A 1153433-nucleotide genomic window follows, 5' to 3' on the forward strand; every position below is an offset into this window, starting at 1 on the left:
TTCCAGAAATCAAAGCTAAAAAAACCACTCTAGGACTTTTAGTTCCTCCTGTCACCCCCTTTTCAAAAGTAGACACAATGCTTTCTCCCTTCCAATCTTCTGGAAGCCTATCTGTGCTCCTAGAATTATCAAAGATGACCAGAAATAGCTCTAAGATTACATTTTCCAGGCTTCATATTACAGTGAATTTACTGAGACATGAAACCTGTTTTGTTCCTGAAAACATCCAAGTTCTAAATACTCCCTCTTTGGCCTATTTCCTTCCTTATTACTTGCTTTTGAGATTAACTTTGTTAAATTTATGAGCACAGATGACCATTTTAGTGAAGACTGACACACAAAAAAAGTCACTAAACATGTCAGCCTTCTCAAACTTATCTTTTGGTAGCTTATTTATTATTTGTTTAATAGTGAATCCATTTTTCTCCTTGGTCTTTCTCTTGCTTCTAATATACTTATGGGATGTTTTCTTGCTAGCCTTTATGTCCCTTGTTACTTTAACATGGTGATTATTGAGAATACGATTACTAAAAGCATTAGCTCTAATAGCTGGTATAAAAAATACAAGGTACATTGTGGCATCTTCAAGTAAAACTCTGGTCAGCTGGAGTGATTAGATGCACGGCAGTGCCTTGCAACAACCACTGACATTTAATGGTGCATTGTGGATGGCAGTAAGCTGGTGGCAATAAATGTTCACAAGATGAATGAGAGCTGGCATCATGTCATACGTTGAGAAGAGGCATTGTCAGACAGATCAGAAGAGCAGATAACATTAACGTATGCTGCAACATAGTCCATTAGTCCTTTTGCCAGACATTCAAGAGGTCAAATGTAAAACTGAAAAGAATGATAATTATGCATTCAGTGGGCTAACTGCACCTTGTGAGATGTGCCACCCTGATGTACCTACCTACAGCTGCCCTTGCTGTGCCTGCTGCTGAACACAGGCACTGTTAGCCTGCTTTTGCCCTAGGCCCCAGGCAGACTGAGATGGGCCAACTGGCTCCATTTCTCTCAGTTTTCTTGTCAATTCCTCTGTCTGTAAGTAATGGAAAATCTCTCTCCACCAGGCTTCCCCGTTTCTCCAAGCAATGCAATTGGAGCTGTGTCAGAGCAGCTAGCTCCTTCGTTGCTCTGATTGCATAATAATGAAAGGATGGGAAACAAAGACTAGCAACTTTTGAGATTAATCCCCCTTCTGTTCTCAGCTGTCAGACTTGCTTATTCTTTCCCTTTTTCAGCTAAATCAGGTCATTATACTACAAATCTTTACTCTGAATGAAAGATTAAACTCAGGTATTTTATTTTCATCAGGGCATAATATTCAGCACAGAATAATTGGCTATAGTTTCATGTGGATATTTGTATGGGGCCTCCTATCAAATTCCACTAAACCCTTATTGACCCCTTCCTTTTTGTTGAATTCCTTAGGATCTTACTGTAGTAGAGTCCTGGCAAACAGACTTTTGCACTCAATTATACCTATCTCCACATCTGAGATGTCATGTTTTCACGAAGCCTCTTTAAACAATCAAGAGAATTAAAAGGTCTTTAGGGCTGCTTGTAATAAAAAATAGTAATAGAAAAGAAAAAAATCCATAACCTAAGTGTCTGTTCTTGACATAGTCGGTATTTTTTCTACAATGAGAAAAGAAAGAGGAAAAAAAAAAAAAAGAAACAGGAAATAAGAAAAGGCTTTCAGGCTACATTTAATTGCTTTAAAGCCAACAATAAAAGTAACACAGTTAAACCAGAAGACCAAAAAGGCATAAGGTCATCAAAACCAAGGTTCATTGAGCCAGTGTATTTGGATAAATGTCATTTCCACTTTGTCTGTACAAAGAGTACTGTATTGTATATGGGGAGCAGAGCTCACACTGCCATAAAATTAAAACAAAAATTATTCACAGTGTATTGTAGTGTTGTTATGAGAACCAGGCTGGTTTCTTAAACATGCGTAGGCTCTCTGGTGTGGCAATTGGATCTACCCTCACATTTCTTACTTTGTTAATATAGATCACTGTTTATTTTTTAAAAAATAAAAATAAAAAATAAAAAGTGCCATTGCAGAGGGAACAGATTTTATCAACCAAGAAAAACTAGCTTTATACCACTGTTGATCTACCAGAAATCAACCCAATGGTAGTTTGGGGATTTAATTTAAACAGAGTGAGAAAAAGTGTGACAAAAGCATGGAGCATATCAGCTCAACATGGGCCTTTGCTAAAGCACATGAGATCCTTGCTGTTGCAACAAATCAAAATATTTCCAGGCCCAGTGTTGCTGTTCTTGTTATGTTTTGTTTTCTCTTGAAAAACATTATCAAGTCATATGTAAAAGCCTACTACAAAATTCTCTTTAGGAGGTAATAAAAGTCAATGAGACTGGCTGATGTTTAGAACCACTGAAAAGTTATGCTTCCTACTAATTATTCAAAATGTTTGTGAAACATCTTGGATTGTTCCTCTCACAAGTACCAGATTTTCATAACGGAAAGTTCATAGAAGGAGTTCATTATCAGGCTGTGTCCTCCCCAGGCTATTTTGCTGATCAAGCTATTTAGAGCTCTCTAATAGCAGTTTACACTGCGGTCTTTTTTCTCTCTGCTCCTTTCCAGAAGAGGCAGGAACTTGTCAAAGTATCTGGTTGCAATTCTGCTTCCTAAAGGGGATATTTACACCATCTCAGACAACCAGTCATCCATCATAATATGTCATATGCCCTTCCATTTTCCAGAAAGAATGTTTCTAGGGAAACCTTGCAGGCAGGCCAGCAATAAGTATGAACCCAAAGATGTAGGATTAGCTACCATGGATTTTTCTATCAGAAACTATCTTCACCTCCTTCCCACTATTGCCCATAAAATGACAGTCGCTTCTTATGGATATTTCCCACACAACACTTTTAAGGACTTTGTATCTTGTATCTTCTTCTACTGTTTAGTTTTTTCATCATCCAATTACAATTACATCCTATGAATATTGATAATGTCAAGTCCAAACACTGAGCTTACTTTTCACTCTCTTTTTCTCTTTAGATTAACCCTGGGAATGTTGTAAGATTAAGATCTGAGCTGAGTCTTTGCTTGCCACACTGCATTTGATTCCAGCCCTCACAATCTCAAATCCCTTTTTGTCCCTGCTCACCCTGAGGGCCTCAGCACCTTTTTCTGGTAGAGGTAACTCAGTAGCTCTGAGTTACCAACAGCTCAACCCAGTGATTATGCACTATGTCTGGATAAACGGTGATAGCTGACAGTTCTACTGTCACTGCAATAAGGAATGTAAAATGCATGTAAAAACGTAACTGAAAATATACACAGTTCTCAATGTTTTTTTCAGTAACATATTTCAACAGAAATGTAAATGAAAATAAAGGTGATTTCCAGGGACAAGTCAGTCTGGTTTGAAAATTGAGATAGTTTCATTATGTTATACCAAAAGGAGAAAATCAGCTCAAAAAGAAGGAGAAAAAAATATTTTTTTGCTTATCTGCTCAGATGCAATTTGTACAAATGCAAGCATCTGTTGTTCTGAAACCAGCATCAAACTTTCCATGGTGCATGATTTCTGATTGTGATGACCATCTCAGTACATAGTGTTTAATACTGTATAGAGAAGAAACAGTGCAAATGATAATGATGATAATAGCAACAATAGCAAGTGTATAAGAGGTATAAGAGTAGCCTCTTTTCCATCAAACCCATGACCAAGTAAATGTAAGGACCTGGGCAGTGTGGATTGCTACATGGTGTAGGCACGTCATTGACTTTGGGCAGGGGAGCCCTAATGAGAATTGCCAGAAATACCGCTTGGATCAGCAACTGCACTAACAAGTTTGAAAGGTACAAGGCAAGGAATGTCCTCTGAAAGTGGAAATCTACAGCTCTTCTCTTCTCCAGGCAACTCGTGTCTTCTCTGATTGATATCAGCGAGTGTTTTTTCAATTTTCTCCTTTGGTTGGGCTTTGAGTATCACTTGCTTGTGCTGCAGATGAGAAACAAAATACTCCATAACAAGGAACATAAAAAGAAAAAGGAAACAGAGCAAGTACTGTGCCCCAGTGACAGGAATGGCCAAGCATTGCTCAGTGCATTCTGCTGTGCCCAAGTAAGAGATCCAACCATAGCACCTAAAAGTCACTGGGCAGGTTAGGACCACAGAATGCCTTTTATATAAACCACCAGTGGGAATGATCTTAAAAAGCCAAACTGCAATTTAAGACCAATGTAATAACTGGCTTCCTCACCAGTCACTGAGTGAGCCACAGGAATATTTATTCTTAACAATCACTACCTCAGCCACATCTGGAGCCGGGACTTACAGAAACTTCACAACCCATTTTCCTGGAGAAATCAGCATTTTCATTACTTTCCAAAGCTAAATTGTGTTTACTTGGAAATCTGACAGAAACAAATCCCTTGGTAAGGAAATCAGGACAGGTGAAAAATATTTGCAACTATGACTGGGAAATTACTCAATCTTCTAGAAACTTTGAATTTCAGCCCTTTGCATTTACTCACTAAGGAGGCATAAAAGACACACCTTTTATCATCTGTAGCTCCAGGGATAAGGAATATTCTCTTTTCCTGGGTGGGGAGGAAAGAAAAGGAGAAAAGGTGGAGAGCTCTTGCTGACTGCGTGCAGCTCAGCTAGAGTGCCCAAAACAAGTGCCTAAAACAAAAATGCACCTTTGGTCCAAATTAATCTGTTTTGGTCACATTATGTGCGGCACATAAACTGGTGATCTCAAAATGTTAGCACACCTCATTAGCTCATGCCAAACTAATTTGATAGATTTGGTCAACTCTGACTTGACTCTTGTTCTGATAGCATGAATCTGCACCATGCACCTCTTGGTGGACAGATCAAGCACTTCCTATCCTCCCTTACACTCTTAGTTGTCAAATTTCGACATTTTCAAAAATACACAAGGCTCAGGCTCAGAAGAATTGATCACCAAAGTAACTGGAAGCTGGTTTAGAGTCAGTGGTGCTATTCACAGAGGTAGATTATAACCTTTATTGCTATGGATGCTATGTTCATTGCCACGATTGCTGCTGAAAAGCTCCTGTGGATTGTCAAAGCAAATGACTAATTTTAGCTCATTTAGATATATGTGTCTGGAAGCTAAGGCAGGTTTGAGTTGATTAGCATGCAATTGACCTATCAATGTCACGGAAGTGGTAAACTCAAAAAGGCCTGAAAGAGCAACAAGTGGCCCATTGCATTTGACATCTGTACGCCAAGTCTCGTTTCCAAAGTGAATTAGGCACCTGGAAGGCCCATGTGATGTGAGTCCAGAGTTCCTGATTCATTCCTGAAAATTGCTTCCATATCCTGTATCACCCCCACACTGAAATCCAAAGGTGTTCACAGAAGACAGTCAGTTCTCATCTCTTTCACTGGTAAGTCCTCAGATAAAAGAAAAAGGTAAGCTGAGAGGAATAGTAACAGATTTATAATTTTTATTTATTTATTTATTCTTACTAAACTAGTTTCTCTCCCTTTTTTCCACTTGATTTAATCTGAAGGCAAAAAATAATGGATAATATATTTGATCTCAGATACCTAGTAAGGAGGGATCAATCCCTGACATTGCTGAACAGGCCCCTTCAAGTGGAATTAAGTACACCTTTTCGCATAAGAGTTTCATTAGTATTGAGAAGACCCCTCTTCTATGGAAGTCAAAAGACTATAAAGGTATCTTTAACAATCTTGCCACTGAGCTTCAGTTTCTCACCTGTAAAATTAGGATGACAGCAGTTTCTTACCTCTTGGGGTCCTTGCAGTGAACAATAGCTTAACATTTGGAGTTGCACATATGACACATTGATGAGAGCTTGTATATTTATCTAGAGACACTGGGTGTCTAAGTAGGTGAGAGTAACCAGATGCAAATTTATGCTGCCTAATACCCTGAGCTTGGCTATAAGACACACAAGCTGCCCTGAACCTGAAGTAATAAACTTTGGCTGGAGCAAGAGCAGGTTTGCCTTTTTTCATCCTATAGGCATACCTAGGGACAGTCCTGACACAGCTTTCAACACAAGTGAAGTTTCACGTGCACCCTGGTGAGCAGTGGATTGAAGTGAGATTTCCCAGCAAGATCCTGAAGTCCTTCAGGGACTTGAGGGATTTATGAACCTAACAGACTTACTCGCCTTTGAACATTTCAAGCAGGCAAACACTAAGCTGCTATCAAAAATGCTGAATCAAATCAAAACACTACTGAAAACTTCATAAATGTCATTGGGGAAATCCTTCTTCTGCTTGTTGTTGATGGCTGCAAGATAACCTTTATTTATAGTGCCCTGGGGACTTATTCAATAGGATATAGTGACACTGATGAGAAGGATTATTTATTGTTTATACAGTTGCTTAAAGATGTAAGACACTGCATAAATACTCTGGAAAATATCATTCCATGAATAAAGCTCTCAATTATGCATCAAAATCCTTCCTGCATCAAAGTTCTTCTGGACTTATTCTTCTTATTAGTATCTTCGCAATGCTCTGAATGTCCTTTATTTCAGAGTAGCTGATATGTGGTGAATGTAGGAACATTATAGTTTCTACATGGTGTTCATATAGTACCAATAACCTTCAAGGCATATTGATAATGGTCTTCACACTTCTAGAAGAAAAAAATGCTAAGGAAGCCATGGGCTTATTTAAGAGAATTTCAAACAAAAATTATGTTAGTGGGTCATGGAACTTGAATTCAGAAGTGATAAAATGGTATGGTAAGGATTGCACGAGCAACAATATCCTGATCATTTTGTGTAAGCGCATTAAAGCACAGCATACAATTACTAGGCTGCTTATAAACTCAGAAATTTCTTATTAAAAGACACAGTTGTGCCCATAATCTCAGAAACATATGTCAAAGAAACTTTTTGTACCCTAGAGGCAGGTCAGAGAGCACAAAACTGAGTGCAAAACTTCTAGTTACCATCATCAGCTCCTTTGCTTTACCATTATTGTCACTGGCACACCAAGTAAACGTATAGATTATGGGATAGTTTGTGCCACTTCCTGCTCTTGGAAGGTAGCTCCTCACACTACATTAAGATCAGCAACCATATTGATTTAGTGATAAGTTAAAGATATGAATTAATCGTATGGCCTATAACAGAGCAATTCACACCAGTAACCATTCACACCAGAAGGACCTGCAGTCTGCTCCACTAGTCCTTTCTACTTGTGTTCTCTACTTTATGCTTCTATGAAAACATATTTTTTCCATTATTTATGTCTACTGTATATTAATTTGTATATATTTGAAGCCTGTTATATCAAATACAACTGTAATCATACTCTGTCATGCTGCTTTTTCTCTAAGTGCAATTACCACCTCCATCTTCCAGGCCCTAACTTTTCCCAAAGGAAGTGTGTAGTCTGAGTTAGACCACAATGAGTCAATAGCCTCTAACCAATAAAGAAGGAGTAACATCTCTAGAGGCTGATTTTAAAAACCTACCATTGACAAAATAATCCTTTCTCAGGAGACATCCATCCCTCTGTGTCAACTCCAGAGCTGGACGCTCAGAAAAGGCACTTAACTTCTTGCAGCTAACATTAGGGAAATCAAAGACCACCACCACTGGGCTTAAACTAAGCTACAGCAAAGTTGTAGCTATCCTATAATCTATTAACAGGACCCTATTTTACAGAAGAAAAAAAAATATATGAGGCTGAAATGATGTCTTTCTGAAGCCATAATCTGTTTTTCTTTTTAAAATGGGGGGGTAGGAGGGGGGAGGGAGGGGGCAATAAGAAATAATATCTTTATCTTGTGGGACACATGGGAGAATAAAAGAAAAAAAGGCCTGTTTGTTTTTTTTTTACTGCAGTTGGAGAAAACAATCCTTTGTGATTTAACTCCTCAAAAAAGATTTTCTATGCCCAAAAATATTTTCCATGAATCTCTTCTTGGCAATTTCATCTGGGGTGTATTAAGACAAATCCAGTTATGTTGATCTATTACTTCTGTCTGAATGCTTAGTTTTCTTCAATTTAATAACAACATAAGGGAGTAGGAAAATGTCTAAGCAATGAGACATGACATACTATAGCATACTGTAGTGTTGATTAATGTGTATCCAGGGTGAATGGGGAGTAAGACAAGTGCCTACACCATATGTGGTGAGTGCATTAATCAATATTACCGTGTATTAACAGGTACAGAGGGAGGGTACTGAAGAAGATCTTTTTGAAACCCAATCCTGCTGTGATGGCAATGGGGGACTGAATCCTGTTGACATGAGGAATCAGACTGATCTCTGAGTCTATGAGTCTATGACCTTAGAAAAGCACATGCATTTGATGAACTGCATGCTACAGGACTCTGCAGAAGCTAAAAGCTTACATGGATTCAAGGAGAGGCTGGGCAACTTCGCAGACCAGAAGTATTTTCAGAGTATACATTCAAAGAAAACATCTCCAGGTCAGGAAGCCTCCGAGCTGCAAATGGTTGGAAGCAGGGAAAGCATCCAGAGAAGTATCATGTGTTATGCACCCTGTTCTTGTACTCTTTCCTAGGCATCTCCTTTTGACCATCACCAGGGACAGGACAAAGCACTAGAGAGCCATGTGGTACAAGTCTTTTCATTGCTGTTATAGTTTGTGGTTTTGTATATTAACTTTACAACATATGACTAGTACCCATTAAATCCAGGCAAGATGTTCACCATTGATTCGACACTGCATAAGTTAGCAGTCCTAATACTGCAGTTGGCGGTGTCTTATAAGAGTGGAATAGCATATACTGACACATGGACACCTCCTTTAGTAAATTGAATGGTACCAAGACTTAATTGTCAGTAACTGTCCCATTGTGAATACCAGCAGGCATTCATTCAGCAGGATCATCCACCACCAACCATCTGCTCCTGGTGACAGAGCAGCTCTCACTTCAAAGCTCTGGTGAGGCAAAAGTGGCTTGAGAGCTACTGTTTGCCTAAAGGCAAGAAGCCAGCCTGGAGAGGTAGATCAGTGCAAGGCACTTCAGGAACTCAGGAGCACCATTGCTCCAAATGCAGGAGAGGAGCAGTATCTTTCCTGGGTGTGAAGCAGCAGCTGCTGCTCTCTGCTCAGTTCAGAAACACCCCTGTTTTCTACTCTGCAGGGCAGAGACCTTATAAAGAAACTGGCATGTTAAGGAAACCAGAGAAACAACAATCACACATTGCCTATTGGAGCATAGTAACATGCCCCACAGCAGTCTCATTATGCCTGTTAAACATTTACCCAAGATACAGAAATAAATGTATTTTTCATTCATGGCCTCCCCTCCAGCCTCTCTGTTACTTCCAGTCCCAGCACAGGAACCAGAGCAGTTCAATAGTCCAACATCCTAACAATACTTTCAGCTGCCTACTTTCAAATCATGTCAAGCTTCCCTAATTCTTCTAATTTAATGTATTAATACAAACAACAAAATCAAGGCTTTTTTTTTCTAATTCATGTGATCCTGCACTTCAAAATATTTTTTGAGAGTTTGAAGTGTCTTTTAAATTATCATTTCAACTGATAAGAAAATATACAGATTTGAATACTGATCATTTGTCAGTATCTCTTTTTTTTTCTTTTGCATTTAAAGAAGTCACTATTTTAAAGGTGACTTACTAGAGGAGAAAAACTCTAAAAACTGGACATGTCAGTAAAGCATCTCAAATATATTGCATTCTTTGTCTCCATTTTAGGCAACGAGTGAGCATCTATCTGCAACTTATATACTGTATTAGGACCCAGCCTTGTGCAAATCAATAAAGCCCACATGACTTTACTCCACACTCCAGTCCAAAGCCTTAACTACTCACAAGACAGCCTGTAATTTGAGCAAGGAATGAGAGCGCCTGCAGGTGTTGAATTAATGCACCATAAAAGCATAACTCTGCTGTGTTGTGATGGAGCTAAAATCAGGTTTCTCTAGTATTGTTGACAGTATTCTGCTCCTAGTGTATTTCTGACTTCGGGTACATAAGCTACCTAGTAATTTTGTCACATCTTGAAAACAGAGAAGCGGAAAAATCCATTTAGACTCTTACAGGCATAGGTCATATTTACCATTCTCTAACAGACTGTCATGTCGTGAGTGGAGCCTGCTTCTTCAGTTCCGTAACACAGAAAGTTGCCTTTGCACCACTAAAACTATCAGAAAGGAACTGAAAAACAGAATGAAGGCACTGATTTCTAAGAAAAAATAATCTAAAGTGTGATGTTAACCAAAAATATCATCGATAAAAGTCAAACTGGAAAGAAAAGCTGTATTTTGAAAGAAAAAGTAATTTTAAAATCAGATCTGAAATGATGTACTCAGTAATTTCAATGCCACTGATCCCATTGACTTTGGATGAGAAAACTGACATAGACAATGAAGAGAAGCCATCACACAGGCAGCTGCTTTTTAAGCAGACACCTGCTCAGATATGCCTCTGTGGGTAATATCCAGTTGCCATTCCATATGTGTGACATTTCTGAGGCTGGCTTGTGGCTTTATCTCCCCATATCTCAGTAAAGTTATGAAAATTGAGATTTCTGACTAAGGCCATGCTGACACCTGGCTCTGCTCCTAACCTGTTCCTCTGAGCCACCCCATGGGGAGGAACAGGCAAGCCTTCAGTACTGAGGTGGACGTGAGGATATCTGCTCAATATTTTGAGTGCAGCTGCTCTGTTCCCTGGAGCAAATTTGTAAGACCCGATCAGAGCTAAGCATCAAGGCAAGGTGATGTAGGCAGCTGCCTCAGGCTGCAGGTTGCTGGGGTGGAAATCAGCCATTGCTCTCACTGCAGCTGGAAATGTGCAGGGCAGCTGTTACTTCTGGGTCGGAGAATGAGGGCCATCGTACAAGAAGCAGCTGCTGTTCCTCTCCCTCCCCCTCTCTGTCTGAGCAATAGTAAGTCAGGCTCTTCAGTGCTCTCCAAAGCTCTTCCTCTATTTTCTCTGCCTTTTTTTTACCTCTCCTTACTACGAAATCTTAGAAGAAAACAGACATACTCTTCCCAGGTAACCGCTAATGACTGTTGGTGTCCCAGTGAGTGGTATAGCTTAAGCTACCTGTGATCAGACCAGGCCAAGTATTCTAATTAACAAAACTACTCATCTTGTTGTTCCCCTAATATTCAGTCAAGTTTGATTCAGAGACGTGTACTGTCATGAGTGTTGGTTAGAAGGGACCTCTGGCGGTCACCTCATCCAACATCCCACTTAAAACAGGTCCACCACAAGCACTAGATGAGCTGTGCCCAGCCATGTCTTTAAAATATCCAACATTAGGCACTAGAAATCTGTGTAACTTGATCCAGTGCTGCACTCAGAGCAAAAACATTTTCTTAATGACCAACATGAACACAGTTTCTGACCATTGCCCCTTGTTGTATCACCTGCCACTACTGTGAAGAGCCACAGTTTTGTCATCTGTGTGACTGGCCTTCAAGCTATTCTAGGTACAACCTCACCAATACAGACTGGGGAAGAGTAACTTCCTTCAGTCCACTGGACATGCTCTTCCTTATACACATGTACCTCACTTGCAACAAGAGTAAGTACACTGTTGGCTCGCATTCAGTTTGGCATCCACCCGGTCCTTTTTTCAGCAGAGTTGCCTCTCAGGCTGTCAGTTGCCAGGATTAGTGCTGTGTGAGTTTATTTGAAGCACTGGACTAGAGCAAGGTGGAAAAAACAAAGCACTGTGCATCCACAGGAATTTGGAAATAACCCGTTCAGTTCCCATTATCCCCTTAGCTTCCCTTCCAGTCCTCACATTGCTCACACTAGGCTTTGCTCCATGTTATTATTAAATTTGGCTGTTGGAATTCCCAGTAAAAGAGAATCCACAGATGCTTTTAAGAACAAGCTTAAAATTATGACTTTTCTAAATGTAATTAGGAAAATTGCTCTTGGATTCGTCAAAATTTATGCATATAATTATAGTGTGTTTGTGTGAAAGCATATGTTTTGGGCAGGGGAAGGAGTCTCCAGTATATTTCACTTATTATGGCCACACAAGCAAGCAGATCAGCCCAATAGAAGTGGACTTGTTGAGTGAAATAGTCAGTATGGAGGTTTTAACCTACACTTTAGATGAATTTCAGGGCATTTTATTTCTGACTAGCCCTAGTCTGTTTCTGTGGACTTGAGTGGTCCTTTGGAGACCCAGGATTTGGACTCGATGATCCTTGTGGGTCCCTTCCAACTTGGATATTGTATGATTCTATGAAACAGAGCAAATTAGGTGAAAGCTCGGACCACATCTTTCAGTTTACTTTCATGCATTCCAAGACTTTAACAGTGTGAGCTGAAGTACTGTAAACTGGGAAGATTAGTATTTGAATGCATGGAATGTATTGAATGTATTTCTATGATTACAAGTGATTTTCAAGTGTTTGATACCATTTTTCTTTAGCACATAACTTCAGTTCAAGAATTATTACTGTTTCTTTCTGTTCCTCCTTTCTCTCATTGTCAGTTTTTTATGGCATGTACTAGTGCAAGCCTACATCCTTCCTGAAACATTTGAAGGTTGCTCAGTTTATTTACATCTAGTAGCACATTAATACTTTCCATTATGGCACATTAATACTTTCCACTATGCAAAATGAGCTCTTAGCTATTCCTTGGACATTAATTTAGTTGAATTTGATAGCCAGAACTCTCTGACATTGTTAAAGTTAATGATCTGATACTTTACAAGACAAGAGACATTTCAAATCAAATTGATCGTATTAATAGTTTTATTGAGCAATGTTAACAGAAGTGTGTTGTTCCACAATGTCCTCAAGCAAAGCCTTTATTAGCACATTAATGGTGACTGAATGTCCAAATCCATTCAGTAAGAGACACTTTTTATTTCTACAATTTACTATTACAGATAGCCTAAAATTCTAGATTGGAAACCAATAACCATATGGCTCTGCTTGAAAGCCCTATCTCCTGTTGAAACGAATGGATAACTGCTGCACGCAAATCACCCCACTTTATTGACAGACTCTGTTTCCAGCTGCCTGTGCCAGGGAAGAGGAATACCTGGTGGAAATGGAATGAATGAATTTGCTCCTGAAGTATGGAAGTACCTGGGAGTTCGTTTGCTCTTAGGAAGGGGGGATGGTACTCCACATCTTGAAAAACGAGACTTCCTCTAAGCAATAAGATATTACAGCACTTCAGGTCTATGTGATGAATGCTAAGGAGAACCTGGTGAGGAAGGCAAGAGCTGGGAAGAGTGAAGCAGGCTTCTCTCATATATATTATATGTTATTATTGATTATTGTTATATATATGGTATATAATATAATATGTGTTATATATATCAAAATATTATATATAATATTTTGGTTTTACCAAGAAGGTCCTTATATTATATATAATGTTTTGATATAATACAATATATATCAAAAGAGGTATATTATGCCTCAAGAGTCAAATTACACCAGATTCAGAGATTTAAAGCTGCTGAGAAGCCATTCACACTGTACCGACTATCCCAGCCTACAGGACTTAAGGACTTATTCAAACCAAGGTTTCTCTCAGCCGTAGGAATGCCATACTGACCCTCACATGTATGCTCAAAGGAGCAGTTTCCTACACAGATCACAGACCCAATTCAACAAACCTTTTTTCAACGATGGCCATGTCATTTAGGTCAAGCTAAATGCCAAGCATCATTAAAGTAATGTAGAAATTTCACTTTTTTACACTTTCTCTCTGTCAAATTGCCAAGGGATCTTTCTAACACAGAAATACAGTTGCTCTCTCTAAGGCAGAATATCTATATAAACAAACATGGTCAATCAAATAGTGCCACATACCTTCGGGCAGTGGTGATAAGATTGTCTGACAAATTTTAAGGCGCTATGATGAAAAGAAAGTATCTTCTGCCACATTACTTTTAGCATCCAAAGAACTGCAACCAGGAAAAAGCACAGTTCAGTAAAATCTTCCATCTCCATCTTTCCTCCCCATCTGCCTAACATCTCACATTCAGAGAAGAAAGCGGTTACCCTAAATAACGGGGTCATACATGATGTAATGTAACACTGGTTTGGGCCTGCAAAGCACTGTGTTCAGGTCACCACTGAGAGGGACCTACCTTGGGTGCTCTGGCTGTTTCTCTCTACTGATGGCACTAGGCAGTAAGCAATCTAATTGTACATCACTCCTTCAGTGTTAGACATCGGAGCAATCACAAGGCATACATTAGGCAAATATACGAAGTAGTCAGAGTAACATGCCAAAGGGATATTTTGGATAAGTTTTGAACCTCGTAGCAGTGGTCAAAACTGTGGCTTGCAAGGGTTTGCTGTTGGCAGCCTGCCTTCTTTCACAGTGTTTCAACTAAAAGTGTAAGGCAGCCTGTGAGAAGTGAAGCATCACCATAATCCTTGAAGAAAAAGGCTTGGGAGTCATTGCCTAAGAAGAGTAAGATCCTATCAAATTGTCTAAGCAGTCCCTAGTCTCATGAAGTTTTGGCACCCTGCTAGATCAACAAATAGAAAAGACAAGAAATAGCTATCCCAACAAATAGGGTACAGAAGTCTATACGGTAAACTCTTCTGCCACTTCTTCTATCCTTTGCTGCCTTCTCCCCAGGTACAAATGATTTTCTTTACCTACAATTTTCAAGAGATAGCCTTTGAAACTTTATATGATGCAACAAAGTTCAACAACAATACAGCAAGGTCTGCAGCTGAAAAAGGAGGCAGTGGCAATCAGGGGAGAACTGCAGACAATTGTTCCAAAGCCTCAGTTGCTGAATTGTAAGCCTGTGCTTGTGAACTAAAAATCTATCTCAGATAATTGACATTTATTTGATTGAAACAGCAGGGTGCCCTCCATCAGAATGGGAGGAGACCATATGGAATAACAGTATGAGTGGAGATAATGTTTGTCTGCTGAGTGTGTCAATGTGTTTAGAGATTATTCATAGGGCTCTAGGGATTCCAGTATGGTAATGTTTCAGCTAAATTAGAATCAGATTAATTGCTCTAATCTAATGGAAAGACAATGTTTATCAAATTATTGCTCCTTCACCACATGATATTGCAGTGTCATTACTCTTTGAGTTTAAAAAAATCAAAAGGCTCTCTTGTATCACATCTGCTCAAGAGCTCAGTAACAGTGCTGATTTCTGCACAGGAGAGTTAATGCAGTTTATAATTCTATGAAGTAACTAATGAATTGGAGTGAAAGCTTTGTAGAAGATAAACCCTCCATATTGTGGGTAGGACTTAAACTATATTAATTTAAATGACTTTCCTGTGGCTTGGGTTTATGGTTTGGTTTTGGTTTTTGGTGGTTTTTTTGCTTGCTTTTGTTTTTGTTTTGTTTTTGGAGGGAACACTTCACTTTTGTTCAAATTTTCATAGTCTTTTGCTTGTTTTAGATCTTATTTCATTAAAGTTGTTTTTTTTCATAGTCACGCTGAAACTGAATAATATAGTAACTAATGTTTCCCTCATTTGCCTTCATCTTCTTTACTTTTCTTTCCACCTGAAAATTGCAACAAAATTACCAGAAGCTGAACACGCAGAGGAAAAGTAGAGAAAAAAAGGGAAAAGGGAAAAGGGAAAAGGGAAAAGGGAAAAGGGAAAAGGGAAAAGGGAAAAGGGAAAAGGGAAAAGGGAAAAGGGAAAAGGGAAAGGGGGGGAGGGGAGGGGAAAGGGGAAAGGGGGAAGGGGGAAGGGGGAAGGGGGAAGGGGGAAGGGGGAAGGGGGAAGGGGGAAGGGGGAAGGGGGAAGGGGGAAGGGGGAAGGGGGAAGGGGGAAGGGGGAAGGGGGAAGGGGGAAGGGGGAAGGGGGAAGGGGGAAGGGGGAAGGGGGAAGGGGGAAGGGGGAAGGGGGAAGGGGGAAGGGGGAAGGGGGAAGGGGGAAGGGGGAAGGGGGAAGGGGGAAGGGGGAAGGGGGAAGGGGGAAGGGGGAAGGGGGAAGGGGGAAGGGGGAAGGGGGAAGGGGGAAGGGGGAAGGGGGAAGGGGGAAGGGGGAAGGGGGAAGGGGGAAGGGGGAAGGGGGAAGGGAAGGGAAGGGAAGGGAAGGGAAGGGAAGGGAAGGGAAGGGAAGGGAAGGGAAGGGAAGGGAAGGGAAGGGAAGGGAAGGGAAGGGAAGGGAAGGGAAGGGAAGGGAAGGGAAGGGAAGGGAAGGGAAGGGAAGGGAAGGGAAGGGAAGGGAAGGGAAGGGAAGGGAAGGGAAGGGAAGGGAAGGGAAGGGAAGGGAAGGGAAGGGAAGGGAAGGGAAGGGAAGGGAAGGGAAGGGAAGGGAAGGGAAGGGAAGGGAAGGGAAGGGAAGGGAAGGGAAGGGAAGGGAAGGGAAGGGAAGGGAAGGGAAGGGAAGGGAAGGGAAGGGAAGAAGAATCCTCCTAAAACCCTTCAAATATTTTTTGCATTATTTAACTGTTAGGGTCATTTTAGATCACCTGTCAAATGACAATGCTGAGACACCGAGCTCTTCAGCTCCTTTAAAATTCAGTGGACACTGCAGCTCCTCTAGCACTGCACCGTGAGTGTTGAAATCTCAGAGAATGAGACACTCCTTGAATACTTCTGGGGCTTGAATGGTGGAGAATGGGCTCCAAGGATCTCTGACCCAAGGTTTTACCCCCTCATATTTTAGAATATTGTCACTCTCTGCTGTATATACTAGGGCAAAACAAGAAAATTTTAGCTCTTTTAAAACAGTGTCTAGTAAGCACAATTCTCAGAAGGATGACCTTTCTTCAAAAGTGCTTAGAAACTAACCAGAAATACTCCTCCAATCTGATTTGCCACTGTGTTACACTGACGTGATACTACTGACAAGCCCTGGACTTCTCAGAACTTTGTGTATCAAACTGGAACAACAGAAGACAGTCAGGCTCTTTGTCTCTGCTCGATTTATAATAGTGACACGGTCTTTGTGAGGCATTCAGGCTGCATGCTTAAGAGAGCACTGAACAAATATTTTCTGGGCTTCTATAGTAACTAATAGTTGCTCCTGCCTTAAAAGGGCCATATATCCTCCCAAGACATATTTCACTGAAATTCTATTTAAGTAAAGCAAATACCTTTGTTAGTGGAATGTCCATAATGCATATTAAAACATGTAGTTTACAAAAGTGGGACAAACATAACCATGAGAGGGATTCAGTGCTTTGTAGAAAGCAGTGATTACACTTTCTGTTCCCAGTTAGCTTTCTCTCCCAGGTACAGCCAGGCACAAAGATGTCAGTTTTTAAGGCACAGCCCTGCAGTGGCAGGGAATTTGTTGCGCCGGTATTTTAAGATTGGCTGTTTCTCTGACCCATTCTCCATGCTTTTTCCTTAAACACATAAAATTGGGTTCTCTGGCACTTATGGAGAGACCCTCACTCAAGCTGTTTTACTTGTGAGACATTAAAAGTCCATGGTGACTCTTCCACCTGAGGCTTTAAGTTATAAGTTTTATTTTATAAAACATAAATCGAACTTAGAGTGCCATAAGCAATTCAAATTGTGCTCCATGTTTATGCACTCCGAAGCCATGATGACAAAGCCCTAGCCACTTTATCTTTTCTGAGTTTCATCACAAAGCTGCTGTTAAACTCTTTTGGCTACCCAGCTTTTTATATATCTGTTTGAAACTAACGGGAAGATCTGCCCTCTTTCCTGGAGTTTTCCCACTACTTTTGAAGTGAGTAAGCCTCCAGCAACAGCCACGGGCGATGGTGGAGAGACACTTACTCTGTCATCAGTCAGTGCTTGGATCTAACTTCATACCTTTTGTTCTGAGAGCTTCAGCAATAGCTTCCCCGTTGTTTTCTGTGCTGTAGGAGCTGTGAACCACCAGCCCAGTCACTCCCCGCTGGGCTCCCGAGGTCTACATAGCACAAAGATCCACATCCACATCATGTCAGGGATAGGAAGAAATGTCTCACAGATATATAACTGAAAGATGATGCGACTTTTTGAGACTTATTGAATAACCTACATCAAGAAAACACTATTCAGGAAAAATATACTGGTTTAGAGCTGATCCATAAGATTTGAAATATAGATAGATAATCTAAATGCTTAGTTTAAATAAATGACTTATTCATGATCTTTAAACTATCCACTGCCATCATTTGGAAATGATTTAAAGTAGCTGCAGTCCCACACAGGAGAGATGGTAACATGCTGCTGGGAACCTTTGTTGATAAAATTTACAGTTTTATCTATTTTGAAGTTTTTAAAAAAAAAAATGTTGCACAGATAGGACACTCCATGTGGCAATAAATTAGAAGATTTGCAAACTAGCAGCAGGGGACAGTGTTTCTGAAGGAAAGTCCTTTACTAGAATCTGCGGGATACTTCAAAATTGCTATTATTACTATCTATTAAAAATCACAGTGTTAAAAATGCATGGAACGCTCTACAAAAAGATTAATGTTATGGTTTATTCCTTGCTCCAAAGAATTTAAAACACATCTCTGCCTCCAGAGACGTTGTTGCCATGCTCATGTAAGCCTGAAGGACCCAACAAAGTCAACAAAAGTTGCACAATATGATAAAGAGCACAGCTGGGCACTGATTAGGCAGAGCAAGCAAAGAAATGCAAGAAAAACAAGATATCCAGGTCTGAGAATTTTGACCCTGGTTCCTCTTACAGTTTGGTTTAATTGCACTGCATGAAACACTGTTTTCATTGGGAGTCAATGTAAGTTGTATTGTCTATTTAAATGTAACTTCAATTGACTTCAAAGAAGTGTCTCTAGTTCAGTTGTAGATGAGACTGGAACATAGTTATGCCTCAAATCATCATAATCTGGGACTCTATGTGGGTAGTACTGCAAAATATATCTCAGCTGTTCTTCAGACTGTTTACCAAGGCAGTATAGCTCTAAATGCCACTTTCTTTACTTATGTGTGTTCATATGAGTGTGGATATGTACGTGTTTGTTTATACATTTATTTGAAAGAGAGTACATGAGTAAATTTTGGAGAATAAAGTTCTTTGTTTTTTTTTAATTTTGGCAGAACACCTTTCTGGCACCAAATCATTATCCAAACTGGTATGAACAAAGAAATGAAATAAAAGTCCTTCTAACTCTTTGGTTTATATACCCAAGTAATGGGATAAAAGGAAGATTCCCAGATAATTAATTTTGATTACAGTTTTGTTCCAAGTTCTCATTCATACATATATACAAAATTCATAAAGATATGTGGTCTCCTCTATGGCAAGAGCTTATTTTATCTTAAAGAATAACTACCTTTACTTCAGACTGTTCAGTGTCTCTCTATGGCTTTTTCTGCACTAGTAATAATACGCTGCCAGGACCATTCTTGGTCAATTGAGTCAGTTGTTTAAAAGCACTGTGGAGAAGGAACATACCTGGTTAAATCATGTCGTTGGTGTTAAAAGCTGTAAAAGATGAAGTGGAACAAAATAATATTACTTGTGGATGGCACACATGGGAGTCCATATCTCATGCCATGAGATGGAAATCTGTCCAGTATGAGTCTGCATAATATATTTTTGAGTTCCAAGGGACACACCAAACCAGGTTCCCACTGTGAGCTGCCCTTTCTGCAGTCATAGTGGACACACCATAGTTTGAAGGACCCTCTCAGGCAAGGAATGGAAGTGCCAGCAGCAGCTTTAGACCCAGGAACAGTATAAGTGGAAGGAAAACAAGGAGTGGAAGTGACTATGCCCCACAGCATCCTTTTGCCTTATCCCTCCATTGTCTCCTGGTTTCACATATTTCTGCCTGCTGGAGAGGGAAAAGGGCAAAAAGTGTCTGATAACTGACTTTGCTGCACTGTGATACTTCCGTCTGCAAGGAAAAGGTTCTCTCTCAGCACCCTGCCAGAGCCACAACTGGACCAGGGAACTGTTATACTCCTTATTTACAGTTGTGGGTATTATGTCACTTGTCATGTAGCTTGTTTTACTGTAGTATTATTTTGTACTGTTAATTTATTATCACTATTTCAGAGCTGTACCAGCAGAGCATAAGTCTGTGCTGGTATGACTTGGTAAATATATCACAGCTTCAGTGCTCAGTCATGACATCTGCAGGCCCATCACAAACTGTTGCATCAACAGGTATGTATACATTTTAGTTATATTTTTAACTGCAAATAACCTTTCCAATCTCCAACATAAATGTATTGCATGTATAAATGACACAAGTTATATACATGATACAGGTAGCAGAGTAATGTTGCTGCACAATGGCAACTTTCCACTGTTCAATAACTCAATTTTTATCTAATTATCACAAATTATAACATAATTTCTGAGCCAACAACATTGTTGTAACTGATTTTCTGCTTGAGCTGTACAAACACTAAAAACTACCTGAAACTGGCAAGCTTGTGTGTGTAATTGAAAAAAACAGTTTGTGGTAAACAAAATGTGCCAAGGTTCTTCACCTGGAGCAAATTATTACAGCTGTTAATAAACCCATTTAAATGGATTTCATAACATGAGAAAATGCTCAAATAGCTCTGGATTTGGGTCTTTAGCTTTATCTCATGGGAGTAATCTAGTGATTGCAGTAGAACTAAACTGATCACATAATTAAGTATTTCAGGAATGGCTCCTGTAAGGGGATAAATATTTCTGTTTTTCACTGTTGCAGGCTTTGAAAGACACACAGGTACTTTGCATGTATGTCTCAAAAAAAAAAAAATAAGAGTCCACAACACTTCTTCAATTGATTTGCTCTTTGTCACTGTCGCAGATATATTTTCCCTATTTTGACAGGTAGTTGTAATTCTATTAGCAACCCATCGACTTCCCTGTGAAATCAATCTCTGTTGGGCTAGCCGGGTCTTCTTAAACTAGCTGATTTATTGCTTCTGCCTAGTTAAAAAAAAAAAAAAAAAAAAAAAGAAAAGAAAAAAGAAAAGAGAGAGAGAGAGAAGAAGAAAAAGAAGATCTTCTGCTTCCACAGTGAACAAAGTACCTAAACAACGTCTGAAAATGAATAATTTTTAGCCTCACTGCTGGTCGTCTCAATGGCAGATGAGCTGTGACCTCTCGCCAGCAGTTTTGCTGAGACGCCTGCTGATGCTGGCATGTATAAATGATTGTCAATTTCCTGTATTAATTTACCTGGCGGTCTCATGTATAAACTAGAAGATCTCATTCACCCTAAATGTCTTCAGCATCAATCTATCATGTTTACCTAATTTTGTGATTTCGCACTGGGTTGCACAACCGCCTGAAACCGGAGAAATGCTTGAAGCACATTCAACACCTGTTCGCCCATGCAGACAGAAAATGGGGGCACACAGGTGAATTTGCAGTTTTTTGCATCCTAGTTTAGGTCAGAGGAAAAGGTTATCACCATACTCTTCTTATTCAGTGGCATCCAAAGAAGTTTAATGGTTTGACAGGCTTTAAAATTATGTCCTGGAGTTTTAACTGGTATCTGCCTTGGTTGCATTAATTCTTTCTTCTTTACTTTGGGTCATGAAAATAAATTACTTTTCTACTGGCCAGAAAGCAAGTTTATGTTGTTGTAGGTGGTTATATGAAGCTTTCTTATTATCTTTAAATATGTATTTGTGACTGTGGATGCAAAGAGATAAGGAATATTTTTGTACGCTCAGTTATCTTCTTCAGAAGTCAGTTACCAACTACCTTTTCTAATAGGTTGTAGAGTCAAAGTAGACATTTAAAACTACTCTTTGCAAAATGTAGTATCTCTCCGCCTTTTTATATAAGGGTGGACGTCATATTTTTTCTTTAAGTGTATGCAATTGGTTAGCCAATCTCGCTGTTCTAGAAAAGCTTATGAGAGTAAGGACAGAGAGGCTGTATTTTAGGTGGTCTTCATGAGGGAAACTCACCTATCCAAAATGTTGCAGTAGCGAGTATTTTCCTTTCAGTCTCCCTTCCTTCTTACTTAATTCAAATATAGAACTTAAAGAGTGCCTTAATGCTGATCAAAGGAGGAAAAGAAAAAATAACCCAGCAATTATGTGACTTTCAAAATGGAATAAGACGCTTAGAAGAAAGAACATAAGTATGTACACAAGTGGAAAATGGGGGGGGGGGGGGGGGGGGGCGGAAACTCAATAATATCTACTTAAAAATAGAATTAAATAGTACTACTGAAGGTAAATATTAAGGTTGATACATTCTCCTAGGTGAAGACATAATATCAAACCAAAGCAAGAGTGAGACTGCTGGGTAAAGAATATCTTGCAATAGCTCCAACAGAAAACGTATCCAGGAAATCAAAGCTCTACTAAGTCCTTTCAAATATGAAAGCATAAAGAAAAATACATCAGACCACAGCAAAAGTCAACACCTATTAGGAAGAGACAGGTAGCACGAGTCAGAATAAAACTGGAAGAAATTCCTCAAATTAGACACATCACATCAGACCACAGTGATAGAGGTACATGTAAATAAAAGAAAGCAGGACCAATTGCCTACATTATCAGCGAAAATGTATAGCCTGAAAAAGTGCATTAGGCAAAAAAAAAAAAAGGGGGGTTACTTCAACGCAGCTTTTTGACAGAACCACACCACCAGCCACAGCTCCACAAACAGCCTGTCCTTTGTGTTCCCCCAAAGACCTTGAACCAGCCAACAAAACAATACCCTACACAGTCACAATAGGATGTAGACCAGATCGTCTCCCTCTTTTGTGTCTACTTCCACCACAAGTTTTTCCCTGTGGTGGTGAAACTGGCTAAAATTTTGTCAAAACACAGAAAGGCGTTTACAGATTAGAGGCAGCAGGAGTTCTTGCAAACAAGAAAACACTTCTCTTTCAGCATATGTAGTGAAGTAGTGTCTTTGGGCCCAATATGGAGAAATGGAGGAAGATTTTGGGTCATTCAATGTCACAGCACATGAACAACTTCTAGCCCCACAATAATGATAATTGATGTCTACTAAATTGTAATCACAGATATCTCCAAACTGAGCCAGCATTTTAGAGCCTTTGTGTTAAGCAGTGAAAAAGATTAATGTTTTCCAGGACACGGCGGGGGGGGGGGGGGGGGGGGGGCGAAAAAAAAAAAGTCTTCAAACCCCTGCTTATTTTAAAGCTAACTGTTCATCTTCTCCCTTGATTTTGTGTTTGTTTGTTTTTGCTAGATGTAAGAGCAGTTACACAACATGATGGGTGTCAGAGAACAGCCAGTTAGATATTCTTGGTAAAAAACAAATTGGGTTACTCATTACTATATGAGGAGCCATCATTTTGAGAATTTAAGAAATCCAACGCTACTTGCAGAAGAAGCTCTTTGTCATTCTGATAAATGACAACCATACATGGGACTCTCCACAGAAAAGAAGGACTTGCCAACCCTGGCAGTTGCCCAGATACAGCATTTGACACCGACTTCAGCTGAGTATAAATATAGAATAGTGCCTAATGGACATTGGCTTCTAGCAGCATGGAGACCTTGAGTTGAATTCAATTATAGAAAAAACAGGTTCTAGGGGAGATTGTGTTACTGCTGGAAGGCCTCCACTAGGTACAGTAAAAGCTCTCTCCAGAAGGAAATGACTAAATATGGCAGAATCCTGTCTCTGAGGAATGCCTCTGAGATTCCTTCATATTCACAGTAATTTTGAATGTAACACAAAAAATCACTATGAGTAGTGCTTCAGCAGCCTCACACCATAAGGGCTCTGGTTCTATATGTTTAGGGCCAGGACAACAGCAGAGCAGAGAAAAAAGAGTTAAACCGTGGGTCACAAAAAAAAGGTTCTCCTTTACCTCTCTTTTCCCAAAGGCAGGGAACCAAAGAGCAAACCTTGGTATTTCTTGTCTTGGAGATGCATATCAGGATATGTGACTGGAGAAATATAGTGAAGAAAACATGAATGTCATGATAGCATCAGGGCTTGTCAGTCTTCAGGATGGAAACTATAATGCATCAGCTTTACAGAATTTTAAAAGGGTTCAAAATGAGTAGAAGGGCATGTGACAACACCAGCAAACTCCCCCAATACCTGAGATGCATCTCTGTCACATGAGGTATTCATGATATATTCCTGAACAACAGGCTACCTCTTATAATGCTGAAGTGAAAAGATCAAGTTTACCTAACTTGGGTATCTGACTTCCACCTACATTTAAGGCAACAGGAATGGCATTTATCTCATATTTAGCCTCTACAGCATAGATGTGCACATCTAAATATATCAGTGGAGTCCAGAAAGCAACTTGTTTGGTCATATAAATAAACTCCATTGACAGTAAGGGCTAGATCTGCAGTGGCCACAGCAGAAAGCTAGACATCTACCCAGTGGTGAACATCCCCATCTAAAGTCAGGCAAAATGGGTGAAACAGTTCTCTTGAAGAAAGTAAAAAGTGCCCTAGCTCTCCGTGTAGTGGAGACATGTCCTCTTGAGGGATTTTAGGTTTTATAAGTCCTAGAGAAAAAAAAAGCCCATTAAGACTGGTAAGGAAACAATGCGGAAAGTGATTAATGGGGAGCTATAATCACAATGTGCTTGATTTGTTTTGCAACACAGAACAAATCCTTAAACTACGGCTGCAGTAAACCTCATCCAGCTTTTGAAGGGAATACAGTCTGTTTGTCTTCACTGAACTGAATCTTCAACATGCAATAGCTAATTAAAGACACCAAAAGTCTGTAAATATTTTGATGAATATTGATATATCAGCCTGGGATCCTCACTTGGCTAGCTGGCTAAGTCTTGTTTCATTTATTTCAGTGACGCTAAGAATGACTGGTGATTTCATCATCTTCAGCTCCTAATAAAACAGCTAGTCCAAGAGAAGAGATGTATAAAGATCTTTCCATTATATAAACCAAAGAAATAACTTCTGATAAATGCAGGAAAATGAAATCTCTTGTACATGTCTACAGTATTAAGATATCTGGGAAGAATATTTCCCAAAGTGCTTTTCATTAGAATGAACAATAAAACAAAGGATGAAATTCAGAGCTGACTTACTGTAGGGAAATAATATGAAGAATTTGACTCTGCTAGAGTCAAACCACTTACACTACTTCTGCACAGTTAAAAATAGACTAGTCTGGCCAAAAGCACTTAAACAATGGGCAGTTGGATACTTAGGGGCTGATTCCTCATACATCAGATTTACATGCTGAGGAATATTTTTTCTACCTGGTTTCCTAATTCACAGTGCCATGGGCAGCAAATAAATAGATACCAATCATTTTTGAAATTACAACTCAAGTCTGACAATGGTATCAGCTTTTATTATTTTCATATCTGCCTAATGCTAAATCAACTCAAAGGTTAAAAACATAAGGTAGCAAGCAAAGGTACATAATTAAGATGCATACAAAATACCCTGTGCAGCAAGTAAATATTTTCTTTTTAATTATATTATTACCTGGCTTTGTTACTAAATTGCTACTCAATTTCATATATAATTGATTTTCCAAGAAAAATATTACCGAAGTGATTCTGCAGTTCAAAACAGTGTGAACTTAATAACATACAAACAATTTTTATCTCACAACCTATAGTGCTGCATGGGATTTAGCATGCTGAAAAAAAGATTCCTTCATATTCACAGTAATTTTGAATGTAACACAAAAACTCAATGACTTTTTTTCTCTATACTTGTTAAGAAGAATGCTAACAGTCCCTCCTGTGAGGATATATTTTGTAGGTGCTTTTGCAGATTATGAAAATAGTTGTGAGGAAATATTTGTATAAAGGAAGACAAAGCTCCAGGTAGCAATAGGTTTCATACTGAGTTGATAAATGCAATTAGGGATCAGAAGGATGAACAATTACTTCAGGGGAGTTTTGATACCAGAATGCAATATCAGATGATTAGAAAACTGGAAAAATATAATCTTTTTCCTATTGCAGAAGCAGCCAGCAGCCTCAGCACAGGTGAGAAAACCATTGTGCTAGGGCAATGGATATTGCATGCCCTGAAGTGTTCACAGGCTCAGTAATCAAATTTGAGATATACCTTTGTGATCATGATAAACTACGAAGCTACATTACCACAGCAAAACGGAAGGAGGTACTGTGAAGAGTTAAAATGAAGGAGAACTCAGAGCGATCTTTCTTGGCCCAGAGGGCTTGAGACAGGTGGAAAACTTTCCCCCTCAGGAGAAGAGTGGACCAACACAGAGCCTACACTAGAGATCTGATCAAGAGGTGGAAGCATTTCACAGCCACTCTTAACTAAGGGACTTCGAGTTTACCAATGCTAGTATCTCACCAAACCAATTATGACATTACCACAGGGTCTGTGTTAACTAACTGCCAGAATTTCTCGTGTAATTGATTCTGAAAGAACAATATTGCCAGGAGAGGTCCAGTGCTGTTAGACGCTGAGCACCTCGGTGAGCTGCTGACCGCGTTGAGCTCCTATTGATTACAGGGAACGTGCAGCCCTGCCCAGACTGAAAGGCATAGAATGGTTCTCCGCAATCCTTCAGAGATGAAGCTTTTGTTGGGGAAAAATTAAACTGAACTTGGTAACTTAACCTCTGATTTGGTCTCTTTGAACTTGGAGGAAAAAGTAATGGGATAATAAAACATGTGCTGATTAGCTGAGCAATTCTAACTCAGTTATTGTTTCCATTATGTGGCTAATAGCCTCTCCTGAACAGACTTGATTTTTTTATCTGTTTGCATTAGAGTCAATTTGTGGTATGAGATTGGTATTATTTATTGAATGCTACACCCAGCCGCAAAGTTAAAAGTATGACAAGCCTCTTTGAATTTAATCACAATACTGTGAGACACAGGCTTGTATAGATGCTATAAATTAAGTTTAGCAAATATCACTGGTGTGGTGAATGGTCAAATGGAGGTTACCAGCTCCATGAAGCTGCTTTAGTCATTTCAAAAGGTTTAGACTGCTGTTTTGACCTGAATTGACCAGGCATTTAGGACTCGCTTATTTTGTACAGATAAACATTCACAATAAAATCAACTTTACCTAAATATGTAAGGCTAACCTGAGAATGAATATGTTCAAACTCAGAGACAAGCTAGAATTCAGCATCACTGAGCAATTTGACTGTGCATTGATGATTCTTTAGTACATTCAAAGCTGCAGATTTTTTTTAATTACTACAAATACTTAGTATTCTGACAGGCAGAATAAATTTGATACAAATAAACAATAGCTTTTTTTTTCCTATTTTGCCTAAAACCTTCTGCTTTAAGCACTACAGACAGTTTCTCTCTTTTCTTGTTCCAACATGCAATTGACCGCTCTGCCCAATGTCCTTTTCTACCTTTTGATTTTTCCCCTAGCTGCTAATAGCATACACCATTTTATACAGCTTCAGTCTATTAACCAAGTGCCTGACCTTGTGGGATGCTGAACACCTGCTGGAATACATTCAGTGCCCATAATTCTCATTGATTTCATTACAGGAGAAAGAACTTGCTCTCTCCCAGGTCATTTGGGCTGATGAACAAAACCTCACTAGAAAAAAAGCGGCCCCTGGTGGACCCATGCGGTTCCAGAAAGTCAGACCAACACCAGAAACGGCTGCTTCCAGAGCGCCTAGCCTTGAACTGATGCCAGACAATATTACCTGCATACAACAAATTAAATGAGGAGCACAGATATTCTTCATTTCTTACACAGCCAGCGGAGGGGTATGTTTGACATTCACCTCTGGGTCTCACCAGTGATCCATCTAGCCTAGTACTGTACTTCTGACTTGCACAATAAGAGAGACACTACTAAGGGAGAAAACACAAGCTAAGCTGCCTTCTACAGTTTCTTCTTTTCATACCATGCAGCACCCATAGCTGTGCTCTAGGCATGTTAGAAGATGCATTCCTGCCTCTAACACTGTGCTCTAGTTCCAGCAGTGCAGGATTTGGTGAGCAGCAGTTCTGCCATTACCTTATCCAGCAGTTTAGTGACTTTGGAAACCTCAGTCATATCCTGCCTCACCCTTCTCTTCTCCAGCTGAAGTGTCGCACATCTGTTAATGCCTCCTCATCAGGCTGCCCCATACTATTAATTATATTACTGACCCTTCCCTGCGTCTCCTCTAGCTCCCCTATATCCTTCTTGAAACACAAGGCCAGAACTGTCTAGTAGTCAAAGATGAGGCACACCAAATTATAATGGTAAAGCAGTGCCCTCTGCCTTGTTCTGGATGAGAGAGGATCTGAGCCACAGAGCTTTGTATTTATACACCAGCGACCCTGCGCATTGTCACTCCTACAGCAGCTGTGTGCATACAAGCTAGTCGCCTCAGCCTCCCTTCAGGGAGCAACACCCTTCAGACATGAGCCATCTGGTTTGTTTTTTCATGTTTTAATATGAAATGAATATTAACTTCTATGTGCCTGCTTCCTCCAATTGACTAGAAAGCTAAACTACACAGCTAATGCAGACATAGACACCTGAGCTGCAGCTATGTAGAGGTGCCCAGAAGCACACCTACTGCATGTCTTCGACTTCCAGACTGGTCCCTGCCTCCTTTCAGCGGGATATGGGGAGAAGTGAGCTAAGGAAGGAAAGTTCTGATGCATCATCCTGTGAATCTAAACTTGCTTTGACCCAGGCAGTGGTTAGAGAAGAAAAGGAAGTGCTCTCAGCACAGGATCACCTGGGCTGCACGTTTTCTGGGTAGGTGTGACCTGCGTTGGGCTTGGTCAAGATGGAGTTGTTCGGCAAAAAGGCATATTTGGAGCGTTAGATTTGCACAGCGATGTGAACGAGAATATAATGATAAACTATAATGATTAGGGACTATCAGGATATGTTCTACTGATGACTGGAACTAAGAAAGAAAAATGAAAGGATGATAGGCAGATAAATACCACTTTATTTTGCTTTGTCCTTTCCTTGAAAGTATGTTTTTCATTTCAGGAATATGACTTGTTTATAATGAAGTGTGAGAAGTGACAAATAGGGAAAATAAAAAATTGAGTGCTAACTGCTCTCCCACCAATTGTTTGTGGCCCAGTCACTACTGCAAGAGTGACTCATTCAGCTTCAGTTTATGTGCACAAATTTAGCTCTACTCAAGAAAAACATTTTAAGGGTTCAATTTAAAAAAAGAAAACTTGGTAAGTATATGAAGAGATGAAATACTACTGCTGGACTCCAGTTCAGCATTGTTTTGAGTATCCTCAAAGCTTTCCTAGTGAGTTGACCTCCAAGAAAACATTTCATGTCTGATTTACTAGGCGTCTTGCTTTGGCTTTAGTGAACTTTCCTGTGGGGGAGAACATTATAATCAACTTTGAAACACAGAGCTAGTCACAACCTCTAACTATGGAGAGACAAACATCTCTCCATAATATTTACTTACTGGTTTATTTATTTGCAATTCTTAGGGTAGCAAACTAATAATAAGCCCCCTCTAATTCACTGAAAGTGATAATATACTTTCACTGACATCACTGAAACATATAATCATGAACTATAAAAGTTTAAAAACCTGGAAACTGCAAAGATCAAAGGTGAAAGCTAATAAGTTTATATTAGAAATAACAACAGATGGCCCCAGAATGAAAACAAATGAACTCATTCCTAGAACTTTGCTGCCATTCGTAAACCACTTGCACTGGGAGTTTGGAGTTTATGACTTAAGTGGGCCTTTCCAGAGAAATAAAATTTCATTTTCACTACAGAGCCACCATTTGTCCTTTACATAGATTGTATTAAATTCTAAATGTAATAAATAATTGCAAATTTATTTATTGCAAATTTAAGATGTATTTACCAGCAACCATTTACTTTCATGGACTTTAAGTACAAATCTGCAGAACAGCATTCGCTTCATAATATGATAGCGCATATACTAACATGAAATCACAAATGCAGTGCTGAAAATTATCACAGGCTTCTTTGCTATGTAGTACTCCTGCTTATCAGAACCCATCAAGCCTGCTGCATCCTTCCCAGGAGATAGGAAACATGCAATGAAGAATGGAGAACAGTATGCTTTATGCCAACTGCAGTCCCTTATGTTCTTTTCTCTTTCTCTGTTTGTAACTGAACAAGTAAAACCAAAGGTCAACATAAGCAGTACAGCTGTCCACATGCACTGTTTACTCTTCTGTTCCTTTGTTTTTATATTTTCTTTTGCCTTAACTCTAGAGAGGGTTAATTTGGACCATTATAAGACCTGAGAGTTGAAATGTAAAGAACTGTATGAAAACATATGCTACTGTAAAAGCCTCTAGTATTCAAAATGGACATTTTCCATTTCTTTTCAATTCCTTATACTCTCTTTCAAACTGTTTAGCAAGAGCTGTGGTCCTTCCCATTTTGTCCACATCCTCACCAGAAGAACTCCAGTCTCCAAGTGAATGAGAACCAGCAGCAAAAATAATCCTCAATGCAAAACTCAGACCTGAAATATTTCAACTGCTGAAGCATATTAGCTTGGTGCTACCAGTCCTGAGCCATTGTTAGGTATGATGTTTCCTAATTTCCACTCCTATTATCAATGTATGCAAAGTGCCTTTAAAAAATAATAATAATACTTTGCAGGTGTATACAGTGTCTCACAGGATTGGTGTGACTGTAGCATTTATAAAACCTTCTAAAAAGTCATTCTAGCTGGAGCATCACTCCCTTTGTGGCTCCTTAGGTCAAGCCCCCAGTACACATGCCCTCTCCTTTTCCTACCTTCATCAGGAGGTCCTGTATTCTCACTTCCCAACCGTCTTTATTCAATGCCTTTCTGAAAACTCCTGGCATGCCACCATCACTAGTTTTTCCTGTCTTTTTGACTGAAGAATAAATATTTCAGGGAGTCAGCTCTTCAAACTGTTTTGGGAAGGTAAGCAAAGCTGACATAGACAGTATAATTATTTTGGAAGAAGTAAGTGAATGCTATCAACCTGTCCTTTGGTCTATAAAGAGAAAAGTGACTGAAGCTGCTGAATCTGCTAATCCTATACCAGGTATTCACATTTTCTCTTCTCTTTTTTTCTTTCTTTTTTGTCCCCCTTATTTTTACGTAGAATAAACGGGGTTTTTCCACTGATAATCAAGAATATTCCCTGAAATGCTCTGAGCTGCTATGCAAAAGTTTCTTGTTACAGAGAAAGGAAAGAAATGTCAAGCTGAGTAAAGAAGCTTATTTTGTTCAGACAAGAAAAAAAAGTGTATTTTACCTCCCCTAGCCAAAGCATTTTTAGGAGCAGGATAGAGGATGTTTAAATCAATAACCATTAAGAAGCACAAAGCTGCTAAAAGCATACGTCTTCAGAGAAAGAAATTACCAGGCTTGATGTAGAAATTACCGGGTGAAATTCTGTTTATGCAGAAGGGGTCCAGGTTAGATGATCCTAACAGACCTTCTTGACATTGCAGTTTGAGAAACTATGAAACATGAGAACAAATAAAACAAATATTGCTCATCCTTGCAACAGCTTTTAAAGAATGCTTCCCCGGTGACATAAAATTTCACTTATTCATTTACTGCACTGAGTTTATTTTTGTTCTACATACAGTTTATCAGATGAAGGCTTTCATATTGTCAAAACCACATTTCTGAGGACTTAAATTCCAAGCCCTTCCCTTTTTTCCAACGGGAGGTATAGAAGACAGTACACGCAAAATCTGCACTAAGCGACAGCATTGTCAAGAGCTTGCGACAAGGGGAACATAAGGCAGGAAGGGTAAGCGGTGCTGGGGTAGGGGAGGCTCAGTAGCCATTTGAGCAGCCATCAGAGCCTGGAAGCTGCCTTACAGGCAAATAAAAGCCATGTACAGCTCAGAAAACCTGAAGAATAGGAGGCAATAACCTGATCCTACAGACACCCAGGAGAGTTTGGCCATTCACTGAGGTAAGCTTTATACACTCAAATACCAAATTACTACTTTAATTCCCGCAAGAGAAGTTACAAATATGAAACTGGGTCCTGCCTTAGGTTAAAACTAAAGGATATTTATATAGACCAGGAAATACATTGTCTCAAACAACTGGAAATCTCCATCCACTAATGACTGGATTCCCAAGATCTTTGGAAAAATCATATTTCTCCACAAAAGATGGAGGAACTAATCACTGCTATCCCTTTGTGGTTAGGTAATGATCCCTTTCCTGCTTGGCTGACGTGCTCTAGAGCTGCTCCAAGAAAAATAGCTATGACATCCTACAGCTTGGCCTATAGGAGAAGGTAACACATAAATGGCCAGCATGATGGCTGTACTATTCCTTCCCTCTCCTTTCCGCCCTGAGAGCTTACTGTGCACCTGATCCCAGAGGTAGGCAAATACTTGCAATGTAGCACTAGAAAGGCCATTTTCCTTCCTGAAGACAATCCTCAGAGGGTTTACAAACACTCTGCTGCTACTGTAACATTTCGGTTGATTAATGTTTTCCAGGAAACTCACTCTGTGCTGTGCTTTTGCATAGCTGACCAAATATCAGAAGGCTTATATAAATGTACACAGCCATAGGTCTGGCTTTTCTAGGTGCCTCTACATCTTAGGGTTAAGATCAGTATGACATATGCCTTGCATTTCTTCTTAAATTCCATAAAGGATATCTAAATACATGTAATCCCTCTGTAACATGATGACACAGGAGATATCACTGTGCTCAGGGTGTAACACTATATTGCTTCTCTTCACTGGTAATATTACAAAGCCCTTAGAATTAGAAATACTCCCACTTCTTTTCAGTTTTTCCTTTTTATTTTAAGCAACAGGTTACTTGCAAGTCAAAAATCATGTATCAGCTATTTGGAAAGGAGGGGTGCAAAGTTCTGCACTGTAACATTTTCATGCCATAAATTGCAGCCCACAGCAAAATGAAGCTAAGATTTCCTCACAAATAAAAGCATTCTGATGTGAATGTATTCATCACAGATGGGGGCTGCTTCAAGATCTTACAGACATAATTTTTAGTGTAAAATTGACTATTGGAATTTCATTAAGCTTAAAATTAACACAACTTATTTCCAAACAGTATTAATCATAATTACTAGAGTTCAGCTTCTGATTACTCTGGGAGTATACATTCATCCCACATTTGCAGCCTAAATAGAAACTTATCATACCCATCACAGCTTGTTGTCAAATGACAAAGATATTACTGAAATAAAATAAAAATTAAGTTGCAGCCTGCTGTGATAAAAACAATATCATAGTCAATATTTCACCTGTGGTTGAAAACCTGACTGATTATATAAGGGTGTATTATCAGAGTAGAAAGTAGAGGCATCAGGAGACAAACAGCATCTAATCCCTCTGTGGAGCAACTTCAATAAACTTCTCTAGAGTTATACCACTGCCAGGATTAGCCGACAAACTTTGAATTAAAGTATGAACCATGCTCTGACAACATGATTGTAATTTTTTCATTATTTTAATCCTTGATGAGAGAAAGAAATTGTTCAGACTCCAAGAGAAGAATAATAATTGTTACATTTATGTTTCTCCAATTATGGCTTATGAGGACTGCTTCCCAGCCATCTCTTCACTCTCATGAAGGTTTTATAACAAGGCTTTTGAATGAAACAAGTGTTTTCAATAGTGTAAGCAATGTAATGACATACTTGTGCAAAGGACTTGTTTTCATTGTGCTTTTATTCATGTCTGAAGTTACAGAATATCAGCCTTCTGTTTGTTCAGACTCTTTTATCCTCCTCACTTACATTCTTGGTTTAAGTGGATCTGAAGAAAACACTTCTTAAGATTGGTCTTTTCTATTTCCACTTATAATATTGTTTGAAGGGGGACATACTTTAAAAAAAAAGTAGTGTTAAATAGAGAAGAAAAGCAAATGCTCTTGTGTATTCTGCTCAGGCTCATAGGGATCAAGGTTGAGCTAAAATGTCTTCTTTGCACCGCTACGTAGGTTGCGACAGTGGACCCTAATCCCAGATATCACATGCCAGATGACCACTTGGTCAGGCCACTAGGAAGGGTTTCAAAGTATATTTGCTTTACAGTTGATGTTTTTTGATATGGAAATGCAGAAATATTAGCAGTTACATTTTCTCAAGGAATGTTGCTGTTACTCCCCTGATTTTACAAACCATTGTATATGAAGCTTCTATACCCAACCATAGGTCAGATAAAATTGGGAATCAAAACATACAGCTGGCCAAGGTGACATAACTGATTCAAAAATTACACGGTATGCTATGATATGATATGATGACATTATGTTATGATATGATCTTTTAGCCTGACCTTTACTTTCCCCACAGACCTTTAAGTGACTCCTGCATCAAGACTACAACATCTAAGTGAGCTTGAGCCCATCTCTGAAAAAAATATCCACTATTGATTTGAAGACATCAGGTAATTGAAAAGCCATCATATTCCAAGGTAAATTGTTTTGTGGATTAATCACCCTCAATACTAAAAACACATCTTATTTGTCCAGCTTATTTTCTGACTGTTGGATCACATTATGGCTTTTCCACTACATTAAAGACCTGTCTCCACAAATATCTTCCTTATTTAATTCATAATCAGTTCACTTCTTAATCTCCGCTTGGAGAATCAAAAATGCATCAAGCTTCTTACACCTCTAAATTTATGGTATATTTATAGACTTGAAACTAGCTCTGGTAAATCTTTGTGAAAGATTTGTGACATTGATAGTAACATTTCCCTGTTTTTCAGTGTCCTTGAAGGTATTCATGCTTGATATATTATTATTCCAGTAAATATCTCCTCGCCACTGAACAATGTGGAATACTGGTTTCCTGTTCATATTCGATATTCATTGCAAACACCTGAAAGTGGTGTTTGTCCTCTGTCCTTAGCACTTCCTAGTGAATTCCCCCTTTACTGGTTAGCGTATCATGAACCCTAGCTTTTTTCAGTCAAAAGTGCATTTTAGGATACAATACATGATTTTTCTTACCACAGTTGTCCCTGTTTTTCTAACTTTACTCCCAGAAAGCTGTGCAAAGCTACACAAGTTCCTCTGATTAAATCAATTAAAGTCTGTTACCTAAAGAGGCCCACCTCAAAAAGCCAGATCCTACCCGGCATCGGTGAACACAGTTCCCCTTGCCAACCTATGGCATTGCACCAGCTGACACCAGCTCACGATTTGGTCATAAGCACAGCAAGGTATTTTACAGCCATTCGTATAGCCACTCCTCGCTGAACCTACCATATCCTCTTCCACCAGATAGGGCAGAACGGGAGCAAGGGTTCAAAAGTTTCCTCCAAATGCATCTAGAAAGTAGGCAGATGACCTGCTTGTCACCACCTACAAGACTTGACCTGCCAACTTGAAGGTTTAGCCAAGTAAGTATGATAACAGAGATGCCCTTTAGTGGAGTTAAATGAAAATGCTTCTGCCTAATGCTTCATCCCACCATAGCAGAAAAAAATACTAACAAAAAATCAGCTAACTTACGGCATACTTATCTTTGTTTTTATGCAGCCCAGTACAATACAACAGGCTTTTCTTTCTTTATCCCAATGGTTACTTTAAGTTCTGACAAAACCCCATTTTTGTAACATGCACCTTTCTAACCTGATAAGCTTTTCAGCTCTAGAAATCCTTCTGGTTAATAAGGGTCATCAGCGGGGACTAAGGAGGGACAAAGAGGGAATTTAATGTGAAATCAGAAACACCAGTGAGAAGCAAGACACTTGAGAAGTCTGCCAATGTTCAGGCCATAGAAAATAATGGACCTACATTTAAAAATTATAGCCCTGTTAAAGCATGGAGATATTGCACTAAAGGTGTTAAAATAACCAATTAAACATGCAGTTTTACTCCTGCAAAAATACAGAGCATTTCTGTGGAAAAAAAAATACCACTGACAAGAACGCACCACAACTGCTAGAAATCAAAATAAATAAATAGCTTTAATTGGAAAAGGAATACTTCAGACCACAGTGCACAGTTTTGTGGGCAAAGTGAATCTGTTAGCCAGTCTTTTAATAAGCCCACATTGTTCTGGATTCAATTTAGCTTTCTGTGAACATGGACACAACCTGTTAATAATTTAACACACCTCTGGCAAAGTAGAAATGCTGTAAATAAAATGTAAACAAACAAAATAAAAACAGTGCTTTGTATTTGCAACTAGACAGCAAAGTAATGGGAAAGAGTGTCTGAAAATGCTAAACACACAAAAATCAAGAGACACAGAAAATTAAGATTCCAAGTGAGAAATTGACTTTACTATATTCCATGTTTCATAAAACATATATCATGTTTGGGTTTGGGTGGGGTTTGTTTGGGTGGGTGATTGTTTTTTTTGTTTTGGGGTGGGGTGGGGTTTGAATGTTTTTAATATTAAATATGTGTTTAAAGTCCTGCTCAGCAACACTGCTGTAGGAATTTCACTTTATGAAATTCTTCATTGCATTTCAGTACAGTTCTCTATCTACATTTCTTTTTTCTATAAACAGACAGAGGTGATGCATATGTGATGCATGTTCTGAACACATCATCAAAGAACAAGAATGCATTTTCAAATTAGAGCATTTGTATATGTATTTGTACAGCATGTTTATGGAAAAAAATAATGAATTTATTTAAATGAAGTATTAGGAATGGCTCGTAATCACTATTTGAGGTGGAAAAGCACTTTCCATCAGTTAATCTACCGCAGGGTTTTACAAGTTTTACTTGCTTCAAGCTTTCAATAAGTGAAGATAAGGGAGGCCACAGTACATCAGACCACACAAGCATGAGCAGCCAGCAGCCTCAGCCACTTGCTGTTCTCCTAAATTTCACCCTCTGAGCAGGTTCGTAAGGATATCCTGGACCACAACACAGGCAAACTCAATGTGGCTCAAAGCAGCTAAGAGGACTGAGCTTTGGAAATTAAGGGCCTGAGTAACTCCAGATAACTCAGCTAAGTTGAAGTTTCCTTGAAGTTTTCCCTTGAAGTTTCCACCCAGGCTGGCTGTGGGCAGGTCTGTTCACCTCCTTTATAGTGGCTGCTGGGGCTTCACCCGGACACTCTGAGCTGGTCTCTCCCAACAGCGTGAGGGGAGCCAGCCCTGGTGCAGGACCTGACCCAGCCCACCGAGCCCGGCTGCAGGCTGAGGCCTAGCCTTGCACCTTGATGGCCTCCCCAGGCTCTTCCTCAACACCGAGCCAGCAGTCAGCACACAGCCAGCTCAAACACCTTCACCTGGAGTTCCCCTAAAATTGCCCTTCCACCCCACTCAGCTGATAGACCCAGGGAGACCTCAGTTGCACATTTGGTGCCATCTGTCCCATTTCTGCAGCACTTCATATTTGCAGGTCCCCTTTGAACAGCCTCAGCTGCAAGTGGTGCTCCAGCCCTGGAGGAAGGCCATCTGATGAACACGGAGATTCTCTGTGGGGCAATTCCCCTATTTGTCAAGATCTCATTACTTTCCTTCCATAAATCCTTTTGGTTTCCTTTCTACAAAGATCTGGCAGATGCCTAATGCTAGATGTGAGGAGCGCTGCTCTCTGTCTTGGCCATTAAAACTCCAGGGAAGGCAAAACTTCAGGTTTACTTATGTTCTTCCCTGTTACCTTTGGAGAGAAACAAAAGATTTGATTACGATATGGAGCCCCACAGTCTGTAACCATGTAATTGCATGTTATGCCAGTGACTTCTGTAAGAAGTGAACTCTTCGTGTCTGCTCGCACAGCAGATAAACCCTTAGCTGAGGAACCAGTGTTGATGCAGAAAGAAGCCAGAGAGATACTGCATCCTCACCTGTCCAGTCCTGGAGCACCACACAGAGCTGTGAGTTCATTTATACCAGAACGGACGTGCCATGGGAAGATGGATGGGACAGACCTGAAGACCATGCAGGAATGGCAGGATTTGCCCTTGGTGTTGTGAGCCTTGCCACAAATTTGGGCTGAGCTTTGTTAAGGGGTTGAAGGTTTGGTGATCCCTGCATATTGATAAGCTCACACAAGCTACAGTGAAGGCACTGGAATATGTCTGTTCTTGTTATGTCCTTTACACTATACATCCCTTCCCATTAGACATGAGAGGATCCCATTTCCAGCTTAGGATGCATGAGTGAGAACAAGGACAGAAAGATAAGAGTTCTGCAAAACAACATCCCTCTGTTTTTTAATACCCTTGTCATCTATCAAGAGACTGACTGCTTCTCTTGCTTTTTTTTTTTCTTCCTCCAGCATATTTGTAAATGTTATTTACTTATTGTCACTAGTTCCTTTGGGCTGTCTACTTTAATTTTATATCACAAATTGTGACCGGCAGCATTTTGTTGCTGCTGCTTTCTTTATTAATTTGTATCTTACTGCTTCAGCAACAATAAACAGTCTTCAGCCCTCCCATAATTTGTGCTCCATTTTGGATCAAAATTTCATGGGAATATATACGGCATTCCAACTGCAGCAGAGGTGGGAAGGAACTGTGGACATTGCTAAGGCATGTCTGCACTTCTGATGGTCCCTTCTACACAGAGAGAAAAAAAAATATGCCTGAATATCATATCAGCACTTCTACATTTCTCTCGTATCACTAAGCATCACCACTAGCACGTTACTAAAAATACTTACATTTTACTATTATTTAGAGTCTCCATAGTTCAGCATGTTATAAGCACCTAAAAATAATGCTTCACCCTTAGAACACTTCAAGCCCATTTTTTTCTGAGTCTTGAGCAGTTCAGAAACACTTTCTTGAGCCAATTTTGCATACAGACTTTTTGCCATCAAAATTAACATTCTAGTCATGCAAACGGCCTCGACAAGTTCCTCTAGAGTCAACATGTCAGTGTTTTATGTGCCATTGAATTTGCTATTTTCTATCTGTGAATATTGCAATGGCATTAGAGGCTTGACTCTCCCTATTTAACACTCCCTTTCTGACAGTCATCATTCTCAATTCTCTTAATTTGGACCATCACAGTATCTCCGACCAGACTGCAAACTTGAATTTGATTGTCTGATTATTTAAAATTATTGAAATCATCTTCTCTTTCCACTCTTCATCTTCTTTAAATACCCATGTCTCACCATAAATAAAATTTATAAAAACAATTCTTACCGCAGTCCTCACACAATAATGCTAATAAAAGCAATAAAAAGTATTTTTCTTCCATGTCAAACATGTTTGTGTATGCAGAGTAGTTACTTAACTGCATTAAGGGACATTTAGTCATGTCTCTTACTAGGGATGTTGCAGAAGCTACATCCTATGACAGGAAGTTCTCCAGACACATTTGGCTATGGGTATCCCCAGAAGGAACATGGCTTTGCAGCACTTTTTGGTTTCTATTCTTTTTCACTAGCATGAATTTAAACTACTGTCTCTACAGTACAATATATTACATTAAAATGTAAAACAGATATAACTGAGGGGAATAGGAGGAAGGAAGAAAGGCCAGAAATCTGTGATATTAACCAGGATGAATTAACTTGTTTTCAAGTGTGTTTAATTCCTGTAGGCCTAAGTTACAATGTTTTAAAGCACCACTCATTTTCTTAAAGGTATTAGTTGAGGTACAGGAGCTGAGAGATAGAAATAAGATTGGATAAATATGTCTGCGACTCAGATCAACATCCCTTAAGTAAGAGTCTGCCTGTCATTGTGTCTGCTTTGTATGCCATCACTGCTGATCCCTGAGTGCAAGGATTCATGGCATTATCACAGCTTCCTTCTCTAGACCTAAATGCTAGCTTCAACACCATTTGTTTTTTTATTATTATATAGTAGGAAAATTGAATGACTCACACTGCCCACACACACTGGCTTATGCATTTGCACACAGCGGTCAGAGCCAAGGGTTTTCTAAATGACACATATAGTGGTGCTTTGAAAATCTATGTTCCAATGAAATCCCCCTCTCATTTCTAAATTACTGCTCTTGCTACTTACAAATGCATATGAGGCATCCACACTAGGAAATAAGCTTTCTTGTTATACCAGGGCTGATTGTTCAAGTGAGGATTTTTTTTCCCTATCACATCATCAATTTAAAGAGAAATATATCCCTCTCTGTAGGATTTGTTGCTTCAGAAATATATAGTGAAAACATCATAAAAAGGCTATTAATGACTATTGTTTAATTCTTAGGGGATTTAGAGTAATTTCTGTAAAATGCTATTACATTTTTATTGAACTTGTTCAGGTTTTTTAATAGATTTTGAGGCTAGAAGGGACTACTGAATCATCTGATTTGACCTCCTATATTGCTCATAAGAAAACATGCAGTTAGTTCTGTATTAAGTCCGTTGTATTGTTTAAGTAACAATATCTCTCTGTTTCAGCTCATTCACTGTAATGGATCCCTGTGTAGAGTTGCCTTTTAAAAGATATGGATGGAAGACACACTTGAATTGGAAAGAAGGGAATCCTGTCTCTCCTCTCCCAAAAAGAAAAAAAAGAAAAAAAAGACAGATGATAACAAATAAAATTCCCATTAAGTACTTCAAAAAAATTAGAATGTTCATTACTGAGATTCCTCTTCATAATAAAAAATAAATCTGTAAATAGTCATTTGTTGTCCCCTAAGCCTGAACAGCCTGTCCCCTGGCCTGAACAGATCACTACTTTTGAGACTCTCAGGCCTCAATACTTCTGGTATGTTTGAGGTATTAACTTTGGTATAAGACAAATTGCACCTTAGAAGTACTTAGTTTTCTTCCCTAATTTATCAGGGAAGGTGATTAGGTCAGCTACAGACAGAAGTGTTTGAGCAGATGGGTCTCATTCACATTGACTTGATATACTGCTGTCAAACTGCAAATGTAACCTGTGAATGGGTCTGACAGGTAATGCTGTCCCATTTGGATGAGAAAGTCATCATGAAGAACATGCTAAAATAGTTGTCTCTTTCATGGTTAGAAGCACCTAACAAGTAGTAACAAGAAAAACACTTGTCCATCAACAGACTCCTTAAAAACAGAGTCCTGCAAGGAACAGTCCTCTCCCACAGCCTTGTCAGCATCTACATGCAGCCATGAAATGGGGAGCTCAGATACAGACTCAGATGCCAACCATCCAGCGACAGCACGCAGCGCTGCACAGCCTTCATTATCGACCAAATCCCCAAACTGGTAGTGAGCCACACATTACTGTAAAGTATAAAAGATGCAGTCAGTGGCCACACCTTTACTACTGTTAAGGGAAAAGCTGGGGAGAGAGTGAGGGCAAATACACTGGCATCACCAAATGAGCCAAAAGTGGCTCATATTTGAAAAATCACTGGACAATCTAGAACTTGAGAAACACAGAGGTTATGTTGGAGGCTGTGGAGCACACTTCAGGAAGTTTAGAGCCACTCTGTAATAACCTTTCTTTGACACTGCAAGCCCACAGTATTTAATTTAGGTTTGGATTTCTCATTCACACTGAGCTCCCAAGGAGCTGTAGCCATCAATAAATGCTTTCTTTTATCTTTGATTGGTTATAAGACACCATCCTAACCAAGTCCATCTTAGTTATATATGCTTTCATTAACTCCCATCTGGATTGTAACAGTGCGTTTTATTTGAACGTGAAGCAATCAGACCTTCAGAGACACCTACTAGCTGATTACAGAGAACAAATCATATTACTTTCTCCACTGATTCTGTAAAGTATTGAATCAGCTCAAGATTGCAGTGTTTATATTCAAAATACTCCATGGACCCCAGAAAGCTCTCTCGCAATGAATCTCTACACATAAGAAGAGAAGTTAGCTGCCTGAGAAAGAACTGCATTGTGATCCAGTCTGTGGTGCCTGGATCCCACAGGTCATCCCACCTCCTCCTCCAAGGTGCATTTTATGCCTTTGTAAAATTAAAAGGATTCTACAAACACCAAAGCATGTGACCACTCACTCCTCTTCCCCAGGGGTGAAATGGGAGAATAAACCCCAAATGACAAACGCCACTCATGGCAGTAGCCATTTGGGCACAGCACCCAAATATTACGGTTTTGATGGCAGTATATGGAATAAAACCACTACTATAGTGGACACATTATAAATGTTACCATCTCTGATAAAAATTGTTATGTTCAGATGGATGAATAATCATGTAAATTACAATAACACTTCTCATTTTGCTTCATATTATTCAGCTCTTCTTTTCCTGACTTCTATTGCAGTTCCAGCTATTGGATGGACCAGAGAAAGTATATGTAGAGTAATCCCTTCCTCCCTTAATGAAATACAAAGGCAAACTACGCTGTGACTAACTTGCCTCTATCAGAAGTCATAATTCTTCAGGTAGACATATGAAGGACAGCTTTTGCCCAGTTTACCTCTGCTCAGAAAGGACTCAGTTCTCCGTTTTCTAAGCAAGACCACTCCTGAGATTTTATTACTAACTGAAAGATTATATCTGTAATAATATTATTTTTCTACAAGGTAGTGCCCACCAGGAATAACAGATTAAATAGTGTCCTAGCTTAGACAATTGCTAACACACACTGCATGAATTCTTTCCTGCCAGCTTCAATGATTCTGCCTGATTGTTTACATAGCCTGTTTCAAGAAAGCGCTTACTATATTTGCAAGCCTTTTGAATACAGGGAACTGAAGCAAAAAGAGAAAATAAATAAATAATTTAAAAAATAGGTTGTCCCACATGACACAGAACAATGTGATTGAATAAAGATGTAAAAATTTAATTGTCTATAAGGGACTAGTACCAGTTGTGAATAGTGATTTGGGGGAGATGTCAGAGATTTGCAGGATCCTGTCCCCCAAAACAGACTGTATGCCCTCCTCTTGTTTTTTGGCCACCTTGAAGAGTGTGCTAGCTCAGAGGGCTGGATTTCAAACTGTTCAGGGACAAGGGGCAAGGCAGAGGTGGTGGAACAGCCTTATGATGGGGAGGACTGCAAGAGGGGGCCTGACACTACTCAGAGTGCAGCAGCCATTAACTCAAGGAGCTGTGGCAGGGGAACAGCAAATGCTGCTGCTGAAATGGAGTACATCAATGTCAGCGTTGTCCTTGCTAGCTCAGATGCATTGCTTTCAGCTGGAGTATTTATTATTAATTATTATTAAATTTATTTATTTAAGTGTGCTTTGCATAGATAGACACATTGTCAGTCACCAAGGACTTAATATCTAAATTAGCTAGGACAAACAAACACAAGATGAAACAACAGTGTAGCAAAGACAGTGTGAGGGGATTATTAATGAAGACAGAAAGAGAGAAGTAATTGTTTGAAGTGTTGGGTTATTTAAGTGAGCCTCTAAAGATGAATCCAAGGATTTTAAAACTAGCCAATATGATCATTACAATAGTATAGACTACCAATTTTAGATGATGCAAAAAAACCAGGATGTAACACCAAAATGGACGTTCACTGGCATATCTCAAACTAGGTCATGAACCCTTCTTGCAGTTGGGAGTCAGTTCTAAGTCTAACCTCCTATTTCCCTGATTTTTTGCAAAACATCCATAAAATGAGGACAGACATTTTCCTGATACAGGAAAAGTAGTGATAAAGACAGTGGAGCACAGTACGGAGAAGGTAGAAGACAAGGGAACAAACAGAACAAGAAGATGGCCCAAATGGGCCATTCAGAGGGAATCAGAGTATGTGTACTCAGATAAGAAACATGTAGGTTGTTCCTGGGGTGTACAGCCTTACAGGATTTTAGTGAGTTTACTACTAAAAGGGCTAGAGGTAGAAAGCCAGCTGCAGAATTAATAATATGTTTAGAGTAGCTGAAAAGGATAATAACTGTACTAGCAAAGCACCAGTAGATAAGGAGAGGAGGAATGCGTAGGGCATGAAGGCCAAATGAGATCTAAAATGTCTTTGGCTCTTTAATAAAGAAAGGCTTTTATCTGAGGTCTTTTTCATTTCTTTTGTCCAGATAGAACAGACCAGCAATTTATATCATTTATTAGATAAACCAGCATCCATTCTTCAGAATGTATGTTTGAATTCTTCCAAAAAAAAAAATATAATAAAGCAATAGAAGTTGAAAGTATATGGACTCCCAAGCTCTGAGGGTCAGCTATTTCACCCACAAGCATCTTGTAGACGTACCTGGCAAAAACAGCTGACAAAGAAATTACAGAATAAGAGACTTTCAGAAGGTCATTTTCTCAGCTCTATTACCTCTTAAGCGCATTCCTAAAAGATTTCTTGTAATCTTGATCCTGCAGTCCCCTTTGGTGGCCATCTCAAATAGGCGACCTTTAATTTTCTTTCCATAATACTAAAGCTGTGCTTTAGCAAAGGTTCCCTAAAGCCCAAAATGGCTCATAAAACAACGGGGTTTCTGGTTGCTTTACGTCAGAGTCTGCAGATGTTTCAGAGTGCAGTGAGCTAAGTCTGGGCCATGAAGGGGTGAGTCCAGCTTAATACTTTTCTTAGGATTCAGAGAAGGAGCATTTAAGACCAAGAATCAAAGCTGGAAACCACAGGGAAAATATTTTCAGTGTCTGTTGCTCTTCTTTGTGTGATATTCCCCTGATTTCGGAAGTAAGATCCTTAAAGTTGTCTTGCATGGCTTCAGTTCAATCTCTGAAGTGCATTCTTATAACAAAGCAATATTGTTACCAGGATCCAGTGTCATGGGAAACAAGATTCCCACTTTATAGGGCATACACGCACCTCCTTTTCCTGCTTGTAGCTATATAGCTCATTTTTCCCCCTGCAAAGATAACTTGTGGCACCTACAGCAAATTCTGACATGGAAAAAAATGATGTTAGAGAAGCATTTAATCACTTTTCACCTTCTTTTTATGAGCTCTAAGTCCTGGAAACAAGAACCATACCCATGTTACTAAACATCCCTACGAGCAATGCTATCTATGTACCACTGGCAAACCACTTCAGTATGATTCCTTCCAGCATACTTCTCACATCCAGTAGTCTCAAGAGCCTGCCTAAGACACATGCTTATTCTTTTTCTTTTTTTTTTTGTAGATAGACCTCATTCAAACACATTTGAGACATTGCTTCACAGTCCAGAACACCTTTCCAGGGCATTGCATATACTTTTTTCCCCACATGGAATTAATACTCTGAATTACTTCCATCAAGGAAAAAAAAATCTAAAAGAAACCACAGAAAGTGTTATTTTAAGCATCTACATTTGCAGGAAAGCCCCAGGATTCAGAAGACTTCTTTGGAATGAAGAAAAGTAGTAGGAAGAAAGAGTAATAGATGGAGATTCTCCAACAGCTGAGCCAAAAGCTGAGCTAAAAACTGAGGATGCATGGTTCTGTTAGGTTGTTAGCCAGATAGGGTATATAGGCATTTAATAGACCTTAGCTTTATGCTTTGAGAAGGCATAACCATAGGGAAATCCTCTGCCTGGGATTTGATGTACAAAGAAAGCGACCCCTTTTGTAGAGCATGCAAAATGTTTGAGTAGAAATACCTCGTGTAGCCCTTCCTATCCCGCTCCCATGTTAGCATAATAATACAAGCACAATATTGACAAAAGACACCCCACTGATATCAGAGACTTGTATCCCACAGCTGTGTATCTGCTTTGCAATCATGAACTTGCCAGGGGACTTTAGATCTTTAGCTGCTCCTTTAGCTCTTATTTTAGCATCCATCTGCTGTTCCCATGCCTCCCACTTACTCACCTCAGTTTTGCAGAGTCACATATTCTGAAAACAAGGAGTATCTTGTGTCCCATTTTCACCTCAGCAGGACCAGCTCTATCCTCTGACCTAAAGGCCACAAAGGGGATGGTGTGGACCTTGGCAAACAATGCCTGCAAGATTGCTTGTGAACTTCAGACATTCCCTCTGCCTTGATAAAGGATTATGTAGTGCCACATGGATGCACCTTCTTAATTCACGACTTGCCTGGGGTCTCAACCACTTGCCTGAAGTATGTGATAGTCCCTGGCCTGCCACGAAGCACAAGAATCTGAAGTGGGACGCTACTTGCAAGGATGGTCTGAAAGATAATAGCCATATACAGCTCTCAAATGTGTTTCGTCAGTTCAGGAGGAATATACCAAAACTCTGTAGAAAAATAGGTAACTTTTTTTCTAAAAAGTGGTTAGATATCACTAAATAAGGCATAGATCACTGTTTTCTAATATCATATTAAAAATAAAAGTTAAATGTGAGCCTGAAAATGCACTTTAAAAGAAAAAAAAAAAAAAACTTTATATAACTAGAGCTCATTTTGATGCTTTCCCCCACTCTTAACTATAGATTATGTATTATGTTTCATATCTGGTAAGGCCAGAACATGCAGAGTATTTGCTTTTTAAGGCTATCTATAGCATATCCACGTACATGGGGTGAATATAAACAGACCACACAGAAAAATGATGGATGTAAAAGCTAAATCACTAAAGGGAAATTTGCTTTTCTAAAACTGAGCAGTCCCAAACCTACCTAAGTACATGCTTAGCTCAGAAAAAGTGCATTACTCAGGTGGTCCTCATGGCTGCATCGATCCTGGTTAATAAAAGGGACCAGGGCCTGTTCTCTGATCTCGGGACCAATAGGCACTGCATGGCCCATGTCAATATAAAGCTCATCTCTCCTCACAGTAAAGCACAAGGTACGGCCAAACCCAAGCAATTTCTGTCTGGGGGAGTATTTGGTGTCGTGGCCTTGGCCTTGACCAAGGGCTGTGGTGACCATTTAACAGCATGCACGCCTCCACACTAGTGCTCGGGCCTCTACCCTAGTCTTACATGATTTTCTAATATAAACTATGGTGGTGTATCTATATAGACACAACCACGGAAATTATGCAGCTTCTCAAATGTGATGGTGGGTGTGCTAATGTTCATGACAGAAGCTACAGGCCTCCGCAAGCAGCTGGAAGAACCCCATACTGCCGCAGAGTTCAATTTAAGCAATTAATTATGTTTCGTTTCTCTGTTTGATAGTGGTTAGGTCTGTTTCCAGGGGGGGAAAAATGCATTCTCCTGAATATTTAATGTTTTTAATTTATTCTTTCATTTCTGTAATTAATTGTAGGTGCCTGTTTTACTTACATGTAACTGAAGAAGGAAAGAAAAAAAAAAAAAAAGATGAATTTCTGAATAACCATACAGGAGCTGGTTTAGTTTGAAAAATAAGGGTGTCTGAAATGGCCTGATTAGATTTAAAAAATGTAATAAAAGGTGAAAAAGTCCAAACAGCAATAATGGAGTTTTTCTGGTAATCTTAACTTGCGAGAAAATCTATTTTTAATGAGACCAAAAAAAAAAAAAAAAAAGAAAGAAAAAGTTAGGAAAAGAAAGCACACCAAAAAAGAGCCTTAAGACCATTCTGCTAATAAATTTGATTGTAACACCAGAACTGTCTCCTTCACAGACAAAAATCTGCCTTTAACACATTTGCAGAAGGGTTGCAGAAATAAATCAACTGTAGCCAGAACAAGACTTCTATAGTCAGTACCACAGTACCACCTTGTGGGGAAATAAAAACAGCCTCAGCACTGATTTCTTCCACTGAGCAGTTAGTCTCAGGAAACACCTATAATATAAATATAAAATTCTAAGATGAATGAAATAGATCCAGGCACCAGCAACATATGTGATGCATGATTTCTCCCAGCGTCAAATTACTTGGTTTGAAGAAGTCATATTCCAGTCAAAATCTTTCATAAGTTAAATGTGAAAACTTTCTGGAAGAAAAATGCCTCCTTTTACATTTGCTCAGATTCTTTTCTTGACTTCCATTTGCTGCAAATTTATTTCTCTGGTTACGCTGAATGAAGAGAACAATTGTCTCAGGTATGTCAAATTCTGCCCCTGCAAACACTTCATAAAATTAAAGGCTATGACATAAACTAACGCCAGGACCTTTGAGATGACTTTTCTTATTGCTTTTCAGTAAATAATGCAGAGATTAGGGGCAGTAAGATTCCTGAGTACATTTGAAGAAACAAGGTTATCAAATCCTTGGATGCCCAAAGGGAAGTATCACCTGCTTTTCTCCATTTCTTTTATACAGTGAAAGAAATTTGTATGATTAAGTAATTGCTGGCTGTCAGAAGAAACAGTCACCCAGTCGTCATATTTTAAGAGTTCTATTAAATGTAATTTTCACACTTTTAAATATAACTTCTTATAGGCATCTCTGAATTTAATGCCCCTAATAAAGAAGAGTAACTAGTTTTTTTTCTTTCCTAAGTGGTTTGTGTCTTGGCCAAACCAAAAGGCAGGCTTCCTCCTGCATTTTACCAACAGGCAGCACTTTTTTACCATTAGCTCTTACTGACATTTAATTACGGGGTACTCTTTACTGGATTCTGCCAGTTGAGCCAGACTTAGAGTGCCAAAGCACGTAGAATAGTCTTTAATTTTATGCTGTCTTGGGGGTGGAGGGAATTTTTGTTTTCATTTTTTGCTGTATAAAAAGAAAGCTTAAACCTATTTCCATTCATGTTGTGGAATCACAGAATCACAGAATTGTAGGAGTTGGAAGGGACCTCAAGAGATCATTGGGTCCAACCTCCCTGCCAAAGCAGGTTCCCTAGAGCATGTTGCCCAGGTAGGCGTCCAGATGGGCCTTGAATATCTCCAGAGAAGGAGACTCCACAGCCTCCCTGGGCAGCCCGTTCCAGTGCTCTGTCACCCTCACCATGAAGAAGTTCTTTCACAGGTTGGTGTGGAACTTCCCATGATCCATTTTGTGGCCATTGTCCCTTGTCCTGATCCCACAAACCACTGAAAGGAGGTTGGCCAAATCCCTCTGTCTCCCACACTTAAGGTATTTATAAACATTGATAAGATCTCCTCTCGGTCTTCTCTTCTCAAGGCTGAACAGACCCAGGTCTCACAGCCTTTCCTCACAAGGGAGATGCTCCAGGCCCCGTATCATCTTTGTGGCCCTCCGCTGGACTCTTTCCAGGAGATCCCTGTCTTTTTTGTACCAGGGAGCCCAGAACTGGACACAGTACAGTACTGCATACAGGCCAAGAGACTTTCTCAGAGAAATATGTAAGTCTCATAGTCAACATTTCAGGTCATCTGTGAATTTAGATATCAGTTATATTTGGTGGTTTTGTCCACAGTGACGAGATACACATACTTAAATCCTCTTCACAAGTAGGGTCCAAGTGATACAGATTTAGATTCCCTAGAGAGTGCTGGCCTCTAGTTCTCATCAATGTAAATGAATAGATAATGAAATGGCTTTGAGAATTTGAACTACCCAACCCCAGAAGGAAGTGATTCAGGCAGCGGTATTTCTTTGCTTTTCAGTGCATCTACTTCCTAGATGCAAGAGAAGAGCTGTAGCGTGCCATGTAGCCACCGTAGTGGTGAATCATAGAATCACAGAATGGCTTGGTTTGGAAGAGACCTTAAAGATCATAGATTTCCATGCTTCCACCATGGGCAGGGACACCCCCCACTAGATCAGGTTGCCCAAAGCACCATCCAGCCTGGCCTTGAATACTTCCAGGGATGGGGCATCCACAGCTTCTCTGGGCAACCTGTGCTAGTGCCTCACCACCCTTATAGGAAAGAATTTCTTCCTTTTATCTAACATAAATCTACCCTATTTTAATTTAAAGCCATTACCCTTTGTCCTATCACTACACCCTGACAAAGAGTCCTCCAGCTTTCCTGTAGGCCCCCTTTAGGCATTGGAAGGCCCCTATGAGGTCTCCCTGGAGCCTTCTCTTCTCCAGGCTGAACAACCCTAACTACCTCAGCCTGTCTTTGTAGGAGAGGTGCTCCAGCCCTTTGATCATTCTTGTGGCCCTCCTCTAGACTCATTGTAATAGGTCCATGCCCTTCTCGGGCTTGGGGCCCCAAAGCTGAATGCAGTGCTCCAGGTGGGGTCTCATGAGAGCAGAGTAGAAGGGGAGAATCACCTCCCTTCACCTGCTGACCACTTCACCTGCTTGTGCAGGTGCTTTGCAGCTGCAACTCCACTCCTCCATCACACAACATGAAATAGTTCAAGTTTCTCAACTTAACAAATCAGCCACTAAATGGAAACATCTGCATGCTGTGCTATTTTCAGCTTTTTCATTGCTCATCTTTAATGTTCTGGTTTAAGGCTTTTGCAAGAAAAAAATTCTGTGCTAGACTGGCCAACAGGAGATAAAAGAAAACCAAGTATCACTGTATGAGCCCTTCTTGTTGAATTGTTCAGTCTGTGCAACAGACCGCCGTCCAAAACCTCTTTGCCCAAGAGGATTCAAACAATCCTAAAACATTCATCTCCCAAAGATGTCATTAAATACCATTTTGGGGTAATTTGCACTGAGTGTTCTTCAGCCTCTTGTTCCACTTCATGTAAAATACTTAAAAATTAATTGAGCTAGGGAGTAACAACATAGTTTGGATTCCTTCCCTTGTGCCAATAAAAGTGGATCACATGGTGTGAAAGAGCAATGACTAACAGCACCACCCATGTAAAACACTCAGTGTCTTTAGGGCTGGATTCTCCACTAGAATGTGACACCTGTATTTCACAATTCTTTCAAATTTTAAAGAAACTAAACCTTGTTACAAGGAGCAAATTTATGACTAGTAAAACTAGTAGGTGTAGCAGCCTCTGAAGTGTCATTAACATCCAACCTACTGGTCTGATACGAAGAGAAAGATGTATTTGTGCTCACTGAAGATTTACATGCTTAGATACTAGAAAATGTTGAGGTGATGCCAAAAATTAGGCCTTCATAAGTTAATTGGCTCAGCACTTTATTCCATTGATCTGGCTGTTGAAGTAAAGGCTACAATACTGCAAACCACACAAGAATCAGGCTGCCTTTCCCTAACCTTCTGTGGAGGTGTTTCTAACCTGCTGGCTTACTTGACCGAAGCACCTACAGCTCTCCATATTCTTGCTGCTGTCAGTTCTGGCTGTTATGAAAACAGAAACTAGGTACACAGAGCACCTATCCCTGTTTCTAATTTAAATAGCAGAATAGATCTTCTAGGAAAATGGAAACATTTTGAAGATGAGTTCTTGACTTTAAAAAGCCTTTCTGAAAAAGTGCTGAGGTGACATTAGTCTTTATTCTTATTACAGGATTAAAACCATGAGCGGTTTCCCCTCTTGCTTCCAGTCCATTATTCTCGCACTTTGTGGCATTCCACATTCGTGTGTCCTGCCTAAAACACAGAATGCTGTCATCTCCCTTTTCTAGTATCTCTTAAAAATCATACATGCAAGAATTCCCTCCTCTTCTTCTAATTCATAAGTCTGAAGTTTAAAGAGATGGTAAAAAAAGAGATCAATAATCCTTTTCCAGGAATGAAAAAATATTAAAATTGTCCCTCCAAACTTCATCTTGTACTTCAAAACAAAGCCTTACTCACATAAATCTATCAAAAAAATATTTTTTCAAGTAATGAACATACGATTTCATTTCAATGTATACTCAGCCAAAAAAAAAGACCATGATTAGAATTAATTATATTATTTACACTTTTAATAGCACTCATTTGGCCAACATAAGATTGGAAAAGATCTCCCTAGGCAATGAATACAGTACTCTGCCCTCACAGGTAGTTATGTCAAATAAATGATTTCACTGATCAGGCACCACGCAGCTAAGCAACTTCGGCCCTGGTGGCTAGAAAGCTTTTTCAGGTTTCCAATTTGCATGTATTAACAGCGTTGTGCCAAAAGAAGTTTCTTTTTGCCTGAACATCACTTTTTCAACAGTGCTGCTTACCTTTCCAATATCTTTATCTTTCCAATCTCTGTAAAACGAGGCAACACATATCCTCTCTGTTTTGCAGGGTTAAGCATGCCAAGTTGTTTTATTTTCCCTTCTGTGGTAAGCCCTCTCTTATCTTGGCCATCTTAGTAGCTTTTCTCTGCAACTAGGTTGGCCTCAATTTATTTTTCTTGAAACACTGATAACCAGCACTGTAGAGGCTTTTAGATGAGGTCTCACATAACCCTGTATAGCTTTATCGTGTATATCATACAGGATATATACAAGCTTGGACTTTTTTCTAGGCACGTTACCTACAAGACTCATAGTCCTCCTGAAACAAGTTAAAACATGCAAGCTGTATTCTTCTTCATCTGTTCCAAATAAGTCTCTTATAGGAAGATGCCATGAGTCCTCAAGTTAATTCACAAACTTGCACTCTAATATTTTAAATATTAGTCACTTCTATTTCTCTTGTCCTTAGAGTCATCTAATTTTTCCCATTTGATATTCTTATCCTCCTCTCCATTAATGATTCTGTCTAAACTTGTGTCACCAGAAAATATCAGCCACTCTCCTGATTCTTTTGTCAACATCATTAATGGAATTATTAAGATTAACAAGGTTGATCTCAAAACTCAATCTCAAAAAAAAAAATCTATTAGTAACTTCTTTCCATTCCAGTACTTCCCTTTTGATGGTCCCCACTGTCTTCTGACTGCTCCCATACTCTCCTTACCCACTTTCAGTTCTTTTAATGATTCTTATCATGTCCAGCTTAATTAATAATTTCCCACAAGGCAATAAATCAAATACAATCAAGATTGAATAGTTCTATTCCATTCCTTGTGCCTAAAAATATCACAAAATTTATCAAAAATGATCCTTTGTTAATCTGAGATAATCTACCCTTGATTAAAAAAGAGATGTGACATTTTATTCTACTTACCTCCATGCTCTTTATTATTCCCTCCTTCAAACTTTGCTTTAAAGCCTTGCTTTAAAGCTTTCTGAGAGCAGACTGTGTTTAGATGCCTAGATCACTTTTGTTATTTCACAGTTACCTGAAAACACTTCTACTTTTTCCTAACATATCCCCTATTGGAAACTTCATGTACCATGTCTTTCAGACGCCTCAGCTAAAGATCAGCCAGTCTATTTCCATGAGTTTCTTCTCCGTGTGCTAATTCTTTAGTATCTTTTCCCATTAGCCACTTAGCCAGTCCCAGTTGCTGCCAGCTGCAACAGGGGTAAAGTGTTAATTTAGTTTTGGGACTGCATCTAGATCATCTCTCACCTTTACTTTGCCCTTTGTGCACAGTGGCTGCATTACATCTATTTCCTTGCTCTCTGGGTGGCTTGGGCTGCTGGAAACCTTTGAGATCTCATATGCTGCAGATTAAGAGGCAGAGTACTCTTCAGAAACAATTGTGACCACCTGAGTTACTGCAAGATTCATATGAGAGAACTTCCTTTTTCTTTTACCAAAGCGAACACAGTTCCTTGCATATAGCTGTGTTTGGTATTTCACAAAGCAGCTCACATACTTATTTTGCAAGGCTTTTTTTTTTTTTTTTAAATGTATACTTTTCGTTTCAAGTAATAAAGCATACCTCAGCTGAAGGTATTTGAATGAACTCACAGCCCTTCAGAAGATTTTACATAGCGTGGAGAAGTCTGTGCAGAAAGGAAAAGGAAAAAAAAAAAAACATGAAGCTGCTATCACAAAGTATTCTGCAGGGGAAAAAAAAAAAAAAAAAAAACACCTTTATGCTGTTTTTCCAGAGTTTTCAAAACAAAAAGAACTGTCTTTTTTTCCAGTGGTGTCTAGTGACAGGACAAGAGGCAATGGGCACAAACTGAAACATGGGAGGAACCAGGTTCAGGTTCCATATGAACATCAAGAAACACTTTTTCACAGTGAGGGTGATCAAGCAACGTAACAGGTTGCCCAGAGAGGTTGTAGAGACTTCTTGGAGGAGCAAGAAGCAACAGGAATTCAGTGTATTCAGGACACAAGTCTGCTCCCCAAGCACACAGAGAACACTTGCACAATGTAACTACACTGATCCAATACTCCTTGGAGATCTTCAAAAACCTCCTGGACACGGGCCTGGGTGGCCCTACTTGAGCAGAGAGTCGGACCAGATGGCCTTACAGAGGGCCCTGCCAGCCTTCTGTGATTGCAACTGAGATTCACAGTCAAATTCAACATACCTAAATGCTGCAACCCATGCGGGAAATCTTATGACAAGAGCCTAAGAAGCTACACGAGAAGAGTGGATTAGGCAAGAACTGCACCATACTGAACAAGACACCATTCAACACCTTCCACCACTGCTCTCTAGCATCATTCTTTCCTTGCTTAAACTTAGGTATTTTAACTAGCTGAAAAGAAAATGCATATACTGAAAGTATTACACGAGGTGAAGTCTTCTTAAAGATTTTTTTTTCTTTTCTCATTTACATTAAAATAATGATGGTTTGCTCTTCTTAAAAAAAAAAAAAAAAAAAAAACCTCCTACAGCTGTTACATGGGATAATTTTAAGGGAGCTGGAACCTGAAATTTGACATGTTATCTTGAGATTTCAAACAATCTTCAAGTGCTGACCTTCCCTGAAATGTAATTTCTTTCCAACGTGAGAGATAAACTATCGAGGGAAAGAACACTGGCTTCCCAAGTTCTAGGTTTTTCTTCTAAACAAAGCTTTTCTCCCAGATAAACAAAGCCCGTGATGGAGGCAGCTGGAGTGCTTTTCTTTTCCTTCACCTTTCAAATGTGTTTGTTGAATAAATATTTAAAGTGTTCTATTTTGGGAGCGTACAAGTTATCCTCAGTCCTCAAATCCAACACACAGCTAATTAAGACTGTCAGTCAGAAAACAAAAAGAAGTAACAGCAAAATTACCACTTCCTTAAAACCCTATCTGATCTTCACAACAGTGACATTTTGATAATGATGATGACTCCACTTTCACAAAAGAGAGAACTCATTATTTTTGAGATACATATTTCTACATCAATTTCAGAAAGGAAATGAACCCTACAAACAACTATAATTGGAATGCTGTCCTCTGTGCTCTTAATTCTCATCAACAAAAAAAATAAAGGTAATGGAAGAATCACACTGCTAAAATATAAAAGACAGCAACTGTCACTTGCCTGATGTGTATGCTCAAGAGAGTTCTGTGAAACATAACAGAAAGCCAAACATTCAATTATATTTACTAGAGATCACCAATTGCCATCTAAAGTACAACCACCCAACCAGCCATCTTTCCAAAACAACCCCAACTCCCTCAGCCTGTCTTCACAGGAGAGGTGCTCCAGCCCTTTGATTATCCTTGTGGCCCTCCTCTGGACTCCTTCTAATACTTCCATGTCTTTCTTGTGCTGGGGGACCCAGAGCTCAACGCAGTGCTCCAGGTGGGGTGTCACAAGAGCAGAGCAGAGGGAAAGAATCACCTCCCTCAACCTGATGGTCTCACTGCTTTTGATGCAGCCCAGAACACGGTTGGCTTTCTGGGCTGCAAGCACATATTGACGGCTCATATTAATCTTCTCATCAACACCCCCAGGTCCTGCTCCTCAGGGCTGCTCTCAGTCCATTCTCCACCCAGCCTGTATTTGTACTTGGGATTGCCCCAACTCAGGTGCAGGACCTTGCACTTGGCCTCGTTGAACCTCATGAGGTTCACACAAGCCCACCTCTCAGGCCTGTCCAGGTCACTCTGGATGGCGTCCCTTTCCTCCTGTGTGTTGACTGCACCACACAGCTTGGTGTCATCAACAAACTTGCTGGGGGTGCACTCAATTTCACTGTCCATGTCACTAACAAAGATGCTAAATAGTGCCGGTCCCAATACCAACCCTGAGGAACACCACTCTTTACTGATCTCCACCTGGACATCAAGCCATCAACCACAACTCTTTGAGTGTGACCATCCAGCCAATTCCTTACTCACCAAGTGGTGATCCATCGAACCCATGTCTCTCCAACTTAGAGACAAGGATATCATGGGGGACAGTGACAAATACTTTGCACAAGTCCAGGCAGATGATGTCAGTTGTTCCTCCCCTACCCACCAATGCTGTCACCTCATCTAGAAGGCCAGCAGGCTTGTCAGGCATGATCTGCCCTTAGTGAAGCCATGTTGGCTGTCACCAATCGCCTCCTTATTTTCCATGTGCAAGTATTTACAGGACTGAAGCAATCCATTCATCACTACAAATTTATCTGAGAAGTGTCTAAATGTTAGGAGTCTGTTTTTTATCTAACTTAATTTCTCAATACCTCAGAAATCTATATTCTTCATCTTCCAAGAGCCAACATATTGCACGCTCAGCACCCGACATAGTAGCAGCAGCTGCCTGTACACCAGTGATAAGTTTTTCCTTAAGTCATCAGGTCCAGGTACAAAAGTGCCTATTTTCTGACTCCATGTCATACTGATGTATGACACTCCGTGTCACACAAAGCGACACGCTTAGTGGATGAGGGAAAGGCTGTGGATGTGATCTACCTTGACTTCAGTAAGGCTTTTGATACCGTTTCCCACAACATTCTCCTCAAGAAACTGGCTGCTTGTGGCTTGGACTGGCGTACGCTTCGCTGGGTTAAAAACTGGCTGGATGGCCGGGCCCAAAGAGTTGTGGTGAATGGAGTCAAATCCAGTTGGAGGCCGGTCACTAGTGGAGTCCCCCAGGGCTCAGTACTGGGGCCGGTCCTCTTTAATATCTTTATCGATGAGGGGATCGAGTGCACCCTCAGTAAGTTTGCAGATGACACCAAGTTAGGTGCAGGTGTCAATCTGCTCGAGGGAAGGAAGGCTCTGCAGGAGGATCTGGATAGGCTGGACCGATGGGCTGAGGTCATCTGTATGAAGTTCAACAAGGCCAAGTGCCGGGTCCTGCACCTGGGGCGCAACAACCCCAAGCAGCGCTACAGGCTGGGAGATGAGTGGTTGGAAAGCTGCCTGGCAGAGAAGGACCTGGGAGTACTGGTTGATAGTCGGCTGAATATGAGCCAGCAGTGTGCTCAGGTGGCCAAGAAGGCCAACAGCATCCTGGCTTGTATAAGAAGCAGTGTAGCCAGCAGGTCTAGGGAAGTGATTGTCCCCCTGTACTCGGCTCTGGGGAGGCTGCACCTCGAGTACTGTGTTCAGTTTTGGGCCCCTCGCTACAAGAAGGACATGGACGTGCTCGAGAGAGTCCAGAGAAGGGCGATGAAGCTGGTGAGGGGTCTGGAGAACAAGTCTTACGAGGAGCGGCTGAGGGAGCTGGGATTGTTCAGCCTGGAGAAGAGGAGGCTCAGGGGCGACCTCATCATTCTCTATAGGTACCTTAAAGGAGGCTGTAGCAAGGTAGGGGTTGGTCTATTCTCCCACGTGCCTGGTGACAGGACAAGGGGGAATGGGCTAAAGGTGTGCCAGGGGAGGTTTAGGTTGGATATTAGGAAGAACTTCTTTACTGAAAGGGTTGTTTGGCATTGGAATGGGCTGCCCAGGGAAGTGGTTGAGTTACCATCCCTGGAAGTCTTTAAGAGACATTTAGATGTTGAGCTTAGTGATATGGTTTAGTGGAGGACTTGTTAGTGTTAGGTCAGAGGTTGGACTAGGTGATCTTGGAGGTCTCTTCCAACCTAGATGATTCTGCGATTCTGTGATAAAGGTGTGCACTAATGGCAGCTTTCATGAAGGCAAAACTGAAACGCACCTGGGTATATCAGGTGCTAGATCTGCATCATCCGGAGACTATGCATCTGGAGAGCACCAGGGTCAGCATGAACATCTAAAGCTAAATACCTTTCAGAAACCAGGGGCTCCTAATTATTCCATTTCAGGATCAAGCAGATATTAACCAGATTTTGTGGTAAGGGAAACCTTCCCATTTCTAACACAAGCCTCTTTAGATCTTTCTAGACCGAAATGTATTGTAAAACCAGTAAGCAACAGGAATTCCATGTATTCAGGACATAAGCCTGCTCCCCGTGCACACAAAGGTCACTTGCACAATGTAACCACACTGATCCAACCTGTTCTGGAGACGAGTTTAATCTTGCATGCGACACAGTCAATTGGTACATGCAGCAGGACAGTTTGTCTGGGGGGTTCTGGACATTTGGTATTCCTGGCAGGACTGACAGGAAAAGGCAAAAAGGGAGCAAACAACCCAAAATGACAATCTATTGCAAAAAGCCGTAGCTGTGACAGCTACATATGTGTTTTTACTTCACTTTTTCTAACAACATTTGGAGCCATCATGTTGGTAGGTTACTGCCCATATTCCTCCTTATCTTGATTTTCCCAGTTAATTGCTTAAGCAGCTTTTTCAGGCTAGCTGTGTAAATCAGCTCTCTTTCCCATTTACTAGACTTCACTGTGAAGTACAAACATTTGCTAGCATTTTAGTGAGCAAGATCTATGAAAGCTCACTGGAGCTGCTGAAATTATATGCCATTAATAGTATTTTACAATAACATAACTTTTTATATATAGCACTGAGGCTAAACATATGGAAATGAAGCACAGCTGTTTCAGTGAGAGACAGCAACTACATCCACTCCATGTCAGCACTGATCTCACACCGTGGGAAGCCCTAGATGCTAAACCTAGGAGATCTAGCACCAAAGCAGGGATCACAGAATCACAGAATGGGTGGGGTTGGAAGGGGCCTCGGAGGATCATCTAGTCCAACCCCTCTGCCAAGCAGGATCACCTAGAGCACGTTGCACAGGATGGCAGCCACGTGGGTTTTGAGTATCTCCAAAGAAGGACACTCCACAGCCTCTCTGGGCAACCTGTCCCACTGCTCTGTCACCCTCACAGTCAAGAAGTGCCCCCTCATATTCAGCCAGAACCTCCTGTGCTTCAGTTTGTGCCCGTTGCCTCTTGTCCTGTCGCTGGGCACAACCAAAGAGACCAGCTCCATCCTCTTGACACCCTTCCCTCAGATATTTATACATGTTAATGAGGTCTCCCCTCAGTCTTCTCTTTCCCAGGCTAAACAGCCTGTCCTCTCTCAGCCTGTCCTCGTACGACGGGAGCTCCAGTCCCCTAATCATCTTCGTAGCCTTCCTCTGAACTCACTCAAGTAGCTCCATGTCCCTCTGGTACTGGGGAGCCCAGACCTGGACACAATGCTCCAGGTGTGGCCTCACCAGGGCTGAGCAGAGGGGGAGGATCACCTCTTCCGAATGCAGCCCAGGATACCGTTGGCCTTCTTGGCCACAAGGGCACATTGCTGGCTCATGCTCAGCCTGCTGCCCACCAGGACTCCCAGCTCCCTTTCTGCTGAGCTGCTCTCCAGCAGGTCACCCCCAAACGCGTTGCTCAAGCCAGAAGCACCAGCAGACACAACAGTTGTTAAGAAGAGTGGGCTGTTGCCATAACTTGTGGACAGGAAAGGGAGTGGTGTAGGTGTGCTTGCTCGCGAGTCCTACCCCTTGTACTGCTGTATGTGTGCATCATTCCCTTAATTACCCTCTGCTCTGCCACCCTCCCACACACACTTCCTCTTGACAGAGCGCTGCTGCGTGCTGTGCTTCTGCCTTCAGAGAAAACAAGCCCAGGGCGCATGTCCACCATGTATAAACTTGTGTACCTGTATATATGCTCTAAACACATACACATACGTATGTTAGGCACATTTCAAAGCTCAGCCCTCTGCCCCTCGCCTTACGGAGGCGAACCGCAAGGCTCAGCTCCGACCAGGGGCCGTGCCCGCAGCGAGCACCGTGCGGCGGGGGGGGTGAACGAGGCTGGGGCAGGTCCCGGCCCGCCGCGAGATGGCGGCGGCACCGCCACAGCCCCGGGGCCCCGAGGGGGCAGGAAGAGGAAGCGGGGCCGGGGCCGGGGCCGGGGCCGGTCGCTCCCCCTGCCGGCGGCGGGCGGCGGGGCGGGGGGCGGAGCGGCGCGGCGGGGGCGGGTGTGCCGCCGCCAGGCCGTGGCCCCGCCGCGGCCGGCCGAGGAGCTGCGGCCGCTGCCGGCGCCTTTCCCTTTCCCGCCCCCTTCCCCTGCGCTCCCTCCCCCGCGTCCCGGCCCGGGGCGGCAGGAAGCGGCTCCCATGTCCGCGGCGGCGGCGCGGCTCTGAGCGGCTCCCCCCCCGCCGCACCGCCGCCACCACCACCGCCGCCGCCGCCACCCCCGGGGCCGGCCTCGGCCCCAGGGGCGCCCCCTTCCCTCCGCCGCGGACGCGCGGCCGTAGGCGGCTGCCGGGCTCCGGGGAGGCCGCGGCCTAGGGGGGGTGCGGGAGGGCGCGGGATGCGCAGCGGCGCCGCCGCCGCCGGGGCCTCCGGGGCCTCCGCCCGCCGCCACTGAGGCCCGCGGCCGCCGCGGATGCGGCCTCGCCCCGGCCAGGCCCTCGGCGCCCGGCGCCCCCGCGGAGGGCAGGAGCCGCCGGCGCGGAGCCCCGCGTAGCCCCGGGCCCTGCGCCCCCCCGGCCTGCCCTGGGCTCTCGTCCCCCAGGTGACAGAGGAGGGATGTCCGCTGCCGCCTCCGCTGACATGATTGAAACCCCCCCGGTGCTCAACTTCGAGGAGATCGACTACAAGGAGATCGAAGTGGAAGAGGTGAGTGGCAGGGAGCACGGCCTCGCCCCCGCCGCGGCCTCGGGGAGGGACCGGCCCCGAGCGGCGCCTGGCGTCCACGGCCGCCCTCCCGGCGCCCTCCTCTGCCCTCACGGAGCGGGGCTCCCCCCCCCCGAGAGCCGGGGGGCTCCCCGGGGCCCCGCAGCAGAGAACAAAGGGGTTTGGGTGCCAGGGAGCCGGCTTGTGCCAGCCCCCACGCGTGAGCCGGGCGCTGGGACGCGAGCGCGGTGGGCTCCTTCTGCTCCCTAAAAGTTTCGCCACCCGTTTTGGGATGGGTGGTGAACGCAGTTGTCAGACGCTTGCACAGGAGGGAACTGCGAGTTCTGGTGTGCCCTGGGAATCCTTATTTCTGTACGCCTCTGCTTTCCCCTCCTGCCCTGCCACCTAACTGAATCGTTGTATATTTAGTCATCGAACCAGTGTTGATTATTGCCCAAATTTACAGCTCTGATAGCAGTAAGGACACACATCTATCCTTTTTATTTGTTTATCTATTTTGACACAAGCTAGTGATGTTGCGCTCATGGATCTGTAACACTTCATCTGTGACTCGTGCCTGTTACCCAGGAAGTGGCATTCAGTGTAACATAGTTGGAAGCAAGCATTTCTTCCTCATGCGTAGGAAGTTTCACAGTAGAATTACTGCCTTAAATCCTTTGGGTAAAGTACTGAATTTCTTACGGTCTTTTTTGTTTTCCTGGATTTCCCATGAAGCTAGTAAAGTTTGCATACTTTACTGAAAAGCTTAGTATGCGTATACCACAGTGGTGTTTGAATCCCAGACACACACAAAATATTTCTGTTGGATCTTTCTCTTCTGGTGAGGTCTCTACTGGCACGAAGCTGCTTCGCGCAGATCCATACTGAATTTGATCAGGCCAGTTCGTAGAGTCTGGTCCAAACAGACATCGAAGACTGCTTTGTGATTTTATTTGCTGATTAACGTCTATCTCTTTTGGTAATAATTCCCCTTTTGTTCCTAAAGTACTTATGTGGGAGTAAATTTAGGTTCTTATAGTAGCTTTTATAGGTATAGCAACCATTAAAGTGGTTTGATCATAATTATCAGACTGGGCTCACATAGCCTGGGAGAGTTCGCAGAACATCAGAACACTTTTTGCTGTATTCAGATAGTGTCATGGTGCCTTCAGCTTCCACCATAGCAGACACTGGAAGCTTTCAGAAGATACTATCTTCCGAAATGTTGCCTTTTCTTCTTTGTATGGATATGGCAATGGTGGTGATTTTTTGACTCTGTCTGATCTTTCCTTTTCCCTTTATACATTTAACTGTTGTAAAATGAGAGAATTTTATGGTGTTTGGGAACCGGAAGTATTTTTGCGTTTGATAATGTACTGACATTTTTGCAACACTTACTAATGGACAGGGATCAAATCGCATTCTTCAGGAGAAGTGTCTTTCCTCACCCACAGAAGAAAATAAAGTTCATAGGAATTTAACCATAATAAAAAGGTGCCCAGTGATGGCTCATAAAAGTGAGTAGCCCATACACTCCGCACACAGCACTTTGAACAAAAAAAACACTATATACAAACTTTTTATCCTCACAGCACCCTTGGGAAGACTGTCAGCAAGGACTGTATTGCCTTTTTGCAAGTAGGAAACGTGGACTTGCAAAGCAAGTAGTTGGCGTACCTAGAATTTGTCATTCTAAAGCTTAGTGTCCAGAGCGTGGCTGTGTCGTACATGCCTGCCTAGCACCTGCGGAGACAGGAATGTATGCACAAAAATGTATGTAGAGATAATGCCTAAGCACTAAGTTAGGCCTTATTTAATGTGATGGCTATGTTGTCCTCAAAGTAGTATCTGTGTTGGAGATGACAAATCTCATGTAATATGAGCAAGGAAGCTTTGATGAATTGTCCTCTTCACGAGGAAAGCTGATGACAGCTGTTGTAGCGTTTTGAGTTATGCTTTATATACCTGTCCTACCCGATACTCTTATTAGGCAATGGGGCTACCATAGTGCTCAACAGTCTGAATGTCATTGTGCAGTAAAAGAATTAAGACCTACCTTACGATAAAACAGGTGAACTGGGAGCCATGCTTAAACCTAGCTTTCCTCAACTGTGGTTGTTAACCTCTCATTCATGGTACAGTTTCAGAGCAGATGGACAACTTTGCAATCATAACAAAGCATACACTGTTGCTAAAACTTTTCTGTGCTCAATGCAGATTCAGAAGTTTTCAGGGATTTTTAACTGACTGTAAGGATTCAAAATGGTCAAATTTTAATGGTAAACTTCAGACGTTTCAAAATGGAGTGTCAACAGATCTGCAGTGGAAACTCAAATGAATGCTTGTATAATCATAGCTTTGCTGTTGTATTATCAAGGCTGTCTTGTCAGCAGATAGCAGTTCCACGCTGCCACTGGTTTATTAATAGATATTGAAGTTCTGGAATACTTGCAGGCAGTGAGTCCTTGCTAATAAATGTGAGATCTATAAGTGCACTTTGATTTAGGTTTAGCTGAACACTGCTGGATAATATCAAGAATATACCATGTTTTGTTTTAGCTACCATGTATATGGCTGTATAGTGCAGCTATCCTGCAATATTACTTCCCGTAAGTCAAGCATGTCTCCAAATTCAGGCTGCCTTCTCATTTTTTAAAGTGCTTAGACTGATGTAAAATGCAGAGATAATTATGAATGAGTTGGAGTCAAGTCAAGATTGATGTGACACGGGGAGCGTGTTCAAAACTAGAAGGGGAAAAACAACTTAAAATTTGTGTTCAACAGAAACGTTCCCTACTTTACCATGCATAATTTTGACTGTGTGTCTGCCCTTTCAAGTTTTCATGTACTGGATCAACAAATCACTAGAAACCGGATAAGTAAAACTAAGAAACCAAATAAGGAAAACTTAACAATTTATCTGAAAACTTAATGTAGTTAAAATCAAGTTAACAATGAAAAGCCAAATAGGTCTATTTAAAAATCTTGTACTTAAGTCTAGCCTAAGTATTGCTTGCTGTTCTTCCCAGAGGAGCTTTCACATCTAAGCAACAGACAGACTTTGGTTTGAGTTGTTCTAGCAACTTGCTCCCTGCCGCTCTTTCCTGAAAATCCACAGCCCTTCTCCATCATGTAACTTGAGAACAGTCCCATACATGACCAAAACGTAGACCTCTTCATCACATGATGTGTGTGTGCCTTAGATTGCACAGCCAAAAGATGCACGTCTGGTCTTGCATGCTGCGGCCCTGCCCAGTCACTGCATGGTGTAGACAGGTTGAAAACCATTGCCTCATTTGCTGAGTTGCAAGTTCCAAGTTGCAAGTGTCAGAGTGTGTAAATTACTTGAAAACTGTTGTTTAATGCTCTCCTGGTGTACTGTGATATACACTGAAGTTTGTATTCAGCAATCTATTTGAACAGCAGTTAATTCTAAGGGGATTTAGGGGAATGTTTTCTTTAAGATGAATAAGCAAGCTTTCTAAATATTTATTTTAGAAAACCTACTTAAGGTGCCAGCAACTAAAGAGATGCAATTTTTAGTCAGTTCACCTACATTAGATGTTTTTGAAGCAGTTGAATAATTTCATCAACTGTGAAAGAAGTGTGCTCAAATTTATGTACGTGTTCGTTGAAATTATGGAGGAGAGAAGTCCAGAGGCAAATATATGAGGAATTCAGTGAGACAAATTTTTTTTGCTCTTTGGTTTTCTTTAGTTAGTTAACTTTAAATGAAATGCAGTGACCAGTTATGTCCCTTACACTACAAGGCAACGCTGGATTGTGTAAACTGCTGCTGAACATGGCCTTGTTACTACCTCTGTGTAAGACTTCATTGTTCTTATAGAAACAATCCATGATGGATTGCATCCAGTTGTAGAATACCTATTCTGAAAACCTGCGCAACTGGAAGGAGTGTTGACAAGAACTACAAGTGTGAGTTGAGATCTGAATAATACTCTTGGATATCTGACTTGGGCACAAAAGGCTTGATTCTAAGGAGATACGGGTGCTAATTAGGAATCCATCTGAAGTTAGTCAGTCTGCAGATTCTCATCTTTTTTCAGAAAGTAAGCCTCTAAGGTGCAAACGTGGACATCCAGAAGCAAAGACAAAAATTGAGTAGATAGTGAAAGCATAAGCCTGAATTTCTGTGATTTAGTCTAAGTACATTTATGATTTAATTCAAATCATCGTTTAAATTTTGCTTAGTTATACCAGTGGAAGGTTCTCTTAATTTGTCAACATGAAAAACTAGCTGAAGTGTAGAGTGTGAATTTATAGCAGAAGTTACACAACATCAATTTCATGTGGATGAAATTTAGCTTGCAGTAAAACGTTCACAAATCAGTAACAGTCTAGTTAAACCATTAATGTAAGACTTTACATCTATTTCAACATGTAGAACTATGTTCAATGAATCAATTTGCATCCCCTGAAATATACTGATATTTCCCTCTCGTAAGAACGCTTGGGAAAGAAACCTCACAGGCTCTTGTATGCCAGTGGTGAAAGCAAGACAAGTATTTATGAGATAATAACCAAGTTCCATGTCTAATGTGGCAGCTAAGGCCACAAGTGAACGACAGTGTAACTGCTACCAGAAATAGGGGAGGGGGAAGGCCTTTCCCCGTGGAATAAAAACTTAAACAATGAAACAAACTTTGTGTGACCCTTTTTTATCCCAGCCAGTGGATTCCAGTAGTGCTTTACCAACTGTAGGATGATTATTTGTTTTTCAAAGACCAATAGTGTTAGACTGTGCCAGACCAGCAAGCCAAACTCATATTGGAGTCCCTCACCTTGAGTGTCTCATTATCCAGCAATTTGTGTCTAAACCTAGAATCTCCTGTCTGGGCCGCTGTAATGGAATAAACTGATTCATACTAGAACATCAGACAAATCTTTTGTTAACATGGTTAAATTATTGTTAATTAAAATGAGTTTAAATCTTGAGACAGCCTCGTAAAAGGCTATGAGTATGTAAAAAGTTGGAATGAAAATGTAACCTAAGTAACTGTTATCTTTGCTTGAGATGCACGCATTTCCTAGAAGGAGTGAGCTATCTACGTGCAGAGAGTTGCATGTTTGGAGAGGTGAAAAAAAAATTCTGGAAACACCCTGATCTAGTGGGTGGCATCCCTGCCTATGGCAGGATGGTTGGAGTTAGATGATCTTTAAGGTCCCTTCCAACCCAAGCTATTCTGTGATAACATTCGGAACAGGTATGGCAGTACTTTAGTACTCTATAAGCATGTTCTGCAGAAGTTGAAAAGAAATTGAAAGATTTCTTTTAACAGAGCTAAGTAATAGTACAGTGTTGTCCAACTCCAGAAGATGATGCCTTGAATAAGGACTGCCTGTATCGCTTTGTGGCAAAGAGAATTTAGGTATGTTTATTAAGAATAAAGTTGGTTTTTAATCAATGATTTTTCATTAAGAATTTTTTTTTCCTTACAACGTTTTGTATAAATTAAAGTGAAGTTAAAACTAGATATGGAATCTAGGTGCTAGTGGGATTGCTTATGGTGTTTTTAGGGTTTGTATGAAGTTTTTTTCATTGCTTTATAAATCCTGGAAAGGGCAAGCAACGTTTTGAGTTGGGTTGAGCACCAGTAAAATAAACTTAACCAAAGACCTCGGCTGTAAGAATTGGCAGATCTGAACTCCTTCCTAAAAGTTCTGCCAGGATATTGGCCACAGTCATTTATGGCACAGGGCCGATTTGCTTCAACCTACTTAATAAAGCATAGCAAATGCAGGGAAACTAAAGCTGGAATTTGAGGCTGGAATGATAGAAAATTTAGGGATATATTTAAGGGGCTCTAAACTGTTGTTCGTGGCTTCTTTTGGCACTTTTTTATGCGTGTCTTTTCCATATGTTGTACAGGCAGATGTGTGAAAAACTAAAAATATTAGTGTGTTTTTAGTACTGCTGCAACTCTGGTAGATAAAGAGAAGTTAACACATTTAAAAGGTTCCTGTTTTCACAAAACACGGTCAAACTTTTTTTTTGCCCTCCATCATGCATTGTGTCTGAAGCTTGAAAGATCCATTAGTTTCACTGGACCTCTCATTTCCAGATATGCCAGCAACAAAAGGGACAGACATACTAAAGATAATTTTGAGACTGCTCTCTGTTTGGAAGCACAGGTTTGGTTTGGTTTTGTTAATTTTGAACTGCTTGTCTTTCTTCCTATAATCATAAACAAAAATGTCATGTAGATAGTGCAAATTATGAAGACAATTCTCCAAAGAATACTATGTATGCTATCCAGGGAGCTATTGTATTTTATTCCTGCCTTGCATATCCAGCAAAGCCTTTTTAGAAAGAAAAGCACTAAGTATACAACATGCAGAGCTAAATGATATGGACTCTTCATGGAGAGGGATAAAAACTATTTCTGTATCTTCATATTTTTGAGTAAATAGAAGGCCTCTGCAGCTAATACAAAATCAAAACTCTGGAAGGATTAATTTCAACATTTGATAGGGGAATAGTGTGCCCCTATAGTATAAACTTAGATGCATTTTTCTTGTTTTACTGGGAAAGTGTAGGGGGACCACTGTTCATGTCCCTTAGGACAAAATACATCCTTAACAGCTTAACATATCTGCAGTCTCTTATTTCCTGCATGATTTCTAGTCTACATACTTACCAGTCAGTATAGTCTACATACTTACCAGTCAGTGTCATGTATCTTTGTTTATGTACAGCATTTGATACTATTTGTACACAGGGGCAGAGGTAATGTTTGTTCCACGGATCTTGTATGGTTCATATTCTTTAAATAAGATTCTAAATACATTATCTAAATACAAATGGTGCTCTCTTTTGCAATGTTGTTTTATCACACGTTACAATGCAACTTTACTGGTATGGCTTTTGTAGGGAGAGGAGTACATTCATACATAGTTTTTAATCTATAAATCTCTTTGAGCATTTCTGCCAGTTTAAAATGTGTTAGTGTCACGTATTAACTCAGTGATTCTTGACAAGTTCTTTCTATTATGTGGGATAGCAGAAGCACCAGTGTTATCCATTTCTAAACCTGTCATCTGCCCTGTATTTCCCTTTTCTTCTTATAAGATATTTAAAGGGCCAAGGCCTTTTACCAAAAGAATGTGTTTATTTTTAGATCATTTTCCAAACATACACAGTGCTACAGATCAACTGCTGTTTATTGATTTGTTGTGTCAATAATTCCATTAACTGTGCTTCATATAATTCAGAATATGCGCTACTGCCCAAACATATGGTGTGGCACCAATAGCAGGGGACAAGAAGGAATGAGCATGAAGAAACTAAAGTTCAGGCAGCGCTTCCCTTCTGTGCTATTAAGTTACTTAGTTCCAGTACACGGTGTTGAAGGAAACTTTACTTAGTGCATTTGTTAAACTGTTCTGACAAATTCCAAACTTGCTCCTTTAAAGAATAAGTTTGGCGAAAACTGAGAAGGAAGAAAATGAAATGGAAGTGGATTCCACCACTAGATCCATTGTGTTGATTATAAAGAATGTTTTTTTGCAATGAATAGGATACTTTTTCCAGATTAAGTAGGAAATACACAGGGGGATACCATACGTACTTGGTATACAACTTTAAGGTTGTATCCAATCCATCATTCCTCCTGACGGTTGCTCCTTCATATGTTGTGCTGGAGGCTGAGCTGCTTTAATGTAGAATTGAATCTTCTCTGTTTTCCCTGTCTCCCAGGTAAATATTTGTTTTGTTCATGTTCTCCCCTCAAGTTCAAGCCTCTGCACAAGCAGGCACAAGCCACTGATAAATTGGTATGGAACCTTGGCTGCATAGTCATTTATCAAACTCTTTTCACCAGCCATAAAATTTATGTATCTGATGATCTCTCACAGCCTTCCATTATGTAATTAAGATTTAGATTGCTTGGTAAACTTTTTTGTTTTTTTTTTTTAAACAGTCTTTGGCAGTACTTCCTGAAGTGCATCTAATTCTTAGTATTTACTAATGGATTCTTGGTGTAAAACCAAAAAGTCATGGATTTATCTCTGGGCACAGTATGCAGTTGCATTGGCTTATGTGCTGATTTTGACAGTGTGAAATGAAATGCAAGAGATACTTGGGCTTTTTTTCCTTGTTATATATATAATTTTATCTTTATACGCTTCATGAAAAAAATGTATTTAATATGCATATCGTTTATATTACACAAATGCAATAGCAAAATTGAAACTGTAATATATACATAATATATTTGTAGATATGTACACATACAAGTCGTTTCAGCAAGGAAAGATATAACTAGTGTCCCCCAAAGTAAACCTGATTTATGATAAACTGTTGTTTTTTTGTTTTCTCTCATGTTACTGGATTAAATGGAACAGAGCCATAGTCAAAAGGCATGAAGGGTGTGAGTACGTTTAGAAAAGGAGCCTCACTCAGCCTTCCACCACAAGGTCAATTGTCTTCTGCTAAGACAAATTGTTATATGCACAATTCCCTTCCCCTAGGCCAGGAGGAAAGTTCTTCCCAGTTACTTGATCAGTTTGGGTTTCTTTGTGTTGTAGAGGAGCAGCAGACCTGGAACTGAATCGCTGCTGCCAGTGCAGCTCATCCCGCATGAGTTGCTCCGTGGCATCCTTCTCTATTTAATGGTATTTCCTTAGCGTTTCTGGGATGTAAGGAGGCTGCTAAGGTAAACGTGCTTGCACAGTAGGTTCTTTCTACATGCATAGTAAATCAGCACTTCTGCAAAGTGCAGACTTAGAGTGCACCCACAGATTGAGATTTTCTGTAAACTCTAAGTCTGGTTGTGCATTGTGAGGGGTGGCTAGAGGCACGGTAATAGACAGCTCTCTTATGCTGGTAGAAGAAGGTAGGGGCCTGCCAACACTGAGAATTTGGACATTTTTATTCAAAATGTGGTCTAAGTGAGAAGAGGAGATATCAAGAGAGACTTTGGTACTTTTCAGTCTTCAGGTGGTTCACCGTTTCCCATTTGTACCTATGTAGGTCATTCATATGTAGTTGTCATTCATATGGCTCTGAATTTCCAAACTTGCTTGTGGACTGCAAGAAAAGAGTTGGTGTCTGTTGCATCAAGAGAAGAGTCGTGGCCCTGCGCTAGCTGGAGAAAGTGGGTTCAAGCAGCAGGTCCCTTTTGTGTGGAGCAGAACTTGGCACGTTCTGGATCTGCTGTGGCCGTCTTGTGGTAGGCTTGGTCTGTGAGCCACTGTTGTGGTGGGTAAGGGCGAGAAGCCAGGGCATCCTGGAAGGCAAAGTGTGCGCTGTAATGTGGAACAGAAAATATTTCTTTGTATTAAGGAAACCAGAAAAGGAAAATGTCATTGATCACCGTTCATAGGCAGCTGGCTCTTATAGCTGTGCATGACCTTTCAAAAAGATCTTGGGTACTTCCCCTTTTCATCTTTCTTAATGCAAAAATCTTGCTTATTTTTTTTTTTTCTTCTTCACGTTGGGCCTTTGCTTGTAGACTTTCTGATTTTAAGCATGAAATTGTAGCAGGTCTTGATCTACGTACCTGCAGCTTTATCCACCCCTGTTCTCAGGAGAACTCAGCCTCTGTTTATTTGGTATGAAAGCATGTAGCACACACCTCACCAGAGCATGGTTTATGTGCACAATAGGTCGCTGTGACACAGAGCCTGGCAGGTACTATCTTTGCATTGTTTCAGCACTGGCAATGTGCAGTTACTCACTGAACTCCTCCAAACTCCATTTTTTTGTAAGAAACCATCCGGTTAAGGAGTGAATTCACTACCAAGTCTGTAAGAATCATTGTGATGTTTATAATGTGGATGCAATACCATGTTTGAACGTTTTGTGGGTCCTTTAATTATGTCGCATCTCTATATTTTAATTTTGAATATTCCTTTTGCTGTTGTTTCCAAAAGATCTCTTCCCTCTTTGGTTGGGTAATGTAATAAATGAAAAGAGACTCTAGTGAAGATAATATTGGGAAGTGTGTTTTTCTCGATCCAAAATAATTTTGTGTGCGCGTTACCCATTTCAGGAAGACAGTAAAATTAAACTGCAGTAATAAACTGTTGTTATAATCTCATTTGTAAATGCTTCCACTCCACCCTCTGGTTTCTCTGCCCACTCCCTTTCACTTCTCTTCTCCTTCATCCTCCAAAAAAGCATTCATTGGATCAGAAGTGTCTGCCTTGTTTCTCTAGATGTGTGCAGATACTTGAAAATTAAGGGCTAGTAACATGAGCACAGAATGCTGTTAAAGCCATCAGCAAAGGAAGGCTGCTACCGCCAAATACAGAATTAGAGACCGACATATCAAGCCCATTGTCCCTTTCTTCTTTCCTTAACCTTCCCATCTGCTCCACCTTGCATTCCTTTGGACTTGGAGGAGCTCCCGTCCCTTAGCTTCTTTTATGCCGTTCTGTGCCTTACATGTTCTCCCCTTAGCCTCCCTTCCTTTCTCTTTCAGGTATATGTAACTACTAGCTTGTCTGTGCTTTCCTGTAGCAGCTAGAGTCACTGTTGGTGATGGTCTGGTTTCAACTTTAAATTTACATATGGATGTTTTGTTGTTTCTATATGTTGCTGGTTTGCTGGAAAGTGAAATTTCAATTTATAGTACTTTATAATTTGCCCATAACTGAAAGTAACCTCACAGAGGACGTTTTTCTATATCCTGCTTTCATTCTCATGCTGAGTTTCAAAGAACCGGTAAAAATGATAACCTTCTTCACAACAGATGTTTTTGTTTTTAAAGGATTCTTGAATAATATAGTATGTAGAAGCTGCTACTACTGCTTCTGTGAAGTTACAGTGAAGACTTAGGGCTCCTGTCTTGCTTTGTATATCTTTAGGCAATGTGAACTCCGAACACAGGAGAAAGCAGGGATCAACAAAAATGGAGAAAGCATAGTTATGCAGATACTGTGCTTGCTTTCAGGACTCAGGAAAAATTTCCTGTTCTCACACTATTCAGGCACCTGTGCGAAAGTGGGAAGATAACTGAACACCTCACCCAGACTTTAGCATAGTTCCATACAGTTGTTTGGCAATGCACTTCCATTTCGGAAGTTTGACTTCCTATATTACTCACAAGCATAAAAATAATTGAGCAAGTAAAAATACGATTTCACTGGTCAAATCTGTAAAAACAAATTTGCCATCATTCCCCTAATTTTCTTCTGAGCAGATCTTGTTTGAAATAAATAAGATCAAGGTTTTCTGGAATACTGTTATTGAATTTCTTCTGTAAAAGATCTCTGGAGGAAGCTTAGGTATGCACGAGTTATGCTTTAACTGCATAATATTAAATTGCTGCTGTAAAACTCAATTTTGCGTGTCTTCAGTTTTCCAAGTTAAATTTATTTTCTATTTGTGAAGTTCTGGTCAGAAAATGAAACCATACCGAGTTTTAACTTAAGTATTTCATGTTATGTTATTCTAGGTTGTTGGAAGAGGAGCCTTTGGTGTGGTCTGCAAGGCAAAATGGCGAGCTAAAGATGTAGCCATTAAACAAATAGAAAGTGAATCTGAAAGAAAGGCCTTCATTGTAGAGGTACAGTAAGTTTGGTAAACACAGTTTTTTGCAAAGCTTGTTTTCTTTTTGTGTCAAATTCATGGGGACATTTAGAATATTTAAAACTGTGTCTGTATTGCAAAGTAAATGTGGTCAGTGGTACCCAGCACAGTCCTGGACTCCAGGTCATACAGAAAAGGACTCCTGTCAGAGCGTGCTGCTGCTCCTTTAGTTCACTCCCATAAAACCTGGAAGATAAGGGGGAAAAGGAGTGGGGAAAACACCAATTTCTGGTTTCTGTCCCAGTGTGGAGTTGGGACACAGACAAAATACCCAGCAGAGTCATGGAGCCGATTAATGCTTCCAGGTGCTAGAGCTTCTAGAGTTCAGGTCCATACTCAAAAAAATGTTTAAATATTCAGCGGTTTAAATAATTCTGTTATTTTAAGTGTAAGGTTATTAATGAGTGTCACTCATTTAAGGGCAAATCACTTTTATATTCAATGTCTGCTTCTTTAGAAAGATCTTGAGCACTTCAGATACACTGATAAACTTCCATACATAGTATGTGTTAGAATTAAATGCTATCTAATTTAAATGAGGTGTATTGTGTTATGCTGCTTAGTAAGAATCTAGGATGTTCAAGGTATACAAATGTATTAAAAATGTAACTTTTAAGGGGTAAAGGAAGCATATTTGTAATAGGCCTACCTACATAAAAATGCTCTTCATTACTATTGTATGTTTTTAATGTTACTAATCTGGCTGCTTTAGTACCAAGTAGATCAGATCGCTTTCTCAGCATTTTTGTGTTGGAAAGAGATCTGAGAATCACAGAAATATTTTAATAATTATTGGGTTTTAGGAAGCCCTACACAGTGCAAGATTAAGATGTAATGCTCCATTCAGTTCTATTAGAACTTCTGAAGTGCACAGAAAAAGTAACATTAGCCCCCTAGAGTGGACTACAAACAACATAAGCTGCCTCAGAAGTCTGTGTAAAGGGGAAAAAAAATCCTTCTGCTTTTTCTTCTGTCTAGGGCAAAGAAGAATTCAGTGCAAAATAGTCTTGTCTCTGTAGCAGGCATGCTTAACACCATCAATTAGTACAAGTAGCAGTAAGCTCTTGGAAACTGTCACATTAATATTAAACCCGATGGCATATTTTATAGGCTTGTGGCTTTTTTCACTTTTTTTTTTTTCCCAGAACAGTAGCTTCCTTTATTATGAATAAAGCCATTATGGTTCAGATTGTTTATGAGGTCAGACAGTCTGGATTCCAACACTGGGGACTCCAGGAAGAGCACAAAACCTTTAAAAAGCCAGAGTTAGAGTGCGTATGATTTGAGTGATCTTACTACACCATGAAAAAAAAAATCATTAAATTTAATTTCTCTAACATTTCTTTTGAATTCAGTTCCAGTTAGACACAAATCTAATTATATAAATTAAAATGCAAGCAGAGGCATTAGTCTTGTAATTTCTCAAATCGCTATCAAGGGTTATGCAGACAAATAAAACTATAATTGCTGTTGTTGTGTATGAATTATAGATGTGAATATAATGTTAGCTTTTTTTTCCCATGGTTTGAAATGACGTGTGATTTGTATTGCAGCTTCGACAACTGTCACGAGTAAACCATCCCAATATTGTCAAGTTATATGGAGCCTGTCTAAACCCAGTAAGTTATAGCTTTGTCAGTAAGACAAAGGGTGACTAGCTTACCATATGCAAGCAGCAATGCACAAAATGAAATTTATATACAAAGAGGGTGTTTTGTATATATTTGATATGTTTAAGCCACGATAATGCTTATTGACACAGATATAGAGACAGATCTGTAGGTTGGTTGATATTTTCAGGTTCGTGTCTCCTCCCGTCCTCTTACGAGAAATAAATTATTTCAAGAAAACCCCAAAAACTCTTTCTAAACAGTGGTTATATTTCAATTTGTAAAAATGGCATCTGGTATCTTACATACATAGTGTCATTCAGAACTACAGTTCTATTAATTGCAAATCAGCAATGCAAAACTAAAATTTATTAGCAACACATGAATCGTAGCATGTAAATCAGTTCCTGTTCTAATATATGCAGTTTTCAGGATTTGCTCTCTTTATGCCACAGCTGCAAACAGTCCCTCAAATTATGAAAGCAGAAGAGCAAATACTGTGACAGGACAGATATATGCATAACTAATTCTAGTGTGGAATGTATAATTGGTTAAAATAAGGATACATCTTTTTTTTTCTTAGAACTAGCTAATTATTTTGATGTGATATTTAAAACTGTTGAAAGCCACTCTAAAAAAATAGTAAAGGCAAATGAATTACACTTTGAAGACAGCATTTGATTTTCAGGATGGGAGCAGGAGGGAGAAAGTTTCCACTGTAAGTTAGGAAACGAGAATGCACTAAGTATAAAGGTAATTTCTGTTTCTTATACGCAAATGTCTACCATTAACCCTGACTACGTCACAGATAAATTTTCCATTACCTTAGGCGTGGACACATTGCTTTTTTTTTTTTAAAAAGAAAAAAAAAGCTTTCCTTTAAGTTATAAAATCTGTTTTCTGCCCCTATATTTAAACATCCCTATTTTTTGTCCCCTCTTCGCAAAGGTGTGTCTTGTTATGGAGTATGCTGAAGGAGGTTCTCTGTACAATGGTGAGTATCATTTCAATATGATGTCTTACTGGAGCTGAAGTACTGGTGTTAGTGAAAATATTACCTAGAATATAAAGTTGTTTCATACATATGTCTTAACAGATTTTTAAAGGGAAAACGTGCTTCTAAAAACTACTTTTCAGTCTGTCAGTGTGTTTTTGATAACAGTTTGTTATTGTTTGTACGAGTCATTGAAGGTTTTCCATTGGGAAACTTCATCTGAAAAGGATTCTCCCTTGTAAATTCCCTATGTAGTTGTTTAACATAGATTTTAGCAGGGATAGCCCAGAACAGGCAACATCTTTCATATTCATAGAATCATTGAATGGCTTGGGTTGGGAGGGACCATGAAGATACTAGTCAAGTTCCTACCCCCCTGCTGTGGGCAGGGACACCTTCCACCAGATCAGGCTGTCCAGGGCCCCATCCAGCCAGGCCTTGAACACCTGCAGAGCTGGGACATCCGCAGGTTCTCTGGGCAACCTGTTCCAGTGCCTTCCCACCTTCTGAGTGAAGAATTTCCTCCCAACATCTAATATAAATCTCCTCTCTCTTAGTTTAAAGCCATTACCCTTGTGCTAGCATTAACTGCCCAAGTAAAAAGTAAAATATTGTTACTGGGTGTTAGAATTCTAACATAAAATATTATGAAAGACATGCTAAAACTTAGACATTATTTTGACATTTCCATAAATTAAAATATCCTTTTGCAAGCTGTTAAAGCTTCAGTGATGAAATATTGTTAATTACTTAGATGCCATACAGCTTTCTGATTGGTATGTTGTTAACCCTATTGTATCTGTTGTAATATGCAATAAAGTTCTTTTTAGTTTGTGCCTTTGTTTTGCAGTGCTACATGGTGCTGAACCTCTGCCTCATTATACTGCTGCACATGCAATGAGTTGGTGTTTACAGTGTTCCCAGGGAGTGGCGTATCTCCACAGTATGAAACCAAAGGCTCTAATTCACAGAGACCTGAAACCACCAAAGTAGGTTTATGGCTTATATTTCTTTATTTTTTTCTTAAAATTTGAGTAGAAAATCATTTCTGATAATCTCATTGTATATGACACACATGCCTTTAATTGATACTAAATGTATTGGATGTACTGTATTCTAAATGAAGGCTGTGCCTTTGAAACTGCAGTTACAGAGGGATGGTGCATGGTTCAGGAAACAAACTAATCACTTGCTTTCAGTTAAACTGAAACTGGAAAAACATCCTGCTCCTGCCTTTCCTCAAAGAAGAGGATTTTGATAGGGACAGGTCTCCTATTCAAAGTCATTTAAAATGTCACAGTTTTACAGTGGGTTGTGCTGTTCACTAAGAGAACATTAGGTGGGGGATTGCTTGATTGGTTGATTTTAATACTGTATTTAATCTGATATCATCATACATAATCTGTCGTGATCATCCTTCTCTATCCCCTTCCTCCAGCCCATTTCACTACCCCTAGCCAGAATCTCTCAACATTTTCCACCAAAACAAAAATGAATAGATTTCTATCCAGTCAGTCTTTTGATCTGATTCATCTGACAGCTTCAGATCTGGTTCTACAGGTTCAGTGGAAACAGAGATTTGCAGAATCACTTTTGGTAGTAGCCAGCAGTTTTACCAGATAAAACTGTAATGTGAAGTCACACTTTGAATCTTGAATTCTGTCCTGTATACCCACTTTTGATTTAAAGAGCTGTTAAAATGTAGCTTCAAGTTCTTTCATTTAAATAACTACATTGACTGATATTAATGGGAGTCTTGGTCATCATTCTTATGCCAAAATTGTTAAAGTACTTGTTTTTTACTCTCTGGCATCTGAAAGATTAATTTTGTCAATGTATGCTTAGTGGATTGCTATGCCTAAAGATACATATTTAAAATCTAGCATATAGAAATATGAATAAATTACAATGTGTATTTGGTTATTTAAAAACTATTTTGTATGCTCAGATTAGGCACAAGTGACTTTACTTATTTCTCAAATTATAAAACGAGAGCATTGAGAAGCACAGCCTTAGATATTCAACTGTATTAGAATGATAGCCATCGGGATAAAAATTCAGTGTTTTATTACCAGACTATTTCATCCTACAATTTTTTTTTTTTTCCCTTGACAGTTTGCTCTTGGTAGCTGGGGGGACAGTTCTAAAAATCTGTGATTTTGGTACAGCCTGTGATATTCAAACACACATGACCAACAATAAGGGAAGTGCTGCATGGATGGCACCTGAAGTTTTTGAAGGTAACAATAATTATGATGTTGTTATTATGCATTCTTTCTAGGGATGCAACTTTTAATTTATTTGTATAGGAAATAAGAACATCTTTTAATTTATACTTCTATTTCAATCAGCGTATTAAAGTTTGAAACAGCTGAAAGACTCTTGGTAGAAGTCTAACTTTTATTTTAAAATCTTTATGATTGTATACTGCCAAATAATTATGCAGAGTTTCAAAGAGCAGCACCAAACAGACTATCATGTTACCATTAAATAGTTAATCACGTGAATATGTGGGGCCTTTGTTTGTGTCATTTCCAAGGCTTATATAAGGGATACCTTCAGATAGCTGCTGTTTCTTATTTTATAACTACATAAAACATACCCAGAGGGCTGTTTCGCCAGGATTGTGCTGTTTCTGAGATTCATAAGTAATTTCAAACTCTTCTGACATTTAAATATGCTGTCATTACTTTCATTCCCTATTCTGATCAGCTTTTATCTTTAGAATTTGCCTGTTAGTGTCTCTAAATTGAACATAATTGCCTTCATTTTCAACCCTCCACTTTATTGTAACTACATCTTTGTCTGGTTTTCTTCATGTTTCTTTCCTAGTTTTGCTCGTCTCTAGAGGTTTGATGTACTTCCTCTTGCCTGCATGCTTGTTATTAACAGTTAATTTAGTTAAGTAAGAAAGTAAGCTATTTCTTAAGCTGGAGAAGACAGATGACAGTTGATAATTAGATAGGTATAATTGTTTTATGATTATTAGAGAAGTAATACAGTCATCGTTAGATTGCAAATTAAACACATTTTACCCAGTCAATACCTTAAATTATTGTGATTAGCGCAGAGGGGTCTGGAGGTGTCATTTTCCTGTTTTAGGAAGCAGATGTCCTGTTTTGCTACGTTTTGCAAGTGCCTCTGGTGCAGTGGTTTCCCAATTTGTGGATCCAAATGGCTTCTTTTCTTTTACTGTCCTTGTTCTAGAGAGAAGCAGCAAATTATACATGTCAACAGTTAGCAGTTTTCAAAGGTGCTCCCTTCTGAGCACCACCTTTGGAGCTTTTGTTTTGAAGGTACCTTATTCTTCCTGATGTTACTCAGAGGACCCACCTAAAGGTGATTCTGTTTCACTTTGGTGCCTAAAAATTTTCCACTATATCACTTTATATCAGGGAACCTACAGTATTTCTTTAACTCTAGCTAGAAATGCTTCATTTCTTAACACTAGTTTATTATTAAATTAAATTATATACATTAGAGATGTTTATTCTTTTATAAGTAATCAACTGCACTATCAGTGTTAAAGCTAGATTTTTTTGAGTGGAAAAAAATAATCTAAAACAGATTTTGAAATAAATACATTGTAGTAGGGATTTACAGTGCTTATCCTAATTCCCGTTATATGAATGCAACAAGGCAGAACAAAGAAATCTTGTATTGCAGATTTATTGCTGGATGGCAGCAAAAGCCTTCAGTTTACATTTGGCTTTATGTACTTTTTTTTTCTGAAAGCTTTTACTGATAATGCCACAACCCTTCATACAAGTATATGTAAAAAGGAAAGACAAAGGAATCTAGTAATTTCTGTGTTGCAGCATATCAAATTACTCTTGAGGCAGCGATTAAGCAGTACTAAAATTATGTCAAAATCATTAAGCTTGTTTGCATATACTACTGCATCAGAAATCAGCAAAATAAACACTGATATTATTTTAGTGTTGTTTTAGTACTGAGTTTTAGATGAGAAATATAAAGGCACAAGAAGTATCTCTTGTAGATGTCAGTGATCATTGAAGTAATGCTCTAATATTATGATTTTTCCCCCAGTTTTAAGGATTAGGGCACCTGGACCCTTATAACAGATCAAACAGTCTAAATGAAAATAATGTCATCTAGATCAGGATAAAGTGAAACAGAGCAAGTACTCCAATCTCTGCACTCCCTTCACTCCCTTTACAAGAAACTGTTTTAAAATGCTTTGGGATAATTGGATACATTGAGGAATGATGGTATGCATCTGTTATCCTACCTGGCTCTGTTATGTAATGAAACACTGTAGATTGTTCTCTCTCTATGATACTGGTTTTGGACTATCACTTCAGAATTAGTTCTCAGCCACAGAATAAAATTTCTGCGTTTAAACAGGAGAATAGCATTACGTCCCTGTCGTGGGCTGTCTGTCTCCCACTGTGTGCCACATGGGATCTTCACTCCTTCATTGGGACCAAGCAACTTTTTTCTGCTTTAGAAGGCTGTCTCCACTGAAAAGTGACTTCATCTGATCTTCGGATCTGTCCAACAAGGAGCTTGAAAGTTGTCCCTTTCTTCTTGCCATGCAGAGGTCTTGACTACAAAGGAGAGAGGGAGTGAGCTCCTTAGTGCTTTGCTCCACACAGCAGTATTAAAGCTCTTGCTGGGCCCCCATCTTGCCATTGCTAGGGAGAATGACTAGCAAAAACAGAGTGCCTAAGACAGGGTTGAATGTGTAGATAGATGGAAGTGCTGTGGCTGCACAGGTACAAAGACTGCCATTGTTAACAGCTGCCTTTTGAAAAAAAAAAAAGCTGACTGATGAAGCTAATGTTGTTATTCCCCTTCAGTAACTTTTAAATTAATTTGCCACTTTCAGCTACTTTGATACAGGTATAAAGGCTTTCAGAGATACCAAGTTCTTGTGAGTCTTGTGAAATCAGTAGCTGTGAGAAGTTCAAATTAGTTGTGCTGCTTAGAGAGGACTTCTGGTTACATGGCTGCAGCCTGTTCATTCTGTTTCATTCCCAGACTGGTCAGTCTGCAAGAACTGATCTGAGAGCATGCTGCTTTCCTTGCACAGTTTGTCAGAGGTCTGCAGACCAGAGGAGGATGGCTCATAGGTAGTGTAGAGCCTGTTGCAACTGGGTGTTACAAAATAGGTATCCACAGGAGACTAGAATTCATTAATTCTGCTGCTTATGAAATGATTTGTTTCAGTGATGCTTTCTGATTATGTATTAACAACAACAACAAAAATTCTTGGCCATTCAATGCCAGTTTTGATCCTTGCTTGAAGACATGAGAAAATCCCTATCACTTGTATTTATGCATGTACTATCACATCCTTAATCATTCACATTTGTTTTATTTGTATGAGGTAGGGTTACAGTCTTCCTTTGTAGCCTATGAACATTCGTATTTGTTATTCTATATGAACTGTATGTCTTCTGCACTTATAACAGGAAGCTAAGAAATATTCAACTTGTGATCAAAACTTAATTTAAATAATGACATGACAAAAAGAGTAAAAATAATAAACAGGGAGGATAAGATTGTGAAAAACTGGGGAATCTGCTGATTTGTTCATATGGTAACATTGGTTCTGCTAAAGATGTTTAGTTAAGAGCGATGGATATGGCAGATATTTTTATTGGCTGACATGACTAATGTGGAAGAAGCAAGTTCAACAGCAATACTTATAATAATCAGTTAAGTTCTAAATTCAAGAGATCTTTGAAATTTAACAAATTGCATATGATATTATATAACAAAACTGACACATTTTATAATTTCGGGGTGAAAAGGACTGATTTCAAGAGAGGCATTCTTAATGATCAGTCATATGCTTTCAGTCTTAAGTTAGCAGCTTAAGCAGTTCTAAACAGCTTTAGATTTATTTTTTTTTTCCTCAGGAAAGCAAATATGAGGTAAAAAAAAAAAAAGCATATAGGGCTGTTTTTCATCTGAAATTGTACTTATTTTTAGTGTGCTCTATATAAAAGAGACAGATTATATTGCTGATTTCTTTCAGGTAGCAATTACAGTGAAAAATGTGACGTTTTCAGTTGGGGTATTATTCTCTGGGAGGTAATCACCCGTAGGAAACCTTTTGATGAGATTGGTGGTCCAGCTTTCCGCATAATGTGGGCAGTTCACAATGGTGAGTTGAAAATTTTTATCTGCATTTGAAGTTGTATATTTGACCTATAAATTTGCTAAACATTCTTAAGTATGCAGATTTAAATTATTAGTTTTTCAGTTTTATATTTCATTAAGCAAGCACTTTTGTCGTAAAGATTCAATATTAAGACACTGGTGTTTTTGTATCAGTTCTGTTTTTTGTGTTATTTGGCTGCTGCAATGTTTGCATTGAAGTGTGGTGTCCCTCAGGGGTCTGTCTTGGGACAGGTACTGTTTAATATCTTGATCAGTGACATAGACAACAGGATCAGGTGCACCCTCAGCAAGTTTGCAGATGACACCAAACTAAGTGGTGCAGTTGATACAACAGAAGGAAGAGATGCCATCCAAAGGAACCTGGACAGGCTAGAAAAGTGGGCCCACATGAACTTAATGAGGTTCAACAAGTCCAAGTGCAAGGTGCTGCACCTGGGTCGAGACAATCCCAGACATGAGGACAGACTGGGAAGAGAACTCATTCAGAGCAGCCCTGCAGAGAAGGAGTTGGGAGTTCTGGTGGACAAAAAGATTGACATGAGCCAGCAGTGCATGCTTGAGGCCCAGAAGGCCAACTGCATCCTGGGCTGCATCAACAGAGGAGTGGCCAGCAGGTGAAGGGAGTTGATTGTGCCCCTCTGCTCTGCCCTGGTGAGGCCTCACTTGGAGTACTGCGTCCAGGTCTGGGGCCCCCAGCACAAGAAGGACGTGGAGCTGTTAGAGAGGGTCCAGAAGAAGGCCATGAAGATGATCAGAGGGCTGGAGTACCTCTCATAAGAAGAAAGGCTGAGAGAGCTGGGGATGCTCCTAGAATATCCTGAGTTGGAAGCGATCCACAAGGATCACTGGATCCAACTGGCTCTGCACAGGACCACCCAAAAATCAGACTATGTGTCTGAGAGCATTGTCCAAATGTTTCTTGAACTCCAGCAGGCATGGTGCCGTGACCTAGGGAGCCTGTTCCGGTGCCTGTCCACCCTCTCAGTGAAGAACCTTTTCCTAATATTGAGACAATAATGTTCCTAATAATTTTCAGCCTGGAGAAGAAAAGGCTCCAGGGAGACCTCATTGCAGCCTTTCAGTACTTAAAGGGGGCTTACAAAAAAGATGGAAAGCGACTTTTTACATGGATAGTGATAGTACAAGGGGGAATGGTTTTAAACTAAAAGAGGGGAGATTTAGATTAGGTGTTGGGAGGAAATTGTTTGCTCAGAGGGTGGTGAGGCACTGGCACAGGTTGCCCAGAAAAGCCGTGGATGCCCCATCCCGGGAAGTCTTCAAGACCAGGTTGGATGGGGCCTTGGCCAACCTGATCTAGTGGGTGGTATCCCTGCCCATGGCAGGGGGTTGGAACTAGGTGATCTTCAGGGCCCCTTCCAACCAAAGCCATTCTATGATTTCCTGCTACGTAAAATTACAAATGAAATAATGAACAAACAAGGGAGAAAAGCTATGGCTAATATATCTTTAAATACTGACTGCTTTCTTTGCAAAATGTCGCTACATCTCATGTGTTAAACACAACTGGATGTCTATTAATTGTACTTGCTGAAAAGTAAAAAGGGTAGAAATTGGAACCAAAACCAGATGAATAGATTATATTTTACTTCAAGTGTAGTATATAATTGAAAATGTGCAGAGTCCGTGGAAAAAGTCATCCAAAATTGATGCTTCTGTCAAACTTATTAATGCTTACTAATTTTTCAGGAAGTTCTTATGAGCAAAAGCAGCCTTAAAAGTACTTTATTTATTTATTTGTTTGTTTGTTGCGAGTTCAGCATTAAAAATCAAACGCTTCCTAGCTTGGACTAGAGCTTTACTCGTCAGAAAGCTGTAATATATTCATGTGTCATTTTAATTACCACTGCAATACATTGTATTTGGTCAGTCAGTGAATTTATTCAAACCACTATTGAAGGAAAAGTTTCATTTTATTTCTTGTTTGTATGTACCTGTAACTTGTATGTGGTGCAAACAATTGAACTTTTGTTGTCAGTTCTTTGTTTGAAAGACAGAAAAATCAAGTACAGGCCAGTTCCATCAGACTACAACTAACTATACATTTTCTTCTATTTATTTAGCAAAATATCAGACAGAGGTTATTCACTGTCAGTCTTCTTACAGTCTGCTTAACAAATTAATTGTTGTTTTTCTAATTTCAATTATAGGTACTCGGCCACCACTGATCAAAAACTTACCTAAACCAATTGAGAGTTTAATGACCCGTTGTTGGTCCAAGGATCCCTCACAACGACCTTCCATGGAGGAAATTGTTAAAATAATGACACACTTGATGCGGGTATAACACTTACTTTAGTATCTTAATCATTTCTTAACCTGTTAGGTTTGGAAGTTGAATTACAACAGGTATGCCTTTTAACTCACTTTAAAGGCAGGCTCATGTTTTCTCTCTCCTTCTCTTTTTGATTAAAAAGAAAAATTATTGTGGTAAAAGAAAAAGAGAGTTATTTCTTTCCTTATGGGAGGTGTATAGTATTGCATTCATAACAAATATGTGGAAATTAATAACAGGAGTCATAGATGTATTTTAATGTATTACTTAAAATAATTGGATTTACTTCTATATAAACACTTGTAATTGTGTATAATATATGATTTGTTATATTTATGAATTATTTCATGAACTACTAATTGAATTATTTTAAAGCAATTTTAATCGCTTTTTATTATTATTAAAATACTGCTTTTTTTCACAGTACTTTCCAGGAGCTGATGAACCTCTGCAGTATCCTTGCCAGTATTCAGATGAAGGCCAAAGCAACTCTGCCACTAGTACAGGTACAGTTGTATAAATAAAAGAAAGCACCGTAAAGTGATACAGATGGATTATAAAGCACACTTCTATGTTGATTTTGAAATTAAAGTAGGAAAGGTAACCTTTCCAAAATCTTAAGTGTTGGCAGGAATCCATTTTTTTGTTAAGACTTTGTTAAGACATCATATTTATATTGTTCTCAGACAAATAGTTTTGCTGAAGCATACAGGTTGTCTTACTGGAAAACAAGCATATAATAAAAGCTAGCTCAGAACGTCCAACTTTAAGGTCTCCTTTTTGTTCCCATGAAGATTGCTAGCAATTGACACTTCCAGTCATGTGTAATGTGTAGGAGCTGACATCTTTAAATTTTTGACTGTTCTTGAAAGCTGTACCTGCTCTCAGTTATGATCTCTACAGTTTAAATTTGTAGTTGTTTTATGTTCAGCTGCAGTAAGTACAGAAGTTTAAATGAAGCACAAGGAAATCACTAGAAAGGGGAGCAAAACAAAATGTAAGCTGGGCTTTCAAGTAGTCCTTGCCCCAGAGAAATCCTTTTGCTAGTAGACAATAAGATTGTTCAGTCCTCTGATTTTATAGAATACAGTTTTCCCACTTCAGTAGTTAGTAATCTAAAGTGTCTTCACCTTTTGCTGCTTGATTTGTTTTTTTTCCCATCTCCAAATTGCTGTTATTTTGAACGAAGTTTCATTGGCTACTTTGCAACTCAGTGACCTGCAAATTACATTACAAAATCTTTTCAGCCATAGCATTTTACTGACTTTATCTTGTGTTCTCCACCCTTCAGCACATGATTTTAAGATATGATTTATTACCTTACACTACAAAGAAATATTGCTTGTTATTTTTCAGGTATTTGTGCTCCTCTGTAGTAAATGATGGACCTTTTCAATAGTTGTGAATGATGTTGCTGGTTGTGTTGTTAATTTACCATCTACTCTAATTTCAGAACAAGCTAAAGACTGACCTCAAATATCATTGTAGTACTTAGTTGTATGTTCTTTCCTCCACCCACTCCATTTTACTTTATTATTATTTGTGGATCTGTTGCAGTCTTGCATTTTGTTAAAAGCTTTCAAAAGAGTTGCTCTACGGCAAAGTTAAGCTGCTGAGAATGTTTGAAGAAATGCACGTTAGCATTTTTAATGTAAATTTGACCTTATTACTGATTTCTAGGTTCATTCATGGACATCACTTCTACAAACACAAGCAACAAGAGTGATGCTAACATGGAACCAGGTGACTTCCAAGGAGCTTCTACCAATGACACTATTAAACGTTTAGAATCAAAATTGGCACAGCAAATGAAAAATACAGCCAAGCAGCCGGTAAGCAAACGTCTCCAGTTTTGAGCCATAATAGAAGTGGACAAAGATGGACAAAAGTGTTGCAACTGCTATAAAGCATTAGTCTTTTTAAGCTTTTAAAGCTATAAAGTCTTTTCTTTCAAGTATAGTACAGTATTGGAGTCAGTTACTTACAGGAAAAGAGCATGAAAGGGGATGGAAAAATACTGAATGATTCCAAAAATATGAACTGGAAGGCCCTAATAAGGTATCTCCTATGAAATCCAAAAACAGTTCATTTAAGGGGATTCATTAGGTTAAAAAATATGTATATTTGCATATCATTGTCTGAAGTTAGAACCAGAAGTTTAGTGTGACATCTATGTGAATTTTGAAAACACTATTTTATTTCAAGTAGGATGGAAAAAAACAATATTATCTTGTGACAATACTGTCCTAATTCTCCTCAATTTGAATGCAACTAAAGTTAATTATTTTGAAAGTTGCAAGATGCAAGATATTTGGTTCTTAAATGACATTTTTGTGTTTTTAACGTTTTCTAAAATTTTCTAAATTTTTGACTTGTTTTTAAAATCTGTTATAGAAAATATCTATGTTATAGAAATTATTTTACCCTACATACTGAGCATATCAAGGAAGGGCTTCTGCAGAATTTTTTTCTTTCTCTTTAAAATGTAACTATTGAAACAGGGTGAACCTGGCCGTTTGAGTTTACCCCCATCTCGTGGGAGCAGTGTGGAGAGCTTGTCAGATGTTCGTGGGCGACCACAGTCAGCCCTTGTCTCAGGAGAAGCGAAAAGGATGAGTGCTGACATGTCTGAAATAGAAGCAAGAATACCTTCTACCACAGGTAAAATTATGTTTGGGAGACAGAGTAAGGAATTGGTAAGAAGAAAATAAGTAGGATTTTTTTTAAGACAATCTTAGAGAAGGTTAATAAAATTAGCCATATGAAAATACTTTAACTTTTCATGTAGTCTTTATTGTCCTTTATTAGTTGTGGGGAAAAGTTACTTCATTCACTGTTGTATATTCAACTGCCAGACAGGTTGAGTACTTTAATTAGGTACTTATAAGGTCAGGGAAGAGATTACTATTGTCGAATTAGACTTTCACCTTTCTAAAATCATTGTGAGACTTCTAAATATCAGTCTAGTTCCAAATGCACAAGCTTTATCCTTTGCATCTGAAATAATGTTTTTCCATCTCGTTCCATCACAATTATTTCTAAAATAACATTTTCTTCAAGGTTATTCCTCTAGTACTTAAAAATGAAGAGGTAGGTTTAAAGTTCAGCATGTTCCCAAATAACTTTTAAAATTCACTTTGACATATCTCAAAAAGATAAACATTTTATTCATCAGATGAACAAAGCATTGGTATCTTTTGTTTCAGAAATAGTAATAAATAGCTTCAGATGCTTTATTTCAGGTAGCTATAAACTGTTGTATCTAAATCCTTGAGTCCTTGAGTGAATTAGAATTTATGCGCAAGTATAAATACTTAGTTTTATGGTGAAAGCAATCTTAGTTCTTCCCAAAAGATTGAGTTAATAAAAATGTGTATACTTGGCAAACACTTTCTTGTCTGTTTTCTTCATCAAGGATATTGTTTGTTAATCTATGCGAGCTTTAAGTTTTTCATATCTGGAACTCTTTATTTAAATCTGTGGTTATATACCATAATCAGACAAAATTACTTTGGTTAGTCCAGAGTTATGTAGTTGATCTAATATTTCTCTACCAATCTGATAATTAATCAAGGAACTGTAAGGAGTAAGGAAATATGCATTATATCCTGATTTCTTTTGCACAACAATGATTTTACTGTTGTTCATTATATTATGATTATTCCAGGATCTTGTTTTATTAAATACTGAAGAGACTCATAGGTTAATATTATCTTGCCCTATATACTTTTTACTTCTATGTTCTTATTTTAAAGCCTTATTCCAAGATTTGTCTTTTGTATTGTCAGTCTTTGACTGAATGATTGTGCAACACTTCTCACCCTGAATATCCCTAAAGGTTTCCTAACACAGACGGCAGCTGTGTACTTACCTGATAATAATAATATGCGTTTTTATTTTAAAATGTCAGGACTCACTTTAGTCACTGACACTCTAAAGTCAATGTAAAGTTTTGACATTAGCGAAGATAACTCTGGCCTTCCTTTTGTGTGAGTTTTTAATTTTCCTGGTTTGTCTTCCTTAAGTACATTGTTTTGAATGGTAACCATTATTTCAGAATATTTTTTTTGTTGTTGTTGTCATTGTGACTGTAAGGTTTCTTCTTGAAACAAAAGAATATATTGAATATAGTAGAGTTTGGGGTGGGTTTTTTATTTGTTTTTCTTTTAATTACTTCATGCAGTAGACTACTAGAAATCGGGTCAAACCCATATGACCATACCTTTTTCAGAAAGAGCTGAAATGGCGTTGTATGATTTTTTTGCTTTGTTTTTTAATCTTGTTAACTCTGTGACAGAAATAATATGTTGTGACTTGGGGAAAAAATTGTGACTGGGTGAGAATTGTGCTGTTGTTGAGAGTAAATAGTCAAGATTTTTTTAATTTTCTTGTTCCATCTATTGCTAGATTAAGTGTTTAGAGTAAATCACATAATACATGCCACTGTTCTACGTTCAGTTTTAGATGAACGTGCTGCAACATTCTGCCTTTGGGAGCTGTATTTAGACTTTTCACTAAATGGAAACTTTATCTGTAGCTACTGAAGCAGTAGAATAATAATTAAGAAAACAAATTTTACTCCAAAGCATAGTATGTTTCTTGAACATCATTCAGAAATGAAAAGGTTTGTAGTGGTATCCAGTTTTCAAAACAAAAAATCTTCACTCAAAGGGCAAAATAACGGAAGGCAGGAATGTTTGTGCAATGTAGTAACAATAAGCATTTTTTTTCAGAGACAGGTTAGGTTTGCTTTAACAGGAGGTGATTCAAAGAAACAGAAGTATCCAACTTTTAATCTTGTTTATAAAATAGCTTATGCCCAGCACTAAAGAGGAAGTGTTACATAAGTTCAGGCAATCAAGAATTTATTCTGAATATACAGGTGATCTGAAATAATTTATTTTGTTCTCTGTTTGGATAATTACATTTGGTTTTCCCTTCTTGTTGCCATGCTGCTTTCTGTGTTTGACTTTTGTGTTGCTAACTATAACTAATTACATGGTGTTGTATTGATGGCTAGTTCTGTGTTTTTGCTTTTTAACAGTTGCTTTACTATGTGTAAGCATGAGTGGAAGGCAATGCAGTTTATTCTGCATGAAATATTTTTGCATGAACTACAGTTTAACAAAGTTTATGAAAAATGCAATATTACAAATTTAATAATTTTGCTGTTGCCATTTTAGTGTTTTGCATGTGTATTGTGTATGTGTATTTTTTCAGCCTATTCCAAGCCTAAACGAGGCCATCGTAAAACTGCTTCATTTGGCAACATTCTGGATGTCCCTGAGATCATCATACCAGGTATCGCAGACCAGGTGAACGGGTCAATTGGTTAAGATGCTGGAATAATGATCAGACTGCTTAAAAAATACTTCTTGCTCCAGCTGCTCTAGGACAGACCTAGAAATAGCCCAACATGGGTTTTTTTAATGCCTCTGTAAAGAGGAGCATGATCTTTTTAGTACTAACTTCTATCAGTGAAGGTTTTGATCTTCTAGTCTAACTTACATTTGCTAATAAAGAACTTTGTACTTTTATGATCCTGATGTTAGATTCTCATTATAGAACAAAACTAGGCAGAACTTTATTACAGTACATCATTTGGCAAAGACGGACATCAGTTGAAAAATTACTGTCTGGATAATTATATTGCCCTGATCTTTGTAGTGTTTGAGCAACCGTTTTAATCTAATCAAATATTAGTAGAGCAAAAGACTTAAACACACTATGTACAGAACTTCAAATCTGTGTAATGCATGTGATTAAACAAGATTAAAGCTTAATCTGTGGAATTTTTACATTTGACTACAGTTTTCCAGAGCTAAAATGTGTTTGCATGAGGTATTTCTGTTGTGTTTAAAATAAACTAAAATTAATAAGACAAGCTTCTGACAGGAAGAGGATCAGGATAATCCTCACCATAGCTGGTAATTTCTGTTGGTACCTTAATGAATAATTCTAATCTATCTCAAATTTACATTGAGTTAGAAATATATCTTTTACATTCCCATCTTTTATTTTTTCCAGTCCAAGTGGTTCATTTTATACTTCTTAAAGCCTAAAAATAATTACAATCAATCCCAAACTGTGACAGGTATACCCTTAGTGGTATGCAAGCCATTTCAAAGTGATTTGTCAGGAGTTGCAAGTAATAGTATCTATTGCTAATCGAGAGTTCCACTAAAACCTGTGGACCCCTACTCTAAATTTTTGTCATCTGAGGAGGTTTCCATATAAATGTTGGGGGGGGGGGGGGGGGGGGTATTTTAAAGTTGAGTGCAGAAGATATAGTTCTGCACAAAAGTTTCAAATAGTTTTATTGAAGCTTACGTGAAAAATAAAGAATGTCAAAATGTAGCTTCCAAGGAAAAATAGCACAGTCAGTGAAAATAAAAGCTATTCAGCACTGAGGCTAACAAATCACCTAGTAAGTTTACTAGGTTTCCACTGTAATTTTCAGACAATCCTGGCCTTCTGCGGCATAAAAGAAATCTTGAGAACATGGAAGGAGAAAGTGAAGCAATATTCTGAAAGGATCTGTCAAGTTTCACGGTGTCAATAAGTGATGGGAGCTCAGCAAACATGCTCTAAAAGTTTACAGGGCACCTGTCGTCTGCATGTACTGTCTGTCTGCAGCAGCACATAAGGCTTCAAAAAAAAACTTTGAAACTTTTAGAGAAGAATAATTAAAAGGTCAGTGAAAACATATCATATGGCTTTCCCAAAATAGATTGTTCCAAACATATCAGATACCTTTTTGAGGTTTTGCTTATTTAGGAAAAGGAAGTCATTTAGATGCCCTTCACCTGGACTATTTTAGTTGAACTTGGCAAGATGGGAATTCTAACATAAATTTGGAATAGATACAAGAGAAATAGCAACCTGTAGAAATGAAAGAAGGTATAGGATTGGAGCAAGCATAGGAATGAATTTTCTCAAAGTTCACTCTTAAGGCATTCAATAAGCCCTAAATGAGCAATGAAGTGTTAACAGCGAATTTTGTTATCAAGAGTGACTAATAATAAATAGGAGGATTCGAGTATCACATAGGATGAATTGTGTTGTGACTGGGGGGCAGATGGGGACACAGAACTAGGGTAAAATTCAGGGTCATACACTGCGTTTGAAACAATGCTTACAGTTCCTTTTGAGAGGTATATTTCCAAGAGAGACTAAAAAGCACTAATTCTATTTTACAGGCCCTTGTTGAGGTCTGATCTCTGAGGAATTCAACGTAGTATACTGGGCAGCCAGAATAGTGTGTTGAGCTATAAAAGAAACGTGAACTCTGAAATAATAGCAAGAAAAGCTACTTGGATCGTATGAAAAGTATGAAGAAGAAAGTGGAAAAGCACGGCTGTTCTAGCCCACAGAATGAAAGCCGAGAAATGCGTAATTTATTTCCTGTAGACAGATCTGCAGCTAAAGACTGGGAAGAGAGCAGCGTTTAAGCTAGAAGACACAGTACTGGCACTAAGAAAAAAGGTGTAAATATGCAAATAAGTCTGGGCTGTGTAATAAAAGATGTCTCTTAGTCAGAACAGCTTCCCAGGAAGAATTGCAGGGCCAGGAAAAAAAAGAACATGTCCCTAGTATTAAAGCAGAGCTTAATTGTTACGTGACATGAAAATGACCAGCTTCCTAATAAACTAACTATATTTGTCTGTATCCTCAAAGCGGTTTCTCAAAAGCATGTTGCTCTATTTTTTCTTATTAAGACAACATATAGTGGCCTATTTCTCACCTCATTCCTTTCCTTACTCTTTCACTTTCAGTACGTGGCTATCAGTCCTAGCCTCTTAGCACACTTCTCCCCTTCCAGTCGTACTTCCAAGCTCTCCAAACTGGCACCTCTGTCTGGATCCCACCCCATTATGTTCCTTAGCACTTCTGCCACGTACCCAGCTCGTCCGACCTTCCCTGGGCACGTCTGTCTGTGGGAAGAGTGAGTGCTGACACTGTCCGTGCTGCTGCCTGAGCTTCTGCTGAGCAGCTGCTTCCCGCAGAGGGGAGGGCACCAGGCAGGCAGGCATGTTACCGTGAGTCAGCTGCTTTGGGGCTGGGCTATTTTAGAAGCATGAGTACTACATCTGCTGTTGTTGGGGTTTTTTCGTAATGGGTTTTGCCTTGGCTGATTTTCGTCCATGAACCAAGTATGCTTGGTTCAACCAAGTATTGCATCCATGAACCTTGGTATGCTACCAAGGTTATAAAATACAAATTTTTATCAGTTGAGGGCAACATGTTTGCAGAAGGGGAAATTTTTAATATGCATTTGCTCTTGTTTCTAAATACTTTCGAGTAAGTATAAACAGAAATTACTTTGATTCAAGATTCTATTTTTGTTACTAGTTTACAAAACTTAAAAACTGAAAAATGGGTCAGCGAGTTCCAATTTAGTGTGACAGCTTGGCAAATGAATTTTCAGTGGTGGTAGACTGTAGCCAGATAGCCAGGTAAAGTATCCTTTTCTTTCCCTTTATTGTATATGTAATACGTAGTATAGTACAGATAATATGCAACAGTATTTTTATATTTTTTTAATTATTTTTCATATGTATATGTGAGAAATAAAAACCCTAGTAAGTACAAAAGGCTTAAATAGCTATGTGTGTAAAAGAAAAAAGATATATAGTTTTAACCTGATCAAGAAAAATAATCAGAATGCCTTTTGGATACAAACCAGTCAAGCAGTATCTTTACTTTAAAGTATTCCTTTAGTATAAAGTATATACTTTAAAGTATGCCTTTTCTTCACTGGCAGTGTTAAACAGCTCGTGCATACAGCATGAATGCATTTGGCTTTTTAATTTTGTCATCTAAAATTGTACCACAGCATTAAAATATTTTTATAGCATTGGCACTGCATAAACGATTACTCAGGATAGACACATTTTGTTGAATATCTTTAGAATAGGAATCATAGAAATCATAGATGCTTTAATCTGTAATTTCTACATCTACCTCAAAGCCTGTATAAGCCAGAAATCCTGCCCTTGTCTCCCCAGATCACTTAATTCTTCTGGAATCCAAATCAAAGTTTTAACTTCTTTAAACTGTCTTCTAACGCTATTGAATTCTGATCATCCTGTACTGTAAGGGAGGTTTGGTTCTTGTAGGAAGGCTCTTGAGAGTACGGTGTATGAATAAGGTTGGGAGAACATGATCAAGGAGGAACCGAGAGAAGGATCCCCGAGGACAAAATTGAAAAAGAAGGGAGCAGGAGCAGAAGAGGGAGTCTGAATGAGAAAACAGGAGAGATGAAAGAAGAGGGAGTGTGTGTTTGTACTTGGCTGCAGATATACAAACAAAATACTGTTGCCTTAAAGAGAAGAGAACAAGCAGCATGTATGTTTGTGAAAGTGTAAAAGGAGACAGCAAGTATCTGCTATAGGGCAGGGAGAAGAGTGTGTAGCTGCTTTGGATATTTGAGGGATGATCAAAAGCCTTAGCAGGAAACTGTAACTGGTTTCGCTAGAGCATGTGGAGCAGCTCATGCTGGAAATTTTCTGTATGTTTTGAATTATATTTTAGAAAACAAACAACAGTATGTGAATTTTTTTTTTTTGAGGCCAAGTATATTGGTGAGGAGAGATTAATGAGAATTCTGAGGCAGGTAGGAGGCAGTAAGATGATGGAAGAGAAGATGGTGTGAAGTGAAAATGAGACGAGGAAGGTGAAATAGAGGAAAGGAGGGAGGAGCTGGAGGAAGAAATGGGAAAATGGAGACAAAGCAAAGGAAATGAGAAGAGAATGTATACTTTACCAGTGCAAATCTTTTGTTGTGAACAAATTTTAAATTACTGTTTGTATGAAATGTTTTGTGGCATGAAACTAATTTGAGAATGTAGTGATTGCTTTATTTTCTCTTGATTTTGTTGACTACTTGGTAATTCAGCAATTAATGCTGCTTTCCTCTGAGCATCATTTTGCTCTTTCCTCTTCTCTGTTCTTACTCCCCTCGTTTTTTTCACTTTCATTTTGCCCTTTTAGTTGATATATCCGTATGTTATTAGACAGAATGTAACTCGGATATTCCAATAATTGTAGCTCTCATCTGCAAGCTATGCATATTAAGAAAACCTGAAAGCGTAAGTCCCCAGGTACTGTTTGGAACTTCTAGAACTATGTTACAGTAATCACTTGAACCATGAATGCCATATGAGTTTATGGGTCTATTTCTCTTTCGGTGCAATTAATTAAATTAAGGTCTTTCAACATTTCAGGTGGTGATGAGGCATTCAGAGCTTTTTCACTAAAGCTCTCAAAACAGATGTGTAATTGAGTGCTCATTGATTTCTAGTCTTACAGTCCTGTAAACTGTTAAAATACTGACATGGTACATCATATTAACTTCTGCACACTTACGAAATAGTTTTTATAATGAGGAAAAATTAGGAGTTTGAAATGAATTTAGAGGTAAAAACATGATTAAAATTGAGAAAGGAAGGCATAGAAAAGTAGGAGTAATAATTTCAAATAAAAACTACATGTTACATAGTGTACTTTTCAACTGAATTTATCTTGAATCTGGAGCAATAAGTATTTGTTGATTTGTAGTCTATTTCTGCTTTGTCTAAGCTATTTGCCAGATGTCTGCAGTAGTTACACTAATTAAAATGGCATTGCCTAGTAGAGCTTGCTCTTCCCTCATGCTACTAACTTGGAGATATTTCATTTAAAGGTATTCATTTATTGCAACACAGTAGTTTTGGCCCCTCCCCATCCCAAAGCATTTTCTTTTCTTTCACCCCACCCTGATTATTTTAACTTTTTGGCAGCCATGTTCTAATGTTTCAGCAACACATGTGCCGGGTTCTTTAAATTCACAAATGTTGCTAATCTGAAATGAGAATTTCAGATATTTTTGCAAGCTTATTTCAGCTGAGCTAATTTTAGAACAGTGTTGTTGAATGAAACGTGCACATAATTTTGTGTCAGTCATGGGTGGATCATCCGTATCTTGAGTATTGAGATCAGCTGTGCCAGCCAGATGAAGTATCTACAGTACATAATTCTATTAAATGTATAAACATGTTTCTAAATGGTCAGCTAGTGGAAAAAAGTTCACTACAAATGAACAAGTTCAAAAATTTGACATAGATTTGTCATTCACTTCATCCCTAGTATCTTCATGGAAAAGTATTAAACATAATAGTAATTGATGCTTAGGTAAGTATATACATTCTTTGAATTTCAGAAGCAAAAGATCAACACCTCAAAAAAGTTGCAATTAAAATTCATTTGTAGTCAGGGTAAAGAACATACTCCTTTTCTGGAATCTTTCTTGATATTTCGAATATGCTTGTTTCTCATAGTATTTCCTAGAAATTTTATATTCTAAAATGTTATGACAAATTGGTGAAGTGACACTGACAATATGGTATGGCTGCTTTGTGGTAATGTGTTCGTACATGCGATAGTACCTATATTTAAGTTATTAACAATGATTTATGAATTAAGTTGATACCTTAAAAGTATTGATTCATATTGCATAGATAGTCTTACATTTTTGTTGTAACTATTGCGAATCAAAACACTTAAGATAGGCTGTGAAGTAATACTGAAATTATGTTGAATAAATATCTAAAAGGTTTAAAAAAAAATAGGTGCCTGTTACAGGACTTTGAGTGAATTGGGCTGACTGCAGAGTGCGTGGTTGATGGGTTAGGGGCTGCCGCTGCTGTAGTACATGTTTGAGATGCTACCCTCTAGTAGAAAAGTTACGTAATGCAGATCTAAGACCAAGAATTTTGAGCATTGTCAGCTGTTACTCAGGACGTTTTGGTGTTTCCTTTTGGACAGCTGACCTGCTCTCAAGAGACAATATAAACAATCACAGTAATAAAAATCAAAGTAGTTAGGGAGATTCCGTTGCATAATCTCTTTTATTTTTAAGGAGACTTTGTTTCCTGGAAATGCCTTTGATTGAGTGTCAGTGTTAAAATTTAAACTGTTTTATGTAGCTGTCACAAGTAGATAATTGCTAACAGGTGGAAGGAGAAGAGGAAAAGATTACAGCATTGTGCTCAGGAGGTTGATAGCAAGATGTGATTTAGCTGAACAGTCCCCTTTTCACACTTTTCAGAGCATGAGAATAGGGCATAGTTTCCTTTATCTGAAGGAGAGAGAGAGCTTTCACTTTGCCCAGAAGGAAGCACCTTTGCTTCTTGGTTTTAGCAAGGGAACCAAAACACAGGCAGAAGTCCTTGCTATGTTACTTGAGCATACCAAAGAGCAACAGGTTAAAGCTGGCAGCGTGTTATCTTCGCAGTCTAGCTTTTAGAAATCCCCATAACGTAACGCACTCGAAATAGATGTCGTCATCAGCTCCTGCCCCGAGTCCTGAGCCTGTTCAAATACATGTGACAGAAGATGGTGGAGTGGAGTGCAGCAGCAATTCATGTGGTAGGAGTGGTTATTGTATTGGGGGATACTTTTTGTTGACAGGCCAGCATGTTTTGAGTTAAAATTCTGCAGCTGTCTCTCTCTCCCCCTCTCTCCCTTTCTCTCTGTGGATTTGTACAAATTCCAAGCTCCTCTGCAACAGTCGCACCCTTCTTATTTTGTTCTGAATAGATTTCACTGTTTTGTTTTTGTTTTGTTTTGTTTTTTCCCAGCAGGAAACGGACAGCAGAGGCGCAGATCCATTCAAGATCTTACTGTTGCTGGAACAGAGTCCAGTCAGGTAATGTCTCTCATCTCCTCTTTATCTTTCAGTGAAGTTGATGCTGTATCTGTATAGAGAAACTGGTTTGGAAATCTCTACCTTTGATACTTCTGTAGAAATCATGTGGAAGCTTGAATGCAGTGACATTTATTGCATTTAAACCCGATACCACGAGGATAATCTATGAATGAGCTCTAGATGACTAGTGATTTCTATATAGCTTATACAGTATTTATCATTTTTATGTACAAATAGTTTGTGTGTACTACTCAATTTGGCTCAGGGCAGGTGTTACGCAGGAAAGCCCTTACCTCTTTCTGTGTAGAAAACAATTGAAATAACTACTTATGATTGCCTGAAGCAGTTATACATACATTAGACTCACTTCTTGCATAAAAATAAAAAAAAATGCACATTAATATTATAAGCATATTTATTATTGAATCTCTGAGCCCCAAACAGTAACTTAGAGTAGTATCTTTCCATTTCTTGTGAAAGTTTTATATGAAGGTGTTATCACAAAGTTATGTTACAAAAAAATAAAACTATCTCAATAAGACATTTTATAATTTCATATCTGGTATTGTAAGTGCCATGGTAACAGACAGTGTTATACTATATATAACTGAAAATATACCAGGAACATCTTAAATGAGAAAAGTACGGCTGATGCTTCATTCAGATGTGTTTATTTTGTGTTTATTTTGTGTTTTAATTGCTACCTTGTCTGTTTCAGTAATTCAGAAAGGATACTTCATCACTAGTGTGAATTAGCAATTTTGAGGTTCCTATTATTGTTTGTATGTTGGGAAAATGGGAGCTTAGCATGTTCATCATGTTAATCAAGTTTCCATATTAAACAACATACTGCAGTAATCTAAAATGGGTGGTAACTTTAGGGGTGATCAACTTTAAGAGCGATCAACATTTGATCTTTCTTTAATTCCATAGAGTGTGAAAGCCACAGAAACCTCATAAATAGATATTATAAAAAATAACAGATATTATTAGTAGAATTTACTGCTAATTTACTAAGATAGAATTTACATCTATTAGAAAATAATAGAATGACTGTTAAATACATTTTAATATCTTCAGAGAAGGCAGGTGTTTTAGAAAGAAATGAATCTGCAAAATTTAGTAAAGAAATTGATTAGCCTATTTGGTTAACAGTAGAACAAAAATTATGGAAGACTTGGGGGAAAAAATGAAGAAATGGTGCAACATTTATACCAAATTGAACTGATTTGGTGTATGAATGTTTTTAATTATATTTTTTATTTAAGGTTCTTCATTCTGTTCATTTTAATGAGTAGTTAATATTTGAAAATATAGAATTTCCAGTTTACTTCAAATATTAGTAGCTTTTTGAAAACCTTTCTTTGAAAGCTATTCTACTGCTTGTGTAGATGTTCTAGCTAAATTGTCCTTGTGGCCAGGAGGGTACAAAAAAGTTTTGTTTACCTCCCCAGTTTCTGATGAGGGTCTGTAGAAGTACCAGAATCACATTTTGCTTTCTTCCTTCTGATAGCATATATATATTGGAAATGTAAATGGAAGAATTAAAATTACCTTCTTTTATCTTGCACATTTTGGAAAGGTTATGATAAGACATGGAAAACATAACATTTTAACAGGCACGAAAAATGCACTTCGGAAGAAATTTATTTATATGGACAGTGCATAATAAATTTTCACACACAACCTTTTTCTGGTGTGAGAAGAGAAGCACTGGTTTCAGCAGCCTTTTCTAACTTTTTATATATGTAGATACACATATTAAAATTCAATTGGGAAACAATTAAGAAAGCAAGCACAACGTAGTTAGAGGAGAAGACCTAAAAGTATTCTTTTTAGGATTCTATAGCTTTGGACTTCACTGCCTTGAATTCTTACTAAAATCTTGAACTGGTATGTGTATAAGCAGTCTACAAGCCAAAGCAGAAAACACATCTGTAACTAGTGTAGCTCTGGGCAGTTTATAGTATCTCCCCATATGCACCATACCATATATAGGTTATCCTTTCTAACATGAAAATCCCTTTCCCCCTCCCTCTCTTCATTGCAAACATCCTTCTTCCCTGCATTCCATTCTCTCTTACACCCACCCTTTGGCGTAGCCTTCACTGAGCTGCCACCGCACTGTGTGCTTCCACGCCCGCACCCAGTCCTTTTAAGCCCTTGTCCTGCTCAAAATTTTGCTGTGGTACTGCTTTTTTATTATGACGATGATTTAAAACCATTTGACTGATACACTGTAAGGCTGATGAGAAATCTTCTTACTAAATGTGGTGTTTTTGTTTTTTTCTTGAAATTGCCAACATGTCAGTAGAAAATGATTCTCTGATGTTTTCTGCTTTGTTTATATTGGGAAGGTTTTTCCAACTTGGAATGGATTTTCTGTTAAGGTGGAAGAAAACACTGTACTTAATAACAAATGTACCAAAGTTTCTGGTGCTTGCCTGACAAGGGTAGACCAAGACTCCCTGCCTAGCTTCTGGTCTGTTCTCATCCAACCTTCTTGTATGTTTTATGATTGTTCTTTCTGTGTAGTGCTAGAAGAATTCTTTGTGTGTTTTGTATGGTGATGAATACTTTTTTTTGTGTGTTTGTGTGTGTGTGTGTTCAGAGATTTAGGATGTTTTCCAGTAATGGTCTTACTGACGCTATCAAAATTAACAGACAGTAATAATGCTTTGCAGTTGATTTTAGTATTCAGCTTACACTTTTACATTGAGAGCTTAGGTAGGAAAATACACAACACCAAAGGTTTAGTATAATTATAGTAAAGTTCTAGTTGGACCAGCCGTTGGAAGGGCTCGCTGTTGAGATCACGTCTATAAAGCCCTGTTCTTCACAGAACTTGATGAAAGTCTTGTGCTCTAGTACTTGCTGACCTTAGACTCGACTCCAAGTGACATGAGCAGTGCTGGTGTGATCTTCTTACAGTCTGATGTCCATTCCCATTTGTTTCTATACATGTATTGGGATGGTCCACTCATGTTTGCATGTAATCGTTTTTTTTCTCCACTGACTTGATTCCTCTGCCTTTCCATTTGCCTGTACATGCACTTTAAAAACCCCTTAGGACTATGCGGTGTCTGACCATTACCAGTACTGCTCTTGCCTAAACATCTTTGTAACACAAATAGATGTGCAGACTCTGAACTGCAGCCATAAAAAGCTTTGCGAGGCTAGATTGAACACAACGAATCTGCTATTTATACAGGATTGAGTCTCCATTGCAAAATTTGGCATTTTACACAGGTAGATTTAGGAACTTATTTGACATAATCGTTAAAGAACTGCATATTGCAATAAGATATCAGTAAGACATCCTTGTCTATATATTTTTATGGGGTCATATTGGTATATATCATCCTTTACAATGCCATCATAATATCAGAAATATTTCTTTTAAATGTGTTTTTTTTTTTTTTTTAACTGTCACTGGGCCTCTCTACTTTCAGTTTACTTTGAAGTGGAAAAAATTAATGTGTTAAAGAAAAGTGTGTACTATATTGAACAGTTGAGAGGCAGGGTTTGAGTATACATGCCTGCATGCAAGTGTGAGAATTCATGGGATCTGAAACCATACAGATGAATCATTCTGTCCATGAGATTGTGCAATTGGTCACAGACGCACTTTTTTCTCTCATTTCATAGGGAGATAGAGTCTGCAGAAAATGAGGAGAAAGGGGCTAGTACCGCTGATTTCTTTAAATTTGGTTGCCTGTTTCAATTAAACTCAGAAAAAAACATGCTGTTCCGAGAAGGGGGAGATGTTATTCCTTAGAGCAAGTCAGCTTTTCAAGATGCTAAGCCTTTGAGAAATGGTAACTAAGAAGCTAAAAGGTTTGGCCACCTGGCAAAGATGGTTTGAGAGAAACCTTACAGAAAGTGTGTTTTGCATACTGTGATACCTGGAGGAGGCAACGATGGCAGGATATCTGTGAGGGGATGACAGAAACCGGTTGCTGAAAAGCGGTCACTGGCCTACCTGTCAGCAAAGCTGGTGTCAGGGAAGGTGGCTGTGGTCTAGTGCGATGCCAGGAGAGCTGAAGTATCTCACTTAGCACACTCAACCACTGTAATCTAGCAGCTATTCAGTTTGGGGAACTTCCCTTGGATTTTGTGGTGCTTTTAAAATGTGCCCCAGATAGGAATCCTTCACTTTTGTCTAGTAATTTCATCTAAACAGTGTTATCGCGGAAGTGGTTTTACTGTGCTGATGGACCAAAGCGATCTGGTACAGCAAGCACCCCCCGTATAGCATGGTTTGCTAGAGTTACCCTAGCTAGAACATTTCTTGGGTCCCCCTTGCTGTCAACTACGTACTCAACAAATCTCTTTTTGCTTTAAGGACTTAGACCCCATTAAAAATGCTTGCTCTATCTTCTGATATTTATTTTTCATTCATATCCGAGCACACTGACAGTAAACAGTAAGCTAGGCCACTTAAACCTTCATAATGTCAACAAAGACTTCCACACAAAAGCTTTTTCAAAATATCTGATGTGGTCATCCCGATAATATCATTCCATTGGATTATTTCTACGATACTTTCTGGCTACTAACATAAAACGGTCAATAAAAAAATGAAGCTACTCCTCTTCATGTTGCTTGCGGTGGCTCTGTCAAAGAAGGAATACAAGACTAATGGATAAATTTCAGTCCCAGTTTGGCAATTTCTTTGTTCTTACAGAGTTTCATGTCACTTTATACTTATGAATGTATTTCCCTTGATAAGGCAGACAGCACTCACATATGAGTTTTCTCAGCATGTGAAGACTGAAATCATTTGAGAAACATAGATAGCTTAAGCAAATATGTAAGGAAACTTCAAAAAAAATCATTTTTAATAACTATTGGTACTGAAGCTGTGTACTTTGTTTGGAAACATTTTTCCATTACATAAGCAAGCAAGACTGAAGTGTTCAGTGTTGGCACAGGGACAGTGTTAACTGCTGCAAAATAAGGTTTACATTTTAAACAATTTTTAAAGCTCTGAGAAGGTAATAATTGAGCCATGTTTCTGACTTCCCTGTTTTACCCAGTAGACTTAAATTATTGCTGTTTTAAAGATGTTTCATTTTAGAAAGTATGGGCATTTACTGTTATAGGTCTCGTGTGTGCAGTCTAATAGCGTGTTTTCCTAGCCTCTTAAACTGAAGCAATTACCGGAGAAACGTATTGTAATGCAGATGAAATAATGGGTATTTCAGTGTGTAGGATCTTACTACTCTTTGGATTGATGCTTGACTGACTGAAATCCTGGCTTTTAAAATTAAATTAAGATACGATATTTGGAAATCAGGGTCATAAAGAAATACAGCTTCCAGGTAATGTATATTTGAGTGGTTCTTTTAAAAAATAGGGACATTTAGCTAATAATTTCATAGAAAGCATACCATATTGAAAATAATTGTCTTTTAAATAGCATCTTTTCTTTTGACTTTTTTTCCTGTAAAACACGGTGGGGTCTACACTTTTAAGTCCTTTACTGTGTTACTTTTATGTCTGTGAGAAGATGTATGGCATACAATAATTTATATTTTAAATAAGTATTCTGAAAAAGAAGCTAGGTAGAATAATGAAGTCAGTATCAGATATTCTGTGCTTTGATAAGGAAAAGGATTTAAGTAGTAAAAGTACTCTTTCAGTGTAAAGGAGGTTCCTACAGAATTTTTAGTTTTTAATTTGCTTTGAGTGAGAATTTCCTGATTTTTAATTTCTTTGTTTTAATCAATTAATTGATTGTTCTAATTGATTGTTTTGTTAAAATACCTCTTCATGTTTTCCGAGGATGGACTGTATAACCTCCGAGTTAACATAGGAACCACAATAAAAACTGTAGATTAATACATTGCAGTCTAGTGCAGTTACTAAGGTGCATTCTTTTAGTTGAATGTAGTTCCATTCATCAGCTAAATATCAGAAATAAAACTTTATTCCTTCCTTATTTTATGGAGCTGATAGATTTCATTGAACAGTATTGTGAAAATTACCAGGTGTAGTATTGTGCTTCTCATATAAAGTTCTTGAATGCATTGTTGAACAGTGCTTTTTATTATGCTGAATAGCAAAATTATATCCATTTCTTTTTCTATGGTAGAGATGAGGATGAAATTCCTGCAATGCATACAGAGTTCATAAAGCTATCTGGAAAGCTTTCAGGAAGAAAGGTTTGCAGGGAGTATTTGGGAGGAATATAGGTTAAGGCTTTGTCACATTGTGGTTTTTTTTTTCATTTTAATACCATTTTGTAAAATGAACATTTTGAAAAAAAAAAATGTTAACTTTCCTTGTCATTCTGTTTTGCTGTATCTTTTCAGGAGAGTAGAAACAGCAGTAGATCATCTAGTCCTAGTGTGAGAATGATCACTACCTCGGGACCAACCTCTGAAAAGCCAACTCGTAATCCATGGACACCTGATGATGCAGGTAATCCTTTGTTCATTAGTTAACCTTTTGCCTTTAAAAATAAATAAATGTTTGATTATGCTGTGGGGTATGTGCCTAGATATAAAGAAAATTAGGCAGTTAAAGTGTCATCCCATTTTAATGCTGCTTAGGTTAAATCATTACATTATTGCTTTGTTTCTGACAACGGCTTTAAAAACTTTTTATATTGGTAATGTTAAGTTACGTAAGCTTGTAAGAATTTTGTTTGTTACAAAGTGTTGTATGTGTGCAGTGCTGCTTCTATTTAAGAGAGCACCAGTTTTTGTCTGTAATGTGTGGTTGGGGAGTGGGCATCTTGCAGCATTTTAGTGTTGTGCATTTGTATTACGAATGCACAGATAAAGCTTTCTTGCTCTGATTTCTGGAATGAAGTGCTACTTAGGTGAGTATCAGCTGGAATACATTAATTTTTCTTTATCTGCGTGTTGTAATTTTGCTTATGCAGAATGTGTATGTGCACACAAAGTTACTGGTCTTAAATGAACAAATGTAAGTGTGTCTACAGAAATGTAAATACTTCTACTGAAGCATCGCTGTTGTTCTGTTACAAAATATGATTGAGTAAACATAATTTAATAGCTGAATTCAATCTTAAAAGTCATAATGCACACCATTATGAAATGGACCGATACTGGACTGCATATAAATAATGGATGCCCACAAATTCCTTTTTAGAACATAAGAATTACATTTTCATTACCAGAATGTACATGTTAAATCTTAGACTTAATCTCAAGTTGGTATTTCATAGTGCCTTAAATTCTGAAATCTTTTGCTTGTAATCCGTTTCATCTTTGACTGATTAGATTCTGCCATTCTTTTCCTGTAATCAACTGCAAAATGGAAACTCACATATGGACTGATTTTGTGCCAGCATATATATATATGCGTACATATGCGTACTCGTATTTTACCAAATATAAGGTGATTCTGAAAGTAAGATGTGTACTTCTCTTTTTTGCCCTGCTTTAGCAGGAGGGGAGGGCAGCATACTCTTATTCTTTGCTTCTGTGCTTTCTTCTTTCTGTCCATTGTCACTTTGCATAATCACACTCTATGCCTAGTAACACACAAATTCCCAAAGCCCTTGTCCTCTGCCACAGCCTTCCTTCTCTCGTATAACTTGGGGTTCCAAATTTCTTTAGGCAGTGAGCACTTAAGGGAATTGCTGCTTCACACAGAAGCAAGCTCTTGCCCATTAGTTAAATAGATAATTCATTGGGAACTGAAAGCTGCTGATCTTATGCCAGTGCAAAGACAGTTTGTCCTAAATCTCTGGCCTTAAACGCAGCACACCACTAGAGCTAAAGTAAGGTCCGTTACTATGGTGGCTTTCTTGTTCGCAGAAATCCCTCACCTTATACTCAGGTAAATACAGAATATACCACACATATATTTTTTTCTTAATAGGTTTATGCAGTCCATTAACAAAGGATTATTTGCATTTCTGAACAGATAAATAATTTTAGTTTTCTGTAAAAGAAAATACATTAAGTTAATCGGGCAAAGTGATAAAATGAGGACACAGCCGAATCTAATCAATCACAGGAAAAGTTACAATTCTGTGACACAGCCAAAAGCTAAGGAATGCAATCTGAAATATTTTGCATGTACTGATGTATTTGAAACGTTGCAGTAATTCCTTTGCTGTAGCAGTATTCCATAAATGGCAGTAATTGAATGTAGGGAAGGCCTTCTATATTGTTCTGATTTAAGACTCTGTGGTGATTAAGTCTCTCTGGTTTTAGTTTTTTGGTTATTTTTATTTATTTTTACCACCTTCCAGTTTCCTTACAAGCATACACTTAACCACTTTTTCTCCATTCCCACCCTCTTATTTCTGTTTCCTTTTGAAGCTGCTCTTGGAGATAGCATAGTCTTTGAGGGCAACACCTTAGTTTCTCTACCACGACTACTCTGTGGCAGGTGCTTTTGGGGTATGGGTAAGCAGCCCCTTTTTTTTCCCACCTACCCTCCTCCATATAATCCTCTAGTAGCAATAATGCAGCTATGAAATCAGTAGTTTCATAAAATTAGTAGTTTCTCAATGTGTCTTTACTCCTATGTCTCTTAAAGCTTAACAGTAACCTTGTGATCCCCAGATTCTGGGATACCAAAAGATATAACCTGTAAGAATTCAGAAACATGTTAAATGTGGATTAAAGATCTAGAGAAATCCAGAGTAACTGCAGTGTAAGAAGAGAGCAGCCAGGCCCAGGAGATGGATTGGGTATTGGGTCCCTTGCTACCCATAAAGTGTCTCTGCAGAGTAAAGGAAATGCCCTAGAGCATGTTGTGAGGAAGATACATAAAATCCTCACCAGGAGTAGGCTTTGAAACTGAGCAGGAGGTTGCGCTTATTTTATTTTGGCAGAGCTGGTTTGCACAGCTTCTAATTTTAAAATCATTAGATGCATGGCTGGCTGGCTGATCCTTCATAAACAAGAATGAAATGGCAATTTTTTTATAAACAGAACATGATAGCAAACTGTACAAAAATAATATTTTAAAGAACGTGTATGTGGATACATGGCTTCTAGAAATGTAGGATAACAACCTTAATATTTGTTTCTTCTTGCTGTTATAGACCATAATTTTGAAGTTCTTAACTTTATCAGAAAAGCAAAAAGAGTCATCTGCCTTGGGATTGGAACACTGCTATTTCCATTTGCCTTTTCACATTCAGATTGTGTATTGTGAAATGATGTAGTTTTCTCGTTTTTGTCCTATAAAGATAGAATTATCTGTTTAAAAATGCATTAAAATGTTCTTGGTGTTGTTACAGAGACCAATGGGTCAGATAACTCCATCCCAATGGCATATCTTACATTAGATCATCAGTTACAGGTAATAAATATATGTGTCATTAGATGATTTGTTTTGCATTACATTCTTATGTGTGAATTTGGGACTGCAAAATATAGTGCCACATATTTACCAGTGTTTATAGTCTAACTTTTGACCAAGGCTAAAAAAAATATATTATGTAATCTGAGATTGGTTGACTCAGATTTGATCAAGCTATTAAAAACAAGCCCTGGGAAACATGATCTCTAAAACCAAATGTAATTTGAGTTTGACTGTCAAAATAAGATATTTTTTGCTTGAGTATTACTGCATCAAATTGTTGCATTCGCTTTATTTGGGGTGTGTGTGTTTAAACCTTAGTTTGATTTTTGATCCTTGTGACAAAGTGACTGTCAGATTAATAAGTGCAGATTGGAGGTTTGAGGCAACTTTGGCATCAGTGCAGTAAAGTTTTCCAGGGCATGGTTTGACACTTGTTTTTAAAAGCCTACTGTTTTTTAAAAGATGTTATAAATACACCGCAGAGACTTCATTAGTTCATTAGTTTTTAACGTCTGATTTATTTTCAGCCTCTAGCACCATGTCCAAACTCTAAAGAATCTATGGCTGTGTTTGAACAGCACTGCAAAATGGCACAAGAGTATATGAAAGTTCAGACAGAAATTGCATTGCTGTTGCAGAGGAAGTAAGTAAAATGTCTCAAACCTTTTTCTGTTCTTCTGTATGTTTCTTTTACACTAGTTAAGTCTGTGACTGCTGTTTCAGGCTTTATGAAGTAAAATTTCATAGAGCATGGTTATTTTCAAGACCTAATCTCGTAGAGATACCGAGGTAGTCACCACAGGTGAGGTATTCAGAGCCCATAACTTAAGTTTTAAGCAATATTAAGACTTTTCTTCTGGACAGGTCCTACATTAAAGTGTGTGGCACCTTTGCGTACGTTCCATAGTAGTAATGTTTGTATCATCTCGAGTGAAAGACCTGGAATGCTGAGGAACTTTGCAATTCTGTTTCACACACTGTCCAATAAAAGACTTTCAATTGTAAATTGTAGATAACCATTTGGTTTTTATCTTATATCTGACTTTTGTTAATAATCACATTTATAGCAGTGTTATCCAGACACGTGTTGTGGTTTTCTACCAGGGTTTTAGCACCTAATACATAAAAGCTGTTACATACTTTCTTATCGTAAGAGGAAAGAGATTATTTCTAGTGCACATTGTGCACACATATAAGTGAAGCAACTGCTTGCATGTACTGTTGGATTGGGGCCAAGGTTATTGCTGATTCAGAACTTCAGTTTGCAATGCATTCTGTCGTGTTCTGCTTCCCTTCATTTCTATTTCCTGATGCTGGGGAGCAGTTCTGAGAGGTCATTACATACTCATGTTCTAGACCAAGTAACCAGCTTGTTACCCACCAGAGTCTGAGATACTGCAGGCCTCAGCGTTTGTGGAACAGGCAATGAGAAAAATGTGTGTCTAAACCTCTTCTACTTGAGAAATAACAGACAGAATGTGGAAAAAGCTACTTTAAGATTGACCTTACATCATCTATTCATTTTGTCTTAGTATCTTGAGAAGAATTTTTTTCAAGTATGATTTGAATTTTTAGACCTCGTTGAGGTGATGCTGAAACTAGCATGAAGATCGTAACTGTGTTTTTGTTTCTATAGTCCCTCTAGATCAATAAATTATATAAAAATAAGCTTCTGTTTCCAAGTTGGTTTTTCTTAGTCAGAACAGAATTGCCCTTAGGTTTGAAACAAAAAATAGTACTGTGATTGATGTATTTAATGCTGTTTGAGGTAGTAATTACTCTATAAAGGTTGAACTAATGAAGTTTTCTTTAGCTGTAATTACAAACCATATGGCAACAATTAATTATCATGAGGAACTTTCTCCTCTACTGTTTTGTTGCTAAAATATTGTTGGCAGCTTGCCTTCTTGTCACCTCATAAACAAATAGTAAAACAAACTGCATTCTATTTAGCTACATCAGTTTTGTAGGATAATTTTTAGCAAGTTTATCAGTGCATTTGTTCATCTAAAATTGTTGCTTAAAAACATATTGAATTCTTAATGCGTAAATTAAGTGAAATGACAGTTACAAAAATAATCTGCCTGATTCTGTTTTGCACTGCTTTAAAATATACAGCTCAAAGTACAAAACAGTGTTTCAGTGTAAAGTTGCCAGAGTTACTGCAGTGTTTTTTCCAAGAGTCAAATTCTGCTCTAGCAAGAAGTTGGGTTGTAAGGGTATGTAAAGCACAAAGCAGTGTTCCTGCAGCTTTGAACTTTACATGATGAAACATTAACTGAATTGCTTGGGCAACTCCAGGTTTTGGGGGTTTTAGGTTTTTGTTTTTTAATGCTCTGCCTGTAAATAATTAGTATGCTGGAAAAAAACAAAACTGCAACCTCATGTTTTATGTAACATTAATATACTTGATAGAAATTAAGAGATACAGTTGTAGAGAATGTTCCTCTAAAAGTAGTTGCTAAAAGCATTTTGAACAGTTATTGCAAAAATTAGCGCAAATAACAGTTGTAAAAATGATCTGCCTGATTCTGCTTTCCACACCTTCAAGACGTTCAACTCCAAATAGAAAACAGCACTTCACTAAAACCTTACCTAAGTTATTGCTGTTTTGCCTTTTAAGTTGCCTACTGAATCTTTGAATATACATACAGCTAAGCAAAGTTAGAGCTAAAAAATTTATAAATTTCTGTGTGGATCCTTAGATGCTCTGCTGTGACCTGTAGAATTACATCTGAAAGCTATTATAAAAAGGAAAAATGTAGAGATTGAGTCTATGGTTTACAGCTGTTTTAAGGTTTAAATGTGGATCTGATTTGGAAGAGAATTTCTCCTCAGAATACAGTAAAGAATAAGATTTTTTGTTAACTTAATTTTATTGCACAAGATATCACCAGCCATGAATTCAGACAGATAATCAAATAAAAATTTGAAGCATATTTAGTCATCTACGCACAAATAGAAGTAGACTATAAATGACAATTACTTTTTTTTTTTTAACTGTAGACAAGAACTAATAGCAGAACTGGACCAGGATGAAAAAGACCAGCAAAACACGTCCCGTCTGGTACAAGAACATAAAAAGCTCTTAGATGAAAATAAGAGTCTCTCAACTTACTATCAGCAATGCAAAAAACAATTAGAGGTCATCAGAAATCAGCAACAGAAACGGCCAGGCACATCATGATTTCCTGGGACCTTTCAAATGGAAAATATGCACAGAAAAGACTGATTTTTTTTTTATTGTTATTATTATCCCTTATTATGACAACTCATGAGTGTAAGCTTCTTGGTGTGGTCTGTATTTGTCTGCTACACTTAACATCATTTAATTTTTTTCATTTTCCTATGGTGGACATCCAGTTCAACAGGTTAATCAGATAAGGTGAGAAAATAGTGACTTGAATTAACCAACAGCCCTCAATTTAAAGCAAGAACAGTGGCTGTATGCATGCTCCTTGTGTGAAGGCTAGCCTAACAAATGTTAGAGGCTACAAAATTGTAAGATCTTGGTTTTAGTTTTTGGTGTTACCTCGATAAGAGCAAAACAAAAACTTTCCTGTTTAAGAATGGTTTTGTTCCAGTGTCTCATCTCAAATTTATAATGATGATTATTTTCAGGACATAAACATGCACCAAGCTGCAGAGGTGATGTTGGCTGACCAGAGTAATTCATGATGCATTAGTGATGCCTTTTACCTGTAGACGTAGTATATTTTTTCCACATGCAAAATAATAGTCAAACTGATGCCAGCATCCTTGGTTCAGTGCTTGATAGCCCTGCATTTTGACTAATATATTTGTTGTAACCTTGCATTCATAAAATATTTGAAGTAAAAGGCTGTATTTTCTTTCCTTTCTTGGGGGGAATGCCATGCAGTTCCATCTAGTTACTGGGCAGAAGTTATGAATGTGATTCACTGGGCAAAGTTTATCCCCTGTATAAAAGAGGGAAACAAAAACGTGCTAAAGTGTCTTAAACCTTCAAAGCTTTTGTCACTGAAACATTCTTAGAAGGAAACTCAGAAAGCAAATTAAAACAAGATTTTAAGTATTTCCTTCATACCACTTACTGGAATATTTTTTTCTTTACAACTTATTTCCTCAAAAGTATTTGCTATAAATGTAAGTAACTTTGTTTTGGGTAGGAAGAAAGAGACTCGGGGAAATGAATTTATTTTAAATATCAAATTATGCAATGGAGTTAAGTATGGAAATGGCAGAAGCTATTAAGAAAATGAGGGAAATGGCTTCGATCTTCATCAGGAATCTCAGTTATTCCACTCATCTGAACATACTTCCTTTGAAGTCCATCTCAGAATGCCTGCTGCCTTTGTGACTGAAGAATTGCATTTAATGAATTCAAGCGGAATATGTAATTATCAGTCTCATTATTTACCATTTCTACATGGGAGAAAATAACTACTCGTTTACATTGCAGATTGATTATTTGGTTTATGAGTTAACTCCTAACTGGTAAAGAAATGAGGCATTTCTAAATATAATAGGAAATTATTCCTTACATAAGCTCCTGGTGTACTCAGTTGTGGGCAGGGTTTTAACATTCTTTTGCAAAGGCAAAATAGAAAATTATAATTTAGCTGCTGAGCCCTCAAAATATGAGAGGTAATCTGAACTTTGATTTCTGCGTACTTGAAATTAATAATTATTTGTAGGAGCCCATTAGCAGAACTTGGAAAAAACATTCACGGTAAAAATATCACAGTATTTTTCTCTTCCCCTTCCTGCCTACCTGATAATAAACATCTTGTAAACCTATCTGTGAACAACAAAAGTAGCTGACAGTTTACTGAATGGTGTCATTCTGTCTTGAAAATAAATCTACTGTTGGTAAACCTTTGGGAGTAAGAAGTGCTTCCCTCTTTTACTTAAATAAAGGAAGGGTTATCATTCCCCAAACCTTAGCAGATAATTTGATTAGTTAGCTGAAACTGATATTGGGATCAACTTAAGGGCACACATATTTATAGCAAAATGTAATTGGTGGAGAAAATAACTGTAGTATTAGGAATAGCACAAGTTATCCAAAGCATTGCTGTTCGCATACATCTGTCCATCTACCAAAATGGACACGCTCCATGTTCAGCAGCTTGCTTAACATATGCTTAAGCATTCAGTAGGGCAGCATAAATACCAACGCTCGACTTGAGATGCTTGGTTGATAATCATCACATACACAAAATCATTTCCCAGGACAGTTTTTATGGTTTGCCTCATCATAAAACAGATTTGTTTAAAATAAATCAGCATTGCATATGAAAAGTCATTTTATGGCAAATTCTGAATAATGGAAGTGAACACAATGCTAGCTTTATGGTACCTAATACAAATGTCACTTCTAACAGTTGTTTATGAGTTTTCAGAGTTTACATTAAAAAGGGTCTCAGATTGTAAAATAAGTGCTGTGCTACCAGTGCGCTGTTGAACTCGGCTCCATTCAATATTTAGGTTATATTGCTGTTCTTGCAATTTACAAAGGGAATTTGGAGTTTGACCTTTGGCTTTCAAGATGTCTCTTTCTTAATTGCACCTTTTCTTTAATTATTTGCCTATAATTTTCAGTGAGGTGTTCTGTGTGGCAAAACTTGTGTATCAAAAAAAGTGTAGAACATAGCAGTTTGGGCTACTAAGAGTTTAACAGCTTAATTTTCTAGTGACTTCTATTATTTTCTTAAGGCTCTTGTTTGAAAGTTGTTTACAAATGTACTTTTATTTTTCTGTTAAACTATCTGGAGTGTTCAGGAAGTTTTTCATGTACTCTTTTGTCCAGTTAAAGCCATTCCTCTAATAATGGAGGTGAAACATCTAATTTTGTCTGGGCAGTGCCTTCTCAGAAAAAGTAACAGGCTCTGCTTTTTGTTAAAGTATGTGTTCTGTAAGATATTGTATAATTGAAAGTATGCTTCTGTACACTGTGCAGTTCTACCAAAAATGCTTTTTTAGGCTTATTTGTGTTTTTTTTCTGATGAGAAGTTGAAGATTGTAATTCAAAACTTGTATATAAAATGGTGAATGATTTCATATGATTCAGGAATGAGCAGTGTGGCTTTCTGCTGGAGGGTTTTATTACATTATCAGGAATCTAGTTAATAAAAGCTGAGAGACTTCCACAAACATGTAATAGTGCCCCAACACTTGCCAGGACATCCTTGATCTCTGATGAAATCCCACACTGGGTGGGGGATAATCATCATGCAGTTGTTCCCACCACCAAAAGAAAATTCTTCTGTTATTAGGTCTTCCCTTCCTGTGTGCTGAAGTAGGGTGTTGGATGAATAGTCTTGGTCATGACCGAATATAAAGATATTTTAAGAATGCCACATCTTTCATACTGGTGCTCTGTAAAAAGATGAGCGCGATCTTCTCTTGTTGTTCAGTATGGATGAATTCCTTTCCCTGGGACTTCTCTATCCTAGTCATAATGGCTTTTATTGTTTAAGAGTTTCTTTTGACATACCACAGATGGATGCAACCTGTTAACTGTCTCCTTGCCTGTGAAGAAGACAAAATCTTGCTTCAGATCTGTTCCAAGCTGCTTTGAACAACTTGGGCATTACAGGTACCCACTTGACCCCTCAGAATATGTTTCCATGTGCTGACCTGGTTGAGGAGAAGAATCATTAAAAAAATAAGTCCGTGTATATGTTTATGTGCATTTATGCATACTGCTAATGTGTATAGGTATGGAGAATTGCAAGCATCAAATCCACATTGATAGATCTATTTTTATTTCCAAAATCTGCTGAGCTGAGACAGGTAAGCCTTCTGTAGTTACCTTTTTTTTACTTTAAATATGTCACTAGATGAGCAGCACTTTCTGCCTGTGAGGACAAAGTTCCATAAAGACAGATACATACACATTTGTGCATGTAAGAACATACATTGATTATCTTCTGTGCCTGTGTGACCCTTTTCTGCTTGCAGGGACAGTTCAGATTTCCCACTGCACTTTGAGAGATTTGCTACAAATATTTTGACTTCACACGGGTACCCTGACTCTAGTCATGGGAGCATAATTAATGAAAGAGCAAAACTGAATTTAAACCAAATAATTTATAATTAGTAATAAAAAGCTGTCTTAAAATACTTTAAAATCACCGCTAGTCCCAGCACTTTAACCTAAACAAGTATTAATGAAAAAAAAAATATTCGTAGCTGCGTGCTTTACATCAAGTAGCTAAAAACTTGCGATACTTTAAAGGATAAAATAGGTTAGTGTTCACATCATTAGGCGTGCTTTGCCATTACCCCTTTTCCAGCTTGCAGGGTGGTTAGCTAAAGGCAGCTTTGGGAACTGCTGCCTTTAATGGGTGGAAAGAGGAGCAGAATGATGCATGAAGGCTGGATAGGTTTCTAACTTCTTATCAAGCAAAAGGCAGTGGTAGAGGCAGAGCTGCAGATGGGCAGGATGGAGCCCCTGCCTCCTTGGGGTGTAAGTGCAGCTCCTTGCTGGGGCCAGGAGAAGATGGGGCATGATGCAGTGTGCCCCAGCTGTGCCACCCCCTGCCAGACTCAGCGCTGTTTTCCCTCAGACCTCTCCCTGTTATTAAGCAGTTGATGTTCCCAGTGTAAATACAAATCTCTTAACACTGGCATGCAAACCAGGGGAAATGCAAGGATTTTGCCTTTTGCCAACCACTCTTTTTCCTCCCAGCAGTGTCGAAGGGGAGAGGCAGTGGAGCAGCTGCTTGTGTAGGCTGTTCTCCTGAGGTATTTAGGCAGAGGACCAAGGAGTGACTTGCATTCATTCATATAGCATATTGGCTCAGCACACAGGATGGGTCACAATTATAGCTTACAGCAGAAAATCCAGGAAAAACAAATCCTATCAAGTATAGTTTGCTCTGAGCCCTTTTTGCAGCATAACTGGTGCCAACCCCATATGCCTTTAGGACTACTCAGATTCCATTCAGAAAACGGGCAGAGTTACAAACATCAGCCTAAGGGAGGGACTGCATTGTCCCGTGATGTGAGGACGTCTGTATTCACCCAGCCACCGCTGCAGAAGGGATGCTGCGGGTGTCTTTGTTCTCACAAGGCTCCAGAGGCCTCTGCCTTTGCCAGTCGCCGGAGGGCTCCTCGGACAGCTGCCTCCCAAAAGTTAAACCTGGTGCGTGCAAATCAGACTCTTATTAAAGTTTCTTACATCACCAGCGGCAGCGGGGCTAGAGCATAGCTGAGAATGGTTTAGGAGGTAGGAGGTGAAGCTAATTTAGCTTGTCCTCTGAGCTCAGCCTGGGCCCTGTGGGGCTGCCAGGCACAAAATATTTCTGTCACTCCAGTGCGCAGATAGGACCTAAGACAGAGGCAGTGCAAGGAGCCATTTTGATCACGGCAGCTGTGCTTTAAATGAGTGAAGCACAATAGCTGCATGTTGGCAGCCTTGGTGGGGAGAGGAGGGCTCGTAATTTTTTATTAGGGGGGTTTAGAAACTTCTCCAGGTGTCCGTGAATGCTGGGAGACACTGAATCTGTAGCAAAATTTGAGGACTGGGACAGTCTGCTCATGCTCATCAAAAGCACTGTGTACCAAAAGATGGCTGAAGAGGGAGTTGGGATTTTTGTTTAGACTTACCAAAAAAAAAAAAAATAATAGGCCAGGATCCCCAGCATACTGTGTCTTGCCTCTCGATCAGGGAAATACACCTGTAGCCCTGGCATGAGTCCTGCTCCAAGAGCACTGACAAAGGAGCAGCATGGGGAAACAAGAAGTGGCACGATGGAGGCCCTGGTTTTACTTCATGGTTGCTCTCCTCCTGAGTGCTCTGACTTCCCAGGACTGAAAGGAAAGGGTAAAAAGGCTTACGAACACTGCTGGGGAGCTGAGTTGATCCCCCAGAAAAGTGCTGTAGGTCAAGCTGAGTTTTCAGTCTCGACTGTTGCAATTCTCATGTTTTAGGGCCTGCACCACCTGGGCAAACCCTCAGCCTTCGCTGGCTCTGCTCAGACGCAGCCAAAGAGGCCATTCCTTGCTCACGGTGGATGGAGCCAGCGGTGTGTACTCTTGTGAGCACTACCAGCAGCAACAGCTTCTTGTTGCCAGCTCAGTGACCTGAGCAAGGTGGAGGGGCAGAAAAAGTCTTCGGCCTGTTTAGCTGCTTCTGGAGCAGAACCTCAGGCTAAGAACTTGATCTCAATATAATCCTCTTATGACAAATCATGAAAGGTGCAAAGGAGGATGAACAGTGAGAATCAGATTTGGGTTTTAATTGTTTAAGAGCTCATATTTGTGTTGTGTTTTTTTTTTCCCTGATACCTAGTCTCTGAGCTAGAAGAATAGCACAGAAGATATAGAAGATATAACCAAATACACCTTTCTATGTTCTTTTCAGCTCCCACAAATTTAGTCCCTGCCAGCGAGACCCACATATAGAGACTAGATAGTTACTAAAGAATGCAGTAAAATCTAATTGCAAAAGAAAATGAGTCTAGAAAACCTTAGTCTGTACTTGATTTATTTGGAAACTAGTTTTGTAACAGTGAAGTGAGTCATTTTCAGATTACCATCAGTAAGAGAGAGAGTCAGAGTCTAACAGCAGGCATTTACATATTTACAAGGTTTTAAGCATCACTGTGTCTTCATTTGCCCAAGTGCTTACTTCTGGTCTGGTCAACTGAAGTTGCTGGGGGGCAAGCAGAATATCAGGTTCACAAGAAGCGAGTCTGCAAAGTCTCAATCAAAATGCCAAAATCTCAAAAATTTGCAAGAAAGGGAAAGAATGCCAATGAGAAAAACGAATTTGCAGTCAATTGGGCATGTTAATCCAGACGTCTGAAACTGAGCGGGGAAGCAAATGAGGTACTGTCCTCACACCTGCAGCAGGATGATGTTCCTAAAAATTAGGTTTTTCCAACTGTGTTGGTTGGACACAGGCAGTCGGTTGGTGGGAGGCGGTCACTTTCCAACAAACCTTGAGGGGCTGAGAACCTGTCGCTGCCATGGCTACAGACAGCGTCACGGCTGCCTGCTGTTTGCAAGGCTCTTCAGCAAAAAGCAGACCCCCAAGACAGCACAGTCCTTGATCCGTAGCAGCGCATGCAGGAGAAGGGAGAGTGTGTGATCTTCCGTATTTCCTATTTCTCTGCGTTTGCAGGAAAGTCTCACTAACTTCACAGCAGCCGTATCTGCAATGGGAAGAGTTTCTTATGAATGGTTTATAGTGATAATTATACTGATAAGGAACTTGCTGCTTAAGGTTCCTTGCCTTGAATTAGCTTCTTGCACCAAGAGACAGGTGGGTTTTTTTCACAATTGGTTATCACCCTTACCCTCCTCAGAAATATATATTAGAATTAAAGATATATATATATCTTTATATATATATATAAAGATATATATCTGAGGTGTAGATCACTTGTTAAACAAAACAGCAGAGATCTCTATGCTGGCAGCGTAGTATAAAATTACCCACCATAGCCTTCCCTCAGCCAGCGTTGCCAACTCCTGAGAGCCTTTTACTTTTCAGGATGACTGAATGAGCTGAATGTTTTAAGAGGTGCTTAGAAGTGCTGAGTGATTACGCTGTGCTCCCTCCTGCTGCGTAATGGACAAGCATGCAGCAGCTCCGAAATCTGCCTGAAGTGCGGAGGTGCTCAGGCGAGGCATTTATTCATCTGTGCTCAAGCCACCACAGCAGCGCTCTACGTGGTGAATATTTTTGCAAGATCATCACAACTGATCTCTCAAATCTCATTGCTACCAGCTCCGTGGTCTGACCTGCTGCCCAGCCGAGCGCACTCGGAGAAGTGGCTGCATCCCAAGGCACGCCAGAAGCTGAATGTAGCATCAGTGTCGCTGTGGTTAGTTGCATAAAAATACTGCTGTACAGTATGGCAGTGCATCACAGGCTATGCTGTTCACTTCTGAACTTGGCATTGGTACAAATCCCTTAAGAATCAGATGATGAACACTAAGCACTTTGAGCTCTCCTGAACCTTTATGATCCTATGTCTGGCGTTTACTTGGACTAATGTGCCCCCTGGTATCTGCTCAGACCTAATCGTTACAGTGTGAGTGATGATAATGCACTAATGCTGGCTCTGCTTGCTTTCAGGCACAGCAAAATTCAAATTTTTACAACATGATTAAAAACAATCCATGATTCTGGGGAATCTTTTTTGTTTTGTTCTGAAAAGACAAGGAAAAGAAATCTACAAGTTTCTCTTTAATTTCAAGAGTTGTATGTACTTGACAGGGTTGTAAAGCCTGCCGCAGTGTATCTAGGACAGCAGCGCCTGTAAGAAGCTTGAAGATGTGCAGCATGCTCCACAAGGATCAGGGTTACAGAGGGTTGATGCTATCTGTACTCACTATATGACTATTCTTCCCATGTTGACCTCTTTTTGAAGAGATGAGCCTTGGATGGAGGGGTGCTGGGAGTATTCACCAAGACACAAGCTCCCACTTGCTTTCCTGGCAAGGCAGCAATTCAAATTATGAGCCTGATTTAGGCTCCTGAAGTGGATGATGCAGAACAAAGAACGCTCTGCCTTGCACCTCAGCCTCACTATCGGCTGTACAGATGGATCTGGGAGAGATTACTCTCAGATGTCTGAACTTAGCATTTGGGAATACCCTAAAATTCCCCATCTGCCAATGAATAAAACCAGAGATGATACATACACCCATTTTGACCCAACCGTTGTGTTTGTGATGCTGAATGTGTTCTGGGCCTTGAAATAGCCAACATAAAACTGACCTGCAGTTTTCACTTTAAGAGTGCACAGCATAACTTACCCTGTTATTTTGAACACAGTTCATGGTTTGAGATACAAGAGGCAGTGTTTTCTAATTGTCGCTGGCAGTAGGAGTACCACGAGCAGCAAAAGCCACGTGTGCCCTCAGCGCATCTCCAGGCGGGCTGCAGGAGGAACTGCGGTACGAGACGTCTTGCAGCCACCACAACTCCACCTCAAAGAGCAGCGGGGATGCGAAGCTGTGGCAGTGGTTTTGCAAGGTGAACGTCTTTAATCTAGGCTAATGTCGCCGATTTGCTCGATGTTTGCCGCCCAGCAGACAAATTAATGGCGTGAGTCATCACCAACCCCTACTAAATAACCCGTGACCTAGAGACGAAAGGCTCTGTATCCAAATTGTTTTCATTAATTGCACTGTGGGGCAAGGATAGATTTAATTTCAGAGACAGGAATATTAACCTCAATTCCCTTCCTTAATTGAGTGTGGAGAAGCAAGAGGCATAAGCGAGGGAAGCAGAGAACAAGGACATGGGTCATTAGCACTGTCATCTGGTCTCGCAGGCAGCAGCATCTCGTCAAAACGTCAGTGTGGCAACCAGAAGGCAAAAGCTTGTTTGGCAATGTATAGGGCATCAGTAATAAGAAAATTTACAGTAATGACTGGATTTCCATTGGTTATTTAGGCGCACAAGTCCCAGCACGGGTCTGTAATGACAACCCAGTGACTGGAGCCCAACTCACGACAATTCATAAGGATAAAACAGCAGCAAGAGGCTGCAGGACAGTCTCGGGGGGTGGCGGGGACTGGTCCCATGGGAGCCCTTTAGGGGAAAAAGATATGAATGTGGTCATCGGACCTGCTCTTATCAATGATATGTAATGCTTGCAGAGTGGTTCTTGCCTGAATAGCTTTCCAAAAAGCTGACAAGCAGGGTTACAGGGCAACAGAGACAGGGAGTGCAGCTGGGCTTCTGAAAGATCAGTACCCAACGGGGGGGGTAAGGTTCAAGCCTCCTGCCTGTTCATCAAAGAGTTTCACTAGTGGGCTCCAGCGATTCTGTTCCTGATGAAAGAGCAGGTAAGCAGCACAATCTGGGGCAGGATGCCTACATCTAGCTTTGCTGGAGAGTAGATCCTTTAAGCCAGCAAGGACTGGGGCCACTTTTTTTTCGCTGCTCTTTTCTAGGTTGATTAGACAGATACGAATGGAAGTTCATCAGCTACTTGCAAACCAGGTTGACTGTTGTTGCCGAAGTGGGATAGCAATGAATGAATGAATATATCTCCTGGAGACGTAGCAGGGTGAAGAAATTACATATTAACATGAGATATGTCTCCTACATAAGAAGGTCTTAATAAAAGACCGTGGTTTGGGGGCTTGCTACAAACTAACTGACTCTGCTTAATCTTGCTCAGAATCATAACTATTGACGAAATAAAACAATCTTAAGAGACAACTTTCTGGAAATGCCTGAAGGAGCTTTATAATTCAAGAACAAAATATTCGAAACCAAAAAAAATTGTTACTTGCTAAAAAAAATCTGTAAAACCATTGAAAATCATGATATCAATTTTAGTTGAAATAAGAAGTTGTCAGAGGTGCATTTATGTTATATACTTCAGGATCCTCCTTACAAGTCATTGCACTTTGTTACATTTAAATCCTGTGCAATTATTGAAGAATGTGCCTAAAGCTGTGTCTCCACATGTAATGCACATATGAAGAAAGAATTTCTCAACAAGTTCAAGTTCTTTTTTTTTTTTCTGTTATTTAGAACACAGGAAATGCAAGTTCATCTTCCTTTTATGAAATCCAGCACTGACTGCAAATCTATAAATAAAATACATTACTTTCTTGTGACACCACTGAAAGAGCGAAGGAAAAATAAATACCTGTTTCACATGGTATCTAGAGAAAACCTCTAAAGCTCTACAAAAGAGTAAATTCTGCTAGTCTCCTGACTTAGCTCAGTTGCTCTCGGCTCCCTGGGGTCCCATCATTTTGAGAGAGCTGGAGCCTATTTGGCTTGAGAAACCAACCAAACTCTCTTTAACTTTAAAAAAAAAAAAAAAAAAAAAAAAAAGGCAGAGTTTCCAATCCAGAAAATGCAGCTAAAAGCAAAACCAAAAGCCATCACAGCACAAAAAAGGCATCTCGTTCTGTATTTGCTCTCCATGTACCACTGCTGTTTTACTGAAGATCTGATTTGTCATCTTTCTGGGGGAGACACCTCGCTGCACCCCGCAGAAACTTGTGAACCTGCCCAGCTCAGGGAGGCCGTACCCTGCTGGGGCTCTCACTCAGCCCCAGACAGGGAGCCCACCAACACCAGTGCCCAGCTGGAGGGACATGTGGGACACGTGGGTCACCACTACCCTAAATTATGCCCTTTGAAATGATTGGTCTTATTTTTTTGACCAGTGGCTTCTTCGTGCCTGGCCCTTTTTTTTTTTTTTTTTTCCATTTCCCTCATTATTGAAATTTAGGCAAGTACGGAGATCTTGTGTAGTCATCCTCTCCTTGTCATCTCCATAGCAAGGCTGGGCATGCGCATGGATGTGTTCTAAACTAATTATTGAGCTTATTTCCTGATTTTGCTAAATATGCGATTTTTATACATACACAGATACTGATATAGAAATAAATACATTATACGCACAGATTTTCCTCTAAATTAAAGTGAGATGAAATAGAAAAATGTGTTATTCTGCTCTTTATTTTGCATACTAGTGGAGAAAAGCAGTATGTTTTCACCATGAGAGTGGTAATGAATACATGCAGTTTTTCTGCAATTTTTCTGTGTCAGCTTTGCAGTAGGCAAGACTGGGCATTTATGCAGGTAGGAATAGGGCTGGACCTGCAAGAAACCACCAAAAAAAAATGGAAAAAAAATACTGAGACTGCCAGGAGAGGCTAAATCATGTCGTGCTGTAACCTCCATCCTGGGTATGAATGGATCATATGTGTCACCTGAGAGCTCGCAGACTAGATTTTTTGATATTGTGTAAAATATATTTTTTCACATTTTTCTTTTTAAATTTTTCACTGTTAAAAATCACTTCTTATATAAATGGTTATGCTAGAATGCTCCTCCTATTCAGCAGAGGGAGAGCAAGAGCTAAGCTAATGCTAAGGCCTGAGAGTTTAAGTTTTAAACAACTAAAAGGCTTTTTCAGCACATGGAGGAGAAGAACATTTACTGTGAAGGCTAGAAGAAGAGATGGACTATCAAGTTCCCAAGTGGCTTGGCACATACAGAGCTGACATTTTTAATATCTAGGCTATCGTTTTGATCCTATCAGCGTGCTTCAATGGTCTTATGGCATGTGCATTTCTTTTTTCTTCATTTTGTCTGTGTTGTGAACTTAAAGCAGGCAAGCAAGAGTATGTAAATTGTCAAAAATGTTGAGATTATGTTAACAAGTTTGAGATTGTCAAACCTTTGACCAAAATACGTCAAAACCTATTTGTTTTTTCTACCTGCTGTCAGCACTCAGGTTCTCAAGGTTTCCACAAGCCTGTATATTTGTATATTGGTTGGGTAGAAGGAGCTTTGCAGCAGTTTGCAGCTCAGAGGTGGTAACTGCAACAAGAACCTGAATAAAGGCCAGGCAAGAGAAAAACGGTGCCAAACAGCCCTCATGGACTTTTTGGAGCAAGGCAATTTTCTCTTGCATTCACATGTCAGTGCAGTGAGGACTTCGTCCTAAGACTTTTTGTTTTGTGATTTCTCACAAGGCTGTGAATTTTGTGCTACTGAAAGCTGTGATTATGCAAAAATGTGGCTTTTTTTCCCTTGCCTCCAGAGGAACGTCACTGCTTTTGAAGAAGCAGCTCTGCTCTGCAGAGAAAACTCCCCAGGCCTGGCAAGTTAAAAACTTTGATTGTCAATGAGCGAGCCTTAAGTTGTGCACACATTTCATTTCAACACAGTGGCCTGGAAATGCTCTGAAGCTAATTAAACCGTGTTAAGTCATCAGCTGTTGGTGCTGAAAACTGTTTTATGGCTTAGAACTGGGAATTGCAGTGGTTTCCTCATTTTCATATGAATTTGTGAGGAGCATCATGCGTAGTCTTATTCGATGCACAGAGCTGCTCTAATGGGTGCAAAGTGGTTTCATGCCTGAAATTAGACAAAGTTAATAATTTAAGAGCAAAGAAGATGTCAGCTTGGGTGGAGGCTGAGGTTTCCAGGTATTGCAAAGAGCCTACGTAAAACCACAGCTGACCTGGATGAGAGCTGGACAGGCTCAGCCGCAGAGAAGTTGGATTATGGCAGTTAGCAACCAGTAAAACTAGAAGAATCAGAAATTAGCCTTTAAAAAAAAAAAAAAAACTTGGATGCTACTTCTACTTCATTTTTTTCCATATTAAAAAATAATATCAGTACATAAAAATCCCAGATGAGTTACCAAACCAGCATTTGAAATCAGTCAAGCAGCCACGGGATGCTCACAGTATTTGCAGCTGCTAGCAGACAAAAGGAGGGCAAGTTCAGCGCTCTTCTGCTCAGGTAGTGACTGCCCTGGGTAATTCCCAGTGTACTTTAGGGATTCATTACCACCATGGCCTCAAACCATACTGGCTTCTTACCTTCAGCTCTGAAATGACTCAGAAACAGAGCCCAGCTTCTGCTCCAGCAGCAGGCAGTGCCCAGCTGGAGGCAGGAGAGGGGCATTCGCACTGCTCTCATCCTCCTACCTGGCATAAAAGATGCAGACAGCCCTGGGACAAGGCAGCTCTGGGTGTAGCTACACGCTCCCTCTGCCTGTTCTGCAGCAGTGCAACCTCCCTGAGTTTACCTGAGCGTGACGGAAAGGAAGACAAGGTGTGTCTGTGCATTTCCTTCTGCCACACGGGCATGTGATCCCACAGATCTCACCTACAGGCACCAGAGGCGTGTAGAAGTGAATTTTCCTCTTCTCACTGCAGATTAAAGGAAGTGCATGGAGACTTATTTTGGTGGATCCGCAGTCTGTATCTTATTTAAAATTAAAATTGTCCATTGAGTAGATTTCCACATACTCTAGCAGAGCTCTGGTGATTTACATCAGTCAAGAATCAGCTCATCATTTCCTTTAAAGCTACTTATATCGTTCTGTGGTTATGAGCACTCCACGCAGCATTTCAGCTGCATTTTTAAAGAGAAGAAACCCTCAACATGCTTTCTGATGCAAATACAAGTTTGAAGTGATATTTCAGAGTGATAACATAGTTAATTTTCGTCTTCCAGAGTTTTCAGTGAGGTTCAGTGCAATTTTAGATGTAATAACCTGTTTAATAAAAAAGGAATGTTTCATCCTCTGGTCTCTGAGTCAATATTTGTACTTCATATTATGTTTTACAAAAATCATTATCACAAGGCATTTTATTCAAACTCAGCATGTAAAACATGGCTTTCATGAAGCTCTGATGTACTATCAATTATTTAATAAGCACTAGGCTTACAACTTAGCTAAAGGTTATCATCTATAATATATACATCTGCTTATGTTTTCCCAAAAGCAATGCATTTTGACCTTTTTGCTATACAAAGGAGTAAGCTGTTTCTGTGTCTGTACAAAGTACTATGAGACTGTGGTTTTCCTCTTTATTTTTGCACCGCTTGCATTGCATGGTTTTGAATTTAAAATAAATAAATAAATAAGTTGCAGGGGATTGTGCTGAAAAACAAATACAAACACTACTGTAATGTCTTGAACACTGTCATTATAATACAATGTCAAACTTTATATTAAAAACTGTTTGGGGCCCTGTCACACTGTAACATAGACTACAGTTCCTGAAGACAATGATCCTTTTGGGAGCAATTCAACTTTTCTTCAAAATGAGGTCATTTCCACTGAAGTAACATTTTTTTCAAAAGAGCCAAATGAATAAGGTGTCTGAGTTGCATGCTCAGGGGGGTTCTTGGCTCCTTGAAACCTGGGTTTCCACTGACGTGAATGGGACTTGGTTTCCTAAAAGTTCAAAAGTGCTTTTGAGAATAGGAGATAGTCAGCCACATCATTTTGATGTGGCATCACAGTCCCGTAAAAAAAAAAAAAAAAAAAAAAAAAAAAAATCTGCTGTTTTGGCATGGGCGAGCAAGGCCAAGACCACTTCTTTTTTGACTCCTTCTGTAGTCACTGGCATCTCAAAATTGAAGCCCTTGGACTCAAGGTGACACGGGCCACAGAAATATGGCACCTAACCTTCCTGTATAATCACATAGTTACAAAAGTGAGCTTTGCAGAAGAGTGGCCCAAAAATCCCACAGCCAGGTGCTGGGGAATGGGCTCAGGTCACCACCACTGGCTGAGGGGATTAACCTTTCCTATGTATACCATTGCCAATTTTAAATGAGACACAGGCTTCCAAATCATTGGGTATGTATAAAATTTTCAACCTGGCCCTACCAAACTTATGGTACACCTGGGGGTGTTTTGTGTTCGTAATGAAACCCCAAAGCTGCTGGACTGTAGGATTTGGGTATATTCCTCCCCACATTTATCAGATGAGAAACCCCTCCATTGGGAAGTAAATTTTCTGAACTGCTTCTCAGTGCTCAGCGTTGGGTTCTGGACGTGGCCATTTTAGTTGTTATTTCTCCAGCTTACACCTAAAGGTTGTTAGTCGTTGCTGACTTTGTGAGAGAACCCTCCTTGTTCCTTCCATGAATCCGTACCGAAGCAGGTAGGAAACATTAAGCAATCCATCATTGTAAAAGAAAGATTGTTTAAACCAGAATGCCTGGAAGCACCTTAACTCTAGACAACTGGAAGTCATTTTCTAAAACCTCTTATTCAGGAAGAATCATTTAATTCTTTGAAATGTAGGCCATTTTCAAGTCATTTTCTACAACAAATGGGACCAGCTCAATCTGTTCTTCACATTTTAGTAATTTAAAAGGACATAACTGAATTTTATTTTAATGGTAATTGCAAACTCATGCAGAAAATGTAAATGCACACTTTCCGATTAGCTTGCAGCATAAACCATGGGTTCTATTAATGTATTCCAATTTGTAATTCTTTGCACAGTATGAGATTTGAAAGCTGTGATTAAAATTAATTAGGTTAAGTAAAGTTTATCCCCCCTGAGCACTGCTATTTGAAGAAAGAAATAGTAAAACACTAGCTACATCTGGCACTGCAGGAGGCTAAAGCATCACAAGGAGCAGCAGCATTGCTTTGTCAGAGGAGTCACACACTGCCTTTTTGGCATACCTTAAGCACTGCAATCTTTTCTAGAAGCTAATTGAAGCTGTTAAGTCACTCTTTGCCTCTTGTAAATGCTCTGGAGCTACAGCATCTGTATGAGCATCTGGGTAGCCAATCTCTGTAATACAGCGGATGACATGGATGAAGAGGAGACATCATTGCTACCTAGCGAGGCATTAGGAGCTGTCCCTCCACGTGGAAGCTGAGTCTCCCAAGTTCAACAGGCAACAGAAACGCTGTCCTGAGGGAGCTCCTGGAGTTTCCACCCCTTCTCTTCTGCTGCGGTAAAGCCCATGACGCTTCCACTTGTTAGCTGAGAGACCCAGGACTCTGGCTGGAAACATCACGCAACACACTGTGTGCTGCCTTTTGGACTCTAATTTGTCACTCCAGAGGAGGCAGCCTATGCCCCACATTTGATCTTTCACCATTCTCTGTTACTTCAAAACAGCTAGTGAACTAACTGAGCAATTCTTTACCAGGTGAAGCCTTTTGCAATCAGCATCTCTGACAGCCAAACTCTGGTGCTACTTACTGGGTATTGAATACAGTTGGCGCACTAACTAGGTTTGGACTAGAAGCAGGAGGGTATTTGGAAGACAGATGCTAACTGGTGACTCAAGACACAGCCTTCATGCCTCTCTGATGGAGACAGGCTGTGCCTATCAGGGCAAGGTGACGGCAGCACACCAGATAGCTCTTGCAAACCTTTTGCCCTGCTGGTGAGTGATCCCTTTGCTTTCTCATCCAGTTGGAATTCACCATGAGCTGCGCCAAGCAGAGTGCTCCCATGAGCCAGGTTCCCACACTGGAGCACCTCTGTGATCACACGGCCACCAGGATGCGCCTTAGAAATTCAGTCAGATGCAAGAAATGATAAGGCATAGTCTGGGCAGGGAGAAAAAAGCATCCTTGCAGAGAGCAGAGCATAACGAACTTAGCCCACAGCACTCATCAGACAGCACAGCAGACAGCAGAGGGGCTCATTATTATAGAAATTGACCCAAATGAGGCCAATTCAAAATTGGATGAACGTTGTAGGATAGGGGAATTAAAAAATCTAAAATCAAAATCCAGGCCAGTAGTGAAGTGTGAAGGGAAGTTTTGATGTAACTATATCCCTGCCACTGCCACGGCACCTGAGTAGGGAAGAAACAGAAATGAATTTTGATGGTGCTACCCTTGTTCTAGCCCAATATTAACAGGCACAGCAAAGCATCAGTTTTTGTGCCTTTTCACCCAAACAAACAGCTTTACTCTCTCACCTCATATTTCGTTGCCCGAAGTCAGAAGCTGTACAAAAAACACAGTCCCAGTGGAACCACAAGGCTGAGCTGCTATGCATGGCAGAGGAAACAACCACAGGTCATCGCCCAAGGCAAAATTGCTTGTTTCTATTTCTTCAGAATAAGAATTGAAAAAGAAGAAACAAGAAATCCCATTAAAAATGAAAATGCTTTACACTTTCTCACTGACAGGAATTCCTGGACAAGAACTTCTTACTGCCTGTGGTATTTCTGGATTAGAAGGAAAGACCACAAAATATATAGTCATATGATCCTTTAGCTATGCAACTGCCAGAGCCAGTAAAAACACTGCCATTGGGGTGGTAAACAAAAGGGACTGAAAAAAAAAAGAAGCCTTTGTAGTACTCTGCGAAGCCGCAGGCTTCACAAGCCAATTCATAGTTTCTCAGGCTCAGGAGGAGGCTCCGCAGTCCCGGGGTCTGTCAACCTTTCAACGCAGGCCAGGCGGTTACACCCAGTCATTTCTGCTGCAGGCCTGTAACTTACCTGAGCTACAGCCGTGTGCTTCAGCAAAACAGCAGGAAGGACCGAGAGTGTCATTAGACCTGAAACGACGGTAAATCCTGACTGAGAAAACAGCATGAGGCCACAGGGCACGGCGGACACGGTGCCTCCAAGCCACGGCTGGACGGGGTCTTGCATTCAGTCAATAGCAAGGAAAGGACACTGCATAAAACAGACCACAGAAGCCACTGACCTTGCTAGGTATGAAGACCTCCTGGTGTTTTTAAAGATCACAAACAATCCTACTCCTTCCAGCTGTCCCTTTTCCTGCCTCATCTCTGCCCCACACGGCGCTGCTCTCCTCTTCCTGCCCTTCCGTGCTCCTCGCCCCGCTGCAGTGTGTACGAGCGGAGCAGGACGGGTCTGATTGCTTGCTGAAGGAGTCTGAGAGCAGTGGGAGGGAAAGATGTGGTAATTACAGAAAAAGTAGACAGATAGGACACGCTGGCTGGCAGTACTGACAGTGCATAAGCAATGGAGAGTGGGAGCAGCGGTGTGATGAGGGATAACACTGGGACAAGGAGAGGCAGTACATTAATGTGAGGCTTCGGCAGCTGTGAAACATCCATAGGAGTGCAAAAATGTGAAGGCCAGCATGGGACTTTGGTAAGAGGGATGGCCTCCATTCAACCATTCACACCCTATTTTGGGGAGCCTGAGAATGGCCAGTCTGAGCTATTACGCAGGCCCTCCAGCCCTTCCATCCAACCTTTGATAGATGCTCAGAGAGGCAGGGCATAGATACAGAGATCTTTCTGCTCACAAGGTCTCCGGGGCTTGGGTGAGCAGCAGTGTAGGTTTTCTTTGAGGGAGAATTTGCAATGTAAGTCACCGTATTTCATGAACCTTCCTTGCTGCTGAAATACAAAATGAAACCAGCTGCAAAGCACCTTGAAAACGGAGGTCTTACTACATAATACTTACCCTAGAGGGCTCCCTTTTGCCATCTACGTAAGGAGTATGATATATCATGAAGAACAATTAGGGGGAAAGGACTGTGAGATTAATTTTCCTATTCCTCCATGGTTTTATATTGTTTCTGCAAGTGTATCTCTTCAGAGATTTGCCCAGCCTACTTCAATTAAATTCATCTCTTTCCCTAAAGAGGTGATAACAATCTAGTGGACCACTCTGCAACTAGTATTTATTAAGCTAGGCGTTATTAGGAGAAATGTGGTCACGTGGTCTCTGAGTTTGGGAGAAACAGCCCATTTGCCCTATAGCTCATACTAACCAGCATGAACTGACCAGGCTCCTGGAAATACATTTTGCGGAGTACTGAAGTGGAAAACATGAAGTGATAGAACTTGTGTGGAAGTACCTGCAAAAGTTAAAAAAATAAACAAATAAATGGTGAAAGGAGCTCTGCTTCACAGTTTCTGGTAAGAGAGTGTTGCCGTAAGAGATGGGTTTCCAACTAGGAGAGCCCATTCATGCACTCCCAGTGCAGACCCAGCACTAGAGAGCTAGTTCACAAGCCACCGAGATGACTGCTAACCTGATGCCTTGTCCATTGTTCTCACGTTGGCTTTTGTTGCAGGAGCTATAAAATAAGTTTTCTTTTTGTTTTTATTTATGCCTAAGTGCACTATTTTGGGGAAGAGACAATCCTCCAAATAACAGATGTGAAGAAAGGATGTGACCAACTGCCACATGGTAGCAGGGTAAGTTTTCGCTAGCCTGCATGGTGGCATGGTCCCAAAGAGTTGGATTAATGAGGTTACTCTGCACGTGGGACTTTGCATAAGGAGAGGCTAATACATTTCTGCTGGCCTGGCAAAAATTCATAACAAATCTGCAATGCTGCTTCAAAGATCACCATAAACAATTCAGTGCTCTCGTTAGTGTCTACACCCTGCAAATGTTTAAACCACAAGAAACCACAAACCACAAGAAACCTGCGAACTGAATAAACAGCTGCTGCTCCCAACTCAAAATCAAATTTACAAGATTCTGCTAATAGACAGGCATTTGCATTGCAAAAGCAGATTTCATATTACCAATATCTATGTCACAATTAGGCTATAGCTAAGCTTTTAGGTGTTTAAATGAATTCATGATAATATACTCAAGAAAATTACCACTTGCAAAAAAAAAAAAAAACCTAAAATGTCAAAAGATAAAAGTGGTACAGGATGTGGATGTATTAACATCTCAGGTAAATGGGACTCATTAGCTACAATATTTCATACATTACAATATAAGGTATGCACATAAGAAGAGGCTCCCCTGGGTTTTTGTAGAGCATGAGCTCTCTAGGTCTTCCCCCATACTTTTGCCTGAATTGTTTTAACACAGAAATTCAGTATGTAAATCTGGCTGCCCTCACACTGAAGAAGCACCACCCTTTGGCCCTTGAGCTCACTTTTGTCTCTGTTTACAGGTCAAACAAAGAGGAACGGACACCCTGGCTCACACCAAGGGCAGGTCCAGCCCGTCCCCAAGATCAGCATGTGTGGGGATGCTCAGGGAACCACGCACGAAGCAGAGCCGGCATGAGGTGATCCTCCTCCTGCCATAGCTCATCTCTCTTTGCAGTTACCTGGGGCTTGGGGAAACTCTCAAGAAACCATGAAGGGTCTGAAGGCCCTCGGTGGGTCCTTCTGCCATGACTTTATCTCAGCGCTTCCCAAATCCATTGCAGCTTTCCAACAGACGCAGTAAGGAAGAGCAGGTCTCATGGGAGGTGCACGGTGGTGCCGGGACAGCTGCTGGGGCTCAGCCCTTGCTTGCTGAGAGGGAAGGACCAGGTGGTGTTCAGTGAGGACTGGTGTCATCTTCTGGCCCATGAGTCACTCATCACGACAGTTTAGATCACACTGATTGCATCTACCTTAGTAAGTAACATGGGCCTGAGACTGCTTTTTAGGTCTGACACAAACCTGCAGGGTATTGCTCACACCACACAGATAACCCCTTTCTGCAGCCTGTCAGGAGTAGTCCCAGGCTAGGTCTCAACACTAACGAGAGCACAGATGTGCCCGGTCCTTGCTAATTAGTTACATCAACAACAACAAGCCACTGCTCAGGCCCTTTCCCTTGACCTGTTGATTCTTGTAGCAGTAGCATAGCTGTTGTGTTTGAATTTCACAGAAGCCGTAGTCCCCAGAACAACATTATTAGTCAAAGCTGTGCTTGTGACTAAAGGAAAGAGTGGGTCAAACGGAAGAGATAGGTCACAGCGGATCTCACTGTTTTTCTTAGCAAAGCCTGCCGGGTTCTGCAGAAAGGGGCAGCAGGGAATGGGGTGGATAAAGAGCTGGGCACAGGCCAGATCAGGTGAAAAGGAGCTGAAATTCCTGGTATAAAAGTCAACAAAGGTGGAGAGACCAACTAACACAGCAGCAGATGAGAAGGAGGAGGCACCTGCACTGGAAAAAAACAGCATCACGCCAGGATTTCCATCAGTGTTGCCCACATCATGGAGAACGAGCTCATGGGTCATCTTATCAGCAACCTGACAGTAGTGTCCCCTTTTAGGAAGCCCAATAGCAGGAGAATTCATGCCCCGTCTTTCAGCAATTGCCCTGACTTTGTCCCACTAGGTGAGCACACTGTGCCAAACAGCATGAACAGAGACACGGGCAGAGCCCAGCTCTCTTTCCCTTTGGTAAACCTGGAAGTGTGCATTTCCCTTTTGCTGAACCTGAAATACCAACACTTCACATGAAACGAGACTTGGGTCTGAGCTACCTCTAGCTGCTGTCAATTGGAAGCACCCTTAATTTTAGGCTTTTCTACAATTCAGGAATAAAATAAAGCCCTGAACCCAAAACTTCACCTATTTATAAGGTGCTCTAGCCAACATTCACCCTAACATCTGGGACTCCTCTGACTTCAGTACTGACCTTTGCACTGCTCCAATAGAAGCACAAGAAAAATGCTGCTGGAGTCTTAGACCTAAAGGCAAACAACTCTTGTTAGCTCCCTGTGTCCTGTGCTGACAGCGGTGTCGGGGAAGAGGCCTCCATAAGCACAGCAGCCACTAGATGCCACTATAAGCACGGCCTTATGTTTCGAAATAAGATCTAAAATAAAGCAAAGTGGCCGGTCACATTTTGCTAATTTTAAAACAGCCCTTTCAGTGAGAGTGCACTATCTTTGTACACACCAGCCCCGCTTTACAAGAATTACACTTTTACCGGGGAAACTTTCGGTTGCCTGTTTCCACGTATGATCACTATCTTTACACAAGAATGTGAGTACTCGTGTGTAAATATGAGTATCCCCTTCTATTTTGCCTTTCTGGGCCCTTTGTCCTCATGAGCGGCTAAAGCAGAAATTATCTTTGAAGATCTCTCACACGCCTTTCAAAAGCATTTCTCTCACCTCCATCGGGGGATGTTCCTGTGTCACCTCGAGCAGAGAAGCGTACTGCACTATCAGCAGTGTACCCTGCTGCGTAACATCTTCAGCCACACGCGCCTCTGCATACTAACCCCATTTCCTATGCTGCAAGAACAGACCATGGCTCAGTCTACTTTCACCCTACGGCCCAAAGCAGCTCTGCCATTGCAAAACTGGGAATGGCCCGGGCTCCTTCAGGTGAAGGAGCCTTTGTGCCACTCAGAGCAGCTCAGCTGCACAGAGGGCAGGAGGAGAGATGGCACCGGCAGCACACAGACGCTGCACCGAGCCCCCAAACCATCCCCACCACAGAGGCTGGACACCCGCCCTCAACCCCAAAACGCTGAGCAGCCGTGTTTGATGCTGCCACAAGCAGGACGCACATGCTGTTTCATTAACCTCCTTCCTCCCTCATCTAGCCCAGGCTGTCAGTGAAAACAACACTGCCTGGGAAGGAGAAAGCCTTACCCCCACCCACATATGACTCAACCCAAAACCCTCGAAGCTTGCAGCAGCGGTCAGTGCACTAATCTTCAGCATCACCCAAACAGTTTGGTGTATATATGGGTCATGACAGTTGCAGGCCAAGGAGGCTTTTCTTGCTAGCTGCCAATGTTGCAAACTGGGGTCTGAAAACTAAGAAATGATTTCTCAGCCTCTGCCTTCTCCCCATTGATAGTTATGCTCAAGCCAAAAAATAACAAGGTTGTTTGCAGGAGGAAAAGAAAAGAAACCTCTATCTGTACTCTCGCACTGCAGCTCTATAGGCTCCGTTGTGTCCATTACCTGTTATTAGGTCAGTGGAGAAATCAGCAGTGTGAGGTAGGACTCATCTCACCTCTGTAGAGGTGTCAGAAGTGTGGATGCGCACATGTGAGCTCACCAGCTAAAAGTTCTCTGGGCAATGGAAAAAGAAATACACACTTCTTTCCCTTCTTTTAAAAAGACATCTATTTTAAGGTGAGATGAGTCTCATCACAGATGTGGAGGCCTCCACTGTTATTACCTGCAAGAGGATAAATGAATATAGGTCTTGGGCAAAATGCTTCAATTTTGAAATTCCAGCAATTTCAGATGTTGACTGTTTACAACTGAAAAGCTAAATGAAATCTGCCGATACTCGCCAACAACCCACATCAAGTTTTAAAGCTGGTTTTGAAAAATAAAGAGGGTATCTGCACTACTTGGTCAAGAAATGGTTGTAAATACTGAAGATTTAGGTGCTTTTCACATTCAGTAACAATTTTGGATGAATGCCACGGTCTGTGGAATCCGAGTGGCAATTTTAATGAGACTAATGAAATGTACCATCTTTACTGGTGTCGTACCTTCAGTTTGTTACCATATCAGAGCTAACATAAAAAGCATGTTTTTCTGCTTATCATCTTGCACTCATTTTTAAAATGGAAAGCAGATTCTAGAAAATGAGACACTAAAGAGTTTTCTCTGTAATTTTTACCTGCACGGTTGAATATTCTAAATCCAGTGCTCTTTCCCAAATGATGGTAATAAAAACTGATGCGTTCACAAACGGATGTGGAGAACATTGGATCTGAGCACTTGCTGGGCTGCCATTTAGGAAAAATTAACATGAAAAGATAAATTCTCAGGTGGGTCCTCTCCCTTGGGGTGGTGCAAACACAGACAATCCTCATCTCATTTGCAGCAGGGTTGGTTGCCTGCCTCACCCCCTTGAGATGTGCTAGCAAGAAGTCCCAAACCTTTCCAAACCATTTGTGAAATATTTCGAAGTGGAGCAGCTATCTTTATTAAAGTAATGAAAACTAAGTCTCTTTCCCAAACACTCCTGGGATACTCTCTATTTTGGCCCATATTCAGGAAGGCAATTAAATATGTGCTAACTCTATGCTCATGAATAGTCACATTGAAATTTAAGGAATTACACATGCCTAAGTGCTTTCTTGAATGAAGCCCAAAGTTTGTATTCCAAAGAGAGCTAGAAACACCATGGCTGAAAGCCTCACACTGCTCAGAGGGACATGTCAAGGGAGCTACAATGCAGCATAAGCTCCCAGGAGGGAAGGAAGTCCAGATTTATGCACGTTGCAAAAGGAAACCCACTATTTTCCATTGGTAAGCACTGCCCTACCTCTCTGGGGAAAAAGATACTGCGTTTTCTTTCATTCTCTGTTTCCCCTCTTCAACACTGATAGCACTAAAATAATGCCTGATGCTCACTGTTTCGCAAAGTTCACCTAAAGGATGCTGTGGAGTCTGTGTGCAGAAGATAGAAAGAAACCTAGGGGATCTCTGTGAACAAGATCAGGCGTCTGTTCAGTGCTACGTTCGTGTCCTTAGCAGAGCCAGGTAACTCTCTGCCTCATTTTCCCCACCTGATGATAACAACTGCCCAAGAGTAGTTGTGCTTACAAGTATTCTGTGTATCTTAAAACTTATTTAGGTCTATTGTTGTAGTCTTTGCTTACACGAAGATTCATAGCGTCCTCTCCTGATAGCAGAGTTGCTGTCAATGCAGAGAATCCTTCCTATGCAGCTACCACAAGATAGAGTAATTTACAGCATCTTCTGCCAAATGATTGCCACCATAAAGGCTAAGTTGTCTACCACATTAAGCACCAATCTTGCAAATTCTGATCAAGTCTGGCAGCTTGCATGTGCCTGGTTTGGGATGAATTGGTCAATAATTGGAGAGGAATAGTTATGGCTGGGTCTCGAACATGGCTTGATGTGAGTAGGTGACTACGTGACTTCCAGTTGTTCCAGTTTTTGCTAGAAGTTCTGGTACCTCCTGCATTGTGTAAAATACAACAGAACATCAATTAGCATAAACGACCGTATTTTCCTTGCTGATATTCTCAGTTGGGTAAGCTTTTTCATGCAGAGAGAGAGGAACATGGACTGAGCTGTGCTGAACCGCTCTCCTTTGCACACAGCGTCCAGCAGAGCCCAAGTTACCTCTGCTGGTCCCAAGGAACCTCTCACTCCTCCATCCCAGGGCCAGATATGGTGCAAAGTATGCCCATGAAAGCAGGGGGAGGATTTATGTCTCCTCACTGAGAAGGTGGCCACATAAGTCCAAGCTGGTCTCCCAAGGCTCTCTATACTGAGAGGAGAGCAGCAGGCATCTCCATAGGGCAGTTCATGCCATCTGTCCTATTTATCTCAGGAGCTGACGAATGACAATATTACTGTGAAGTAACACTTGGGTGACAGCTGATAATCCACATATTGTTTCCTTAGCAGCTTCTCGAGGAAGAAGCACTTAACCCATCACATACCCTTCTTGGTGCCAGCAGCTGGTTCACCTGCCTGCCATGAATTTTTTGTGTGGCCCTGGACAAGGCGACTAACCTGCCAGCACCTCATGAATCCTTCTTTTTCTCCATTCCCTCTCCTTTTGGCCTTTCCATGTGCACTCTCCGTTACTTCTTGTATGTACAGAGAAGACCTAATGCCATCGAGCCCTGCTTTCGGGTGGAGACCGGCTGACCTGCCCAGCAGAAGAGGTCACACAGTGAACTCAGAGATTTCTCACTTTGAGACATACCTTCCTCTTCAGCTCCAGCAATTGCTGCCCTTGATTTGCCAGTCTGATAACGGTGACTTTCAAGGCAAGCTGTAAAGTCACAGGAAAAAGAGAAAACGATATTAACCCTTAAGACTGGTTTGAAACATCATGCAGTTATCTGTATATATATATATTTTTTCTGCTGGGTATTTACCCTCTTTAAATGCAAAGAGTTTTGGTTTCTGTTATGCAGAAAAGTGTTTCAAGTACTGACTTTTGGTTTCAGTTTAGCTAATGGATGCGAAGAGCGCACTTTCTTCATTTGGACTAAGTTCATTCACAGTTAAAAAATCAGTCGGGAGTGGAAGAAGCATCAAAGCTCATTTCCTCTTCCAGCCTGTGAATAGAAACAGGTGGGCAAGGTCAAGATACACTCATTTTAGAAATGTGAAGGAAGTGGGGTGAGATTTTCCAAACCGCTCAAGCAGGTACCGTTCCCACTTCGCACGACTCACCGATTTCCATAGCAAGCAGCAGGGCGATGCTATGGGAAACAGCACAGAGCACTTTTCTCTATCTTTATGAGACTTTATATCTTTGAATATAGAGTTCACAGTGACCAGAAGCATCCTGTCCGCTCATTAACTACATTTGCTACTTCCCTTATTTAATATGTCCGTTAGATGTAAGTACAAAACCTGTTTTGATGTATCTTCTATCCAACCTTCCCCACAAAACACGTTTGAAACAGGTGATTATTATTATTGTTATTATTATTATTATAAAATTGTAATAAAAGATATGATTTGTATACTTTTAATTGACTTTCCACATCCACCCAACAGTTGCTTGACACAAATCACGGAAAAATGAGCTTTCACATGGGGAATAAGAAAAGTTGTAATATACCATTTGCTGACACAGAATATGTGTTTGTCTATACATACGGTCTTGTTTGTGATGGAGAAGTCAGATGTTTTCCCTGCTCAATCAACCAGTCCTGTGCCCGAGCATCAGGAAGCTCTTGGTTACCTGCTATCCACTGCAGCAAGCTGTCCTTCCTTCACTCCCTCCACAACCTGCCTCTCCAGCACGAGTCACTCAGCTTCCAAAGTTGTTTTGCCCAGGCATCAGCAAGAATAAAACTCATTTCCTGGACCCCTCTGGAAAACCAGACCCCAAGTGGGGTTTCACTTGCAAATCAAAAGCGTCACCGCAAATGTCCTCTGAAGGCTTTGCTGAGCTGCTGTTTGTCCTTTGCTGAAGTTCCCAAGTGATTACCTGACCTGTAACCCAAAACCAGTTTCCGTGAGAAATATTTTCAGTTTGTTTGCTCATCGAGGTCAGAAGACAGTGGTCTGGAACAAACGTCCTGTACATTTTTACCAACCTCAATTTTTATATATAGTAAGCAGTCCTGTGAAATTGATTGATTACAGTTGGCCGATGAGCGTTATTTCTACCAGACAGTGAGATCACCTTGCTAGTGTGGAGACTGTTTTGGAGCAGGCTTCTGTTTTAAGCTTGCTTGAGGTGTGCCCACAAGTCTGTTTATTCTCATGTATCTTATGTGGTCAGGGTGGTGGTGCTGGAGTTTTTCATTGCTGAGCAATTTCTTCTAGTTTATTAAATGAATTTAGTTTCAAATGGAGTACTGGGTTTTCGTTTGTGGTGCTGCTTTTCCTGTTACTGTTGTTGTGGTTTACCGTCCACACTGGGGTGTTCAAAAACTGCTCTTCAAAATTCACCGAGCTTGTTTGTGATTTGTGTTTTTACAGTTCTGTACATTTCTTAATCTCAGAGTGCTGAGCGTGGGCTGGGACTCCCTCCAAGAGGAGTTTTGGTATATACAGCGCTGGAGCAGTGCTTGTGACTTCAGCCAGACATTCATTTCAAGTCCCCGCCAGGCCAGGAACTGTGAGAGAGGATGTAGGGATCCATCCAGGCAGAACTTATGGTATCAGTAAGGCCTTCTAAAATGTACGGAGACTGTTTAGGAACTGTATTTCCGATTGGCTTCTTCCCTATACCTAGCAGTGTGTTTTAATGGTTAGAGCAACATACTGGGGGGGAAGGAAATAACACACTTTTTTTTCCAGGCTCAAGCAGTAACAGAGGATAATGTTGAGCATGTCGTGAAGGTTAACTTCAGTTGGAAAGTATTCTGAACTAATTGAAGGAAAGGGGCTGCCCACGCATACTTAGTGGGAGGCCTGGCAATTCTCTACCCAGCTAATGTGACAACATTTGAGATCGTGACTCTAGCTCCCAAACATGAGAAATGAGGGATTCCAGATGGGGCGGTATGAGTGACATGACCTGAGGGCACATCCTTCGGCTCCTGAGAAATGAATACCTGAGGGCACCATCCACACAACTCCTCGCTGGTCAGCTGAGCAGGGTCTCCCTGATTTCGTGAGCGTATCTGCTTCAGTGTACATTTCCTTAGGCTTCAGACAGTTTAAGCAACACAAACAGAAAACAGAAAGATGTCCCCCTTTTTTTTTGTCAGCAGCTCTGCATCACTTTTTGGCTGGCAAGTGCAGTATATCTGACAAAGATTGCTCAGTAGGTATTTGCAGTCATAAAAAGATCTGCTTGAGTACCTGAGGCTGGGTCAGTCATGCCCCACTCTGTGCCCTCTGCCTTATTCTTGTCTTGTGTCCCTCACCTTGGCCCTCTCCATTCCCAGCCCTGTGGCCTGCCAGTAACCCCATGGGCACCCCCCGAGTCTTCAGTTTCCCTTCATTTCCACTCATCCCCAAACCCAGTTATGTCTTGCTTACTTTAAGACTGATTCATTGCAGCTGTCTGCAATGACTCCTCTTGCACAGCCCCACAGTCTCTACCACCACGTCTGCTCCTGTGCACCCCAGCCAGCTTTCGAGTATTTTCCTGCTCTTAAAGGCCATTCTGAAACGTGGCTACATCCCAAGCTAACTTTCCATTTGTTTTTAATCAAGCTGGTGAATTCCCCATGCAATGTCTTTTGTGTGTGTCATCATCATCATCACTATTATTTCCAGTACGCCAAAACCTTTAAGGCTCTTTGTTTTAAGACAAAAAAAAAAAAAATTTACTACTTAACAATGGGAGGCAGAATGCTGCTGGTTTTCTGAGTTGAGATTAGGTACAAAAGAAAGATTGGAAACCACTGGCCCAAACAGTTCTTAATCCTATGGTAACCTGCAATATGTTCCAGTGCTCGGTTGTCTGTCACTAGAAAATGTTCCTGAAGGACAGCATAAATCTTCCTTGGTGCAATTTAGGCTCAGTACTTCTTGTGTTATCACCAGAAGGTATGGACAAGGCTTCGTTACAGTCTCTGTTGCCGCTACCTTTTATGTGTGTGAAAGTTGTTGTCTTGTCTTTTTCAGACTAGACACATTCTCATGGTTCAGTTTTTCCCCCCAACTTGACATTTTCTAAACTCCTGATCAGTCTTGTCGCTTTCGTCTGAGCTTTCTCCAGCACTTGAGTAGGGCAGCTAAATATATCACTGCTCTTCTTTGAGATCCAAATTGGCCTTTATGCTATGAGCTATCCTGAGAGTGCCTATAGGATTGATTACTAGCCAATTCACCTAAATCCTTTGCTAAACCACCACTTTCTGAAACAGAGCCCCCATTCCTGTAGGAAAGCTGCTTTTATTTGTCCCTAGCTTCACGGATTTTCATTTGGTTGTCAAAATGGATACTATTTAACTGACCTTCCTTTAACAAGTAATCCAGATCAATTTTTCTAGCTAACCTATCCCTCACACTTCAACATTTTCTTCTGTTTTTCTGCAGACTTTCCACAAAGACCAGAAAGGAATCCTGTGGGACACTGCAAGGAACATCCCCCAGGGTGATAAAATCTCATTTACAAGCAACATTTAATCTGTTCATTATGAGCTCTTTTGACTTTGCATTTATCATTTATTTTCACAGTGTCATGCGCAGTGAAGTCACGTGTCTTACAAAACCCTAAATGCATAGTGTCATCACATTTACCCTTACCAAACTTGAGATCTGCTCAGGAAGCAATAGCAGGTTTGTTATCTGTAAGGGACCTCCAGCTTTCTTAGGGAGGGACAAAGAGTTCAAGTAACAGAAGGTGGTGTGTTGCTTGTAAAAGACCAAAAAAAAAAAATAGAGGCAGGAAATCTGTTAGACATAAGAGGAGTGTATCTGTACTCATTTCATAAAGATATGAATTAAAGACTGGAACTGACTATTACTCTAAATTGATTGCATCTGGTAAGCATTAACTGAGTACACATTTCTGAACTGTTTGCTGTTTTTTTGATCCCACTGGGTAGTCAGCTTCTGATATTTCCACTGAACCATGTTTAATCATGTTTAGCAATATTTTAGTGATAAGAGTTGGTGGCATTATAGCTCCACTTTCAGTCTTTGATGCATATGATTATATTACCTTCTTCAGTGAATGTAAAAATCCTCCAGTAACTTGCACTACTGACGTCTGAGGAAGTCAGGGCTGTTATTGTTTCAGTGTTCAGCATGCTGCCACTTCATTGCTTTGATCCATGGCCTTACGTGGCTTTTTAAAGTGGAGGAGGGTGGAGGGAGAAGGGTCACTGAGCTTGTAAACATTTCTATTACATCAGATTAGTTTCTCTGCCACGTACAATCTGCTGGTGTGACTCAGACTTTCACATTTTATAGTCAGCTATGTCTACAGGGACTACAACCATTCTGAGAAATTCTAGATAAATGTGAATTAGTTTTATTCTTATCTTATTACACAATGTACAATTGTACAAAAAAATGCCCTTTTGTTGTCTTTTAGTGCAGATGTGCAACCACTGGCAGATAATGAGAACAATGTGTTCCCCCTCACCAGCTCCTTTATTCTTTGGCTGTTAGCCTTAACACAGGTTTAGGACTAACCATTCTCATTCATAGTGCTCTCAGTTGCTCTCCACCCACCTCTCAGATTTTTATTGAGGCTGCACAACAGTGATCTGAGATGGCTGCCACTAAATACTTGGAGTCATGTTTCTTAGAGTAGATCATTCAACTGCTTTTGCTTCGGGGAATAGGGTGTGCTTTTTCACAGTTATAAGGTCTGGGCAAAACAATTTATTTTTGCCCTTGTATCGGTTCAGGGCACTGTCAGTAGCATGGGAAATGTGATAGTCATAACCAGCAAAAATGTTAATGTCTCGTATAAAATAATCTGGGGCACCACACGTAACATTTTCCCCTCAGAACTTTCTGGGCAGGATTTTCAAACAATCCGCTTTGTGGCAGCCAAAGATTGCAATTGCTTTGTTATCTCTCACATGTTTTCTTGCCAAATGTTTCCACAGTTGTCTGCTATTCAAATAATGTCTTGCTAACACAGTGGTCATTTTGAATATGCTAAGGAACAAGCAGGGCTCACAGGCTGCTTGCAGAGATCCTGAGCAATAGCTGTAGTTTCTTCAGTGGTGGGACACACGAAGGAGTGTTTTTCTTCTTGGACACCCTAGCCCACAAAAGCACATCATCTTTTCTTGCATTTCTGGTAAGAGTAAACAGGACCCACTCGCTAGCCCCAGTCGGAGGAAACAACTGCGCCAGATCCTTGAAGTAAACAAAACAGGATGATGATCCTGCAGGAGGCCCCAAATGCTTCCACAGGGCTCTGCAAAGCATCAGTCATGCTCTGCAGCACGAACTCAGAAGCAAAAACAAATGTTTTCAGAAAGTGCAGGGTAGGACTCCCAGCTGCATAAAGGCTGTGAGTAAAACAAATATTCAGGAGAACCTGAATGATCCTTACCAGCCCCTCATGCGGTGGACTGGGCATCACACTGCAGTTGTTAGTCAAACCACTGAAAACCATATGCAGAGAAGAAACTAGTCAAGATGTTCACTAGATCATGGCAAGCTGGAACCTGGTGATTTCTGTGAGGGTCACGCATGAAAAGCCATTGCCACACACTTGGGGCTGGGATATGGGCCTTCAGGCTAACTCAAACAAGACACTGCATGGCTCAAGGCCAGTGAGAATGTGTTCTTCTTTCCTTGCCTAACCTTCCCGACCGACTTTAGGTCTGCCTTTCTGCACCTGAATGTAACCACATGCTTGGGGCCGGTTGTGAAGGTGAAAACAGGGCCTTTCTTCAGGCAAATGAGGACCACGGCTGCAGGTGTGGGACAGCCGGGCCCTGCCAGCCCTCCAGCCAGCGCAGCCCTTTAATTGGGGTGTAGCAAGCTCGCAGTTTGTGGGAGAGGTCAGGAAGCTTTTATCAGGTGGAAGAATGAGTCAGTGCAGGATGTGAGCCCAAATATGCTCTATTTGTGGAAAAGCATTTTCTTATTAACCAACCTGTATTTGACAGGGTTTTACTGAAACAACAGACTCCCCGAGGGCAGGTAAATGTGACTGTGGCAGCAGTTAGTGTTCCCTGGGGCCTTCGTGCATCTAGGATACAATTAGGTACATTTGTCTGCAAATGCTTTAAATATTTCAGCTGGTATGCCATTAAGGAATAAGAAAGGATTTTATGTTAAGAGAGACTCAAAGCACTGCAAGGCAGCCAATATCACAGACAAGGCATAAGAATGATTTGGGATAGATAATGGTTGTGAGTAATGTTATAAATGATCTCATAGACTCTTTTTTTCCTGTGAAGTAAATGACCTTCCTTCTTCCACTTAGGGAGCTGTGTGGCCATTACAGTGTGAAAAATGTCTCTCTCAGCCAGGACAGCTCAGTACGTTTTTACTGAGGTCCATTGGATAATTTTAATGATGTTTCACTTTCACTGAGCTCTTTCTTGTGGTCTTGTCAGGTTCCCCTCCCCTCCAGGACACGGGGAGGACGGGAAGGGACAAGGGCTTTCTCACAGGGATGCAGGAGGCTTCATTCCTCTAGATCTTTTCTGATGTCTGAGATGTTGTTTAAGTGGCCCACATCTAGCCTTTACCTTTTTGACCCTAGATTCACTGCTGGAGCTTTTATGTTACAGCAGCAGGAAGATTTACTCATACTGCAATTGGATTTGTAAGGAGTAGTGAGAACCGCAGCATAACATGATGAGACACTACACCCGCATAACAGAGAAAAAAACAACCCTCTTTCAAAGATCATAAGCATCTAATGGGAAATAGGAGGTGAATACAACACATGCATGAGGTTGTGACAGTTTCTGTGAGCAGCACAACAAGCAGGAGTCCCAGAGCACAGAAGTGATGCTGCAGAGTGGGCCATCCGTGGGCATTGCATTGAGCTTTCTCCTCATCTTTTCAGGATGAGCCTTTGCAGGTGTCACGTCCTCCACCCCTGTCACTGCACACATAGCCACGAAGATGCAATGTGGCAGTTCTAACCGGAGATGTGCCCAGAGGCTGCCCTGTGTCCCACCTTTGTTCTCTCTTTCTGCGTTAATGCACTGAAAAATAAGCTCCATTTGGAAAAGAAGCCCACTTGAGACCTACTTAAAAACTTTCCTGTTCCTCCTTATTTGGTAAATTTTCATCCTTTCTGTCTCTGTAGCATGTATAAACAGTGTGAGGAGAAAATAATAGTACCTTCATTATGCCTTTATTTTCGTAAGATATTTGCACAGGAGAACTTATGAAAGGAGGCCTTTGTGCCTTGATCAGCTTTTATTATTCTGGATGCCTAGTAATGGGTGAAGAGCATGAAAAAGTATTACATGCTTGTTTTAAGTTTATGCACTTACAATCATGTGTTCAAAATTGCAAGACACCACTGCTAAAAGTCCAACTGAGACATCTGTAGGAAGTGCAGAAACTCCACAAAAATATTTCAATTATATATATTACTCAAATCATTACTAATTTCACCAACTCTACTATTCAAAGTCTATCTAAAGGCTTCCATCAGGGGATAGGATCCAGCACACGTGGCAACAATTCTACAATTTCGTTTGAATCTCAAATTGCAATGTTTACCACAAAAACTTTCCTTCAGTCATAGTTCTCTTGCAAATGTGCTTCAGCTTAAAAAGTCAGGAAAAACACTGTCAAAACCTGAAGCCCTTCCTCCTTTTTCATTCAGGATCTATTCCAGCAAAGCTCCCCTCAAGTCAAGTGGAGACACTACTCTGAACAAAAGCTTCACAGTTTGACTCAATAAACTTTTCATCTTTGAGTAAAGAAACTGATAAAAATGCAAACAAGCATTGTCCTGACATGTCACATAGCTTATGGCAAAGACACTTGATTCAGAATGTAACCGGGCCATTGGGCCAAAGCCTGCGGCGATCAGGGCAGTCCAAATAACTAGTCTAAGTTGAAGCCTTTAGTCATGAGTGGCCCCTAAGTGACTCCCAGATCACTCTGCACTAGCCATGGTGCTCACACAGGGGAGGCTGACAATCCAATTCAAGCTTGCAAGTCTCAGTGAAGTTCTGATTCTCACACCAGTGACCTGGTTGCTCACCCTGCCCCAACCTGTGGCGTGTCTGGAGCTTAACTAGGCATGTTCACCTTGAGCCTGCAAGCCTGACAGCAACAATCCCACAAGTCCCCATCGCTGCTTTCTGGCATTTTTTGCCAGAACATAACATGTGCTTTCCACCACTTCCTCTCCTTTCTATAGATAAGGTCTGACAACACTAGAAAATGGGTTGCTTACTGACGCACGCTGAGGGTGGCCTTGGTGCCAGACTATAAGATGTAATTAAGATACAGGCAGGTGACTCCCATATGGTGCGGACTGACCGGTTATATGAAGAGATCTTATGCTAGACTAGTAAATTGTCATGTTGTATTTCCAGTGAGAGTAGATGGTGTGTTTATGTCATGTCAGTGTATACTCCCTGCTGTATATGACAAAATATTTTGTTCAAGTTTATCAGTGTTTTTCAGAACCTGTACACCAAAATATCTAAGGTAACTCATTTATGCTTTTTTCTACATCATCAAAAATTGGCCCCTAAAATTCATGGGCATTCAGGGTGAATGATTGCCTGGATCTGAGATAGATGTCATTGTGCAATAAAATGTTCATGTTTGGAGTTGAAAAAGACAATGATTTAGTGGAGTATTGATTTTTTAAGGAGAAGGGGAATTGCGATTGGAGATTGGAGTCAGTCCAGCTAGAGATGAGGCAAAGCAAATGAGAAAATTCATCTACTTATTTCAGGTACTTAGTTTCCCTTACTTAGATAATTACTTATCTGCCATTGTAGAAAACCTTACAAACACAAAAGCATTGTTCCATTGTGCTCAGAGTACTGGGCCCCAGGAGATAAGAACAGTGTGCACAGTTTGGTGAGGTCACTCCTGAAGGTCACCACCACAATGCAAGCCCCTCGGACATGCCAGCTGCCATCAGCCCAGGGGTATGGTTGACCAAACAACCCACCTCAAAGGGTGCTTCCCACACTTGCCCCATATCTGGCTTGTGTGCACTGCTTATACCCTCTGGTCCCAAGACCTTTATTGAGGGAGATTGGAGGATGTAAGCAATGCAGACAAGTCAGGAGTCCAACCCCTGCAGCCTTCAATTTCCCCCTCATCTTCATTCTGTGGTAGGCTGATAAGTGTAAGCAGAAAGGGATCTTTTAGAAAAAAAAATGGTGATAACACCACCTGTGTAGTGATCAGACACACCTGGTTCATCTCAGAGAGCCTGCTATGGTTAGTGCTATGGTTAGCTTACAGCCATAGGCAGACTGCTCTCCTCTGTACCTAAAGCTCTGAAAATCTCCAGAGGCTGTTTCCATCAAGCTCAGACCTGTTAAGTTCAGGGCACCTATCATGAACTTTACTTGCTTTTTGCACATATGAGATGGAAGACAGACAGTGAACTAAGAATTTGCCCAAGGCCCTAAACCAAAATAACAAACAGATGTTGTAAAGTGCAAAAATATTTTGCAATTGCCAAATGCAAGGACTTTTTCTGGTCTCCTACACAAGAAAATTGTAATGGTTTCCTGCAGAAAGGCTACTGGCAAAGGGTAAACCTGAAAGCCAGACCACATTTAATAGCTCTGTGACATTAATGACTAAAAATAAAGCAAAACATTTACAAAAGTTCCAGACTTCCTCTCTGAAGAATCCACAGATATAGAGGTATTTTCATATTGCTTCCTTATTTAGGCCAGCTCACAGTGGCCCAAATTAAGCACAGACCACACACTGAAAGGCTGGTCACTCTATTGCTAGAGCCATCTGGAATCCCCTTAGATTAAATGTGCCCTGACCATTGCTGGTTTATGGCTGGAATGCATTACTACAGAAAAACAGAAAGCATAAAAGCACCTTGTGGCCAAAACCTTAAAGATAAGCAAGAAGTACAGTCTGTCCTGTCAGTAGTTACTTGGGGTCTGCAAAAGTGCAACAAATAAAAAACTAGAGCCACCAGGCCTTTCTGACTTAGAGTGTCAGGCCTCAAATCCAGATTATGAACTATCCATCCATTTTCTACATAAAGAGGCGACCAGCCTGTATAACCCCTCTCTGACGTGCTGAGGAGGTAGGGGACCAACTGTGGCTATGCACACATGGTTTCGCACAGGGAAGTGCAGAGCTAAGGTCTGGCAGTCAGGATCTGTCCCCTGAGAGTCCTCAGGACTGCCTAGGCTGCTGTTCCTCAGGGTCCTCCTGAGCACATTAATGGTCCAGACGCAGCCCATTGCTAAAGTGTTTGACTTTCAGGAGATCTCTTCCAAATGAAACTCCTTTCAGCAACAGCCAGGATGTTTTTTACTCTGTGCAGAGTACCTGACCTTTGAAAAATAGTCAGAAGGCATCTTGTTCTTGACAAATAGGCCGCCTAGACAAGGTAGAGGCTTGGCTCTGTCTGGTGGAGGTCACTGCCTGGGGTGGTGGTGTGGCTGTGTCAGGAGGAGGGCTACAACCCTGCAGAAGAGCCGGCTGTGCCACTCACCCCTCCCAGGCCTTGCTGCTGTCTGGAGCACCTCACACCTGAGGCAGAATTACCTCCCCACGTCGTTACCTCATTCCCGTGGCTGTTCCCATCTCCAGCCTGGGAGTAAGCTGTCCTCAGCTTTTCCCTTTTCCTGTGGCACTGGTTGCGGCATGCCCTTAACCCCATTTCCCATTCAGCAGCAATCTCCCTACATCAGTGGCTGTTGCAGGTGGCTTTTCCAAAGCAGTGATCTTACACTTCTTTCAGTATGGAAAGGAGAACACAGGACTCCAGCCAGGTCATATGGATATACCTTCTGTCCATGCCTCAGTGGTTTTGTGGAGGCAAACTACAAGACAGTGGGTGAGGCTGTGATCAGTCTTGTCACATAGTTTCCTCATGGCTTCATGACTGTGTGTGGGAGCAAAACTCAGAGAAAATTCAGAATAAGGTGTCGCAGAGCACACTGTCCATCTTTCCAAGAGTAGATGCTGTGGAAGCTAACATAAGGACAGGTTGCTTATAAGTCTCAGCCCCAGAGATACCAGCTGAAGTGCTTGCTGGATCTTGCTTTGACAGCTGGGCTCCTGGGCAATGAAGAAAAGTGGCCTTGAACTTGCCAGCAATGTGCTATTAGTTCGGTGGTGTTTATATAAAGACTACATTGAAGTGAAAGAGCAGGGCACTGGAATTCAGGCCTCTAAATGCCATGGTTTTAAACTCCTCACCAGACCAACCTCACCACTGTTGCATCCCCTTACACAGATGCCTGTGCACAAAACAACCCCTATTTAAAACAAAGGAAGCAACCTTTTTTCTTTCCTTATCAGCTACCAAGCTTTGTAACACATCGTATTATTTTCCTTCCAAGCGTAACAAGACTCTGTGGCAGGATTTATCGGAGCACCGATAACAACAGCCTTTACTCGGTGCAGGTGAGAGAACAAAGCGGTGCGTCCCTGCTTGCCCTCCAGGACCTCATGCAGTGCCTGCACAAACATCAGCAATATGTGTAGCTGCTGCACTGTGCACTTACAGGGTCGAAGTGTCAATCTGATCTCCTGAAAGAGTATTTTTCCTGATGCCTCGTGACATAATAGTCTTGTAGCATCTTTAATTTAAAACAAAAGCTACTGCAGAGGATTGCTCCTACAGACTTACCGACCTGAGGAAATCAAGCGGGGAGACAGCATGCAGACAGCAATACCTTAGAGGATGCTGCTTAGAGCTCTTTCATTGTTTGTTTGACGGTAATGCAAAAAAGGTGCAATCAAGATCAGCGTCAGTTGTGCTGTGTGTCACCCAAATACACAGAGAGATACGGGTCTGAAAATCTGCAGGCATATTTAACGAGCTGCTTTTGATTTGTGTAGCGTCCTGAGGTAACAGCAGTTTTCACGTGACAGTCAGAGCAGAGGCTGAAGGAGCCAGAGGCCAGGTCTGCCTGGTGTTACCTGCAGGCATGTGCACTACTGACACTAGTAAAACAAGGGGCTGTCAAATAAAAACTTGATCTGATTCACCAGATCATAGACTTGTTCATGCGTTGTGTCCATTCTGGAGTACTTCCAGCTGAATTGTGGCCGGTGTCCGAGCTGATTCTCAAAATCCTCAGTCCACTCTTTGCACATACATACATGTAACATGTCCTGTGGTCACTGTGACTGTTTCATCTGAGCCATAAGCCAGCTACTGCAGAGTATGAAGAAGAGCTGCCCCTCTTGAAGCCTGCTTCTCCCCAGAGCTCAGGTGCTTCGCACCTTTCGTGATGGGGTGGACTCAGGCCATGATGCCACAGTGCAGAGGCTTCAACAGCAATGAAGCTAACAGTGAAGAATAACAATGATTTTATTGCCACCTTCAAGCCACAGCATGCCCTCTCCTCACATCTATCAGCACAAATGCTTGTGGACCAAGTCTTCTTCCGGACCTTTGAAACCCCCAAATTTACTTCTTCTTTTTTGCAAACAGAAGAGATGCCTGATCCAATTTTCAGTGTGGAGCCACAATCAGTGCTCTCAGGGAAGAAGTCCTACCTGGAGGAAAGACCGGCAGAGACGCCTGAAGCTGGCACTGACACCAGCGCTGGGATGTCGGCGAAGCTCAGCCTCAGGAGCATCACTGTGGGCCTCCCTGCTGCTGCCAGGTAACTCACACACATTCACAGCTGTGCCTGCAAGAGAACCAGGGTGGAGAGAAAAAGAATTAGGGCACACAAAATGAGGAAAAAGACCATTAGATGTGCAGGAACACCATTTTTAGGTACCGACTGCCATTCCTTTTCCTCTCTATTCTACTTCTCTGACATGAATAATTTAGAAAATTAATAGATTAAAAATTAATGTATGCCATTGCAGAATGTGCATGAAGACACATTCCCAGAGATTACCTTTCCTCATTCCTACTCTAGGCCCAAAGCTGATCCTACCCAACTAGACTCAAATATTTTTGTTTTCCCTTTGTGAATTTTGGATCCAAGCACTTAGGGTGAACTGGACAAAGCTGGGAAATGAAATTACCAGCACGCAAACAGGACAGATCATTACTGTGACATTTTTACACTAAAATAAATAGATAAATAAAAGCAGGGGAAAAAAGAAGGACTTGCTGAAAGTTACATGAAGAATTCCCCCTTGAGCCCCTCTCTTTGTGTCATTTGGGAGTAATTTAGTCAAGGAGGTGACTGTGGATAATGCCTGCTGTTTCAACTGCAGGCTATTCTAAGCAACATAAGATCTTAAAAATACACAAAGCAAAGGCATAAGCCCAAGGGAGATGGACATGAAGTAATAAGCCCAATGCTGAACATCCTGCTTTAGTAGAAAAGTTTCTGTTCAGCTCTATTAATGGCAGTTTTAAAAACATACTTCTATCAGAAAAGGCGAAATAAAATATCTCATGGCAAGCCACAGGTTAATGACCATTTGCAAGGAAGAGCTGTGCGCTTGCCAGGGATGCACATTTGTGATCCAGCCTTCAGGTCTGAGACCAGTTCAAATTTTAGTAGAATCTGCATAACGCTTAATTTTTCCAGGGTAAATCTACTGAATACCAGCCAGTGCTCTATCTTTTTTTTATATATACTTTTAGGATTCACAGCACTGTATTTTCCAAGCTGCTACTGTGCGTGAACTTTTATAGGAACTTTTGTTATTATCTGCCTGATATGGACGTGGAACTTTTTTGCCAGAGAGAGGCTAAAGTCTGATACGGTGCGCTCAAATTTTTCCACAGTACAGGCTGCATTTTCTCTGCCCTGGGTTGATCGGCTTTGTTTCAAATCTATGTAAATCATTTGTGGTCTCTTCACCTTGGTTTCGCTCTGTGCTTTTCTCCTCGCTTATTTCTCCCCTGTTCTCATTCCTTACCTCATCCTCCTGCTCATCTTTTATTTCCACTTGAATCGTGTCTTCCTAACTGGAGATACAACCCTACAAAAGACACCCTCACTCCCCCCGAAAAAACACAAAAATCAGAACATAAATCACACAAAGAAGCATGCATGTCTTGTATTTGCTGCCATCCCATTTTATTCTGTACTTGAACATTGCATCCCATTGTGCCCAAGTCCAGAGCTAGGTGAAGACATTTTGGCGACAGGAACCGCCACACTATCCTCCTTTCCTAAACATTTCTTTGTGTATGTCTGTCTCTTTGTCCAGCAGGACCCAGCTGCTGGTTTTGCAGGGTCTGGCACACTCAGCTTCCAGTTCTCGTGGCCCCTTAATCACTGTCCTAACAAATCATTTTCTTATTATTAATTATTTTGGTTGACTTGCATTGTCCCGCTCCATAGTGTATGAGTCGGCCTTGCAGAGCAGTTGCTTGCAAGCTTCGTCCCCAGACACAGCTGCATTTTCAGTGGTGTGCCTGATCTGCGTGTGATTCATGGCTCAGCTGGGATTTCTGTGGAATAAATAGCATTACACCATTATGAAATGACAAAAGATGCCGGAGCTGTTATCCATCGAAGTGGAGCCCAAGAGTGCCACTTCTACCAGACCAGCAACAATTAGGTTTGCAAGTGTTACCATCTCCTATTGGTAATCCCAGCTCTGTTTGGGCATCCGTAACCACTGGTTATGTTGTAAGACCACTACAGCTTCCAAGTAAGAAATCTCTGTGTTCTCATTATGTGCTGAGTGTTCATCACATCAGATCCATTTCTCAGCATTTAATGTTAATTACTAGCTTGGTTTTGGATTAGCTGAGAGCTAAATGATGTAGTACTGCAGAAAACTATTAAGATCTGCGTCACATAGGCAAACATAACCATCCACTTCCAGAACGTGAAATGGATAATGAGTGGGTATAAAGGAGTTCTCAGAAACCCCAGCTGAATGTATTCAAGAGCAATGCTTCCTCTTTAATGGGCTCTCTGCCAGAATGACACATCACTCTGCCTCACTGAAGTCATTTATAAGCTGTCCTTTACAGCACTCTTTTCTCTCCTGCGTGTGACGCTTCTCCTCCTATGGATAATCACATAAAGAAGGGAGGACACATCCAACAGCAAAACACGGCGCTGTTCAGAATAGTAAAGCTCTTGGAGAAAGCAAGAACCAAACTTTCCCCACAACTCAGCCTAGAGGAAAAGAGACGGCAGGACAATGCGAAAAGCAGAGCCGCACAGAAGGAGCTGGATATCAACCAAATTCCCAATTCTTTGAGGCTGACTTGGGTTTTCCACTCAAAAGCACTCCCTCGGTTTCAGACTGTAATGCAATATCTGAAAGCATCCTGTGTAGTTCCCTGCATTCCTGGAGAAAGCCAGGCTGGAGCACACCCCTTCAAATGGCAGCTGGAGGTTGAGGCAAAGGTCCGGGAGGTTTCCACTGCGTTCCCCTGGAGGGACGGTGCTGAGGTGTATCAAAGAAAGTGTTTAAAGGGAGGGAAAGGAGCTTCTTAAAAACTCTATGTACCTTCCCCTCCCTTCCTCTCCTTCTGCCCAAGCACGCTCCAATACAATGAGTCACGGGTGGTTGTCACAGGCTTGGGATCCCCATTGTATTGCTCAGCGCATGAAAACACAGTCCTTGCTTTCCACCCAAATGTGAAAAACTGGACCCAGAAACAGAGCGCATGAGAGAGCACAGGGCAGTTTTAGCCATCCTGGTGGGCAGCAGGTCAAGCAAAACAATGGCAAGATTTGGGCCTGCCCTGCACAAAAGAAAGTCTTTCTTAAAGCAAGGGCTGGAAGAAAGAGAGAGAGCGTTGCAATTTTTTTAATGAGGAGTTCCTCCCAAGCCTGGGGAGAAAATAGCAGAGGTGCTTGCTTATGGCTGATGAAGGTGGAAGTCAACCTCCTGACAGTGAATGAAGGTTTATGGGCAGGGTGGGGATAGGCTCTAATAGAGCTTGCAAGTGAAGAGAAATTATTTCTGCCTGATATCACAGAGGCGAGAGCCAGCACAGGGATGTGATCAACAAAGAGAGAAAGGAGCTGGCAGCGAAAAAAGTGATGATGGAGTAATCCAAGCGATGGGAGAAGGAAATGACCATTGCAGCAAATCTCCTGCTGCAATAAAAACGTTAAGCTGCTGGGTGCTAAGAAGCTATGCAGGCAGCCTGGAAAGGTTACACGTCAGTGCAGTACAAACAAGAGATCTGCAAGGCGTAAAGTGGGCATGTTTACTTAAAGAGAAAATACTGACTACTTCGGTCACCAGAAAAAAAAAAATCCTTGCATTAACATCTGAAAATCCTTATGCTACGAGGACTGCTTTGCTTTTGCCGAGAGAGAGAGGTCGGCTTTTCTTTGGGGTGACTTGCCCAGCAGTTACCTGATTCACCAAAGCAATTGTTTTGCCCACTGCCAGCTTCACTGCTTACACACGCCCTACAGATGTTCTGTATGGGAAACTGCAGACACGCTGAAAGCACAGACAAGACTGTAACATGCAAAAATGCTCCTAAGCAGACAATTTCTGGGGGAAAAAAACACTTCAGCAGGATTGTAAAATGCTGCCCAGTGCTTAACCAATTCCTTGTTCTGCAGCACCGAATATTGAATTTAGGATGCAGCAGATCTCACAGCAGAGTTTTTACAAGGGAAAGCACAGCCACACAGTAGCTGCTGTTATAAAGAGAAATGTGCATTTCCCCTTCCCCCGCCTTGCTCCAGTTTCTTGGGCTTCAGGGGGCCTTCCCTTTTGTCCTTTGAACATCCAGCACAGCTGCCTAGATGTGCCGGAGCCCCCGTTACTTCAAAACCATTGCTGGCGATATCCACAATCACAGCCTTCTGCAGCGGTCGGAGGAAAGGATGGCTTCTGACAATGAACTTCACATACGTGCAGACAAAAATGCATTGTGTGGCTTGCTGTTCGCCTTTGTTTCCCTCTTTCGCAGAATTTGCTTCTCTCGTCAACCTGCTGAGGGCTGCCAGGGGCTAGTGTTGCCCTCATGGTGTTGAATTTGTCAGTCAAATGCTGAGCTTAGGACAGAGAACATCTTCTTTTACAATTAAAATGAGTTGCTAACTGGGGAAAGGTAAGGCTGTCAGCTCTAAGGGAATTTAACTTGTCCAGTAATCTCCTCCCTGTTTCAAGACTTTGTGGTTTCAGTGAAAAGACACTACAAAGATTATTCCTGTAGCCCTTTCAGCAATTCAGATAAATCCTATTGAATTACTGGAGTTCCTTCCTTTTCATCTTTAACAGCAGACTTAGAACCGAACACTCCTGTAAACTGAAAACAAATGTAGGTTAAATACCCAGCAGGGATTCCCCTACCATCCCCAAAAGCTACATAACACTCACTCTCCTCCTGGAAGCACCAACAGACTCCTCCCTGTTAGGAAAAAAATACATATACTAGGACCACAGATGAGATTGTGGTGATTGCTATAGGGTAAAACAAAAATACAACAGCAATGGAGGATAAAGGGGAAGGCACAGCTAAGTACGTACATGGCTGTAGGGCTTTATGAGGCCTGAACTCGCTCTGCTGGTGTCCGTGAGCATTTATTTAGGACTAGAGGAGAAAGTTGCAAAGTGATCTGTGGTTATTAGGCATATATTTTAGAACAGATAGCTGTAAGCCGTGTTTATATTCCTGTTGGTTTTGCCTTCCACCAAGCTGTGTGGCCACACTTTAACAATATCGTCCAAGCATACAGAAAGAAAACTTAGGTCACCACTTCACAAGGAAATCTCCATTTCAGGAAGATTGTTTTTTTTACCAAGCTTGTGCTCCCACTAAGAGCTCTTAAAGAAGCATCCAGTCGCAGCACCCCATCGGACCAAACTCATTAGCTAACAGCAAAAGCAAAATTGCCTGTAACAACTGCCACGCTTTGGGGTGAAGGAGGCAGCCACGGCAGACGTGGTGTTGCTTGCAAGTCCCACCAAGCCTGAAGGATGCAAATAATCAGCAAATTACAGGTTAAGAGTCAATTTTACTCAAGCAGTGAAGTGACAGGGCTGAAAGGAAGAAAATAATTTTCTTTTTATTTGTTTTAGTCATATCCACCTTGCGAGTATGCATTCACTGTGCGTGTGGGTCACCACTGGGGCCAGGCGTGCTCTCACAGGATGCAGCAGCAGAGGGGAGCCCGCTGCAGCTTACTTGCTCTCTCCTCCCGGCTTAACTCTGGAAGCTCCATTTTCTTGGAGATTTCTCTCCTTCCATCCATGTCTAGGATGAGATAAACTCATTCTGCCAGAGGACTGGGAGGGAGGAATCAGCTGCAGGGATGGGCTGTGCTGGTGCTGCAATGCTTGCAGAGAGCTTTGGAAAGAGCCCAGTAGGAGCTGTTGTGGGGCATGCAAGGCTCTTGGGACACGGGGGTCCCATGTGGACCACTGCAGTGCCCCTGTGTTCCCCACCGTGGAGGCTGACAGGGCTGTGGGGAGCTCGGTGTCTGTGGCAAGGGGGGGGGAACCCCCTGGCCAAGGCGCCAGTCCCTGGTGCTGGGCTGTTACGTGCATGCCCCATTTCTCACATAGCCCAATGCTTGTTAAGAAGAAAAATGATTACAGCGAGAGGCAACTCAAGGAAGCCCAGTTTTCTCCTGGGTCACCTCAGTTTAGGTGCACCTGAATCCCTTGCAACCTCCACACAGAAAGCCATGCGCAATGGGGAGAGCCAGTGGGTTGCAGCCTGCTCCTCGTAAAACCACGGGAACGTGCAGGAGCCGTGACTGCGCCGTGCGCTCAGCGTGGTGCAGGGCTATCATGGAAAGACATTACCCGTCCTTTATTTGCATGGGACCATTATTTTCATTATTGCTGTATCACCTACCAGTGTTGTTGCAGTTAAATGTCTATTAGCGACAGCGCCTCTGTTATTAACTTCTGGTCTTAGAAGTTTATAGCTGCGCAATCATGGCAGTATTTGCAAGGGTTTTAAGGTTGACTTGCAGATATCTCAGCCTGGAAGCATATTAATTTCCTAAATCCAGTGGTTTAGTATCATCATCATCATCATACTTTGAAAAATAACTTCACAAAATGGCTTATTTTAAGCAAAGAGGGTTTTGTTTTGTTTTGTTTTTATCTTTTAGGATTTCTGTTCGGTCCTTTTTGCACTCTCAGTGGCTTCAAGGTTTCAAGATACCTGGATGAGATGGAAGGAAAGTTTTACCACCTCCCAGGTCTGACTTTGGACCCAAGTTTCCCTAGGGCCCGCCTGGAGTCCGAGGAGAAAGAGGCACCTCCAGAAGGTGGGACCTTAACAGGCTTCAGCTCTGGAGAGCCTCCTGGAGCCCTTGCTCTCCAGCACAACAGGAGCCAAGGGGCAGCAGCTTTCTAATTTTAATGACATCACCCTCCCTCTTGTTAATAGCCTGGGAGAGAAGCAGAGGGAGAAAATGCTCTCCTCCCTGCACTGGGGGAAAGAGTAGCTCTGCCCACCAGGCTGGGTGACCTGTTTCCACAGGCTGTACCCATCATGATGCCTCCTGCAGCACCACAACCAGACGCAGATCTGAACCTGGAAGAAACAGGCTGCCAAGGAACAGCATATTTCCCTAAAAAGGGGATGTTTTGTCCCATAAGTGAGGTCCTCAGATTTCCTGGTACAGGGCAGCACCATTACAAGAGCAGCACTGCTCTCGGCCTCATGAGTCTCCTGGGGAGCTGGCGGGAGACAAGCAGTGGCTGCGGGAGGGCTGAGCCTTGGGACTGACATCCTTCAGGGCTGTCCCTTCCCCTGGGGGCCAGCTCTGTTTCCCCACATTGCTGGGGTGCATGTGACAAGGAGCAGAAGCTGAGTGTGTAGCTCTCCAGCTGTAGGGATGGTGTGGCAGCCCCTCATCACAGGAGTTAATGCACTTGGCAGAGTGCATGCTTGGCTGCAGCCTGTGTTATGCACAGGTTAGCTCTGGAAAATGAAGGAGAAAGAGAGAGAAAGGAAAAGCGACTCCAGCAAGGAGAAGGTTGATAATGGACTTTGTAATTAAGAGAAAGGATATCAAATGTTCCAAGGCTCTTTTACCTTGACTGTAAGTCACCAACCTGGAACACCTTAAAGAAGAGCGAGTGTGGGTGTTCAGCAGAGACAGATGCCCCCAATTACTGATTATCCATGCTTAAAAGAAAACTGCTTAAAGTTTGCTGCCTTACAGATTTCACTGGTAGGGTTACTTGTCAAAGGAAGTACATATGCATAGCACTAATGTTAGCAATGAGTGGGATTTACAAATGACATTTATCTCCGACATTCACGGAATAATAGCTGAGGGAGGGAAGGGCGAAGGAGTGCTTGTTTGGCTATTTCATTACTCTGGTATTGCCAAAAACTGGAGCGCCTTATCTACGGTGCTTGCATTCTGAACTGCGAGAAATTAGCAAGGAGACAAATATAGATAGATGGATAGATAGACAGATAGATAGACAGACAGACAGATAGATAGATAGATTTGTGTGTGTGCATGTGTTTTAGTATAAACTGAAAGCATTTTCCCTGGTTCTCCCCGAATCATTACAGCAATCCCTTTTAGCCCGGCTAAAAATATGAGCATGGTGTCATCGAACATGACCAAGAGGCAGCAGAATCAAAGACGCCACGTTCTCACAAGCAGCCATGAAAAACAGGATTATAAGAGCATTTGCGCTGAAATAAACACGGGCTGGTGAGCTGAGGTGTTAGCAGACTGCCAAGAATATACCTGGGCACGTCCAGCCCCCAGAGGGGCTTCCTTTGGGGTTCCCCCCTTATCAGGGAGCACACCCCCCAGCCTCTGGTCCCAGTGCACAGGCAAGCAGCCTCCCTCAGTTCTGCCCCTCTAACCTGCTTAGCTGGGCTTGGGCTGCTCTTTTCACGGGAAGCATTTGCAGTCGGCCTCAGCGCTGCAGCAAAGAGCATTCTCTCGTGCTGTTTTCCAGCTAGCCCCAGGAATAACTCTGATGTCAGCGGGGAGCTCTCTCTCTGGCAGCCGTCCCCTCTCTGCCAGCTCGGCAGATAAAAGGTCAGCTGGCTCCACCAGCTCCTTAGACGGACCTGGCGCGCGTGGTGCCCCGCTTACACCCAGCCACCCCGAGCAAAGGGTGTATTTTGTCCTGCAGCTGCAGCCCGGGCTAGGTTTCCTTCCACTAAATCACTCCCCTGTCAAGGATATAAGAAATTGCAGTGTTATCCAGCGTAGCCCCCAGGAATCCAGCCCCGAACAAACAGGGTCAGCAAACCTCATTCATATCGCTAACAACAATGGCCGTCTTGCCTGAGTAAAGGCAGAGTTAGGACTTCAGAGTTTGGCCCAAATCCTAGACTATATAAATAGATTTCTATGAATCAAAGCTCCATTATGTAAGACATAAAAATAAGAGAACAAATGAGAGGAAAAATAAGCTGAACTTCAGAGTCTGCAGTGAAGCATCAGCTGAAGATTTTGGGAACTGAGTCAAGACACAGATCTTTCTCTCTCTTTTTTTTTTTTTCAGTTTGCCTGCTTTGCTTTAAAAGTGACTCATCCGCTCACCCCCCTCTCACCAGCACTTTCCATGTTGTTTCAGACATGCCTGTACATTTTAGAGCTCAGCAGGCCCATCAAAACTGCCTGCTTGTTGACTGCTCAGCTGCATTTGCACTTCTGAATTGGAGGGAGGGGAGCGGGATGTGCACAAGCAAAAAAAAAAAAAAAAAACCACCCTCAAAACACACAGGCAAGGCTGAGGGAGCTGTGGTGCGATGCATGCTGCAGTTTACAATGAATCGCAATGTGACTAAACGCAGCATGTGACAGCCTGCTATATTTAGCGGTGGCTTTTGCTTTTACACTCCTTGAGATACACTGTCAAAAAAAAAAAAAAAAAAAAAAAGCATCTATGTTTGTGCATCTCAGCAGAAGAATGAGCCCCTGAAGGTGTAGGAAACCTCAGACAATGGCTGTGTGTACATTCCCGCTGTCGCTGGGGCATTTGTTTGTACACGCCGCAGGCTCGCCTCCCTCCCTACCTCTGGCACACTCTCATCCGCTCTGTGCTTTGACCACAGGAGTATTTTTAGCTGGCGTAACGCAGCCCTTTCGCCGTTGGATCTCCTTGTCACACCTCTCTCCCAAGCCATTAAAACGGAAGGCTTGGGAGCAAATCACGGTGCCCCTCGTAAAAAGTGTAGCGGCTGCCATCCCTGTAAAAGATGAGACGTGCACCAGTGTGTGTTCTTTTTCTTTTCTTATTTCGTGCTGGTCCACGTTCTCAAATGGATGATGAGTGTGTGTTTTGTATGAGGTCGTAAGGTAAATTCATGTTGAACGTAAATTGTCCCGAAGTGTTTTCTCTGGTTAAGAGAGATTCTGTTAGTCATGTGTGTATCCTGGAAGAAACAAAAAAGCAAAGAACTATATATAAATATGTTTTTTTTTCATTTGTTTTGTTTTTAAATCACCCTGAAATGTTGTTCTTTTGGGGGATGGTTCTTTTTTTTTTCTCCTTTTATTGTAGCTCTTCTCTAGTGTTTGGTAAATAAAAACATTTCTTACATTCACTCATGCTGCATGCATCCTTTAGGATTATAAATAGTTACAGAAATGATACTTTCTTTTACAATCCCCTTTCTAGTCTCTTTAAAGGCTTGCCTGACTGCTTTTAAAGAGGGCTTAGAGACATTCAGATAACATGGTGATGCATGCATATAAGAACTTGAACAACACTAATAGTCTAGCCGGAATAAGCATTAGAGCATTCCCAGTATTCCAGATTTCCATAAATCACATAAATTAACCTCCCAGCTATTTATATGCAATACCGGCTACAATGGCCTTTTATTTCTTTCCCTTTCCCCCCACCCCCATTCACAAAATCAATATTCAGCCGACATTCGGGGGGTGGCATCCATTTTTTTGCAACAGGCTGCACAAGCACAATGGATGCTGCATGAGTTCACTGGGGAACAGTCGCCCAAGGTCTCAGTGCAGCTCCATACGGGCCTCTCCACTGGGAGATTTGTAAGACAAAGGTAAGGCTTGTTCTGCAAGAAGCTCTGCGCATTGTCACACCCAAACAGGAGGTCCGTCTGCCATTGAAGCCGAGTCAGCCCTGAGTCTGTACAACAGAAATTGCAGAAAGATTTCTTTGCATGGGCCAGGAAGGGGATAAAACTCTCATCCTCCAGTCCTTGCTGAGATTCTTGGTCCATAGCCCAGCTCCAGACCTATACTCCGTGTTTCCAGGGTTTGGACAAAGTATTCTGTGTGCTGCCATAGCAACTGATGCTCACATATCTGCTAGCAGATGGCAGTTCCAGGAAGGAGGCCTGAAAATGTCTGTGTAGCAGTCGTCGCATCCCTTGGACATTTCAGAAATGCTCTGCCTCGCAGGCTTCTCTTCCTGCAGGTTGGACACCGCCGGCTGGCATGTGGCTTCATGAAGTCAGGACAGGGCAAACAGGCAGCTGCCCTACCTGTAAGGCTGACAGCCGTACTGGACAAAGCAATAGAAACTTTTTTTAAAAGCATAGGACAAGTAAACACACAGGGAAAATACGATTCAATGGATAAGACTCGTAATAGCTGTCGGACAGGGAAGCTGTATCACAAATTGACCAGTTTTCTAGAGGAGGCAATGAGCATGCAGATGTAGTTCATTTGGTTGATAAAGTAGGAGTGGATATTCAACAGGCTTTCACAATATCCCTTACCAAGGGCTCTTAAAAATGCTAAACTAGGGGAAAAGTTCATGGATTAAAGTTAAAGGAAACAAAGAGGAGAAATAAATCTTAAGGTCCCGTGGAGGTCTGTTCTGCTTCTCTGTTGTTAAGCGTATTCATTAACCACCTAGAAAAGGCAATGGAGAATAAGCTGATGAGGTTTATTGATGATATTAAGCTATTGAAGTTGTAAAAATGAATGATGTCTGTGCAGAATCACAATGCAGTGCTATAGTACAAAGAAAGAGAGCAAAAAGATGTCAGACAAAATTCAATCTGACACAATATTTGTGCACGCAGGGGAAGGCTAACTTCAGAGACACAGGGGTGGGCTTTGAGATATCTCTTACCCCTCAGAAAAATAATAATACTTGTTGTCCCCATGCCCTGAATCCTCTGTGGAGCTCCAGTACTCCCATCTTTAAAATAAATAAATAAATAAATAAATAAATAAATAAATAAATAAATAAAGCACTACAATTACAGGGAAGGACAAAAGCATTCAAAATAAGTGCTTACAAGTCTGGAAAAAAAGACTCAGGAAGCACATAAACCACCTTTCAGACAAGTCTTTCTCCTAGAGAGAGATGACTGAAGAGTGAGTTGACAGGCATCTAGGAAACCTTGAAGACCATGGAGGAGTTGGAGAAGGAATGATTATTCACTCTTCCTACACTCCAGGAAGTACACAGCATCAAATTCTGAACCTACCAGAAGGTAGCTTCAGAACAATGGTGTCATTTTTTTTTTTTTTGCAAAGCAAAGATTACACTGAGCAGTTGCCACAGGATGCTGTAAGCCCCAAAAGTTTACGTGGGTTCCAAAACATGATAGGACAAAGTCATAGGAAAATATCGTCATGAGCTGTTATGCACAAAGATACCACCTCTGGCTCAGGAAGTTTCTAGATAAGAGATTGCCAGGATCTGTGAATATACCTGCAGCACCGTCATCCTGCTGCTGTTTCCTATCTGCTGTTGGTCACTGTTAGAGACAGGGTACTGAGGTAGCTGGGCCTTTGGTCTGGGTGGTCAGCGTCCTCTCATACCGCATCATTTGAGCCACAAGAACTGATCTCAGGCTGTGCTACATGTGAGGTATGTTTTTCACTGAAAGCTAATCTACATCAGCTGCTTCAGATCTCCCATAAATTTATAATAGCCCCCACACAGCTATGGTGCCACTCCATCCCTCCCTGGCACCCCATGCTCTTTTGCTTTGAAATAGAAGAGACGACTCACAGGATGCATGAAGAGAAGCAGAATACTTGGTCTGAGGCTTTTGCAAACCCTCTGGACCTTATTCTTTTCCTTTATTTTGCCTGAAATGTCATCAGTGGTACTTCCTTTACTGGGAAAATGAAGATATGCTAATTTTATAACCTTCCCCATCCATCAGCTGTTCTTCAGTAGGAAAGGACTGCCATTTGGTTGGAGCTTTTCTGCTGGAATAAGGAAGGGTCACGCTCTGACAACTGGATTCACCCTGCACTGTACCTCACTCAAACACTAGTCACAGTGTAATCACTGCAGCTGCCTCAAGGATTAAAAATTATAAGGCTAATGAGAGCAAGAATCTGCCCCTAATGTACCAAGTCTCTCTTAAAGAGTTCTGTTTGGTTCATCTTGCTCCAGCTGCTGCCCCATTAAAGCCTTAAAGAGAACTCATAAATATAAAAATACCCAGGAGCATGGCAGAAAATCCTGCCCTGAATAATTGTACTGAAATGTTCTAAGAGGAACTTAATTTCCTTCTCGATAGCCTCAGTAATACTTTGAAGAGAGAAGAATGAAGGTGAGGACATGCATTACATTCTGTAGAGGTACAGAAAGAAACCTTTTTGCAGCGAATACATCAGGGGAATATGTCTAAAAGGGCTTATATCTGTGAAAATATGACCTCTGATTTTGCCAAGGTCAGTAAAACCTACTGTGATTCGCTTTGTAAGTGTCGGTCACACAAGTTAAAGCTGCCTCAAGGCAACTTTAATTTCTGTACCCAAATGCAACAAGACGTGATGTTTCTGAACAGTTTGCAAAATCCTCCTCTATGTGGAGGAGCAAGATTATCTGGTCCAACATTTCTTTGTAATTACTTATGGATACAAAACAAGTCAGTTTCTTTACTATGAATTCATACAGAATGACAGATCAAAAAGCCATTAGGGTCTGTTAATCTAACATGAAACAGGCTGCTTAATTTCAATTTTGTGGCTCACGCTGTTCACGGGTAGGTGCTGTTCTTCTCTTATCTTCCATGGCAATACACTCCAGAAGATCCTCTCTTCACACAGGCCTGTGGTGCCATTTGCTGAGACAATCTGTTACAGTGCTGGGTTACACGATTTGCTCAATATTTCTTGGGTCAAAACTGAAAAAAGGAAGGGATGGGTCTTGCACTCTGCCCTGGACGCCTTTATATGGCTGTTCAGTGGCTGCCGCTGCACCCTGCAATAGCCATTTTTGGAGACAGAGATGGGCACACGGGGTCACACCATTACCCATTCCTTCAAACATTCCTGATTCTTAGTGTCAGAAAAAAAATGAGCTCCCGACATCCACTGCACTTATGTTCACATGGGATTTCTTTATTGTGCTAGGCATAAGAGGATTTCCATAGAAGGGTAAAGCATTTTGTGTCCTGCCTGAGGCTGGCCAACTCTAGATGTTTCTGAAAAAGGTGCCAAGATCTTGTTAAGTAATTGTGGAGGAGTGTGATCTCCAAAACAGCTTCCAGTTTACCTGCACCAGAAAAAGAAACCGGTTTACCACCTGTGATGTAAGTATTTACCCCTTAGATGTTCTGGTTATCCCACATAGGATAACAACAATATTATTTTATTGATTTAAATGTCTAAATGCCTATCATTGCCTTGACTTTTTTTCATATCTTGTGGAAATGAACTTGTCAGATTGTTGAAAAAGTATTTACCATTTACTGGAAATAGTTACCTTTCAGTTTCACTTCATTTTTCACCCAAACAGTGCTATATTCATTGTTTGTGTGCCATAGGATGCTCTTCTGTGTCCCCTTTTATTCGCCTCCTATCTAAATGAGCAAGCCCTGACTTCCCACTGAGAAGCCCCCCCATCACTTTAGCTGTTTTACCGTCAGGTTTCTGTATCCTCTTTAGAGTGGCGTACTACTGAAGTGAACATGACGTATTACCTTACAATGCCTCTGCAGATGTAAATACCATCCTCCTGCTCATTATTTCTTTGTCCAAAACATCTTGCTTATTTTCTAATAGCTATGGTGTGTTGCGTAGTACATTGATGCTTGCCATTTACAAAGACACTCACAAATCCTTCCAGTTCTTCTGGAAAATCCCAGTTTGAGCTAGAGTTGTACAGCACTTGGCAACCTGAACCTCATTCCCAGCCTGCTGCTGGAAGGCAGCCCTCTGCCCCTCTGGCCATGTGGCTGTGCTGATTCTCATTCTCCAGCACCATTGCTTCATAGATATCTCATTGAGCTGATGCAGCTCATGAAACCAGTGGAAAATGGACCTCAGGAGAACAGGACATTTTCTGACAGATCAGGCAGCTGGATCAAGTCCACCGTTGGCCACACAAGCAATGTAGTGGGGACCAGAGAGAGGGTGAGGGTCCTGGTCAGTAACAAGAGCAAGAGGAGGAGGAAGGAGAGGGGAGAAGAGGAATGTGATGGTATCTATCAGAAGCACTAACCCAACAGAGGACTTCTGGGGAAAAGAAAGGAAAAGTTTTGTGATGGGGCATCTGTTTCAAAATGTAGGTACCTAAACATTGGCGAGAGTGAATACCTGTAACTCCAAAGCCAGAAATACTGTTTAACCATCTGACCCCTAAAAGCTAAGGGCACACAGAAGGAAGGTTCACCTCCCCGTGTAGATGTCAAGCAAACACCTCACAAGGGCAGCAGACCCAAGCCTCCAAGTGTTGCACCACCCTTGACAACAGCAGTTTCCCTCCTGCCAGCTCACTCCATCTTGTTAGGTCTCTTTGTTGCTCTTCACAGTCCTCTCTTGACTCATGAACCAATTACGGGTTGTGTACGGCTTTGTGGCCGCAGCGGTTTCCCCTCCTTTCCAGCCTGACATATTTCAAACACTTGCTCTAGATAAGGTGCTTGGAGTTGCTCCTTGTTAGCACTTAACGATGCTGAGAACTGCCAGCCTACTGCTGCCCTTGTTTCTCAGCCCTCAGATGCGTCTCCCTTCTCTTCCTGTGGCTATTTGCTCTATTAGCTTTTTGTCCGGGATTTTTGTCAGGTGTTTTGTCAAAGGCTTCCTGAAAGGCCAGGTGCTCAGAATTGCCTGGGTCACTGCAGAATAACCTTGGCCATGCCTCTAAGACCTCTGGGGAATGGCAATGTTTTTTTTTGTTTTTTTTTTTCTCATTTGTTTGTTTGTTTATTTGTTTTTGCTTTAAGCTCCTGCTTTCTCCTGTGAGTTTCGTTCATATTCAGATGAAGAAGAGACGCAAAATTTCACAGAAGGGAAAAGGTGCACAGCAGAGGGAGATGAGATACGGAGTACGATTATGCAGGAATCCTGTGCAACTTGAATTGTAGGAAAGTCATCTCATCTCCTGCGTTGGAATGTCTCATGCTGATGGGTGCAACCCTTTCCCAGTGACTGTGAAAATCTTGATAAGGAAAGTGATGAGACACTCGGTGCAGCTAGAGCTCTAAGACTTGGGTTTGCCCTCCCACGCATTTTGGGTGGGCAGGCAAACCACAGACTGTCATCTGTGAAGTCAGAAAGCACTGGGTACATTTAATTACTACATTAGCTCTTGCTAACACTTTCAATGCCAAGAACTGGTTGTGGAGGGCTTGGGGTTGTTGTTGTTAGTGTTTTGTTTTTTACTATGACATAGCTGTCGGGGTAGGAGCTCACATATCTGAGAGCTCAAGTCAACCCATTAATAGGCACTTACTGCAATAAACAGGTCAGGAAATAGTTGTGGCAAAGCAAGGAGCTGAGTGGCTTTGGTTTATTATCATACTTCTCTTCTAGTTGTTTCTTATTCTGTATTTTCACACTCAGAAAGACTTTTCTTTGTAAGTTTCCTATTTCCAACAATCTTATTTGTGTTGAAGAAGAAGAAAATAATGTAAATAAAGGATCTTCCCAGTTAAAAAAGGTCTTCCAACCTTAGGAGTTAGGCACCACAAAAATCCCCTCTGAGGATCTGTGCCTGAGAATTCACTTTAACCAGACCTGTGGGTTGCTCACTGCCCAGTCCACTTGGCAGCAGGTGACAGGCCACACTCTCATCATGCATCCCATAGCCTAGCCACTCTTTTTCCAGAAACCCAAAGGGGTGGTCCAAATCCAGCAGCAACAACAGCAGCCAGCTCCTGGTACCCACTTCTCCCATGGGTCAAACCTCCCCAGAGGCAAGACAGGCATTTTTCCCCTGAAATCATCCAGCTTGCCCCACTGCCTGGGTGCTCCCCCGGGGAAGGTGCAAGTCCAGCTACACGAGATGCTGCTCCCCGGGCCACCAGAAGCCTCCAGGAGCTCTCCTGGGCTGCACTCGGCCAAAGGCATCGCGTGGCACAGCTCTGCCCGCTCCTACGGTGAGTCACGTAGCCCGTCGACCTAAAAAGTTTGGGCACGGGTGTTTTACACAAGAAAAAGAAATCATAATCTCATCTGACAGTTTCCCTCACAACACAAGCTGAGGCATCCAAAAGGGGTACGTGGCTGTTCCGACGTGATCTAGTTAAACATTAGGGTAGGCAAATAAATACCCGAATCAAAACAAGCTTTGTGACAGGTTTGGGATCTTTCAGTTATTTTTCCATAGTTTGGGTATCTGAAATGAGTCAATGCAAAGTCACTGTTGCTTAATGCTAGGGGATCAGTGGCAAATAAAAAAAAAAAAAAACTAACAACAACAACAAAAAAACGGTTGAGAGCTCTTCTGTTAGTCAGCATTTCCTTCCTGATCCCACGACAGGAACCGAGGTGTGTGTGACAGCGCTGCGGTCAGCCCTCCCCGTGCACACTTACCTCCTGCCCACCAGGGAAGGAGGGAAGGAGAAAGCCTTCTTCACACCACCTGTACCTACGTGTGCTGCAGCCCTGCCGTCTGCCCCCCAGCCATGGAAATGTCCTGACACTGTTCGTCTCCTCGCAACGTGCTCGGGCTCGCAGGATCCATCTCGCCTTTTCTTACCTCAGCTCTAAACCCGGTGTTGAATCAGAGGCTCAAGTACTGCAGTGTTTGTTGTTCGAAGCAAGATTAAAACACTACACAGGAAAAAAAAAAAAAAAAGTAATAAGATCACTTCCATTTCCTCTTTTTTTTTTTTTTTTCCCCCACGCTGATCCCTTTTTACCAAACTAATAATTTTGTTTGAGGGCATTCTTTGTTCTCTTTTATTTCACCTTCAACTTCAGACATCTGTATCCTTGTCAAGCACAAACATGACTGAACTCATGCATCACAGCACCACAGCTTTGCTCCATGGAGAACTATTAAGCCTGATGTAAGCCACGCTGTTGTTTTCATTTAGCTTATAGGTAAGATATCGAGCAGATTTTGATCAGGGTGAATACGTTTGGTCACTGAACCTGGGGTAGATTTTTCTGTATGTGAGTATTATTTAGAGGACTTAAGCTCCTACAGGTACAGCAAGGTCAGTGTGTGTAGATAGCCACATCCTGAATCAGCCCGGAGATCTGCCCTGATACAATTAAACTAGTGGAGGTGTGGGTGTGGACAAACTCCCTAACTTCTAGCACAGTGCAGCTGACCTCTAGCAACAGCCTTTCCGCAGAGTTAAGATCTGCATTGATAGGAACCATTTTCTAGAAAGAAGGAGCGTGGCTGCCCCAGCGAGCACTTCACGGACTCTGTTGGGCTGCGCTTCACCGGGTTCAGCTGGACGACTGGGTCTCCTGAGCTCTCGGCCACAAGCAAGTAGCAACAGTGACCGACAGGACCAAGGACCATGTGGTGACCAAGGCGAGCAGACCTCGTGGCAGGGAAACCACGCAAGCCCAGGGTGAAGCTGCAGAGTGGTTCACCCACCACGTAGTGCTGCCAGCTGGGCTACCTCTGTCACCTCTGCACCCTCATCGTGCCTGACTCACCCACCCCACCTCGGGACGTTATCCTCCTCTGTTAGGAGTCGTGTATCATGACAGTGATTTTCGGATATGGGGAAAGACAGAAGAGTCCTGTAGGGGCAAAGATGTCCAAGGGCAAGGTACACAACCCTTGCTGTTACGTGTAGTCTGGGCCTCTCTTAAACAGATGTAGAATATTCCAAGTTCTGGTTTAATTGCATGGCATAGGAGAACTGCCTGTGCTTATGAGAAGATCATTTCTTTCATCCTCTTTCTCTTCGTTTCCCTCTGCCTTCCTGTACCTGTGACTGAAGTACTTCAGTATGGAGTGCAGCTCCTGTGAAACAAAGCCCCTCATGATTCCTTCACCTGCCAGAGGGAGATAAACTGGAGCCACCTCCATCCTGCCATGGCCTCTTCATCCAACACCCAAGTGCTGGGCTTTAGCATCCCCCGAGACCTGTCACTACTTTTTTCTCAGATAGAAGATGTGGTGACTGCCTGGGGCTAGCCAGTAGAGCAGGAGGAGCTCTTCTCCTGGGACACTGCCTGCAAAAGCCAGAGGGCCATCTGCAGTGGGAACCAGTAGCTCACAGAGCACCAAACGCACTAACTTTTGGAGTAAGTGGGTGGAAAACCTGCAGGAGGAGACCTAATGTCACCAGCAAGGTATGCTCATGCCTACTGATGGGGTGAAGTTACCTGGGGCTCCACATGCCAGGCACATCAGCCGAGTTTGCTGAGGGAAAAAGGCAAACAATAAAAACAAAAGCTGCAAAACACACACAGCAGATATTTTTCTTTGCAAAAGACACTGGAGTGTTCAGGAAGGTGGATGAGTGTCTGCTTATCATCTAATCTTTATACTTATTTTATTCGTATTCACTTCATTCTCACAGGGTATCAAGTTATCAGAAGGATTTGGGCTAAATCATTGTATGGATGGGAATAATCAGACTTGTCCTTTTCTTGGGCTGAAAAATTCTGTTTTTTCCCAGCTTACTATAAACTAGTTCCAGGACTGCACTGCTCTCCTTTTATATTTAACCTTCCAGTCACTCTGGTTTTACCATGGTGGGGCTGAAATTCACCTTCTTACAAGCCAACTGCAGAATGTCTGCTGTGCAACGTTCCTTGATTTTATTATTTAATCTTCTTTTCATCTTCCTCATGTACAATATCTATGGTCACATACATTCAGCACTATTACGAAATATCATATCCCTCACTCTGCTTCCTGGGAAGAGAAGGAGAAAGGAAAGGGGAGATTTCATCTCTATCCCTTGGTATCATACTCTGAATGTTATTCACTGTGCTAATAACTGTATCAGCATGTTTATAAGCTGATGTGCTTTTAATTGTTTCACTCACTCTCTCATACACATGAAGTAAGCACTCTAATGGGTTCTGTACCTTTCATCCTTTATTTTATTGCTAATGGTATCTCCAGTAATATAAAATGACAGATGATTGCCGTCTGAGAAAAAACGAAAAATCAATGCACGTCCAGACTCTGTATTAGAGTGGGTGAGGAGCTGAGGCTGCCAGGCACTGCGATTCCTCCTGGGCCACGCTGTGAGAGCAGGATGGGAGCGAGGAGGAGGGCGAGGAAGGGCACATTGAAGAAATTGCTCCTCCCGTGCCCACAGGCAATGGTGGAGGACGGCAGTGCCGTGGGCATTGCGCACCCTCTGCCCTGCGAGCCCACCTCCCGTTGGAGCTGAGCTCCCATTGCAGGGAGCCCCAGTTGCAAAGAAGGTGGCTTTACCACGCGTCACCTACAGAAACACGCGCAGAGCAGCTGCCAAATGTGTGGGCGTAGGATGTTTCCACCCTGCTCATGAGTACAGCGCCCAAGCCACAGCTGGGGTCATGCACAATTTGGGCAGCGCGTGGGTGGAGCCGTCCAAGCGCAAAGCCACCGAGCAAGCTGGGTCGTCTTCTTCCCAGGCTCTGCTCGTTGGGATCCAAAAGGGCCTTAAGCCATGACAGGAGCAATGGCAAGCTCTTTCCTTGACCCCAGAAACACTGGTGTCCACGTGCACGCGGGTGGTGCCCAGCAGCAGGTGTGGGCTGAGCCACGTGTGTGTGAGCAGCTGTGTCTGGAGACATGTGATGGGGTCAGACGGTGTCAAGCACAGCAGTCTTGTGAGGAACACCTGAGGGACCTCTTCGTGGCTAGAGGAGTGTGTTACACGCGTTCCCCAGGAGCACAACATCCCCGTGGCTAAAATCACATACAGCCATTGGCCAACAATATTGTTAATAATGCAGAGGAGCAGCTACTTGCCATTTCCAATTCTCTAGATATCTTTGTTTTTCCTACAGCAAAATATAGTTTGATCTTTAGCCACGAAAAAAAAAAAAAAAAAAGAGTTTGAAAAACTCATGACAATTAATACTTTTTTTTTAAAGCAACAGGAACTCAAAAAAAGTATTAAGTACCTGCCTTTTTTAATGCTTTTAGGGGAAGGAACCCAAAAGCAAGGAGACGTATTGTTTGTTTTAAAACAAAATCTTCCCTTCACATCAGGGTCTAGCCTGATACCACACTGCCAAGTTGCAGGAGCCTGTAATGGAAATGCTGACAGGCCTTCAGCACCACCACAGTCACAGTTACTCTATAAATAGCCTTTGCAAAATGCCTGGCATGCGAGACGGGTTCAAGTAGCCACTTGACAGAACCTGGCAATTTAACCAATGATCATTTCAGAGAATAATCATCGATGAGATCTGTTTGTCTGTGTACTCACTCCTGCAGGTGGTTCGGGTGCATATCTACCTTTTTTCCAGTGCCATATACCATGCGTTAGGGATGCTGTTCTGGCAGGTACAATGCTGCTTCCCAAACAAAGCTGTAATATGACCTACTTTGCTCAGTCTAGTACTATTCAATAATAAGTGGCCTCTATTGGGTTTCTACATGTAGACAACATCAAACACATTTCACTGAAGCGTTTAGATATTGATTTTACTCAGCCTGGGAACTTCAAAGTGGGCTCTTTCCATGTCATCTTGAAAATACATCCTCTTGCTCCCGCGGTATAGACTCTCTGTTACAGCACGTGCACGTATGACTCCCGCAGCTGCCAGGCATCCCTCTGCTATTTGTTTCTAAATTAAGGGCAATTGTTGTGTCCCTTTATCCCCTAATGGTAATAACTATTGTGTATAGCAATGTAGGAGCTGTCTCCATTGCTTGGCTTCTGTAATATCACCCAGCCGTGCCTAGAAACACAGCTTTTAACCAGATTGTGATATAAAGCACCAATCTCAGGTAGAAGCACTGAGGACACTGGAGGATTGTTTAAAATTTGTGAGCCTGCTTCTGCAGATCCAGGGCGTGCACTGAGTTTTTGCCATCACATCGTGTGTTCTGGGGATCCGTCTCTAGCTAACAGCTTCATGGAGATTTCTTTTGCTGTTCCTCCACCTGTTCAGGTTGGTTTTGTTTTGCTGTTTTGTTTTGCTTCCTGTTTTCCTGTTTTGGGGAGCAGAGGGGAGGTTCGGTTAGACATCCAAATGGAACAGGCATTTTGCTAAGAGATAACCAGGAACTAAAAGAATGGCACCAGATACCCTTATGGTATGTGGTTTAAATGCTGTGCCCCAGTCAGACTTCCAAGCACAAAGACTCTTTTCCTAGAGTTCCCTCAGTAGGAACCCTGCTTTCAGGTGGGGGCAGGTGTCCCTTCCCTGCCTCAGTTTGTTACATGACTTTTCAGCACATTGCTGAATTTCAGCATTGCTCCTACAGTTCAGTCCAAAGCCAGCTGCATCCATGGTGAGCCTCACACGGGAAGTGGCTTAGGGCTTTGGGTCTTGAAATATGGGTGTTTAAATAGGCTGTCTGCATCCTACATAACCCTGCAGCAGGAAGGGCAACAGGCATCAGGGGGAATCCACGACACCAAGCCCTACCCACGTTCTTACTGTGCAAGCGGGGCAAAAAAAAAGAAGTCATTGCCTGCCCAGAGTGACGAGGAGCTAGTATCCTCTGTATCCTGCCAAAGGGGCACAGAGCCAGGCCCTTCAGGGGGACCAGCATCCCTCCTTCCTGCTTGTGGGCCAACGCATAAGCCCCTGCCTCATATCTGCATTCAAAGAACCCCACTTAGAAGTTGAGTGCATGGTACATAATCAGAAAAAAAAAAAAAAAAGAAAAGAAAAGAAAAAGAGTAAGTTTAATCTGATTTTTAGGGTCTCTTCTGATAGTCTTTATGCAACGTATTATTCCGATGTGATGGATTTTTTGTTGTTATTATGTCTAGACCAGCACCACTATGTTGAATGGCAGCTATTTCCTTGTAGAAAATAATGAGTTAAGAGCTCCACAGCAGATGAAAACCAACAAGCACCTGAAGCAAATGAGCAGTAACACTGTGTTGCAGAAGGTCAGCTCTCTTTCAAACATGGCACTTCTGCTGCTTTGTTTGCACAAATGAGTGCTCTTGACCAAGTAGCCCTTCCTGATTGTTCACTCGTCTCTCTTCCTAAAAATTTAAGGCAGATAGCACATCATTTTTATTCATAGCAATTATTTCCTGCAAATGTTTTTTATTTGAAAGGCAGAATACAGAAGCCGATATGATACCCTTGTAATACGTGAGGAGATTTAAACGAAAGCAAGACTAATCGCATAGGGCACCCCACAGTGAGGAAAATGTTTCATCTACAAAGCCCGGCCGAGGCTGACTGTGGTGGTGATGTTCATGAGAGCTCATTTGCAGCATGTGTAGTTCAGGTGCTTCTGCTCGGCCTGTGGTACACAGGGTGGGATGCTGGTCTTTCCAGGGATGTTGTTTCTGGTATTTCCGTGTTTTGGTATTGCCAAACACTGCCTGCTCAGTGACCCCTGTGGTCACACACTCATTTCTTCACCAGGACTTTGCTGGCAGGAGATGGTTAATCAGCAAATAATGACAAGGACAGAAAGGATAAGATCGTTGTTTTAAGTAGGAATCTTTAAGGTGATGGGGGATGTTGGAGCACTTTCAGCATGTATTACTAAAAAATAAAAATAAAAATAGAGACGATAAGTAAATCAGCAAAATTTGATACTGCCAAAGTGAAAAGCTTCAGCTATTACGTTACTTTATGCATAGTGTGCACCAAATAACAATTGCATCTTTTTTTCTAAGGGGCACACTTGATCCACTGTGGTTTAAAGAACATGGAGAAAACTCTGATAGAGAATAACGATGAGATACAAAATATATAGTAAAGGAATGCCTTACTGGAGATTGCTCTTTTGCATCCTTCCTGCTTTCCCTGGAGATAAGAACAGTGCTGCGCTTCACTCAGATGCAGATCCTGCCCATTTTTTCAAGGTCCATCATCTTCAGTTTGATTCTTTGTATATTGCAACTGGGATTCTGTCCTGTGTGCTAAAATGTGGATATCAGCAAGCAGAATGATTCCCTTCCTGAGCGTTGAGATAAAGTGATGGAGTCGGTCTACTTGATGAACGCTAAAAGGGAATGTGCAATGTACGGAAAACACTCAGCTGACCTGCAGGGTTTGAAACTTGCCTATAAAGCTCCCACTTAGATGAGATGCTTTCAGAGTGGGTAGGCCAAACTATACTCTTCCTAAGTATCTGCTAATTACCTTAATGGAATGCAAAAGCAGGGAGAGGCACCAAAAGGGATTTGAAATTTGGGAGAGTGGGAAGGGCAGGAATGTTGTTCTGTGTACAAGATCACACACACCGAATCCCACAGTCACTGAGGTAGGGACCTGTGGAGATAGTCTCGTCCATATCTCAAAATGAAACACTTGAATCTGCACATTCCCATATACTCAAAATGGCCCTAACAGGCACTAACAACCTAACAACATCCTTATCATTTGACCAAACCTCCTGAAGGAGCATTGTCAGGAAAAGAAGAGGTTGCAGTCATAGGGTGAGATGTGCAAACATGCCTCAGGGGGTTGGAGCACCCAGGGCTAAATCTCCACGGTGACTCAGTTGCTCCATGACTTAGGGGTTCAGACCAGTAGGAAACATAGCCCCAGGGCAGAAACCCACATTCTCCACATGCTGCCTGCAGAGGATCAGAAGCCGAACAGTGGTGTTTTGAAAAGCTGGCAAAGTGAGAGGCGAGCGAGCTACCAGCCATGTGAAAGCAGGTTACCATTAGAGCTGAGAGCATACGAGGCAAAGCCCCTCCAAGACAGCTAAGTCCTTTGGGCTTCTTGCCTGGAGCTGGCTGCCAAAACTTGCCCAGGCATTTCTTACATGAGGCAAAGAGTTTTCTGCTCCATCCTGGCTTTGTACACCCATTAGCATGTAAACAGCACACCAGCTGGGGAGAGCAGCTGTGCTCACAGCCCCGCAGATCTGATGGGAGCAGCTTATGCATCAAGGACTCCCACTATGTACAGAGGCTGTCCTCACTGCCAAACTATGACCACCTTGGATGAGCCTCTCTTAATCTCTTCCATTAGGGATATTCCAGTTGTTGTGGCCCACAGGGAGGGGAGTCCGAGGGAGGCAAGCATTCAAAGTGATTTCTCTGAGTGAAGTAGCAATAGTAAAGCCTGGGCTGTGTGTGCCAGGGGGAAATACTCTGAACTTGGTGGCATATGAACTTACAGTGCTGCTCCAAGAGTTTTGTCTGTCCTGTTTACAGAGATATTAAGGTAGCAGTTTCTTTTTCCAGGGCTGGTGGGAATTTGGTACTGCAACTGCCTTAGGGGGCTTGAGAAACCCCATCCAGAAAAAGAATGCACCCAAAGGTCACAGTGAAGCCAAATAATGAAAATGGAGGATAAGACATGAACAAGGATATCCTGGAGGATTTGGAGCACACCAATTGCTGCCAGCATCTGCTGGGGGAGCTGGACTCTGGTGGTGTCTCAGTAGTACTTGGGTGGAGGGAAAACCAAAATAAAATTGCATTTGGCTACAAAAACACCTTTCCTTGAGCACAGCCAAGCTTTGCAAAGGCAGAGAACAAAAGGCTGACTGGCAAGAAGGGGAAGAAAGTGCTGGAAAGGAATTTATTTCTACAGGAAGCTCAATGGCTTGCCGTAAAACAGACTGTGATTCTGCTGTTTCCACGTTAAATCCTAAAAAAGGGCTGCTCCAGCAAGCAGCAGATCCTCTGGTGCAGAAACAGGGGTTTGAAAAGGACGAAAGGCAACTTGAGCTTCCCAGCTGGATTGGTAGTAAAAAAAAATAATAACCAAGAGCAAGCTTTTTCCTTTTCTTCTCCTCCTTCCAGAAATTCTCTGGTTTCATCTTTTTGGGTCTTAGACATTCATATAATCCCAGGCTTGCTTTTAAGAAAAAAGAAAATGTGTATAAGGCCTTCTACGCCCCAAATCTATAGCAACAGTTCCAATTTTCATTACCAGAAATAGCAAGAGGAAATGAAAAGCAGGTGTGGGAAGGCTTTTCTGAATGATGCCAGGGCTGTGCTTTACTCTTTACTGGAGGGAAATACACATCTGTGCATGCCAGGCTATTGCCTTACTGCATAGCTCCCTTCCAGCCACAGAAACCTGACAAAGGTAACTAAATATTCTCAAGATCTTCTGAGCATTTTTGCTGGCAGCCTGTGCCACTGGAATATTTCACTGACCTTCGACAAAGTCAGTAAGGGTGGCTTGCTAGGAAACAAAACAAACAAACAAAAACAAAACAAAAACGGGGCACTGAAGATCTCAGAATTAAGCAAGTAAAAGTAAAGTAAAGTAAATGGTCATGTAAAAACAACTTGGGAGGCCAGTGGGAACAAAACCAAGCATCTTGTTTGTCTAACAATGATGCTGCGTCCTTCCTGCTTTTTGCATACATTAGTAGCACTTTTTCTGAGTTACTCAAGATGACTTTGGTGAAGAGACTTTGGTGAAGAAAGCAAGACTTATGTGGAGTGACTGAGGGAACTGGGGTTGCTTAGTCTGGAGGAGAGGAAGCTGAGGGGGAGACCTTATTGCTCTCTACCACTAGCTGGGTGTCGTTTTCTCAAGTGGCAAGTGATCGGATACACAAGGAAATGGTCTCAAGTTGTGCCAGACTGGATATTAGGAGGAATTTCTTACAGAGAGAGTGGTCAAGCATTGTAACGGGCTGCTCGGGTCAGTGGTGGAGTCTCCATCCCTGGAGGTATGTAAGAGAGGTGTGGACGTGGCACGTAAGGGGCATGGTTTAGTGATGGGACTCTGTAGGTCAGGCTGATGGTTGGACTTGGTGATCCTGAAGGTCTTTTCCAGCCTAGATGATTTTGTGGTCCTGTGATCCTGCCAGCTGCTGAGTGACAGCCACTGCCAGACCCAGCAGTGAAGGAGCCAACATCCAGCCCGGGTTACCCCAGCGCAGCACGCACAAGCCAAATCACTCTGTTTGCTTCATTTCTGGGGACTAACTGCCAGATCCTGGAATTCACTCTTTCTCCTCCTACCCACCCTTCAACCAAGCAGGAATGAGTGCCCTGGAGCTAGCTGCACCCTGCCAGCCCGAGCCTTTAAAACAGCACAAAGTCACAGCCCGGCCTCGACAGGGAAATGTAGGCCTGGGCCTGGCCCCGTGGAGAGCAGCTGCAGGAAAGGCCCCGGGGCTGCTCCAGCCCAGCAATAACCTACGCACACAAGGACGGTGTATTTTCTTTATCGTCGCTTCAGTGGAAAGGGGCGGAAAAATAATTCATTTGCGTATACAGCCGTTTAGGCCCAGTCATGATTCCTTTAAAGCCCGTGCCAATGGATTTTAGTCATTCTCTGGCAAAGGTTTCTCTTTTAACCGCAAACGCTGAATAGTTATTGGGTGAGTCACCGCCTTAAGTAATCTAATTCCTTGACCAGTACATGCTTGCTTCCTGCACTTCAGAGTGGCTTTCTGCAGTCAGATATTTCACTGTACGCCTCCCCTGCAGCGTTTTTCTGTCCTGCAGTGTCCAGAGTAGCAGAGCTGCAGTGTCCATATCTCAAGGTGATTCCCAATGCAAAACCCTGGTTGTTTTGGGGCTGGGAAAGGTCCACTGCCCTCCCTCAGCTCAAAGCCAGCGTGTGCTGCCCTTGAGGAAGCACCAAGCTCGGGGTTAGAAGGTAATTTTTCAGACAGCAAGCCTTTACTCAGCAAGTCCGGTCATATCTGGAGGCAAAGTGCGGATGTGCAGCTTTACCAGCAAGTTGTAAAACAGCCAGAGCTGCAACATTTGCCGTGTAACAGCAGCTGAAGGGAAAGAAGTCTCAGCCAGCCCTTCGGAGAGGAGCAGCTGGTGCCCAAGGGCTGTGTTGGCCGCCTCCAGAAAGGCAGCACTAGCAGCAACCACCCGCCAGCAGCACGGGACAGTGGCAAACCGCACCAAAACCCAGCCATACCCAGCTGTACCCGCTATAGCAAGGCGATTGGATTGCTTTCCCTTTTTCATATACTTGTTGTACAAGACAATGTACTGCTGAAAAATGATGGGGCTTAGAAACACTGGAGAAGAATGATATTTTTTTCCCTTTAGAATATGTATGTTTCAGGAACACTTAATCGTTTGAGGATTAAATGGTGGTGAACACACACAAGGCACCTTTTGAAGAATGTTATTAAAGTCTTTCATAGCCCCTTCTTTCATGATTGCAGCTTTCTGTTTCATTTCCTATTTATGGGGGATCGTGTTTTCCTTGAGGCATCTTCTGCCCACCACCTACTGCAAACTCCTTTTCTTCAGGGGAAGAACAGAAAAAGAGAGGTAGCAAGTGGGGAGGGTTAAATTATACTCTGATATTTTCAAGCCAAGAAAAATAGACTATAATAAAAGTACTCTAATATAAATTTATGATCCCGATAGAAAAAAATGTCCTTGTGCATTTATGTATATAGGTACTGCTGACAAACAAAGCAGTTCCAGCTGTGGATATGTCTAATAGCCTATATAGCTGATAGCAATATTAGGTCCTCTCTTGACCTAATCTATATGCGCACCTATGATCAAAACACACACACACTTTGAACAGAGGAAAAAAATGTTTTATATGAATTGTTCAAAGAGGTGACCAATTCTGAAGTTGGTTACTGAGCAAAGAGAGTGTTATTGTTAATTTTAATGTCTATTTTAATGCTTTTTGAATTATTATACCATGATGAAGTGTCTAGAAAACAAGTCTTACGAGGAGCGGCTGAGGGAACTGGGGTTGTTTAGCCTGGAGAAAAGGAGGTTCAGGGGAGACATTACCCCACTCTACAATTACCTTAAAGGAGGTTGTAGCGGGGTGGGGATTCGGCTCTTCTCCTAAGCACCCAGTGATAAGACAAGGGGAAATGGCCTCAACTTGCATCAGGGAAGGTTTAGGTTGGATATTAGGATAAATTTCTTTACTGAAAGGGCTGTGTGGCCTTGGAATAGGCTGTCAAGGAAAGTGGTTGAGTCACCATCCCTGGAAGTCTTCAAGAAATGTGTAGATTTGGAACTTTAGTAGCATGGTTTAGTGGTGGACCTTAGTACTAGGTTAAAGGTTGGACTAGATGATCTTAGAGGTCTTTTCCAACCTGAATGATTCTATGATTCTATGATGCTTGTATGCAGTAATTCAAGTTTCTAATATTTGCCTTTTCTTTTCTAAAATTTGGTGTCGATAATTTAGCTATCTCAGGGACCTGCAAGTATGTAAGCACCTAAGGTCAAGGTGGTCAGTTCTGCATTTCTGCTGCTGTTCTATGAAGGGCTTTGTGAATGGTGGGCTTCAGGCTCCTCGTTCCTAAAGCCAGAAGTGGTCATATCTCCGTAGGCTTTCTGACAGTAGTGGGATAAAGGCATATCACTCAGAAAGGCAACTGGTTTCATCCTAAAGACATGAAGCAATGTCAAGCCCACCAGCACAAGGTAAACTATTTGAATACTCATTTACCACCACTGCTAGGAAACTGGTTTTCTTTCAAGGTTGAATTCATTTAACTTCAGCTAATAAATATTAGATCTTGTTACATTCTTTTACATGACATTAAAACATTGCCCCAGATATCCTTCTTCTGGGTAAATATCTATAAACACAGATCAAGTCACCTCTCAGCCTGCGTAAGCCTTCTCTTTGGGGTTTGCGTTCCAGCCCTTGGGGCATTTTTGTAGCTCTCCTTTGAGTTCTCTGCAGTATTTCACATCTTTCTTGAAGCATGAAAGTGAGAAGTGGACAAAGTATCATAATAGCAGTCATTAATTCAAAATCACTTTCCTTCTTTTACTTCATATTCCCTTATTATTCTTCTATGTGTTGCATCGGCCAGTTTTTCCCACAGCATTGCATTAAGTGCTTGTGGTTGGGTAATTATTTGCAATGACCCCTGTGTCCTTCTGTTCAGTACCACTTTCGAAGAGTGTTCCTCATTCTGTGCTAGTTTTTCAATCAAACGGTAACGTGGTATTAAGTCAAATGGCTTTGAGAAGTGTAAGTGTATGTATTGCTGCAGACCTGTGAGCAAGTAATCCTGTCAAAAAAAGGCAACAGGGTTGTGTGATGGGACGTACCATCCCTGAAACCATGCTGACTGACATTTCTTATAATTTTAGCTGTAGCTAGAGCTTAGTTTAGTCTTCATTGAGTCCTGAATTCACTGTTCTACTGTTGACCAAGATCTCCACCAGGGTCTTATACTTCCCTGAATTACACCATTCACTCTTTGACTAAGTATCCAAGATTTTTAAAGATCTGAGCACCCTGACTCGCTCCTTTCAGTCTCTTGGCTATGAGTAATCTGAATAAGTTCATTTGAAATTTCTGATCTTTTGCAGATGCTGCATCATGCACATTTCTCTGTACAGGAGAGGTTTCTGCTTCTGGTTATAACTTCATTTAAGCTAGTTGTATTCTCCTGCTCCACTCCACCTACAGCACAGAAATCCCTGAAAATGGCTGCCTTTTCCAGGTCCTATTTACACATTTACCTGTTGAAAGCAGCAGCGGGCCCTTACCTGACCAAGGACTTTTTGATTTCTGGTACGATAAAAATACCTTCTTGCTGCCTTTAGCTGTTAAATCCAAAGCTGTGTGAATGATTTCTCTTTAGCTCTCCACATCCCTGTACATTATTTGCAGTTGTTAGCTTCACTGTTCTTCCATTCTTTTAGCCTGGAAATTTTTCCGGCAGCTCAACTTTTCCATGTGACTGCAGAAGCAAGGCTGAAGCACACCGGTAGGATAGCATTGAACAGTTCTCAGTTTGATGTAATGCTTCCCACATTACAAATCAGTTATGTCAGCAAAAAGATTGAGGTTTTGGAAAATTCTCCCTTTTGAAGTTCCAAATGCACACGATAGATGTTGGTACTTTCTTCGCAAGGTCAGTGAAACTAGGCTGATTTCCCTGGTGTAGGGGCAGCTGCCAATTTTTAGGTCAGTGATGATCTCATCTTTGACAAGCAGAATGCGAACCAGTATGCGGAGTTGTCATATGTTCTACTGATACCCACACAGCTACTGCAGCATGGAGGTCAATACTAATTTAATCTGCTTTTGTGACTGCAGTAAAGCCACGGCACTTCTGCATTAAGAAATCATCCGTCATTTCTGGAAACTCAGGAAATGTTGCCATTGGCCAGAGAAGTCTAGCCAGTGCATCCCAAGAGAAAGGTGTACATGATAATACAGTTTTACAGCACATTGTATAGGAAGATTAAGGGCAAGTAAGATGAGATGCACTTTAACAAATGCTCGCCAACACCAACACCTCTTTAACCCACCACTTGAAAGTGTAACCTATGACCTTTCAGAGAGCCTGGTAATGATCTATAACTGCCTAGAAAGTAGCAATGCCCTTAATGTACAGTGCCTTGGGTGAAACATCATGTCATCATGTCATCAGCGTAGATCTCAGCATGTCATCAAGACATCATGTCATCAGCATAGATCTCCACCAAATGCACCAGTCTGGGCTCCTGCACATGAGCGTCCTTCGTTTGTGACAATGCCCTTCAGCCCTGCTTCTGGAAAGCAGAGAACTGCCATGGGATCCACCTGTGCCTCCAAGAGCCAGATGCATTGCAGGCCCCTCCTGGTTGGCATTGCAGAGAGGACCATCTGCATCGTCTGCCTTGATTAGGACCAGCTGGGAGGCCCTTATGGGCTTTTCTGAGGTTTGCCTGGTTTGAGACGAGCTGCATTTCTCACTTTCCTACTCCACCACCTGTGTGTCTTCTCTTCCAGTTGGTTCTTGCAGGTTCCTCACTTCAGATGTCTGATTCAGCACCTGGTGGTGATTTGATACCTCCAGATGTGAAGATAACACTCCGGTTCTTCTGCTTCTGGTCATGACAAATTGCCAGCCTCTTTCTTTGTTTCTCATGTTCCCTCACCAACTTAACTCCACTGCCAAAGCTCAAAAGATCAGCCATAATGCTGGCAAATTAAGGAAATCTTTCAGAAAAGCTTTCTCTTTTTTGGCCTTTTAGAAGACAGTTAGCTTTTGCTTAAGACGTTTGACTTCCTTTGGTAGGAATTCTGGTGCTCCCGCCTCACGGAGACTCTCTGCACCTTCGTTCAGCTAAGAAGCAAATATGGCATGTGGTACAGGTCAAGGTAACTGGTAAGGCTCTTCCCACCCCAATTGCTGCATTTCTAGATAAGAGCTCCCAAACTTCCAGGAAAAAAAAAATCTCCTACATGAGATGTCTGTGTGCAAACTTTATCCTTTTTCAAGAGTTATCAATTCAAATAAAACTAACTAAAGAGCTCTACTTTTCTAGTACAAGTGCTTCCAATTTTAAAAGATATACAAAACGTCTTAACAGTGTTTGACAATGATATGGATACAGTGAGAAATTGATAATGTTAAGGTCCTAGTACAAAAAAGTTTTAAAAAGGATTAAATTATAATCAGCAGATAATTATAATAAGGATTAAGGGAAAAAATACTGGAATATTTTTTCTTTCTATGTTTTTATTCATTGCTTAACTCTCTAGGAAAAAAAAAGAAAGAAAGAAAGAAATCTGATAGAAGATATTTATACTGCATATAAGCTTAGCTATGAAAAATATGCCTACCTTATTTTCATGGTATTTCATCTTTTGTTCTGCGGCTTTCAGTTTATTTTTTTAACTACAAAGACAAGCTTTCTATTGTTGTTTAGATGATTGTGGGTGAATGCTAGGACTTAAAATATACTTTAATTTATGTTGTTACAATCCACAAAATAAGATATTATTAGTGACTTGACAAAGCTGGGTCTTTGTCAGGAGCGTCATACTGTACAATAATTAGAAACTGTTGTGAGCATTGTTCTACCATTACAGTTTCATCAGTGCAGTAATAAGACCCAGCTCTGCTCCCATTCAATTCAACAGGATTTTTGTTATTGACTTTTATGAGAGTAGGGTCATATTATATATTGCGTGGAATTAAATACCTGACAGATTTTTTTTCTTAAAGGGCTAACTTCACACGGACTTGCTGGGAGCTGCAATGAAGCAGAGGATGAGCTTCTTCAACCCTTCCTGGCAGCGCCACCTTTCTGATCTGGATTACCAAGGACCACTGAACATGAACGGACCTTGTGGCTTGAAAACTAGCCCCAGAGTGGCCATGAGCGTTTCTTGCCCCACATCCCACCCACTTTCAGACCATACAGCTGCCTGGCAAATAGCTTGCCCTTGGCCTGTTTGCATGCACCTGGGAGCATCCTAACCTACGGAGCAAGCTCAGGCAAGCGTGGTCCCTGCAGCTGCTGTTGCAGAGAGGCAGGGGCTGCACTTACTTGCAGTATGGCAAGCAGTCAAGTCTGCTCTTGAGGGTGATGTTGGCATAGTTGATATTTATTCTCTCTAGAGATTTCTGGGGATCTCTGAACCCTCTCTGTGACCTGAATTTGTCTCTGTTGCACCACTGTTTGCCCCTAGCGTTACCCTGATGTGGGTGGAAAGAAAAACATGCTGTCTGCCAGGTACAGCTGTGGGAAAGGGCTAGGTCCTCCCTGCTCTGAGCAGAGCATGCCCACATGCTCATAGGAGAAGCCATAAGGAGGAGAGCAGAGCTGGGGTGTGCAGAAATGAAGGGCTGAATGCACAGCTAGTGCAGATCAGCAACACTAGAGATGCTAGCAACACTATCCTCGCTTGTGCCTGCCGAGGATCTGGCTTATAGCATCCTTCTTGGCCATCAGAAAAGCACAAAATGCAAGGTAGCCACAAGCAAAAGAAGAATAACAAAGCACTTTGCTAGCAGCAAGGGTTAGAGAGCTGTATCAGTTTCTTCAATCGCTGCCGGAGTCCCTGCTGCTGGCCTCATCACCTGCCTGTTTCAGGCAATCTCTTCTCTAGGCTGCCTCAGCCATCTGGTAGGATTACAGACAGAACAAAGCAGTAGAAGAGGAGAAGCAGGAGTTAGGGGAGGAAAGCTTGTTCATCCTGCCCCCCCCCCCCGCGCCTCCCTTTCATCCTCAGCATGTGTAAATCCTGGCTGTGGCCTGGCTCCGAACAAGTGTGTGTGCAGAGGTAGCCAAGGCCATTTGATTCAGCGCCATTGGAAATCTGATTTCTTGTTGGTCTTACACAAAGGTCTATTAATTAGGGCTGATAGAGCTTAGTAAAAAATCTGCTTGGCTAGCAAGGGCAGTCTCGCTTGCTCACTCTTTTCTTAGATCTTGCCAAGATCTCAAAAAATAGAAGGAGCTTAATTACACTCAGTGGATTAATCTCCAAGGGAAAGAAATTGTAATTAGCTCTTTGTAATGTGCCACTTTTTTCTCTGGGCTTTCAGAGTTTGTCAGTGTGTCTGTCTGTCCTTCTGTGTGACTAGAACAAATGCAATTCTGCACAGCTTTTATGCTTGCTTTTCATCCCAGTCCAGAGACTCAAATGGCAGCTTGACTTCATAAACATTTCCAGTTGATCTTGGAGGGACTGGTTTTTCCTCAGTTTCTCTCTTAAATCCTGCTTGCTCACCACGTTCTGTAGGGCTATTCTTTTTAGCTTCAGTCACCCGTGGTCCCACAGCCAAGTCTGCTCAGGCCTTGTGGTACCTCCTCAAACTCCTACTGTTTTAGTCCTTCACTTCATGGGAGTAGCAAGTAAAGCTTGGGGTCTGACTGTGCCATTTTGAGCTCTTCACATAATGGCATGAGCTGAAACAGCCCATCAGTGGTCAACGGGAATGCAGTAAACCCAGTGCCATACCATATAGCATTTAGGTTTACGGTCAAGTAAGTTTGAAGGTGAACAGTAGTGTTAGGAAGAAAATCTAAAGCCAGAATGAGCCATTGCAAGAGATTTCAGTGAATTCCCATTTCTCACAAATGGGAATTAGGCACAGGTTTAAAAATCACCTTGATAAATGAGAATGTGTCCAGCAAAGACACACCGAGCACTCTGATTTATAGCAGTCATTGGATGAAGTCATGTCCCTGATACATAGCACCTTTGCAGCTGAGTTTGCATATGCACTAGCTAATTTTGCAGGGATGTACACTGGGGTGCATCGCACAGAGGCAGGCAAGATCAAGCCCTTCATGTGTACATCACGGCAGTGTATCAAGGAGAAGAATAAAAAGAGGAAATGAAATACTCTCCTATGGGGGAGTGAGCATGGAGGGAGCCTTCAAGATGTATATCCCTTAATCCTTCTGTGTAGTATATCATCATTCCTCAACAGTGCAGTAAAGCTATCGCTTCATTAAGACTCTCAGTCCTAGGAAAGGTGACCCAAACTCCCCTTCCATCCATTTGAATCTTGCTCTGACAGCCAGTGACTTGTTAATTATTAATATGAAATATTTGATGGTACATAGAGCAGCTGAACCCGGTTTAATGTATGCTCAGGGCGACTCTCTGAAGATGAAATCAGCCATTCCGATGCTTTGGATTTTTCTACTGAAGTTTTCCCTTTTGCTCCCTCTTTTACTTCCCTGCCTTTCTTCCTTGTGGCTTTGTGCCTTCATGCTGAGTGTCTTCTTTCATCTCGGCGATGAACTTACAGGTCTGTATTTCGATTCTGTTCCTTTACTGACTGTTCAGGCTTAATGGGGAAATAAGAAACAGGATACAACCCAACCCCTGGTTTCACCCAGTCCCTGGAAACCCTATTTCATTCTTCCATTGGAAATGGTTAGTCTGCCCAGTGCCACACACTTTTAAACACAGCTCATCCCTGCATACCCCTGAAGTTTGAGCTGTGGCATTAGCTTCAACTGTAAGAGAAATCACATCACCCAGAGTTAAACATGTGCTACATGTGGTAAATACAGGCTTTGGAAGACTTATCTTCTGGCTTAGGGCATGCTTTTAAGATGCAAATCTCCTCTTTAGAATGATTTGCTTGCTATGAGATTATCATTTGCTACCTGCATGCTTTATCAATGCACACATATGTTACTGAGGTTTTAACCACCCCTTCACCCTGGGCACAGGCACTGTTACTTGTGGAATCTGCTGTTTTATCATTTGAAACAAAGGGATATCATTTGTTTGACTCCCGAGCAAATAGCACGGGTATTCAAAAGCACTTTTCCTGTCTCTGGGCAGGACGCGTTTGGCGACACCACCTTCTGCCTTTTATTTGCGGAGCATCTCCTGCGCGGATCAAGAGAATCCACTTGAGTTAGCCCCCCGCTCGCAGCTTCCTATTTTGTTCACCTTGTTGCATCTTGCCCTTTGGAGAGCCGCGTGCCGTGGTAATACCCGGGGGCTGTGCCAACATGGTCCCAGAATCCCAGCTTAGTCGCGGAGAAAATCTCCCTGCTGATTGGCAGGAGAGAGCCCCAAAGCACCCATGTAGTCATTTCCCAGGGGACACGAGAGCCAGCTCAGTTAAAGCCTCTTTGAAAACCTGCTCACCAGGCCATTCAGCAAAATCTGAAGCAGCACGGGGCTAATATCAAGCACAGCAAAGACACCAGACTTTGGAAATTCCTGATCGTCTGCTCTTCCTTGCTTACTGCACTGCCTTTACTCATTTTATGATCGCTAGAATATACATGGTAGTGACATGATACTTGTCATATATGTCCACCCCTCTCTAGGGAAATACGTGAGCATGTTTAACCAATATTCTGTGGCGTACTGTAACGCTTACACGTGAGGGACCTAGCAAGCAAGGCACAGCAGAAGCAACAAGCCCCATTCGTTGTTTCTCCCCGCTCATGTAACAGCTGCACTGACTTTCACACATTATGTTTTTCCTGAAGAATCTCTCTAAGCAGCTTCCATAAAACAGCAGTATTTGCACTGTGGAGGCAACCTTTGTTCTACTTAGCAGAAAGTAATACTCAGTCTCTGTGTGTAAATGCAGAAGGGGAGGTGATTGGGAAAGCACTTTGGAAGAGTTTAGAAAGCAGGATTGAGATTTTATTATTATTATTATTGGAAATTTGAACATTTTCTATCACATTAACTGACTTTACAGCAATTTATTTTGCTGCTATCATAAAGGGAGGTAATGAACCATGAAGTTTCTTCAGGAAATTGTCAGCATCTGCCTGCAAATAATTTTCAACCACATGTGAGCCATGAAGGAAGAACACAATGATTCAAAGGAAACTGCTTGTCCTCATCCTAAAGGAAGAGTGTCACTAGTGTTTGACACATTCTGGAGAAAGGCCTGTTTTATAGACATGTCACTAATACGCGACAGTGGAAAATTTAGATGCATGCTAGTCATCTCGCGGATGAGATTAACTTTTTTTTGAAAGCATATGTTCCTGCAGATGGATAATCGTAATGAAAGGATAATCAATAAAATGCGATGAAATTCAACAACCTGCTTTTTATTCTCTAAGGGATTTCACTTTTTAAAACAATTATCTCCCTGCTCTCTGCGACACCTCCTTTGTTCCTCACAGTAGGTGCCTAACACTAAATCAAAATCGAAACCCATATCTAATCAAAGATAATAGAAAATTTAAAAGATTTCCTTATCAGTTCCAAACACATACAGCATCTCACAGGAGTTATCTAGGATTAGGAAGCTTTCTGGGTGTGATTCACTGATTTACATCATATCTCCGTAGCTTTGGTGACGAACATTGTACAAAAGAATAAAGCAACATCCTCAGGTTGGGATATACTGGAAATGTATGGGAAAAGGACTCTCCATGCCTACTGCCTTGTGTGGTTGTTTATACAGGTGCAAGGGGACTATAAAGTGCAACCAGCTAAATGTGAAGCATTTTATTCTCACTGTTCATGGACGCAATTTACTGTGCAAGGTACATGGCAGTAAAAAGTCAAGCTCATACGTGTTTTAATCTTTAAAAGTTTCCCAGTGATAGAAAAGCTGTACATTTCCTCTATCCAGGCTTTCATTTTCTGCGGTTAGGACATCTATCATTCCCTCTCTTGGGTCTTTTCTTCCTTGATGTAATAAGAAAAAAAGGCTTTCTCATCTTTTTCTTTTTTTTTTTCTTTTTCCTTTTTTTTTAATGGACATATTATCATTAAAAGTATCTCAGACCTCATTACAGCTCCCCACAAAACACTGGTCATGTTTCTCTGACTAGGAGAATGCCAGTGTTTGTCTTCATACCAGGTTCACTGGCCAGAGAAATGACTCGCTAAACTCATCGCAGGCAGAGAGTTAGAATTCATTGATTTACTCATTTTCCCCTGTGCTCATCACTCTAACAACTGAGCATTTCATAACTTCTGAATGGATTTATCTCTGAAGTAGATCAGTGAAGTAAAGAAATTTTATTTACTTCCATTTTACTGGTGAAGAACTGAGGCAATGAGAGATTAAGTGACTTGTCACAGGTTGCAAAGGAATCCAATAATGCACCCAGGAATAAAGGCCAGATCTCTTTAGTATCAGACCAGTGCCTTAGCCACAAGAACATCTTTTTTCTCCTTCTGCCTTAATAACCTCTAACTCATTTCTTCCCCGGATTCTGTGTCTTGCAGCAGTCTCTGTCTCTGCTCACAGCTTGCTTGCTTTTACCATAATCCCATCAAACTCTCCATCCTTATGGTGCCTTCAGAAACATTTTAAATTTGTTTCTGATATCAATACAAACAAATGATCGCAGTATTCTCAAAGTAGCATTACAGCAAACCCCACATGAAACAGATGGAAGAAATAAAATGAGGAGATGATGTGCCACTATAACAATAGTGAGAAGACAATATATTGCTAACAACACTCCCAGTCTGCTGCTTCTCCACTGTGTGTGCAAAAAGCTTTGTTAACAGAAATCATAGCTAGTTATTTACAAGTATTATGGTTAAGGTTTTCTTCTACTTGGTTTTCAACTGGGACAAGGACGTAGCAATTATTCCCTGAGTACGTATCTGTAGAATAAAAATAGCAGAAATACCTGGTTTCAGTTTTGCATTCTGGAAGTACTTCCTTGGCTGGGAAGAAGAAGAGAATGAGAGCTTGTGGTGCTTAGACAAGGAGGAGAAACACTGTATTTTGGATACAGCTTTATAGACACCTATCCCATTTTTTACTCTCCCTACAAAAAGTAATAAAGCGTAGTAGCCAGTGGGGTAAATGGGTGGTGTCCCTCAGCCTGTCTGGAGTCAGTAAGTCTCAGTTGCAGTCACATAACTCCCAAGTGAAAGGGATGGAGCAGGGTCTCCAGTGGGCTGCTCCAAGTAAAGGCATTTCCCTGGTACATGGCTGGGACAAATCATTCGCATTTCAGAAGTGACTTACGCCCAATTTGCACTGGTATCTGTGAGTAAACCATGTGAAAAGCCATGAAGAATTCACCCCAAGAAAGTTAATCTTATCCATCTGAAGGCAGTATTTCTCCCTAACTGAACGGAGTCAACCTGGTAGCGTAGCCGTAGGTCAGGAAAATGATCTGTCCTCTATCTGAGCTGGCCAGTCCTGGCATTCTTGAAGGTGACCATGCCCTACCTCCCTAGAATCCTTACCATGCTTGTATTCAATCTGAATTTAGGTTGATGAAGCTTACAAGTTCTGCGTACCCTTCTAATAGCAGTCTTGGGGCCTTCCTAAGACACACCGTGCGTCTTCTCACGCACCCAGCTCTGAGACACAGCTTTGCTGCAGAGGCTCCTGGCACAGGGAGAGGCTGCCGCACCGTGCACAAAGATCACGGACGTTCTCCTTACCAGGGCTCGTGCAGCCCTGAGCAGGCTCAGAAGAGGACCTTCACTTTGTGAAGTTCACAAGTGCACCCCTTCACTTTGGGTGGTTTATATTTCACCATGACGTTCAGGGCAAATACCATGGTTCTTCAGCAAGATGTGCCATCACCTATAGCCTCCAGAACCCCGCTGAAATAAGGTATGGACTCATCTGGGATATTTAGGATGAAATGGTTCTCTCTTACCTTGCCTAGGTTTACTGCATGTGCCAAGTTTCATTAAGTTTCAAATCATCCAAAGGTAACGTTTTTGCTGTTGATGTTCTAGCCTACGCCTGTAACTTGTGTCTCAGCAGAGGATATTTCAGTGCCTGCCCCCAAAAAGGCACTGAAGGCAGTTTCATTCAGCTCCTTCAGCCTTACTCGTGTACTTCCAGCAGGGCAAGGAGTAGAGTAAGAAAATCTCCAGGATTTACGGAAGTGATTACTTGCCAGCTCTGTCAACCATTTTCATCCAGACCTGGCATCCAGCAGAAATCAGCACAGGGAGTGGGACAGAAAGACAAACTGCTGGAACTACTGAAATTTCAGCCTTTTGCACCTGGCAGAAGGAGTCTCAAGGACCTCCAAATGCCAGAAAATCCTAGAGCAAACGCATTTTCTCCAGCCTTTTCCAAGGTCTGGCATGACAGAAAACTGGGTCCAGGACCAACAGTGGCAGCCACAGCAAAGATGAGCACCCCTGCAGCTCTGCAGCCACAACCACATCACAGGGCATGGGATGGTGCTTGCACGCACAGTGCCTCTGGAGGAGCAGCCAGGCTGGCAAGCCACCTCTCCTGGATGCTCTGTCAAAACCTCCATGAGTAAACACGGTCCTTGACTTTGGAGAATGTGTTTCCAGAGAATATTAATTTCCTTGTTTCCAGAGAAAATGAATTTGCTCATTTGTCAGTCTGAGTTAGGAAAGATTGGACAGTTGCCCAAATACTCTGGTGAAGTCTGTTTTCAAGAAGTGCTTTAGTATTTTAGAAGAAAAGTCTAGAAACAATAACCAAAAAAAAAAAAAATCCCACATAATTAGAAACTCTAGCATTGGGAGTGATTGTTCTTCCTCATTATGCTATAAAACGGAGATACTCGCCTTTACATGAATTTCCAGTAACCTCTGCTTTTCTGTTTTATACATGCTGTCCTCATAATATTTTTATAGAATGCGACAAAGAAACTATTTCAATAAAGCTTTTCTTTCTTCACGTACTGAGGAACTATAACTTTTCATTTAGCCTTGTAAGGTATGACACATCTTTTGACACTTTCTGACTCCCAGTACAAGGCAAAGGCAACTTCTGAGCTTGTTGTTTTGGTTTCCTTTTTCTTTTTGATCTGTTTAGCTGAGCTCTTGTCAGTTGAGAAAGAATTTTTAACTCATAAATTTCTGGATGCTGAAAAAATTACTTCTGCTTGTCACCAGATCATGAAGCATATTCTTGCCTTTTTTTTTTTTTTTAAAGTTTTATTCTATTTTTTATTCAGTGCCTTTGCAAGATCCCACTTTTCTTTCTGCATGGCTGATCCATGGAGGTGAAGGGCTCTGCTGCTGGGACCGCACTGCTTCATGGCCCTGAGAAAGCTCAGGCTACTTTCTCTTTACTAGAAAAACCCCTTTTCATTAGGAGAAGTCTGTAACCACACAAGCCATCTCTTGAGCAGGGCAGTCCTTGCCCTGCTTCTGCCCACAAGGAGGGACACGAGTGCAACTGGCCCTGCTGGAGACAGGGGCAGGAGGTGGTGGGCGTGATGGGACACCCCGGGGCTGTGGACATCTTCCTGACAGCCTGGAGGACACTACACAGAGAGACAATCGGCATGGGACACGGGGTGGCAAGGTAAACCCACATGGTTTCCATCCAGCGGGAGGGTCTAGAAGAGGAAATCCCCAATGCAAAGTCTCGGTGATGTCTCACAACAGAGCCTACCTCCCCAGAGAGATTTTCTTGGAGACAGAGACAGGCAGGGAGACGCTTTGTCCAGGACAACCCAGTGTCTTTGGTCATTTTGGACAGCAATTCAGGCAAACAGAGCAGAGATGGCTAGGGCAGAGCTCGCTTCCACTACACAGGACTGTATTTTCTTTACCCTTTAGTCTTTCCTAGATATGTCTATAATGACCCACTTATCGAAGTTTTCCTATGATAAGCTCCCTTTAATAACTTTGTTATTTATCACTTTTTATGACCCCAGCTACTGGCATTAATCAATAATATAATCTTTTCTTCCCCAAAGATATCACTACCTGCATAGTTAAATATAAATTTACTATTCACTCCTTCCCTTGGCCCTTTGTTACTCGCCTGTCTACTTCAGAGTAAAACCCACAAACACCCATCAATATATCTTTTTTTCTCTGCTAACATTTCCATCGGCTATTTTGGATCTTGAAAACAGAAATACTGAAATTAAATTGTCATAATTTTTCATATGAATATGCTCCAGTAAAGGCTAGTAAGGAGTAGGCTAACTTGCCTACTCAGCTAAGCAAATGAAGAATCGAATATCCTCACATGGATTTACAGTAACACACACAACACTTTCTGCAATTAAGTCTGATTTCGATAGGTTCGTTTTTCCTTCTGGTTAACATCGAGACAACATTTTGCCCAGTCACGCCCACATTCATTTACAGAATTTAGCCCTAAGCCAATTCAGATATAATTATTATTATTTCCTCCTACTTCCCTTTAAAGTACTGTAGGCATAGTTTGCTTTGAAATGAGGTGGCTAATATTTTCCCATGAAGTACGTAAAATAATCCAGCACTTACAGCACTTACTTTTTCTCTCTATTTTACACAGCACATGTGGTTCTTACGATGAGAGAAAAGATTACTTTTCTCTCCTTTCTAATTAATCCATTTTGTACCAAAGCAATAAAAAGAAGACAAAGATAACCTCGTCAAAAGGTTTTTCTCTCGTGACTTCCTCTATGACAAGTTAAAATTAAAATTGCTTGGAATCAGAGGCTGGGTAAGACAGCGAACCAGCCTTGAACCTTTATGAGCTTGGCTCAGTTCTAGTTCACATCACACATATAAATTGATCCTGTGGTCTTGTTCTGATCCTCATTAATTGTACAAATCACGAGCTGCATGAAGGCATGCTACAAGTCCCCAAAATGGGCAGCTGAGAGAGGCTGCTGTGAGTGGGTGCCTCGTTTGGGCTCTAGTCCTTGGGTCGGCAGGCTCAGGGTTTCCTGCAGGCTCTTCACTGATGAAGGCTCTCACCTCCTCCTCACCTCCCAGCCAATATCCTAAATCCCCCACTGCCCTTCTTAAAAAAATAAATAAATAAAATAAAACCAATTTTAATAGATGAGATTGACACAGCTCATGAAAGAAACCATGTGCAATGGCTAAAACTGGGCATGGTATCTAACAACCCTAAGTTTAAGCTGCTCTCCTGGCTAATATCTTTGTTAATATTTAAAAAATCACATGCCTCTGTGAATTGGAAGGTGTATTATTACGTTGGACCGAAGCAAGAGGAGCCTTTGTATGAAATTCCAGAGCCTTAAAGGATCTTGCAAGGCAGGAGTTTCTGTACTGAAAGAAGAGCGCGGTGCTGTGAACTTCAGAGACGTTGCCTCCAGGACAACACCAGAGGAGCTTTCACACAGACATGTTAGAAATTCTGCCCAAACCAGCTCCGCACAAGACGCGAGTAAACCGTAAATATATAGTAATTCAGAGGGAGGAGAGAGAGCAAATAGCCAAAGATATTAAGATAAACAATCCATAATTATTCAAATAGACTAAACATAAATAAAGCTGCGTGTGTGTCTCTGTAGGCCCTCCAGGTCACTAAGGAATTAAGGAGGCAATTAACAAGGATTAAGACATTTTCAAGAAGCTGAATTTATTATTTGCATTTGTCTTCACTGTAGTGGGGGATTTGGAAGTTTATGGAAATTATGAGTGTAATATTATAAAGATAAACATTTCTGAAGAAGAGGTATTGGAGCAAGTTGAGAAAACTGAGTTCATGAAGTTAAAAGAATCCCAGGGGTGTTCAGAAGAAGCTGAACTACAGAACAGACCTACTGGCAAGAGCATGCAACACAACTGTAAAAAAACAAGGGTGTTTCCCAAGACAAGAGAACTTCCCTGTTCCAAAATAGGAGTCAGAAATGAATGCAGGTAACGCAGACCTCAGGGCTGAGGATACACACTGTGTGCAACCAAGGACAAGTTAATTTTGGTGTGCAGAATCAAGCCAACGGGGCTCTGCAGCTGTGCTGCAGCTCTTTCCCCTCAAACCTGCAAAAAGTCCCAGCAAATTAAGGAAGTGGTAAGTGTCAGTGGGTTTTCAAAGTGCTTTTGAGAAAGCTCCTGGTAGCAGACCAATAGGTCAAATTACAAATTGTGGATTAGTATCCTGTGTTATAAGTGGATTAAGCAATAGGAAACAAATAATCTCAGTACAGGGTTACATGACAAGAGTAAATGCTAAACCCCTGGCGAATTAAAGGTTAACCCTCATGCCTTCCCATTGCCATTATATCTGTTTGCTCACAGTGTGGCTCTGAAAAAAAAAAGCTGCCTGAACAAAAGGGGGAACGTTTGCCTCCAGGAAAGCTGGGTTCTCCTTGACGCCACCACCCCCGGGACGCTACCACAGGGTTGAACAGCTGCGGCAACTGCCAGCACGTTACCTATTCTAATTTCTTACTGTGAAGGATGGTACTTCACACCTTGCCGACTGTGATTTCTCTTCTGCCATGTCATCCTGCCACCTCAGAGCCTGCTCTCTCAGCAGCAGAGCGGGTGAGACACAGAACACCCCAGGTCCAGAACTGCTCTTTGGGTGATCTTTCACAGTGATTTAGAGAGGAGTGACAACGCACTGCTGAAGTTTATGCACGCTGCTAAGACTGAAGGGCAGCATAAATTATGGAAGATGGCAAGTGATTTGAGTAGATCACACGCATACACCCCAGGCATGTAAAATGTAGTCTGAAGAGTACAACATACCACGTGTGTGTAGGCAAAATCAGTGTTTCTTCGTATGAAATTGGCATTCTCTTCACGTAGTTGTTCCAAGAAAATTCATCATTTTCATTGAAGTAAAATTCATTGAAGACATCCCTCTCACTATCCCAGTGACTGACACTTAAGCAAATAAAATAACACGAGCCACTCTAGATAATCGGGTGGACACACCACTCTCTGTCTCAGAGCTTTGTATTTGACAGGCTCTGTCCTCTGTGCGGAGGTCACTGCGAAACAATGCCTCTCGTTTGGGTTTTTGCTCTGTTGCTTGACATAGCTAGGGCTATAGCCGAAGAGATCCTGGGAAAGCTGATGGAAATAGAGGGATGGGTGACATTAGGTATGGTGAAAGCATGAAAGGAAAGAGGCTGGTTTCAGTAAAACCTGCATATATACCCATCCTCATTTCTCGTACAGGCTGCTTGGTCCCGGCCCTCGCTGTGCTCACAGCTCACTTGGTGCCTCCGCCTTGCACACAAGGGGCTCACGGGTCTCAAGAGCTTCCCGTGGTGAACCACCAGACTCATCATTTCTTCTTCCAAGTCCGAGTGTGGCACACAGACCCCTTTCCCTGCGTCCTCCCTTCTCCACTTCAGGCACCTGCAGTTCTTCCCTGGACTTGAAGCCTGCCTCCTGCTAAAACACGGTGATGCTGCTGGCTCTCTGCCCCTCGCCTGATGCTGGTGAGCCTCTGCTCTGAGGAACATCAAGCGTGAAGAGCACCTTGTTGTGGGGTATCAGGCTGAGGAGTGCCTCCGGGCTGGACTCTTGAGGCTGTGGGTCCCTGCAAGTCCCGGTTGTCCTGCCCTGTCCCCAGCCTTTTGTTCCCACTCCTTCCTCAGCACGAGCCCTCGTCTCCTCTGATCTCCAGGGTCAGCTGGTTCAGGAAGTTAAGCTGGCAGAAAACTAATCCTACAAAGAAATGTGCAGCCACTTTAGCTCCTGAAACAGCTTACTGCAAGGTCAAACAAACACCAGTGCCTGCCCAAGGGGGGAGAGGCAGGAAAACACAGCCAGAGGTGAGGACGGGATTGCAGCGGGGCTGATGAGGGCTGTTTTGAGCTGTCTTGGAAGCACACCCTTAGGCACCAGTCTGCTCAGCACCACCAAATCTGAGGCTGGTCTACACATGCATGCCAATGACAACATCTGGCCACAAAGGAGGAGCTTTGAGATGAAAATCTCTCAGTCCTGTTGAGTCTGGGCACCTCTTTGTTTAGGAGGCAACTCTGTTTAGGAGTCCAGGGTCACATCTTTAGGCTTAAGCACTTAAGGTCCACGGGGAGTATTTAAACCTTTTTTTTGGATCCACCCTTCTGGTACTGCTGGTGAGGCCCTGTGCTGGACCTAAATAACCATTTTGAGACGTACACAGGAGAAACCCATGCTCGGTGGGGAGAGCACAGAGAAGATTACCACTCCGCTGCAATGAGCCAGGATCAGCTGGCAGTGCCAAGCTCAAGGTTATTCAAGGTCTTCAAAGGGCAGATTTGGAAACGCCGCCTGCATTCTTCCCTGGGACAGCAGAAAATTCAGAGCTGGCTGCAAAGGAGAGGTAGTCTTACGGGAACTGAGTGCCTCCACAGAGCAGCCCAAGTGGAGCTGTGGCTACTTCGTGAGGAAACATTAGAGGAGCAGAAGCAAGGGGCTGGCATTGCTGCTGCCTCCCCTGCGCTTCAAGGCCTGGCTCCTCGCCCTGTCCCAGCCAGGGGAGGCAGCAGGGCCAGGCCTCAGCCTCTGCCCCCAGGCAGACCTCTCCTGCACCGAGGGGGGATGCACAACCTGCCCAAAGCCCCTGGGACAGAAAGTGGGAGCCGCTTCCCCGTGCCGGTGAAGGAAACCCACCCAAAGGCACAGCATTGCAGGTGGGGGCCGGGGAAGAATGAACTGATTCAGTTACGGAGGACTCAAGGGGAAGGGAGTGGTAGCTCGGGTATTTTCATCGAGACAATTAGGGCTGATCCTCAGGGCTCTGGGTGTTAGGCCAAGGCTGGAAAACTTTCCTTAAAGTAGCAAAGCAAAAGGCTTCCATGCTCAGTGTGCTCAGCCCGAAGAACTTCCTGGTAACTCAGGTTATGGCGGCAGATTGTTGATTAGGATCCAAGAAAGGATTAGAAACTCTTTTAAGCATAAATCGTATTTGCAACTGTGTGAGTTAAGCAAACGGATACAAGGGAAATCAAACCTCACGCTTCGGGGCATAAACTGCTCTCTTGTGAGTCAGGATCAACCTTTTTTCCTCTACGCATAGCATCTCATAATTAGCTAGGTGCTTGCTGTGGTTTTGATTTGCTCTGAAGCATCAGTTACTGGACGCTGCCAGAGGCGGGATGCTGGACTAGATAGAGCCATGATGTGTTTCTGTAGGGCAGCCCTTTTGTTCCCATATTGGCAAAGCTTTGTGGGAAAGCTTTAGTGATTCATGCCTTCCGCAGCTCCGGGTCCTGCTGAACATTTACCTCTCATTTCCATAAGCACCAAAGTCACTCTGAATCGCTACAGAAGTAAAAAGGGAAAGTTGCACGAAGTGTTATTTATTATCTACATGGTGCAGACGGCATTTATTTACTAAATGTAAAGATGCTTTTAGCATCCGCATGGGTCATTTGTGCTAGAAAGAAACTAATTATTCTCCGTATTCCGCTTCAGTTGCAGAGAAATCACACAACTTCCAGAAGGTTTTGTATTTTGAAAAATATATATTACTACGTGCATGTGTGTGTATACACATATATATATATATGAATGTATATATATAAATATAAGTTGGTCCAATAAAAGGTTTTGAATTACTAGCATTTCCTTACAAATTAAAGGCAGGCAAGGACCAGTAATGCAGGTGACAGAGCATGCACTAACAAAGTCTGCCTCTCCACGCTGCTTCTTTGATGTACCTCATCTTCGCCCTGAAGGAATTTCATTATCCTATGGTGAGCCAGTAATGAAATCTGTACTCAGAATCAAGCCTTCACAGAAAACGATATCTTGACTCTTTGTTCTGTACAGACTAGCTGTGTGTGGTAGGAATATGTTTCTATTTGTGTGTGATCTGAGTGTACTTTGAATACTGATCTCAAGATAAAAAGGATAGAGATCTAATTTGACAAAATATTAAATTCCTCTATCTTGCTTTATCTAACAAAATTCTGATGCTTATTATTGTGCAGAACGTTTTGGGTGATACTTGTGGCGTTAAGAACGTGTGAGAAAAATCTCTCCATGGAGAATCGAATGGAGTGTCAGAGACCCTGATTTATACAGAGTGCAGAGGGCTCTTAAGTACTATTTTTAGAATAATGCCGCAACAGATTTACACACAGAGAAAAAACCCTACTCTACAGTCACTTAGGAGCAAAGTAGCATTTCACTGCATAATAATGAGGAATTAATTGCTCTTTGTCATCACTTTTTATGCAAATTGCCATAGAACATTTGCCCAATGTGCATTTTACCTTTTAACAAAGAAAGTAGTCATGACAAACTAGACCAAATTTCATAAGCTAAAGACAAAAATAGGCTGTACCACACATAAATTGCAGCTAGCAAGTCTATTCCTTTGAGGAGCTCCGTCAACTTCCCATGAAAGTCCATAAAAAAAAGAAAAAAGGTTTCTTGGCCTGTGCATCTAGTTAAATCAAATTGAGTTCAACTATTAGACAATTGAAATTTTTTCTCCTGGAATTTGCTTGTCACTGTTTGCAACATTTGTTTGCTTTTTTTCTTTTCTCTTGGGATAATCACCAAATATCACAATTTGGTTTGTTTGTTTGTTTCTGTACAGACTGCCTTCAAGCTTTTACTCAAATCATTGTCTGAATTTCAGACATTGCAGGTTGCCATCTTTTTTTTTTTTTTAAATAAAAAAATATATCTTATCAACCTTTGATGTATTTTCACAACATTTAAATTTAGACTAAGCTGATAATTCTTCAAAGAACAGAACACCAGAACTTCAACAGCTGTGGACTATAATATTTCCTTGCAGTGCAAGAATGAGAAATATATAATAAATCATCTTTGTTCTCCATGAGGATTTAATGTTTTAGTCATTCTGCAACTGATACTGAAAATTTGATTCAGAAATTACCTTGATGGAAGACCAGGTCAAAATGTAGACATCCTAATGGCCTGCATTGTGTCAAAGCATTTTCTCCAGAAACATCTCAATGTTTTTTTTCCCTTCTTTTCTATTTTTTTTTTGAGACACGTAGGAAGGGTATCACTGTGCAAGTAGTTTCAGACTTGTCTGTGCAGCGAATTCAGTGAACTTGTGGGTCTTTTCAATCTCTGGTTTCTACAAACTTAAACATAATGGAGAGTTCCAGCGGAGTCCCTTTTCTATTCACAGGCTATTCACAGCAGACCTTTAGAGTTCACTACTTCAAGTTAATACAGCAAAGAGCAGCTTTAAATCACTCACATAATCAGGGGTCGCAATTATTTTCCTCGGCTACAAAAAAAATCGCAGATACACTGCAAGCCGACGCACTCTGCATTCACCTCCAAGACAGAAAAATAACCGGGACTTGACCCCTGCCTTAAGTGCTAACACTTCAGCAACACTGTCCATTAATCAAAAAACATATGAATACAGCTTATAAATCCTTCTGCAGGTAAAAAGCCATCTCCACCCTTTCAGAAATATATTTTCTGTCTCAGTTCTGTGCTTAAAGTGCAAGGATACAGCTGCCCCAGAGGTGGTAAGGACTGCAGGAGGAATTGCAAGGGGCAGCTGGGCACCTAGTCAGGTGTCTCAATGCCCTTTCCAGTTCCAAAGAAACTCCTTAACTCCTTGCGACATCCTGACGATGATGGCAACATGTCCTGCATTGTGGCTGCGCAGTCCAGCCTGAAAGGAAAGGAATTTATTTACACGGAGCCTCTGTTACAGTTATCCAGTGAAAGCAGAACTACACATGCTAAGGATTCAGAGCTGTTACTAGTCCCATGTTTTTGTTTGTGAGCAACAATTACCTCAAGGCTTTTACTCTAATTAATGGATTCAGGTCTTCTCAGCCGCTGGTGCATGTGCATAAACTCTCATTGATGTTCAAGACTATGTAAAGTAAAAAACTCCTTAAAAATCGTAATTTCTCACCAGGGATTTTTTTTTTCTTACCCATTTTCTGTTCCTTCCCAAAATCGTGACTTTGAATTAAGTCTTGCCAGACTACTGGTGTCTTGTGACATGTCAGAGTTGGCACTGAGATTGCTCAGAAATATCTCCGTGCTCTTGAATGAGGCTTTGAACAAAAAAAGTCTCCTGCCTAATATTTGGTGTCCAGAGCACAAATGCCCCTCCATCACAACTGGATTAATCTCTGCATGCCTTCCTTGTTCTCCGGTCCTAAAAGTTTTCCCTCTCTGAGTAGTGCTCAACAGAGAGGACCTTCTTCCCAACCTCTTGTTTATTCATTCCTTCATTTGCAGTACGATGGACTTCCATGGTCTGTGCTCTCAAGGTTTGCTGCAGATATTTTCTTTTCTGGATAATTATTAAGAAAGAGGAAAGGTTGTTGGGGGAAAAGAAAAAGGGGGGGGGAAGATGTTTGCAGGCCTTTTGAGCAAGTTCAGCTAAAACAAGGTTGAGCTTTGTCCACAACTGATCTCAAATGGCTTTTGAAGCTGATTCACCTGTGTCAGTTCTTAAGTTTAAATGAACTGAGGTTTAAATATGTCATTATAGATGCCCCTGTTGTTGGAAGTAGACTCTGGGATCATCCAAACCTGCAGAATCAGGGAATTTAAAAGGTTGGACCTCTGGAATGCTAAAATACAATGCAGTTCTGTATTTTAAAATACAATCATAAGGGTAGATTCTGAAATATCACAAAGTACAAACTAAGTAAAAAAAATGAAAGCAACGTTAGGTCTAATAAAAATCTCGTAAGGCAGCACTGATTCAAAGATAAAATGGAAAAGGTTAAGCCTTAACCCCACTGGCTATCTCCAGGACTCGCTGTGGGCTGTATTTGGACTGCCGGTCACAGCATTTCACTCCAAGACAACAGAAGGCTGTTAGCATTGTGCTGCTCTGCGGCCAACACATTCAGATCTCCCTTTGAAACAATCAAAAGAATAATCTTTAAGCCGTGCGTCCCATTTGTCTAACATAGGTGTTGCAATTACTTTTCCCAAATTACTGTATGCTAAACCAAAGTCTGGCAACCGTAGCAAGAAGGCGATCTGAGTTGTTTACTGATCTTTTTCGAATAAGGAAAACACAAGAGAAGAGCCTAACATTTGACTTAGTGACCATACAAAGGGTTTTGGACATAATGCATAAACCCCAATGATTCTTGACCCTCAATTTCTTGACATGTGAAGTCACCAGCTCCTTAAAAGTCCCTTTATATTATGTTATCCACATCTATTTTTTAAAGGTCAGCGCCTGTCTTTTTTTCCTGCCTTGCCTCCTGACACTGAAATTTCAGTCTTGGCAACAATGCTTTGTTAATACTTCAATATATTTCAAATATGATATCTCACTGGCTCCTCAAAATATCATACCAGAGATCTGATGCTCTGTGCATGGCAAATGTTCTTTTGTGGAGCTTTTGATGTTATGTCAAGCCATGCTGTGGAGACATTACATTGTGAATCTTTGATATCATGCACCGTGACAATGTCTCCTTCTTAGCTGTCGCAGCCACTGACTCAGTGTGTGCTGTTCGTACTGTCAGTGCTCCTGGAAATGCAACCTACCTGGGGTGTGTTAGAATCTGGTTGCGAAAAGACATATGGTGCCTGTAGCATAATCAGTAATCAACTGTGAATTTCTTAATCACTGCAAAGAGAATGATGCAATTTCATGAATTCTACCTGCATAACCCAGGAGAATATGTGCATAATTATGAATAATGACTTAGATCTGTGTGCAGGACCAGGGCTTATCCAGGAAAGCTCATCCTTTTCACCCAACTGCTGCAGGGTGATAATACTGTGGAAGGAAATGACAATTTCCTCAATTAAAAACCACAAAATCCGTCCTTATTTTCCTTTTTCACTCTTTCATTACCACTATAAAGATGGAGTTGCATAAGATTTTGAGCCTACTAATGTGTTGCTCATTCATAGAGTCTTCAGGTCACTGTGGTTGAAGATGAGACTGCAACAAAAGTTGTTCTGCGCAGCATTTTCATCTCTTCCTGTAGCACTTTAAATTAAGAATTACTTGTTACCAGGAAAAAGCAATTTGTTTTAAAAATACGTGATTGAAATATCTTGCAATACACAGAGCTCTCCAACAAGTGGCACTATTAAGACTACTCAAGTTACAAGACTGATATGCAAATGAGATCTCAGAAAGGGATGTTGGGACATGTTTTACAATATTGTATTCATTTAAAATCTTTTAAATAGACATATGAAATATGACTGAAATAGGCATTCATAATTTAAATATTCTGGAAAGTGTCGTGTTATCCACAAAGAAAATACTGAAAAGTAGGTCAAGTGCCACAAGCTCAGCCAGGCAGTCCTCTCTAAAGGGATGAGGTCATGGAGCTGTGGGGAAACCGCCTAATTAAGACATTGGTAAAGGTAATACATAGTAGGGAACTGCATCCATAAAGCTGAGCTGAAGCCGGTTGTAAAATGTATCGAGGCAGCCTTCTCTTGAGGATGGCATTGAGTCATTCTGGGTGAATTTTCCCCGAAGTCTTCGTGGGATAACTTCTACGTTGCACTTCTCTACATTTACTCTCACCTCATTTTGTCATTGTTGCTCAACAAATTGGTGATCATTTTGAGAGATCGTATAAGACATCTCTTCAAAAAACTCATCTTTGTCTGGAATATGTTTGGCTGTTCTTCAAGAAAAATGGTCCAGAAATAGTTACATATACAAAAATTGAGGTGTGAAGATAGCTGATTGCAACTGAAACACGATCAGACTGGATGTGTTACTGGAATATAAGCAGTTTGGGGGTGTATTAGGAAGCAAATGCATGAAATCTTAACACGCAGGATATAAGAATAGCATTTTTAAATGGTAGGTCTTGTTCAGTTAGTGTAAAGTTCCTTTTATCTTTGAAAATCAACTCTGTCAGTTCTTCCTCAGTTCTCTAGTATAAGACCTACAGACCCAACAGACTGTATAATAAAATCACGCTCTGAATGATGCGCAGGAATCTGAATGGTGTCTTCCATTAAGAAATGGTCACAAAATTATTAACAGTGTTTATGTATCAAAAGCTATATGCAGGTGCTTGGTGAGATTTCAAAATGCTGATTTGCCCAATTCCTATTTGGCTCTTGCTTTGTTTCCTCTATGCCGATTTCCGTCCTGCAGAAGCCTGGTCTGGTTCACACTGAAAACACTGGAAATTGTATCACAGAGTAAAAGGAACTGTAAGATCTAAAAGGGACAAGTTTCCACTTTAAGCTCATTTTAAGTCAAACAGTAACATTCATTTCAAAATGACAGCCAGGAAGATAAATGGCGATTACTGTGCTTTTCAGGAATGTGTGCTATGGGCAGAGGTTTATGCATTTTATTTTTTTTTTGCTGAGTTTTCTGTTTGACCAGCTTTGACTTACCTGGAGCCGGATCCTGTGTAGTGTGTTGTAAATACCAGAGCGTGTGCACTTTGAATGCGGTGACATAATGGGCATGTAAAGCACTAGCTAAAGCATTACAAATGCTGCATGACTTATTTTTATCTGAGCCTTTCTGAATATAGTATTTTTATCTCTCATGCCAATACAAAGCTATTTTTGTGTCTCTAGGAAAAACAAGGCAACAAGGAGACTCAGCCTTGCTAGTGCTTAAACACACGACAAGTACACTGTGGGGCTTTTCACGTGTCTAAACACTACATATGTCTGCAGAACCAGAACCAAAGAGGCTCTTGCGAGCAACGCTTTATACGAACGTCACTTGGAAAAGGACATTTAATTTTATGAGTCAAAGTCTGCAGCGGGGTGCTGTTCTGCAGCCCCGTGTAGCTATGAAAAGCAGGGGTAAAACGCTACCAAACTAGAACGCTTTTCACTTTACACAAGTGGACAGCCGTGTAAAATGCAAGCCGGGGGAGATCTATGCTTTTGAAAAGTGACAATGTATTTGATGCTACAATGCATTTGACGGGACATACGAAGAGTTGGTTTTGTGTTGACGCAGTCTTTGCATACTTTTCTGTAATTAGGTAGACTTTGAAGAACACAGGTAGTCTCGGGCAGGTAGCTGCAATTTCTGGAGGCATCAGCGCAGCAAACGCCACAGGAACTGCTCCTCCCTCAGAGAAGATACAGAAAACATTACGTGTCACCTGTCTGTGTATGAAAGGGGGAAACGGGATGAAAATGTACAGTGAGAGCTGACATAAACACAGGAAAAAATAAGGCATGCACATGTTAATTCCTGAGTAGGTCACCATCATCCTTCAGTGGCTGCAACTGCAGCTTCTTCTTCACGACCCAGGCTAATGTAACTCTTTCGTTACCCAACGCCCTTTAACGAGAGATGTCTCCAGAGGTGATCTCTGTTGCAAACCAGTTATTCTTTTTAACCCCCGTGTTTACCAGCAGCCCTCCGGGCTGCCCGGCCACCTCAGGCTCGGGGTGTCCGCGCTCATTTCCCACTGGGGGTCCTGCCCTGAGGGGATCTGCGGGCCCTGGCCATGGGAAGGGGCTGCAGGGGACACCTCCCACCGGCCAGGGGTGGGTTTCGTGCCCCTTTGGGTTTCTTTTCCACCCCGGGAGCGCCCCTCGGGCCGGATGGGGAGGGGGCCGCGCCGCCATGGCGGCCGGCGGGGCCCCGCGGCGGACTACAACTCCCAGAGCCCCCCGCGGCAGCCCCCAGCGCGGGGTCCGGCGGCACACACACACACACACACTGAGAGGCAATGGGGGGGCAGAGCGCACCGCGCATGCGCCTCCGTCAGGAGGGGAGGGGGGGGAAGGGTTGAGGCGGGGCGTCCCGGCCGGCCGCTATTCGCGGAGCGTCCGCGCGCAGCCCGCGGTGCGTAGCGGCGGGGAAAGGAGCGGGGCGGGGCGGGGCGGGCGCTGCGCCGCTGGCGTAAGCGTTGTTGTGAATGGGAGAGCCGGGGCGGGGCGGCGGTGACGTCAGCCCGCGAATGTCAACAATGCGGCGATTGAGAGGGGCCGGGGCCGGGGCGGGGGCGGCGCCGGGACGGGGCGCGCGCGGCGGCGGCGGCGGCAGCGGCGGGGCGCGGGCAGAGCGGGGCGGCAGCGGCCGCGGCAGCAGCAGCAGCGCCGCCTTCCTCCTCCTCCTCCTCTTCATCCTCCTCCTCCTCCTCCTCACCGACAGCCTCCGCCTCCGCGCTGCCGCCGGCCCCCGGTGCCGCTCCGGCAGCCGCTGCCGCCGCCGCCGCTCCCCCCGCCCCGTTCCCTTCTGCCTCCCCCCCCTCCTTCCCTTCCCTCCCTCTCCTTCCCTCCCTCCCTCTCCTTCCCTTCCCCCCCTTTATTTTTCTCCGCACGGCTCGGGCTCCGCGAGCAGCTGGTTCAAAGCAACCGCCATGTGATGAGCGCCTGGCTCGGGGATATCTCTCTTTTTTTTTTTTTTTTTTTTTTTGCTTCCCCCCTCCTTTATTTTATTTTATTTTTTTTTGGGGGGGGTGGGAGGGAGGGGGGGGGGGCGGCCGGAGAGCTGTAGGTCGGTGAGCGCACGGCAGTATTAACGAGAATCCCCGAAACGACAACAACAGCAGCAGCTGCAACAACCCCCCCCCCCCAGCCACAACAGCCCCCCCGCCCCTAAAATCCCCCCCCTGCCCCCAAAATCCTCCTCCCCCCCAAAAAAAATAAAAACCCGGCTGCAGCGAGCGGGGACCCCCGAAAGTTGCGCGGAGGCGAGGTGAGTGTGCCCGTCCCCGCCGGGGGGGGGGGGGGAGGAGGGGGGTAAATTTGGGGGGGAGGCTGCAAAAAGGGGGAGCGGGGGGGGCTGTGTGTGTGTGTGTGCCCCCCCCGCCTTTGCGCTTCCTCCCCCCCTGCTCTTGGGGGGCTGCAGTGGGGGAGCGCTGGGGTTTGGAAGAGGGGAGCGCGCGTTGCGTAACGGGCGGTACGCAAGTGTGTGTATGTACGATCTGTAGGTATATATGTGCCTGTGTACGTATAGATGTGTGTGGGTACGTGTATATACCTGTGGGTACCTGTGGGTGTATATATGCGAGTGGGACACCCAGCCTCGTCGCTCCCTCCACCTGCAGCACGGGGCACACGCGGAGCTGGGAGCGTGGCCCCAGACCTTCCCCTTCCCACCCCCCCCCCCCCTTTTATTTTATTTTTTTTTATAGGTTCGGAGAGAGAGAGAGATGTTAACTCCGCTAGCAGTTTCTTGGATCATTAAAACGTAGCGTGTAGGCAAGGCGGCGAGCTGCGAAGACGCTGGCTGTCGTGAGCGAGGCTAAGTGTGAAATCATGCCTCGCCTTTTGTGGAGCAGGCTATTTTTGTAAGGCGGCGGGTGCCGGGCTGCAGGCGCCGGGGGTGCCGCCGGATCGCTCTGCCCTTGCTGCCGGAGCCCCGCGGCAGCTCCGGGGTAAAGCCGCGTCTCTCCTCCTCTGAGGTGGCGATAACAAACGTGAGGCAGGAGCGACAGCTTATTAGAATCGCGCTTCGGGATGTCGGGAAGATTGCGAAATCGCAGCGTTGCCGGTCGCTCTAGTTGAAGATGTGTCGGTGTTCTCACGGCGAAATCCCGTTTTTCTGAGACTTTGGGACTGCCGCTGAACTTGTGCGGGCTTTAATCTGGCGTTCGAAGCCCCGAGCGAGGAGCGAGGAATTTTTTGGGGGGGGCTGGGAGCTGACTGAGGTTCTGCCATCGCGGTGGCGTGCTCTGCAGCTGGGAGAGGGTGGTGGTGCTCGGGGACGGGGACTGCTCCAGGTACGTGAGCGCCGGGATTGGAGATGGTTGCGATGGCTAGAGTGAAATGATAAGGTTGTGTGTTCAGCTGCTGTCCGCGGGGCCGTCGTGGCGACAGCCTTGAACCGGTGCGGTACGAGCCTTGACGTCTGACGGATAGAAATAAAATTCCCCCTCTGACACCCTCATGCACCCGCCTGGGGTCCGGGTGCTGGGGTGGGGAAGGGAATCGGTGACGAGCCCCCTCACGTTCGGCTGTCAGGCTCCAGAGGCTGTTGGGAAGGCGCTCCGAGGCGAGAGGTGGAAGGAAAGCTGCGGGAGGACCAGCTGGGAGGACTGAAATTCGGCATCACGGGTCTGGTTTTCCTGCTAGCTGGCTCCGTGATGCCAGAGCAGGCGTTCTCAAAGAGAGGGCAGTCGTCGGGGTGGATGGTCGGAGCTGCGAGGCAGAAGGGCCGCGCTCCCGGAGGGCGATGCTGGGCAGCTCCGCTGTGCAGCTGGTGCTCAGACAGCCGCCTTTCGTGGAAACTTTCACGGTAGGGAGGGTCGGATGGCAGGAGGTGCCGGCAGCGGATGCACGAGTGATGCACGCATGCTGACGGATCCCGACGGGTCCATCGTCAGGTACCTCGCGTCAGGAGGGGAGTGCCGTGGCAGGTATTGGTAGTCCTTTCCTGACCCGCAGGCACATCTGGAACATCTGTTGGTGTTAATGCCATGCAGGCTTGCAGGATGATGCGCTGGCGACGTGGGTGGGACGCCCTCCTCTCCTCCCTGCTTTGCTTTCGGGAGGTTGTTTTGCAGGATGAGGATCGGCAGCTCTCCCTCCTGAGCTGGACACGAAGCGGGGCTAGCGATAGCACACGGGTGGCCAGCTCGGAGTGACGGCCCCAGCCCCAAGAAATAGGCGCTGACTGCAGGCTCCCTGCGTGAGGAAGTTCTGGTAAGTCTTTGGCATGAAAGAAGGCATCGGAGACTCATCGGAATTGATGAATTTAACAAAATTCCCATACCGTCTAGCAATCTTGCGTATTACTTTCTGTGTCTGCGCAATTAGCAACAAGGAGAGCTGAAAATAAAACTCCGTGTAGATGATGTGTATTGCAGAGTATGTGACAGAGGCTGCTTGCTCTGGCATATTTTAAAACTTTCATTGTGTGATTTTCTGTTCTGAAGTGCAGAAGCAGCCTTTCTTAGCAAGGCTGCAGTTTGATCGCCTGTTATTGTCCTGGAGGTACTCTCTAAAAATAATTGCCAGCCATGGGGGGGGAAAAAAATAAAAATCAACATTCGCATCTTTTTTTATGGGAATTCTTGAAACCTGGTTTCTTATTGTGCGCCTCGATGTCCTTTTCAGATAGGACTTCACACACGCTTAGATTAAATAAAAGAGACCTCTTAGAGTGTAGCTAGTGTACGTCTGTGGTGCTAAGCTGAAAATGAGATGTGTAACCAATATATGCAAAGTAATAAGTTGGGTGCTAATGACATTTTTGTGTAACAGGCTATTGGTGTAAGCTGAGTAGCATTTGTTGCGTGACTTGTGAACAGTCCCTTGCAATTTCAGTTTTGGTAGCATGAGCACAGGATCTATATTCATATCAAAACCTATGTGCCTTTTCACCCAAAGGAATGCTCGCTGAATGGCTGCTTAGTTTACAAGTGGCATGAACATACCTGCAGTGTTCAGCAAGCCTGACTTGGGTCTGAAGGCATGCACGCTTCCCATCTTTCACCTCTGGGTCTGAATTTCCATCTCTGCTCGTTTGGGGTGTGATGGCTGTATATTAGTGGTTTCTGGGTGGAAGCACGTTGGGAGAAACACACCAGTCGTTCCATTAATGTGTTGAAGGAAATTTGAATTCAAGCTGAAATACCAGCTGTCAGTCCAGGTTACTCCTGCTGCTTTCAGGGCTCCTCCTGACTACAAACGCTTTAAGGGAATGCGGAGCAGAGCCTTTGTAGTGTCTGTCATTGTCGTTCTTTACTGACGTTTGAAGAGGCTCCTAAATGGTTTTGTTGTAGCGGCTGAATGGACAGTAGATTTCCACCCCCAATAATTTCCAAAGGTTTTCCAGAATAGCGCTCAAAATGCTTACTCGGCTCTTTACAAAAAAAATGGTCATCGTTTCTTTAAATTCAGCCAAAAGACATTAACCTTGGCAGCTGCCTGAATATTACGCATTCATTTGAAGCTCGCATCAAGAAGATGTAAAATGTATGAATACAGCCAGCTGAGTTGCAATGTGTTCATTTTGCTTTATAGTTAGGCAGAAACATCTTTGTAGTGTACTGAAAAGAGTGCTACTTACTGTGCCTCTGCTGGGCTATGAATTATAATTTTAAAGCAGGCAGGCAGTGGAATGCATACAAATTTCTTTGTGGCCGCTGATGGACTCGAAGCTCCCGAGTTACCAGAAGTAATAATATTGATCAAAGAACCACCGCGTGTCCAGAACAGGTAAATAAAAAGGATCAAGGGAATAAGTTCTGGAAAACCTTTATGCTGTGAGTTTACATGCATGACAGAACTTCCGCCCGGCGAAAATCGGGCTTGGAAGCTGCTCGCATTGATCGTCGCGCGGGGAGAGCCAGAGAGGCAGCCTGAAGAAGACCGGCTGTGCTGTCCTGGGGTCTCAGCCGGTGGTGTTAAGGGGATGGGGAGGGAGGTGGTGGCAAGAGTCACCAGGACCCCGGGAGTGCTTTTTCTTGGTCACCTTTCACAAGGAAAGGGTCAGCTCCTCTGAGGTTCGCTTCCAGAATTAGCCTAAAGCTTGAATGATAACCTTCCCTGCTGTTACGTCAACAGAAAAGATGCTTGAGGAGCTGTCAGGGACAGAAAAACTTGGGAATTTGCCCGTTTGGCCCTAGTGGGAGTTAGAACAGAAGCTGGAAGCTTGCTTTTTGGTCCTGAGGTTTGGAAACACGCAGGCAGGCTGGGATGGGCGGATGGGTTTTGGTGCATGGGTTCAAGGAGTCTCCCCTCTCAGAAGAACAGGAGCTGTTTGCTGCCTGTCACCGTGCGCTTCTTCCAGGCTGTAGAGCAACAATTTTCCTTTCTGAAAAGAGACAAAGCAGTTATGTCTATTTAAATAAAAGCAGCTAAAACAAAATGACCCCTGAGACTTCATCACTGCTACTTATTATAGCTGATACCATTGTGGGTTGTTGTTTTTTTTCCCCCCTCCTTCGTTAGTGATCGCTTCAAAATTTAAGCCTGGACTAGGAAAACAGGAACTGTAAGTGTGGAGGTGTTCCTTTACCCCGATTTGCATGCAGCCTGTTTTTTATTTAGTGGGTAGGTGTGCTCAGTGTATGTGAGAGCAATTCAACATGTCAGCAGTTTCCTACGAGCTGCTCTTGCTGACTCACGTGTCTGGTGCAGCTTGGCGCTCCCCTCGCTGTAAACTATCCACAATAGGAGGCGCGGGCACGCAGGATGTCAGCGCCGATCCGTTGTTCAGAGGTTATTTTCAGTTCTCTGGTCACTGCTTTTGCTGTGGTTTCTTCCCCCGTAACACCACAACACGCCGTCAGTCGGACAGGCTGCTGTTCCGCTGGGTGCGTGCCGCGGGGTGGGAACACGTTGCGCCTCTGCAGAGGTTGCGCTTGAGGCGCGTCTGGGTGCTACGTGTGTTCAGCAGGACCGAAACTCTGGGCTTTGTTTCTTTTTTTGGGGGAACGGGACATCTGACTTACCAAAAATAAAAAATCCCCTGGAACATTGTTCCCAGTTTGGATACAGTGAGTCCTGCACGCAAGTAATATTCTCCCTTGGGAATTACTAGCCGTGTAGTCTCCTACCCTCCACCCCTTTTTGTGGCAGAAATCTTCTTTAAAGCCAGCACAGAATTCTGGTTAGACTCTAGAAACCTGATTTTAGCTGTCTTTAATTTTCAGAATTTTGCCATGTCTTAGAGTCTAGCACATACCCCGTGCAGCAGTATCCCTGGCCACTAGCATGAAAGGATTCCTTCATTTGCATGGAGATGAAAACTTGCACTCTTGTACAACTGTTTCTTTATTTACAGACTCTGTTCCGATTACTCATAAGGATCCTAAAATGATAGCTTCTGCTGACTGAGGATTTTTAACTGATCTTCTTGTTGTGCTCTTTTTTTTTTTTCTTTCCTCCTTTCTTTTCCTTTCTCAGTCTTATCACAAAAGCCCTTACAGAAGCGGAGCGAATTATCCTCCTGCAGTTCTGGATTTACTGAGTTTAAATCCTCAGTCATCTTTTGTGTTTTTCTTTTCTTTTTTTTTTTTTTTAAGCAGGGCAAAATATAAGTGAGTCTAAAAGTGTGATAAACAAAATCAGCTGGTATAAAGCAGGCTTTAATAACAAAAAGGTGAGTTCTTGTCGCTTGTTTTGTTTTTAGTCAACTGCTTTGACCAGTAATGAATAGAAAACCGCATTGAGAGCTTTGTATCACATGAAGAAAATGGGTGTTCTTGGTTTCCGCCAATACAAATGACTCATCAGAATCAGTAGGGTTTCTACTTCTAATAATAAAACTGTGGAAGACCTTTAAAACGTGTGGTTTTGGCCCCTGCTCTTAGTGAAAGGTTGGAAAATATTACTTCAAGCCTTTTTTTTTTTTTTTTTTAAATTATGGAAGCTTTAATGATTTGCTGCACCACAGCAAAAGATCTCGTACCCTCCGAAAAAAACCAAAAACCAAAAAACTAATCGTACCACCGATTACGATGCGAAAATCTTCCCCTCTCCTGTCTCAGTGCTCTGCCTTCCACTGCGGTCGGTGCTGCTGACATTTAGCCTCGATGTCTGAGATGTGCATCTGGAGAATATGATCTGTTTATGTTGAGAGGGGGGTAGGCTTGGCACATTACCTCATCCTGCCGAGCTGTTGGTCTCCACCTCTATCCCACCCTGATGAAGAGAGGATGGTAATATTGCTGGGCGACCCAGCATTGCTGGTTGAACTGGGGTCACAGCATCCGGAGGGGAAGGTAAATAGAAAATAAGTCATGGGAGGATCAACAGTAACCTGCAGGATGCGCGTGTGTCATTATCTAGGAGGAAACGCACGTCTTCCAGTACTGAAAGTGATACTGAAAAAAAGGCGAATCAGAAAGTGATCTGTTAAATTCTTTTTTTTTCCCCTCAAGTGATAGATTTCAAATGTGCTGGCATCCTTTTAGCTGTTTACCTGGAAGGCTGAAATCTTTTATGCTGTCTGTCCAGTGCAACAAAGCAACCCCCTGCTGCACATTGCACTTTGTTTGAAATTGGAGCTTGTAGAATGGCAGGTCAGTTTGTTCTCATACAAGTAGAGCGTGCCCTCCCTGCTGCTACACTATATTAAATTTTAATTCTTTTACGCAAGGTATTCTGCGTTTAGTTGTAGTCCAGTCACTGTGTTCTGACCTGCTGCATTAATTTATAGTGATGCTGCCTGCTTTCGAGTCGTCTGCGTTGTTGCAAGATTTGAAGACTGTAAGTGAGGGAGAGCTCACCTCTTCTTCCATGTTAGTGAGAATTCCTGCATTTGTGAAACCTCTATGTTTACTTTGTCTTCTGGTGCAATATTTATACTAGTAAGTTATTCCTTAAAAGGATGGGATGGTTCTTTTGTTTCTCACTGTATTTGAAAAGCAGGGCGTGCTTTTTAAAAAAAAAATCCATTCTGGGGCAGATCCTCAGGAAATCTAGAGCTACCCCAGCTCCCTCAGCTTCGGTGGGCAGCTTTTACTACTTAATGTTTAAATACATTTATATACTTAACCTGGATTTTGCTGAAAAGCCTTGGGTATGGTTGTTAGTTTCTTGTATAACCAGGCTGAGATGGAGAATCTTTGGTTGCTTCTTACTGGGAAAAGCACACTAAAAATAGAGGTGCAGAAGCCTGTGGAAATATAACTTTGAAACATGTGAAAATCCAGTTGTTTGTTACATGGCAACAATAAGAGAGAGATTTTACTATTTTCAGATCAGTATAGAAGAAAAGGCCAACTTCCAACTTAAGGAGTTTATTTATGGACAGTTCTTACTGAAGTTCCCAGAATAATATCCTGTAAGGAGCGCAAAATACGGCATCGGTGGTTATTCAGAGTTCAAAAGGACATCGATTTGGTGAGCTGCTTTCAGAATATCTTTACAAAACCGTGCCATCAGAAGTGTCGTGAGGGTAGGGTTGTGGGGAATGAATAGCCCTTCTAAATCTCATCCATGTTCTCTACTTGGCTGACTTGGAAATGGGGCTTGCATCTGAAATAAATCATTGATGGCTGGATCTGCAAAGGGGAGCAGATGCTACCACTACCTGGATTTTGAGGCTGTGATTGTGCTCTGCATCACCTCCTCTCCTTTCCTTGTGCTTGCCCTGGCACCCATCTCATCCCACAGTGGGCTAACTCTGAGAGCTAAATCGGCAGAAGATTATTCATTTTGTGTGTAGAATTAGTTTTCTGCTGGTTGAATTTACTGCAGGGTCTGGCAGGTACCTGGGTAAGAGAGAGAGTGGGACGGTTCCAAAGGAAACCCAAATTTGTTCAGCAGTCCTAGGGCTGCAGCAAAGTGCAACGAGTATCGCAGTGTCATGTCCTGTCTCCTGAAGGTCACTGCTGTCGTGTTTTTGCAGTGTGGCGGTACTGCAGGAAACCGTGAGCTGCCTGTTCCCCATCTACCCTGCAGCTTGGTGGTAAGGGCTTGCTGCCAGGGCATGAGAGGCTTGGGTTCAGACTCGGGCTGTTTAATTTTGGCTTTGCAACAGACAATTGCAAGAAACGTTAGACGAAAACAAAACTCAATCAAGCAAGCCTTCCTTTCCCTTCTACGTTAACAAATTGCAAAAGTGTACCACCTTTCACAAATACACACATGATTTGTTACTGCCCCCTGATTCTGGTCCCTCCTGGCCTGATGTGACCTGGCCGTGTCACCTGTCTGTGACAAGCTCTTGGGGAATTTAGATTTTAAACTCAGGAGGTGAGAGGGGGCCTGGTGGCTGTGGAGAGAGCTTGTTGGGCCAAGTGGCTGCAGCCCACCCTGAACCCAGCTCCCTCAGGTCTTCCTAGCACACCTCTGGCACCATGGGCACGATGGCAAGCATGTGCCCTTGGAGGCATTGAGGAGGGGATCCAGCAGATGATCAGAGCAGCCCTGGTTGGTTTGTGTTCCCTCAGGTGAAGGAGGGAGTCAAACCCCCTCCTTCATGGCGAGAGGGTGCAGTCACCAGCTGGGTAAGGCCCGGGGAGCAGGGCCGCAGCCTTTGGAGAGCAGTGATCAGCCTGGCTCTGCTCAAACCATCGCGCGTGGCCTGGCCGCCGGTCAGCTGCCGTCCGTGTGTCCTTGAACAAAAGCAGCGGTGGCTGTTTGAAAAGCTGGATGCTGCCCGTGAGTATGAGCTAAACATACTCCAAGAACTTCACTAGTGAAACTGCAGGTGCGTGCAGATGTTGGGTCAGGTCCCGCTCTCAAACTGCGAAACCTAAATTCTGTGTCAGCTCAACTGCAGGCATCTGCTGTGCCCGAGGTACTGGTGCACGTTGAGCCCATAACCCACCAAGTGCTTCTGGCTCCACTCAGGGGTTCAACTTCACTTCCAAGCCCCTCGTTGATTCCCACAGCTGTTCCTCCACGTGTGCTGTGGGAGACGTGGTGCTCAGTGCCTCGTGTGGAAACCCCGGCGAGCTGACAGCACGAAGCGGTGGTGGGAGACATCAGTGAGCTCACCTGAATGTAAAACAGGTGGTAAATGATAAAATTGTTACGCAGTTTGTCATAGCTGGAAGTTCACAGGCAGTGCAAATATAAGCACTCGGCAAGGAAATTTTTTGTTTGTCTTTTTCCCCTTCTTGTTCCTCTTCATTTGTCTTATTATTAGGCTAAAAGTAGAGTCGGTGATTCATTCAGTAATCTGTTTCTTGGACAGTTAGTCATCTGCCAATTTGTGTTAACTTTCCACTTTGTTCATAAAGTGAGTAATGCTTAATGCACTAACCACCAAATTCCAAGCTTAAAAAGCTGTGAACATCATTCAAATCATCTCCAAACTTTCTCTTTAAATTTTTTTTTTTTTTTACCATTCTGTAAGATCAAAGCAAGGAAGACCTGGCGTGCTGTGTGGTGTAGCTTCTGCCTAATTGTTGTGTCTAGCCCTGCTTGTTAAAGCAAAACTGAAGGTTGCAAATGTACTGGGCCAGTTCTGTTGTACACCAGCCTGTGTATGACTTGTGTTTCTTAATCAGTGTTTTTCTTCTTGTTTTTCTTCGCAGCTCCTACTTTGAACAGATAAATAATGCCTCCTTATTTCGCTCCTCCACTGACTGCTCCGACTCTCTTAATTTATGTTGTTGCCTACCTCAACAAACTGTGATGCTGTCAAGGCTAACTTAGTGACAGTAGCTTGGTCTTGCAAGGAAGACTGGGGTTGGTATTAGCTGGCTGCTGCAAATATTTCTGTTGCTTTTCATCTTCCTTTTTTTTTTGTGGAGAAAAATGATGGTGCTGTTGAAATGTTAACTATACAGAACTCGAAGCTATAAAGCCTTCCTATAGAGATCGGGTAGATATTTTGATCTCAAGGTGATGCCAGTCATTTCTGAAGATGAACACAGTACTTGTTTGAATCACTTGCAGAATTTAACTATTTTTTTTCTCTTTCTCATGGAAACTGGAGTAGTGTAAAGAGTAACAAGGTCAGTAACGTCACAGGAGAACTTTATAGGAACGAAGTCTTTACAGTCTGCTCTAAAATAACATGAAAGGTCCGGCTGCAGCGCTCAGCAGCAGAGGAATTCAAAGCGAAGGAGACTTTCATCCCGCGGGGGGCGGCGTGAGCTGGGAGTGGTAAACACTGATACCAGAGGTGCTTCGCCTGGCCAGATGCTTCCTTTGTTCCTTCCTTTGCAGGCATCTATTTATTCCCCACCCAACTTCACTGCATTTCTGGCAGTGATGTCGTCATCCCTCTATGTGAAGTCTTCATACCCCTCAGTAATCACCAGGTGGTGCAGCCCTTTTGTGTGATGTCCCCGCTTTTTGACAATGCAGTCCCGTAAGGAGAGGATGCAGAAGCAGGCAGGTGGTAAGGAGCAGCCTTTCTTTGCAGGCTCTGGTGAGCCCTTGCCGCCTTCTGTCTCAGGATGGTGGTGTCACAGCAGAAATACGTTGTGCTCTGTTGCTGCCGCAGTAAGGAAAAAACGGACTTGGTCTTGAGGGAAGGGTAGGGAAAGATCCATTTCCTCATTTCTAGACTTAAATTCCAGCCCATGTAAACGCCTGAAACATCTGGATATCCACCTTCACTTGCAGCGTGAAGGATTACAGTTTTCGAAAGGTTTCCTTTCCATCCAATGTTGCGCACCAATGAGTTTGAATAGGTCGGTTAAGCTTTGGGCAAACAGCCATTTTGGGGATGCTTATATGAACACCAGCCGTGGAGACCCTGCCCATCCCGATTACCTGCATGTTTTCAGGCAGCAGTGGTGGTAGTTATTGCACTTGCCTCTCTAGACTGGTTGCAACTATCGTGTTTCAGAAGTAACTCGTTTCTGGTTCAGGCTTGTTTTCAGCTCTTGAGCTTTACTTTTCAGGACTGATGATGCTGGGCTAGAATTTGGACCTTTCTTGACTGTGCCTGCTTACCTCTGACCTGCATTTGTCAGAAAGGCATACAGGAGCCAACCTGCACGGGTGCCTTATTTCAGAAAAAAAAATGGAACGGGATAGGCTTGCATATGGGGGGACCCAAAAGCTGTACCAGAACTGCCCAAGAATCCCTGTAGGACGAGAAATTAATGAAATTGCTGGCAGCTGTGCTTCAGCCCGTGCAGAGGGCGGAGCAGGGAGGGAAGGGAGCTGCAGTGGGCGCTCTGTTGCCAAATCCCACACCAGCCTTGCTTTTAGGTTTCTGATTTAAACCTTCAGGGCATTACTCAGAAACTTGTCCTTGCTATTTTGGGGTGGGGGACATGAACAAAGGCTGATGTCTGTGCTGCAGCTATCAGTTTGATTCAGCATGCTCTGTGTGTGACTCAAGTAATGGTTGATTCACCACCATAATTTAGCTTTTTTTCTTCTCATTAAGGCAGTAATTTGTAATTTTGAGAAGTTTGTGTCATTTCATTGGGTTATGAACCAGAGCACAATAAAACTGCGAGGAACACCTTTGTTTCCAGTCCTTTCCTCCTGAGCCTCGGTGGTTAGCGCTGGGTTAGGGAATAGAGATGGGGGTGTGAGACACCTTTTGCGGGAGCGTGTGCTGCTTTGGGGATTGCTTTATTTCCGTCTCCAGCACTGCTGCTTTCAGGTCACCCAGAGGTGGCAGGGTGGCTGCGTGGCTTACAGCACGGGTATGTGCTTGGTCAAGAGGCTCTGGGGTAAGCTGGTGGTGACCAAGTGCCTAAGACCTTGCATTTATTGAAACTGTGCAAATACCCAGGTAAGGGCAGTGACTGAGCGGCGGCTCTTGTAAAGCTGAAATCACACTCAGCACGTTCTCCTTGAGGAAAAAAATACATTTCCTCCACCCCCTGCCTTCCATTTGCTCCCACACCCTGAAGTTTGGGACATTCCCGTGAGGATGAGTACATCAGCATCCTCCTCCTGAGGCGAGCGAGCACGGGCAGCCTTGCGAGGGCTCTCCCCTGTATTTATAGAGCAGGTGTCTCCCTCACTGGCTTGCTCTGCAGGTGCACTCCCTGTTCGGTTGAAGAAACCACGAGTTGAAGCGAGGCAGTTTACAAATAGCTTTTCAGTGTTTGTTTTTATTTTTAACTCTTTCCCCACCCACAGGCCCCTCCCCCTTGAAGCAGCTCAGGGAGGGGAAAATCGTTGTTGCAGAAGATGCAAATCGGGCAACTAGTTTCCAGAGGACCCTCAGAAAATTGCTTGCAGCGCAACAGTGATGATCCCTTCCCTGAGCTCCAGCAAACGCATGTTCCCTTTAACTCCCTTTTTTTTTTTCTTAAATTTTGAGACTTATCCCAATTTTTTTGTCTGTGGCTGCTGTTTTTGGGGGGTTACTCTGCTTTTTTAAGGGCTGAGGCAGACAGTGACGTATCAAAAGGCTGCAGAGGCAAGGTGTCCTCCTGATGTCTGAGGAGAGCACCTGTACCAGGTCCAGCTGCTGGCAGCCCCCCCCCCGATGGGCACCTCCTGTCCGACAGTCGACGTATGCCCTTTTCCCCGGCGTTTAGTTTATCGCAGAGAAGTTATCTCAACCGTACTGTGGCATCTGAGCACGAGAGGAAACACAGACATTTCTCTCTTTATTTTTTCCCCCCCTAACTCGTGTTCAATCACTAATGGAAAATTCTGGTCGAAAGGGCAAAACTTCTTTTGCTGTGTGTTCAATCTCAAAACCACAGCTCCCGGCGCCAGGGACGCCGCAGCGGCGATGCCCTGCTTACGGGCTTTTTCCAGCGCCGCGTGGGTGTGGGTAGGGGCGCGCGTGGGGGAGAAAGGGAAAGGGCAGGGGAAAGGACAGGACAGAGGTGTTTGTTCTCTCTTCAAGTTAAAAAGGAGAGAAAAAGAAAGCCCAGCGAGCTTCAAAGTAGGTTAATCATTGCCAAAAGTCTCGACGCCGGTACTCCGCGCGCCCGTATGTGTTTTTACACACGCGCCGCGGGGTAGCTGGGAAAGTATGTGGGAGCCCGTCGGCTTCCTCTGAGACATCTACAGGTGGTCAGGCGGGGAGGGGGACGGAGGGGGAGAGGCAGGGGGCGAGGTGGGACGCCCACTTCCTCGGGCGGATATATCGCACGGTGCTGGGACCCGCTGCTGGCGGCGGCGGCGGCGGCGTGCGTGCGGCCGCAGGCCTCGCTGGCGGCGCCTCGCCCCGGCCCTCGCTGATTTGCTGCTGCGAGGTTTATGACTAAGGTTGTGGTTTAATATGCCCTTTTTAGGTGTTGCAAAGTGTTTTAAAATTATCTAGTGTTGCATTTCTTCCCTTTTTTTTTTTTTTTGCCATTGCCTTTTCTACCTTTTAGACGTTTCCGCGGCTTTTAGAAGCCTAGAAGTATAACGTTATTTAAAAAGAAAGAAAACGTTTTCCCTGGTCTTTACTGGTCAGCTACAATTATGAATTCTTTGCCTCTGAGAGAGTTTGAGATTAAATAACAGCCCTTAAGGTTTAAATATCCAATGCAAAGTCTCGGTGAACCTTGAAGCTAAATAAAAAGAAAGCTTAAATACCTAGGCGTTGTGGAGAGCATGTATTTTTTTTTTTTCAGATGAGATGCCTTTCTTCTGCAGCTGTACCCCAAGAAGCTTCGTGTTAGCGTTTGCAAGTACGGATTTGTTTCCTTGCAATTTTTCAGCCTTTACTTGAGGGCCTGTAATTTGTCTTAACTCTTCCCGTGCTGTTTAATGCCTTGGATATTTGTTGGGGGTACTGCACGTGTGCTCATGTTCAAGTACATTTTAGATGAAACATTACAGCCTTGTGGACCATGCTGCCTTAATATTAATGTTGAAGAAAAATTTACACTTGCCAGCCTGGGGAGGCGATGGGAGGGAAGGGAATGGACGTATGGCTACACGTAGATCTGATTGTTGTAATACCCTTCCTTTGTAGCAGATCGTACAGCTTTGGTTCCTATTGGTGACGTTTTCTTCAGTTCATGTCTTGTTCTGCCGCAGAACGGGCTAGAACCCCAAGCAGAGCTACAGGCTGGGAGATGAGTGGCTGGAAAGCTGCCTGGCCGAGAAGGACCTGGGAGTATTGGTGGATAGTGGGCTGAATATGAGCCAGCAGTGTGCTCAGGTGGCCAAGAAGGCCAACGGCATCCTGGCCTGTATAAGAAGCAGTGTGGCCAGCAGGTCGAGGGAAGTGATTGTGCCCCTGTACTCGGCTCTGGTGAGGCCGCACCTCGAGTACTGTGTTCAGTTTTGGGCCCCTCGCTACAGAAAGGACATGGACGTGCTCGAGCGAGTCCAGAGAAGGGCGACCAAGCTGGTGAGGGGTCTGGAGAACAAGTCTTACGAGGAGCGGCTGAGGGAGCTGGGGTTGTTTAGCCTGGAGAAGAGGAGGCTCAGGGGCGACCTCATCGCTCTCTACAGTTACCTGAAAGGAGGCTGTAGAGAGGTGGGGGTTGGTCTATTCTCCCACGTGCCTAGTGACAGGACGAGGGGGAATGGGCTAAAGTTGCAACAGGGGAGTTTTAGGTTGGATGTTAGGAAGTACTTCTTTACCGAAAGGGTTATTAAGCATTGGAACGGGCTGCCCAGGGAGGTGGTGGAGTCACCATCCCTGGAGGTCTTTAAAAGACGTTTAGATGTAGAGCTTAGGGATATGGTTTAGTGGAGTACTTAGTGTTAGGTCGGAGGTTGGACTCGATGATCTTGAGGTCTCTTCCAACCTAGAGAAATCTGTGAATCTGTGAATCTGTGAATTGGCCTGCTCCTCTTCCTAGGAAAGAAGAGGGCATTTCTACCACGAAGGAGCCTTGAATACCTGGCGTCAGCTCATGGTGGACACCAGTTCCAAATGCTCTGCTTCAGGGGGTCCCATGCAAGTTGAGCTGTCAAACGTAGTTATTGAGCACCGAGCAGAGGTGTAGAGCGTTCTCTCTGATACTTGTGCCACCTTTGTCTTGCTGTTAATCAGGACTTCAAGGAAAGGGCCCACCAGTCCTTCTGGATAGTGTATTTGGCACTTGAAAACACTGACACGCAACTATTGTGGAATTGTTAAAGCATGATACACGCTTCAAAAAGGAATAACTGCAGGGAAGTCTAATGCCCCACGAAGATGTAGCAAGATATGCTAATCATTAGCAGAGTAATATGGAATTAAAGTAATTTAATTGGGGAAATGGTGTTGAAAGTCTTGTAGCTCTTTGGCTCAAGTTCATCTGCAGAAAGACTGCCTTGCTTTTCTTTCTCGTGCATCATTTGCTCTTGACCTGAGGTGGCCAGTCTCTGTAGCCCTGCAGCCTGCTCTCCAAAATCCTCCTCTAGGTTTGATCTTCCAGGTGCTCCTCCTTGAATGTCACAGGAGCCCTGGGACAGCTCGAGCCTCTCCCCTGAGGCTGTCTATGGGAACTGCTGTGAATTGCTCAGGAAACAAAGACTGGCCACCCTCTGGTTTAATGACTGTTTGGAGGGAAAAAAAAAAAAAAAAAAAAGAAAAAGATGGGGGGCAGCTGAAATAACCGTAAATGTTGCGTGCAGCTGCCAAATTTGAGTCGTTGGATGGGAAAAAGAGGGAGAAGGTGGTGCAAAGCCAAGAAGTAGCTGAAAAAAAAAATCAGAAATTACACAAAGAGCAAAAAAATGGGAAGAAAATCAAAGCCCTGTCCTCTGTGACATTGGAAAGGGGGAACATGTAATTAAAACTCCCGTGTCGAAGTAGGTGATGTAAGAATTAAAACGCATACCTGCTCCAAGTTGCTGCTTTCTCTGCAGCCTCATTTCAAAATTAACTCTACCTAAAAAAAGAGCTGCTTGCATACAGGAAACTATGTTTTTGACTAGAACATACAGTAAAAAGACAGGGTGGGGCATATGTGTCCTTTATTGTATGAAAGCAAAAGGAGAGGGGATGCCGCAGGGGATCGTAAGTGAATATGTGTTACTTTTCTTCTTTTTTTGAAATGGGTTCAGAAGGTATTATGCTCTCAAGGTACGACAGTGAGGCTGGGGTAGTTGGTATGACAGCTACAGCATGCCATTTAAACTTTGCCATTTTGCCATCCATTTGTTTAAAAGAAAGCAAAAAAAGGACCTAATGGTGGTAGGAAGTTGTAAAACATGTAAATCCCCAAAGCAGCCCATGTATTTAGTCCAGCACATAGAACTTGCATTTGGATCAGAGGCACATGGCAAGTACATTTCTAATTTATTTTGTATTTCAGAGACCCTACTTGTAGACATAAATTAAGCAGATCGAGATCTCACCGTGGTTGCAAGCTGTGGCAGAAAAATTAGCACCACACTTTCCAGTGGAAGCAGAACAAAAATGTAAAGTCTGCCAATTAAATTGGAAACAGCTTTTAATTTCCCCTCTCCTCCTCCCCCAAAGGATGAATGGCTTACTCTTCTGGATGGAACTTTGTGTAATGACTCATAGTTTTATATGGATTAGTGTGAATATGTAGGTGAGGGAGACACTGGTATCTGAGAAACTATATATAGTATCTAGGAGAAGTGTCCTGGAACACAGAATAAATGAATGTTTGATCTCTTTGATGAATTAATGGAAACATAAATGCAGAATATCTTCCTCCCTTTACTTCCTCCCCTCCCAGTTGGGCTCGGCAAACAGAGAGGTCTCATGATATGGAGAACATGCATGTATCGATAATCAAGGTAGTCACCAAAATAATAGTTAACCCCTTTGCCCTGTCTGACACAGGGCACCCAGAGCCAGAAGTGTAACCCCTCAGGCATCTTCAGTGAGCGAGCAGAGTTTCCACATAACTTTTCAGCAGGTGGCTGTTGGGTGGTGATGCTTGCTGGGTTGCAGGGTCTGAGCTCTCCTGGCAGCTCAGGATCTTTGCCAATTTGGTCAGGAGAAGCTGGTCCCAGCCTTACTGTGGGCAGCAGCCAGGGGTGCGTGCATCACACACCCTGCTCTTCTGGTGGCACCTTGATATGCCTTGTGTTGGTGGGTCTTCATTGAACTTGCTGCTGCCGTGGGCAGGGCAGTCGTATTTGTGCTGGATAAACCAACATCTAATGGCTCTGCAGTTACCTGTATCTGGTAACTTAAGCTGAGAGTGTGGGTTGGTGTGGGACTTCTGCAGTAGTCTGAGATGTTTTCCATTTCCAGGCTCTTGTTTCATCCCCTTCTCTCTGCAACCATTTACTATGCGTTGACTTGCACCAGAATAGCTATTAATGAAACCCCTATCAAGGAAACAGGTTTAAAATAAAGAACCTTTTTTTAAACTTGTTTCAGACTGTCATTTCACTGTGTTGCTCCAAAGAAAGCCAACAGAAATTTCGAGTGGAAAAACTAAGGGGGCAGTAAATTGTGGTAGAGGATAAATGGGATAAGCAAGGGAAAATGGAGATGTGTTGAAGTGGTATTGCTGCAGGTAGATCCAGTAGGGCCTGTACCCTTAGGTGTTGTTTTCTCTTTCTAGTCCACAGCAATTGATGAAAATGGTCTTCTACATGGGGTCTCCATTAAGGACAAAAGCAAGAGAGGAAATGTTCTTATGTCCTCTTTCAATGGTTGTACCTTAAAGTTAGGCCTTAGGTAAGGAACTGCCCGCTTTGAGCAGTCAGCCAAAAACCTTCGGTAGTTAGGGCCTCCTTTTTAGACTTTTATCACAGCTTTAGCATTTAGTTGAATGGACTTTATATCTCAGACTTGCAGATCTTTATTGTACTTGCACAGAAGTTTTTATAAGGTAGGAGGGCTGAAAATCCTGAGGTTGGTCCTGAGCTCCTAGGCTCTGTTTTCCCCTTGGAGCATGTTGCTGGTGTTCTCTGGGACCCTGGCAGTAGATTCTCCTCCTCCTCAGTTCTCTTTAGGAATTTTTTTTTTCCATTCATGCAAGGCTTACTCTCAGGGTGCCGCGATACCCTGGGAACGTTTTCTGGAGAAGGGGAAATGCATTTACATTAAAAACACAACCAACAACAACAACAAGAAGCAGCCGCTTCTCATATAAGCTGGGGGGAGGGGGAATCCCACAGCGTCTTCAGAGAAATAGACTTATTTGGTAATGTACATGTCTCTCAGACCTCCCACCATCAGATGTTGAGGAGGTCTGACTTCCATTTTAAAACCAGTACCTGGCATAGGATAGAGTTATAATAAAGTCTTATTGCCTGGAAACCCAAACATGGAGAAATCAAGAATTCATGTCGTTTGGTTTTGATTTCTTGAAAATAGATTAAAACTCCAGTGTTTATCTTGGATCCCCAGTGCAAGGAGCTGGAGGGAGCAGTGAGGGTATTTTATGATTAATGAGCCTTTCTGCATATGTTTTTCATGCCTCTTGGCATTTAGTAGTCTCAGTGACCTAGCTTTTTATTTCATTTTTCTCTCGTTGGCATTCTCATTAGTTGTCTCCTGAGATGCAGGAACCCATCCTCAACCAGAAGATCTCGGCCGTGAGGGTGAGAGCTGGTTTCTGTCCCTTTGACTCCGCCAGCCAAGTAGGTTAGTGTTTCTGTCCTGTTTCCACCGTCAGATCTTTTTGTCCTCTGCTTTGGCGCAGAACAGTTCCTACAACACATAAAACTGTCATCCTCGCTCGAAAATAGGACCAGCTGAAGATGGGGAGCAGTGTTACCCTGAAATCGCCAGCCTAACTGAAAACAGGTTACTTTGGGTACGGTAGGAGTTGAGCCACGGTGCCTGTAGCTTGGTGCGAGTCAGGTTTGCAACCCCTGCTGGCCCCCGTGCTGGGCTCTCCGGTGGTCCTGGCCAGCGAGGCTGCCCTGAGAGCAGTGTAGATGAAGCCAAAGGCAAAATAAGGGCCATAGGAAGTGCTCATCGGCTTTCTTTCTTCATTCTCAAAAAAAAAAAAAAAAAGAAACCCAGGATTAGAACAAATGGTTCCTGGCATGCACCACATGTATGTGGAAGGCAGCAAGGGGGGGAAGAGTGCTGTAGGGAACCCAGGGGATCCCAGCATTGCAATCAGGGTTTTTTTTTTTTCTCCTTTTGAACTGGTTTTATGGATCGGAGCGATTTTTATGGATAGGGCGGGGTTTGGCTCAGCACATGGGACCGATCCTTCATCCAGAACAAGGAGAAGAACATCTGATACTGAAGATAAGCGTTTTATCCCCTCAGATGGGAGCTGTCTCAACTGGTGGCAGGCCCTGTATGGCACATCAATAGATCTGCCTCCCCTGGGGTTTCTCCCCGCAGCTGCAGACCATGTGCTCCTGCGTGTGCGCTCACCGAGCGGGCAGAGGGGAGTAGTTAACCAGCTGCGAATCAGTGAATCGGTGTGGGGGAAGATATTTCCCTTGGGCCATATTAGAGCAGAGGCTTAGCTTGGCAGGCCCTCTGGCACTTCAGGGACGGCGGAGACCTGTGCCACGACTCTGCGGTCACCCACCTGAGCTGAAAGAGGGACGGACTCCCAGTTGGCAAGTCCTGATGTATAAGTTTTAGGCACTTTACGACTTTATTCACGTCACTACACAGCCGGCTGTGTTGTGTCCTCTGCCGCTTCGAACAGGCTGCGAAACGGCTGGGGAAGAAACACGGGGACAGAGAGTTGGAGCATGACCCGATGTCTCTGCCACCAACAAGGGGATTGGGAACGACTGAAAAACAGCGGCGTGCTGCAGATGGGCACAGCTAGCCGGGAACTGGAGCATGAATAGGGCATGCTTTTGGCAGTAGGGCTCATGCCTCCTTGCCTGCCTCTCTTCTTATTTGGAGAACAGTCAGAGAGAAAAACAGAAGTCGTCCGATCCACCTGCTGGAGGCCCTTCTTCATACTTTTTCCTTGCTGAAGAGGCAACCGTAAAAGTTTCCCCATTCATTCCTAACTCATCCTTTTTGTCTTTTGATGCCCGAGCAGGTTCAGTCTATACCAGTCTGTTTTCCTCATGTGCAGGCAGCCTATCTCTACAGTAAATATTTTTTGTCTTTCTCTAACCCCTGGTTACAACACACCTGTTTTCTACAGTGATGCATGTCATTTAACTAATTGTGCTTCAGTGGAGGAAGTCAGTGAGTAGATGGAGGGTTTTAATTTCACTAAAGCCGTTCAGGAAAAGCAGATGGATTTCTGTTCTGCATACGTCCTTATTCCACCCCACGCCTGACTGGTTTGTGGAGCGCTGTGATGAGCACCTGACGTGGTGAGTTTGTCACGTGTGTGAGTGGCTGGGGGCTCATCGTGGAGTCTGCAGAATGAAGCGTGCCCAAACATGGGGCAGAGAGAGTGGCTCAGCTTAATTTTTATGGAAAAAGCCTCAAAGGTTTGCAGGAGCCTTGGCTAGTAACCCAAAGGAGTGGGGCCTTCTAGAACCAAAGTTATTGGAGAAGGTCAGTGACAGCCCTGTTGGGCATAAGCAACCTCCTAAAAAGTTGTTTTCCAGCAGTGAGGGGAACAGAAAAGACAGGATAGGGTAAGTTTTCCTGTGTTTGAACAGCGTTAGATATTTTGGGCCTTGCCCTGAAGCCTCTGTATAGCTCTGCTGCCTGAAGCTGATGATGGGGTGAACCGCAAGTGTAATCTGGAAAGGCATTTTCTTGTGTACAGAAAAAACCACCATCATGCAGTTGCAATTAAAAGTTGCCAGTGTTTCCTCTGGATGATATATTTGGAAGTGATATAGAAAAGCGTGTAAATCAAAGTACCACTTTGTGGGGAGCGCTTATCTTCTATAGAAATCAAAATTAGCAAAACTAAAGGTGGGGTATTACAACCATCAGGCCACTAGGCTGCATGAAGTGAAATCAAAAAGGGGCTTGACACTGAGGTGGTCATGGATACACTGCATTGACCTCTGCAGATTTGAAGCCCCATCTCCTCCAAATGGATTAGAAGAGTTACAGTAAACATTAGCACAAAAGCTAACATATGGGAAAGCTAGGACCATGCTCTCAAACTCTGAACCAACTTACGAAACGATTTTCAATGCATTTTTTCATAATTATTCTCCTTGCATGGGAACAGCGCTGTTTAAAAAACAGTTGCTCATAAGTACTTAGTGAGGTCTTGGTGCTCTGAACAGTGTTGTACTGCTCTGAAAAACTTAAGGCAAAGCTGCTCTAGGAGTGGATCCTGAATATGAGAAATAACAGGTAGAATGGTACCTCGGATATAATGCTGTTGGTGAAAAGGAAGAGATAATGGGGCTAGCAATGTCGATGTAGAAAAATCAGCCATTCGGTGTAATGCTTTTTATAGGTCAAGGGGAAGGCAGAGAGGTGGGGGCAGATCATAAGATGGAAGTAAAGTGTGAAGGTGACCATTAGCTGTTGAATACAGCAAGGAATATACCATATGTTGTTTAGATGTGTGTTGTTTATATACATACTCTACTTTTCATTTCTTACAAAAAAAGTTGTACTATTTTTAACGTACTGGACCTTTGTTTAGTAGCTTTGTTTAGGACCCTCTTATCTTTAGGGGAAAACCTGTGCCTAATAGGATTATTTTAGTGGGCACAAATCCCTACTTGGGTTACAAGCACGTGTTTTGGACAGGACATGTGTTGGGCACTGTGCATGGAATTTTACATTGCAATTGTCTTCTCTGCTTCTGTGGGTAAATTTTCTAGCGCTAAAATATTGAGCTGCAAACACTGTGCTTCATTGTTAGACTCGCTGACCTTTGCCTTTAGTTGGAAAGGGGGCAGGAAATCTGTGTTTCCTAAAAGCTGCCTGAAGTCACAGAAGAAAGCCCTATCCCTTATACATGCAGCGTACGAAATGACCTCTCAGTGCAACCAGAAATAACTGTGGCCACACGAAAGCCGTACGGAGGCTCGGCTGTTGGAAGTCAGCGATGATGAGAAGCAAATAAACAACAGGGAACAAGATGTTAACGTTGGTTGTGTCAGATACGTAAACTCGTGTGGATTGTAGTAGTTCTGCTGCTTGGGATCCACGACTCATTCCCTACCAGAGTAAGCATGAGCCCACGGAGCAGATGGGTATGCATTGTTTCAGAGGCCACATCCAACGTGGGCAAAAGAAAGAGAGTCTAGGACAGAATACATAGAAGGGAAATTGAAGCCGTTGCCTTTTCTCCGACTCTTGGATTGTGTTAGACAACAAAAAGCAATCCAGAATGGTGAACGTGAAACATCTCAGCCTGTCTTGCCAGTTGGAGAACTGCTAATAATGTTTATAGTCTTGGAACAAAAGGCAACAAAACAAGTTACTTAAGAAAAGAATCCATCATTCTGACAAAAATAGAGCTTTCAGCTATTTTTTTGTAGGAGCCTCTGTTTCTCCAGCCAATCAATCCTGTTACTGAATAAAACTCTGGAAATCAACTTAACAAGATTAATGTCTGTAAATATTTGTAAAACCTATGTGTTACACAGTCTCTTTAAATGAGATTATCTCATGTTTATAATACTTACTCATATTTTGTGCCCAGTCTGGTCTAAAATTGAATAGTTTTGATTAATTTTTCTTGCTTGTTTAATTTCATGCTTAAACCAATAACTTACAAATCTGCATGACTGCCCACTTATTGTTACACTCAGAATAATTGCGTTGAGTCACTGTTCATGGGCTCGGATTGCCATAGGGTGTTAATACTTGATATTTAAGCAAGCATGTTTATCTGAAAGCTGGCTTGTCAGCCTGCAGAATGCAGTGTTTACTATGGGAAGTTCAGCCTCAGATGATTATAGGTAGGAAATACAGTATGTGATCATTAATAATGTCTAGAATTCTTGTATTTTCAAGGATGTTATGGAAATTATCTGCTAAATGTGAGAAAATTAATGCAGGCAAATGGATTTGCAAGTATATTAGCAACTTTCGAGCTATCTGTAAAAAAATACATTGTATGGCATTTTCTAGGAAATATCATACCATAGTAGTTAGGCTTTGAGAAAAGGGTTTATATGTGCATTTAATACAGTCTCTTTAAAAGCTTCCTTTTTATTTCTTTTGCTTCTTTGTCCCAGTATGTGTCTGTTTTTTGTCTATGTTCTGTCTCGAATGCCTTGTTTAACCAGAGGAGAATTTGGGAGTACACAAGCCAATAACCAATTCCCTTCATACGCTGGAAGATTCGTTTTTTCCTGTCCAAGTTTATTTCCACTGTTTAGTCCAAGTGTTTAGTTCCAAACACTGAAGTGGAGTATTATTTTTTACGTAGTGAAGTGTTCCTCTGTGGCAGAAATAACCCCAGGGAAACTGACATTTTGAAATGGCATTTCACCTCCATTTATTATGCTGGTTTGTTTCCAGGTTGTTAAAATGCTGAGAAATTTAGTGGCAGCATCACCTGCTAGAGTATGTTTTACAGAAGGAAAGCAAATAATGAAGGGGGGCGGTAGCTGTTAGTTTGTTTGCACCTTCTGCTGAAGGGTCCTTCATCACTACTAATGGAAGCAACTGATGCACAGCAAATCCGTGGCACAGGTGAGAGCAGATTCCCTTTCTCAGCAGGTGGGAGGCTGCTCTGGTGTGTGTGCTGGGTAGAGCCTGCAGAGCTTTCTTTCTGAAGGAAAGGTGTATGTTTTCATGTAGGGCTTTGTCAGAATTGATATTTGGGTTTTAGCAGGAAAGCATAATTTTCTAAACTGCAGAGGGTCTGCAGTTCTCACTTTTGGGATTACTAGCTAACTGTCAACAGCAAGCTGGATTTCATTTTTCACGGGAGACGCATCTGCACAGTTCTGCAGACCGTGGTAAAGCAAACTTCAGATTGGAAATCAGATTAGTTTGTCAGATAGAATAAGTGTATTCTGGAGCTACAGTGAAGGAGTCAGATGGCACTTCGTTCTTTGCCAAAAACAAGTGAGAAAATTTCTATAAAGTGCCACTCTTTCATCGTAGTATTGTTTATTGCCTTTGAGCATAGTTGCTACCGAACAAGGTGATTGTTTGGTTAGCTTCCTGTTACTGCAGTTACTGGGAATACCCAGAGGAATCACTGTTACTCGGAGTCCATATACGGCAGCTTAATAGTTTGTGTTTCAGGTGGTATTTGTGTGTCCATGTGTCGTATTTATAAGTACTGTTTATTTCCTTTATCAGCATATGTATTGCAATAAGAATACAGGGAAAAGAACTGGAGGACATTATGGTTATAAATATGCTTTCATTTACATTCTCATTTGATGATCTCTTGTTGATCTTTTGCTATATATCCAAAGAATATTTTATTAAACAATACCAATTTATAAAGAATGTAGTGGAATGAGTATGTGTCCAACAGAGGCTTACAGCTTTTTTTTTTTTCAAATGCATTAGACTTTTTTTTTTTAGATTTTCAGTACTTTGCATTATTCTTAACAGGGATAATTTATTGCGCATACTGAGATATATTATACACATATCGTTTGTTCTTCGGCACCGGGATAACATATGTGGGTGTCAACTGCATATCGCTGTGGTTTTTAACCAATTTATGATAGTTTTGTTCTGATGCAAAGCTTAAGTGTGCTAGAACCAGGATTGCCACCCACTTTCGGTGTTGTTGTTAGCAGATAGCATTTATTTCAGTCACTTTAGAATCTTAACATTATGAAGTAGTTTTAAAAGGTTTGTGTCTTTTTAAAGTAACTTCTTATATTCCATCTGGATAATATCTACCAGTGTTGGTAATGGAGATTATTCTCCCGCAACAGCAATGCAGGTGTAGTCAGCAATGACTGTGTTAATTAATCGATTCCACTGAGCTCTCGGGCCTCCTAGAAGAGCAGGGTCATCCCTGCTAAGCACCCAAACAGGATACGGCCAAACGAGCAGCAGCATTCAGTCAAAGCTCTCGCTGATCCTCTGGATTAAGTCCAGGGAGCCCATCATTTCTAGGAATACACGTGTTGGGTCATATGAGCTTACATAATGACCACGCGCGTTAAAAGCCCCAAGGGCGAGTAATCCATGGGGTGTCCAGCGGTGACGCTGGCGATGGACTAGGGAGCTCGTGCCCAGGAGAGGTCTGGGCAAGGCAGTAGGGCTCTGCAGCCAGCTGCCTCCTCTTGGCCACAAATGGTGTTCTCAAGCTTCTCTTCTCTTGCATTCTTTGTGTAGCAGTAAGGCTGAGAGGCTGTGAAGTGTGGCCCCATACAGTCCACGCAAACGTTTCTAAAGGAAGCTAACAAGGCTGCATGTATTGCTTCTCTTGCCTCCAGTCAGTTCTTTGAAATGAATTTGAAGATTAGAGAATACAGCCACAAGCGTGCACACACGAGCATGCAGAGCAATGAACATACCAAGAGATATTGCCCAGAGTACATTTTTTGTGTGTCACATAAACAAATACATCATAAACATTCAGTGCCTGCTTGTTAGTTTTATTTGATAGGTTACCCCGTGTTGCCCAAGAGCATATGCAAAATGCTCACCAACACTGGGCGCGATCTTTTGGGATCTCCTGAAAGAAACGGGCTGAACTTCTTTACCCCTTCTGTACATGTGAATTGAGGCTACAGGCCTTCCCGGGGCTTAGAAAGGCTTAGTTAGTTGCTCCTGCAGATAGCCTCGGAGAGGAGAGGCAGTGTACAGGGCGGTGTGATGTGCAACTGCTATGGTGAAGGTGGGAAGGGAGGAGGCACTGCAGTACTTCTGGAGAGAGAGAGCCTCACACCCAGCGAGGGAAGGGCCAGGAGGGCCTGCGTGGGGCTGTGGAGGTGGAGGGAAGCCCAGCAGCAGCCACAGGGGCACTGGAGCTGGGGAGGCCTGGCTGGCTCTTTTGAGGCGGTCGCAGCCTGCTCCTAAAAGCAAACAGAGCAAAACAGGCGGAGGTGAGGTACCCAGGGCGTCTCAGTAAATACGGGCACTAACCTGTGGGCTTTAATCAGCTTACAAGAAACGAACTGCATCTGCGATCTGCACGTCAGGCTTGCAAGGCGAGCACTGGTGTAGGTGTACACACGGCTTCGTGTCCTTCCTTCGATGCCCCGGTGGTCCGGGCATCTTATAAAAAGCCTGCCAGGAAGGGAAAGCCTCGCCGCTTAGTGTGATCGGCCCAAAATTCGTTAGTGCCTGCTTCTGGGTGAATTCAAAACCTTGTTCGGGACAGATTATTATCACTTTGCAGAATTAGTAGCGTAAATGCTCCCCTGCCTCTTTGCACTTTGCTGAGCACGTTTCTTTCCTCAAGGGCTTAGTTACCTTCCTGTTAGTCCCGGTCGCCTGCTTATTTTTTTATTTTTTTGACATTCCTTATCCCTCCAAAGAAGACGAAAGGTTGTAATATTAAAATATAATTTTGTAAGTCCAGGGAGAATACACTTTTCTTTTGTGCAAATTAAAATAATGTTCTGTAATAACTAGCATGTGGGAATTGATTTTCTACAAGTAACAACTTTGTGGGCTAGATGTAATAAAATAATAGAGCTGTGCATGTTGTGTATAACCCGTGCGGTATTTCAGGGCTGCAATAGAAAAAGCCTTTATCATGCAAGAACAGCAATCACATTCCAACATTTTCAGGTCTCAAAGTGTGAACATCAAACACAAGAACAACGAAAGAGAAATGTGGAATTCATTAGCCATTTTCACTGGAGTTTGCCAGGTCTCCACACTAAGTGTGGTGGTACTTCAAAGCCCATGACAATTCATTTTAAAAACAAAAATCGTCCTCTTAAAATATTAACATAGGAGAAAAACAAAGGAATAGGCTCTCTCAGCATCTACATCTCTGATGGAGCGGATGATATCTTTGTCACCTTGAAGCTGCACCTAAAGTTGAGACGCAAAATCCTGGCATTTCGTTATCGTCAGGCTTCTTACTGTCTCCGTTGAATGTGCTTGGCAAACTCCTTACTTCTTCCCCTTTTAACACAAACTGAGAATTTCCTCTCACTGTCTGCGAAGAGGCAGGGTTCGGGCCAGGGCACAGCTCTGCTGAAAGGAGGTTGATGCCTTACAGCTAGGTAGACAACTGGGTGTTATCATGGGGCTGCTAGGTCCAAGGGTGTCATAGCGGGGTCCTTGCTGATGGAAAGGACCTTTTCAACTGGAAACCCTTTTGGGGAAAAAGCATTGGAAGCCAGGGTGGCTGTACGTGTCTACAGGGAGTAATGCTGTTTCCTTCAGATGAATCAGGGTAGCTGTTACACCTTTTAAGCTCCAATTTGGAGATAGTCTGGGAGAATGTGTCAGCAATTGGGTCAATCCAGAGAGGAACCGTGGGTGTGCTTCTGTAGCAAACAGGCTCCTTCAGGCCCAGGGGCTTGTTGCAGTAAGAGGCAGGGTGTGAAGGTCAGGCAGCAATCCCCAGTGTAGAAGATAAGCCCAGTTTTTCTGGACTGCTAGTGTCCAAGAGTACCTACTGTATCCTGCTCTGCATCAGCTGAAAGAAAGGACAGAGTATGTAGGCAACTGCTGTTTTTTCTGGCTATGCACGTGTGGTACTTTTCCAAGTAAAGGTTGGTTTCTAGAGCAAGAAGTAAGCTGGTAGACCTGGAATTAGGGCTGAATTCTGGCTGAGCATGTGCTTAAGCCCACTGGGAGCCTGGGAGGATGGCATTGGTATGGGGACAGAGGGGAACTGGACCGTGATGCCCCATTTTGAAGTGTGCCAGCAGGGAGGGTGACCTCAGGGTGCCAGGACAGAGGCTAGCGTTGGTGCCCACTTGGGACAAACCAAGCCTAAAGGGGTGAAGTTGACACCCCAGCACAACCAGGGTTTCCTGATGAGCCCTGGTGAGGCACTGGGGTTCTGCTGGTCGTGCAGATTGTGGCCCTCCTGCTTTTACCAACACGCGTTTCTTAGGGGGATGGATGTGTCTGAAATAAGCCTGTTAGTACCAGGACCGTACATACCCATCAGGATGGCAGCAAGCAGATGTTCTTGCCTCCTGGGTGGAGTTCAAGGCCTGTGTGTAGATGTTACCTCCTCCCCTGGTGGTGCAGGTGATGCATGGGCACCTGTGCCCTGTCCCCCCCCCCCGTCTACACCACCAGTGCTGCCGTTCTGCAAGCAGCTCCTTGCAGTATGGCATTTCCAGCCTCTTGTGCTTGGATGTCTGAGTTTGAAATATCTCGTTGCTGATCCTGCAAAATACTAGCTTTTCATCACCACATCCTTTTGTGTGAACGCTGTGTTGAATTTTCAGTATGGATTTAATTTTTTTTTTGAATATTATATGTTAAGTGATTCCAATTTTCTCTTGGCCACTTTAGCTTAATTATTGTTATAGCTGCCCTTTTCTGAAATGTGTTAGGCCTGTTCTGATTTTTCTTCTCAGTTTCATTTAAATGCTTGGTAGCTTAAGTAAACCTAGCCGTATGTATTTTGCTTAGAACAACAGATTCCCATTAAATCAAATACAGGAGTTCATTTAGCTTATAGGAAGACTGTATGGCACTATGCAGTGGAAAACATACTGTGTTGTAGCCCACAGCATTACACTGAGCGTGGTTCATTTCTTGTTGTTTATCATATATATTTGATTCTCAAAGATATTATTGCTCTTCATGCGGCATTTTCTCACAGCGGATGACCTGTCCCATTCCCCTAGATCTTAGCCTTTGCAGAGGGGAAAAAAATCCTCTGTTTACTCAAGACGAATGATAAGGTGCCCTTCAGAAGGCTAGTGAGTAAACCTGGAGCTCAGCAAGAAAAATGTATCGAAGTGATGTATTGCTTAAACCCGGATCCTAAAGTTTATACAGACCTTCCTTCAGTGGAGCAGGAGGAGCTGCTGGAGTCCCTCTGAAACACAGTGCTGGCTGTCCTTGTGTTCAAAAGAAGGCTCCTTCCTGAGTACAGAAGAGGAGTGACCCATGAAAATTTAGAAGTTTTGAGGTCCTGGGAGGTTGGAGTGACAGGCACGAGGAGGCCGCATGGATGGCGGTGCGTTGGGTCTAAGCCTTCGCAAAGAGCTTGAACCCTCCCCGGGCTGTGTGAGTGACACCGTGACTGCTCTTCTGGGCTCGTCCTTCAGGAAGCAGAGGGCTGGAAAATTCTGCCTAGGAGGCGTGGGAGCAAGAGGAGGTGAAAGAAAAGGTGGGAGGTGTCCCTGCTGAATTGTTGGCTTGTTGTTTTGTTTTTGAATAAGAAGTTTATGCTCAAATAGAAGCGTACGGATGCTTCCACACAGCCTCAGACTACTTGTTCCCTAATTTGCTTTCTTTGAGAATCCAGAACCTGCTGTTTACCCTCCATAGACAGTACCTGGCCGTCATGGGGATGATCCTATATAAAGCCTCGTGTGAGGAAACGTCAGATCTGTCAAAGATAGCACAAAGTTGTTTTTAAGGAGTCTTCGGTGCAGTATTTCATAAAAGACCTTTGGAAAAGTATGAAAAGTATTTGCCTGGGTGTCTTACCACCCTCTCTGGGGAGGGAATGGGCTCCTGCCCTGTGTCACGTTGGGGACTTGGGCTCCAGCAGAAGTCAACTCCTTCCAGCCACCCGTACCCCTGGGTGTGCATCTTGTGCGTGGCCCTGGAGATTTTGTGTTTAACACCAGGGATCGGATGGGGTCTCTTGTAAATCATTGTTTTGAAAGGAAATGAACAGGCTTCGCTGGATACCCATGAATTGATCCAGGTGCTTGTTTCTAATGCAGACAATAGCTCATTCATGAGCGTAACCCAAAGAGGATGTAGTCGGTTGTATCTTTTTTTTTTTTTAACTGAAAAAAGTATTTTTGTAAGTGATTTAAAAATGGCATCAAGTTTAAAAAAAAAAAAATCAAGCAGGTGTTATGCTAAAACGTGAAGTGCTTTTACAGCTTCACAGCATATCTGCTTTTTTTTTTTTTTCTATGTATTATCATTCTCCACAATAGCAAATGGATTGAAGACACCAAGCAAACGGCTGATCATAATAGAGTTTCAGGTGCTGCATTATTGCTTGGGTTTGTGCTGCTTTGAGGTGGCTGTTGGTGGTAAGTCAACAGCAAAAGAGTATGATTATCTGTGTGACTGCAGAGCAAAGACACGTAGAACCAGAAGCATGGGGTTCTGTTGAAATACTGTGTCCTAAAAATTGAATATAAATATCCTAAAAAAGTTTCCAATTCCCCTTCCTGTTTATCACTTCTTAAAATAAATGAAAACAGCCAACATTTTTAGAAATTTCTTGAAAACTCTGCAATTCCAGGATATGAGCATGACACTGCTACCAGGCTACTGAAAGACCACAAAGAAGTGTTCAGCGGAGCGAAGAGACCAGTTTCCTTTGTTTTAGATTATAGGATATTATTTACAACTGGTCGCAGCTTGTTGTTTTAAAGCCAGTGATTTCCAGCCTCTGCACACACAGGGGCCGCGAGGAGGGGAAGCGGAGAGCCGAGCTTCGGGGCGCGCATGCTGCTCTGCCGTGCCTCCTGCACTCCAGATGGTCCAGCCCTGCAGCTCGGGCACTGCTTATTCTCTCCCGTTTCCTAAATCTTGCTAATTTTCTCTTCCATAAATCAGCAGTTCCATTTCCTAGCAATTAATCATTTTGCTTATTTTTTCCTTCTATATTTAATCCTTCCCATTCATCAACTCTCTTGCATTTTAATCTTCCAATAATAGAAAAGTTGTACGTATTGCTATGCCGTTCAGATTCCTGCCCACATACCACAATTTCGTGTCTTTATTTTGGTGACCAGCAACGAGATGCTCCAGAGGAAAGATCAGTATCCTGCCCCACCTTGAAGGGCGAATACATCATCCTTACAGTCTGTGATGGTCTCGGCTTTCTCCCTTAATTATTGGGTAAAGCATGAGATGTTTTACGTTCGTTTCCAAAATTTTGCTGAGGTAGGAAATTCTCGTCCAGGTCCTTTTTGAAGCCAGCTGAACTCTTGGCCTCCGTGATAGAAAGTGGAATGTGTTACTAGTGGGTAATTTGCATGTTGTGTAGAAAGTATTTTCTTTTATGCGCATTGAATTTTTATTTGGTTTAGATTAATCTTCTGCCTGTGTCACGAGAGAGAAACAGAACAGCCTGTTTTATCTTCCCCATGTATTTCCTAAAGCATACATTTTAAGGAGACCAACTAGAGCCCTGGGAATTTGAGAGGCGCACACATGCTCAGGTGTTACCCAAAGCTGGAGTGCACCATCCTCATGCTCAGGAGCACTGATGCGAGGGGTTTGCTGCCTGCCCCTCATTTTTGGGACCTGGAGTTGGACCTGGATAGGAGCTAGCCTGCCATCACAGGAGGGCAACCAAAGCCATCTGCACCACTGGTGCAAGCTATCACTCTAGTCAGCGAGGCTCTTGTCAAATGAATTAAAAGCCATCACTCTGTGCATGCGTTTCTTGTTTTTTGACAAAGCATCGGAGAGGTATCTATCAGATGAGCGATCTGATTGAATGATAGTTCCTTTGTTCCAAGATATACCTACAATGCATATGTATAATCGTTGCTGCTTTATTTTACTTTTATATATTAATTCTACAGAAAACTTTATAAAAGCTGCATTGTGTTTCTTAAGTGATTCTTCAGACCAAACCCTGAGTTAAAAACACTTGGTGAGAATGCTGGGGGGGGATGTGTATTGTTGATACCTGCGATAGCAATGGAAAATGAGTCTTGTGGTACTGTTCACTAAGTGACAAAGCTGGCCCAGGGAGCCTATAAGAGGAGACATCCAGGGGGTCCATAGGTCTGCATTTGAATGGATGTATTACATGCCATCTCGTTGACAACATCTGCTGCATGCATCTCCTGTCATTCCAGGACTTGCTCAGACATCTGAAGAACTTCCCACCTCTCAACTGCACGTTGATAGTGGTGCCCTTTGTGGACCCGTGTTGGTAAATTCTCTATAGTACATAATGCCGCTCTGCATTTAACATGTGTACGTAACTGCTCAGATAAAATAAATTCGTTGTACCTCGCTGCAGCTGTCAGTGAAAGGAAATTGCGCGTTTTTCCCTTGAGTGTTGGGATAGTTTTTTCCCAGTCTTTCTTTCTTTGAAAGCTCCAGTCGTCTGCTTCTTTTTAGATCTCTCTCTTTCTTCACAGAAGAAAAATCTCGTTCTGCTTTTCTTGTATTCAGAATTATGCAAAACAGTTGCAGAACATAAACATGCAACAGTAAATACCATAGAAATGTATTCTAAAAAGATTCCACCGTTAACCACACCAAAGAAAACAAAAATGCAAGGTTCTTCAAATCAATGTAACATGCAGGAAGTGACATTTAAATTCTTACTCATTTGAAATTAAGATGTTTTACCATTTTCCTCTAAGTGTTGAAGATTTTCCATTAGTTAAAGGGGTTGTCTTGCAACCCTTCAAGAATAAGTTTTTCCATTTTTTTAAGAGGCTTAAGCTATTGGGCTTTTTTAAGGTGTTGGTGTGCACTTGAGTAGAAAAGCTTAATGAGCACTGCATACATTTAATTAGCTATTTGAGAACCTGTGCGAGATGACTGACCTCAGAAGTATTAGGAAATGGTAGTCCCACTGCTTGTCTTTACACTTCATAAAAACCATTGTTTAATTCTTGGAAGAAGAGGGTGTTTCAGTCTCGCTCAGCTTTCTTCTTTGTTATGGTTTGCTTTGCTTCTGTTGGTGTTTTTCCTGGTTCCCTTCCGTGCAGGAATACAGTATTGAAACAACTGTGTGGTTTATGGCATTTACTCTCAAGTTTTTCATTTTTTTCCTCATGTGGAAGCCTCACGTCGAGCCTCCAATAAACAGATTTTCTTGTATCCAAACCGAAAGTGAGAGCTGCAACACGGAACCGCTTCTGGCTGCAAAAGCAGGGTCAGTGTCACCCATGCACATCCAGTCCCAGCGGCTCTGAGCTCGGGCTTGCACGAGTGTTGGTCTTCTGAGCTCACGGCCAAACGCGTGGCAGTCAGGAGTCGTCGGGGCGGCAGGCTGAGCTGTCAGTCCGCAGCACCACCTGAGTTGTCTGAACACGGGTTTTCTCCTTCCCCTTTGAAGGAGCGTGCTCAAGCAAACATCTGTCCCCCCTTTTGGTTTGAATTTGCTGATCGTTCGCGTGTTGGGGACGCTGAAATGAATAAAACTGTTGATACTCTTTTGAGGCATGAAAGGACAATGCATTTGTTTCGTTTCTCAGGCATCTGCCAGAAGTGCTTGATATCGTTGAAGTGTCAAGATGTTATCTCGATCACTTAAATTCCGCATGTTAGCATTTCTCTATTGGTAGGGCTTAAAAATAAATGAAAAAAACTTGAAGTATGAACTGTTTTTCAAATGTAATATAACATTTAATGTATTTTTAGCTAGTAAAATTATCAGAGTTGCTAATTGGTATAATTTTTATCATTATTGTTGAATCTTCTTTATTAGAATATGATTTTGTTCCTTTTATCTACAACTTCTCCACAGCATCATGGCAAAATAAGTCCTTATTCCCTGTGCATCTCCTGTATATTATTCTGTCAGCCAGAAGTGTCTCTGGTATTCTGGAAGTACTGGAAGATTTTAAAATACAGTCTATTAAGGAAAAAAAAAAGATATTCTTAAAAAAAAAACCACACACTAAAACCCTGTTAAATAATTAAGATGCTTTGGGTTTTATCAGGATTGACAGTGTTCTTGCCATAATATACATATGCAAAAACTGTAAGAAGTTTAATATTTTATAGCAAGGATAACTCCAAAACCTAAATCTGCTGGCTTGTTTCTATGGTAACAAATATTGAAATATGTCTAGCCAACACTGTGGGTCCCCCCCACCCCCATTTAATTCCTGTCTATGGGTTCTAGGAATTCATTAAAACTATAGAATCCTTTTTAAATTGGTATGTTCTGTTGTAAAATTCCCTAAGATTAATGTTGAACATAACTTTAAATTTTAACATAAACATTTCTTTGAGAGAGATTTCTTCACAAGTGACAGATTAGAGTTGTATTTCTAGGACTGTGTGCACATTGATCTGGTATTTTTGTTCTTCATTGGTGAGTTGTTTTTTTTTTTTTCCTTGCATGACTATACTTAAAAAATGGAGTTTCAGCAGTCTATGGATTCTGCTGGAAATATTAAAGACTTCTTAGCTGGAACGGGCTGACTGGGAGATAACGATGGCATGAAGTCAGTGCCTGCATGATTAAATTCAGTGGCCAGGAGTTCTCGGTCAGAGCTATTTGTTAGAGAGCCTGCTCGTAAGATTAAAAAGATGACTGGGGGGGGGGGGGGGAGAGCCTTTATTTCAATTAATTTCACTTAATTCTTTGCTTAGTACAGAGTATTTTCTAGGTGTCCGATTTAAGCCATTTCTTGTCTGTCTTCTTCTGGTTGTTTTTCTTTTGAGGGCAGCCCAGCGGAGCTGGGAAGCAATCTCAAGTGTTGGCTGTGAGTTTATACTTCCCCAGTGGTAATTGAAACCACAAGCACCTAGTCCTAGAAGTAAGAGAAAATTGTTGAGACTTTGAAGTGAAACATCAGGTCGACGCAACATCTTGCATCTGGTTGACTAGCCAGCATTAGATGCAGCTGGAAGCATGAAGACTACACCTGTGGGGACTCCGGTTTCTACATGGATGCAGTGAAGATAATGAGGCAACAAAAGGAAAATTTCAGAAACTGAGATTTGTGCCTAACAGCTGTGTTTCAGGAGCCCTTGCGTATGGACTAAATGCATGTTTTCTCGTAGGGCTAATAGCATCCAAACATTTGTCCTTGAAGACACTGATAGCTGGGGACTTGGAGATCAGACCCAGCAGTCTTAGCTGATGGCTCAAAGGGAAAGGAGATGCAGCTGGAACCAGTGACTGAAGGACTCGGTGGAGGCAGAAGGTGGTACTTGGAAGAAGTGAGGTCCATGGGTTGATGTCCTCCCAGAGCAGTAAGGAAGAAAGTGTATGCTTAATTGCAAAGGATTATTTTTCACAGTACCATGCAGGAGTGACTAATGTCAGTGCAGATCTTGAGACTGTCTGAAAGAAGGGTGTGCACAAGTAAATGCTTAAAATAAAAAGATATAAATACTATTCAACTGGATTGCGAGCTACATGTCCTGTCACCTTTCATGCCCCAGTTAAATCTCCAAAATTTCCTTTTATGATTGAAAACACTATGTAGGAAAAGAAGTGAGTCAACGCTCAGTGAAGAACTTGCTTCAGGTCGGATGTGGGAGACGTGCGAGACGCGAGCTCTCGGCTTGCACCTCCAGAGTGTGGATGTACTTGTCCCTGGCCCGGGATGCTCCTTTTCCTTTCACACACATCCCGTGGTGTTCTTTGAACCAGCACGGCTTATGGAAATAGGAGCTGAAGTGTCTTGAACAAGAAAGTTACCAAAGTCTTGCTCCTCCTTACGTGGTTCCTATCATTGCAGGGTCTGAAAGCTCCCGCGGGTGTGTGCCGCTGGACGGGGCTGTGTGGCTGATGCAGGCGTCCTCCCTTCGTGCACCCACATGGCTCGATGTCAAGGACATCAGTGTCCACCTTTTGCAATATTTTGAACTCTCCGGAGTTCATCCAGAGGCCATGGAAAGACTTCAGCTCTCCGCATTGAGCTTCACCCAAGGGGCCACAGTACCAGATACATGCGCACTCCTGTTCCTGAGAAACAGCACTGGTTTTGAGTTTTTTCTTTTTTTTCTTTATGATAACTTTGGCTTTTTTTTTTTTCTTTAAGAAAAGCAAACATTCTCCAGTCTCCAGTATTGTAATGACAAGATGGAAATTGGCTTTTCAGGACAGAGATTTGAAGTCGTCACATGTACTTATACTGCAGGGAAGGCAGTGACTGAGGGCTCTGTGAGCTGAGGTGAAAGCTGCTTTTTTCTTAATCCAAAAACAAATTCTGAAAAAAAAATAAATCTGAATGAAAGTGACTCAAGACTTGCTACAAAAACAAGTGAAAAAATGCTTTCATTTCCTTGGTTCAGTGTGGAACTTGGTAAAACCACAGATGAGCTCCAGCCCAAACTTGCTTCTTTAAAATAATCCATTTGTCTTCAGTAGTCCCAAGAATATAGTTAATGAAATGGGGTCTGTTTTGAGGATTTCTCGCATCGTACGGACAGACCTGTCAAATTTATTTTCGGGAAAACCGAGCAGGATCGAGAGCAGGATTATATGTCTGCATAAAAGCTGTGACTATTCCCATTCCATTAGGCTTTTAATCTTTCATAGGCAAAGCTAGGCTGCACGCTAAGGCAGAGCCAGTTGGTAGCTGTCAGGAAGCTTTCACCATGGACAAATGTGTCCACACCAGTTTTTCCACCTTACTTTAAAACATCTGGTATATATCAGGGTCCTGCACACCCTCTTTGACTCTAGGAGCTGTGAAATGAAAAAGCAACTTGTATGCTTGTCTGATCAGCTCTCACATTCTCATATGGTGTCTGTATAATCAGATGCATCAAATAATACTTTGATTTGCTCCTACGGCTTGAAAAATATGTACAGTCGGTTCTAGATTAATTGCTTAAATCCTGCAGAGAGTGAGAGCAACTTTAGGGGACGGGTGTGAGGGCTGGGAAAGGCAGCAGTTACACTGTCTGCTCCGCACAAGGCAAAGGTTCAAGCCGCAGTCGCTGCTATTACCCTTCGTGGTGTTTTTGCAGAACAGGAGTCGGTGTTTTCCTTAACGTGAGCAATCCCGTAGAAAGATGCATACCAGATGATTAAAATATAATGGGCAGTGTGAGTGCACGCATAGAAAATGGGCTGCGGTACGGGAGCGATCACTTCCTTTTCAGAGGAGAAACAAGGATTTGTAGAGCTGGATTCGTTTTAAATCTGTGAGTGCTGCTTCTGGCAGTGGGGGAAGTTTTGTTCTGGTGGCTTTTTTGGAGGCCTGCGGTGTGGAGTACAGGCTGGATGGTACGACTCCACAGTGACTTGTGAGGGATGTTCCCAACCATAGTTACTGACAGCCGGCTGCTGTGCCCCAGTTCCCCGCTGATTCACTTTCTCATATTTGAGTCTTCTGGAGGCAAAATTTGGAGGGGTCAGGAGTGGCATCGCTGCAGCTTCTTGTCGGTCCTCAATTCCCCACCCTTATGGCAGGGAGTTTTCCTCTCCCCTCGGTAGGCTCTCCTGCCGTGGCATTTCAAGACAGAAGACATACCGTCGTGTTGCTTAGCCCCGCGGCAGCTCAAAACTTGTGCCGGATTAATTAAAAAGCAGAGCCGTGCCCTCTGCAGCAGCAGAGCAGCGCAGGGTGGGAGTGATGGGAGGAGAGCTGTGTGCTTGGGGCAGGAGGACTCATCCTGCCTCTCATCCTGCCTGCAAAAAGGGCTGAAAACTCCTGGTGTCAGTGGGAGATGTGAGGGGAGCGGGTATCGGCAGCAAGATCTGCATGGCTCTGCGAGGTGAGTGCTGCCTGAAGCGCTCCTGTTACAAGGGAGCCATCCCACCTCTGGAGTGTGTTATTTTCTAAAGTGCTGTCAGGCCCCTTTTCCGTCCTGAACATTTTGCAAAAATTACAAAAGAAAGCCTCTTGGAAGAGTGGATAGGTGGCGAAGCTGAATTTCTCCTCCATGTCATGTACTTCATACAATTTAAAAGCCTCGTTCTGCCTTTCATCTTGTGAACTGTTTTCTGCAGATATTTCCTAACTTTTCCCATGACGTTTTAGCCTGTTTCTTTAGAAGATTGTATGGACTGAAAGAGACTATTGTTTCTGCAAGAGTGCAAGCATGTGCACATTTGCTGATCTGGTTGGTACAGGATTTCAAGAGTGGGTGTTTGACTGAGGAGCAGGATTTGGACGTGTGTGTGTGTACGAATTCTTGCTAGCGGCGTGCTCTCTGATTTCGTAAATAAGATCACATTTCACTTTCTAGGTTCTTCAGTTGTGTTGCTCCAAAAGCTGAACTCCGGTATCATGAGACATAAACAAGGAAACGGCGTAAAGATTACAGATTACAGAAACTTCAGTTAGCAGAGATTTGAAGGCTGTTTTGGTTTTCAGTTCTGTTCCTGGATAGGTATCAACTACCAGATTGCATAGAGGCTCAGCACAGCTATTGTTCACAAATAACATAGGCTTAAAAACTAATAACTCATTGTCATTCATGCTTTCTTTCTTGTTCAGTGTCTGGGTTTTCATTGTTGAAGCAGGGGAGAGGCCAACAAGTACTTTCCAGCCTGGCATTCAGGAGGTAGACTTTGGCAGCTGAGCTGCACTTCCCAGCTCTGGAGATGCTGAAACCTGAGTATTTACAACAAACTCTTCTTGCAAAGTAGTTTACATCGTGCAGTGTGTTTTTCAGTCGGATGGTATCGCCAGGGAGCAAAGAAACCGCCAGGGGTTGTTTTCGTTTCACGCCCAGGATCTCGTCGGAGGCAACCTCGCCACAGATTTGCTTCCCCTTTTGGGAACGTTACCTCGAAGATTGCGCTGGGATAACTCCAGCTTCCTCGTCTACGGTGGGGTGACCTAGATCTCTGCTGGCGCCGAGATCGCATCTCCTTTGGGTACGGAGTGAGAACGGCGGCGGCGGCCCCGATGGCTGGTCTGTGGGCAGGTTGCCCTGCTGTGCTCCTGTCTTGGCAGCGAGGCGGCCCGCGGGGGTCTTGCTCCACGTTTTGTGTCATGCCGTTCTCATCAGAGGTTGTGAGGGAACTGTAGGGTCTTCTTTACGTGCTGTTTTCTGCAGGTGTGAAAAAAAAATCCCCAAAAGTTTTTGTAGCAACAGCAGTTACTGCGTAACTGACAATTCGCCGTTTCCCCATTTTAATAGGGTTTCTCTCAGGAATTGTTGACGTTGGTGAATGAGCCCTTGGTAGTAGAGGATGAAGGTTGGTAATTTAGGAGTTGGTGAGGACTGGTCCCGTAGTTTGTTGATGGAGTTTGCCCATCTGAAGTGTGTTTTGGTGTATGGATGCACAGAAATTCCCAGGCGTTGACAAAAGCAGTTGATGACAGCCAATTTTGTATGAGGATGAGGAAGAGAGGCTGTGAAGTGAGGAGGAGTTGGTTGTTTGTCTGGTGTCTTTAACCTACTGAATATCATATTTAGCTGTGAGCGTACAGCCTCACCCATAGTCACCTGTGTTTTTAGCGCCTCTGGACCAAACTGCTATGTTGGCTATCCTTGAAGGGCTTTTTTGGTGCCTCAGTGGGATACTAGCATGGGTCAACTACCTGGCTTCACAGGCCTCCTCACTGCTTGCCTGAGCGATGGTTCTTAAATCGCACCTCCTTTTCACCAGCTTGCGGACACACTACAGAGCACGGGAACTGATCTGCGTAGCTGCCTTTTCCCAGCCGAGATTCCTTTTGTTTGAGAGCGAGCGAGCCCTTGTTGCTACAGCCAGGAATATTTGAGGCATGTGTTTGCTGACGGTTTCTGCTCTGCACTCCCGAGGATTGCATGTAGGGCAGTTTGGAGGGCTCCGAGCAGTGCAGCTCCCTGTTTGCAGTAGGCAAGTTCATTAGAGCCCTAAATTATTTACCTTGAAGAATTCAAGCCCTGAATTATTTACCTTTAAGAACCGTCCTCTTGCATCGTGCATTGGGTTGACTGTAGAGCTACACAGTGTTATAGGCTGTGAATGCCCTAAGCCGGCATAATATCTAGGGCCACTTCAGCTATCTGCTGTTAATTTTATTTTCATACACAAACACGTGGAAATATTACAAGTAAGGTCACGTTGTGAATCACCCAGATATAAAAATGATTTGCGCAGCCCTGGTGCAAGCCTCGGGAACACACGGTCAGCCTGTGACTTTGTGATCACGTCCCTCTCTCGGCGCTGAACGCGGAGCTCTCGGCGCGCAGCAAGCGAGCTCTTCAGCATCGTGGCTTCCTCCTGCTGTTCCGCCTTTGGCCCCTGGCTTTATTTATTGCACACCACTCAAATCCTACTGAAGGAGTTAGTAATTTCCTCACCAACTTTCCCGTTTATCGCTGTCACGCTCGAGGGTTTGACGAATGGTTTGGGAAGCGTTGCTGCTTTTTTTTTACGGGAAGAGCTAAAATAGAGGACAAAGGATCTTGAGGATCTCACAGCCTGGCCACGGAGACGTCTCAGTGTCACATAATATTTCACATACTGGAAATACACTTCACTTTTGCTTTTGCTGTGAGTGTTCATTAGTTTTACTTGAGAGAAGCCAGGGTTTCAGGTTGGTTAGGAACTCGCCATTAGCGGTCACTTGGGAGATGCTGGGTTGAGATGACTCGAGTGCCCTGCACTGCGGCCACGTGGCAGCTCTCTGGGGCACAGCTCGTCTGCCCGAGCGGCCAGAGGGATAGCAGGGAGCCGGGGGGTGGCTGCTGCCTTCGTTGCCAGCAAACACCAGTATTTTCCTGTGCTTTTATACCACAGCACTGATGCACGGCTCAGGTATGTCCAGTGCACCGAGCACGGCAGGGGAAGCACAAAGGGAGATGCTGCAGGCAGCAGCAACCCACAACACTTCTTTTCAATGCTTCCACCCGTCAGTGCTCTTTCTTACAAGCTACCTTTGCTACACCAAAGAAAAAACGCAAGAAGCAAACAATGGCAAATGGCATCAGCTGGCATTGTATCAATGCAAACAGGATTCATAGCCACCGCATGACCACCTGCAGCCCTCTGCATCTGACCGGCTCATCGCTCTCTCCCCATCCAACCTCCATTTTCCCATCCCTGTCCAGTGAAGTTTCTTGTTCTGGTGTATTTTTCTCCTCCTTCCCCTGGCCCAGCTTTTGGCTGCTTTGCCTGTAGCTTCAGTGGCTCCACGCTGCCGGGGCCGTGGCAGGGAGGTCGCCTGGAGCAAGCACAGGGGTCAGCCCTGACCTCGCTCGGGAAGTTGCAAATCTTTTCACACTTGCGGTTGTTCCTTTTTTTGTTTGTTTGCTTTGTTTCGTTTTTTTGGAAAGCTTGCAAATTGGCCAGATTCAGGCAGATTTTTGTCGTGGACACTAAAGTTCACTTTCCATGGAAAAGCCCAGTTTCTCAGTGCTAGTCCCAGGGTTAAAATCTCTGTTGCAGCGGTTGCCAGAACGTGTTGAGTTTTTCCAGACACTGTTTTTTTTTTTTTTTTTTTTCCTGAAATGGCTCAATCAGACCGCTGTGACCAAAACCTTGCAACAAAGCTCTCTCTGGCAGACATCCATGTCGCCCATGGACAGAGTATGCCAAACACTCGAGCCCCTGGTACAGCAGGAGGGGTATGACAACTGTATCCCACCTGTGCTGCGTGGCTGTGTCTACTTCATTTGTCCTTGTGAAGGTAGGCAAGGGATCAAGTACAGATGGTTGAGTTGCATTTCCTGAAGTGAAGGTATTTGTTTTGTTTGCTTTCAGAGAAAGCAATGAAATATTGACGTTAATGGCATTTCCAGTACCGAAAATCCAGTCGCATTTTTTCTTCACGTATGATGTGTCTTCAGGCGGCTCAGAGAGGCTGGTAGTTTTTTTATGAGGCTGTATCTTGATTTGGGTTTCTACCATATGGCCTTTTTTCTCCCTTGTTTAAGTATGGAAATTTCTTAAGTGTCCATTATGGTTCATCGGTGTATTGGTGGGAGGGTTTGACGCTGAAACATAAAGCTAGTAATCTGTGAAGCAGGGAGTAAGCACAGACACAAAAAGACCCTTTTAAGAATTTTAAGCCAAGTCGCTACCTAGATAATGTTGTAGGTGCACAGTTCAGGGAAACTGTACAGTTAAGTAATTTACTGTTGATGTAATTTTGCAAGTACTATTTTTACATTGCTGCTGTGGTTATTAGTGGCACGTATTTACTGCTGAAACTGAAAGAAATGTAGAAGCAGCTCCCTCTTCCCCCATATGTCTGCTTTCGGTGGCACTGAGTATCTGCTGGGCTTTCATCCTGGGATGCAGGATTTGGGCTCAGGGAGCTGAGTTCCCTTGCACAGCTCCACAAGCGATCTGCTGTCCTCTCTAGGCTGCCCCCTCCAAGGTGCAGTCTGCCGATGGTTGGTCAATAAGGAATTTTGGAGAAAGGACTTTTTCTTGGTTAATATCTTCATGACACTCAGCAGGAAAAAAAAAAAAGACCTAAATATCTGCTGGGAAGTCTAACAGCTGTAATACAAATAATAGATAATCTTCTGCAGTTAATCAATTTTCTCTTTTGTGTTGATTTTCACACAGAGCGATGAGGCAAGAGAGAAGTTTTTAAAAACAGGAAAATGTGATTGCAGAAACATCATTGTTGGCTGGAGGACTCGGTGGATTCAGGTAATAATGTGACACCACTTTTTATTACGCTTTAAAAACTGGCTAGATTTCAGGTTGACAGTGGCCCTTTGTCAGAGACTGAACGGTACAGGAAGGTGACAAGGTATAGCGAGACCCCGTGGCCCGCTGCTAAATTAATTCCGACCAGGCAAGCGGGTGTAAGTGTTCTGGCAGCAGGGGTGATTGGTGAATAGGACGGTGTTGCTGGGGCATCTTCCTTTGTTATGGCAGGCTGTTAAAACTGAGCTTGTTCTTTTTAGTTTTCTGTGTTAGTGTTTTGTTTTGTTTTGTTTTACCCTAAGAGAGAGGCTCTTATTCAACCACTTACAACTGCACAGAAGTAGAAGGGAAGCTCCAGGCCTGTTTTTATGGAAGAAGGTCAAATGATTATCTGGCCCTTCAGACTGTAAAATGTTGAATCTATGACTATCTCCTTTGAATTCCCCATTTTAAAAGATTTCTGGATCAGAGCAGATAGTTGTCTGCTAAAAGACCCGTGCCTAGATCATTGCTGTAGAGGACTACCACTGTTTGTTTTGTGTGAATGGAGACTATTTCTCGTTGAAGAATTGTAGGAATCCCAATGTGTGATGTTTAAATAATGCTACTGATATGTTCAGACCTGATTTTATAAAAAATGTAAGTTGCTAGCTAAAATGCATCTTATGTTTTTAATCATTTAATTATTTTCCTGAGGGACAGGGGAAGCTGGAGAGGGGGGCATTTACAGTGCTAATTGCGATGGAGTTTGTGAGTGGGGTCAGATCAGAAAATTGCAGAATCATAGGGGTTGGAAGGGACCGCTGGAGACAAAGTCCAAACCCCTGCTAAAAGCAGGTTTCCTACAGTAGGGCTGAGCAGGAAAGCATCCAGGCGGATCCTACTCTCACACTTCTTAGGCAGTCCTGGTGAAGTCATCAGGCTTTTCACAAGCAGAAGGGTTTTTCCCATGTGTATTTGATTCCAGGATAAGGGTTTACAGTGGCTCTTTCATACGCTGATTTTTCACAGGTATGAGGAGATGGAAAAGCATGCATCTTTGTCGATGTAGGCTTTTAGTTTTCAGCACAAACTGAAGAAGTGCTGCACTATTTTATCAAGGAGCAGGTCAGCAGAGCTGGTTGCCTTACATTGAACTGTTTTTAACTGATGATTCCTTTTTCTTTGTTAGGTGCTAGGTGGGAAAGAAATGCAAGTGCGGCTTTGCGTTGCTGTATTTGTGACCAGGAAAGACATTTAAATAGTATGTGAATGGGTGTGGGGATTTGATATTTCCTCGAGCCAGCTTCTTTTTAATATTAAATTGCATACTCCAGGAAGATAGTTGCTGTATCAACATCAGTATAATGACACATTATTGAAAAATCAATATCCAGTCATAGAAATGAGTCCTGGTGTAAGCAGTTGTGTGCTTACAGCTGCGATGCGTATGTGTTCGCAAATGTAATGGACTTTTTTTCTCTTGTAGCACTGGTTACTTGCATAAACACTGTATGTGTGACTCATTGCAGAGTATAAACTTATTTTAAAGGAGCAAGTGTGGGATTTGCTGAATATCCTATTGCTTGCATCCCTGAATACTTGCATTAGGTCATGATTAATCTTAAATTGGCCAACCTGGGAGGAAAATTACTGCTGATCTCCCATAGGTGACTTCAGAAATAAACAGAAGGATGGAAGTGCTTTAAAAACATAAATAGTAGTTAGAATTCATGGAATCATAAAGCAAACATATGGTACAAGGTCCTCTAAAACACAACACTTGAAAGCTTTTTTATAGTTAGAGAAAAAGCTTGTTTAGTTACCACAGGGAAAGTAAATATTTTCATTCCTTTTTCTTCAGTTCTTTCTCATTCCATTCCTCTTTCTTTCTTCCTTTTTTTTCTCGATTTGGTGGGCTGGGTGACCAAAACCAGATGGGCTTATAGAAAGCCCTACTGGGGGCAAGAGATAGGTTGCTAATGTCCTCCACTTGACGGGCTTGTTTTCGATGTCCACCTGCAGTGTTGGGTTGGGGTCGATGTCACCCAAACTGAGCGGCGTGTGCGTGCGAGATGCGATGAGCGCCATGGCAGCTCCGGGGTGGGCCAGGAGAGCACCTATTTTTGTAACATGGCGCATCAGGCATCGACGCTGGGCGATGCCATCCCAGTGTGTGTTTTTGGGGAGCACGGGGGGCTGCACACCATGGCGTCCCCACTCTTTGGATGCGTTTTTGGTGGGGCCATGTGTGGTTTCGAGCGCCACGGCCAGGGTGGCATGGTGGGAGGAGAGGCTGATGGTGAGATGGGCGAAGGAGGAAGATGGGGAGCGGGGGGCCGGGCGGGGAGCGAGGCGGGAGAGGGGCAGCCGGGAGGAACATGCGGCTCCAGGGGGAAATGCTGTGTGCTTTGCAGTTGCCTGTGTGGATAGAAACCAGATGGTGCGCTGGAACACCCGCTCGCTCGGGTGGCGGCGGAGCCAAACATATGGTTAATGGTTAGGAGGAATAGCTCGCAGAGCCAGGGCTTTGCTGACTGCCTCGCATTACAGATTGTTACAGTGTGTCATTACATTGCCAAACTAAGTGCTTAATACCCACTGCGGGCGCTGGGCACGCATTCGCGCAGATGACTTTCCGCGCGGCGCTGGCACGACCGGCAGGCTGACATCATACGTGGCTCCGCCGCGTCCCCCCGCCGCAGCCCCCAGACCCCGCTTGCCGTGGAAACGCCGTAAATCTGGCATTTTACAAGCCTAAAACCTACAGCAGGCAGCTTTCCTGTTCTGCGTGCGTGCCTTTAATCCAGTTATTTCCAGCGGCGTACGGTTGGGTTTTGCTTTTCTCCCCGCAGCGGCCAAGTTCACCTCGGCTGCGGCCCTGCGCTTACATGCCCGGCATTTGAAGTTCCTGCGCCGGGAGCTTTGGGCAACACCGGGCCCATGTTATCTAAGGAACTGCTGAGCTCATTCATCTCCTTTTCACGGCCCGCTTCCTTTTATTTTTAGCCAAATCCGTCAGGCCTGACAGGCGGGTAATTTGAGCCAGAGAAAGGGCAAAGCTCCAGGTCCTTTCCACAAAGCAATTCTTCTCCTCCCTCCTGGGAAGGCTCCAAACTCGGCCTGCTCCAGGCAGATGGATTTGTTGAGTCATGTGAGATCATTTACACAAAAACACAGTGAGGCGGTGAAGAAAAAAAAAAAAAAAAAAAAGGGAAAGAAAAAGAAAACGGAGGGGGAAGGGGTGGGGGAGCGTGTGCTGCTGTTGGTTGGGCTGCGAGGGTAGGAAATGTGCTGCACGGCAGCGAGACGGAGGAATGCAGCGGATTCATTCTTGTATAAGGTAATGTCTAGTTTACAGTGCAGGGTGGAGCCAGCGTGGAGAAATCACTCGAAAACAGATTACTCATTTAAAACTCGAATTCTCCTTGAAATAAAACAACCAAGACCCAAAACAACCAGCAAGCCGTGCGCGCACGCAACAAAGGGCACGCTGTTGGCAGCGCTGGGTTGCAGGATCGGGGGGCTCCCAGTGGGGGGGTTGCTGGAGAAGCAGTTTGCCCCCTGCTACTGCAGGCACTGGCCCTGCCAGGGGACCCAGTGGCAGCACCGGTGTGTGTCCCCCAGCCTGCCCAGGGACATTTTGTGGTGCTGGGGGGGTGGACACGGCGGGCAGGCTGCCTCTTGGCATGGTGCATGGCCGCAGCAGGGGGCTGTGGCACGATCTGCGTTGCATCGGGGAGCAAACTGCTTTTAGGCCCAGGGACTGAATGCTGACGTTGTTGCCGTTTGCAACCTAAACTAACCCCAGCGTGTTTTGGTTTGTTTTGTTTATTCAAGTGGGTGGTAAGGGAGAACATCAGACTTAGGGTTGTTTAGATCTTCGTGCATCCCAGAGAATTAGGTTGGGTTAATTTATGCTGTTTTCTAATGATATGTATTCAAACTTTAAATAGGCATATACTGCATTTAAATGTTATTAATACGACTTCCAGTTACTCTAGATTTCTTAACAAGGCAATATCTAAATGCCAGTGTATTGTTCTGATGACGACTTCTACCGGGAGCAGAAACTGCAATTGGAAATTGGTAGAGCAAATAGGCAATAATATGCAATAACTTGCAAAAAGCAACTTTTAACACAAAGTATTTTCTTAAATTCTTAGCTGCATTGAAGAAATTCGTAGGACTGTGCAAGTGTGTGGTTTTGTATTTTAACTTGACCCTCTCTCCCACAGGGCAGCATCTTCTGCAGGCTACACTGTGGTGTCCGTCAAGGTGCTTTCCTTTTGGGAGGGGATTGTTTGCTTGCAGCCTGCCCTGGTCTGCTTGACCTTTTCTTCCCTTTTTCTCCTCCCACTTCTTTTTTTTCTTTTTTTTTCTTCTTTTTTTCCCCCCTACTTTTGTCTGAAAGAACACTGGATTTCACAGCCTGCTCCCTGTGCCGCGATGTGCTATTGAGCACGTTTGGCGTGGGGAGAGCCTTCTCGGCTAGACTGGCTTTCTGCGTAAGAGTTTTCTCGCTTGGAGGAAACCCTTTGTCTTTTGTTTCTTTATCAGTCTCCCTCGCTAATTATGGAGAAGGAGCACTTGGCACACCATAAGTCCCGTCTGGGTCCCACATTGGCTGTTGCACAAACCCACAACAGGGTCCTTGCCCCTCGGCTCACAGCTGAGGTCTGGGATGAGAAGCAGCAAGGGGATAAGAGTGTAAGGCATAGATGTGCAGTCAGATTGGAGACCCAGGCTGTGTGATAAGCCATGGCCACATAATGAGGAATGGCTGTAGATTGAGCTGAAATCCTCCAGAAGGTCCCAGAGAAAGGACAGCATTGTTAGTTATTCTGTTTGCATACTTACTGTAACTTTTTTTCCTCCCTTCCCAAAATACTTCATTATCCTACATCTTCTCTTGCTGTGAGCAACATTTCCCATAGCTTACACGGAGCTGCAATTCCTGTTAAATTCCCACTTAATAAAGTCAAACTCCCACCAGTGACAGTAAGACTTCCAACAGAAATGAAGGTTGTGAAAAGCCAAAAGGGTTTTTTTATTTTGTTTTTAAGATTTTGTCTGAATTAACAGAGGAAATTATGCAGAGATTGTTGACTTTTCAGATTCATTGTTCGTTGAAAGGTCTGTAGCTTCATCTCAATTTATTGCGCTTAGACGGCTTGTAGTTTTTTTTAATACCTTGTTCCTCAATATCTCCTGTCTATGCGCTGAGGTTGCCACATGTTTTTTGCTTCTGATATCGGACATCCAGCCAGACTAGACAGGTTCTGGGAACTGTTCATGACCTGACTATCAGGAAAATCAGCCTTACTCTTCCTTCCCTCTCTTTCACAGCTGCTCAACTTCCCCTCTTTCTTCTAAAAATCGTGTTGTCTGTAAGATGCTATCAGCTCCATAATTCTTTTATCTCGCTTCTCATATCGCTTCCATTCTTCTGGTCATACTGTTGCTTCCTCTATCTCACGATTAGACCAGGAATTTCTCCGCTGCTGGCATCTTCCCTTGTTGCACGTACTGTGGCGCTGCCTCCTTTGGGATCCAAGGAAGAATTCATTTGGAGTGCTTACATGTTATGTCATGTCCTGCACTTGGCTTCAGTTTGCACAGCGTGCATCAGGTAGAGGGCATCTCGAGTAATTTTTCTTTCATTGCAACCAGCTCTCTTCTCAGAGTTGAGCTGACAGTGCTAGCTAGCGCTTCAGGAGGTAAATTCCTTGGCAGGTGTGTGTTGGGTCTTAGAGAAGCGGGTGTTGCGGCAACCTCTCTGTTATTTTCTGCCCGCACAAGGAGCACTGTTCGCCTCCCACCTACAGCCACTTGCATCAGATTGTCTCTTCTGTTTCTCATGTTATTTCCACACAGGGATTCTATGTTATTTTCTTTATTGCTGTCTTTTCCGACAGCAGCTGAATACAGAAAGCCTTCAAAGCTGAGAGCTGCAATTGCTCTCTTACGTGTAAGAGACAGACTCGTTTCCCAGCTCCAAAGCAGGGGCTGCCACCGCATCCATCCAGGTCGGAGGATGAGCAAGAGATCCTTGGTGCCTCACTACCCAGAGCAGCAAGGGATGTGGGTCCTGCTCTGAGGTTTGACCTAGTTGCTCTTTACAAAGTGGCGCAACTCGTAGCTGGTTCCTGGAATTCACACTGCCAAGGCACACCAAAGCACTTGTTATTTCAGAAGAGAGGCAGTTTTTCTTTCTTTCCTTCAGGCTTGAGAGAACTTCATTTCCTTCCAAAGACCTTATTCTATGCCGTAATTGTATAACCTTCCTCAATCTGAAGTTGTGCCAAGGAGAGCTGCTCTCCCTGTGAGCAAGGTAACCCTGTACTTTGAGCTCCAATTATACCCCTAGAAAGGATCAAATAGCAATTCCCTCCCACAGAAAACTTGAGCAAACTTTATAATCCTCTGTGGAGGGATCAGCAGGCTGAGAGGTGATTTCTAAGATGAGTGGGGCAGTGACCTCCTCATATCTCAGTGTTCGTTTACGGCATTTACAAGCATGCATGTACCTTAAATAAATCTCTAGACTGACAGGTTCTCCCTACAGAAAATCGTGGAAACTATGTTGTAGTGGTGGCAAGTTCAGGTTGGAAATTAGGAGATATTTCTTCTCAGGAAGAGTAGTCAGGCATCAGAATGGGTTGCCCAGGGAGGTGGTGGCGTCACCGTCCCTGGGGATGTTCAAGGAAAGGTTGGATGTGGTGCTTAGGGACATGGTTTAGTGGGTGACATTGGTGGTAGGGGGATGGTTGGACCAGATGATCTTGGAGGTCTTTTCCAGCCTTAATGATTCTGTGATGTTCCTCTATTTGATGTGTGCATCTACAGGGCAAACCAGAGATGAGGCAATATTTTTCTGATCATGCATTAATCTAAATTTCCATGGAGCTTTTTAAGGCATTAAATATACACAGATTTTTCTCATGCAGCAATGAACTGGTGCAATGGGGAAGTGCAAGAGTGTTCATAATGTATTCTGAAACTTAGCTGTTTCTGGTTGTGGCCAAATCCCATTAACTGTGATTTCCCTGCTTCCTCTTCCTCCTGTTGAGCCTTCTGGATAGTGGCTTCTCTGAACAGCTTGCTTGGAGAATCTGCTCTGAAAATTTCCCAACCACTTCACTCCTCCCAAAGCAAGCAAAACTCTGGGAGCAGCTTATCACCCACTCATCAGCAAACTTCAACCAACTTCTGCTAGAAAGCCACAGTCCGCTGTAGACCAAACAAGCTTAAATTTCTTTCCCTTCCATTTGGTTAAGCACAGCAGAGGTAGAAGTCCTTCCAGAGATTAAACTTCGCCTGTTGGTTTAGTGAGACATCAATCCCAACAGGCAGTACAGGATGTATAAAATTGGCTTATTTATTCCCTTGTAGCATCCTTGAAGATACTTTAAAATTTATTAGGAGTTTCTAGTGAGGATAGAATCACCCCCTGATACTGCCACTGTAGTAGCAGGTTTCTCAAGCTTGTGTTAAAAGGACTAAGTTGTTTTAAGGCTCTGTTCAGTCCACTAGCTCTTAGCTTACAGTTCCTGTAGCACTGCTAACATGAGCTTTTTTTTTTTTTTTTTGCCTTGATCCCATTATAAATTAAATTGGTGTCAGCAAATGCTGTTTCTGATCATGCACTGTAAAAAGATCCCTTTTTACCCATGTTGCAGGCCTCTCACTTGTTCGCAGCCTTTGTGTAATTAACGGGAACGTGCTATTACTCCCTGATACATTTATTCATGTATAATAGATATTTGTGGGCCATATTTGGCATTAAGTGGATGTATCGCTGCTCTTGAGGCATTTTGGTGGCTAAATAGCTGGTATTATACCCTCTGGTTACTCATTTTGATAGTTTTCCTGTGTCCATACTAAAGTGTGTGTGCTACAGAAGTACTTTCAGTTGTAGCCTTGTCAGATTTGTTTTAGGAACAGAAATGGCCTCATTTTTCAAAGATGTTTATCTGTGAGTGAGTGGAATTATATTAATGTTTTTTTCTCAGTTGATCAAATTCTAAGTGCTGAGATGAAAGGCCCACTATTACGTTAGTACTCCTCTTGCAAAAGCAAGACTGTTTGCAGGAGCAGACCAATTTATCTTCTGTATCCGCTTCTCTCGTTGCAGCCTGAAAAGACCCTAAAGCATCCTGCTAGTAAAAGATCTCCGTTTGCAAACCAGTGTAAAATGAGGTTTAAAATGCATTTTAACTGGTGCTCAGTTCCACATTAACTACTTCTTGATTACTATGGTCACAGCATAAATAAATGAATTTGATAGCTTACTTGATCATGCTAATGTTGAATGTCTTTCTCCTTCATCAAAATATTCCTTTCATCAAAGATAGCTGCTGTCACATAGCTCCAAAGACGTTGCTTGTTGATTAAGTAAAAGGGAACATCGTATATGGAAAATAAACCCGCACTTGCAAGTTTTCTTCTTACTCAAAACTTATGAGAATATTTTATGAATTGCAGCTTGTTGTTTTCTTTTTGAATACTTTCTCGAAATAAATAATGAAGTGCTAAAAAGTGAAATTGTCATGCCATCGCCTTCTGGGAGGATGGCATAAATAATTAACAAGGGCTATCTGTTTAGTCATTTTGGGGTTGATTACTTATTGGCTTCCACATCATACTGTGGATGGGTTTGAAGCTCCTGCAGAGTGCTCGGACTGTGCTGGACTAGCTCGAACTTGTTGCTGCCCGTCTCTATGTTGCCTACTTTGATTACTTGCTTCAAAGTTTGGATTGATGTCACAACCCAGATGGTTATGATCAAGTAGCCTTTTTTCCCTTGGATGTACCACTTGGGTGCAAGCCGCAGTGTGATTTTGAAGCCTCTTCTGTAGTCCACAGCATCAGAGCCAGAGGGACCGTGTAGAGGACATCTCACACGGGTAGCATGGTGCTGTAGCAGGTAGGCATGGCACAGCCGGGCTTGTTCAGAAGAGATTTTAGAGAGTGAGGTGCTAAAAGACCAGCATAAACCATGGTCTGAAGCAGACTCTTGCACCTGATGGGTCTGTTCTTGGGTGACATTAGTTTGGTTCTGCATCTCAAGTGCGTAACCAAGAGTTTCAACCCTAACCACGAGCTGCCAGTCACACACCTAATGGGAAGTTGTTTTTCTGCTGGGTTTTGCACCTTCTGAGTGTTGTCATTGGAAATAACTGCAAGTAAAGGGCCAGAGGTTTACAGGGTATTGTTCACCATTGACTGTTTAAAACAAATCTGTGATTAATACTTTGTGGGTTAAAGAGGAAAATAGTTCATAACCTAAACTGTGGAGAAATTTTAGTTATTAACACTAATTTTAACCATGAAGCATCAATGAGTTAGGTATCGTTCAAAACACTGCATTTAGCCTCCATCAAGAAGTACTGGATAGCATCACTGCAGCAGTTGCTTCAACAGGGGCTTCCCAACAGGCAAACAGTGGTACTTCTAGAAGAACTGAGGTTGGTATTTCCAAACAGAAGTGGGGACACAACGCTAGTTGGTGACACATATTTTGATTTTCAGTACAGTAGGTGGCAGGAGAGACAAAGTGACAGCTTGGCTGAGGTAGCCTTAATGAATGCCGCAATAATTAACGAAGGCCGCACCGTGTCTATACCCAATACGCTGAAAATAAAGAGTGAAGTTGTATTGCCAGGTGATGTCTGTCACCTGGTATGATAGACACAGAGACATAAGATGGGAACATTAGACACATGTATTGTAATGCCCGTGTTAAGTGCAGCACTGCACACAGTGTCTTGTATTTCTACAGGGTCTTCTGATAGGCATCAGGGACTAAAGGGCAGCCTAAGGCAGTCCCAGGTACAGCTGCAGCCACTTGTCCTCTTTGTTTGTCCACTGTGTCCTTTGCCCAGACTTCCCCCCTTCCTTCTTGCACAAGCATTGAGTCTTATGAGGCCATGTTATGACATGCCCAATGGGATGAATCCAGCCAACAGCTGACTGAACTAAAGACATGGATGGTTTTGGGGCAGCTCAGTAGGGCCATCTTGCCTCCCGCAGGAGCAAGAGATAAGAGCAAGGCCTTGATGGCTTCAGGTTGTAGTAGAGCTGACCCCTCGGCTTACCACCTCGTCAAACAGGATAGAAGAGGTACTTCTTTAATGGATAGTAAAGTGAGTGCTGGATACTCTTCTATTCCAACATCTGATATTCTTGGACTTTTGATCTGCACTTGGATAAAATAACCTTTAAAACCTGAAAAACATGTCCTTTCTAAAAGCATACAGGAGTCTTTCCTAACATAGAGGCAAATTGAAGAAGTGAAATTAATAGTGTTCTTCCTTCTATCTCCTTTTTAAAGGTGAAAGGGTTGCTCTTCCTCTCATTTCACGTAAGGTGAACAGATTGTTTCCTTTCTTATTTATGGGAGATTTGGCCTCATTGCAAACAAGGACAAAATGTGGTGCATGTGTAACTCTAGCAGAGTCAATGAGGTTGTTACAGCAAAGGTAATTTGGCCCAGGGTTTGTAACTGGAGAAATGAAACACTTTTGTCCATTGATTTATAGGGAATTAGTGTGTGGCTAAAATAGGTCCACCCATTTGCTCTGGTGTGTTTTGTTGTTTTTTTTTTTTCTCAAGGATTGTTCTCTGGAGGACTTTTGCTCATGATGGAAGCTGCTTTATTGTGTAGGCCTGCCAGAGGGCACTGAATTTACCTTAGACCCAATAAATGGGCAATATTTGTTTCATACTTGTCAGAGGGTCTCATACTGTGTGAACCAGTTAACAGTGATGATATTTGTCCTCCATTTATCTGTATTTGCACATAAACTTTGAATTCTGGCAAAGCAAAACAAGTCAGTCATATGATGGCCTAAATTCTACATATTCATTTGATGAGTAGTGCTGTTGAGCAACACCTCTTTATTACTTATTTTCTGGTTTTGAGCCCATTGGTTTCAAAAAATTGTCTGCATTTTTCAGATATATTAGTGTTGTTTTTGCAGTTGAAGTTAACTGAGAATTGAATTGGTGTTGGAGTTATAAAACTGTCGGTATGATGTAGTGGCAAGGACAAGACATCTGTTTAGGTGCTTGCTTGGTTGTCTTTGCTGAAGAGCCTGACTGCCCCATAGATAGATCCTGAGTGCTTCTGGGCATTTAAAAGAGGATGAAATATCACCCTCATACTGGTGAGAAATGGAGGCAGGGACACGGTGATTTATTGAAGGTCATGGAGGAAATCCGAAAGGTTGGGATCGAGGTCTCCACCATCCCGCCGCAGGAACTTAATCCCGTAACTTTTAGTACGATGAAGTTTGCTTCCTCTCCCCTGAGAAACACGAGACTCTTCCAATTGGAACGATATCTGTTCTTATTACAGGAGAAGCAGGAGCAGTTTTAAAAATTTGGAATCAAGTTTAAGGCTCCTTGCCGTGAAAACTGGCACATTTAGAGAGTAGCTGTAGCTGTAGTTTGTGGTATTTCAAGGGGAAGTGGTCTGAGGAGCTCAAAACAAAAGTTAGTAGCTGTTCTGTTGTTGCTTTACGTACAGTTCAGAGAGTCTAGTAGCTGGAACAGAGTAGAGACCCAGGTGTGTGCTGACTTTGAGCAGCTTTGAGGTCACTCCATCCATGAAGCCATATTGTCTCACCCAAGGACAGGTCTTTCCTCATAGAAAAGCCATTTATAAAGAATGGGACATAATTTGTCTTTAAAAGTCTGTTATCTTTCAGATGCTAACACATGGATATGAATTGTATGGCTGCAAATAGTTAATTGTTTTTGTAACTAGGTTTAACTGTGGAGTGCTGTGCTTGGTGAAGAAGATTGGGAAGAGCTCCCATTGTGTAAAAGCAGTACCTGTCTGATGCTAATTATGAAAAACAGGTCGAAATAGTCACTTTGTAGTGAATTTCCTTAAGGAGCTTGTAGAAAGGCTTATGATGTCTGGAAGAACAGCGTCTGACTGCACTTTAAAGTAGATACCTGGACTGGTGATTAGGAAAAGATTGTTAAACAACTGGAATTTAAATACCGGTACAGCTTCATTGTAATAATTTCCCAAAAGGCACGTTGGTAATTCTGCTAAATAGAGAGTTTAATAGACTTTAGTAATGTGTACTTTGGAGACCCTACACACAAAGGAATTATGCATAAAACATTCATTATGGTAAACTGCTACCTTTTTCTGTAAGTAGGAATCTGTTGAAACAAAACCAGCGCGTTCTGTGTGGCAACATGTTGGTGGGTGTTAACAGAATTATCACCGCCTTGCCTATCACTTCACCTGCTTTGATTAAAGTTCAGCCCTTGTTATTTTACCCAGCAATAAACGCATTTGCGGACACAGATACCGGTTTATTTTTGAGGAATTCTTTGTCCGCGGGAACGTTGTTAACACGGAGCGCAGCTGTTGCTCGATCACGCTTCCCTAACTAGAACCAGCGCTTGGCTTTGTTTTCCTTTGATGTGTCCGTTCAGTGTGGTAAGAAGAAATAAATACCTGGTGCGAAACAGGGAGCAACCCATTTCTTTTTTAAAGCGATAATAAATAAAGAAAACAATAACAACAACAACAAAAAAAGGCAATGCTAGCAAGCCGCTCTAAGCAAATTTTGCATTGGATTTGGATTTGATTTCAATATGCTTCTGCAGAGGGCCCTGCTGGAGAACAGGCGAGAAAGAGGAAGGAGCAGATGCTTTTGGTAGAACAGTAGGGCATTTATCTCTTTTAATGAGGTAACATCATTAGTGCTGACAAAGTGCTGCAAATCAATACATGTAATGGACTGCTGCTGTCTTTCAATAGTGCGCAGATTGCTGTACCTCCGAGCATTCGAATCTGCTGAATCACAGGTTAGGCGTTATCTCTTGTGCGGTACTTTTTTTAAAAAAATCGTTTTTGTTTTTTTTCCCCTCCCTAATCTTTGCCTTTGATCTGAGAGAACTGGAGCACACCGCAAGGATATGTGTCGGGGCAGGAGAGGTGTCCTGATTTTACGAGCGGGGCAGCGCATTAAAACGCCTCGTGCGCCTGTTGTGGTGCGAGGACCTTCTTTTTAATTGGGAAGTGTGAGGTTGCAAATGTCTCTTTGAGCCCGATTCCTTCTGCCTAAAATGGCTGCAGGTTCTGTTGTTGTTGTTTTTTGTCCCCTGCCCTCTGCCTGCTTCCTTCGGAGCAGTGGTGCAATGTCGGCGGCACTAATCATGTCAGCCGCTGACACCGCTGACCCCGACCTTCAGCAACAAAGAGCTGCAGGGGAGCGGCGGGCGCGGGGTGGCCGGGGCGCTGGTCGAGGAAGAGCAGCGGGTAGGGGGAAAGCTGTGGCTCAGAGCATTCCTCCGTGCAAAATCAAAGGTGGAGGTGTGAAAAATCATAGACACCGGGGCATGCAAGGTGACCAAGGGAAAAAAAAAGAGTTGGGTTTCAATAGAGATCTTCCCTTTATTCCTCACTTTTCAGATGGTAAACAGCAGCACATGACTGTAATAGTATCAAAATAATAATCGTAAAACACAAAATGAATCTAAATTTGAAAAACGCACAGAGATTTTAATTATATCTCTGTTAAAAATGACTTGGTTCCCCCAGAACTGCCACCGAAATCGTGTCATCCATCACCAAAACCAGGTAATGTAACCCAAATGTGTGAGGTGCGCAGCCGGCTGATGGTAGGGCTGGAGGGTGACACCAGGGCATCAGCGCTGATTCCAGGAAAAGGGGCTGTCGGTAAGAAAGGTTCATCTGAACAGATCACACATGTAAAAAAAAAAATGTGGTTCCTCTTTCTTTTTTTATCTGCATGCCCCTCCCAGCCTGGGCTTCCCAACACCTGCTTGTGGTGAAAGAATATAAACAGAATCACAAGATTCCTCAACGTTAACTGTTGCCTGGCAGCTCAGGCCAGGCAGTGCAAGGTCATCCAGCTTTTCTTTTTTATTGGTGTTTCTTGCTCCCCACCATACATCTGGCAAGCCTGCGAGCCCTCCCCAGGTGGTGCCATTGGTGTCGCTGGCAGAAGACCTTGCCGTGTCTTTGCCCTGCCGCGATTGGGAGGATGGAAATGTTTGCTGGAGCAGAGAGGTCTGGGGGCTGCTTCAGCGACAGCCCCGTACAGGCAGCGTGCCTCGCTGCTGCGATCAGAGTCGTTCTTGCCGAGCCGAAACCTCGCTAGCGCTTTGTTACCGCCTTGTGCTCTCGGTCGTCTTGAACTGGCAGAAAGTAAAGGCAAGCAGATGTAGAAAAGGTATTGTCTTGGAAAAGCTGTGAAGACGTTTTTTCTCCTTTTCTGCCCTCACACCCCCCAGAACATCCCTTCTATAAATCAGTGATTTCACATCACATACTACAGACTTCGTGTGCTTAGCCCAACTATTAAACCAAAGTTTGCTTCCACTTCTCTTTCAAGGTTGGGATTACAGTAACTTTACGCACATTGCCCCCTCCTCTCGCTACAGGCAGTTCAGTCCAATAAATAAATACTTGGCTGAGTTTTCTTGCCCTTGACCCAGTTAACTAGAAACAAATGCCTTCTACTTTGTTAAAGACAAGTCATGCCTACTTCTGTTGCTCCAGCCAGCAACATTTCTCAACCAGCTTGGCCTCCAAGGGACCAATTCCCTTTTATTAATTCCAAAACAGTTACCAAAACTTTCTGTGATCAACCTATGAAAAAAAATAACATGGAAGTGGGCTCTAAGGGGAGGAAATAGCAGGTCGTAGCCTTTCCCAAGACTAGGGATTACCCAACTTTGCTCTCCTCAGTAAAGCAGAGGCGAAAGTATTGTGATGGAGGGCAAAGGGACAGGGGATGAAAGGCTCTGAAAAGTGAAGAGCTGCTCATATTGCAGAATATTCCTGTGTTAAGCTTGCCCACTTTGTTTTTCTCTCATGGAGGGGTTATTCATTCTGTTTTAGCACCGTACCCGTGCTTGGGATCACTTCGTCAGGTAGAAAACGCGGTGCTGCTCGTTCACGTTGTTTCAGAGCCCGTGCAGCCCACTGGCAGGTTTGGAGCTGATCCGGCTGCAGCCTGGGCCAGCCTTAGGGTTACGTCTCGTAGAAAATGCAGTGCGAAGTGTTGATGGAGAAGGGCTGCTAGCAGGCGATTGCAACACTGGTGGGCCAAGTCGTGTTTGCCTTACTTTCCTGGGTGGTCGCCTGCCTTTTACGCAGCACATGGAAATAGATCTGCTGGAATGCGAAACCGTGCCTTGTACGTTTCTCCCACAAGTATTTTATAGTTTTGACTGGCATGCACTAAGGAAATAGAGAATAATAGAAGAAAAAAAATGTATAACCCTTCAGCTGTGCTTCCTTTCCATACGAAAGTCTTGCATTTAAAGTAAAAAGACCAGTCTGTGTCACTGTGCTAGTCATTCTTTAAAGTTTAGCAATGAGGTTTTTGGCACATGAGTGAAGGAGTATTATTTAAACTCTTCCTTCAGTTTAAGTAGTGGATATCTGTACTCAGAGAAACAGAATTGATGTGGGTTTAGTGATTGGGTAAACTGATTAATCAAAATTCAAAAGATCACTTAGTCCAAGATAGATTTATTTGATTCCTGGTTCTACAGAAATATCTGTTGAAGGGAGTTTGAGTGTTTGGGATTTTTTGTTGTTGTTCTTTTTAAAATGATGATGTCATAAGCCATTAAGAATTCGGGTTTTTGTAAGTCTCATACATGATTGCTATATGTGAGAGGAAGAGAGAAGAAGGTGCGACTAGCATATCTTTCCTTGTTCTCTCGATGGGGCTGCCATCTACTCACTAGCTCTGTGATCATGGTCCTTTTGGTGTCAGATAGAAGCGGTGCATCTTTTCAGTCCCTTCCCAGAGAGAAAAGACCCTTCCTTGCCAGCAGAATGCCTTTCTCCACCAGGTTCAGCTGCACAGCATGGAAAAGGCAGTCCACGCATGTAAGGAGTTGTCCTTCAGAGCATCTGGAGGGGACCCAGCTTTGGTCCATTTGTGAATCATCCACTCGAGTATCCCTTGCACCAGCAGAAAAGCTGCCACCCCAGAACAGTAGGATCTTTGCCTGGAAAGAGAGAACTTGAAAAAAGACACATTTAGAAGGTGCATTGCAGCTGTTATGGTACGTAGATTTACAGCAATACGTAAGTTTAGGAGTGTAGGGGGGTGATGGGCAGTTTGAATGGGTGTGTGCCAGTGAGAAAGAAAATGCTTGCTTTTCCCCCAGCTCTGTCCTTGGAGGTGGCCTCATTCTCTAGGGACATGGCCCTGGTTTTGTGAGGGATTCCTGAGTGCTCAAGTCACTTAGTTTCTGTGCTTTGCAAATTTGGAGGCAATTGTTTCACTGTTTGCAGGGTGCCTAGCAGACCTCTACTGGGAACATGTAAAAAGCATCCTTGTAAAAAGTACCACTGCCTTTGCAGCAGCTTTCAAATTAAATATATTTTGTTTCGTTAATACGAAGGCTCCCTAGCCTGCTTTGTCAGCAGCTCGCTGAGATGCTTCCCAGTGGTTTACAGCTCTTGGTTTCATCTGGTGAGAGCAATCTGTAATCCAGAAGTGTACAGGTAAGGGAGCTCTTCAAAGGCTTACAGAAGAGTAATGATGCATTCGTCTTGATACTTACAGAAGGTGAATATTCTGACAGTTTCCCACTGTGTTGCACTATTCAGTTTCGAAAATTGCGGATTGCATTTATCCTTTCAGTAGAAAGAGGCACTCCTCTCAGGCTGCTGGAGGAGACCAAGAAGTGTACACTTAATTGCTTTGTGAATGATGTGAAGTCTTGGAATGCAATCTAGCCATTGCTCATTAACTAGCTGAACCTATTAAACCTGGACAGCAAGCAGGACTGAGTCAGCCGCCCTTGATTGCAGGCAGCTAATGGAGCTCTGGGAGCAAGCTGTGACTGCAGAGTGGAATTGGCAGTAGACTCCCATCAACCTTCTCTGTTTTGAACTCACTGTACACTCCATTTAGACTTCTGGCTTGAAGACAGATGATTTCAGAGCAGCGAGAAGGGGGGAAGGTGGAGGGAAGAAAGCATTGTCTTCCCAGCTCTGTTAGCTTTGATCTGAAGTTAAAAGCAAACCAGGATTCTAATGGCACTGGTAATTTGACATTTAAACCTACAGAAGCAGAGAGATTTGTCATCTGGCTGGGGCTCGTTTTGATTATCGATTGGGTTTTGTGCAGATGGTTCCGCTACACAGTACTAAAACAAAAAGAAATGCCCAAATAATATGCTTTGGCATCTCCTTAGTGTTTTTTCGTCTCTGAGGGCATCAGCTGCTCTTACAAAGCACACATATATAGGTGTTTTGCTACCGATAAAGTGTGTCCTGTCTTGCAAAAGAGCATGGAAACACTCTCTTACATCTTCATGCCTCCCTAGCAGCATGGATGAAAACAGAAGTCACTAAATGTTAACTGAATAATTGAGGTTAATTTTTTTTTTTTTTAGTGGCTTGAGGGAAAAACAGCAGAATTGGAATTTGCCCAGGAAACTGGAAGTGTTTAACCTTTTTAACATGAGGGCCTCAACTGGAGGTAGATACAGCTCTGGCTATGTAGCATTTACCTCCGGAGTACTCTTGGCATCATGCTGGAGCATTGTTTGAGAGCAGTTTGTGCTGCCTGCTGAATTGCCAACATCTCATCCTTCAGCGTTCACATGCCTCCCATCCAGTTGCGCTTTGTGCCCAACCTTATTTACCTTATGGGCTTTGCCAGGATCACAGCTTGGTTGTGTGGCTTCGGGCCCAATCTGACAGTCTGTCAAGGGGAAGGGGAGAAACAGTGCTTTTGACATGCTGCCTAAAGAAGGGAATGCCCAAATATGCTTTGAAATCTTTGTTCCACTTTTTTATTCAAGAGTTTTAAGCTGTTGCACATCATTTTTTTTCCTGTTGTTTTGCTTTAATTTCACTATTGTGGAGAGATCGTTTCACTTCTAGTCTGGATTCCTACATTTTGTTTGTGCTGCTGGCAGATCCTATCAACACCCACTTTTCTGTGATATTTAAACTTTAAAAGATAAAATAAAAATCTTTGGTGTCACAGAACACTGACTTGCTTGTAAAATAGTTTCATATACCAGAGATGCTATTTAAAAATATTGTAGGAGTCTAGTAATACATTAGCATTTTATGCATTTCTCTCTGAGCAGTCTTAAAGTACTAAAAGTGCAGTGCATGTGTGCAGTACCACTGAGGTGCAGTCCCTTGGACGGAGCCTGTAAAAACCAGCGTAGCATTTACTGAGGGTGTGAGGAACGATGGATGCAAGCAGCCTGAAACAAAGAGGCCAGAACAAACTGCCTTCTGGAGGAAAAATGCTGTGAACATCCTCAGCCTTAACGTCCGGCAGCCAGGGCTCTGCTGACATCCCATGGAAACGTGGACATCCTCAAGAAATCTGTATCAGGACTCTCCTTTCAGCATGATGGCAAATAGCGACACGTTTTGCATTACCAGGAGCCAAAGCTCAGGCTGGGATTCAACTCATGATGCATTAGGAGTTGCCCACCTAAGCATCATTAAGCCACGTGTGGATGCTCATCGTGTGCCCCCAGCCCGAGCTGCCCAGGGCTTTGCTGCAGCTGGGGTCCCTACGGGTCCCTACCTGCACTTGAGGCCTCGTCTTTGGGGAGGTGGCCATTGAATGAGTGTCTTTGTGCCCTGTGATAGTAGCTTGTTGTCCTCAGTAATACGCATTAGAAGCAAACGGCCCTGCTTTAGCTGCAGGCTAGGCTGAGCTGAGCTGGGCTGACCTGCAGTGGCTGTGCACCCAGAGCAGCGTGTTACACGACTGCAGCAGGGCTGTGTGCTGACACATGCAAAGCGTCTGTCTCTGTATCGTCCTAGGTATCATACCTTCAGCCCACTTTGTATTTGTGTCCCTTAAAACCAAACCCACGTGTGAGTTGCTCTCAGATCAGCCATTTCATAAGTGTCTCAGTGCGGGGGGATGCAGAGCTTTAGCACGAGGATAACAAAACTGCTTTTATTCACATTACTTCATTCTGGGAAATTCAGCATTACAGAGCCTAATGTAAAACTAAAATTCAAGTTTTTATAATGTTTAGCAGAACTAATACCACAGTGTGTTTTTTCATTATCATTTCAAAACCTCAGTGACATTTTATCTGAGTGTTCCCATACAGCGTTAAAAATACAGACGCTGTCGTTCATGTGTGAGAATCTCAGGAGCAGTTAGGTGGAAGAAAAACCCACCAACCTCACTGGTTATAATGGGACTTCATCTCCTAGGAATTATGTCATGGTCAGCCGCAATGGCATAGCTCAGTGCTCAGTGAGCCAGGAGATCTCTCCTATTCCTTTTTTTCTATCCAAGCAGCATGGCAGCCTCTGCTCCTTTTTCACTCTTTTAAAGAAGATGAGGTGATTAATTCCTTCAGTTTTAAAATATATCATGTCTGCTAAAGAAGGGGAAAAAAAAGAGAACAATTTTATTTTCATCTGACATGACTCTGTGAGGCAGAAGGAGTCTTCTGATACATTGAGTTAGGAAGTAATTAGTGTTGGGAGTGTGAGATGGGTCATAATCTTAATGTCATTTTACCACTACTAAAATAGGCTAATTTTGTCGTTAGTTAATCCATGCAAATCCCATTGATTTAACAGTTTTATATGGATGAAAATAAGAAATGCAGCTGGCCTATATTTTGATGTCTCCTTGTCTATCGTAAAAGCTTACAGAACATGTTGTTTAGTTAAGTAGTCCTCCGTCCTGTATGTTGGAGCACTGCTATCAAAATGCTAGCACAAGCTAGTGGATTATGCATTGTGTGCAACTGTTGATATTACAGAGCTAACAGGTGAAGCACAAAACCTTTCTTTTTTCTATATGCTAAGAGCAGAAAGCATTTCTAGAGGTTCTGAAATCTGCTTTAAATGAAATGCAAGGCTTTAAAAGCTTACACAGATCTTAGAAACACAAAGCATTGGCCTGAATGTTGCCCTTTCAGTCAAATTTAGAACCTTCACCTACTTAAACAGGATCACATTTAGGTCAATGCTTTGTGCTTTGCAAAATCGTCTCTCCCTAATCTCCTTCAGAGCGTTTATGGCTATGATTTCAGTGAAGGGGCAGGGAGGTGTTTCCAGTCTGAGACTTGTAACTAAGTTGGCATATGGAGTTCATTTGCTGAAAGACTTAAGTTTTGTACATAGGTGTGTGTCAGATTCTAAAACCTGCTCTTTATCGACAAATGTACTTGCGTGCAGCTGCTAATTATTTGAAAACATTCTGCCAAGGTATCCAGAAAGTTTTGGTTTTAAACCGTTTGCCTAAAACGTGGAAGCGAATCATAGCTACCTGGGTTGATCTTGCTTTGCTTGTGTGTTTTAGCAAGATTGAGAGGGGTTGTGTCAGATAATCTTTTATATGTGCAGTTTCTCGCATTCATCAAATAAGTGGAGCAGAAATAAACTTTCCTCCTTTCTCCACCCACTTTTTTATTTAATGAAATGGGAAACGCTGAAGCTCCTGGAAACCTTGATGTGACATTTCTTGATGCATTGATGCTGTCTCTTAGACTAGGGTCCTGAAAGCGACTTGCAGACATCAAAAGCTCCAGTATCTCTGGTTTTCTTAGTGCTGTTGTTTTATGAAGTTGGTAAGAAAAAAGTAATTAGGCTAAAATATCAGACTAATACATATTTTAAAAGATGTAATGAGAGTACTTCCTTAGCAGATGATAGTAGTGGTAAAACAGTTGGTAGAGCTCTCCATTAGCATGATGGATCCTGAGTTTGATTCTGTAGTCAGAGGACTTGGGATGATGGGAGGTGCAGTTGGGATTTAGGATATATTTAACCAGCATCCTGCCAGCTCAGGCTCCAACAAGATTGTTGCTGGTGCAGTTGTGATTGCACAGTGAATGTGGGTGTCACATAAGTGAGACTGAGCCTCCTGGGAATGAACATTGGTGCTCTGTCTTCCACAAAACCTGCATGTGCTCACCCACATCAGTATGTATGGCTGTCGCCCACCCAATAATGAAGAATGAAAGAAAAATGTTCTGCAAGCAAATCTTCACTTGGCATTCATCCCCCAAGTCTTTCTTGTTCTGTCTGCATAGTTCCACAGCTCTTCTCAGGACTGAGTCTCTGCGCATCTCTTCAATAGAGTATGAGGCACTTCATGAATAGTTGGTAGTTCTGTACATACTGATGCAAACTTGTGCCTTTGTGTGGTGGTGATGCACTTGCTGTAATGGAAGGTGACAAAGCTGCAAAAGCGGACTAGTTGAAGTATCTCAAGTGATTGCTTATGTGAACGGGATTTGAGGTCAAGTCCTATTTGGGCAGATGCTTCTTGCCCTTCAGTATCTGCACACTTTTTCTCAAGCAATAAAATCATAAGCTGTGACAACAAACCTGATCTTCATGGAGCATTTCAGCGATATCCCAACTTATCTGGACATACAGATAATATTAAACATTTCTCTGTCAAAGAGGGCTAGTTGTCAAGATGTAAAAACGAAACTGCTGCAGAGTTATGTACAGATTTGTTGTCTAGCCATTATGAGGCCAAGCAAAGAAAGGTAGGTATCACAAAATTAAAATTCATAATCAAAGCAAATGAAGCAGCATTGTAATTACTTTGAGTAAGAGAAGCTAAATGTTCTCTTGTGAATCCGAAATAGTCATTTCAGTCTTCCTTAAACTTCCTCTTTTCTTAATTTGAGACTTAATAGCTACAGATTTTTTTTGACACCTGTATTTACTCAGACACCTGCTCTTTGCCAGAAAAAAAAGTACATCGAAAGCTCTCTCATTGAGTCTTCATAGGGAGTTAGCACAGACAGGTATCAGCTGTAGTGTGTATCCTCTTGCTAATCTCTTTCTCAATGGAGAGTAACTCCATAAAGCAATGATCCATGTTTCAGAAAATCTAAGAGGTTGCTTATGGCATTTTAAAGTCTTGATATGAATCAGTAGATTCACCGGTGTGTTTCAGTTTCAGAAACGGAGGGCACATTTTATGCTCTTTGTACATAGCTGTATTTTCTAGGGAGGAATGGTAGATCCAATAACCACAGACGGCAAAATTACGTAAGTTTTCTCAGAGTTTTACTTGTACAATACTTTGACCACCGAATTTTAGTTAGGGTCATCTTACAGACACCTGTTTCAACATGCACAACTTCCACATGTGTGTAAGCTAAGGCACGAAGACGTTGTGCAGGGTTATACAAGAAGTGGGTATTGAGTATTTTAACGCAACCCAGGTCCCTTGTTGTTTTAGTCTTTACATGAATATTCGTTTGTTACAGTGTGTTAACAAGAAGAGTTGAAATGAGGATGGTTTGGCTTTTTTAAGGCAAGCTATACTTTGGTTACACCTGCTCAGTCTGTAGTTGTGCTACTAAAGAGCTGGCTACCTGTGAATATCATTCAGTCATCTCTATTTTTGTGTTCTCCTGAATGTCTCCTTTTTGTCTTCTATGTTTGTATCTTCTTTATTGATTTGATTAGATTAAAAGGCTGACAATGATTTCAGAATATCTCAGGTAATAGCACTTTGTGTCTCATTTTATAACTAGAAGACTCTCTTTTAACTCTGAACTCTGATTTTTCCTTCTCCCCTCTTCCCACCTTGTCTCCTGCCCCATTCACTAATCTGACTGGTGGCAAGGATGATAACCCCCGTGTAGATAATGCCACAGCTTTTGTTTTCAAATCCTTGTTCCTATTATCACTCATTTTGGCTATAGATACAGGTGGAATCATAGAATCATAGAGTATCCTGAGTTGGAAGGGACCTCCAGTAAGTCCAACCCCTGGCTCCACACAGGACCACCCAAAAATCAGACCCTATGTCTGATTGTCCAAACGCTTCTTGATCTCTGGCAGGCTCGGTGCCATGACCCCTGCCCTGGGGAGCCTGTCCCAGTGCCCGAGCACCCTCTGGGTGCAGAACCTTTCCCTAACCCCCAGCCTGACCCTCCCCTGTCCCAGCTCCATGCCGTTCCCTCGGGTCCTGTCGCTGTCCCCAGAGAGCAGAGCTCAGCGCCTGCCCCTCCGCTCCCCTCGTGAGGGAGCTGCAGGCCGCCATGAGGCCTCCCCTCAGCCTGCTCTGCTCGGGGCTGAGCAAACCAAGGGACCTCAGCTGCTCCTCGTACGTCTTGCCCTCTAGATCCTTCACCATCTTTGTAGCCCTCCTCCTTTGGACACTCTCTAATAGTTTTATGTCCTTATACTGTGGTGCCCAAAACTGCGCACAGTATTCAAGGTGAGGTGGAGCAGTGTAGAGCACAGCAGGACAATCCTTCCCCCGACCGGCTAGCAATGCTGTGCCTGATGCAGCCAGGGTACGGTTGGCCCTTTTGGCTACCAGGGCACACTGCTGGCTCATATTCCACTTGACGTTGACCAGGTCCCCCAAGTCCCTTTCTGCAGGGCTGCTCTCCAGCCTCTTGTCCCCCAGTCTGTACATATAGCCAGGTTTGCCCTTTCCCAGGTGCAGAATCTGGCATTTGCTCTTGTTAAGTTTCATGCAGTTGGAGATTGCCCAGCTCTCTAATCTGTCAAGATCTCTCTGCAAGGCCTCTCTGCCCTCAAGGGAGTCAACAGCTCCTCCCAGTTTAGTTATTTTCTGCAGATTTACTTAGAGTACGTTCAAGTCCTGCATCCAGGTAATTTATGAAAACATTAAAGAGAACTGGCCCTAAAAGGGAGCCTTGCAGAACCCCAGTAGTTACCAGTCACCAGCCTGATGTTAACCCCATTTGCTGTAACCCTTTGAGCCTGATCCGCCAGCCAACTGTTCACCCATTGCATCGCATACTTCTCTAGCTGTATGCTGGACGTTTTGTCCAGAAGGACACTGTGACAGACAGTGCAGCCTGCGCCAGTTCAGTTCCTCTGACTAATACAGTGGAAGGAGTGAGCTGCAGGAGGCCAAAAGGATGGCTTGTTTGTGCCCCCAGATTTTCACTTGTCACGTGGACTGGATTTTTCAAGTAGTGACCTAGTCTGTTGGCTATCCTGCAGGTTTACATAGCAGTTCATTACCATCCTGATTTGGTCTAGCTTCTAAATCTCGTTTGGTCAATCTGTACCCTCCACCATTTTATTCTAAAAAAGCAAGTTAAAAAGTTCCAGGTACTGGTAATCTGGGTTAAATTTCTCCCCTCTATGGAGTCTGTCTCCCTAAAGGACTGGTCTTTTTGCAGCGAGGAACTACTATGCTTTTCACCACTGCTAGCCCATTTGGGCTCCCTCTTGAACACTGACATTTGAATGTTGATACTTCAGGTCTCTGTTTTGACCATCCAATGCAAAGTCTGCTCTTCTCTTACATTTTATCCACCGTCAAGTTCAGAACAATTTTGTCACATGGGACCTAAGCATAGATAACATCTTTCACGTGAGGTAGTATAAATTTTTGGCAAAAGGGACCTTCCTTTTCATTCTCCATCTGCTGAACCAAATAACACCATAAGTATAGAAGAATATGAGCTAGTTCAGTAGCCAAAAAAAAGTCTTAATTTTTTCTCCCAGCTCTGGCAGGTGTTAAGTTTCTGTGTTTCGTTTTATTTAGGGAGTCCTAATGTGAACCTGCGTAAGATTTGAGTGATAATAACTACTAACTTGTTCGTGTGGAAGGAACAAGGGAGGGGAGGGACACATGCAAAATGTCGTGCTGAAGAATACACAAACAATACACAGCAGCTCTGGAAGCAGAATGCAGCTGTTTTGAGATATAAGATGTGGTTTCTTTTTTAAGCCAGGTATTGAAATGGCTGCTGTTACTACTGTAAAATGTGAGTACTCTGCAGTCTTTTAATCTTTCAGCATTCTTATCAACTACCATGTAGGTGACAGGAAAACTGCTGTGTTTCCTTAGCAGTTGGCAGTGCATGGGTATTACCTAAACCAAGGTTGCAACCTAACCCAGTAGGGTGAAGTTGTGTAGCCTCATGACCCAAACCGAACTGGCCGAATGACATGGTTGAGATGAAAAGCAATAATAGACATTCTGTGTTTGGGGTTCAGCTACAGGCAAAAATCTGTCGTTGGAAAACAGGCAAATTATAGGAAGATGGCAAGATAGCTGTTCCAGCAAAGCATGTGCCAGGGAAGTAACAGATTCTGTCTCGGGTGAAATGAAACGACCTGCTTTGGTGAAAACTGTGAGCCAGGCAAGCATCTGAGTTCTTCAGGGAAAGTTTTAAAAAAAAAAAAAGAAAGAAAGTAGGTTTCTGGAACACTAGAACAAAAGCTGCAGCAACAAACGAGGTGCAGGTGAAAGAGATGGCCAAATACATTAAGTAAAATCCTTTGAGTAAGTGAAATGTCTGTGACCAGGAATTGATAAAGAGCAATCTAAGAATGAAAACAAAGCTATAATATATTCATGAAGCAAGATGATTATAACTCAGAGGGAGTAGCATTAATTATGACTTCCAAGGCAGAAAAATAGCTTATAGACTGGGAACCAATTAGCAGTCGATTGCTCTGAACTAGATTTCAAACACAGTACATGAAATGACAATTATACAGTGTTACCAACAGACAACTACTATGATGAGATAAGAGCTGTCAGCAGATTTGGACCAAATTCCTCAGCCTGACATCTGCTTACTAATGGGGAGACTTCCTCGTCGGGGTTAGGGATGATGATAGAACGGAGGAGTTGGTGGCCAAGCATCATCTTCTGTCTCTAAAGCAATAAAATGGGATCTGGCAGAACTCTGCCCGCTATCAAGGCTCTTCTTGGTGCGTGGGCATTGCTATGTACAGATGTCCCTAAAGCAATTGGTGGAATTGTTGTGGTTTGAATGTATTAGAGGAAAACTTGGCGCATGTCTTCAGCAGATCTAAGCATGCAGTAGAAGTGATTGTTATTTTTTTGACAGGACCTAAAAGAAAAAAAAAAATCCTTTTCTTTTGTTGTTACTACCAAGTGAACAAAGCTTAGATTGCTAAAAATGTAACTGGTTTTCAGCTAAGCAAACCCAAATAGTGAATAAGCAAGTGTATTTCAAAGGGTGGGAATGTCAAAGCCAACAGCAGGCGTTTGAATACAGCCAGCAAAAGCAGCAGGAAAGTCAATTTCAGAACAAGAATAGAGGGCCACAAGAGAAATAAAACAGATAGCCTTGCCCAAGAAGCTGACCTAGTTGCTGAAAAAGCTATCTCCTTCACTGTTGTCTGCATGAGCTCAACAGGTAAGTTGCCACCTTGTAATGGGCCTGTCTGAGGTTAACAAGGAGAAACTCTTTAGTGACAGCAAAAAGGGGACAATGACAGAAGGAGCGCTTGTGACTGCTAAAGGACCTGAAAATGCAGAATTAGAGATGCGCACAGCGTGCCAACAGATAGGAAAAAACATACAAAATTTGGAGGAGCTGCAGGTAGAGACCAGCTTACGGAAAAACAATTGACGGAGTAGTTGCTGAATTCTTCAAGAAACGTGGGAATATGGAAAAAAAAAAGATGGTAAAATTGCATTCCAGTTAAAAAAAGAAAGGTGACACAAGCAATTGCAACAGTTGAAGAGAAGTTCTGTTGCTTTCAGTGGTACCGTTGTGGAAAAAAAAATCTAATTTTTTCTCTTTTAGGTTCAGCTCAGCCATTTCAATTCTGGAGATGAAAGAATGGCCAGGTTTCTCCAGTTACTTAGCTTGTGGCAGATCATCTGCCAGTATGATGTAGTTGTTTGTGTTTTTTTAGGGGGGGTGGTGGTGTCTGTATTTTTATCACCTTTTTCAGATTAGTCTACTCTTTTCAAGTACGCATTTATAATAATTGCTAAGTCTTGACAAACGTAACCATTGAAATAACTGGAGAGCTGAGTGAATGGTTTGTTGTGGATAACACTGGTGTAAAACAGATACACATTCTGTCACCTCTTTACCATTGTTGTTGACTTGATGTTGACGTGACCAAGTCACCATGAAAAAACATACAGCTAGATATAATATAGTGAAGTCGGTTAGATACAGCATCCTGAGCATGTCATGCTTAAGTGGCAATTCAGAAAACATGTAAATAAAGACCAAAAGACTGTCTAGCATTGCAGGACTAGTAATTACTTACGAAAACAAATCTCAGGAGAACTTGTGCAAATCCCAACTGAAGCATATATGAAAAGGCAAAAGAATACAAGGAATGAGTCGATTTACATGACTTGGCAGAAGCACGCGAACCAGTGGGGAAGTCCAAAAGGAAATGTCACCAACTGGCAAGGCAACAGCTGCGTTTACCAACTTAAACAAAATTAGTCATTGAAAATATAAATTTAAAGACCAAACTATGAGTCTTCCACTCAGATGTTATTTCCATTTTAACATGTGGATGTGAGCGTTGGAAACTCACCAAAGGAAGGCAGACACCTCGTGCCTCCAGAAGTAAATACCTGGGCAAAATCCTGGGTAGCAGACAGAGTGGATTTGTCACAGATGCGAAGATCTGTCATTTTAGCAGCAGTGAGCTCCCCAAGCTCCCCAGGGTAAGCGATGGAAACACTTGGGTCATGTGCTGAGCATGAAGCCAGGAAGCCTGTCCGAGCAGATGGGCTCTTGAGCAGCTGGAGGAACACACAAATGGTCAGACCAGATATTCCTTGGAGTGCGAAAACTTACTGGCAGCCAGTGATACAGAAAAACCGCGGACTGGCTAAAGATAGGCACAGGCGGAGGAGCCGTCTTTGGTTCCAGAGCAACATCTGCAGCTGCAAGAAGGATTTGGAAAAAAGCTACTCCTGGTTCACTTGAGCGGACAGGACTTATGTGGTGTTTTCTCCTTTGCAAATGTAGAGTGTTTAATGTTACTGGAGCTTCCCAGTGACTGCTTTCCTGGCCACTGTGGCGAAGTGCTGCATTGCACACACCAGCCAGAAGATCCGTCATCTCTGGTCTCTTGTGCTTTTTGTCTGCCCTTGAGCAAATTACGTGACCCCACTCATTCTCTGGACCTCTCTGACCACAAGACTGTGGGATTTTAATTAGGAACAGTGGACAGCACACTACTTCTTCTGGTTTCACAGCTGTCTGCAGGGACTAGTAGGTGAAGCAAGTTGCTGTGGAAATAGGAAAAAAGCACGTGCTACACAGGCTGCTGTGGGAGCAAAGCAGTTGCTTGCAGCTTTATTTAAAAGTGACCTTAGATGATGTAGCTGTAGCTACAGACCATCTTCAGACGTGAAAGCTAAACCTTATCTTCCTCAGTTACGGGGTGCTTGCGTGTTTGACAAGGCAGTTTTGTGTTTTTCTCTTGGTGTTTCAAGTGATGGCAGTTATTACAGTAACAAAACACGGTCTAGATTAGCGAGTTTTAGATTACTTTGTAGAATGCGGGGATGAAAATAAAACACTTTTATTTAGACTTTCTTCATTTGTACAAATAGCACTTCAGCTGTTCAGCCTTTTTAACTGTTACTTTTATGTAAGCTCTGCTTTCATAGAAAAGTTACCAGACCCTGTTTGCTCTCTGTGCTTCTGTCACTGCAGCTCTGCACCTTGTGGTGTATCACAACCGAAGTGGTTTGCACTCCTCTTTCCGGGCCAATTGTGCAAGCTCACCCCTGCTGCTCCTCTGACACCTACGCTAGTGTACAAGCAGCCACAATTTCCATTCCTACTGGCAGTGTCGCTGGCCTGTTGGATGACGAGCAGATTTTTCCGGGTCAGAAATTTAAGACAGAGAAGGTTTATTTAATTTTCTGCTTGTGCTCTCCCCACCAGCCTTTTCACCCAGCCTGGTTTTACAGGGTTGAGGTGAGGCGATCCCAGCCCCATGCCTGGAGAGATGGCTCCAGTGCCTAAACCTGACATCCCTGGCATGGAGTTGTTCCCAGGAAGAATCCCAACATCTTCCTCTGCATTTCATCCTACTGGCCTAGTTGCACATGCCTTGAGGGCATTTACGACCGCTCACACCTGGTCTATGACTATAGCTGGCCAGGCGTAGCCCTTCTTGTTCTTCCTCCAGAGGTTTTTCTCTGTAGCCTTGTGACTCCTAGTCTGTGCAGAGCAGCTCCACGCACCTAACCTGTAGCCATCCTTCATGCCTAGAGCTGCTGGGTGACAAAGTATGCTCTTTTCTTTGTCGGCCAAGATCTGAGTTCAAGGTTATGCATTTTCCCTGCAAGAAGCGATAAGCATCACGAGCAGCTAAATAAAAGCACAGCATTTTCCTGCGTCGTCATAGGTGTGAGTTATGCTGCCTTCCCTTGCAAGGGGAGTTCAGAAACCAGAGTACGAGCTTGGGAGTGTGATAAGGGAGTCCCTTTCCAACCACGGTGAAGAGCAGTCTTATCTAAAATGATGCTGCACTCTCTTTAAACTAGCCTGCAGAACTAGCCTTCAGATAGTCAGGGCAGCCACTGCATACATTACCCATGCCAAGGAGCTCATCCGGATTGCATTTAGGAGGAAGTTTGGGATGAGAAGAGCCTATATGAACACAGGAGCTGACATCAGATCAGGGGTTGGTGCTGAACCCTGCAGGTAGGGAGGGAGGGATAGAGCACAGGCCTACTGCGAGACCCGGGGGCTTGCTTGGGGGCTGCTCCAGATGCCTGGGGGCTTCCCCGGCTCCACAGAGGCACAGCAGCATCTGGCGAGGCGGCTTCTGCAGGGAGCTCGGCTTGCCGGATCCCAGCTGGAAGCCCTGTTAAACTGGTAGCCAGCCGCCTCGAGACCGCTGCTCTCCCCCGTGACCCAGCAGAGAGGCGAGCGGCTCTGCCGGCATTGCTCGGCTCAATCACGTCACTCGGGCCCTTCGCATAAGTAGTTGCAGATACGTCCCCGGAACGAAGTCGTAATGTAAATTGACGGTGGCAGCAGGGATGGAGTTCACAGGAGGTAGCCTTTGGGATGTTTTGTCAAATTTTTGAAGCATGAACTATTGGTAAACCAGAGCTAGCAGGGCAGATTCGTAATGTGCACCGAGAAGCGGTGTGAAGCAGTGTTAGATTTCTGCTGGCCTTCCTCTGCAGGCCTGCTGCTGCTGCCACCATCCTACCCTGGGGCTCGGGGTGCACCAAGGAACCCTCTCCAGCTGGAGCTGGCCAAGCTGCTGAACCACCGTTGTGGGTGACCAGGATTCAGGAGACAGAACCCGACTCTCCTCTCTCCTTCCCTAGCTTAACCCCAAACTGCTGTAGCACTAGAGCAGGATTTGTCCAGGTACATGCAGCCGCAGCAGACCAGTTCAGCCTTTCTGTAGGCAGGGAAGGGGTTCGTTCACCTCCTCTAGGACAGGCACCTGAAACGGCTGTGAAGTGTGCCCTGGAAGGGACTGTCACTTTGCATCGCCTGTGAAGGAGATCTGGAGAGATGGTTGTCTTGGCCGTAAGTCGCTGCATCGCATCTGAATCACATGAGATTAATCCTGTTGGAAACTGCTGGAGCGACGGGGCCACAGAATTAGCTAGATAAGTAGTGAATGGCTAATTATCTAATATTTTAGGTTACTCTGCAAAATGCACTGGGTATGTGAGTATACTGATGAGCTGGAGTAGAGAGATGGGGTGAAAGGCATAGTAATCCTGAGAGTCTTTTCTCTTCAAGTTGTGGTGCTTGATGATATATTTTATTAACTAGCAGCAGATTAAGTATTCTGTGGTAGTCTTGCACATTTTGACAGGAAAAATGTTTTAAAAATAAACGTGTATGTTTTCTAAAAATACATTAATTTCTGCAGCTTCGGTAGCTTTCTGTTTGCACCAAGCTCTCTTTCAGGATTGCATCAACAATAACTGGTATCTTCCGTTTGGCCCAAAGTCCAGACTTTTTAAATTTAAAGACAACTTTTATAAACCTAAAACAAAGGGTTTTATTTCCTTTTTCTTAAGTCTTGCGGAAAATGTTTCTAAACAAAAATAATACATGTAGCCTTTACAGCATTTCAGAGCACCAGTGTGATTTTCATACATTGGTTTGCTTATTTCTTGTGTTCTTCTTGGTCAGGACAGCAGAAAGAGCCTAAAGGTATTTTCGTTCGTATTAAGTGGTATCTCTGTTACGGCTAAGACTGTAAGCACTTCTCGGTTTCATTTGACTTCCACGTTCCTCAAAATCCTCCAGCTCCACGTGTCTTTTTGGATTGTCTCAAAGTGATTAGATGCAAAATTAAAAGTTTAGTTTGCAATTACAAGAAGTACTGAAAACTGTCAAATTCTTTGACTGCGTTGCTTTCAGGAGGCAGTGGGTGGGAAAGAATAAAAGCATACCTTAATTATACAGTCTATCTGTTTATTTTCACAGCTGTAGCACTGCTGAAATGTGCAGCAGACATCATAATTCCACAGAACATGGTCCCTGGGTGCTGCACCTGCCAGCCCCGCCATCTCAGTGCCAGTTGGGGATGTATGTGTGTCGGAACAATGCAGGAAGACTACAAGAGGTTTATCCCATTAGAAATAAATTACAGTGTAGTGTAGCATGAAAATGATGTGTCAGTGAATACAGAACACAGGATTACCTTCTGTCTCTTTTCTTTATCATAGATAACAGGAGCAGTATGGGAAGGAGATTTATATTGCACTCATTTGAAGCTGACCAAGCAATTTAGATGAGATGAAATACGGATTTTATTTCTGGAGAGAAGAATGTGTTCCTGCTAAAATGCCATTAATTGCTTTATTATTTAAGGCACAAATTATATCCAGCAATTTGTTGGTCTCCTATTTTTTTCCAGTGGAAATAATTCACCATGGAAAGATTATTCTGTCAGAAAATGATGATGAACCTGCTAACAAATTTATTTGAAAGAAGCTGAACTTTCATTTCATGTTCTTTTTTACCACCTCTCTCCAAGCACCGTGCGTGCATGTGTGAATTTCATTAAAACCAGTAGTGGCTTTGTTAGGTATGAAAATCTTAACAAGGATCATGGCAAATACCCCCACAACACTAGAAATATGGGCATCCTTTTACGGGTTGGCTGTCACGCTGTGGTCATGGTGGCTCCGTGCACCTGCTGCAAGCAGAGCATTGTTCTGCTGGGTGCAAGTAGAGGAGTGGGGCTGAGAGAAGCTCCTGGGCTCTCCTGAAGGCTAACAGAGGCGCTCACTGGGGGTGGACTTGGTTTTAAAGTTTCCAAATAGTATGTAGCATGAGCGAGCTTATTCTACGAGCACTCTCCGTCTGCCACACTTCCCCCCTTTTGCTTTTGCTTTTTCTTTTGCTTTTTCTTTTTAATCACTCCCTGCTAACTTTCTTTGTTGGTGCATTTTTGTTTTCCTTTCTGAGGTTGCCTGTCACCCTGCCACCACTGCGCTGCTTTTCTACTAAAAGCAGGGCCTGGTCACAAGCAACTATGGAAGCATCCATCCTTATCTTTAATGTCCTACTTAGAGAAATTTTTTTTCAAGGGATGTGTAAATTGTACTTTGTTGCTACCCTCTTCTTTCTACTACTGCAAGCTGAACAGTGGTCATGGTAGATTAGATCTGCCCTCTCTTAATGGACTCCCAAGTTTTTTTTCTGGAGAGAGGTGATAATTATGTTTTGCTTTAAGAAATAATAGTTGTTCCATGGGGCAAGAGCTTTGAGGTTATTTCTTGTATTTTTCAATTCTTCAGAAATAGAAATGATTCCAAGAATAACAGCTTTATATTAAGAAAAAAAAAGAAAAAGAAAAATGTTCCATTATTGCTGTTTTCCTTGTGAGACAGAGCATTACTCTCTGTCTTGGTCGGTGTTTAAAGCTTCAGCAAGACCCCCGAATTGCTGGTGACTCTATATCATTTGTGTCACCATTGATAGGGAAGAAGAATAGCTTTTAGAAAAACTATTTTTGTTACAGATGTGTAGATGTGAATTTATAGCTTCAATCACGCATCCAAGAGAGGATCTGCAAAAGTGAGATAGTCAGAAAGCTGCATGAAAAAGCTGGCAGGAGAAGTAAAATGTAGGGAGGGTCGACAGAAAGGAACAATACTTGCAAAAATCCATCAGAAGCAGAGAAGCTGATGGAAGTGTTCAGCCATTAAACCTGACCGGTCCGTGACCAGCTGCTGGCTTCTTGCCTGCTCTTTTAGGTTTTGATTCAGCATTGCCTGGTGTATTTATTCCCACCCTTATTTACAGCAAGCGTTTTTATGAGCCTTGGAAGTCGGCGCTTTTTCCAATTCTCTGCTTTTCATGCATGCTGGAACATCTGTACGCACATACTTCTCATTTCCCTGTCTAAAGATAGCTTTAGTTATTGTGCCCAAAATACAGCATCAGGGTTCAGTTTGTTGTTGTCTTAGTAAGCACAGAAATATTTTCGAACATTATGTCACTCTGGTTATGTATTTCAGCTGCTGCAGTCTGTCTGTGTCCGGTTTGTGTGGAGCAGCCTCGCTTCCTGGGATTTGTTGTTTTCCATAAGCTGAGTCCTGGGTCGCCTAGGCTGACCAAGCGAGTGTTGCTCTTTTTCTGTAGGACAGCCACTCTTGCCCTGGGTGATAGTGCAGGCAGAAGTTTTCTTCAGGAAGGACGTGACCTCCACCTCATCTTCTGCCAGCAAAGCCATGTGAGCAATGTCCCTGCTCGTCCCCCTCGCCCCCCTGCACGTGGCTGTCCCTGGAGGCCTTGCTGTGGTTGTGCAAAACAAAACCCCCTCATCTCCTCCTGCAGTGCCATCTCCACGTAAAATTCTCCTGCTTTTTCTTTCCAAGTTGTGTTACTTGACCTCCTTCCCTCCGTCCATCCAACACAGATGCACCACACCACTCCTTTCTGATCATACACGTGTGCTGTGGTGTGCATTGGAAAAATGGAATTTAGTTATTGCAGACTTTTCCTGAAATACTTAGTTTAATGCATTCTAGCCTGTGCTGTGTGGTGTGAGGCTTCACCTTGTCCTCCTATCACACATCCTCAGGTAGGAAGCTGAGATGGGAGCTTTGTGTTGCCTCGGGGCCTTCTAAATGGCAAGTTGTGCTCCAGCAAAATTCAGGGTGTGCTGGCATTTGTGGAAGCTGCCTCGAGCTCACATGTCTCTGGGGGCTGGTGCAGAAGTGGCCAGGATCAGAAAATGGCAGCAAGTGGATATCACAGTCCACATGCCTAGGCTGGGATGTTTGTTTTTGTTGAAAAATGGAAAAATACACAAGGTGTTTTTATACTTAAGAAGTGTCATGATCACATGCAGTTGTAAAAGCTGTTCTACCGCTGTAAGTTTGGAAAGGTGAAGTGACAAAGTGGATGAGTTATGGGGGGTCACCTCAAGCAAGCGCCTATAAGAAAGGACTTTACAGCTCATTAGTAGGTATTCTCTGTCTAACACTCGTTTTAAGGAAGGGGAACTTCTCAAACTTGGAAGAGTTTAGGTTTTATCAGTGATACCCTTCCTCTGTCCCAGGAGCTGTGTGGACGGGCTCTGGGCTGCAGGAACCCCGTGCACGTTGTCTGGGTGGTGGAGGAGGTGTTGGCACCTCGCTGGCAGAGCCGGCAGCTGTCCCGACGTGCTGCTGGCCAGCAGTCGCTTTCAGAAAAACGCGGGAAGGCATCCTGGTTACAGCTTTTGGTAGCTGCCAAAATTAGTTTAAAATAGCTTTTACTCATAGAACGATGTTACAGATCCTTGTTTGAGCTGCTTGGACTTCACCAGGGTTGGAAAATGAGATTTTGAGCAGCACAGCTTGCTGGGTTTCTTTTTGCTTCAGACTTTCATGTCATGCAGTTTTTGTCACACAAATTTCTATTTCGAGCTGTGGGCCACCAGGTGTTCAGCCTAAAGCATGCCATTGTTCCAGTGTTTGCCCTTTGGCATTTGGGTTATCGCCCTTTGTGTTGCAGCGATGCCCAGAAGCCGAGTGGGCCGCGCTGCCTCAACGTGGGGCGACAGCCAATGCCCACAGAGCCTGCGGCCTCCTTCGCTCAGCAGGAGTGTTGGCCACCAGGCCACAGCTTTCTGGGGACGGGTAAAGCAGTAAGAAGTTCCAGCCCCATCCCTGGAAGTGCTCAAGGCCAGGTTGGATGGGGCTCTGAGCAACCTGGTCCGGTGGGAGGTGTCCCTGCCCATGGCAGGGGGCTTGGAACTGGTTGGTCTGTAAGGTCCCTTCCAACCCAAACCATTCTGTGATTCTGTGAAGTCAAGGGAAGCAGCCAAACGTGCATTGTAAACGGAGTTTATAGTGAGGACATCAGTACCACCTTCACCTGAGTCAGCAGATTCCTGTCATTATATATATTGCAAAGCCTTATAATAAATGCTCCTCGAGTGTACTGGACTGCTTCATTTATCCTTGGCCTACTGCAACACCGATTGCAGTAGGACCAGTGTGAAAACAAGGTGTTAAAACACCAAATAGAGAGATGTGCCCAATTCGGCATCCCTCAGGCCTGTCCTTCCTGGGCTTGGTGCACAGCAGCCCTGGTTGAGGGACAGAGAATGGGGTGCCTGGTTCAGCAAGTAGGTTGAGCCGTAGTAGGGAAGTGCTGGAAAATTTTTCCATATTTATAGTATGTCTTTGAAGTGTGTGCAGATGGACTTGCGGTTGCAAGTTTGAAAAAAAAATGCAAGAAAATGACTGAAAATTCTCAAATATGTTTCAAAGCTGACTGGGTGCTAATGGTAACATAATAAATGGTAACATAATAAATGACACTGCAGGATGGTTTGTAGGGCATGTGGTCCCAACGACCTACATGAAACAGTTGTGCCCTTGCCACTTCAGACAAGTTGCAGTCTTTGTGAGCTCGGGTAGGTAAAGCCCGATGTCCCACCTCACCAGGTAGTTCTCCGAAGTCGTGTGTGTGCTGTGTGCAGCACCAGTGTGGGTACAATCTGAAGGAAAACTTCATTATGTTTGACAGTGCCTTTTTAGCTAAAGTACTGCCATGATTTGCATGACAGCAGTGAATCCCAAAATTGGTTGATTGCCGAGAGAGACTTTAAACTGTGGAGGCAGACATGAGAGATAAAAAAGAATTAAATGCTTAATTAATGAATTTATACTTCCTATTTCTTGGAGCATGACTATTTTTCATCTCTCCCCTTTTGTTTATTTTATGGTGCCATGCGTTCAGCTGGAATCTGTATAGAAATTTGGTAAAGAAACTCACACATGAAGATGAAGAGGGTTGTGAATCAAATGACATCCTAGTCAAATATTGGACCTTTTAATAGGAAGATGTTTCAAGGTATCAACCTATAGAAGTTATTTGGCCAATGTTCTGAATCCCAGTGATGGTGTCTATACAGTCATGCAATTGCTCTTTCACCGAGGGACTAAAATGAATCTGTTGCCTAAGCTTTAACTTGTTGTGGGAGAATCTCCTCCACTTTCATGGATTTATTACAACATTTTTCCTTAGAATTATAGTTGTGAACTTCGACATTTCTTTGGTATCTCCTTCTGTTAGTTCCTTGCTTCCCACTTGCTGTTTTATGTGAAGAGCTTAGTGAGTTGCTTCAAAGGAGTAAAACTCTTCATGGTAATGGAGATGCTAACGTGTGACAGTTCTTATCCACCCAAAATGGCAGCAATTGACTTGTAGTTTTTCATATAAACTGATTTTTCACTCAGAAAAGTTTTCACTTAGAGAAGGTAGCTATTAATTACTTATCTATCCATGTTTCAATATGCCACCATCTCGTTAAATAGCTCCCTTGTCTATTTCTTTCTGAAACTATAAAGTACTCTTTTCCGCAGAACAAGCTCGATGACATCTTGACACTTCCCTAATGTTTTCAAATCCTGGTGGGTTTGAGTGAATTATTGGATTTATTTGAACTTCAGATTTGGGGCTTGTAAATATGCAGAGATGAAAGCTAAGAAGGTTGACAGAAATGCACTTGCAGTTGGAAGTGCTAGTTTTAGCATAGTTATCTTTGGCAACATCAGCCTCATCAAGTCCAAGAACTCGAGTGATCATAAATCTGTTTTGATACTAGCAATTGTCTGGTAGTCAGTACTACCTCCCTTATTGTTATATTGGACCCTGGGGAAATGTAAAGTGCGAGTCTCTACCCCAGTGTCTCAGCACTAACCAAGCCAAGCATTTGGAGGAGATCCTTATCTTCACATCGCAGGTGGAAGATGGAGCCAAAGTATGAGAGCAGGTTGCCTGAGAGGCCTGATGCAGGTATTAGTGGATAGGGCCTCATCTTCCAAATAACCTCAGTGCAGAGTGGCCCTGCCTTCACTGAGCAATACACTGCTTTTCTCTTTCTGAACAGCAGTGCTGTTACCCACGTGAGAGCTAGAAAGACACGTCCACACAATCCGTGAAGCTTTCTGTTATATCATGGCTAAGGATGATTTCAGGAGAGGATTTCTGGTGTTTTGATAGTCCAAGGATTTGGCTCAGCTGTGGTTTTATTTTAATGACGGGGTTAGTGTAATGCCATTAGATCTGTGTCCATGTAGCCATTAAGCAAAACATGCAGGTAGATGCCACCTCTTTTGCTCCTGCTTCTGCCACTTCACTTTCTCAGTATACTGCTGTAGCGTAAGAGCTCCTGACAGACCACTGTCTCCCGGTGAGTGCAGATGTTTGTTGTGTGGCTCTGTGCAGGGGATGATCGGATCAACAGGTATTTAGTTTATAAGTTTCGCCTACTCATTTTGTTTCCTATAAATAACTTTGTGTTTTAATCCTATAAATATGCCATGTCATGCATCTGTCTATTTGGGGAGCTAATCCTGTTGAAGTAGGCATCTATTTCAGGAGCAGCCCGGACAAAGAACAGCATTATTTGAGTGCTGTCCTCCGTTATTGTCTGTAATAGGTTATATCGCAAGTATTTGAGTGTTAGTGTAGTGTAAGAGTTCAAAAAGGACAGACATTATTTGTTGTGTCAACTCATTAAAAATATTCTGCATGGATTTTTCCAAAAGAATAAGCAGACCGAGCATAGTGGGCCCTGTGCCAGGGAGCATAATGTCCTTGCACACCATTAGGTGAAGCTCCAAGTTGGTTTAAAAAGCAACTTTTAAAGAATTTGTTGAGTATCCCTTTAAAAAAAAAAAAAAAAAAAGGTTTGTGTACAGAAGTAGCAAATTAATTCAGTTCTATCAGAAAGTAGGTCAGTGACTGACCTCCCGATAGCATGAGGCAGCAGTTTCTAGCAGAAGTGACAGCTCAGCAGCATGAACCCTCACTGTCTCCAGGAAACTTGTTTTGACAAATGTAAACGCATTATATCCTGTATTCCTCTTACTTATTTATTTTCTTGCTGCTGCATTAGAAACCACAGACTGTCACTCTCCATCCCCTTTCTTCACCCTTTCTGGTCCCCAAAGGGAAATGCCTTGTAACATAGCTAATAATTTTTGCAAGGCTGCGTAATGAGTAAGGCGTTCCAGCAGGGTTTTTTTTTCAACAGCTGAATTTGAGCACTGTAAACCAGACTTGACTAAAATCCAAACCAAAGCATTTCTAATGGTGAGGGAAGCCATTGGGAAGACAGGAACTGGACCAATTTAGGATTGAGTGAAACTTTCACATATACCCACATGCCTCTTCAACATTCGTGTCACCAACATGAGCGGCTGCGTTGCTGGTTGGACAGTGCGTTGAACATGTCCTCACTGCAGGCCAGCAACTCCTGAAATTGGGATTCTTTTGTAATTTGGGGTTAAGTGCCAGAGGTTTTCCCTGCAGCGTCCCACCACTTCGCTCCTTGAGCACACCTGAGAGGACGTGGGGCTTATGTTCTTCTTTTCATTGAGCTGTCTTTATCAGCAGGGATAGAAGATGAATCACACGCTACTAGTTAACTTCTTTGGTACCTTTCCTGCAGCGTTTTCTCCTGTGGAAGTCACTGGGGATGGAAAGGTCAGGAAAAGCTTCCAGCTGCAGTGCTGTATTTTGGCAGGTGAGACCAATCTCTGATCTCTGGAGTTGGTTCTTTCTCTTGGCTCATAACCCGGTTGCACATGCAAGGCAGAACCACGTGATGCAGATCTGAGGATTTCAGTATGTACTAATCAGAATGGTCTGATTTAAACACTTTTGCTAAAGGTCTCATAAAACTTGGTATCTCTAGGTTTTCTTTGTTATCTAGTTATTTTTCTGGCGTGAGATGGCTCAGAGACATCCAGAGAATCCTACTGTCAGTTCTACAAAAGCAGTACAAAGAGTGATTTTTGCTCCTGAGATAGCTAAGCCTCCAGAGTCCCTCAGCTGTGTGTTGTCATTTAACTGAATTTTAAAGTTCATTTGTTTGTAAGCATTGGATTACAATAAAAGTTGTATGACATTGTCTAAGCCAGAAGTAGAGACTTGACTTGGGAGCAGCCATGGGAATATATTCGTTAGAAACAAAATGCTTCTAGCTTTGGTAAAGGTTTGATCACAGTATATACAAGTCAAGCAGATGGATTTATTTAACATAGCCAAAAATGGCTATGAGAAGTTGGGGAAGAAGAGAGTCCTATTTCAATGAATTACATGTTTTGCTTCTTTGCTAATGCTATAGATAATGCTGGCATTGATTGTTACGCAGCATACAACAGATGTAATGCTAAGAAAGTTGTGAAAAAATACAGTAATGTATGCAGTTAGAAAAAGACTTAAAGTGAGAGGGAGAGCAGAGGGAGGCCCGTGTGCATGTGTCTGAGTACATTTCTGTGCAAGGGGCAGACAGTTCCCACTGCCTTTGAGGGGTGCTTGCCTTTTGGATGGAGCCCACAGAAGGGGAAACGTGGATGCTGGCTTTCCCGTGATTAAACTCTTCACAGAGCCACCAGGTTCTTTCTGCTTGAGAGGTCTGGAAGCTTAAGGTGTGCTCCAGAGAGGCACGAATGAAGATCTGATCCTTTTCCCCACCATTTCATGCTAACAGAGCTATCGCTTCCCAGAGCGCTCTCTCCCGCACCGGGGAGGGAGAGTCAGAAAGGGAACGATGTCTTTGGGCTTTGCTGAGCAGAGCTGGTGTAGGTTGAGATCCTTTCAGTTCAAGGTAATTTGAGCATCTCAGTCCCTTCTTAAGAACTGGAGCTATTTTTGAAGCCCCCACACAGTAGAAAGCTGCAAGGTTTTTTCCCCTTCGCCCAAGTGCTTGCAGGAGGTCCTGCCAGGCTGCCCAGATAAGCTGCTTCCTTGTCTGCTGGTGGGCGGCAGACCTCGGTGTAACAGATATGACGCGGTGACCTTTGCAGCGATGTACAGACGGGTGCAGAGCAGAGACAGGAAAATTACCCACGTCGTAGTCACTGACATCTCTTGCTTTGGGAGAGGAGGGGGCTGTCTTAAACCCCAGCATTGTCCTCACTGGCTGGAACAGTGGTGCCCAGGGAATAACACAGCTGCATCTCTCCTTTTTTTCCTTTCTAGGCAGAGATGTTGTGCCACGCAGTCTGCATCACAGGCAGGCAGTGCCAATACAACTAATTTCTCAGTTTATTTATTGTACTTTACCCCTTCGGCAACATTTGTGCATCACAGAGTCATAGAGTCATAGAATCATTTAGGTTGGAAAAGACCTCTAAGATCATCAAGTCCAACTGTTAATCATCAAGAGAGCAGGACAGATTCATATGTTCCCTTCTACTTTTGAAATCGTGTGGCTTTCTTCTAACACCGTGCAAACAGCCATGGGTTGTAGACTGGCCAAGACACTGCCATCCATCCTCCCTGTGCCAAAACCTGAAGGGCAGCACAGAGGTGTGGATTAGGGAGGCCACAGGAGTGTCCCTGTCCGCATTGCCCAGTTGCTGAACCCTTCTTGATTTTCTTGCACTGGCCCTGCCTTGGTTTGAACAGGCATGTGCTCCTGCATGAGATTTTGCAAGATTTTACCGATGGGGGACAGGAGGTGCCTCTTGATTGCTTTTCTAAATGTACATCAATCTAAGCTAATTAATCATGGATGATATCATTCCAATCAGCAGCACAAGATAATGTCCATCCTGAGTGTATGACGTAAATGTCTCTGCTTCCATTAGATGTACCAGAGTAATCTGTGTCGTTTTTCAGAGTAACATCTCAGGTCATACAGAAATTTTGTACCGGGACATGTGCCGCTCTTCTGCTAGCCCGAGTAGGTCCATGGGGAGCTACCAGTTTTCTACATGTGTGTTGTGCAAAAATCTCTGTGTTAGTGCACTGCTAACATGAAATCAAGGTCTCAAAAGCAAGTTCACACTGTATCTATTTCAGTGGCAATAAAGCCAGTCGAATAGTGCGGTGTGAGATTTCTACATTTTAGCAGAAAAAAAAAAGTTCAGAGAAGGTGTGTGGGGTGTGAGCAAGCGAGGAGTCTGTATGAAATTTCATCCGCTTAATGTTTTGCAGGAGCTCCTTTTGGTTGAGATTACTTACCTCAGGTCTTGTAGAGAAATTGCAGGCATCTGCTTGCACTGCTGCAGGCACAGGCTAGGGTGAGTGGATCACCTCTGCGAAGGTGTAAAGATGCCTCCCTTTGGGAGTCAGGAACCACTCAAAGCATCTCCCCTTTGTATGAATGTTAGGGGTGTGGGGGGAAGAATATGAATTCCTTGTATTGCAAAGTTAATTTCCTGAATGAATTTCCTTCGCCTTCTTGTGCAGTGTGTGCTCCAGAAGGTGGTGGAATTTAATGAGAGCTATCAGTGTTGGAAGGATAGATGGGTGGTGGAAAGTTGGCTCTTCAGTGCTCCTCATGAAGCCCACTTGGCTGAGAATGTTTCTTTCTCTGTGCCGTGTCGTGCTGCCCTAAACTATTTCTAGTGTTCCAACTCCTGCCTGATGTGGGGCCCAGCTTATCTCCCTTTCTTCTCTCTGGCACTGGCAGTCTTCATGTCCTGCTCATTACTAACGTCGGAGTGCATCGGCTTGGCTTGGCTGCTGGATGAAAGTCCCTAGTTCACATGGATGGCTCTGCACAAGTGCTGGGCAGCTTAAAGATAAACTTGAGGAGAAAAGAAAGATGAAGATAACTTCAGGTCATTTTACCTTGACCAAGTGGATGCCTGGCTTATCTCCTGTTGCTTTGGTTCTTCCCAGCCTTAGACTTGTTTCTGAGCCATGATTTAGTCCAGGGTGCGGCTAACGTTTTAAGTTAGCACGGTACTATTGAAACACTTCTCCTTTCAGCCAAAACTGCCTTTGTGTCCCTTACCAATTCTGCTGTGTAAACAAGACAGATTATTTATCCTGCCCTGACCAAGAAAAGGCAGAGTTAAAATTTAAGAGCTGCCGCGGGCACAAGTGCTGACTAATAGTTACTATCTTGAGTACACGGAAATCGAATTGGACCTCGTCTGATGAACACCACTGCTTTTTTTTTTCTTATAGAGCAATACAGAAGAATTGAGAAATAAATGCGTTCACTTAAGATAACATTGTGTGACAGCTGAGAACAATTAAAACTCTTACTTGCAGCTATATATTTTTTTTCCTTTCTACAGTAGGTGGGTGGTGTCTGCAGCTCTGAGTAGCTGGGTATTTGTCACGGGTCTGATCTTATCGTTCACATGGGAAGAACAACTGTCGTGCAGGGTTATTTATTTTACAGCCTTTTCTCCTGGTTTTGCACAACACACAGATCTTGGTAGATGAGAAAGGATATTTTTTTTTTCTTACTAGAGTCTTTTTAGCAATAAACACACGCCTAACTGTAAGAGAAAAAAGTTTCACAACCTAGCTTGTTTTGTGAAGCCCAAACATTTGTGAAGCTTACAAACCCTCAAACTTTGCATAATGTGCCCATCCCTGATCTCAAACATGAGGTGGCAGAAGAGGGAAGTGTTACTTTTTTTAACCAACAACTTATGACTGTGTCAACACATGACAATTTGTCAAAGCTTTCTGTAGTGGTGCTGTAAATTAATTTTTAGCATCAGTTGTGAGTGGTAAACACTTTGTGCGGTGTGAACAGCTCTTAGTACAGTGTGAGTTGTCAGCAGCTTGCTATCTACCCTGAAAGAAAAAAAAAAATGAAGGAGGGAAGGATGAAAACTCATTTACTAGTACAAAATGGATCTGAGTCTGCAAAAATTAGACATGTAGTGGTATTTTTTTCTTCTTCCATACCAGTCAGCTCAACCTTGAAATTTGGTGCTTGCTTTTTCCACTGATAAGAACCTGCCTTCCAGTCTGTGGTCTGGGAAGTCACAGCTTTCCATCCTGTGCGTGGAAATAGTGCCTGATAGTGAACAGGTTTCTCTGTTCTCTAGGTGGCTGGATAAAGTCAAGCCCTTTCTTTGCTTTTGGGTTTTGCTTTTGTTTGCTTGCTTTAAAAGTAGAACGTGGCCTGAAAATGTGAGTGTGCTCCTTTGCCGAGAAGTCTCGTATAAGCGACATAAAATGCTTGGAAAAAAGAAGATGGCAGCCCAAAGAGAAGTAACAGGGGCTGAGCTCCATCTCTTCCTTGGCTGTCGCCGTCCTGTTTCTCCTTGCCCATCCCAACCGTTGTGGCAGAGTTCGCAGTGATGGTTCACACAATAGGAGTTGACGTGATGGGAGAAAATGATTTGGTACAAAAAGTCAGGGAATATGTATTGTGGAAAACAACTTTTCAGATACAAACCTATTTTAATCTGTCACTGTAACAGAACAAGAAGTAATAACCTCCCAGCCTAACAATGACTGTTAAGTTGAACATTAATTCGTTCAGTCATTGAATTGCTAACATGTCTAAAACTTACAAGTGAACACCCACTCAAGAGAGAAAAAGAAGTTGGTGCCTGGAGTTCTTGGCCCTGCTGAAATCACCTAGGTTTTTGACACTAACGCCAGTATTTCATTTTGCGTTTCCTGAGAATGCTTCAAGTAGAACTAGATGAGAAAAACAGCTGCGCCAGGTTGTTCGCTGCTTTGATACGTTCAGCATGTTTTTGTTCTCAAAGCATGGTTGCTCTCAGCTCCAGCCTCCTAGGTCGGCTTTGACTGTGCTTTGGTGCTTGTTCCTGTAAATGGACAACACACTTGAAGCTTGGCATGAGAATTTCATATAGTCCTGCTAAAGCTGGTTTTAACCTGATTATGGTTTTAGAAAGAAAAACGACTTTATTTGCGTATTTGCTCACAAAGAATTTTGGTTTTATTTCCTTTTCCAGATATAACTGTAGGTGCTTCTTGTATGAAAGAGCTGAGCCACACCATCCAGTAAACTGTCTAAAGCAGCAGTTGGCTTGCTTGGAAATCACTTCCAGAACTGTGTTGTAAGTAAGTATTTTTGCAAAAGCAGCATAGAATGGTTTCTTTATTTTGGGGACATTTTCTGGATGTTTTGACTGTTGCTTATAATTTCATAGTTTTACTAATATCTACTAGACAGTAACAGTGCCCATGAGAACATGAGCTTCAGACTGCCATGTCTGAAGCATTTATCGAAAATCCTTTAAAGGCTTTTTGGTGACTTGCTTTAAAACTCCACAGCACAGTACCTAAACATTTCCAAGAATAGACAGCTACTTATAAGTCTAGAAACAAATCTGGCAGAGTACATATTGATCTATTTTGTCATTTGCCAGTGCAGTATTTCACTCTGTGGCATACATGTTTTTTTAGTGTTCATCCCTGCCTGCATTTGTGTGCTTCAGCATTTTAGCTTTGGGGCATAAACTGTGATCTGCCTACCTGAATTCAAGATACGTCATGGATAGGTGCCCTAACTGATCTGAAAAGAGCACTGGGTTGTGTCTACCAACATGCTGTGGGTATGGGTAGGGAACCTCAGTGTACTGTGAATGGCAGTGAATTTGGTCATCTGTCTGTCTCAGTGATGACCATATGTCAATGAAAAAGACCCAATTTCAGATTAAAAGCCATTTGCATTGAGTGCATCTGCATGTCATTGAGAACACGTTTACTCTGAAAGTTAGTAACATCATCCTAGAAAACTTCAAGAAGTACACCAAGAAAACCTCATCGTGCCCTTTTATATGGTTACTTTTGAAAGTATAATCCATTTAGGTGTGTTTGTGACATGAAATTTTACACCTATTTTATTTCTTTTTATATTGCCTTTGTTTTTCTGCTGCTGATGATGCAGGTTATCATGATATGAGAGGTATTTATGACTTAAGTGTACTTCCCTTGAAATGGCCTCTGATAGTACAGGCACTTCAGAGAAGAAGGGCAGGAGCATTAATGATTCAGGGCTCAAGTCACTTACAGTTAAGGACATTATACAGGTTGCTCAAACTGCTTAGCACCTTGCAAAATATTCCCTACAGGTTACATTTGCTTTACATAAACCTGTTTAAAATGAAAAAAAAAAAAAAGTGCTAATTCCAACACTGAGTCCTTGAAACCGAATGGTAAAGCAATTGAGAGCTTTTTTTGGAATAGGTTTGTTTCTGGATTCCTGTTCAGTGTGGTCAGCTGGCACACCTGGATCACTCTCCAGGTGAGGTTGTGCGAGACAAAAATCCTTGACTCAGTTCTGCCAGGTACCCTGACTGCCATTTCATCATCAATGCCTACCGGGCCACTGCTTGGCTTGATTCAACATGGGTGGACGTGAACAAGAGTTAGAAAGGGCATGGTTGCTGCTAGTGGTGGGACACCTCTACTGTGCCTAGTGGACAGTTAGTCAGGGAGTTGCTTGGGGAAAATTCTGTAGAAATTTAGAAGACAGAAAGTTTGGTTTTGGCTGGCATTCTGCCTGTACGTGGTCTGTCTGCTTCTGGAATGTAAGCCCCAGCCCAAGCTGGTGGTGTTTCCAGCAGGGGAGGCAGGTGCCTGGCACCTCTGGGTGTCACAAGAGCTTCTGGTCTTCTCCAACGTGGTGGCGCGGCACTTCCCAGCAGGAAGTCCCGCTGCGACCAGGTCCTGGGGAGGCACTGCCCTAGAGCTGTCCGTCAGCGGTGTGGCCGTTTTGAGGGTAGCCTCACTTTATTGCTGTTATCACTGTATTTTCTTTCATCGTGTGTCACGGTGTTTGAATCCCTGTGGCACCAGGAGCTGAAGCTGTGCGTTTGTTTAATTTACCCTGAGGTAGTCGCTGGTTGCTTCATAGACCGGGTTCAGACCTGGTATCCCAGGGCGCATGCTACTGAGGTAGTTGTGCAGTCTCAGCATACCAGGTCACTGAAGGATTCCCTACTCCACTGTGGCTTTCTGCCTCATGTCCTTCAAACTCAACCACTTTAGTCTGTTTAATGGTGCCAGAAGGCCACGTATTGTCTCTCTGTGAAGCTTCAAACAGCAGATGCATGCTTTTAAATAGTTAAAAAAATGTTAATTATGATTCAGGAATAGTTTTTCCCCATCTATTAAGTAATATCAAGCACTGAATTTTTCAATCAGTAATTGTTTTTCCAGCTGCTGAGTGGGACTAAGTATTAAATATTTTTAGAGGGTTATTTTTGCAGCTGCTCAGCTGCTTTAAGCATAAAAGTCTTAGGTTATTTTGTAGGGCCTGTCAGCCTTGGGTGCATAATGGGCAAAAGGTAATGATACTCTGTGGTGGAAGTGGAATGATGACATTCTTCTGATGCACCTTGGTTAGTTGTAGATAGTTTGGGCTGCATCCACATGAGGTGAAAATAGCATTCTGGGCACTTTTGAAAGTTCGTGGTTTTGCAGCATTTTCTCACAAATGTCTGTCGTCTTTTTTTCTTTTTTACTGTGTGGGTTATTACACACAAGTGGAAATTTGATATTTTTTTCTTCTCCATATCTTGAAACTTCTTGTGTTTCACCCAGTGTGAATTATTTCATGAAATAAGGGTTTGACTTGTTGCAAATACTATAATACCACAGAATTTTGTCTTAGAAATGTATGTTACGTGCCTTTCACTAGAAGACCTTTAGAGGTTTTCAAATATCAATTAAACCATAGATCACGATGACAATGGAAGAGACACTGTTCTCACCCATCAGAGAGACTAGTTAGCTGCAGTACCCTGACTGTAAGTACACTGCTCACATGTACACAGTGATTCATTAGCCTAACTGTTAAAACATTCTAGGCAGTCTCATGCGTTGGCTTACTGGTAGCTTTTCTTCAGCTGATTGCTCATTTTGATGTAACTCCTAGCAGCATTGGAGCATTTACTTGGGAGCTTACCTTTTTTGTGCATCTCCTTGCTCTGGTTTTCCCACCAGGTCTGGGCTGTTGCCTCACAACACTGCTGTTCCCAGTACGCATTTGCTGTAATTCTTTGAAACCGTGAATAAGAAACCTCCTTTTGAAAATCACTGATACATTTTGATCAAGCCATAATTATGAGCACAGAGTGCACAAACAAAGGACACTGAATGCTGAGACCTAGAGAGAGGCCGATGTTGGTAGGGGAGAAAACCAAATAGTGAAGGTTAAATTCTGTTTAATGTTCACTTGTGGGTTTTTTAAAGCCAAAATAAAAAAGAAGCAGAATAAAAAGCTTCCACAAAGCAGAAGTGTGAGTGAAATGAAACGTAGTGGCTAGACAAATGAAAAAAAACACATTAATTAAAAAACACACCAAACTTAAATTTCAAAGCCCCGGTAGAAAAGGTGGTCTGTTGGCCACCCAGCTTGGACGGGGCACCCAACTGGAACTCATGGTCTGGGTTCAGTTCCCCGCCTCAGTCACAGGTTTCCTGTGCGTTCTCAGGCAACCTCCTTCATCTGCCCCATGACCAACTTCCTCATTTTTAAAACAGAGATCATCCTCCTCCCTTCCAGAGGTGTGTCAGGAAGGTGAAGCCTACTGGTGCTTCTGAAAAATGTGTATGTTGCAATGGGGAGAGCCAGCCTGGCGACTTGCGTGAGTGGGATGAGCTTCCTCACAGAGAAGAACTACCCATGCTTTTTGCATTTCGTTTGTTTAGGAGTAGAGAAAGTGATTTCCAGATCTAGGAAGGTGTTGTTTGCTTTTTTTTCCCCTTTTTTGGGTCTTTCAGATCTGTTTCTCATGGAGTTTGGCTCTCCCTGTGCAGCGGCAGGCAGTTGGAATATTCCCTGTCTCTCGCCTCTCTCCTCACGGTCTGCCTCTTCATAGTTTGAGTCATTCCTATCTACTTGACACACACGACCCACACAAACCCAACTGGATCATAAACGCAGCTTCTGTCATCTCCTGAATTACACAGAGATCTCTTGACATTTAAATATGGTTGTGTGTAAGAAAGAAACTGGAGAACACTTGAGCCTGTTCAGGAGGTTACCAGAGGTGACCCTACTCGGTTGATGAAGGCAGTACAAGGGAGCTGGCCATCACCTTCTTGGCCACCTTGCAAGGTGTACGTTGTGCCTGCTGAGGGTGTCCCATGAGCCCAGCACAACAGTTGGCCTTCAGTCCCTCTGCTCCTCCACTCAGCCCCTGATAGGCAATATTCATTTAAGAGATTTTGATATGAATCTCACATGGTGCCGATACTAATTCTGAGTAAGGAATCAGAAATGACAAGTCACATGCCTTTTGATGTGTCCTTTTTATCTCTTGTGGGTTGATAGTTAAACTTTTCTCAGCATTTACAGGAATTATTTCTCTGGGAAGAGGGCGTGGAGCCCTGTACACTGTTTTTCTTCTCCACTTACTAATGCTCTTCTCCAGCCATTGATGAGATCTTGAAAGTACACATAAGTTCACATTCAGACCATGTTCACTTTTTGTTTCTCAACAGCTCTTTCTGTTTCCTGTGCTCCCACCTTCTTACTGCCTTTCCATTTTTTTTATTTGGCCCTGTTTTCTTAAAGCCTCCTTTGACCTGATCCTCACCTTTCTCCGAGGGGCCAGGGTTAATAAGAGATCCTCCTCCTCACTGGGACCTGCGTTGTCCTCCCATCCCTGCCATATTTCAGTCTTTCTGTGGCCACAGAAACATCTCCCCTGCCTTCCTGTCAGACCCATACTTACCCAGACAAATTTCTGCCACCAGTTTTCTCTATCCTGGTGCTTTCACGAGAAGTTTCTTCCCTGTCGTGACTCGCATCTGGTAGGATGCAGAAGTGGCACAAGGTGTGCTCTTCCCTCCTCCATCTCCGAGGTCCTCCCTTCTCCACTTGTTCCTTACTCCGGAATGGCAGTCAGTCTTTGTCTTGGGCAGGTTGCATCTTCTTCAGCTGTCATCAAGTTGCTTTCCTGTTTGTTTTCACCACCATTTCACTGCACCTAGTTTTCCCTGTCTTTTGGAGAGACCCGTGAACAACCCTGTTGATTTTGGTTGAGACACTCCCATTTTAGATGAATAAAGAACCAGCTCAGGGTTGGCTGCTGCATCTAACCTAAGCCTCTGAGTGCGAGGATCTTCAATTACAGGAAAAGTGATGTCTCGTCCCTTCTGAGACTGGATAGCTCAGAGTCCCCAGCCCCAAGAGAACATGGCCGTGTTTGAGACGTGGTGGTGCTGTCACTGGATGTCCCCTCTCTGCCTGTCGTGCTTATCACTTCTCCAGCTGGTGAGCCCAGGAATTTGGTCTGCTCGCAGTTCAGGAAGACTGGTGCCTGAAAGTAAGGCAAAATGCTTAGTTGTCCACTGCTGTTTCAACACCATGCCCAAGCGGCAAGTAACTAGTTGCTGAACCAATATGGTCTTATACCGAAGAAGTGATTTCCCTCCTGCAGATCAGGAAGCCTGCCATTTAACACACTGTAATTGACTTCAGCTGTAAGATTCAGTATACTTATCTAGGATTACGGTTCAATAAAATCTGATTGTGCCTAGAGCAAAAGGACTTGTAGAAACACCTAGGGACTGTCGTCCGCCTTTCCTGCAGACAAGCTAAATTGCACATCTTCTGATCTTTCTGGTTTGGGTGACACTGCTGCTTGACCCGCTCAGCCTGGTGGCGCGTTGGCAGGAGCAGCTTCCAGTGGCACCGTTTCAGGCGGGGATGGAGCCAAGTGGCTGACATGTTGCATAGCGTTCTTAGCTCAGTCTTACATGACTAACTCTCTCATTTCAGCGTGCCGTCCCGGTGTCGGGGTGGGGGAACGGGAAGTAAATTCTGTCTGGTTTCATTATGATGGTGATGATCATACAATCCACAATGTATGTGAGATTAAAAGCCCCGTAACCTTACAGACCAAATTGTGCACAAAGAGCAAAACCTGAAATGAGTTCAGCATGTAAACATCCTTTTGTCTTGTCTCGCCCAGTGTAGAAATAAATACGGGAAAACAAATATTTATTCAGAACTTCCTCTCACTACCAAGTAGGAAGCTTTGTTGGGCCAATTTCTGCAGAGAAATATTCACCAGCCATCATGCATTGGCTTTTATGACCGCGTGCTATAATTGCAGAGAGAGCCTTTTTGCCCAAGTATTCATTAATGAATTTTTCATTAGCCACTCTGAACAAATGGGAAAGCATTTGATTTAATTTTTCTCTTGCAGATCTTCAGGGAAAAGCAGACTTTTTCAGTGCGACAAGGTCACTGGCACAGGTAATTAGTAATTTGGGATGATGGCCGAGCAGATAGTATGCCAAGTATCCTTGTCACACGCTGAGAACGCAAGCATTGTTATTCTCTCTTCCCGGAGATGTGTCCCAAAGCACAGCACTTGATCCAATCATGATCTTATGTTATTAGGAGTTCTTGCCTACCACCATGCTTCTTTTCTCAGTTATTTCTGCCAAGATTACACTGTTGCAAGCAGGAGAGGAAAAATATGCTTTCAGACCCAAATAATTGATTTTGTTGGTTCTGGCATACCAAGTTTGTATGCAATAAAATATATAACATCGCTTGGTGCAGCATTTGCTGTACTAGTCATTCTTTATGCAACTGCCTATTTTTAACAAAATTTCAAACAAATGCCAGGGCTACAGATAGTAATAAAACAAGATAATCAAGGCAGAATGGGCAGGCTTTGTGATATGAGTCAAAAAAAAAAAATCTCCCAAAGCCATGAGAATTGGAAAGAGAGGCTCTCTTTTACATGGCCAAGTTAAGTTATAGTTGCTGGGAGCAGAGAACATTTTCATTACAGGAATGAGCTGTGAGCGTGGCTCATACCCAAGATCCCTGGAGCAGATATAGCCAGAGTTGAAGAGCAGAGAAGGGAGCTTGGAGCTTGCAAAAAGAATTATTCTGTGTAGTGGTTACGGAATTGGCTTTGATTCTGGATTAGCGCATGTTGGTTCGTACTGCTTCTTGGAGTGATAAGGTTTAACTGGGATGGTGAATATACTGATACTAAGCTTTCATTTTCAGAGGGCATGAAACTGGAGAAAAACGTAAATGTAGTGTCCAAGTTTTCTGTTTGAGTTAAGCTGATAGAGAGAACTAGACAGATATTTAACATACGGTATTTGATAATTTAGTTACCTTTCTTTCTGAAGCTTTGACTTCTGTTTTACCTTGTCTTCCCCTGCCTTTTTTTTTTTTTTTTTACCCTGACATTCAGGAGATGGTGCAAAATGAACTGAAAAGCTACCATGGCAGATACAAGTGACGCTTCAAACTTTGCCCATTTAGCTTGTGTCAAAACACTAGTGCAGGTTTGTACGCTACCTACTGGCATGTAGTGCCAGACGACAAATGTTTTGTTAGTATTGGCAGTGCTCTCCTGAAGCTAAATAGGATTCTTTCCCTGGCTTGCTTGAGAGTGCAAAGTGCTTTTAATTCCCATTCAGTCTTTCACTGCTTCCTCCGAGTGTTGCCACCTTTGTACCTTGGAATGATAAAACTTAAGAGTTGATAAAAGTTGTGGTTGAAAGCATGTGTAATTCTAGGTCAGACAGATAAAAAACAGTGCTAGCTAAGTGCAGTCTTCTCAAATTTTGCCGAAATAGTATGTCTCCTCACGTTTTGGGAGTGTGTGTTTCTATTTCTTTCTGACGTAGCTGACGCAGGTGAAAGTGTTGTTCAGAAAAATACGAGATTCTCCAAATATGTTGCAAAGCTGATGATACTCCTTGGTTTCTGTACTGAATACGACTAAAACTATGTGCTTATCAACTTCATTTCTAAATCACAGTTGATATTGTGTCTTGTTTAGTATTCTCATAGTTTTGTTTCATAAATGTAGCTATGCAGTGATTTCTTAGCTCAAAAGAGCTGTGTAAATTGCTTGCATTAAGATTATTTTGTCATTGAAAAGCAAGACTACTATTTAAATACACTTCTGCCCCATTCAAAGGAGATAGAGTACAGTATTTTGCAAATATTGTTAGTTTCAAGTCCAGCTATATACCACAATTAGGGAAATAAAATCTAACATCATCTCCAGCCAGTCAACCATTTTCCTTTCCCTTTTTACCAGTTTGTTTCATCATTTTTTCTCCAGCACAACTTTGGATTTTTCCATCTTCTTGTTTTAAAATCTACCATTGGATTATTCTCAGTACTCTCTGTTTAGATAGGTCCCCCTCCATCTTCTCCAAAGTATATTGAGGTTCTCCCATTTCCATGCCCTGTTTTTAAGAATCAGTAGCATGGTCTGTAATCCATGAGATACTGGGCTGGCCCATATCAGCTTATATAGCTGATAAAAGCGGAAAGTTGTGCTCTAGCAGTGCTGTTGATGTGTTCCAGCTGCTGTTGGGCACTCAGTCTACTGCACCAGGCTGGAGTTACTGCAGGGCAAAGCACAAAAATTGGGCATCATGTCAGCTCCATAGAACTGGTGGTTTCAGTCTACAGAGGCTAATATAGACATGGCCATTCATTTATCACCTATCCAGGGATATATTTCTAATAAGATCGTGCATCTGCTGTTAATTTTTTCAAATAAAGCAGTCCCCATAATCTAAAATTACTGGTCCATTTAACAGGGGTCTGTGTTTAGTCCCAGACATAACACCTGATTGGTACCCAGTGAGCCTCGTGCTCCTGCCCCAGTTGTTTCTTCTCCATTTTCATGCTGATGGTGTAGCCTAATCCTGTGTTTTGTTTTGTTTGTTAGTTTGTTTTTTTTTGAAGTCTCACACCTGTTTCTCCATTTGGTTTCTTTGTTGTTTTTTGTTGTTGTTGTTTCTAATGATTTTGCTGTTCCAGGGCAGATCAAATGGCAGTGACACACAGTATGGCTGTCTAGCATCATCCGTATCCTGGTAGAAGCAACCACCCAGTTTTATGTCACCTTTTCTTTAGAAAACACCACTAGAGGCAGTTGCGGTCTCACTTGATCTTTGCCTGTTTAGAAGATGCAAAAATAAATAATAATTAATGGACTATTTTGGGGAGGTGTGATCTGAGGAATGCAGACACACGAGAGTGTTTGTTTGCTGGAAGCATCAGAAGGGGAATCACCCTGTTATCCAAGTACCCCTGTCTGAAACTTCATCGCACCTTGATTCTTCTCGTATCTGTCTCTTCCTATAAGATACCGCATTTCAGAAAAGTGCAGGGAGAGGGGAAAAGAGAAGCTCTTAAATTCCCAGGACTTTCTTTTGGGGGAGAAATCCCACAGGGAAAGGAAGTAACTATTCTAATCATCTTCGCAGCATTTAATGCCAAGAAAATGCAGTAAAATCGGTGCTTCCACTGAGAGTTGGCAGCGTATTCTTTCCGTAACAAGACCTGTTTTTGGTTTCTTTGTAGTACAGTCTGTTTCAGACTGTACCGAGTTGACTGGAGAGAGTGAAATCTGTTTTTGACAGATGTTTCCCGTGATCTGGCAAACGTAAATACTTCTGCAAGATGACAGGCAGGTTGTTTACATAGGAAATCTATTAAAAAAAAAAAGAAAACAACAACAAAAAAACACAAACACAAAGCAACATTCGGATCAGTCATTCTGATCAAGGCAGTGTCAATTATTAGGCTATAAAGGGAACTGATGACTCAACTTAGGCACAACACTGCAGCGGTCTCCGATTTTCGGTTTCATAACAGATTCTTTTCAGGAATGATTTTCATTCATACCTGATGTTCAAACATGTTTCTGGAAGCGTGTGTCATTTTGTGATCGCAATCCCAGAGACCAGCGTCAACGTGTGCTGAGTGTTTGTGCGGAGCGGAGGACGTGTCCCCGTGCCTCGCTGGGATGTCGGGCGCCCGCTGGGAGAGGGCTTCCCTGACCGATCGCATCGTACACCAGGACCGTAGCCACACACAGCCAGGTTGCCAGTCACCACGTTACGTTCATAGATCCGTGCACATCAATAAAAATGAAAAGAACTTTGATTCAGAAAGCAAAATATTTTGATCAGATCCCGTGCTTAGTAATTCCAGCAAGTGCACTTGTTAAAGCGGGTGACTCAGAAATTGAAATGCAAAGCGTTTCTCTGAACGGTGGCCGGAAATTAGCTCTGAAAACTGAAACAAAGCCCAGACCGCAGTTTTATCTATTTACTTATTAATTTTAGATATGCGAAAATCCCTTTGTCTTTGGGAGACATTTTGATTCCTTTCTTGTAGTGTCTGCCAGCGGGATCCTTAGGCTGTATGATCAACCATGTCAGGACTGCCTGACATGTCTAATTTTTGGTTTAAAACAATGAGTTCCCCATGAATGGTTTCATTGCCTGTAGTGCTGTCTGATTCTGTCATGGCATTCAGTATAAGTTGGTAGAAGTATTAGGTAGGACAGGATGTTGGAATATTTGAGGCCATGTATTATTGAGGAAGAAATCCACACTAGTGGAATTGGATGGAGAAACTCAGCTTCTTATTGCCTAATGCATAAGTTATATACGCAGCATACGGGGGTATCTCCCTTCTCCAACATGAATAAATCGAAATGTTTCCATCAGTCAAATGCTGCCCTGTCTTCTGCACAGCTGGTTGCATTTTGGTGCTGAATACTCACCCCATTAGCACTGAGAGGCAGCGGTGCTGCCAGCCCCTCAGTTTTCCAGGACATACCCCTCTGTACCTCTCGAAGGACAGTGCAGAGGGGTCACTGTCAGCATTGTGGTGTTAATAGAGGTTGCCTTGCTGCAAAAAAAAAAAAAAACACATTAAAAATCAGTGTATTGGGTTATGGATATCCCAAGAGCATGAGAGCGTGAAGAAGGGAGAGCTGTGCTTATACCATTGTAAGTACGGAGCCAGTATTTGCATTCTGGTTCTCATTCTGCACCTCAAATGTTGCTTCTTTCTTCTCTGCCAGCATCTGGGCACCTACTGCTCATCCTTGAGAGCGAGTCTGGATGCTCTGGACGCACTGTGTGGCCTTAGATAACGTAGGGGCTGTTTCCCTGGCTGCTGTTACGTGTTCTGAGGCTCTCAAATGAAAATCACAGCGGAGGAGGACAAAGTGATATATGTGTTTAAGGGATTTGCAATTCCCATGGCAAGGCTGGTGAAGTAGTGTTCATTTCAAAGAGAAGACGGTCTGGGTGATTTTTCTTAATTACTGTTTACCTAAATAAATAAATAATGCATATTCATGGCTTCAGCTAAAGTAACTTGTGTTGAATTGTTTACCTCTCCAGAGGATAATTATTAGGGTGGGGTGGGGGGCGTAGCAATTAATAATAAAACATTTAGACAAGATTACAGAATGTTCTGATTAGAATAGTAAACATTATGCTAGCAATAAAAGCAAATACATGCAACTGTCTTGAATTGAGGAAAAAAACCACACCACACTGTTATCCAAAGAAACCTGCTGAGCAGCAGCAGTTCAATTGAAGGGGCTGTTGTCTTGGAGCTATTCTACATCACAAGGAGGTTGTTTCAGTGTAAAGTGAGATTCATTGGGAGATTTTCCCTCAATTCCCATCTGGAAAAAAAATGACACGAATACTGGCATTCACACAGATTTGTGTGGCAGCTGTAATACCCATCAGCAGTGCTTTGAGTGCGTTGTGCGTTGATCCTTAAACCCAGTGACAGGGAGTGTTTCAGCTGTTTATATCAGTAGTAAACAAAACCTTTGTTTGTGTTGTGAGCCTCCCCCTTCCCCCTTTGTACAGTTCTTTGAATGAAATTCTTTGCTCAGCTGAGAGTTTTAAATTTGGACCCATCTTTTCATGTCTTTTGGCTATGGTTCCTTATCTAAATAATCAGCTCAAAGAGAGCCAGTGATATGTTGAAAGAAAACTGTGGCAGCTGCATACCATTAGGCTGAGGGATTAAAAGAAAAAAAAAAAAAAAAAGATAATTGTAGTTTAACGCAGTAAATACAGACCGGTCTGCCAGTTTAACATATGGTAGCAAGAGAACCAAGCCTTGCACAGGAGAGCTGTTGCTCAATCCCGTGCAGGTGAAGCTTGTGGGCATGGTGGAGCTGGTCTGCCCCGTAGCCTTACCGGTCTCCAGCTCTTTTGAACCAGCAAAGGAGCGTGACCAAGCAGTGTGGTGTATCTGCAAAGGGCTGGGGGGAAAAAATGAGTGAAGAAGATGGGCAGGAAGGAGATTATGATGCAGAAGGGGTGAGCTGTCCCTGCTCTGCTACGTCTCTCACAGCCAGTCTTAGAGGAGCAAGTTGCTGTCCTCTCCGTTCCCTTCTCTAACATGGGCCCCATAGGGAAGTCTTTTGGGGATGAATGCTCCCAGACCTCCTCTAGACCAAGCTGGTTCCTTTGGAGGTAGTGTCAGGAGTGCCTGGGGTGCTCACCGGCAAGTAGCTGCCAGCACAGCTGCCCCTGGATATCTTCTCATCTAGAAACCGAAAGTCTTCTTCAACTGGAAGTAGGGTCTGACTGAGATGCAGTGGAGTTTTCCCTCATGTCTGCCATTAGTGGAAGTGCCTGGCTACACTCTGAAGCAAAACAAGATGTCGAGGAACGAAAGCTGTTAGAGGGGTGTGACGGGTTGCCTCATCCCCACCAGAGGTGGCGCGAAGGCCCTGGTGACTTCAGTCCTTGTGAGGCCCCTCCGCACCTTCTTCTGGCTCATGAATTTCCTCATGCATGCCTGCTTTTTCTGCTGTGGTGGGTTGACCTTTACCCTGACCAACGTGCCTGCTCTGCAGTGTCCATGACCGTGCCCACCCCAGAGACCAGGATGTTAATGGTGGGATGAGGTCCTCTGTCTGCATCCTCTTAATCCACATCCCACATGGCAGAGGAGCCAGCATTGTAAGTGTAGTTCATTTTCCCTGCTGAAAGCCCATTTCTGTGTCCCCCACAAAAGAATTTCTGTGGAGCAGAAATACCCACCTTCACTGAACCTTTTTTTTTTTTTTTTTAAACATGGCTGGGAGTTTTGGCTTTGCATCTCCTGGCAAAGCCAGCAGCAGCCAAAACCCCAGGCGGTGCTTTGGGCACTGAGGAGGTGGCGCGCCGCTGGTGCTACGTGTGCCATGTGCGTGGCACAGTAAACCTGATATCAACTTGCAACCAATTATCTGGGTATAAAAATTCCCCTGCTCATCGTTTTGCCGTTAGAGACTCACTGGTAAGATTTATGACTCTGGCGAACATGAAATACCATTTCCTTTTTCTCAGCATTACTGTGCGTGGCCTTGCTGGCTTTTCTTGTTAAACAGACTTGAGTTCACACGAGAGGGAATGTATTTTTGAACCTCTTTCCCATATGATTCTGCCTTTCTCCTTTCTGTTTGCAACGGCAGGCGAAAATAACTCACAAAACATTTTAATCCCTTTCGACTTTCCCCTGCTTGATGTGAACATGAAGATGGGGAAGCTAAGAGGCAGGCCCTTGATGTGAGGCACCACATCGTCCTGTTCTCCTAACGTCTTCCACAGGCGTGTGGAGACGTGCCTTCATCAGCACAGGGGTGCGTGAGGTGCTTGTGGCCCACTCTGCATGCTGCAGCCCCTTTTGCTTCTGGTTCTCTCCACAGGAGAAGGAAAAGCAGTATTTGGCCTCTGCTTGGTGGGGTTGGTGACCTGAAAGGGAGGTGGGTTCCTGGAGGAATCCAAGCTCAATAAACCAAGCTCTCTTTCGGCGTTTTGTAGCATCTGTCTTCTCACATGAAGTGGTCACTGCTGGAGCTTGAAAACTGGGCACCTTCTACCTGACAGTTTGATGTGCGGTTGTTTTGTTCAGCATTTCCATGAGCTAAAATATAATTCCTTCACTCCATATGATACTGTGCGGGACCAGATGTACATCTTGGAGAAAGGCTCTCCTTATTTCTCCTGACCTCGCATTAAGTACATCTGTCTTCATTTCACTCCCTAATGGGTTCAGACCACCTCCTGAACTTTCTGAGTTGACATACGCTCCTCTGACTTCACCTGAAAATCAGTTTGCCTGAAGTTGTGAGATGGTGGGTTTTTTTCCTGAGTACAAAGAGAAAAGGAAGCAATGTTGAGCTGCTGCCATGTTTCCCAGTCACAGTCAGACATAGTTATTTTTGTATTAGAGCTCAGAGGAAAACCGATGGAGATGCCAGATAAACCCTCCCAAAAAAAACATTTGTGTTAATACTTAAATATTGTTCATCTTTCACAGCGTTTACTTATCTGTTTCCCACATGGTGAACCTTATGGGGAGTTTTTGTGGTTGACTGTGGCCCGTTCTTTCATTCTGCATGTTAACTGTTTTCTCATTTTGCATTTTTAAAAAGAAATTAGCAGTAAAAGTCTGACTGTGATAATTGTTCAGAGCACTGAGCGGGAGCATCCTTTCAGCAGGGCAGGCATAAATTCTTGTGGTTCACGTGCTTTGGGGCATAAATCCAGTGAACTGCGTCATTTACTGCTGCCACAGGAAGCATCCTTACCCAAGAGACTCAGCACTGGCACATCCAGTATCATTTTCAGAGATTCCAGCCTCCGTGACAGCAATTTTATCCTCATTGATGAACTATCCCATTTTATCCAGTTTGCGTGTTTATTAACTAAAATCTTTAAGGAGAAATATGCCAAATACCTGCATTTTCAGTGGATTTGATCAAAAACTGACTTTTATTATGTGTTGGTTTACTTTATGTTGTGGTTTTTTTTAGTACTTTGCTGTGTGAGGCATAAATAATCAGCTTGTGCCGTTTGGTAACGTGTTTATTGTTTGCGGGAGGTCTCATAGAATATATTAACTTCCTCTTACATCTAGCTGGGTCATACTTCCAAGGTGAAATGTTTTCAGTCGTGGCTTTATTTTAAGTCAAGTATATTCCAGTGTTGAAGTCAGATTTTACATAAAAAGGCGTAAAAGTTCGTGCTTTGCCACCCATGAACCGCCGTCTCCCACCTCTCCTAGCGCAGCCTGGCTGATGTGTCACAGAGATAACAGCAACCAGAAGACAGGAGGGGGTGGAAAATTTCCCCCCCAGGCCCTCTGAGGGTTTTCCATTTAAGCCCAGTTGGTGCTGTTAAGTGCAGCTGGGGAAAATCCAGCCTGCAGAGTGTGGAAGGATTCCTTACAGTGTGGGGTAGCAGAAGCTGCCTTCACCTTCATCCAGTCAGCAGCGATTATCGTGCTGCATCTTCTGACGAGTTTGGTCGTGGTTTCTTGCCGGCCTGACTTCTGCAGTTTTGCCATTGTCTGAACAAACAACTCGATCCTGTCTCCACTGACTGGTGACACAAGCAGCCCAGGTATGGGGACCGCGCACTTGGTGGGTACCTCCCTGCTCCGGCCCCTTCGGTCCACGTTGTGCACGTGAGCACACGCGGGAGCAATGGATGAGCATATTGCTTCTCTCTGGAAGAACCACCTGGGCTGTCAGGAGGAAATTGAATGCACTGATAGGTGAAGCAGGTTGTGCGTCTTTTCTGACATAGGTATTAAGATCATCTTGGGTTTAATTTACAGATTACAGGAGAGATCCTGTGTTCGATGTCAGGAGGATTGCAAGTGCCTACTCGGCCTCAGGCAATCCTTCAAGCAGTTGGAAACTACAAATGTTACAATGAAGCTGTCTCAACCAGAAAGAAATATCCTTCAGCTTCACTTGAAAACACACAAAATGTGAAGAAAGCATGTTTGCTAATCTCTCGTAGCATTGTGTGTAACAGACCAGGATCCTTGCTTGACGTTACTGGAACTGATTTCTACAAGCTTTTGTGTAGCAAACATTGTGCTCTATCAAGTGCGGCATAACTTTAGAAAACACGGGTTCTGTTTACACATTTGTGCTTTCTTCTTCCTGTTCTCTGGTGTGCAGCCTTCCTTAAATACTGTTTTCTCCTGCCTGTAAGAAGCACACCAGCACATCTTGTCACGTGGGTTCATTTCGCTTAGCCCTAATTTTATCCTGTGTTGTGAGCGTTCATGTGTATGCTAACCCAACTGTGTGTTTGGTGCTCCCCTTCCTCGTTGTCTGCCCAACTTCGCTGGCTTTCTTGAGAGTGATTGAACTATTTTCTGGGTTTGAAAAAACTTCCCTGCTAACCAGAGTAATAACCCAGGTACATTCATCTCATTCTTCTCAAATCATCTTTCTTGGTTTGCTCATTGCAAACCAAGGAACTTATCAGTTTTCTTCCTCCTAAGCGTCAAAGCTCTTGTTATTTTACATTAACAACAACCTCTCTTTGAAACACACCCACAGTATAAGACAAATCTAGGCTGGATAGTGTTTTCTTGCAGTAAAGAGTCCTTCAGCCTCCTTTGTCCTTCTGACAGCCATGGTTTTCTTGTGCATCTTGCTTTGCATTTGCATTCTTTGATGCTAACTTGAGCCCCCAGGCCATCAAAAAAAGAAAGGGGGAGAAAAGGTAACATGGTTCAAAAATATGCAAGAGGTCGTTACAAAAAAAAAAAAAAAAACATGTCTGGTTTGAGTGAAGAGTGCATCTTTGTCCCTGCGCAGCATCCAGCTCTTCCTGTGCTGCATGCCTGGCCAGCCAGCTTTCTAAAGTGCTGAAACTTCCCTTCGTTAGAGGCACTGTTGGCTCCTCATTCCATATAAGCTCGATTTTCATGTATTCTTTTTATGCTTTTAGTAATTGGCTTGTTTCAGAAAGGAAATGCTTTTATGAAATGGAAAGCATGAAGCAGCCTTCTTGTCGAGCGTAGGCAGGGGCTTAGGTTTCATTCTACCCTAAGCTGACCCCTCGGCCGAGAGATTCCTGCTTTCATGTTTTAGATCATGTGTAAAACCTGATGCTGTCTGGATCATCCTGTGTAGGGCAAGGCTATGTAGGGAGCATGGGGCAAGATACAGAGTGAGACATTTGCAGAAGGGAATGAAATGTTTGGGATGCAGCCTCATGCTTTCTTACAGCAGTGGACATCAATCACACCTTCTCAGAAAAGTGTGGCACTGAGTCTTCCTCCTCCCCTCCTTTTATTTTGTTTCCCTCTTCCCCACTTCTGTTTATTCTTCTTCTCTTTTGATACGCCACAGCAAGTGCAATTTTAGCTCAGAAAATAACTTGTCCTTGAAAAAGCAGACACTTGCCTGGTTTTATTCCTTTGGCTATTGAGTAAACAGCAGTTATTTTTGTTCTAGGGGTGATTTATGACTGAACAGATTTGCAGTTTATATTTTTAGTTTTATAGGCAATTTAGATAATGTATATTTGTGACAGTAAATATTTTGTCCTCTTACAGTCTGTCAATGAATGTTATGCCCAGTTATATATAAACTGAGGAGATGCAAGCGTTGTTTTCTTAGAGTAGCCTTATGATTCTTTTCAAGTGCCCTTACAGGTAATGCTTAAATGTAGCACAATTTTGAGCATCTGTTGTAAATCACCTAGAGGGGTGCCATCCAGAAGAAATAACCTGCTTTTCCTAAGAGATCCAGTCCTCTACAAGGCTCGGAGTAGAATGCTGTCACATCAGCATTCAGAAAGTATTGAACTTTTCTATCAAGAACTGTATACTTATTAACAAAAAAAACACTTTCATTTCGCAGTTTGTGTTATTTTTTGACTTGCTTATAGAGTCACTAAACATTTCTCAAGAAACCAGAAGTCTTTACTGAAAAGTTCATTTTGCAAATCACAGAAAAAATGGTAGTAGTTTAATAAAAAGTCTAAGCCATATTTTTTTTCTTTGTTTTCTCCTCACCTCTTCCCCCTTTTATCTAGCCTGAGTTGGTGGTAATTCTGCAGATACAACCTGTAGGGTGATCCTGGGAAGATGCATATATGCCACTGCTTGTTCTGCTACTGTCCCCTTCTGTTCAAAAGCAAATTGTCTTCCTTTTCACTCCCAATCAGCATCTTCAGTCAAGTAAATACTATTCAAGCAGTCCAGCACTTTTTTTTCCAAGAAAGCAGTAAAGTGTTGGGCACCGTCGCTGGTGCAACTTCAGCTTGAAAATCCCTGTAACTTAAAACTAATTACTTCTCCTTCCACAAGTATTTCCTTCCCAGCCTCCTCCCCAACCACTTCAGAGCACGACCGCTTCCTTGGTAAACGAGGGAAGCCTTTTCTGGGGCGTTTGGGATCGGGCGGTGTGTGGGATTTGGGCTGGGCGCCGATGCTGAGGCTCGGGCGCTGGGTGCTTGCACCTCTCCCAGCCCCAGCGCTGCTCCCTGCGGGCCGCCCCAGACACGAGTGCCTCCTCCCCGGGGTCCGAGCCCTTGTGCATCAGCAGCAGCACGCTGAATTGCCTGCGGGAACGTGAACCTTGTACTCCCTCTCCGGTTGTTTTGACGCAGACTTGCAGTAGCTTTCCCACAGTACGGCTGGGGGAACATGGCACGCGTTGCATTGACCTGGGGGTGCCAAACTGCACTGGTGGCTTTTCTTTTCTGAAGCTACCCACAATAAACTAGAAACCGAGAGACAATTATGATGTTAATGACTTAGATTCCTTGATAAAACCAAAGCTTTGACAAAAGCCAGTATTACTTAATCTGAAGTCCGTTAGATCAACTTGCTGTTTTTGTCGGAACTCCATCCTGGTGTGATGTGCAGAGCTCTCGTAGTACGTGTACACGAGCATGCGCATATCTACGGTACAATCTGCTAGAATGATCTCAGAAGTATCTATTTTATAATTCTTGGGGGCTTGTTTTTCTTGGTGCTACACCAATGCAAGAAAAACATAGTCTTTGTTATAATGTATCTGCAGTCTAAGAGGTACGTTATGGGTGTAATGTAATTATCATGTTTGACGTAAAGACCTTCTATGTTAAAAAAATGCCCCCACACTAACTGTATTTAGAATTGGAAGGGAAAAACAGAGGAGTTTTGTGAGGAGTCAATGCTTGAATTTTTTAATGGCTGCCTTTATTTTATTTTAGGTTGATACGACTGAGTTTCCAGAACATTGCCCTACAAAGCTTTGGAGGGCCACTTCTTAATGGATTGCTGTAGCCTCTTAATTTCTCCATTGATCCCGTTCCCTGCATCGTGAGAACATTTTAGCCAGCGCAGAACCTAGAAAAGTTACATGTAAGTCATGACTCAAATTCCTTTCTATTTAAAGAAGAAAAAAAGAATTTTGGGAGGCAAGGTGGAGGCCGTAAACATCATACTTTAGAAAAATACTGTAAAAGCTGTAATTCAACAGCAAACATTAGGTGGTGAATAAATTGTTATTGAAGTAGTTTCTTGCTTTTTTAACTTAAATGGTGATTGTCATTTTGAAGGCTTTTCTAAGTGTTCTGCTGCCATAGTAAACCTTAGCAAAAAGTACTTAAAATAGCTTCTCTTCACCCCATCCCCCTAATTACGTGTAGGTTTTCTCCACAACTGGATACGTTTGTGTGCATTTACTTTGCTGTGTTGGGCTGAAGGCACACGTGCTCCGTGTGAGTTCGGATGCCATCAGCGGGACTGTGGGCATCCCCATATTTTCCCATCATAAAATCCATATCATCCTCCTTTGCTGTGGTTTCCAGAACGGTTCCCTCGGAGGAGCCCTGGCGCTGTGCTGCTTCTCCTTTCAGACTGCTGCCCTGAAAGGCTCCGTAAGCATCAGTAGTGCCTGCATTGCCAACTCCAGCTCCTTCCAGTGAGCTTCTTGCGTGGGGCACAGAGCTGGCTGCCCCGCCAAAAGCCAGGGCTGACACGCAGCAGCAACAGCCATCAAGAACACTGCCATCGCGGGGTGGTCATCCTGTCCAGGAGCATGGCTCGGGAGCCTGCAGCTTCGTTAGCGATTGTTGGGGAAATCCCACTGCCTCCCTGCACGCTCATCGCTCAGGAGGGGCAGGGCATGGGCACGGCATGTTTGTACGTGCCTCTGAACGCACGCAGAAAATGTGACTGATGCGGGAAGAACTGTGCTTGGCTGCACAGGCTGGGGTGGGGTGGAGGAAGCTGTGCACAGATTTACTAGGGGCTGAGGGGGCTGAAGACCCCTTCCGACCTCCCCCGTGTGGGTATTTCCTGGTGTGTGTTACGTGCGTGGATGTTTCCTTCCAGGATGGGGAGTGGCTGTGGTGCCGTGCACACATTTACCCCCAGCGTGGCTGAATCTTCCTCTGAGGCTGCATGTTGTGTCATTCTGGGAAGGGGCCAGTGGGTTATTCTAGAGGGGAGAAATTGTCTTGACCCTTTTTAAACCTGTCAGCAGTCCTGGGAGGGATCTGTGGATGGAAGGAGTCTCTGGAGCATTGCAAGGATGGCGTGGATGTGGTGGGCTGTGCCGTCCAGAGGATGGGACACCCCAGAGCCACCAAGCTGGGAAAAAGGCTTAAGTACAACTTCGTTTTTTTTTTCTATAAATAAAAAGCAAATCCCATTGTGGTTGGGAGCTTTTTGTCTTTTGGATGATGACATAGAGCAGCTTGGCAAAATACCATCTGAACCAGAGATGATTCAGAATTGTGGTTCACAGCGTTGTGCTGTCTAGCAGTTTCCAGCATCAGTTGTGCCTTAATCCAGGACTCTAAACAGAAGAGAAAACATGGAGGGGAGGAGAAATCGGACACAAAACCCGTCGCCCGGCTTCAGAGCCGGGGCTGCTCAGCTCACACCACACTGCCTTTAAGTAGCAGCGATGCTCCTTAATCTTCATGCATCTGAATCCTGCTCTGCACTCCCGCCTGCCCGGGCAGAGGTGACAGCCGGCAGCTGGTCGGATAACACCACCAGAAAAACCACAGGGGAATCTGGGGAATGAGCGGTCACGCTGGTGCGAGGCGCAGGACTCACCCCAGCCTCTATAAGGACATCTGCCGTCCAGTGACCGCGCAGATCTTAAATCTTGTTATGCCAACTGCGGGGTCTGAATGTTTCCAAGCCGCAGCTACCGAGCGGCAAAAGGACAGAAGTGGGAATTTCTTTAAAAACACTGGAAGATGGGGGAGGATATGGGGGATTGCAACTGAAAGTAAAAGAAGGAACATTTTCCTCTTTCTCTCCTGACATAAGCACTGACATGCTGGTCAGCAAGGCTGGCATCCTGCCCTTGCTTTTTCACTGCAGTAATAAATTCATGCTCTGCAGCTTAATGACTAATCAGGGCAGGAGGGTGAAGTCAACCACCGCACTTGTTCTGGCCAGTTTTGCTTGAATGCTTGCTAACACCATTTTTAATCTTAGGAATCAATTTGTAATATTGCTTCTCAAAAAAAATTTGTATTTTGGAACCAAAGAATTTATGTTAGAAGTATACCTCATATAAGGTACTTTGTTTGCTTATGTGACACTACAAGTAGCACTCAAACAAACAAACAAAAATTATATTGCAAAAGGAGTGCAGGATTTTTAATGCTTATGGGAAGTCAATTTTTAAAGAGAAGAGACAACATTTTCTGGTGTTATCAGCAAAAATAACAGTGAAACTGTAGGCAATGGAGAAAGGATTGGTAGAAACGGAATTTGCTGTCAAAGAGACCTTAGAAGGTTTTGTTTTGATTTTGTTTTCTGGAAAAGGGAGAGTCTTGCCATTTTGTTATGGGCTTGTCAATAGATGGTGCAGTTATTAGACAGACCCCCAATAGCAGGCATCGTCTGACTGTGTGAGAATTTTGGATCTCGCTTGAAACATGTTCCTAGTGCCTGTCTTAAGGGAAGGAAACTTAAAAATATGAGTTGTAACAGCTAGGCAGGCAGAAACAACCCTTTGTTCATTAGCCCTACTTAGCAACATTGTCATGGGACTTGGAAGCCTTATTCACAATTTTGCAGGCTTTTCTCATGATTTCTGAAAAGCCTGTAATGAGGCATCTTGCAAATTCACTGATAAAAACCCTTTCAGAGGAACTAACTTTAAAAATGACATCCTTCTTAGCAGATGTGAAGAAGCAGACAGAAACTGGATGGACATAAATGGAGAAAAACACTCATTCCCTGTCCGCAGCCAAAGCAAGCTGGTAGAAGTGCATAGGAAGTTTTGTCCTGCTGTTTCTCATGCCGTGAATAATCAGAAATCTCCATTTCCAAGAGTAAAGCCATGGCTGAGAACCAAATAAAGTTGAAAAGCAGAAGGATTTAGAAGCTGTCATAAGCTATGTGCCTTCCTTACTTATTCTTACTGTGTCCGTGTGCTCAAGGTACACCAAAACTTTGGAATATGCCGCGTGCTCCGACTCCTGGAGGTGCAGGCGTCACCTCGGAGGTTGTCAGCTGGGGTTACAGCGGTTGCACGAGCGGACCTGTGCTGGTGGAGCTGGGCGCAGGGCAAGCCGTCAGGTGCTCCCTTGGTTTCCCAGTGTTATTCACAAGCCCTCCGTCTGGCTTTTTGATAACAACTTCTGCTTGTAGCAATTACCTTGTTACAGCAATTCCAACAGAAAAAAAAAAACAACCAAATTTTCGCTTGTTAATTAGCCCTGTTGGAGAGAGCTTGACCTAGCTGTAACAGTCATATTGTTCTTGCTTTTCCCGGGGTGCAGTGTATTTAGTAAGCACGTATACCTTTCCCCTCTTCCATTGATTATTCCATTTTTATAATACTAGTAGGATTCTGTTTGATGTGATCTCTGTAAAAATAATCTCTCTTGATGGTTTAATTTAAAGCAGAAGTCCTCTCCCTTGTTCTGACAGAGCAGATTGCTAAACGCCGTTACAGTACATGCGTGAAGATAAGAAAAAAAAACATTTCTCTTGGTCCCCTGGGAGTTAATCACGGCGAGGATAGACCGTGTGCATAATGAGGGAGTGCGGGAATTAAGGAGAAGCTGTGCTCTTGGCTGAGACACGGCTCCTGGGTCGTGGTCGTGAGCGGTCGCCAGCGGCACTGCACGTGCAGGGCCCTGCTCAGATGCTCGGGCACTCGCGGGGCCTTCCCGCAGATGTGCGGAGCCGCACGGCGCTTCACAGCGATTTCAACACTACCCTCGCACCACTCCTCGCTTTGTTTTACCCCGCTTTCTTTTCCTTTACAAGCGGCAAAAATAACATACCAATCAATGGCATTCTGAGCGTAATAAATTGTCCTAATTGGTGCTACTTATGCCGTGCTGAGAATTCAGTGAGGGCCTTTAAGTGCTTTGTTCAAAAAAAAAATCCAACCCAAAACTCAAACTCAGAAAAACTCTACATGAAATTCATATCTGCTAGGTACGAGCTCTTCAGAATATTTCATTTTTTTTAAAAAAGATTTCTTGAAATTTGTCCTGCGACCATCTGTAGGCAGATGTAAATAATGTAAAGTTTGAAGATGCAGATTTTGGTGTCATCCGCCTACCATCAGGGACTGGGAAAAAATGTTATCTTTTTTAAAATCCGCTCTGAAAGGTCAGGTAACTTTATTGAATTAAGAAGGAAATCAAATTTCTGAAGATGATGTCACGTACTTGTGAAAACCTACTCACCAAACAGTCGTAACTCTGGTTACCAAATCCCACCCAGCTGTTCCCAGGCAGTACGGCTGTGGCCGAGGACAGGGGTTTTCTTATCTTACTGAGTAGTCACCACTGGCCTTTGGTGTGAGATGCGGTCGTATCGGCCACAAAATATCATTTGTAAAATTAAGGCCGCTTCTCCTCTGGTGTTTATGTTTTTGTGTGGTAGCACGGAGCTTGGGCTTTCAGGATCACTTTTTTGGGAGTGCCCACGTCTGACTTGGAGCATAATGGAGATGGGGATGAGAGACAGTCACTCAGCGCTGGACGCGGACACTGCTGGTGTTCCCACAGCACATGCAAGATCATTTTGGAAATGGGGCCTTTGTCCTGGCAGGGGCTGCCACACGTCCACGGGTTCATCTGTAAGGATGGGCAACTCCTCTTTGTGACGAGCTCTGCTGCCGGTGTTTTGAGGATTTTCATGTTGGCATGTGTCACTGTCACATCAGGGTGCTTTCTGTGTCACAACGGTGGCAGCAGTGATGTTACTACGTGGGCGTCGTGATTTTTTTAGTATGTTTTCTTGTTGGAGGTTGGAATCTGCCTGCGGGCTTTCTGAGGGCTGGTTATGAAGTCCAAGGGTTGACACCAGTCAGCAGGAAATGCCATTTTTATGGTGGCGAAGGAGCTTTCTTACCTGTTTGATGGTGCTGGCATAGCAGGTGGTGGGTGGTGGGCTGTGCCTGCCAGCCCTGAGGCAGGGCTGGATGCTGCCAGCACCGTTACTGGTGCTTGGCACTGGGCACATCCCACCACAGGGGCCTCCACAGACTCCCTGGCAAAACCCCCGGGCTCTGCGCTCACAGCCAACAAAAAGCGTTTCCACAGAAGCACAGAGTAGCGTGGGTTGGAAGGGACCTCAGAGCCCATCCAGTTCCACCCCCCTGCCATGGGCAGGGACACCTCCCACCAGACCAGGTTGCCCCCAGCCCCATCCAGCCTGGCCTTGAGCACCTCCAGGGATGGGGCATCCACAGCTTCTCTGGGCAACCTGTGCCAGGGCCTCACCACCCTCAGTGAAGAATTTCTTCCTAATATCTAATCTCCCTCTTTTAGCTTAAAACCATCATCCCTTCTCCTATCCCTACACTCCCTGACACAGAGTCCCTCCCCAGCTTTCCTGTAGGTCCCCTTTAGATATTGGAAGGCCTCTATGAGGTCTCCCCGGAGCCTTGTCTTCTCCAGGCTGAACAACCCCAACTCCCTCAGCCTGTCTTCATAGGAGAGGTGCTCCAGCCCTCTGGCCATCCTTGTAGCCCTCCTCTGGACTCACTCCAACAGGTCCATGTCCTTCTTGTGCTGGGGGCCCCAGAGCTGAATGCAGTGCTCCAGGGGGGTCTCACGAATGCAGAGGAGAGGGGGAGAATCACTTCCCTCGCCCTGCTGGCCACCTGCTTTTGATTCAGCCCAAGGTACAGTTGGCGTTCTGGGCTGCAGGTGCACATTGACAGCTCATGCTCAGTTTTTCATCCTCCAACACCCCCAGGTCCTTTTCTGTGAGTCTACTCCCCATCCATTCATCACTCACCCAGTGCTGCCATCCAGGTGAAAACTTCTTCTCAACTAATTAATCTGATTAATTAACCAGATTCTCCCTCTGCCTGCCTTTGAGAATATGTAAAGCCGGTGACTGCTGCCATCGCTGCGGCAGTCCCTTGGTGCAGCCAGATGCTCCTTGGCACTGCCAGCGTCACTGGACCTGAGGCAGCCTGGATGCCCAGCCTGGGCGACCAGAGGCTGCTTTTGATAAGCGCTTGCTGTTAATACGTCGGTTAATTTTATATATATATATAAAATATATCTGCAATATGATATGCTGTCAGAAGACGAATTATTTTGGCGCTTGTCCCCGTTTGGCCCTTGATCGTGGCTCCGGAGGTGGACGCGCCGTGTAGGTGTGCGGTGCCCCCCGCCTCTTGACTCGGCGTTGCGGCGCGGTGCGGCTGGCTTTGTGCCGCCACAGGTGACGGGCTGCGTGTGCGTGTACATTTGTGTGCATGTGTCTGTGTGTGTGTGTCAGCCCGAGGCACTGAGTCACGGCCCGCGGCCCGGCACTTCCTCCTGCCGCAGGGGACACGACCCGCGGCCCCGGGGCGGGCGGCAGCACCCTGCCTGCTCTCCTCCCTCCCGCAGGACAGCTTACCTGCCGCCGCCGAGCTTTTTCAATATAAAACACTGCGAGAGGGTGACGGTGAGCTCAACTTTCTCTCTAACCCAAACCGGTGAAAAGTAAAATCCATCTCACCGCATCAGTTTTGTTTTCACTGCTGTTTAAATCTCTCCTTTCCCTCTGGCAGAGCTCTGCACAGTCATTACGCGCCCGGCTTGGGGGTGGTGTGGTTGTTAGCTCAGTGGTGTATGACCCATTTATTTTCATAATACTTAGATACCTGCGCTTCTACGGCGCCCATCTCGCGTTCCTGCGCCCCACATCGTCGCCAGAAAGGCATTTACCTGATTTCAGCAGCGCCGCGTAAAGTGCCGGGCGCCCAGAGCCACCGGCTGCACGCCCAGCTCGGTGCCGGCCGCTGGAAGATGGTGGGCTGGAAGACGTCTCTAGCTGGCCATCGGTGAGCAGGCGAAGGGCAGGTGAAGGTGCGTTTCCCTGCAGCTGACACGTTGTCTTAAAATATGAGGTTAAATGCGCATTGCGAGCTTATGGGACGGGTTTCCTGTTGTCATTTGCAAAGAGTTCAGAAGTGCGAGCATGGCAGTGGATGCTTTCCTGGCCACAATGCCGTGCATTTCCAGGGACAGCGAGGTAACTAATGACAGCAGACTGTCAGCTCGCCCCATCTCCAGACGTGGCCTCACCTATACTCATATTTAGTCTGGTCTTAAGACAGACCTTTTCTCTTTATTTCTTTTTTACTCAGCTAATTGGGTTGGCTTTCTGCAGGCTTTCAGACGATAATTAGGTTCATACTTGTGTTGCCTTGCAGAGCTGGGTAAATGGAAAGAATCAGGCATAGGAGAGGAGGGTAAACCAGCATTGTAGTAGATACAGGAGTTTTATGGATAAAATTAAAAAGTAATTTGCAAAGCAACTTGAAGTAAAGTGGATTTAAACATAATGAAATCATCCTTGACAGCAATTTGTTTGAAGTTCTTCTACTATTATGAGTGTAAAGGGATTTTTTTTTAATTGCCGGTTTCTGGGTAGAGTATTGAGCATAATTTCTCACAGGTAAGCGAAGCATTAACTCCTTGTACATCATTAAATTGGGGCTGGGGTGGGGGGAGAAACTGAGAGTTAGAGAGAGGCATCTTCTGTATTTCCTCATTTGAAAATTGATTAGTGGTTAGCTAACTTAGAGAGGAACTCTATTGGATAACTGAGAGAAAGCAATTAATTACAAGTATGAAAATCCCACAGGATCCCTGACGTAGGAGATACACGCTGCGTGAATATCTGTCGGTGATGGTTAACAGAATATCATGACACTCTACATACAAATTGGAAAAAAAGTAACAGCAATTAGCTAGTTTGCATCCCTTGTTCAGATGAGCCGTGAGTTCTGGGTTTTTTGCTTTTATATACTTTTGCTGTAGGTGTTGGAAGTGTGGGTGGCCAAGAAGAAGCAGTGGTTACAATAAGATTTTCCATTTATTGCCCTTTGTGTACAACTAAAAATAAGATTCAAATGCTTCAGAACTTGTAGAGCAAGCATAATCGTTCTGTTAGCTCTGATGACTGGCTTGCATGCAGCTTCATCTCTGTCTGGTGAGTCCTGTGTTTGAATACTTGTAAATGTGTCTGTTGGAATGAGAGAGAGAGTTTATTTGCAGTGTTGTCTAGCTGTGTTCATTCATCAGCTTTTTGGTTTTTGTTGTGTTTTTTTTTTAAAAAAAAAAAAAAGTTGGGCTTAGTGCATAAGTAAGAGGTGGTGGTGAAAGAATTTTGGAAGCGGAATTGTTCTGTGATCTGGAAAAAACAGCTTTAGAGAGGACTGAAAGATCTTTAAAATCAGCCCTCCAAAACGTCTCTGGCATAACTTGAACTGCTCATCCAGAACTTAATCTTCTGGGAAAAAATAAAATAAAAAATAAAAAGGAAATCTGTACAAATCTGCTGAGCACCAAGAAACAAATTCTCAGTGTTAACTTTCGACACGTAAAATCCTTTTGGTTTAGTTTTAGGGTGATGGTACTGAAATCTGCTGTCTCAGTGGCTTTTCCAGGTAGTTGCACCGGTTAGGAATTCGCTAAATTAGTTGAAATATATTGAGCTACTAAATCTGTTATGACCACATTAATTGATATGTCAGCTTGTGGCCAAGAGAAACATTAAAGAGAGACGTTGTCAGCATCTGCAGGGAAATTCATAACTTGGTGGTGTAAGGCTGGGTGCTGTCCCTGCCTCACTCGTTAAGCAGTTGTGGCATTTCCAGAGAATGAGTGTGCCTGTGCATCTCGGGCTTCTCGGTTTGATGTAATTCGTGTAATGGACGAGTAGAGAGAGCATCTATTCAAGAGCTACGGAACCGAAGGTAACGGAGGGAGGCTCAAAACTCGTTTTCAGTTGTGTGTCAGCCCGAGCATCGCAGCTTTCTTGGCGCTTCATGACGTTTCCAGGTTTTTCGGGCTTCACGGTGTCGCAGAAGTGTTCCTGTTTGACTTGAGAATTGGGCTACATAAGACAATAGGTTTTCACTCTGAGTAACGCCGCCTTGCACAGAGGATGTGGTGTGCTGGAGGCACTTAGAGGCACACGCGCTTGTTCCATGGAATATTGATGCTGTCGGTGGTGAGTCTTTTATTATGCAATACGAAATCCCTCTGAATTACCTTAATGCGAGCCTCCCCCTCTCCATAGAAGGAGAGCGCCGCGCGTGTCGTGTGGCTGCTGCCTCGCTCCTGCCTGCTCGCTGAAATGCGCCTTTCTCCTCTCGCATCGGCGCGCGCCCGCCCGCCGGACCGGCTCCTGCCTTGATGCAAAGCACAAAAGGCACGAGAGCTCACGCGGTAATCAAGGTTTTAAATATTTCGGGGGAGGGGGTGTGGGGGGGGAACGGGGAAAAACTTCAGAAATAATTAGTTTCCGTGGTGGTGTTTTCTGCAGGGAATCACGTTACATCTGTTGCAATTATCTGCACATCTCAATCCCGTAGGTGACCAGCTGCCGACAAGCGGCGTAAGCGTTTGTTGTCATTTTTTCTGTGGAATTTTCCCTTTTTGACACAGATGTAGGGGTGGTTCCCCCCCCGCCCCACACACACACACACATACACACGCTGCTGCGCCCGACGCAGATGAGCTCAGATGTGATCGCTCGCGAAGATAAGGCCAGGAGAGTGTGTGTCATGCGGCGACGGCGCTCGTGCTCCGCTCGTCGCTTCGGCACTTTCCAGCGGGATGAGGCAGGCAGGGCTCGCCCGGGGTGGGGGGGTGGGGGGGGATCGCCACGCGGCCTATTTTTAGCGGTGGCACCCGGGACGCCTTGTGCAACCATCAGTAGGCGCCGCGGGGCTGGTAGTTTTTTCCCTTGTATGGCGATGACATTTTTAAGGTGTTTACCTTTTTGCGAAAGAGACGGCGCGTTCTCTTTTTTGATCGCGTCGAACCGCTCGCGGAGCTGCTCGGCGTGATCTGCACGTTTGTGCTCTCCGCGCGGCTGAAGCGAGCAGCCCTGCCTGTAGGCACGGGTTAGGATTGCCACGAGAGACCGAGGCGGTGCGACTGACCGAGGTTTCCAGCCGAGGAGCTCTCGCAACCTGTTGGCAGAGTGTCTCCCACCTCGGGAACCCCCGAGCTTGTTTTGCTCTTAACTTTCCCACAGCAGCCAGCCTGCCCTCAGCCTCCTCCGCCGCCGTCGCAAACCCTTTGTAGGGCTCTCGCACGGCGTGCCCCGCTCTGCCAGCGCACAAAGGCTGCCTTGAAGCAGCCGCCCCGGCTCTGCTTTACCCCACGATGTGCAGGCACGGGCGACCGCCTGGCAGCGAGCGGGTAACAAGACAAAAAAAACATTTGCGAGGGAGATTTACCATAATGGCGCATTTTAAGTGCATCTCCGCTCCGCCGGTTTCACTTTTAATGCGCTCGGTTAAAGGAATGCCGGGGAGGTTGCTGCTAATGGATGGATCCTCCGGAAAAGTGGGATTTTCAGAAAAAAAAAGATTGACGTTTGGAGGGAGGAATACAAATCTAATGAGAGCGTTTCAGCAGAGGTTTGTAATTAGGAATGAATGGAGTAAATTTGTGCGCGCAGTCTGCGAAAGGGCACAATGGATGGTGCAATTGCACGCTCTGCGCTGAATGAGGGATGAAAGCCAATGTGTCAGTGTCATGGCATGACAGTGTAGAGTATAAATGATACTGTCACTGAGTGCTGCAGAAGGTACCGAGGGAATTCCACTCCAGTAAATTACATTACTTAGACAGACCTGAAGGCATTGTGTCTGAATGATTGGAGGGAAAAAAGGCTGTCAGCACAAAGCAGGAGATATTACAGAACAACTGGCTGCAGGGTTGGAAGGCAGTGTTTTTCTGATGTTTACCATGCAAAGCTCTTCAGTTGCTTTTTAAATTTTTTGGTTGAATTACAAATGTATTGATGAAGCAATAGTATTTTTCTAGCTGTTGTTAAGAGCAGACACCGGCCTGCAGCAAGGAGTCAGCACACACGGCTCCTGTTGTTGGGGCAGGAATTGGGACTCTTCCAGACCTGGGAAAAAGCTAGTCATGTATTCCTAGCTCCGGCAGTGATCTCCGTGCATTTCTTCATTTGGCAGAGGACTTGCTTTCTGAGCTGCATTTTGATTATGAGGTAACTTTGGCATAGGTTTGTGGAGGGAGGAAGGTTGTTCCCGTCCTCACGAGCAGTGCCAGGGGCTCTGCAACTCCAGCTGGATTGTGGTGGGCAGCAACAGATCATGGGATGCAAGCTTTATGGTCTCATTTAGAGGCACTCGGACAGCACGGCAAGGTCAGAGATGCCAACAGCTGGGAACACAATGTCACGGTGACAGCAACAATCCAGAGACATCATCCATGTCGGCCTGTGCGCCCATGCGCTGGTGGTCATACACGTGTTCCTCACTCTGTTTTGTTCGTCACGCACCCTTTCCCACGTGAAACCCACCATGAACACCACCTTGCTTCCCCCAGATGTTGGGTGGAATTGTTATTTCTCACTTTTTTATTTTGCAGTGACCTCGCAAGGGCAGTAGCCCGGAGACTGGGCTTACCTGCTCCTCTGCTGCTGACCTTACACACAGACATTACCTAAAAGTTCCTGTCATTTCGTAGTTTTATCATGGATGAGACAGTGCAGCTCCCACGGTTCTCTAAAAATGCCTCTTCTTTGGGGGACTCTATGATAAAACAGCTTTTGCCTAAAGAGGCTACGTTTCATTCCTGCAGCACAAAATAAGCCCTGCCTGCCTTGGGGCTTCTTGTAAAAGTGCAGCAGACTTTGTACTGCTAAAAAACTTCCTTTTCCACTTAGCTATTCATGAAAACTGCCACTGAATGTGCATGATTATGGAGCATGCTTCCTTTCTCTTCTCCAAAACTCTTAGGAGCAGAGAGCTTCTGATTCGCAGCAAACCCTGCAGATGGCAGGATGATGAACAAGCAGTCCAGTTAAACTTGCAGGCAACAGTGTAGGCTTTTTCACCTGTAAATATTGTTTCAAGTTGTGTTAACCAAGAAATATGGTCAAACTGAAGTGTACCTCCCCTGGGAAGGCTGCAGTTCACACAGGAACAGGAATAGGTTTTAAGTTTAATTGCGTCCTTTCTTTTAGTGGTATAATAATGTCTGTAAGAGTAGTTTATGACCTGGTCCAAATGAGAATTCATGATTGGGAAAAAAAAAATGAGATTCCACAGTTTGTCTGTTGTGGCATTATTTAACCATTTGTTATAATAGCAGCCTAAGGAGCAAGTCCACCATCTGTATTCCTGTAGCCTGCATTAGCATCCATGGAAGTGTCCCGTCTTCCTCAGGATACGGGATTCAGTCTTTGCAGCCTGTATCTAGAAACCATGGCATCAAATGTACAGGCCGCGTGAAAAAGCAGTAAGGCATCCGTGGAAAAGAAGGTGCCCAATGTGGGATGGGATTCAGCTGCAGAGCAATTCATCGGTGGGTCCTGATCATATCAAAAGATGAGTGGGAGGAAGCAAAGTGTAATTCGTGCCTGGTGTGAGTACTTCCCGCATTAGAACTGGGCTAGGGTGGCGTAGGGTGTAGCACTGTGTCTGTCTCTCTGTCTGGACAGAAAGTATTCAGATCGAAGAGATGTAATTTGTCATGCCCGTGTCCCTAGATCATCATTGCCGTGGGATGTTCTGTGCCTGGTTAAGCACCCATCCGTAGTGCTTGTAGCCAGGCAGTCTGTTTCTTTCTGCATTAGTCCATGTGTATTTTTAAAAAAATTGCCATTGTTCACTTCCACTGTGGTATCTTAACTCCAAAAAGCTGACATTTGTGATTTATCTACTTTTTTCGCTTGTTGGGAAAGCAAAGGCTTTTCCTCATATGCAGCACCGTTCCTGCGGTGGTGATCTCACCACGTTGTCAGAGCGTGGCTCTGCATACTGGTCCTTCAACCCTTCGAAGAGCCGCCTGCTCTCGCTGTGTGTATGGTGCTGTTTGCCTTCTCCCTCGCTGCTCCTGCAGCACGAGCCCCTGTGAACAGCACCTCTGAAGTCTCTGGGGTCGCTCGTGAGCAGCGGGTGCAGGACTGGACTTCAAATGCTGCTGTTGCAAGGATGGGGTGGAAGAAAGAAAGACCAAACTCTGCACCTTAGGGAAAACTGAGAAAGCAGCTAGCCAGTGTTGCTCTAACAGGGAGAGATATTGAGCATGTTCAGACAGATTTGTATCCCCTGGCAAACTAACTTTGCTCTGTAAATGGCTCCCTGCTGTCCCAGAAGGCTATCGCTATCTCTTCCTATCTTGCACAATGGATTTCTAAATAATCAATCTTTGTGCTAGGAAGCTGTGGTTCAGTAACCCCAGCTTGGTAAGAAGTCAATAGTTTAGTCTTAATTGTCATGGCTAACACTTGATAACACAAGACTATAAAGTTTGACATAGCAGAGACTCCTCTACAAACTCCGATTTGCGTGCCAAAAAGCCAGCCCATTACCGTTAATTCCCCTCTTATCATTAGTGTTATTAAACTGACGATTGATGTGTAAAAACTGCCATTTGCATGAAGTTCCCAAAACTGCAGTAAAAGAGACTTTTGTTCTGACTTGGGTTGGGGGGGGGGGAACGCAAAATAACACTACTTCTAACAGCAGAGATGTTCATATAAAGACATGTTCTGAACAATAAGGTCATTTATCCACGTATGACATAAATACATAGGAATTTAAATAATGAGAGATCTTGTGAAATGCAGCAAAATGCACGCCACTGGCATTGTGGAGTTTTTCCCTTCTATAAAGCCCTATTCTCAAGGAAAAGCAGCTTTACTTCTGCTTTGAAAATCCATTATCATAAGCCATTTTTTAAAACACTTGTCTGCAATATTAAAGCAATTTTATACCCTAAGAGCAGCTCTTTCGTAAGGTAAAGTGCAGTCTCGTGTGTGTGTGTGTAATTGCGGTTTATAATACTTCTCACAATCATAATTTCCCCAAAATTAAGAAAACCACTCGCTTTTTTAGGCTTCCCTTTTCCTAATTATTTTTTTCCTCTCTCTGTTTTTCTTCCTCAAAAGAGCCTTCTATAAAAATCCCTTTTTAGCCAAAAAAAAAAAAAAAAAAAGGCACAGAACACTTTCTGGATTCATTGCAAAACATTGTTTGAAGGAAACATTTTAAGAGTTTAGGTTAAAAAGTTTCTGCCTTTTTCAATGCATGGGTGACATTACTATTTTGGGAGGCAGTGCCATCTGCTTGTTCAACCAAAAAGCGGGGAAGATATTCCTAGTTCTAGCAGAGCTTTTTGGGTTGTTTCCACGTAAAACTCCCGACTGATCTCGGCTTGAGCTTGCCACCTACCGCGGCGGTCCCAGAGGACAGCGTCCCCGTCACGGGACGTGATGCAAGAGTAGGCGAGGTTGTTGGCCACGGGCACGGGCTGCTGTGGGGTGTGACGGACACAACTGCTCCCCAGGGGTGTTCACAGTTGTAGGAGGAGAAAAACAGAGCATGGCAGTGCCCAACGCCTGACCTGCTGCAGAGGGAGAAGAAGAGGGGCTGTGAGGGAGTGGTTGGTGGAGGCTTTGGTGGTAGAGTTTTGGTGGAGGAGTGGGGGATTTGTCTGCTTTTGAATAAGGGAGGACAAGGTCTGCGGGGTTTTGCTGGCTTTTATTTTTTATTTTTGAAATCAGGAGAGCGAGGTTTCCTGGGGCACAGACCAACTGAGTACCAGCTCGATCAGGTGGAAGGACCAAGGGACAATACGAATAGGTGGGGAGGAAAGGGAGGGCTTGTAGGGACTGCGGGGGGATCGGGGGAAGAGGTCAGGCTGCTGAAAATAGGGGCAGCAAGGTGTGTGGTGGGTGCTGTGAGCCCCTGGAAGTAGTGCAGGGGAGCCTGCACATGCAGCGGGAGGTGCCTGCAGCCCACTGTAAGGGGTGAAGACGTTTCTCCGAGGTAACAGAGATGTTAGCCTATGTTACCGTGCTATAAGTATTTGCAAATACATATGTATCATCGTTACAGTATCTTCATGACTGAAGAAATGTTTCACCCCATCTCTGTTGACAGAAAAGATTGCCTACTGATAATTGCTTTGCTTAAGTGTCTGATAATATGCCAGGAATGAGAGCATTCCATGTTAGGTCATCTTTAATTATGCATGTACCACCTGTCAGCTTTAAATCTGGCAAAGACGAGTTTTCTCATTGGATTTAGAGTAGGGAAAAGAAGAGATCTTTCAACAGGAATAGGCTGTAGCAAACAGCGTGCCTATGGGGGAGTTTCAAAAGCATTCTCCTAATCTTCCCTAGTCATGAATAACGCTGTTGGCACACGCGGAAATATTTGAAATATTGCCTAATCGAGCTGCAGCAGCGATGGTTTTCGGAGGAAGAGGATGTCAGGCCATCTGTTGCGTTTCCTAGTTTTCCTTTTCGCCATCTCAAAGGGAGAGGGAGCGTTGTGGTGGGGGAGGACACGTGGAAAGTTGCTGCCTTGGCAGAGCTGGGGAAATCCACCCTGAAATCCTCGCGACCGGGCTCTTTGCTGACCACCAGTTATAGCACGCAATGAAACCAGCCAGTCCGACAAAGGCACGCCTATCTTAAAGGAAATCAAGGGCTCGAAAGTCTGCAAAATGGTGTGGGTGCTTTGTGGAAAACCTCAACAGGGAGAGATGGTAAAGGTCTCTGGGGATATAAAATTAACGGGGTTGCCATTACAAGACCGACTTAGGATTTTTAAAATTACCTTGGAGAGGAAGTTTATCTTTGTACGGGGAGGGGAGACTAATTCTTTGGGAACAGTGGAAGAGATTTTCAGGTCATGGGAGAACATTAGCTGTTTATTTGGTACAGAAATAGATTTTAGGGATCTCCTGGGTTTTACGGTCATGTTTGCTCTGAGGCCAGCCTGGAGAGCAGGGAAAGGATGGCTGACACGCACCGTTTGTACTTGAAAACAGAAATGGTCTTTGTTACGAGCAGCCAAACTTCTCATCTGCTTTTGGAAAAAGCGAACACCACTTTCGCTGTCAAATATTTGTCCTGATGCTTGTTGCTACTGTATCTGAGTGGGCTTTCGCGCTGGAGACAGGGCTTTCCAGCATGTGCTGCTGTCAGCAGCCTGCACGCAGCTTTCACGGTCAAATCTAGGCTTCCCCCTCCCTGGGATTTTGCTTTTCCAGCTTCTGTGATCACGCCATTAGACTCCTGGAAATAATTCCTCAGTGACACCGAGTAGCTGACACTGATCGTTTTTCCTGGTAATACCTTCAGCCAGCGCTACTTCTGAAATCTGCGATTTGGAACAGTAGGTCAATTTGTGAAACAACAAGAACGAGCAAATACGGACAGATGGCTTTGGATGTGAGAGCATGTTTCTGTTCATCTCACACTTGGCTTTTTCTGATGCTTCATCGTTGCACAAGCATTTGAGGCTGCCATTTGACATAGGGTAGGTGCCGGTTGCTCCTTTGCTGCACATTTTGGCCGATGCCGGTGGGTGTCCTACCTCCATTCCCGCGGGCTGCAGGGCAGCTCCCTCCCCAGAAGCTGGCAGTGTTTGCCCCCCGAGGGCACAGGAAGGTTTTGTGAGACCAGTGGAAAACTAAGATTTTGTTGTGTTATGGCTATGAAATCTGGCTGTGTTTTTCCTGACCTTTCCTCCCAGTGACTGGGCTGGATCGTTCCTCTGCTCAGAGTAAGGCTGCCAGCCTCACCTTTCTTTGTTATTCCTGCGGTAAATGTGGTGACTTCTTCCTGTGTTGTGCTGTGGGACTTTGCTCGATTCTTGGACAGGAGCTGGTTGGTTCCTACTTGGCTGGTTCTCTGTCTGTCTGGGGCTTCCAGTAGCATCACCTGGATGTGGCTGACCTTTACTCATCTCAGATGGAAAAGTGTGGGGGCGTTCCACAGCTTTTTTGCTCTCTCATGATTCATTCAGCTGTTCTTTCCACCATCCTATCTCATGCTGAAGGATTTTCCAGCCCAACAGTGGTCACTGGAAGACATTTCTTTCCTACAGACTGCGTTGTTAAATACAAAAGCACATGCATCTCAGTGGCCCTGCGTTGCTGCTGAGCTCTCCAGCAACACTGGGCGCTGCTGGAGACGTCCCATTCTTGGAAGGGGAAGGTTGGAAGGGCAACCACACTTGAGCAAACGGAGTACTGTTGTCTCTGAAAAACTGGACACACAGATGAGCTTTAAGGATACATTTAACGATTAAAGAAAAAAAACAGACCTGAAATAATGAAGCAAAAGAAAAAAGAAGTCTTTCTTGCCCTCTATGTTGCAGATAGTTGCTGAAGAAGTAGAGCAGTTGTTGTAGAAAGCCTCTCTGTTCTCTAACCCAAGGTGGCATCAACTTCCTTGTCCCCTCTTACAGTCACCAGTCCTTTTTCTCTCTGTGTCCCTTCATTGGAGATTGCCCACTGCCTAGATCACAGGGGGAGATAAAGCTATTTTCTCCATTTCCTTGTGGAGATACTAGTTTGACGTTTATACTGGTGTGTGTCTGGTTTTAGGCTTTATGCTCTTTCTCTCCCGTTTCACTCTCTCGAAGACACTGCAACAAAACTCTGCACGTGCCAGATTTAGTGTCTGTCGTAGCAGAAGATTCTTACAGGAGTCAAACTTCTTCCATAGTGAGGCAAAGGGCTAAGCGAAGCCAGGAGTGAAGCTGGTGAAATTCAGAGCGATGTGTTTACAGTGAGTTATCCTACTGTTTACATTGCTAATTTTAAGAGGAAGGGGAACCCTTCTTGGGATAATTAGTTTTGCCATATTTATAGATACGACCTCTTGCTAAAGCATGTTTTTCCTGACTCTGAGCCGGCTGCTGACAGCCGGTATTACAAGAGTTCATTATGAGTTTCATGGTCCATGTGTGCTTATGTATACATAGCACAGGCAAGATGAAGCCAGGGAGAGATAACGAAGGCAGCGATGATAAACCCTGTGTGAGGGGCCAGTAGAGTGAGGCATTTGAACAATCAGCCTGGGCCAAATTCCAGCTTCTGTCTAGGCCATAACCATAATGAAAATTGCCGTGTCCTTTAACTGATTGCACCAGTTCTCTGCTCCACACGTTATTTGGCACTCGAGAGAATCTTTAGAAATGGTAAAACTACATATTTACATTTTTATGCTAGTAGTTGCAAGTGATTTTATGCTTATGGAAACTGACGCTTTAAAAATAAATATCGAGGTTTATACTTCCCCTCCATTTCTCACAAGCTTTTCAGAGTGGGGATTGCCTCCTGACAGTCATTTGAAATCTTGACTTGTAGCCAGGAGCAGATTGCAGGGCAAGGTAGCCTGCTCCCTATTACCGGCAGCACTGGCAGTGGCAGCACAAGCCCCTAAATCAAGTATTTTGGGTACAGCCCCAAGGCTTGTCTGCAAAATGGGGGTAATGCCGTGCCTCCCGATGTGCCCTGCTGGGGCTGAGCCGCTTGTCATCTCCTCGCAGCAAGTCAGCTGTCGCCGCGGTGCTGTAGATCGATGGTAAATAAATGCAACCTTCTCGAAAAGTTCAAGTGGGCAATCGGAGCTGGAAAAGTGGCTTCTTTTCCACTTGGGTTGCAGCGCGTTTGTGGAGGGATTTCAAGGAAACCTCTCAGGAACAGGAAGCTGCTGACGGGCAGGCAGCGCGGTTGTGCTCAGTGCCTGGGGCCCCCAAAACCCTGGCTGCTCACCGGCTGCGTGAGTGTGGCCCTTGCCAGCCCACCTCAGCTTCTGTCACCTGCACCGAGGTGCTGGTATTTCACCTTGCACCTCGTGAGAAGGGAAAGCTGGATACGACTTCTTTGCCTTGCCTTAAGTAGGCCTTAGATGGCCTTAAGTAGGCCTAACGATGGCCTAACAGCACTCCAAAGCCACGACCACAGACGTTTGATTGAAGGTGAGACATGGAGAGAGACTTTGATTCACAGCATCACAGAGTGGCTTGGGTTGGAAGGGGCCTTAAAGATCAAGTCAGCCCCTTACATGGCCCCAGGGGCCACACAGCTCGAGGGTGTCCCTCTGACCAGCCCAGCTTTGGGCCAGGTCAGCCGTGGGGCGTCTGCCGTGCTGCACAGCAGCACCGGAGGGCTTTGTGCACTCCGGGAGCTTCAATCCCTCTGGGCTGCTGCGATGAATATTACAGAAGCCTCGCAGAGCGGTGGGAGGCGTCGTGCCTTCACGTGCGAGCAGTTGCCAGTCTGAATCACGTCTGCTGCGCTGCAGAGGTGACTGCTGCTCCGCTTGCAGCGGGTTAGTGGAGTGCTAGCAAGTCACATCGGTAAGGGTCCCGGGCTTCAGTCTCATCCGATCTGTCACCAGGAGAAGGAATCGACTCTGACAAATTCTGCAAGTGCCGTTTTCACTTTTTTGTTGTCATCGTTCTACAGCCATGCCCTTTGTTTCTGAAATGCTGTTTGTTTACCACAGATTTTTTTTTTTTTTGTGCAAATAGATTAGCTTTAATTTCTTTCTCAACTACCTGATTTTTATCACATTGCTTCAACGGCATCCTGTTGTTAATTCACATGATATACGATAATGTGATGTGATATCCCTCCCTAGTTAGCAAAATGTTAGAAAAGCTGTTGGCAGCTTCTGGAAGAATAATTAGCAAGTGGAATGACTCAAAGATGTGCACACTAGCCTAAGTAGGCATTTTCCAGCTGTCTGCAAGTTCAAAAAACTGGTAGGGACTTTTCAGACTCACACAAGAGTAATTACTTGCTACTAGAAAATAACATCTACAAAAACACGCACCGTGCAGTGAGGGTACTGTGGTTTGTTTCTTAATTTGGAAATTGGCTTCTTTGTCACAAATAATGTAATTTTTGTGTTATTCAGTAGGTATTTTCCTGAGGAAGCGAGCTTTTTTGTTACAAGGGGATGTCGAGCTTAAACTCGTTTAAGAAAGCTCTCAGGGCCTCGTTTGCATCTGTCCTCACGGTGCTGGGTGTAGCGGTGCCTTGGGTGGGGATGGTACAGTGCAGATGCCCTTGTGCTGGCTGATGGAGCAAGGACCCTGAGCTCCTTGCCAAGCCCAGGACGTTGCCATTTCCCTTCTGTGATGTGCAGGAGCTGCTGTCCACGTTGCTTTCTCTAGAAAGCCATTTGCAGCGCTGTGCCTCTGCTCTGAGTGGAGGAGCCGCCATCCATCACACACAGCCACACAGCTGTGCTAAAAGCTTCCTTTTTGTCCACGGACAGCTATTGTCAGCTAGCTCTTCTCTCCCCTCTTCCCTGTGCTTCTGCTCCTGCAGGACCAGCCAGCAGGCTGCTGGATCTCTGTTCGTGCCCCATGTAACGCCGCCCGGCCCCGCTGGCGCAGCAAAGAGGGTGCAGGCAGAGGGGACGTGAGCTGCCCGCACATTCAGGCCGCTTGGCTGTCAGCTTTATTTTACACTTCGGCTCTTACTGCCACCTCCGTAGCCTCTTCTGCTCTCTTGCCTTTCGCTTGACATCTCTTGTGCCTAATTCTCTAATCAGCTGGATTATCATCTCTTGGCACGGCGTCCTCACCCACTCTTCAGCCTCTCACCAGCAAATTACCTCTCCCCTCTCATCATTTCTCTGACACGTTCCCTATTCGCCTCTCTCAGCGCCTGAGATTTCCCTTCCCCTCCCCTCCCTTTCAAAAAGCGTTGTCCCGTATCCCTCTGGAGGAGAGGAAATTTCCAGCAATGTTCTTCTCCGTCTCGCTCCCATTCCCACCTCCCTTTCAAACCCCTTGGCAGCCGTTCCCCCTGTTCTGGGCAGCGCGGCCTCTCTCCGGCCTGCCCTTTTCTGCTTCCTCCCAGCATCTGTACGTACTCACTGTAGCATGCATTATCTTTATCTCCGGCCTCTTGAGTTTCTTTCTGCTCAGTGAAAACACTGAAAATAGCTGCCCTTTCCCACGGTCTGCTCCGCTTTTCCGTCCTCACCTCTGCCCCTCCGGCCTCCCAGTGGCAGTGGGGCAGGACTGGGCTCCTGCCATCCTCAGCCCCTGCTGCCCTCCCTTCTCCCTTGAAACGTGTCCAGCCGGCCCTTCTCCACGTTTCCTTCGGTGAAAGCCCCCCAGCCTCCCCTCTCTGTGAGGCAGGCTTGCTTCTTTTCCTTTCTTCTGTCTTGGACCCTTCCACTCATCCACAGTAACACAGTTTTTAGCATCCTGGTGGATGTTGCTCCTGGCGCTTCCCCATCCCTTCAGCTTCTAGCCATTGCCTCTGGACTAGTCCTAATCAGAAGCTTTTTTCACACACCTTTTCTCCTTTATTATTGCTGAAAACATTCACACAAATATCTCTTTCAAGATTTTAATTTCTCCTCTGGTTTATGCTCCTTTTGGAAAAATTCTTGCCACGTGCAGAGGAGAGGAACACGTGTGCATATGTACTTCAGGCGACAAATGGAATAACAGCTAGAAAAAATAATGACCCACCTAATTGGCACGGAGTGTAAGGAGTATTTCCTAGTGATATAAATCTGCATAGCTGGCCCAAGGACCCTTTTAGTAGAGCTAATTTCGTTTGTTAATGCTTGGAAAGTTCATACCAGACAAAATGAACTTTACTAGAAACATGCAGTCACAATAATACACATTATCTAAGAGATATTAGTTAAACACTGTGCTTATGTGTGCATGTGGATGCACACACGTGCTGTATAAACACACATAAGTATATGCACATGTACATACACGTCTATTTTTATGACACTATACTGGAGCATAGTATGCTGTGATGGAAAAGCATCATGTCATTCATAACAAAGTAGTGATTATCCCAAATTTCATCAAGCAACAAGTATTTTATTCAAAAAAATGCTGTTCCTTTGGTTATATAACTGAGGTATGTCTTTCTGGGACTTAAATTCTTCCAAGTAATGGCATGAGTCTATAGATACACCTACCTGATCTTGACTTCTGATAGTTATAAATGAACTGACCCAGTTTCTACAAAACTTGAATTGTGCTAATGGCAAAATTTTCATTTAGTCTGACTGTGGAAAATTATCTCCTTCTTTCATGAAGCTACGTCACCCATGTGGTCAAGTTCGTCTATAAATATTGGATTTGGTCCCACGTAACAGTGTTTTCATTCTTCTGACAGCCCAAGAAACACAGTACATTGATGTAGTCGGAGGTTTTGAGGGGTGATTTTTTTAATCGTTTATTTATAAATGCCTGCAATATAGATAAGGTACAATTAGGGTAAAGTTGAGGGGGGAGAAGCAAGAAAAAAATATGCTTGATTTTAGGTTGCAGACTTTTCCCTTGTAGATGTATATGGAGATACAAACTCACTGTCAGGCACAAGAGTTTGCCATCTAGCTTATTCCCTATCTAGCATGAAAATTGCTGTAGGGGGTTGCGAGCACTGAGAAGTATTGATTGTTTCCTAGCTTGCTATTTGTGTTATATATTTTACCTAATAATAAGTAATGCTTTTAGATTAGCTTCATTTGAAATACAAATCAATGGGCTTTATAGATTCCCCACTTTATACATAAACATGTCAGTCTCCAGTGGAGCGAAATAGTTTTATCCCAGATTGTTTATACCGTATAATTATTAATCTGTAGTTTAATCTCCTTGTCTTCATGCGTTTACGGATTGATCCTGCTTGTTGAGGAGCTCCCTCAAATCTCATTAAAGGTACTCGACACCTTGCCAAATAACTGCTGGAATGTGCCAGCTGGGTCCTGTTGCCTGTGGACCTCCCAGTGCATCGTACTATATCTGTGCACTGTAAGTAGCAGTGCCTGCCTTGTATCTTGCCGCTGTTGTTAGAAGCTTCCCTCTACACAGCCGTGTTTTGAACCACAATAAATTTGCTAGACTTTGGGTGCGCAGGGTGACAATTTTCTCTCTCCAATGTTCTCTCCGACTGTAGCTGGAAAATCACTAGCAAAGCGTTTCAGGCAAGTGAATAGGGAAATAAAGCTTAAAATTAGGTGTTGATTTTGCCAGTGTTTTAAATTTTTTGATCTCTCCTAAAGCTCTGGTGCCCCCATGCTGTGGAGCAAAGACATGAAATCGCAGCTGGAGGGTGGGTTTGGAGCCCCAGGTGCGGCTGTGGCTGTATTCCCATGGAAATCCATCCAACCAGCCAGGTTACAAACTGCTGAAAAGAAAGCCCAGTGCCTCTGGTGGCTTCTGCCTCCGAAGACTGGTTTCTGACAAACCAGGGGAACCTGCAGAGTCATGCTCTGATCTCTCTACCCGTATTTAGTGTGATGTTTCAGACTGCTTGGCTGTTGATGTTACAAGACAGTGATGGTCAGCCAACCACCATTTGGGAAGCAGAAATCTCGTGGTTCCCATCCTTCTCCTGATCTGCGTCAGGGTCAGGTTACACAATGGCATGTTTAGTTTGTTTAAGGTAATGAAATTATGCACAGAAGCTGTTAAAAGAATATTTAGATTGTCAAGTCAAGAGAGAAATGTTACAACATAGCCTGCTCAGCCTCCTCTTGGATCCTGTGTGCATGCAGATTTGACAGTCTTTAATTGCATGTCTCCAAGATCTATAGAGAATATACAGCTTCTCAGTTCACATCAGAAAAAGGCATACAGCCTTTTTCCTCTCAGAAGAAAACCTGCCTGTATTTCAAATACTGTTCTCCCTTAAATATTGTCCAGACTGTAGGTATGAGGTACATTTCATCAGCCAGGCAAAGCTTCCGTAGGTCACAGCTGCTGGAAGCTTGTCCCTGAGCAAGGCTGCCGTGGTCCTGCACGTGGTGTAGCAGTGGTAGTTGCCACCACGGGGTCAAAGTCATCATTGATTTGTCTTAGGTTACTCTCAGATATGGGACAGGTAGGTGTCTCGGAGCGTCTGTCCCCATGTGAAAGGAGAGAGAAGATGGAGGGTAGGAGCAGGTTGCTGTCACCCTGTTGGTAAACATGGAGAATGGCTTTGGATTTTGTGGGTCTCCAAGCTATGGTCTGCAGAGTATGTGTGGGATGTCTGCTTTTGGGGACCTGTCTTTCTCTGCCAATAGTACATTCTACCTGAAGATAAATGAAAAAAGGTAAACAGGCTGTAAACTTACTATAAAGTAACCATATAAACCAGCCTTATGGTGCTTTTGGTATACATGTCTAAACCATTAGGGCTGTACAAGAATCAGTTTGACTTTTTATTATGCGGGGTCCTAGCATTATGTGAGAGGCATCGGAGAGGGTGACATATGAGCGGAAATGCAATCGAATTTTAATGGATGGCTCACTTACGAGCAGACTGGAAAATAAACATTTACAACTTGCTGCATGAGAGAGAACAGGGAAAATGAAGAGAGTAGGAAAGCAGCTTGTCAGACACTATTATTTGTTAACAGGCTTCAATAATTTGGATCACATGGCTTAAAATCCCTTATACTGACCTTGCGCAAGCAGAGTACAGCACCTACCAGTAGATTATAAATGTATGTATGCACTGTACTCAGAACCAAAAAAAAGATGTTTTCCAAAGTTAGAAACTGTTGTGTTGGCATAACATTACATTTAAAGTAAAAAGTGTTGAACGCACTGGGAATTGTTGAAGAATTTTCTGCCAGCTGCTCGAAAATTATGATTTTATACTGTCATCAATAACAAAAAACGTTACTCTAATGAGAAGCCATTCTGGTTAAATGAAGAAATAGAAGAAGTGCTAAAACATTAATTAATCCAATATCAAAAAAAGAGAAAATAGAAAAGGCAGGAATGTTCCCTGGATTGTTTTTGTATTCGAAACAATGGAAGAGGATGTATTCATCCTGTACGGTGAGGTGGACAGAAGTTTGCTGTTTACAGCAAAGGAGGATCTGACACGGGCAGGAATGTTTGAAATTAAACATTCTGACATCAGCATGCCCTAGTAACTTTTACATCCAGGAATCTTAAAGGAGGTAGCTGAAAAGCTCTCCTACGTGTCTGTTAATCTGTAATAAATCTTAGGAAACAATGGCAATTCCATAAAATCGGAGAGCTGCCAACTGTATTTCCGATACTTCAAAAAGATAAAAGGGATGTCCCAGGGAACCATAGGCTGGATTAGCTTGACATTGGCCCAGGGTAACAATGGCAGAACTGCTATTTCAGGATCTCTCTCGAGAGAATTTGGATGCTAAAGTATAGATAATTCCAGTAACAGCTGAAAAGAGAGCTTTTCAAACAAAACAAGTCTGAGTAAAAAAGGCAACTGTGGATACTGCCCTTAGGAGGCTAGAAGAGGTGGGCCTCTCCGCCTTTTAGGTTTGTGAAGCAGCGAAGGAATGCCCTGAGATTAAAATTCCCATGATAGAGTGTGCTAATTCAAATAGAAATAATCAAGCCACTCTGCTTCTCTGGGATACAGTGTGGCTTGGTTTGGGGTTTTGTATGTTAACCTCTTATTTGATTTGATCTGATGGCTTTTGCAGCGTTTAGTACATCGAGTTCGTTGTAGTTCGGTGGGGGCAGAGAAACCAAATAAACTTCAAAAAGTTGCATTGAAAAGTTCAATAAATTATCTAAGTATTCTCAAATGAAGAAAAAAAAAATCCAAGTTCCCCTTATAGCAATGTTTGCAACTTTAATCCCCCAATTTCTACAATGACAGAGAAGTTTTGTAAGCTCCTCATCATCTTACAGAAGTAAAACTTGTCTTCACCTTCAGCCGTCTTCACAGTCCTCGACCAGACCACAGATGCAGGTACTGCATTAGCTGTACATATGCTCAGAACCAGCACTCCAATGCATCAAGTCTTTCCTTTCTGCACAGGCTTCTTCAGGCTGCAGTTGCATTTAGTCAAAATGCCCATTTCCATCTCACATCCTCTCCGCTTACCCCGGCTGTAGCCTGTTAGGTGTTGGCAGCACAAGTGATTGTTTCCGTGTGCCTTTCTCTGTCGGATGATTTATTGTCTGCAACAGGAAAGGCAGTTCACTTCCAGAATAAGGGCTGGAGCGTGGATAAAGGGAATTTAAACAGGAATCTTGGCTTATGCCAGGCTGTGAAGATAATGAGAATACTTGCAACTCTTGCTTAAAACCTTCTGATAATAAAACGGCAATTCTCGGTTCCTTGCAGGATCAAAAACGTTCTAGGAATCTCTTGGTGTAGTCCTGCTATCCTCTCGGCATGTGCTCTGAAAGTTTGTAAATGGTCATTTCACTGAACTTCTGATCATTTGATGGTTATAAAGGACATCTGAAAGTTGTTATTTGCATATGTTGATAGGCCTTCCAGGGTTCAGAAGGATGCTGTAAATCTGAGGATCCTACTGCAGTAGTCACTAGATTTTTTATTATTATGTTTAGATAAGTAAAAATCTATCATTTTTGGATAAGGAAACTCTTCTCCTTCAGTACATATGCCACCAAAGGAGAACATAATTGCTGGTATCCATTCGGTTATGGAAAATACTGCATGAGCAGATAGTGGCCCAGACTCCAAGGAGAACACACCACCTGTATTCTTTCCAGGAGCAGAAGCTGTGAAGTTATACCCTAAGAAATTCTGTCCCACGTTTAACCCAGTGACCTACTGCATGTGTTTCTGCTCTTCACACATTAATCACAACAGGCATGTTCCAAAGGACATGCTGGTTTGTGTCCCAAGGAAATATGAAGGGTATTCTAAACACCTGCTAAGTTGCAGCAAAGATGAAGAGCTTGCATTTTAGGGGGAAAAAAACGAGATCAGATTTTTCCTATAACAAGTATGTAATACAAAAGGAGAAAATAGGCTTTTGTAATTTGTGCAACTGTTGCAATTTGAGTAGTTGAAGATTTTAGCAGTGGGTTTGACCATAGCTTCCCATGCAGATGAAACCTCTTCAGCCAGTTCTGCAGATAAACTGGAAAAAGAGTAATTAGTACAGCTTCAGAAGTGAGAAAAAAATTAACCAGGAAATGTAATTCTGAGAGGGAATTTTTCTGTTCTGAAATTTTACAACAAACGCTCACTTTAGGCACTCTTCAATTGTAAATATTGATAGCAACCAAAAATTTCAAGTACAAAGCTTCAACACTGAACTGTACTAGAGTTTTAAAAGGATATGCTTCCTTGAGATTAAAACATAAGGAAAATGACTAGCTTTTACCCAGATAACTTGTCATATCTCATGAAGAGGCTGCAAAAAGGAGCAGAACAGCACTGTTGTTCATAATTTCTAGCTTCCAAACAATAGTAGCATTGGTTCAGTATCGACGTGACCTTCATTTTCATAGTCATATTAGCAAAAGAGACTTCAAAGGAGAAACATTTTCTTTACTACTTCTAAGTATTATACCATACAGGCAAGTGGCCCTGGACACTTGACCAACCATTTATGCTAGAGCAATTTGGAATATTGTGTGTGCTTCTGGTCTCCATGATCTAAAAAGGATGTTAAGGTACTTTAATGCATCCAGGAGAGGGCAACAAAGCTGGTAGAAGTGCTGGAAGGCATGTCCTATGAGGAGAGGCTGAGGACACCGCGTTTGTCAAATGTGGCGAAAAGGAAATTGAGGGATGACCTCGTCGCTCTCTACAAGGTGCTGAGCAGGGTAATGCTCTTAGTGATACGTTTTCACTTAGGATCAGCCGTAAAGAAGTCTGCCAGTGGGACTCGATGGTCTTTGTAGGTCCCTTCCAACTGAGACTCTTCTATTATGTTTGTGTAGATGTAGCCTAAGGGACATGGTTTTAGTGATGGGACTTGGTAGGTCAAATTGATGATTGGACTTGGTGATCTTGAAGGTCTTTTCCAACCCAGATGATTCTGTGATTCTGTTCTGTTCTGTTTTACTTCATCGTCTCAGTCAGCCTTGTGGTGAAAATGATACATACACATGCATGCACATATGCCCATAGGGATACATGTAAATAATTTTAAAGTTTTAGAAAAGGAGTAAAAACACTGCTTAACACTCCTTAACAAAACCCCAAAGTACTCATTTAAAGCAAAGAAGGCAAGACATAAATCTGATGGACCCTTGCCAGAATCTCTAGGCTCCCTTTGTGTGAGGAGATTTTCAGCCCCTTCAGCCTTTTCAGAGAGTTCACCAAGCTGGAGGGAAAGATAAAAATAAATAACTATTTCATTTTTTCCTCTCTGATTCTTTAATCTGACAAGCCAGATTAACCAAGAGTAACCCAAAAGGTTGTGTCCTTTCCCCAAGGTCTTGAAGCCTTTGACCACTTCAGAAAAACATAATATGGTGTTTGTTTTTCTTAGTGGTTTCCTGGCACTGTTTCAGCGTTGGGCATTCCCCATTCTGCTTTGAATAAGCTATTTTGAGTAGCAGACTTGGTTCCAGTCCCCTTCCACCGTAGCCAGCTACTGTAAAGAGCCATGTGGAAGCTATGAGAAGAGACTTTATCAGGGAAGAGTTCTTCTGTGTTTCTCACTTTCCACATACATATATGTATGTTGAGTGTCTTCTGAAAAATAAGATGATGATTTTCTGTTGTTCCTTCTGTTTTTCTACCCACTATATATATCTTCCCCCACCCCATTTACTATGCCCCTCTTACGACAAGATCACCATTTATATTTCAAAAACATTGAAAATGCATGTTAAACTAAGCCTGACCTATTGAGCCTAGGACAGTTATTGGCATGACTATATTACTTTTCCTGAGTTGTAGAAAGCTGCATATGGATACTTGCTTAGCCTGTATAGAACAGACCATACACACATATATATATATATCTATGCATGTACCATGTGTAAACATTATTTGAATGTTAGCTAAAGTCCCTAAAGACCGCAAGCTATCATTACTTTATTCAGCTGGGTTACTCTCTCAAAAAAACAATAACAACACAACTCTCTGAAGTCAAGAAACAGGTTTTATCTGTATGTGGAACATAAATCTATTTGGACTCTTCAAAGTAGCCTCCACTGGGAATCCCTGCTTCTTTATGGTACCAATCTCTGAACAACCTGAAGCACAATTTCTTTAGAGTAGGCACACGGGGTTTAAATAAACATTAATCACAGAGTCTATGGGCATCCTGACACTTATTTAAAAAAAAAAAAAAGGCAAACAAGCAAAAAACAAGAAAGTTGTTTCGTGGCACAGCTGAAGCCATAGTACATTTTTGCTTGTGTGCAATCTTCCGATAGTGAAATCATTGCAAGTAACCAAAGTGCTACATGCAGAAGTTATACTCAGCACTTCTTTGTAGAAGCGTAGCATCAGCGTTCCTTCTTTTTTCCTAGTCACTGTCCAGTTGTGCAGTAGGATGTAGGGGCAGCAATACAAACTGACTTCGGTGCTGGGTCTTGCATCCTGTATCAGAGCCTCTGTGCTGTGACGGTGTATGGCCGTGCAAAGCAGATGTTGCACAGCCTTGAGGAGACATCCCTGCTCCTGTCGGTGTAAGCTCAGGAATGAATTCTCGATGTTCTTGTCACAGCTTTGAAAACTCATGAAGCTTGCCATAAGGAGACAGCTCGTGCCCCAGCTCTGTAGCCAGCCCAGGCGATAAGTGCTTCATGTCACTGCCCTGGTGTAGCTTACAAACTGGGGGCCAGTTTGTGGCCTTTGAGCTATACTCAGCCCCCCGGACCATGAAGACTTGATGTGACTCGTGTTGGAGCTGCGCAACCTCCTCAGCGATGTGAGTTCTTGCCTTTGGGAGGCCAGAGTAACCAAATGCTTGCAGGGCCCCACGATATGCCCAGCCAGACCTGCGTCCGCAGAGGGCCCAAGGTGAAATCCCCTCTCGAGTTTCCTTTAGCTGCCCTCCTTCCCGCTCCTGGTCAAGTGAAGGTTTTGCTTTGAGGGGGTAGGCTCAGAAGCACCAGCCATCACCAGCAGCATCAGCTGCCCAGCCAAGAATGCTTGACAATGTCTTTTCCTCTCGGCTGTATATCTTCTGCTTTAGAGCAGACGTTTCTTGAACAATGCGAAAATCTCATTTTGGAAGATGTTCGTGCTAATGGCCCTGGCACCCGCAGTATGCTTGGCAGTAGGCAAGCCCGCGTAGCCTTGCGGTCCGCTAGTCTATTTTCAATTATCTGGGGTGCTGAGAGAAGGAGGCATTAATATTGCTGAGGATGACATAGCAAATTACTACTGCTCCCTAACCTTTTTAAATTGCTAACACTGTTGTAATCTGTAATTACAGAAATCAGTGTGAGAATTGTGGCACAGTATAATTATCTTTCCTGATACTTTATTGCTGTATGAATTATTAATCAAAATCAGTCTTGTATAGTATTTGCAGCAACTAAGAAGAATAATGTATAATTAAATTTCATTATTTCTATTTTTATGCTGGTGTTTTATGATGTTGTAATTGATAATTAATTGGTTAAAAATTCACACAATTCTTGGGAGTTTCATATGACTATGACTGCTTGGTATTCAGCATTTATTAATTGAATAATGGGCTCGCTGAAGAGACCTTTGTATATAGTCTTCTGTCATTACAGTGAGCTCTCAAAAATGGTGAATTAATCATTAGGCCTTTCAATAGTTTCTTTTTAAAGGAAAGCAGTGACAATATAATCATATCCTTTGTTGTTATATCTATAATTGAGAGATCGTAATAACCAATTATAAAGATGGTCATTTTACGAGCTCTGAAGTGTCACTTATTGATAAATTTCTTTAAAACCAAGGTGTTGATTGCACAAAATGAGTCTTTTCAGAGAAAAAAATATTAGATGAGGAAGGAAGCCCTGGAAAATTATTTTCCTCCCACTTGCCACTTAAAAACAGTGCGTGTTTATCACTAAAAACTGTCAAATCTGATGTGCTTTTGCTGCCATTTGTCAGAAGTACGAGTTCCACTCAACTTTTTCATTATTTTGTCAGCATTTTCCCCATTTTTTTCCTAGTGCCTTTTGATCGGTTATTGGAAAAGAGTAATTGAAAACCTCAGAACAAAAGGGTGTTTTTTCACACTCCGTGCATCCTATTGAAAAGAAATACTTACAGACATTTACAAGCAAATCAGTTTTGCAGACCGTCCAAGACCGTCTAAGAGCCTTAGATGTGGTCAAGCTGACCACTGCTAGTTAGCCCTAAGTGTCCTTTTTTTTTTCCTTTTTTTTTTCTGTTACAGAAGAATATGAAGTGGAACTAAAAATAGCCACAGTTCAGTATTGATCCTCTCTTAACATGATCAGGAGGAAGCTGCAAGTCACCTTGTATAGCACGATACAGCGTGAGCTCCAGCCTGTGCTTCCAAGCAAAACCTGAGTTGGGCATAACAAAATCTGTTGGTTTCTCATGTCCTGAACCCACCAGGAGCAGGAGCCCCTGGTGTCAGGGACACCTACCACATGTAGCCTTTGGATGGGTGCTCTCTGCTACTTGCCCTCAACATCTTGGTCCCATGCCTGTCCGAGGGAGGAGAGCACGACAGCGTGCCCATCGCCATCTCCTGGGGCTGAGGCTGGAGAGGGCGAGTCTAGGAGACACGTATGGAGGTGCCAGGTTTGGGTTTTCACCTCTGTTGGCATCCAACAAGTAATTTTTGTCTGCAACAGTGCTAGGTAGGTCAGGAAGGGGGGATAATGCAGGCACAGTCCTCTTCCCCAGGCAGCTTGTTGTTGGCCAGTGCACTGCTATGTGAACTTTCATCCTATGTAAGCTTGCACCCTGCAGAATGTGGCCCTGGATATTTTTATTGGGTCTAACTAATCCTTTTTCGTACCCAGTGAGTTCTCTGCCCAGTAATGTGCCAGCAGTGGCCAATTGCACAGGAGGTTTATTGCAGTTGTAGTGGAATTTGGAAAAACACAATAAGCATCCTCCTAAAGAGTGTGAGGTACAATTTCAGTTCATGTCTGTGATCAGGAATCAGAGCTTTTCTTTTTGCAGATTCTGCGTTTGCCTTGCTTCTTTTACTTGGGTGTCCTCTCGTATTTGCAACATCAGAAGCAATGAAGAGCAGTTCTGCCTTGACCTTTTATCTTTTTTTTTTGTTTGTTTTATTTGTATAGTGTTTATCAAATGGATCATACGTTTTCGTTTGAGGAGGGCTATTTCTCCTTCTTTGCCCATAATATTTTCCATTGTCCTCCAGAGGATTTCTTTTCTCCCTCTTTCAACATCACCAATGGGATGCAGACATCACAGTACATCACACCAGCAGTGACTAGAAAATGTGTCATTTCCTTATTAAAATGTTTCTTTCATAACACTACCTTTTCATCTAGCTTTCTTGGGTAGCCTTAAAGGTACCTCTAGGTGATGACAGTCTGTATGTCTCCAGTCTGTCTTTTCCCTGAGAAACTCCAAATTGGAGTAGAGATTGCAGGTCAAATAGTACCTGGTTTACAGTGAGGGTGGTCAAACTCTGCAGCAGGCTGGCCAGAGAGGTTGTGGGGTGTCCCACCTTGTTGATGCTCACAACCTGACTGGACAGAGTCCCGAGCATGGTCCTAGTCCTGCTCTAGGTCACCCTGCTTTGAGCAGGGGCATTGGAGTAGGCAATCTCTAGAGGTCCCTTCCAACCTCTACCATTCTATGAAAATACATTTTTTTCCTCTAATTGCCACTTGTGTGTGAGTGCCCTGGATTTAGTGCATCACCTTCTTTGTGTCTAATTCTTTTTTATGTTGTCTTTCTGCAATTCCCAACATTATTGGTATTACCTTTGACGCTTGAACTAATTTTACTCTTTTCGGTTTCCCTGTCATGATCTGTGGACTTCTAGGTCACTCATCAATGTAGGATCATCAGATAGGTAATTCATGCTGGAGAGGACCTCTAGATGTTTCCAGCACGAGCTCTTGCTCAGTGAAGGTCAGCTCTGAGACCAGACCAAGCTATATCCAGTCCGGTCTTGAAAATCTCCAAGGTTGGAGACGAGCTTTGGAGATCAGATGAGCTCAGGCACGTTGCAGGTGGTGTGGCCATAGGCAGGTGTGAGCTGGTGCTAATGCTGTATCATTCCTGGAGATAGCACACTGTTAACCTGCTGAAAATTGCCTGTGTGTTCCTTCTCTGTTTAATACAGTTTAACCTAAGTTATTTCCAGTCTGATGCAACTTCTCACCTTATGACAATCGAGCTTCTCCAGCAGCCTTTTGTAAAGGTTTTATCAAAGGATTTCTGAAAGTCAACACTAATTACACATACCAGCGTTCCTCACTGCTAATTTGACACACTTCAGGAATACTAATAGAGCAGATCAGAGACATGACTTCCCCGTGCAGAAGCCATGCTGCTTTGTCATGATGGTAATTTGCTTGGTTAAGTGTTCTGTACCTTTGCCATGATCTAGACGTACCTTCTCATCTAATTAGCCCAGTTCTGGTGCAGAACTTTCTGGTCTGTCAAGATAAGATTTTCTCTCCCCTAACATTTCCCTTTCAAAACAGGTGCGGCGTTGCCTGCCCTCTACTCTTGTGCAACTGGAGCTGGTTTTCATGCTAGACAATGTATTTTTGGTAGCAGCTCAGGCGGCTTGTTCGTACGTTCCTGGAGAGTTCAGGGCAGGCGCCAGCCAGAACAGACAGCGTGCTGCAAACCAGAGGGATTCGGATGTTCCACGAGCGACTTCTTCGCGCTCCAGAGGTCTCCTTTGCCCCCTCCTTGCTGCCCCTGCAGCAGGGCTCGGTGCCATCTCCTACCAGGCACTGTATAAGTGCTGTGTAGGCAAAGTTCCAGTTTTCTTTACTGAGGTTGCAACTTTTTTTTTTTTTTTTTTTTTCTGGTGAGGTTTCAATGGTGCTTTCCTTGCCCACAATAGTTCTTGCTGTTTTCTGGAAACTTTTGTTTCAAAGAGGCTTTTTCTGGCAGCATGGTGACCTATATGCAAACAAATGCGCAGCATGTTCTTTTGAGCTGGAGAAAGGCTTGCTAAGTCATTCTCTCTTCAGTATGAAGGAATAGCAAGTGCGTGACAATGATTTCCATGAAGAAGGCTCTGCAAACTCAGCATAATACTGAATTCAGCTAAAAATTACGCATTTTGAATTAACAGTGTATGAAAGGGTTCCAGCCCTGCTTGCTGCAGGGTTCAGAGCCTGAGTCCCTGCTTTTCCCTTCCAAGGAGAGGAAGAAAAAAAAATGATGAACTCCGCTAATTTTCTTGCTGCTACATGCCAAAACCCTAAGGTGACCTTCTCCCTTTGCACTCTAAACCCTTTCTCTGTGAAAATGAGCGACGCACTTCCCAGTGCAGGGCTTCTGTCCTACAGGATAAAGCCCTCTTGGATAGGAAACACCTCGTGCCTGGGGGTCATTCAGTCAAAGGCAGATCATGGAAGAGGGAAGACGGAAAATCACCTGTGTTGCAAGATTAAAAGCTGGTAAAAAGGTGGTGCTGAGCCATAGCCCAGCCCCAGCTTCCCCGTGCACAATGCACCATGCAGGGACGTCCGTGCCAGACTGAGGTTGCTGCTGCCAGCCAGGGCATCCACGCAGCACGGATCTGCTTTTGGGAAGACCGTGGTTTCAGGGGAGCTCATGGAGTCACAGCCGTATTTAAGGACAGCAAGAGCACCCAGAAAGTGCAGTGGTATAAGCAGTTTGGTTTAAGGATGGGGGTCCTTCCTGCAAGCATAGCTGGGGACCCTCTGGAGCGGAGGCTATGGTGTGCAGCCCCAGCATCGCAGTAGCACACATTGGTCGGGTTTCCTAGCACAGGAGGCAGGCTCCCTCGTCAGTGGGGAAATACACCATGGTATTTTCAGCACTTCACAGGGCACACAACTAATCTAAGAAAAAAAAAGCACTTGATGAGAGCTGTAGTTAAAAAGTAGGAAATTACTAATTAGTAACCAAGTAATTCAGGGTTTGATTCACACAAATTGCACTGTTACCGTAAAAAAAGGATCGCGATTTCAGGCAAACAGTGTTTTTTATTAAAAAAAAAAGGCACTGAAAGTGTAATTGGTGTTCTGTTCATTACCTGCCAGGTTTCAAGTTTCGTGTACATTTCGTCACCATCTGAGACTTACAGGCAGAGGACGTGCCTGGAAAAAAAATTTAAAGCTTTCCCCGTCGCATTGTCATTTGCAACTCTCAGGTTTTCCCACTAGATTGTTCTTGTAAACTCTTGCATTTCATAGCACGCAAGAGTGACCACTTAGAACATCATTATAACGCTATCGTTAGCATCAGAGCTCACTTACACAGAACGCTATGAGTGGGATGAGCCAAGTATCATTTTCTCTGTACCTTAACGTAGTACTAATAAAATGATTGCTGTCAATTCTTCTCGGTAGTGCCAGTGTATGAGAAAAAAAAAAAAAGAATTTTCTTCTGGTTAAGAAATTCAACCAGTAGCATAGAAAAACAAAACATTTCTCCCTCCCGTACCTGTATGCAGATAAATAAGTGGATTTGTGTCTTTCCTCTAGATATGAAGTCAGTGAAAGGATAGTGGGTACCGAGTTGTTTGTTTGTTTTTCTGTTAGTGTAGGCATTTCAGCTGTATACTCAGAAACGTAGCATGAGTCAGCGGTAAACGTTGAAAATACCAGCTAAAGAGAAGCTGCAAGCTTCTAAGAATTCCAGCATTAGAGTTCTGTACTCTTGGCAAAAATACCTGTTTTGTAGAAAGAGCCATCATAGGTGCTGACTTACAAATCCTGTAAACTTGGGATGATGGAATTTCATTGAGGAGTCTAGTATATATTTACAAGCAGCACGCGGGTCTTCTTAAGTCCGTTCTTGCCTAGATTATCAGTATCTTTTGAGCAATGCCTTAGGAAAACGGTGTCCTTATTTGAACACATAGCAAGAGAAACAGTTTGAAGTCGTTTTGTGTCTACTTGTGTACCTGTATATTGTACTAGCAAAGGAAAACGCTGCAAAGATCCGCTTTAAAAAAGTGACATGGGAGGAATTTTGCTTCCACTTCCTGCAGGAGTCAGATATTTGCAGTGCAGCAGAATTATACCAAAACACCCTGCTCTGTCACCCTTGACACTGTGTGCCTTCCAGGAGGCAGTTGTTCGCAATAAGGAGAATAAATTATTCCTTAAAATACTTAAAGTTTGCATGTTTGCACTAATTTACTCTTGGCAGCAGCTAGACTAATACACACAAATAATCCTTTTTCCTACGTAAGCCTTAAAACAAGTGTTCAGTTTGTTTTGGGGTACCTGGTGTGTTCAGATACAGCACAGGGTTTTCACTTTCTTAGTCAGAAAAACTGAAACAGGAAAACACGGCAAAGAGCATTCAGTCTGGTGCTCAGCAGAAAATTTTGCGTAAGAGAAAAATGACTTCAGTGTGTCCGAGTGCTAATGGGGCTCGTGTGGTGTCGGGCGCTGGGGAACCCGAACCCCCCAGCTCCACCACGAGCCTGATCCCCGTGTTCAGAGGCGTTGTGAGCCCGACGTGCGTCAGAAATCGCAGAACGGCAGACGGGGAACTTCCTAACTCACACGCTGGTAACGCCTGTCGTGCGTCCCACCGGCGTCTGGTCTGTTGTCAGCACGGGGAGAGGTGTCAGCGGGCAGGAGCAGCCCCAGCGCCCACGTGCTGCCCGGCCGCCCGTAGCTGGAGCTCCGCAGAGGTCAGGGGATTTTCCTGCGCCTGCGGGTCTGGAATTCAGGAACTGCTCTTTTCTGTAAATGACACTGAACCACAAGTGAATGTGTGAAAATCTGGAAATGGATTTCCTCTAAAGCCACTAAACGTCTCCCTCTCCCTTAAGGCTTAAAATCTCTCTGATTCTGCCTGAGAAATGAGGTCACCACAGGCAGCAGCTTGTCCCCATCAGGCGCAGTCTCACCTTGCCTTTCACTTGAGTGGAGGTCTTTGGTGTAACCATGCGGCGCTCTCTGTCCGCCTGAGAGCAGGCTGGGGTTTTGTGGGTTTTTTCCCTTATTATAAAAATAACAGAGGCAAGGACAAAACCCCTTTTTTCGCTATTAGAAGACACGACAGTCATTCTCGCCATTTTTGCTAAAATCTTCTGAAATTCCCCATGCAATGTTGTTGCGTTGACTAAATCGAGCGCGGCTCCTCACTGCCTCGTTGTGTTTTCTCTGCTCCAGGGTGTGAACGGCATGTCTGTGGATGAGAAGACTGACTCCCCCATGTATGTGTATGAGTCAACGGTGCACTGTACCAATATTCTCCTCTGCTTAAATGACCAGCGCAAGCAGGATATTCTCTGCGACGTGACGCTCATCGTGGAGGGGAAGGAGTTCCGCGCCCACCGGGCTGTGCTGGCCGCCTGCAGCGAGTACTTCTTGCAGGCCTTGGTAGGGCAGACGGAAAATGACCTGGTTGTCAGCCTGCCAGATGAGGTACAGTACCGCCGCCGTCCCGCAGCCCGCACGCAGCGCACACCCGCTCTGCACCGCCCAGGGACGGGGCGGGCGGGTGCAGGTTTTGGGGCTGCGGCTGTCGTTTTGGGGTTGGGGTGGGCTGAGGATGAACGTGTTCACACGACCTTCCTCACTTGAGAGGGCAAACCTCACCCACATTCCTCGCATTTACAGCAGCTGAGCTTTAAAACACTTCATCTGAAAGAGTCCTACCCAACCAGGGGTTGCTTAATTACTATCGGTTCATTCAGCGCGTTATCAGTACCCGAATGTTCTTCTGCTCTTCCAGACAGGAAATTGGAAAGGGGTCACTTAGCTGTTAGACAGCAGGTTATTGTTGAAAAATTATGTGAACTGTCACATTGTTTGGAGTCTCATCGCTCATCGTGGAACCGCCTCTCCGGCAGTTCATATCCTTGTTCTTCTCTTCCCCCTTTCCTGCGTCCCATTCAGCCTTGTTCCCTTTCTCTTCCCTTCACAAGCAGTTTGGGATTTAACTGCTTCGGGCCTTGTGTTTTCCACTAAGAAAGCACCAACACATTCTGTCACAAAGCAGGATTTTTCTCATGTACCACGGCTTACACATCAGGAAGCCAAGGGACGTAGAAAATATATACCTCACTGGAAAGTTCACTTTATTTTACCACAAAATCTCACTGGCTGGCTTCCACCCCCACTGTAATTTCCTCACAGCCCCACGGCTGCGATATCGCAGCTACCACAGGGCACGCCGGTGGCTTTGCTGTGACAAGCAGGGAGATGCTCGCCTGCCAGCAAGGGCTGCCTTCCCCCGCTGCCGTGGCACTGCCTGCCCTGTGACCCCGCTGGTGCAGGTGGCACAGGGGGTGGCCATGTCCCCCGGGGATGGGAAGGCAGTCACTCGGTGAGGAGGTATTGTGGTGTACAGCATGAGGCAGAGGGTTTTCTGGCATCATTTGCTTAACGCCCGTGAAGAAGTATGGGACCTTTTTAAGTGATGACAGGTCCTGAAGTGTCACACACCGTTTTTCCCCCCTCTGGTTTAGCTCTCTGGAGACCTCAGTGGCATTGTGATGTCGTCACGATGCAAGGTGGAGAGCATTAGAAGAAGTAGGTCACCGGGCATGACTTCATGAGTCCTGACACTGAATATTACTCACGAAGAAATTTCAGCCCAGACGTTTTGCATAGGAGTTCAGATATATCGCAGAGGACACGCTAAGATGCACACTATCATTCGGCGCTGTCCACTAATAATTTCCAGTGGAAGAATCGTGTCTCAGGCAGCGTTGCATAGCTTTCATGCTGCAAAGCAAGGGTGGGAGCAGAGAGGTGACAAAACGTGCCAGTGGTACACAGGTATGAAGGGACAGGAGAGCATCAGACCTCTTCTACAAAGCCTTGGCGAGACCTCTTGGTTACCATATGTGATTTCTTGGATTGAGATGTTCAGAAGAAGGAGACAGGCTTAAAGGAGGAGAAAAGACCACGGCAGGTTCACCCTGCTGGAGTGATGACTGCAGGGACCTACAGTTCCTTGCATTGGTCTGTACCAGCTGGTTTCTAGTAAAACTAGATTGGAAATTAGCAGATTTTTAATTACAGCAGCAGTGAGGTGCTGAGCCACTGGCCAGCGAGAGGAGTAGGGCAATACAGAGGGATCGTGCTCCGTCCGCCTTTGAGACCAGAAGACAGGACTTCATAACACAGTCCTGTGTTCTTATGATACTAAGGATTTAAAACACGAAGATTTGTCTTTATGTGTGTTTTATATGGCATGCTATATAAAAAACATTCTTCCAGTCCAACCACAAATGATTTCTATTTAAGTGAATCCCATTTGGATAAATGAAGTATCAGGGTTTTACATTTTAGAATATATCTCAATGAAAGATTGAAAAGCCTTAGTGAGTTAGGGTTACAGCTCAGTTGCTATTACAGCTCCAGCGAAGACTGTGGATTCACAGAAGCAATGAATCCAGGTCCTAAGGTTTTTTCATTACTTTGAAATCGTCATGCTCCACCTGAGAACAATAGGGTTTTTTGCCACATGCATCAATCAGTTGCAGAGCACCGAGGCTTTAACTTTTTCATGCTGAAAGAGAACGCTTCTGGTCTATCAAAAAGGATATGTACAGTTACCAATGCCTAATTGTACAGATATTTTCCATGTGAAAATTAATTGCTGATAACCCCACAGAGTCTCATCTGCTCAGTGACTAATTTATTAGAATAGTTATGTGTGAGGTGGTCAGTTAAATAATTTCCTCACAGATGTTAAGTCACTGAGGGTAAGGAGAGCTGCCAAACGCAGATTGTTTCTTCTCGACGATCCCTTGGTTAAGGAGCATGCCTCTGCCTCCGGTGTTGCTCTGCTTCAGAGTGTGCAGTTGGGTAGATGCCTGTGCTTGGATATGTGAAGTGCCTCCGACAAAGAACAGTGTCAGAGCTGCTCACAAAAGGAACTGAAACACTCATGTTTTTAAGAGCTGATAGAGCAGAGGGAAGAACCACCTTATTTATATTACATTAAAAGAAGTTAGCAGGGTCTTTTTCAGTTCACAAGCTAATGGCTTTTCCTAGGGCTGTTGTTTTTTAGTCCATGGTCTGCAGAGCTGTGGGAGCCCATGAATTATTTCTAAAGGTATCTGTGAAAAGTGACTTAATTTGTCACATAGGGGTTTATACCACCAGCGGGAAAATTTCAGACAAAAGTTAAACTTAGTGTCCTGGGCCAATGCATTGTTCATGCTTAGAGACAACTTACGTTGGCACGCAGTCGTTACAGAAAAACAGAGATTGCAAATCATTTTTTAAATATAGTCTTTGCAGTTCAAATCTTTCCAAAAGGTGACAATCACTCTTCAATGAACAAAGATGTTTTAAAGTCAAACATAAAAGCATTGCATTTTAAATTCTGGTGTGGTTTGAAAACTGCTAAAGTAGTCAGTTTTGGAGAATGAGCATTTATTATTATTTCTCAAAGGTTTCATGTTGGCGCTGGACAAAGCTTCATATGTAAAGCTTTTGCACTCATGTAGTGTTGGCATGAGGGAGCTAAACATGAAAACAAAAGAACTTCTTTTTGATTATTCAAGGCAGTAAGTCTGCCTCTGAAGACTGGTTTGCAGACCTTTTTTTCACTTCATAGCATGTTGGGGTCTTTTTGTTAATCTGGCATCCAGACATTGTTAACTGTTGTCTAGCAAAACAGTGAACAGATGTTTTTTTACATTATTTCTTGTTTATATCCAATTACATGTGAGATCAGCCTTTATGATATGCCCATCATTTCAGTGGTGGGACCTTGCACACATGCGGAATTGTGACTACTTGAACTTACCGTGTTTCAAATCAGTGTAAAACCTTGTGTCAGACGTTCCGTGTCAGTTCAAGTGTGACTGAACGTGCCTCAGTTCAAACCTTTTCCTCATCAACTTATTTAAACTAAGTCAGTATGGAGCTAATTTTGCACTGATTGAAGAGTTTCCATAAACCCTTTCATGCCGACATCAGTAATTCAATTTCGTACTACACCTCTTTTTAAAGCAACATATTTTAGTGTGTAGATAAGCGCTTGGAAAAACAGCCACGTAATAACAAGTGCTCAGATGTGGCTGTGGCGTGTGAAGTGTCAGGACTCAGAGCAGAGTCAGGGATGGAGTGTGTCAGCTGCAGCTGTGTACAGCTAATAAAAAAGGACCCTGTTAGCTCTTAACTTCTACTCTTTCCTCTTCTTCTGCAGTTTTGGTAAACAACTAGAACCTCGTGTGATATTCAACCTTGGTATTTTTCAGCAATTGTGCAGTTTTCATGTAGCAGCTGCTGCTAAATGCAACCTAAAATTAATATTTTCCAAGACTCGAGTTTGAAGCTGTAAAGTTACTCATTCAATCCATACCCCTAACTGTTGTTTTGTTTTATTTAATCACAAAAACTGGTCTTCCTTCCTTTAACAAGGCACTTAATTAAGCTTTTAATTCATGATAAGAAGTTAAATGGCACTTATGAGGCTTTTTTAATGGTTTCCACTTCCCATCCAGATTACAAAAAAAGGTGTGATAGAGAGGCATACACGGCTGTCAGCCAAGGGTATTGTAGGTCATGCCAATATTAGCTGGCAGCAGGCCATTATCCAATTAACATTGCTTCATCGCTGCAAGTAATAGCTCTTGAGTAGATGATTGAGTCATTCATGCTGTAGTGGTACTCTGCTTTACTTGAGCAAGAGCCAGTGTGCCGCAGAATAGGCTTTTTATTCGCTATTATTACCTGCCTCGCTTCGCTAACAGAAGCGCGGGGGGAACAAGTCTGGCTGGCCGAGCTGAAAGCCGGAGGCTGGACAGAGGAGCACCGTGTCCACAAGCACCATCCGTACTCGCCTTGCCTTCTGAAAGCTGAGGCTGCCGTGAAATGATGAAAACACAGGGGCGGCAACAACAAATAAAGCCCCGCGGTCGCGTGGGATTCCTGCAGCTTGCAAATGAGATTGCTGACCTTGCTTGGATTTTCATGACTTTGGGGTGTACATTTGGAAACAGCCTTCACCCGGTTATTCCAGCACCAGCACGCCTTTCTGTCCGGTGACGTTAAATGTGGGTCTTCTGAAGGAGCTGTCCGAGCTTTCACTGACACTGGTCCGATACTGTGATGTGCATTATAAAAGCAGCATGCTTCTCAAGTGGGTTGGTTAGTTTTATATGTAACCCTCTGATTTCTTCAGTCTGTTTCAAAGAGTGGCTAGTGGTGTTTCTTTTCAGTGCAATGAAGTGTCTGCTAGGAATGATGCCTTCCTTAACATTAAATTGAGTTGTCTGTGGCTTACCAGTCTTCCAAGGGGCAACGGGAAGCAGCATCTCTTTAGGAAGGGGGTGTGTGATGTGCTTGTGGAGCTTTTTTGTTTACCTGCACAGCTCTTCCTTGTGATTAGCAGAATGATGTTCACGGTAGAGGTACGCTGGCATACACCACATCCCGAGCTGCTCCGCGTCCTTCTTGTTCTGCCGCTCGCCAAAGGCTGCTGTGAAACCTGCTGTTTCCCCACGAGGTCCAGCCCTGTGAAATCTGTCATCTGTTTCTTCGTTTGAGAGGGGCTAACCCCCTCACACGGTTAATCTTCGCGAGAGAGAGAGGCAGGACAGGAGATAGATTCAGGTTCAAGGCTGGCAAAAGCTGCGAGTGTTGGAAGGCGAAGGCACGCGGCACCCTGGGTGGGACGGAGCCAGGCATCTAACATTAGCATCGCTCGCCGCTGACGGGGAGGAGAAATACTGGCAGCTGTTAACCATCCATGCCAGCCCGCCAGCCTGAGGAAAAAAAAAAAAAGCTGGGAATTAGCCAACAGAAGATGATTGGGTTCAGGGGAAAATCAAAGGCAGGATGCAGGAGGTCAGCTATTACATACCCCGCTGGCTAACGGCAATTACTATTCCTTTTTATCTCTCTAAGAAATAAACAATATTCTCTTACTTTGTCTCTTTCCTCTCTCAGTGCGCTGTGTATAAGTACAAGTGTAATATCAGCAAGAAACGCGGTGACTGAGCTGGGATTGCTCTGCCCAGGAGCGCGGAGTGAAGGAGGTGATAAATGTGGGAAAGGCGAGCAAGGGGGCAAGGAGCAACTGACTGCCTGCAGCTCCGTTTTCCCAGCTGGAGGGATGGTGTTAGCAGCAGGGAACAAGGAAAGACCCCTTTTCCTTTGGGACCCGGTTAGTATTAGCAATAGCTAAGGCTCCTTCTCAGCAAAGGGGGAGTGTTAACGTGGTTTTCTCTTTGCATGCCTGCATCAGCCATCAGTGTGCCTCGCAGATGGCAGCAGTGGTCAGGGTTGCTTCTGCTTTGGCTCAGGAGGCGGCAGTGACCCGAAAGCCTTCTGCTGCTGTCACCCCCACCTCTATCCGCAGGGCTTTTTGTAGATCAGAGACAAGAAGTTGTGTCCGTCAGGCCTCAAACTCGTTCACGCTTCAGCCTCACCCCAGCAATGCCACTTCAGTGAGTCCATATGGATGGAAGTTGGGTCTTCGGTTGCCTAAATCCCTCCTAGGGAATGTGTTACGTTTCCTGTCGATTTTGTAGTGCTGACACCACACAGAGTGACTGGAGGCTGTGGATCTGTATTAAGGGTAAAGCTGAGCACTCTGGTTCTTTTTGAGGTCTTAAGTGACGTGATACTAATGCACAGGAAACCATGAGACAGAAACGTATGTTGTTTTGTTTGTGTTGCATATATATAGCACAGTACGAGACACAAATGGTGTATTTTGTTTCTAGCAGTTGAGCAATAAAGCAGAAATGAGACCGTCACAATGTAATATGAAATTCCATCCATGTCATGCTGCAAGGGCTCCCAGTGCTGCCCGATTTTTCATGCCTCAAGTGCGATGAGGAAACTAGCCACATTCTGCACGGTGTAACTCCCGTTATTTTCTGATGAGACATGTCTCGCTATTGATAATTCCCTGATCCTTTTCAGTGGAGAAGAGTAAAATACACCTCTGTTGTGTTGTGGGGCTTAAAAAATAACAAATAAACAAAAAAACAACACATATGCCTGTTAAGGGGAGCAAATCTTGCAATAGCTCTTTTCCCTCCCTTTGCTGGTAGTTGTACTATTCATTTATTTATCTAAGTAAGCCTATAAAAATGTACTGTAAAAGGGGATATGGAGATTAATGCACAGAATGAAATTCACCAATTCACCGCTGTGATAAATGGGCTCAGTTTCGTTGCCTTTGTTAGACCTGTGCCTGTTGACTGGTGTAAGCCTGCCTGGTTGACTGGCTGTGAATCAAAAAAAGTCTCAAAAAGTGGATCTTAGAGGCAGACTACGCTACAGGCAGAAGCAACAAGCATGCACTGTGGCGTATTAACGGGAGGTGCGTTTTGCTGTATTGAAGTATGTATTTAAGCATGAATGAAAGTGAAGTGGCTTAACCATGCACTGGGACAGGCTGCCCAGGGAGGTTGTGGAGTCTCCTTCTCTGGAGATATTCAAGGCCCGTCTGGACGCCTACCTGGGCAGCCTGCTCTAGGGAACCTGCTTTGGCAGGGGGGTTGGACCCGATGATCTTTCGAGGTCCCTTCCAACCCCTACAGTTCTGTGATTCTGTGACTGTGAGTTATTCCTCGGTGCTGGCAGTGCTCTGGACCTGTGGTCTGAAAGATTTCCTCCTCTCCTCCCCCCTTCACCTTTGGTTCTCTTACCTTTTCTCCCTCCAAAATAAGCTTGGATTTCCTTAAAGGTTGGAAAACCAAGTATCTGCTCTTTTAAGAGTCCAGAAATACCGAGTGTTTGCCATTTGAAAAACAGGCAGATAAGCCCAGATAAGACACCCCTCAGCATCACCACTTCTGAGACCACAACATGTAAGGTACTTTCTGATCCCAGTACCAAGTTTTGCTTCATTAGTGTTCCCAAGACCCAAAGACGATAAGGTTTTATCTCTGTACAGCACTTTCTGACAAGGATTCCCCGGTGAGTAATGTTACACAGGCTGTTTTTCTCAGCTACCAGTGAAATTGAGCACGGTACGAGGCGGAATATGGCATCTATTCAAATGATGCATTGCAGCAGTCAACAAACATGAAGACCAGGAAGTATGGTTCAATTTGGAAGTGAAATACAGACTTTAGGTGAGCAGAAGGCAATTGAACCTTACTAGGACTTGGGAATGACATGCTCTTTGTGAATTTTATAGGCAGGCTGTTGGTGTTTTTTACAGGAATAAGTAGACACTTGCTGTTACGTGTACGATGCAAGCTCTGAACAGAGAAAAGGCTGATTTATTCCAGTTCAGGTCTTTCGTGCAGCACTGAATTTTCATCTGTACCACTTTATGGGAGACCGCCAGCAAACAGCTTCAAGTCCCAGCTCAGTCTAACACTACTAAAAGCAGTGTCCTTGGGCACTTTATTTACTTTACAGAAGTTAAAAAAAAAAAAAAAAGAAAAAAGAGGGGGGGGGAGCAGCTGTACTTGGTCAAGCTACAGATCCTTCTAGCCCAGTCTTGGACAGTTTTAAAAATGAGATTTAAATTGTCTTAAAGCTTGAGAGGAGGCTTGAGTGGTTGTTTAAAGACTTTAATAAAAAGAAGGCATCACGCATATCTCAAGGAAGAATGCTTTAATCTACTGGAGAAAGCTATCATGAGAGCCACTGGCAGCTGTTCTGAAGCCAGATGAAATTCAACTGAAAATTCAGCATGTGTTTTTAGCAACAAACTGCTGCTCAGTGGTGTGTGAGACTCCACATCTTTTCCTAACAGTAAGGTCAATTGCCTTTGCGAGGGACGTGCTTTATACACTTGAAGATGAAGTTTGGTGCTCAGTGCAGATGTAGCTGAGTGGAATTTAAGGTCCTAAGATAACACAGATCAGAGTCGGTAATAAACCTCTCTGTCCTTCACTTTGCCTAATCTGACCTTAAGAGTGCTTACGGGTAGTTGTCTGTTCCCTGCATAAATGAGTAGCTGAAATCTATTTTTCTTTATTTTTTTTTTCCCCTTAAAGTTGGCATGATGCATATTTTGGGTCACCAGAGTCAGCCAGTGATGGGGTCTTCTAAAGTCTCCGGAGTCTCTGTCAGCCAGTGACGGAGGCTTTAGAAGACTCTGTGGAGAAGGTTAATTCACAACTGAAATGGCAGCGGGATTTTCCTGCTGTGACCCAGGGACTGCCACTAGCCTGGGGCCCGCAGTTAAAATAGCTATAGCTGGTCTGAGGAAGGCAGAGAATCACAGTACTAGCACTTGCAGTCAAACCGTTAAATAAACAAGGTGTCACCGAACAGCTGGAATTGAGAGCTATCAGCTCTGAAGTTAAATAATGGTAAGATAAAACCTTCAGCAGCAGACTTTTGAGGTCTCTTGTGAACGAGTAAAATACTGTCATCACCTCTCCGCGAATGCTGTGGTGGAGGCTGATGCATCAGACAGGAATTACAGCGCAGGTCTGTGCGTCAGGTCAGTGATGATCGAATCACCTTGTGTGAACCGCTCAGATACGTTTACCTCTCTCTAAGCTCTCTGTTCACGTTACCTCACATGGAGGTGAACGGGCTGACCCACAGCTGGCAGAGCTGCTGCTCTGAGAGCAGCCAGCGTATCTGAACCCAGACCTTACAGGTTATCACTCCTCAGACAGGATTTCTGTCTTATTTTCTTCCCTCTGTATCTATTAAGCGCGCAGGAAGCATTGAGGAGATTTTCTGCTTAGAAGACGAGTTGCAGTATTTCTCAACAAGAATGGGGTAAGATGGAGCTGCTGCCTATCTGTCTGATTGGTCCTGGGGGACGGATGGACCCAGTCCTGGTAGATGGGAGCTGTGGCTTTTCAAGACCCCCAAAACACCAGGCATCTTTGTTTTGGTGCTGAAGCAACCATATTTGAGCAACCTGATCTAGTGGAATGCCCTTGGCCAAGGGGGCTGGAACTAGATGGTTTTTAAGGTCCCTTCCAACCCAAGCCATTCTGCGATTCTATATTTAGGGTTTGGGTTTGGTAAGACACCTTGTCCGCATCATTCCCTGCAGCAGCTCCTCATTGTTTGAGAAGAAGACCTCAGGTTGGTCCCTGCAGTTTGAGAGCTCTCCATTTCCTTGTGACAGCGCTACTGGATGACCAGCACCTCACCTTGCAAACCTCAGCTTTAGGTGGAAGCTTCTTGAAGCTATTGTTCTGTGTAAGAACAGGTCCTCGGAAATTTTTCTTCCCCTCACCGGCATTTGGGAGGCGCAGTGAGCTGGAGCCAGAAAGTAAGTAAGGGAAATCAAAGTGTATGGATTTACTGGAAAGAGCACAGAGCGGTTTGGCAGGTGTGACCCGGGATCGATTCAACAGCGGTTTTGTATTCTTTGTGCTTCCTTCTGCTCCCACGGTGTCAGATATACTTGCTGAAGGCAGTGGGTTCACCGGGGTAGTAAAATAGAAAGGAGACCATCCGAATAAATGGATCGACCCAGCAGCAGGTCTGAGCAGTGCTGATGGGTTAAAGGGGTGTAGGCGTCCAGTGCGTTGTGCATCAAACACTTTGCAACACTCCGCTTGTATGTCTGCTTGCTTTTGAACTGCGATAGGACCAAATTCCCTACTTTATGCATATACCCCCAGAGTGGGTGGGGATGTAGTATTAGCATTTCAAGGTAAAAAGACTACATTTAAAGAAAAAAATGTCCACACAGACGTTGCCAGGGTGGTTCTCAGTTTCAGCAAAAAATGCTTTTGATGAAGCAGCCTGGGATTTTTGTCAGGCTGTCAGCTAGCAGGCTGAGGCCACACTTTTGCCTGTATAAAGCTTTTGCCCGTGCTTGTGGTAAGTGTGTTTTTCTTCCTTTAAAAGTAAAACGTGTGGTCCTCTGCTTCAAGGGCCTGCAGCTAATAAGAAACAAGTCTTAAACAACTCTAAAAGCAAAATATCTTTCCATCTCTGACCACACAGCTGTAGTACACCGTGCCTAGCCACCTCTCTCTCCATATGCACAGGCAGCCTTCAGAGAAAATTTCCCTGTCAGGGGATTCTTGTTCAAGTAAAACAGAATAAGCTCAAGTTATTTCCTGTTTCTTTCAAAGGACAGGGTTGGAGCCAGTAACCTTTCAAGACAGGAAAAAGCTGGGTAAAGACAAACTCTGACAACTTCCCTTCTGCTTTCCACAGAGGACTAGTGCTCATTTCTACTTCTAGTAGGGGAAACTGGACTTAAGGTGGATGCATCTTTCCTGTCATTCTATCTGCACGTTGAATTGAATGATGTTTTTTAGCTTGTTTTTGTCTGACTGCAAATAACCATGTTCCACACTGTATGCTATATGGCATTCTTTTCTGGACGTGAAGCAGTTCCTGTCTATTCCTTGAAATTATTAGCTTTCAGGAGACTGGACACATCAATCCAAGGCTCTGTTTTAAATGCCTGAAATCCACGTCACAGGTTCTGCGTCCTTTTCAAAGATGAGCCTCATCCTTCTCTTACAGGATTTATTTCACCATTATGCATGAACTTTCCAATTGCAAACCTCCATTGAGAGGACACGGGCAAGTAAATTGTTGAAGACAAGCATTTGATCGCATTCGGACCTTTTCTTTGGCTGCTGCAGAGCTGAGGTGACCCTAGCAGGAACCACTGGACCTCCTCTTCTGGACCTCCTCCAAGCAGGGCTGTAGAGCAGACCGATGCTGTACGCCGTAAGCTGCTCTTCACAGCACACCCGAAGGGTTTTGAGTCGTTCCCAGCCTTGGGGACCCAGACTGTTTGCATCATCTGCCCTCAGACCCTTAGCTTTGTTCTCACGTACAGTTTTACTCTGAGTTTTTTGGTGAGCTTATGCTCTGGTTCTGAAACTGGCTTTCTGAAGAGAAATCGCCATAGCTAAAGGAGTGGGAGAATTCAGTCATTTCTTGTAATTGTGCTTTCTATTTCTTGTTTGCCTCATTTATGCAGTACTAAGACCTCTAAATACTCACTTTCGGGAATGGGTGTTTTCCTCTAACTAGGCTTTCCCTTTCCCAAAGTGCTCTGATTGCAGGTAGAGGAAGAGAAAGGGTCAGGTGTCACACGTGTTCTTGAGAGACTTTAAAGGTGCCTTCGGTATTTTAAAGAGTGGAAATAATCAACATTGTTATAACTGTTTGACCAAATTGTTTCCCTCCTGATATTAAAATTCCTTACAGCAGAGTTTTTCATGAGACCTTTTTGTAGCTAATTGTCTGTGCTGTTTGGGGTTTTTTTTTATATTATTATTTTATTATTTTATTTAAGGGAAGGATGAAAGTTGATCTGTTTTCAGGTTGCAACCCTTGCCTGTCTGTCATCTGGATATGCATTTACAGGAGTCAGTTACTGTCTGTTTCTACCTTCTCCCCGTAGACAAGGTGTGCGCCATTGTTGTCTACAGAACGTTTTTGGACCAGCTCGCTTTTGTGTCTGTGCCATTTTCTGGTACCAGTCGCATCCTGTTGTGACTTCAGTAGCGCTTGAAAGAACAGAAAGTTGTTTTGGGGTCTGGAGACAGACAGACCTTATTCACATGGCTAAAACCTTCCAAAGTCCCCACAGGGGTTCTGCTGCAGAGCTGGGGGAATTTGGGCTCTGCATTGTGCAGGGAGCCAGCTGTCCCCTGTGCTGGGGCTCCTGTCCTGCTGCCTTTGAACACGGGGTCCCTCCAGCACTGAACGTGGGGAGGGCTTGAAGTCTACTCGCTCTTCAGGAAAGCAGCGACCCCGTGGCAGGCTGGCATTTCCCCACCTCTGCATGCACGTAGCGTTGGCGCTTGGATACCCTTGCTCAGTGCCATCAGCTGCATATCGTTCTATTCTGGGGAGGATGAGAGCAGTGCTGGGAATTACACAACTCCTAAAGGTATCAGCTTTACTCCTTTTACCCCCAAGAGTTAGTCCTCGCCTTAGGTAGCTATTGCTAAGGGTATCAAGGGAGAAGAGTCACTTTTTAACGAATCCAGACAGCAACAAGAAATGCTGTGGCAGTGCGTCGAGTGACTGTACTCGTCATTTGGTGTTCGTATGGCTGATCAGGTCTCCGCACTTCCCCAGTGGTCGGATGTGCCAGGTTCTTTTAAAGGTCACTGACAAGCCTTTATGGCAAGCGGAGTAACCCTGGCAAGGTCCTGCATTGCACCGTGCCCTGCCCAGCATTCCTGTCGTTCCTGCCATTTCCTGCCTCTGACAACACGGCTGTGGCTTGGGGCAGCAAGTGCATTTTGGACTTCCCAAACGAGCGATGTTAAAGACGTCGTTACTTGCAAGGGGTTTTACTGGATGCTGTGGATTCGCACTGGGGCGAGGGGATTTTTGCTTTGTCTGACTACGGGCTGTTTTGTGGGTCTGTTTTATTCCTGCTTTCGTCCTCCTGCCCCTTTTTTTACAGAAACACAGCATGGCTGAGGGAGGAAGGGACCTCTGGAGGCCATCTGGTGCCAACCCCTGCTCAAGCAGGGCCACCCAGGACCCTGTCTCTTCTACCTGCATCGTTAAATTAAATATAACATAGCAATACGTTTAGACAGAGACAGCACTTGGCCATGCCAGTTCCCCAGTGGCTTTACACTGCTGGCTGCAACACTGCAAACAAATTCAGAACTGGCTTGGCCAGCAGTTCCCCCCAGCTATCTGCATGTTAGCTCTCCAGGCTTTATTTTAACTATGCTATTGGAGACTGTGGAGTCACAGTCTCTGTCTAATTGTTATGCATGAATGGGAAATATTCCTGTACTTATTTGCATTCATTAGCTGTTGGTAGTTCCTCTGTTGAGGTCTCTAGCCTTGTTTTTACAGTGCTTTTGGCAGTGTTTCTGCACTTGGTGTGTGAATTTTTATGATCTGTTGCATGTTATTCATGCAATTTCCTGCCCTGTAATGGTATCAGTTTTCCAGACACAGAGGAATACAAACTAAAACCCAGGAGCCTGCATTAGCATAAAATGTCCCAGTTCTGTCAGTTTGATTAATTTGTCTCTTTGTCTCCACTCTATATGATAAGTGCTATTAATGGTTGCAACACTTCATATGTCAAAGTCTTTCTTCCTAATGACTTGAAAATGTGGTTTATTTCCCTCTTTTTTGTATTATTTTTCTCATTTAGCATTCCACTCAAGTATAGATTTATGCCATGCTCTTTCATTATCTTACTGGTTGCAGCACTGGAGTGATTACATATGGTGTAGGGTATGAGCAAAGATGCAATCCCAGGGGCAGCAGCTGCTGATGCAAGCTGAAAATAGATCCAGCGTATGCTCAGCACTTTTCCCAGAGGTCTTTTATTTATTAGTAACAGTCTTGGTACAGGACAGCTTGGACCCTCATTTAGCAAGATGACTTTTTGCCTTTCAAGAACAGTGCAATGACTTTGCTCTATTTACTGACTGCTGTGTAATTTTTTTTTTCACTGCCTCCTATCGAAGTAGTGACTTAGCCTAACATAAATTGTAATATAATCCTGATTTATAATGGAGTCAAGAAACAACAGGCTCCATTTGAAGTAATGGAACTTGACAGATCTAAGGTTTAAATTAAATAATCCTATTTGTAAGACAGTAGTTGTACATGGTACACTGATTTAAAATGAACTTCAGTTCTTCTTCAGCAATTCCTTTACCATTCCCAGTGTTTTCCCTTCCACAGGGGCTTCTTGGGGAACAGAATTCATTCCTGTGTTTGCCTTTGTAAACACGTGTGGAACAGCGCATCATTTTCTTTCCCTCGACAAAGAAGCTCTCATGAATTGTTTCACAGAAGTACTCTTTAATTAAAGAGGAAAAATTAATGTAGGTGACTTATTCAGGGCAAGCCACGTCTAACCTGCTTAGGCGGCCAGAAGAGGCCTACTGCTGCGAAGGAGGAGAGGGAGGACGCTGCGGGGGAAATGCGGAGGAATGCTGCAGCTCGGCTCTTCCCCGCTGGTGAGCGGAGGTTCATCCTAGCCCTGATTTTCATGGAGGGGGCAGATCACCTCCTCCGAGGTTTCCTTCCCCTGCAGCTGACAGATGGGGGCAGGCGAGGCTACGTGCGAGCTTCCTCCTGCCTCCGTCTCCCTTGCGGTGTACTGATGGGGATGGCGAGAGCGGCTGCATCCCCGTCAGAGGGTGAAACTTAGCTCTTTGGGGCCAGGAGGAAGGCAGAAGGTGGGGTTAGGGGAAGAAAAGGCTTATAGCGGGTAGCAGAGACCAGGCAGGAAACATGAGATGCTGGTGAGATGGGGACACAGAAAAAGGGCTGTGGAATAAAAACACTGAAGGCACGTTGCAGTGTGTTTCTGGCACAGATTAAGGGAAGCTATTGTAGAAAATCCTCTTTCAATGCTCTTTCAGCACTGCATTTTTACCTTCCTAGTTGCATTTTGTTGCTGCTGTCCCTGTCTTTATTTTCTCGTTATCTTCCTCTTACCCGGCTGGTGGCCCTTTCCCAGGAGCCTGATGCACACCCTCACCCAGGGCCAGGCCTGCACACTCAGGAATGGCAGAGCTTGATAACGTGGCTCCTGCTCACCATGCTTTCCTGCTGTCACCCTGAATCATCAGCTTCCCTGCCAGCCCTGATGGGGAAAATGTCCGTTTTGCATCCATTGTGTTCAGGCATCGCTGGTTTTCCTCAAAGCGAAGAGGTCGGTCCTGCACCCTGGCAGGAGTCTGCCCGGAGGGTGTCAGCGCCAGCCATCGCTGTTGTCCCTCCCTGCTGGTGGTCAGATATGGTTGTGGCAGCCCGGTACACAAGAGCTGAACAAAACAGGGTCTTTGCCTTGTGCTTTTGTGGGAAAACATCTTTGAATGAGATGTGACAGATCCACGGGGCCAGGCTCAGGGAGGGAAACCTCTCCTGAACCAGGGCAGCATCCGTGTGAGAGCAGGATCCTCAAAATGGAGCTTCAACGTGACTGCCCCACAGTGAGCAGCTTCAGGGCCTGGGAGGGACCTTATTTCTCTTCATTTTAATGAGCTCTGCTAATGAACAGATGAGGACACCCTAAATCAACCCCCGCAAGGAGCAAAGGGGTGAAGGCCGCCCCTGACCGCTGAGGAAGGTGTTGCTGAGGGAACAAGCCAGGGGCTCCCCTTCCCACCCTGCAGGCACTCTCCCGCTCTCCAAGTCATTAAGAACTCTTTTCCTCCTTGGCTTGCAGGGAAATAACAACTTCCGTTAATTAAAAAACGAGCCCAAGTTCCCCACTGATGGCACTGAAGAGCAGACCTTGGGAGTATCACTGGGTGGGTACTTCAGGAGAAATGAGCACAGAAAGCAAAAGCGCGGCAGGTCGGAGGAGGTTTCCTTCAGCAAACAGCATGGGCTTCAGCTGGGACGTAAAAAGCAGTGAGGCCCGAGAATGAAGGTCTGCAGGAAGGTTTTAGAGTTTCTGCCCACATACAAAGGCAGGTTTGACTTCTGTGACTCCACTGCTGGTGGCTTCCACCTGCCTCAGGCAGAAGTGTGTGGTGGTTAGGGGCACGGGTTTCTGCCCTCAGAGTCAGTGGGACTGCAAGCAACAGGGCAAGGTGGCGCAGTACGTCCAGTTCTGCAAACGTAGAGCTTCGGCCTGTGCTGCTTGAAAGACACTAATTCAAGGCGTCTTTATAAAAATAAATAAAATAAAACAGAAAGAACCAATTCCAGGGTGATTCAGTATGCAAATAAACTGTTTTTCATTACTCACAGCACACATAAGTGCGCGCTGGTGACTGAGACAGCAGAATAACACTTTACTGTTCATTATTTTATCAGACAGTGATAATTGTAGTTAATATTTTCTTAGTAGTGTCTCTGAGAGTTTATTTATGCTGTTAATAATCTGAGCAGCTGTAATGATGTTGGCTGCCAGAACTGTAGCCTTTTAGAAGCACTCTAGTGTGGCAATAATACAACGGTAATAGAAATCCAAGGAGAAAATGATCTTTTCAGAGCAGATGGGACTAATTCGCTCCCTTTCATACATGTTCACCTTCTCTTGCCTCTTTCTCGCAGTATCCTGTGTGGGTGCATGTGGGCATATATCAACACACACAAGCACAAATAGCTTTAAAGTCCTGACTCCTACCCTCCCAGGACAGGAAAGCTGCAAGTTAGGCTGGAAATGACGCCTCTTTTCCATTTGGAGAACATTTCTAAGGGTCTTAGGGCAGGTGACATTTTCTGTGCCTCGCTTTCTGTGTAGGTCCTTCAAAATCTTATGTATGAAGCGGGGAGGAGGGCATCAGGTTCTGGGGACAGTACGAGGTTGTGGCACTGTGGGGATGCCGTGGCCACATCACAACGCTGGCTTTGACCAGGTGTGAGTGCCTCTATGAGGCGCAAGGTGGCCGAGGTTGTCCTCCTCCCTCCAAACACCCTGAGCCAGCAGCGGATGCTGGAGGCCCAACCTGCCGCACTCCTCACAGAGATAAATCTCAGCAAAAAGGCAAACGCCTCTGATTTTTTTTTCTGGTGAGATTTATGGAGCCCAGCTAGCCTTTCCGGCCACCACAGGAGGAATTAGCTGCTCCGTGTGGAGGACAAGAGGGGACCAACTTTGCCAGCTCAGCAGCGGCTGTTCTCCTTACAAACCTGCTGAGCCGAGCTGAGCGGGCGTCGCTGATGAAACGGGAGCACCAAGCAAGGGAACAAAAGCCACCGTAATCCTCAGCTGTGTCAGCAGCAGTGCAAGAACAAAAACAAGGTGAACACGGAAAAATCGCCTGTCCGAATACCGGAAATTAGAAGGCTGGGGGGAGGAGGGGAAGGAAAACTGGAGCAAATGCAGCATTTGGCAGTTTTTGTTTTAAAAATGCAATGCCTGCAGGAAGCCGGGATATTTACCCAGGGTTTCAGCCTACAATTAGTAATTGTAATTGCATAGTTACGTCGGAATAGCGAAGCACTTGACATTATGTTCCTCCCACAGCCCAGCAAAAGCCTCTCTGGCTTCGGAGCATTACGGGACTTGCTGGGCTCTGCTCCCTGCACGAGGAAGCCCAGGGTTTTGCGCGCTGTGCCATGCTGGCGTGTGCTCATGGGAAGTGCTGGAGGCGCTGCCTTCCTCAGCAGCAGCTCCCGGCTCTTGCCAGCCCCGGGGGAAGCACGGCAGAGCATCCACGAACTGCAGCGGGTGTTACCCAGCCCCGGCTCCTGAGCCTGCTGCTGCCCCAGCTCCTTTGTCTGCTGTCTCAGATCCCTTCCTTAGAGTGCAGCCTGGTGCTATTTCCAAATTACACACCGGGCTGCCTGCTTCTTCCTCCCCTACGCTATGCGAAGTACAGCAGTAGGGCTTGTGGGGAGATTCCTTGCTGTGAAAATAATTGCTGTGTATTTAGTACGCTGTACTATGTAGTTTGTTCACATAAATAAAATCTGCCAGGCTTGGGAAAGAGGAGTATTTGTGTCATTTGCAGGTCTTTGTAATTTCTTTGTATTGTTGTGTCTGCGTGTGTATTAATTGCAGCTTCAGAAACTCTGAACCACTCCTCCAAGCACCCCCTGAATTAACAAATGTCTACATTTAACTTCATTTTCTTCCCATTTTGATATTTGCTGATGTAACTTGCAGGCTTCTAGATTTTCTCTTTTCATTCTAGAAGTTCTCAAACTGCCTTTTGTTTTCCTTTTTCCTCCCCAGTTTGGCTCATGATATGAACCTAAACAGATCTTTCACAGACTTTTCTGTCACAATTTATATTCCGTGAAAGCTTTCCCACTCCTTCCTTCGCCCTCCTCACTGCTCAACACTTTCTCTTTTTTTTTTTTCTTTTTTAATCTGGGGGTCAGTTTAGTTTTCCCTTTGCAAAAATATGGCACTGATTTAAATTTTAAATCACAGCTTCACTTTATTTCTGATGATGCTCTTGCATTAAAATCTGTTCTGTTTCCTCCCCGCTGGTTTCAGCATGGATGGCGTGTGCATCCAGGGAACGTTTCTGCTGAGCAGTTCACCTGTGCCTTCCTTCGTTACTGCGTTCCACGCCTCTTAAGGTGCAAGCTGCGTTGGAAAAACAAATGTACAGCAAACCACCAGACATCAGAGCCGTGTCTTCCTTTGCTTTGTCTTCCACACTTCATGCCTGAGCGTTTAAGCTGCTCGTTAGTGCCACTGGTTTTTATGTGTTCTTTGTTGACTCAGGCATGTCATAGCTGAGTTGGTCCTTCGGAGAAAGTTATCTGAAACATCCTTGTCTCTGGTTTTCTTTCTAACACCTCCACGTGCAGCCTAGAAGTTCACCTCCAGGCTTTCTCGCCTATTCCTGCCTGCAGGTGCTCTCCTGGCTGTACTCGCTGAATTTTCTGTGTTCTCCAGCTGCGCCCTGGGCAGCCTCTAGCATCAGCAACATGCACCAAACTATGTAATTAGTTAGGAAAATCTTGCCTCCTTCCTCTGGTGTACATTAAGGTGAAAACAGGCCGTTTTCTCCAGACAGCAGCACTTCAGCTGTCATTCCTCCAGCTTGTCTTACAGGCACTGTTCTCTTCATTGTTCAACACATCAGTGTGTGACGGTAATACGAGTTATGGAGCGAGGTTTTTACAATAAAATCTGCTGGGCTGTGACTCGGAGGAGCAGACGTGGGCAAACATCCCCCTGTGCCACACATACCACAGGGCCAGCGGTGCTCAGCTGTGGCCAGTCAAACCCGGAGCCCGTGGGCTGGGTGTGCCAGGGGACGTCTGCCAGGGACCGATGGATGCTTTGAGCAGGTGTGATGCGGGCAGTGCTCCCCTGCTGTGGAAAAGCACCTCATCTTCCAGTCCTGTAGCATTTCGGTTTTGCAAGTGTATTCTTCTATGTGTTCTGTAGAGGTGCTTCCTGTTACCTGAGCAGAAGCGTCTCAGCAGCAAAATATTCACATTTCTGCGTGGTGATTTCTACCTTTCCTCTCAATAAACCGTGTGTTTTCTGGAAAGCGGGATTTGGGAAGACTGAAGCTTGTGGCTAATTCAACAAATGAATTTTCCCTGAAAATCTGGGGGGAATGGGGAAGGTGCTGACCATCCCCGAGGATACTGTCAGGATTTCCAGAAGTAAATTCTTTCTTCTCATTTGAAGCCAATCTCACTTTTGAAAGGTCAAAATAATTTCAGTTGGACTTCAATAACTCCACGATGAAATAAAAATTGAAGGCTTAGATTGAAACAAGCACTGCAGTTGGATCGGAAATTAATTTATTTTGACTTTTATTGCTTTCAGTTGTTCTAATTTTGTTTCTAAACCATCTTCTGATTCCGTCTCCCCCTTTGGCTCACCTGATGTTATTGGCCCCGTTCGCGGGGACCTGGGTGAGAGCTCTTCCAAGCTGGTGCCACTAGCACGGTGAATTTGATCTGGAAAAACCCAAGTGTGTGGGTTCCTCAGCTCTTGCACGCCCTCCCTGAGTCGCACATAGGCGAATGCTGACCTAACCGATAACGCCAGCATCGATCCCCTTGCTGCTTACGCCATCCTTGCTCTTGGCAATCAATTCTGCGCCACTTGCCCCGCTGCCGGCGCTGACGCACTTCTCGCAGAGCCGTAGACGCAGTTCACAATCGTTGGGTTTCTGCCCCCGGGGCACGTCTGCGGCGGGTGACCTCTCCTTCCTCCCCGGCTCACGCGGCTCTGTCGCACCCGCCACCGAGCATCGCCTCGGTGATCACCTGGGTATCTCCAGGCTGGTTGTCCATCGTGCCACAGAGGCCATCGGGCCGGACAGCCATCTCTAACACCCTCCCCGCTCACACCTTCATCTCCCCTGCTCCTTTGGGAGATGGGGATGGGACACAGAGGTAGCTACCCTCCCAAACTTGTGCTCCGACATCCAGCAAGCTGCTAGTGATGGCACAGACGGTCACGGGGGGTTGCCCTTGTGCATGTTCATCATGCCAGAGAGAGGAAAACAAGAAGTCATCTGCTCTCCTCCGTCTATTTGTGGATGCTCTCACTGAGGCCGTCAAAGTTTCTGGTGTAAACTCCTCACCTGGCCAAAACCTGTGACTTCAAGGGAAAGGGCTTGGAGGGAGCAGCTGGGCTTTTTTTTTTTTTTTTTTTTATCAAAAGCACAAAATTGAAAGTTGGATCAGTGCTTCCAATTTGGCACCTTTCATAAAAGTGCCATTAAAGGGACCTAAGTAATGCCTTGAAGCTCTCCGGCCTCGATGCAGCTTCCCAGGTGGCTAGTTCTTCAGTGAGACGTTTTGCTAAGAAAAAGAAGAAAGGTAAATCAGCCTCTCAAAGCAAGGAGCTGTGTCTGTGATCTCCCTTCCCCTGGCGTACGCCCATGCCCAGAGGTGTCCGCTGTGGTGGAGGTGCCCCAGCCTCCCACCCCAGCGATGGGATGTGGTGGGGGAGATGCCAGACTTCGCGCCGCTGTCCTCCCCAGATCTGTACGCACTACCTGAGGTGGCAGTCTGTCAAACTTGGGCCAGCAGGATAGCTGCTTAATTTTAAAAGTATTTTTAAAGAGGAAACAAAGACCTCTCTTTGTCAGTCTTCCCCATCAGCAACTTTTAAATTCCTCTCTTATTTATGAGCCCGGATGCTACAAATGCCTGCATCCGATGCTTCTTGCCCAAGTTGATGTTTAAAGAGTGATTACTCATTTTGGGAGCTTCCCAGTTTTATGAGTGGATAGGGAAAATGCATCTGGACGCTGCTGGTGAGAGCACGTTTGAGCACTGTTAAGCTGAAGAGGGGAGAAATGCAGAGAAATCCTGCTGTGGCACTGCTGTAGGAAAGTTTCTGCGTTCCCACAGTGTGTAAAGGATCACGGTTTCCAAACAATTTCTGATTGTGTGCAGGCTTATTGTGTGCATACAGAGACAAATAGGGGACGTCTAGCACCGTGTATTTTGCACATGCGACCGACCTGTTTGAGCCTAGCCATGTATTTACATCTTTCAAACAGTTCTCCGAAACCAAATAACCTTAAGCTAGGAAAAACAGGCTCTGCCAGGTTCCACCATCCCAAGTAAAAATAACCAAGTAAATAACCAGGAAGTCTCTTAACTCTTAATGGAATAACAGCTTGGTGACTGATTTTAGTTATCAGATTACACGCTGAAAATAACTTATGTGCTATACTTGCAATTGGCTGCAAAAGAAAAAAGAATAATATAGCGTGCGCTAATTTTAGCAAGTAAGATTAGAGTTAATGTTTAATCCCTGAGACCTTCTTCAGGCTGTGGAACGAAAAAATAGCAGCAGTTAACTGTCACTAATCTTATCTCCTATTTCTAGCATGTGTTTGGTTATATAAGTTGTAGTGTTAGGAACACGCTGGCCGAGTGAGACAGCTCGTAGTTTGTTTTCTGCATCCTCAGGCTTACTAGTCAAACTTGAGGGCTGAGGTGGGTTTAAACGGTTTACACAGATGCCTTCAGACTGCACTAGCGACAATAAATCGTTAACAAAACGGGCACCACAACAGGCCTGCTACAAAGCACTATGCGACTAACTGATTGATTTCTGCTTCCACGAGAAATGGTCGCGTTTCTCATATGTTTCTACCCAATTGTTTTAAATTAATATTCAGTTTGGGATTTGATATTCAGCATGTGAGGTTTGATTCAATTTTCGTTTCTTCCTTCCCCACAAAATGGCTTAATAATTAAATCGATGTCTGGAGATTCAAGATGAGAGTTTTCTGGTTTTAGGTGCCTGATGATAAATTTAACCTGAAAATCAGAATACTAAAAATGTAATCCATAATCCTACAAGCAGCTTGCATGCTTTGCAGAAAGCCCATCAGCATTCCTATTGATTTCAACAAGACGGCTCAAATGCACAGAGATGATAATCTGTGCGTGTGCTGCTCAGTCAGGACTTGTGCGTTCTCAGTGCAGCTGAAGGGCTGACCATGCAATTCACCCCAATTTGGTGGGATTTAGCAGCTCATTTTCTGCAGATCTCATTGTGTCCCGGAGGTGTGGGGAGGACTCCGCCCTCCCACCCCACCACCAATGGACCTGTTCTTTGAAAGCGAGAATTCTGTGAAAGCACCCCAAATATTCTTTACTTTAAAAGGAGCAATTTTATGTGCATTTGCTGCTCAACTTTGATGCTGTTTTCTAGAAGATCATTGGCAATATGCCCTCGCGAACACAGAAACTAGTGCTGGGAAAGGCATAGCAAATTGTGAAAGCCCACCTCACAAGAACAAGGCTGTGCTTTGTTAGCTTTGCTTTGCTTTTACTCAGTCGTAAAGAATCCATCCTCTTTCCTGGAAAGCATTCCAAGATCCCACTGAATTCACTAAAAGGTTTAGAGTCAGGAAAAGATCCCGACATTTTCACTTCTTCAGTTTCTTCTCACTGCAGTCAGCAATACCATCCCATCGCAAACCAGACAGTTCTCTGTTCTCGATGTTAGTGTGCATCAGATTACTGTAAACATTATCGTGCTCCGTGTCAGATATTGTCTTGCCAAGTTGTACATTCCTACGTGTTTACAGTGATCTTTCCTTGCCCTTAATCACTTTTCCCCTCTTTAAATTGAACTCAGATTTGCTGGCATTTTGCTGGGGTTGACCTTCCCCGATCCAGATGTAGCATTTCATACAAATGCCCTTCAGAGCAGAGTTACCAGACATCCATGTTTCTCTTGGAAACAACCTTTTTTTCTCCCCCCTCCCCATAAGAAATGTTGTCTGTGCAGAATTGGAGGGTTTTGTCTGTTTGTCTGGGATTTTGAGACATCTGGCAGTCTGGGCAGCCGGCTAATGAGCATGCACTAATGAACTCTGCAGCACACAGCAAGTCCAGCCCATCCGCAGAAATGTCAGAGCCCTGCATGTGCTCTGAGGCCGTGTCCCATGTGTTCAAAACAACGCGGAGGCTTTCACGGCGTGCTCGATCGGCCGTCATCTAGGAGACTGGGTGCAAGGGGGAGCCCAAGAGAGTTCACGTGCAGTGCGGCTCTCACGTGGCGTGCGTGGGTGTGCATGCATACAACTGCACTTAAAAAAAGAATTTCTGTCCTAGAAATCCCTTGCAAAAATATGACATTCCTAACATAGAAGTGAGCTAACCGTCCTCCTAATTTTAGAACGGTGCATGCCCAGTACTAGAAAAATGCTGTGCAAAAAGTGCTCTATATTTGTATCTGCAATGCCGACATCCTTACTAGTGTTTCTTATTGCTGACTGTCATCCAAGCATCCTATTCTCCTATGTGACAGTGATCGGTATTATTTTCCTTGAATTAGGCAAATTTTCTTAAATTATTTAATACCAACCGAAGAAGAAGGGAAGGCAAAAAGTGTAACAGCTCTTCAACTTTTTCCCCAGAAGGAAGAAGCATTACCCGGAATGCATAAAGGACATATAATGAGAAGTGATGGAGGAAAATAAGGGAAGGAAGATTTCCTCACAGGGAGTTTTTAAGTAGAGTCTGGCAATAATCTCCCAAAGGAAGTAGTGGAAGTCTGGTCGCTTAAATCGATTAGAACTAAACAGAGCATCACACTCCACAGGACTCTGTAAGGAGAAAGCAGTGTCAGACTGAACTAAAACAGGTTTTGTATGCTTGTTTTCTACAAGGCTGCTGTCTGGATTTTGCCAGTAAATTCAATATGGCTAATGCTGATTAACCACTCTCTCGATGGTGATTATATCACTGCATTATTTCCATCCCGTTCCTCAGTACCATGAGCTCATGAGGGACATAGGAAACACATCCCTTGGCTCATCTAGATCAGTCTGTAAGACAACTGGCAGATAAATGGCTGGGGAGCTTGGCATGGTCTTGTCCTTCACTTCACCCAGGTGAAGTGCTAATCTGAGTTAGCGCTCTGGTATTCGTGTCCCCCGGGCACTAGGTGTACAGGGAAGGGCTAGTGCATACAAGACCAGCTAGTGGCAGGTGCAAGACAAAATAAAATGATGCCTGCTTAGGCTTAACTTTTTTGGGGAGGGGGCGTGCTTTAAGTGCACAGGAGAAGTCCTCTCCTGGCTTGACTTGAAAGATAAGGGAAGCAAGCCTCTGAGGAGCTGAGATGTTTTCTGATCTCTTCTTGTCTGTGGGGCATTGTTTTGCGTGCACATGTTATCTTTTCTCTGGCTGGTTTTCCTGTAGCCAGTCAGTTTCATATAAGTGCTGCAATAGAAGTGGGTTGAGATAGGAATAATGAAAATGGTCAGGGGCAGGGAAGGGGGGACTCCATATACAAGCTTGGACAAGGTGCACAGCAGAAGCTCCCATGCATTGACCTGTCTACTTAAGCGTTAATATACATGGAAAAGAAGGCTCAAAAGCAAATAAACACTGGACATTTGGCATCTTATTTATGATAGGGGGGAAAAAAACAAACAGATTCTTGCAGGCACGTGTTTTACCCATCCAGCAAATGTCTCTTTCATATGTAAATGAAGACTTATATCGGAGAAATAATCTGTTTCCTTTTACAAACGCAGATCAACTTGGTTTCGCTAACTGTTTTCACTGGGATGCATCAGTCAGGTCAAATCATTTTAAAAGCCCGCTCTTACCTCATCCTTCGGAGATGCATGTGCAGCTGTAAGGCACCCAGCTCTGAAGCCTCCTCGTTCGAAACGCGCGGCGGCCATGGCCCCACGCCAGCGCCTCCGCTGCCGCTGTCCTGTCAGGAGGGATCGGGTGCGGGCAGTCCCAGAGCTGGGGGGCTGTGACGGTGGGCCCGCCACGCAGGCCAGATCACTACTTAGTCATCTTCAGGCTACAGAAGTTGCCCTAGCTTTACCACTTGCCAGTAACCTGTGCTACCAAAGCTGTCCTTTGGGTAGTTTCAAGCATTGGCACTTGAGAGATTCCTCCCCAAGGGCAATGAGGAGTGCTGGTGCTTGCAGAGAAGCTTTCCTCCCCTGGATCTGCCTGCTGTGAGAGGGAGGGGAGCTGTGTCTCCACGTACGATCTCGTCAGCCGTAACGAAGCCAAGGTGCACCTTGGACTGGTGTTTTCATCCTCCTTCTCTTGAGGCATCTGCCGGGCATCGCGGGGAAGCCCCCACACGGTCACACGCTCCGTTACCAACAGGCCCAGCGCAGAACAGCTGTAAGAGAGGTCTCGCTGCTGTTTGTTGCCATTTTGGCTTACTGGGAGTGAAAACCCGAGTCAGCGTGGGAGACAGCCCTGCTCTGGAGTGCTGTGAGTCACCCTCTGCAGCGTGGGGCCTGGGGAGGCAGGTGAAAGAAACCCTGGCCCAGCGCAGAAAACGCCTTTAATGCGCTTCGCAGTCCTTCCACCTAGTGGCTAAGGGACACCACTGCCAGGAGATCTGGGTTTGTGCTCGAGCCCCTGCCAGGGACCCAAAAACCCCAGCCGGTATTTATGGCTGCTCCTAGGGACCTGCGCTGCTGCTGAGCTCACAAGATGTGTAGTAACGTGTGAGCCCCCACACTGAAGATCTTATCAAAGAAAAACATCGGCCTGTGAGTAGCTCATTAAGTTTCCGAGCAATTTTGTTAATCATGCTGCATAGATAAAATGCAGATAGGCTTTAGTGAGCTGATAATCTAACAAATAGGCAAAAAGTGTGACACTGATAAAGCAGAGATCAGTTTAATAACCGGCTGTAAATCCAGGCAGTTCTGTACCAGGGGCATATTGTAAAACAGGAACGGGCGAGTGTGTAAGTGTGTGCATGAAAAGGCACTGTTCCTTAAAATAGCAGATCGAGCGATATTATGGATGGAAAAGCTATTGGGAGTGATTCTAGAGGTGTTTTAAAATATTTTTCTCCCCATCAAAGTCTGCACCACTTGTGGTGTCTTCATAATTCAGCATCACAAGTACAGATGTATGAATAACAAAGGCATGTTTCTGGAAGTCAGGATTTTCTGTAAAGATCTATGATCTCTACCACTGGTCCTGAGGCAGTGTAAGGAATTTATAGGCTTTTCACTGGGACGAACCAAATTATTCACTCAGATTTATGCTGCTTATGAATAAGACCATCACAAATGCATGCCCTGATGTCTCGCTGAGCTCTCAAACAGGCTGTATGTACCCAAGCCCTGTCACACATCTCCTGTGGGAAGGAGGTGGACCTCGGTGAGAGATGGTGGTTCGGTTCGGGCTGGCCACGAGCTCTGGCACAACTGGGCTCAAGGCTCTCCTCTGTTGCTCCTCCTGAAGCCCTTTTGCAGGAGGAAATACAGATCTTTGGGTGGCAGAGCAGTCCTGTAGCATACTGATTATTATTTTCAAGTGAGAGGGGGAATATGATATTCCAGTCTGTGTGTGTTTTGCATTAAATAGCATTTAGGAGCAGTGAGTAGAAGCTCAAGTGTCTCCTTTCAAGTGGCTCTAGCAGTGACTGAACAGCACCTTTCTCTCACTCTACACTGCTCCTTGCTCAGTGGCATTAGTTCAGTTGGAAGGACAGGGAAAAGCAGCTCACCTTCAGGCTATCCCATACCTGCTGGATAGGATATCCTTCCAAGGAGCTGGGAAATGTGACTTTGAATCCCCACAGCTTGAGGAAGGGACCTGGTCTCCTACTTTCCGGGTCTGCATTCTGATCTTTAGGCTGTTTTAGAAAAAAGGGAGCAGCAGTGTGTGCCATCTTGTTCACTTTAAAAGAATAAATTGAGCTGGAATCACCTGCCAGAGACACTTGCAACCAGAAGTAGGTTGCAGCCTGTGCCTCCCAACCTCAGGTGGGCGTGCAGGTACACACACTGGTGCCAGACATGGTTGCTGCTGCCTGGTTTAGCTGTCTGGCTGCTCCAAATCCCATCTTGATGCCTTTCCTCGCTGTGCAAGGCACAGGAAACCCAGAGTTGTGAATTCCACTTGCAAGCAAGGCAAGAAGGTGCCTTGGTGAACTGAAGCGACTTGCCAGGGTCGTGTGAGGGGTGTTTGGTGCAACAGGTGTGAGCTGTGGTGTCCCAGATCTCAACTTAGTGGCCAAACCACTGAGTCTCCTCCTTCTTGTGGAGAAACCTTAATCCTTGACTGTGAGCCCTATTTTCTAAGTAACCTCTCACTGCTTCATGAGGAATAGAGTTTTTCTAGTACCTTTGTCTCCTGCCCATTGGGAAAAAAATGCAACAGAAGTCAGTGCCAATGCATAGTTGGTAAAAATTGACAGTAAGTATAGTTTACTACGTGGCTTAGCATATCATTTGGTAATTATGCGTGAAGATACCATTGTAAAAAATCTGGAGGGAGAAAGTGCACTTTTTTTATATATGATACTGCGTGAATGTAAATGTAGTGTAGATGGTATAATTAAAAAAAAAAAAAAAAGGACAAGTAAAGGTGTATGACTCACACCCATACATGCCTGGAAACAGTTGTTACTCTTTCTACAAAGAAAATGATGGAAAACTATGTACTGAAGTGGGACATAGAGTGATTGCATTACTTGAATTATGACTATGGATTTCTTTCCTGTCAGCTGTACCTTAAACTCACTAAAATCAGAAATGAGAAGAAATAATCTCCATGGGATGGAGAAAAGAGCTATGCAGCCAGTATTTAGCTGTTATTTATTAAGTAGTGGCTTGCAAAAATGTGGACAAAAAGAAAGGTATTTTTCTATAATATTAAATGCTTCCTTCACAAAACACCTTTGGGACTTAAATGGTATCGTAAGTTTGAAATGGTTGTTCACCAGGGCTTCCATCAGAGCAGAAGAATCAAATCTAAATTGCTACATTGATGGTAACGTGCTGCATCACAGTGAAAATAAGACCCATCCAAGAATTAGCAGATTACACACTAGCCTGTTTTTTCAGTCTTTTATTACAGCAGAGGCTTAGTTCATAGGTCTTCAAGTTATTTGAGCAAAACAGTGATTAACCTGCACAATGATGTACAGAAGCAAAATAAAGGTGGTTGTGTTTGTTACTGCATGTAGCATCATTGCTGACCTGACAGAAGAATAGGTGGTACCGTGGGGTATTTATTTCCAGATGACAGATACGTTAGGTTATCTAACTACGCAGTGGAGGATTTGGGATGAGAGCAAGAGCTGATAGTAATGCTGGCAATTTCCCTCTCTTTTTTTTTTTTGCAGGTCACTGTCAGGGGATTTGGTCCATTGCTACAGTTTGCCTACACTGCGAAGCTGTTACTCAGCAGAGAAAACATCCAGGAGGTCATCCACTGCGCTGAGTTCCTGCGCATGCACAACCTGGAGGACTCCTGCTTCAGCTTCCTTCAGACGCAGCTGCTGAACAACGAAGATGGCCTGTTCCTGTGCAAAAAAGATACCACCTGTCAGCGCATGCACGATGAAGAGAACTCAGATGGAGACGAGGAGGAGACAATGGAATCGGAGACGTCAAAAATATCTTGCCCAAGAGAGAGAATGCACCAGGAGTCCTTCAATTTTGAAGCCACTGTTGCTGGAGCAGACAAAGGAGAAGGGATGCTGCCTGACCCTGACATGCTGAGAGATAGCAAGGACAATTTGGACAAAGATGCAGTAACACGGTACCCCAGATACAAGAAATACCAGCTTGCTTGTACCAAGAATGTCTACAACACATCACACATCAGTACCTCAGGTTTTGCAAGCACATTCAGCGAAGAGAGCTCTGGAAATGGCCTCAAATCAGGACTTGCTATGGGGCAGATAAAAAGCGAGCCTCAGAATGAAGAGAACGATGAAGAAAGCATCACACTTTGCCTGTCTGGAGATGAACCTGACATCAGGGATAAAGAAGGGGATGTTGAAATGGACAGGAAACAGCCAAGCCCCACTTGTGTCGACAGGCCGAAAAGTGGGTCCTCTCCTTCTTGCTTGCGGTCTTTCTTCAACAGAACAAAAAGCATAGATTTGGTTGGCTTCCCCAGCACTTCCCAACAGCACTTTGGCAGGAGTCCAGCATGCCCTTTTGAAAAAGGGACAACTCAGGGTGACCACAAAACTGATTACGTCCCTTTCACGGGGAACTATGGACAGTCCCATGCCATGCAGAAGGATGCTTCCAACTTCACAGTGGGATCGCCGCTCAGGGGGCCCGGCTTTGAAACTCTCTGTAAGCAAGAAGGGGAACTGGACAGGAGGAGTGTTATATTCTCTTCAAACGCTTGTGACCAAGTAAACACTTCGGTGCATTCATATTCTGGTGTGAGCAGCTTGGACAAAGACCTCACTGAGACTGTGCCAAAGGGCCTGTGGGCTGGTGGCAGCCAGTCTCTGCCCAGCTCCCAGACCTATTCCCACAGCGGACTGACAGCTGATCACTTGTCAGGAAGGATGCGGCCGAACACCAGCTGTCCAGTGCCAATTAAAGTTTGCCCTCGCTCGCCTCCTTTGGAAACCAGAACCAGGACCTCCAGCTCATGCTCTTCCTACTCGTACGCAGAAGACGGCAGCGGCGGCTCTCCCTGTAGTCTGCGTCTTTGTGAGCTCTCCTCTTCCCCCTGCTCCCAAGGCCCCCGATTCCTGGCGCCCGAGCACCAGGAACCCGGCGTGGTGGGAGATGGATTGTACAACCCGGTCCGAGCCCAGATTAAATGTGAGCCATCCTATGGAACAAACTCCAGCGATGAGTCTGGGTCATTCTCAGAAGCAGACAGTGAATCATGTCCTGTGCAAGACAGAGGGCATGAGGTAGGGATTTAAGATAAGTACATATATGACAGTCGTTGTGACCCAATTAATTGCTCCTTTATTCTCTCAAATGTCTTGGCGTTTTCCCAGCACTTTCTTTGTTTATAGAGGCAAAGAGTAACTTCTGTTTATTCACTCACCAGCTGAGCCCACGTGGTTAACTTCCCGTAAATATGCCTGTTTGACCTCCGAGATGTTCAGTGCTTATCAGCATCGCAGTATTGGGCAATCCCAAACTGCTGAATGATGAGAGTGAGTTTGTGTGCAGAGAAGTTCTGGCAGTGTCCTGTTCTCCCTCCCTTAGCCACGTGCGTGACACAAAGCACTGTTCTTCATCCTCAGTGTTTGCCAAGGTGGTTCCAGCTCTGCTTGTCACTGGGGTTGTGTTTTTTAGCAACCTAAAGCTGTGCCTTCATTGACACTGAGGGCTGGGCAGCCCGCCACGACCACACTTGGGTTGCAAGCTCCACCAACTGTTGCATCAGTGGTTCCTAAGAGAAGTTGTCCTTGACATTACAGGGCCGTTAGAATAGCAGGGAGACAGTCCAGGACTGAAGAACGTGCTGTGATTTCCCTTAAGGCTCTCCCAAGAGAGGGAGGAGAAAGAATCCTGCTTTAAAACCAGAGATGGGCCAGCTGGAAATCCTGTGGTGATGACTAGTTACCTGGGATTGGAAATATGGGCTGTGTAAAGTGACTAGGGTGAGGGAACTCTTCGTTCATGGAGATGTGTTGTGGAGCACAGAAGCTGAAAAAAGACTGGATGTTTTCATCGAGTTGCACTGGAAACTGCTTGAACTGGAGAGTGTCTGGGTGCGACCATGTGCCTGGCTTCTCCAGTAACGCTAAAATGCTTCACTGAGAGCTTGTGCTTCAGTGCAGGGAGCAGTGGGAGCTAGTCTGGGGGTTCACACGCAGTGAGCAGCCAGGGCAGAACCAGGTGGCTTAGCTGTGGGCTAGGGGTGAGAAGAGGGAACTTTGCTTTATCCTTTAGTCTTTATTCCCACTGCCTCCCAGGCTCTGGAGGATACCTTTCAGACAGACATGTGCCATTCCTTTATTGAGGTATTCTGCTTAGCTTTTCTGTTCTTAGCCAAACAGCCTGGGGAGCCTCTGGTGTCCTTCATCCCTAACATGCGGCACCAGTAGTTCTGGCAGGGCAGTTCTCCGTCCCTGTATGCTGAGCTGGGGACATGCAGAAGAGCGAGGAGTCTCCTTGGAAGACTGTCTGGGATATTCTGCGTCGGACCTCACTCAGGAGGCCCTACAGCAGCCGTGCAGAACTGTTCTGCTCGGAAATACCAAGGTTATTTGCAGTCTGGCACTCCCTGAAGTGCTGCGTTTATGAGGGGTGAAAAAGAGCAGGGGGTGGGATTGAGGAAGGCGTTGGATTTCCACCCATGTGTGCTGCTTGCTCAGCAGGGGCTAATGCACAGCAGGGTACAGTAAGGAGGGCGGGAGGTTAGCCTTTTGGGGTTTGATGACTAATTAGCTGTCATAATTGGCTAATTGCATGGAGATGCTGCAGCAGCAGTGACCCCAGAAGAGTCAGATGAGAAGGATATAGGGGACTGTTGGTGGTTCCCAAAAGTAGTGTGCGTATGTGTGCAGGAGAGCGTGGAAAAAAAAGAGGAACAATCACAAAAGGAGCAAACGAGCGGGCTGCAGGAGTCAGACTCAGTGTGCCATGATAGGCACACGTGTCAGGCTAGGAGGGCTTTGCTACACTTGTTTTGCCTTTTTTTTTCTTGCTTTTGCGAGGCATTTGCTACGACTTTAAATATGGTGAGGAAAATAATGCTCTCTGAGGTGGTACTGCATTACCCAGAGCAAGCCAAAAGTAAACATATCACACTAATGCTTCCGTTCGGATTTTGTCTGAATTTGTCTGAATTTTTAAAGGTTGTTACCAATATATGAAAGGACATCACAGCCTCATTAAACACTCTTGTGGTATACAGCAACTTGGGGTGTGTGTCCTGTGATCCTGCAAGATCCACTGCTGTGGGATCCTCAGCAAAGGATATGTTTAACCATATAGTAGAAAATATGTAAGTAGAAAATATATCTTGTGGAAGTTCTTGTATGTGTCACTCTACCTGGCTTTAACAGCTTGGTTGCCATTAAAACATGAGGAGACACACAGCGTGCTCTGAAACATGCTGCTTTCTGTCCTTCACCTCCCTTTAAAAGCTGCGTGTGAATCTCCACCCACAAAGTTGTTGGTTTGACCTTGCTGTCCTGACAGCTTCCCAGACTGGTCCCTTGTCCCTTGCTGTATGCACAAGCAGTGTTTGCTGGGTTTTTCTCCAAAAAGCACCTGATAAGATAGGTGGGAGCGACGTGCAGGCTTACTGCAGCAGGTGGGCTTTCGTTTTGGTGGGACAGCTTGGTGGGAGCAACCCTGATGGACTCTGACCCTGGGTTATCTCACCAAGCTGCTAAGTTCCCCTGGAGTTTGGACCTTGATGGTCTTGATTTGGGTCCCAGAGTGCTGCCAGTGCCAGAATTAATGTCACAAAACATCGTCTGCTGGTATATAATATTGACTGTATGAGAAGTAAGCGAAAGGTCTCTGCTTTTTTAGGGCAATCTGCTTTCCTGCAGACCAGTGCCATGGAGGAGCACGTGCCCAAGGCATTTGGAGCCAAAATTGGCTTTGGAGAGGGTTGCTAGGGCTCGGTGTGACTTCAACGTGGGTGAGGGTGACCCAGCTGTGCACCTGGACCCATATGGGGCTGCAGACCACAGTCACAAGTATCAGAGGGGGTGGCAACCCCTGGAACACCGCTGGTAAATCCTCTTCTGGATGGCTTTGCCTTTTATTTTTCTTCCCATTAAAGGAGGCACCCAGAGGGTTCTGAGATTTTTCTTCCTGAACACTTTGTGATAGAAGAAGCAAGTGCAACTCGGAGTGTCCCAATCCCAAAGTTAGAGAGGTGCAGGACCAGAACTGTTACTTGAGCTGCTGGGACCTTACAGAAATGCTTCAGAGCTTGTGTTGCTCTTTGCACCCAGCTTTATCAGGCCTCCAGTGGCTGTTAAAAAACAAGTATTGGGATGTAACACTAAAAAGAAGACTTGGGGTCTGTGCTTTGCAAACAGGTTCTGACAACCCTGCTTAAAATAGCAACAACAAAACAATAAGTCCTGAAATAATGAATTGTTGAGAAGGAAGTAGTCTGTCAATCTGTTAACCTAGTTAGGGAGAGAAGTTTCAGCACTACCTATTTTTCTTGGTATTCATTTTCCTCAAGTATCTCTGTTTGTTTGTTTTTTCCTGTTGGAAAGCTTGTAAAGAATGGCATACTACTAAACCAGTTAAAAAAAAATAATCCCAGCTCAGTCTAATTTGATGAGTGAGTTTTCTTAGGGAAAGAATAAACACGGGTAGGACAAGGTAAGAGACTTAAGTTTTCCAAGAAGTATTGCTGCCTAGAGAATTGCATTCAATGTGTCTTTCATTTATATTTCAAAAGAGTTTCCCGCCTGGGTTCGTGACTCACTTTTCAAAGGAAATTTTCAGAAAGGCAGAGCTAATGCAACTGAACCACTGAGGATGCGGTAGGCAAATAATAACCTTTAGTGAGAGCCCAAAACCGTCCACGTTAAGTGACAGGCAGCCGCCCTTTCTCTGTCTGGTGATGGTTAGCAGAGCTCTGTAAGCCAGGGCCACAGGGGAGGAGGAGTAAACTAAAGGTAAACCAAAGCTGCTGTACCAGAAACCTACCCGAGCAGTGCCGAGTTGCCTGTGCTGTGTCTGGTGGATGCTCTCCTGACCAGGACCCCCAGCAGCATCAGCAGAGCCCTGGGATTGTGTTTGGCAACATCTGGTTCAGTGCGGTCTTGTCAAACAGCAGTCTTGCAAGGTAAACTTGACGGCAGTTTTGTTTCTTTCCCTCTTTTCAGCAGGAGTGGTACCCACGCAGGCAGCAGAGAATTACTGCGCTGCAACAGTGAGAGTTTTCGATTACTAACCTGAAATCTCAGGAAGGTCCCTTTGAACACTTTCAGCTCCCCGTACTGTTTCATCGCAGCCTAAAATCAATTCTGTTATGACCTGAGCTGAAGCCCTTGCTGGAGCTCTTGAAGTGCTCTTTGCATTGATTTTTTTTCCTGCAAAAGCAGATTTTTCAGAGAAGTACTGCACTTTTCCTCCCTTCATTTCGCTGCCTGCTCTGCCCTTCTCAGGTGCGCCAGTGGCTTCTGTCAGGGGTCTGTACCTGACCCCTGTTGGGTCTGTACCCCTGAACCCAGAAGGACAGGGGGGTGTTGTCCTGCCCTTCGCAGGGACGAGGCTGAGGACACTGTGAGCAGGGACGGGGCAGAGGCCAGCCCAGCACTTTAAGCACCAGCAGTTTGGGATCTGAATAGAAGCCCAAGTCATGGGCTAAAGGCCGAGAGCTCAGCCCAAGCCTCCTGACGCTTGGGTTAAAGCCCTTGGCCATGGGACCGTCCCCCTCTCTGAGGCAGGTGGCAAATGGAGAGGTTACCCAGGCCGCCTCTGCTGAGTGCACAGCAGAGCCTTTCTTCTCAGGAGGCATTTACTGACGCAGACACCCCTCGTGGCCCTCAGGAGGTGAGGCTGGACTCTGCCCCCGGCAAGCATGCGGCCACCAGTCGTGCCGTGCCAAGTAGGGCAGGCTGTCGGCGCTGGGACCCCTAGGACCTGCCGACTGAGGCATTTTCAGGCCTGGTTTGTTAACGCAATGCTAGTTCCTCGCTGCCTGGGCTCGCCGTTTTCCTCTTGCAGTCCTCTGTACCCGTGCCGGTGTGGCTGACACCTGAAAAGATGTGCTTGGAGGGCTTTGCCTATGCCTGTAAGCAGCAGGGTGAGGAAACTGGCGGGCATACATCCTGGCTGTGCTCTCCGTTACACAGAGCGGGGCCCATTGCCTGGTGCTGGTTAGGTAGCCTCCACCCAAATTCAATCAGCTGTGGTCCCTTTTCTCTGGGACCACAAATGGTGCCTCCAGTAGTGTGTAGGCAGCCAAGCCCGAAGACACAGGAGGACACGCCTCAGTTCCTGGCTTAGGCTGAATTTCTTCCTGGGGTTTGTGGAAGAACGACTTGCATGCTAAGGAAGAAACAAGGAAAAACACCCGTATGCGTTGGGCTCTTCTCTGTGGAGTGGATTGCCCCTTTTATGTCAAAAAAAGCATTGCTATGATTCAGCCCCTGTGTCCGATTGCTTGGGTGGGTCCTGAGAGCTTTCCAAGGGCTGGGCAATTTTTAGTGCCAGAGCTCTGACTTTCAATGCAAGAGCATTAAGGCACAGCTTTGTTTCCTACAGCTCTAGAGCAAATGGCCAAGAGTTTGAACCATTTATAAAGGTCTTGTTGGTTCCACTCAGTTCTGCCCTCAGTTCTGCCATGCCCGATACATAATGATTGTCTTTTCTCATGCTTATTGGATGAATCCTTTTATTTACTGTGATGTTAAGCCAGGCTTGGGAAGTTCAGTATCTCCACTAGCACTTGGCAGCTCACGGAAGACGACATTGAAATTTAGATATAAAGAAATAGTGAAAAAGCTAATGTATCTCATGAGATAAGGAAATTCCTGACACTTGACATTCATATCTTAGTGAGAGTGAGTACAGGGCCTTGGTCCTTTATTCCAAACTGAAAGAGAGGGGGAAGGACAGCAGCAGGGACTAGTACACTGAGGAAAAAATGCCGCAAAATCATAAGCAAGTTATATTTTTCACCAGGGTGGGTTGGCTGTCCTCTACGGAGTGTATCAGCCAGAATCAGGGGCAGCCGAGGCTGCAGCAGGAGTGGAAAGTGCTGGCTTGTTTGTGGCGTGGTGAAAACACAGCCTCTGCTACTGGTGTAAAAAATCAGAGAAGGCGTAACTGCATCGATAGTGGAGATTTAAGAGCTCCATTCTCCGTGCGGTTAGCTCTGGCTGGAGTAACTGATGAAAGGAGTGGGCATCCTGCTTACTCTTCTCATTCTGAAATAGTCCAAGCCCGAGTACACAGATATTTCCTGGATATAATTCATAGTTATTCAAAAGAACAGTTTACAGGGAAACATACTTGCTGGGCTTTTCTTCCACAGCTTAGAAAAGATGGAGTATCCTTTTCAGGACAGCCCAGGTAAGCCTCCTCTCATCTCACTCAGATACCTGAAGAGAGAGCATCTTTTCTAAGTCCCATCTCAGCTCCCTCTGTGGGCAGGGAGGAGGAGAAGCCAGGCAGGACGCGTTGCTCTCCAAGGGGCTCTCTCTGCCCGTGATGCCAGCAGCATGGACTGGGACACGAGCAAGTCTCAGCCCATCGTTTTAGACAGCTCTCAGCCCAGTCCCGCCCGCGGCTCAGCCATCAGCTCTTGTAAACTGACTTGTGGCTCTGCTGCAATAAATACCGGCTGAGAAGCCTGCCCTGCATCGACGTCAAAGCCGATAGCCTCTCACTGCAGCAATACCACCGTGTAGCTATTCATTGTGTCCATGCCAAAGAGTGGCTTTTTTTTTTTTTTTCCAGTTGACAGCTAATTGAGGAGAGGGAGACAGGCAATAAAAATTATGTGGATGGTGAAGGAAATGAGTCTGACTCACTTCCACTCTCCCTTTCACTTTTTTAATCCTGTGCAGTGCTGCATATGACAGGAGTGGGATTATGCTGGCTGTACTGATAGCAGCCTTTGCCCTGCTGTGTAGATATTTTTATTTTCAGTCTCTTTTTTATTTTTTGAACATGTTTCTCTCCATTTTTCCATTTCCCTTCAGCAACCTGACAGATTTAAGTCAATTCCATTTCATTCCTGTTCAAAATGCAGGCACGTTTCCTGCTTGCAGATAAATATGTTTTGAAAGGGAGAGGGAAGGAAGAATAAAGTTTTAACATCACTTTCAGCTTGGGACTCGAGCAAATGAGCGAAAACTCTGAATGTGAAAGGAGTGTTTTTGCAGCGAGACTGTGGTGCCTTTCAGTGGCTGTTTTTACTTTCAGACCCTGGGTGAAGCTTGAGAGAAAAGCAGCCGACACTGAGCTTGTGTTTACCGTCCAAAGTGTAGGACGGGGAAATCGAAGAGGTTTCGTGCCGTTAGGCAGCAGTCTGTAAACAAGGCATCCACATCACCATGTCTAAGGTCAACTTCTGTGTACAAGCAGGCGTGGGGGCGATGTTGGCAGGGCCACAAGCTGCCCTGCAAAGTAACGCGCCGCAAAGCGGTGGCTGAGCCCCAGTTTCACAGGTGGGGACAGAGGGGCAATGTTCAGGGCATGAAACCGTGTGAAAGGATACTGCGGGTGTTTGCGCCGGGTTTCACGTGGCCCGGGCTTGGAGAAACACAGAGCAACAACAAGGGAGCCCTGGAAAGTGCAAGCTGATAAACAAGGCAGGGAGCTGGCTGCCGCCAGAGGTGCTGGCGTGGGTGGGTGGGTGGACGTCCTTCACAAACTGCACAGACTTCTAAGCTGTGCTGCTATTTATCTCCACATGACTTGAGGTGCACCATTTGAGGACGATAACCATGTTTTAAATATCAAAGGAACCTTTTCAACCAGAGTCTTTTGCTTGGCTGGAGAAACTTCAATCTATTTTCTTTGGTGGCGTGTCTAAAGAATAGTCGCCTTGTTTGAAAGAGGTTGGAGTGTTCCAAACCAGGACAGAAATGTAAATATTTACTGCCATCTTTTGGTCAGTGTGGGTATGACTTTAAAAAAGAAAGGGTCAATCTGGTTACTCAAGTTGTCATCTCCTTCAGATTTGTCAGCTTAGTCTTATTTTATCACCAAATACAGCAGCACACCTTGAAACACTGGGTTTTGCATAGTTGTATTATCAATCTCAAACGATAAGTGAAGCAGGGCTTGTAGGGAGCCAAGATGTCTTTAATTTGAGCGAGCTGATAGGTTTGTGAAGAAAACCTAACCGAAGTCTTTGAGCACATCTGCCTTTCTCCAGGTTCACTAAGAGTTCAAGAGAGGGTTGGAATATCTGAAGTCACAACCTGTAGCTCCTGCCGCTGGTCTGTGGTTCAAACAGAATGGTAGATTGTGGACAGAAGGAAAAATATTTAATGCAAATAACTGAGGTTTTGGACTGTGGGCTTGCTTTTGTTGTTGTTGTTTTGTTTTTTGTTTTGTTTTGTTTTTCCAAGAAATGCGGCTTGGGTACTCTTCACTGTATTGGAATTTTCATATACACCGATTTCTTTAAAATTGCATATGTTTTAGGAAGGTAAGATATGTTGCATCACAGTTCTCTGGCCCTTCCTTCTTCTGTGCTGTACTGCTCATTTGAAATGCTGCTTATACAACTGGTCCTAATTGTGGTATGGTGTTTGTCATCCATTTGAGGTGTCCAGTTGCATTTTTAACCTCACACCTAATCAAAGTTTCAGTCCTGCAGACCATGCAGAGACAGGTTTCCTGCTGCAGTAATAGCCTGTTCCCTGAAACTGGTTTGAAATTAATAATGGTGAGGCACTCCACTGTTTCCAAAAGGCTGTGTCTCATAGTGAAAGGAGCCTTTTTTTAACGCAAGGAGTTTGGTTATTAGGGCTTTTTTGAAGGGTAGAATTTTTACGCGGGATTCATCAATACTGCTGATCTCAGTAACATCATAGCCTGATCCTTACCAGCTGGACCTCTCCAGTGCGCCACAAGGGAGTGTTAAATACTTGCTCGTTATAACACTTTGTGTGTTGTTTATTTAAGGGGTGGGAGCATTGCTAATAGTCCTTCTGCTTCAGTGTTCAGCTTGCACTCAGCAAGCAAAATATGACTCTTTGTCTGCTTTTGTCTCACATTTGTTCATTTTAGGTGAAACTTCCTTTTCCTGTTGATCAAATCACAGATCTTCCAAGGAATGATTTCCAGATGATGATAAAGATGCACAAGTTAACCTCAGAACAGCTCGAGTTCATCCACGATGTTCGCCGGCGCAGCAAGAACCGAATTGCAGCTCAGCGCTGCCGCAAGAGAAAACTGGACTGTATTCAGAACCTCGAATGTGAAATCCGCAAGTTGGTGAGTGGCACGCGCTGACCGCAGCACCTCGCACCCTCACACTGCAACGTGCAGGGTACCGACAGCTATTCCCGCCCAGGGTTTAGTTGTTTCAGTCAGTGTGTAAGGTTGTGTGCAAGTAAGCGAAGCCACTAGTGCAACAATTTAATACAGAAAAGTGAATTAGGATGTATGTATATATAGCATGTATGGAAAACACAAAACGCTGGTGAAATTAGACCTAAATACATGCATTTTTTTTAATATCTCAAAAGTAGGTTGTTGAGTGAGTTGGAAGGGGAGAGAAGTCTGTGTCACAGCCCCCTTCTTGCAGTTTCACTTACCCTCAGTACTTAGAGTGCATCCACAAAGGCATTTCCTCGTCCGAGCCCCACATCCACGCTTCACTGCCTCAGCAAGTGTATTGGACATGGATTCGTAGTGTGCTCAAAAGGGTTAGGGTGTGGAGGGACCTCCAGAGCTTTTGTGGTCCAGACTCTGCTCTGGCTGGGCCAACTTCACCTCTACACTGAGATTTTCTTTCTCTTTGGTGTTCTGGAGAGCAGCTCAGTGTTTTCAGGATCTTTCAGCTTGCTATGCCTTTTCGTCTGTGCTTTCGTTCACTGATCAAATGGCAGAAATGGCAAGGAGAACGAAAAACCCAAGACAAGTGGACATCCCTGGGTTTAGGGCAGCAGGATGGCAAGGGCATGTTCCTCCTTGCTGTCTTCCTCCCTCCCTCTAACCCTCCTGGTGTGCCATGGACTGAACCCCCCTTGCGAGAGCCACATAACACAAGAGGCCTGTTCCCACTCCACACAGCCCCCACATCCCACGCACTGGGTTTAGGTGACAGCTGTTGGTTTGCCCTGACCCTCCTCGGTGGGTGTCTCTGGCAGTAGGCCACCCTGGGGATGGGTCTCCTGCATGCCAGGGTGTCACCGTACGACACAAACACTTTTTAATCCAAGAAGGCGAGGTGACTGGAACAACGCTAAATGGCTGCTCAGGAAATTCCTCTCTCTTTCAGTCATGGCGTGGGTGCCTCGGGTGTGGTTTGAGTGGCTAAACGCAGATGCCTACACTATAGACACCCACTTTGGAGTTAGTTGTCCTCTTCCTTTATCATCGGTGAAGGGAAATGGAGACCTGTCAAGTCTGGTTTGTCTCATCCTGCACCAGAGGAGTTGAGGTACAGCCCAGAAGTGACTTTTTCTATCCATGACTAAACAAGATCACCTGGAGAGCTATGTCAGATACAGACATTTCAGCCATAGAAAAATTAACTAAAAAAACTCCTGTCCATTTTGACGTGGGCTGCTTTTCTTCCCCTGCCCTTCTGCCCATTGAGAAAGCAAGCAGGTACAGGACAAAAATAAAAAGCTTAAGACGAGAGTCAGGGAGGAAGATGTGTCTACAGGGTATCACTCGGTGGGAGGAATACAACATTAACTTCAAAATGGGTTGGCACCTCCTGATCTGCTTAAAAGTCCTAAAAGCTCTCTGAGATGTCAAAAGCAGGGTAAGAGTCCCAGCTGAGCCATTATGAGAAGCAGCGTGTGTAGCATGAAGGACCGGACAGTTTGATTTAATTTTGCAGCAGAGATTTAGAAGTCCAACATTAAACTTTGAATATCCAAGGCTTTGAGTGATAAATTAATTCATTCACATAAATAAAACAAAAGGAGCTGAAGCTGATTTCCCTTCAGAGTTCTCTGTGTACCCCGTTTCCATTAAAATTAAAGGTTATTTAGTGTTTTTGGTTTAAATGCCTATGTGCACATTTGAAATATGCTCAGCTGTAGGTTGAACTCAGTGGGTCTGGGAAATCGGGTGCTTCTTGTTCTGGTTGTAACAGGTTGCATGTTGAAGGTGGCCTTTAGCGTACTCCGTTCTCTGCACAAGCTGTAGCAAGTGTAGTGTGAAAGAGGCAGGGATCTGCTGGAGGAAGCTGAGTTATCGCCACCCTACAAATGGCACAAAGCCGCAGTGCTTCGGGTTAGTCACTTACTGCCTGAGCGTGCCTGCTTCCCATCTGTAAGATGGAGGTGACGCTGACCCTACAAGCTGGTTGGGAGGCTTAAATCATCAAGGCTTGTGAAGCCTTCAAATGCCACACTGCTGAAGCCCTGGCGGGGGAAAAAAATAAAAATGTTTTTAAGAGTAGAGCTTGACTGGTACAAAACAAACAAAACATCAAAGATAAACAAAATACTGAGCAACCGCTTCCTTCACCAAATGTAATCCACGGTGCACGCAGATGAGTCAGAGGTTCTGCAGGGTGAGAAGGAGGTGCGTAATCTGTGTTGTCAGGAGAGGCAGGCTCCGTCTCAGCTGCACACACACGTCCCTCTGCGCCGGGCTGCTGGTGGAGAGGGGTACCCGAATCTAGCAGTGAGCACCTGGGGCGGTGCCGTAAGGGCTGGACTAGCACCAAGGGCGGCTTGGGTTTGATACCTGTAGCCTCCACTTGAAAATTAATTGGGGTTCATTGGGATTTATGCAATCTTGTGAAATAACCTTCATTATTTAGCATAAGGAACCATGTATAGGCAAAATACATTTTTCAAGTCCCCTCCCCAGCACACACACCTCTGAGAAATGAATGAAAGGCTTACGAGTGACCTCATGGGCTTGATCCCTGGTGAATTTCAGGAACCAAAACCCCTTTGAGGTTCAGGGGTCTTTGAAAGAAATTTTAAAATTTTTATTTAGCAAACTGTACTTAGTCCAGGTAGCAAATGGGCTCGGGTGCACCATTTTGAAAAAGATCATTCACAACAAAGACGATCATGAGGTGTGCAGAAGTATAAAGTGACAAAAATAAACAAACTCATGCAACCTTAATAGTGCCTCTCCAGCGCTCCTGCCCTCTCCCCATACACATGCAGTCCGAGCAAATTGTCTGCTTTGAGACCGTACTTCTACTCTTAGGAAAACCAGCAGTGAAACTCCAATTGACTTGACACGATACGTGGTCACTGGAAATTCTTTTGTCATCTTCTGTCCACTTTGTGACCGGTAATTTCCATTCTCCTTCATTATGTAGTGGTACTAGGCTTTAAGGGGTTTTCACTTGGCTGCTGTTCTTTTGTTTTGTTTTGTTTTTTGTTTTTAAATGAAAGACCCTTTCTTCCCACTGCACTTATTTCCTGTAAGTCACCCATCTCCTTGACACAGATGGTTTCGCAGCAGACAGTGAGTGACATGGTTGCATCTTCTGAGTTTGATAGGTAGGGGGTTTTTGTCTGCGTTCCTTCACTCATCCATTTACCAACTCACTTTTTTTTTCCCTGCAAACTCACAGCATATTCTCTTCCATAATTCATTATCTCAAGATGTACTTGAGCATCTGTTTATTTTTTTATTATTTTTATGTTTTCTTGATAGATTTATCAATATTTCAGCAGTTGGTTCTTTTCATGTACACTGCTCTCATTCTCACAGCTGCACGCTTCCAGTGTGGGCTTTGGACCCAGTGTAATACTATCAGCTGTAGCAAGCACCCGTAGCTGGATTATCGGAGCAAGGGGGTTTCACTCCTCAGATGCCGAGGCAGCTTGGGTTGAGCAGTGTTACTAGGTGAGGTACACGGTGCGCTGCTGTCAGGGCCACCTGAGCTCTGGAAGTAGCTCTTGTACTCTACCAAATCTAATCTACTCCCTCGAGCTGTGTGCCTGCCTTCCTGGGTGGTGGGGCTGCTCTGCAGCTGGACCATCCTCCTTGTTCTGCACTGGGTCAACACCGGTTTTTAGTGGTGTAACCCCAGGCTGGGTCTGGCTCTGTGCCTGACTCCTCCTCATTTGCCTCCCAAGCATGTGCATGAGAAAGAATCATAGAATCATTAGGGTTGGAAAAGACCTCCAAGCTCATCTGGTCCAACCATCACCCTACCACCAATGTCACCCACTAAACCATGTCCCTAAGCACCAAGTCCAACCTTTCCTTAAGCCTACTTCTAGGGTTTTCACACAGGTCTTCGTAAAAATATCTTGGTTAGGTCCAACCCAAACCAGTAAGCACCAGGACATACAAAAACCAACCGTGGTACAGGCCACAGAGCCCACCCTGGCCCCAATCACCTCCTCTGAATACCATGCCTTGCAGTGGGAACGGGTGTTCAGCTGGGACGTGGGCCAAAGGAGCCTGACTGACTGCCCCAGCATCTGGGGGTGGTCTGCAACACAACTTCATCAGCTACACCCTGATTTCTTCTTGGTTGGATGGATAAGGGCTTTTCTCCATCAAAGCGTTTCTGTCAGAGTTTTTTATATCATACATCCGGCAGCTTTAGTCTGTTAAGGTAACTAATTGTTAAGGGAATAATTTATGACTCCACCCTCTTCCAACTCAAATGTTTTTCTGAAGCTGTTTCCCAAATTGCAGTCCACGCAGGCCTCACGGTGGTCAATATCTGATGGCTTTGTGGCTTTTCCTCAACCGCGTAAAATTAACCGTGACCTGTTAGAGTTCTCCTTGGGTGCTGCTGGATGCGTGCCTGGACTGCGCTGCCAGTGGATGGCCTGTCGCCCAACTAAGGTGCCTTCTTTCTTTTCCAGGTGTGTGAGAAAGAGAAATTGCTCTCAGAAAGGAACCAGCTGAAAGCAAGCATGGGAGAATTGCTAGACAACTTCTCGTGTCTTTCCCAAGAAGTGTGTAGAGACATGCAGAGCCCAGAACAGATCCAAGCCCTCCACCGATACTGCCCCGTTCTCAGGCCCATGGATCTGCAGACAGCCACCACCATCAGCCCCTCCCCAGCCGGCGTGGAGCAGAGCCTGGTGCCGTCCCAGTGCGTCGGGGAGAGCATGCAGTGCTGCTCGGAGCAAGGCTCGGTGCAACTGGGAGCGCCCTGGCTGCCCAACAACGTCTCGGAGAATTGCTCGGCCGGCGGCGGGGGTTTGGATGGAGCTGAGCCAGGTACTTACCCCGAGAGAGAGCTTCCGCGAGAGCAGAGTAGCCAAACGGTCACGGTAGACTTCTGTCAGGAAATGACTGATAAATGTACAACAGATGAACAGCCTAGGAAAGATTACACCTAGTGACTTGTAACCTTAACGTTACACCTGGTCAGGTGTTCTTCAGTCAGCCAGTGGCAGTGTTCATTCGTTGTCTAGAAGAACGTATTTGGTGCACACTACAGTGGTCTTAGCAGCAATACTGTTTTTAAGTATTCCCTCCTCTCTACAAGCAGGAGTTATCTTCACAATGGTGCTATCCCTTGCTCAGGCAGGGAACTAAACAGTGGCAACACTGTCTGTTTTTGTATGTTGATTTCAATCTTAACAGGGATGGACATAACACCTCTGAGGACCCAACCGCAGCTTTTTTCTCAGTGGCCCATGTCACAAAACCCTAACTCAGGAATTTCCTCTGAATGTTCAATTTTTCATTGAAGACAGCTTCTTTACACATCAAAGTTTTATAGCTAAACTGTACATATTATATATAATATATATAAAATATATATATCCATATGCAAAAGTCCCTGCATGCCTCAATTTTTCTCATCCTACAAACTGGAAGCTTTCATTTACATTGTATAAACAAGTTCCAACATTCCTTTTTGTCTTCGATGCTAGAACTAGTTTGGTAACTTGTTACACGATTATTTTTTTTCTCGGTTCTCAGTTCAGCAATATCATTCAATTTGTACTTATTTATAAAATTTTAATGTTGGAAGCTTATTTGAGATTTTATTATAGACAATTTTTTTTGGCACAGCCATTTCGTGCCACTTGAGCAATGTGGATTTATTTTATTTTCTTGCAGATACTGTACAGTAATGGTCAACTTTGCCACTTGCACTGAGTTTCTGGTCAAACCTCTTTTCATAAATGAAGTCGTGACTTCAGTATAACTTGAGTATATGATTTTCTTTGCTTTATGGCTTAAAGAAAATAGAAAAGTTTTAGCTAATAGACAAACACTCAGGAGCTCATTATGTAGTAAAAAAACGGTCTTGCCAAATACTGAATTCACTATACAATTTGTAAAGAGAATCTGCTTGAATTATTTTTATATTCAGACTTCTTTCTGTTTCACAAACCAAGCTTAAGTGCTGTTAATGATGCTTTTGGATTCTTATAGGGTAAAGTATATTTCACTCTTTAGAGAAAAACGTATTTGACAACTGGATCTGTTCATCATACGTTCCACGAAGTAAAGTAAACGGAGATCACATCAATACACTTCGGGGGGCTTCTTTTCCAGCCCCGGTCTGCATCCTTTACTCATGGAAGCAACTGCTGCTCCGAGTAGTCCCTGTAGCCTCACCTCAGCTTTCCTCAGACATTACCTGTTTCCTTCGCCAGACCCGAGCTGCAGAGGTGGGTCTGGCGAAGGCAGAGATCCTGCCTGGGTAGGAAGAGTTGCAGGATCAGACCCCTAACCGTTGACTTTGGTTTCCCTACAGAAGTCAAGTTAGCACTGTATCCTCTAAGAGCAAATCACACGTCTGTCGACACCCACTCGGGTCGCTTACCCTTCCAGTTCTTGTGTTCCAGGATCCTCTCGTCCTGCAGCATTGCCCTCAGCACAAACCGCAGCTAAAAGAGCCCGGTCTCAAAGGAGACTACTCAGTGAATTGGCTTAGTTGTAACTGTATTGGATTTGTATCTGAAGCGATGTTGACTCATGTTATGACTGTGTGAGACAGCAGCTTTCCGAGCATAACAGCTGTATGTACAGTGTAGACAGAAGAGCGTCCTCCTAATGCTTTTTTAATAATTATTATTACTCTAAGTGTACTGAGTTTTTCTTTTGTGGTTCTTTGCCCTACGTGTGCCAGGTTGCGTGGCTTTATCCTGGGCGACGACTGTCATGTGCTTTACTGGCTGATATTGTTTGTTCTTGCTGAAAAAATTGACCAGCTGTTCACACCTGTTCAAAAAAAAAGACAAAAAGAGTGTGGGGGGATAGCGGCTTCTCAGAAGCACTGGGCGATAATGTGGTCTTCTGCACTAACGTTTACACTCGAGGTGTGCGCTGGTGCTTTTTTTGAGGCACGCAGTAAATCAGCATCTTTACCTTGGAGGAGGAATCAGCTCCCTCTCTCCCCTTCTTCCATCTTCAGACTGTGCTCATGGACCGTCGCGCGCTTGCCACAAAGTCTTGCTTTTACCCTCTGCACCCACACTATTGTAGCCGAGCTACCGAGGAGGAAATGCATATAGCATGTGCCATGTTTGTTGAAAATACTTTTTTTCCCCGCATGTACAAAGAAAACCTAGTATATAATGTAGGAGAATATTTATGTTTAAGTATTAATCATTACTGTACAAAATCCTTACCTTTAGATGTTCAAAAGTATACGAATGCCATAAACTCCTAGTTCACACGGTTGAAAAAGGGGGAGGAGTCGTCCTTTCTTTTTACAAGAGCTGAAGCTAAAACTATTTGAACCCCCTCCCGGCCACCTTTTGCAGGTAACTGAGTGAGAAGCTCTTGCGGGGGGATTGGATTTTCCTTTGGATTCATTGACGTTGCAAAGCAGTTCTGTGCTTCGCAGAGAAGTTTTGTTTCTATGAGACCATGGTGAAAGCTAGAATTTAAAACTAAATGTGAATCACATTATAGACTCATAGCTACTTGGGGGGGCTGGGGCGGAGGGAGGGAAGGGTCAACTGACACAGTATTTTAAAGATGTTTTTCTGTTGCCTTTTTTTTTTTAATTTTTAAGTGACCTCCTATATATATCAATAGGTAGAATGTTTTATGAGCGTAAAACCAAGTTTTAACTTGCTTCCTGACATGAAGATTTACTCTACTAACAACTCATGTGCAACTGGTACTCTTGACCTCATTCCAACGGTTTAAAAAACCCACCCACACAACCCATTGCGCTGCAGCTCTTAGGTTTGACCTGGCTTCATACTGGTGCTGGGTCTCTTGATTTCCTCTACCTTGGGAACTGGTATTTAAAACCACTGCTCAAATAAGTGTCTCTTCCTCAAACTTTTCTCTCCTCTCGCTCTCTTTCCCTCCCCCGTGAGCTTTTCTGGATGTTTGATTTCATTCTTCCCCATTAGAAGTGGCTGATTTTGTGTCATTGCTTCCTATATTTACACGTATCATGGTTTTTCAGTGGGGTTTTTTTTTTGGTGGTGGTGGTGGTTGTTTTTTGTTTCTATTTCGTTTTGAGTTTTTTTTTTTTTTTTGCTATTCTGAACCACGTGGCTCTCAAAACTGTTACCGGGCTAACTTTAAAGGAAGGCATTGGGAGAATTAGTTTCAGACCTGGACGTCAGTTAGCATACCCAGCTGCTCTCGTCATGAGGTCAAAACAGCTGACCACAAGGACACCGTTAGAAAGAAAAGAACAAAAATATAAAATAAAATAAAAGGTGACTGCAGTATTTATTAGTGTGAAGAGTTTGGCCAATGGTCACCATGATCTTAAGTGAGAATCTCTTTGCATTTGTCAAAGAGTTCACGTGCAGCATCTGTCCTGCCAGGCAGTGCTTGGGAAAGGTGTGACGAGCCCCCGTCTCCCTGCTGGGTGCTGCAGCGCTTGTGGGCATGCGAGTCCTCAAAGCTTTGTCCAGGCTGTTCCTAGTCCTCCTCTTCCTTTGCCATTGCTATCCTTGTATCGCCAGGAAACCTCATTTCATTTAGGCTCGTTATGCTTTGTCAGGTGAGTACTACACTATATAATGTGTTTGTTTCTCTGCGTTCTCTGGGGGTGCCTTGAACACAATTAAAGCTCATTGCAAGCTGATTCTGGAACAAAAAGGTAGTGCAAAAAAAAAAATTAAAAAGAAAAAAATAGAAACAGAGAGAGAGAAAACAAAACAGAAAACATGCAAAATGCAAAAGCAAAATGTTGGCTGTGTTATCAGGAGATCCCAGTATTTATATCACAAACTTCCTAACATATGATGACTCAGGCGTCAGAGTTTGATGCTGCAGTATAAAACTATTATTTTATATATTGTACAAGTAATTTATTAAATGTCTTTCTAAGGGTATATGCTGCTTTTAAGATGCACTATATTTTTGGATCTAATCCTTGTATTATTTTTTCCCAAGGAAGTAAAATGTGCTGCAAAGGCAAGCCACGGTGATTAGTATGCTAACTGCTACTTCTCTTTAAAAAGGAGAGTGGGAACTAGATAAATAACTTTGCTAAATGGATTAACTGCTGCCAGAGAAATGATTAATGCTGATAGTGTGGTTGTTAATCTGGAGTTCAACACTTCATCAAGTCTGTATTCTAAAGAGCGCTTAAATAGAAGTTAAAATGCCTAGGTAGATAGTTAGATCTTTTAATATGTATGTTTATGGTTGCCTAAGGAAAAAACAAATCTGCATGCTGGAATCACTATAATCTTGTAATAAAATAAAATCTGATCCACTAGGAGAAAGCATGATGAAGCACTGTAATGCCAGGCTCACTTGTGTCATGTAATCCACTACTGTGGTTGTTAAAAAGGAGAGGGATGGGTTTCCAGAGTAGACCTGTAGTGAATTTTGCAGTGAGACAAGGTGAACGTTTGCCAGGTTTATGCAAGCTCGCATTTTGTCCTTTACTGTTGCAACGAGGAACACTGCTTTCACCTTTTTCTTGATCCAAAATGCATTTGGAGGTGTCTTCGGGTGAACGTTGTAGCCCAAGTTTGCAGCATTTTAAAAGTCTATATTTTAGGTCTGTGTAGAGAAGGTTTAGCTTCAGTGTGAGCAGCGGAGCTGATGGCCTTGCATAAGGAGGGATCTGCTAAGTATCGGGTGGCTTATTTTTGTTGGAAGTGAGGTGAAACTAAAACCATTACCGTAAAGAACTTATGCTCTCTTTCCTGCTAGAAATTTCCTCAACAGAGTTTTTACTTCATTTCAGTTTTGTCTCTGCCAACACAGTCCAAGTTAATTTTATATACATATCTATAATACGTGTATGTATGTATACATACATATATAATTCTAGTCAGTGTGTGTTTGTGTATTTTCCTGTTTATAATACCTATGTGTATATTTATAATACTCCTTGGAGTATTTCATGACTCAGGCATCAGATCTGATGCTGCAGAATCCAATATATGTGTATATGCATATGTTCAAATACTGTGTGTATATTTAAAAGATCTATTGTTGGTGGTCTGTAGAATAATTATTCTCCTTACTCTCAAAATTTTAATGGCATTACTTGCAAGGACTAAGTGTATAGTATTTTCCTACACTCCACCAGGATAGGTGTTATTTATATCAAAGTCAAATACTGATATGCATTTTAAGGTATTACACATACAATGTTGCCATTTTTGCAAATAAAACCACTTTTTGGCAGGAAGGAATCCTAAAAATACCTTTTTGTAAGGGAATTACCCCAGACAAACGACTGCTGAAAACCCAGTTAGATGACTCCTGTTCTCGTACGAATTTTACTTGCTGTGGGAAGAGCCCTTTACGGAGGCGAAACGACACGCGCGGTGCCGCCCTTGTCCCTTTCGTCTCATTCAGGGCACGTGGAAAGAAACTAGCATCCCAAAACAGAAATGGCAGCTGGCAGCGTTTGATCTCACTGATTGCTTAGAAGCAGAGGTGGTCCCAGGCTACGGACCCGAATGGCCCCTGGGACTGGGGTCGCTGTCAGGGCTCGGCCCCGTAGCCGGAGGCAACGCAACCTCCGGGGCGCGACTGCACAGGACGGTGCTCCCTCGCGTTTGCGGTATACCTGAGAGAAATGTGCATGCTATAGATACTGTTCCCACTACTACTTGTGCTCTGACTGAAGCTATCTGGATCCCGCAGGCTGGCAGGAATTATACTAAACACTTTGGTGATATTTGATGCGTGTTTGTTTACTATTGATTTCAAGCATCGCCTTTGATTTCAAGGGTGGGGATGCCCTAAGAGTTTGTTCCAGAACCAGTTGGTTACAAGTGCACCTCTTATATATGCCTTACAAACTTCAGAGGCCATATTCAAAACAGGGTTTTATCAGTGTATGCAAGGGGGTGCAACCCCTCTTCTCTTCCTCCCCAGGTCAAACAGTATGGACAGTTTTCACACATATCTACCTGTATAACCCTCTGTACCTCTCATAACTGGTCAATGACTGTAACAGGTTACATCAGGTGTTTTTTCTACATACTTTTTACACAAATTCTATGCGATTAATGTAACTTAATTCAATGCATCATTTTATTGTACTAGTTCTTAAGCTTGTCTTTATTTTTTTTCTAGGTGACTGTGGTTTCTTGTGATTTTTATTGTATAAATAAATGAGGTGGCTGTTGATGCTTACTCTCTGTTACTAAGAATTTTTACCTTTTTGGAAGAAAGCATTGCTATGAACTAATGAATTTAAAATGTCATTTACTCATTGTAAATACAGTATTGTGCAAAAAACAAAAATGAAAAAAAAAAAACCACCCGACTCTCTTCATTCATTTGAATTGCTAGTGTTAACTGAATTTTGTCTAGACACCATTTCTGTTGATGAAATAAAGACATATCATTATGTATTGTAAATCGACTTATCTTGACTCCGAACTTGATGTTGCAGTCCTTGGTTAGCGCGGGGCTGTAGCTGGGGCTCAGGAGGGAGGGTCGGTGCTGCCTGGTGAATCTCTGGCCTGATGACGAGACCTCTGCTCACGTGGTCCCATTCCTAATTCATTAGTCGTCTTTGATCCGGGGATCCAGTTATCTTTGATCTGCTGCAGGAACAGCCAAGGGTATTTCATTGCAGAGATGAAATAAGTTGGTTTGGAAGATCAAATACGCTGTATCTGTACCCATTCCCCCAGTGCTTGACTTTAGGCAATTCTGCTAAGTCTTTGTTTTGGTCTTGTAAAGCATCAGTGTACCGAGATGTAGGGAGGCAAGGAGAGAGGTTGGGGTTTATTTCCCTTTTACAGAAAACCCGGGAGACATTGGAAGATGTTTCTGTAGAAACAACAACAACCAAAAAAAAAAAAGCTGAAATTTTTTTGTGTGTAACCCAAATGTTCCTTTCTGAAGCAGGAACTTGTGCCATTGACCATTAGCCTCACTCAAACTGCAAAAAAAAAAAAAAAAAGACAGGAGAGAAGAAACGGTAACCGCCTTGGGTGCCAGTACCACCTGGCCGGGGACATCTCCTCTGTGCCTCTCGCACGGGGCTGGACACAACCTGAGCGAGCACTTGGCAGGAGGAGGCCTGGGAAGGGGGCGGCGTGGCCAGCGGGATGCCCTGTGGGGCTGGGAGGTGGGCAGGCTGCCTGAGGGAGCCGGGCATCCGGCCACCCGGTGGGGAACACGGGCACACGGGCGTGTGCCCTCAGCCACCACCCTCAGGGATGTCAACTGCGTCCTCCGCCGCCGGCAGCAGTCGATGCTGCCCCTGGTTTTTCAGCCTGAAAATTCTCACGGAGGAAGAGCAGAAATACCACCTTCCAGAGTTTCCCAGATCTCCCTGTTGAGCACACACGAAGGAAACTTCCTACCCGCTGAAATCTGTCACGATGCAGAACCCACTGCATCTCCTCATGGCCCGGCAGTAGAGCATGTACTGTAGCAGAAGGACTTCTCCATCCTTGACCAGTTGTTGCTGACACTTAAGGGCTACCATCTTAGGCGTTTCCCTTTTTGTTGCTTTAACACACGAAACAAATGCAGAGGCAAAGTGTCAGCGAGGCTGTAGTGACTTAAATGCAAGTCATGCACGCTGGAACAAAAACACTGCAATCTCAAGCAATCCTTACGCTTCGGTCCTTTTTTTTTCATTATCTCTTTTCTCCTACTGTTCCCCTTCTCTAAGAGTTGTCAAGTCAAAGAGAACTTTTATGAGTAAGGAAGCTGGCAGAGCAAATAAGCTTGTTCCTGCTGCCGAAGTGACTAGCACGTTGAGGGAAATGCAAGCTCCGAGAAACCTGACAAATAAAAGCGGCCAGGAGCAAGCAGCCAGAAACCGGCTTGTGGCTAGCCAGAGTGCTCTGCTTGCAGGATACACAACTGGAAGGGCTGCTGTCTTGGGCTGCTTACAACCCAGAAATCCAACCTTCCAGAGCGCATCTATCTCAGCAAACTCAAAGTGAGATTTTTTTGGGTGTTGCTTGTCCTGCAATTAATCTGTATGAACTGATGAGACAGTAAGATTTTTCATGATCCTGAGCTGATGCCTTGCAGTTCTTCTTGAAGAGCAAACTGAAGAAAAGCACAGATGTTTTGCCCTGAAAATAAATTGCCCGGCTTTACTTTGTTTCAGTTTTGAAGCCAGAAGTACAAAGAGGCTACATGATCACTGAAAGTCTCTAGCAGAGCTTGAGGATTACATTAGCACGGGCAGACGAGCAGCAGAATATTCTTCAGCTGGGATTTTCTCTGTCTGTTAAATTCTCTGCCCCTTCAGACTCCTTGTGCGTGTGATCCATCTTTTATTCATTGGCTGCTGAAGCCTGGGGAGATAAAGGCCGCGTAGCCTTCCAGGTTGCTTAAAAATCAAACTAAACCTTCCCTGTAGGTGTCTTGGGCCTTCCGCTACCTCTACGGTCTGTGTATCAGGCTGGTTGCTGATGTGAACACTGCCCGCGTGCACAACAAGTTGTACATCCCGGAACACCCTCCCAAAGACACCGGGCTATTTCTGCAGTGACCAGCTTCAGCTCAGTCTACGTGAGAAAAATCGTGAGCTGTGGTGCAAGGTGCTCATCAACACCGGCAGTCAGCGTGCGGTGCTGTTGGAAGTGGCATAAAACTGGGGAATAAAACAAGTGTTTGCTTTCTTAAATGGTATTACGAATTTAGCATGATAAGGGGAGGAGGGAGAGGGAGACACCAGCAGATAATCGGCTTTTTATCTTTCTGCTGAAGGTGGTTTGTGCTCAGTCCCTCAGTTTATCTCGTGTCCTCAGAACGTCATTACTTTTTCATGATAGACGATAGTTCTAGGAGCATGCTCTGAAAGATAACAAGAGAAAGAAAGCATGAAGCTGAACTGGCTTCGAGAGGAAAAAGAAATGTTATCCTAGCGATTAACCCAGGCTCCACCACATGCGCAGCTGAGAAGGTGGGAAGCTGACAACACACTTACCTCGGCTTTGTTCAGTGCTAAGGGGAGGCTGAGGGGAGGGAGAACACCTTGCTTTTAAACCAAATAAATTAATCCTTGAAGTAATTTGCTTGAAACCAGTGGCCCCATCCTATAGCCCTTGCTTTACATGTTAAGGGTCTTGTACATCTTTCAATTGCCTTAAAACCATGCAAAGATGGACCCAGGCAAGCTCCACTTTCAGAAACCCAGCCCGTTTGTTGCTGCACACATCCTCGGAGGGGTTCCTTATTTGCCCACCACTGCTGATCCCCAAGTTTTGTCATTTTCCTATTATCTGTGTTTGTGCACTTGGTGAACAGGTACCTTTAGGTGATTTAGTAGGTTTTGCAGGATTATTGGCAGGCATCTTCATGAATTTTTCCTGAATGCACCAGGGCAAAATGAAACATGTAGAACTATCGTGGAGTATTTTTTAAGAGACATTTGAGTAGGAAAGCTCTACAAAGCCAGCATCAGGTGCTAGCAGGCGAACACCTGCAAGGCATCTCAGGCATCCCAGTGTGACGACGCAGGGCTTTACCACTCCCTTGACCCACCTGTAGATCTTCTGGTGGAGCTCAGCTGTCAGAATAACCCACCTGTGGCTATCAGATTTGTTATTTCGATGCACATTGACTCTTACCAAACTCTTCCCAGCCCCAGGAGCGAGAGCGGGTGGGCAGCTGGTTAAATGGGTGGGTATTTATTCCTCCAGTGTTGTTGAAAGGCTGAGTAAACATGCCTTGTTCTGGAGAAGACGGCAGGCATTCGGGCTGAATAGCAGCTCTCTCTTTCATAGCCTTCCTGCTACTGACAGTTTTCCCACTGGGTAAAAGGCTCAAAGCTGAACGGAGAATTGAGAAGCAGCAAAAGAACTGAACAGCACAGAGGGATGAAAAAGCAACATAGTGAAGGAAACCAGACCCAGTGAACAGTAAAATTCCCCAACTTCAGCAGAAACAAGATTTCAGCCCCAGAGACGTTTCTGCAAATGTATAAAATCAGCAGCCCTATCTGAATCTGTTTCTGTGAGCTGAGAGTATCAGCTTTATCAGCCGCTTGCTTAATTGTCAGCTTTATCCGCCTCGTTCACCATGAGGAGGGGGCCCTACTTTTAAAGTTGCATTGATTTCTTTGGAGCCAAGGACAGAGACGGGAAGAAATGACACCGAAAGCACAGGACTCTCCGGAGGAAAGGGTGGGCTGAAGAGAAGGGAATGAAAGCAAGAGGTAAGCTCAGCACTTCTTTCAAAACAAGAATCTGCAGTTGAGTCCCCAAAACACTTCATTCTTTCTGAAAAAAAAAAATCTTCACCTAGTAACTTTGGCTTCCCAAGAGCTAGGTTCAGCTAAAATATTGCTAAGAATATTATAAATCCTTCCATGACTTGCAGTTTTGTGATTCCAGGAGCTCACTTTAGCTCACGAATACAACAGGACCAGTAGATATGTCACGCGTCCCCATCTTCTTGGGATATCCTTGGGTGCTCTAGCAAGAGGACTGTTACTCTTGTTACAGTAGTTCCCTCAATGCAGATTTAGCTTGGGGAGCACATGATGAATATGATCCAAGTCTTCAGGAAGGCTGTGCCCTTGTGGCAAGAGTTAGTAGTTTAAGGTAATTATGCCCAATCTCAGCCAACCAAATTAAAACTCATGGATTTCAGAGCAGACCTTAGGATTTGTTAGAAAACTGTCATATGTAGGCCAAAGAAAAGGTGATGCTGGGCAGGCAATAACTCTTAGTGCAGTGCTCCAACAACAAAAAGCCTTAATGCTCTGTAATTCCTGCCCTTGTCTATAGATTCGATAAAATCTAAGGATTCTGTCTCTGCTGGTTATATACTGACCTTTGTCTGCATCAGCCCATGCTTTTTATTAGACTTTAAATGTATCATGCACCAGTCGGGGGGCTGATCTTGCAAAGTTGCTGTTTTTAATATCCTCATGATGCAAAATCCTACGAACACCAGCACAGTTCCCACACACCTTCGTGCGCATCACTCCCAGCTGTCACTTGTGAGGCCATTTGCACCAAATTCAGCGTGGCTCTTTTCCCCGAGCTGGGTGTGCCGAGCCACTTGAGGCCCCCTTGCCCATGGGAGACAAGGCTCGGGCCATGCAGAAGGTGCCCCTTGGTTCCATGGCTTTATCTCCCCTTGAATAAAAAAGTTAGAATATAGCTGGAGATGCAAAACTGAGGGCAGAACTGTGTGTGTACCTGCTGCGTATCTTGTTCTGGTGGTCTATCCTCCAAACATTTTGGATCTGAAGTCTGACCAGAAATGGCTGAAGGATTTTTTTTTTCCCAATGGATCAAACTCCCGAGAAACCTTCAGCCTAATAACATTTTCAAGACTTCTGCTTCTCTCATTTTTTGCTTCCCAATCTGAATAATGGACAAACTTTGACAGTGCAATGACCTAGAATCTGAATAGAGCATGATGAGTGATTGCTTTGGCTGTAAAACTAATCAGCTGTAAAGGAAATATTTTCCAACTTTTATGCCATAGTTGGACATGAAGCACAGAAATGGCTCTTTGCCTCCACCAGTTCTGGAGAGGGGAGTTTTGAACAGCCTTGAGTGTCTGCGTTGCAGCCAGACAGTGGTCGGTCTGAATCCTACCGAGGGAAAGGCATTTTCTTTTATATATATATAGCTGGTCTGATTTCAACTCAAGTCTGAAAAGTTGAAGACTCTTCATGCCAAACATACATTTTGTGCTCAATTTCCTATCCAGCCATTTCGTGCAGGTTTGTAGTGGACGATTGGACACATTTTCCCTTAAAGGCTGAAAGTAACCTTGCCTCCAAAGAGGAAGTCCCAAGAGGAATTTCCTTGCTCTCTTTGTATAGGTTTTATTGCCCAGGCACAGCACTTCTACGCTGCACCAGCATACATGTGTACCGAAAGTGGTATCACTAAATACCTTAGGAACGCTGGTAGCAGAGTGCATTAGCCACAGCAGTGACCGAATGATAGAAGTGCCTTTACTTCAGAATATCGTGAGTCACATTAAAAAATGCTAGTACCAGTCCCATGCGTAATGATCCCCAACGTCAGCATGCCAGAAAAGTGTTACTTTCAGGAATAATGGCATTGCTTTGCAAACTGAGTATATTTCTCAGCAAGCTCTCACCTGAAAGATAGCTTCATTGCCATTAAACATTAAAAGCTGCCAAGTATCTTCTGTGGCTTCTCAACAGGTGCTACTGAGATTCTGCCTTGCTTAGTACCTCCTGCACTCAGCCTTTTTAAATAGCCTTCTCATTTGGTATCCAAAAACAGCAGATGGTCAACAGATTGGGCTCTAGGCCATCTCCCCATACTCGAAAAAGCAAAGTGAAAAGTAATTAAATAGCACCGAAGTGGCAATTTAACATGGTTTATGCCCACTATTTATATACTGTAGAAATTATAACTCCGTGAAAAATGGAGCTCACAGGCAGTTTGGTGGGGAACAACGTGTGAGAGTATTTTCTGCTTCTCACTACAGAAGATTTTGGGGTTTTGTGAGTTTATTTTGCTTCAAATTTAATAAAAGCATGTCTTTTTAGGAAAAGTGAGGAGAAATTAAGCAGAATTTATAACTCTGAGTATTGTGTGAAGTAATCTTCTGGTTTTTACATGCCCTGTCAAAATATATTTAAGGGCTTGCTCCTGCAAGAATTTATAAAGAAGTTGGGGGGTTTTGTTCTCAGAGAACAAATCCCATGATCCGGGGCAATCAGAAGTCAAATTCCCTTTTTAAAAAAAATTAAAAGATCTACTTGGTGGTTGAAGGCAAGCACAATACCTTATTAACGCTGAGTGTAAGCAAGTTTGGTCCGGCCAAAGAACAGGAACAGCCTCTGAAAATGCCTTTCTGTAGCTGTCGGCGCTGTGATTGCAATTATTTGGTGTTTTATACGCAGAGACTTTGGTTTACCCACTGGGCAGCTACCCAGCCCGCCGGTCAGCCCGGAGAGCCACCCCTGGAGCCGAAAGAAGCCAACCCATCGGGTGGTGGCCTTCTGGCTGTTAGGGCGTCAAGAAGGCCGGAGCTGACCGAGGGATGGATGGCAGCCCTGGGGTGATGTGATGAGCCAAGCTTTGGTGACTTGGAGACCCTTAGGGATGCCTTGGGGATGCTTTGGGAGCTCTGGAGACCCTCACGGATGCCCTAGTGATGCTTTGGCTCTCACTGCACCAGGGGACCGATGTGCCGGGGGTAGCCTTCACCCAGCAGGACCCACCATGCCGGGGCTGTGCCGGGGAGCCTGGAGAAACCTCCCAGACCCCCGCCTCGCCCTCTCCTCCCTGGGACTGATCCCCCCGAGCCTCCAGGTCACCCCGATCCCCCCGGTTCCCCCGGTCACCCACCCACCGTCGGCCCCGCGGGCGGCGGGGCGCTACTTGCCATGGACACCCGTCGTCCCGCGGCGGCGGCGGGCGGCGGGGGGCTGCCTGCCGGGCTGCCCTCCTGGCTCCGCTGCCCCTCGCAGCCCGACGGGGAGCCGGCCCCGGAGCCGCTGGCGGAGCCCCCAGGGGAGGCAGCGCTCCGGTTGCCGCTGCCCCCGGGGCTGGCGGGCAGCACCCTGGAGAGGAAGCTGGACTTGCGGGTGCCGGGGCAGTGCCCGCTGTCGGGGGACTCGCCGCGCTCCTCCTCCACGTCCCTGCAGGCGCTCACCCGGCTGTGCTTGCGGGGCAGCCGGCGGGACATCCCCGGCCCCGGCCCCGCCGTCCCCACCGCGCCCGGCGGAGCCTCCTCGCTGCTGGACGATGGCGGCGGCCTCTGTCCGCGGTGCTGCACCGAGCCCGGGGGGCGGCGGCGCGGCGGGGCGGCGGCTCCGGGCTCCCCCCGGCGCTGGAGGCCCCCGGCGGCGGCCGAGGAGGAGGAGGGAGGCGGCTGCGGGGAGGCCGAAGGGCGAGGAGGCATCGCCGAGCCGTCGGTGGGGTGGCAGGGGCCGGCCTCGGCGTCAGCCCGGCCCGCCGGCCTCCGCGGCCGGCCCGCCAGGGTCTTGTGGATCTTGTTGAGGCCCAGGTGGGCGATCTCGAGGACGTTGAGGAAGAGGGAGACGGCGGCGATGCTGTGCATGAAAAGCATGAAGATGGTCTTCTCCGTGGGCCGGGACACAAAGCAATCCACCGTGTTCGGGCAAGGGGGACGAGTGCACTTGTAAAGGGGGGGCATGTGGAACCCGTACAGAAGATACTGACCTATCATAAAGCCCACCTCGACCACCGAGCGGGTCAGGATATGTAGCACGTAGGTGCGCAGCAGGGACCCCCTCAGGGGTGCCTTATTCACCTTCTTCTGTTCCTCCAGCTTCCGCAGCTCCCTCTCCGCTCGCTTGTGTTCCTCGGGCACGGGCTCCAGGTCTTCCAGCTGAGCCCGCAGGTGGGCTTTCCTCTTCTGCCGCTCCTTCTCTAGAGCCCTTAACCTGTAGAGCGCGTGGCCCATGTAAACTAGAGACGGAGACGAGACGAATATGATCTGCAATACCCAGTATCTGATCAAAGAGATGGGGAAGGCTTTGTCGTAGCAGATATTGCTGCAGCCAGGCTGCTCCGTGTTGCAGATGAACTCCGACTGCTCGTCGTCCCAGACGTCTTCAGCAGCCACTCCCAGCACCAGCATCCGGAATATGAAGAGGATCGTGAGCCAGATTTTGCCAACGATGGTGGAGTGGATGTGGACTTCCTCAAGGATGCTGCCCAACAAGTTCCAGTCCCCCATGGTCAGAAGTTCATGTCTGAAATGCAAAAAGTGATCTTATTTTAATACACGACTGGATTTATTTTCAAAATGGTCCTTTTTGGTATCTTTTTAAAAATAATGATGCTTCATGTGTATTCTTCTGATAGCAGGAGAGCTTAGAAATTCATCATTATTTTCCATGTAATGGGCTGTTAAATTAATGCAGACATGATTACTAGTGAAAGATTCAAATGTGAGATTATTTTAAGCTTAAGAGAGGCTGTGTTCGCCTATAAGCCACAATAGTTCTTAACTACCTGCAGTTTTACAGCATTTTCTTCCCACTGGGAAAGAAGATTTTTTTTCCCCCCACTTTGCAAATCCACTGCCAACAATAGATTAATTCTACACCCACTCTATTCCTGTCTGTAGCTTTGCCACAGCTTTGGGTGAAAAACAACTGGAATAATATATCAGGCTCATTCATTTCATTGAGAAAGTTTTGAGAAGTATCCTAAAACTATGACCAAAAAGAATTTAATTCGGTACACCAAGGTAGTAGCATTATTAATGCCATCCATCCAATATTATCCTATCTACCAGGATAACGGTCCACAAGTTTCTGCCTTGGAGTCCAAAGCTACAAATACATAGCTAATTTACATGTAACTGTACATGTATAAATAGTCTCAGTTCTAAGATATCACTCAAAAAGTTAGAGTGTTTTTAGGATTTGTATCTTGAACGTTATGCTTTGTCTTAATAATAGATTTAAACATATGAAATAAATAAAGCAGGAAATACATAATGAAGTGTTGGGAAGGTTTTTAGCTGTGTGAGATGATCTTTTTAACTACCTTTTTCCCAGAAACAATTCCCAGCAAACTGATCTATGTTCTGCTGCAAGATGCTTGATTCCAAGCCACTTCTCTAGAAGCTGTTCAGGAGCTCCAGATAATGTGGGGAATTGAAATGTAAGGTATTTGTGTAGTTATGAATACATCACACATTTTGTGTTGAGTTCCTGGAATTCTTCCTGCTAACATGGCAATAAAATATTGAAAGCAACTAGGGTCGTATCCACCTGAGGGTTCTCACTTAAATTTTGTATGCTACTGCACTTTCAAAGCTTCACAAATTCCACTAAATTACAACCTTTTGTAAGGTGCCATTTCTAAGCTTTTTAAGAGTGGTTGGCTGCAGTACCTAAAATCTTACATGATCTTGATTGATTGCAAAGCTGAGTGATATCACTGTTATCAATATATTTTGGTTGTGATTTATGATATGATACGGCATAGCAAGAATCTCCTTGGAGGTTGTATTTATCCACACTGCAAGTAAAGATTTTCAGTTGTAACTAACAGCACAGTCATTCTCTGCATTGGCATCCTACATGCTTTATTACTTTTTTGTTGGTGGTGGTTAGCTTTGTTTTGTGTTGGGTTAGGTTGTTTGTTCTTTTTTTTCCCTGCAAATTTGAACCCGCACAATAAAATTCCCTTTTGGTACAAGGTACCTTTTCAGGCTTGTCTGGGTGCTGTGATGCATCTGGAGTATCTTCTTTCCCTACTCCTTCCCTCCCATGCATGTCACCAAAATAAGATGTATGGAAAAAAGTCATCAAAAATGACTGTAGTCCATTTTCCTCATCTTTAAAGTACAATTTTCTTTCTTCTAACTGCATATGGATTTTATTCAGAGTAGATAGCAAATGTTGCAAGTTTATAGGTTGGGTGGGTGTAATGATGTTCATGTACTGAAATATTACATCTAATAAAGTTGGACCTATTTTTCAGAGCTTGAAAAAGCACGTACAAAAGAGTCTGTATTACAAAATTCACCTTCAGTATGGTGAGAAGTAGAAGTTTATGCAGAGCAAGATCCCAACCCAGACACTCAAGAGGTCAAGTACTAGTGGATAATACGTGCTGACTGCTAGGTACCACTTCCCCTGAAAGGTGACTGACTGGCAGCAGGACACAGCAGTTGAACAAAAGAGCATTAAGAAAGTTGCCAAAATGTAAGTGCAGGAAATGAGACGTTTTAGTCCTAGAGATGAAGAGATATCATTCTTTTAGCACTAGGAATTATCAATGTCCATTTTGGAACAGAAAGTTAATGTTGTCTTTCAGGGTGAAGACAAGAAGAGGAGTATAAACTGTGTCTCTATGCAAGTGATTGTTTCGTAGTTGTTGCTATCAGTATCTAAACAACACTGTCCTTGACTTTCCTTTACAACAGCTGACAGGGCAGGATAATTATAGGAATGGTATAATTAATTCTTTAAGTAAGCTTAATATACCAAGACACTTTCCCATAAAATCTGCACCGATAGAGCCACAGTATGAATATTTACATGGTAAACATTCTGTAATAAAAATAATAATAAAAATAAAAAGTTAACCTATACCCATGAATGCCATAGTTTCAAAGATATCAGTCAAAACTACTTTATAACCTTCTGCTTACAATTTCTCCATCTTTCCTTTCCCTGGTCTTATTTTAGCCCAGTGTAACAGGGTAATTTCAGTTTACTGTAAGAAAGTAATCTAAAATATCAGAGATATCATTATTTCTAGTCTGACAAAATATACTGTTCTAGTATAGATTGTACAGACGCAGGACATTTCTCCTTATACCGTCTGACTGCCTTCGTGTCTGTCCAAATATTTTTATATGATAATTTTAAGCATTAATAATTCATGCATGTCATAGTTAGAATCAGATGGAGATGCCCCATTTCTGACGGAGGACATTTCTTAATTTCTTGTTTTCGTTACTTCTTTATTTCTTCTAAAGTTCATTTAATCATTTTCCACAATTCAAATCACTTTTGCATTAAATTTGTGCCAAAATTTCATCAGAAGTGATTTGCAGAATTAAATCTTCTTAAATTTTATCACACAGAAATTAAAATAGAACTGGAACGGATGGTCAAAATGAAATACGTCACTGTCTGAATTCTTCTTTTGTCCTGCAGCCATTGTACTTCCAAAGTAGCAATATATACATACGTTTGGCATCATCCTGAGAACTGCCAGTCTGATAACACCTGTAAACATGCTTTATCGATCCACTGGTTATAGCTCATATTAGGGAGAAACAACCCCCAACTAAACTGCAAAAAGACCATTTTTCATCAGTTTCTAGCTACACTGAAAAACTTATTTTCAGGAAAGATCAAATGTTACGATACAAATACTCCTGTTTTTTAATTTGAATTGCTACCAGTCTGATGGGTATCTACTTGCTCAGTACTTCCCTAGGAAGAAATTTTTTTCTGCTGCTTACCTTCGGAGAAAGCCCTTGGTTATTCTTTTTTAGGGCATTGCAGAAGGAGCACGTAGCGCTGCTGAATGCTGTAGAGCAGAAAATTTCTTCCAAAGTGCTATAACATCTGTGTTTTTGTTTTTTTTTTTTTTTTTCCAAGAGCCAAAGCATAAACGTGGTACTTGAAGCAGACTTCTCAGTTATTTGTATTTGGATGTTTAGATCATTCAATCTAAACTCCATGTGCATGGTTTAAAACCATCAGATGATAGGATGGTGCCTCTAGCCAAAATTATCATGCAATTATTTTAGTCAGTGGCATCTATCAAAGCCATTCCCTCGAGGCTCAGTCTGCACAGCAATCGTTTGTAATGTCCCTATGTATTGTTATATTCACTGCTTCAAACATTCTGTCCACACCCAGATCCTAAATTAATTTTTGTTTTGTAAGAGAAATAAATGACCACCCTTTACAGCCATATAGGTTCTTACATTTTCTTTACATTCCATTAGTTTCGCTTTGAATCAAAGCCAAAGGATCGATCGGTCACGTCCGATTTCATACTCTGCTGCCTGCTGAGTTAATTTAGTCTGTGTAAGACCGGCGCTTTCAAAATGGAGGCCACACCAGCCCAGGCTCAAGGCCTCGGTTAGAAACACGGGCCTTCGACACAGGATCCCTGCCTCAGCTGGCTTACAGCCACCCCTGAAGACTGGTCAGAATTTGTGTCTGTGAGATCCAAAAAAAGAACGTGAGTTCCTAAAATGGGATTTTGTGTGAAATCAGGGCCACTAGAGCTGAGGCTCTGATGCTAAAAACGTCTCCCATCAGCGTGAGGCATTTGTCCTTTGCCCATGCCTGAAACCTAAGGAGCATATTACAACACATACACTTCAATCCTATAAGGAGCACGACTGATTTCCACTTCAGTCTCTTCCCCCTAAAGGTTTCCCACTAACCAGTGGCCAGCTCTCAAAAGACACCAGCCCCACTTCTTGGCGATTAGCTCAGATTTCCGCAGCAGTGTATCCTTCTCTCCAGCACAGGCCGCAGTAATCTCCCTGAAAGTCACGTTAAAGCATGAGTCCAGAGCCTTTCCCTGTAGCAAATGAGGTGGCTACGGCATCTTTTCTTCAGCCTCAGTATAACGCGGATGCAGTTTGTGTATGTTTCCTGTGCTTTAAGGGAGCACTTTCTACACTTTCTGCTCCTGAGAGACATGTTAACAGCCATCCAAACCAGCCAGACCCCCCAGGGCCTTTCTCACCCATATGTTTCTGCTCTCACGCTCTCTCAAGGCGATGTACTCTCACACACCTGTCACTGGTGTTTTATTTTCATGTCTCTTCTTTCCACATTTGCTCACAAAGTCTCCAAGGCTTTATTTGGTTGCTTCAGTAGTCCTGTAGCTTTGACTCAGGCCTGGGTGTCCTGTCTCCGGCTGCTTCCTCACCTGCTGGGTGGTTCTCAGGAGCACCTTCCTTAGCTCTGTTCAGTGAAGAAACTTGAAAACTGAGCAAGTATAGCATTGGCTGTGACTTACCCATCCTGTTGGAGAACCTGCTTTGCTGATCGCAGCAGAAGCAGCTTGTTTGTGGACTGGTACGTTTCTGTGCCACCTCTTCTCCCTCTCACCAGGTGACAGCACCAGGACAGCCTCCATCCCTCAGCCCCCAGAGCAACCACAGCGTTAGGCATTTGCGTTTCCAGGGGGTAGGAAGGTGGCAGCAGGCTGCTTTGGGACAATTTGCCATGCTTCTGCTCTAGCAGCACAGTAACTGGTGTTGTTAAAGAAGTGTGCATGTGAGCTTGTTAACAGACTGCAGAATTAATTGTACATGAAAGGCAAGTGGGGCCAGGGCATGCGGGGAAACATGGCAAAGAACAGAAGTGCAGGTAATCCTTTGCCTTTGGATGTGAGCAAGAATTTGTGGTGGCTGAAGAAACTTCCTTGCTATAGACATCCGTCATAGGTGAAAACAGCTTACAGTGTGAATGCTAACATGCAGCAGATCTTGTGTGCACACACGTGAATCGCTGAAGCTGAACTGTTGAACTCTCAAGCACAAGCCTGCCACTTGCCTGCTGCAACTCACACAAGCTGGCAAAGCAGAAGCAGCAGGTCTGAATCCTCCAAGAGATGTAAGACAGAACCACCACCAAGAAGACTGGTCCCACATCGTGCTTCTGCACTTAACTATTAAAATTAGGAAAACTAAGGGTTTGGGTGTCGGAAAGAGGTGTGCCGAAAAGATAGGTTCCTGAAAAGTAGTTTTGGAAAGACGGGAGCCTGGAAAGAGTTGAAGACTGTGGTTGGAGGAAAGATCGTGGAGGTGAAAGAGATCCGCGGTGACAGATGCTGGGGGATGCCTTGGGACCTTGGCCAGTGACACCTGAGATGGGTAACTGCAAGCAGTGGCACAGCAGGAACCAGGACCTCCCTGCCAGGAAGTGGAGACCCAGGGAACATAAATGCAGGAACGTGAGATAGCCAAGTAGGGTGAAAGCTGTGATCTTGTTGGTTCTGCCACAATACCCTGTATTCCAATCCAGTATGGGGAGTTTGCTTTGTCTTGCCCGCACCTAAATCACTTGTCAGCACCTAAATCACTGGTGGCAACTATTAAAAATAAATAAATCAACAAACCTCAAAATATACCTCAAAATATTAGGCCCAAATATACTTCTTACAGCATTGCAGCTTTTGATACTCTTATGTATGTAGGAACTAACTTTAATCTTCTTATAACACAGACTGTGTTTCCTTGTGCTAATATACTGCTGTGAAATTGAGCCTGGGAAGGACGTGGTGGAGGGAAGGTGGTTTTAGTTTTGTTTTTATATCTCACTACCCTACTCTGTCATTAATGGGCAATAAATTAAATTAATCTTCTCCAAGGCAAATCTGTTTTGTGCACCACAGAAATTCACCAGCAATATCCATGTTTTTATCTCGACCCTTTTTCATCTTCTTTCCCCCATCCTGCTGGGGAGGGCAGTGAGAGAGAGTGGGAGGCACCTGGCAGCCAGCCGTGGTCAACTCACCACAACGCTACAAGCAAAGCATAACCCCCTGAGTGAGAAAACCTTTGGTTTATTTTAACAGTCACCTCACTTAAACTTGAATATTTTTTCCATTTTACTACAGAAAAGCATTTACCAGCACTAGACTTGCTCCTTCTGGGGAAAGTTACCTGTTAGTGCAAGCTGAAGGTTACATCACTGTTACCATACAAAATAAAACAGGCCATTGATACCTTTCCAGCCCTCAGAATTGGAAGATCTAAACCCTCAGCCTCCACACCAGACAACTGTATGGACAATTATGTTCCAGTTCTTAGATTCAAAGCACAGGCCTCTTTATTTTAACAAGAACTCTGCATCGTCCTTTCTGTTAATGTATTTACCTATTTTATGTATTATCTCTTGTGACTCAGATGGGTTTGCTTTCGGTGGCATGCCACAGTATGGTTAAAATTCTGATGGCAGATGAAGTGTCAGCCACTGCTGAAAATTCATCCATCTTTCACATAAAGCCAACTTTGGTCCTGAAAAAACCTCTTGATTGATTCCATAAATGCCTCTAAGAAAGCTCAGAATTCCTTAAACCTGCTTCTTGGCATGCTTTAGTATTGCAGCCTTACAATGAAGACAAATTGGTAAAGATTATTCTCCAGCTTGCTTTAGAATGAAGACAGTGAGTGCAAAACCAATGTAAAGAGCTATGGATTGCTGTATTGGCAACTAAATGACTTCTCTGGAGCCCAAAGAAATGACTTTTCTCCAGTCTACTATTATCTGTATGGATGGTTAGCTGGCACCAGACTATGCCTTAGAAAGAACCCCTCAAAATTCAATACCCGATCCCCATGATTTCATTATGATGTAGATCTGTGACTCCTCCATAAACCCTGCTTTATGAATTTCCACTTTGGAAATTTTTTCAATACCTATGTCAATTAGGATTTTTTTAAACCAAATCCTGTAAAAATGTGCATGTTGGCTAAAAGCAAACATGCCTCGATAGCAAAGTGCAGCGAGACTCTCGAAGGGCTGCCAGCTACCCTTCCAGTGAAAAACCTTGGAAACAAAAATGTCTTTTCCTTTGTGATGGTTCACTCAACAAATAAACAGTGTTTTGGGGAAAAGAGGATTGGTAAAGACTCTAATTCATAAATAAAGGATGATTTTATATAGTTCGTTAAATTGTTCAGTTTCTGATCCAGTCACGTTCACTAAAAAATAAGCAGTCTGTAATTGGAGCAGTAATTGTATCAGAGCAGCAGCTGATTGCTTCCATGTTTATTGGCCAGAACATCAACAGAGCTACTAATTCATACAGTCTAACAGAAGTCAATTCTAATGCTGCTTCACAGCATTTGTAGTTGTCAAGCCATTAGAAAACAGTTCTGGAAAATGTTTTCATTTACCTGAGGTTTCACAAATAAGACTGTAGATTTACATACAGTACTTTTTGCATATATGTACCAAAACTCTTACTGAAGAAATAAATTACAAACAATGGTACAAAAGCACTCCAAGCCAACTTTTGTTCAACAAGAACATAACTGTGTGGATTTTACAGATTTATTTTTTGCATTACTCTTACAGTAAGCAAACTATTTAGTTTATACAAAATAAACCTGGAGTTTTATATAGTTAAAAAAATCATCTTTGGCTAAACAAAGCTCTATATTTATACATATATTTTTATATATATATATACACACATTAGATATTTTACATGACCATGTAGGAACCTGTACAAATACTTACAATAGACAGAACATTAAAAAAAAGTGTCACAATTTACAAAATAGGAATCCAGGTCAGAACCAAAACAGTCCCATCCCCTCCAACCTGTACAGATAAGAAAGTAAATAAACACAGACAAGGAATAAACAATTTCATAATAAAATACTGTCTGCTTTTCTGAGACAGAGAGGAAGCACTTAAGTAGTGAGGCTACTTCCCTCAGTGCCTTCGATATTGTGCACTTTTTGATCTATAAGGATATGATTAAGAAATACTCTTACTAGAGTCTGATTTTTCCTCAAACATAAATGCTGCTCTGCAAGCCGACTATTCTGAGAACAGATTTGGTTAGATCTAAATCTCGAGTAAGTAAACAATTGTCACAAACGTTTGTAAAGAACAAGCATGGATAGCTACAGAAATCCCCAACGATATCGCTAGGCCTTGCCTACGTAGCTCATCCGATCATCAAAAGCAAACGTTATAGAAGCAAGTATATATGATGGAAGACCGCCAGAACAGGCATTATAACTTACTCAAGTGATTCCTTTTAACAGTTTCCAAAGCACTGCCTAAAATGAGACTATACACTGTCTGGCAGCACGACAGTCGGTTCCACCGGTCATGTTTACAGTATTCCAGAGGTGTCAGTGGCAACATCACTGATGAATTATCTGATGGTTTATTAGAGTGAAAAGTCGGTCCCGTTAGTTACTACGTCTCGGGAAGGGAGCCAAAAATCATTATGCTGAAACTGAAGGAGTGTTCATTGGGTTCTGGAAAAAATAATTTAATCCCAGTTCAGAGGCAGTGCGTTTAAGTGGGCTAGTCTCAGCAGCTGCTCTGACTGAATAAAGACTACAGCAGTTCTGATCCTCAGTACCGACTAAAACCTCAAACATCACTGAATCCATAATGAAAGCATGACCTGCGCAACCCTAGAGGGGTGGAAAAAGAAAGCTTTTTAGAAATTTGGGATAAACCAGCAATATGTATATGATGTGTGTGTGTGTGCATATAGATATACACACACACACTTTTAGTATGTACTGGTGAAACTGGAAGCCTTTATAAGAGTCCTTTAAAACCAAAAAGTACCATGAATTTCCAAACAATTTGTAATGATAGATACAACCGCTGTCAAAACATGTCAAATTGTCAAGCTTTTGAAATTGCTTGTTTTTACAGAAAAGTTTTTCTCCCGATTAATTACTATAAAGTAACTTTTTGTAAAACTGTAAAAGTCTGTTTCTAAATTAATAGTAATAAAAATAAAAAACTTTTTTTTTTTGAAACAGAACAAAATGTTCATTATGCAGAAGACCTATGAACCTAAATTAGCTTAACTTAAGCACCTTTCCCAGATGTAGTTTGGAGAAGATAAATCAGCCTTTTCCAGATCAAAAAAAAGAAAAAAAATCCTTTCCTTCTGAAAGAAAAAAAAATAATCTGCTATACAAAATTCAATGCTAAGTCTTTCTGAATATCAGCAGAACTGCGAAGTCTTTTAAACTTCAAGATGGTTCTTGATAAATGAACACTCATCAGTCTATTGCACAATTTAAAAGAAACTGAAGAACTGGTCACTGCATTAATGACTGGCTTCATCGTCTCACAGCAGCTGGGTCTCATTCTATTTGACTTCGGAAACCTAAATGTTAGGAGTCTAATCTAAGCCAACTGTCTAGACTTCCTCCATTGTCAATGGAGACAGATGGGTACCCTCAAAGAGAAATTCATTCATCTCTTTCTGTTGAACAGGAGACATTAGGAAGTGGCTTACAGAACTTGTTTAAAGTTGAAGACGAACCCTACACTTTGCTAGATACTCTCCTCGAAACCCACTAATGCCCAACTGACGGAACAGTAAAGAACGACCTATTCCTTACCAACAGAATCTGATTACTAGAAAAGCAGCTTCTGGAATTACTGAATTATTGGAATCAGTGCCTCGACTTGTTTTAAAAGAAAAAGGCCTAACTTCTTAAAGTACCACTTTTTGTGCTTCAACATGACCACAGCCTATCTATTAGTCCCCAGGATTACTTACCAACTGGATTCCAAAGAACTCTTAACTTTCTAAAATCATGTTCTGATATCACCATATACAGTACTTCTGCCAAGATAAGCAAGAGCTACCATTTCCACTTGACTGCACGCTCACCCTTGCTCACAGAATACACTGAACCAACAGATGTCAGTCCCTTGAAGTGATACTGCTCCACTGGTACGTGCGCATTCTTTCTCAGCAGTTTGTTCCTGATGTTTCCTCTGCATTACTCTGTTGCTCTGATAAAACACTTCAGAGGAAACACGGACAGGGAGGTAATAATTAACAGTGCATCAGATTTACCAAACTTAGTACTCTGACTTGGATACCTCCCGCCAATCCTACCACACGAATGCAGTGGTTATTGTCCATCATTGCCGGTAACAGCTAAACCTGTAACCACAAAGCAGTTGGATGGCAAGTTTACTTGCACTTGGATTTCTTGAACAGCTTCATTAACTGCTTGAATCTTTCTGAAACCTAGTGGAGGACAAAAAAGGTACATTAGTAAGGCCCTGGATTTCCATACTAAGACAAACCGATCTAACAGCGTAAGGTTTTAAAAAGGACCATTATTTTGCGCTTCTTGTTTGCTTCCATTAAGTTTTAAGGGGAGAATTTTAAGAGCACCACAACCACATTAACTGGATTTGTACTACAAAGGATTGAGGAAGTCTTCCTGCATGCACCTTTGACATCTGAAATAGCCTCCAGGTTCATCCCAGAGGCCGCTAGCGGTTTAACACGTTTCTTTCCTACCAGTGAGAGGGTTTGAAAGGCAAAAGACAAAGGCTTCAAATCAATTGGACTTGAATTTTGCTTACTCACTTATGATTCAAATGAAAAAAAAAACAAACAAAAAACAAACAAAACCAAAGCCTTATTTTGTGCTACACAAAAAGCACACCTTATTGGCTATTTGCTACCCTCTTGTAGAACTGTTGTTTCAGGTATTTACAGCCCATGGTGCTGCAACTTGCCTCCCAGGAATTTTACAAAACTGGTCTGCAGATGAGAGTCCAACATTTTCCTTTGTTCCTCCAACACAACCTATATAGCGATCTCATTTGGTTATAAGCTAGCATTTCTTAATGCAGTATGCATGCTGCTATAGAATGGCTGCCATTCACTAAAGAGGTGGGTGGAAAGAATGGCATGAATAGACAGATACCACTGTTTTATATATGCCAACCATCCACCTCAACAACTTCTAAATCCCCCAAAGACTCTGTAAGCATGTAACACAACATCCTCAAAGCCAAAACCCAAGCATGCAGGATTTCCTAACTTACTCAAAGGGGGGGTATCTCCCTTTTTAGAGTTGGAGGACAGAAATTAAGATAGCAATCCAAGACAAGTACAAAGTTACATGCAAACCTCTGGAAACAGTCTACATTGAATGTGTCCTTTGAAGTTTCTTCATTAAAAAGGAAAAAGGAAACATTTTAATGAAAAATGTCCTTTTCGTAAAATCCTAGTATTTTTTATAGCTCTAATTATTTTCTGATTTATTAAATGCATGTCAAGGCTATTGGTTTCTCCAAATTACATTTCTTTATCTTAGTGCTGATTCAGCACCAGAGTCCTTTTGCCCCTAGCCTATCACTGAATGCAGCAGTATCAAGGTACCAATCAAACAGATACTGATGAATCCCAGGACCGTAATACTCTGTTAATGTGTATTTTTAAAAAGCAACATCTGGGAGAATCAGAGATTGATTTTTCAAGAACTCCCCAAAAAAAGGCATGAGGGAAAAACAGCTCCAAATTAACAAAGATCTCCAAAGGTCTTTGTTCAACTGCAATCACAAAAATATCAATGCAGTTGTTATCAAGAATAAGAATGGTAATACCTACCTGATTGGGGCTTTTGTTCAGCCTAGTGGCTAAGGAAACAAAGGTTTTACTTGATGGTCCTTTTCTCTGACATTCCAGTAAAATTTCTCGGTCGTCATTTCTACAGCAAAAATGGATTTTTAAAGTTTTAAGACAGATTTGCACATGTGCACAAACAACAAAAAAACAACCTACATGAATATATAAAATTCTGAACGCTTCCGAACTACAGAACATGAATTCGAATAGCAGCAATGAACTGATGGAGGACTCCCCCCTCTACTGGCACAGAACAACGGAGTCAGTATAAACAAGCAAGTGGCAGTGAGATAATCCTGCCCTTCCTGACAGGAATATTAAAGGAGTTAGCCCCAAACCAACATCATTTAAAAGACTTTTATGCTTCTAAAGCAGAAACTTAAAGTTCAGTTGTAAGGAACTCCTGAATTCAACAGGGGCCAGTAGTCTGAAGCAGACTTGTCTCAGTTTGCATGGCTAGGCAGCACCTTTCACCAAAGGCCCACAAAAGTTCAGAGACTAAACAGAGAGATGTCTGCCTTCCGTAAGTGGCTTAATACAACAAACACACAGAGCGTATCCACAGTTCAAATGAGAAAACAGGACTAGGAGTCTATTCATAACTGTGCCACTGATTTGCTGTTGGCCTTGTTAATCAGTTTAGGTGTTTGTAAAATGTATACAGACACTATTGTTATACAGTAGCTACCACGTATCTTTGGTTGGAATATACTGTATTCAGTAAAATCTATTTAACTTCCTCCATTTCACAGAAAACCATAATGTTAGCCTAAAAAATTGTCTATTTAAATAGCATAGTTCAAAGATGTACAAAGACCGATACAGAGAAAACAGTTATATCCACAAGGGAAATTTTAATAGTATCATCCTCTCTCACTGGTTTGCACGTTAAAAATCATATTAGCTTTTATAGTCTTTTTTTCCTGAAGGATTTTATTTAAAAATGCTACCTCGAAACTTACTACCTGTCTGATGTTTACTTCAGAAAAATGTCTGTCCTGGATCTTTCAGGAGCCTCTATATACGCTGTATATACAGCGTGTGTTTCCACACAATATCTGGGCTGAATGGTTGACACTCCACGAATGGAGCACACTTCTGCAGATGGAGCAGCGGAGACCCCAAAGCAGTGAACTGTTGGCTCTCGTGCCTTCTCTCAGTGGGGGAAATCTTCGGCCACTGCCCTTTGTCCAGTCACCAATGCTCCCAGGCCTTGCAGGAACATCAAAGACTTCCACCCCTGCAGAGGCTAAGTGCAATTTTGGGGCAGGAGAGCCAAAAATTACAGATGGTACAATACAGTAGAGGTCTTGTTACTTGAGCATATAATCTTTAAAAACAAAAGTAAAAAATACCCATGCTTTGGTAGATTTGGGTAAGTGAAGGAATTAGTTACAACGTATGGGAGTCTTACTCTTTTTATGGCACATCTGATTTAACCTACCCAAGAAATAATGAAAAAAGTTCTCTTCCAAAAGCTGCTACATGAAGTAAGTTCATTTCTTAAGTTTGTTTTCCACTGGACAACAAGGGTGAAACAGACTTTGGTACTTTTCAATAGTACTCTAAGGAAAGAAATCATTTTCACAAAGCCATCCTGCACAAACTCCTACACTGCTATTTGAAGAAGGATACAGAGCTGCTGAATAACTTCAGCTATCAGCTCAATATCCTCTTTTTCCCACTTTCCAGTGTATTACATAGCTTAAAAATACAAAAGAAAAGAAGAAACAGATCAAATAGGAAATTATTACCTTGTCCAGGAAACTACTACTTCTCCCTTTTTTTTAATGATGTTTTTGGCATACAGACTAGGCGATGACGCACACGAAGCCAAAGGAGAAGAGTCTTTGTTTTGCTGCAACTCATTATTCTTAGTGTAACATTGTTTGTGTCCCAAATTTATCTCTTCAGATTTCGTGTCACTTCCCTCGCTCTCTTCACCCACTTCTGTTTCTTTTCGTTGCCTTTTCGAGTTGGAATTCTCTTTGACAGCCTCCTTTTTACGTTTTTTATTATTTTTGTCATCTATGCTTATTTGGGAACCCACATCAGTATTTAAAGTGGGTTTTTCTTCAAGATTACATTCACCTGCTACAGTCTCATTGGAAAGCTCTTCTGTTAAGTCTATGAATCCATCAGAGCACTCTTCCAGTTCTTCTTTTCTATCACAGATCTCCGAGTTTCCCATAGGAGCTTGCTGACTCCTGTTATCTGCAGCAGATTCCACTACGAAACATGAAGTTTCTTTAACGGCATCGTCTGTTAAGTCTATGCAGGACCCTGCACCGCATCCAACGGGAAACAAAGCTTGGGATTTAACACCTGTTTCATTTAAGCTTTCAGATACTTTCAATTTGTGTGTCTGAGATTGCTCAGAGCCTTCATTTGAGCTTTCAACACTGCAGTTATCTGTGTTTGAAGGTTTTCTACAGGGCCCAAGCAAGACAGGAGTTCCTTCCTTTCCTGTGCTACTGCGAGACTCCTTTAGAGGCTGAGGCAAGGCAGGATTTTGCTCTTGCCCAGTGCCAGCATAAGGCACCTGATCCGCCTTAATCAGATCGGGTTTGACAGTTTCCAGCACGGTGGCAGCTACGGCACTCTGCCTGCCCCTTTCTTTTTCACCACTTCTCACTTCCTTGTCATTCTTGGCTGAGGATGCCCGTGCCTCCTTCACTGAAGCCACCTGATCAGATGCTGCTGCGACAGACGGCACCGCACGCCTTATCTTCACGATAAAATGATCGTTGGATTTCTCCATGATTACTGCTTGCATCGGTAGGCTGGGGCGACACTGAAAGCCAGGAACAATCGGACGGCTGGTCCACGATGAAGAACAACTTGACCTACTGCTCGAGTTATCGGATTCTAAAGCCAAGTGAATGTCTTGTTCCGTGGCATCCTCCTCTTCAAGAAGTGCATCTTCGCTGTAATGTGCGCTGAGGACACCCTCGGGAGTTGAGCCAGAACTACTCTCGGGCTTTAGGAAGCTAAGGTGGGCATCTGATTTCAAAGGTGATGGAATCGTCAAGGAAACAGCCAGATCTTCGAGGAGGATAGAAGAAACGAGCGATTTGTTCTTTTGTAAACTGCATTCATCTTCTTTGCACGAAGTCGCGCCTGTAGGAACCTCAAACATGCAGCTTTCGTCCAGTACATCTGGATCGACAGACATCTGAAGCCTCGTTGTTAAAGAGGGAGCTCTCATGGGTGAAACAACAGGCCAGCTGACATCTTCCACCGATCGAGATTCCACAGGAACCTCCTTCGGAGCAGCCTCTTGCACTAGCTCAGCAGCATTACTTCTGCACTTATGACTATCTGAAAACTGTTTTTCTGGTGTCCTGAATTCCCACTCGTGTCTGTCAGCGTTGCTACCGACATTTTTTTCCAAGAGATCAGAACCTTGCAGCAAGCTTTTGAAAATTTCGCCCATCTGAGCATCGCTTACAAGATTAAACGTAAGACTGGATGCTTGCTGTTCCGTGAGCAGCTCGTAACTAAGATCAGACTTGTTAGCATCTCTGGATAGCTGGAATCCGTCTTTTTCATGTTTTGCACCCTTCAAGGGAGTGACAGTGCCTTGCAGATTATTCTCTTTAGAGGGCTGCACTTTGGTTAGGGAATTCCTTGTGTTATCAATGGAGTTGAGACATTTTGTAAAGGCGGTTTTTGGTGCATCTGTTTTATTCTTCTCATGGTGACCCTTAGCTCGCTGATAATCCGCAATGTGCTTCGAAAGGATATATTCTTCAGGTTTTTGAGATCTGGCTTTCAGAGACTTTTTTCTAGATCTTTGTACATCATTTTTATGGCCAATTTTGTGGTTTTGTTTTCCTGTTCTTTCATGCTTCCCTTCCTCACTCTCATTTCCCACCTTTACCATGTCACATTGTTTTACAATGATTCTCTTTATCTTGTCAAATAAGTAGTCAAGCTGTTCGTCTACAAATTTCCATAACTGTTTTTTCATATCTGATACTTGTTGTTCAAAAAGACGGTCCACTATTGCATTCTTTTTAACTTGCTTAAGTTTTGACTCTATAATATCACATATATTCAATTTTAACGTCTCACCTAACGTAGACATTTTGGAAAAGTTCAGGTATTTTATTAGTGACGTAAAATTTATGATAGCAGATTCAATAATTCTGTGAAAATGCTGAACTGGGAAGTGCACCTTGAACTTCATATAATTTTTCCTCATCTGTTTTCGTATAGCTCTTAGCATCTGCATGATTTCTTGTACACTTGAAGGTTCAACTATAACTTGAACTATTTTTTCAAGACAAGTGATGCTCACCGTTTTATTTTTCTTCATATCCTTTGAGGATCTGAAAGCCTGGTTTTTATGCCTCTCTCCATTCTTCTTTGTACTTACTTTCACAGCAACAAATTTTCCATTATCTTCGCTGCAGCACACGGTTTTGTTCTTTTGATTCTGCGGACTGCTGGTCAAATTCCGTGTTTCAGGAGAAGTTTTTGGTCTTGGAATTTTTGGATTTTCAGAGCTTCTTTCTGGTTTAGTTTTTTCTTCATCTTCATCACTACTTATGATTTCTCCTTCTTCTATTTCATCTGAAGAGATACTCAGCTGGGACTCCATCTCTAGGTGTTCATCAGACATGCTAACTGGCTTTTGATTTTCTTTATTTACCTCCTTTGACAAGTTCTTTGAGGGGCAGACGATGACTGCACCTTCAGGAATTAAATCTAGAAAAAGAAAACAGTTTGCCAATCACCATAAAGAATGCAATTATAAATAGGTATTTTGAGAAAAACAGGATCCTATTCTGTAAAGTGACTCTGTTCAGAATGGTTAGATAGAAATTGCCACTGACAACCCAGGGAGTTTGAGCTTCAAAGGGCAAATAAGGACTGGACATTTCGCCAGAGACGCACGATCTATCTTACAAACATATGCATTGAAAAGAGAAAAATCTGTAAGCTTCCATCAGTTTTGAACTTCTTTCCACTCACTTTAACAACTTTTATGAACACTGCACAAGCTGAATTAACGTTGACATCATTACGGATTAACATTTGCATACAATACTTGGTTTTCTTTAAATAGTTTCACAATGAAAACAAAATGAGCAGTATGAATACCCTATTAGTGTCAGCATTCAGCTAACTTTTCCCCCACTGACAAAAAGGATCTACTTAACCCTTCAAGTCTTCCAATACACTAACTTACTAAACAAAAAGAGAGGCCCATTATAGTAGGCGCTGTACACATGATAAACTCCTGTCTCAGTTTTTGATGCATTTAAGATTACCGGCACCACAAAGAAGCAAAGCAGGATATGAAGAAAAAAAAAAGTTTGCTTAAATTTGGAGAAAGCCTCAAGTTCAGGTTCCTGAATGACAGAAATAATGAATGAGATACATGAAAGGCTGAAAGTTCTGCCAAATGTAGAATGCCTTCCTATTAAGTTTATGTCCCACCTGAAAGTTTATTGTTTTATATTTTTGAGATCATTAAATACGTATTTAATAATTATTTTAAATTCAAAACAAACACTTTTGTTAAGAAAACTAAGCACTTACAGTTAGCTACAAAGCAGGATGTTACAAAAGAAGAAAAGACAAGCTAATTGCCAGTGTACAAAAAATCCACTGAAATGCCTATGTATTGATTAATGAGTTTTGCAGCTAATTATAGGCTTGTTGGACACTCTAGTTAATAAAACTCCCATGTTCAATCTCACATAGATTAGACTGCTTAACGACCTCTAACAAACATTTCATCTTACAAATGATCCTATCTAAATTTCTCCCCATAAAAAAATGAACTTGTGATTAACGCTTTCAAGCAGTATTTGAAAACGTTTACACGGATTCTGCGGGAGCAAAAATGTACTTCTTTACTGCCTCCATTCCAGTCTCACAAGGATCGACACCTCAAACTAATCAATGTGATGCTTTGACAAACTAGAGCACAAAATGAAAGTGGTCAAAATGCACTATTGATACGTCCCCCCTTCCTGCACAAGGGAGAGATGGGAGTGCTGAATTTCAAGGCCAAGAGAAGCCACAACCTCCCATCAATTTAGCAGATGCAGAACATTTGACGGGCATATTACTAGTTAGATCACAAAGGAAATGAGGCATCTAACTTCCCAGATGAAACCACTGCGCTGTGATATGGTAACAAGTTCTGGACAGGACTGGCTCCTCTAATAAGCAACCCAGGGAAACAGCACAATATGAGAAAAATACTTCGATGTGATGTTCAACTACCCTGCTCCCATGTCACCCCAGACAGTTCAAAGGATACAAACCACTGCATGAGTGAAACAAACCGCTAAAGCAACTCACGCTTGAGAGAGTAGCTTTCTGAAGTACGAGAGAGAGAATTTGAGACTAACCCACACTAAGATTCACAAAACAAAGCAAATCACAGCAAAACAAAGGTTATAACCTGAAACATAAGAAAAAGGGTTTCAAGGTCGCTCTCTCATTCCTCTTCTACTAGGAAGTCAAAACTTCCAAGAAAACTTTTTATTAGTTGCAGAGCATCACAGGAAGCTTTAAGAATCACATAAGGAAAAGATCTAAATGTTGAGTTCAGCATTTTCTCTTCCTTTTTGTGCTGCCACCATATTTTATCTCTTTGACATCTTGTTTAGGAGTCAGCTCTTACTTGATTAATGGTGTATCCTAGTGTTCTCTGATTTGTTCGACTTTTTTGCCCCTGACTGCCTCATAGTTATACCTTAAAACTCACAGTGAAATTCACTCAAATGTAGAGTTCTCTTAGCTGACGGTCTCAGGTAATCTTTCCAGTTTTCACACAAATAAATACTTGAATGAATACGATCCTAATTAACTTTCACCTTAAAATTTCAGAGCAATACCTAATGAGATACAGTCAGAAGTAACCACAATTAAGAAGCATACATATATGATTTTTGAGAAGTTTGTAAATCAACTCTTATTGCAACCGTTCAGCGTTAAGCAGTAACTCCAATTTTGCTTGCCCTACAGTTCCATTGGCTACAACCCTGACTGTAGCATTAAACGGTTCCATATAAACAAAAGGACCATTATGACTTGAACAGCTAAAGAAGCAATCTGTACTGAGAAAGCGGTTAAAAGGAAGTAATTTCTCCTTTCCGTGAATGCCTCTTTTAAGGCTTTATGCCTAGAACAAATCAGAACACATGTATACGAATACCTTTGTTATAACTCTTCCCAAGACCTTTGCAGGGACTTTCCATCCTAAGTGCTTTTGCCAGAGGGCGCATCGGGCTGTTCAGCGGGCTGATCGCTTTCGGGATGTACCTCAAGTGATTGAGATCGATGCTCAGTATTGAACTGTCATCATCAACAGGTACCGGGTTGGTTTCTCTCTCTTTAGTTCTAGGGTACACCTCGCCCATAAGAGAAGTTGTTGTACTGATTTCAGTGAAGTCTGGCTCCAGACCGCAGGGATTCTGGTCGAGCAATGGTGCATCTGGATCAGTTACTGCAGTTCTGTCAGGTGACTGAGATGTACTCATGCTCGTTCCACAAACAGTCTTTTCCTCAACAGGAGGCTCCATATTTTCTGCAGCCAACTGATCACCATCCTTCGCTACTTCCATTAAAGAGTCTGGTTTTGTTTCATTGATGTCACCCGCAGCCTCACAGGACTCCAAGTCACCAGAACTTTTGGCTTCCAAGTCCCCTAAGCCAAGGTTTTGAGAGCCATGGTGGTCTGCTGAGTTTTCTGTGGCAGCAGCTAGCCATGTTTTATCTTCCTCTTCTTTCTCTGTTGCTGACTCAGGAAGGGTTCCCATACTTTCACTGTGCGGTTCGGACCGTGCCACTTCTGCTGCTGGCACGTTATCGTCCTGCCTCACCCCTGCTGTCACAGGCAAGTTTTCACATTGTGCCACGCTCCCTGCCACCTCCAGGGAGGAAGCTTCAGGGTGATCCAGATCCATCACGGCCACTGCTGAGGCTTCTGATTCAACCGGACCACAAGGCTCTGCTGCTGCTGACAAGGTTTCAGCCAGCATCTCATCCGGAACCAACACCTCTGCTGCTCCTGGCAAGGCCGGGGACTCTACCTGGCTCGCTACCGGTTCTGGTAAGGTTTCTGAGCTCGCTTCACTAGTTGTCACTGCTGGCAGTGCTTCAGGCTGTGCTGGGTCTGCTGCTGCTCCTTTCAAGGCTTCATTTTCAGAACTGACAGAAGCAGGCAGTGCTGGTTCCACGCCGATTTCAGCTGCGCTGTCCTGAACTTGTAGTGTTAAATTAGCCTGCTCTGCGGGAGCACAGTTAACAGGGTGGGCAGAGTCTACCATTTCTGCCTGCAGAGTGAGCTCTGCAGTTCCCTCATCTGCAGCCTTTCGGGAAGGTGTTTTAAGTCCATCAGGTGGAGAAAGGCATTGTTTTTTTGCAGGAGAGAGAGTTAAATTCAGCTTTTCCATAAAGCTAAGTTTTAAGTCCTTGCTTTTCGTCACAGTGTGATCTTTAGTTTTGGAAAATTTATGGTCTTTTAAACCATCTGCTACTCTTGGTGTTTCTTCTGACTTAGAGGACTTGTTTCGTTCACTTTTTGCAATGTCTGTACCCTTCTTGAATTCCTTTGCATACTGGTGAGAAATCTCTTTTGTAACTTTTCTCTCATTTCTAGAATGTCTATTTTCATCCTGATTGTCCCTCTCTCTTTTCCTTTTTTCTTCGGTTCGGTGCTTCTCTGATTTGGAATGTGCTGTTTCCCATTCGTATCTACTACTGTTTTCCTTGAAGCGTGCGTGTTTATGCTCTCTGCTGCTGGAATTAGAAGGTGAGGACCTCCCTTCTCGAAAGCTGTGATCATTTGCTCCCCTGTCTCTCTTGCAGTCAATGTCTCTTCCTTTTCTAGACTCCTCCACGTGACATTTACGTGATTCATGAAGAGTCTTTGAATGTTCATTCTTGGAGTGTGGACTGCTCCCTCTACCAGACCTTCTTGGCTGCTCCTGTAGCTTTTCATTTGGTTTAATTTTTTGGCCAGAGGTTTTTTCGTCTTTATCATGTGTTTTAATGTCTTTTTTAATCACATTTGGTGATCTCTCATCTGCGTACAATTCTCTTGATAGACATCTGTCTTTACCAGTAGCTTGTTTCTCCCAAGAAGAAACGCCCCTTTCTACTCTTCTTTCTAAAGCCGGGCTGCTTTTGAGTTTTATGCTCTGACTTTTTTGTTGCAACTCATTTTTACTAACCTTCTCGGAAAAGGTCTTCAGCTTTTGATGAGGATCTGAATTCCCCTCTTCACTATCAACACTGTTACAATTACCACTGTTACCAGTGCTCTGATGTACTTCTCTTTTGTATTTGGTGACATTTCCCCTACTGTATTGTTCATCACTTTTCATTTCTTTTTTCTCCTTTCTGTTATCCTTGTTGCAACTGTGGTCATGGTTCGGTAGACATAATCGAGCACCATCGTTGCAGAGCTCTTCAGGAGGGTATCTCAGTACGTATGGAGTGTTTCTTTTTTCGGAGCTAGACTTCCCATTGTCCCCATTATGAGATGAGTAACTGTGGTGTATATCCTTTGAACAGTCATTTTTCACTCTGTGTTCCACCTTTACACTGTCACCTAAGTCAGAAGGTCTGAATTTGGATTCTTTAGTTTTACACATCTCTGAAGACCGTCCATTAGTTGACCCAGGAAGATACGCTCTGGTGAAGCTACTTCGATGATTGGGAAATTCCGATAGCCTGTTTATACAAGGACAAAACATACCTCATATTAGTTTTGAAATTTATTTTAAAATAACTGAAACCAAGTTACAATATCTCTCTACAAACTTGTCATCCTTTCTTTCAGCTCCAAGTTGAAGAAAACACGGGATAAAAGAAGTTAAATAATTTCCACTAACACACAGTAAAATAATATAATTGGGCCTAATTAACACTTTTAGTAATTTAAATTAATATTTCGTTATCCAGCAAGAAAGAGAGTCTTTTGCTAGGAAAAAGTTGTTCTTTACATACCCATGGTTTGCAGTATTGGTGATTTAAAAAAAAAAAAAAAAAAGAGCAATTCAATAGTTTACTACTGTGCAGACTGGCAGCCAAAAGAACAGGCACACAACTGTGCTTACTCTACCCACCGAGAAAACAAACTACTGAGGTTGAAACTTGCCACAAGCTACAGAAAGCAAGTAGTAAACTACAATAATCAAGCCTCATCAAGGCCAGGTGCTACTGCTGCAAGGTCATCATAAGAAAAAAAATAAAAATAGAAAATTACAAAGGCACACATAGTCTGTATAGCCTGAACTCTTACTCGTTACTGCAAGCACTCAGTAAAGTTACCTCACCAGAACAAAAAATGAGACATTCCTGCCATGTTCAACAAACTACTTCATAACAAGGACATGATAAAAGGCAGTGGTGACTTCCTTAAACACCTTCCACTATTCTCAAAAGAATCACAGATTGTGTCTAATCCATGCAGAAGCAAACAGAAGTGATACTAAAAAATGATGGCAGCAAACCACCTTTTGATTTAAGCATAAAGTAGCAGTGTCCAATTGTAAGAAATTAGTTCTTTACCTCCAATACGTAACAGGATTGGTTTTGCCTTTTAAAACTGCACACTCCTTTTGGAATGAAACAGTAAATTTAAATATGTAATAATCAGCTTATGCAACTGGCTATATTCCAAAATTGTGCAATTGTGTGATGAGAATTGAGCTTCACATTGAATACTGCAGCTGTTGTAATCCAAAGCCCTTTCCTATACTTTTGTTTAATTTTGAACTGTACTGTCAAGATTTTGCCATTAAATTTGTATTCATGAGTGGTGAATGCAATTGTATAGAATATTTTTTGAGATAAACACTAACAATTTCCCTGAAAGATATAATCTTTGAAGCAGCCTTCACAGACAGGCTGCTGAAGGTGAGCTAATTTATTACAGACCATCCAACAGGCAAGGCGTATGTCTAAGACCTCCAAGTGCCACTTTCCTCATGATTTTCCACGACAGATGCCTCCAAAATAGCTAGGTCAAATACCTCATTCAAAAATTTTCACCACTGTCAGAAGGTACTGCAACGGAGTCTGAAAAATCTTTAATGACAGTTGAGTATGCAAAACAAGAATATACTTCAAAAAATGTAATTTGGAACACCAAATACTATGCTCAAGGTGTGAAAGTGACAGTTACTGTATCACAACCAATCAACTGAAAGAACGACACAAGGTAAAACCTCTTGGCTTCAATCTGGTAACTTCTCATTTTTTTGATTTGGAAAAAAAATGGCATAGTTAATACACATACAGCCTCTAGCAGGATAATAGCAAATGAACCTTCTTCTTCATTACATCTTTTGGTGCAAGAAAGTGCCAAATGGTCAAACTGAAACACAAACAAACCGATGATGTGGCTGACATCACACAAGCGACAAGCAGGTGACCTTGCAATAAGCTAGCGTCCTAAATCGTGGACTATTACTTTGGTTTCAATCAGTCTAAAATCCTTACACTCAATTACTGCATACTTAAATATTTCCAAATCTTCCTTACAGTACGATTAGTAGTACACAGAAATGGCAAAAAAAAAAAAAAAAAATCCTCTAGCTGCTGTCCTCCACCACTGGAGAGAGGATTTTCACATCTTGCCTTGAAAACATTATATAGTCTCCTTATTTATGTTCAATGACTATTTGAAACGTTTCATGGAATTCATCTCTCTATGACTATAAAATAGAGCAGTTCCAAAGCTGAACCTTGCAAAATATCCACTATGAAACATGCAAGGTTGTTAGATAACCCAACAGGAATGGGTGATTAAACAAATCAAACAAAAAAAGAAGTGACCGTCAGGCAAACAGTCACCCTTTGTATTCCTCCTTGTTTTCTCAATTAGAAACCAAAGACCCCACCAAGCAAAAAAAAAAAAAAATACACACCTATTTTCTCAGATACACTATTGCAAAACTACTCAGTTATTTACTAGGTAATGATTTTACTTAGAATACACACAAAGTTTGTAAGAAAGTATATAAAGGTGATCAGACAAAAAGCATGTTTGAAGTTCCGCTGTCTAGCTGTACCTTTGATGGAGATTACTGATTTCTTCATCCTTACGGTTAATTTCCACTCTTGCTGTTTTGATAAGTGCTGAAATATTCTTTTTAAGAGCTTGGTTTTCATTCTGTAGAATGATGTTCTGTTTTTTAAATAAATACAAAAAGAAAGTGAGAGGGGTAGGGAGAGAAGGAAAGAGAGAGAAAATAAGAATTAGCTGAGGAATCCAAATATGTAACAAAACAGTAAAAAACAATTGTTAGAAAAAGTCCTATCATATCTACAGTGACAGGAGAACAAGAGAAATGTTTTGGAGAAGTCAGAATTATTAAGATTCAAAGGATTTTTTAAATTATTATTACTTTTTAAACATCACTCATATTTCTGCTCCTGTTTATGTTCCAGGTAGTCACTTAGAAAAAAAAAAACAGAGCTAAAAACCTACAATCCTCCCTTTTGCTTCATTCTTTTACTCATTTTGTTGCTTTCATGGTCACTGCATCAAATGACAGATGCAGCTTTTAACAGCTTTCAAGAGATTGAGGGAAGGTATCAAACACAACTTCGGGTGCTCTATCATTCTCACATTTCTAGACGCTTTGTTCCAGAAGCCTGTCTGTCAATCCTAGAGACAGCCCTTCTTTTAATAACTGTCCTCAGCAGAGCCTGCTCAGAGAAGCAGACAAATTTTGCAGGAAACAATACAGAAGTGTCATAGAGCAGAAACTGCTTCCTATTTCAAAGCATAGAATGTTTGGGACTTATCTATAATACACGGTAGAGCACGCAGCAGAATTGCCCAAGGTAATCGAATTATATGGGATGGGATTAGATGGGATGGCACAGCACGGGGGCACTAGCTCAAGCTGAAGATAAGTTCAGCCTTATCAAAATGGCACTCTGCTGAACACAGACATCCTCTTCCAGTTCTAATGACAGCTCAGGTTCCTTGCAACCCGCTTCCTACTGCATTACAGACAGATTTCTATCAACCAGACAACCATGGATTTTTCTGATAAACAGTTATTTAACACGCTTAATTTTTAATCAAAGAGATAAAAGATAATTTTTTAAGCATTCCAAGTCTTACTGCACGCAACTCAGTAAAACAAGTGAAGTTACCTGGTGATTTTGTCACACGATATCCTAACAACTCTCCCGACACCTACAGAGGTGTTTTACAATCCATCCATGTAATGGATTCATTCTGGAGAGAATATGAAATTAACTCCCTCTCTCTAACCAATATTCAGTTTGTTTTACATAAATCTTGACAATATTGCCCTTTGAACTACAGTACCTGTGCCTGTATTTCCTTGAATTTCTTCATCAACTCTTTAATTTGCTGTTGACATTTTCCATACTCTGCCTGCAACTGTCAAAGAGAGAAGAATTCACAGTACAGAAGTGGACTTAATCACATAAAAAAGTGCCTCCCCCAGATTTAGTTTGTTAACACAGCAATTAATATTACGAAGCTCTGTTTTTCCAAAAATACATCTCCAAAGCCATATTAAAACAAAAAGCTTCAATACACTCCAACGGGCATAAAATTCACTAAAATGCCACAGACATTCAGATAAGAGGGAACCTATGTGTGCTTGCCCAACAGTCAGGCTAGAGAGTAACAGGAAGCCAAAGTATTGTGAAATTAAAGACAAGATAATTGGGAAGCAGGAGCTCTCAGAGCCCTACAGATGGGAACGTGTTTGTCAGATTTTATATAATACAAAATAGGAAATAGGAAAAACATGACAGAAAGTTAACTAAAAAACAGACTGCAAAGGACATTTTCTCGTTGAGATCACAAAATTAAATAAAAAGCATTTAGTGTGAGCCATTCTTTAAAATTAGATGTCTATAAAGCTTTCACACAAAAATGGACAACTTCCTTATTTGCCGTTTTTGACAGTCAATTGTTTTCAAACTTCTGAAGCGACATTTTCATCATTTAGCAGCTTACTGGATGTTTCGCTCCTGCTTCTCCTCTAGTGTATATCTGTGGACGATTTTCCCTTTTACTCTGAATCTTGAGTTTATAGTTAAAATGTGTCTTATTGAGCAGGACACGTGATGCTGCACGAGCAAACGTTGTGCTGACTGGCTAGAAGCAGTTATCTACTGCATAGTTGTCTTCGGTCCTGAGTACACACGAGTTCGATTCATGCCCTATTTGCATTAGTCTGTTAAAATTTCTTGGGTGACACATCGAGACCAGCCTTGTGTCAGAAGGTTGAACAAACATTTACCTAGAAAGAAATCCTGGTAAATTTCTCCGTAACATAACTGATACAACTTGCATGCAAAAGGATGCTAAATGAGAACAGACCACGCCACAGACAGAGTGAAAGATTTACTGATTCTGATAAACTTGCTGACAAGCTTATGAACCAACTCTTGGTTTTATTCCTTTACTTAAATGTGGTTTGCCTATCTTCCCAATAACGCAAGCATACTGACAAACGTTTTTGCAAGTTACAAACAAAAATTGGGAAAAAACCAGAAACACTAAAATTATTTGTCACATTAATACACACCTCATTGTAAGATGCTTCCTTTGCAGTTCCTTCTTCAATTAAGATCTCATCAAACAAGTTTAAACTGTTTCCAACTGGTGTAGAATTTGGAGCAGAGTTGTCTGTAGAAAGAAAAATAAATTACACAAAGAAATTTTCCCAGCTAGACTGCACTGTGTCACCAAGGAGAAGACATGACCTAATCAAAAGAAATTTCCATCCTGAATTTCAACATTTGCATTAGTTTTATTGGAATTATGTGATCCAATTTACATCAACATAAAAAGTAATGATGGAAATTAAAGTTCAACTGAAAGCACCACGTTAGAAAAATTACAGAATTACAGAATACCTAACAACAAAGATGGGTGCATTTTGTGACTGATAAGTTGTTGTGAGTCAAAGTAGAGCTACCTCGCAGTAAAGCTACCTAATTTACAAAGCATGAAGGGCTACACCTAAGCAGTGATGCAAGGTTCCACAATTCTAGAGCCACCAGGTTGCAGAAAGTTAAAATAAATATGTACATCCTACAATTCGTTCAGCTTTTGGCCAGACTTGTCTTTGAAATATTTGCAGTTGAAAAACATTTCTGAGAAAAAGAAAACTCAGTTGCCAGTGACCTACAAATTCACAAACCCAGATTACTTGTTCAGAATAAAATGGGAGGAGGAAAGAAGGAAAAGAACTACTGTAGAGTTGGTGTGGAGTTGAATCGCATGCTTCTTCTGTTGAATAAATGTTCTATGCTGCTTCACAGTCCCTCACAAATGTAAACTCCCTTGCTTTAGTTCCAAAGACATGAAAAAAAAAAATACACCCAAATTACTTAGGTTAACAGTGCTCTTTCCTCAGTGAGCCTGTGTGCTCTGCTCACCTAATACACATTACTGACAGGACCTGATTTACAACACCTCTGAAACACGGATGAATTTACAGTCAAATAAACGAAGTAAGCTATCAAACCTGTGCTTCAATCTTTGGATGATACTGTAATGCAAAAAGTATTAATGCAGTGCAAGAAGACGTGCAAATAACATCTGTCACAGCAAAAATCTCACCAATCTTCTTTTTAAATTAAAAAAAAAAATCCCTCAGAATTAAACTATATCAAATAATTTGTAACGTGGGAAATGTCTGCATTTTGTTACCTTACTCCTCCCTGCATCTTTTACTTTTACACACCAACGTATTTCAGTACCTGAAATATGGACTTATACATCTTAAATGTGCTAACAAATACAAAATGGAAAATGATGTACAGATGCCTTACGGCTACAGGATGCAGTACAGTCCTTCCATAAAAATTCAAGGCATTCGCAGAATAAGGTCAGCAGAGAAACACCAGAAATCGCGTTTAATTAAACTGGACTTTAAGACTCCTAAAAAAGAACACATTACGGGCCCATTTCTTTCTTACCTTAAATGAAATTATGGTGACACATAAAAGAGGAAAATAACTTACATTAGCATGTGAAATTACTGAGAATGTAGCAAAAGGTCCAAAGGACCTACTGAATGTACTGTATCACATAGTGATATGTTTTGGAGCTCTCATTGGTGATTTAGTGATCAGTGACTGTTGGCTCTGGTCCTGAAACTATTTAAAAAACACAAAAGGAAGGTGCATTTTCCAAAGTAATGTGTCTTGTAGCGAGGCACAGAGCTGAGGTTTCTCTGCGCCCTTCTATATGCCCCAGGTCTCTTAAAATAGCCAGCATCACATGAAAACTATCCTATAATTCATTTAGCTAAAATATTTAAGAATTCCCAGCTGTATTTATACAGAGTATAACATATATGTCTTCAACTTAAACAAGTAAAACACAGAAGCATATGTCAGCCCAGCTAAATATAAACTTGATGCTAACTGTCGCCTTGCTTGAAACCAGCCTAGAAAGCACAGAGACTGCAATTCTTCGAGCCAGTTAGTGAGATATGTTCAACCTACCAGGAACCGTCAAGCCATTGTCCAAGCCATCGTAAATATCCACTGAGCTCTCATCACCTTCCTTGAAGGGGGAAGCTTCAGCTAAAGAAAAAAAAAGAAAACCACAATGTACCAAAGTAAACATTTAATAAACTCTAACTTTCTCATAATTACAGGTATGATCCTAGGGTACTACATAAGAGTGCTAATAGTAGTTGCTATGGAGAAAAAGTTCTTTAGTCGCCAAGGAGCAAAGATCAACTCCTACATCTTACAAGAACTGTACATGAAACAAGTTATATGGCTTTAAATACAGGTAAAATTTAGAATTACAAACTGGCAAAGCCAACTTGGTCTGAATTTGAAACTTATTTGTAGAACACATTGAACTCAGAAGCTGTATCACTCAGAAGCACAGATAAAGAACTGCTATCATAAACCAAGTACTGTTAAAAGAACTATTTCTCACGAAGTAACAGAAGGCATTGTAACAGTCCGTACCACAACTCAGAAAATTCCCTTCAGTTTGCCAGCTAATTAAACGTTAACTGGTTCTGCAAAATGGTTTCAATGTAAATTTCCTCAGCCTGCCTTCCTGTCTTTTTTCCCGAGGCCTCTGTGCCACTCTCATCTCCCGTGTCTGGATCTCGGCAGCAAACACCGTTGCCGTTACGAAAAGCACCGACACCCCCAGACTTTCTGAGGTGGGGAATCTCACAAACGCGTCAGGTGAGTCAAATGTGGGTGAGCTGCTGAGCTGGAAACGCTGTCAGAGCACCCTGGCTGCCTGTGCTAGGTCAGGCGTTGGTGAATTCCTCTTAAAAGTAAGAAATAAAGGAACAAAGCTCTTAATGCGGCTAGGTATACGCCTCGCTGGGGGATAATGGGGGTTAAACTACGCACGACGAAGCAGAGGTGAGCGGGCTGTTGACCTTACCGTCGCAGCGGCTCCCCGGCCCGTCCTGCCCCGCCGCCATGGCGCGGCCTCCCTACGGCCTCCCCATGGGGACGGAGGCGCCGCAGCCGCCTCAGCAGCCCCCAGCCCAGCCCCCTCGGCTCCGTCCGGGGGCGACACCGGCGCCCGGGGGCCGGCAGGGCGCGGAGGGAACCGGGGGGGACCGGGGGGGACCAGGGGCGGGGGGGGCGCTGCCCGCGGCCCGCCCGCTCCCAGCGCTCCGCCGCCGCCGCCGCTCCGCAGGCCGGGCGCTGAGGTGCGGGGCGGGGGGGGGGGGAAGGGGGCAGCCAACGGCGGCGGTCGACGTCAGCGCGGCCCGCCCCCGGCACCGAGCGCTTGGCGCCAAAGCGGGGAGCGCCCCGCCCCCTTCCCCTCCTCGGGACCTAGCACTGGGGTGGGGGGGAGAGCGCCTACATCTCCCAGCGTGCAACGCGCCGCCCGTCTCGCCCGGCAGCGGGCAGCGGCGCGGCGCGGCGCATGCCGGGAGGCGTAGTTCGGCGCGCGGCGGTGGGCGGTGATTCCCCTCCCCGACACGTGACGTCGCGGCCGGATGACGTCACGGAGCAGAGGAAGCGCGCCGCTCCGCGCCACACGTGGCTGCCGCCGGTAGCTGCGCACGACCCCCCCCCCCCCCTTCCCCCCCGTGCCGTTACCCCCCCCCCCCCCCCCCCCCCAACAACAACAACAACAAGATGGCGGCGCTGCGGCTGCCCCTGGCCCAGCCCCTGCAGCTGCTGGCGGGCAGGAGCGAGAAGAGCGGCGCCGAGCTCGGCAGGTTCCTGGCGAAGCCGGTGAGTGCCGCCGTGACCCCCCCGGACCCCCCTTCCCCCCCCTATTTCCACCATTCCCCCCCTCACGACCCCCATTTTACCCCCTCTCCCCCCCTCTCCCCGCCGCGCCGCCATTTCGTGGCACCGGCTTTCCCAGCGCAGCACCCCTGAGGCAGCGAAATTTTGGGAGGGGGGGGTTGTGACGGCTTCGTTGTCCCCCGCCCCAGGCCGCCCGCTGTTCGTTTGCCCCTGGGGTGGGAAGTGGGGGGGTGTCTGCTGGGGGTTTGGTCCTTTCTGGGCACGGCGGTGCGGCGAAAACATCCTCGCTGCGTGGGGTTTTGTGCGAGCTGCGCGTCTGGCGTGTGGGAGAGGCGAGGCTCTGCTCCGTTGTGCCTGTGGAGCACCTGAAGGTGTTACAGCCAGATATCGGCACGTCAGGTATCGTGCTGCTAGTCCTCGTCACGATACAGCTTTTGAGGCCCCTAGGTTCTCTGCGCTTTAGGACTCCTTGTTTTCTTCAAGGCCACGTTTTCTTTCCAGTGTTGAGAAAATGACCCAGCTGTTTGAAGGTGGAAAGCTGAAGTTACCACGTTTTTTCAGAATATTGGCTTTTTCACTTCAAGCTGCTGTCTCCTGGTTACAGCTGGGGAAAACTTTCATACTGCTAATCGAGGTTCTCCATCGGTAGGCAGGTGCCTTTTCCTTCTTCCCCTGCAAATCATGGGATCAGAGTAGAGTTAACTCAAGAATATATTCATTCCTATATTTGAGCATTTGTGCTAGGTGGTGGAAAGGTGCTGAGCAGGGTGACCCAGAGCCACCGAGCTCTGACACTGCGAAAGGGGCTGTGCCCTCTGGCAACAGCTGGGAGGGAGGCGCTTCGGGTTTAAATGTCTCGACAGCTGGAAATTGGTGAAGACTGATTATCTACAGAGCTTCCGGAACAACGGCGTGTTCTTTTGAAAACCAAATTGCTATTTCCAAGCTTTAAAGCTACGTATTTAGTTGTATGTTAGTCTTGTTTTGCTGCAAAAACAACTAGAGGCTCCAGTTATTTTTACCTGGTTTTCTTACCAGTTGCTTTGTGTGTAACTTAGCTCCAGATTTCCAGAATGTGTGTTTTCTCTTAACTATGTTTTCCTGTCATCTTATTTACTCCATATTCTACAAATTGCTCCTAACAGAACTTGCCCACAACCTAAGTAAGGAATAATCTTTTGAGATTTGTACTAAGATGCTCTTCGTGTGGTGACGGAAGGTTGTCCTTCAGTATGTAGCAGAAATAGAGCCTTTTATGTAGAATATTAATATGTCACTAACTCTGCAAAGGTACAGCAAATTTCTGTGCTCTTAATGAGGAAAATGGGACAAAAAGTTCTCTAGAACAGCCTTCATTTGTTTCTTTCTAAGTAAAGCAAACTGTCTAAGCAGTAGGTTGTAAGTGGAAGGATTTGTGTGCTGAAGTTTTTCAGAAATAGAACTTCAGTTTCTGTAGATATCAGTGGTTTATTCATATGTACTGACACTGCTCTAGTAACTATGTATTGCGCTGCATCGCTTCAAAAGCTTGTAAGTAAACTTCCAAAAAAATATTAAGTCACAATGTTAAATTTTTTTTACATGCAATCTGTTCCATTAGCACAGCTGCAGTAATGGTTTGGTATTTTACTGTGGCAGATACAAATTTAGAGTGGCATATGGGTATACCATCGAGGACTGTGCTTTTGGTTTGGTGCAGTACCAGTGATTTATTTAAATCCAGAACGCCTTCATATGTAGAATTGGAAATGCAGATTGTGTGCAAATGTGCACGCTTCTGGCTCTCTGTGATGGTGTGATTTCGGTAGAGTTGTTCATTAATATGAAAGGTAAAAAACTCATAGGAAGGGAACTTAGTGAAAAAATATCCTTATCCTTTTCTGTCCTTCACATCCCTCACAGTTTTAAGCGCTGTGCATATATACTGAAAGATAAAAATTAATGAACAGACCCTTTAGGGTGTCTCCGGTGCTTAGTCTACGGACCCGTCTGAAGGGCACCAGGGATCTCGGGCACTCTGTTCCGCATCTCCCGTTCCAGTCTGTTGCTGTTTTGGCTGGCCGTCCTTCGTTTTGCCTTTCTCTTTTTCTGTGTGAAAGTGAAACCTATTTTAATAATAGTTCCAAACTTGTATTTATAGTCCTCTACTCTTAGTATTTTATAGCAAAAAGTACCTTTTTTTCTTAAAAAAAAAAATAAATAAAAAAAAAAAATTACTCACTGGATGTCAGAAAAATGTCCTGATGTCCTGACAGCTAAGGCAGGCTGTTTTTTCCTAAAATGTGGCTCAGCTTTTTGTTTGAAAGTTTAATTAAGCTTGAAGATGTAACCCTATAAGTAAGGGAAGGTACGTTGCATTTGTCTCAGAGTGTATTCTCATGTCCTATTTCTGGTTGTTTTTTTTTGTGTGTGTGGCAATCTGTGTGCTGACTGCACAGCGCTGGAGGAGGAAGTTCTCTCTGGTTTTGCAGGTAGCTGAAGTTAGCACCCTCTTCTCCTTGTGAGACTGTGTATTCCACCTGCCATTTATTTATGTATTGTTTTTGAGGCATGTGGGTTAGAGGAGTGCAGGTTCCTGCTTTCCTTTATCTTGCTGACCTGGAGAGCTGCCAAAATAAGTGGTCCAGCTCTCTTTTCTCTTGGCCTATATGCACATCTCTCTGTTGCTCCTCTTATCCCGGATCTAGCAAGCGTGCTAATGCAGAAAATCCCTTCAATTTTCTCTCCCAGTGGAAGACTTTGGGAGGGGGATTAGGTTGGATCTTCTGGCCAAACGTACTGCTGTGCAGTCAGGTCACTAGACCTGACCTGAGGGAACGTGGTTCTGCGTTGGCAGGGAAGAGGGGCTTAAATGCGCAGCCCCCTGCCCCCATGTCAGAAGAGTCCCAGGGTTAAACCTGTGCAGTGTGACTGGGGGGACTCCTGCGAGCTGTCATCAGGGATGTGGCTTTCCTGGGAACTCGGATTGCGCCTTGCTGTGATCCTTTCCCTTCCGAATCTGGGGTTTTGGACTCAGCTAGTTCTTGATAAAGGCTTCTTGTGAGTGCTGACTGAATGTGCTGTGCAGGTTGACGTGCTGCTGGAGGAGCAGTCAGGGTCTTGTTTAATTCCAGCTCTCAGTCCTACCTGGGCTTCTCTTTATTGCCTCTTTCAGTAATAATACGTGACACGTGCATTTGTTGGGTATTTGGAGGGTCAGGCCTTCGCGATGCTTTCTTGTATCAGCTGTTTGGGACTGCGGGCACAGATCTGCTGTCCTGGATTTGAACACTGACGTTAAACGCTTTCCGATCAGCTGTCCTTTGCTACTGACTAAGAAAGTTGTGTATTTCAGGAAATCAGTGGTAGCTAAAATTCCTCTCTCACAGTATTACTCTTTTCCAAAAAGTTTTTGATTTAAATTCTGAGAGGCTCTGAAATCCAGCAGACAGTCTCTTTGTGGAATGAGAATTTTTCCACTGTGATCAGTTTTTTGATCAGTTTTATATGTCCTAAGGGTACTGCACGGAATGATTTAAAATTGCTTGCTCTCACAAAATTGCTAATGGATTTGGTGCAGGGTAGTCATGTAACTACAGAACGTTACTGAATCAGACTGGTTCATTTACGTTTATTTACTGTTTTAGTGTTATTTGTTCCTTTTATTTGTTACTGAAAGCTCTGGTTAATAAATTAAGCACCCTGTTGGTACCTCATGTGGGTAGCCAAAGATGTATTTGATTTGGAAACTGAAGGTAATTTTTATTTTTTACTGTGAAGTTTATCTTCTATTCTTTTGAGCCATGTTCCTTTTAACAGCTTGTCAGTCCCTTTGCCACTCAAAATCTGATCCCCACTAATGAGCAGCTCTGTGCTCTTGCTTGCTCTGTGATGAACGCAGACCTTCGGCTCCGTTTTAAACGTCACTTACTTTTGATGCTGCTATGATAGGTCAGAGGAAGATAAGCCTATGTCTTTTCAGAAAAATAAACACAGCATGTTTAAAAAAAACAACAACAACAACAAAAAAACTTGTGATTAATGTGGTCATTTTAATGTGTATGATGTATACTGCAGCTTCCCTGACTTAAACTGTGCTGAATGAGGGATTGTCTTTTTTTCAAATTCAGGAGGAGATGCGAAGAACTTGAACAAGTGTGTACATGCTCTAAAAAGATGTCAGTGGTGGTATAACCTTAGGAGGGCACCTTTCAAAAGCGGTGTGCAGGACCTCTGATAACAAGGAAACCATCCCTGCATGGCCACAGGTTTTACACAGATGGCAAAAGCCTGGGCAGGGCAGAAATTGACAGCACATCTAGCTAAAATGTCACCACGTGAATTGTAGAATGTTTCTGTAGGAGTTCAGTAAGTGACTATTATGTTTGGAAAGCTACCTTGCCTGGTTGTGTTTACTGCTGTTTGCCAGGAAACAAAATCATCTTGATGGGATGAGTGCTTGCCTGGTCAGTGAGGAAGGGGAGAGTGGAGGGTCAAAGTTAGGAGCAAAACAGCTGTAGTGCAAATCTTTAATCCTGATTTTTCACAAATCAGAATTACGTGCACTGAACATCATGGGAGTGGAACGGTGCTTAATAACGTGAGGTCAAAGACCAAAGACGAGCTTAAAGGCAGCAAAAATTGCCTGTGCCTTGTCAGTGACAAAGTTAGGAAGATTGCGTTTCCTTGTGTGGGGTGGTGATTTATTTTTCCCTACAATAGATCAGAATCTGTTCTGCGTATATTCTAAAGCCTAATGTATTGTTTTGCACTAATGGACTGCTCTTATAGAAAAGTAAGAAAAATGAAAAAAAAATCTCAACTTCAAAACTGTAAATACATGCTTCTTGTCATTATTCACCATAATTACATCTGATATGGAAGTAACAGCTCAATTTTTTTGAAAACTTGAATTTATAATTCTTTGTAATTCCTATTTATTGTTATTCTTCATATCATATGTTCTGTTTCCCTTGTTTCTTAAACTATGGAGAGCTGTATCGAGTAAGTACTGTGAATTTTGCCCCTTCCCCCTTTTTTTTTCTGGAAGATTTGTTCCTGTAAAATTCACTGTGAATCCCGCATGAATTGTTCTGAAGTTAAAAGTCTAAATCATTCCATGTTTAACCTGTTCCTACCTTCCTTTCCTATAGACTTGGACTCAGCAGGACCGGCAGTGCATCCTGGATACTTTAGCGCAGTTATTACTGGATAAAGAATGTACTCTATTAATTGGCCGTCAGCTTCGACCAATCTTGTTGGATTTGCTGGAACGAAATGCAGAAGCCATTAAAGCTGGTGGCCAAATCAACCATGATCGGCATGAGAGGCTGTGTGTAGCCATGAGCAAGCTGGTTGCTGACCACCCGGATGTTTTGCCGTAAGTAGCGCAGAGCCGCTTTATGCGGTGTTTGAATTTACGGAGTGCGTGCACGTCAGTGTTTGCTGGTGATGAGGCGGTGTTACAGTGCTTTGGATTGTCTCCCACAGTAACAAAGGTCTTTTCAATTGAAAGAATTACCCAGAAAGCACAAGTCTTAAACACAGCTTATTTAAACTGTTTGATAATATCTAATGTGATTTTCATCATTATTCGATCAGAGTGAAAGCAAAACAACAGCTGGCTTGAAAACTGCCAACAACCAAAATGTCTGTATCTTATATTAGACCTGTAGGCCAGTAGAATACAAAGTTGTTTAAGTGGAAATCAGTATTACTTTCTCAGTAAACAAGAGAAATCAAAGGGATTTCACCAAAAAAAATGCTTCTCCTTGTTAATCAAATAATGATCTCTAATAAGGTGAAGTATCTGTTGACAGCTGATTGCTAAACTGGTTATCTTTCTCAGGCATGGACAAAGTCAAACACAAACCTCAATTCAAGCTATGCCATCAATTAATGTTTCCGGACCTCTGAAATAAAACATTAGTGGCTATTTTCTTCTGCTCTGGCTTAGATATCTGTGTTCCATCACTCTCTCTTTCTTTCTCTTTCATATGAAGATTTGCTTTAAGATATTTTAAGAACACAGCACCAGTTTTTCAGAGGCTTTTTCTGGAGAGCTCAGATGCAAACACAGTCCGATATGGGCGCAGACGAATGAAGTTACGTGACCTCATGGAAGCAGCTTATAGGTTTTTACAGAAGGAACAGTCAATTTTCCGGGAATTATGGGACTGGAGCGTATGTATTCCACTCCTAAGGAGTCACGACACGTTAGTCCGTTGGTAAGTTTCTCTACTGAGAAGACATGCCTATATCTTGAATTGTATTGAAGTGTTTGTGTGCAAAGAGAAAAGATCCAGACAATACCAGAAAAATCTGTGACAATGGTATCTGTATGTATTCTTTTATCTGTTGTAAGCTGTGGTGATCTGTCAGGTTAGTTCTCAGGCACATTTCAAGCTCTGGATTTTTACAGTCTGGATAATCTTTTAAAATAACTGGAGTTTACCAAAGTTGGATTCATGAGAAGTGGTGAATTTGGTGAAACATCACTTCTGTACTGTTGGAAGAAGAAAAGATTGTGTTAGTAACTCATTATTTTAAACTAAGATACTTAATTCAGGAAGGACAGGAAGAAGAGTACTGTCAAGTATATCAGCCAGGATGACGTGAGTTTAGATATTCTTAGAAAAAGAAATAGGATGACTAATTTGGCTGGAATGGATTTTCCTGGTATTCAGGTAATAATCTTAAGTGAATGAGCAGACTTGTAAATTTTGTCCTGAACCAATCTTCTGGGAGCACTCTACCACCCTGCCCCTGCACCCCTTCCCTCTAACCTTCCCAAGCTCATTGAAAGCTTTGTTCTTGGAAGGTAAAAGCAGTGATATAATAAATGAAAATTATATTTATGATCTCTATTAAATTTTCTCGTATTGCGAGACAGCTTGGCTTTATGAAGCCAAGACTTGGAATTTGTTTGCTTCTTTCGGCACCGAGTCTTGAGTTCAGTGTATTAAGGTTATTTTAGACATATCATGAAAGAACAGAAAATGGCAGGAGAAGAAAAATCAGGCAAAACTTGGTTTTCATTGTCTTACACGTTTACTTTCATTTATTTGGGAAAGTGCTGTTTTTTACTGTATTTCTGTTGAATGTTCAGTCTTTCAGAGGAAAGCTAGCAAGTTGGTGTGTTAATGATACAGTATGCCATGACATAATTGCTTTTCTCTAGAAAAATCTCAGAAAGATCTTTTTTTAAAAAAAAGATTAATACTACTAATTTTAAGCATACCAATTTCTGCAGAGAAAGTTTTCTGTATGTTTTTCCAAAACTGGTATTTTGATTTGCAAGTGACAGTTGTCAAACTAAAATTCTTAAGACTGTTTTGACATGTTTTGTTTTAAAATAAAATTTTTAGGTATACTTCAAACTGTCTTGCTCTGGTTACATGCATGAATGATGAACATAAATTGTCTTTCCTGAAGAAGATCTTCAATCCTGAGGAGCTGATGCATTTCAGGCTGAAGTAAGAACTCTTTAAATATTGAACACTGCTTGTTTTTTGTGGATGGTTTTCAGCTGAATTAATAAACATGGATATGGATTTGACAGGCTACTAGAAGAATCTCAAGTGCAGAATGTGGAACAAGCCCTTGTTTTGGCCAATCCAGACTCCTCATTTTGGCAAAAGGAGAAAGAAGTGCAATATAAACAAGGACATGTTGTATCAGATGACCTGTCTGCAAGTGTAGTAGCTGTATGTGGTATTGTGCTGCCTAGACTACAGCTTGTTTCTGAAGAGCAGCAGGTATGTAACCAAGGGTTAAGTTTGTACCTTTTTTTCAAGGATCCCTAAATGCTGTGAGCTGACTTTAACTTTATTCCTGCTTAAATGATACTGAAGTGGGTAATTTTTATCTCCTTTAATGTGTGCTGTAATCTAGTGATGTATAATACTGGCACTGCGTAGAAGGTGGAATGGCAGTGGAATGAAGCAGTGAATATATAGTCCTGTTCATTTAATTTTGTTTATAACAGTTCTTAAGAACATGCTATAAGAGAATAGTCAGCCTTGTATAGTGTCTCCATTCCAAGTTATCCACAGCTGAGTAAAGCAAGGAGCTGATGTGGTTTTTACATGCATGAGGTAGTGTTTTGTGCTACATAGGGATCTTATCAACAGTCTTTTTTCAAAGTTCACGTTTTAAAACACTGGAAAACAAGGCTGCTTATTACTCTACTAGAAGGCAGGGAAACGGGAGAAGAGGTAAGCAAGATCTTATTTTCTCCGCTTCACTGGAGTGAAGCGTAACACAGAATGTAGTGCCTTACAGTTTTAGCAAGTTGATCGAATGCATAAATGTTTCAGTAAGTAACATCTTTTTAACCTATTTTCTGTTGAGATGCTATTCATCTCAAACTGTTCAGGTTCATCTTTGTAGCTGCAGTCAGTGTTCTTCACTGGTTTCCTCACGTAGGCAAAATTTCAGCTCTTAATTAGCCTGAGTATTGCTATCTATTTTTGCAACACATCTACAAATGAATGACAAAGATGAAATAAAACTACCAATACTGAGAATTTCTTGAGTAGCAGAAGAATGAGAGCAGTTTCCTCCCAATTTTTCCATTTCCCCCCCTAACTTCTGTAACTTTTTTTTTTTTTAACTATAGCATTGACGATATGGTTTGGAATTCATTGCAGCAAGGGAAACTGAGCTGTGTAGCTAGGTTTTTATTTGCATGACAGTGTGTCATTGCTGCTGCAATTGTGCTGTCAGGGAACACAGATACTCTTAAAAACTAGCATTGTTACAGGAGAAATACATGAAACTATTTGAAATGAAGATCAAATGATCAAATTTTAAATACAAGAGATTCTATTTGGTTTCAGTGCCGTATATATTTTGATTTCTTCTTTGTGCCTTTTGGCAAAAAAGCACTAGTTTTTGTGCCATATGCTGATATTTTTACTCTCCTACAGTCACTAATATATTTGAGGCGTATCTGTCATATTGATAAATCACTGTTCAATAAAATGTATTCATTGCAACGTGAATAAAGCAAAAATTCTACCGAACTTATCTCCCCTGCCCTCCATGTATTGAGTTTAATGATCTTATTCTTTGGCCTGTGCAGAAAGAAAGAAATACAACATTTGAGTTTTTGTATTCATACGTGCATCATCTGAGTCTAATTGCTGTTTATTTTTTTCTGTGATTGAGATTCATTCTGATGACTTAATTTCATTTATTTTGCGAATTGTATTTGACTGATGTGAATGCAATGATTGAATAGTTACTATGTCTGTATTGTCAATGTAGTGTGAACTCTGGGAACAAATTATACGTATACTATATTAAATGTTTCACCTATAATAGGTTTTTGATAAAAATCACTTTTAATATCACAGAATCGTCTAGGTTGGAAGAGACCTCCAAGATCACCTAGTCCAACCTCTGACCTAACACTCACAAGTCCTCCACTAAGCTCAACATCTAAACGTCTCTTAAAGACCTCCAGGGATGGTGACTCAACCACCTCCCTGGGCAGCCCATTCCAATGCCTAACAACCCTTTCAGTAAAGAAGTTCTTCCTAATATCCACCCTAAACCTCCCCTTTAGCCCATTCCCCCTCGTCCTGTCACCAGGCACGTGGGAGAACAGACCAACCCCCACCTCGCTACAGCCTCCTTTAAGGTAACTGTAGAGAGCGATGAGGTCTCCCCTGAGCCTCCTCTTCTCCAGGCTGAACAATCCCAGCTCCCTCAGCGTCTCCTCATGAGACTTGTTCTCCAGACCCCTCACCAGCTTTGCCGCCCTTCTCTGGACTCTCTCGAGCACCTCCATGTCCTTCTTGTAGCGAGGGGCCCAAAACTGAACACAGTACTCGAGGTGCGGCCTCACCAGAGCCGAGTACAGGGGGACAATCGCTTCTCTAGACCTGCTGGCCACACTGCTTCTTATACAAGCCAGGCTGCTGTTGGCCTTCTTGGCCACCTGAGCACACTGCTGGCTCATATTCAGCCGACTATCAACCAATACTCCCAGGTCCTTCTTTGCCAGGCAGCTTTCCAACCACTCATCTCCCAGCCTGTAGCTCTGCTTGGGATTGTTGCGCCCCAGGTGCAGGACCCGGCACTTGGCCTTGTTGAACTTCATACAGATGACCTCAGCCCATCACTCCAGCCTATCCAGATCCTCCTGCAGAGCCTTCCTACTCTTGAGCAGATCAACACATGCACCTAACTTGGTGTCATCTGCAAACTTACTGAGGGTGCACTCGATCCCCTCATCGATAAAGATATTAAAGAGGACTGGCCCCAGTACCGAGCCCTGGGGGACTCCACTAGTGACAGGCCTCCAACTGGATTTGACTCCATTCACCACAACTCTCTGGGCCCGGCTATCCAGCCAGTTTTTAACCTAACGAAGCCTACGCCAGTCCAAGCCACGAGCAGCCAGTTTCTTGAGGAGAACGTTGTGGGAAATGGTGTCAAAAGCCTTACTGAAGTCAAGGTAGACCACATCCACAGCCTTTCCCTCATCCACTAAGCGTGTTACTTTGTCATAGAAGGAGATCAGGTTCGTCAAGCAGGACCTGCGTTTCATAAACCCATGCTGACTGGGCCTGATCGCCTGGTTGCCCTGCAAGTGCCGCGTGATGACCCTCAAGATAATCTGCTCCATGAGCTTTCCTGGCACTGAGGTCAAACTAATAGGCCTATAGTTCCCCGGGTCTACCCTCTGACCCTTCCTGTAGATGGGCGTCACATTTGCTAGCCGCCAGTCGACTGGGACCTCCCCTGATAGCCAGGACTGCCGATAAATGATGGAAAGCGGCTCGGCCAGCTCCTCCGCCAGTTCTCTCAGTACCCTCGGGTGGATCCCATCCGACCCCATTGACTTGCGTACATCCAAGTGCTGTAGCAGGTCGCCAACCATTTCCTTGTGGATAGTGAGGGCCACATCCTCTTCCCCATCCCCTTCCACCAGCTCAGGGTACTGGGTATCCAGAGAACAACTGGTTTTGCCACTGAAGACTGAGGTAAAGAAGGCATTAAGCACCTCAGCATTTTCCTTATCTCTCGTCACTAAGTTTCCCCCCGCATCCAATAAAGGATTGAGATTCTCCTTAGTCCTCCTTTTTATGTTGATGTATTTGTAAAAACATTTTTTGTTATCTTTAACGGCAGTAGGCAGATTGAGCTCCAGATGAGCTTTGGCCTTTCTAATTTTGTCCCTGCACAGCCTCGCAACATCCTTATAGTCCTCCTGAGTGGCCCGCCCTCTTTTCCAAAGATTATAAACCCTCTTTTTTCTCCTGAGCTCAAGCCACAAATCTCTGTTCAGCCAGGCCGGTCGTCTTCCGCGCCGGCTCGTCTTTGGGCACGTGGGGATAGACCGCTCCTGAGCCATTAAGATTTCCTTCTTGAAGAGTGCCCAGCCTTCCTGGACTCCTCTGCCCTTCAGAACCACCTCCCAAGGGACTCGGCCAACCAGTGTCCTGAACAGCTCAAAGTCTGCCCTCCGGAAGCCCGAGACAGCGGTTTTACTGATCCCCTTCCTGACTTTGCTAAGAATAGAGAACTCTACCATTTCGTGGTCACTCTGCCTAAGACAGCTCCCAACCACCACATCTCCCACCAGTCCGTCACTGTTTGTGAACAGAAGGTCTAGCGGGGCACCTCCCCTGGTAGGCTCACTAACCAGCTGCGTCAGGAAGCTATCTTCCATGCTCTCCAGAAACCTCCTAGATTGCTTTCTCTGGGCTGTGTTGTGCTTCCAGGATATGTCTGGGAAGTTGAATTCCCCCATGAAAACAAGTGCTGACAATTTCACAACTTCTTCCAGCTGCCTGTAGAACTCCTCATCCGTCTCCTCATCCTGGTTCGGCGGTCTATAACAGACCCCCACCAGGACGCTTGCCTTGTTGGCCTTCCCGCTGATCCTAACCCATAGGGACTCAACCTTATCATTCCCAGCCTCAAGTTCCACAACATCAAAACACTCTAATATAGAGAGCCACATCACCAATATCTGTCATTAAATACATTCTTTATAGTCCATAGCTCTAGAATCCTTTATTTGATTTGATGTGTGTTGACATATCTACCGGCCAAAATTTTCTAGTCATCATACTCGCTTTCCTAATTGTTCTGTGTTGTAAAAGCTGATATTAAAAAAAAAAATAAGTGTAGTAACTCAAATTTTATGTTCCAACAGGAAAACACCAGCCATTTTGTTCTGGTTGAATCTGCCTGCACAAATCTTCAAAACCTTGCTATTGCTGTAGCATTTCAAAGTCCTGTTTTATTAGAAGGACCAATAGGATGCGGCAAAACTTCTTTAATTGAATATTTAGCAGCTGCTACAGGAAGAACAAAGCCTCCTCATATTTTAAAAGTCCAACTTGGGGATCAAACTGATAGTAAGGTAACTGATGAAATTGTTTTATGGTCCAATGATCAGACATTATTTTTACTTAAAGTATGGACTTGCTTTTCTAATAAGATGAAATTTAACTCTTCCCCTAAGGAGCTCACAACCCCCAATTCTTTGTAGTACTGCTCTGGCTATTGATAAGAATAATGAAGCTTAACTGATTTTTCTTCAAATTTATGATGTAAATTCTGCACGTAATTGTGATGTACCTGATCCATTTTAAGTTATGTTTTGTCACTGTTTTTCCTATGTGGAAGAGCTCCACTGATTTTGTATTTTTTTTAAAAAAAAAAGCTTGACAAAAATTGATTTGAAAATGGTGGAAGCTGCTGCCAAAGGCTGTATGGACACTTTGATTTCCATGTGTAGATGGGTTGTTGTCAGTTTAATCTGATCCCAGTTATTTTTTGGTGAAGATAAAATGAAGTAAGACCCTATGAGGATGCTTGCAGTTATAGAATAGGGATCTAGCTTTACCTGTAGAATTATCTTCAACTGTGGTGTTAGCTTCACATTCTTTTGGATTTGCATACTTGTGAGTTTGAGTTTATTAATATTGTTTGGCTCGATTTATATTTAGTTTTCTGAAGTGGTTGGTGTCTACCAGAAGTGTTCTCTGAAGGTTTTTATTAGCCATACAAAATCACCTTCTTTACTTGCATAGAACAGCTTACTTCACCATCTAACAGCTATTCTCCACAAGAGTATCTTTTCATATACATGAGTAAGACAGTCATTTAAAGAAAAAGTGATAAAGTTCAAGGTACAAAATGTGAAATACTGAAACCAGAAACTTGATTATTTAAGGAATGCTGAAATGTGAAAGTTACCACTTCACAGAAAGTAAAACTCGATTGGTTTTGTGTCTTTCAAATACTTTTTTGAGAACTTCTCTTATGTTAGCAGCTCAGAGCTGGTTAAGATGTAAGATACAGTGCAGTTTAGTGTGTTATGCTGTTGATTTCTGTTCATTAGTTTTGGTGGTACAACTCTGTAAATACACTTCCAATTATCTAGTTAGATACTGTGCTTCAGTTAGATTATCATATATATGGAGGGGTGAAACTTTTTCTTATTTAAAAAAAAGTGTAATGCTGGGCACATATTACTGGGATTATCAGATAAACTGTTTAATAATGTGCAGGCTATGTAAATGTTATTTGTATACCAACTTCGGTCATTTTCTTAAGCTTTTTACTCTGAATTACGAAAGCATGTAACGAACAAGTCTCTAATTTACTGATTGTTTCTGTCATAGACGCTGCTTGGTATGTATCGTTGTACAGATGTCCCAGGGGAGTTTGTATGGCAGCCTGGAACCTTGACACAAGCTGTTACCAAAGGTCACTGGATACTTCTGGAGGATATTGATTATGCTCCTCTGGATGTGGTACGTAGGTTCTTCTTCACTGTAAAGTATTTGTCTTAAGACCCATACTATACTAGCAGTTTTTGGAGTCCAGTCGCCATGCGTTCTGCAGCAGCGTGCTGAAAATACTTGTAACAGGGAGTTAAAAAAGATTTAACCAGGCTTTGTTCAGACACTGTTAGACTGTATTTGTTTTTGTCATCGTTTTAGAGCAGTCACGACATTGGCCCTGATGCAAGCCTTCAGTATGGGTATTTAAAGTGATTCTGATAATGAGCTATGTGTCTTTTAAATCACGTTTCAATATTTGAAAATGAATGTGGCCACAGACACTGCAGAATATTAGTCACTGTATTAGACCAATGTTGATAATAAGGTCTTCTAATGATTTTTTTGTCGTTTTAGAAAATATTTTTTTTTCCGACTTGGATTGTGTTGTTCTATTAAGTCGTTATATAGATTTTAGCTGATTTCCTGTATTGAGCTCCAGAACTAGTACTTGTTGGACTGTCACTATTCCCCTTTGAAGTGATGGCTGCTGAAAGAACATCTCCACCAAGAATGATGTCATAGAGACACCAGGCCTGCTGGACATTTTGCAAAGAGTTTTCTTTCGTATCTGTTTTGTAAAGCATCCTTTATGTGACTGACAAACCTGACAGTTTGTTTATGGGATTCCACTCTTCCAAAGTATAGGGAGTTTACAAGAAAGCCAAGAAATGTTGCTTGTGTGTACTGGACAGTTTTTCATTGCCAGAGGGTTGTGCAGTTGTTTGCTTCTGTGGACTCAGTTCGTTGCACTCATCATAAGCATGCCCCTAGTAGTATCCTGCATTCATCTCACTTTTCCTTCAGGTCTCCCCTGCAGGCATCCTGTATTCTTTCTCCATATCAAAGTCTCCATGCTTCCCTTCCTCTGTGCCAAGGGAATGTTGTAGACCTCCCTCCCTTTTCTCATTCCACCATTATTACCGTCCTTCTGCGTGGAAGGATAGATTCTTTAAATCCATACATAATTCTACTAGGGTGTAGCAGGCTATATAGTGAACAATGATAATGTTTTTGAATGAAGTCTTCTAAGAGGGTATTATCTTTGTTTGGGTAGAAAGAAAACAAACCTTCCAGCTCTTCTGAGAACAAAGTGTCTGGTAATTTGTTTGACAGCTCAAACACAACGGTGTTAGATTGGATGTAAAGTGTAAAGACTCATTTCCATTCTCTTACTAAATCTGAATGTAGGAGAAAAGAGGGAAACGTACCTGTGACTTTCATTGCTAAGTAAAATTAACTGTGAGTCTGTGATTCCTGTTAGTTTTACTTGAAAATGTAGTCTGCAGGAACAGCAGTTGATGAAAATGTGATTCTCAGTGGGGTGTGCTCTAGCATCGTGAGTGTGGATGGGTAAGATGTTTGTTTCACATACACACACACAGAGTTTTCTTTTTTCTTTTTTTTTTTTTTATTCTCCAGATCTCTGTGCTGATTCCTCTTTTGGAAAAAAAGGAGTTGCTAATTCCTGGCCGTGGTGATTGCTTAAAAGTAGCACCAGGATTCCAGTTTTTTGCAACCAGGAGGTAGGCATATAAAATTAAATGAGCTTAATAGCACAGATCGTTTGATTTTTAAGTCAAAGGCAGTAAGTGCAAAGTACTTGGTCATGAATATTCTAGCAATTTCCAATTAACAAGTAGTAGAAGCTATGGACGCTATGAAAGGGACCTTTTCCATTTTAAAGCAACTTTATATTACTAACTTTATATTACTACTGGGTGGATCCAGTCTTTGAAAAGTTACTTCAATGAGGTTAAAAGTATGAAGCTCGGGGCGGGGGGCACACCTACTAAACCAGCCCCTACCAAAACAAAATACCACTCTTAGCAGTTGCTGTGTGAAGAAGGTTTACGATCAATATGCACAAGGTGTCTTGATTTCTGCATGGTGTTTCTGATAGGCTTAACTTATTGTCAGTCATCTTTCTGCAAGTATCTCTAAGGAGATTTTGCACTAGAGGGGGGAAAACACAGTGATAAAAGAACAAATGATCTGGAGAGCAGAGAAAAGCAAGGTAGGGTGTCTGAAAGTACTGAATTCTTCAGTAAGATAACAATATGTATGTTCCTTTGTGTTACTTTAATTTAGAGTATTCAGTTGTGGTGGAGGTTGGTACAGACAGCAAAGCAGCCATGCCTCTCTTTTGGACAAGTATTGGACCAAAATACATCTGGATAACATGAGCAAAGTAGAACTCAAGGAGGTATGGTATGTCTTGCTCTATTGTGGTATGTGAATAATTGTTTTAGTTAAGGGTAGTAGATGGTTTCCAGTAATAAATTTGGTCCTTATTTTTCTCCCCAAGTTCAGCAGTACACCCTTATCACTTCAGATCTTGAAAATAAATGTTCTGGCTAATCTTAAAAATCAGTTTGGCAAGATAGTATCAGTACTGGTTTCTGGCCTGTACCTGTGAAAAGCTGATTTTGGTCAGCAAGCTTTAGCAGAAAGTTGAGCTGAAAGGAAATTATAGAAGAAAAATTAGCCTTGTATGTGTCTTAGCATGGTATATAGGCAACCTGAGTGCTCTAAGAAGTCCTTACAAAGAGGGATAGGAGGCAAGAACTTCTGTAGTTAAAGTTGCATCATCATGATTTGGGTTTAGATTGATTTTAGATTTGAGTTTACTTTAGGGTTGAATTTGCTTTTTGTTCTTCCTGTTTGTATTCGTGCAAAAGTATTAAATGAATTGGAGTAAAGTTGGGTTGGGAAAACTCTCCTTTGGTATCCATATCAGCATCATACAAGTCTCAATGACTTTTATTTGCTTCAGAAGAGAGACTACAAGAGACTGGTTTTGTGCAGCTTGCTAGCTTGAGTGTCTGTTTCTGCTGAAGTTTGGGAGGCTGATGGTTTCATTCCAGTGATGAAGATTTTTTTTCCTCCCCCATTTTCAGGTTCTTCAGAGCAAATACCCCAACCTTGCTCATGTAACTGATCACTTGCTAGACATTTTCATTCACCTTACGGGTGACAAGTATCAGGCATCAGAAAACAGTGCTTCTGGCTCCAGCCGTGCGTCAGAAGATGCATCAGAATCAAGATCAGAAAATAAGAAACCAAATCTGGAAGGACGAGAACTATCTCTAAGGTTGTCTTTTCTTATATGTTTATTAGGAAGAAGTTTTGTCAGTTAGCTGTATAGAGCAGGAGATTGTCTTTTTCATTTTCCTCTTTTTTTCAAAATATTGTTAAAAGTTTGAATAATTAAGCTGGAATTTAATAAAAATTGGAGGTTTCCATTTTTAATTTTAAAATCATATTTAATACATCTTAAAACTCAATGTGAATTATTTAGGGCATATTTTCTGTACTTCTGCACTTTTTTTTTTTTGACGAAAAAGTATGCGTTTCAGATGCAGTGCTGAGAAATAAGTTGGAATGAAGATGTGGATTGCTTTTCAATTTATTTTAACACAAAATATCTGTTCTGGTTAAAAGAATTACTGACTGAAATATACCGTATAATGTTTTCACAATACTAGTATAGATAGCTTTTCAGCAGTTGTATATAGTTGCTCATCTAGACAACTTCATATTAGACATTCACTTGTAGCATTCTAACTTAGAGATGCCTCAAAATACCCAGACCCTCTGAAGTACTATTAATTTCAGAATTTTTGTGATGAAATGCAGATTGGTATTGAATTACTTCTTCTTCACTTCTCATACCGCATGTCAGTTCTGCTCGTGTGGGCTTATTATAAGCAGTAGTGCTTTGTGAATGTCAGCAAGCACTAGCTATGTGTAGTACCTCATTTCTGTGAAGCATAGGAATGCCGCTTACTTTAAAAGAGTTGCTATTTTCACAGAATTATATGTTTCCTTTTCTCACCTTTCCAAAGACCTTGTTGAGGAGGAATTGGTATCCTGTAAAATAGTTCTTTGTACGTTCCTGGATGAAAAGCATGCTGGTTTTCATGTTTTCAATTTCATAATTACTTATCCATAATGGTTTAATGGAATATGTATTGCAAATTTCCAAGCAACCTATCAGAAAGCAACCCTGTGGGTCTGTATGTATTCTCTATTCTTTTAAATACAGCATCCTTCTTGTATGTGGCTTTCCATGTGCAACGTAAATAACAACTAGGTGTGTAATTACCAAAAGATGACATAATGAACTAAGCTGAACATGAGAGAAGATGCTGTACAATTTGGCTTGATTGTACCAAATCTTTTTGTTTTTATTTTTAGAGATTTATTGAATTGGTGCAGCAGAATTGCTTACAACTTCGACAGTTCTTCGTCAACCACAGCAGTGAATATTTTTCAGGAGGTGCAGTAAGACTTGATTTGGAAATTGCTTACCTGAACTCTGTTATTGTGTCACATATGTTAACATACACTATTTGGGAGTGTGAGATAGGATTTTATATTTAGTTTTATCTGAAGCAGCTGGACTGTAGTTGGAATGTTTGTTGTATTTATTAGTCTCTTTCCTTAGTAGGAAAGCTGTTTGCAGTGTGCTGAAAGCCAATCTAGACTTACTACTGGCATACAAAAAGTATGCTGCAACACAGTTTCGACTGATGTGGGCTGGGGTTGCATGTGATTGGGGAAGAGTAAAAATTTGTGAAATTAATACAATTTGACAGACATGCTTATCATTCATTTCATTCACTTGCATTGCACATTTTGTATGCAACAAGGAAAAGGCCCTAGGTTTAGTTGAGTCTTTAAAGTATTAGATGTGCTTGGTGTTTGCTACTTGTTACTCAGAAGCTATATTTACTATAAAACCTTGCTGTGGATATCTCAGAAAGAGGGAAAAGTAAAAAGTATTTATCAGAAGTGCTTTCAAAATTAGAAAGGTCAGCTGTCCTGGCCGTTCCCTCCCAGCTTCTTTCTTGTGCGTGCCCAGCCTCTTTGCTGGCGTGAAGTTCTTGGCTCTATGTGAGCACCGTTCTGCAACAACTAAAAATACTGGTCTGTTATCACCAGTACTTTCATCAAAAATCCAGAACACAGCATTGTGTGAGCCCCTGCGGAGAAAATTAGCTCTGTCTCAGGATGGTGGTTTTTACTCAGGTGGGCAGCTGAACTCCACCACAACTGCTCTTTCACTCTACATCCTCAAAGGGAAGGGGGGAGAAAATATGGTGAAAAGGGCTCAAGGGTTGAGCTAAGGACAGGGAGATCACTCATGGGCAAAACAGACTCAGCATAGGGAGATTACGGTAATTTGTTACTTATCACTAGCAAGCTCGAATAGTAGGAAACTAAAAAAAAATAAACTTGAAACACCTTCACTATTCTGTAATGAGGCACTAGTACGCTGCTGCTGAATATCCCTTAGGTAATGGAGATAGTGTGGAGCGCATCACTTAGTGATGTCCACAGGCATAGAGAGTCAGTATCTGAGTCTATTCACAGCATTGGAGCCATGTTTATTTGATGATACTGCTAATGCTGAATCCTTGGTATGCACTTACTTCATAATACATGCATCCATACAGTGTGTGTGTGTGTTAGGTGTCTTAAATGGTATGTGTCTGAATTTACTGAATACTAAGAGGGCTTAATCCCTTCACTTCCTCCCTCTCGGGTTAGTACTGGCTGGTGTGCCGTGTTTTGTGACATTAGCACAGCTCAGTGGTGGAGCTTCTTGGCTGATTATGTTTCAGTCAAAGCTATATCCTAGTGATAGCTGTCCGCTCTGTTCTCCTTAGTCTTGTGTCCTTTGTGAAACAGTATCTGAATCCCTCAGCAGAATTAGATACTTAAATTTGCAGGGTAATTTTAAGGTACTCCCTTTTTGTTGAAATATGGGACATCTTTCCTACTTCTTATACGGGAACTTATGTTCCAGGTTTTGATTTTTTTTTTTTTTTAGGTGTGCGTCAGTCAGGCCATTTTTAAGGTTGTGAAATCTTGGAACATCACTTCCTTCATTTTGCTCCAGTCATCTGAAAATAGCTTCTGTGACTGGCTATGAAAAGCTTTTACTTTTGATACAGTGGGTTCATTATAAACCCACTACATTACAGAGTTCAGAACTTCCTATTTCATCTCTTTTGAACTTCATTGCTTGACTTGATCCAACAACGATGAAATAATTGTATTTACCTATGTTGGATTGGGTTCAGCCTCATAAAAATAAAGATGGTGCTTCTCAAATAATATCATATTCAGTACAAGTTTTATAAGTTGTTTTGTTTTCCCCTTGACAGGCATTGGACTGTTTCACGGCTATGCTGTCCAACCAAGGAAGCAGACAGAAAATGGCAAAAGTTATTGGAAGTAAACTAAATATTTCCAAGAAAAAGGTATGTTAAGACATAATTAACCTGATGTTTATTGGTAATATTACATAAGTTGATTTTTTCTTGTGGTTCATTTATATGTACTGTGTTCTAATATTTTCTTAAAAAATATGCCCGTCTCTCTACCCTTCACACACTTTTGTTCTTTCTCTGCAATCCTGAAGTGTACTTTTTATTGTTTTATTTTCAGCTGTTTTATTTTCTCTGAAAGTTGCAGTGAGCTTATTTCAGAGCACGTTTCAAATGGCTTTGTGCAAAAGAAGCATGACACAGCTGAAACTCTGCAGTTACCTAAGCACATGACACTGCTAGATTCACAGAGTAGTAAAAGTGTAAAAAGTGTTGTCTTCCCCTCCCACCCTGTGTGGTTTCCCCACCCCAGTTGTTATTTAATCACTTAAATGAGGAGTCCAGAAACAAACATGTCAAACATGTTCTGTAATCATCAATTCCAAAGCTGTAGAGCTCATCTATATACTAATATTGTGTGATACAAACAGCTGAGTTGAACTGAATGGTTACTTTGTCAGCTATTTCTGACCGTAAAAGTTTGATTATGAAGAAAATGTCCTGCATTGTTACTTCAAGACGGAAAAACTTTTCAGCTGAGGGGACAGATGGATCCCTGAAACTCCTGTTTGACTTCTTTCCATTATTTCATTACAGAAATGCATTCTCCTCTGCCAAGGGCGTTCTCAGTGTGATGTTGCAGGCAACATTGGTATTGGTAATGTTGATGCTTTCTTCACAGGTAGAGTTCTTTTGTGAGCTGTATAAACCAGAAATTTTATTAAGGGACGAAGAAGTTTCTGTGGGAAGAGTGCACCTCATGAAGAAACAAACCCTGGCTCTTACTGTAAAAAGGTAGAATATCTTTTGGTTTTCATTTGAATTGAAACATTTTGTGTTGAAATAGAATAGACTGAGTAACACAATTAAAAAATGCAAATCAAATCATCTCAACTCAAATGTGATTGAGTTCTTTCTCTTGTGATCTGAGTTTTACATTGTGTGTCTTTAAAGCTGTCTGCATCATAGTTCTTCTGGCAGCCAAAGCATAGGGATTTTCAGGTTCTTTTGTCCTAGAGTTCTTCAAAGCAGTTTGGATCCGCAGATGTTGTAATAAGATTTTGACTGTCTTTGTAGTATGTGGCAGTAATTCCACTGGCCAGGAACTTCTTTGAGAATCCTGAATTTTTAGGTTGTATGTTGAGGAAAGTAAGTGCCTTATATAATACTTACAAGGGTGTTTCAGAAGTAGTATTTTTCAAAACTTTATTTTTAATAAAAAATAGTGATAATAAAAACAAATCCTCAATTCAACTACTTCTCTAAAAAACAATAAGGGTAAAATTGAAACGAGCTCTTGGATAAATCTTGGCTTTTAATAGCTTCCTTTATTTTGTCAGAACAAAGCAAACCTTTGCTGCCACACGGCCGTCAGCAGTATTGATTGAGCAGCTTGCAGTTTGTGTTGTCAAAGGAGAGCCTGTGCTCTTGGTTGGTGAAACAGGAACTGGCAAAACTTCAACTGTTCAGTACCTCGCTCATATTACAGGTAAATGAAATGTGAAGACTAACTTGTACAAAGATGATGAAAAAAAAGGCAACAACAGCAGCACAAAACGCAGAAACAAGTTGATGTGCTTTCTATTTCTTTTTCAAGGACACCACCTGAGGGTTATCAACATGAACCAACAAAGTGACACTGCTGATCTGCTAGGAGGGTAAGTCATTGACTGCTGTTTGGTCTGTTTTGTGTAACAAATTGGCAGTATAAGAAAAAGTTACTAGTTGAAAGCATTGTTGTGTTGTCAAAGAATTGTTTTTAGATGCAGGCCTTCTTTCACAGTAGTGTAATGTCTTACCTTCTTACCTTTACATGCAGAAGTCTTGCTCTCCTTGCTGAAGAACACATGCAGTTTCACTGAAACGTATGAATGTATTGAATGTATGTGATGAAGAGATTTAAAAGCAGAACCCAATGTTGCTTTAAAAACGGCAAAGCGGTTCAGTGTAATTCCAATGTAATATTCACTAGACATATTAGTGAGTAGTAGCAAAACTACTTCACTGACCGGGGCAGTCTGGACTTAGTAGTTTAAATATGTGCAAAAAACCTTTGGAAACCTGGGTTCCTTAATGCACGATACTGTTTCCATTTCAAAATGCTTTTGTTAGTACACAAATGTTAGTTCCCGTTCCTCCATGACAATGACAAACAAGTAATTACTCTTTTGCTTCTCTTCAGTTATAAGCCTGTGGATAACAAGCTGATCTGGCTACCTCTGCGAGAGTCGTTTGAAGAACTCTTCTATCAAACGTTTTCTAGAAAGAAAAATCAAACATTCCTGGGACACATTCAGACCTGCTACAGACAGAAACGTTGGCATGATCTGCTAAAACTAATGCAACATATTCATAAATCTGCAGTTAATAAGGAAACAAAAGAAAATGCATCTGGTGAGAATTCAGATGAACACAGATAAACCAATGCAGAGAGTAGACAAGTAGTGGTGAATTTTTGTTCATCAGTTGTCTTTTCCGTTTTTCATTCACCCCCCTTTATTGCATATCATTTCTTCTCGTTTTGAAAAATGCAGCCTTGGTCTACAGCAAGGCATTGAAAATACTGTTAGAATGAACTGTTAGAACTTTTTTTCTAACCAATCACTGCTGTTTGTTTGCTATGTCTGACAGAGTTAAGTTTGGCTTGTCTGACCCATGATGCCCTTGACATCCCATCTCCACTCACTGTGTTACTTGTTTGCAGTGTTGGTGAACAGTCCTAGTTGTTTGTGTCAGTCTTGCGTATGAATCATTCATACTTTCTTTCAGACCTGGAATCTCATTAGGTCTCAGCAAATATCACCTATTTTGAAAGCTAAGCAAAACAAAACAAAAGAAACCCACAAAGTAATAATTCACTTAGGGTAATAATGACTTTAAAAGCTTGATAAGAGCTTGCTGGTGACTTGGTTTCAGTGTTGGTGATGCTGACTTGACCAGTGCTTTGCTGTAATTTGCTGTCTTTTGTCTCTGGGTAACGGTTTTTCTTGTTTTATACTTCTCTACCTACTTGGGACAGATGAAGTACGGGTACTGTGCCTTTCATGGAGTGGCTTCTGGTCCTAGACCTGCTAAACAAATGAAGTTGTAGCTTTTGTGTAATATGGGCCAAGTAAACTTAATTATGAACCTCTTCCTCCCCTTTCTTTTAATTGATTCCTCTGAATATGCAGATATAAAAACAAATACGCACAAACGTCAAAAGAGATGAGGCATTAAAGAGTACTTATTGCAATTATCGACAATCCTAAAATACAGAAAAGCTGAAATCTACCGTGACTTGGAAAGCTGGCAGTTTAAGTCATGATGCTGCATATGCATCAAGCTGTGACTTTAAGCGAGTAACTGAAATAAGTACAACAGTAAACAATTCTATAATTGATAAGCAGCAGTATTTTTACTGATACTGGTTGTTGTTAATCTGTTCCGTTGTAAGGCTTGTAAATTTGCTTTTGTTTTTCTGAGATGTCTCTTTCTGTCCTTGGGAATTAGAGTGGTAACAGTCATGCCAATTCAAGTGAATTGCCAGCATAAATATTTATTCTAAGCTAGGACGCTTTACAATGAATAGCAAATTATATGTCAACAGTGTTCGGCTAAAAAAAAAAAAAAAGTTGATGTATAAAAAATATATATATATATTTAAATTCATGAGATGTCTTCTGTAGTACTTGAATGCTTTTGGTACTCAGCCAAGCTTAGCTTTGTATTTGTGCATGAAACAGCTTGATAGACATGTGGATGTGGCACTAAGGGATATGGTTTAGCGATGGGACTTGGTAGGTCAGGTTGGTGGTTGGACTTGAAGGTCTTTTCCAACGTAAATGATATTATGATTCTATAAAATACTGTTTTTAAGCGTTTGTGTGCTGTTGTTCTGTTGGTGCAAACTCAAATTTTGTTTTGGTTACAGGTTCACCACTGAAGGAGAAGTGGGAGGCATTTGGTCTTAAACTGAATCATGCTCATCAACAGATGAGAATGACAGAAAATGCTCTTCTCTTTGCATTTGTAGAGGTATTTAGAGTTTTGCGTTTTGATGCTGGGAAGAATGAGGAGGAACATTTATAAGACGTTGAAATCAGTATTATACAAATAACATCCTGGCAAGAATCTCTTGCTGTGAAGTAGAACTTGTTTCATGATAACTATGTGGAACAACATGAAGGGGAGGGAGGGAGAAAAATAATGTTGGTGGTAACACATTAACTGAATGCTGTGTAGTAAGGATTAAGGCTGGTATGATAAAAGAATATCAGCAGTATGGCATATAATCTCTTTAAATGGATGAGATTACAAAATACAACTTGACCGATCTCCAGTAGGACATTCTCGTGCCTAGGGCTACCTGTGAAGTATTTAATTATAAGAATCTGTACTATGTTTCTGGAAGTCTTTTTTTTTTGAAATGTTTTAAATCCATGGTGTAATAGTCTAGTGACATTGTATGCAATGGGGGAAACTATAATGTTTTGTGCATGGCTGTTCCTTGTCATCCTGTTAGTCTGAATATATGCTCTCAAATTTTATATGAATGACCAGCCCTCTTTCTGAAAACGACTATATAAATGGTTGGGGAACCTTTGACCTAAGTATAGTTTTAATTTATCAAGTAGCTCACTGAGAAATGCAAAACTGCTTTTGACATTGAGATTCTTTAGATGAACTATCTTATTCTTAGAGTGTTGTCAGTGAAGCTTATGCACCACAGCGATGGATATCACTGACAGGCAACATTGCACAAACCAGAAAGGTTAATTCTGTTATAAATGTGCAGATCTCAATGGTAGTTGATAAGTATGGTAACTGTCTGGCTTTTATGACTTACTAAGTAATTGCTGTCATTGAGGGAGAGCAGAAAAACTGTTATTGCTGTAAAAAAAACAAATCTGAGACTGCCATTCATCTAATCAACCCATAGACTGCAATACAAGTATTTCCAATATGCTGTTGCTTTAGATGAGATATTACTGCTAGTCATATGATTAACAAATAGATCTTCTTTTTAGGGTACTCTGGCACAAGCAGTAAAAAAAGGAGAGTGGATTTTATTGGACGAGATTAACTTGGCTGCAGCAGAGACTTTAGAGTGTCTGAGTGGTTTATTGGAAGGATCATCTGGGTCACTGGTGTTATTAGACAGAGGAGACACAGGTACTATTTCTATATTCAAAAATCATCATTCCTTCTTCCTCTGTTCCAGTTCATATTGCTGAACATGATGTTTTTTATGCCGTTGGCCCATTTGGGACAGCTGCCCCAGCTGTGTCACTTCTCAGCTTTGCTCATCCCCAGGCCACTTGATGAAATGGGGGCGTGGTGGGGGGAACATAAGGCTGTGCAAGCACAATTCAGCAACAGGCAAAACATCAGTGTGCTATTAAGTGTTTTAGCCCCAAATCCAAAACGCAGCACCATGGGGACAGCTATGAAGAAAGATAACTCCATCACAGCCAGGCCCAGTACAGATCCAAAGGTGAAAAATGCAACTGCTAAATAGCATTTTCTAGAGCTGCAACTAGAGACAAATGTTCTATGAGCTCCTGAGGCTGTCCTTTCTTTCTGGCCAACAGAAGTGCTACCATTGTTCTGAAAGACACAAAAGGGGTTCCTCATTTTAGGGGTTATACAATTTATGAAATATTCAGTGTTGTAAAAACATCGTGGTATGCACAAATCAAAGTAAAGGTTCCACTTGCTATGCCTGTTGTAAATATGCAGGAATACTTCTACGAAATTCTATGGTGTTACTCTCTGAAGACTTATCACCCTGGCATTTTAAGAAAACATAGTAATGCAGTAATAGAAAACTGGTTTAGAAGAAATTTACTTAATTTAATGTAATAAATATCCTGTGTTTAACTAATCCTTTGTTGCATTCCTGTTTTCCTTTAGAGCCTCTTGTACGTCACCCTGATTTTCGCTTGTTTGCATGCATGAATCCAGCTACGGATGTTGGAAAGAGAAATCTTCCTCCAGGAATAAGAAACAGGTAGGAGAAAAAAAAAGATAAAATACTTAAACTCTGAAAAAGACCGTGACTTTAACTAGCCTTATGAATTGAACCAGCAAAGAATGCCTTATTTGAAGCCTCAGGATAAGTCTGAACTCTGGCTTCCTGTGGCAGGTGAATTCCACATCATGGTGAAGGTTTTTTTATGGAATAGGATCAGGAAAATAAGTATGTAAAGTTGCTGAACATGAACAAAGGGTCTAGCAGTAGTGTAGAGTGTTGTCACCAGGGACAGGTGAATGATTTTTTTTTTTTACAATTAAAACGTCAGTGCCTGGGAGTGCTTCTGCAGCAGTTTATATGCCTACTGGAGATAATAAATGCAAGTGCTTTATGTCTCTTCAGCAGCCTTACACTTGGAAACTTGTAAATGCTGATGATCCTTGCAGAAAACTATGTATTAAGCCTCGTTCACTCAGAAGAAAGGTGGATTACATGGTAGAACAGATGCACGATATTTAGAATACTGGAATTAAAACTGTGGCTGGGAAAACTGGAGATGTGGCAAATTCATTCCTCAGTACTGTTCCCGAATGCAAAGGTCTTTCCCTTGTACTTAATACAGTTTTTCCGGAAGTTGCACATGTAGTCCTCCATCAGTTTCATGGATACTGTGCAAAAGTATACATATGCAGTTACTACATGCAACTAATCATTTGCAGTTATTAGTGAGAAAGTAAGATTTAATTGCTACTAGCTCGCTGGGGTTAATAGTGAAAGGAGAGGAAAGAAAGAGAATGTGATGCAGAACAATGAAGCTGAAATATTCAATGTGGCTTGTTAAGTTAAAATGAATTTTTATTTGCATTTGTCAAAAAAATTCAGAATTTTTTCTAATGTTGTCAGATGTCTAAATGTTATGGATTGATTTGACTCTTAAAGGTTTACTGAACTTTATGTAGAAGAATTGAGAAATGAAGGAGACTTGCAAGTTCTTATTATGGATTACCTTAGAGGCTTGAACGTGAGCAAAAACACAGTGCAAGGAATTGTGAAGTAAGTTGGTTGTAATCTCTTGAAATCCTTGATGGAATAAAGCACAAAAAGGAAGTACACAACTAATCTGGTTGGACTGTTTAAGGAAACACAATAGTGCTCCATACATAGCAATTCTCACAGCCTTAGAAAGCAGGGTAGATGTCATCTTCATTCTGAAGGTTTCTGTACTCATGGGGAGGAGATTCGCTTTCTCTATTTCAGAAATGCTTTCTTGGTGACACCAGTTAAAAAACACTCTTGTTGCAACCTTCTTTTCCATCTTAGAGATGGAAAACGTTTTGTTTCTCTAGGTTACATCAATTAAAATCTTGTGTGTTTGACAAGTAACCTTTCTTTCCCATAGAATAAGGCATATAATCTCACTGAAGAACTGTTAAGTGCTTAGGATACGTCTCGTTTACAGTTATTCTCAGTGTATCAAGCTCTCAAAAATAAGGTTCTGAAATATTCTATTGCTTTGTCTCGTGGATTATACTGATAGCAGAGTGTGGCATGGCTTCCCCAGCCTAGAGCTTCTAAAGAAAGCAGCAGTTGGAGATAAGCTTAAGTGGTCGTACTTTGGGATTAATTCCTTAGAGCAATGCTCTAATCACTAAAAACACTATGTAACTGGAACCGGTTGCACTCTTTATTTTTGCAGCTTTTACTTAGCTGTGAGAAAGGAAGCAGAAACAAAGCTGGTGGATGGAACTGGCCACAGACCTCATTACAGTCTCCGTACGCTTTGCAGGGCGTTGAGATTTGCAGCATCTAATCCATGTAGCAGCATACCACGCTCGCTGTATGAGGTGATTACCTACGTCGGGGTTTATTTCCATTTGTGTATTCACTACAGTCTGTTTGGGTAAAGGAAAAACCTCTTCGGGGTACAGTGTTGAAGTCAAATGATTCTTTTAATTGTCTGTTTTTGTTTTTTTCCTCCTAATCATTTTTCACTTATTCACTGGCAATAACTTTTTTTTCTTAGGGCTTCTGTTTGAGCTTTCTGACGCAGCTTGACAGAATTTCTCATCCAATAGTTCAAAAGCTAATTTGCCAGCATATAGTCTCTGGCAACATCAAAAGTCTTCTCAAGCAGGTAGGTAACAAGGCCTACTTTGAGCTGGTTGATTTTCAGAGCAGAATTTATTTTGAGTAGCTTTCTGTGCCTTCTTTCTCCCACATTTCCTTCACACAATCTCAGTCATTTGAAATGAAATGCCCATATGTTAGCTGGTTTATTCATTAGTACAAAAAAAATGGAGGACTGGTGATTATAGCATTGTCAAGTGTAGGCAGCTTAATATAATAGTGACTCCAATTGTAAAGCTTACAGGTTTTTGAGGAGCTTTCACAGGCTTTTCATTTTTAGATTCCAAATGCCGAATATATGGATATAAAGCAAACATCTTTGGTTTGTCTCTAGTGGGAAAGGAAGAACCTTACTAGTTCTGAGAGCCCAGAATGCGTTTGCATGGCTGAGTGGGCAGCTGGGATAGGGAAGCCAGTTGTAAGAGATGTGTATTTGTTTCAGAATAAAAACCTTCGTGGCAGCAACTATTACGTATATGAAAAGTTAAAAGCCAATTTGCCATTTGGAAGTGTATTTTAAAATGTGCTAGGAGAATGTCTTGGGAAACTTTTTTTTTCATGGTGCTGGCAAAGATTCCTGCTCTGTGACCTTGAAATAATCTGCTCAGGCTTTTCATGTAATTTGCATTCTGTGACAAGGGGACAGTGCTTACTGCAGGAGTGCTCAGGGAGTAATTTAAAATGACTTCTTAGAGAATGTTACAGTGGTATAACAGTAGTTGTCTTCATTAGCAAATTGAAACTCATTTGTATAATCTTTACTTCTGCTGTCATCTCTCCTCAGCAAATACCAAAACCCCAAGGAGAGAAATTTATAAATATAGAAGGATACTGGATTTCAGCTGGGGATAAAGAACCTATGGTAGATGAGACTTATGTGCTAACCCCTTCAGTTAAGCTTAATCTGAAAGACATTGTCAGAGTTGTGTCTGCAGGGTATGTCTGTTTATTTTTTTTTCTGTTAGTAAAAAGTTAAATATTACGTATTGTGTCACCTAGTCTTTGTTGTTTAGCACGAGTAATGTCCATTTTCCTTTTATTTTATAGTTAACTTTTCATTATGCAGCGATTTGAATTTATATAGCTATTTCTTTTCTTCTTAAACCACCTTATTGCTGTAATGAGTTTTATTTAAGTGATAATCTAGAAATTAGCAGTTAGAAGAACAACCTGCTTATTTCACACTGCCATCAAAAAACTTACAGAATCACAGAATAGTTTGGATTGGAAGGGACCTTAAAGATCATCCAATTCCACCCCCACCCCCGCCATGGGCAGGGACACCTCCCACCATTCCAGGTTGCCCAAAGCCCCATCCATCCTGGCCTTGAACACCTCCAGGGATGGGGCATCCACAGCTTCTCTGGGCAACCTGTGCCAGGGCCTCACTGCCCTCACAGTATACTTTGTGGGTAGCAGTTAGCACTTGGGGGTAAAGTTACTTATGTTACCATTTTAGTATATGATCTTAGAAATTCAAAATGAGTTAAATCATGATATCTTGGTAATGTTGGTACAAAAGGATCTGTGGAAATTTTGAATTCCAAATAATACCTGTTACCTTGTATATGAGAAAGATATGACTCATGCTTTTAAATTGCTGTTTTGGTTGTACCTTTTAGGACTCATCCAGTACTGATTCAAGGAGAGACCTCTGTTGGTAAAACCAGTTTAATTCGCTGGTTGGCTGCTGCTACTGGGAACCATTGTGTAAGGATTAACAATCATGAGCATACCGACATCCAGGAATATATTGGCTGTTACACATCAGATGCCTCTGGGAAGTTGGTGTTTAAGGAAGGTGAGTGGGGATATTACATTCACTTCAAATTCATGTCTTACTTCACTGCTTGCTTTCTTTTCTGCCTAATGTGCCTGTTTTACCAAAATGGAGAGAAGACTTTCCATAAAGTTAGTATTTGCCTATTGATAGTCGTGTGAATTTCAGTGAATTCTTGAGTTCACGTTTGTCTCATCGCTACTTGTCCTACTGCATGTAATAAAGAAAATAATTCAACAACTTAAACAATACTGTTGCTTTCCTCTCTGAATTAATATTTATACTGAGTGAAAACTGATTGCTAAAAGTGTCTCAATGCTTGCTGTGTTTGGTTTAGTTTGTTAGATTTTAACGAGAACTCTTTCTGTTCCCTCTAAGGCATCCTCATAGATGCAATGAGAAAGGGTTACTGGATTGTACTAGATGAACTGAATTTGGCTCCCACTGATGTTCTGGAAGCTCTCAACCGATTGTTGGATGATAACAGGGAGCTGTTCATTACTGAGACTCAGGAAGTTGTCAAAGCTGCCCCTCGCTTCATGCTGTTTGCTACACAGAATCCTCCAGGTCTCTATGGTGGCAGGAAGGTCTGTATGATCATTTCCTTTGAGTAACTCCAACCCTAGGGAATGAGTCCTTATCGTACATAGGAGAGTAATGTGAAAACTTTCTGATGCATTGTACAGAATTAATATGAAACTCTGAAGAGGGAGAGGGTTGAGGTATTTGTGCAATGACTTTCGGTACAACTGGGTTCTGTTTGGGTTAGATGCTTGTTTTGCAGATACTAAATATCTAATTCATTTTGAATAGCTGAGATTTGAGTGCTTTACTGAACGAGGAGTTCAAGTCTGTTGTATTTGATGCCGCATTTCTTGTTCAAGAGTGCTGGAGAAGAGACTTGACTTAGATTACTGATGTCTGTTTTTAAGCTCTTGTCCTCATTTAGACTGTCTCTTATGCTTTCTTCCTACATTTGTGTGTATGCTAATTTGCATACTGTGGGGTAACCATGTTCCTTAGGATGTATAGGAAGAGGCATATAAAATAAGTAATACTGAAGGAAAAGTTCAAGCAATAACATTTTCTCATATTTTAGGTTTTGTCTAGAGCCTTTAGAAATCGTTTTGTGGAACTGCATTTTGATGAACTGCCAAGCGCTGAACTGGAAACCATCCTGCACAAGCGATGCAGTTTGCCGCCTTCTTATTGCAGCAAGCTTGTCAAAGTCATGTTAGACCTGCAAGTAAGAGTCTTTCTTCTTTTTGTAGAAGGCATGCAAACATATTTCAGTGCTAAGTAGTAGAGATACCCTTTGGAGGGAGGTCTTGTGAACTGGCAGATGCAAAACCACAATTGAGTGAAGATAACCCACAACTAAAGTAATTAATTCAGTGGTTAGGACAGAGAAATAAGGAAGGTGATGTCAGATTTGGGAGAAGGCTAGCAGCAACAACAGTGACAAGAAAATTAATAACAGAAGGCCATGTGATTTAAAGTGTAAAATCATTCTCTGGCCTGAGCGGAAAATGTAATAATAGATTTGTAGCAGTTTTTGGGCCACGCTAAATTTGGTACTATTTTTAAGCAATAATTTTGGCTGTGTTCTGATGCTCCTATGTTTAACAAACACTTAAAACTTAGTAGCTAGCTAACACTATCTCATATTTTAAAGCAATTGCAGCAGCACAAATCAGAGGACACATTTCCTGTAGCTTTCTAGACTGGGTGTTCTTAGTTTATTTTTCTGTATTGAAGTAAAGTAAAACATAAAAGTGTTAACATCCATTTTGGTATAGAACCTAATCTTTTGCTTGGATCTTGTTTTAATCCATGTACCTGTGTTCTTCTTATTTTTACTTAATTATATTATTTTGTTCCTGAGTACCTATGAAATTGCCTACATATAAGTAGTTTGGGTCTGTGAGTTGGGATTTTTTTTTTGCACACAGTTCGTTTTAATGAATGTCATATTAATCTTGCTTAAAGTGGTCAGACAAGTTCCTGAAAAAATGGCTCATGTTTTGTTCTTACGACAGTCTTACCGCAGAGGTTCAACAGTTTTTGCTGGGAAGCATGGGTTCATTACCTTACGGGATCTGTTCCGTTGGGGTGAAAGGTACAGATTGGCAGAACAGCTGGAAAAGGATTATGACTGGCTTCAGCACTTAGCAAATGATGGTGAGCTATGCTACTTTCTTCAATTTTTTAAAGTGTCTCTGCAGAATTGCTTTCTAGTCCCAATTATTAAGTGTATATATATATAGTTGCTGATTAACCTGGTAGTAATTGATTTTTCTCTTCCCCTGTTTTATAGGTTTTATGCTTCTGGCAGGCAGAGTTAGGAAACAAGAGGAGGTGGATGTTATAAAGAGAGTCCTTGAAAAGCATTTCAAGAAAAAAATATATCCTGAGTCTCTCTTCTCAGGGGAAAGTGTCAAAAAGCTACTGGGTGAGTTTCCTAGAAAAAAAAATAGTATCAGTAGTTCTCTAGATGTGACTGAAGCTGACAGATTGCTTTGTGTTGTGCAGCTAAATTCTCCACACAGATGTCAGTGATGGGCAGAGATTTTAACCACATTGTCTGGACTCAAGGGATGAGGAGACTTGCCATTTTGGTGGGAAGAGCCCTGGAGTTTGGTGAACCAGTACTGCTGGTGGGAGACACTGGGTAACCTTGCTTTTTTTGATGTAGTTTTTTGTAGGGCGGCAGCAACAGCAACTCAGACGCAAAATGATTGAGTAGGCTTCAGTGCTTCTTTGATCTGGGATATTTAAGCCTCTGTCATGGCAGAATTGCAAGTGCAGTTTTCCACAGTTCTTTTTGCGGGGTGGCAATCACATCTTTCAGCCGAAGTCTTTAACAGGATTGTCTTCATTGTGTATAACTACATAGAAATTATATAGAAGGTAGTAAAATTGAAAGTTCACTGTTTGCGAGCACATTCATGTTGCATGTTTTAAGGGGTTGAGAGAATATAGGTGTGGTATGTTTTTTTTTCTTTTCCACCACTCCTGTGTGCTCTAAAGGAGGTCATAAAAATAGGTGCTGCCTGCTCATTTGCTCGTTTTAAATTTGGAGAGTAGATTTTTATGGGAGAGAAAGAAAGAAAAACACAGGAAAAGGGAAAAGTAATATCTTATGTAAAATGGGAACTCTAGGTACTCAGCAGTTTATTTCTTCAGATTTAGGCATGATCCAGACAGGTAGCATCTCCAGTTCACTTGAAATGTTAGGACTGGTTCGTAGGGGCAAGCTGGAATAAATTTGCTTTTGAGCCTGTAGAAATCCATCAGTGCAGATATTGATTTAAATTTTAATTAAATGCATCTTGTGCAAGTCAGCAGCAGTTGTGCCAATAATGGCCTCGCCTTCCATGTGTTTATCTCAAGGAAAGGCATAGAAGGAAATTTGCATGCTGAGGGCCTTTACCTCGTAGATCTTCAATGAAGGTATGAATCCTGCCCAAAATGAGCTTTGATTTTTATTCTTGCCCTTTCAACTAAATGACTTTTTGCAGGTGTGGTAAAACTACCATTTGTCAGATCTTTGCAGCATTAACAAATCAGAAGCTATACTCAGTGAACTGCCATTTGCACATGGAGACTTCAGACTTCCTGGGAGGACTGCGACCAGTCAGACAGAGGTCAAATGACCAGGTTTGTCTCACATCAGTAGTAGTTGGTATTGTGACCATGGAAGCAAAAAGTAACAATTATTAATGATTTTTCATTTTCTCTTCCATTTCGTAGGAGGAATCTGATAGTACTAGACTGTTTGAGTGGTGTGATGGACCTCTTGTTTTAGCAATGAAACAAGAAGGGTTTTTTCTGCTTGATGAGATTTCTTTAGCTGATGATTCGGTTCTAGAGAGACTTAACAGGTATGTTGATGTGTCTTAAATGTGCTTAGTATTAAGTATCCTCAATGAAGCATCATACAAGCTTGAGCAGGGTAAATCTAGCTTTTTAGGCACACTTGTTTCTTGGTCCAGGTGAACTGCTCTCTTAATAATGTAGTTCTTGCTGAAAGGAAGAATGACACAAGTGACAAGTGACAAATGACTTGTTCATCTTTCAACTTCTGTGCCAGTTTGCTTTGTTTTTTATTTTCATCCATGTGTTAGATGTGCTAGTTTTTATCATAGTAATTCTTAGACAATTTTTGTTGTTAGACATTATCACTAAGGTAAAAGATAACCAAGGTAAGACAAGGTGAAACTGCCTTGTCTTGCTGAAGTCTTAATCTACCTAGAAAAATAAAAGATACTTTGATTGAAAAGCAGATATGTGTAGGTTCGCTTAATGTGTTGGTACTGGTTATGTTTGCTTTGAATGCTTTAGTTAGTGAAAGCCATTGCTTTTTGTTTGGCTTTATGGTGCTGCTACAGACTGATCTGCACACTAATTGTTGTACTTGTTATATGGACAAAAATAAGATGATGAGAGGCTATAGTTACTCTATATAGAGAGGCTATAGTTATTCTATAGCTCATGTCCCTAGATAAAGAAATTAACATAAAATACAGTTCAACTAAAACAGTTTGAACAGTATCTAAAAACAGTACACAACATGAGGCAAGCTGGAAAATAAAACTACAAGCAAAATCCCTATTTTACAATATTAATTTTTCAGCTTGTCAGTGAGTTCTTGAAAATGATGCATCTTCTCAAATACTAGAAGGAGAATCTAGCTTTCTTTCTACTTTTTTTCTAACAAGTCTTAAAATACACAGTTGAGTGTTTGCAGAAGTATCTTTCATTTTTGGTCTTTTTCCATTATCCTTTATGTTGAGATGATTAGCAGCTGTTTCCTCCACCATATCCAAACTCTGTTACAAGCTTTTTTCTTTTTCTTTTTTTTTTTCCTTTTTCCATTGTATCATTGCAGTTACCCTTCCTTCATAAAGTTCACTTAACTTTATGTTGTGGTTTAACACCAGTAGGTAACCAAGCACCACACAGCCACACTCTTACTCCACCTCCTCAGCCAAACAAGGAGAAGATATGATGAAAAAAGCTTGTGGGTTGCGATAAGGACAAGGAGATGACTTGCTAGTTACTATCACAGTCAAAACAGATTCAGCATAGGGAGATCTAGATCATTGTGCAGATTTCTTCATCTGCTCCTGTGAATATGCATTTTACCATAGTTTTTGTAAACTGGAGAGCTGTGAGTTATATACATTATTAGATAAGTCTATTTGAGGAATCACTTCAGCTGAACCTTATCAACAAAGTTGGGTAGAGTTTCCTTTTGACTGAAAGAAAAGTTTGCAATTAGGAAAAACAAACATTATATTGGTGTTTTTTTTTTAAAAAAAATACGATTTCTGGGCCAATGGATGTTTAATCTGGCCAATTCTTGTGACTTTCATTCTTAAGTAATTTCAAATGAAGTATGAAAAAATTTAAATTGATTTTTTTTTAACCTCCCCTTTAGTGTTCTTGAAGCTGAGAAGACATTGGTACTTGCTGAAAAAGGTGGTCAAGATGATGAGGATAACGAAGTAGAACTGTTGGTTGCAGGAAAGAAATTTCGTATCTTTGCGACCATGAACCCGGGAGGTGACTTTGGGAAAAAAGAGGTGAATGTCAAAGCAACTATAAGTATAATATACATCTTCTGGTCATATTAACTGTTTAGTGATAGAGGTGCAATATAAAAATGCATTATCCCAGTTCTGGCATTCAGTGCTTTCTGGTTGGAGTCTGCCTCATTGCTCTAAAGGAGGATTAGGATACATCTGTTCTCCACCACTTCTGTGTACTATTATTTTTACAATAGTGAGTCAATACTGAGCAGAATGTCGAAGAACACCTAAGGCTTCTAAATACCCTAGGTAGGCTTGGTATCAGAATATTGCAAGTACAAGAAATGTGGCTCATAAAGCAAGCAAATCTAGCTCTAACATGAGTCTCAAGTAGTGTGAAGTTGCATAACAGATTATTCTCTTTAACACTTCTCAGAAAGAGTCAGCTAGAAGTCATCTTTTCATTTTCAGTGAATATGAATTATCCCTGAAGACCTTTCTCAGTAAGTGGGGAAAAAAATCAGTTTCTGAAGTTCTGCTTTAAGTCATTTAGAAGCCAGGTTTAAAAACAACAACAAAACAACAAAAACACCTTTAAGGGATACTGTGACCTAGGACTAAGAAATGACCTTTATTTTACTTAAAAGAGGATGGGCAGTCTATTAGGGTTGTTTCTACAGTACAAAACAATTCCTTATAAAACAAATATTTAAAACGGATTTATTTCTGCATTGCTAATGTATTTTGCTTCACTAATTCAGGCAGAGTAAAAGGAATTACAGAAAGGAGTTGTAATTGAAGGTAAATTTCCATATGATAGTTTACTCCTGTAAGCAAAGGGACAAGAGAGATTACATAGCCATTGTTTGATGCATCGCAACCTGGAATGAAATGGAGCTTTAGTGCTTGCAAACCAGCTTGGTTTTTTTCCATATTCTTTTGAATTTTCTCATTTATCAGCTGATCCTGCATTGATGCCACTACTAGAAATTTTAAAATTCACACGCTTTCAAAATTTTTATCTAAAAAGTGGCCCTGTCAAATGGGATGTAGTGTGAAATGAATTGCTATGTAGTTCTTCTTGTTTGCAGCTTTCTCCTGCATTGCGCAATAGGTTTACGGAAATATGGTGTCCACAAAGCAATGGGCGTGATGATTTGATACAGATTGTAAAACACAATCTTCATCCAGGATTGTCTCTGACTGGAATAAAGCGTCAAGGTAGGTATTTCTTGTGTGTTCAACTTCAAACATTATTAAGAAAAAAAAAGTTATTTACTGCTGTTAAACTTTCCTCAGAATTTACACTGATGTGTACCTTTTATTGAAAGTACATTTCTCTCTGGGGACAGTTACAAAATATTATGGGCTTTGCGCTTCCTTCATAGCGTATATTGTGTGACTACCCAGAAGTAAGATCAAGACAGTATTTATTTAATTCACCAACTAGGTAGCTGAATTATCTCCAGCCCCTCGGTGCCAAATCTTAGTTCCAATGTAAGGTATTGAAAGAATTAGCATTTTGTTTTCTGCCAGCAGCTTCACTGTTAATATTCGCTGGACTCTGTCTTTGTACTTGAATTTAAAAGGGTCTGTCACATAGCACAGGCATAAATTTGCTATTAGGTTATCATGCCTGTTAGGGAATAGAGTACCTACCCACATTCATGCATTACAGTTGTACGTACACTATACCGATGCTTATTATATGACAACATAGTAGATTTGACTAGTAAAATTCTTTTGATAATTGCATTAATTTGTGACTTTTTTTTTTCAGGGGCAGACATAGCAGAGCTTATGATGGACTTCGTTGAATGGCTGACTAATCAAGAGTTTGGTCGCCAGTGTATTCTCAGCGTGCGAGACATCTTATCATGGGTTAATTTTATGAATGTCATGGCAAAAGGTGAAGAGTTGGATTCTGCCAATGAACATAGTCTTCTTTATATTTCTCCAATGATGTCTTTTGTCCATGCTGCGTGTTTGGTGTACATTGATGGAATAGGATCAGGTATGTCTTTCAGTGTTGATTTGATAGCAAAAATATTGGAAGTTATTTGTATTGATATGTATGAGTGGAATGCAGACAAAATGCTTTTTGGGTAGCATGGGACACTTATGGTAGACATTTTCATTTCCATTTGACGACGTCCTGTTATTTTCTGTTTCAGTAGTGAGTTTGTATAATACAGCAAGCTTAAGTAAATTGCAGGTAGTAATAATATTTCAAAGGCAAGCACACAAATAAAGGAAGCATATGTTTTTTTAACAAGTCTTCTGAACTGATATATTGTGATACAGTATTTAACTGCACGACCATGTGTTATTCTCACTCCCCCAGCCCAGAGGCTAGCACGGTCCTACTAGCCAGTATCATGGGCATAGCTCAGAACTCATCCCTGTATGTTTGCCACTGGCCCAGCTGGTAAATAGGAGAGAGAGGAAGAGGAAGGAAAAGTGAAATGCCACAAGAAATGCAGGGAAAGAAGTTTTTGGGAATTATGACGAGATCAGGATGATAGTGATGGCAGAAGAAAGACTTTTTGAAATAAAATGTCTTTACTGCTGTTGCTCATAGAACAATTTCTCTGTTACAGTGCTTTTGCTTACTGGTGCTTTCAGTACTAGCACCAAATATGTACCTGAAACAGAGTTCTGTGCAAAATGAGTATCTGAAAGAATTCAGTCTCGTTAGTCATTAGATGAATATGCCTAGTTATGGTTCTGAAGAACACTTAACTTTCCTAATTACAGGTACAACATCCTGCTCAGCTGATACGGCTTTATTAGCTCGTGAAAAATGCCTGACATTCTTATGTGAGAAAATGAGTCAATTCCTTGAGCTGACCGGTTATCAGAAGAATGAACTAAAGATTTATGACAGAACAAAGGAGAAGGAGTTTGTGTGGATGGACGACTTCATGGGAATCGACCCATTTTTTATTCCAAGAGGCAAGAGACTGTGGGAGTGGGTGGACATTTATTCTGTGCTTTTTTTCAATCCTTATAGTTCTGTTACTAACTAGATCTAAGTAGGATGCCTAAACTGTTACAGCACAGTTGGTAGTTTCTTCTAAAGTTTAGGAAAATGGCTTTTCTGACTCCAAGTGTGTTAATTGCAGTTAAGATGTCTGTTAATTGCTTTCTTTGACCTCTTAAGATGACTAGTTAGTAGCCTAGTTTTAGTAGACTTGTTTTTTTTTGGTGTAATGTGGCATCTTTACTTCTGAGCTGTAGTTTTCTATCACATTGAATGGTCAGAACATCCACTAACTTCAGCTAAAGCTACAGCTCACTGTGGGCCTTGTGTAATGCACGGGAAGCAGGGTTCCAAGGTACAATTCTACCCAGAACTCAGATGTCCTGCCTTGCTATATCCTCTCAAAGATTTGCTGTGATTTTTCCAAAGTTACTTAATCTCTGCATTTCAGTTTCTCATGTGTCAAATTAACACAATAAGAACTATCCAAATACTGGTTTCCACTCGTAAAATACAGTGACGGGACCAGAAAGTGGTAGAGATTCAGCTGTCAACTTTCTAGTTCACCTGTCTAATTTCTGGTAATACTGAGCTATGTAGTGTGTGTTCCCAGTGCTATATTTGTCATTCATCATGGAACGCTTTGATACTATGGATTGTGTTAGTCATTTATAAAATTGTACAAGATAATGCTGTTTGTAAATTTTTTAGTTTCCTCTGGATCACTAGGGATCAGAAAAGGAAGGTTCTCTTTCATACTAAACAGGTTTAAAGATCTATAAGATAAGTTTGGTGATTAATATCGTTTATAACCTGAGCAATGCTGTATTACAGAATTTGGGGAGTGGTGTTCCAGTGCATTATACTGGTTGGAATTTGACAGATGAGAAGCTCAGTACTCTCTCATCGTATCTCCTAATAACATGGAAGAAAAGATGTGCCTAGCAGCACACTTTAACTAAAGTACTCTTTCACAGAACTGGCAGTATATTGAACAGATTAATATGCTGCTTTATAACATGTCTGAATTGTATCCTTCAGTGCCAATTTTTCAAAAGCTGTTTTGATTTTTAGATTCATGGTGTCTGAAGTGCAAGCACAGAATTTTTCAGTAATAAAATCTTACAGTGTTTTTTTTTTTTTTTTTGAAAAGTACCACATAAACAAGTGGATATGGGCATGTAGTCCCACAGTCACAGCTGTGGGTCAAATAGAAAATATATGTGCCTCATCTTTGAGAATAATTTACAAGCTTGATCTCCATTGCTTGCTGTAATGAGATCAGCAGTTAACAGGCAGAGTGATTGCTTTCAGAAGCACATTGTCAGCAGTATAAATACTCTGGCTTAATTGTTTCTCGTTTTCTTTTCCTTTGTTTTAGGCCCTGTTCATCAGAGGAATGGCATTACGGATTATGCTCTAAATGCTGGGACTACAGCAGTGAATGCACAGAGACTGTTGAGAGCCCTACAGCTTAACAAACCTATTTTGTTGGAAGGGTCACCAGGTGTGGGCAAGACCAGTCTAGTAGCTGCCCTGGCAAAGGCCTCAGGAAACTGTCTTGTTCGAATCAACCTGTCTGAGCAGACGGTAGAATAAAATACTATCTTTGTAACTTAGTGTTTATGGTGGGGGAGGTTTGTTTTTTTTTTTTTTTTACCTAAAAAGCACGGTTCTTTCAACTGTGGCACTGAGTCTGAAATGGCAGTGTTTTCTTCATGGTCAAAGGAGTAAAGGGGAAGGGGGAAACGAGAAAGAACATTGAGCTTACACAAGTGAATGCTAACTCCCAAATTTTTGTGTTCCTTGCTCGTGAATGTGTGTGTATCTTTGCCTCCTATGTTTTGCTTGGCTTGTGCAAAGTTACTTGAAAGCAGCTTTAAGGTGCTTTTTTTTCTATTTGTAGGGTTTTTTGTTGTTCCAATTCAATTTTCTGTCGTTAAACATAGTAACTCTTAGCATCTTGCAATTACTGCTTTTATTTATTAATTATTTATTCCTTTTTTAGTACTTAAGCAATATTTAAAGCAGAGGGATAAAATGTGAGGTAAAGATAACAATGGTTGGTTTTGAACTTCTTTGCAGTTTTGTAATTTTTTCTTTTGCCATTCTTAACTTCCAAAGGATGTGACAGACTTGTTTGGGACAGACTTGCCTGTTGAAGGTGGGAGGGGAGGAGAGTTTGCCTGGCGAGATGGACCACTACTAGCAGCATTAAAGGCTGGACACTGGATTGTGTTAGATGAGGTAATTTAAAGTGTTGGGCACAAATAAAATGGAATATTCCAGAAGAGCAAAAGTCTTGATTTTGGCATGTAGGATATATTCTGGCATGTAGGACCCCCAAATACCTGTGAGGGTTGGTGTCTGAAATTAATTTTGCTGGATTTTAATTATTTATGTCTTGTGCCTGGTTGGAGGTGATCTTTACACTTAAGATGATGAATCTCCCTCTAGGAGTCCCTCTATCCATAGGCCCCCCACAGAGGAAGTGCAGAAGATCAGCTTTAACTGGACCTCTGACTTTTAGACAGCAGGATGAGGGTTGAATCTCAGCCTAAATTACTGCAGAAAGCCAACGCTTTTGATACTTTTCTTTGGGAGGGGAGGAGGAAGGGCAGGAAGTAATCAACACAAGTTCTGGGACATGCACTCTTCCATGACTGTAACTTCACTGAAATAGAAGGCCTTTTGCTGGGATTAATACACTGTGTTGGGTACTGATTGATATCAAGAAGAGATTCATTTTGGCAGTGTTAACTATTCTGCCACCGTAGGTTTCACGTGCCTAATGCTTTCGAGTGCAGTGTGCATTTTAATTATTGCCAAGTGTAAAATCTCAAATTTTTAAATGTTTGCTTACCTTCTTCTCCTGTTGTAAAGAATACCACTTCTAAACAACCATGAAATTTAAAGGAAATTTAATTTTATGTTCAGTGTATCCCAGCTTGTTGTCTAGAGATTATGAGAAAGTGTTTTGTAGGGCATTAATATTGTATCTTTATTTCTTTCCTCAGCTGAATCTGGCTTCTCAGTCTGTATTAGAGGGGCTAAATGCATGCTTTGACCACAGAGCAGAGATTTATGTTCCCGAATTGGGAATGAATTTTCATGTACAGCACAAGAAGACTAAGATTTTTGGATGCCAGAATCCATACAGACAAGGAGGTGGAAGAAAGGGTCTGCCCAAGTCCTTTCTTAATAGATTTACTCAGGCAAGCTTATTTGTTTGATTCAAACTATACCATGAACTTGTCTTGTAGTTTTCTGGCTATATCAACACACTGCGTGTTCTCGATTCTATAGGTGTATGTTGATCCACTGTCAGCAGCAGATATGGAGTTTATTGGGAATACGCTGTTTCCTGCCATTGATAAAAGTATTATTGCTAAAATGGTTGCTTTCAATAACAAGGTAAATATACATTTTAATTTTATGTAGAAGTAAGCAGAATACAATAAGATTAAAAAAAAGTCTAATGTTATATTTCCCAGCACTTCTGTAGAGAAGTGTGTGGGTGAAAGAGGAATGGAAATATAAGCAGAAGAAAGTAAAGAACACTACTAAATACCGTGTGAATTCTTTTACCACTGCAATCAGATGTGATTACTTGGTTGGTAACTGAAGAGGCATTTATTTTTCAAGGAAGATATATATTGTTAATATATATACATATATATAAATATATTACATATCTTGTTAAATATTTTTTTAAAAACTTTGTTTTATGAAATTTTGGACATAATTATGGTTTGGTATCTTGATGAAGTAAGTTGAGAAAATAAGTTTTGTATACATAATGGCTATTCTTAAAGCAGAAACAAAATGAGCTCTCCCTTTAATAAGAGATAACATGTATATTTCTGTCTGAATTTCTAATCTGCTTTTTATTATGGGCTGTTGTTAGAGTAATTAGGATCAAGTGAAAGCAGCACCTGACCTTCTCAGAAGCAGAAGCTTTGAAGGATATGTAGCGTTTTTCTGAAACAGTGAGACTAATAAAGGGAAAATCTTTCCTGATAGGATTTGTCTATGGCAAAGGATTCAGAGATGCTCAGATCTAAAATTGTTCTAATTTAAAAGGTTTTCAACAAGCATTAATTACAACAAATCAACTTATTAGCTTATTTTTGGCTTAGATTTTGTGAAAAGTGCAGGATTTAAAATTCACAGCATGTTTATGCTTATGCTTCTGAAATTGCATTTAATCACAATTAATCTTCATGTCATGAAACAAAAAAATTGTAGTAGTGTTAAGAGAAAGTAGCATTCTGTGGCCTTACATAAAATACTTTGTGGCAGCATCTTACTAACCATTCATTTATGGTACTGGGTTGTGGGGATGAATTCATCAATTCAACTTTGAGTAGCGTGATAGAGAATTAGTACATGGGAAACAAACTAAATCAAGATTTAGTTTCTGACATCTTCAGGAAAGTGAATACAACTTTCTTTCTCCTGTTGTCTGTCTTTTAAGTGGTGCCAAAGGCAGAAATTCAGATGAATTTTTATTTATTTTTTAATATTTGGAGACCAGTACACGGATGGTGTAAAATACATATATATACACATATATAATATATATAATTATAAATTATATATATATATATATTTATGATTTTTAATTACTATATTTTTCAGATTGACAAAGAAGTAATGGCTGAAAAAAAGTGGGGACAGAAAGGAGGACCTTGGGAGTTCAACTTACGTGATCTTTTCCGCTGGTGCCAGCTTATGCTTGTTGACCAGTCGCCAGGTTGTTACGATCCAGGCCAGCATGTATTTTTGGTATATGGAGAAAGAATGAGAACCAGGGAGGACAAAGAAAAGGTAAGATGTGTGTTCTCTTTCCTGGCTGTTCAGGTTGTCAAGAAGTATTTCCAGAAACTGAAATGTAAATTTGAAAGTGCCTTGCAATTCATTCTTAGATATCGCCTTGTTCAAAAGAAAAATAGGTTTGTTTTGACTTTTTTGTTTTAATATCCATATCAGTTCCAATTGTCTTTTAAAATATCAATTTAATTATCTATTAGCATAAAAGCAGAAAGCCGATGTACATAAAGGCAAGTAGAATAACAAAGGACTTAAAACAAGAGCAAAACACTATATCGTTCTGTGATTCAGTGCTAAATAACATTCTTACAGAAATGGAATGGTTTGCCTGCATTTCTGGGGGGGGAAAGAGCAGAGAGGAGACATAGCCCTTCGCCAACTACTTAGCCCTCTGTTGCCTGTTTTTTAATTTCACACTTCAATGGTATTAAGTTAGACGTCAAACTGTGAGACTGAAGACGCTTACCAAATGTGACTGGATATTTTACTCATGGGTTTACATTCCTTCTCCTGTGGTATTATTGTATTTTTTCATGTGTTATCAAAGAACTCACGGAGTCATTTCTTCACTACTATTTCGTTAGCGAAACATTACTTACAGTATTTCAAATTGCAGGAAGTGTGGTAAATGAAGGAGATGCTGTTGGTAGCTCATACTCACTTTATTTTCTGCACTTTGAATGAAATGACACTTGTGACTAAGCTGTGTTAGTTACTATGACACTGCTGTGAAGTCGAGAAGGGAAGGCTACTTGCGATGCACGTCTTTAAAACAATGGATAAGTTTATTAGTCTCATCTGCTCTTTCAACTGTTTTAGGTTATATCTGTATTTAAAGACGTTTTTGGCCAAGAGGCTGACGTATACACAGGAACAAGAGATTTTCACATCACTCCATATAACATTCAGGTAAGCTGTTGGCAAGACATAAAGGAGTGGTGAGAGAAGGAAGCAATTTGTGCATCTGAGCACACATTTTCCTTTCTTGTACTCACCTATGTGGCTCTCATCCCTTCTAGATTGGTTATTCAGTTCTTTCTCGTGGCAACTATATTCCTCGTCCTGGCAGAAATCTGTCACTTCTGCATCATTCGCTGCAGTCCCTTGAGTCCATAATGAAATGTGTGCACATGAGCTGGATGGTAATCCTGGTGGGCCCTGCAGCTGTTGGCAAAACAAGTCTTGTTGAGCTACTGGCCCATCTGACTGGCCATCGACTGAAAATCATGGCAATGAACAGTGCGATGGATACAACAGAACTCCTGGGTGGATTTGAACAGGTAAATATCTTCTTGGCAATAAAGCACCGTTTTTCCTTTCTACCTAACAGTGGCCAGTCCACTGTGATCTTAGTGTTTAACGAGCAAGTGAAGCCTTAGGCACCACAGCCTTCTGAATAAACTAACTCTCCAATGGCATGTTTACAGGTGGATATTAATAGGCCATGGCAGCGCCTGTTGGAAAAAGTGGAGAATGTTGTGAGCACACTAGTAAGGGACAGTCTTCTCCTGACAGAAGTTTGTGCAGATGATGCTGAACTTGTGCTGCGTGCTTGGAGCAGTTTCATCCTGAATTACAAACCCAAATCTCTGGGTGAAGGAGGTAGAAGTGTTACAGCTGAATTAGTGAGCAAACTGGAGGGAATACTTGTACTTACCCAGCGACTGAACAACAAAATAAGTTCTTTCTCAAAGGCAGGTATGTATGATGATGTGACGTAAGACTCTGTGTTCCTCTGAAGAAAACGAGAAAGACCTATGAACCTGCAGTGAAAGCTTGAGAAAACTGTTTTTTGTAAGTTCTCTCTAACTGGAGAGAAGGGCTGGAGAAAGGTTTCTCTCCTGTTTATATTTCTGTGCTTGCAAAACTCTTGTGTCCCTATGGGTTTTGCCCATGGGTGACTACTTGCAGAGTCAGAGCCTCTGCTATGTTCCCCTAAAAGGTAGGAAGCGTAGGTGTTTATTAGCAAAATAACTTCCATTTTTCTTGAAAGGAACAGGAAACTACGTCAGTAATGCATGTCTTGATGTAAGTTATGCTTTCTTGCAGAGTTTGCTCTCTTGGTGGAAGAGTTCCGGTGTTTCAAGCTGCAGCAGGCCCAGGCTGCTGACTGTAAGAGCCATGGCACTTTTGAGTGGGTGGATGGGATGTTGGTTCAGGCCCTGCAGTGTGGAGACTGGCTGTTGATGGACAATGTTAACTTCTGCAAGTAAGAGATTTTCATGAACTTTGTTTCACTGCGTAAATTTCTTGACCTCCCTAGTTTACTTAGCCTCTTAGTGAATGTGTTTACAACTGAACATTTTTTCATTTCGTAGCTGGCAATACATGGGAGAGAGTAACTTTCATTCTCTGAAATAGTATCTTCCTTCTTAAACTGCTTAGCAGTTGATAGTTTTCCTGTTACCTTATAATTGTCTGTTTGGCTTTTTGGTTAAGGCTAGTGCCATTTTGATTTTGGATCAGGAGGGGATTGAACTGTTACCTCTTTATAATGATATAATTTTTCTTTTGAATGTAGCCCCTCTGTGCTGGACCGCTTAAATGCTCTACTTGAACCAGGAGGCGTTCTTACCATGAGTGAGAGAGGTGTGATAGATGGCACAGTTCCTACAATAACTCCTCATCCAAACTTCAGGTGCTTTGCTTTTCTGCTTTTTTAATTCTTTTTTTCCAAACGAATAGTAGGTATAGGAAAAAATGTCATCTGTGAGCCAGTCTTTTGGTATTTTGAATGCTACTCCTATTTCAGTGTACTGCACTGGCACTGTCTGCCTGGTGAGGAAGAACGTGAACAGGGTGATGAACATACGATACAGATCTTAAGAGGCTTGGCTTTTTATTGCTGTTCCACTGCAGACTATTACATTGGAAAATTTGTAGCAGTATAACTCTGTCTTGATTATTCTAGGAATTAAATCCTCATTTCTATTTGAGGATTTCAGCACTTCCCTATCTTACTGCAAATGGAGTTTAGGATGCAAATGTTAAAGATGGTGAGCTATTCATATGTGTTGGTAATAAAAACTGGGGTGTCAACATAATACTTCTTTTTTCATCTTTTTCCTGTTTTTCCGAATTCATGTTTCCTGCAGTGACAGAATTTAAAAAACAAAATATAAACAAACACAGCCAGCTTGTCTGTCTTGATTCTCTCAGAATTGAAGTAATCTCTGTGGGAGATGGGAGGATGGGAGGAGAACATACAAAGTATGCTGTATAATTTCTACCTTTTTGAAATTTATGGAAGGAATATAGGCACTGATATGCCCTGGTTCATCTGAATTGGAAACAAGACTTTCAGACACTTATTTTTGCTGTGTTTTATCTCAGAAATCTTTTCCTTTCATGTTTGTAAGAGTTTTCTGATAGTATTAAGGATGTGGACAATACCTTGGTTTTTAAATAGCACAGATTTATCTGAAGCAATTGCTAAGAATTGAAAGCCTTCTTGATAGCTCAGGCACAGTTTAACTTCTATTTTTTTAAGCTGGCAAATGATAAAGTAGACATAGCTCAGATGTAGCTAAGGAAAAAATAATGCACTATCTCTGTGGCTAATTTCAAAATCTAATTATACATACACATCTCTCATTTAAATTCAGCGAGTGTGTCTCTAACTTCTAGATATCAGTATTGCCATTTTTATAAAAATGAGTTTACTTTATGGACAAGGAGATTTGGTGGTTCCAGAGTAGTAGTTTAAAGTCCTAACTTATATCTTATGAATATTTGACAGGCTTTTCCTTTCCATGGATCCTGTTCATGGGGAAATATCCAGAGCAATGCGGAATCGTGGGATTGAAATTTACATTCCTGGGGAAAATGATGGAAATGTATTGGACAGTCTGGATTTAAAGTTACTGCTGCATGGCTTGGGGTTAGTGGGAGATAACATCTGTGAAGCACTCCTGGCTGTGCATTCAGAAACCAAGACAGCAATACCAGGTAAGAAAAATCTGTTCAGTATTTTTACTAACACCAGCTTGGGCTCCCTCCACATATTTGTATTAATTCTTTAACATTAAAAGCTTGGTTATTATATTGTGTAACACCCAGATATATGTAAAGGCATAAAAGTGTAATCAGTTTCCTTTGATGGTCATGGGGGGGTGGTAGGTTTATTTTCGGTTTGTTTTTTTGTTGTTGTTGTTGTTGTTTGCTTTTTTGCATTCTCAGGAAGTAGGCCCAAGTCATTTAAAAAAAAAGGGGGGGGGGAGACAGGGAGGAACTGATGTACTTTGTCAGGAGGCATCAGACACTGGCATGATATATGTATTGGCTGTTGCTGTAAGGAAGGCAATATATTCTAAGCGAAAAGCAGCAATACAGAGGGTTTGCACAAGGCCTGCTCAAGCTGTTCATTTCAGCAAGATGACAATTTCATTCATCACCTCAGCTGCTTGGTGTTTTATTTTGAGCTGGTCACCTGTAATTTTACAGTCTCGTCAGATTTTTCTTAACCTTGCGAAGAACCCATTCAAATCTGAGGACCTGGTAGGATCTTCAGGGACTACAAGAGTAGTGATTGTCCTCAGAGGGTTAAAGGGGTGCCAATTACTTAATATTCATATTACCCTAAGTGCTGTGTGTCTTTCAGGTTCTGTGTCATCTTTGTCACCTTTGCTTCAAGCTGCTGTGTTAACTGTGCAGCAGATACAAAGAGGCTTTGGATTAGCAAAGTCATTTTACAGAGCTTGTTGGGAAGTTTATGGCCGCTCACAACAGTTGCAGATGAATCAAAAGGTAAAAGTCCCGTATTTGAAAATTCTTCTTACATCATCTAGATAAGCAAAAAATATCACGAAGCATCACATTTCATAAAGCTAGAGTTTGAGTTCCTGTTTCCAAAGAGCCCGAGCAAGGGGTTGATGAAGATGGTGCTCTTGGAGAGGTGAAACAAAACACTTTCTCAAGGTGTCTGTCAGGTGATGAGGAAGATGGATTAAAGGGCATTGGGGTATTTTCTGTACATCCTAGACTGAACCTTTTTAGACTGAACCTTTTTTGTCTCCAGTGTAAGCACTACAGTTCTGCATGTATCTTACTCAAGCAGATCAGTTGCAGCTCCAGAAGTAGTTTACTGGTGTTGAATAGTAAAGAGCAGTGAATTTCCGCTGTTGCTTGTCCTTTCATGACGTACTTGATGGCAGTAAGCTGAGTCGTGTAGTTGACAAGCAGGAGGGGAAGGGATGTCATCCAGAGGGACCTGGACAGGCTTGAGAGGTGGGCCCATGAGAACTTAATGAGGTTCAGCAAGGCCAAGTGCAAGGTCCTGCACCTGGGTCAGGGCAATTCCAAGCACATCCAGGCTGGGTGATGAGTGCATAGAGAGCAGCCCTGTGGAATAGGACTTAGAGGTAGGTGTTGGTGGATGAGAAATTGAATATTAGCCAGCAATGCGTGCCTGCAATCCCGAAGGCCAATTGCGTCCTGGGTTGCATCAAAAGCAGCGTGGCCAGCAGGGTGAGGGAGGTGATTCTCCCCCTCTGCTGTGCTCTGTGAGACCCCACCTGGAGCACTGCGTTCTGCTCTGGGGCCCCCAGCACGAGAGAGATCATGGTCCTGTTGGAGTGAGTCCAGAGGAGGGCCATGAAGATAACCAGAGGGATGAATCACTTCTACTGTGAAGACAGGCTGAGTGACTTGCGGTCCTTTAGCCTGGAAAGGAGAAGGCACCGGGGAGATCTTATAACAACGTTCCAATATCTAAAGGGGGCCTACAGGAAAGCTGTGGAGGGACTCCTTGTCAGGGAGCGGAGTGACCGGGTGAGGGGTGATGGGTTTAAGCTAAAAGAGGGTAGGCATAGATTAGAATTTGTAAAGAACTTCTTCCTTTGAGGGTGGAGAGGCACTGGAACAGGTTGCCCAGAAAAGTTGTGGATGCCCCATCAAAATAAGGCTTTGAACAACCTGGTTTAGTGGAAGGTGTCCCTGCCCATGTCGGGGGAGTGGAGCTAGATGATCCCTTCCAACTCAAACCATTCTACGATTCTATTTTCTCAGCCTGGTGGTATGCTACTAGAAGAAGAGGTGAGGTGAGAGTTGCATGAAAACTGTCTATCTGGAATTTGCTTATTGAGATATTCACCAGGGGATAAATACGGTTTATTGACCACTTTGTAGACAGTGGCTTGCTCTTGCAACATAAGGGAGCCAGAGTATATCCCAATTGAATTCTGATGCTTGCCCTTTTTTAGCAGCTTCAGTTGAGAGTTTGGGATATTGGTAATGATTAAACTGTAGCCTGAAACAATGTGCACACTGTCATCTGGAGACAGCAATATTCACTTTGTATTTTAAATGTACAGTATGTTACTCCAGTTATGGTTGAAATTTTATGGTACTTCATCGTGTAGGTTATGTAGTGTTTGTAGATTGTTTGGTTTATAACGATTTTTTAGTAAATATGTGTAATTAGAGCTGCCTGAGATATTGTACTTGCATGCTTGTTTGAATATGATTTTAAACTGCTTTTGGTTTTTCTGTTTTTTCTTGTTGTTGTAGCTTGTGTTAGAATTGGTTACGAAGCATGTTTCATCTCTGGCTTCCCATGAAATCCGGGCTGACTCCCTGCTAGCAATGGGACTCTGGCCAGACTCCCTACCTACGGGTCTGTTCACAGCTGAAGACTCGCTTCTTTCAACCGTCCGGAGTGATGGACAGGTCCTAATGTATTGTCTGAATAGACTAAACCTTAAAAACTACAGGTAGGAAAGTCTTTTTTTTTTAATCTAATAAATTTATAAGAAACAAGATGTATGTGAGTAGTACTGCTGACATGTCATTGTTCCCTGCAAAACTTTGTCTTGAGCAAATTGTACGAGTAGAGACTGGTAGTTGTACTCTGGTACTGAAGCTCCTGTTACCTTTACACACAACTACTGCAAACAGATTTAATTATTTACTGTTTTATTCTTCAGTCCAAAATACATAACTCTGTTTCATCTTCAGTAAGTACACGCGACCCATTCTCAGTTGAGTTAGGAGTAGGCATTTAGCAGGAAATGTGAAGTTGATTTACAAGCTGATAAAAGCCTCCCAAATCTTGTTTCCTTTTGAGATTGAGAAAAAAAAGTAATTAGTTGTAAATACATAAATGATCCTTTGTACTTCTTGCTTTCATCTAAACAATTATTTATCAAGTATTTTAGTTCCAGTGGCTTCAAGTGAAAGAACAATATTCCTCGTTCAAGCAGAGCTGTTTGCAAGAGCTCTTATGTACAGGGGCCATATGCAAGAACTCATTAAATGAGTTCTTGTACATTGTAACAGTTATTTTCACAACACTGGTGCAAAATCTGCCTGCTTGCTTTGCTTTGTGACACGCTGGGGGCAGGTACTATGGTTTGCTTTTAGTGACAGAACAAGCTGTGGAAGTTACTATTGATGTAGAAATAGTAGAACTCTAGCAACATGCTGTTTTTTTATCAGTGACGTTCCTCTCCATATCTTTTTGTCGTGTACCTTCACGTATCCTTCTAGTGCACAGATTGAATTATAATTTCTTAGTGAAATGCTGTGCGTATTCACTTCTGGCACTGCATGAATTTTTGGTAAATAATGAGTTCCTAGTAGTAGACACCTTCAGATGATCTGCAGTTAGACACTGGCTTTGGAGCTCAAGAAAGGAAAAGAGCAATTATTGCATTGTTATCTTCCTGCATAAAGACAGTTGCATGGCAAGTAGTTTGACTTGCAAAGTGGAAGCGGTAGTTTGAGCCATTAATTGCTGATCTTCAATTCTTTTTGTGTTTCAGGACGCTACCACTGACTCTGCAAGATCTTCAGAAAATTATGCAGTCCACTAATCCTGAGAATGTCAGATTCAGTGCTGTTGAGATAGATGCAGACTGGAGGGACAAAATAGAAGTCCTCCAGGCTTCAGTGAAATTTTTCATAGAAAAGGCAACCAATCAAGATTGGACATTGAGAGTTAAATGGCTTAACTATTTAGCCAAAAATCTGCCACAGGGGCTAGGTATGTAATTATTTAACTTTCTTTTTTGCCTCCAGGCTGATTCATTGTATATTCATGAATGATTCATTGTATATTCGTAAATCATAAGTCTTAAATGAGAACATCCAGACCTTTCAAATGATCTAGTATGGAAGTTCTCAGCATATTAAATCAAGGGTTTGAGACTCCAGGGAGAGACAGAAACAGGTTGTGCATGTTAGGGACAGGAGGAGATTTTGGCTTAAACATTGCCTTTTGTTAGTGGAGCATGTATTTAACTTGTACTACTTCTAAATTGCAGTTATTTTTGGATGCCTCGTGGTTTATATAAGAAAATAGGACATTCTCTTCAGTTTTTTTTGGTAGTGATAGTAAAAACAGTAAAATGCCTTCTGTTTATTTGGTGTTAAAATGCAAATGGTTAGAAAGTCAGGAAACTGCAAAACTGAGGTTTCCTGAAGCTGTGTTGCCTGAATATTCAGGATAGCAGCTGAGGTGAGGTCTTCATTGCTTATTATTAATCGTATTAAACTTGTGGAGAAGTTAGGCATTAGAACAAGTAATTCACACAGACAACTGTCTTATGTTCCATGAAATTTTAGACTGTGTTGTCCCCACATGATTGAGAGAGAGCTGTCTTTCCAGACAGGTGTGTCTATATAATAAATATATATATATATATATATATGTAGAAAGTTACTTTAATGATAAGTATGCTCTTACATGTTCTTAATTTAAAAAAAAATCAATCAATCAAAAATAGGTACACTGAGAGGAAGATTTGAAGGTAAAATCTTATGGTTTTCCGCAAACCATATTTTTAATAACATTATCACCAGTTTAACTAGAACTCTTTACTGGATTTACCTGTTTGGCTGTGATATTTCGACTGCTTTCAAGGAGACTCTTGGAGCTAATTGAAAATATTAGCTCAACTGGCATGTGTCCAGAGTTCATGCACAGATGAGGTTCAGGCTGCTTGTGCAGGCTCAGTTGAAGTTAATTTTATTTATTTGAACTAAATGCTCTCTTACATGTATGCGCTCTGTTCTTCATCTGCAGATCTAGTGCGGATTCAGTTGGAAGCAGGTTCTGTCGCCCTTGGTAGTTTCTATGCCAGTTCCCTCTCATCTGGAATCAGTAACATGATCAAGTTGCTACAGCCAAGTATGACAGGTACTTCTGAAAAAAAATTATGATAAAAGACATCAGTGCTTCCTTTCTTTGTTTTCTGAACACACTGCATCCCTACATAAGAAATGTGTGTAATAAAACAGGCTCAATTCTAACTGCACATTGCTATTGTTGGGGAAAAATAATCCAAGAACAAAGGTATTCTTGCTGTCAAGAACTGCAAATAATGTCATTTAAATGTATTCATCCAGTGCAAATTAGATGAGAGTGCTACGACAAGAAATCCTCAGTGTATCTTGTGACTTCGGTGTACTCCTACAGTTCCGATTTAGGAAGTGATGTTCTTAAGAGTGTTGCATGTATCTACGGCCTTTCTGACTGAATAGTTGAGGCCTTCCGGTTTTTTTCCTAATACTTACCATGCTGACCTATCTCAAACCTGAGATACTTACACTGTACTTATACCTGTACTGAGGTTTATAATTTTCCTTCTGTGATTTACAAGGAACTGAGGCCCATGGTTTCCTTTCCAAGCTTGTTAGGTTTGTGAAATCTCTTAGGATTCCATCTTTTTCTTTCTAAAGTTCTTGTAGAGACAGGGGTTTGAGGAAAGTCTTTCACCCAATAATGTTGTCAATACTGTCATGTCTTGTCTTGTCTGCCTTTCCAGATGAGCATGTGATGCCTCTGGACCCAAGATGGAATATGCAGTTTTTGGATATTATTAGAAATTCCATGAACTTTGATACAGAAACAGAACACACAGATCAGCTTCTAATCCTTTTGAAGTCTGTAGCAAACCGGTGGGTTACAAAAAAAAACTTGTAAAGACTGCCCAATGACTGTAATCAGTATTTTGTAAACTGTTGTGGTATCTGCCAAGTATGTTTTTAGGTTTCAACAGATGTTATCTGAAATACCTGGCAGAGATTTTGTATAGATATTTAAATTCTTTGCTCCTGCTTTCTGTAGCTATGGACTAAAAACAATCATTCGATACAAGGGAGCAGAATTCCCAATATTCCTTGTAGGTTGGAGTATCATAGAATCATAAAAGGGCTTGGGCTGGAAGGGACCTTAAAGATGGTCTAGTTCCACTCCCCTGCCATGGGCAGGGATGCCACCCACTAGATCAGGTTGTCCAGGGCTTCATCCAACCTGGCCTTGAACACCTCCAGGGTTGGGGCATCCACAGCTTCTCAGGGCAACCTGTGAGTGCCTCTGAATGAAGAATTTCCTCCTAACATTTAATCTAAATCTCCTATTTAAAAACATCCTCCTTTGTCCTATCACTGCCTGTGTAAAAAGTTGCTCTCCATTTCTAGGACAAACCAGAATTATGGAGTAAAGCATAAAAATGTGGGAACAGCAGTTTGAAATGTCTGATATTTTGGACAAAATTCCCTAGTAAGAAGAAAAAGCACTGGCGCACAAACTTGAGATTTGCAATATAAGGAAACAGCTGCTCACATATCCTACAAGTGTTAGTGTTGCATCTGCTTAGTATCCCACTGTTTTTTCCTTTGCTGAAGTAATGAGTCTGCTTTTTGTGAAATGTGCTTCTGCTGAAACCATATTCAGGCAATTATTTATGCTGCACTTGATAGTTGTTTCATAATATAGTGTAATATCTAATGTCACATTGTAGTTCGTCACTCTAATAAGGCAAAGTCTTTAAGTTAACGATGCTGGATTTCTAATAACTTTATTTTTAATTCAGGGCAGTATTATTTCTTGACCGAGAAAAAAGGAGCTACACTGAGAAGACTTTGATTACTAGCAAGAAGCCAAGAAATAGTGCCTTAAGAATGTCTCTAGATTTCCGTAAAGGTGGATTGATTTCTTTTTTTGCTTTTTCTTTTGGTTCTATAGCCAATTTGAAATACAGTTAATCTTCACTGTTATGAAATAGGCACTTTAAATACGGTGTATCCTGAATGTGTGAAGGAAGATTGTGTGAATGTAAAGCTGTCAGATGAGGACTAAAATGATATATAACACATTATTCTTAACTTAGATACACCTTATGCTGCAGCCTTTCTGTCCAGCCTCTACTACGAGATGAGTGCATGTCTTTTTCTTAATTATCTAAACTTTATGAAGATGACAGAGAGAAATTGGGTTTGTGTTCTGTCTTTGGCTAATCTGAATAGCAAAGTTCTTTTTACTATATTAAATGTATAGAGACAATAGAGAATTGTGCAAATAGCGAAGGAATATTTTGTTACTTTGAATCTTAGATCTTTTTCATTTTCTGTTTTTGTTTTTAACACACGGAGTATCTAGTGATTTTTAAAATCAACCATTAAGTTGACATTTTATGTGGATAGGTTATTCAGTCTCTCCCTTCTTTCCCTCTTTCCCAAACTTCAGATCCAGGAAGTTACAACTCCCTTCCTCATGCGATCGTGGTCAACCTTGCTGTTTTCTTTGAACTTTGGGATGCGTTTGCACTTCACTGGGTGACATCTACTCAGGTGGCCTTAAGTGATGATGACATGCATGATGTGAGTAGACTTTTCATACTACATTAGTAGAAGTAGCGTGAAATTAGTCTGCAGAACACTTTCTCGTTTTCAGGGACCATGAAATAAACTACAGTGCTTCTATTGGTATTCAGAATATGCCTGAAATGAGGCAAATAATTATGGGGTACTCTGTTTATTTCAGTGGCTGTATTTCTGCTCTGTCTTCTCACTGCTTCTGTGTGGAATGTAGGTTTTCAGCCTGCAGATACTTTGCGTAGGAGCTATCCTTCCTGGAATGTAGATATCCATTGCTGAACTTTATCATCTGGCCTTCTGTGCTTGCTTACGATGGTATGACTTGTGCCATAGAAGCGCCTGTTTCTCTCCACTGATGATGAAGGGAGTATCCACACCCAGGTCAGATACAGCTGTCTTAACCTGGACAGCAGACATGCAGGTCACAGGGGTGGTTCACTTCTACTCCCTTTTCACACCATGAGGATAATTTTTCTAAAATCTAACAGCAGCATTGTAAACTTGGTCCAGGGATTGCTTCACTTGTGTAGTTCCTGCCAGCAGAGTCATGCAGCTTTTTTAGAGAACATAGAGTTGAGCTGTAGTTCTGTATAAAGCACAGCGTGACTCTGAAAAGCTAACAGAAATGGCAGTGATTTTTAATTTTCTCTTGCTTGAGGTATGAAGTACTCTGTAACATGCAGGGCTCAGCACATTACTAACCTTTTTGTCTCGTTAGATTTTGTATTGCTTGCTGTGGCGTGACCGGTTCTGGGCAGTCTCTGACACTCTGACAGTGGATTCACCAGGGCTGTCACTTCTGTCTTTGCACTGGCACTGGGTTATGAAACATCTAATTGACAGAATTCCTCAGATGCTTATCGGATCAGACCAGCACAAGTGAGTGGCTTTGATCTCTGGTTGTGTTAAATGATAGTGTAATTTACCCTCCCTCTTTTTTTTTGAAGTATTATAGGTAATTAGTGTTGTTTCCTGTTGGTGTCCAAATTGTGTTCTGCTGGTAATGAAAGTGCAATGTATTAAATAGCTGTTCAGTATTAAAATTCAGATTTCTAAGTGTTGGGATTCTCCTTGGCCATATGATCACCTAGAATTTTACTCGTTTTCTGTACTTGTAGTGGAAGGATAAGAGACTTTTCAGATGCATACTTTTTTTTTTACTCAAACTTCACTGAGTTTTTTGTCTTTCCTCCAAGGGTTTCCAAGGAAATCCAGTCTGTTTCGCAGCAGATTCAGAACTGCTTGGCTAATCCTGTTGGTATTTCTGCCAATATGAAGCTATTACAAAAGTCACTAGGAAGACCTCTTCCTTTTAAGGTATTGATACTCTGCTTGCAAAAGATATGAATTTTCAGTGATGTCCAAATACCTTTGAAATGATCCTTACCCTTAAGAAAGGAAAGCACTTCCTCTCCAGTCCAGCAAAAAGGCATTCCTTTTGGACTTGCAGGAATGATTAAAAAAGCCATTTCAGTGGATGTTAACATACATCTTTTTTGTGACATATATCAGCTATCCAGATAGCATTTCTACTGTTAACTATGCTTTGTATAGATAGCAGTTATTTAATGTAGTGATGGAAAAGTATGAAAATGTAACTGCTTGCTCTGTTCTGGAGACTTGTGAATATCAGTGTGCCACTTGCTTACTTAGCGAACATATGAGTATATGAAATAGACCATGTATTTCCTTTTACACAGCATAAGATAGGACTACCTTATGACTTACAAAACAAATCCACTTACATTTGACAGTTGTTTTTTCTCTTACTTTAGCAATTGGTCTCATTCAATAAAAAAAAATCTTGTAGTAAATTTTTCCGAAGAGTATAAGTCCCTTCTTAAAACAGGGCACAAGGAGACATGTAGATTGCTCGTTTTGGTGATTAGTAATTAGATCTAGGTTTTTACAGCCTTATCTTTCAAAGATTCTCAGCTGTTCAAAAATACACAGTTAATATATGAGACTTTCAAGAACGTTCAGTGCTTACTGAGAGCTTTAAGAGATTTTTCTAGGTATCAAACGTATTTAATTGCAGGTGTCGAGTGACAATTTCTTTTAAGTGACAGTAGCTTCTGGCAATTTTGATTGATTTATGTATTTATTGCTCTTAGTTGTTACCATGTTGAGGCATGGTTTGTCTGCATAACATATAGTATTTTCATGAAGGAAAAAAAAAAAGAAAAAACTTAGTAAGGGGGAACTGTGGCCTCCTATTTCAATTTCTGTCTCTAGTGTATTGAGTAAGGCTGTAAAAGAATTGTTGTTAAGCTGTATATGTGGTTGCAAGTTGGTGTATGTGTACTTCAGTTGTATGCTTATGTATTTGAAATCTTCAAGTTCTGACTATAGTCACAGATTTTATTTTGTTAGCATTGCTGAAACAAATTGCCTCTTGTTCAAATGTCTTCTTCATATTTCAGGATACGCTGGGCATGGATTGTTTTTCTCAGTTAAAAGTTCTCAGCAAACCAATTAACATCTTAGAGTCAAGACTGGCCTTTGGAGAAAGTAGATGGCAGGAAAAAATGTGCTGTCTGAAAACTGCTGCCTCTGGATGGAAGGTGAAGAAAGCATTGCTGCAAGCTGATGGCCTGATACTTAGAGCTAATCACTTAGAAGACGTTAGTCTGGGTAGGTAACACTTCTGAAGAACCTAACAAGATGATTCTGCCATCAGCATTATATTTATATAGAAACAGAAAGGATGTGAAGTGTTCACTGGCAAGAAGCATAGTACATGCATTTATGTGCCTTTTACACTCTGTCATACAGGTCAACTAAAGATTTTTTTGAAAGCTGTACATTCACAACTGAGAGCAGAGGGACTTAAATACAGTCATTCAGAAGAAATGTTCACTGAAGATACCATCTCCAACCAGTTAGACCCTGCCGTGTTAGTCCAGCTCTGCAGTCGGGTTCAGCTGTGGCCTGCAATGGAGCAGATGGGTGTGCTCTGGCAGTACAAACTGACAGCCGATTATGTGGCTAAGGCTTGTGCAAGAAGGTAAGGAGGAGACTGGAAAAAGAAATTCCGTGCTTCTTTCATGAGACTCAGAATCCCTAGCTAAAAGCTGCACCTTCAGTGCTGTGCATTTGTGTGTAAATCTGTGTTTTTGTACGTATATAGATAACTGTATATGCATATATGAACATGTGCATACACGCTTTTATTTATGTGTATAAATACACATATGCTCATTGTCTGCATTCAGAATGGTATCTGGGCAGCTGTAAAACATGACATTGAAAGAGCTGTTTAGTGCTCTACTGACAAAGTATTTTTCTTTAACTGATTTTCATTGATGCAAATAGAGGAATGCTGATGTCCAAGCCCATTGGTATAAAAACATTAGACCCCAGCAACAGCTTCATTAGTGGTAGAATGGATTATAAGTGGAGGAAAAATAAAAGCTTCTATGTAAGAGTCTAACTGGTAGCATTTTCCTTTTAATGAAACAAGCCATTCTTATTAGGAATTAACATGAAGGTATTTATGGCCATGTTGCTGGGGTGCTGCAGAAAGACTGCATAAGACCTGACAGTGAAGGAACTACATTAATGTGCATGTTTCCATTTGTGTGCAACAAAAAAAAAGTAAATTACATGCATATATTTGTAGTTTAAATTAACATTATTAATTTCAGAAGTATTAGCCCCTTCAAGGGGCCAAATATTTTTATCTGTTTATCATTGGTTAAAACAGAGCTCTTCATCTATTGATTGCAGTGAAAGTAATTTTTTGTGCAGTGAGACTTCTAGAATCATTCATTCAATCTTGAATTCAGCAAAGTCCTGATTTTCACATGAACTGTAAAGCTGGAAGACAAAGTCTCCAGATGTTTTGTATGTTTTGCTGAACATGCTGCTTATAGCTACAGAAGATGCTGTTTCTTTACCCATTAGTTGTGAATTTGGATTTTGCCAGCTTTGAAGGATGCAAGTATTTTGGGTATTTATTAGAGGGCTTGTTCATCTCCAGTGCTTAAAATATTACTTTAACCTTAAACAGTCTTTGTTATTCTTGTTGCCTTGTCTGCTGTTCTGAATTTGTTTCATTATACACATGATTTGTGTGTCATGTTTAGGCATTAATTATGTCATATTTCTTTTACCTCCTACAGGAAGAACTTCAGTCAAGAATTAGGCACATGTTCAGATCTAGTTCAGCTTATAGCTTTTGCTCTGAAATTGACACCAGCTGCCTCTCACCAGCTGTCTGGACTGTGGCACTTGGTACACCTTAGTGAAGTAAGAACAAGTTTTAGTTCTTACTAGCTTCTTAGCTCTTGTTCCATTTATCTGTCTATCACCTAGTAGAAGACAGGAAATTGAGTGGTAGGTGCCAGCTTGGTTATATTGATGTACTCAAAATAATTTTATGCTGAAAAGTATTTGCCTCTGTTCCTGTGCCTCTAAACTTTTTGGGTCTTGTTACAAAACAAATAGACTGAGAAGGTTATCTGATATATTTCCTGTACAGCAATTTAATATGCCAGTGAAATTCTAGTCAATTAATATTTAATAATAATATATAATATAGTGATGGCTGCGTTCCCACAATTTTCAATAAACTAGCAAATTCTTCTTAAATGCTTTGAAGTAGAAAATGGGGTAGCTTTACCAATCTTCTGTTTATGCAACCTTGCATATCATATTAAAAGGCTGCAGAGTTACAGACTAGTGGCTGTATTCCGAAAACTTGCTCTTTAAACACATTGAGTATTTTGTAGACAGAAGCAGGTTGAGCCAGTGCAGGCCTCAGGAAGTGAGTTTTTCTTCTTGTTGAGAAGAGATACGAGTGAACCTTTGCAAATTTGAAACAGACCTTAAGGAATATCTTGTACTATCTCTACTAGAAATGTGTCATGCTCTTTTTTTTGTCCTGCTTGATTCTCTTTTACTACCTGTAAATTATCCTCAACTCCAGGTTTTTCCTTCTCTTTATAGATATCCCCCGAAGAAATGTCTATTCTGTCATCTCAACTAGTTCATGCTGCACTAGAATCCTTTTGGAACAGTACTTTCACCACAGATCCAGACTATTGGTTGACTTGGAGACCACTGCCTGCAACAGAGGAAAAGATGCCTTCTAAATCCCATCTGAATAGTTCTATGAAGGTTCGTTTCTTCTTTCCTAATCAAGCAAGACCATTTTACTAATTCAACAGCTTTCTCAAACAGTGTTATAAATTTTAGCATGCTCAGTACAAGTTGCATCTGAACAATCTCTTTATCTCTTAATTTAGGGCCCAGGTATTTTGACCCGAGCAGTTTTCTCAAAGTGCTTCTTTGAAATTCTAACTAGCAGCAGCAAGACAAGCCAGTGGGATGTGAGTGGACATCCTGTTCTGTCTTCATCCCTTGTGACACTGGGAGAATGGATGGAGAGAGCACAGCAACTTCATGAAGTCAGCACAGCACTGTGGACCAACCTGGCTGTTGCTTCAACAGCAGACTTTAGGTATTAACATTTATATGGAAGGAAGATCTTATTTAAACCAGGCATGTTGCAGAAGCTTGCTTACCACGTGCAAAATTTTTCCATTCCTTTGTCTCCAGATACACAGATTCTAGACTACAAGGAATAATACTAGGCAGACAACTCTCCAGCCTGGTAGATCTGGTTCCAGCAGATCTTCAAGAGGAATTTTTGGAGTACTGTGAGAAGCTCATCCTCAAGGATCTTGTTGCATATGAGTACCTTCTCAAGATGCTTAGAAGCATCGCTGATCAGGATCTACTTCCTAAAGAATTCATGTTTCTCCTGCTCACTTGCTTGCAGCAGTTCTTTAGGGAAGGGCTCAAAGAGTTACCAGAAACAGCTTGGCGAGGAAGCCTCTGGGTGAATATTGGTTTGGTGCAGATCCAGTTGTGGCTTCCACAGACCAGGTTTGATCCAGCTATTAAAAGAGAATACAAGCTCAAGTATGCCAAAGAAGAGGTAAGCATGGAGCTGGCCAATTCTTGGTCATGATTTTTGAACTGTGGGATTATAACTTCTTTTAATGTCCAAGATGATGCTGTACCTATTTGGTTACCAAAATCAGAACCTCAGAGGAAGTTTTTTTTTGTCTTTTTAGTTAGACCAGCTGGAGTGTGAATGGAAAACATATGATTTGTCATCCCAGCTGCATACAGGAAAAAGTATTGAAGACAAAGCACTCAGCAACTATATTCATCCCCATCTCAGGTAACAACTCAAGCATTTAACTCTTCTCTTTTAGGTTGGAAACTTTCTTTTGTTGCTCAGGCTCAGTTTTCTTCACAGCTTTACGATCTGTGTTATTATGTAGGAATGAGGCTTGGCGATTTTAAAGTAGCAACTTGCATATTGAGGTGATAAAGAGAAATACAGAAGCTGTTCTCTTTACTAGCACTAACTAAAGAACTGCCTGTGCGTGCTTCTCACTGCTGCAAATAGAATTAAAGCAATGGCCCTCATATCTTGAGGAAATGGAAGCTATGCCCAGAAGTGAAAATAAAGTCACACATCTAAATTATGGCAGTTTCACCAAACTGTGACAATGTTTCTGACAATTTGAAATGACATGGATTGTTTGTCTGTCACTGTAGCTCTTTAAGGCCTCAACAGAAACCAGTGCTGCTTTGGAGAATTCTTTGGCTGATTTGTGTTAAGTAGAAATGTCCAGATGCGTATTTTGCCATCAACCTGTGCCTATGGTGCTGTGGTTAAGAATCTCACCACATGGAATACACTGCTGAAGTGTAGACTTTGTAGCCATTTTTTTTTTTAATCTGAGGAATTTAAGGAGGAAACTTTAAGGGAACAGATTTCTCCTTTATGCAGGTTTCCAGATTTTTCTTGTACATGGAGATAAAAACTGGGGTATTAGTCATAATTTTTCACCATTAATGGAAGTTTTCAATCTCATGTTGTACACACAGATGGATCTGGTTCGTCTGTGCTGTTGCTTAAATAAGATGATAGTCATTGAAAGCCAGTTCTGAATGGCTGGGTTTTACCAGTTGCTTCCAGTAATAGTACTTTTTCCTTAATGCTGACAGAGCTATTAGGTAGCAAGCAAAAAAAATGTAATTCCAGTTTATTGGAGAAATGCAGGGAAAATAAGAAGACGGGGTGTGTGCATGTTATACAGGTGCCACCTCTTGCTCTTTCCTTATTTGCTACTTTACACAAATTAGCAGAATATTTGTTATGAATCTTCTATTGTGTTACCATGCAGCTTATGAAATGCGTTTATTACAGTATATTGCTGAACTGGTAAATGTTATTTCTTAACAGACTGTTGCAGGAAAGAATGCAGAGGTTGAATGAGCAAATAAGCAGTCTCTCCAGAAAAAAGGCCTTCAGGCCTCCAGCTCCACTCTATGACTGCTTGTACCAGGAGGCTCACCAGTACATCAACAGCATAGCAAGGGTTTCTGCAGTCCAAGACCTTTTAGCCCGCCTTCTGCAGTTCCTTGGTGGGGAAAGACCAAAATCACTCCAGGCAATAAAAAACCTGCTAAATGAAGAAACATCTTGGCAACAATCACACCATCACTTCAGAAAACACTTGGTGGAGGAGTATGCTGCATTCCCTGATGCCATCATTCCACTGCAAGCTGCCATCTTACAGTTACAACACGGCATGCGATTAGTGGCTTCTGAAGTTTATGCCGCGCTCAACAGTTTTGTTTGTCCAGCTGATCTCAACAACCTCCTTACTTCTTTATTGACATTTCCATCTGTTGGCCATGCTTTTCCCACATACTTGGCTCGTGCAGAAATTTTATGCTCAGTGAATTCAGTTGAGGTCCTTCATGGACTTAAAAAGTTTTCTCTGAAGCACTCTGAAGGAGAATCTGAGGGAGTACAGAAGCCTTGTCCAACTCTGGAACAGCTCCTGGTGAATGCGTTGTTGCACCTTCGATGTCACGTGCTATCCAGAGGAGAGATGGACCAGAAATCTCTGCGGCTTTTTAGACACCTGTGTCAGGTAACATCTGAGTGCTAGTGGCTAGGATTCTTGCACTGAAACTGCCTTGATAATCATCGGTGTGATGTTCATGAACTTTTTTTCTCGTACATTGATAGAATAATTCAACATTTTATGTTAGCTTTTTTGGATTTATTGAGGTGTGAACTCAAAGCCTGTAACGTTTGCAGGCTTTGTTAAATGTTACAGGCTTTGTTAATGGTTACAAGATTTTGATAAAAAGCAACAACAAAACAAATTAAAAAAAATACACAAAACTTTGTGGAAAGTTTCTCTATGAAATGGTTAAGACAGACTATAATGGCCAAGCACTCTTGCACAGTTTTAGTCTGTTATGAGAGCAGTTTACAAATCTTCATTCAGATTAGATGGTGTTGATTTATACTGATGCAGACTGTAGAGGGGGAAAGAACCAAGCAAGATAGATGCTGCCTTACCAAAATATGAGGCATTGAGGTGATTTTAAACGTAATTTTTTATAATAATATGTTACTTTGTTTTCCCAGGCAATTATAAATGAATGGGATGAACAGGAACGCCGTGCCCAAGAAAAGGAAGCAATGGAAAAGAGTCTGTACAGATACAGAAGTAAAAGTCACGGGAAAGGAAAAAGTGAGGAAGAGGAGGAGGAGGAAGAATTTAGGAGGAGATTTCCTTTTCATGAAAAGGTAACAATGGAAACTCTATAATGAAGAAACACAAAATTTATGTCTAAAGTAGCTCCTGAAATGCATGTTATATAAGTAAAATGAGATGAAGAATGAAACGCTTTTTTGTTAAGCAAAAACAGAAATGTGTGTTAGATTTTTGGATGAATAGATATTAAGTACTGTGGTTTTTTTTGTTTATTTTCCCTTCAGCTAAATTATCCTAAGTTACACAGCTGAGTCACAATATGATTAGTTACTCATGGTAACATTCTGGAATGTGATTCAATTAATGAGTAGGGTCTTCTGAGGTTTTGTTGCCTGTGAAGAACTTAAATCTCCTTGATTAAATATTTGTATTGAAGCTGGGAGATTTTTTTTTAAAGTTTAACTGGTCTGCATTACTGAACAATTTTTGAAGTGACTTCACCAGGCAGTGTGTGTTGTGCAGTGCACGAATCTGTGAGCTAGTTACGTGCATCAACATGTAGCTGGAAGGTTGAGAGGTAATAGTTCAGATCTCCGAGCGATCAAACAGCATTGAAGTGGTTTATCAGCAGGTATGACTGCTAAAGCTTGTTCTGGAAGAGGTTTTGTTTGGTCGTGGCTCGGGGCTCACTGTACTGCACTCTTCTGCCTGCTGTGGTTTATGCCCTTAATTGTTCTATTTGCCTGTGTTCTGTTTCAGACTGACATCTGGTTTGTGAGGCAGGCAGTGTATCTATGTGAATGCCAACTCCAAATCATTAGCATTAGCACATTGTTGCAGTGCCAGAGAGTACAAAAAAGAGGGTACAGGGGAGGAGAGGAGGAGCATTAAGGGAAGAAACTATAATTGATCTCTTAATTATAATGCAATTTGTAGGACTTTGAAGATATCACAGCTGAGGCAAGTCTAGAAGAAAACATGGAAACTGAAGATCCATTGGAAGACCAGCTGGAAGTAGACAGAGCCCTTTTGTCCAAGAGCTCGATGCAAACCGTAATGACGGTTCACCAGCAGTTGTGCTTAAACTTCGCTCGATCCCTGTGGTATCAAAAGAGTCTGCCTTCTCATCAAGCTAAAAATTATTTCACTGCATTTGTTTCCTGCTATCAGACTGGTGCATTTCTGGTGTCACAGTACTATCCTTTAATTGGTAAGATTGCTAGCAACACTTCAGATGTACAGGTTTAGCTTTGTAATGATTTGTTAAAAATGAATTGTACTGCAGATCATAAAATAGACCTATTATAGGGTAAGTGTGCAGAAGAAGTGTCCTTTTTCCAAAGAATTTGTCCCATTTTCAGAACCGTCTTGCAAGGCTTTGTTTTTTTTGAATTACTGTTTTTTTCATTTGTTAATGGAACACAGTTTAAGAGTAAAGTGAACCTACTCCATATTCAGAAATGTTGATCACTTACATCTGCATAATTCTGTGGAAGATTATGCACTTGCAGAAATTTCCCAGAGGTAAAATGTGAAATTAAGTTCAAAAAGAAATTGATTTCAGTGGAGCTTCTATAATGTAAATCAAATAAATGAACAAAAACAAAGTGATTTATTTGCTTTGAATTTTGGCACAATTGATGTGAAAATCATAACAATGTGTGTGCAAGACCTCAGAATAATATTTTTCATCACTTTTCAAAGCAGCACTGTATTTCAGTTCTAATAAATGTGTATGCTTGCAGTTAGGAAGCAGATAGTGCAAGAGGACTGCTATTTCTACAGTAATATATTTTTGTGTTTATACCTGAGGTGTAATGGATATTAATGTGTTTGTTAGTTCATTTTTGTGTTGGATTACTTTTTTCACAGAGTCTTGCTAATAATTTTGTAATAAATATCCCTTCAATGTGAACTTAGGAACGGAGGAACTGTGGTTTTCTGCCTGGACTGCAGTGTACCTTTAGAATTCTTTTTGAAAAAAAAAAAAGATAAAATAGAGGATGCAAGCTTCAAATATACCTCATTTTTCCTACAATCTCATCTTATTGCTTATGTGTGGTATAATCTTATATCTTTGTAATACATAACATAACTAAGGTTTGGAATGCAGGAAACGAATTAACTTTCCCTGTTCAGTTGGAAAAAAAATAACACGTGTGACGTCTTTATTTCTTGACTTCCTAGGTGCTGAAATGAACGATAGTCTTCTGGGAAGCCAACTTCTACTTAGCACTCTTCTTCAAAATACCTTTTTTGAGGAACTAACGTCAGATCTTGTGCTACAGCAAGATGGCCCCTATGATTTTTACCAACATCCTAATATTCAGCAAGTCCGGCTGTGCCAGCCTGTACTTGATAATTTTGCTAAAGAAGTAAACAGGTTACTGCAGGAATGGCCAGAGCATCCAGTACTTCTGCAGGTAAGGATAACTCAACCAAAGTTTAGGAAAAACAAAAGCATTTTAAAATTGTTTGTGTGTGTAAATATATGGGAAGATGTGCATAGGGCCTGTGCATGCATATACTTGCTCAGATGTCAGTATTACTTACGCAGTTGTTTTGAAGTCATAGCTGTTTCTTCTTAAGAGAAATTAGATACTGCTAGCAGTTTAGTTTTACTTAAGAAATGGTAAGTAGTATTCACTGTACACTCTGTTCTTACAGCTTTAATCGGTCTTCGATCTGCTGTACTTCAAAGGTTCTTGAGGTCTTCTGCTGTTTGGGCTTCTGTTTTTTCCCAGATTGCTTTTTTCCATAGTGTTTTAAAATGGATATCTTAGGCACCAAGGGGGACTGTGTGGATCTTAAGTTATTTCTTGAAGATTAATGCAGAAATTTAGGATCAGTTGGAGCTCTCAGCATTAGGTCATTTCTGCTTGTTTCCTTCAGAGTGTTTTACTGAACTACTAGGGAGCTAATACTAAAATGAAGAAGCAGTTGAAAATGTTCTTACCTCTTTTTAAAGTAGGGTTATGCTAATACAAATCAGCTTAGCTTCATGACTGCTTTTGTTGAAGATCAGATGCTGTACGTTGAACACTTGTTTTTCATTCTGCAGCTGTTGGTTGTGATGGACAGAATCCGGAGTTTTCCACTATCTAGTCCTCTCTCAAAGTTCCTGAATGGCTTAGAAATCCTTCTTGCAAAGGCACAGGTAAGAAGAGAGCTAATGGAAACTTATTTTCTCATTTATGCTTTCTTATTTGTATTGGTACCATGATAAAAACAACTGAAAGCTGAGTGCTTGCCAGGATTTGGGGAAGTGAATTGCTCCATGCTGTGAGTTTAAGGAGTTAGGAGAGTGAACAACAGTATTACAGTGCTGTGCAGATACTGATTTCTGGCTTTGTATAAAGAAACTTTTTTTTGTTGTGTTTTTTGTTTGTTTTTTCCCCCAGGACTGGGAGGAAAATGCTAGTCGAGCTTTGTCCTTGCGGAAGCATCTTGATTTGGTCACTCAATTGATTATTCAGTGGCGTAGACTGGAGTTGAAGTAAGAACTGTCCTTCCCTATTGCTGTTTCTTAAAACTAAGCTTCTCTCTTGATACAGAGACACGTTGCAATGCATTATTGCTTTAATTGTGAAATGTTTCCTTTCTTTGTGTTTGTGTAGCTGTCCTTGTACAGGTATAAAAACAAACAAATAAAAAGGTAGTTGTATTGGCTCAGAATGAGTATGTCCAGCCCCATATTGTCTTTCGTGGTGACCATATGTGTACATGTGTGTATGCCTCAGGAGGGACAGAAGCAGGACACAACTAGAATAGTTCATCCTGATGTTTTCCCAGCCTTCTCCTGTTTTTAATCCCGGGGTTTGCTGAGCCTGTAGTGGTTTGTCTCTTAAACAACCACTGTTAAATTTTGTTTTAAAAGTATTAGCCAGTCTTCTGTTTAGACCATGTAAAGCTTTTATATCCATAATATGCTATGATCAGGAATTCTACAAGTTTGCCTCGCATTTTGTGAAAGAAAACTCTTTTGAAACCTGGCTCTGATTGGTTTTGTTTGACAGTTGTAGTTCCTTCATTTCTTCTGTCATATTTATTAGTGTCAAAGCAGTGATCTTCTGTAGTTGATTGTGTATATTAAGGAGATGTGCAGATTATTTCATCCTCTAAAATCTTCCTTTAGTTTACCAGAAACAGAGAATAAAGTGTGTGTTGTTTTGGAGCCCAGATGACTCATGAGCTTCTTTTGTATTTTTATTTTCTCTCACTGTTTTCAGTTGTTGGTCAGTAAGTCTGGACAATATTATGAAGCAGCATGTAGAGAAATCCACAAAGCATTGGTTCTCAGTCTATCAGATGATTGAGAAGTATCTGCAAGAACACACCGAGGCAAACATGGAAGGCAAGTATATAAACATGTGGCACAGTTGCAGCAATTACTAAGGATGCATAATTAAGCTCTCAAATGCCCAAGTTTAACTGTGCACTTTAAGGCGTAGTTATTGTCCCCTTTGCTCTGCAATAAATTCCGTGACTGTATAAGGTCTTTCATATAGAGTGAATTTGGTATTTTTTCTGAAAGCATGTGTGTAGGTCACAGGACTAACATTGTAGGGGTGTAAAGGAGAGATGCTTGTAAAAGGAATCCAGGAGAAAGTAGAATGGTAGTAATCGTGTGTCAGGGACATATAAACATTGTAAACTGGGATTTGGAAGCCTTCACCTGCAGCTGGAAAAGGCATCTCACTTTTTAACTGCACAAAGCACAATTCATATTCTAACTGAGCTACTTTAGTATTCTGTATAAAGCATAAAGAATTCTTACAGTAAGTGTGCTTTAGGTATACACTGTGCCTAGCAAATCTGTCTGCAGGTGTTCAAACTACGTAAAATAAGAAAAAAAAAATACTTCTTTCAGTCCCTAGCCCTCCCAGATTTTCTGAAATTGTGAAGATGAAAATAACATTCTTTGGAATGAGGCAATGTTCTTCCAATCTCCTGGCTAATTAATAAACTTGACAAATTAAGATCCTTGGGTTCTTTTTACATCTTCCAGTATCTTCTCCCATAGGCAGTGCTCTAAAGACGCTACTCTCTACTAGATTTTTCCAAGATCTGTTTCTATCTTGATTATTTTGAGGTGTTAAGGAATTGGCAGCAACTAATTTGTAGCATGTAGTTTTTCGTCATGGCTGAAAAAGTTCATAAAGAATAGCAAGTTTTCTCCATATACTTAGTGTTCACTCAAACTGGGCGTGTAGCTAGCCTCCTCAGTGCTGTCTTACTACTGCCTCTTGTCCTGTCTCCTCTTTTATCCGGTGTATTTTTTTGCTGGTTTTACTTATTATTAAATTAGAAATTCACCCTCCTTTTTTTTTCCTAGTTTGTTTTGAAACTTCCTCAATAGAAACCCGATACTTAGTTGGAAGTTCACAAGGAGCAGTCAACAATTTTCATGTAAAGTTTTGTTTTTTCTCACCCTTTTATATTTCTGGTGCAATGTTCAGAAACTGAGCAGATGAGTCTAAAAATGCTGGTCAGCACACTACAAGCTTTCATCGAAGGATCTACGCTGGGAGAGTTTCATGCACGACTTCAAATGCTACTGGATTTCCACTGCCACGTCTTACTGATGCCTCTGGCAGCAGAAAAGGGTAAGTTATTAACATTATGTGTGTTGAGTCTTCTTAAAAAACCACCTTGCCATCGTATATTCCAGGCTTTCTGGACAGATGACTAAGCTCATAAACAGAATGCAAGCCTGTGATGCATTTTCTCATTTTCACAAAGAATACTGTTGGTGTGTTAACCCCTTCCTTTGATATCACCAAGCTTCATGATTACAAACACAAACAAAAAAAACCACTAGGCTACATTTCTGCTGTTGGTACTGAAGAATATGCTGTTTTGAAAGAAGCTTCTTATTGTTTGTCTCTTCCAGACATCCTGTGCAGCATCCTGTGGAATCTATACAATTATTATAAGCAGTTTTCAGAGTGTGTTGAGACCAGAATCACTGAACTTCGTCAACCTATAGAAAAGGAACTTAAGGTAAAAGAAAATTTTGCTCAGACAATCTAATTAGTTCAACATAAGAACAGTGGAGCAGTTATTTGAATTTGTGTATAATAGCTCTGTTGGCCATTGAAATCCCTGCTATACTTCACATTTTCTTTGTCAAGAAGATATTTCTGAGGCAAAGAGTTGGTGAAAGTCTTTGGTCAGTCCCATTTAGCCATGGAGGTTTCTACCAAGCAGTGAAGCCCCTTGGGATTTCACATTTGGCTATGCAGCAGTTTTAGCCTAAACGCAAGTAATTATTAGGATAAGACAACTATGCAGTTATTGGTGCATGTTCTAAAATTAAAATGTATTGCATTATGTCATCATAGCTGATCAGCTTTAAAGACCACCTTTTGTATGCAAATACTTCATTATATTAGTATAAGTAATCCCAACGTTTATTTCTTTTTATAGGAATTTGTGAAAATTTCAAAGTGGAATGATGTCAGCTTCTGGGCTATTAAACAGTCGGTTGAAAAAACACGCAGGTAACTCAAAACTTGGAATTAAGGAGCCAGTTATGGACTGATGATAATAAACAGCAGTATTTGTATGTATGGCTGTACTTCAAACCTTCTCTCTAAATTTCTCTGCTTTTAAATTTGAATGCAGGAATGTTTCTTGTACCCATAACACACTGGAAACACTTATTTCCAGCAGCTGAGAGATTTCCTGGATTAGAACACCCAGTAACTGTTTTGCTTTCCCATTGTAATTAGGACTCTCTTTAAATTCATGAAGAAATTTGAAGTTATTCTAAATGAGCCATGTCGGCCTGCCTTGGTGGAAATTGGTAAGGAAGAGCAGCTGGACTGCTTGCAAAAGCAGGAGGAATCTGAGAACAAAGAGACTAAAGTTCAGAGGCTAAGCAACACATTAAGAAAAATTCTGTCTTCTAGAACAGATACTGCCAAGGTGACTGTATTCTTTGTTCTAAGTGTGGGAAGGATATTTTCTATATTTTCATCTGTATGTTGTTTTTCACTGATTTATGCAGAAAAATCTTACATAAATGTCAAGTCTCTTGAATATATTGTCGACTTTTTGGTCTTTTTTTGTGTTGAGTGTTACGAAACACCGCAGGTGGGTGGGAATACAGCATGGAAAGACAAGTATGTTCAGTATTGGTTTGGCACAATATCTACAGTCTAACATAGACACGATAGCAGTTACACATTTCATCTCTAAGTTACTTGTATATTGTCTGCAGCAATTTGTTACTTCCCTGCTGGTACAGTGACACTGACTATGCCTAACAATCAATATTGCCCTGCTTCATAGTGCCTTGTTTGGTGTGTCTCTAATGAAGCTGTCCAGCTCAGAAAAGAAGCCAATTATTTTCCTGAAATAGATTCTGAGGAACCAGCCAGAACTCATCAGGATTTTCTTGTGGGGGGATATTCAGTTACTCTCATTTCCAAGGCTTTTAAGTTTCTTCAGAGCAGGAGGGTGGCTGATTTTGCTTTTGTCATCCGACAGTCAGGAAGATGGATAAGGAGAAATAAATCTGAGGCAAATCTGGTGTGGGTTTGGTTTTGGATGGGGGGGGGGGGGGGTGCATTTTTTTTTGCAAGCCTGTTGCTGATCATTAACAGGGTTGCTGGTTTCACGTGTTTAAGAAATTAAGACTTTATGGAACTGCAGGGAGACGCGTGCAAACTTAAATATCCTAGCTATTTCCGAAGGAATAGCTTTTGACATGCTGGGGGATCACTTCTGTAATTTGATCATTTTTATTTGTGTACCATTTTCATTGTTTCCTTCGCAGTGCAGTTAAATTTGTGTTTAGTGGAGAGTAAGAGGTGGTGTTCTTATCTCATGTCTTAAGGGCATTAGTTATACAGGATAAGGTGACTGCCTGCCTTTGAGCTTGGAAGGCAGAGGAAGCTAACCTAAATGCAGTAGTCTCTATGAAAGAGGCCTTGACAAACAGGTAAAAAAGTAGGGCCACAACATCTTCAATTTCTTTGGCTTTTTTCAGAGTTAATATATGCTTGGCATACTATATTGTGATTTTCCTCAAATGCTTGGGCTGAACTGTTCAGAAGACTGCATGAGCAAGTTGTTGGGTTTAAAGTGAATGCAGAATTTAGTCCTTGTTTTGGCAGCAGTTTACTCTGACTTAGTGGACAGATAAGACAGCCTCAATTATTTGTGTATAATTGGACTGTTTCTTTCATTTTTCTCAGCAGACACTAACGGAAGAATGTCAGGATGGCGTTACATTTCATACAGAATCTCTTCAGTACCGTCTGCCCAAGCTTACAAAAAGAATGAAGAAAATGTGTGCAACAGTTACAGAAAATAATCCATTCTTAAGTCTTCTGGAAAGTCTTGACCAGTTTACAGGTTAGGTATTCTTGTGATTTCTGTGTCTTAATTGACCTTTATAACATGAGTGGAATCAGGGTAAAAACGTAGATGCACGGTTCCCTTCCTGGACTGTATTCCCATGCCTGGTTTGTGTTCATTGACATTTCATATTTTATCTTTCCCTGCTGTCTTCATTTTAGGTGATATCATTGGTTCTGTAGTGGAACTGCAGAGTTTAACGTTTGATCAGACAGCAGATAAGGAGAAACAGAAGTCAGAGGCCAAGCATATTCAGATGCAGAAGCAACGGGCTTTGTCAGATCTCTTTAAAAGCCTTGCTAAAACAGGTGAGCTTTGAATTGAAATGTGCTTGATTTCAAAGTTCTTCAGCATTTTACATTTTTGCCAGTACATGTAAATACATGATAATATTATGTCCTTGAAGTCATTGAGCCTTTAATAAATACATAGAGGCGTTTAAGTATTTTTCCCTTCCTCTGACTAAGAGGTCTAATGTGCTAGCCCATTCATATACCTTCTCTTCTTCATACCTTCCACTGTATGTAAAACAGTTGCTCTTCTGAACCCGAAATCTGCGTTATCTCCAGTCAGAAGTCACTGCTCAGCTTTCAGAAACAAGAGGGAAGCTCATAGTCTTGTACCCATTCCCTTATCCAGAGCTGGAGTTAAACTAGCTTCTTTGAATGAGAGCCCATCTCTCAGCTGACAGACTGGCAGAGGTGTTGTTGAGCTGTGGAGACTGAATGGTCTGTTGATGGGGATCATTAGAGAGACCCTGCTCAGCAGCCTCATCTCCATTGCTGCCATTGCTAGTTGTAAGGTTAAGGACCTACCCAAGCTATTAACTATTGCCTTTTCCTTTGATTATACAAAAATACCATCAATATCATCAACTGTTCTTAGTCACTGAGCAGCTTAGAAACCAGCAAAAGCAAGCGATCTCATTACATGACAGTTGTCTGACAGCATTCTGCCAAGTCATAGCCACAGGTAGAAAACTAACCATAGCTTTGCCTTTTTTGTTTTGTTTTTGGGGTTTTCTTTTTGGGTTTAAGAGCGTTTGACATTTTAGTGCTTCTCACTGAAGCCACAGCTTCTGGCCTGCAGTGATTCTAAGAACAGCAAAAAAAGTCAATATAAATTTCATTCTCTCCCTCTTGGTTGCAGAGAGAAGCTTTGAAACAGGAAGTTAAGGCATCCAAGAAGGAGGCATGATTTTGATAACAAACTTACACAAATGGGTTGTGTCATGGCACTTGGGGGCAGAGGGTATTAAATAAACATTTTTTTAAAGTTTATATTTATATATATATAATGCTTTCGGAGAGGTAGATTTTGTTTCTGAGTATTTGTGCTACTTAAACCAGTTGATGTGTGTGCTAAGTAGATACTGGAACTTTAAGGTCCCTTTGTATTTACATGACTGTTAACACAGGTGTACTCAACTGGGAGGTTTCTGGCACATATGCTTTTCCTGTACTTGATATTTTTTTGTACCCACTGCTATCAGAGTAATATCTGACTCTCTGTGAAGTTTATGCTGGAGGGAGGACATACTGTGATGACTTAATTAATACACCGGACTTGAATTCTTTACTGGGATCCACCTTTGATTTCAGATGACTCCTTTGGCTTTCCCATTCATCATCCTTTTCGTATCTAAACAAGAGATGATGGTCCCTAACTCAGTGTTCTGATGGGACCAAGAGAAGTTAAAAATGTTACTGTTTACGACTCATTTTCCATTCCATTTGGAAAAATGGCATCATAACTTTGATGGCTAATAAACTTTTCTTACAGACTTTGCTTACTTTTAGGTTACTTTGAAAGGAGTGTTTTAATTTGTTCAAGGGAAATGAACATGCTTGATCCAGTTCTAAAATAACTAAAGTACAAGTGCGAAGACTGAATTTAAAAAATATTTATCTGTAACTTTTTCCTCATTGGTTTTATTTCACACTATAGCATGCCTTAGAGGTTCAAGGCTTTTTGTTTTCTCCCTTGGCAGTCACCACCAACTTTTTATACAAGCAGGTCTATGTCTTATTTCAGCTGTATTCTTCAGCTGAAGGTAGTTCAGCTATGATGTGTTACGTTAGAAAACTTGGAAAATGTTCAAAGGCTTGTCAAGATTAGAAAGTGTAAGGAAAAAAATCCTGCATCGGAGGCTTTGTATCTTAATAAGTCACGTTTCTTTTCATGTAAAAGAATGAGGGCATAAAAAGATGTGTTCAAATGTCATTCCAGGTCTGTCATACCGAAAAGGTCTCTTTTGGTCCCGCTCAGAAGGCTATCATGAATTACTCTGCCTACATCCGCTGGACTTGCGTACTGCATTAACTGTAGTGAATTGTACAAATGAACTGGATGCCACGTATGTATACAGCATTTTTAACCCTTAGATTGTATGAGTTGCAACTCCAGTTCTTAAAACTTACTGCATATGGATTTAGACTGGAATTTCTGGACTCTGATTCATTTTGGGTTTTAGATTCATTCCCTTCTCTTTTTGAAAATCATGTACATACTGTACTGGCATATAAAACAGAGAGGTTTTTAAAAATTTTTATTTTTAAATTTGCACTTCTGATAACTTTGCCACTGGTTTCATTGGTTCTGTGAATTCATTTAAACCTTTGCTGTTCAGCTTTGTTTGGGACACTTTGTGAATATCCTTAGAAGGTAGACTGGTAATGATTTATGAAAGATTAGTTGCAGTTTACAGGGATTACTTAGTCAATTGTTTTGTCTTCATCAATGGCTAATAGTGTATTTAGACTTCAAAGTGGGCATTTCTAGAAAAAAAATTGCCTATGTGGAAGATGTTCTTTCAAATGTTTCTCTGCAACAATTGATTTTGTCACTGGAAGATGCTGGTTACTGTCCCCCTCAGATGTATGGGCTTAACATATAATATCTTCCATGAAGGCCAAAATAATAGCTTCCCTATCAAGCTCGATTAAGCAGCGTTAAAAAAAAAAAATCAAAAATCACTGCTTTAGCACAAACTTATTTTCAGAGATGGAGATTTGATTGTTGCACTAAGTTTTCCTAGGGTTTATTTAATAAAAAACAACCACTTATTACTTATATGTTTGTGGGGAAAAAAGAAAAATTGAAAGTTCAATGCATTTGCGAAATATCAATGTGTAATCAGATTGTTTAGGTTGAAGTGTGGTGGTGCTAGTGTTCTGAGACTCTGGAATTATTTACTTTTCTAATACCAACCTTTTTGTGCTTTGTCAGGTTACTGACAGAGGTTTCCTCTGCCTGGGATGGATGCCAGAAGTACTTCTATCGTTCACTTGCACGCCACTCTAGACTTCAGACAGCATTGTTAGCCCCTGCCAAGGTAAAAACACAAAACTAAAAGCAGGAATCCTACTTCTGCTAATTTTAGATTACCAGCTTGAACTGGACTTTCCTAGTAATAAAAGGGTAATGTGAAAACACTATGTTCTATAGTATGACACAAAATATTTTGGGAACGAATATTAAATAAAGCATTTCAAAACCTGTTCTATGAATGAACACTTGAACGAGCAGATTACTTAGTTAAATTAAAAATCTGTGCAGTTTACAGTGTCTCTCATCCCAGCCAATCCCAAATTGCTACTTTTTGTGCCTGAAGGAAACTTCTGAAATGCTGAATTAAAGCTTGTTAGGAGAATAAAATCAGGTTTAGTAGTGCTCATGAAAAATCTGTTCAGATTTACAAGTGGCCATAACTGGAGCCTGTGTTTAATACAGAAGGTTGCAAAACGTTTCCTTGCTTAGAAATTGGTCTAAAATCATTAGGAGGAACAAATGAGTTCTGACAAATCACTACCACTTTTTCAGTATTCCAGGAAACAGGGAATCTCTTCTAGATGTTCTTCCTCTCACTGTGCTTCACCCCTGGGTTTTTACAATATAATCTTGTCAAATGTCACAGCTGGTAATGGAATAAACAGTGGAACCTAACTGTGATCAGTTTTGCTTTTTATTGCAAACGTTTATTCTGCACTTTAATTCAGGATATGTTCGTCGGTTAAAAAGAGAGAAAGTAATTGTCAGTAAATCAGGTAAAATGAATTGTGGAAGTGGCTTTAGCAGTGGTCATGGATTTAAAAATTTAAGCTGGTATCTCCTCTTTGGATTTTACTTATTTATGCCAGGTGACTTCTGGAACTAAATTCCTGTTAGGAATTGCTGCACTGGAAGTGCAATTTAATATGTCTGTGTTTGCAGAAACTATTTTAAATTTGTATAGCGGATATATGAAAGAAGCAGATGAATGAAGATAGTGGAAAATAGTAACTATACCTTGTGTGCATTTTAGTACTTGCTCACTTAAACCATAACCTTTGTCTGCTCAGTGAAGTGGAATGGAGACACAGCCAATGTTGTTGTTGCTTAGTCTGCTTATTCATCTCACTGTTCTCTCCTTGTCCTCCCACTTCTCTGTACTTGTTTTCTTTAGGATCTTGGATTAGGTAGTGTTGAGCGATGCAAAGGATTCACGGCACACCTCCTGCAGTTGCTTGTCAGACAAAGACAATCTCTTACTGCATTGACAGAACAGTGGATTATACTGAGGTATTTTGCTTTACACCATTACAGCTTTATTTAAATGTTCAGCATAGAATCATTGACAGTAAGCAATTCAGTTCAAGAAAGATGGAAAATGACAAGGTAGAACACAATCAAATTCTTCCCTCTACTTCCCTGTCTCTCCTATCCCCTCAATTAAGCCTAGATAGAAAAGCTCTTTAAAAAAAAAGTTTATCCTGTCTTTGCAGCCAGCGTTTTGGAATCAAAATAATTGGGGAAAACCAAGTTAGGCATGCATGAAGCCTATGAAATACTGTAATTAATTACACTGTTGAATCTATAGATTGTTAAGCCTCTCTCATTTAAACCTTTCTCATTTGGTATAGTCCTAAGTTAATTTTGGCTGCATTCAGGTTGTTGGTTTGATTCAGAGAAAATAAATAATCTGGATGCCCTTTGGGCCAAAATGAAGAAACCTCAACAGCCTAAGAAGAAAAATTCTAGAAAGAGTTAATACTGTGTTAAACACAACATAACTGATGTTGTGTTGAAATGGTGAAAGGGAAAGGTGTATAGGAAGTCTTTCTTACTTGATGGGATTTAGCCCTTGCAAGTTTTGCTGCAAACTCCACTGTTACGCATGTCTGTGCTCATCACTAACGTAATCTGTAAAACTTTTTGAAGTTGTCAGAGACTTACTTCCTTTGTAAAAAAATAAAAAATAAAATAAAAAAAGAATCATCACACCAGCTTTGCATTTGCAGGAATAGTAAAATTTCTAAAATGCTAATCTTTAGGATTCTCATTGCAGATCAGATTAATCATTTGTTAGGAACGGTGTCTCTTATACCCTGAGAGAATGAGGGTGTGCTAGAATCTAGTTTGCTCGTATAGTGGAGGAAAAATAACAGCATTTAAGTGTCAGACCAGGAATCTAAGGATTACTGAAATGTATGATTTAATTCTGAGAAATCTCACAAAGCCCTGTTTCCAGGAAGACTCAAACATTCAGTGGAGAGAAAAAATCGGTAGCTAAACTTTTTTTTTAAGATTATAATTTTAGCTCTTCAAAGAAGTTTGACTTCTCAGGTTTCATATTATCTGGAGCTTTTATGAACTTAGTCAGAAGGTTGAGCCTGTAAAAGGGAGGCATAATGTAAAACTCAGTTGTGGAGTTAAAGTAATTTTCTTTCCGTTTTTTCGTCTTAACCAGGAACCTCCTGAGCTGCATACAAGAGATGGACTCTAGGCTGAGTGCTGACAGAGAATATAATGTAGCATTTCCTCCTCAAGACAGTGTTCAACACTGGACTGACACACTGCAGCACCTTTCCATGCAGTGTGTGATGGTTCTTGAGGAGCTGTCTTGGTTTATACAATGCTGCCCAAAAGAAGAGCTGATGAAGTGCAGTGGCAGTGAAAAGACAGATGTCAAAGCAAACATTTCTCAGAGTTCAGGACCTGAACAGATGTTTGGAAATGTTCTTACGGGAATACCTGACCGAATTCCCTCAGAGCTAAAATACCTGTCTCCAGTAACAACTGAGCAACTGCCTCCTGGATGCAGGATGCGAAATAAGGATCAGGTATGGTTGCAGCTAGACGCACAATTGACAACAATGCTGACCCATGTAAAGGAAATGAAGACAGAAGTGGACAAAATAAGACAACAGTCACGTGAGACCTTGTTTTATTCCTGGTGAGTTCTATGTCTGCATGAACTGAATTTCTGTATTTTGTATATTCATGTAAGATGTGTAGTGTCATCTTAAAAGTTTTTGCCTTTGCATAGTTTAAAAGGTACTTTTCAGATGCTCTTGAAGCTTGTTTCTATCCCCCCCTTTTTTTGAACTGTGGTGTCTGACTTTTTAAACAAATGTATGTATGTTTTCTCTGACCAGTCAGCAAAAATGGGTCCATCTTAGCTTCTAAGGTTGTCTTTGGTCTCTTGGGATTTCATTCCACTTGGATCTCTAGTTAGTTAATGATGTGAATTTCGAATGTAAATTTGTCAAATAAATTTGTATTTTAAAAGCGGCCTGTAGGCTGCCTATTAAAAAAAAAAAAAAAAGTACAGACAAAAAGTGAAAGAGAAGAAAAGAGGTTTAATCTTAATCTGAGGTGTTTTTGCTCTATCAGTATTATGGTGTATCTTGTTGCAGGAGAGATTTTGAAGTTTGCACTTCAGCTATGAGCTGTCTACTGAAGGTCTCGGCTCAGTTACAAGACGTAGAGTCCCTCTTTCATCCAAATGGGGAGGGCAGGCAAGCTGCAAATCAGATGGCCCTAATCAAGAGCCTAAAGTATGTACAAGAGGAAGTTAATAATGCATCTGCAGACTTCACAACTTGGAGGACACAGTTTCTTGCTTCCATGTCAGACCGCAGTGGTAAGGACAATCCTCTGCCAATTTTGTAATTTAGATAAAGATGGAAAGAATTCATTAGTTTGGTTATTGCAGAAGATTGCTTATTTATTGCTCATTGCCATGTTCATCTGGATATCCAGAAACACGAAATGAAAAACAAATTTAGAAAATTCAATCCAAATTTATATTGTGTAATAATGCTTTTTCCCTGTTAGTCACTGTTGCTGACAGATTTTAATCATATCTGTAAGTCAGGATTAGTAAGGACATATTATTAAAGCAAAAACTTCATAGTGCTTGTCATTTTTCTTGCACAAAGGAAATATATGAACCAGTAATTTAATGTGTTTCTATGTAAAACTGTCTGTGTTATGGTTCAAAAGGAAATAAAGAGTCCACTGAAGAGTTTGTGGAGCACTTCTCAGCACAAGTGGAAACTGTTATTCACGTTGTTCTGTATGCCATCCAGTGTTTGGTAGAGAGAAAAACAAAAGATGAAAAAGAGGAAGAAAAATCTCCAGAGGAAAATGGTAAGTTTGTTAACTTAGTCAAGGGAAAGTAAGAAGGTTTACACTCCGCAAACCTAAAAATTCTGGAGCCATATGTCTACCAGAGGTGTCAAGGAAATCATCATTTTAATAGTTAACCATATTAACGGATAGGATGGATATTTCTAGATTGCTTATTATGACACTTCAGAATGTCAGATTTTATTTCCATCTCTTTTTTCTTTTATTTTTCAATCAAAGAGGACGCAGCTTCATTTGACGTGATTAAAGCGGGACATTTAACTAAGCTTTTGGATGAAGATATCTCTGCGGATTTGGATTCCTTGCATGTGCAGAAAGTAACTTTAGCAGTTTCAGAACTCATGAAGAGTCTGAAATCTTACGGGGAAGATTACACCTCAGATAAACATAAGGTAACTTGTTCTTCTCAAGAGTTTTTGGCTTAAGGGTCTCAGTAACTGATTTGTTGATTAAACCTGCATTGCTTCTTATTGCATAGTACCTTAGAGCTAGAAGCATGTGCGAGATCGTAGCCAAATGTAGTCTTCTTCTCTAGTGCAAAAGCCAGATGTTCCTTTAGTAAGAAGGAGAAGTTTTAGTTTTTGTGAAATGTGAAAGCTGGAAAAAGCTCTGGGAACTTTATAGGTCGTATTTAAATGTGCTTACTGATATTTCTGGTTTGAGCATCTGTTTTAAGAATCTATTGTCACCCTCTCTGAGGTGTACCTCAGTATGTATGTAGTCATGTTTGACAGCTGGTCTTTGTTTTTTTTAACTGCAGTTCTTCAACCAGTCCTGCTATTTGCTGGTGCGTTTAAAGCCCATGCTTTGCAAATATTCAGAGCTTATCCTGTTCTACCTCACTGTTTCACTGGCTTCTCACCGGAGTACTGGAAAGTTGCTTTCTGTTCTAACTAGCATTTTTACAGAGCTTGCCCAAAAGGTAGGTTTTTATGGATAACTATATATATGGTAAGCATGTATTTAATTTATACACAAGTCTTTAAATACCAACTAAGTCTACTTACTACTACAGAATGTCTTGAGTTTCTGTTTGCCTTTGTAGGGGTTTTGTCTGCCAAAAGAATTACTTGAAGATGAAGCTGGAGAAGGAGCAACACAGTTTCATGATTATGAGGAGGGTGGTATTGGAGATGGGGAAGGCAAGAAAGATGTGAGCGACAAAATAGAAAGTGAAGATCAGGCAAGTTTTTTGGTGGTGGGAGAATGGGGGGGAGAGAGTAAGTAAAATTGAGACTAAATCAAATATATGCTAAACAAAGGCTGTTTCCAGTTACTTGCAAGTGTTTGTTTTGTTTCACTAGCACCTCTTTCTTGAGCAACGTTCTTAACTGCTCCACAGTTAAGGAATAAACGGTAGTTTATATTGACTTTATGTCAATATTGGAGACTGGTTTGGGCATATTACTGAACATATTGTTGTAAGTCTGAGGGATTTTGGGGAGGAATATGTAAAGGAAAAAAATACAAAGCTTTAACTCATCTGTGTATGGCTTGATTGGAAACAATGACGTGCTTGCGTAGAGAGACAGCTTACTTGCAGAAGCTGTATAGTGGGGTTAATATGAGTTCACCTGGACCTTCAGGCTGAGAAGGTCTAGTTAGAGTTAATGAAACATTCCTGTGGTGGCTTTCTGTGAAGTCATGCTGAATTTAGAATGCTGATAAGGGGCACAAGATGGTTGACCCATCTGGCTCCGAGTTGACCTTTAGAGGCTTAATTCAGTTTACACATATTATGATTTACCTTTAATACTAGTAATTGCATACAAGAAATGAAGAGCTGGCTCTAAAATGACCAGAAGGTAGTTCAAATAACCTTACATGAGGTTATAGTTAGGCTACCAGTTGATATTTTTAAGGGGTTCTGACTAATGGGATAGTTCCTTCTTTTGAACAGATACAATAATTTTTACTTTAACCCGGCTTTACTGAACACAAAAAAGTACTTGAGATCCATGTTAAGAAGCAATGAAATGTATTAGATACTTCAGGTAAAGAAAATGAAATTGCTTTTAGTCTCCCATTTAGGTTGACTTTTATGTTCGTATATCAACCTAAAAATATTGTTGTGGTGCTTTAAGATTTAATATATAGGCAAGGTCTGTTGTAACTTCTGGTTTTACCAACAATTCAGATAGAAGACTCTTTTCAAAAGGACAAAGAGAAGGAAAAAGAGGATCAAGATTCTAAGCCAGACATTGAAGGAGAAGACAATGCAATTGAAATGTCAGAGGACTTCGAAGGAAAAATGCATGATGGAGAACAGGAAGAAAAAGGTTTGGTCCTTACACAAAGGCAAACTTATAAGAAATGTAATAGATTGATCCAATAATGGTTGATACTTTTATATATTGAAGCATATGCTGGAAAGTCAGTGTTCAACAAAAAAGAAGAGTAGTGCCATTTGTATATGAATCTTAAGTTTACAAATTAAATATTTTCTCTTCTGTCACTGTGGTGGTTTTGGAACAAAGAGAGTTGGTTCCTTCTTCCTGTTGTAAGGTGACCCATAGATGCATTTTAAAAAAATTAGTCACTCACTTTGTGGAGCTGTTGAAAATCAACAGAATGCTTACAAAAGATACTGTCTGTAGTTAACTTCAAAATGTGACTAAGAAAGCTATTACTAACTTACAAGCAATAAAAAAAAAAACAAATGCTATTTTTTCAACTTGCTATTCACCCAAGTTCTATCACTTCAGAAGGTAACACTTGGAACATCTGAAACTAATGTGACTTAGAAATTACAGTAGCATTAACCTACTCAAAAAACGCTTGACAAAATGCCAAGAATAAGGTCATCAGCAAAGAACAGACGTTTTAAAACTAATAGAATGGATCTTTCCTCTCCCAGTAATGCAAAACATTTGGAAAATGGAGGAGGGAGAAGATAAGGATTGGATAGATTAAATCATCCATATTTAATACCTGACACTTGTTAGTTTGAGAGAGACACTGGTGTGTGTGTGTCTATCTGTCCAAGAGAGAGCACTCTGAACTGTGTAACTAGGCCCCTGCTCTTCTGGGTGTTGGTGCATGTGTTTCTTTTTCTGCATCGCTAAATGCATAGGTTGATGAATTTAAGGTGTTAGTGTGGCTGTTTGTTAGCTTTATCTTCTCTGTACTGAGACACATTCTGAACTGTACACAGAAAATGATGAAAAATCTGATGAGGAGGAAGAGGAGGAGCTGGATAAGCAAATGGGAAATCTTGATAATGCTGAAGCTGATGATAAGCTGGATGAGAGGCTCTGGGGAGATGAAGATGATGATGATGATGATGATGCCAGTAGTAAAACAGAAGAAACTGGACCAGGAATGGATGAGGTAAAGAGAAAAGGAAGAAGAAGAATATCAAAGGAATTAAACTCTTGAGATGAGCTAGACTGGGAACTCCCTTACATACCAGACTCTTTGGTCTTGGAAGGGCATAATTTGAGTGTATCCTAAATTATTTAGTGTTTAGTGTCTTTTTTATTGTAGCAGTTGGTGTCTTGTTATTCAGACTTTGAGAAACAGGTAGAATAATGAGTTTCTTCTGGATTTGTTGGTTAATAGGAGGATTCCGAACTTGTTGCAAAAGATGACAATTTGGGTACAGGAACCAAAGATAACAAAAAACAGCCTCCCAAGGATGAAGAAAAAGAGGATCAAGCAGAGGACAACGAAAACAAAGAGAAAATCCATGAACAAATTGATGAGGTAAAAATGACGTAGACTACATAGAACGTCTTGCTGCTAAACTATATTCTGTTGCTCACGTCATGCATTCCTGAGAATTTGAAATGTTTTTTATGTAACGGTGAAGATATTTAACACATTCAGAAAAGTTAGTTCATTTTGGAGTAAAAAATGAAAAAAAAGGAGTTCATTATATGTATGTTTTCTGATGCATGATTCAAAAGAATTTTTGTTTGAACTAATCAGAATGTGTAATGGCTGCCAAGAAAGGCTTTACTCTGAACTGATGTTTTGATGGACAAAGCTAGAAAGTCCTTGTTTGGTTGTGTGTAGCAACAGAAGCATCTGAAGTCAGTGGGACTCATCCCAAAAACCTGACTATAGTATGTCTGAAGATTCTGCATAGTGTGCAAGAGTGCATTTTCCATGTGCAAGAGTGTAGATTCTGTTCAGAGTCTTTCATCTAGGAAAATACTATGAGCACATGATGCTGTTTTGAAGAAGTACCAGTTTATGTAGATGCAGTTGCAAAAATTAGTCTTTTATGCTATTTTTGCGTGTGGATGTGTATCATTGAAAATTCATTTTTAATTGATCAAAGTGTAATACTGTATTCAGTATTTTTCTGTACTAGAGAATTCACTTGTGGCTTATTTCTCATCTTTGCCTTTCCTCCCACTTATCATATACCTGTTATTTTTTCCTCATTATTTTGGTTACAGCGTGAGTATGATGAGAACGAAGTAGATCCTTATCATGGTCAGCAAGAAAAGCAGCCTGAAGTTGAACCTTTGGACCTTCCTGATGACTTGAACCTGGAGAATGATGAGAAGAGTGATGATGAGGAGAAAGAAGGTGAAGGTACAGCTGAAAATCTCTCTACGGATTCCCAGATGAAAGCCAAGTGGAAGTAGTGGAGGAAGAGTCAGATAATGAGCTTCTCTTCTCTATAAAGAGAAGAGAGATGGTGGTAGAATTCTATATAACAAGAAGCTGCAATTTCAGTTCTGCATATCAAAATATCAGGCTAGAAGTCAACATTACAGCATTTTTCTTTACTTGCCTTTAGTGCACACTGTGGAGCATATTTTCAGATGTTAGCCAAGTGATACATCCTAATTTATTCTAGAAGCTTCTTGTTTCTTTTTTCGTTTTTGTGGTTTTTTTCCCCTGACATTTAGAAGAATTTGCACTTAAAATCAACTGACCATCAAGTATGTTAGATTAAAATGCATCCTCTTGTGTTGTCAGCTACAAACTAATCGTGACACTTAAAGAAATTGCCTGCTATAGAAAACCATAGATTCTATATACAGAATTCTCAGTATTTTTTCTGTAAGATTTTTTCTGATAGGTTGCGTAGGTTTGTTCTGTTTATATCACTAGTATTCACAGTCTCTGTATTTCACTGAAAGCTTTGTATATATTTCTGATTTTTTAATGCAGAAGAAGAGAATACTTTTGAAATAGATGAGAAACCTGCTGACTTAAATGAGGCAGAGAATACAGAAGATCAGAATGAAGAGGATACTGGTGAGGCAGAAAAAGGTGATCAGGATGCAGAACCTGCTGAAGAAGGCATTTCTGAAGATAAAGAGGAAAAGGAAGATGAAGGGGAGAAAGATGCTGATGAACAAGAAGGAAATACTGAGAACACTGAAGAGGCAGAAGAGGAAGAGTCACAACCACCTGATGAAGAAAAAAATGAATCTGCTGAAGAGGAGAAAGAGAAGGGAATCCCTGCTGGTGACCAAGGCCTTCAACCTCAGGTACAGAGTAATAAATAAAAGCCTGTATTTTTTTTCCCCTGAGACTTCATTGTCTTCTGTTAATTTGAGACAACCTTGATATTGTGGTAGGAAGTTAGTAAGAATTTTTATGAAGATGACAGATCTGCTTACTATTTATCTGGTATATTTCTGCTACCTGTATTCCCGTTACCTCCTCAGCCTTCTGCTTCCCCATGCTTTTTAGAATGTTAAAATAAACTGATCTTATATCAGGCAGAGGAGGACAAAGATAATCCAGAGACGGATGAGCAGATTCCTGAGTCTGAGGAAAGAATGGAGCACGAAACACAAGGGCAGACTGGGCAAGAAAATCTGCAGAGTGACAGTGCTGTAGAACTAGCTGGGGAGGCTTCAGAAAAAGACCAATCTAAAGAGGTAAGCTATGTGGAAGCATCTGATTAGGAAATGCTGGACCTGTATGTTTTAAAGCTACAATCAAAGAACTGCCGCCATATTTTAAGAAGTGTCTAAGATGCAATTTTGGAACACCATTTAGAAATTCACCTAAAAAAATGAAGATACCTTCCTAGCAGTGACGTGTGTGGTAGGTTTAGGCTAATTCTTGGTCTGCAGGACTGTCTTGTCTGCCAGTATTTGCAGTTCTGAGCCATTCTTCATTAGCACGAGAAGGTTCCACAGCATTTCAGTTTAATTTTTAAAATTTGTCTGTAATAGTTGCTAAATGCCTTTTCAGTTACAGTTTCAATTTTTTGTGTGTCTCAGGAATATGGAAGTGGAGCTGCAAGTGCAAATCAATCAGAAGGCCATGAATCCACACGCATGGCCCGGATGGCTTCTGAAAAGCAAAGCAGAAAGAATACACAGGTTCTTGTTCTTTTTTTAAATCATTATTTATTTTTCTTTTTCTTTTATCTTTTTTTAAGCTTTGTACCTAATCTGAATCACTTAATATTAACCAGCAAATGTGCAGTTCTGTTTCTCCTTGTTAGAACTCATGTTCTAATCTATGTTTGTTTGCACCTCACTTGAAGTTCATGGTGTTAATTTTTCTCTTTTTCAGAGCTTCAAGAGGAAACCTGGTCAGGCAGACAATGAGCGCTCCATGGGAGATCACAACGAACGTATCCACAAGCGACTGAGAACCATAGAATCCAGCAGTGAAGCAAAGCAGAATACAACTCAGCCTAAACAAAACGTGGAGGAGGCTGATGCATTTGAACATATTAAAGAAGGCTCTGAATGCTATGATGCACAGACCTATGGTACAGTGGTATTTCTGAGTGTAAAGAGTTGTCATTCCAGAATCAAATCCCAAAGCTCATAGTTACTGTAGTCTTTTGGGTGGTTTTGTTTTTTTGATGGTCACATTTAACATTCTTGCTTTGCAAGACATAGCACTATTTCGTTACAATGAATGCTGTCTTTGGTAATCAGATACAGATAACATGTTTGAAAATACTGCATTCACTCATAAAAATTGGATTTTAGTTTGTTAAACCTATTTAAAATCTTCTCTCATTTCATTCATCTCATTTCATTTATTTTGAGGCCCACATTGCTACCACATGTTCAAAATACATAGGTTAATGCAACAGGTTCTTTATTCTGTATCAAACAAATTGGTGACTCTTCAAAAGTACTCCTCTAAACTGACTTTAGTTAAATTATTTTCTATTAAAGTAATTAGTTTGCTTTATTCTTCAGATTTCCAGAGCAATAGCTCATTGACACAACATGGCACAGCACAGTGAAAGATAAATGTTTTGAGACGATAGATCTGTTGTGAAGTTCAGTAAAACTTAGATCCAATGACCTCAAAGTGCAGTAGTTTTTTATCACTTTTCCTTGTCGCTCTTCTTTTTCCTTCCTTTCCTTCCTTAATGAGTCTTGTTGCCTTTGTACAGATGTGGCTAGCAAGGAGCAGGAGAAACCTATTTTGCCTCTAAACGAAAACGAAGAGGGAGATTCTGAAGATGCAGCTATGGAAACAGAAATGCAGAACAATGAGGATCTCACAGCAGTAGACACAGAGGAGCTGAAGCCAGAAATGAAGTCTACTGCCTCTAAAAACCCTGGTATGTTAACCTAAAACCATTATAAACACACAAAAATGTGAACATCTAAATATGTGTGTAGGTATTTGCGTGTAGTGGATACATTCTCTAAGATTAAAACATCTGCTATCAGTTGATTTTTCTGCAATGGTGTTTTTACTCTGGCCTGGTAGCCAGCATTAGCCTTTTTTCTAAATCGGTTAAGTGACAGTGGTTTGCTGCTTTCTTTCAAGTTAAAGGTGTCTAATCTTTATGAACTTCTTTGACAAAGAAGTGAAAACCAAGCGTTTTTCCACAGTCTTAAACACAATGAACTGGCGTATAATGATACTCCAGTGACACCAGCATCAGCACCATGTAACTCAACTTTTTTTATTTGTAACTTTGGATAAAACATCAGGAAATTGAGGACTGAACAATACCAGGTGACATAGCACTGTAGTGTCATTGTCTCACTACTTCCTTTCATAAGTGGAAAATGAAATAAAACTGAGCTGCCTCACACAAGTTTTATTTTGGTGAATTTAAGTAAATGAAACTATAGCCTGGAAGTTTGAATGGTTTCCGTATCAAACAACACAAAAGCTGGCTGGAGAGAGAAGATGAGTTTTACCAGCCTGAATTCGCATTTTCTTCTCCCACTCTCTTCAGGTTTAATCTCTTCACTTAAATCTAATAAGAAATTCATGGTACAGGCATACGTGTAAGCAGTCTGTTTTTCCATGTAATTCTCTTAACAGTATGTACTGAAACACTTGAGTCTTGTAAGCAAGTCATGCTTTGTTCTTAGAATAATTCTTAAAAAATAAAAAAAAAAAAGTTGTTTAACAGTGTAGTATATTAGAAACAAAAATAAAAGAAACTCTTTAGTCCGGTCCTTTATTTGTAAATTGAACTCTGATTTACAGGAAATTGTTCCATTACTAAAGTAGAGAGTAAAAGATGAGATAAGAAAAGATTGCTGTTATCTTTTAAATGATCACATTGTGAATGTTCTCAAATTGTTTTATTCTTCCCGTCACTTGGTCAGAGAGGCTGTGTAGGTTGAAAAATGTACGTCACTGATGGAATTTTCAAGCATTAAAGATTTGTTCACTAACACTTGGTTCGTTTTGCAAAATGGTTTGTTCTCTGAGTTGCAAGGCCTTGTATTCACTCTGTTCCTAGAACTGTCTCAACATTTGTGCACTTCCCTTAAAAAATAATGCCTGAGCATTACAAAACATTTTGAGAGACTTTGAAAAGAGTTGAGATGCAATATCGATTGGTGTATTGTGTGACCCACAATTTGTGATTGTAGGACCAGGTGAAGTGGAGCCTGAGATCCAGAATTTTGACTCTGAAGATGTCAATGACCCTACAACAGAAAAGTTACCAAAAGTGACTGAAGAGAAGCCGGAGAGAAGCAAGGACTCTACCATACATACAGCCCATCAGTTTTTGATGGATGCTTCCCAGGTACGATACCTAATGCATCGTACAACCACAGAAACTGTCTGCTTTCATTGACCTGAGTTAATGACACTCTGAACGCCGACGTTTAGAATTACATTGATTCAGATAACTCAGTAGTGTGCTTTTCTTTAATAGTAAATGAAAAGTAACACAATACCAACTGTTGTATATGCAGCTGAATGATGCATTTAAAATGGAAATTCCTCCACATCCTTAGTAGTGAGATCCCATCCTCACTCCTGAAAAGAAACCTTTTGTTTGTAACTGTCGAGAACTGTCTTGCCCAGATGAATCTCCTGATAAAATATTTGAGTGGAGCAGAGAGCAATAGGCAAGGATGTGTGACGTTAAGGTAGAAAAGGGTTCAGAATGATGAGACAGCTATGTGTCAGTGACCTTAAAATACCACTGTGGACAAAAAATTAACTTCAGTTTCATCATTGGCAACACACTGCTTCCTTAAAGCTAATTGCAAACATTCTAGAACATTTGCAAGCCTTTTATGAGCTTTGCAATTAAAAATATACTGTTATAGCCTAGATCTTCTTCCTAGATTTTGTACAACACAGTTTTCCAATTGGTACTGGTAGCTGTGAAAAGCACATTTCATCATAGGGTTATGGCATAGAAGCAGTTGGCGGTGTATAACCAGCTGATGAAGAATTAATACTTCCGGTGTTTGTTTTTGAGAAGTACTAAATGTCCACACTCGTAATAGTGTGTCCTGAGTATGTACTTTGAGGGTAGTATCTTATAGTTTCTACACACACCACAGAAGGTTGTTCCTATACACATCGTGTATAGACCTGGTATTAGACCTTCATGCTAAATGTGAAATGATAGCCCTTTGGGGAAAGGCTGCTGAATGAATGCGAGTGTGTTCTACTTGTCAGAATAGATAGGTGCTCTTTTTCAGTTGACATGCAAAACCTTAAACAGGAGGGGGAGCTGTTGCAGCATCACTTAAAGAGTAGAGGAGAAACATTGCCGGGGGAAAAGTGCAAATCTCATCTTTCAGCGGGAGAGGGAAGAAGCCCCCTGCATGTACATTCTTCCTCCCTTCCTTAAACCTGCAGTAGGTGACAAGTGGGATTGTTGCTGCTTCTGAAGGATTTAAGTTACTGATACTGTTGAATTTGTATTCACAGGCTTATTTTTCTTAACCCAGTAAACCTGTGGGTTATGCAGACCATATACGTCTGCTTGTCTAAGTCACGGTTTTAAAAGTAAGGAACAGAAGCCGCTGAAATTACAATAAAAGTTGAAGAATGCATGTTAAGAGGCGTGTTAAGAGGAAGGTGTCATTCAAGCCTTTTGAAGTGGTTTGAATTATGATTTTTTTAAAAAACTGTAATTAACTGAAGAATATTTTATTTTGGAAGATGATAATGCTACATAGTATAAAATAGTTTGATCTCCATTATACTGACATTAGATCTGGAGTTTGGCAGGATAGTTCATTCAAATTGTCTTGTGGTTCTGTACTTGATTATTTTCAATGTCTGTATAGAAGTGCCTAGCTTTGTTTATAGGTAGGTATTGGGGGGGGGTATTTATACTTCGTGTACATGGAAGCTAACAAAAAATGAGATTTAGAATGAAATTTTCATTCAGATCTTTCAGGTGTTTTTGTGTCTAAAGGAATAAGAACAATGCACGTTTCCTTTTTTATAGTTTGCTAAGGTTTGGGGACCAGCAGATACATGAACTTACTTTACTGTCTCATAAATCTTGTAACTGCACTTCTAGCACATCATTAGAGATCCTGAAGAGCTGAGAAAGGAACTTGAAAGGCAGTTGGAAGCTTGGCAAACACAGCAGCCTGGAACTCCAGAGGAGGTTAGTGATCTCATTTTAGTGTCAACTCTGTCTTAAGAATCCTACAATTCATTATTTTACCTTGTTTTACTGCTGAAGTGTTGAGGAAGTCAAGCAGGCTGGAATCTGAACATTCAAAATTGTGTGATTTAAATGCTGGGTTTTCTTATGTTTAACTTATTATCTAATAAAACAACAGTGTTCTTAAAGCAGGGTAATGTTTCAGATCTTGTTTTGAACTTGCTGTGTGCTATTTGCACAAAGTTACTCCGTTGGTAACGACTTCTAAAACTTGCATCATTAAAAACGTTTTTCTTGGCCCTGCCAAGCTCATTCCATTTTGAGTTGTCACCTGCAGTTAAGTGCTGGATGCAGCTTTCACAAAATTATGATTAACACAAGCTGCCTTCCTCAGTTGCAGTGGCGGAGTTTGAGCAAGAGAACCAGAATCTGGTGGTAGATACTCGCTCTGACTGTCCTAGTCACAAATAATAAGCCATATTTGGAAGTCATTCCTGGATGAAATTGCCAGTGTAGAGACTTAATCATATTGCTGAATTATAATTTATGTAAGTAATGTTATTTGTGAGGGCTGAGAGAGAACCTTTATCGTAGAATCATTTAGGTTGGAAAAGACCCATAAGATCATCCGTCCAGCCATCGTGTAACAGTACCAAGTCTACCACTAAAGCATGTCCCCAGGCACCTCATGCCCATGGCTTGCCTTCATGCAGTATGAGCTACCAGATGGTAGCCACTGCAAGATTTTCCTGTATCAACAGCAGTGCCCAAGTTCCGAGAGGAACAATCATTGTACATTGCAGTTTTGTAGCAGCAGGGAACATTCTTATTCGAAAGCAAATTGTTGTCCTTACATTTGTAGAGTGCTTACAAGACCCCTGTACAGTTTCAGCTGATACTAATTCCTCCTTGGTACACAGAGGTTTGTTTTCTCTTTCAGGCAGTGCTTCCCAACTTTTTACATAATTAGCTTTTTATTTTTTTCTGTGATGTATGATGTTTTAGGAGAAGGAAGCAGCCCAGTTGTGGCAGAGGTATTTAGTACTGACAGCTCCTCTGTCACAGCAGCTTTGTGAACAGCTACGGCTCATACTGGAACCTACTCAGGCAGCCAAGTTGAAGTAAGTTGGGTCTTTCTAAAGTTTCGTTAAATGCCTGTCTTGGGGGGTATTTTATATCTCTACAGTTAAAGTTCTTACTTTGTAGCAATTATTCCAATTCGCAAATGCATTAATTTTACTTCTGTATTGGAACTTCAGGTTATTTTATGGAACACAAATGTGATGTAGTGGTAAGTACTTATCCTGAGGATATTGCCTTCTGTCTTTTTTTCTCCTGTGCAACTGCTGATCAAACCAACTTAAACCTGTGAAATGCTGTTGAGTCACAGATTACGTTAAATGTCAAAATATATATATATAATGTTATTTCAAACTGGAGGGGTCTAAATGCAAGGTCTTCCATTTTAAATACCTAGGTTTAAGAACTTTTTAAGAGCACAGTACATTGATCTTGTATTAGAAATACGGGCATTTTATTTTATTTTTATTTTTATTTATACCTAAATACAGATATTCAGAAATAGTAATTCTTATATACTTATTTTACTTATTTTCCTAAAATATTGTAAGTATTTTGCTGCGTACGCTGCATAGGTCAGGATCTCTGGAATGAGGTATTTTATTGATAAACCCTGTAACTATGTATTTTTCTCTCTTAACTTTCAGAGGAGACTACAGAACAGGGAAAAGATTGAACATGCGCAAAGTGATTCCCTATATTGCCAGTCAGTTCCGGAAGGATAAGATCTGGTTGCGAAGGACCAAGCCCAGTAAACGACAGTACCAGATTTGCTTGGCTATTGATGATTCCTCAAGTATGATAGACAATCATTCTAAACAGGTAAAAACGTTAAAAAAAAAAAAAAAAAGGCACTTTGGAAGGACTATGAAGAAACTATCCCTGGCTGATGCATATGTCAGCGGCTCACCTGTTTCATGCAAAAGTGGTGGCTGTTGGAAAGCTGGCTGGTGATTCTAGGGCAGTTATTTATATCTGGTCCATGGGCTTGAATTCTTGTGACTTCAGCCTCTTAAGATTTGTTGCTAAAACTAAACTCATTAGATAAAGGTCTGCATATCCACTGGAAAATTATTTTTGTAGTTTTCTTAGCTATGTAGTTCATGGGGGGATTAAGTATTACTTTTATCATAGCTCTCATGTAGGCCTTTATGAAAAATGCACGTTTTCTTCAGTCTTTATTTCCCTAGCCTGCCTAAAGTGATATCACTGTCTAAGTCAGTCAGCAAAAGTCCTCAGATAGAATTAGTGTGTTTTTATGTCAATGACTACCTCACAAATATAACAGGAAAAAAAAAAAAGATAGGTAGCCTCTTCATTTATTTTACTAGATAGTGAAAAATAATTTCAGTAACGTTTTTCATACTGAATACTGAACTGTGAGGAAAAACTTGTAGTACCCCATTTTTCATTTAACTTCCTTCTTTAATAGCTTGCGTATGAATCCCTGGCAGTCATTGGGAATGCACTGACTCTTCTAGAAGTGGGACAAATTGCTGTGTGTAGGTGAGTTTATTTTCAATAGAGACACTTTTCTTTAAGATTTTTAGAGCAGAATGCAAGTACCGGTTTCACCCTATAACTTTTTTCTCTAAAGCTTTGGAGAGACTGTTCAGCTGCTGCACCCCTTCCACGAACAGTTCAGCGACCAGTCGGGGACACGGATATTGCGCCTTTGCAAATTTCAGCAGAAAAAAACAAAAATAGCTCAGGTACGCAAGAATGCCTCCAGGGCACCAGGTTTGCAAATTCTCTCCAGACCAAGACATCAGCAGCTTGATGGTTTCATGATTGCTTTAACTTTTGCTGGTTGTTTATATTTAAGTGTGTACTAACTCATTAGATAACAGTGAGTTATCACATGATCTTGTACAAGTAGGGATTTTTTTTCTCACTCATAGTTCTGATTTACGTCACATTTAAACATTCATCTTTCTCTGTGTCGGGTCTCAAACATTTCTGGGTATAAGCTCTCAGTCTTACTCTTGTCTGTGCCCCAATGACAAACCATACAACAGTTTGTGGGAGCTTGAAGGTTTATGTCCTGGATTCCAGGAAGAAGAACAGCTTTGTTTGTCAGGCTGTATGTTTGTCAGACTTGGCTGTTTCCTGAAGAAAATAACTTTCTGTAGTAATACTTTCTGGACTTCTGCAAAGTTTTCTGCTTTTAAGAAGGCTTTTGTACTCTTACCTTTCCAAATTTGAAGATGATGTTCTGTTAATACTAAATGAAAAAGGAGAGACCAAAATAGCTCAAATGTAATCTTAGAAATAGCAAAATTGGGAGTATTTGACAGCTGATGTCTTATTAATGGCGAATATGTGGCTAGATACATTTGTTTCAAGTCAAAGCCAAAGAAGTTCAACCTAGAAATAAGGTGTATTTTTTTAATGATGTCATTAATCACTTAAGCAGTTTACTGAAGTTTTGATGGCCTTATTAGCAGTGGAAATTTTTAAATCCAGATTGAAGGATATTCTAAAGATTCTCTAATTCAAAAGCATGTACTGAATTCGAACAGGAGTTAATGCAAGAAAATGCCAAGGAATGCATCTGTGTAGGTGGCCAGGCTAGACCATCTTGGCATTTAAAATACAGAAATGTGTTATTTAAAATGTTATCGTTACTATGTTTAGTATTTTATAAGGTAACTATCTTCTTACTGGTTTCTTCTGCAGTTTCTAGAATCATCGTCGAGTATGTTTGCTGCCGCACAGCAGCTGTCTCAAAATATTAATCCAGGTGATTTTTTTTATTACTATGCTTGCTGCCGAGGCAGCACAATGTCCCAGAGTCACTACAGCCCTACAGTAATACCTTCACAGAAAGACTGGGATGACACAGGGATGCCACTTGCCTTAGGGCTGCTTCGGGTTTTGCTTTGTCCAAAGGAATGTTTGGTTAAAGCTTAGCTCAGATCCCAGAAGACACCTACCTCATATCTGTCAGTAATTCACTGAAATTTTGTTTAAAACTTTTTAAAAAGGTGTGCTTTACCGTACCCTGTTAGGTCATGTTTCCAGATCATGTGTAAACCCTAGGCAGTGCCTGCTTTCAGGCATCATCCAGCCTCTTAGCAGCCTGAACTCCCTCAGCATTTCTGGTCTTGACCTCAGCACTTCCTGTGAGCAAGAGCTTGACTTCCATAGGTATCTAGAAGCATACTTCTGAGGAGGATACATGTTTGCCTCCTACCTGCCTTTCGTTGTGATGCAGACTTAGGTCATGAGCTTCTTGAGTTTCCAGGAAAAGCTGGAAGGCTTCTTACCTCATGCCTGACCCACAGTTAGACTGGTTACCATTTCATGGCTGACCCACAATTAGCCTAAACGACTGCTTTGTGCTCGTTAGAAGCTTATCATGGTGACACCCATATTTTCAAAAAAGTTTTTTTTTTTTGGTAAAGCACTCCAAGAAGTGGGCAATCCAGGATTTATAATCCATGGATGCTTCTTTGCCACAGGGTGGCTGTTGGGATATTCTGAGTGGGAGCAGCATCCTGTCCTGGGGAGTTAGGTCAGCGTGCAGCAGCATGCCCCAGAATCAGGGAGCTAGCAAGAGAAAAGGCAGTGGAATATATCACCCCTCTTTGTAAAAAGGGCAAGCACTGTCACATTTAGGGTTTGTCTGCAGAAAAGGAGGAAGTGTTCTGCATCTCTCCCTAGCCATTATGCTTAGGGGGGTGAGAGAGAGGAGAGAGAGGGGCTGTGACTGTAGTTACTGTAATTTCCATCGTATTAAAAGATAGTAGACATATAACTTAGGTAGAATACCTCTTTAGAGGGAAGTATCTCTGGCTCTGGGAGCAACTTGAGCAAGTAACATGTCTCTAGCAAAATGATTAGTGCTGAGGAACATCTGCGCCGGGTATGTGTCAGGGGGTTTACTTCAGACTAGCTCATCTGGTCCCAAGTCCTGAATGCCCATTAGTGGTTGCCTTGGCTGTGCCTCTGGAGCCTGTCTTCTGGTTTAGCTTCATCCAAAAGTAATCGCTTCTGTGCCCTCCAGTATTGCTTTGTGAGGTAAGCCGAGCCTGGTAAAGAGGGGACAACAGGGGAACCTGCCTCAAAAGTACGGTCTCACTGTGCTGTGTTCCAGAATGAAACACTAATACAGACACATCCATAGGTTCCTGATTTTGGAGGAGTAGATTTGGACTCTTTCCATTTCATTGCAGCAGCTGCAACTTCACCAAGGCTGGACTCTTAAAATTCAGCCAGTGTTTAACTCCTAGGCACCTACCGGGCATGAAAGAGAAGCCTATGACTCAATTCCTTATGTATATTTCATGCATTTTTGTCTTTTCTTGTGCTACTGATGGACAGTTGTGGGGTTTTTGTTTTTTTTTTACCATTTGATCTCAATGGTTTCATACAGTGGGAAAAAGAAAACAACAATGGGTTTCTTCGACCCACTTGTAACAGCAGCTTAATGTTAACTCACAGAATTCTACTTGATAAAGACTTAACTTCCGTAAGAAAACTCTGGGGGTTTTCCCATTATAGCCACAAAACTAACAAAAAAATGTCTGTTTGCCTTTTAAATGCCTTACTCTAATTTACTGGATTTTTTTTTCTGTGCTCAAGAAACAGCACAGCTGCTTTTGATTGTATCTGATGGAAGAGGACTTTTCTTGGAAGGCAAGGAACGAGTGACAGCAGCAGTCCAAGCAGCTCAGAATGCCAATATCTTTGTTATTTTCGTAGTGTTGGACAATCCTAATTCCCGGGTAAGTGAGTGAACAAGGGAGAATTACTAAAGTGCTGTGAGTGAAAACCAATGCAAATCTTTTTCGTGTCTTTGTAGTGCTTTATAGCTATTTTATCTTTTGCAGAGGTCAAAGATGATATTTAGGCCAACTTCAGTTTTTCATGTGTGAAATATTCTAGCATTTCTTCCTATCTTTATGTTTATCCTCTTTAGTATTTAAAAGCACGCAGAAAAGAAACAGCTTCCATGTTACAAAGTCTAAATAGGAATTCCCATCTTAAAATGTAATGGTTGTAGATTTTCTTCACCAGAGAAGTAGCTGGCGGGCTGGTAAATTTAAAGTTTGAGTGACCGTGGAATCACAGAATGGTTTGGGTTGGAAGGGACCTTAAGGATCATCCAGTTCCAGCCCCCTGCCATGGGCAGGGATGCCACCGTCTAGCCCACATTGCCCAAAGCCCCATCCAGCCTGGCCTTGAGCACCTCCAGGGATGGGGCATCCACAGCTTCTCTGGGCAATCTGTGCCAGGGCCTCGCCACCCTCTGAGGAAATAATTTCTTCCTTACATCTAATATAAACCTCCCCTCTTTTAGTTTAAAGCCATTCCCCCTCGTCTTATCCCTATGGTCTCCCCAGAGCCTTCTCTTCTCCAGGCTGAACAACCCCAACTCCCTCAGCCTGTCTTCATCGGAGCTCCAGCCCCTTGATCATCCCCGTGGCCCTCCTCTGGACTTGTCCTGTATCCATGTCCTTACTGTGCTGGGGACCCTAAGTGATGCATTCTTCTGTCTCAATTTTGATAGAACACGATCAGTTCTGACAGCAGTTTCCACTTGATATGACAGCAGGAGCCAGTATGAGATTAACAGACAGAAAAGAGCGTGTGAGAGTTGTGCCTGAGTTGAGAAAACTGGATAGCATTTAGGAGCTGGGAAAGAAGTGTTTTTAGACTTCCTTGTCTGGGAAGTGAAATGTCTGGGAGCTTTTCAGGGAGAATCTCTAATGTAATAAGTGAACAAACTTGAGTTTTACTTTGAATTTTGTGGTGAAGATTATAATTTTGTAATTCAAACTTTCTTCTTGTACCTTTTTTCATAGAAAACTTGCCTGCTCTATTTATTGTTGAAAAGCTAACAGTTTTCTTTCTGATAAACTATTACAATGTTCTGATTATACCTAGCCTAGTTATGCTGGCAAGCTAAAATTCTGGGCAGTGAAATGCCCTTTTCACAAGGTTTATTAGTCTTCTGAGCTTCTACACTGAGCAAATAAGAAGTTCCTTTACAAGAAGCAGAGATAGAATTTAATTTGATTTTTTTATGTTGAAATTAAAAACATTGCTAAAGAATCCTGTTGCATTCAGTCAATGCGCAAATGCAAGTTAAATTTTTAGCCTTAAAATGCTTACAGGTGACAGTGTTGGGAAGGCACCAAATGCATAAGTAAAGTGATAACAGTAAAATGAAGTTATAAAATACTACGGAAAGCAGGATTTCTTTATAGAAATTGGTATTGCAGGAGCTTGATTAAAGCTCTTCTGTCTAAAAGGGCAAAAACATTTAACAGCTTTGTGTTCAGCTTTTGATTTGATTTACCATTGAATACTTGTGCCTTTCAATATTAAAACTTTATTAACCTTTAACAGATGAGGAATTACAAAAATTTGAAAAATAGAATAATTGATGCATGTAGTTGTGTAGTCATGTCAGCTCTTTTTTACAGGATTCCATCTTGGACATTAAAGTTCCTATATTCAAAGGACCTGGGGAATTGCCTGAAATCAGATCTTACATGGAAGAATTTCCATTCCCATTCTACATGATCCTTAGGGATGTGAACGCTCTTCCAGAAACTCTCAGTGACGCACTCAGACAGTGGTTTGAACTGGTGACTGCCTCGGACGCTTTGTAGACTTTGTAGACAAAATTAATACCTTATTGCTGCTAAACTGCTGAAATGCATGGAACGACATTTCATCGGAGGGTTCATGAGGTCTCTTTTTAAGTAGGATTAACATACAAGAGCTGCCCTCTGGCAGCCAGACAGCCTGAGAACAAAATGGTTTAGGTGTCTTCTCCCGTGTTTGTCAGAGGAGATTATGCAATGGTGAGACGGTGTTTCTTCATTGCTTACTACGTAAATGATGTAAAACTTTCTTCAGTTTCTCTTGTATTACATTTTTTTCTTTTAAGTAATAAGTTATTTGTAATGTTCAAAGAGGTAAAGTTATTCCTACTCCTGTCTATTGCAATAAGAAAAATCATTCTTGCTTCTTGGAAGGCATTTCTGTGTTAGAAGTACTTGAGCTGCCTTGCAAAAAAGCTCTCTTTAGCTTCACCCGGGTGGTTGGCCACCTCTTTGGGAAGGGGTGGGGGGAGGAAGTGGGTGAAGCAGATGGTTTTAAGCAACCAAAAAAAATAAGTACTTGAATACTTGAAACTGTTCTGCAGTTAAACGCGTTCGATATAATTGTTGCTGATTTTTGTCTGATAATATCATCAGGGAGTTTGATGAATAATGCCATATAGTAATCCCTGTGTTATCAGTTTACACTGTGAAGTTTGCCCCAGTGTCCAAGGCAGACATTGAGGACATGTTTCATTAATAAGATGTCTTAAAGCATGGACATGATTTTTCATTGCAGAAGCTATGCATCTTATATAGTCTGTTCTAATAAAAAGAGGTACCACTGTTTGTAATCATGCTGTCTGTCCTTTTTGTTAATTTATTCGAGCTTTGATCAACTGAATTTGCCACATGGAAATAGATGGCATTCTCCTGCAGTGCACAAATCTGAATTTTCATATGAAAATGTATTCTGGTTTATGTAACTTCAACATCTCTTTTATAAGGATATGCCAGTGTGGAGCTTTGATTAGTGGTCTGGTCTTTTGACTCCACCCTGGTCTGTTCAGACAGTGAAAATGTGCAGGAAACTTTTTAAAATATGTCTACTCTACATCCATTGAAGATTTTCTTTATGTACAGAAATTGAAGGTGTCTAACTTGAAGTGTGGTGCAGGAGTTGATCAGAAAATGGCTGGAACATGGGTGCGTTCCCAAAGATGTGATTGTTCTCTTTGCTTTACAGATAGAAAAATCTCAACTGAAGTATCACAGTAGCTGTTTTGAGATCCACCCTGAGGGGTGAGATGGATCAGGAGAGTTTTCTCACCTTACCTTTGGGACTGGTACCAGAGCTTTGCCACACTAACTCATGATAAGCAAATTTCAGAACAGAGAACTTAACAGGGGAACTGTGTCCCCTCAGAATTCAAATGTCAGGTACTATACAATATCCCTGCAAGGTTATGTAGGTCTTTTTTATACAAATGTGTCATGTATACAAATGTTTAAATGGTTTGGGAAATTTAACTGTGGAAATAGGTGTTTTTAGATCATGAGGAAATTGTCTGGAATGTATTGCCATTTCAGACGTGTCCTGAGTATTTGCAGTAGGGAACTAGAGGAAAATATACTGGGAAGGAAAACAAAAACCCACAAACCTTATCTACTTCTCTTAAAGAGTGCAAGAATACTGACTGTAAGCTATAGTTTTGCAAGGGCTTATCTTTTGCACAGGTGACCGCAGCCGGAGCCACACTTTTATCAGCAGCGCTCCGTGCACAGTCAAATGCTTATACAAACCTCCTTTTTTTTCTCTCCGTAATTAGCGAAGGGCTTGCACTGTACTTAGTACAAGCAAGCACCAAGCTACCTACGAAGGCAACAACACCTCAGTTAATTCCCTTCTTCCGCCTGGCCCCGGCCGGCGGCGCGGCGGGGCAGCAAATGGCGGCCGCGGGGCTCCTCCCGCCGGGGCGGGCTCGGCGCTGAGGGCGGCGGAGGCGGAGCCGCGCAAAATGGCGGCCGGCCGCCTGCCGCCCGGCGCCCTCACCCTCAGGCAGGTACGGGCCGGCGGCTCGGGCAAAATGGCAGGAGGTGACAGGGAGATCCCTCCCCTGCCTGGGGCCGGGTGGCGGGGCCGGGGCTCGCCCACCTGCGGAGAGGGTGAAACCTCCGTGTTGGCGGCGGGTAGCAGCTGCGGGAAGGCTGCGGGTGGCTACTGGCAGTGGGGCCTCCGTGTCAGCAGGCACCGCCGCTGTTGTGTTTGACACCAGCCACCGCTGCCACACATCTGGTGCTTGGCTCGTTCCTTTGTACGAAAGTTAAGTTTCTCAGGCAGGGAACCAACGCTAGGCCCTTTATGAAGGGAGATGCGGAGCGTTGTGGTTATTTCTGCGAGCGGAACGGAGCCATTGACAGCTCCGCTCGCTGTGGTGTGCCCAGGGCCAGGGCAGCAGGCTGACATCTCTCCGTCCTCAGTTCCTGAGGCGCCAGCAGGTTCTCCAGCTGTACAGGAAGATCCTGAGGGCCCTCCGGGACGTCCCTGCCGAGGCAGATCGCCGCTATTTGAAGGAGTGGGCCAGGGAGGAATTCAGAAGAAATAAGGATGCTACAGAAGAGGTGAGGGGTGGAAACGGGCAATCCCAAGCACGTGGCCTGCGGAGCGATGCGTGCTGTGTGCTGTGCTTTGCCACCTGCTTTTGGTTTGGGGGTGTCACATCAAGGCTTGTGGGGAGTCTGCTGCGACTAATTTCTCTTAAGGGGCATTTGTGTGGAGAAATACTTCAGCATCTCTGAATATCATTGTTTCTTCATGGGGGTACTGTTTCTCTGACTTTCAGATAACGTTCTGGGATTAAGAAGCTAAAAACCAAACAAATCCTGCTTGCCTAAATCAAGAATCAGAAAAATTGCATTGAATAGCATGATAACTAATCTAAGCTTATTAATGCTCAAGCTTTTTTATAGCTTATTTTTTTAATCTTTAATTCCATCTATATTTAAGCCAAAGAAAATGAAATTGGATTTCTATACACATGAGCCTGAATTGCAGAAACCTTCGTATTTCTCCAATGTCTTTTGTCCTTTGCTTTCTAGTTTGTTTTTTTTCTAACCAGTGCTCAGGGAGTTGGTGGGTGAGTTATGCAGACAAAGCATAACAATACTTAGATAGAAAATAACGTTGACGGAAATATCTACTTGTCCTATAAAACTTCTGTCTCTATAATGCCAATAAGCAGTTGTCACTATGTACTTGCAAAGGCAGTAGACAGAGGCATAAAGAAAATACTACTAGGAGTTTGAATTGAATCTAAATCTGAGTTTTAAAGCAAAGATGTAACCAGCCCCCAAACACATTGTTAAGGAATTGGATAAAATTAATTATTCACCTGTTTTTTTTAACCATGTTAGCAACTATAGTGTTACTTTACATGCTAGAAATAGATGACAACAGTGCTGGTAAGAAGCTACGTACACTTTAATGTGTTAAAATCTCAGCACTTGTGTAAAATCTGAGTACATGTGTTTGTTTAGTAGCTTCAGTTTTGTTTTACAGGATGCAATTAGGATGATGATCACTCAAGGCAATATGCAACTTCAGGAGCTTCAAAGAACACTTAAGCTGGCAAAATCCTGAGTGTCATTTTTTTGACAGCTGGACTTTCATCTGCTGAAAACCAGAATGTGGTTATAATAGCAGTCTTCGATGACATCCTGGTAATGTCTGAAGATGGAATCTACCACAGTGGGTTTTGTTTTGTTTTGTTTTGTTTCTTCCCTTTCTTCTTGGCTTGGTTATTCTTCCGTGTGGGAATCACTCAGACACAAAAGACCCCGAAGAACTGAATGGATGGTGTAGCACGTGCTGCGGGAAAAGCAGAAAGCCCCCCAGATCACAACAGCAGTGTGTTGGCAGGGAAATGGAAAATAAATATAAACCAGATTATTTTGTCTGTTTCCTACTGTGGTATGTCTAAGTGGTAACACTTGTGGTGGTAACAGCCTTTACTCTACAGTGCCAAGGATTATTTTTTTTCCTGAATTAAGAAAGCAGAAGCATTTGGGATAAATGTGTCTAAAAACATAAAACATTACGTTAAGAAAATGTTTTTTATGTAGATGTTGATTTTCAGTTACAGCTGAATAAAACTTTAAAAGGCACGTCTTTATGTATGAAAATGAATGAGAGGTTTTTAGCCCCAGAAATGGTTATTCCCAATTCCCATGCTAATAGGAAGTATCTTGAAGGTAGTATCTAAAAATCAATTTAAGGTAGAATTACAAGTGGGAAATAACTACTTTTAATTTGTGTAGTTTGAAAATGCCTTTATCTCCCTGAATTGCAGCGTATCTTATGTTTTCCCCATATAACTTACTAATGAAAATGCCAAGGTGCATCTGGGATTTTCTCGGCATAGGTAGCTAGACAGCAGTAGATACTCTACAGTAGCTGCATGCGTTTCGGGTTGTGCTTTCAGAATTTTGCCAGCATTTTCTGGTAGAAAGGGCTGACAAAACGCCATGAGTGAGTTGGGGATTGTTTTTCAGGTTTTCAGTGTTCTGATCAGTCTGTTTTGTTTCCCCTGCTGTTAATGTTCCAAAAGTGAACACAAGTCCTGGGCACGCTGCTTGCTCTGCAGCTTCAGTTCCTGAGCGTGAATGGTGCTGGACAACGTGGGCACTGGAGCTGGCACTGCACGAGCAGGGCTGGGGCTGCTGTCGACGTTCTCTGTTCATCTACAACAGAGTCACAGTCCTTTGCTTCTGCGGGACATTAAATTGAAACTAATGAAAACAAGGTAAGTTAATGGGAAAAACGTGTTAGTTTTGGTTCTCTGCAGCTGATATTTGTGGGAGAAAAAAGCTACGCGTGGAAACAAGTGTTTTGTGTGTGGAGGTGGTGTCTGGATCTCTGTTAGCCATAATCCTGCAATCCTTGTCATTAATGTGGCATCTTTGCCGAGGAAGGTCTCTCTGAAGCCTTAGCAGTATGATTTCAAATAATGAAGGCGTTAGGGGTTAAGATTCCAAAGTCACGCTTTGCACTGCTCTGAGGGAGGGAACGGCAGGAGCAGGTGGGGAAAGAATATTAGTGATTGGTTTTGCCAGGCACATGGATTTCAACTGGTAAGGAAACCGCAGTGGCAGTTGTCAAAAAGCAAAAAAAATAATAAAAAAGTATATGTGTGCGTGTATATATATATATATATATATATATATACAAAATAAAAAAATATATATATAAAACTAATGTCAGGTTCTTATCCCAGCTGTTGACAAAGGTGATTGATGATATTAGGTGGGCCCCTGAAGTTGTTTGCAGAAAGTTGGTGTCTCAACTTCAGAGGCAGCACTGCAGCAGAGGTTGAGCCCCATACGGTGGTGACACCCATGACCATGCAGCTCTGGGCTGCATTAGGATCCTTCTGGTTCTCCTCTGAGCTGGTTACTGTGCTCGGTGTTACCAGCAAATGCAGTCTGGAAGGGAATGTTGACTAAACAAAGCTGTGATCGATGTCAGTTTGTTTTCACGTGCAGCCTTCCTTTTCCCCTTGGTGGTTTATTTCCGTCCCCTTGCTCGGGGGCTGCCGCCTGGCCGCGGCTCTTTCCCAGGGGACGCGAGGGCCTGCGTTCCTCCCGCGGCTCCAGTTTGCTGCGCTTACGGGTTGCAGCCGCGCAGGCCAGGAATAGCTCCTGGCAGGCACGGGTGGCCCCGCAAGTACCTCACCCGACCTCCTGAGGTCTGCTGGCTGCGGTTTCCAGCCGTTGTGACCCTCTGCAGTGTCAAGATCAAATTGCCTGCCAGAAACCATTAGGAGCCCGAGTGTACTCTGCTAGAGCACCTGTGCTTACACAGTGTGCCTGAGAGAGGTAGATAACATGGCTTTTATTTTTTGTTTTAAAAAGTTCTTCAATTCCAGTAGTTTTGAATGCGGGAGGAACTGCAGAGGCGAGTAGGAATGAATTTTAGGAGAATGTCTCCCCTTGGACTACACTTGTTAGCTTCATAAAACCTCTAAAATCAGTAACTCTGCAGCCAAGTTACTGCCTTGAATCACTGCTGCAAGGCCTGTAGCGGCAGCGCAGGTCTGTGCGTTCAGGAGGTTTGCTAAAACCACAGCCTTTGTGTTTCCCTCGCATTTGTGCGAGGTGAGGAGCGTGTGCGCCAGCAGCGTGCAGCAGCCTCCGCAGTGCCAGGGGAGCGCATTGGTAACAGCAGCACTCGGTCCCTGCGGCCTCACCCCGAGACAGCTGGCAGACCTGGCTTCCGCGTTTTATAGCAAAAACACAAAATAACAGAAGCTTGGACTTTTGCAGGCCGATTTTCTCCTTTCCCTTCTGATTTTGTCTATTTTCTCTGGATAGGAAAACATTGCAACGCAAGGATTCTGAGCAACACTTATTTTAATTACTTGGCAAAACAAGTCACTTTATCAAGGGGATATAAAACTTAAATAGCATGCTTCTGCATTCCTACAGTAGCTTAAACAAAACTGTAAACATACGAAAGTGTCTATATGACTATGGAAGTCAGAGCAATAAAACTAGTGTTTCCGTAACCGCACATACACGTCTTGCTTTGATAGTGCATTAATAGGAATTTTTAAAAAATAGTTACATAATACAGTTCTTCTTTGCTTTATACATCTGCTAAGAACACAAAAAGCTTAATTGCTAATTTGTTAATGGTATCCTCAATACTGGAAAGTATTTTGTATTAATTTTAGGGCTCCACAGTATAGAAAAAAATAAATCTTTCTCCTTGGCATCTGGTGCCACCTTGTATTTGAATTGGTTTTGTCCAATTGTTCCATCACGGTACGTTCAGTACCTCTACTCGTATTAAGAGAATCTCGTGGAGCCCTCCCCGAGGTACACGGAGGGAACCCTACAGGGATGCAGGAGCAAGTTACGGTGCATCTCGTTTACGCAGCACATGGCGCACCAGGACCCAAACGTGGCTGACGAATTCAGGTGTTACTGCTGGAACAAACGCAATTGAAAGTGAATTACTCTGTGAATTACTGTCAGAAACCGTCACTGCAAGCTTTGATTTTTATTGCAAACCATCCCTAAAAAAACTGAAAATGTTGCTGAGTTCTGTTTTGTGGGACTGTGTGAAAGCAGTCCTGAAACCTGGAGCTTCACCAGGGCCCAGTCTCTCTCTTTAGAGACACATGGGGGAAAACAGAGAGCAGAATTGTTCAGAGGAACAAAGGAAGACAGTCCAGATAAGGCAGCTGGGAGGAAAGCCAGACCCTACAGAAGAAGAAACGTCTGCATACAGAGAACCAAGCTTTCACTTCCTTACAGGACTGCTTTCAAGCCTCTTCAGTGACTTCAGCTGTTTGCTGCTTGAAGGAAAAGAGCTTTCCGTAAAAATTACGCTTAGCAAGTAGAGCATGGTTATGGTAAAATACTTGCCATCCATGCCCTAAACAGAACTCCCCCACAGCTGCGTAACCACGAGGAGCTTTGCCACCAGGACACCATTAAGAGAGCCTAATTGAGCATTTATTTTAGTAATGTATACCAAATGAAAAACAACGTGGCAACAGAAGCCGCCGTACCTAACAGGGCAGCTCACCTCAGTGGGCGCTTGGCCTCTCCCACCAGGAAACCCACACCGCTCCCTGCTCGAGCTTTGCTCCGCTGACCAGAGAGAGGCCGCGGGGATCAGCAGCCCTTCAGCACCAAGCAGTCGCTGCATCACTGCTGACCCAGCCAAAAGCTCTCAAACAGCCGGGATTTATTTCAGTATTGGCGTCACCTTTACATGGGGCGTACGGCGGAACCCTCTCGCCACACCTGACTTACGCAGAAATAAGAAAATTCCCTTTTCTGAAAGCGGATTTGGTTTATAATGCAGCGTGTTTTCAAGCAGCACCTGAAACTTGAGAGTGCAAAATGTAACGGGCTCTGGGAAATAACAAGGAAAGGATCTAATCTGCAGCATTTTGTCGTCGGTACAGTCTGCATGTGAAGCTCCTTGGTTCTGGAGTTTCCAAAGTTATTTCTACTCCTGAAAAAAGAGCATTTTGTTTGGACGTGCCAGGCACTACCAGTACGTATCTACGCCTATCCCAGATTCCTGCACAGCAGGTTCCAGAGTAAGTCCTGCTGCCCGCCTCGCCCCGCCGGGTGAATGCTAGCTTTCCTTCTGCACCTTAGTCCTTAACTTGCTGAGCTCCTCCTCCAAGCTCCTGATGTGCTCCTTGAGCGCAGCTTTGTCTTGCTGAGCTTTCTGGTTAGCTTGGCACCGGGCTTCTTCAATCTTCCGTTCGTACCACTTCTCCATCTGAGTGGAAACGGCCTCGAAGAAGTACTGGGTTATCTCCAGGGCCTGCGAGGTGTCTCTGAGCGGAGGGGCGGGCGGCTGCCCCGCCGGTGGAGCGGGCGGCTCCTGGCTCTGGTGAGCCCCCGCGTGGTGCGGCGCCTTGTGCCTCGGCTGCCCGCCCTTGCTGGATTTCTTTGTCTGAGTTCCTCTGTCGACGAAGCAGCCGCTCTGCGGGTCGGTCTTCGCAGGCTCGGCCAGGGGCTGCAAAGCCGCCTGAACCTTTACGTGTCGCAATTTGGAGCCCACGAGCTCGGCGGAGGGCAGCTCCTGCTGGAGCCTCTGGAAGGTGCTGGCACCGCCGGCTTTGTCCTTTGGCCGGACGTCTGGAGCAGGGGCTGAAGAAGCAGCTGGTCCAGCAGGGCTCAACTGCTGCTCCGCACCTATAGAATAAAAACACGCATTTAGAAAAGCCATGGGCATGCACTTCAGCCTTCAGAAATCCTTTCTATACTAAGTGTGCTGAATGATGGCGTTTTCCATGTACGGCGCGGTGTGCGCGGTGTAGGGGCTTCTGTTACTTTTTTGTATCTCCACAGTCAGGTGATATTAATACTAGTGATACAATAGTCATTACGAGAGAAAAGCTGGCTCAGACAGGGAAGCTCTGCATTGTGGCTGTGGGACTACAGCCTACCAGCAACCAAAGGTCTTCACAAAAGGGACGCGTAACAAACATCAGGCTGAGATGTCTGATGATCAGCCTAAGTAGTCACTGCCAGCCTGTATTTATGAATCCCCTGCTTCTGCGAGACTTGAAGCCCTGCTAACTTTGCAAAAACAACCAATTTTGATGCTTCTGAACTGTTCAGCACAGTAGCTCACAGCCTCTCTGCTGCCACATCTCTCTCTCTAGTCTAGTGGGGTGTCCGTGTCCATTGCTGTGCTCTTTGTGTGATGCTTCGGGAGGGTATACGCAGGGCATTTCACAGAAGCCCACCACTTTGACAGTGCTCTCCCTGCGTGCCGAGACCTGGGCTGGAATTGTGTTCTGACTGTTTCGTTGTACTCGGAAGCTTCCTTGGTCAGGCACAGAGAAGTGGCTTGAACCAAGGTCTTCTCTATCCTCAGGTGCCTACGATCCCTGAATGGGTTTCAGTGTTTTCAGCTGTGTTTTTTCCCATTCCGTAATGAACTAATAATTGAAAAGTGGAAAAAGTGGAAGATTTTTTTCTATATCCCTGTAGTTTAAATATTAACAAGGGAAATGAGTATTTCAGGTTTACATCCTTGCACCCTGCCATTAGAGGATCCATACATCTGAAGAGCACTTAAAGCAGTATGCTTTCTTCAGTGGATTTTGGACAACCTGTGCAGCTTCCTGACAGGCAGGGCTGAAGTAACTCTGACTGGGAAGCTGCAGAAATTTCAGTAAATATTCAGAGCATCAGAAGTCTTGGCTTCAGAGACACAGTGGCAACGTTAGGAAGAGCCAGTGCAATTCCACCCAAGTAAAAATAAAATCTAACCATTCCCACTGGCTGCCTTGAAGCATATTACAAGACGCTACGCATACAGGTGGGGGAGAGCACGCGGCCAGTCAGTACCCGCGGTGTGAGTACAAGCATCCCCCCGTCAGTTAATGAGCGTGCCTTTGGACGAATGTGATGTACGTACCTGACAGGGTTGTCCCTGAGGCACCGTCCTGCTGCATGCAGAACTGTTGTCCGAAGCTCTGTTCGGGCCCCGGGCCTCTGCTCCTGCCCCCGTCTTCCGAGAGGCTGTTGGGCAGGGTGGCACAGGAGTGCTGGTGGGAGCCCTCCGACGGCAGCAGGGGCTGGGGGGCTTTGCAGTCCTTGGCGCCGTGGGGGTTGTTCTCCGTGTCCAGGGTCTCGGTCAGGGACTCACAGGTGGACAGCGTTGATTTTGGTCTTGATGACCTGGAATCTCCAGAAAGCTTCAGCTCCAGATTCTGAATCTTCAGCATGCACCAGGTCTTCAGCTCATCGACCAAGGACATCTGCGAGGAAGAGGACACACGTTAGGCGATCCTGGCACTACAGCCTCTGGTTGCTGGGCTGCTCAGGTTGTGCAGCAAGGACAAAGAGAACTGAGCGTGGTACCAGTGGGCTTAGATGCCTGGACAGATACGTATGCTGCCACGGGGAGTATACAGAGCACTGCAAATCAGAAAAGATGAGGAAATGCATACTAGCTAAGGAAAAGCACTGCTTCAGTCCAAGCTACCACCTGTTCTATTTGAATTTCTACTTCAAATGCAACTCCAAGTCTTCTGATCAGGGCTGACTTACTTAATCATAAAATAAAAGGCACTTTCCAAGTGCAAGAAACATCATGTGCTCACAGCTGCCATTTTTTTTAAGAGTGAAATTCAAATCAGACACTTCTGGGACGCAGCCTTGTACCAACCTCTGCTCTTCTGTTCATTTGGTGATAACGACGAGCCCAACACCACATGATAAATTACTAACAGCTTTTAAATTACAGAAGTGCTTAATAAGTGTCAACTGCAGAGGCATTTGCCAGTGATCATTTTAAAAATGAGCAGCTCTTTTCCCTGGTACGCACATGGCATTGGGAATTTAGGTCAGAACCTCTGACGAGCTTGGGCATTTAGTCTGCGCATTTAGAAAAGGCCAACCCGGTTTTTCAGTAGTTTCAGCTGGACTCAGCAGCACATGGACAGATGACACCACTTAATGGCAATTTTGAGTCCTGTGGGAACACAAGCCTAAGACACCACAGAAGCCAGTATCGTACCTATGTCTCGTACTGTGGGAAAAAAAAATAAAGCTTTTTGAGTTTAAGTACTGTTTTTTTGGAGAAAACTGTTTTGTGGGTGTGAGGCCAAGTAGCTTGATCAGTAGTTTAAGCTGGGATTATCACAGCAGCCAGCCTTTTAACACAGATTTGGAACTGTCTTACAAAATGTTACGACCTTTTACTAGAACAAAGAGTATTCATCTCTTAATTCTTAGAAGAACCCCAGCAATGAGAAAACAAAGTGTATTTTAAGCTTACTGTGAGTGGAGCAATACAATTTTCTTATCATGTTTTAGTGGTGAGTTTGTGCAGAAACTAGAGGAGCAAGAGCTGGCTCTGTGTTGGAACAGTTCCTCTTGTAACGTTGGTTAACAAGCCTATAGAAAGAACTTGCCTACTGGCAGTACGACACAGCCTGGAGATGGTATGCTGTTGCCAAAGTCGGGGGGAAGAACTGCAGCCTTTAATTTGTGGGGAAAAAAAAGATGAGACTGAGAAGGGGGAGATTTCCAGGGCGCACAACCAAACGGATGAGAAACGAAAGGAACAACAGGGACTTTGTGACTCTTTGCAGATGTTACCACAGACATCCTATAACTAAGGGAAAGCTAAAGCACAACTGTGAAAAATTTAGGCGTAAGAATTTGTACAAAGCACTACATTAGAAAAAAAGATACCTTTGTTAGAGATCCCACCTTCGGGCCCACCAAATTCAATTACAACAGTCGGACTGGATTTCACACCGCCCGCTTCTAACGCAAAAGCTTTACACGTTTGGTCTAGAGATTCAGGTGGTGAATAGGAATCATCTGTCCCCTGAAGTCCCTTTGCCTGTTTCAGCAGTTTAGATAACTCTCCGCTCTTCTCTCTGCTTGCTGGAACAAAACTCCTGTGCTGATCCACCTGAGCTAAGAGGGAGGAGCCGTTTCAAGCCCTACCTGCCGTTTCTCTCCCTCGTTTTTTTCCAGCTCAGTGTGCTGCTGCAGGCGATGAAGGCACTCTGTTCTCTCTGCGGACAGCCGCTCTGCCATCAGCTTGTCTAAAACGCGGAGCTGGGGAAAAAAAACATGATTTAGCCAAGGCGATCGTGTTAAAAAAACAAAACTCCGTCTGCGGACCTTGCAAGTCACAGTACGCTCTGCCTTTCAGGCTTCGTTTCCAGGAATGGTGCCAACTGCAATTTGATGTAGCTTGCAAAAAGGTCCGGTCGCAAAATTATTTAATGAAAAAAAAATACATTAAAAATAATTTAAAGGATCTTGAACATCAGTGTAAAGAGAATTCAGCAAAATGGGTTTTTACAATTACGAACTACCAGCTGTAGGACAGCACTCTCTCTGTAAGTTTCCCTCAAGCAGGTTAGATTTATTGTCTAAAGAAGCACCTGAAGCCACTTGCACACTAAATACGTTTTTCTCAAGACCCCAGCTTGCAACATTAGATCCCTGTGGAATGTCACAGTTCCCTGGTCTTGAGTATTAGCTTTCAGGTTCATTTTTACAACGCAAGAAGCAATAAACGAACCGTGACAATGAAAACACTCATTATGCTTAGGCTATGTTTCTAATAATCTTGTGGGCGAACAGACCTCCGGGTCATACTCTTACTTGATGTTGAGTTTTGCTTTCCATCTGGCCCAGCTTAACATTCATCTTATCTTGTACTGTCCCAAACTCAGCTTTTATCTCCTCCACGGTTGCCTCCAGCTGATTCTCCAGTTTGTTTATCAGGGGCTCACAACGACATCCATTTATTGGCGCCTGAAAAGAGGAAAACATTGGCTTGGTACATCCTGCTGTCCTCCTAGCGCACTTGGAACATTAGCGCAGCTTCTTTGAGTCACTATTGAACTCTTTTGTACCATGTACCACATCTTACCCTCCTAATAATATCTTACAGCTCAGCAAACAGTACGTTAGTTGGAAGAACACAGACTAGAAAATGATTGATGTCGTCTATATGCCCAAATCCTAACGCTGGGGCTTCGAGCAGCAGTGAGGTTGGCTCACACATGCTGTGGTACTGACTGTGTGCCGTATGAGAGGGCATCGCCTCACAGACCTGCTCCCTCGTCTCAGTGCTGTAATTCTGAATTGTACGGTCTGATTTTTGGGGATGTGTGGTTTTGTATGCATTTGTTTTTTTTAACCCAATGCCAATAACATGCTCATTTTTCGTACTGCAAGGCAAGGTCTCACCTCTCCTGCCTCCCGCCACCCTGCAGGCATCTGGCTGACCTTCCAGCTGCCTTCTTTGACCTGCGTGACACCGTCCCTGCACGGGGAGCTGCACTGACCACACTTAATTCTCTCAGGGAGATGGCGACAAAAGGCTCCCTTAGGCAAGGACATCTAATCCTCACAGGCTTCCTTTGCAGTCTTCAGACGGAAACTGGCTCCTTCGAGGGTGTCTGGAGCCCAAGCCAGGTGCTCTGCATCCGCCTGCAGAGGAGCCTCCCTCTCTCCTTCGGCCCTACAGTGCTGGTCACAGAGTACGGGTTGTTCCCTCGGCAGGGGAAGGTGGGTCAGTTGCGGCGTGCTGGAGAAAGTTTCAGAAATGCATGTACTTAAGACATTCTGTTTGCTATTCAGGGCCTGAGGGCATCAAAGAAGACAGGCTAAAAAGAAGGGGAGAGAGGAGTGTCCTGTATTTTCAGGAAATGCTGGAAGGGAGTCTGTCTGCATTAAGCTAAATGTTTTTAATAGATTAGGTTTGTACACAAAGCCTGCCTGCTCCCTACACCTTTCTTCCTGCTCCCTAGATCTTTCCTACCTTCCCATCCTCCATCCTACCATCCCTAGGGGTAGGGACATACTCGTTTTAGCATCTGGGAAGTCCTCCTTCCTTCCTTCCTATCCTATTAGGATAATCCCATAATGCCCCTGTCTGGAAATTTCCCCTGTGTTACACAGTGAGATGTTGGAGAAGAAGGCGTGTAAAGCCTCTGAAGTCTGACTTGACTGATCTCCTGAATTTCCTTCCAGCAAGGGAACGAGGATAGCTGTGGAGGGATGTGAAAAGTTAATGAAATGAAAGGATTGATCTCCCAGCGGTGCAGGAAGGCAACGTTAAGGAAACAACAGTGCAGATGTTTGCAATGTCTACGGGGTCATTTGCTGACTGATTTCATGCTGTTATAGAAACGTGAACTGGTAAGTACTAGCAGAATAAAATAAACCGAGTGGAGTAAAACAACCATTTCTAAACTGAAATAAATGTACATGAGCTGCTACTCCTGGTCTGTAAACCAATTTCTCTACAGCTCCTGCCTCCAGCGATCCCAGAATCCCCGAAGACTTGCTGCAATAAACAAAGAATTGAAACAGGATGTATTGAGTACACTCGAGCGCTGGGTTTAAGTAGTAAGCGTCAGTGCTCACACAACTTTCATTTATTTTCATTAGAAAACCTTTTTTGCCTTTCCTATCAGAAATCTTAATATTTCAAAGTGTATCCTTTAAGTTCCAGTGCCATTCTCAATCGCTGTTCACACCTTGTCTCCAAAAAGTTACTACTTTCTAGGGCAAAACTCGTTACCCGTTCCTTAGCATACATAAAACCATCTCGCTGTGTGCCTGGCTTCATGCCAAAACACAACTGAAGCCCAAGCAAGGAAAATAAAGCCGCAGTCGTTCTTTCACGCCCATGGCATGGAGCTGATCGAGAGCATTTTCTGTCTGAGCAGCTAGCCGTGCCCCGGCCACGAGTGCTGCTCAGCGTGCCTCCCTCCACGAGGCAGCAGCTCGCTCACCTGCATCACCTTCCCATCCTTCCCTCGGTAGAGGGTGTACAGCTGGTAGGCTCGGACCTCGTGGGGAGGCGGCGGAGAGGAGCAGTGATGTTTACTTCTGCGTTTTGGCAGGTTTTGCTGGGGCCGAGGGAGTGTCTGCTGATCGGCCGGGGAAATGGGGTCGGAGAGCGCTGAAACCTGTGTAAAGCACAAGCAACATTTTACCTGATTATGAGCCCCTTAGTAAACTATTCCCGGTGGGAAATCCTTTTATGAAAAATCCTTTTTGATAATTACAGCAAAAACCTGATCAAAACACAAATCCAGCTGCATTACTCACCACAATCTTGGTTTCTGTCAGCACAAAAACCAGATTTCTGCACAAACCCAGCTCATGTGACCCTCAACAGGAGGATTTCCCCACCAGAAATCAGTTTTGTCTGAAGGCTGCCTCTGCCCCGTGAGCAGGGCAGAGCTGGTGCCCTGGCTCACTGACACGCCAAAGGGACACCTGTACTCAACAATGATCCCGCCTCTCTCTGCTGTTTTAAATCTACTGATACCTTCTCCTTTGGCTTTTTCTTTTTGCTCTTCTTCCCTTTGGGATCCGGAGAGGCTGACCGGGGCTCATCCTTCAGCTCTATTTTCCTCTGCGGTGGCTGGTCGCTGCTCTGGGTGTCGTCAGCAGCCGAGACGCTGCCCTGCTTGGAGCAGAGACAGGGAGTTCAGAGCAGTCGGGGAGACGGGGAAAAGGAGTTTGGTTCCATTTCCTAGTCTTGAGCTGCTCTGCACACATGGGCGGGCACCCAGCAGCAGAACACAAGTGGCCTCCCCTGGCTGTCCCACACAGAGAGCTGCTGCTCTCAGACACAAGTGACAGATCCAGACAGATTTAGCCCCAGTGGCTTTTATTCCCGCTCCCCCTGTGCAGCGGACAGAGTTGGTAATGCCAGGCTGTACCTTGCTCTGTACCACCTCATCCCGTGGCACCGACTGAGCTCGCCTCTCCTCCTTCAGCCTCTCCCTCTTCTTCCTCAGGCTTCTTCCGCGATTGAAGCGTGAGACCTGGAGGCAGACGGCACTGTTACTCAGGGATGTCATGCTCCTTCCTGATACAGAAGCCAAGAAATAAAGCAGACGTAGTTTTCACCTCTCCTAAAAGGTAATATATGAAGGAGAGAGCACTCCCAGATGCTGACGGGCCAAGCAGAGCAGGCATTTATGCAACACCCAGCAGAAACGTAGGCATCTTTCATAGCAGAAGGCTAAGACTACGGCGTTGTGGCCCCTTGGGGGTAACCGGTCTCAGCCCCACCTGTGTCAGGGCCAGAGTTTACTGCCAACAAAACATTTGCAACGTACCTGGGATGCTTTAGTGAGCAGAAGCGCAACCTCAGGGTTATTGTGCTGTCTGGCAACCTCTAGAGGGGTCTGACCTGCCTGAGAGGAAAAAGACGACAACATTTCCTTCAAAACACTGGAAATGGAGGATTTCTCCACCTGACGTTAGTACGTGCCCCGTGCAAAAGAGTGAAGTGACTAACTGCTTCCATGTACCCGGATTTAATTCAACTCCCAAATATTTTCTACCAACACTAGAGTGTTGAGGAGAGTCTGCATGAACACAAAATAGCAGAGGAGTTCCATGTCCTACTTACATTGTTGACAACTGACGTATCAGCCCCTGCCTCCAGCAACAGCTTCACCACCTTCCTATGATTTAGAGCAGCAGCCACGTGGAGCGCCGTGTCTCCCGCCTGCAAGCCACAAAGCAGAAAGCAGACGTGTACCGCTCGTCCCCGGGTCTCACCCTGCAGAAATCTCAGCTTCTTATGGGGTGCCGAGAGGCCAGAAGACCTGCGCTTACTGATGCAACGACCGAGCTTCAATAAGGCTCGCTCCACAAAAAAGCGGAGCTGGGCAGAAGGGGACGGGAGGGGTAAAGAGCTACTTCAGCCTTGTTTTGAGGGATGCAGCCAGGGTGCTGGTGAGGGGCTTTGGCTAAATGAAGTGACACACGGCACAGCTTGGAGGCAGCCCAGCTCCACCTCCAGCAAGCGGATACCACATCTGAGGGCAGAACGGGTTTGCCCACTGCAACCTTCTCTTTGCTGCATGTTTGATTCCTTGGTGTGCAGGTGGTCGTGTATCACGTTGCTCAGAAATAACCAGATAATTAACAGCAGCGAGATGGTCGGTTTTCTCTTCACAAGATTCCCCAGAAAAAAAAAACAAAAAAACAAAAACAGCTTCTGGAATAAAGCCAGGAGGTGATATGGGTCCAGCACTCAAACACTGCCTTGCCCTTGTTCCTGTGTACTGAGGTGAAGACTGCTGTGATTGGGTTCAGGTGCTGGTAACGGAGCCAGCAGCTCTCTGAGGGACACTGTACCAGTGCATATAATGCCCTCCTGTCCCCTCTGCCCTGCACTTTTTCATAAAATGGTAGAGGCACATCCCTTCTAGCCTAGTGGAAATCTTATTGCTTACTACTTGGATAAGGCGTGTACTAAAACCATTAGATGTGCAAATATGGAACAACTTCAGGTAGCACTGGGGAAAAAAAGAGGGAAAGTGGTGTCCCTCTGTGCAAAAAGATGTTGTACTGCACTAAATCCATTCCACACAATTAGGCTGTGCTATAGGGACAGCGATCAATCTCTTCCCTATATAACAACCATGGACGATTAATCCTAGGTTAAACTGATCATTACTTTGAATTTAAAGCATATTTTTTCCTATTTTTCTGTATTGTTGATTCCCACTACTGCAAAATGCAGTATTCCAGAGAAATTTGCACTTCTGCAGCATCTGAACATGACTGAGCCCTGCATCACAGTGTCCCTGCAATGCCTGCAGTTTCGTTACCACCCAGTGATGGAGGAGAAGATGGGCCCCATGAAATGACCAAGTCTTTCGCCCAGACCCATTCTGCACAGGACCCCCAGCCCCTAACCCGAGGTTACTACCCTGTCCCCATCACCCCTTTCTGCACCAACACACCTCTGCAGAGCCTCATAAATAGAAAACGTTTTAAAGAAAAGATGCAAATGTGATGGCAAAATAATAAACCACTGATATGCCATTGCTTTAAGGCTACTCCTGGAAGCTGAGGCACTTGGCAGCACAGTGAAACACACAGAGAAGTGGGATTGCTGGGTAGGAACCTCTCTTTCCAACAATTAGCCTTATGTGAAGGGCGCAGAGTCGCAATGGAGTTCATGCACTGACCTGGTTCTTTTCATGGACAGAACAGAAAGCACTGAGCAGCACCCTAACGATGGGCAAGTGATTATAACGAGCAGCCACATGCAGACAGGTATCTCCTGCCTGCAAACAGAAACAAAGCTCTGAGCATGTCATTGCAGTAAGGAAGCTTGCACTTGTCATGGTGTTCAAGGATGAAATAATCCTGTTAAACCAAAAAGAGCAGCAAACGTCACACCCCCCCGCCGAACAGCAATGCTGTCTTCCCTTTGGTACAAAGCTTAGCAATAGCAGGGGTAGGGGAGGGATTCTTCAGCCACTGATGGAAAACAACGTAAGGCCCTGCACTCACATTTTTACACTAGATCTGTTCTCCTGCCCCCCAAACCAGCATGATTTGGAAAGTCACACACAAAGAAGAAAACCTGAGGAGTGGGGCCAGAGCTGAGCTCCCAGGAGGGGCAGCACAGGGGCAGCTGGGGCTGAGCTGGGAGCAGAGCCCCACACGTTCCCATTTCGGTGTGCCTCTGCCCCCGGGGTTATTCAGCAGGACAAAGACATCTGGCTTCCACTTGTAGTTTTTTCTTGCTTTGTTTTGTTTTTTTTTGCCTTTGTCATGCCAGATCCATTACAAAATAGGAGGAAAGCTGTCAAGGCCCCTTGAATCTACCTCATTTGACGAACCAACAGGCAGTATGCACTATATGTCTGTGAGGGCAGGCCTGAAGGCTTTCACTGTGCTGGCATAAAACCCCCGTAAGATTTCTATCTTCTTGAAAGAGGAGCCCCACTGCAGAATGACACGACACTACATGGTTCAGACCACGAAAAGCAGCAAAAGATCAACTGTGCTGGTCTGGGTAACAACAAAACCCTTTGGGTCCCTCCAGCCCCACTCAGGAGCCGGGTACAAGCAACGTCTCACCCAGCCCTACCTCAAGCATTCCCGTGTGCAACATTTACAACCATTTGTTAGTGTTTGGTTTTGAATTTCTGACAAAAATCACAGCTTAAAACCTGAGTACTTCCACAAGTTAAAGCAGTATGGCTACAACAAAGGCACACAAAAATGAACACGTGTCCTTTTCCAAACTCACATTGTTTTTGAGGTCTGCTCGAGATCCTCCAAGTAACAAAACACGAGTGCTCTGGGAATGGCTGTTCTGGCAAGCCAGGTGCAGAGGTGTGTTACCTGCCTTAGAGAAACACAGGAAAATACAGAAGTCGTATTTAGAAATTGGACAGGAGCTTTACAAAACAAAACCTCGCAGGTCTCCCCACAGGAAGATCCACCCAGGGGTGGGAAACTTGCTTCTTCCCAATGCTATGAGCTGACCAAACTTGGAGACTGCAATACCCACCTCATCCTGGAAATGATTTATCTGGGACAGAGTTAAGGCAGAAACTGGACAATCTAACAATATCTGCATTGCTCAGGTAGCAAAGAATCTAGAAACTTCTGGTTAATTAAAATCAAGCAGCAATATCATGCACTTAATTTAAAGAAGTAAAACTTCCCATGCCATAATACTCCTCAGGACAGTCTTGCTTTCATTCCTGCTATAACATTTTCCCCTTCTTTGGTTGTTTCGCTCTGTGCCTACATTCTCAACCTGCTGCAAACGTCTAAAAATCAAAGAGGTTCCAGAAATAAGCCAACATGCAGTTTTGTACTGAAAGAAATATCACCTGACTTGCCTTTAAAATCCCGTGTCCTGTCTGGTCTCTGCATTTCATTTGTTACAGAAACTGTCTTCAGTTGCATTGCTCTTTTAAATCCTGTGCTCGGGATGCCGTGCTGCAAGAAGCATGTCTATAGAAGTGTTCCCCAAGCAGTCCCAGGAGAAATTAACCAGGAGGTACAGCAAAAACACACCGAAATCCTCCTGTCCTCTGCTGCTTAGCAGGATCTGGCAAATCCAGCAGCCCGTTTCTGTCCCTCTAACAAGGCAGTGAGAGCCAAAAGCCTCAAGATGCCCAGGTGTAAGCCACGGGACTGCAAGGTGCTGCTGCACATGGCTCTTAGTCCTGGCTGTCAGAAAAGCTGTCAGAAAAAGTATGCCTTGTCATCAGTAACACTGAAAGTTGAGAGACCAGGAAACCATTTTGGGATTAAGGAGAATTAAGCTCTTCATTTTTTCTTGAAAGCAAAAAAGGTCAAAGTGCACGCATGTGTGCAAGCATGCACAGTTCCCTTGTTTTTCAGCAGCTCCTGAGAAAAGGCCCTGTCCATTAAAAAGCATCAAATGATCAAAGGCAAAGAGAGAGGATTGCACAGGTAAGACATCGAAGAGCAGCACAGAAGGAACTCACGCAGTATGCCAGCCATATCTCAGATGCTAACACTGCTAAGCTATTCTGTTCGTGTGCTTTTTAGAAGAGGTTGTCTCCAAACAGCTGACCGATGCTGTATTACAAGCTAAATTTTCTAACACCCTAAGGCATCCGAGCTTGCAGGATAACACGACTTGCCTCTTAAGCACACACCTTTGTACATAAATATACATATATAGAGACAAGCACATCCAGGGACAGGAGTAAAATGGTTCAGAAGCCTATAAAGTCAGGTACTATCATCTGTTGTGTGTAAGCATGGGAAGTTGTCTCAAGTACCTTTGAAGCAAATCAAGGTGAACAACACAGGAAAAAAACTGGAAGTTGGAACAATATAAAAGGAGTACACATAAAATAATATCAAAGATGATGTAACTACATACCACAAGTGACCACAACTGTACAAATATATGCTTATATACTGCATACACACGCAGAAAGACAGAAAACCGTGCCCAGGCAATGTGCCCTTTCATTCAAAATTTTAAGATTTTCACCACCTGTCTCTCTTTTTCCCTTTCTTCCCTGGCACTTTTTGTTGAAATTTTAGAGGTATTCAGAAGTATTTACAATTTAGAAGTACATTTACCAAAATATTGTGTCATTTGCTTGAAAAAAATGCTCAGAGGTCCCATAAAGACATCCCAAAACCCTCTTACCTGTAACGACGGACACGGTGCCGCCCATGCAACTTGACCAACCCTGTGGCACCATGGTCCGAGCCCTAACTCGGCTCATACCATGGGCTGCTACTGCTATTTCCTTCGTCTTTGAATTAGTGAACTGAAGACAAGTCTTCCACAAATATTGCAGTTAGTGTGGAATTAAAATGCTTTGCTTTGTTATTCTTAAGATATTATAAATACCAAAAGAAGGATCGTCCAGGTTCATTACAAGCTTTTGGTAAGAGCCTACACTTATGTATCAGGAAGAACTTTCTCAGAAAAGATACAAGACTACTTTTTCCCTTTGTGGCTTACATTTATTTGGCTGTTCAATTTCTGGGAAAATGGATTCTGAATGCCACATTCTAATTAATACAATTCATATTCATTTTAAATCACACCAGTCACAATAAATGTACTCCTTATAAATTAGAGCACTGTGAAGATTTCCAAGGCAGTTGCACTGTTCCTCTGCTCTAACTGATGTATCATTCAAAGCGCAATTGAGTTCCTCCGGCATCAGCTGTGAAAATACGAATTTCCTAATGCCTGTGGAGGGACCATCCAAGCATAACAGACGCAAAAGAAGAGGAAAAATGTCCCACGAGGAGCTGGTCTCCAGCCTCCTGAGAAATGCCATGACCCAAAATCTCCAGTGATGAGAATCAGCCACCTTACACTAGAAATGAAAGCTCCTTCTGTATGTGTCTCACCTTGTTCTTGGCAAGCACGTTAGCTCCTGCCTTAACGAGCACTTTGGCAGACTGACTGAATCCATGCCAACAAGCTTCATGAAGAGCGGTATTCCCGTCCTGAAGAGCACACACACAAGAGGAGAACTTTAGTGCACTGGGTCCTCACACAGAGCAATGTTACATTCAGACTGCAGCAGCTGCATGTGTCACCTGGTCACTTGAGAAATAAATCTTTTTTCCTTTCCTACTAGCTAATTTTCTATTTTATTTTTAGCAGATGCAGATATATCCTAGACTAAAACTTAAAGTAACGTCCACAGACACCTTAGGTACCTCTTCCTTTCTATTCTTCCTATCTTCAGCCTCCTGCTGTCTTCACCTTCCACTTCTTCCCACTTATCCTTGCAAGCAGAGAATAGCACAAAAGCTTTTGTTGGGAATGTGGACTTAGTTATCTTTATTTACAAACTAAATTTACAGCCTGGGATTCTCAGCTTCTGGGATAATTGAGGGAAACTGTGCAGTGTCTTGGGTAGGGCACAGTATGGTTGTGATTTCTCCATCAATGAGCTGAGAACAAACTTAAATCAAAAACTAGCAGCTTGATAGCAAAAAATAACTAAATCAGTAGCTTCTGTTAAAGAGATGGCATAGCTTTAACAGAAGCTTTTTTTTTTTTTTCCTTCGGTGTAACTGTCCCAATTACTTTCTAAACATTAGGTACTTACTCAGGAGCATAAACTATAATTTCTTCTATGAGATCTTAATATTACTGGCTGGCAAAGCTGCCACCCCACAGGGCTTCACTTTTGCCTGTTACCTTGTCTTGTCTGTCCAAAGCACAACCTTCTTGAATGAGAGTTGCAATGACATCGGTGTTCCCTACGACAGCAGCCCGGTGCAATGCTGTCTGATCACCCTGCAAAAAGAAGCAAATCTTTAATCCGTATTATTGCCACCTGATTTTGACTTAATACAAACACAGTCAACGCACACACACAGCACACACACAGGCTGCGTCTTCAACACGTGCTGTTTAAATCCAAGCTGCCTTTGAAAACAGTCCCCGTAAACAACTATCATTAAAGTTTCCAAGATTAATGAAGTTAAAAAGCATCAGAGACCAACAAAACAATTATTTTCCGAAGTTCTCAACTCATCACAATTCCATACACAGCACTGAAGTCTTCTAAAAATATGCCAGTATTAGAAGGCAGGGAATCTAACACATTTGGCACTATGTACCTAATAACCAACAATATCTCTAAAGGCAACTACAGGCTGTCATAATTCATCACAATGATCCTCCACTACTTACACTAACTGGATGAGGCTCCCCCGTTTTGGCTCTGATTGCTCCATCAGCCCAGCTTAGGATAAGGAGCATGAGATGAGATTGGTGTCTTCAGCACCTCTGATGGATTTACCAATTAGTGCTAAGAGTGGAGGCAATTCTATGATGAGGGCCACAACTGCAAGACGATCAGCTTATTTCATTCAAACAACCAAGTGATCTTAAGGTCCAAACGACTTTCCCTTCTCATGGACCTGCCCTGTTGCAGCAACAAGCAAGTTTCTTACATCCGTTTATTTCCTTTATGGCTAAGTTTCCAAAAGAAATGATGCTGATGTGGTCATCTCACCTGACCATCCATCTATCTCTCCTCTAACTGTTGAACTTATCTGCTGAGCTAGAGAGCCCAAGATAGAGACTCAAACTAGTGGCTGTAACAGGGGAGCTTCAGAGTTCCCTGCACCGTCAGGGCTGCCGCTATCAAGGCTCCTCGCACAGCACGCGCTGCCTCTCACCCTGCTCTGCCCATCTGGGTTATCGACATATTTTTATGTGCATTTTTGTGAGATGGTGAGGAAAGGGAGGAAATAGGAGGATTTATGCAGCAGCATGTAGGGATGTAAGACACCGATCAATGGGAAACCAAGCTGCAGCGTCTCCAGTGCTCCCCCGACAACCTGTCGTGTCTCTTCTTTGAAGCTGCTTTGAACCTGCAGTGCTGAAGCACAGCCTGTGAGTCCAGGCACAAACAACTAGCTTCAAAGCTGCACACAGCCTTTTTGGGGGGATGAATAAACAACAGAGTGGGAGCTCAATCTGCTTCTGCTTATCTGTACTATATTCACCAAAAATACACAAAGGGTAGAGAGATGCAATGTATCCTGCAGGGGGAAAAAAAAAAAAAGGCTTGCAGGAAGCTAGTACTAAAGAGAGATAAAGATTTGTAGTAGAGAAGTTTTATCATCCGGTATTACCTGATATTAAATACTAAAACTAAAGAGATTTCCGTATTTTCTGTCCCACAGTCTACAATTATTTAAATAACTGGATAATTTGAATAATCTGTTCTCAAAGGCAATTAGCAGCTGACTTTAAAATTGCTCTCAGTGGGGCTCTTTTATGCTAATGACAACAAAGCAGTTATCAATCCACAGGGGCAAAATGAGCATTGCCAACCGCAACCTTTCAGTAACCCCTGCAACGCTAACTCCCACCACCAGTATATCATTAAATTGGTTTGTTTTCATGAAGCTGATTAAAAAAACTACACTGAGGTGTGTTTTTTTTCTTTTGCTATTTATGTTTCATCTGTAGAAGTGACATATGCTTACATTTCTTCTTGCCCTACTAAGACTCCCACTGTATTTGAAGAGAGTTAAAACAAACACAAGAATAGTCCCAGGAACCTGGACTTTTAGAAAAACACAAAGTATGGCAAAACGGACAGCACTGCAAGTTCTCTGAACTTGTGTATTTATTCCACGTTGAAAGATAACCAAAATGTTATGGAAATCTTCCAAAATATACCATCTCACATGTGCAAGTGTCAGATAGCTTCCAATAACTATTCCTGCACAGGAATCTGCTCTCTAACAAGCCAGGGCAGAACTTAACACCCTACTGCAGAGCAATGGGTAATGTGAACAGTGCAAAGGCCATCTCACTACTGACCAAGCTGGAATGTAATCCATCAACCCATCCCACCAACCTGTAATTGCTACCCCAGCAAAATGCCAGACGACATTACAACCAGGAGTAAAACAAGATGACATCTGCCGTGGGGACGGACAGAGCTTTGACAATGAATAGTTGCTTACTGCTTCTTTGCAGTCTGGAAAATTGATCGTGGAGATAAGACTGGGGGCACAAATGGGTTGTATGGGATTTAGTTTGTAATTAAGGATCCCCTCACTGAGTGCACTTTAAGTCAAGGCTGCTGTTGTCGTTCACCCAGCCTCATGACAGTAATTGCAGTGAGGTCAAAGGACATTCAGCTTTGGGGGCTTTGCGGATATGGCAGCGACTTCTGAAAGGATCTTAGTTAAATTCAAACCAAACACGTCTGAAAGCACCTCCCTGCTGCAGGAGCAGGTCTCCCTCAGGGCCTGCTGCGCTCAGAGCAGCCCAGCCCAGGCCTGGGCAGCTCCTCCTGAGGATGTGGCGTGGCACCGAGAGCCATGCCCGGGTTTGGTCCCAGGCAATATTCTGGTCCCCAGGCAGCCTCCTGACCAGGTCAACGAACGGATGAGGTCCTGACCTCGTTCATATACCAGGGAGTGTCAACGGATATCTCAAGTCCTGCCTTACTGGGCTGAGGCGCCTCCCAGGGAAGAGCAGGAAGATCCCGATTTTCTGGTGACGGTCCCTACAACCCCAGCCACCAGGGCAGGGTTTTGTGGACCATTCCCTCACACCTCAGCGCACACATTGACTGTACACCATGGAAACTGAGCCCAGAGACCACGATTCCCTCTGTGCTGTGAGGTACTGAGCAGCCCAGGCCCATCACATAACCCAGGTATAAGTAACACAGAGTGCATCACGATGTTTTTAACCCATCTTTCCTCCCCAGTAGTACAGGAGCAAACCAGTAACTTGCCTTTATGGAGCCACATATAACAGACGAGCTGTATTTCTTTCAGAGTGTGCATTTTCACACGGTGCAATCACTGACTCACGTATCTTTTTATTAATTGCTAAAATAACTGTCTCTGAAAGCGTTCCTCAGAGTTCTGCCTTTAGCAAAGCATTAAGGGACTAGTCTAGAGAGTCGGAGAAAAAATCCACCTGAAAGCGCACATTAACTGCCCAGAGTATTATGCTGGGCACAATTTATGATCCTATTTGTAAGTGACTTATGCCTTAGGAACAGACTGCAAACCAGGAACAATGAAGAGCAATAACTCCAGTGTCACGCAAATGTGACCTTGACAGAAACAACAGAAGCGAGCTTGCCTAAATGCAGACGTGGGCTCGAAGCCAAAAGGACTCTCAGGTGCTTAAGAGAGACTTGGTAGAAGTAAGGCAGCTAAGTCTGCAACAGTGCCTCTCAAACCCCCTGCCTTAGCTGCTGCCTAGCCCTGAAGGCAACTAAGACTGAGGCATTTCCACCCAAACACCGTGGGCACCTCAGCTCGCCCAGCACCACGAGGCACTGGTGCTGTGATGGAACCCAAGAGGAACCCGAGGTGTCCCTCACACCACCCTGTGCCACAGCCCGCCGCATAGGTGTCTCCCCTCCACCTCTCAGCACGCTTGCTGGAACCTGTGCCACACAGACCCAACAAGGCCCAACAAGCTTTCCTGCAGCAGCCCGGAGGTTACGGTACTCGCCCAGCTTGTCTCGCAATGAGAGCACTTCTGTGTCAAAATTAGTTCGCCTTCAAGAAAAACAGCTGTATTCACTGGGCTAGAGAGAGGGAGATGCTGGTGGGAGACCAGGAATGTAGATGTGCATCCCCTTGGGCAGAGAATAAGGGACTGTACATCCCGAGAGCTCTACATACAACAGTTATTGCATAAAAAGGCCCAGGTAGGTTTCCAGAGCCTAAACCCGTACTCCTGACAGAGCTTAAATGCCTGCTTTCAGCAGAGGGCTGCAGGCCATGAATCCTGAAGAAAGGCACATACCTAAATCCCAACCTTCTCCACAGATTTTAGCATTACCCTTTCCTTTAGCATTTTTGTGCTGGCAAGGCAAGGTGGTGTTTGCTCAGCATCCTGGTGCTTGTCATTACCTTCTAGGCTCCTCGACTTTTATTTGCTGACTAACTTAAAGCAGTGGATGCAACCACTAGGACCAGACACATGGGAACTGGACAGCTGTCTATTTCATATCTGAAGTTCACTCCAAGGGCAAGAAAATAACACAAGCAACTTATAAAAGAGTTTCAGGTAGCTCGTGGTACTTCTTGCAGCTATCCTGCCACTGTCATGGTACAGGACTAGCACAGAGGTAGTGGAGTCTCTAATCCCGAAGACTCTAATCCGCAAATTTAATGAGACCTAGTTTACACTGGTTTGTAATACATCTTACTGTTTCCTTTCTCTGTTTTAAAAACTATTATAACCACCATATTTTGTTTTCCTACACACTCCTTTTCTCCAGAGCCTCCATCAGTTCCATGGTCTCCTTTAGAGCCCCTTCCAGTGTCATGCTTTGCCTCCTCACTGTCTTTTCAAGTTTGCAGAAACTACCAAACTGTCTTACTACTGAACTGCACCAAAATCAACAGCAAAAACTCATACCTTCAATCCCTGATACAAAGAGCTGGATGGCACTTGCGAAGTCTCATACTTTGAAATCAAACCACTGAATGCATAGTATAAAGTTCTTGAAAACATTCAAAAGTGAAAATATAATCAAGTGTAAAATACTCCAGAGAACATATAAGCATATTTGAATATTCTGAAGCCTTTGTACACAAAGGCAACCAAATGTGCCCTGGTGCTTCTCAATGCCAGCGTCCTCCTTTGCTGAAGAAAGTCATTCGTCACAAAAACACAGTAAGCAGAATTTCACTCTGAACAGTAAATGATGATGCATGGCCAGCAGAAGTGATCAAGGCGTGAAAAAATAAACATGAATGAAAGAAATTACAGCTTAAATGACACTAAACGAGACTTAAATGGGAGCATAAGAATAAGCCACTTTGCATATTAACATTCAACTAGAAATGATTTTGACCTCTGGATTATTGTTCTATTTGAAATTAATTTTCTGCTTCTTAACGTGGAACTTCCAGAAGAGAAGTTTCAGGGCCTTTTCAGGGTTTTAAAGTTTACGTTTTTTTTTCCCAGTTAGATTTTCAGAAAGCGCATACAGGGCAGGAAACTATGCGGAGCACCCAGCACAAAGCTCGCCATGCAGTCATGCACCTCCAAGAGCTGTCATGCCAGGCTGCCAGTCCAAGATTTTGCAGCATGCAGCCATGGGAGAAGTGAAGCTCAAGGCAGGATTGACGCACAAGATTTCTAACCTCCTTCTCTCTCTCTGATCTTCTAGGTTCCTTTCTAGCCTTTCTCTTCTGGTTTTTCTTATCTTTCTCTTCCTTGATTTCCTTCACCGGGACAACTTTCTCCTTGACTATTTCTGAGGTGCGTGCTGTATGAATACTCATTGACCAGTCAGAGATTGCATTGGGATCCCAGTAAGAGTTTTCAGGATTGGCAGGGAGGAGGAAGGAATTAGCTCCCGGGGTTGCGTACTCTACAGAGCTGGACTCCACCGGTTGAAATTCATAATAATCCCACTCCAGGCCACTGGAGGTCATTCTTCAACTAATTCTCACGGCTCTTGCCGTGTTCTAAAGAATACATCTGTAGAACATGAAGTTAGTGTTTGAATCTCTCCAAAACATTTAGCAGTTTTTAAGTTTCTGCTTATCATGTAGCAGATGAAAAGTTAGTATTGCATTTATTTATTAGCTATAGTCAACTCCAAAATAAAATGTTGAGTTCTCTTGTTATTTAGAAAAATAGAATATGCGTATTTTTAGAACCTGAAGACTTCTGTTATCATAATTCTGCAGACAAAAATCAAGTAATTTAATTTTCAATGAAATACGATACTCCCCACTCTCATGAGCAATTTAATCTCTGAACCTAAATCAGTATTCCTGAAATGAAATGTAATGATGTTAATCAACACTTGATGCTAAAGTGCCTTCACTGCCAAATAAGCACGGGATAAGAGTGACTGAAGGCATAATCAATAGATTGCAATTAAAAAAGAATATGAACATTTCTGTATGGCATAAATAAAGTGTAAAAATGAATTATACAAGGAGAAAACATAAATAGAGAACCTTCTTGAAGACCTATGCAAAAGGAAAGCAGAAATATTTTAGTTAATACCTTTCACAAGCAAAAATCCTCATGTGGAGTTTAGCCTTCCTTCTCCTCCTCCGAGACAAATCCAAACCCACCCTCTGAGTCTCAGCATCTCCTGAGGTTCTCCTTAGCCCAAACCAGATGACTAGTACTAAATACAGAGCAAAGAATTGCACTGTGCTTTTAAGAAACAGTATCTGTAAATCAAGCATGCACCTATTCTGTTCAGATCAGTCACCACATTAAGAAGAGGTATCCAGTTGTTGAGAACAAAGACCTGGAGAAGCTTGCCAGGCAAGTTGAAATAAAGTCTTTTATGAGCTGGATATTTCTGCAGTGCAAGACTCTTGGCTAAACCAAAATAGTGCTAAGCACCAATCTACTCTTTTTCCATTATGGCTAACGAATCAGGTTTACATATAAGTAGTCTAGATTTTATGACTAGAGATTAAAAAAATAAAAAATAAAATAAAATAAAAAACACTTACTCAAAAAGCAGCTTTCAAAGAACCCCAGTTTGAGCAAATCAGTGGAAGCACTTGCAGTCTAACTTGTATTTCTCAGGAACACTGACTGTACTTGTAAAGTGCCTGCAATTTTGTCTCAAATATCTGATGAATCATTTTTGCTTTTATGTATTTTTGCATTTATGTCTAAAAACATATTCAGGGTATATCTGAATAAACTGATATTGCCATTACACTTGCAAATCTGCTCCTTTCTACAGAAGGGCATAGTGAAAGCATAAAGAGTGCAGGAGAGAAAGTTTCTTCCTAGAAAAACAAGTTCCCCAGTAGAAAGTTGGCTGCACTAATACCACAGTGGTACAGGTGTACACTTGCCAGACTGCTTGCACCTCATGGAGATGCAGCTGCTCGTGTGGAGAAGGAAACCAGTTTTCCAGTTTCTACAGATATTTAAGATCCTTTGCATGCAAACAAATGCCTACATGGCTTTTCAAAAGGCACCTAGACATCTTCTTTTCCCTTTTAATAGTCATACGGGTGCCTCTACTAGCAACCTTTGGACTTCCAGGTCCCGTGAAGAATCTTACTTATTACACAGGGAAACAAAGCAACCATTCCTCAAATTTGTGCCAGTGTGCCATCGGAAGTTAGCAACGAATCGGAGGGAAGTCCTAACTATTCAACTGCTGTTGCACATTTCGGCCTACATTTTTGTTCATCAGAGCGAGGTAGCTAAAACTGTGTTACCTGTCATTCCAACGTGCCTTAAAACCTGGTGCAAGATTAGAACTTTTTATGGAAAGCCAGGAAGTTAATGGAAATCGAGGAAGTTCCAACAACTTACATATCTGACCAAATGAAAACAAAATACCATTTACTAAGCTCGAAGCTGTTTGCGTTGTGCTGATGCTTACCACCCAACAGCCTGACAGATGCGACCTCCCCGCATCAACCACGGCAGCCAACAGGATCATTTCTTGGTAATTCCCCACTGCAGTTGCCCGATATGCTGTGGCATGCGTCGACACAAAAGCATCTCCCACTTCAGGCAAAACAGATTACGTCCCCCTGACGTCCTCCAGCGGGTTCTTGCACAGTGTAACAAGCTCTAATTTAATTTCTGTACCCAACGGCAGGCACCAGCTCTCACTGCTACTCACACCAGCCCGGCACAATCACAGCTCGCACAAAGCTCTGCAGCTGGAGCATAAGGACTGAGCAACTCGTCGAAAAACACCTCATTTTACTTTGTCTCTCATGCAAATTTGGCATCTCCAAATTAGAGGCTGCATCTCCAAATTAGAAAAAAACAGAGACAGATTTTGCTTTCTTTTAATCCTACTTCAAAGAAGTGAAGACCTATGCTCATTTGCAAATTACTGATGGAACAACAGCCTTCTCCCCTCCACCCCAAGCAGGGAAGCTGTATCTACTTACATCATCCTGAATGTCCAGGTCACAACCTGCTTTCAACAAAATCTGGACAACATGGAGGTGACCCTTGTGGGCAGCAAGATGCAGGGGGGTCCGGCCATGCTATGAATGAGAAGAAAATAACAATAATTTAAGGTGAGTTTTTATGCATAATAGTTTACCAGAATTTTATCCTTTTCCTCCTTCTTCTGTACATACCCCTCTCTTTGAAGTCTGCAGTAGCAGCAGTTGACATACATTAGTGTACAAAAGGCTTCCCCTCATTTTGTATATGCATAAAACTCCTCCTCCCCGTTCTGCAACATTTCAGTTTATCCTGGTGGTAATCTACAAAGGGGATATTCTACTTATGTAAGGATACTTCCTTACAAACTCGGAGCCAGCTTTGTGTCCATGCCTGAAGAGAATTCATGACCTTTTTATTTCTGTCCCTCTGGAGCAGAGATTTGTCAGCCACTTCCAATCCTACTCAGTACAACAAAGTTCCTATAACAGGCAAAATCAAATACTGCATTGGGTACCATTTTTGCAAGAGAAATAAGAACTTCTGGACTGTTTTGCACAACAGGTGCTACCCCCTTAAAATGAGTGGAAGATTTGTAAGTCCCTCCAGGTGACGCTGTGTATGACAACCAACCTCATTTTGTCAAAGATCTGTCAGATGTTTTCAGACAACACTTACTTTTAAACATTATCAAGCTCTAGCCCACATAAAAACAGAGTATAAAATATTCAGAAGAAAATCAATCTATAGCGTAATCAAGATCAGTTACTTAATGAGTAGAAGGACAGAAATGCTTTAATTAGAGAGATGCATAAATGATGTATGGTTTTAGAAGAAAAAAAAGATTGAAATTTGACAGTAAAATCAAATTAATAGAAAAAGTAAATCCCCAACAAATGGCTTAAAAAAAATCTAAGTGAAATGACATGGGGAAGACAATATTTACAAATAACTGAGCTCCATTTGATCACCCTGTGGTGGAATTTATGGTGAAGCATTTCAGGAAAAGGAAAATAGGTTGCTTCTTCTAGAAGAGGCACAAGAATTTATGTTAAAAGAGGCTCAAAGAGTGAAGAGATTTTAAGAGAGAATCTTGGACAACAGAGGAGAACTAGAATAAGTGATTCCCTAAAAAACTAACCCATACAATCTCAAAAAGAAAACTCGTAAGGGGAGGACCAAGAATTAAGTTCTGCTCTACGAAGTGTGCGTGTATGTGTATATATGTATATATACAAACATATCTCCCCAATATAGACCTCAAAGCATCGCTTTATGAACTGTTAAACAGGAACAAATCTAAAAACGTTGATTGCAAATTTTATTTAATCACAAGTAAGAAAACAGGGTTCCTGTCTTTTTTAAGATGACAAATTAACTTCACAGGTTCTCCCCCAGGCATTTCAGGAGATGAAGTTGTGTTACACTGCTCTTCAGCTCTATGTCTATTTCTTCATCACTGCTGCTGCCATTGTCTCTTTTTCACGAGAAAACAAACTGCCTTAATAAATCACTTAGAAAAGAAGCAAACACCTCAAGAGCTGACAAGTGGCCTAAATAAACAGAAGAGAACCATTAGCTCTCTGAGATTTTAAGGAACTTCCTGAGTGTGAAAGCAACTCCAGGTAAATAATAACACATGCTCGGGACAGAATTGTTTGCACACAGCAATTCCCATCCCTGCCCGGCTGGCAAAGTCTTGGGAATTCAGCCTCTTCAGAACAAAGTAATGCTGAAATCCACAGTAATACTGGAGCCAAAACGTCTGTGTCATTAGTTAATAGTTGTGGGGTGCTTTGAAAATGGCAACTGTTGATTCATTACACCACGACTGATCTGGAGGGCCAGATCTAAGGGAGAAGCCCACACCCGCTCAGGTCTCTCAAAACAAATGCTTTGTCCCGTTCCCCTTTCCAAGCAGGAGGCAGCAGCTTGCTCCTGATGAACGGGAAACTTTCCTTCCAGCATCTCCGAAGGTGTGGGAAGGGCTTGCTTCCTGCTGTCCCCACCGGCCTCTCCGTGCCAACTGAGTGGCAACAGCCTGCTGCTTGTGGGCTTCTTGCCGCACCTAGACACTGGTCCATCGGCGATGCCCCCCGAGCAAAGGGCTGCCTCGGCCACGCAGAGCACAGCCTCCTTCGGCAGCGGCCTGGAGGACAGCCAGGGCTAAGTTTCAGGTAACTCAATGATGGCAGGAGGCATAAAAGTCTCTAGGCAACATGAAAAAGAGAAAACGAACCTGAAGCGAGGTTGACAAATTGTTCCCGGCTACGAACAACACGTTTGGATTATGGAGATGTGCTCCAGCACGTTCAGGTTTGTGGGTTCTGAACTTCTACATTACCTAACTGCGATAAATAAATCACCTCATCGGAGTGTCTCACTTCCCAGCAGGTTGCTAACATAGCACAAAACCAACTTACTGTTATCTGTACACGGAGCAGGAAAAAAAAACAGAAACAAACCCAAGCTGAAGGCAGCTCGTGTGCTGTGAAACGAGAGCACTGCCAACCACGCGGATAGATTCCAGCAGGGAAATTTTCTGATAAGATAACCATCTCTAACTCCTGAAAAAAAAAAAATGCCGAGGTGCAGCCAAAGGTCCTTTGTTAAAAATAAACTATGGAAGAAAAGTATGAGCTTATTTTTAATACGAGGAACGTGTTTTCCTCACCCAGCACACCTCATGTAGACAAGCACCCCGTAACGAGCGCGCAGGAACAGGGAAAGCCTCCCGGAGGCACGCATCCAAGCCACGTGCTTCACAAGAAAAAGTTGCAAGCCACACCAGATCCAGATCTCACAGGGCACGCCACCCTCACCTGCCCATTCAGTGCCTTAAGGCACATAAAAATACCGCGGCCGGAGGGAGCAGGCTTATCAGGAGGAGGCTGCCCTTTCCCTCGGCAGCACCAGGCTCCCGTTTCACCAGGAGGAACCCACCCCAGGCCACAGCGGTCGGGCTCTGGCTCGTGGGCAGCCTCAGGAGACCAGCACCGGGACAGGAGATGCCCTCAAAGGGAGAGGGCACAGCGGGGCCAGGGAGAGCTGTGGTTTCTGTGGCTATAGGAGAGGGCGAGGGGTCGGACAGGGAGCGAGCAGAACCACCAGACTTGGAGAGGAAGGAAAGGGCTGAGGCTGGCAGAGAAACCGTCTCCATTCCAGCCTCTTCAACAAGCAAAGCCAAGCCCCGCCACGTCCTCAGGGCCACGGGGAAAAGAAGCCAACACGAGGCAACTTTGGACGTTCCTGCTACTGAGCAAATAAAGAGGTTGCATCGCTGTGCATTTCCACTATCACCATCCCCAGGCGTTCAAAAACTGCAGCCAGGTCTCCAAAATTCAGGTTTTCATCTAGAAAAAACACACCGAGTTATTAAAACAAAAGACTAGAGGATGATGGAATATACGTCAGCCTCTTATTCCAGAGGGTTTGTGTGTCTCAAGATTCTCTGCCCAACAAACACGGGTTCAGAGGCATCCCACCTGCTGGAGACACACAGAAAGGGAGACCTTCAGAGAGCACAGTCATTGCATCCTTTAGCTCTTCCCAGAGGCTCTGAAAGGGGACTAGGGAAATCACAATCCTAACCACAACAGGAGAGTGAGAAGGAGGATCGATTCCAGCACATTACACTGATTAGAGGCCCGGGCTTTTGGAAAAGCACTGGCCATCTCACAATTAATCATAACACTGCAAGAACCGACAATGCCAGCTTTTCTTTTTCTTCCCAGTAACATCAGAAGAAGAGGAGAGAGAGGCAATACTGAGGCAGTGCTCCTCCAGTGCAGGCAGTGCAAACACTGGAAAGATCACCGACTTAAAAGCTTGTGGGCATGTCCAAATATCGGCTGTAATGGTTTTGGGGTTATTACAGGCAATAATAGAAATACAAATGAGAGATTTCTACAACTCAGATTAACGAACCAATAAAGCAGTCGTTCACACAAAAAGTATGCAATTTGGGCATTTCTTCAAATGCAAATAATTGCTTCAGCAGGTCACAAATCGCACAAATCCTCCCGTGTCACTGGCTTATTAAAAATAAATGGGACCACTTGTACTAAAGCTGCCACTTCCAGCAGCCGCGACACAGAGCTCTGGCTATGGGGCATATCAGGTTGCAGCCAAGCACAGTAAACATCCAGATTAATTTCAGCAGGATTTTTTTTTTTAATTTGTATTTAACCTGTATTCTAACTTCCACACTCTGCCAGGCACCTGTCAATACGTATGGTTTAAAAGCACAATTTCTGTGGAGGAGCTGCTCCAGGTGTGCGCTCTGCAACCAAATCCATACAGGCAGGCTTTGCACCACGACCTGCAGGATCTTTCCTTGTCTTTTTATATTCGTGGATGCTTTTACGCAAGCACATCCAGTTTTCCACCCCACCCCAGTGTCGTGCTGCACGAGCACTGTTGTTTATTCATCCACTCGGCGTTTATGCAAAAACATGCCTAGCCACATTTTACAGAAAGCTTGAAAACGCAAACGGTCTTGTCCCATTCTCCACGCTGCTGATTTGTTATGCTGTTCCCCATGAATAACCCGATCGCTCAAGCCAGCACTAAGCTTCCCATTGGCCTCAACAGGCGCTGAGCAAGTCCCTAAATGTCTGCTATTTCCCTTTTGTTTATTTTCATTATTGTTTAAAACAGCCACTTAAGGCAATAAGTAGTTTTTCAAGCTGAAGTAGCACAAAAATGTGAAAGCACCAAAGCAGATTTTTTTTTTTTTTTTTTTTGCTTCCATCTTCACTTGTGAAGAAAATATTTGTTTTCCAGAACTCTGCATTCTCTCAAGTTGAAACCTTGATGACGAGTCGACGAGTACCCCGGCACTATGACGTGCCGCCATATGGAAGGGTCACAGCACAGCTAGTTCAAAGCTCAGATCGAAGAAACAAACAGATAAACAAACAGAATTGCTGAATCAAAACAGAAGCACTAGCATTTTTCCCCAAATGCTCATCCTTTCTTTGCAGAATTCAATTTTAGAGCGATGTTCTTAATGTTGCGCTCTGCAGCAAAGCTGTATTCTGCTTTCCTTTGAAAAAATATCCATAAAACCCATGGTGTTATGCAAACTGCACTAAAACTGCCTGTGCCACATTATTACTTCCTATGGCGATCTTCTTCATGTGTAACAGACCAGTGGCACACCCCTACCTAATATCCAGCTTTTTTTGGCAGCATTAATTCTCAGTGCTGAGCTCCGCATGCCCTGGAGCAGTGCCCCAGTGAAACCCACCACTAACACGCTGGTTTGGTGAGCTCTAACGCAGGTTCAGAGCTGGAATTTCATCTCCAGGCGTGAAGCAAGGCCACAGTAAGGGCTGCAGTTCCCGGCACGCTGCAGTTCAAGGCTGGGAGGTGAAATAAAGCTTTAACTCCCCTCCTCTGGCACCACGCTGGGAACAAGATCAAGAGAGCAGCTGGTCTTACCCGATGCATCACTACCTCCCTTTCTCCTCTGCCACTTCTGGTGGTTCTCAGCCCTCCCCCTCGTCTATCTCAGCTCACAACATAAAAAGGAAAATAACTTTTGAAAAGGGAAACAACATTCTGGGAGGACAGCAAGACAGAGCAGCTCAGCAAAAGTCCCAGCACTTACATTTCAAAGATGAAGCTGTCGACAAGGTTACTGAAAGAAAGCTCTCCTACAAAAGCACTGAAAGATGGGACAAGCTTTGCGGATTGGAAGAATAGAGTTAATCATACCAGGATCTGTTCTTAATCTTCCACTTTTGGCAGCACATTCACCAAAATACCTCATGAAGGAACCTGCTTGTTGGAATCAGCCAGCATGAACTACCAGTTGTTTGGGTTTGGGGGATTTTTTTTTTTGCCCTTTTCATAACGAAAGGAGATATACTTCCATGCCTGTGAAGAATGAAGAACAAAAATGCACAAAAATGTGATCTCTTTGTTTTACCAGGCAGAGCAGCACCAGAGCAAGGTGGCTGACAGGATGCCCAAAGCAGAGTTCACACGTGGTGAGCAAGACTGTCTCTTGGCTGCCACCCTGCACAGCTCCGTGGCAGAGATCCCAGCCCCAGGATGACGTGCGGGTCCATGTGCCAAGCAGTGCCACCATCCCTCTCCTCCCCTCTGGGTCCCTGGTGTCAGATGGCTGTGGCCATCAGCTCTTCCTCCCAGGTTTTAAAAAGCCCCACAGCTGGGAAGAGCCCACGTGTCCCTCGCTGATCCTGGTGTCAGGGAAGATGCTGAAACACACGCTTCAAGGCTGACCTCATCTGGAAGTGAGGGCTGGACTTGCTATTCGTGCTGTCAAAGTGAACCAAATCCATCCTGGAGGAAACTCGGGCACACCAGTTCCTCATCGGATTTCTATTCCTTCATATTGCTGTTCTTTTGAAATCACCCATTTAGAGGTGACACAAATGAAACCACTTTGCAGCTGAATTTCTGTTTACTGAAGCAGCAATTAACCACATCGCATGACTTTCCAAATTTCAGATAAAATTAGAACCGGACAAGCTTGCCAGCTATCCAGCATTTAATAGTCCTTGGTTCGTTATGGAAAATGTGCTTCATTTTCCTTAAGCCATGCTCAATTAATCTGGTTTGAATGAAGAACAGCACATAGGTCTAGACCTCAGTCCCTTCGAGCTGTGGCTCTGCGTGGTGTTGTTCCACAAGAATTGGTCTGCGCTCACAGATGCATATCAGAAACTCATTTCAAGCCTAAAGTGGTGAGGGAACATTTTCTCTCTCTCCAAAAAACTTTGCTTTGGCATGTCATTTTCCAATAGAGCTCTGATAGAATTCAGTAGGAATTTTGGCTGAGAAGTACAGAAGTCATTTCTCTCTTTGGATCAAACCCCTAGAATTTAAAATTAATTTGACAGAACAAACAGAAGATTGCAAATAAAAGCAGAAGATATACGAGTAAAAGAGAACTAAGGCATGTGAATAAATGTAAAAATTTATGTTTAGGTTTCATTTTGCAATGAATTTTATCTCGGGGAGGGAAGAAGGCACTTCAGTTTATCTGAGAGCTCAATCAATAGTTCCTTGCTTTGACAAGCACGCCATCTAATTTCCAGCCTAAAACTAGCAACCTGTAATTTAAAAATAGTTATTTTGGGGGTCTGTTCCACTTATTGAAAGACCACAGAAGAACCTGGCTGCTCTGATGGCTGAAAAATCCCTTAAAATTCCCAGTTTAAATATACTTGGGGTTAACTTACACATGCTTGCTCTTGTGCCAACCTTGTCCTGGACTTTGGATGGCTCTTTCTCCTCCCAGCCTCTGTGTCACTGGATGAGCGAGCCAAGCTCTTCCGAGGCGTGCACGTTCACACAGCCTTTCACAGGCAAATACGCACGTGCTCTCCCTATGCAGCTGAGCTGATTTTCTGTGCAAAGGTGGCACAACAAAGCAAGTGCAAGAAGCAGGAAGCCACCTATATCGCGCAGGAAAGAATTTTTTTTTCCGACCCTAGCAAATCTGCATTGATCAAATTAACCTGATTTTTCTGTTTGAAAGTCATATTTACACAATTTGCCTTCACTGTTATTGTAATTAACAGAAGGCATTGGTAATTACATAATGAGCAATCTTAACAAAGAGGAAGTGTCAGCTTTGTGTTAGTATTATGGATTATGGCAACCTAAGTCTGTGAAACAGTTCAATCAGTGGCATGATTACTCTGGCAACCACGACAAGGGACACCACATTTTATGGTTCAGTGTGGAAGCTGGATTCAAAATTACTTTAATGCACAAATTTATACAAAATATACAGTATTCTTTCAGTACTTTGTGCATTTTCAGGTAGGTCCCTCAATAACCTCAAAGCTCAGTATCTTATAAAACAGACAAACAAAAACCACCACACAAGACCACAAAACAAGAAAAAAAAACACCTACCATTCAAGCATATTTAATTATTGCTGTTCCTGACCACCTCCAATAGCTGTTGATCAACTACAGAGATGCGTGGACAACAGAGCCAAATAGATATCTTTATGGGCCCATTCACATTTTTTACATCTGTATATATTATCTACCAGCAAAACACCGCTCAGTTTTGGCATGCAAAACTCACTAAAATTGGCTACCTTTGGATCACTCCACCTTTCAAAATAAATGCTATCCACAACCCAAACACCACAAAGGAATTGCAACCTACTGTCATGGACAGATAAGAACAGAAAAAACAGATTACTTATCTGATGTACTCACATTTGCTTTCTATCTGTGAATATTTGCTCCCATACATACAGTGTTCAAAAGCAATATGGAAAGAGAAATAGAATGAGATATGATAGAAAACAGTAGTTTGTCACAACAGGACATCCCAGATTTTATGTTGCAGCTCTAAAGACCTAACTTACCTAATTCTCTTTAGGGCTTCTTGCTGAGTGAACTGTCTCTGCAACAGCCACTTCTACCTCATCTTTTATTTGCTAATATTATTTATATTGTTATTATATTAATATTTATAATATACTGAATATTTATAATATACTGAATGGGGACTACACAGCAGGAATCAATGTAGATGTCAGATACAAGCGAGGCCGCTGTACCGATAGCCTTTGATGGCAAGAAATGCTTTCTGCATACCTTTATCCTGCCACAACAGGTGGCACTCCCCCATCCCCTCATCCAGAAAGACCAGCGCTCTGGACCAGCTTCCCCCGACAGTGATGAATTGCTCCATTCATCATCTCGCACATTGTTCAAAAGTCAATGCAATGTTTTGAAAAACGCCACAGCATCTCCATCAGCACAGCACGTTTTTAAAGACTCAGCATTCACCACAGCTGTGCACGCGTGTACTGGGAAGTGTCTAACTACAAGACATGCACTATTTGGTAAATTTACACGAGCTAATAAGTCTAAACTTCAAGGAAATCCCAACACTGTAATCCACCGCTAACCTCAATTACATTCAGAATTGCAAAGCTGCAAGGGCATTTTCACAGACAATGGTTTAGGAGTTATGTTAGTTCCCAGGGATTTTGTAAAGCGTTTTTCTCTTGTTACCTTGGTAACTGCTACCTTGGCACCCTTGTTGATAAGCTGCACCACATTATCCACTTGGCCTTTGTACGCAGCTATGAGAAGCCGTTCTGAAAGCACAGCGACCACATCCTGCTGGCTCATGAATTAGGAGAGAGAGGTTTTCAAGGCAAGCAGTGCACAGGTTTCTTCAGTCCAAAAACAAAGGCTTCAGGTCTGTTCAAGCAGCATGCACGGAGGTGAGAAAGGACCCCAGCTCCCTGGAAGGCGACGCTGTTCCTATGCCATCTTCTGGACCTGTGGATCAGAAAACAACACTGCCATCAGCAACGTCTCAGAGACTGGAGCACTGCAGCAGCTCCTCCCCGAGTGCTCATCTGCTCATCGGTTTGGGAGGGGGGTCACACACAGAAAACAAAACAACCCTCTGAGCCTCCTGGAAAGGATCACTGCACTTCTGCTGCAAGGCAGAGGGAACGTACGCAGAAGCACATCCTCAGTGTCCCCTCATTCCCCTAATGTGGGACAGAAATCCCTCAACTTTCTGAAAGCTCTCTCTTTTGGCCTAATCTGTATTTGTGTGGCCCCCTTCCATTCCATCTTTCTCCCTCTCCCAGACTTTACGTTAGCTGGGCACGAGTTACCTACCTCGATCGCTAACAGCACCGTTTCGGCCAAGGGAACACGGATGCGTTACAGCTATGGGCTGGGGATATAAATACACAGATCTCTGCACTGCCAGGCCCGAGAGCAGCCAGCAATTAAAGGCAGCTGACTGCTCCCTCACTGGTACAAAATGCTTCACAGCCTCCTCTGAACCATCCCAAGGACACCTTTGGGAGGGATCTCGACCTGCAACGGGGAAACACCGATCTTTGCTGTCATCGAGAAACTGCGTTCCCACGGAGGTGCTGACATCGCGGCACGCTGGCCCCGGGAACAGTTCAGATTTAGCACTCTTCATGCAAACCAGGCAAGTGGCCGTGAGCAAGTTCTTCTTCCCTGGCTCCAACAACCTGTCCAAGGAACCAGCAGAGCTGAAAAGTGATGCTTCCCACAAAATTTATCCACTCTGAGCTTTAGGACCCTCCCAGTCTGGGAGGACTTCAGCTTTGCCTTTACTTCAGCAGTATTTCACGCCTTGGTATTTGATTGTTTCAGCAGAGCAAAAACATTTTCAAGATAGCAGGCGTGTGTGCACAGATGATTTATCTTTCTCTCTCTCTTGAAATATCGCTGCACTGCTCTTTATCAGCTAATAGTATCATAGACTTCGCTTAGTTTGCGGGTAAGAGGTACAGGGACTAGATGATCGTGGAGACAGTGCAATACAGTGTCTGTCAACCTGTGCTCTCCTTTTGAATCCACCTCAAAACAGCAATAACGACAAGCTGGTACTCCTGCCCGGCTTGGCTGGCCCCCTCAATGGATTTGGTTGCCTCAGCCTAGCCGACAGCACACAGCCCCCCCCATAATCCCACCACTCACAGCACGGACGTTTTGTGTCCAGTTTCAGCAGGGAGAGCCTCACCTCATTCAATTTCCATCCTCATACTAGGAAGACAAATTTTTCATCGAAAGCTCACCCCTATTAAAACCACATTGGTTAATTTGTAGATGACAGCAGCAGAATGAACCTGCACTCCTACGACAATTTGTCTTACTGAGCCTTAGAACACACTTTATGAGCACTAATTCCTGTAACACCCTTTGAGGTGAGTATCATGCTCACAAATATTACACCCGTTTTACAAAAAGTGCTCTTTAAAGCACAGGGAAGTTGCTGTTTTCTCCAACGTTCATATAAAAGTTATGTCAAACCCAGGAAACAACTCCAGACAATTGCCTCTTGATTTGCAAGGACGAGCATGAGGTTCTGCTGTCTCCAGGGAAAGGACTCAGGTCAGCTTTTCTTTACCATCCCCTTGCTTGCTAGGTGCCAACATGCCTGTAGCAACGTGGAAGCAGCTGCACGTTTATTCAGCAAATGGACAGTGGTTTGGACACCCTGGCGTCATATGAAAGATGGAAGAGAAGAAAAAAGCCCTCGTGTCCCTCAGCAGGGCCGTGCACAGCACACACCGCTCCTCCGGCACTGCGTGAGCCTGTGCCATGCCGTGCCTTTGTGTACAAGCCATGTGGAAAAGCCAAGAAATACAGATGGCCTGTAACTAATAAGCTGATCTGTGAAAAGTAACGCAAGGTTAGATCTCACCTGCCTGAAGCATTTGCTTTCCAGTGACCAACGCAAGCTGCAGCCCCATGATCTGGCCACCCTGTTCCCTCCGTGGCTCTCCCCTGACATCCCAGAGCAGCGTCCCCACCACCTAGCTCTTCCCCTCCTTCCCCGAGACCAGCACGCCGTGCAGAAAGCCTCACATCAGTTATGTTCTCCGAGAGCTTCTCCGGCCGTGGAGCTGTTTGTTTCTGTGCCGGTGCCTGCCTGTGCCCTGGTGGTTTCTGAACGAACCGTGCAGTCACTTGCTTGCCCCCATCCTTACACCCAGCCTGGCCGCTCGGACGTCAGGCACAACGCACCGACAACCAGCCCCGTGCGTCCTGAAACACCTGCGGTCAGACCCTGGTTGCTTTTCCCACCCCTTGTATTAAAGACAAATAAATCAGTAACATCATTGGCACCGAGAGGTTCTTAACATTCACTGCAGGAGGCTCAACGCAAACATTTTCCTGACACGCTGACATTTCTGATCAAATTTCAGATGCTCATGACGTCGTAGCCGCACCACCAGCAACCCCAAACGTAGGCTAGCACACAGATGACTTGCGACCGTGCGAAGTTTAGCGCTGCCAGGAAAGAGTCACGTTCACAGGCACGCAAAGGCAGGCGTTGGAAACTGTACTCACTTCCCAGTTCGATTTTTCTCTCTCTTGCTCCTTCCCGATGGCTGCAGTAAAAAATTCTCTCCCCGAGATGATCAGCCTGTCATGCCCTGCGAGTCCGGAGGGACCGCCTGGGAGAGCTCTGCTCTGCGGTGTATTTTGCCTTCTTGCCTCTTCCACTGATCAGACCACGTATAAAAGCATACTAAGGAGTCGATTCAGCTACCAGTCCTACATGGGCTTCCATCACGTTGCTTGAGCCTCCTGCAGTCGTGGGTCTCCTCTACAGCAGGGCGGCCGCGTTACAAGCCACGTCCCCGATCCTGGCTGGTTTACAGACGGATATTCGCACAGCAGGTCACGTTCCTGACTCTGGCTGCTTTGCACTTCCTCAGTCGCATGCACTTTCGATTATTTGCAACTCAGGAAAGCGTGGCTGATCAGGATAGGAAGCCCAGACAACCAACTTTCCTTTTCTCCTGAGCTGGTAAGGAAAGAAGATGGGTGACGGTGGCAGCGGGAGGGGGATGACTTTCTCGTTCTGACCAGTGACCCTCTCCCCGTGCAGGGTTTAACTCTCCACATGCCTCCGACACGTGGAGCATCTTTTCTCGAATACATCTGCACAGGCAGCACAAGGCAGAAGGTAACAGATGCCCGCGTACTGCCAATAAAAGCTTGACTGCCCTTTCACACCCAGACAGTGCACAATGAACCGACAACGTGATTACAGGCGCCGCACCACGTCCCTGCTGCCAGTGCCTAATGCCCAGAATTAAATCCCTCATTATCACCCCAAATCACTGCTGCTTGTTCCAAGCAGCAGACCGCGGTCTTTTCCGTGCCAGGGATCCCAGCTGCCCTCCTGCCCCCCGTCCCTTTGGGAAGCACAGAACACGGAAATACTCAGACCTTTTGCCGAGGAACCGAGGAAGGAAAAAAAAAATGAGAAAAAAAAAAAAAAGAAAGGATTTTGCTTTAATGTATTTTAAAATAAGAAGCAGCCCTCGCTGTGTTCCTTTGTTGAGGATCAGATCGCTTACCTGGGGCAGGTAGGGAAAGCAATACCTGTCCCCTGCGGGGACGCCAGCCAGGTGTGATGCCCACAGCTCCGGCCGGGCTCGGCGGGGCGATGCCTTCCGAGAGCACCATGGTCCCCGGGGTCAGCGGGGCGCGACGAAGGACGCCCGGGCTGACATGGCAGATTAGTATTGCAGACCCACAGCGATGAGGCAACGTCTCCGGAGAGCGGGATCCGGCCGTATCTCCCCGGATCTCAGCAGCTCGATGAGTCAGGCGGCGCTACAGACGCTCCAGGAAACATTTGGCTGCGAGCTGCACAACACCAGGCGGGCGTGCAGCCGGCTGCTCGGTGGCGGGGTCGTAAAGCTCCAGCATCCCCCGGGTGTGAGCAGGGGGAAAACGCAGAACCCACGTGCACCTGCCCCCTGCATGGCTCCCTCCCCTCCTGCAGCTCTGTGAGGATGACGATCAGCCGCGCAGCCTGCACGGGGTACCACAAGTGCAGGAGCGGTGCTCCCGAAGGCTACGGGGAAGTCCGGCAGGCAGCAAGCATCACAGACACTGACAGGCAAGAGGACAGCCTCTCCTCAATTCATGGGTGTGAAGGGTGAAAAGGTTCCCCTCGCAGGAAGGAGGGGAAAAAGAAAGCTGAAAAACTCTGGAAGACTTAAGGCATAGAAGCTGATCGACTTCATAAAATCCCCTGGGCTAAGTGGAAATCATACTGGGGGTGACCCATGTTCTGGCATCGTAAGATCACCAAGTTCAGTCAGTATCTGAATAAACGAACACTTAGGTAGCTAACAAAAAGCTTCTGGTTGTATCCATTACCACTGTACCAAGGTACCGGATGAAATAAAAAAAAAAAAGGGGGGGGACTCCTTTATTCTGCAAGGGACGCCAAATTCTCTTCTGCAGTTTATCTCCAGAAATTATGCTGAATATTTCAACCAAAACTCTCATCACCTGGCAGCTTCATTTCATGCAACAGAAATAACATTTGTTCTAAATTATTTTAGAATAGCCTGGTGTAAGTTACGGAGCCCGACCATTTTTTAATGGGGTGATACATAATAGCTATTGTTTTATAATAATCAGAAGCCTTGGTAAGAAAGCTTCTAAGAAAACTTCCTATGTCTAATAGTGCCCATGTCTCCCTTGCTCTGCTCAAGAGGAAAATGGGTTTCTTTGTTTATTAATACACAACAGCGTGTTACAACCTCTAAAATGGTCTTTTTCTTGTCTACCTTCTCTGTGAAGTAGCTTGTTGTATTTAACATGACATAAACATAGATACTGTACTCAGGATACCAGTGTTAGCAGGGTGGATTATTGCCTTAAAAGAATGAGCTTCCAGGAATCTACCTCACTTTTTCACTTACTGCAGGATGCAGACATATCCTCCGTTTCTCTCAATTGACTTTTAGAGGTTTTTTCCAAGACCTGCAGCACTGCTTTCCTTTAAGTGATTTTCCTCCAACTCTCCCACGAATCCTGTCTAAACAGATCAGGAAAAATATATTTATTTTGCTAAAGGAAGGACTCTGCCTCTGACCCATTCCTGCCCCAAAAGAAAGTTAAAAAGGAGTCCAAGGTGTCATTATGAAAACCACAACAGCATCAGCTGTATCTGGAGAACAGGAAAGAACTACCAACTGAAGAAAAATACAATTTTGATTCATACTTCTCAAGTACACCGACACTATTTTTGGGGCTGGGCTGTATGCTGATCAACGTTTTGAAACTGGGCACCTACACAAAACAATCTGGCAGCTTGCAGGTTGGTCTCTGCTGTTGTTTGCCGCTGTTTTCACTCCATATTTTGAAACGGGATCACACCAAGTGAATTTATTCAGTTTTCACGTGTACAGCGGTGCGATCCCTCACCTTAAGAACTAGCACAGTCCGGGACATCTGAGAACGTTTCATGTGCTTTTTTCCACTTGCTGCTATTACTCACTGCCTGCAGCCAGCCCGGCTGGCCCACACGAGGGGACGGCGAGCACGGCTTTCCCGACTGCTCACGCAGCTCTCCGGCGAGTGAGGCTCTGTCTCCCTGCCTCCTCCATCCTCAGCCTGGCTGAATGAGGACTCTCAGCTGCCTGGCAGCTCTCAGGCGATGCCTCGTTACCGCCAAAAGCAACCGGCAAAGCCGCACCTGCTGCGCAGAGCGCGCTCGGAGACGCAGGCACACGGGGACCGGCGATGAAGACCACGGCGGCAGTTGCAAGTCATCGGTTACACATCACTAAACTCCTTGTGTGAAGGCAATTGTTCTCCTTCCCCCCTCATTATCTCCCTTCCATGTAGCCCTGACCTTCGTTATCCGCCACGCAGGTTATATACTTAGCACTTTCTGCAGCTCCTAACGTGACACTTTTTCATTTTGATTATCTCACTGAAGTTTCACAACTTTATTATTCTCCCCACCCTCTCTTTCAACACACGCACACGTCGAAAACATTCATTAAAAGCGAGATCAACTCTCAGCAAGCATCCCTCAGTATTTACATAACAAAACAATATCTATTGTTTGCTGCCACACAGCGTCTGCGCGCAAACACACATGGAAGAGAGGTCTCGGTGCCATTTGCATAAAAACACTTAGGAGGTCTTTCCAGCTCACTGCTATTTAACAGAAGTGCTGGGGCTGAACCTTGGGAACGACGCAGGACACAGCTGTGCTCGTGGGAGAGCGGGGTTTTATATTATGCTCAGGCACAGTGGGACTTCTGGATGGGAGAACGGTTCCTCACCATCTCCTTCAGCACGGGAGCCACCTGGCAATCAATTAAAATGCCACACAAATCCCACCAAAGCTCACTGCAAGCCAGAAAGATGGTTTTAGGGACATCACGATTCAAATCAGCCGTAGCACAGGCACTGTCGGTCATTCGGTCTGGGGCCACTGCTGCCCTCATGCTGGTGTGGCACTGCAGAGGTCTGCTCCTCCTCCTCCTTGGGTTTGCTCTGGGTGCTCCTCCTTGCAGCATGAGTGACCCTACACTCTCTCAGCCAGCACGTAACGGAAACCCAGGTGAATTTTGGACAAAGACACGCTGGAAAATTTCAAGAAAAAAGTAATTGCTACGTTTACAGATTTTTCCAGGCCAGAAGGCACCATTATGTTAATCTAATGCCAGCACCAAGCCACAAACTTCTGTTTGAAGATCCTACCTTTTATAAGCATGAGTAAAGACGTGCGGCCAGGCAGCCATCAGAAAACGCTCCTGACAGAAGGGGAAAGAAGAAAACACACATTTACCAGCTTCAAAATATTTTCCAGCTGACAAGAGAGCATTGGAGATGTTCTTTCTCTTCAAGCAAAACGTGACTGAGGAGCTGCCAGCAGCGCTGATGCAGTCCCTGCAGATGCCTTGGGAGGACACTGGAAGGCGCAACGAACTGGCTGAGCAGCGCTCCCCGTGCAGCTCTGCATCATGGAGAGACCACGAGTATGGTCTGAGGTGTTGTTATATTAACACGGTTCCTCAACATTGCTACGTGTCTGGCACGCGTGCAAGAGTCTGGCAGGCAGTGGGAGCCAGGTAAGAGCTCTGTAAGGTGTACGCTGAAAGTCAGGGGCCGCAGTCCTACGGATGGGGGGTCCAGGGTGGGAGAGAGATGCAGCGAACGTGTGGGTGGAAGGGCTGCGTGTCTCCACTGTAACTCACAGAGCAGTATTTGCACCTGTTACAGTGCGCTCTTACCATCACGAGAAGATAACTTTTCCAGCTGCATCCCACCACGGGGTACTGGAACTGCAAGAGGAAGTTCAGGGATCCGGCACACCCTGGAAAATGGACGAGAGAAAACGAACGCCGGCGGGGAAGTGAAAGCGGAGGTCATGCACTGCTGCATGGGGCAGGGCACAGCTCCGCGAGTCAGCACAGCTCCCGCTGCAGCTCCCACTGCCAAACCCACGAGCTGATTCTCCGGCGTCTCTGCCAAGAAGCTGTCTGCAACACCTGAGCAAAACCAGTGTGGATGGGTTAAAACTAGCTGCACACAATTCAAGTGAAGCTCTGCTTCAGGGTAGACACCAGACCTGTTGAACATACCAGAGGGGTTCTTTTCTCTAGCCTAAGAAGGCTTGAAAGAGGCCTGGAAACAGTCACCAAAAACTGGGAAGTAAATTAAAAGCATCTCTGGTGAGATCCTGATAGGAGAGTGTCTTTATTGACTGCAAGGCCTGCTGAAATGGTGTGGATTTTAGGGACTTTATCCTACCTTTTCCAATTTGTAAGTTTAGCTCAAAGGTAGCAAATAGTCCTCTCATTTTGTGAATGAAGCTGTCATGCTGTGCACTCCTCACGGCGCCTGGTATTTTTGGTTACACTGCAGCACCAGAAGGGGATGAAGCTTTCCTCTTTGGACCACAAGCTCATTTCCATGCCAGGTTTGCAGCTGTTGGGAGTCAGCTAGCCAAAACTGCTGCTTCGTGACTGTGCAGGATGCTCGATGACGCGAACGGAAGGTCTTCAGTTCTGATTGGAGTGCAAAGATGTTCATAGATGACAAATAATGGCAACGTGTATTAAGTGATACACTCGTCAGCAGACTCACCAAATGGATTGGACTGCCATAAAATTTTTTATATGTGGAAATACGTAATGGCACAGAAACAAGGGCAATAAACAGAGATTTCAAGGCCGCAATACTGTCAGCCTTGTACCCCAGACAATTACTGCACCCAATTAACTCCTTTCCCCATAAAACACTTCATTTTTACCAAAATGAACCCTAATCTCTTTCTGGCATATTTATTAATATATTACTGTCGTAGTTTCCATTAATGATGCACCGAAGGTCACTGTTCATGGATGGAAGTCCCTATTCCTCTACCATCTTTCATTTCCTTCATTGCTTTTTATTCTAGATTAAAACACAGCAAAGTTATTTCGTCCTTTCCTTCTAGATCACTTTTTCCAGCCCTCTGCTACATTTGCTCTGAGGCTTGTTACTCAAAACCACACACAAGATTTGCAGAGGACTCTCCAGTTAATAATTCCCCTGGTGTCTTCCACAGCACCGTTTCCGCATCCCAGAGACCCAAAGCCAGGCTTGTCTCTTCTTGCAACTGCATCATACAGATTGAATTCACTTCCCAGCCCACTCCAAACTCCCAGACCACCTTCTGCAGCCAAATCAGTCATTCCCTACCTTGTAGGAAGTAGAGATCACTTTTTACAACCACATGAGCGTAGCTCTCAGCACCCAACCCTGCAGAAGTTCACCCCCTTGATACGGGAAGAAGCGAGGCCAAATCCCTGCAGATCTCTCCTTCTCAAGTACCCGCTCCACCCTCCTGCGCAGCTGAAGGCTAACTTCTCTTCCACCACCCAATCTGTGAACGAACAGGTAAACACTGCTTCTATTTTTCAGAAAGAGGAGGCACCGAGAAAAACAAGTTTAATTAACTGTGAGGAGCCTGATGGCCCAATTTCAAGGCCCGTTTCTGGGTAGTTGCGCAAGGAGGAGGGACAGGAACAGTAATAACTTGCAAAGCCAAAACCCACAGAAGATTATCTACTTGGAACACACGTACCCTTTGTGTGTGTGTGTGTGTGTGTGTGTGTGTGTGTGTGTGTTGCAATAAACAAGACTGATTTATAAAAACCATGGTTTTAGAAAATAATGAATTTTGGAAAGGGTTTCTTGCATCACAGCAGATTTTTATTTTTATTTTTTTTGCTGCTTCACTGTATGCTGCTATTAACTCTAAGTTCTCTTAATGGTACTGGCATCGACGATCTCGTTTCCTTGTTGGCTTGCAAAGGTGGTGGGAGGCAGCTGTGCAGGGGCTGGCCTGCTGAAAAACCTCTGGCAAGGCCAGAAGTTGCACTGGCAGTCACACGTTAAAGACGGAGGCTTTACTGGGAGAAAGACTCCTTAGGCACTGACAGTTTACTTTCCAGGTGGCACCCTCTCTCAAGTTAATGTCCGAAGGAAGCTCTGTAACTTACCATGGGGAAATCTTCCTCTGCTGGGGATGTACTTCACATTTTCAGACACCAACAAATGTGTTTGTGTTGTGGGTGAACAGAGAGTATTTTATTTGTGCAGGCATCTTCCTATCACCACGTACAGCACCCCTGATTTTAACGTTCATGTCAGCAAAATGAGTACTAAATATCCTCAGGGTTTGACCCTTTCATGTATAACATCCATCAAGGACAGTATATGCAGAACAAATGGTGAAGGATACGCCAGTATTATTTGCTTCATAAATCTCTTCGTGAATTGTGAAAAATCAATCACTATGGGCTAAAAATATTTTCCTCCAAGAGGGTCATAAATCAATTCAGAAGTTTTCTGCAGATGTCTTGATTTCTCACCCAGTTGCTACACCTGAAGGGGCTGCCGTGGAGAAGGTTAATGTTGCTCCTTTGAATGTTGGGTACTCTCTTGAACAGGTCCAGAAAATTGCATCGTTGTCAGTATCTTTTAAACAAACCACAGCTACCACGCATGAACCACCTCCAGAACGCCCAAGTTTGCCTTAGCTAATAATGCTTTGTGAACTCTAGCAACCAAAATCCCCTACAATTTCAGCAGCAAACACAGTAGTAGAATGTCAGTATTACACAGATGAAGACTCACCACCAAGCGGAAACACATTCTGAAACAACAGCTGAACTGCACTATTAATTTTTCGTATAAAACACCAATGCCAATGAGTACTGCATTATTCCTGTTGCAATCAATGTAATAGATCTTACATATCTGCTCTGCTTCACCGATAATTAGTGTAAGTAGGGCCATTACAAATTTTATGAATCAGGTGCCCTGACCGCTTATACGATCTGTCAAAGGCAGTTTTAATTGTCTTCACAGTCTAACCCAGCGTGGTAACACAAAAGCGTCACCAGGATAATGCTGTTTCCTAATCACCTAGCCACGTTTTCACTGTTTGCTGGGGATTTGCTCTTGAGCAGATGTTTAGCACCCTTGCCAGGACCCCTGTACAACCCTGTGGTAACTACCGAGAAGGCTGGCAACAGCTCATAAGGGACAAACAGCCAGTTCTACCTAATTTACCTATAGCCACTTGAAGCCACTGAAACAAATCACATGCTTAAAATTGTACACGTGCTTACTGTTTTAAGGCTTACACCACAAGAAAAGGAAATTATTTCTTCATACAGAGAAGAGAAAAATATATAAAATAGCAGGGCGCGCACTACACACAGAATAGTTTGCCCCACAGACACACCAATTCATTAAACTTGCACTTCAAATGGTTTATCTTGGGATGAGATCAGGGAAGTTAAGAGATTTGCACCAGAGAGACTCAAACAGCAGGACAGCATCTCCAGTGCGAGCACACTCCTGCAGTACATCACCCTGGAGCACACTCAGGGTTTTTTCTCAGCATTATCGGCATTCTTCTCTGTGGTTTCCCTGCTACCTTCTTTGTTGTCTTCTGCTTCTTTTCATACGTACAGAGCTCCAAAAGCAATATCCAGACGATGCCCACCACCCACCTAGGCAGTCTGGATCACTCTCTTACTTTCCTTCTATCACCTCTTCTATAAAAGAAGGTTTCTCCAAATAAATGTAAGAAACAATCAGGTCCACTTCAGCTTCAGTGAAATTTGGAAAATCTTTACAAAAAGATTAAAAGCTAGAAACATTCAGACTCCTCTGTGATCCATCCAAAAAACAGTCATATTTTTGTAAATTCTTATTTTATAGGTTGTATGGCATGGACTACATTTTTAAGACAGAAGCTCACATGCAAGTTTTACCATAGAGCTAAAATTTGTGTTTCAAAAATTCAGAAAGTTCAAAACTTATCACTTCCATTATATTAAATAATCTTCCTCCAGAGACAAGTCATAGATTACTGCAGCTGAATCTCAGATTCATGACAACAGAAGAAAACAAAAAGACTGAGGAGCTTTTTGTCACCACCTCTGTCTGTTCTGATCACAGACAACAGAATACAAATTTTCAAGCCTCCCCAAAACTCAGAGGCACTCTAGACAACACTACAACACCAAACTTAAAGGGTTCACTGGGCAGACACCTACCACTGACTTTTTCAACGTCAGGCCAACAAAAGACATAATTCATGCCATCCTAAAGTATATTTCAACTGTCAGATGAATCACATTCTGAAGTTACTTACCTCATTAAACATCATCTTGGATACAGCACTATAAACATCTCAAGCTAGATTAGATGAGTCCTCCCCACAATATCCGTGAGAAGCACTCAGCTTTCTGCAGTTTGCTAGAGGACTGTGCCTGCCTGACTGCACCATGACATCTCCTGTCAACAGTAAATCACTGTGATTTATTTAGAATTAAAACACTCATATTGGAATAAAATGTAAAAAACAACTGATGCAGAAAGTCTCAGCAAATCTCAGTAATGACTTGTCTTCTGCATGGGCATTAGCAGTCACACCATGCTCTCAGTGTTTTATTTGCTGAACCCTAAGCTGCTTCTGGAGCTGCTTCTACAAGCCCAGCTCATCCTCCAGCATCAAGGCTACCTTGCCAGGGCCTTACTTCCCAGAAATAAAACAGGTTAGCATGCGGAAAGCTCCCCCTTCTGCAGGAGCACGAAATTATCAGGCATAAAAAGTTAATAACCTATAATGTATATACCTCAGACAAACAGCTTGTCAAGCACTCCACGAAAGGAAGCTCCCTGTGCTGGGGAGTGTGCAGCCAGCCTCTGAACCTCATGCGTTTTTTTTTTCCCAGCCTGGCCCAGGCTGAGCACAGGTGATGAGTCTCCAGGGATGGGCTCCACAGGCAGACCTCTTTCGGCTGTGGAGGGGTAGGAGTGGTATCCAGGTCCAAACACATGGGCGTGATCTGAAAACTGGAGTCTTTGCCCTCCAACCTCCCCAGCCACCTCCTCATACTCTGTAACATCCTGCTGAATAGGCAGTCCTTGGGGTCTGCAAGTTCACCTCTTAAAGGCTCAGAGAGAGCTACAATCTAAGAATGTGCTTTGCAAAGGGTTTCAGAACATGCATTCACTACTCAAAATCAAAAAAGTAACTGAAGATCACCGAGAAAACTGCAAACATCCCAAAGATATTTTCTGTCTTACTGCCATCAGAAACTTTGGTTGTTTGCCTGTGTCCTGGAGAAGGCAGCTCAGCTGTCTTCTAGCAGCACAGCTTCCCTGCTGGAGCAGTGAACATGGCCCACTAAACATGACATCTCCTTTCCTGATACAGCTGCCTGGTTATTGTCCCGTGGAGCCTTCATATCAGCCCCAGAGCTGCTCCCTCCCAGCTGACCTTTTTCCCTGACAAACCAGTTTTTCTTAGGTGCCTTCCTTAGGAAAATCCCATTTTGGTACAACACTTTATTTTACTAACGTTGAACCTCAGACATGCAATAGCAGGGGTGTAAACAGACAGCAGAGGTGGCAGCAAGGACTGCACGCTTCAAAGAACATAGCAATGTGACGTAAATACAGTAACTTGGCTCCTCGTGTAGAACTTGGAGCTCTTCTCATTCTGTTATTTACCCAGGAACTTCAGTGCATTTCAAAATAAATTTCTGCATGGCATTACTTTTAAGCATTTTAGACAAAACATTCAAAAAAAAAGTAGATTTGCTTTTTTACTCACTCTCAGGGATCTGTCATTCAGTTTTTTTCTGATGAACATTTTACAACTGTGTCTTTCAGGGCAGCCTCTGGCTGGGGATAAGAGAGATGCCAACTTCAGTCTTTTCCTGCGCCGACAGCAACAGCGAGTCTCTGCACCACGGTACGGCACTCTGCTTCTGCATGAGGAGAAACACATAATAAATGGAGTGTCAAAGCAGACTGCGGAGTAAGGAAACTTAACACCACTGCTTTCTGCAACATACGGCTGCCTGAATACACCTGGGCAAAAGCAGTCATTTCCTCCCGAAGTTTTCACAGGCACTTCCCACTACAAACAAGACAAGTTCAAACCACGGCTTGCCAGTTTGGTTCCCACTGACTGATCTTTGAAAACGCCAAGCAGCGAGAGCTGCATGATTACACAAGCAGGGAAAATGAGACAGACACCTTCGTAACTTCCCAGAAAGCGCGTGACAAATGAAATCGGGGAAAAGGACTCGTTCTGCTTCTCTTTCTCTCGTACCATTCTCCACGACATTGTGCTGCCACCCCAGTTCAGATATCCCATGTCAGCCAGGGCACCTAGATGGACGTGACTGAGCAGACTTTTCGCTGGCTACAGGAACTCATCAGGGGTATCTGCTGAGGTTTCCATTTTCAGCCTGTGATCCTTCCCTTGTTCTCTTTACATAAATACTTTTACTAGCTCCCCTTTCTTGCTGCTTTTTCTGCTTTCTTTGTTGCTATACCTGTCATTACATCCTTTCTGAAGTCTCACCTCCAGAGAGACTACCTTTTTAGCAGTATTTGTGAGCTGCTGGGAAAAAGAATAGATGAGAAAACTTACAGGCCTACACTGCCAAAGCAAACAGGTCTCTACTACCCCTAGGTGTATGGGTTTATGTGGCAAGGGCTTGGTAACACGGGGGCAGCAGGGGTGGCCTCTGTGAGCAGAGCCCAGCAGCTGCCCCATGTCAGATCAGAGCCAGCTCCAGCCGGCTCCAAAAGGGACCCGCCGCTGGCCAGAGCCAAGACAGGGAGCAATGCTGGGTGGGCCTCTGGGAGAGCAGATTGAAGGAAGGGAAAAAACCTGCTGCATGACAGCAGCTGGGAGAGAGGAGTGAGCATCAGCCCTGCAGACCCCAAGGTCACTGAAGGAGGGCAGGAGGTGCTCCAGGCAAGGAGCAGCAGTTCCCCTGCGGCCTGTGGAGAGGCCCCTGGTGGAGCAGGCTGTCCCCCTGCAGCCCATGGGTCCCACACGGAGCAGATCTCCACGCTGCAGCCCGTGGAGGAGCCCCCGGTGGAGCAGGTGGATGTGGCCTGGAGGAGGCTGCGGCCCATGGAGAGCCCCCGCAGGAGCAGGCCCCGGGCCGGAGCTGCAGCCCGTGGAGAGGAGCCCACGCAGGAGCAGGGGGTCTGGGGGGAGCTGCCGCCCGTGGGGGACCCGTGCTGGAGCAGTTTGCTCCTGGGGGATGGACCCCGTGGTACGGAGCCGTGTGGGAGCAGTTGTTGAGGAGCTGCTGCCTGTGGGCAGCCCCCGCAGGCTCAGTTCGGGCAGGACGGCATCCCGTGGGAGGGACCCACGTGGAGCAGGGGCAGAGAGGGACCGTGAAGGAGCGGCGGGATGAAGTGTCAGGGACTGACCGCAGCCCCCATTCCCTGTTCCCCTGCACTGCTCAGGGGGAGGAGGTGGAAGACAGTGGATAGGGGGAAGGTGTTTTTAGTCTGCTTTTAATTTCCTGCTGGTCTGCTAGTGATAGGCAATAAATTATATTAATCTCCTTATGCTGAGTCTGTTTTGCCCATGACGGTAATTGTTGAGTGATCTCCCTGTCCTTATCTCAACTCTTGAGCCCTTTCCATCGTATTTTCTCCCCCTTTCCCTTTGAGGAGGTGGAGTGAGAGAGCGGTTGTGGTGGAGCTCAGCTGCCCACCTGAGTAAAACCACCACAGTGGGTCATAAATTCAGTTCCTGAGGCAAGCAAACCTCAAACGCCACCTGGTGAACAGCTTGTGACGACACTCAGAACCTCCAAGAAGCTCAGGCAGACCCTCCTGCACACTCTGGCCCTGTCCTTCACAGGAAGGCGCGCACACACACCGCTAGCACACATGCCAAATTTTCCTGGGGCAGGGAAAAGGAAGAAAACATGGCAGCCTGTGCTTTCTTCTAGCACTGATGCTCTGTGTCTTCACATACACCCCTTCCTTCTGCTCTCTGCCAAGAGAAACTTGCTCCTTCTCCAACCACGACTTACAGGCTCAAGAGGACTGGGCATGGCTGGCTCCTCTGCTGGATCCCTTTGGGTTTCTGGGGGAGAGCTTTGCTGCTGCCCGCTCTGAGCAAGCTGGCACATGGGGTGGAAGGGCTGATGGCTCGCTGTGGTTTTCTGTCCCAGTGTGGACAGGCAGCACGGTCCCTTGCTACATGGCAGCTCCACAGATCTGTAAAGGACCACGTTGCAGCAGCTCCCCAAGGCAAAAGAGCAGCTGCCAAGCTGTCGCTTCACCAAAAAGGAAATGGACTTTTCCTCTCCTCCTCAAATCCCTGAGGTGTAGGCAAAGGATCTGCCAGAGACTGGGCTGCTGCTAAAACACAGCATGCCATAAAGGTAAGCGATGTGCCCAGTTATCACCTCTAAACCTGAATGTCCATACCGAGGACTCCCCTTTTTGAAGCCCACTGCCATGCTACAGAAAGGCAAGCCCACAATCACAAACTTTCCCATCTCTTACACACACAGAGAGAAGTAGTATTTCATAGGGAAAACATGTTGTGACACTAAAAGAGCAGGAATGAAGCCATTTTTATATGGCATGTCAGGCATCAGGGCAGCCAACACCACCGGGACAGCCTCCTCCAGACAAACCATCCAGTTAGGTGAAACAGTCGCACAAACAAAGCCCAGCCCCGGTGCAGTTCCCTCAATGCCTTCAGCTAATGCTGATGGCCACAGTGGCATCTTCCTCACAAAATTCGTTTGCTCCCGTAGCTGCACTGCCTTTTTTCCCAATGGCACTCGCACTTCTGTGACTGCATGATGACCTGGACAGGGAAAGTGATCGCACTTGAAAAATTCTGTGGTAAAGGAATTAAACAGTTAAGATTTTAAGACCAATCAAACTCCCTGAGCTGATCCACCCTGAGCTGTGCAAATAGCTGGAGAAGACAACACAAACGTGAGAATTACTAGGTGGGGCCCAGCAACAATGCAATGGCTTCTTTCAGTGACAGCTTACAGTGCTCATCCAACTACAGCCTCATGCTGCCCAGGGGTCTACAGTGATCCAAGGGAGAGAAAAAAGATCTTCATATCTTCCTCCTGTCGGTCACTCCTGCACAGAAGTAACCATCATGTGGCGAGGACAGCCCCTACCTTAAAGAGACTGGCAAGTTCAAGAAACAGAGTTTAAAATCAGCCACCAGTTCTTCAGTGTGGCTGATTCCCTGGTGTGTTTTTAATCTTGCTCATCTGCAACGGGAATCATCAAAGAGTGCATCCAGCAGCAAATCCACCTCAGCGCGTAGGAAGGTCTGGTGTTGTAGCCATATACAGCTATTTCAAGGAGTCACACTGAATTTAACACAAGTTCCCCTCAGTACCTTTTTTTTTTTTTTAAAGAAGACAGCAAGGGAAAAGACAGCAGACAAAAAAAAATCTGTTCTGCTCTGTTTCACATTAGCTATAGAAAAATCTATGACAGTTCAGTAAGAAGCAGGATCAGTTATGAAGTCTACTGGATTGAAAGTAAGAATTAATAGATCATGCTCCACCTGACACTAGCTTGTTTACACCTGGACCGGGCCAATCGCGATGTGAAATATCTGTTGTTCCAGAGTACATCTGAGCTCCAACCCAACTACAAAAATCTCTCTTTTTTTAATCTATGTTTGATGCAGAGAACCGCTTTGATATCAGGAACGCTTTCTGCAGCAGTACATAACCAACCTTAAGGCAGAAGAAATGCGCAAGGAGAAGACTGCGTTCAAACCCCGTCACATTCCATACTCAAACACAGGCTGTTTTGATATAACGTGGAGAAGACTCTTAAGAAGGCTTGATTGCTGTCTCCCTGCAGGCAGGGCTGTCCCCGGCAGCTCACCACAGAACAGAGCCTGGCGCCAGCCAGGAGAAGAGCAGCAGCTGCCCGTGGGATGGCACCCCGGGCACTGCGGCGACGTGTCGGGAAGGACGGTCACCTCACCAGGATTTCTCCCCTACGCGGCTCCAAGTTTCAGTCCCTGGTGCAGCTAGCTGTTTGCCATCGGTCACCTGCAGCACTTCCACGACATGCAGAAATAAATTATGCAACCAGTGTCTGAAGATGAGGACCCTATTGCTGATGGAGGGAAGTATGTATTAATGGAGCCACTGGAAACACTGGAATATAAGGGGAGGGGAGGACACTGAGGACTCAAAAAACCAAACCTGAGGTAACTCCCGAAAGTGAAAAATTATATGCATTCCGTCACAACCTATGTTTGTGCTTCATAAAAATTTTGTAAGAAGAAAAACAATAGATTATCATTTGCAAGATGTTGAGGCAGCCAGAACTAAGCCTAAGTAAACCACGTCTTTATGCAGATACACTGAATACGAAGAACTATATTATAGCCCTGAACTTGCTAAGACTGAGAAGCATTGCCCACTATTCCAGGTTATTGCAGCCTTATGCAAAGAATGCTTTATTTATTACTATTTTTGCTGTAGGGCTGTAATGCTGGAGCTGAAACAAGGTGAGAAGAAACTGCTACTCTGAAATTCAAGGAGCAAGAACTTCTTGCTGTCTCAGACACTACCCCCCGTCATAAGCTGGGGTAAGAAACGGTTACCCCGGAGTACCTGCAGCTCTCTCGAGAATACTGCTTATTTACCAGGTTAATTGCAGGAGTGCATGCACCCGTGACATCTTCATTTTGAGAATCCACACATGCCCTGACAAGCATGAAGAGAGCTGCTCCCCTGCCTCCTCTCACCAGTTTACTTTCCATACAGAAAGCTGAAGCTGGGCACTGAAGTACCAGGGCTGGCGATAGATGTAACACATTTTTTGGGAAAAAAAAAAGCCTTAAAAACCACCCAAACCATGAAATTACTTATCTTAGGGCTTGTTTTTCCTCACCCACTTGCTCTTGGCAACTCTGAAAGAGTAATTGCTTTTCAATAGCTGGGGATTAAGAGTCTTAGTAACAACTGCAGGAGCACTTTGCTAAAGCTGGCATCAAATCTGGACGTGATTAGAGCAGCGTAGCGCAGAACAGCTTACCGGCGTGCCATTTAACAGCGGGGTGGGGAATCGGGAAGTACTCCATCAACAGGAGGGTGAAGAGCAGAGGTTGCCGCTGGACGATGCCTCACTGAGACCACCAGAAGCCCTAAGTCCCCCATTTGCAGCAGACGGAGCAAATAGCTGGCATGTGACGTGTGGAAAGAGGCAAGCAGCCTTGACATCCAACATCGCGCCCGGCGGGACACGGGCTGCTGCCATGCCGAGAGCTGGCAGGCACCCAGGCAGCAGTGCAGGGCTGGGCCACAGAGCTCTGACTCACGAAGTCCAGGTACCCAGCCTCGAGGACGATGTCCTGCAAGAGTGGGAATCAGCCCTGCTAACAACACCACGTTTCAGTCCTGAGGGCTTTGTGTTGTTGTTGTTATTCACAGTGATGAGAGCGAACCCCCACAGACCGCAGGACAACAGAGCACACCACAAAGGAGTTCCTGGACACACTGCTGCAGCGCTGCCACCTTGGGAGCCTAAAAAAGGATGAATTTTGAAGTTATCTCAGTAAGACCCCTCCACCAACCCCTCCGTCTGGCACCAGAACAGTATGCGGGGATGGAAAAAGGAAGGTGCTCTCAGGTAATAACAGCTTAGACTTTGCACGTCAGATAAATTAATATATCAACTTCACAGTTGCTTGGCTAACTGCAGATTTCATCCACTTTTGCCAGCAGCTCTGGTAGGGTCTAAGAGGCTGGATCACAAAGAAAAAGGATGCCACGGCCAGGCTGCCACCCCTGTCTTTCTGGAGTCAATATGACAGTGAACTGAGTTTTCCTTATAAATTAAGCTTCTGTTTCCCCCTACACCCACAGAGGCAGTGTAGTCAGCTTACACTGTTAACAAAAATAATTCTTCCATATTTTGATTAGGATGATGAGAGTTGATGACCAGTTCTTTACCTTATATTCTAGCAAAGAGAAATACAGTTAAAGAATTAGCTGCTTATTTGGGAGTGGTCAGGACGTACATTTGATGGCAGATGATCACCTGTTTGTGGGATGTTTAAATGACCAGCTTCTACTGAACAGGGTGCTCATCTTCCCAGACTGTGGAGAACAACCAGTTTCGGACTACAGGGCCGCCACACATTGCCTAGCATCTGACACAATTTTGGCTTTTCTATTGCTGACAACAGAAACCAGCTGCATCCCTTCTTTGGCTACGTGAGTCTGAGAAGGCCCCAAAAGACCTGGCTGCCCAAGGTTTGCTGCCCATCAGGGGATATGAAGGACCAAGTCAGCGCTCACACGTCAAGTACCAAACAACAGCTTTTATCAACACCGAGTCCCTATTTCTGTTGGGCTCAGCAAAGGCATCCGTCTGTAACCAACAGGGAGAGCTGTATGCCCAACAGAACGGAAACCTTTGGCAGTATATTTCCGTAAGTGACAGCAGTCCGTGAGCTATCCATATAAACAGGGATAATATTAGGGAGAGCACTATTAAAAGTTTCTATATCAAAGGCTGCTATCTTTTGTGACAAAGAATGTTGTGAGGCAGACTGTCTAGTGCGGGCAGCTGAAACTCATCTTGAACACCCCTGTCGCTGAAAAGCCAGGAGGTTTCAGTGTCTGAGACCTCAGCTTTGCCCTTCTACCAAATGTCTCTGACTTTATTGTAGGCGGAAGATCAAGGTTTTACTACCAGAAAAAAACACACATGTTAAGTAAAAATATTTTTCAAGAAAATGTTCTTAGATTTATTTGCTGCAGATATTAGAAAACAGTAAAAAGGAAGAATGAGCAAAATACATTTTTCCATGCTTTACCAATTTTTGTACTTTCACTATGTATCTACTTCAGGCCAGTGCTGGAAGTTGGTCTTCTGGACTAACCATGTCTCACTATTATCACATGCAGGTGAAAGAAAGGCTGCAAAAGAGTGTATGACCCTAACACTAGACATGTTTCAGAAAACTATCCTGCATATTACAAAAAATGTCACTGTCTGTGTAGCATGTTTTTGATGTTACTGTTTTGTTTTGAAAGACGGATGTATTTTCAAATGAACTTTTTTGTTAAGCAAAACTGGAGCAGTGGTCATTCCCTCCCCTTAGAGTTGAGTTAGAAAGGAGACCAAATAGTCTGCATGGGAGTTGGTGGCTTCACAGGCTGGAAACGAGCCCTTGGGGCTCAGTACACTTCCAGTGCTTTTTCAGCAGTGTTTGCAAATGATCGAAGTCACTTGGCCTGCCTGAATTTCTGAGAGCTGCAGACAGAACACTGCTAAGAATAAATAATCTCTCTTGATCTCTGAAGCAGAAATCATTGCTGAAATGCCAGTTCTGTGACTTCAGTTAGAAAATGCTGTTTTAAGACCTTACTGTCCCTCCTTCCTACTAATTAACATCTCTACATAATTCAGCTGCTTTGCCTATCCTTTTTTCCCCAATGTATTCAGATCAGATGGGATTATGTAGAAAAACATGATAATACAGAAAGATGTCAGAAAACAAACCATTAGTTATGTCTGTGTCTTGACCTTTTTCGACTGTTTTGCTGACTACGTTATAATTGCTTTTTCATTTGTCTATCATGAGAAACTGGCTGGAAAATGGGAAGTGGCAACAGTAATTTCTGTAAGAATAACTTTAAGTTATTGTAAAGTTCAAAGAGAAGCAGAATTAATTTATGACAAGTTTAACCATTCTCCACCTACAAATGCTATTTATGTTTTTGGAAGGCTTTTTTAACAGATGGAGAGAAAACTCATAGACAAAAAGAAAAGCGTCTGAATGGCATAGAGGTTTACATCATTACTATTTGAAATAATATGAAAACACATTCAAATATCAGCAGGAGAAAAATATTACACTTGCTAGGCAGCTAAGAGAAGTTCAAAGCTTTTTTTACCCAAGCAATCCAAATCACCATGTAATAAACTACCTAAAAGCAAAATATATTACAAGGGAGGATCTCAGCTGAAGAAGCATAGTGCTTACCTCTCAGACTAGAGTTGACCTTCACCTCAGGCCAGTTTCAGTAGATATGTAGGTACCAACAGTATTTTTGATCATCTTATTCATGTTTCTTTTTATTCTTCTAATTTTATTTTACACGAACTCACTATTTGCTTCTTTATCCAGAGTTAAAATGAATTCACTATTCTACAAGTTAATTTATTCTGTGTTCTTAAGTTTCATATGGTTTCTATTTTTATATTTATTATGAAAACATAGTATAGATTCAAATTACCAGTCAAACATTTGTACTTAAGGAAAAGCCACCTCCCTTCAGAGGCACCCCTGGAGCTCAGACGTTCCCCAAAGCAGCAGTGAGGGCTGTAGGGGCAGGCATAAAGCAGACTGCAGACAACCAGTTTCACCAGCACTGCTTACTCAAGAGTCCTCTTTTCAAAGCAAGAACTTTCAGACATGCAAGACGTTTTATTTCAGTCTTGCAAATATACCTGTTTCATTATAATTAAAAATATTGAGATTTAAAGAACTAAATTAATAAATTGTGTCTAAACTACAGCTAGAATATCAATAGCCACGTTCATGATTATGTACAGAAAGATGTAGCCTAAAGCTAGGCTCAAGGAAATGGATATTTGGGAGAGACCTCCAGAGCTCATCTCATCCCTTTTTAGAGCTGTTGCCATAGCTGCACTTACCACAACTTACCTGTTTGTTTGTTTTCTGGTCTCACACTGCATCAAAGGCAAAAACTGAAACTGTTTTGTTTGGAAACCATTCTTCCTTTCACAAAATCCTTATGAATCTCATGGGATATTAATACTGCTACCCTTACATTTGCTGAAATTAAGCCTCTTGTCTTTGTCCCACTGCTCCCACTCCTTCCTTTTCTAAAAATCACAAATGCGCTTTTTCTCGTTAAAAGGAAAAATTGGGGAAAAAAAAAAAGCAGTATTGCTTAAAGTAGAATAAAACTGCTATACATCGCTCCTTCCCTTTTCCATATCCTTCTCTTGAAGGAAAACCTTTTCCCAGTGCCCTTCGAGATGCATTTTGGGCATTTATTTTCCTGTAAGGAAATGCAGAAGTCCTCTTTGAATATCAAGAAACTTCACTATCAATAACAAAGTCAGGTTATGATTGTTATGACTGACTGATTTTTCTTTTCTTTCCTTTTTAATGTGGAGTGAAGATCCAGCAGCTCCTTAAAATATCCGCTGTGAGTTTAGATGTTATGCTTTAAAATCCTTGTTCGCATTTCTTCATCTATTATTTCTGCAAGCAAGGCAGAGCACGGACTCTGACCCTCCAGCAACCACTTAAATAAGTACAAAAAATATTAGGTGCTGATAATCAGGCAATAGCAGAAGAATCAGAGTCATGGAACCATGTTCGTGTCCCAAAGGCCTAATGCAAACATGAAGGTCGCTTCATTGACGCTCAGGACAGTCCTAACCCAAGTAAAGCAGCAAGAACTGTGGTTGCTGGGCCCAAAGGTGCTTGCATTAAGCCCCAAGCTCTCCAGCTTCTGCTTCGACACATCCAGTCTTGACACCAGAAAGCTCTTGGTGTGCACAGCGGGCAGACCCCAACACCACCACAGCTGAAGAGGGAACCTCGAGTCCTGGGCCGTGCCCGGGCAGCAGGGCTCTCCAGCAGGACCTGTTTCCCCACAGCCTGTCCAGGAATGAACTCAGAAAAGGAGCTAAGAGCTGTGAGCTTCACGACCAGTTTACAAGGTTTGACAGGGCAAAACACAAACATTTTATCCTGCATGTTCTCCCTGTTACCACAGACGTGCTGCTGGATGCGCAGACCTGCACCGCCTGAGGGGTCAGGGCTGGCCCTCAGCATGTCTGAGGAAAAACAAGTTCGGCTGAACAAAACAGAACAAAATTTGATTTGGGTTTTTAATCCAAACACCACGCTGATCCTAATTCAAGCTACAACATAACAAAAATTGTTCAAACCGTCTTTTTTTCTCCTCACAGCATAAACCTGCATTATGTTTTAACGTGTGTTCCACCCAAACATTAACCACCAACAATACAAAACGGAGTAACAGTGAACCTAAACTAACTCAGTTCGCAGACTGCATAAGAAGATTAACTTAACAAGACCCATGTTCGGCTCCTTTTATCCTTGCTGTAAAACTTAAGTCATCGCTAATTAGTCACACTTTTAAGGAATTCTTGCAGCTAACACAAACGTTGGCTGTTATGTTCCTGTTCGTACAACGCTTCACAAGATGGAAATCACGTCTCAGTTCCCTCGCCAAACTGTAAGACTGTGTGGATTAACTTACTGCCGTTGCACTAAGTGATGGAAACAAAATATGGGCTGTTCTCACAAATCATGTAAAAAGAATTATTTGTTGTTATTCATTTATTCCAGCTGCTTTATAGTATAGCCCATGTCTCTAGGGCTACATATTTTAGCTTAACGCGAACTGATGCTGGTACTTAGCAAGTTGAAAATATAAATCAAACCATTCTAGTCACAGAATTAAACTCCGGTATCTGAATTTTGGTGCCCAATTTAGAAAATTGTAATTTTCTAAATTGTAATTGCAATTTATGACCAACACGGTCGTAAACCTACAGTATGACCTGCAAGATCGGGCTGAGAGAGCACAGCTCTAATATGGCAAAGAGGAGGCTATGGGTAGATCTAACAGCAGCCTACAACAGCTTGAGCAGTAACTTGGGCGTGTACAAAGATAACGGAGCCAAATGTTTTTAAGTAGAGGAAGATGGTATAACAAGGGACAAGGGGGGCAAGCTGAAGTCTGGGAGATTCACAGTAGACACTGGGACAAATTCAGGTAGTGCAATGCTGGAACAGGTGGCACAGAGACATGGTGGAATCTCCATCCTTGGAAATAGCCAAGACCCAACTAGACAAGGCCAGGGCTGATCTGGTGCAGTGACACATCTGCTTCAACCTAGAGGCTGGACTAGATGACCTCTAGATGTCCCTTCCAACCAACATCATCTAAGTCTAGTTCAAATTAAGCTACCTTCCCCTATCCCTGTCCTATGCACACAGAAATAAACACTTACAAAATACAATCACACCTACTCTAGCTCTTAAGTTCAAATACATTTTCATTTTCAAAAGGTATCAAATACAACCAATGTTCTGTATCTATGCACAGTATCAATTTTTACTTTTATTTCCTACAATTTTTGACCATTTAAGACTTGGTATTTTACAAGGACAGTGCACCCGTATTAAGAAATGCCACACCACAGAGAACGTAACTATGATTTCATAGGTTCCTGCTATTACTGAATTTGTGCAATTTCTCGTCCTCGCCCTACTTCTTCCAAGAACAAAGGTATGCTGACAGCAGCTGTTTCTGTAAAAGTGGTCAAAATACCTTCATATAATAGTTTCCTGCACCACCACACAGACATTTCAAATGAGGTGGATTTCCCCAGTGTTTGAACACCATCAGAAGGCACCTCTGTTCGTTTCCATTTTTTATTGTTCCTTCTTGGATGAACATGAACACCCCTCTTCCTCGTGAATAAATGGTGTACCCCAAGAACAGGTTCCCAAAACGTCTCAGAGGCTGTACAAGGAGCCCAGGTTTCATGTTGTTCCAGTTGTATTTGGTAACTGGAAAAACAACAGGTCCCTTTAAAAAACAGTCAACCAACCAAACCAAACCAAACACAAACAAAAAAATACCGAAACCAACAGAACCCAGAAACATTAGTGTTATAAACCTAATTAAGCCTAAGTCAATTTATTTTTGATTAGCTACACAATTCTGTTCACCTCATCAGGTACATCAGGAACACAGCTAGCATGATTTCACTTCAGTATCTTACTTCTTATCTATAATTCCTGGAAACTGTATATTGTCCTCTGACTAAGAGAAGTACATCTATACAAATATTCACCTGGCGATTAGTATCTAGAATGCAAACCACAACTTATGAAATGCCACAACATGCTGGTAACTTCCACGTTATTTGTTACAGTGCTTACAATCTGAAATGGTCCAGAGAGCACAACAGGTCTCAACGAGTCTATTTTAGACTTGTTCAATTTAAAAATAAAGTAACATAAAATAATAAATTAAAGAAATGGAATGCAGAGGGCAATTTTTTCTTCTTTATTCTACCACTATGACCCCTGTTTTTTCAGTGCCTTTACTGAGAACAAAGTTTGTCCTCACAATGGCATCTCCACTGACAAATATGCTACGGATGCACAACCAGGACAGTTTCCAGAGTACCCCGTTGTAGCTGGGAGCTCTATTCATTCCTGTCAGCAAAGTATGACTCTAATGCCAGAAAGACACCAGCTCTCCAGGATAAAAAGGATGGTACTTTCCCGATGTTTTCAGCGCACGGCTGCACATTAAAATACGCTCAATTCTATTTCTAGAAGAAATATCTATCTTTTCAGCTCTCCGGTGGTAACTGCCGAACAAAGTATTGGGAAGAGGCACATTGATTAAAAGGGGATAATCAATGACACTAATAAGGTACAAGCTCTTAACTGTATGAAATGATCCCTCAGCATTGTCAGCTGTGAAGGGAGCTTACACAGGTACATAGAAAATTAAAACAAGTAATTGGCAATTAGTATCTTAATGTCCTCTATGGGACAGTTTAACAAACGTAGAATAAATGTTAGTTTGCAGATCACCTTTGAGCCTGACTCCTACATAGCCAGTTTCCTTCCTTTTTTTTTCCCCTTAAGCACTTCATTGGTTTTCTCAGAGAAGCTCTGGACTTGAAGTCACTGCCACGAATTCAGATACACAGACACATGCCCTTTACCGTTAGATAAATCTAACAGAGAAATACTGCCACCAGTCTTGCTGAGGCCTGTTAACGCGTTTCCCAAGGATGAGCAAAGCGTCAGCAACTCATTAGTAACAGGTACGCTCCTTGCTCAGTAAATCACTTCTTAATGCTGATAGTCTTGGCACCTCTCTCTGCCACTAACCTCGGGCTGCAGGAAGGTTATTGTGGAGGTGAGGCTGGAGCAGGCCAGCAGCACCGGGCAGCCCCAGATTCACTCGAACACATACACGATGATGAGACACCGCAATGAAAATTAAAAGGCACAAATGGTCAGGTATCTTTGCCTGCTGTCTTTCCTTTTTTTTTTTTTTAAATTATTGTTCATATTTTTAATTGAAAAAAGATGCCATACTGTACTTATTACTCAACATTTGGAAGGGGATGGGAGGCAACACTGAGTAATTCTCCACCTCCCCATCACTGCACATAGAAGAGATGGCTGAAGGACAAACATTATTCACGTGTCAGGGTTCCAGCAGCACTGCTTCCCACATCCGTCATCTAAGGAAAAACGAGGACGTGAAAATTCAGGTGGCGTTCTGTTTGGACAAGTCAATGTTTCCAAGTTTCCTCAGTCCATAGCAAAACTGCGATCATTACCTGACCAACTGTGACCAGTTATGAATCCCAAACTGGAAGCTTGAGCAAAATAGCCCTGCTGCCCTTATTGGCACAAATAAGATGGCTGAAGGATGGCAGAATAGTACTGTAGTACTCCACCCTGCAAAAAGAGAACAGCAGTGCTAGAAAGCTTGTTTTCCTTCAACAGGCATTTCATTTCAAAATCCACTTATTTGAACTACTTCTCTTTAAAAATTTATAACTGCTTGTTGGTTTCCATCCTTGCAGGCTGCCAGAAAGCAGAATTCCACAGAGAAGAAATCAGATTCAGCCTCCCTCTTCCACACTTATGAATTTCAACTGGGAACACACGAGCTGAATTGCTTTTTATTCACACTTCATCTTCCACTGTGATGGAGTTTTGGGACAACGATGGTAAGACTAATTTTCTTACTGTAAAGTAATTCTTTTACATTTGAATAAATATAGTTTGATCTTTATAAGTGAGTCAGTCTTCATCATTAATTTTATAAGACATGTGAAGAGGCAGCCATAGTATATCCTGTTTGTCTCTCAGGTTACAAACTGAGGTCTTAAGACTAAGACTAAAAGCAAAGATTAAAAAATAATTAAAAACGTGAAAAAAATGAACAGAAAAGAACACTTGCCATTTTTAAGTGACACTACTGTCTCTCTGGGATGTTCTTTTTCTTCTCTCTGTTCTGCTTTTATCTCTTCATGCCTCCAAAGCCCATATCCTGTCAGCCAGTGCACTTAGTCTGCCTGCTAATATAATACTTCTTCCCTCCTTTGTGCTGGAGTGCCTAAGCTCCTCACAGTCCATTCATTGGGTTGATGCAGATCAGCACCTTTTATGGAGCCTCACTTCAATTTAGTGGCTCATACAAACCGTTTCCCTCTTTTATCACTTCATCTACACATGGCTAAATACTTCTCAAATGTACAATTAGTTTATAATGCACCTACAAGTGGTTGCTGCAAACTACTGGAGTAAATGCGTTTACTTTGGATCCATCAGTGAAAACCTGGTGGAAAACTGCATGCTGCCAGAAGGCAAAACACCAGTTCCCCACCTACTGCCCACAGAAGGCAGTTAGAAAACCAATCAAAGATGGATAAAAATGACAGGAAAAAGTCATAAAGAATATATTAAAAAAAAAAGTAGAAATTTTAACTTAGGTTCAGTCTCATCTGTGTGCTGAAAAAGCTGTTTCTGGTACCATCAGAGTAATCCCTTTTATATGTACTATCAAAATGTGTATTTTCCTGCAAAAAATTAGTCTGAATCAGGCTGTCAATCAATTCTGGAAAATCATAACTGTCCTGAAATAAAAAGATACCGAGTATTAGTGGGAAGCTACTGATTCAGCCTCATCTTCTGCTGCCTTCACCACAGCATACCCAGAATCTTCCCCTGAAATATTTTACTTTTTTTTTTTTTTTTTTTTTTAACTATTTCACTGCTTTCCCCCGTTGTTTTCTGTTTTGACATCATCTCCAAACCAACAGCAACTGAGCAGAACTTATGGTATATTTGAGAACAAGTACGGATAGCTCCCCCGTGAAATGAAGCCAACAGACATAAAAGCTCATTTACGTTAGGGACAGAATTGCCACGTGATGCTTGACTGCAATCTGCAGAGCAGGTTTACTGACCACTGAAGACAATATTTTATACATAAATTGCTGAAATTAGTAATAGCAAACTTGAAGAAGAACAAAAGTGTTTAGTTATTGCTGCTCCTCCAGCCCAGCACACGCTGTTGAGGCAGATGTCATTGCCATGACAGCTCAACTTCTCTTACAACCATCGCTGAGATGGGGTTTTGTGGCATTATGCCACTGTCCAGACCCTCTGCAGTGACCACGCAAACACAGAAGAGGGTGGAAACTGAATGGAAGAAGAATAGTCATGAGAGGTATTCCAGAGCAGCAGGAGGGTAAAATCCTAACATTACTGGCATCGGTGAAGCATGTCACAGTAACAGATGTGCAGATATTGAGACATAAGTTCTGGATACAGTTTTAACAGTACAGAAGCATACCAAAGAGATGCATGCGGAAGAATTTGGCAAGGTTTAGGTACAGTGTGGTCACAATTACCTGAGGGATCCCTGAATTAAAGATTTTCTTGTTGGGAATCTGAGTGGCAAGAAAGGATGATGGTGTTGTTGAAATAATCAAAAATAAGGAATTGCTGGTTATTGTTTGGAAAAGGGGAAAAGTCAGAGCTTATGGAATAGAAAAATACCAGCTGACATCTCCATGTCCACAGGAGTATGTTGGGAAGCAAGGGAGAGATTTCTGGCCCATGCAGAAGGTAAGTTGGCTGCAACATGGGCGAGACTTCAGAAAGAAGTTGGGTTAAAGTTTATCTCAAGGTAATCTTGTCTAGAAGGTGCAGAAAACACACACAAACAACCAAGGGCACAACCACACAGAACAAATACCAAACGGGGAGGATCCTGCAAGCAAGTTGCTGTGGTGGCAGAAACACTCCAAGAGGACAGGAGCACAAAAGCATGGGCAGGATTTCAAAAACAACGTCAGGGAATACACTGAAGACAGCTGTCAGTAAGAGCATGTTGTAAACCTTGATGAGGAAGGTCAGTAGAGTCACTGCCCAGAATAAAGCGTGCAAACCTGGAATGGAAAATGCACAGGGCACATTAGGGAGAGGTATGCACCAACAGCTCTTGACAATAACTTTAGCAATGAAAAGAAAAAGAGAGTTGCAGAAGGTACCTAGAGGTGCAAATGTGGTGGCCTGGCCTTCTTCCTCCAGCTGGAAGGGAATCAAATGAGCTTATGTTGCTAATAAAACACAAGGAGCAAGAGGTGAGGGTGGACAGTAAGAGACAAGATGTAAAAGCAACAAAAAGAAATGACAGATGGCTCATGACCAGCAGGGCAAGCGGAAGAGAAAGCAAAGGAGGGATGGTGAAGAATTTTTGCCTGTGCTGGAGAACAGAAGAGCTGTAAGGAGAGAGAAAAGAGTGCAAGCATTGAAAAAACGCCTTGTGCCAATTTTCTTTTCAGAGCAATTGCTGAGTTCCTAGACAGAAAGAGAACTGGGAGAGGACAGGGAATCCCCCAGGGACAAGCCCAAACTGGCAAAAAGCTAACTGGGGCTGCAGACGCCGACTGGCGTTAAGCTGAAGGGCTGGCATGACTACCCATCGGCCAGAACCACGGGAAACCAGCCAGGCAGCACAAAGCCAGCCTAGGAGCACCTTGCAGGGATGTCAGAGCAGAGCCTTGTCTTATTCCAACACGGAGACAGAAGGCACATTAGAAAAAAATCACATACCCTTAAACATCCTTAAAATACCAGAATGATGCTTGGTATATAGTAAAGAAGCCAACACAGCCCCAAAGAGCCAATCGTATACATTACATAATGTTGATGTGTGCACTGCCTTGTTCACAAGCTGTTAAGAAATTCCAGTTTGTAAGTTACACGCTTCATGACTTGTTAAGGCCTTCTGGGAAACCTGAACATTTCACTTGACAAATGTTTATCCAACATATCGAGAGCTAAAAGGTGCAAGAATCATTTGGCAGACTGCCATATTAGGCTAACCGTTCAGAAGCTTCCCATTTTTCCCATGTTCACTGCTTTATATAAAAGGCTAGGGTATATGTAAGAATTAGTAAGATAAATATCATATCTCAGTGATTACTGAGAAATTTCCAGACATGAAAATTGTATAGAGTAAGTTTAGTTCAGAGAAAAAAATATCTAGCATGGTTACCACGTCCTTTCCTTGGAAAGAAAGAAAAAAATCCTGCTTTATAGAGTGACCAAATCTCTCATTTGCTTCAAAGTTCTGCTAATATTTGCATTGTTTTTTCTTCCTTCGAAAGCTAGACAAGACAATAGTCCGGCAGACAAAACAAAATATACAGTGAAATGCTTCCTGAAAGCCTAACATATGATTGTTGCAGTCTACTGATCTTTGCTTCTGAAAACAATCCAGGCCACACTTAAGTAAATATATAAATATATAACAAACTACAACATCCTTATAAACTGTCAGATTTACTTAGTGCACATGGTTTGAGAAACACATGGGTATTTCCCACACTGAAAAATGCATAACAGTCCTTTGAGGGGGAGGTATTTCTAATTGTCTTGAGCAAGGAAAACGAGATTACATCCTGCTGTCTTTTGTCTTAGGCATGCAAGTCTTTTTAGAAGACTTTTCTTTTTTAAGAAGAAGTTTAGTAACACTTTTTCTTTTTGCTTTTTATTTTTCAGTATTAAAACAGGGAAACTGTTTAAGTCTGACAACGTTTGTAGATTTCCACAGAATTCTTGGGTACTGTAATACTTAAAACACTGCCTTCTGAAGAACTTCGCTTTTAATTTACTTTTTAAAATACAATAGTAGTAATAATAGTAATAATCTTCTGCCTGCGTGGCTGCACCGGGAGCCACGTGGGGGGCCCGGTGCTCACAGCATCCCCCCACACCAAGGGGCAGCAGGCCGTGCTGGTGCAGACCAGCGCCAGCTCTGGACCATTTGGCAGCAGATGGGGAAAGCCAGCTGCTCCTTCACCTGGGGGAAGGAGAGACTCCCCACAAATAGCGGGGACTTGTCTTGTCAGTCCAAGCCGGTTCACATCCTCGACTTCATCAGAGGCGCTGTAATTCACGCCCAGGCAAACAGCAGGGCACACTGCTGCGCTCACGCCGTGCCTCCAGGGCTTTCCGAGCAAGCAACGTGGCTGGCGCTGACTGCGGTCTAAACGGATGGAGCAAAAAGGAGTTTTCAGGCTGTAAGTAACTTTCCACTGCAAAGTTAAAAGCAGTCCTCGCTGCACACTGATGTACCGATACTGCAGAGGAAAAAGCCTATCTGTTTCTGCTTCCGCAGGAGCTCTGAATGACTCAAAAGTGATCAGTAATATTTTTGAGCTCACTGATTACCTAATTCAATTTCTGAATGCATTTCTGGGAATACGTTATGAAGTCTCTCCTACTCATTTTTCCTGAAAGCAGACTTTTATGAACAAAGTGTCGGTGAACGAATTATGGACCTTTCAACATCAGAGCACCTTCATCTAAAAAGCCTTCACGCTTTTGATGTATGCACTAATCAATTAAAAACCAACAACTCCACAACTGTGATATAAGCAAGGGAGCAAATGCTAATCTTTGGGGATCAACAAGATTTTCATATACCAAGCAGGGCAAAAACCTAAATTTAAGAAAACATGACTCTAAAACACAGTTCAACTTTGAACTGCTGCTATCGGTGTCATATATTTGAGTTGTGATTAAATATAGCATGCATCTGATATACACAGAGTTCATTTGTACTCTGTGTGCATGTAGAAAAGCATACAAACTAATCTGTATGAATCCATTTTCAGCCAAAACCAATACTTGTTATGCATCATATATGTATTTTGGCAGCATAAATATTAGCTATTACATTATAAAAGAGCAGTATTGTTTCTCTGTAGAACTATCAATTAAATACATTCATCTATCTACATTCAGTGAACAAAACGCAAAGCATCTATGTCACCACCTTAAGCTCCACCCGGTGTATCTGGCAAAGTGAGCGATGTCAGAAAATACAATCAATTATAAAGCTAAGACCGGTAAGGTTAGACAACGGTGCTACTGCTGCCATAACTCTTATTTAGTCTTTACCTTCTAACCCCAGGGGATACGTGCTTATTTTATGTTTAGCAACTGACTCGTCAACACAAGAGTACCTTAGGAAATCAGCTACTCACAGAAAGGTGACGTGCTTATCCTCAGTAAAACTGAGCACGGCGGAGGGGCTACTTTTCACAAACAATCACCATCTTTGATAAAAATCTCGAGTCGGTAAAGCCCCATAACCCCTCCTGAAACACATCTCTTCTACTTGCTAATGGTCAGATTTTTTTGGTCTGCCGTGCTACAGAAGTGGGAAAATGCCCAACACCTCTGAAAAAAGAGCACTGAGAGGTGAGCTGCAACGCCAGCCTCCCGCGCAGCAGCCACAAAGACCGGACAGGACATACACAGCACATGCAGCAGCGATGTATTTTTTAACTGAAAGTTGCACTGATGGCAAAATCCTCTCTCAAGCCAGGGCAGGGTGGCAAAGCGAGATCCCGCACCACGGCCACAGCTCCCACCTGCTTTCATACAGCAGCACCCACGGGGGGGGAGATGGCAATTTGGTCTCTGCGTTCATCCCCTCCTTAATCTCTTTGTCCAGACTGACAACAGGGGAGACCATTAGTGTCAGCTCTGCTCGGACTTTCTGCTATTAAGGCTACTTAAGCTTTTCCAAGTAAATTGCACGTGTCAAACCAACATCGCAGGGCGATGGCCAAAAGCCATTACATGACTGCTCTCCCCTCCTGTTGATCCACCCAGAGACACAACCCAGGAGCCTTCGGCCAGCTCTCTGCAGGTCCTTGTTCCTCCCGCTCATTAGATTGCTGTTTTACACTACAACAGGCGCTACATCAGTCATTCCCTCAAATCCATTCACTAAAGACTAATTGGAGGTTAATGACTGCGCGCCTGCATCTCTGCCAAAGCCTCATGATAGTCGCTCTGCTGGATATACCTCATCTAACTTAGACTTTATAAAAGATTTGATTTAAAGGACTTTAATTTCCTTCCATCTCTCGATGGAGAAAGAGAAGCGGATGTAACACAGCCACGGGAAGCGCGCCCCAGGTTGCTCCTAACCCCTGCTCTGACCACAAAGGGGGCTCACCTCCCATTTTTACACACCTCTGCCTTGATGCTGTGAACCCCAGACGTAACATTGAACTGCCCACCCATGAAAGAGAAGACTTCGCTATATCAAGGCTTCCATCATCTTACAGGAAGAGCTAGAAATTGTCTGTAGACTGTCTTCTGTGCTTTAATTGTAGCCCTGAGCTCATATCTGTGGGCTATGGATTCCCAGCACCTCTTAACCACTGTTTATTTATCCCTCATTTGGCATCTTTAAGCAGCAAAAACACTCTGCGGACTTTGAGTAGATCTAATCTCAAAAAAAATTTAAGTAAAAAATGTGTGATTCTTGACCCTATTAAGTCATTGGGAATTTGCTGTTAACTTTGATGGCTTTGGATTTCACTTCAGCTCCTGATATTCAGAGAACAGTAGGCTTATTATTATTCATATTTGCAAATGGATGTTATTCTTTACTATAATTTTTTTGATCTCAGAACAATTAATTTGTAAATGTTCTCCATCACCAGCCATCTATAGTACAACACACCTGATAATTTCTTCTGCTGGTCCTAATGTCTGCTGTTCAAAAACTGCCCACATTCCTTCAAGTGATCAGGATCACCAGTCTGAGACAGAACTACAGAACGTGACTTTTTTTTTTTTAAATATTCTCAATTCAAAAATGCATTTAAGTAAATTATACCATTTCTCCATTGTGCCTTCCTTCCCTCTCTTTTGTCAGTGTCCATGCTCCTTTTCAGAAGGAAAAAAAAAAAAGAGAGAGAAGGCAAAATAGGCAAAATACTATATAAGAAGTTTAAGCACATAGAAGTTAAGCAATTCAAAGTTATGTCTGCCAAAGGAACCTTAATTCAGCCAAGTGCACGTGCACCGCAAGACACCCACGTTAAAAGCATATACTGCAACAGACTACAATACACAGACATTAAGGAACTGTTACAGTTTTTCAGGGAAAACATATCTTTACATCTGTGAACTTGCTGGCTTTGCTTATCCTTTGTTTAAATTCTTTGTGGTGAATCTAACTAGCTGTGTCACTGTTTCATTAAGTACCCTGACATTTTAGCTGGATGTTTCAAAGAGATTTATGCTCCTCCATCCAAAAGGGGCAAAATAGAGAGGCAAAGATGAACAAAAGGCTATAGAGCAGTATGAGCGTGGGAATGAGGTGCCCTCCACATTAAAATAGCAAAGCTCTTTAGGTAACAACACAAAGGCTAACCCATGAAACATCACTTATTCAGGCCCCTCTAAAATATGTGGCGTTTTAGGAGCACCAGGTACAGGAATTCACTCAAATCAACAAGCTGTCAAATTCCCTTCCCCGCCCCATCTATGTCCCACAACTCAAGAATTTGATATTCACGTTACCCCACTTCTCTCCCTCAGATCCATACTGAAACAAACAAACAAAGCAACAACACAAAACCGTAAGATGGACAAGGGAAGCAAATTCATACCACCCAACCACGGGTGTCTTCGCTGACTGCCGAGCAAGCTTATGGAGACGAACACTGAAGTTTCTTCAGAAAGCAGCCCAGATCAGGCACCAAGTCTGGGGATTTTGTATGTCCCTCTGTAGGAACCACCCCTCCATCCTCCGGAATGGAGTCCTCTGGAGACAGGCTGGCTGAGAGCGGTGTCCAAATTTGACTAGCCTACTCTTCCAGCAACACCCAAAAGACCGCACAAAATGACTTTACCTTTCTCACACGCATTCAAAATCGTTGTGTTTAAAATACGTTAGTAAATACAGAATTATTCTTCCTAGTCTAACTATACCTATGTCAGTGCATTAGAGTAGCCCCATTTCTGCTTTGGATGTTGAGACTCAAATCTGGGATTCAGCCTTGCTGCTGGGTCACGCCGTACTGCCACTACTGAGTCGTCTCCAGCCTTCACACACGAGATGCAGCTCAGAGAGGATGCTCAGATGTGCCTGGACAGGCAGGCAGACCTCTCTGAAAGCACACTTGGTATGCCTGTGGGTGCGTATCGGCCCAGCACGTCTCCTGCTTCCCATCTGTAGCAGGGATAAAAAAGGAAAAAGGTCCAAAATCAAGTAACATAACTTCATAGCTACTCTTCAGGAATACTTGAAAAACACCGCCAAAAAAAAAAAAAAAAAAAAAGATTTTCTGCTTCATTTGTTCTCTGGAGAGTAAGCAATTAAAAAATGCTATTTCAAGGTCAGCCTGTCAGATCTTGGCAAAAAGAATATATGTGATGATGAAAATGGTGAGTAAAAAAGTCTTCTTTTTGAAACAATATTGTTCTCAGCGCCAATAAAAATACCAGAAAAAAAAAAGTCAAGAGTTGAAAACACTCAAATGGAAAAAAAAAAGTAATTTTTAAGTCTTTTTGTGGGTTTTTATACACACAGATTATTTTACAAGCTCTTATAAATTACGTATGCTCGGAACATATATTTCTATAAATACAGCCAACAGTCAGCATTTTTTTTATGTCATTTGTGCAACCGGAAAGAAAACTGGGAAACCCATGCAGCTGTTTGACATGGAGGTCTTCAACCACAGAAGTTGTCAAAGGTTTTATTCCTAAAAAAGTTTAAGCTTAACTGAGATGTTGACAGATACCTGTACCATACTTATCTGCACGGCATGGCAGTTTCCCCATAGCATGCGGACAAGGATGAACTCTCTACTGATAGTCCCTTGGATACAGGTTTTTGCACAATCAAAGAGAAAGAAGAAAATTAAGCAACTCTGCAGTTATCTGTAAAGATGCGTGTTAAGTCTTAATGATTTTAGATATACAAAAATAGAGCAGAGAAAAAAAATACATGGATTAAAGAAGCCAGGTACTGGTAAGTCCTCTCCTGTTCTTTCCCACCTATGCAGATCTTAAGGTTTTCTGATTTGCAGCTCTGAAGGCTGCACGGGCATGTAGTGGTTAATATAAACAATCTGACTCAGCTGTAACATAAAACAACAAATAGGTATCAAGTAATAACTACACTAAAATTTCCTTGTCAAAGCTAACAGAAGGGAATTTCTGAAAAACAAAACCAATAATTCAGTAACGCGCAAAAAAGTCACAAAAATAATTTAAATGGCCATTTCTCTTTCACGACTTAAGACACACAAAAAATGATTGGTCATCTTGTTCGCACTAGGAACAGGAAAAATATTTAATGGGAGAATTATGCAAGGTTATCCTGTATCACCTCAAAAGAAGGAATGAGGGGCAGCAGTCAGCAGCCTCTCAGGTACCTAGGCTGTCTACAGCTGTAGTGCATGGCAGGAAAACCCAAATGTGCTCAGGGTGAAGAAAAACACTCGTAAAGCCCACCCCAACTGTAAGGCAAATCATTCTGAACATCTAATCAATACCAGCCAGCCAACCAGCCACGTGACTGGATTTCACTTTTTCCTCTCTGCTCACCTAAAATGTGGCAGAGCTATTTTAAAGAATAAAAGAAGGACTGTTTTATCTGGAGAACTTCCACATGCAAGCAAGAAAAAGAAGAAAAGAAAAAAAAAAAAAGTTCAACAGATGTCAGGGAACCAAACAGATTCTTCCAAGTTGAATGAAGTGTCAACAGTGAGTGACACACCATCAGTTCAAAAAAAAAAAAAAGGAGCCGTGACATAAAATATTATTGGAATTAGATGTATCTGCTGAAGGAAAGCCAGATACATTTAGACTTCTGATCAGTCTGTCCTGGCATCGGAGTTATTTTTCAACAAGTTAATTCAGCGGGAAGGACTTAGGGTGTGCTAAAATCAGAGGCAACTTCATTGTGCTTTTGTTAGTAAAATGATGCCAAACCACCATGCTGGTTTGGAGAGAATGGCTTTTCACAGAAACAGGGCAGATTTTGTCCATCCTGACCTACACTGCAGCTACACTGCAACCCACAGAAGGGCATCACGGGTCATGAGCCTTCATGGGTTTTTTGTTTGTTTTAAGGAGGAGAACCTCCGCAGAGCATAAACATTTGACTGGTTTTATCTGTAGTATATATGCCCAAGAGCAGCTGATGTAATACATTACTTAGGAGAAACCATGTAAAACACCTTTCCAACCAGTGAAGCGCGCAGGACAGACGGTGCCATAGGTGTGTAAGCTCACAGGGTGATTTATCCTCCTCAGCGTGAGGCACTGGGCAATTCCCAAGGGCTGCCCGCACAGCCCTGCCCTTCAGGAAAGCCGTTCTCTCACCTGTACGAAATCCTCAGAAGCAGCACACCAACCCTGCTCACTGAATTACAGCTTTTTGACACAGCCGGGAACATACGTTACCAAACTCAATGGGGGAGAGGACGCAGGAGGCTGCGTGTCTGGAAGGCACCCAAACAGAGGAGTACCTCCTCCTCCGTTTCGTGCACCACCTTGACAGGCTGCTGCCCCAGCTGCAAGGGAAACAACGACATTTCACTCTGCTTTACACCTTATGAAGAAAACCCAGCACACCTTGAGCTTTTAGGTACAAAAAAAAAATCCAAAAGGATTCCTCAGACATACTTGAACAGCAGGCACAGAGGCACTGGGAGGAACCAATGTAACTTAATGAACTCATTTTGTCTGTGATTTAAGAAAGGTGAAATCACAGCATCTGGTGACAATGAAGGCACAGCAATTTGCAACAAAATCTACACTTTATAGTAAAGTCAGAAATATCTATTTTAACATATTAGATTTTCATACATGTGTTTTTAGTAGAAAGCGCTAGGGAATAGTGAAATGTTGGGTATATTCTTTGACACAACACAATCACTGCCTCCCATGATTATGCAGAGGTGCTTTTAGAGGTAAATGACATTTCAATTACAATGTTGAAATATGGTGTTTTTAAATAGTTTTATTCATTATTTCAACACCACTTTAAATATTGGTTACAATGGGGGAAAAAAAAAAGGTGTTTTTTTTTTTTGTTGTTGTTGTTCTTCCTTTAAACAGTTCACTGACTCTTCCCAGTGAGGCTAACCTCCAAAATTTTAAAAGTACCACCTCTCAGGCTCGCACAACTCATTTCTACTCCTGGATTAGAGAAGGCAGAAGAGCCTTCTCCTTGAATTAGCTTCTTCACTCTGAATTACTTTGATATGAAACTGAATTAAGCTGAACAAACTTAAAACAAAGAGTCCATCCCTATATCTGCCGGAAAGAACATAGTTCCCTGAGGCTTATTCCTTTTACAACATCGACATCTACATCTACAGTTTCCAATTTTCACCATTCATGGCCTGTCTTTAAAACTTCAGCAGCAATTAGACATTGCTTCAGTATTTATACTTGAATTGTCATTACTAAATTACAGGAAATTCAGGTTTTAAAATATGTTGCAAATTCACATTGACCTATGTTTATTCTTCTGAAAGTATAGCTAAATTTTAGAAATATTGACCTTTTAATAAACAAAGAAGATTCAGCTACCCTGTGAAGGATAACTCCTTTTCCTACCAGCATCCTTTTTCCTGACGGAGTCCTTGTGAAGCGGAGAGATTTTGCCACAAGTGCTGAGCGAACCTGGGGAAGATCATCGCTGCTGCTGTCAGAGTGCTCTATGCAGCATGCCCGCTTCAAATGAGATCAGTTATCTTTCTTGCAAAAATGGTAAAGTCCAACATCAGCTGAATCCCCCAGTAACAGCTACTTCGTTAAATGAAACAAAAACATACATACAAGCTGACCACTAAAATCTTCAATATCCTGATTAATGAATACTTATTTTTGACTGCACTAGAAACCTCAAAAGAACTAGTTGAAAAAGTACTGAAAAACCATTGAGGCCTTTGAAGTGTTTTTTTTTCTTTATTTCTTTAAGGGTTATATTTTGCTTTGAGTTTTGGTGTGTTTTAGGTGGACTGGTAGTATACTTTTAACTGTGAGTACCCCCTGCATGTCAAAGAAGAAACCCAGTACCAGCTCCATTTTGCCACAAAACTCTGAAACACAAAACCAGCTTACAAGGTTTGAAGCCTTTCATGCAGTACATAACAAGAAGCTTCTGACACACTAAACAAAAAACGTTCTTATTAAACGGAGCACACACATACTTCCAACGGCTGCTATGAAACACTTAAAGGAACAACGTTCTTTAAATGTCTTTAAATTAAAAGACCTTCAGAAGAATAAAGACCAAAAAAGGAGCAGAATATTCCTCAGATGAAGCTGCACATTGCACAGCAAACATCTGCACCACCGCCACAGTTGGACACCTGCAGGCTCCAAAGCTGAAGTCCAACAGAGACAGAAGAAAGCAGAGATCAGAGGGCAGGTATCATGCCCTCTACTAATTACCTACTATGGAGCAAAACCACCTCCTCACCAGAAAAAAGAAAATATACGTGCGTGCGTGTGTGTGTGCATGTGTATGCATACATACCTGTGCACGGCGTATCTCTCTCATGACTTGCATCGAAATACACGAGCTATTTTAAGAGCTGCCTTCCAAAGCTTTAAGAGTAAATTAAAGAAGAGAACATTTGCTACAATAAGCAGAAGAAAAAATACTTCCAAAAGCCAACAAGGCTACTTCCTTGCATTGCCTGAGAGCTAGAGCAGCCAAGTCACCAAGGACATCTCCACAGAGAGCGGCTCTGCTCTGCTCACCTGGTGGGTTCACAGAATCACAGCGTGGTTTGGGTTGAAAGGGACTTAAAGATCACCCAGTTCCACCAGACCAGGCTGCCCAAAGCCCCATCCAACCTGGCCCTGAACACTGCCAGGGAGGGGACACCCACAGCTTCTCTGGGCAGGTTCCCTTGGGGAACCTGGGAGCAGCTGCTCCATCAGTGGGAGCTCTGCTCTTAACTTCTGGGAGGCTTCACATCTCCCTGCCTTCCATTTGATTTCCAAACAGGCCCATAACGCCTGCATTTTTCTCCATCCTGCAACCCAGGCGAGGGCGGGGGGGTGAAGGAACCCTTTCTGTGGGATTGTAGAGGACTATATTTAGACACGAAAGCCCCAGTTTGATCCTATTGTCGGGAATTTGGGTAACAAAAAGCTCTAGCTCTGCTGGGGGCAGGGAAGAAGGGAGCATCTCCCAACGTGTCCAATTCTGTTCTAAGTAAACCAAGTAATCCCCTTCTGTACTATTTTAGGCCCCCAGAGCAATTATTTTAGATACTGGGCTAAGACATCAGCCAGTCTTTATTATTACTGGGGGGGGAGGAAGGCAAAGGCGAACAAACACGTACTGACTGCTTACACCTCGGTACGTGTGCTCTCGGACATATTCAGCAGGCTCTTGGATAAACTCTCGTATTTCTTTCACGTCCTCACTGATAGCCACTAATGCACAGAGTCACCTCTAAGTGGGTGTGGATCTCCGTATGAATATAAAATCTGTAATGGTCCAGAAGGCCTAGCCTTGTCATTTGTGCCATGACACTGACAGAGAGAAGGAGAATTAGTAAGGGTAACAATGCAGGGTAACAGCATAATATAAAGGGCATTAGGGGCTCCTGATAAACCTAAGGCATCTTCGGAGCCCGGAGGCAAGAGATGTACGCTGATCAGCTTGTCAAAACCTCCAGTACAGCCAGGTTTTTCAAAAGGCAGATGAGAAATTGGGTTAGAGCTGGGAGTCCACCCACGGTGCATCGCCTACCCCTGCTCTCGTTCCCAAAAGAGCACAGAAAGAGGCAACGAAAAAGCCCTGCTGGGTCACCCCGTCTGGCCAAAGCACAGTGGAGTAAGCTAAAGACAAAGTTCAAAACCCAACTTAAATTTTGTTTTCTAACTTCAGACTCGTCTCGTAACACAAAATTAGCAGAAAAGAGAGAAAACAATTCAGCTGCCAAAAGCTTGCCTCATTAGCTGGAATTTGTTTGCCTTATATTTCTTTAATTCCTTTCTCTTTGCAAGACAATCGGCTGTGAAATACTCCTTTCCTCAAAAAAAAAGCACTCAGGCAGAATAAGTAGAACAACTAATATAAACTGGCAGCTGTAAATTAATCTATGTAGTAGGCAGTCCGGAAGGCTTTGTTCATCCTCACGGCTTCGTAGACTACAAACCAGAGGAAACAAAAACAACCCGAAATATTCACTCACATCCGCAAATTAAACATTCGTGCTGTTCATTAAACAGCAGCACTAATACTTAATCTCACCAGATGCTGGGATGAAACAGGCATTACGGTCTCAGTGCACCGAAATGCTCCAGTGGCAGCCCAGTGTCACTGCCACAACCATACGACAAACAGGCACACAAGCGGGCAAACAAGTAAAACAGTTCTTCAGTCACTGCTTCATTTCCTTCCAAGTCTCTCATGCTTCTTAAACTGGTATCACTTGAGTCTGTTACACACAGATTCCAGGCTAAATTTATCTTCTATTTCTCCAAATACACTTAATTCACACTCTTGTGTTCTTAATGTAAAATTCTTAGTGTTTATATATATTTTTGTCAAATTTATGTTCGTGTTCTTGTCAATGTAAGTAAAGTTGAACGCAAAAAAAAGAACTGGGTTTGCACAGTACACCACCCTAATTTATAACCTCTCCACTATGCAGAGCAAAAATACAGCTGTTCTGTAATGGCTAGTATAGCACTGTGTTATTAAGTGCTTTGTTTTCAAGCCTATCTCAAACAAGTCATTACACTTTAATTACTCTGACACCTACAGGAAAAAAATGTTTATCAAAAACTCGAAGAGTTTTATAACTACTTCTTTAACACTGAGCTGGAAATGAGAATAAAAAACAATAAGGCTTATTCTCAGTGTTTCCTATATTCAGGTGGCACAGACATATTACCCAACACAAAAATATATTGTTCTACTCAAAGATAATAATACACTCATTTGGAGCATCCAGACCTAAGCTCCTCCTGGGTTCTTCAGAGAAGAAGGTGATGTTACTAAGAGAACTTTTTTTTAAACCTCCCTCTTGATTTATGGTGTCACATGAAGAAAACAAACCATTATAAATAGCTGCTCATATTACATACTGCAGGATGCAAATATCATGGGGATAAACGATCAAAATAAATCACAGTCCTCTCCTTCCCTGCAGTTTAAATGTATTTCATCCAGGAAAGTAACTTCTAGCTGATTACTTGCGGTATCATCATGAGTAAGAGCATGCCACAGCTCATTTGGCAAAGCTGCAAGAATTTAGCTCATCCTATGCTGCAGGTCTACCTCCCTAAATAAAGCGAAGAAGCACTCATGCAAATACCCTCTCTCTGAGGTCTGACTTTTGTTTTCTTGATCCACAGCACCACTACCAAAGAAAGATCCCCATTTCAGATAGCCACAGAGCTTAAAGCATTAAAAATAAATAAATCTTGAAATGGACTTGTAATTCCTAACCACACCAATTCATAAAGCAGCAGTGTAAGTTTTGCTGGGAGATGCTGGGATGATAAGAGCTCGCATTACTGTGCTTAAGCATTAAAAACAGAAGTAAGACCAACTGAAAGGTAAAGGCAGGCATTTATGGCCACCGCTACCTTGTGATTTGGGGTGAAACCCCATTTTGAAGTACATTTTGAAGGCAGTGCAATGCCAAGGCAGCAGATACACAGTTGCCTTTCACGAAGAAAGCGATCACATATAAGCTGTTCTTCAAGTACATGTCCTCTTACCCAGATTCTTCATGTCACCTGCTCTGATCTTCAGCCAGAGGATCGTTTTCTTTATCCTCACTTCTGTCAGACACTTGATTCACAAAAGCAAAAGTCTGTCAAGGTTAAGCAAGATGGAAATGGAGAACCACAGCCAGCGCAGCTACGCTCAGAACAGGCATTAGACAGGAGCCATCTCCAGCCAGGCTGCACACGACTGAGCAGTCGAGCCACTGACATCCGTGCAGGCTGATGAGGTACATGGCAGCTTAAAGTATTTCTGGATGTTTCTTAAGAAGACTCTGTTTTACATTATTCAGGAATGAATTAAAATCAGAAAACCTTACCCATTTCCACAGTGCAGCTCACAGTTCAGGAAGTCCCTGATATAATCGCTTGTCAGAACAGGTGTATTTTGCTGTTACAGCTTTTATAAGGAAATGTTGGTGCTCATACTGAATTAGTTAAGCTGTGAAAAACACTCTGATTTTTTAGCGAGTTTCAGACATACAGTTCGGTAGGGATGCAGCATCAAGGTTTATTTCTGTGTCAACAAAGACCAAAGGCCTGCCATAGCTGAAACAATCCACCAACTGTGTCAGGTAAAGAGCCCAGGTTTCTGTTGCCAGCACTGCACACAGAAGGCAAGTGACCACCATCTCACAGATGCCTGAGATCTGTGATCACACTTTCTGCCAGTGAGGAAGGTGACAAGGAAAAGCTGCCTCAGCTCCACAGGGAGATGGTCTGGGAGAAGAAGGAAAGGCAGCCGGCGCGGCCTGGTGAAACCTGTGCCACCCTCAGCACCTGTTCCTCAGAGACACCAGAAAGCTCCACTTTCTGTGAAAGACTGAGTGAAATAGAGTAAAGTTAAACACAAAAACAAACATCCACGGGAAAGGGCACAGAATGAAGTTAAGCAAAACTGCCTCTGAGCTGGGTATTCAGGTGAAAATGCCTTCTGTGCCAGCGAGTTAACAGGGATGAAGCCTGCAGAAGAGGTGACATCTCTGACACACCTCCTCAACCAGTCTCTGCAACGGGAAAGCACCTTACATCACACCTTGGGAAAACTTAGCAGAAACAATAAAGGCTTCACAAGATATTTTTTTTTAATGTTAAAAAAAGCCTCTTGGTGGAACACTTTAGCAAAAGTTAGCAGTAAAAAACAGAAGGAGCACCAGTCATGCTGCTATGCCTGAGGAACACGCACCACGAACATTAAAACAAGCACCAGAAACTTTTACCTGCTACAATGTGCACTGCAATTACATACAAATGACTTTCTAAAAACAGGACTTTAAAGCAGTGGCTGCAAGGAAGCCAGGTGAGAGCCCAACAGACTGCTTGTGCAAACGCTGCTTCTATCTGATGAGAGGAAGCAAAATCTTCTACGACATCTGGACAGTTAATTGGAAGGAAAATGTTTTACACTCCTCTAGGACTTCCCACTAGAAGATGTGAAGGCGCTATATAAAGCCAGGGTTTATATTCTCCCCAGAACATCTGAAGAACATCGAGACATCTGCTTACCTGCACCCTCAGTCCCTCCACTTCAAGGGCCACCTGAGCCTTTCCCAGGAAGGCCCATCGCTAAACCCAACACCTTTGCCTTAGGGCAAGGTAAGCCCACCACCACAGCACATAACCATCTCATCATCACAGAAAAAAAGCTTCTGCTCCCCACCAGCTCACAGCTGGACCCAAGATGTCTCTCCTCTGAGCAGCTCCCACCTCTCTGCTTCAGCAGTCCGCCTATGCTACCCTGCACAGGATCTGCACGTGCTCAAGACAAATTTATTTGCTGGGGCTTTCCACCAGAGCTCTCATGCTTGCGCTCCCAGCCGGCAAGGTGCACCTCAACTGAAGGGAGCTGCGGAAAGCACCAAATGCCAGCTCTGGCACGGCCACCAGCAGCTCAGCTGGGAGGCAGCAGGGAGGGAACATCAGGAACGTCCTCTACAAACTCTTAACCCTAGGACAACCACTGCAAATACTCTGTGTCTGGAAGGACTGAACCACAAAAAGCAGAGAAAACTCCGGATAAACGTTTCTGACGCTTGACTAGCAACTCTGTTATCTAACAGCAGTGGCAAGCAGTTCTCTCCTTAAAGACATCAGGAAACATGTCAGAAATTGCTCTTAGTGAAGAATTCGGCACATAATATTCCATTTTAGTACAGAACATTCATATCAAATTAGTTTGCATGACCAAACTGAAGTGAGAAGCATTCGTCACCACCTTGCTGATGTGAGGTACGGCTGACTACCTGATACCCTCTCTTCCTTTCTAACCAGGCTTCTCTGATGGACTCCATCTCCTACGAGAAGCACAGCTTCCCCCTTTTCTGAATTAGTACCACCTAAATGTGTGATGAGGACTAAGTTCTAACTAAGAATTTAGTTATGGTTGGAGATACAAAATTATATTAAATGGGAAACTACATTTGGCATCACGAAGATGATGAACAAACCATCTAAAATAAAACTCTCAAAGGCACTCTGGCAACTCAGAACTAGTTCAGTATCTGATCAAAAAATCAGGAGGATTTTGATCGCATATGACAAATTAAAAGGCATCTTCCTGGTTGAGTCTTCTGTATATGAAATGGCCTGAAGTTGCACCAGGGGAGGTTTAGGCTGGATATTAGGAAAAATTTCCTCACTGAAAGGGTTGTGAGGCACTGGAACAGGCTGCCCAGGGAAGTGGTGAAGTGGCTGAGTCACCATCCTCAGGTCTTCAAAAGATGTGTAGATGTGGTGCTTAGGGACCTGGTTTAGTGGTGGACATTGCAGTGCTAGGTTAACGGCTGGACTTTATGACTGTAGAGGTCTTTTCCAACCTAAATGATTCTGTGTTTTTATGGTTCTAACAGTTACAGCACACTACCAGCAAATTGTGCAATTTCCTACAGCAAGGATTGTGTCTCGAGGGCATCACGCCCTGGCCAAAAAAACACCTACACACATTTCCTTGCACTGCTTCTTCCCCAGACAAACCACGCTGAATAAATATTCTCTCTGCTGACACTGTGCTGTCAATGTCCTAGTGGAAATGCTCAGTAGCTCTTAACAGCAAAACCATTCAAACCTTCTGAGGACAAAAAAAATAATTGCAGACTGCCATGTGACTTTACCAAAACACACAAACAAAACAAAATTATACACGAATAGCAAGCATGACCAGTTATTCTACGCTAGTGTGTACATGCACACGTGCGTATATATTTCACTGCTGTCCGTCAAAGGCTTCCCGCAGCAGCTGCGGAAGGCAAATATACAGCCTGCTTAATCCCCCCTCCACGTGGGAAAGTAGCTCATTTTACCAGCTGAATGCATGCTCTACATTTTATTTATCTGTGTAAACGTCTGCTGCAGCATTAGGCATTCTTTTCTCAGTGTCATGAATGAATTGGTGAAGAGTCACTGGTTTTTAATGGGGAGGAGCAGAAAGGCAGAATGACAATGAAGACGCCCTGTATTAAGCAGACGTCCAGCCCAGACAGCTCTGCCGAGGCCTTAATCTCCATCGACAAGACGTGTTGGTTGAAGCTTTCACTCAGGAGAGAGAGAGAGATTTCACGTAGCAGGTGTTCCACTTGCTGTTGAAGTGAAAAACTCCGTTATCTCAGGCACTGGGCAAGTGTTAGAAAAGAAAGAGCAAAAAGAAAAAAGGGAGCAATACAGACAGCAGCCTCAATACAGAGGGAAGCGGGAGGAAAAAGGATCTCTTGCTAAATTCTCGCATTATTATGCATTGACAAATTTAAAGAGACTAAATAACATGATGGGCCAAGACACCTGTTCCTCACCCGTGAGCAAATCAGATAAGCCACCTACAGAAATACGTCTGACGTACATCTTATCTTAGCCTCTGAGTGAAGCTTTGTCTGCCATGTTTCATTTTGGACTGCTTTCCAAAATCACGTTGTCACTGCTGGTACAAAACTCTTCTTTTTGCAGCTCGTATCATCTGGAAGAGCCTTCGTGCATCTCCCTATTTTGTTGAGTTTCCAAGTCATTTTTAAACCCCAGGTGAAAATGTATCTTTCCTTTCTTGCCTGAGCTTTTTAATTTCTCTGTTATTAATTATCTCTGCGACACTATTATTAAAGTCACTGAAGCATTTTGGCATAATTATGTGAAAGACTCTAAAAAATGACCTGCTACAGAAAACCTATCCTGTGACTCTATAATATTAATATATATATTTAGGTGAGGAAAGGGAAAATTCCTGTTGATTATTTACACTAGAAATTCAGTCTTGTCTCCGTCACTCTCTTAGGACGTCTCATGAAAGACTGGCAATGCCACATCAGAGTAATAAGCATCACTGCAAAAGTGGCAAAGGAAAGGAAAAATCCTTCCTGCTATTTCATTTGTTTTCAGATAATGTTCAGGAAGATGCACCACTCTGGTGCAATTGCCCAAGTCGCACTCCCTGCATTACTGCAGCTTCCAGTTTCGAACTGGGTAAACTCCCACCCTAACCATGCTGGTCCTCTCCATGGGGACCTCCAACGCAGTCAGAAAAGACAAGCTTTGGTGTTTGAAATACTGCTATGGCAGAAAGCAAAGCAGCCAGGATAAACAGCAGAGTCTTTGGGGCTTACTGCATGCATCACTGCCATAAAATACGTATTTTTTTCCCTTCACAGATGAACTGTAAGTAAAGTGGCATGATTCCTAGAGCTGCTGAGTACTTCACAGAACCTAACTTTCCCAGTCACCGGTTTCACCTGCTTTATAAAAACACAGAAGCAACGCTGACATTTACATCTCACAGCCTAATCTCTAAGACCTGTACAAACATACAGCTCTTTCCTCAGCACAAAGCGCCGTGACTTCAGTGTTTTCACACAGCTCTCCTGAGCGTGCACGCCGCACCTTGTACTTCTTCCCTTCCACCCGAATCTGTCACCGCTCTGTCATCACTCTTCCCTAAAAGCTGACTATTAACTACGGTTCATTTAAAATATAAGCAATGCTTCTTGACCATTTTAAGTACTTTCATATCCCCCAAATAATGTTTCAGTCATTCAATTGACATACAATATATAAATGTTTGCATCAGCTCTCTAGGCCAGATACACTTCCAAAATAATGCCACAGTTTGTAAGAAAAAATATGATCTACAGCTACAGCAGTGGTTGAGTCCCAAAAGGAAGATTACAAGGAAGTTCTGCTGGAGACATAAACAATTGTGTGAATATAGCCTGATAAAATATTCAGCATCAACTACACTGCAGCAAAAGAACCGGTTCACCTTACAAAATTAACACAAACTTCTGCTTGTGAAATTTAGGAAATAGAGACTAGGCCACTGTTACTCTGTTGATTATTCTAATACAAATCCAGAGAAAGTCTGTAACTAACACATTACGGATGACAGTTTGAATAGTAAAAAAACCTTTTAGTTATGAATTTATCAGTGGTTCTTCCCAAAGAAAAAAGGCAAAACTGTTTCGAACACCTGAATATATGTACTGCAGTCTCAGCTGCTGTATACAGGAAACCAGCAGGGTTACATTATGTTGCACAGACAAAAGCCAGCATCACAACTGACTCGCTGATCCCCTCAACACCATACAGGCCTGTGAAGCATCTGCTGCTGGAGCTGTAGGAGTGAAGGATGCCTCTCGCCCATCCGTTTACATGTCAATGGCCGCAACCCCAGGGACCACCAGCTTTGAGAGCTGAGGCCTGAGCGGTCACCGTGGTCCAACCTGGCAGGGCGAGATATTCCAGCAGCTGTTTCTTCCCTTCAGGAAGGAGGAAGGTTAGAAGTTTTGCAATTAATAAATGCTTGGAAATACCTCTAATTTGTGTAACAGTGCCTGAAAAGCACTTCTTTTGGCCAGTGTCCCATCACCAGCCCGGTGCCCAGGGAAGACTCACGTATGGCTGAGGCTGTGCACGAGCAGAAGCTGTGGATGTGGAGGGAGGAAGGCAAGGGCAGGAGGGTGTCTCCCAGGGCTTTGTTTAGAGGACAGAAGGGTAATATCTAATGATGAAACGCCTCTCTGGCCAGCAGTGGTCCTTGAGGTGCAAATGTGTTAAGCCAGACAGCCATCGATTTCAACTGCCAAGTGCTTTTTCATTCTCCAGACCCTAAAAGCTGAAGGAAAGCATGCAAAGGGCACTGGGGGCAGGTTGCAGGCAGCCCACCCCTCAGGAGCTGGGGATGGCCCTCTCTGCCCGGGGCTGGGCTAAAGCCACAGTTTCAGATTTCCTTCCAGCCAGTAGGGCACAAAGCTTTCAGGAAACCTGAAGTGAAAGAGAAGCCAGCTGGGTGAACGTGATAACAAAACGGCAGGACTCACTGTGCTAGGAAATCAAGAGTAACCGCCAAACCCTGCAAGCACATCCCAAAGGCGCAGGTCACTGACACGGCTAAGATGACTCAACAGCACGCTCCTGCTGAAATAGGGCACTTACACTCTTGTCATGTGCTTGGCCACCTATTCCTGATGCTTCCCTGGCCTGACCCCGTGGTGAGCGGGTTCAGCTCGCTGAGCAGGCACCAGGCCACGCAGGGAGGCAGGTGGGATGTGAAGGCTCTGCTGGTGCAGCGACGGAGAGATCAGGGCAGGGCTGGGCTGAGGAAGAGATGGGACTGGGGAGCAGGAGGTGGAAGAAAGGACAGAGCCTCTCTTACACAACTGGAGAGCTGGATTTCACAGATAAAACGATGCTGAGCTGATCGCTGATATTTGGATTGTGACGAGAAGGTCAGTGAAACGTTGGGTCAATAACCAGCAGTGGCTGAAGTCTTGGGAATTAACTGGGCCAAGCATTAAAAACTGCTAGGGAAAAAAAATACAAGAGGTCCTCAAAATGTCACTGAGTGAATGCATGATCCATAAACCAAAGCCTGCACCTCAAATCCTGTGTGCAGCCCCGGGCTCCCCACCCAAAGAAGAGACAGCAGCCCCCATACACTGAGTGTCTAAATGAGCCAGAGCTCCCTAGAAAGGAACGGAGGAAACTTTGCAGGGAGGTGACAGGGGACAGCTCAGCATAAGTGGCACGTGGATGAACTGTTCACTGCCCGTTCCAACATAAATTAAATAAATAAATGAGAGGAAGCTGGGAGAAGCCAGTTTTAAAAGCAAACAAAAAGAGTTACTTTGCAACTCCTTGACTAAGGGCACTGAAAGATTATATGGAGACAAGGAAGAGAGGTCAAGCACGAGGAAAAGAAATCTACTGAGGGATGACAAATACACAAAACCACATCTGTCTCTGAAAGTCCCTGAACTGATAATATTCCGGAGAGTGTTAGGAGGAAATAACACTTCTGCTGTTCTTTCTTCTTTCTCTTCCCTAGCCATCCACGTCTGGTCACTGTCTGAGACAAGGTAAGAGAGAAGCTTTTGGTCCAGCTGAGCCTGTACAGACCCTCATTTTCCTGCCTTGTCTTGCTGACCCTAGACAGCACACAAGAGAAAAGCTGGCAAAGGTCAGGAGCGAGGCAGAGGCAGGAATTGCCCAGCAGACATTTCGGGGAAGCACACAGAAAGCGCAGCAATCTGCGAACGGGGCAGGACCACCGCTGCAGGGAAGCTGCTGGTGGACGGGCAGCTGGTGCTCATCCCGCAGGTCTGGTACAGCCCTCGCTGCCCTTCAGACAAGGTATGCAGCCTGCTCTTCGGAAATGGTGGGGCACCACTGATTTTGCATATAAAAGGGGAGAAGAAATGCAGCGGTTACGGAAAGGAGCCGTATTTATTAACGTAATGCCAAACCCATCCCAACAGGTACAAAAGGCACGAAGCAGAAATGAACTTTCAGGACCTCTTTAGATGGAAATCAGAAATGAATCATACAAAATACAAAGACAAGGACAAGTACAGTCACGCTGGGATAAAAATCAGACAGGGATCAAGTTCAGAAAGGGCTCAAAAACCAAGTATCTAATAAATGCTTTAGAACTAAGAGGAGGAAGTACAACAATAGATGATGCAAGCAGGCCCATACAATTTCATGCTTTATTCACTAACATCTGTAGAGTATCAACTGCAACCAAAGACTTAACAATTAGTTCAAGTAAGAATGAGCCATAGGTAACATCAAAGATAAAGAACAGGTTCAAGAATAATTAACTTTACTACACACTACTACATTAACATACCTACTGAACATCCCACTCCGAGGAACTCACTGACAAGAGGGGAGACAAAGTCTACAAAGGTAGGTTAGCGCTGTCACCGAGAACGTGGAAAAAGAAAAACTAAAAGAATTACAAATTGCCATCTTACCTTAACTGACCAGAAAAAAAATGGCTGAGCAGCTGCAACATGAATACAGAAATGGCAATGAGGTAACAAAAACCAACCTGCACAGGAGTTGTCAAAAGATTAAGCCTGATCTAATGCTCCCCTTTGACAGGGTAATCTGACAGGAGGCAAAAATAAAAGCAGTGTCCGTATCCTGACAGGTAAACTTTTGACACTGACACATGAACTAAGGAAATAAAACGTATACGCACAAGATAGGTACACAAGCGGTTTAGAAAATCTGTACTCGGTAGCTATCAGTGCTTCCTTATCAAGCTGCCTGGCCATTTCTAACAGGGTCCCACATGCATCGCATCTGTTCTGGGTCCAGTTTTGTTCAATAGTCCCATTTGTGACCAAGGGAACAGAAATTACACTTCTCAACCCTGTGAGTAGCACTGGAATCGGTAAGGTTTCAAGTCCTTTAGAGAGAGACAGGATCCACAATTCAAAGTAATTTCGAACTGCAGAAATGGTCTGAAATAAAGAGGATGCAGTCAATGAAGTGCAAAGCTCCATATTTAGATGGGGATAATCAACGGTACAAATGCAAAAATAGGAACGAACTGACTAAGCAGCAGTACCGGAGGCAACTACCAGTTGGGCACAGTGAATCACAAACAAAATGCAAATAAAGAATACAAAGCTGAATGATAAAATATACCTTTCAGGCTGGGACACGTTACCAGTGGATAGAGAACTGTGGATTTTAGTAGGCAAAGCAAAAAAAAAAAAATGCAGAGGCTCATTTTTGTGAACAAGATATGCCGGTATGACTTAGACTGTGATTTAAAACCACCTTAATTAACCTGATGCACAAAGTAAAGCACTGCTATTGTAAAGTAGGCCATGTTTAATTCATTTAGCATAGCTTGATAAAGAAACCCTAGGCTACTTATTCAAGTTACTCGTGTTCCTCCAGATCTCTCCACCTCAACAAAGGACAAAGTGACATATGAACACTGATATTTGTATTTTCAATTTAAATAACTTTGCGTAGGATCACGAGAATTAAATTACAGTAAACCTCACCAGTGTATTTCTCCTCTAAGAGAAGTTAACTACTACATCATCCCATTTTTGGTAACCAAATTACTTGAAAAATACGCATTAAAAGCTGAGCATTTGCAGCTGCTTTTCAAATCCTTTAAGCTGTCTGTAGAGGACGTAGTACAGAAGTATGGCAATTTACGTCAGAAAATGTTTGTTAACATAAATATAAAAATCTGTATCGACGATCCAGCATGAAAAAGCAATGTTCTTCTCCAGCACCTACCCATGCTGGCTCCACTGTAAACAGAATCACAGAACTGTAGGGGTTGGAAGGGACCTCCAGAGATCATCGGGTCCAACCCCCCTGCCAAAGCAGGTTCCCTAGGGCAGGCTGCCCAGGTAGGCGTCCAGACGGGCCTTGAATATCTCCAGAGAAGGAGACTCCACAACCTCCCTGGGCAGCCTGTCCCAGTGCTCCGTCACCCTCACCGTGAAGAAGTTCTTTCGCATGCTGGTGCGGAACTTCCTGTGCTCCATCTTGTGGCCACTGCCCCTTGTCCTGTCCCCACAAACCACTGAAAGGAGGTTGGCCAAATCTCCTGGCCTGCTCCTTCTGCAGGCACGGGATTACAACTCCCAGGATGTCACAATCTTCTTGAAGAAAGGCAAGAGCTGAATTTTACCATGGAGAAATGTGATGCCTGACTGTCAAAACCACCAGAACTGAACAGAAACAGCCTCAGACAAGTACTGAACCTCTCCTGTGTCAGCACCAGTCTCACCACTTTTGGAAGTGCTGAACAACGTTTTTATTTCTGGGAGAAATTGTGACCATCTTTACAAGAGAAAACTGGTTTTAGTGCACTTTTTGTTTTATAATTAGTAGCATTCAGCATACACAATTATTGTATTTATTACTGACTATGAAAAGTTTAAATTAATCCCTTTGGCAAAGGGATTATCAACATGAGGGAATGCTCAACAAAATGCCAAAAACACTACTTCAAGAAACATTAATTCTCTAAATATAATAGCGCACATAATTCTTCCTATAAATCAGAAATAATCCTGAAGCCCCTGTTCTCCATGGTCAATAATAGATCTATGTTCTGTAGTCTTCCTTAATAAGTATTTTGTCTAAAATCCCACTATATTATTATTGAGCATATTTATGCTGTAAGAAAAAAAAGGCACAAAACAGCATCCTGCCTATGTTACTACCACGACGGAAAGCATCACTGAGAGCCAAGCGAAGAGGCTATTCCGTGCGTACCTCCAAGCAATTGCAGAGTGCCCAGGCCTGAAGCAACCTTTATCAGCAGCAAAGAGCTCAAATTAGGAAACGAAAAAGGACAAAAAGCTGAAAAGGTCAGACAGAGAAATAAAGCAGTAATTAGACACAGAGGTCGCAGGGTCCAGTGATGTGACCAGAATACCTGTATTCCATTCTTTGGCTTGATGGCGACTTTCTCTGTGCTGTTAAGAAATTAATTTAATTTCTTTACGCTTCTGTTTTACAAGCTATAAAGATTCTGGCTCCAGATTTACTGTGACATACAATGGCACTTTGAAAGGTAATTCGGTACTGTTTGCACCTAGCTATGGTTCTTAAAAGGAGCATAAAACATGAAAGTATAGTCAGATAAAGTAACTTAAAGAACAAAAAAGGACAAAATGAAGAAGAACAGAAGAAAAAATAGAAACAAGGACAGAAGTTTGAAACTCAAGCTTTAAAAGCTTTAACTAAGCTTTAACTCAAGCTTAAAATAATGAAAAAATATTAATGTTTCTGAAATATAGACTTCTATTTGGTATGTGTAACATTATAGCCTAGGGCAAAAGCTCTGAAACCTAAGGCAAAGCAAGCTGCCCTCTTTGTACAGGCTATACAAACAAATATGTAAAAACACAGAGTGTGTTTGTTTAAGTTATATTCTACAGGATCCTTGTACTGACTGATCACAATGAGTCAGGACCCATGTTCTAGGAAAACAGCATATTGAAAAAAAAAAAAAAATCAAATAAACTAAAGGCAGTACAAAAACTGCTGATCTGCTTTCTGAAGATTTATTTAGGATACATTATCAAATTAGCCCTGTGGCAAAGACTTCTCCTTGCTGTAAGACATCTCCATTCCCCCAAACTTCAGGCATATTTTCAGGAAGAAGGAACACTGTGTGAATGTCCTGAAAATGGGCCTCGCTGGCGCAGTCTTCTACCCTGAACGGAGCAAAGGCTCATACAGAAAATAATATCAGAAATGACTAATGGTACTCGCAGTAGCATATGCCTCTATTTTTACACTGTCCTCTGTTGTTCTGCCAGATGCTTCTTTTTGTTCATCTCCTTAATGAAGCTCAGCTATTTAGCCCCAGTGCTTTGATTTTAGAAGATGACGTAAGGAAATAAACTGTCATTATTATTAAGACTGATGGCCTCAATGGAAAAACAAAAAAAAAAAAGAAAAAAGAAAACAAACAAAAAACCAACCACCAACCTAAGTTACATTTAGTTTTTCTGTTCAAAGACTTGCCAATACCCCAGCCTCCAGGGGCTGAAACCAGTAGGAAATATCCAGCCAGCAAACTGGCTGCCTGAATTAAAACCAGCACAGGATACTTACTCATTCCAGACACGATCATATGCACAGGAGTGTACACGATGTTTTGTCTCCATTTGGGTGGGGGTCTTCTGCACTGGCAAAGAAACGGTGGTGCAATATGTACGATGAAATCCACTGCTGGTCTGTATCTGGGATCCCACTAAGTCTAGCAAATGTCAGCCTGTTATTTTGCTCACTGTTCACGAATTACTATCCTAAGACCCCCTGAAACCTCTCATTTTGTTTTTATGCTCCCATCATACACAATGAATTTATATTGCCAACTTGCACGACCTTATCCTATACACTTTTATGCGACTGATTTTTAATTTGCTTTATGGTTGGACTTGACGATCTTAAAGGCCTTTTCCAACCTAAAGGATTCTACGATTCCAGCTGAAACAGAGGAAGGAATACAAAAGTTAAAAAGCAATATAAAGTCAGCATTTCAAACTCGTATTTATCACTCTCAAGGGTGACAGCCATCTAGCTTGAAGAAGCCAGAAACGGGTGGAAGTTCTCATTTGGATATTTCCTGGCATAGTGAGGAACACTGTGATAAAAACAGAGCACGGCAGCCATCAGAAGCTGTCCCGCTTTGGGTACAGGAGCAGGAGGCACGGAGCAGATGCAGCCTGCATAAGGAATCCTCCCAGCCACCACCTCTCTCTTCAAGAAGACACCACCACCACTTCCACGAGGGGAGAGGCAGGGCTGGAAGTAACTCACAGCTGTAGCTGCGCAGGCTCCAGAGCCAGCAGCTGCTGTTACCCCTGTGGGGTTGGGAAAACCAGTCCAAAACTGGACCCAGTGCCCACCTGCTGGCTGAAACGCCTAGGACCGCACAACAGCTCAGGTCTGACAGCGTCTTCTAATGCACCAGGCAGTTCCCAGGCTGTACAGAGGATGTGCTCAGGAGAAGGGAAGAGCAATGAAAGTTGAATTAGCTACAGTTGTCAGGGTTTCAGAGTTGCCTACTCATTTTTGAGAGGCAGACAGGTTGCACTTCTAATACTGTACCATACTATTCTGTATATAGGGTAAAATACTATACATATTTTTTGGAGGTGAGATGGGCTTTCATATTTCAGATCCTGGCTGTTTTTACTGACAACTGAGATCATAAAGACAAGCTAAGCTTCTTGTATACAATAACACAGGTAAGAGAAAAGAGGTCCCTGAGGGTAGCAGGGAGCAGAAATCACACACTTCTTCAGACACTGCTCAGCGCCAGTTTGTTTACTTTATGTTTAATAAACCATGGACTAGCTAGCAACTTTGCCAGCAGTTAATACTTCCACCCAGCACGTACCTAAAACAGAAATAGCCCAGGGAACAGGTTTACTCCCAAGGTCAATCTAACAAGGGAAAAAAAGTTACGCACGCGTTTGCATTGCTCTGGTCCGGGTGTAGCACAGAGCCGGGCCTGCGCGAATGGTGCCCGCGCAGATGTGCCCAGAGGGGCAGCTAGCAGGTGCTACGAAGGCCAGAAAAAAATAAAGAGCCTGCTAACAGGAGGTTGTGGGAGAGGTTTCGCAGCACGCAGTGACCTTCCTTCCTGCCCTCCTTCCGCTGCCCAGCTGGATGACGGGAATAGGCACAAACAGAAAAAGCGCCGTGCAGGACGCCGAGCAAAAACTGCAGAAGGCAGTAATGCCCTTCTGGTCCGCTGGCTAAATACGGAAATTCAGCAATTTGTTTTCGAGAGGAATCTTTTCTGAATACCTCATGACGTCTGTCCTTCAGATAAAGGGTATTGCAAGAAGTCCCCTTAGCCCGTGGGGATTTACCTGGGCTCTTCCCCTGTCACGCAAGGCTAATACAAAGGTTTCCTAATCCCAATCCACATACTGCTTCCAGTTCGTATCCAACGGCAAATAATCTCAAGCACTTGCCCTGAGGGGCTGTAAAAGAACTCAGACTATTACAGTTATTATTTCAGCTCTCACACGCCCACGGTGATGTTTACCATGGGGCCATACAGCTCTCTTAACTGGCCGGATGGATTCAAAGCATTTCTCCTCTGCTGGATCCAAATGAATTTACCATACCGTAGGCAAAAAGATACACAGGACAGGCCGTAAAATCATTAATGAAGTAACAACAACCCAAATGTGTAATTAATAGAAAGCAACGGTCTCTCCCAGATTAACACCTCTGGTTAAATATATGAGCACAGGTGTGCCAACGACCCCATTTTTTGGGAACAGCCTGCACCTCCTGCAAGTCCTGAGCAAGTTAGGTTCTGTGAAATACCACCCCGAGCTTTCTGGTCCTGGAGGAGGAACACGGAGCAAGCTGTGGTTGCAAGATGCAGAGAGGCGAGGTGTGCCTGAAATCCTGCACCTCTCCCTGTGAGCTGCTCAGGGAGCTGCCCCAGCCCGATCATGAGCAGGCGCCTCCCTCTCCTTGCCCCTTCTGGAAAGCCATGGCTACACCAACTTTTTCCTTTAAAGGGCACAGAAGGAGAATGGGAATCCTAGACTTAACCCCCTTACACAGCTTAAGGGAGTGGAAATGTACACTTTCTACACTAGCCTTCAGGATGCTGGCATTAAAAACTCATGAAATAAAACGTCTAAGCACTGTCAGAAGCTCTTGCGTGAGAAGTCTGGGTATGGCTGGCACCCCCTGCCTGTCACCCTACTCCTCTCACCAAATTTATGCTTCACTATCCCAGTAATTTTTTTTTCCTTAAAAAATATTAGGAAAAGAATTCTCACCTCCTTGCCAATGTATGAATGGAAAGTGAGAAAACTGATTACACAGAGCAGGAGCAGAGGTGGGATGTGATGAAGTTACCACGTCCAGGCAGTGCTTCTGTGGCTCGACAGTAAAGAAGGACCATCCGATCGCAGAATTCAGCATTCCCCGAGCCCTCTGAAGGTCTGAGTTGCTCCTCATCTGGCACAGAGCTGTGGCCAGCTTCCTGCTGCTCTGCCTCCTAACTATCGCCATGCATTTTACATTTAGCCCAGTGCTGGTGAACTACCGGATTTCAAGCTGGATAATTGTACTACTGATCTACATTTGCGTCCGTGCCATGATTTAGAGATAAGCTGTTGGTACGATGTCTGATACACACCTCAAGCCCATAGCTTGGCAAGGTTGCCTTAAGCCCTCACAATTCATCAAGGGCTTACTTCTTAACAGCACGACCATTAGTGACCTGACAGATAGCAAAGCAACTAACATGAGACAGGAGGGGATCCCTACAGAGACCTGAGAACTACACACCGTTTCAAGTACAAATGGATCATAGATTTGCCATGAAGAAAATAGAGGCAAGATTAGAACCACCAAGTTAGTCAACTGCCATTTCAACATCCACTAATGATGGAAAAGGCGGAGGAGAGGCTGTCTTTTAGGAGGCTAGCTTTGTGACAGCTGGAGATGACTAAAGCTTTTGAAAATAAAAATCAAGAGATGAATATTTAGTGGCTTAAGATTTTGACCAGTATGCTCTCTCTTCATAATGTGAGACCAAATCTTGAAGAGACCAAATCTTGCAACACCCTGGCGATTTTGTCCAGTCACTCTTGGAACAACTGACCTCCTGACAAGACCCCGCTGCTTCACCTGTGAAGCTGAATCCAGAATGTAAACCTTTTGGTGCAAGCATCCTTGCTGCCTCCTTCTGAACGGTTACTTTTTGACTGCTGTCACCACCTTCACCAGATGCTCAATGCTCCAAAGCTCGATCAAGGGTGACAGACAAAGAAGGGACAGTGATGTGAGGGTAACCCTGAAATGATTACTAGACATGAAATCAATAGTGGCATGTTACTATTTGGGGATCAGCAACACATTTGAAAGCTTCTGATCCAAAAGTGGTTTCACCTTCAATCAGCATAGCACAGCACACGAGGATTTAGTTCCCTTCAGGTATTTAATGTGCTGTTCTAATATGCAGTGTGCAGCCTCCACAGATCTCCAGAGGTCCCTTCCAAACTCAACAATTCTGTGAAAGGATGAGGTTAGAGAATATTAATAAGCATGTATATCAGTAGATTATGAAAAAACAGTCACTTTTAAAATAAATTAATTTGTACTATGAATGTAGCAAGAATTCAGTTCTGAGACTTGAGTTGCATACAATCTTCTTGACAGAAGAAATACTAGATACCAGCGAGCCAGAGGATGGTTTCATATGGGAATACAACTACATCCAATGATGGTGGAATCCTTCTTCAGCAAGGGAATATTTGGAATAAATCGTTTTTAAAATATCTACATACTGTTTGACAGAAGAAGAAAGCCACACAAATGTCTTTCTCTGAGAGAATGGTAAACTGAGATTGCTAACTCATTTTGAGAAAGCTTTCCAAATCCTCACTCCTTAAGTGGCTTAACTGTTCAAGGCAACCACTGGCAGCGTCTTATTTTAATCATATTTTTGGAGAGAAGCTCCAAGATGAAACCAATCTTTAAAGACAGGAGAATTAAGCTACTTTTCCCTGTAGGCTATGCATGTGTTGGTCAGAGACTTTCACTGTGCATTAAAACACACTTTACTTCCAAAGAACAACATGCGTTTCACAAGCCACACTTTCAAAAATGAAGAAAACGTGTTCTGGTTATTGAATTTTCCCACAAAATGATGGATGTGTCTTCCAAGAGGCAGTTATGAAAAAATAATTAGATCAGTCCCGCTTTATTTGTCCATCCACCACAAAAGACAACGCTGTAATCAGTTCAGGCTCACTTTGTGTAAAACAGAGGCGAAATAAAACCAGCAGGAACACCCACATCAGATGATCTCGCCAGCAAACTAAAAGCTCATGCTATAGTAAAACCTTACCTTCCACCAAAAGGGCCAAGACAAAACAGTCGTGATTATTTTATATGGCAAGAAACCTGTCAACATCATTTTTCCTCATGGAAAAAAAAAAAAAAAAAGTGGTCAAAAATTGGATCTGGAGGTTCTTTATGAGATTTCATATCTAGATGGTTGGCCAAATCCACTTGTTGCGAGACCCAGCTCCACATCCAGCTATGTGTGAGCAGTAGGCATCGCTCCTCCTCAGGAGGTTCAGAGGAACACGGCTCACACCACCACTCACATCCACTTGTGGTCCCTAGGAAGGTATGTGGCTGCACACATGGTGCCACACAAGGCATCCCCAAGCTGCCTCCCCTTCCTGTAAAAGGACTAAGACAGAAGCCATTCTTACAGCTACAGATCTCCCATAAACAGAAAATAGCAAGCACCTGGTAATGACCACTCCATTAGCTGATCCTCTTCTGTAACACCCTCATACTATATTTTGAGTATCATGCAATAAAGAGCCCCGTCTTCACAAAATGGAAAAGGAAGTGGCAAGGTGGGGTAAGGGAGATGGGGACAGGGATGAGGGCACAGAGAAGCCTGCAAAACATGATAAAGTCTGGGCGCTAGGTCCTGGAGATCTGCAGCAATAACACCAGGCATCAGTCCAGACTTAAAAACACACAAACCTTTAGCTTGGGCTGAAAATTCCTCCCCTCCGCACGGCAGGAAGCACAGCTTGGGGCTGTAACCTTCCCTGGGCAGCTGCACACTGTGATTTTCACAACATTTGGTATTTTTTGACTTGAAGGAATACTTTCTACAATTCTACTAAACAAGGGCAAGGTCTGAAGGGAACTGAAGATGCCACCTCCTCCACCTTGCCTGAAGATCAGAGGGTCCATTTTACAGTAATGTCATCAGTTTAATTCAGATTGAAGGAGTCTCCTCGCCGGGAGGAGAGCGAGTCACCTGCTGGCACAGGAGAAGAGGGTACTTCAGCACGCCTGCAGGGAACCTCCTGTGTCTACAGCTCTACTTTCTGCAACCATCTGTGGTCTGCTTCTTCCCTAAAAGTTGGTGCTGTGCTCCCCAGCTAGAGGAGTGGGTGTTGCAGTGGATTCTCTCAAGTGAGCAAATGAAGCAGTGCTGGTTTATGACACATCATTCATCCCCTTCAAAGTGTTTTATCCCTACAGTATCAGCTTCAGTACGGCGGAGGACAAAACAAGCCATGGAAAGTGTTCTGAGGAGAAGAGTCATCACCTCCCCCTCACATCAGTCTGCAAGGTTTCACACAGAAAAACACTGGGCTAGAAGTCAGGAGCAAGCTTATCATGGATGCTACTTACTCATCCGCGGTGCGTGAGCCTGGCAGATCTGTACTGTCCCAGTACGTGTGCCCAGGATCGGAGGGCTCTTCAGAGGGACTCGGTCCCTAGGATCCCCTGGCACAACGAAACCATCAGGGAGGGCACAGAGTGCATCTGATGCCTCTGGTCTGCGAGGAGAGGCGCCAGCTCGCCTCTGCAACGGGCACAGCTGGTGGTGTGGGCTACCGAGTGCAGTGCCCTGCAGGCAGCAAGAGAGGAGGCTGCTTTGCCTCTTAATCCTTTCACATCCACTTCTGGTTTCTCTCCTTTCTTGCTTGTAAAGGAAGAAAGGAGGGAAGAAGGTCTCACCTAGCCAGGCCACAGACCTTGCTAAGCTCCCCAGCAAGCCCCCTGCCAGGGCAGGTTCCTTCAGGAATGAAAAAAATGAGATATCTGCCTGTTAAGTGTGTTACTAGGTCTCCCCCTGAGATCTGAAGGGCTGTCAGCTGCTGCAACCGGTCAGAAGAACAAACAGCACAGAGGGGCAAACTTCCCAGCCAAATCCCTCATACATCGCAAAGTCAAACACAGAACTTGGATGCAGGACGGAAAGCAGCAGCCTAATTGCCGAGTGAGACATTTTGTCCAAAAAATTTTAATAGGAAATATGGGTTAGAGTCTTCTAAAAAGCTCTCCCAGGTGAGAGTGACTGCCAAGCAAACACGCCAGCAGCCAACACAGAAAGCTGGCAGCAGCCTGTGGAGACAGGGCAGCCCCCTTGAAGCAAGGGACTGGCAGATGCTGCAGTGTTTGCTGTAATGGAGCTGCAGAATTTAACTTACAGAGAAGGAAACATCCCTATGCACACCATAAGAGCTCTTACATTAATTGTAGGGCCAGAAGTACTAACTATTAAGAACAGGAACTTCTTCCTTTATGTGTTTAACACAGGAATTTCATTTGATGGATTAGTATCATCCTTGTCAGTATTATTCCCCAAAGAGATACGCATGACAACAAGTCATACCTAACGAAAAACTGAAGTTTATAGACAAGTTTATGAGACTTACTCTGCTAACTGCAAGCTTTCACAAGCAAGGACTCCTAGAACGAGCAAACCGCAGGCAGCTCCTTCATACAGTTCCTCCACTGCATCAAATTCCCCAGTGTATTCTTGAAGTCAAAACTCCCATGTCTATGTTTATGTGTTAATTATTACCTATTAGTAATCAGCTGTTATTATGTAAAGTGTGGTGGATAATTTTCCCAAGGTGTACTTGTGGGACTCATCACAGCTCCCCAGCCTTGACCACGCGCTCCGTATCACCTTGTTAGCTGGAAACTGCCAGGGTTGTTCTCCAGCTGTTATTACCAGGAAGACCGTAAGAAATCTGCTATCTTCAGCAGGGGGAAATTGTGTATTTGGGGTTCTGACAGCCTGGATAAAAATATACATGCAATCCAAATTCACCACGGAGGAAGCTCCAAGTTGATGCACTAACAAAAAAAAAATCTTCAAACAACAACATTGTTGGGAAATAGCTTACCAGTGAAAAAAAAAACGCTCAGTTTCAAGAGATTTATTCCAAGGGACTGGGAGTCAACAGAACCTGAATGTCTATTAAATAACAATTTTAAAACTGAAGGTTTTCTTTATCATCTCTTACTCCAGATCAATATAGATCAAAGGCAAACTTTTAATGTATATTTAAATTTCCCAAACCAGGTAGTTTTAAAAGTGAAGTAATATCACTGATGTATCTACAGATTTAAAACAAACAAACAAACAAACAAACAACAGAGTGAATCAACCTCCTCTGCATGTTCCCCCGTTCCTCTCCCACCCCCAGTCAAAACAACTCATCCCTCTGGTAGTTCAGGTAGGCTAGAGGCGAGTGTCACAGGACAACAATGAACATCTCCTCCTCTCCCCTCTGGTTCAAAAGAAGGCAACAAAAGACTCAGTAATGGAGATTCACCCTCTGAATGAAAAGGTCCAATTTTACAAGATTCATTACAAAGCCTTTTATTCATCAGCAGCCTTGGCATGCTTTTCCTTCTCCCTTGCACAGACATTTCTGGAATGTGTTTCAGGCTACTGAAAAAAATGGGTAGTTCAGCAGGAAGCAGCGAAGGCTATATAGAAATGAAGAACCTAAACCCAATCCTGCTCCCGTCTTAAGGAACAGAATTTCTGCCAGAACCATCCAGCAGACTGTACCCTTAATGAACACAGTTTTCTTTCTACTTTGATATACACAGTAATATTGAAAAGCTACTTATAGAAGAGAAGGGTATTTGTGGTTTTAAAATCATCGGGCTTGTAGATCTTCTCTTAGGCATTTGTGATTTTATGTTAAACAGATTTGGAGACTGAGACCTACTAATCTGTATTTTCATCTCCTTAGGAAAAGTTCTTCTTGCAAAGCTTTCTCCTTGCCAGAACACATGTTGGTTTAATAACAGGCCTGTTATGATGAGGACACAGAAATTCGCTTCAGAAGTTTCAGGTTTTACTGTCATTATGATGAGAAGGATATTGCTCTTGCTTGTTCTGATTCAAAGCTCACAAAAATCAATTAAGAGATTGAAACAAAGTCTGCAGAGCTAACAGAAGCAAGAAATTCCTTAATCAAGTATTGGACTTGGCACGTTGGCAACTCGTGTAGAAGAGTGCCAATCTCCTCTCAAAGAATACCTTCTCTGCACTTCCAGAGGACAGTTCTGTTCAGTACCAGACAAGGGACAAAATCTGGTTATTATTCTGTTCTCCTGATTTAAATTGATGTGAATTGACTATCACTAGTCTTGCCCCCCAAAATTTCCCCAGTCATCTAACCCCTCTGTTGTGGTAGCTATTAAAATGAGAAATTTTAAGAAAATTTTAAGAAAGTAAAAAAACAAACAAAAAAAAACAAGAAAAACATTTTTTCCAGATTTATGTGATGTAAATTCATGCAACAGATAAAGAAAAGGGCATGCAGAAAACAATCCTGATCTTGATGGATTTGTTGGCTTAGAATTGCAACAAGAAACCTACAGAAATGCTTGCCCTGAAGGAGTTAATAAGACACGAAAGTTGAAAAGCAAACCATAGGCCAGGAACTACCCCAATTAGTCATCCATTGTTTCTAAGGGTGCCAGCTTGCTCTTGGGTTCCAGTTCACAGCTTCTGCACAAAAACACATTCCTACCTCTCCAGAGCTCTGCCCCATTCAGTTTATCCTGTACACACACGGCAGGTCTCCCACTGAGCAACACATAGATGATCGTGTCTCGAAGATTTGCTTCACACCATTCTTTTCTTAGTTTTTCATGTTTCATTTCCTTTTTAAATAAAAGCCAAGTATCCAGCAGCACCCCATGTGTCCACATTCTCTCTTGCTACTTGCCTATGCTAATAATCCACAGGATTTGTATCGGGAAATTTAAAACCACAGTACACACCTCCTCCATTACTTGAATTACAGGAGTAAGTGTTAGAAGAAATAGGCGTACAAGACAGTAGAAGTGGACTGGCCAGTGGTGAGGAACACAACAAGCTTCTTGCCAAGGTACACAGGTATTTGCAAGACATGAGAGGAATGTTGGGAGTCAAGCTTTTTTTTTTGGAGGGAGGAGGGAGGTGCTATTGAACAGCGAGAAATGATGTCTGCTGGCTGGGTTCAGCATAAATGAGAACAGGTTTGGCACTTTCTGGAAGGCAACGTAGATGCAGATAAGACTTAGGGCACCTGGTGTAATTGGTGTCTTCAGCACAGGTTGGAGTGGCTTTCAATATCAATAAACTGCAGAAAGATAGTACATGGAGTGGCATTCGATATCCAGAAAGATAGCATATGCAGTGCTTCTGTGGCTGTAATGTAAAGTCTAGCTCAAAAATGGAACAAAAAAATATGCAATTCATACATTAATACAGCTGGGTTGAGGAATGGGGACTGAAAGCAAAGACCTGTTACCTTGTTCTTCCTGCTTCGTAAAAGTTATAAAGGCTAAGGAGTGGAGCAAACTGCTAAAAATATTTTCAGTGTTACTTCTGACAGATAAGTTAAAGGAAAATTTTACAGAAGACTTCCAATGCTTAAGTCCTGGCTGTTTATTTCTTCCACAATTTAAAACAAAGACTTCTACTCCTATAGCTTTCCACTTCTCTCCCTCTGGTATTGTAAAGAAAAAGTCTATACTTGTAAGCAGAAAACAGGGAAACATTTGTCTGTTAAGTTTGCATCAGCAAAAGTTAAGCAGATATCACCATTAAGTAGAATGTAAACATTTTAATAGGTAAGAGGATACTGTCTCTGTGATACATATATTTTTTTTTCTTTCCTTCATCAATCAAGCCAGGAATTCTGAAGCTGTTCTCGTTAAAAATGCCCCTCGGGTTCTCTGAAGACATGTGCTGACACGAAAGGAGGATTTTTACAATTGCAGACTTCAGGGGGAGAAAGGAGGGGTTACACTTGAGAAAGTTGTTGGCTGGGACAGAATGCACAACAACAACAGAAGCAGGTTTTTGGTACAAGATCTTTTCTTCATCGAAATGTACTGGGCTGAGTGTATTAGCAAGAAACATTTGCTGACTCAGATGTCACAAGCTGGGAGTCCAGGAATAAGTTTAGTTTATGCACTACATGCTGATTTCTGAAGACAGTCCCAAGGCGTGATTGAATAATCCTGCTGACAGAGGTCTTTAGACCCACCTGCAAAAGGCCTTAGGCTGCACTGACCTGCCTCACACCATGCTGCCCCCGCTACACTTTCAGAATAGGATCAGCAAAGCTTTAAGTGTTTGCCAAGGTCCCAATCCTTTCAAACTCCTTAACACTCAAATACTTTAGATACCAAGCATCAAGTAACATCCTAAACCCCCAAAACACACACAGTCTGTAGAGTCATTTCTTGAGACACTCTCCCCCATGCCCTCCAGCCCCATTCTTTTCAGCCATACTTACGAACCCACCTTTTAAATCAAACCATCTGCGTACCCATTAGCTGTAGTTTTTACAGACTGTACGGTACCAAAATCGACATACGATCTTGCCTAACGGAGCACTGTTTATTGCAAAACTTGCCATGATTTTTCATCCAAGACGACGTTAAAATATACTTCTTAAGCACCATAAAACCTTAAGATATAGGTACCTGAATCCCTTTTAAGATGCAGAACACTGAAACGTTTAGATATATAACCCCAATGTAAAACACTGAAAAGAAATTGAGTATGCTGGGGAGCCTGCTCTGGGCAGCCCTGCTTGAGCAGGGCCCTGGACAAGATGGCCTCCAGCGGTCCCTTCCAACCTCAGCTGTCTGTCATCCATCTTAAATATATCCAGTGACTTACACAGTACAGATTCATGATTTTTAGTTAAGCATATCAAAATGCATAAAATGTGTAGCTATGTCAGAAATCAGAAATTTGTAAAAATGTATTCAAACCTTTATTCTCCTGACAAAACAGTCACCAGATAAATAAGGACCAGTCCAAAGAGTCCCACACTTATAACCTGAACCATTTAACTCCTTCAATTCATTCTGATTTAACTACTGACAGAGAAACAGTACAAAACTGGATGAAAATGTTCTGTTATTCTGGGAGAAGTTCTTTTGTTTGGCCACAGAAGATCACAAGCCTTTAAATTACTGCTTAGTTTAACTAATAGTCAAGCAGGTCCACACACATTTATTGGCATGTTCCCATAAGCAGGTTGTGTTGGGTCAATTTGCCTTTCACAAAGGAGAAATGTACACACTGAAAACATCTCCAAGTGTTTTATCTGTTTCCACCTCCCTGCTGAAGGCTGCAATACAGTCAGGTGGCAGCAGCAATGGTCTCTTCAAAGCACATATCCCACCTGACCCAGCACAAGGCAATCTCCTTGCAGCAAGCACCACTGAATAATTTGGTTAGGCATAAAGTTTATTTTCCTCATGAACTGTTCTTACGCCAGGATGCAATGCCGTGATGCTTAGATCTGTGTCACACAGGGTTTTTGTTGGTGCTTTACAAGACAAGCACAGGGAGGTTAGAACAGAGGAACCAGTCTAACACTCCATGACTTTGCACTGCTTATACATTCATTTTGTCAGTGAGGTTTCCAAAGCGTCAGCCTAAGGGACCTATGAATGAGTGACATGACCACAGTAAGTATAAAAGGGTTACATTCGCCTTTGTAATTCCTACAGGCTTTGTTATTGAAACAAAAAGGTAGCACAGGTAACGCAAAGAAGCAGAAGACTGAAACTGAAATGGGATTTATCCCTTAAGCTGTAAGGGCAGACATCCACCATGGGCATTATCCTATGCTCAGAGAGAAACTTTGCAATTACTACCTGAAATATCAGTTCTAATTTTTTCAGTTGGTGGATAACTTGCTTTGGCGTAGCAAATCACCTATCAGGGTGGTTGTAATGAACCAGTAAAAACATATCCTTTCATAAAGTCTGACAAAGCACGTGGATGAGACGAGCAAATTACAGAGAGGGTACACATGCCTGTTCTTTATGTCCTGTATCAGTCTGAAGGTTTTCTGAAGCCTCTCACTGAATGCTTCAAACAGAAAAGAACAGATTAACTTTACCCCTAGGTAATTACAGAGTATCAGTGGAAGGCAGATGTCTGAAGTAATTAAAAAATGGGGAAGGATCAACCAGGTTGACAAGTCCGGGTACTTGACTGGAAACTTGATTCCCGAGAGATGCAATATTTCAGTGCTTGATGTGCTCACCACTATCAACAAACAGTCAGGGACAGGAAGAGTGAGATGCCACACAGACACTGACATGCTCCAAGGCCTTCCAGAAGGAAGACTACCATGAAGAAATATTACCTGTAAAAAGCAGTCTTAATCCTCCTGTGAAGCTATAAAGCTATAAAACATCTGATGCTTATCAATAGAGCTCTTTTTCCTCATCTTTTCTGATGGATGGTCAAGCTGCCCTCCACAGCAGTATCTGCAGAGATGAGGTTTGTAAGTAATCTGTGCCGATCATGACACACAGTCCTTTGGAAATCCTGACCCTGCTGCTCGATCCCATGGCAGACAGAGTAGAAATGGAATTCTCTGGAAGCTCTGCGGAAGACTTCTCCCCGTACAACACTGGAGTCCACTGGTGGGAATCTCCCCCTGGTAACTGAGCCCAACTTATGGCCACCTGCCCTAGGGCTCTTTTGTTGCAATCCCTTAACTAGCTTAGTTCCCAAAGCATCCTTCCTCATTTGTTCTGGCAGTCTAAGGCCATGCAGAGCAACAGTCTGCTACCTGCCGCTCAACATCTGAATCATTAGGAATGCCTCTGCACCACGCTCAAAATAAACTAAATCATATATGTTTCTGTTCTATTCTACTTACGTTGCAAATTAGGATCTCAATTAATTAATTTTAAAAAGCTGTGTGTTGATAAAAGGCACTTTTAGGCAAAGTAACTGAAATTACTATTACATAACCTCTCTCAATGCAGGCTACAGCTCAATTAAACACAACTCACCTTACATACCACATCGCTCTTACATGTACCTATCGACAGTCTTGCCAGCTGTACAAGTATACAAATAAGAGAAGAAAACAGATATCCCAAAAGCTTGGATCTTGCATTAGATGACTATAATGAGCATTGCACAAGGGTGTATTTCAGGTGATGCTACAAAAGACCAAAGAAAATGCCGATGGTTCAGGGTGTACTCTTGCTATGCTTACCCTTACTGAAGGCCATTTGTCAGACCCATGCCATCTGCTGCATGGATATGTGATACCCAATCAGGAAAAACAAAAATCCCCTGTAGCAGAAGGCTCTTAGCACACACAAAAAGTAAAAACAAAAAAGTAACAGACAAGCCATTTCAGGTGACTGAAGAGACTTTGCTAGAGAGATGGCTTCTTTTGGAAGCTGCTCCTCCCAGCAGGACAGAATCACAGCTCCTGCTGACGACTCTGTCCTAATAGCTACACACAAATGACAGGTTCATCAAGCAGGCAGAAACTAGAAATATTTGTGTCAAATACAGGGAGCTGATAGGGCAGAGGGTACACAAGTGTCCCCACTTCCCTGTGTTCCCCAACCTTTCCCAACGCACACGAAGACCTCATGGGAACCCAAAGGACTAGGAGCTCCAGGAAGCCATCTCCAGGGACTGAAGCTGGATTTAAAGAGGCTCAGCCTCCTCATGCCTGTGGAGGTTTCCCACAGCTTGGAAGAAAGTAAAATCTGGAAAAGCTTCACTGTGCAGGCCAGGCACTGCACCTTTGTAAAGTCAGGACCTCCTATAGCAAACCCCTCCTCGGTCAGCCACTGGCAGCAACTGTGGAGGACACGGCTGCTGCACGTTTCAATCTCCTTATGTTTCCAGTTTGTCTACAGCCAAAACCAGATGTGACGGCCTTACTTTGAGTAAGGAAAAGGATCACGCAGCACAGCGTACCTGCTTTATAGTTAATAATTATTTTGAAATTTCAGCATTTTTCCCTTTGTACTACTACAAGGAACCAGGTTGTGCAAGAGTTTTACCACATGGAGAATATCCAAACCATCTGTCCACAAAGGCTGCCCACGTCCTGAATGGAAACATACAGGAAAAAAGAAAAAAAGATGGAATAATGGGGAAGGGCAGGCCCACGTTACTGGGATTTCACGTGCCTGGACTATGTTCCCAGAAGCAGGCAGGATTTTCCTTTTGGCCTTCTGCTTCCCTGCCCTCATGAAGCTCAGCACACATCTCTCATATTCCAAAAGACACTTCCCAGACGGATCCCATTTCCATTCTTATCACATATGGGGGAGAAAATACTCTCAGGGAGGCAGCTCCTGTCTGATCAGATAGCAATAGATACTTCTTTACTCATGACTCCTACGAAGGAGCACAGCAGACTAGTGTTATCATAAAACCACTGCATTGCTAGAAGCCTAACAAAGCTGGATCAACAGCCAGCAAAGCCTGTGAGCCATTATGTTGCAAGAGACAGAGTTAAAAATAGTCTGAGATGGAAAAGTGTGCCCCAAGACCTGAATATACTAAGGTTGAAGTGAAAGCAGAAAAAACAAAAACAGATTGTAAATTAAGAAAGATAGCATAGAAAAGAGGGTGAGGAAGAAAATCCTGAAGATGGAGGTAGCTGGCTTTTAACAAATCTCAGAGGATGTCATACAACAACCATTGTGCCGAAGAGCACCTGGATGAGCATGAGAGACACAGATCCTTTCTTGTTCTCTTACAAATTCTCTTGTAAAGGTCTGTTAAACTACCTCACGTTCTCTTCGTGGCTCGTCTGGGTTCAAAGCTGTGACTCAGCACTCAGTAACCGCTGTAAGGAACACGACTAGCGAAAGAGAAGATTTGTAAGGGAACAGATCAAAGAAGACCAGGCAAGTCTTAGATCAAGGATGAGAGAGTACGTCTAGGACAAAAGCAGGGACAAGAAAAAAAGGTGAAGAACAATACAGAGAAACTCTTGGAAGTGGCAAGAGATGAAGAGGAATTTGGCGTGGGAAAATGAAACAGCACTGCAGCAGAGAAAACGTCGAGGGGCATCTTCATTACCTTGAAACCACGACCAAGGCCTAATATGGCTAAAACACACTTCGGCATTTCAGCACAGACAACATCAAACTACATTCCCAAATTAGGCCAATCCATCTTTGGACTCGTGGCTGCTTAACATGATTAAGGAAGAGTTGCGGCATAGTTTTGATCTAACAGCACTACAGGAACCATACCTTATCAAGGCTGGCATGCTGCCACACAGCCTCTCGATGCATAACACAGAGAGGAAATTACAGAAAAGGAGGACTGACTTTGGTGCCTTTTTCTTTTCCACGCAGTTAGTCTGCCCATTTATCTTCAGCCCAATACAGGGAGGCAGAAAGCAGGGGAAAAAAAGAAGGCAAATATATTCTATATTTGTGTTCTCTTTCTTCCAGTCCCACCCTAAGGCTGGTTTTGTAAACAGAAAGAAAGCTGATATATATATATATTTTTTTATCATGTTAACTACTCCCGTGATTGTGACATATCATACCGTCTACAAACATTTATCTACCGAACATTTTCCACTGAGAAAGTGTATCAGCTTTTGCGACACATGTCATTTTAGTCAGGCTATCTGCACCTTAAAACACTCAGTCTATTGTTTCAGCAGCAGCACAGACCTGCATGCTGAGTTACAGAAATTGTCCAACATCATATCATCTTGGCTGCAGATTTAATGTCGTGGAAGGTGAGACTTCACTGAAGATCCTTATACTATGGGACAAGGAAACCCAAGCCGCGGTTCCTTCTTTTTTGTGTGTGTGTGTTTTGTGTTTTCTTTTTAATATTGAGCGCAAGTCCATTACATCTCCTTCTGGGAAGACGTTTCTCATATTAAGCCAAATTCCTTGAGTATTACTCATGTGGACATAATCACTGAATTAAATGAGATTGGTCACACCAGTGCGGAAATCAGGTTTTGATCTGATATGGCAAAAATAGAAAATATGGCGTGACATTTTAAAAAAGCCCACAATAATACGCATATATCTTTAAACCATCTAATCATGCAAAGTCTAGTTGAAAGTTTTGTTTTTCAGGTCTACCTGAGTTTTAATACAGTGAACTAATTATAACTCTACTACACACAAGTTGTTGATAATTACCTATCCATGGGCAATAATGTTATTCATGTATAAGCCCAGGCAATTTTGTTAAAAGAAGAGTAATTATTTTACTATCATTTTATTCTTAAATTTCAATTAAACATGGCCTGAAAATTCCAGTTATAGAGCACAAGAAGTGCTGTTTTTTTTAACGGTACGTGGTGAAATCTGCTACTTTTTGCATTGCAAAAGCTTTTGTGCTATCCTGTTTTACTTGAAAGACCATGTATATTTGGAGAACTAGTAAGTTTAAGATACATAGACCAGAGAAACTGCTCTGTTGGCAAAGAGGAGGGAATATTCATGTATATTGCTTCAAAATCCAAAGCATGAGAACTAGTAAACCAAGGGTTCATTTGTTTCTTTGTTTTTTAAGTAAAAAACACCGACATGCCACAGGTACCTGCCTGTGCTATTAAAAATCAAAGTGCTAAGTTATCAAAACAATCAGACTGAGACACTACCTGTACACTTTTCAAAATCTTACTATTTTGGGGAGGATGTCAGCATACAGCTCCAGAGAATTACACGGCAACCCATTATCTTAACATAAAACACTCTAGCACGTGTTTTAATCATGTGCCAAGAAATTCCTCTACAGTAGCACTCTGCTCTGCTAACCCTTCCTTCCTGGCTTAGCTTACTTGAAAAGTATATTTTATTTATTTTTTTTTCCAAAGTAGAGTAAACATATGTTTTGTGAGCACTACAGAGGTATGAAAGACACAAAGATTTCCATTTCACTGACACTTTGCTCCATCTCTGGGAAACAGAGGCCAGATCCCAGATTAAACTGGCTTTTTACACAGCAACCTAAGGATTCACTCTACAGATGCTTCAGCTTAGTCAAGGGGAGAGGTTCTTCATTTCAAATAATAAGGGGAACAAATAAACATTTCAGATTTTTTAAGTGCTACACTCAGTTCTATTGAACGCACTACTACCTGTTTTCTCGATTTGTCTGTGTGCTACCAAAATCAGCTTACCCCATGTAATTATATTCAGACACTTGCTGGATGTGCAAAAACCATGTACGATATATAAGCAAATCCATTCTAATACAATATTTCAAAAAATAATTATTCTTAAAAGCTGGAAACGCATGCATCCAAATTCTAGATGCTAGGTTTTGAATAAAATATGCTTCTACCTTCTACGCCAAGTACTCTACTTTGAGGATTAAAAACAAAAAGAAGAAAAACCCGACATAATTCTAATAACTGAAGCAGGAGCATCCTCATTTGTATGTCTGCAGAGTTACTAGACATTAAAGGATAAATTCTATGAAAGAGTAATGGGGTGTGGAAGCTAGAAATTTCAGACTTCCCAAGCACATGTGTTGGTGGACAGGAATAAAGGGAAACTGAGAAAAGGCAAAAAAAAAAAAAGTTGGGTTTTGTTCTTTTAACTTAATTTACACCTGTAGGCACACAATGAATCTGGGAATATATATATGTATATTAAATATTTCCTTTTCAGTTAAGAAACTCCCTCAATGACTGTATACCAGAGCTTGTAACTGCAAATTCCGTTTCAATTTACTGGTGTGGCATACTGTGTAGTGCAAACATTCATTCTGATTTTTTTAATCCTGCCATTCACTTTTCCCATTGGGTCCCATCTTGCTTCCAAATAAATGAAGTGCAAAATTCTCCTTGGGAACAGGATTTGATACCTTCTGAGCAAGCAAGAGAGGCCTACATTTAGAAATGGTAAACCTGGTCTGAAAAGTAGAAGGAACAAGGATTAGAAGTGATTTACATAATTTATATTTTATAAACTTTATAAAATTTATATGTGAGACATGTCAAATAATTTCACCAAGGCAATTTGGGACAGAATTTGAGGGAATTTAGATTTGACCAAAACTAAATCCCAAAATAGCATACTCAAGTGACATAAGCGGGGATGTAGTTGCAATGTTGGACTTGTTACAGTTGAATGCTGATTGTTTGGACACAAGAAAGATGTTTGAAGTAAGCTAATTGACATTTGCGGTGAGTGTGCTACCACAGTTTCAGTGACGTAAAGCTGTTCCTCAAGCCATGGTAACTCACGTCCAACCCCCAAATACACATGCTAAGAGCAGCCCCAAGGGGCACGGTCCGTTCCAGAATGAAGCAGCTCTCCCATGTGCTTAGAAAAAAAATCACCTCTTCTCTGCTTTCACCTGTAGCTATGCTGTTCTCCAAGGGGGTGAGGAAAAAGGTCAGGCGCTGAAGGCTGGAAGCACCACTGCAGTCTCTGAAGATGAGCAGATAGAACAAGGTCCATTTCACTTATTTCCCTTTTGGAGGTTTGTGCCCTGAAAGGCTTTAGATCGAAGGCCACTTAAAAGGAAAAATCAGTACTATAAAAACTAAGCAGCTATGGGACAATAGGAAAAGTTCTGATCTGTATAAAAAAAAAAAAACAACTAGAAGACACAAAATAAACAATACAAAGAAAGAGCACTCAGTCACCATAGTGGAGGGCTATTAACCATGCAGCCCCATAGCCATCTGCATCACGAACACACTGTGTTTGATACACTTGCAAATGAATCCCAACAGGGAGACAGAAAGATTGGAACAGCTAAGTGACAAAATCCACTGGTAATATTAAATTATGCAGAATAAAGGCAAGCGCTGATTGCAAAGAGGTACAGAAGGATTTAATGACACCAAATAACCAGCTGGTAAAAACACTGGCAAAATTCAATGCAATTTGAACACGGACTGATGTTAATAGGTTCATAGCAGGAAAAAAAACAAACACCTCAAATTCATACACGTAATGATGGGCTCTAAATGATTCAGGAATGAGATCTCGGATTTATAACAGACTGTTCTACAAAAGCATCAGCACAGTCAAAAAGCAAAGAGTGCACTAGCAATTGTTACAGCAGAGATCAAAATCAAACCCACCTTTATTCAGCACTGTAAAACGTTCAACTGCATCCTGAAAGTTGTAATCAACTCACACTCCCTCAGAAAAATATTAAGCAAAACTATAAACGTTTCAAGGAAGTAGAACAGAGACAACCAAAGGCCAGACACAATTTCCATTTGAGGAATAATTAAGTAGAGGAAAATCAGCTTGGAATATACTAGAAAGCATCAGGCATTTGTCAGGCTCAAAGCCGGTGAGAAGAAATGGCTCTATTTCTCATATTCTAGTTCTCTCTCTCGTACTCTTAATTCTCTCTAAAGATTTGTTCTTGCAGATGTTGAGCCTAGCACTGACCAAGACGTCTGACATCAAGGCCCTCTCTTGCCTGGGCTGTGCTCCAAAGCCAGCCCTGCTTTACCAGCCTGCTGGTAGCTCTCCCGTCAGTGCACAGAGGCATCCTCGCTTACCGTCACGGCGTCGGAGAAAGTCAAGTGGATTACAACCTCAGCCAGTGCTCGCCAGGTCGGCATTTCATTAAGCTGGGCTCCTCCAAGCTGGTTAAGTGTAGTCTTACAGTGAAACAAAAGGACCCAACTTAGCAAGCAGCTGATTATTCACTAATAAAACACGGTACTTAAAATTCACATCTCAGCTTACTCCGCGCTAGAGTCTCCCGTTTATATCTACCAGTAGCCTTGAGCTGTAGCTGCACTGATGCCGGGCGTTCAAGCACACTGAGCAGCTGTTCCTGGAAGAAGTGCACACACCTCGAGAAGAAATCATCACGCGTTAAAGCTGAGGTACCTCCTCCCACGCTGAAGCAAGTTTCTATCTGCTCCAAGGGCCGTGACATGACCCTCCATGATCTCTTTTCTGGGGGACGTCTGACATAGCCCTGACAAGTCCAGAGGCTAGATTTCAGACAACCTAAGCCCGTGGAAGAAGTGGAAATTGTAGGTAGTGTAATGCCAGGGTGGGAAGAAAAAAGCCTTCTAGCTACTTCTTGCCTCAGAGCTTTTTCCACACCACCAAGTGTTCTGGGCCGACACTCTCCCATTTGCCTGTAGGGCACCACATGACAGCCCATAAAAATGATAACATGACACGCACCAAAGCAAAACATTTATTATTATGTTTCCTAACTACCTTCAGACTCCGAAATGAAAAAACATAGCAGCTGCTATGATGTCTGCCTGCAATTCAGTCATCAGGGAGAGGTCGGTGAAAAAGCGTACCATGGAGACAGATGCTTCGGTGGAAAACAAAACAAAACAAAAAACACAATACATCCTTGTAAGAACTCAGAAGCTGCAACCAAGTCTGGAAGAGACAAAATGATAAGAAAGCGCTGTACTTTCAAAATCTGGATTTAAACCAGGACAATAATGTCAGTAAAAGACTGCAGATGGCAGGTGGATAATTCCACAGCCCCTGGCCCCCAGCCCTAATCCTCTCAGAAGGCTTCAGCCAGACACAGGTTTCTAACAAAAGCGGTCAGAAAGAAAACGAAGGAAAATTACTCATGTGAAGGATTCCAAGCAGGCTGCAGTTTCTGCAGGTGTAGCACACATATAGACATCAAACTCGTCATAAAACACACCTGAAATGATTCACTGCGATCGCTGTTAAAAATTCACTCAAATACTGAGCTGACACATGACAACTCTGAATTCATGGTGTCTTTTTCTTAAAACAAACAACTAAACAAAACCAAACACAAAGCTGGCACTTTCCTCAGTGACTGACCCATATGACAAAATTGAAGGGGTTTTGACTTAGAAGTGATCAGCACAATATAAATGGACTAGCAACAGGTCTTGCTAAGATGTCACATTGCAGATGCTGACAAAACCTACAGAAAATACTCTCGACTCTGGCTTAAACTAATTGGCATCTCAACCTGGAAAAGAAAATGAGCCCACTGCAATGCGGACACAACGATCCGTACCCTTATAGAATTAATTTCCATCAAATCCAAATGTATTTTCCATAACGCAGATGAAAGTGCTTTCATCCATCTCCATGCCAGGTCACGCACCCAAAAATTTTACCTTCAGTGGCTCGTTTCACAGGAGCAGATGGTGCTTAGACGAGGAGGAAGGCAAGTCATGAGAGAGAAAGGGAAAGTAAGGAACAAGCTCTTAGAAGAAGCTTGGCTTAAATCAGGGTTTAAACAAGATTTCATGATTTGACGAGTACTTAAAAACACTTTTGATCAATGATAATTTTAAAAGCCTTGCCTTTCGTGCCTTTTTCTCCAGGATTAAGGCAGACCCACACTAAGCACATCACGCCCCAGCTACCCTCTGCCCTGAAGCCCAGCATCCACAGCAACCACTGTTCTGAACTTCCATCCATTGCTTCACAGGGATATGCCCAAACCCCATCCCCAACCGCAGCCCGCTTCACCCGCGGGCAAGTTTCCCCTGGAGGGTCAGAGAACCCATCCCCAGCTCGAGATTCAACCCTTTGGTCCAAATCCTCCTTGTGCCTGAGGGCTGCTCCCAATTAGCAGTCACACAATGAACAGCAGGGCTGTACTTCTAGACATCGCACTGCCGCACATGAGAGACCCCTTCTGGAGCTGCCGTCCCTGCTAAAAGCCATGGGTGGCCTGAGATGCACCTAGGGCTTGGAGAACAGGCAAAGGGCCTGAGGAATAAGAAGAAGGGAGCCACAGAGGAGCAGCAGCAGGACAGGAGTGCTGGCAGTCGGACAGAGTCTCCCCGTTGTTTCCAAGGACCTTCCATTTCAGGCAACATGCGGCAGAAACACTGACAAAGACCTATGAAAACAAAGTAACGTCGTGGAAGAATAGGACAACAATATACAACCTTGCACGATCGCATGAGCTGATGATGTACACAGTCACGGTGCCTCATGGCGCCTCAGAAATACACTGCTGAGAGTACCAAGACAACCCCTCTGCAACCAGATAACCTAAGAACCCAAGCTGTCGTGCAGCACTGGTTAGGCCGCCCAACGTTGATCACAAGCTGCGTTCAGCTCTGGGGCCCCCAGCACAAGACACGGATCTGTAGGAGCAAGTTGAGAGAAGGGCCACAAAGATGGTAAGGGGCCTGGAGCAGCTCTCCCATGGAGAGAAGCTGAGGGAGTTGGGGTTGTTCAGCCCAGAGGAGAGAAGGCTCCGGGGAGACCTTATAGCGGCCTGCCAGTGCCTAAAGGGGGCCTACAGGAAAGCTGGGGAGGGACTCTGTGTCAGGGAGTGTAGCAATAGGACAAGGGGGAATGGCTTTAAGCTGAAAAATGTTAAATTTAGATTAGCTGTTAGGAAGAAATTCTTTCTTATGAGGATGGCGAGGCCCTGGCACAGGCTGCCCAGAGAAGCTGTGGATGCCCCATCCCTGGAGGTGCTCAAGGCCAGGCTGGATGGGGCTTTGGGCAACCTGGGCTGGTGGGAGGTGTCCCTGCCCATGGCAGGGGGGGTGGAATTAGATGATCCTTAAGGTCCCTTCCAACCCAAACCATGCTGTGATTCTATATTGACTGTCATACACAACCACATCCTCCAGGGAAGCAGTACTCCAAGAACATCCTGACATGCATGCACGTGAAAGCTATGCAACAAACAAGGCAGGAATTCACACATGTTTATTCTGGCTCTTCCTAACTTTTGAACACCTGCCTTCACAAGCCCAGTACTCTTTTGGATGACGGCATGAGATAAACCAAATATGGACAAGAGGAGAAAAAAAAGTTTAGAAAGAAGCCACAACATGCAGCTCAGCAAGACTTTCCGCCCCCTCACGCTCTTGCTAGTTAGAAAATGATCTGGATTTTTAGGTTTAATATCAGTTAAAGAATCAAACTTTACACAGAAACATTTACAAGCTATATTCAGAACATAATTCATGGTTGGGTAAGCACAGGTGACAAAATTTAAACAGCCCTTTTCATCAATCTATATCAAAACATACAGAACAAGCAGACAATTTTAAGTTCAAGAACCTAGAGCCAGAAACAGAGGTTCCATGGTATTACCAGAGCTAGAAGCTCCCAGACTGAACTCATGCTTTAGAATCAATGACAGCTTACAAACTGCAGTGCAAATTAATCTTAATCTCGGCTTGGCTTATCCCAAGTAATCAGACCATGAACCACATTACCTACTACCTATCAAACATAACTTTGCGTGCAACGTGTGGAACATACAGCTAGGCTTGAAGTTCATGTCTACTTTAAGTTTCACTAGTTAGTGAATAACACAGAATTTGAATTCCTGTAATGAACACATTTGAACTTGAACAGGAATTATAAAGAAATACTTTTATTACTGTAAGGCCTATGGCAATTGGCCCACATGTAATTATTTGTTTGAGCTCAAATAGGCAGAAATTAAGGTATTCTTCTGATTGAAGAGTTAGGATGAGAAGAGCCTGTGGTTCAATTTCAACAAAATATCTAGATTAAATTTCTCAGCAAGATGCTAAACTCACGTTTGCTTAAAAAATATTTATTTCTCACTAAATGGGTGGCTGATTTTTTTTTCCCAGAGCGGTATACTTTTGGAGGGAAAACTGTGAATGCCGTCAGAACATTATGCTCTACAATATGCAGATGAGAGTTTTTCACTACTAATAATTTTTGTCTCTTCCAATCCTCAGAAGCATTATGCCTTTGAGCATCAAAGTAATAAAACAAAAACTTCAGCAAACACCGCTTTAATCTCCTACCACCAATACTTAAGATGCTCTGACGGAGACTGAGAAAACTCTAAAGAATTAAACAAACATCAGGAGCGAGTGCACCTGTCAGAGATACTGAAATTTCATCTCTATTTTGCCTCATGTAATTACTCATCCAGACAATAATCTGAGTTTTGATTAGAAGGTTGTTTTTGTATGTTGTTTTTTTTCCCTGAGTAGCACAAAAAAAATATTTAGAGACAAATTTAAACCCATAAAATGCTGGTACAAAATTTAAGCAACCTGTAATTGCATAACAAGTAAGGCTGCACTTCACTCTATCACATTTCTCCTTGGTACTAAAGGAATGTACACCTTCAACAGATTCAACTATGTACAACACAGATTTCTGCAAACCTGTCAATAATTTTATACAGCACACACACCATATTTTTCTAGGAGTACATCCACCTTACATGCAACTCTGCTGACAAAAGCCTTCAGAATAATTTCTGAGTAAAATAATAGCAAATATTCTTGCATACCATTGCTAGATTGTGGACCATTAGGAACAGCACAGTTACTTCTTGACTATTCCACTCCCTCTTAGCTAGTACTGCTGAAGGACAGGTTGTTATAATAAGGTTAAACCACACATACATATATACTATACATACAAATATATACATATATGAAATGCTAAAGAGAATGGAGGTAAGACCTGGTAGCTGGACACAAGGCAGAGAAGGTAATTATGCCCTTGCTAAATATTATCACTGACTGAGGTTTCTCCAAAATGCAGCTCTACACTTTCTACTTTTGGTTTGATCATTCCTAAAGTCACATGTTTAATTCCTTAATAAACAAAGAGAGAAAATGACTTAGTTCCCCCACCCCAAGCAATTACAATTCATTATTGTCTCCTACAAGTATCTCCCTAGGCCAATCTTGCAAGTGAAATATGGTACCTCATTTGTTGTTTTAAATAAAATACTTCCTTTAGTGACATGCTGCACTGATGTATCGCTAAGAAAAGGTATGACTGTGAGCCCTCTGGAAGTTTATCTTAAGTCTTAACTGCTGAATTACAAATCCCAAACTAATGAGAGTAAATAAATAAAACAATGTTGTCAGATGGCGTAATTAATTTAAGAACCTAAAGTGATTTACAAACATTCTTTGTTATGCCATCCATCCAAACAGATAAATATTGTTAGTCCTACGACACAAATTTAGAGAGTAAGGGGCAGCAAGGTTTCTTCTTACATCACAAGATGACTCACTGGCGAAGTGCAAAGGTGAAGCTGAATATAAATGGAGAAATACAACTTGGGGCTTAATCACTATTACCATGCCCTACAAGAACCTCATTCTTTAAGATATCATTTGTCGAATCAAGTGCAAGAACATCATTAAGATTGACAACGTGAGCTCCAGAACGTGCCACCTGGGACAGGGCATGATCCTAAGCCAGGTGCTGCAACTACACCGTATTGACTTATACCAACATCCCCAACGTTTCTGTTCCTCCCCAGAAAAGAAAAAAGAGCTCTGCAAAAAGCTTGCAGAAAAGATCCTGGATGAAGAGGAGGCTGATCACCTTATTTTTACTGATCCCTTATGGATTATTTTATTGTAGCGCTCAAAGTCAGTCTCCAGCACGAGGTTGAAAGCACGGTGTGGGTAAATATCAAGAAGCAGGGGAAAGTAAAAACCTTTCCCAAGGGAATACTACCACAAAGTCACTTTTGAATTTGATTAAAGTTTCTTTTCAAACAAACAACAAGGGGAGAAGTAGTGAGAGCACTTCTGTTACAGAATTCCCATCCCCTCCGGCCAGACTAAGGGGGCCTCACCAGCACAAACTGGCACGCGCCACCTCAACGCCAGGCAGCCACATATGGACTTCACAGACCTTCTGCCCCACTGAAATCTAAAGGCTGGTGCCCCATACGTTATGCAGCTAGTGAATGGTACTTTTGGTACATTCAGCGGACGTAACTTCTGCTCAGAAATTGCTGTTAAGTTCTGAATTAAGTCATTACGCTACATCTTCCTGCCTGCGATCAGAAGAGCGGAAATGTAATCATGCATCTCCAGAAACAGCATGTTTTCTGAGTATCTAGAGAACACAGATTACAAAATACCTGGAACTTGGGCCTGCCAAAATAAATTGTTACAAAACTAGCTGCACACCTGGACGTATCACCTTGAAAGCAAGGTGGTTAGGTAAATAACACTCTCCTCCTCAAAACAAGCCATGCACTCAAACAGTCCTACCAGAGGGTTTGCACCATGCCCAACTAACGCTGCGTAAGCATTTAGTCCTTGATAGATTTTTACGTCTTTGAACAGAGATGGATTTACAGATGTTCCCGGCAGATCCCGGCATTAACGTTGGTAGGTCATTTTAAGATAACGTGGACAGCTAGTGGGGGGAGAAGATCACCGATCCACCTGCCACTTTCTGCACCTCCAAGTCTTCTCCTTCACCACGAGAGGCACCCAGCAGCGGACAACACGTCCTTTCGGACACGGGCGCTCTACAAATACCGAACGCAAATCCAAATAAACACAAGGTAACTATAAAAATAAGAGCAGGCGGGTTTCGGGAGAGCAGTAGAGCAGTCTAGGACTCTCGGTGCTGCACCCCAGGCCCGGGGCTCCTGGCACGTTGGCGATGCCGGGTCCAGGCCCCGCTCAGCGATCACCCTGCCCCCGGGGGGAGCCCCCCGGCACGGCGGGGACGTTTCCAGCGGAGTTTTCGGGTGGTGCCGACAGCGGGGAGGACGCCTCCCAGCCGGGCTGCCGCTTCCCATCAGACGCCGCCTCACAAGTTGGCAGGAGAGCGCTGCGGCTCCCCGCTCGCCCCCCAAGCCCGGCGAGGACCCGCACCCCCGCCGCACCCCCGCCGATCCCCCCGGCACGGAGGGAGGGCGGGCAGCGCTGTAACTCCCCGGGCTCCCGTCCCGCGGGGCCCCCGCCCCCTGCCCGGGGCGGCAGCCCGGCCGCAGCCCCCTCAGCGGCCACCCCGGCCCCGGGACCCCGCCGAGCAGCCCCCTCCCGGCCCGCTCCGCGCCCCGCCGGGCTCCGGGACGAGCCCTACCGTCTCCGCCGGAGCCTCCGCCGCCGGGCTGGGCTCCCGCGGGCCGCCGGCCCCGGAGGTGGTGGCGCCGCCGGGGCCGTGCCCGCTGCGAGGGCGACACCCAGCGGCAGCGCCCGGGCCCGGGCCGCCGCCGTCGCCCCGGTGGCCTCGCATTTTCCAGAGGGGAAGGCGGCCGGTGGCTCGGCCCCGTACCTGGGGCGGTGAAGCCTGGGCTGGAGGTCGGAGGGAGCCGAGGTGAGAGTTTGGGGGGACCCACCCCGCTCCTTCCTGCAGGGTGCCGGGGACCTCTGGTGCGCCTGAGTCATGTGTGGGCAATTCCGTGTGTAAATTGGTAATTCGCTAACCGGCAGGAAGGCAAGTTAGACAGGAACATCTCCAGGCTGCAGCGCAGGAGAAAGGAATCAGTGTGAGTAGGGTAAGTAACGTAATAGGGGAGGCATCCCAAGCAGAAAGCACCCAGAGAGAAGCCGTTCCTCATGCAATGCAAGCAACGGTTAAGCTGTATGTTAAATAAGTCCCACATACGTAAATGTTTGCAGGACTACTTTGGCTGCGTTTGATCATTACGATTGAGAAACAAGATGTTAACACATAGCGGAAAAAAAGGTTTCCTTGGCATTGATCTGCAGCCAATCTAATGGGAGGTTTTCTCCTTTAGCAGAAGCACGAGGAGGTGCTGTCACGATCCTGCAAACGTAGATGCGGGTGGGCTCCCTCAGTTATGTGGATGTTAGTGGGACCATACCCATGCTCAATTACTGTAAACTTGTTTAATGCAAACAGCCACTTATGTATTTTTTTTCCTGTTGAGAAGAGAAATTCATGAATTCCCTCAGTTGCCTGAAACAGAAAGTTTTTGTCATGTCTGTGAAACGCAGCTCCTCCCAGACAGAGTCCAAGCACATCCAATATCATGCACGGTGTATATGCAAAGACTCAGCCCCATGTCTACCTGCCCTTACTACCAGTCCCGTGACTGAAGGCATGGCGCTGTTTCATTATGTGCTACAGGCTTTGAAGTTCAATGACCTGACAAAAGATGAAAGAGAAAGATTTAAAAATAAATAAATAAAAAGAGAAAGATTAAAAAAAAAAAAAAGGAAAGCAAGTGATTAGTATTAAAGAGATACTAGAAAAAGAAAGATTAAAAAAAAGGAAAAAATAAGGAACAGAAAAAGGAAGAGAAAAAAGTAAGATAAAAAGGAAGAGAAAAAGTAAGATAAAAAGGAAAAAGTATAAAAATAAAAAGGAAAGGAAAAAGGAAGACAAGAAGAGAAAGAAAAAAAAAGAGAAAAGGAAAAAGGAAAAAAAAGAGAAAAAGCCAAGTGCAGAGGGGACGCAGAACAACTTGGTGGCAAAGAGACAGAGGAGGAGTAATTCCTGAAGTTGATGCAGAGCCCAGGTCAGATTATATTGCCGAGGGGTTGGCAGAAATGCTTCAGCCCTACTCAAAAAACCTATCTGGAGTTGAGCCTGGAGTCTAAGTGGCTCTGAACCTGCAGCCGTAGCCAAGCAGGCGGTCGCTGGCATGAGATTTGTGGGAAGAACTGCACTGTAATCAGCCCTGTCATTCCTGAGCTTCTACACCCTAATTTAGCATTTTAATATCTCCAAATTATTCTCAGTGACTGGTGACGTTTCATAGCTCTTGGTACAAAAGAAACCTAATACTGTCAGTCAGGTTTGTGGGCAAGACTCACTTCCCCTCGCCAGCCTTGAAACCTAACAGCCCTTTCGGTGCAGATGTGATCAGCCGGTACCGGAGTGAGACAGACGGCCCTTTATGACAGACCTGGAAACTTTTCTCCGCTTTCAGTCAGGAGTTTTCAACAGACTAATGTCCCCCTGGGCCGTACCATGACATAATGCTAGAAATATCACTGGTAAAAGCTCTTGGTCCCAATTCCTTATAGCAGACTTAACTTTGAAATACTTCACGTAGCCTTTTGGGACACTGTAAGTCTGTTCAAGCAAAACTTCCAAGCTGGTGGATGAGTTGAGGAGAAAGAAAGGCATTTCAACACATTTGCATATAGGTAATTTGACATGGCATGGCATAAAAAGGGATTTCTCCTCTCCTTCCCCTACAGAAAAAGTGCTCCTCCATTATCTCAAGTGGATTAGGGCAGCCTGGAAAGCCTCCTGATAACAGCACCACAAAGGGGCACTCAGAGGATAGAAACAGAAGAATGTGGGCTGGAGCACAGCGAGCTCAGCTCTCAGTGCTACCTTCTCCTGTCCTACCACCACGGGGGGACGGCTCCAGTGTCCAAGGTGGTGTGAGACAGCAGGAGCATCACCAGGAGCCCCCCAGAAGAAGCCTCGCCATGGGCAGCGCGCTGTGGTCCACCTGCAGCGTTGGTCCAAGGCATGCAGATGAGCATGCAGATCCATGGCAGGCAGATGAGTGCAGCTCAGCCCGCTGGGTGCTGCAAAATTCCATCCTCCTGTAGAGTTTTTACTACTACGGCTTCTCTTAGTGGTCCTGTGTAACATGCTTGAACACGAGCCAGCAGTGTGCCCAGGTAGCCAAGAAGGCCAACGGCATCCTGGCTTGTATCAGGAATAGTGCAGCCAGCAGGAGCAGGGAGGTGATCGTCCCCCTGTACTCGGCTCTGGTGAGGCCGCACCTCGAGTGCTGTGTTCAGCTTTGGGCCCCTCACTACAAGAAGGACATCGAGGTGCTCGAGTGAGTCCAGAGAAGGGCTACAAAGCTGGTGAAGGGCCTGGAGCACAAGTCCTGTGAGGAGCGGCTGAGGGAACTGGGGTTGTTTAGTCTGGGGAAGAGGAGGCTCAGGGGAGACCTCATTGCTCTCTGCAAGTACCTGAAAGGAGATTGTGGGGAGCTGGGGGTTGGCCTCTGCTCACAGATAACTAGTGACAGGACTAGAGGGAATGGCCTCAAGTTGCGCCAGGGGAGGTTCAGGTTGGAAATGAGGAGACATTTCTTCTCAGAAAGAGCAGTCAGGCACTGGGACGGGTTGCCCAGGGCGGTGGTGGCATCACCGTCCCGGGGGGTGTTGAAGGAAAGGCTGGACGTGGTGCTTAGGGACATGGTTCAGTGGGTGACATCGGCGGTAGGGGGGTGGTTGGACCAGAGGACGTTGCAGGTCTCTTCCGACCCTAACGACTACGATCCTAACCACCCACCGGCGCCCGGCCTCCCACTCAGGCGCGACTCGGCGGCGGGGCCGCGCGTGCGCGTTCGCGAGTGCCGCGTGCCCGCGCCGCCGCCGTGCCCGTCAGGTGACGCGGGTCAGGCCGCGCTCCGCCCAGCGGCGGGCGGGGGCCGGCAGGGGACGGGAGGGGAGCGGCGGCGGCGGCGCCGCACCTGGGTCCCCCCGCCCCGAGGCCGCCCGCAGGCAGAGGGGGAGCGGCGGGAGCGCGGCCGGCATGAGCCAGGCGCCGAGGAAGCTGCCGGAGGAGGAGGAAGAGGAGGAGGAGGAGGGGGACGAGGAGGAAGAGGAGGAGGAGGAGGAGATCGCGGGCTTGGCCGGCTACGCCGACGGGGCCGGCTCCTTCTCGGACGGCGACGCGGAGAGCGGCGGCGATGAGGCGTGTGAGTGCCGCGGGGACCGGGCCGGGCCGAGCCGGGCCGCGGCCTGGCGGCGGGCCGGGCACCGGGCTATAAAAGGCAGCGGCCGGCCCCGCAGCTGCGGGTGTCACTCGGCGGGCACGGGGCCGCCGGCTGCCGGCTGAGCCCTGCCAGGCCCTTCCCGGAGGAGCTCCCAGGGCAGGGCAGCGCCGAGGGGAAGCCCTCCCCCCCCCCCCTTGCCCTGAGGCCGCTGCCGAGCTAGCGGCGTTGTCTGCAGGGAGGTGAGCCCTGCGCTGTGCCCGGAGGAGTTTGACTGGATATTTTTCCACGGGAACTTCATGAAATCGCTAAAAAATTGCGTTGGTTCTCCATAGTAACGCTATTAATATTATACTTAACGGAAACAACCCTTTGCATCCTGACTAGCAGGAGAAGACGGTCCATGCAGGGACCTTTCTCGTCCAGGATTAAGACAAGGCTTATTTTAACCCTTCAGATCCCCTGGCCTTCTGTTTAGCTCCAAAGTCTGGAGAAAGAAGAAAAAAAAAGAGCAGCGTGGGATTTGGATCAGGGTTTTTTGTGCATAACACCAGGCTGCAGGGCTTTCCTTTTCCCAGTTTCTATCCTACCCCTTCCCAGGTCTGTACAGTGAACAGTCCCAAATTCAGTGTCACAGCCTCACAGTTTAGCGTTTCTCTTACTTTTCAGAGGAGTAATGGAAAGGGCAATGCAAGGAGGACAGCTTCCATGCTGTGGCTGTTGAAAGTGAAGGGAGAAGCCAGACCTGAAAGTAAAAACGTAATTTGTGCTTGTGGGCACGCTGGATATTTTAGAGCTTTGTGCTGGTCATCTCTCACCTTGTGCTGGTTTCTTGTCTCTGACCCGAGCTGAAATGACTGCTTCATCTTTTGACTTTACACATGGGGTTGTATTCAAAGACCTTAAAGCGCTTGGTTCACGTAAAGCCCAGTCATCCTTTTGATATGCTCCACTAAAACATATTTGCAAGCAAGGAAACCTTTGCGGAGTGTCTGAGGAAGTAGCTTTAAGTCATATCCTTGCTGAGTGCCACACTTGTGGCAGGGTAGAGCCAGGTCTTGTGGTTCTGAGTTTTTCTTTGGCTGCAAGAATTTCCTTCCACCAGGCATTTCTGCAATGTCCATAAACCCACAGTAGCTGTACAGCTTGGTTGATTGCATACAAGCTTTTTCTGTTAACTCCTTAGGCTCAGGCCATCCTTAGTGTTGAAGATGTTCAGTGTATGTATCTTGTAAGGCTGCTGTCTCAACAGCATGCTGAAGTGCTGTAAGCATCATAGCTGCAGACAGTAGCACTGGAAATGCCATGAGGTGAACGGGCCTTGGAGGTACATGAGTGGAAAGTGTGGGACTGGTCATTCTCCTCTATACAGAAAGGGTGAAAACTTCAGAATAACATAATTGCATTAGTGGGAAAAAAAAAAAAAACTACCATAAATCATTATTAGCTCTATGAGTTGAAATTATACTCAGGCTTATTACCTTGTGATGATAAAATGAGCAAAAACTTTTCTTCTGGTTTGGCATAGGTTGAGCAGATGAGCTGAGAACTAGAGTGTTGGTACTGGTGAGATCTAACAGTACACCTTCCACCACGGCATCCCCTTCACACACAGCTATGAAGCACTGGTAGTCACAGGCTTCTGAAAAGTAATTGAAATTGATATGAAATTTGGGACAGGTTTCCAAAAAAATCAATGAACGTCTTGAATAATGTGAAGGAGATGTTGGATTACTTACACTCTGTGTCATGGTGAAACAGGTTGGGACTGCTACGTGCAGCTCTCAGTTTTTCAGAGCTGGGCTCTTCTGCGTGTTGCAATGCACACAAATTACACTCCGTAAGCAAGGACATCACTCAATTCCTGACCAAATTTCTGTAACTGCAGTTCTTTTGTGTTGGGAAAGTGCTTTGGGGTTTGTTAAAATTAATTTGTGAATACTTCAAAGGCTCTGGCCTCTAACCAGCATGACTTCTGTTCTTTATGGCAGCTTAGAAAAGTTGAAATGTGAAGGGCTGTTGGTAAGTGTTAGAAACTGCCATTTTATGACATTTTATTCTGTGCAAAAGTGAATGAAGCAGGAAATGTTTCATCTAATGAGATGGAAAATTATCTTACCCATTATGGGATCGAGAATAGTTTAGTGTTTCTCTTACGCCCATTATAATCTCACTCAGTAACCTAGTCTGGGGAGTTGCAAGGCTACATCTACTGGCATTTCTATGGCAAATTAAAGAAGGAGTTGTCATGCACTCTGGGAAGGAATGTGGGCAGGCAGTGCATCATCCAATTCCTTTACATATAAGGTAATCTCTTAACTCTCTCTCCAAGGAAAGTGCTACAGCAGCACTGCTATCTAGTCAGGTTTGGATAATATTAATTTACATTTCCCTGTCTTCAGCTGGCAGAATTCCAAAGGCTAAGTAACAGTCTTACTAGCAGAAGAGATGGCAGTCATTCTGCTTGCTAGTAACTGTTTGCACTTGCAACTCTGCTTCTTTACAATGGTTTTAGGATAAAGCAGTTCCTTTCTAGTAAGGATTATGGTCCATAAAAATGTATCTGCCTGGAAAAATTTAATACAGCAACAATATAAAACCCCAAGTTATTTAAAGTATTTTTTAGATACACTTGAGTTTTTAGCTTATCCCTTAAAGGAAAGGGAATGATTTATCGCTAGCTTGTCTTCTACTTGTCTCATGACCTGTCAGCACTTTGGAAACTGCTGACCACCTTCACCAGAATTTGAAGGAAAGAAGCCTCAGAGATAATTAAGTTCATGCAAGTTTGATGAAAACTGGCTCTCAGAAGAGAGGAGAGACCCCAGCGAAAGCGTCCTCAGAGAGACAGGCGAGCACACGCACACGTTCACTGCGGCAGCCCTTGGCTGACCGGTGCACACGCGCGTTCTGCCTAGCCAGTCGGCACGTGTTTAGCTGCAGGTCGGCCACAGCATGCCGTATCTGTTATTTGGAGGATGTGTCATAAGACATACAGGGGAAGTTGGTGTTATTGTGGTGGCGAGAGGAAAGGGAAACAGAGTACAAATCCATGGCGAACTAGGCTTCGGAAGTTCTGGTGTGGACAGAGCAAATTGGAGTTTCTTCATTCTTTGAAACATGCAATAAAGCATCGACCCAAAAGCTGTTTTTTTTTTTTTTTACATGCCTTTATACAGAATTTTATTCAATCTAGTTCTTGTAAAGCTTTGAATAAATTATTTTCCTTTCTGACGGTCAAGGTGCAAGTTGCAGGATGTATGGATATATGAACATTAATGAAATACTTGCTGTGGTTTTGGCAGCTGTAGAGAATTTGTGTGGTGAAGAAGAGAGTGGGGTGAAAGAAACTGTTAAATCCTGTGCCTTTGGTTTGCTTCCTTAAGAAGCCTGTGCCCCGCAGAACATAAAACGCTGTCAGATTGCCCTATTTTTACCCCTATTATTATCCCTCTGTAAGCGTGAGTTATTGTAGGCACATGCTTCTTGCAGTCACAGAAAGGTGATATTAGTGTTGAGGTTGACAGGAAGAGTAGAGCAGTGTGTTGTCTGTGGTTTATTACTTCCTAAATGTCGCCGCCTGTGGATCAGCAGAACCTGTCCATTGCTGCGTTAGGAGGACAAGCTTCGGGCGGCGATACCAACGTCCTGCTGTTTTCCTTGAAGGGTTTCGCCTGTGCGCTGCTCCAGCCCGGCAGTGCTTTATAGGTGGTAACCAACAAGAGCACAGTAAGTGATAAGACCTGGCAAGGCCAGGCCTTTCAAATGTATTTAAAATGCACAGGATTTTACAGATAATTAGCTCTGTCCTAATTGCCTGTGCTCTCTGTCAGTCGCTGGGGTACCCTGGGCTCACGCTGAGTGCCGTGACCGCTCATGAGCCAGCAGGTGGTGCCAGGGGGATGTTGTACACACACTGCGAGCCAATTGTGGAGCCTCAGTTCCTGGATAACAAACGCTCAGGAGGCCCAAAGGGACACAAACAAGATTCCGGACATTCCTGGTGGGCACATCCTGCGCCTGTCTTTCTGAAAGCAGCGAGAGAGGCTTGAACAACACGTGAGAACAGATTTGATAACTATGTGTGGGTGTAAACTGTTCTCCAGGTCAAAGGATTCTTTCAGGCTTTCTGCGTTTTTCAGTCCGCAGGGCTACGTGATATATTGGCAGCCTCACGTTGCTGGTTCTGTGCTGCTTCTTCTGGATTTTGGTACTCTTGGAGTAAAGATGATCACTGTAAAGTATGCAGGGCAAATGCAGGAAGGACGTTTGTATGAACAAAAGTGTGCCCCTTTTCCTGCAAGTCGAAATTCACCTAAGCAGAAGAAGAGAAAGAAATAACTCAGGGCACGGCGTAATTGTATGTTGAATAGTCTGTTATGTGGTAGGTGGGAGAAGGCCTGCCTGACAGCTACTGCGTTCAGTCTGCCTCAGCACTAGGAAATGTTCGGTTCTAGTCACACCAGTCCCAAATTAGGGTGGGTAGCACAGCTGAACCACTTTGTTCCCAAGCGTTTGTTTTGTGCATAGGCAAGGGATACACTGCAAACTTAGTTATCAGATAACAGCATTTTATAGATTGTAACACAAATTATTCAACAGTGGGTGAAATCTTTACCTTAGAAATGAGCTCAGTGCTTTTTTAAGTCCCAGCACAGAGGAAATGTATGCCTGCTGAGCTGTCTTCTTCCTATAGCTCTTGGGATGTGTGTTTTCTTTTTTTAAAGGAAAGAAGCCTTCACGTAGCTTTTTGAAGTCACACAAGCATAACTAAAACTCACTCCTTGCTTTCATGATCTAGCTATCAGTTGACAAGGATAGCTAGAAAGGATATTCTTTTTCAATAGAAACTGAGCTATCATACCTTCTGCAGTCTCTGTTACAGGTGAGAAGTAGGTTTTATGGTGGTGTATACTGAGGAGCAAAGAATCCAAGTTAAGATGTCTGTAAGGCCACTCCCGAAGTTTAAAAATGGGTAATGCTTGCATAAATCCAAATAAAAATGTTACAAAAGTAAATGTCAAATACATGTTGTCTGGCAGTCACTGATTATGTTGTTATAATATATTACTCTTCTTCTTGTATGATTTTATTCAGTTTTGGATTTCAACGATCCCTTCAGTACTGAAGTTAAGCCAAGAATCCTGCTCATGGGCTTGAGAAGAAGTGGGAAGTCTTCCATTCAGAAAGTTGTCTTTCACAAAATGTCACCGAATGAGACCCTCTTCCTGGAGAGCACAAACAAGATTTGCAGAGAGGATGTGTCCAACAGCTCCTTCGTCAACTTTCAGATATGGGATTTTCCTGGGCAAATTGACTTCTTTGACCCTACGTTTGACTATGAGATGATTTTCAGAGGCACTGGAGCACTGATATTTGTTATTGACTCTCAGGTAAAAAGAAAAAGAGGGGAGTGCATTTAAACTACTTTTGTCTTTTTGTCCTTGAGCAACAGGCAGGTAGATTGGAACATAGAGGTTTTTTCAAAGGAAATAAATAACTTACGGTTACAAACACGCATTAAAAAAAAAAAGTTGTTAAAACTTGAAAAGCTGCTAGGTTATTTTTAAGTCTGTCTCCCTTTGCAAGATGTTTGAAACAGTTAGCTAGTTTGCTTTAGCATTTGAAGGTTCTTGTTCAGACTCCCAAACGCTGACAGCGTGAGATTGGTGCACTTGCTAGATATAGGCTGCCATCTATCATAAGAAATAAAATACTTGTTGCTGAGCTGTAGCATTATGTAAAAGCAATTATTGTAAAATTTAAGTTGTTTTAAAGAACTTTCCTACAGTGTTTATTTTCCCTTCATTAGGATGATTACATGGAAGCATTAGCTCGGCTGCATCTTACTGTGACCAGAGCCTATAAAGTGAATCCAGACATCAACTTTGAAATCTTTATCCATAAAGTGGATGGTTTATCTGACGATCATAAGATTGAAACGCAAAGAGATATTCACCAGAGGGCAAACGATGACCTTGCAGATGCTGGATTGGAGAAAATTCACCTCAGGTGAGAAAAGCTGCTGTACAAAGAATCTGAAGTTGACTAAGAGCAGTTTATTTAACAAGTTACTATTTTGCATTCTCTTGAAGTAGTAGGCAACAAGGTTTTGACATATGAAGGAAAAAATTAGTCACAGATACTGTATCTGACCTGAGCCAAACAAAGTGTTTTATTTCTGAGTGCTGTCTTGGAGGGCAAGATAAGGAGGGGAAGTGCTTAAAAGCACAACAAATATGCCAAAGTCCTACCAGTATTTTTGCTGTAGCTGCTGTCTTGAAGTAAGAAGCATGGGCAGTGGAACCAGGCAGTAGTGTATATGCTGTCTACATCGCTTTTGTCTCCTTCAAAACCCCTCCTCTGCCTCGCAGTCCCCTCCCGACCACTAGTGCTCACTGCTTCGGCTTTCTCAGAGCCACTTGGGAAAACAGGTGTTCTCTCTTTGCCTTATGTCTGGTGATAAAGCAGATTATTGTAGCAAGTAATTAAAAACAAGGGACTAATGCAGACTGGGATACTAGGCAACATGAAGCTTTCGTGTCATCCTTAGCCCTTAAAGCCAAGTAAAAATATACATGTAAGCAGAGAGACCTGTTTCGTTAACATGCCAACTCATGCGCTCATAAAAAATTGACTGTGTTGTTGCATTGTTAAATTGGTCCACAGCTTTCAAAAAGTGAGTCACAACAGACTTGTTCAGTAATGCTCCTCTCCTGCAATTTGAAAAATATTTTCCGAAGGTTACCAAGGTGGGAGTTGCATCATGAAGTTCTACATCAAGTGCTAATTTACAGTGTCTATTTTTTTTTGTGTAGAGACATGTAGACCCATGCCAAGCATAATCCTGAGAATTTAGTTTGTGTATGAAGTCCTGTGCTTCAATCATAACACGTGACTTTTGATCACAAGGGGTAATTGTGTAATTGTAGGCACTTGCTGTTTGACAATATTTCATTTCACTCGTAGTATGAAAGGTACATCATGTTCACAGTATGTGGCTAAAAGGAAAATGTGGTGACGTTTTTTTCCAGCTTTTATCTGACAAGCATATATGATCATTCTATATTTGAAGCATTTAGCAAAGTGGTACAGAAACTGATTCCACAGCTCCCAACACTGGAAAATCTGCTTAACATCTTTATTTCAGTAAGTACTTGTTACATACTTTGTCTGTAGACCTAGCTATGTCCAACATTGCATGTTCAGCTGTTTTGTTCACTGCCTTCTGAGAGATTGTGAACAATGTGAGCTTTCAGAGAAATTATCAGAGCTTAGTTGAAAGGCACCCACCTGCAGCTAGGCCTCACCTCCCTGTTTGTCTGACGGTGTTGCTGAGCTGCTGAGACTCAGTATTTCCTGAGTGAAAATGACAGTGGGTTAGCAGCTGTCACTTTCCTGCTCATATATCCATGTGAATGTTGCAAAGGTCTGTGCTGCATGCGTTGTTTAAGTAACACTTGAAATTTGTGCAGATAAATTCTTAAATGAGCATCATCTAGTCGGACCTCTTACGTAGAGCTGTCTATAGTACTTCCTAGAATTAATTCTACTTTGCATTGAAGTTTACCTCTCTTAAGAAAATCTTTTCACCTTAACATTTTTAGAGGTAGAGGCCATCACAGCTTTCACAGCTTCCACAGTTACTCCCAAGGTCAGTTAGGGAGCTTTGTGTAATGGCTTGTTATCACTGTGGAGGTAATTGCTTGTTCCACTGTTCCTGGCTGTGTGCTCCCTTTACCTCTTTGTGCTGGTTGTGACACATGCCTATTCCCTTGGGGAATCGCTATGACACATGCTCGCGCAGCAGAAGACGGTCCAGTTTTTCTGATGGCTTAACTTAGTCAAAAGCAGTTAATGGAGGAGTTCAACATGCTCTTGTTTTGGCACAAGATAAGAGGTGGGGACTCGTGGCCATGAGCAAAGGCAAACACAGTCAGTAGTTTATGAAAAGGGGGAACTTCTTCTGGTGGTCATTGATTCAGCTCCAAAAAACTGCACCCTTTCTTCTCACAGCATTATAATTTTGCACCTTGCATCTGGCATTAATTTGTCAAACTTCAATTGCCAAGCGAGGCATTTTGTTTTCCCTTTTTGTGATTCTGAAGTAATGAAACTCACTTAATATCATTCAACAGCCTGCAAGATAAAATTAGACTTCACAGTTTCTCAGTGTGGGGTGTGAGAATTGAGGGAGAGGGAGGTTGGATGTGTTGCTGAAATGGGGGAGCTAGGAATGTCTTTCCAAAGCTTATTCTCTTACTATTAGGCAATCAGTGATGACATTTCATAATGAAGGTTTTATTACAAAGATCTGTTTCCACCAAAATGGCTGGACTGTATGCCATTTATCGTCCAGCCCTGAACTCCACTTAGGATAGAAAAATAATGAAAGGATGATGCTTTTAGCTCTGGAGCAATTCGATATTATTGCGAATATGCTGCACAGTATTAATGAGGAGGCTGTCTGAATGATAGTCGTCCTGGTGCCAGAGCCACCCCAGCCACTCGTACTGTGAGTCTGATCTCTTTATGGGGTCTCCTCACTGTTTGGAGCTGGTAAAGAGTTTGTACCAAACCACTACATGAATTGGGCACGAGCAGTTTTCTGGATGATGATAGTTGCTTGTGGGTCTGGGACACCCATGAGGAAGGTCCCATAACACGTAGAATATCAGATGTAATTGGTAAGGAGGAACCGCTCTTTCAAATGAATGGGAGGTTCAGAGAAGTGCTCCTGAGAGAGAGATTTCCCTTACACAGTAAGGGCAAGAGTCTCAGACTGTTTTTGTATGCTCCAAATAGAGCATAATCCAGTTTGTTAGTGCTGTAGAGCAAGGCGTAGCTGCATCACTGTGTCCTCAGTGTGCCTGCTTTCTGTTTTTAAGAGCATGTTGTATCTGTAGACAGGAGACTTGGAATGACTCTGTTGCAGCCACAGGAAGACTAAACATCATTCTCCAGCGTAGAATTAGTGGGCGCCTCTTTACTTTAGCAACTTAATGACAACAAGTCAGGTTAGGAATCTTGACACAGATTTTGGTCTTGCCTTGCCTTAGGAAGCCAGTGTGTTGGGTATCAAAGTGTGGGTGCGTTGGTGTTCCTGTGCGAGTTGTAGCACAATATTCATGAGGATGTGCTTTCGTTTATGCCATGAACACTTCCAACACAAAAGCTGGCGATTACAGAAATAGATCTACGATCACCCCTGAGTTCACCTCGGGTTTTTACACAACTTTTATAGTGGCACAGTGGGTTAGCTTGTACAGCTTATGTATTTGAGCATCCATCAGCATGCTAATACTGCCTCTACATTTTTTTGTCTTAACTGTCTGTAAAGCGTGAAGTAATAGTTGGTTTGGCATTCAGAACCCATGTAAATCTTGGCCGACTAACGCTCTACCAGCTTCGTATAGAGGGATGTCTGTTTTTATATTTTTTTTATTACTACAGCCCTAGCAAGCAGTCAAGTTGTGTGACATGGGAATGCAGATTTTTCTTCTTAAGTGCTGTTAAAAACAGTAAACTATCACAGTGAATATAAAATTAAGTATACTTTGCAATTATAATATAATATATATATATATATAAAATTAAGTATACTTTACAATTTAAGTATACTTTAACAGTTTAAATTTTATAATCTGTAAATTAAGCTATAGTACACTAAATCTTCTGTTTCCTGCAAAACCTGTTTAACTGTCATTCATTTCTACCTATAAATGACTAGTGATATCCTCAAGTTCATTTCAAAACTACATTTTAGGGCCAAAGAAGGAAAAGGATAGGCTTGCTTACCTAACCTAACAGTTGCTTTCATACTGTTGTTTTCCCTAACTGATTGTTAATGATATGTCTCTTTGAATAGTGGTTTTTTTTGTTTTTGTTTTTAAATTCAGTGTTTCCTGACTTCTTATGGCTTCATAATCACTGTTTGTACTGGTATTTTTTTTCTTGAGAAATTTCGTCACAAACATTCTGGCAAATTCTTTGCTTTTGTAGTTAAAGGCGAAATATAAACCCTGACAAATGAAATCAGTGAGGTCATGTGGGTACAGTCTAGTGGTCACTAATACTGCCAGCCCATCCTACCCTTTCACAGAGGTTTCTGTCACCATACAGAGTTTGACAGAGGCAAATGCGTGCCAGTTTCACAGCAAATCCCCCCCATAATGTATTAGTTTCAGCTGAAGACAATAGTGGTTTAAGTTAGGATGCCAAGCTGTGCCCTACCAGCACGTGCAACTGCTGGCATGGCAGACTTCTCAAGATGGAAACCTTTTAAACTGTCACTGCAAGTACACGCAAGCTGCAGCTGCTAGAGCTCTGGGATGGGTATGCCACTTCTCATTGTTAAATGCTACAATAGCGTCACTGACATCTTAATATTCCAAGGTACATCTTACCTGTACAGCTGAATTTATCACTGTGTTTCTCTTTACATAATACATCTTATATTTGACTCCTCGTGAATGACAATACAGGGCTCAAGTTCCAACCTTTTTTGTCTAAAATTTTAAATATTTATTTTTTAAATATGTTCTTTTTAAATGTGTATTCTGGCAATGAATTACAGCTGTATATTCATATGATATTTACAGGTAAATCTGGTGATTAATCGTATTTGACAGCATCTGTAGAAATACGTGAAGTGCTGTCAGATTTTTGTATATTGTTTAAAAACTAAAATTGCACAGCTATTGCACGTGGCTGGAATAACCAAAATAAATATACGTATATTTTTGTTCTTTGTGCTCAAAGAACATAGGCTCATAGAGCCATGTAAGCTGAGAGGGATCTTTAGAGGTCAGCTTCTGCTGAGAGCCAAGCTACTTAGAGCAGGTTGAATATGACTAGGTCCTGTTCAGCTCTTTTTTTTTTTCTCCATCCTTACGTCCAAGGATGGAAACTCCACAACCTCTCAGGCTGTCATGCTTCTAGAGCTTGATGCTCACTCATGCCAAAAAACTTTTTTTTCTTGTATCAAGTCAGAATTCAGCTCTTTTGCCTCTTGTCCTTTGACACCATAGCTTGGAGAAGAGATTGGCTGTCTTCCACACACCCTCCTGTTAGGTATTTGTAGATAGAAATGAGCCTTCTCTTCCTCAGGGTGAATAACCCAGTTCTCTGGGAGTCTCCTTGTATATTGTGTGCTTCAGCTCCCAGACATAAGGTATCCAGAGGGTATGCTCTGTCTTGATTTTTTTTTTTTTTTTTTATTAATCAGTTACAGAAATGGGCTATACATGAAGTCCTTTTCCATAATGAAATGCAAGAATTTAATCTCTGGTACCGTTATTGATTTATTGATGGGTGTTTCCAACCTTAGTTGTGTGCCCAGCAGTGGAAGAATTAAACTCCTTTAAAATGAAAACATCCAAAGTATTGCTGACCAATGTACAATAGCATACCAAGGGTTGGAATCTTTCTGCTTATTTCAGGGGAATTGGAAAGTGCGAGGGTTACTTTTTAGTCTCTTAATTAAGTGTTAAATGGTTCACTTAGAAAAGAAAGAATAAGGAAAAGAAAATTTCTGTAACTACAAAGGAAACTGTAACTACTAAAACTTGTTATGGCTTTTCAGAGTGTTTTTGACAGTCACAAAACTGCTATGGCAATAGTCCTAAACCATACTGAAAGGGAAGCCCATATATGGGAAAAAATATTGTTCGATGGGAGAGAGTTGATTCTTTTCCTGTGTATTTGGATTGTGAAGCGTGCTTGTCAGCTTAAGCTTCAGCAATACTGGGAAGTTGTCCTTTGTGTTCATCCTGGGACAACTGCGCAGGTGCAAACCCTTGATACCAGCAGGCAAAGCTGCGGTTTTCAGTTAGACAGTACCCGTTTTCCTTTTTTTTTCCCCCTCCAGGAAACAGGTTTATGATAATTTACCCTATCTACACAAAGAGCTAACTGAGCTAGCATTCCTGCCTAGCCTCTGAGAGCTGCAAATATGATACAACTTCAGCATGGAGAGAGTCTTGATCAACTCGGCAGGATGACAGGAGATGTCATAGTACTAGCAAGCCTTGGCATTATAAACATAACTTTAGCACCAGTTCTATATGAAAAATGAAAGAGCGCTGTCAAAATACTGGTCTTTCTCCTATGATCCTAGAAGATGTTCTAAGGAAAATGGCAGTAGAACAGCTACAGGCCCTGATGAGACAGTTTCTCATTTTCTTTGAGAAATTAGTTCCCGATTCCTACTGCCTTCTTTGTCCTCAACTTTTTCTTTTCATCGTTTCCATCAGCTTACGCATTCAGTTTTCTTTTTATGTCCGTTGTCACAGTCAGAAACAAGAAGCCAAAGTCTTGATCTTGGAATTTTCTTGCATTTTCCACTGAAAATAAATGTAATTTATCCAGATGCTTTCCAGAGAGGAAGCTGGGGAGTCTGACTTGGCTCAGAGGCAGAAACATTGAAAGATCTTTAGCCATCACAGCTTGCTACAAATACTTCAGTGCTATAAAGTTCTTTGAAAATGAGCTTGATTGCAAATTAACTCCCACTTACTCAGCCTAACTTTTTGTACAGTAGGCAAGTAGGGGAACAAAAAAAGCTTGGTAGTAATTTGTAGACATGGTTTCCATTTTCTTTTTCTTTTTTTAATAGAATTCTGGGATTGAAAAAGCATTTCTATTTGATGTAGTCAGTAAGATCTACATTGCAACGGATAGTACTCCAGTGGATATGCAAACCTACGAGCTCTGCTGTGATATGATAGATGTTGTGATTGACATTTCTTGTATATATGGGTAAGTAAATTGTTAATGTCTTTCATAGATAGAGCTGTGTGCCTAGAATCTGAATGATCTCAAAATTAGAATGATGTGGGTATAAACAATAATGAGAAGGAGTAATTTATTAGGGCAGGGGAGAAGGAGGAAACGGCAGGCCTCTGAGGTGCAGATCAACTGCCAGCAACAAACTGTTCCCTGCCCAGCCTCTCATGTGAGGATCTTCCTCTTTCTATGTATTTTATTTGTAGGAAGGAGTGGCAAGTAGTTTTGTTTACTTTAATAGCTAGTGGCCTCTACTGGCTGCAGAGAGCTGCTTCACTCTTCCTTCAGTTCTCTGTTTGCCCTATCTTCCCTGCATTACATTAGTATTTTTCAGCATCCCCTCTTTATCTTTTAGCAACTGGAGAACTCCTGGAGTAGCTTGCTCCTCTCTTTGGAAGTTATGTTGGTGTTTATGGCTTGCTCCAGTGCAATGCCAGCTATTCCTGAGACAGGCGGGGGCATGCTAAGAATTAGTGCATTACTAGGAGGCTAAACCGCAGTATACTTATAAGAGTGTGATAGTCCTTGGTAGCCTGGAGTTCCTACCATTTTTTTTTTCTTGCAGTCTTAGAGAAAGTATGAGGGAGAATGCTGGTGGAGGTGCACAGTAAACATTAGAACTTCAAAAGAATAACAAATCGTCGAATACCTCTGTAAAATCTTTTAAGTTGTGTATTCTACTGTATCTTTCAAGTATTGGATTTGGTCACTTCAGTAACTGTACAAGAACTTGTGCTTTCGAGAGGTGTGCAGTAAAGGATTCTGATTCTGTAGCTTTTTTATTTTTGTACAGATAAAAATACAGCTGTGTAGTTCAAACGAGTGCATTTAATTATTATCTGCACAACATCACCTGGGGGGCATTCTAATCCCAAAATGTCTCGCTGCCACTGACTTTGTGTGATCATGTAGCATTTGCCACCAGAAATCTGTTTGTCATGTGTTTTAGGCATAGACTGAAGATAGGACATTAGAATTAATTTCTTGTCTTGCATTCCTGGAACGTCTGTGGATTTTGCTATTTTAATATATTATTAATGGTAGTTATTCTGGGAGACTGATGATAACTTCCCGTTTAAGAAGATCTGTATGTGCATTCAGGAACGAAGGTAAAATTAAAAGGTCCAAAGCTAATACAGTGATCATCATGAGGCATCATCTGTGAAAGAGAAATCTCTTCATGATATGATGCTGCAAAAACCAACGTGTCTCATGAGGAAGGTCTCATGGTGGCTTAAATTATCTGTCAGCTGCCACTACTTAAGCAAGGTTGTTGAATTTGGAATTATCAGCACAGATTTAGTGGTTCACGTGTTTTAGATGAAGCTGTAATGCAGTGCAGTGATTAAAAGAAAACAGACAGCCTTGTAGTAAATGGTTTGCAAAAAATAGTGCTCCAGTTCAGATACTTGGCTATCAATCTGATTTCTAGCCCCAGATCTAAGATCTGGTGTGTATTTGGATAAATTATTTAATCTCTGTATCTACGTCATTTACGTAGTGTTTACATAGTGTGTGGCTTAAAAAAGAGTTTCCCTGAAAGATTAAAATGAAAATGTTTTAAAGTTTGAGATTGCTGGGTGAAAGAACCAATATGGAAATACTTCTGTTAATACACCTGGTGCCATATCTTATTTGTTTGTTTGAATATTGCTCTTTAGGCTTAAAGATGATGGCACTGGAACTCCTTATGACAAAGAATCAATGGCAATCATAAAACTTAACAATACAACTGTCCTTTATTTAAAAGAGGTGACAAAATTCCTTGCTCTTGTTTGCTTTGTCAGAGAAGAAAGCTTCGAGAGAAAAGGTATTCTTCCCTTTTCTGATATTGCGTTGCATTTACCTTATATTAATGAATTAATAAATAACTGTGTGATTGTCACTAGCTGATAAAGTCTCCAGCTGTATGGCAAATATTGAAGGTAAGTACAACTTGATAGAGCTTACATAACGTGTTTAAAAGCATGAGGTATTTGTGCTGGCATTAAGATAAGATGAAATCATAAATGTGTTTGACAGTTTTCTAGTATGAAAGCATACAGTTTACATCCAGTGCAATAAAGCTTCCATCTGCAACAGTAGAATGTGTCAATTTATCCTGGCCAACATTGCTTTGTACCTATCGGTACCAGCATATGCATTTGGAACAGCTTGAGTGCCATAACCAAGGGAACTTTACTGAAACTGGCTGATAGAAATATGTTCTTGCTTTTCCTTGAAAGGAGGCTTTCAAAAAGCAGCATATTTGGGAAGCATGTTTCATACTTTTCTATTTCATATTTTGCAGTTAAAGTGTGTAAGGTTTCTTGGTTATATTGATCTGACCCTGGTCAAGGTCAATACTGAACGCTTAGTTCATTATCACTCTTCTGACTGTCGTGGTGGTCACTGAGTTACTGGCCTTTGTCAAATGTCCTCAGACTGAAACTGAACAGCGGAAGAATGACCCATCATTTTGGCTAGAAATGTTACTTTAGCATACCCACTAACAAAGCTGTTTCAGAAAAGACACCTTGATGAGCGAACACTCGTTAGGCTTTGTCCACAGTTGTCAGATTGTTTTATCTACATAGTTTGGGATACTTCATGCAGTAGTCAGTACTCCTTAACAGTATAGTCGTAGTATTATAATGCAGACTAACTTTGGTGTCCGGAAACTTCCACATAATATTTTGTCTGAACTTAAGGGACAGGGAAAACAACTCCTGGAAAAATCAGTGTAACATGGTGGATTTAAACCATTTCAAATATGTATCGTCTGTTAAGGAAATTAAGGTGGAAAACACTACGGTATTTGAGTTAAGAAAGCTTAATTAAGAAGGCAATTACCTTGTATGTGGTCATAAGCTCAGTACCAAAGTTCTAAAACTGTATTACTGTATTAGACATTTTGTAGCACCCAGTAAGTCTTCTGAGTAACTACCGATATGGCTTTACAGCTTTTCTGTGGGATCACGTTCAACCCACTCACACGGTAGTATTAACTGCCTATTATGGATGTATGTATATAATCTAACAACGTGGCTATTGTGTTATTTTTCAATTACAGTGTAAAATGAAGTATAACTGGCTGCTATTTGGGAATACAGCTATTGAGTATCTATTTCAAAGTCTATGCATTATCAAAAGAAAATCCTTTGACTACTAGGTGCTACTTGTTTTTATCGCGGTAACTATGTAACGCAAAGTTACAAAATGACACCATAATTTGGGAAATAATTTTTATTGTAGTATGCTGAACACTTCCCCAAAGCTCTTAAGTTAAAGCTTTGTTATCTGCCAAGGTACTTCTTCTGAGTCTGCTCTTAAGACTAATACGTGTATTTAATACAGGATACAGTATGGAACTGTAATGCTCACTGAATTGCTTGTATTTATCAAATGTACTTTTGCTTAGCATAGAAAACATTGCCTAGAAAATCCAGATTATGACTTCCAGAAAAAGGAGTGTGGTATTTCAGTAAACGTAGAATATAAACAAATCTGTCATTGCTTAATTTGTGTAAATGTCTTTATTAATATGGAAAACATTTTTGTCTCTGTAGGATTAATAGACTACAATTTCCATTGTTTTCGGAAAGCCATACAAGAAGTATTTGAAGTAAGAATGAAAGTAGTAAGATCTCGAAAACATCAAAGCCACATTCAGAAAAACAAGAGACCCACTCCCAATGGGACACCAAGAATGCCACTGTAACTGAGGTTTTGTAGCACTGTGGCGAGCAAGTTTTCGTGAAGTTGATGTGACTTCTGCATCTCATTGCACTGAGTGAAGAGGAAAACCAGTGGGACTGATGTATTATATGAATTTTCCCTGAATGTTCAGAAAGCACTGTTTAAATATTTTTATCCAATCAGTTTTTTTAATATAGTGAGCACTTTGAGCAAAATGTTGTATATATAAGCATTGAGGTGAACACTTGTAAGAATTTTCTTAATATATGCTGTAAACCTTTTTCATGCCATATTAAGAAAAAACAGCTGTGACAGAAATACTGGGTACATAATTTGCACTTTTTCATGTTTTCCTTGTGGAGCTGGACTTTGATAAACTTAGTTTTTATGGTGATTTTGATGCATGGCGTCAGGTAAAATGTATGCTGTAGTTTATTTACCTGCTACAATCGAATTGGTTAGTAAACAATTAAGAAAACTTGGTACAATGCCTTTTAAAATTTGTGACAGCTAATACCTAACATTCATACAGATCTAATTTCATATATTTTTTTGATTTATAATCTGAAGAATAATTTTGAAGTATTACAGCAATAAGTACCTTACCAGGGATCATAACTGGTAGGTAAATATTAGCTTTTATAAAACAGGTTTTTGGCCAAATTTCATCTATAGAGTTCTCCATAACACTGGTAATGCCCTCTGGGTCTATTTATATTATTTACCTCAGCATATACCAGTTAAATACCTTTCTATAAAGACAATTGTTTTATAAAATGGCTCTATGTTGCACTGGTATTTTTATAAGGCTTTGGAGGAGGGTGGTGTATCTGAAAGGTTGAATTTACATTACTAATTTGTTTTGAGAGCCTGCACATCTGCAGTTGGTGCAGTGAAGAATCTGTGTGTATTTCCCTTCCACCCTGCCATTCAGTTCCTAGTTGGAAGAACAGCTCTTTTTTTCCCCAGTCCCACTGCAAACCAATTGCACGTGTGTTCCGGAGGTGTTGCTCTTGGGAGTGGGAAGAGCCTGACTTGCATGGAAGGCAGCCTGCAGTACACCAGAAACGGGTAAGGGGAGCTATGCTTTACTCAGTCATACGATAATTTGCCCCTAGCTGACATAGCTCGGGAGAATAGAAAGGGAGATGGGATTTGAAAGTTTTGTCTTAGCTAAGGCAAGGCATAGTGCCGCGTGTCTAGGGAGTTGAGAGCTCTCAGTGTTTGCTGGCTTTTGTTGAGAAAGGAGGGGTTTAACCTGTGGTAAGCAAGTCTAAATTTAGTGGTGGTTTGAATGCAAATGCGAAGTTTCTGTATGCTATATATGACATGTGGACAGACCTTGAGGCTCTGATACTGCACTGAATATAGGAACTAGGAGAGCTGGTCGGCACTGAATGCAATGGCTCTCTTCACAAACATCTGCCAAAAGAAAAAAAACACAGTAGTTTCCAAGCCCTTTACTGCTGCCTGATGCACGTGACTTACTTATCTTTCTGGAACAAGTTGGCCATTTTGGCATGAGCCTATTGAGTATACGTGGAGTTCTTAGAAATAGGTGTTAGTCAATAGAGGGATCTAGGCTCCATGAAGTATCACTTGATCGGGAATGCAGTTCTGAGTGCTGAAGAAGTTGAGAAGTGTTGAGAGTAGTATTGGTCCTGGTGGCACCGTGAAGAATAATGACCGTAGCTGTAATGAAAGTAGAACACTTCAAAAATACAGAGTTCAGTTTTGGTCCTGTCACCACCTGTTGTCTTAGGTGAGTGTGGCTTCTCTGACCGTGCCCCTCAGTTAAAGTAAAGCTCTTTTCAGAGGTCACCCCAGAAATGGTGGGTAAGAGCTGCCTTTTCACAACTCTCCAGTCCACAGGACTTCTACTGAAGGACAGAATTTTCCACCACGCGTTCGTCTTTCATTTTGTTGAGACCCACCATTGTGACCCAGTCTGTTTTTCTCCCTTCCCTCCATTCAGGTTTATGTGAGATGAAGAACACCTACCAGCGTGCATCATTTGTTGGACGAGACATTAAAAAAGTGTCTTATACTGGCTGTGGTATGAATGCTATCTAAAGAATGTAGTTTTCTTCTGTTTGCCCTAAGATCTATACAGTCATGCATACCCTTGTATTTAGAGAGACTATCAACATAATTAAGGCTTTCATTTACCATTAAGTTCCCTGAAGAATTTGACTACGCTGTACAACTTAGCGAAGGTGACTTTAGCTAATACAAATCTTCTAAGTGGATATTATCAGAGTAAGAATAATTTTCTTCAGATTTATGTTTCAAACACGTTCAATTATGAAGTTGAAAGAATGTGAAAATGCATTAATTTTACTCTAATTTTGGTGTTTTTCAGTTTAGGCAATGACTTGTGTGTTTCACTTTTGAGTAATTTTCTGTTTAGTGACTCAGATTTTCATGTACTAGTTGAAGTGATTGAGCACTGAGGCATGCAAGGGTTTGTTTTGTTTGTCTTTTAAAGAACTTCTTTTCATTCTCTTCCTCTTTCTAAATTTTGAGGTTTTAGTTTTTCTTTTAAAGGGATGAAATACCCCATATGCTATAAGAGCTAATTTCTGACAAATTGATATAGAGACACCTTTTTTTTTTAATTAGAATTCATGCAAGAAGTAAACAGTTCCTGAGTAGTGTGATACTTCCAAAATGTGTGAGCTGTGAGTCTCCGTTTTTGAGTGTCATCAGAGTGGCCTAAACGTGTGGAGGCATTACTAAACTAGCCGTGTTTCTTTGAAACTCTTTTTTAGAATAAAACCAAACCAATTTAGTATCTTACAAACACTTTGAAGTCAGGAGCTGGATAACTTTAAAACATTGATTCTAACAACTTGTAGTTGATGAAATCTCTAAGTAATTCTGTAGGCAGCAGCCCTGAGTACTTAATGACATGGATTCTCTGAAGAGTTAAAATGCATCCCAGAACGTGCAGTGGAAAGTGGTTATTTAAAATGCTGCAGTACTGGAGCATCTTTTTAAAATTCTGTGGATATAAACTTACTGTGCATTAGCATGGAAGTGTAATCAACAGGAGAAAACTACTCTAACACAGAATTCAAGTGCATCGTTTGAGATCACATGTTTTGTGATGGAATTTTCTTTTCCCTCATTAAAACTAAAATTCTGTGTTTTCTTGCATGTGAAGCGCCAGTACTGTGATGAAGTCGTAGTTCATTCTGACAAAGCACTGCAGCGGTTTCTTTTCTTTGAAGAAAAATTGTTCAAATAGTATATTTTCAAAATTACTGACCTATAACCTCCCTCCAATTTTACACATCAGTTTAAGTTGAAGAATTAAAGCAAATAAGCCCAAACAGAGAGTGACACACAGTAGAAAGTGTTTGCTTTAATGACACAAGTACTGTCCCTTTGATTTGCAGTAGTCATTGCAGAATATTTTTGTCTTAAATTGAATGTTGGGGTATTTTGTCTTAAATTGAATGTCAGCATTTGCCTACTGGATGATATGCATGACATTATTACATAGTGATATTTGATGCTGCCGCTTTGTTTATGTCCTGTTCTTTAGGGAAATCAGATTGTTGACACCAAAATCTTGTTTGGATTCTAAATGTTTATTGATAGCGACATCTGAATTTACTCAATTACAGAGGAACACATCAACTTTGCCCATTTCAGCTGTGTTGGAAATGAGAAATAACCCAGCATTGTCTGGGGGATTCTTGCAGGCTCCTCTGATTCTTCATGGTGACATCTGTTTGACATCCCACTTGGTTTTCCACTGTATTAATATTTGCACGCTAGGTCCTGTACTTATCCTCAAATGGCTGATTTCAATACTTCTGTTTCTGGGTTCTTTTTGGAAATGGTAGAGGACAAAAAAAAAGACTCAAACAGGTTGCTTCTTTTCATTTGTTCTCTCCCTGATATTTTCTGCAATATCTTTTCTGATTTTGTTCTCTCTGTGTTGATGTTTCATTGCAGAGAGGTCAGATAGCCAGTCTCCTTGGTCTATTTTCTTTTGGTTTATAAGCATTAGGAGCTACAAGCTAGGTCTTGAGCAAAAATCTACTGAAAAAATATTGAGTGCTAAAAATCTAAGTTGCACACAATCCATTAAGTGCTACTGACATCCTTAAAACATACACTTATGAAATCTTGGTGCTTTTGTACACCATACAAATACAGATTCATACTTAAATTATAGTTTATCCTGGCAGTCGCATTTTAAGCATTTCTCAATTGGCTCCAGAACATCTTTAAAAAGAAAAGATTCATATAGATAAAGATGTCTAAGGAAAAAAAATTCTCATGTTGTCTCTTGGACAAAACTAACATATTTTTGACAACATAATATATTTTCTGGGGACTAGTCAGGGGAGGTACTCTGCTGAATATTTTTCCTGACGGTGATACCAGGAGCTGCTACCAGAAGGATTATTTGTTTCAGAATTGCTGAGTACCAGCAGGTAGTGAAAAAAACACTGATGCCACACCTGGTCACCCTTTTTTTACCTCGAGACTAAACATGCTCTAGCCTAAATTGTGAAGGGTTGGGATTACTGCTGATGGGTACCTTATAGGTGGGTATAAATATAGATGGGTATAAACATGCCCAAACAAACAAACCAACTACCACCACTACCAAAAAGACTGGCTTACCTGCAGTATGTAAGCCAGGACACTTCATAGTGTATTCCAAGATGCCTTCTTTCACAAAATGCTGGCCAAAAAAAAAAAGACCATGGGCTTACCACAACAGGATGCACGTTAAACTATGTGGAGGTGGGCTGGGTGAGCTCAGTTGCACCATATGGTCCTCAAAGGTCCACATAGCTGTATCCGAAAAGTAAGTTACAGAACAGTATCAGAGCTGCCTTCATTATTACAGCAGGATTTGTCCTTTGTGTAGGTTTTACTCTCTACCTGGTGTGGACTGGAATCATTTTTGGACTCTACTGAACTAAAATGTCGTGTAGGTACAAATACAAGAGTATAAATCGGGTATGAGCACACTGAGATTGGAAATCCATTCCCAAATCCAGAGAGCTGTGATGTTCTGGAGCCTCTACTCAACATAGGGAGAGCAACCAGCCTAGCTACTTCCCAGAGGAAGCTCAGCTTGTTGATGAAAAAGCTTGTGAGTTGTGAGGACCGTATCAATTCCCTGAGAGTGCAGACACTGGGAAGTGCTGTAGTCCCAACTCACGTCCTTAGTCCTTGATAAATACTGCTCTAGGCCTTCCTCGGCTTTCTGTTGTTCCAGTTTACCCACAAACTGTTGGATGGTTGTTTTTGTTTTCAGTAAGTGTTGATTGGCTGGAGTTGTGGATGTCCCAGCAATAACATTAAAGTCTTTCACCAGAAACTCCCAGGGTTTCTAGAAGCCACACCATCCACTTAGCAGTGGTATCGCTCAGGAACCCTAGGCCCTGTGCTACGTTTCCTACTTGTGCAGGGGTTAGATCAGCTGTTACTTTAATTTCCCAGTGTTGCTCATGCCCATCCACATCAGTTTTGCGGACTGCTTTGATAATAACCAGATGCGGCTGAGTGGGGGAAACATCATCTGTTCCAACTCCTTTTGCAAAACAGCATATGGAGAGAACAGGAATGGGCCTTCGGGGTGAGCCAGCAGAGCCGAATCAGAAGGAAGTTACCCAGTCCCAGGGGCCAACCTCTTCATCTCTAAATCCTGCGCGGGGGTGCCACCATACTCTGCTTTACTGCAGTGCCCTTTTCAAGGGTTGAATCATCCTCTGGTGAGTCAAATGATCTGATCCACAAATTTTGTCTTTTCCAATACTCCCTTCACAGCTGCTTCAACTTCTTCCAGCTGTCAGTATGTCGTTCATCAAACTCCTCTCTCACATCCTAAGTGCTGAACGCAAGCTCTCCGCAGCAGAGAGACAGTAGTCAGCTCAACCCCTCCAGTCCTGCTCCTCTTGCTCAGCACTGTTTCCAGTCCTGTTCCTTCAGTAATTTCATCTCATATTTCAGTTCCACGTTTTTGTACCTGTAGACCAGCAGACATTGTTCCAAGTTGTGCAGTTTGTCGTAAAGCCCATAATGCAAAAACTTGAGTATTGGCTTTAAATTTAGTGTTCTCCTGACAGCTTATGAATGCCTTACTTGCTTTTCTCAGTGCACCCCCTCCCATAAAAGCTTCCCGCTGCTATGAACTGAGGGCATCCTTAAAGGTTCCTCAGGGTGGGAGAAGTTCATTCCCCTTCCCACCCTCCCCTTTATATTGCCACCATTAATAGTCCCCACAAAATCCAAGCTATAAATCTCAAATTTCAAAAGTTACGGCAACACCAGACTGCATAATTGTTTTCAGCTTTTGTTATTCTGCTTTCAGAGTAACAAAATTCCTCTGCTGTCTGCATCTTCTGCCAGTCTGCACTCCCCCAACTCACGTTGGTAGGCGTGCAAGAGAACACCACCTCTGCAAGTGTATATACACAATTTAAAAGTGTAATAATCATTTAATGGTTAATGTGGATAGTTAGGAGTAGAAGTTACTAGGCTAAGCGTTAACATGCTCACCCCCCCCTTGCAACAGACCGTACGAGACCTCGATACCCAGTGTCACCAGACTGACATCTGACTCTGTTTTTTCGGTCTAGTGGTTTATAACTTTTCACTGGTGTTATCTTTCCAAACCTCATCACAACAACCCGCCCCCTATCCGTGATTCCGCCTTTCTTATCTCGTCTGTCTCTGCTGTACAGGCTTTTCTCACAGCTCTTTCACCGTGCTGCCATTTCCTGAGCAGGCTGAGCCAAGGTTACGCGGCTGGGCCCTATCAGGGCTGGGCTGAGGAGCCTAAACAGTGAGAACTGCAGTGGGAGGTGACCTGTCAGGAGGCAGTTGAGTAAATAGTCAAGCTAATGCAGTCGGTTGGAGCCCTGAGAGAAGTTTAATTTGCCAGGTGGTAGAAATTCACATTTGGTCAGCAGAGCCTCTCTCTAGGCTCTCTTGACCTTTGTCGTTAGGGATTTAGTCCAGTTGCCCATACAGGTGCCATTTACTCATGCCATTTACAGTGCTTTATGGCCTTCAGCTACCGACTTGGCCTTCAGCTAGTGCCTCCTTCAGGGCAGCACCAGTATCCTGTAAATTTCCCGTATCATACCTCTCTGCTCCATGTGGATGTCTTGCATACCGTAGGGTTCCTCATGTGACATCAGATGCATAAGTGTGTGCTATGGAATCAAGCGCTGTATTTCTGCTAACCACCTGAGAAACTCCTGAGTGTCCCAGATACCTGGATGGGGTTGGCAGAGACATCTGATAACTAAATATATCTTGGTTAATGACATAGTAAGCTTTAATCATCCTTAATACTGATTGTAAAACACTTTTTGAGGAGCTTTTAATTAAGCGCCTGCTCATAAATCCTTTACTGGCATTGCTGAGTCAGTCGTGGCTATATGCAAGTGCCTGTGTGCAAGCAGGTACGTGCAAGAAGTTCACGTTAGAGTCCCAAGGAGCATTTCTGGAATGGATGGGATAGGAAAACTGCTTGATGGCAGTCCAACAGAGGTAATCCTGACTCTTTTCTTTCTGGCTGCTTTGTAACCGTAATGACAGATGTTCCCTTCCCAGAAGGAGGGTTATGGGAGTTCATTAAAGTGAAGAGGCACGGGGAGCAATTCACGTAATGAACAAATAGCAAAAAGGAAAAGTAACTGTGTATGCTTGGGCCTGAAGAGGGGAGATCATGAAAAACTGGCTGTGTGGAAGGAGACAAGAGCTATGCATGGCATTTTCTCCCTAAATAGTGGAATAGGACCAAAACAATTCTAGATTGGAGCAGTTCATAACTACTCGCCAACTATCCATCTCTCTCTGCAATTTTCAGGGTAAAGAATATGAACCAGAGAAAATTTCTGCCATTACCTGTAGTTACTGGAGCTAATAGGTAGATTGGTGAAGCCAGGAGTCCTGCACAGCTGTCACTCAGCAGCTTTACCTTTCACATATTCCTTTGCAAGTTTATTTTGAACCAGGAAACAATCTGAACTATTACAACTATGGTGCCAGTGGGCAGCGAGTGAAGTGACAGGTGTAATTTGCCTCATTCTTCAGAGGAACAGAAAGGTGATATGCAATCAACATACCTTTATTTTGACGTCTCATAATGCAGGCTACTGCAAGATACTCCACAAACTCGTCACTGATGATCCTCATCAGGCATTTGCTTGCTTGAGCGCTTACAGTGATCTGGTAAATTCTTCCCTCATTCTCTTTGTTCCATTTCTGAAATAACGCTAATTAAAAATCAGTTGGCAAAGCCACCAGTTTTGTGAGATAGTTGTTTTAGAACTAGGCTTGATGAAAAGACAGTAATTGCTTTCCTGAGAAGTTCAGTGCATCTGTGCAATTATTACAGGGCATTTTGTTACACAACGCTACGCTTGTTTTATCAGCGAGGAGGAGGTGCGCTTGTATCCAGATTTACCAGGTCCGAATTCACAGAAAGGATGTAAAAGCTAAGACTGTATTAGTCATCAAGGAGCACAATGATGATTTCTCCTCCAAATGAGTCATACCAGTTCCCACTGTTAATGCAGACACATGAATATTATATTCCTTAATTCCATTAGCGTTTAATTCTGCAGCCAACTGTCTGTATCGAAGGGGTAGCATTATAAACGAAGCAAACTAGTCTACGTTTTGAGAACTTGTGAAGTTAGGTTATGATTGCTTCGCACAAAGGACTATTGTATTTTCTTCTGTGATCTCAGACTTTCTTTAGAAGAAATTATTTGTAGTTGAATTTATGGGGTAGCGTACAAAGCATATAAAAACCACTATGAACTGGCTTTATGCAGTCACTTAGTGTATAGTATACGCCTTTGAAATATGCCTTACCTCACACAGTTACATGGCCTGCACAGATAAAGAATAGTTTAATGCCATATTAGCCAGTTAATTCCCTAAGATCTACAAGAATATACAATAGAGAGAGATGTCAGGAGTAACTCCCACTTCTTGGAGTCCATCGTCCCCCAGCTCCACGTGATGCCCATCCCAGGTTGCTGAACTCCCTTCTTGGCCCTTTAACATTAGTTCAGCAGGAGTCCTACTGTTAAAAATAAGTTAAATGTTTTTAATTCTTCTAAACTGAAGGGAAATGCATTTGTATCAGATACAGGGAGCTATATATATATGTTATATACAGCTATACATACATTTGAAAATACCTAACTATCTATAACATTAGGCAGCCTAAGCCCCCTTTGTATAATGCAAAGAACACTGGTTCCATTAACTTTTAACATGTTACTCACTGGATCTACATCTGACATCTATTTCAGGTCAGATGAACTGAGCTATAGATGTTCCTAGTTCTCTCCACTCTCCGTACAATGAGCCTCTGGTAGTCTCAGAAATGTTTATCCATCATCTGCAATTGTCCAGGGGAATTCTGCCCACATTTCCGCTCTTTCTTTCAGGGTAAGAATGGCTGCATTTGAAGAACTATGCATTTTATCAGGTGTTATGACTGTCATTAATGTTGTAGTATCTTTTGCAACAGAAGGGTATGTTCCTTTGCTCTGAAGCTAGGTGGCCATATCAGCATCTTTCATCCAAAAGAAAAACAGTTCAGTACGTCACAGCTGCAGAAAAGTACTTAGAAACATGAGCAAAAACATTTTCTTAGAAACTAGAAATGAAATACATCTTAGAAATTATTTGTGGTTCTTTTGTGAAACTGAAGGCATGCTTCACTGTAAAGCATTTACTGAAGCCAAACCGTTTTTAATATTTTGACTTGTCAAAGCTGATTACTCTAGCTGTTCTGCAGCCAGTTTGGTGAGGTTGTATAAAATCTGTCTGCAAGAGTTTAGCGCAGTATTAAATATGGAAATATTTGTTGTAGCAGTGGTCAGGCAAACTTTCAGTTTCCATATACTTCAGCTGAGCATGTTTAATTTTTCACCAAGTTAGATCATCTGACAGGATATACAAGCTGCCTTATGTGAAGTGCTGTTAGCGCGTGGGATTTGACTGCAGTTTTGCTACTATATTTGGCATTTTGTTTTAAGAAAAAACGTTCCAGAACAAAATGGCCCCTCCATGCAAAAGTCTGAACAAAAGGGAGATGAAAACAGAAATCCAAACGGAGATAGGGCATTGGTGGTCACATGAAGGAAGAGGAGGGAAGCTGACTCTTTGTTTAGGCAACACTGACTGTGCCAGAGCTGTGCACTGCTTGCTCCTAGTCTGTCACAAGCAGCTGGGGAACTAAGCCCCAGATTTCTGTCCGTGCACTGAGTTACAACACCGCCTTGCAGGTATCAGTGATTTCAAAACTGCGGCACCTGGCAGCATTCATTGTCTGTAGCCCAGACTGCTAGCTGTGTAATACGTCTGGAAATAAAAGCAGTCTCCTGCTGCTGGCTCTGTGTGATTTCACGTGATTACCCACTGCCAGAACAGGCCGTGATGTCGCTTAATTAAATGGAAAAAACATAGACATCCTGTCCGTGAATTTCTGTTACTTCACATTTATGTCTATTCAGCTTATTTTCAATAGTGTTTAGCTGCTATGTAGTTACAGTGACTGTATTCCTATTTTTAGCTAAAAAACCCTGTTTCATGTTAGCTACAGGTGCTTCCTCTTCGAAATATATAAAATTACATCGCTGCCAGGTTCAAAACCACAGCCCAGGAGAGAAAGCTGAATTCTCTATTGCTCTAGTTCACAGTAAATATCACTCCTTGACTGATGTAATTATTCACATTATCATGCCATTATTTGAAATACCTCCTATCAAAGTAGATCCCAAATTCTTTTTACACAGAATTCTAGATTTTTGAGTGCAAAATACTACTGCTGCTTTGGGGCAAGGCAAGATTTAGTCCCAGAGAGTCCCAGAGCCCTCCCACTGCACAGCAAGGTGGTTCGGACAAGTAAGGAAAGATGGGACATAACAGCTAGAAATGACCAAAATGGTTCATAAACGTGACATCCAGGTCATTCAGCTCACTGTCTCAAGCAGTTGTATCAGCCATTGTTAATGAGAAAAGCTGAGATGTCACTGTGACTTGTTGGCCATTAAATATCCCATGGGGTGCTTTTGGAGTACAAGGGAATCCCAAAGCCGTTCCTTCCTTTCTGCTACATGTAATTACTCGTTATTTGTAGAGTTCTGCCCTGTAAAAAGGAAGATCACATTTCCCTTTTGAAAATGCACTTACTCAGTAAGATGGAGTCAGGTTGCTTTATTTATTTGTTGCTCTTACCACAAGGCCACTACACAATGGAACAGGAAAGGGAAGTGTAACACCTTATTTTGTAATGCTGAGAACGTGAGGAGGTATGCAATTGTATATTATTCTCTGCATTATCTGTATGCAACTTTTTTTGGTTTACAACTGTTTTTTGTTGCTGTTCAGTCGAAGAAGGAAATGGGAAAAGAGAACTAAGACATCAAAACACACCAAAACTTAAGTTTTATGTGGATGATTAGGAAGAAAGGGATATAAAAGTAACCTAGACAAAATTAAGGAGAATTTCTGAACTAGAAACAAGGGTGTCAAACTCATGTTGTTGAAGACAAGCATGTAAAAGCTCAGACATGTTTCTTCCAGTTTGCAGTGAATTAAAGTGAAACTGAGACTGCTGAGAACATGAACTCTTTAATTTGGTATGCATTTCCTTAGCTATAAGTTGTTACAAGTGCTATCCCAAGTGGATTGTGGCTGTTACCAGGCAGCAGAGAAACCAAAATTGTAGATGCAAACAAAAATTCCTCTGGCAGTGTGACATGGAAAAGGGGATCTGCCCATCAAGCCACGCTTTTGCTAGTAATTCTTGTCTAAACTGATTAGTGCGTGACACTATTTTAGACTTGCGTGATCCTGAAAGCAAACAAACATGGTGGTACTAAGTCTTACCGGGTCATTAAACTTTTTGGATGAGGCATTGGTGGGGCCTGTGAGGGCTGGAAGAAGTGTTCAAACCGCTCTGCTCTTGTTATGAGGTCCTTGGGCTCCTTAGAGTTACAGAATGATTAAGGTTGGAAAAGACCTCCAAGATCCTCTGGTCCAACCACCCCCCTACCACCACTATCACCCACTGAACCATGTCCCTAAGCACCACGTCCAGCCTTTCCTTGAACACCCCCAGGGACGGTGATGCCACCACCTCCCTGGGCAACCCGTCCCAGTGCCTGACTGCTCCTTCTGAGAAGAAATGTCTCCTCATTTCCAACCTGAACCTCCCCTGGTGCACCTTGTGGCCATTCCCCCCAGCCCTGTCACTAGCTGCCTCGCCCTCTGACTTCAGCTGCTCGAAGCCCTGCAACAAGATGGGCGCCCCCTGTGCCACCTCAGGGATGCGCTCTCCATCTCCCTTCCTTCCAGAGGAACAAAACAAAACAAAACAAAACAAGCGGTATGGCCGCAGCCCGGGGGCGGGCAGCGGGGCCCCGGGGGCGGTGCTGCCGAGGCAGGTGCCTCCCTCCGCGGCCACGGCAGGGCCGCCGCCGCCGCTGCCACGTCAGGGGAGTTTCCCGGGGCGAGGCGGGCCGGGCCCGGCCTTCTTCCTCCTCCTCCTCCTCGTCGCTCGTCCCCCGCTGCCGGAGCCGCGGCGCCCGCCGCCATGGAGGGCCGCTACAACCTCAAGAACCCCGGTAAGGCCGCGGGCAGGGCCGGGGCGGCGCAGCGGGGATCGCCCGGCGGCCGAAGGGCTTGGGGGGAAGCGGGGCTCGGTGCGGGTCGCTCCCCGCCGGCACCCGCCGCTGTTATTGGGGCCGAGCCGCAGCCGCCTCCTCTCCTCTCCCCAGCCCGGCTCGGCTCGGCTCGGCCCCGCAGCCCGGTGCCTTGGGGCCGGGCTCTGCCCTTGCTCCCCCTGCCCGCTGTCGGGCAGCAGGTGCTGCCAGCCCCGGGGATGGCGGCTTTGTCCCGGAGCCCTGCCGCCGTGGTGGGAGGCGGGGAGGGACTCAGCGCCGCGGTGACTTGGGCTTGACCGATGCAAATGGCAGGCTTGTTGACACCACATTGCTCCTGGGTGATGGACCTGTTGCTAAATTGTGTCTTCTGCCCCCTCCCTCCTCCTCCTCCTCCTCACGCCCAGGTTGCATAACTGAGCGATGGGGAGCACGGAGCGAGCGGTGCGCGCCTTGCATTTATACAACAACACACCAGGAAGGCACAGTTTTCTCTTCCCTCCCATATGCTGGACGTGTTGGCGGTGTGAACTGACAAGGCCACACAAACACGCTCACCAGTTGTGGTTTGCCACGTCACTGGGAACGGTGGCGATAACCTCTGTGATGTGCCCGTGGGAGCTGGGTGAAGAGGGCAAATATTTGTGGTTTCGCTTGGAGGTGTTTTTCCCCTCTGCTGTTACGAGCTCCTCTTGTTTTCAAGTGAAAATTCCCTTTGCTGAAATCGATTTTCGCCACCTGCGCAGCTCTGTGGCAGACAAACCTCACTTGGGACAGGCAAATGATTCATACAGTGGGTCGATACCGCTTCCCCAAGTCAAACGTGCTCCACGGCATATGGATGGTGAAGGTCTATACAAAGTCTGTACAAAGCTTGTTTGATAACTCACTTCAATATTCACTTAATATGTTGAAGTTTTTCATTAAAAATATAGGGAAAAGGTATTCAATACCAAAAAGATTCAAAATAAATCTTGTTTCTTCAACTGTTGTTAGCCTTTAAAATGAGTTGACTTGGTTGTATATAGCCATTCCCCTTAGCCTACCACTTCTTTTTGCTAACCAGGTAGATATGCGTATGCAGTTATTTAATACTTCTGTTTGTTTTACAGATTTGTTATGGTTAAATGTGCATTGTAATATCTATTTTTACAATTGCCATTCATCTGAAGGCTGAAGATAGAAATGTAGACTGCTCTAACCTTAAGGTGGCTTTAACTAATGTAAACATAGTGAAATACTTAATAACAAATCCACCCTGTTTACCATTTCAAATAGTGGAAGAAAATAACTGCTCTGTACCTGCACGAGAGGCTTTGCCTGTTGAAATCTGCTGTTGGACTTGAGCAAACTCTGATTCCAGATGGTGACTTCTGCCTGCTCAGTAGTTTTAAAGAGAGCAAATACTACCTACAATGTTTAGTATTTAGTATGGTACTTTAACAGTTATGGTAGTTTTTTAAAAAATCGAGTACAATCAGAGAAAAACATTTTAAATAGGAAAACTTTGTTAGCAGAAACCTGTCCTTTTGTTGATCTTCTTAAGTCAGATTCTGCTGTAAAGCTGTGACACGAGGTGAAGTTCTTCAGCGGTGACATGTGGCTGCGTGGGCACCACTTCTGCGAGTAGGTGTGCTAGACTGGGTTCGTGAACAAATGTGCTTCCAGATAGACTACATAAAGAGCACCATTGCTACACAATTTTGTCTTGCTGCTGGCTGCTGCTCGCCCATATATTCATCTCCTTCCTTGTCAGGGTTCCTCCAGTAGATGTTAGTTCATCCCAGCGCATCTACAAGACGGTGTCTCTCCAAGAGGCAAATCAAGTTGTTCCATGCCCGCTGCCTCTCTGCAGAGTGCTGCAGATGCTCTGGCACTTCTGCCTTATCCAGAGCCGTGTGGCGTGACCGCTGTGGGTCTGGGTTTGGGGTGCTGGTGTGCAAAGCCACCGCTGGCTTGTCTTGGTCACCCTGTTAGGGCAAGGCAGTATGGAGGCGTTCAGCATTCACCTGAAGCTCTCTCCTCCCACCATTAATTTTTGGAAGAGTAAAAATTTCACACACTGTACTTCAGGGGTCTTGGTATTGCTTCAGCAAGGCAAAGCTTTTTAAGGTTTTGCTTCATATTTTTATTTCTATTCTTGGCACTTCTAAAAGTGCAAGCTATTTTCTCTCTTTAGGATTCCGGAATGGATTAGTCAGTGTATATCAGCCTGCTACCGTATGGCCGATAAACCTCTCCCATCAGTATTAAAGCTCTGCTGACTAAAGGACGGACTTCATCCTCTTCATGCTTCAGGAACAGCCCTGTTTCTGAGATTTGTAAGACAGCTACTTGGAATAAGCGCTTTACTCTTTCCAAACGCTGTGACCCTTAGGCTGCTGCAAGGCGGACACCAACTCTTGTAGTCGCGCTTTTGTAGCGACAGGAGTCCTCGGCCTCCTCTTTCACGTGGGGTGTTACCAGGCGTCTCGGCAGGTATTAGCACTGATACGTATGAGGAATTAGAAACAGCTGCTCACACAGAGCCTACAAAGAACAGAGATTGTTTTGTTTTGTTTTCAGTGTGTTTGTATTTGTTTTTAGCAGACTTTCCTTATCTCAAAGCTGCCTGGTGGGGCTGCTGAGGGTCTGGGGAGAGCAAATGGGGCGTACGTACGTCCTGCATTTGCCCAGGGACAGTGCCTGTGCATCCTGGGCGTGCAGGGAACACAGTGTGCCTAGATTGTGATCCTCTTATCCATCATCTTCATTATGCTTGCTGCAGGGTAAATAAACGCTTTTCCTATGAACTGTACTTTTCTCTCCAGTCTATACTTTTGACAAGTAAGGAGTATTCCCCGCCGCCAAGTGTGCATCGGTTCTTTGTTCGTAACAACCAGTCAATAGGAAATAGCCAGTGGGTGCTGTCCTGCTAAGTATCTTCTGTGAATGAAATAAAGATTGATTTTTAGAAAAATAGAAGGTTTAATGGACATTAAAATTTGATTAAAGCTGAAGACATTGTTTGATCTTAGTGTGTTCAACCAGCATCTTAAATTTGATAGACTTTATCCTGCTTTGTGTTGACTGAACGGTTTTGAAATGTAGCTGCAGAAAAAGTGCTGTACCAGGCAGACAAAGAATAAAGGTCCGTCCTTCCTGAGGGCGAGAGCAAGGAGAGAGTAGTTTAGTTAAAAGTACTCCTTTCTTTTTTTTTTTTTTCTTCTAAATACTTTGTATGAGTGCAGGAGCCTTGTGGGCCTTGGGAAGGATGTATCTGAGGGCCTGGAGATGTAAAGCAGCAGGCTGGCTTCTTGGCAAATGGTGTTTCTTGGCAAGTGGTGCTTCCGTTTGTTATTGTAGCAAAAGTTTAAGCAGCTGTCAAACTGGGTTTTAAAATAAAAGAGATTTTGGAACCTGTGGCTGCTCCAGACAATTGTTACAGCTCCGCAGCTGCACATTTCAGTCTTCTAATACTTTTTTCTATTATCTCGAAAGATCAGCATAAAATGGGAACTTCTCTAACAGAGAACATAGCAGAAGCAGCACATGATGCAAGCAGACCCGATTGTCTCCGTTTGCTTTTATTTAGACAGAGGAGTGTGATTTCTGTAATACAGTGTTAGAGAAATTGCTTTCCGTAGATTAAGATGTTTAGATGAATGTTGAAACTGTGGTAGATTTCAGTTAGAGATGACTGTAAAATGGTGATGCTGTGTGCTTGAGACCAGCTTTTTAATTCCTTCTTTATTTTGCCCATTCCTCCATCGCTGGAGGATGAAGGTTTGATAAGGTGGTCACTGGTGCTATGGGAAGAGTTGTTAGCTTTATGGGTTGCTTCTACTGTTGGCTTTCTTGTTCAAGAAGACTGAAAATGTGGAAGTCCTTGTATGTAAACGAGCTTTGGTCTGATGCAAGTATGTGTTTTTTTTTTCCCCTCCTGTTGCTGAGTTTTCAGAATGAAGATTTGTGGTCCACTGTCTCATGATAGACCGAGGCAGCGGGAAGTGCTTTGGAGAAGAGCATTAAAGAAACAGAATATGTAGTATATTCATTCTCCTCATCAGTAGTTTAAGGACTTGGCCACCTGTTTTCCAGGAATTTGGTTTTTGGATGATGTGAGAAGAGCTCACGTGTCCCCATCACAAAGAAGTTCCACGTATCTTAGTGTTTAGGAAACTTTAAATGCGGTCTTGATTCAAGACTAAGTGACTATATAAACTGCCATGCAAAGTTTACGTGTTAAGTGATGTTTTTGTGAAATGACATACAAAAATATTTACAGGAGCTCAAAAACCTAGTTGAAGACAGATGTGAACTCAGAAGGAATAAGAAGAATGGGGGGAAAACGAATAGGGACAAAGAACGTAGAGGTGGAGGACAAAAGCGTTAGTAATGTGCAGTGCACTTTGAAGTCTGGTAACTTAGTTTTATTTCTAGAGTAGATGCTATTTGGCACTATTCTGCAAAAGGATTATAATTTTTATTTCAGGGTACTTTGTCTCCTGTCCCTTTTTCCCCTTTTATTGCATTTAAATTCACTACGATCATGTATCATTCACATATTTTAAGCTGTCCAGGAAAATGACATCTGTAAGGGAGCAGGTAGCACGCAGTTATCTGGTGACACTGTGCAGGTAGCAGGTGTGAACCTGTTGCTGTCTCCTTATGTGTAGTTGTAATAAACCAGCTTCTAGAGAGTACAAACACTAAAAGCTATGATTAAAACTATGATTCTCCATAATAAACAGCTGTCATAGAAGTATTTCATAACTCTCCAGCCTGGAAAGCCGGATATAAGAGTCAAATGCGACTCTTTGCTTTAAATGCTTTCCTGGTGCTTGTTTAGTGACCACACCACTTAGTGATCTTTTATTTTTTTAACTTAAAATGTGAAAGCTCATTGAGTGTTGTTGTCTTACAAGAAATCCTGTGTACTTAACAAACACACAAATTTGGTTCGTGCAGTAAAAAATGAGCCAGGATTAGTGTTTGTGCAGTGGAACCGCCAACTGACCTCACTGATATTTTTCCATTTAGCTGAAATTCAACTTGCCTTTAGCAACTTGGCTACTCTTTTCCCTACAAATACAGAATGATTGAACGCAGGGGCTCAAATGTGCCCTGGGGGCTATGGGAGCCCACTCAGGAGGTGGCACTGTGGGCGTTGGGCTCTGAAGTCCCTTGGTGATGGCCCTGGGACAGGGTGCTGTGGGGGGAAAAAGCAGCTGGTTTTAAAAGGACTTTCCCAAAACATCATCGATCTAAAATTCATCGAGCAGTTTTGATGAAATATGCTCTTGGATTCTGCTAATGCTATTTTCTCTTATTATTTTCTAATACTATTTTTCTCGTTGTAGGTTGTGGTGGTGTTAATAGACGCACAGGCAATGAAAATGACCTGCGTTTTGCTAATAGGTTAAGTGGGCTCGAGGTAGTTCTAAAACCCTTCATCCCAGAGACATTTTATAGGACTCCTAGTCATAAAGTTAATTGGAAACCTTGGATTTGATAAGTAAATTACACCTTACCTATGTTGTCTTGGTCAGCAGAGCCGTTGAAAACCAAAGATTGCTTTTTCTGTATTTCTCCTGCGTAGACCTCTAAATCTCATTAAAAATGGAAAAAAAAATTTATAGCTGCCATAAGACAAAAACAAAACAGAAAAAGTAGGCAGCATTTCCTGAAGCAGTAAAAGCTATTAGATTGTTTTATTTCTCCTTTTCCAGATCAGGTAAGTCAACTTGAAAGATTGAGATCCCTAGCTTTATGCCAGCTATTTTTGGTTCCTTGCTTTATTTGTCTATGTACATTTTTTTTTTCTTCCCCAAACAGAAGAACGGAAAATGGGTAGAATTAACTGGCTGCTATCCATTTGAGGAAGATAATGTCACATGCAAGCCTGATCACAAACACAGACTTGTTTCACTGACGATCTGAATGTTAGAGGCAGTTGGAACTGAATTACTTGGATCACATTTTCTGGACTTTCACTGAGGAAAAATGTGCTGACTTCATTATGTGAAAATAAATCTTTTTGCACTGTTATGTATTATTTGCATTAATATAACACGGTGATCTTGGTCAGCTCAGTTGATTGCCCTGCATATCTTCATTGATAATGTAAGAGTGAGGTAAAATTCCACCTTGTTAAATACAGAGCTTTGTTTTGTTAAGAGTCTGCTGTAAGGCTAAATATAATTGCTTTATTTTAAGGCTATCTTTATTTTCACAATAGCAGGAAAATATTACACCTTATTTTTACAAATCTAAGATGAATACCGCCAATGTTCAAATCCCATCCTTTCTTTAAGCAGTAATATTTACATTTAGGAAGGCTGATCATTTGGTTATTTTTATTTTTTTGTACAGAGTATTTTCCTGGGCTACTGGGTGCAGACTATTCTAAATGGACAAAATATCAGGAGTACGTGAATGTGACTTCAAGGCAGGTCCAGGAGAAGCCACTGTATGGAAGAGAAGTTGTGGGATGGCTTAAACATCCCAGGAAGTAGGATTTGACCAGGACACATCTTTTTGACAGAAATAAATCTGCAAGTCATTAAGTCATACATGTGTACATCACACAAATTTTGCTTGTTAACTGTGTTATCGCCCCCCCCCCCCAAAAAAAAAAGCTAGTGATGGTTTTTGACTTGATGACAGTTTGCAATTTTTATTTTGAATGGATCCAAAATGTTCTCATTTTTCAGAATTGCCACTGCCAAGCTTTTACTTGGATGACTCAGTGTGATTTCATGTGGGCTGAAATGCCGCTTTTTGCATCACAATTCTTTTTAACGAAGCTTGGATGAGTGTCATGTACTTGTTGCAGGCAGACTTTGGAAATGATTTTCATTTTTTCCATTGCGGTTTCCATTAGCCAAAGGAGGGGCTGTGTTCGTGAATACAGCAACTTGTATTTAACAAATTTAGTGGGTTTGAAAAACATTACATTCCATGTTTTCAGGATGAATCTTTGTTGATCAAGCCAGATCTGTGCAACTTGCGTTGACATTTCTCAACCATGTGGAAATACACGTGCTGCTTTTTCGTAAGACGTGTTAAGTTGTTTAATATTGAAAACTTCATATGAGCAAATTATCTCTATAGTATACAAAAGCTAAATGATATATTTTGGTGTATTTCATGTTCAAAGGGTAGAGCAGTATTTCAGGTTCTTTCTGATATATTTTATGCAGGTTTGTTAAAATAGAATATCTGTAGCCTGGCTTATGTTTTCAAAACAAACAAACAAAACTATGCTTTAAACTGCTTATGGTTTTGAATTCTGCCTACCAGGAGCCCAGCTGCTTGCAGTCCACACCTGGCAGCCGTGTTGGTCTTCTCATGGTTTTCTTTTGGTCTTTCTTCTTCTTTTGGTCTTCTCCTGGTTTTTCTTGATGGGATTTGCTCCCACATCAGCTCAGCTGATGTCTTCCACTTTATTTTTTTCAATTTGTGAAGGGAAGTATCCAGACAGACCTTCTCTGGTCTAGGCTGATTTTTTTCTTATTCCTCACTAACGAACTGGTAAACCTCATTACAGATGAAAGAGCCAAGTTGTTCTTGGTGGATCCCAGCCACTGTTGCCTGCGGCATGACCTCATGGGTTCTGCAGGGCTTTATCGACGCCTCCTGATGGCAGTGGCAGAAGGAGGATAGCTGGCAGCAGCCAATTCCTGCGTAGTCCGTTTGCTTTTTGGGCTGTAAGACGTGAAATTCTCAGACTTTGTGCTGTTATTTATAGCTGTCAGGCAGTGCAAATAAATAAAAGGACTTTTCACAGTAAATTGAAATTAAAATGACTCTGTTGGAAGGTTAGAGTAGCTTCACTTGTAGCATCAGGAAAATCCACGGAGTTGGCTTTGTAAATCAGAGTTATGGTTCACTTGTAGTGTTACCAAAGGCTGTTGTTAAAAGGGAATTTGGGCAGTCTTTCTCCTTCTTTGTATTTAGGTAATTATACAAGTGAGAGGGACATCTATGGTTTGAATTGAACATGGGTGATGGAGTAAGGGTTCCTGTTCCCATTATAGCTTCTTAATGAGTTAATAGGTATTTAGGTATTTTCTTCTTTTTTTTTTTTTTCAATAAGTAGGGGATAGTAAGGATGTTCTACCTAACCTCATTCATGAGGTGGCATATCCTTCAGTTTCTTGTCTGTGGTTGTTGTGTTTAGTCTGCTTTTCAATTTGGCTGAGTTTATTAGGAGTTAATGCATGATGCTCACGAGAGCACCTGGCTGGACAAGTGATGAGACAAAACCATACTGAAGGGAAAGGAAAAAGGTGATGCAGAAAATACAGATGATGCTGGTGGTTCCGTTTTAGAAGGTTGGAGAGGGTAACTAAAGAGTATGCCGAATTTAGGATAGAAAAATACTTTTTGTGTCCAACTGCAGTAGTAGGTTCAAATTACAAAGACATGGGTCAGTTTTTTCTAGCTGGGCGTATACGTTTTCAAATGCAGTATAAAACCACATCTCCTCGTGCTACTGATATGATGGTTTTTCTCAAATCTGACTGTCACTTTTTTGGATTAATTAAGGGACTAGTCATGTAACAGTCAGGAGAGGTGTCAGGAAAAAGCTTGTTACGATAAAATAATAGGTTTGGTGGTCATGTACATCTTGTATTTAAATACTGAAACTCTGTCAATGACATTTGTTTTTCCTTCAATCTTCGGTGCAATTAATAATATAATGCTGCTTTAGTCACGGTGTTAAGGGGTTTCTTTGAGAAACTTTGAGACCATGCAGCATATTTTTCATAAATCTGTACTACATGACTCATTTAAAAGATTTATTCAGTGTGAGTAATCGATATTGTGTCTTGGATTATTAACTCCAGTGAAGAGCATGATGTGAGTTGAAAAAACTTAGCTGAAAGGAGCTCTTCAGGAAATGTTTACGCATTTTTGTGTGCAGTATGCATTAATTTTCTTCTGTATTTTCATCTTCTGTGCTTTCTCTTTTTCAGCTGTCAAACGTTTGATGAAGGAGGCTGCAGAACTGAAGGATCCTACAGATCATTATCATGCACAGCCTTTGGAGGTTTGTTTCTCCATGTGTTTACAGGCACTTGTAATGAGGCTGTGTAATGTATACTATATGTTCTCTGTATGCATATGTATTTAAAACTTGATGTTTAGATACATGCTTGAAGCTGGTAGCATGTTTCTAGGTGCTATAAAATATATGTTGTTATTGACTAGCTTTTGTTATTATTGACTAGTTTTGGTCTGTGACTGTTTTCCACTTTCTGAGGTGAAACTTAAGGTCTGGTTCATGCTATTGTAATTTAAATGAAAGTCTTATTTTGGGGGTTAGAACATTGGCTTACTGGGAAGAGAACAGTGACAGATGATGGGAAATGCTGGAAATGTCAAAGGTTCCCTTCCATCCTTGAAAAAGTTACAGCTAGATGGGCAGTCACAGCCATGTGATACCAATGTTCAGCATAAGTTACGAGATCTCACTCGCCAGCAGCAAGCTTCATTGGACTCATGTGGTAACAGTAAGAATTGTTCTGTTTGCAAATATTCAAGTTGTGAGCATCCCAAGATCTGATGCACAAAACCAAACGCAGAATCCCCAAGAAATAATACTTAAGGATAAGTTGTTTACATGTCCAATGAAAGTGTTCCAAACTCTACTGTTGCAGTAAGGTAAGGTAGCTGTTTCAAAAGTCTTTGTGGAGAAACAAACAAGGATAGAAGTTCTCTGGGACCTGAGTTGCCTTGGGCACAGAAGGAACCTTGACAGGGGAGGCTGTTAATGTTCTTACTTGGAGTGGGCTTCTTCTCAGTTCTGTAGAAACTATTATTCAATGGGGCAAAGACCAAGTTTATTTGTCTCGGAATATGTCCTTTATTTGTCTCGGAATATTCCATCTGTCAGGGAATAAAACCCTTGTCATAACTGGTGCAAGTAGTATGAAGACCTTGAATGATGAATTTGAATTTCCCAACAAAGGCCTTTTGTAAGAAAACTACCAGGAAGCTACACCATTTATCCTTGTAGGCAAAATCTTTGTACACTGTTGGTTGTCTTACCCTCCATTTGATTCTATTTTCTTAAAACTTGCTGTTTGTTGCTTCTTTAGCCTGTCCTTGTTGCAAGAAAATGGTGATTAGATGTCTACTTCTTTGACATGTTTATTTTTGTGGGCATTTTAGGATAATCTTTTTGAATGGCACTTTACTGTTAGAGGCCCTCCAGATTCAGATTTCGACGGAGGAATTTATCACGGACGAATAGTATTACCACCTGAATATCCCATGAAACCACCAAGCATTATTTTGCTGACGGTAAGACGTTTACTAGTATTTTTTTTTTTTAAACATAATTAATTGGTTTTACCTTAGGTATCAGAGAGAGGTTCCAGTACTTAAGGAAACATTATTTTTGTAAGAAAGTTACAGTTAACGCTGCCAATTTAATACCAGAAGTCTTTCAAGGTGTTCAAGAATGTAATATCAGAAGTCTTTCAAGACTTTGGTGTTCTGTTATTACATGAAACTTGGCACCTAGTCTTCCCCAAGACTAACACTAATCGCTGATGTGGATGTTGAAACTTTCTGTTGCCTCCTTGGGCCCTCTTGGTCTCTCCTGGCATGTGTAAGGCAGACCTATGGTATGGGTAAAGGCCTGTAGTTCTGTCTAGTTTCACGGACCTATAGCTTTGCAGGCTCTCCACATGTGTGTGGATTAAAGGAGTAACAGGCAAGCCATTGTGTTGCATTGGGACATATGAGGTATCAGTTAAGGGTCCCTTCGTGCATGAATAGAGGCAAATGGCAAACTTCTTTGTTCAAAAAGCCAAATGCCATTTTTGTGAGGTTGTCAGTGATACAATTGTCAAGTATTGTTGGTATATAGACTTACTTGATGATCATTTTTATAACTTATACAAAAAAAAAATCAAGCACATTTTATTATATCCTTATTTTTCCTTTAAAGGCCAATGGCAGGTTTGAAGTGGGGAAGAAAATTTGTTTAAGCATCTCAGGGCATCATCCTGAAACATGGCAGCCTTCATGGAGTAGTAAGTAACAAATTGCTTGGAAAATGTTACCCGGGCTGAGCAACTAGATCTTTAAACTGAAAAATAATACTACAGTACAACTTCGCCGATAGTTCATGCATCAAGCAAACTAATTCTTAGTGATGTAAAGCAGAACTCCTCTTGTGTGCTTCCCTGAATTCTAAGAAACCCTGGAATTACTGTTCTTCTGGTCTTCACTGAGGAGTGAGCAGAAATAACACTTTGTGCTTTTGCATGCGTTAATTGATTTATTTGCATTGATTTATTTGACAAAGCCCAACTGAATTAGAAGCTAATGATTCTATTGTCAGGATTTTTTTATTATTACGGTATTAGAAGAATAAATGGAAATTACATTGACACTGCAAATGTTAAGGAGAACTGAAAGATTATCACCCCCACTTTGAGTAAGAATATAGGATGCAAGTTCTGTTGCTGGTGCTCCACCACCTGCACACTTACATTAATATCTGCCTTACCATTTTTCTTTGGAGCCCATTTTTGAAGTTTTGAACTGTAATCTTTATGCAGCATTTTTGTAACAACTTAGCTTTCCTTCTCCGTGTTGGCTGATGGGAATATAAGACCTTAATTTTCATTTATAATTTGAAGCTCAAAAAAAGAATTCTTGTTCCATATAAAACAAACAGAAAAGCCAACAGTGCTGCTTGTATGAAGTTCAGACTGCTCTTTTGGACAAAGTGAAGTTTTGTGGGCAGAACTGCAACTTTTTCTTAGTGAGTGTAGAGTAAGATGAAGTAACCATTGTTTCTGCAACCTTATTTGTATCTCTGTTTCCCAATTTTAGTAAGAACAGCTTTACTAGCCATTATTGGATTTATGCCAACCAAAGGTGAAGGTGCAATAGGATCTCTAGATTATACACCAGAAGAAAGAAGAGCTCTTGCAAAGAAGTAAGCACTAATTTTGTTACTTTGGGTACATACTTACGTATTATCTTTTACAGTAAGGCATTGAGTAAATAGGAAAAGTCACTTCAAGACTGTTCTCTCACATTCATTTTAAATTAAAAGACAAAAAAAAAAAAAAGCTTTGTGCCTTGTATCTGTATTCTTTTCCTGAATATTGTGCAAGCTCAGAACTTACAGTCAATTAAATACTTTGAGAGGGCTGTGTTCCTGCCAACGTTGTGTGGTCAAATTAGAGGTTCATCTCTAATTCATTCTTTAGAGATATAATTAATACTATGATACAGTGGTAATTGTGCTGCGGAAGGAAAATAAATGTGATGGAGGTGATAGTTAGTGTGAGAGATGGAGAAAACAAACATAATAATGAGGCCTCGTTTCCCTCAAGTACATAATGAAACAGCAACAACAAAAAATCTGAAGTAACAGCTTCTGAATAATTTTAGGAAATTAATCACAAATCTAATTTTAAGTTACAATGAAACGATTAGCTTGGTGGACAAGGGAAGAGCAGCAGATGTTGTCTATCTTGACTGTAGCAAGGCTTTTGGTGCTATCTTCCTTAATATCCTCATAGAGGAATATCACGAAGCACAGCCTAGGTAAGTGTGCAGTGAGGTGGGCTGAGAACTGACTGATCCGCGTGGCTCAAAGGACTTGTGATCAGGTGTATAAAGTCCAGCTGGAGGCCAGTCGCTGCTGGTGTACCCAGGGGTTGATACTGGGACCAGCGCTATTCAGCATCGTTAATGACCTGTATGATGGGTCAGAGTACACCCTCGGCAAGTCTGCAGACAGTACGGAACTGGGAGGAGTGTCTGATATCGCGGAGGGTTGTGCTGCCGTCCAGAGGGACCTGGACAGGCTAGAGGAGTGAGCTGAGGGGAATCTCATGAAGTTCAACAAATAAATGTAAAGTCCTGCTCCTGGGGAGGAATAACCCCATGTGCTGGTATGTGCTGGGGGCCAACTGACTGGAGAGCAGCCTGGCAGGAAAAGTATTGCAGGTCACGGTGGACACCAAGTTGACCATGAGATAGCAAAGTGCCCTTGCAGCAAAGAAGGCCTAGCAGCCTTCTGGGTTGAATTAGGATGAGCATTGCCAGCAGGTTGAGGAAGGTGATCCTTTCTGCTCAGCGCTGGTGAGACTCATTTGGAGCACTGGGTCCAGGCTGGGGCTGTGTCCAGGTCAGGATACAAGATAGGTACGGAATTAACTGGATTGGGTTCGGTGGCAGGCTGTGAAGATGACTGAGGGGCTGGAATATGTTTCGTACGAAGAGAGACTGAGGGAGCTGAGGCTGTTCAGCCTGGAGAAGAAAAGGCTCAGTGGGATGTTAGCAATGTGCACAAATATCTGAAGAGAGGGTGTAAAGAAGGCATAGCCAGGCTCTTTTCAGTGGTGCCCAGTGACTGCGTAAGAGGCAGTGGGCAGAAATGGAGAACCATGAAATTCAATTTGAGTGCAAGAAAACACTTTTCTGTTTTAAGGGTGGTCAGACACTGGCACAGGTTGTCCGGAGAGGTTGTGGAATCCTTATCAAACTTCGAGGTATTCAAAACATGACTGGAAATGGACTTGGGCAAATAATTTTACTTGACCTTATTTCTAGCAAGGAAGCTGAACTAAATGATCACCAGGGCTCTAGTGCCTTGTTTTGCTGTCAGATGCAAGCTTATTCCACCTGTACTCTGAGCTAATCAGAAGCTGCAGCACGGCACTGTGTCAAAGCTAATAAACCCTGCATAGGGTTTATAAACCTGTAGGGTTTATTGGGTCGGTCCAGGTAGTATGATAACAAGTGCATTTCTGGTCAGCATGAAGAGCTGCCTTCAGTATGTCCTACAGACAAATTTGTGTGCAAGAGTAAAGGTAATGCTCTAGCAGAAGTTGAAACTCCTGGACTTGAGGTGCAAACTCCTGAGTATCATTTAATATTTGTAATAATAGTTAACTTTTTATAATATACACTTTTAATTTGCTTTATATCTAAAATAAGTTTTAACATAGTTAAAATTTATTAATATAGTACTAGGTAGTTGTAATATGTAGGTAAGTTAATATTTTCCTAAACGTTGGAGGGAATATGTATTTATGATTTAGACTATTCTTAATACAATTTTTCAAGGTAATGCATTTTGGGAGGGGGTAAAGGTACTTTTAAGCTACTGGTCTTGAAACTACTTATCTTTCTGTGGATTGTTTTGCAAATAGTTTGCTTAAGCAAGCACACGAGAAGATTGAGAACATCTCATTCTGAGCTATGTCATTTTGTGGCCAGGTCACAAGACTTTTGTTGTGAAATGTGTGGCACATCTATGAAGACAGCCCTCTTACCACTAACATCAGGAAGTGGGTCAAGCCAGGCGGACAAGGAGGCTAAAGAACTTGCCAGACAAATTAGCTTCAAGGTGTAGTAACTGTTTAAAATTTCTTTCTCTGCTGTACAGAATGTGAAAAAAAAAAATGTGGAGGAAAAATTTGTAAATTGAGGGAAACGCATTATTTTATAAACCTTCACAAATCACTATATGGAAACCTGTTTTTTTTAGGACAGACTGAAAGAGAAAAATGAAAGTAGATCTCTGTGAATGTGACAATGAATAAACTGTGCATCTCAAGCAGAGATTGACTATTTATAATTTCAGAGGTGACCACTATGATAAGAACTGCATATATTGGTTTTAGTTCTATGTTTTTAGTCACTAATAACATGATTAAATTCTCCGAACTTAGTTTTATCATAAATATGTTAGGAAAGTTTGGGCAAAGCTAACCTAATTTTTTTTTCCTTTGTGATTTTTTTTTTCTTTTGGCTTATGAAAGGAATAAAACATATTCCTACTGAAAAATGGTTGCAAATTCTTTTTGAACTACTCTGCAGATGAAGATACTGAAAGTTGAACTCTGGTATGAAAGTGACTCTTAACCAAAAATGTATTCTCTAGCTTGTGTTTCAGTAAAATTAAGGTTTGTTTAGCCAAATATGTGCCTTAGAAAATTGCATGTCTTGCATGCACAGTGTTGTTTTTTCATTGGGGTTTCCACTAAAGTTGTCATTCTTCCACTAAGGAAGGGTGCTGTGCATGAAGGCAGGGATCTACAATGAAACATAATATGACAATGTGGCATTGGTGCAGAATGCATCCTTGCTCAGGGCGGGAGTGCTAGTATGTCCCTTTTATTGCCAGTGTTTTTCTAACGCTGTTCCAAAGACTGTGTTTTTTGTGTTCCCTGAGAATGAAGATTGCCTGCTCCTAAGCATCACTGCCAATTCTGCAGGATCTGTGTGTTCCTTTGTGATCTCACATCTACACATGTTGACGTGGTTAAGTCTGTGTGTACTACTGCTTATGATAAAAACACTTCAAAATATTTTTACAAGGATGAGGAACTGCAGACACAGAGTTTTCAAGCTGAGCTACCCAGAGAAACAATTGGGACTGAACTGCTCTTGGCTTCTTTACAATATATAAGGGTTAAAAAGTGTAGCAGTGTTTTTTGTTTAAGCACTGCTAATCTTCATCCCAGAAATATTAGATATATCTAAGTATAATTTCTTTTTTAAGAAAACTCATACTTCATACCTTTTTAATTTTTAAAATTAAAAACTTAAGGGCATCAGTCTCTAAAGAATATTGATGCATTTCATGTATCCACATGTTTATCTCCTAAGAGAAAGCATTCGATGAGGGAACAATGAACAAAAATTCAGGTTTCTACAATCTTTTTGCAATCTTTCATTCTGTTTTGTTTTAATACAAGGCAAATTAGTCCTCTTCACTGGGTGCTCTTTCCCTCCTTTTTTCAAGTCAGTTTTTTAAGCTTCCTACCTTCTCTGCTTTGCTTGGCTTTGTGATGTTTAACGTTTATATGTTGTTAGACCGAGATATACAACTTATGAATTTGTAGCAAAATAATAGTATGGATAAGTAGCAAGGAATACAAAAGCTTTCAGTAATTTGGACATATTCCTTACCAATTTAAGGGGTAAGATTTTCACATCAAATTGCCAGTTGGATGTATAATTGGGTGAGCTTTTCTACTAGCAACATATTGGCAGTGTCTGCATCATCTTCATCCTTACAGAAGAGGTTCCGTAACTTTCTTAGATGATCCTGGGATTATAAGAAATTCTTTCATACCAGCCTTAAGCAAAATTACAACTTTTTTTTAAATGCTTGTGATTGGTATTGGGAAAGAAATGTGAAATTCAGGAGGGGGGGAAAAAGGCATTTCCTAATTAGTTTTTCTGCTGCTTTGAGCTTCCACATTTGTTTCTCTGTTTCAATAGAGAATTACAATTTTTATCAGAATTATGTTGACTTGCAAAATGTTTTGTGCATTTCTTGTACATTTTAGATGTTATATACCATAAATTCCAGTCCAATGAAAGAAAAAATAAAAGATATGACTAATAGCATTTGTATTTCTGTAAAACATTATGGTATATCTACATGGTGCCATCACAGGGCATACTCTGTAGTAGAATTTATTCTCCATCCACCCTAATTGTGTTTAAATATGTTGATCTTTCCTTGAGGTCTATGTTCTCTCTAGCTTTTCCAGAAGCAGAGGTAAGAGGCTCCAGCAGAGGCTGGAGAAAAGAGAGACTAGTTTGGAAAAAAATTTCAGTTTGGGAAACTTTGGAGTACCTTTTTTTTTTAAATTTAGTATTATTTTTATTTATAAAAATAAAATATTTTTATTTATATTTTTGAATTTAAGTATTATATTTAGCATACTAGACTTAAACCTTTCATAAACTAATAAATCAAATGCACGCTGCAGTGCACATGCTTTACAGAGATTAACAGAAAAGATTAAATGAACTTTTTCTTGGAAAAAGCAGAGGTACTAAGAAGAGTGGTCACAAGTTTGAGGAAAGGAAGCAGCAACTAGACATCGGAAAAGAAGATTCACCATGTGGGTTGTCAAATGCTGGAGCACACGGCCTGGAGTTGCTGTGATATCTCCAGGTTTGGAGATGCTCCAAACTTGAGTGGGCTTGACCCTACTTTGAGGAAGGAATGGGACCAGGTGATGTCCAGAGGTCCTTTCCAGCCTAAATTATTCCATGATTCTGTGTTGATTTGGTTTGGCTCACATTTGAGTCGTAATTTGCACTATCCTAATATTAGCGTTGATAGTAGATCAGTGCAAAAGGAAGTATTTTTAAATCTTTAAATCTTCAGATCATTTCAGTGACATAGTATTTCAAGAAAATCAGAAATCGTATATCAAGAAACAGGGAATTTAATCCCCTCTCTCTCTCCTCCCCCCAGATAGTAAAGTGGAAGAATATTATCCTGTGATCTTATTAGCTTATCTACATAATTGGTTTGTTTCTAATATACTGTTTGTATTTCTTAGTAGCATTACTTACATCTGTATTTGAAGAAAGGTACTAGTTTTTAGATTTGGAATTGTAATTTTTGCAAAAAGTAAAATAAAATCCAGATAACATGATCTGGGCGGTGTAACACTACTCCTGAGGGAGAAAGACTAGCTTGCTGATTAAAAACTGACCTGGTCCTGTGCCCCTCCTCCTATTTTTTTAGTTAAATTTGGATATGTATATGTTGTAAAGTGTTTTGGTTCAGGACTATGATGTGATGTCCTTCTCCATTCCAAAGGGATTAATGCAAGCAAGTATATTGTTCTAGCAAGAGTGTTGTTAATGATCCTCTATGTGTCACTATAGGTCTATCGATGTCTCAAATTTCCAAAAGCATGAGGCCTAAACTCTGGGAATTGGTGCTTATTAGACATTTTCTAAATCATATAATACAGTATTATTAAGACTTGTATTTTTACTTTAACTTTTGTGCTGAAACTTAAGTATTGAAAGCTGAGTTATGGCTGCCTGACCCAGAATCAGGCCACGCACGTGCACCCATTTTGACTCTGAGGCAATTTTGGTATTAGAACCACTATAGATGTATTAACATAGCACGCACCTGAGGCTAATTATCCCTGCTGAGAAACAGGCTATATTTGTCCACACATGACAGCATTAGTCAGCCCTTACTTAAGGATCATGAGAAACAGGAGTTTTAATAAGGTTGTTATTTCTGGCATAATTTTGTCCTGGATGTTCTGAATAATTTTTTTAGCTCCATTCATTTGTGTTTTTTTAATGGTACACCCATTATTATGTACAAACAAATAGAACAACAAATGCAAAATAGAACTGGGATATTGTCTAAACTGCTGTTTGTTCATCTATAGTCTTTTTTCTTAAGAGTTAGATTTTCTTAAACCTGATGATGAGTTGAAATGCAGTTGACGTACCTGATCACTTCAGTAAATCTTACGTTCAGCATGCCCTAGAATGGACATTCCAAGAAAAGCCAAGTCTGTTTGGAGTAATTTTGATCTCGCCTCTGAAGTGCATTTATGTACTATTCCTTGTAGGCAGAAGTCAATTCATCGAGGAAGTCAGATGCTGAACCTTCAAACTCATCAGGGTTGAACCGCTCTGCCACTTCACCAGAGCCCCAGCAGGATGGTGCAGCTCGAGCATTCCAGGATCCAGCCAGTGCAATGGTACGGTCCGTGTTTGAGCTTTATCAATGCAAGTATGTGCATAGTCTGAACACGAAATCTGTACTATTAAGCTGATAGGAGGCTTCATCGAGAGTGTGTAGTCCATAAGTTTCTTGTAAAATTTCTGCATCTCTATAAAGACTTTAGCAAATGGTATGCTGCTTTTGACAATAGAGATCTTTTGTTTTCACTTTTCTTCTTTTAAAAAACAAACATCAAATAACTTTCTTTTATCCATTCGTATTCCCAGTAGATCCTTTAATGTATGGGGTAACACTTCATTAAAGTATTATGGTGTCTTAGGTACTACTTACCCTCTGCATAATAGATCACAGATGTTTTTCAATAGAATTCTTAGCTAGAGGCAAAAGCTGCTGCAGTGATAATTTGTAGCCTTTAAATATTAAGAATATCTTCCTGCTTTTATGGTCTAAGTAAATTTGACTAAAATATTCTTACTGTTTGAAGTAAATGGTATGAGATTCAAGTCTTAATACCGCTAGGTGTAGGGTTTACATAATAGATTTGGAAGTGACCGAGGCCTGGTAGTGGGCCAAGGCAGCTGCTGTTACGACTGTGGTGAATGCAATCTAAATTCACTGATAAATTGCAGACAAATCCCAGCTAAGCTGTGTTTTTTAGAGAGGATGGGGCTGCAGATTGGTTAAAAAAACTAAAACACGTCAAATAACGTCAGACCATCTGTTGCATGTTTGCAACATATTCTCAAGCTATGTAGAAATATAAACATGCTAATAGCAGACGTTTTTTTTTCCACAAGAAGGATTTTTTCAGATTGTTCAGGATTTAATAAACCATTTTGTTTTATTCTTCTCAATACAAATCCTAGCTAATACAGTAGAACGAGCCAAAATACCAAAGCATCAGTAGCATTTTCTTGAGGGAGGGGAAAAGAGAGACTTCAGAAAAGGTTAATTTTGCTTACTCCCATTTCTGAGAACAGTTTCATTCAATTATGCTGGTCTAATAAGTGATGATGAACTTAATTTACAGCAGAACAGTCCTATGTGAAATGAAAGCTTTAAACATCATAGTAATGTATTTAAAATGTTTGTCATAGACTTTAAACAATGAGGAAGCGGATTAATGTTTTAAGGGATCAGAACGTCACTGTTTCATAAGCGTTACTTGAGTTTGAAGAAATACTTGTTTCTCTGAGTTGGGTACTCTACACACTAAAGCGTACAGAAATCTGCCCATAGTACGTACGGGCCAGAGGCCTTGATCTGCTTATCGGCATGAAAGTGTCCATGCAAGTCTCAGGTTCTTTCTACGCAGCTGGGCTTCTTGCATGTATAAATTTCATTTAAGTTGGTGGTTCTTCTGGAGAGGCCTAATTCTGCCTTGTTAAGTTGAAAGTCACAGGTGGGGGCAACATCAAAACTGTTTCTTTTCTCTTTTTGGATAAAATGTTTACCACTTGCTGCACAAATGCATATTTAATTAAAAGGTATTGGAGAAAAATTGCTGTTGTGAACTTGAAATCTATGCACTTTAAATAATAAAAAGAGTGGAGGCAGACCCAATGCTAAATCCTTGAATTATCTTGGGTAATTCTTTTTGAAATAGTAGATGTAATATGCATAACTCTGAAGTTATGGGACCTTACGTCCTGTTACACACTATGAAGGGGGAAAAAAGTTGCAGTAATCAAGCAGGAGGAATGGAGTATTGCCTGTGTTGTGTTATCTTTCTTCTGCTCTTGGGACACTTACAACAGATAGATGCTAAGGAAAGGGTCTAACGGTAGGTGAAGAGGTGAAAATCAGCAGGCTAGGTTTTACACTAGGAAAACAATCTCCTACAGACTGCTTCATGGGTGAGTTTGTTCTTTTCTGCAGCAATTGTCTGTTCTGTGATTTTTGCCTTTAAGCTACTTGAACGGACAGAGGGTTTTGCAATGAAGTAATAGCAAGGATTTTGTGAGCACAGTGATGCTTTTTCTGGAGTAGGTTTAGCTGAATTCTTATGTGCAAGAGTATTCAGAAGTGGTGTGGCTCTCTGGCATGGGCACTGCTTTGCCTGCTCCCACTCTTCTGAGCAGGGCTCTTACTGCTGAAGAAAGAATTTCTCATTCCATCAGAAGAAAAGATACTTTGTATTGACTTCCCCTTCCTTCAGCAATTGCTGTCAGGAATATAGCTTACTAACGAACCACCGAGACTTAAAATATTTCACAGTTAAGCATGGGTTTAAGGTTTTGAAACTTAATTTCACATAGTACTTTTGTTTTGGTAATGGCAATTATTTATATTAACGGCAACGCTAGCATATCTCTCCTGTGTGTGTGTTATTTTGCCATACCAATAGCCAGTATTTTGATGCCACACTTAAAATTACTACCTTGTGTTCTTTGGCCTGCTCTCAAGCTATAAATGAAGTACGTTCCCAGTGTAGTGTCAAGTGTATGTTTCCTGAGTTCCTGTCATCTAAAAAGCAGATGGAGGGATAGAGGTTGTCTCTCCAGTGCAACGTGTGGAGATGAAGATAGCTTTTCACCTAATACTGTGTACTTGTGAGGAGTGTAAAGCCAATGCAGAATGGTCTGACAAAACGCCTCTGACTAGGCTACTCCAGAAAATGTGCATACTTTAAAAAAAATAAATAAAAATCAGTAGTTTTTGATGTCCGCTCAGGGCAAAGTAATGGTAGATTACTCCCATTTGAGTTTTCAGACTGCAAGCAAGGTACTGCTGGAAGTTGACGTGATGAAAGTACTTGCCCTTTTCATTAAGAAAACGGGATTCTACCACATCTGACAAAAGAATGATTTTGAGGTAAGGTATAGTAGATAGTCAGCTCAGACTCAGCTACAGATGGCCACCTGCCATCCCAGTGACCACCTAAATGTCAGCGTGCATGCTCTCATTGCAGTCTGTGGGACTGCTCGGTGGAGGCTGGAGCGTGGTGCAGCTCTCTGAGCGACAGAGGCTGGCACCTAACCCGAGAGAGGGATATCCCGTACCCTGTGAGGTCACGCTAAGAAATAAAACTTGGGGAAGTGGACGGATGAAAAAGTTACGTCGCTATGAAAGGTTTGAGGTCCTGCTTCCCAGTATGTGGTTGAACATTGCTTGCCGATGGGAAGCAGAGAACGACTGTCTTCTCCTTTTGCTTCTGTGTGGCCTTTGCTTTTTCTCTTTTCCTTTAATTAAACTGCTCCGTATCTCAACCCACAAGATTTTCTCCTTCTTTCTTGTGTTGTTTTCTCCCCCTTTCCTTCTGAGGAATGAGAGGGGGAGAGCTGTGTGGTGGAGCTGAGCTGCCCGTCGGTTATTAAACCACCCCAGCTGCTTGTGATGTTCTTGGCTGTCTCTGCTGATAAAACCCCAGGTGGAAATGAATCCATTTAAACATATTTTTCTTTGAAGCAACCCAGGCTGCTTGCTTGCTTGGGCAGGAAACCTGTGTAAACAGGCAAGCTGTCAAATGTGGCAAGTAATTACATCAGTACTTTATTGCTGATAATAAACAGTGGGAAATACTGGTGATGAGTAGGAAGGAAAGGAAGGTCTCTTCCTTGGGCTAGTTAAATCACTCACCGGGTGACAGTTTGAAGATTTTTTTTCCCCCCATGTACAGAGTATGTGGCCAGAGAGTCAGGGGACTTCGTGTGGCGTACTGTCTCATGCATCACCAAACGTGATACTCAGCCGAGGACATTCCCTCTCTGGCAGGTGTGGGAAGGGTATCTTTTGTGGTCATAGCAGGTCATGTGCCAAAACAGTGCATAAGGTTACGGATACTGTGTCATTAAAAGGCTTTTGCTTGGAAGCAAACAAAATGTCCTGAATTCCCTTTTTGCCTGCTGTAATGATAACCCTTTTTTATTGGGGGGGGGGGAAAGCTACTTTTGCAAATAGTTACAGATTGGATTACAAGGAATTACCTGCAATCTGCTTTGAGAAGTGAAAAGAAGACATTATGTATAATAGATATGTATTATATATATAAAGTTATGTCAGCTGCCTTCCTGTTTCAAGAATTAAACGTTTTGACAGAGTTCAATTTTAATTTCCAACAGCTGTGCAGTGTCACTGTTTTAATGCTTTGATGTTGCAAGTTTGAGCCTTTCAGCATCAGAAGCGGGATCAGACCAGTGGAATACCAGAACCCATGGCTTCAACCTTACAAACCGAAAGATGATTCTTTTTTAGGATGAGTCTCTCCTGAGCTGAGTAACAGCTGCTGTCGCCTATTTTGTCGCTGCCTGTGGTGGCAGCCCAACCTGTGACCAGTAGAGGGCAATAGGTGTGTGCATGCATAGGAACAGAGCTCTGTGACGGGTGCAGGAATCTGCTGGGCGTTTTGTGTTCAGGGGTTTTGATTTGTGTTTTGCTTTCCCGGTGACGGTGAGGAGAGCAGAACCCAGCTGTTCACAGGAAGCAGTGCTTAATTACAGTCCTCTGGACTTATAACTCTGGACTCCTTCTTACATTGTCCTCCCCAACTTGTTTCCTCTGCAGTGTAGGTGAGATTACAAATCTTCAGAGACTTTATGGTCTGGAGGATTACCAAAGATCTGTTGAACTGCAAGGAGTTAAGCAAATTTTAGACAAAGATATTTGACGTATCTTGATTTGAAACTATTCTAGAATTCAAATATTGCTTGACAGGCTTTCTTCAGACTTCTCATGTCCGTAGGACTGCTAATTAGGAGCTTGAAATAGAGTTCTTCTCAAGGTTGTTACATACTTCAATTTTGTCCTTACACTAACAATAATAGCAGTTATCTTATAACTACTAGTGACGTTTTTATCAGACTTTCAAGTATTAAGAATTATCTGGAGAGTATATTTTAGTTCTGATGATTTTATTCATCAGTTCATGTACTGTTTTGCCTCAACTCTTCGTGTTTCTTTTTTCAGTCTGAAACTCAGAGCAGCAGCGCAGCGTCCAGTCAAGAGCGTGCTCCATCGGTGTCCACTAATACGTCTCTGAGCCCCCGGCAGCGCCGTGCCCAGCAGCAGAGTCAGAGACGGGCTCCGTCTTCGACCGACTTCAATCGGGTACAGCAGCCAAGAGTCAACGCCAACCATACCGGATCAACTGTTCTGATCGTCCTTCTGACTTTTGCGCTGGCAGCTCTTATATTTCGAAGAATATGTTTGGCTAATGAGTATATATTTGAGTTATAGGGTTGTTTCTCCCATAAGACCCGTGACTTGAAGGCTTCATTGAACATTCTGTATTGGGTTTGACATAAGAACTGTTTACAAAAATTACTTTTGTATTTACGTGAAAGTCCTTATGAATGTTAATGTACCTACAGATACATTACTTGTAAGAAAAGAAAAGTCTGTTTAACTACAGCAAGTGTTAATTTAGTGCCCACAATATTCTTGGAGAAACAGTGTGGTGGAATAGTAAGGTTAAGGCATGTGTGAGGGGAGTCAGTTTCAGTAATTTATTAACTAGAAAAAGACAGTTTAAAAAAGTGGTTGATTCACTTTTTTTTTTAAATAGAACATAAATGCAGTTAATGACCCAATCTAAGTTAGTATAATATCTAACCTTGGAGACAGAATTAAGAAATGAAACACTACGATGTGTTTGGGCCCCAGTGAGCTCTTAATTTAGAGGGGATACAGTTTTGTAACCACGTTTGTTTACCGTGACACATTTCTAGTTGGTTGGGACACATAAATTGGTTGAGATTCTGGTTTGCGTGTATGAAAGGGGGAAAGGAGTAGGGGAGGTAAGAAGGGGCCAGAAAACTATTTGCATTATTTTGATTTTTATTTTTTTGGAAATAAGATTCGATAATCTTATTTGCAAGATTTGAATGTCCTCTTCTAATACTCTCAAATGTATATCTTGCTTTTTTTTAAATTTGAAGATTATATAAACATGTCTATTCTTGCAATAGTTATAAATATGTAATATAATTATTTACCCAGAGCTATTGTCTTTTAATTATACCAGAAATATACATAAGGCATTAAACTGAATGTTTCATATGTGGTTTTATTTCTTAGAGAAAATTTAAACGTTATTATACTTAAACTCTCATATATGTGAACTTGCTTAAGAGAATATTTATTAAAACCTTGGTAGTAATAAACTGTTTCAAGCCAATCTTTGGTTATGTTTCAGCTATCACAGGGGTTTTATTTGTTTTGTTTCAGTAGTTTGTAACCTGGAATCAGTATTGGGCCCAGAGGCTTTCTGTATTACCGGTTTATTAAAAATAAATAACGGTTAAGATATTCATGAATGCTGTGAAATCGTATATTTGGGCAGTAGACTGAAAATTGTTAAGGTTTTAAGAGGGTTTGTCTGTGGAATCTTAAGTATTGCGGTGAAGTAGAAGAAAGCAATCAGTGGAATAATTTTCCACCTGTGTTCTGATTTTAATGCACTCTAGAATGTTTATTTAAAAGACAGTGGAATTTAGCTGATCTTTTTTTGTTGTTGTAAATAACACTGAGTTAAGCTAGATTTTCATCGTGATTCTGAGAAAGTATTTATTAAAGCTACCTACACCTCTCCTAGATTTTGTTAAATGTAGTGTGTATTAGTGTTTTGAAACATTAAAGTAGCTGTAACAACTTCTAAAATAAGTAAAGCCCATTCTGTGTTTTAAGAGGGGTTATTGAAATCTAAAATTAAAAAACAACAACAACTTTTCTTGGCACTTGTGGATTGCTGATAGTCCTGTTTGTGGAACAAAGATTTAAAAAAAAAGGTTTTATTAAACAGTTCACATTCCACTGCAGAACAGCTTGCTGTCCTATGTGTACGTGAAGTGTTTGTATATTTATTTTGTTAGAAATGTTTTTTTCAACAAAATTACAGGTCCCATAGCCTCTTAAAATAAAAGTACTGTACTTCCTAGTTGGTTTGTTGTTTGAGTACCTGCTCCATTCGAGAATGGCAAACATGGGCTCACAGGAGAGTGCTGTGAAAGAGGTCGGGCACACAAAACAGCAGTGCTGGGTTTTGGCCTTCCTGCTCCTCGGGAAGCTTTGCTCTGAATGCACATCTCTTTTCCTAGAGCCACGCTGCTGTTCCAGTCAGATTGCTGCTCTTGTACCTGTTCCTCACACCTCTTGTGACCAGGGCAGATAAGTCCTCTGCAGAGAGGCTGTCTGTGGAGGTGCTGTTAGGAGAAAAAAAAAAAAAAACTTACAATGGTTTCTGAAAACTGCTTCTCCATTGTGGTTAATAAAAGAGCTGCTTTGGAGCTTTTTGGCTTTATTTCAATTTTGTATTTAAAACAAAATACCTCATTGTACCAATATTTGTTTGAAAAACATAAATAGTAATGGTAGCCATGAATTTATGTGAAGAGTCCATTGCATGTATAGGTACTTGGGGGCTTCTTTTTTTTAATTTTTCCTAAAAGTTAACAATAAATAAAATCATTTTCAGTGGAAATAGCTCATCTTTTGTCTTCAACAGCATAAACAGCCAAACTGACTAAACTGGACAATAAAATCTCCGCTGGTGTAAAACCATGACAATACGTATAGCATTGTGAAACGTACTTAGCTGAAATGTGATGGCACAGTCGCTTCCCAGTTGAAAAAGTCACCATGTGAGCGAACAGGAAATCTGGAAAGCCTAATGAAAAGGGACAGCATGGTTTTACACAGTCTGGCAGAAGGATAGCACTGTCCTGAGATTAGGGGATTGAGCAAAAAGCTGGCGTGCCGAATTGCGGTTTTTATGTAATGGCTTTAGCAAATATCCTCTAGGACCCAGTGGAAATGTTTGGTGAGGCAAACTTTGGGAGTGATGGCCAATCGTTAAGCAAGTGGCGAGGGGAAAGCTCCGAGGGAGAAGCCCTTGAAAGCCTGTCTGAAATATGAAATCGGGAGCGCAGCGTTTCTGCTGCTGATCGCTGGCAGCCAGGCGATGCTGGAATTAGCGGCGGTTCGATGTTCAGAGCCGGGGGGACGCGTGCCACGGCAGCTTACGGCGGCACGGCGTGTCTAACCGTTTCCAGCAGCATGCCTTATTTCGCAAAACTCCTTTTGTTAATCTTTTGCTTGGTTCTTCTTGTGGAAAGCAGGAAGCACAGGAGGAGGAGGTGGACAAGCCAGCCAGAGGTGCAGAAAGCCAGGTACGGGTTATTATAATACCTATGTTTCTCTTCCCGCAGTGTAAAAGTACATTATTGCACAGTCCTAAAAACTGCCCTGTCAGGCTGTCTGTGTGTATAGTGAGAACAGCTTCACAAATAACATTTTTGAATAGTTTTTGATACCATATTCACTTTTAACTGTACAAGGATGCAGTTAATGAGGCGGGTTTTGCAGATGCCTTGACAACTTCTGCGTGCTTCGTGGCGAAGGTGATCTCAGAGGTGTGTGAATAGCCCAGCTGCAGAGAGAATTCAGGGATGCTGAACATGAACAATGAACAAGAGATGTTCAAATCCGCCTGTTCTTCAGCATCCGACCACTGCAAGTGTTTCCAGAGGAGGCTGTTTGCTGTCTGTTGGACTGCCTGCGCTGCTCATGTTCACTTGTGCTGTCACCTAACGACTTGAGGTGTTGTTTAGCATGCACGGCATTAATAACACACACAAGATTACCCAGCAGTAATTCTAAATGTATTTTGAAAAATTGCGTGGAAATTAAAAAAATGTATATTTCAAAATCAAGCAAATGCACAAGAAAGAGTTAAAGGTCTTGGCAAACTTTATTAGATTTAACGTTGCTGAGATTTGACCAGAGGTTTACATTAGAAAAGATAATCTTCCAAACCTGCCAGACAGCCCAAAGGATGTTATCCTTTTTTGTGGTTATGTCATCCAGGGGCAATTATATCTTACAAGACTGTTCATTGTTCTAAGGGCTCAAAAATAAAATTGGGTTAATCCTTATTAAATGGCTTCTCTATGGCCATAAAGCTTCATCTTTTTATTTATTTTGGTGTGTTTTTTTTTTTTTCTGCATTACACTGAACTTTTTTATTTTAGAGGGAGTGTTGTTACTTGCACACATTGCAAAGAAATGTTGTGATACAACTGAAAGCAGAGAGTCCCTAATGTGTTCTTAGATTTATACAGCTTTTTGAAAAATACAGTAGTATATATGCTTTTAGTGACATAAATGTTATTAAGCTGAAACAACTAGGGCCTGATCCTGAAACCTGAAAGCTGTCTGAAGTTTTGCCAATGATTTTAACAGAATCTCAATTATTGGATGAAATCTTTTATTTAACTCTGATTTTTTTTTTTCTATTTCTGTGAAATATGGGGAAATCAAGATGAGCGTTTTCTTTCAAACCATTCACATATGGTAGAGATCATCTACTTTGAAGTAACAAAATAGTGTGTATCCTTTTAAACGTGACTTTATCCAGAAGCAACACTATTCTCTGGCATAATAATTTATTTGAGTATTTTTTACTTTATTTAAATACAGCAAAGTAATGTACAATTTCTACGGTCCCATTGTTTTTGGGAAGCTGTAATAGAGTGGAGTTCAAAGTGCTGCTAAATTTATTTATATAGATGAATTTACTGTAAGGAATGACTGATAATATTTCGTTTCCTGTGAGATGATTTTAACGATCAGTTTTCCAGCCAGGTAAAACCTAAGGAGAACTATATGCCTGATACATATATTTACATTTCCTGTGCAAACAATGTACTTATTTAGAAGTATATAAAATCAAATATTTGGAAGTGGCAAATGTGAATGACATTTTAAATACAGAGAATTTTGTAATACTACCAAAACAAGTGTATGGAGCAGTGACATACATACCTTAAATTTCCAGTTTCATATAATAAATAGTGTCTAAGTCAGCAATGAACAGTGGCCTGTTCTAGTAAAAGCAAATAACAACCTGTTCCCATGCTGGTTTTCTAATCGTGTAAGAGAAATGAGAACAGCATCCTTATTTAATAACTGCATCACATCTTCTGCTTTGTATTTCTCTCGATGGCTTACCGTAAGGAATATAGTAGATCTATTTTACACTAGTGACTTAGCCAAGAAGATTTATTCACAGGTTTGGGACTCTGTGTTTGAGAAGTTTGGTATTTTGTGCCTTTTAAGGTGATACATCAACCTGCTTTGAGGCTTTTTATATTGTTTTGAGAATCTTGCTTGAGCTGCATGAGTGCAGACCTACCCTTCACTGCTTGAACACTTTGTAGAGGTTCTTGCCAGGGATCTTTGAGTGCTTGGCTTCGCTGCTCCGTCCGGCTCTGGGTGTCTCTTTAGTGCGTACGGAGAAGTTGTTGAGCCTGCGCCTCCGCAGGAGAGGAACACGCTGTGGCAGAGTTATGGCTGTGAAGTTTGGAACACAAATTAAGAAATGCCAACTTAACAGTTGCCTGTGCATCTTAATCTCTTCTTTTGCTTGATGTTAAATTCTGTGATGTGTTTTTTTTTTTTTTTCCTGTGGGAAGGGGACCTCATTGAGCGTGCTGAATTGGTAATGCTTCCTCAAGGAGCAGCTGCTCTCCTTTCCCTTACTCCTGCACCCCTGCCTCACGTTTCAGCCAGCAGAAAGGCTGTGTTTGAGCCAGAAGTTGCTTTCAACTTCTGTTAGCTAAAGACCTCCTACCAAGATTTTTGGAAGCAGTTAGCGATTTGGAGTATTTCATTAAATTTTCTGGGCACGCTACACCACCAGCCTTAGGCTGGGGCCCAGAAGCAGAAGACGACCACCAGGGCACGGCGGCACAAAGCTTGCTCCAAGCAGCAGCCCCCCGAGACAAGCGGTGTGCTGATCATGCCAAGAGGCTGCTGGTGGGTCCCCGTAGCTGCACCCTTTGGCCCTGTGCAGTGCTCGCCACCCAAGCAGCCTTTCGGCACTGGAAAAATGAGCATTATCGCAGTGCTGCAGCTTTGCAATTAAACATGCTGGTTTGCTTCAGCTTCTGCTGACACAGGGGCAACTTGCACTGATGTCACAAGGAGGAAGGCGTGTGATATTTTTTTGTTTCCATGAGCCAAAGATGACACCTTAACTGGCAAGGGGCACGGGGAGAGGCAGGCAGATTGGATAGCCCTGCCCCGAAATAGCCAAAATAAAAGGCTGAGCGTTTTCAGCCTTGCAAGGGAGCAAGTCTGCGTGAAATGTCCTTGTGACTTTCACCCTCTGCTGAATGGATTTGGGCTTGGGTTTGGGCTGAATGGATTAGGAGGAGGCAAGGAGTGAAGGATTGCGGGTACACTTTTTTTTTTTTTTTAATTTTTTTTTTAATCACAGAATCGTAAGGGTTGGAAGGGACCTCAAGAGATCATCAGGTCCAACCCCCCTGCCAAAACAGGTTTCCTAGAGCAGGCTGCCCGGGTAGGCATCCAGACAGGCCTTGAATATCTCCAGAGCAGGAGACTCCAAAAAAATCTTGATTTATTGTTGTGGAGAACAAACCAGAATGGATAGTATTGTGTAATCACCTTTAATAAACTAAAAACATGAACAGTGATAAAACAGGTTTATTATTATTATTTATTTATGGTTAAAAAAACGTTCTTCCTATTGCCAAGCAAAAATGCAGAGTCCTAAGCTGCTGACGTGTTGGGCATGGGACCGTGCACATCTACGTGGGGCGTGCAGCATAATGGAGCGAGTAAATGTGGGGTGCTAATCGAGGGGTGAGTCTGTTGTTATGGCAGACATAAACTTCCACTGTACTTCCCTTTCCGTCTTCCAGGAGAACTTCGCAGCAGCCGTATGTGTGTGAGTTAGAAAAACAGGAGGTATTGTGCCTCTCCTGGTGCTGGGTTGCTGCAGCTCCTACACAAAGTAAATTAAGCCTTCAGCTTTATTTTTATTTAAAAAAATAATAATCACTGAAACCGTAAGATAGTTTTCCAAATCCCAGTAGGAAATAGGATAAGAGGAACCAGCACACTGTGACCACGAGCTACCATCTCATTGTGGCAAAAGTCAACGTTAAATTCCACAGAGGGAGGTGCAGATCCCTCCGAAGCCCTGGTGCAGGCGCTTGTGCCACACCAGCACTTAAATTTGCTTCTTAAATTTACATTCAGCCTCTCCACTTTAAGTGGTTGCCTTATGCCCTGCAACACAAAGACTGTTTCCACTTTTTTTAAGCTCTTTATCTTATTCTGAAAAGTCCCGAATGTCCGCATGGGTGCCCAGCTCTTGCTTGAATCCTGCTAAGCTGTTGTGTGTGATGCGTCTTGTGCCATCAAAATTTAATTTGGGTTGGTGTGTCTGGCAACATGGAGAGGATCTACCTTACACAGTTGGGAACAATTATGGGCAAAAGTGGTTAGAAAGGAAAATGTAAATAAACGTAGGGCAATAATGGAGAATCTTTCACAGAAACTTAATGAGAAGCCTGTCCCCTTCTCTTTCCTATAAACAAGAACAAGAACTTGCAAAGGCAATTTTATTGAGCTCATCCCATGTGAGTGAAATGTAAACAAGCAATAAAATTATATATGAAAAGCCTGGGAAAAAAAGTGCAAAGAAGGTGGGTGGCTTTAAATGAACAGTCATAGACTACAGAAAGCATATAAAGAAAGCAGAAAGAAACCCTGGCAAACCTATAATCAGATATGTTAAAGACAGTGAGCACTGGATTTACTCTATTAAAAATCTTTGTAAAAGGTTTAAATGGATTCGTAATTAAATGACAGACCTCTACATCTGTAAATTTTGAATCATCCGAGAGGTACAGTGCAGGGATGGGCAGGACCTGGTGATTGTGTGGTGGCTGTTAAACACAACCCCTTTCTCAAGAAGCTCCTGAATATCTCCGCGTTCTCCCTAAAACATTGCCCGGGTCCCCAGCCCCTCTGCCCACAGAGTTTTCTTTGCTACTCCTGTGTGCCCTTTGATGGTTTTAAATGGGTTGATGGGAGCCTGGTGCTTCTGGGAGGCTGTGCCATCGATTTACACGATGGCCTTACGATGCTGTCAGCGTTTTTTGTACAGCATGTGGTCCAAAGTTTTATCAGAGTGTTTATTGCTTTGTTCCTGTTGTTTATTTTTCACTCTTTGGATGGAGAGGTTGCACTGGGCAGTGTCTCACCACTATGGCGTCTTTCCACGGTGGTTAAAGTTGAGCAGACACGGTACGATCGTTCATCGATGACAACTTGCAGGAGCAGCAGGGTGGAGTGCTTTGTCAGCAGCCCTGGGTTTTCCAAAAAATGCATCATGATTTGTATTTTAATGACTCCTGAGCACATGCACAGGCTTCCCACAGCCATGTTTATAAGAGTGGAGATTGTTTTGTAAGGTCTGAATTTTTGATCAAGATTGAAATCCTAATTTACTCTCACTTTTTGTACCTGTTAGAGTAGTCCCTTCATTTTTTCCTCCAAGATGTTTGTTCCTTATCAGACAGTAATATTCCTCCCACACAGGTGAATGCATCTTAACCCCTTTGTATATAGTTCTTTTTATTTATTGTTTTTAATAAATAAAAGCCACTTTCAGTAAGTGGCTGACACGTGGCTAATTGTGTCAATATTTACAGCTGTGTCAGATCTTATGCCCCCAAGCAATGGGGTTGAGGAATTTAATGGTTCAAGCCCTCCTTCCTGCACCACTGGGGCACGGCCACGGCTGCTGAGAGGGGTTTTCTGAAAGTGCAACAGCATCTGCCTGCTGCTTACTTGCCCACTTCTGCCACTTCAGTGGCTTTTATCAGGCGCTTGCTTTCATCCTTATTCTATTGTCCTCATATAATCTCTGATCTTCAAATAAAAAGTCGATTATTTTACACCTCCCCCCAAATATTCAGAAAAATGAAGCGTATCTTGCTGACTTCTTTACATAAAAACTCTATTTTCCTGCTGCCACGGAGGGAAATGGGTGATTTTGTCACTGTTTAAAGCCAAAAGAAAAAGCTCTGTGTCTGCACCAGCAGCCGATACTCATGGGGCAGATAGCCCCAGAATAACGTATGGCACTGTGTGACCCCGACCAAAAAATCAGCTTTCTCATGGTACTGTAGCACTGGTACCTATCCAAGTCACAGCGGTGCTTCCCTCCCTGGGGCTGCTCCCACGAAGCTGCACCTCCTGCTGACAGCCTTAGCAGGGACCGTGAAACCTGCCAGGGGGAAATCAGCCACTGCTCTCTCTTGCAGCCACATCTATAAGAAGAACCACGACGTGACCAAAACTCGGAAAGGAAAGACGGAGCAGCTTCTCAGGGTCGATGACCATGACTTCACCATGCGGCCGGCTTTTGGAGGTGAGAAAAAAAAGCATTGCTGTTAATTTCATGCTCAATTATTAAAAATAATAATAATAATAATGCCTGTGACCAGATGGCTCTCCCTTACACCGTGTGAATGGGGAGGATGTGGGTGGTTTCAGGAGATACCTCCAGGTGGTTCAGAGGGGCCTCACCCCCTCCCCATCGCCTTCTGTGCTCCATGCAGCTGCACTCCTTCCTGCTGCTATTGCAAGCTCCTTTTGCTGGTGTTCCCCGGAGTCTTCCTAAAAGGTATTTCTCTCTTTTGGGAAGATAACCAAGCTGCAGGTTTTAATGTCCACTTGTAGTTGTGAAGTCACAATGAGCTTCTCAGTTGTCTTGGCTGAATTGCAGTAACGAGCTCGTTAGGTGGGTCACATTGCTAGGAAAAAATGAAGTATTTTTGTCCAGATAAAATCTTGTCTCAGACTCCACAAGAGCAGCCACAAGGTCAGTAGGGAGGCCTCCATCACCTTTGCTTCTGTCTTGTGTTGTATCCAGCTACTGGAACGTGCTCTCCTGATCTTTCTAGGGTCACTACGCAGATGTAGGAGGTCGCTACTGCAGATGTAGGAGAGTGCCAGAAAATGTACTTGAATGAAAGATGTGGTAATACACCAGCAAGAAAATCCTTCTTGGCCTCCTTTTCTGATTAGATCAATAACCAAGCCTCTCCAGAGCTAAGGACAGCTTTCTAAAGCTTTTGCTGAATGGCTGATACTGCGTCCTTTGTCATCAGCCTTCTCAAAGGAAGCACAATGTTCCCCTGTCCAGCTGGTCCCACAGGAATTTGTATTATCCGCCTGGTGTTTAGAACAGAGCTTCTCTGACCTGCCTGTTTGTGCTGGAGAAGAGATGCTTGCCATCCCATAGAGCTGATGTGCTGATCTGACAGCACAGCGCTGTCCCCATGCTCACAGTTTGTGTTTCTCCAAACTCCAGAGTTCAAAATCCATCATCAGCAGATTTCTCTTTTTTTTTTTCTCTGTACTTTACTAGCAAGTGGCATTCCAGTCTGCCCATTGGAGGTGGCTCTAAATAACCAGTAGTAAACTCGATCTGCTATTTCCCAAGTAGAAGTTTGCCTTAAATTGTTCTCGGGGTATAATATAGGGAAATCTCCCCTGGGAGGTTTGGTGACAAACCCAGACATGCAAATCCACCTCTGGGCTAAGGTCTGGGAGCTGGCTCTGGAGGCACTGGGCATCCCAGCTCCTTTAGAGGTGGCTGCACGTGCTGCTTAAGGTGGGTCTCTCCACCAGCTGGTTAGGGAAAGAGAGATCATGGCTCAGTGGTGGTATTTCCTCTCCAGCCAGGTTGTATGCAGTTGTAGGTGCTGGGTGGACAGAACCATGCACTGGTAAACAAAGACACAAAAATATATATAGAGAAAATATTTCTAGTGGTCCAGACAGCAGAGAAGAGCTTCAAAGCACATGCCTCAAAAACGTTAGAAACCCAAATCATTAGAGATTGGGATGCTGTGAGCATCCCAGTGATGAAGGGACTGGAACACCTCCTTCAATGAGAAAACGTTGATAGCTCGGACAGTTCAGCCTGAGGAAGAGGAGGCTCAGGGGGGATCTCATCAATGTATAGAAATACCTGAAGGGGGGGGGGGTGCAAAGAAGATGGGGCCAGGCTCATCTCAGTGACGCCTAGTGGCCAAACAAGAGGCAATGGGCACGAACTAGAACCCAGGAGCCAGCATTTAAACACGAGGAAGCCCTTCTTTACTGCGCAGGAGTCGGAGCACTGGCACAGGTTACCCATAGAGGTGTTGGAGCCCCCTCCTTGGAGACCTTCAACAGCCACCTGGACGTGGTCCTGGGCAGCCTGATCTGGGTGTCCCTGCTGGAGCAGGGGCATGTTCAAGATGACCCCCAGAGGTTCCTTCCAACCTCAGCCATGCTGGGACCCTAGGGGAAGATGAGGGGTTTTGTTCTGCTGTGCTGATGGTGTAGGTTTTCATGTCCAGTGTCATCACTGCACAGTACTTCTGCAAATACCACATTTTTACTGTTTTTCAGTGTCACGGAGCCCATGAGGATTATCTCTGTGCTCAGCTGACACCAAGCAGACATTAACACGGGGTGTTTTGCTATGCACTGTGAGTTCCTTCAGTTTTTTGCTGCAGTAATGCCACTCAAACTGAAGTAGTCTGACCTGCACGTGGAAAGAAGGCCTTTGTACCGCAGCAGTGGTGTAGAAGAGCCCGTGGGACACGTGTGACTGCAACTGGCCACTGCCCTGAGACATCTTCTGCTCTCTGAGGGCAGCTCAGGCACCATGGCCTAACGGAGAGTCCGTCCCAGTGGAGCTGCACTGGGGCTGTGATGTTAAGTTCCAAGTGGGAAAAAGCAGCTCAACTGGAAAAAACAAACAAATAACATCATAAGGAAATTGTGAGTGATGTTAGACCATCAAAAATTTCCAGTACTGTAAATGTGGTGGTTCTGAAGCTTGGTGAAATAATGTACTGCTGTTAGCCTCCAAAATTTTTGGTGGATCAGCCTACAACTTCATGACTGAGCTTTAAAAAGGGGATGGAGCCTGTAGCTGCATTATCATGCCCACGGTGACTCTTGCTGGTCTGCAGAGGGCAGCCAGCAAGCAGCCAGCCCAACACAGCTGTGACCAGGCTGTGCGAGATGAAACAGAAGAAAAGCATTAGAGGAAAGCAAAAGTCTTTTCAAGAACGAGTACCTTTTGTGAAGAGCAAGCGAGCAGGCGAGCGTTGTGTAAGTTGTGTTGTTAACAGCCCAGTGAGCACCGCTGTCCCGCCTGCTCTCAGCCCATTAGAGGCAGGCCATTGGGTACAGTGGTAAATGACAAAGATTTTTGCTTTGCTGGTGCTCAAAGTAGTCTCCGTAGCCTAAAATAGACTGTGTGTGGTTTGACCCTTGGGGAGTTATCTCCATGTCAGTGACCTTGTACGAGCTAGCAGATGTTCAGGTATTATTTACAAATATTAATATTTAAAGATTATGTAAATGTTTGTTTTGCTGCCTTCCTTGAACATCCATTTTAAGCATTTCATCTATGACATCTCATATTTTACAGGGAGCTTGTGAATAAGCAGCTTTAGATGATACTTAAAATAGCTGTATCTTCTTTGCCTAGGAGCAGCCCCGTGCTGTACTTTTATCACATTTCTTCGTAGCCTGATAGCCTACCATCGGCCTGTCCTCGCTGCCCTCTGCGGGCAGTATTTCCATCAGGACGGATGAAGGGTGGGATGAATGAAGCATCATCCGTTCACTTGGGGTTTGTGTCACGAACACTGACACAATAGGGCTGGAATAAAACTCACCTCTCCCTCAGTGACAGGCCATCGGCGAGCCATGTGGCAGCTGCTGGGTGCATGAAGGCCCCAGACATAATACACACACACGTGTGTTATGTATACACAAACACGCAGGAACCCTGAAGACTTTTACAGCCTGTGGATCTCTTAGGAACATTTACAAGACTTCAGGCATTTGCAAAATCCCTGGCAGCAGAAAAAAGTCTCAAACCCGCTTGTTTCACATGTAGATATTTTTATCTCGGGGCCTAAGTCTGCCTCAGTCCTTCACAGATAGAGGAGGGGATGGAGAGACCGTCTCAGAGAAACACACCAAGCCTTTGAAAACACTGCCAAAGAGATAAATGAAAGAGATGTCACAAAGCTTTAGTCTCATAACAAGAGGGGAAAACTGTCTCCAGGCATTTTTCACGGTGGTTGGCACGTTTCCCCCAATCTTCCAAAAACATTTTTTTTAACAGCGTTAAAAAAAAAATAAACATCATGTTTGTGGCCAGTGCCTGCTTCTGCTGTGTGGGGAACTGACTGGCCCTTTGCAGCTTTCTTCCTGCTCCTCAGTGGGTGGTTTTAGGGGCTGAGACGCTGGGATGTGACAGGCTTTGACATTAGACACCTTCTGAAGTTGTTCCTCAACGGGACTTGTGGAAACTTTCTGTGCTCCCTCGAGAGGTTAGCCCCAGACTGGATGTTCTGTGTAACCCGGGACAGAGTTTGGCATTCAAATGGGAGTTTTTGCAAGGTGAATCAAGCCACAAAGTCATCTTGGTGTCAGAATCCATCCAAAATGGTGGCTTGTTGTGTCTGAGCTTTGGGTTGGCCGTTCTCCTCATCTGACCGCTGAATGCAGGTGCAAAGGGAGTCTTCTGTAAAGGTCTTCTGTATTGGATCTTTGCTACAGACAGCACCTAAGCTGAACGTTTAGTGGCTTTTGCTGAAAGTAGGTCACAAAACGCAGCACCTTTCTGCAGAGGGAAGAGAAATGAGGGAGTGCTCTCACCACTGGTCCTCAGGATATCAGGTTGTGAGCGTGGCAAAGAAATAAAGGCCTTTAAAGCCACAAATGCCTTGACAGGCTGGCTCCTCAGTGTCCTTCTAATACCCAAGTTTGGCATGAGGCAAAGACACTGTCATGAGGGAATTTAGAGAAATAAGATGTTACTGGGGCAGTTTTTGAAGGTGTACATCTACAGTGATGGGGTGTAATGGTGCTCTGTCATATCATAGAATCACAGAATGGTTTGGGTCGGAAGAAACCTTACAGACATCTAATTCCAGCCCCCTGCCATGGGCAGGGACACCTCCCACCAGACCAGGCTGCCCAAAGCCCCATCCAGCCTGGCCTTGAACACCTCCAGGGATGGGGCACCCACAGCTTCTCTGGGCAGCCTGTGCCAGGGCCTCACCACCCTCTGAGTGAAGTATTTCTTCTCAATGTCTAATCTAAACCTACCTTTTTTTTAGTTAAAAGCCATTCCCCCTTGCCCTATCACTCCACTCCCTGACGGAGTCCCTCCCCAGCTTTCCTGGAGGCCCCCTGTAGGTACTGGAAGGCCCCTATGAGGCCTCCCCGGAGCCTTCTCTTCTCCAGGCTGAACAACCCCAGCTCCCTCAGCCTGTCTTCACAGGAGAAGACATATCACAAGTAAATGCTAAGTGCTCTCATCAGCCTCAATTTGTGCTGCAGGTCACTTAAATCCCCTCTCAACGGGCAAATGTAAATATCTTCTTCAAAAAGATGATGTCTAATTTTCAATTTTTGATGTTAATATTGTCAAATTTGCTGATGACTTGCATGAGTGTCTTGAGGTTGCTTAGAAGCTGCCACTGTGCTGTGTTTGAGATGCAAGGGGAATACTTTATAGATGGATAGATGGGTTCATTTCTGTATTGTAAGTAAGAGCCTGACTTTTTTTTTTTTGTTCTTCTTCTTTCTGGCTGTATCAGTCCTGCTGAATTAGGATTTGTGTTATGCAAGATATTGCTGTGGACAGTGATGGAGATGACTGATGTTGATATGTGTGCTTTTTCTGGAAGAAATGTCAAGGTTATACAATTTATCCCTAGACCTTGATCTATAAATACTTGAACTCATGTTTAATTTGAATAACTCCATTAATTTGGCAGACGCTTCTCAGAGACCCTTCAACATGCTCTGCAAACTTTGCTGAGCTTTGAGCAAAGCAGCCTTGCTTTCTCTTTTCAGCTAAATCCACCACTTTTGCAATGGATCCATTTAGCTTCCTGCCCAGCAGCACTTGTGCTAGACAGGAACCTGAGCTTTGAGATTCTTCCAGTGTCACACTGTCCAGGTCTTTTCCTGCTTGCGATCTCCAAGCTGATCCCTTTGTCTTTCCTCTCTCTGAAGAAAAAAAAAAAAAAAAAGACAAAATATTGTGTATGACAAGTAAACACTAGCTGGTGAAGACTTTTTTCCTTCTGGTGCTATAATCCAAGTTACTTGTCCTCTGTATACCTGCTCAGTGTGCCAGGTGCAATCTCAGCTATTCTTTTCCCTTCCCATTCACACCTTCCTCATCCTCTGCTCCCTTCCAATAAAGAGATTTTGTCAGTTTAGTCATCCTTTATGGCATCCTTTTGGTGAGGAATTTGGGGAAGAACCTGGAGCCCATGTGGTCAAACAGTTTAGTTTGCAGACACCGTACAACCTGAGCAAGTGCAAACTTTATGAATCATCTCCTCTGTGGGCTGAACTGGGGGGAGTTGCAGGGATGCCTCCAGAGTACCAGTAAGAGAAGTGCACATCCCTCGCGTGCCTGATGTTCTGTCTCTCACTCCCCCCTCTCTGCCTACACAAGTTAGCTTGTGCTGCACGCCGCTCCTTTTGCACAGTGCATCCTCTGATGGTTTGTGCCGCCTGCTTGCTTTCACTCCCCAAGCACCATCTTCCTCCTCTCACCCTTGCAGTAACACTGACAGCAGTTAGCATCAATCGTCATTTGCATTAATCATCATTATCAGTTATAGCCATCACCTGGTGAAGGGACTTGGTGAATTGTCCTTCACTCTGCCCAGCCCAGCCTCTTGTTACAGCCTCCTCCATGGGGTCTCAGAGTCTCAGCACCCCCTTCTTCCTGTTTCTGTGCTTTCTCATCACTTTGGCCCCACGTGTTGAAAGAGGAGTAGGGAGAAGGGAAAACCAATGGTTTCTCCTGCTGCTTGTAGTAGGAGTGTGCTAAAGAAAGGCAGAGTAAACATTTCCACCGATCAGTAAGTTCTACAGAGTCATCTTTGTACTGGGTTAAGGATTTCATGTTTGAGCACAGAGTTCAAACAATTTTTCCATCTCTGTTCTACTCCCTGTTTTATCATCCATCAAATTCATAGTTAATTGCAGGGAAGAAAAAAGTAAAACCACTTTCACTGATGTACAACACACCTAACCCAGCCTCAAGTCTCTTCTTTCCAAGGCTTTCCAGGCTGTTCAACTGTACACTGGCTTCACTTCATTTTAACAAACTGTAAATAATAAATTGTCATGGCAGCTTCAGGCTGAACCTTGGACTTTTCTCTTGCAATGAGGTACCTGCTGCTTATCTAGGAGCTGAGCTGAGCATTTGTTGCAGGAACATGAAAAAAGAGAATTGTCTCTTCTGAACATGGACATGGTGTTTTATCTTCAAGTGCAGATAGGGAAGGAATAGAAGAGAGGGACAAGTAAATACCAACGTGGCAGGGTTCTTCTGTTGTTGGTGTTCTTTCTGTTTTTAAGTCTATGATTAGCGCTCAGTCAAGCGTGGAAATTGCAGCAGTAAATAGACTTTGGATGGCTGGCAATTTCCTGAAAGAAGGCTAAATTAAGCATCCACACGCAGAAAGTGCCTCTTGCAGTCTGGAAGCTGTGGGGTGTAAGATAGGCAGGGTTTGTAGTGAGATGTAACGTCACTTCTTAGGTGAACTGAAAGGACCAGAAGTAATAAACTGGCTCCTTAAAAACAGCACTCAAAGAACTCAATTGCTTGTTAAGGCTTATCTTCCTCCACAACTACTCGACTGAAGAGGACAGAGCTATTGGCACAGTATTTCCACTTAATGAAGCCACTGCTATCTCCGGCCACACCAGGAGATGACAAATTTATGGTGTGGCAGAAGGGTCAGGTGCTGGTCATTGTCTGCGGGATGGCACGCTGGGAATGACACAGCTACAGGGGACCTAAGACATTTCTCCTCCCAAGGCAAGGAGCAAGTCAGGAGGACTTGTGACAAGGGTGCCAAGGAAAAGATCTCTGATTTTGCCGTGGATTTGCCTCTCTCTGATGAGTTATGACAGACTGAGAAGGAACCCAATGGCTGATGAGCCCTCATGTCCTGTGGCCAGATTGGTAGGAATTGGGCACATTTCCTGGCCTAGCAGGCATGGACTGGCTCATAAGGAGCTGAGCCAGTGCCACCAGACAGAAGGCTTGTTGACCCTCATCTTCCCCCATGCTTGTCTCCTCTGGCCCCAGTGGCTAGCTTGGGCACCTGGCAGGTCTTTCCCAGAGCTGACTCAAGTCACTGATTCAGAAGAAAATAGTCCACTTGTTGCTGATGATGTTGGTTTTGGATGGGTTAATTTTCTGTGGGCTGGTGAGCTCAGCCACACTCTGTGTGACTTCACCCTCCTCTGAAAGCTGTCACTGGTGTAATCTGGGGACCTGTTCCTACCTGTTAAATGAGCACTCGTAGACTGAAGCCTTGTGTAAAAGAGGAAAAACGTCAGCACTTCTCAGCCCTGCTGCTGGAAGCAGTTGTGACACCACGTCTGCGTTTCAGCACCTGATGCAGGCAGGGGCTTTGTGGGTTTTCCCAGTTTCAGGGATTATGTGGGAGAAAGAGAACCGAATACCAACAGGGAGACAATTTCCTCGGCCTCCAGTGATTCCTTGTGTATAAGCAACTAAAATGGAGCTGGGAAAGGGAGCAAGATGGGCTTGTCGTGTTGGAGCGAAAAATCCCAGAGAAGTCTCTGGGTTCCAGAGAAACACACCAGTGCTGATTAGCTGGAATTTATCCTCATCAGCTGCTCAGATTTGACCAGCCTGAATTGTCACTCGGACTGTGAAAAGTAAATGTTTCTTGCAAACCCTCTTCTGCTTGAAGAAATGCCACCAAGATGTGAATAGGAGAAAACAAATGTTTGCTGGCATGTTTTTAAGCACGAAGTGCACAGCAGTGTGTCTGACTGTGACATGCAGGCATTTGTAAGCATTTAGGAGTCATCTGAAAGTGCTGGGCTGACCGTGTTTCAGCTTCACTGCCAGGGGCAGCAGCCACTTAAATTGGGATTGGTGGTGCTGAGGAGCCTGATCCTGCTCCACAGGGCTTTCTTCAGTCTGCCTGTACCCAGCCCAGTGCCAATGGACCATGCATATATAACGTGTGAGCTGCGTGTGTGGAAGGGGGATGGTGTCACCGTCGGCATGCTCTGCTGTAATTTGGTGAGGCTGGCTTATCAAAGCCCCAGCAAAGTCTGCATCAGGGACAGCAGGAGTAATCACCTTGTCTCATGGGCTTTGCTTTTTCCCTTTCCCTCCTGAATCCAGGCTGGCACTCCCTTCTCCTCCAGCAGAGGAGAACGTAAGGCTCTGCTCAAAAGCCCAGGAGATGCGCAGGCACCTGTGTGCACAGCTGCAGATACAGGAGCAAAATGGATGGCAGCTTGCAAGAGTCCACTGTCTTCTCAGCACAGCAGTTCTTCAGCTGCCTTTAGGTGTATTGTGTACATACAGAGCATGGAAATGGTCTTGAGGAAGATGCTGCTGTAGCTAAATGCATGCAGCAGGCTCTGCTATGCGAGTCTCAGGGCAAATACTGATCTAGAACCAGAAGAGGACTGTGGTCCCTCTTACTTACCATATAGCTTCTGACCAGGCTCAACATTTAAGTCCTAAAAATCCTTGCAAACCTTCATGAAGGCCACCATAGTTCTTAGATGCCTCGTTTCTGCTGGGCAAGTCCCACACGTGTCTGCAGAGCTGCAGCAGTCTACAGTGAAATTTTGATGCAAGGTTTCTAGGAGCAGAGGATTTTCCATTTATTTTGGGCTGCTTTCTGCTCATTTACTTTTTGTGAATTCTCTGGTTGCTAATTTTAGAACAGCTGCGAAAAACTCTTAACACCTTCAGTGGGTCATAAGAATGAAAATGGTGATGGGCCCTTGAGAGATTAATGTGGCATGTGTTGTTAAGAAATGAGAAACCCACAGGGAAGATCTCATTGCTTGCACCTTTTCCCTCTCAGCTCCCTGTTCTTGGGGCTAAATTTGCTTGTGTAAAGATGTAAAATTTATAATGAGATGGCTCAGCTTTTAAAAACAAATGCAGATATTTTATCCAAGCTGGACAGAGTGCATGCTAAGGGGAAGGGAACTGAGCATTTCACAAGGACCTCACACTGCTGTTATTCACTGACTTTTCTCCCTGGCCCCCTCTTCAATAATCATGGGCAGGAAAGTATACCATAAGCTCAGAAATGTTTTGCACGCTACCTTGTAGTGCTAATTAAATGCAGATGATGTAAAAGAATAGTTATTTACATATATAAATCTTATTCTCCTACAGGCCCTGCAATTCCTGTTGGGGTGGATGTGCAAGTTGAAAGTTTGGACAGTATTTCTGAGGTTGACATGGTACGTAATCCTCTTTTAAGGCTCGATTATTCCTAGCCACAAAAAGTCCCTCCCACCTGAAATTCAACGGGTTTCAGATTATTGGTCACATGAAAGTGATGGCGGTGTTTGGCAAATACGAAGAGACTTGCTAAAACCAGATGGTGATTAAAGGCTTATCTCTGTACCTTCAGATAAAGATTAAAACTACAAAGGAAAAAGGGACTGTAAATAGGAGAATAATCAGTGTTATGAAGACTCTATCACAACTAAAAAATTAAACAGCTGCACATGAATATTTGAAAGTATATGGTCAAGTTCATGTAAGCCATGCTATTTGCAAGAGCTTTCTTCCTTAGGGAACCTTTGTGTTCATTTGCTTCAAATGCATGATTCGAGGAGGTGCATTAGAAAAATAAATTGGTATCATAGATGGTAATGAGCTGCCTCTGCGTCTTCATCACTAGGAGTAACCTTGCTGGGACACATGGCTGGGAACTGTCAGTGGGGAGCTTGAACCACTTCTGCCAACTGGAATTTGGTGTGGGGGAATAACTCTTCAGTCACCGTCCCTGTTCAAGAAATTTGTACCGAGTTCAGCTGCGATTCAGTATCTTTGGTTTTTATTACTTAAAAAAAGGAAGCGATATAGGCAGTTTAACCCTCAACAGGTTTCAAGGTGTTTTTAGTGAAAGGAGCAAGCATTTTCATTTTGTTTGGTTGGATTTGGATATAGGAAGTGGAATAAAAAGACTGAAAGGGAAGTGGGAAGGGGAACATAGAGGAGAAGAGGAAGGTTCTTGGTTCTTTCCTCCTCCTGCTGTTTCCTCCTCGTTCTTGGGCGCCCTATCTGGAGGTGTCCAGGCAAAATATGATGACCTCAAGGAAGAGCTTTAGGTTGCTATTGCAATGCAGTTACATCTTCATCACAAGAACGGGGCTTGCCTGCCTGGCTATTGAAAGAGAGAGTTTGGGGGATGCACGCAATGAAGCATGTGGGAGGGAGCTGCAAGCACGGGAAAAGGCTGTTGCAAGATTTGGAGCATTAATGTATCAGGATAATGTCACAGCAGCACAGAGACCTATGTAGTGCAAGCAAATAGCTTTCAGTGTTTTCTCTTAGGAGCGTCTGATTTCAGCAGAAATCTTGCCCGTCAGAAAGTTGTGAGGTCAGCTCTCTTTCCCTTAGCTGTCTACAATAACTCTGCATCCCATTTTCCCAGCGCAGGACAAGCACTTTCCACAGCAGTTGCTGATTTGCATTTGGGGTGGAAGGATGCCTTGCAAGGTCAGCCTGGGTTACCTTAGTTTGTTTTTTCCAGCGGTCTGTCCCAGCAGGTGCGTGGGTGTTTGCGGAGAGGACAGCAAGCTGTCCGCATGGGCAGGGATTTGGGCTGGCTGTGTCTGCACCAGGCTGCTCTCCCCATCTCCACACTGTAGGCAGGGCTTGTCTGAAGCCCTCTGAAGGTTAGTTGTCCTAGAAATTGGTTGGCCTTGGTCAGGCAGCCTTTGCCTACCGCAGCTTTGGTGCCAAGAAGCAACCAGACTGAAGTATCATCATCTACAACCTGCTGCACCTGCAAGACAGTGCAAGAAAGCAGCCACGGCTGGTTAAAGCATGTGGTCATAAAAATGGTACTGGTCCATCCAGCACCGATGGACCAGTGATATGTGATAGTGGGGGATGCTCTCAAGGCTGCCCAGAGCATGGCACAAACACAAAATGTGCTGCCAAATGCAAGGCTCACTGGATGCTCACTGTACCTCCAGCAGGTATTTATCGTTCTCTTGGTTCTCTACAAAACCTGTTTCCTAAGGGACTTTCCTACTCATGGGCTGTGAAATAACCCCCTTGTTTCAGTTTGTACCTAGCATGCGTGCTGGTCAGAAGGGAACAAGCTGCCAGTGACTGCAAGCAGCTTTGTTTGACTCATGCTGCAAGAAAACACCCATCGGTTGGAGGCCCCCAAGGCACTGCGTCCCTCTGTCCGTCCATATCACAGCCAGGGGCTTACCCCTTTTATCCTTCTTGTGTAAATGGCATGGACTCCTATGAAATCATCAGTCGTGCCTCTTCCTTGCTGTCCATCTTCCCAGCTCTGGCCAAGCTGATGAGCTTTCGTCCCCCAGCCCCCGAGGCTGACTCCTCCAGTCAAAGTCCTCAGTCCTAACAAAGCCCTGCTGGGAGCAGCAGTTGCTGGAGATGTTTGGAAATGGTTTTTTTGGGACTGTGGTTGGAAGGGGAAGGTGGCCAGTGTCTGGTAGGGAATGGGAGCTGGCAGTATCCCTTCGGGAAGCAGAGATGGAGAATGCTATTTTCCTGAGTAGGAAAATATCCCACCAAATATCCCAGTCTGCTGTGGTGGGGATGTGCATGTGGGCGAGCAGAAGTGACCCTCTGGTGGGTCTCCACTGTGGTCAGAGAGGAAGCTGGGGTGTCTGCCAGCTTTGCAAATGTGTATATATTGATATATTTGATATATTCCTGAAAAACCCATAGGCAGTGTGAGACTGTTGCCAGAGAAGCCCTCTGAAATGGAAAGTTGGGTTAAATGGTGGCTTGTCGTCAGCAAAAGGAGGAGGTGGTGGTGGTTTTAAAATGCATTTGCTGAGTGGTTAGGAAGAGATCTGAGCCTGGGCTGCTGCTTGCCCAGGACTGACAGCTACAGCTCCCGTAACCACTTGCTTAACTGGGAATATAAAGAAAAAAGTGTATTTGATCTCTCGGCATAAAGGAGTAGATGCAGCTCTGAAAGCAGCAGCTGCCAGGTTGGGATCAACAAACAGATGTTTTCCTTCATGTGGCTGCAGCTCCTGCCTCCTCGATGAGCTTAACAGAGAGCTTTATTTATACGCTTGTTTGGTGGGGAAAACAGTTCCCCCGCTCGGCTGCTGTTTGCAACAATTCAGTTCTTTCAGGGATGAGTTACATAGCATTTAGCCTGACCATTAAGCTTATTGCGAAAGGTTTTCCTCTCCAACATACTCGCAGGGCCATAGTCCTTGAAGATAATTTTGCGGGGATTGAAGAATCCTTCCAGCAGGGCAGTGCTTCTCTTGGGGCTTGTTTGTGTCTCCTTTAGGACTGCTACAGTGCACTGGCTTTATGTCTTGTTTTGGCTGAAATTATTTTGTCAGGACTATCTATTCACAATGAGCACTGCTCCAGAAAATAAACATAAGTCCAGAGGGGATGGATTTCATCTGCCTGGTGGGAGTGAGTTTCCTTTCCGGTGTGTTTTAGATGTGAAAAGCAGCACTGACAGCCCTCTTTCTGGTTCTCTCCCTCTTTCCTGAAGGACTTCACCATGACCCTGTACCTGAGGCACTACTGGAAGGATGAGCGCCTCTCATTTCCCAGCACCACCAACAAGAGCATGACCTTCGACGGCAGGCTGGTGAAGAAGATCTGGGTCCCGGATGTCTTCTTCGTGCACTCCAAAAGGTCCTTCATTCACGACACGACCACGGACAACATCATGCTGCGAGTCTTCCCCGATGGGCACGTCCTCTACAGCATGAGGTAAGGGCACGGCCCTGTGGTTCCTGGACACTCCCCGGGTCTTTGCTGTCAGTTTTGCTCCTGATGTGGCTGTGGCGACCACCAAGACTGCTGCTGCTGACTCTGCTGCTCCCACAGCTGATGCAGAGCCCCGTTTCCAGCATCTCCAGTACCAGATGCTTTGCAGGATGCTGCGAGAAACCACGCTGTGGGCAGTAACAGGATAATCTCCCCGAGGGAAGCATTCCCCTAAGTCTGTGCAGTCAGAGGAAGGCTTAGGCAAGCAGGGATGTTCGTCCTGGGGTCAGTGTGTGATTAAACTGGAAGCTGCTGATGTACCAGATGGTGACCTCTATAATTATCCTATTGTGCTTCCTGTTTGTCTGGAAAAAGTTTTTTTTTGTTTGTTTGTTTGTTTTTTGTGAGTTTTTATGTCGATGTAAAGGTTTAAGTTTACTGAAGGTGAAGCAGCAGCATTAAAGACACACTGGAGTCCCCAATTTTCTGGTAGATTTGTTGGCTGGAAGACTCTTGAGGCACAGCCCAGCTGATTACATTTCCTTCATCTGAAAAAAAAGATGCAAAGAAAAATACACTGCCAGCGGAGAAAAACTAAAGAACCCAGACAAAAGCACATTTCCCCAGGACAGGAAAATTGTCCTCAATGTGCAGTGACCTGTTAATGTTTCATGGCACAAGGATTTCCTTTCTAGGACCTGTCTGGAACTTACTCACTTTATGGTAAAATATTTCTCAAAAGCTATGAAAGTGTTTTTATTTATTTATTTATTTATTTATTTGATTCAGGGGGCTATTTCTTTTGAAAGAATAAGCATAGTGTATGATAGCTTCCTAATTAGGACAATATCCCACCAAGCCTGCGTGCCCTAAAGTTCACTGGATCCATATTCCAAATACAATTCTAATTTATTTGAAAAACCCTTGACAAATTATTAAAACCACAAAGAAACAAGCGTAAGAAAGAGAGATGCACTATAAGGACACTCCATTTTGCCCAGTCCTCCTGAGCTACAAAATCCCACCTTGTCCAAACATCTAGGAACACTTTCCCTCTTTGGAAGCCATTTATTGCATGAAAGGTCTGACTGCTCACAACTCAACTAAGATGTTGTCCATTTTATTAGAACCAGATAAGGACAAAGGTACCACACAGAAGTTTTTACGTTTGGCTCATATGGCAAAACTCTGCTGTAGTTCATAGTTAAAAGGAACAGCATGTGGTTTTCAAGGGTGATGAGAACATAGGGAAGATTAGGCTTTGGAGCACAGACCCTTGAACAGAAGAACAGTTGTTTATAGACATCTGCAATGAATCTAGAAAATGGTCACAGCCAAAATAAGCCAGCTTCTGAAACGATGACTCACAGCTGATTTGCCCCTACTAAGCTCGGAGCTCCTCTGCAAAACTGTCCACTAGAGCAAGTTCACCAACCCACTGAAAAACTTGTTACACAAAGTCATGCACAAGTGGACTCAGATTTAAAAACTGGAGCTGTGATTGTTGCAGCTCTTTAACTAAGATGTGAACTTAACAGAGGCAAATCTCATGCCTTGAAATAGAGCTGCACCCATCTTACACCCCCTGCCACAGAAATACACCACACAGATATAAAGAATCGGTCTGAGGACAGAAATAAACCATTTTTGCCTTAATAATATCTATACCGGATGAATTTTTTGGCCTGCAATGAGGTTGGCCATGTTCCTCAGGTTTGGGTTGTTGTTGGTGTGACTATGGAGGAGAGTGATCAAAGAGAAAATGAGGAAACCCTTAAGCAAACTGGACATAAGGGGATCTTAAATGTAAATGGTGAAATTATTCTTTTGTTGTTGCCTTCTAGGGAAATAGTTGGATATAAAATATGGTGGAAATATCTGTATTGACATTAGTATTACTGTAACGTCCAAGATTGTGCTTTAGTTCCTTGACAGGTATTGAAATTACAGTTTCCACTGGAGTTTCTGCATATAATCTATCTCCCTTGTACTTGAAGAGTTGCTAGGCATTTTCGTGTGGATTTTTGCTGGCTTTAAAGATGTAAAATTGCCTGTGTGTGTTAACATTCTTCCTTCATTTCTCCTCATAGAAAACAACCTTTCTCATTTTTGCCTTCTAGGATCACAGTGACAGCAATGTGCAACATGGACTTCAGCCGCTTCCCCCTGGACTCTCAGACGTGTTCTCTGGAGCTGGAAAGCTGTACGTTGTACCTGTGTTTCTAGCTAGGCGTGCTCCAGAGCTGCTGCACTCACATAAGCCAGACACGTTTCAGAATACAGTCTATTTTAAAGCCTGAAAAAAAACTTCACCAAAGTCACCGATAGTATTCATATTAACTTGTATTGGCCTGGGCCTCATGCTGCAAGACAGGGGAATTTTCAAGGAAAGCATTCTTGTATGAATTTTGGTAGATGGCACTTTCAAAAAAACACACACACACACAAAAATGTCAATAGAAGTGTTCAACATATACTGGTTCTCAACAGCTTGCTGATGAGAAATTTGGGAGGAGAAGTTGTGTTCTGTTCATTGCCTCTGACTGGAAGCTGGTGCCTTCAAGTGTCACAGCATAAAGCAGAATATAATGATCATTGATTTTCTCTAAATTTCATCTGCAATATGGCTAATGTATGATAATTGTGATCCTGCAAACTCTGTGGCTTGGGGTCAGCTTCTTTGGGAAGGAGTTTTCTGTGGAGAAAGTGATTTGAACAGTAAAATTTTCATGGTTGTTCTGTAAACTTTCTCCAGGGTGTGCCAAGACTAATGTCTAAATGTTTTGAGGTCTTCTCAGCCATTTAACTGAAATTTTCCTTTAGCAACAACAGAATCACAGAATTACAGGGTAATTTACACTGGAGAAGAGTTTTAGGTTGATAATGAAACCAGCTAGTCCAACATGGTGGTCAAAGCAGGGAGAACTTTAGAGTGGCTTTCTGAGAGCTGTGTCTAGTTGGGTTTTAAACATCTGCAAAGTAATCGGGGTTCCACAACCTCTCTGTGCTACACATTCAAATGTTTGACTGCCCTCATCATGAGAAAGTTGCCTTTTACTTGCTCGGAAAAAATCCCTTGATGCAGCTTTGGATTTTGTGGCATCCTCCTACAACTTGTGCTCCAGCACCCAGCCATCCTGACAACCCCGTCATTCCCCATTCCTGCCACCGAACGTGTCAAATAACTCCTTAAGTTTTTCACTTACGGTCTTCAAACATTTCTAGATTTTTGCTTCAAATCACACCTGTCATTTTTGCCTTTATCATTCCAAGACAGCTTGAGGTGTCTGCATTTCCCCATTCCTCTAAATTCAGCCATTTAACCCATAGCTATTTCCTGAGTTACTCTCATGAGTTAGCAATACTTTGTCTGCGATTTTTGATGTGTGATGCTCAGAAAAGTACCATCTGCCCTGTAGTTTCACCAGCACAGGGTAAAAAGAGGATGTGTTTCCCTGCATCAGGATGCCCTGTTGTTTTGTTTTTGTTGTTGCCCTGGTATATCATATGGTAAGATCAATTTCACTCACTGTTGTTAGAAAACTTTTTTTTGTGGCATTGCTTCACGTTAAAGACGGCTTTCTGTTTGTTAATCTGTTGTTCTGTTGTTCTCTGGATCTATTAATCTTTTTTTTTTTTTTTCTCCACGCTAAAACCATACTATATTGTGTTTTTTTTTCTTTGCCTAAGATGCTTACACTGATGAAGATCTGATGCTGTATTGGAAAAATGGGAATGAATCTCTGAAAACGGATGAGAAGATTTCTTTGTCTCAGTTTTTGATACAAAAATTCCACACTACATCAAGACTAGCTTTCTACAGTAGCACAGGTATTGGACTTTTCTGATTTGCTGCTATTGCTAAAGCTACTGCTAATGCTGTACTGACTGCTAGTGAGAAGGGTCTTTTCTATCTCCTCCTGCACTTGTCTCCTGTGGGATTGTGTTTCACTGAAATGCAGCCTCCACTGTCTGGACAACCCATGTTTTGAAAGATCAGTATCCCTTTTTTCTGCCCTTTAGAAACAAAAGATCAAAAGGAAGATCTTGCCTTGCTGTACCTGCCATCCAGGCTGCTCTCACTGATTCTGCCTTTCCTTCTTTCTCACAGGTTGGTACAATCGCCTCTACATAAACTTCACGTTACGCCGGCACATCTTCTTCTTCCTGCTCCAGACCTACTTCCCCGCCACTCTGATGGTCATGTTGTCCTGGGTGTCCTTCTGGATCGACCGCAGAGCAGTACCTGCCAGAGTCTCTTTGGGTAAGAGCAATCCTGACTGTGTGAAAATCTTTGAATGTGAAAGTTTGGGCAGGAAAGGGAACTGGTCATTTTGATGGTTAAAGCTTTTTTGGGAAGCAACTGTCTCTTATTTGATGATCAATATCTTGCAAAACTTGCAGTTTGTCCGTCATTGCCAAGCAATCTTCCTGATCTATATTTAGTTCAGGACAGAGAGAGCTGTGGTTTAAAAAAGAAAAGTGGGCAGAGAAGAGAGGTTTCATAATTCATGAGTCAATGAGCCAAGATTTTACCCCATTGCCCAGTCCTGTAGTGCTGAGACACGTGCTACTGTCAGTGAGGGTCATGTTTTACAGTTTAAGCACCTGAACAGAGGTTAAGGCTTCTGTTACAGTTTTCATCAGTGCCTAGAGCTGGATCCAGAGCAGTATCCTGCACAGGTTTGTGTCTGATCAACCAAGGGGGACTTGTGTTGAGGGGCTGAGGGTTCTGGAGTGGGGATGTCTCTCATTTGAAGGAGTGGGAAGAAGAAGGCTTGAAAATCCTGCACACACCACTTTGCATTTTTGGACATCTGAATACCCATCAGGAGGAGCATTTTCTGTGCCAGAGCTGGAGAAAATGCTTTCATCTGAGAATAAAAAGAAATTGTTTGTTTACTCCATACAAAGATTAGAGAAAGAAAAATCTCTGAATTTTAATATGTAAGGTTTCCAATACTAAAAGCGTGAAACAGTATTTTAGCCCCACACCTTGTCTCAATTAGAAAGCTGTGCACTGCAGCAAGCATATGAGAAGAGGCAGCCAAGAGTCTACTCCACTGAAAGGAATCTGTTCAGTGGATATTATTAAAAAAAAAAAAAAGGGAGAAAAAAAAAGGGAGAAACTGATGATAAAATGAACAACAGTAACTGTATTTGCAGAGGTCACTACTTTGAAAAGGTTGAAGTAGCTATGAATGCTTTTTGGCTACATTTCTCTACTTAAGTGGCTTTGACAACTTGCAAATATTTTTGTCTCCATGACTATCCAAAGAAAGTATATACTATTTTGCACAATTTTATCTATATCTATCTAAATACATATACATATACACACACACATATGTATATTTACATACAAACAGCTACACATACACACAACTATATAGGTAGTATGAAGGTGGTTTTAAAAACTTTTTAATTCCCACAGTTCGAACTGCAGACAAGTATTAGAGGTAAAAACATAATGCCATTCTTTTGCACTGTTTAATATAAAACTTCCCTACCACACAATTAAAAGTATTAATTTTATCTTCATTGCACATCTGTTATAGTGCCTGTGATTTAGATCAAATCCTCTTTTGCCGTGACCAGAAGTCAGGCTGCTTTCTGGCGGTCCCTGGGGCACAAGCTGGTACAGTTAGGAAACAGGAGTCCTTGTCACCACTGGTCTTAGCAGACTCAACTCTAGGCAGTGTGTTAAAATAGAAGTAGTTTTGGCTAAAGGAAAGCTGAACAACTGTCTCAGTGCAGAGAGGAATCCTGACTCTGGGGGTTAAGGAAGGAGGTAAATGCAGTTCCCAGCAAAATGATGTGGCTGCCCTGTTGTTCCTTGAAACTCAGCCCTTCACGTGCACAAAGTGCAGGCAGTAAGGGCAGTTTTGCATCAGCAAGAGAGATACTTATCACCAAATAATTCACATCAAACATCTGCCAGGACATTATGTAGAGCATAGTTCTATTTTTCTTGAGAGTAGCCTTATGGACTGGATCAACCAGTATCATTTATTTCTCTTGGTTCTTCCCAGGGATCACCACCGTGCTGACCATGTCCACGATCATCACGGGGGTGAATGCCTCCATGCCGCGTGTTTCCTACATCAAAGCAGTGGACATTTACCTGTGGGTCAGTTTTGTGTTCGTCTTCCTCTCGGTGCTGGAATACGCAGCAGTGAATTACCTGACCACTGTGCAAGAGCGGAAGGAGAGGAAACTCCGGGACAAGGTGAGGAAAACTTTGATCTTGTTTAGCCATTCATTCATTTTTTATTTTTTTTTTTAAAGCTGATCTGGTCTTTCTATTGCATGCAGTATGTGTATTAGCAGAGTTGTTCTGTGAGACCAAGCATACTCTAACAGTTAGCCAAGTTTATGCTCACAATTTTTAATGTGCCCGTGCTAATTCCCAAACCATACACAGGAGTGTTTTGGTGCTAGTTGGCCTGGACAAAATTGAGGCCAGAGACCTTTCTGACACTTAGTAGTGTTGTCAGTTAAGTTCCCATACCCTGGGACACTCTTTGGCAGTATTTAATTTATTAATGTAGACAGAGACTAAAATTGCTGCTGGGTGAACTTATGCAGTGTCCTTCTGTGTGTATGTGTTTGTGGAGACAGGTGTGATTTAAGACTGTGTGGAGGTGGCCTTCTAGTACATTAGGCTCTCTTGTCCACATGGGTGACTGTCAGCGCACAGCACATTAAACCAAAGGAACTGCAACAAGGGAATTTGGGGCTAAAAGTACATCTGCAGAATATACTTTCTCTGTTGGGTCCTGCAACGATTAACTTGCTGCCTTTAACTGCATTCCCTTCCACCCACCACCTCCCAGGCCTGTCATCAGTTGATGATAAAGAGCCTAACATAATTCTTTCCTGCGGTTTTTTTTTTGGTTTGGTTTGGTTTGGTTGGTTGGTTGGTTGTTTTTTGTTTGTTTGTTTGTTTGAGAGTGGAGGATATAAGGGATAGGATTTATCTTTGAAGAGAGATAAAACTAAGTTTATCTCTTTGTGCAACAAAAAAAAACCCTCAACTTGCATGTACACCTGCTTTGCATAAAGTATGTCTTAAAACACAGTTGTTCAACTGTACACGTGGAGTGCTCCAAAAAGTTCCTGGAGTGATAGGACTAACGCGTTAGAGCAAACGGGCTACAAACTTGTCATGTTTTTTTCTTAACACCATCTGCTGCTATCAAAGCATTTGGTCATGACTGTAACACAGAAAACAGTTCATAAATCATTTTCCAGGCTTTCAGTAAGCAATATGAGCTGTTGGTTAAATTGAGGAGCAAGTCTTCAGTGTGGAGTTTTCCAGTAGCATCCTGAATATACTGTATTTTTGTGTATGTATCCTTCATTATATTAGTGGAACTTACATAAGCAATTCCTTGAATAACCCAACCATCAAAGCTGGCAGAAGAGGGAACTGGGGGCAAAGTGTTACTGGGTGAGGAAAGCAGACAGAGCAATTTGTGGGGAATCAGAGGCAGCAACTCCTCACAGAAAGGAGGTTTTGGAATCCATTTTTATTTCATATAAATATATAATCCATGTTGCTGAGAAAGAAAACATACAGATTTTAACTGTGAGAATATAGTATTTGCTATTCAAAATTCTACCTGTATTCACTGTGGGATGCACTTTGGCACTGCTGAAATCAATGTGAGCTTTGACATTGAGTTAAACAGTGCTGGGATTTTACACTGGACATCTAACTGAATCTTGCCTTCATTTAAAACCAGTTTTACACAGGAAATACATTTATCTGTGAAACAGAACTTGGCTCTTTTTCCATAACATGTCCTGAATAACCCATTGACACAGATAAAACTGTATCTTGCCTTCGAATATTTGTAAGCACAAAGAATGCATAACAAGGAATCTCAAGACAGAAAGGCTGAACAGAGCTAGCTAAAAAACCCTTTTGGTTTTATATCTGCAAAAGCACTTTTTCTATTTTTTTCTGAACCTGCTTGTCAAAGCACTGTATCTAAACCACAACTTTTTCTTTCGGAACACAAGGAAAAAACATGATGTTTTGTTTAAAAAAGTGATTTTTTTTTTTGGTTACAGTATTTCAACTAAAATTTCAAGCTCCACTGTTTACAAACTGTCTGTTAAAAGAAAGGCACCATTTCTATTGCCATTGCGTTCTTCCAGTGTTCAGCTGTGTTTCTTGTTTGTGTTCCTAGTTTCCATGTACATGTGGAATACCTCATTCAAAAACTATGATGCTGGATGGAAACTACAGCGAATCTGATGCCAACAGCCTGGCAGGGTATACAAGAAGCCAGATGGTCCCAGAGGAAGAAAAACAAGAAAAGATGGTTGTGCACTTAGCCATGAGCAACGCATCTAATTCATCAAGGAAGAGAGGCCTGAAGGGCCATGTGGGCTTGCGCATCATCCAGAACACTCATGCAATTGATAAATACTCCAGATTAATATTTCCAGGCACCTATATATTTTTTAATTTGATATATTGGTCCGTCTTTAGCTAGGCATGCCTGCACGGCAATGACTGAAGCAAAAGACACTTACAGAACTCTCTTTTGTTGGTTCTTTTTTAAGTCCAATTTGGATGCAAAGCCAGAAAGCTGATCATTTTACAGCTGTTTTGGCAGGTTAAGTGGAGGACACATCCTCCAGTGGGCAACTCCATGCACATCATGGAGAAGCCTGCTGTGCCAGTTGCTTTCCAATCCACACCCCAGCTCCCGTTTGCTTTGTGATACATGCTGTTTCTCATACTTGAAAATATGTGCTCGTTGTTTGCTCAAAAGGTGCTGTATGTACGTTTGGGGCCGGCAACACTGGAGCTGCCTGCTATGCAATGGACAACCAGAGAGTGCGTTGACACAGGCTGTCCTGGGGGAGTTGACGTATGTGACTTGCAAGGAGCGGCCTGGGAACTGCATCTCCTGAAAGGGGTCTGAATGAGGCCTCTCCTTTCAAAAATCTCTGTCTTTGACCAACGACTTTTCTTTGGCTTATGAATACAATGTTTCTTTCCATCAGCTTATGAACGAGACATCCTTTTAGGGTCCAAATTGTGTTCTCTCTGGACAGGACCTACATCGATACCAGCGAGACTGTTGGCTGTCCAGGATCCACAGGGCTGGTTACAGAGTGCAGGTGGTATGTTTGAGTGAGTGGATAAAACAGAACAATGAATTCACAGCCCATGAATTCACAGCAGATGGCTCCCAGGGTATGTGAGTAATGAAAACAGGGAGGTTTAGGCATGTGTTTCCATATAACCTGAGTGCAGCACGCGATATGTAGCACCTGACCTCTAAAATGAGAAGGAAAGCTTGTGAGTAGCATGCACAGTCACTGTATGGGAATGGGCATCATCTCTGGGACCATCATTTTCTTCAGAAGTAGAAAACATTGTTGAGGGCAGCACTGGTAGCTTTCAAAGATTTTCGTCACCCCTGTGAGGAAAGTGCAGACCATGGAGAAATAGTGTATCCCAACATGCCTCTCCAAATCAACACACTGCCCTTCTGACCAGGGATTTTGGATCAACAGGGAGAGATGCCTGTCAGAACTTCTTTCTACAGAAATATAGACATGTCAGAGAATGAAGTGGCAAGAATAATACTGTGGGATTCAGTGAAACCCTGTCTGGCCTCTGGCTACAAGGTCAATGTAAGTCCTTTGAAGCTGCTGGAAAGCATTGTAACCAACTACACAGCTTGGCATTTTGTTTTCCATCCAGTGATATCTTCCCTTCCTTTGCTAACAGCACTGACAACAAAACCCAAATATTTCTACACAATAGCAGCAAGACAATGATGGCCAAATTTGCATGCCTTTTATTTTTAAAAAACATCGTGGCTTTTTGGCTGTGGAGATTATATTCATGAAAGCATTTGGTTGCCAAGCTGAAATTCAGCAGGATGGGCAGAGCCTGAAGTATGAAGATCTGGGACTGAGTGTAGAAAGCAATTCAATGATAAGATTCAATTACACATCTGACTAGGGTTGGGCCAGGAAGATTTATCTAAATCATATTAGTACAGGAGAAACAAACAAACAAAAATAATAAAACTGTAACTGTTGGTGTGTGAATTTTCCTACTTACTGTAGCAATAAATCTTACATCTTAAATCTCAAGGGATGTAGAAGTGGGCTGGGAATTGTCAACTCCAGGCTGTCAACAACACCCAGAATTTTCCTTGTGCCTCAGATATTGCTGCCTAAGTCACACCAATGGTCACACTGATTTACTGGAAACAAAATTGATCAGAGAAATTAAATTAAGAACGGTGTACCCCTTTCATCAGCCATGTTAATAACTGTCATTTATGGAGTTCTGTGTGGTCATGAAAGTAAGAAAACACAGCCCTGAAATCACTGCAGAGAAGGGAAGCGATGGGAGGACAGTGTCTGAGAGGAAGGCTTGTCCTCTCCCCCAGCCTGACATTTCTCTCCTGGAGCCATCAGATCCGTGCATTTACCACACCCCACTCTTCTTGGAGCTGAAACCTGGACAGTTCTGTCATCAACAAGTGGGGATAACCACATTAAAGAGGCAAAAACTATTAAAAAAAAAGAGAGCCCAGACAACTTTTGAGAGGTTAAAGCCCGGACATAGCAGGATGGGTCTCAGCGCTGTGACGAGGCAGCGGAGCGGGGCAGGCAGGGGCCTTTGCTGGGGCCATGCACTGCCGGAGGCCGGCAGGCCTGCACCGCCAGGCACGGTGCTGCCATTCAACCCCCCGGTGCCTCGGCTTCACCATCTGGAAGATGGGGAGCAATGACATTTACCTACCTCAGGAGGGGCTGAGGAGCTTAACTAGCATGTGTGTGGAGCACAGTAATGGTTGCTGAACCTTACAATTATTGTACACGCCTGTGTACGTGACTGATAGATTGGTGCATGGTGAAACATCCACATCTGTTTCTGCCAGACACAATTATACAGCCTGCAACATCATCAAGAAGGGTATTTTTCCATTAAAGGAAAAAAAAATTCTATCGTGGGCACCGCTTATAATTATTACTCATTAAAACAACAGATGAAAAATATAGATGAGAATAAAACCAAGACATTTGCTTCAGGCAGCTTATGAGTTGTATTTTTCTGCTTATTAGGAGGAATATGGCTAGGCATGAAGCTAGAGCAAATATTAAAGTATGATATTGAGAATGTATTTCACTTTTCATCTCTCCTGGGTTACAAGAGACTTCATGGGCACTAACTTACAATCCCAAGATCCAACCACTGTTTTGAAAAATAGTGCCTGAAGCCAGGCTCTGACCACTGTTGGATGGATGCAACCCAATTCTGTGATGCACTGAGCATCTGGACAATTAACCTACTGAAGGACAGGATTTCCAGAAGTGCATAAGGGATTTGGGCAAATAAAGCCCATGAGTACACCATCTCTGAGTAACCTGGTCCAACCATGAAGAGACAAAATGTCGGCTCTGCTCATGCTGCGTCTGCCTGTATTATATTCTTACTTCTGTCTAATCAAATCATGTCTTTGAAAAAAATATATATACACACATATACATGTACACATATGTATAATGTATATATGGGTAGCATATAACAAAGGAAGACGCTGGGATGTGTACCTCTGTGAAATTGTGTACATATGTGAAATTGTAACATATAGTATGTAAATTAACATTTATTATGCCCAAGAAAACTTACAGATTATGCTGATTTGAAGAAAGTCTTTTATTGACAGCCAAGGGCCGTGAAATGAGGCATTCGCAAGTTACTCCATAAATAAAAATTATGGGTTCTCTCACGTTTTCCTTCTGAAAAAGGACGTGTTGAGAAGCTTGTGAGGAATGCTGGTGCTAAACTTGTTGTACAATGGGTACAAACCACTGTGCTGATCACTATAATCAAACCTGTTAATAAAACAGAAAATGGAAAGGGTGGAAATGAGTCCATTTCATGGTGTGAACTTTAAAGTGTGATTTAAATTCCGTTTGGAGATCTGCTAGCTACAAGTTAATGCCCAGTGGTAGAGGATTTGAATAAACACCTCATTTGTAATTGATTTTAAATAAAAAGCATTTCAAAACGTGGAAGAAATTCAGTGGAAGCATTCAAGTACTTTGAAATACGCAAAGCTCCTTGGAAAAACTGAGCCGTTAATTACAGCTATAAGCTACAGAGACCTTTTGTGAAAACTGCAGCCCACGGCTGAAGAAATGTTAATAATTACTTTAAATTTCAGGGCATGTTTTTCAGGGCAGGTAGATTTCTCAATCTCCATTTGACTATAAATGAAAGCTTTACATATAATTCATCCTTTGTGCTTTGAAAAGATTCTCTCCACACTTACTTATGGAAGATAAAACTGCCTGTAGTTCCCAGCTGTCCAATCTTTGCTATTATCCCTAACGCAGACAATACGGCTGAAAAGAAATGTGCACGGGCTAAACTGATACCAGGACTACTGAATAATGGCTATTGTCTGTCAAATTTCCACATTGAAAAGATTAGAGTAAGGCATGGTCTAACCAAGTGAGATGCTGCCCTCCTGAAATTTAAAGAACTGAAAAATGCATTTAAAAACAGAAAGACTTTAGCACTATAAAAATTAAAATGTAATCCAGTCTCGCAGTAAGCTGATTAATTCCTTTACAAAAAATGACATTTGAAATAACGCATTGGGGTCATTATTCTCCTGGTTAGAGGAATTACCACTTCAGACGAAGTGAGAACAGTGGGGAGAGACATCAGACATGAGCAGGATGAGGTGCTGCTCATTGTGTCCAGCTCTTGTGGCCATATGGGGTGACCACAGGCGAGGAGGGGAGGACCCAGCTTTCCCAAGGCAGATGGTGCCTGGATATCACACATCACATGTGGCATGCTTTGATTTGGGCAAGAAGAAGTCGTCCTCTGCTGTCTGGGACTAGTCCTTCAGCTGGCTCCCTTTGCTCAGGCTCTACTCCACAAGCCAACCAAGGCCCTCAATAAATTCCCAAGGCCCTTGGCAGAAAAGCTCCAGGCTCTTGGTTCCCAGGAGATGCTCAGGGTCAGCCACAGCTGTCCACAAAATGTTCTCCAAATGAACGATGCCTTATGCCACCAGCTTTTGATGCTAACCTGCATTGCCTCCATGGAAGAAGACTTCACCTGCCCATGTATATCAGCTGTGGGGTCACAGCAGCAGGCTAGGGCTGGAAGCCAGCCGTGCTGTGCTATGCTGGCACAGCTGCCATGAGCACCATGTGGTGGGGCCCAGCCAGTGACTGATTTCCAAGCAGATTTGATGGCCGACGATTGCCATACACCCTGTGTACAGCTGGCAGCAGCAGGACACAGCCCTGAAGTGGTGGGATCCCCACAAGCCATGGGGCAGTGGAGTGGGGTGGAGGCGTGTGGTGATGTAGCTGTTTTGGCAAAAGGTTTGGACTCAGTTCCAGCCACGTGTGTCATTAGCTGGTCCTTAGCCAGCCTTTCACGGGGCACTCACAAGACATTGACAGGCCATGAAGGGTATTCCCCACGCCTGCCTTTGGGGACCCCCTAACCAGGAGAGCCACTTGTTGCCTGTTCCTCAGAACAAACAGAAAGCCCTTAGAAGATGACTGGAAGACTGATTTTTGCCTTTGAGAAAACAACCACGACTCATCTTAGCCAGTTGTCCAAATGGGATTGCTCCCACAAGACTTTCGGGGTGCTCTGAATGTTGATGTTTGCCCTTGCAACCAAAGAAATTAGCTTAGGAAATGTGCCTGGGAACCCAATCCGTGGAAAATGCATATAAATGATGTGGAAAAAAAAAAAAAAGATTTTACTGCTCTACTTGTCACACAGATTTATAGAAGAAAATTGTGTGTTTAGCTTAGAGGGAATTCAGAGAGGGAAATGAAAGAACAAGTTAATTGTAACGACAGTTTGAATTACTTGAACAAATATATTTTGGGAAATGGGACAGAACTCTACCCTCCTGGCTCTTTCCATTTTATCTGGATTTTTATTACGGTCCAAATTCATTGCAACCATAAAATTTTAAACCTTTCTTATATAGGTGCATAATAAACACATACTAACGGTATGGCTGGGAGGAGACCTTCAGTGCCTCAAGCTGACTGTAATCGCAGTGGCCTCCAAGTAAATATGTGCGTTTTTGTCATCTACAGTTTCACTTATGTTGTTCCACAAAATAGGAAAGGCAGCATTAATCAGCCCAGAGGTGGGGAGACAAGACACTTTCCAAGGAGCTGGACAAGAGAAAGACCACATCATTGCAGCAAGAAGTAGTGTTGGCATCTCACACATGTTTCTGGGTGTTTGGTGTGGTGCTGAGGAAGACTTTGTAGGACTATATGGGGAGGGAAGGTCTGCTCAAGCTGGGTCTGGAGACTGTAAGCAGCTCAGACGGTCACCCCCAGCTGTGAGCATGAAACGGCTGCAAACTGCCACCCCGGGGATGGTAACAAAGAACATTTCCTCAACCCATGGTCCCACACAGTACGCCCCTGTGGGCCCTCTTTCTTTGTGGGGTTGGTGTTGCCAGATGGCTCCGATCTGCCCCAAGGATGGTGGGTGGAAAGAAAGGTTTCTCTTCCTCACAGGGCAGGGTGGGGAGCTCCCCCTTTGTGTTTTGTCCATGAAGGAGATCAGCGCAGGTCTGCAGATGTGATGGGTGTTTGCAGGATTTTGCTGCCAGATTCCTGGCACATCAGACCTCCCTTTCCTCCCGGTGTTGGCCCCGGGAGGAGGAGCAGGAGCCCTTGCTTCATAAGGCTTACTGGTTTGGAGAGGGGCAGGTGTATGGCACAGAAAGCAAGGACAGGATCGAAATGGGAGGCCCTGCTGATTGCGTGGGGCCAAATGGTCTGCCCCAGGCTCTCAGGCACTCTGTGCCCTAAATGACCAGGGAAGTGAAAACTGTAACTCAATTAGGAACCGAGCTGTTAGTGGGAAATGGCGCTTGCCGAGCTGCCTGGAGCCCACCCTGGCATTCATACAGCATACGGCTGGGGCACGAGCTTGGTGTGTGTCGTTCAGACGCGCCTGGTGCCTGGCACGATGCTGCCCAGGGGTGATGCTGCCCCTGGCTTGCCCTTCCCCAAGCTCAGCCTCCCACAGAAGGGCTCTCCCACCTCCTGCCCACCCTCGTGCAGGCACAGCCTTGCGGGGCTTAGCAGAATGTGGCTCCCTTAAAAAATAAATTTAAAAAATATATATATATCATGGCTGTAATGTTTGTGCTTTCTCTCCTTTAGTCCTCTGCGAGCTGGCATAAACACTACAGCATGTCAATATTCTTCCCACGTCACAGCTGGTGACGAAAGTCATCCATCAAAACGTGTGACTGACAGCTCCAGTGCTCTGCCAGAGGAAGACATCACCAAGGCTGCTTTTCAAGTACAACCCACACCCGCAAGGCTGCTTCCTTACCACATCAATCTAATCAACCAGTTGGTTTAACCTAGGCTAATCGGTGGGAGATAAAATGACTTTGTACAAACAAACAAACAAAAATATTCTGTCTGAGGCACTTTAAGTCCAAAATTTCATGCCTGAGCCTCTCAAGTGTGTGGATGCTGCAGTACGGCCTGGTGTTGACACGGCTTTATGTGCCACCCTCGCTCCACATGTTTCAGAGGGCCATTTCAGGCTTGTAGATCCTGGTTGTCTAGTTATGCTCGGCACTGCGGTGTCTGAACTGTCTTTTGTGCCAGCTCCCATCTCTCTCCCTGAGCCTGGACGTGCCTGAACACCGTGAGCACTTTGCCCATGCCCCAGGCCAGCCTCCCCTCTTCCTGCTCTCAGGTAACCAGCCCAGCGGGGAGGACTTCACACTTTGCTGCCAAGCAGCCACCCCTCCAGCCATCTTCTGCTGTCTGCCATGACCCTTGTTTCTGCCTCACATGAATCTGATATATTTATTTTTGGTATATGGGTTTTTAAACTATTTCATTAAACGCTTCGTTACGCTGCATGGAGGTGATCACTCATCCATGAACAGCATCCCCCATCTCTCCCGTAACACCTGCTAACATCTCCTGGCAGCCCAGAAGTGACGAGTTGCTGAACATTTACAGAAACACTGCAGGGCAGAACAACCCCCTCTCCTGACTTGAATAAAGTCTCACACAGAAGTGCCTCATCCCGCAGCCAGGCAGCACAGCGGAGGGCAGAGGGCCGAGCCCTGCCCTCACCCCCTGCAGCACTGCTTGCGTGGGCAGGCTGAGAGCAGGGCCTCTGAATGCCTGGGATATGTATAAGTGCATTTTCATATTACATCTAACGTAATAAGTCAGCTAAATGCCCCTAGTCCGGGGAGGGCAGCATGTTAATAAACCCTCGTTACCAACAGTTGACAGTTGGTTAGCACAGATTAATCCTTAATGAAGAAAAAACCTCTTTATGTAATGTAACGCTTCTGGCCGTGGATCAGGGGTTGCAATCATCCACCCACACCTGACCTCTAAATACGGCTTTGTTCCGCCACAGGAAAAATAGACCCCAAAAATACGTACTTAGAGCTCAAGCAGCATCGCTTGGACCCAAACTCCACAATATGCTACAGAACAGCGCAGGGAGGCAGGAGGGGACCTGGACACACCAGGGTGACACCAGCTCCCTGGCCATGGCCACACACATGTGAAACAGCCCGCGGAAAGCAGGAGGCCACAGCCCGTGGGGTTTGGCAGGGGACCATGCGGCCACCCTGCAGGGTGAGGGTCTGAGGCATTCTCCCGGAGCTGTGGGATGAAAAGCAAAACCAACCGGAGAGCCAAACCCGCTGAAACGTCATTAAATAATGCCAATAATAACTCTGGTCGTGAAGAAGAAAAGTCGCTATGGTTATCCCGTGACCCAAGAGCACTGATACAATAAAAGTGATCCACACACAAGAAAGGGAAAGAGAGTTACGCATGTGAGTGCTGGCTTTTACCGCTATTGCATCTTACTCATCACCTGATAGGAGCCAGCCTACAGGTTTACTGATGGTCTCACAGAAAATAACTAGAAGGAAGGTTACAACTGTAGTATAAAGCAAGAATTACTCCATTTTACGTCACCATTTTGTATTTTGCAATACTTTGACTTACACAAAATGAATGCTCCTAAGGTGGGAACCCCCCCAAGGCGTGCCAGGTAAATAGACGAGGACAGACGAGACTCGTCTCTCCTGAGCAGGTAAAATGGGAAGAGACAGGGACGGCCGGGGTGTCTCAGATGTTGGGGTGTTTTTTCTTCTTTACCTTTCTCCTCGCATTCCTGCAGTGACGCCAGGCTGTGGAGAACAGACTAACCCCGGAGGAAGTGTGAGAACGAAGCCAGCCCTGCGCAGGCGAGGCCTTCAAACAGCCAGAAGTGCTGGTGCGGGGATGCTGTCACGGCACAGACTTCCAAGGAGGCGCAGCAGGTGATTAACGCTGCCGCTAATTGCTGCTGCCACAGAGAGGCCGAGTGCTGCACGTCTCTGAGACACCGAGACGAGCTCTTGCCGTTTGTGTACATTTGTGGGAAGGGGCCCTGAATGACGGCAGCACCCCGTGAGCAGCTCCGTGACTCTCAGCACAAAGCACAGTGCAGCTCCTTTTTGTCTGCACATGACGTAATGGAGATTGCAGGCCTCGTTCAGGACCAGCAGGAAATGTTGTGACACTGACACAAGGTGAGCGGTGAGATGGAAAACGTTGGGTTATTGACGTCGGGGATGGAGCAGCCCCACCAGATCATCTTAATCATCTCTCAGAAATGCTGGATTTCTTCTAATTTGGCACCTATGAAAGATGTTGCTGTTACGGGGCTGCCAGCTTGGGGACTGTGAAGGGCTTTTGTGGGCCTGGCACACTGGCCAGTGTCTTTAATACTGCATGGAGAGAGGACATCTTCTAAGGAGCTGCAGAAGCCATACGCAAAAGGCATGCACAAATTAATAAAAGACATTTTTTTGTCTTCCTCTAGTGCCAGAGAAAATTTTTAAAAAGTACAGACAACATTTGGCAGAAATGCCAATGTCTTCTTGGGCTCTGGGGTTTTAAAAGAATCAGGTCAGTGCGAGCACATACCAGGCCTCTTGGTAACACTTGGAAATTGTACTATTGGAAAAAATGCGCAGTTCCATTTTCTACAGTGATTGCAGGCATGTAAGACAGGAAAAAGAGTGATCGTATTTCCATTTTTGATAAAGGAAAATCAACTTCTTTTTTTTTCTCTCAGAGAAAAAAACCTCTCTCAGAGTTTTCCCACACTGCCCCCAGTTTTATGGGCCTTGAGAATGTTTCCTCTCCTCTCCCTTCCCCAGAGGGCACCAGGAAGGTGTTGTTTCCTTCCAGACACAAATACACATCTAGCTGTGGTCTCTTTTTCATGCTGGGGTGCACTCCCCTGACACACCAAAGCACCCGTCACCTCCAGGGCAGGAGGCTGGGGGTCTGGAGATGCCCACCAGCTCTCCGCCTGCTGGGAACCCTCCTGCTGGGCAGCCAGGGAGCGTGGCTGCAGAGCTGCCTGTCTCCAGCAGGTGGGAGCCTGCCTGCACCGCTGCCTGCCTGCACTGCTGCCTGCTCACCCCAAAACCACTCGCCTGCACCACTGGAAACTAGTGCTGCCCTGGCTGCAGGAAGCTGGCAACACTGGCAGGGAAAAATATACCATGCTGGTGTTCTGGATGGAAAAGCACAAGAAAAATAGAGTGAACAATAATACAAATTCCCTCTTTTTTTTTTTTTCTTCTTTTTTTTTCCCTTCTCCTTTATGCCCTTGTACCCCAATGGAAATGAAAATTGCAGACAATCTCAACTGCGATTACAGGAACAGCCAAAAGGTTTGGTGCTGGGTGTAAGAACCATCTCCTGTCCCCAGGACCAGTGCCATAGGGAGCAAGCAGCCAGCACTGGCGGCAGGAGCGGGATGACCTCTATGTGGATGCATGTCCTGGGGGCCAGGTCGTGACTCAGGGCTGCGTTGTCCTACCACTGCTGCTGCTTGTCCCTCCTGTGTGCATGGGCACCAAGGTGCAATGAAATGAGAGCAGGAGGTTGAGTTGGAAAGGTAAAATGCTAGCACTGGGATGGTAAAGAGAGGACAGACGCAGGAAGAGGACAAATGAGCAGAAAGCAACAATGTGAGACCCCACAAAACCCATATTCATTATGTTAGGGCGTTAGTTGAGGTTTTCCTCTTTTATGGGTGTGCCTAATATGTCTTAACTCCACCACTCTGCTAGTGTGCTTGAGAGGAAGTGAACATCCAGTTCTCTCCATTTTATGTGGCAATTGAGCAATGCGAGATAAACGCTGCCTGACAGACCTTTTGTGCCCCAGTTCCCCCAGCACTGCTCTCTCATACACTCCAGTGGCTCTTTGCAGTGGCTTCAGCATGTGACCGCTTTAGTCAGATGCGTATAGATTCGTGTAACTGGCATTGACCTGGTTTGGAAGGGAAAATAAGAAACAATGGTGAAACCACGTGGGTAAGTAGGAAAAAAAAAGTGTTTTTTGTTTTTTGTTTTTTTTTTTTCTGCAACACAGCTCATCTACCACATTACAATCCCAACACCGCGGCTCCTTCCTTTTCAACATCTGGCACTCTGTTTTCCTGTGCAGCTTTTGTTCATGGCAGGTCAAGGCCTCTCTGCCCTTGCTGAGCTGGCTGTCCCCTGCTGAATCACTGCTCCCCCGTCAGCGTGGGAAGTGCTGCTTCGCCCAGTAATGGTGACAGAACATGGAGAAGGCTTTTATGCTTTGCACAAGGGACAGACCCGCTCTCAGTGATGCTCAGCAAGAGGCAACAGTCATAAGATGCAGCAAGCGAAATTCCAGCAAAACACAAGGAAAAAGCTGCTCACAGAGGCTGTGAAGTTCAGCTGTACAGGGCCCTGAGAAACCTGGTGTAAGTTGAAACTCTCAGGTGTAGGAGCAGAAAGTACCCTCAAGACATTTTTTTAGAAGATCATACAGGAAAACAATCATGTTACTTGTATCCTGATCAGAGAAGAAATGCAAACATTAATACTTCACCTTAAGACTCAGTTCATACTTGCATAAAGACTCAAATATTCTTGCAGACCAAATGGAGAAATTAAAACCACAGCATGGGATAAATACATCAGCTCTAGACTGTGGTTACATCAATAAATTGTCTGGCTCCCAAGCAGTTTCTTGGAATAGTAAGAAACCAGGTTCCAAGGCTGATGGTCTCACATCAAAGCCCCATTGCTTTATGACGTTGATGTCATATCAAAAAAAAATCTCAATAAATCCACGATAATTTGTGCTGCAAAGTGAATGTCAAAATTCCACTAATAAAAAAATTGTAAATGATATGAAGACCAAAATTAATTAAGTTCTGTTCCAAGCACAACTCTGTGACACCAGTAAGGCTTGAAGTTAATAGCTGCTTCTGGTCATGCAGAAATGACAGGATTAAAAATCCTGACTTGTGAGGTCAGCTGAATCCCTGAAAATCCCTGAGTTTTTCCTGAGAAAACTCAACAGCCTCTATGGAGGCCCTGGGTGTAGAGGAGGCTGAGCCAGGCAAAGGATCCTTACATTTGATAGGGTTGTGTGCTGCTCTCCCTTACTAAAAGGACATTGAAAAATGAAAAAAAAAAGAGATTCTAAAGAGAGTACTAATGACATTTCAACAGGTACCAAGTGTCTGCCTTGGTAAAAGTAGGAAATATTATCACCAGGTCTAGAGCATTTGGTAAGACCTCATTTCCAACATTTTGTACAATTCTGGTTAGTTATGTTGAAGAAATATGTATGTGAACAGGTACATATGTAGAGAAGGACTCCTAGGATGGTTAGGGAAATGGAAAGGCTGTCTAACAAGGACAGAATTAAAGAGCTTTTCTTGTCGAGCCTTGCAAAATCACAGCTGTGAAGACAGATGATTTCTGTCTGTGAACACTTCAGGAAGGATAATTGCCAGACAAGGAGAATTATTGGTGTCAAAGGGTAAACTGGTACAGGTTTATATGAATAGAGCTCATCATGAATAATGCAAAACTGGAAACTAGAAAGCTTCTAACTATCAGTAATGTTGAAGACCTGCATTACCCACCAAGGAGTGAGATCAGAGAGAAGTGTTCCAAGATGGGGCTTGAAGAAGAGCTTGCAGGCTTTGGGCATCCATTTTCTTGGTTTCTGTACAAGGATGCTGCAAGGAGGGTGGGTGCAAGGGAAGCTGATGGGTGTAAATTGTTTGGATCACATGGATTTAAGACACACACTTCAGTATTGAGCTTGTTACCTTCAAAGTCTGGGACACTGCCACACTTGCTCTTCTTCATAGGTGTCACTTGGGTGACAGAAAGGGCAGAGGGTCTTTGTCTTCTGATAGTGCTGACCCCTGAGGAACCCCCTCATTCTGCAGAGGGACAAGCAGGATGCTCTAGTACTCTAGAAACTCTACAGATACACTAAGCTTGCTCATTTGCCAATGGCAGTGATTTCTGTGCTACATAATTGTCTGCTGACTCCTGCACACTTGCAGTCTCTTGCTGCAAAACAAGACCTCTTATTAATATTTTATTTCAGTTAATTATTATGATCAGACTGATGTTTTACTAATTACAGTCTTCTGTCTTCCCATATTACACCATATGCTATCTGCAGACAAGGAGACATAGGAGCAGAAGCTAAGCTGGTGGAAATACACAGTGTGTTTCGATGAAGATCCAGCCCACCAGTCATATAAAGACATTAACGAGAGCAGGAAGCCAAACTGGGCAAACAAATGCTTCACTAAATTGAGGTTGTGGGAGACAACAACAGAGGCAATTGCTTCAGTTAAAATAAATAAAAGTAATAATAAATCTAAGTTGAAAATCAAAGCAGTATCTGGCATAAGCATTTTTGAGAGGAAATATATTGGTTGAGAAAATGGTCTAAAATAACTCCAGTTTGCCTGTGTAAATCTGGAGGACAGAGCTGTGGCACTGCAGTGGGGTTACGCTTCTTGGCAGCAGGCTAAAGGGGGGCACAGCTGGGAATGTCTGCTGTGGCATTTCTGTTTTGTTACACATCTGAAGACCAAGAAGGACTGTTGGTAGCTTGAGTGCCAGAGGCAGGAACCAGCTGCGGTGGTGAAACTGTGTCAGATGACTTTATCTGTGCAATTTGGTGGAGTCTTTTCATCTGCAGTAACACATCCAGAAGCTTTTAGAAGGTAGCCATAGAAATCAGAATGGCGTGATATAGATTTGTGGTTCCTGTTTGCTGTTCTCTTCCTATTTATGCCATGCTGGTGTGTTTCGGTGCAGTTTATAATACACTTCATTTCTTTATTTTTTTTTAATTGCTGCTTTTAGACATCAGTGTTATGGTGATGAAGATCAGTAGCAGAGGAGAAGGAGCCAACTGGTAATTTTTCAAATGACTGTGTATAATTCACAGAGCTTCAGTACATCCAAGTGTCAGACTAAAGCCATTTCAGCACAGAAATTCAAGGAATATTGCTGTTAGAGCTGTCCAGATCTGCAGTCATACTCCAATGTTAGTCCAAAACCATGAAATATCTCAGAATTGACAGAGCTGGAAATGTTGCAGCACATTCACAGTGGAGAACAAAAGCTGCTGGATTTCTTTGTGCCAAAAGCAAAAGGCTGCAGTGACTCCAGTAAGGGAAAACATGTAGGAAGCCGCTGGGACATGTTATCCATGGACATTCGACATCTGAGACTCCATCAGAACAAACAAATAGAAGGATGGGACTTGCTAATATTAACCACACACATCATAGACTCTGCCCATTCAGAAAAAAAAGAGTAAATAAAATCTTTGCCTAGCTGAATATCCAAGTCTGTCTTAGGCTTGCAGGTTTTTGAGTTCACCCTGGCTCTCACAGGTCCCCAGGGAGGAACCCATGGTGCGAATGCTTGTGTGCCAGCCAGCTGCACCTGGCTGATGTCAGACAGCCACCTCCTGATAAAATGTGTCATTTCCTGGAAACTCTTCCCCCTCAGCCCTTGATGGTTGGCTTGGATGTAGCTATCAGCACTGCAGATATGTAATTTGGACAGATGAGCCCCTCCATGTTACAGGCTGGGAGGTGCAGAGTGCTTTGGATGCAGTCCAGAGGCTGCCAGTAGACCATGTAGCTCAGAAGTGTCTCCCTCAGTTGTCCCATTCATGTGTCCATTGCAGATGTTATGCAGATGGCTAGTGTTTGACTGAAAAAGTTAAAACTGATGCTGAAGCTGCAAGTGAAATGAGTGGATCCTAAGAGCGATGGCCAGACAGATTTGTGGCTAGTTGGTGGGTCTGTCAGGTGGACATCCATGGAAGTGGGTGATTCCAAGATGTTGGTGACCTCAGGGGAACTCCTCTTGAGACCAGATGTTTAGACAGAAACTTTACATTGACTAAGGAAAATGCCTGCAAAGATCTTAGGAAAAGAAACCATACTGAAGCAGACAGAAACGTATGTGAAAAGCTGGTGGATTTTGGTAAAAACAGAGAGCTGAAAGTTAGCTAATGAAGTCCAGGTTCCTGTGCACAGGCAGCACTGAATGAATTACCTCAAAACCAAACAAGTTTGCTGTAAGCACATAGACTGCAGAGAGTGTGTCCTGCTAAGGCCATCTTCAGGTCACATGAGAGTATTCTTGACGGAGCATTTGCAGAGAATTTGCCTAGTTATGTTCCGCATAAAGCAACAGAAAGCCATGGAGCTGGCAAGGTGCTCAAAGTTTACTGGGGATCTCAGTAACGACGCCGTGTTATCCAAGAGGTTCAACACCAGACAAGTTTCAGGATCCCAGCTCTAGCTCACGAGATCCAGCAATGGAGAGAATTTCTGTGCAGGCTTTCAACAATTATCACTACCAAATTCAGCAAAGGTTGTCAGATCCAAACAAATTTGTCTTTGAAAAGCATTGCTAGGATTTGCCACATTAGGTGGTGCCAGTAATGGATTGTTCTGAGCCTGGCTTGTTGACTGCTTGTGCATCCAACCTGCTCTTTGCGGTATTGGTTTTTGGACTTCCACAGATTTATCTCTGCCTGAGAAGTAGCCCATGCCCTTCAGAAAAGTATACCATCTTCAGTTAAAAAACAAACTGGAAAAAGTGGGGACTTTTTTTTTTTCTTTTTTTTTTGTATGGGAAGCTATTGTTCAGCTAGTTTTCCAACAAATTCTCCAGTGATTTTCAGAATTTCTCCTCCCTGTGCTACCCACGTTCTTGGCTTTTAGATGCATAGATCTGCAGTAGGCTGTAGCCAATGACACCACTATTTTCTGGACTTTTCCCTTACTCTTTGTCAGTGATCCTTCAGTTTTTCTGGTCTGCTTTCTGGTAGTGTAGGCTTAGTCAGGAAGCAGTCCACATTTTATTCTTGCTCATTGACAAGAACAGAACAGGATAAAGAGCCAAATATGAAGATATTTACTTTGCCTGATGAAGATTTTCCATTTACAATCACATTCAATATGTATTTTTATCCAGTTCTAAAATATTTTCATTATTTTATGAATAACGTAATATTGATACTGTATTATTGTTGTTCTTTAATCAAAATGCCATATGGTGCAACATCAAATGCCTTACAGAAGCACATTGCATGGATTCATTTCCTCCAGCAAATACATTTTAAATTAATTGAAAAAGAACTAGCTTGGAAAGATCTATTTTCTTTAAAGCCATGCTAATTGACATTAATTAAATTGCCCTCTAACTCTTTATTTATTGAGTGTCATATCAGCCATTCCAATATTTTGGGATCAGTGTCAGGCTGAGAGCTGTAATTACTCTGGTTGTTCATTTAATCCCCTCTGAATATTGGCAGAACAACTCTTATTAAGCACTTCTGCCTTCCCTGAACTGCTGTCGATGGTTCTGTTGCTGTTATTTACACCTGCATTAGCTTCTGCCTTGAGATGGCCCTGTCAGTGTCTGTGTTTGTGGTATAAGGATTTCTGATCCCCCACCTTCTTTTTTCTTTCATTTCATCGCTGTCTGTTTAAAGCACTTTGAATTTTTTCTTGATAGAAAGGCAGGGCAGGGGCACTGAGCATAATACTGATGAAATTCCGGATGCGGGTGATGCAGATGGGCTGCGAGTTGAGTAGAGGAAACTGAGAAACCCTTTTAGCTAGAAATGTACCTACTGAAAAAAAAAAAAAAAAGAAAGAAAGAAAAAGAAAGGGGGGGAGAATAATGTGGACTGGGTAGGAGGGCTGAAGACCAGAATCTAGTAATCGGAGCAAAATTAGTCCCTATCGAGGTTGTGCAGAGCATAGGTTCAGTCCAGTCTGAACACTTTCATCCTTTCTAGTTCTGGATCTTCCAACGGCGCAAGTCTCACACCCTTTAAGGGTACTGTCCCTCCTGGTAAATGAGTGTGTTGTACACTCTGGGGATGAAGGTGTAGGGGAAGTGTCGGGGGAATCCTTAACACTCATAGCATCTCACCTCTGCCTCCTCCTAGCATATCAGAAGAAAGTACTTCCCAATGGGCTCTGGTAGGCAACAAAGTGCCTATTTCAATATTTTAATTCAGCCCCTTAAAACTGCTAAAGGCAAAATATCTTTTTAAAGTATCTTTTATCTATCTTTTACCTTTTAAAGTATCTTTTCCCCAGTTTCGGTGGCAGAACCTCCATGCACAAGGCCTGGTGCCCACTGCCGAGCGCTCACAAAGCCGCCTAATCCAGCTAACACAGCTCCGGGAAATCGCAGGACGGGCTGAAACAAAAGGGCACAGCTTGGCACGCAACGCACATAATCTCTCCAACAGAGTCAGGACCATGGAAAGACACTTGTGAACTCCAGTGGGTCTCCCCGAGCACAAAACCACACAGTGAGGGGAGAAAAGAAAAGCATTGGGTGGACAAAGACCTCCCCGAGCAAGGAGCTGTAGCGAAGCTGGAGCGGCATTAAGGGTTTGCCTCATTGTGGTGCTGTAGCATCATTATTTGTTGCAGCAGTGAGGAACAGCAGCCAAAGGCATTAGTCCCAAAGCACTGCAATTCACTCAAGCACATTGTTTGCTGTAGCCTTTCAGGTTTCTGCCCAGTGCAGGCTTAGCCTATTTCCCTTTCCTTTTATACAGTGCACAATCCATTTAGGGATTTATAGCGGCTTAGAGGCACATGTACAGTGCCTTGCCTCTATCTGATTTTTATTCTGTGATAAGAAGGCCTTGGGGTCATGGGTTCATTGGCACTTCTCTCCTCCCTACCATTCATGTTGTGTTGAAATCTAATTATTATTAGTGTTATGATTTCTTGAGGTCCACCAATATCCTCACCACTACCTGCAGAAGTCCCAGTGTTGGCTATGAGGAGCATGTGAACCTGTTCTGATGTGTTATAAGCAAGGTGCAAGAGAGACAGGGATATAAAGACAAATACGATAATAAAGTGCAAAAGCTATTCATGGTGAAATCCTTGGCATCTATACAAAGTGGCATGATCCCAATCCTGGTGAACTCCTATGCTATCTCATTTACTGATCTTTAACACTGAAAAGTAAAATCTTCCTCTTCGGACATTCCCAATGCTCCACTCTTCCCAGCAGCTCCTGGTCTCTGCTCCCCACAAACACAGCCTATAAAGTTATGGATTAGGAAAGTGTGTATTTGCCTCCTGTACCTGCAAAGGAAATATTATACTCTTTCCCTTTCTGTGTAGGCTCCTTTAGTTTTAGTCACTGTCACCTCAGTGTACATACGTGTATTCGTACTCCTCTCATCCTCTCAGCTTTCTGGAGAGTTTGATTTCAAGTCGTGCAAAGAGGACACTAATGCTAGGAGCACTATGAATAACCACCACCTCTGCTGACACCACCATAGTGAAATGCAGTGGATACGCCACTGCATCCCTGAGTTGTCCAAATTTTGTTTGGCGTCTGTGCTAATATCCTCTTTGGGTATAGTCCTACATCTAACACGTATGAAGTATCCAGCTGATGTATTTCAGCTTAGGCAGAGAGAGCACGTATCTCATGTGAGCGACCCAAAGGATGGAAGTACACTTGTTAAGAAGGGGCAAGGGTAACGGCTGCAGAAACCCCACTAGCTTTATATTAAGCCTGATTTTTAGAGTCTCTGACAACATCCATGACTGAATCTGCTGAAGAAGTAACAAACAGTACTCTGGCAACGTGCCCTGGAGACACAGAGTGCTGTCTCTGAAAGAAACAGAGCTGCACAGGGTAAATAGCTTTCCAGAAGTCAAACAACATCGTATCAATCACGCTGGTACCCTTGTGCTCCTCTGGCTATTGCAAAAGTGAATCACAACGGAGATACCATGACACATCCACCCATGTTTGCATTAAAAGCTCTTCGATAAAGGCAAGTGCCCATTAGGAAGAGGTTAGAAAATGTAAATGTGACGGGGTCTTTTATGTGTGGCTGTTGCAGTCTGATTATAGCTCCAGGGATGTTTTACAGTGTGTATACTGTGCATTACCGTGCAATTTGAAGCTGTGTGTAATTAAAGACGAGAAGGTCGGGTTCGTGATTTGGGTAGAGCTGTCATTGTGTCAGACACTTACACTGCATAGTTCCTTGACCTCTTGGGCACTGAAAGCATTTCTGGTTTCCAGTGGTGGCTGGTGGCTCACATGACTGCTCTTCAGACTGGGTTCCTACTCCTGGCAAGGTCAAGATCTCAGTATGCAGCTGAGTCAAAGGAAAAAGAAAAAAAAAAAAAAAGAAAAAAAAAACAGGGTCATTTTTTTGGTCTGACTACGCTCTCGTTTTGAAGATAGACTGGTTATAAATAGAATCGGGCAAAGAGATGGCTTTTCTTTGACCAAATGGAAAAAGTGGGTAGTGCTAACTATCTTTAGTTGGTCCAAAACTTGTTGATTTAACAAACTGGAACAATGTAGTTGGGTCAAACAGAATGAAATATTTACTTTTCTGACATTTCTTATTATCTGTTTGTGAAAACCCAGGAAACCCAGGATTAGAGTCCCAAACAGTCTGGGAAGCCTGCATTTAGAGGCCTCAATAACTAAGTAAAAGCCCAAGGTCCCACTGAACCCCTTTGAGGATCAAAGTTACTGAAGTGATAAAGCCCCCGAGCAGGGGCAGCGGGTGTCGAGCAGGTCCCTGAGCTCCACAGGAGCTGGAGGCTGCATCCCCATGGAGGCCAAGCCTCCATACAGGGGGTGGCTGCTGGGATCTGCCCTTCCCTTGGGTCGGGGATGGGCTTGCAGGGCTGCGTGCTCTGGAGGCAGCACAAAGAATAAGACAGATGCATTTTCTGCTGCTTCATCCCTCTGGCCTGACTCAACGCTCAGCCCCATGGGGAAAGGGAGGCAGAGCACAGCCATGTGAGGACGTCAGCACCCATCAGTGCCCACTGATGTGGAGCTGGACCTTGGGACAACCCAGGGCTAGGGTAGGAGCCAACACCGAGTATTCAGACTATATTCATTTCTACTTGAGCAAGAACTCTACATTTTTTTTAACCTTTCCTGTTCAGTTTCATCTTTTTCAGCTGCCTGAGATTTTTTTTCTAGTAGATTAGCATTTGCATTCAGCTCCTACTCTAACCCAGATAAAGTACTGAAGTATCCAACTTCAAGCACAAAAGTATTCCAGGAAAGATGCCTTCAGCCATAAAAAGGAAATAAATGGCCTTTCCTATAGTGAAGCTCAACATTGCTCACTTGTCTTCATCTCTATAGTCTGCTCTCATTTCTTCATTTGCTCCTGGATCAGCTACTGACTGTCTGCAAGGGATTTGGTGCAGCCTTCTCACATTCTCCCCTATCTGCAGAACTGGTATTGTAGTAATCAAAGTCAAGGGCATTGCAGCTTTCGTATGACATTTTAAAATTTGCTCCGAGATTTTCCAGTGAATGTTGTCAGACGTGGGTAGATGTTTAGTTCTTGTACTTATGCTATTACTAACTGGGAATCTGGAATGCAGAGGATGTGTTTAATTTTATATTTGTGAGCAGTCATTTGATGGGTGAACTGGAAAAAATGCATGGGATCATCAAACCAAATAAAACTAAACAGTGATTTGCATTTACAAGGTTTTGTTATGAATCCCTAGGAACCACTCCCCTCCCCAAACATTAGTTGATAAACTTAAATAATAAAGTCATTTGAGGAAACTGCAGTCGGATCACAGATAATCTACAAGCTGTAAAGACAGATTAATTTGCTGAAAATACTGTTCATTGCAAATTATTCACAGAATCACAGAATCACAGAATCACAGAATTGTAGGGGTTGGAAGGGACCTCCAGAGATCATCGGGTCCAAGCCCCCTGCCAAAGCAGGTTCCTTAGAGCAGGCTGCCTAGGTAGGCGTCCAGACGGGCCTTGAATATCTCCAGAGAAGGAGACGCCACAACCTCCCTGGGCAGCCTGTTCCAGTGCTCCGTCACACTCACCGTGAAGAAGTTCTTTCGCATGTTGGTGCGGAACTTCCTGTGCTCCATCTCGTGGTCACTGCCCCTTGTCCTGTCCCCACAGACCACTGAAAAGAGGTTGGCCAAATCCCTCTGTCTCCCACACTTAAGATATTTGTGAACATTGATAAGATCCCCTCTCTGTCTTCTCTTCTCCAGGCCGAACAGACCCAGGTCTCTCAGCCTTTCCTCACAGGGGAGATGCTCCAGGCCCCGTATCATCTTTGTTGCCCTCCGCTGGACTCTTTCTAGAAGATCCCTGTCTTTTTTGTACTGAGAAATTCATTCTTTTCTTGTTCAATATTCACGGCATTTCTAACTACTGAATGAAAATAGTACTGTATCTTTAACTTTTTGTTAGTCTCACAGAGAAAGCAGGCAAAATTAACTCTCCATCTACTCAAGCTCAAGGTTGAGCAAAATTTAAGGGTAATATTTAAAAATATATTTCATTTAAATGCATTTTTTTGCCTTTCTGAATATCTTCTCTTAGTAAATTCCCCCTGTTAATCAGAGGATGAAGGTTTCCCTTCTCTTACGTTTAGTACCAAGCGACCTCAGCTCTTCCTGGGAAGCTAAGTGGATTCCTGGTTGTCCAATGCATGTGAATCCCCATTGCTCCCTGGAAGCAATCTGGTGCATTAGCAAGGGACTAGCACTTTAACAAAATGCATAAGTCACAAAAAACTATTCCAAAGAGACAAAAAAGTTCCCTGTGACTTTGTAAAACTTTATACAGATCATTGCGAAGACTGAGAAGAGATTTGATTAGAGTATACCTAATATCATCGCAGGTGAAAGGAACAATTATTAAGGTAGGTACCTTTTATCTTCATTGAGAAGGATATGTGAATTGGTGGAACCTGAGAAAACATTGTTTTCAAGGATAAGATGGGTACAACTTGTTTGAACAGCACCAGCGACTAACCTCTGCAACAAACTGCTGGTAACTGATTCCCGTCTCCTGAAGCCGGGGTGACTTTGTGTAGGGACAGTTTCAGCCAAGCAAATCTTCAAGTTGAATCTTGGTTGATGGAAAGAAATTTTAGTGGCTTTCAATGCGTTGTTTCTGTGGATCCCATGGGAGTGTAAATGCTCGCTGAGGTCAATAAAACCACAGTGGCTTAGACCAGGTAGAGATCTCCCAAGGGTTTTTGGAGAAGGACTTTCATGAAAAGAGATGGGTGACTTGACAAACTGCTCTAAAATAGAAATCCTTGGTTAACAAGCAGAGGAAGAAGTGCCTTGTCAGCAAGGGGCTGGATGGGACAAAGCTGGTGGTGTTTGCAGAACCCAGAGCAACGTATGTTAAAAGCAACCAACACGAACATTGTGACAAGGCACAAGTGAGACTAGAGTTGTAAAGCCTTGCAGGGAGACACAGAGGAGGAGGAGAGAAAACATGAAGCTGTGTGCTATACAGGAAGGGGTGTGAGCTCCAAAGAAATGGACAATGTGGCTGGCTCAACCACGTGTTCCTGCCCATGCTATTTTATTTTCGGTAGCAAGAATGAGAACTTTGTTAGCCACATGAGACCCAGCACATCGGCCCCCTGAGCTCTCCTGTGGCTCTGGCGTAAAGCCGCTCTGTTTTGACAGGATCCTTCCAAACAGCCCTGTGCTCAGGCTGTCCTTCTGTCCCTCTGTGTCCCCACCGGGATGCTCTCCAGAGACCCTGCTCAGCAGTGAGATATCTGGCACAAGCCTTGAAGGCACTGACCACTCCAGCCACGGTACAACTGTAAATTAATTAGAAAACCACAGAGGATCAAAACACGCTCTCACAGAGCTAAATGGAAATGAAGACTTTCAGCTGCAAACCAGTATGTCTATTAACACTTTTTAATCTATTGGAACGCCTGTAACAAATGTCACCGCAATACAGATAAGTTCAGTGATTACAAAATGACTTATGACACCTGTCTGATCAGCTGCACCACTCTGGTTAACCAGACAGAAATATATACATGCCACTTCTGATAGGCACTAGAAGAGGGTTCAATTTAAACCAATTAATAAAATAGCCTGTTTGGACAAAAAATAATTGTTCTCTGAGAATACATGCATTCAACACTGCTAGAAAATCCCTGCCATCTGACGTAGAGGGATTTATAGGTTTAGTGGAAATTGCTTTCCCCACTGTCCAGATTAAATACTGCAGGATGATTTTTTGTATGAGTAAACATCCTTCCAATAACGATCAGACCGATAATGTCTTAAAAAGAGAAACAGGATCTACGTTTTGCTTTTCTTCTTCTTGTATGGACTATTTCTGGATACAGAACATTCAGGTAACATGTTGACTGTCCATAAAATGCATTTTAGCATCTTCCTGCTGTTGTGGGGATGGGTTTTATCCACTGAATGCAGAGTCCACCGACAAGGAAAAGAAATACATGAGGCGTACAAAAAAGGCAGGTGAGTTTCATTTTTTTTACATTCAAATAGCTACAATCTGGACAAATGTAATGCTTCAGATCAAGATATAATATCTATCAGACAATTAGTTTGCATTTGCAGATTGTGATCTATCAGTCAAAAATATTTTCTTTTGCTGTTTTTGCCAATGAATAATTCTTAATGCATTTTCTATAGTGAAAACCATTTTCCCTCCCCCTCCAAAAAAAGAAAGGGAAAAAAAAAAGTGCATTTGTGAGTTATCTCAAAGTTTGGAATGGTGCAAAAAAGAAGCTTTTTATTATATTTATTGTGGTTGAAATATGCTGGAGTATTTACATGAGAATGGAGAGGAAACTGAGGTCCTTGAGGATTGTTGTATGCTATGAGGATTAGATTGACTGGAGATGTGATTTGAAAAGATTCAGAATTTATTTTCTTATTCCCTTGGTGGTTGTTTATAGAGCTTCTGAAAGTAAAAAATGAGTCTCTGCAAGCCTCAAGGCTATGGTCAGTTAACAGAGGAAACAGAGAGAGCATGCAGGATATTGAATGGAGATATTCAAAGTGAATGGAAATATTCAGTCTATTCTTCCCTTCCCTCTCTCCCTCTCTCAAGAAGGATACATGATATTTTTCTCCTACTGTCTTGTGGACAGCCATTTTAGGAGGTTTTGAGTTCAGGAAGATTTTTTGCTACAATTGAGCAATTGAGTTCTTATTACTTGTATTCTATTTGGAGAATATTTGGAATTTTGTACGAGGATTTTTGTACTCGGGCACATCACAAGGTATACCTGGAGGAAAAACCCTTTGTGTCTGTCTGTCTGTTTTTGTTTTGTTTTGAGGATATAGCTGACACAGATCGCTGTTCAAATGTTGTGTACCTCTGCTTGTGACAGATTGAACCTATGCAATTTCTGCTTTGCTATAGTCACTGTTTCTGTTCTTTAATGACTCCAAATGGTCATTAACAGTGTACAGTGTATGGGGATGGAAACGCAGGAGTGTCACAGTCCTGAGGAATTCAAGCTATTCCTGTTAGGTTTTGGGAAAAATTATTGAAAGGTGGAAGTGAGGAAAGCGTGGTCCTTTTTTATTTTCCAGTGTTCCCTTCTGCCTTTTGCTGAGGAAAGCAAGGCAGGGATACAATACAGAGCGATAGCAATGTCATGGTGGCACCTGGGGGTCCCCGAGCCATCTAAAACATAGGAATTGGCTTTAGCAGTGACACCACCTTCCTGGAGGTACAACTGGCAAAATGGATGCAGCCACTCTGCCCATGGTCAGCCCCAGGGGATGCTCTGCCAGAGCCAGTGCATACGTGGGACAAGACACAAAACCCCTGTTTTCACTGAGGACTCATGGCAGCGGCAGCGGAGGTGACATGCTGACTGTGGCAAAAGAAAGGGGTGAGATGCAAGGTACCACAGCTTGAAATGAAAATCATCCAGCAGAGAGGAGCGTGCACACAGCCATATCTTCTCCATGATCTTCAACGTCGACTTCCCCTGCACCAAACACTTAACAGTGGTGCAATTAAGTGGCAATGTAACAAATTACAGCAGAAGTGCTAAAATTATGTGAGAATGAGAATAGAAATACCTATTCAGTTCACACAAGAACTGCCTCTTTATCTGCTTTTTGTACATACGGTGTCACTGTGCCAGGACAAGCCCCTCGGGCAGCCCTCTGACGGCCTGGGAGGTCTTTTCTGGCCTATTTCTGCCTCAGTAGCACGGTGCTGATGCTGAAGAGGGCTGATGGGGAGAGAGGAGCAGCACTGGTGCATGGCCAGAGGTTGTCCATCAGCAGCATGGCCCCCAGTACAGTGCTCGCTTTCCCTGTGATGGGACAAGCCACATGAGACCTATGGTTTAACAGCCTTAGCAGCTGTAAGATCAAAAAGCATGATTCTGGCCATCGCTCTGATTTCCTTCTCAGCTCAAGCAACAAAGCTTTCTGTATGTATTGTACTTTGTGAACCCCTAGTTTCTGATAACTACCTTCAATCTCATGTACACATAAAACAATAATAATAGTATTGCAAGTATTTTTTACTTCAGCTTTCATCTGTTTGCTCCTGTTCTATGCCACCTTGTCTCTTCTCCATCCAGGTATTTGCAGATGGATCAAGCTCCCTCCTCATCTCCTCTTAGATATATTCAGATCAAGCTTCTTAAATTTCTCAGTGTAGGATGTTTCCCACACCTTGACTCTGCCCCTTCACTGCTTTTGCAGGGTTGACAGCAGGACTGGGTGCAGTATACATTAAAATGCTGATCAAATGAGAGAGCTTTGAAGAAGGCACGGTTCCTTTGCATTTCAAAGTCAATGCCTCTTCCCATTGCAGAATTAAAGCCTGGGAGAAAAACAGAGTGAGGGGAGATCCTATATAACATCAGAAGAAAATTGTAGTGAAGATTGCTCCTGAAGAGCTCTGCTTCCCTTCCCTTCAAGACTCAGCCCTGAATATCCATTATGCAGAAGAAGTTACAGCAATGTATTTCATTACTCCTCTTCAGGCACTGCTGTCTCTTGCTCATAAGGCTTGAGGCAAGCAGCATGATGGAAATCCATCCCTTCACTGCAGCCTTTGTCTTCTGAAGAGGCTCACTGGAGGTTGATGGAGGAAATCTGTCTAAAGGCAGGCTCCACATGACCACAGATGGCTCAGGCTGTCTTGGTTTGCACCCATGGCCTTTCAAGCCTCCGGAAGCCCTCTGGGGGCGTGAGACCATCCACTTGCCCTCCTGTCAGAGCTCAGCGCCAGCCACCGGTGCTGGCAGGCAGAGTGGGCACCTGCAGTAGAGACCTGTCACCTCGGGTGTGCTGCCAGCTTCCTGCCGTCCTTGAGGGAAGCGTCCAGCTTTGCTCCTGACTCTCGCGGTGCAGCTGATGGAGGAGATGCACTCTTTTGGCTTGTCTATTTGGATGGAAGTGTTAGGTTCTTCCAACAAGACTCTCTTGCTCTGAACTCTGATTTCAAATAAAAACTCACCATTTTCTCAGCAGTTGTAAGCTCCAGGGCTTGTCCTTTCATCTGCTCAAATCCAGTTGATCCCCCAGCCTTTGCGCTCCTGCTGCTAGGGTGAATGGGGTGGGTGGAAGGCACAGTGTCAGAAGCTGCCTCTGTCACAATTTTTGGCGCTGCAGGTACCCCAAAGCAGCCATTCTAGCACGAGACAGGACAGCCTTGATGAAGGGTCGGGAGAGAGGCCTGGTTTTCCCCATGAGAGTTCATACATGCAGCATGGTCCTTTGAGGACTGGGTTTGCATGACAGGAATTCTGCAAAAGGTCCAAAATAATTCCTTAAATATAGCTGATGAGGCTTTGGGATTCAATGTGGAGTGTAACAAGAATATGGCAAATAAGAACAGGTTAAAGTATGCATACACAGTGCAAGCAGCAATGTAGAGAACTTTATTGCGTGGGACTTACTACAGAGCCTTCCGACACTGTAATTCATTGTAAAAACGTCTGTGTGCCAGTCAAAGACTCGGCTACTGATTTTTGCTTATCTCCAGTACAAATCACCTCAAAGGAATTTCACTTTAAAGAGCAGCAATACAAAAACAAAACCTTTTGCGCCTTGCAGACGTGCTCACAGTTTGCAGTCAGCCATGTGCAAATCCTGTAGAGTTCGCAAAGCCAGATTCAGTCCCACACGATTCAGTGCCAAAACTCCTACAGGCCCAAGCTGCAACCCTGAGAGCCAGCACGAGGGCTGTCTGCTGCTTTCCCAACTGCTCTTGGAGAGCCACCAGGCCGTGTGGGGATCACGGCAAGGACAGTATAAAGGCCACAAAATCATTATGTCAACAAAACGGCCAAAGCCTGCATTGCTAATTAGACTTGCAGAATCTGCTAGAGAGGATGAGCAAAAGGAAACGAACTGGCCTGGAGCAGAGCCCAGGTTGCTTTGACAGAGCTAACTGCTGGGAAAAAAAATCTCCTTTAACACTAAAATCTCCCTGGACAGCTTTATAACCACCTTTCAGACAAGTAACTCTCAGCAGAAGAGATTTCACTGTACAAGATTTACGGCTTGTGTTTGTTTAATCTTAGCTGAGAGACTTGCTTCATGTTTTTAGTCATGTCCCTGCCATTCCCTGGCTGCATTATAATCATTTTGCCTCACTCTGGTCTCCAAATAGCAACTCATTTTCCGCTCTTCCAGATCTCCCTGCTTACGTTTCTGCCAGTGAGAACTATCTTTTACAGCAGTTGGTTGACATCCTCTGCAATAAGCCCTCTGCTTGTTGTCACAGGGTCCCTCTCATGGCCAAGGATCTTTATGACATTTTCAGATGTTATTACCATTAGTGGCACTCTTCCTGAATGAGGGGAGCCACTCTGCATCATTATGGCCATGGTTCCTTCCCAGGCCTTTCTCAACGGCTCAGCATCCTGCCAAACATTTGCATCATGACATTGCCTTGATTTTGTTAAACTTGGATAGGATTTCTGTGCTACCAGCTCCTCTGTACCCTGACCACGCTGTGTACGAGCTGCCTGTGTGCTGTAAATCACACGTAGCTCTCCTGGTACCCTCCCTGAGGCTGCCTTCTACACCTAGGGCAGCTCCTACCTTCACGGCTTTCTCTGGCCTCGTAAATTCATCCATGAGCCCTAACAGGATTTCTTTTCCTTAAGCTGTTCTCTTGCCCTAGAGTTTTGCCTTTGTATCTTATCTTCACAATTGATCCCGAAAGCATTTATTTGCATAAACAAAGCTTACTAATGCAAGCTGTCTTTAGATCAGATCTTGAGTGCATGATAAGCCTGTGAAATGCCCCATGAAAGCATTGACTATGTGAGCATTCTATCAGCAGCGAGCCAGGCCCAGCGGAGCTCCTGCAGCTCCCAGGGCACGGTGCTTTAAGGTCAGCAGTTTGTGCTGTGCCCTGACACCACAGGCACCGGCAGTGCCTTCGGAGCAAGAGGCCTGCTGTGGGCTTCAGGCCAGCGTGACGGGAGTCTCTCCATCTCTGTTGGTACCTTGCCTTTCCCTTTCCTCCTTTCACCTCCATCTCCTTTACTTCTTTTCCTTCCCCCATGCAAGCTGCTTCCTCTTCTCCAACTTCTCTTTTTTGCCCCTGACTTCCTCTGCCCTCCTCTTCACCTGCCTCCGCTATTTGCCCCAAGGCACATCCGATTCCCCTGTCGCACTGCTCTGCCAGGTTTTCTCCTGCTGCTTTGATCCAGCATTATTCCGTAGCTTTCTCCTCTCCTTCAGCAGCAGCTGCTGCTGCCTGTCTTTCCTCTTCTTCCACTTGCCAGAAATCTTTTTTCTTCTGTCCAACAGCACTCCTTTTCTTTATTTTAGTATACATTATCTTTTTCTTCATTATTGCTTTGCTATTTCTCTCATTGTCCCTTTCCACCCATTTCTATTTCAAGTAACTGCAATCCTGCACGACAATTTTCTTGGAAGTCTTGTGCATTTTTCTCAAAACCCAGCTGAAAGTGTCTTCTCTGCTTATCACTGCAAATGATGCTTCTATGAAAATGGTATTTTCTCCTTTCATCGTTATCACCAGCTTCCTTTCATCCTTTCTGGTACTTATTTTGGGTCTGCACTTCACATACCTTTCTATCTCTATTCAGGTGGTTTGCGTCAGAAAACTGTCTTTACCAGTATTTCTGTAGCTACATTCATACACCCAGGTACTGTGCCTCTTTACTGACTGACTGATGAGAACATCTCCAGTCAATGTTGCCACCATGTTACTTGCTCAGGATTGGCAGCTTCGTATTGACTTTTGGCCTACCATTGCTCCAATGTGTTTTATGAGCTGGTGTGAGGAGATATAAGAGGCTCTAAAAGGATATCTGCAACCCAGCATTACAATGAAAACAAAACCAAAACAAACCAACAAAATATAACAAGCCAACCAAGAGATACTGGAAGGCAGTTTTCTCCCTCCTGACTACATATAAATTGTTTGATTTTCTGATTCATGGGTTGGATTCACATTAGAAATGATCCTTCTGGTCTTTCTTCTGTGAACTGCCCAGACACCTTTCAAACTCATTTCCATTTTTAGCATTCTCAGCCTTTGGTGAGTGTGAATTTCACAGCGACATGCTGTGTTTGTGTACTTCCTTTCAATTTTCTTCTTATTACGTGTTGTGAAAAGCCGTCAGCAACAAATTCCTGTTCACCTTCACCGTTCCACTCCTGATTTTATATAATTACGCCCTATTGCTTGTCTGTTGTCTCCCTTCTGATCTGGAGAGCCCTGTTCAGGCTGTCTGGAAGCCCTCCCCACCTCCGAGCTGCCTGGTCTCTCTCCTCTTCCTCTTTTTTTTCCTGCTATGGGCATTGAGTATGTGAGATGTGGGTGTGCTTGGTGTTACTAATAGCGTTGAAATGCTCAAATCATTTAGAAATTTATTGAATGACACAGATCCTATCACAGATTCTCAGGAGACTATAATGACAACCTTTCTTCTTAGTGAAAACTCTCTATTATTCCTCTGGTTTCTTACTTTGTAGTCATTCACGTCAGTCATTCCCTCTTCCTGACTGGCCAGTGTCTTTACCAGCCTCTGGGATGGTTCTGTCAACAGCTTTTTGGAAACTCAGGTGTACTGTGTCATCTTGATTGCAAGTTCATTAACCTTTTAGAGAACTCTCTAAAAAGGACATAACATCCCTCAAAAAAGTCAAACTGTCCCTAGATCTTTTTGTATTGTATATATTGTATTTACCTGGTGTCTACTATTGGTGTTTTTTACTATAATTGTAGGTAATCTGTCCAGTGGAGGAGTCTGTAGCTTCTCAGATTCTACTTTGAGCTCTTTTCCAAAATGTAAAGCTGTCACTTTTCCCTCCTGTGACACCAGGGTCAATTTAAATGCTAATTCAGCACTTTCTTACTTGGCTTTCTTCTGGGTGGAAGCCTGGTGCCCTCTTACTCTTCAGTCCATTTATTTTAAATCCTTCTCTGGTCCTGTGCCTGAATGAATATTTCTTAACACTGTCCCAACAATGGAATCATTACAATCCTGTATTTTTTGTAGTGCAGACAAATTCCTTAACCACTGATGGTTTTGATTGCCCTTATGATGACAGAGTGATTTCCCTGTATGGAATTAAGACAAGTGTACTACTGCTAATTAGCTACTTACTCCCAGTCTGCATTTGAACAATTAGCTTTCTGTATTCCACAGTTCTTTATATTTATTTTTTTTTACTGAAATTCATCTTATTGATAATGGATTATTCCTCCAGTGTGTTGGGGCTGCTTTGAATTGCATTCATAGACCCCAAAGTGTCTGTATCCCTTTCAAGCATGATGTCGTGCACAAGTTTTATAGTTCTGTCATCTGCATTATGATTGCAGATGTTGACTGGTAGTTCCCAGGATGAAATCTGTGAGATGTCATTTAATATGTCTCCCCAGCCTGACAGCAAAGTAATGTCAGTTGCTCTGACCATGGTCGTTCAACCACATTCAAAGTCACAGTTTCATCTACACCGTACTTCTCAGGTTTAGTAATGTAAATTTAAAAACCTCCCTCAAATTGACTTTTCTTCGTACTTACACTAAGGTGGCCAGTTACATTGTCAGAAGGACATTAGACTGCTTTGACGTCAATTATTGTAAAGATTTGCATTGAGTGATCTTTATAATCTCGTTATCCCTGGGGGAGGGCATACAAACGGATCATGAATTTGTCCCAGTTTCTTTCCAAACATCAGAACTCCAGCATCCTTATTTTCATCCCTGCTTAAAGCTAGGTTTTGTGTTTGTATACACCCTCCCTCAGGGATATCTCCTGTCTGTGAGAAGTCCTCAGAGGTACCTGCTAATGGCTTGGAGACTCTTTCAGCTGGTACTCCTGGTGCTCCGGGGGAAGTGCTATTGGCATGAGTTGATTTGAATACCCCCAGCTTATCTACCCTTCCCCAGTCTGTACTGTGCTCACAAGTCAAAAGAAGTCTTTTCTTCAAAGACTGGGGCAGATGCTGAACCTTTAGGCATTGCTCCGCTTCCCTTCATCCGTTCCTCCTTTTCACTGAGCTGAGCCCTGGCACCGCGCCTGCCATGAAACCCAACAAATGGACACCCACTGGATGCCATTTCTGCTGCATGAGGGGAATTTCATTTCTGCAACCTCAGGCACAGTGCCAGGATCTCAGGTGACATGACTTTGCTGTGAATAATCAATAGGCATAGGTTTCTTTATTTTTATTTCGTTTGCCAATGTTCATGACCGGGGAAAGAGCAAAGGAAGCACAAAATGTGAAGGGTGCCTGTGTGTCTTCTCCTCAGGATATTTTGAATTCTACAGTTGATCTATATTCAAGTGATAACGCATTAAAATGGCATTCTCATTGAATTTTCTGTGTCATTCAAAAATAAGATGGTAGAACAGCTCTGAATCGCACTATTTCTTGGACTTTGTGATGTGAATACAGAAAATAGCTCTCTCTCCCCATTTCTTTTCAAAGATTTAACCACCTGCAATAGCAAGAGGTGACCTTTCCACTCCATCTTTAAACCTACTAATCAGAAGGACAAATGGCCCAACATAATAATTACAGGCAAACAAGAGCTTGCCAAATGCCAAGATAAAATATTTTTTGTGATTAATTTTCCTCATTTTTTAGTGGCTTGTCTACAGCTCACTACTTTGTAACTCTCCCAGTTTAAGTAAAAATTAGTGTGCTTTCATGAACATTTTATACATTAGTCCACATCTCCATGAGCCCCTCCTGCCTCTCCATCACGTCCTTGCTCAGCACCCCTCACCTGGTTTCTGCCTTTAACATGATGTGGAGATGATGATATGGATGAACGCTGGACATCTCTTTTCCAGCCACCAGCTGCCAGGCTTCCTAGGGCAGTGGGCACCTCTGTTCAGGGTAAGAGGTTCAGGGCCAGCCAAAATGTTGCTGATGATGCAAGTAACCGAAGGGGCAGAGATTATGTCACAACTACATCTCAACAAAATTGCCTGAGATGGGATCTGATTTGACATCTCGTCTCTGATCTGCCATCCTCTTTGCAGACCTGATGCCATAAGGGATGGAGAAAACTGTTAGTGTTAGTGAAAAATGTTAGTGTTAGGTCAGTCTGCCAAACCCACCAGCACCATTACCCAAGGACATTGCCCCTTAGAACAAGGAAAAGCCATCTGCATCTGGCTCCATTACTTCCAAATTCAAGGTATTTCTTCAGATATCTTCACTGACTGTGGACATGCTTTCTGTAGGACACCAAGATGTCCATCACCTGGACATCCAAGTGCCACATCCACTTGACAGTTCCCATGATTACCCAAGGCACAAGGAGATTTCCAGGCTTGCTCCTGATCCCATGATAGAAGTGGAAATTGCTCCCACATCCTGGGCTAGTGGCCAAGTCACTGAGCCACTGGCAGTCTTTTCTCTCTGCATCTCTATAATACATTTCAGCAACTTACCTTCACATTTTTCTTGAGGAAAATACTCCAAATTTGCTTTTTCCTGAAGAATTTGAACTGTATTTTGGATTTAATTCCTCAAGGAAGAAATGTTCTCGATCCTAATAAGATTATCAAAAGAGTGTAAAATAGTTCACTGTGTATACTAGAGGTACAATATACTAGAGGTATATTGCCTCCCCTTGAGAAAATAGAGTATGATTTATAGGTGGGAAATATGTCCTGTGTAAGTAATTACAGACCAAAATGCTAAGATGTGTAGTGGCTTCTATCACTTGTTGTGTTTGCTTTCAGAAGCTCTTATTTCAAAGATGAAGAATATTGTAGGTAGTCTGGCGCACAGTGTGAACCTGACACTCCTCTGGCACTTGTCCTGTGAAGCCAGGCATTTGGAAATGCTTGCTGTGTCCTTCATATGTTATGTTTGGACGTCTCTTCTGAAAATCAGACATGGTTATCCCTAACTCTGCAACTCTCTTGGCTGAGTTGTAGGGACTATAAGTGCCATAATAAATCTCAGGCTTCTTTTAAAAAGAAGTAACTGCCTTTTGCCTTCTGTGTGTAGATCTTTTGCTGAATGTTTTTTTTTTTTTTTTCCCTGGAAGTCCTAAGGTTAAGTCACCTAGTGGGGGCAGCTGGTGGGACTTTGGAAAGGCTGCATCACCCAGGTGCCATCAGAGGCCTGAGAGCTGCTCTAGCAACGCACAGGGAGAACAGAATAAATGCCAGTCCGCTCCAGTGGTGTTTTCTGCTTTTTCATAAAGCATCTCAGTGAGCTTCATGAGCCATGAAATGCCTCTTGGCACTATAACTGTTAGGAGTTAAATATTGACATTGGGAAAAAATAATAAAAAGTTCATTATTCTGTATATTTTACCTCCTGAGTGACTGATTAGTTTTGAAGACTGCCTGTCATGCAGACGGAGGCAGGAGCATTGCCATAACACTATGTGGCCATGTTGGCAGACAGCTGGGCTGAGCAATTTGTGAGCAATGTCTGGACTGAAACTCCTGAGTACAGTTATCTGCCACAAACGCTCAGGGACAGCAGATGTGCTAGGGGAAGGCACAGCACCTTTCAGTTGATTCACAGCCCGAGCAGGCAGGCTAATTGGGTCTCATAATGTAGCTGCCACTGATCACTAAACCAGCAGAGCATTCCCCAGAAACCAGAGCAGAAAATCTATGCATTGAGTAGAAAGAGATGGGGCTTCGAATCACAGTAACTGGGGAATGGCTGGCAACAGGTAAGGACGTTTTGCTGCTACAGGAGGGGGCAGAAAAGCTGGGGAAGCTTGGTAACCTCAGAGCTATGGACAAGGGGAATGAGATCAGTGTTAAGAAGTGAAGGAGATGAACCAAAACACAAGTGACCCTGACGTCCTGCAGTAACTGGAGCACGGGGGACATTTCATGCTGGTTTGTGATACAGAAATAAAGCTTAGTTTAGGGACTGTGGAGAATCACCTGGAAGGAAAAAGAGGAACCACATGGGTTTGCCAGTTGCAGAGGATGGGGAGGATTCGGCCACAAATCTTTGGTGGCCATGCCTTGAAGGCTCCCTTGGCAGCCGGCATAGGGTCAGGGCCAATGTGAAGCATTAGATAAAGCCTACAGTGAGGAATGGAAATTAGAAATAGCAGAAATATGGCTTGCTTCATCCCTGTTTGAATACCTACATTATTCCTAACCAGCCAGGAGTTTACTAGGGCACTTTAAAGTCATTTTAGTAGGTCAGCTCATCACCAGAATCTGCTTATGCCCAAAACATGTGAAATTACTTCCTGAGAGCCAGCAAACAAGAAGCAGACAGTAGCAAGCCACGTCAGCAGCAGCATAAGGGCATATCAACAAGGCAGAAGACTCCATAAAGTGCATTTTGCATTTGCAAGTGCATTTTGCTGCACTTTGGGTCCAAGCACCAAAGAAGCTGCTTCTTGCAATAGCAATGGAGCTGTATGGCCCAAAGCTTCCCAAAAGAGTGGTCTGCATGAGGATTTATTTCCAGTCCTCTTCTACTAAACACAACAGATTCTGGCAAGATACCAATCTCACTTGGCAAATGTTTTGCTTCGGGGTGAGTCAGTGGTACAGCACAGTGCCCACTGCTAGGCAAGGCAATATGGAGATTGCTTACTTCTCTGTAACACCAACAAGAAGAATTTCCCTACAACACCATCAGTTTTTAGAGAGTTCCCAGCCCAGGAAAACAAAAAACAAACAAACAAACAAAAAACAGCCCACAAAACCTGGGGTTTGGCCACCTCTCACTCAAGGGGCAATGGCACTCGGGTGGTGACAGTCATTGCAAAATAAGCTTTTCCTCTGTCAGGCTGAAGATCAGGACTTTAAATGTATGTTAATGGGTGAAAAGTCTCATTAGTAGAGTGTTTATTTCAGAGAGAAGCTCATTTAAAAAAAATTTAATTAAAGATGAGTTGCAAGTTCTAAGTGTTTAAAATGTTATTTTTTTTTTTTTTACTCAAGCTAGCATGCTACTAAAAGTACTGTGTTCCTTTAATGATAAAATAAACCATTGCCCAAACACCTGAGAGGAGCAGACAGTCGGGAGACAATACAAAACAGGAACAAATATTTATTATAAATATTTATCCCCCCCAGTAATACTTTTCAAAGGTTTTCTTCTCATGAAACTATTCTATTCAACTACCTCGGTTCAGTAGATGTAATGCATTAAAAGAGCTGCTTACACACACTTTCTTGTATTCTTTTGTGGCCTTTTTTTTTTTCACGCTTGTGTATAAAAGTCTTTTCCTACCTAAGAAAAACAAAGACTACCAAGCAAAGCTGTTAATGCGTTGCACTGTTTCGTTAGTTGTCAAGGCAGGATTTGTGTGTTTAATGGGCTCGTTGCTTGTTTTGTCCCACCAAGACCGCTAAGGCAGCAGGTCCCCTTGCAGGGGACACCACTGGGTAACCTGCACAGGGTGTGACATGGTGGGGTGGGACTGGGCCACCCAGAGCTCTCTGGATGGGGCAAAGCCCCTTCTGCTGGTAGAAGTGCCCTGAAATGTTTTCTCTCAAAACCCACCCCCGGCTCTGCCCTCCTCTCCCAGCAAAATGGCAGCGCGCAGAGCAGCCATTTCGTCCAGCCTATGGTGACAAGGCACAACCAGGTAAGAGCCATTTACCTGTGCTACAACAGACAACACCACAGACCCAACCATGTTTTCCTCCCGATGTTGTTAAACCGTGTGGTGGGATCCCCACAACAGGCTGTTTCATCTCACCCTTTTCTTGTCGTTTCACTGCAGCCGGCCCCAGCGGCAGAGACGGGAAGCCCATGGCGAGGCGCACAAGCAGGGCAGGTAGGCGAAGGCAGAGGGAAGCAAAATCGTCCGAGGCTGTAAAGAGTCTAGCACACAGGCCATAAATAGGAGTCATGCTGTTAACGGGGTCGAGCAAGAGCTGGGGGGACGCCAAGCTCCCCTCTTGGAGCCATTTTGTGCGGCCCTTTGGCTCCGCACCGCAGTGCTGCGTGATTTGTGTCAGGCACGGGGCAGTATTTAGGTCATGTATAATCCCCTCTACCCGGGTCACTACTGCGGCCACTGGTGCCTGCCTGGCACGGTCAGACATCCGACAATTTGGGGCTGTCCGGCGAGGGCCAGACAGTGCAGGGAAGCAGCACAACCCAAAACCCCGTCCTCCTCCAGAGCTGCAGAGCCCAGAACCTCCAGTACAACCAGCCTGACTTCCACTGTCACCTCTCAGGCATGTTTCCCTTTTCAGAAGTGAAAAAAATGTAAATTACACCACTTTGGGGAACACTCCCCCCACACCCCTCAATTTATTTTTAAACTGACCTACCAGACTCATGACAAATCCAGTTGTTTTACTTGAAAGACATTTTGACTTTTTCTCTACTCTCTACATCAGTACAGAAGCAAAATTAAAAAAAAAATGAGGTGAAAAAAAAACACATAGCTTTTATCTTCAGAAAGGAAAATACTTCAAATTTAAACATGGTTTCTGGCAGGACAGAGCATTTTCATTTTTCTATTCTGATTGCATTTCTGGCTTCTTCACCAAGTTGTAAATGTGAAAGTTTCAAAGGGAGGAAAAAAACCAAACAAACACAGATCCTCATTCTTTTTCATAAAACAAAATAAAAACCATTGGTTTAACAGCTTTATTTAAAATAGACATCACCATTAATTTTTCCTCACTTTTTTACCAGAAAATAGAAAATAGAATCACTACTCAAGATTAAAATATTTTCTCTTATCAGAGAGATATTTCTCTTATCAGAGAGAAAATATTTCTCTTTTTACAGATTTTGGAGTTTACACGTTTTCAGAATGAGCCACTGTAATAAAGGTGTGGCCAAAAAATTAAGATGAACAAAAATGATTTCCATTATCACAGCCATAGAATCATTAGGGTTGGAAGAGACCTCCAAGATCACCTGCTCCAACCATCCCCCTACCACCAATGTCACCCACTGAACCATGTCCCTAAGCACCACGTCCAATCTTTCCTTAAACACCCCCAGGGATGGTGACGCTACCACCTCCCTGGGCACCACGTTCATATTTCAAAACCGAGCAGCAGGGTTCAGTGACAGGAAAATATAAATAAATAAAACCACCCTAGCCATTAAATATAGGAATAAGGACTGGGAAAAAGCCCTCATATATTCCCAGTAATGCCATTCCTGCTCATATAAAAGGAAACATAAAAGTTAACTGAAATGTAGTACTAAAAAATATTCCCCTTATATTTCCAATTAAACTATTTTTAGGAAGATTATAAATGTGACAGACAAAGGCCAGAATGCTGATATAGTAGAGTTAGGTGCCCATGAAGTATTTGTCGAAGACTCAGGAGATATGGCTAAAACATATCACTAGACAGTATCATGCAAATGAATAACATACACTGTAAACAGATTAAAAACGGGGGAGTTGGTGTCTCAGAATCTCATTGCAGATTTAAGACTATTTCTGAGCAAGCAGTTTAAAATAGAATTGTGAAGAAATGTATTATCATCTGCTGGTATTCAGTATTTTTAGTAGCAGGCTGATAAGACCCATGAAACAATTACTAGTTAAGCTTACAAAGAACACAAAACTTAGTGGAGAAGCAAATAATTGTAGGATTGGTCAGTCATCCCAAAAAAAAACTAAGCCATAGACTATTTGGGCAACACGCTGAATGCATGAGGTCGTTAGGCACGAAGCGTGTCGGTCCCCAAGGATGAGGAGGTGTGCACTATGGAAGGAAGTAGCCCATGAAATGCATCATTTATGAGCACAAATGAAAGTGGGGAGCAAGGAAGTGTGTGTATCACCTTGTGTGAAACAGGAGGAGTAATGTTCAGTCCCTAAAAGCCAGTGCCGTGCTCCTTCCCTCCGTGTGGAGCCGCTCTGCATGGCTCCCCACCCCACTGCTCGCCCTTCCCTCTGCCCGTGTCAGGGAGAAAAGTGCCTTTCTGAGCGCTGATGATCTTCTTGAATGCCTGAGGTTTTGCCAGTGACCTGGTAATAACACTCCTCTGTCTTGACTGCGTATAAACGTTCCCTAATGCATACCTAAAATCCCATGGCTCTTTCCACAGCTTAGAGTTATGGCCTCTGTCTGATACGCCACTAACTCCCTTTCTGCTCTGTCATCGCCTGACCATTGACGTTCCTAGGTGAACCTTTTGGTATTAAACACTTCTGTGGTACTTAATTGCACCCTGTACCTGCTACTTTATTTTTCCAGTTCACCTGTTTCTTTCTGGATTTTAACAAATAGAAATAATCTGATAAGAGCTATGAAAATATTTCAATATCTGGAAAATTAACTTTTCATCAAGACAGGAAAAATGCAGCGTATTCATTGTTAACAGAAAGTTTAGAAATTCTTTTATTTTGGCTTGCAGGCTTCAAATTTGTGAAGTCGCTTTTATTTAACAAAACAAGGGCAAAATAGGGGCAAAATGGAATGGGAAGAGGCTGAATTACACAAATTTAGTGTAGAAGCAGCACCTTATAAAATGCCTTAGGGATAAGTAATGACTTGAAGAACTCATCAGTGGATGTAGATGAATCATAACTCCTAGAAATTACTAAATTAGGACTGACCAGGTCTCAGAAAACCTCAGGGCTTCAGGGAGGAGTCACTGGTAACACTTCTGGTCCCTGTTGGGAGATTGTTGCATTGGTTTCTTGGGGTACAACTGCCAATGAGAAGTACAGCATAGTTAGGCAATCTCATTTAGGACAAGTTTTATCACAGGAAAATATTCCCTGTCAACTTTCTTTGTTTTTCTGGGTTTGTTTAATCTATTGCTGACGTGTCTTCTGCGTAGTCAGACAAGTGCCTCTTGGAACATTTCATCTTTTTTCAAACTAAGAAACAGCAAAGCCTTCCCTCTGGAGCTCCCCTGCTGCCCTAGCAGCTGCTGTGTGGCTGCAGGGAGTGCAGGAAGGCTCCGCTTACATGGCTGGGCAGCAGAAGAGGTGCTGCAGCTTCTGTCCCACCCAAAGGTCTGGGGAGCCAAATAGAGCTTTTCAAACCCAGAAGTGGATTTGGTAGAGGAGCAAAGCATCCTCTGCCCAGCGTTCAGTGCAGCTCTAGCAGCCTCCGCAAGGACCATCCCAGACTCTAGTCTTTAATGCTCCTTTTTATCTTCGTTAGAAATCTGGAGCAGGAGCTAATCACTTTATCCCCAGTTAGGGGATGGCCTGCCTCCTGGCCTGGTTCCCAGCCTATCTCCATTTTGTTCCTGGGCAACAGCCAGTAGCTTATTTTATGTATTGTTTCCCTAATTCCTGGCCTGTCAGAAATCAATGTCAGAAAACTTCCTCTTTATTTTTCATTTCCCCGCTTAACCACACGCACACTACTTCTCCAGCCCATACATGCGAATGATTGTATCCAAACTGTGTGATAAGCCCAGACGATTTTATAGACACAAACCAAATGTTCTCGCAGAGTGCCAGAGTTATGACAGGTGCCTAAGCGTTCTGTGCTGGGTGTGGGAGACATTTGGTAATCACATGCTGCCAACTACTGCAAGCACTCGCGTGGCTGCAGCTTAAGGGGTAAATGAGCACAGGCAGGTTCTGGTTTTAGGACTGACGTGGGTGTGTGCTTCTCACAGGCACCGTGCAGGACTTACTAGCTGTGTTTCTCTCTTTCCAGTAGCCCAATCCTGAAACGAAGCCCTGACATCACCAAATCTCCACTGACAAAGTCAGAACAGCTGCTGCGAATAGATGACCATGACTTCAGCATGAGACCAGGTTTTGGAGGTATGACAAGTGCACATTTGTTATTGTTCCTATTTTACACCATCACTTCTTTTTTAGCATGTAGTCAGGCCAACAAGCAGATTGACAGGCAGAGCCTTTTCTGTCTCTAACTTTTATTTTTGTTGTGAATTCATGGGGATAGAGGTAAAGGAAAGTAGTCTTCTTCCTTGGGTGAACAAATGGCTTAGTCAAACTCATTGAATTGTAGTTAGAGGCAATTTAATATTCCTGGTATTCAGTGGCACTTTCTTCTGACAAAATCTACAAATACACCTTACGTGTATTCCTGGATGACGGGGAAATTCTACAAACCTGGCTTCCTCTGGCAATTCGTATGCATAATCAAATCAAGTGCCATGCTTGCTGACCTGGCTATGTCATTTATAACACAAAAGAAAATATTTTGACTGCTCTGTGTTAGTGCTTGCTCACAGTTTTGTGGCTGTGCTGTACAGAAAGCTAAGCTTTCAGGGAAAAAGGATGAAGGGGAACACACTTTCTTTCAGCCTGTGGATTAGAGAATGTTGTAATTTATCTACCCTTTCTGGCTGACAGATGGTCATTCAAATCCAGGATACCATTATATACTCTGATGGAAGAAGGTTTTATTGCTAAATGCTCAATATACCAAACACTAACACGTTCAATTAATTCAAAAAGGTTTCAGTTTCATAGCAGTCCACTAATGTGAGCATTATTTATCTTGACAGATCTCCTGTACTGTAATTGCCAGAGGTATGCGAGGGGCTAGTCAAAGCCTGGAGGAGAGAAACACGAGGTCACAGCCAGACCTTTCCCCCTGGGAGCCCCGGGTTCAGTGGCACACACCTGTGTGCTGTAATGCAGCCCTGTCCATCACCCTGTCTTTTCCACAGCCAAGCACTGAGTGGTGTGAAAGCCAAATACACGGAGCAGTTCTCAGGGGTGGTATTAGCCTGAGAGGGGAGCAGAGGACGTGAGGGAAAAAATTGGAGTAACTCTCCCACATCCCCTTAGCTGTGCCATCGCTGCTCTCTTTGTGAATGGGAGCTCTGCAGGGCATCCGTCTGGTGAGCTTTAGCCTTGAGCACTAGAGACATTACTCTTAAATTTTGAAGGAATGTAGGATGTAACAATAAAAGGAGTGGGTCAGTCTCATTGCTGATTTTGATTGTTATTAGCAGGCTTTTGTTATGAATGCCAATTGTTTCTACTTGTAATTAGTTTTCTGTTATTTCTATATCAGACTGAACATCTGATTTAATTTCTAAGATGTGAGAGGCTGAGGATTACTTTTCTCGCCAGGTTTATACTTTCTCAACTCTTGTTTTCTTTCCAGGCCCTGCAATTCCTGTTGGGGTGGATGTCCAAGTTGAAAGTCTGGACAGCATTTCTGAGGTGGATATGGTAAGTGTCACAGAAGGGCTGAGGCTGTGTGGGACAGCCAGAGAACATTTAGCCCAAAGTTCTGCTGAGAGCAGGGTCAGATAGAGTGGGCTTCTTGAGGCTTTGTCTGTTGGGCTTGAATACCTCCAAGGATGGAGACTCCGCAGCCTCCTGGGCACATTACTTGACTTGAATATGCCAACAATTACTTCCACTGACTCAGGCTATCATTTCATCCCTCTAAATGTCTTGAAGCAGAAGGAATAAAAGCTAATCTGACATTTTCTTTTCTCTAAGACAAAATGATACAACACTGCCAGAATTGCCCCAAAGGATTTGGATTTTTACATTTTCTTATGAACTGAAAGCATATAAAAGCTCTGAGGAGACTAATTAATGTGTTAAGTTTAGGGCACTTTGATACACTGCAGGCGAGGTTTCACATTGACCGTGCTCTGAAGCAGTCAGGGCCCAGCTCGCTCCCAGCCAGAAGCCATGTAGCCATCCTAAAATCTGCACTGGTTCAGACTGGTAAGTTCTGCTTTCAGCTGAACGAGCAACAGCATAGAAAAATTCATGAGAGATTATCTGTCATGTGGCAGCACCACCATGAGAAAAGAAATACCCACCACTTCAATGGCACCTCACATCAAAGGACAGGTTACCCCTTTCAACGAGTTACCCACCTCACTGGGAAGTGCGTGGTCATAAGAGGGCAGGAGTTTTCAGAGGGCAGAAGTTTCTCCAGAGTCTGCCTTTGGCTCATTAGCAGTTGTGACACCCCTGCTGTGTGCTGGGGATCAGTGTAAGGCTTCGTCAGCCTGTCCTGAATCTTCATCCTGACGCTAAAGTAGTATTTCAGGGGCATGGAGGACTGATGCTGGCACTCTGCACAGGCTAAATCCATAACCATAACAACATCAACAACAATCACTTTCTTTTTTAAGAAAGCGTTATGATTCTGAGGGACTTCCTCAGGCTTTTGAATACTGCTCCTGCTCCTCATGTACCATCAGGCTGCAACACACAGCAACACGGGAGAAGTGCTGTGTATCACTTTAGGTTTAAAAAAATCATTCAGGGTCAATTTTGGCTATTGACAAAATATTGACGGAAAATACGTTTTATTGCCAGAATCGATTATTTTTAACTCATGCAGCCTTGTATAAGAGACTATGGTAATATTTTACATTACACTCTAAGACAGCATGATTATAAACACTTGTGCATGACTTTATCATCAGATAGACGAGGGATTCCCTTGAAATAAGTAAAAAAGCAAACCCAAACCCTCAGGAACAGTACTTTGTACTGTGCAGTTTGTACCAGAGAAGAGAAATCATTGCTATGCTGACAAGGCATGAGCTGTGACACAAACCTGTTTGTTGCAGGACTTCACCATGACGCTTTACCTGAGACACTACTGGAAAGACGAGAGGCTGTCCTTCCCCAGCACCAACAACCAAAGCATGACATTTGACGGCAGGCTGGTGAAGAAGATCTGGGTCCCTGACATGTTCTTTGTGCACTCCAAGCGCTCCTTCATCCACGACACCACCACGGACAACGTCATGCTGCGGGTCCAGCCAGATGGGAAGGTACTTTATAGCCTCAGGTAAAACTGCATTCGGTCAGTGTGAGCTATTAGTGGTATGGAACAGAAAGTGCTTTAATTGATTCCTGTATTTCATTTTTGCATGACTTCACACTAAAAAAAATTACAAGTGTGAATGCATTGGCTAGCCACCAACATCAGGAAGAATAGGCCCCTTCCTTCAACATAAGAAAAAATGCTTATGTGCACCAGAGGGAGGACAACTGGCCATGGCAAGAAGCCAATTTCTGTGCCAACGTTGCTGGTTCCTGCCACCAGCATCCCTTTACCTTCACTGTACAACAAAGTCCCTGGGCCTAGCAAAATGTGTAATTACTATTCTTACAAGTAATTATAAAGAAGTATAAGTCATACTGAATACAGGTTCAGCTTTATGATAAGCAGCAAAACACAGCATCCTTCAGCACATGAAGTAACAAGTTCCCTTCTCTTCCCTTCCCTTCCCTTCCCTTCCCTTCCCTTCCCTTCCCTTCCCTTCCCTTCCCTTCCCTTCCCTTCCCTTCCCTTCCCTTCCCTTCCCTTCCCTTCCCTTCCCTTCCCTTCCCTTCCCTTCCCTTCCCTTCCCTTCCCTTCCCTTCCCTTCCCTTCCCTTCCCTTCCCTTCCCTTCCCTTCCCTTCCCTTCCCTTCCCTTCCCTTCCCTTCCCTTCCCTTCCCTTCCCTTCCCTTCCCTTCCCTTCCCTTCCCTACCATTTTTTCCACAGCACTGATCTCAAAAAAAAAAAAAAGTCTGAAGATTATTAAAACAAGATTTTTTTCTTTCTGTTACTTTCACGCTTGGAGGCGCTAAGTGAGGAGCATCTGTCCATCTCCAGAAGAAACTAAAATCAGTGCTGCAGCTTTTCCTGCCTGCAGCTCCATTCAGTTAGAAAACAAGTACTGCCAAATGACCCATAAAAACCTATGAGAGAGGAAATTGCTGTACAATAGTCTGATGCAAGAATGTCAACATCAGCTCCATAGCAAAGAAATAGCAAAACATGATAAATAAACCAACCAGAAGCTAAATAGCATATTCTGAAGGACAAAAAAGGAAGGAGAATCTGCCTGAGAGGGGGGTTAGTAACACCAAGATGCATGGAGTTAACTTCAACTAATGATAAGGCTGCAGAACATGCTGCTTGGGATGGTTGTGGAGGCCCTTAAGGGCATGTTAGACAACAACCTTCATGAGTGGCAGAGCTGAGCCTGCCATGAGATGAGGAGCTCAGCTCCTCAGCCTGCCAAGGCATCTTTCCTTTTATGAAAGGAAACAGTACCAGAAATTGCCAGGCCTGGGGGTATCAGTGTGACAGGAATTTTCTTGTTCTATGATATTTTTGTCGTACTGTTCACTGGGAGTCACAGCCTGGGCAGTGTCAGCCTTCTCATTATTAAATATTTTGTTTTTTCCCTTGGTGTCTGCCTTTTTAAGGTTCTTGCCAGAGGTTGTCTTCTGTTTCCTTGGAAAAAGCAGTAGACCTCGCTGGCACCTAAACAACAAATCTGTGCCAAGCAGTTTGACTCGGAGACAAAGTACAGATAGGAAAGCAACATCACTGTGAACCCACACACGCATAAAGACTGCTAACATAAGGGGATGCATCTTGTTTTTATTGCTATGTGACAGATGTCTGTCTGTCTTTAACCCTGCTATCATTCATTAAGTCTTTCCCCGTTACAATTTATGTTTTTCTTTTCGTTTGCTTCCCCGGAGTTCAAGCCAGTTGAGTCAAGATTTATGGTTGCTTCCAGTGCAAACACAAAATAATGCCGTTAAAAACGACATAATCAGACTACGGCAAGAGCAGAGCTTTTGATGTGTGGAGCAGAGCATGTCGGCAGTCCCGGTTGCATGCCAGCCCCAGCCCTAAGTCGAGGCACTGCCTGTGCCCTCTGGTGGCTGGCACCCATGGGTGACCACCGAGCTTTCACTGAGCTGCTGGAAATCGTGGGGCATGGAGAAACCTACCTGCATCCTTCACACCACTAGGATGGCTTTGATAAACCTAAATTACTTTAAAATATAAAGCATCTGTTGAAAGTACAGATCTCTGCGGAGAGGTGTTTGCTGACAGACAAAAGGGGAAAATTGCCCTCTCTGTCCTTTCCTATTCTCCAATAATTGTGTCCCCTAGTAGCAGTTTATTGTGGCTTAACTCTCCAACCACCTTTGCTAACACTGGTTTACTGAGAAGAAAAAAAAATGGCTTTAACTTCAGTGGTACGGTTTTAGCTGAATGGAAGGTGTTCATTTTCAGCGGACTGTTACTGGCCAGGTGCTTAAAAAACAAACCTGCAGCTTTACTCCTTTTCAGTCACATAAGAAGTCAAGTTTTTAATGATTTTTTTTTAAATTATTCCTAGAGTTACAGTAACAGCAATGTGCAACATGGATTTTAGTCGCTTTCCCCTGGACACACAGACGTGTTCCCTGGAGATTGAAAGCTGTAAGTAAAGCGGAGGCACAGGGGAGTCAAGTGCTGCACCCCATGGGCACCCAAACTGCGTTTAATTACATCAACAAGCAGCTGCCACATTCGTGAGAGCTCTAACCAAAGTCAGTGACTCCAACACTGAGAAAAACTCCCTACCCGATTTTTTTCGCTAGAATTAGACAGGTTTTGCAACAAAGTAGTGTTTGCAAATGCTAGCTGTGAGTACCATTTTGCCAGTGCCCCTAAAAGCCAGCCAGGCTGCCCTGCTGCCAACCCATCCCCAGAGGGCATCGGGACACTCGCCTGTAGGTTGGTGGTGTCCAGCAGCACCCGCTTGCCCCGGTACCTTCCTGCACCACAGATCTTAAACACATAAATACAAGGCCCTGCGCCCTCCCTGTGCACCATCTGTTCATCTGTGGTGCAGAAACCATGACTGGGCAGTGGTATTAATCACCTTCTCTTTACGTTTCTTGTGTCTGTGTGATTTAAACCCGATTTTTACCCACAGGTGGCTCCTTTGTCCTCTGTATTTCATACAGAGACATTATAAACTTCCAGCTTTTCAGGAGGTTTTTCTTCTCCTTCTTAAGTTTCCAATATGGAATCATAATCTTAATTCTGTTTTAAAACAGTTTTTATTACATCTGGGCTGTAGGTGCAATAGTGGCTGGTTCTGTGGCACTGCACTGAGGTTTGCTCTGCTCCCTTAGATGCCTACACCGAAGATGACCTCATGCTCTACTGGAAGAATGGGAATGATTCCCTAAAAACAGATGAGAGGATATCTCTGTCCCAGTTCCTGATCCAGGAGTTTCACACCACCACAAAGCTCGCCTTTTACAGCAGCACAGGTGGGTACCAGAGTGCTTGGCAGAGAGCAGGCCACGGGGAAGGGGTGAAGACTCTTGGCCTTGGCTGTGGAGAACTGTCCATCGGGAGGTCCCCCTGGGTCCCACCAGACCCACCTCTCTTCCATGCCAACGTGTCTCCTACAAGATGCCAGGTATCCCTGACACAGACATACATCTTTATGGTGAGGTAGTCTAGAAAGGCAATACCTCTCCAAGATCGTACCAGGCCTTAATGTGAATTCAAGTCCCAGAGTGAACAGCTTATATAATATTCTCTGAAGGTATGATCCTGTTGAGATACTTTGACTATGATAGTTGGTTCACTGAGGAGTCTGTTCTGTAAACTGCAACGATCTGTGGTTATTAATTGTTTTCCTAAAAGCAAACGTGGCACTGTTCCCCTGATACAGCACGTTATCTGAAAGTAGTTTGATGTCGGTGCGACTTCTGTGTTTCCTTCTCCCTGTCCTACAGGATGGTACAATCGCCTCTACATCAACTTCACCTTGCGCCGGCACATCTTCTTCTTCTTGCTCCAGACCTACTTCCCTGCCACTCTCATGGTTATGCTGTCCTGGGTGTCCTTCTGGATTGATCGCCGAGCAGTTCCTGCCAGAGTCCCTTTAGGTAAAAACAATCTTGGACTCAGCACACCTAAGAGGCAGTTAACGTGCAGTTGTGGCCTTGGCCATCACGACAAAATCACCTGTGCTATGCATGCCCTTGCATTGCCTAGTGGCACAGACATCTGCTATGTCACACATTCCCCCCTGGCCTGGGTACCTCTCTCTGCCCTGCAGTGCCAAGAGAATTGCTTTCCCTGCTCTCACAAGCGTCAGCTGCACCTGGTGCAAATCAGGGAGCAAACGTCATGCTCTGCTTTTATTGCTGTTAGCAGATACGTGGGACACAGAGAGCCAAAGTGCCAGTATCCTTCAGAGACTTCAGTGAGCGAGGAGGTGAAAATTGCTATTAGCAGCCCTGAAAAAAATCAGTTTATTGAGTTTTTCTGGAGGAGAGAGGGTGGAGGTAACATTAGACAGCCAAGCTGCATTCTTCTTGTTAAATAAGATTGCAGTGCAGTGTGAGGGGTACAGCCTTCCCTTCTGAAGCATCCTTCAGACAGATGAAGCCATATGCCAGAAGAGTCGCCATGGGAGCAGAACTATGTTATGGACATAACTCTTCTAAAGAGGATGCTTTGCCTTTAGCAAAGTGCAATTGGTACATTTGCAGACTTTGAGTCCAAGCTGGCTTCCATTTGTTCCAGGCAACACATCTCAGGGCTTTACTTATTGTTAAAATTATGTTCCTCAGCGGAGAGGAAATAGACATAAAGACAGCAGTGGGCCACAAGAAACATCATCCATTGCCTTGAGACATCATTGAAAGGGAACTTAAAGGTTTGGGCCACGGCTTTTTGAGATGTGGGCACTGCCTTTAGCAGAACTTCTGAGCACCTAGGTACTCCTCTGAATTCAGTCCTTTATACTTACATATATCCAGTCCCTGCTTTTGCTCCAGGAAAGGCGCACACCAGGAGGTGGCTGGTGACTTCCTGTGAGCAGATGGAAAACCCAGGCCTGGCAAACCTGTTGAAAATAGCAGCAGCTTGTGGAGGGGCTGTGGAGGGGCTGAATAGATGCTGCAATACTTGTACTCCCCCAGGGACTGCACATGATGACGGGGTGCAGCCACTGCAGGCTCAAAGCACTGCTGCCTGGCCATGGGAAGGGAGGCTGGTGGTGTGGAGGGAAACCAGAATTAGAGCTGTTCTTACAGAAAAGAAAACCCCAGTAAAAATGGGCCTTCTGGACCCTCTCAGGCAGGGAAACTCATCACACAAATGTGACAAACAATACTGCAAGGTCAATTAAGATATCAGGAAATTGTAATGGCAGCTGTATTTGTGATGAAAACTCGAGTTTGATCGTGCCTTATGGGCTCTCTCTGCTGCTGTGTTCCCAGGGATCACCACCGTGCTGACCATGTCCACGATCATCACGGGGGTGAACGCCTCCATGCCGCGTGTTTCCTACATCAAAGCAGTGGACATTTACCTGTGGGTCAGTTTTGTGTTCGTCTTCCTCTCGGTGCTGGAATATGCAGCAGTGAATTACCTGACCACTGTGCAAGAGCGGAAGGAGAGGAAACTCCGGGACAAGGTGAGTTTTTCTATTTCTGATGCAGCATTATGCCACTGAGAAAAAGTGTAGCAAACGTTTGGAAATGTAAAAAAATTGGCAACCACAGTGCGTTGCTCTCAGCTGCCTTGGGAGAACGCAGTGCATGCAAGGAGACAGCAGCAGTGAAGCATTCCTGGTTATAGAGATTTGCTACAGACACCTGACATCCAGGTTCAATGCTCCTTCTTCAGGACCCAAGGGCATTATTTCCCTCAACATGTAGCCCTCCACTGGCTGTATAAATGGGAGAGGTTTTAGGTTTGTCCCTTTACATATTTTTTGTGTGTTGAAGATCCAAACCAGTGAGAAGCATCACACAGATACCGTGTTTTGGGTTTCAGATAACACTGCAGATTTCCCACATCTATCTCCAAGCAGAGTCTAGACTTACACACAATGGTCCAAATTTCCTCCTTCTGCCTTAAATTACAACCACCCAAAATTCAGTCTAAGCTCTACTCTTCAAATGGGCCAAGCCTGATATGTTCCTTGTTGAAGGTTCCCTCTGACTTTCTCTGCTTCAAAACACAGATCCAACCTTTATTTACAACCTTTATTTACATGTGCTTAGGACCAAGGAACTTTTTCACAGACACCCCTGCTCTCTCTGTGACAGCGTTGTGTCCAGCAGGCATGACATTACAAAAAAAAAATAGAAAGAAAAAGGAAAAATTAAAAAAAAAAAAAAGAAAGAAAAAGGAAAAAGCTGCTGCCCAGCTCCACTGTCTCATTCTCCTTTTTGTGTCCCAGCAGCCTCAATTCCCCAGGCACGTCTCGCTTTGTAAGGAGAAATGGGATGTGAATATTGGTATCACAGTATCACAGTATCACAGATTTCTAGGTTGGAAGATACCTCAAGATCATCGAGTCCAACCTCCGACCTAACACTAAGTACTCCACTAAACCATATCACTAAGCTCTACATCTAAACGTCTTTTAAAGACCTCCAGGGATGGTGACTCCACCACCTCCCTGGGCAGCCCGTTCCAATGCTTAATAACCCTTTCGGTAAAGAAGTACTTCCTAACATCCAACCTAAAACTCCCGTCGCAACTTTCGCCCATTCCCCCTCGTCCTGTCACCAGGCACGTGGGAGAACAGACCAACCCCCACCACTTTACAGCCTCCTTTAAGGTAACTGTAGAGAGCGATAAGGTCGCCCCTGAGCCTCCTCTTCTCCAGGCTGAACAAGCCCAGCTCCCTCAGCCACTCCTCATAAGACTTGTTCTCCAGACCCCTCACCAGCTTGGTCGCCCTTCTCTGGACTCTCTCGAGCACGTCCATGTCCTTCCTGTAGCGAGGGGCCCAAAACTGAACACAGTACTCGAGGTGCGGCCTCACCAGAGCCGAGTACAGGGGGACAATCACTTCCCTAGACCTGCTGGCCACACTGCTTCTTATGCAGGCCAGGATGCTGTTGGCCTTCTTGGCCACCTGAGCACACTGCTGGCTCATATTCAGCCGACTATCAACCAATACTCCCAGGTCCTTCTCTGCCAGGCAGCTTTCCAGCCACTCATCTCCCAGCCTGTAGCTCTGCTTGGGGTTGTTGTGCCCCAGATGCAGGACCCGGCACTTGGCCTTGTTGAACTTCATACAGTTGACCTCGGCCCATCACGCCAGCCTATTGGGACATAACTCAGAAACATTCTGCTCTTACCTGTGTCCGCAGCTTCCCTGTACGTGCAGCCTACCTCAGCCCCGGCCCATGATGATGGATGGCAGCTACAACGACGGCGACGTGGGCGAGCTGGGGCACTATGTGTCCGAGAATGGCGACAAGCAAGACAGGATGATGGTGCAGCTGGCGCTGGGGTCCGAGAGGGGCTCGGGCAGGAGGAAAAACCAGAGATACGTCAGCATGCGGATTGACACTCATGCCATTGACAAGTACTCCAGGATAATATTCCCTGGTGCATACATTCTATTTAATTTGATATACTGGTCGATTTTTTCATAAACATCTGTAACTTCCGTAGTCACGGTGTACTGCGACAGTATATGAAGGTACTGTCTCATAGGCTAACAGAAAGAAAATAGAGATTGTTTTAATTTGAAGGAAGATTGATTTTTTCAGGATTTCATTTTTTTATTAGATGCAACTCATCTGTGGCATAAATAACTGTGCAAGTTTCACATTTCAAATAAATATAGGAGATACAATCTAAAACTTTATACTTATTTGAAGCTGTGCTATGTTCCTTCTTGTGCCTCACAGGCCACTGTAAACTATTTTAAGAAGTGACAGTAATTGCCAGCTGCTTATATATGGTGCAACTTCCATTGTGTGCCCCTGAAATCCCAATTCTTTTAGTACTTGAGCACATGCACACATCTCTGAACTCAACAGACTTACAACATTCAATGCTGATGAATACAAAGAATATGCAAATGGTTGCGTGTTTGCAGGATGAGGTCAGAAACAGCTATTGCAAACACAAAATGTCCAGTACTGGGAAACACTTTGGCAAGGTTATTAATGGCCAAAGCTTGCTTTCACGGCTTAATGCATGTCGTGCTAGCAGTACTGCGCTGACGGAGCCAAGCAGTAGACTCGTGCTATGTCTTGATTGTATTTAAAACAAAGAAGCATTTTCAAGCGGTTTTGATTAACCTTTTAAGACATAACTTGCAATGTACATTTCCTAAGGAATCTTTCAGTCTGAACAAAAGTTGGACTTTCTGTGATGCCAACCAAATCCTCCACAGGACCTCTCCATGGATCTGCTTATTCAGGTCAGTGGGAGTTTTGCTCTTGAGTTTCCTGGGAGAGGAAAAAGCTTTCTCTACAAAGTGATCCAGCGAAGACAACTGGGTGTCTACAAAAAGAATGAAACTGCTGCAGGAGAAGCCACTTCTCTCTGAGATAGTCCAGGTGCTACAGGTTGGTACAGGAGAGCTCTGTAACAGCCTGAGTGCTGAGACACTGCTGAAGCCTGTGGAGTCTCGTCCCTGCTAAAGGTGTCGGCGAGTGCACTCACTTCCAGGAAAAGCCTACTCTGCCCAGTTTTAGTACAAGCATAACAGAAGGGTGCTCAACAGGTCACAAAAGCCGGTGTAAGGACTTTGTGTCTGAGTTACTAACATAGCCATGTTAGTAGTAGTAAAGTTAACATGCTGAAAGCTTTGGAACGAAGTGAAAAGGAGCCTCCACCATGAGACGCCTGACCCAAGTCCATCTACCCGACTCTGCTTTCATGCTGGATCCTTCTCCCTGCACCTCCCAGCCCACCATGCCCTTGGAGGAGGCTCGGTACCTTCCAGGGCAGGAGCAAGAAGACAAGGCTGGAGCTGGGGGCACTCAGCACTGACTTAAGTCCCTGCTTGACATCACAGTTCCTGCAGAGCAGCCAGCCAGCATAAATACTCTGGGTGGAAAAGGCAAAATCTGTAATGCAGAAGCAGTAAAATATTTCAGGAAATTAGTTAAGAAAAAAACAAGAATTGGTTCAATATAATCAGGGGCCTTTAAAATAGTAGGAGTTTTGAAGGTATCTCACAGAAAAATTGGTCTTTCTGTTGGTCTGCTGCTATGTGTTATCCACCTACGTCTGCACAGCTAACTGCAGCTGTAGGGGTAACAGGACTTCAAACCCATGCACGCTTTGCACAAAGGTTACGAAATTCTGCAGGAACATGTTCTACAGCAACAACGTTATCCCTTACACAGCAGATGCTGTTGTCTTTCATGCGTGTAGCTGCTCTGAGAATAAAACAAAAGCGGTAGTGTCTCCAAAAGGAAAGTGAATCTTACACAAAATCTGCCCTGGACTAACCGATCTGCTACTATAGGCATTATACTTGCGACACTGACATTGCATCTGCTTGAACACTGCTGATTATTGCTTTAATTTCATATTTAAATAATTTTTTTTTTTTGTAAAAAAAGCCACAGCATTTCTTACAACTGCTAAAAATCAAGAAATGCAAAAAGTACCTACGGTATACTTACAGCCTACACTCCAATGAAATCACAAAAATTACAGTAATTAAAAGACAAAACCAACCACAAGATAGCTTTACTACTGATTCCTACACAGCTTTTTCTTCACATATAGATACCATCTTAGCTTCTTTTTGCCATGTTTCCTTCTTATTATTCTCCAGTGAGATTTTTCGAGAGATAATTAAAAATGCTTTATATATATATATATATTTAAAACCATAAACAATTTAATCAGATGAAAGTAGAAAGATCACCATGGCAAAAGCATCAGCAGTGGCCACCCTCCTTTGTTCTGATGGCAACTTAGCCCACAAATAGCTCCAAGATTTCTTGGGGACTGCTTGCACAGGAATGTATTTAGATCCTCAGTGTTGTACGAACCCATTTGTCTCCACAGTTATAAGAATAGCATGAACAGGAGTGCCAGATTTTATAGTAAGCTGTCTAGCTTCACAAGGAACATAACGCTGTGTAGTTTGCTGCAGTACTTTACGTTTCTTTATAGGGTCGTTAACCAACATCTGACTGGTATATTAATGAAGATTTTGGACATACACGTGGGAGCTGGGATTTCAAATTCCCTGGCTTTCAGTGGGAGATGGGTTTCTAACTTCCCATGGGATTTTGAAAGTTTTCCCCCTGACATATCTTCCTGAACAGATTCCCCATGTCTGGATTTATATTGTTAATTTATTTGTGTTTTATTTTGGAAACTCTAGTGCCTTTTCAGTCTTATATAAATGTGTATATAGATGTATTCTATAAGAACAGGATATGCCATATACAGCCAGTGTTTGCTATTAATGACTGTAATCATTAAACATAACCACATATACAGTTTTTGGACTTTTAACCTTCCAGTGTGTGTGGGTTCGTATCCATTCATAAACACTCTGCTCCTTTTCATTTCCGCAGTAAATCAGAGTGGTTTGGTTTTCGGTTTATTTCTAGAACTGCTCAAAATCACAATAAAACTTCACATTTGTACAGCATTGTGCGGTTTTTCCCTTCAAAAGAATGATCTCCGTGAGTTTAAACACGCATGTAAGACCTGTTTGCTCAGGATCTGATGCAGTCAGATACCAAATGTCCTTAAATCCCATGACACTGGGATTTCACAGTAAGAAGCCTGCATGCAAACTCAAAATCACAGAGGAGATGACATAAAGCTTTCCCCCACAAGACTTTTTGGATGTTACAGTCCTCTCTCTTCTTGCTTAGGGTGATATTCTGTGATATAATTAAGACCGATTTCTCAGAGGTTAACCCAACGCCCAGTCTGGGCTGCTGCTGCCTCTAGAAGTTGAAGTGTATAGGTTGGGCTGTGTGAATCCTGCTTAGACACCAATTCTGCCTGGGAGCACGTCCAGATTAAAAGCTTTGGAGATGGAAGCCTTTAATAGTCTTTAAAGATGTCGATAAGTGCTGAGAGGGTGAAGCAACAAGAAGGAAACTTCAGTCAGAAACAGGTAGAACAATGAGGAGGCATGAAGAAAATTCAATTTTCTCTTTTCTTTCCCAGTAATAGGATATTCTCATAATAGTCAAATAGATTTTGGTTTTCTACATTCCATGCCTGAGTGATTCTCCCAGTACAAACCAGAACCAAGCTCCAAGGGTCAAGTAGAATCCCCTGGGACTCCCCTCTCCTGCGCTTGCTCATATGGCAACGTGGGATTTGATGGAGCACTGAAGGAGCAGCAATGAGAAAGGAAAAGCACCGCTGTGCCCACCCCTACGGCTTGTTCCACAGTGGGACATCACATGCTCAAGGCATGAGGGCTGTTCAGAGGCTGAAACGAATCAACGAATCCGTGAAAGCCGACAAATTGTAGGTAGTGAAGCATATTTCATTCTCCAAGAACTGAAAGCATATATAAACCATATATACTAGTACAGAGTTTGGGTAAGAAGAGGGAAGCGTGTTTTGCTCCTTTCATAAAAGCCCTGATACCTTGCACAGCAGTTATGCCACAGTGGCACACCGCAATCTTGCCAGGCTGGCAAATGGAGGTGAGGAAACCCCGCTAATAAAAGCGACGAAATGTGGGTGCTGGCAGCGAAGAACCAGACAGGCTGGCAGACAAAGGCTTTGTGGAAGGCTGCTGCTTTCAGGACCAGGAAATACTAACCATTAGGGAAAGACAGGATATCATATAAATTTACTTCTTTTTAAAGATCATTTAATCCTAAATTTGGTTTGAAGGATGTCTGGATGTCACAAATCCAGTGTTCCAAGTTTTATGAATTCTTCTGGATAACAAGCAACTCACAAAAACCCTTTCATAGTTTCTCTTTTTTAAGCCATAACGATTACAAAGCTAATAATATCATCCACTGTGAACATTTCCTTAGCAAGCATTTGTTTATTATGTTTTACAGAAGCTATTTGGTTTATGTACACTATCACACGTCTACAGAAAATGAGTTTTTGATATTAAAAGCCAGCTTAAGGAAATCTTTGCAAATACTTGGGAATCCGAGGTATGCATACAAACCTCAGGATTAGTATATATAACATTTCTAAGCAAATGCGGTCAACATTTCAGTGTAGAGAAAGAACTGGTGGGTTGCAAAAATATTTCCGCAAAAAAAAAACCAAAAACCTTAAACTCTACAGCTGTCTCTACAGCTGCTGCTTTAACTTTGTTACAAGTAAAAGAAAGGTGAAAGTGCCTTCATGGGCTTCAGAAGTTGCTTGGGGTACTTCACCTGTACTGACCTGTTATTTCTGAGCCATATATTCCTCGGCAAAAGTAATTTCGAAGGGAACTTTGCCTCCCACCTTCTCTCTTAAATCTAAAGCTTTGGTTTACATAAGCACTGCTTGCTGCTGAGGCATGGGTAATAGCACACTTGTATTCAGAAAATAACGACACATCTAAATGGGTCTGTCATTATTTATGGCATCCATATAAAAAAGTAACTTACAGAACTACTTGTTAGTAAAAATTTAGAATAAAATCCAGACAGCCACACAGGTACATGCCTTCAATTTGAAGGATTTACTATATCTGATTCTTGAAGGAACACAACCTCCTCTGAACCTGTTTTATCGGATTTGCAATACTTCTGCTGCACCAACCGCTAAATGCCAAACAGTACAAACCTACAGCAGAAATGCTTTTCTTGCCTGTGTGCGAAAGTACAGTATTCTACAGTTCCCAACCCTTCCTACCACCTTTCCCTTTTCTACCCAGTGCTGCGAACCCTCCTGAGGCATGAGCAAGGCCAATAGTGCACTGCAGAGGCCCACAGGCCTCAGGATTCAGCAGATGAAGCCAAGCTAACCTGATCTAGCACTGAGTACCACCTCCCACTTCAACCTGGAGGCTGGGCCAGGTACAGCCTGGGATCATCTGGAGAGCCATCCCAAACAAGTTTCATATGAATCTAGGAATTTCATTAAGTTTAAAAAGTGGAAGCAGCCCAAAGATTATAAAGACTATCATCGTATTTGAAGAGCAGCATTATACCCCTCCAAAAAAAAAAAAAAGCCATTTGCCAATGGCCAAAATGGAAATGGAAAGCTCAAAAAAATACCTTGCTCTTACAGAATTATACCAAACTAGAGAAAATTAAACATGATATTCAAATGAACTAATGCAGTACCCCAGTATTAATCACAGGACAAGACAAATAGTTACAACTGCATTGTTTTATTGGTATAAATTCATTTTAATCAGTACATCAAACAGTTTTAATTTCAACAACGATTGCAACAAAGTTAGGATGTGCTTTTATTACAGAGATGTTTAACGATCTTGGACGTGATGCAACCAACAGCTATCTGGACAGAGAAGTGAGCAGGCAGTACTCACATCAGCTTGCACAACAGTGCTGCACATATTCCTGTCACTGGGATCCCAACCATTCCAACTCAAAAATAGATAAGTAACAAAGAAACAGAAATGCAGAGGGAATGAACAGTTTAACTAAAGGATCTGTCTCTTTTGAAATTAGAAACAGAGTTTAGTAATTAATAAAGTATAAATTCAGATTAGACTTCTAAATTTTACCATTTAGAGGATCTGTGCTGTTACAAACAATGTTTCTGAAATTATTTTGGGTATGTTGACTTCTTGGGGTATAGTTTGCCTTTTTTTTTTTCCAGAAGTTTACTATAACACCTATGTTTAGGAAAATGTTAGCCAGTAAGCTGCTTTTCATTCAGCCTGTCCGTTATTCTCAGTAATTTGTATCAGATCAAAAACCAGTTTCTCTATTTATTCATATGACCCTTTAATGAGCCAACTAAAAAAATTCCTAACCGGTCTTCATACAGGGAATACCACCTAACTAAGACTTGCTGTTTTAATTTCTCTGGGAAGTAAAAGGATTAAACAAGCTAACCACACACCACACAGAAAGGACAACTGGAAAGACTGAACAGATCTGATACTTAGGATACAGGAGCAGTTTTGAGAAGCCAGTTACTGCTCAAGCAATCCTCAGTGCAAGCTTCTCAGAGCTTACTGTAGGAGCTTGCACACAGCAAGTTAAGGTTACCTTAATTAGTACCATGGTACCACACTTGCATCTTGTTAAGAAAAGCACTTCCAGTGGTTTAGCTACATTTATACACTTTCTTTAGATCAGTTAAGCTAGTGCAACACCTTACGCCCTAGACTAGAACTTCAACACATTTAAGCTAGTGTTAAACAAATATATTTATAGTTGCTTACTGGTTTTTTTTGGATGACCCCTCCACAATACCTCCCAAAATTTATCAGGAAGGTGGTCAATGCTTTTCAGGACAGTCAACCTTCACAGATCCTGTTCCTATACAAACAGTTCTCTTCCATCAGTAGAAGCCACTATCATTAAAAACAGGCATGCTTCCAAACGTACACCCTTCTCTCCACTGAAACCAGCTCAGGCTTTAAAAGTCTGTCTTGCCCCAAGAAAAGGCCAGACAGAAATGCTTCATAGGTCAGAATCAGCCTGTGATCAGATTGAATAATACTTATTTTAGAAGCTTCCAAGTAAATGCTGTATTTACGTATAAGGAATAATACTATTGCAGAGAAAATCACTTCTAGGGATCTAAAAACCCACTCAGGAATCCCAAAGAGGGATCTAAAATCACTTACAGGGATCCATCATTTATTCAACACTGCAATTGAAAGACAACATATGAGATCTCTCTGAAATTTATCACAACACTGAGTACAGCAAACATTACAGCTACATGGAAGTGCACGTTTTTGAAAGCAGTGATTCTATTTGATTCTCCTAAAGTCCCTAAAGCACAGGAGAAAATCAACATTTCTTCCCTACCCAACCCCTCCTGGGATTCAAATAGTGTCTCCATTAAGTCACCCTTGTTGAGATGTTTAATGAAGCTTAGCGTGATGCACATGCTCCTGTGTCAACACCAGATCCTTTGCCAGGTTCTGCTGGATTTAGTTGCCCCTCTTCTTTTAGCTTCACTTGTCTAAAGTCTTCCCTGACTTGTTCTAAAAGATCTGGCTTGAAAATGACATCGAGTGCTGTCATTGCCAAAGCTTTTGCTGTGCGCAAAGCATAGAACTGAGCATTCTGGGACCCTATGGAAAAAAAGCAAGAGAAATTTCAAGCCACATTACTAATATTAGATGCAAACCACTAGAGCACCACATAAAGCATATTTTATGAAATAAGATCCTGGAGTTTCAATTACAAGAACAGATTCCCAAAAATCTAGCTGCACTAAGCGTGACTATCTTCTGATGCCTCAAAACAATTTTTCACATGCAGGTGCTTAACTTTTGATTACTGAGGTAAACAAAATGGAAAACAGGAAAGCAAATGTTCACACTTCTCCTTTTAGAAAACAGTTTTAAGATGTTATCTTTATTTGCAGAGCACTGTGCTTTAGGAGTAAAAATTGCTACCTTCTGACTCATGTTTAGAAACTCTTCAAAAATATGCTGCCAGGGCTAACACTTCTAATTTCTTTAGAGTAGACAGTATACTGAAGAGAACTCTGACTTTTAATATAAGAAGTGGATCATCTTTCTCATATACATTTAATCTTAAATACAAAAATAGAAGTTACAGAAATTGTCAGTTGCAGAGCTGCAGAGAAAAGCTAAGTCAATTGTTTCAGGGTCCACATTCAGCTCAGATCTCGTAATGCTCAAGGAAAGCTACTGCACTTCTAGATAGCCCTTTATATGCAGCCACTTTTGTATCTACTTACGCTTTTACACATTTACTGTACAGTAGCTCTGAACACCACAGCAGCATGGGAAAGCTTTAATCTTGGGCAATTCCAAATATCTAGTTTCTAAATACACCACAGTGAAGAGTCAGCAGCCAGACCCCACAGCACCTACAGGTTCCAAATGTGAACCTCTATTTCCCACTTCTACTTACCTGCAGCTTCTGTGTACTGCTCAGTATGATTCAATGCATCAGAGCCAATATAAAAATAAGGATGAAGCCCAGGAACTACAAAGGTAACGTTTCCAAAGTCCGTGGAACCTAAAAGCAGCATGGAAATTCTCAGTATGTGCTGAAGAGTTTTAAATGCTGTAGGAAAATGTATAATTGACATAATTTCCATCCAATAATTTTAACTAAATATCCTTTGTCCCAAATACTAAAATGTAAGCATTTCTAATTTTTCATTATCCATACAAAAATTCCCTATCAGAGCCAAGTTTTTCCTAACTAGCCATCTTCAGATGCTGCTCTCCAGCGTGCTTCTTAATCTGTCACTGGACTGCAAGGAAATGGTATCAATATGTCCCTACTCCATTTACTGTTAAATTTTCATCAAGCACCTCCTGATAGTAAGGTGTAATTCAGAAAAGATGAAAGCTCCAAGCCTTGGAGTTTGGCGCAGTCCAGCTATTTCACACCCTGGTACAGCCCCTAGAACCAGGCCCAACAGCTACCCCTTTCACCAGTATGCAAATGTTCCGCATGAGGTAGAGACTCTGAAGAACAAAATCTTTAAACAAAAACAGACTGAGGACAACTGTTTTCTGGTGTGTTTTGATTGTTCTCAGTTATGGAAACATTGACAGCACAAGCACTCTTGAAAAAACAAGATCAGATCTGAACTCCAAACAAGACACGAGTGTTTTGTAAATGTAGAGAAATCTTGACAGCAACACTGCAGATTTTAATTATTCTTTCATACCTGACAAGCACTATCAGTAGGACAGTAACTATCCAAAAGTACTGCGCTATCCACTTAAAGATGCCATCCAGAAGTGATAGATCCCTCATAGTAAGTCATCCAAGAGTCCACAACAATGTCCTGAGTGTTTTTGTGTTACTTTAAAGCCAAACAGGTAATCCACTCAGTATTTAAAGTCAAGTTCTCCCCTACTGTTAGGAAGATGTTTAGAAGCTGGAGAAATCGACACACCAGTTATTGTGAAATTCAGGTACCACAGAAAGCGTAACACGACCTTGTTTCATATGGGGGTAAAAAGGGATGACCAACTAACAGATCACAATTAACTTTTTTCAGGTCAATCAGAATGTTTTTTTTTCTTTAGAGATAGCATATGAAAGGACTCTTCCAAAGATTTAAAATTATTTACAACATATCAGGTAGTATCCATATCATGACATCCTTGTAAAATGGTAGAAAAAATATCACTTATGCCTTAAGACTTAGCAATTAATTGGTTGCAGAGTACAGATTTTACATGGAAACATATGGTTATTCAAAGTGAGTCCACAGAGACTACATTCTGTGATCAAAAAGGATAATACTATTACTATTTTCTCTGCCTGCGCACAAATGGAAGCAGAAATGCTTTTCCAAAATACATTTTCCCGTAAATTCAATATGGATTTGAAGAGAATTCAACTCTTAGAACAGCAAGAAGTAAATTTTCAGGAGTCTGTACTATTCATACACTCTTTGGTCAATCAGGTAAGACAAACCTGAAGTCTACGAGTTCTGCCTACTCCAGACTAAACCAAGAGTTGCTGACTTGCCCTAATACACACAGTGCTGGAAAAACTATGCTGGCTTTTTCCCCTGCTCTCACCCAGCAAATGAAGCACTCTAAGTTTCCAAGAACTGGGATGCACTGATCATCTAATTCACCTGCAACTGTGTCCATCTCCAACCTTCTACCAGTTCTAAGTTATTTTTGCTGAATGTAAGTTATTTAAACCAGGCATTGATGGTTTAAAAAGACGAGAGTTTGCCAAGTCAAAATTCAGATGGTTTTTAATAAAATTGTGACAGTCAATTCTTCCTCTCTATCAGAAAACTGTTAATCCCTTAGTAACAACCTATCAGCATGTCCCGATAGTTTCCATACAAACATCCAGAACTGTATACTTGCTAGAGATCTACAGATCAGATTTCCATCTGGAAGCATGAATAATAGCACAGTTATCAATACGATATACAGACTCATGCACTATCTTCAACAGAAAGGTACAGGGGACTCCAGCCTCTCAAAAAAATATCCTGAAGCAGATGCTGAAGCCTATTCAGGTCACTGAGCACATAATGGAAGCCAGTTATTACCACAACCATGAGAGGAGGTGAAAATGCATCTGATTCCAGGAAGCCTTTATATTCAGCCCCAGACTTCAAAAGCGTATTTTCAAAACATACTGGCACCTTATCAACTATGTCAAACGTGTCCACAGGATGCCAGCAAAACCTCTGAACACTAAAAATATCAAAGTTATCACAAGTGTGGGTGCCTCAACTAAGGCTAGGCCATCTGCTTTGGGAGGTCATCAATACCCTGAAGCAGAGCTACCTACCAGCAGGAGGAACAGCTCGTGGCACCTTCTCAAAGCTACCTCATTCTGCCACACCATTCTGGTTGCGTGCAAAATGAGAGGAGCGTGCCACAAGGCACACACGAGGCTGTGTGATTTGATAGACTAAAGGAATTCTTCACAATGCTTAGCTGCCTAGAGCGATACCTGTAAGCAGACCGATACTAATACCCATGTAGAGGTGGCAGCGAGTACGCTCATCTGTTAACGACTTTTCTGCTGCACAGACATGGAGAAGCAACTGAGCTATCTTCCTTCCCTTTCAACAGAAGAAACTGATATCCTAAAAGAAAACATCGAAAACCATATGAAAACTAAACAGAAATAGAGGTCTTGAAAAATATGAGACAAAACACTCAACCCTCCCCCAAACAGGGTTGCAGCACACGAAATTCCACTTCTGTCTCTGGAGACCGCGCTTTATTACTCCTGACCCCCCCACCACAAGAATTCACAGGAGAAGCTGTGGAAAGAAAAGTCAGTAAAGGCCCACAGCAGCATGCAATAAAAATTTAATTTCTCAAGTATATTTTAACATTTGACAGGCAATTTAAGGACAGGACAGACATACAAGGAGCTTAAGTTTAAGCAAGTTAAATATTTAATCCACCAAGTAACTTACCTAGGAAAGCACTATTAAAAGTAGGTGTTTTTGCCAAGTTCACTGAAAGGATCCCCAGTATTCATATTCAGGATCTCCTGAACCCTTAGTACAATGCTTTGAGGGAAGCAACCAAAAGAGCTCCAGAAAATTTCACTACAGTAAACGTTCTAAGTAAGGTCCCTCACATTAGCCCCGTTCTTAGGTTAAATGAGCAAAGTAGTAAAGCTTAATTGTACCACACTGAAGGAAGAAAAAACTGCTTTTAATTATAACCTGATTTTAAACGCACGCAAAAATAATTGGAGAAAATATTATCCTAATTTGGAAAGGAAGTAGCAAATAGAGGAAAACCAACCAAAATAACACTAGATATGTTGTGGCCCCCCTCCAAAAAGTTAGGGGAACTGTCTCCAAACACAGAGATTTCAACTGCCCAAAGATTATGTGCATTTAATATAGAAGATACTAATAACACAATTAAACTAATAAGAACAACTATTTTTACTGAGCATCACTGTTCCCTTCTAACCAAAGAGAAAGACATTTAACATGAGTAGCCTATAAATGTTTATATATAAAGTTATGAACAGTAGTAAAAGCCATAAAAGTCTTATAAGTGCTGCTGATACTTAAAAGAGCTCCTGTAAGAAGATTCAAGGAAGGAAAAAAGGTAACGAGAAACCCAGCTAGGCATTCAAGAACTCACCCTCCTATTACTATAGGTCTGAGAGACCAAGAAAATGAAATAGCTTGAAGCACGGTCAAGACCCAGAAGTGAGCACCTACTCGAATCACAACCTTTTGAAAACCAATGTGCTCAATTTGTGAACTAAAATTAGAAGCATAGAATTATCTGTTAATGGAAAGAGGTTTTGATTAGTTACTGAGATACTTACGCTTCCACTTAAAAATCTCCTCAAAAATTAAAAAATTTAGTTAGATGGTAGTAAATTTGTTTATATGTAAGCTTGGACAATATTATTAAACAAGGTTTCTAAAAACTCAATCTTACCTGCACTCATAACATAAAGCAGGACTCTGTATGACAAGCCTCAATTCATTCCAAGTCTTAGTGTTTCTCATTTGAAATATTTTCAAAAATATCAGAACATGATTACTGCTTCTCATGTGCTGGGGCTACTTCTGAGCTTCTAGAGCATGCAAACACAGGCCAGAGGTATGATCCTCTTACGCTGCTTTAGTTTTTTTAATTTGACCTTTTCTTCTGACCTGTTTTGTTTAACCTAACTCTAACCCATCATTTCATACACTTGGAAGTTGATCAATCTAACCTTAAGTCACAACAAAAAACCAGATTGAGTTACCTGACAAACCGTTCAAAATAGAGTCTTCTGATATAAATTCTATTCCAAGCTTCTTTCCATTCTCCTTGTAAACCTTCTCCAGGCTCTTATTTGGAAGCACATTATAGTAATCATTCTCACCACCTTTTATTTCCACCTAGTCAAAAGAAACAGGGGATTAGACATTTTTTTCCAACCTAAGCCAGTTTAATGTAAACAAGGACTGGAAAAGTTAAGCACATGCCCCTATTTCAGGCCTGTATCAAAATGGATGTAAGTGCAAAGTTCCTTTCAACAATGTAACATTCAGCCAAACATTAGCCTTGATGAAAACAGCTTATTTTCTGTCAAGCTTGCACTAGACAGCCAAGTTCCAGAAGCACAGACTTCATGGACTGCATCTCCACGAACAGCAAACAAAAATGACCTGCAATAGCTTCTAATGATTTCCACTGCAGGTACTATTAAGTCAGGTCAAAAGCAATTTAGTCATCCACCAAATTCTGTTTTACTGTTTTTATATTTAGATCAGTTCCAATAATCACAGCCCTTTTGTTTATGAAGCAGTCCATGGGACCAGGTGGGTGCATCCAAGGGTGCTCAGTGAGAAGGGAGCAGCGCTGCAATCAAGGAGCTATCATTTCCAAAATGTCACTGAAGTAGAGGGATGTTCCAGATGACTGAAAGAGCTGAAAGTGACATTTATATTGAAGGGCAGGGAGGACCTTGGAAATTACTGGCTGGTAAGACCATCCTGTCCTCACGTTCCTGGAGAGATTACAAAGCAAATCCTCCCTACATCCAATACCCAGGCACAAGAACCACGAGGCAGTTGTAACATCCAGCACAGATTTACTGAAAAGAAGATGGGGCATAACCACGCTTAGCTTTTTATGACTATGTCTGGCATGGTAGACATGGAACACTGAGATTTAAAGGGTTATGAGCAGTGGCACAAAAATCCAAATTATTACAGGTTTCTTGCAGTAAATATTGGTGTCATTACTGTTTTAGTGTTTTTATTACCATTACAGACAACAAGTAACAGTGCACTCAGCAAGTTTGCCAACTATACCAAGCCAGTGGGGAACAGGTGAAAAGCTGGAGGGTAGAGGCAACAGACGATAAGTTGAAGGGTTAACTATATACTATTCAGAAGGATGTCAACAGGCCAAAAAATAAAAACAGGCTGACAGAAACCTCAAGAACTTCAACAAACTGAAGTATGATGCCCTACACATCTAGGAGAAAAGCATCCCATGCAGCAGTACTGGCCAGGAGCCAACTAGCTGGGAAACACAGTAGGTTGAACAGGGTGCAGTAGTGTTCCTGTGAGGTAACAGGACCGAACGCAAACTGAGCTGTATTAGTAACACCAACCAGCAGGGTGAGGAAAAAAATTCTTCCCTTCTCTGACTCTTGTAAGATCAGATCTGGTGTACTCTGCTCGGTTTTGTGCTCCTTGTCTCAAGACTGCAGCAAGTCTAGGGGATGGCCAACAAGATAGCTAGGGTGTTGGACACCATGACAGACAAGGAAAGGCTGAGAGTTGGGTTTGTTGAGCTTTCAGAAAAGGTGGTTAAGGGGAGATCCTACTGCTGTCTACAGCTACCAGATGGGGAAAGTACAGAGGAGGCAGAACCAGACTTTTTATAGATGCCCAGTGATACAATGAGAAGAAAGAGGAAATTCTTATGGAAAGAACAGAATCACAGAACAGTTAAGGCTGGAGGGTCCCTCTGGAGGTCATCTTGTCCACCCCCTCCCCACTGAAGAAGGGCAGCCTAGAGCTGGTTGCCCAGGACCACGTCCAGAATACTACTTTTTATCCTGAATACAGAGACTACACAATCTCTGAGAAACCCACTCAAGCACTCAGTCATCACAATATAAACATCAGGAAAATCTTGTTTACCATGAGCTGGGCAGAACACTAACTGGCTGCCTAGTGAGCTTGTGGAATATCATGACTGGAGGTGGTCACAACTCCACGTGGCCCTGAGCAGTGTGGTCCAACTGGCTGGGCTCTGAAAAGGGAGTTAAGACCAGATGTCCTCTGGTGGTCTCTCTCAGCCTACATGATTCTGTGGCATCCTATTTGTAAGCCAAAGCTTTCTTTCAGGACACAAAGCAACTGAATAGCACACAGTATCACAGACATTTACATTTTTTTCAGCCAAACACCATTCAGAAAAATGCTGGGCCTGAAGAAGGAATATCTTATCTCCGGTGTAACAGAAACACAGGACCATGAATACATACTTACTCTGCATCCTGTGGCCAGTGCTGCAGCTTTGAAGCAGTTCTCAACCTTCTCTGTCAGAACAGAAAGATCTTTCATTGATGGGGCACGCAAGTAAAACTCCAGCTCAGTGTAAGAAGGAATAATGTTAGGTTTCACACCACCATTTTTTATTATGCCTGCAGAAAGAGAAAAGCCATGTTAACAGTGTTAAACCCAACTGCTTGATCTTCATCCCTGTCATGAAACTCTTCAGTTGAACTAAATACAGATAGAACCAAAACATCAGCTAAGCATGAAATACAAAATGCCAAAAATACAGCGCATGGACAAAATTTCATCACCACATTGGATTAAGTGGGATGCGTACATGCTTTCCAGTGTGATTTCATCCTATTCCTTGGTTAGACATCTGTTACGAGCCTAAAGACAAACCAAACTAGCATTTATAATTAATCCCCTGGAATCCGATGCATCACAGTTGTAAAGTAATCTGGCTGTCATCAACAAAAAAAGCTGTTATAAAGGCTACCTTGGATTCCATCTTTTAAAGGCTTCCACATCTAGGCTATTTCCAACTTCTTTTGCCAGCCTGGACAGAAATTTTAATAAGCTACATTTGTCTGCAATGCTGGAGTAATGCGTCTACTCCAGGGGACAAAGTACATTAGATTCCTCATACCAATTCTTTGGAATATTGCAGCGTATACTATATGTACAATTTTATTCAAGGGTGAAGTGCTCCCTCAAGGAAACACGGCAACTACATAGTTTTCAATAGTTTATATTTATATTTCATAGTTTATGGCCTCAGAGGCGTTATCATAAAATACCATAGCATTTAGCTATTTCAACAATAAAAAGTTGCAGACCTCAGTATCACATTAGATTTTAATGCAGTAACAGCTAGTTGCTTTCAAAAGGCTGCCTTTGTTCCTAGGTCTCCTACCCTCAATTTATATATGTCAAATATAACCGGTTTTCTCTAGAACCTGAGAAACTATCTTATCTGCTTTAAATGGAAATACTGCACAAAATTACTGATGGGTAATTTTGATGTGTGTCACTGAAGCCTGGAAAGACAGCGCTATCAGAATGCAAATGGGCAACAAATCTTTACCTTTGGTACAGAAAGTCTATAAAAGTCTATAAAGACTAGGAACTCCCACCCCTTCAAGTGAAGCTTTATTGTCTTGAATACAAAATAAACAGAGCACTGAATCAAACACCACTCAGTACTGGTCCGTAAAAGGAACAGCTCAGGTGAGATGGACAGACATCACAAGAAGGGAACCAGCACGGCAGCAAATAAGCAATCACACGAAACTACGTGACACGACATTTGCTCAAAACAAGTTGCTTAATGAGCAAACCGCTTCCCCGTCTTCAATGCACTTGTGAACAGAACCGGACCGAGTCTAACAGCATGCAGTTTCTTAAATATAGATATGCAATACTGATTGGAGAGATCTTAAGAAGTAGGCTGTCTTACAGATGGAATCCGGCTCCTACTTGGAACTTTTTTGCAACCTGTTTAATGCTGCTTGAAAGGAAAAAAAATCTCAATTCCTGTTTTCAAGGGGCAACATTTACTTGGAAGTGGAGAAGAGATAAACCTATCAAATATTAGACAAACTCACAATAACATTGTTCATTTACATTAACCATTGCTCAGAGATTCTAGACATGAAATAATGGAAACTATTTCAGTGCTTGTTAGTGGGTTAAGACAAACTTTTAGGATCACTTAAGACAACTAGTGATGTTACTGAAGCCCGCAACGTAAGACCTCCAACACTGCTGTAAGTAAAGTGTTCCTAAAATTAAACACCATTCTCATTGCTTGTATCTTCCCAGAAGCATTTTAAATATTTCCAGTTTGAAAATCAAGTTTATGGCAGCAGTTCTATCAACACAGCAATTTAAATTTCACTGTAGTTCACGAAGTGCTACCCCTACAAGGTTTGTTCAGATCGTTTTTGCCTGTATTACCCACGTGGCCTTTAGAAACTAAGAAGAATCTACCATTTTAGGCTCAAATCCGATAGACTTGGACACCTTCAACTCCAATCTTAAACCTGCAACATGAGTTTCATACACCCAAGCCTGTAATTGTATGCCTTGTCTCCCACAGAGCAATAGGACAGAGAGCTAAGGCTATGCCCTCTGTAGGAAGTTCATTTGGGCAAGCTGCACAGCAGAACTGCAAGGATATATTCATCTACAGTGAGAAGGATTTGGGCTTCCTGATTCCATTTCAATATCCTGGAGAGAAATATGCACAAGTATTACATGGCACAAGCAACCAAGACACAATGATCATTAGCTCAGGACTCCTGGAAGTGTCATAGTTCATAGAGAAATTTCCAAATAAACAGCTCTACATTCTCAAATCTTTTTAGAAATGGCCGTATTTCTTAATTTAATGATTTCTTAATTTAACAACTTTGAAAAAGCTGTGTTGGGTGCAGCAAGGGAAATCTGTGTCTACAGCTACTGGGCAGCTTCCACCTAAACTTCTGCAACTTTCTCACCATGCAAAAAGAAATGCAAGGTATTCAAGGTAAGTTAAGCTTAATGGTTAACATATCTTACTACAGAAGGAACACACATTTCTACCTGAAGCTCTACTAGGTATTAAATAATAGAATCCAGTGCACATCTGACTGACCCACTATTCACAGCTATAGACTCCTGCCATTGCTTGTTTTTAGCACTTCAGCAAATAAATTTCAGTCACAGGACCGCTATACCTTTACATAAATGTCAACATAAATTACTTTTAATTAATGGAATGCCTACTAGAAAAATGGTGCAGAAAGTAATCATTTTTTAGAAGCATTTAATCTTATGCCTGTGCAAAAAGGCATACATTGGCTTTAAGGAATTCAAAGCCCTGTAACAAAACCTTCGCTGTTTCGTTCTGAACGGCAACGTCAGGTGCAAAGACTTAAGATTTGTCTAGTATCTACTTACATACCAGTGTCTGCTTTTGAAGCTGACCCATAAGTCCATTTCCAGCAGTTATTTCTGACACCAACGTGATTGTAAAAATTACAGACAAACTACTTAAATTAAATAGTGCAATTTCATAATATTTGAGGTGACACTAGTAATTTAATGCAATAATGCAGTATTTTAAATTGTGGGATTTCTTAAGTTAGTATTTGAACAGCCTAAAGTCTTACGTGCTGGACGTCAGATTTAATGAAGGTCTCACCATGAACTCTCCAGGCTGGTTTCATTTGCTGTCTTAAAACAGACAGATTGTTGTATGCAAGAACAGCAGCATCTAATGCATTAACTCCTTCCCAAGGATAAGCAGCAGCATGAGAAGCTTTTCCATAGTATTTCACAGTCACGCTAGGAAATAAAAGGCATTGCTTACTTGCTATTCATTTACTTAAAAACCCTCTAAAATACAAAGTTCCTTTTGTTCACACAATCTTACTTATGTGCAGCAGAACACCAAACAATTTACCTAGCACTACACTGTTGCAAAGCTAAGCTGTATTTGAGTGCAGGATGGTCCTGAAATATTTCTAGAAAACCCGTGGAATGAGACAACAAAGAACCAACTGGGCAAAAGAGTTCCCATAACGTACAGCCCTTTCCATGGATTGAAGGCTTCAGATACTAATTAAATGTCTCTACTTTTCCATATCTGCCTGCCTATTCTGAGACAAAGCTACTAATATTCTTCTCAGAGGATAATAAACTTTTCTCCGATTCAAAATTAGAAGTTGATTGTCCTAATTCTTGTCAAACTTTTAGACATGTGCTGCATAAAAGACAGCAAAAGCACATTAGTAAGATCACATATAACCCATGTCTAAATAAAAAAGTTTTTAGTGTAGTGGAAGTACAACCTAGCATATAAAATATACATTACCATGCTACCTCAAAGCTGTTCTTTCCCTGCACACCTCAAGAAATGCTGGTAGAAATAAATGCTTGCAAAGATAGAGAAATCTAGTGCAGAAGTTGTAAAACTCAAAATACTGTACCTACACATATCCAGTAAGATGAAGCCAAGCATGAATTCTTATGAGTGTCACTTCATAGGCTTACAAAGTAATTTATTTGGTGTTTTGAATTACATGCAAACTCATTACAAGTGGCAACTACTAAATACTTATATCTATATAAAGTATTACCATTTATCAAGCGCAAATACTAGATTTTAATCAATCCTAGCAATTTTAACTTAACGGGTTTGATCTCAAAACCAAGTCCTGTACATACAACACTCCATCCTCAGGACCTCAGTCTCCTCCAAGACACACCACTTGGCTCTCACCCAGCCAGGCACAGCCCAGCTGGGCTGTCCCCGCCTCGCACAGATACCAACTTAGCCACTTGCTTATCCCGAACTGACCCCTCATGTCCCGAGCTGTGCCACAGCTGTAAGTCCGTAGCTGTACTGAAATACTGGAGAGCAAAGAGGGACACAATGGAGTCCACACTTGCAGCAGAAAAACTCTCCCTCAGAGATTACTGTCTGCAATCCAAATTAAGGTTTTGTAATGTCCCTTTCCTTCCTCCCTTGTCCTCCAAGGCACTCTGTTGAGTTTTAATTACAATTATCATATATGTAATCAAGAAAACTTGTCCATTAACACCCCAAGCATTAGACTGTGGTCCCTCAAATCAACTTGCAAAGAAAGCAGGACAGATCCCTGTCTATTCTCCAAAAAAATGGAGAGGAGACAAAGCAGAAAGTCATGTTGCAATCGTTTTTGTCCACAGGAAACATGGGCTGCTTAACAAAAATTGTTCTTTCAACATTCCTTTTCTTGTAGCCTCTATTGCTACGTGTCATATTCAGAATAAAAACACATTTTGGTGAATAATACAACCCTGAACAAATTCATCAACATCAGCAGAACAACATGGATCCTGTTTGACCAACAAAAAAAGTAGGCTGATTAGCTGAAGAGTAACTGACTAAGAATTGGTAAATTATGGCACATATGCACAACAGTTATCCCAATATGTTATTTTGGGTTCAGGCACAAGATGCCAAATTCAGAGTTTGCAGATACAGTAAAACAAATAATGCAGTGATCAGTAATCCTTAAATTCCTTGGGAACTGAAAGACCAAATGTAATGCATGAAAGCAGTCTTTGTACCTCTGGAATCTCATTATTATATAAATCATGGCATAAGCTGAGTATTTCAAGCTTTTGGAGGTAGCAAGCTCTTTCACTCAGTGCTTCAATTCCATGCCTCCTCCATATTCAAAGTTTAAAGGCTATCTACAACTTGTATCCAGCAGTAGACTATCACCTCTGAAGGGAGATCCCTAAATCTTACTGTATAAATCAAAAAAGGCCACTACAAGAGATAAAATGAACACAAAGACAAACATATCCATGAAGACTGTAGTTTGACGATTATAGTGTTAAGAGACAGCAACCAAAAGCCAAGCAAAATCTCAAAAGGACACTGCAATAAGTAGTTAAGATTCTTTATATGAACAATGAAGGCAAATAAGAGAGGGCTAACTATGGGAAGAAGACTAGTTCTTGTCAACTTTTTGACAATTTTTACCATAAAACTGTCAATTTTTACCATAAAACTAAGCAGTAACTGAGGTAAATTATTCACCAGGAAGAACACTGGCAAAATTAAAATGACCAATAAAATCAAGCACGTAGGCATCTCGAAGGTTACACGTTTCATTACAGAACCCAATGCAATACTTGTAAAAAACACACAACACAAAAACTCCTTTGCGCTGGAGGGAAGTTACTAGCGGAGTCCCTGCAGGTTCGGTCCTTTGGATTGAGCATCACTAGTAACTGTGGAATAAAGTGTACTAACAAAAACTGCTTGCAAGACTACTGCTGGGACCCTATGAAAACAGAAGAGGTTTAAAATACCGAAAGAACGGCATGACCCTGCAGACCAACATAGCAAGAACAGAATTAAACTCAAAAATACTTTAGAAATCATGCAGTTCCAGACTAAGCATTTCTTTGCAAATTGCTTGCTTGAAAATGACTTAAGAGGAAAGTTCATTAGCTGTCTATGGAATAAGGCACTAGTCTGCTGAAAGTCAAATCCCTCTAAGGTGCATTTCTGCTGAGATTTCCAGGAAACAAGACACTGTGGCTCCAACATTAGCTCAGTAAGGTCTAACTGAATTCCCCTGGCAGAACTGTGAACAATTCTGGTTAGGAACATCCAGCAAGGAGCACTTCAAGACAAGTCTCCCTGAATACAAATGAAGAACGAGCACAGAATAAACACTAGAGCTAATGAAAAGATGGCAAGGCCATGTCCCCATAGAGCTATCTGACAAAAAAAAGTGGAGTGAGGGTATGGCTGCTGCCTACACATACACTGGGGGTACACATGAGGTAATGCCAGGAAATAATTTGGGCAAAGACAAAGCTGATGTTAAAAGATACAGAATGGCCATAATTAAATTTAGGCTGAAAATCAATCAGGACCCAAAAAGCAGTCAGGCTTTGCTGGTTAGCTGTTTCCAAAAGTGAGAAAAAACAAACACTTCCACAACTGACTAAAATAAAACATACAGAGGAACTACATGCCCTGATATCCAGGAAAGCAAGAAACTACAATCAATGAGATGTCCCAATTATCACATGCATGTATAAGAAATGCCCAGAAATATCGGAAGAGAAAACAGATTTGGGGGACACAAGATTATCCCTAAGCAGCCAACTATCCGAATGTCATGCTGAACGCTGCACTTTGCACTGCTCAGTGTCCAGAACAGGGTCACGGCTCCTCAGCTGACTGCAAATACCTTGTCTGGAGGGCACCTGTGAGGTCCCCTGCCTACGTACAGCCTCTTCCAAGCATCAACCCTGTTCGGGGAGAGGAACCAAAGACAACACAGCAAGACAACCCTTTCCACGTGAACCCGCTCACTCACTCGTGCTCAGCCACATCAGGCAGATATGCAGCATTTTCCTGCGAGGGGTGCGCCATAAACACCACATCCAGGTCATCAAACGCCCCGGCGTTTATCAGATCAATTTTGCCACCTCCTTGCTCCTCCGCAGGCGTCCCCAGCACGGCGATCTGCAGCAGAAAAACACAGAGTCAGGGTCGGCACAGCCCGGGCACGAAGCCTCGGCCCTCGGGAGGGCTCTCACCTGCACGGCGACGGGAGCAGGCTGCGGCAGGCTCTCCAGGGCGGCCTTGAGCCCCAGCGCGGCGGCAGCCCCCACCTCGGCGATGAGGTTGTGCCCGCAGGCGTGCCCGATGCCGGGCAGCGCGTCGTACTCGCAGAGGAAGGCGAGGCGGAGCGGGGCGCGGGGCCCCCGCGGCCCGGCGGTGCCCCACTCGGCGCGGAAGGCCGTGCCCAGCTTGTAGCGGGGCCGCACGGCCCAGGCGGCGCCCGGCAGCTCCCCGCTGGCGAAGAAGCCGGTGAGGGCGTCGTGAGCGTGGTGCTCCTCGTAGGCCAGCTCCGGCCGGCTCCAGATGCTGCGGCTCAGGGCGCCCAGCCGCGCCGCGTTCAGCTCCACGCCCTCGCACGCCCGCTGCTTCAGCTCCTCCAGCAACGCCTCCTGCGGCCTCATCGGGCTCCGACGGCTCCTGACGGCTCCTGACGGCTCCTGACGGCTGTCAACGGCTCCTAACGGCCCCTAACTGTCACGCCACGCGCACCTGCCGAGCAGACGCTGCGCCGCCCGCCGCTGCCCCGCCTTTTATGGGCTCTGCCGTGCCGCAAGGGGCGCTGGGAAATGTAGTTCTCTCTGGGGCTCGGGGGCCGCCGGCCATTACGGGCGTCCGAGGCGTGCCTGGAGCTTTGCTGCTGTCTCTCAGACTTCTTGTCTCTCATCATCATATTTGTCTCTCAGACATTTCCTTTATTTCACTGTCCCAGAATGGCCGAGGTTGGCCATCTGCTCCATCCCCTTCCCATGTGGACACCCAGAGCAGGCTGCCCAGGACCATGTCCAGGTGGCTTCTGAACATCTCCACGGAGGAGACTCCACCACCTCTCTGGGCAGCCTGTGCCGGTGTTCAGTGACCACACAGCACAGAAGTGCTTCCCAGTGCTCAGACAGAACCTCCCACGTTTCAGCTTGTGCCCATTGCCTCTTGTCCTGGCACCAGGCACCACCGGGATGAGCCTGGCCCTGCTGTCTTTACACCCTCCCTTCAGGCATTTATGTACATTGAGAAGATCCCTGCTCTTCTCCAGGCTGAGCAGTCCCAACTCACTCAGCTTCTCTGCATAGGAGGGGAGCTCCGGTCCCTCGATCACCTTGGTGGCCCTCTGATGGCCTCCTTCCAAGTCTCTTGTATGGAGTGGAAGGGAGGGAGTCATTTCATCAAGTAGATAGAAGTCCTGTTGTTAGCATTCATGAAGACACATAATCCACAAAGTGATTATGTGAAGGTGCTTTATTAGGCGCCAGAAGTTAGGGGCATGCCTACCCAAATCTAACTTCGTCCAATTTGTTCACTCAGTTCTCTTTTATCTCCTAAAATATTACATATGCATTAAGTGTCACAACACATCTATGCATATTCATTTCCTAGCTCCGCCTAGCCCTGCTTCGTATGCTAATTATCTTATCAGTCCTTCTGCGCTTGCGTATTACTCTCTGGTGGTCGTCTGGGTGCTCGTCGGGATGAAGTAAGATGTCTTCATCAGAGTTGAACTTTTTAACCTTTTCTTCTTACGCATGCTCTTTGAGCCCTTGGTCTCAGTCCAAGCCGCAAAGTTGGTTTGATCCAGTTCTCGGGGTCCGAGAGGCCCCAGTTATCTAGATGTCTTGCAAATTGGGCATTCTTTTAGTCCTCCTTACTCCTCATCATGAATTGCTGCATTCTCTCATGCCATCTTTGCACATATATTTTGTATCTTCCAAGTGCAGCCCCGGAACAGTACATCACAAATGTAACACATATTAAGCAATATTGTATATTTCATCTTCTATTACCAACACTGTCTGCTTGCAGTTTGTTCCCGCCTTGTCATTTCTGTGGGATTTCTGGCCTTCGAGCAGTTGGAGTCCCCAACCGGTGCAGCTGACCGGGTTGTGGTGGCTCCAGATCTCCCCAGCAGCATATCGCCGACTCCACAGCCCATGTCCTGGCCTCTTCACCACGGTGTGAATTTCCTGCTCTTTTGGGACAAAGGCAATGCACAGCTGTGAACCTACAGCAACACCCAGCATGGATGCTTTCCTTGTTGCAGCCCACAGCACAGAATGCCAAATATGTGGGCTAAGCATCCGTACAGCCCAAGCACAGAAAGTGTGGTGATTTTGGGAAGCTTTGGCCTTGCTGCCAGTATGCTGTGTGGCCTGTGTGCGCCATGCTGCTGTCCACAAAAGCCCAAGTGATTGTCTATGGCCTTGCTGACTATCATAATGAAATCCTGATGACCAGATGCATTTTTTTCTTCCCCCCGGAACTGTTGTGCAACACAGCTTTTGTTTGAAATCCCATGTGTATTTATCGCTAGTGAGGACGCATCAGTAGTTGGAATGGGTGTGAAGTGCTCATCATGGGTTAATATTAGATACAAGCCAGCTAGCAGGGTCCTTGCCTGTCTAACTGATCTGTACCTGACAAAGTTGAAGTCAGCAGAAACAAAAAGACAATTTCTGGCATTTTTCTTGTATTTATTGAAGTACTGAATTTTTACTTTTTGTTCAGTTTAATGGACAAAACTCTTCTCCAGTCTGTTTATCAACTGTTTATCAAGACTACTCCACAGTGTTTCTGTCACCTGAAGAAGTGCTTTGGCATGCTGTACATCAGGTTTCCCTTCTCCTTTTCCTGGTGCCACCCAAACTTTGCATGACCCTCGATCACTCCAAGCAGAGCTCAGGCTCTCATGCCCCTTACGCAAGTATTTGTCACAAGCTATTTTTACTCTTGTAACACACTCCAGCAAATACCATGGTTGTGGTCTGTTCTTTCCCTCAAATACTTTCAAACAGACAAATGCCTCCACTCAGAAACACACGCTGGACTTCCAACCATCCCATCCATATTTCCAGTCAGTGGTAGAGGGTGCACATACACAGCAAAGGGGTCACATAAGGTCTGCTTGCCTAGTGATTTTGAGGACTGGGAGCCCTTTGGAGCAGGAAGGGTGTTACCAGCATGCTTCAGCAACAGCCACTCCAGGCATCCATCAAACCCAGCCACTTTTGCACTCACTTGTCTCTGCATTGCTGAGTGGCTGTTCAGAGAAGAGTAGATCACACCTAGGAAGAGCTGGCTCACACTTTAAGTTGTAATAAAGGAGAAAAAAAAAAAAAAACACAAAAACCACACAAGTTTTTGTTCCTAACTACCTGGTTCCCCGAGGCAGTACTGTTCACCGTATAGTTTTGTATTTCTTCAACAAAAGCAGGGGCTTGCTCAGCCCTTTAGATCAGATTCATCCTTTATACACCTGATCTGCACCCAAAGGTGGGTGCTTTCAGTAGTTTTAAAACTTATATGTTGGGAACGTGCACATTCTGTGGTGTGACATGTAAGTGACATGCACACGGTTCCTCGGGAGGATTAAATCTAGGGTATGGACCTTGTCCATTCGCTCTAACAAAGCCATAGTCACAGTTTTCCAAGTGGAATAGCACCAGAGGGGAACACTGAATTGTGTTTCATATATATTTACTGCCAGTGGGGAAAAGGTGAGAGGCAGATGGGGACTCAGGCCCCATTGCAGCACAGAAGAGGAGTATCCTCCACAGAGCACAAAGCTCTTCAGCCCCTCCTTCCCCAGCCACAACCTCCTTCCCCTGACGTCTTCCCTGCATCTGGACGATGCAGCCTGTGATTTGAGAACTGGAAGCCAGGGGCTTTTGGGGCAAGTGAGTGTTCTGCCAGGTTGCTGCAGTGGCTCCACGGGGGTCAGATGAGAGCAGTCAGAGCTGTGGAGGACACGCCAGGGCAGGGCCAGGGTGGCTGTGAGAGGAAGGGCAGAAGCAGGGAGGCCAGTTCGCAGATTGGGCCCCATCTAGGACTGGCTTAGTCTACCGAGGAATCATGACTCAGATATATCTTAGGCCTCTAAGACTGTCAGACGGCCGTGACAGCATGTCAGTTAATAATGATAGGTGATGACAGAAAACACTGACAGGGCAAATCCAAAGAATACAGTAGGCAAATTATACGAAACAGACCAGAGTCTTGACATCCTAGCAATTAATCAAAGTGGAGAGGCTCCAAGGGGCTTGACTATCCTTCACAGCAGGGAAATCACACCACTACAAGTGTCTCCTTTCTCTACAAGGAGCAAGCGCATCGAGAGGCCAGGCAGCGTGCGCCTGAGGGTGCTGTACCCTCAGAGGGCCTTGCTGGGCTTCATACCTCCTTGTGCCCAGGAGCTTGCTCCTGCTGCTTCTCTTGTCTGGGTTGGGCATATTCAATGAGCAAATTAAGTCAGTGAGAAGCAACTCAGAAAAGAAAATGGTGTTTTTTTAGCTGGCTACAGTTTCATGAGGCATGTAATATCTCACTGCCCCCTGTGGTTCTTCCCTAGTTCCACCATGATTTTCCCTCTCCCAGTCAAAAACTCCTGCCGCATGCTGTCTTTGGTATTCATTGGATCTGTACCTGAGTGGATGTAATTCACTAAAATGGCAGAAAAATACCTTTTGCAACAAGTTAGGTAATTTCTTGCTGATATAGTGAGATAAACTGTCTCGGGCAAAGGTCCAAAATGTGCCAGACCTGGGAGTGGGGTGGACAGAGTTGCCTGGCTGGAGGCAAGAGGGCTATCATGAGACTAATGGTGTGCGGGCAGCGAGCTGTTGGTTCAGCTCAGCTCGATGAGTTGAGGATGAGACGAGGATGGTCAATCCCATCCTGGCAGAGCTGCCAGGAGCATCCCTGCCAAGGCCATCCAGCAAAAGCAAAATTAAACTACATTTACTGCTCTAGCCCATTATCAGAGCAAAGAGGGATCTTGTCTGCGAGCAAAGCAAGGGAACAGCTTTGTATAAAGAGAAGAGTAAGCAAGGCCACAATAATTATTTTTCTCTGTCATAGTAAAAACAGAGTTATGAATCCTGAAATCAGATCTATTTAAGAAAGACAAAGGAAAGGGGGTAGGTATTTTTAGTTGTAAGTAATGTACGCGTGCCAAGTGAGGGCTTCTATTTCTTTTATACAAAGCCCTTGCCTTCCTACTCTTGTTCCTATTGTGTCTTCTCCTTGGTGTGTGTTAATTTTTTGCATGGAAGAACTTCTGTGTATTTACACCAGAGGTGTGATGGTACCTATCAAATCAAGCAATAATGTTTTTGCTCCTCATATTAGCAAACTTCAGTTCACATTTGTTAGACTATCACAATTTTTCCCCTATTCTATGAGAAGGCACTAGACTTTCCATATATTATGCACATTCTAAAATTCATTGATTTACACCAGTAGGAAGAAAACATTTCTGTTTACTAGTTGCGAGTTGTACCTTGGCTTATGATTATGAGAATATTGTAGTATAGTTGACATAAATAAGAAATCTACAAAATAAAAAAAAATATATACAAAACATGTTTTTCTGGTTTAGTAGACATATATGAGTGCATTTTTTAAAAAGAAGATCAAAAATATCATGCTGATATTTCTGTTTTGCTAAACAAATTATAATGCAGTATTAGCCTGCTAAAAATACCGTTACTAGACAGACGAAATACAATCCAGACATCATCACTGTTGTTTCAGAAAAGGAAGAACCATGCATATATTTATTTGTAAGTAAACAAAAACAAAATTCGCAGCTGCTGATTCAATTCATATTCCTGGAATCAAGCTGTAAACAAATGCTTGTATTTTTGTTGTAGAGGGTGGATGAGGTTTTGGACCTTTCCATTGGTCTAAAGGAAGGAACATCTGTTGTGGCCATAAAAAACTTGATGATCAAGTTTACCTCATCCCACATTAGCAACATTAGGCATTTAGGTTGAAATCCAGATCTGACTGAACTCAATGAAAGTCTTGTTATTAAATTCAGGGTGGCCTGGATTTCAAGGCAAAATCCAAAGCTTTAAAAACAATAGTACAGTAAGTTGTAAAAGCAAAAGTATGTTGATGCTGTGTGTAGAAACTGTAGGCTGACTTGCCTAAAATAACATTCCAGTGTGGTTTACAAATAGGCTTGTATTAGGAAGTACTTATCAAGACATAGAGTGAAATGAAAGGGGCTTGCATGTTTAAAAAGCAAGAGTGATAAGGGTGTCTTTGGTTAGATCACAATGGCACTATCACAATAGAGCACACAAATTTTAAAGATCTTGAAAAGAGAGATGTCTTAAATCACTGAAGCATATTGTCTTATTTAACTGTTAATGGATAAAGGAGGCCACGAAATTTTATACATTGCTTATTAAGGGAAAAGAAATGCAGGATAGGTGGATTCAGAAAAGCAAATCCTTCTCCCTACAGACATATTGTTCCCACCACTTAAGAGTTAATCACACTGCAGTCAAAATTCCATTGTCCAGAGCAGACAGAGTCAGAAAATATGAATTTAATTTTTCCCTCAGATTTGGTCACATCATGTGCAAAACTTGGAATTAAATTGGAAATTCCTCACACAGCATTTTTATTCCTCAGGATCTTTTTTGTCCTCCTTTCTCAGTCTCCCATGTGTTAGCTATTTGACTTAATGGCTAAGACCTCACCAATTGTTCAAATGCTGTGAACCTGTACCCAAAAGGGCAATGCAAAAACTGTGCTTGGAGCTCAGATACATTTGCTCAGAAGACAGCTGTGGCTATTTGAGATGTCACTGCCCCCAGCTCTTTGTAACTGCCAAGGATGCCTGCTCTAGCTCTGGTGGCAGAATGAAGGACACAAATGTCTGGGAGCTGTTTCAAAGTCCAGGAGCTTAACTCCAGCTACCCCTTCCCCCCTCGGCATTTTATGCTTTAAACACTGGACTTTATCCTGAAGCAGCGTAGAATTAGCTGTGTTTTCAGCCTGCTGACTCTGCTGTGTGGGTGGTATCCTCTGGGAGAGGGGCAAGAACATTGTAAACCGACACAGTTATTTTCAAAACAATCACTTTTATGCACCATTAACCACAGGACTGGTGGAAGCTTTGGTAGCTTTAGACTGGTTTAACAGAACAGTGCTCTTGTATCTGATGCATATTTACATCTGCACTCAGAAAGCTGCGTGAATGCAGACAGGATTTAGCTGTATTCTCTATTTTTGCTGTTTTTCTCTTCCATCTGGGCTGTGATTTTTTTAACAAGATGTGTTAGCTAACTTCATGAACAGGTCATGAAGTTAACGTGAGCTAAGTATTGCCAGTTAGGGAAGGTAGCTTTTTGAAAGATAGGTCTAGATAAGCTCCTATTTGTTTCTTTGGTTACATAAAACTTATCAGCTACTATGGGGCTCTTTGAAGTTTGCACAGCAGAACATAAACAGAGAATTATTTCTCTACTGTTACTAATAGCCAATACTCTTAACACACAAAGCTTACTGACTGCTTGTTCCCTCTTACATATTCAAACTTCTTTAGCTTTGTAACTGCAAGAAAAGTGGCAAATATTAAGATTCTTGCCTTGGAGAAAACTGCCTCGAACCTTTCCCACTGCTGCAATTAAAATCCTGCTCCCAATACGCCTTTTTATTTCTTACAGTGATAAATGTACATATATATTTTAACCTATAATAAAGCCATGTATTTTACATTGTACTATGGGTCAAATGTTACATTTGTACCATTTCTGTAGTAGCATCATCATTACGGTCATAATGCTGTTAAAACTTGAAAGGATTTGTGATGAAAATGGCCTAATCAGACAGAGGTCCCATCAAGACACTTGATAAAACTACTCCATTACTGACCTTGTTATATTAGGTGCTTTGTTAATTGATTGCATTTTAGATGTCAGGCTCCTTTCTACCTCCAAAAGGCAGGTTTTGCTCATTTAAAGCCAGATAAATTCAATGATTCATTTCATAGCATGACTTATTCACTGCAATGTAAACACAAACAGTCAAGAAGGGAAGGCAAAAGTGACCATAATAGCTTAAGACTCCGTTACTGCAAAAACCTCTCTGCAGTCTGCGAAACAAGCCACCTCAACTTGAGGAAGGAGAAGAGCTTGCACATCAACTGTTACTATCGGCTTTCCTGCTGTAAGCTCACTGGTTTACTCACTGACCACTTGTGTTGTGGACAGCACCATGAACAGCCACACAGAAAACAGGCAGAGGGAATGGTCAAAAATTGCACGGATTCATGAGACCAAGTGATTTCCCTCGTAAATATTTATACAGCTTAACAGAAAGTAAAAAAAAAAAAAAGTTACACAAATCTCCACACATTTAATTGCTTCTCTCCTCTGTCAATTTTTTAAAATGGTTGATAGTGGTTTTTTTAGTATTATTATTTTTAATATTACTGACAGTGCAAATGTAAGTGAAAATGAATTCTAGACTGTGCAAAATTTTTCAAAGTAATGCAAAAAAATTGGATCTCTCTTGATAATAAAATACCTGTTTACTAACATATGCATGCCCCCAGTTAGTTACAGTCAGGTCCCATTCTGATAGAAATAAAGTTTAACTCTGCTCTTGATTCAAACAGAACTGCAGGCAGGCTCCAACTCTTTTAGCCTGTTGGAGAAAAGATATTTTACAGCTCTTACTGATCATTATTTTTAATCCATTAATTCTTCAAAGTACTACAGCTGTTTGTTCATAGACGATCTCTGTTTGTGGGTTAAGCAGAGCGAAAATGACTGCTTAAGTCAAACAATACAATATTCAATTTTCAATGTTTTAAATTTCAGTGTAAATATAGATGCCTTTTTTTCTCATAAAAGACTTTATGTGAAGCACTCTAGTTTATTTTATTGTAGCATACTGTTTTGAAGTTAGCTAAAATATGGTACATTTACAAAAATCTTTAATGGATTATTTCTGTTAGGCATCACAGTATTACTGCTAAGTACTTTGTTGTGGATTTAGTGGTACTGAGGGGTTACTGAGACAGCAAGCCTGCAGCTTACTGTGTCTAATTGCAAATCCGTTACCCCCAAAGCTTTCTTTGCTATCATTTTTTTTTTAAAACTGAGTTATGATGGACTGCGTAATCACAGATACAGCTATATTAAATGTTGATATCTTTCATAATACCTTGGGAATTACATTAAAAAGATACATTATTTTTGCTCCTATTACTGAACAGAGTTGTACCAATGATGCAAACGCAAACAAAACAAGCTTTATGGGTGTTCATTTAATAATGATTACTTGCTTAAGTTATTCATGTAAAAATAAATATTTCCATAAACATACTTTATCTATTCACAGTGGGAATAAAGAAAGTAATAACACACTGGTAATAGCCGTTATAACACAGATGTTTTTTTTAGTCTTTATTTAATTTATGTGATATTGCAAACTTAAAAAGCACTTACAGAATGTGTTCGCGCTCACCATGTATGTACTCCTGGACTTACTGCTGGCAAGAATAGGTTTACAGATATAGCAAATTTGTAGATTTGCTCAATTTTATATATTTTTTCTGAAAACAAACAAGAAAAAAAAACCAAGCAGATAAGTGAAAAAAAAACACGTTTGTCTGCAGGTCTATTTAAAAGAACAATACGTTACTACGAGCTTCACTGACCTTGTGTATAGAAATAATTCATGAGAGTGCAGCTGGATTTTCTCAGGTCAGTGTGACACACTTACAGAACTCTGCAAGAGTTCCAGAGTCATTTGAACACGTGCAGCCATATTCATCACTGTGAAATGAAACAAGTATGTTTTTATATTTTTAAAATCTGAGAACTAAGACATCCAATATATCCAGAGACCTGTGAAAAAGTACTGAAAATTGTAAACAATTGTGATTAAATTGTATTATGGACAAACTAGTCTGATCCATACTGGTCTCAACTAATGGTTAAAATAATTTTAAGATGAAGTCATGCATTGCCCAATGACTTCTGGCAAATTTTGTGAATGTGTTCTAGTTGTTTCCAATTCAAGAGAGCTTAATCTTCATTTACCCTAGCCTGTTCATTGTTTACTAGAGTTAAGCTACTTCTTTTGCTTTTAACAATATCACAGAGACACTGAGTTGCAGTTTGTTCAGATACTTCAAAACTTTATTGCTTTTTCATAGCCTGTTATAAATCTCACATCTGGTCTGTGCATTTGTACTTTATAGAGACCTGACTCTCCTATTGTCCCTAATCATTTCACAAAACGGGTGATTGAGGTGGCTTAATGTTAACAGGAGGAATGTGGGTATGCCTCAAACAGCATCCAGTTAGTAGCAAGATGGCCAGGACTGGTGACTGTAATTAAAATGTTCATCATCTCCTGCATTCTCACACACAGTTTGTGCACTGACAGGCATTTGTGTGCTCTGTAGTGTGTTTTATGTATGCTTTGTACCACACGTGTGTGACCTCCCCATTCCTTGTCAATGCTGCTTATTGTGTCAAATATGAAATCTGTCCATAAGGCACTGGTTACGACTTGTGTGGTGCCAGTGATGTATCCCCTGTTTCAGCTGTGTGAAGAGAAGTCCTTCCAGAAATCTTCCTGGGGATAACTTGCATGTCATCATTTCAAATCTAGAGCACTATTAAAAAAAAATCACCGTTGCAGCAGCAATAGGTTCCCCAAACTTTCAGCAAGGCTTCTGGAGAAGACAACCATGAGTAACTCTTTGCTGAAAGCAGGGCTTGCCCAGGGTTCACCATCAGCAAAATATCAGGCTGCATTAACTCCCCTGTGATTATGCTAAACTCTCATATATAAGTAAGACCAGCACTCAGTTGGTAAAATCATTTCCCGATTGAATTAACCTTAGTGATTAGTCCTCTCAGTGTATCCAACAGCTAGGTAGAACAAGAGGTTATAAATATATATATATATTAAGCTGCAGGATAGGGAATCTGCAACCTTCTGCAACTCTTAAGTGTCCACAGATGGCCCAGAGTGACCTACTTTGGGATAAATAAATCAAAAAAAGAGAATAAAGTTGCCCTGGCAGCGAATGCCTGTACCAGCACTGGAAAGCGGAGGTGACGGTGGGCACAGGGAAGTGACAATGGGTGTCCCACGGCTGCCAGCTGCCCTGGCAGCCCGGGCATCTCCAGTATGTGCTGGCTGCTCTGCAGCCTGCACGCTGCGTGCTGGTAATTTTAACCTGGGCTTCCCAGCATCAGGTGCTCCTATCATAAGACTCTCTAGCGTGATTGCTTTGCAGATTGGCAGAAAGTCCAAGGTTTGAGCAAGTCAGAAGAGCAAAATTAAATTTCCAGCTCTTGCAATGTCTTTTCTGGAGTCGGGCTGGATATTGATTCTACAGTATCACTTTTTACTTTTAGTAAATCCTTAACAAACGTGTAACTTCTATAAAGAAAAAAATATTGTCCAGTACTTTCAATGAGCACCATAGGCATAAAAATAATTGTCAGGTTTTTCCATTCTCCTCTTGCTTTAAGCTATACATTATCTATTAGAACTACTGCTAATTTCAATGGGAAAATCTCTAATTTTTTTTTCCTTATAATATCAAGTGGCTTCACTCTCCTCACCAACCATCTACAAAAAATCCACCTATTTTCCCTATCGTATCTGTCCTTTTCCAGAACCTTCATTAAACAAAGAGCAAGGAGATAATTAGGTGCCCAAGGGAGGTGCTTGGATGCCTTGGGAAGATGTTTGTATGACCCAAAGGGATGCTTGGGTGCCCAAAGAGATTCTTGGGTGCACTAAAGATATGGTTGGGTACTCCAGAGTAGTCAAAGAGCTGGCTGATGTCATCACAAGACTTACTCAATTACCTGGAGAGGTCCCAGTCAACTGAAAACTGGCAAATGTTATCCCAGATTTCAAGAAGGGCAAGAAAACAGGCACTGGCAATTACAAGCCTGTCAGTCTCGCTTCAGTGCCTTCAGGTAAAATTATGGAGAAGATTATTCTGAGAGTTATTGAAGAACACCTGAAGGACAATGTAGTCATTGATCACCGCCAACACAGGTTTGTGAGGAGAAAGTCCTTTTAATTTCCTTTCATGACAAGGTCACCCATCTAGTTAACCAAGGGAAGCCAGCTGATGTAATCTTTCTGGATTTCAGCAAAGCTTTTGATACTGTGTCTCACAGTATCCTTCTGGACAAAATGCCCAGCATACAGCCATATAAATACATGATACAATGGGTGAACAGTTGGCCGATGGTCAGGCTCCAAGGATAATAGTTAATGGGGTCACATCAGGCTGGTGGCCAGTCACTAGTGGGGTTCCGCAGGGCTCCGTTTTAGGGCCAGTTCTCTTCAATGTTTTCATAAATTGCTTGGATGCAGGACTTGAGTACACACTAAGTAACTTTGCAGACAATACTAAATCAGGAGGAACTGTTGATTCCCTCAAGGGTAGAAAGGTCTTGGAGAGAGATCTTGATAAATTAGAAGGCTGGGCAATCACAAAACACATGAAACTTAGCAAGCGTAAGTGACGGATTCTGCCCGTGGGAAAGGGCATCCCTGGCTATATGTACAGACCGGGGGACGAGAGGCTGGAGAGCAGCCCTGCAGAAAGGGGAGTTTTGGTCAACAGCAAGCTGAACACGAGCCAGCAGTGTGCCCTGGCAGCCAAAGGGCCAACTGTACCCTGGGGTGCATCAAGCACAGCATTTCCAGCCGGTTGGAGGAAAGGATTGTCCTGCTCTGCTCTGTGATAGTGTGACCCCTCCTCAAGTACTGTGTGCAGATTTAGGCACCACGATACAAGGACATAAAGCTATTAGAGAGTGTCCAAAGGAGGGCTATGAAGATGGTGAAGGGTCTAGAGGGCAAGCTGAATGAGGAGCAGCTGAGGTCCCTTGGTTTGCTCAGCCCCGAGCAGAGCAGGCCGAGGGGAGGCCTCATGGCGGCCTGCAGCTCCCTCACGAGGGGAGCGGAGGGGCAGGCGCTGAGCTCTGCTCTCTGGGGACAGCGACAGGGCCCGAGGGAACGGCATGGAGCTGGGACAGGGGAGGGTCAGGCCGGGTGTTAGGGAAAGGTTCTGCACCCAGAAGGTGGTCGGTCACTGGGACAGGCTCCCCAGGGCAGTGGTCACAGCACTGAGCCTGCCGGAGTTCAGGAAGTGTTTGGACAATGCACTCAGACATAGGGTCTGATTTTTGGGTGGTCCTGTGCAGAGCCAGCAATTGGACTTGAAGATCCTTATGGGTCCCTTCCAACTCAGGATATTCTGTGATTCTATAAATCCTTCCAGATTCCCAAATGGTGAAGGAGTAACTTGCCCTTGTCACAGGGCAGGTCTTGCCCTAATCCAGTGACTACCAACTGTCATGTTCATCTCTTTCATGCCCTCTGCAGGATGCAAACTACAGATCGCCCTTAGGGAGCAATGAAAACAATGCATGTGTATATACATTCTGCAGAGAAAATATTAGTAAGTCTGCATGCAGAATGGATCTTTTTCATGCATGGTAAGACCTTATGCATGAAGACACATTCAGCATGTGTTTGATTGTGGTATGAATTGTCACTTCAGTAAGTCCACTCACTAGAAGAAAAGATAAATGTGTGAGAGTGTCTACAGAGTCAGGCCTTAGACCTTACCATTTTCTGAGATCAAATATATGTGCTATGTTTTGTTTGGGCTTGCTTTCTCTCCAAAATGCCTCTCTCAGAACTTGCATGTTCTCACCTGGGTACACCAGGCTGTGAAGTCTGCAGAGGAGACCAACACTCAATTAAGCTTACACAGATGAAAGTTGAATCCATTTTTATTTTCTCTAGACAGATCTAGAAAACCACTACTCTGATATTGCTACATTTTGTGAGTAATTCCCACAAACCAGAAGTATTTGGCTTTTTTTTTAAATTATTTTATTTTATTTTTTGTAAATGTGTCTGTCTTGGTTCAGGAGACTCCCAAACACCTGGCAGATGAGCTGTTTCTGGAAAGTCCGTGGGGACAGCTCCTGACTACATGTGGAGAAACTTACCCAGTTGGGCAGATGTGTGGCTGGGGCAGGAGACTGGGCTGGACATGTGGTAGAGGTCCCAGGGTGAGAGGTGCTTTATATCATTCAGCATTATAAGGGATTAATTCATTAATGAAGCTTTATTTAGCTTCATGGCTAAGACAGCCTTACATTTTCATTTGTTAGATATCTCCTTTTCTTTTATCTTCTGCAGATCCTGTGCTCATGCAGGAATAAACAGTTTGTGTGCAAAATGAAAAAGAAAAAGAAAAAAAAAAGAAAGAAAATGTCCTATGATATTACTTTGAACAAAGATTAAATTCACAAAAATATGCCAGTGCCTAATTTATTCTGAAGAGACTGTAGGGGTAATACAGTCTCTTGAATTTTTTTTTATATATATTCTGCTGATGATATCACCCTACTAACTGGAGTATTTTTTATCCCTCATGACTAATTTTGCAGCACAAATCAAGAGCTGTCAGACCACATAGCTCTGAATGCAAAGAAACTACTGTTAAATATGAAAAAGTGGTACTGCGTGGTACATAGATATGAGACCAAGCTGCTTTAAAAATCTTAAATAGATTTCAAAACTGAAAGCAAGAAATATGAACATTGTTCACAGAATTGACAAGATAGCTCAAGGACGCATGCCTAAGATGTAATTTCAGCAAGAGCAAATACTGTTGTTTTACCGCAGAAGTGCTGCTATAATACTGGGTCCGTTTTGCACACCAGAGTACAGGTGACACTCTTGCAGCCAGTCTCAGTTCCATTCCAGATCATTTCAAATATGCTGTAGATCAACATCTACATGGTCACAGTCCAAGCCATTAAGGGAAAGGTGAAAGAATGTGGAAAAATCAGAGGCAAGTTCCCAACAAAGGTTCTCCAGTGCAGGAACAAAATTAAGATCTCATCAAAGCATTCTTCCTCAGTGCTGTGATCTCCATCCTGATCTCCCCAGAGGAAGACTGACATTCAACTAAAACACAATGTGAGGAAACATCACAACATGCACATTCTCTCCTGTGCTCCAGCTCTCAGAATTTGTGTCATGAAACTGGCTGTTGGCTGGCATTTGAAGAGGACTAACACCTCAGTTCATTTATTTCAAATGGCTAAATCTCTCACTAGTACAGGACAAATAGATTACAAAGTTGTTTGAAGCTTCATAACCTTATGATAACCTGGATGTCTTGAAATGAATACAGCGAGGAATCTCACTGATACTTGGTATTTCATTTGAAAGTGATGTCCTCATCTTAGAACTCTTAAGTTTGGGCTTAAACTTAAACCTTTTCACTGGAAGGAGAAGATTTGGTCCAACACAGTGATGCTTAGAATTCATTAAATCAGTAGGACTGTCAAATCACTCATTAAAGACTGTTATTATCAGTCATTAGGACTGTTAAATGTGTCAGACTGTTAAATCAGTCAGGACCATTAAATCAGTAGGACTGTTCATGTGAAGCAGCAGGGTACAAGGAAGACTTCAGGTTCTGTTTTTCTGTATCTAGGTGACATTTAAATGCCTATGACCTTGAAGTGATGTCACGAGTGCATCCAGAACAGAGCTGAGGATAAACATTAAATTCTTGCAAAACTTGTCAAAAACTTAGCCAATTCCAAAAATAACTAACTCAGCTAAAGGCCCTGCTGAGTAAGTTTGAAATACGATCCATGCTCTGAACTTGAATTAACCCATTCAGGATAGATGAACAGTCAAGCTAGTTTCATAGGGTATTGTTAAAAACTCTGTTAAGCATAGTGAAAGGTGAAGCATGGGTAAATGAGACACTGTCTGGCATCTCCGTCTCATATAGAAATGCTATTTAAAAAGTCAAAATTAATTACATTAAAAAAGACATTTTGACTGGGACTACCTTTAAAAGATGTGAAATGTTTTCATGTTTGATAAGTAATCCACAGAACTACAGAACTTTTTCACCTATGTAAAAAATGTATTTATGTATATAAATGTATATAAATATATCTATGTATGTGTATAAAAAAGCCCGGCATGTGTGCGAATACATCACTTTCACACGTGGCTGAATGATGTCTTCATCATATTATAGCAGTATTTGAAAGTATGTTGCATTAGAAGACAAAAATCTATATACAGGGAAAGTTTTGTTTTGTTTTGTTCTTGTTTCTGTTGTTTTTTCTTTTTTCTTCTCTTTTTTTTTTTTTTCTTTTCCCCAGTAGCAGGCTTCATAGTTAACCTCACCATGTTTTTGACCAATTGGGTTATCATGTGGGGGAAAAATGAGAAACATCTAGAGGTAAAACTATCGAGGACATTTGGATAAGTTTTTGTTGTTGTTGTTTTGTTATAAATAAAGAAGGATTTTCAGGTGTGATAATGTATGAGTTTTAACTGAAATTTGTTTATCAAGATGCCGTGGGTTATCTAGTCTGGGCACAGTCCAAGAATACAACTGGATTAGTTTAACTTCAAATAGAATTACCTAGTATGTTAAAAATACCTTGAGTCAAAAAACTAGGATGCTTTTGATAACAAAAAGGAGACTTTGAAACGACTTTTCTAAATATTTTTACCAAGTAAGTTGTGGCTTTGTTTATGACATACAGGTTGTCTGTACATTGATGTAGCAGCTAATCTTTTTTAAAATAATTTTGTCACTTAATGGGCGTATAGTCCATAGAACCTACTGCTGTAAATTATCACTAAAGCTAAAATCCAGCAGGCCTGAAAAGTATTGCAATTTATGTATATTCCATTTTTTTTTTTTGGGGAATACCAGAATTAACGGATTTATTACAAACATAAAGACGAGTTTGAAGGAGAGACAAAACAAAAACAAAACAAAACAAAGAATATATATATTTTATAACAATCTGTAAGAGCTTAGAGATTTCTTTGGAGGTAAATGAGCTGGTAACTATCTCCTCTTTCCTGTGACTATGTTACTGCTGGTAATGACAGGTATCACCCTCAATAACATGGTGTGAAATTCTGAGAAACTGACTTATTTATAATTTCCTCCAAACCTGTAAAAATTGTCGCCATAAACCAAAGTGCCCTGTTCTGTTTGCTGACTGTTGAGGCTGAGGTTAGATATAGGCATCTAACTTATAGACACTTGATAGATGGCATATTCCGCCCTGTGTATCCTATGATAAAAATACAGACATAAAACACAGGATAGAGAGAACTCACAGTTTTATGACTAGTTACTGCAATTTCTTTCTAAGTTCGTAAGTTCACGGTAGGAAATCTGTTCTCCTACATTTTCAAAACACCAGGGACGGAGTAATTAATATGTCATAAGTTTGTGTTTTACAAAAACACCATCTGCCAAAAGTGCACCGGATGTTTTCCTTTAAAAATGGAGGCTTCCTGCCTAATCCACTTTGCCTTAATCTTCCAGCTGCTTTTTTGGTAAAACATTAGCTCAAGAAAAACAAAAAACATTAACTTTCTGATTCTAAACCGTAAGCACTATTCTTTCTTTTTTGCAACTTTTTTTTTCTTTTTTTTTTTGGTGTCCTAACAGTTCTCATTGTCCTTCTAAATAATTATTTGTCAGTATATCTGTACACGATAACAACACACATTAATGTGCTATAGGCGGCTTTTTTTATGCTATAGGCTGCTGCTGTGGGAGGACATCACCCAGTGTGTACTGGAGGAGAGGTGCTAGCTGGCAGTGTGTTGCTGCACATGGGAGAACTTGCTGTTACAACCGATGGCAGCAGAACTCAGCGCTCTCTGCCCATCTGAAACTGTGCAATCTCTGGAGGATTTTTTTTTTTTTTACTGGCCCTTACAACAATATTTTGACCTAATAAATCGCTGTCCACTGAGAATAAATGTACTAAGCTGAGCTGCAGATGGAGAGTCAGCTGCTGGCTGTGTTTTCCACCCGCAGAGCCTTTCTCCAGCGCTGCCCGAGGACATCCCACAGCTTGTTCTGGCTCACTGGGACATCACAAAGCCTCTCCCTAGAATCACAGAATACCCCGAGTTGGAAGGGATCCACAAGGACCATCGATTCCAACCCCTGGCTCTGCACAGGACCACCCAAAAACCAGGCCATGTGTCTGAGAGTATCGTCCAAACGCTTCTTGATCTCTGGCAGGCTCGGTGCCATGACCACTGCCCTGGGGAGCCTGTCCCAGTGCCCGAGCACCCTCTGGGTGCAGAACCTTTCCCTAACCCCCAGCCTGACCCTCCCCTGTCCCAGCTCCATGCCGTTCCCTCGGGCCCTGTCGCTGTCCCCAGAGAGCAGAGTGCCCACAGGTGCCAGGGCCATCTGCTCGGTGAAGCAGCAGAGCTAAGATAGATAGCAAATTTTTAAGGGTCCTTGCACCTGCGTGTGATCTAGTGAAAAACAAATACATTTATTAAATTTGGCAGGTTTTAAACAGATCAAAATCGATTTAATCTGCTCAGATAACTGAGAATTAACTCGCAGCTAGGCCCTGGCCAGGCACGGCTCCGTGACTGCCACGCAGCTGCCCCACACAAGCGGGGCCTGGGCACGGCTGCGGGCAGGCCGACGGGCTCCTGCCCCTTGGTGTCCCCGGGGCCACCCGAGAGGTGCCCCAGGAAGCCACCAGAGGGAGCCCACGCCTGCTCCAGGCCAGCTCGGACCTTGACTTTAACCTATATATCCGTGCATACTTCGAGCTACATGCGTATGCTGTAAAGGCACCTGTAAAGGTTCCTACAGGAAAAGAGCTCCTTCCTTCTCTCAGTTCCTCTCGCTCATCACGTACCAACTTTCTGCTCCTTCAGCTTCTTCCTTCTGTCCCCCCAACCCTCCTCAGGGCTGAGCCCATGCAGCCAACTCAGTCATGTGAAAAGTAAGCAAAGTCCTTCCTAGGAAAATTGTGACTAAGCTGCGATTTGGATCAAGATTGCTTTTACCCTTCCCTCACGTTTCACTTTGTGTCCCCACAGTACTTGGAAAGCGGGGCATGTTTGTATTAAAATTATACTAAAATGCAACAGCTTGGAGGAGTGGAAGTACTGTCATGATACCAGCAGGGGTTAACTCTTCAGTGCTGCCACAGAGGGAAGAAATAAACCCAGCTATCTCGCCTGTTCAGCAGTTTCACTTTGCCTCAGGAATATGACAGTGGGGACTTCGTCTTGCCACGGGGTGCCCCCGAGGAGCGCTGGCTCTGCTGTGTGATGGGAAAACCCCTTTCTGGTGGAGGGCTGCCTTCTCTGAACGCTCGAAAATACGCGTACATTGGCATGATTTACGAGATTTCAGAGGATGGTGACTAATTGATCCAGACTGGGGGGTCACCAGAAACGGGGGTTCTTGCCTGACCCCTCCCCTCACCCCATAATTTCTTAAGGGTGGAAATTTTGAAGACTCTGTCACTTGTTCATTCTTGTGTATCCAGCTATGTCCCTTCAGAGCTTCAACATTTATCCCAAACATCATGGTAGTCATTGCACCTTTGAAAAATAGGGAAAATGAGAAGTCATGAAAGAAAGAGTTTAATTCTGCACAGGCATAGCTAGTTGGTCACGCTTACCTGTGCAGACACTGAAGTGTTGGCATTTTTTCCTTCTGGAAGTTTTCCTTCCGGAAGTTGCCTGATATATTGCAAGAATTCATATGGTAGCTGTTGAATTTGATCTCTACTATTATCAATTTGAAATTCTATCTATGGCCAAAATGGAGAAAAAATTCTGCAGGCTCCATGTTTTGGATATTTATTTTGGGATATTTATTTTCATTTATGCGGAGTAAATGTCATTTCAGTGCGGCAGTTCAAAGGATGTTGGAAATAGTTTTGAGGTGAATCAAATGCATATAGACAGATACATGGTAGAAGAGCAGCAGAATGCATTACAAGACAACAGTTTCCTGCGGCGAGGGAAGAAGGGCTATAATTTGGCATAAACGAGGGCTATGGATGGGGACTACAGAGGAAGGCTGAAGAAACAGGTAGCACAGGGCAGAGGGAAAATGACACTAACGGTACAGAGCGTCACCCTGCAGGTGTGAACTGACACTGCAGGCTTTGGGATTTGTAGATGCTGAAGACAGTAAACGTATCGTGCGTATGTGGCCTGTATAATACTTTATAATACTTTTTTTTTTTTTCCTTTTTTCCTAAAACACATGACTTGGTGCTTTTTGGAAGGTACCATGGTACATGGGGGAAAGTAGAGCTTATAGGTGCAGAACTAGCCTGGTACATGGCCATGAATTAAAAAGGAAATATAAACCACAAGACCCTGCAAAATGAGGGGTGTAAACTCTTACCTCATATCACATAAGACACAAACAGTTCAAAAACATCTAGCCAACCACAGAACTAACACTGAACACATAGAAAGACACCATCCTACATGCAGGAGGCTGAGAAGAAGAATTTCGGACACAGGCTGTGCTTGTGGCAGGCTCTCAAACAGCAGACCTGGCCTGAAAAAAATAGATAAAAAGTCTCAGTTCACACATCTCAGAGCTGCAGGCTGAATTTATCTTCCTGGAATGTCCTCCCAGTGGCGCATGAGCCAGGTCAGGCCAGGCCAGGCATCTCAGGCTTCCTGATCTCTGGGGAAACAATCCTTAAACTCTGTGGTTTTGTGTGCGTGTGTGGTTTTGTGTTTTTTTGTTTTGTTTTGTTTTGTTGTTTGTTTTTTTTTTAATTATATTTGGCAGATGAATTCCACGGTATCTGCATGGACCAGCTCATCAGAGTCATTTCTAGCCCTCCAAGATACCAGGTGGGGCAGGTTATGTTACTGAGACTGTGCTACATGCTTGCCTGGTCAAACTCATACTACATTGATCAGAGAAATCTCAAGAGATTGCTGCATTTTGTAAAAATCTGATTTTCCTTGAAGAAAAAATGCATTCTTCCTTGGAGGAAATGTATCCTGAACACAGCAGGTAAAGGTGGCATGCTCTGAAATGAATTTTTCAGGCAAAATATACATGTATGAAAATCTGTGGCAAATTGAGGGAATCTGAGAACGGTGAAACATTTAGGGGGAAATACAAGGAAAGAGATGTTCACAGCTGCAGTGAAGAATAAAGAAAACAGATATTCAGGGAAGGTGGTGGAAGGCTCAAGGTCTACTGGCTAGTGGTAGGTAGAGACTGGGCCACTCGAACTTCACCCTCTGTCCTCCTGTAGGAAGACCCTCTCTCTTGGGATAGTCTGGGGTTCTTTCTGTTTTCCAGAACTGAGAGCCTAAAGCTAACTCAAATGGAAACTCAAGAAACTATGGGGATATCGTGCATGTGAAAGCAATGGAAGGGCCCGCTGCCACGTGAGAACCCAGGCTGCTTATGGACAGAGCGGGGTGAAGTGTCTCTGAGCAAATCCATGCAAAATGCAGCTCAGTGGGGAGGGCAGAGGGGGAACAAAACCAGGCTCAGGGCACAGGTACCAACCAAAGGCAGCTGTGGTCCCCAGAGCCAGCTGCACGAGTAGGCAGCAGCGGAGAGCAGCAGCCAGAAGCAGAAACCTCAGACTTGTCATCAGTCTTCCCACTGTTGGCTGTGGGGAAAGGAGAGCAGGAGCTGGAAATGACAGTACTGTGTATAGGTCATGTATTGTATCAAAGGGTTAAAATTAGGGGTGGAGAAAAATTAAGCAGCCATCTTTCATGTGCAAATTACTAAAGCCATCATGCAATATAACTCCCCACAACACAAAGCCTGAATGCAGTCCAGTTTATCTCACCAGCCCTACCAATGATAACACATGCCGAACATTTCAAAGCAAACATTAACATACTACATACATTTTAACATACTACACGGTGGGGTGGGGAAGACTTGCGGATCACATAGCAGCCATGTGTCCTAGCAAAGGAAAATCCTGACTGCAGCTCCAAACACTTTGGCTCTGCTCCTGGGTTAGTGAACTGAGGGACGGTCAGCAAACCAGTTCACTTCTTTGTGACTGCTCTTCCATCTCTAAAACGTGAGGGGCTGCTATCACCCACATATATACTTCAACTGCAAATTTACATGATAAGCAGCAGTCTAAATATCTACCTGCCTCATCTCTGTTAAAAGACCCAGGAAATCAAAACAGCAACACGAACCAAAAAGCAAGCCTCTCTTTCCCTTAAATCGTCACAAATGAAGAGTAAGTTGTGTGTGAAGTCTTCCACCCTTCTAGACTGACAACTTTATTGATCCCACACTGAACAGTTGAGTCCTCGTCTCTTCAAGCCATGAGCCAAAATGACACAAAAGCACGCTGCTTTTCCAGGTAGCGCCCTCCTCTTACAAAGAACGTGGCAGGTGACGACTCTGCCCAAGAACCCAGCATCTTCAAATCAACAGCTTCTCAGACCACTTCTAAAGTTAGACTAAAAAACTGGGGGAACCTGGGAGCAGCACGTACTTACAGAGCACTCTGTGGTGTCTACAGCACTGCTAGCCATTAAGCACGCCATACAGAGATGCAGTTAGTAGTCACGAAAAATAGGTACTGATAAGACAAAAACTCACATCACAAAACCTGCCAGCTCTTTTTGTTTTCCCCAGTCAAGAACTGCTAGCAAATTGCATTCATCTGTTCATTCAAATCCCCTACATCTGCTGTAACATCAGGTACTTTGGGAGATAATTTTCTCTTACAGTACCCTTCCTAACCACAAAATTCAATGGCAACATCTATGCAGCTTCTTTCTTATCTCTTAGATGACCTTGTTTTTCAGTTTTTCTAATTGTCAACTTTTTTCCATATCACTTCTACTACAGGGAAAAAAAATATATCAGCATGTTCCTTATCGCTTACATACCGAGAATCTCTAAAGTTTGGACAGGATCTATCAATTTACTACGCCATTAATTCCTAAAATGATCAGTCAATATTCTAAATATGACAGCATGCAATTTTTGAATAAGCTGATGCAAGGAATGCAACTTACAAAAGCTTCACGACATATATGTATGTAAATTACGTATATCAAACTATCTGCTATTTTAGGTAAGGGCACACATTTTTCTTTCTGGTGAAGCAATAAAGAACGCAAGTTTCAAGTGTTCCTGAAGGAAGAGAAAGGCCTGATTCTATATATTATATTCTAAATACACTATATACATACTCTAATACTATATAACATTATACATTATACATATACTATAATATATATATGGTATATATCCTATACCCTATATTCTGTATGTCCTTTATTGAATGTAGCTCTAGGTCTTCTTTCAGGGAATAAAAAAACAAATAAATTATATTTTGATGTGTAAATTGAGGTTCACAGACCCACCTGATGAAAGTGCAGCACTTATTAAAGTGAACATCTTTCATAAAAACCGCATCTCAAAACTTTGTTTCATGATCTTAAGAATGACAAAATGGCAGTGATCTTCATGCTACTACTTGAAATACACACACTGTGTATGTACATATGCCGAACTACAACTGTATAAATACTTAGGAAAGTCCTATAAATACAAGAAAAGCCCTTGACCCCAGAATAGCCTTTCTGGTAATGAACTACAGATGTTACAGCAGTTCGCTCACCAATGGACGACCTTTGTGTACATACACATAACCAGTGTAATTCTCAGACTGAAGACAAGCATTTGTGAACCACTCAAAACAAACGACTGCATCTGCTGCACACAAGCCTGAGTACGCGTAGCTCGTAGGAATGTCACTGGGGAACTTTAAACAAAATCACCTGCACAGCTCTTCTAGCCCGGCCGGGGCTTAGCGAAGGCTGAAGTCCTCTGTTCCGGGAGTTGAGTAAGCGAGGTTTTACCATCTCAGGGGAACAATAGATATAGAAGAATGCTGACTTCAGAAGCACCACCTCTGCTAGGATGTGTTCATTGTGCACATTAATTCCTGAGGTGGTGTCTTTTTCTTCAAACACAGCTGAATTCTTGACCTTCCTGTCCTAGCTCTGATAACATTCTTCTACACCCTAAATGCAGAACAAAAAGTTCAGCCTCTACGTAGCTGATAATATTCCGTTGCTCAACTTCAGGACAGAAAGCTCCTTTTACTAGGTAATTTATTTCTCCTTAATTGATAGATGTTCCCTTCATTAATATTTTCTATTGAATCAGCAACTAAGTATTTCTGCTTGCCAAAACTATTTAATGCTGATTCCCATTCAGCAAGGCAGCATCAATTTTTCACAGGCAATGTTGACATTTTACTACATTTCTCTCTTACTTGCTTACCTCCTAGACCCTTTAGGATAAGGATCAGCCTACTCGTAACATAAAACCCTCTAAGAGATCACAACAGAAGAGTTCCTCTTAAACAGTTGATAGTCAGGCATATATTATTGGGAAAAAAATAAAAAGGCATTGTGTAATCAAGATTCTAAGAGTACAATTTGTAGAGGACAATAAGGAAATGAGGTTGTAGAAGAAAATGTTTAACTGCATGCCGAGTAGGAAAAGGGTAAAGATGACATGTTGTTATCCTACCCCGATAATCTTTATGATCCAGCAAATTATGAAAAGTTTAAATTTTCAAGATTTCACAAGTCTCATCCAACAGCTTTAAAGAATTGGCCGAGGAGCTGAGAACTACTGACAGTTGTGTAACCAAATCTGTAATCCCCAGGGGATGTCAGCAAATCAAGGCAGCAACAAAGAGGTGCGTTATGTTGGCAAGTTTTACGTAGGATCAGAGATACCTTTCAGACTGTGTGATCTGAGGTCAGCTCCAAAGGGCAGGGAAGAAAAGAGTCTGATACTAACAACAGACATAATCAGCAGGGGGAAAAAAAAGAGTTGCCATCTTTTATTTGATGCCAACCTACAGGGCTTATGGAAACTACATCTCGACAAGCCAGTTATCAAGATTCAGGAAGATCACAAGTTCAGCTGACAAAATTAAGCACTACTTAAAAATTAAGCACTACTTAAAAATTAAGCTATAGGGAATTCTTAAAAGGCGTTTTCCTTTGTGCTTGTTGGCATTTAGACAAAAGAAGACAGCAGCACAAAAGCAGATCAAAACAGCACGTCCCCAAATGTAGTAAAACCGGGACTTACGGTCTACTAGAGCCATCTTCAGTGAGATTCTACCGGCTTTTCTTTTTGCCCTACTACAGTTTAATGATAAAAATATGTATAAAACGTTTGTTTTTAGAAGACTTGCTAAATTATGGAGTATTTAGGTTACAAAGCGAACTGGGCTAAAGAAGCCATACGCTTTCCTCAACTATGTACCATTATATCAACCAACACAGGCACGTATTTTAAGTTAATAAACATGGAAGTATTCGGGCCAGTCCTAAAATTTTGTATGAACTCTTGGTTTAGAGCCTATGTAGTTAAATAGCCTAACAGCACTATAATGAACATTTTTGCAACTATATAATTAATGTCTACAAACAAAGAAGTTCTCCTCTACTTTTTGACCACTCTCATTTCATAATTGGCTGCTAACTAACGCCACCAATTCACCCAAACCCAACAAGGCGATTGCACGGATCAGAACTAGCAACACATCACAAATGCAGGTAACGCTGCCCACTAAATCTCCCTTGAACATGCTCCGAGAAGATGATCCATACCAAGGAAACATTTCACCTAGGACCCTGCTATATGTTTTCTTCATACATATCCTACCTAGTAACCTAACGCCCAGAGGTTACGTTGTTTTCCAGTGGATCTGAAAATTTTAAAATGTTTTTAAATCTCATGTAGTTTTGCTTTATACTTCTTTTGAAATATCAGTTATTCAATCACAAATCTTCGTTATCTCAACAAACCTGTCATGCTTATCTACAGTTCAATTCCTTAATAATTTTATATCAGAGGAACATAGTTTCCAGCATAACCATCAGTGGTACACAAAATGGGTGTAAAACACAAGTCTTAACTTGCACCCTAACTTTCAGTTACTGTTAATTTTCAGTATCAATTAGTTTAATGATCACTTACTATGAAAGTTAAGGAAAATTGCAGCAGGAATTTCGATGTTTAAATCCCTTTCTTGAAATCTAAACTTTAAAGAAACCAAAGAATAAGGAACTTCAAATGACGTACCACAAAGGAAATGTTACCGGAGCTATCGAGTACCTCAATTATTCACTAAAAGAAGGCAATCAGGTAATTTAAGTTCAAACACTTGTACACTCACACAAGAAAAACAGAGACATGATTAAGGGGAGGCCAAATTGTTTTATTTAATTTTTTAGTGACCAATTAAATTTATGGCAGAAAGCTCTGCTTTTTTTTTTTTTTTTCCTTTTTTAAAGAAACCAGCAGTGCTTCATTTGATGGGTTGGAATTCTACTCAAATTCCAGTTAATTTTGTAACAAACACATGAACAGGAATTCCAGATATTGTTTCCAGAGCAGAAATTCACATTTGTATGAAAACTCCATGTTTGTACTTGATTGGGACACAGAATGTAAAACTATTGTCAGTAGTGCATGAGTAAACCATTCACATTTGATCTGGAACCTTGACATCAGAAAGTTGTACTCTCCTTTCAGATTTTTCATTACCTTGTGCAAATCAAGTCAAGTCTTCATGTGTCAAGCACACACTTAAAATTGTCCATGTTTTATATACAAGACATCTACCATTCAGGCAGTGCAAAATACAACCTTTCATAACAAAACTAAAATGTACCTCTCAAAGTATGAACAAGAATATACACATAATACATGATGTACACTATTTACACAACCATAAAAAATATAATACAAGGATTTTTGTATGTGGTTACAAGACTTGACGGTCTTTTGCAATTTTTTTTTTTGTAATTTTTTTTTTCCTTTGCAACAAGGCATGTGTAAGTTTCCTGGATCTTTGCAGCTCTTCAGAGATCTTGGAAACTACGCTTGAACTTTTAGGAGAGTTTTCAAATGGACTGCCATCAACTCCCTGTTTTGGTCGGAAAGTTCAGCTGTGCCACCCACCCAGTGGCTGGGAGGCTTCGGAAGGACACTAGGTGACGGCGGGTCGCTAAATTTTGCCCCAGCGTAATTTTCTTTTTGGTTCGCTTCTGTGAGGGTGACAGGTTTCTTGGACTTGGCATTTCTGAAGTTCTCTGTGTTTTTAAGTGGCTTTTTCTCCTGCTTCGGAATTATTTCTGTCGGTACAGAATCTTGCCAAAAGTTCTCTATCTTTCTCGCAGAGGTGATCTTGGTCAGCGGCACGTTACATTTGCCCTTCTGCCTGTTAATCTTTGGTTGCTCACACAGATGGAAACCGTGAACAGGCTGGCTGTGGGGGGCGGCAGCCTTCTCAGACTTTCCCATCTTGTTCTTCAGGACCTGCGCAGACAAAGACCTCACGTCAACGGGCAAACCCTCTCCTCGAGAGGAGCCTCCTTGACGGTTCTGCCAGCCCCTAGGCTGCCTCTAGGGCCAGACCCCGCCGCCATCACGGCGTCCCCCCCCCCCCGATCCCCTCACAGCCCCCCCCCCCGCGCCCCCCGGCCGGCCGCCATGGGGCGCTGCGCCCCGCGCACGTCCCGCCCTGCGCGCGCAGGGGCGGCTGGCGCGCGGCCAGCAGGCTAAATCCGGCTGTTGCTGGGCGCAGCGGCGGCCGCCCATTGGTGGACGGCGGCGGCCAATCACCGGCGGCATTTTCGCTCCCCCCCCCCCCCCCAACAGACGTAACGGAAACTCCGCCGCCGCCGCCCCTCACACGCAGGGCGGAGGGAGGGGGGCGAGCAGCTCCCCCCCACCCCGCGGTCCGGCCGGGAACAAGCGGCCCCCCCACCCCCCCCGGCCTCTCCCAACACCGGGGAAAGGGGGAGGAAAGTACCGAGAAGTGCCCGAGCGCCTTCCCTACCTCCTTCCTCAGGGGTCTGCCGGGCGCGGCTCTCGAAGGGGCGGCCGCGGGGGGCTCCTCCTGGGGGGCTGTAACCATGCCGGGAGCTGGGGGAGCGCGCAGCTCCCCCGGGCCGTAGGCGGCCAGCGGCGTCCTTCTGCCCAGGCCGGCGCGGTGCTGCTGGTACTGCTGGTAACGGCTCGGCAGGAGCCCCGCGGGGCCCGGCCGGATCTTGCCCTTCCTCCGCCTCACCCTCTTGAGCGCGGGCCGCGCGCCGCCCCCCGCGGCGGCCAGGCAGCAGCCGGGCTGGTTCTCACAGTTGCTGTCCCCTCGCCTGAGGCGCTGCAGGAGGCCGGAGGGCAGCCGCCGGGGGTCTTCGGCGCCCGACGAGATGCGAGCCAGGAAGGGCGGCGGCGCCGTGGTGGTGACCATGGTGGGACGCGGGGACCCGGAGCTGTGGAGGGGAGAGGGGTCGGGGGGCCGGGGAGCGGCTGCCGGGGCTTTGCGGGCTGAGATGGTGGCGCGGTCGGGGCTGCTGCTAGGAGAACATGGCGGGGGAGTGAGGGGAGCAGGCAGCAGCGCCCCTGTGTTGTTACACCGCCGGGCCACGCCCCCTTCCGCCCTCCGGCCAATCGCCGCGCTGGAACGCCGCGAGCGGCACGCCTCTCCGGCGGGCACAGCCAATCCCCGCGAGCCGGCCGCCGCTCAGGCCCCGCCTCGGCCAATCGGAAGCGACACAAACAGTCGCGGCCCCGCCCGCTTCCGCAGGCCGCCCAATCCGCGCGGACACAAACAAGGGGCACTCCCCAGTCTCCGAGTCCCGAGCCCGCAGTGCGAGGCGAAGGGGCGGGGCCAGCCGCTCCCCTCGCCAGCACCGCCGGCCAATGGCGGGGCAAGAGAACGCCCGGCGGCCACGCCCCCGAAGGCCCCGGAGCCAATCGGAGGCGACATAAACAGGCGGCGGCGGCGCGCCCGCGGGGGGGCGGTGGCGCGCTCCCGGCTAGGCACGCGGGGAGCGCCATGGAGCCGCCGGCCCCGGGCGGTGAGGGGGCACCGGGGAGCCCGGCCCCGGCCCCGGCCCCGGCCCCGGCCCCGGCCGAGGAGGCAGCGGAGCGGGACGAGCGGAGCCTGGAGGCGCTGAGCCTGGCCGCTGGCGGCACCGGAGCGGCGGCGGCAGCAGCGGCGGCGGCGGGGCGGCCGCAGCCCCCCCCGGAGGGCCGCCGGGCGACGCTGGCGAGCGCCCTGGAGCTGGAGGGGACGGTGCTGCGCGAGGGGCGGCTCACGCAGTTCGTGGCCAACAACCTGGAGCGGCGGATCCGCCTGAGCGGCGCCCCGCGGGGCGAGCAGCCGGGGCCGGGCCCTGGGCCGGGAGCCGGGGCCGGGGCCAGCTCCATCCCCGCCATCGACCCCGGGGCGCTGCAGGACGTGGTGGCCCTGGCCGGGCAGGTGGCGGCGCAGGTGGACGAGCTGCTGCGGGCCGTGCACTGCGGGCTGCAGGCCCTGACGGCGCTCAGCGTCGGCTGCATCCAGACCTACCGCGACGGCGTGGAGAGCCTGGGCGAGGCGGCCGACCTCAGCATCCGCGCCATGTACGCGCTGGTGGCCCGCTGCGAGGAGCTGGACCGCGCCATGCAGCCCGTGCCCGCCCTGGCCAAGCGCATCCGAGACATGAAGGGCACCCTGGAGCGCCTCGAGGGGCTCTGCAAGTAGCGCCGCACCCGTGGCACCCGCTACAGCACGGTGGGTGCAACTGAGCGGGTCAGGCCGCCTGCCCGTGGCCTCTCAAAGCTGGCCCCGGAGCTGGTCTCAGCCCCCCGGCTTCGTACGTGGTGCCTTCGGGCCCCCTGCCCGGGCCTGGCCTGCCCTCACGGCCAGCCACAGCCGTGGGCTGGAGGAAGCTTGGCAACCGGTGAAGGAAAAGGGTCTCGGTGTAAACGGCGTGGTGAACCGCCCGCAGCGCTCCGTAGCTTAAGCTCCATTAAAGAATTTGGATTCCACATGCCTTACGCTTGCTGTTTATTGAGGGCTAGGGAAAACTAACCAACCTGAATCAGAAGCAGCTGTCAGTATTTATTTTTGACCAAACCTGAAGTTGTTGTGAACGCTTTCTTGATGTTTACAGGCGTATGTGGGTCTTTGTAGTTGACACTTAGTGCCTGACTGAAGTAACTCTCATGCTGTTACAGTTAACAAACGTGGAGAACGCTGCTGTCTCTTACAGGGCGCAGTTGTAAGGGAAGACAAGTGAAGAAAATTCAATTCACCAAAACACTTTCTCTCTGAGAATAATATAAAATCCACGGGATAGAATTGCGATCCGGTTAAGAGCAATCCTAGATACAAAATACTAAATAAAAGCCTTCCGTTAAAATACGCTTTGCCTCTCAGTTTCTGCAGTTTTTGTAGAAATTTGAGTAATGTCACTGTGAAATGATTCTGTGATTTATATCCAATGTGAAACATATTTAGTTTGATGAGGAATATGTATACATTATGACATTACACGGGTGTATGACTGGCATAAAGTAAATACTTCGGAAGAATTTACTTAGCTTGAAGCTTTTGTATATGCATCACTGTATGCTGAAGTCATTCTGCTGTATCAGTATTTCCATTGAAGCTTGAGAGAGATTCTCTGGTAGCTCTGGTTCCTATGCAACTGGGCTTTTAGGTGGTGCTTCTTAGCAACCTGTTTAGGTTACAAATGTCTTTGCAACTGGATTTCAACAGAAAAATAATCACTGTGATCCTGAATATGTATAGTGGTGCTTTAGGTGACCAGTGGCTCCTAAAAACATTGGGGAAAAGGTATCCAGAAATACTGCACAAGTCCTGTAACTTTTGGTTAAGGAGCAGATGGGTTTACAGTGGGTACAGCCAGCACCCCCCATAGTCTCGTCAGACCCACTGTTGAGTGAGAGACAGATGCTACGTTACACTGCACTTCTAAACGTGCATGATACTAAATCTTAACAAAATTATTAGCTTTTAATTTTAATTTTCTTGTTATGCTTGTTTGCAGTCCTTGGCCAGTCTGGGGCCTCTCTGCATGACTGAGCCTCCACCTTTTCCCTTGGCACATGGGAGGTTTTGCATCCGGCCTTCCAGCCCCAGCAGCGGGAGAAGGCTGGGAACGGGCTGTGCTCTCTTTGTGGTCGGCAGCTCGCACAGTGGTGTCTGCTAGGGAGTAGCCGTGGCTCTGGGAAGAGACAAGATCAATTAAAGAACAGAGGCTAGCAGAGAGAAAAAGGAGCATGCAGGGCCTAGAAGACAGAGGTTTCATAACACCACAGGAACAGCTGTCATCATTTAGTTTTGGGGTATTACTCTTGGGAAGGCTTGAAATTGTCTATCCTCGAGATGCAGTAGTTTTGCTAAGTGTTGTGTGGTTTTGTTTTTTTTTATGTCACGACTTAAAACCAAAGTTTGCTCTTGTCCTAAGTATTGTTGAAATGTACATGAAAGACCCCTGGACATATTCGTATAGCCACGTATGTACAGCTCCACTTTATCCATCCAGTCGAAGTTTAAGCCTTTAAAGCGTACACGTTTTAGTACGCTGTCAGCTTTTCATTTCCAGTCACCTACGTTCGATGCTAATTCCCTGCTAAAATTGTCAAGCCTGTAGAACAAAATCATTACTTTTGTGTTTTAAATTGTTAGCGATTAGTTGTTGTGGAAGTGTTTCACTTCTTAATTATTGCTTTTCCTATTTGGTGAAATAATTTGAAAGCTAATTTAAACTGCTCCTGTATCTGCGCTGAGACCCATTAATGTGATTGCAGAGCCAGTTTCAGTCTAGGCCCTCGGGCAGTAATTTCTGAGAGTGATGTCATTCATGGGATGAAAAAGCGATGACTGGCGAGTTCCAAGCATGAAGGAAGTGGTAATTACAGAGTGTTTTTTCATGTCAGCATGACTTGCGTGAAGGGCAGACCCAGCTGAGCTGGGCAAAGTGGTTCTTGTTCCCAGGTGCCTGCCTCGTACGTGTGCCCCACAGTCGCCGTCCCTGTGGCAGGTGTGGCTGCGTGGTACCAGGCCGTTCTGTGCCGCTGCAGTCAATACCGACACGTTAACGCAGAGCTGCTGTGGTTTACAGCCTCCTCCTTTCCTACCTCTTCCTTTGTTGCAGGAATGGTGTCGCTTGGCAGCGCCCGTATCAGTGCGGCTCTGATGCCAGCCCTGCCTTTGAAGTTGTGCTTGGATGGCTTGTGAGCTACGTGCAGTTCAGTGCCCGCCGGTAAGCCTGCTGCTGCTGCAGCCAGGGATTGCTGCGCTGCCTTTTTGATCCCAGTCCAAGCTTTCATGTGCATATTCTGTGTTAATCCTGGCACTTTCCAGCTTTGGGACCTTGAGCTTAGCTTTCAGGTTCTTCTAGCCTTTGTTGCTTAACCTGTCACGGAGCAGAGCAAAGCTATGCTTGGATTTTCCAAGAACCTACCGTGCATTCACATACATTTTCTTGCTCAATCAGATCAACTTTATAATTGGTCTTGTTTTCCTTTCCTTATCGGCTGCCAAATGAACTTTTGTTGAGACCAGACAGACAAGGTCAAAGAAGAAAAATAACAAAATGACATGCCAAACACTGTGCAAAGCCAGGAACAGAATTACCTGTTTAGAAACCACTCCCCTGTTCTGGTAACTGCCACTGAGTCCCCTAGGAATTAGGTAAGCTTAATGTCTTTTTACTCTGGACAACTGTCAGATTTGACTACGGAAATCTTTTTTTTTAATATTCATTAAAGTATGTTTGGTTCTGCTTCATATTCTTCATATTTCTATTCCCTGACTGTTAACTGATTCCTGATTCCATATCCTTGCTATTCAAAGGAGCTTTACCACATAAAACCTTACTACGTCCTGGAGCAGGAATGATCGCTGGTGTTTCACCTTTAAGGCTTTTTGCCAATGTTGCTCAGTTGTGCCAGGAATTCTGTAAGTAAACATATCAACGTTTTGTGTCTCTTGCTGCTGACCAGATACCAAAATATATAAGTCTTTTGGATGGAATTTCCAGATTTGTGGTTGTCCTTATTCCCATTCCTGACTGAGTTACCGGTATGAGGAACGAAGTGGGCTTTGGAGCAGCATGTTAGTTGAATCCGAGAGAACATGCCTTAGTATTCAAGATGCCTCTGTTTTGAAATGGTTTCAAATAGCATGGCTGTACTACCAGAAGACCAAAAAAATAAATAAAGCTTCAAAATTATCAACATCCTTCGAGAAGAGTAGCAGATCAGCAATTGTAGCTAACTGTGTTAGCTGAAACTGTGAAAACAGTCTTCAGAATAGAGGTTTTTGCAATAAACATTATCCAACGGTTAATCTGACGGTTTTACCATCAGATTCCAGACTATGTCACCCTGATCAACATTGGCATGTGCACCTGAAGGAAAGCCTTTAGAAGATCAGCAGGTAATGTTTCTCTTTCTGTCACAGCTTATGTTTAGTGCTTGGAAATTGCTCTGAGAAAGGGATGTTCCTATAAAAATCATAAAGAATACAAATAGTATGATTTTTGTGAATACTGTCCCTGCTTCTGACCCCACCCTGGCCTCTTCCAGGAAATGTATCTTGGATTGTCCTTCCTGCCACGTATGTAAGAGCACACATGAGAGCGAGATTCACGACGTTTCTCCCGTAGAGAGCTAACGCAATTATTGCATCAGATGCAGGAACTGAAACTCGTTGGGTTTCACATTTGCTTCTCCAGCTTGGTTACTGGGGAAAGGTGTCGAGATCATTGTTCTCCGCTATTCAGAGCTCAGGAATGTGTGATCCACGGACTTGGGCCTTGGACTTCCACCTGGGAAGTTAAGATTGTCCTGCCCCCCAATTAGATAATGGCAGAATTAAATATGCCCTTACCTCATAACAGGAAGAATGGTAAAGAATCTAAATGTCAAACTCCTACAGTTTTGTTTCTTTCCTCCTGTTTGCACACACTAGAAGCAATGCAAAACCAAAAACCACCGACAAGAAAACAAGCATAACTTCCTGACCCAAAGACTGCTAACTGATCCTCTTCCCAAATCTGCGAGGTTGGCAGTTTCATCAATAACAATAATTTTGGCTACCAGCATAACACGCTTGAACTGGCTCTCTCCAGCAGTGTTAAATAAATCCTGATGAGAATTACGAGGAAAGTGTAAAGAAAATAAAATCCTACATTTTATTTTAATATTGATAAGGGTTGGAGTTAGGACAGTCCATGCAACACTTCCCAAACTGCCATCGGTTTTTTGTTATTAGTGTTGTACTGCCATGTACATTGGTCAGAACGCATCAACATGAATGAGCTGGGAAAGCTGTGTTAAGACTGTCTTGATTATTTTGACAGACAACAGCTAGAGAGTGCTGTCGCTGTAATTAGTTACGGAATTTGAGTTCGTGTTGCTTTTATTAGTTACTGTAAAGTATCTTTGCTGAAAGTTGATTTATTTCAAAGAAGGGTATACATTTATTTCACTATTTTTATTTTCACAAATGCCATTTAGAGAGATAAGAAATCTACAGCTTTGTCCAGCAGTGTATTTCATGTCTCAATGTGACCAGTCATGGTTTTTCCTTATTTTCTTGATGGACAATGCTGGAAAAATTCCCAGCATTGAACTTTCTTGTAAAGCAAAGAGCCATGCCCAGTGAGTTGTGAGGAAGCACATTGTTAAGAAAAGCTTCCTTGTCTGGAAATACATGTAAATCCAGGGGAAAAAAAATTCACAAACTTGCCAGACGATCATTTCTAATTTTACAGCAGTCTAATAGTCGTGGGCGTCTGCTTTGTCACTGGGATTATTTGACTGCACTCAGTAGCAGAAAATAAAAAATAAAATCCCAAGTTGAAGTCTTAGCTTGTTAATAAATGAGCTTTCTTTCTGGAGCCTCATACCAGCAGTGAAGCTTCCAGCCAGATTCACTCTAAGGAGATTTTTCTTGTCTGAACTTGAACTGTTGCCATTCAAGGAAATGCTAAAGTGAAAATAAACTCCTTTAAAGTCAAAGTATCATTTGACTTTGTTCCTCTTTCTGTTTTCACTGCCTAGGCAATTTGTTTACTTGCTGGATTTTTTTTCAGGCTGGGACTTTCCAGTGACGTTTCCTCATCTGGAAAGAGAGTGGAGTTTTTCACTACTGAGCAACATCGGGGTTTTCCATTTTCCCAAACTCTTCCCGCATGCAATTTATAGTTGATGATACAGATCTCGTTTGGTTTTGTTTCCCTCTTTAGAGAAAGAGATACGCATCTACAAAAGCCTTTCATTTCTCCTGCTCCAATGTCATCAGCTTTCTTTTGTCTGCCGACAGCAATTTGAAATTTATTACAGTTTTCCCTTTCTTCACCATTTTCCAGAGCTACCCGTTGTACCTCATTTCCCCCGACAAAATCTTGTTCTGGACTTCATCAGTTCTCAGCATTAATATTTTATCCCACTTATCTTCTGTCTTTGGCTGCATGACTGGCCACTTCAGTCTTGCTATCATACTACTGAGGCACTAACCTTTGTGTTTACTCTGCGTTTATGTCCTCTTTCAGCTACCCTTGGTGTCTTTTGTTCGTATTCTGCCCTAAGTTCAAAATGTTCACATACACTTCTGGGCACAAGCTAGCATCTGCTGCCTACCTGGTGTACTGTCTTGACGTCACTGGTTCCTTTATTCTTTATAATATGTCGGTAACTTACTTCATCCTTTCTTTCGTTATTACTTTCTTGTTGCTGTTTTCTGCAGTGCTCCTTGTACCTAGAACATCCACCACCAATTGTCTTGTTTTTAAATCAACCCCCAGGAGCAGACAAGTCAGAAACTACATAGATACAGCTTGCTACTTATCATACTAAGACAAAGGAACTACAGGAAAATTAAACATCTGTAATAGAAGAGAGCTAGGTCTTACTACTTGATTCTGATCTATTTTAATAATATGCCAAAAAATGCAAACGACACTGAACCACTTGCAAAACACTACTACTATAACCGCGTGTGCTGTGCTGTATCTCTCGAGAGACAGGAAAATCAATCAGCTGCTGCTTACACTTGCTCTTGAGGACTGGGTTATAGAATTCCAAACGCCATGTGACATAGCGAGGTGATGCAATATTTATGAAATGCATGCAAGTCCCAAAAGCAAACGATGTTTTTTCTAGAAAGATTAAGTAAATACTAGAGTAAGACTACCATTAAATGGAATTCTGGTCTCTCCGCCTTCCTTTGGGCACGTAAGCATGTACACTCACACAGAGCTCTCACTGACTTTAATAAGAGCTGTATGTATGTATTTATGGAAGCTGTGAGACTTAATAAGATATGTTATATTTATTAATTGCAGCACACCTTGCCAGTGGGCAGTGGTATGGTAAAAAAGGATGGCCTTGAATATTAGGTATAGAGGGTATGCCAAACCAGATCCTGCCATCCGTTCACCAAGACTGGCACGTATATACTTTAGGAAGGCAAATAAATTCCTTTAGAATAAAGACATCACCTTCCTGTCAGTGATCCGTGGTCAACTGACAAATGCAAGTCATAACCAAAGGACTAATTCTACATAAGTGCTAAAATCCCCATTTTGAAAGAAAAAATCGTGTTGAGCTCTACTGAGTTGAATACCTGTAAAAAGTCAAGCTTAAAAGTTGCTAAAATTCAAGTTTTAATAATGTTCCACTAGGCAGTTCTTAGTAAGTATATATAAAAATAGAGAGGTTTTATTTTTATTAAAATATACCTATCATCAACCATTACAAAAAAATTCAGTCTGACCAAACACCACGGTCTGTTTCTTACACTTTATCTGAACTTTAAGTAGGTGAGGTAACTGATGTAGATGTTGAGTAAAATAAGAGTCATGGAACATAGTTCTCCTATGTGTTAATATAAACCAGGAAAATTGTGTAACTTGTTGATGACTTCTGGAATTTACACAGCACTGTGAAACTTTGGATTGCAGTGTTCATTCATCGTCATTTACGGCTGTGAAATCAAATGTACTTAGTCTTTGTCCTTTGCTATTTATGAGCTTTATTTTGAGATAGGGATGAATGCTTTGTCTCGGAAGTAGGTTTTGCTCAAAGACAAAACAAACTCTAGGAAAAAACTGTGTTTGTTTCCGTACAAATGTGTAAGTGGGATGATTTGATAAAAATATCTTTCCGATAGTGATTTGCATGATAATTTGGGAACAAAAGTTTCCTGGGTTGAACACAGGCAGTGGACTTCTTGTTACACAATGTACTTTCAGTGGCGTGATTTGTCACTGCTGCCTGCTAGATAGCATATCTTTATCAGTCTGTATTACTGCTGTAAATAGGCATCTGGCTGATGCAAACGTGGGTAAGTCACACCAAGAGGTTTCTCTGTTACACCTATTTATTTATTAGTTGTTTTTTCCTTCTGATCCCTTTTCATTTCTTACTAGTTCTCTTGTGGAATGCCACAGCTGAGCCCTAGGTAGCACTCCTGTTTTAAACTACCTCAAACAAAGTAGATCAGCAAATATACTTTGTGCATACATTGCATTGGCACAGCCAGTGAGGTAGTAGGCTGAGATAACCTATTCAAGACTTGGCACTGATCCTTGAAATTGAATTCTCAGTGCAGAAGAGCAGCGTTTTGGTGGGTTAGTACAGAAGCAGTATAACCCTGGGGCTGAAAAACACCAGAGATCCCACAGGGAGATCTGCAGGCACGGCTCCAGGTTGCTTCACTAGAAATATAAAGAAAGGATAAGCAGGTCAGTCAGGTGCTACAGATTGCCTGTCTCTCTTCATCGACCTGCTGGAGTGGGCCTGCGGGGCTGGCAAGTACCCACTGCAGCCAACTATCTCCCTCAGTATCAGAAATGACTGTATCTCTGAGGTGATTAACACCATCAAAACTGGATATACATCTATTTATAATGTGTTTGTATGCCATGGTTCCTGCTGAAGAAAACAGTATTTAATGCTAAAGAGATGATGAGTGCAATTGAACTATCCTTTGTAGCCCACAGCCCCTAAAAAAGAGAAAGCGAGTCCAAATTTCTGTACATGTGGTTTTGCTACCCATAGAAAACAGAACAAACAAACAAACCCAACAACACAACCTTTTATGGTGACAGTGAGTTTCAGTAACAGATGCAAAAGAACATAGCCAGATCAAGAAGAAAAGTGGATGTAACCATAGTTTACTGACTATGGTTATCTGAGAGCTGTCCCATTTCTTTAGGCTACGGCCTTTGAGCGTTTCCAAACTCTCCAATCAAATTCCTTTCACAAAGTCTAATAAAATAGGGCTAATAGGGCTGCTAAGATGGTGAAGGGCCTAGAGGGGAAGACATACGAGAAGCGGCTGAGGTCCCTTGGTCTGTTCAGCCTGGAAAAGAGGAGGCTGAGGGGAGACCTCATCGCGGCCTACAGCTTCCTCACGAGGGGGAGTGGAGGGGCAGGCACCGATCTGTTCTCTTTAATGACCAGTGATAAGGACCCACGGGAATGGTGTCAAGCTGAGACAGGGGAGGTTCAGGCTGGATATCAGGAAGAGGTTCTTCACCGAGAGGGTGGTCGCGCACTGGAACAGGCTCCCCAGGGACGTAGTCATGGCACCAAGCTTGTTGGAGTTTAAGAAATGTTTGGACTGTGCTCTTAGTCATCTGGTCTGAATTTTTGGGTAGACCTGTGTGGTGCCGGGTGTTGGACTCGATGATCCTTATGGGTCCCTTCCAACTCGGGATATTCTATGATTCTACAAGTTTAACTTTGTCTTGGTCTTTTCCATACTGGAAATCTTAAAAGGTACAGCATGGTTATTCTGTTTAGTGTATGAGTGAAATGTTTGTTTCAAGATCTTTCACACACTAGAATAAGAATGTTGACTGTGTACTTTTATTAGTTCATCTTCATACATTAAGTTGACCCACATTTCCTCAGGACGCTTGGCGTATCAGAAATCTAAGAGAAACTGAGACTGGGTTCTGATATTTGGTGGTAATGCCAGATATCTGTAAGGCAGCCCGAACAGTCCCTGTCCTGCCCCAGCCCTGCCTACTCTTCCTCACTGTCTGCTGCTTTCTCCTGGGAATTTACCCACACTGTTTATCTAGCCACAAAACGAAAATGAAGTGAGGAACTTGACCCAGCTGCTCCCAGCAAGCAGTGAGGGGGAGGCCTGCCTGCAGCCTGCTTGCAGCAGCTTTTCAGCTGCATCACTTCCCTGGCTTTTTTTCACTGCGTGAGCACAGACAGCTGCTCAGCACAAGGGGGGAATCATGGAGCAGAAAGGGTGTGTGAGCCCAGTGCCCACAGCAGCGATCAGCAAAGTGCTCAGCGATGACTTGCAGCTACTCAAGCCCTGCTCTCCTGCAGCCTGCAAAGCTGAGCAGCTTGTGCTGGCCGTTGGGCCCCGAAAAGAGGCCTGCAACTAGAAGGAGGGTTGTGCTGGAAACGTTTGTTAAACAATGCCTCAGATTTTAATCTTATGCAGTTAGATACGTAAAAACTCCTTTCTGCATGGCTGGACCTTCAGCTGCCAAGTGGGTAAAGAAGATTACCTAGCAACAGCTCTGCCCTTTTCGATGCTTGAACAAACTACTGCAGAGAGAAGAATGGAAAATAATTAAGTGGGTTGTGTTTCAGGACAAAATGCCTCGTCTTTTCAGTCTGCCCGCTCCCTTTGTGGTAATCAAAGTTTGCATCTAACATGCAAACAATCAAAACAGGCTTCCTGTTTTAAACTAGCATACCCTTATGTGTAACCAGGATTATGTCCATACTGTTCATACTTAATTTGAGACCCTCTATCTCTGTGTCATCGTTCAGTAATTTACGTGTAATAAAGCATTTTAGATCTATTCATGACTCTCCGCTGTGGTGTACAAAAGTTTCCTGGCACGTTTTTCTGATTCTCCATGTTAGAGTATTTGTATAGAGGTAGGGCTTGATTCACAGTCCACTGAAACTGGTAAAAGTCTTTCACTTAACTTTAGAAAGCTTAGAATGTGTCCCATAGTGGGCCTCTGCCAAAACATCCAATTATAGGCAAAAATAAAATGCTGAACTCATTTTAGCACATCTAACTCTAGATACGTGGAAGGCTATGTGGAGATTTTTCTCCCCAAAGGGATTTTTGAAAAGCAGTTTCTGAATAGCAGAAGTAGATAAAGGAATTCACAAAATGACTTTTCAGAGAAGAGTTAGGATTTCTAAGTAAAAGCCTACATCTTTTCAGTGCATAAAGATTGTTTAGCCAACCCCCAAAACTTCAAACTACTGGAACATAGAGTGAACCTCAGAGGTCCAGGAAACTAATTTCAGGGAAGGGCAGCCATCTTCATACCTCCTTCCCTTTCCCAAGGACCTTAATGTGAGTAACCCCTAGAAGTCCACCCGGACAATGACAGTTTCATACCCATATTGATTAAAGGTTTGAGTATGAGGGTAGTGGGTTTATTTGCGTTAATCTTAATTACATGCAGAAGGCATAACCAGCAGTGGAAACAAGTGACATGGATTTCAACTGTGGGTGTATGGACAGCAAGGGAGCATGGCTACTAAGTTCTCCAAGGCAAAGCCCATTCCATAATGTCTATCATAAATAATTACAGTGTGATGTAGCCTAAGCTGGTGAGAATGTGCAAAAGAGTGCTTCTAGGGAACTCGAAATGTGTGTGAAATGAAAAATTTCTGTTCTTTTCTCTAAGGAATGCTCGGAAGAGGCAAATTTACAACCTATACAATGTCCTTGTCTAAAATGACATTTACCAACTTACTCTGAAGGTTCCTGAGAACAAGGATGCTGCATATGTATATACTAGGATATTCCTCTTGCTGTGTACTTGGTTTTGAGTGAAGCTCTTGCAGGGAAGAAGTAGGATGTGTTCTTGTAAAGCTTGTTCCACAATGAATACTGACAGAAAGAAAAGCTATTTTCATACGGGCAATGTTTGAGCATCTGATTTTCTCTATATGTTTGCATACATATATTTTGCCATAATTTAATTTGTATACCATAAAAAAAAAAAAGCCCATGTGGCTGCTAGGCTAATCACTTTGCTTTACTTCTTTTCCTTTGCCTTTGGCCAGTTTCTTGGGGCATTTTCAGGACTGCAAACACCTCATGATAGAGACTGTGGTCTTCATTTATACTTGTACATTACATTGCATATTTTGTGTATTACAGGCATATAAATATAAGTCTGCAGGTATTTTCTCACATACTGTATTATAGCTTATACATGTATTACTCTTCACAGGCTTTATATTCACATATATCCATAGTATACATATCCATAGGCTCAAACTTAGGATGCAGAATGTCAGAGAGTGCCTAAGGGTAATAATCTTTACTTTGTGTGACTGATCACATGAAAAAAATATTTCTACCAGTATGGCAACCCAGAATTTGATCATCACGTACACAGGTTTGTAGGCTGAAAGACTGAGCCTCTCTTGGCTATTTCAGGCTGTAGAGGAGTGATAACCCTCCAGCAGTTACTGACTGCTCTTAGTCTGCCTCCCACACTATCCAGGGCCTCAGTTACGCAGTTTTAACCACAGCCTCCGCTCAAGGCAGGATTTTTACTGAGGTGTCCATATTCAGACAGTACAGAAACTAGAAAGTGTAGCAACCGTTTTACTTTGTGGAATCTAGTCACTCACCACATCATCTCCAAAGAGTCATGACATGCTTTCCACCTACTTAAAACAGAGTTGTTTCTCCCATATTATGTCATGCTTTTCCCTACTGTGAGTTATTTTCCACCGTGAAATTTTAGCTGGTTGATTACTTTATCCATACTCAAAGCACAGTCTTACCGGATGACTTGATTTTATGCAACGGACCAGATCTTCTTGAATGGTTCATCCAGATATTTTTCAAAGTGTAGTTTTCCGCTGAAAATTATTCCTCACAGCTCACGCAAGTTATGCCACAGGTGTCTAGGTCAAACCAGAAAAACACTAGGGAGACGTCCTAGTCCTCCAGGAATGACAGGTGTCTTGCTCACAAGCCTGTTGTGCAGCTGCTTACCTCTGTACATCAAGCACACAGTCATTTCAGTTGCAGAGGAACAGTAGGAAGAGGAAGACATGTTGTATTTTGGACCTGCATGTCACTGTGTGAAGTCACATACCTTAGAGGCTGGAGCTGAAAACACCATCTTCGTGAATGAAACCCTGAAGGGAAATTTAAGGTTTATATAAAGACTTTACATAAAGCTGCTTATATTGCATCCATTAGTCGTGCAGTTTTATTACTGTTACACAAGGGAGGGTGTAGTCTATATTCTACTAAATGTCTGGTTTGTCTTCTGTGTGAATTTCTATTACGAAGTGTATCATAATCTTGCACTAGGGAACGACTCTAGAACTTGATTTGGCTGTTTTCATGCTGTTTCCTGTTTATTTTGGACAGGAGAAGTAACTGTACTTTTAACTTACATCATTTTAAGTCTGTGAGGTTGTGGTGCCCCCTAATGTCTTGAAGACTAAAGACTGTTAATTTTGTTGCTGAGTTCTCAAAGCTCTCCATAGGAAGAACACTGTAAATGTTCTCAAGTATCTCAGAGCGCTTAAAACTGTGCTTGAACATCCCTTTTTGTTATTTTATGCACACAATGAATAAAATAGTTTCTTTTTGACATCTTATTTTCGTTCTCAAACTGGGAAAAAAAAATTGTCTCAGAAGTTAGGTTCTTAATTATTTGTTGACACCAAATAAGTGGGCATGATTTAAAACAATGCTGAGCTCCTAGCATTTTCTTTTGATTTTTTATAAGAGTTGGTGCATACTCAGCATGTTTTAATGTAGGTGTGTGTGGTAGGTTCTTTAATACGTATGTAGGTATGTATTAAGTTTTGCAATAAGCATAAGCAACCCCAATATTAACTTTCACTTAAATGTAAAAGTATGCTTTCGTTGTACTGTTTTTTTTTTCTTTTCTTCTGATGCTATTAGAGTCTAAGTGCTATTGGAATAAAACATGACCACACTATCAAAGAAGTTAAAATATTTATTCAGATTCAAACAGTGCTCACCCCTCCCCCAAAAAAGCTTCATGCATGCTGAAAGTCATAAAGGAACATTGTAATTAGTCATACATGTTGTCACAAGTCAGTCTGCTATGAACAGAAAAAAACAAGCAAGGAATGTATTAATTGAATCAGTAAATCAAATATAAAAATACAATTTGCTCTGTTACAATAATTATATAATAGCTTACTAGTTTATGACATCAAGTTTCTTTTCAGGTGAAGACCTGTACCACGAAGTGGAAAAATAATCCTGTGTGAATCACCTTTGCCTGCATAGTTAGCATCTTTCACAATTACTTTCACTGAAATAAAACCTGTTGTAGTCTCAGTTCAGTAAATATGTATTTTTTTTAAATAAAAAGAATATTTATTTACCGATAGAGTCAGAAATGTCTCTTTCAAATAATATCTTGAGGGGTTTCATTTTCTTATTACATTCATTATTACTTTACAAGCTCATGGAAGATAATACTATACTGAAACAGAACAGTAATAGGGTTGTTGACGTATCAGTATAGCACACTATGTGTTCTCCCTTCAGGCAAAATACCTTGGTGGTCCACTTTGCCCAGAACAGGGATGACGTACCTAAATTAGCTAGTTAGTTACAATATTAATGTATTACATTAAAAGGGTAAGATTATTCACCAGAAACAATTTGGATTAAATATTCAGTTTGTAATTAGGAAAAAGATTTAAAGTGTGCTTTTTCATGGTTTCTTTTTTGTTTGTTTTGTTTTTTGTTTGGCTTTGGTTTTTTATCTTTTTTTCTCAACTCATGGGAGAACAAAAACGCAGCTCTCCACTACCAGAAACAGTGCAGCTGAACTAAAATCAGAGGAGTCAGCAAAGCCATGGTACAAGGGATGAACCTCATCCCAGAAAAATCACTTTGACCATAGTGTCTGCTCTGCCAGGAAAAGGATTTAAATTGGTGAGCAGACACCAGGGGGAAGTTACAGGTATTTGAATACCTCTAGATAAAAGAGAATTGGTATACAGAGAAGCGCTGAGGGAATGTTATATCACAGACTATTAAAACACTCACAAGTTGTTTTTCTTTCAAAGCAATCCTTGGAAGAACTACTACATTCACCTGTTTTTCCTGTTCAAACACAGCAACTGCAGGCTTCTGAAAGCCACATGGAATATCTAGGAACTCGGTGCCCTCTGCTGGTACATCAGATGAAAGCGTTCTTGACTATAAAGTCGAGCAGGAAAGTATGGCTGTTCACAAATGAAGCTATTGATGAAACACACAAACCATCAACCTATGCCCGTGTAAATTGTTTCAGAGTGTCTGAGATTGCCAAGTCCAGTGTAAACTACATATGCAGAATATGTAAGATGAGTCCATCCATGAGCTGTAAGTAACCTGCCATTTCAGGTCACAGTTATAGAGTATTTACTGTTAAAATTTAGATAAAAAAACGCCATTCCCATGTAAACACCAACTGAAAACAGAACACAAGTCATCGTGCTAAATACTGTCTGACACACCGTTTTGTTGGAAAAGATGGAAACAACCTTCTCTCTCTCCAAGAAACACCTTTCTCATTCTCAAACAGACACCACAGTCATTGTTCTTGCTGCATGATGTGGAGAAAGATGGCATGCGGCAAACAAAGGTCACAGCTCAGGAGAAGCTCTCTAGCATGGTGAAGGTACTCAGCTGAATCACAGAATTGTAGGGGTTGGAAGGGACCTCAAGAGATCATCGGGTCCAACCCCAAATGGCTACTTGCATTACGCTGTTTGCCAGAGGGATGCCCTAAACCCTGCTCAGCCAACTCAGAACCCGCAGGAGGCTAAACCGTGAGCGCTGTCTGGTGAAGCTCATTTTAGCTGTACGCCTCATTTTAACTCTCTACCTTATATTTAAAATTTCAAATATTTTATTTGCCTTGTGCACTGCTAAATAAAAAACATGTACGTATACTCCCAGTTTAACTATACATCTCTACATGAAAGTAGTTTTGCTCTCTGCAGCTGTTAAACGTTTTAAAAAAACGTATCAGAACCTTACAACTAAATGATGAGAATAGATTATTGCTCATTCATGAGCTATTTTTGTACTACTCTGCACCTCTGAAAATGGTTTCGTTCCTAATTTGGCCGCACTGGTGACGGTACCGTACCGTGCCTCTTACTGTACTGAAATCAGAAACTGGGGCACTTGGGGTTGCTCCTGGCTTCTTGAACGCTCCCTGCGCTCGTTTCACTTTCTGTTCCGGCTGGTCTCTGGCACCACCTGGTGTCCGACTGTAGCTTGTTCTATAGGGGGAAAATCAACATCTTACTTCAAACATCATTCAGTATCCTTTTAACGGAAGCGCGTTGAACAGTTAAGGAAAATAATAGAAATAAATTGTCTTTCAGTGTAGCAAGACTGTTTCAACTCTGATGAGAATGATGAGATTAATATATAATAACCTTAGATGTCAAAATTCAGAAACTTGTAACAGAGCATGAGAACCTAGTGACTCTGATAGGCAAACTAATTCACTGATACCTCAAGTACTCAACTCAACTCAAGGGGGAGTTTGTAAATTATCCTCAGTGAGAGGATATTCTAGGGTAGAAACTACATCTAATAAAATCTAGAGTACTAAAATGCAGCAGGAAACATGGCCACTGTATGAAGTACTGAAATGTAATTAACTGGAAAATAAGCTATGCTTCACTGAAACCACCTTAAATGGCTTTTTTTTTGTTTGTTTGTTTGTTTGTTTTTCAGGTAAACACGGGATGTAAGCAGACTGCTTTATGGCCATGGGGAGTTTTTGCTGGTGTTTGTGCAGAAACACAGCTTTTGTTATGTGCACCTAGTCGCAGGCCTAATCTTTCTGGCTGTGCCTGAAGGCCTGGTACAGAGCCACCTCTCATTTCCCCAACCCTCCAGCTGCGTGCCAGCTCAGGACATTTCCTGGCCCGATGCGGCCTACTTTGGCAACCCTCGTTTCCCTTCTCTTCCAGCGACGTGCCCAGCCTCCCCTAAAGCCCACGCAAGCCTTTCTGCACGCGCGACGGCCTTTGCCGACGCGCCAGCTCGTGTTGCACGAGCCGTGCCCACACGTTTCCAGGCGAGCTGCTGCGGGCTGTTCCTCGCCGTCCCCACAGCCCCGCTGGAGGAGCTGGGGCTGGTTTATGACATCCTCTCTGTGTGGGCTGATCCTGGCCGTGTCAGCGATCCTGGCCATGTCTCCCATCCTCGCCATGTCTCCTTCCCGGGCCGAGCAGCCCCGGGCTGGCCACTGTGCGCAACACATCCTTCACTCTCCACAGGGAACCTCCAGTCCCAATGTGGTTTTTTTATTATAATTTTTGGAGCTAGCGGAGACCGGTATGTCTATTTATTATCATTTTTGGAGTTAAGGGTGACCAGTATGTCTTTTATTATTATTTTTGAAGTTAAGGGAGACCGATACGCCTTTTTATTATTATAATTTTTGGAGCTAAGGGAGACTGATATGTATTTTATTATTATTTTTGGAGTTAAGGGAGACTGATACACCTTTTTATCATCATTTTTGGAGCTAAGGGAGACCGACACGCCTTTTTATGATTATTTTTGGACCTAAGGCAGACCGATACATCTCTTTATTACCATGCGTGCAGTGAAGGCAGACCGACGGGTGTTTTCATTACTACTTTCGGGGGCAGACCGAGCCCGGCCAGCCCTCAGGGCGGCCTGCGGGGCCTAGCGGGGACCTCGCGGCCCCTCGCCGCGGTACCCGCGGATCGGCACCACCGGGGCAGCCCCGGGGCCGGTCCCGCCGGGCCCCGCTCCGCCACCCCCGGCCCCGCCACCCCCGGAAGCGGAAGCGGCGGCGGAGCCGAGGCGGGGCCGGCTCTGAATGAAGGCGCCGCGGGCCAGGGGCCGGGGGCGCCGCTGAGCGCCGAGGGGCCGCGGCCCGCACCCCCCCCCGCCCTGCCCTGCCCTCCCCCTCCGCCCCCCTGTTCCCCGTCCCCCGTCCCGGTGGCGGCCCGGGCCCCGCCATGTCCTACAACAAGATCCCGCCGCGCTGGCTCCACTGCCCCAGGAGGGGGCAGCCCGTGGCAGGTGAGCGCCCGGCCCGGCCCCGGGGCGGCCGTGCGGCGGCGGCGGCCCCCTCCTCGCCTTGCCCGGCCTCCCCCGATCCTTCTGGGAGCCTCCCCCGGGCCCCTCGCCCTCCGGCCCGGCCGGGGAGCTTGGTCCAGGGGCCTCGTGGGCCTCGGCGAGCCCCCGCCGGGCCGGGGACGGAGCCCCACGGCGGGTCCCCTCGGGGAGGCCGGGAGCCTTGACGAGGGGGTGGAAGGGGATGAGCTGTAAGGTCCCTTCCACCCCAAAAGCTTTTGGGAGAGCCTGCTGTCACGCTCAGGCCTGGCTTCCAGCTTCCTCCTCCCTCTCCGAGAGGAAGGGGTGCTTACCGGGGGTGACCCCGCAGCCGTGGGGTGGCCGCCTGTGCCGCACCCCAGGGCTGCACGCTCATCCTCAGTGGGGTCTGGCAGTGGTTGCTGTGGCTGGAGGTTTGCTGGGTGCCCGGCTGTGCTGGTGGCAGGAGCTGGGTGCCGTCTACAGACACGCTTTTTGGTGGGGAGTGAGCCCCCAGACTGGCTCAGATGAACTTTCCCCCCCGCTGCCTAGTTTGAGGTAGAGCGAACAGACACTGCTCTGCTCAGTTCTCTTACGCTTGCAGCCTTTCTGAGGCAGACAGTTCAACAACCCATTTTTTCCCTGTGCTTTCCCACTTCTTACTCCTCCATCTTCCTGTCTTTGATGACTTAAAGGTGCTTTTCCAACACGCAGCGTGTACTGCTCCGCATACTGTTCTAGGTGGTGGTGTGCCATGATTTGGGTAACGTTACAGTTCCGGTCTTCTCTGTCCCACATTTCTGCATCGTCTTTTTTGGCTGCGGTTGGTTGTGGAGCAGCAGGCGTTGACGGCTGCTTACAGGTTTATCTAAAACCTGGTCAGACATCTCAGTAGGCTTAGTCTTGCCAGGAATATGTGTTACTTGGCATTTATCAGTATTATAATTCCTCATCTCGTGGGTTACTGTTTTCCCTCAAGTTCTTCGTATTTCTCTGAGCTCGACTTTATTAAATAACAGTATTATCTTCTTATCTCCCTTATCTCCCTTTTTTTTTCCTGATTGCTGGGAAATGTATTGCTTTTTATCTAGTAATAAATTTGATAGTGTAAATTGTTAACCTTTGACCATGACAAAAATAGACTAACGAATCTTTATTCTCTTTCTTCTCAGCGAGTTCTTGATCTCTAGAAGTTGTCGGTTTTGTTTGTTTCTTAAGCCATGGCTGCTCCAAAAAAATGACATCCATTAAGCCAGAATGTGGTTCATCAGCATGTCATCTGCTGTGCAATGACTGCTTGTGTCTTTGCTTATTCAGTAGCTGCAAGGTAACTTTCCTATTCACTGTGATCATACACAAAAAATTACTGCACACACACACACACAAAAAAGTTCATTTCTTTGGCTGCTTTATCCAAATACATTCTTATATTAGTTCACTTAATTTTTAGTGGGGTTTTTGTGCGTACAACTTAATGAAAAGTTGTAATACGCCATCAGTCTTCTCTCTTCTTTTGTTACTCTACATTCAAACACATCTTACTATTTTAGTGATACATAAACAACAACAATGAAGTTAAAAGTTGTCTGCCAGATGTTTTATATTCCAGTTTTAATTAGCATTTCAAACAAATTTGTAAGCATCTGTGCATGGTTTCCCATTTGACAGTATAGTGGTTATAATGTTGCTAAGCAAGGTTTGTCTGGCTTCTGTGGACCTAATATTCATCAAGTGTTTGATCGTGACCCTCTTGTCTTACGACTGTGGCATCTATAATTTCAAGGTGACCTCAAATACAAGAACTAGTGAGGTCTGGAGCTCTTCTGCTGTCCCAGATGGGGTTATGAAGAAAGGCTGAGAGACCTGGGTCTGTTCAGCCTGGAGAAAAGAAAACTGAGAGGGGATCTCATCAATGTATATAAATACCTGAGGTGTGGGAGACAGAGGGATTTGGCCAACCTCTTTTCAGTGGTTTGTGGGGACAGGACAAGGGGCAGTGGCCACAAGATGGAGCACAGGAAGTTCCGCACCAACCTGTGAAAGAACTTCACGGTGAGGGTGACGGAGCACTGGAACAGGCTGCCCAGGGAGGTTGTGGGGTCTCCTTCTCTGGAGATATTCAAGGCCCGTCTGGACGCCTACCTGGGCAGCCTGCTCTAAGGAACCTGCTTTGGCAGGGAGGTTGGACCCAATGGTCTCTTGAGGTCCCTTCAACCCCTTCTATTCTGTGATTCTGTGGTTCATTTAGGTTCATTCTGAATGAAGTGAGTGGATCTATGTCTCCCTCTGTTGTCCAGTTTACTTAAGTATTGGTGTTCTGCTGTCACTGATTTTATGGAAGATTTTCACGTTGTACTGTAGTTTGGTAGCAGCTCAATCACACACTTGACAAAAAACTTTCTCTGAACTCGTAGAACTGAAGTTGTTGGGTTGCTTCAGCCTTGGCATCTCTGTCTTCGCAGGTGCCTATCTTGTATGGCCCCCCAGAGTCAGGTCTGTTTTCTCTCTGCCACAGAGAGTGCGAGCAAGATAATGAGGAAGAGACATGAGAAGTGTCTCAGCAATGTCTTGCAGTCAGCTGTTGGTTCCTATTAGTTGCATGCAGAACTGACGGTTATTATTAAAAACATCTCTATTGCACGTGGAGATAACGCCTCTGGTTCAGAAAGCTGCTGAGCTACCGCTTGTAGTTTGAGGGAGTAATCTGCTGATGGGTTGTGGTTGTTGTTTCCCAGGCATCTGTTATTGACCTGATTCGGCGATGAGATACTAAGTGTAGCGGGTGCTTTGACCCACTGTAGCTGTTCTTAAGGCATAAGACTCTTACTTTTTTTTTTTATTGCAGATTTTACTGACTATTTCATCTTACTGAAGTTCCCCTTGCTGAACCTTGGTCACTTTCCATTGTGTTTAACCTTCCCAATCAATGTTCAATCTAAACATAACCGTGGTCATAAATTATTCGTAGCTCCTGCCACATACTGAATTAATAGCTTCATGTCACAAAAAATTAGGCTACGTTACGGGTAGCTTTTCCACTGGCATGCTCTAGATAAAACCTTTAAGAAAAGATGAAAAATGTGTCTAAATTTGAACGTGTGCTTAGGAAATTTGAAGTCTTAAGTTATTCACTTTGATTTCTCTAAGAGTTATCCACTTGATGTCTGTACAGTATGTCTGACATACTGACGCTTACATTTTGAATTTTTACCTGTTTTTAATCCTAAAGAAATAGTAATCTTCCACCTTTTACACAGGCAGCTCTGATTTGGAAAATGGTTTTTAATATCCACTTTCCAAAACTATTTGCCAAATTTGAAATTAATTGTGGTAGTAGGTGATAAGGTAGTCAGGCTTCTGGTAATGTTTTGAAGTTTGAGAACTCAGTCAAGGAATTACAATTATTATTATAATCATTATTAATTTAGTTTAGTTACACCAGTGATTTTGGGTGCTGTGATGCCCATGTAAGATACCACCTTGCTACTGTCAGTTCATCTTGTTCAACGTAAAGAATTGCCTGTTTAATTTTCCAATCCTTATGCAGGAAGGCTGAAGTAGTGTTGAAGTAATAACTGTTTGCAACTCTTCTTTAGCATGAACTGTATGTCAGATCTGTAGCAGAAACTGTAGCTACTGCCTTATTTATAGTTCCCATATTACTAGGAAAGTTTAGAGTTTTTTTCTTGCATTAGAGCTTAGATTTTCTGTAGCTTAATGACCCTGAGAGGGGCTTATCTGTACGCTAGGAAGAAGGATTTTCAAGGTTCTGTACAAAGATCAAAAAATACCAAATTTGCCTGTTAAGATACTTCGGTTTTCTGTCACTGGAAGAATATTGTATGAGTTCGTATTGAAGATCATTTCTACAGGTGTAGCAGTAACAATGTAGAAAAAAAAAACCAAACAAGAAAATAGCAGAAGTGTACATTCTGAAGACAGTGCTTGCTTCAAAGTCAGCATGTAAGTTTGTATTGCTGAGAACTGTGATTGTTTTAAAAAACAAAACCAAAAAAAACCCCACAACCCAAAGCCCTTGCTTTCATAGAGCAGGATGTGCTGCTAGTGGAATGGAAAGGCAGAGGGAAGTAGGGTAATGAGAGGGATTTTTCTGATAGTCCAATGAGTTGAAGAGGCTGTAAATTTATTACCATCTAATGCGTACGTTGACTGAGTGAATGACTTTTCCTGAAGCTCTCTGCAGGTTGAAGTGGTCTTGGACAAGCGTGACAGTAAGGGTGCTTCTTGTGTGGCTGGACAGCGTCAGAAATGAGCTAGCAAGTTGTGTGGAGCTCCGCAGTTTCCTTTCTGTAACTGCCTATCTTCTCATTTGAATGGCTCTTTCCTAAAAAGCTATATGCTTACGTGAAAATACATGAGATGTTCTGATAGAATTTAAGGCTACAGAGATCTCTGTGGATATGTTGCATAAAGGAAAAGCTCTCGGCAGACACTTGCGTGTCCATTCAGTGAGAATGGGATGCATTCTTCCATTTTTACAAAGGTCAGTGAGCGTTTCTCTCAAAACTTGCATTCTAGCTGAATGCAATGGGTGTATTAGTGTCTTTTCATTCCTTGTGGTTTCGGTTTGCTGAGAGTGGGAGGATTTTTTTCCTTTTTTAATGAGGAAATGTTCTGTCTTGATGAGAAAACAGTAGTTTATTGAGTGCTTCAGAAAAATTGCTTGGCATTAGGGTTAGCTGTGCTGGGTGAATACCCAAGGATATGAAACTGCAAGTTCAAATGGGTCGTTACTCTACGTTGCACAGCTGAACAGGGGCCTGAAATGGTATAGAAAAGTGTTCCCTAGTGAGTTCAAAATGTTGAGTGGGTATTTGTGTTTCTAAATAGGGAAAGCTTTTAACAGGTTTCTAAATTTTTCTTATTTTTTTAGTTGTAGTTATATAGAGAGTGAATTGTCTTTCTTTAATCTGGGAAATAGGTAGATTGATTGCTGTGAGAAGAACTGTAAAATATATTTCCACAAGCTCAGGATCTAGTGGCACTTTCTTTCCTAGAAAGACTTGTCTGGGGTTCTTCCTGAGTTAAAAAGCCTCTGTGCTGGTCTTCTGTGCGATACAATTGCATGCTTGCGTTTGCTCTGTTTTTAGAAAGGCTGCGTTTTTGAAACAGTTCTATTAAATAAAGGGGAGAGAGGATGAAAATTCTGGGGCAATAATTTGTTTTGCACTTCCCATGTGCAGAAAACGCTGAGGTTCCCCCAGCTTTACTCCCTGCCTGTGTCGCTCCCCTGGCTGCAGCTGGGCAGCTACGCCAGGCCCCTTTCTTTCCATGAATTTAAGGCCTTTTTCCGCAGCTTGCCACTGCGTGGGGTCCCGGGTACTGCAGCAGGAGGTAGGTGCGCTGCTGCCTTGGGCTCCCCGGGAAGAGCCATGCCCACAGCTCGCTGGGGTCCCACCAAGAAGCACCAGAGACCTCCTCGGAGGTTATTTGGGATCTTCTGCGGTACATCTGATGGATGGAAGAAAGAAAGCAGTGTTAAATAAATCTTGGGTTTTTAGGGACTGGTGGCAGTGATCCATAAGTACTAATTCCTGTCAAGTTTCGGTGGGTTTTGTGATTTACACGGTGCCGGAGCCACACACAGGCGTTGTTTGGAGGGAGAGCCGAGCCCTGCTGTAGCGCAGCAGCTGGACTCTCCCGACAAGGCTCAGGGAGCGCGTTGGGCAGATCTGTGGTGCACAGCTCTTCTGGGCCAACCGCGTTGCTTTGCTGCCACCTTTACCATCTTTTATGCTTGCAGGTACTCCAAGCTGCAGTTCACATGGTTGGGTAACAAACTGTCATTTAACATTTGTTTTTCCATGTTTTTAACTGTGATGAGTTTAAATTTTGTTTGTTCTCTTGCGTGCTCTAGCTCTGCAGCCTAAATCACACTTACAAACTAGCTAAAACATTTAAAATGCCACTTTTTGATGATCTGACCTGTTTCCTTCTAGACTTATTTGCACATTCAGAGAATTTGTAGCAAAGAAAAATTCCAGTTGAGCTCTTGTCGATACTTTTCCTGCAGTTGTTTTTCATTGTAGATGAACCTCTAAAACTCCTTATATTGCTTTGAAATCACAAAGTTGTAAGTGATCTTATACATGAGTATACATAAAATGCTGCAAAATTTGGTTGTGTTTCATAGGGAAGTTTTTACCTTTGAAGACAATGTTAGGACCAAGATACGATGATCAGGTTGCTGAAGAAAATCGCTTTCACCCAAGCATGTTGTCCAACTATTTAAAGAGCCTGAAGGTAAAGTGAAATTTTCTATTAATTGAAATGTTACTGTTGTTGCTAATACTTACTCAAAATGTTGCTTTTCAGGTTTAAGAAAAATGTTGTTGATGGCTTCCTTTGGGACACGTACAGAAAAATTATTTAAAAAAAATTCATTCGTTTTCTCTGCAACCCCTTAGTTTCAGAAATACTTTTTTATTATAGGCAAGAATTGTACAAAATTCTCCAGCCCATTTGCTGTGTTACCAGCAAGAAACTCACTTTTTTTTTTCCTGTTATTACTCTCACACCTTGGTTAGATGTCATTGTCAAAACTTAGATAATTTATAGTTTTACAGATGACTCTTGTGTATGGGTATGTTAGACTGCCTTTCCAACCTTTCCTGTAATGTAGAGGTCTGTGCAGTGCTGTGCATTGCGGGGTGCATCTGGAGATGGGATTTTGAACGTCCCGGGCAAAGAAAGGCACGCAACCTTGTTCTTCTAATCTGTTTATGAAACTCTTACATAGAAGGTGGGCACCACTAGCTTTGGCTGTGCAGTTTATAAAACTCATGATGGTAGTGACATTTTTCATTTATTTTTTCTGTTGATCTAAGATTCATTCTGAATTTGTTTAACAACTGGAGCTTAAGCATCAAGAGTCAGATGGCTAAAATGTGGGAAATTCCGTTTTGTGAATCTTATTTGGGTTTGGGCATAGGGTAGATGCTAAGGTACTCAGTGTAGCAGTGATAGAGGTACCAGTGGGCGAATGCGAAGCACATGTGCCTGAACTGCTAGGACTTTGCTTGTTTGAATGCTTGGATCTATGTGTCTAAATTCCATTTGGGTTTCTCTTTTTTGTAATATACATTTTTGACTCTGATCAGCTTTAATGGCCATTCCTAGAAGTTTTCCAAAAGCAGTCTTATTCATGGTTTAAAGTAATTTAAAATTCTGTATGTCTTTTAAAATTGTAGAGAACTTCACAGACTTGCTCTGAATTTGAGTATTTGCTTGCTAGTGATTTGTCACCAAAAAAATAAACCACGGTGAGCCTTCATGGTCTTTCCATGAGGCATATCAGTCAGTTGTTTTGCAGTGCTACAAATTTATGAAGTCTTAGTGACGTTAAATGGTTAGTGTAGTAGTGCAGGTATCAGCTTGTGGTTCTCTGCTAATGTATTGCTCATTTTGTTTAGTAAGCAGAATGCATAATTTCTGTCAAACTCCCTGGTTTCATAAAATCTATTAAACAATTTTTGATTTGCCAAGATAGGCCATGTGTTACCAGAGAGCTGCATTTCTAGAACAGCAATTTACCAACGGTCTGGCAACATGACATGAGTGTGCAATTGAGGAGACCTAGAAAAAAGTGGATTTTCCCAAGTGAAAAGTAACTCACTGGGCATGGTTGTCACCACTTTATTTCACTACGTTAAATGCTCATACTTTGCCAAATGAGTCACTTCTGAAACCCTGGTGTTGCTTAGGTCCGTACAATTTATCTGCCAAAGTGGAGATTTCAGCAGAAGCTTTGATATCTGGATTTTGGTGATGGTGAGGTATTGCTGTTAGTGCAGACATTTGAAGGTACGGGTTCAGCGTTTAAGACAACATCTGTCTGAGAGGAACTGAGGTGGATCTTTGCCTGAACAGCTTCCTGTGCAGTTGCTGAAAATCTGCATGTTAGACACAGATTTGGTAAGGGACGGCAACTCCTTTTTTCTTACAATTGCTAATACTGACACAGTATCTTAATGATCTTATTAAAAAATACTGGAGGAGCAATTGGTGACAATGTGAATAATTTCTTTTTCTTTATTAAGTTAGGGAAGTTAGTAATATTTATGCTTTATAAAAGTTCACTTTATTTCTGTCACAAGGAGCTACGGCATTACTTAACTCAAACGAATTCCAATTTGGAAAACTAACTACCAGCTTTCAGCCACGTTATTGGTTTAACAGATAAATTCAGTCACTGAGTTAAGCTACTTTACTCAAATAAAAAATAAGAAAAGGAAAAAAGTCCAGGGAGTGGAGAGAATTCACTGCATTGTAGTATTGCTCTCACCCTCCTGGGGAGGATGTCTTCAAGTTCCAGCGTCTAATGAGAAACTTCTGGGGTCATGCAAGGGGAACGTAGCTAAGCCTGTTTATTTGCTCAGCAGCAGAAGAGCGCATGCATAAGGCATTAGTAGCTTGAGATAGCTGGTATGTGAGAAAGTGAGAGGGAGAAGGCTTTTGTAACAGTAGGAGGACATGGAGAGACTGGCCAAAGTAAGCATCAAGACTGTGATGCTATTGTATGTAAAAGGTAATGATTTCAAGCTATAGGTGAGCTTTTTCTTCTATTCACTCATCTTTTACAATTACAAGCAAGAAAAAAATCTAGTTAAATTGTGTTGCAATGCAGTAAGATTTTATTGTTGCAACAGTCCTTGTGAGAAATATAGATGTGCTTTAATGAGAAGTTGCTCAACAGTTTAAAGTTATTCTTTCTTCCAAAGCTGTGTCATTTAATGATGGACTGAAGGATGATTCATACCAAACGCTGGATGGAAAAATAGGTTTTTTTTTTTCCAGTGGGTAACTGTCTATTTTACTTTGGTAGTCCTTCAAAAATCGTCTCCTATTAAGAACTTTCTAGGAGCAAACCTATGTTGTGATGTCAGGGTTCAGGAGCAGAGCAAAGGACCTGCGTGATGAACGTCTGTCTCTGCAGTAGGTGAGGACTGTGGTCCATCAGACCAAGTGCAAGCACAGTGTAACTCCCGTTCAGTGACTGAAGTGTTTCAATTCCTGTAGGACCAGTGTGTCTTCAGATGGATTTTGGAGGCTCATAATTGTATACTTTGATTTCAGGCCTTATGCTCTACATTCCACTTCAGAGTTTTGACTAAATTGTACCAGATGACTGTGTGGTTTACTGCTCCATAAAAAACATGAGGAGCGTGGTCACTTCACAGGATCTTCACTTACTTACAAATAATTTGTAATAACTGTAGAGGAATAGTTGGCCAGGAGTCCTGTAGTTCTGAATTTCCTCCTTAACAGACGCTTTCCTTTGTATCATCCTCCTGTTCAAATTAAATGCAACATCCCCAAAATTAAATGCAAACATTTAATGCAACATTAAATGCAACTTGGGGACAGTTTGGGTCTGAAGAACATTGTAGCATTCTCCTGGGTTCTGTAGGTCAGTCAGGAGACAGAAGTCTGTACATGAATACGTTTAAAAGAGTAATTTTAAAGGTTGAAGGAAAAACTTGAGTATCCTTTGAGCTTAAATGCTTTGATATGAAATTAATTTTTGAACTTCGTCGCATCTCAGCGACAACTCTTCATTGCGGGAGGAGTTTGGGGAAGTTTGGAAGCTTCTGGTGGGAGCATTTGAAACCGCTGGTGGGAAACAGTGGGATTGGGAATTGGCTTTGAGTTTTCAATAGTACTGTAGAACTGTATCTTTTGGACGAGAAGATGTTAAACTATATTTCACAACTTACGTGCACTTTTTCTTGTAGCTCTCTGTTACAACTTGCAATATTAAATGGTGTTACCTTTTATTTTGTCTTCCTGATTTTATTAATCAGCTCGTTTTCCGAACAACTTTTTCCATATATGCAGACTACCAATTGATATAGCATTTTATTCAAGAGTGATTTGCATTTTGGAGTGTCTTTTTTTCTTACTATGATGGAACTGAATGCAAGTCCTTCACTTTAAGTGAAAATATAATTTGAATCTTACTTTGAAAATATTTTGTTCCCTTTAGCTGAGGATATCTTGGAAGCATTACACCTAACCTCGTATTTTAGATAAAATAATAGTTTGTCACACTTCAGCTATGCAGTTGGGCCGGAGGACATTTAGGGGGCCATTTAGGTGGCTTCATAGTGTAGAGTGCTCTGGGGACAACACAGCTGATTCTTTTACCAGCCTTTTTGTCAACTTCAGCCACGCTCCAGGTAGGATGCAGAGCACAAAAGACACTTGTATTTCGCTTCAGGCAGGGCATGCTACGGGAAGACACTATGGGGATTCCCTACATAGAGCCATTGCTTGTGTAGAACAGTAGAAAAATACCTAAATAGTTTTCATCTATCTCATTTTAAATGTACTTTTCGCCCTTCTATGTTTCGCTTTTCTTTCCTAGCGTGTTGTCCTGTATGTTCACCTGGAAGTACTGGTGTGGGAATGCGCCACTGTACTCCAAACAATTGTTTTTAACTGGCTTAACTCAGTGTTGTGGTGTTATGAGCCTAGAGCGTAGCACCTGGAAATCTTGCATGGTCTTACTTGTCAATTAAGTAATCTCTGAGATGATTGCAAAATGCTGTTGAAAGTGGAGGTGGAGGAAAGTAATCATTAAACTAATTGCCTTTTGTATACTTCCTACAAAATTAATCACTGGATAATATACTGGCAGTCCATATGTTTAGCAGCTCCATTGACACTAAATACTTGAAATTTCAGATGATAAAACATTGTTTGCAGGTGTACTGCTACTGATGTAGCTCATATTTCTGCAAAACAGTCTCAGTAAACGATTCTGGATAAAACACAAGTTGAATTTGAGAAAGAAGGAGGAATTTAGAACTGATGTAGACGTTAGAGTACATATACTTAGTGCTGCTGACATAACACTGTGACACGTAAATATAAAAATATGAAAATACATCTTAAGAACTTTGAATACCACACATGACTACCTCTGTAGAGAATTGCAGATTTGCCTCAGGGGGTCTACTGATTTACATACACGGGTGAATCTGCTGTGCCTGAACTGTATTGCAGTTAAAATTGGAATTTATCTTCTCTGAATTGTCTGGAAGCAGTGTTTTAAGCTGTAATTTCTCTAGCTGCAGTTCTAAATTATTAGCAGTCTGTTCACCTTCAGGTAAATAAAAACTGATCAGAACCCTGCTTATGAATGTGAGTTGGAGTTTTAAACGTATTGAAGACATGGTGTTCTTTTAGGTTTCTTAATGTGTAACATGCTTCAGTGATAATATATTTTTTAGTGCACTGTTGATGTCTCTCTTTAAAAAGACAAGACTATAGAACAAGGATTTTGATAAAAGACTCCTTGTAAAATGGCTTTTAAATAGACATCCGACCTCATGGTGAGGATCCTACCTGAAAGCGTGACATTTTGCTTTTTGACCAAAAGCAATTGTACGTATAAAGTAGGAAACCAGGAATCCTTTCAGCACACAGGTGTACTAGTAAGCTGTTTTTGTGCAGTAACGGGGAGATTTATGCTTGACAGAAGTCTTGCATGGACCAATGACGAAATCCCATAGAATGGAGAAGGCTAACATTGAGTCAGCACATTGCCATGCAACTTTTTTTTTTCCCGTTCTATTCCTCTGTGACTTCCTGTGTCCATGACTTAAAGGCAGACGTTTCCCCAGAACCTGGAATAAATCTTTTCCACTGTTGTATTAAGAAATCTTATGAAATTTGAAGAGTTTAATTTCCCTTGTTAGCTTAAGTGAGGAATCAGTAGGATGCTGATGAGCTGTGTGTAGGATGCCACCTGTTGGAATTTCTGTTCTTCATCTTGCTTTTTTAAACACATTAACTTCTATAAGGCTGCTGTAAAAGAGCTATTTTACAGCTGTAAAATCAAACTCATGCACAAGGGGACATGTTAGAGCAGAGTGGACAAGGTAACCTTAATTCAGGTATGTCCCAAAGTCTGTAATGGTTAAAACTACAACCTTACTTAACCAGCAGCATCTTTAAAGATTTCAATTTTTTCTAATATCTCAGCTTCGAATAAAATATTTCTAGGCATTTAAGGGATTTTTGTTTTAAACTTGAAACAGTGTTGTTTTGCATTCGAACAGATGGGTAAATTAAGGTAAGTTTTTTCTAAGAGGGTACTTCTATGTAAGTCTCAGTAGGTAATTTTTCTTATTCTTTTCTTATTCCCACTGTTTAAAGTTTTATGTAAAGTGTAAGAGCGCCTGTTTCAGCTTTATGCCTTTTAACATGTTTAAATACTTCTTTAAGATACACTTTTTTGCTGTTAGCAGATTTTTCTTATTTGGAGATATTGGTGGGGAAACAAATTGAGGTTTTTTGAATTGATGACTGGTGCTAATTCAGACACAAGGTTTCACAAAGAAAAAATGACTGTGGTAGTAGAATGAAGTTTATATAGTTCTTTTGGAACACAGTATTTGAGAAATTTGAATCTTGGAACAGCCTGCTACTATTTTTAATTTGGATGTTATTAACCAATTAATATTTATTCATTAATATTTGGACCAAATATATGCAACAACTTTATTTTTATTTTTTAGGTTAAAATGGGTTTGCTGGTGGACTTGACCAACACTACTAGATTCTATGATAGGAATGATATAGAGAAAGAGGGAATTAAATATATAAAGCTCCAGTGTAAAGGGTAAGTAAGTTGTCTTCACTCATTTAATATTACGTTTTTAACTTGAAAGATCACACTGAAGTAATTACTCTTCCCCCCGCCTTAATGCTCACCCCTTCCTTTTTCCAAAACTTTCTCCTAACCTGTGTGTTCCCATGTTTATCAGGCATGGTGAGTGTCCTACACCTGAGAATACAGAAACATTTATCCGTGTATGTGAACACTTCAGTGAAAAGAATCCCTCAGAGCTTATAGGTATGTCTTCTTTTATCTGTTTTCATTAGTTTTTGCTGTTAATTTATATAAGCCAAAGAATTTCTGTAGTACAGTGTCTATGCATATATAAATTAGATATTTTTTTTAACTCCAGAGTAAACTACTACTTTTTACAGAAACTGGTAGGTTTCTGCGTAAGTCAGTTTGAATCCAGCTAATGAAATTATGCAGAAAATGCACAGGCTTAAGAACTGTCTACAAACACAAAATACTTGCAGTATGTTTTTGAAACTTCTGCTGATACAGATGAAGGTTACGCATTGCCTGATTGTTGTTTTAGCATTCGATGGTCTGGCTTCCTTTAAGTTGTATTTGGTAACTGAATTATCAGATATTCTTTAACAAATTTATCAAAACAGCTGATTATTTGCTAGAAATTGATAGTAAACATTAGGCTAAATGTTTCTGTAGTATACTGTCTCATAGTAATTATTCAAATGTCGTAAGGCTGACTTTTTTCAGAGCAGAATAAGTTCTCAAGTGAATTTTAGTTCTACTAAGAGCACTTAATGTGCTTACCAGAAATCAGAATAAATATTCAACTCTATCTGCGAACTACCAGAGACAAGAAATTACTGTGCAGCTTAGTTTCCACATTCAGAATGGGTTTTGTCCTTGGGCATCTTTGATAATTCTGCAACCTGACTGAAAAAGTGTCTGTATGACTTAAAAGCACATAGAACAGTTTGTGTAGGTGTCATTGATAAGAGCTTGGTAAACTAAGCGAGTATGCTCACACAGTTTAGGATTCATACAGAATCTTGGAATAGTGGAGGTTGGAAGGGACCTCTGGAAACCATCCAGCCTATCACCCCACCTCAGAGCAGGCTCAGCTGAAGCAGGTTGCTTAGGACCGTGTTCCTTTAGGTGTTGACAGTCCCCAAGGTTGAGGACTCCACAACACCTTCTGGCATCCTTTTCCAGTGTTTAATCACCCTTAAAATAAAAAATTTTTTCTTTTGTCCTTACATTTGAACAAAATTTCTTGTATTTTAATCTATGTCCGTTGCTTCTTGACCTGTCACTGGATACCACAGAGAATCTTATTTTTATCAATGCTGAGACATTTAATTGAAGCACGTTAGTAAGTTCTTCACATAATTTCCTTTTAGATAGTTTCTTATTTCAGTATTCCTAGTGGAATGAAGTTTTAATTTGAGACCTCTGTTTTCTTCCCTGAACTGTAGCACAAGTATGTGATATGAAAAACTGCTAAATGAGAGTGAGTGGGATCAACTATTGGCAGTATTGCAGAAAATGAAATATTGTTACGGGTCAGCAGTTTATATGGAATATGGACAGCATTGTGATATGCATGAAATAGCAGACCCATTTAACTGCTATTTAAACTTTTAAAATGCCACTTTCAGTGTTGAGTCATTAACTTTTGGACTTACATGAATTTTGGAATGTTCTTACGCTATTTAGAATATTTTTTTCTTGACTCTTAATTGACTTTTTTTTTTCCTTAGAAATAAATCAATGCCTTGAATAAGCTCTTGACCTGTCGTTTAGGCTTTTGTAGTGAAAGTGAAATGTTGGGATATTCCATTTCCCTTCCATTAGTTACAGAAAGGTTATTTCTGGTTCTGGAAACTTCTTTCTTCTTCTGGAAGAGCATCCAAGGGATTGGTGTGGAGGATGTTTTTATCAGGAGGGAAAGCAGTCTGCAAGAGTGATAGTACTGCACCCTGTGCGACCATTCCTTTCCAAGCCATTGGTCTCATTGCTGAAATGCTTCTTATCTTTGTCATGTGTATAAAATTATTGACTTAACCTTTTTGGTAGCAGTAACAGCTGCAGGGCTTATTGATAGCAATTGTGTGCCATTTCATTGCTGGCGTTAAGATTAGACATGAAAAGAGCCTGAAATGTGAATGATAAGTGATCAACATTTTCTATTCAGCTAGTACTCTATAGGATGGAAGCTTTATTTTTGCAACTTGAAGGACTGCAGTATGCCTGCCAACTTCAAGGAAACAAAACACAAAGATTTTGCTTAAGCAGAAAACAAAGGAGAAATGATTGCTGGGAACAAATTCTATAAGGAAGCTAAAATTAATTTCATTTGATGCAAGTTACAGTTTTTGTTGTTATTAATGGTTAGAATGTGCGAATCCAAGAAATTCCTAGTAGTTCTTGACTTGCTTTATTAAGAAGGGAAGCTCAAATTGTTGCTGACTTACTCTGCTACCTATGGTAGAGAAATAGGTAAATCAATAAAAGCCTGCTTTATAGTCAGAACTGTAAAATATGTTAATAGTAAGAATAATTACATTTGGTGTGAGTGGAAGCTTTGATGCTGTGGTGTTTGCCATTAAAAAAAAAAAAATGCACTGTGAGGAAGAGTCAACATTTTGCCCGAATCCTTCGCATCATTTTAGTCCTACAAGTTTCAGACTCGGTTTGTATATCACTAGATGGTGCTGTTGCCTTGAAATGGGCAGAAAAAAAGAGGAGTTCCAATGTTTGACTTTTCCCCTCCTTTCACTGGGGAATGAATTCAGTGAAAGAGAGGGGAAAAATGTTTTTTCTTAAATTGAAAAGATTAGTAGTTGATGGCAATTATATTGTTGTATAATTTTCTTCTTATAGTGTTTTTTTTTCTCTGAAATCAGTATGTCTGGTCTTAGCATGGTAATTACGAATTTGACACGGAGTTGTAGTCTATTGACACTTCTTTAAGGTTTGAAATACGGTAATCTGGGTATGATTTTTATGCCTGATGGTGTGAAATAAATGTAATGCTTTTTGAATCCATTAAAGCACCGTTATCAAATTTGACTGCAGTGTACTCTGATAAGTGTTCGATCATTTATTAAAAAACAAACAAACAACAAAGAACAATTTTGAATCGTGTCTGTATTAGCCACATTTAAGTTGCATTAAGTTAGTGTTCTTGAGTTGGGGCAATCCGAAGTATCCTATATTCTCCTGCTAATAATTTGCAGGAAGAATGTAATAAATATTTTTTTAGGCTTGTATGCATTCAGCAATCTGGGATGCCTTGATAGGAAGGGACACAGCCTCGTTTGTGTTATTGATGGAGATAAAAGGATCCAAAAAACACTTGCGAAACTAAAACACGTTTGTTAAAACTACTTTCAAATGATTATGCTCTTCTCTTGTTTCGTATAGGTGTCCATTGCACGCATGGTTTCAATAGAACTGGATTTCTGATCTGTGCCTTTTTGGTTGAAAAGCTGGACTGGAGGTAACTTTGAATTTTAATTTCTATGAATTTGTAGACTAATAGCATCTTCAGTATGTTTTATTTATTGTCTTGACAACTATCCTAATGTTTTCAGTGTTTATTTTAAAACTTCCTACTAATTTTGAGCAAACAAATAATATTAACAGTGTTCCTAAGGTAGCTTAGCCTTGGCCAGTCAAAATTTTCAGGTCTGGTAGGTCAAAGTCAGCTCTGCCAGCTGCGTGTGGGCTTTTGGAAGAGTATGGATTGTGCTGTCTCTCTCCCCCATGACATAGCCCACACTTTGAGTAAGAATGTAGAGTTCAGAGAATCCTGAGAGATTTTTTTCTTCTGCTTTCTCACAAAGGTCTGTGTGTAGCTCTTTTAGTTTCTTGAGTTCTGAAAATGAGACATTAGCTAGAGCAACAGCAGAGAAACATGCATGCTTCTAGGTTGGTGATGAGGAAACACAGTCCTTGTTTCCAGTTGTTGTTTGACTAGAGTCTGTGGCATGTTTCTACAGAGGCACCCGTATTTTAAAAGTGTGGTGCCCTCATAAATAGTAATGAACTTACTAAATAATGCTGGCTTTAAAAAATACTGCCTGTACTGTGCTGATGAGCCTGAGTTTGCACCTTTGGTAGTGTTCATGAAACACTGTTTCTGAGCTGACTGGGTCACGTGCAAGGTGTGTTATTTAATGAGTCCTTTCAGCGTTTGGATGATATTTCTGGTACGGACCTTTAAGGGAAGAAAATTCTATTCCAGTTGCTGCCTGTTCTTGTGACTGGACATAGAGTTCACTTGGTGATTACCGTGTATTTGCAAGCTGTTTGCAAAGAACTGGGTCATTGCTTTCTGTTAGTAAACTTGGAATAAAGGCACTGGCGTAATGGAGACAGAACACTGTTAACAGTGGGTGGCTGATTCTTGGCAGAATCTTAGCTGAGTACAGGAATTAGACACAGATACCAAGATTTTTATAGTATGATTATAGTTATTCCTGTGAAATAGCAAATTTGTATGCTTTTAATGTAACAACTTAAAAGCAGCATGCAGTAATCAGACTCAGTATTGTGCATTTCCTCTTTGGAGAAAAGGACCATAAGTCTATTTGAAAGTCCTTTTATGCAGCCTCTTTTTATTTTCAAACCTATGTGGGAAAAGCCTTAAAACTTAGCAGCCATATCTTTTTTGTTCTGTTTTTGTTTTTGTTCAAATAACTAATTATATCCAGTTTGTTCCTCTCTGTAATACTGTTTTAACAGAACATTCAGATTTCACTTGATAGGTAAAAATGTCCACAGCAAAAGAATTTCTGCAAGGTGGTACTTAATGCTAAGCATTGTATCAAGATAAATCCAATTTGCTGTATCATTCGTTAAAATCAGGCACTGTTATTTGCTGTAGAGGAAATAAGGTCTTCCTGATGGAAAAATCCATCCATATTCATTCCTTGAGCGTATGATACAAGAGTACTGCTGATGCATTGTGAATGCAGAGAGGTATTTTAAAATACATAGTTAGTTTAAAGAAAGGTCATCCAGACTGAAAGCCCTCTAGCTAGTCATCAGAAACCTTACTAGATTTCCTTTCTTCACAACTCATTTTCCTGGAAGACGGCTATATTTCTAGAACTTGCACAGTATGTTTTCTTTCCGCTAGCTTTCTGAGCTTAAAATTTGTACTGCTTCTTCTGGCTTTCATTATTATCTATTCCATAATAGTATAGAGTTCTTCTAATTTAATAGGAGACAAATTTGAGCGTGTTTCAGGCCCCATCTCTTTTTGGTTTGTTTTGGCTTTTAGTAGCATTGATTACAGAAGATATAATACAATTTAAGAAAGATACAAAAATAAAAATTGTCTCGTGAGGAAGAAACTAGGAGTTTTATGAAACAGAATGAAGAACATCTTTCTAAGTAACTCAGATACTAAACTGTCATTTCTGAGATCTGGTGATCATCTGATAGCCTTACTCCTGAAAGTGTTTTACTTTCTACTTTTACTAAAGATCAGGAGAGGGAACCAAACTTATCTGCTTCTTAGGAAGTATATCTCTCTCTTTTGGGACACTTATCTCAAAGTTCTCAGGCATTGTCTAGTACTGGATGGATCAGACAAAAAAAAGATTTTTGTATTTAACTATTTTTTTCATTTTATCTACATGGTTTCCTTGTTCCACTGGTAGGCTATTTTCTTATCTGAAAAAAATAATTCACAGCAAATATGTGCTTTCATTTCCAGCTTTAAGATACGTGCTTGTCAAGAAGCCTAACGGGGATTTACCTGTTAGTGATCTATTTTATAGAATCATTCATGTTGGAAAAGATCTCTGAGATCATCTGGTCCAATCTTTAACCTAGCACTGCCAGGTGTATCACTAACCATGTTACTAAGTTCTACATCATGGTTCTTGAGGACTTCCAGGGATGGTGACTCAACCACTTCCATGGGCAGCCTGTTCCAATACTTCACAACCCGTTCAGTGAAGAAATTTCTCCTAATATCCAACCTAAACTTTCCCTGCTGCAACTTAAAGCTATTTCCTCTTGTCTTATCACTTGGTACTTGGGAGAAGAGACTGATCCTCACCCCGCTTATAGCCTCTTTTGAGGTAATTGTAGAGCATGAAATGGTCTCCCCTAAACCTCCTTTCCTCCAGGCCAAACAACTTCCTCAGCAGCTCCTCATAAGAGTTGTTCTCTAGGTCCTTCACCAGCTTCATAGCCCTTCTCTGGACACGCTCGAGCACCTTGATGTCCTTCTTGTACTGAGGGGCCCAAAACTGAACACAATATTCAAGGTGCGGCCTCACCAGAGCTGAGTACAGGGGGACGATCACCTACCTGGTCCTACTGGCCCTAACGATCTTTCTAATACAAGCCAGGATGCTGTTGGCCTTCTCCACCACCTGAGCACACTGCTGGCTCATGTTCAACCAGCTATTGACCAATACCCCCAGGTCTCTTTCCACCAGGCAGCTTTCCAGCCACTCTTCCCCCATCCTGTAGGGCTGCTTGGGGTTGTTGTGTCCCAAGTGCAGGGCCCAGCACTTGGCCTTGTTGAATCTCATGTAGCTTTCCTTGGCCCATCAGTCCAGCCTACGCAGATCCCTCTGCAGAGCACTCCTACCCTCGGGCAGATAAACACTCATGCCTAACTTGGTGTCTTGTGCTCACTGAAAAATTTTGGAGTGTTCTCCAGTTGGCTAGTAAAGGTGGTTGGCTGTTAGTTTTGATTTCAAACTTGTTTTGTGATTCAGTCTACAGCTTATTACTGCAGCTAAGTTTGAGTGTTAGAAGTCCTTTCCTGTTCAGCTAAATTACATTTTTTGAGAGAAACTGCCTGTGAGAGAAGTCGCTACAAAAGATTTGGATGCATTTTGTCAGTGTGATAGCAAAGCCTCCAGGGAAGATAACTCTTAGGAAGAAATGTGTAGCCTTATTTGAATTTTATGACTTGAATTTCTGTTCATTAAGACTTCTTTTCCTCTTCATTCAGTCCTTAAGTACTTACCTATATGTCATCCATTCCTTTTCTACAGCAATAATAAAAGTTGTAGTTAAAACAAAAGTTTTGCCTAGGTGACCAGCAGGCTGCTCTTAGCTGCAATTAGGAGATGAAGCAGACCAAGATGCAGTATCTACATAATCACTCAAAATCTTTTGCAATAGCAATATAGTTGCTGGGCTGATCTAAGTATGATGATGATTTGAATATCATGAATGTTTTTGTAATTACCATTTTGGGATTTTTTTCTGAATTCTCAGTACCAATACATTTTAAGTATGTTTTAGTCATGCTATGCCCTAACTACTAAATAAAACATACAGAGTAATTTTCCCATTTTTATTTGACAGTATTGAGGCAGCTGTGGCTACTTTTGCTCAGGCTAGACCACCAGGTATTTATAAAGGTGATTATTTGAAGGAATTATTCCGTCGTTATGGAGATGAAGATGATGCGCCATCGCCACCTGAGCTCCCAGAATGGTGCTTTGAGGAAGATGAAGAGGAGGATGATGACAATGGTAGAACAGGGGGCCAAGAATCAGAACCTGGATCATCAAGCTCTTCCTTTGGCAAAAGGAGAAAAGAACGCCTAAAACTGGTATTTTTTGATTAAGAACTTAATATTCTAATTGCTAAAATTACTTTCATAAACTCTTAGTCATATGTTACTACATTGTATGTGACAGAAAAGCGCTAGTGCTCTTTCAAGTCAGGAACAGGTAGTAGTGTCTCTAACCAGGAAAAACAGGTAGACTTGTTGTAAACTTTGTTTCCTGTATGAACATGGACTTCAACATTTAACTCCTCACCTATTTCAGTTGTAATAATGATTTAAAATTATTTTAATACAACATTTTTTTAAGCTTGAGATAGTAGAGCCCTTCTTAATTGTTCAGTCTGTCTTCAGAGGTGAAATGTTATGGGGTGTGTATGTAAAACAGTTTTTATTTTTTGTAGCCATGTGTGGATAAAATTCGAAATCTTTTAAATTCAGTGCTTATTTTAATAAATATTCTTACTTTTGAGAATCCAGGAGGGTTGAGACTAGGATTAGCAAAAAGCAAGATGAGCTTAAAAACCCCATGACAGTTTTGAAATCGTATTTTTTTCAAAGCTATTTTAACTATATAGTGATAAGAAATAAAAGAAATCTGATCACTTATTCTGATTTAGAAAAATTTGCATAATTCTGATGGATTAAGTTACTGTAGTTTAATTATACTATGGAACTAATACGCAAGTATGAAGAATATTCTTGTACTATACTAATTGTTCAGTTCTTTCCAAATCTGTGACTTTTGTTTTGTATAGAAATCAAGTACAGGAGAACATTACTGACAGCAAAACTAGATTTAGATCCTTTTGCATACTGTTGAATTATTTTGTTTGTGTGCTGAGGTGTGTTTGCAAGCACTTGGAAATCCTCGCATGAAACGTGCTGCAAAAATGCATTTTGTTGTTACTGCAGCTGTTCATCATGGTTCATGGATTGAAGATAGTAGAAATTAGCCTGAAAGGAATGCAAAACTTTGTCCAAAGAAGCAAGATGAACTTTGGAAACTTTCCAATAGACCATCAGCTGAAATAAGACTGCTGATACTGTAAAAATTCATAGTCAAAATATATTCAGGGATATAGCCATTACCTACATTAGCCTTGCAGTAATACCTCGGTATCTAAAAACTTTTCTTTGGGTTTTAACTGCCAAACTAATATTTTTTGACTTGCTTTTTGATACATTAGTAATTGAGGTGTGATGGCGAGGTCCAGTGACTTTTTTATTTTTTTTCCCCCACAAGTATGAAGCTAAACTGATCTGTTTAACAGGAATCACAATCCTGGCTTCCCAGGCTTTTTCTTATCTGCCAGTGTAGTTTTTTTGAAAGCTGGAAGCTAAATTATACGAATAAGCATATTAATAACTAAAACTTAATTAAGAGTTAGAGAATTTATGAAAGAAAGTCATCTAGTTAATATGCATATTCGTATAATTCAGTTTTGCAGCTCTGGAGGAACAGTCTTTGACATGAAGAGGAGGCGCGGGGAGAATTCTTTACCATGATTCTTGGCTGGCAGATTGGACTGCTTCTTAACTGAGTAGACATGGATACAGTCTGTTTGTGATTCCTTGTAAATATGCGATCTACAGGGGGAATGATTATCAGGTAAATACCTCTTGCTCTAGATTTTCTCTTCTTTTGCTATCTAAAGGGCTCAATGTTCATCATTACAGTTGATTTCCCACAGTAGATGTTTTTGACTTTCTAATTTGACCCCTTCTGTAAACACCTAGGGGTGTGTAATGTCAAACTGATGGGGACTGGTATGATACTAATGTGCTGAAATGTTTTTTTTTGACAGAAGTCTTTGTGGGAATAGAAGTAATGTTTCATGGGTAGAGGAGAAGATGCTTCCCAGGCATCTTGCTAGGAAAATGAACAGTCAGGAGCAACTGCCCAGATAGCCCACTAGGAGAAGTTAGCATGCTGCCTGTTTCAGAAATAATGTCCTGGACGTGAGAAACTTCACTGCAGCATCTTTAACTAAAACTTCTGTATTTTGATGTCGAAAAGTCTTGACAACCTTTTTTTTTTTTTCCTTACGAAGTGTTGGAACAGTTAGAACATAGTGCCATTACAGTTCCCTTCATCACCTGAATGTAGTTGACAGGTAACAGCAAGCCTCTTTGCTCTAGTCTCAGGTGTTACACAGCAAATCCAAACATGTTTTGACTCCCTTAGTGCATGCCCTAATGACCATAGCCTTGAAGCAATATTAGCTGACACTTAGAATCTCACTTTGGGAAAAAAAAAAGAAAAAAATCTCCAAGTATTTTGTAAATAGGACAAAAAGTTAGAATTCCGAGCCAGAACTTTCAAACTTTTCATGGGTCAACCAGATCTTTTACTGTTATTAAGGACTACCATCTGTTCTATTCCTCTGTAAGTTGTGTATTTCACAGGAAGTACAGAGTGTAATATTTTAATGCTTCTAAAATGGGTGGTTACGTCTCAACCAGTCTGGAAGAGGTGGTTACTGCTAGTGATTTGCTTCATGATTTTGAGGGCAGGTGTCTTATGGTCATCCGTGAGACAGAGGGAAACCATTAAACCTCATGGCTGATATACTTAGCAAGGGTAATATTTAAGTATGAAAGTACATTGATTCAAATATTAGTGGCTTCATTTTTCTCTTTCTAACGCCCCTTTTTCTTACAACATTTAACCCATATACTTAGTGTTCTGCCTGTGGACATGTCTTGATGGATATAGGAAAAAGATTATTTTTTATTTTGCAGCAGCATTTTATGTCCTTAGGGACAGGTGTCATGTTTGCTTTCAGCCTTCTCTTTTCCCACATTAAAATACCACTTTGTTAACTTTTTCCCTATGGTCCATTTTTTTTATACTTCTGACCATTCCTGTCATTCTTTGTCATGCTGACCCACGTTTTTCTGAGGCATTGGTGCCCAGAATTGAACACAAGTCTCTAGCTGAGGCCATCCCAGTGCTTAACAGGGAGAAATTAGTTTCGTATGTCTTAAGGCTAATGTTTCTGCTTATATATCTCAATATAAATGCCTTTTACAAGACAAAATAATACTAATTCAGGTTTTGGTCTGTTGCTGCCTCTTTGTCTTTTTTGCTGATCATCTACTGGTGTGTATTTGTGTAATTGCTTATTCTTAATTAAGTGTAGGACTTCATTTATACTGAATGGAACAGTATTGCCCCCCCCCCCTTCCTAAGGGATAGCACTGATTTTTAAAGCTACCACCACCCTGTTACTAAATCCAAAGCTGTCACAAAACTAAGAATATGCTATTATGAAATTTAGGAAAAGTGGAATTAATTCTTATACCTAAATCAGACCTTCCAGGTGCTCCTCAATAATATTTTGCCATTTTTTAGTTAAAAAAAAAAACAACTCCTCTGAGGCTGACTTAGAAACAAGTTGCTCTTCTGTTTTACAGAAGTTTCACCAACCCCATGTTTTCTGAGTTACATCTGCGAGAACATGATGAGATCAAAAGCCAAGCTCAAAAGAAGTGATGTTTCCTTCTTCTCCCAATTCTGCGGAGCCTGCTTCTCCACAGAAAACATGATTAGTTGAACATTTTGTTATTGAGTGGCAGTCGGTAGGATTTTGTTGCCTTTTCTTTTGCTTGTTCATGCTCAGAGGCAGTTCTTGCGATGTGATCCTCTATTTCTTGGAATCAAATCTAAGCTGATCAGTGTCTCTCTCTTCCTCTCTTTCAGGAGATATGTTCTCTCTCTTTTTCTGATAAGCTTTGGAATGTTTCTTGGCCCCTGGAGGGCTGTCTTTGAGCGTTTTGCACTCCGTCAAGTCTCTGAGTAGCTGAAGATGGCTCTTGCCCAGATCTGGTGATAGCCACCGGGGTCAGGGGGGCGTAGGGTTGAGGCTGTGCCCACCCACCCATCCCTCCTGCTAGGGTTCAGAATCAGACCCAAGGACGCGGTGATACGCTGCCGCTTCTCCTTCCCCTGAAGTGATGGGCAGAGGGGTGTGGTGGGAAGAGCTTGGTGAGTACAGATGGTACGAAGGTTGTGCAGAGCCTAGCTACTAAGAGCGTGTAGTTACCCTGGATCCCCTAGTGCTTGTAACTCTGGGCGTAATAGCAGCTCTGAGGACCCGAGGTGCTCCTGCTGAGCTGACTGCTCCTCTGCCATCTCTGCGCCGTGTTCACCCCCCGAGGGGTTGCTCACCCCCCATGGGGGGTTGTTAGCTCAACAACAGCGCAGAAAGTCCACCAGTCTGCCTCAGTTCTGGCACCTTATCCAAGGAAATATCCTCACGAACCCTGGAGTGCTGAGTTAAGCAAGCTTCAATACGCAGGTGACTCACCTTGCTTTCCTACTGCTGCGCCTTAGCTGCTGAGTTTGTTTGAGGCCTGACCTTATTCTGTAAAAGCCTCATCTTGCCATACAGCTAAGGCTCAATTTAAGCTAGCATCTGGATGAAGTCCATGGATAACTGAGTTGATTATATTCTTAGGCTGCAATAATCAAGTGAAATATTCTCTGCCTTGACTCTCCTACTGTCTCACCTCACAACCTCATCTTCATCCTACGACCTCGAGCACTTTGCTCCTCACTCTCCCCAGTCTCTACTTGTTTAAAATCGACAGCGTTACAGGGAGAGGTTACAGGGTGCCTACTGGAGGAATGGAGAAGCCTGTATGGGGGGAAAAAAAACAACACAAAAGCTTGGCTTGTTTGTCCAATTGTAAGCAGTGTTGTTTCCTTAATTCTTTCAGACTTGCACCTTTCCTCAACCCTCAAAACCTAATTGTGTGTGTATATATATGTCATTGTGTGCATCAAACACATGCCGCCTATGCAAGAGACCCTGCTGCACCTGGTCAGGTCTTTAAAATCAATAAACAGTTGAAATTTCTTACAGTAAACAACCAAACCAAGCAAGGTAACTGGAACCAAATTAGTGTGTATACTTCCTATGTGCTGTGAAGCTAATGCTTTTGTAATTTTGAGTAATGCACTCTAACTTTTTGTCTTTCTTACCATACAGAATTTTTTTTAAACTTCTCAAAGTTATAGTGATATAATATCACGCTTGGGATACCAAGTGTAGAAGCAGCATGCAGCTGATTTCAGTTCACACGGTTACTTGATGGTATTGTGCATTCTGACATTAGCAGCTCCGAACCAGTTGTGTATGTGCATAACTCTCTTAATCAGATAATCTGCAAGAGAGAGTTTCAAAGGGCAGGCACTGGTTTCACATTTGACTTCTTTTTTTTTTTTTTTTAAAAAAAAAATCTTTGCTGTTGCCTGCTTTTTGCTTTTACCTTAGCAGTCCCTACTGGCATTGCACTTTGGCGTTCTGTGAAGCAAGTCACAGCCAGCTTCCTTTATTTCAAGGTCCTCTTAACCCATTATTCAGAACCCACACAGCATGCTGGCCAGGCATGTGTGGCTCTCTGTCTTCCCTGCTGAGTCACCTGTGTGCTGTTGCACCTACTGGTGCAAACAGAAATAATACGGGATAAGTGATGCACCAAAAGTCCGTGGAGCTTGACGTAATTAAGGTTATGGACTAGCTTTTTTCTTTAGGATATGCTGTTCTTAGAACATGACTTGGTGAGGCAACTGAGCCAATCTTAACTAAACGCAGGCTGTACTGAAGACTCCGGTTCTTCTTTCCTTTCACTCCCTGTGTTCCTTCTGCTTCCCTTGTGCTGGCTCCAGCATTGACTCATCCTATGGTGAGCTAGTTTTGGATACTAATTTGGCAGAATATTACTAATTCACGTTGTTATTTTTGCCAACTTAGTTCTGAGACTTGCTCAAGGGTAGAACAGATGAGTGCAATGGTGTGTGGAAAGGGAAGGGAGCAAAAAGGCTCCTTTCATCAGTAATACAGAGCTAGATTTGTTAAAGCAAGTTGCAAGCATTTTAGAGAACAGGTAGGAAATGCTTCTGGCTTCATTTGCAGAATTCATAGCTCAACAAGTAAAACGTCATGCTTTGATCTTCTTTGAGAAGCACTGGGATTTTGATACGCTGTTAAAATAAATCTGGTAGGTCTGGAACTTCCATAGAAATCTTCAGTTAGGTTGGTTTCTCAACGTGATGGCCTTACTGTGTTCTGTTGTGCAGAATCTGTTGTTACTCCGCTCGTCATGAAGCCTTTTCGGGAACACAAAGGTTATTTAAGTTTGAGTCTTACTTCCAGTGCTCTTGTATTGATCTCTACTGAGACTCTTCTGTGACATTCAGGATAGCTTGTACGTTTTGGTAGCCTGGTTTAGATTGAGAACAAGATCATACAAGTGTGTTTTCACACAAATATTTTTGTTACAGACTAGCTGTTTGTTCTCTCTTTTGTTAAGAAGTTTGTCCTAGATCAACTGAGAACCCTTTAAATTTGGTGCTACAAGAGTACATTCACTCTTGCACCTTTTTGCCCCTACAGTGTAAGTTTAAGTTTTGAAACGTGAAATGTGCTAGATACCTAAGTGGAGGTAAAATCCGTATGTTTAAGCATCTTGTACTGGAATTACCATCTAGATCTGGATAAAATTAATTATTGAATTTAAAATATATCTCAAAGATTCTGAGGAAGAAAAGTAAGATTCAATCAGTTCATCTGCTGAGGTAAAAAAAAAAAAAAAGTGGCCAAAGATGTTTCCATGACTTTAGTAGGCTAATTTCTTTTATACTTAAGTTTCTCTGCTGTTGTTAGTATTATTTTCCGTGGATGGAGGAAAACACTGAGTTGTTGGTCTAGAAATAAAATTTATATATTAAAAATTTTATTTGATGCTTCATAGTTCAACTTTGTCTTTAGTGTCTAGTTCACTTATTTTCAGGCCATATTTTTTTTGAAACATTTAAAATGGTGTCATAAAGACTTCTGCGAGAAGGACTTTTGTGACCGTTCAGCACAGTGATTTTCTCCAGGCTTACGATACCGTTTAGGTCCAGATTCTCATCCACATCCGTATGTCCGACACTACTTTATTATAATAAAGTGTCCTAGAGATTATTAATTTGATCCCTAATGCAAATTACATATGACCGATTTACAATTAAATATTTGATACTAGTGTACTTTCTTTTTAAATAAAAATTTTAATTACAAATAAAAAGAGCTGTAGCTTGATGTTAGAACTTTCTTGAGAGTTCTACAGTGCCTATCCCTTACTATTTCCTCCCTTCTTCCCTTCCTCCCAATCATTTCAATTCTTGGGTTCATAATATGGCCCACATATTTGGTTTTATTGGCAAAGTTGAACTGATGTTTCTTGGTATTTTGGGGAGTAGTAGTGCTGGACTGGAAGGAGTCTTCAAGCTTGGTATTGCTCATGAAGGTCATGTGTTGCAAAACTAGCCTGACTCTTGTATTGACATGTTCTGATATGCTTTTATGAAAGCTTACGCACTAATTTTTTTTTTAATTTTATTTAGGGTGCAATTTTCTTGGAAGGTGTAACAGTTAAATGTGTGACCCAGGTGACAACGCAACCAAAGTTAGGAGGAATACAGCAAAAGTGCCAGCAGTTCTGTGGATGGGAAGGGTAGGAGAACGTTTAGAACTTTGTCATTTATGCTGTCTAGAAATGTGTTATGTTTCTAGTTTTGCAGAAGGGAACGGCTCATTAAAAATGAAAAGTGATTATTCTTAGATGGACTTCTACAAAAAAAAAAGGTTCAAAAAACCTTAACACTGAAACAAATGAGGATCTTACATTGTCCTATAAAACAGAATGATCAACTGTGGATATTAAGAAACAAGATTTTCAAATTGCTTTTCCACTGAGATAACAATGTTTTTAGATGAATTGCTGCCATGCAACTTCAAAACGCAGTCTAGTCTAAGTATTTGTGTAAAATTTAGTGCTTCTTCATGCAGTAGATTTATTTATACAGCTGCAATTATGCTTCAGTTGTAAGGTATAATACTCATTTTTATGGCCAACCTGGATTTACGTCCAATGTTAATGAGAGTTTTGGTTTTAATGTCTCAGATTCTGAACTTCTTTATAAAGCTGAAGAACCAGGGAGTTGCTAACAGTGCTTCCTAACTTTCTGAAGCTCATAGTTTTTCCAGTGCTTCTAGTTTTGAATTCAAACCTCTCTTCATCTAAAATTAAAACTTTGAAGTTCTACATAATTCATTGTTTTGTCATGAACAAATACCTTTATTCTTATCAGGAAAACATTTGGTTCTTCTCCCAAAATACCTTGTTGGGGAAGATGTTCTAACTCTGCCAAGTTGACCTTGCAGCAAGTCTAGTACAAGGTGTGACTTCAGTCTGATGAAAAAATGCACTGCCTTTTGTGAGTACTTATTGCAGAACATTAATAAACATGTTTCTCTTTTTAGGTCTGGATTCCCTGGAGCACAGCCTGTTTCCATGGACAAGCAAAATATTAAATTTTTGGAGCAGAAGCCATACAGAGTTAGCTGGAAAGCAGACGGCACACGGTAAGCTCATTTTAAATGGAAAAAAAACAAAAGCACCACCTCGTAAGTTGGACGGGTGGTTTGTATTTTCCCAGAAAAGTGTATTTGCATGTACAGTGTTGTGATCCTTTGTTCAAACTTGTAGTTTTCATTGGCTGCGAAGGGGTCAATTTTTTTTTTCTGTAACACACTACAACCTGATCAGATGATGTGTTGAATCTGTTCAATGTTAGGATTTTTGGTTTGAAATGCATCCTTATCAGAGAATCTTAGAATGGCTTTGAGTGGAATGGACATTAAAGGTCATCTCGTTCCACCCCCCTTGCTATGGGCAGGGATGCCACCCACTAGATCAGGTTGCCCGGGGCCCCATCCAACCTGTCCTTGAACACCTTCAGGGATCCTTATATGTAATTTCTCCTTTTTTCTAATGTTAGCATTTCAAAGTAGAAGAAACTCCGTATGTTACCAAATACAGAGTGACAAACACTTATTTCACTTGCAACTTTTCCTAATTGATAGCTTCTACAACTGCGGTTGCCTGTTTTGCAGTTTTAGTGTTTCAGTGCTTACTTGAATTATTGATATTAACAAAACTTAATGGTCCTGATCAAAATCACTTAACATCTTTGTGAGAAGTATGAAGAGAGAGGCTGTGCCAGCTGTTTGTTCATTGAACACTGTTACTACCATAGGTCAGTTGATGGTTGTAAATGTTTTAACAAATGCATTCAGTATTAGCTAACTCCAGCATGACTAGAATATTTTCTGTGGTGCAGTCCCCAGGATAGGTTCTCAAGCTGACTAGTTTTGTGAGATTCTGATCTGAACATCATCTGCATGGTATCCTTTTGTTGCTTTCAGACTTGTATGAAAGAGCTGTGTCACACAGGGTGTCTTCCCTCTACCCCCAACAGTTTTTATGAGGTGTAGAAAGTATTTCCTAATCACATGGAAATAAACCCCCAAATGTTGGGTACACTGTTGTCCATGTACTCTTGCAAAAAGGTAGCGTGGCTCTTCATATAAGCAAATCTTCATCGAGTCAAATTCTGAAATTCCAAAATTGGAATTATTTTTATAGGATTGAATGTTCTTAACAATTTGGAACATTTCCGAAATTACAACCATTTTCTTGAGACCTTGGATGACTGGAATCATAATCAATGGGGAGAGATACTCTAACCTTTTTTCTTTGTTATTTCTGGTTTCAAAACTAAAATCAAGAATCCTAGATATTAATGGAAATGGTCTTAACCTATGTCACTTGTAGCATTTCGATCATGATCTTCTATTTTGTTGTGAGCACTCTCTTAAGGTAGCTAATAATGATACTTCTTACGTCATATTCAATAGTGTCTCACGGGAATGTCTTATTCAGTAGTGTCTCACTATCAGGAAGAACTTAAATTGTGTGATGCATCTAATTATTTTCAACACTTTGATGTTGACTTCTAAAATATGTTCTTTACATGCAGTAGTACTTAAGCAATTGTAATCTATGCTAAGTGGAATGACTTCACTTTTATTCACTTAAAGCAAATGAATAGATTTTCAACCTGCTTTGACTTGATTAGAAAAAAAACAATTACAGTGAACGTACATGTGGTAAGAGGAGGACTATTGGGCTTATTTGTGCCCTGTGTTTTAGACTAGCACGGGAGTTCAGTGGTCACATGAGCAGAAGTTATAAGGCATCAGTTATATGGGTGAGATGTGAGGAGATAAGAGTTCTTGTTTTCAAACTGGTTTTGTATAAAGTTATAGGCAAAAAGTTTTGCTTCAGCACTTAGTAATGGAAGGCATGCTCCCTTGCATGTGCCGAGACAACAAAGTAAAGTTGTAGTACCAAATCAGCAAATGAGGTAGGCTGTCTTCAAAAGTTTTTCCGTGCATTCATTGTTTTGCTAGGTTTGGTGCCTTCAATCGTAGCATGGAATAGCCTAGATAATGAAAAGTCTGGAAAATGTGGGGAATTGGATGTCTTATGAGAACTACCAAGTGGTTCCACACAGAGTAAGTCAGGGATCGGCACAGCTCAGCCAGAACTAAGCCGTCTTCCACTAAAAAAAGACCCCTCAGATGCCTCCCATCTGTGTTGTTTTTACTTCAGGGGTTTATTAGCTTGGGCAGAGCATGATGTGAAAACACAAAGTAAGCTCGCACTCAGTATGACATCCAAGCCTTAAGAAAAGGGTGGGAATGCTGGCCTTATCACCCAAATGCTTGTGCACACAGTTGGCCAATGTTAATGTGATGCAGGCTTTCTGAAAGTGCTGGGTTACAGAAACACCGTGTTGGGAGATCCAGGCTTATTCTCAGAGCAGTACCGTGCATTCAAATGCTGCTGAGCCTAAATAAATAAACTCAGGCAGCTTAAATTGACCATGCAAAGAGCCAGCTGGGAGTCTTTGCATTTATGATGCTTTTAATCCACATTCCAGATATACTATCCATGAAGTTAACTTCTAAAACTATGAAAATGTTTGCAAAGTATTAATGTCCTGTGAAGCTCAGATATTGCAATTGGTAGCCCTTGTCTTTTTGACATCTTGCTCCTTAAGGAAGCCTTTGTTTTAGGAATTGATTTATACTAGTATTTTAGTACGTATTAAAGATATTTTGTGGACATGTTTTCAAATACTCTAAGCCTGTTGCTTCCAGAAAGAGTAACAGCAAAAAATTTTGTTTTTTAAAATAATTTATTTACTGAAAGGTATTTGATATTAAAGGCAAAAAATGATTCATCTGTAACATCTCCTGTGTGCATTGCAACTGAAGAATAATCTGTTTAAAACTATGGGTCATTGACTGATGCCGTGTGGTACAATTTACAACAAATAGTAACATGTGGGGTTGTAAGCTGTTTTTCACTTTTTTTTTGTATTTTCAATATGAAAAGCCTTTCTTTGTCATGTTGTATTCATTTGGAAAAGTGAAGTTTTAGGGAATATTCTTTTTTTTCTTACTCAAATGTACAGGATGCATTCATTGCAAATAGTGGAATACTTATATATGAAATACTAGTGCACCGCAAGGACTGCCTGTCATGAAGGAAATTAAAGTGTGTATGTACTCTCTTAGAGGAATTTTAAGTATTTGGGGTGTTTTATCCTGTGTTTTTAAAATTCAGAATGAATAATTAAGAATGAAACAGAGGGAACTGCTCAGTTATATAATAATAAATAAAACACAGTTATGGAGATGATAGGTATACTCAGAGAAGAAATTGGTGCTACACAGATGCAGTGTTAATGAAATTCAGCTGAAGGAATGTTATGAAAGAGATTAAAGATGAAAACCTGAGCTATTACTTGGTCATGTAGGCACTGTGTATGATAGCCACACTAATGAACAATGAAAAATGACTGGCAATTTTTACATTGGATGTGCTTCTAATTATTTTGTTGTTCTTCAGTGGTCCGGGCTCCCTGGGTAATTAAACAGATTTTCATTAATTATTCTGAATGTTTGTGTTGACAGACACGACCTTCCTCAATTTAATATTAAGACATGAGTTACTGGAGATCCATTTACAGATACCTTACTCACTTATCTGGAAATGAAACCGCTGTTGTCACGCATCTTTGAACATATTCTGTTAAGTGCGTTAGATACAGCAGCCTAAGGCCTGCATATTGCAATGTTATTTTGCTTGCATAGTTGTTTTTGTTGTTGTTTTGTCTGTCTGTCTCTTTGGTTTAAAGAGTACTGCTGTTTCATCAGGCTGGCTGGGCTTACGGAAAAGTAGGTACTTAACTAATAACTTTATTCTATGCTTTCTCACTTGAATAAAACTCTCTCATAGGGGTTAATAACAGTATTTGCTTAGCCTGGCCAGACTTCCTATATTTCACCATTGTTAAATGTTTGCATTTTATTCTTTCAGCAGTAGTTTTCTCTAGAGGTTTCAAAGCTGAAACCCTTATTTGTAGATTGCCTTAACTGGCATATAGTATCAGTGATTTCATTGAGGACTTACATTTTTCTCCAAAGGCATCTCTTATTCCTATTGATTTCAACTGGAGCTGAACATCCTTGCTTTCTTAGTATTGCTATATTTTTCTTCCCATAATAAAAAATAATTTTTTTAAAAAGTATTTCCCTAAACAAAAGAACAGTATTTATCATTGTGCACTGACTAAATAATGTGATTCGATCAATTAAATTATTTGACAGTGATTCTATAAAACATTTTGGAGATTCTATAAAACATACTCATGGAGAAATTCACTGGAGCAGTATCTTAGGCGCTTACTGAAGTGTATGAGTTCTGAGCTTGGTTTTTCGGTCAAAACTCATCTTCCCCTATTCTAGTGGACCCCCAGGTTCAAAATCTTTGGGCTTGTCCTTGCTTACTGTGTCCTGATTTGCAGTGGATGTGTCTACACCAGTGCTCTTGCCTGTTCCGTGCCTCTCTTCCAGAGCCCTTCTTCCATGAGCACCACCCAAGGCACGTGCCTTGTTCTTGCTCCACGTTACCTTGTGGAGCAAACCAACATGTTTACTCCAAAGGGAAATACTGTGTGGTTAAATTACCTCTCCCCTCCTGCCCAGGGTGGTTTTTCAGTCTTGTTCTCTCAAATTTTGTTCTCTCAAACACTCCTGAGTACTCCTGCACTGTCTGTAGGAGCATGCAGTATATACCCACAGAACATGCTATAAAGACACTCTGGTAAATGACAGCGCAGCATGCTTTTATTTTATACATTTCTAAACTGAATAAGGACAGAAGGTATTTCAGGGCTGTCTTGCCTCCATGAGTGTCCAGAAGCATGTGAGGAAGTCCTGGTGTGTAGCACAGTTGGCTGTTGGGCTTTGATCTCATGTCTTCCTTTGGCTTCCTGGGAGGATTGTGATGTGTTTCACAGTGCTCCACAGAGCACCAGCATGGTTTGGCATGGAGAAGACATCCTAAGGCAGGTGTCCTTACATCCATACAGGCAGGCCTGGGAGACACCTAACTCCTGTTGGAGCCTGCGCCTTCTACAGGTTGATTCAGCTAGGCGTACAGTATATGCTTCACGGTTGATCCTTGGAATCACTCAATATTTCCTTCACTGAGCTGACTAGATGTCATTAGCAAAGAACATAGCAAGCTTGTTTATAAATGCCTACATGTGGACATGTATAAGTGTTCATCTCAGGTTTAGAAAAATGATCTTCAAGATAAAAGACCTTTGAAGTTCACTTAACATTGTCTCTCTTTGGAAAAATACTTCGTTTGTGCCAGTTCTTTGCCTGCGTTTAAATACTATATGGAAGCCATTCTGTTTTTGGGGAAAAACGTTTCCAAAATCATATTGTATTATTATTAAAAAATTACTTGAGTTTGCAGTTATTTTGCCTGGTTTGGTGTGAGCTCTGTTCTGTATATTTATTGGAGCAGTTGTCAAACCTCTGGTGTCTTAAAAATCATTTTTATGCTAATCTATTCATGAGGCACCGAAATCCAAAGGACAAATTTTCCACTACTAAAATCATGCCTTTTGGCTTTTTAATATGAAATGTATGTTTTATATTAGCAATAGCTACAAGGTATGGATGGCTTTACAAATGCATCCAATTTTGTAGGGCTGGGCTTGCTGAAATATTAGTTGCTAACTGAATAAGCTAATTGTTACAGTATGTTCAAGGCGTACTGTATGACTCAGTGTTATCAACTTTGTACTGTAAAGTGATTAGCCCAGGTGGTTAGCGGCTTGCTCTATCCCTTGATACGTATCTCATTAATAATGTTTGTAGCAGATGTTTGTTCTAATGAGTGGAGCTGAATGTTCAGACAGGAGTAGGGTTGGTGAAGTAATGAGACACCAGTTTTGAAAAAAAGACTGTTCCCATCAAGAAGAATAAAAAGCTTTAAAATGTCTATAGAATAATTCAGATTAATACAGTCAAAGAGGACTAGGTTTTGTAATGGTAAAATGTGACCTGAACAAATTGCAAGCTATTAAGGGGCGTGAATTATTTTCTTACATTTATGGGAGTACATTTTTATTTTTCACATCTGTATGCATGCAGTTTTAAAATTGTTTTTATTATTTTCTACTAGTGCTATGGCTGTTCAATTACGGTAAGCCAGCTATTTAGAAGAAATGCAGAACAGGTAGTTCTTGCCAAAGACTATTATATTTGAAGAATATTCATATAAATTTGATGGCTTACAGATACCTAAATGCAAAGAAGTAGATATAGCACATAAAGCATCTGTAAGAACTCCTGCTAATTGTCTAAAAGGTTTGTAACAAAATGTTTAGAAACATCTATGAAGTTAGTAGTTTTTTTAAATAATTAGCAAATTACTTTTTTGAAAAAGGGCTGTTGCCTAAATAATTCTCATTTTGATAGTACTGTAATAGAAAATACATTAAAACTACACCTAAGTGTATGATAAACTAAGTGTATGATAAAATTGGTAGCCAAATTTTAAAACTGTTTATTAATCCAAAGCATATATGTTACTATTATTTGATAAGTCACAATAATCATGTAACTTGTGATAGCTTCCCAGATGCTTTTGGTACAAATTTAGGAAATTTTCAATTTTTCTGAAAAACTTTGAAGTTTTTCCTGCTACAACCTCTTCAAGCACTTGTGAACATTGCTTGAAGGATGTCTACTGGCTGATCTTTTCACGCATGTTGTTAGAAGGTGATGAACGCAGGGATGAAAGTTTTTTCCCTGAATTTGCATGATTAAGTACTTTCTTCTTTTCCTATTCTTTGGTCCTTTAGATAGTGAGGTAAAGTGTACTCACATAACTGAGAAATATCAGATTCTTAATATGAAAAGTTAGAAGTCTTTTGAGATCTGAGTAACTTGTGAAAAGGTGATCGTTTGCTGAAGAACAACTCTATAAAACCAGAGAAAACTGAGAAAGAAACGTTCTGTTTTAAAAATTAGGAGGTAAAAGGAACTAGGCCAAAATAAGGTATCACAGAAGAAGAAAGGTCACCTGCCTGCATAAGAATCAAGAAGACATGGCTGGATGGATTCATGGAAAAGCCATCATCCCAGAGAGGCAGGACAAAGAGAATGTTGAGGTAAAAACCCAAATGAAAGACAGAGAAGATGAGAGAGTAGTAGTAATCCAAATAAAAAACAAATTATGCAGCTGAGAACTCTTTATTAAGAATGAGAGACCAGCTTGTCATGCAAGCAAGTCTGGAGAACAGAAAGGTTGTGTCATGGGAGAGAAGGTATTAAGGTGGAGTTGAACTTGAAGGAGACTCTGGGAATGAGAAGGAATCACAGAGTGTTTGAGGTTGGAAGGCACTTCTGGAGATCACCTAGTCCAACCCTCCTGCCAAGAAGGTTACCTAGACCTCGTTGCATAGGATCGCATCCAGGCAGGTTTTGAATATCTCCGGAGGAAACATAGTTTAGTTTACAGATCATGTGCAAATGACATGAACAGATTCTTATGGGTATGGAGGTTTATGGCCAGTAGTGGAAAATGCCTGAATTGGAGTTTTACACAAATGTTAGTTAATTTTTTCCCAATCTACAGGAGGAAGACGAAAAAGTAGGCTGCTGAGATTTGCCAGATGGCTTCAGAAATGCTGCTAAGAGGAGGGTTTAGGGCTGTTCATCCCTGAAAAGCATTTATGAGTAAAAGGCTTTTCTCAAGGGGGCCTTACTTTCTGGTCCTAGATGGCTAGCAAATAAAGAATTATTTTATGTTGCATTTTGCATGTTTTGTTGTTTGACTGTGTTCAGTGTTGTACATGTTTCCAGTCTTGGGGTCAGGAAGGAGCATTTGCCTCCTAATGATGTGATGAGGTGAAGAAACCATACTAGAATTACCTGGGCATTTTTGAACCACACCTTCTTTTCTTTTCTTTTCCTGTCTTCCTGTTCTCAATAATCTTAAAAATTATATATATACTTCAGATATTTATCAGTTTTGCACCATTGATTGGTAATGCTGTCTATCCCTTCCTTTGTTAGGACACTTTTTTATTGTCTGAAAGTTTGAAGGCCAGAAGTGTTGAGAGCCTTGGGTTTGGATCTGTATTAAACAGACTTTTCATGTCCAAATGAATTTATTATAGGAGTGACAGTTTTTCTGAACAAGTGGGCTTAACTCAGGTGGTTTGATTCCACGTTAAATAAGCTCTACTCATAATGTGTGTTTATGTAACTCAGCAATGGGCAGAGCCTCGGCTCTTGAATGCTAGTTAGAAATTGTGTGGGTGGGTGGGGACAGTTGCTGATCAGACACTTATTATTTTTATTGAATATCTCAAAGCAGTAATGGTAAGGGATTTTCTATTACTCCATTGAAACTTTGTCAAAATGGAATCATATTTAAAGAGATTTGGACCAGAAACCTAACTTGCTGTTCCCTTATTCCTAACTCTGCACTGTTTTGTTGCATGCTACATTTTTAAGGTCTTTGGGAGGGAAATAATTTATTTACTATGGTATATCCCCTAGTGTTCCTCCTTTATAATTGTTTTCTCTTAAAGATCTAGTTAATTTTAACTTGCTCATTTTTAAACTAGTTCTGTAGTTTTGCTTCTTACATTTGGAAGAACTTTGATTTAGGATGCGTCTGGAATCCACATGGGATTTCTTTCACTGAGTTTATTTTGAAGAATATACTTAAATGGAGATTGCATATATTCTGGATGGAAAACTGAAGTTGTGAAATCTATAAAAAAATAGTTGTAATAAAGCTTTTTTCCCCCCTCCAAACAAGGTTGAATGCTGTAAATTGCTTTTGAGCACTACAGTACTAATCAGTTGTTGAGCACCTGCAGTTGAGCTTTTAAGTGTGTAATGATAACATAATGTCAAGCTTCCCCAAGAGTATAGAGAAATCACATATACGATTCTGTATTACAAAGTGAGGCTTTTTTTAAGTTTGCACCTACTTGATTTGTGCTTTCTTAGAATAGAAAATGGTATTAACTGCCTTTCTAATGGTTGATAGAAAGAACAATCTGTAGAATTTACAGCATTGTAAATGGTATTCCTCTTAATTTTCTGAAAAAGCAGATGCCTAATTCATGGTTTTATTTTCTGTACTTAGGTAGGAGAGGAAAAGAAGATGGGGAGTAGGGAGCAGGTAAGATGTGTTTTGGGACTAGAAAGGTGGATTTGTAGTAGCTGATACATCTTAATAATTCTCTTGTAGTCTTGTTGAGCAATAATCTTTGTTAGGATTGCAAGACTGGTATAAGCCTGTTTTTTGTAGTGTTAAAATGATGAAAATAGCATCCTTACTTGAGTTTTTATTTTGAGAGTGGGGGAAAAACAAAACAAAAAACGACTTGGATGAGGTCTGATTAAGGGCACTTTATCCGTATTTAGTGTGTCCGGTATGTCAAGGTAAAGACATTCTAGCTCAAGGTCGTTTAAGGTGAAGAAGATCTAGCACAAGGTTGCCTTTGTGATCTCCACCAGTTGACATGTTGTCGAAGAATGTGTTGGTCTTTTCTCTCATTTTACCCATCGAGTGAGACTTTCTGGCAGTGTTGCAGCAAAATAGGATTTGTCAGATTTCAGTAGCCACTCTAAGGGGAGTTGCAGATAACATGTCGGTTCTGTTTGACTGTATTGGTTAGGAATCAGGAGGAGTCTGTCTTCACAGAGAGGCAGTACATCAAGTGAGGCAGTGCAGTGTCATAAGGTGTTAGACTGGTATCTGGGACTATTGCGTATAAGTATTGTTACTCTTAAGTTTGCACAAGAAAGTATTTTAAATAGTGATATGTATTATAGACCAGATCAAGCAGTTTCACACCTGTTGGGCTAGGTCGAAATAGCTGTGTTTTTTTTTTTTTTTTTTTTTTAAATCTTAATGGTTCACAGAATTGAAGGGGTTGGAAGGGACCTCAAAAGATCATCGGGTCCAACCCCCCTGCCAAAGCAGGTTCCTTAGAGCAGGCTGCCCAGGTAGGCGTCCAGACGGGCCTTGAATATCTCCAGAGAAGGAGACGCCACAACCTCCCTGGGCAGCCTGTCCCAGTGCTCCGTCACCCTCACCGTGAAGAAGTTCTTTCGCATGTTGGTGCGGAACTTCCTGTGCTCCATCTTGTGGCCGTTGCCCCTTGTCCTGTCCCCACACACCACTGAAAAGAGGTTGGCCAAATCCCTCTGTCTCCCACACCTCAGGTATTTATACACATTGATGAGATCCCCTCTCAGTTTTCTTTTCTCCAGGCTGAACACACCCAGGTCTCTCAGCCTTTCCTCACAGGGGAGATGCTCCAGGCCCCGTATCATCTTTGTGGCCCTCCGCTGGACTCTTTCTAGAAGATCCCTGTCTTTTTTTGTACCGGGGAGCCCAGAACTGGACACAGTACTCCAGGTGAGGCCTGACCAGGGCAGAGTAGAGGGGGAGGATCACCTCCCTTGGCCTGCTGGCCACGCTCCTTTTAATGCACGCCAGGATCCCACTGGCCCTCTTGGCCATGAAAGCACACTGCTGTGGTGTGGGTGTCATTTGGTTCATTTGGTGTGGGTGTCATTGTTTTTATTTTTTTACTTCTCTACCTCCTGAAGTCTTTTTAAATCATTGAATCACTTAAATCATTGAATCAGTGTATAAAAATAATAGGTACGACAGGTCATATTATCCCCAGTTTGGATCCAGATTGACTCAAATGGCCAAAGAATGCGTTCTTACTCTAGGTTGTGGTCTCATTTATACGTGCCTAAAACAGAGTCACGACTCTGAGGAGAAACCACAAATAGAAGCCGTAGCTTCTGTGTCTCTTTCTTAGATGGTTAAAGAGCGCTTCCAATATGACACCATGCCATTAAAAGTTCATTTTTTGAAATACTAGACTTGATGTTTCACAGTTTTGGAGCAAGTTTTTATGCTCATAATTCTGAGCACTTTGAAAAGTACTGCTTAACTAATTATTCATATAAAACTATTGGAATATTTGAACAGATTGTCTTTTAAGCAAGCTCTTTTGTTTATTTATAAAGAGTTAATGTATTAAAATGCGTATTATGTAGCTTGTGCTGTGAATACTAATCTTAGAGTATTCAATTGTAGTCCTAGAATATTCTAATTAGATTGAGATAAATGGTGTGCCTCCTTTTGTACCTGATGTTCAAGCCATGAATATCAGTGATTAATGATTTATTTATTAATTTTTCTTCCTCATAGACCACTTTTGAGGGTGGAACAGCGTGTCCTGTGCTGCTGGTTCTCTTGGGAGCGTTATGGGCACATTTCATCAAGTGTAATGGATTAAGTTTATTCAGGGAAGAATGATAGTAGAGTCTGTAGAGTGTACCTATACAAATATCTAGGGCAGCATTTTCCCTTGGAGCTAGTCTTCTAATCTGTGAGCACAAATGACAGTTGTACTCTTCTGTGGTTGGTGCCTGTGATGTAGACAGAATCGACCCAGCATATATTCTGGCATAAATCAAAGTTAAGGGAACCTCCTTTTTCAAAGCTGTATATGCTTTTCTTGGCTGTTACATAGTGGACTTCCATGAGAAACAAGGTTCTCTTGTTTGGGGAAGGGTGGAATGTAATTATTTGTCATTTGATACTAAGGTTTGGTTTGGTTTTTAAATACCTCTGCATAGCTGCTGCGTTACATTTTTTGGGTTCTTTGCTTCAGGCATGAATTTCCCTTTAAATCTACAAGATATTTTCAGACTAAAATTTGTGGAGGAGGAATGCAGTCAAACAAATTCAGTCAAGCTTTAAGCTGAATATTTGCAATAAGTAATAGAATTTACTTTTGAGAGAATTCACTAGTTCAGTCAAGCTTATGTTACGAGATTATTCAAACAAGTGACAACTTTTTAGAAAAGTAATCGGAATGTTATGCTGCACAATTGTTTTCCAATAGTGTTCTTCCATCCAATGTAGAGATGTACTTTACTTTAATATGTACCTGACCACTTACCTTCATTAAAGTTTGGGTGAGGCATAGAGAATCTACTCTTTAAAATAAATCTGCTAGTATACAAGTTCTGTTACTGGATCACACGTTTTCTAACCGGCTAACAGTTCTTTTGTTTTCAACACCAGATACTTCCTATTGAAGTATTCTTAGAGTTCATTATATATTAGTTATGAATAAGTTTACCCTTTGTAGTAGGTCAAATAATGATAACAAGATAACTTCAAATTTAACCCATAAGGTTTAATATCCTTTAAGAAATAGTGCTGTGGATTTTTTGTGTCTTTAACTTAATTAAAACCTTGGAAGGCTGTCAAGAAAAATGCTGTAACGGGATAGTCTTCTTTTGACCTTGCTAAATTCTTGGTTTTAACAGCGCTGTTGCAGAGTTTCACAATCTAATAATACTTCAGATAGAAAATATAGTTCTGCATTGGTTTTTAATTTGCCATCTGTTAAATTAATTAAAGGCATTTTTATCCTTGATTTATAAAACAGGAAAAACTGAAGTTTGAACTCAGTTTAAGTTACGATATTTTATTAGGAGAAAAAATACCAGCTTCCACGCTTCTGCATTTTCCTGTGCTCCAGAGTATTACCATTAGCTCCCCCTTTATTCAAAAACTGTTTCCTTATTAATGCTGGTGCACATATTACTCCAGGTGAGGGGATGCTAGTAAATTGTGTAACGATGCAACATTATTTCTGTGTTATGCACTGTGCTCTTAGTTGTGTGACCTAATGATTTGTTTGCTGTTTTTTGACTGCAGGAGTGTTCCTGTGGTCTTACTGACCTCTAAAATGTGGCTGCTGTATCGGCTTTCTCAGCCAGCAGGGTTAATTCAAAAGCTTGTAAGGGGGAGTGTGTGGTCTTACCTATCTCTTCCTGCCTGTGTCTCCGTACCTTCTGGGTATTGAAACCTGCATTGTTATTGTAGTTTGGGGCATTCTGTATTAAGTGGTGTAATCTGCAGATTGACTGCTTCACTTTTTATGATGTCTTAATGGTCACAACACATCTCCTCTGGACCCTGAGTTGTCAAGGGAAGCAAACGAAAAGGAAAACTTGCATTCAGAGTTGAAAGGAGAGCGGTGGTAGGCATGAGGAGAAAAAGAAAATGGTGTTGAGTGAGGTAACAGTGGAGGGGACCAACAAGTAGTATAGGTTATGAAGAACAATAACTTGTATAAGCTATTGGATATCTGTTATTCTATAGTGGTAACTTGCATCAAGTGTATATATTCAGGGGAATACCAACTTTAAGAGGTTTGTGGTCTCAGATAAGCAAAAATAGGCATAGCACTTTCACTGTAATATGAGGTGATCAATAAGATGAGATTTTTTTGTTTTCCCATAATAGCATCAAGTCAGGGTGGTAAGATGGAATAGCTTGAATGTGTGATTCAGAACATAAAGCTGAACGTTGGGAAACTTCAAAATTCTCATGAAATTACATATTGGTATAGCAGATAAGCTAGGATAATTTTCTCGACTATCGTGAGTATTAGAAAGCATTATTTTGGAAAGATGCAAAATAAATTTTGAGGGTTAACTTTGTTTTCATAACAGCTGAAGGATAGAAAAATAGTATGGAATTTGTGTTTTTAAAAAAATCACTACAGGATTGTTAAGATAAACTTCTGGGTTACTGCTGAATCTGCTGCAGATACTCAGCTTAACTAGAATTGTCATGTGAGCACGCTTTAATATCTAATGCAAATTGTGTGTCTAGATCTCCACTGATGTAGTAAGAATTTAGGCAACACAATTATTGAAGCCTAGGGAGCTATTAATTTCACCCTGAAGTAGACACCTTACAAATCTGAAACTTAATCAGAAGCTGAATTCCACCTTTTCTTTCCAGGGATTAGTTGGTGGAGAATTTGACTACAAATTGAGGTGCTTCTGATTGTAATAGGAGATGAACTTATTTACTAAGTAGCAGTATATAAGGCAGTATTTTAATATTGAGGAAATGAAAAAATAAATAAAATCTTAATTGTAGAAGATAAGCTTGGTTCATTGATGAAAAGGCTTTGCTTTAAATTTAAAGCATTGTGGATGCAATGAAAGGTAACAGTAGATCAGTAATGTTTCTTTCTAGGTTGACAGATTTGGATAAACTGAGGGAACTAATTAAAGGGGTCAGGAGGAGTGGGGAATTCAGTTTCCAGTAGAGATGAGTTTCATTTCTTCTGAGTGCATCCATTTCAGTTGCTGTTTATATGCCGTGTAAAGGAGTTTTTTTAATTATTTTTTTAAAGGAAGGAATAGTGTCAGATCTCATGCCTGTGAACCTTGGCAAAATTTTGATTTATTACAGAGACTGGATCTAATGAAGTATGCTTGAATAGCAAGGCAGGTAAAGAATGGATTGAAAGAAAATGGCAGTGGGTGGTTTTGGAAGAAAGTGTATGGAAAGCCACAAGCGGAGGTCCTAATATCAGGTGTTGGGCCCAGTTTTATGTTCATAAGAATTTTGAAACAGAAAACAAGTATGTTTTGACAAACAAATAAGAGAGGCAAGTCACTGAAGACACTGAGGAGCAAAATAATAAAGTGGAAGGATATTTAGTTGCAGAAAATGCAAGGTCATGAATACAAAATACTGGAGCTGGAGGCTGTTAATTGGAAGTTACTGTCAGTCAGAATCTACTTATTTTTTGGTTAAAATATTACGCAAACAGTTGATAGTAGAATTTAACCTAGAAGTATGTGAGAGAAATAGAAAGCGTTGGTATTTTCAGAGCAGTCTAACTCCCAGGGGGCCTACGTATAGTTTTCTCTCCCTTCAGATTTTTCCTTCAGAATTTGGATTATCAAGTCAGGTACATAATCCCACAGCTGCTTACGTGTAGCTGCTTCATGCTGTCAGATACACTATTTGCTTGCGCAAATGAAAATGCGCGTATGAACTTGAAAATGGTATTTGTGACATAGCTGCTAGCGTGCTGATTAGAAAGTTACTGTTTTCCTTTTGTTTGCACAATGAAAATAATATTCTGAATCTTCACATAACTTCCTGTGTTAGTGTCCCTGTGTCCAGGTTTTGTCATCCTTCAGGAGCCAGTCAGAAGCGGTGCCCATTGCCAGAAGCAATTAATGTAAGAAGAAAGCAAGCTGAGCCTTCCCCGTTTCTTGGGGCTTTAGGGTGTATTGCTCCATCTGCCACAGGCCAACTACAAACTCATCTAATTTAGACTGTTACTCTGGACCCAGCACAATCTGGATTGAGGCCAGGACGTGGAACTGAAACAGCTTAGTGACACAGATAGACAATCTCCTAGTGTCGGTGGATAAAGGGCACTGATTTGTTTTCATTCTCCTGGTGCTCTCTACAGCATTTGATGTGTCTAGCCAGAGGTTGATGCTGTCTTGTCAGAAAGGAGTGGCAGGATCCTAAGTAAAGTGCTTGAATGGCTTGGCCTCATCCTAGGTGATGTATCTAAGGAGTGGCAGCACACTCATGATTTTGAAGTGTTGCCAGTCATAAAAGGAAATTAAGAAATTAAAAATGATATATAAAACAGCATTTTGTTGTTGCCTGTGCGTCAGCAAACACGTTAGCAATACTAATTGCCATTCTGAGTTGGGTAAGGCTTATTTGTGTGGGAGGGCAAAGCTTTTACAAAGCTGAATTTTAGCCTGTGTAATGAAATCCCATGGGAATGAAGAACTGTCGTGCTTTTGCACTTAAGAGTTGACGATGGAATTCCTTAAGCTTTACCTTCTTTAATGTGCAGTATAGACACAAGCATATTTACTAAGGGGGAAAAAAAAACATCAATGCCCTGTCAAAATAATTAATAAACAGTGCTACAGCCCATCTAAAGAAATACTGTGGGACAAAAAAGCTCCTGTATGAGCTGCGTTTTTAAGCCTCCTTTAAAAATTATTACTAATCCACTTGCTATATGTAGCATGTTTTTTTTTTTCAGAAAATTCTTTTTGTGTTAGAAGAAGAGGTCTCAAATTTTGAGAAAGCTGTGCTATATGTTTTAATGTTCGTAAGGTTTCAAAACTCCTTCGGAGTAGTACAAAATTAACATATATTGCCTTAGCGATAGAGTAGTTGCTGGGATTTTGGCTGGGAGAAAGAATTTGAACATAGGTAGGGCGTACGGTAAGATTATGTCAGTTGCAAAACTCCTTTGAACGTCTAGGAAACCGATTTCACCATAAATATATACAGGCAAATGCTATGCTGAATGTTAGGTACTGTGCTGAGTACTTTCAAAGCCAGCTTTGTCGGTGCTAATCGGCTGGGAAAGAGGAATGAGGCAGCACGCTCTGGTGAATGCAGTATTGGGTTTGGAGATGTGGTTCTGCTCTTGTTCCTGACTGTAGATCGAGGGGAAACTAAGTAATTTGCCGTATTTTGGCTCAAATAAAATTTTCCCAAAGGGTACTTCACAATTTAATGGTGAAAAATACTAAACATCCATATGAAGTAGAAAAGTGAGTTTTTAACTTACTTTCAGTATAGCTTGAGTCAGCCATGGGACTGTGTAAAAACCACCACCACAACAAAAACTAAAAATGGAATTTTAATAAAATCGTTCTTCTAACGTATTTTATGCCCAACTGATGTGGACTGCATGGAGAGGATATGTGAAGGCAAACCTGGGCCTTTGAAACAATTGCCTTTACTTGGACGTGCTAGAAGTAATTGATTTCTGAAGAGAACTTTTCAAGATGATGTTTGGTGGTTGACATTCTTTAAAGTTTAAAGATTAAAGTTGTTATACGCTAGTAAGTGCTTTGGAGATCTGCCTGTCTAATGCCAAGAGATGTAATTTTTTCCTATGAAATTTTCATCCCGTTTTCTTGAATCATCTTGTTACTACTAAGGTCTGATTAGAATTAGTAATGAACCTTGCCTCAGGACCAGAAATGAGTGGAAAAAAAGGTTTTAATGAAACTTTAGATTTTATGATTTCTATGAATGCAGATATTTTATCTGCTGGTGAGATTAATCTGTGTGGACACTGTGACCCTTTTTTCTTTAACTCACTTGTCAGAACTTTTGCTGCAATGAGAATTGGTTGGTTTGTAGTGGGTAGATTGGCAGTTTGGAGAGGTGATGTTTGTCATTCAAACACGATTCTCCAGTTTTATGTATAGTTACTAAAGGTAAATGACCAGTTCTGTCTTTACTCTTCTATTGTTGCTCCAGTCTTGCTCTTTTATTCACTTGCCTTGTTTTAAATTCATACTGAGCTGTCTGATACAGGACCGTGTCATCTTGTGTACTTGCAGGGAATCTAATACAATAGGGCCTCCTTCCTAATTGGAACTTTTTGGGTGCTCACACAATGGAGATAATTAGTAATAAACGTACAACTGTAATAGTAAGTAGTGTTCACAATACGCAATACAATACATGGCAGTTAAGTTCCTGTATGCCATGTTAGTTCCTATTGAACGTATTTGAGAAATGGACGTTATTCTTTCTTTGCCAATGTGGTGCTGCCAAGAGGCTTTCTCTGCATTCTGGTGTGAGTGCTGGTGATGCCGATACCTTAATTCACTTCTTTAAACATCAGCTGTCAGGACACATCCAGGTAATGTTCAGAAATGTACTGACCAGCAGTCTACAAGATTTCTACAAGAAAGCTTGAAGTGTGTGGAGAAAATTTGAAGCCTGACGTTAAACATGTGAACTTGCACCTTTTCACTTGGAAAAGAAAAATAGAAAAAAATCTGATTAATTAATAAATTCAATTTGACCAAAACCTTGGTGTGGTTGTGTAGCTCATTTGCTTTTTGTACATTTTCAGCTATCAGCTACTCATAAAAGAGTTGTGAGTTGTCAGTCCATCCTTGACCAGATTTCTTCTATCTAATGTTGTTAATGATTAACATTTTGATGAATTGTTGTTTGGAACAGATTCAGAGTTTTTATGTATAGAATATGTATTTTATTTACATCAAGTTAGTTTGTCCACGCTTTTCTCAAGTCATGCTTTCTGTAATCACAGTGACACTGAATTTCTTCTCTGGATATTTGAAATACCTAACTTTTAAACTCAAAGAAACAAAACTCTTTAGGCAGTCTTAAAAACTTCTTATAAGTTTTAATGGAAGGCCTAAGGAATTATTTAACTTAGTTTTGGTTATTGTTAGTTGAATAAAGATACTGACTTTTATAGGCTAAATTACCTGTGGGTAAGGGTACCAAATATAGGAAGAAGCAAGTATTTGTAGCTGATTTGCTGAAAAATATTCCTGTATTTGACACCTGCAAGATTATTATGTGGATTAAAGTTGTTTTTATACTGTACAAAAATATTCTGGGTGTGTATAATGCATCTTGAAGAGCCAGACTCCTTAGACTAGCTTTGCAATAGGATAACAGCCCTTCATAAAGAAACCAGCTGCCATCCCAGCCGCTGAATCCTCTACAGCTTTTAGGCAGTGGAATAGGTCACTTCTGTTGTCATGTGAGCTCGTAATCAAAACAGATGGATTTGAGGCACAAGAGAGACTTAAATGGATGATTTCATGGCTTAGTTTTAATCAGAGAAATGTGACGTTTTGTTGCAAATGTGAATTCTAATTTTGGCCTTGCTTTTGGTTAATTGCTGTTAGCATTACCGTACGTTGCCTGAAATATAGTAAGTTCCTGAAAGCATAAATATATTTTAAACCTACCTTTTCTCTTGGCAGCCTTGCTGCTCTTTTTCATGTGTGTTGCACAACAGGAGAGCAGATGATCCATAAAATCCTGCTCTAAATTACTGAAGTCTTTTAGTGAGTCTCTTAAGGACTGGGATTTATTCTTAGCACTGAGGTAGAACTAAAATCAAGTTTAAAACAATATTTTTTTGGGGTGGAAATACCCAGCCACACATACCCTCTCTGTGTGCTAGTACTGTTTAAAAGCTTGAAATTGTTGCACAGAACTTTCCAGTTTGGTAGCGGATATCATTAGCTTTGGGATGTGCAATTAATTTTAGTTGTCTTTAGGAGGAGTTTCTCCACAAAGTGGATCCAGGGACATGAAAGATTCCTCAAATCTTTCACTTCACTTAACAAGGTCCAACTATGAAAAATGTTTGCACAATATCCTGCTATAAATGGAATGCCAGGCAAAAGTAAGTTGCTTGAGTTAACTTGCTGGCTGGTTATATAGTTTAGGAGCAAAATGATTTTTTTTCTTAGAAACAAAAAATGGTACTGTTAAGTGTGTGATCCTGGGTATTTGATGGGTTAAGTGTGTGATCCTGGGTGTTTGGTGGCCATTGGTATGTGTTACTTTTTTATAACTGATGTTTACAGGTAGTCCAACTGTAGTTTTTCCTGTCAGTGCTAAAATGGAAAAACAAGAAATGGTGATCTAAATTTTTTTTTTGCTTGTGCTGATTATTTTCCAAGTTAAGATTAATACTTACTGGTTGTAACCATTAAGATATATAAGATATTCCTAGCTTGAGCTTTTGAGCTAAGTTTTATGCATTTGCTAGCTGGTGGGTTGATTTTAATAAAGTTTGATTTCTAAAATTTTAAGGCCTTTAAGGTTTTGGAGACGTGCTCTTCACTATATCGAGCTTTTCTCTTACTTGTGGATTAGGAATTCAGGGATAGCTTTGTCCCTTTTTTTGGGTTGAGATAAACAATATAATAATAATATGATTATCTGAACTTTTAATGTATAATTGTGCAAAGGAATGTGTGGCACAGCTTTCCCTCTAAAACTACAAGCTGATTTAAAATAACTCTGAAATAACTGGTGTTTTCCTGTTTTGAGAAAGCTTTGATAATTAAAGTGAATGTGATGATAATTTAGATACAATCTGCTATACAGAGAGAGTACAAGTTCATATAGTTTATATAGCCTGTGCTCTAAAACAAGGAGAATGTGCTTAGCTCTTCTCACTAAAGAGAAATTCACAGAGAGAAGATAGATGAATATTGTGAGATACGTTTGAAACAAGGTGTTTCCAAAGCCAGTTGTGGGAAACAGTTCAAAGATAGACTTCAGCATGGATGTTTGTAATTTGGAGATTTTCTGTGTCAAGGTGATGGATTAGGTAATGCAATAAATTTCTTCTGTTTCCTTAATTTGTTTTCAGCTCTAGTTTGCAGTAAGTAAAACATTAATGTGCTGTGTATGCCTGTTTCCTTGCTATGACTGAATATATTAAACCTGTAAATTAATTTATTAAACTGGGGGGAATGTTTTCAGTCTTCTAGCATTGAAAGGAGGGAAAAAAAAAACCAACAAACCAAAACTTTTCAAAACTCACATATCTGAGTCAGCCTAATGCCTTGCTCCTGCACAGCAGGTCTTCTGTAGCTGGTAAGTGCAACTAAATTATCATGAGATCCATACAAACGGTCTACATTAGGCTCATTTATTGTCATGAGACCAATTTTTTTTGTCTTCAAAGTGCATGCTTTCTCACTTGCTCTCTAAAGTAAGGTATAATTGTGATTTCTTGTGGTCTTTGATTGGAAATCCTTTGTGTGCAATCCTTAAGCCCTGTATTTTTCCTGCTGTTTAGAATGTGATATAAACACCTAAAAATGAAACAATTGAAAAAGAGATTATGAGAGAGGAGATGTAATGTTAGTGTCGTGGTTTGAAAGAGCAGGAATCTCAACAGTAATTGGGGAGCTATCCCAGTTTTAAGTAAATCTCCATAGATTTTGAGTGAAAGACCTAGAGAAAGTGGTGCTGTTAATATTTCTTTTGATGTTCGACTAACATTTCTGTGAAACCTTCTGTATGTCCTCTGAACCTGTAGATGTTATAGATGGCTGAAAATGAACCTTTTAACTGTTTTTTTTAAAAGCAGTCCTAAGACCTTGTACTGCATCACATTTGTAATGATGACAACTATTGCTTTTGTAAGTGCCGAATCTTTTGAAGTATTAGAACTTGCTTCCGAAGCTAACTTCTCATTGAGGCAAATTACAATGAAAGCATGTGCTGAAGAGAGTGAAGAATATGTAAGTGTGGTGGAGATGGGCAGTTAAGCTTACTTAAATTAAAAATAGTGTACATAATTTTTTACCCTTATTTACATACCTCTTCCTCCCTACCCATGGTTTCTTTAATTTTTGAGAAAAACAACCTGCTCTTTATAATTAGTTTTGAGTAAATTTACATGGTTTGAAGAACTAATCATGTCTGTCAGTTATTCTTGCTTCTAAAGAACTGGCATCAAGTCATCTAGTTAAAAGGTATATATTGAATTATTTTTTTCATAGAGCATCTTGTACAGCTTTTGGTTCTCTTGAAGTTACATTAATTTAATCTACTCCCATCTCTCGCAACGACTTTAGTTTTTCTGCTCCTACACGTCACATTTATTTTTGTGCAACGCACACACAACATCTCGAAGTACTGTGGCGAAATATTGGTTAAGCTGATCTATAGTGTGTTATGATTGTAGTCATAACACTGGAAGAAAGTATGTATTTAAGCTGCATGGATGAATCTGTGTTCCTGTAATCAGATTTACTGATTTCTAGAGGTGGGATCTGTGCTGGCAACGGCTGAGCTGCCTGTGTAGACCAAGCACCTGAAGGGTTTCCGGGGGATGCTTGCTGCTTTGTTTTGACAGCAGAAATCCTGTGGGCATTACTTGTAAGAGCAATGGTGAATTATAGAAAGAACTACTGATAACTCGTTATTTCTTCAGAACCAGGTCTTCCAAGGAGAATTAGTTGAATAATGGAAAGTAATGTTTCTACCCTTCACAGCACAGTTAGTGTATTTGAGGACTTCTACGTGTATGCAAAGTTCTTTGCTGAAAGGAGACTTCAAAATATGCCTTCTCTGTTTCAAAGTATTTTGGTGTGGATGATGAAACTCCTGTCATCTTGGACTTTCAGTTCACTGTTTTTCATTGTATACGGAACGTAAACTGTATAAGATTAGAACAATCTTCTGTGGGTTTAGCACAAAGAGGTCTTAAATTCTTGACTTGGGCTGCCAAGTGCCGTCATAACGTAAGGATTTTTTTTAAGAAAATTTGGATGTTTGCATCTGAACCAAGCTCACAAATTGCTTGTGATAGCACAGTATGCTTTGGGGTTTTCTTTATGTGTACTGTGACAGAAGAATGTTCCTTGTCTAAACTTCCTAGTGCTTTAATGAAAAGAGGCTTGCTATCTGGCTGAGACTTTGTAGTACTGCAGGGTTGGATAGTCAGGAAAAGATGTTTCTTTGAATTAAGTTTTACAGATTTATAATGGGTAAAGTTCTTGCCCACTCAATAAAGAAAAATTGGAGTGAAAGATTTTTTAGTTAAATCTAACTGAATTAGCCTCATCCATTTCTTAGAGTATTTTGAAATCTCTATTCTTTTTGATAGATTTTAACGTTATCTTTACACATGACCTTCTTGTAGGTATATTTTAAACTTTCTTGGTGATAGTTGGATCAAACTAACTGCTTTTTTGAAGCAATAAGTTTAAAATTTAAACTATAAAAAGTTCCTTTCTAAATGCTCTCTTACAACTTCTGTCAGGATTGTTTTTTAACACGATAAATTAAATAGATTTAGAGGATGCATCTTTAACATCTTAACATTGTCATTGCAGGTACATGATGCTTGTTGATGGCAAGAATGAAGTTTATATGATTGATCGAGACAATTCAATTTTTCACGTATCTAATCTGGAATTTCCGTTTCGCAAAGATCTTCGCACACATCTAACAAACACTCTTCTAGATGGGGTAAGGAGTGTACTGTATAATAATTGTAATGATTTCAGCAGTTTTTTTTTTTTTTTTTTCCCCACAAACAGCACCAAGTTTTTTAGGCTTGGATCAGTGAATCATGGGATTTAGGAGTAATAGATTCAGCCACTGGCTGAATGTGGAAATCACACTGTTCATAAGTCACTTTTTATCTACAGAATAGCAATGATAACTGCTCTGGGGGGAGCTGTTTACTTGTCTTTGAAATAAATCAAGGTATTGAGATGACATTCTCTGAGTATGAGAAAAAGCTTGAAAAGAATCTAAAGAAATAAATGCAGAACATCATCTCTCATTATAGCTTTGTTTTGATTCAGTAAACATAGTGAATTTAACCCAATTAATGTAAATATTTGTAAAATTTGATAAAATTTTGATATTTTGATAGACTTGTAAACTTATGTTTTTGCTTCTGTCATCTCAATTTTCAACTAATTTGAATTACTGACTAATTTAGAAATGGTTTAGTTGTTTGAAACATTTCTAAGTAGTCATGCTAATTTAGATTATGTAAATGTGCTAATGAACTTTGTTAGCTAGTTGTAAAACAAGCTGTAAAACCTCTGTATTTGTTAAAAATCTCTCCTGGAGTGTTCTTAATTGCTAAGCTTTTCAGAAGAGTAGCCACAAGAAGAGAATATTCCTTTCTTGACCTCCCTATTTTAGCAGAAGAAAAGAACGGCATTAGTTCTTCTACCCTGGCAGGTGTTTAGTGTATGAATGCACTTTCCTATCATGTTTCAGTAGCAGTGGAGTTGTTCTACCTTGCTGTCTCTCTTGCTTGGTAAAATGCTGAATATCTGGGTTGATCTTCTATATTGGTCTTCTGAAGCTCAGCGCACCTTTCACATGCGGAAGGCCATATTGTCATTCTCATTGTTACTTTCTTTCCTTTCTCAGGCCTTTGTTGTCAGTATCCTTGAAATGTCACTTCTGTGTGTGGCATGTCTTACTGAATACACATGGGAAGTGTATGTAAATCCAATCTGTGCATCAGGCACAGCATTGCTAGCTGGCTGAGGGTGGTGACTGTCCTGCTCTGCTCTGTGCTGGTGCGGCCTCACCTTGAGCACTGTGTGCAGTTTGGGGCGCCACAGTGTAAAAAGGCCACAGAGGGTGTTAGGAAGTGCCCAAAGGAGGGCTATGAAGATGGTGAAGGGCCTAGAGGGGATGACATAAAAGTCAGACAGCTAAAATCACTTGGTTTGTTCAGCCTTGGTTTATTCAGGAGACTGAGGGGAGGCCTCATGGCGGCCTGCAGCTCCCTCACGAGGGGAGCGGAGGGGCAGGCGCTGAGCTCTGCTCTCTGGGGACAGCGACAGGACCCGAGGGAACGGCATGGAGCTGGGACAGGGGAGGGTCAGGCTGGGGGTTAGGGAAAGGTTCTGCACCCAGAGGGTGCTCGGGCACTGTGACAGGCTCCCCAGGGCAGTGGGCATGGCACCGAGCCTGCCGGAGTTCAAGAAGTGTTTGGACAATGCTCTCAGACACATGGTCTGGTTTTTGGGTGGGCCTGTGTGGAGCCAGGAGTTGGACTCGGTGGCCCTTGTGGGTCCTTTCCAACTCAGGATATTCTGTGATCCTTTGATTCTGTGTGAGGAGAATTATTGCAAGGAACAACATACTGTCCGAGAGGCAGAGAAGCAGATAATGGAATACTTCCCACTGCCTTTGCTTTACTGAAAAATTGAGAGCATGCTGTGGTAAATGTGATGTTCTCAGCTCAAAAGGGGTTGCACAAGCTGTCGTGTCTGGAAGAAGCCTCTACAGCCAGACAGGTTCCTAACCACATACTTCAAAATATTCTTAATGGCATACATTAGGCTCCATACTGTTGGGGTAAGACTGGTACTATTTTTTCTTTCTCTAAGGCTCTTGAGAAAAGCAATGGCTTGCCAATGTCCATATGCTGCAATCCTCTTTTGTTGAAGAGAGTTCCTCCCATTCTTCCTATCTAGGAATTATTAATTCCTAACCCAAACAATGTTTGTGGATGATAGCAAAGCTTCTGAAACTGCAGTTGAATCCGTTGCTGAAATTGCCTGTAGACAGTACACTTCGGTAGTTTTTTCAGTGGTGTGCCCCTTGTTGCCCATGGGGTGAACAGGATGAGCACTCTGTCAGGACGTGTTTTGGGGCTCTGCTTGCACTGGCTTCTTATGTCAGGTGAGAGGACAGTCAGCGGGAGTGACAGTGCTCAGCTCACCACTCTCTAAAACACTTGAGAGTTACGGGTTTGGGCTCTTTCTTCTTTTCCCTCACCCTTTGGCTGTGATTGTGAAGGAGTATCCAAAGGTTGTATTGAAAGAGGAAAGTGTTGGCTCTATAAGCATACAGGGAAGCATGAGGAAAAAATTGGAGCTTGCTCTTCTGAAGCTGTTGTTTTTTTCAACCTGCACAGCTAAATAACGTGCAATGCTTTATTAAGGTAATTTACTATACCAGGACTGGGGGGCAGAGGGGAGGGGGAAGTGTAGTCCGTAGCTATAGTTTATTAAATCATATTTAACAAGCAGTTAAACTTGTTGAAATGACAGATGTTTTGAGATGAGGTGAACATCCAGTTAGCTTTAAACCAACGGTATCTTTAAAAGGAAATTTATGCTTTTTTACATTAATTAAAATCTTCAGTTGTTACTGGCTAGCAGGCTGAAGCAATTTAACAGAAATAAACAAGATCTGGAGTTCATGAAATAACTTCAGTGGATGCGTACAGAGAAAAGGGAGATCAAAAGAAGGTACATATAAAAGTTGAGATAGAAAGGAGAGGATTTGAGATTTTTATTTATATTGGATAAAGATCTATGTGTGCAGAATCATCTTACCAATAATGATCAGCCAATACATGGAATAAAGTGTACTTTTCTGTAGGATCTGAGTCTGGGAAGGATCTTAATAGTGTCAGGAAGAAAATCTACTGAATTGCCCTTTAAGAAGGAAAATTACAATGCCAGACTGCCACTGGAGGAGATACAGGAAGAATTGATAAGTTAGGGAAAGATTTCAGGTGTTTTTGAGAATTTAAAGCTTACTGCACAAATATATTTCATATTATTCTGGTCATAAACCAGTGAAGAATGAGCTGTAAAATATGTTCTGTCCATATGATGCCTTTGTTTTCCTTATGGGCACCTTGAATTGTGCAGTGCTTTCCTGCTGAGGAAAGTGACTCAGAGTTTTATTAGAAATGAAGACTTCATGAAGTAAGAGGTGCACCTTATTACTAAGATAGGGTGAAGTTTTCAGGCTGAGGTTAGGCAAGTCATCTATCTCAGAGTTAAATTATAGGTTGCCTTTGACTTCATTGTCTCTTCCCACAGAATCGTAAAGGAGCACATAGTTTGCTGTCCTTGTTTTGTAGCAATTGGTTTATTAGGAAGTCTTTGGAAAGGATTATTTCAATAGTTCTTCAGGGGCTCTGCTTCTCTCTTCTGTGTCTTAAAAACAGGTGATTTACTAAGGTGGGCTAATATGCATATGGTGGATGACAGGGGAGCACACATTTCGATGTCTATGTAAATGTGGCGGTGACTGCGGCATAGGAGAGGGGTTCTGATCTGGCATTTTGTGACTCCCATATTTATAGTTTGTCTCTTAAGAATAAATGAAGTTGAAAGAATTTACGGTCAGTCATTAGTTGCATCACATATTCACAGTTACGTAGGGTATGAGCTGTAACCACTAAATTTGTTGCTTTGTAAAAGTTTGATTGTTAAAGTGTATTTGAATATTTTACTCTTGGCATAAAATTAGCGAGATTTTTTTTTCCTTTTTTTTGTAAAGTAAAAAGCAAAATGAAATGAAGTCTTGGTTGAGTAATGTACCTTGAAATAAAATAAAATCTTTTGATGGATAAATACTTTCATAGTGCAGACTATTAAATTAATTTGTGTGGTCAGTTTAATAATAATAAAAGTTTGGAATATACTTCTTTTCAATTGCAATTCCTTTCAACAGGTTTGATGCTAGAACTTGTTTACCGTTTGAAGTATCACAAGCTTAACTTTGAAATTCAATATTTCTTTAATGTTCATGCCAAAAGATAATTTTCATAACTGTTCCTTTACTCTGAATATGTGCATGACTTCTTTCTTAATCTATGTGAAGAATTTTTTTTTGCATTAACATATTTTGCTAATTAGTACTGTTGGAACTAATTCTTTAATTACAGGTTGACGTAGTTCATACTTACTGTCCTTGAAGTAGCTTTTTTGCTTTCAGAGAATGATGGTATAGAATGAAGTGCCCAAATGGCATTGCTTTGCATTAATCCTAAAAGTATAAGAAAGAAGAAAACAGATGAATTCTAACTCATCAGTGCCATGCAGTGAAACAGTTGCATGTGTTCAGAATACAAAAGATTTAGTCTCTCCAACTTGCTTTGAGTGACAATGCATAAAACTTTGGTAAAGGTAATTTCCATGAATTCAGTGAACTCTTAACTTGCTTTAAGGCTTCTGATGTAAGCCTTTCATGCAGTTGTCTTTGAGAATCTCAAATGCATTTAGGGTTCACTTCAAGCTGAAATTACTTGCAAGCAGTTCTTACTGTGATCAATTACATCTTGGGTGATGAGAGATTTTGTGCAATACTTCGTGCTCATCTCCAGTTCTTCAGTTGTGTTTATTCCTCTGGCATGGAAGAAAGTTTTCTGCAAAGATCATTAAAACTAATTTGAACACTACCTACAGGTGACTAGCATAATATGAGGTATTCCTTTAGAAAGCCAAGTGTTTGGTCTCCTTACCACTGTCTGAGGGAATGAATGAAGTGCAGCAAGGGTTTTGGCTGCCGTGCAAGAAAGCTAGTTACTTCCAATAAGTTTTTTGATATTGTACATAGCTTTGGAACAATTTAGTAGAAAATGCAGAGGTGTCCTTAGGCTTGAAATATTTTCTTCCTTTGAATTGCTATTTAATATTTTTGTGAACAAGGGCTCATTTTAAATATACAGCATCTAAGTGTATTAAAAAGTTTTTTTCAACTAATGAGATAAGATGTGATCTCTGAGCTGTCAGGATATTCCCATCATTTCACAAATAAAACTAGCTGTCAGTCATCTGTGTTTGTGAGCAAAACATCTGGTGTTCAAAACTGCTCACAAGTGTGGCAGAACATCCAGTAAAATTCAGCTGGGTGAGGACTTTCTTAGAAAAAGTACTAAAAGAAAACACACACGTCTGTTTTTTTTTCCAAGCATTTAAGGCTGTCATCTTTTATTACTTAAATTTTAAAACAGCAACAGTGGTATAGGCATACGTGCTGTCATGTATTATAAATGTCTATCAATCTCAGACGCCTCTTGTGGCATCCTTGAACCCTCCTTGTCTTCAAGTCAAATAAATGGAAGGTTTCAGCCACTCTGCCCTTTATGTCCTTTAGGTGAAGTACCTGACACGTGACATCCTAGATGGATGTGGCTCTCCTAGAGCTTTAATTTAAAACCTACTGAGCGCATGAACACAGGGAGCAATGCACACCGGTGAAGACATCCTGCAGAACTGCAGTCAGTGTAGGGTGAGAACCGTGTACGTTTCTGTGTCAGTACAGACCTCGTGTATTTGTAAGCTCTGTCAGGAACGGCACAGCTTACAACTTGTTGAGTTTGCAAAAACTGGCACCTTGTACAGTATAGATTTTTTTTTTTAAAGCTATTTGTATTCCTAAAAGACAGCAGTGGCTAGAATTGTATTGAAGGTAAATGGATAAAGGAAAAGGCAAGGGATAAGAGGAAAAGGAGCAATAAACAGATGTGTGATGGGATCTGACTTCATACTCTGTTTCAACTAACTGTACGTTCTGTAAGTTACTGGTAAGATGAGATCCTTTGATTTGTGATTAAATTTTGGATTATTTTAAGTCCAAGTTGCTTGCTAAATAAGCTGTTCATGGAAAGATGGGGAGTTCCCTGAGCTGTCAGTCCAGCATCGTTCTTTTTGGTTCGTGTCCAGCTCAATGCTTTTAGCACAGTTGTTGTTTCTAATATGCTGTAAAACTGTGCACCGCAGCACCAGAAAAGAAGATTAACACCAGCACACTTTTCCAGATTACGTTAAAGAAACTGGCCATTGGAGCTTGTTCTGCAAACCTGCAGGTTAAGCAAGTATCTAAGGTGGCAGCCAATGGACAAATGGTAAAAATCAGATTTCCTAGCAGTGGTAATATGGAAACACACCACAGTGCCTGTAAACCTACACAGGACACATAGAAGGCAGTGCACGGATGCAGCTGTGTCTTGTGAATAGTTTTGTGTTCTGTTATGTTGCCATGTGAATGTTTTTCATTTTAAGTTTTTAGTTACCTAGAAATCGGCTTAAATATGGCCTTATAGTATCAGGTTATTAATCAGATCAGAATGAGTGAGTTTGAATTTGATGAGTTCTTCAAATAGTTCATATTTCCATGAACTTGCTTCTGAGATCTAATCCCTGAGGTGTTTTTCAATTCTTACAATTTCAAGAAAGACTCTGAAATCAGAGTCTTAAATAATGATGTGTTAGAGTACTTTTAATCTGAATCATTCTTATGATCACATTGCAGCTTTTGCCTTATGACAGTTATATTGGCGTAACTAATGGAGCAGCGAACGCTGGTGTCATGATGGAGATGAGCAAGACAGGAATTTGTCATCTCTACTACTGAAGCATATTGCGTTACCGTGTGTTTGGTAGTTGGGATTTCAGTCAGGATCTGAAAAGAGAAAAAGAGGAAGAAAAGAAATGGAGATGTGGCAAGAGGCTGGTCTAACCCGCAATAGGGTTGAAGAGGTTTATATGTCTGAAGTAGAGAAGAGGTTTTGTTCTTAAATTTAATTCTGTGTTAAAACTAAACATCCCAGAGAAAACTTAGTCCTCTTGGCTGTATTTTACAATTAGTCTTAAAAAGAATATCCAGAGATCCAGATTTTGGAAAATTAGACTTAAAATCCTTTCATACCAGGCCCTGGCATGTTTTCAGGGTTTTGTATACAAATGCTAGCTTTGCATCATTCAGATTAGTCATTCAGAGTATCTTTCAGTCTTGGCCATGAAAAAACAATCTCCATTTCTGTATTCAGTTTATAAAAGATGAGATTAAAAAAAAAAAAAGAAGAAAAAAGTAGCCAACTTCTGCTTCCCTATTGTTATTTGAGAACAATAGGTTTGAGTTTTCTAGTTAAGGTTTAAATGCCTCAAGCTTTGTATTTACTTCGAGACAAATTTACATTTTAAAACTGCTTGCTTATTTTTTTTAAAGCCAAATGTGATTACATTCTAGGTACAATTCAAGAAGTTTGGTATGTGTACAGACTTAAAATTAATCTTACAATGAAAATCTTGTTAGAGTTTACTTTGTAGAAGTTAGGGATTCTAAGAGAAGTTACAAGGTTGTAAAACAAAAATGTTATTGAACTAGCAGGAAACATTTAAATGAATTTGAGTTGATATAAAGTTCTCTTTTTGGATTAATTATTGAGCACATAGCTTCGTTTTCATCATGTCATAGTGAAATATTTTTATCTTCTATTGTTTCATGTCATGTGTGTGAATTTGGAATTTTAATTTTTTATTGGCAGCAAAAAGTCCTTAGTAGATACAAATATCTTAATAACCAATAATTGGGTGGTGGAGAGCAGGACGGAGGAAGACGCATAGTATTTAGAGAAGTGAATATTTCGAAGTTGTGCTTGAAAAAGATTTACCCATTGGTTGACTGTTACCATTTTCAATTGTGACTAATTTACATGAAACTAAATAATTTGTATTAGTTTAGTAAACTAATAAACTGTGTCTAATTCATATCACAAGTCTGAGCACAGATTTAAGTATGAGCATTTAAGGTATATGTATTTATTGTATGGTGATCATTAATAGACTTTCTCCTTGCTGACGTATTTTCAAGGTGGATTACCAGTATATATTGAATCGGAACTAGTTTCATGTGATAGCGGTACTATCTGTGATATTTCCATTTGAAGGAACCCTACTGCTGAGTCACAATGCAACATTCAAACAAATTGCACTTGTCACCGCTGCTTAGAACACAGCTAATGTGAAAAGATCCAAGCTGAACATAGAAAATGGATGGTAATGCTTGTTCTTAGCTTGTTTACCGGTTCTCCTTGTAGGTGAGATTTCCAAAAGTGGTTAGTTCACTTAGGATTGCAGTTCTTACTGAGGTTTTTAAAAACACATTATTCCCTCAAGGAAGGTAATGATTTTGAAAGCTGTGGAGAAACTAATGGGTAAATGTTGCAGATCAAAACGTGGAACCTTAGGACAGCTCCTTGGCTTTTCGCTGAATGCTTCATGAGGCATTTAGAGCAATAATACTTCTATAATGCTGACATACTGTAAAATATTTTTGATACTAAAAATGTGGCCATTATTTGATTACATCATGCTTACAGGTATAAATGCTAGCTATAAATGTGCTGGCTTCTTTTTGTATTCATGAGATAAACCTAAATGTCTTTTTGTTTGTTTTAGGAAATGATCATTGACAAGGTTAACGGACAGGTTGTTCCTCGGTACTTGATATATGACATTATTAAGTTTAATGTAAGTACTTTTGGTTTTATTGGTTTTATCATTAGTTATTGATTCTCATTTCTGTTTTAATCTTATCCGTATTATTAAGAGCTTGAGAATAAACCTAAGCACCAAAAGTGTCTGAGTATTTTGCAGGTCAATAAAATGCAGTGCATCAGAATTAAGATCGAAAGCAGCCTTCTAATAGGCATTGATTCATTTCCATGTGGTGGTGGTTTGAAACAGTCTGCTAAAGACTGTGTGAAAATTTCCCATTTCTGGAACGTGTCTGAAGTATAGAGACAGTGAAAACTGAGAGTGGATGGAGAAGCTAGCGTGTCAGCGGCATACATGTTACCTGAGCATCACAGTGCTCCTTGCTAGGCTACTCCATCACCCGTTTCTCAAATTTCACTTTGAAACCAGGCATCTGGTTCTCTGATAGTTGTGCTCTACGGCAGACTCCCCTGTTTATGCTGGCTGTAGGGCAAATAGGTGAGAAAGAAAAATGTTGTGGAAAAGGAGAAGCCTATTTTGACAGCTAGAAATCAAGTCTCTGTGGTCACAGGAGAGAACTATTGAAAAATGGGGAGAATGAGAAACTTTTTTTTTTACAGCAGCTTTCAAAGACGGTAAGTATTTGAAAGTCACCAAAGGGCTATTGCATGTTACCTTTGTAGATTTTTTGTTTAATTTATTGTATTTTCCCCCCAAAGTCATGATATACGTGAAATTCGAAGTTGGTCTTATGAAAGGGTCTCCTATTTGAAGCTTATTTGAAGAACTAAACTTGACAGTGTGTTTCACTTGTTATCACTTATGAAATAAAATTTCTGGTGATTTCTCATGTGTAAGGGAAAGAAAATGTTTTTCAGGAAGGATTGGTTTAAACATATATATCTTTTTAAAACGTTTAAAATAATTTTGTGAAAACAGAATGTGTGTGCTGGTTTTTGCTGGGATAAAGTTATTTTCTTCCTAGTAGCTCGTAAGGCGCTGTGTTTTGGATTTGTTACCAAACCAGTGTTGACAATTCACCAGTGTTTCAGTAGTTGCTGAGCACGGCTTGCACAGTGTCCGGCTCTTCCTTGCTTTATGTGCTGCCCTGCCGGTGAGGAGGCTGAGAGTGCACCAGGAGCTGGGGGGGACGCAGCCAGGACAGCTGGCCCAGACTGACCAAAGGGATGTCCCATACCTTTGGATAAGGGTACGGTACGCAAAGGATGACTTTGTGCTTGGCAATAATAGATAGGGGAAAGGAGAAGGATGAGAGGGCATTCAGAGTTGTGGCACTTGCCTTCCCAGGGAACCGTTACGTGTGATGGAGCCTGCTTTCCTGGAAATGGCTGGGCACCTGCCTGCCAATGGGAAGAAGCGAATTCCTTATGCAGCTTTGCTTGCAGGCACAGTTTTTCCCATTCTTATTAAACCATCTCTATCTCAACACAGAATTTTCTCACTTTTACCCTTCTGATTCTTTCCCCTGTCCCACTGGTGGGGAGTGAGCGAGTGGCTGTGTGGGGCTCAGCTGCCTCCTGGATTTAAACCACAGCAGGGTGTTAAATGTAGTCACAGAGCCTGTGACTAAATAGCCCGTGGAAAAACAGGTTAGTATTTGTTAGTGCTTCTGGAAATATGAAATTGTTTTAGTGTTCCTAACAGGACAAACGGTGTTACTGAAACACAGTGCATTTCCCACTTCTTAAACTACCGTTGACTCTTTTCGACTTGCATAAAATGCTGTTCAGCTTGACTGGGCTGCCCAGCATAAGTCGTAAATACTTTGGTGAAATGTTTTTTGGGGTGTGAGGGAAGGGAACCCTCATTTGTAGCAAATGTCCAAACTTAACATGAAGAATCCTACCTCACAAAGAGCAGAAATGATGAGGGTTTTCAGAGGATTGTTAAGGTTTGAGGAAAGTCTGCTTTTGAGCAGAGCTGTAAATGCTTTAAACTTAGTGTGTTTTTTTGTTGTTGTTTTGTTTTTTAACATTGGGACCGAGAGTGAGGAATTGGTTAGTATGTAATACAATTTTAATGTCAAGGACAAATTAAAACAATGTTATCAGGATGAGTACAAGCAGGGCTTCAGCTGCAAGAATTCATTAGCAATTGTCCTACCACAAAGATTAAAAAGCATAGCGGATTTTAGATTAATTTTAGGTACTTAATTACAAAACTGGGCACCCAAGGATGTTTGGCTTGGCAAGAAGTGGTCAACAGAATTTTATCACAAAGAGAGGTAAATGTATTGAAAACTTGTAATTGGCAGGAAAGAATAAGTTCCTTTTTTTAGAGCGAGTAAGTCAGATCATATAATTTTCCTAGCAGAGCTTCAAATCAAGTAATTACACAGAACACCAGTTCTGTTTCAAAACAAAACGTCCCCCTGCAAGTAACCAACCCCCTCTCCAAAAGCACCCCCTCAACAGCAGAGGGCTACGCGAAGTGCTCAGGGAATTCTGCACTGCTGCTTTGGATCTTGCAAGTAGTTGCATCTTCTGAAGGTGAGTCGTGGAGTTACCCTACTCACTGGCCATCATCTAAATGACAAGATTTCCGGCATATTCCCATCTCATCCTCTGCTTGCTCTGCTGCTAGAGATGCTGCACTGCAGTGGGGGAACTGTGAATACAAGCTGCTGATGAACACTTTTGTCTGCTCAGGAAAGGCTTATGTTTAAGTGAGGTCTAGTGAACTAGAGGTACTTTCAGTTGACTTTATTCTTAACTATTCAACCTATTTTGCATGCACACCATCCTATACTAGCTAAATGCACAAAGTTTTATGTTTTTTGTCAGAAGATTTCTTCTAAAATACTAAATTCACAGATTCTACGCTAAGTCCTGAAGACTTACGTGCACTATTAATACTGCTGAGGATTTGCGTTAGGATGACCGGCACCAACACAGAAATACAGAACAGTGCTGAAGTAAGGTGATAGATAGTTCTGCAGATTGCATGATACATTTATAGTAAGAATTACGTCAGCTTGCGCCCCTCAGGATGGCTGTAAATAGTACAGTGAAGGCTGTTAACATATACAGAGAAAAATCATGGAATTAACATTTTAGATCACAGCAAGATAATGTCATAATTTAAAGTGTCCAATTGTCATTTGCTGTAATATTGTTTTGAACAATTCTCAGTGTTTTCACCCAACACTATTGTCAAGCTTCAAAATTGGGCTGTACTCTATTCTTGTATTTATTTTAGTTCTTTGTTACCTTATTTTTGGGGGCTAAATTTTCTTAAAATGGGTGTTCGGAAGTGTGGCAGTTAGACAACACAATCTGTCTGAGACAGGGAATTTTGAACCATTACCTATTTGAGACAAATATCAATTTGAGCTCTAAGAGCAGCAGTGGTCAGCTGCTCCAGTGGTCATGGATCAGTTGGGAATAAAAATAAGGGTTTTAATTTTGTGTAAAGTACTGTGATTTGGGAAAAAATCATGGAATCACTGAGTGTAGTGTCTCAGTACATTATAGGATCTTTCTTCAGACTTGGGCAGTGTTTCATCTGAGCTTGACACAGAGACGGCGAAGAAACCACTGCAAGTAAGGATGATGTGATCATTGGGAGAGAATGGTAACAGAAACTTAATGGTGAGCACAGGCTATCGGAACAACTTAAAAAGAATAACCAGGGAGCAGATTTAGAGATGAGAGAGAGTGGAAGAAGACCAGTCTTAACAATTTTAATCACATTGTTATCGGTGAGGCTTATTGTTACTTAGCTTTTCAATTTTGCTGTGGTGTAGCAGGAATCAACTACAGCAGCCTTCTAGAAAGGTGAAAGAAACCAAGAAAATAAACTGTGATTGAAATATGTACTGAGCATTTGACTCTAGGTATCTAGACAGGAAAGGTCTTAGGAGGAAGGGAAAAATAAAAACAGGGTTTCATTGATTGGGAGAGACATATACTGGAGTTCTCAGGGAAAACATGGAAATAATCTGCCTTGGCTGTCTTCTTCTAGGATAAATCTTTTATTGAATTCTGATGCTTATCACCTGTAACTGCTGAAGAAGTCAGTTTTCATGGTTTTTGATGGAACAATTTGATTTTGTTTCTTTTTAATCCTTGTTTCTGTGACATGTAGTTTCCAGAAGCTTGTGGTAAGCCATCCCGTTGTGCTACAAGACGTGCCTATGTCAGGAAAAACAAATGATTCTTCGGGAGATTAAAAAAAGATTGTTGTCATTTTGTTCAGTCTGAATCATAATGTTAATTATTATTAATAGCAACTCAAAATATGACATTGCTGTATTACTGCTTTCATCCCACATGCTAAAAGCAAATTCATAGAAAGGAAGCTATATGCAAATGAAATAAGTCAACCTTTCAGCCTCAACTCTTTGAGGGAACCCAGAGCAATCCCTACTGTTTTTTTTCTCTGCTTTGCTTGGATCTTTCTTAAAACAAAACACAAACAAAACAACAACAAAAACCACCTCAAGTGTATATAAAATTCTCTCTCAAAACCACGTTCTTAAAGGCTACACACATCTGTAGTAATACATGAAACTGTGCCAGGGGCAGGGTGCTGGTACTGAAACCTCATCCTCTCTTTCAGTAGTTAAAATGGACCCTGGCAGAGTTTTGGCCCTGGGTGGCTACAGTGCTCTTGAGCTCAGGAATAGTCTAAGATTTAATGTTGCTCAGGGACCATTCTTAGCATCCTTTCTGAGATGTCATCCTCTTTTGGAGAGTAAGATAGGATGAACATTGTTGGACTTCAGTGGCTTCAAGGCCAGAGGTTAGGCTTTGCAGTGTTAGTTGACCAGCGCAGATGTAAGAGTGTTTTCTAGTTCACTAACTTTGGCATCTTCTCTCTGAAGTTCAGGAAGTGATGTTTTTTTGAAATGTCAGGTATTCTGCTTTTAATTTGGGGGCTGAGGGTAGAGGACAAGAATGCTCCTGACATTGGAAAGAAGAGAGGAAATTTTATTTCCTGTTATTTCATAGAATCATAGAATCACAGAATGGTTCCAGTTGGAAGGGACCTTAAAACCCATCCAGTTCCACCCCCCCTGCCATGGGCAGGGACACCTCCCACCAGCCCAGGTTGCCCAAAGCCCCATCCAGCCTGGCCTTGAGCACCTCCAGGGATGGGGCATCCACAGCTTCTCTGGGCAACCTGTGCCAGGGCCTCACCACCCTCTGAGTGAAGAATTTCTTCCTAATGTCTAATCTAAATCTATCCACTTTTAGTTTAAAGTTATTGCTCTTTGCCCTATCACTCCACTCCCTGACAAAGAGCCCCCCTACCTTTCCTGCAGTCCCCCTTAGGTGCTGGAAGGCTGCTATGAGGTCTCCCCGGAGCCTTGTCTTCTCCAGGCTGAACAACCCCAAATCCCTCAGCCTGTCTTCACAGGAGAGGTGCTCCAGCCCTCTGGTCATCCTCGTGGCCCTCCTCTGGACTTGTTCAAATAGGTCCATGGCCTTCTTGTGCTGGGGGCCCCAGAGCTGAACGCAGTAATCCAGATGCACAGTACTTCAGGTACTGTGCTTTCCAGCTTCCTGTATTTTGGCTATATGTAGATAAGCTCATAATAATAACTGCAGTTGTATTGCATTACCTCTTTCACCTGAATAGTTAGTAAAATGTTCAAATTTGGTGGGTAATTCTAGTTTAATAGAGGAAGCTGACAACAGAAAAATTAACAGTCCCAGAAGTAAACACAAGTAAATCCAAATCCCTGTTATCAGAAACAATCTACAAAAGAAAATGTCTTCCTTCTCTAGTCATCTCTGAGACAGCTTTCTGAAAAACCTTGCTTTGACAAGCTTTTTCTTAGATCGTACTCAGTAGCTACGTTTAGATGTGTAAACACTAAAGCTAAGCAACTGTTTTTTACTTAGTTAAGTAATAAAAAGTACATTGGCATAATGTAGGATCTAATTAATGGATTCTTAGCAAAGATGCTGAAAAAGAATTGTGCTTTTATTTTTCTTTCTAACCCTGGCCTTTAAATTTTTAAACTCTAGCCAAGTTTTCCTGAGAGCAGATTGCAATGGTAAGAATATATTGAATGCTTGAAAAAGAATAATTATTTTGATGTTTAAAAAGGAGATAGTTTTGATTAAAGTTTTGAAAATTCTGTGCATTAAATTAAGCCAAGATTAAGATTCCTGTGGCTGTCCTGTGTAACAATGCTGTAGCTGTTAGATTAAATTTGTCACTGTACACACACATTCTGGCCATAAATCCTGCCCACAGCCAGTGGTGGGCTCATTGAATTCATGCATGAAAAATTTTTGTTTTAAATCCCTGTAAAATATTACCATGTCCGACTTTTCCGTTATAAACCTAATTCTAAAGCGATGCAGAGCTCGCAGTACATGCTGTCTCTGCTTTATTAGTCTAGTAACCTTATCTTAAAAATACGCTATGAAAATTCTGAGGGCATAATTCAGAGATGCGAGCATTTACGTGCATAATCTTTTCCATTTACAAGTGCACCTGACTGCCAATGAGTTTTCCACTGTTGCTTCTAATTCTGAGGTTATTTCTCAAATGGTATCACTTGAAAGCACAGGTTTAAATAACTTCTGTTGCTAATAGTACCCTGGAAAATGCAGATGCTGTGCATGTGTTTAGACTTGAATCCTTTCTGCTATTTTTTTTTGTGAGACATACCTCACAGGTGCCTGGATGTCTACAAGTTGTCTTTGCTTTATGTTCTAAAAACCTGTATGTACATCCTCCTATCACAGCAAAGGCAGGAGGAGGTTTTCAGGTAAATGAAATACAGAGCATCTACTTATTATACATCACATTACTTTCTGGTGAAACACTGAGAAAGATGTGCAAGATTGCCTGTGTCTGCAGTACTCTGGCATCTCCAGAGCCTCTCTGCTATTTTCAGATCTCTTGCTTGAATTCATGAGGTTACACAGCTGCTAATACCCCTGCTTTCTCCTCCTCCTCTGAATTTTGTAATGCAGTTTACTGGATGTTGAGTAGAGAGCAGGGAGTGCTTGGCCAGTGGAAGCAACATATTGTAGTCAATTTGAGTATTTTTAAAGGGTACGTGAATAGGGTGGTGGTATGGAATAGGGAGGGTAACAAATGGGTTAGGAGAGCTTGTAAGATGGAGAATCAATACGGTAAGGGAATGCTGGGGGAAGCTTTCAGGTCTGTGGAGATGGATGAACAGAAATGCATACTGAGTAGTTTTCTTTTTCAAAGTCTTCCCTGTTTTATCCCCGTTCCCTGTTGATCATCACTTTTATTTCTTATTAAAAGACTGACATGTATGTCTGAGCAGCAAAGTGTGGAAATATCTTCACTTATTTTGTGAATTTCCAATAGTTTTGTTTTCTTCCCTGTTGCTCCTTGGGCTTGGGAAAAGTACGTATGCAACCAAAAGGTAACATTCGTAAGCATTTTTGCATCCCTCTTTAAAACTCCCTCCTGCAAAAATTAAATCACTGCTGAAGAGCGGTGACCAGGGTATCTTCGGTGTTTTCTTGTTCCTCATTATGTGCTTTTTATCTAATAAGCTGCTTGCTATCAGGAAGCATTCCTTTGCATTGTGATTAGTTTGAAGGATGACTGTTTTACTTTCTGGTTAGACTGTGTGAAAAATACATGTGATATTTTTCCTTTCCCCTGCATCTCTGAGTTAGATACTCCTTTTCCAAACCCTGGGGGCATTACAAACCGCAGTGAAGGTAGTTTGTTTTTCATAATTGTCAAAACTGAGAATGCTTATTGGACTGTTATGTAAAAGCAAAGGGACTGTATTAAATTTTGTCATGTCTTGTTTTTTCCCAAAGGTAAGTGTTTCCATGCCTTCGTATGAAGCAAGCCTCATGAGAACCCTTTGAATAGCAGATCACCACTAGTATAATTGTCAGGAGAAGAGACATGAAGTGTTGCTCCTGGGAGGGAGATACAGGGACAAGTAGTTTTCCAGAAGCAGCTGTAGAAGTTGCCATGATATTAAATCTGTTATATTTTTCAGGTGTTTGGGTTACGTAGGTTTTGCTCTTATTTACTCTGATGTGACAGTTCTTCAGCAAACTGTAATACTTGCTAAGACAATTACAACATGAGACCGGGATGTTGAAGTTGCATTGTAAATGAAAATAATTTTCTCTGTATTTTCACTAACCTGCTTTTCTCTCTCTCATATTTTCAGCCTTTAAAAAAAATCCTCACTTTTTATTTGCAATATTTTTTTTATCTTCTTGTGTTGGGAACTGTAACATGATTAAATAGAAAAATTGTCTCTCTCCTTGCAGTTTATAACAGCCATTACCATAGGAACTGCCAAGTAGACTTGGACCCAACTCCTGTCTTAGGCAAATATTCAGATCTCTCAAGAACCTGGCAGTGATCACAACTGAAGTTTAAAGTGCTGAAAAACTTTACAGTGGGGCAGGTCTTCCAGTGGCATTATTATTTCCCGTATTGAGGAAAGTGAAATTTAAGTCAAACGCAGGGCTTTTTATCCAATATATTTTAAAAAGGGAAGAAGTATAGGCAAAATAGAAGATGGTTGGAAGGATATTACATGGAACCCGTGGGAGTGTGTTCAAATTTTGTCTTGTTTCCCTAATTTAGTTTTAATTTCTCCTTTTCTACACTTTCTTTTCTACAGTTTTCTACACATTCTGGCCCTAATATTGCATATATTCAGCTTCCTCTCTGTCTTCTGCCTTGCTATCTGCTTCCTGCTTTTAGGTGAAAAGAATTTTAAAAAATAAACCTAAACAGAACTATATAATACAGGATAGGGTTTATGAAGGTGAAAGCAGTATCTTTCTAATATCCTCTGTTCCATTCTCAGTATGTTTGAATAACTTGAGTGGCTCTTATCATCTGGTGTAGGACTTGTCGTAGGAGAGAATGTGAAGGTCATGTTTTCATCCTGTTTAGAATATTTCTCTTATTTAAACCAAGTATGAAGAAAAACACCTTCTTTTGAAATAAGTATGATAGCGTTTCATTAGTATTTCTTATTCATAAGCTAACCATGCACATAACAAAATAGGTATCTTAGAAAAATGGTGTCCTTAAAGTTACAGATCTTTTACAAGTCTTAAGAGTGTGAAATGTGTAATAATCAGATATTTAATTTTTAATTCTATCATGGTTTAGGAAAAGCATACAACTCCCTTTTTAAGAGAACACTTGTGAACCAGTGCTGATTGTTGATTGATTATTATTTTTTAATTTTCTTAGGAGACTTTACGCTTACTCTACTGGGCAGTCTTATTTTAGAATACTACAGAGTGATTTCTATCCTAAAAATCCCGTGCTGCAATCTTTTCAAGTATGTAATATTCTGAACAATGTCTCCAAGTTGTGAGAATTTTCCCATTTTTTTTTTTAATCAACAGGGATGATAATTCTTCAACATAACAATTGTTGTAAAAGCCAACAGTAACTGTCCCTGTGATGAGTCACTGAATGGCTGGTGGGAAGAGTATGAGGAGAGCAGGAGCAGAAAGAATAACTGGAATTAACTGGACCAACTAGTAGCTGTCACAATTAAGATGTCTCGAAACTGTGTGCACAAGAGCACAAGCAAAAATCAGAAAGAAAAAAGCAGAAGCAGTAAAGCCCTGTGTTCAGTATTCTATTTTGCTGATAGCCTAAATTCAGTGCTGAATAAACGATTTAAATTTACATTCTCCTGTGAGGACAGTGTGAATCTTTGTGTGTAAATGTCCTATGATGATTATAGAGAATCTGTCTTACAGCTATGGATTATTAGAATTCTGGCTTTAATTCTGCAATTAAAAATGGGAAGTTCATCTTCTTCTCAAAACACATGAGGGAGGCAGCCAGTCTAGACAAAACATCATTCCTGTAGATTTCAATCATTTACACCCCGGTAAAAATCCCCCGATTGAGTTTTGTTTTTGAAGGCTCAGAAGGATTTATAAGGATTATAAAGATCCTAAATGAAGCCACTGTCCGTGCAGTCAAACAGTGAGTCGGACGGAGCTGTCTGTGTTCCCAAAGTAGCAGCTACTAAGCTTTCCATGCCTCGCTAGAGCTGTGCTTTCCAAAGAGGTCGGTAAGGTGTATGCCCTCTGTAGCTGATGCTTTCCACAAGTCTGCCTCTTTCTTGCATGGCGATACTGGTGAGAATCATAATTCTCTCACTTGCAGTGATCATAAATATTCTGCCTTACACACATTACCTTTACACTGGTGAAGTGTACTTCTCATCCTCTTGCAGTTATAAGGTTTTATGGTTTTTGTCTTGAATATGTATTTTCTTTTGAGCAATTCAAGGAGGAGAAAATTGGGGAAGGGAGCAATGTTTGTAGTACCATCTACTTCTGTTTTGATCTTATCTGTTTAGTCACAGTTTTGACAGTCCTGCTGTTCCATTCAAGTTACATTTGCTAATAATAATAAAAAAAAAGCTTGGAGCTATATTTGTATCTTCTGTTAGGCCTTGATGTTTATGCATGGAATACAAATTTGCTTCCTTTGTTGATTCATACATATATGAATTTATTATCAGTGGTTTGATTTTTTGAAAAAGGAAATACAAATAATTAAATACATGTCTTAAGTAATCTTTTAATAGGTCTGATTCCCAAACCAATTTTGTTCTGTGTTAAAATCAAAGCAATATTCCGTTGTATAAGCTGACAACGTATAAATAGTAATTATGTTCTCTCAACACATTGGATGAATTGAGACAACTGAAATAATGTCATGTGCTGTACCTCATGGGTGCAAATATAAATTTCAGAAACCATTTTGAAACCACCTAATTCCTTGCCATTAACCTATTATTTTTGAACATCTGAGGGACAAAAGTTAGAAAAAACGAATTTTAAATTGCATTTTCAGTTTAGAATAATTCTTATCTTTTGTGTTTTAGAGATGAAAAATTTCGGAGTCATAATTCTCCAACGTTTTTTAGTTCTCTAATACTTGTTGTCCTGTTTTAAAAAGAAAACTTCATCAAAAATGGAAAAAAATGTTAGTTGATTGAACATAGTAATAATCGTATTTGGAGAATGAAACAGCACCTCCAGATTGTTTTTACGTAGAAGCTATCTGTATCGGAAAAATAGCAGCATCTATAAAACCCCAGTCAGAAGAACTATGTGCCAGACCATTAATATTAAATGCGAAATATTTGACTGCAGGGTCTTCAGAAAACGGGAGAACTAATAATGGGCTTTAGCTGGAAATGCAGATGTCAGCTGTGGGTGCCTTGAATTGTCAATAATAATGCTAAACACAGGGTAGAATATCAGCCTGTGCTTATTCTTTATTCTTCTCTCAAAATCATTAAAGCTAAGACAGTTGTGACATATGTTCTGCTATGGCTCAATAAGTGAGGACGTGCGCAGAACGTATATGCGTGTCTGTGCTGAATTATTCATGGTTAAGGTATTGCTCTGGGGAAGCAAACAGAACGGGCTTTGCTGGCAGGTAGGCTTTGAACCATATCTCATAAAGGAAGAGAATAAATATTCTCAGTTCGTCCTGGACCAAGCTGCTTATCAACAGTGCACACATTATTTTTCTTTTTACTCCGGTTGCGTCGGGCAGAAGCTGGATAAATATCAAATTCTAATAGGAAGTGTTTTTATGGGATTTAGCACCTGCGTACCCCATTTGGTTATCTGTGCCACATCCAAAGGACTTCCCATGGAAAGCTCACCAGATTTCCCGAGCTGTCACCACAAGGTCAGCCTTAGAGGCTGGAGGAGGGCAGACTTACAGCTGGTGGATGCCAGGAGCTGCTCAGACGTCCCCTTTCTCCTTCCCAGAGAGAGGGGCCCGAAGTGGGGCACGCAGCAGAAATCCTCTTATCCTGATAGACCCCTCTCAGTGGTTCCTGCCATCTTCCTGTGTCTACAGGCTTGGGGTGTAAGTCACTCACCAGCCCTCGTAGCCACAGAGCCGTGAGATCCTGACTTAACACGGAAGTCTCTGAGGACCCGGAGAAGCACAGGAGCTACAATTTAGCCACCCCTGATGTACCAGGACAGAACCCGACGCTTGACCAAATTCCATCTTTCAGCATCCGTTTGGAGGAACCCTGTTGGGATTGTGATTTTTTTTTCTTTTAAGCTCCTTTTAGCAAATAAATTGCCTTTCCCTAGTCCCTTAGGAGAATGGATGCTTAAAGAGCTGTACACTCAGATTTTTTCGTATGTCTAGATGTATTTCTTCTGTGGTCCCCTAGATTCTTATGTGACCTATTGGGTATGGGTTCAAGTGAGAAGTTCAGCTGAAATATTTTAAGCTAAAATTTTGAAAAGTTCAATCTTGTGTAGCTTCCAAATCTCATTAGAAGTCTTCTTTTACGTTTTGAGGATGCATGGGAGACTGTGCTTAAAATCAAAACAATTTTTCTAAGCGTCACATATACTGCAAGCTGTGACCTTGTAGTGCAATGCACAGAGTTTCAACAGGTGAAAAAAAATTTGGGAAGAGGTCTTGAGTCAACAGATGACTCCTCTCCCGAGGCTCTTCTGAACGATATTTTGCTCTGGAATGCATTTTAATCGCTGTGAGGGGGAAGTGTAACTTCCTAGCATAGACAGGAAACACATGCTACTTGTTAATTGGGTTTTACCCTGTGCTAGCAAATTTATTTTAGGATGGAAATGTCTAGAGTAGGGATTGCCATCTAAGTAAGTGCGCTGTTAGGTGGTGCTGACCCTCATCCTTCTCAAATGAGTAGAAGCTTACATACTGAAATAAAACCCCAAATGTCTGAATGCTTAAATTAATAAAAACATCTCTGTATTGCTTAAAAACATAACAGTATTTAGTGCCTGCATTTTGATTTTGAATGCATCGATGTCTTGTTTCTGGAGAACTTCTAAATGTGTGCTTTATAGACTAAATAATCTCATCCTGGTTTTGTCAAGGTCTGCAAATTATTTACTGCAGCCTACATTGCCCTCCTACTTGTGTGCTAAAAGCTAGGATTTTACCACTTGAAGATTTTGGATCTGTCTGGGACAAATACGTTGTATATTAGCAACATTTATTTTGTGATTATGGCAGTTTCTGTTAACAAAGAAGCTGCTCTCCTGTCCTAATGTTGGCTTTATCCAGCATATCCTTGCTTTACATTCAACGTTACGTTAGTTTTCTTACTGCTAATATCCTGTGCTTTGAGGAGAATGAAATACGCCTTAACTTCTGGGCTTACTTGGCTGATGAAGAAATTGCTCGGCAGCATTACCTGGCTTCTCCCATCTCGTATAACCTGATGTCAGCCTCGCTCCGACCTTTCGGTGATGGAAGCGAGTGGTATATCCCGGTAACACACCCTTCTGCTTAACAGGCTTTGAAATAAAAATACGTGATTGGCAGAGCTGCAGGAAATAATCAGTTCCAAGTAGATGTCAGAAGTGAGAGGATTATTTAAAGGAGAAGAAAGTGATTCAGCTGTTTCGTGGGGCACATGAAGTCATCTCAACTTTTAATTTGACTGTTAGGAGATTGAAATAAATTTAAGTGGCTATGCTAAATTCCTGAATGAATTGTTGTAAGGAAGGTCTCTAAAAAATGTGGCTGCTTATTGTAGGCTCAAATATTTGAAGCTAATGAGTTCATTCGATCTTTCAGACCTACTCATAAAATGTGGCTGAGTGGGAAAGCTACTTAAGGGAAAAGAGCATGAGCACTATATGTTGCTAAAACTTAAGGAACAGTTTACAAGTAATAAAATTGAAATGATGAATGCGTACACATTTTGCAGGAAAGAATTACGTGTTCTTCAGCTGGTTATTGCGCAGGTCAGGGAGATGGTTTTCTGTGTTTTAATCAGCTATACAACCCAGGATGAGCTCAGACACCGTTAAATTGAGTTCTCAAGTGGTTCGCCAGCATCTTGGTGCAGGACGTGCTTGCCCCTCGAGTGCTGGTGGCTGTGCTGCCTCTCCTGCTGGAGACGAAGCGCAGTCCTGCAAGGCAGTGCCTGGGAGTTACACCAAGCTGTATGGTCAGGGAGCAGCAAATGCTTCCTAAAGCTGTGGCAATGACCGAGTGAGGGCTTCTGATAAAGGTCTAAGAAGGATGTGACGCTAGGGAAGAAATGTAGGAGGAAGCGAGTGCCCCTTTGGGAGCGTGAAGTGTAGAAGAAGTTGGGGAACACCAGCCTCGCCGGTGAGGGGAGGGTGAGTCTCATCCATCTAATATCAGCACTCACTTTTTCTCTGCCTCAAGATACCTGTTCAGGTTTACTCTTTCCATCTCTTACCTTTGCGCGCCTCTTCAGGACGTCATTTTTGACACTTGCCTGCTTTGTGTTCTTTCAGACCGACCAGTTCCCTTCGCCACGTGCTAGCGTGGGGCTTCTTGCTGTTAGGTTCTCCTTCTCTTTCTTCTCTAGCTGCGTGTAGTGTGGGAAATACCTGGCTGGTTCTCCTCCTCATCTGTCCAGCTGCTGTTTACTTTTTGCGTCCCATGCTTGGAGTACGAACACTGGCCCTCCAGTTTCTGCGCTCACTGATTTCAGCTTTTGGAAAATCCTGTTATTGAAGCTCTGGGCTTATTTTCTGCGGACCAGGAAAGGGAGGGTTTTTCCAAGTTGTTTTTTGAGTGTGTGTGAATGAGATGGCAAAACGAGGGATGATCTCCTGTAAATAACTTCCTGTGCTGGTTACTGCTCGTAGCAGCGCAGATGTATGCGTTTGTGCCTTACTGCTGTGAAAGTGGCACGTCTCATTGAAACTAACTTGAAAATTTCCAAGTCGCCTGTTGCTCATTTTCACTGAACGATGCCCACAGTGTGTCCTCATCACCATCTAATGTTCAAAATACAAAAAAAAAAAAACTCCATTATGAGCAATTAATAATCTGACAAGTGTGCGTTTTGAATGCTCATACTGCCTGGTGCAATGCACCAAGTGTACAAACAGCAATGTAAAGTTCCTGGTTTAGATCAGATCTTGAAAGGTCAGAGCATGCTATTGAGAATTAGAGAAGAGCTTTTATCACCTTTTAGTTGACTGAGCCATCCCGTATTTTGCAGGTTTCTGCAGCCACTGTTTCTTGACACTACTTCCAGCTGCAGCTGTAGTTTTCTCTTTTCTGTGATATGATTAATGCTTCTTTCAAAACATCAATAAAGTACATTTGAAGCAGTGGTTTTGCTTAACTCTGTAAATTGCATTGTTGTAGGTTTTTACCCTTCCGTGACCTTTCATTTCATTAACTTCTTTCAACCTGAGACAAGGGCTTGAAAAACAAATACTTGACAAAAATGTGTATGTTCAATTAAGAAAAAAAATGTATCCGTGTGATTCTAAATGCTATGTCAGGAAAACTTACTGTTCAAATAATTCGGTGTCTGTTTTTAATGCTGATTTTTGTAACTTGGCAGGGACAGCCGGTTGGAGAGTGTGATTTTAATGTTCGGCTTGCCTGTATAGAAAAAGAGATTATATTTCCACGACATGAAAAAATGAAGACTGGTCTTATTGACAAAGCGCAGGAACCATTCAGTGTTCGAAACAAGCCATTTTTCGACATCTACGCTTCAAGAAAGGTAAACTTGATTTTAGTTGTTTATGCTGGAGTGCAGAAGGCAGCAATGCAGTGTTGGGTATAGGTTTTCCCTTAACTTTTTTTTTTTTTTTTTTGCTTTCTGCAAATTGCTCTGCTGACCAGTTATTCAGCAGGGTTTTTTTGGGTGGTGAATGGGAGTTTGGGATACTCTGAAAAGTGGTTTTAGACCATCTATTCCTTCTGAATTCCTCTTTTCCTGTATTTAAACCTGTACTTTGGCAAAACCTAATGCTTGAGTTTCATAATATTGAACGATGACATAGAAGTTAATAGTTTGTTTGAAATGCCTCTGAGCTTAAAGGAATATCTGAGAGCTATGCTTTCGATGCTATTCTCCTTCATAGGTAAGAAAGTAACTTTTTTTGCTTCCAGTTCCCATTTGGCCATAGGATAAGAGTCATGAATTGTGCTTGGGCTGCCACTTCATGTTCAGCAGTGATTACTAAGAGCCCGTGCTAGTGAATGCATCCACGCTTTACTTATTAAAACACCGCCCTAGGTTTTCTGAAGTGAAGCATATGACTTGCAAATATATACGAGTTTCTGTCTTTCATTATGCGCTCTTTTCTTCAGTTTAGAAGTATCCTAACATTCTGTAAAATATTTTTATTCTCTTCTGTGAATTAAATTGCTCACGGATAATACTTTCATCTGGAGTAACTAGTTTTTCTCAGCACTGCTGTTAGAAGTGGTCCCATGTCTCATCAATGCAGAACAATGAAGACCAAATTGGTGCCTTCCATTTGCTTTTGTCACTTCCTTGAGCCTGTAGCAGGTAACAAATCTCGCCCCAAGAGAAGCAGTAATAGAAACTTGGCTAACTGATAGGCGGCTGAAAACTAAATGAAGAGATAAGGCGTAAGTTGGACTTCCAAAACACTTGGCAGAGTAGCAGTCTTGGGAAAGTTTGTAACAAACAATTCTATCAGAGAGGTTGTGTGGATAAAACACTGTAAATGTTTTGATCACTCCTCTGGATGTGTATGGTTGATTTTTTTGGATCATCTATGTAAAATAGTATTGTCAGCATCGTGAATTCGAAGTAAATTTTTCATAGGGAGTAAAAGGCTATTTCACAGAATCACAGAATCATCTAGGTTGGAAGAGACCTCCAAGATCACCTAGTCCAACCTCTGACCTAACACTAACAAGTCCTCCACTAAACCGTATCACTAAGGGCTACATCTAAACGTCTTTTAAAGACCTCCAGGGATGGTGACTCCACCACCTCCCTGGGCAGCCCATTCCAGTGCCTAACAACCCTTTCAGTAAAGAAGTTCTTCCTAACATCCAACCTAAACCTCCCCTGGCACAACTTTAGCCCATTCCCCCTCGTCCTGTCACCAGGCACGTGGGAGAACAGACCAACCCCCACCTCGCTACAGCCTCCTTTAAGGTACCTGTAGAGAGCAATGAGGTCTCCCCTGAGCCTCCTCTTCTCCAGGCTGAACAAGCCCAGCTCCCTCAGCCGCTCCTCGTAAGACTTGTTCTCCAGACCCCTCACCAGCTTTGCTGCCCTTCTTTGGACTCTCTCGAGCACGTCCATGTCCTTCTTGTAGCGAGGGGCCCAAAACTGAACGCAGTACTCGAGGTACGGCCTCACCAGAGCCGAATACAGGGGGACAATCAAATTTGTCTAGGATGTAATTTCAAGCTTGAAATTAAAAGGAACTTTTACAAAAGGAACGTGTTAAAAATGGGTTTCTTACCTAAATTTATAGTTTCTTGAAGTGTTCTGGAGTTCCAGGTTATTTAACCTTATTTGAAAATCACAGGAGAACATGCCCGGAAGCGTTCCTAGAAAGCTCTCTGGGTAAAACACATCTATAAACAAATCTCTGGCTAGGCATATCTAATCATTATTTTACACATGAAATTGTTAAATGCTGACAGCCTATCAGTTAAGAGTTGGTTCCTCTTAAGAGGTAAAGTTCAAAATTCATCAAAATATACTTTGTACTGCAGCTCTGTGAGGTACAGCTTAGAACCAGCCAGAAGATGACTATTGAAAGGATCATCTGCTTCCCAAAAAGAGTAGGAACTGAAAATTACACTTAACTATTTTCTTTTTCCTATCTAAATGAGGTTTCTTAATTGTCCATGTATTGGATTTTAATAATTCCGACTGCAGCATTGTTCAAAGTCAGCAAAGAAATGATGGTGTTTACTGCTCTTTCTCTTCCTCTCCCAACCCTTGAGTACAAATTCTTCAAGATCGTGGTGTCTCATTACCCAGCAGTAAAGCATCAAATATATTGGTGAGGAAAATGAAATTATACAGGACTAGAATTTGTTTCATGATAAATTAATAATTGTTTTTGACGCTAATGCTTGGACAAGATTTTTTTAATCTTTTTATGCTTCTCTTTGCCATGCGGTTTGATTAACTTGTGAATTACAGAGTGAAGCAGTTTTCTGGCAAGTTTTCTTCTTCCTTTTTTTTTTTGTAAAGAATGTTACTGTATGCGGCAGTTAGAGATACACAGAGAGAGCAGGAGAAGTAGAGCTACCTGGCAGCGCAGAGCAAGTTGGTTCTTTTATTTAATTATTTCAAACATTCATGATTTACTTACTCCACACAAATAATAGACCAAATTGGTAAGAAAATAAAGCAAGTAAGAATAATATCGTGGGTTTTATTGAAGTGCACATTATGAAAGATTATTATTTTTTACCTTTTATTAACTAAAAAACAATTGTTTCAGTAGTCCTCTTTTTGTCACTTAACTTCAAATTAGAGTAAAATTCAATAACGGCTTTGCACAACAGTTACATGGCACTTTTTTCTTTCTCTGAGGGCTCATTTTCCTCTGAGGGTTTTGCTACTTTTTATAAGCAATGATAACACCTTTGAAACAGATACAGTAGTGAAGTAGTGGTTTGAGAGCAGGGCATCTGAAAATGTGAAGCATGGATCTCTCTTTGCTTTTTGTTACTTATCTGAAACTTTTAAAAAGCATTATTTGAAGGTAGCAGAAAGTCTGCAGTACCAGATATAACCCTAAGGACATTGCAATCTGCGTTTGAGGTTATGATGCAGTTCAACGAACAAATTCTCACCCTGAAGCGTTACCACCTTAAAATCATCTTTGAGATAGTACTGTCTGGGTGTTTTAAATTTATTGGGGTATTTAGGTTTATTGCCTCTTTTGAGGGGATGGGAGTGGTGATTTTTTTTTTGAGGTGACAGCCAGTGCAGGCTCTAAAGCTTTCTGCATTTTGAATTGGAAATAACCATAGGCTTTTATGTTTTGTTTTTGTACAACGTATGAAGTATGTTTTAAGCAATCTTTGTTCTGATTTGAAGTGACTGCTGTATAGTGAAATAAAAATAATAATTAAAAAAAAAACAACTAATGAGGCTTTAATTCTGAAGATTGTTTTCAGTAAGAAAGAAGTTTTGTGTTGATATCCAAGTATTGTTTGTACAGCCTGTTATAACTGTAGGGAATTTTAGGTAGCACTGCCAGCATCAATGAGGAGTTTTATCTAAGGCAATACTGATAAATGCTTAAGGGAACTCTATAGATTAAAAATTTATTTCAAATCAAATTTATTTCAAATATTCTTGCTATGTCAAAAATACAATTTTCATTTCATTAGGTCTGTGAACTTGATGAGTGTGTGATTCTCTAATACTGCCTTAGGATAATGATGTAAGGGTGACATTGTCCTACTCATCACAGCTTTGTGAACAGAATGCTTAATTACATATGGCCGGAGCAGGCTATTGTTTAGAAGCGTTGTCCTGTTCTGAAAAAGGACCATTTAAAAATAGTATCGCTTTGCTCAAGATCTTTTTCCTATGCTTACTCAGTCATCTCTGCAGCTATAGCAACAAGTGTACTCACAGCTCTGAACACCTCGTTAGCGTAGCGGAGAGAACAGGCTGGGTTTCTGTAGCATCAATGACAAATGTCTTGGTAGGGTTTACCAACTCTGTGTTCGGCACAGCAAGGGTCTGGAGAGAGCCAGGGAATTCCTCCTAGCTTCTAAATCTGCTCATGCTCGGATTGACTCAGCATATCCATCAATCCATCTCCAGAGACGGTGGCAGTTGAGTGAACGCTAAAGGACAGACAAAGGGGACCTACTCAGGTAGATCTTTTCCTTACGTTTAATTAGCTGTTTGGCTTGGCCTTCTCCAAGAACAGCAGACTCCTTTCTTCTTGGGATCAAATAGGTTCCTTCCTTTCTTGACCAGAGGTCCTTAAAGATTGGCACCCATCAGGGATCTCAGGAAAAGCGTGTGTTTTCATGAGCGTGGGTTTCTTCCCTACGCCCAGCTCTTGTACTTCACTGACAGAAGATGCATCTTCTCGGGTCACCCCCAGGGGGATCCTTCTTTTTTCACAGAGGGATCAAAGGACATAGCAGCCTTTGGCCAGAGATAAGCTGGATCTCTGATTGTGCCAGCATATTTAACTGTAGAAGTGGAAAGCCCATATCAGTGATCAGTCAAAATATATTTTATCAAGATTTGAAAAAAAAAACAAAAACAAAAAACAAACAAACAAACAAACAAAAAAAAACATAGCCTCTTTTAATAGCGTTTTCATCACATACATATTCAGGATAATCCCTTGGAGTATTTTGCACAATTTCCTCAGGAGTTTTGCCATTCTTGAGGTTTGCCTCAGGTACTGTGTTTTGAAAGAGGTCCTGCAGTTTATCTGGGACTAAAATTTAGCTTCTTAGCTAGGTGATACTTTATAATTGTGCCCTTTGAGTGACAAGCCAATGTACACTTCGATGGAAAAGAGGCTGGACTTCCTTCGTGTGCGGTATGTATACACATTCTGTAGTCCTACCTTCAGTCTTGCAGAATCCCAGGTTATCAGCATCTCCATCTGAGAAGAAGATTTGGTGAGAGATGTGCCTTAAGCTTTGTACTCCTCAGGCAGCCTGAAGAGAAGCAGGGAATATGTGTACTGGGTGACTCAGATGTCTCAGTTTGAGTGCCTGGAGTAACAGGTATAAACAGGAGATTGTATCATCAGCAGTGTTTCTTGGATTTTCTTGTAACACAGCTGTCTTTTGCTTAGGGTCAAGAAAAGAATCAAGTGTACTTCTGAATTCCCTCAGCTGGAACCACACATCACATATTTCTGTTTTGAGACGCTTCACTTTTTGAAATATGTTCCCTGGAAACAAATTTAAATCTCTCCAAAGCAAACATTGTTAGACCGCTTTTCACAGCCTCACTCCATCAATCCTTTCTGTGGACTGAGTTAAGATCTGGTGTTCCAAACTGAAGGCCAGTGCTGGCCGTTCCTCTTATTAATAATATCACGGATGGGTAAATGGCTGTGCGTTTGGGAGGATTGTAGGAAGAATCCTGAAAAAGGCCAGGAATCTCAGCACTGTACTTAAAAGGTTTAGCCACTTACTCTGCTGTTAGTTATGCCAGGAGAAATGATGTTTTCCACATAGATTTAGTTATTTTCAGTGAAAATGTGAAAGTAATTACTTGAAACAGCAGTAAACTTTGTGCTGTGCTATACAGTATGTCCAGTAATGAAATAGTTCTTAAAGTTACGGATTTGGTGCTTTAATACCAGAGTTTGAAGGGTAATGACTCTTTCCTAATCCAAAAATTGATTTATTGTGAACTGAAATAACACTTTCAATGTTGCAATTAAAAAGTATTATGGCAGCATTCAGAGTTTTGCCTTGGCATTTGTTGTTGGTACTAGATTTTTGAAATGAGGGCTATCTTTATAATATTGTCTTCCACTTTATTTTAAGATGTTTTGATGGACTTCTGCTGGTTTTAGTAAGAGTGAGGTTTGACGGTAACAGGAAGAAAAGAAAGAGATAGAGATCCTGAGAATCTACAGCCCGTACCCAGGTGACAAAAAATGTTCCCTAGCTGAACTTTGATACTGGGGGAGGAAACAGTTTCACTAACTTTGTCTGCTTCTATAATCAAGGAATTGCTAAACACAGCTTAGTCTTTTAGTGTCGGCTGAGAACAGATGCACTCTGTGAGCACTTCTGCCTTTTAATGCGACTTCCAAATTATTTTAGGAAGATATTCGTGAGCAATGTTGAATCTTTGTTTTTTGTCCTTACACTTGCATGTTTTGTCACTGTGGTTGCCCAGCTTGTTTTCTTTGCACGGATTCGTGTGCAACAGAAGTCAAGGAGAGAATATGGTTCAGTTTGCCTGCACTCGCTCCCATCTCGTAAGGACGGCACCAGTCGGTGGAAGAAGCTGGGTTTGTTTTCCTTGATGTTAAAACACTGAGGACCAACAAGATTAATGTGTTATAATGCTTCATATAAGAATATATAAGAACTAAGACTTGGAGCCTTAGACTTTTATTTGTACAATTTTTTTTAGGATTTTCACCAGGTTGAAATTATTATGCTTTCACCAGGGTGAAATCCATTATGTTGAGCAGGAAATACAGGTACGCAGGCAAGAAATAATGAAACTCTCAGAAATGATGTAAATGTTTGGCTTATGATGCCAAAGCTGACCTGTAGTTCTTCTGCAAAGCTTTTCTGTGTGGGCAGTCACAACCTGGATGTCATTACTGAAGCCTAGTGTCCAGTGACTGCGCTGTCTTGCAGGGCTGGAAAAAAAAAGTTTCTTTCTGTATGGTCCCGTGGAGAATTGTGCCGATCTCCCTCAATGGAACAATAGGGCTAAAGGTTAAACAATGACACAGGTCAAATGAACAACCTTTTTCAAATGCTAGCATGCCGTATATCAAGGAGTTGTCAGTTCTTAGACTATTATCTGATCTTAAAATGACAGCTGGTCCTGGAGGGATTAGAATGAAGGTGAGTAATCCCTGCTAGCAGATTAAATGGTCTCGGGTCTTCTTGAAAGTTTTCAGTCAAATCTGTGAACTGACAGATCTCTGACTTTGTACCCCTGCTTTGCCTGAGTTTTTATTTGTTTTTGTTTTGTTTGTATTTGTTAGGGTTTTGTGTTTTTTTCTTTGACGTTTGGATTTTCATTTTTATTTTTAAAAATGTTGTACCAATAAGAAAAACACAGCCACTGTTGAGGTGTTATGCTTTGGAAAACTAAGAGGCTATGGACTGCTTTGATGAAGAAAATTATGTGAGTGTATGACTTGCTGATGTTGGAGTGATGTATTTTTGCAAGTGAGATGGTGATAAGCTGCTATTTGTGTGGTTAAAGTCAATCAGATGTGGGCCTGAAAAAGGCAGAGTATGTGGATGTAACTCACTTCTGCCTGATTAGAGAGCTGCTAACTCAGAACTGACTGTAAAAGACCTCAAAGGCCCGTCTGATGTCACCAAGTAGCCTGTGGACAAAAAAAGTGGTGAAGGTTTGCAGAAATGGGATAGAAGCTGAAAAAAATCAGTGGTAGGAATGGCAGCAACACAAGTGTCAGATAATCTGCGTATTTATTGGGCATTTTGAATCCTGTATCTAGGTGGAGAGAGCACGGTACCATCTGGAGGGGTTTTTGTGCCAAGAAGACTTGTTTCCTCTGTTTTTGTTTTTATTTTTGTTTTCCGTGGCTTAAGGAGTAGCTTAATCAGCTCACCTTCCAATCCTGCATTTCCTCACCCAGAGCTGGCAGTCACTTGGCGGTGTCTGGCCTACACCATAGCCCTCGCTCCATCTGTTAGGTTCCAGGTTTTTGGCCTGGTTACCATCTCACCTCCCTTTTAATTATCCCCTAACCCGTCTCCCCTCTACCATTTTGTTTCTGTTTGCTTTTATTTCTTTACTCTGTACGTTTCTTCCTCGCTTAGCCCTGCTCCATCATGAAAATCAAAAGTCAAATGTGAGAGCAGTAGTGCCTTACTCCTCTCCTAGAGGCTTTTGTGCCGGCGGTTGTTCTCGCTCGAATCATCACAGTGCTTTTCTTCCCGTAAATGCACGTAGTGGTCGACCCAATGAACCTAGTAAACCACTAGTGAATGAGAAGCTGGAAAGATGCTGCCTCATTTATATTAGGATGCAAAATCTTCAGCTGGCAGCTGTCCTGTACCCCAGCGTGTAGTACTTCAGACTGACTTTTCAAAATGATCTATCCTCTGAATTTTAAAGGTAAGGACAACAAACCAGACCAAGTGGAAGCTTTGTAAATTTTAATGTGCAATAAACGACTGAACTGCGGCTCTTGAGCTGGATGTAGATTGCCACCACTTAAAATTCAGCGCTGGAACTGGAGCTATTTCATGCAGCCAGCTGCAGCCCTGGGGTGATGATGGGTCCTGCTCAGTCAAAGTAATTTCTGGCTATAGGAGCATGAGGGTAAGCAGGGATGCTGTAGGTCAGGACTAGTGAGGTTTCCAGCTGCCTCGGGGTGTTCCTTTGCTGTCTGCAGTGCAGAGAAGCTGCCCAGCAGGTTGGGGCTTTGTCACCAGTGCTTGGGCCTTCTTCCGTAACCTGCTCCCATTGTCAGAAATATCCAACAATGCACTGAGTCTGAGAGAATTATTAAATAGTTAGTCTTTATCTCAAAAGCTACATACCCATTAAAACAAGGAATATACTTCTCTGCCATATTTCAGTATCATTCTAGATCAGTCTTTGGTTTCCCTCTCCACTGGGCCTGCATAAAAGTATTTTGTCATTTACACTGTGACCCTGTGTAAGTTTTCAATGCTTTTTTTCCCTCTTTTTTTTCTTTCTTCTCTCCACATCTCAGACATCGTACTGAGAGGTGTTTTTACGTCAGTGGGAATCATGCTTTTGTGATTAAACGTTACCACTTCTGTGTCACTGTTTGGAAATTTCAGTGGAAGTATTTGTTCCATTGTCAGGCGTAGCTCAGGTGATCAAAATCTTCAAATCTTACTTCTATGATCAAGATGGAGTTTATGGTCTGTCCTCAGTATCAGACAGAATTCCTAAACTCTTCTTATCTGGTTTAGACTACCTCTGGTGATATCAAATAGAAACATTCTATGTATTGAATCTTTAATTAAATGAGGGAAATTGAAAGGGGTCTTAAAAAGGATGGAGAGGGACTCTTTACTCAGGTAGATAATGATAGGACAAGGGGGAATGGTCTTAAACTAAAAAAGGGTAGATTTAGATTAGACATTAGGAAGAAATTCTTCACTCAGAGGGTGGTGAGGCCCTGGCACAGGCTGCCCAGAGAAGCTGTGGATGCCCCATCCCTGGAGGTGTTCAAGGCCAGGCTGGATGGGGCTTTGGGCATCCTGGTCTGGTGGGAGGTGTCCCTGCCCATGGCTGGGGGTGGAATTAGATGGTCTTTAAGGTCCCTTCCGACTGGAGCCATTCTGTGATAATATGCCCAGGCAGACATATTTTCACACAATGACCTGTTTGTTTTGGACAATGAACAGTAACTAATTAGCCAGTGCTGTCTATCGGTGCTACTTTTTGTAGTATTAGACATCATGTTCATAAAACGTTTGGACCATATCTCCCCTTGAAAACCTGCTTAGTCCCTGCAAAACCGTGTGGAGGGCCCAGGCGGGGGAAAGGCTTCGCTGCAGAGGTGTTGTGTACTGCCCAAAGCCTGGCATAGCTGATAAGTGAAATCAACTTTGATTTCTTTGCTCAAGGAACACAAGCTGGAAATGTAACTCTGTCAAGAGCCAGGTCTTCCAGGTGTACACCAAAAGGTTTTAAGTCATGTTAGAAAAAAAAAATATTTGTCTATGGCTAACTCTTAGCCTCCTTGCTCTGATGGAGTCCTTGAGGAGATCCATTCATGACCAAGAATCTCTGTTCATTTCCTAGAGTTAACAAAAGAGGATTAGGCTACTTGCTTTTGATTATTATTATTTATGATGTTGAAGATCAAGGATAATATTTGAGCACAGTATAATTTTGGTCTGAGAAAAAGGGAGATGGTTTTTTGCTTTTCATTTAAGAAATTATTCACACATCAGTTACGTTTTGTGGGAAGTGACCTAGTGAAGTTAAAACAAACACTCTTCAATATGTTCCTGAAGGGCTATTTTCTTAACTAGCGGGCCATGCTAGTGGTACAACTTAAATTAATATACAGTAATGCAGATGTGGAATATATGATTTTGACTCTTGAAACTTTAGTGTGGGAAAGAAAACAATGAAACGAGCAGAAAAATAAGTGCATATGGATGAAGCATTATACTTGGTGCACAATGAACAGTACATATTTTGGGCAAGGGAATTCATATAACTGTCTAAGTAGGAAAAATGCCTCTAGATGTTTAACTGACTTCTACTTTTGGTTTTGTGATTTATGACCAAAACTGGGAAAATGCAAATCTGTTTGGACCTAATTATTAGTTGGTATCCCAGTATGGAAAATGGAATTGGGATATCTGCTATCTTCTGAATTAGCTGGAGGACTCAGCTGTGGTGACTAAGTGGGTCGCTCTACTCATTAATTGAGGGGCAACTGTTTCATACTGTCCGCTGTACCACTTCACAGCCTGTCACTTTTCCGAGCTGCCTCCTGGCAATCGCGCTCCGTAGGGAAGCCGTCAGCCTGCTCCTACTGGAAGGGTTTGCAGGAGACCTGCGCTTAATTTGGATAAAATGAATAAAGGCACAAAGAAAATCGTAAAGATGGGGGGGGGGGGGGGTGAAATTTAAAGCAGTTTGTTAGGATGCAAGTTTGTAAGGCATCCCTGCTAGCTCTTTCTTTTCTTGTGGTATGCCCAGTTTTGCAAAAAATTCCTGTGCAAAATTAATCTTCTTTTAATTAAGAAATATTAAAATCGGAGCATTTTACTGTTATGGCTTTAACATGGCAAGTTTTAATTCAACTTTGTAGCAAATTAAGCCCTCAAGTGCCATTGCATAGCAGAAGAATCAGATGTTTTTAAATATCCAGAATATAATGTTGAATCTTAATTTTTGTGTTACAGTCGTTGCGCTGGGGCCCCGTGGAATATACTGGCCCACTTTGAATCAGGCATTGCAACAGTAAATGTGCAAAGACTTTGTATTCGTGAATATCCATTTTATAGTTAATTGAATTATTGTGTATACAAATTTGGCTTTGTTCATGAGTCTTAGTGGAAATGCATAATAAAACATCATCTTTAATTATCTGATTTAATTAAAACAGGTCTGTCCAAGTTGTTGATAAGCAGAGATCGGATTATATTATGGCAGTTTACACAGGGGCTGGATAACAAATAAACCTTATCAGTTTTATAATGTTTGAAGATCACTTAGAGAACAAATTAAAATGTACTTGGCCACATTTGTAAGGCCTTGCACTCAATCCAGTGTCACTTGTTCCTTTGACATCAGAAGAGCTTTTGACTAAAGCTGAATTTGATCAAAATGAGTACTGGGGAGCTTCTTAGCTATAGTTAGTGGGGAGAACCTTGGTCAGCTGAGGACATAGAGTAACACAGGATTTGCAGATCTCTGCCATGTCTACGTTCGGATGTACACGTGTTCATCTGTACGCATGTACATCATGTGTAAATAGCTCTAAGAATTTGCTAATGGCACCTGTTAAACCTCTTCCAGCCCCAGCAGGACCCTAGTCTCAGGCACGTGTGCTCTCCCAGGTACGTATGATGTGTTGACACCCCTCACCATCATCACTGGCTGGGGGAAAGTGTTGTGGACCAAGTCCTAATCCCTAAAAGAAAAAACTGCAGTTACTTTGCAGGTTGAAATAGAGAACTGGAAAGAGCACAGTAAATTAAATGAATAAGCTGCGCAGTATACACCGCTCTATTTCATCAGGTAAAACGGGCTTGAAAGACCATTGCTGTTTGGCAGCGGCATTCTTTCCTAGCCTTGAGAGTGTTTATCCCATTTTGAAGCTATCGCAAAAGTCAATTAAACTTTCTTGTAGCAGCCTATTTCTCTTATTTGAAAGAAGCATTTGAAAACATCTTAGTTAATTGATGTCAATTTCTCAATTGTGCTTCTGAGAAGAGATTGACAGCGAGAAATGCCTAATGCTTATTTTGAATTCAGTAATGCAGATGTGCTGTCAAATTAAGCATTAACACACACGGCGCTCGTGTTATTCTTGGGTATTGTTTTGAATATATTAGGTGCGTGACCTTTGGATTTGCTCCCTCAGAAGCAGCAAACTGGTGATAGCTCAGTGGCACTCTTGTGGTCTGCTCTCTACCTTTTTTTTTTTTTTTTAAGTCTCCCTGTGCAAATAAGGAGCACAGCATACAGCCAGTGTTAGTGGCAGCTGTACAGAATGCAGTTAATAAAGTAGCTGTAAAACCAAAACCGGATTAAAAAATAGAACCATCAAGCATGTTTCCTCCTTCCTTCCCTTTCCCCTTTCCCTTCTCCCTCCCCACCCCCAGTATGTTTTATTGTTGTTCACTACAGCATTTTTTTCCTTTGGGACTGGTTAATGAACTCAACAGTGTGGTGGTTTCACCTTCTCCATGTCAGAGGTTGCATCCCATCACAGACTGCAATAACTTGCAGCAAATCTTACATCAGGAAAATGCTTTTCCTTTGCATCTCTTAGAGGGGTGCTAGAGAAGATGAAGAAGCAGGTTTCAGATATATGGTTTCTCTTGCTTTAAGTCCTCTCTGAAAGAAGCAGTCTATAACAATCCTTTGTGAAACTAGCAGCAGTTCTAACAGGGGCTGGAAGTGTCCTGAGCATCCAGTGTGTGGAGTACTTGTGTTTCTTGTTTTTTTCAGCAATGCCTCAACCAGGGACACAAAGCAAGCTACAGACAGGGATCAGTCTCCTTGGATTTCTTGCTTGGGGGTGCTGCTCTTTCCGCATCACGTGAATATCAACAGGAATGCCTGTTGCCTTCCTACTCTGGAAAGAATAAAGGCACTGTTGGTTGGGTCCTTGGCTGTGAAACTACAGGGGCAAATGGTGAAGGAAGAAGCTGTAGCTGTGGTTCTTTGAATTACAGTGTTATTTATGTTCTGTGGCCTACTAGCACCAAATCTTCAGAGGATTTGGCTTAGATGTGAAGACATCAAGGAGTCTTTGGGAGCCCTGCACGTCCTGCCCTCTAGCCACAAAACAGAGCTAAAGCGTGGAGCTGAAGTACAGAGCAAAAATCACTTTAGTGGCAGCTTGAATCCTCAGTCTTTCAGCTTCATCTACTTTATGGATGAGAACATGTTTACATTACATCTGAAAGGGCTGTTGTAGCTGTGAGGCAAATAAATATTTCTTTCTGCATTGCTGTTGAATTTCTAGGTTTAGACCAGAGGAGAGTAGGTGGGTGCAAGAGCAAACCCAGATGGAAAGAGGTCAGTCTCCTTCCTCCCTGTGCATGCACCTGCCTGTTGCCTCTTCATGTTTCTTCAGCCTTGCTGCTGCTGGTATTATTAATACAGAGCTGCTGAGGGTTCAGTGCAGTGACCAGGTGAGCTCGTACAATATCAGGGCAGCTCCTGTCATGCTGCAAGAGCTGGGAATGGGCTGTGCCCGGGAGAGGTGGCTGCTGGTGAAGCTGGTCACCCACAAAGTGCTGGGAAACCCTAGGACGCGAGCCTGTTGCAAAAAGATTTCTTGTAGTTACCTGTATCTTGTAGTTATCTGTAATTACAGCAAGTAGGGCACTGTCAGTAAGTACTTTCTCATGGAATATGAATTTCAGTTTCATTGTCTTTTTAGTATTATTTTGCTGCACGAGCCATTAGTTAGGGCCATATGCACTTGAATACCGTGACTGATGCTTTAAAGGGTAAAGTACTGTATTCCGTACAAGGAAGCACTCCTAAGGGTGATGAAGGACTATAGAGGGGAAGATGCATCGATTCTTGCAACAGATTTTTTTCTCCTCTTGCAACAGAATCGTTCTTACTGGAGAATGATCATACAGTGAAGCTAAATCCAGTAGTACTAACACTCCTTTGGTCAGACTTTAAAACGATAACAGCTTACCTTACATGCTTGCTTTCTGGGCAACAAATGTCCCATCTTGAGCAGGTGTTTTTTTGTGCTGGATTCTGGTCTGGTGTTTAAAATTACTAGCGTAGCTCCCTTACGGACCTCCTAAAATGTCCTTCAGTGACCAGTCGTATCTACCGTGCTTTTGTTTGGACTCTTGGCTATTCCTGCCTGGAACAGATGGCACTCACTTACACTGACAAGCTGTGGGATAGCCGAGCATTACTAATAAAACCTATCACATGTTAAACTTGACCTGACATTAATCAAGTTTTGAATGCTACAAATGATTCATGGATAATAATTAGTCTCTTGATCATATTAGTGAACATCAGTCTCACATTGCTCCCATTATCTGCTTTCATTCTTATAGGGAACAAATCCATTGCAGTAATTAGGTGTTTTTAATGTCTTTTGAGCCAAAATGTTCTGTATGATTAACTTGGCAAAGAGGTTATTTTTAGTCTTTTAGTCTTGCAGTAGGATTGGTTTCGGAGCTTCTACTAAATTAACAAACCGAAAGGCTCTTCATAAAATAGTATTTTATAAAAAGTATTTATTTTTTAGTCTTATAAAATGAGAAAATTCCCATGTTTCTTTAGACAGTTGTTTAGTATAATTTTCATCACAATATATTTCAGCTATTGCCACAGAATACACTTCAAAATAGCAGTGATTTTGTTAAATGGATGAGCCTTTGGAGTTTACTTTTATTCTTCCTGTTTAGTACTGAGTTATTGGTTAACATAAAGTGCTTTCAACACGTACACTCCTATATAGACAAAATAACATTTACAGCTTTTCTCTGTTTATATCTTGAATTAACATCTTGAGAGGATGGCTGTGTGAGACCTAGGATTTGAGCTTTAAATATAATTTCTTAAAGGATTTTCGTGCAATTTGTATTATACAGTGTTTTTACAGCCAAAGAGCATGAAATTTCATTTTAAGTAATGAGGAACTGAAAAGTTCATACTTGAGTTCCTTATGCAGTTAAGGCAATGTAGATCATTTCACTGGTTTACTAAAAATGGATTAGCTATTCTTCAATATTTGTTGCTTCTTGGTGAGCATATCAAACTTCTTTAATTCTTTCTCAGGGACTTAAACTTTTAGTTTCTACATAGTGTGATCCTACTCTTTCTTTCGGCATATTTAAGAGTAATAGCATGAACCAAGAAATAGTTTATAGACCCATTATTTTTTTTTTTTACATATTAATGTAAGAATAAACTATGGTTTTGTGACTGTACTCTCAGTTAACAGGCTGCATTTCCTTCCTTGCATTTCTCTTTGGTTCCCTAACAAATCAAAATTTCTAAGATAAGTATAGCCAAATACAATGAATAATTGAGAAATTGGCCTTTACCCTGCTATAAAATATACTTCAATTAACATACTAAATACTGTTCTTACTTTAAGGAGTGTATCATGGTTTGGTTAGGAAATGAGAATGATGCAGAACAAACTGGGTCATGTTAAACTGATTAAAAACCTACTCTTCAACATTTTTTATAGGTGATTTAAAGGAAAGCATGAAATCGTATGAACGAGGCACAGATTACTGATATTAGCAAGTGGGAAATAAATGTTCACATGGAAATTCTACTTACAGCTCTTAGAATGACTGGATGCAAGCAAAAAATGTTTCCTTGTGCAGCCACGTACCAAGTCTCACTTCGGGCATCATAGGCCGTGTTTTCAGGACCTTCACAGTCACTTGGAAGGAACAAACCTCTTTGAGTCAAGCAGCCAGATGTAATGAGCCATCAGCTGGTGAAACGCTTTCTCTGGCAAGTGTTAATGTCTCCTTTGGACACCTCTGGATACTCCCCAGTGCATTTTTTTTTTTTCTTGCTGACACGGCTTTTCTGGAATATTCTGTCAAGCCCAGCTGAATGGTTTCAGTTGATGGGGAGAAAAATAACTGAGTTTAGAGGAGAAATTATGGATGGATTTGAGGAGTTACATCAGCTTGCTTGTGAAACGTTAAAAATGTGACACTAGTTTCTTTGCATGAAAAACTTCTGAGAGGAGACTCGGTCACTGTTCCTGTAGAGGAACAAGGAAGAAAAGTTGAAGCAAGAAAAAATTGCTGAGGAATAGGCGTTAATTTTTTAATTGCAGATGCAGTAGTCCATAGGAGCAACTCAACAAAAATTGTGGTTCTCCATTACTGCATGTTACCTATAGCTTGAGACTGGACAGTTTTCCAAAACTTTTACTTGGGGCTTGAGCATATCACTTGAAGAGTAACTTCAATATGCACGAGAGGATAGGTTTTCTTCTCCTCCTCCTCCTAGCTGACTGAAAGTTGGTCCAAACTGGTGATCTAGGCTATGGCACGGTTGGGGCAGGGAGGGAAGGAAGGAGAACTGCCAGAGGTCTTTGATCCTTCCCCCCAGAAACTGTTAATTTGCACTGGGTTTGTTTGGGTCAGCTGTCTTACTTCAAATCTTAAAACTGGGTGAGGGGAACGGTATCCCAAGTATGGAAAATAGACAAGTCTGAGGGGCTTCGCTTTGTGATGTTTTTCGCCATTTCTCAGAAGGTTTATGCTCCCTTTAATTCTCAAGGCTGTGTATTCTCCTGAGCCACTAAATACTAGTTTGAAAACTTTGACATGTTTCTGTAGAAATTTCAGTGCCAGTAAGTATCTACTTTATCAAAGAACCAAAATCCAAACTTCTCTTGACATTTCATTTTGGAATCTAATTCTCTTAAAATATGAGATAGACAACATTTCTATTTTTTTCCTCTGTGTGTGTAAAATTTGAGGGTTTTATTGCAAATATAGGTAGCCTCCCCCTTCCAGTGTATATTGGATGCTTTTTCACTTATTTAAATCTTGGTACTCTCTCTGATTTAAAAAAAAAAAAAAAAAAAAAAAAAAAAAAAAGGCACTTCTGCAGGATGGGAAAATACAAAGATTCTGGGCAGAAGGAATAGCTGACACCTTGCTTTGCAGGGAAAATTTTGCTCATCTGCTCTGGAGCTGCAATTGGTGGTATTTTCAGGTATTGTACAGTAGCCTGAGTATCATCTTAAAGGAAGCTTATACTCCACCAGCAAACCTTGAATTCTTTTTCAGGAGGCTTCCTTTTCAAAATGCGATGTTAGAAAGATGGAGTTTATAATGTAAATAGTTTGAGTGATGGCCCCATCACTGCTAGTTAGTTTTATTGATTTATTTTTGGGAGTTGTCATTTGTGGGAATGAATCTGAGCAACTATTTCTGTGTAATTTTAACTTAAACTGAACTTGACATATAACACATTCCATAGAATTTCAGATGTCATTCAGAGTCAGGAGTTCTGAAGTATGCAGTAGGTTCTCGATGTATTTTTCTTTAGCCCGTAACAAGGAAGAATCCTATTTTTTTAATGTAAAATTGTTTTGTTAAGCAGGTTTTCATTTTTTTTATGTTAAATCCATAAAGGCTTCCTAATTGAAACAGTGGTTTTGTTACACAAATCTTTAACTGGATTTGTTATTCAGAGATCCTTTCTTCAGAGACTTCCATATGTAATAATAGAGATGAAATTGCTTTATCTTGTTAGTTAGCAAAAAAAAAAAAAACAGACATTCATTTAATTAATTCACATACGTTTATATGTTTTATTGAATGCTTTTAAACCACTGTACATTTTGGAAACGTTTGTGCCTCCCACCTTGGGTGTAAAACTTCCTGGGATGTCTTAGATACATCAGGCAGCAATGTTGAAGTGATTAATTTTTATGTTGAGCTTGGAAAATCAAGGCCTCGTGAAAGGGGGTGTACTAAGATGAGACTATTGAGGGCTATTGAGGAAATTGTTATGTAAAAAAGAGCAGATAATTCAGAAAAATACAGAGACTGGCAAACAAGATGAAACAAATTAATGTAAAATAAAACAGAAATAATATCCTGGTTTATAAGCGGAACAGTCCATCTCTTTTAGAGCAATGCAAGGAAAGAGCCATGGTAATTGTTTCCTCTCAGATAAGGTAGTTATTAGTGCTGGTAACAACGGAATGTTTTCTGGAGACTGTATAATATGTTTGAAAAAAGTCTGCAGCATCTGTACAGGGATTTACTATTTATGAACCCACGTCTGCAGAACCTGACAGCTCTCAGGATGTGCCAATTATTTTGTAGTCTCGTGCTGAAGGCTGTAATCATGAGATGAAGTGATCGTCCTTGAAGTTGGGCTGCAACTTGACTCAGTTAAGATGTTGGCTACGTGAAGTTAGGCATGACAGGATGCTCATGTCTGAAGGCATTTCGGATTCTAGTTAACTGACAATTCAATTGCTGGTTTGGTTGTATCTAATGCTTTTGAATAAGGTATGTTCCCTTTCCCAGCCCTCACTGTGGGGTGAGCAGGTACATGGGCACCAACACGAAGATGGCTCCGAAAAACTGCTTCAGGACAGGTGTATGCAGAACTGCTGTAGCTTGACTGAAAGCTGAATGAAGCATATAGCCGGTCTGAAATTGAAAAAGCAAGGCAAATGGACATACATTTGTCTTGTGCTATAAAATGCAAAGTCATTTGTTTCTGTATTCCCAGCGATTTCACTAGGTGAATAAGAAGTGTCAGTTTTGAATCAAACACAGACAAAATTGTTGAGAGTATTTCCATTTTGTGACGGTAGCTCCATAATAATTGCGGGCAAGGATTTGAGGCAAATGGTTTTGTAGAAAGCTGGTATGACTTAGCAGAGGTGTTGTTTCATTTTGGAATCCGCATAATTCTCCAGCCATATTGTTGCCATATTTTTTTGTATGGGAAGGAAAAGGCACAGTACTACCCATTGAACTTACTTATTTTATGAATAGAGTGGCATCTGAAAGCTCCTGAGGACCACATGGCTGGCCTCAGAATTACAGCAACATTGATTAAAAGCTACCAGGGTTGTGTGGAATCTGTACGCACCCAATTTTCCTCCTCTTCCTGCTGGAGGAGCCAAATGATTTCTTTATTGTTAATTACGGAGAGATCTCTAAAGCGCGATTCTTCAATTATCCACTCCAGAAATTTTGCTGACGGATTGAGTGTTTTAGCAAAATCAGCGTCACAGGTTATCAGTACTGCTTTTGGTGACGTATGGCTGCTCCTGACCTCCGTGGCTCAAAAGCAAGGAGAAATCCTTTTCCTCGTACAGCTCCAGTCATTTCATGTGATTATACCATTCTGTTTATCAGATGCCTGTTATTAGATACAGAAAATACTTTAAAACTAAAATTAAAAAAATAAGAAAGGAAGAGTTTTAAATAGTAAATTGTAGAAAGAATATATGCTTCATTGCAATGTTCACTGTAAAGCAGGACACTGCAAGAAGTGAACAAAGGGTTTCACAGGTGGAAATACATGCCATGAGGCTACAGGGCAGAAGAATTGGCTTGCACGCATCATTTACCCATCTTTTATGAAATGACATTGAGATGCATTGCATTTTATCTGATCCCTGGCAGTCATCCCAGTCAGGCAGGTGTGCCATTTATCATGGTGCCGATTAAAAAGACTGTTCAACTTAATTAGAAATTTTAACATGTGTGGAAAATTGAACATCATTTTTTAAAAGGTAAACCATGTTATCTGCATTTTAAGTTCATAAACCTTAAAACCTTACATCAATTATATTTCTGGTGTCAAAAATATTCGCTTATATGTCAAACATTCCTTTTCTGCTCATTGTCCTGTCATTTCAAACTTTCTGCAGTATTCAATAGATGCATATTCTGCTGTTCACAGACGAGCTCTAAATTGTTTAATTCTGAAGAAAAAGTATATGGGAAGAAGCTCAGATACAATTTCCATTCCCTTCGTTCCAATCTTTTTTAGTAATTTTTTTTCTAGAATGTTATAGTTGAAGTGCTTGTAATTGACCTAATGAGAATGAACCCAGAATAACCGGGAGCACAAAGACATTTAATTATCTGTTCTGGCTTTAAAAACCTTTTGTCTTTGATGCGTAATTGACACTTGAGGAAAGATGTCTTAATAAGATGACCGTGGAACTCCAAAATGAGGGAATGAGTTCAAGTCTCCAGGAAGTCTGAAACTGGATGTCAAGTTGATGGGAAGGAATCTCTCGCATTTTGTAATTCTGATAGAGCAGTGAATGAAAAGGAATACCAGAAAGAATTTTTGAAATGTTAAATAAAGATAAATTTTTAAATCGCATTTTTCTCCCATTTATGTATTTTATAGTAGTGCTTTAATTCTCTATAACCTCAGAGCAGAGTGGAGAGAGCTGCAGGTAAAAGAGAGCTTGATAATAATTCTGTGCTTTACTGTAAAGAGTCGCAAACTCCAGATTAAAAGGTTGTTTCTATATTCTTGAGTTTTATTTTGGGAAAGACTAAATGATGAAGTTTATGTAAGCTCCAATGCCAAAATAACCATCTCCTCAAATACTTCTTTTAAGAAGTTATAAGGGTTTTTGCTTGCTGGTTTGGTTAGAGCCTGTTAATAAGCTAGCTAGAAAAGTACCTATTAAAAGGATAGTCGTAGATAACTTGAAATTTGTATTTTATTTTTAGTCTTTTTTTCCTACTTTGGAGAGAGGGTTTTTTTTGGTGCTTGAATTTAGTGAAATCTTTCCCATATGTTTTTGTAAATATCAAGTGTATTCTTATTACAGATTTTCTACTGGCTAGTAGATTTTTGGAACTACACGGTAACCTTGAAAGTTATCTCCAGAAGACTTAGCTTGTGTAGACTTTTTAAAAATTGTTATATTTTACATTTTTATTTTAAATACTATTTAAAATATGTGGCCATCAAGCTTTTGATTTATTAAATGTTTAGCTGCACTGCTTTGACTTGTTCAACCTGCAGTAACACACAAATGTTAATTCTTGACTTCTTTCATATTTTTGCCCTTTACTGAGGGCAGAGGTTGATACTTAATTTGAATAATTTAGGCAGTGACTCTTTGACTGAAATTGGACTATACAAAGGAAATGGTAGAAAGCTAATATTTGAGGCTAAAATGTTGCTTTAAAAACTGTTTGTGATTTTCAGATGGATTTGCCATGTTTTGTGACCACGTGGTAACTCACATGTCAGAGTTTATCAGCCTAGAACTTTGACAGATTCTTCATCTCTACAGTAAAACAAACTGAAATTAGTAAAGAGGTATTTTGGCAGTTGTCCTGTTTTTTGCTGTTACTTGTCAATTGTGGTTCTCACTAGTCACTAAGCTTTTCCTTAGGCAGGCCATAATTTAATGTAGAAGTATATGATCCATTTCCATAACTCTCAAGTAGCTGGTTTCGTTAGTTTCTTTAGGGAGATGTTTTTTCCTATGGTAAATGCACCTTGATGGATGTGTTCACCTCGGTATGGAATTCAGAGTCTTTCAGATAGTAAAATGGAATATGCTAGGTCTGCGTTGATTCAGGTGGTTGGTTTTACGGTAGCGTAGCTGCGGTAATGGATTATTCCCCAGTTAAGTGGTATGCCAAAGGAGAATTTTGGACAATGCTCTGAAATAATCCACTTTGATATAAAATCTTGTGAGTGACGTGTTTCTCTATGGAAAAAAAAATATATATTTTTTCTTCTCTTCTGCAGCTCCTGGAAGGAAGTTTTGCTAGAGAAGTTAGCCATGAAGTGGATGGACTGATATTTCAGCCTACAGGGGTAAGTAGTGTAATAATTGATATTTCTCCCTTCAGCCCCAAAGGAAATTCTCACCCTCACTCCCATCTCATCCTCTTATCTACTACCTAATCTTTGTTTTGGTTGGGATGACTTTTTGAATTTAGTTCTGATTTTTGCAGTTCCTCGGACTACTTAAATTCAGGTAATTGCAATCACAGTTGTAATATATGCGACTGTGGATTACTTGGTGGTAATAATTTTCAGGAATCATCTTGTGGATTTTTTGTTCATGATGATTGTAGTATGATAAAGAAGGAATTTTTTCTGACTGCATGAGTTCTGTGAATCTTTGTCATTGATTTGAGTTCTTGCATTATTTTTCTTTCCCAAGGATATTTCACGCATTTAAAATTTTAGTAACATTTATGATGCATGTTGTTTTTTAGTGCAATTAAAGCGTGATAGGACAAGAGGGAATGGCCTCAAGTTGCGCCAGGGAGGTTCAGGTTGGAAATTAGGAGACATTTATTCTCAGAAAGAATAGTTGGGCATTGGAACAGGTGGCCTAGGGAGGTGGTGGTCCCTGGGGGTGTTCAAGGAAAGGTTGGACGTGGTGCTTAGGGACATGGTTCAGTGGGTGACATCGGTGGTAGGGGATCTGGTTGGACCAGATGATCTTGGAGGTCTTTTCCAACCCTAATGATTCTATGATTCTGTGATATGTATTTGAGCCGATATAAAGGTATGTGACTACAGTGTGGGGGGAGTCACCACATTTCTGCAGACTAGAAAAAGTAATGTAAATATGTAGTTCTCAGGCAGGAAAACTGTCTTTAAAGGAATTCAGTAACGGACCTCTTAGCCTACTAGCACTACTACTGATTTGGGTACAATGGCGTACTGCAATGTGTATTGTAGGTTGGTGGGTTGTGACTGTAACATCACTCAATATTCACTTTATTCTTGGCTTGTAAGATTAGGAATTGTATTTGATTTCAAATTTGACAGATAATTCTATCCTTAAAGTTACTCGTAGAAAACATTTGTATTTAGTTTTCCAGCTAAAACACTTTTTTTTTCTGGCATACTTCCTATATTGCAGATCTTAGTAAGGGTGATGACACTCCCATCTGGAAATATCATTAACCTCTGATCTTTATTGCAAGTTTTACTTCAGCTAGCCACAAAACAAACGATCAACTAGGCCACATACTTTTTTTTCTTTTTTTTTTTTTTTAGTATATAGCTATTTCAAATTCAAAGAAAAGCTACTAGTGCAAAGCAAATTTATATATCAGAAGTCCTGATACCTTAGTCCATATAATATTGTTAAAATTTAAAGCAACTGTAAAGGCTTCTCAGAACCACTTCTCTGAATATTAGAGTTTAAGCTATGGAGAGTTACTATAGCTAAACTTGAAATTATGTTTTCTACTTAAAATGAAATTACTGCAGAATGTGTGTTTCTAATTTTTGCTGTTGCAGGAAATTAATATCTGATGTTTTGTATTTCTAGAACTTGTATTTTCTGATTTAGCATACTCAGAAATTTATAACCCAATAAAAAACTCATTTTCTTGCATAAATGCTTTATAAAGGTTTTTCATCTTTAAAATATGGGTTATATTTGTTTAGTCCAATTTAATGCTCAAATTTCAGCATTATTTCAGGTTTTATGAAATAAAGTTCATTACATCTGTTATTAAACCAGTTTTCCTAGATGAAGCAGTATACAGTTTTCTCAGTTGTTTGTGTAGTTGAGAAAATATAAGTAATACATTTAGTGTAAAACAAATGGTTGTACACCTATTGGGAAATAAGTGCTAAAATTGTTTAATTAGAAACGGTGAAGTTGATACAGATAGCTGATGCTGATTTTTTTAAAATTTTGTTTTATGTAACAGGGAACAAAGTAATAGGCAACAACACAAAGGCCACAGAATATAATAATTCATAAACGATCCCATGAGAACACTACCTGAAATAATTTTTCTTTTTGTATTCTAGTTGCAGTTATATGTGTGATGTATTACGTTATGTTTCAGAGAAAGGTACCTGTTGTTGAGTGGGGCAGAGGCTGAATTTTGGTCATGGTGAGACTTACAGACCTAAATAAACCAGTTTGTCTCAAGTGAAGAGACCATGGCATATCCACAGTAAAACAATTTTCAACAACTATTCTGTTGATGTACTTGATCTTGTAAGGAAAAGAGGCAGACAGAAATGCTGCTGACTTACAGAGAAACAGGGAAGTTCATGGAAAATCTTTTGGGAGCTCCTGAAGTCTCGTGTGTGTTTTGAGGAAGGAGAAAGCAAAAGTCAACAGCAATTGGAGCAAGGTCAAAAAGAAGGATGAAGTGGCAGCAGAGAATGAAATGTGACCATTTACAGACAGGACAATTTGTGGGGAAAAACAATTTCCATGCTTCTAGGAGTTAACTGAGAATGTAGAAGTTAACTCGTTATTTAATATAAAGAATGTTGAACTCATTAGTTCAGTCTGTTTGAAAGTCTTTTTCTGTGTTTAGTCAAAAGTTTCTCTTCATCTCTGGTCTCAGATACAGCTATCCAGACCTGAGTGTGTGGATATATTCGTCACTAGTTATAGGCAACACTGGTATCAGAAACAGATGGAGAAAGAATATTTTGATTGCTTTGAAGTTTTGGTTTAATTATGTCATAAAAGAAACATCAAAATACCTGAAATTACTTGTGAATAAGAATGATTTCTGCAGCCTCTAAAAGCTCTGGGTTTCCTCACTTTTCTTTTGGGTTTGAAGAGATTCATCATCAAAGTGGCTGCGAATTAGTTCGGCTCTGAGGAATGTTCACGCTTTGGTGAAAGAGGATTTGTGACAAGGTTTAACCGCCAAAGTTATGGTTTCAGTTAGGTATGATAGGGTTTATTTTCTTCTGTCAGTTTTTTTTTCTTTAAACTCTTATTATGAATAGCAAGCTTCTTGTACTGAAGCAGAAATTGTTTTGCACTGTGACTGGTGATGGTAGAAACAACATTAAGGAGTAAGGAGGTTGTTTCCTGTCTGTGCAGCTCAGTTTGTTTTGCAAGATCATGCTAGCTGTGCATTATTGTTCCTAATTAATTCATCAGCTACCTGAATTGTTATTTATACTGCGTATTACCCAGGCTGTGCTAAGTGCTTTAGTTTCACGACTGCAATTAAAGGGCAGTGACTGAGGCCTCCTTTCTTCTTCCCTTCTTTCTCTGTTTTCAGAAGATAAAAAACTTTCACAGATCATGAGAAGAACATGGTTAGTGGAAGGGATGGAGGGTTTTTGTTTTGTTTGATAATTTAAGAATGCTTTCTAGGTGATTTGATGTGATGTGTGCTTCACAGTAACCCTGCACACCCCTGTCATACCAACCATTCTCTGACAACTCCATGGTGAGAGACAAATATAAGACAATGTTTTCTTACTATTGTTTCTCTTCTTCCCTTTGTACTCTTTTCCTTTCCTTTGTTTCCTCTCCATGCATCCTCTCTACCCAGTAGCCTTTTTATCCACATTCCTTTTGGTTTCCCTTTCAAGTCATTTCTCCCTAATGCTCCTTTTCTCCGCATCATTTTCTCTCCATTTGAGATGCTCCTGATATAGCTCCCATATGGTTAAGTCAGCTCCATTCCATCTGATCAGCTTTCTGATCCCCCTACATGTAACAGGTTTGCAGAGCAGGGACCGAAGCTAAATGCTAATTAGGAGGAGTGAAACAGGCCAGCAAGAAACTTCATGGACAGGTACGTTGCCCTGTGATTGTGCCCCAGACAAAGAGCAAATTAGTTGGCAGGCAAAAGCCAAACACCTTATTCACAGGCTCTGAATTGTTGTGTAAAAACAGGAAGCTTTCGACCACTTTTTTCTGAAAGGTTACTTAAAAACAGGGATCAGCACTGTACATTTGTTTTAGAACATTTGCAGTTTGCCAACCTGTGTGTTTTTAATGGAAATCTCAAAAATGGCCTCTTATCTTATGATGGCAGAATTAGCTCTGACCGGTGCCCACTCATCAGTGAAATTACTTGTGTTATCTGCCTTGTAAATCATACCCTCGCTAGGTATCTGCCTGTGACTATCTAATTTTTGTGCTAGCAATCTCTTAACAACTGATGTTCTTGCTGGCTATAACTATTGTTATTTTACCTTGCTTGGGAAAAGGATGGAGGGAATTATTTTTATTTTTTTCAGGAGCCTAAAAGGAGGCTTGTGGGCCATCAGTTAGGAAGGCTTAAGGACAGTTTGAGGATTTGTGGAAAACTTGCATCAGAACTTACTCTCTTCTTTCTAATCTTTTTGTCTCATGAGCTCTGTGATGTTTTTTGCTTTTGGTTCAGGCCGAATTCTGTTTGATACTTCTCTGTGCTCTTATTTTGGACGAGGCATAAAATCCAGTTGTGTGGGCTTGGGGTTTTTCCAGGGAAGGAAGAAGGACAGCCGCTGAGCTCTGTTCTAAGATAAATGTTATTTTAAAGAATGGCTGAATTATTTAACTCAAAACTCTCAATACTGAATGCTAACAAAAAGTTTAGCCTTTAAAATGAAAGGAGAATAACGAACAGATTTTTATTACTGTCTAACGTTGCATGAGTTTTTAATACATCTTCCTTGCCACCCTTTGGCAGACTTAGTGGTGGTCTGAAATGCTTGGTTGCCTGTCAATTATTTGTCCTATTATGATTGTATATTAGGCTGTGTTCTTCTGTTCTGCCGTTGTAAAAGTTTACCCCCAGATCTCTGAAGTTAACGTTGAATGAAATACCTGCTAAAGATACCACCAAATGACATATCTCCAAAAGGCCGTGTTTTCTTTCCTTAAACAGTGCCATATATTATCCTATATAATCGGTAAGCCTTTCCTTCCGCAGTATGTTTTGTTGGATCATTTGTAATATACACCAAGTCAGTTTTGACCTGTTTTTGAAACTTAAACATCATGTCTGTGGGTGATAGGGCATCAATTGTTGTGAAATATTTTTATTGCAACAGCAAATAATGGCTTCAGATAGGCCCAGATGTAGTCCCAGTACCAAAGATGATATATAAAGGCTTAGGAACAATCATAACATCATTTTTTCCCCTCAAACAAGTATACAACTTCCTGGATTTAGCTTTCTAATTTTGTAGTGATTTCTTAGTATAGGTGCTAAGATTCCCTTATTTATTTATTTATTTATTTACATAGAGTTCGTAGCATAAAGGAAGAGAATCAGGCGAGGATTATTTTCATCAGTCTTTGTGTTGACCCATACTACTAAAACCTTTCGTGTATCTTTAGAATGACTCATTACTAAATGTGATTTCCTCTGTAGCAGGAATGTTCATGACTGAATCTATTACTAGTCAGGGGTTGCTGTTGTCATGTCAGCGTGCACTTTTCGTGCTGCTGCAGGTTTTCCTTTAACAGAGAAGTTGCTGTCAATCTCCTGAAATGCCACTGAGCTTTACAACTCTTTTCTGCCTATGAATAGTTGTTATATTCAATTGCCATGGCAATGTTCCTCGCAGTTCGTCTCTTAAATTGCTAGTCATATCTCAAATATACCATCGTATCATATGCTTTATGAACGTACTAAAACGTATTAGCAATGCACGGTATTTCGTAGAGCTTTTTTTCTGTGACTATACAAGAAATTTTTTTATATACCAATTCAAGTTTGGCTTTGCTATCTCGAGGTGATTTGTTTTATACCTTTTTTGAAAATTAGAAAAGCCAGAAAATGAAGGAACAGTAACAACAGAAACGTGAACTTAAACAGCAATGAGTAGCATCTAGTTAAACTCATTAGACTTCATGTAATTGAGTTGTTAGACTCGAGATGAAAGTGCCATGATTTGCAAACCTAGTAAACTTTTATGATTTCCACTTACTTTCCAAGAATCTGAGATAATTGGCTCCTCGGGATCGTGTCTTACAGATACAAAATCCTAGCATCCACACTTGTCAAAAAATGGCCAGAAAGGGGGAGAAGTTATGAGTCATTTTTAGCTCTGAATTTAATAAGGAGATGATGTAGCAGAGTTGTCCTCGCTTAAATTTCTGCTATTGGTCCTCTGCTACATTTAGAGAAGCAAATGTTTATGCCGTTTGCCAAAATTGTTTATCCTGACTTCCTTTATGTCTGAGTAGATGTCAGCGCCTTAAGTCTGACTACCTAAGGGAAGTGCTAGCTCTATTCAGTAAGTTATCTCATTTGTTTGCTTATGACCTATGCCACCTGAAATTCTGATCTCTCAAGCAATGAATCACGTTTATAGTAGCAATCTAAATAGGCTCTTCAATTTCTGTTGTGCAGTTTAATCATTGTGTCTGTCAATGGCATTAGGCAGGAAAGGTCTATTTCTTGTATTTTATGATCTGTGTGCTAATTATCCTCAGCATTGCCACTTGCCATTAATATGGTGGTGTCTGTATATGTTTCATTTGAGAGTTTCTCTGAAAAAATGTCTTTTCTGGATGCTGCTGTTTTAAATGTTGGGAAAACAAAGATGTATTTTGTGTTAGGATAGGCAGAATCATCATTTGCAAGGGCTTTCAAATACGATTTTTTGCATATCTGCTTTGTCTCAAAGTCCTTCCAAGGAGCTGCTTGAGTGCACTTGCTGTCATGCTCACAACTGTCAGATTGCACATATTTGCTAGCTAAAAGAAATACCTGTTAGGCATACGTACTGTAAACATGATATTCAGGTGAGAATACCAAACCAATTGTTCAGTCTCTACAAAATATGCATGCTTTTGAGAGAGTAAGTCTGTGTTCCTCAAACTGTTAACTTACACGTGTGGTGGGTCAGCTCTGAAAAACAAAACTCCATTTAATGACTGGATAGGAAAGTCTAGGAGAGGTTCTGCTTTGAGTCAATGAGAATTCTTTACTAGATTATAGCTGTCTATTCAGCTCTTGATCCTTAACATAGGCTGCCATTAGCACAATGATCAGTTGTTTCCGCGGCAGTGCTCCCACTCATCCTGAATCTTACAACAATCTTACCACTGCTGAAAATTTGGTAGAGCAGGAGTGACCTGGAAACTGGAAGGTACAGTGGAAGGTAACCGACAACAGTCTCTTTTCTTCATATCCTTGAATAGTTATCAACAAACAGAATTCCTCATGTAATCTCAAAAAGCCTCATCTATATACTTTTCAAACTGAAAAGATTTAGGAAAGAAAATACCTGAAAGCACTACCTTGTTGGGATTTTCTTCCCAAACTTTCTCCCTTGCATGCCAAGACAAGACAGCCAAGAGGCCTTTTTAATTTTGATGAAGATCTTTCATGAAATGCTCTTATTTTTTCTTACTCAGGGGCATAGCAGTAAAGTAAAAATAGTGGTTTGTATCAGGATAAAGCAGAATATTTAAGGAGATCTTCATCCTGCTGTTTTAGTGTAAGTAGCATCCCGATATATCAGGAAGATGATGTACGTACCTGAGATTTGTGCAAGCAGGGTTGCTTTCAGAGGAATATTGGCACTTGCATTTTGGCATATGGATGGTCAAAATGCTTAATGTAAAGAGACTTTCTTTAAATTAAAGTAGAACACTATTTTACGTTATTTGAAATGTATACTCTCTTGCTACAAATAGTAAATTTGAAAATGGAAGATCAATATCACAAATGGGTAACTGAATTTTTGCAATTAGCAAAATACACCTTTTATTTTAGATGCTAACACGTATTATCAGATAAATCATGGAATGCAGCTGTGTATTTTTGCTAACATTTTAAAATTATATACACTTAGCTATCTAACAGTGTCCTGTGCAGAACACACTATGGTCCTCAAGGCTCACAGTATGCTCTGCCAGGCTCAGAGGTGCCTGCTGAATTACATTGCGTATTGAGGAGGTACAGCAGGACACTGTTGTGATAACTTGATCTCATTTTGGCTTCTGGTAACTTTGAGTTTCAGTTGTAATTCCATTCATTAGCTCTCACAGTCCTTGACGTTTCCAAAATAGTAAAACAGCTCCATTAAAATGGAACAATTAAAAATGCAAGTCTTGAGCTTAATATGAAAGCTGTCTATTGTTTTTTAAGAAAAGTCCATTCTCTTCCACTGCCATGCGTGCTGAATAATTTAGATGTGATTGCATCGTGCAGGTTACACTCTTCGAAGTATAGAGCTGGAAGGGCAGTGCTGGGCATCGTGCCATAATTGGCAGAAGTCAGAGATATGAAACCAATGCAAACTACTTCCGTAATTACTGCAGATAATCAGAAAACAAAATCTTGTTTTCTCTTAATGCTGCCAGTTGTCTTTCTGACATAAAACTCTCTTCTGATCCATGTTACTGTAGAAGCTTTCCACCAAGACGGAGGGATGTACAACTGCAGTGTGTCTGCTGGTTCCTTCTGAAAGGGGAAAAAGAGTAAAAGGCCTAGCTGGAAACACCCCAGCCCTCAGAAATGCAGATATTCTGTGTACTTTGGATCGTTCATTAAAGAAACAATACACTTGTAAAACATTATCTGAAAGTTTTGACGAGTTTGAACTGACAACCAGTAGGTTGTTTGTTTCCAAACAAAGATTGCTGGAAATCCCAAGATCATCTTGGATGTGTATATTCATCCAACCACTGAAACAAGACGTGAATTTTATGCAAAATGTGGTTCTCTAGAGAGAACTATTAGCTTGTGAGAGCAATTAAAATGTGTGTCTTAGGGACTTGTCAGACTGTGAATTGATGTTGCCATTGCTACGTGAAAATATGGCTCGTTCTGCTAGTAATGAGGAAATAAAACAACAGGAGAATAAAAAAATAGCTTAATAAAATGTAGTTTCAGAAATGCTTCATTGTTTGGCAACTGTAAATTGATCACAGGATCCAGTGCTCATAAGATGAGTTCAAAGTAGGTGTAAAAGGTTTACTATAAGGTTAACAAGACCCTCAGGGTTGTTCCTTCCTTGTCTTGATGTATATCATGTAAAGTTCAAAATTTCTCTCCAAATTTGTTTTAGAAGATATCTGATGCATTCTGTAGTGAGCAAAGGTGAGGGAAAAGTGAAGGTTTAGTTGGAGAAAAGTATGGCAGAGGTCAGGTTTTGCTAGTTTTTAGGCAATAAATTCCTGTGCAACAGTCTTAGCATCAGCTGAATTAGCTAGTAAGCAAATTCGGGTTTGTTTGGTGTTTTTATGTTACGACTTGCGTGTTATTTACAGAGTATAAAAATGTATAACTTTCAGATAATTATACAGATTTTTCTGTTTGACAAATATTTAGGTGTGCAGTGGACCACACCAGGTATATCCTTTTCATAAAACCTTCAGGACATTTTTCCAGACCATCAGTATAGTTTTGGGAGAATGTTTTGTTTTTGAGAGGAACATCAGCAACACTTTCAAATGCAGAGCACAGTACTATTTCCATATAATAAAACCGTAGAAAATACTTCTTGCACCTCTTGGTTAGGTATGCAAACAAAACTGAGTATTTTCTATGTAATTTTTCAGATGAGAGTTACCAATATAGCTTTTTTCACATTTTCAGAGTAATACGATCATGATGTTTTCTTCATTCTTAGAGGTTTTGATTTAAACTTTACATTTCATTAAAATACTTGAACCAGAAAAGATCGTGAATGTACTTTTCATAACTTGCACGTGGACCAGAACAACCAGGTAGGCTATTTTTGTGAATATTTGTTCGCATTTCAAGACTTTTGCAAGATAAGCTGCATTTTCTATGACTGCTGTACGTGTTTATGTAAAACCTAGTATTTTACTTGCAAATATAGGGAATGTATTTATTTATTCTACATGCTTGTACTGCTGAGCCTTTTCAGTTTCTTGAATGGGTGGGCACGTTACACCATCTGAGTTGCATCTAGTATCAGTTAGAGAAGTGAAACTTGTAGCATTGGTAATCAAATCGGAAAACATACTCGGCAAGCATTGTTGTAGCATAAATTTGGATAGTGGTTTTTGTCAGAGTCATCAGCTGCATACAGATACTTCACGAAGTGGACCTAATTTGTCAGATAAATTATTCATCGAAAGTCATTCACGTGGCTCTGATTGCTATGCACTAAGCTGGCACATCTCTGGAGAGCAGCTACCGTGCTCCTAAAGAGTCTTCAGCTGGTTTTGAGAGTTTTGGTAGGTTGCTAAAAGTTTGAACTTCTGTATAAAGGCGGGTAGCAAGGATTACGTAACTGCAATTATGGATTGTACCTTTTTATATTAAAGATCCTTCTGTATTTCCTGCAAGATGCTCACGCATCTGACAATTGTTGCATGAGTCAGATGGCGTGATGGGAAACATCTGTAATATAATTGTTCTTCGTGTAGCCATCAGTCTCTTGTTTTTCTCAAAGACTTACTCAGACTTGCTTTAATACAGTTAATCAGTTCTCCCCTACGCTTATGTTCTGCTTTGGCTTTAATATTGCATGCTTATGAACTATTAATGTTTTTATTAAAGCTTTACAGCGACTGGATGTATGGGACGTTATGGAAATACACTGAAGTGAAAAATGGAAGTAAGCTGGTACCTTGTCTTGGAGCATGTTAGAAATTAGAGTGGCTAGCTGCCATACCAGGGATGGTGTTACCATGGCGAGAGCTCCTGTTTCCATGACATTTGCTTGCTTATTTAGCTAGGCCTTCAAAAAAAAAAGTCGAGTTTTGTCCTCTGTCAAATTTGGTGGCTGTTATTTCATTACTTCCAAAGCCTTCCAGTGTCTCACTGCAAACATGTATTAACTAATTCCTTAGGAACATTAATGGTGACTGGACTGACCAGGAAAAAAAAAAAAGTGGATGAAAAGTTATTAAAACTTTTAGCATTTTAGCATCTTTATTTTTAACTAGTTTAGATATTCCAGCTCAGTTTTAACTGGATTAAATGTGCTCTGCTTAGCTACATTTTGGTTAATTAAAGAAAATCCGTAGCTAGTTAAGAAGTAAAGGGAAAATTTACTGGTTTTAGAAAAAAAATTAGTTTCGCTGTTTAGCTAATGGCTTTATTTTGTGAGGCCTGCGTGGTACTGGAATTTTGGAGAGCAGTAGAACTGTAAATCAACTCATGTTGTAGTTTAGTTACTGGCTCGGGGTAAATGTAAAAAAAAAAAATCCATTTTTTTCTTAGAGTGGGGGGAAAAAAAAGTGCTTTTATTACTGTTTTTCCCCAGAACAGTAATTATGGCAATATCATGGTAACCTACTGGCAGCTTTTGCGTTACCCTGTTGAAACTTTCTGACTGCAGTCACATACATAGCTAAAAGCACAGGAGTGCACACACGTCAGTGCAGGTGGGTATAATTCCCAGGCACGTGAATGTAGGGAGCTTGGCAGTGGTTTTGCTTGCTGAACACTGCTGCGTCCCCTGCTCTCTCCTGTACAAAGGGAGCTGGGGAGGAGGGATGCAGTTAAACACTATTTGGTATTCTTTCGCCACCCCGGCACAAAATTGCTTGTCCTCTGTTCCTAATGAACTGTTGACTGTTTTTTCCCTTTGTATACCACTCTTCTGTTCTAATCAGTTTTCAGCATCCCAGAGGTTTTATTAATGGTCTTTTTCACTGGTTGCAAGTGGGAGTCTAAAACTTTGATCCTTTGTGAGCTTGTGATACTTGGAGCAAATTATTTTTTAGTATGTCTGTTTGTCACAGTTATAAACAAGCGTCAACGCTTAAGCTGATATCCGTCCGGAAACCCATTTTTTTCAGAGGTTTCATATTTTAAAAAGTCTCGGAATTGTCTGTGTAATGCAATTAAAACTTTGCTCCACCTGTATTAGTATTTTGGTAAATGAGGGATGGTATTTCACCTAATACCCTCTCTCAGCTTTTATCACAATCCTTGTAATAGTGTTTTGTTTATTTTTTTAGGCTAAGATGTCTTTGGTTTCCACTTAAATGGAGATTGTAGACCTTTTTGCAAAAACCACAACCACTGTCCAACTGTCTGCTAATTGTAAGATTCAGGTTCTTCACTCAGAATTGAAAATTACTCCATTTAAAGAAAAAAACTTTTTGAACGCTTTGGTCTATGAAAGTCATGTCCTCCTTGTGTTGAGGAGGAGAGTGCACATCTGTACACAGCAGAAAGTTTTCTGGTGAGACAGCTCATAAAATGAGCAGGAACTCACTGTTCCTGGTGTCAGCAGAGGTGTAGCTCAACGTGAGCCTCTAATCCTTTTTGGAATACCTGCTGGGCCGGTGGCAGGTAGATTTGTTCGCTCTGCTGCCATCTCTGTACCTTTCCTCTCTCAGTCTATTAGAACACTTCTGAAGGATGCTATTGAAGTTGTTTTGCAAATGTGATGCTCTTTCGCAGAAGTGGGGTTTATTGGCTCAGAGCTCCCACCAGCATGCTCATTACTATCTCTTTGTATTTTGGTAGCGTTTGCATTGGAAAGATGTTGGTGACAGGTACTGCTTAATGATAAACTCGCTTGATCTTGGGGGTGACAGGGGCTTTGTAAAACATGTTCCAAACATTGTCACAGATTCCTGCTTGATTTAGTGATTTTTTATTTTTTCTACACCGTTCTCAGTTGTGACAGAGCTACTCGGCTCAATGTTCCAGAGATTCTGAAGGGCTCTCTCCTTCTATCACAGTAGCAAAAAGGATGCAGGGGAAAATGAGTAAGTGGAAAAACCTCTTAGAAGGATATCAGATATGAAGAAAGCTGCTTGTAAAGTGTCTCAGGTGTGTCTGCTTCTCCCAGAACTGTCCAGTGACTGTTCATTGAACATTTCAATGCTTACTTGATGGATGTAAGCGAATCGGCCCCATGAAGATAGTTCTCTTGCTTAAGAAACAGAATTTTGTCTTTTAAATACATTATCACTCTTTTTGTTCCCCCATCACTACTTGTAGCAGGTTTAAAACTGCTAACCTTGTTATGATTTGGGTTTGTTAAGCATAATTGTCATTTACCCTCTCCTCTAATTCTGTGTACCTTCAGCTGCTTGCCTGCTCAGGGCATAGCTGGATGAATGGTTTAACTCTTGGTATAATTAAAGGAGAGGAAACATTTAAGAGAAATAAAAGGGGAAAAAGTGACCGAGATTGGGAACCATTGGAAGCTGTTCTGCTGTTGTAGTTGTGAAAATACAACTATTGGTTGTGTATTCAGACTGTTCACAAGGCAAGATTAACAACTGTTTTGAGAACCACTGCTTTTAACGTGAGAATGTCGCTCTCTAAGAAGGACAGCAACTAACCTTTGGAGTAACCGAAGTTCTCCGAGTGGCTTCTTTTAATACAACCTAAACTTCTTCTTCCTTTACTTGTAATGCTCAGGAAATAGCTATCCTATGCAATTCTTGGCGCTTAACCAGAGCTTGTTCCTAAGCCAAAACTGCAAGGATTAATTTCTCACCAAGAGCAGGCAGGTCTGTGCCATTTTCTCCTTCAGCATGCCGTTTCTTCCCCCTACAGGAGGACTTTTCGCTCCTCATTATCCAAATTACTCTCCTCAAAACGCAGCTTTTAATTGTAGTAGTCTTGTGGCAGAACACTTGAAAGAAAAATTACATGCTGTTTTTTTCAGGGAACGCTTTTTTTTTTTTGCTTTGTTTTTCAACTCCAAGCATATCAGCTTGCTGCTAGCAAAGCCGAAGGACTGCGAAGCGCATGCTGAGTTCCAGCGGTTGGGTTTACTTTCTTGGTCTTGAGAAAATTTGTACGAATCTTTCCTTGTGAAACTAAGGATGCAAAGTATGTTTTTTGCTATTTTAATCTGCATATGTAACGATGAGTTTAATATAATTAAAATTCATCAGTTTATAGTTTATGTATTTGAATACGTAGTTTAAAAGGCCACTTTCTGTTGTTTCTTTCAAAATACTGCAAGATTCAGTATTCTAAGACAGACTCATAAATATTTAATTCAAGGAGATTTGTAGCCCTCTAAAATGTAATAAGCTAGCCCTTAATGACAATTTTGTGTAACATACATTTGGCAACATGTACAAAAAATCCTGCTGGCAATTCTGTGTATCATCTTTCATGCGGATCTGTTCAGCTCTAGGGGCTTTTTAGCTCTGGAATTAAAAAGAGAAATTAGACTACGTCTGAGACCAGCATGCTGCGATTTCTTAGTTTGTACTTGTACGTTTCTCCTTATGTTCAGATTAGCTCACTGCCTGCCTCTTGATGTAAGGCTTGTTTCTTCTTTTCCAAGATTGACGTTCCTGAAGAAGGAATATATTTTTGCATCTTTCTATTTAGCGTTGGTAGTTTTCATTAATCTTCATGAGCTCTAAGGTGATTTGTGGCAATGCTGTTCCTGGTATACCGATTCTTATTGTGGCCTGAGAAAAATGTCAACACAGCCGATGTTCTGATGAAGCCTTAAATTTACAGGTCGTAGCTGCTACAAATGTGGTCTCTAATACCCATAAATTATCCAACTTACAAATCAGGTTATCGCAGTGAGTCAGCCGGGGGCACTGGTTCTTATTGCATGGAGCTTCTTTTGTTACAAGAAGGATACTTTTGTTGTAAGGTGTCAAGCGGTGAATACTTCCTGCTGATCCAATCTAACTTTAGTGAGGTTTCTGGGAGCCTTTGATCACAAACCAACCATCCACAAAGAAATAAGTTCCTCTGTCCTCTGAGACTGACTTCCCTCGCTGTCTGGTGTAAATTCAAGTGACTACAGTTAAGCTTGAGTTAGGACAGAGGTAGTGAGAATGAAAGGACAGAAGGTGAAGAGAGATTGGGACCATCAGGCTTTGAGAAATGAGAGAAGTTTTAGGCTGATACGTATGAAGCTCTAACCATATGAAAGGATGTAAACAGTAAGATTCATAAAACCTTACTGTTTTATGACCGATGTGAAGACAAAACTGCATGTAACCATTTCACAGAATTAAAATTAATTTTTCTCCAACATCACTAGCTTTATTCAAGTGAAGAGGTTTTTTTTGTTTGTTTGTTAGTTTTTTCCACAATAAAATTATGAAATGAGGAAGGAAGATCTCCCTAAAACTCTCTCAAAGATTCATTGTTTCACTGGAGCAGAGGAGAAGAAGAATAAACATTGCTTTAGGAGACTAAAAAGAAAGCGAAATAGTGGGGCCAGGAATGCTTCTGTATTATCTTGCTTGTCCCAACAGTTGTCTTCAGACTTCTCTTCATCTTTGGTCATCGACTTGTCTATCCGTGTAATGTTTCAAACAGTCCTCAGCAGATGAATTGGGTAGAGTCTCAGAGTCTCATTAAACACAAAATGGAAAGGGAATATTAATGTTTAAATTTTTGAAGTTATCAACTATACAATAGTTTAAAAAATTGTTTGTACGCACAGAAGGCATCAGCTGAGCCTTGTCATGTGCTGTCTAGGAATACAGTTGACCAAAGGTTTTCTATGTTGTTTTCTAAGTTGCAAGTAGTACAGATTGAAAATAATGCAAATCAGTTACTAAATAAAACAGAATTAAAACTGTTTTAATTAAAACTGTTTACACAGTCCAAGCTGTGGCATATCAGTTGAAACACTGCATTTCTCTTAAGCACATTAATACCTCATTAGGCCTGAAAGAATAGCAAAAATAAGCAGCGTTAGTGATATCAAGTGTTCTTATTTAAGAAACAGTTGTCTTTCGGATACGTGGTAATACATTGACTTGAAGAGTAACTGAGCATGAAAATATAGAAAGCAAATTATGACCTAGTTCTTGAACAGGAAATGCCTAAATACTCATCGTATTCAGTGAGGACGGGCAAATGGCAGGGAGTCCTGTCCTTTGAAATTAGGTTTGAAAACATGTGGAAAGGTTTGGATACCTTGGGAGAAATATGGGAAATGGGGGCTTACTGGGGAGCTGCTTCAGTACGCACCTAGAACTCTACTGTCTCTGTATTACCTAAGCTAGATCAAATTTTACCCATTAAGACCTGTTCAAAAAATAAATAAAGGTAAAAGTATCCATAATTCTAGTGCCAAACTAACTACTGTAATTTTTAGCAATGATCGTGCTGAAGTTTTCAGGAAGAAAAGGTGGTTTGGGGACAAAAGGTGGATTTAGCCTATCCCTCACCAGTCTTTCTGGACAGTCATTCCAAATTATTTAGCTTCTTATCTCTCAGTTGTGTTTATCTGTATTTTTAGAGGGGAAAAATACTAAAAATGTATTGCTGAGGGAGAAAATTATGTCGGTTTGATCTTCTTCCATTATATTAATTTCAGCTTAAGGCTGTTGGTGATTTATGAAGCTTAGTTTACAAGAAAATTTCATCTGGAGAAGTAAATACAGTAGTATCTGGTAGTCACAGCGGCATGCTGGTAAGAGTTTGTGCTGTGGCTACATATTGATATCACCCCAGTTCAAGTGACCCAAAGTGAAACAAGCAGCATGCGATAAAGAAAGCAAGAGAAGACAATGTGAAGCATCTTTGTTGTTTATTTTGTTAACTTTTCCTGAAGACTTAACGCAGCACACATTTTGAGGAAATATATCCTAGATGGTGAAGATTAAGAAAATTAGAAAATAATTAATAGGAGTATAAAATGGCAACAGCCTGGAGAATCACCAGTTCCTTTTACCAAGAGAAATACAGCTGTATGGTCAGGACATGTCTGTGTTCACAAAGATAGGAGAATGTAGCTTTTTAGCAGTTGCTTTAATTTCTCCGTGTTCAAAAGTAGAATTTAAAATTGACAGCAGACACAATTTAGTCCCTTAGGGGTCACGTATGTTAGCCAACAACTTGAAGCCATTTATTTTTTCTGTTCTGCTTCAGATCAAGTGTTGAAGTATCTAGTTCCAGTTCATAATATTAAATGAAAGGATGACTACAAACAGAAGTGTATGAGAATAGGTTTCTGCTGCAGTGATGTGCTGGAAGAAGAAAAAAAGAAAGAGCAATGAGTAATTTCATGACTGCCGTATTCTGATTGCTGCAAACATGGATTTTTGGCTGTAAACTGAACTGAATTTATCAAATATTAAAAGGATTAATATGTAAATGGAGTTAGTTATGAAGAAAATTTCATCACATTTTTCTCCTTGCTTAACGGAATATTAAGAAAAGCTATTAGTGTAGTTATGAAACAAGAAGTTTAATGAAGCTGGAGGTGCAAAGCGAAATTAAAGTGCAAGAGTAGGGGACATCTAGCCTAATAATTACCAAAATGTCCAATATAAATATTGCATTAACTTGAAATTCCGAGGCACCTTTGGAAAAAGCAAATGAAAAATATCTATTAAAATATTAACAGAAAAATTTCTGCATACAGGTTAACTTTCTAAACGTTATTTGCATTCATATGCTAAAATCCTTAGCACGAAACATAATCTAACGCTATTTAAATGAGTGCACATTAGTAGCATGTTTTGCTTTTCAGTACGCTCTGACAGTTAAGCTTAATATTTCAGAGGCCATTTTGATTATAACCGTTTTCTTTCTACTTCACATAGCTTCAAGTCACATTTTCATAGGAGACAAATTGTGATACAGTAACATTTTCACAGTAAAAACAGCTGCTTCTGACTTACCCATGCTTGTGTATGAAGAAGAAAAACACTAAGTAGGAACGGTACTAGCTTTCTAAAGGAAATTTTTCTGGAGTACACCAAAGATAGCGTGCCTTAGGACACGGTAATTTTATGTTTTCTTTATTTTGCTTTTTAAAGTGGAGGAGTGGAAGAAACTACACAAATCTGCTTGACTACATGGAGTTAAAGCAGCATTGTACCCCATCAAGTAATGACTTATTTAAAACTTTGTTATCAAGAGTTGTCTCTGGCATTGTTTTGGCTTAGTTCTGGACATTAAATGATTTGAGCTCAGGCAAGGACGCTGTCTTTTTCCATCTTCTTTGTATGAGCTTCAGAAGTTATTGTCTACAGATTTGCTTTCTAATGTGTGACAACAGTACAGTGTAAAATGTTTGAAATTCATTAACAACCTTATATTAAAGTTGATCAAATATTTATGGAGCATCAGCCTGTCTCTACATCCTGATCGAATTACCAAACCAGGCAAAAAGCTGAAGTTTAGTGAGGACCGCCGCTCTTTTATCAGGTGTTTTAAATCAGTAATTCAGAACATTAAGCAGTAAAAGCAGCTTTTATTTTCTTTTTGTTTGTTTTTGTTGTCTCTGAAGGGGAACAATTTGCTTTTGTTATCTTCTTTACATAGAGCCTCATGGCCATCTGTCCGTGCTTAGACACAAGTTGTGCTGGGTGAAGGGCTTGGTGCAAGGTGTATAAAGTGTTTGCCTGAAGTTGGAAAGTGTTTGGATCATTTCTTGTAGTGGTATAAATTTTGTAGCCATATTGTGTGTCCACATGTTTTCCATGCAGGGTTTAGTTTCTCCTGTTTTGTCTCAGCTCTGAAAATGCCTTTCACAAAATGACAGGTGTTTGCAAAATACAGGTGTTTGCCCATGAGTTTCACCCCACCTGATCGCTCGTAAGAGTACTTACAAATCATGTCTTTGTGCGTTTCATTTACAAATATAGGGACAATTGAATCATATTTATGGGGGGCGAAGGGGAAGTCACAAAAAAAAAAAATACAAACCCCAAACCAAAACAAACAAAAAATAATAATAAAAAACAAACAGAACTGCCTGCTCCAAAATTTCGAGGTTATATAGAAGTTAAGTCACATCTGCATGAAAGAAAACAACACTGGGTACATCTGATTTTTCTAACTAATAAAGGAATCCTAATCGTCTTTGAGAACAGTGAGTACTACTGAAGAGATTTCATTGAAGCACCTTTTTTTAGCTGAATATACGCAGTCAAGTTAAATGCAGCAAATCTTCCCTTCACGTTTGAAAACAATGAGTATCAGCTATTGCACCCATTGATAGAAATTTCTGAGATGACTCTGAATTCTTCAAGCTCTCCAGACTTGATCAACCGATTTCGTTTATACCTCAGCTTCAGCATCTTATTATTTTACTGCCTTCTTACTATAATCATTTTATGGCACTGCTAAATGCGTGTTTTGCACAACAAAGTGTGTTTCTCGACCTTCAGAGATAATGAGCACTTAAAACTTTCAGATCAATGGCAACTGCGTGGTACAGTTTCGTAGGCTCAAAAGACTTGCATATACGTACTTTTTCCTACACGGTCCCTTGTGAGTTTCTTTTTTTATAAAAGGCATTCTAGAAATCTAAGTAAGTTGTCTTAACTGGATTCTCAGGTGTCAAAGATTTTGTTAATACGACTGAATTTCTCCAACTATCCTTGGTAAACATGCTTTCTGTGAGAAGTAGTCACAATTAAGTTTGTCTTTGGAAATGATTTTAAAAGTTCTCATCCTTAACAATCACAGGTAGCTCACATTAGTCCCATTAACTCTTATAAGCCTAAATAAGATTTTCTAAGGTACGTAACAGTGTGTAGAACTTAATGAGTCTGGTTTTCTTCTGGGTGTCAGCTATTGCTTTCTGAACCTGATAGAGGTTTAGGGTATATACCCAAAGGGGTGGTGAAGTGGCACTCGTGAACTGTACAGTGGTTGTCCCAGGAAGGGGATGTGGGGTGTGAGTGGTTCAGGGTAACAATAATGATAGGGACAGGGATGGTTATTTCTACCTACGTGAAGAATGGAGCCAGGTGAAAACTAGTGTGGCCAGTGTTCCCAGGGACCCTTCTGATTCAGAGGTACGTGGAATGTATTTGCAAATGTTCACCTCTGTAAAGATTTTGCAATACAATAGATAATCACTTTGGCCAGCTCTGATATATTTTAAATAACAACCAAATAGGCAACCAAATAGGATGACTTAATGTTTAAGTAAACAATAGTATTTTTCTCTTACTGACTGATAATATTTGTCTTAGTAGATGGCATTGTGCTGGTGTTTGTCCATTGTCCCCACCAGGTCAATGCATTAATTTTATCACTTTTTCCGTACATCCATCTTTGTAATTAAGCACCCTGTCTTGAAACTGAAGGCTTTTGCTCTTGGGCCTAACTCTACTTTGTCTCCTGGATTGTTGACATGCAATGTAGCTGTCCCTGTTGTACATTGGCTAAATTTTGTAGTTGATTCACTATTTGCCAGTGGTTACCACCAAACACCATAAATGCCATAGCACGTGATGTAATTTGCCTTTACCTCCAAAGATATGAGTTAGGGATGAGTCCGGTATTCTTGAAGCGATTTTCTAATATAATCTGTTTGCCTTAGACGTAATTAAGAAATGCTGACCTTTCTCCTTCTCCACCAGGCAGTCGTGGGCTTGTGATCAGACAGTGTATCTCTTTCTTCCAATTCTGAGTGATCTATCTGCTCAATATGCAGCAAGAGCAAGCATTACTCATGTTTACCCATCAATAACCAAGGCACTTCTGGTGCCTTTTGCCTAGTTGTTTTTTTTTTTTTAACAAGGGAAAGTAAGTAGAATACATGGGGAAGAATGGGGTATTACAGTGATGGACTATGAGGAACACAAGGATGTAAATTGTCTGTATGGACACTGAGAAATAAAGGGGTTGGAACTGAAATGGGAGGGTAGAAGGGGCAGAAGACAAAATACTTTCAGAGGCTAAGAGTCACAGATTAACTACAGTAACTTATTTCCTCATGTAGATTTTATTGTATTTCTTTGTGTGTGTTTTTTTCTCCCTTCTGTTTTGGTGACCAGATTAGCAAAAAGATATACAGCCAAAAGTAGACTGTGTATCTAGGAGGAAATGTATTAAGTCACAGCTGAAGGCGTCGCTCTGAAAAGAATTATTTCAGGTAGTTATGAATGTATTTTAATGCATAAAATGCATTAAATGCATAATGTAAAAGAATAGAAAACATGCTTTATTTTAATATGTCTGTATACTTAAGCAGTGAAAATAACACTGGAATAGCAGAATCAATTCTGTTGTCTAATCTTCGGAGACTTTTTGGCAGAATTGTGCAATGAAGATTCATGTATACATTAGCCAAATGGAAAATTACCTGTGCAGTGACTAAACATTTTATCTTATCAAAAGGAAATAATTTTGTGAAGAACTGGGCTTCAGTTTAAACTAAGGCATTACAAGATTCATAGGCATTGTGTAGAAATAAGCATACATTTTTAATCTTAAGTGTAATAAGTGATCATGGTAACCTCCCTAAGTGTATGTTGTTTCTTTGCTTAGTATCTGTCACAAAGGTGTGCTGTAATTTGAATAGGAATTACAAGCTTGATATAAACGTTACTGTTCAAGTTTCTCTATCCTGTGTGCAACAGAGCTGATTCCATGAACCCGATGATGTTTTTCTGTCTTAAAAATCTATGAATATGCAATTGAGTCAATGGCTGTCTTTCATCTTGTGGTTTCTTGATCCATTGATGTGACTCATTCACGTACAATATTAGCAACTTCTCTTTCTTCAGCTCATCTCTCTGTCAGATCTAGCCTGAAATGATTGATTACAATCGATGCTTTTGGTTCTTTAAAATGATTCAGGGCATTTAGTGCAGGAAAATAAAAACTTAGTAATTGTTCAGTCTTTATATTTACACAACTGAATGCAAACCATTAGATTGATTAGGGCAGTAGGTGCCGCATGGATGTTAAGAGGCCTAAGAGTAACGTAGAGCTCTTCAGAGAAAACATTTAACCATTGTTTTAAGTGAGCGTGAGGAGTAGATTTGTTGTTGTTACAGGTTTGCAATAGTTAACTTTTTCCTTACAGGTGAAAGCTTTAGCATAATGTTGAATACCAAATTGTTTGCAAAGTATTTGGTTAAAACACAGAAAAATATTGGTAACAGAAATGGGTAAATTTTACAACATAAGAAATGTCTTACAAGAATGCTTCAGATTCACAAACAGTATGTTTTAAAAGACTGTTAGTGTCTTTATCCTGATAAGTGAGAGTGACTAAATACCAGAATATCATATATGTGATGGCAGAATATTTTTCTTGGTATTAAAATATGAACTAGTCAGGTAACTTCTTTGTAACTTAAATTATGAGATACAGAAAGATCTTATATTTCAAATTCATGTTCATATTTCATATTCAAGACTCATTAATTATATATTCAGTGTGGTTAAATGTTGATGTCATTTGCAATGTAGCAAATGACATTTGAAGGTTTAAAAGAACTTCAGCAGATTCCCAGTGTCTCTCTTGGTTAACCCTGTCCCCTCCTATCCCGATGGCCCTCGCTCCCTGATGGTACTCAGCTTGCCATACCTCTTGGGCAAGCATGGGTTTTCAAAGAAATCTTTCTTGGACCTTCTGTGTCCCCTCCCTTCTTAGTTTTTTTTTATTTTTTTTTCAGCCTTCTTTCCGCATTGGTGCGTGCCCGTGACTTCTACCTTAGCAGTGGTCTGGCTCCTTTGCAGGGCTAGGTCTGAAAGGTGTGCTGAGGGAGAGGACAGCTGACATGTAGCAGCACTGGTCATCCTCTCCTGGTCATCCCACTATGTCTTCCTTTTCAGTCATTAGGAGAGCTGCTCCATTTGTTTTGTCTAGACTTTTGGCTGAAGTTACTCAGTCTTCCAGGTGGGTGTCTTCGTGGTGAGTCAACAACACCCCACAGCCCACGCTGCCTGCCCAGAATGCGGTCCCAGAGATTAACTCCGCTCTTCCTCCTACGAAATACTGAGCAGCAAAGTCTCTACCATGTGCTAACGGAAAGCAGACGCTTGGAGAGAAACTCCATTCTCGTTACGGGCAGTTAGCATCCACACTGCCCAGGCTTTCTGCTGAGCATTGAGTGCGAATGCTGGGAAGATGCAGGGCTTCAGGCGAAAACATAAATTGAGTGGGAAGAACATCTGCAGCTAGCGAGAAATGTGTCAGCAAACGTTGAGATAAGGGAACTTTATCCTCTGAGGGGCAGCCTTTCTCATAGGGAGGGAGAAAGGGGTTGCCTCCTCTAAGGACAGCTCTGGAGGAAGGGAACAACTAGACCTAATACTTTTAGGGTGAGCAGTGGGCTGGGGTTCCACATGACCAGACACCCATCAGTTTGCCCCACAGTGCTGATGTGGCTCACTGGGGACTAACAAAAAGCCTTACTGAGTGTGGCCTGAGTGGACGCACCTGAGAGCTTGGGGTTAGGAACTGGTGAGGCTGAGCAACCTGAGGTGGGTGCGGGAGGCTCTGCTTTCTGTGGGGCAGTCTTCTGTGGTGATTCTGCATCCTGTGGTACTGGATGTGCAGCTGAGGGTCATGCTTCTTGTTGTGCTCGTACCTCAAGTTCAAGATCTCCATAGTAAGGGCACATTTGCCATGCTACTGCTGGCCCATCATGTGCCTGGCTTGCGGCCTCTTCAATTAAGATAATAGTGATTGATAGTGCTCTTGTAACCTGGAACACACCTGAGGTCAGCAGCCTCTCGATTCTGCCAGTTATCCTGCCGCTAGATAAGGTCCACAAGCCCTAACTGGCCAGGCTTAGTTTTGTAGGGGACTGAGGTGGTTGACACTAATTAGAAAGGCAAGTTGTGAAAAAGAAGGGAATGATGAAGAGAAAGGGGCTGGAGAGCACCTGCTTTCTGCCTGGAAGGTGGGGCATTTATTGTAATCGTAATAAAAGTAGAACAGAGATGGAAAAAAAGTTGGGTAGATGCTGAGTGAGTAACAGGGCTGCTAAAGTCTGAGGGCTGGGGAGGTGGTTAATGGCCATCCTGAAGGCACAGTCATTGGCACTTGGCACTGCAAATCAGCTGGTCCAGTCCTGTAAAGCTATTTTAGATATTTTCTGATTTCCTAATGTATATTTTTGGATGTCGAGTTCTAATTCCTGTGGTTAGGCGAGGTGGAAAGGTTTCGGTCTGAACCAAGATCTTTGTATTTGAAATGCTGCGTGACCTGATATGTTTTAAAAGTAGTCATGTTACATGCGTATCTGGGGAGAGCGTTGAGGATATCATTGCTATAAATGCTATATTTAAAATGCTAGGGAGTAGTTTGATCTCAGACAGATTGTTTAACATTTTGTTTTGGAAATGGAATGTAGAATAACTTTAGGCAGTACAGGTCTGCAGTATGCAATGATTCATCTAAGGTGAAGTTTTCACGTACTTAACAAGCAGAATTCTTGTTTGGCTTCAGCTCGTATTTGAAGAAATTGATTTTGCACTTAGTATTCAAATTCAAGAACTTGCTACTGCTGTACTGTGTATATGGGCTTACCCATTACAGAAATGAACCCCCCCCTGAGAGGGTTTGTTAATATGGCCTCTGGATGAATTCTCATTTTAAGGTGAATTTGTGATTTTCTGTTTTTTATGATATAACAGTAGAAGTCTGGAGACCATGTAACTTCTTCTTGATGTGAACTTTGAAGTCTGATTGCTTATCTAAGCCTTTGTAAATGTTTCAAAAAATATCTGTAGACTGTGTTACTTTTATCAGCTATTCAATTTTAAAAAATCTACTGCGAAGTCGGAAGTGTATTGACAGTGATCAAGACCAAGTGTAATAGTCAAAAGGCTATTTTTATTGCCATTGTGTTCTAGACAATATCTCTTCCGCTAACATGAAGTGTGGAAGAGATTGTTCCTTCATTTTTATTTTATTTTTTTAATAGAACAAAATGTTTAGCCAAAACTTGTTTCATGCTGTGCTGGATCTAGAGGGAAAGGCAAGAAAGGTAACTCCATCTTAAAGAACAAATCCACCCCCCTAACTTTCCTTCAAGCAAATCAGCCAATCAATTTTGTAATTAAACTTGAGTCAGTGAAATTACAGGTATGCAGATATATCCTGTCAAAGCATTGCTTTTCATTAGTGATCTTGGAATAGTTGCTCATGTCTGTTTTGAAGTTGGTTTCACATTCGATTTTTAGGAGGCTATTACTTGTCAGTCTTGGGAGGGGAAAAAAAAGGGGGGTTGAAAAAGTCCTGTAGTAGATCCTATGTGGAATGTATACATTGGTGCATAAGGATGTGAGGACAGCAAATATAATGCCAAAAAAACCCACCCACAAAAGCAAAACCTGAGGGTGGGGACAGATGTCATGGAAGGTCGGGGAAGAGCCTGCAAGTGTGGTGTCTCTACTGGACAGAGTAGTGAAAACTGTAATAGGGACTGCAGTAGTTGATACCTGGGTAAACATCATATAGTTGGGAAAAATTACATGCCTTTATGAAAGGAAAGTTATGCCTCTCCAACCAGGTAGTCAAAAATCATTTGAGTAAAGGTCATGTGGAATTCCCTGCCTAGACCTCCAGAAAGCCTCTGTCAATGTTTCTAACAAAAAAAAAAAAAAAAAAAAAACTCTTGAAAAAAACTAAAGCAGATGCAAGATGAAAGAAAGAGTTCTTGCACAGATAAACTATTGGTTGAAAAGTAGGAGTCAAGGGATAGGGTCCTGGTCAGCCCTCACAGCTGGAGGGGAGTCCCTTGTACTCAGAAAAATAGGATGATGCCTAAACTGGTGTTCCAGTTTGTAATATGTTGGGCTGCATGTGGGCTGCTGTGCTGTAGGCTGTTACAGCTGGGAGAGGTTTGCAGGTCTTAGTGGGGAGCTAAACGAGCTCAGGCAGGGAAGGCTGAAAATCACTAAATACCTGGGAATCACATTTGAATCACATCTACATCGGGATGGCTTTGAGCTTGAAAATTAATAGTTTCTGGGAGAGTAACAGTAGAAAACATCATATATGATTGCCCTAAGCATATGCTTTTGGGCACTGACAGAGCCAGGGTGCTAGAGGTCTAGCGAGGCTGTTCTTAGGTTGTTAGATAGATCAGGTGTGTCTCTTCTTCAGGATTTCAGTGCCATGACTCTGAGAGGTTGGTTCATTTTTCTTTAACATTAAGGAGAATTAATTTCCTAAAGGAATGTCAAGCTTTTTCAGGGTTTATGTTCAAGGCAGAAATAAATCCTCCTCTGTATGGCTGGGAGAAAATACTTGGTAATCGTGAACGCAGAGCAGTCCAAGTTTTCTTTTTGGCCACAAAATATGGTATGCTTTGTGGTTAAGACTGGTATTTCTATACAAAAAAAAAAGATAATTTCCTCTGTCCTGAGGTCTGTTAGCCTCTCTTTATTTTCTCTTTAAAGGAGTGATATGTAAAAAGATGGTTTTTACCCATACATTAAACCAGCTGGGATTGTTTTCTAGAGTCAATTAGACTGGGTCAAGTCTTAACATCTCATAAAGTCTCAAAAATATGATCTATGGCTTAAATAGAAATTGATTACTTGAGTATGTATTAATAAATCCATCATTGTAAATGCTCCAGTAATCTTGCTTGGAAGATTATTGCAAGTCAATAACCTAGAAGCTATGCCACACAGAGGCTTAATAAAAGATTTTAGGGCTTAGGCGTGATTGACAGCTGACACTTTTATGGAATGGTTGAAGACCTTGGTCATGTTTAAAGGGACAGATGAGCATGCATTAAGATGAATCTTCCATGCAGCAAAACCGACATCTGTTCCGACAGCTTCAGCTACTCAGCTGTACTCCGTGTTCCTTGGTACCTGCTGTAGAAGTTGCTTCATAAATTAAATTTTCACTCTGTGGAGAAACTGGTCCCAAACAGAGGTGTTCCTCGTAGTTTTTATTTGAACAAAGTAATAAATATCTAGCAAGAGTAATAGGTTTTGGCCTAATTAAAAGGCAAGAGAGAGCAGCAATAATTTCTTTACAAGCACCACATTTCGTCCCATTATTTCTGGAACATACTTTAGCAATAAACTGTATAGAATTTAATTACGTATTCTCTCAATATTAGGTTTAAGAAAATTGCAGGAAAATTTGACTGACAAAGAGACTTCGGCGTCATTCACCTTTATCGCAATTCTCATATTCAATGCACACAACCATTCGAATATATCTAGTAAATAGTAATTTTTCTCTAAAATGGAATGCTTATACTTTAAAGTATATTTAAATATTCCATCTGTATATAAAAATATGATCTGAAAAGATTAAATACTTCACTGAGCTTTTTTCTTGTATATTCTGTTGTCTTATCCATTTAATATCGATTAGTATATATGGTGTATATGGCGTGAGTCTTTAAATATTCATACCTGTGTTGTACAAGATCTGGGAATGAGAACAAAAAAACTAAGGAGCAAGATATATTTCATTACTACAAGAGCTCAAAGATGAGATCTTCGTGATTTGAAGATCTCTCTGGCAAATGGAGAAGAGCCAGAGAAATGAGGGAAGGCTGACTGAGGACAGCAGGATGGAGGCAACTAAAGAAGCATTTCTATTGTCTACTGAAAGATTTATTTTTATTTTGTAAATTTCTTAAACCTTTATAAATCCCATTTTTGGACACACATAAGAGCAACCAACATTTCTTAAATAGCTGTTGATATTACAGGACAGAAATCATATAAAGGGGAAATAAGGTGGGTAGAGAAGAAATGGAAAAAAAAAAAAAAACCAAACATTATTATCGCACCGTATCTTACTATTTTCCTGACTCAAATGGAATAAGGATGTTTGATTTGATCTGGCAAGATTTCCAGATGTGAGGGACCACAGGGGAAAGTTGCTTTCCAAGAGACCAGCTAGAAGATAGTGGGGGAAGAATAAAATAAAAGACATGGAAAGGGAGCAGGCACAGAGAAGAGGTGTCAGAAACAGCTTCTGCACGTTGTCCTAAGGACAAAGATAAATAACTTAAATTTTATTCAGATGTAAAGAGAAGGTTGTGGAGAAATTCAGTGCAGAGCTGTGTGATTAGAATAGTGAGTTGGGTAGGATGCTCCAGTACTGGCATTAGGAACATGTTTATAATGGCCTGAATGGGAACAACAACAGAGAGCCTGAAGCCATCAGTCTCAAACAATCTGGAGCCATGGTCAAAAAATGAGAAGATGCCATCTAGCCAGGCATGTTTAGATTCCAAAAAGAGCTTTTGGTAGGTTACTTTTGTTGTGCAGAGCAGAAACGTGGCTGAGAGTGTCAGGAGCTGATTTTTGCTTTTGCCCTGTTTATGCTCATTCTACTTTTCTCCATTGCCATGAAAGATATTCTGGGAAGGAAAGGCTTAGCTGGCTCGGCTGTCACTGTTAGCTGAGGATGAACAAAATGGCATTTTACTTACACTGAAGTAGATAAGAGACCGAGATAAACCAAAACTCTAATTCAAGAGAAAATTGCTCTTTTCTGATAAGTATGGCAACTTTTGGTTCAGACGAGCGTGTACCCTTTCTCTTAAGCAACAGATGCTCCCTTATTTATGTTTCAGTGTGTCATGGTGTTCTCTAATCTTTATATAACTTACATTCCTTTGATACGAAAGAACATGTTTCTGATGGGCCTTTCTGAGAGCTGGCAGTATGGTGACTGCTGGCTTTTTCACGTTGTGTCAGCCAACAGTGTGAATAACAAAAACATCGCTCATAAAATCGCTCAAAAATGTTGAGGTTTTCTTAAATGCGTCTTCTATGCGTGTCCTTTCACAGTTCTCATGTATTAAAACTGTGCTGTCGTATTTTCTTTCTTGAAATTCTCCATTAGCCAGAGATAATGAAGTATGCTAATTTTTATTTCCATTCTCACTTTTGCATTATATACAATGGCTCGGCTACAGTGCTAAGCAGTTTTAAAAGGAGGCAGCAAATAAAGTAGTGAAGCACAACTACCTCTGTGGTAATGAAATTCATTGTTTCAGTCACTAAGTATTGTAATTCATTAGAGACATCTAATACAGCCTGAAACGCTGAATTGTTACTTTTAAAACCAGTGAAAACCAATAAGCATAATTAAACTGCTTTTTAATTTGCTTCAGAAATACAAGCCTGGTCGATGTGATGATATTTTGAAATGGAAGCCACCCAGCCTGAACTCTGTTGATTTTCGTCTAAAGATAACAAGAATTGGTGGAGAAGGGTATGTAATCTCTTCCCTTTTTAAACATATAGTGCTCAAGTGAACGTCCCTTAGCAGTGAATCTCTCCTCTGATATTTCTTGACGTTTTCTGGGGCTAAGCCTCTCTATATTCAGAAGAATCTGTTCGTTGAAAATCTTAGCAACTGTTGCAATCAGTGCTGTACTGAAAACAATGGCAGATGCTTATAATGTAAATCTACTCATTCTTAAATTGTTTCCTAAAATTGCTGAAAAACCAGCCCTGTTTGGATTTGGCATTATTACCTTTATGTTTTTTGAAGGTAGGCAGGCTATATTAGCTTAAATTCTTACATAAAATAACTACGATCCATTGCCTTTATGCAAAATAATACCAACATAAGTTTTCTTCCATTTTAGGATTCCGCATAATGAAAAATGACACTTACTTTCTTAAAGAAAAAAAAATTACTTCATAGGTTTTCTTTGGTATTGTCTCTAAAACCATTAAAGTCTTTTCAGAAATGGTAAGTTTTGACAGCAGAAGACATGTAAATCATTACATTACATCAATTCTATATACTATTTGCTAATTCAGGCAATGCACATATTAAAGAGGGGCAATTTTCATGCCAGGGAGGGCAGGGGGGAAGACTGAGTCACTGGATTAAAGCTTGTGTTGGAAATGATTTTGTTTAGAACTGAGTTAGTTGATTTTTAAGTTGCTTAATGTTTTAACATCTGGGACTCATTACAACTGACAGTTTGAAATACTGGTATTTAGCTTTTCTTTTTCTTGGTGCTGCAGGTACCTCAATATGATTAAACAGTTCATTTGACGTATTGCTTACTTATCTCAGAGTGTTAATAATGGACCCATCTAACTTTTAGACACTTTAGCATGTCATATTACCAAACATATTTGGTAAATATATAGTATCTTAAAAATGTGGAGTTTATTCAACAGAATATATTTGGCAACTAGCTTCTGAGCACTTCATAAGGTCAGAAGCATCTATTCTGATTTTTGTGTTTGAAAGTGGAATATTAAGTCCGTAGAAGCAACACAGCTGGTTTAGAGAACATACAGGAATATTTTAAGTTTGACTTCAGAGAAATCAACTCATTGTAAATTTCTATTTCACATTTGACTTTTATTCAAGTCACAGAAAAGTAATAGGAAAAAAAATATTAAAAAAAAGACCTGGTATTTGACAGGAATGCTATTTTTATTATGGGGTTCTTATGACTTCTGCTGAAGCTTATAAATTTACAGTAGTAGTAATCTATAATTCAGAAGCAAAATAAACCTATTTTTCATTTCACCTTAAAAAAAGTACTCTGATTACTCAACACTGATTTCAAATAGAAAAATGTCAGTGCTACTGTTACATTTAATATAATAGATGACAATTACTTGATCAGAAAATGAAAATGTTATAAAATATTAGCCAGGAAAACTTTCTAAAAAGCTGGGCTGTTAGCAGCAAGTTATTAAAGAATGAGTGTTCCCTTGTAGAATCTGAAACACTTTCTAACATTTGGAAAATTTCTACCATACTCCAGCTATGTGAAAATACATGTATTGCTGATATTGTGGAAATGATTAGCTGGATTGGTCTCTAAATACTGTAATGCTTAAATACGTTAATGTTTATGTTCCACTCACATGCATAAGGAAAAAATAATCGTGGAAATCTGACATTAGAGAAAGTACAATTCTTTGAAATGAGTTTTTCTTTAGCTCATATCACAGTTGACTGCTGTTTGTAGCGTAAGCGCAGGTGCATTCATCCAACAAAAAGAAGTTAATGAAGTACTATGTGGAAAATAATTTACCGTCATTGGAAGAGAAGCATTTATGTTAAGTAATGACCTATGAAACAGTAGGTTCTCCCCAGGTAAACGAAAACAGCGAGTAAAATACTACGGCTTTAAGCACATCACTTGTTAATATGATTGTTTGATTAATTCCTTGGTAAAATACGAACTTATTTAAGGAAACATCTAAAATATACTGATTTTGAAGCTGTTGATGAGAGTTTTAAAAGAAGCAGATTTAGTTTTAGACTTGAAAAATGCAGTTCCAGAGTTCTGAGCGCTGCCATGATAAACTGGCTGTGAAGAAAGCCCGTTAGGTTGATTTCTGACAAAACTAAAAATTGTTTTGATGAACTGAATGTCTTGCTACTGGCAATTCTGACATGACAGCATTAGGCTTCCTGCCTCTCCCCAGCCCCACTGAGATTAAAAGCAAGCATTTGATACTGGTTTCAGCGCTTTAGGTAAAAAAAAAAAAAAATTTTCTTTTTCTTCAGTAATCCAGAAAGAAATTTGGCATGCATTTGACAGCAGAGTAACACAAATGTGTTTAAAGTACAATTATAAAAAATTGTGTTATTTTGATACAGTAAAGCAATAATATTTATGGGAAAGGAATCTATGACTTTGTATTGATCTTTTACTGACAAATGGGGAGCTGAAATCAAAGTATCGATCTCATGTACTTGACAGAAGCTTGAAACAGTGAGAATGGGGATTGTCTGTAATTTCCAAGTCCTCTCTTCTGATTTACAGCCTCATCTTTAAACCCTGAAATGCAGACATCCAAATCTGTGGTACTGTTGTGTGTGGTCTTACCACACACAGCCATGATACAGGTTGAACCTGTACCACAAAACTCCAGCCACGCTGCCCTTGTATTTATAGCCCCCTGTTCACTTAAATAGTGAAAAAGCATATAGGGGCATTATTTATTCAGTAGCATGGGATGAGAGCACTGTCAGCTGTTAGACCTGTTTTTTTTGTGTGGCACATGTAATTGAGATCCTGATCAATTGTAAACAATTGTGTGCATTTTTCCTATGAATGAGGGAGTTCTCTGGGGAATTTGCCTGATTTTAGTCAGTATGATTATTTTTCCATCCACCTGAAATTCCCCTGTGCTTCCAGTTGTGCATTTCCATCCATAGATCAGTCTGTAATAGTAATGTTAACCGCAAAATAGCTGCTGTGCTTCACCCCAGATGTAGTTTAGTTATGGATGAATGACCAATTTGCTTTTGTCTAGGGTTCAGTTATTTCACAATTGATAGGAGAGAGTTTTGCTATTGAATTAAAAAGGAGGATCGGGCTTATGATCTATGAAGTACTTTTAGAATAAGCTGCACTATTAAGATGAAGATTGCATAACAAAGAATACAAATAAAGAAAAAATACTATTGCATCCCGAGGAAAAGCAGGGTCTCCGTAACCTCGGTGACCTAATGCTGACACTTCTGTTCAGTGCACATATTTGAAAGAAATTGCGCTGTTGCACCTTAGTGAGTTACAGCTTATCAGCTGAGCCATGGTAATTGTCCCCTGTGTATTCTCATAGACCAGCCTGCCCGAGCATCAGAATGATGGTTTACATTAACTCTTCTTCTGTTGTCTTTGCAAGAAGTCCAGCTTATGGTCTTTCAATCTCTTGTGATCACATCAAAATAGTTGCTTTATGTAAAACAAACAACAACAACAATAAAACCAGCCACAGTAACCAACAACCTATTAAATCAGCTAAATGAAAGAGTAATGTGGCGTGTATTTGTGGTGAAACACAGTAGTTGAACTGAAAAGCCCTCACATTTCACGTGCTTTAAAGTAGATCCACTTGCCAGCGCTTCTGTATCTCTTCAGGTTTGCTAAGATAATTGTCTCTCATCAGCAATGTTGAAGCAAAGCCCTTTGATCGTATAACAACAGTACCTTGCCTTTTTTTCTAAATTATGATGATACGCATGGAAAACAAAATTACAGCACACAAACGGTGTTTCCAAATGGCCTATGAGTTAAATGACCTTGTCAGAAGAGAATATAGAGGATGTTTAATTGCTGTGTGCGATTTCTCAGTTACATTACAGAGAAGATTGTTTTTTAAATGGTGGAGATTTTTTTCCCAAAATGTCTGACTCCAAGAATATTTCTAAAAAAAAAAATGATAAAAACCCCAAACCAACTCTGAGCTGTATTTAAATGTCACAAATATCAACTGAAAATGTCTACTCAGTGCCAAATTTGTGGTAGCTTGCAAGGACAGAATTTTTAAAATGTCCGTGTTTGCTTTTCCAGATTTTTAATTAGCCTGTGCAGTTCCTCCAAATTTTATCTAAATCAGAGATGTTAAAATCAAACAAAAAGCAAGGTTTGGTCTTTATTGGCTTTGAATGAGTATCTTACTGGGTCAAACAATTAGATGATCAATCATTCAATACCATTTCATATCACAGAATAATAATAGTTTTATAGAGAACCTTGAGGTATGGGAAGGAATCAGGAATTTTACTCATCTTTGAAATGCTGAAGAAATACTGATAAAGGCTTATATATATATATATAAATATATATTCTCTGTATATATTAAAAAAATCTGAAAGAAACATCAACTCTTTGTTAGTAACTATATTATTTACCTGGGGGGAATAAGTTTCAAGTTCTGTTTATCTTGTTCATAGTTGAGTAATAAATGATGGAAGGTGAAGTACAATGTATTTGAAGACAACAGGGGCTTCAAATCTTGGGTACGCTGGCAATTACAGTTCGACAACCAGATACAGATATCATGAGACTACAGGCAAGCGACTGTTTTCCTTTTGTGTTAGATGTTAGGCTGTCCTTTTTGTTCTGTAAATTAGAATGAGCATCTGAAGGAAAAAAAAAAAGCTACAACTGGTTCAAAATAACTGTGATGTTCTTGCTCTGCTGTCATATACGTTGTCTGTCACAAGGTGGCTTATTCATCTTAAAAGCTAGTTTTCCTCACAGTTCTGCTTTGAAACAAATCGCTGGCTGGCTGAAAAATCGTAAAACTGAATAAGCTAAGAACTGCAGAACTGATACGGTAGTTTGTTTGGTCTGTGTTTTGTACTTCCTCTTGTCTTTCCATTCCCCCTTTTTTATTTGATCCATAAATTGTTATTTTGGGCTGTGAGCTCTTTTCAATCTTACCTGTTTGCAGAATGCCAGTTATCAAATAACACAAACTTGTTCTTATGACTGTCATCCATCACAAAATGGGAGCTTTACAAATAGTACCCTGGTGATAAAAAAAAAAAATAAAAAAATCCCATACTCCTCTAGCCTCCAGAGATCACAGTCTAGATTAGGGTTGCATTTACGTTGAGTACAGTGGAGTTATGAAGCAGGTTGCAGATGATGTCCCACAGCAATTATGAACAAATAAGGACAAGATGTTGCAAATAGATGCAAAGATGCACAGTGCTGGGATGACAGCAGGAGGAGTGCAGGTTTGAATATATTAACTGCATTTATGGCTGTACTGTTGGTAAAGCAAGTGCGTGCTTCAAAGTTGCCTGCTTTTTCTGGAATGTGAGAGTTGCAAATGAAAGTAAATGAGTAATTTGTTTAGCTGTTATCTTCAGGCATTCAACTGTTACCACAACAGGTCTTACTAGGCCTGAACAAATTTAGGGGTAGGGCTATGCAATCTGATGGAGACAGAATGCTACGTGTCGAAAGAAAGGTGGCAGTATGGGAAGGGGAAGCACAAATATTACTGTGGTAGAAATATATACTTGCAGTTGTCACCTTTGGCGTTACGATGAAAACCACAAAAGCATCTAGACTTTACCTAGGTACTTCAGGTTTACTATACTTTTAAGTATTTATGCTATGCTTCTGTGAGGGTATTTGAAATCTGTGAGGCTTCAGTTTTTAAAAACAATTTTCAAAGTAAGTCTTTGAATCTAACCTGTATTTATATGTGGCATACTGAACATAATGTTGTACCTTCCACAACTAATATGCAAGATGCTCTTGGAATTTCAAATGTTGGATTTCAAAAAAGAACTCAGCCTCATCTTTTTATATGTTGAAGTGGCAGCCTTGGGGCAATCTCCATCTGTCAGATAATTATTCTACTTTAGCTACTCATTTCTCCAGATTTTTAAAAGCTTTGCCTCATATCATCCTAAAATTATCTGTACGCTTGCTAAATGGAATGTAAATGTAGCTTTGTGTGTTTTATATACCCTGTTCCTTTTTCTTGAACTTGCTGCTTTCTTAAAGTAGTCTTTCCAGTTGCTTGCATCAGCTATCACAACAATTATCGGTTCTGTTTAAGATCCATTTCTATCTGTAAACGAGATCAAGAAAAGCTCCCAAATACCATATGCCTCTAAAATTTGCTTATCTCGCATACCCTCGGTACTCTGTCTTATTTTACGTTTGGGTTTGAATTTTATTCTAAATTTTGTATTCAGCCAGGTAACTTCTTGCTACTTGTGAATGGGAAGGAACTGGTTAGAAAACTGAGGGCTGATGCCATCTCTAGTGAAACAACTGTAAGAGATGGTAGAAAAGCAGGCAGTGGAGAAATAATCTCGGGCTTTGGGGTAGCTGGCTTTGTTTTTTTCAGGGAGCATATAGGTAGTATCCCATGGCAGGTTCCCCTAAAGCACAGAGTGGCCCAGGAGAAGTGACTGATCTTCAAGGACAGCCTCTTCAAAATTCAGCCCAAAGATACCTATGCAATTTTATGGAAGAAGTAAACAATAACAGGCATCCATGGAGGACATAAAATTGTGTTTGGATATAGAGGGAAGGAATTACAAATGCTAAAACTCAGCTGGAGTTGAAGGTAAGTGAAGGTCTACTGTAGGTACCTCTGTGACGAAGAGGCGACTGAGGAAAATAGTGTGCTGCTGATGCAGTGGGAGACATAGTGGCAAAAGATAAAAGAGGTATTTGGTGTCATCTTTGCTTTGGTCTTGACTGGTAAGGTCTGCTGGGAGGCCTGTGTGGTTCCTGAATCTCATGGCAGTACCCAGGGAAATGAATTACTACACAAAGGTGAGGAAGTTTAGTTTAGGGACTATTTAATCAAATGGAGCATATATATGTACATCCACGGAACCAACAAGCAGATGGGCTGCATTTTGCCATTTTTAATGGCTGTCGTGAAGCAAATTCTTCTGAAAGTCATGTCCATGCACAGAAAGGACAAGTCAGCGATTGGGAACAGCCAGCATGGTTTTACCAAGAGCACACCCTGCTTGACTGACTAACAGGCTAGCTCTGAGAACAACGCAAAAATAGTGAAAGCTGCCTTAACTTTAGCAAGGCATTCAGCACAGTCTTCATAGTATCCTTGTTAATCAGTTAGTGAGGCATGGTCTGGATTAAGTGGACTACAAGGAGGAAAAATGCCTGGACTGCCAATCTCAAAGGGCAATAGTCAGTGAAGTCCAGCGGGAGGCCAGCTCTGAATAGTGTTCCTCAGTAGACAATAGTGAGGCTGAGTATATTAAAAGCTTCATTAGCAACCTGGCTGTTGAGATAAAATGAACTGTCAGAGTGCTGATGGATGACACCGAACTGGGGGGGAGTGGCTGACATGGCAGCGGACAGGACTGCTATTCAGAAGGACCTCAGGAGGCTGGAGGAATGAGCTGAACTTCCTGAAGACTCATGAAATGCAAATAGGTAAATGCAGTGCGTTTCACCTGGAGCAGCTGATTGGAACAGTCAGCCTGGAGATTGCCTTGCTGGAGACGGGCTCCTGTAGAAAACAAACTCAGGGGCCTGGAGGTCAGAGTTTTTAAATCAGTCAGCCGCTTGCTCTTGTGGCAAAGATGGACAGCTGATAACTGGACCGCACGTGGAAGGAAGAGATCCTTGCCTCTATTCAGCATTTGTGAGATGGCACCTGGAGTATTATGACCAGTTCTGGGCCCCCAACTCTGACAAAAATACTGATGTGCTGGAGCAGAGGGCCACCGCGACAGCGAGGGCGTTGGAGAACACAGCATACAAAGAGAGCCTGAGAGAACTGGGTTTGTTCAGTCCGGAGAAGAGGAAGACAGGCAATGCTTCATTGCTGTTTTCTACTACCCGACAGCAAGTTATAGATAAGATGGAGCCAGGCTGCACTGAGAAGTATGTTGAAATAATGAAAAATAAGAGACAAATTGTAGAAGAACGGGAGGAGAAATTATGTGAGAAAGGTCAAACGCTGCAGTAGGTTGGCAAGTTGTGGAGGCTCCATCTTTGGAGATACGTGGAGGTTGACTGGATATGGTTGTGAACAGCCTGATACAACTTGGAAGTGGACATGGTCTTGAGCACGAGGCAGATGACCTGCAGTGGGCCTTTTCAATCAGAATTTTTCTGTGATTATCTGCAGATCATATGTTAAACATTTTGCAAGTTATAGGGAACTGTTTCACATCTAACTACCAAATGCTTTAAAATGTTGTTTTTCTTTTTTCATGCTTTCTTTAATGTATTACAGAGATTTTTCAGGAGGCTTACTGTACCTGCATTTAATTTACTAATTGTGGGATTGGCCTTTTAGAGAAGGTACTTAAGTTGCATAGTAAAATAACATGTTTTGTATAAGGAGGAATTTAACACGGTTCTTTGTTACAGGCTATAAGGGTTTGCCAGGTGCATAATGTAAGGACTGTCTAATTTAAATAGGGGAAATGTTCATCTTCCTTTTGTTGGAGTTTGAGCAAAGCAATAGATATAGTTCTGTCAGACTTACTGAACTTCATTTGTGAACATATTTTTCTTTTGCACCAATATAAATTTACTTTTTTAGCTATAGGAGTTAATAGTTTTTTGAGCATACTGTTCCAAGTTTTTTTTTTATTCTGAATTTTATAAGCTGGTATGAGCTTCTCTGAATTGCATTTTTGCGTGTAGTAAATATGTGGTCTTCTACAGACAAGGAATTCTTGTTATATTTTGTGAATATGCCATAAATGGTAACTTAATTCAGAATATTTTTCCCTTCATGAATTGCCTAAAGAATTAATGTCCAATTGTTTTTGTTGTTGTTGTTTTTGTTTTTCTTTTTGCTTAAATAGAGATTTTTATTGTCTGTTTTCTTGAGTTTACACATTGGTACATTTAGAACCACTCAGGGAGAAGAGCATTAGCATAGAGTTATTACAGCTCTCTAATGTAAGAAATCTAAGTGTTTTTTCCATGGTATGCAAAACTAAAGAAACATGTATTTAAGGAAGAACCTTAGCTCAGATGACTTCCTTGCATACTGTAGTGTATTTCAAAGAAGAATAAAGCAAACAAAGAGGAAAAAAGGTTATCATTGGACAAACAGACCAGACAGCAAAAGATACTGCATGCGTTTTTGGACTCTTCATCAGTCTTACTCCAAACATTTTATTATTTAATTTTCTGATAATACCAAACTCACAAATCATAAAAGACCCGATACAAGTACTAAATAATGAATATATTAAAGATAATACATAACAGTCATAACTCCAGGAGTACAATTCAGTTTGCTTTGATACCATCAAAAACATTTTGAAATTGGTTTAGAAAATAGAAGCCCAGGATTTTGTGTCTGACTGCATTCACAAGTACTTTGGAGTCAGCAAAACACGTCAACAAAATAAATGACCCTGATACAGGTTGTTTGCATTTCTGCCATGCTGGTGTTATCAATATGGTGTGCATGCAACAGTGCTGTTCTAGAACAGTGGCAGATTATCAGCGTTTTCACCTTCTCTGCTTGATAGCCAAGAAAAACTCTCGGTACATCCGCTTATCTTAAAACCTCAGAAACACTGCAAAAGAAACCTACATAATTATTTTTTAGCATAATTATACAGTGCCTCTCGTTTTGTAGGGATTCAAGTTGGGATGATTGATTACAAAAAAAAAAAATCAGTCTATTATGAGTTTGTTAAAATTAGCATTTTAAGAGGACATTTGCATTCTGAGGAAATAAATGGTATTTTTAATATCTGTTACTGTAATGACTTAGGATCTGCCATAGGATTGGTAATTCACACATGCCATCTTTTTGGCAAACGCCCAGCTTGTAGGTTTTTTTGTGGGAGAAGATGCTTATCCTGTCGTAGAAATGCATTAAAGTCAGCGGGACTATAGGTACACGTATCTGTCTGTGGGAGATCCATTTGCATAATCAAGGCCTGATGATTCAGTGGTAATGAAGAGCCCGTCTTGTTATTTATCTAAGCAGTATGGAAAAAGAACAGTAACTGCTGGGTGTGGAGCTTGTGTGCGTTGTGCACTTTGACAGGGGATGCCTGGTGCTTTGCAAAAAGTCAGAGCTTTTCAGTAGAGATTTGGTTCCATCTGACAACAGTTAAAAGCGTGTCATCCTGCTAGAGGATCTTATAAAGGCCAAAATTCCTTATTTTCATACTTTTTATGCTTGTTTGTTTTTTACCAAGCGGTCTTTCGACAGCAATTGCGAAGTACAAGCATGGCTTTGTACTGAATTCTATTTTGAAATCAACATCAGTGCTTTTATCTTAAATGCATGGAAGATGTGTTCCTTCACAGGACCTACTTCATTTTTAGCATTGTTGTATATGTGAGAAATAAGCCTTCATTTTAATTTTGAAGCCCAAATTTCCAATGTTGTAAGTTGCTTCAGCTTCACATGAAATGAATCATGTTTTTTTATTTATAAATATATGTGCCTCTGCGTGTGTATGTGTGTGTACACAAACAGGTGACAGCTGCTTCTTTGTGTTGTAAAATACAAACGCAAACAAAAAAGTAAGAGAATTCCCTTGGCTGTTATGAATCAAAACAAAACTCTCTTTCCCATATGTAACTATGAGGAGGATACTGTCCTCCTTTCCTCATGTTTTTTGATAATTAAAAAAAAAAATCCATTTTATTAATGGACTTTGCTCTTTCCATTTCCTAGTTCTTCTCATATATTTCTGTACCGGACATTCTTGACTTATTTTGGTTATTTTTCCTTCTTCTGCAGTGTGGTTTTCAAGGTCATGTTTTCATTGTTTTAGGCCAGATAACCAACCTGTTCTGCACCTGTACTCTGGCAACTAGTTTTCCATCACTGGCTTTTGAGTGGTAAAAAAGTTGTATACGACTTCACAGAGAAACAGATGGTGGTATGCTGCTCTGCTTTCTATAAGCTAGATCAATTTAATTATCTAACCATAAAATTTAGATATGTGGAGATGCAAAAACATGTGAAGTACTGGGTACCGTAAAGACATTTCTAATGTAAAGATTAAAAGCATCCTCATTCGTATGCTAGTCATCATGTCTACTGCCGACAGGCCTCCTGCCCTGAGGTAGGACAGTCAGAAGTCTCAGGTGGTACAGCCTTAACAAGGCAGCTCTTACATTCTTCAGGAGGAACTGAAGTTACTTGTATCAGTTTTTAAGATGGGGGAAAGTGAAGTCCAAAGTGAAGAGAAAACTCACTCAGGGAAGCATGGTATATTAGTAAGGAAATTAAAAAAAAAAAAATCTCAGTCCTCAGCTGTACCCAGCAGATGGCATTTTTCCCCCTTATAACCACTAAATATTTTGAAAGCTATAATCTTTGGATATTTTCGTACTTAAAAATAGTCTTTTTTTCCACAAAATATTGAAGGATTGCACTGTGGGCAAATACTTATCAATGGATTAAAAATGAAATATAATGTGTATACCTCTAATTACAGGGGAGAGAAAATTGGAATGAGGAGCGTGCAACAGCATAGTGAACTTGATTGTGGTTTTCCCCCTCAAGTCTGCATATCAAATCGTCGCCTCCACTTACTTGGTGAATGTTAAAGAATCAAATCTCAAATACTCAGATTTTTAATCTTTTTATTAAGGAGTGCAAAATTCTGCTAAAAGTTAGATACTCAAATGTAGGAGATCAGTGGATCTGGGGAGTAGAGCAGAACAGACAAACTCAGAAGTGAATTGGATGTCCCCTAGTGAAGGCTCTGAACTAATCTCCCTTCCAGAAGGGAAGATTCATTATGGGCATGAATAACCCTTCTCAACTAATAGATTAATAATATTTATTGCTTCTTAATTTATTATGACAATGAGCTGTACGTAGTTCTGATTCAGAACTCACTGTTCTTTCCACTCTCATTCAAGTAGAGAAGCAGAAATGATCAAACCTCACTGACCAAGATGTTTGTACTTAAATTCTGCACAGCGCTCCCTTCAATAAGTCTCCACCCATTACTTGAGTGTTAAGAAAAGTGTTTTGGAAGATGAATTGTGTATCAGATTAAATTAGATTGATTTTTGGTTTTAGAAGAGAAAATGGTAAGACATGCAAATACTTTCGTCAAGTTGAGATAGATCATAAATAGCAGAAGTATTAAGCTTCAGTTACTTGAATTATGTCGTTAAAGCTAAATGATTAAAATTGGGCATTTTCTTTTTTAATCATTCTTATAATAGGATATGATGAATGTTTTTTTCACACACTGATAATTTCTGGTTTTTATCCTAGTATCTATTTTATATTAAAATTCTTAAAACATTTTTCATGTATCCTATACCTCTTGTTTCTCTTTGTAATATTCAGAGACATATGCTACGGAGGAATTTTCCAAATGTCTTCTGAAGATAGTATCTTGCCTTTTTTGGAGATAAAATTAAGGCTCTATGATGTTATTTGGCTGGTGACTTTTTGTGGTTTGATAGAGCCTGTGTAGGCAAGAGGTATACCTGTGTTCAGTCTGTGGCAAGGTGAGTGTCCAGTGCTTTACTCTTGTAAAATGCTATCATTTGAATAAAACTAAATAGGTACAGGCTATGCCAGGCTTCAGAAACATGGGATGAATTACTTAAAAACCTACTTAAATACCTCAAGGAAGTTTACTTGACAAGCTTAAGGATCAGGAATGAGCCCTAACTACTGTAGAAAAGCCTTTCTTTTAAGGATCTAGCATGGAAATTATACATTGGCTGTTCTGTTGCTTTTCATTGTGTAAACTGAGAATCGTTCTTTTCCCAAAGGATTTTACATAGCGTTTGGTCCAAATGTTTCATTTTGTCACTGAAAGCTGTGTTATGAAACTGATGATTCCTTTAAGCAAAATTTAATACAGAAAAATCCACACCATAAAGATAGTACAGATGTAAACTTTGCAGAGTCCCTTTTTTGCCGCAGTTTTTTAATGAAGTATGTAAATAGTACAATCTAATTATGTACTTTTGTTTAATGCAGAAAATATATCTCTGTGATAGCTCTGCCTAAATTATTGTTTTGTTTCACTAGATTTGAAATGGTATAAACTTTTTGCAAGGCATAAAGTGCATGAGTAGAGGATTTTTGTGTTAGTGCCATGGTTCAACCCAGCAGGTAGCTCAGCACCACACAGCTGTTTGCTCACTCCCCCCCACCAGTGGGCTGGGGGAGATAATCAGAGGAAAAAAGGTAAAACTCATGGGTTAAGATGAAGACAGTTTAATAGGACAGAAGAGGAAGGGAAAACAATAATGATAACAATATATGTATCGAAAACAAGTGATGCACGATGCAGTTGCTCACCACCACCCACCTACTGATGCCCATCCCATCCCTGAGCAGCACTCCCCCCCCGGCCAGCCCTCCTAGTATTAGTGTTCAGCATGATGCCACACGGTGTGGGCCATCCCTTTTGTCATTTCGGGCCAGCTGCCCTGGCTGTGTCCCCTCCCAGCTCCTGGTGCACCCCCAGCCTCCTCGCTGGCAAGGTAGCACGAGGAGCAGGAAAGGCCTTGGCTCTGTGTAAGCACTGCTCTGCAACAATTAAAGCACCAGCGTGTTATCAGCATTGTTTTTTCCGCTAAATCCAAAACATGGCACATACCAGCCCCTATGAAGGAAATCAATTCTACTCCAGCCAAAACCAGGACAGGTAGAAAACCAGAGATGAATATGACAAAAGAACAGCAATGTTATGACCGCTTAAAAATAATTCTTCTGCTGTAATAGCTCCAGGATCACAAAGTTGTTTTGTTTTAACTTAAAATGGGAGAGAGAGGAAACAACTTCATACTTTTTTTTTTGTTTGTTTGATGTTAGATTGCGTGGGTTTCTCAAGCTCTAAAACAGGAAGAGAAGAGAAGTTAGCAGGTCTTTTGTATGTTTGTTTGACAAATTTTCATCCTGAATTTAATTGCCAAGGAGGCCTGCAAAAGATACAGGAGTCAGGGAATATATTAGCAGTGAGAAAGGATGAGCTGGGGGAGGAAATGGACTGGGGACACCTTCACGTTATTAATTCTAGAAAGCTTTTCTCTTCATCCTCATTTTAAATGATTCATTTAAAATACTTACTGGTATTTACTATTTTATTCCAGCCTATTTATTGGTAGCAACAACATCTGTCTACTCAAGTTTGATGTATTTGGGGAAAAAAATCAAAAAAATCATGAGCTCTGAGGTTCTGTAGAAGATGCATATAAGTCTTTCATATAAGGAGACACCACTGACAAACTTATTCAAAAGTGGGTTATATTTAAAACTGGCAAATGGAGAAATAAGCTGTATTGAGGAGAAAAACCATTGTTTCAACTGCAGTGAAAAGTGAGACTAGCTTGGATCTACAGAACTGGCTGGGGTATTGGGACAATTGCAGAAAATCTGTTTGTGCCATGTATGCAAGCTTGAGAAAGTTGGGTAAGAGGGAATTTTGCAACTCACTCAAGCTCCCTAGTATGGGGTTGTGACCTCTTTCTTCATTCAGACATCTTTAGCCTGGGTGTCTTCAGAATATCTTAATGAACGTGAATTCACTTGCTTGTCTAAACAGTCCTCTTCCTATATTCTGGTCCTGAGGAAAATTATTCTCCTTTTCTTCCTTTTCATTTTCAAATTTCAAATACAATAATTGCCTTCTATCATTGCCCTGAGTGATTTATGCTTGAATGAAGTGACTGCTGTCCAATAATAAATTTTCCTGGCCATAATAACAAGGTGGTGTTGGAAGTAGCTTCAAAGAAGAGAATGGCCTACTTAATTTTCAAATAGGTAAAGAATTTCTCTGAAAGAACAATTAAAACTTGATTTTGCAGCTTTTAAGCTAGTTTTTGTCTGGTAGATGTTCTTTTACTGGTTCAAGAAAATAAGTGTGAGCTCATAACGTAAACCTAGAGTTAATTTTTTTCTGCACATTTTATGTCAATCACAGATGAGTCTTCCTGTGCAAGTGCTGGATATGAAAAATTAAAGTGATATTCTGAGTGTGAAATTAAATATGTTGGACAAAAAATGTAGAATTGTACGTGATATCAAAGCAATGCCATTGCCACTGGCCTCTGTATTTAAAACATAGCAGAGGAGTGTTAAGGTTACAGCCTAGCATTTCCAAAGAAGTGGGATTCCTCCAAAGTAAGTCAAACTCAGGGGTTGTATGTTACTAGTGCTGGAACAGGCAGATCCAGCAAACAGACTTGTAGTAACTGGATAAATGGAATAACTCCTAAATTTAATTTCTCATAGGAAACTAGGTGGTAAAAGTAGGTATAAGGCACTTTGTTGTTGGGTGTCCTACCTGTTACAGAATTTGACAGCAGAGATGAGTTAAAATGTGTTTCCCATAATCTGTTACGGGCATGTGTGCTCTACAAGTTTCCCCTTTGCCATCTTTTTTTTTTTTCTGTGATACTGTTGCCATATAAACTCAATTTTGTGTTACTGCTAAAGTTTTATTTATTCTCCTTTCCTCTTCTCACCCAAATTTGCATGCGAGTCTTCAGGGTTGGTTTCACAGTACAAGCGATTATTTTTTATTTATTTATTCTCAGTTCTTATTCCATACTGATTAAAGTCCTGGATAAAATGCACAGGATGTCCATGAAATAACTGAAATTACATTCGTGTATACTGATTTATATGTTTCTCTTGCTGATGGTCTGAAGATGGAGGTAAGACTGGGTATATAGGAAGAGTTAATAGCTTTTATTATGCTGATATGTTTGAAAAATAGCCAAATTTTGAGACATCAAAGTTTTTCTTCAGACTTGAAAATTTGCATGTTCTATTCCTTGTTCTTTACAGCTATATCAGTTAGTCTTCCTAGAGACTGCATCTTACCTTAAATCAGACCTGAATTAAGGTAATTGTTCATTTATAATGAGGGATTTTTTTCTGCAGTACTTTGCAGTTAACTGTATTACCTAAAAAAGCTCTCTATCCATACAAGTAGTTTATAATCCTGCCTTGAGTATCATCTAGTTGGAAAATCAAAGCACATGGAAGAATGTTGCACTGGTCTTCCAGCAGGCTTTTTCTGGCAAGGATAAAATACAGTCCAAAAGGACATGCAAAATTGCTTGCAGTAAAAATGATGTCTTGGAGGAAGGAAAAAAAAAAAAGCACCCTCCTTTACTGTACATTTGTTAATTAATACCTTAATAATTTATGTTACATAAATCTTCTCAGATACAGATGAAAGAAGAGATGGGTCGTCATCCTGATAGCAGCTAAATCACTAGTTATCAGCCAGGGACTGGAAGTAACTAATTTTTTGTCCTGTGCAGTTAGCATTTAGTCATAATTGCTCTTTCACTTGTGCCCTACATAATAAAATTCGTAATTCAGGACAGTAAATGAAGAGATGCTCTCTTTCTGTAATGATAATACAGCAATTTTTATGAAGAATTCAATCATTTTTTCTTAGTGCTTATAAGAAAGATGGATTTCTACAAGATGCTCATCACCCAGCCCTCAGCTTCTTTGACTTTTTAGAGAGCATGTCACACGTAGGTTAATCATTTTAAGTAAAATACATTTTTTTAAAAGGCCTTGAAGTGGAAAGGTCTGGGAATACTGATAGTATACAGAATGCTTACAAACTGGTTGTATTAGACCAAAAATCTGTAGAAGTATCTGCCTGTTAAATGCTTTCTTGGCTTTGATTATATCTTCTTTCTGTGTTCATCTTCGTTGTAAATTTGCTGCAATAACCTTTAAACATGTTTTTGCTCGCTTTTGGCTTTCCATCTCTATCTGCTGTGTAGGGATTTTGACTGATTTACAGTTGTTTGTCACTTCATTTAGAGATCTAAAATGACAACGTGTGTGGTGGGAAGAGGGCCTTGGAGATGGCCTGTCAGGGCCTATGTCTTCTCTCACAAGGCGTCTGCCTATGGACACGCTTTGGCTGCAAGGAGAAGGTGGCGCTGTGTCCTGGTCCTCTGCCGTGGCCCACGCACGGGCCAGCCGGTGGATCTGGCGGTGTCAGACATCTTGTGGTGCTGGGGTGGGGAACTCTGACGTGACTGTACCTCAGGAGCCCGGGAAGAAGGGAGCCTGGCTCATGCCACATGGGTTTTTAGTAGCTGAGCTGCCTCCGACTTAAATTTCTGTGGAGACTGGGGGTGCCCAGGAGAAGCTGGAAGAGCAGTCTGTTGCAGTGAAGCCAGCGCTGTGTGTGGAGCACAGGCATTTCAGGAGGTTTCTTGTTCCTAATCCTCTGGCTGGCAGCCCTCCTTTTCCTAGCATGCTCCAAGCTGCCATCTTCCCCGTGCATTCCCACTCCTGTCTGGGAGCTCCACGGGAAGCACGCCTCGCCTCTACATTTGGGAGTCATGGGATAAAAGGTGCTAAAGATTGGGAAAGGAGAAGCACACAAAATGTACCAGAGGGAGGCAGGCCTCTTAAATAGCAAAACTAAACCAAGGGGGCAGTGGGTTAGGGGAGTTGCTGACTGTTAAAGGAAGAAAAGAAATGGAGAGATGGGGGACAGGAGGAGATGTGGCACTTCTGAAGCCAGGCAGAGCACCCTGATAGCAGAGCAGTGGTTTCCCTTACAGAGAAAGCAGCCTCAGAGGTAAGGGTACTGATTTTTGAGCAGGATAATACACCAGGACGACAGGGCAGCTTTGTGGAGATGCCTTCTAGATCACAGCTGCAAGCTCAGTATTACGATATCGGTAGCCACTGTTAACAGAGGTAAGTCCTTTCTTGTGTCACAGCCAGGAAAACACTTCAGCTGTGTTTCTTAATTACTTGGGAATGCTGAATGAAATATTCTTATTACCTGAAGAATTTCTGTAAAAGGAGTTCATAAACTCATATAATGAATACATGGTGGGATTTTATAGTGAACAAAGGAGCTAAATCTTACACCTTCCATGCAGTTTCAGATGTGAGAGGGAAGCATTCAGCAGAGTTCCTGACAGCCTTCCCACCTTATTTTGGGTGGTAGTTATATTCATAACATAAAGGGCTTTCTGCACGCTGCCAGGGGCACTTGTGGCTGGGTAGATGGCGGCTGTGTGCGTATCACACCCACTTCTAAACAAAGAATTCTTTGTTCTTTTCGTGCTTCACTTTGGGATTGTGGTCTGCATAGTCCTGCTTGAACTTGTACCTAAATGGTTTGTAGATTGTAGTTCAGTCATTTCTGTGGTTGGGCACGATTGATTAATAAAGTATTTTGAATAAATCATTAGAGTGATGTGCGGAAACAGGAAGAAAAAGAAATCACTTAGACTGGTCTGGCAATGCACATTTGTGATGCCTTCCCCTAGAGCATCTTTATTAGGAAGGTGGGAATTCTCATAATACTCATGTCCACGATCCATGTAGACAAATGATTTTTGTTCTTCGCTGATTTTTTTCTTTAAGAGAAACTGTCAGCCTTCTAGGTGATTTTATTATACATCCACGTGTTCAGTCCCTGCTACTCTTGCACACCAAGGCAGTGTCAATGAGCTCCAATCTAATGATGTTGTCTTGTGATTAAGTATTTATCGGGTTTGAATTCACCCTCATTTGGCATAATTCAATTACTCCTTGCTCTTTTGTTCTGAGAAATGAAATACAGATCGCCTGATCAATCTGTTTTGCACTGCATTATCAAAAAGACATTGCTGCCAACTAACATATTTAGGATACCGTATTCTTTGATTTAGAGTGGTTTACAGTTTGTTTTCTGACAAACTTTTGCGTCCATAATCCATTAACTTCTTGATATATGATAGAGTCACCTCCCTGTGATATGGAAGTGCCTTTTCCCTATTGCAGAGTTCTCTCTAACTTTGGCCAACCTGCAGAAAGGTCTGGTTGTTCTACTTGGAAGTGTTGGCTGCCTAAGTCTGGCAGTGCCACGAGGTCATGCCACCACTGGTGCAGCATGCAGGGCACTGGGAAAACCGGGAATCTGCTGGAGCAGCTGCACTGACAAATGAAGGGCAGAGTGGGACAGATGACAGCCAGATGGGACCAGCCCATCACAGCTTTCCTGCCAATATTTTGTCATGGTCTTTTCAGCAGTAACACCCTGTGTTAAAATTGCTGAAAATTTCGATTTCCAACTCTGCTTGAATGATTTAGAATAGTTGTGCAAGACATCAGTTTTTATTTTATTTTATTTATTTTATGCATTAAAAATAGACCAAAGACAAAGAAATGACAAAACCTTACATGAAAAGAAAGTTCATTGGGCTTCAAAATTGAGCCTTTGAGTGTTTGGAAATAACAGAGTTCTAGTTGCCAGGTTCATACACATTAGAATACATTCCTTAATTAATGCTAATTTAATTTCCTAAGTCATATGTGCAGGAGCACCTATCTTTCACTGCAGAGGAAAATAATGTTAAGGTTGTAAGGGTGATTGTAAATACGGTATCAGCCTCCTCTCAAAGTGATGAACTTTGCAATCTAGCTAAAGTTGCCTGCCTTTTGCTTTGTAACTTGCTTCATCAGCAGACTTTCTCTGTCCATGACTCTTTCACATTACTAATAAATATATTAAACAGTCCGTTACAGAAATTGAATAGTTACTTGGCCTTTGCCAAGATGAAAACTGACCGTTTATTCTGCCTTTCCAGTCCCTTAACCAAGGCTTGATCCATAATAGTAAGTAGCCTTTTCCACATAAAAGTACTTACTGCCTAGTTTTATTCTTTTTTTAAAGTATGTTACTGTGGGAGACTGTAGCAGAAGCCTTTTGGCAGTCTGAATCGATTATGTCAGTGTGGTGCCTCTCCTGTCCCCCCAGTCCTTCTTAAGTGCTCTTTCATTAAAATGATCAAAAGAGAAGCAGATGCAGCCACAGTGTGAGTGCAGGGGATGCGCAACCCCGTAAGTAGTGCAGCCACACATGGCCAAGGTGGGCATGCTGAACGATGCTGAGCTAAAGGGCAGGACTCCAAGAAGTTTGCAGAAATTAGCCTATTTAGATAGTAAAGATTTATGTTTATTTGTCCATTTGTTACTAACGATTCAGACCCTAGCTATTAAGAAATGTGGATTTAAGAATCTTGGATGTACTACAGCTGGGTTTGGTGGTTTATTTCACTTCGATTATCAAATAATTACTCCCTGAAATTATCCCCAGAGCTCTTCTTTTAGTACCTCTATTTCTGCAGGCATTTCATTTAGGAAACTTTAAAAACAAACAAACAAACAAACAAAAAAACTACGTAGTTTCTAACTAGGTTAGAAACCTAGTTCTAGTTTTTCTTTTTCAGTAGGAACAAACAAATCACCTAGCTTTCAGCAGTGCCCCTGTCTTCCTTAGTTGCTCCTTGTATTTCCATAGATCAAGTGAATCTCTTGAATTTTTACAGGATTTGTACTTGGATATACTTGAGATTTTGTCACCACTATCTCATTTATTTCTTCTTTATCTTATTTGATATTAGGAGTCTGTTATTCTTAACTAGCTGTGGAGACAAACTATCTTTATTTTGACTTTGGAATGTGTATAGTCAGATGCCTTATTTTATGGAAATTTCCTACTGTAAAGTTTAGCATTGTAATGTCAATTTTTAACTTAATTCTGTGTGTTGAATCTACAAGTTTTGTGGCTTTTGTTGTCTTAAAAGATGGCAAAGCTGAAAGGACCTTATGGGATAACCTAGAAGGTAGATTTACAGTGAACCCACTGCCGGGGTACGTGCCAGCTCTTGTTTTACAAGATGTGGATAAATGTGGGGAGAGCTGCTGCGCAGCCTATGTCAGGAAGTCTTCCAGCAAGTTGGAAATAGTTCCTAACTGCTGTCCTATATTTCAGTGAGATGACAGGGACGATACTCAGAAAAAGAAAAATTGAGGTTTACTATCAGAAATAGATTCTAATAGTGAAATCTCTCGGACTATGTAATAATCTCCCAAAGGAAAAGGCAAGCAGCCTCATTTTTCAGATAATTTATGACCAGCCTGGCCAAATTGCTCATTATACTACAGGGAATAATATTCCATTGGTGGAGAAATGGCCATGATTATTTAATGGGTACTTTTTGTTTCTATTTACTTGTCCTTTCTACTTTTTATGGATAACTTATATGTAAATGGAGTCAAAATGCTTCTTTATGTGATTTGCTTGCAAGGCAAAGCCTGGACAAACTTTAAAATATTATCAGCACCAGACATAAATGCAGCAAACAAAAGAAAGTCCTTTTGGAAACATCTGATGGTATGGTTAAATTTATAAGTACGAGGGTGTTTTTTGAAAACATCCACCTCTACAAAAGCATTCATGTATAATCTTTCTCTTCAAATGAAATAAAATAATAAAAAAAAAATAATAAAAAATAATTTTAAAAAAGCCAAAAACTCAAGCAAAAATAATGTTGATTAAACTCTGCTAAGTCAAAGTAAACCTTGATACTTGTCAGTTTTATTCTTTTCGATCACGATCCCGAACCACTTATAGACCATTACCTCAAATACGAGGTCCTTTTGTTTTGCAGTTTGGAGCTCTTTAAATGTCATTTTTATTGGGTTTGGCACATAGTCGTGGTGAGGTTATTCAGTGGCAGCATGTCTTTCAAGGATCAGTTACTTGCTAGATTCCTGCTATCAATACTTAATGACAGACAGTGATTTACTGTAGGAGTGATGTAATTCAGCGAAGCCTTTCAAGTACGAAGCATGGGAGCTTTTCCTATGCAGGGCAGTTAGCGTGTAACACTGATATTTTTGCCCAAGTTGCGTGTGTTTCAGAAAGCAGCGTGGGTATGAATAAAACTAATAGCCTACACTGTTGGAATACCATAGTGGGGAAGGCTGAGGATGTTGAATTCAGTTCTCTAGTTTGTGCTGTCTGCTGCATTTCCTTCTCCATGAATATTACTTAGAATGCAATTTTATGCTAATTGCTGTCACCATTAACTTGGCTTGGGATAGTCTTCAAATTCAGAATTCATGAAATGGAAAGGTTTTACTTAAATTACCTTGGGCATTTTATTGCAAAGATGAATTTAACATTGTAAAATTGTTTACAGTCTTTTTTTCAACACTTTTATCTGTTCCAAGCTTTTTACTTTCCAAGTTCAAACACATTTCTTTTATTTCTTTTGCATCTTTTCTATACAACCAGATCTGCTTAATGGCTTTTGTAGTCACCTCATTTTTTTTTTTCAGTATGTGCTCATAATTTGAGGGAAAATGTCCTAAATCAAATATACAATCTTTTTGCCTGCTCTTTACCATGATGATTACACTAGAATAGCATATATTTGTCCATCAACATTTTATTTTTCTTGCATGACTGATGAGTAAAAAAAATTGTCATAATATTTCCATTGCCTAAAAAAGTGGTTTGATGAATACACTGTCGAATGCAGGGAAAAGCTCTTCCTTATATGTGAAATCCCTGCCTTTCCATTGTCGATATTCTGCACGCGAGATTCATTGCTGAATAAATGTAAACTCTCAATACATATATTGAGAACCGTACTCTCAATGGCACTTTATACTCGAGCAAAATTGAATGCACATTGTTCGCTAACCATGTATGCTTGTAATTTTAAATTCACAAGCTTATCTATGCAGGTTTTTTTTTGATTTTTATTGGATCCTGTTATAAAAACTTATATATTTTATAAAACCAAATTTCATATTTTCACTCTGTTACTGTTACACCAGCCTTTGAGACAAATTAATAAAATAATTAATGGTTTTTCAAGTTGAATAAAGTTAATTCTCTATAGTATCAATTTTTATAATTCCCTTTTTATGGTTTTCTGATTTTTTTGTTGCATTTTCCTTGAATTTGATACTCCACGGAAATACATCAGAAGAGTTGAAAAGCAATAGGGAATGATTGACCTGAACAAGAAGCAAACTATAATTGAAATGTTGATGTAGTAGAATACAAAATATGGTTCAGGAGGCTAAGGAACTGCTTCTTTTTTGTGGTTAAGATACTGCAGCACAGTGTGCTGTTGTCCCTCGCAGTTTAAGTGAACACAGGATAAATGTAGTATATTTATTGTATTATTAAGAAGACATTAGCAGGATTGTGTGGATACGACATCCTTTCTGCTGTGCCCTGGTGCTTTATTTGTGCTCTAGTCATAGCACTGAAATAATTTGTTTGTATAATGGAATACAAAATTTGTAAAATTACATATAAAAGTTACTTTTATCTTCAAAGGTATGTGTCAAAGCCATTAAAATAATGTTGGAAAATGTAGTTACTGAACTCACAAAGGGTCGCTTCTGTTCTCAGGGCAGTTGTTCATTTGTGTTTTTAATTTACAACAGTCATTTCTGCCTAAAATGTGAAAATGCATCAGGAGAAATTTTTACAGATAGTTAAAAGCATACGTAGAGCATAACAATGAAATTCTTTGTATGTGCTTATCAGAGAGAAGGTATATTTTAAAATGAAATATAAAATTATTCAGGTAATAACTAATATTAATCCTTTTTGTGTGGTTATTTTAAGTGTGGACGTTTGGCATGAGAGAGCACTGATTTTCCTAAAATTTTATCTGACTGTCCAATTTTTATTTTAAACATTTTTTTCCCCATTCCAGCCTTAATCATTCACTAATGCATATGCAGAGATACTCCTAGCAATAGGGGTATGGCTGTGCACAAGGGTCAGTAACATCACTGAGCGTCAGGATAGATTTTTTGTTCGGTTTTGCTTCACACCTAGTCCATACTTGGTACACAGCTTCTCAGGACTGAAGTCTTTTCACCAGCAAACTCTGTGAAGTCTGCAAATGTCTTTGGGCAGCATGTGCAGGATGAAGCTGTTAGATCAGATCCTCAGTCCCATTTAAGCCACGTGCAACTGCTTCTGACTGTAAAGTGAAGTTAGATCTTAATCCTGTTTATCGATGGAATGGGTATTTCTGTTTAATTGTATCTACTAGGGTGAGATCCCTTCCATGCAGACAGCAAGGGTGTTCCAGGTGTCAGTGCACCGTTCCCATCAACCAGAACGAGCCCCGAGCCCTGTCTGAGCTGAAGCGAATTCGTCCCAGTAACAGAATGGATCAGACGTAGTGGGTGCTGCCCCTTGTCCTTCAGTGATGGCAGTGAATTCCAGCGCTGCCATCAGTAGAAGACAAAGAGATATGCAGAGCTGTCAAGTTGAGTCTTAGAAGCTTCTGCAGTCCTGAATGCTCTCAAGTGCTTGTCTGGTTGTACAGTGTAACATAACAGTGAAGTCATGTTAGATCTAGCAGAGCTTCGCTGCCAGCCTGTAGTTCTACCAAAAAAAAAAAAAAAAGAAAAGGCACATCTAAACCACTCGTGTAAAATCAGGCCTTTTGGCGGTTGCTAGTGGTAGTGGAAAAGCAGGCAACAGTCAAGGATAAAACCAGCAATACAGAAGCAATACCGAATCCAGTGACTTAGGTGAAGTATTGAACTATTCATCAACCGTGATGGCTGTCGAGATGCATTTTAGGATCGCCTAATACAGATACTGCAAGATACCCTTTGATAGATTGTCATAAGTTTTTGGATTTTGATGAACATTATTGAGGAAAATTAAGGAAGAAGTTGCATTTTCTATTTCAGACGGGTGGTTAATAACTGAAGCATTGCTGTAGGCAGTTCTGCATGCCTCCTGCTGCTTGCTTCATGCAGCTTTTCATCTTGAAAAAACAGATGTCTCAAGCCCATCTGCCTGCTCATTTTTCACTGTTTTCCTGTGGCATTTCCACTTTCCTAATGCCATTTACCTTACCTCTTCTCAGCCCTTCTACTGTGCGCGTTGTGTTTTTTCACTCCGTGCTCTCCGCGTCCCCGGCCTGTCTGCCCTCTGCGCTAGAGCTGCGAGTCTCGGCACTGTCCGTGTGTCCCCCCACGATGCTCCACGGGTCTCGCGGCAGAGCAAGCGCAGGAGCTGCTGCCTCGCACAGGAGCAAGTTACCGCGTTCGGCTCACCTGCAGTAACTTGCTCCTGTGAGAGGCAGCGGCTCCTAGCTCCACCCCTGCTCCTGTATTTCTCTGCATGCTCCTTTCTGGAAGCCTTCTCTCACGCTCCGCACAGCAGCGCTAGGATCCAGACAGTCCAGAGGGCAGCTCGCGGTTGGCTTGGGTACGAACTGGTCAGATTCCAGCAGATTGCCCGAGCAGACTTTCAAGGCGGCCCTTAAAGTGTGATGGGGCAGACGCTGGGGTTCTCCTCAACCTCAGGTAGTGTCCGTGAGGCATATCCCCCAAGGGTACGTGGAGGACCTGTTTGATGCCTTCACGTCGTGCTACTTAATGGTCGAAGCATTTGTATGGCAGCGAGCCGTGCCTGAGCATTTGCTGAGAATACCTGGAAATAACCACCTTCATCTTAACAGGCGGCTCCCGGTGAGTTAGCAGGATAGATGTGTGTGGAGAAGCAGAAGTGATCGGGGTTCTTTGAAATGTGCTGTCCTCACAAAGCCCATTGCCAGGGGCCCAAGGGCTCCGTGGCCAAAGGCAGAGGGAGGTAGGAAGAAGACGATGGTACTGGGACTGTCCCAGCACCCAAATCAAGGTCAGCTGTGCTTGTGAGGGTGAGCTCTGTGCTAAGTCAGCCCTGGCTGCTCCTGTAGCACTAATCCACCAAGGTTTTTCACCCCACAGCTCTGCCCCAATGCTTTCCAGTCCAGAGGGCTGCCTCTCCACTCCTTTATCACTCTTTTGTTCCAGATTCCCTGCTGTCTCATTCCTCCTTATTCCCAGTTTCCTTTCACCCAGCCCTTAATCCTGTTTTATACTTGTTTGCATTTACCCCCCTTACGTCACTGTTGCCACCACTCTTCTGTATCTCCGTGCCCCAGCGCACCCTCTCCTGCAGTCAGCATCCCTTGTGGGCACACGAAGCCTAGCTCCTACAGCTGGGGTTTTCAAAACGCAGCCGTGCTTTGGGTCACAGAAGAGGCCAAATCTAGGATTTTGAAGGCAGAAAATAGGTGGTTTGGCGGTAACTGGATGACAGTGTTCTCTTGGTACTGGAAAGGCCTGGATGACCTTGACATTATTTTGCCAAAAGTCAGAAACGGTCCCGGTACATTTTTTTTTTTCTGGTGTTTTTATGAAACTTGATGAAACAGCCCTAATAGGCATGTCTGGATAAATGGTTGCTCAATTTGGTATATGGGACAGGAGTATGGGGATTGTAATTTTCTGTACGGACAGCACATCTGAAAGAACCACTGCTGTTTGGAGTGATGTTTCGTATGTTTGTTCTGTTTTATTATTACTTACCAAAAAAAAGAGAACTGTATTGATAATGTATTGAATGGAATATGCTGCAAATAAAACATACTGCAATCTGTGAACTCATAAGATTAGTTTAGGCAACTTTGTATATTGCTGCATATTTTAAAGTAAAAGTCCATCTGCGTACTGAAGTGCCTGTAGACATTTGCTATTTTGATGATTATTTCTCATAATTTTAAGGTCATTATTTGAATGTGAAATTCAAATCTGATCATTGCACTGTGAAACCATCACCAGTGTTTCCTAGGCTGGTACTGATTTCAGCCAGTGAAGTCCAGCTGTTGGCAGGGCTGGACTTGGGTACTGCTGATGTGGTTTGGAGAACAGAACTGTGAAAATGTGAAATTAGATAAGAAACAGCTCTAGTTTTGAGAAGGCATTGGCATAAGAAGACATGGAAGTGTTTATAACCAAACCTGACCACAGTTGGGAAGTCTTCAAAGGCAAATGTTATCACTTAACTTAGAAGGGTAGTGAGTTGAGAGCATTAGGAGACAATATCCGTATCAATTTACATGCGTTAAAGTTTATGGTCTAAAGTTAATTTGGGAGACTTAAAAGTACTTTAAGTATGATGGGTGAGATGGGGACTGGCACATACTCCTTGTGTCACCCTTCTCCTCAATGGCACATCGTTTTTTTGATCTGCTACTAGTGGCAGCTGAGGCAGAGGTAGCTCTCCTGCAGGAGCTCGGCTTTTCCAGAGCCTCAGCAGCAACTCTTGCTGCAGCCAGCATCGTCTCCACACTCTGCTGTGTGAGCTCCGTCTCGGAAATACGGAAATTGTGCTGGTAAGAATGACCCTAAAAGCGTTTATACTAGTCATGAGACTTGGAATTTTTTGATTGCTCAGGCTCTTTGGGGCAGGGGGGAATATTTCAGGACATTACATCATGTTCATCTTGGGATGCTCATTTCAACCACGAGTGCTCATTGTACGGAAAACGGACTGGCGTTGTGGTTATGACTCTGAACTTCAGAACTCGAGAGGAATTGTGAAAACTAAAGAATGTGGCCTTTCATTTAAGAGAGTTACAAGTGACTTTCACTTCCCTAAAAATTTCCCAAAATTGCATTGAATTTTGAAGTGACTTGTGAATACAAATCAAAATTTTTTAGTGAAACTCATTTCAGCTGAGGTAGTAAAAGGTGAATAAACAGTAATAAGCTTGCACTTCTGTGTCGTTATCAGTCATATGAGGAAGGCAATCTTTGCAGTGTGTATGTTGGCTTTGGATGTACAACAGGGGATAGCTGTCCCTACTTAACTTGCTATGTTGTATTCAGAAAAGACCAGTTTTAAGGTTCCCTAGCTGTTCATTACCTTTAAATAAAACCATATAAAGACTCAAATTTATAATGATCCTACATTTCTTTCCAGTAAAGAAAACAACAGAAAGAATAACTGTGAGAATAATCACGCTGTATATCACTTCTCTTTTTTTGGTCCCTTACTAGAAGTGCAGCTGGTGTTGCTTGTTGGCTTGTATTTTTTCTTTGCCTTACAAAATTATGTGTAATTCTTTTTAAGAATACTTTGTTGCATTAAGTTGCCTCTTATGGGTATGCCTCTTGGCATACCCCAAATCCTTTTTATGGATTCTCTTTTTAACCTTTTTCAGTAATTACTTCACATGTTTCTTTTCATTTAGAAAGACCTTAAATATTTTCTGAATTTCCTTTATACTCCTAGGAGAAGATTTGATCAATACACTGGCTTTTTGAACTCCAGAGACCTGTGTTCTAAATGAATTTAACTTACTGTGAGTGAAAATGAATTTGACGTGCTCATCCTGGCTTCTGTATGTCAATACGGCAAAACCACTGCAAAACAGTAAAGGTCTCCCAGACCAGGAGCACTAATGGGCAAAGTGAGAAAGTTGCTTACCTGTCCATAGTATGACTGATTTGCTCTGATCCTTACTAGTCTTTCCTTCCTTTGGGTATTTCCGTCAATACCCAGGATATTTTTATATACAGTATCTAATTACAAAAGGATTTTGAAGATGATACACAGCTTGACGCCACGTCTTGCAAACTGTTTTATATACTCGAATGTTTCGACTGCCATTTTGCTGAGTTCCACCAGTTTCCTCTGGTAGTGAAACAGTTTTAAGGTCAAGTATATCAGTTTCAGAACTGGCAAGAATCAAAATCGTGCTAAGATGTGTTCATTGTGTGGATTGAAGGTCAAAAGAACAAGTTGCTGTCATCTAATTTTATATTTTCTTTTGTTTTTAAAAATAGAGTTGATAATGGTGAGAAATTAGTTGAAAATGACAACCAGATTATATACAGAAAAAAACATGTAGCTCACTATGAATTAAAGATATATATATACATGATACGCATGCCTAAAATATAGATGTTATTAAAAAGAGACACCTTGGTGTCATGCTTTAGCAAAATGATACATACAGTCCTACTTAATTTCTGGTTATTTCTGTTTAGGGGGGAAACTTAGTCCACGGGTGAGGCCTTATTACTAAAGGCAAGGGGATATAAAATCAAAGGAAACTCAAAAATGTTGAATAGCAAACACTTCATGAAAACTTGGAGCTACTGAAAAATATGATGAGTTTTGAATGTCCCTTTTAATCAAAATGAATTCTTTTAGTGGTATGTCATCAAAGAGTTCTCCTTACAGGTGTCTGTACTTCAGCGCTATGTGTGTGGAACCTCTAAACGTAAGGTGATGACCTCTTTGCCTTTGCTTAGCAGGGGCAAAATAGCAGTTGTCCAGTTTGAACAGCACAATGATCTCGTACACTTTCAGCTGGGCACCTTCCCTCAGTGATGGGCTTGTCTTCCTGTTCTTAGGAGGGGCCTCCTAATGGTCCTCTGGTATTGGGAGTTGGTGTAGTAGTGACATTGACTTGCCCAGTATCTGCAGAAATGAAGCTGACTCTGATTAAGAACCTTCGAGTCAACTTATCCCACCATCCCTCCGAATCTTGGTAGTGCCCATAAGGGCTCTATAAAGAGTTCAAGAGAATATAATAACTGGCACAAACTAGATCTGGTGCTCTTTTTATTTAGGAAGCCCTTAGACAACATAGCAGAGATTCTCTGTTATTTCTCTTCTTCTAGTGATGTGTTTGTATTACTGTGCATGCTTTTATTTGTCCTAATCTTTTTTAACTCTTAGGCCTGTTGCTCTGAATGTATTTATTATTAGTCTGTGCTCTTGCTGTCTCTTTGTCTCTAAGTTCTCCAATAAATAGATACGGTACATTCCTGCTGTTCTTGTGTCTTACTGAGTGACGTTCATCACAAAGGAGCCTGTGAAATTATTTTGTTGAAGAGCTTCTTCACAGTAAACACAAATTACCAGTGCATATCCATCTTTAATGCATTCTTCCTTCTTGTACTAGTTCAAGTAGAGTTGCATAATTGTATTTGCAAAGGTAGCTCTTGCTATCGTAATGAATTCCAGGAACAACTAATGGGGATGCAAAAAACTTATGGATATAAAGTGATATCTTAAAAGATGTTTTTTTCATTTTTTTAGGCTACTCACCCAGAATGTTGGTCTTCTTTATGTTGGAAACTTTGACAGACCTTTTGCACAAATTAAGGTACGATTAACAAGTAGGGGGGAAGGGGCCATTTAACTGATTTCACTTCTGTATGTTTTAAGTCTTGATATAGAGAACTTAGTGTATTGATACAGTTCCAGCAAGAATAATGGGAAGTAGTGCTGTTTTAGTGTTGTTTACCATATTCTGGGTTTTATTTTAGTTACAACTGCATACTGCATACTTAACTTGTCAAAGAAGTTTAGTTTTTTCCTCTTGTCTTTTGATTAATTTTGACTCTGGTTTAATTATGAGAAGTAAAATGTTCTTTTAGGTTACCTTGTCAGTGACATTTCAAACAAAGCCACTTTGGAACTCTGTAATTCTTCAAGTGATCCTTGACAGGGAAGGCACTGCAGTAAAAAGCACAGATTGTTTTCCCAGTATTATTGGATTTATTATGAAAGGCTCATACAATTGCTGGAAGATCATTTGTCTTATGTGACTTACTGTTTCTTTTCCTTCAGTTGAACTATAATAGTTTCACATTTCTAATTGCCAGTTGCTAATTAGTTATTTTCAAGTCACTTGCAAACAAAAATGTCTTACAAGGATATATGGTCTGCTTTTGATGAGCATCACTTGGATTTTTTTTAGGACAAAAAGAGATAGGCATTAACATGTCAGTCATTAAGGTGGGATGTGGAAATGTGATCTCTATCTTAGAATGTTGAAATGCTCATGTGTCCCAAATGATACCAGTAATTACTGTATATCCTGCACTCTTGGCAATGTTGTACCCTCCATGGAGTGCACACTCTTATGCCTCTCAATTTTAAAAGTCTTATTTATTTTTTTTACATCAAAATGAAATTTAATTTCTAAAACTCAAGTGTGTTTCTTTGCCATGCCTAATTACAATTCCAAAGAACAGTATTCCCAACCATATCTAGAAAATTTGCTTTTTCTACCTTGAACCTTGGTACTGTTTTCAAATCGCTCCAAAAAGAACATATGTTTGCTTTTCGTCTTCCCAGTTCCTACATGTATATTACTCAGTTTGGAAATCAAACAATTCAAAATGTTTCTGGCACGAAATCTTGTATTGCAAGAAGTTTCTTCCCAAATTAGCTAGTATATTTGTTGTGATAACCCTTTTATAATAGTGCTTGTTTAAATGCTTTGTATAAGTAAATGAAAGGTACAAACATAAAAAATACAAAAAGATACTGAGGGAGTCTGAACTCACTTGGTCCGCAAAGCTAAGTGTAATCACCTTGTCATCTCTGGAATAAAAGATAATCTGTTTTAATAAACTACACCTCTATAAACTGCCTCCGGGTGGGTAACCTGGCAGTTGTCTGCCCAGTGAAGATCAGTCCTCCTTTGAGATGGATGCCATTTTTGTGAGGGCTGCCGTTAGGCTCCATCCTGTTATTGTGGTCCTGGTACCACTGGTAAGATATTATCCTTTATCCATAAGCAGCTAAGGAGTGAAAGTGCCTGAGGTGAGTGATTATTCCTTTTTATATTTTTTTTTAGTGTGTGGTAGGAACTGGCCTCGCTCACAGTCATCTCTTAGGAGTTTCTTCGCTCAGCTTCCCATCCCAGAGTTAATCAGGGAGCTTAACCCTGCCTTGAATGACTAATTGTAGGTGATCTCCAAGATGTGACAGCATTTCACTTTGGAGTGCTGTGCAAGTGTAATTGCAAGGCTGAAGAGAAGAGGTAGAGCCCAGGCAGGTCTCCCAGGCAGCAGTGGAAATATTTTGTCCTTCCATGGAAGAACGACTGGCATGATACAACCAGCTTCTCATACGGTTCTTCCTTCTCATACAGTTCTTCCAAATTAGGCCCCATCCACACCCTCACCTACCTCATCCACTTCTAATAATAAGCAGCAAAATGAGGGGGGCAGTTCTGCATGGCTGGGGAGAATTTGTGAATTCACTGTTGCACTCTTCAGCCACTTCCAGTTCACAGCAGTATCATCACCCTCACTTGCAGCCAAGGAGAGGCCGTTCTGCTCTCACCTCCAGAGCTGATCCTGCACGGGATCAAACTGCAGGACTGCGTGTGATATCATGAGTAGGGAAAGTGCAAAACCAGCACATATAGAAAGCACGCAGCCAGTTTCCTGCACTTTGCATCCAGGGGCTTCTCTGCTGGAAGTTGTACCTGCATGCTTGTGCAACTTTTTTTGGACCTTCTTCCCTGAACGTGCCTAAGTGATTTTCCACTGAATTTTCAATATTCAAAGCCATACTATCATTATGAGTTACGTATCATTTTATTTCTTTTAAACTTCTTACCTGATAATTCAGTTTGGTTCAACCTAAGCCTTATGTTACGAGAAATGGTTAGCAGTTATTCTCTATGCATGACTTCATCCTCTCTTTCACATCACCCCCAGTCTTGTGTACTCCAAGCTACAAAAACTTAATCTATGTAATTGCTCCCTGTATCTAAGCCATTCAACATCTGCAATCAACATCATTTTAACTCTTTGTATCCTTCTGCGTTTCTGCTGTTGCATTTTTATAAGGTAGGCAATGGCACAATTTTGAAGATACAGGCACAACAATGTTTTCTTCAATATTTGCTGTTCATATTGTATATATGGTGTAATGCTTGATAAATATCTGTTATACATTTAATTTGGGTACGTTAATATTAGACTTTCTAATTTATGTTGCTGCTGTGGTCTCATACTAAATATTGCGTTTGCCACAGAATAGGCAATCTGGATATTCAAAATAACTTTCAGTTACCACCTAGGGAAAACAAACCTTATTATCTGCTAAATTAGTGTAGATTATAGAGACACGTTTGAACGAGCTAATTCCACGTGGCTATACTCTCTAAAGAGTAATGTTTATTTTTGGAGCTATAGGTGCATATATGGGCATATATTTGCACACCACTGCTTTGTTTCATTTCTGGTGCTAAAGGTAATCCTGAAGTCCTCGTTTGTCTGAGGATCATTTCTTCTGTGGTTTGCAACCAGGAAATGATACACAGCTAACAAACACAATACAGTTCTTTAATTCAGACTGCTATCTGATTGCTCGGAGATTCTAGAAAATGTCAGCTGCCCGACAGCAGCAGAATTGGGGTAGAGTGATGAGGCTGCAACTGCTCAGAGATCTTCAGTATCAGAAGTGGGGAGTAATAATTCACGTTAAGAGATAGTGCTGCTAAACAAAATGTACGTGCTCTGGAGGTATGCAGTGGTCTCTTGGAACTGTTGACACAAGCTTCTTTCGTTCTTCCTCCAGCAGTTTTTAGGTCTTTCATACATGGTTGCTAATGATTCCATCAGTTAAAAGACTCGTGAACCAAACTTTGTCCTGGAATACATATATATATAAGGGAGAGTCTTTGCAACCTTTTATTTAGATCTGCTTTTGCTCACTGTGTGATGGATTGGTCTCTCTTGTTATATAAATTACCAAGTCACGTTCATTTGCAAACATCCTAAGTATTAAGGCCTTCTATTAAGATATGGCATTTCTTGCCAAACGTGTGCATTAAGGAATGCCCCAAACCACTACACTCCTCTGTCAGTGTAGATTTATTACTCTAAGTGAACCATTATTTTTACAACAGTACTTCCAATGCATTTTTAGTGCACTTTCAGTAGGACAAATAGGATTGTTACCAGGTCTTTGAAATATTCATAGTAAACATATAACCTGCCATGTTAGTACTCATAAATTCATGTTTCAATTTATGTGCATTTAAAAGATTGCAGAGAGCAGCTTCTTATCAAAGTGTTTGTTTGCAATTGCACAGAAGTTTTGATTTTCCAGGACTGTACAGGAAGATAATTGTACTAGTGTCTTTGATGAAGGCTATAGATGGCAAGTCTGTGAAATGGTTTTGCAATACTGATGCCTCTTCTAGAGATGATTATTCTATGTCTTTCTTCCTCATATGCAGTAATTCATTAATATTTATATATATTAATATTTATAATGTTTCTGAGACATAGATGAACTGGTAAGATTAACTGAAATTACCTATCTCCCTCCTCCTGGCTTCCTTTCAAAGATATTAGTGGTAGTGCTTGATAGATGTTTGATCTCTGTACTTCATCATACAAAAGGAATGTGAAGCACTCACTCCTGAAGTTTTTGAATCCTGTATCTAGTAGCAGTTAGATTAGAAGATGTTAAAGAGTGTTTTTCTGGCTAGAGGGATCTGCCTGGAATTTTTCTTTTCCTATAGTGTAATATTCTGTGCCTGTTCGTAGATACCATAAGATTTTGTATGTTGCTACTTTGAGCAGAGTTCACGATGCAGAATCCTTAAGTTACTGCATGAAGTTTGTGGTTGCTCTTGTTCTGGAGTAATACTCAATGGGTTTCAGTAAGTTCAATAGCTCATAAAAACGATGGCTATTCCGGTTAGCTGGTGAGAGCACTAAGTGAATTAATGATTTGAAAGTCAAATATGCTGTGGCAATGAATTCCCATTTTGTTTTCAAGGCATTGCCCTTTAACATTATATTAAAGAAATTGATTTCATATAGGGTAGTTCTTACTTTTTGTTTCTGAATTAAATTATTCTAAATTACTGTTTAATTCTAGCATCTGTTCAAAGGTGCTCTAGGACAGTTTCAAACATAAATATGTTTGCTTTTTGTATCTCTTCCCATTTAGGTAGCTGTGTTGGTAATCACCGTCACATACATCTGCATTTGTTCTATGAACTTTGGAACAATTCAATAATTTGCACCGCTTTTGGATCTTACGTGGTCATTTTTGTTAAATATTTCTTGGACAAGAAAGTGGATGAAATGACAGTATGACATCAGTTGACATTAGCTGGCAAACTTTCTTAAGTCTATTTATATGAATTATTGTTAGTGTTCTTTTACTAACAGTGAAGTTGATCAGAAATTTTACCATACAGATGTTGTGTTTATTAGAAGTAACTAATGTCAGTGTTCCAGCATACATAATAGTCACCTGATGGAAGGGTATGTTATGGGATTTTTAACCTGTTTACAGAACAATAAGTCTTTATGACATACGTGGCCCATTGCTTTTAAAATAGAGATTTAGTCAATGGAGATTAGGATGAAAACTTAGCTACACCATATCCACTAATTATAAATTCTATAAAGGAAATGATATCGCTTCACCAATTTATTAGGATTGAAAGTTTATGCAGTTCAGTTCTCAGTTGCTTCTTGTATTAGGGGAAGCTGTTCAGTACGCTGTGTTCTCCGTTATTAATCAGTAATGAAGCTTCTGGCAGTCTTTACTATTGCGTTAATGACTAGTTTCATTTTGGGCTCTTAACACATTAAATTACCATTTAAATAAAGATTAATTACTGCTCTTTTATTTTTAGTATTTTAAGAGTAGTTATTAAAAAGTTACGTAATAAATACTACTTTGTTCAAAATAGAATTGTTCCACTTAATGGGATGTGAGGGCAGTTAACGGTGAAGAGAGTAGTTTGGGAATAGTGACGGGTTCTTAATATTTTGCTTCTGTGCTGTGAGCCCAGTGGCGAGATTGTGAAAGTTTTAGGTTTGCTTACGGGGAATTTTCTGCCAAAGTTAGAGCAATCTTTTTGTGTCAAGGACTAATAAAGAATCGAGCTCTGTACTGCGACCTGCAGCTCGGTAGCCATTATCTGTGATTTTATTAAACTGAAGAGCGGTGTGGCTGAGATGGCTAAACCTCCCACCTACACTTTGGGGCTGCAGTTTGGTCCCAAGCTATTATTTGCCCAACCGTCCGATTTTCCCTCAGCAAATATGCTTTTAACTTAAAACATGATAAAGCATCGCAGAGCCCTAGCAGGGAGAGGCCTTGCAATGGGTGGTTGCCTCAGGATCGTTTCTCTGATCGCATCAAAACCAGCAGACCCTCCAGATACAGATCCATCCACCTTTACTGTGAGATCTGCGGGCAGCTTATCAGTGACTCAGAGAATTTACTGCAGTGTTCTCAAGAGCCGAAACATCTTCAGCGTGGCTGTTTCACCTTTCTCCAGACACAGAGGATGAACTCATGTCTGAGAACCAGGCTAGACCTCGTTTGTGACTCCTTCAGCAAGATCAGACGCGTGTAGATGATTGCTGAAGTGATTGGCCACAATTTTCAAAGCAATCTTTTCAAAAAAAAAGACAGCAAAGGCGTGACTTGGTGAAAGAGATGCTTTCCATAGACCATTTCTTGAGTTAGATTAAGCTGCTAACTTGTTGACTGCGGCTGGGATGTTCTCGCTCCCTGGGTGACAGCGGCTTCTACTTCCAATTAGCGATCTCCGAGCTCGGTGGAGTGCCTCTGTCCACTCTAATCCCAAAGGACAGATGTGGAGTGCCTTGGTAGGGTGTACAGCTCTTCAGGCTGTTTGAAAGTTTAGGAGCAGGGTTAGTCCAACTTTCCCCATCCACTCAACTGCTGTCCTGACAGAGCTCCACAAGAACAGCATCGTGTGTGCAGTCCTTCAGCAAAATATGTCTAAAAGTTTTCCTTCTGTGCCTGCTGGCAGCCAGTAATGGTATGTTGGTACTCTAATTATATGACGCTTTGCTTATTGGCCTTTCGCTAAATATTGACAGGGGTACTTGCTTTCAATGCCACAGCAGGAAAGGATTTCTAGTTTATCACAATGAAGTCATAATCTGAATGTTGCTTCTGCTGCTGCTCTCTGTATTATTTTGTGCTGTTAGTATACTTCATGTGAGATCAAATGCAGTAGAATAAAATATAAGGATATCATGCCTTCATCTCAATGAAAATAAGTGGTTACCTTGTCGTATCTTTGCAGTTCCCTCTTGTCACCATTATCCACAAAATAAGTTGTCAACACGGTTTAACCATCACTTTCAGTTATTAGGGTGTCCTGGGGCGTGGGGTTCTGTCAGGTAGGCAGTGTATCACTGGTGGAGCTACCCCAGAATTAATCTTGAGAACATGCTTAATTATTTTAATAAGTTAATAATTTTATTAACGAGTTTAGTGTAGTTGAGGATTACGTGTACAGGAGTTGAGGATTCGTGGACCGATTCACGTACTGATGATGACAGATTGAAAGCAGCGCCAGGACAAAAGAGAAGCAGCCCAGGGAGGACTGACTGAACTTTGGCTGTAGGTAATAGGCTAGGATGAAACGTAATAAAGTATAAAAATATGCAGTCACAAAAACAAGCACATCTGCCATCTTCTGAAGCTTCCTCATTTGACAGTGATGTGTCTCAGAAAAAACAATGGTTGTTTACAGGGGAGCTGAGAGAAGTGGATTTCATGCAGCAATGGAAAAAGGGAAATACAGCCCTAGAACCTCTGGACTGAGACGTTCCTGAGAAAAAAGAACGGGGGATTTATCTGTAGGTGTATGGTTCTGGTTGCTCCCAAGTAATACAGATTTGTTTGATATTGTCTATTAAATGATAGTCTGAACATACTCAAAAACAAAACTCTGGACCAGTGATAGCAGTAAGAAAAAAAAATCTTTGTCTCTTGACTTCTTTTCACTTCTCTACACGTTGATGTTCTTTGTTAGAGTTTTTCTCAAAAGCAGTTGCTAACTCTTAGGGGCAAGGAGTCCTGACTGCCCACGTGTTTGTATATGGAATATTAGAGCCCTCAGTCCTGCCTGGAAATTGTAGACACTAATAATATAAATTAATAGCAATATATTTTGTGTGTCTGTTTATATTACAGTAGGTGCCAGCGTGCAGTGGGCACGTTTGCTCTCTGCAGGCACACTGCAAAATAATAAAAAATACTAAAAAAACTCCAGCATTGGAACTGGTGATGTAAACAGAAAAAGAATAACAACGAGGAAATCTGCCTGAGCACTGGGAAAATGAGGCAGTTTATTTTGTGTGCTGTCACAATTGCTGTCCATAAGAACAAAATGTTAATGAGCTATAATTTTATAAATTCACTGTGTTCTGCTGGATCAGATAGTCCCCATTTTGCTTTTTCTCATGATTATGCCCATGAATTTAGTTAACAAATTTGTTCTTTGTAAAGTATAGAGTGTTCCATAGAAGTCCACAGAATTAAGAAGATTACCTCTGCAGTTTTCTGTTGTTGCTGCCAATAAGATAGAATAATTGGTGCTTGGTTTTAGACTATGGGTTTTTTTGTTGTTGGTGGTGGTGTGTTGTTTTTTTTTTTTGGCAGCTTTTGTTGTTTCAGCATGTAGTAGGTTTTTTGAAAATCCATCCAAGTTTGTTCTTGCTAAGCATAGGGTAGGCTAAGCCTTCTGGGAAGATTAAAATAATAGCTAATTGATTGTAGATTTCAATATATATTAGTTTTCTACTTCTGTATTAACTGTTTAAGAAAGAAAATATCTTCAAATGCTTATAATGAGTATTGGAAAAATGAACAGATTGCAATTTTTAAAGCCTTCTTTTTCCTGGTGTTTTGGAATATAAATATATCCAAGCGATAGAAAATTAGAATGATAATGCCTCATTTTCCCAAAAGCTTAAAAAAAAACAAGTGCTGGCAAAGGAACCTTGTGAAGTTTAAGAGAAGCAAATGCTGGGTTTTGCATCTGGGACCGAACGTCCCCCTGTGGCGTTCAGGCTGGAGGCTGACTGCCAGCACAGCAGCTCTGCAGGAAAGGGCCTGAGGGTCCTGGTGGCAAATAAAGACCAACCGTAGCCTGGTTTGCGTTAGCTACAGCACAGCTGTCAGATCAAGGAAAGTCACTCTTGTCCTCCACTCGAGCATTTGAGACGCCACATCTGGAGTAACTGCATGCTGGTCTGGAGTCCCCGGTGCACGAGAAGTCACCCAGCGGGAGCGACTGCTGCAGGGGGCCGTGAGGAAGGGCGGGCACCAGGTGTATGAGGGAAGGTTATAAAGATACTGGGTCTGAAGAAGAGAAGTCCATCCTTGGAGGTTTTCAGAATTTACCTGGAAAAGGTCCTGAGCAGCCTGACTCGTCCTTGAAGTCAGCCCTGCCTAGAGCAGGAGGTTGGGCGGGGTGGTTGCTGGAAGTCCCTTCTAACCTGAATGTTCCCAGAGCGTGAGCAGCCAGCACTGTGAAATACAGCTAGTTCTTAAGGATATATATATATATATATATATAACTGCATCATTTAGTGTGTTCATTGGGAAATAGTACAGTTGGATGCTTCTGAGCCTCCACTGTTGGTGACTGAATAGAGCTTAATTTCAGTAAATAATACACAGCATACCAGTTAGCTCTCTTCCCCTATCTTTTCCTAAGGCTGCAACTATCACTGCATTTACTTTCAGTACTTCCATTCTTAGTATCTCTGTTTTTTTTTTTTCCTGTTAAATGTTTACCTTTGTGAATGACTGATTTTTCTCATAATATCAAAAATACGAGAAAATACGTCTTTCTTTCCGTTGAGGGCTAGAATTGCATTACCTTGCAGAGATTCTATAGCGCTCTTTCAGAAAACATTTTCTTCACCATAGTATTTACTTAGAAGAAAGGGTTGTTTGGTTTTGTTTTTCCTTTGAAGTAATTTTGCAGCTCTTTTCATGTAACGAGACAGTATGGATTTTTTAATGGAGTGTGTGGTGTATGTTGAGAATAAAGCGCCTTTGCTGGCTTAAACTAAAGATCTGGGAACATAAGTGAAACTGAGAGATGCTGCTGTTCTCTGGAATGCCTATAAAATGTAAGAGGTTTATAGATTATTCAAAGCCGCATAACTAATCTTAAAGATAGCAAAGAAAAAAAAAATAAGTAGTACAACTGGCTTCCTGAGTAGCAAAGCTCAAGAGTAACGGGTTGCAAAAAGAGCAGCCAGAGGGTAACTATTGGATGCAAACACACCGAGGAGATGATGTAAATGTGTGAAATAACGTGTAGCTGTTGTGCATAATGGGCGGTAGAGTGGTGAGAAACGTGGTACAAGTTGCTCTAGAAACAAAACTTCGCTATATGCTGGGAAGCCACGTTCATGCCATCTGACATTCATACCTTTCCTTCTCCTCCAGTCTTGTCTGTGTCCCTTGTTCCACAGTGACTCCAAAGCAGAGTCCCTCAAAATTAATCCTTCAGACCATTCATGTTTTCTTCTTCGCTTCTTTTGTTTGGAGTACTCTTGTCATAATACCTATGAGATGAAGCCAACCAGCTATTCTTTATCGCATTAAGGATGGTTGATTTGAACCTTCTGGTTTTGTTTCGTTTGGTAAATAATAAGATTTGAAACCAGCAGTAGCTAATGGAAGTGTTATCGCACTTTATTTTTTGTGATTTTCTCTTTTTTTGTCTGTTTTTGTTTTCATACTGACTTTGCTTTCTTACTTTTCTGGGTAATTTTCTAAATATTTTACTATAGAATAGAATCATAGAATATCCCGAGTTGGAAGGGACCCACAAGGACCATCGAGTCCAACTCTTGGCTCCACACAGGACCACCCAAAAATCAGACCGTAGGTCTGAGAGCATCGTCCAGTCTGCTCTTCTTTGGGCTGAACAAACCAAGTGACCTCAGCAGCTCCTCATACGTCTTGCCCTCTAGACCCTTCACTATCTTTGTAACTCTCCGTTGGGCACTCTGTAATAGTTTTATGTCCTTTTTATACTGTGGCGCCCAAATCTGCACATAGTGCTTGAGATGAGGCATGACACTTTTGGATTGTGAGAAGTATAATCGTACGGAGAACTGGATTTTCAGATGATGTGCAGATTGTGCTTACAGTAGCTTTTCTATGCCCAATGGTATAAAAACAAACTATGTAAACGTTAAGACATGCAGCTTGTCTCGCTATTAAAATTACGTGTGCTAATATGCAAATAGTTTTTTTAATCATTTTCCTTATTGAAGAGATGGCACAACAGAAGGGTGAAGTTGTGTCACTAAACCACGGAGTTATTGCTCACCGCCAACTGAAAATTGCTGGGGAAGATGCAGGGGGCGAGAGGTTTGTTTTAGCACTAGATGAGCATGGGCCGTGCAGGTTATTTCTCATCTGCATTGCATTGATCCCTCCTACTTGTCACGGTGGAATAACCGAACAGGCCAAATTGCGAAACTGCCAAATTCACCATGTCATGGTGCAAGTTGTGTTTTGTTGTCCTCCCCATCGTGGTCAGGTTGCTCTTTCCTAGGCTTCCATGTCTGAGAACATTTTGGCTCCCATACATTTTGGGACTTTGGGACTTGTGATTTGGGACTGGCACCATTTTTTGTTTTGCTTTCTTCTGTCTTAAAAAAAATCATCTTTTGCAGAAGAGGGATGATTTGTCCACGATGATTTTAAGCTCTCGAATGTGGTAATTTGTTGCTGCAGCTGTTACTGTGCTATAATTGCATCCTGAAACCTGTTTGGGTGTGCCTGTCTATGTAGAAAGCATAATTTGTTCTGAGTAATTGAGGATACCTTGCTAACAGCTGTTTATGGGGCCAGCTCCTATGCTTGGGTTGAAACAGACAGTTTTTCCTTTGATGCAGACATCCTAACGCTTAGTTTCCATCAATACAATTGCATTTGCATTTTCTTTTGAGTAGAATTCAATACTCGAACAGTAGAGCAAATCTGCCCAGGCTTCTCAGAGTTGCAGTCAAATTTAGGAAACTCGTTGTAGATAGTGTCTTCTCTGAGAAAGGGGTGTCCTAAATCTGCGTGTCTTTGTTGTGTCCTTCAGAAATTACGCTTTTCATGCCATATGATTAATCTGTTCTCGTTTTTGAAATCAGGCCTTTGTCTTTCCTTTCTGCATTAGACCAGAGGCTTTTGTTGGTAGTGCAGGCAAATCAAATAAAAGGAGTAGGATGGATAATGGTCAAGGGGGAAGAACAGATATAAAAAATGATTTCTAAATAAAATGGTAAAAATCAGACCCTATTAGAAATTAATTCTAGTAGAATGAGACAATGGTAAGGTACTTGGACAAAGTCTTTTAGGTCTTTTTTAAGCATTTATTAACAGCTAATTGGTTAAAAATACCATGAGAACAGCCAAGATCAGGCTTAAGGGGGGAAGAGAAAGCAAACTGTTGTTTTTAACAGTTAATAAGCAGAATAGATCTAAATTTGTTAAGATTTTTAGGGGTGAGTGATTTTGAGTCTGAACTGAACAAATGAGGTTGAACTTGATAAATGAGCTTGAACTTGTAGTACCTTTGCAAAATGCAGATGATAATCTCTTTAAAATAAATTACTCATGAATAAATCAAGATGTTGAAGTTGCAAAGGGTGAGAGATGGTATAGCAGGGCAATTCTTAGACTAGGAAATTGTTTCTGAGACCTTTCTTTATAATATATATAGAGCGTACAGTGAACACCATGAATGAGAAATATTTTAAAATGTCAGATAGTGATAAGATTGGAGAAAAACAGTTGGCAAAAATTATCGTATTGAGAGGTACTGTGCTGTTTTTAGGGCAAGTAAAAGGCAAATGCAGATTAAATTTAGATAAATGGAAAAGAATAGGCCCGCAAACAATAACACAGAAGGGAGAAGAAATATCAAATGAGATAATTATGCAGGATATCGACCTACAAAGGAAAAAGGGTTGTGGATAATATCCTGTCTAATTATAATACCCATAAAGGAGGGCAGCTTCAGCCACCACCTACTCCACAGGCTCCCTGTATAGACCATGGAAACCTGTTCATTTCAGAGGGGGAATCCGAGAACCACTAAGAGCAGAGCCTGGCAGGTGCCTCACTGGGTCTCTTAAATCGATTTAGGGGTGTCAGTCTCCCTCAGTGGATTACATACAAACCTAGGTCCTAAATTTTGAGTACCTGAAGTGATGGTGCAGGTACTTTTGCTGCACGTCTCTCTAGACGTTTCCAATTATGAGATTAAAGACAGGAATAAGAACAAATTCTTATTGTACAGCTGTTTTAACTACGTGAGCATATTCAGTGTCATATTCCCCACAGACTGGCATTGCAGCTTAAATTTCACTTCCACTACTGCTAATAGATTTCCAGAAATCTACTTTTTTCCACCATTTACATTCTCAAATACAATCTGTAAAACCTGAGATGTCCTTCAATCTTCAGCTCTGTTAGACCTGTGATGAGAAAGCTGGTGATTCTTACCCAGGGTTAGCTGATTAATGTGGAATGAAAATAGATTGTGCCCGTGAAAGGCTGTCCAGTCTGCAAAAAGATGAGATTCCATACTAATAAAAATGGTAAGGGTGTTTATCTCCTACGCAAGGAGCTGGTAACTAGCACGTGTACGGTTTGAAGAATGCCTCTTACACCTGGAAGGCCATAATCCTAGGGAAAAACAAAACTGTACACAGACAGCAGATCAGGTACGAACATCTTTTTGCGTTCTTAGGATCACAGAATGGTTTGGATTGAAAGGGACCTTTTAGAGATCATTGAATTCCACCGCCCACCCTGCCATGGGCAGGGACACCTCCCACCAGCCCAGGTTGCCCAAAGCCCCATCCAGCCTGGCCTTGAGCACCTCCAGGGATGGGGCATCCACAGCTTCTCTGGGCAGCCTGTGCCAGGGCCTCGCCACCCTCTGAGTGAAGAGCTTCTTCCTAATATCAAATCTAAATCTGCTCTCTTTCAGTTTAAAAGCATTACTCCTTGTCCTGTCACTAAACAGCCTGGTAGTAATTCAGTCCTCTATGGGCATAACTCGCAGTGAAATATTCTATTAAATGAATTTTTTCATGAATTGACTTTCATGTGTATCATTGCAAGGCTCACATATATAATTGCTTGGCGGCGTTCCAGAATGCTTATAGTATTCGTAAATTTTCGCATCTGAGAAAGAGAAATATGTACTGAAACTCAGTTTAATAATAGAAATGCAGTATCTTGTTATGTAATAGTCAACAAAAACATTATTTATTTACTTTTGTTTGACAACAGTAAAACTACTGCAGTTCTATCTTTCTAGCATAAAGTGAGAATAAAAGTGAAGAACAACAGAGCTCAGTGGTGCTATTATATTTCAGCAAATTGAAGTTTTCAAAATGCCACTTCTGCTTCTCTCCAAAGGAAAAAAAAAAAAGGTTGATTGTAGAGAAAATAGCATGTTATATCTTTGGGAAAAATAATGTAGAAGTATTTGAAAAGGAGAAATCAAAGATGTGGCAGCATTGTTAGAACCATTGTGTAGACGTTCTGTTTGTATTGCGAAGAACTATAGATGTTTTCATTTACTGGGGAGGAAACTGTAAATATGCAATATTGCTTTTTATGTTACTAACTTCATTGAGTTACTGTTTAATTGGTATATTGAAAAATTTCTGCCAGTGACTTTACAACTGAATGCTATAATGAAATGTCACTTCTTTTCAGAAAAATGTTACTTTCTCTTGATTAGCTGAAGTATTAAATTTGTTTCAGTAAATGAATCTATTGATTTTAGCTTAATGTGTTGTAATAAAAAAATATTTGAGTATGTTCTCAGTTGGTAGATTCATGAGATGCTGTGCTGGTTCTGTACAGGCACTGGTGTGGGATTTTTATCTATTCCTCGTGCATCAAGCAGAGAAGTCAGCATTGGCACAGAAGGGAAATAAACACCTCGGTTCTGCTGGAGGACATTTCTCTCGGATAAGCTCTGCAAAAGTCATCCTCGGGCTTTTTTTCTCTGGGTTATCCAAGACCCAGTGGGAGGGAATGAGGCTGTAAGAAAATAGAGCCTCTTAGTCCAGCTCTTCACTCCAAGTCTGCCAACCCACAGGCAGTTTTTTGGAGGTATTTATGTCGCCCATGGTCCGCTCTGCCTTGGGGAGCCACCCACGGCCTGCATATTAATGCTGCATCGCACGAGAAATAAAATGCCCAATTAGTGTCATATCTTAGCCTATCTAGTTGTAATTTAATGGTAATACAGCCAAGTGCAGCCCAGCTCCCGCTTCATTTCATTAGTGGGTCATGGTTAGCCATGCTTGGTTGCTGACCACCGTAGCAGCAGATGAACTGAGTATTAAACCATTTCTTTTCTATAAACAAAATATCTGAAGAAACATGGGTGGGATGTAGGGAAGAGGCTGGTTTATAGTAGAAACAGCGTACAGGAAGGTGCAAAAGCAAAATCGGAGACAATAATGCTTGCTTTCTTTTACGCAGTAATGCAAGATGCCACTCACTGTATTTTTCTACATCATTACGTTCTCTTTCCACTGGTTACACTCTGGCTGCCGTTAATGCATAGAAAGAGGTTTCGGAGTAACTGAACTTCAACAGAAGGAAAACAAAGGACATCTCTGAATAATTTAGAAGGACATTTAGAGATCAGTGAGTCAGAGGTTTCAGACTTAAAACACCGAAGTTAACACTAAAGCAAACAGACTCTGAATAAAAGCTTAATTACTAGCTTGTTAATATTTCATTCAGAACTTTAAGGAAAAAATCTGTAATTAGTAATTAGTAGTTATAGCAGGAAGCTGCAAAACAGGGCTTTCGGTTTCAATTTGGGTTTTCCCCAGAGTGCGCGCTCTGGTCTGACAAATCAGCTCCTTTTTACTTTGGGTTTTTCAACTGTAGAATTATGTATATAAAACCCTTTATCTAAAGAATACTAATGAAGTTGGTTTAATGTAGAAAAACACTTTGAGATGATCAGAGTTGCCGGTGCTGTTCCCTGTTCTTTCCTCTTTTCTTACCTCCTTCCAGCACTGCCTGTTCTTGTAGAGAAAAGCCTTTAGGAATTTATTTCTTCTAAGTCCTTCCTGGCTGGACTATTAAATGATTGATTTTGACATTGGCCATCTCTAGAATGGGTTTATGATGTTATTTGTAATGCTGTTACATCATGCGGGAAGCAAATCAAATTTTTTAAACTGTATTTTTTACAGCACTAATGTTGTTTCAGTCTTGGGCCCCAGGTGGAGGAGGATGGCCACTCAAACAAAACTTGAGCACAGTGCTCAAATTCTAATTTCTCCGATTTCTGGAGGGTTTAAGAATCAGCCCATCAGGAAGCGTTTGCAGACCAGATCTGTCTGAGGAGGTTTTTTTGGAAAGGACATCTGGTTAGAAAACCCAAGTGACTTTTCTTGGATTTGCTCGCCTTTGGCAGCTGCTGCTGGTTTGCTGAATAAAGTCAACGTTTGTGAGCAAAGCCAGGACAAATGTGCTCATCTAGAGCGGGCATTTCCAAATTTCCTGTCTTTCAGGGTTTTGGTAGGTTCTATTTCCAAATGTGAATTTTGTCAGAGTTCACCATTCAAAGTTGTAACCCTGTTTGTTAGTTGATGGCAAAAACTCAGAAAACAACCAAAAAAAAAAAAACCACACCCTGATTTGTCTAGAAATGTTTCTGTCCAAACAGACCAAAAAGTTTAGCGGTGTCTCTGACCGCCACATCGGGTAAAGTCGTCTGAGGCCAGCTGTGACTCTCGCAAGGCCATGACTATTGCACGTCCCTGTGCGTTCCTCCACCTTGTGATGACAGCAACCTGACTGTCACCCACCCCACGTCCATTACAGCGCTGTCCCTGGAAATCTGGCTTCCTAAACCTGCAGATTCTTTAATAACAAATGGAAAGGAGGAGCTTGCAATGAACTGTAAAGCAGGAAGGACCCCTCCTTTGCCTCATTTACCAGCAAATTTGTGCCACTGATGGATTAGCCCTTGCTTACCCTTCTTTGAGACGACTGACCTCAGCAGCTGACGGGCACCGTCAAGCCATTTGCTGCATCTCAGCCACCATTAACTTCCCTATCTAGCCCTTTCCGTTCTGTAGTCCCACAACAATCAGGAGGAGCTGCATGCATAGATTTTTAGATAGCGGGTCAAATTATACTGAACATCTTTAATTGCTTTTGAAGAAGGAGGAATAAAGATTTCTGTGATTTAAGCCTCAAAGCCAGTTAGGCTTTGAAGTTAAAGGTAAACGATTCAAGAAAGGGAGGGAGTTCGAGCCAGCTCAGCACTAGAAAGGCAGTCAAGAAGTGAGTTAGGGCAGTTGAGGACTTAGACCACAGCAGTTGCTTTGATCAAAGCTGATTTTTGAAAGTCTGCATTAAGCCAGTAGCCATTAATCTGTTTATGTTGTGATGTATCAGGAATGAAAAAAGCTAAAAGCCTGTTTTCCTTCTAACTGAAATCACAGAAGAATGAAAAATACAATGAAAAATCCTTAACGTGGCTTTCACAGCTCTTTTTCCCCACCAAATCTTTGCTTTATTATTTGGATTTTGTAGTATTACTGAATAGATTTATTTGGCTCTTCTTGGCTTTGTGGTTTTTATTGTTGCAGTGTTTCATTAAGGCATTTATCAGCTTCCTCACTTAGGTGGTTCTAGCAGTCACCTGAAATTCATCCGGTGTCACGAGCTACAAAACTGAAGGTTGAGTTCTCAGTGCTGCAAACTCCAAGCTCAGCAGTCGGGGGTAGTCCCATCCCCTCAAAATGATGAGGTTTTAAAAATGGTTGTAGTTTGACTTTTTTGTTATCCAGTCCTTGAAAATTTAAAGTTCTTGGTTTCTTACAGACACAGAAACTAAAAACTTTTTTTGAAAAATATGTTCTACTCTAAGAGACTGGTGTGATTTCAAGATCTGGCACTCTTTAAAGATACTAAATATTGCACAGACTGTATGAAAGCTGCAGTGAACAAGGCTCAGCTGTCTTCCTTAGCTTGACCCTCTGGTTCTTAGGAGAGTTAGTTGATGACAAGCCGTTCAGTCTAGTGGAGTGGATGGGAATTGTCTGAATTTTTATTTCCTGCAGGTCCCTTAAGTCTCTGCATGCTCTACTATCAGATTTATGACTAACTAGAAATTGCCTCTGAAGTGTATGAAGGAAAAAAATTGACTACTTTTTGTAAACATTTCCAAGGCAAAAAGTGAAACACATTAAATATGGGAGATTAAAAGTGAGTTAGCTTAGTTCTGGTCTTAGTTCGTGGGAACATTCTCCATTCTCTCTGTACCATCTCAACATTTTCAAGCATTAATAGGATTTTTAGATGTTGAAAACATTTATAAATTTATAATCTTGCTCCCTACCCCCAACCTTTCTAATAATGCTTTCATAGCATGTTTAATAATTTACATATCACTTAGATACCAGTATTTGATAATGTCAGTATGCCAAATTCAACTTCCAGCGTTATATGTTTCTTCATATGACTGCTATAGTGAGAATATAAAGAAAAATTTTGATTATATCTTTTTTTTTTCTGTTGTTATTCAGTAATGTTCCAAGGCGAAGAAATGTGAAGCATGGGGAAAGCAGAGCTGCTAACAAACCAGTTTGGGCTTTGTTAGGCAGTGGATAGACGCATGAATATATTACATATGATTATCATAAAATTACGGCCTGGAAATTGAACAGTCATGCTGCTGCATTTTAGGCAGTACATTTATAATAAGCTGTAATAAAGTAAACACTTTGAGTGGATATAAGAATAGGCATTACTTGCGATCACAAATGTACGTTCAATTGGTGCTTTTGAAGCCCAGTTTAACACAGCAAACAGATTTCCTTGTAGCGTTGACACAGTTGTTCGCAGTGGTGAATTTTTGATTTATGGGGAAAAAAACTTTAAGCGTATAAAGCTAGCTGTTTGGGAGCAAAATGGAAGAAAAGAATATGATTCATAATGGCTGTTTTTTGAAAGCTGCATGTTGTTACAAGTAAAAGTGGGTTTGAAAGACTCACTCGCAATTACTTGGTACTTTGGATTCTAGTTGCGATTTCTTTTGGTTTATTCTGATGTCATTTGGCGTTTTTCAGAAAGAGCAGAATATCATTTCTAAGAACGTTTCACAACCTGGATAAGCAACGACTAGAATTAGGTTTAGGGCCTGATCCTGGTAACTCTAGCACAAGCTAACTGATTTTATGATACCGCCCTGAGATATATAACTTACAAGAATAAGAGTTTGTAGAGCCAGGGCCCAAATAAACAGCAAACGATGCTATCTGAGTTGGAAAAGAACTTTTTTTTCAGTCAGCACAAGAAGGCTGATGGGAAGCTTCTGATGGCACAGCTGCAGGGCTTCTCCCTGCAAACTGATCCACGGGGGGACGGCAACAAGCGACAGATCTTCTTGTCGAGTGTGAGACAGACAGATAAAACGAGATAAAAATAGACTCCTACGGTAGTAACAACTTGGATATAGAGAAAAGATGAAAAACAGTCCTATGAGAAAGTATACTGTAAAATCGAGGTATGATAAACATCGGCATTTGTTACAAGACCCATGTCCAACATGCAGAAGAGACTATGTCAGAATTAACTTCTTTATTCCGTCCTGACAGTCACCTAGCTTCCCTCTCTGATTTGGAAGTATAGAAATAGTGTTGCCAGACGTTGTAAAACAGTCGATAGCCTTGCTTTGTCTCTGGAAGATTTGTTTTGGTTTTTACCGATAAATTATTAAAGAGATCTCAGCTGCCCTGTGTTGCAGGATTTCTTGGTATCATGAGCGTAAGTACCTAAGGGGTAATTACGACGGGCTTTGAGAACCTAATGGGGGGGTAAATGCTTTCCCTGGTGTGTGACCACAAACCATCTCTCTCTGCTTCCCCATTTGCAAGCTGAGAATAGTAAGCCTTATGAAATTCATAATTTATGAATGAGGTGTTGTTTTCAAAGTGTATTCTTTGTTGGTGCATGACTCTTGTGGCTGGATCTTTGTTTCTTAGCATGCAGAGCTCTCAGTTTGGGGCTGTCTCCCTTCTGTAAAAGCAGTTTGAGTGAATAAAAAACACAAATCGGGGTTAAGAGTGGTTTTCATGAACTAGCTCATGTCAAGCAGAAATACAGTCCTCAAAATAATTCAGGTTCTGGGTGAAATGTTTCCTTCAGAAATCCCTGCTGCATTAGGATTACAGCTTTTCAGTCAACTCACACCACATATCCTTGCTGATTTAGCTAGCTCTGTCTTCCCCTCTTGGAGTTTCTTACCTTCCTCGTGGGGGGTAGCTTTTTTTCAGAAACCTCCTGGGGATTCCTTATATTCCAGTGAAAGGTTTTTGTTTGTTTTCTGTGTCACCCGCTCAACAGTTCTGCAGTTTGCTGGGGTATTCTCCTTTGCTTGCATCTGCCTGTTTTAGTTCAGGACTTGGACAAATGCCCTCAAGTTTCGGCCTTCAGGGATGCTGAAGGGCTGACAGATTATTTGTGCCACCGATTCTTGCTGTGCCAAATCCAAGAGGGCTACCTCTGGCCTCTGCAAAGTTCGTCCAGGTGCTTGTGGTGAAGCATTGTTCTTACCTGTTTCTCCAAATTCACGAGCTGTACAACAAGTGAAGCTCTGTTTGCCCCAAATCCACATCATCTTCTATGAGTGTTCACACTGACTCCTGCCTTGAGAGCTCTGTTACTGCTCTCCTACCACCTGGAGGGCTGCTGAAGTTGCCCTGTCCCCTTACAGGTTCCTCTTCTTCCATCCATGCGTGCTGAGGGTCAGACTGCCACGAGATGCTTTTTTAATACAACTTTATTTAAGAACTCAACCCAATGGAGGTATGCTGAGTTTACGGGTCCTTAGCACAGGATTCTTGTTTCTCAGTTTCTGTAGAAGATGTGCAGGGAGATCTGGTGTTCTTTGATCCAGAAACCTCTGCTGAGGAGGGTGCCTGGGCGAGGGCTATCTATCTGGGACAACTTCCATTTATTACGTTGGTTCATTTAACTTTTCAAGACCTGTGGTCCTAAACAAAGCTCAGAAGAGCACAGGTTTCTTACAGGTAGTTCAAATGGTGTTGTAAAGTTGGGTGTACCTTGTAACCTTCCAGGATACGTTAAGAAATCTATTTCCAGCTGGCACGGAAAGTCATTAAGCTTGTAATATCACCAACGCAAGGAAGGTTTGTTATTCCTGATGTTGCCATCAGTCAGTTGTCAGGAAAGCCCCAGGACTGCAGCCCATTTTACATATCAGGAAATGGTATCCATATTTGAAATTACTACACGTAATATTTTCTCAAAGAATATCTTAATCTTACATATTAACAGGAAAGAATAAATCATGAACTGTGAGTACTAGGCACTGGAAGTCAAAAAAAAAAAATCTACAATTCAGAAAAAACACGCTCTTGTGACTTTGAATCACACCATTTTCCTTTCTGGTTTGTTCTATGATGTTCCAACACTGGGTGTTAGCAATGTGGTTTAATGTATTGTGAACAAAAATGTTAAAATTTTTGTATTTCTTTACGTTCCTTCCCAGGAATGAGCGCTCAAAATAGGAGCATTTCCTATGCACACAAGAAGCAGCGTAGTTACATTTCAAAGGCTTCCTTAATGTTAAATAAATGTATCAACTGCATTGTGTTTACCCAAGCTGATCACTGTTTGTTGGGTAATACATTACTTAAAAGGACACACAATCAGTATGTTTAATTTAGCAACAGAATTGGATTACCAGTGTTGTTATTTTACTTTTGACACATCTATGGTTTTGATAAAATAATCTCTTGAATTGTATTAAGAAATGGATATTAAATTACGTTATGAAATCTCTTCTGGCTTGAGTAAAAATATGAAGCAATTTACTTAACTGATGAATTTCTGCCAGTTGTCAGTGTTAATATTTGTGGGTCTGCGTACGGTAATGGTACATACAGGCATTTAATAACGATCCTTTATATTTTTGTAATTCTTTGAGAAGTTTTAGTTTTACTATGGAAAACACGAGGTACTTTACATGAAGTGGGAAGAAAGTTGTTTAAAGCATCTGAAGAAGCTGTCCAAAAATTGGGAAGAAGCACTGAAGGAATAACTTTGAGTCTGAAGCCTTCAGAAATACCTCATTTTGAGTTTGGCTTATCATTTTATGTTCAGAGGCAGTTCGTTTTGTTACTGCTGCTGCTTTGTTTCTGTCTCCATCCTGTTCCTTCAGGAAGTCATGACCACTCTTCGTTTCCTCTAAACCCCATGTAATTGTTCTTTTCGTTCCCTGGCTGTTGCCATTGCTCATCCCCGACCTTCGAATGATGCCGTTACTGCTGCGGAGTCACAGGAGCAGCGGGCAGGTTAATTTTCCTCTATTGTGTAGGTCATTCAGTCCTGCTTGAGAAGTTCAGAAATGATGTCTGTAACGCTGCACTGGAGTGTGGTGGGGCAGTCCCAGCGTTTGACAGTAACGCAGAAGGCAGGATTTCAGATGTGCTGTTCTGCCGGAGAGGCTTCGCTTCCTAAGCTGTCACTTGTGGCTGAACGTACCCCGATCTCCTCAGGACAAAGGAGCTTGCAAACGTCATGTTCTCGGACGGTTCTTGGAAAAACATGGTTTCATGTTTGCAGAGTGGTTGACAAGAGAAGGGTGGGCTGCAGTTCTCCTCCAGCAGGATGCTGGGAAGCCACCCAAGGGCTTCTCCCTCGTGTGCACAGGGCTGATCGCTTGTTTTGGAATGTGCTTATTTTGCTTGTTTGTTTGCTTCGGCTGTGAGAATGCATCCTAATGGAGAAAAGTTAGTTATGTTATCAGAGAGGAAGAATTTCTTTCTAGACCTTCTGTCAGCTCTGAGCTTTTTTCCACTGCAGGCATTGAAACTCAAGTTTAAAAAAAGAAAACAGTTCATATGCTTGAGCATTATCAAAAAAGAATGCCTCCATTGCACATGCTAGCTATTAAAAAAATCTATTTTCTGAGGAGAATCTGCTCTGTCTTGCCTCTGTGTTATAATTCCTTGTTTAATTCTCTGTTTCTAAATGGAGATCGTTTTAATTTCATAAGGTTTCAACTGCTGCTTTTGCTTATTTGTTCTCATGAAAGTTACCATTTTCTGTGTCTATTATTGTGATCATTTCTTCTGGGATCTCGGAAATAGGCTGATGACTTTGCATGTGGAATAAGCAAGAGAAATAGGTGCATTGAAGAACAATTTTCTTTCTATAAATGTTTGGTAATAGAGGGGAAAGTGCAACAAAAGGCATTTAAATAGAGAAAGGATTGGAAATAAAGGATTGGATATAGGATGTTAAGATTTTGCTTACAAACATGACTGTCTTTTAAATAGACTATTTACTGAGATAAAATAATTTCAGTTGCTTTGAAAAACATATGTATATGGAAACATAGGCCTTCTTTCAGTCAAGTCTCCATTTATCCAAAAACTTACCTCTTTTTTTCTTTCTTAAGAACTTGAATATGAAAAAATATGAGCATTTGTAAAGTTTAAGATTTTCCATTCTGGACAAGCTTTCTGAAATATTAACTACTTTAATTTCTTACCATTAATACCTCTTATGTAAAGTAGCAGCTTGCCCTGGGATTTCTTTCTCCTGAGAAAGTAGGGATGATGAGGCTAATGTTTGAATCAAGTCTTCAGAGAAAATATACACGTGTCAAGTAAAACAAAGAATGACTCAACGGGGGAAATGGTGGCCCAGTCTGATCATCAAGTGCTGAGTGGAGGTGCACAGAAAAACCTTGGCTACTGGTAGTATCACAGAAAATGCAGCTATTTTCATGGGACCAGACCTAACTACATTCAGTGTAAATGGTTTCTCTTTTTTCATCTTTTCAAGATTTTTTCACATCCTGCCCTAACTTAATGTAAAATGTGGCTGCATATAAACACACTGTTGTGATTCATCTCAAAATGACTCCATTAGTCTGCTAAGCGAGGCAACTTAAGATGTGTTAGGTATTTCTCTTTTTTAATATATTTTTTTTCTGAAAATGGGGAATGGAGGGAGACTTGGGTGAAAAAAACAGCAGTTTTTCACAGTGAATAGCACAAATGATGGTGGCAGGGGGAAACCTGTCTCAGCAGGGAGAGGCAAAAAGCTGTTTTCTTCTTGTAGTCTAATGGTCTGTATTGTGTCCAGCCAGATTTGATGGTGAGCTGTTGCTAAAGTGGGGGTGCAACTCTTGCTCACTTTTTTCCTATCATCTAGCAATCTAGCAGTAAGGTAGCGAATCACTTTCCAAGAGGGAGCTAATCTGTATTTTTAGCAAGTGATTTCTGTTGGGTAAATTGGCTGGTTCCTGATAATTAGAGCAAATGCAGTCAGGAAGAGCGGGTGCTCCTGCTCCCCCTCTGGGTAGGAATGCAGGTAGTGCACGGGCTGGTGACCGTCCGTCCCCGTCCCCAGGACACAGCTGTGGCCCAGACCAGAAGCACTGTCCTGATGCACATCATCTCCAACAGCCCAAGTCTGAGATGTGATCCTCTGGGATTCTAATTGTGACCCGCTGTCTGAAAATAGGCTAGGGAATGAGTATTTAATGGAGGCTCCGTGGAGTCCTTAGTGTTTCTGTATTGAAATTTCCATCCTGAAATCACTGAATGCTGGCTCAAGGCGTTTTATCAACAGTGAGGCAGAAGTATTGGCACTCCACCAACAGCATCGCTGCTGATGAAGATAAGTGTTTTGGCTGAGACCTGCCGTCATTCCTAGGACGCTTCTCCCATTTCTGAGAAGTGCTGGCTGGGGGAAATACCCCTCAGGAAGGGAAACGGTGGTGCAATATTCAGTTACTCCTACAGGCTGTAATACTCCAGGGGAAGAAGAAAGGCTGAACCTAGTCAAAGGGAGAACCAGGAAGACACCATTCTGAGCAGTTCAGAGTGAGTTCCCAGAGGGAAGGAAATTCAAGACAGTTAGATTTGATGGTTTCCCTCTTCCACTCTGAAGCTAAAGCACCAGAAAGTAGCGTACAGGTGATAGCAGATGTAGGATGTGAATTATCGATGCGAGGATCACTGTGGGCTTGTTTAGCACTGTGTGTAAACAGTACTCGTTTAGAAGTCTACTAAGATAGAAAAATGGTTTTAATGCTGAAAAACATGTTGTGCTCAGAGTACTTGTCGTCTTAATCAAAAACACCCAGGATTTGCTAAAATGTACATAAAAGCTATGGTAGATACTTCTGTAAGACTGACATCACTTAAAGTATTGGGATCAATATGTGCTGTATTTCTTCCTTTATAAAAGTAATTACTACAACTTGCAGTTGTTAGAGACTACGATCACCATTTTTCTAACAGGAAAAATCATTTAAGTCAGTGCTTTGGCAGGTGTTCATATTTTGTAGAAGGATGTGTCTCTCAGATTGCTAATGAATGGCCAAGCGACTATCTAGGTAGTTAATAATGCTGCTTAATTGCCACAGTCAGGTAGAGCTGCCATCTAATTTATTGCTATTCTAAGCATCCAAACACTGGAAGAATGATAAACCATGAGAAAGCCGTATGAGATTGTTATTTAGTTGAAGTCATTGCCTTCAGTTTTATATATTCCTCTCTCTGGCAGATGATCCTTTTAACATTTTCCTGCTTTGGCAGAAAATCAGACACATGGCCATACCCCCCGCTGCCCCCATTTCCACTAGGCAGCTGTTTTCGAAGTAATACACCTTCCCAAGTCCTCGTGCAGCCAACAGTTCCTTCCTGTGCTTGTACATCCATAGTGGGCTAGAAAAGGATACTGTGTTTTCCTCAATATACCTAATGGAACAAGAATATGTCCAGTGAGCACGTGTCAGTCAAACATCTGGACTGCGTGGAGCTTTTCCACGTGGATGTGAAGAACTAAGGTGCTGTGCAGAGGGGCAGAGGCTGGTCGTTTGGGTAACTGGTTAATTTGATCCAGGCGATCATGAGCAGATGCAAAGTTTGCTTGAGGATTAAATGATTTTAGGAAAAAAGCTCTTTACAGGTGATGGGATGGGGAAAGGAATAATGCGTGACGTGGAAACCTGACTCTGGCTCTGCAGCGTACAGCATAGCAGGCGTCAGTTGTAAGCGAGTTGAACAGAATTGTCTTATAGCATGATTTTTGCTTGACAAGTAAAATCCCAGAGCTCCCTGTTTGGGAATGAACAGAAATACTCAGAGTAAATGCCAAGCAAAATGTTACGGTCCTGCTTATCAAATTAAGGACAAGGCATGTACCATGCAGTGTAGGATGACTCAGTCCATGTAGAGAACCTTTTTGTTAATTAATCGCCTTTATCTGGAATTAATGGAAAACAGGTTCATGTGCTTTTTCATGGTATGTGCTATTAAGCTGCCTGCAGACAGTTATGGCCTTTTTGAAACCTGCATCACCCTAACGGTAGTAAATTCCTTTGTCACTGCTCAGGAGTTGAGTAGACAACAGAGGTGAAGAATTATGCTAATGAATTGAAATAACCAGCTCCTTTTTATGAGAGCACTTAGGCCAAGATGCTGAACCCATTAATACAACCCGTGTTGTATTACCCCGTGTAGCTTTTGATTGGTAAACTCTAGCAAACTAAGCACAGCTAGTAGTTAAATACAGATTTGTACTTATGAAGTGGCTCTTTGGAACAAAGTGAAGTATATGGGTAAAATTGTTAAAGCCTTAGATAAGGTTCTCCAGTTACCATGGTTACTTGAAATTTTTGCATTGTATCATAGATTAGGATGCATAGGATGAAGTAGCCAAAACAACTAGGAAGGCCAGTGCGTGTAAACTACATTTCCAAATCACACAGCATTGCCAAACAGAGACAAATAGCTCAGGATATTGGTTGCTGACAAATCTATGAATCAATAACACGAGACCTGAAGGGTATTCATGTGTGGCTTGAAGTCCCACATTATTTTGGAGTTATAATTGTTATTATTTTTTTAATACAAATGAGGAGGAAAGAAAAAAGAAAAGAAAATATCCTCAATAAAGTAGAGTGGAATGATTTTCCATAAGCTCTTTCTGGTATTGAAATCTGACATTTGGCTTTGAGACCTTCAACAAAGAAGGTTGATGAAACATGGATAATACATTTCGTGCACTTAGGCTGGCAGTAGCACTTACACTGGAAGCAGTTTATTCCCATGGAAACCCATTTGCATTTGGGCCAGAAGTGACTTTTTTCCCCTCTGCTAGAGCTGCTGATGTTTTAGCATAATATAATTGCTTTATATTGACAGCAGATTTGAAAAGTATTTTTAAAATGTTGAGTAGCTGAGCATATGTATATGGAGATGGAGTCTGTGCAGTTTTTCTGCGTAGGATGGAGGCACGTTACTGAAAAATGCAGGACAGCTCTTCATCTTGGGTTATTTGTCACAAAAAGAAAAAAAGTGAAATGCATAGTATGTTTATCCCAACTATTTTTTTTAAACAGGTAACAAAAGAACTGAAGCAGTATGATAATAAGATTATAGAGTGCAAGTTTGAGAACAACAGCTGGGTCTTCATGAGACAGAGAGTAGACAAAAGCTTTCCAAATGCCTACAGCACTGCCATGGGTGAGTAGAGTAATACACTTTAAAACTTTCTCAGGCTCACATTTTGATTTCTTAACTCTGTTCTGGTTTAAGGGGGAAATTTGTTGTGTGTTCTCATTTCTACTTTGAATCCTGGCATATATAACTTATAATAATGCTTCACCATGCAAATGCTTCTGTCCTGTTTAGCTTTTATGTGCCATGAATCGTTTGGCTTCAGCGGGATTGTTTAATGAAGTCAATTACACAGATACTCTCATGCGCTATTTTACATAATGCAGAAACAAGCGCCTAAGTCTTTGCAGAACTGCAAACACATACTCAAAAACACTTTCAATGGTAGGGCACACCTTTTAAGTGAGACCCAAGAAAGATTTTATTTACAGTGGTACTGTAGTAGCAGTTGACTAACAGACAACAGTTCCTGGTCTTGTGCTGGTTTTTAGTGAAGTAATGCAAACTGGCATGCTACGAGTTGAATTGCTGAACAAAAAATCCATTATAATTTCACCTCTATTCAAAATGCCAGAAGCGTTATTTGGTGGATGGACAAGAAAACTAATAAGAGAAAATGTCATCTGAAGTTTCCACACTAGTATTACAAATAATGAAGAAGGAAGCAAATGAAAGGTGTAGGTTTATCCCTGTGGAATTATGAGAGTTTTGTTTTCTTCTACCGAAAATGATTTTGTCAAGTTTTGTAAATTAAGCACTGTTGTTTACTTTCAGGTAAAGTCTAAGAAGTTGAATAAAAGTGTCCAAGGCTGACTAGTGTCCAACAATAGTCATGTTGATACTGACTTTTTTTAGGAGCCAAAATGAAATTTAATCATGTTTAAGACCATGCTGTTTACTAGAACATGCGTAGAATATGTAGGATTTTTTCTAAGCCATTCTACTTTTATTTCTGCCTCAGCAGTGAGTAGATTTTCTAGCATAAACGAAATATGGTCATTTGTCAGGAGATAATAAATCTGTTGGCACCTTAGGGAACCAGCACAGAATATAGCTGAAAGACTTGCTGAACAGCCCTGTGTGAGGAAGAGGAATGGGCCACAAAAGTTATAGAAGTACAACAACGCCATGTCCTACATTTTCTTTTCTCTGTTTCAGCATACTCTTTCAATAGTTTTGTTTGGAGTCTCCTCTTCTTTAAGGAGTAGCATATTTTTTCTTTCCTTCTTTCTTAAGAGCATGTGCAGCTGCCCTTTTTGTCTTCATATTTTCTCCCTTTGTGGAGCAGTTAAGTTTTTCTTGACTTTTCCATATCAAAACAATAATGAACTTAAAAATAACTTAAATGCTACAGGAAGAACTGTTTTGTAAGAAATATTTAAATTTTTCCATAGGAATTTTTAGAATAGAATGGTCTTTTTTTTTTTTTACTTCAGTTTTCCATTTTTGAGCAGCCAGAGTCAGGAAAGTATATGCTGATTGTTACATGTAACAATGCTATGTTGCAAGTAAATTTTAGGGGGTCCTACTGTGGTTTAATAATCTAGGGAGACAACAGATTTTTATTTTTCCACAAAGTTGCATTCATATTGCGGCCTTACCTGCTGTACATTATCCTCTCATAATCTTGTACTTTTTTCCAAGACAGCCACAGTATTCATACTTCATTTCTTGCCCTTTTGTTGGTGGTGGATTTGTTTGTTTGTTTGTTTTGTACTCCCTAAATCTCTAGGGAGGATTAATTAGGAGTATAGAGGAGGAGCACAAAGTTACAAAGGAAAATTATTAATAATATTCACAGGATCACAGAATCATTCAGGTTGGAAAAAAACCTCAAGATCATCAAGTCCAACCATCCACCTAACACTACCAAATCCACCACTAAACCATGTCCCTCAGTGCCTCGTCCACACTCCACCACTTCTCTGGGCAGCCTGTTCCAATGCCTGAACAACTCTTCTGTGAAGAAACTCTTCCTCGTGCCCAATTTAAACCTCCCTCGGTGCAACTTGGGGCCATTTGTTTTACGAGAATTGAGCCTTTTTATGTGATCTATAAAGCCCTGCTGGCTATAATTTAGAAGCTATGGCCTAGGCAGTTGTGTTAAGTAACGTGAACGTGCTTATCCATGCATGCCTTGGCCACCGAGCAGGACTGCGGCCTTGTCCACCATGAGACCTGGTGTGCCAGACACACCCCCGGCTTGACATCAGGTCTTTCTGTCACGTAAAAATGTGTGGGTAAACGAGTACCGTGCATTGGGTTTATAGTATTTATAGTACTTAGTGATGGAAGAAAAAGTGGCCTTAGTTTGGAGGTTTTCACTACCGAGCCAGTCTTTTTTTGAAGCGTTAGGATTTGGGTAGTGTCTTAAGGCCAGGCCTCAGGAGGCGTTTGTTGCCGTTCCTTGCCCCAATGTGATGTCAGTTCCTGGCACGTTTATAGTTGCTGCGTGAAGCAGTGCACATATACCCACAGACACACGTGTATGCCTTTTTTGTTTAAAAATAGCAGTTCTCATGAGGTTGATGCCCGCTGTGGCAGGGGTGCTTTGCTGACCTCTGGGGTAGAGCAGAAACGGTTGACTCCTGACAGAGCAGCCTTGTGCAATTACGTGTTAAGGCCAACTACTTGAGCCAAATTTATTTATTTTTTTATTATATTTATTTCATTATTTTTTTTTCAACAAGGGGATCAAATTATCAAAGTGCAACAAATACCACAACAGATTGGTTCGGTAACTTCAGAACATGTTCTTTGTCCCCAGCTGTGTGCAATAGCATCCAGAACCCGGTCACGAAGGAGATGCTGTTCGAGTTCATCGACAGGTGTACGGCAGCTTCCCAAGGACAGCCACGGAAACACCACCTCGACCCTGACACCGAACTCATGCCGCCCCCGCCGCCCAAGAGGCCGCGTACCATCACATAAGGCCTCGGGCTCAGCGGATGGCGTGTTTACACTGCTGCAGAAAGTGAAATACGAGTGTGAGGGCTGGAAAAAGAAATACCTGAATTGCTGTAAATACCTAGGTGTGTTTTTCCTTTTTTTTTGTTGTTGTTTTTCTCCAAATTCCACATCATGAATGGACATTGGTTTGTAACTGACAAAGTCAACATTACCGTCTGGTATTTGAAGATGAAATTTCCAAAGGTTTAGACAAGAACAGTACAGTGGAATCAAGGGAAAGCTGCCTTGTTTAATACGGATACCTTTTCACCTTTAATTTATAATGTCAGCAATCTGGAACTGCGAAAACATTGGAATGCTGTACTTTTTAGAAGCTGTGTTTAAAAAAAAGAAAAACTTTTTTTTTATTATTGTTATTCAACTGGTTGCAGTTTGTCACCCGTAGCATAATTTATCCTAGTTTCCCTGCATTTCTGAGACTTGTGTTTAAAAGCAAACAGCAATGTTGTTTCCGCACTGTGTTGGTTAAAAACTAAGCCTTCTTAGATTTCACTAATTTTAATATTAGCTGGGTTTTTGTTGTTGAAATATTAAAAAAGTGAATCCCTCTTGTAAATAGCATCCTTTTGAAAGGGAACGTGCTGGGTGTTTTATTTTTTCTCCTTTTGAACCTAACACACCAAATGTATAGTGGGCTGATTTTAGCTTTGCCTTTTAAGTTCCTCTGTAGATAAGGAATACACCAAATCTTTAGCGTTAAGGTCTCTGTTCTGAGACTGATTCTAGTACAGGGCTTAGTTCTCCACAGTGATACTATTGTAAATATTACGAAAAAGTACACTTCACTGTGATATGCAAGAGGTATAGCCAGTGCAAATGATGACGTCTTAGATACAGGCACAAAATGGCAAAAGAATTGCCAGACAGCTCCTGCGTGAAGGCGAAGGCAGTTTCAGTGGGAGAGAGCCATGTCGCAGGGAAGGTCTCCTGGCTGGGATAATTTGCAGGGCGAAGATGAACCGTTTATGGGGGTGGTTGGGGTTGGCTGTCCGACAATACCGCGTGAAGCCACTGGCTGACTTCTCTTCGAACCGAACGGAGAAGCACGTTAATACGTGGTGACTCTCAGGGCAGTGCATTGGCAGCTGTCGATGATACTGATTCTGGGAAGCTGTGTCCTCGTTGTCTCATGGAGGAGCTGTTCTGAGCTGGGGTTAATTAGAAACCAAGCTATCGCAGATTTTAAAGTTTACTGTCAATTTAACAAGCAGGGATCTGATTGGCTTTTTCTATAGTTTACTTACTGCGTCAGTACGAGTCATCCTTCATCCAGCAGTCTGATCAGTAACGATCATCAATTCGTTATAACTAAAATACATTTCCATTTGAATGAGTTTTAATGTTTGTAAGCGAAATTAACTCCTGCAATATTTCCTTTTCTACATGGAAGCTTTAGGACTATGCTTTGTGGTGGCTTCTCTTGCTGTTTCAACCTGCTGTGTAAATACACGTGGCATCATTTAGATGGTGTTCCTCGCATCTCTTTCTGGGATATTCCACACGTGTTTCAGAGAACCGAAGGAGTTAAATAAGTTACTTTTTATACTATGGTAAAACTTGAGGGGAAAAAATGTGTTCATCAAAGTTCGTTTTTTCACCTGTACATAGTTTCTGCATATTATCTATAGAAAAGATATAATACCACCTATGCAAGGTGCAAAATCATCTCTTAAAAAGAGCCTTATGAATCTGTTGTGAAAACCTATGCAGCCTCTATGCATCTTGCATTGAAACACAATTATTTCTTCACTTAGTATAAACATTTTCCCCCCAATTACACTCATCACTGAGATTGTTGTAACAAACTTTTTGTCGCTGATCTTCATGGTTCTATGGCAATTGCAACTTATATGATGATTGCAGCCTTTTAAATGAGTTACTACATTTCATTCTTGTAAGGATGTCTCCAGGCTGTCTCCTTCTTTCTCCTTCCCAGCCTTTGCATCTTGTATTTCAACAAGACCTAGCTTCTGGTTTACCTTTTACTTTAGAGCTGCAGGAATCAGGCTGCAGCTCGCCTCCATGTGCATTCCACCAAGCTCATGAATGTGTTGTAGCCCTTGTGTTCGGACAGCATCTTTTCACATTCTACTTGAAATGGATGTTGTGAAAGAGCAATGACTCTGAGGAAGTTTAGAGCTCCATGTTCATGTTTGATTACAGAACCGTCCTTGCACTATGACCTGTAGCTTTTTAGAGAGGTCAATTGCCTTTGCTTTTCTGGAATTTACTGGTTGAATGAAGAACCTGACAAAACCAAACAGAATTTCACTCGGACCAGATGGGTTTCATGCTGTGAGAAATGCAGACCTCCTTTGTCTGCTATTAGATGTTCAAGACTGAAGCTAAGAAGCAAAGAAGAGTCTGTGCCAGGAAAATAATGATAATAAAAAAACCCCTAACTTGTCTACTTTTTGGTGTACAGCATGATATCATCCACTGTTACGTCTTTTGTTAAATATATAATTAAAATTTGGTTTCAGTGCAGTTTCCAAAAATGTAAGTACATTCCTCTGCAAACTATGTATTAAGTATTTTAATAAAGTCAATGGTTTAAAATACTGCTGCTAAGGATGTGTTTACTTCTGAGGCCTTGTGCTGTCCTGGTATCAGTTCAAGCACCAAAACACTGTGGTGTTACTACTCTTCAGTCCTCCAAGACAGTTTTCCACATTTTCCAGAGGTCAGAGGCTTTTCTCTCAGGTAGGAACCTCCCAGCCCCTGAGCCAGTGGTGGTAGTGATCCATTATGCCATTTTTAAGTAGAGTTTGCTGCTCCTAGAACCAAAAGGTGTGCGAAGTACCTGTTTTATGACAGGCTAATGTTAGGTAGCTTATCCAATTCAGTGTTAGAGTGCAGTTGTATGAGAAGTTGTGCAAGAGGCAGCTGAACAGGTCTTCCCTGGCTGTTTGTCATCAGCGTACCCCTAAAGCTGGTAGGGCACCTACTTGGACCAACTCCTGGACTTGTGTTGTAGGAGGGGTGTTTGCTGTTTCAGGAATCTGTCTAGAGCGCATCCTTCAGGAACTAAAAATCTCATCTTGGCTTTTGAAATTTCCTTCTAATTAAGATCCTGCGTCCGCTGCTGGTATGCTGTTCCAATGGGTGTGTTATTTGTACAACTCTTTGTGGTGCCTCTCTCAACCGTTTCTGATTTTACAGTGTTCGAGTGTGAATGCCGAACCAGACCTGGCATTTGAGCACACCTGGGGAGGTTCAGTAACTTCTTTAACTCCCATTCAGTAGTCTGTACGCATTCAGGAGGTAGGCTGACGTGCCTGGCACATCGTGCTGTGGTTCGTGTTCGCTTGTTCACAGGAGCAGTCCTTCAGCATCCCCACTCCTCAGTGCAGCAGCTCATCAGTTCTGTGTCTGTGAGGTGTGACTTTGTATTTGCATAATGTGTAATGCATAATTGTATCTCAGGACCCAAGAGTATTCACAAAGGCTTTGGCACAGCAAGCTAATCTCCTGGGATTCATCTGTAGTCAGTGCAGAGAGAATGAGAGCAGAAGTTCAATTTGTTCCTCCTGCATCCCTCCTGCAGATGTCTGTATGTCTCTTCAGAGTTTCCTCTACCAGTTCTTTTTTAAATCGATATTATATGTGTCCTTTCATGTTAGTCCCCTGTGCTATTATGCTCTTCCGAGCACAGCATTAAATATTTTATTGAGTGTAAATTTGGTTGCATCAAAATTGCTGCAGTGGTCAATCAAATTTATAATCTCATTAAAAGTATTGCATTAGTTGGTCAAGAGCTATTTATTTTCCATATGTGGCGTTGCTTTCCTTTGTACCTCTTTAACCAAATCCTAAATCGTAGCCATTCTCCTAACTTCCATGAGATCGGCATTTGGCTGAAATACCTGATATGGCCGGATCACATCCATCCTTCTAAAAACAGTGGCTCAAGGTTTGCTCTCACCTTGTTTGGGGTCACTTCACGCTCCGAGAGTCAGGAACCCTACGGAGTTGAGGTTTCATCCGTATCCCTTTGTTTGCAGTGTCAAATTCCTACGATTTGCGCATACAGCCTCCCTCCTCCATCTTACACCCACCCGCCTGCTTTTCGAGTTGTCCTGGCATCAGATGTGAGGCTGGGACCTGTGCCCCCGTGGCTGACCCTCCATCCAGGCTGGATGAGGGCAGTGCTCCTCCACTCGGCGCCCGTACGCTCGTCCCCGTGTGATGCCAGCCCTGCAGATCAGAAGTTTGATGGATGGGGCAGTTCTGTCGCTCCAATCACGCTTGCACGGGGAAATCAAAGCAGCATCTGCCAGCTGTGACTGTATTCATCATACGAGCAAGGAGTCTTTCCTCCTTCCCTCCCTCATGACCCTCGTCTCTTTATTTCATGTACAAACAAAGGTAAGTTGTACTCCGTGTGCAGACGTCTGGATTAATTAGTTAATGCACGCAGTGGGAATACAGGTTGGTGTTCCTTCTGCTTCCCTGGTGAGATCCTGCTGACCTCCACAACACGCTGAGTATGTGTTCAGGTGCAGAGATCCGTAGGGCTCGGGCTGGAGGTTGATTGAGACATACAAAACACAGTTTTCCCTCAGTCAGGCTCATTTTAATCTGTTTTATTTCAATCCGTAGGGAGCAGTCAAGGAGTACCTGAGCATGTTGTAACAAGCGCTAGTGCGAGAACCTCCCAGCAACAGCGCATCCTAAGTGTGAAAACGTGAAAGATGCTCAATGAACTTGATGAGAGGAAAATAATCTTGCTTTCCACTGTGGCAAAAAAAATAAAATTTAAGTGCAACCCATTTGTAGTTCGTTTGGAAAACACTGGATGTAAAAATAACCAAAAAAAATAATGAAATCAAATTATAGTCAAGTTAACTCCCGTGGTAAGAATTTATTTGGTAAGATATACTGCTCGTGCCCCCTTTCTCCCTCCTCTTTCTCCTCCCTCAGTATCTTTGTGCCTATTTGACTAGCAGAAAGCACACAAATTGGGTTCGGGAGCATTCATCTATGATACTTTGAGAAAATTAAATGTTCAGAGTTTCCTCTAATGCGAGGAGGCGATAAGGTTATCGTATTAAATGCATCTGCGTGAGCGCTGAGTGTGTAACACTGGAGAAACAGCACCTCGTTGTTATCAAAACGTACTTCAAAGAGTTTGTGAACTAATTTGATCATCAAGAGATGAAAAATTTTCAACCAAATGGTTGAAATGGTTTCCTCCCAGCTCACACCCCGCCAACGGGAATAATCAAGTTTTGCCAGCGTAAATGCTAACTGAGGCTGAGGAACTGAGCTGGCTTCTGGACTGGGGAGGTAAAAGACAAATCAGGTGCCCTGGCCAAACCCTGCTGTGATGAACTCCGGAGTAAGAAGTCCCAGAAATGCACCACAATCACTGCTATTAGGGTGCAGGCGGACAGCGGGAGAAGCTGAGAGCCCTGGCGGTAAGGGGACAAGGGGACAGAGTCCGAGCGGCACGGCAGGAACACCAGAGACAGGTCTCCCTCCAGGGTAAGCTCTGACTCGTAGTGAGGTAAGATCAGAATAGAAAAATAATTTTAGTTTGAATTCCCCGTCAGTTTGCTTGGCAGCTGGTGCTGTTTGTTGTGTATTTAAGTACCTACAGCCTTCTCCTCTGGTTCAGTTTATAGACAGTCTTATGCAAGGTCTTTTTAATGAAGAATTCCGGTTTGACAATATGGAGGTTTGAGACCCATAAAATAAGTGCTAGGAAAGCACTAAAAAAAAAGTGTCCCTTTTCCCCATCAGGCAGTGGAAAGCTTGCGTCTCTGAAAGGATTTCTGGTCTTGATAGCAGTGGGCTGCTGGACTAATTCACTTTCTCCTGCCATGACAGTTTGTTCTTTTAAAAGAAAAGATTTAGTATGTTACCGTCGGCCTGAAAAATCAATCGCATGAAATCAATGATAATTCTGCTGCCGGGTAATACTAACCCGTATGAGTGAGCGAGTGACCCGCTGCTGCCCTGCACAAGTAATCCGTGGCAGCCAAATGCTGGAGTTTGAAAAGTTGCGTTTGGCTTCGCGCTTTTCACCATTTGCTGACCGGTGGGAATGGGCCACCCGTGCTTCGGTAACAAACGTGCGGGCAGACAGGGCTGAAGCAAAAGGAGGTCAGTGCCGGCTACAGCTCTGTAGTTGTTAAGTCCTGTAACTCCCGTATCTCTCCAGTTTGCAGGAGAAATCTGCCGCAGAGTAGATGTCCAAGCACTACAGCCGCGTGTGTGTGTGTGTAATAGCTGTCGTCTTTTGGGGGCCTGGCTGTGCCGTGAGGCTTCCTGATGCCTTACAGAAAATTACAGACGGATGCATTAGCACTTGGCTGGGCTGGCCCAGAGCTGCAGAGGAAGAGGGAGCGATGATGAGGCTTGCAGAAACGGAGTGAAGACGGCAGCCTGCAACGCTGGGGCTCCTCACCTTATTGACGGAGAAGAGAGTTTAGCATGCGTGCCCGTACCTCTGCTCAGGATTGCGTGGCACACATCAAAAGCCCGAAACATTTGTTAATGATGCAAAGAGGGAAAAAAAAAAAAAAAAAAAGAACACCTCTCACTAAGTGTAAAATGCAAGAATTACTGTGTTATGCAGCAGCTCCTGATAAATTGACTGGCAAAATATTTTCAGAGTTAGTGGAGATTTGACAAAATTACCCATTCCCTAAAGCCAGTTGTGAGCGCAGAACATTTCTGCTTTCACACACAGTTTTGGGAGGAAAAACAGAGCAATTCCTGTACAGGCAGCTGGGTTATGAAAACTGACAGAGCATTGCTTGTGTGGAGAGAGCTTAAATGATGCACAAGGGACTGGTTAGCGTGTGATATGCAAATGCAAATCTATCCTTGAGGCATCGCAACTACAAAACGCCTCACAATAATGCTCATTTATCGGAAAGCCATTTCTTACTGCGGATTCCTCCCTCCCAAAGCAGCAGGGCTTCTTTTCCCGGAGTGACGTGGTCCTTCACCCCCTCTCCAGGCGCACTAACTCTTTGGTAAAGCCAACGGACCGAGGGCCAAAAAGACTGCCACCTCTTGCACGACCCCTTGGTTGTGCGTTTGCCACTCTGCTTCAGCACGACGAGCCGTCACGCCGAAAGGTTTGTCTGCCTTCTGCTGAGCTTAGGTTCTCACCGTCATTTTGGGCACATTTGGGCACCGACATTTGGGCACAGCGGCTTTCTGGAGAGGTTAGAAGTCGCGTGGGCTTTGCCTGCCTTTACAGAAAGCAACTGGTCATAGGTCATTGCGTACCCCCGAGGATGTCAGCAATGACTTCAGTGTAGTTACAGCAATGGACGTGTTGGTGGCCAGTCTGTCCTGTCCAAAGTCACCAGTCGATGTGTGAATGCGGGATGTTTGTCATGCCTGCCGCTGGCTGCAGGGGGATATTGCAATGGAAATAACCGTGGCTGGTCTGTCCTATGGCCCTCCTCCCATATCCCATGGGGACGCATCGTGGCACAGGGCAAAGCTCACTGCGAAGTGAGCACTGTGGCAATGGGTGGGAAAAGCCACGCATACAGCAACCGTTTCCAGCTTCCCTTACTTGGAAAGAACTGGAACTTAATTTTCACAGTTGGTAGAATGTGGTCGTGGAATAGCTTTTCTTGCAAAACCCAGGTCCTGTTTGCTAACTAAATGCTGGCCAGGCGGTCTGTGGGGTGAATGATGGTTGGTGGATGCAGAAAGAAAACGGCAATGCAATGTCAAGATTTCCCTCAAACACCAGCTGCTCTTTGGGGTAGCACCTTGGAGTAGGTGGAATCCAGAAAACTTTCCCTGCACTTTACATAAGTCATATTTTTTTCAGCTCTAGTAGAAGCTCCTTCACAATGGCTTGTGATATTCTGTGTAAATTACTTGAGTGCAGATGCTGGAAGTGTTAAGACTCTCGTTTTCAAGTTCCTGGACAGATTCTAAGTGACAACGGAACTCAATTCACATCCAAAGGGCTCCTGTTGTTCGCTACAAGAAACGATATCAGACATGGCACATTATCAGCCCGCTGCCTGGCTGAAGCACTTTAGTGGTTTAGTGGAAAGATTCATTCTGACATTCAGGCAAGTGATTGGTGCTATGACCCCAGCTAAGGGTGGCTTACAACACAAGATTACACCTATTCTATTAGGCTATGGGACGCCATCCAAACCGTCTTGAATCACACCAGCAATGTTGTTTACCAGGTATAATGGAAAGTTTTGTTCAGGCTTGTTATTCAGAAGAAAAAGAACTCTGTTAAACACAGATGATTGTGTTGACATAAAGTTACATGGCAGCAAAAGTTTTTAGTTTATATGTTTTTGAGAGAGAACTTTCCAAGTTCATTCTTCTTTCTCAGGAAGACGAGGGAGCAGCTGAAATGTAGCAAGTCAGGAATGGCGTTTTCTACCTGCTTTTTGGGTGAAATTGTTATGAGTGACGTAGGACAAGCGTCTCTCTGAAACAGTGCCCAGTGAGCTCAGACGTTCACGTTTTGTAGCAAAGTGAGGCACCTCTGCTGCCGTATGAAATAAGAGCAGTCCCGTTCGTGTCACTGGCCGTGCAGATGGCTCAGCTAGCCGCTCACGTTATAACACACCCCCCTAATGCTGTTTAATGACTCCAAGATATTTTCACAGAACCACGTAAGAGGTGAGGTCGGAGGAGACCCCCAGGGACTGTCTAGCCCAATCCCTTTTGAGGGCTGCATTTGTCACTTTTTAATTGCATATTAAAAATGAAAAAATGCCAGGAGAGGAACGTTAAAGAGTTCTGTTCCTCATTAAAACGGGACGGCTAATGTATATACAGTATGCTCAGTGACAGCCATTAACTAATCAACAAATCATCATCATCCAGGATACCACAATTACTCTCACAAATGAACGGTGGCTGTGCAGGGACAGCGACAGCAGCTCGCCCAGCAGCACATGCTGGCTGCGCACACGGAGCGCGTGCAGATTGAATCTGAAAGATGAGCGTCTGCACAAGCTCGTTGTGAACATCCATCACAGCTCAGAGGGCTCCAAGCCAAGGGGCTTTTAGAATCTTTAATTGGTGTCACGCATGCGTTCATCGGCAATAATACCTAAAGAAAAGTGTGTGCTCCTGGAGTACCTCCCATCCTAGGGCTACTGAGGTACTCACAGCTGCTGGCATTGGATTATGCTCCTGTGAGATGTTGAACTTCGTGTCCTGTGTCACAGGTGGGGATAAAGGCCAGGGGAGTTGCTATAAGCCACGTCCCCAAGGCCACCAGGCAAACCATGGCAAAACCCAGAGCTCCTCTCTGCTCGACCCTGCTCCTGCGATATGGCACAAGATCACCCTCTGTAACAAACCAAAATCTTCCCCTGCTTTTTCCCAAGGACACGAGGACTGAAGGACACAAAAATGCAGAGCCTGGGGTATTTTGAAGATGGTTTTACTAAAAATATCTCCGTTCCCAGCCTTATATTTAAAATGCTATAATTTGCCAAATAGGAATCCAGGCTCATTTCTTCATATCTGTGATGCCTAGATCATTTCCATGTCTGCCTTTCCCTAAATAGGAACTCAAAACTTCTGGTGGCTCACAAAGACTGCCTGTTTCTGCTTTGCTCAGTACCGAGGAAACTTAAATTGCCCCAGACATAACAGACGGCCCAAAACACGGCGGAGTGAGGACGAGACCTTCTATTGCCACGTTTTGGATGAGGGCTTTGATGACATGATATAAGGCTATCTATGATGACTATGTAAGGCTTTGATGACCTGATGCAAGGTGGCTGGCTGCGAAGGCTCCTGTTGAAAGGAAGGTCACTCAGCTGAGCTCTAGGTGTGAATTATTGCAAACAGGCTTGGGGGGGCTCCCAGGCATCCAGCAGAGCTGGTCGAGCTTCGCTTGGATCCTCCTCTTCTTCTCAGGAATTAGGCTTCATGATATCCATGTGATCGGATATGAGAGCTGGCATTTTCTGCTGCTGTAACTTCCTCAGCACAGCTCCAAAATGCTGGTGGGCAGACAGACTGGTGTATAAGTTGGGATCCGATGAGTGAGTCTTCGTGCTGTAACCAGGAGCACTGCAGAGAGACTTATCTGAATAAATGTTTGCCAGTACCGCCGTTAATTCCCTAAACTTGCTGAAAATGAAAGAGAATACTGGCCCAGGCAAAATGCGATTGAATTTAACTGCTTTGATGTTTCTTAAACAAATCTTTGGGTAATTTCTCAATCACATCTGTGCATACTGTATAATTTAATATTTTTGACAACTCCGTGGAGTTGCGAATTTCTGTGATATTTGGGTTATCAATTTCACTGGCGTGGTTTTGTCACTTTTCAAAACCAGAGCACAATTAACCCCCCCACCCCAGCTTATTCCAAGTGGCTGGTTCTACCTGTTTTGAAAGTGAATCCTATTTATATTCTGTTCTCTGATGTAATTGGGCAGCTAATCATTCAAACAGCATTCCCATCTCCTTCTAAAAATTAATAATAGGAAAAAAAAAAAAAAGATTCCTGCTGTCAAGAGATTGAGTTGGAGCTGGTAACCTGGGTTATTGCAGGAAGCTGATCTCTGGGTAGGGAAGTTTTTTGCTTGGCACTCTGTGCCAGTAAACAGAACTGGTAATAAGTCACACCTATGAAGTGGATCAAATTGCGTTATATCTGCAGAAGCTGTCAGAAACTGATAGGAGCAAGTCCTAAACCGAGTGAAGATCTGAACGCGCTGTTTCCTCCCTCCTGTTCTCCCGCACAAGGATGGCATGTGAGAAGAGGCTGTTTTGATGTCCCTGAACCCTCTTGCAAAGCCTTTGATTTGCTGAATTTCTCACTGTTCTTTCCTTTCATTCGATAACTATGCAAGAGGTTAAACCAGGACATTTGGTTGCCTCTGTGTAGCAGTGTGACTTTCAAAGGTAGATGGAAATAGACGTTAGAAGGTTTTGCTGTACATGAGCTGTATCTTAATCATCTTAATAGCTGATCTTTCTTTCAAAGCCATCACTAACAAGAGGAGGCTTTATTGTTCTAGACGTGAGTGTTCATTAGAGATGAGGAGCAAATGGTGGGACCCACAGTTCCCTGTGTAAGCTGCTCTGCAAAACTCTGGTAGGACATCTAACACCTCCTCTGCTGCAATACGACTGCCACTGGACAGGGAGGATTTGAATAGGACAGGGAGGATTTGAATAGCGACTTGCTGAGGGGCCAGCTATTGTGCCTTACAGAGTGCCTGGATGGATTTTTCACAAATGAGGAAGAGAAAGACTTAATAAAGAGTTTGATATATTAATTTTTTTCCCCTAAGCTGTGTAATATCCTACTCTGTAGCTTCCTCTGATAAGAGAAGGTTTGGACAGAATCAAAATCTTTCTCTGACCCTGTGTGGTCTCAAATGATTGATTTAGACTTATTGGCCTCAACTGACTTGGCTTTTCCAGATAACGTAAGCTATCAACCCAGCTCTGGAGGACACCATCCAACCAGAACCTCTAGAAAACTCATCTTCATCAGCGTTTGTATAGCCATAAAAATTCTACAATTTTTTCACGTTGACTAAGGCTAGTGCCGTGTTATTAAAACCACCTTTCCTTGCTGTCTTACAACAAGATTCAGTTTTTGGAAATTATGTTCTTGGCAACTACACAGTGGGACTTTGGAAAAGTCATTAGCACAGCCTGCCCTTCCTGAACAAGTATCCTCTTGCAAGCCATCTGCTCAGCTCGGAAAAGCTTTGTTCTTCTCATAGGTCATCTGAGGATTTGGGAGGGAGGCACAAAATCCAAGTCATCGAGATGTAGCACTTTGTACAAGGCTTGCAATTGGGCCAGACCTGAAAGATGCAGGACCAGGGAACTTTCAGAACTGCAGTGAAATCGAGGTCTGAAGAAGGAAGGAAATAAGTCTGCTGCACATGGAAACTTTGCAAGAGGATTGATTGTCCAGTGAGTTCACAGGGAAACACCAGCCACTCAGAGGAGAAGAGCCAGACCTTGCAAAAGGCAGATATATTCGACATTAAAAGGAGCAAAGCATATTCAGTATGTTAAAGATATGAAAGTTGGATTTGAGGCTGGGTTTAAAAACAATTGTTTGCAGTTGTGCCTTTGAAAATAAAAGGATCATTTATCCACTGAGTGGTGCAGCTCAGAGAGGTGTTGTTGAGCTTGCAGGTAGTGTTGATGTTAATGAATACCGAGGGCTAGCTTTTGATGGGGCTCATTTATCCTCTTGCCCAGAACGGTAGGATTCCTCATCAGCTGGGTCATTTCTTTTTGACCTTGTCCTATCCCTCCCCAACTCCTGAAACATTTATCGTCCTGCTTCTCATCGTAAATATATAGCAGACTGCAATCTAGGTCTTGTTTGAAATCTTCTTCTCAGAGAGTAACGCAAAGTATTCCAACACCTCTATCATTGTCTGCTTTTCGATGAGCAGTGAACTTGTTCCCACCTTGTCTGATGTTTGGGCTTAGCTTGTGCTGCTGGTTAGTAATTCCAGACGTTGCAGGAAGAAATGCTCAGCCATAGATATATGCCTCAGTTTGAAATTAAAGCTCAATTTAGTTTAATTGTCCTTGATTTTATCAAGCATACAAAATGACTGATTCCATATGCAAAAAATAAATACATAGCAGCTCAGAAATGTCTTCCTCCTTATGGTTGCGATTTTACACAGTTTTCTGGTCTGCCAAATGATCTTTCACTTGTTTTGAACCTGGTTAAATCTCTTCAGTAAAGTCTATTTTGGTAGGGTAAGAAGCCAGCATAATTAGTGCAAAGGCATGTGATAGTTTCCCAGCACTTGATGAACATGGCTTGGGTTGATAATAGTTTTTTATATTACTTTGATATTATTTTAATGTTCCAAAAAGTGAGAGATTTGGAGACAAGTGCAGCTCAGATGGGGTTAATGGATCCAGCCCAGCAATTAATCCTGGCCTTGGAGTGAAGGTGACATCCTCCTGCCTTCTCTAAAACCATGTGGCCACTTCAGGCTGTTCTGGGAAGATTTTCCAGAGATAACCTGAATTTCTCAGTATTATTCCATTCACTCATCAGTTCTGCTGCTGTTGTTATTGCTGCAGAATCTGAAAGTGAGAGAGATGAGGAAGAAAGAAACTGGAAGAGGTAATTGCAAGCACTGCTTTTGTGTTTGTCTGCTTTTTGTTTGTCTGTTTTAAAATATATTTTATTCATTTCTGCTTCTGCAGAAGGAGCTCCCATAATGGGCCAGGACCCATGGACAGAAGCCATACTGCAAAGAGCTCTCAGTATCCTCTGAGAAGAGAAGAGGGCTAGGTAAAAACATTGATGCTCTTGAAACATTACCTGCCTCTTTGGCAGTTGTTCTCATCTTCCATCACACTGTGTCAAGAGAAATGGGTGGATTCACTCTGATTTGGAGCAGTGGAGGGAGAAATTGCAAGTCCTGCCTCAGGTAGCAATGCAAATACTGAGCAGGCAGGAGGGTGTACTAGCAGTTTACTACTGTTTGGATGGATGTGCCTTCCTGTAAGAGAGCAGAGGGTTTCCAGCCTCCTGTGGGGACCACCGAAGCTGTCTCTAGTATCAGCTGGGGGGTATGTGTCCAACAGGATCTTAATTTATGCCCTCTAAACCCCCTCTGGACCAGACATCTTCCTTTGGGTGCATCAGTGTCCAAGGTCGTTAATCTGAATATGGCTCCAAGGCTACTTTAAACTTTTCAGCTTGCTTAGAGGTTTTTAGGTTTTTTATCCTCCTTGTACACTAGCCCAATCTCATCTCCAATTTTGTGGTGCCTGACCGAACAGACTAGGCAGACCTCAGGCATCTTTTCAGTGTCAGGGAAGAGTGGGGAGCATCTTCTGTCCCATTGCGGGATACGTGTTGAGCCTGTATGGACATTATGTGCATGGGGAGTGTGTTGTACTTCCCAGCCCAGTTCTGGACTTCGTCCTTCCCCCAGGCTCCCAGCCTTGTGGAGGGAGCAGTGTAGTAAGGTCTGTGGTGGCAGCAGACTGCCATCTGGGAGCCCTCCTTCTCCAGGGCCTCCTGGTCAGCCGACCAGATATGTGCCATTACGTCATGGCAGGGGTGGCCAAGGGGACAGATGGTGGCTGCTGCCAGCAGAAGGTCTCATCTGACCCACACGCCATTCCTCTGGGGCTTCGGGAACAGGGCCATGGGCTGCCACACTTCTCCTGCTGGGCAGTAATGGCAGCGGCTGACACGGAGCACCTCCTCTCCTCCTCAGGAAAAAGAGATTGACTGATCTCCTTTGCAGACCTCTGAAAGTATTTTATTAGCTGTCTTCAGAGAAACTTCCTCTCCCAAATAGTTTAAGGCAGGATGTATTTTCACTTACTAAAGATACGAGGATCGTGTCCTCCATTGTTGGAAATCATCCTAGTTCCTTTGAAGCCTGAGGAGCTGTAACAGACTACACCAGAAGAGGATGTGCCTCCTTAGTTTTTTCTTAATGGTAGGAAAACGGTGAAATTACCTTGCTAGGAATCGACTTTTTTTTTTTTTGTTTCTTTAGTTTAGAGAAGGAAATACTTTAATACAAGATTAAAAAAAAAAAAGTTTGTAGTACAAGAATTACCTCTTTTACCTTCCTTGTTTTTTATAGCTTTGACATAAGACATATGATTCAGTTTGGATTAAAACAGAAATAAGCTTATTTTGCTCCTACACATTTCTTTAAAAGCCTGCACATTCTGCTTTTGATATTTTCCTACCAGATGACTTCTGAAGGGAATATGGCTGCCTGTGACTTGTAAAAAGTGTAGCTGCTGTTGTCGAAAGCTTCAGAATGAATCTAATCCACTTCATGTGTGCATATGTGTGTGTGCATGCATGCAATTGTGTATTCATATATAAAAAGCAAACCAGAATGTCGATATACTAGCATATCAGTAAAAAGTCAGTTATCCCCAACTTCCTCCTTCCACTGGCATTCTGTGAGCTATTTTCAGCTTCTTCTGTTTGAAACTTCTGGAAAGCCTTCCAAACAAGAAGTTTGTTGAGATTTCTTCCAGTCAGAAGGTCAGTGAGTGCAAATGGGAAACTGAGGCAATGGTCTCTTCCATAGCAGCTCTCTGGATTTGTGTATACACCAGAAATGCCCTCTGGTACACCTGGTTGTGCGTGGCGTGCTTTGGTTATTTCTAATTTAATTCTGAAAAGAAATCCAAACTGATTTCCCAGCTTATGTCAAGAGCATCCATGCTTAATTCAGTGACAGCCCAGCCCTAGGAAGTTCACATGGTAGCTCATCCATCAGCCAGTCCATGCTATCTCAATCTCCTTGACTGCTCCATGTCCCAGACAAAGGAACTACAGCCCTGTATCTTTAATCGCAAACTGTCAACAAACACCTCATTTTTTTAATCACAGCTTAAAAGCAAAGATGGGCATGCAGACAGCCTTTTGAGGCCCACCTACCTCTGAGGTACTCTTCAGCACAGGTGGAGGCACCAGGGGACAGGGAAGGGACCTGGGGCCACCTGGATAGTGGGGGTACGCAGGCAGCCTTGTTTGTGAGGTTTGACTGGCAGCTTGCATTACCCCATCGGCCTGAAAAGTGATTTTCTTTTTCTATTGATCACACCCTGAGGCCTCCTGGCAAAGGGGAAGCTGCTGCTGCTCGCATAAGCAGACAATTCAATCCCCCCTCATACCGATGAGAGGCAGCCCACGGCCGGTAATGGAGTGCTGCCCTCCCTCAGGCCTGCCACCCGGCATGGACACGCAGTGGGCCTGGATACTGCCATCGTTGTGGATGATGGAGGTCTTCAGCATTTTGCAAACAGTTGTTTGGGGTTCTTCAGGCAAGCAAAGAGAAACCCCAGGCCACGTCCCTCCCCTTGCTACCATTGGGTTAGCGCTCCCTCCACAGCTACAGCATTCCCTGACACGGCGGCTGGTTAGGCCATGACAGAACCCGGCAATGTGAAAGCGCAATGAAGCTCTCGTCTGTTAGCCCTAGGTGCGAATTTACATTGAGCCTCATTTAGCTGGGCGCTCCCGTTTGATTTATTGGCAAGTGCTTCTCACTGTCAAATGTCTAGCAGACACTTCACTGACCAGCTGCTTCCAGTAAGTCAGCGGAGTGGGGTCATGGCTGCCTCCCCCTGACGGCTCCCCCAGGGAGGGAACTGCAGCCATCTTGCTGCAAGACGCCTGGTTCATGCCAATGAAGCACGCCAGGTTTTGCACCTCTGTCTCCTCCAGTTCTCGCATTGGAGTGCCACAAATCAACAAAACCCCTAGTAAGCCTCCTGTCAACTGATGGGGTAGCATTGCTTCCTAACTGGAGTGTTTCTTCTTGTCATTAAGTACTGAATCATTCATTTTCAGGTGGCTGTGGGACAAACTTCTCAAACCCTCAGCAGAATTACATGCACAAGTTATTTAGAAGTCAGACTTTGTTCCTGTGATCTCAGTGAAGAAACTACAAGGTACTAGTGTTTTACAAGCCAAGGAGGATCGCTTTTAGCATCCAAGTGCATCTCATGCATACAGTAAAGACGCCAGAGTTTTGACTTCCCCTTATTTATCAAAGTAATGCTATTTTACATTGAGATTGTGTATCCCTACTGAAGGGTACTGGAGTAGTTCACAAACAACATACACACGTTAATAATACATTGTGAAAACACAGCTTCCTCTGGGGTGGAGAGCAAAAACCGAGGAAAGCTCAGTGCGTACCATGGTTGGGGCATAAGAGAGAAACTTGGCTCAGAAAAGCAAGAGAAATCATAATGCTTATACAATACTGTCAGAAGTAGACTGCTGTGTGGAGCAAAAAGACCCTTGATTTCTGAAGTTTTCATCAGAAAACCAATACATGGTGAACTCCGTGGAACTCAATTTATTGAGCTCTCAGGATCACGAGTTAGGTCAGCCTTGCCAAGGACTGACGTGTTTTTTAAGTAATCCAAGCTTGAGGTGTCGGAGCTCTGTTATACTCCTCTGATCTCATGCTTTGCTTTATTGTTTATTCATATGGCACTGTATAGCTGTGCCTGGGGCAGGAAAGACACTGCTTCTGCCCAAAGGAGCTTTGCAATGCATGCCCCTCATTCTGTGAGGATTTGAATCTTCGTAGGGCTATTTGCATAACGTCAATCATTTTCATATCTATTTGTGTATTTAAGGGGTCAAGATCCAACTGAAGCAACACTTATGACAGAAGGATGACCCTTCAAAGTAGCAATTTAATCTGAGAAAGCTTAAGGGCCTCTGAGGACCCTCCTTCACACTCTAGGTGTGGAGTTAGTGCCTAAAGATGCTGGAAGATTTTGTTGAGTACACCTCAAAACCAGGGCTTTTTCTAGAATATGCATTTTTCTATTACAAATGCTAGGTGCATTGAAAGAGTATCTGTGAAAACATTGTCTTTCCTTTTACCTGTTGATTGAAAAATGAACCAGAATAGATTCTTGCAAATCTGTCACAGAAATCTCCATGCTAAGATTAAAATGGCAGACAGTAATATATTATTTTAAAAATACAGTCAATGAATTTAAGAGCATGACAGAAAATCCTATGTGCAGTAGTGAAGATATCAGCCCTCCTGATCCCTGTCCTGCCTGCCATGGTTATAGTTTGCTATCTCACATTAAACTCTTTGTAGAGCTGGACTTGTCATCCTCTTTTTAATTCTAGACAAGTAGCAAATTGGTTTAAAAATGTAGAAGCTGTCCTGATGTGCACGCATACTTGCTCCTGCCTTTAGCTTTCAAACATCTGAAGGCATCCATTAGATTAGTTATCATGTTAATAAGTAGATTTAAGAAATGCAGCATGTTCTCAGCTTGCACTCAGACAGAAACTCAAGTGATTACAGGCTTCTGTCTAGATATATCTGGGAACTGACCTACAACCCTGAAAGTGTAACTCAGAGCTATTTTATCTGCCACAGAGATAGAGGGTAATTGTAGTGGCCTTGTGGCAAGCAGATTGAAAGGTACTTGAGAGATTAGAGATGGCTCTGTCTGATACTGAGTTCCCATGCCTGATGAAGAAAGGTGAGGGTGTTTTTCAGAGAAGCTGAATTTAAAAAAAAAATTGGTCCCTTTCTGGATCCATTGCAAGGTAGCAGAGAATTCCCATCACTATGACTTTCATAATCCCAGCCCATTTTATGAGCAAGGTTGGCTGCACACCACTGGGAATCAAAGTGGGCTGTCAGTCCATCATGTATGGGGGGGCTATTATGGTGCTACGGGGAGCCCCTGTTAAAAAAAACAACAGCCACCATGCTGAAGGAGTGGTGATTTCCCTGCTTTGGTGTGGAGTCAGCCCCTCTTTGCATCCTGTTAAATCTCCTCTGCCAGAGATGACTCATCCCCGAGGTTCATAAAAATACTTCTGAAGAGCTCTTTCCCTTTTTCCTTTTTTTTTTTTTTTACCTTTGAAGTAGACTAACAGCACTGAATACATATTTGCAAAATAATTCTGTAAGGATATTCCTGAATTCTGCCCTTTAATTCCATCATACTTTTAGCAGAAATATAAATATCCCTGTAATACAGGGGACACCATGCCAGCAATGTGAGGAAGAAACACACTTGCAAAACCTGGAAGCATGATATCCCTTTTTTTTTTTTTTTTAAAGAAAAATGAAAGGGATTCTGGTTTCTGCAGTGATATCTTGGTAGACAGTAGCTTACCTAGGATGCTTGCTCATTGCCAAAGAGAAATCTCAGAGAAAGGTCTCAGGACTGACCAGTTAACCATTGTATCATCTCATGTGCATGTTTTGAGATTATACCTTGTGAAGAGAGGTCACCTGATGTTTTAGTTCTTGCAGTCTTTACTGATATAAGCAACAGCGAGATGGTTTAAATAAAAATAATACCAGAAACCTCAGCTTCAGTAAGTACCAGTGTTTTTCCTTATATGCAGAAAAAAACTTGAAGGCTATTTTTAAAAAGGTTATGAATACTGAGAGGTTTTTGAGACAAAAGAAGCAGAAGGTATGTATAACATTATCGCAAGAAGTGTTGCATAGTTTATGGTGCCCATCCACTGCCTTGATTTTCACTGTCATGCTGCAGCGTGTTAGGAGGATGCTGGGGTCTTCTGGACCTTTTTTTTAATTTGGATATGAAATAAGCCAGAGTAGAGACATGGATAGGTGCTGCTGCCATTTCCCAGGCCCTGTGACACAACCAGCCTGCTGGGCTGCTCTCGTTTTCTGCAGACATGAGGATAAGGTGACCATGTAGCTGATTGCCTATTCAAGCTTCCTGCCAGATCACAGCAACAGAGAAAGTGGGCTCTTGCTTTTTCAGGTTTCTCCTGTGCTCATCTTCAGCTGGGATTGAGCAGCAATTTTTATCTCTATGTGCCCAGGAAAAGGAGGGGGAGAAGGAAGGAAACAGAGAAAAGAAGGGAAAGGGAGAGGAGGAGGGAAAGTTTGTCTGGCTTGACTTTTTTTGAAAAAGAGACCAACCAGAATTTTATGTAATACTGTCACTTCAGTGGAAAAAGGAAAAGTGAGCAGATACAAGGAACAGAGGGGAGACAGATTGCCATTTTGTGGTGTAAGCCAATGCATGGAGCTCTTCAGCGCCCTACGGCAGACGTGGCACCCCCCTGACAGACTAAGCTAGCTAGACATACCTCCCAGGTGCCTTCTTCTCAGGCATCTGAGAAAGCTCTGCAGCCTGGTACATGGCAGGCAGGGCAGAAGACAGGAGAGAGGCCGCTGCTGCGGGGTGAGGTCCTGAGATATTGTGGCTCTGCTGAAGGTGGGGAGCATCTTCCCTTTGAGTATGGGGTCTTGTCAGGGGGGCTTCCTCCTGGTGCAGCCCATCTGGGTGGGCACATTCCCTGTAGTTTGGGATTGTCTGTCTGTCAGTGACAGAGGTGTTGGACATCACACGTACCCCAGGGACTGAGAGGTTTGCTCCCCCAGCATTTATTCCACTTCATCAGCCAGTGGGGTTGTGGAACAGGAGCTGCCTGAGAGTTTTGTGTGCAGGGTGAGTCACAGCAGGCTCAGCCTGCTGCAGATGGGGGAACACAAGCAGCCCCGACCCTAAGGGGCTCTACCTGACAGCACAGGTGATGACCTTAACCGTTTTCTTCCCTGTAAGAAATGAACAGCAGCAAGCCAAGTGGCATCTTAGGAATGAGTCATCTCTGTACCAAGCAGCATTGTTATTTTGGGAATTAAGCAAGGGAGCACGTGTCTGTGTATTGTAAAGGGAACGACAATAAAATCTACACCAAAGCATTCCTTACACACATTAAAACCAGACTGCACAGAGCTTGGCAGAGGTCAGGCAAGCTGGGAAGTTTCTATTTGCAGATGCCTTACTGGTGTTATTCCAGTGGTACTACCATTATATCTTGCACACTCTATCTATCCTTCCTAGCCACACATTTAGAAATGAAATAAGCTCATCAGACACATGTTCCATTTTATGAGAGCAAAGATGCGTACAAGAGCGTGAATGAATATGAATAGCCCATTTTTGGCATTACTCAAGTTCTGGAGCTGATTTGTGTGAGTCAGAAATAAGCACTGTGCAAAAAGGGCTCCCATTGAAATATGGATGGTGAAAGGAAGGGGGAAAGGAGGAAACTTTCCTCTCAGAAGATGGCTGCTCCCTCAGACAGCTCCCCAAGACACGTGGCAAGCCTTCATGCAGAGCCTGGTTTGTACAGGAGCTCTTTGGGTTTGCTGACACCTCCCCACCCAGGGAGCCATGTCACTACTTCACATCGAACAAATGTCTTCAAAACACAGCAAAAAATAGACTCGTCTTTGAAAGGGAAAGAAGATGAAAGAGAGTCTAAAAAATCCTTAGCAACTCAGGGGAAAAAAAAAAAAAGTCACACAGAGCTTTAATTTTGCTTGTGTTTTTTGTTGTTTTGTTTTCTTTTGTTTTTCTTAGCACTCTCACACATTTCAAACTCTCAGTTGTAAATAAGAACATGGCTTTGAATACTGCACTTTTACAGTTGACAATGAAAATTGTTGTACTAGCTAGCAATATATATATGAGCTGGGAATGACCACGAGCCTAACAAGGCTAGGAATAGGCCCAGTATTTAGGATTTTGCCTTTGTCTGGTCTTTTAGAAACTACTTAGTAAAGTATCGCTTCTTCTGTGACCACCTAGGCCATAAGTTTGTCTCACTGCTGCCCAACCACAGCAAATTGTCCACATCCATGCCCTTACACCAAGGCAGGTGTAAGAGAGGCACCCAGAAAGCTGTCAGTTCTCAAGGCCTCTCATCCCAAACACCTGCAGGAGAAGTGCATTTTTTCCATAGGCCTGTTTCTAGCTCTGTAGATTACAGATCCTTGCTACTTGTCCTAATATCAAGTCAACTGTAGAGATCAGCCTGTTTTTGCCAATGCTTGGAGCCCACTGAAGAGTGAAGGAATAAGGCAGTCCATTTGTGACAGAGTGGAGATATTGCTCTGTCAGACAGTGAATGCAAATTTTGAGAGCACCGTTCAGGCCTGCAAGGCCTAGGTGTTACAATACCACTTGTAACATCAGTTTATTCAGTCCTTTGTTTACTCAAACTGAGGTACAGGATGTCCCAAAGAGATCTCTGAGTGAGCGTGTCATCACAAGTCATTGCCTTTGAATGTCTGCTAGTGGCCCTTCCAGGCCTGTAGGAGAGTTGATCCAAGTGTGCCAAAGTAAGAGAGCCTGGAGCTCCCGGCCTTGCAAGGCAGATGTAGAACAAGGACAGTTTTAAAATAAACCATTACTAAATCCAAGTGTTTCTGAAGTGGCCTAGAGAGAAGAGAAGGCTTGAGAACTGCCTTTCCAAGCATGGAGAGGTGAAAGGATTTGGACCATCTCTTTCCCCACCACTGGTTGATAATGCTTTCCACTAACTAAGATTAATTTGACAAGGACAAGAGTTTTATTTAGTAAGCCTCTACTCTTTGCATTATTTTAGTATGTTCTTCCTGGAAAAAGCAGAGAAAGCAAAGTTCCTGTAGGGACATTATCATAGGAACCAGAGACTTGAAAGGCTCCAGACCAGTGCCATGATCAGTCTTTAAAGCCCTACTGCACAAATAAAATGAGCCTTTGAGGGAAATAGGGTGGAGACAGTGATCAGCTGTCAAACTGGTGGGAGCAGAGAAGTGAGCCTGAGCCTGGCTGTGAACCTGTCACACCAAAGCCCTGGGGACACCAGGTAGAAACCTTGCTGGCAAGGCCTCCTCTTGGGGTACGTGCTGGACTCCCAGAAGCACAGACGGGGAGGAAAGGGAAAACCATCTTTCTCAGGCCCTGCCTGTCAAAACTGGATTTTCAGAAACTGCCTGCTAAGCAGTTGGTTGGTATTAAGTGGATTCAGCCAGAGTCTCCTAAGGGTTTAGAGAGCTTTTGCTCCATGGAGGAAAATAATCACACAAAGGGACTACAGTATCTCTGTGTGACCCTGTGGCCAAAAGTGTAAGACACGGACTACTGTTTCCCTTAGCAAACAGTATGGATTTGGTGTACTTGTTACAAGCCACTGCTGCCCTTTAAACACAGGATTTGTTTAGGAAGTAATTCTCTTTAACACAGGGGCATCTATAGATGCACAGAGGAAAGGCTTTATATATCTTTAGATGTCTGTGTGCGCATGGTAAAACATACAAATGTCTATATACTTTCTACTATTCTATTTCTTTCTATATTCAGAGAAATCCTGCTGTTGGACTGTCCCAGACTATGTCATGGCCTCAAGACCACAACCAGCCCTTTCCATCCCTGTCCAGACCCTCTATGGCTCCCCCAACTTTGCCCATGGCCCAGGGCCCCATGTTGGCCCCCCTGGGGTAAAAAAGATACTTGCAGGGAGTATCTATCCCGGCCTGTCTCAGAAAAGGGCTCAGCTCAGCTCTGCTGATGGCACCCGTACCCGCTGTGTTTCCACAGCCAGAGAATTGGTTTCTAGTGAGAGAAGTTGTTAATGAGACGCAGGCATAGACCCTCATTGAGCTATCTTAGACCATTCTGCTCCCTTGAATTATTTGTGGCATTCACTTCCAGCACCCTGGAAGGCTGTATGCTATTTTTTTTTTTCTGTGTGTGATTTAGGCACACTGGGCTTGAACTAGTATGGCACCAGAGTTGCCACATCTCCATTTCATCTGGAGCTGTATGATACTGAATCACTTTTGTTTTCCCCCCTACAGCTTCAGCCACTGGAAATGCGGGGGTGTGCAGAGCGTCATTCCTTGTCGTTGCAGTTACAGAAAACCCTGGAAGTGCAACTGTGAGTGCATCGTCTAGCTTCAGAAATCAGGAACCAAAACAAACAAAAAACTGCGACATTTATTAATAATTTTAATAAGCTTCCCTGGTTTTATGCCCAATTGCACAATTTCTCGGGGGGGGAAGCAGGAGGGAAGTGAATTTATGACTGTTGAATGTTTGAGCCTGTCAAAATCGTATTGGGCACTACAAAAATGGATGGCTGGAAAAAAACTGGGGTGTGAATAAGCTGTTTCCTCCACAGGTCTGTTTTACACTGGCAGGGTGCACTTAACGGTTGACTGGAGAAAAAAATGTGACAGACAGGATGGTTTCTTACATGGTCCTCAGGGAATATAAACGCGAGCACTGTTCTTCCCTTCCCTTCCCTCTGGTCACTGGCAAAATAATTTCGATTCAAGCTTCAGGTTTAGAGATACTGCTGGTAGGAGGGGAAGGGTTAATTTGTTTACTTGGGGGTGTTGTTCTGTTTATTTTGTTTTACTTTTTTAAATCCCTGATGTAAATTATCCATTTTGGCAAGTGAATGGGAGCAGTTGCATGTACTTGGTATTTTCTGTCACATGCACTATTATTAGTAAGAAACACATTTCCTTTTGGGGTGAACGCTAAGGACAAAAATAAGGCTGTTCAGATTACCACCCCCCTTATTAATTCTGCTAAAGCAATTGTGCTGGCATTTAAGAGAACTGGCAAATGCGTTTCATCAGCAGCAAATGTGATGCATTCAACGGTCTTTTCACATGAAGAAGAAAACAGGGTCTTTTAAGCACAGGGAATGTAATAGCCAAGCTTTGGTAATGATTTCTAATATTTTCAAGAGAAAAAAGGGGGAACAGATTCCATTCAGTTGTTTCAGTGTGAAGGAGGGGAAATAGCTCTGTTATCCAAAATCTCCTCCAAAGCTTTCAGTGCTTCTTGGTGCACATTTTCTCTCCACGTGCAGACAGATTTGCCTTCAGTGACAAATCATTTGGCTGTGGTTTAGATTTTGTATCCAATAAGCATGGTATGCCTTAATTCCTGGAATGAATTACCTCATAATCTAGGCACAAAGACAGGACATGCCTCAGTAGCACCAAGTTTTTCCACTTGTAGGGCAGAATACCTTTTCCAAGAATGAGTGGTATCATGGTGCCCAGATGCTGTTGGGCTCTCTTGTTAGCAGTGCTATTATCAGTCATAACAACGTGCTGGTTGAGTATCCTTGCTGATTTCCCAGCCAACTCAGATCAGAAAGGGATTTTTTTTTTTTCCTTTCAGGTGTTTTGTGCTCACTGGTATCAGCTTTACATTTGGCCCCAGTTAGGTTGGTTTGCTTATCACTTGTCTACTTGTCTCTACTTCATGGAGAAAATGGGTAGCTCAAAATTTCAGTAGGGGCTTAACGTTGTCTCTCAACATTGACAGAAATGAAAGGCAGTGGTGTCATGTAGGACGCACGTTTGTATTTATTTTAAACAAAATGCCCAAGCAGTCTGTAGTGATAGAGAGTAAACTGCCTTTTCATGGCTGCTGGGAAAAAAAAATGTATACAGACAAGACAAACTGTTAGGGAAGTTTACATTGCTCTTAGCTATGAGGTATTTTTCCTGTGTTTGCTTCAAGGACTTTGGTCTTCATCCATCAGCTTTTATATATATACTAAATAGCGTTTAACAAGTGGCTTTTAAAATAGGGTGAACTTTTGAAAAGAGAGTATTTATAGAAGTAGCTATTTAGTTTGCTAGTAATTTTCAGTATTCATTTTGCTATTGCTGAATATACAGAACAGGATTATTCACCCACATTACCCAGCTGCTTCTGTTTGATAACGCAACAAAGGTTGTGATGCAAGTTTCTTTCCATGGAAATGACTGTGATGTCATGATTCATGTCTAGGGGTTTAAAGTGGGATCTGTAAGGAGGAGCTGTTTTTGAGGCAGAAAATCCCAAAATGTAAATGTCTTCCATTATTGGCTAAATGGTTGATTAAAATGCAATCCAATTATGGAATATGGCAAGAAACTCATTTTCCATGACACACTTGAAAAATACTTCCTGATATTGGAGTTCACTAAGAACACAAGAGTAACTTATTAGGAAAATCTACTTCTGCAACTATGCTCTTCCCATAGATGAGACTTGGCAACATCAGAGGTTTACAGGAGGAGATGCTATGTTAGAGTGCTTGGTAAAGAATATTTGTGGGGTGGGAGGGTGGATTTTTCATCTACCTTGTTGGCAGTTGCCAGCTGAACTGGATAAGTAACTGCATTTGGAAGTTTTCTGACCTCCTAAGCTGGGATTTGAGAGAAAAAATGTAAAACTGTCGTGCACTTAGGTAGGATCTTTCTCCTGCTGTGTGTCCCTGGAGCAGCAATGAAACTATGCAAGTGAATACTCAGAAATTTAGGTTACAAGGCAGGTGAACAACCACCCTCGCTAGTGGGTGTTTTGGGTGGAAGTCCGGTTCCAACTGAGCTATCTAACCTAAAATGCTTTTGGTCCTTCTCTTCAGATAATGTACCATGTCTCTCTCAGTCATTTGGCAAATCTCTTGAGCTGGATGTGAGCATCACAGAGCTGGCTCTCAGCTCTGTATTGGATGGTAGGCAAACCTGCTTCTCATTCATTTGCAGCCAAATGGAAGCCTGAGGCTTTTCACTGCTTTGGGACAATGTGCATCAGGACTGCCACCTTGATCATTTGTTGGCCAGCCTCAGTGAGCACATGGGATCTAGAAGAGGGTAAAGGCTATGTCAGGACCTTGCTGGTGGGCAGCTTAACACCTAGCAGAGCACTGTTTACAGACATGCTTCCAGGGCATAACTTTTATCATATGACCTAGCATACCCCCTGCCAGTTTCAAGACTCAACATTTTGATGGTTTAAACAGGGGGAAAGCTTGTACCTGAAAGTCTGATTCTTACTTAGGAAGGCTCCTGTAATGCTTTGAAACTTTTTGGTTCCCTCCAGCCTAATGGTGTTATCCCATTCCTGTCTGTGCTGTTGACAGAATAAGCAATGCTGTGAAATTTGTGTGTACTACTAACTGGTCATGAGCTAAATGGTCTCCGTCTTCTCCATTGACAGTGACATCTACTTATGGCTTTCTCTATTTGGTTCAGCAGTGTCTTAGCCCCTATACAAGAGAGAATGTCACTTCATACCAAGGCAAATAAGCTGTAGAAAATCCATTTAGGGGTTATATAGGATATAGCTACTCGTGTCTGTTCTGGTTTTCTATTCCATAAATTCTGGTAGTAGCCAGGCTGAAAGTGTGACTGAAGCTGTAGTCAATGGACAAACACGAAGATATTCTATCCCTTGGATCAAAGAATGTGGACGAAGCAAAGATATGTCAGGAGATCTTTAACTGCAAATCTCAGATGCAGGAAGACAGGCAGCAGCATTAGAATAATGCAGACAACAGTTCCATAGACTGAGGATCTTCTCCAGGAAGATCTCCATTACCCTGGTCTCCTCCAGTGCTATGGATCAGCCAGCCTGTGCCACCACAGAGAGCTGACTTCCCTTGCTCTGACATAATACTCTGACTGGTAGCTAGCAAATGTGATGCCCATCTACAAGAAGGGCCAGAAGGAGGATCTGGGAAACTACAGGCCTGTCAGTCTGACCTCGGTGCTGGGGAAGCTCATGGAGCAGATTGAGTGTCATCATGCAGCACTTACAGGACAACCAGGCCCAGTCAGCATGGGTTTATCAAAGGCAGGTCCTGTTTGACGAACCTGATCTCCTTCTACGACAAGGTGACACACTCAGTGGATGAAGGAAAGGCTGAGGATGTGGTCTGCCTAGACTTCAGTAAGGCTTTTGGCCCAGTTTCCCGCAGCATTCTCCTGAAGAAGCTGGCTGCTCAAGGCTTGGATGGGTGTATGCTTTGTTGGGTGAAAAACTGTCTGGGTGGCTGGGCCCAAAGAGTCGTAGTGAAATGAGTTAAATCCAGCTGGAGGCAGGTCACTAATGGTGTGTAGAAAGCTGCCTGGTAGAAAGGCAGCTGGGTGTATTGGTCGATAGCTGGCTGAACATGAGCCAGCAGTGTGCCCAGGTGGCCAAGAAGGCCAACGGCATCCTGGCTTGTATCAGGAATAGCATAGCCAGCAGGAGCAGGGAGGTGATCGTCCCCCTGTACTCTGCTCTGGTGAGGCCGCACCTCGAGTGCTGTGTTCAGTTTTGGGCCTCTCACTACAAGAAGGAAATCGAGGCCCTAGGGGGTATCCAAAGAAGGGCTACAAAGCTGGTGAAGGGCCTGGAACACAAGTCCTATGAGGAGCGGCTGAGGGAACTGGGGTTGTTTAGCTTGGAGAAGGCTCAGGGGAGACCTCACTGTACTTTAAAATTACCTTAAAGGAGATTGTAGCAAGGTGGGGATCTGTCTCTTCTCCCAAGCACCAAGTGATAAGACAAGGGGAAATGGCCTCAGGTTGCACCAGGAGAGGTTTAGGTCGGATGTTAGGAGAAATTTCCTCACTGAAAGGATTGTGCGGCCTTGGAACAGGCTGACCAGGGAAGTGGTTGAGTCACCATCCTGAGGCCTTCAAGAAATGTGTAGATGTAGAACTTAGTAGCATGGTTTAGTGGTGGACTTTAGTATTAGGTTAAAAGTTGGACAAGATGATCTTAGAGGTCTTTTCCAACCTGAATGATCCTGTGATCGTGAATGCTAACACCTGAGAGCCAGCCCAGAGGCAGGGACCAGAAAAGCGTGTCTGGTGGTGGCAGCACACCATTAATCTGACCAGCAAATGATCTCAAAAGTCAAGAAGGAAAGGTAGCTTTGAGGGAGCCTGCCAAGAGCCAGCTGGAACAAGCTGTGGTGTGTTTTGGAGGCTTGGACTAACCCCATGCTAGAACTTGAGATGCCAGAGGATGCCCACCTCTGGGGCACTTGGTGGCTCTGAGTGCCGGACACGCAGTACTGAGTTTTCCAGGAACCTGGTAAATAACTGAGGAAAGTATAAAGATAGCTTTAGGTCAGCTCTGCAAAGGAAAAAGAAGACAAAATGCAGCTTTATTTTTGACAATAGGTGGTCCTGAGGAACTTGATATTTTTAATCATTTTGTATCCACCAAGACAGAGGTAGTTATCTATTAAATTGTTACAGATATTTGAAAAGCATTGCACTGCCCTTGAAATGAGCAGTATGTTTTTAAACTGATAGTGTAAAGAGAAGGTGAAGACCTATCATAGTTTGTGATTCATCTAAGGTTTCTGAGTCCATCTTTCAATTTCAGAACTCATGAAACATCAGGCTGACCTGTAACAATAAAAAATCTTTAAATTTCCAAGGCAGCAAGAGTGGGAGATAAAGAAGGGCTGTTGTAAAGCTAATTAACCCTTGACAACAAAATAAAAATTTCTTGAGCAGCTAGAAAAATTTCTAGGCAGCTGCCTAGCTTGTATTGAACCTTAGGGCATATGCTAGTACTCCCATAATGCTGACTGTAATTATAGAGAATCTGAAATATCTTCGGGAGCAGGTCTGGAGGCAGAAAAGAAAAAAAGCAAGTCATAAAACTAGAGACCATAAAAACAGATCATGGAGCTGCGTGAAGTGTGGAGAAACCACAGGGAATGGCCATAACCAGTGGCTGAGAAGAAATATCCAGGTTCTGCAATGATTTTCCTGTCTTGCCAGAACCTGCAGGAATCAGCAGTCACAATCACAGAAAGTGTCCTCAATGGGATTCCTTTTTGTTCTACCCTTTTCTTACTCCTTCACATATGTGAGGAAAGAGAAGTTTCTGGTGAACCTGTGTTTGTTGTTTTTTTGTTTGTTTGTTTTGTTTTGTTTTGTTTTGTTTTTCCCTGTTGCCAGAAGCAACACCCAGTATCCTACATACTGAAATGCAGCAGGATGGAGAACATACATATACATTGCTAGAGAGACTGATGGACATTTCTTGTCCTGGTCACATCCCTTCTCGGTCCCGAGGACCATAGCAGTTGCCTGGGCTAATACAGCTCTGCAGTGGTGCCAGACATTGCTCTGGATGTGACAGCGATTGCCTAACACTATCACTGCCCAAAAGTCAATGTAAATGATGCCACCAAAGAATGTCATCAGGACCATTTGCTTAGAGGCATTCCTTTTAACATTGGTGGAGGAGATGGTGAACAAGCTGACCTGAACCAAGCAGGGTGTCAGGCATGTCCTAGCTAGCCTGCTGGGAAGAGGAACACAGGGTGTCAGCAGTGGTGCTATTGGCACAGAGATTTTGAAAAGCACTGTCAGGAAGATGATGTTTTATACCCACTGAGGGATTATTTGAGATAGGCATAACAGTAAGTTATAGATTATAAGCGGTGCACTGATTATAGTAGTTGGAGGTAAAATGTGTCAAGTATTGAGTACCTTTCAAGAGACAGCATTGCTGGGGGAGCTGGGGATCAAAACTAGTGAGAAGAGTTTGAGGTCATCTTCCAGGACATACAGCAACATTTATCCAACTGCTCATTATTAAATAAAGTGGTGAGAATCTCCTAGAATTCCACTCCTGCAGAAGTTACCTTCACTTTTAGATAATAAAAGGAGTTGGAGGGCAGGTGCTTTGGTCTAGGAATCCCTGAATGGGGTAAAAACAGTAGAAATAAGACTTTCAGAAGAAAGAAAGAAAAAAAAAAGGTGAAAATTTTGGTAGCAAGATCAAGGGATGCTGATATCTACCATTGTTACTAATCTGCAGAAGCAAAAAAGTATGATCAGAGTCATGGCAGTTGTTGACAAACTGGGGACTTTTACTTCAGACATGCTGCATGCAACTTTAACAGAGAGTAAGATTGCATGAAAATGCACCATGGACATAGCTTGCAAATCTACCCGGGGGCTTGAATAAAAGATGTTACTAATTAATTATGTTCTGTTCAGAGGCTATAGCAGTAAGCCCAGAAAAAATTTCTATGACCCCTCCAAAGAAAGTATCTGTGCCAGACTCCCACAACATTATGGTCAAAAAAAGTCACTCGAGCACCTGTGCACCCAGGAACAAGGAAGAGCTGGCTATCAATCTCCTCAGGAAAATGTAGGGTCTGCGTGCTGATTTCAAATGAAATGTTACAAGATGCAGTGCTGACTGAAAGCACAGGCCAACAACAACAAAAATAAGGAGTTCTCTAGGCGATAGTACACATAAATTGGCTTATGAATGAAATATATTATCTTGTTGACTCCAACAATTCTCACTTTCCTGAGACACCTGTTATTATCATTTATGGTGACTGTACAAATCAAATATATTTTATTGGTAAGCAAGGTTATATGTGATAGTGTGCAGTGAGATAAAGGGTTAGCAATATTGCTTCAGGTTCCTGTTTTCTCCTGTCTAGTGGCTTAGGAGGCAATGAGTAATTTACTGCTGACTGAAGAACACCAGAGAAAGCACTATTAAAATCAGGGATTGTGATCTGTGAATATATGATTGGCATGCAAAAACGCTCATCGTGATTTAGAGCTCCCATCATGTGAAGGACTGTCCCGAGCAGGCAATAACCACACCGAGGACCAGAACAGGAGCTCTAGTTGCTGCACTCCTGTGTATACTTCAGGCTATCATAAGAGAGAAATTACACAGAAACAAACCAGGATGCTTGTGTAACTCCTCTCCCAGGTTGGTTTCTTGACAGCTAGGCTGACCAAAGTCTCTTCTGCCTGCCCTTCCTTCTCAGTCTGTCGTGTCTGTATTCATGGCTGTGCGGTGAATGGTTCAATACCACAAGAACGTGTGGGAAGCTTTCCTGCCCAGGGTGTGCAAGGGCTTGGTGGTGGGATCCCTGTCTAAGGATGCTGAAGAAGTTGGCTTCAAAACCCTCAGCTCCTGGAGCACCTCCTTAGCCTCACAACCTTGAAGCCCAGGGCCACAGATACCTACCTACCTGTTCTAGGGGAGCAGTTAAGTTGGACACCTACATTAAGTGAACAGGAAATTATTAGCAGTCTGAACTCAGATTCTCTTTCGCAGAAATGTCTCTCTGTGGCTTAGGGTAGGAGTTATTCTTGGTGTTTTGATTTACTGAAACATTTCTCTGAAGGAAGAAAAGATGAGCTCTGTCATACGTGCAGCATGACTGATGGCCACAAGAAGAGTGCAGAAAGTGAAGTGTGAACATACACATGTGCAGTGGGGGTACAGCCATTAGCTATTTCTGGGGTGTGCAGAAATACCTGGAAAAGAAGCAATTTCTAGTAAAAGGCAGGAACAGAACTGAAACTGTTTAGAAAAAAGAACAAAACCCTGTTTGTTGCTGTTCTTTCTAAGAAAAGTCTGTTGTTTAAGGACAGTGACTCTAAACATATGACAGAGAAAATAGCATTCAAAAAGCAGTTGTGTGCTTAAAATAACACTGCTTAGAAATATAATGATTTCATATACTGTTTTGGTTTGGGTTGCTTGACAGAGGCATAAAGTTATATTTTCTGGGTCCTTAAATTGCTTTTATCAATATTTTATTTGCATGTACAATGAGGCACCCAAATATATTCTAAGAATATGCTCATTTGAATTTGGGCTCAGATCTTAAATGCAAGACAGATTTGGAATAGCATGCATTGACTTCATAGGACATGTAGGATGCTGGATTAATCATGAAGTGAGAAGTGCCTGTGTTGAGGGACTTTGATCTTTTTATCTTTTCCACGGTTGTTGCAACATTTTGACATGAGTGGGTCCAAGAATGCAAAAAGAAACTGGGACATGAAATTAACCTCATCCAGCATCTTTATCAGTTCAGCACACTTCTCCCAGCAGGCCAGCATGTGCCTAATAAGACAATGAAAGGCCAAGAGACTGACCAGGAGGCTACAAACCCATTAATCTGCTATCACTTGTGGGAAAATGCTGGAAGCTATTGCAGGATTTCTTAAGCGAACGACTTGGCGAAGTCAATTGATTAGGGAGATTTCAGAGAAAGCTGCGCTTGCTGAGCTGCCAAGGTAGAAGGGGTTATTATGTCCAGGAAATGTTTAAGCGTCTTGTTGGCACCATGTAAAACAGAATGGGCAGTGTGAGAACAGAAAACAGAATGGCCATGTGAGAAACATTGGAAAAGTAAATAAGGTTTTCCATCTTTAGGAGACTACAACTATTTGATCTTTCACCAGTGATTAGGGGAATTGTCTCTTTTCCCTACGTTAAATCTCCACAGTGCCCAGTACACACAAGGGACTGAAAAATGCAACTATTGTAATAAATATTAATTAAAAATATTAAAGTAAAGCGTATCTTCCAAGAGCAAATCCTTTACAAAAATGGAATTGCCTCTGAAGAGGAGAGAGGCTCAGTCAGCAAGCACACAACTCAGTGTTTATCCATTTCGTTTGTCCCTGATCCCTGCAGCAGCTGAAAACCCGGAATCAGGAGAGAGCCAATGTTCTCTGCAGCCCTCCAAATTAAAAGCTATCCTCAAACACTCCAGGATTTCATAAGGAATGATGATGCATCGCTGAATACGGTGGATTTGTGTCCAAGTCTGTTAAAAATTGAGTGGGGAGAAGGTATTACAGCAAGAGTTTCTACACAATCAGCAATCAGATGAAAGAAAAATCTGTTATAGATGGCCTCTATTCTACTGCTAATGAGCTCAAGAGACCCAGGTGTCTGGAGAGAAAGAGCTGCTCCACAGCATCTTCCCAGCCTAGGAGCTTTTCAGTGAATGTGTGGGGACGCGGGGACTAACTAAATCCTAGCTCCTGGGCTTCGCAGGGCTCTCAGACAGCTAAGTTTGTGTGATGGGGCTGAGACATTCCCTTCTCCTAGAGGAGAAAAGTCAGGTACTCTTGATTTTTTTTTTGACCAGCATAAGCTATATTTATCCTCAAGCTGACGACAGCTCTGACAGGGCTGTGCTTCAGTGGTGATCATCCTCTCTGCGTCTGGAAGGAGCACAGGGTGCACCATGTGGCGTGGGGTCAGGAAAGGGTTGGCAGCCTTGCCAAATTCTCCTGGGAGAATGGGCCAGCACCAGCAACGAGCAGAGCCCGAGCCAGTGGGGATGTCCCATGGGTACTGCTGTGAAAGAGACCGCTGGCTGAGGGGAGCAACCGTGTGATTTTCCCCACTGCAACTTGAAAGGGAAACAAAGTGAAGGCTTTTTGTTTTTTTTTTTTTTATTTGGTTTTAAGAAGTGCCTGCATAAAAAGACAGGTTCCAGGGGAAAAAGCAAGAGGTTTCTGACATGCTTGTTCTCTCATAAAAATATGAGAATAGTATAATGTGGTTGTTTGTTTCTTTGGGATTCTTTACACCTTTGTTTTGTGCAGTCAGAGAGACAATGACTGGGCTACAGAAGAAGGATGTTTTGTGTCTCCCCATGTCAGAGAAAAATGAAAGCTGTAAGGGCTAGTGATGTTGCACATGGGAGATGAAGGGGAAGAGAGGAATACCTTCACGCCGAAGGTGGCCCGTCTGGTGTGTGAGGGGAGGTGAAGTTCCCTAGGGGCTTCTGGCTGCCAGCCTGGACACAGGCAGGGGGACAGGGCCCACAGCCTCAAGGAAGGTCACCCATGCAAGGTCCCTGGAGCATATTCTGCTGCCTGTGTGCCAGGACAGGCCAGCAGAGAAGCAAACCCTGAAATCCCCTGCCCCAGGAAGCTAGACTGGCTCAGCCCGTGTACCTACAGGCACGAGCTGTCCTGTGCCCATCAAGACCAAGGATACCCCAAGTACTGTCTGTGCATTGGCACCTCTCTTTGAGTGCAACTCACTTAGGTTTCCTTGAGAAACAGAAACATCACGACCACGTACTGATTTATTGGAACAGAGGTTGTGCACGTACTAAAAAAGACGTACTTACATCATGGTTTACTTACAGGGTTGGGGGGGGGGACGGGCCTGGCAGGGATAAAATCTCTACAAAACTTATTTCGGAAGCAGCCCCTCCTCTCTGTGCTGCCTGCCGGCTTGGCACTGTCCAGATCACGACTCTTGGCTGTATCCCAGGTTTCTCCTAGCTGCACTTATTGAATCTCCTCCCCTTATTTCCCTCAGCATGTTTGGAAGACAAAGCCACACAACAGGGTTTAGTGAAAGACTTTCATTTTCCACCCTGAGTGCTAGTTCCCAGGGGAAGCCAAATAAATAAATAAATAAAACCCTTTAATTACAATTAGTTGCTGCCTTTCAGTTTTGATGACCGAGCCCTGGTACCACTTTCTCCATAGCACACGGTGGTTGGCTGTAACCCATTCTGGCCAGGTCTCCTGGCACATACATACCTCAGTGCAGTGTTTCTTTGGAAGATATTTTTTTCTCTTTGCCATTTGTCAGGAGCTGTGGACATGCTTCCAAGCCTTCTGTTGGCTGAGTGGTGAGAGTGTTTAATATGACATATGTTTATGTGATTATACTAAATTAATGTATATTTAAAAAACAACAGTATAATAAGATTAGTAAATTTTAGGATGGAATATCCTGTCTCTGTTGTAAGGAGAATGTATTCCTTGGGAATCTGTAGCAGTCTACCATGCTCAATAAAGTACCTTCAAGGTAAGTAAATGAAATGATTTCTGTATCTTGGACAAGGGAATCTATTTTGAGACAGGATGGTATTACATCCTCTCTGCACATCATTGCTTCTTGGTTCCTGAAGAGAAACTCATCAATCTGCGGTGACAATTATATGGGAAACCTCAATGAAAGCAGATTTAAAAAAAAAAAAAAAAAAAGGAAAGTAAAGGTATATGGATTAGCGATTTGAGAGGCAGCAAAGCATGGGGGAAACAGCTAAGATGGATCCTAGAAGAGTGTGAATTATTTATATATTAGTTAACTGGATCACAGAGAACGAATACAGGATGATATTGCTTAGCAAAGGCTACCTGAATATATCCCACCAGCATATGTTTGGCTCTGGCCAAGGGAAAGCTGTGAATGAAAAGACTTGCTATGCAGATGGCTCAGTGCAGAGCCTTTGTGGAGAGCATAGACAGATAGACAAGCCATGCTACTAGACAAAGACAGCTTGTCAAAGCAGATTGCATTTCCACCTTCATAAGACCATCATTTCCAGTTGTTCCTGTCAAAATAAATAAATAAATAAACAAATAAAAATCAATAAATCCCAGATCCATGTAATCTATTCATAAAACGGAATGGGACTTTGTAAGTAATGCCTTCTCCTACACTGGTAATTTGCTATCAGCTTGGTCAAGAACAGTCAAATTACTTAATTACACAGAACAGTTATTCTGTAAAGACTTAGGAAAACACGGATAAACGTAACTAATCCCTCTTTATTTATTCCCTGCAAACAAAAGCCTCAGGGTTTCTAGAAAAAAAAGGGGGGAGAAAAAGAAAAAAAAAAAAGCTGTGCAATTAACATAATTAGAGATGGATGTCACTCACGTCTTCACCACAGCCCACAGACACCCTGGCTATTTTGATTGTGTAGTTAAGTCACGACCAGACACAACTTTTCCGAAGATGGTGTTGCCCAAGGCCGACTTGGTTGCCTCCTCTTGTAATGTTACCTTCCTGCCACTGGATGGCAACTTCTGCAGGCTCCTGAAGTGCCATCATGATGGCAGGGGGCTGAAGGGGCTTGTTGCGTTTCTGGTTGGGCCATGTACCAGGAGCTGTGCACCTCTGTGAGCAACACCTTCCCACGTCCGCACGTGTGCGGGAGCCTTACGTGTAGCACAGACATATTTTAGTGGGAATTTAGAAGAAAGGACTAAAGGGATAACTGTGACAAACTCATGCTATTTATTTGTAGAAGAGGCAGGGAAGGCCCCAAGTGTCCTCCCCCTGCTCCTGGCCACCTCAGCTGGCTGGCTGGGTAGGTGGATGGATGGATGGAGGGATGGAGGGACTCAGCCCATTCCCATAGCTCCGTCCAACTCTAGGTCTGCCTGCTGAAACTATCCCCAGTGGAGGAGCATCTGTGTGCTGGGGATACCTTGAAAACGGTCCCAGAGTCCCCATACTCACAACAAGATGCTGAACAGCCAGTGCTTCCTACCTCCACTGCCACAAGAGCTTCTCTTTACCTGAAAATAAGATATGATTGCAATCAGGAGGGACAAAGCTTCAGATGACTTGGCACTTTTCTTTCCTTGGTGATTACTTTGCTCTAGGTGATGCCTTTACTTTTAAAGAAAGTCATCACAACAGCAATTTGTGGGAGATAGGATCTGTGCTCTTCACATCAAAACAAGAGGAGCTTTCACCGAACTACTACTGATGAGCATTAAAAGACTGTATCACCGTAACACAACACAAACCTGGCCTGCATTTCATCCCACAGCCTTCCCTGGTCTCAGCAGCCTCCCCTGTCCACCCGGGACACGGCCTGTGATCCCTGAAGTTACAACAGGTGACAGATGCTCCGCATCAAACTTTCTCCACGGAAGAATGTCTTACGGGCTGTGGGTGGAGAACTTTGATGCTGTTTACTATCTGAATGCTGAAAGGATCTTCAGGTTGAAGGGCGGCTTGTGAAACGTCAAAGAAAGCTTAGTCCGTGCAGCAGGTGATGGAGGGCTCCCACCTCTCAGCCCTCTTTCTACTGAAGTGTGGAGGGGTGATGAGGAACACAGGTAACTCCTCCTTCAAGGACACAGTCTCTTCCCCCTTTTAAAGACTGCAGAAACTAGAAAAGCCACAGAACAATTGGACACAGTGAGAGTTCTGGGTGCTAATGTTAGAAAAGCATTAAGATAATCATGGCAAAAAAAAGCAAGGAAACTCAAAGCAGCCCCTCTGGAGAAAGAAAAAAAAAAGGAAAAAGATTAAAAAAAAAAAAAAGAATCAAAAGAGAGACTATAATAAATTCTGACCAAAAGATAAAAAAAAAAATCCCTCCCCAACACACATGCACACAAAAGATGAAGAAAAAGGCAGCCTGATTCTATTAACCAAGTATTAGCACCCCTGGCTAAAGAAACCCTGCAAAAAGGAAGGATTAACATTTTCAATAAAGGGGACCAGATATTGCAGTGCTAATCACCAGTGCTCTCCACTGACAGGAGAATGGAAAATAATGTTCTTAATAGTGTGAAACAGAGCAGGAGGTTCACAAGCAAAGAATCAGGGGTTGCTGCGGGCAAATGACAAATAACCTGGTTAGAAAAAGGCATCACAGATTAGGGGAAGTCTCTGCAAGAAATAGCAACTATGCAAATTGTCCCAGCATCCGCGTGTCTGGCTGAACTGCAGCTCTACCAGAGGGCGTCGTGACAAGGTCTTTATCACTAAATATTGAGGCCACATTTTACATCACGATTTTCTATTCATCATTTAGCGAAAAATAGACCCCCAAATGTCTCATTCATTGCATAATCTCAAGGAGCCTGAGAAAAACATGTTCATTTTCTGAGCAGCTCCGTAGCATAATGCCTGGTCTTCTTGTGCTGCCTGTCAGTACAGTAGGAGTCTGCCTGTTACGTTAAGGTGCACATGGAAAGGTGGGAAATTATGTCGTGTGATTTAGCGTTACTGTGAACGAGTCACGGCCTCTTTGCAGCTGAGTCTGATTGAATCGGTTATTCAGCATCAACCTCTAGAAGCCGAGCAGGACTGGGGCATGGGCCTGTCCCTGCAGAGCAGCTTGCCAGGAAGCCTCCCTGCACGGATATTTTTTGGATAATGAAATATGGCGCTCCTGGTCAGGGGTTTCTATGGGGGAAGATGGCTGGGGAGGTGGGAAGAGAGTCTGAAGGTTTTAGACTTTTTTCTCCTACCACCCTTGCTAGTGCTGTGTTTGCCTGTGATATCCAGTGGGACAGGGCAGTAGCTTTGGATAGCCAGAGCTGTAAGTGCACACACACGTTGACCACGTTGCTCGGGTGCCATGGATGTGGCTATATGCATTAGCTTCATTGTCGCAGCCGGTGTGATCAGACCTGCTACCCCCTTCCGAAAGCCCCTGCAGAGAGCAGCAGTTCTTATACATCCAAAGAGCTTGGGTTCAGTTAAAGTGGTCCATCTCCAGCTGCCACTGAACTGGAGCTCTCAGTTATTTTTTAGTCTGTCTCAGTATGGGGTAAGATACCGGGGGCAGGGATTTGCTCCTCCCCTGTTTTTATGCAACACCCCAGCACAACAGAGTAGGGTTCTCAGTGGGGCCCCTGGCGCTCCCATTGTACGATGTGTTTGAAGATAACTGAGAATCCTCTTGCTCCCCACCTGAAAGCACCCTCAGAGTGAATTAACATTCACACAGTAAGCAGGTATCATTTCACCCATTCCTAAAAGAAAGTGTTTTTTTTTGAGAAGAGTGCATATACTGTATTATCTCCCCACACACTTCCAGGCTTGAGGAGAAAAGCTATCCCTTTTTGAGACTTCAAGGCACTTAAGCAGTCAGGATTTAATTACTGCCAGCATATTAGGATGTTCTCCAAGCTTCTTGGAAGAAGAACGGAGCGGTAGCGGGACCAGGAGCGCAGGCAACCCACACGTTTACTCAGAGGGCTCCTCTCCGAGTTTGCTGAATCACGAACAACTCTGACGCAGGGAATTCACTTGCTTGTGCACGCCTCACACAGCGCTGTGGTAGGGTACAGCTCCGTCTTACGCTGCGTTTTGATTCGGCTGGGGGTGAAAGGTACTCACGTTTAAATGCCTTTTCCCTGTTAACTCATTTGCACAGAGTCCACTGCATCCACGATGTCTCATCCCTGGATCCGGGGAAAGATGCTCGTCTGAGGTTTCTCCGAAGCTTCCTCAGAGGCCCTTCAGTTCACGAGAACACTGTTACCAAGAGATTAAATTAATTAAAAATTGATGGCTGTTCTGTACTGGATGTCTTGCAGTCAAGGATATTTAAACAGATAGCAGGGAGAGTGGAGGGAAGATTGCTTGCCAGGGTATTTTTTCCCATTTTTAAATAATAGTTTCATGGGGGCAGGGAGAGGGAACGGCAAGGGTGGAGCCAGAGTAGTGTCTGCTGGTTCTGGGTATGGAAATTTGTCTTACAGATGCAGTATCAGGAAAGAACGGTGCTCTCTGAGAGAGCCACTTTGCCTAAATGGCAGAGTAGGTACCCAGGGAAAAATCAGTGGATTTTACAGATTAAAGCTGTTTGAACCCAAACAGCCATTTGCTGGGCTTATTGCAGGTCCAAGTCTGCCTTGGGTATATGAGGCTGCTGCGGTTCACACGATGCTGGGTTCTCAGTTCTTTAAACCAAGGCCGAAATTTTCAATAATGGCAGTGACTGCGGTTCCTTTGTCCTTTGGTCCCCAGCTGGAGACGACTTTAAAAGAGCTGGGTTTTACAGCGCCTGCTCTGAGCTTACTGGGCACCTTTAAAGGTATCGTGAGCTGAGTGAGTGCTCCAAGGCACCTCTCCTTTTTAAAACCGATACCTGAACTCCACCTGCACCCAGGCAATGTTCTCACCCGAGAGCGATTTGATCTGCCTGGTTTCGTTCTGTTAACAAACAGGTGTGTAAACTGGTTATGTGCATAGTCTTTGTACCTTCGTCCAGCACGAAATGTCAGTATTTTCTGGCATCGTTCCAGGCTGGAGTGGTGATGCCTGTCCCCGTCCCCTGCCCTTACCTGCAAAAACATAAGGGCTCGGTGCGTCGCTGTCAGTAGTAGCGGAGGAACAGAGAGGAGTTTTACTGTCTGCAGTGAATTCCCCTGCTTCAGGTTGCATCGGTTATGAATATGAAATTGGAGTTCAGGTTCAGAGAAACAGATCCACTGAGCAAACAGGTTCTCAGTATACATCCCTGTGTGTGTGGGGAGGAGGACAGAGCACTGAAGGAAGAGCAGACTCAGTTTACTGTGTTTTGAAGCAAAGTTCAAGCAAACAAGAAAACTTGTGACATCCAGTCTTGGCTGAGAGATGAATAAATACCTCAGTAGTTCCTCAGGATAAAACAGATTAGATCCTTCCCCATATGATTTGCTGTATTGGCTAACTAATTAAAATTAATGGGCTCAGTGACCACCCAAGTAGTATCTTCATTGCTTCTTTAGAAACTACTAATTTCCTCAGAATTAAAATAAAATAAAATAAAAAAGTCATTCTGAAGTGGCTGTTATACCTTCTTGTAAGCTTATATTAAATATACACCTTCTTAGTTATAATAAAAAGACCATCATTCAAATATCAAAATGTAATTGACCCGGTTAAAGAACAACAGTTGTGAATTTATTTTTCATTCTAGTTTTCCTCCCTGAAACGAGCCTGTTTTCTTTGGAGAAGAATGGGGAAGGAAAGTCTCAAATAAATGGATGTAATTGCCTTCATTAAAAGCTGGCTGAACGGAGTTTATCCTGTGGGGTCTACTCTCTCTCTCTCCGAGGTAACTTCTCATGTATTTTTAATAGGAAACTTATTACCAATCAGACCTGTATTCTTGCCCCGGTACATGAAGGTGGATGTTCTGCACTTTTTCATCATGCTGGGTCTCCCGGGAAGAGCAACTCATTACAGCGTCAACTGTCCCTGCCCTTTGCAAAAAGCCCCACCAAGGTCATATCAAGAGGTGATGGATAAAGCTGAGCTTTAACCCTTGACCTTGGCTTTCCTGGTGCGGAGTGTTAATAAATCTACATTTAGGGTAGAGGTTCTCTCCCAGCTGCTCTTTGTTTGGGAAAGGGGGTGAAATGCTGACGCACAACAGGTTGCATTTCCTAGGGCGCTGCCTTCCACTTCCCCCCCCCGCAGAGCCCTCCATCCATCGCGGGAGGATGCCTGTGAATACGGCTCAGGCATCTGGCAGCGCTCAATCCACACCATGAACTATCTGAGGCATCTTGCATATACAGGCCCTCCTGTTTTTACAAGGGAACGCTTCCTTGGTACCATGGAAATCAACAGAGCTAACTGCTGGAGCCCGTGGGTGAGGCCCAAACTACATTTACCCGTGTCGTTGTCTTCAGAGTCGTGTTTGGCGTGACCTTCAAGAGGCTAAGACTTTTTAAAATGCTTCTGCTCACTGTCACACCCAAGGGGAACAAGCACTGTTGAGTACAAGGAGCAAACAAGTCCTTTGAGAGGCTTCAGAAACCATAGGGGTGTACTCCCCTGGCTCAGCAGCCTCTTCCCAGGTGACCAGAAAGCTCTTCCCAAAGTTGTTCAGTGCCATTGCTGCATGTGCCTTGGAAAGAGCAATGCCAGCAAAGGGGACACAGTTTGTTTTTCTCCAAATGCTCATTCTTTTTTTTTTTTTTTCTTCACCTTCTATTCTCAGCCCATTTTCCTGTGCTATCTTTAGAGAGCAGCAGTGGGCTCACTCCATCTTCTGCATCGTTATTCCTAGGAAGTGTAACGCTGCTGGCTCCCAGGTCCCCCAGTGGTGAAAAGGGCCATTTGGGGCACACCTCAGCATAGATTAGAGAACGAGCAAACTAATGTCCTGGGCTGGTGCAGCGTGTTTCCGTGCACTCTGTTTCTTTTCTGATGAAAAGTATTGCCCTAAAACTTCCAGTGCGTGAAGGCTGCCCGTGGTAAGCGAGGTGGAAAAATTAGCTCCAGCACAGAGCTACTCTCAATGGCTCTGGGCATTTCAGTGCTGTCATCTTCTAGGGAAGTTAAATTGCTTTGTTCCCTGTATCCAATTAGCCCTATAATCAACTTAGCAGAATGTGGAGCAGGAGTGTGCTGAGATCGGGTATAGTCATTTTGTCAGAGGATATGTTCAGACTGATCTCAAATTGGGGCAAGGACCCAGGAGGAGATCTCAGAGCAGAGGGCAGAGATTGTACCAAGCCAATCAAACCTGGAGCCTGTACAGCACTGGGGGGCTTTCTGCACACTGGAGGAGGAAAACATCGGTACCAGGAGAAACATCAGAAATGCCAGAACTACCAAACCCAGAAATTAATGTCGCATACATTATTTTTTTTATGAATTTTATGAAAACACTGAGGTTTGCTGTCCAAAAAAAGCAGCCAGCAGTAGCACTGACAGGTGAGAGGTGCCAGGGTTAGCAGGTGAGTGCAACTGGCTCTCGTATTGTCCCCTCTTGGGCTTTCCGTGCAGCAAGGCTTTGCCCTGTGACTCTGCAATTTGTTTAAACTTTTTGCCAGAAACATGTTTAAGCTCCTTCTTTCCTGGTCTCTGATCCTAGGTAGGATAAATAGCTGGAGCGAAGCCCTTACACCTTTAGAGGAAGATTTAGAATCTCACAGTTTGTGCAGATATATTAGACGGAGAGTTCGCAACCCTGCAGCTAATCAGCCAGCACTCTGGAAAAGCGTGACCTTTTTTCTCAGCTCCTTTGCAGTGGGCACCAGTCCAGCATTTGCTTTGCATGATTAGCCAAGGTGACAACCGCTGCCGGAGCAGTTCAAGGTCTGATGCCAATGGCACAACCGATTCACGTCCCGGGCAGGCTCTCTGAGGCATCCCTTCTCTCTCTTTGGGTAGATGTTTCTGACAAATGCCCATTTGCTCCTCGGTTCAGTTCTCCCAAGCCATGGCATTTAGGGCAGAGTTCAAAACAAAGGCCACGCGAGTAGGTCAGCAGTTCATAAGCCAGAGAATTAAGCAAGGTGGAGAAAGAAAAGGAAGTGTAATGACCTTCTTGTAACGAGGCACCTGAAATTGTATGTGTTTTTCTCAACTTTCAGAGTGATCTGTAAAGCAGGGAGATGTAACACGAGGTGGAGTGGGACTAAACGGAGCACAAGTGACCTTCTGATGGCAATTGAGATAAAAACATGGCATCTGCTCTTCAGACATGGTTGGCCCAGCTGGGCCCTGTGGTGGTTGTGTGGTGTTACCAGCAAAGGCTTATCCAACTCAACTATGAAGTCTTATGCTGTTGACAAAGCAGTAAGTTTTTACCTCGTTTTCTGCTCCTTCACTATCTCTTCCCTTGAGTTCTGGTTGGTTTGCACGGAAGACATGTTTTCTTCCCACTCCTTCAGATCTGCCTCGTATTTCCCCTTCGCCTCATTTAGGATCGTGTTGTGGGAGCTCAAATTTTGGTGCACTGGGTCCTATGACAGTGCTGGCCTACTGCTGTGTAATGTGCCAGGCTGCCTTGAGATCAGGGGACCCACATCTTGGCGCATCCCCAGTCTCTCTCCTGCTAAGATGGGACATGGAAATGAAAATCCCGTGCTTCTGAAACTGCACGTACAAGCAGTATCAGCTTAAAAGCAGAGGGATCATGAGGCAGGAGTCAGTTCAGAGTGTTTCGTGTTCAAAGCATGAGGCTCAGTGGATTTCTCTATGTTCAGGAACTCCCTGCTTCGTTCTGTGAGAGACAGGTTTCCTGGTGAATAGAAGTTGTGCGAGCCCACTGTAGCAACAAAAGGGGTGGGGAAGAGATCTTTTGAATGCCCTAGGGGCACCCGTTGTCCAAACATGTATCTTTGCCCTCACCCCATATCACTGCCCTTCAAGGTTCAGAAGTAGGCATATACTCAGCATATCTACAGGGGAAGGGTAAACAAGCGCGCTTCTCTCCCCTTGCTGTGCTGAAACCAAATAAACTCTGCACCTTTTAATATTTTCCTCCTTGTAGTCTCCAAAGCAGAAACCTGTACAGAAAAAAGGATGGTGATAAGCCAGAGCAGGAGCCTTCTCTGTCTCCCAGGTCAGGGAAAGGTCAGTGCGCATTAAGTGAATATTGCTGGTGCTTCTGTTACAGCAAGGCCTAAGCAGTTCAAAGCCAGGCTGCATCATCTGTGGCTGAAAATCATTTGCAGTGCTGCTTCCTGAGCAGCAGATTGGCTTCCCATTACACAGGCTAATGAGAAAGTGTCACAAGTGGTCTCAGTAATAGCGCTGCAGCAACCCTCCCCCCCCCCCAATTTTCAGCTCGCTTGCAGAGATTTTGGTTAAATTAAAAAAAAATAGGAAAAGAAAGAAAGAAAGAAAGAAAGAAAGAAAGAAAGAAAGAAAGAAAGAAAGAAAGAAAGAAAGAAAGAAAGAAAGAAAGAAAGAAAGAAAGAAAGAAAGAGAAAGAAAGAAAGAAAGAAAGAAAGAAAGAAAGAAAGAAAGAAAGAAAGAAAGAAAGAAAGAAAGAAAGAAAGAAAGAAAGAAAGAAAGAAAGAAAGAAAGAAAAAGAAAGAAAGAAAGAAAGGAAGGAAGGAAGGAAGGAAGGAAGGAAGGAAGAAAGAAGAAAGAAAGAAAGAAAAGAAGAAAGAAAAAGAAAGAAAGAAAGAAAGAAAGAAAGAAAGAAAGAAAGAAAGAAAGAAAGAAAGAAAGAAAGAAAGAAAAAGAAAGAAAGAAAGAAAAAAAGAATATATTCTCTCAACTCTTTTTTTTCTATCCTCACCCTCAAAGTACTGAATCTGGAAATCAAAGCAATGGGATCAAGAGAACTGGACGCGAGAGGTGCGTGTGCTTATAACACTACCTGACTGCAATGCCACTAAAGCCCTAAGCAGAGCAGAGTGACTGGCTCCCAAAGGCAGTGTGTTGTGTCCCTGGCATCATCAAGTTACACAGCAGCATTTTAGGATTTTCCAGACAAAGGTATCAGATTTTGAGACATGCCTTTTTTGCTCTCCCCTCTTCCTCCCCACACACACCTCTCCCTGGCCAGTCTTCCACCTAGCTGCCAACAGTAGAGCAAAGTGGCCTCTAATCCCTCCAACCCCATGCCAGTTAGCAGCAAGGACTCAGGATATGGGTCAGGACACAAATGAAAAGATGCTGATCGCAAATCAGAGTTCACCGCAGAGCCTCCTTGTTAAGATACAATGAAGGAAGGTAACTGACCTTCTGAATGCAACACCACGGGGACTCTTACTGGGCTGCTGTGCCTGCAACAGTCCTGAGCTGTTGTTTTACAAACTCTTTTTTATTTTATTTTTTTGCCATGCAATCTGTCTCTTTTGTGTTTGGAGAGCTGAGGGGGCAATACAGTGCCCTCTGCCCCTTTCCTCGCTCTGTTTCCAGTGCAGCTCCGGGGATGAAAACCAGCAGCCTTTCTTATATACTACCATGATGCTGACAGGTCAAAAAGCATCAGGATCATAAACTGCTTCATTCCAGGCTAAGGCCAAGGTTTGCAAGGATCGATTTTCCTGCCTTGCATGCTTCCTGAAGCCTTCACTAATTGCACTCCTTTTCTTATGAACAGTTGCATTAACTCTGGCTTTCTAAAGACCCCCACCAGAAACATGGCAGACATAAAACCAGAGAAGCATACCACAACCTTGCATCACAAGTGTTCTTTGTCTCGTTTGTTTGCTTCCCGCTGCTGTGTATTGTACATTTTGTTACAGAGGTTATAAGAGGGAGAAGTTCTTCCTCTGGGTCAAGCCAAAACCTCAGGAGAGGAGACGAAGGGTGGGCAAGTTCTTTTTCTCTGCTAAGAGGTGGGCATGGCACAGCCTTCCCAAATGAACGGTGGGGCGGGCAGCAGGCTAAAGGGGCAGCAAGCAAAGCAGGGAGCAGACTGAGAAACACTCAAGAGAAGGAGGCCTGTCTGTGACAGGGGAACTGCCTAAATCACAGACACTGGTGGGGTTGGTTTAGCTCAGGAAGCCACTGAAAGTTGAACAAGGATTAGAGGAATGGGCCTACCTACCCAGGATCCAGTGGATAGAGGGAACATGGTTTACCAGCCTCTCTACTTAATCTGTTTCACCCACTCAACGTGATTTTTCCCTGTTGAAATAACTCACCTACCTTTGAATTACTATTTGTATATTTTAATAATGCCTGATTTGAGAGACTGGAATACTCTGGTGTCTTCTGTGTGATGGATTCAGCTGGAATAGAGATGGGATAAGAAGGTCTGCCTCCAGGCTGTGCTCTGTTTTGGGCACACACAGCCTGCAAAGTGGGGTCTGTTCCCTAGAGAATGTGTTTGCTACCATCTGCATCACTTGAACGAAGTGAATACCCACAGGCACTGTGCTCTACTTAGGCTTACAGGGCTCCAGGGCTGCTTCTAGGCTTAGGTCCCAAGGCCCTGAATATCTGGACCACCACTACACTGCCATCTCAGTGTCTCACCTGAACATCTTTTATGTGGTGTCGTAGTTCTGTGGCTTACTGATTCCAGCCCAGACGTTACCCCAGCAAGGAGCTAGAAGTTTACCAGCCAAGACTGAAGGAAGCTCTGTGCCCATGGGTCAATTTTACTTCAACCATGAAACGAGTCACAGATTTTGAGCCCAGAAAGCTAAACTAGAGCATTCTTTATGTTTAATCCTCACTAGAAGCCACAGTACATCCAGTGTATCCTTTGGTAAGTTACAGACCTCAGATGGAAGAATAAAAGTGGCAAAGACCAAAAATGTGCATTTTTATCACAGTGTCACCTATTCTTTTCAGCATGTGCCTGATGGGATTTTGACACCCAATCTCATATTTCTTCCAAAAGGTAGCTTTTACCATAAGGTATAGTTTGGGTCAGGCTCTGTTCTCTAGAGGGAGGAAGTGATTACTGTTATAAAGTTGCACCGTTATTAAGGGAGGAAGCATGAGGAATTTATGTGAAATCTTTCTTGGTCATTGGTAAAAAGTTTGCCTTAATTGGCAGTGGGCGCCATTTCAGAAACAGGCCAGTCTAACAGCGTAAGGCCAGTTACAGTCACCTCTCCTTTCTGCAAATAGGTATAACATTATGAGAACTATTTAAAGAGAGAGAAAGAGGCAGAGAGAAGGGACAGGGAAGAAACAAGTCAAATATTCAAAGAGAGACCTGAATGAAGTCAGTGACGTTTGTGACTCTTCTGGTCATCTGAGATTAGATTGATTGAGGATTTAGAGCACATTAATGCATAGGAATTCTATACACTGGTACGCATTCTCCATCTAATTCTAATTAAGGAGGGATGCTTTTCCATATCTATTAGACTGCAAAAAAGATACAGCCAGACTGTGAGCTCTGTGCTAGACTTCTCATGGGATTTTGTAAGGCTTGGTTAACAAGGAGACCTATGAAATTGGGACCTAGCACTTGGGAGGCGGCCCCTCAGCTACTCTGCTCAGCCCCCAGACTAAAAGAGGCATTGCAACCCATAATAAAGCCCTGGGACTAACAGTCGGGACAAATCATGGAGAGGAACATCACTGTGGTTTAAGCTGTCAAAACAGTAAATGGGAATAAGAAGAAGTGATGGTTGAAGGAAGGAAAGCTAATAGCTTTCAGGGCATAACAACACTTATGGGTTAATGCATCTCTGTGGTCTTGGCGGCATTTAAAGCTTCCCTGCCTTTGCCATCACATAAGAATGGGGAGGCATAACAGCTCAGAAACAGAAAATATTTCAACCTGAGTTTTGCTTGGTCTGTCTCATTGCCATTAAATAGAAACTGTCCTTAGCAGGCATCCTCAAGAGAAAACTACTGAGCGGGAGAGAGGGAGCTGAGACCTCAGTGGATTGCCGTCTGCTGCTTCCTCTCTTTCAACAGTGCAGATGTTACTTTCCAGCCGTGTTTGAGAGAGAAGCCCTACTGTTTGAGGCTGTTGAGAAGATTAAGGGATTAAACAGAAAGGGCTCCACTGCAAGAATTTCTCTTCCAGCTGGTGCTCAGTTGGGGTAGGAAGTTTTCTGAGATAGATGCAGATATGTTGTTCTAACAGATATATTTGGCTCCTCTGATTAATTTAATGTTAATACAGTGTCATATTTTTCCTTTGGAGAAAATTAGAGTAAGATAATGCCACATGCTGTCAGTCTTAAAAGGAAAATCAGTAGGGACAGATGAAATCCTAAAATTATTTTTTTCAGGCTTCTAGTTCAAACTTGTGACAGTGCACCCTCCCCTTTCTCCATGTAATTTATTTTTTTTTCTTTTAATTTTATCAGAAATGGCACAATTACAAATCTATGGCTGGATAGAGTAGGTGGACTGTGAATTTTCTCTCCCTTTTGTTGGGTTAAGCTCTGCCTTTTAAGTTATTTTACACAGAAAGACGTTTGGCTGCCTCTGATCTTCACGAGCTTTCTCTTGGTTTCTTTAGAATACAAAAAAAAAGAATGGTTCAAGCAGTCCAAAGCCCATTGAAGTCAATGGTCTGCAGAGATTAGAATGACTTTCTTGCCATGTGTTTTTGGGGCAGAGTATGGCCCTGAAGACTGGGTGTATTGGGGAGGAAGAACTGTACTTGGCCTTTCCTCTGTGTTCAGTGTTAAAGGATTGTTCATGCACTTTAAAGGTGTTTTGAACTTGAAAAACTCACCTAAAATAAAGAAACACATCTTATTTTTTAACATGATGTACAGGCACCCTGTGCAGCTGAGAAGGGTAAAAGAACAGACCAGGAGCTGCACTAACCGATCCCTGTTACACGGGCATATTTGTTTCTCTTTGTACTTTGTTCTGCATTATCTCTACCATGTTCTTTCTTTGGATTTCTCTTTTACCCTCCCTTCCACTTTCTTTCTACAGGGAGTGATCAGGGAGACCTGGTAAGGACATTGCGCTATTCCCTGGCCTCAGTTTAAACATGGTTAACACTCTGGACACACCATTAACCTAATCAACCTTCGCTCCCTCCTTCCTCCATCAGACTGACGTCCCCCCGTGATTGTTTTACCTCATAAATCTGATTTTCTGGGGTAGGAAACTTCAGAATGGCAAAGTTTGCCTGAAAATGAGACAAAATGAGTTCATATCCACTCTAAGTGCCTTGTAGAGGGACTGTAACGGAGGCTGCAGTCTGTTCAATTACTTATATTATTACAGGGGCTGTAGTCAAGAAAAAGAGGAAAAATTTCATGTATCCTCTGTACTGGTCACTCGTCTTTCATAGCCATTTACCCCTTATTTCATAATAGAACAAAAAATCACCAGTGCAGTCATTCTTTTCTATTTTCCTGGTAGCCACAACAAATTCCTTGCACATCAAAGATACGTGTGTTCCTGTAACTTGAGCTGGTCATGACTTAAACCAAGAGAAAGATGGAAATTCACAGTTCTCCCACTGCACACTTTTCATGTAAGGTTTTTGTTTGGTTGGTTGGTTTTGTTTTATGATAATTGCCAGCCCTGAAGTGTTGTTAACACTTTATTGTCATCATCCTTGCTGTTGTGGCCAGCAGCAGCACAAGTTCTTCAGGGCCCTGTGGATATGTTCTTCTCCAACCCCACCCACTTCAGCTGTCAAGTAATAAATAAATGTGGTTCCTCACATTAGTTTAGGCCCCTGTTGTCTGAAGCTACAGGCCTCAGGAATGGTGGTGGATCCACGTCCTCAGGGAAGGCCCCTATCGAAAAGACACCACCCCACCAACAGGAAAGGACAGCAGGGCTGCTGATTTGCCTTGCCTCGTGACCTGTATTTTCAAGGGTGCTTTACCAGCATCCTTGCCTCTGACTGCCCCCGTCCCGCTTCTGTGCCACGCTGTGCACACCCTGGGGGCTGCAGCAGCCCCCGGCCAGCTGGAGGGGCGCAGCTGGTGCTCGGCCTCCCTGCCGTGCTGGGTGTCTCCCCCTGCCCCAGAGCACACGGCCTGTCACACCAGGACGATTGACACGAGCTATTGCTTGTGACGGACGCACACTTGACTAGTTTTGATAGTGGAGCTTTCTTTCGGGCCTATTTTAGCAGATCGCCTTTGTTTAGCACTCACCGTACGCTCATCTGTCACACAGTTCTCTCGAAATAATGTGGCTGTACAAAGTTCCCGAATTCGTCTGCATTCGAAGCAAGTTCTCTGCTCTCCAGACCTTCACATGCCGCTATTAAGAGCCCAAACACCTTTATGAAAATAAAATTTGGAAAAAGTTACTTCCTTGCTTGAGTGCAGGTGCACAATAGGATCTTCCTTATTGCTTTCAACTGCTCTTGGCACGTATGGGTATTGAAGCTCAGAGAAGAGCTCTGACTGCTCCGTGGCCTTTCAACCAGCTCCTTTTGAGTAAATGAAGATCCTGGAGGGGACATAACAACCATGGGTAGAGGGCATTATCTGTGCAGACCCCTACGTAGGGGTCTCTGGAGAATCTTCCAGATTTTCCTCCTGCAATCTTGATGGTATGAGCATAACCCAAACAAACCTCAGAGCCATGCGGCATCAACTGACAGAGCAAAGGAGCTGGAGCCATGTAAATGTGCAGTCTCACACAGGGCTCAGTACTCAACAGTACACACATATTCAGGACTGAAATACAGATATAAGCCAGCAGTGCTGCAGGAAGCTGAAAGCAGCAGCAGATCGGAGGACTACCTGCCAGTGCGAACAATATATATTTTGTGGTGCCACAGTTCAGGAAAGAAACAACTAGCAACCTTCTTAGGAGCAGAAAAACAAGTTAACATATTGTTGCTGTACTCTGTGTATAGAGGCAATCACGAACTCGCAGGAGTTATATGGATAAATGGAATGGAAACCAACTAAAGGTAGCATAATACTTTTTCATGCGCAGACAGGTAATTATTATCCTCTCACTTTTTATAGAAATAATGCTTTTGAACATGTCAAAGAGCTGGAAATGAAATATGTTTTCAAGATTAAAGGGGACAGATTCCTGGGTGAGTGGAAAATATTTGTGCAATTTTTCTCTTAAACTCTTTCCACTCCCCCCACCCCAAACAGCCCCAGTTCACTTCATTTCAAGCCCAGAAATATTGCTTTGTCCTACTGCCTGCTCGGGGCCACAGAGAGCAACCTCCTGCTCCAAGCAGGAATGTCACCAGCACTAGATTAGACCAGCTGTGGCTTTGTTTAGGTGAGTTAAGAGATGATTTGTGGCTTGGCTATTAACTACCAGATGTCTCTGTGCTGTGCTGGGGATGGCATCCCATAGAGGTGGGCTCACTTCTTACAAACACAGAAAATAGTGTGTTTTGCTGGGTTTTGCTATGCCTGCTCCATAAGTTTTATGGCTCAATATAATGTATTGCATGTGTACACATCAGCAAAGAACTGCCAATTAAGATATCTCATCACAGTATAAAGCTATTGGACACTAAGAATATTTGTATTTGTGGTCCCACACAGCGCCTGAGAGCAGTACTCTACAGAATTATCAAAGGAGCTGATTAATGTAATGAATGTTGATCCCATCCAGAAGCTGTAATAACCCAGTTTGCTGAGCAACTATCACCTGATGACAGTGCGTCAAGGTGCGTTGTAACTCCTGGCAAAATTAGGGAAGGAGGCAAACTGTTGTTGCAAGAAAATAAACCGATGTGCTGAAACGTATGCCGCATGTGCACAGAGAACCAAGCTTTGTTACAGTGTTCAGCAGGATCGTGTAGTGATAAAGTGGGATCACTGTCATTTCAGAATTGCTGCATGTGTCGTAGCACAGTCTTTAAAATGTCAGAGCCCTGTGGAAGTGATGGACTGGATCCTTAACTGATGCAAATCCCCAGAGTTGTCCTGGGTACACCATGTGGCACATTCAGGCATGAATTTTGACCACAAACAAAATCATTTTTAGTGGAATTAGGCTTATTAAATAACAACTCTTTCTGGAAAACTTACAGATTTGCTTATCTTTACTTTCAAAGAGGTGTCTTTGTCTAGAGAAAGGTTGGACTTTGCTAACTCCCTTTGCACAAAACAGCACAAGCCCCTACATGGCTGTGTGTGATTATTACATTAACACATCTCTATGGTTACACCACAGAAACCTTTAAGTGTGAATGCATTTTTTCCCTTAAGTACCAAGATGTTCCTGATAGAAAAAAAATGACCTCTTCTTGGCTCCTGAGATAGAGTCAGGGATGTGATTAATGCTGACTGCATTCCACTGTTTTTCCCTGAAGACGAACTATTAATATTTTCCAGTGATGTATGTCCTTTCACTTAGCCACAAATGGGTGGTCAGCAAGGTACCTAAGCCCACATTTTGTCTAAGGGAATAATTTTCACAGTTCCATCCCACTCAGGGCCTTTGACTCGATAACCAAGGACTGTCTTGTGTTTTTCTACTGCTCTGTCAGTACCCAGCACCATTTCAAGAATACATGAACGAAGCACCTCATCCCACCTTATTTTTTACAGTAATCCAACACGTAAAGCAGATCCAATGGCCTATGAAATGGATGGTGTTGCTAGATTTAGCAGATTACCTGGTTAACTCATAATGGCAGACTAATGAAAAGCTTTACAGATTGCTTCATGCATGGACAGCCTTGCAAAGTCCATTTGATTTGGCTTTATATTTGGTTCCATCATTTGCATCATTACGTTGGCCCAACAAATAACGGCTTGTTTGGCTAACAGCTAAATGGCTAACACTATAAGAAATATTCACCTTCCATTTGCCTTTAAGTAAGCATGTTAAAAGAGGGGAAAGGTATTCGAGTTCCAAGGCTGTGCATTATTACACAAATTTGTATAACTAAATTTAAATGAATGAACAAATAAGCAAATAAAACCACAAACTGGAGCAAAACAAACCCAGATACTTATGTGTGGGACAGATCAAAGAAAAGGCTTGAAAGTTGAGAAGTTCCTTGACTTGGCTGCTAGAAGGGCACCTTCTCTTGGCTCCTGTCCATAAACTTTCAGTTGCTTCCCAGGATCTATACATTCCTTATGGTCCTCTGTAGGTTCCTAAGAATGTACCCCTTTGTCTTCTACCCCCAAAGCCTGTTTTGGATTTATCTTCCTGCTACATGGCCTCATTCTCCTCACAGGCATATCTCGGCCTGCACTGGGGCCTGCTGCAATCTGCTTGTTCTGTTCCCAGGGCCTGGGCCATGCCACATAGCTGCTTGGAAGGAGCAATGTCTTCCTCTTGTTGTTTCTCTGGGGGTTTCACCTCCCCTGGCAGCCAGGGCAAGCTCTCTCCCTGCTGCCACCCACTGTCACAGCCTCCTTAGCAAGTCCTGTCCTCAGCCCAGGCCCCATCCCAATCAGTGCTGTAGAAACACACAATGGGAAGAAACTTTTGGCATAAAGAGCTTTGTTTGGCACCAAAATGAATGGCTTTGTTGCAATTTGCATTTGCTTTTTCTCCATGTTCCCACTGTTGTTCATTATAACAACCTGGTTTCTTTTTAAACTAGACTGCAAGCTGCACAGGTGTGGGGGAACCTGCAGCTGAGCAACACCCTGCACAAAAAGGAGCCAGAGGGCCTGGGGATGTCCCTACAAGGTCAGGGTGATAATGGGGTGATGGGGGCAGCTGTGAGGTAGGTGCTGTGTACAAGTGGTCCTGAAGGAGTGGAACCTGTAGTGTTGGCAGAAGCAGGCTTGGGGCTTCAGGAGTTAATGTCTGCCAGGGGATTTTCTGTCTCAGCTTTCACTCCTTATATTTAAGCTCTTACATGACTCCAGAACTGGATTACAAGTTCTCTGGGTGCAGTACTACATCATTTTGTCTTGTTACTGAACTTCTCTGTTTCCTTTCTGCCCATTAATTTCTCATTCTATGCCCTGCTGCAAGCAACTGAGGTCTCCAGAACAGTTTTGCAATGCGTGCACTTAAGAACATGATTTTTGTAATTCACACAGGTAGGCGAATGCATATATTCAGCACTGCAATGATTGCAACGTCTTGTCACTAACAGATTTGAATGATGAGATGATCAAGAACGTGTTTATCTATGATTTAGTATCTAGTCCTTTAATACTGTCCCAAACAGTCCAGTTCAGTTCTTTAAAATCATCAGTAAGACTAGGCTTGCTGTTTTCCTCCATATAAACAACGGATAATATATAAAATTTAGTGAGCATGCCCATGGTGTCAGGGGGTCCTGGCTGCATCAGGGTTTCCAGAAAGTTTCAAGACCAAAACTGCAAAGTACCAGAGGCACAGTCATGCATACTTTTCCCCTTCAACAGATTTTTTTTTTTCTCTGAAAAGCCAGGACAAAACTGTTGTGCACATCTGTTCTAAAACTGACTCTTGACCACTCTGTGACAAAAGGCTGTATTTCTACCTTTGTATAATTCTGATAGAAGAAAGGGGTAAATATTCTCCTTTCTAAAATGCTAACAGCAAGTGTTGTATCTCACTCAGAAAAATTTCTTGAATACGCCTGTCCCCCAAAGGCATATAATGTTCCTGTTGCCAGGAGGCAATTGATATCTTCATGGGGAGGGCTTAATAAATGGAAGCACAGTGATCAGCTTCCTAGAAAAATGTCAAAGAAGGGTAGGTGTCGGGGAGAAACTATAGTAACATGGGAGGTAGATGCAGAGAACTAGCAATGTATGAGTCCAGACTAATCAATTCCTGCCACAATTTGCCATCCTATAATTGCATGAGAATGAAGGTGAGCTGAAAACTTGAAAGGCTTTTAGAATAAAGAAATGAGTTGTGTCTTTGGAAGGACTATGTCATTTAAGGAATATAGGCTGAAGAGATTAGGCCCAAATTTTCATTTACTTGTGGGATGATTTTTTGTGTTGCAAGGTCTGGTAATCATGAAAATGATCTAATTCTTTTGTATTTATTTTTTGTCTGATTATTTCCTCATGGTGTTTGCAAGCTCTGATTGCCTGGTAGTGCACATGAGCTGGGAAAGTGAAGGCAGTTATGGTGAGCAAGTGCTCCTAGATACTACAGTGATACAAATGATCATATAAATCAGACAGCTCAATGACTGATGTGAAATAGTGAAAAATAAACAAGATTTATTTTGAACTTAGTTCACTTTAGATGGTGTAAATTTGACAAGTTATAAATATTAGCCATGAGGATATTTTTTCCTAAATATTGGCCATATTATGAGATTGATTTTGAAGTGTGACTCCATACTAAAACCAGTGTGTAATTCTGCCTAAAAAATGACTGGTGGTTTGATATACCAGCACTGTCTATCTGGAATGCCTTTAATCAGGGAACAGGCTCCAAATCAGAGACAGCCTTGAGGGGCAACATTTACATTTGGATTTACAACTTCAAAGAAACTTAGATTTAGGGTTTCCATCAGCTTCAGATAGCTGGAGTTGCAGTGGTTGGATTTAGTCCCTTTCAGTTTGGTGTTTGCAATTTTGAGCTGGTATGTTACGAGCTTTTTGGTCTCTCTTAACCTGCAGAGACCCGTTTGAGCTGATTTAATCTCTAATGCCAAGAGCAAGGCAGAGAGGTATGAGACTTCTTCCACTTTCAGAATCAATAATGTCAGCCACTGCACCAGGAGAAATGCAGATCCTTGAATTTAGATGTCTAGGGTAAAGTATAGCTGTTCCTGCCTGTCTGATTCCTCTGGTTATTTGAAGCATATTGCAATGTGGGCACCCTGGAACAATGCTTGCTTCCTAATGTACCTGATGTTAGAGACCCTGTGCTCTCCATGCCGACCAATGTTAATAATCCTTTGTTAGCGTTTCTGGATAGCACTTGAGTTCCCCTTTAAGCAGGCAAGGCTGGATGTAAGACTACAGAATGTAGATTTCAGCAAGTTTTGTACAAAAATGTGCATCTTTGGGGTTGTTGTATAACATTTTATGTCTCAGAATGAAAAAGATCATCTATGTTTATTCTTTAGGAAAAACAGAAGGTTATTGTAGGGTGGAGGGAAAATAAACACAGAGGAATGGGATGTTTACAATGTGGATTCAAGCATACATGATAATTCGAAGTATATGGGGATGAAGGTGAATAAAGAAGGAGACAATATGATCAGATGTCATATCATTATCCAAACAAATCCTCAGTTTGGAGCCATGTTCATTCAGGTTTTCTTTTAAACACACAGCCTGATCTTCCAAACTGAGATGCATGGAGCGATAGCAACATCGTGTCTTCATTGTCTTTGGAGGCTGAATTACATTCCTAGAAGCTTTAAACTATGTTAAGTCCCATCTTCAGAATAAACTTTCCTGGGAGAGGAGTTGCAGTAATTGCTACAGGGCTATTTCTGTGGTGGTAATGAAGGATGAAGTAACTTGCTGGAAAAAGAGGGAGGATGAGACACTAGAAAGTGTCTTAAGTTATCATTCACCAGATGAAACATGGGAGCTTGGGAATCCCCCTTCAGAGGCTTAGTCCTACCATTTAAGCATTAGGAAGATCCCATTAGTACGGTCAAGTTCTCATTAATAGCTTGTTTCTTAACCCATAGAGATGTCAAGGTGATCAGATCTCAAGCCACTATCTCCATCAGAAAGAAACAGAGCTTCCTTGTTCTGCTTGCTCCTGGCAGAAGTGATGCCAGGCCAGGTTGCTCATGGGGAAAGAAAGCTCTCAGGCCATCCAAACCTGGTGCAAACACAATCCTAATAGCTACAAGGTGTGTTGCAGAATACAAGAAATAGGGCCCATTTCTTCTGCTCACTCAAGTGTTAACTCTTGTCAATGAGAAATTAAAAGAATAGGACCGATGTGAACACGGGAATACAAGTTGAAATGGGGTTGACCCACTTTCTTTCTTTTCTTACGTGGCACCTCCTAAATCATGCCAGTGAAGATGGATTATACTTTCAGTCATGAGATAAACCTGTAAACTAGTTCTTGTCTGCAGCACTTGTGTATTATAGATCTTGTGTCTCCTGAAAGATGAATAATTACAGTCCCTGGGGAGATACTCTTTCGAAAATGCAGTCATCATGGATTCTGCAGTGTGGGATAGCTGTATGGGCAACAATGATAAAACGAAGAGCCTTCTTGTCCCCAACAGGCATGAAACTGAAATGGGAAGAACAAACAGCTTTCATTAGATTAATGAGTGGAGCTTCCAATTTATGGACAAGTTTGTTTCCCTCGCTTTGATGAAATAAATACCATTTGATGAAGACTGCTAAGTACCGTCAAATCAAACCATGGCATGAAACGATTGCATACGCCTTCATTTAAAGCAGGCTTGCCCCAACACAATGTCGTATGGAAAGAATGGATCCTTCAGAATAAATTGACTGGATTTTCTTTGCCTCTTTTCCTATTTGGCAATCTGTCTTCATTGAAATCTTGGTGAATCAGATAACAAAACCTAATGAGCTGTGCATCATAAATCTGTAACTTATCTCATGGATGAATTCTTCCCTGTGCATGCGACATTTACCCTATATTTAGAATTTCAGGCATACCATTATCCAAGTGATACATGAAGAAGAGTCTGTAAGAATTCTCTTTGAGCATATGCTCCAAATATAACGTACAAAGATGCTACATAGCCTTTCTCTTCCAGGAGCCTTTTTGGTGTAAATATTTGAAGTGTGTTTTGTAAAGAATGTAGTACATAAGACACAGCTGAGGTTATGAAGCAAATGAGCATTTCAGGTCAAGATATCTTTTGGGGTAGATGGAGAGTTCCTTGTTCCCATATACTTTTCTGCAGCAGCATGCGTGCAACGATCACTGAGTGAAACTTCTCTGTCTGCCTCTGTTCGGTGGCACTGAATCAGAGAAGTTACCACAACTGGTACAGTTATTGCTCTTACTGCCACTCTGCATGAACAGTGACAGGCGTAATAGTTGTGGAGACCCAGGTACCCTCTCGCCAAGAGGTGTCGTGCCCTCAAAAGGGAGCAGAGTATAGTCAAACTTATATTGCCTTTGCCTACCAACAATATTCACCATCATACTCCACTCTGTGCACACATCTCTCCTTAAATGCATTGGCCTAGGATTGATCTTGGTAGAACAAAGGAGACAGGATTTAATAACTATGCAAGTCAAAATGACCCTTCCAGAAAGGTGACAACAGCTGTAAGTGCACGGAGACACAGAGCTTGAAATCTGCGTGCAAATGCAAGGAAAGCTCACCGCTTTGCCTCTGGCATTTGGGCTCAAAGTGGGAAAAAGACCAGAGATGTCTTCAGCTACCTCATTAAGTGAATGCACAGCTACTCTCCCAGGAGCAGGGTAGGGTGTTTGTCACTCTCTGGCTTAAATGATATATTTCAAAGCCACTGTTGTTAGCTTCCAACAATGCCTCAACCTTGAAAGGAGTTTCTCTGAAGAAAAGCTTGAAAGAGGAAAGCATCTTCTAGCTCTAGGAAGACAAAAGATGATCAGCATTTACAAAGATTAGAGCCCAAACATAATAGGATGCTATTTAGGACAAGTATTTAGATTTTTATTACTGCTTGTACTATTGCTACTACCAGTATTTTTGTTACTATTATGAAGGCAAACACAAAAGCCCTGAGAATATGTTCCTCAATATACAATACCTAATCTCTCCAGAATGACAGCGATTTTACAGAAATGGAAGGGAAAACATCAGTATGAAGTAGTCACAGCATTTAAGCTTCATCAGGCCTTAGGCAGTGTCTCTGTGACCAATCCAAAAAAAAAAAACCAAGTTATATTGATTAGACGTGAGAACATAAAAACCACATACCTGCTAGAGCTTCACACACAGGAACCAAGCGAGGCCTTGTCCAATTTTTATCATGTTATACAATACAAAATTGCCTGGACTAGCATTAATAGACTATATTTGATCTGATCATTGCAAGCTCTCTATCTACACGCAGTGTTTAAAATTCATATCAATATCACATTAGGTCAGAATCAATAACAAAACTCAGAGCTCTTTCATCTTCTCCTAGTATAAAGACTGGAAGCAAAAGTCTAAACCTTTTCATTATATCTCTTAGGACTCAGAATCCTGTTTTAAGACGCTGAGACCCCCAAGTCCCAGTGCAGTCATGTTATACCGAGAGCCAGCATTAACTGGAGATGGTGTTTCTTCCAGTGTCTCTGGCCATGGTCCATTTTTTAGTGGTGAGCTCTCCCATGGTGTTTTAGAAAATATCATCTAACCATTCAATATTTTTTGCTTGTCAGCATAGTGTCATGGAGCACTGTTCTGTCAAATAGTTTGAAAAGGGCAGTAGCTAGAGGAGTAGATTAAAAAAAAGGGGGGGGGGGAACACCATTAAAAGAAGATTAATACTAAGGGGGGGGGGACACCAATAAAAGAAGATTAATACTAAGGAAAAAAAAAAGGAGAAAAGGGGGGGTAGAGGGTATTTGCACAATCCCAGAAATTTTGGAGCTTTTGGCTTGGTTCTCACACTGAGTCATGATGAAAGAAGTCTGAGAGAGGACTGATCCTGACACCTTCATGTCGTGGCAGGATGCTGCATGTTTGTTTTGAAAAACAAACAAACAAACAAAAATCCTTCCCAGATGCACATGGTTTGCTGTGGTCCAAGCCCAGAGAGAAGACAACTCCCCCATCCCACCCTCCTTCCCGTATCCTCAGGTATGGGGTCCAGGTTCCCACAGGGGGAGAGAGAAAGGGTCAGCACCAGGAATTGTTTTGCATAGGCTGCATTGCCATCACTGGGGGGCATTTCTGCCAAAATGGGAATGATAGCATCAAGTGGAGAAAAACTGGCAGCTGGAATAGCGTGCAGAAATCTAGCCCAGTTAGCGCCACCTGAATGTGCCTGGGTTCGTCAGATCAACAGCAATACTTTCCAGCCTTTGGGGTGCAAAGGCCGGAGCCTAGGAGGAAAAAAAAAAAAAAAAAGAGAGAAGATTTTGTGTAAGAGCTTCCTGTGAGGTGTGAGAGACGGGAGAAATGGCTTTAAAAATTCCTGCAAGCTGAGAAACTGTGCTCGGTTCTCACCATTATGGGTACTCTTCCAAGAGCTGAAATAACAAAAGCTGTTAGCAGAGCTGTGGGAGTGAGCCAGAGTGGCCATCAGAGAGGCGAGCAGCAGGAGGAGAGAGGGAGCAGGTAATAGAAATAGGTCACCCCATCAGATCAGATCAGTCTAAATTAGGCCTTGCAACTTGTCAAAAATTAATAATCTCAGACTGAGAGGGAAGGTTACAGCATGATGGGAGAAGTAAGCCAGCCCCCACAGACGACTCTGAAATTGTTCGAGCTGTGGTTTTATTTTAACAATTAGGTATTGCTACTCTATCTTGTCAGACATTTTTTTCTTCTCCCTTTGATAAGGATATTGCATATCAGCAATTTGATCCCTGCTTGGAAGAGGTGTTCAGCTCTTTAAACATGAGGCAGTGCACTGCAGTTTTCCTAGATTTTCTGGGGAGATGTTCCCTTAAATTTGGACCTTGCCCCTGTGGCTGCCAAGTTCTGGTGGAAGGGATACACACACCTTGTCTTGAAGGCTACCACTTGTGCAAGCAATTATCTGTTACCAGTGGAAAATTCAACCCTCATTCCCTCAAAATTCACCAGTCTCACCACACCTCTTTCATCCTCAAGATTTTTTGGAGAGCTCCTATTCAAGGTGTGGAACAGCTGTATGATCTAGCCTGCTTTATCAATGTGTAAAATACCATCATGGCATGCAACGTGCCATGCATTGTAGGCAATCAATTGTTGTAGAGGCAGACAGGGAGAAAGGAAGAGAAGAGGTAGATTCAGGAATTTTTGAGGTGTGGAGCTGAGCCCTGGGCTCACCGAAACTGACTGTTCCAGGAAGGAGTGTTCTCACATTTCTAGGTCCTGCTGTTCAGAGAAGGATGTTTTCGTTTCTTTTCTTTTGTTCTCAACAAAATCCTGTTTTCTGTTCTTGGTGTGGCTGCTGATGAGCTCCATCCTACCCTGCAGGCATTCATTTTTATCTCTGAAGCAAACATGTGTGAGTCCACTTGGGTTTGGGATGACACTAGCCTCCTAACATATTTTACCAAAATCAGGTACTAACCTGTAGAAATAAAATAGAAACCTTTTTGCGTGTAATCTTGTAAAGAAAGGCCTTTGCCTCGTCGTGCTGCACTTCGTTGTCCCCCCCATCCCAGTCTGTAAGGCAGGGAGATGCTTGCATAGTCTGTAATATTTAAAGAGCTGTCAGAGGTATTATATAGTGCTAGAAGAACGTTAGGTACACGCTGGTGTGTGCGTGTGCGTGCATGCGCGCCCCTCGCTGTTGCCTCCCAGATGAAATATACATGAGGCCCGCTCAAGTGTTTATCAATTCTTTCCACTGGCTGAGCCTGCGAAAATGCTCTTGTAGATTGCTGGGTAGAGATGTGTCCTTTGGAGGTAAAGGGCATAAATGCTGTGACTGCATTCTGCATGCATATAGTTATCCTGTGTATAGTTACGCCAATTATTTTACCATCTGAAATCACTCAGCTGAAGAGTTCTCCTATTTGTCTGAGCATCTAGTAGAGGGAACAATATTTCTTAGACTTGAGTTTGATACAGACCACTAAAGGAGGAGGTTAAGGTGGTAAACGTGCCACAGACCACATTTGGGTGCGGGTCTGCAGAAAGGCGTGTAGGAAAACGAGTGAATAACAGCACCCCAGGGAGCTGCAGGGAGCATTAATTCATGTGCTCTTCTGCTGCCTGCTGCCTATCGCAGCCCCAGTGGAAATACTCCAGGTCACCGAAGAGGTGAGTCCTTATCACTCCCCCAGAGCACAGCAGTCACTTTGCATCTCCCTGCTCCAGCTGGGGCAAGTCAGGAAAGTCTGGGTAAGGATGTATCTGTCAGGAGCGCCAACCTGGTGGCAGCTGAGTTATTACAGGAAAATGGAGTACGAGTCTTGCTAGGAGCCTGGTAAAAGCCAAAGGGGAGCATCATTAAAAGGTGCATTGTTACGGACGCTTTACAGCTAACAAGAGTGATGCTCCTGGGGGGGAGCAGGGCCCTGTCCAAGGCACTGTCTTGCTTGCCTAAGATGGATCAGCAAGTAGATATACTCTAGAAAAAGTTAGAGCTAAGATTAATAGCAAAAGTGCAGTTAGCAACTTCACAGGGAACATTCGCGAGGTGATTTATGACAGTGAAGGAAGGAAGGGTATGGACTGTGGTAAGTGTTTGTGTAAGAGAATGGCAGTTCTGCAAAACAGGCTTATTAATATGAAAAAAAGAAAAATGAGATTTTTGCATTTCCATAGTTGAGGAGACTTGAAGGTACTTCTCATTTGTTACTTGTTGTGCTATCTTTCTCCATTAACTCTTTGCAAGTACTTGGTTGCCCCTACAAGAACATCTCTTCTGATTTTTTTGTTGGCTGCTTCCCTAGGGAAAGCCACTCCGAGCTCAGTGGCATCAGCTTGGCGCTGAGTAGAGACGACTGGGAGCCAAATGTAGCCCTGTGCCGTGGTGCTGCTTCCCTGCCCCTTGGGCTGGTTGGAAGGCAAACCGACATCAAGTCAGGGCACAAAATCATTCACAGACCAGGTCGTTAAGAGCAAGATGCCTTCGTGAAGGTTTACGTGTTGGTAAAATTGCTGATCACTTCTTCATTCGTCAGTGCCTGCTTTTCCTTTGACAGCAGCAAGCTAACCCGGAACAGCCTGGTAAGTACAAGACACTAGGTGTTATGGATTCGGCCTTCTAGGCTTGCTTGAGACAAACCTAGTAGCTTTCTGTCAGTGGCTCGGGAGTACTTAGCCCACCTTCACTGCGGCCCAGTGCAGCCTGAGGTGAGCTTCTCCAGCTCATCATCCTTCAGCCCTGAAGCAACCTCCCTTGCCTGCCTGCTAATGCCTGTTCTGAGGTCTGATTCTGAGATATGGGCCTGAGGTAAGAGATCCATTGCACATATCTCTCCCCAGCCACAGCAGGAGGCATGTATCACTGAGGGGACCTCAGGTTTAGATGGCAACTGTCAGACGAATCCCACCTCAAGAGCGCAGGGTCATGCAGGGAAGCGGTGACAGAGTAGAAAATGGGAATCGGGTCTCATGGCCTTCAAGTGGGGGGTCATCACCACGGCCCTATCTAGTGGAGCATACAGGAGGGTGCCTTGTCAGTCCCTAAGGATGAGGTGTGTGGCGGGGCGATGGCAGGGATTACTGTACGTGAACGTTGGTTTAGTTTAACAGCAGAGCTGTTAGGAAGCTAGCTGGAAGGCTGCACAGCGCCTCTAGATTAGCAAACGGCATGGCAGGGGTCATGACAAGACAGGCAGAGCTCTCTGGCAGGTTGCTATTCCCAGAAGCCAGCTGCAGATTTCTTTTGCTAAGGAGGGAAATCAGGAGATCCCAAGAAACCTGGACATTAGAAAGTTTCTTGAAAGAAAGGCTCAGTAAGCTGTCCAGGGGCTGTTTGCAGGGAAAGGATAGACAGACTGCCAGTGTCCTGGAGAAGCAGAGCCTGCCTTTGTACTAGGAAGAGGTCAGAGGGGCAGCAAACCCTGTAACTGTGACAAATCCTACATCTCAATCTTTTACGCACCGGCTTTCCCATCCCTCTAATCCTCTTTGTCACCTGTCCCCAGGCCCCTGCTATTTTTACTGTCTCTCTTTTCAGATCTGAAATGGCTGGAATGAAATGCAGTCCTTCAATTTATATAATGGCACAAAAATAATACTAAAAAATCTCCCCTATGGAGTCTGAGACAATGGCAGCATTAAATAGCAGAGGTTTCAGTGAGTTGTTGAGCCTTTTTTTTTTTTTTTCTGGATGGCTGCAGTCCGTTCAGGACACAGCAACGCATGCAAGCAGTTCAGATGGTTTCTCTGAGTGTGCATTACCTTGTATTTGTTATTTGCCATTTCAACGCCGACTTTCCTCATTGTTTTTCAGAGGAGGTACCAGTGCAGCAGCTGGTGTTTTCCAGCGAAGTACAAAGAAATGGCCATTTTGAGGGCAACGAGGGAAGGGCCCAGAGAAATGCGAGTAAGGGAATCCTAGGAAAGCACTGGCGGCAGATCATGTGATATATTTTAAATTTTTTTTGGTCTCTCCTCACCTCCTTTCCTCTGCTGACGTTGCAAAAGCCTTGCAAGGTGTGCTTCTGCGAGAGGTGCCTGCTGTTTGAGGCTGGTGTGCCTGTGCCCCTGGCGCATGCAGGGCTGGCTCCTCCCTGGCAGCAGGGCTCCTGCCACAGATGATGGTGCTCAAGAGGTTGGATGCAGACATTTGCTTGCTGGGGAGTCTCAGGAAGCATCTGGATTCCTAACGCTTCCCTTCTGAACCTGACGTTGGGTAACAGCAGTAATGAGGGACCCAGGAAAACTGTTTTTCTCCCCCGTCTGTCTCCTTCATCTGTGGTGGTTTCACAGTGACGGGCAGCTGAGCTCCGCCACGCTGTTCTCTCACTCCCCCTCCTCAGCAGAACAGGGGGAGAAAATAAGATGAAAAAAGGCTCATGGGTTGAGATAAGGACAGGGAGATCACTCACCAATTACTGTCATGGGCAAAACAGACTCAGCGTAGGGAGATTAATTAAATTTATTGCCTATTGCTAACAGACCAGAGCAGTGAGAACCTAAAAGCAACTAAAGACACCTTCCTCCCGATCCACCCTATTCTACATCCTCCTCTCAAGTAGTGCAGGGTAATAGGGGCTGTGGTCAGTCCCTGACGCTTTGTCCCCGCCGCTCCCTCACGGTCCCTCCCTGCCCCTGCTCCACGCGGGGTCCCTCCCACGGGATGCCGTCCTGCCCGAACTGAGCCTGCGGGGGCTGCCCACAGGCAGCAGCTCTCCAAGAACTGCTCCCACACGGCTCCGTACCACGGGGTCCATCCCCCAGGAGCAAACTGCTCCAGCACGGGTCCCCCACGGGCGGTAGCTCCCCCCAGACCTCTGTCTAAGCCCAGTACCTCGGCCCACTCTCAGACCCCTTCTCTCCTTTTTCAAGCCCGCACTTCATCCTCCGTCCTTCCTCCTAGTGATGTCGGAAGAAAAGTGTGTAATAGGCAGAAAAATCAAAACTATCGACATTGCTGCTGATTTCAGCAGTGACTCATCTGCAGCCTCACACGGTGAGAGCTAACTTTCATTGCTCATTATAAAACAATATCTCCTAATGGGGGTGTGGGGGGTGCAGTGCTCTGTTCTGCCAATAAGAGGACTTTTACCCTGGAAATCTGTGAGTGTAATTTGCCGTCAGGCATGCCCACCCGCACGCACACACAGGTAATGATGGTGTTAGCCGCCTGACAAATTGCGGGGCCTTGCACGTTTGACCTCCTCCCCTGCCCTGCCTGCAGTATCGCATCTCCCAGGGGGTTCATCCTGACATCCCACCCCAGAGCAGCTTCCAGACGCTGCCATTTTGGGTATCCTGCTTATTTGTTTCTTTCCAAAGATCCTCCCTGCTCTCACCTCTGGGGTTACTCTGTCTCGACTGCCACTGCACCCAGGGATTGGTTTTGTGCCAAACCTTGCTGAAGGAGCAAGTACCTCATCATTTGTCTGACTAGAAATGTGAACTTTATATCGACGGTGGAAAGGAGAGCTTCAAAGCATTCTGAAGAGACGTTTAGCCTTCACCTTTAGCCCTGAATATTCTCCAGATATTGGACTTCAAAGCTGAGACCTTCTTCTACGTACAGCAAAATTATTCTGGACATCTTCTGAATTCCCTTGGATTGATTAAGTTTAATCTTCATTTCCTTCCTAGCCCTGTACTGTTCACCTTACAGTAGCTAGGGCTTGAGAAGGAGGGAGATCTAAAAACCATCCAAAATTTTTTTCAAAGTGTTCACAAGCCTTGCCACAATAGTTTTACTGTAAATGCAGTGTATAGTCTCTGATTCAGCACATCTTTATCTTCTCCTGGATTTTAGTACAAGTTATGTACTTAACTGCTGAATGGTAATAGATTAAAACACATGTTTAAACACTTTGCTGAACATTGTCCATACAAAATACATGATGTTGTGCTGCAAGGTTTTTTCTTCACCCACTCAGGGCTGAAAGGACACAAATTCTCTGGTGGCTTTGGTCCTTGTGACTAAAGAAAGCTTTTCCCCTTCAGCCTTCATACCGCATTATCTGATGTCCTCGTGCTCTCTTTCTAGGCTGTTTGTTTATTTGGGCCTCTTTATCGTAGCATTCAGACAAAATACTTAATCAGATATGTTTGTATCCTAGCATGGTAGTAAATGACCTCAAATTACAGTGTTATGTTTTCAAATTTTCTGATGCAAAGATATTCCCATTGCAGGAACACATTAGTAGGAGTCAGTCCTTGACATATATTCTAATTAGTAGATCGTGATTTTAATTGCTAAACTTTAATAAATGTCAGTGTTGGCCCTGCTCCCTCGGATCGTCTGCTTTTGATTTCTGATGATTTGCAAGCTTTTTCCTACACCCTCCAGCTTCCTTCGCTTCTGTTTGGTTCAAGAAGAGTTGTTTCACATTTCCCCCTGCTTGCAAAGCCAAGCCTTCCCTTTGCTCTTCTCAACCTGCACGTTGTAATTATAATCAGTAATGAAAAGTCAGCAAATGGCAATTTAAGCAGTTGCTTTTCAGTAAAAATAGATGCTGGATCCTCTTGAGCAGGGGGGGCAGGCGCTGAGCCTGTCAGTCAGGAACTCTCATGCTTGGCAGGGCGATTTACCTGTCTGATGTTCCTTCTCGTTCTCCATCATAAAATAAAAACACTTCACTTGTCAAACATCTTCTTTTTTTGGGGATGCGTCTCGCACGCCCACTGCTCGGCCATTTGAAACTCAGCTGCGCCTCTAGCAGTCAATCTGACAGCTCAGCCAGACTCTGTCCTGAAGAGATTTCCCAGGAACCCATTGAAGCTTCTTGAAAGCTTGGGGACTGCACAATGGAAACATTTTTTTTTTTAATGCATGTTTTTTCTAAACAGTGAATTAACTCCTTATAGAAACAGGATAGGACTTTCGAGTTCTTTGAAATGGGGGAAAACAACAACAAAATCCTTTCTCCAGTGAGGTGTCCTGGACAAAGCGTAAGCTCTCCCCTGCCAGGAGAGCTTGTGTTGAGCCAGCAGAGCTGGAGCTGTGCTGGTGGTGGGCCTGGCCACCCCAGCTCATCGGGCTTGGTTGCTCCTCAGTGACTTTGGGATGATGCCCCCAGTACCAGCCATGATTCTTCTGGCCATTCCACCTGGCTCTTTGTCACAGCCCTTAGCATTTCTCCTGAGCTTGGCTCTGGGAGCCCAGCCTGGCTTTTATACCTTGTCCCTGCGGGCGTCAGGAAGGATAAAGACTGACCCCACTGCAGCGTGGCCACAGTTCCCAACACGTGTCATCCTCTCCCTATCAGGTAGGACGTTTGTTGTCCTCAACACCACGCAGACCCTCCCACCAGTCCCTCCCCACAGCTGCCCCAGCTGCAGCCCTCAGTGGGAAGCCTGCTTTGCTCGGGGATCTGGTCTATTTTAAGACACGAGGCTCTTGCCATGCAAATAAAGGTAGTGTTGCACATCTTCTGAAAAATCACCACCACTCAGCTCATCAGCCAGATATTCATCTCGCATCGTAATTGTGGCGTGCGTGCCACTCACCATCTCTAGGTGCGTTGAGTGAAATGATCTCATATTTAGGAATTTGCCAACAGTATAACTCGATGCAATTATTTTGACAAAGATTTTCCAACATGGGATTTTACAACACAAGTTTTTTTTTCCTGTGTCCTAAAGTGAGGGTGCAACCTCAGTAATTTAAAGAACAGTGTATTTCTTCCTGACGTTTACACCTGGGAAACAGAAGCACAAGGTAGATGGAGTGATTTTCCGATGTCCGCCCAGGAGGACAGTTGCCAAAATGAATTAAAATCCAGAACTCAATTCACTAACTCATCCCCCAGGCCATATCGCCCACAACAGTTGTACATAAGCTAGGAGGCAAAAGCAAGCACGAAACTGATTTCGGGAGAAGCCAAAATGCTCCTCAAGCTCAAGGCTGACAGAGGCAGAGCGGGAGGATAAGCTAGCTGACGAGCAAAGTACTAAGATATTGGAAGAGTGAAAAAGGCCACTGACAGTATGAAGCCACCTCTTCTTCCCTTTGCCAAATGATGCACCAATTAGCGGCTGGTTAATATTTAATATAACATATGTTTTAGCATTAGAGTAATGTGCCAGGACAAAGGGCATCACTATTTTGATAAGTGATTGAACTTTCAGCAGCAGGGAGAGGGAGATTTTTATTTTCAAAGCAAATAAAGGGATTGGCACACGCTATGGCCTAAAAATTTAATTTCCTATCTTTTCCAATTATATTAAAGGCAAACCAAATGACTCTTATGTTGGCTGAAGATCTTAGGGTATTGAATACTCAGCTGAAAGCTTTTGCATTATAGCAGCTTAACAAATTACCACCCATCTGGTAAGCCGTCCTATCTGGCCCCATGTGTGCTCTTAGCAATCCTTCTATCGTGAGCTAAAGCCCAGCAGCGCCGGTGGGTTGGCCTGTCCCTCAGAGGTGCTAATGCCATTTGTTTGGAGGGGCGACAGCACCCTTTGGCCAGGTGGTAGGAGCTTGCAGCCATCTGCTGAGCTCCTGAAACATGTGGCAGTAAGGGCTGGGAGCTGTTGTCAAATCTCCACCTTCTGCGAGACAGATCCTGTGGGGTAAGGAAATGATAGGAGCTGCAGAAGTGAAGCTTTCCGGGACCTAACCCAGTGATACCTCTGGCAGACATCTGCAGCCTCTTCCACCTGTCCCAGGCTGACAAATGACACTGAAGGCACATAATGATGGCCAGCTGTTTGGCTCCTTGGACAGCGAGCACTCCTCTTACCAATCTGAATGACTTAATTGTTTTGAGAAGGTCTTTAGTTTGCAGATTGTGCCTTGAGCTAGCCTGTACGGATGCAGCCTGATGAGATCAATTACCTGCATTAATGAGGAGGGGCAGTGCCTTGGTGCTCCGGCAGCAGCACTTTCGGATTACACAGCAAACATCGGAGTGTGGCAGGACAAGGGGAGACAGTGCCACTGAAGACATTGATCTGAGCTAGAGGCCTCTTCCAGAACCACACGTTTTTGCTGTACACGCAATCAAATATGTCAAATGGCTGCTAAAATGTAAATGTTAGCAGTCAAGGTCACCTTCCGAGGGATGCCGAGCAGCGTGCCCCAGGCAGGCCCCATTAGCGGCGGCACTGACAGCGTTCCCAACACCTTCTCCTCCCCCAGCTCTTTGCTCCGTGCTGAGAAATATTCCAGAGGCAAAAGTCTTTCCTATCTGATGCTAAAGAGCTGTTCCCTCCTCCCAGCCGGCCGAGGCTCAAGTTTAATAAAAATCCTCATTAGTTGTCATCTAAATATGCAGGAGGCCCATGCCAAGTACTGCAGCTGAGTGAGGGAGAGCCAAAGCAGGTTCTAATTAAAGGTGGGGCCAGACCAAAACCTTGGGTCACAAGCTTGCACCTCGTGGAAATATGGATCCAAGCGCTGAATGCTATTGATGAGGATGATCTCTTCACTCAAAGCCCTGGGTCCTACCTGAAAGGGCTTGTTGCAGACCCCTCGGAGAGACCCTTTGATTCATTTGCCCTGCGTAACATGGTGGAGATTCACTGACTGCTTCGTTTTAATTAAGGGATGGAAATTTTTAATTAATATGACATGACAGTGAAAATATAATCAATGGAGTGGCCCCTGTTGTTTGTTCACATGTTAATTTTGCATTTTGCATGCTTTTTTTTTTTTAACACGCTTGTTTTTTTTTTTAATTCTGTGCAGCTATGCTGGAAAGCCTGTAGCCACAACGAGGTGTTCCTCAAGGAGCCCGGGGGAGCAGGGTGTTAATAAGTGCTGGGTTTGGCACCTGAGGATCCACGGGAGGTGCTTGAGGGTTATAAAACAAAGTAGCTGGGTTTTTCTGTTAACGTGATCATTAGGGAAAGAGCGAAAAATCAATGGTATTTTGTATTTCTGTCTACATGTTTCAGGGTCAGCAATGCACTGATATGTGGGATCAACAAGACACAGATTTCTCATATTAGTTTCATGTGTTCTAGCCCTAGGAAAAGTGAGATTTTTATTTTTTTTTTAGATCTCAGTTCTGCAGGAAAGAGTGTCATGTGGCTGTGAGGTCTACAGCACAAAAGAGGAATCCCGAATCTGAAACCCTGTGGCCAATTATGCTCACCTTGTCTTGCATCTAATTCTTCAGAATTGTTCCCAGTTTAAACTTCTTTTTTCCTGGTCTACTAATATCCAGGAGGAGCTGAGTTCCCCTCCAGCTGAGCAGAGATGCTGTTTTCATCCTTTAGCATTTGCAATGAGATTTTTTCCCCTGCAGCTTCATTTCTGTCTAGCAGGGCTCTTGGGTTGCAAAACCATGCGTCTTTGAGCAGCGGAGATGCTGTTGGCAAAAAACAATGCTGGAGCTTGGACACATCATCACATTTACAGCAAATCCTACAACAGGAGCTAATGTTAGCACTTTGTTATTGACAGGGGCCTCAGCTGGAGGGCAGGTATAAATATGGGCTTTACAGCCACCAGGAACACCGCGTTCTCCTGATAGACCATGACTGGCACAGCTCAGATGTCCTAACCAAATGTGTCTGCATCTGAACTGCACGCCTCCGTTTGCTTTAGGGCTGATGGTGTGGAACAGACATTTCATCTCACCAAAGGGGCTTCAGAAACAAACCTTAAAGTGCCTGTGTGTCCTTCCCGATCACAAGTTGTTCCTCTGGCGACTTGCTTGTACACAGAATTCGCATGGTGGGCATTGAGAGCCAAATGGGATGAGTCCCACTTGTCACATACATCATCCACGAGGCCAGAATCATTCCTGGACATTTTTTAGGAGTTCTAGTGAGTGGTATTTAGACTAAAAATTTATGGTTATAGAACTTCACAACTGACACACAATTTTCCTCAGCTTATTCACCTGTGCCTAGAGCTTATAAAACTCCTTCTGCACAAAACATTTTTTATTGAGCTTAAATTTGGACACATTGAAAGTAATTGCATTAAACTTGATGAAACTTTCTGCAAACTTAATACCTGTTTCTCACCCGATTCTGCTTGCCAGCAACACCTAAGAAGCTCTGAGGTGTCCATGCTGGACTTACAAGTCATTTTTCTAAATCGCATCTGTGTTACACTGTGAACAAGTAATCAGAAAAAAACCCTTACAATATTCCAGTGGCCTTAAAAATTCAGGGTCTTTTATTTTTCACCGAGCAATATTTTCCATTAATCACCTGGCAACTCAGGGCCACGGAATGAAGAGCAGGTTATATTGGATGTGCCCTCAGCCAGAGCCGCAGCTCCTGACCTGCCGTGCCTGCAGATCCAGACAGCGCTTGCCTGAAACACCATTACGAGCTGCAGTCGGCCACGTGCACACAGAAATGTTAGCTGGTCGCAGCAGAAAGCATTGCGAGCACTGTTAATTGAAATTGCATGCTGTTGGTAGTGGGCTAGGACTCAAACAACCTTTGGGAAGCATCTGAGAGAAGAAATCAGAGCTGATGGACAAACATTAATATTTCCTTCAGTTGTGTGAGCCTCCTGTGAAGATTTACATAATTAATCTTCAGCAACAAAACATTTATAACGCAGTTTAATATGCTGGGTGATAGACCGGTCATGTTAATTACCATCTTGCTTGCCGGTTTTAAAAGCCATTGTTTCCAGGCTCTTAGCTCAGAAGTGACTAGCTTGTATCAGCTTGAAGACAGAGCAGCAAGTTTGCAGATGATTAATGCCTGAGTGCCTGGCACCAGCTGAGGATCTCTGAGACAGGTTCAAGCCCTTGCCCTGCCACAGGCTTTGCATATGACCGGGAGCGAGTTGTGGACACCGTTCCGTGTTGCTGATGTCCCAGCAGCTGATATCCCAGCAGCTACCCGATATCCTGGTAGCAGGTTCAGTCACATCCCTCCTCCAAAAGAAAAAAAAAATTACAAACTGTGGGGCTTAAATGCACGTGTAAAATTGTGTATGTAGCTTGTGGTTGTTTTAGTGGGTTTTGTTTGCTTGTTTGTTTGTTTTTTAAAGGTACCTCTTTGAAAGATTTGTTAAATCCTTTTGTGCCGTGGTCTGCTGAAGAGGTGCTAACTTCTTGTAGGAGAAGGGCAGAGGGGAATGAACAGCTGGAGGGGGACTTTTTGCCAGTACCCAGAACTTGTTGCCAGCTATTATAAAGGCTTCTGTGGCTCTCCTGTACAAGGTGAGCATAGAGGAAGCATTTCAAAGACAACAGCAAGGTGGATTACATCTCTTTGGAGACATGCTGTTTGAAACTCCAAGGGATACCTTGGGGGAGAACATGGCAGGAAAGAAAAGGTGCTTGCTTGGGATTCAAAGGGGACAGCAGCAACTGGGGCAAACAGGAGACAGAAATCACCTCTTCAGTGCTGAAAAGACGATGACAGCACAGGGACAAGCAGGGACAAAAAGTGGAAGGACTCACTGGAGAGCTGGCACAGTCAGGCTACGAGAAAGGTCTTTGCAGAGGTGCTCTAGAGGAATACTGGCAAGGCAAAGCTGTGCTAGTGCTAAAGGAAAGGATGCTGCAGTAACTGAGACCCGAGATACCAAGTGCCTGGTTGAGAGTTTCAGTTGTGAGTTTTAGTTGGATAAGCAAGCCTAGATTCTACTGTTATTTAAAGAAAAGGTGAGACTTTAAGATATGGGCTGGATGTGAGAAGCCAAAGAGAAGCTCACACCCAGGCTGCAAACTCGATGCGAGGTAATGGTGTTACCCAGCTGCTCGAGAGAGCTGTCAGGAAAGGCTGGGCTTTGGGAGGAGGAGCTGTGCTGCAGCCTGGCACAGCTGGCTGGCTTCTCCTGGTGAACCAGGCAGGTATTGTTGCTTGGACAGGAGAAGACCTCTCCTGCACAAAGAGCAGATCCATCTGCCAAGGAAAGGGACAGCCAGCCAGTGGTGTTGGCAGACTAGATTTCCCAGAAGGGAAAAGGGCAGAGCCATAGAAGCAAAAAGAAGGAGCAGGTCCGGTGATGATGCAGGTGGCTGGAAAGCAGGGAGGGCTGGAGTGGAGATGTGTCCACAACCTTGCTGCCCACAGGGCTGGGAGAAAGCCAGAGAGGCTGAAGCTCAGGATGGTTTCCTAAGGTGTGAGCTACTGCTTTTGAGAAAGGACCCACAGAGATCAAGGTGAAGGTGGCTGTATGACAGGGCAGAAGGTATGGGATGAACCAGGGAAATACCATTTTAAATTACTTTATCTAATAAGCTATTAGAGCTGAGAATATACTTGCCCTGTAATTCTCATCACCTGGTAGTCTTCACTTCTAGGCATGTGTAAGCCAAACTTCCCATCATGGTGGCTCAAGAAGTCTCTCGAAACAGTCCCTGTCTCACCAGACTAGGAGATAAAACCTATTTCTAGCAGTGTCCTTTCCCTCCAGGCTGTACAACCAGGGCTTTCAAGGGGGAAAAAAAGGGTAGCTGGGCTTCTGTGAGTCAAAACCTGTTTGGTTTCCTTACCAGAGTAACTCTACAGAGTGCATATTGTAGGAATGCTTACATGCTTCTGTATCCTCTGCTATTTTGCCATTTCTGCATCAGTGCAGAGTCAGAAGAGCAGAATTTCACCCTACAAGAACTGTTATCCTGGCATCAGGCTGAGTATTGTATAATGCTCTTGGGAAAAGGTTTTAGTGCAGTCATTTGAGACTCTGGTGCCTGAAGAGGATGGGGGAAAAAAAGAAAAAAGAAAAAAAAAAAAGAAATCAAATAGGGATCTCGATAAATAGAATTTCAGATCTTGCATAATATCATTCAATGGCAACAGCAGGTGTTTGACAGTACTGTGAACTTCCTCAGAATGGGATCCTGCCAACATGGCTGTGATTCAGTGCAATGATTCAATGACTGCAGGACGGTATCCTGCCAACCAGCCTTCCAGCAGAAAACTGTTCACCCCACTGCAAACACTGCCAGTCCATTAGCATTTCAGATTTTGTCTATCTGCATGTCAGTGGAAGGCATGCATCCCTTTCAGGTAATGGAAGGAGGGAGAAAAATTCCCTCTTCTCACAGGGAATAAAAGACAAAATTATCAGCTGCAATGTTATCTCTGAGGAGGAGCATGGGATGTGCTTTCTTTAAAGCTCAGAGTTTGAAAGAAATGGCTTCCTTTTGCTCCCCAGCTCTGCTTTTCCTTCCACCTCCAACCAGGAGCCCTGTTATAATAAGACGAGAGATTCTCATCAGCTTTCACTTGTGCCTTCCAAACTGTGCAGAAATACTACCAACATCCTCAGACACGCAAAGAAACTCAAGGAGCTGTTGTTCACATTCCCTCCACAGATACTTTTTTCATCTGCTTCCCTGCACCTGTGCTCCCCATGGTCCTCCCCACGCCCCCACACCGAGCCTCCTGCGCTCCTGCAACACTGATGTGCCACGTATAAGCCCATGGCAAGGACAGTCCCTGCATGCTAAACCAGAGGTGGTGACTGCGCGGCTCCTGGAAATGAAACATCTTCCAGGTAAACATGCCATCAGGGGTGCAATGCTTTGGGAGCAAGTGTGATTTAGCTCCGCTCTCCTCTTGCTCCATTTTCCCATTGTGTAGCAGAAAGAAAACCCAGAGTGGCGCTGAGAAGCAATTCACAGCTCTGCTACTGTAATCTTTGTTACAGCACAATGTTCTCATCCTTGCCCGGCTCTTTTAAACCTGCTGTAATATGAATAATGATCTACTCCACTTATGGCGACTTTGTTAAATACTTTGCCTTTATCGTTGGTGCTGCGTAACCTTCCAGGATCAAAAGGGACTCTTTGAGAGGTGATTAGAGCAGGAGGGAAGGGTTTAGTGGCCTAAGCATCACATTTGCAATAATTAGGCTCCCTGGAGTGATAGGTTCAAATCCTAGCAGGGTTGACTCAGCCCTTTATCCCTCTGAGGTAGATTAAATGAGTTTTCTGTAGTAGGGTCTTTTGGACAAGACCTTAAAAAATACACAGGCATACGAGTTTCTTCTTTTTGCTCCAAAGCTGAATTTTACAAATGTGTAAATCAAAGACTTTGGGCATTTCACATAAACTTAGCTGTTTGCCCAAGGACTACTTGCCAAAACCTGTGTTCACCATGGCAGTAATCAGGCAGATCTCCCACCTGCCAGCCTCCCTCCCAGATGGGGTCTTCGGTGGTGATACATGTAGCGTAGCGATGGCCATGATTTTGGGTAAAACAATGTAGTGTGAACGCATCCTGTTACTAAATAGAACCAGCAACCTCTAGCTTTTAGATTACTCATTCAAAATGAGCGTTTTCTACTATACATTATATTCTCTCACTTGAGGTGTCTAGCCACAACCTCCACGTTGGGCCCAGTCGTGAGTCAAACCAGAGCGTGGGCTCACGTAACACCACAGACTGAACAGGAGTTCATTCTGGCTTCTCTGTGCAAAAACAATTAAAAACCTTTTCCAGAATGATCCCAGTTCTTGAGGAGGTATCTTTGCTGTGTGCCTATTGAATCTGTGTAAGAACCCAAGTTCATTGCCACCAGGGAGGTGTTGAAGAGGAGTTTATGTCCAAGAGCAAGCCTTTGGGAGTCCTCCTTGGAGTAGTGGAGAAGGAGGTGAAAAGGATGTTTCAACCTTGCGTCCTAGGGCTTTCCTTGGCACATAAAAAATCACAAAACCACAGCCCCTCCGAAGAAGACAGTGAAGAGAGGGATCATGCATGAAACACAGTGCAAAGCTTCTCTTGGTGGAAGCAGGGGCAGGCAGGCGGGCAGAGATGCAGGGAGGTATCCAGGGCCCGTGCAGGGAGCAGCGGGTATCCAAAGGGAAGAACGGGCTGGGGAAAAGGAAATGAGGAGTGGTGACACAGAAAACAATTGTGCAGAAGGGGAAAAGAAGGCAAGGGAGAGGAACTGGAAGGGACAAAAGAAGCAGAAATGGCTAGAAAAAAAATGCCATTGGAACCAAAGTGTAGGGAACGTTTCATTTGCTCCTTTTTGACTGTGTTTTGCTAGTAGAGGAGGAGTGGGTTGGGGAGGCAAGCAGCGGTGGCCGATGGGCTTTTCTGAGCTCCTGTGGAAGGTCCTCTTGCATTTCTCCACAGCCTGAAGATGCAAAGACCGTAAACCAGGCTGGTGCTTTATTTGTCCAACCCAAGGGTTGTGTACACAGCTCTTCTCCAACAAAGATAACTGTCTTCCCCACACAGTCAATACTGGGGAAAAGGAGGGGAGCGAGAGTGAGAGATGCAAGTAAGACTGAATAGCAGTCGAGTACAGCTAGCTAATTGCAGCTTCGTGTAATCTCTTTCATAGCCGTTATCATAACTGTATATATTTCCAGCCCAATTCGTCTATCTTTTCCGGCCTCCTGTCTTTGCAGCTGCCTCCTCTTCTCTCCTTCCTGATGGTTGCAAATCTCTGCTTATCACCCGTTTTCATGCTGTGTTTTGTCTGTCTCTTTGTGTTCATCCCTGTACCGGCTTCTTGGCTGCATGTGGCAGTTTCTTGTTTCCTGGATGTTGTGAGAGACTTCAGTATGAGCCGCTTGCTTCAGTTAGCATGTGTGACCTTTTGTCTTATTTTGCTTTTCTGGATGATTTAATTTTACACATGTTTACACCAAGGACTAGTTTTGCAAACTGAAGTGGTCAACATGGAAGTGCAATTGCTATGTGAGGCAGTAAGAATTAAGACAATTATTTATTTATCCTTTTTTTGTATGAATGTATCCATCCACTGCATGAATTTTTCATGCAAACTCATCTTGAAAAAAACATTCCCTCCTCCCAGGAAGGATTTGAACTCTTTGGGGAATTCCCCCAAATTCTCGTCTGTTTTTGTTGTTGTTTTTCTTTTTTTTCTTTTTTTTTTTTCCCTTTAATTGAACTCTGCTGTGTAAGAAGAGCTCTGTCTACAATATTGATTGCAGAAAAACACGCAGACCTGTCAGTCTCTCTTTTCCCAAGGCAAAACTCTCTTATTGTCCTTTTCTGCCAGGGTATAATCTCCCCAAAGACAGACTTCAAACAGTTAAGCTTCTTCCCATTGTATTGGGACTATATGTAGTGCTCCACTTTACATTCACATTTAACAGGTTTCAAGCTTCAGTGATAAACCAGAAACGTTTTTCCTTCATGACAGCTGTTTGACAGCTTTTGAAAATGGATAAAAAATGGAAAATTACCCTACAGAGGAAACATCCCCTTCTCTTCACTACTCAGGCTGAGACATGGCATGAATGAAATAACACACTTATTACATTCTGGGCACCGTATGCAAAATGCATTGCCTCCCTCTATTCCACTTGATTTGATAATCTAGTACAATTTAGGTCCGTAATAAATTAAATTGTTCGGAAACTTGGTTCACTGCCTAAACTCTGTGCAAGGCTGTGCTATTTAATGATGATTTTCTTTCTTTTGGTGTTTTATCTTTGGGATAAATAATTCAGCCAAATAAACCCTGTGATCTGTGAGGTTAATTGACACCCACAGTAATTCTCAGCTTGTGTGCAGCACCCACATTTGTCTGTTTTTCACAGAGTCCTGTAGCATTACCTAATCTCCATCTCGCCATGGCTCACCGGCCAGGTTCCCGCATTGCCAGAAGTCCTAGTCATAGCAAACACCACTTTTGCTCCTGAATGGGCAAAGGCCTGCGCTCCACGTGCTCGTTCGCTTTCCCCCAGGTGGTTACTTGGTTGATTTGTGGGAAAATCTTAGGGTAATTGGACCTAGATGGAAATTAAAAAAAAAAAAGGTAAAAAAAGTAGAATGGAAAAAATGTTGTGAAAATCCACAAATACACTATATGGGAGTTTTATTTATAGGTGAGGTGCCTGGATGAATACATTCTCATTAATTATTAAATCGCTCAGATGGTCCTCCTCCCCAAACCTGATCTTTATTGAAAAAAAGTAATTGGAAAGGATTTGGCCAGTTCCCCACCTCGTGTTTGAGTGTTATATAACAGATATCTCTACCAGCCCGCTCGCTCCGTCTCTTTCTGCTTTCGGGCTAACACACAGTTTATTGGGTATCAATAAAACATAAGAATTACTCCCGGTATAACAATAGCACCTCCCTGCAACCTTCAGCCTGCTTAGCTCCCAGGAACAGCGTGCTAATGAGGGTGCGCTGCGTTTTGGACAGATGCTAGGATGTTGTGCTGGGCTGATAGCTGCGTCTCCTAGATCAAACGCTGCGCTGGGATGACTCATGCATTTTACTAATTTATAAGAGCAGTCTTCCTTGAAATCCCCATGTAAATACTATCGCCCGGTTCTCCGTGAGTGACTGCGGCCCTGAAGTCAACAGAAGTAATGGGCACTCTGTGTGGAATAACGAGCCACTTGGCATATTCCTTTTTATCCCCCCGGGTGGAATAGTTGAATTTTGGGTTGTTTTGCTTTGTTATAAAGTTGTGTTTTTCTCAGGGACTGCAGGAACATGAAGGCTGAGTAGCCCAAAGTGAGCCACAGGACTGCATGCAGAGCAGCACCAAGGCAGTGACTGAAAGGGCTGAGCCTTTCTGTTGTAAACTCAAGAATGAAGACATGACTCACGTCTTCCCTCACTGAAATACTGTGCTTTAGCTGAGCACAAGAGCAGACTCCTAAATTGCCTGAGCAAAGCCACGTTCACAGTCTGTTTTAAGTATCTGCCACCTCTGCCTGTGGACTGATGATTGTTACTGTCCCCAGCATGACATCCCTACCCGACCCTGGAGTCCTCTGGGATGGGACAACTCACCTTCATGTTTCTCTCCACTGGCTCTGAAGGGAATGCAGATGTGTGACAGATCTTTAGGTAACTAAAAACGGGTGAGAAGATCCCATCCAAAATGTTGCTCTCCCCCAGCTGGAACGGAGCCAGCACAAGGTGCTGATGATGTGCAGCTGAGGTGTAAAGTCTAAAAGTTCCACATCCCGTTACTGCCATTAACATCACAAATTGTGACAAACCCACATGTGCTTCCAGTAGTTTTCCAGGTCAAACCAGAACCTCTTCTCCCCCAGGTCTAGTAAGACAGAGGTTTCACACAACTCCTCCTCCCCTGGACACAGCTGGCATCCCTTTGGCCGCAGGCTGGACACCAAACAGGCCCCACTCTCCCACAGCCTGTGCTCAGTGCTCTCTCACTAGAGTAGACAACTCAGGGTTCAGATTGATTTTAATCCTCTTTTTTTTTCTACCACATCCAGAGATGACGTGGGGCTGGCACCAGCTCCAGTCATGAGGTTGCTAAAGGACTGAAGCAGGTCAGGAAGGACTGACACAAGGCAAAGGGGAAGAAGAACAAAACTGAGGCCTAAAGCAGCCTCAGGCATCCCAGTACACGACAACACTTCTCCTTGGTTTGCTCACCTTTGGAGACCCAGCCATGAACTGGAAGGCATTTTTCTAGGAGCTGGCTGGTCCTGAGGAGCCAACTGTCCTAGTGTGTGCTCTGCAGTTTAAGGCAGAAGTCCTCATATCCTGATAACATCGCTGGGCCAAATAACTCCCTTCTGTGCGTTGCTGTATAGGAAGTCACAGCTATTCAGATGAAGCTGGCTGCAGCTTTTTGACAAATAGTTTCTATCTACATGCAGAAAGTAAATGAAATTTGCATGAGAAATAGGGAAAGCATTTCCCTGAATAAAATGTCCATCCAGTTTAAAGGTACTGTCATGATCAAAACCACATTCAGATAATTATTGACATTTAAAAATTTTGTTTGATTGGTTTTTTTTTGTTTGTTTGTTTGTTTTTGAGGTGGTAATACAAGTATATCTTTAGGAAATGTTGCTAAAGCTTCCAATTTGGGAAAACCTTTCTCTTGTACACGACTATAAACTGTCCTCTTGTAATTACTACCCATCTGCTCATTCTCTCCTAAAATCCCTACCAGCTAGATAACGGGCAGCGGTGCATGTTCTTATGTTACATATCTGACATGTTGGTATGTCAAAGCTATCACAACTTCCAAAAATCAGTATATTATTCCCTTGGAAAATGCATTTGCTTGTCATCAGGACATATATACTGATCAGTATCATATATACTGATTTCAAATCCACAAGAGGCTTTGTAATTCCCCCTAACGATGAGTGGGACTCAGGTGTCCAAATGCACATTGAAAAACCAGACCTAAGGTTGTGAAAAATGCCCTGTTTTTAGGAAGTGCTGTTCACACACAATCCTCCCTGAAGCTAGTATGGACTTGCAAATGCTCAGCTCCCCTGAAAATCAGGCTTGGGTACAAACAGACAGGCAAACCTCGTTAGTAATAGTTTATTTCTTCCCAATGTTCTCAATGTGTTGGATGCTTCCAAAAGAGCCTCTTAAAAACATGAAAAAGGCATGTTTCTAAGAATTTATAGTAAGTTTTTTAGAACTTGTAATACATGTTCAAACAGGCAGTCAGTTAAAGAGGGAGAAAAAGAAAAGTCAGAAATCAGGTGTTAACTGTGTTCTGGGCATTCAAACCCATCCTCTTACTTTGTGTGTAGACAAGCTATCAGGACTCCAGTGGAAGGCGACAGTGATGGTCAGGGGCTGGAGCACCCAGTGTTCAAGGAGGGGCTGACAGAGCAGGTTTGCTTAGTTCAGAAAAGAAAAAGACAGGGGAGGCCTTCCTACACTGGGGGAAATGACAACTGGGTTAAAGGAAACATTTTCTTGATGAGGATGGCAAAGCACTTGTGCAGGCTGCCCAGAGAAATTGTCAAATCCCAGTCCTTGGAGATGCTTTGAAATTTCAGTCCAAAATTTGACTCAGCTACACAAGGCTCTGAGCAGCCTGCTTTAACTCTGAAGTTGCCCCTTCAAGGGTTTGGACCAGATGACATTCAAAGGTCCCTTCCAAACTAACTCTCCCTCAATTCTATAAATGGCCTGGCCATACTCGGCTAATTACCCCTTTGCTAAGAGAAAAGTGGGTTTTCAAGAAATGCCCTAATGCAAACTGAAGAGTCAAAGGCACTGGACAAACTCAGGTAAGGGTGTTTCTGCTGCAGGAGGCAGCATGGGCCAAAAAGTAGGGTACCTGTGCAAGAAGTGGGCAAAGTGGTAAAAAGAAAGCTTTTACTGGAATGGGGGGCAAAGGCAATGCAAAAAGGGCGTGGGGCTGATATGCTGGTGCATATGCCATGATGTATGTACTTGCTGGGGGCTCGCTTCACAAAGAAACCCGTTCCCAAAGAAAACAATGGGGTTTTTATGTTTTGAATGGCCAAAGCCTTGATGCTGTTCCAAAGCATGAGAGCAGCATCCTTCCTCAGAAAGACATCAGCAGTCCCAAGTGGCTATTTCTGCTTTTGTAGAGAGAGAAAAAATGGTAAGTGAGAGAAAGAGAAAATGAAGTGTCTCTGACAAGAAAACAATGTGCCAGAAGCAACTCCTTTAAATACAGAAAGGCAAGGGGACAGAACTTCATTCATTCTCCAACTTTTTTGTGGTTTTGCCCATCTAATATTTTCCCTTCAATTTATTTCTTTTTCCTCTTGAAATCTTGTGCTTTATACTGAGAAATCATGCAACTGTAGAGGTTAGAGATGCAAGAAGCCTATTAGATCATCTGCTCCACCGCTCTTTGCCAGAGGAGAATTGCTCCCTATGGTACATTTTCTAGTGTTTTGTCCAGCCTTGTTGTAAAAATCCTGAGTGACCAGCTTCCACCAGTCCCCTGGCAGCTTTTCTACAGCTGAATACATCTTGAGAGATTTTCCTGCTCGTCAGCCTGCGGTTTCACGTTGCTAATTTCACCCCATTTGGCACTTCTGTGTCTATGTAGCAGTCTAAATTGTTTCCTCCCCTTTGGCATTCATATCTTCTGAGTCTATCTGCTTAGCTTGGAGCATAGTGTGGAGTCACAGAAAAACAGGACTGAAAGGACCTTTGCTGTTAATACACACAGAGCTTTTAAATCTGATTTTTAAGACAAACAGTCTAGATTCCTGATAATTTTTGTTGTTTCCCACTGTCTTTGTTCCAATTTGTCCATGCACAGCAACTCCCCCGAATGTATTATTCCAAATACATTTGCATTAAAATGATGTAGAAAATAGGTTGCTACTGCCTTTGATTCAAATATCAAGGGAACCGCACCCTAAAATTGCATCAGCATTTTTGCAGCCAAACTGTAATATGCTCTTATGTTCAATTGGCCACCCACTCTCATTGCAAAGTGTTTTAGTATTCCTGCTAGCAGTTTGCCATTGACTACAAGTGTTTTGGAGGATTTTGCCTTAGGTATGTTTTCATGCTTACAAGTGGCAACTCATCTTGTTGTTTTCTCTAGCAATGTCCCCAGTCTCAGCAGGTCACTTAGCGTTATTTCCATGTCCTGACTTACCCTACAGCTCCTCCGAAGCCAGGGCCATCTGCGAGAGCCCTTTGTGTGCAGCTCACATTCCCTATAGATTATTAATAAGGACACTGAATCACACCGTTTCTGACACCAACACCACTTATTTTTACTAGATGTCTCTGCTGTGTTGCCTAATGGTTTCTCCCACCCTTATCCTTCTTTTGTGTTCCAGTCTAGACTCCCTTTTCTCCTGGGACTGTGATGTCACCCTTTGCACCTCTTTTTTGTTCTACTCATTTTGGTTTTGGTGTTGTATTTTTTTAGAGGATTTTTTTTGGGGGGGGGGGGGCTTTCATGTTTTCTTGGCTTATTTACAGCTGTATTTTAGGAAGACAGGATTGGAAGCAATCTTCTGGATCAATGAATCCAGATCCCTATTATTTCAAACAGCTGTGCCATGAAATCCCTTTCAAATATTAATTGAGATCTAGTTTGATGAAACTGTAAAACCAATTAAGTCTTCTGCTCCTGACTTTTTTCTGCAAGAAGGCCACTCTGGAGCTATCCTTCTTGGATGGTTAAAATCCTTCTTCAGATTTCCAATTTGAATTTGCTCAAGGCCAGTTTTTACCACTTGTCCAGGTGCCAAGGTAGTCCTCGAGCTTCATTAGCATTTCTTCCTCTCTGTTGATTCCCCATTCCCTCCCTCAGCATATTCATGGATGGCAATCAGATACCTTCTCAGCATTTGCTTTCTGAGGTTGCACATGCCAAACTCTCCCATAAACTGGCTGATAAAGGACAGTGTAAAAACAGCTGGATTCTTTTTTAGCAAGCTAATCCAGGCGTGGGACTTTGCATGGGCTGATTTATGCTGCTTCCGTGCAGGATAATCTTTTCAGGAAAACACCATATTTTCATAGCAGTAAGTACCTGAATTTATGGTTCACTGCACCATAAGCATAACTTCTCTCAGGCTTCGCTTGCGTAGTTGTTTCCATTTCTTGGATCATCCTAACAGCCCTTCCTTTGCCTGGTCTAGTTTTAAGTCACCTCCTGGAAGATGAATGATTACAGTTGCATGCAAAAGTCCAGATGAAGTCTCCGTAACTGAGGTTGTGCTCTGGTATTAACGCTTTCATGCAATAAATGGAAATAGCTCAGTTGGAGTACTTTTCCTATGGTCAGGTCGTAGCTATGGTTAAATGAGTCCACCCAGCTCTTTATCCTCTGTCATTTCCAATTAGCAAACTTAAAATTACAGCATTTTTTTTCTTTTTAACGTTACATTATTTTACATTTATTTTACATTTTGCACAATTATATTTCTTGCTGTTTTGTTTCATCCAGCCCATGAGTTAACACCGTCCTTCAGTCAGCCCACTCCTTTGGAAGGCTGTCCTTGTCCTCATCCCCAGGGTCATGCCTCCCTGCTCCTACTATTCCCTCTCACTGATCTTGATTTGCTGATTTTCCTGTTTTCCCCAATATATATATATGTATTTTTATTCTGGAGTTCAATGCCTTTGCATATCTCCAGTTCATGACCATCTCAAATTCAAGAAGCTTGTTTACAGTGGATCCCAGCTTCCTTTGTGGCTGTAAGCAACAGTGTTTGGGTCCTCCTATTAAAGGTCAGCTTTTTGGTTCTGTGCACATGGTTTGTAAACTCTCATTTTTTTGCCTCCTAAAGCCTCTGTTCATCCTGTCTATGCACATGGCATGTCAGAGACTGGTAGGATAATGTGTCAGTATAAATACCTATCATTACCATAGGGTCAAATAGTGTTATGACCCTATTGCAGAACAGTACAATCTCCTATAGAATACCTGTTTCTTTTATAAATTAAAACTTTTGATTATTTGATAAGGCCAGCCTTTTCTTTTGTCCTACACCTATGTTTTGCAGCTTTTAGTGGCTTTAAAAAGGTGTATCTGTGAAAAACTCTATTGTTAGCAACACAAAATTTCATTTACAAAATGATGCTATTTTCTCTTAAAAGTATGTAATTGATCCAGTTACATTAGGAATATTAATAAATTAGTTAATAATTTGTACTCCTTTTAGTACCTGTCCATGAAGGCTGGACAGGAATGCACTAGTGATACCATGGTACAGAAAATGTTGATTTTGCCATGCTTCAGTCTGAACAGCAAAAGTATCTCTGATACCAGACTATCTTGTTTTGACATTTTGGGAATTAAACACTAGTTTTTTCTTGTTTTGAAAGCATTGTCTTCCTTTGAATTGTTTAATTTTGCATTCTACTTTAAGTTATAATAACTTTCCTGAGAAATAAAATCAAAATGAGGTATCATAACTGAAATGTATTTTGATCAACCTGAAGTGAATCTTCAAAAAGTTTTCTTGAAGAATTTTGAAGCATAAGTGTTTCATACCTAACCACAGTGAAAACTGACATCAAGACCTTGAAAATTTACATTAAACAGAATTTCTATTCTCTGCACAGCTTCAGTCTCAACACAAAGATGCTCAACAATTCAGCGCAACACACCACAGCTAGTCCTGGCATGGTTTTCTCACTCAAGACTTGAAGAACTAGAAAATAATATTGAAGGTTTTTCTGCCTGTCTATCTGAGCAGATACGGTTTTCTGCCCCAGGATTGGTATAGATTATGCAGCCACACACACCACTCTGAGGGTGGTTTTCTGCAAAGCTGAGACGTTTCTTTTCCCAAGATGAGCTGTCAACATGTTTATCTGTAATAGCCTCAATAACAAGCAGAGAAAGAGGAATGAGTAAAACCGGTCTGATGTCAGGAATACGTGTTGTAAAGTCTAATTCCAGGCTACAATTCAAACCGTCTTTTTCAGAAGAAGGTTGCCTTTGGCTTCATTTCCACCTATAGCTCATCAACTCATGTACCAGCTTCTAGAAATCAAAGTTTTTAATTCCCAGCCCCCGGAGTGTTTCCAAAGAGGGAGGCTATTTGCTGAAGGCCTTGATGATGGAATGGAATTTAGAGCTCGACTGATTCAAGAGGTCATTGAAAAGGTTTTCAAACGCTGTTTTGGCACACAACAGAACTATGAAGGTTTCAATAAAGAAAAATATATAATGGGACTTAAGTAGTCAATTCTTTTGAGTTCCCACCCATTCTTTGCCTGGAAAACAAGAGAGACAGATTAAGTACATACATAACACATAGCTCTCTTTTAAACAAACAAAAAAAAAAAACAAGAGGAAAAGCTTTTCAAGTGTCTTTATTCCCTGTTCTCTTCTCTTTTACTCTCTGCCTCTCTCACATGTGCCCTCATGTGTCACAAAAAGAAAAAAGAAAATACAAAGGAAAAAAAAAAAAGAAGAGAGATTCTGGTCCCTTCATCATATTTTATTCTATTCCACATTGACCTGAAGTAACAATGGACTAATTCGAACATCCTTGTTTAACAGTGACGTCGTAAAACACTAAAACCCTAGTATTAGTGTTACTAGGACCCTTTTCTGGCAGAACAGATTCTTCTCTCTGCATGTGGGTTGTCCACACTTACCAGCCAGCCCGTGCCCACCAGCAGAGCCAGGAGCTGGAGACATCACACTGGAGACATCACCATGAACCTTCCAGCAGGTCAGTGCCGACCACTGTGGTCAAGGGCAAACCAAAGCAACCCCCCTCACCTTGCTGTGCCTCTGTTTCCCCTTCTGCCCTTTCACTTCTTTGTGCTGCAGCCCCATTGCTGCAAGGAGCAGCACGTTGGGTTTGTTTGCAGTTTGCCTGGACCAGTGGGCTCACGGGACTCTAACTGGCTGCTAGGCGCTCTGGCTACTAGACATTCCCTGGTCCTCAGACCCTATTTTCCTCTTGATAACAGAGGAAAAAGATCGTGGAAAGGAATGGGCTGAAATCTGAGCTTTGCCTTTCCCCATCCTCCCTGCTGGATAGATATCCCTCTTGGACAGAGCCAGGCTCTGAGTAATGGGGACCATAGTTCAGATGATTTGTAAATGCCTTGCAGTGACAAGTTTGACTTATATCTCAAGTTTCTCTTGTTCTTCCACCCACCCAGCTGTGCCTGCGGACCAGCACGGCCTCCTGAGCCTATCTTGCAGCACCAAATGAAGCCCGTGAGGGCTGTGCAGCCACCCGCAGCGCTGGAATAAGGTCTCCGACGCCCACCTGACTCAGGTCACTGCACAAAGGCATGCCAGCCTGCCAAGCTCATTTGTTATTTTGGAAATGACCCGCCACGGTTTCTGCACCACTAATTGGCCATGATCCATTTCCTGTTTTATGCATTCATCTCCTGCTTCTGCTGCCTGGTCCGAGGGATGCCAAGTACATCAGTTAGTGTGCAGTGCTTTGAACTCGGACTTAATGCACAGGGTATTAGGCAGAGATTTTGATTAGATTAGAGATCGGGATCTGTTTGTGATAATCTCTGCAATCATTCTCACCAAATCATCTTACTGCCTGCAGTGACTACATCTCTGGAGTGAAATGCAGAAGGAAAATACATACGACTCAAGGCAATAGAGTTACATTGGAGATGGCTTTGGCCCAAGGGTTTATGCAAAACAGATTTGTAATGTTGCAAATTTGTATTTTTCCTTTCTGTTTCAAAGAGGAAAAGAGCAGCAACAGTTGATACTGCCATGAAGTTGCAAGCCTGAAACACAGAGTGGAAACCCCAATGTCTTTAACACTATTAATCCAAGTCTGTTGGACCTGTGGACCATTTTTGCAATCAAATGCTTATGAAATGCATTGCAGTGCGCTGAATACTGTAATTCCAACAGGGGAAGTTTGACCCTAAAATCAATGAGTTTTCTCCACATTCAAATTATAAAATTGGTTAGCACTTGAACAACTGTTCTTCTCTGTAAAGGATATACTCCTTATACTGTACCAGCTTCTTTTCTTTGCCTCCATGAGACCACTATGGTAGCCAGAGGATGGCATGCTCTAAGTGCAACTACCAATACGTGGCACATTGTTGTATCTTTTGTTCTTAAATGACGTGACCTTTGAGACAGCTAACAGGTCAGAAAGCAGCCCTTGGATGAGGAAGGCCAGATCCCAGCTGAACCTAAGCAGCACAGACAGGAATCACACCAAAGAAATGTGTTCACCCAGGGTGTTTGTTGGAGTGGTGCAGAGCCTTGGGCTTGCGTTGGGTCTCATGAAGCTCAGAAAGCTGGGCAGTCCCTGCTTATACTAACACTTTTCTTCCCCTCCTGCCTGCCCAGAGTCTGAGACTCACCAACAGAGCCCCCGTGGGCTCCTGAGGCTGCACGAGTAGGAAGCTATGTGTGCCCCCAAGCTCAGCCAACACGGCACACAGCTCCCCATCAGCTTCCTGCTTGGACCCACCGCTTCACAGTCAACTTCCAGTGATGATTCAGGCTTCCCAGGTGCAAACTGCTGTCTGTAGTTTTCGAAGTAATTATGGGTCCAGCTTCAGGTTTTCTCCCAGATAAAAGTAGATAAAATGCTCAGACATTTTGTCCTGTACTCCCTTCACCTGTCCAATCACATGGAAATTACTGCTGTGATATTTGTATGGCTGGTCCAGAAGCCAAGCACAGCTCTAACTCACTCTATTGCTGAAATAAAGATAACATTCTCATAAGCCAAACTAACAGCCTGTTACCATTTCAGAGCTATCATTTCCCTGGCCTAGCAGGAAAAAATGAGCAGGAGGGTAGGTGATACTCTCATGGGGAAATCAACTACCCCTTGCACAAGAGGCTTTTAAGCCTAAGCACGTGTTCTTGACATACTCATTTTCTGAAACTCTGTATGTTCATGTATCTCTCCTCTTATGGCATATCTCTTATGGTATGTTGGAATCAGTTCTGTCTTATCATCATTGCCATGGTTACCTTATCATCATTACAGTATATATGTGTTGCTATAACACTATTGTGGATGTCATATCAAAATTCCCTAAAGCAAAATGATCCCAGAACTTACTCTGTACTCGTCTCAAACTACTAAGCATTGATAGCTTTATGATCTGTTTCCTAGCTAAAACAAGGTTGGCTTGTATGTCTCTGCTGACATACAGCTGATTATCCTTTCTGGTGGAAAGCAAATTATTCGATGTATCTTCTTCACTGTAAGTCACTTCCTTACATCAAATAAAAAAATATAATAAAAATAATAATAAAAAACCTTGACTGGGCCTCTCAGCAACCTGATTCGTCTCTATTTGCATTACTGCATTGCTAAAAATCATGAGAGTGTTGATATCTGTAGCAAGGAACACGTCAGCTTCCGAAGTGAGACCACTGTGATATTGCAAACACAGAGCTCATAATACCAGGGGCATGTCTCAAAGCCTGGGACAGAGCAATAAATGGGCTTGGGACAAAGAAATCTTCGCTGGGTATATGTGGCTATGGGTTGGTTTTTCAAAGTAGAGTTGGGGTGCCCAGATGTTAACATCTGTTTTCAATCCAAACTCTGTATTACCCCCCAGTGGACACTGGGGGCTATGAATGCAAAAACTCTTATCCTAAATAAACATCCTTATGTGCAGTAAAGATTTTGATAATGTTACTGGCTCTATTTGGAGGATGCACAAGCCCCATACGTCATAGGCTAGATTTTTGTCCCGTTCTCCCACCCCTCTGTGGACAGACTCACTCATGGGACAGACTGTCACTGCTTTTTCATTGCCACATTCCCACTGATGATGTGTTTGGTGGAACTGGGCGTGTATATAACGTACACATCTTATATCTTCAGTGACTGAATTCTCTTTCCTTTGAAAGACAAAACCAAAGCTTTGACTGGAAATGAGAATGTGCACACGTGTGTAACTGTGCATCTGTGAATGTAATTGTGTTTTATGTGTGGAGACTCAAGAAACCATCTCTGGATTGAACTGATACTCAGCTCACTTCTAACTACCAAATTTCCCCTCACATTCATCCTTATAACAACAGCTCCGTACTACATTCACAAGTAGAGGCTATGAATATGTTGTGATAATGAATGTCATTATAAGGTTAGAGTACAGTGGTGTGAAGAAAGTGATTCATTACTGGGGAAAAAAAAAAAAAAAGCAAAGCAAAACAAAACACAGTCTTCATGGATGATACATTGCCTACATGCACGATTCTGGGTTTAGAAACGGGGTTACATATCGTTCCACAGCTATAATCTAATATTGCCAAACTAGAGGAAACCAAATACACCTAAGATTTCTAGGAGAACTCCTATGATAAGAAGAGTGAAATAAAATAGACACAACTGAATAACAAAATCTTTAATGATAGAGGATATGATAGTGGTAATTGTAGCTGTGAAACTTTGCTTCTTAAGCTAAAGATGACTGGAAATGTGTGGGCAACTACAAGTGCAGTTAACTGGTCATCTTTCTAAGTGGAAATGTAAACAAGAACATGAGGCCATCATGATATAGCGTATACAGAGATAAAAATAGTTTTTAGCTGTAGATGAAGTAAGGTAACACTTCTCTCATCATGTGTTCAAATTACACAGTTCGACCCAGAACTGACAGCGATCCCATCATCCCACTATGCCTGCATTTATGGGACATGGGAAGAATGACAATCATGTGGTAAAATTGTTGTGGCACTTCTTATTTTCCTCTATGGCATTCAGGAGGTTTTGTCAAGTGGTTATCTGGAATAGATTGGAATAGATGAACTTCTCTGGGAACACTACTGACTTTTACTACTTCATATTTATACCTGTTAGCAACACTCCTCCGTAACATAGCCCAGGATACTGTTGGCCTTTTTATTTATTTATTTGTTTGTTTGTTTGTTTGTTTGTTTGTTTGTTTATTTTGCCACAGGCATGCGTTGCTGGCTCATGATCAGCGTGGTGTGCACCAGAACCCCCAGGTCCTTCACTGCAGAGTTGCTTTCCAGAGGGTTGGACCACAGCACATACTGGTGTAAGGGGATGTTCCAGAAACTTGCTTTTCACCTCATTGAAGTTCAAGAGGTTCTCCTCTGCCTATTTCTCCAGTCTCTGCACATCCCTCTGGATGGCAGCACAACCATCTAGTGTATCAGCCACTCCTCCTGGTTCTTATTGTCTGCAGACTTGCTGAGGGTGCACTCTGTGCCATTGTCCAGGTCATTAATGTAGATGTAAAACAGTACTTGCCCCAGTATTGACCCTTACTCAGTTGCCTATAACTGGCCTGGTCGTTCAGCCAGTTTTCAATCCACCTCACCAGCCTAACAGAGGTTTTAATTCCTGCTGGTCTCAAAGAGTTATGTGATGGAGCCCTTGCTGCTGGCTGCTGCTCTGCAGGTCTCCCTCCTTTTCCAGCCAGGTCCAGGCAGCCATGAGATAGACCGGTGAATAACATGCAGGCTAACATATCCTGGCTGGTTGGAAAATATGGTTTGTAACCTGAATTGAAAAGCTCTGGTGAATCCCACAACATAGTAACTGAGTTAAATGCAAATTGCGTCATCATTTACGGAGTTTCAAAAACGCAAGTGAAATAGAATTAGAAATAAACTGTTTTTTCCTGGGGTGCCATTGAACTTTACCAATTGCTGGTGTTTTGTGCTGTGTAATGGGCTACATATGATTACCCAGTCCCCTGTGGCACGGGGATGGAGAGGAGAGGCAGGTTTCTCGGTGGGGCTGGCAGCAGAGCCAGCCGCGACAGTCCCTCATGGATGGAGATCTCAGGAAGATGTGGCGTTCTTACACATCTGAACTATTCCCAATCTAGAGAAAAACCATCAACAGCATCGTGCCTGAAAGTCACTCGAGAGGGCTTGTTTTTTACTGTAACATGCCCTGGGTTGTCTCAGTATGGTAAATAGGAGCTCACTCAATAAAAGTTGACCTTAAAATACTAAAATACTAAGTGGTGAGGCTGGTTCTCAACTCTACCTGTTCTCCAGTCAATAACCCAGGACGTGGCTACACAAGGCCATCTCAGAACAGCAACATACAGCATCAGCATCCACATGGAGCGGGTCAGTGGAGGTTCACAAACATTTGACTGCATTGGTGCTTTTGCCTTGGAATTTGCTTTTTAATCACCTTTGGCTTCCTAAAATTATTTATGGTACTTATTTAGATTATCTACTTTTGCTTGTTCAAGAAGCATGGGAACTTATTCCATAGAAAGGAAGGAACTGAAATTTGCCTGAAATTATGCAAAAAACTAGAATTACAGTTTTATTTTTGCAGAAAAAAAAAGCATGGACCTCATTCCTATTCAAAGATACGAAGAGAAAGTCATTTTATCTAGTCAGGTTTCATTCTAAATAAAGACTTTTCAGGGAAGAACAGTTTTTGGTCAGCCAGTGTTGATGAGCAATGATCCCAGTGTGCCTGTACTGCTGAGTCCTGCAGCCTCATGCATGTTTAACACATGGTTGCAGCCCATCAAGATGGCTGGCCGTGCCTCAGGATGCTGCATGCAGCAGATCAGCAAGGCAGGCTGGGGCTGTGCTCTGTGCAGGTCCTATTTGCTCATTAAAAATGAAGGTAGCTGTATTTTGCTCTGCTTCAAACAAATCAGTGACCCTGAATTTTCTGGCAAATTCCCAGCTGTGGTCTTCTGTGGGAAGAATTTTGGGTCTTTCTTGTGTTCATTAAAAATAAAAGAGAAAAAAACTTAGCACCTGGCATAATAGCATTTGTCAGTTCCATTTACAGGTTGCTTAGCTCAGCTGAATTAATGGCTGCCAAATGGGCAAACTTGAAAGACACTTTTTCTCTCATTGCCTTTAAAAAGGCTATGTCATTAGACACACTTAAAAATCACAGGTAGAAAAAGATCATCTCGGCTCTCCAATTTGACCCCTTACATTTACAGAATTCCTTATTATATCATTCCCACCATTATCTTATCTAACATGGTCATACAGATCCAAAGCTTTTGATTCAGACAAACGGGGGCCCGTCTACACTACTGCCTAATTATCCTTATTAACTTGTTCTTGAATATAACTTTCCAGTTTTAGCTTTCACTTTTCTAACTTCCAGCACATGTTGTTCCTAAAACTATAGATGAAATACAGGAACTTTTGACGAGGAAACTTAACAGCCTGAGGGAGGGGGGAAAAATGGAGGGCAACTCCTGCCCTGCTTGGTTAAGCAGGACTTCCACCGACTTCCTGAAACAGATGAGGTCCTGATAATAACAGCCATGATTGACTGTGGTGCTATCTGGCTGCATTTTAGCTTTTTAAATGAATATGAAAACTTGCCAGGCACCTAATCTTTTTCAAAGGAACAGCCAGGAGAGAAAAGAATTATGCTATGTAGTTTTGAAACTAACAGCCTACAGTAAATGAGACCTTGATCAAGCACAGTGCAATATCCGTGTCACTGCAGGAGGCATTTATATCACCTGCTGTTACTTATCCAAAAGCCTTAACTAGTAGTTCACATCCCTGGCAGGGAGGTACGAAGATGGGTGAGATACAGTGGGCTCCAGACCGGCCATTGCTGCCTGGTAGCAACAGAAGGTGAACTGGGTTAGAACAGACACTGTTCTTTTCATTGGCTAAATGTGGGAGAAATGAATCCCAGCCGTAATTTAATTTTTGTTTAAAAAAAATAATAATAAAGAACTATAGGATCTGGGTTGTTCGCTGTTTACTGTTGCTGTTGATAGAAACATACATGTTTTTTGGGGTGCTCCTAAATCATTCCTGGAGATCAGTGTTATTTTGCAGCAGGGTCAGTATGTAGGGTCAGATACATCTTACTTTATTGTTGGAAGGCCTAATCCAGAGTTGACTGACATCAGCCAAGAGATTTAGAGTCACTTCAGTGGACCTTGCTTCAAGATCAAGGTTGTCTGAATCTGCTCAAAGATGGGTAGAGTACATTTGTGCAGGGTGCGTATCTGTGGCACCAAAACACTAAGTCGCATTATGTGTCATCTTGGACTTCAAGGATATGGCTTCTGTTCCAGCAAAACACTAAATTCTCCAAGTAAGAAAAATCCTGGCACCACGTCTTTGCCTCTAAAAGCATTTCTAAAAGGATTCCTTTTTAAAACAGAGAGAACCATTATTCCCCACTTCTTATTTTGAAGAAAGTACACGATGCAGATTAAAGTGTTGTTATTGTTTGATCAAACAATGCACTTGAATGTTTGTTGGGAAAAGGTTTTTCAAAATGCAGAAAAGTATCCTTTGATAATGCAGTGTCAGACCTTTTGACAAATTACAGTGTATCACCCAACTCTGATCCCTCCTGCTCAAACAGTGAAATGTGTTAGCATACATTGTGTAGGCTTAATATTTGTCTTTAATATGGGTGTATGGAAAAAAAACATACACCACAAAATGAAACAAAACAAGCAAAAAGTAAACATTTGTATGGCCTGCGAGGGCAATTAAGACCACATTTATCTAGTGTAATCCCATTCAGATTCCAATAAATAAAAAGTAAATTATTTTTGGAATAAAAAGTGTTTTGTGTTTATGAAGGCAAAACATGCCTGTGTATGCCTCAGAAGACTAGACAGGCAGAGCTGAAAATGTACAGGATGGGGTGAGAGCTGCCCGTGAGAAGAAGAGCTCCCCTGTGTGTTTTATCATCTCCAGTTGGTTCACAGAAGCCTCCTGGAGGTTGTCAGCCAACTCTTGGACAGTAGGTGTAGGGACATCGGTCCCACTTGGGCGAGAGGTCTGCGCGTTAGCAGAGGTGAGCTGTCTATCCAGCCAAGCACCCAGGGGTCTCGCTGTGAGGAGGGGATAGGAACAAGCACTTCCAGAGGCTGATTCATGCATCCCAAGGTAGGAGTTCAAGAGAGTTGGGATGAACCACAGTCAAGAGTTAACTGCTTTTCCCCACTGACTATTACATGAAGTCCCTGACATGGACAGGACTGTTTTCCCCACTTCAAAATTGGCTGGAGCAGCCCAACAGCTTTAAACTGTACCCCCAGTCATGGAGAACCTGGGGGGTCAAGCCAAATCTAAGGTTTTGTACATGAATGGTAGGCAACTGTGGGCTAAAATGTGATTAAGAGCCCTAGGTGATAACTTCAGATGGGCTTTATTACCTCGGTTGTTGGATACCCCTTGACCGATTCCTCTGTACTTGTATTTTCCATAGATATCTCAGCCTGTCTTTGTTTGTATACCATCAGATACTTCTCTGAAGCAACCCTGTTTATTGAGGTGCCGTGAACACAGGAAGCATTTTCCTTAGCCGAAATTTCAGCCCCTTTCTTTCAGCCAAAATTCTGCCCCAAAAGGTTGTCTGTCTCACGGCTTTCTCATGAGGCCATGCTATGGTTTGCCACACTTGCTGTTTCCAGACTTCAACCCCTTGAAGGAGTTTTTTTGTCTTTTTACCTCTGATTTACAGCCTCATTGTATGCCATCAAGCATTTGCATCAATACTCTGACACTATGGCCCTGGCTGTCATATTAGCACATAATTTGGGCTTCTTTTTGATCAGCTAACAATGAGTAAAGGGATATTTAATCACTACCTCTTTTAGCCCTCGTGGAAGGCTGTTATAATCCCCAGTGGTTTCGGTAAGGTTTTTGGATCACGGAGACTTACTAGAAACCACACAAAATTCACCATAGCAGTGAAATATGAAATCTTTTCCTGGCTTCAGCAATGTCGCAGCATGTGTAAGATGTGTGCATAACAAACCACGGTGGCGCATAATATTATTTTTGTAGCCCTCCCACCCCTTCCATCCAGCCTTTCCTCGTCCTGTGATGCTTAAACACATAAAGAAAGCTCCTTGTGTTAGGGACCTGCCAGTAGGTGAATGTCTGTAAAGTGCAACACCCTCTGAACAGTGCGGCATTAACGGTGGATCGCATTTGCTTTTCAGGTGGAAAACACCTATTTGAGGTTTTCCTTCTGCGTGTCAGAAAGCACAGAGGCTCACTACCTCCAAAGGGTAGAGAGCCACCACTGCAATGGGGATTTCAGCTGTGGTAATCTACCTGCGACAGGACGGATAAGACTGACCTTCTGTCTATTAGCAGTAGGATTTTGTTGTAACAGCCTCTCTACGGCTGCAGGCAAAGTGAATTACCATGCCATTAAAATGGACACTGGGCCCACTGGTATCCAATTTTACTGCAGTGGTACTTAGATAATCAAGTTTCATTACATCAAAGGCTAGGGCAGGCAGTTATCTGTGTGGATATTTTTCCTGAGGTAAGACAGCCCAGATCCCCTTTCCTTCCCTTCATTTATGGACATCAAAGAATTCAGGCAGGAGCTGACTACAGAGCCAGGTGGGTGAGGAAACAGAAGGAATATTGACTTTTAAAGTAGCTCCTTGCCTATATAGGATTAAGGAAGTTGGGTAGACAGATGGTCACTTTGTCTCCCTCATCATTTGCATCTTCTAAGCACAGGCTATTTTTCTACTCATTTCAGCTTGTATCTCAGCACACCATCCCTCAACCTCCTCAGAGGATGGTCTACTGGCATTGCAAACACAGGGAGAAGGAACAGAGCAAGGAAAAACAGCCTCAGGGGTCTCACTTGCTCTTTATCACTGGGGCCACGCACACCCCATCTTCTGTGCAAGTGGAGGACAAGTGGCCAAGCATCACTTGGACCTGGGCAGTGTCCCCAGGGAACAAGGACAAGATTGTTCATCTTTTCACCATGGTGGAGGACTGGGATGCATAGCTGGAAGTGGTTACATCTGGGAAATGCACATCTTCCCCCTGAGTCTGATGGCAACAGGAGCTTTCCCTTGGTATTGTTGAAAGCTACAGAAGAATCCTGCTCCATTCCTTGCACTTGCTGACATTTCCATTTAATGTTGCATTCTTAGGCTACCTTGTCTATGTCCTGCCTGGGACTTGGCCAGTGCCTCTGTTGCAAGCTAACCATTCTCCGGTGCATTTCCCACTACAAATATTTCTTTTACATTAATTCAAACCATTCCTATTTCATGATAAAACTTTTTTTTTTTTTTTTTTTTTTTTTTTGGTTTAGCAGCTGGCTCTGATGTCTTTGAGTCACCTTTTTAAGTACACCATGGGCCAGTAGCCAGAATGGTGGCTTGGGTAGCTTAAGTCAATAATTCTTATTATGGGTAAGAGGCCTTCCAAAAGAACTGAGTCAGGCAGGCAACTGCAATGAGTCCACCATGGGCTTTGGACATCCCACCTTTGAGTCTTGCAATCCTTCCTCCCATCAGCTACCTTCGGAGGCTGGACAACCTGCTTGCTGTTGGCTCTCCCTCCTCATCTTCATCCTGCTGGTCATACAGTGTGGGAGCTCTTGGATGCAGGAACTTCATCAAAATCAGACGATTCCCCCACGTTGTTTTAGTCAGATGTTCGATACTGCCCGGCAGCAGCTCAGTTGGCTCCCAATTGCTTATCAGCAATGTCACATCTCCCTTTGTGCCCACCATCATGCATAATTCCTACAGGGTGTACAACGGTGCTCTGTGAGCAGGAGATAAACTTTTCCTCCCTGCACATGTTTGCTGTAGCTTAGGAGTCATCCCTCTATTTACTAGCGAGAGATTATAAAATGGACATGAAATATAAAGATGTGAAAACTCTCATCTGATCAAGAAAAGGTGGTTTAATCCCTCCTTGCTCTTTCAGCCCTGTAAACAACCTGAAAACGGACTGACCTTGCAGCATATGTGAAAGTTAACAATCAGAAGCTTTGCTGGAGGGATGGGGGCTCTCGAGCACGGTTTCTGAGCTGGGGATTCCCAGCCTCATGCTCCAGAGGTACAAACCCAACTCCGCTGGTAGCTGCATCTCAGCTGGTGTGAACAAAACACTCTGGGTAATATTTTTCATATTATTTTCCCTCTCATACATCCCAAGACTGTATTTGCTTCCCTTAATTATGGCTTTTCATTAACTACTCATCCTAATTCCTTCATGAGTGATTACCCCAGGTTCTTTCCCTGCACTGCTCTTGCCCAGTCACGGATACCCTGCTTTAGAGTTGCATTTGTAATTCTACTAGCTGTGCTGTTCTTATACTTGTTACATTTCATCTCCTTCCTGACAGCCCTCTAACTCACCCAGGGCATCACAGTCGTTCCCGTTCCTAGATTATTAACTGCTGTCCCAAAGTGTTGGGCCACCTCTGTACTAACATTTCTCCCACTCCTTCCCGCAGATTTCTCTTAAATGTATCGAGAAACGCTAGGCCTCTGAGAAATGCCTGGGGAGCCCAGTCCTTGGCAGGGGGATGTGGGGAAGGGATGGGTAGGTATGCTGTGCTGTGGGGTTGCATGGTGGCAGCAGGTCCCTAGCCAGAGACAGGCACGATGAGCTCTGTCCCTCCTGGGTGGGGACGCAGCCAGGATCGCCCTCCAGAAGAAGGGGAGACTGGGCCAGAAATTGGAGGTGGCCACTGCAGCTCGGTGCTCACAGTGAGGTGAGAAACCATAAGAGAGACCCAGAAGATCAGGGCTTATGGATATGAGGGAAGACATGGAGAGAACTGCGGTCAGCTCAGAAAGGTGGTTGGAGAAACGCAAAAACATCCCAAGGTGTGGAAAAAGGCAGAAAAGAAGCAGCAAAGCATGGAGACCTGAGATATATTATTGTCCTACAAGAGGCATTTTCAGAGCAGACAGGGTTTGTCCAGTTTAACCCTTAAAAATAAAGGCTGCAGAGCAAATATCACCTCTCCTTTTCCCCCAGGACCTGGCTGCCTAGGACTAACAGGCACTTGCAGCTCCGGCAGGGTATGAGCTAAGCGCTGTGTGGTATGGGCTGTCAGTGCTGCAAGAGCTCTGGGAGCCACAAAGAGGTAAATGCAGAGCTGCAAATGTTGGTGTAATGACAGCTCTGGAGTCTGGTAACTGCTGCTTCTGCTTAAATAGACACGTCCCTGCAGAGCCCTTTTAGAAAAGATCATGGTAATTGCGTGTGCAGCTCTTGATGGAGGGCTGTCCTGGGCACCATTGCAGGGGTCACGTACCTGCAGGGCACTGGAAATGGTGGTCTAAGCCTTTGCTTCCACGGGATACACTTTTGGGGATGGAGAGGAATGGTGCTGGTCAGAGAGCAGACCCTTTATGCCAGGCAGGACAGAGCTGCGGAGGGAATGTGTAGATGAGTGCTACAGGAAGGAGCATTTTGCTGAGCAGTGGAGGTTAATGGTGCTGGAGTGCACAAAGCCTGTCTGTGCCCTTCACAGCCAGCTCAGGGTGGTGGTAACTGAGCTTCCTGACTGCTCTAGTGGGCAGCCGGAGGTATTTCAGAGCACACCGCCTCCTTACGTTGCTGGTGCTGTGACAGTACCTTAATGCCTGAGCCAGGTGGTGCTGTGCGGCCTGGCACAAACACCGAGTCAGAGACATTTCTCACTCGGGAGAGCTGAGCTAAGAGCCACCTCTTTGGTCATCACTGGGGCTGCTGTCTCTGAAAAGGAACTGGAGCCAGCACCCTGATTCATCTCCTGAGAGATATGGGAATGCTCAGCCTCGAGTGCACGCTTGAGTCGTACACAAACCATCTGAGAACAACCAGGCTGTGAAATTTTGCTTGTCCTCCCTCTACTGCACCAGAGGAAGCAATGCCTTTGGTTACAGATAGGATATCCGTCATTAGAAACAGACTTGTTCTTTCCTGACTGAAGGAGAGAGGAAGATAAAAGACAGACCTATTTGTTGCCTAGAAAACTTCAATTTTTTTCCTTTCACACTGACACAATAAATGTACATGGATGTTCCTGCCTCGCTGTGAAGGCTGTGGCCTAGCCCAGCCTGTTAAATGCCTGACTTCCCAGTCCCTGGTGTTATGGAAAGGCGAGGATGGGCCACGAGCTTGTGTCCTCACGCTGTGCCTCCGTTTGCTCCTCCGTTACACGGGGATGATCACACCTGCCTGCCTCACAGCCTGGTAGACATATCTACAAGGCTTCAGATGGGAGATGTTGTAAATGTCAGCTCTAATCATTTATATGTCACAAGCTGGGAGCACAGGCAGAGTCCCACGTGCTCTCCTTTCGTGCCTTCCCCGCAGAAGTGGCACTCGGGGAGCTAGGAAGGGTCTGGCACCTCCTCTGGAGCAGCCCCTTTGGGCAGCAAAAAGGGGGCTGAGATGAAGGGCCACCTCTGAACAGAGCCACACGTCTGTGCTCCTCTACTTCCCTTCCCTTCCCATCGCAAGAGAGGGTCAAACTCGGCAGGGGAAGCTTACCAGTGAATTAACATGTCGCAGGCCGGGGAGAGAGGCTGGGGTCGCAGCACAGCGAATATGCAAGAGCCAGACTGACCTGGGCGGGTGGATAACGACTTGTCAGGATGAGATGTGGCAGCAGAACGACTGGGTTTGAAGTGGGATCATTGAGCTGCTGATGGGAAGGTTCGTGCCTCTACCTTCTGCGGAGGGCGGGTAATGAGCAGCAAACACGGCGAGAGTCGCACCAAGCCAAGAGAAAGGGGAGACGAAGCTTTATCTGTCAGAGAAAGGCACAAATTGAAAAAGTCATTAGCAGAAGGAGATAAATCTAGGGAGGGGGTAGAGTGACAAGAAGGAGAGGTTTTTCTGTACCGTGGCAAGTGCTCATTTTTTAATGCCGTGTATCCCCAAAGGGCGGCGTTAAGATACCTGCTGGCTGCTGTGGTATACCTGGCGTGGTATATTTACACTGTGCATGCCATGCCATGGCACTACTGCCTGGGGCTTTGCTGGTCTGACACGTGCGTGCACCCCGATCCGTGTGTGTGCTACTGAGAGCACGGTGCATCTGTGTGGGTGATGAACTGCTTTCATCAGTCTGCATTAAACGTTGAGAATTAGCACAGCCCCAAGCCGTATTTCATGTGAGGTTACAGGGGAAAACAGTAGGAGATAGAATTTATGCTCTCTGTATAAATGAACTTTATAAGCTTTTTTTGTTTGATTTGGTTTGGTTTGGGTTTTTTTTGTTTGTTTGTTTCCAAGGGAAAAAGAAATTGTGCCTGATAAAGTTCTCCACTTAAAAAAAAAAAAAAAGGCAACATTTCTAAAGTGGGAAAAAAAAACAGCTTTTGTTATCACCGGTGATTAATTGAATTGATGCGTAACTGGTGTTCCAGAGCAGTGGAGATTAGAAACAGTGACAGAGTGTGCCTCAGTGGTCCCCATTCTGCTATTAGCTGAAATTACAGTCCAAAGCAGGCTGACTTGTGTGCCCCACAAATTCATAAAAATTCAAGAGCCACTCTCACCAGTCTACTTTTGATAAATTCTTTTTGATTCAGTAACCTTTCTTAATGGAATTTCTCTCTCTCTTTCTCTCTTTTCTTTTACCTTTTTTTTTTTTTTTTTTCACTTTGGTCCACACATTTATTATTCCCTCCCACTCTCCTCCGTGGGAGTGCAGACCTCTGACTAAACACCCATGTTGTAATCTGTACAGGAATTTACTGATGGTGCATGACAGAGGGGACTTAAAGAAAATTATGCATTTCTCAGATCTACCCTAGGGCACACAAATCAAAGTCTCCCCTGAACACTGTCTAGTAAAACTGAAAGTAGCGATACTTTATATGGAAATTAGATGATCCTAGGACATAATGTAGCTAAACATATATCAAAACACAGTGACAATGAACGTAGAAACTGCTTTTTCTTTTGTGAGGATATAAACCACATTTTTGTTTTATTTCTTATATGTTCTCCTAATGTATGTCTTCTTCTCAGGTAATGAGAAAAAAAAACCTACAAGGAATACAGCTTCTCCGGGCAGGCTGCAGAGCTAGTGATTCTTTTTTCATTTTTATTTTGCTTATAGGCCACCTTTATTTTGCACCTAGTCTTTCCACCACTTTAAGAAGGATATTTAGAAAAGGTCAAACAATAGCAAATACTTAGATCTCAGCTGTCTTATGGGCTCAGTCAGAGAGGGAAGAGCATAATTTGGGGTGGTTTGATAGCTGATGCTACTTCTAGGGTGGGGGTGCAAGAGAACATCTCCAATTTTGCTTTTTTTCTCCCTGCTTTTGTGCTTGTTTTCTAACAAAAGGCAAAGTAAAGCGTGGCAATGCGATGCCTTGTACGCAACGCCTGCTGCTTTTGCTCGCACTCGCTCCTTCCCGGGGGATGAGCCATTACAAGCAGAGCCCCTCCAGCTGTTACTGGTGATGGCTGTGCAACAGCAGCTGCCACATGCAGGTTCATTGCAGCTGGGACATAGATCCTACAACATCTGTGATTGCATCACTTCCCCTGGGGCTTCTGCAGACCTTTCGTACTCCTTTTTTTGTTGTTGTTGATGAAATGGGGTAGAGAGATCTATGTACAACTTGTGCGTGGAAACAAGCAGAAGAGGGATAGAGAAGGTCCCATGCCAAAAACAAATGGAAAAGCAAAGTAGCTACAAGGAAGGTCGTGTTTATTCTGCTGGCGTTCCTTCTTCAGTACGTGAAGAACTTGCTTTCTGCAATGCTTTGTGTTGTCACCTTATAACAGGAGGAGTCAACTCATTTTCAGGAAATGTAAGAAAAAACGGAGAAGCCCAAGCTTGGCTTCCCCTGGGGCTCTGCGTTTTGATGAGCACACGGATTAGCCCAAGCCCTTTCCCCCTTCCATAGGTGCGTGGGACCTGATGGCAGCCTGCAGCTCATGCTAGCAGCGTGAGGTGATACAGGTCAGCTCACCCATGGATGCAGCTGGGCACCAGAATAGAGGCAGGGAAGAACAAATAGCCAGAGCACGAAGCGTGTTAACAGGTGTAACAGGTTCAAGCTCCTATTCTGTGACAACCTTCCTGTGGGCAAGACAATTAGTTTCTCCATGCCTCATTTACATATTCATAAATTCAAAATGAAACTGGTTTCTGGTCTCACAGGACTACTATGAAAGGTAAATTATATTAAATATTGTAACCCACTCTAGTATATGATAACAGCAGTGATTTAAGCACCGAGGAGAGAAAAAGGGAGATTTTATACCCAGCTTTCCTTTGTGGCAGAAGAACTGGCAGGGATGTCACCCCTTAGGAAACCAGCATGACACTGGAGACATTTGTGAGTTCTCCCAAAATATGCATAACAGCCGCCCACCACCTGCAAGGAGACCATCGAGAAGAGGGAGCCCGGCGCTGCACAGTGCTGTGTGGCAGCAGGACGAGGGACAACATGAAGTGAAACACGAGAGCAAGAGATGCTCAGACTGGCCTTAAGGAGAAACTTTCCCCATGAGGAAGCTGAGCGGGTTGCCCAGGAAAGCTGAGCAGTCTCCATCCGTGAAGGTTTTCAAGGCCAGAGCCAACCCTGAGCACCCTGAAGCTGTGCCCGCTGTGAGCAGCAGGTTGGTCTGGAAACTTCCTGAGGTCCTTTTCCACCTCCTGAGGCCCTTTCCTACCTAAATTAATTGGCCAGTCAAAATATCTGTATCTTTGTTAATGGCAAAGAAGGGGAGACATAGTCTTCCTCTGTGGAAAAGTGTTTATGTTTAAAAAGATAGCTTATGCAGATATGATATCTGGAAAGGTCCATGCCAAGTACACCATAACTGCTGAACACCCGAGGACATGGAATGAGTCCTGCCACAGTGCCTGGTTGATATTTCTCAGAAGATATCATCTCTTAATTTCTTTTACATGGCAGATGAGAAGGTGTTTTCCCTTTAACATGCACATTTGTTTCCGACATCACAGGTGCCACTGAGAAATAGCCTTCCTGCTATGTTTTTGCCTTTCCTGTTTTGAACAATACATAAACTGTCCTGTTAAAGACAGAGAAAGGGCTGGGGTTAAAAATGCCCCTATTCACAGCAACGCTTTCATACTGCTGGTACTACAATGTTCTTACCCATGCAAGCAACAATAGTAAGATAACAAGGAGATAAAGGAGGAACCGGAGACAACGCTTCCGCTAATGACAGTGAAAATACAGGTACCAAAGCAAGTCCCTGGCTGCCCTGTTATCCTCACTAGCTGTGTGCAGGTGTTTCTGCTGGGCTGAGGAAGGGCATGGGGGCAGAGGAGCAGCTCTTCTGTGCAGGCAAGGGAAAAGACTGTGTGTGTGTGTGTGTGTGTGTCCTGGGATGGCCAGCCCATACAAACCTGCTTGGGCTTGACTGGGGCTGTTATTTATCACCTCGTTTCTTGTGAATGTGGCTGTGCAGCAGTGCGAGCAGAGAGCTGCTAAAACTCCAGCCCGGCGCTTGAAGGAGAGCTGACGCTGTTCTGCATTTCTATAAACCACAAATGCTTTAGTGTCCTGTGGGATAAAAAGCTATGACATAACTAGGAGGGGTATGGTCACAGTATTTGTTGTGCAGGCTGGATGTTGTGCAGGCAGTACATCACCCTTCCAGAAAATGGCCCAGAGAGCAGTTCTGAGACAGGCTGCCTCCCTGTTACACAGCACTCCGTATTACAGCAGTTGAAACTCAGCCAGTTGCTTCCCAAAGAGCAAAGCATGGCAGATGCCTTCACCACCATGCCCTGTCACACGAAGATTTATAAGCCATGAGGATGCGAATGATTTAGCTCTCCCACTTGGCCAATGGCATAAAATACTTGCTATGTGCTGGGAAAGTAAGGACACTTTCTGGACAGGTACAGCCATCGTGCCTGCTCAGAGGAGCAGTGACCATCACCCTGCTTCTCCACTGGCACCACAGTGCCAGGACCTTTCTCCTCCGCGAGCAAGTATTTGGGGAGGGTCGTGTGCTGCCAGGAGGGCACGGTGCTTGCCAGCCGAATCCCAGCAGTTGGTACAGAGATGATTGATTGGAAGGCAGATGGAGGGAGCTTCACCGGGAAACACAACCGCTCGACATTGGGAGGGAGGGATGTGCTCCAGATGAGAATGTCACAGCAAGAACAACGAGTGAAGGAGGATCCTGGATAAACTGCAACTGGAATGAGGCGTGCGTCTGAATAAGGAACCAGAAAATAGACTGGGGAAAAGGGGCAGAGAAGGAAGGAGTAAAGTTTAGAGAAGATAAGTGGGTTTTCTTAAAACGGGATGTTAAGGAAAAGTAAAGGAGATATAGAGGGGAATGGAGAATTTGGGTAACAGGTAGAAGGCCAACAAGAGGACTGTGGGGAAATAGAGTCAAGAAAAAGAAGCCAAATAGGGGGCAGGAAGAAACAGTGGAAAAGCAGTTGCTGCAGCAAATTTGCACAGACTGTTGTGATGATGACTACTCGGGTGCCTCTGCGTGCCCTGCTTGCCACCTCCTCCAGGCTGGCCCCGTGGTCCTGATGCCCCCGCTGGCTCTGCGTGAAGCCAGCACAGCCCTGCAGCACCTACAGGCTGTGCAGCACATCTTCCTTCCCTCAGGTTTGTGTATCACCAAAAAGGCCTGCTTACGGATCGGTAGCCACGTGCTGTAGAGCCAACACCTGAAATGCAATTTAATCTAGCTCCTGAAGTCACCTGGCTATTCAGTCCTTTGGAAAGGTGATGCCTCCCCTTTCTTTTTTTTTTTTTTCTTTTTCTTCTTCTTCTTTTTTTTTTTTTCTTTTTTTGTCCTGTCCAGGGCATACAAGCTAGTTTGGAACTGTTGACGTGTTCAGGACAGGTTTATCTTGAAGACATCTGCTTATGCCAAGGGAATAGTCTGAACTCCCAGTGACCTATAGAGCCTGCATTCCTAATTCATGGAAAAATATTCTGTAATCAGGGTTTTGCCACTTCAATAGAGTCTAAAGATAGAAAGGTTATGTTCTTGTCTGGGGTCACAAATAATCATTTATGACTTTATAGCTTCATTCTGACCTAGAGTTAACCAGGTGCAAAACTGGGAAGTAGGAGGAGCAGGTTATACTGTCTCAGCGTACATCTACCCTGAGGGCTTGCCTTACGCTTTTACTCACATTCTTGCTTCCAACCTCTAACAAACACTTACAATCCCTTTAAGCATGACTGGCTAAGTGCTCTGAAACAATGCCTGCTTTTATGGCTGCTTTGCTCCAGGCCACGGGCCCTGAGAAGATGCAACAAGCCCAAGGAGCTGAGCACATGCCCTCCAGCATCCTCACACCATTCCCAGCACCTGCCAGCCCTTCTCACCACTCAGTCCTCATTTGCCTCCTTCCCCTTTCCTTTTTATATTCTCCAGAGCAGCATTCAGCTGCTGGAGCCACCAAAAGTCCCCCATCCACTGCTCTACCCCACCATGGTGAGGGTTCAGGAACTGTTTTCTCTGAGGGCCTCTCACTGTGTCCCACAGCCTAAGAGGGTTATATCCATTGGGATATATCATGGCTGGATGGGTAGTATGGATAGGAGAAAAACAGGATGGCAATAGAGAGAAACAGAGCTGCTCATCGAGAACACATGCTGATCTGGAGATCCTCACACCTGCCCCGTCTTCTCTCCTCTCCCAGTCTGTTTCCTGATGGGTGAATCTGTCACTACATCTCTACAGCGGAGAACTTCAAAAACTGTAAATCTCCACAATTACGCCTTGTTCCTTCTGTTGACTGAGGCACAAATTTAAGGCACAAATGTAGGTTGGAACGTCTCTCATATGGCTGATTGTAAGTCTGTCGCTGGGGAAAGACATTTCACTCTGATTTTACACTTTCGCTAGAGGCACCTTCAGAACATCTATTTTACAGCAGGCACTGAGTATCGGGTTGAGTTTGCATGATCCATCTACATGGCTTATCTATAGAACAGCCACGGAAACCTAAACATAGCGCTTCTCTTGTGTGGTGGTAAGGATGGCCTCTCAAACTGGGTGCTTCCAAACTGGGTGCAGCACAAAAAAAACAAGAGGAGTCCTCCCAGTGCAAGTGTACTTTCCGGGAAATCATGGACTGTTTCTGTGGATATGATAATTAGAGTTCAGTTAATACATGAAGATCAGTTTCTTCCTTTTGGCAGCAGTCAAGCTCAGTGTTGACATCTGCAGGAACTGTGCTGTGGACTAGAAGGAGAACCTCAGCTAGGCATGCCTCTGTCCATTTCCCTTCCCTCAATTACAGGCAGCTATGTTATATCCTGTTCGGAGCCTGTGAGAAATACACCAGCTTACCTGTCCAAAAATATAAAATCTACTCTGAAATTAAAAAAATGTATCTTAAACTTAAAGAACTTGGTGGTGAAATAACTTGATAAAAATATCCTTGGAAAATCCACAATGGATGTTACTTTGCAAGGGTTTGTCTCTCTCAGGCAATGTTCCCTTACAGAATATACGCGTTTGTGGATGCTCAGTGTTATCTTTGAATTTTTTTTGCTTGTAGAGGGGAATAGCGACAATAATTCATGGTTCAAGTTGTCTAGAGGACTAGGAAGTAATGATGGTAGACTTAGTTCTTTCAGGAGTAGTGCTCAAACAGTGAGTATTAGAGCTGAATAATTCAAAAAGTTTTCAGATAATCTTAGCTTAGGCCCTGATCTTCCCAAGACAATGCTCATACTTCATCTTTTGCTTGCACAGTCACACTGAATGCAACAGGAGCAGGGCAGCACATCTAAAGCTAAGACTATCATAAATCACCTTTCTGCATCAGAGCCTCAATCACAGTCTGTTCCTAGATATGCCAAAGGATTAAAAAAAAAAAAAAAAAGTAAACAAGTTTGCTCTGGCCCCATTTAAATTCCTTCTGTGTTCATTTTCTGTGACACTTTGGGAAATAGACCGAGAGAAAGAGAGAAAGAGAGAAAGAGAGAAAGAGAGAAAGAGAGAAAGGAAGGAAGGAAGGAAGGAAGGAAGGAAGGAAGGAAGGAAGGAAGGAAGGAAGGAAGGAAGGAAGGAAGGAAGGAAGGAAGGAAGGAAGGAAGGAAGGAAGGAAGGAAGGAAGGAAAGAGAAAGAAAGAAAGAAAGAAAGAAAGAAAGAAAGAAAGAAAGAAAGAAAGAAAGAAAGAAAGAAAGAAAGAAAGAAAGAAAGAAAGAAAGGAAAGAAGAAAGAAAAAGAAAGAGCATGAGGAAAGCCACATGTAAGTTGTTTCCACATCATGAAAAAGTTGTGTATTTGTGTAAACAGGGATTCAGCCTAGGTGTTCCCACAATGTTCCTGTCAGGAAACAGATACAATGCATGTGATTAATCAGACCACCACCAACTAGGTACAGTGGATATTTACTTTCAGACCACCACGTTCAAGATTAGAAAAGGTATCTGTTGAATTCATTTGAATAGCAAACAGACCGGGGAATCACAATCTGTTCTTAGCTATTCAGTGGATTAAAACCAGTAATTCATTGAATATATTACTCTCTCCATTCTAATAATCATTAAAGCAGAGTCAGAAATTTGAAAACTGTAATTTCAGGAATAGTGCATTATTTCTGCGTGGAACTAGTATATAATTTACTTCAGTATAGGTGCTCCTTGGCTTCTGGATCAGTCCCAAGCAGCTTGTAACAAACCCTCCCCACTTGCTGTTCGGTGGCTAGCTGACAGTGCACCCAGAAAAGCACAGGTATGAGGATTTCAAAGATCAAAGCAGGAGTTAGCTGCATTATTCATGTGGTATTAGATTTTGACCCCCGCTTGCAACTAACAAAGTGTAGTTATGAAACTTAGTCACTTATGATGCTTACAAATTAATTTCAGCAACCGTTTGAGCATCTGAGCTGATCTGCACTGTGAGTACACGGGGAACCAGATCTTGGGAATTTTCGCTTTGTATGAAAGCAAGAATGAAACGATTTCAAGGACAACTAGCAGAAAAAAGCAAAAGTGCTTTGGGGAGAGCAGAGACAGAACTGGAATCTGTCAGCATTCAGTATTTCCAGGAGGAGGCCTCAATTTGATGGAATTTGGCCAGAAATTTGGACAGATTTTGTGACCTCCCTACCAAGGCAGCTTTTCCCCAGAGCACCCATCCCTTTGGCAGCCCATGGCCTTCCCGACCGCAGCCTCACATGCTGGCTCAGAATTTGGAGAACCGGGTGGAAATTCAGCCTCCCTGCTTCACAGAGGATTTAGGAAATGCTTGCTGTTCACTCAGAAGCCATTTCATCAACTCAAGTCAGAAGCAGCTGGATGCCTACAGAAACATCTGGAAAATCAGCATTAGACGTGGAAAGAAGAGGACAGAACACTAAGAGAGATGGCGGGCTGCCATTTAGTACTCACCCAATTAATACGATCCTTCCTCCAGTTGCTCACTTTGTCTTTCCAGGCTTCGTAATCTGTGGTGGACAGACCAAGGGGTGGAGCTGGGCTGGCAACCAGCGCCTGGTAGCAGCGCTCCTACAAACACGTAGTACTAGCACGGGCAGAAGGCACCGTCGTGCTGATCATCATCCTCTGAGTCAGCCATTTGCAAACACCTTCTCCAGGCTGTCATCTTGCCACTATGAATTCAAAATCTGAGTCAGAACCCAATTTAAACTGCTATAATTAACAGTCCCAATTTAACCGAATCTAGCAGTTTGTCATCTTGCATTCTCTGCGTACATCTGAAAATCTCTCTCCTGGGCTCCCAAAGAGCCTAAGTGGTTTCAGGCTCCCATCAGGACCGAGTCCAACAGCAACCAAACAACAAAACTCATCCTTACTGGATTTATTTCACCATTAAATAGTGAAGTACCAAACGTGATGGACTGGATGCTGCTGTGGGCTTTTCTATAAATACTGCTGGTGAGGGCAAAGCCCAAATGCTGCATAAAGGAAAGAGGGGTGGGAGCGTCTTGTGTGCTCAGGAGCCTCAGGAAACTTAGACCAGCCAAGACTTCTACACAGAAGATAATTATGTACTGAACAAGCTGAACACGAGCACTCTTTCCTATATTGTTTTTAAATGCTGTTGTTACAAATGAATGCTCACTCTGAGGGAGGTCTGGTTACTGTGGATGGCTTAGGAGAGCCCCTGATTTTTTTTTTTTTTTTTTAGGGAGTCCAATGCTATTGCAAGTAGGTGACTTAGGGACTAATGGGTAGTTTTTTGGCCATGGGTGATGGCAAGCCAAAACTGTGGGTAGAAGCATATTTTTGGAAACATTTAAGATTTAGGGAGGAAATTTTTCCTCCACTTTTTTTTTTTTTTTTTTTTCCCCTCATTACTTCCATCTAAATATCAGAATCGTAGAAACATTTAGGTTGGAAGAGACCTCCAAGATCATCAAGCCCAATTGTTAACCTAGCAGAAAAAAAGTCCTTTGCTGTGCAGGTGTCAGAGCACTGGCACAGGTTGCCCAGAGGGCTGGTGGGGTCTCCTCCTTGGAGACCTTCAGAAGCCACCTGGACGTGGTGCTGGGCAGCCTGCTCCGGGTGGCCCTGCTGGAGCAGGGGTTGGGGCAGGTGGCCTCCAGAGGGCCCTGCCAGCCTCAGCCATTCTGGGATTCCGGGATTCCTTTCCTTTCTCTCACTATCAATGCACCTGAACAATATATTTGGTCTTTTGTATTTTGCTGTTACTGTTTATTTTTGCAGAGCTAAGTCAAGGCCGCCATTAAGAGCTCCTGCCACAACCCAGTGCTGTGCAAACACATCTGGAGAGCCACTCGCTTACCATCTACACAGACAAAACACATGAAGAGATAACCCCAAATTAAAATAGCAGGTCAGCCATCAAGCTGGGATAAATGCCATGTCTCCAAATCTGCTTTAGATAGCCTGTGCCCCAAACTGCACCCATTCTGCTGCCACAACACTTTGTTGTCATCCTCTTCATCCTGTGGCCACCCATGGATGCCCTTTGGGAACAGCCTTCTGTGAACTGACGTAGACATTTCTCTACATTCTTGCAGAAATACCTACGTGTCAAAAAGTATGGGCATTTTAGAGATTTCACTGAGAAAGCCATGACTGCCATGCCAGCTGTGTCAAACATTCATGTGTTAGTGTTGATCAATTCACTGTCTTCTCATCATGTTCATTTTAGTGTGTTTTACGCATCAGTGTATAAATGAACATAATATCTCCTTGGAATATACTTCTGACGACAAGTTTTTAAATGTCTTGAACTACACGTTTCCATACTCCACCAGGAAAGAGATCCTTAAATCAAGCTCTTGTTCTTAATTGGGTATTACATACTGTGTGCATATATATAATATACTTGTGGTATTATATATCTGTATATAAAGTTACACATATGCAGAAAAAAATCAAATGGGGTTGTCATTTATACTCTCAATGACGAAGCTGAGAAACAAAATCTTGCCTCGTCATACATCTTTCTACTTCAGTGAATTATTTTTATTGATGTTGCAAGTCTTCATTTTAAATCCAGTTTTGACAAAAAAAGTAGCTGATCATCTGCCCTGTTATTATACAAACTATCAAGTGGAAGGAAATATAATTTGTAGAATGATTAATTACATAATGATTATAGTGGAGAAATATATTCTCTAACATAATTCGTTAAACGGAGGAATTTAATATGAAATAGTAGATTTCCAAATTTATACAAATAACACCAGATGGTGAGTAGCTAGTTTTAATTAAATTAGGTTTGATAATTATAGCTGATTAATTTTTAGGTTTGACTCAGATTAGAAAGAATGTATTATTTTCCTGTAAATTTATTTTTAGTTTCCTTACGAGGGCGCGAACATCGCGGCGTGTGCCACGGTCCGGCTGGGTCCCGCAGCCGCCAGCTCACAGCATCCCCGCGGGACCAGGCGGTGCTCCTGCAGCTGGCAGGATGCTTGGGCCGGGGCCACCTGACGGAAGTCGGAGGGAGTTTTGGCAATGGAAGCAGGAGGGAGTTTCTGCCACAGCACCGAAATATGTCTTCACAGCCCGGTCTACTGGCTCAGCGGCTTTTGAGAGAAGGAAAAAGCCCCACAACAGGATGGTGTCCTTGGTGTTGCTCAGAGCATGCTCAGCCACTTGCTTTTCTGTGCTGTGCCTGCAGTGACCTCCTTGCACACACACACTTGCACTCACTGTGGCTTGTGTCCTGAGACGTCTCCTCATGGACGAACAGGCAAGGGCCAAAGCCTGGAAGCGAGGAGCCCTGGGGCTCGTCCTCTGCTCCAGCACACTCTGTCTCATCACTGCTGCTTTCCAGAAGTTCATCCTGTTTGGTCTCAGCCTAGAGCTCACCAAGTCTCACTGGCTCCACTGAACCATGGAAATATGCCTACATATTGTTCAAGCCCTTTTAGACCATGGCCAAAGCCTACCTTGCAGGACCAAGTCCCTCATACTCAAAGCTCACCATCCCATGGGAACTACCTCCCACCTTTGGATCAAGCTAAGTATAACGTTGCCACATCAAGACCCACA

General features: G+C 42.2%; 16 protein-coding genes and 9 long non-coding RNA genes across 50 annotated transcripts; 15 read left to right on the forward strand and 10 right to left on the reverse strand.

Moving 5' to 3' along the window:
- The first annotated feature begins 18580 nt into the window (after positions 1-18580).
- On the forward strand, positions 18581-30867 carry LOC308191969. The gene is made up of 3 exons (XR_013948436.1): positions 18581-18651; positions 19936-20046; positions 30166-30867. It is a non-coding gene; the product is annotated as an uncharacterized lncRNA (long non-coding RNA).
- A 28440-nt stretch (positions 30868-59307) lies between these two features.
- MAP3K7 (mitogen-activated protein kinase kinase kinase 7) lies at positions 59308-110591 on the forward strand. 4 transcript variants are annotated; one of them, XM_080588519.1, is made up of 17 exons: positions 59308-59958; positions 71376-71486; positions 73063-73128; positions 74068-74113; positions 74964-75102; positions 76229-76353; positions 80121-80249; positions 82435-82565; positions 82984-83065; positions 84240-84391; positions 85061-85220; positions 87780-87860; positions 95180-95247; positions 101565-101673; positions 104480-104541; positions 105072-105187; positions 107551-110591. In XM_080588519.1, exons 1-17 carry the CDS (start codon positions 59869-59871, stop codon positions 107729-107731), a joined length of 1848 nt encoding a protein of 615 aa, XP_080444645.1. In that variant the 5' UTR covers positions 59308-59868; the 3' UTR covers positions 107732-110591. The 4 variants fall into 4 exon arrangements, with proteins under 4 accessions (XP_080444645.1, XP_080444646.1, XP_080444647.1 ...); XM_080588520.1 differs by having other exon boundaries at positions 95183-95247; XM_080588521.1 differs by lacking the exon at positions 87780-87860.
- A 3414-nt stretch (positions 110592-114005) lies between these two features.
- LOC308193628 (uncharacterized protein) lies at positions 114006-154983 on the reverse strand. The gene is made up of 8 exons (XM_080588523.1): positions 154185-154983; positions 150713-150743; positions 145988-146124; positions 133152-133220; positions 127818-132392; positions 125258-125659; positions 124730-124864; positions 114006-124603 (listed from the first exon to the last, which is right to left on the reverse strand). The coding sequence occupies exons 1-5, from the start codon at positions 154257-154259 to the stop codon at positions 132303-132305; spliced, it is 402 nt and encodes a 133-aa protein (XP_080444649.1). The 5' UTR covers positions 154260-154983; the 3' UTR covers positions 114006-124603; positions 124730-124864; positions 125258-125659; positions 127818-132302.
- LOC308193630 lies at positions 126199-127824 on the forward strand. Its single transcript, XR_013949823.1, has 3 exons — positions 126199-126657; positions 126860-126939; positions 127659-127824. It is a non-coding gene; the product is annotated as an uncharacterized lncRNA (long non-coding RNA).
- Positions 154984-176922: 21939 nt separating the features above from the next.
- Positions 176923-180856, forward strand: LOC308193629. The gene is made up of 2 exons (XR_013949822.1): positions 176923-177619; positions 178463-180856. It is a non-coding gene; the product is annotated as an uncharacterized lncRNA (long non-coding RNA).
- A 19407-nt stretch (positions 180857-200263) lies between these two features.
- On the forward strand, positions 200264-392965 carry BACH2 (BTB domain and CNC homolog 2). 2 transcript variants are annotated; one of them, XM_080586610.1, is made up of 8 exons: positions 200264-200944; positions 242475-242561; positions 286460-286568; positions 305286-305436; positions 342299-342553; positions 370986-372530; positions 381307-381513; positions 386052-392965. In XM_080586610.1, exons 5-8 carry the CDS (start codon positions 342311-342313, stop codon positions 386532-386534), a joined length of 2478 nt encoding a protein of 825 aa, XP_080442736.1. In that variant the 5' UTR covers positions 200264-200944; positions 242475-242561; positions 286460-286568; positions 305286-305436; positions 342299-342310; the 3' UTR covers positions 386535-392965. The 2 variants fall into 2 exon arrangements, with proteins under 2 accessions (XP_080442736.1, XP_080442735.1); XM_080586609.1 differs by lacking the exons at positions 200264-200944; positions 242475-242561; positions 286460-286568; positions 305286-305436 and adding an exon at positions 314609-314747.
- On the reverse strand, positions 351200-370973 carry LOC308192720. The gene is made up of 2 exons (XR_013949041.1): positions 367474-370973; positions 351200-363187 (listed from the first exon to the last, which is right to left on the reverse strand). It is a non-coding gene; the product is annotated as an uncharacterized lncRNA (long non-coding RNA).
- Positions 391714-396903, reverse strand: LOC308192722. The gene is made up of 2 exons (XR_013949043.1): positions 396147-396903; positions 391714-395370 (listed from the first exon to the last, which is right to left on the reverse strand). It is a non-coding gene; the product is annotated as an uncharacterized lncRNA (long non-coding RNA).
- Positions 396904-399420: 2517 nt separating this feature from the next.
- GJA10 (gap junction protein alpha 10) lies at positions 399421-406194 on the reverse strand. The gene has a single exon (XM_080586612.1). It carries the CDS (start codon positions 401221-401223, stop codon positions 399859-399861), a length of 1365 nt encoding a protein of 454 aa, XP_080442738.1. The 5' UTR covers positions 401224-406194; the 3' UTR covers positions 399421-399858.
- A 2538-nt stretch (positions 406195-408732) lies between these two features.
- CASP8AP2 (caspase 8 associated protein 2) lies at positions 408733-430839 on the reverse strand. 3 transcript variants are annotated; one of them, XM_080586597.1, is made up of 9 exons: positions 430543-430838; positions 429627-429707; positions 427697-427797; positions 426460-426534; positions 425186-425301; positions 420319-422840; positions 414893-417851; positions 413121-413220; positions 408733-411743 (listed from the first exon to the last, which is right to left on the reverse strand). In XM_080586597.1, the coding sequence occupies exons 1-9, from the start codon at positions 430580-430582 to the stop codon at positions 411687-411689; spliced, it is 6051 nt and encodes a 2016-aa protein (XP_080442723.1). In that variant the 5' UTR covers positions 430583-430838; the 3' UTR covers positions 408733-411686. The 3 variants fall into 3 exon arrangements, 1 of the variants encoding a protein (XP_080442723.1); XR_013949038.1 differs by lacking the exon at positions 408733-411743 and adding an exon at positions 414104-414387 and having other exon boundaries at positions 430543-430839; XR_013949039.1 differs by lacking the exon at positions 408733-411743 and adding an exon at positions 414101-414387 and having other exon boundaries at positions 430543-430839.
- A 158-nt stretch (positions 430840-430997) lies between these two features.
- On the forward strand, positions 430998-529899 carry MDN1 (midasin AAA ATPase 1). Of its 4 annotated transcripts, none has more exons than XM_080586595.1 (102): positions 430998-431351; positions 436502-436728; positions 437351-437575; positions 438716-438823; positions 438910-439105; positions 443521-443730; positions 444998-445129; positions 446579-446682; positions 447248-447362; positions 448057-448250; positions 449357-449438; positions 451333-451428; positions 452177-452289; positions 452835-452983; positions 453092-453152; positions 453677-453888; positions 455408-455511; positions 456504-456648; positions 457390-457486; positions 458390-458503; positions 459147-459294; positions 459474-459584; positions 460362-460513; positions 461200-461378; positions 461736-461944; positions 462457-462603; positions 463397-463538; positions 463675-463809; positions 463890-464028; positions 464879-465017; positions 465111-465241; positions 466801-466945; positions 467983-468112; positions 468672-468905; positions 469649-469846; positions 471256-471464; positions 471999-472121; positions 472892-473089; positions 473181-473288; positions 474516-474704; positions 475527-475616; positions 475727-475987; positions 476135-476405; positions 476757-476916; positions 477229-477345; positions 478447-478655; positions 479308-479453; positions 481215-481417; positions 482468-482688; positions 483730-483843; positions 484472-484604; positions 485522-485631; positions 486175-486308; positions 487024-487184; positions 487502-487622; positions 488729-488939; positions 489081-489312; positions 490430-490556; positions 491256-491426; positions 491555-491769; positions 491868-492249; positions 492389-492498; positions 493573-494269; positions 494776-494937; positions 495782-496055; positions 497033-497268; positions 497907-498002; positions 498247-498341; positions 499075-499199; positions 500305-500451; positions 500739-500848; positions 501275-501348; positions 501580-501775; positions 503050-503209; positions 503374-503520; positions 505442-505568; positions 506441-506546; positions 507657-507772; positions 508941-509426; positions 509890-510116; positions 510479-510625; positions 510845-511017; positions 511386-511547; positions 511671-511812; positions 512767-512904; positions 513780-513955; positions 514187-514330; positions 515032-515164; positions 515756-516078; positions 516313-516474; positions 516823-516924; positions 517121-517322; positions 517965-518135; positions 519415-519572; positions 521319-521408; positions 522414-522529; positions 523136-523310; positions 523921-523994; positions 524086-524200; positions 525168-525231; positions 527076-527218; positions 528923-529899. In XM_080586595.1, the coding sequence occupies exons 1-102, from the start codon at positions 431253-431255 to the stop codon at positions 529109-529111; spliced, it is 16728 nt and encodes a 5575-aa protein (XP_080442721.1). In that variant the 5' UTR covers positions 430998-431252; the 3' UTR covers positions 529112-529899. The 4 variants fall into 4 exon arrangements, with proteins under 4 accessions (XP_080442721.1, XP_080442719.1, XP_080442720.1 ...); XM_080586593.1 differs by having other exon boundaries at positions 431151-431351; positions 515032-515170; XM_080586594.1 differs by having other exon boundaries at positions 431151-431351; positions 503053-503209; positions 515032-515170.
- A 1056-nt stretch (positions 529900-530955) lies between these two features.
- LYRM2 (LYR motif containing 2) lies at positions 530956-532991 on the forward strand. Of its 2 annotated transcripts, none has more exons than XM_080586616.1 (3): positions 530956-531108; positions 531527-531667; positions 532605-532991. In XM_080586616.1, the coding sequence occupies exons 1-3, from the start codon at positions 531064-531066 to the stop codon at positions 532683-532685; spliced, it is 267 nt and encodes an 88-aa protein (XP_080442742.1). In that variant the 5' UTR covers positions 530956-531063; the 3' UTR covers positions 532686-532991. The 2 variants fall into 2 exon arrangements, with proteins under 2 accessions (XP_080442742.1, XP_080442741.1); XM_080586615.1 differs by having other exon boundaries at positions 531039-531108; positions 531491-531667.
- Positions 532798-651614, reverse strand: ANKRD6 (ankyrin repeat domain 6). Of its 11 annotated transcripts, XM_080586606.1 has the most exons (18): positions 644004-651156; positions 582229-582385; positions 577791-577974; positions 568788-569060; positions 559769-559867; positions 551559-551657; positions 550757-550855; positions 548142-548240; positions 547069-547167; positions 545496-545594; positions 545200-545277; positions 544798-544902; positions 544401-544538; positions 543859-544035; positions 541715-541867; positions 541046-541159; positions 539001-539343; positions 532798-537766 (listed from the first exon to the last, which is right to left on the reverse strand). In XM_080586606.1, exons 4-18 carry the CDS (start codon positions 568905-568907, stop codon positions 537198-537200), a joined length of 2391 nt encoding a protein of 796 aa, XP_080442732.1. In that variant the 5' UTR covers positions 568908-569060; positions 577791-577974; positions 582229-582385; positions 644004-651156; the 3' UTR covers positions 532798-537197. The 11 variants fall into 11 exon arrangements, with proteins under 11 accessions (XP_080442732.1, XP_080442730.1, XP_080442724.1 ...); XM_080586604.1 differs by lacking the exon at positions 577791-577974; XM_080586598.1 differs by lacking the exons at positions 568788-569060; positions 577791-577974; positions 644004-651156 and adding an exon at positions 651481-651612.
- Positions 587968-594081, forward strand: LOC308192719. Its single transcript, XR_013949040.1, has 2 exons — positions 587968-588071; positions 588631-594081. It is a non-coding gene; the product is annotated as an uncharacterized lncRNA (long non-coding RNA).
- A 2941-nt stretch (positions 651615-654555) lies between the features above and the next one.
- RRAGD (Ras related GTP binding D) lies at positions 654556-672103 on the forward strand. The gene is made up of 7 exons (XM_080586614.1): positions 654556-654847; positions 659960-660255; positions 660675-660874; positions 661897-662011; positions 667479-667621; positions 669310-669458; positions 671197-672103. Exons 1-7 carry the CDS (start codon positions 654682-654684, stop codon positions 671346-671348), a joined length of 1221 nt encoding a protein of 406 aa, XP_080442740.1. The 5' UTR covers positions 654556-654681; the 3' UTR covers positions 671349-672103.
- Positions 670505-683622, reverse strand: LOC308192721. Its single transcript, XR_013949042.1, has 2 exons — positions 678447-683622; positions 670505-677324 (listed from the first exon to the last, which is right to left on the reverse strand). It is a non-coding gene; the product is annotated as an uncharacterized lncRNA (long non-coding RNA).
- A 131-nt stretch (positions 683623-683753) lies between these two features.
- UBE2J1 (ubiquitin conjugating enzyme E2 J1) lies at positions 683754-709361 on the forward strand. The gene is made up of 8 exons (XM_080586613.1): positions 683754-683958; positions 692958-693031; positions 694156-694287; positions 694940-695024; positions 695833-695938; positions 698236-698365; positions 702372-702503; positions 707393-709361. Exons 1-8 carry the CDS (start codon positions 683928-683930, stop codon positions 707660-707662), a joined length of 960 nt encoding a protein of 319 aa, XP_080442739.1. The 5' UTR covers positions 683754-683927; the 3' UTR covers positions 707663-709361.
- Positions 709362-709515: 154 nt separating this feature from the next.
- On the forward strand, positions 709516-742589 carry LOC308192714 (gamma-aminobutyric acid receptor subunit rho-2). Its single transcript, XM_080586611.1, has 9 exons — positions 709516-710592; positions 716566-716672; positions 726543-726610; positions 729889-730112; positions 732230-732312; positions 733800-733940; positions 734221-734373; positions 736142-736338; positions 738308-742589. Exons 1-9 carry the CDS (start codon positions 710408-710410, stop codon positions 738614-738616), a joined length of 1467 nt encoding a protein of 488 aa, XP_080442737.1. The 5' UTR covers positions 709516-710407; the 3' UTR covers positions 738617-742589.
- Positions 742590-760299: 17710 nt separating this feature from the next.
- LOC308192407 (gamma-aminobutyric acid receptor subunit rho-1) lies at positions 760300-791922 on the forward strand. 2 transcript variants are annotated; one of them, XM_080585976.1, is made up of 10 exons: positions 760300-761868; positions 774563-774616; positions 778443-778552; positions 779871-779938; positions 781309-781532; positions 783877-783959; positions 784661-784801; positions 785276-785428; positions 786770-786966; positions 788660-791922. In XM_080585976.1, exons 1-10 carry the CDS (start codon positions 761747-761749, stop codon positions 788945-788947), a joined length of 1440 nt encoding a protein of 479 aa, XP_080442102.1. In that variant the 5' UTR covers positions 760300-761746; the 3' UTR covers positions 788948-791922. The 2 variants fall into 2 exon arrangements, with proteins under 2 accessions (XP_080442102.1, XP_080442103.1); XM_080585977.1 differs by lacking the exon at positions 774563-774616.
- Positions 791923-794573: 2651 nt separating this feature from the next.
- Positions 794574-812157, reverse strand: PM20D2 (peptidase M20 domain containing 2). 3 transcript variants are annotated; one of them, XM_080585978.1, is made up of 7 exons: positions 810966-811986; positions 810743-810891; positions 807055-807197; positions 803859-804013; positions 801614-801749; positions 797294-797401; positions 794574-796482 (listed from the first exon to the last, which is right to left on the reverse strand). In XM_080585978.1, the coding sequence occupies exons 1-7, from the start codon at positions 811389-811391 to the stop codon at positions 796280-796282; spliced, it is 1320 nt and encodes a 439-aa protein (XP_080442104.1). In that variant the 5' UTR covers positions 811392-811986; the 3' UTR covers positions 794574-796279. The 3 variants fall into 3 exon arrangements, 1 of the variants encoding a protein (XP_080442104.1); XR_013948785.1 differs by having other exon boundaries at positions 796442-796482; positions 797294-799967; positions 810966-812156; XR_013948786.1 differs by lacking the exon at positions 794574-796482 and adding an exon at positions 799832-799967 and having other exon boundaries at positions 810966-812157.
- Positions 812158-836873: 24716 nt separating this feature from the next.
- Positions 836874-838931, reverse strand: PNRC1 (proline rich nuclear receptor coactivator 1; the record flags this gene model as incomplete). Its single annotated transcript, XM_080585429.1, has 2 exons — positions 836874-837997; positions 838521-838931. The coding sequence occupies 2 exons, from the start codon at positions 838929-838931 to the stop codon at positions 837557-837559; spliced, it is 852 nt and encodes a 283-aa protein (XP_080441555.1). The 3' UTR covers positions 836874-837556.
- LOC308192157 (uncharacterized protein) lies at positions 838891-840870 on the forward strand (the record flags this gene model as incomplete). The annotated part of the gene is given in 3 exon segments (XM_080585428.1): positions 838891-839082; positions 839084-839413; positions 839415-840870. Coding segments are annotated over 3 exon segments (1317 nt in total). The 3' UTR covers positions 840210-840870.
- A 16477-nt stretch (positions 840871-857347) lies between these two features.
- On the forward strand, positions 857348-1045175 carry RNGTT (RNA guanylyltransferase and 5'-phosphatase). 3 transcript variants are annotated; one of them, XM_080585426.1, is made up of 17 exons: positions 857348-857567; positions 858752-858906; positions 863734-863843; positions 870125-870228; positions 870374-870462; positions 873622-873697; positions 877540-877789; positions 885144-885253; positions 886063-886164; positions 908581-908716; positions 917209-917280; positions 932588-932752; positions 954155-954223; positions 982833-982933; positions 1012616-1012682; positions 1039587-1039710; positions 1042412-1045175. In XM_080585426.1, exons 3-17 carry the CDS (start codon positions 863757-863759, stop codon positions 1042573-1042575), a joined length of 1716 nt encoding a protein of 571 aa, XP_080441552.1. In that variant the 5' UTR covers positions 857348-857567; positions 858752-858906; positions 863734-863756; the 3' UTR covers positions 1042576-1045175. The 3 variants fall into 3 exon arrangements, with proteins under 3 accessions (XP_080441552.1, XP_080441551.1, XP_080441553.1); XM_080585425.1 differs by lacking the exon at positions 858752-858906; XM_080585427.1 differs by lacking the exons at positions 858752-858906; positions 1039587-1039710; positions 1042412-1045175 and adding an exon at positions 1017287-1039580.
- Positions 879363-882973, forward strand: LOC308192159. The gene is made up of 2 exons (XR_013948596.1): positions 879363-881329; positions 881451-882973. It is a non-coding gene; the product is annotated as an uncharacterized lncRNA (long non-coding RNA).
- A 32307-nt stretch (positions 1045176-1077482) lies between the features above and the next one.
- LOC308192965 lies at positions 1077483-1083414 on the reverse strand. Its single transcript, XR_013949263.1, has 3 exons — positions 1082316-1083414; positions 1081366-1081503; positions 1077483-1079401 (listed from the first exon to the last, which is right to left on the reverse strand). It is a non-coding gene; the product is annotated as an uncharacterized lncRNA (long non-coding RNA).
- Positions 1083415-1153433: the final 70019 nt, after the last annotated feature.

This window comes from Anser brachyrhynchus (genome assembly GCF_964034855.1).
Source record: "Anser brachyrhynchus genome assembly, chromosome: 3".
Taxonomy (NCBI): Eukaryota; Metazoa; Chordata; class Aves; order Anseriformes; family Anatidae; genus Anser; species Anser brachyrhynchus.

What these genes read in the sequence shown, in the direction of transcription:
- MAP3K7 (XM_080588519.1), top strand. Translation starts at nt 59,869, where the DNA reads ATGTCCGCTGCCGCCTCCGCTGACATGATTGAAACCCCCCCGGTGCTC. An exon ending in AGGAGGTTCTCTGTACAATG is followed by an intron (nt 74,114 to 74,963) that starts GTGAGTATCATT and finishes TTTGTTTTGCAG; the next exon opens with TGCTACATGGTGCTGAACCT. An exon ending in ATGGACACCTGATGATGCAG is followed by an intron (nt 101,674 to 104,479) that starts GTAATCCTTTGT and finishes GTGTTGTTACAG; the next exon opens with AGACCAATGGGTCAGATAAC.
- LOC308193628 (XM_080588523.1), bottom strand. Translation starts at nt 154,259, where the DNA reads ATGCTCTTTGCTGCAGCGCTGAGGCCGACTGCAAATGCTTCCCGTGAA. An exon ending in TTGGTGCTTCCAGGAGGAGA is followed by an intron (nt 146,125 to 150,712) that starts GTGAGTGTTATG and finishes GTTCTCTTGCAG; the next exon opens with GCACAGCTGTGAATGTGTGT. An exon ending in TGCTGGAGCTGAAGAGGAAG is followed by an intron (nt 132,393 to 133,151) that starts GTATGTCTCAAA and finishes TACACAATGCAG; the next exon opens with GAGGTACCAGAACTTCTAGC.
- BACH2 (XM_080586609.1), top strand. Translation starts at nt 314,715, where the DNA reads ATGCAAAGCACAAAAGGCACGAGAGCTCACGCG. An exon ending in AAGGCACGAGAGCTCACGCG is followed by an intron (nt 314,748 to 342,298) that starts GTAATCAAGGTT and finishes TCTCTGCTCCAG; the next exon opens with GGTGTGAACGGCATGTCTGT. An exon ending in TTGTCAGCCTGCCAGATGAG is followed by an intron (nt 342,554 to 370,985) that starts GTACAGTACCGC and finishes TTTTTTTTGCAG; the next exon opens with GTCACTGTCAGGGGATTTGG.
- GJA10 (XM_080586612.1), bottom strand. Translation starts at nt 401,223, where the DNA reads ATGGGGGACTGGAACTTGTTGGGCAGCATCCTTGAGGAAGTCCACATC.
- CASP8AP2 (XM_080586597.1), bottom strand. Translation starts at nt 430,582, where the DNA reads ATGGCGGCGGGGCAGGACGGGCCGGGGAGCCGCTGCGACG. An exon ending in TCAAGGAAATACAGGCACAG is followed by an intron (nt 425,302 to 426,459) that starts GTACTGTAGTTC and finishes TTTAAAAAACAG; the next exon opens with AACATCATTCTACAGAATGA. An exon ending in GTAGTAGTTTCCTGGACAAG is followed by an intron (nt 413,221 to 414,892) that starts GTAATAATTTCC and finishes TTTTTGCTGTAG; the next exon opens with AAATGACGACCGAGAAATTT.
- MDN1 (XM_080586593.1), top strand. Translation starts at nt 431,253, where the DNA reads ATGGCGGCGCTGCGGCTGCCCCTGGCCCAGCCCCTGCAGCTGCTGGCG. An exon ending in TACCACGCTCGCTGTATGAG is followed by an intron (nt 459,295 to 459,473) that starts GTGATTACCTAC and finishes TTTTTTTCTTAG; the next exon opens with GGCTTCTGTTTGAGCTTTCT. An exon ending in GGACAAATTGCTGTGTGTAG is followed by an intron (nt 523,995 to 524,085) that starts GTGAGTTTATTT and finishes TTTTCTCTAAAG; the next exon opens with CTTTGGAGAGACTGTTCAGC.
- LYRM2 (XM_080586615.1), top strand. Translation starts at nt 531,064, where the DNA reads ATGGCGGCCGGCCGCCTGCCGCCCGGCGCCCTCACCCTCAGGCAG. An exon ending in GCGCCCTCACCCTCAGGCAG is followed by an intron (nt 531,109 to 531,490) that starts GTACGGGCCGGC and finishes TGGTGTGCCCAG; the next exon opens with GGCCAGGGCAGCAGGCTGAC. An exon ending in ATAAGGATGCTACAGAAGAG is followed by an intron (nt 531,668 to 532,604) that starts GTGAGGGGTGGA and finishes TTTGTTTTACAG; the next exon opens with GATGCAATTAGGATGATGAT.
- ANKRD6 (XM_080586598.1), bottom strand. Translation starts at nt 651,593, where the DNA reads ATGACTCAGGCGCACCAGAGGTCCCCGGCACCCTGCAGGAAGGAGCGG. An exon ending in AGGATGGGAAGGTGATGCAG is followed by an intron (nt 541,868 to 543,858) that starts GTGAGCGAGCTG and finishes TCCTCTTTTCAG; the next exon opens with GCGCCAATAAATGGATGTCG. An exon ending in ACGAGGGAGAGAAACGGCAG is followed by an intron (nt 539,344 to 541,045) that starts GTAGGGCTTGAA and finishes TCTTCCTCGCAG; the next exon opens with ATGTCCTTGGTCGATGAGCT.
- RRAGD (XM_080586614.1), top strand. Translation starts at nt 654,682, where the DNA reads ATGAGCCAGGCGCCGAGGAAGCTGCCGGAGGAGGAGGAAGAGGAGGAG. An exon ending in GAGCGGCGGCGATGAGGCGT is followed by an intron (nt 654,848 to 659,959) that starts GTGAGTGCCGCG and finishes GATTTTATTCAG; the next exon opens with TTTTGGATTTCAACGATCCC. An exon ending in AGAAAGCTTCGAGAGAAAAG is followed by an intron (nt 669,459 to 671,196) that starts GTATTCTTCCCT and finishes TTGTCTCTGTAG; the next exon opens with GATTAATAGACTACAATTTC.
- UBE2J1 (XM_080586613.1), top strand. Translation starts at nt 683,928, where the DNA reads ATGGAGGGCCGCTACAACCTCAAGAACCCCG. An exon ending in ATCATGCACAGCCTTTGGAG is followed by an intron (nt 693,032 to 694,155) that starts GTTTGTTTCTCC and finishes TGGGCATTTTAG; the next exon opens with GATAATCTTTTTGAATGGCA. An exon ending in AGAAGAGCTCTTGCAAAGAA is followed by an intron (nt 695,939 to 698,235) that starts GTAAGCACTAAT and finishes TTTTGTGGCCAG; the next exon opens with GTCACAAGACTTTTGTTGTG.
- LOC308192714 (XM_080586611.1), top strand. Translation starts at nt 710,408, where the DNA reads ATGTTCAGAGCCGGGGGGACGCGTGCCACGGCAGCTTACGGCGGCACG. An exon ending in CACGTCCTCTACAGCATGAG is followed by an intron (nt 730,113 to 732,229) that starts GTAAGGGCACGG and finishes TTTGCCTTCTAG; the next exon opens with GATCACAGTGACAGCAATGT. An exon ending in AGAGGAAACTCCGGGACAAG is followed by an intron (nt 736,339 to 738,307) that starts GTGAGGAAAACT and finishes TTGTGTTCCTAG; the next exon opens with TTTCCATGTACATGTGGAAT.
- LOC308192407 (XM_080585976.1), top strand. Translation starts at nt 761,747, where the DNA reads ATGTTGACTGTCCATAAAATGCATTTTAGCATCTTCCTGCTGTTGTGG. An exon ending in GAGGCGCACAAGCAGGGCAG is followed by an intron (nt 774,617 to 778,442) that starts GTAGGCGAAGGC and finishes CTCTCTTTCCAG; the next exon opens with TAGCCCAATCCTGAAACGAA. An exon ending in CATGAGACCAGGTTTTGGAG is followed by an intron (nt 778,553 to 779,870) that starts GTATGACAAGTG and finishes TTTTCTTTCCAG; the next exon opens with GCCCTGCAATTCCTGTTGGG.
- PM20D2 (XM_080585978.1), bottom strand. Translation starts at nt 811,391, where the DNA reads ATGAGGCCGCAGGAGGCGTTGCTGGAGGAGCTGAAGCAGCGGGCGTGC. An exon ending in CCTGATGTGGCTGAGCACGA is followed by an intron (nt 807,198 to 810,742) that starts GTGAGTGAGCGG and finishes TTTATTTCCTAG; the next exon opens with CGTGACTGTGAAATACTATG. An exon ending in TATTTTGAACGGTTTGTCAG is followed by an intron (nt 797,402 to 801,613) that starts GTAACTCAATCT and finishes TGCTGCTTTTAG; the next exon opens with GTTCCACGGACTTTGGAAAC.
- RNGTT (XM_080585425.1), top strand. Translation starts at nt 857,504, where the DNA reads ATGTCCTACAACAAGATCCCGCCGCGCTGGCTCCACTGCCCCAGGAGG. An exon ending in TGGAAAGCAGACGGCACACG is followed by an intron (nt 886,165 to 908,580) that starts GTAAGCTCATTT and finishes TTGTCATTGCAG; the next exon opens with GTACATGATGCTTGTTGATG. An exon ending in ACATCTACGCTTCAAGAAAG is followed by an intron (nt 932,753 to 954,154) that starts GTAAACTTGATT and finishes TCTCTTCTGCAG; the next exon opens with CTCCTGGAAGGAAGTTTTGC.